General features: G+C 37.4%; 1 protein-coding gene, 2 long non-coding RNA genes, 1 other non-coding gene and 2 pseudogenes across 7 annotated transcripts; 3 read left to right on the top strand and 3 right to left on the bottom strand.

Moving 5' to 3' along the window:
- Positions 1–131888: 131888 nt before the first annotated feature.
- On the bottom strand, positions 131889–200011 carry LOC132344230 (uncharacterized). Its single transcript, XR_009493406.1, has 3 exons — positions 199415–200011; positions 136218–136343; positions 131889–132170 (listed from the first exon to the last, which is right to left on the bottom strand). It is a non-coding gene; the product is annotated as an uncharacterized lncRNA (long non-coding RNA).
- On the bottom strand, positions 174448–175497 carry LOC514503 (glyceraldehyde-3-phosphate dehydrogenase-like; annotated as a pseudogene).
- An 83555-nt stretch (positions 200012–283566) lies between the features above and the next one.
- Positions 283567–800263, top strand: LUZP2 (leucine zipper protein 2). Of its 3 annotated transcripts, none has more exons than XM_005226734.4 (12): positions 283567–284147; positions 515234–515351; positions 522339–522409; positions 528935–529016; positions 536507–536569; positions 678603–678665; positions 689423–689485; positions 740330–740404; positions 752992–753159; positions 777812–777907; positions 795486–795572; positions 796518–800263. In XM_005226734.4, the coding sequence occupies exons 1-12, from the start codon at positions 284086–284088 to the stop codon at positions 796599–796601; spliced, it is 1032 nt and encodes a 343-aa protein (XP_005226791.1). In that variant the 5' UTR covers positions 283567–284085; the 3' UTR covers positions 796602–800263.
- LOC101906936 (ATP synthase mitochondrial F1 complex assembly factor 1-like) lies at positions 758792–759880 on the top strand (annotated as a pseudogene).
- Positions 762420–868392, bottom strand: LOC132344252 (uncharacterized). 2 transcript variants are annotated; one of them, XR_009493444.1, is made up of 5 exons: positions 868174–868392; positions 835145–835234; positions 781942–782060; positions 773583–773797; positions 762420–764091 (listed from the first exon to the last, which is right to left on the bottom strand). It is a non-coding gene; the product is annotated as an uncharacterized lncRNA (long non-coding RNA). The 2 variants fall into 2 exon arrangements; XR_009493445.1 differs by lacking the exons at positions 835145–835234; positions 868174–868392 and adding an exon at positions 784258–785079.
- An 11258-nt stretch (positions 868393–879650) lies between these two features.
- Positions 879651–879723, top strand: TRNAC-ACA (transfer RNA cysteine (anticodon ACA)). The gene has a single exon. It is a non-coding gene; the product is annotated as a tRNA-Cys (tRNA).
- Positions 879724–1153433: the final 273710 nt, after the last annotated feature.

The following is a 1153433-nucleotide window of genomic DNA, read 5'->3' as shown; positions in this document are numbered from 1 at the left end:
ATCTGTCTATCTTTGTTTCTGTTGCTTGTGCTTTTGGTTTTGTGTTCAAGAAATCATTGACGAGACCGATGTCATGAAGCTTTTCCCTCTGTTTTCTTCCAGGAGTTTTACAGGTTGGGGTGTCACATTTAAGTCTTTAATCAATTTTAGGTTGATTTTGTGTATGATATGGGAGTTGACTTCATTACCTTACATGTTGAGAACAAGTTTTTCCAACACTCTTTGTTGAAAAGACTATTCTTCCCCCATGTGCATTCCTGGAACACTTGACAAAGATCAACAGACCACATGTGTGGGGGTATTTCTATGAGCTCTGTTCTGTTCCACTGATCTATATGTCAGGTTTTATACTGATTCTATATTATTTTTATTATCACAGCTTTGTAACATATTTTGAACCAGGAAGTATGTGCCACAAACCACAAAAAGTTATCACCTCACTACTGTTCTTGTTCAGTTGCTAAGCCATGTCCAAGTCTGCGACCACATGGACTGCAGCATGCCAGGCTTCCCTGTCCTTCACTATCTCCCCGAGTTTGCTCAAACTCATGTCCATTGAGTTGGTGATGTTATCCAACCATCTCATCCTCTGTAGCTCATTTCTCCTCCCACCCTCAATCTTTCCCAGCATCAGGGTCTTTTCCAAAGAGTTAGGTCTTCACATCAGGTGGTCAAAGTATTGGAGCTTCAGTTTCAATATCATTCGTTCCAATGAACATTCAGGATTGATTTCCTTAGGATTGAACTGGTTTGATATCCTTGCTGTCCAAGGGCCTCTCAAGAGTCTTTTCAACACTGCAGGTTGAAAGCATTAATTCTTTGCCATTAAGCCTTACTCATAGTCCAATTCTCACATACGTACATGACTACTGGAAGAACCATAGCTTTGCCCATACGGACCTTTGTTGGCAAAGTAATGACTCTGCTTTTTAATACACTGTCTAGGTTTGTCATAGCTTGTCTTCCAAGGAGCAAATGTCTTTTATTTTTTTTTAATTTTATTTTATTTTTAAACTTTACATAATTGTATTAGTTTTGCCAAATATCAAAATGAATCCGCCACAGGTATACATGTGTTCCCCATCCTGAACCCTCCTCCCCGCTCCCTCCCCACACCATCCCTCTGGGTCGTCCCAGTGCACTAGCCCCAAGCATCCAGTATCGTGCATTGAACCTGGACTGGTAACTCGTTTCTTACATGATATTTTACATGTTTCAATGTCATTCTCCCAAATCTTCCCACCCTCTCCCTCTCCCACAGAGTCCATAAGACTGTTCTGTACATCAGTGTCTCTTTTGCTGTCTCGTACACCGGGTTAAGAAAACTACAGGCCAATATCACTGAAGAATATAGATGCAAAAATCCTTAACAAAATTCTAGCAATCAGAATCCAACAACACATTAAAAAGATCATACACCATGATCAAGTGGGCTTTATCCCAGGGATGCAAGGATTCTTCAATATCCACAAATCAATCAATGTAATACACCACATTAAACAATTGAAAAATAAAAACCATATGATTATCTCAATAGATGCAGAGAAAGCCTTTGACAAAATTCAACACCCATTTATGATAAAAACTCTCCAGAAAGCAGGAATAGAAGGAACATACCTCAACATAATAAAAGCTATATATGACAAACCCACAGCAAACATTATCCTCAATGGTGAAAAATTGAAAGCATTTCCTCTAAAGTCAGGAACAAGACAAGGGTGCCCACTTTCACCATTACTATTCAACATAGTTTTGGAAGTTTTGGCCACAGCAATCAGAGCAGAAAAAGAAATAAAAGGAATCCAAATTGGAAAAGAAGAAGTAAAACTCTCACTATTTGCAGATGACATGATCCTCTACATAGAAAACCCTAAAGATTCCACCAGAAAATTACTAGAACTAATCAATGATTATAGTAAAGTTGCAGGATATAAAATCAACACACAGAAATCCCTTGCATTCTTATACACTAATAATGAGAAAACAGAAAGAGAAATTAAGGAAACAATTCCATTCACCATTGCAACGGAAAGAATAAAATACTTAGGAATATATCTACCTAAAGAAACTAAAGACCTATATATAGCAAATGTCTTTTAATTTCATGGCTGCAGTCAACATCCACAATTACTTTGGAGTACAAGAAAATAAAATCTGTCACGTTGCCAATTTTTCCCCATCTGTTTCTCATGAAGTGATGGGACCAGTTGCCATGATCTTAGTTTTTTGAATGTTGAGTTTTAAGCCAGCTTTTTCACTCTCCTCATTCACCCTCATCAAGAGGCTCTTTAGTTCCTCTTTGCTTTCTGCCATTAGAGTGGTATCATCTGCATATCTGGAGTTGCTGACATTTCTCCTGGCAATCTTTATTCAAGCTTGTGAATTTTCAAGCCCAGCATTTTTCATGATGTACTCTGCATATAAGTTAAATAAGCAGGGTGACGATATGCTTGACATACTCCTTTCTGAAATTGGAACCAGTGCATTGTTCTTCTTTTTTTTTTTTTCAGTGCATTGTTCTGTTGCTTCTTGTCCTGCATACAGGTTCCTCAGGAGACAGATTAGGTGGTCTGGTATTTCCATCTCTTTGAAACAGTTTGTTGTGATCTACATAGTCAAAGACGTTAGTGTAGTTAATGAAGCAGAAGTAGATGTATTTTCTAGAACTCCCTTGCTTTTTCTATGATCCAACGGATGTTGGTAATTTGATCTCTGGTTCCTCTGCCTTTTCAAAATCCAGCTTATATATATGGAAGTTCTCAGTTCATGTACTGTTGAAGCCTAGCTTGAAGGATTTTGAGCATTACCTTGCTAGCATGTGAAATGAGCACAATTGTACAGTAGTTTGAACATTCTTTGGCATTACCTTTCTTTGGGATTGGAATTCAAACTGTTAGAATAATTATTATTAAAATAAAGACAAATGTTGGTGAAGAAATTGAGATTCTTTGCATACTGTTCATGGAAATGTAAAATTGTTCATGCTAAATGAGACATACTAAGAATTCAGTCAGCGATTATTAATAAATCAATGAAGTAGTTTAAAAAAAGAAATGCAAAATTGTGCAGCAATTATGGAAAATAGTGTGAAGTTTCAGAAAAAATTGAAAATAGAAGTACCATCAATCTCACTTCAGTCCAAAATAACTGAAATCCAGAGATAGCTGCACTGATCACAGAATTATTCAAAGTAGCTAAGATTTGGAAACAAACAATAGATGTCCATTGATGGATGAGTAGATAAAGAAAATGTGGTATATACGTACATGGAATATTCATTCAGCCTTAACATGAAGAAAATCTTGTTTATGTGACAACACAGATGAACCTGGAAAACATTATGCTAAGTGAAAAAAACCAGGCACAGAAGGAAAAATACCATATGAATCAATGTGTATAAAGTAAGTGAAGAAGTAATAGAAGCAGAGAATGGAAAGACGGTTTCTAGGTTCTAGAATTAGGGGAAAACAGGCATTGATGTTCCACTGGTATAAAGTTTCAGTTATGCAAAATGAATAAATTTGAGAATTCTATAGTAAACAATATTGTGTTGTTATTGTTTAGTTGCTAAGTTGTGTCCGACTCATTTGCTACCTCGTGGACTGCAGCCCACCAGGCTCCTCTGTCCATGGGATTTCCCAGGCAAGAATACTGGAGTGGGTTGTCATTTCCTCCTCCAGAGGATCGTCCCCACTGAGGGACTGAGACTGCATCTCCTGCATGGGCAGGAGTTCTTCACCTCTGAGCCACCAGGGAAGTCCAAACAATATTGAACTGTACACTTAAAATTTTGTAAATAAATTATAGCTTATGTGAAATGTTTTGCTATAAAATCAACCAATCAATCTCTTGAATGACAGTTTAAAATATTATGTTGCATGTTGATAGTAAAAAGAATAATATCCAAGTCTAATTATTTACTGTATCACAAAAAAAGACAAAGGAAACAAATAAAACATCTCTCCAGCACCTGCCTAAATAACAGCCTGACAATAGAAAACAGGGGCATTACACAGCGTTGCACCAAAACAACACAATTACATTTGCTGCACTGTTAATTGATACCTATGTCATTACAATTATTCATACCAGGGTTACCGAAGTTAATAAATACTTGTTAATTGCCAAAGGCAATTTTTCACATTCTGCCTGGCAGTAACTTGCAGCTGTGGCAGAAATTTTGCAGCTTTAAAAGATCTGCTGTAAAGAGCTGCTAAGCATGTTATTTCACTCATAATTGATTTTCTCCCCTTCATTTTCACAACATTTCAGGTAGAAGAAACACTGGCTAACAAATTCACAGCATCATAGGTAGACATCTTTTCATACTATCAGTTGTGGTGCTGACATCCTATTGGGCTCCACCTAAATAATTGTGTGTACAAAGTCTTATGTGTAATTGGCTCCAGTTTCATCCACCTCATTAGAACTGATTCAAATGTATTCTTTTTAATGGCTGAGTAATACTCCATTGTGTATATGTACCATGGCTTTCTTATCCATTCATCTGCTGATGGACGTCTAGGTTGATTCCATGTCCTGGCTATTATAAACAGTGCTGCAATGAACATTGGAGCCTATTATGCAGAGTGAAGTAAGCCAGAAAGAAAAACACCAATACAGTATACTAACGCATATGTATGGAATTTAGAAAGATGGTAACGACAGCCCTGTATGTGAGACAGCAAAAGAGACACAGGTGTATAGAACAGTCTTTTGGACTCTGTGGGAGAGGTGGGGGGGAGGCAATGATTTGGGAGAATGGCATTGAAACATGTATAATATCATATAAGAAACGAATTGCCAGTCCAGGTTCGATGCCAGATACAGGAAGCTTGGGGCTGGTGCACTGGGATGACCCAGAAGGATGGTATGGGGAGGGAGGTGGGAGGAGGATTCAGGATTGGGAACACGTGTACCCCCGGGGTGGATTCATGTTTATGTATGGCAAAACCAATAATATTGTAAAGTAATTAGCCTCTAATTAAAATAATAAATTTAAATTAAAAAAAAAAAGTCTTATGTGTCTATGTAAATGAATACAACTTTTCCCAAAGCACGACAATTACTGAATTTTAGGTTCTACTTAAATAGTACTGATTACTTGCTAAACTATTCAGCATATTTAAAGCAATAATTTCTGAATATTCTCTTAGCTTTTTCGAAGAGTGTAAATTAGAGAATTATGGATTTTAACACACTACTTCATCCTTTAACTTTGTGTTTGCTGCTCTGTTAGGTCACATCACAGCTATAGACAGTAGTAAAGAACAGAAGTAATTATGAAAGATTACAGGTTTTTATCTACATATATATGTAAAATTTACATGCAACTATTAAATATTTACTTTGTACATGGTATGGAGTTCATTTAAAAGAGAGTTAAGACATGGTTTCTTCTCCAAGATGTTCTTATATTCTATTATGGCTTGTTAGTTCATTCAGATTCTTTGATGAACAGAAATCAAGGCACAATTATATGTGCAAGAGATTTATTGGGGGCTTTGGGGAAATGAAGAGAATACATGAAAAGGCATCTAGAATGTTCAAACCAGCATATAATTCTGACACTTTGAAGAAGTAGGGGAATGAAAAAGATTCAGTTAGGAAGTGTCTCAGACTTCAGCTCAGTTGTGAGAAAGTTTGATTAGGTAAGCAGAGAGTCTACGTGTCAGAGCTGCTTGTCAGATGAATCATGTATCTTACAGGAATGCTCCAGAATAGTATTTCTACCACATGCATGCGTGCTAAGTCACTTCAGTCGTGTCCAACTCTTTGCAGCCCTATAAACTGTAGCCCACCAGACTCCTCTGTCCATGGGATTCTCCAGGAAAGAATACTGGAGTGGGTTGCCATGCCCTCCTCCAGGAGATCTTCTCAACCCAGGGATGGAACTCGCTTCTATTACCTCTTCTGCAATGGCAGGTGGGTTCTTTACTACTAGAGCTACCTATGAAGCCCATCTCTACCACAGTAAGTCCTGGCACAAATGCCATCCTAAATTTTCATGAAATCTGTTGGAACTATCAGCCAACAACACACCTCACAGTAGACTTAAGCAGTGCATTTTCATGACTACATGTCACTACTTGTAGAGCATAAATCATCTTCATCATGCAGTCAGCAAACAGCCTCTATATATAATCCCTACTGGGTTATTTGTCTAAGGGGAAAACTTAGACAAGGGAGGGTAAAGAGAAATTGCACAAATGTAGTTTCCATCACTACAGCTGGTTTTGGGAACAGCTAGTACTCATCCTTTCCAGTTGATGGATTCTAAATCAGAAAATTATCAAAGGATCATAACTTTGTACTGGGGCTACTAACCTTTAAGTCTTCTGCCTTATCATTCTTCTCCTTTTCTGTTTGTAGACCATATTAGTCATCAGTCTCCATAAAAACAGACCAATAGGAGATGATAGGTAGATAAAAATGTTTATTATAGAAATTGATTCCTGTGGTTCTGGAGGTGATACATCTCTTGATCTACTGATTGCTAAAATGGGAAATTTAATTCAGATGACCATTATATGTACTACTGTGGGCAAGAATCCCTTAGAAGAAATGGAGTGACCTTCAGAGTCAACAAAGGAATCCAAAATGCAGTACTTGGATGCAACTTTAAAAATCACAGAATGACTTGTTTGTTTCCAAGAGAAACAATTCAATATCACAGTAATCCAAGTCTATGCCCCAACCAGTAATGCTGAAAAAGCTGAAGTTGAACAATTCTCTGAAGACCTATAAGGCTTTTTAGAACTAACATCCAAAAAAGATGTCCTTTTCATCATAGGGGACTGGAATGCAAAAGTAGGAAGTCAAGACAAAAACAGGCAGATTTGGCCTTGGAGTACAGAATGAAGCAGGGCAAAGGCTAATAGAGTTTTGCCAAGAGAACGCACTGGTCATAGCAAACACCCTCTTCCAACAACACAAGAGAAGACTGCACACATGCACATCCCCAGATGGTCAATACTGAAATCAGACTGATTATATTCTTTGTAGCCAAAGATTCAGAAGCTCTATACAGTCAGCAAAAGCAATACTGAGAGCTGACTGTGGCTCAAATCATGAACTCCTTATTGCCAAATTCAGATTTAAATTGAAGAAAATAGGGGAAACCACTAGACCATTCAGGTATGATCTAAATCAAATCCCTTATGATTATACAGTGGAAGTGACAAATAGATTCAAGGGATTAGGTCTGATAGACAGATTGCCTGAAGAACTATGGATGGAGGTTACTGACATGATACAGGAGGCAGTAATTAAGACCATCCCCAAGAAAAAGAAATGCAAAAAGGCAAAATAGTTGCCTGAGGAGGCCTTACAAATAGCTATGAAAAGAAGAGAAGCTAAATCCAAAGGAAAAAAGGAAAGATATACCCATCTGAATGCAGAGTTCCAAAGAATAGCAAGGGGAGATAAGCCTTCCTCAGTGATCAATGCAAAGCAATAGAGGAAAACAATAGAATGGCAAAGATTAGAGATCTCTTCAGGAAAATCAGAGATACCATGGGAACATTTCATGCAAAGATGGGCACAATAAGGACAGAAATGCTATGGACCATTATGTTATGGACCATAACAGAAGCAGAAGATATTAAGAAGAGGTGGCAACAATACACAGAGGAACAATACAAAAAAGATCTTCATGATGCATATAACCACGATGGTGTCATCATTCACCTAGAGCCAGACATCCTGGAATGTGAAGTCAAGTGGGCCTTAGGAAGCATCACTACAAACAAAGCTAGTGGAGGTGGTAGAATCCCAGATGAGTTATTTCAAATCCTAAGAGATAATGTTGTTGAAGTGATATACTGAATATGCCAGCAAATTTGGAAAACTCAGCAGTGGCCACAGGACTGGAAAAGGTCAGTTTTCATTCCTATCCCAAAGAAAGGCCAAATAAAGTTCAAACTACCACACAGTTGCACTCATCTCATATGCTAGCAAAGAAATGCTCAAAATTTTCCAGGCTAGGCTTCAGAAGTATGTGAACTGTGAACTTCAAGATGTTCAAGCTAGATTTAGAAAAGGCAGAGGAACCAGATATCAAATTGCTGACATCCTTTGGATTATCAAAAAGCAACACAATACTTGAAAAAAACATCTATTGCTGCATTACTGATTACACCAAAGCCTTTGACTGTGTAGATCACAACAAAATGTGGATAATTCTTGAAGATATGGGAATACCAGACCACCTTACCTGTCTGCTGGGAAATCTGTATGTAGGTCAAGAAGCAACAGATAGACCTGGACATGGAACAATAGACTGGTTCCATATTGGGAAAGGAGTACATCAAGGCAGTATATTGTCACCCTGCTTATTTAACTTATATGCAGACTACATCATGTGAAATGCCAAGCTGGATGAAGCAAGAGCTGGAATCAAGATTTCTGGAAGAAATACCAATAACCTCAGATAAGCAGATGATACCACCCTTATAGCAGAAACTGACAAGAAAATAAAGAGCTTCTTGATGAAAGTGAAAGAGGAGAGTGAAAAAGTTGGCTTAAAACTCAACATTCAGAAAACTAAGATCATGGCATCCAGTCACCTCACTTCATGGCAAATAGATGGGTAAACAATAGAAACAGTGACAGACTTTATTTTCTTGGGCTCAAAAATCACTGCAGATGGTGACTGCAGCCATGAAATTAAAAGACACTTGCTCCTTGGAAGAAAAGCTATGACCAACCTAGACAGCACATTAAAAAGCAGAGACATTACTTTCCTGATAAAAGCCTATCTAGTCAAAGCTTTGGTTTTCCAGTAGTCATGTACAGATGTGAGATTTGGACTATAAAGAAAGCTGAGCTCTGAAGACTTGTTGCTTTTGAACTGTGGTGTTGGAGAAAACTCTTGAGAGTTCCTTGGACTGCAAGGAGGTCAAACCAGTCAATCCTAAAGAGAATCAGTCCTGAATATTCATTGGAAGGACTGATGCTGAAGCTGAAACTCCAATACTTTGGCCACCTGAAGCAAAGAACTGACTCATTGGAAAAGACCTTGATGCTGGGAAAGATTAGAGGTGGGAGGAGAAGGGGACGACTGTGAATGAGATGGTTAGATGACATCACCGACTCGATGGACATGAGTTTGAGGGAACTCCGGGGTTCGGTATTGAAAAAGGTAGCCTGGTGTACTGCAGTCCATGGTGTTGCAAAGAATGGGACATGACTGAATAACTTAACTGAACTGACCTGAGGAGATGGATGTCTCCGCTCAAGCAGTAAGAGAGCAAATGTATCCTTCCTTTATATTTTTGTTCTATTCAAGCCCTCAGCAGATTGGATAATGCCCACTTACAATGAGGTGGGTCATTCTCTTTCCTCTTCAACTCAAATATAATCTATTCTTAAAACAATCAGAAATGTAGTTTTACCAACTATCTGGGTATCTCTGAGCCAAGCAATTTGATGCATAAATTAAACAATCACACAGATGTTAAGTAGGACCTTTGTTGGCTGCTCATCTATTTTGCCTCCAGGGAGAACATGCTCTATTAATCATTTCCACAATTCCCTATAGATCAAGCTCCCTTAGCTTCCTTTTTAATATTGCTAATGATTGAGGTCTTCAGACTTCTGGAGGTTAGGTGACCTCAATTACATGGGGTCCCATAATTTTATTAGATATTCATGAGTCCAACTGTGTACCATTTCTCCTGTTGTCAGCAGTTGTCTACACCAGAGAGTTATTACTGAACTTTTTGTGAAGCTGAGTCCCCTCTCAGCAGAGTATTTCCAGTAGCTTTGGTGAAGGCTGTGTCCTCTGGGTGCTTCCAAGGAACATAATACTCTGGTGGGCTTTTTATTTCACAGAGTATACTCATTCCAGCATTTCCACTTTATTCTCTTTATTTTTAGAGTGTTTGCCAAGGCAATTTATTTTATTTTTTTATATATGTTTTTTTATTTTTTAATTTTATTTTATTTTTAAACTTTACAATATTGTATTGGTTTTGCCAAATATCGAAATGAATCCACCACAGGTATACATGTGTTCCCCATCCTGAACCCTCCTCCCTCCTCCCTCCCCATACCATCCCTCTGGGTCATCCCAGTGCACCAGCCCCAAGCATCCAGTATTGTGCATCGAACCTGGGCTGGAGACTCTTTCCATATATGATATTATACGTATTTCAATGCCATTCTCCCAAATCATCCCACCCTCTCCCTCTCCCACAGAGTCCAAAAGACTGTTCTATACATCCGTGTCTCTTTTGCTGTCTTGTATACAGGGTTATTGTTACCATCTTTCTAAATTCCATATATATGCATTAGTATACTGCATTGGTGTTTTTCTTTCTGGCTTACTTCACTCTGTATAATAGGCTCCAGTTTCATCCACCTCATTAGAACTGATTCAAATGTATTCTTTTTAATGGCTGAGCAATACTCCATTGTGTATATGTACCACTGTTTTCTTATCCATTCATCTGTTGATGGACATCTAGGTTGCTTCTGTGTCCTGGCTATTAGAAACAGTGCTGTGATTAACATTGGGGTGCACGTGTCTCTTTCAATTCTGGTTTCCTCAGTGTGTATGCCCAGCAGTGGGGTTGCTGGATCATAAGGCAGTTCTATTTCCAGTTTTTTAAGGAATCTCCACACTGTTCTCCATAGTGGCTGTACTAGTTTGCATTCCCACCAACAGTGTAAGAGGGTTCCCTTTTCTCCACACCCTCTCCAGCATTTATTGCTTGTAGACTTTTGGATCGCAGCCATTATGACTGGCATGAAATGGTACCTCATAGTGGTTTTGATTTGCATTTCTCTGATAATGAGTGATGTTGAGCATCTTTTCATGTGTTTGTTAGCCTTCTGTGTGTCTTCTTTGGAGAACCTGAACAGCTTGGACCTGGGAGGTACAAGCAGCCCAGGGCCGGCCACAGATGGTTCCCAGTGGAGCAACCTAGAGCCTGAGCAGTGTGGGCAGGCAGGCTACACGCGCTGTGAGCAGGGGCAGGCTCACTGTGGCTGAGGCACTGCGAGCACACGCCAGTGTTATTTGTTTGCAGTGTCCCTCCCTCCGCACAGCCCGACTGAACAAGTGAGCCTAAAAAAAAAAAGTGTCCACCACCATCCCCTTTGTGTCAGGGCGGAAACTAGACACTGAAGAGACCAGCAAACAGAAGAAGCTATAACAGAGGGAACCTCCTTGGAAGCTACAGGCAATAGATTAAACCCTGTGGTTAATACCGACTACATAGGAAGGGGCCTATAGATCTTGAGAAATATAAGTCGGACCAAGGAACTAGCCGAAAATGAACTGACCCCACAATACTCACAACAAAACCAGAGAAAGTCCTAGATATATTTTTACGATCATTCTTTCTTTTTTTTTAATTAAAAAAAAAGTTTAAGTCCTCTATTATTCCTTTAATTTTCACTTTTATAACCAATTATTACTTTGCAAAAAAAAAAAAAGACCCTATTTTTTTAAAGCAAACTTCATATATATATATTTTTTATAATTTTTGTGACCTTGTTGTTTTGGGTTTTTTTCCCTTCTTTTCTTTAACATTGTATTTTTGAAGTTCCAATCTCTACTCTAGATTTTTAATTTTAGCTTTTTGGTATTTGTTATCAATTTTGTACCTATACATTTTTTTATAATTTTTGTGACTTTTTTTTTCTTTTTTCTCTCTTTCTCTTCTTCTTTTATATAACATTGTATATCTGAAATTCCAAACTCTACTCTAGATTTTTAATTTATGCTTTTTCTATTTGTTATCAATTTTGTACCTATATTTTCTTTATAATTTTTGTGACTTTGTTTTTGTTTGTTTGGTTTTTTCCTCTCTTTCTTTTCCTTCTTTTCTTTAACATTGTATTTTTGAAATTCCAAACTCTACTCTAGATTTTTAATTTTTGCTTTTATGTATTTGTTACCAATTTTGTACCTTTAAGAACCCAATCTTCAGGACCCATTTTTTCACTAGGGAGCGAGATTACTGGCTTGAGTGCTCTCTCTCCCTTTGGACTCTCCTTTTTCTCCACCAGGTCGTCTGTGTCTCCTCCCTAAACCCTCTCTACTCTACCCAACTCTGTGAATTTCTGTGTGTTCCAGACGGTGGAGAACACTTAGGGAACTGATTACTGGCTGGATCTGTCTCCCTCCTTTTCATTCCCCCCTTTTATCCTCCTGGCCACCTCTGTCTCCTTCCTCCTTCTTCTCTTCTCTGTATAACACCGTGAACATCTCTGAATGGTCCAGTTGTGGAGTGCACATAAGGAAGTGATTACTGGCTAGCCCACTCTCTCCTCTATTGATTCCACCTCATCTCATTTGGGTCACCTCTAACTCCCTCCTCCCTCTTCTCTTCTCCATGTAATGCCAAGGCAATTTAGAAATTACTTCTTTCATTATTTTCCAGATTTCCAGGCTTCTAAGAGTCACACAAGGAGTGATTTGCTCCTTGCTTTCATTTTCAGGACCACCTTGTTAGTTAGCGATGTTGATGTCCACATCGTATTTACAGTTGTGGAAACCTAGGCTTTGAGAGACAAGCAACTAGCTTCCCAGCATGCAGTTGACTTGAAGTTGTTAGTAAAATGCAGACCTATCTAGCTCCAAAATCCATATAAAAATAATAAAAAAAATTAATAAAAGAACAATTTGACTCCATTTTGTGTCTTTTTTTGCTAAATCCTATATCTTGCACAAAATATATATCTTATATATATGGACAATAAATCCTCTATATATGCACAAAAGTTAATGGATTTCTGTTCATTCTGATCAGCTTGGTCATATACCCTTAACATCACATCATTAGAGTATTCTTACATCCTTAGAGTATTGTTTTGGCTCTGTCCAAACATGCACATTAATTGCTTCAGTTTCTTTACTGTATAATGTTTTTCTTCCCTCATTAGGCTCAGTATGTTCCTGTTGAGATTTAACTCAAGTTATTAGTCTAGTCACAGGATAGGAGATCTGAGTAGCTTCCAAGGAGACACCTGCTGCTCTGCAGTAGCAAGACTTCTGCAGCCCCTTCCAGCAGAGGAGTACGAGCTTGCACTAGGGAAGTGTGGCTATCCTCTCTGAGATCTGAAGAAGATCAGCAGAGCTAAGTTCTTCAAGGATCCCACCTAGATACCCCCATTCACATTTCAGGGTCCCAGTTTTGCTAATTAGGATCCTAGACTTAAAAGCTCTACTTTTCTTGGGCATTTTTATGTCTCTAAAGCTCTGGAAATCTGTCAGTTTAGCTTCTGTTCAGCTGTTCTGGCTTTTCCAGTTCAGGAGATAAAGATGTCTTTAAGCTATCAAAGAATATCTCTGATCTACATATAAGCCCTAACTACTTGTTAATGACCTCAGTCTCTGATTAAAACCACTTAGCAGTAATCAGCCAACTCTGCTGGCTTTGTATGCATCGTTTCCCCTTATATATTTTCAATTCTTGTATTATCAAATGTGCCAGGGGGGATTCCCCAGGTCACCAGCAGTGATAATAGGGCTGTCACCCTGTGCTTTACTGAATGACTCAGGATGGTGCCTTCTGGGAGGTGGTGAGGGAGCCAGACTCCAAACCTATTCTTGTTGCCTGCTTCCTGCTGCTATTTCTGGCTCCATTTGTTTTACTGTAGGTCCTCTGAAAAGTAGATAACAAGATTATACGTGAGAACATATACTGGGAGAAAAGCCTAGGGAGAGTAAAGGGGTTGGGGGGGGGTAGTATAAGAAATCGGGAAAGCTTTCATACCACACTGCAGTGCTGACAACTATGAAAAAAGAGCAGGTAGGGGAGGACTGGTTAGGAAGAATCCCAGTCTATAATCCAGTCCCAAGTAGATTTTGAAGAGGGAAAAGTGTATTCTCAAGCCAAGCTTTCCCTTCAGAAGCATCCTTCATCCTAAAAGAATGGATCTCTATTATTGCTTATGCTATGCTCAACCTCAGTTCAGTTCAGTTCAGTGGCTCAGTCGTGTCCAACTCTTTGCGACCCCATGAATCACAGCACGCCAGGCCTCCCTGTCCATCACCATCTCCCGGAGTTCACTCAGACTCATGTCCATCGAGTCAGTGATGCCATCCAGCCATCTCATCCTCTGTCGACCTCTTCTCCTCCTGCCCCCAGTCCCTCCCAGCATCAGAGTTTTTTCCAATGAGTCAACTCTTCGCATGAGGTGGCTAAAGTACTGGACTTTCAGCTTTAGCATCATTCCTCCCAAAGAAATCCCAGGGCTGAACTCTTTCAGAATGGACTGGTTGGATCTCCTTACAGTCCAAGGGACTCTTAAGAGTCTTCTCCAGCACCAGAGTTCAAAAACATCAATTCTTTGGCATTCAGCCTTCTTCACAGCCCAACTCTCACAGCATATTAAAGCAGATATTACATTGCCAACAAAGACCTATCTAGTCAAACCTATAGATTTTCCAGTAGTCATGTATGGATGTGAGAGTTGGTCTATAAAGAAAGCTGAGCCCAGAAAAATTGATGCTTTTGAACTGCAATGTTGGAGAAGATTCTTGAGGGTCCCTTGAACAGCAAGGAGATCAAACAAGTCCATCCAAAAGGAAATCAGTCCTGAATATTCATTGGAAGGACTGATGCTGAAGCTGAAACTCCAATACTTTTGGCCACCTGATGTGAAGAAGTGACTCACTGGAAAAGACCCTGATGCTGGGAAAGATTGAAGGTGGGAGGAGAAGGGGACAACAGAGGATGAGATGGTTGGATGGCATCACCAACTCAATGGACATGAGTCTGAGTAAACTCCGGGAGTGGTGATGGACAGGGAAGCCTGGCATACTGCAGTCCATGGGGACACAAAGAGTTGACACGATTGAGCAACTAAAGTGAACTGGTGCTACGCTCAGTCAATGTTTGGAAGCCACTTGTGGGAGGTATAGTCCTGGTTTGAATGTGGTGTAAATCTAGAAGGACAGGTGCTGAAGCTGTCAGTCAAATATGTTCTTTACAAGAGAAGAGTGGTTTGTTTTCCTGATGTCCACATAGAGGAAATGATTTATGTAAATATAAACTCAAATACAGTGTAAAGTGATAAGAACTCCAAACTAAATAGGGATGAAATGACCTGGCAGTTTAGAAAAGTATGAATTATTTGAGGAAAGGAGAGTAGACAGGTCTGGAAGGAGATGATGTCTACAGAATTTATCATGAGGTAGTGGGAACTAGTAATCGGGACTTGGTGGTGGTGGTTTAGTTGCTAAGTCATGTCCAACTCTTGTGAACCATGGACTGTAGCCTGCTAGGTTCCTTTGTCCACGGGATTCTCCAGGCAAGAATGCTAGAATGGGTTGCCATTTCCTTCTCTAGGGAATCTTCCCAACTCAGGAATCAAACCTGGGCCTCCTGCACTGCAGGCAGATTCTTTATGGACTGAGCCTTAGAGAATATGAAAAGGATTGAGGTTGGATTTTGTGGCACAAAGTAAAAGGGCATTCTGCTCAGATGGAACAGTTGAAGCAAAACAATAGCTTCTTTGGGAAATGTCCAGCAATAGGATTTGAGCTATGTGAAATGGAGTTACTTTGCCAACAAAGGTTCGTCTAGTCAAGACTATGGTTTTTCCTGTGGTCATGTATGCATGTGAGAGTTGGAATGTGAAGAAGGCTGAGCGCCGAAGAATTGATGCTTTTGAACTGTGGTGTTGGAGAAGACTCTTGAGAGTCCCTTGGACTGCAAGGAGATCCAACCAGTCCATTCTAAAGGACATCAGCCCTGGGATTTCTTTGGAAGGAATGATGCTAAAGCTGAAACTCCAGTACTTTGGCCACCTCATGCAAAGAGTTGACTCACTGGAAAAGACTCTGATGCTGGGAGGGATTGGGGGCAGGAGGAGAAGGGGACGACAGAGGATGAGATGGCTGGATGGCATCACTGACTCGATGGACGTGAGTCTGAGTGAACTCTGGGAGTTGGTGATGGACAAGGAGGCCTGGCGTGCTGCTATTCATGGGGTCGCAAAGAGTCGGACAAGACTGAGCGACTGATCTGATCTGATCTGATATACATGGAAAGACTGTCATGAGTAACGATGTAATGATGCAGACATTCAGTCGTGTCTAACTCTTTGCAACCCCGTGGACTGTACCCTGCCAGGCTCCTCTGTCCATGGGATTTCCCAGGCAAGAATACTGGAGTGAGTGGCCATTTCCTTCTCCAGGGGATCTTCCCAACACAGGAATCAAACCCACATCTCTGCAGTAGCATTTGTTGTCTATTCTCCATTCTGGGCTCTGAAATCACTTCTTATAGAACGCAATCATGTTAATTTATGATGTTTTTTATTTTCTTTTAACTACTGTGCACTCAAGATAAGAAATCTGATTATGACTTTTAAACTCTTGTATCCAAGACAATGCTAACAAAGAATAAAGTTCATTAAATATATGCTGAGTTAACAACTGATTACACATTAATAGAGATAAATAACTTTGGATACTAGGCCCATAAATTTGTCCTTTTTTGTTGTTGTTACAACTGTTTTTTTTTTTTTTTTTCCTCTTGTGAGTCAGGCCAACAATGAATCAAACTCATTGAAATAAAAAGTACTTTAAATAATTATTCATAATATTTGTATTTCTAGTAACAAACAAAAAAACCCTCATTTTAATTTTAGCTCACTCTTCCCATTACTGTGCTGTTTTTTTTTTTTTAATTACTACTTAGTTGCCTCTTATTATTTGAATTAAAATGTTTTATTTTTTCTGATTGTAAATATAATATATAGAATAAAATTAAATCATCATAATGCCACAACTGAGAGTTCACCACAGTTAATATTTTGATAGTTTATACCAATGTTCTATTTAAATATTACTTAATTTTTATTTAATAGGATTTAATTGACTCCAGAGCAACTTTCACTATATTTTAAAAATATGGTGTAAGAGGAGAGGTAAAAGAGGGTTCCAAACATTGTGGATATACTCCAGTATCTATTATTGCTTTGCCCCAAATAAACAATATGATTCCTCCCTTTTAATAAAGACATAAATTCTTATATTTTCTGTACTCATATTTATTACACAGGCTTGGAAACAAAAGTGATGCCCAAATTATAGCATCTTTTTCTAATTCTTACTCTTGATTTTTCCAATTTCATTAACTTTATTATAAATTCTTTATTCATTTTCAAAAGGTTTGATTACATACTTTAATGGATCTCACCATATGTTTGTCCAGGGCTCTTCCTAGAGCAGACCTGTGATAGTATGCAAGTGGGCAAGACAGACACTCAGGAAGTAGTCATATTATTAAAAAATATTTATTTTATTACACAGTCTACACATTATTAAAAGCTTCTGTTTTCAGGATTATTTTCAACTTAGAGGACTCAGTCACAAAAGTACAGTTTCAGCTGTTAAAGACTTATAATAAATAGAAGCACTGATTAATCTCTGCCTCTATATGGATTTGATCTGCATGTTAATATTTAGTGAGTCTTCAAATCTGCCATTAAAGCAACATCATTTAAATTGAGGACTTCAAGAGGCTCTTGGCTTTTTGTGGTTAGTCCATTGAGAGGAAACATAATTAACATAACTGTGGAACATAATTTCCTAAAGTACTATTACAAGGGTACAAGGCATTTGAGCTTATGAAGCTACATATGTTTGCGTCAGAAGGCTCATTATCTAATCCAATAAATGCAAAAAAGAAAATGATGTTTCAGAAGTTTTTTCAAAACTAAAAATTTGAACATTAGAGAATCTTGAGCTTTAGAATTAAAAGGGATCTTGGAAATATTCTAGTATTTGATATCAAATGAGTTTCTCAAGTAACAAATCTACTTTGCTATCAGATGTCACATGAATTTTATTTTAACAGTTTTAGCTGATACTGGGTTCAGTGACACAAATACTGGACAGTCATACCTTGCTATCTAGAGGGATGTCAAAACTGACAGGTACTGAAGTCCTCTCTGTACAATTGTGTTGGGAAGTCAACCTTCCATATCCATGAGTTATGGCCCTTATTTATCCATTATCTACAACTGTACAATGAAAGTCATTTTTATGCATTTTTGAATCATGCTACTCCAAATCTAAGTTATTACCTTGACTTAGCGACTGAACTGAACTGAACCACTTGTTAAAAAAAAATAGATTAGCTATGCTGGTTCATTAATTTATTTATTCAGAGATCTCACATAAAATTCCTACAAATGGTTTTCAGAATCCAAAGGGGGTTGTATTGTCAAATTTGTGGTTCCATAGATTACAGCATTTGCTTAATTTCTTTTAGGCGGCTAAGTAGCAGGTGGGCATCTCTTGGCTCTGACATGTTTCATATTCTCCATGGTTTATTAAATGCCAACATATTTTATAAAAAACTGCATTTCCCCTTTCATTCAATACCATGGAGACAATGTTTTTGGCCTAAAAACCAAACCCTTAAATCTAGCTTAGTGTTCCCTAATCATATATCTTCAGACTTTTTCACCCTTGGCCATGTACTTTCTACTTACACAGAATGAAAATCATTTTCCATTGAAAAGATAAAAATAACATTGGAGTTTAATAATACTTATTTTTCTGTTATCTGTAAAAATTCTTAGCTCAAACAATAAATTTTTTTCATGGTCTAAGCAGTTATTTAATGTTACTGGACATTGTGAGCTTTAATTCTAAAGTTATATAATACTTTCTAATTATTATAGGATTTTTAAGTGTATTAATAAGAGATAATTCTTCCCTATGTACCTGAATAATCAGTGATATCTTAATTCATCTTTTCATGGAATTAAGTTCAAGTCACATATTGAGTTATAAGACATGTTACTTTTTCCCAGTAAGAATTGCCATAACTTTTATTTGGGTATATTCCCTCATAGCTCAGTGGGTAAAGAATCAGCCTCCAGTACAGGAGACCAGAGTTCAGTCCCTGGGTGGAAGATGGCAACCCACTCCAGTATCCTGGCCTGGAGAATTCCATGGACAGAGGAGCCTGGTGGGCTGCAGTCCATGGGGTTGCAAAGAGTCAGGCAGGACTGAGCAACTAACACTTAAGACTTAAAAGTAACACAAAGAACCCTCCTATACCCTTTATTCAGATGCATTAATTGATCCATTGTTCTATTATTTCAGTTCTCTTTGCTCTAGATCAGTTGATATTAAATTGCAGATATTGTGAATCTTATACATAAAGATTTTACTATTTACTTCTACAGCTATAATAATCAAAGCAAGATATTAACATTGATATTTCTATTATCTAGTCTACACTCTGTATTTGCAATGATTAATTTTAAGTATCAAGCTGACTGGTCATGGAGTGCCTAGATTAAACATCACTGCTGGGTGTGTTTATGAGGGTATTTCTGGATGAGATTAACATTGTAATCAGTGACCTCAGTAAAGTAGATTGTCCTCATCTGTGTGGATAGGCATCATTTGATCTCTTGAGGGCCTGAACGGAACAAACAAGGAGCAAATCACTCCTTTTATACTTGTATGACTGCTTGATACAGAATGTCTCATCTCATTTTCTCTGGACCTCAGACTGGGATTAACATAATTGGCTGCTCTGATTCTCAGGAATATATCTATACAGTTGACACTTGAATAGCAGTTTGAACTGTGTGGGACTTCAGTTCGGTTCAGTTCAGTCGCTGAGTTGTGTTACTTTTCGATAAATGCTACAGAGGTACTACATTATTTGTGGTTGGTTGAATGTGTGCATGCACAATTGTGGACATGGAGCAGGGAGTATAAAATTATACTCAAGATTTTCAACATTTTTCAAGGATGTATTAAAATATATTTTTTTTCAAGTTATATTTGAATTTTTATCAGTTGTTCCAATAATATTCTCCATGGCTCTTTTTCTTTCCCAATCTACAATCCAGTTTAGGATCATATGCTAAATTTAGTTACGCTTCTTTAGCATCCTTTAATATGTAATGTGTTTGCATTCTTTATCTTGATATTTTGCAGCACCTTGTTATATTGGCAAACCCATATCAGTTATTTGAGAGATCATCAGTTATTTGGTAGATTGTTCTCAATTTAAGGTTGTCTTTTGTTTGTTATAAACAGATGAATCTGATGCATTTTTAGCAAAAACACCAGAAGTGATACTAACTCTTTCTTAGTATATCACATTAGAAAACACAGGATATTGGTTCAACCCATTGTTGGTGACATCAACTTGAATCACTTGGTTAAGCTGTGTCCACAAGATTTCTCCACTCTAAAGTTATTATTTTTTCTCTTTGTAATTAGTGAGTTAATTATAGAGACAATTAGAGCCAGGGTAAATAAATATCTAGTTCCTCATCAATTTTTTGCTCATAATTTTAACAGACATTTATGATTCCTGTCTGAAGCAATTATTTCTATGATAGTTGCCAAACTGATATTTTCTAGTGTTATTCAGATCAGATCAGTCGCTCAGTCGTGTCCGACTCTTTGCGACCCCATGAATCGCAGCACGCCAGGCCTCCCTGTCCATCACCAACCCCCAGAGTTCACTCAGACTCACATCCATCGAGTCGGTGATGCCATCCGGCCATCTCATCCTCTGTTGTCCCTTTCTCCTCCTGCCCCCAATCCCTCCCAGCATCAGAGTCTTTTCCAGTGAGTCAACTCTTTGCATGAGGTGGCCAAAGTACTGGAGTTTCAGCTTTAGCATCATTCCTTCCAAAGAAATCCCAGGGCTGATGTCCTTTAGAATGGACTGGTTGGATCTCCTTGCAGTCCAAGGGACTCTCAAGAGTCTTCTCCAACACCACAGTTCAAAAGCATCAATTCTTCAGCGCTCAGCCTTCTTCACAGTCCAACTCTCACATCCATACATGACCACAGGAAAAACCATAGCCTTGACTAGCCGAACCTTTGTTGGCAAAGTAATGTCTCTGCTTTTGAATATGCTATCTAGTGTTATTAATTTGTATTATATTGCAACTAACAGCTCTTTCTTTCTTTCTAGCATTGTAAATACATGTGTTCATATTTTATTCACTGGGGTTATCTTAAATTAATTTTAATGGTCAAATTACCCCAGATTTGGCCAGTGAGAATCCTGTATCTTTATGTCTATGCATGTAATTTTTTGAGCACTGTTTTAATTTCTAACTCAACAAGATATTCCAAGCTCATTTTTACTTCCCCTGTTCCAGCCTTGGAACCAACCATTTTTTTCAAAGGATCTCTGATCTCTTTAGGATGATATTTAGAAATCAGTATCTGGCCTCCTAAGTATTTTTTACCTGCATTAAATTAATTCAGAATTATTTTACAGCTAAGAATAATTTTACAGCTAAGTTAATTGAAAAATATACAGGTATTTTTCCAAAGTCATGAAAATAGTAAATGGCATATAAAGTATGTGAATATTCAATGCCTGTTCAGGTGGTTACCCTTTTAAATAATAGCTGTTTCTAATGTATTTCACAGTAAAGTTTAACCATTTATTCAAATGGGCTTTATTACACACAAAGCACTCTTAAAACGACTAGAGATATAGCAATGGATAAACTGGATAAAAATATCTGTGTTCATGGAACTTATTTTCCAATGAGAAAAGTAATCAATAAGAAAGAAAAAGTTTAGTATGTAGTATATCAGATGGTGAAAATTTCTTTTTTTTTAATTTATTACATAATTTCATTTATTTTTAAAAGTAAATGCTTCATTTCTCTTTTATTATATAATAGACTCCCTTTTTAATCAAGACTACCCACCCAACATGTCTCCCTAAAAGCACATTTGTTAATCTTTTTTTTTCTCTCTTTTTTTTTCTTTCATTTTTTTTAAAATTTTATTTTATGTTTAACTTTACAATATTGTATTAGTTTTGCCAAATATCGAAATGAATCCACCACAGGTATACCAGCGTTCCCCATCCTGAACCCTCCTCCCTCCTCCCTCCCCTACCCTCCCTCTGGGTCGTCCCAGTGCACCAGCCCCAAGCATCCAGTATCGTGCATCGAACCTGGACTGGCAACTCTTTTCATACATGATATTATACATGTTTCAATGCTATTCTCCCAAATCTCCCCACCCTCTCCCTCTCCCACAGAGTCCATAAGACTGATCTATACATCGGTGTCTCTTTTGCTGTCTTGTACACAGGGTTATTGTTACCATCTTTCTAAATTCCATATATATGTGTTAGTATACTGTATTGGTGTTTTTCTTTCTGGCTTACTTCACTCTGTATAATAGGTTCCAGTTTTATCCATCTCATTAGAACTGATTCAAATGTATTCTTTTTAATGGCTGAGTAATACTCCATTGTGTATATGTACCACAGCTTTCTTATCCATTCATCTGCTGATGGGCATCCAGGTTGCTTCCATGTCCTGGCTATTATAAACAGTGCTGTGATTAACATTGGGGTACACGTGTCTCTTTCCATTCTGGTTTCCTCAGTGTGTATGCCCAGCAGTGGGATTGCTGGATCATAAGGCAGTTCTATTTCCAGTTTTCTAAGGAATCTCCACACTGTTCTCCATAGTGGCTGTACTAGTTTGCATTCCCACCAACAGTGTAAGAGGGTTCCCTTTTCTCCACACCCTCTCCAGCATTTATTGCTTGTAGACTTTTGGATCGCAGCCATTCTGACTGGTGTGAAATGGTACCTCATAGTGGTTTTGATTTTCATTTCTCTGATAATGAGTGATGTTGAGCATCTTTTCATGTGTTTGTTAGCCATCTGTATGTCTTCTTTGGAGAAATGTCTATTTAGTTCTTTGGCCCATTTTTTGATTGGGTCATTTATTTTTCTGGAATTGAGCTGCAGGAGTTGCTTGTATATTTTTGAGATTAGTTGTTTGTCCGTTGCTTCATTTGCTATTATTTTCTCCCATTCTGAAGGCTGCCTTTTCACCTTGCTAATAGTTTCCTTTGTTGTGCAGAAGCTTTTAAGGTTAATTAGGTCCCATTTGTTTATTTTTGCTTTTATTTCCAATATTCTGGGAGGTGGGTCATAGAGGATCTTGCTGTGATGTATGTCAGAGAGTGTTTTGCCTATGTTCTCCTCTAGGAGTTTTATAGTTTCTGGTCTTACATTTAGATCTTTAATCCATTTTGAGTTTATTTTTGTGTAAGGTGTTAGAAAGTGTTCTAGTTTCATTCTTTTACAAGTGGTTGACCAGTTTTCCCAGCACCACTTGTTAAAGAGATTGTCTTTAATCCATTGTATATTCTTGCCTCCTTTGTCAAAGATAAGGTGTCCATATGTGCGTGGATTTATCTCTGGGCTTTCTATTTTGTTCCATTGATCAATATTTCTGTCTTTGTGCCAGTACCATACTGTCTTGATAACTGTGGCTTTGTAATAGAGTCTGAAGTCAGGTAGGTTGATTCCTCCAGTTCCATTTTTCTTTCTCAAGATCGCTTTGGCTATTCGAGGTTTTTTGTATTTCCATACAAATTGTGAAATTATTTGTTCTAGCTCTGTGAAGAATACCGTTGGTAGCTTGATAGGGATTGCATTGAATCTATAAATTGCTTTGGGTAGTATACTCATTTTCACTATATTGATTTTTCCAATCCATGAACATGGTATATTTCTCCATCTATTAGTGTCCTCTTTGATTTCTTTCACCAGTGTTTTATAGTTTTCTATATATAGGTCTTTAGTTTCTTTAGGTAGATATATTCCTAAGTATTTTATTCTTTCCGTTGCAATGGTGAATGGAATTGTTTCCTTAATTTCTCTTTCAGTTTTCTCGTTATTAGTGTATAGGAATGCAAGGGATTTCTGTGTGTTGATTTTATATCCTGCAACTTTACTATAATCATTGATTAGTTCTAGTAATTTTCTGGTGGAGTCTTTAGGGTTTTCTATGTAAAGGATCATGTCATCTGCAAACAGTGAGAGTTTTACTTCTTCTTTTCCAATTTGGATTCCTTTTATTTCTTTTTCTGCTCTGATTGCTGTGGCCAGAACTTCCAAAACTATGTTGAATAGTAATGGTGAAAGTGGGCACCCTTGTCTTGTTCCTGACTTTAGAGGAAATGCTTTCAGTTTTTCACCATTGAGGATAATGTTTGCTGTGGGTTTGTCATATATAGCTTTTATTATGTTGAGGTATGTTCCTTCTATTCCTGCTTTCTGGAGAGTTCTTATCATAAATGGATATTGAATTTTGTCAAAGGCTTTCTCTGCATCTATTGAGATAATCATATGGTTTTTATTTTTCAATTTGTTAATTGGTGTATTACATTGATTGATTTGCGGATATTGAAGAATCCTTGCATCCCTGGGATAAATAAGAAAGATTATAAAGGATGCTAGATTGAAAGTCAAACAGATGGTTCTATAATTTTAAATAAATTCATCTAGGAAGGTGTCACCAAGAAGGTTCTAATTACATAGACCTTTAGCTGGTAAGGGAGATATCATGTGGATATTTGGGTCTAGAGCATTTCTGCCAGAGAGAGTATGTGCTAGGCACTGACATAGGAACATGCTTCATATGTGTGAGAAACATTGTGACCGGAGTGATACGGGAAAGAAAGAGCATGCTAAAACATCAGGTTGGAAATGTCCTTGTGCTTCTCTCAAGAAAAAGAATAAACTTTTACACATATAACAAAGCAAAACTATAAATAAAAATTTAATGAACTCTGCTCAGTATTCTGTAATAATCTAAATGACAAAATAAATTTGAAAAAGAATAGATACATGTATACTGTGAAGGTCGCCCAGTCATGTCTGACCGTTTGGGGAACCATGGACTGTACAGTCCATGGAATTCTCCAGGTCAGAATACTGGAGTGGGTAGGCTTTCCCTTCTCCAGGAGATCTTCCCCACACAGGGATCAAACCCAGGTCTCCCACACTGCAGGCAGATTCTTTACCAGCTGAGCCACAAGGGAAGCCCAGATACATGTATATGTATAACTGAATCACTTTGCTGTACACCTGAAATTAATGCAATACTCGTAATCAACTATACTCCAATATTAATAAAAGTAAATAAACAAAAAAGCAAATGAGTACAGTTTGCACAGTTTACAAAATTCTAAAAATAAAATTTTAGAAACCAAAATAAAACTTAAGATGCACCCATATTAAGGATATGAAAGCATCAAAGAACATGCACAGGCCCTTGTGCGTGGTGGTTATTCAGTTTGAATTTTGGCCATGAAATTTTTGAGAGAATAAAATGGCTACACATAGTTAATATTAGCATCTGAGTAGATCAGAAGTTAGCACTAAAACATAAGGGAAAATATAACAGAAGATTAAAAGTATTTCTTTGATAAAATTAGCATAGATATTTTTAGCAAATGTTATATAAATAATTTACCTTCATTAAAAAATCTTACAGTATGCAATAGAATTAAGGGGAAATAAGATTAAAATTTTACCACATGCTAATCTTATCTTATATACTCTTTTTCCTTCTATGTGTGTGTGTATGTGTCTGTGGGTGTCTCCTAATGTGATCAACAAAATGTCCTGGGTAAATTTTCATAATAAAAATATTTATTATTGTTTATTTTACTAGGATTCATATATGTCTTTAATAGCTAGTTATGGCAGTAAGTGAAGAGGAACTAAAAAGCCTCTTGATGAAAGTGAAAGAGGAGAGTGAAAAAGTTGGCTTAAAGCTCAACATTCAGAAAACTGAGATCATGGCATCTGGTCCCATCACTTCATGGCAAAAAGATGGGGAAAGAGTGGAAACAGTGTCAGACTTTTTTTTTCTGGGCTCCAAAATCACTGCAGATGGTGATTGCAGCCATGAAATTAAAAGACGCTTACTCCTTGGAAGGAAGGTTATGACCAACCTAGATAGCATATTCAAAAGCAGAGACATTCCTTTGTCAACAAAGGTCCATCTAGTCAAGGCTATGGTTTTTCCAGTAGTCATGTATGGATGTGAGAGTTGGACTGTGAAGAAAGCTGAGGACCAAAGAATTGATGCTTTTGAACTGCGGTGTTGGAGAAGACTCTTGAGAGTCCCTTGGACTGCAAGGAGATCCAACCAGTCCATTCTGAAGGAGATCAGCCCTGGGATTTCTTTGGAAGGAATGATGCTAAAGCTGAAACTCCAGTACTTTGGCCACCTCATGTGAAGAGTTGACTCATTGGAAAAGACTCTGATGCTGGGAGGGATTGGGGGCAGGAGAAGAAGGGGACAACAGAGGATGAGATTGTTGGATGTCATCACCGACTCGATGGATGTGAGTTTAAGTGAACTCCGGGAGTTGGTGTTGGACAGGGAGGCCTGGCGTGCTGCAATTCATGGGGTTGCAGAGTCGGATACGACTGAGTGACTGAACTGAACTGAACTGAACTGAACTGAAAAGATCTTATGAGATATGAAAAATTAAGTTCTGTACCTTTAGATCATTTGGAGGAGGTAGTGTGTCTTTACAGCACCTTGTAAGAAAATATGAATACAAATCTATGGTAAACTTTTATGAACAAGACATATTAGAGGCTGGAAGTGAGATGGAGGCCAGACAGAGGAAAATACACTGACAGTATTGTAGGAGGCTAGATCCTTGGTTTGAAAGATGGCTTCTTCAAAACCCCTGTTTCCTGGTACTCTGTCACACAAATCAAAAGATTTTGTTAATATGCAGCTCTAAACAATTTGAGACATAACGTGACATAAAACACATAAATTGTCCTAAAACCCATGAAAATCTAAAATAATATATAAATTTGGAGGATACTTATTTGCTTAAGGAACAATAAATAAAAGGTACCAAGTTCAAGGTCTAGGCTGCAAGTTTAAATTTCTCAAGAATATGAACATAGATGACTAAGAATATAAGCCCAAACTATACAGTAGTTTTAATGGTAGATGCTTTCTCATAATATTTTTATCCTGGTGAGGTTTATTTTTTTAATCTTTGGGATAAGAGGCTAAGAGTGGGCTATTGTTGTTCAGTTATGTCCATCTGTTTGAGACCCGATGGACAGTATCCTGCCAGTCTCCTTTGTCCATTGGATTTCCCAGGCAAGAATACTGGCGTGGGTTGACATTTCCTCCTCAAGAGGATTTTCCTGACCCAGGGATTGAACCCATGTCTCCTGCATTGGTAGGAGACTACCTATGCACTCCCCTACCGGGAAGCCCTATTTTAATCTTTACTAAATTCATTTATTCAACATACATTAATTACCACAGTTCTAGACCCTGGGGATATATCAAAACAAAGCATGCTTTTTTGTTCTCACAGGGTTTACAACATGGTGTGATTTTGCAAGTGTAATTCAGGAATAGAGGGTACAAGAAGGTGGAGTAATACAATAAACAATATATGAAAAATAAAACACAAATAAAATATAAATAATTGGCAGGTGCAAAATGATATCTCATGATACTGGGTTTTTATTTCTGTGGGTATTTCCAGTGCGCATCTCCTGCTTTTAACTATAATTGAATAAAGACTATTCTTTCTTATCTCTTTGTCAGTTCTAAAGATGCACTCAGGAAGACTATTACATGATCTATCATTTTATCAAGTCAGCAATTCAAATCTAACTCAGATTTGATTTCTTTTCAAAAGAAATAAAGCACAGCTCTGTTTCACTAGAAATTACCTCCTCTTGGAATTGTCTCATACACTGAGACTTTTGTAATATGTTAAGATTTTATCCAAGAATCAAGAGTACATTTATATTTCTGATGACCTATGGACTGTAGCCTGCCAGGCTCCTCTGTCCATGGGCATTTCCAGGCAAGAATACCAGAGTGGGTTGCTGTGCCCTCCTCCCGGGGATCTTCCTAACCCAGGAATCAAACCCATATCTCCAGCATCTACTGCATTACAGGCAGATCCTTCACCCACTGAGCCACCTGGGAAAGCCCCTTTCTGATATTACCTGAAAGCATTTTTTCCCTTAGTGCAATTTTTTTTTCCTGATTTCTTCAATGATATGTCCAATTTTTTGCCTATTAAACATGAAATTTTTTATATAAGCTTACTTTTCATTAAATTATCTGGTTTTTATGGTTGAGATGCTTTGTCAAGTATAGTTAAGTCATGAATATTATCCAAAATTAAATTATATCCCAGAAGCCTACTCTTCTTATATTAGGGAACTCATGAACCTAATAAAATAATTACAAGCTTATTTATTATGGCTTCATCTATGCTTATTTACCCCTTTCTCCTCATCATTGCCTATATTGCATCTGAACTTAAATTGCTGTGCTAAAGAAATTTTAATGGGGTCTGTCCGTAAAAGTTCAATGCCTAGTTTTTTCATATCTCATTTGCTAAATAAAGCTGCTTTGTATGCCAAATTAAAAATTCAGATTAAAAAGCAAACAAAAACAAAACAATTCCTAGATGCCATATTAGCAGTAGATAAGAAAGTTTATTAACTAATAATTATTAAATGTCAGTACGGCCCAGATATTGTTAAACATTACAGGACCCATCCCATGTAGTCCTTGTGTGATTTTACTATTTATTGTCTGTAGTAAGCTTGTTTAGTAAACTTCACTCAGTTGTCTCCGACTCTTAGCGACCCCATGGACTGCAGCACTCCAGGCTTCCCTGTCCACCACCAACTCCCGGTGTTTATTCAAACTCAGGCCCGTTGAGTTGGTGATGCCATCCATCCATCTCATCCTCTGTCATCCCCTTCTCCTCCTGCCTTCAATCTTTCCCAGCATCAGGGTCTTTTCCAATGAGTCAGCTCTTCGCATGAGGCGGCCAAAGTACTGGACTTTCAACTTCAGCATCAGTCCTTCCAATGAATATTCAGGACTGATTTCCTTTAGGATGGACTGGTTGGATCTCCTTGCAGTCCAAGGGACTCTCAAGAGTCTTCTCCAACACCACAGTTCAAAAGCATCAATTCTTCGGCGCTCAGCTTTCTTTATAGTCCAACTCTCTCACATCCATACATGACCACTGGAGAAACCATAGCCTTAACTAGACGAACCTTTGTTGGCAAAGTTATGTCTCTGCTTTTTAATATGCTGTCTAGTTTGGTTATAACTTTCCTTCCAAGGAGTAAGTGTCTTTTAATTACATGGCTGCAGTCACAATCTGCAGTGATTTTGGAGCCCAAAAAAGTAAAGTCTGCCACTGTTTCCACTGTTTCTCCACCTATTTGCCATGAAGTGATGGGACTGATGCCATGATCTTTGTCTTCTGAATACTGAGCTTTAATAAGCTTGGGGTGACAGCAATTACTATAATATATTTTATAAGATTGAAACTTCTAATTCATGATTTGCCAGGCTCTTGCTATGCTCTCTTTAATTGGAGCTATACATTTCTTTTTTTTTTGAAATAAATGCATTTTCAAACTTAGTGGTTTTGTATGGAAATTCTTATTTACACAGAACTGAATTACCAGATTCTTAATAAGGGAAATATATGTGTCATGCCCATGCTACTGGTATGTCAAGGGTTGGTAGTATATCATCATAGTCACTTAAAGACTCAGATATATGGAAGCCCATGTGTGCTTCCAAAACCACCTCAATATAGGAAAAGTATAAAACAAATCACCATCTGACTCACAAAGTTTTCTTCCTGGAAAGGACATTTGTCAATTGCATCAACATTTTATTGGCAACTGCAGCTAACATGGTCATGCCTGATTTTAAAAGGGGATGATGAGAGACATTGCTATCATGTCTCCAAGAGATAGCTGTAAATATTTGGTGAACATCTCTACTATCACATGCATAAGGCTTATTTTATAAATATCTGTTGTCTCATTGTGTTGTACAATTTCAATAAAACACATTTAAAATGACACTATCTTTCAAAATGGTTCAAGATCTTACATTCAAATGGATTTTTGTAAAACATCTTATGGTAAGTGAAAGAAAAACATCACATTAAAAATTCAGCTGACAAACTGAAATCTAATACTTTTCATTTTTATGTTAAACAGTGTAATTTATCTGCATGGATTAGTTTCTAATTCATATTTGATTTTACAACCTCTTCTGTGTATCAATGAGTTATCTCCCCTTAAATTATTATATACTACAAAAAATATAATTCTAACATATCAAACACACAAAATTTTAAAATAACTGATCCTCTAAAATTTATAATCAACATAACAGTACTTTTTTCCCAATATACTTTCTTCCAGATTTTCATCAAGGAACAAAATGTATATTTTTAAAAGATAGAATATTATCAAAGATTCAACTTGTATTTGCTTTATTTTCTTGTATATACTATATTTTTGTTAGCATTATGCTTAACTGATTCTTCATATGGAGACACAATAATTTATTTAATCAATGTTTAAATGTTGCTTACAAAAATTTATTAGGTAAGTAGCACTAAAATAATTACAAAGTAGGTTATGCTTTTGGATTTTTCTTTTATTCTGAGGGATGGAATCACAGCATAATTCAAAGATGACCACAAATCATAGATTATGATTTACCTAATTCTATGCATCTATAATCCATAAAGCCTTGACAGATGAATAAATAATTTAAATCTTCCCATATAAATGAGTAGGATATAATACCTCTTGTAATCTATTTTTCTCTTGTAATCTACCCCCAGAAATTGCATCTCTTATTTCAATATCTGTTTGTTTTTATTAGATTCAGGACATTTTAATAAAATGTTTAGAAACACTTTAATCTCTATAAAAATAGATACATGACAAAATTATGTCTTTTTTTTTTTTTTGGACAGGTAATAGGATTCTGATAGGCTTAACATGACCATTCAACATTCTTAAAGACACTTGAATTAGTAAAAATATTTTAAATAATTGAAACAGTTGCAATTTTTTAGTTTATCTATTCATCAGTTATTCATTTAATAAACATTTTTGAGCATTTAATGTGTCAGACTCTATATGAATCATTGTAGACAAAAAGTAAATTATACGAAGTTCATATCACTCCAGTGTTCTTGCCTGGAGAATCCCAGGCGATGGGGGAGCCTGCTGGGCTGCCGTCTATGGGGTTGCACAGAGTTGGACACGACTGAAGCGACTCAGCAGCAGCAGCAGCATATTGTGGAGAGGAAGTCATAAGAGGGAAAAAGTTCACAATTTCCAGTCAGTAGTGTGGGTGTGGAAAAGCACTGAATTCTGAAAACCAGTTTCCAGCTATGTAGCTATAGTAGCCACTAACCACACATGCTATATAAATGTAAATCCAAGTAAATTAAACTTGAGTAAAATTTAAAATGCAATGATCCAGTAACACTAAACACAATTCAAGCACTCAATAAACACATGTGGCTAGGGTCTATTGTATTGGCAGTGAAGACTGCAGAACATTTCCAGTAATCATGTATGGATGTGCTGCTGCTAAGTTGCTTCAGTCGTGTCCGACTCTGTGCGACCCCATAGATGGCAGCGCACCAGGCTCCCCCATCCCTGGGATTCTCCAGGCAAGAACACTGGAGTGGGTTGCCATTTCCTTCTCCAATGCGTGAAAGTGAAGTCGCTCAGTCGTGTCCGACTCTTAGCGACCCTATGGACTGCAGCCCACCAGGCTCCTCCATCCATGGGATTTTCCAGGCAAGAGTACTGGAATGGGGTGCTATGGATGTGAGAACTGGACTATAAAGAAAACTCAGCGACAAAAACTCATGCTTTTGAACTGTGGTGTTGTAGAAGACTCTTGAGAGTCCCTTGGACTGCAAGGAGATCAAGCCAGTCCATCCTAAAGAAAATCAGTGCTGAATATCCATTGGAAGGACTGATGCTGAAGCTGAAGCTCCAATACTTTGGTCACCTGATGCGAAGAACTGACTCATTGGAAAAGACCGTGATGCTGGGAAAGGTTGAAGGCAGGAGGAGAAGGGGGCAACAGAGGATGAGATGGTTGGATGGCATCACAGACTCAATGGACATGCGTTTCAGCATGCTCCAGGAGTTAGTGACGGACAGGGAAGCCTGGCGTGCTGCAGTCCATGGGGTCGCAAAGAGTCGGACACAACTGAGTGACTGAACTAAACAGATCTGAAACATTTCTATTCTGTGTACGGTCTAAAATATAAGTCATGTTGGAATGAGGCTAGGTTGATACTTACTCCCATATCTGCTTTCCTTAACTGTTGATGGGAAGAGAGGGACTTCGTAAAATTGAGTAAACACTAATTCTTTTTCTTTCCTTTATTTTTTTCTTTTGATTTTCTTAATTTATCTAAATTTAACAATGTGTTGGATAAAGCTGAATAAATTGGTAATTTTAAATTGCATTATTCCGTCTCACTAGATGTGAAGATTTCTACTCCTTTTGGAAACAAATTTGATTTACGTAATCTCTGGAATGTAAATGTGTACTAAGTCACTTCAGTGGTGTTCAACTCTTTGTGACCCCATGGACCCTGCAAGGCTCCTCTATCCACGGGATTCTCCAGGCAAGTATTCTGGAGTGGGTTGCCATGCCTCCACCCTCATCCAGGCGATCTTCCTGACCCAGGAATCAAGCTCTTATGCCACTTGCACTGGCAGGTGGGTTCTTCACCGTTAGTGCCACCCGGGAAGCTCAGTCTCTAGAGTGGACTTTAGATATTTCAGATGTGGAATGCAAAATAACCTTCCAGGCAAGGCTTTGCGGGAAATCAGGAAAATCCGTATTATTTTCAGTAAAGTAAATCTATCTGCCCTCTTGCACTGGAGCACCTTTTCCTCAGAGACTGCTCAGTTCCATTCAGTTGCTCAGTCATGTTCAACTCTTTGTGACCCCATGGACTGCAGCATGCCAGGCTTCCCTGTCTATCACCCAACTCCCACAGCTTGCTCAAACTCATGTCCACTGAGTCGATGATGGCATCCAACCATCTCATTCTCTGTTGCCCCCTTCTCCTGCCCTCATTCTTTCCCAGCATCAGGGTCTTTTCCAATGAGTCACTTCTTCACATCAGTTCAGTTCAGTCACTCAGTCGTGTCCCACTCTTTGCGACCCCATGAATCGCAGCACACCAGGTCTCCCTGTCCATCACCAACTCCTGGAGTTCACCCAGACCCACGACCACTGAGTCAGTGATGCCATCCAGCCATCTCATCCTCTGTCGTCCTCTTCTCCTCCTGCCCCCAATCCCTCCCAGCATCGGAGTCTTTTCCAATGAGTCAACTCCACATGAGGTGGCCAAAGTAATGGAGTTTCAGCTTTAGCATCATTCCTTCCAAAGATGCCAGGGCTGATCTCCTTTAGAATGGACTGATTGGATCTCCTTGCAGTCCAAGGGACTCGAAACAGTCTTCTCCAACACCACAGTTCAAAAGCATCAATTCTTCGGCACTCAGCCTTCTTCACAGTCCAACTCTCACATCCATACAAGACCACAGAAAAAACCATATCCTTGACTAGATGGACCTTTGTTGGCAAAGTAATGTCTCTGCTTTTGAATGTGCTATCTAAGTTGGTCAAAACTTGCCTTTCAAGGAGTAAGCGTCTTTTAATTTCATGACTGCAGTCACCATCTACAGTGATTTTGGAGCCCAGAAAAATAAAGTCTGACACTGTTTCCACTGTTTCCCCATCTATTTCCCATGAAGTGATGGGACTGGATGCCATGATCTTCGTTTTCTGAATGTTGAGCTTTAAGCCAACTTTTTCACTTTCCACTTTCACTTTCATCAAGAGGCTTTTGAGTTCCTCTTCACTTTCTGCCATAAGGGTGGTGTCATCTGCATATCTGAGGTGATTGAGATTTCTCCCGGCAATCTTGATTCCAGCTTGTGTTTCTTTCAGTCCAGCGTTTCTCATGATGTACTCTGCATATAAGTTAAATAAGCAGGTTGACAATATACAGCCTTGATGTACTCCTTTTCCTATTTGGAACCAGTCTGTTGTTCCATGTCCAGTTCTAACTGTTGCTTCCTGACCTGCATACAGATTTCTCAAGAGGCAGATCAGGTGGTCTGGTCTTCCCATCTCTTTCAGAATTTTCCACAGTTTATTGTGATCCACACAGTCAAAGGCTTTGGCATAGTCAATAAAGCAGAAATAGATGTTTTTCTGGAACTCTCTTGCTTTTTCCATGATCCAGCAGATGTTGGCAATTTGATCTCTTGTTCCTCTGCCTTTTCTAAAACCAGCTTGAACATCAGGAAGTTCACGGTTCACATATTGCTGAAGCCTGGCTTGGAGAATTTTGAGCATCACTTTACTAGCATGTGAGATGAGTGCAATTGTGCGGTAGTTTGAGCATTCTTTGGCATTGCCTTTCTTTGGGATTGGAAGGAAAACTGACCTTTTCCAGTCCTCTGGCCACTGCTGAGTTTTCCAAATTTGCTGGCATATTGAATGCAGCACTTTCACAGCATCATCTTTCAGGATTTGAAATAGCTCAACTGGAATTCCATCCCCTCCACTAGCTTTGTTCATAGTGATGCTTTCTAAGGCCCACTTGACTTCTTATTCCAGGATGTCTGGCTCTAGGTGAGTGATCACACCATCGTGATTGTCTGGGTCATGAAGAACTTTTTTGTACAGTTCTTCTGTGTATTCTTACCACCTATTCTTAATAGCTTCTGCTTCTGTTAGGTCCATACCATTTCTGTCCTTTATCGAGCCCATCTTTGCATGGAATATCCCCTTGGTATCTCTAATTTTCTTGAAGAGATCTCTAGTCTTTCCCACTCTGTTGTTTTCCTCTATTTCTTTGCACTAGTCGCTGAGGAAGGCTTTCTTATCTCTTCTTGCTATTCTTTGGGACTCTGCATTCAGATGCTTATATCTCTCCTTTTCTCCTTTGCTTTTTGCTTCTCTTCTTTTCACACCTATCAGGTGGCCATAGTATTGGAGCTTCAGCTTCAGCATCAGTCCTTCCAATGAATATTCAGGACTGATTTCATTTAGGATTGACTGGTTGGATATCCTTGCAGTCCAAGGGACTCTCAAGAGTCTTCTTCAACACTGCATTTCAAAAGTATCAATTCTTCAGTGCTCAGCTTTCTTTATAGTCCAACTCCCACATTCATACATGACTACTGGAAAAAAACATAGCTTTGACTAGATGGATCTTTGTTGGCAAAGTCATGTCTCTGCTTTTTAATATGCTGTCTAGGTTGGTCATAGCTTTTCTTCCAAGGAGCAAGCAAGCAAGCAGAGACTTCTCAGCTCTGTGTTATTCAAGCACACATCAAACCTAAACAAGCATTTATTCATCCAGAACACAGTGAGGAAGCTTAGGAGTGTTATTTCAATGGAAACAAGACCCTGGTATGAGTAGTTATTTGGTCCTTCAAAGGCAAGCTGCTTTGAAGGCTTCCAATAACCAAGGCAAAGAAGGTAAACTTAAGGCTTTTATTCTCAATCTGTCTTGCATTTCCTCTGTAAAATCATCATTTCAGTCTTAATATTATGCCACAACATAGTAGTTGATATGTTCCAATGTGTATCAATGGGAGATGAATTTTGAAATGACAAAAAGAAAAAAAATATGTAAAAAGAAAGGAGTTGGAAAGAGTTGAAGAGGAAAGAGGTCAAATTTGTTGGTTTGAACACAATATGGACTACTGAAGCTCTATTATTCTGTAGTTCAACCACATGTACAACATATCATCTCAATGATGATAGAAATTTGGGATGTACAATGTCTAGGGCTTAATTGTCAAAACTGTCAATGAGTGGAAATGGGTGACAGTAGCTTTCTTGATGACTTCAACAAAGAAGGATTGATTCTACCACAGTAAAATTCATGGTAAGAACTTCAGAAGAGCTTTGGTTGTTATGGGTTGTTTGTCTTAAGCAGGTGGAAAAGTACTACAGTAGCTGTGTACAGATGTGAGAGTTGGACCATAAAGAAGGCTGAGTGGTGCCGGAGAGAACTCTTGAGAGTCCCTTGGACTGCAAGCAGATCAAACCAGTCAATCTTAAAGGAAATCAACTCTAAATATTCATTGGAAGGACTTATGCTGAAGTTCCAATATTTTGGCCACCTGATGCAAAGAGCCAACTCATTGGAAAAGACCCTGATGCCAGGAAAGATTGAAGGTGACAGGAGAAGGGAGAAATAGAGGATAAGATGGTTAGATAGCCTCACTGACTCACTGGACATAAATCTGAGCAAACTCCAGGAGACAGTGCAGGACAGAGGAGCCTGGTATGCTGCAGGCCACGCAGTAGCAAAGAGTTGGACAATACTTAGCAACTGAGCAACAACACAAAAATTACTGTCTTAAAATTAGTGATAAGGAGCCTGAAATTTGCAGATAATGTCTCTAGACTTCTACAACTTTGAGATATGAGAGAGAAAAGTGCTCTCATTTTAAAGGAACATAAAAAGTCTGTCTTAAGGGAAAAGTGCCCCTCTCCCTAGAGGATGCAGTTGTAGTTGAGGATTGAGGCAAGCAGGTAGAGATTACATATGATAAGAGGAGGGAATGTAGACAGGATTACTGCAAATGATAAATTCGCTGAGAACTATGGAGGGAGAGTTGAGAGCTGTTCAGTTCAGTTCAGTTCAGTCACTCAGTCGTGTCTGACTCTTTGCGACCCCATGAATTGCAGTACACCAGGCCTCCCTGTCCATCACCAACTCCTGGAGTTCACTCAAACTCACATCCATTGAGTCGGTGATGACATCCAGCCATCTCATCCTCTGCCGTCCCCTTCTCCTCCTGCCCCCAATCCCTCTCAGCAACAGAGTCTTTTCCAATGAGTCAACTCTTCACATGAGGTGGACAAAGTACTGGAGTTTCAGCTTTAGCATCATTCCTTCCAAAGAACACCCAGGGCTGATGTCCTTTAGAATGGACTGGTTGGATCTCCTTGCTGTCCAAGGGACTCTCAAGAGGCTTCTCCAACACCACAGCTCAAAAGCATCAATTCTTAGGTGCTCAGCTTTTATAGTCCAACTCTCATATCCATAAATGACTATATACTGGAAAAACCAAAGCTTTGATTAGATGGACCTTTGTTGGCAAAGTAATGTCTCTGTTCTTTAATATGCTGTCTAGGTTGGACAGAACTTTTCTTTTCTTTTATTCTAAATCTGTCTTGCATACAAGGATCAGGCGTCTTTAATTTCATGGTTGCAGTTACCATCTGCAGTGTTTGTGGAGCCAAAAAATAATAAAGTCTGTCATTGTTTCCACTGTTTCCCCATCCATTTGCCATGAAGTAATGGGATAGAATGCCATGATCTCAGTTTTCTGAATGTTGAGCTTTAAGCCAACTTTTTCACTCTCTTCTTTCACTTACATCAAGACTCTCTTTAGTTCTTCTTCATTTTCTGCCATGAAGGCGGTGTCATCTGCATATCTGAGGTTATTGATATTTGTCCTGGCAATTTTGATTCCAGCCTGTGCTTCATTCTGTCCTGAGATCTGTTAGAAGACTCTAAAAATCAAAGACAGAGTTGGGTAGAGTAGAGAAGGGCTGGGAGGAGACACAGGCGACCTGGTGGAAAAAAAGGAGAGTCTGAAGGGGGAGAGAGCAGTCAAGCCAGTAATCTTGCTCCCTAGTAAAAAATGGGTACTGATGATTGGGTTCTTAAAGGTGGGCCAAAGAACTAAATAGGCATTTCTCCAAAGAAGACATACAGATGGCTAACAAACACATGAAAAGATGCTCAACATCACTCATTATCAGAGAAATGCAAATCAAAACCACTATGAGGTACCATTTCACACCAGTCAGAATGGCTGCGATCCAAAAGTCTACAAGCAATAAATGCTGGAGAGAGTGTGGAGAAAAGGGAACCCTCTTACACTGTTGGTGGGAATGCAAACTAGTACAGCCACTATGGAGAACAGTGTGGAGATTCCTTAAAAAACTGGAAATAGAACTGCCTTATGATCCAGCAATCCCACTGCTGGGCATACACACTGAGGAAACCAGAATTGAAAGGGACACGTGTACCCCAATGTTCATCGCAGCACTGTTTATAATAGCCAGGACATGGAAGCAACCTAGATGTCCATCAGCAGATGAATGGATAAGAAAGCTGTGCTACATATACACAATGGAGTATTACTCAGCCATTAAAAAGAATACATTTGAATCAGTTCTAATGAGGTTGATGAAACTGGAGCCTATTATACAGAGTGAAGTAAGCCAGAAAGGAAAACACCAATACAGTATACTAACGCATATATATGGAATTTAGAAAGATGGTAACAATAACCCTGTATACAAGACAGCAAAAGAGATACTGATATATAGAACAGTCTTTTGGACTCTGTGGGAGAGGGAGAGGGTGGGATGATTTGGGAGAATGGCATTGAAATACGTATAATATCATATATGAAACAAGTCACCAGTCCAGGTTCGATGCACGATACTGGATGCTTGGGGCTGGTGCACTGGGACGACCCAGAGGGATGGTATGGGGAGGGAGGAGGGAGGAGGGTTCAGGATGGAGAACACATGTATACCTGTGGCAGATTCATTTTTATATATGGCAAAACCAATACAATATTGTAAAGTTAAATAAAATAAAATTAAAAAAAAATAAAAATCAAAGACAGGACCAGAGAGCAATAGACATAAGGAACATGACTTGGCCAAAAGGAACTGCATTTGCTCAGTGACAAGGATGGTAGAATGAGACATTGGTGGGAAGGACTGAATCTTCTAAAGCTTGATTACATCCAGGGAGTAGGTGGAACATGGAGAAATTCGTAGAAAGAAATCTTTGCTCAGCATTCAAAATGACTGTTACTGAGTTGTTTGAGCATATGCTAAAACAACAACATCAACAACAATCACTTTTCATAAATTGCTAGTGGACCAAAATCTTTGGGTTCTTAAATTTTCAGCTTTTTAAAATAGCAACCATCCATTTATTTTGGTGGCTCAAAATTTTCCATAGTGGACTATCAAATTTTACCCTTGAGGTTATGGGACTCAACTCAGTCAACAGTTTTGGGGACCCTGTCATCTTTGGACAAACACTTTAGAAAGCTGATGTGCCATGAGTAAGTTGAGAAAAATTTAATGAATGCCCTCTGTCAAAATTCTTCTTCTAGTTATTGATGTAGAAGATAAAACCTCTTTAAGCATGGAGCTAACAGTCCAGTGATAAAACAGTTAAGACAAGAAACAACAAATTAAAATTAATTTTAAGTGTCCCACTAAGATTTATGAAATCCAATGAAAATATACTGTAGGACAAGCTGGCCTAATCAGAGTGAGGGCAGTGAGTGTCTGGGGTGAGTAGAGAGAGAAGAGAGGGAAGTTTTTTATACAGAAATACAATTTCAGCTGAGAACTAAAAGGAAACTGGTGTGAATCAAACAGAAAGGAAGGAAACAAAGTATATTTAAGGAAAAGAAAATTGCATGTCAAGGCTCTTAGGCAAGGAAAAAAAGAAGAAGAAAAAACAACAAAAAAAAAAACACGGGTTATTTGAATAACCTGAAAAAAGGCAAGTGTACCTGGAACATTGTAAACTAGAGAAAGTGTGACACTAATGTAACCAGTTTCTAAGGCAATGCTTTCTGTCTTCCCTTGCCTGCACATGGACACTCTCTGGAGCAGTGGTCATATTATTTCCTTGCAGACTAGGTACCTCTGTCTTCTCTAGCTCAGCGTACTCAGCCCATCTCACATTTGTTTTCTGCGTCCCTCATTTTGCAGTGTTCACATAGAGAGGCTCATATTTTCACTCATCTCATTGTCCTGACTACATCTGGTTTCCCACTCACAACTGTCTCAGAGGGTTTCCATCATGTCTTACATTTTAATGTATTACATTCAGCATCTGGTGCACACACCTGGCTCAAAACAGTAGGTTTTTAAATAATGCTGGCTGAATTTGTGAGTTGCCACTAGCAACAGGTCTTAGGCATACACAATATGCCTTTGATTATTTTCTCAACATATACGTATGAGCACCATCTCCATGTTGGACACCAATTTTTTTTTCGTTTTGTTTTGTTTTTACATTATCACTGTTTTTAATTTCAAATATCCAGAAGAGATTCTTTTTTAATGTTTATTTTATATTGGCATATAGTTGATTTACAATGTTGTATTAGTTTCAGGTATACTGCAAAGGGATTTAATTATGCATATGCATATATCAACTATTTTCCCATATAAGGGCTTCCCTTGTGGCTCAGAGAGTAAAGAATCCACCTGCAATACAGGAGAACAGGGTTCAATCTCTCGGTTGGGAAGATCCTCTGGAGAAGAGAATGGCAACCCTCTCCAGTATTCTTGCCTGGAGAACTGCATGGACAGAGGATCCTGGTGGGCTAGTATAGTCCATGGGGTTGCAAAGGGTTGGACATGACTGGGTGACTGACACACACTCACCTTCCCATATAGGTTTTTACAGAGTATTGAGTAGAGTTTCTTAATGGCACCCCACTTCAGTACTCTTGCTTGGAAAATCCCATGGACGGAGGAGCCTGGTAGACTGCAGTCCATGGGGTCGCTAGGAGTGGGACACAACTGAGCGACTTCACTTTCACTTTTCACTTTCATGCATTGGAGAAGGAAATGGCAACTCACTCCAGTGTTCTCGCCTGGAGAGTCCCAGGGATGGGGGAGCCTGGTGGGCTGCAGTCTCTGGGGTCGCACAGAGTCGGACATGACTGAAGTGACTTAGCAGCAGCAGCAGCAGCAGCAGCTCCTTGTTGAACCACCAATACACAATGGAATAATTCTCAGTCATAAAAATTAATGAATTATTGCCATTTTTGATAATTTGGTTAGACTTACAGTACCACTTAACTTATAAGTGGAATATATATAAAACAAAAGACAAATGAACACATATAACAAAGCAGAACAGACTCATAGATACAGAGAATAAATAGGTGGTGGCCAGAGGGGAAGAGAGTGGGCAATGACTGAAATAGATGAGCAAGATTAGGAGGTACAAACTTCCAGTTACAAAAAAAATGAGTAACGGGAATGAAATATATCCAATTAAATTGCTGTATCTTTGCACAGTGACATATGTTAACTAGACACAGCATGGTGATTGTTTTGAAGTGTATAGAAACCACTATGTTGTATACCTGGAAAGAACATAGTGTTGTCGATCAATTATATTTCAATTAAACAATATATGTTGACACTTGGAGAAAGTGCATCAAAATGCTAATGATGGTTATCTCTAGGGGTAGAAATTACAGATTGTTAATTTTTACTTTATGCTCTTATGTTTTTCTAGTTGTCTGCAATGCATACATATTGCTTATAAAATTAGAAAAAAGCAACAAATGTTATTAAAAATGAAAATAAATAAGTAAATAAAGATTTAAAGAAAAAGAAGGAAATAATGATTTGCAGTAGTTACTGAGTACCATGACTTTGCACATTGCTTCCTTCTTAACAGCTCCTGATGTCATGAGATAGCATAACACTAATAGGAATGCAGAGTGCAGAAACGAGAGAGCAAGAGGTCATTGAGTTGCTTCCTCTTTAGTGAAAGATCTCAAGTGTCACCCCCCAGATGTCACAGTGGGTGAAGTTTGGGATTCAAGATTGGCCTTTGGGGATGTCCTTTATGATCGGAGAGTTAACTACAATAACTAAAATAACAGGTTTTCTGCCCACTCAAGAACTCAAGAGGACTATGAGAAGCAGGCTTTTGTCATATTTCTGTAACAGGAAATAATTTTATCTCAGAAAAGTTGAGGTGAAAAGCAGTTGTTGCTCCTATGTTCACATAATCAACTTACCTTCAGAATTTCTAAAGCAAATGTTTGAACCCTTCTATATGTTGGAAATCTTACAGTTTGTCACTGCATGTGGAATGCCTCAGACCTAATGCTTAATATGCTAAAAACAGTGAATGGTTCTGCTTTCCCTGGGTCCATATGTGGACACAATTGATCAGGGTCATTACATTTAGGTCACTAAGGCAAATATTTCCATAGGATGTTTACTCCTCCCTCCATTAAGCCTAGTTCCTCAGAACTCTTGGAGTTAACAGATACATTTTTAACTTGACATTGATCTTGAACCAGGTACTACTGAACTTGTAGTTTTAGAGGAACTAAAAAGCTTCTTGATGAAAGTGAAAGTGGAGAGTGAAAAAGCTGGCTTAAACTCAACATTCAGAAAATGAAGATCATGGCATCTGGTCCCATTACTTCATGGGAAATAGATGGGGAAACAGTGGAAATAGTGTCAGACTTTATTTTTTGGGGTTCCAAAATCACTGCAGATGGTGACTGCAGCCATGAAATTAAAAGACGCTTACTCCTTGGGAGGAAAGTTATGACCAACCTCGATAGCATATTCAAAAGCAGAGACATTACTTTGCCAACAAAAGTCCGTTTAGTCAAGGCTATGGTTTTTCCTGTGGTCATGTATGGATGTGAGAGTTGGACTGTGAAGAAGGCTGAGGACCAAAGAATTGATGCTTTTGAACTGTGGTGTTGGAGAAGACTCTTGAGAGTCCCTTGGACTGCAAGGAGATCCAACCAGTCCATTCTGAAGGAGGTCAGCCCTGGGTGTTCTTTGGAAGGAATGATGTTAAAGCTGAAACTCCAGTACTCTGGCCACCTCATGCGAAGAGTTGACTCATTGGAAAAGACTCTGATGCTGGGAGGGATTGGGGGAGGAGGAGAAGGGGACGACAAAGGATGAGATGGCTGCATGGCATCTCTGACTCGATGGATGTGAGTCTAGGTGAACTCCGGGAGTTGGTGATGTACAGGGAGGCCTGGCGTGCTGCAATTCATGGGTCGCAGAGTCGGACACGACTGAGCAACTGAACTGAACTGAACTTGAATGTAAATGTGGCATGAAAAAAAAGTATATATATATGTAGCTAAGAATTAAAAATCATATAATGATATTCAAATGTCAGTGAAGCTTCACCTCTTTCATGGCTGATTTTACTCAGGTTACTTTAGGGTGTTTACCTAGGTTGATATTTGGCTATCAATTTTGTAATTTCCTTTGTTCTTTTGAGATTTATCTCCTGGCTTTCATCGTGCCAGGACCTGGCAACTACTTCTTATCTACTTATTCATTCATTCATGAAATAAATATTGTGTTTCCTGTGTTACTGGTACTTGATACACCAGTGGACACCAGTGGAGAAACAGGAATCCTTATCCTCAAGAGGCTCACTATGTTGATTTTTATTTTGTTTAAAATTTTTATGATATATTATTTCATTCCATGTCCTATTCAAAATGAGGCTTTTCTCCTATATTTTTTCTGTTTTTTCCTCTGATTCCTTCTATCTGTCAGTAGTATCTAGAATTTACTGACCTGGATACTTAGATACCCATTTTCCATCTCTATTTGCACATCACACAATCTATTGCTTTACAAGGTCCTCTGAATAATTGGCCACCTGTGCACAAAACAATTTCTAGAAAAAAAGCATATACAAAAACCAAAACCTTGTTTACTCATTTTCAAATTTGTTTTTGAAATGCTTTTAGAAAAATCTCCATTAAATCTTACACTTCTTTTGGCATGCTGTAGCATTTCTATTTGTTACAATGATGTCAAGATCCCATAATTATCCCTCTTCAGTAAAAATGCAAAAGTGTTGCATGTTCTCAGAAACATTATTCTGTTTGATTCCAAATTAAAGAGATAAAGAATCTTTATGAAAATTATATGTTCTAGTTGTCAATCCTAGAGTACTGTATTCCAAGTACAGTTATCAGGCAGTGGGATAATAAAGAAGCAATACACAAAGAAATGGAGATATAAAAGGACACATAACTACTGAAAGTTAAAAAAAGGAATAATAAAAATTATACTTCTAATTTTAATTGAGCAAGTAACTGTTGTTTTGAATGAAGAACTAAAATTAAAAGTATTTTTAATATTAGAATTATGGCTTGTTTTTATTAAAAACTATTCATGAGTTCTTACATTTAAACATCACATACTAAATATTTTCTTTTGTGAACCTAATATTTTTGTGTGCAGTGAAGCTGCCAGACTTCCAAAGTCTGCAACACGCACATAAATGAACAAGCAGAGAGCACATTTTGTGACTGTTATTACCAATGAAGAATGATTTAGGAAGTTGCTAGAAAGTTGTGTGTGTGTATGCCAAGTCACTTCAGTTGTGTCCAACTCTTTGTGACCCCATGGACTGAAGCCCACCACGTTCCTCTGTCCGTGAGAATTATCCAGGCAATAATACTGGAGTGGGTTGCCATGCCCTCCTCCAGGGGATCTTCCAGAACCAGGGATCCATTCAGCGTGTCTTAGATCTCCTACATTGGCACGAAGGTTCTTTACCACTAGTGCCACCTGGGTTAAGTTTCTGTAAATTGATGGGGAATGATATTTCACTGTTTTCAGTCAAGGATGAAGTTTTTCCCCTCTTGGATGAAGAAGGCTGTATGTGAAAGCCAAAGTATCAAATTTATTAAATAATGGAACAGAGAATGAAGTAGTGGTCAGAAAGAAACAGAATGAATTTCCTGGTGGAGGATGCACTGATTTAAAGAGGAAGACAACGTTTGTTAAGTAACGTAAAGAAATCAAAATGAGGTTAAGCCTAGCAATCAAGGGTAGAACAGAAAGAATTATAACAGAAGACTCACCCTTAAGCTTCACATGCTTCTGTACAATGCCTGAGAGTGTTTAGTAGATTGTCTCAACCTGATGAGAAGGAAAGTTTTATTACCATTTTAACAATATTTTATAATATATAGATTTAAAATATATCATACATATGTACACATACCCAAACACATACATGCATGATGCTAAATTATTATTCCATTAGCATTGTCAATTAGAGTATAAGTAAAATGATCTAGGTATTATAGACACATAGACCTATTTTGGAGGTAGTGAAATACACCAATGCAATATTCTCAGATTGTAAAAAACCTGGTGGATGAAGGTGACAATCTATTTATTATTGTTTATTATTATGTATTAGAAAATATATTATCCAGACTAAAACCTAAATGCCAGTTTGTCAATGCAAATTGAATATTACCAAGCACCGTATTTAGCACACTATATGATTATCAATTGGTGCTACTTAAGCTAACTCATGAGGAATTCATCTCAACTATCAAGCTACATTTAACAAATTTGAGATTATGTGAAACTCAGGCAAACTTTAAAACTTCAGGGTATTTTCTAATTGTATAAGCCATGTGATTTTAGTGAAATTATTTGAATTATTCTGAGACAATATTCTCTTCTTTATAATAACTGCCTGCCTCACAAGATTTTCCTAGGTGTAACTATGTTCAGTTCAGTTCAGTCACTCAGTCGTGTCAGACTCTTTGCGACCCCATGAACCACAACACGCCAGGCCTCCCTGTGCATCACCAATGCCTAGGGTCCACCCAAACCCATGTCCATCGAGTCAGTGATGCCATCCAACCATCTCATCCTCTGTCGTCCCCTTCTTCTCCTGCCCTCAATCCCTCCCAGCATCAGGGTCTTTTCAAATGAGTCAGTTCTTCGCACCAGGTGGCCAAAGTATTGGCGTTTCAGCTTCAGCATCAGTCCTTCCAATGTTAGTTTTTATGAAAATATCTTGTCAACATTAAAACAGAATAAACATTAAAATTTTGGTAACAACATATTTCAAAGATATTTTATATTTTTGTTTCACCTTCATGTATAACGTGATATATATTTTACTATTCAAAACAAGTATTTTTTTTCTTAAACTCTCGTCAAATGTGGTAGGAAGCAGTCCAATGAGAATATTTGTATACTAGACTTAAAATCTCCAAACAATATTTAAAATATCTTATTTGTAAAGATTCACTTTTTTTCCTTTTAAATTATTTCTCATCTATGTAAAGTTATACATAATAAAAAGTTTCCAAACTGAGTATGATATAGATTTCAGGTGAGCCACAAATGGGTTGGTGGGCCATGAAATATCAATGTTTATAAATTTTTACAGTAAGACCAGAAACTATAAAACTCCTAGAGGAGAACATAGGCAAAACACTCTCTGACATACATCACAGCAGGATCCTCTATGACCCACCTCCCAGAATATTGGAAATAAAAGCAAAAATAAACAAATGGGACCTAATTAACCTTAAAAGCTTCTGCACAACAAAGGAAACTATAAGCAAGGTGAAAAGACAGCCTTCAGAATGGGAGAAGATAATAGCAAATGAAGCAACTGACAAACAACTAATCTCAAAAATATACAAGCAAATCCTACAGCTCAATTCCAGAAAAATAAATGACCCAATCAAAAAATGGGCCAAGGAGCTAAATAGACATTTCTCCAAAGAAGACATACAGATGGCGAACAAACACATGAAAAGATGCTCAACATCACTCATTATCAGAGAAATGCAAATCAAAACCACTATGAGGTACCTTTTCACGCCAGTCAGAATGGCTGCGATCCAAAAGTCTACAAGCAATAAATGCTGGAGAGGGTGTGGAGAAAAGGGAACCCTCTTACACTGTTGGTGGGAATGCAAACTAGTACAGCCACTATGGAGAACAGTGTGGAGATTCCTTAAAAAACTGGAAATAGAAATTCAAAAATATTTTAACAACCATTCAAAGTTTTACAACAATTGTAATAACACTTGTTTGGCTTGTTCTGTAAAATGACTACATTTAATCTTTTCCTTCTCTGGGCATAAAAGATTTAATACACAGCCTGAGCAGTTAGATTTTTCTTTTCTAGGATCACACAGCACCCAAACTTGACACTATTCTTAAAACACTAAGAAAGTGTGATTGTCATTTTAGATATGTTAGAAAGCAAAGTTCTATATTTTTCTTGCAGGTGTAAAAGATTTAGTGCTTATTTTTGTCTAAGTAATTCTAAATTTGTCACAATACATTTGTAAACAGTTTACATATATGACATATCTCTCTCAAGAGCACTGGCAGTAGTATTTATTATCACACACTTCTATACAAACTATAACTGATTATAGTGACTGATTTTTTTGTATTTGATGTTAACAATTAATGAATTTATTTTTCATGATGGATTTATGCTATGCATTACTACCTGTTTCCCAAAATACCAAACAGTGCTTATTTGTAAAAATACTAATCGAAAAATTTTCAACTTAATCATTTATAAAAGGGGAACTTTGTATCTCCAGAAAATTACTTCTTCAAAGTGTTTATGTTTACATGAGTATACAACTTATACTTTTGTTACTTAGTCGCTAAGTTGTGTCTGACTATTTTGCGACCCCATGGACTGTAGCCCACCAAGTTCCTCTGTCCATGGGATTCTCCAGGCAAGAATATTGGAGTGGATTGCCATTTCCTTCTCCAGGGGATCTTCCTGATCCAGGGATCGAACCTATGTCTCCTGCATTAGCAGTAGATTCTTTACCACTGGGTCACCAAGGAAGCCCATAATTTATATTATTTAAAAATAATTATAGAATTAAATGAAAATTAATATAAAATGTTTCCTATACTGCACACCAGAATAAACAGTATTATATGTGAGGGCTATCTCAAATTTAATATATATTCTTCAGTATATTTCACTTTCATAGTCTAAGGGTTTTATCTGTCTGAAAAAGTTAAATAATGCAATGGCGCCAACTAGATCACCAATATTTGATGGGGGAAAAAAAAAAAGTTGAACTCATTTCAGCTCATTTGTTTTTTTAATTCAGATTAAGAAAAACTATGCTTCTATGAGATCATTTACTGCATTTTCAGATCAAGATCAAGAAGCTGTTTGGAAAATACTGCAATCAACAGTTAAATTCAAAATGTCTCACATAGATGCAAAATTGCTTATTTTCCCAGCTGACTTGCAACTTTCAATGCTATGTTTCACACCAATTCATCAAAGAAATAAAACATTTACTACTGAAAGAAATTCTTATAACATGAAATGACAACATGCCAGATGACATAAAGACAACGCAAACCCAGAAGATTATTAGATTTAAAAAAATATTTATTGCATATAGGACAAATTTGCAGATGCTAGTCCCTATGCACAGTTGATAGTACTAGATGGAATATTTGATGAAAAAATATCTGAAAGAAATGTATTTGTACAGTAGAAATATGTAAAAAAAAAACTTCAATTATTGAATACTTAAAAAAATGATATTCTGGAAACTAGCATTAGTATTTGTAATGATGGTGTTCCTACAATGAGAGAAGGGAGACATGTTTATCTCTGCAATAAGAAAACACTGAGATGCAAATAAAACATGGCTTTAGTCACAGAGATGCTGGAATGCTAGGTCCATGAATCAAAGTAAATTGGATGTGGTCAAGCAGGAGATGGCAAGTGTGAACCATGACACTTTAGAAGTTAGAAAACTAAAATGGACAGGCATGGGAAAATTTAATTCATGTGAATATTATATCTACTACTGTGGTCAAGAATCCCTTAGAACAAATGGAGTAGCCCTCACAGTCAATAAGAGTCTGAAGTGCAGTGCCTGGGTGCAATCTCAAAAATGACAGAATGATCTCTGTTTGTTTCCAAGGCAAACCATTCAATATCACAGTAATCCAAGTCTCCGCCCCAACCAGTAAAGCTGAAGAAGCTGAAGTCGAATGGTTCTAAGAAGACCTACAAGACCTTGTATAACTAACACCCCCAAAAGATGTTTTCATCATAGGGGACTGGAATTCAAAAGCAGGAAGTCAAGAGAGACCTGAGTAAGCGGCAAGTCTGACCTTGGACTACAGAATGAAGCAGGGCAAAGGCTAACAGAGTTTTGCTAAGAGAACACACTGGTCATAGCAAAAACCCTCTTCCAACAATACAACAGGCAACTCTACACATGGACCAGATGGTGAATACCAAAATCAGATTGATTATATTCTTTGCAGCCGAAGATGGAGAAGCTCTATACAGTTAGTAAAAACAAGACCAGGTGCTGACTGTGGCTTGGATCATGAGTTCCTTATTGCAAAATTCAGAATTAAATTGAAGAAAATAGGGAAATCCACTAGGCCATTCAGGTATGACCTAAATCTAATCTTTTGTGGATTATACAGTGGAAGTGACAAATAGATTCAATGGATTAGATCTGGTAGCCAGAGTGCCTGAAGAACTATGGATGGAGTTTCCTAACACAGTACAGGATGCAGTGACAAAAACTATCCCCCAAAAAAAGAAATCAAAGAAGGCAAAATGGTTGTCTGTGGAGGCCTTACAAATAGCTGAGAAAAGAAGAAAAGTTAAAGGCAAAGGAGAAAGGGAAAGATATATCCAACTGAATGCAGAGATCCAGAGAAGAGCAAGGAACGATAAGAAAGTCTTCTTAAGTGAACAATGCCAAGAAATAGAGGAAAAAAACAGAAAGGGAAAGACTAAAGATCTTTTCAAGAAAATTGGAAAAACCAAGGGAATATTTCATGCAAAGATGGGTACAATAAAGGACAGAAATCGTATGGACCTAACAGAAGTGGAAGAGATTAAGAAGAGGTGGCAAGAATAAACAGAAAAACTATTTTAAAAATGGTCTTTATTTCCCGAATAATCACAACGGTGTGGTGGCTCACCTACAGCCAGACATCATAGAGTGTGAAATAAAGTGGGCCTTAGGAAATTTTACTACAAACAAAGCTAGTGGAGGTGATGGAACTCCAACTGAGCTATTTCAAATCCTAGATGATGATGCTGTTAAAGTGCTGTATTCAATATGCCAGCAGATTTGGGAAACTCAGCAGGGGCCACAGGGCTGGAAATGTTAAGTTTTCATTCCAATCCCAAAGAAGGGCAATGCCAAAGAATGTCCAAAGTACCATACACTTGTGATCACTTCATATGCTAGCAAAATAATGCTCAAAATCCTCCAAGCTAGGCTTCAACAGTACGTGAACTGAGAACTTGAAGATGGGCAAGCTGGATTTAGAAATGGAAGAGGAACCAGTGGTCAAGTTGCCAGCATGTGTTGAATCGTGGATAAAACAAGGGAATTTCAGAAAAACATGAAATTCTGCTTTATTGACTACACTAAAGTCTTTGACTGTGTGGCTCACAACAGACTGGAAAATTCTTCGAGTGGGAGATACCAGACCACCTTACCTGCCTCCTGAGAAAACTATATAAAGGTCAAGAAGCAACAGTTAGAACCAGACATGCAACAACTGATTGATTGGTTCAAAATTGGGAAAAGTATGATAAGGGTGTATTGTCACCCTGCTTATTTAGCTTATATGCAGAGTGTTGCTGCTGCTGCTGCTGCTACGTTGCTTCAGTCGTGTCCGACTCTGTGCGACCCCATAGACGGCAGCCCACCAGGCTCCCCCGTCCCTGGGATTCTCCTGGCAAGAACACAGGAGTGGGCTGCCATTTCCTTCTCCAATGCATGAAAGTGAAAAGTGAAAGTAAAGTCGCTCAGTCACGCCCCACTCTTCACAACTCCATGGACTGCAGCCTACCAGGCTCCTCCATCCATGGGATTTTCCAGGCAAGAGTACTGGAATGGGTTGCCGTTGCAGAGTATATCATGTGAAATGTTGGGCTGGATGACTCACAAGCTGGAATCGAGATTACCAAGAGAACTATCACTAACTTCCGATAGGCCAGTACTAACCTAATGGCAGAAAGTGAAGAGGGACTAAAGAACCCCTTGATGAAGGTAAAAGAAAAGAGTGAAAAAGCTGGCTTAAAACTCAGCATTCAGAAAACTAAGATCATGGCATCCAGTCCCATCACTTCATGGCAAATAGATGGTGGGAAGTGGAAGCAGAGACAGACTTTATTTTCTTGGGCTCCAAAATCACTCACAGGTGGCACTACACTCCTGCCAGTGTAGGAGACATAAGAGACACAGATTCAACTTCTGGGTAAGGAAGATCCCCTGGAAAAGAAAATGGCAACCCACCCCAGTATTCCTGCCTGGAGAATCCCATGGACAGAAAAGCCTGGCAGCCTACAGTCCATAGAGTCACAAACAGTCACACGTGGCTGAAGTGACTTAGCACACACAGCACAGGATCACTCCAGACAATGACTGCAGCCATCACGTTAAAAGATGTTTGCTACTTGGAAGAAAAGTTATGACAAATCTAAAAGTGTTTTAAAAGCAGAGACGTCACTTTGCTGACAATGGTCCCTATGCTGAAAGCTATGGTTTTTCCAGCAGTCATGTAAGGATGTGAGAGCTGGACCAAAAAGAAGCCTGAGTGCCAAAGAATTGATGCTTTCAAATTGTGGGTCAGGAGAAGACTCTTGAGGGTCCTTTGGATAGCAAGGAGATCAAACCAGTCAATCCTAAAGGAAATCAACCCTGAATAGTCGTTGGAAGGACAGACACTGAAGTTGAAGCTCCAGTACTTTGGCCACTTGATGTAAAGAGCCACCTCATTGGAAAAGACTCTCATGCTGGGAAAGACTGAAGGAAGGAGGAGGAGGGATCAACAGAGAATGAGATGCTTAGATGGCATCACCAAATTAATGAACATGTATTTGAGCAAACTAAAGGAGATAGTGAAGGACAGGGAAGCCTGGCTTGCTTCAGCTCATGGGGTCGTAAAGAGCCAGAAAGGACTTAAGGACTAAACAGCAAAAGGTAACAACGCAGTATTGGGCTCTTATCAAAACTGTTAAGAGGGTAGATCTCATGTTAAGTGTTGTTACAGTAAGAAATCAAAAACAAAGGTGCATGAGGACAATTTAGGAGGTGATTGATTTTGGTTTGGTTTTACTTTGATTGTGTTTTATGGTTGTAAAATCAGATCCCCCTTCAACCAAGTCCCTCTGCTGAATTTATGATTAACATCTGTGTCTAAAACAATCTGTCCCTTTCTTGTCTAATACCTATTCTCCTCAACATTGAGTCATATCAAAGAAAAGGGGGTATTGAAACCAAGCAGGACCCATTGGATCTCCTATGCACAAATGTCTCTGTGCCCCCTATTCCTTATTTATAGGAAATAGGCTTCATTCAGCCTCCATGAACTTCCTTGGGCTCCAAAGGGTAAGTTCATACAGCTGCTAATCAGGGAAAGGAGGTGATCTAGAGACAAGGGAGGGGAGCAGTTAAGAAACAACAGTGCCATCTTGGGGCAGAGTTCTAGATACTCCCCAAGAGCTATACATAAAAATATAGAGCGCGTATGCAGAACTAAAAAGCTCAGCAAGTGGAAGATGTTAACTACTTGATTGATGCCTTTGGACTATGGTGCTGGAGAAAACTCTTGAGAGTTCCTTGGACTGCAAGATCAAACCAGTCAATCCTAAAGGAAATCAATACTGAATATTTATTGGAAGAACTGATGCTGAAGCTCCAATAATTTAGCCACCTAATGCGAAGAGCCAACTCATTGTAAAAGACCCTGATGCTGTGAAAGATTGAAGGCAGGAGGAGAAGGAGATGACAGAAGAGGAGATGGTTGGACATGACTCAATGGACATGAGTTTGAACAAATTCCAGGAAATAGTGAAGGACAGGGAAGCATGGCCTGCTGCAGTCCAAGGGGTCACAAAGAGTTGAAGACGGCTGAGTGACTAAAATAATAATAACTATTTGATGGTGAGTTTTCTGGAGTAGGAAATGGTGACCAACTCCAGTATTCTTGTCAGGAAAATCCCAAGGACAGAGGAGCCTGGTGAGCCATAGTCCATGGAATCAAAAAAGTCTGACAGGATTGAGCAGCTGAGCATACAGGCACACATATAAGCAAATTGAATAGTGTACAAGTGCTCCTGTTTGTCCATTAAATCATCTTATGAAAAGGATGAGGTGCATTTTCACTAATATGAATATATTTAAGGTGAGATGACTTAGTATATAGATGGGTGGAATTTACAGAAAATCACTTTGTGTCCCTGGGGGAAGCTTCCAAAGGTTGTAAGAGGGATTAGCAGTTCCACTAATAAGGGTGTGGAGAAATGCAGGAGCCCTGGGAGCAGGTCAAAGGAATAGACCATTGTCAATCTAAGCAGTCCTGAAGGAGATATAAATGAGAAAGTTTTATGAGATTGCATAGGGGTGATCTGGGAAATAACTTCAGAAAAAATGAAGGGATGGAGCCAAAGCAAAAACAATTCCCAGTTGTGGATGTGACTGGTGATAGAAGCAAGGTCCAATGCTGTAAAGAGCAATATTGCATAGGAACCTGGAATGTCAGGTCCATGAATCAAGGCAAATTAGGAGTGGTCAAACAGGAGATGGCAAGAGTGAACATCAACATTCTAGGAATCAGAGAACTAAAATGGGCTGAATGGGTGAATTTAATTCAGATAACCATTATATCTACTACTGTGGGCAGGAATCCCTTAGAGGAAATGGAGTAGCCATCATGGTCACTGCATCGCTGCATCAGAGTCCGAAATTCAGTACTTGGATGCAATCTCAAAAACGACAGAATGATCTCTGTTCATTTCTAAGGCAAACCATTCAATATCACGGTGATCCGAGCCTATGCCCCAACCAATAACGCTGAAGAAGCTGAAGCTGAATTTGAAGGGTTCAATGAAGACCTACAAAACCTTTTAGAAGTAACACCCAAAAAATATGTCCTTTTCATTATATGGGACTGGAATTCAAAAGTAGGAAGTCAAGAAACATCTGGAATAACAGGCAAATTTGGCCTTGGAATATGGAATGAAGCAGGGCAAAGGCTAATAGAGTTTTGCCAAGAGAATGCACTGGTCATAGCAAACACCCTCTTCCAACAAGACAAGAGAAGACTCTACACATGGAAATCACCAGATGGTCAACACCAAAATCAGATTGATTATATTCTTTGCAGCCAAAGATGGAGAAGCTTTATACAGTCAGCAAAAACAAAACCAGGAGCTGACTGTGCCTCAGATCATGAACTCCTTATTGCCAAATTCAGACTGAAATTGAAGAAAGTAGGGAAAACCACTAGACCATTCAGGTATGACCTAAATCAAATCCCTTATGATTATACAGTGGAAGTGAGAAATAGATTTAAGGGACTAGATCTGATAGACAGAGTGCCTGATGAACTATGGATGGAGGTTTGTGACATTGTACAGGAGACAGGGATCAAGACCATCCCCATGGAAAAAGAAATGTAAAAGAGCAAAATGGCTTTCTGAGGAAGCCTTACAAATAGCCGTGAAAAGAAGAGAAGAGAAAAGCAAAGGTAAAAAGGAAACATATTCCAATCTGAATGCAGAGTTCCAAAGAATAGCAAGGAGAGATAAAGCCTTCCTCAGTGATCAATGCAAAGAAATAGAGGAAAACAACAGAATGGGAAAGACTAGAGACCTCTTCAAGAATATTAGAGATACCAAGGGACATTTCATGCAAAACAGGCTCAATAAAGGACAGAAATGGTATGAACCTAACAGAAGCAGAAGATATTAAGAGGAGGCAAGAATACACAGAAGAACTGTACAAAAAAGATCTTCACGACCTACATAATCACGATGGTGTGATCACTCACCTAGAGCCAGATATCCTGGAATGTGAAGTCAAGTGGGCCTTAGAAAGTGGAGGTGATGGAATTCCAGTTGAGCTATTTCAAATCCTGAAAGATGATGCTGTGAAAGTGCTGCACTCAATATGCCAGCAAATTTGCAAAACTCAGCGGTGGCCATAGGACTGGAAAAGGTCAGTTTTCCTTCCAATCCCAAAGAAAGGCAATGCCAAAGAATGCTCAAACTACCGCACAATTGCACTCATCTCACATGCTAGTAAAGTAATGCTCAAAATTAAAAGATGCTTACTCCTTGGAAGGAAGTTATGACCAACCTAGACAGCATATTAAAAAGCAGAGACATTACTTTGCCAACAAAGGTCCATCTAGTCAAGGCTATGGTTTTTCCAGTAGTCATGTATGCATGTGAGAGTTGGACTGTGAAGAAAGCTGAGTGCCGAATAATTGATGCTTTTGAACTGTGATGCTGGATAAGAATCTTGAGAGTCCCTTGGCCTGCAAGGAGATCCAACCAGTCCACCCTAAAGGAGACCGGTCCTGTATGTTCATTGGAAGGACTGATGCTGAGGCTGAAACTCCAATACTTAGGCCATCTCATGCGAAGAGTTGACTCATTGGAAAAGACCCTGATGCTGGGAGGGATTGGAGGTAGGAGGAGAAGGGGACGACAAAGGATGAGATGGCTGGATATCATCACCGAATCTATGCACATGAGTTTGGGTGAACTCCGGATTTGGTTATGGAAAGGGAGGCCTGGCATGCTGCGATTCATGGGGTCACAGAGTCAGACACGACTGAGCGACTGAACTGAACTGAACTGATCTGGCATAGCATTGGTATGTTGTGAATTAAAACAAAAGTGGTTCCAAACATGAATGTCAAAATAACCATCACATGGATTAATGCTTGCACTAGCAGGCATCAGTTTTGAAATCAATTTCCTTTTCATTTGGCAGCACTGTGTAGTGGCTGCCAAGCTGAATGGCAAAAGGATGGTTACTATCTCCCCAACAAAGCCAAAGGTCTATGGACTATAACCTGCCAGGCTTCTCTGTCCACGCAATTCTCCACGTAAGAATACTGGAGTGATTTGCCATTTCCTCCTCCAAGGGATATTCTTGATCCAGAGATCGAACCCGCATCTCTTGTGTCTCCTGCACTGGTAGGAAGATTCTTTACCAACTATACCACCTGGGAAGCTGTTTACCTTACAGCACAAATACACAAACTTCTTGAAACCCTTGAGGAAGCACATGCTGGATAAGAAATGTAGCAGACTCTGCTCTTAAGGGTAATTTTATTTCTTTCTTTAACTGCACTACCATTTTTGAATAGTGCAATCCCCAATACCAAAATGTGGAAAATTCAGGGTATTCCCTGGCAGTCTGCTGGTTGGGACTCCACACTTTCACTGTTGTGGACCCAGGGTTCAATCTCTGGCATGGGATCTAAGATACTGAAAGCCATGTGGTGTGGCCAAAAAAAAAAAAAAAAAAAGTGGAAAATTCAGATACAAAATAGAAATAAGAAGGAATGCTGCAAGCACATTCTCCTTATAAACTCCTTCTCTCCAAGAAAAATGGAGTAATAGGACCTAGTTACATGTTATCAATGTTTGCATTTATTTTTTGCAAAGATTTTTGTATATTAAAAAATATATAACCATAAAAAGTAAATCTGAGTAATGAACTTTATAATTGGGTAATTTTTTCACCATTATGCATACTAAAGCTGTTAAGTAACCTCTACTGATATTACTACTTTAAAAAACAAACATGTATAGGTAGATATTTAAATCTGACAGATCCCCCCTTGCCACAAACTGGCATAAAGTTAAAGGAAAACTCTATTTTAAAAAGCAAAAATAGCTAAATCAGATATGGAAACAAAATACTAAAAAAAAAAAAAAAGCAAAGAAAAACTAAAAATTATACTCCTGATCCCACAAGGATATATACAGGTATGGAATCTTATAGCCTTTTCCAGATCATTAAGATTAAAAAATAAAAACTATTATTAGTAATACTATTTTTACTAGGGTTTTATGAACATAAATTATATTGAAATTAATCGTAATTAATAGTTTTGAAGAAAAGGTTGAATAACATGAGGTAAACATTTTAACTTTTCCCAAGTTACATTTTTAAGTTTAGGGACCTTCACATATATTTCTAAGATTTTTACTGTAGTTACTGAACATTTACTACAGAAACACCAACTTTCATAAATATCCCTGTACTCCCAACTGCTTCTTTTAGATAAACTTCTGCATTCAATTTTTGAACACTCTGTTGTATAATCTCTGGATAGTAATATATCCATCCTTAAGAATTTTCAGCTTTGAAGATTAACATCCCATGAGAAAAGTTAACAGATAAGCCCCACATTCAGATCAGTCATTTTATTCAAACTCTCCATGGCTTGTATTGTGACGGAGAATCAAAATCGCAACTGAAGCCTGCTATATAACACGTTTAAGAGGAGGGAAAGAAGAAATAATTTTTTTATCAGTGTTTTCTGACAGAGAGGTGAGTCAGAAGCACTCCAGGTGGCAATAACAGTATAGGCTGGTTAAAGTAAAGCCTGGGCCCACAAAAAGGTTAATTACATACTTTATTTACCTAAAATAGAGGAAGGGGACAAAAACAGGTACAGTATGGATTTGGGGGAGGTGATTACAACAATAATGCTACCTGCAGAAAACATGAATTAATGAGGGTGCTGGTGTCAACCTAAATCCTAACTAGTGGAAATGTCTGATTTCTTATACTTTGGGAATAAATAAGTAGAAATAGAATATTTTCATTTTGCTTCCTTAGATATCAGCACATGCACATCCAGTTTGGAAACCATGAGATTACAGAAAACAAACAGTTGTTCTTCAGGCATTAGCACATTCTTACATCTGACTATTGACTGCTACTGCTAAGTCACTTCAGTCGTGTCCGACTCTGTGCAACCCCATAGACGGCAGCCTACCAGGCTCCCCCGTCCCTGGGATTCTCCAGGCAAGAACACTGGAGTGGGTTGCCATTTCCTTCTCCAATGCATGAAAGTGAAAAGTGAAAGTGAAGTCGCTCAGTCGCGTCCAACTCCTAGCGACCCCATGGACTTCAGCCTACCAGGCTCCTCCATCCATGGGATTTTCCAGGCAAGAGTACTGGAGAGGGGTGCCATTGTCTTCTCCGGACTATTGACTAGATATATTTTATTTCAGTTTGTCATTACAAACAAGACTGACAATAACTGAATAGTAATAGAAACCTTTTTTGTAATTCACTTAATGATTATAATGGTTAGGATAATTCCAAGGTTTCAGACGACTTTGATCTGTTTTTAGCAGCTATAGTTATATTTTTTAATATTTAAATGTGCATGGCAGTTAAGAGGCAGGGAAAAGTTTAATATACTGGAGCTGTGCCTAGGTTCTAATGATTCACATCACAGCATTTGGTCTTATTTTATTCATGGTTTTCTTAGTAAACTTTGCAGAGTTTCAGTAGCTTATTTTTTATATTTATAATGCCTGTCATTTAGTGAATAATTCAAATATATCTTTTCAATGACTGAATTAATACAATAAAGTAGAGGAGTTAGATGATCATTAGAATCACTTTCAACACAAATATATCCTAATACTAAGTATTCCTTCACATAGCAAAGTAATTCAGTTTATTGTCTTATACTAGGGAAACAATATTTATATTTATATATATATATACACACACACACACACACACACACACACACACACACACATATCACACTATAACAGAAAAGAGTTTTAAAGATACACATCTCCTCACTAGAAACATTTAAAATAAATTAAACGCACTGAAAATGAAAATTCTATAAAGCCTTGTATTTTAGAAAAGACTTCTCTAAAAAATATGCTTCATCTTAAAATATTATCAACAAATACAAAAAGCCAAAAAACACCAAATTTCAGATATCATCTTAAAAATCCACATCATATTCTACAAAATCTCTGATTCACTTTCCCTGGGAGGATTTTTTTTTTTTTTTTTAACGAAAATTCAGTAAAACTCTTGGAGAAAATATGGATAGCTTTACAAAATTAAAATGTTCAAATTTAGTTCTAGGTGAGTACAAATGATAGCTCTATTTTCAAACTAAATACTTTGTTTTAAATAATTTTTAAAAATATTTCACATGTAGTTTTAAGTTTTAAAATAAATATAAGAAAATTCTGTAAATTAGCTAATTTCATAACTAAATTTATGAAAAATCTATAGGTCACTTACACTATTAGTTGACCCTTGCACAACAGAGATTTGAGCTGCATTTTTTGTGTTGTGCTGTGTGCTCAGTCGTGTCTGACTCTGTGCGACCCGATGAACTGTAGCCCACCAGGCTCCTCCATCCATGGGTTTTCCAGGCAAGAATACTGGAGTGTGTTGCCATTTTCTCCTTCAGGGGAATCTTCCCAACCTAGAAATCAAATCCTTGTCTCCTCTGTCTCCTGCAAGCGGATTTGTTTACCACTGAGACTCCTGGGAAGCCCCTAGAGGTGCATGTTCAGTTCAGTTCAGTCGCTCAATCATGTCCGACTCTTTGCGACCCCATGAACCGCAGCACGCCAGGCCTCCCTGTCCAACACCAACTCCTGGGGTCCACCCAAACCCATGTCTATCGAGTCGGTGATGCCATCCAACCATCTCATCCTCTGTCGTCCCCTTCTCCTCCTGCTCTCAATCTTTCCCAACGTCAGGGTCTTTTCAAATGAGCCAGCTCTTCTCATCAGGTGGCCAAAGTATTAGAGTTTCAGCTTCAACATCAGTCCCTCCAATGACCCAGGACTGATATCCTTTAGGATAGACTGGTTGGATCTCCTTGCAGTCCAAGGGACTCTCAAGAGTCTTCTCCAACACCACAGTTCAAAAGCATCAATTCTTCAGTGCTCAGCTTTCTTCACAGTCCAACTCTCACATCCATACATGACCACTGGAGAAACCATAGTCATAGACAGTCATAGACAGACCTCTGTTGTCAAAGTAACATCTCTGCTTTTTAATATGCTGTCTAGGTTGGTCATAACTTTCCTTCCAAGGAGTAAGCATCTTTTAATTTCATGGCTGGAATCACCATTGCAGTGATTTTGGAGCCCAGAAAAATTAAGTCAGCCACTGTTTCCACTGTTTCCCCATCTATTTCCCATGAAGTGATGGGACCAGATGCCATGATCTTTGTTTTCTGAATGTTGAGCTTTAAGCCAACTTTTTCACCTCCTCTTTCGCTTTCATCAAAAGGCTCTTTAGTTCTTCTTCACTTTCTGCCATAAGGGTGGTGTCATCTGCATATCTGAGGTTATTGATATTTTTCCCCGAGATGTGGGTTTTTGGTTTTTGTTTTCTTTTTTTAATTGAATCCTATACGCTAAGCCAAGAAGAGGGTGCTGTCTGTACAGTCTCATGCAGTCTCTTTTCAACTGCAGTGATTATCTGTGCACCTAACCCAGGCTTCTGTGCACATCAAACTGTACTTTCCCAATTTTTTCTTGTGGGGAGTGGGCTCTTCACTCTGATTTATTTGACACTTTCTTCCTTGAGTACTGTCTTTCTTTTTTTTCTATCTAGAAATAGCAAGAGTTTTTTAGGGCAGAATGTTTGATGTGTTCATGATAGAATTAAATGTGACTTCTTTAAGAAAGAAAAAAATGAATATAATTTAAAAAAAAAAAAAAACCTCTAAGTAATTACAACAGATTTTGGAATGTCAGTAGGGAGATCACTAGATAGTAAATTCAGCTAAAAAGGTTTGCTTTGTTCAGAAACAGAAGTGAGAGAAGAAACAATTTTTAAAAGATATTTGTTAAAATAAAAGGTTAATCACCCATAAAAGGAAAACAGAGTAGAATTGTAAATTTGAAAACAAACAACTGTAACTGAACTCAAAATTAAACAAAAAGAGGAAGACAAGACAAGCAGGGAATTATAATTAAGATAGGACTAGTATCAAGTACATGTTTGTTCATAAGAATTACCTTGTTTACAAAGTCAAGGACACATAACACAGAGACCTGAGGCATCCTTAATAGGTCCCTTTACGTTTTCCTTCCATCTAATGTATCATCATGCTTAGAATATTCAATACACCTAAACATGTGTAATTCTTTCTATATCTATTTCTATAACTCTTCTCTAAGATCTTCAGCACTGTTGAAATAGCCTTATCTAACTAGCTTCCATCAAAGGTGACCAGGCGTTTATGGGTGCAGCTTCCCATACAGAATCTTTTTCAAATTGTATCACTGAAACTTTATAACATGTTTAAATATGAAACTAAATTTGAACACTGAACTATAAAATGCTGACTCATCTTGCTTATACTTTAAAACCTAGCTGCTGCTGCTGCTGTGTCGCTTCAGTCGTGTCCGACTCTGTGCGACCCCATAGACGGCAGCCCACCAGGCTCCCCCATCCCTGGGATTCTCCAGGCAAGAACACTGGAGTGGGTTACCATTTCCTTCTCCAATGCAGGAAAGTGAAAAGTGAAAGTGAAGTCGTTCAGTCGTGTCCGACTCTTAGCGACCCACTGGACTGTAGCCCACCAGGCTCCTCTGTCCATGGGATTTTCCAGGCAAGAGTACTGGAGTAGGGTGCAACTGTCTTCTCCTAGAGAACTTAACAAATGCAAAGAACAATCTTATGATCAAAGCAAGTCCTGTCAATGGTTGACATCTGTTTGCATCATTCAGCTTGCACAGAAGTGGGGTCTTTTTCTGGGGACTGCAATTAAGACACATAGAAATAACTGAACAGTAAGAACAACAGTATAGAACCATTGATTTCTAAAAAAAATTCTTTAATGTCTTATTATATAATACATCCTTTTCCCATTAGGTGTTCTATACCCCTCTTAATATTTAATAGAAGCATTAACCTTTAGTGCTTAGGAGAGGCACTTTTAATTCTTAGCATAAACTCTTCCCTGGTAACAGGTTGGCAACAACGGCAGTCCTAAACCTCCAAGTGTAACTAAATCTTTCCTATAACCTAGCCCTATTTCTCTGCGATATGAAATCTAAAACTTACATTAAGGAGGCTGTTGCTTATTCTTGTTGTTGTTGTTGTTCCATTGCTCAGTCGTGTCCAACTCTTTGTGATGGATATTTCCATCACTTTGCTCCTGAAGGAAATCTCTCAAACTCTCCAATAAACATTTCAGTTCAGTTCAGTGCAGTTCCATTACTCAGTCATGTCCAACTCTTTGCAACCCCATGGACTGAAGCACACCAGACTTCCCTGTCCATCACCAACGCCCAGAGCTTACTTAAATTTATGCCCATCGAGTCAGTGATGCCATCCAACCACCTCATCCTCTGCCACCCCCTTCTCCTTTTGCCTTCAATCTTTCCCAGCATCAGGGTGTTTTTCCAGTGAGTTGGCTCTTCACATCAGGTGGCAAAAGTATTGGAACTTCAGTTTTTTATTTTTTTACCAATATGGTTTTATTGTGTGTATGTAAAAACTCTTGCAAGCATGCTTTATGGTAACTTCTCTGCTGGTTTGAATTCATGTCAAACTTATCAAAGAGCTCTTTGAAATGACAAATTGAACCATGGGAGCTGCCTGCATACAGTGAATGAAAATAAAATAGTTCTCATGTGGCAAAACATGCTCCATAATAGTCTCAGGTATACTCTAATACTGCATTTAAAGAAATCGAGATTCCTACATTTATCATTCATCCTTTGCCGAGGGTTTACTTAGGAAGGCAATGGACAATAAGGTTGCGAAGAAAGGCTGGTGTCACATGAGGAGATCATTTCAAACTCATTCCATCTGCTGGGGTTATACAGACAGAATCACTAACTATATTTCCTCTGCCAACAGATTTAGTTTCTTGGTTTTTTTTTTTGTTTGTTTGTTTTTTTTTTTTAAGGCAATTTAGACCTTTTTCCTAATTATCTAATTAATTTTGTATTTTCCCCATGGAAAATTTTCCTCTTAAGTCACCATATTACCTTTCCATTATAAGCAAATGGAAATGGATTCAGGGGCTACTCAGTGAATACCTACCTATAAGAATGATAAAGAAGTATGTTTAAGGATAAAAATGAGTGTGAGGAAATTTGTTTTAATGTACGCAGTACAGAAATGGAAGAAAAAACTGCATTTGTTCTATTTCCAGTTTTTTAAGGAATTTCTAAACTGTTCTCCATAGTGGCTGTACTAGTTTGCATTCCCACCAACAATGTAAGAGGGTTCTCTCTTCTCCACACCCTCTCCAGCATTTATTATTTGTAGACTTTTGGATCGCAGCCATTCTGACTGGCATGAAATGGTACCTTATAGTGGTTTTGATTTGCATTTCTCTAATAATGAGTGATGTTGAGCATCTTTTCATGTGTTTGTTAGCTATCTGTATGTCTTCTTTGGAGAAATGTCTATTTAGCTCCTTGGCCCATTTTTTGATTGGGTCATTTATTTTTCTGGAATTGAGCTGTAGGAGTTGCTTGTATATTTTTGAGATTAGTTGTTTGTCAGTTGCTTCATTTGCTATTATTTTCTCCCATTCTGAAGGCTGTCTTTTCACCTTGCTTATAATTTCCTTTGTTGTGCAGAAGCTTTTAAGTTTAATTAGGTCCCATTTGTTTATTTTTGCTTTTATTTCCAATATTCTGGGAGGTGGGTCATAGAGGATCCTGCTGTGATGTATGTCGGAGAGTGTTTTGCCTATGTTCTCCTATAGGAGTTTTATAGTTTCTGGTCTTACATTTAGATCTTTAATCCATTTTTAGTTTATTTGTGTATAGTGTTAGAAAGTGTTCTAGTTTCATTCTTTTCCCACTGCTGGGCATACACACCGAGGAAACCAGAATTGAAAGAGACACGTGTACCCCAATGTTCATCGCAGCACTGTTTATAATAGCCAGGACATGGAAGCAACCTAGATGTCCATCAGCAGATGAATGGATAAGAAAGCTGTGCTACATATACACAATGGAGTATTACTCAGCCATTAAAAAGAATACATTTGAATCAGTTCTAATGAGGTTGATGAAACTGGAGCCTATTATACAGAGTGAAGTAAGCCAGAAAGGAAAACACCAATACAGTATACTAACGCATATATATGGAATTTAGAAAGATGGTAACAATAACCCTGTATACGAGACAGCAAAAGAGACACTGATGTATAGAACAGTCTTTTGGACTCTGTGGGAGAGGGAGAGGGTGGGATGATTTGGAAGAATGGCATTGAAACATGTATAATATCATTTATGAAATGAGTCACCAGTCCAGGTTCGATGCACGATACTGGATGCTTGGGGCTAGCGCACTGGGATGACCCAGAGGGATGGTATGGGGAGGGAGGAGGGAGGAGGGTTCAAGATGGGGAACACATGTATACCTTTGGCAGATTCATTTTGATATATGGCAAAACCAATACAATATTGTAAAGTTAAAAAATAAAATTAAATTAAAAAAAAACTGCATTTGCTACCTGCTCAAATTCTTCTGGTAAAGTCTTGAAAGAATAATATTTATATCATTTCTGGTCTTTTACTACAATTATCATGAATGCTTATTCATCAGTTCCTTGGGTTCAAGGTTTAACAAATATAATGAACAGAATTGTACCAACAGAGCAGACCACAGTTAACAATCTACTATGTATTTCTGAGCCAATTAAACCTCCCTCTTGTGTTAAGAAAATAACAGAATATAGGGAATGCACAGTAGAAAAAAACTGAACTCTTGTCTTCCCCAGAGAAATTCTCTTATTTAAAGGTCTTCAAGTAGAGATTTGACTTCTAATCAGGTACAAAAAATTATGACTTCTGTGAACCAATTCAAGTGGCAATATTTCAGTCTTTCTCTTGTAACTATTTAATAATCAATACTTATCTACTAGACATAGCCATAAAATTGAATCCTCTAATACTATAACAGACATAAAATTCTAATTATTCATTTTGTGCCATTTCTTTAGGATTGAAGATCTTACAAGAATGACTTGAGTCAAAGAAAATAGTCATAACCACAGGGTTGTTTAAAAATAATAAAAATTAAGTAAATATTAAAAAAAAAACAAACAGAAAATACGGCCAGAAGAATTTACAAATACATGTTATTCTTTCAAGTCATATTTTTAAAGATCGTAATAGAACTGATTTAAAAATTTGTCAATTTTTTTAAAGAATAAAATCTGAAAATAAAACATTGATATGCTGGGTTTTTCTATTTCATTAATTCTTTTTAAGTACCTTATGTACTCATTTGAAATCTCTCTTTTTAAAGACCTAAAGAAAGAAGAGTTGGAAGCAGTCTTTGCCTTAGATTCTCCCAAGACAAGGCTCTCAGGTAAGAAGCCCAGCAACCTTGCTGTTACAGATGAGGTTGCCTAGCAACTCTCATCCACCACCTGAATCTGCCTAAATGCATCAGTTCCAAGAGCCACTAGCCTGTGGATCAGTTACTAAGACAGAAAATGAAGACAAAGATGAAGACATTAGAGAAATACCCCATAGAGTAGAAGTGTGTTCAGATATTGAAAGGCAAAACGGCTGTAAAATATCTCTCCTTAAATCTTTTTCTTTCATAAACATCTGTGCACAAAGACCTTGAAAGAGAAAACATTATCATTACAAAACTCATAAGAATTTCTGGACTAAAAGCAAGAACCTGTGATCTTTTTATACTGCATCTTGGCAACCTCTGAAGAGACAAAGGAAATTTTGTTTTTGTTTGTTTCTTTTAAAATCCAGCTTTTGTTTATTATAGATGCTTTGAGAAAAATGATTTCTGGAATCATTAATGTACAGATTTAACTAATATTTATATCTCTAAGGAGAAACTATTTAGTTTGTGGGTTACACAGTCACTTGATCTCTTTCCTTCGTGAAGATTTTAAATTATCCATTGACACCACTAACCAGTAAAGATGGCAGATTAGGGGAAATTCAGTTCAGTTCAGTTGCTCAGTTGTGTCCAACTCTTTACGATCCCATGGACTGCAGCATGCCGGGCTTTGCTATCCATCACCAACACCTGGAGCTTGCTCAAACTCATGTCCATCACGTCAGTGATGCCATCCAACCATCTCATCCCTGTCATCCCCTTCTCCTCCTGCCCTCAATCTTCCCCAGCATCAGGATCTTGTCCAATGAGTCAATTCTTCACATCAGGTGGCCAAAGTATTGGAGCTTCAGCTTCAGCATCAGTCCTTCCAATGAATATTCACAACTGATTTCCTTTAGGATTGGCTGGTTTGATCTCACTGCAGTCCAAGAGACTCTCATGAGTCTTCTCCAACACCACAGTTCAAAAGCATCAATTCTTTGGTGCTCAGTTTTCTTTATGGTCCAACTCTCACATCCGTGACTACTGGAGAAACCGTAGATTTGACTAGAAGAACCTTTGTCGACAAAGTAATGTCTCTGCTTTTTAATATGCTAACTAGGTTGGTAGTAGCTTTTCTTTCAAGGAGCAAGTGTCTTTATTTCATGGCTGCAATCACCATTTGAAGTGATTCTGGAACCCAAGAAAATAAAGTCGGTCACTGTTTCCATAAGGGAAATTTCTAAAAAGAAAATTAAGTGAAGTGAAAACCAGTCACAGACCAAATCCAAACATAGACTTCATCCATAAAATGTAGTTTAGAAGAGATATTCTCCAGGTTCTTTCCAGCCATCTTTCACTGTTTCAGCTACTATAATGTCTCATTTCACATTTTTTAGTAGTATTTGTTGCTTATGCTACTAACTCTCAAACTAAAAGATAGTCTCCACTTAGAGATAATAAATAAATAAATGCTGTAAAACACCTGTATCCTAACTGCTGGCAGTTTCTGCTATCCTCAAACTTCCTTGGCTTACAGATGCATCATTTCTGTCTTCACTTTTATCTTTACATGAATTTTAATTTTGTGTCTGTGGGTTTCAAATATCAGTCTCTCTCTTACTAGGATTCCATTCAATAGATTTAGAGCCATAAATCAAGGATGATCTCATCTCAAGATTCTTAACTTAATTGCATCTGCAGAGACCCTATTTTCAACTAAGGTCACATTCACAGATACAAGGGGTTAAGACATGGACATACATGTTTGGGATTAGACAATTAAACTTACTACAATACAATTTTCTTAATTTTTTAGAAATACAAAGAAAACTATCAGATTATAAACTTCATATTGATAACTTAGTGTCTTAAATACTCTTGTCTTGCTTTAACATATGTGTGTGTGTGTGTGTGTGTGTGTGTGTGTGTATGTGTGTGTATAAAAGCATCAGGTCCTGTTAAACAGATAATACATTTTTCTACTATGACTCCAATATAATAATACAGAGAATGCTGTCTATAATCATCATGTCTTATGAAATGATATCTTATACTTAAAAATCTTTAAGAGAGCAGTCCTGAATACTTAATTCTGATAAGGGGAATTTTTATAATAATCTAAAGCTGCATTTTTCCTATGATGATACAGTTTGTTTTGAGGCATATGAAATTCTCCATTGTGAATTAATAAAAACATATCTGTATTGTTATCACTACTTCTATGGTTGATGGAATGAGGCAAGCGAGGCAAAATAAATCTAAATCTTTTTATATACATAGTTCATTTCATTTGCTTTATAAGTTCATTATCATTACCCCCATTTTGGAGGAAACTCTAGTATATAGAAATTGGCTCAAAATTTCAAAAACTGTGATGTGAATGCTAAGGAACAAGATATTTTATTTTTATCTTTTAAATTGGGTGTTGCTATATTATTGGCTATTTATTTAAACTGCTGTAAAGCCATTACCAGTAGTGATACATCTTGGTATGAATGTGGTCATAAATGTGAACATAATTCTGAAGTTTCCTATTCCTGAGTACATTAAAAAATATCTAGATTATATTATGAAAATTAAATTTCAGAATGAAATACATTTTTATAGTTAAATTTAAAAATTAACAAACTTTATCTATGGACCTTGTTAGGGATCTGCTGGTCTATTTTTGTGGCCCCTAAGGGTCATTTCATGGTTTAACTGGGGATCAAAAATTATTTCAGCTACCTTTAGCAAAATACAAAATAAGGATACTGCATATTGTTATACACATTTTATTGTTCTTTGAAAGGAAAAAAATATGCATTGTGTCTAGTTATATTAATTAGTAGCTCATTGAAAGTTGCCAAATAAAAATATAGAACTGAAGGATGAAATCTTAAGATATAGCACTTACTGGCATTTATTTAAATGTGGCATGTATGCATTTTACATATTGTAACTTATGAAATCTTTAGAACTACTTACAAGGTAAGTGCTGAAAGCAAATTCATCTCAAGTTTACATATGAGGAAGCGAGGACACTGGAAATATTTATACTTTTCCCAAGATCAAACAGCAAGTGACAAATCCAGGCTATACACTCAGGTAACACAAGTCCAGAGTTAGTGCTCTTGCCATTAACAAACATACTATGCTGCTTCATTGCATGACCACTAAAAAGCTGAGCACAGAGTCATCCAGAATGAGGATTATATTCCCAGCCACCCCTTGTATCTTTATTGTGGCCACAAGAATGAGTTCTGGTCAATATGATGTAAGTGGAAGTCTTAATTTTGCCCTTCTTCTGCTATGCTTTCTAGAATGTGAAAGATACATCCTGGATTATGAGAATGGAAGCCAACCCCAGGAATGATAGAGAAGAGCCTGTGGCCTCAGGTTACATACCCTAGATATTTACAAAAGAAATAAACACATTTGTGTGTTAGCAGACCTTGTTGTTGCCGTTTATTTGCTAAGTCGTGTCTGACTGCCCTGTTAATTTCGCTCATCGTTTCTGCAGTCAAAATTAATTTTATCTGACACAGGTAGCTACATTATCACTTATTTGGCAAATGAGAAAGACTGTATTCAGAGAGTTGAACTGACTGAGGTCATTCTGCTGATAGATATGCCCCTGTCTCTAAATCCTGAGATAATAACACATATGGGCCTCTATATGTTTCCATTCTATACCATAAAGAACAAAGAGGTAAAGAATAAAGAAAAGCATGTTTCTGGTGGATGTGGTGATTTTATATACTAACATTTTCTTTTTCCTGAATTATCCAGTAAATATGTTACTTATTTGGTTTATTGTACTATAACATTATTTAGAAAAGCAAATATTTTATATGCATTATTTTTTATATCTACTTCACAATTGGAATGAATTATAGTCCAACTTAAAGTAAAGCCATACTTTATATTAGTGAATATATTTAATACTATTTCATGTAAACACAATGTTTCAGACTTATAACAATGAATTCACTCTTAAATATGTTTTACTCATTATTCAAACTTTCAAATAATTTAGTGCTTTATAAATTGGATTTCCAATGTAATGCTTTAAACATTAATAATCATTTACATGATAATATAATTCAAAACCTTTTTAGCAATCTCTATGAAGTTCCTTCTATTCATTACTGCTCTCAAAATTTCTATAGAATATTATATTCTGCTCATCTGTTCACATTCTTATAGGCATCTTATAATAGTTCTGCAGAAGAACTGCACCTGCATTCTTTGGTGTATTTAAAAACCAGGCCAAGTCTTCTTTGTACCTGAAGTGTCTTTTGCCATCCATCACTAAGTCACCATTACTGTATGACTCAAAAGAAAAAGAAATTAAAACAAAAATGCTCCTCTAGAGAGCTTCTTTGCTGTTGATACCACTGATTAAAAGCAAATACTGATTAAGAGCATAAAGTGAAAGTCGCTTAGTCATGTCCGACTCTTTGCAACCCCATGGACTATACAGTCCATGGAATTCTCCAGGCTAGAATACTGGAGTGGGTAGCCTTTCCCTTCTCCAGGGGATCTTCCCAACCCAGGGGTCAAACCCAGGTTTCCCGCATTGCAGGCAGATTCTTTACCAGCTGAGTCATAAGGGAAGCCCAGGAATACTGGAGTGGGTAGCCTATCCCTTCTCCAGTGGATCTTCCCAATCTAGGAATCAAAACGGGGTCTCCTGCATTGCAGGTGGATTCTTTACCAACTGAGCTATGAGGGAAGCCCAAGAGCATAAAGTACACTTAAATTGTTCTATGTTTAAGATCAACATTTTTAGCTCTGTGGCCTTGGGCAAAGTCATAAGATACTCTAAGCCTTATTTTCTTCACTTGAAAAATATTGATTACAGAATAATTCATTGTATAGGATTGCAATATGTGGATTAAATGAGAAAAGGCATTCAAAGTTCTTAGTCCACTGTCTAAGTATCACCAAAGAATATCATTTAGTGGTGATCATTTAGTATCACCAAAGAATCTAAAAACAGAGGCCCAGGAAACAGACAAATGAGAATATGAAGAAGTAAAAGGAAAGTCTGAGAAACATGCAAAATGGAAAATCCAAGCTCACAATCTCTGTGATTGAACCACTCATCCAGGTGTGGGTTATATCAGACCACTTTGGGAGAGCAGTCTTCAGAATGAGACTAGGATTTGACTGATTGTGTCAAAGTATTTCTGCTTACATTGCTAAGGGAGAGCTTGGAAGGCTGAATGACACACATATAGAAAGCTAAGAGAATCAGAGGTGAGCATGACAATCATATCTTGTTTTTGGATAGAAATGAAGAAGTGAAGGGAGCAGGATGACTTCTCAGATGCAAAGGTCAACAGAAGTAGTTGGGGAGGCCTTCACAGTGAGCTTGCCTAAGGGAAACAATATAAAATGCACCCAGAACTTTCTCTTTTAGCAGCACAACTAAGAAGTTAAACTTTGATATGAATTTTTTAAAAAGAGAATGTCTGAGTTATACCACAAAGCCCGCTAGGTTGCCTTAACCTCAGGTACCAGGGAGGATGATAAAGAAACCTGCTTTGCTACATAAATAATTAAAATACAATATGATAACTGCTGAAATAACATGTTTAAATCACATACATAAAAATTCCACCAAAGTTATTAAAACTAGAGATAGAGAAACTTTCAAGATATAGATGCTTTGAGTTTGGATCTTGGTATAGAAAAGGGGGCAGGCATCTAGGCAGATAAATAGCATGTGTAAAGATTAAGAGGAGAGAATCACAAGCAAGTGTAAATAGAAGGAAGGTGTTTTGTGGGAAGAGAAGGAAGCAACCCACTGGGAATGGGAATAATACGGTATAGTCATTTCTGATTTTAAAAGACTTGGTACCAGAATACTGTAATGAACTTGGCCTAAAAAAATGTGAGAAATGAAAATGTTTTAAAGCTAAGAAAAGTTATCCTGTAAACAAGTGTTTTAGAAAGGCATTAACCTGAGTGACTGAACTAGAACTAACCTTGTAGAAAGTATTTAAATTGCACTGGGACATAAAGCACCATGAGTAGTAAAACCAGCAAAAATTAAAAACAAAAATATGTGGTTTTGTCCCTAGGCTTATCAGAGCAAATTACTACAACTTGCTGGCTAAAGACAAAGGGAATTTATTTTCTCATAGTGTTGTAAATTAGATGTCTGAAATCAAGGTGCCCATGGGGCCATGTTCCCTATGAAGGAAGAATCCTTTCCTGCATCTTCCAATTTCTGCTAGCACACAGCAATCCTTGGTATTCTTTGGCATTACTCCATTCTCTGCCTGGGCTTCCTTGGTTGCTCAGAAAAGAATCTACCTGCAATGCAGAAGACCCAGGTTCAATCCCTGGATCTGGAAGATCCCCTCGAGAAGGGAATGGCAACCCACTCTAGTATTTTTGCCTGGGAAATCTCATGGACAGAGAAACCTGGTGGGCTACAGTCCATGGGTTTATAAAGAGTCAAACACAACTGCGCGACCAACACATTCTCTGCCTAGATCTTCATGTGTCCTTTTCCCCATGTCTAGATTGGTGTATTGTCTCCTCCTATAAGAACATTAGTCATATGGAAATTAAGACTCACCCTAATCCATTATGACTTCCTCTTAATTTGATTACATCTGCAAAGTTCCTATTTCCAAGTAGGGTCACATTCTGAGGTTCTGGGTGGACAAAAATTTGGGGAATCCATCTTCTGTTCTTCTCAAAAATCAAATCTATCCCACATGCAAAATGCATTCTCCCCATCTCAGCATCTCCAAAGGTCTAAACTCATACCAGCACTAACTCTAATTCCAAAATCTCATCTAAATATCAACTCAAAATATTCCAAATCTCATTATCCAAATTATCGAAGTCTGGTATGCTTATCAAATTTCATTTGCATTTCACAAAAGAACTATTATTGCTAATTGTCATTGTAATTATACAACTTAAATGGTAAGATTAGCACTGGTTACCCTGGTATTTCAGGGCTTCCCTCCTAGCTCAGCCAGTAAAGAATCCCCGTGCAATGCAGGAGACCTGGGTTCAATCCTGGGTTGGGAAGATCCCCTGGAGAAGGAAATGGCAACTCACTCCAGGATACTTGCCTGGAGAATTGCCTGGCAGGCTACAGTCCATGGGGTCACAACAATTGGACATAACTTAGCAACTAAACCACTACCACCCTGGTAGTTCAATGAAAAAGAATCCGCCTGCAATGCAGGAGACACAGGTTCAATCTGGGTTGAGAAGAGCCCATGGAAGATGGCATGGCACCAACTCCAATATTCTTGCCTGGAGAATCCCAGGGACAGAGGAGCCTGGCAGACTGTAGCCCAGTGGGGTCAAAAAGAGACATGACTGAAGCTACTGAGCATGCACACATGAAAGAAGATTAATGAAACATGTTGCAAGAAAATAAGAGTTTTAGTGAGTGATCTATAGAGTTTTAGTAAGTGCAAGGAGATCCAACCAGTCCATCCTAAAGGAAATTAGTCCTGAATATTCATTGGAAGGACTGATGCCAAAGCTGAAACTCCAATACATTGGCCTTCTGATGCAAAGAACTAACTCATTTGAAAAGACCCTGATGCTGGGAAAGATTGAAGGCAGGAGGAGAAGGGGAGGACAGAGGATGAGCTAGTTGGATGGCATCACCAACTCAACAGATGTGAGTTTGTGTAAACTCCAGGAGTTGGCAATGGACAGGGAGGCCTGGCATGCTGCAGTCTATGGGGTCACAAAGAGTCGGACACGACTGAGCAACTAAACTGAACTGAGTGATCTATATGTTCAGTGGAAATGAAAAGGTTAGACATCAAAGGGCATTTACCGTATGATTCCATTTAAATGAAGCTCAGAATTAGCAGCACTTATTTCTGATGACAGAGTCAGAATAATAACATGGAAGGGGCAAGAGACATAAGGGAAACTTCAGGAGTGAAGGAATTGTTCTATATCTTGAGTTAGTTAAGGGTTATAGAGGCACACACATATATAAAAATATATCAAGCTATACACTTAAGATTTATGCATTTTAATTAATTACAAAATAGTAGAAAAGATGTTTTATTTTTCCCATGTGAACACTCTCTGGAATGCTTTAAACAGACCTAATAAATCAGAGGCACTTAAAAATTTGTTAAGTAAGCATAGGAAATGCAAGTAAAAAAGACTCAGAGAAATTCATAACAATCTAGAACAAAATTCTCCTTCGAATTTCTTCACACAGAATTTATTTCCCTCAGAGAATACAAGATGTGTATGATTTAAGAAACACCAGAGCATGATTCATTACAATCAAATTTAAAGCAAGGACCATTTATTGGTAGTTAAATATACATTTATATTTTAAATGTATTTTAATTTAGTCATACATATGACTTTGGAAAAAGATTTTCATCTTATCTGAATTTTTATAAATATACAAACTTTCTGCAGTGCGTGCATGTGTGCTAAGTCACTTGTCGTGTCTGACTCTTTGTGACCCCATGGACTGTAGCCCACCAGGCTCCTCTGTCCATGGAATTCTCCAGGCAAGAGTACTGGAGTGGGTTGCCATGCCTTCCTCCAGGGGATCTTCCTGACCCAGGGATCAAACCTGCATCCCTTTCATCTCCTGCATTGGCAAGCAGGTTCTTTACTACTAGTGCCACCTGTGAAGCCATGTGACTTAAAATTTTTTTTTTTCTAGTTATCTGGATTTTTATAAACCCACAAACTTTCTGCAATAATATCATTAAAATGAAAGGAGCTTCAGTCTGCATACTAGCACTATATTTCTCATCCATTATACAAATGAGAACAAAAAAATCTCAAAACATCTAATAGAATTTACAGTTAAATAATAGGGTGTAAATCTGACATCAGAGTCTAAACTTTTCTGGGGTTTTGTTTTGTTTTAGCAGCTTCATTGAAGTATAACTGATAGACAAATGTGTGTGTTAGTTGTTTAGCCATGTCCGACTCCTTGCCATCCCATGGATTGTAGCTGGACAGGCTCCTATGTCCATGGAATTCTCTAGGCCAGAATACTGGAGTGGGCTGCCATTCCCTTCTGCAGGGAATCTTCTGGACCCAGGGGTTAAACCCAGGTCTCCCACATTGCAGGCAGATTTTTTTTACACGGTGAGCCACCAAGAGGCCATCGACACAAAAGTTTCAACTCTGATATTAAACAAGACTGAATAAAAAGCTGGGCCTTGATATAATGGTAAAGTTCTCTCAATTAGGTTATGCAAAGGCAAAAACATTTAAACATCAATACATTTATACATCAATTTATAAAAACTAATATTTTTAATAGAGTGCAATGTGCTGGATATGAGCAAACAAGGAAGTCTTTCATGTTTCCTATTCTAGAATATTTGGGAAGCTGCCTACTGTATCTAGTTCAGAAAAATATTGATGTTTCACTTGATAAGCAAGCTATTGTACCAAATCAAAAATGGAAAATACATTCTGTATCCTAACAATATATTTTTCAAAAATTGTATTAACATAAACATTATTTTTAAAGGTTTTATATATATATCATAATTCCCCTGTTATACTCTGGGTTATTCCCCTGTTTCCAGATGCATAATTTTCTAGTCAACAGAAAACACAAAACTGATTTATTTAAAGTATTTGTTCTTTAATATACAAATAATGACACATATTTAATGTGTACCATGATATGTTTGGGCATATGCAAACACTCAGGATATTTTCACCATCATCAATAGAACCTAAAGCTATTAACTTTATGTTTTATCATTTTTTGAAACTGAATTGCTAACTAATTCGTTCAGATGAAGGATGTTGAAAGTTTGACCTAGGAAACTGAGATTAATTCATAGATCAAATCTGTAGGTCACATTCAACTTATATACCAAAACAAAAGAGCAAAACAAAACATTTCATAAACTGCAATAGACTCCCTTATCCAGGTAGTTTTGCTTTCCTCAGTTTTAGTTACTATAGTCAACTACAGTCTTTAAATAAAAACTTCCAGAAATAAATAACTCACACATTTTAATCTGAGCATCATTTGAGTAGTGTGATAGAATCTCAAGTCATTCCACTCTGTCCTGCCCAGGACACGATTCATCTCTAAGACACCCTTACACAGTGACTTAGTAGCCTTTTTGTTTATCAAATCCACTGGATCAGCTGTCAAAGTATTGCAATGCTTGTGTTCAAGTAACCTTTATTTTACCTCATAATTGTCCCAAAGACCAAAAGCAGTGCTGCTGGCATTCAGATGAGCCAAAGACCTTAAAATGCTTCCTTTACGTCAAAAGGTGAAAGTTCCTGAATTAATAAGGAAAATGAACAATTGTATGCTGAAAGTTGCTAAAATCTATTGTAAGAACAAGTCTTCTATCTGTTACATTGCAAAGAAGGAAAAAGAAATCCATATAATCCAAAAATTACAGCCACAGTGAATGGTGAATGCTTAATCAAGATGGAAAAGGTGTGCCATTTGTATAAGAAGATATTTTCAGAGAAAAGGAAAGAGACCATATTCACCTAACTTTTATTAGAATACGTTGTTATAACTGTTCTATTTTTATTACTAGCTATTATTGGTAACCTGTTACTGTACCTAAATTATAAATAGCACTTTATCATAGGTGTGTAGAGTTTAGGGAAAACAGAGAATTCAGTACTATGTGAGGCTTCAGGCATTCACTGGGGGTCTTGGAAGGTATCCCCTGTGGATAAGAGGGAAGAGCCTCCCTGGTGGCTCAGACAGGAAAGAATCTGCCCACAATATGGTAGACTGGGGTTCGATTCTTGGGTAAGGAAGATCCCCTGGACAGGGGCATGGCAATCACTCCAGTGTTCTTGCCTGGAGAATTCCATGGACAGAGGAGCCTGGTGGGTTACAGTCCATGGGTTCTTCAAAGAGTTGGCCACAACCAAGCAACTTACACTTTGACTTTACCTATGTGTTTAATGTAGTTAAATCTAGCTTTAAAAAAAAAAGCACTGTTTGTTAAATGAGTTATTCAGTAATCAGTTCAGTTCAGTCACTCAGTCATGTCTGACTCTTTGAGACCCCCATGGACTGCAGCACCACAGGCTTCCCTGTCCATCACCAAATCCCGGAAGTTACTCAAACTCATGTCCATCGAGTCATGATGCCATCCAACTATCTCATCCTCTGTTGTCCTGTTCTCCTCCCACTTTCAATTCTTTCCCAGCATCAGTGTCTTTTCAAATGAATCAGTTTTTCTCATTAGGTGGCCAAAGTATTAGAATTTCATTACAGCATCAGTCCTTCCAATGAATATTCAGGACTGATTTCCTTTAGAATTGGCTGGTTGGATCTCCTTGCAGTCCAAGGGACTCTCAAGAGTCTTCTCCAATGCCACAGATCAAAAGCATCAATTCTTCAGTGCTCAGCTTTCCTTGTAGTCCAACTCTTATATTCATACATGACTACTGGAAAAACCATAGCTTTGCCTAGATGGACCTTTGTTGGCAAAGCAATATCTTTGCTTTTTAATATGCTGTCTAGGTTGGTCATAGCTTTTCTTCCAAGGAATAAGCATCTTTTAATTTCGTGGCTGCAGTCACCATCTGCAGTGATTTTGGAGCCACCAAAAATAAAGTCTGTCACTGTTTCCATTGTTTCCCCATTTATATGCCATGAAGTGATGGGACCAGATGCCATGATCTTAGTTTTCTGAATGTTGAACTTTAAGCCAACCTTTTTCACTCTCCACTTTCACTTTAATCAAGAGGCTCTTTAATTCTTTGCTTTCTGCCATAAGGGTGGTGTCATCTGCATATCTGAGGTTATTGATATTTTTCCTGGCAGTCTTGATTCCAGCTTGTGCTTCATCCAGCCTGGCATTTCTCATGATGTACTCTGCATATAATTTAAATAAGCAGGGTAACAATATACAGCCTTGAGGTACTCCTTTCCCTATTTCCCAATTTTCAGTAATATTTTTGCATAAAAATATTCATTTTAACTAAAAAATATGCAAACACAAATCTGCAAAACAAACAAACAGAAAAAGGAAAGGGTTTTACCAATTGATGAAATCAATAGTCATTTAGAAAATGCCTGTGTACCAGTGTAGACATTTTTTTAGTTTTATTTTTTAGAGTATAAAACAATTTCCAGAAGACAGTGAATCAATCATGCCCTCCATGACCACAAAGGATGAAAGCAAAATGTTAAACAATTGAAAAAAATTCAGTATGAAATTGTGTTAAAAATATTTCTCTCTTTAAGAATATCATCAGGCAGCATTTGTGAAAATGAGAAAACATTATATGATTTTTCCTACCCCCTCTCACTGCATACTTATTTTAAAATATTAGGGATATTTTCCCTCTGAATAGATTCTGTGAGACTTCTAAATATCACTTCTTATAATATTTACAAAGTGAAAAGTTAAAAGATAAAACAATCCAAGTCCTCACATGATGTCAGTAAGTACTTTAGGGCTTTCAAAAAGATGTATTCCCTTGTAGAATATCACATAATCATGGCTGGCAGCTTGTTTATTGTGAATGCAATAACTTGAGTAATCTAACAATCAAGGATTCAGGATAATAAGCTTTGAGAGGGTCATATAGAAAAAAGGCTTAATGTCATTTAGTTAAAAGTCTGAAACAAGGATACGCTTCTGTTTTCATCATTTCAGAGCTTATTTATTCCCAGGGAGTTCTTTTCTAACTTGATTTATTCACTTTACCTTGTATAAGATTCTATAGCAACATGAGTTATGTTAGATGATAGTTTCAGTTCTCTTTGTTCTTCAGTTGGATTCAAAATTTAATAGATGTAGTTCAATATTGCCTTTGTCAATTCCTGTTTGAATTCACTCATCATCTAAGAATCAATCCCCCAAGTACAAAACACGTGGTAATGCCCTCAATGTGAAGGTTACGATACACTCAGTATTGATAACTATAACAAAAATAGAAAAGGTCTATAAACTAGTTCTCAAGCTTCAACACGCAACAGAGTACCTAAAGAGCTTGATTGTTAATTCTGGTTTTTCCAAAATTCCATCTATATCTCCTGTTTTGTTTTTAATCATTTCTGGTATCACTTGGAGCAGTTAGGGTCCTCTGAGAAGGACCCATGCTAAAATGAAATTCAAGGTACAGAAGAGGAATTGGAGGAGACGTCTGATAAAGATGAAAGGAAAGGAGTCAGAAAAGTGGGTAAATCTTTCAGGCCAAGAGATGTAAGTTTTACTTCGAGAAAGAGTTAGAAAGAAAGAACATATGATATAAAGAGTGCCGGACTGCAGCACAGTTCTAAGAATGCTTTGGCATGACTGATGCTACGGCCAAAGTTACCTGTTAAAGGAGCTCATAAAGGAGGAAATACAGCTCCTGCAGTACACCTACTCTACTCTGTCACTGGCTAGAAGCTGCTTTGTGCAAAAATGGGGGACTGATTAATCGTGTTCAATGCAGAAGGAGAGCTGAGTGTGACATTTTCATAGCACACATAGCTTGTCAAAACACAAATTTCTGGGCTCTACCCTTAACAGTTTCTGACTTAGGAAGTTTGGGGGTGGGTCAGAGAATTTACATTTCTAACAAGTTGCATATGCTACTGATCTAGCAACTAAATGCTAGTCTATATATAAAACAGCATTTGTTGGTTCATTTTCCTCTTTCATATTCAAGTGGGAGATAACATATGTGCTAAAATTAACTCTTTTGATACACAGAGTTTTTGCAGAACTTTATTTAGTGATATACTGAATAGTTCAGTGAGTGTTAATTTGAAAAACTGAATAAATGCTGCTATATGAAACTGTTTTAAAAGCACTTTGCTAGTACAAAAGAAAACCCCTGGGATTCCTTTACTGCTTTGTCTTATTACCTCAGCTGAGAAAATCTAACTTTTCTTTCTTTTATTTTAATAGTGAACAGCCTGTATATTAAAACAATACATTGAAAATAATATATATAGGGACCAAGGTTATGGAGTGAGAGTATGGTTGGGAAAAGGGGATTTATTTATAATGCAAATTTACTAAAGATGCAGACACAAATTTCAATGTATCAAGAGCAGGTGATTAAAAAAATTTTTTTTTCTCAACAATTCACTTGCAATAGGAATACACAAATTCCTCCTGAGTTTTTTCTTATGTAAAATCATTGTTTGGACAAGAATTATGGGAAATAATTTACATAATAAGAACTAGATAATAATACTTTGCAGAACTAGATAATAATTTGCATAATCAGAACTAGTTCTAGATAATTATATCTAGAATTTTGGTAATAGGCAAAATTACTTTTCTTGGTAAATGAGAGGCAAGAAAAAATGAGATCTAGGAACCTGGGCAAGAATGAGAAGTGGAAATGAAACTTACTAAAACCTATGACTTCTGAGGCAACAATGGTAGTCACTGATAGTCAACAGATGGTCAGATTTGTCTTATTGTTGAAAACAAAGAGAATATTAGAGGAAGAGTGAAATCCATTCCCTGTAGCAGTGAGACAATCACATACTAGGCCAATTAGAGAGATGAATACAGCAATGAAATCACTGAACTGAAAACTTAATGGGGGAAAAGGGTCCAATGTCCTAAGTATGTGCATTCGATGCTATTAATAAACAAATGAGACAGTAAACAGTGTCACTAATAGCAGAGACAGAAACTTAGCTCATAGACATAGACAGTGCTCTTAAAATTTGACTTTACTAGAAGCAAGTATCTAAGAAAACACTGAGTAAATCCTACAGATAATAATGGTCATAAAACTAGAAGAGAACATAGAAAGACAAGAACAAGGCAGATACAAATTATGCTCAGAGAAGAGATGAAGTGTCCACCAAAAATGACTGCTTTAGTTACACAGTTTAAGAAAACTCAGCAGTTAGTGTGTGTGTGTGTGTGTGTGTGTGTGTGTGTGTGTGAATAAGGTTTCAAAAGTATCTTCAAAATAAATTGCATATATCCTACAAGTCATAACATATAAGTTTGGATATTAAATGGTACATATGGTACATAATGGATATTAAACTTTTCCTGTGGAACATAAGCACAACCAGCCTATGTTTTGGTTTTTTCACAAAGTTAAAGTGAACAAAGAAGGGATGTTTACTTATGGCTTTTCCTGTCCAAGTCTGCATCTAAGCTCATTCATTAACAATAACAAAAAAAGGAAAAATGATACTTTATATATAGATAAATGTAATAAATTCAACTAGACTCCTATAACAAAGTTTCTGCAGACTAAAATGTAAGAAAGTAAATGAAAAATAATTGAGCATTGCTTGTAGAAGTTAATTTTACTGTGATTCAATATAGATGTATATACTTCACATAGTTTCCTTAAGCCTAACTAACAATACAGTTCTATACCATGTCTAAATTATTTTTTAGTTATTTCTCTACAGGAGTTGGTAAAAATATTAATTATAGTACCAGAGGGATGGGTTTTTATCACTTTCTTATAATCCAGGCTCCACTGTTAATATGAATGTTAACCCTTCGTATATTGATGTTTATTGCTAATTGTTGAAAAAATTAAGTGTTATATTATTGGGCTGTATATTTAGGCTTCAAATATAGAACATATGTGAACTCAATTTCTAAAAAGATTTTGCCTTAAATCAACAATATAGGAAAAATGCCTGGGGACAACTATTTGAGAATGGTGCTTACACTCTGACATTAAGAGGAGACATTACATTTTTCTTAATATGTTTTTATCCTTCCTAAAAAGTAACTTCATCTTCTGTGCCCTTGTTCCTGTCCATATTCCTCATCTTTTGTTCCATGGTGGTAACTAGAGGAATAGGGTAGGGAAAGATGGTGAAGTTTATACTTGACTAATCTTTGTAGCAGGAATAAACCAAATTGCATGTGAACTCTAAATTATTTCCAAAGAGGCAGTCATAGACACTATGGAACAGAAGTATATATTTTTTGGGTTGTTACTATTTCAAACTGATTTGCCTTTAAGTACTGCTACAGATAGAATGTTTGTATATATCCCATGCACCTTAAATTCTTGAATTTAAGATTAATATTTGATTAAATCTTAAGATTAAGATTAAAAAGGAAGAATTATTATAATACTGAAAGTGCTTCCTACCCTCTGTACTTTATTGTAGTCTCAATGTACATGTCATCAGTTCACTTCAGTTCAGTCACTCAGTCATGTCCGACTATTTGTGACCCCATGAATCGGAGCACGTCAGGCCTCCCTGTCCACCACCAACTCCTGGAGTGCACCCAGATTCATGTCCATCGAGTCACTGATGCCATCCAGCCATCTCATCCTCTGTTGTCCCCTTCTACTCCTGCCCCCAAACCCTCCCAGCATCAGAGTCTTTTCCAATGAGTCAACTCTTCGCATGAGGTGGCCAAAGTACTGGAGTTTTGGCTTTAGCATTATTCCTTCCAAAGAAATCCCAGGGCTGATCTCCTTCAGAATGGACTGGTTGGATCTCCTTGCAGTCCAAGGGACTCTCAAGAGTCTTCTCCAACACCACAGCTCAAAAGCATAAATTCTTCAGTGCTCAGCCTTCTTCGCAGTCCAACTCTCGCATCCATACATGACCACAGGAAAAAACCATAGCCTTGACTAGACGGACCTTTGTCGGCAAAGTAATGTCTCTGCTTTTGAATATGCTATCTAGCTTGGTCATAATTTTCCTTCCAAGGAGTAAGCGTCTTTTAATTTCATGGCTACAGTCACCATCTGTAGTGATTTTGGAGCCCCCCAAAATAAAGTCTGACACTGTTTCCACTGTTTCCCCATCTATTTCCCATGAAGTGATGGGACCAGATGCCATGATCTTCATTTTCTGAATGTTGAGCTTTAAGCCAACATTTTCACTCTCCACTTTCATTTTCATCAAGAGGCTTTTGAGTTCCTCTTCACTTTCTTCCAAAAGGGTGGTGTCATCTGCATATCTGAGGTTATTGATATTTCTCCCAGCCATCTTGATTCCAGCTTGTGCTTCCTCCAGCCCAGCGTTTTTCATGACGTACTCTGCATATAAGTTAAATTAGCAGGGTGACAATATACAGCCTTGACATACTCCTTTTCCTATTTGGAACCAGTCTGTTGTTCCATGTCCAGTTCTAACTGTTGCTTCCTGACCTGCATACAAATTTCTCAAGAGGCAGATCAGGTGGTCTCGTATTCCCATCTTTTTCAGAATTTTCCACAGTTTATTGTGATCCACACAGTCAAAGGCTTTGGCATAGTCAATAAAGCAGAAATAGATGTTTTTCTGGAACTCTCTTGCTTTTTCCATGATCCAGCAGATGTTGGCAATTTGATTTGGGGTTCTTCTGCCATTTCTAAAATCAGCTTGAACATCAGGAAGTTCATGGTTCACATATTGCTGAAGCCTGGCTTGGAGAATTTTGAGCATTACTTTACTAGCGTGTGAGATGAGTGCAATTGTGTGGTAGTTTGAGCATTCTTTGGCATTGCCTTTCTTTGGGATTGGAAGGAAAACTGACCTTTTCCAGTCCTCTGGCCACTGCTGAGTTTTCCAAATTTGCTGGCATATTGAGTGCAGCACTTTCACAGCATCATCTTTCAGGATTTGGAATAGCTCAACTGGAATTCCATCACCTCCACTAGCTTTGTTCGTAGTGATGCTTTCTAAGGCCCACTTGACTTCACATTCCAGGATGTCTGGCTCTAGGTGAGTGATCACACCATCGTGATTATCTGGGTCGTGAAGATCTTTTTTGTACAGTTCTTCTGTGTATTCTTGCCATCTCTTCTTAATATCTTCTGCTTCTGTTAGGTCCATAACATTTCTGTTCTTTATCGAGCCCATCTTTGCATGAAATATTCCCTTGGTATCTCTAATTTTCTTGAAGAGATCTCTAGTCTTTCCCATTCTGTTGTTTTCCTCTATTTCTTTGCATTGATCACTGAAGAAGGCTTTCTTATCTCTTCTTGTTATTCTTTGGAACTCTGCATTCAGATGTTTATATCTTTCCTTCTTTCCTTTGGTTTTCGCTTCTCTTCTTTTCACAGCTATTTGTAAGGCCTCCTCAGACAGCCATTTTGCTTTTTTGCATTTCTTTTCTATGGGAATATTCTTGATCCCTGTCTCCTGTACAATGTCACGAACCTCATTCCATAGTTCATCAGGCACTCTATCTATCAGATCTAGGCCCTTATATCTATTTCTCACTTCCACTGTATAATCATAAGGGATTTGATTAAGGTCAAACCTGAATGGTCTAGTGGTTTCCCTACTTTCTTCAATTTAAGTCTGAATTTGGCAATAAGGAGTTCATGATCTGAGCCACAGTCAGCTCCTTGTCTTGTTTTTGCTGACTGTATAGAGCTTCTCCATCTTTGGCTGCAAAGAATATGATCAATCTGATTTTGGTGTTGACCATCTGGTGATGTCCATGTATAGAGTCTTCTCTTTTGTTGTTGGGAGAGGGTGTTTGTTATGACCAGTGCATTTTCTTGGCAAAACTCTATTAGTCTTTGCCCTGCTTCATTCCGTAGTCCAAGGCCAAATTTGCCTGTTACTCCAGGTGTTTCTTGACTTCCTACTTTTGCATTCTAGTCCCCTTTAATGAAAAAGACATCTTTTTTGGGTGTTAGTTCTAATAAGTCTTGTAGGTCTTCATAGAGCCGTTCAACTTCAGCTTCTTCAGCATTACTGGTTGGGGCATAGACTTGGATTACTGTGATATTGAATGGTTTGCCTTGGAAACGAACAGAGATCATTCTGTCATTTTTGAGATTGCATCCAAGTACTGCATTTCGGATTTTTGTTGACCATGATGGCTACTCCATTTCTTCTGAGGGATTCCTGCCTGCAGTAGTAGATATAATGGTCATCTGAGTTAAATTCACCCATTCCAGTCCATTTTAGTTCGCTGATTCCTAGAATGCCGACATTCACTCTTGCCATCTCTTGTTTGACCACTTCCAATTTGCCTTGATTCATGGACCTGACCTTCCAGGTTCTTATGCAATATTGCTCTTTACAGCATCGGACCTTGCTTCTATCACCAGTCACATCCACAGCTGGGTATTCTTTTTGCTTTGGCTCCATCCCTTCATTCTTTCTGGAGTTATTTCCCCACTGATCTCCAGTAGCATATTGGGCCCCTACTGACCTGGGGAGTTCCTCTTTCAGTATCCTATCATTTTGCCTTTTAATACTGTTCATGGGGTTCTCAAGGCAAGAATACTCAAGTGGTTTGCCATTCCCTTCTCCAGTGGACCACATTCTGTCAGATCTCTCCACCATGACCCGCCCATCTTGGGTTGCCCCATGGGCATGGCTTAGTTCCATTGAGTTAGACAAGGCTGTGGTCCTAGTGTGATTAAATTGACTAGTTTTCTGTGATTATGGCTTCAGTGTGTTTGCCCTCTGATGCCCTCTTGAAACACTTACCATCCTACTTTGGTTTCTTTTACCTTAGGTGTGGGGTATCTCTTCATGGCTGCTCCGGCAAAGCGCAGCTGCTGCTCCTTACCTTGGATGAGGGGTATCTCCTCACTGCCGCCCTTTCTGACCTTCAACATGGGATAGCTCCTCTAGGCCCTCCTGTGCCTGGGCAACCACGGCTCGTTGGGCATGGGGTAGCTCCTCCCGGCCGCCGCCCCTGACCTCGGATGTGGGGTAGCTCCTCTCTGGCGCCCCTCACCCTGACCTCGGACGTGGGGTAGCTCCTCTCCACCCTTCCTTCGCCGTTGCAGCCTGGCACTCTCGGCTGCTGCCCCTGACCTCAGACATGGGGTAACTCCTCTTGGCCGCTGCCCTTCGGGCATGGGGTCCTCTGGGCTTCTGCCCCTTATCTCAGACGTAGGGTAGCTCCTCTCCGCCGCGCTTCATGCGCCAGTCGCAGCCGCCTGTGCTTCGTGCGCCAGTTGGGGACATAATTTACAAGAGTGTTTTTATCAAAAAGTAGTGTACAACATCTACAAAAACTTACAAAATCAAGTAAATTAAAAGCCTTCATTTGAATATGATATGCAAACACACTTAAATCTTACCTCATATTAGAATACGATTTGAAAAAGAAATTGGACAAATTCATAATTTGCTAGTTTAATTATTTTTTCAGTTTTATTGAGGTTTAGTTGACAAAATTGTACTATATTTAAAGTGTACAGTGTGATGATTCATTATATGTGAACACTGTGAAAGAAGTCTCACAATTGAGTTAACATATCCATCACAACCATCATCACCTCACATAATTACTATTTTTGGTAAGAATATTTAGGATGTACTCTGTTTAATTATACAATATAGTATTATCAATTATAGTCACCATACTATACCTTAGAACCTTAGAATTTATATATTTATTGAAAAGACTACCCTTTTTCCATTGGATATTCTTTTTTTTTTTTGTTCCATTGGATATTCTTGAAAGTTAATTAGCCACATATGCGTTGGCATAATCAGTCTATTTTAAAACAACCTTTTAATTATTTGAACTTTTCCCTGGAATGCACCCTTTTATTGCCCGTACACATAAAATTTGAGATTTACAACACTGTATTATGAGTGTCTCATTCAGTGGGTTACATAAATGAACTGCATTTGAACCTTATAACGTGTAATCATTTTTACACTACCACACAACAAAATTAGTGTACATACATACACACATATATTAAACATTTACTTTTAATTATTTGTTGCATTTGTACCTCCCTTCACAATTTATAGATAGTCCTAGAAATCTATTCATATGTTTCTAACTCATTATTTTCACTAGCTACATAATATTGTATAAGTTGGACAGATGGTAATTTAGTCAATTATTTTCTATTGGTGCATCTACACATTTTTTTTTTACCCATCTTCCTGCACTGTGGTCTTTCAAACATAAAATCTGCACTCTATCCCTGAGCCAAAAAAACTTACAGGACACAGAACCCTATCTGTTTCACCTTCACCTACCTCTTTGCCTCACAGATTCCCATATATTTTTGTACATCTGGAATTACACGTATATACCACACAGACAGACATATGCACCCTTTATTTCATATCAGAAATTAGCTCATTTGTCATTTCTTTAGGAATCCTTCCTTTGATTTTTTTCTAAGCAGATTTCTTTTTACCACAGTGAAATGCTCCAGGGCACAATGCATTAGTTTGCTGCATTTCTTATTTTTATATTACATTAATTTGTGATTTTTGTAATTGTCAACTTTTTTAAAAAATAAAATAAAAAAATTAAAAAATTAAAAAAATCATTTCTTGGGAGGATTACAGAATTAGAACATGGAGACAATGGTTGAACTTTGTAAACATAGTAAATATCACGGTTTGTGGGGAAATTTTATGCTATGTCAATTATTTCTTAAGACGACTGTTCCTAAAACTCATTCAATAATATGCTAAAAGTAAAAAAAAAAAAAAAATAATATCCTTGTATACAGAGCTATTTTTTCTGATTTTTAGTTTTATATTCCTCATCTCTTCAAATCTCTAACAATGCATTTATCATAAAAGCATTTCAGCTCGGTAGCTCAGTCGTGTACAGGGGTCTCTTTGAGACACCCCCCCCCCCACACACACACACACATACTGCAGCACCCAGGCCTCCCTGTCCATCACCAACTCCTGGAGCTTACTCAAATCCATGTCCATTGGGTCAGTGATGCCATCCAACCATCTCATCCTCTGTCGTCCCCTTCTCCTCCTGCCTTCAATCTTTCCCAGCATCAGGGTCTTTTCAAATGAGTCAGTTCTTCACATCAGGTGGCCAAAGTATTGGAGTTTCAGCTTCAGCATCAGTCCTTCCAATGAATATTCAGGACTGATTGCCTTTAGGATTGACTGGTTGGATCTCTTTGCAATCCAAGAGACTTTCAATCGTCTTTTCCAACACCAAAGTTCAAAAGCATGAATTCTTCGGCACTCAGCTTTCTTTATAATCCAATTCTTGTGTCCATTCATGACTACTGGAAAAACCATAGCTTTGAATAGATCAACCTTTGTCAGTAAAGTAATGTGACGTCTCTGCTTTTTAATATGCTGTCTAGTTTGGTCATAGCTATTCTTCAAAGGAGCAAGCATCTTTTAATTTCATGGCTGCAGTCACCATCTGCAGTGATTTTGGAGCCCCCCAAAAAATAAATTATGTCACTGTTTCCATTGTTTCCCCATCTATTTGTCATGAAGTGATGGGGCTACATGCCATGATCTTTGTTTTCTGAATTTTGAGTTTTAAACCAACTTTCAAGCCAATGACATTTAATGTATTTAATTAATAAATAAAATAGGCATAGTGAGTATATTAAATGAAAAATTTAAATGATACTCTCATAATTTAATGCATAATTAATATTTGAAGAAAAATTGGAAGAGACAGAACAAATATGAGTAGTTTTCAATATCTTAAACATTTGAAATTTCTAAATATAAACTGAATTTTGAAGTATCTTAATAATAAGCAAAAGGAGACCCGTGGGATAAAGTATATTAGTTCTTTACATTAATTAGTATGAAATTTCTTACATAGAACTTTAATATAAAAAGAATGTTCCTATCTAAGGCTTAACATAAGCAATAATTTTCCAAAAATTGAATTTTTCTCATCCCTCTTTTGAATTTAATATCTCTTAGGAAAAATGAGAATAATCATAATTGCAAACAATCATGTAGGCTTACTGTGTGTTAGTTGCTCAGTCATGTCCAACTCTTTGCAACCCATGGACAGTAGCCCACCAGGCTTATCTGTCCACGGAATTTTCCAGGCAAGAATACTGCAGTGGATTGCCATTCTGTTCTCCAAGGCTTACTACACACTTGGTAATTTTCTAAGTGTTTTATATACATTATATTACAAGCTCCTTATGTAGCTCAACTCACAACAAGTCTGTGATTTTGATGTTAGTGAACATGATCTTAAGGCACATAGAAATTAAGTAGCCTAGAGCTAGCAAAGTGAAGAAGGCAAAATGTTTAACCTTTCATTTAATGAAATAAAAACAATCAATAACAAGAAATAGCTAACAAAGAAAAAATCAAAGAGGATCTTCACTTGGTTTGGGTTTTATTTCTAATCTCCTCTCTACATATTTATTTTCCTTTTAAGCAATTCAATACATTTTCAATTGTCTATTGCTGAGTAACAGACCTACAAAAAACTTAATGGTATAAGTACCAATATAATTCTGTGGAATGAATGTGTTTAGCTGAGTGGTTCTGTTCCACATGACATCAGATGGGGTTACTGATTCAGATGCATCCAGCTGATGCATGGGCTAGTTTGAAAGATCTAAGAAGGTTTGAGTACAGTGCTCTTCCACTGGGCATCTCCTCACAGTGAAATTGGCTTCCTTGCAGCATAAGATCTCAGGGTAGGTGAACATTCTATATAGCAGCTGGTTTCAGAAGACAGAAAGAGAAGCTGCCAGTACTAGTACAGGTTGAGCTTGGACTAGAAGGTCACTTTTACAAATTCTGTTAGATAAAACATATCACAAGACCAGCTGAGTTTCAAGGGAAGGGAGAACAGACGCTGCCACTTGAAGAGAAGGTCAGTAACTAGTTGTTGGGAGGGAAAGAATTATTGGTGACTAACATCAGGGACTCTAACACAGACTCATATCCGTGTTTTATTATTCTTTTTTCAAATATTTATTTTTCCAGTCTGCTGTGGCTGCACTGGAAATAGAATGTGAAAAAAAGTAAAAGGAAATAATAGAAGTATAGGGAAGGCAATATAAGCCAAATATTAGTATCTTAGTTTGGAATTTGAACTAGCTCTGAAGTTTCCTGATTTTTCTTTAGGTTTACACAAGGACAAGAGAGACCAAACAGCTGGAGCAAAGGACCAGGGGGAAGAGAGAGGAATGTGGTTTTGGAGGACCCCTTGTAAGTCAAAAAGGCTCAAAAAAAAAACAAAAAACAAAAAAAAAACAGCACTTGATGAGTGCATTTACTGTAAGATTAGAAAGAAAAGAAGAGACAAAAAGTGAAGGACTTTAAACGACAATCTGAGGCTCAAACTTCTTGCCCAGGGTCAGCCTTGGGATCACTCACTCTTTTAAACTCAGCAGAGACAATATAAACAGGGGAGAATTAAGAAGTTATTTTGACTCTCTCAGAGATGTTCAACTCCTGTCAAATGCTTGATCTGTTTTTGAACACATAGTTTCCTGGTCTTGAAATTCGATGACAAATTATTTGAACTAGCATGATCTTGATAGCGCCAAATGAATTATTTCAATGTAAAATGTCTTAGAAAAGCGTTATTCTTAGGGGAAAAAAAAAAAAAAGACATTTAAATGATCCTCCTTAGAATTACAAAGTAAAAGAGAACCATGAAAAAATACATCTGACTGAAGCCTAATTTCTACTACATGAGCTTAGCCAGGCACAGGCACACACAGTCCGTCTATGCCTGAATAATGGCAGCAATACAATATCACTAAAAGCCATGTGTCTGTTGTTAGGCTCTTGGTGACTGTAACACCAAAACTGCATTTTCCAACCTCACAAATAAAAAATTCCTTTCAGTTGTTTAACAAAGGGAGAGGAAAGGTAGAGACACAGTTCTGCATGTGCAGTTTTTCCCCACAAATTCACCAATCAAGGCAGATACTTCTGGGAGAAGGAAAGTAATAAGGAGATGAAGACATAAGCCAGGAATATTATGTTAATTGATGACAAGATCCATGGCAGAAAACATGAGAATAAATAAAAACTCCTTAGCAAATTCAAGTAAAAGAAAAATGTTAAAAATTATTTTAAAAACATAAGCTATGTCTATAAGATTTCTCAGCTTTGGGACTACTGATACTTCAGACCAGATAACCATATTTGCCACCCTCATTTCCTTTTGGTTAGCAGAGGATGAGATAGTTGGATAGCATCACCAACTCAATGGATATGAATTTGAACAAAGTCCAGGAGATGGTGAAGGACAAGGAAGCCTAGCATGCTGCAGTCCATGGGGTCACAAAGAGTCAGACATGACTTAGCGAATGAACAGCAACTACAACAACCATATTTGCTGGGGAAATCCTGGTATGACAAGATGTTTAGCAGCATCACTGACTTCTACCCACTAGATAAAATAGCTACTCCTAGTCACAGCAAATCACAAATGTTTCTAGATATTGCCAGATATCCCTTGGAGGTGAAATAGACCTTGGTGGGAAAACATAGGTCTAAATGATGAAATATTGTAAAGGCATCACAGTGATATTTAGGAAAACTTTCTAATAATATGAGGAAATAGTCAACATATGAAATAGAAAAAGTAGGATATATTCAGTCAATCTCTAACATAATTTTGGCTTTATTTTCTTCACAGTATTCATTACTGGTTACTGATATTTCATCAGCAGGAAGTTATGTACATGAGACCAAATTACCATCTGTCTTGATCACAGCTATATCCCTAGAACATAGGAAATATGTTATATACATTATATCTTTGATTTCCTAAATCAGTATATATGTATGATTTCTTAATTTTGGTTAAAATTTCAACTGACTTGAATAAATTAAGTAGATATTAGAACAGGTCTATAAATTATATATATAATATGTATAATTTATATCACTTTATTGAGATATGATTGACACAAAGGTTGTGCATATTTAATATGTACAACTTGATGAGTTTCGAGATAAGTATGCATTCATTAAACCATAACCACAATCTATGCCATAAACATGTTTATCACCTCTAAAACTTTTTTCTAACTCTCTTATTTATTATTAAGAATGATTTATTGCTCTACATCAAACAGAAACAAAGAGAGAAAATAAGAGGGAGGAAAAATTCCAGGAATAAAGTCTCAGAATAATGGAAGAACATTTTCTAAAGAAGAGCCACAAATCTATCACTGGTCCATCAAGGGCTGAGCATGATAAGGGCAAAATCTTCACATCCAAGGCAATCACACGTACACACAAACCCTAAAAGTTTTAAGATGAGAGAACAAACAAAAAAATTACATTAAAAGAAAAAGAACCTGACTTATCTGATTTTTTATCAATAGTATCACATAATAGACAACAAAAAAAAACCCCAACAAAACACTAGCTTTTATGTTTTGAGAGACAATGACTTGAACCTAGATCTTGATAACCATATATACTAACAGCTAGTATCAATACTTATACTATCGCATAATGTGCCAGGCAATTTTCTAAGAGCTCTACATGTACTATCTGATTTAAATACCATCATATTTCCTGTCTTAGATGAAGACTTGAGTACAGAGGGGATAAGTAACTTTCCCAAGGTCACCAAGTGGCAGGGCTAGGATTTGAATACCAGCCTCTGGTGTCATAGCTTTTACTGCTAATCACTTATCAGTTCTACTCCATGATATCCATTTGGAGTGGGACAGCAACAAAGAAAAACAAAAAACTGGATGCTGATTCAAGGACTCAAAACATTTTCTTATATATCTTTTTTTGGAGGAAAGAAATAGTAGTTCAGTAAGTAATATTATCAAATCAAAAAGGATCCAACAATGAGAAAAATGTTAGAAAATAATATTCTAACACAGGGATGAGTTCATAAACATCACAGTAACAGCTGTGGAACTTGCCTAGATATCAAATGGGGCCATATTTGTGCTGGAGGTTAGAATGTTCAAAGAAGAGTGGTTTGCAAACAAAAGTATGTGACTATTAGCTTGATTAAGAGAATAAGTTATCTCAGATATATAACACAAATATTCATTATTTTAAAAAGTAGGATAAAGCCCACTTGGTCATGGTGTATGATCTTTTTAATGTGCTGTTGGATTCTGATTGCTAGAATTTTATTAAGGATTTTTGCATCTATGTTCATCAGTGATATTGGCCTGTTCTTTTCTTTTTTTTTTTTCACAGAGCTAGAACAAATAATTTCACAATTTGTACAGAAATACAAAAAAAACTCAAATAGACAAAGCAATCTTCAGAAAGAAGAATGGAACTGGAGGAATCAACCTGCCTGATTCAGGCTCTACTACAAAGCCACAGTCATCAAGACAGTATGGTACTGGCACAAAGAGAGAAATATAGGTCAATGGAACAAAATAGAAAGCCCAGAGATAAACCCACGCACCTATGGACACCTTATCTTTGACCAAGCAGGCAAGAATATACAATGGAGAAAAGACAATCTCTTTAACAAGTGGTGCTGGGAAATCTGGTCAACCACTTGTAAAAGAATGAAACTAGAACACTTTCTAACACCTTACACAAAAATAAACTCAAAATGGATTAAAGATCTAAACGTAAGACCAGAAACTATAAAACTCTTAGAGAAGAACATAGGCAAAACACTCTCAGACATACATCACAGCAGGATCCTCCATGACCCACCTCCCAGAATATTGGAAATAAAAGCAAAAATAACAAATGGGATCTAATAAAAATTAAAAGCTTATGCACAACAAAAGAAACTATAAGCAAGGTGAAAAGACAGTCTTCAGAATGGGAGAAAATAACAGCAAATGAAGCAACTGACAAACAACTAATCTCAAAAATATACAAGCAACTCCTACAGCTCAACTCCAGAAAAATAAACAACCCAATCAAAAAATGGGCCAAAGAACTAAATAGACATTTCTCCAAAGAAGACATACAGATGGCTAACAAACACATGAAAAGATGCTCAACATCACTCATTATCAGAGAAATACAAATCAAAACCACTATAAGGTACCATTTCATGCCGTCAGAATGGCTGCGATCCAAAAGTCTACAAATAATAAATGCTGGAGAAGATGTGGAGAAAAGGGAACCCTCTTACACTGTTGGTGGGAATGCAAACTAGTACAGCCACTATGGAGAACAGTGTGGAGATGCTTAAAAAACTGGAAATAGAACTGCCTTATGATCCAGCAATCCCACTGCTGGGCATACACACTGAGGAAACCAGAATGGAAAGAGACACGTGTACCCCAATGTTCATCGCAGCACTGTTTATAATAGCCAGGACATGGAAGCAACCTAGATGTCCATCAGCAGATGAATGGATAAGAAAGCAGTGGTACATATACACAATGGAGTATTACTCAGCCATTAAAAAGAATACATTTGAATCAGTTCTAATGAGGTGGATGAAACTGGAGCCTATTATACAGAGTGAAGTAAGCCAGAAAGGAAAAACACCAATACAGTATACTAATGCATATATATCGAATTTAGAAAGATGGCAACGACAACCCTGTATGCGAGACAGCACAAGAGACACAGATGTATAGAATAGTCTTTTGGACTCTGTGGGGGGGTGGGGTAGGATGATTTGGGAGAATGGCATTGAAATATGTATAATATCATATAAGAAACGAATCACCAGTCCAGGTTTGATGCAGGATACAGGAAGCTTGGGGCTGGTGCACTGGGATGACCCAGAGGGATGGTATGGGGAGGGAGGTGGGAGGGGGGTTCAGGATGGGGAGCACGTGTACACCCGTGGCAGATGCATGTTGATGTATGGCAAAACCAATACAATATTGCAAAGTAAAAAAAAATAATAATAAAATTAAATTAAAAAGTAGGAGAAGAAAATAAAAAGAAGCTTTCAGAAAAATAAATTCAAACAAAATGATGATCTATGTAAGAATATCTGGATTCAATTACTAAGTAAACTAAAGTTTACTATGAGTCTTAACAATTGATGAAGTTTAAGAAACGATGATTAATTATTTTGAGTGGTTCAGGTTAGCAATGTAGATTTATATTTCTTTCAAAAGATTGCAATAGCAGTACATAGTTCTGCAGTGAATTAGAATTATATGCTATCCATTGCCTTATTTCAATCTGTAGATTTAACTTGTAGACAAATCATAGCTGATTCAATTATAGTTGTAAGTTAATGTGTATGCTAAAAAGACTGCAAAAGCAATGCTATAACTGATAGCAGTTAAGAAATAGAAGGGGGAGATGAGGTAGAGCAAATTGTAGGGAAACTAATATTGTCAAATTACATGAAATGAAATGTATATGTACATTTGTTAAATACACACACACACACACATATTTGTTTCTACTATGGTACATAATATATATACAAGTTCATTTCTACTATGGTACATATACTACATATGTATATATATATGTATATATATATAAATACAATAGTGTGTGTGAAGAGACATTTAATTTTGATTGAAGATTTTCTCTTAAAGTTATAAATATAACCAATAAGAAAATTAATATTGCAATTAAAAATGGATAAATGAGTGGGAGGGTTCATGGCTATAAGTGGGCTCATTTTTCATCTTTTATCAGAGTACATTTATAGACACTGATTGATTTTGAGATATCAAAAATAAAGGAAATGATTTAAAATGTCTGGCTTAAGGAGCTGGTAATGAAGTCTTTGTGAGAAGGTAGAAAAGGAGAGTTTAGTAGTTATGTTTTTCTATTTTGCATAAAATATATTATGCATGTATACAATCATTGCTCAAATATTTTTAACTGAAATATTAATTTACTTACACTTTCAGGTAAAAATTTTTCCACCAAAAATGGAAAGAATGAAGTATTGAATAGGTCTTTGGGATAATCTACAGCACTCATTCTTATGACAAGAGCTGCTGCTACTGGCTAGCCACAAAGCATAGACAATTACGTAATACCTAAGAAGCCTACACTAATCAATACACGTAATATGATTAAAACCTTATACAGCAACATTTCTTCTTTTCAAAGCCATTCTGTTTAATCCAATCCATTGATTAAACAACATACATATGTACAATACTTTAATCTTTTCCAGAAGATAGAAAATTATCATTAATATTTGGAATTCATGTTTAGGTACTCATTGTAAATAGCTGATAGTATTTGCCTCAAATACTTTAAAATATTCTTATTTCTGAAGTACTACATATTTATCACAAATCAGTTTCACTAAATGTATTAACCTTCTTTTAATTCTCAAGTGATTTTTTTTTTTTAACAAATAATGATTTTGTATAACTATATATTGAAAAGACTGCTTATGTTTTTCCAGGTTGCCACAGCCCAAAGATCATATATACACAACTCTGGATTTCCAAGTTGAAGAGCTGATTATATTTGGCTCATTTGATTTTGAAGAAATTATATTTTACATGTAGCCCATTTGGTTTTGATGCGTTAAATTTTGAGTGATTTTAAATATACACATTGCATTTGTACTTATTATTTCTTAAAATATAATGGCAGCCAGTTTAATAAGCATTACTATTCATAGAGAATAGGCCTTGAATTTTAATCTTCTATAAGGACACTATATTTAAAGGCTTAATGTTATTTTGGGAGTTCGAAAGGCATACACTGAATAAGGAACACTTTAGACTTCACAGGTGTTCAGTGCAAACGCTGATAAATAGACGCCATTTTGGAATGCCTGGCGATTTGCTGCCTACTTTGCTGAGCTAAAATTGACCAAAAAAGAAAAATAGTTCCTATTGGTCATTGGTTAGCAAAATAACATAAATTGATTATTTCAGTGGCGCATGGCTTCATCTAAACTTAGGAAGTGTCAAAAACCTTTTTAAAATATCTGAAAAGATTTTCAACTGCTGAGAAATTACATCTGGGACTTAAAGAAGCCAGTATAATCAAAATACTATATATCCATATCTTGGTGACAATCTGAAAATTAAATTTTCCTTCCAAAGAATTCCTTTCAAGAATGTTAAGCCATCAAATCAGCAAATTTTTTTCTAGCATGGATTTTCACTGAATAATTCCATGCTTGATTCTATCACTGCTTTTTTCTCCCCATTATCTATTAATAATAGTATAACAGATTTATGGGAAACCCATAGCAAGCAGGTAAGAACACAGGAGAAGTGGCACAAAGCAAATTCAATTTATTTTTATTGTTCTATTGTGCATTTTATTTTGGGTATAATGTTCATGTGTCTAATCATGGTTTCATAGCCACGTTTCATTAAAAATTTTAGAAGTTCTGTGTTGACATCTGAGAGCAACTTATAGCTGAGGGCCTGATAGTATTAATAGTTATTACAGCCATCTGCTCCTTGAGCATGTCTGATGATTTGTTATACTGACAAAAGATATGTTAATCTTTTATGATGATTTGTTATACTGACAAAGATCTGTTAATGCTGGACTGATTTTGAAGCTGAAATTCCAATACTTTGGCCACCTGATGTGAAGAGCTGACTTATTTGAAAAGACTCTGATTCTGGGAAAGCCTGAGGGCAGGAGGAGAAGGGGACGACAGAGGATGAGATGGTTGGATGGCATCACCAACTCAACGGACATGGGTTTGGGGAGACTCCAGCAGTTGGTGATGGACAGGGAGGCCTGGCGTGCTGCGGTTCATGAGGTTGCAAAGAGTCGGACATGACTGAGCGACTTAACTGATACTGAAGGCAACATGAAAGTGATTATGAAGTTAAAATAAAATCTCACATACTTTATATAGCAAAACAGAAGAAAGAACAATAATATCTTTTCCCTTCCTATTAGACAAAGGATTGTATCTTGTGATGGTCTATCTGTACATCTATCAAGAGATCTCTGAGCTAATTCTGAAGATATATTCTTACATATCTTGAAGTGATTTGTCCTAAAACTTGGCAACATCTCTACAATGGGGAAACTGTTGATAGGCTTAATCCTTAGAGAGATTTATCTGTATTCCAAAGATTGACATGTGGGCTCCGATTCACTGTGACTCCTAGGAAACTCTTAAGAAAGGAAGAAGGGGAAAGGGCCTTCCTTCCCTCTAAAAATGAAGGATGTCACTTTTATTTATTCTTATATCTAGCTTTTACTATATGGACCTTTGTCAGCAAAGTGTTGTCTCTGCTTTTTAATACACTGTCTAGGTTTGTCATAGTTTTTCTTCCAAGAAGAAGTTTTTTTTTGAATTTCATGACTGCAGTCATCATCTGCACTGATTTCCAGGCCCAAGAAAATAAAGCCCATCACTGTTTCCATTGTCTTCCTATCTATGTGCCATGAAGTGACGGGACCAGATGCGATGGTCTTAGTTTTTTAAATAAGTTTAAGTCAGCTTTTTCACTCTCCTCTTTCATCTTCATCAAAAGGCTTTTTAGTTCCTCTTTGCTTTCTGCCATAAGGGTGGTGTCATCTGCATATCTGAGATTATTGATATATTTCTCCCAGCAATCTTGGTTGATTCCAGTAGTGCTTCATCCAGCCTGGCATTTCACATGATGGACTCTGAATATAAGTTAAATAGGAGTCTTGACAATATAGTCTTGACATACTCCTTTCCCAATTTTGAACTAGCCCACTGTTCCATGTCCAGTTCTAACTGTTGCTTCTTGACCTGGATACAGGTTTCTTAGGAGGCAGGTAAGGTGGTCTGGTATTCCCATCTCTTGAAGAATTTTCCACAGTTCATTCTAGTGGCAGCTTAACTGATACCCCTCATCCAAGGGAAATCTAGTTCTGGGTCATGTGCAAATTCATTTCAGTATTCCTGATTGATAAGTATGTCTGTTATTTAGATTTTATATAGAATTATTTCTTACATTTTGCCAGCTGTCTTACTGAATTAATGAGTTAAATAAAATCCTTAACACAGGTTTATTTTATATCTGCCTGAGTCAGATTTTTTAAATTATGTTTAACAATATTATCTTTTTAAGTTGTCATTGTTATTCAGTTGCTCTTTAAGACCCCAGGGACTGCAGCATGCCAGGCTTCCCTGTCCTTCATCATCTCCCAGAGTTTGCTTAAACCCATGTCCATTGAGTTGGTGATGCCATCCAATCATCTCATCCTGTGTCACCCCCTTCTCCTCCTGCCCTCAATCTTTCCCAGCATCAGGGTCTTTTCCAATGAGTTGGTTCTTTCCAAACCAAGTGGCCAAAGTATTGGAGCTTCTGTTTCAGCATCAGTCCTTCCAATGATTCACTTAATTTTTTGAGGGTTTTTTATTTTTTTGGCTAAACACTCAAGAAAAATAAATTCCACTTTTAAATTGGACATGATTATTTTAAAAGTATATTTCAAAAGTAATATTTTTCAAAAATGTTCAGATTTGTATTCCAGGGGCAGAAAATCATTCAGAAGAAATTTTATTCTTAAATTATCAGAATACAAAAGTGTTGGTTATTGACAGCAATAAGAATTTAATATAAATTATTAAGTCACCCAATATTTCTGTTGGAGAAAAAAACTAGGTCCAAGACAAAATCAACAATGAATGTTTAGTCCTAAAGTGTTGCAAGGGAATTCATGTCTCATTGCTTTTACTTTAAGAGGGTTTCACTGGCATTATAGAGGAGAGCAACTTACAAAGTGTAAAAAAGAGAAAGGCTGAGACAATCTCTGCTTGACAAGCAGTTCTATTAAGTAGGTCTGTTAAAATTTAGGAGATATTTTACTTGGTCTTAGAGTACATTGTAAGTCCTGGGGTCCTTTCAGAGGTGCAAGAGAGGAGTTGGGAACACTTTAATAGAAAAGGGCATGTTTATAATTAAGGACTGAGGGTTTTCTCGAATGGCCGTATACTAAAACAAGTAGGGGTCTATGTGAAGTTTTCAGTGGTCAAACTGTCCAGACTGGCTGCAAGGGGTACTACCATGGAAAGCGATTTCTCTATCTCTGTAGGGTTTTCTCCTTTTTTAAAAAGCCACATTTCCTTCTGCTAATGCAATTTAGTTAATTGATAAATATGCTACCTTTGTTGTTGCTTTGCTTTATACATTACTGTTTACATTTTAATAAATTTATATCCTGTGTCTTCCCAAACAGATATGCTCCTAAAGTGCAAATATAGAGTCTTCAACATTTTATATTATCAAGAGTAGATACTGAAAACTCGGCTGCTAATGAAGTTGTAAAGTCCCTTCAGAGTGTGCATGTGCTTGGAGCTCAACCCATTAAATATTTAAAAAATCAATACATGTTGTTTTTTTCTTTATTATGTTACTTTTGTATTATTTATTTCAAATGTAACCTTTAGTTCACCCATATTGATGCTATTTAAAGCAAACAATTTCATTTGTTTAGTTCTAAGCAGGGATTAACTAATGTATAAAGTAAGATTTTATATTAATTCCTAGGTCTGATATAACCAGTCTTCCAATAACGCCTGGTGCTCTCTGAACAAATACCTTTAGCTCTATAACAGACTTTTCAAAACCCCTGAAGATTCTGATATAAAAGGTAAAATCAGAAGACAAAACCATATGCATAACAACTAGTGATTAAATGCCCAAGTTTAGGGTACCACTGTGCATGTGTGTTTATCATAGGAGGATACAACAGAGAAAAATGATCCATTAAATTAAAGTGGCTACAAATTTGGAAAAATTCTGTACACGCAAAAATGAAAATAAACCTGTCAGAAATAACGCATGGACCAAAGATCTGCATGAAAACATAATCACACATTTTTAAAGTATACACCTCAAAGAGCACAGGTTCAAGGGGAGAGAGAGCAACAGAGGTTGTATGATGTGAATGCTTATTGCCTCTTCATAACCACAAACTGTGGTTCTTAACCTGGAAACATGCATCTGATTATTGTTTGCCTCAGAAAAGCCATAAACATCAGGAGAAGGAAATGATCCAAAAAATGTGGCGTGTTCACTCTAAGGGGTAAACTGGAAATAACAATGAACTGTGAGTATTGATTTAATGTCTACTCATCATTAAACAAGATGCCTGTGGACTTGTAATTATTGGTTTAGAAGGGCAGCAGTGATACATATGAATCTCTCATACTGGAAACTTAAGTTTTTGCATTAACATTTGTCTCAGGGACCACAGTATCTGTACATCATCAATATAAAGAGTTATACTCAGAGATTGTCCACATGTGCACTCTAAAAAAAGACTACACTGTGTTCAGAGCAGTCAAGAAATACTTAAAAAAAGATAGCACAAAAGAAGAGGAAGATATAGGCTTTATTATGGCAACATGGAAAAGACTGATATTCTGAAAAGTTACATGAGTTAGTTACTTTCTAGAAAACATATCTTTGACAAAACATTATGACTAGCAATGGATTTTTCTAATTTGTTTTTCCAGTGGTCATGTAAGGATGTGAGAGTTGGACTGTGAAGAAAGCTGAGCACCGAAGAATTGATGCTTTTGAAGTGTGGTGTTGGAGAAGACTCTTGAGAGTCCCTTGGACTGCAAGGAGATCCAACCAGTCCATTCTGAAGGAGATCAGCCCTGGGATTTCTTTGGAAGGAATGATGTTAAAGCTGAAACTCCAGTACTTTGGCCACCTCATGCGAAGAGTTGACTCATTGGAAAAGACTCTGATGCTGGGAGGGATTGGGGGCAGGAGGAGAAGGGGACAACAGAGGATGAGATGGCTGGATGGCATCACTGACTCGATGGACGTGAGTCTGAGTGAACTCCGAGAGTTGGTGATGGACAGGGAGGCCTGGCGTGCTGCAATTCATGGGGTCTTGAAGAGTCGGACATGACTGAGCGACTGAACTGAACTGAATGCATTTCAGTCTAGTTAATAGAGCAGGTAAACAGAATAATGGTCTGTATGTGTTGAATAGTATGGATTATGCTTAATAAAGAATCATCATTATCCTCAAAACTTAAAATAAAAATGCTGAACTTCTAGATTTTTTAAATCTTATCTTATACAATATGGCCCAGACAGTAGAAGAATCTGCCTGCAATTTGGGAGACCTAGGTTCAATACTTGGGTTGGGAACATCCCCTGGAGGAGGGCATGTTAACCCACTCCAGTATTCTTGCCTGGAGAATCCCCATGGACAGAGGAGCCTGGCCAGCTACAGTCCATGGGTTCAAAAAGAGTTGGACACGACTGAGCAACTAAGCACAGCACAGCACACAATAATATTGACTCTCCATGAAAAAAGAAAGAGAAAAAATATCGTAAATGAGTTGATACCTACAGTGTGGCAAGTGCTCTGGAAATACATCCTGGTTTGTATTTTTACTTGATACTAATTGCAATCTTTATAGTGCATAGTCAACTGACATTTTTACATGTAGTTGAAAACTAAATGTAGTTTATGCAAATTAGTAAGTAAAGTAGCTATAATTCATATTTATACTTCTAAAGTTCATGGATACTGCCATGGTATCATGTCACAGTTGAAAACAATCATTTGTAACTATTTGCTATTCAAATACTACCCTATTAAACATTTCTTCATACCACAACACAGCTAACTCAACAGAGGACAGTGGCTACAAATTAATCATATTTAATTCTACCAGCTATTGCACAGTGTGCTTGTCCATAACAAATCCCTATTTTTAAATTAATTCTAGAGAAGAGATAATTGTTGCAAAAGTACAAATGAAACTCTGTGCTTAATGCCAAAAAGAGAAAGGAATTGTGTCAGTTCTATCTCTTTTGATTTTCTCCCTTATACTGTTGAGTTTGGAAATCTCTACATTCGAGAAGATTCTACATTTTCTAGAACCTTTTTTAGGCAGCATTCCAAGACACAGTGCACCAATTATAAGCCAACTTGACAAGCAGAAGCCTAATGTTTTCTGTAGCAATGGCAGGCACCTTTGACTTTCTCAGACACGAGATGTAACACTAGGTTCTGGGTTTTAATTATAAATCTCATTTTTTTCATTGTTTCAGCTGTGAACTTTGTGAACAGTTTCCTGATCCATGGCAGAAACAACTTTCAGCTTCTATTGCCAGGTCTGTGAGGTAGGAGTGAGATTCCTTGACCACTTTTCCAGCCCTTTCAGTTCTTTTTTAAGTAGCTCATTCCCTGGGTATGATCTCTTAATGCCTAAACATTCTGAAGATGTTTCTATTTACATGACTGAACTCTGGCTAGTAGAAGAAACAAGAAAAATGACAAATGCAATGGTTTTTCCTGGTGAGATTCACTTAGAGACACCACTATGCATTCACATATAGGAAGAAACTTCTAGAGATAGAAACACATAATGATATTTTTATTTATTTAGTGGGACTCATCAACTGAGAAATGTTCCCTTCCTGCATCCTGAGGTAGGTCTCAATCTTTCTCCCCAGTAGGCAGAATTATATAAATTTAACACCACCCACACTGATTTCCTATCAGGGGCACAAAGCCTAACAGTGCTTTCTAGAGTCTCCATCAATTCCTCAGCAGATCTTTCTTTTAAGAGGTGGGAAATGGATTATGCTGTCAACTACAAGATTTCTGATTGTCCTGATCAGATAATTCCCATATTTTAAGAGTTATTTAAATAATTCATTATCTCCTCTTATTGTTACTAGTATTACTATTTTTGATGACTATTAATCATTAATTCAAGGGATTGGGTATTATTTATTACTAGCAGGGGTTGCTGTAGCTCATTTTTAAGTTTTAAAGATCTTTTACTAAACAAAATATTTTACTTATAAAAGTAAATTTAAAGTGCCATTTTCTCCCTTTAGGGTAATGTTTGATATTCTGATTTAATATTGTAGAACTCTGTACTCTATTCTCATTTTATTGGGGAGGAAGGTGATTGGGAACAGGTCCGGAATTAGAAAAAAAAATGCAGACATCTAACAATGTATATACTTCAGAGGAAAAAGGCACTTTGCTACTAAAATAGCTGATGAAAGTTGTTCTCTGGAACTGAATAAGCTCTGACAGTTAATGGAAATAATTTGCTAGTGAAATGATGAGGGAAATGAATTATTTCATGGATATAGGAAGTTGGAAATATTGGTGTCATAGAGGTGAACATTTAAAATTACTCTATCTTTATACTAGAAAATAGCAATTTAAAATTTAAAAAAATATCATTTCCATACAGCTTAAAAAAGTCATGCTCAATTCCCAATACAGGTCATATGGTGGTGGGGCAAGAGCATAATCAACTAGAATCCCCTTTATATATTCAAGTATCCAACAACTAGAGCTCACTTAGTCGTTGTTCTTGTTTAGTTGCTAAGTTGTGTCCGACTCTTTGCAGCCCCATGAACTCTCCAGCATGACAGGATATCCTGTCCTTCACTATGTCCTGAAATTTGCTCAAACTCATGTCCATTGAGACAGTGATGCCATCCAACCATCTCATTTTCCATTGCCCCTTTTTCTCCTGCCCTCAATCCTTTCCAGCATCAGGATCTTTTCCAATGAGTCAGTTCTTTTCATCAGGTGACCAAATTATTGGAGCTTCAGCATTAGTCCTTCCAATGAATATTCAGGATTGATTTCCTTTAGAATTGACTAGCTTGATCTCCTTGTGGTCCAAGCAACTCTCGTGAGTCTTCTCCAGCACAATTTAAAAGCATCAAGTCTTCAGAGCTCAGCCTTCTTTATGGTTCAGCTCTCAAATCTATACATGACTACTGGAAAAACACAGCTTTGACTATATGGACCTTTGTTGGCAAAGTGCTGCACTGCTTTTTAATATGCTGTGAAGGTTTGCCATAGCTTTTTCCCCAAAGAGCAGGTGTCTTTAATTTTGTGGCTGCAGTCACCATCCACAGTGGTTTTGGAGCCCAAGAAAATAGTCTGGAACTGTTTCCATTTTTTCCTCATCTATTTTCCATGAAGTGATGGGACCAGATACCATGACCTCAGTTTCCTTAATGTTGAGTTTTAAGCCAGTTTTCTCACTCTGCTCCTTTCACCCTCATCGAGAGGTCTTTAGCTTCTCTTTGCTTTCTGCCATTGGGGTGGTGTCATTAGCACATCTGAAGTTGCTTGTATTTCTCTTGGCAATCTTGATTTCACCATGTGAGTCATCCAGCCCAGCATTTCACATGATGTACTCTGCACCATTGTTCCACGTCCAGTTCTAACTGATGCTTCTTGGCCTTCATACAAGCATCCCAGCGGACAAGTAAGGTAGTCGGTATTACCATCTCTCTAAGAATTTTCTACAGTTTATTGTGATCCATATAGTGAAAGGCTTTAGCATAGTCAATAGAACAGTAGTAGATGTCTTTTTTTTTTTTTTAAGTCCCTTGTGTTTTCTAGGATCCAATGGCATTGGCAATTTGGTCTCTGTACCCTCTGTCTTTTTGAAATCCAGCTTGTACATCTACAAGTTTTTGATTCATGTATTGTTGAAGCCTAGCTTGAAGGATTTTGAGCATGATCTTGCTAGAATGTGGGCTTCCTTTATGGCTCAGCTGGCAAAGAATACTTCCACAATGCAGGAGAGCTGGGTTCAATCCCTGGATTGGGAAGATCCCCTAAAGAAGGAAAAGGTTATCCACTCTAGTATTCTGGCCCAGAGAATTCCATGGAATGTATAGTCTATAGGGTCTCAAAGAGTCGGACATGACTGAAGAACTTTCACTTCACTTGCTAGCATGTGTAATGAGTGCAGTTGTGCAGTAGCCTGACCGTTCTTTGACATTGCCTTTCTTCGGGATTGGAACTAAAACTGACCTTTTCTAGTCTTCTGCAATATTGAATGCAGCACTTTATTTTTTTTTTTTATTTTTAAACTTTACAATATTGTATTAGTTTTGCCAAATATCGAAATGAATCTTCCAAAGGTATACCTGTGTTCCTCACCTTGAACCCTCCTCCCTCCTCCCTCCCCATACCCTCCCTCTGGGTCGTCCCAGTGCGCCAGCCCCAAGCATCCAGTATCATGCATCGAACCTGGACTGGCGACTTGTTTCATACATGATATTATACATGTTTCAGTGCCATTCTCCCAAATCTCCCCACCCTCTCCCTCTCCCACAGAGTCCATAAGACTGATCTATACATCAGTGTCTCTTTTGCTGTCTCGTACACAGGATTATTGTTACCATCTTTCTAAATTCCATATATATGCATTAGTATACTGTATTGGTGTTTTTCTTTCTGGCTTACTTCACTCTGTATAATAGGTTCCAGTTTCATCCAACTCATTAGAGCCAATTCAAATGTATTCTTTTTAATGGCTGAGTAATACTCCATTGTGTATATGTACCACTGCTTTCTTATCCATTCATCTGCTGATGGACATCTAGGTTGCTTCCATGTCCTGGCTATTATAAACAGTGCTGCAATGAACATTGGGGTACACGTGTCTCTTTCCCTTCTGGTTTCCTCAGTGTGTATGCCCAGCAGTGGGATTGCTGGATCATAAGGCAGTTCTATTTCCAGTTTTTTAAGGAATCTCCACACTGTTCTCCATAGTGGCTGTACTAGTTTGCATTCCCACCAACAGTGTAAGAGGGTTCCCTTTTCTCCACACCCTCTCCAGCATTTATTGCTTGTAGACTTTTGGATTGCAGCCATTCTGACTAGCGTAAAATGGTACCTCATAGTGGTTTTGATTTGCATTTCGTCTTTTAGAATTTGAAATAGCTCAGCTGGAATTCCATCAACTGCACAAGCTTTGTTCATAGTAAGGCTTCCTAAGGACCCACTTGACTTTACACTCCAGGATGTTTGTTTGACTCTAGATGAGTGATCACACCATTGTGGTTATCTGGGTCATTAAGACCTTTTGCCTGTGAGTGTCTGAGGATGTCCTGTGGAGGCCTGGATTGGCAGTGGCCTGTTGTGGAAACAGGGATACTGGCAGCACCAGTACTGGAAGGCAAGTGTTGGCACCAGTCTTTTTTGGATGTCACCAGTAGCACTTACCCATAGAGCCTGCAGACTCCAGGATTAAGTCACCTTAGGCCAAACAACTAGCAAGGAGGGAGCATAGCCCCACCCACCAGCAGACAGTTGGACTAAAGATTTACTGAGCATTGCTCTGCTCACCAGAGCAAGACAGTCAGTCCCTCCCATCAAGAAGCAAGAACTATAATCCCACAGCCTCCAGAATGAAAAACACAACCACAGAAAGCTAACCAAAATGATCACAGCCTTGTATAACTCAAGGTAGTTATGAGCCATCCCATGCCATGTATGGCCACCCAAAACCAATGGGTCATGGAGGACAGTTCTGACAAAATAATGTCTACTGGAGAAGGCAATGGCAAACCACTTCAGTATTCTTGCCTCAAGAACCCCATGAAAACAATGAAAAGGCAAAAAAAAGAAATGACACTGGAAAATGAGCCCCCTAGGTCAGTAAGTGTTCAATATGCTGCTGAGGAAAAGTGAGGGGAGAAACAGCTTTAGAAGAGGCTGAGCCAAAGTGGAAATGATGTCCAGTTGCGGATGTGTGTGGTGGTGAAAGTAAAGCCCGATGCTGTAAAGAACAATATAGCATAGGAACATGGAATGTTACATCCATGAATCAAGATAAATTGGATGTGGTCAAGTGGAGATGACAAGAGTGAACACCAACATTTTAGGAACTAGGGTACTAACAGGATGGGAATGGCTGAATTTAATTCAGATGATCATTGTATCTACTACTGAGGTACTACAGCTATGAATAGAATGGCAATTTGAGTTACTGAAATAGATTCCAATCCTGGAAGCACATCTGAGTTATTAGGTGAACATTTAAAATTAAATGCAAATATCTGAACTCAGGTCTAATGAATCTTAACACGTAAGGAACAGGTTGCAAGCATAGGTATTGCTAATAAACTCCCTGAGTTTATTAGATTCTGATCTATCTGGTTTATAAACAATATTTAAGAACCATGGGATTCATTTTTTTAAAAGACACATACACAACCAAAGCCTTTAGTTAGGTAAATAAGTTATAAAGAACAAATCATATTAAAAGTGCCTCCATTCATTACAGAATCCAAAACTGTTAAGATGAACATAAAATTCAGTTTCTTCATTCTGACCTGGTTCTCTATTATTATTTGGCAAAGGGATTTGAATTACATATCTCAGGGAAAACAAGAACTATACTTTTATTCTTGCAATTAGATTGTCATTCCAACATCCAGTAAAAAAAAAAAGAAAAAAGAAAAAAAAATTACTGTGGAACTCTTAGAGACCAGGCATTATCCTCTTGAACTCCTTGACATCGTAGAGTTATCACTTTTAAAATTATGGTCCTTACTTTTAGTAAAGTAAAAAGTAAAAAGTCACTCAGTCATGTCCGACTCTTTGCGACCCTGTGGACTATAGCCTATCAGGCTCCTCCATCCATGGGATTCTCCAGGTAAGGATACTGGAGTGGGATGCCATTTCCTTCTCCAGGGCAGAAGTTACTGCTGCTGCTAAGTCACTTCAATCGTGTCCGACTCTGTGCGACCCCATAGACGGCAGCCCACCAGGCTCCCCCGTCCCTGGGATTCTCCAGGCAAGAGTACTGGAGTGGGGTGCCATTGCCTTCTCCAATGCATGAAAGTGAAAAGTGAAAGTGAAGTCGGTCAGTCGTGTCCGACCCTCAGTGACCCCATGGACTGTAGCCAACCAGGCTCCTCCATCCATGGGATTTTCCAGGCAAGAGTACTGGAGTGGGGTGCCATTGCCTTCTCCCCTTACTTTTAAACTCCCCCTGTACGTATCCCTTTTCTTGGCACTAAGGCTATGAAGGATCAATTGCCCCAAATAATCTATCTGACCCCTAAATTCTTCTTTCAATGATATAACATATTTGTGGAGAACAACATACACACAGGCAAGTGTCCTGACTTTTTGAGAACATGTGACCTGAGACATAATCATTTCACAAAGACAATAGCTGCTCTCAGCCTTGATTTATTATTGAATCTCCTTCACTTTAATGAATCTGGGAAAATCAATTCCAGATTCTTTGCAGTCAAGGGTATTTATGAGAAAAAATTCAGAAGCATGCCAAACCCAGAGATGCTAAATAGAGTGAAGAGCATTGGAAATGGCTTGGTTTAGCTCCTAGAGGGGGAAAAAAAAAAATGAGGATGTATGTAACGTAACATAAAAGACTGTTGTTGTTTAGTCACTAAGTCTTGTCTGATTGTTTTGCCAGCCCATGGACTGCAGCCTGCCAGGCTCCTCTGTCCATGGCATTTTTCAGGCAAGAATACCAGAGAGGATAGCCATTTCCTCCTCCAGGGGATCTTCCTGAGCCAGGGATTGAACCTGAGTCTCCTGGGTAGGCAGGTTCTTTACCACTGAGCAACCAGGGAAGCCCAACATATAAGATGCTCCTCTGTAAATGTGGTGAGTACTTCTCATTTAACCATCTCTGCCTCAACGGGCATCCTACAAAATCTGCATATAGAAAAAGGATATCTAGCTAATATCTGTCACCCTACATAGTTAGGTGAAAGAAAAAACAAAACTCTTCAGGCGAGAATTTTTGAAATCTTCTTCCTTACCACCTCTGGCAACCACATCTGCTCCCTGTGCCCATGAGCTTGGTTGTACAGCTGAAACTAATTAAAGTTATATAAATTATATTTCAATAAAAATGAATTTAAAGACAAAGTAAGAAAAAAAAATAAAGACAAAGTAAGAATAGTTGCCAACGGTGACTGCAGCCATGAAATCAGAAGATGACTGCTTCTTGGCAGGAAAGCAAAGATAAATCTAGACAGTGTTGAAAAGCAGAGGCATTACTCTGCTGACAAAGGTCCTTACAGTCAAGGTTATGGTCTTCTTAATGGTCATGTACAATTGTGAGAGCTCAACCATAAAGAAGGCAGAGCACCAAAGAATTGATGCCTTCGAACTGTGGTGCTAGAGAAGACTCCCAGTATTTCCGTGGACAGCAAGATCAAACCAGTCAATCTTAAGGGAAATCAACCCTGATTACTAGTTTGAAGGACTGATGCTGAAGCTGAAGTTCCAGTATTTTGGTTATCTAACACAAACTGCCGAACCATTAGAAAAATCCCTGATGCTGGGAAAGATTAAGGGCAGGAGAAAGAAACGACAGAGGATGAGATGGGTGGGTGGCATCACCAATGCAATGGGACATGAACTTGGGCAAATTTTAGGAAGATGGTGAGAGACAGGGAGGGCTAGCATGCTGCAGTTCATGGGGTCGCAAAGAGTCAGAGACAGGACTTAGCAGCTGAGCAACAACAAGGACTGGGCTTACAAGATTTGTATTTGTGCTAACATAGCTGTATCTATGGGCTTCCCTAGTAGCTCAGCTAGTAAAGAATTTGCCTGCAATGCAGGAGACCCCAGTTCGATTCTTGGGTCAGAAAGATCCCCTGGAGAAGGGAATGGCTACCCACTCCAGTATTCTGGCCTGGAGAATTCTATGGAGATAGGAGCCTGGCAGGCTATAGTCCATGAGGTTGCAAAGAGCTGGACATGAATGAGTGACTTTTACTTCACTTCACTTCAGTTGTGTCTATATTTCAGTTCTATCCACTTAAGTAACAAGATGAAAATAGGAGAATCAAACATCAACATTATTCAGTCTGAAACTGCCTGAGTTAATAATATTGGAGAGAGGTTCTTTGTTTCATCAACACTTTTTTTCCACATCAGGTATAAGAAATCCACACTGATGTCAAATAAGCTTCAAGTCACATGTCAATGTAAAATGATTGGTAGCAGCTACATGAAAGAATCTGCTGAGAAAGAAACTGAGTTCAGAATTAGCAAAAAACAGAGCCCTGCAAGACTGTGTATGTCTGCCTGTGACAGTGAACGGGGATGGTGGTACCTGGAATGCATTCATGCCAGCAAGCCTGCATTATCACATTGTATTCTAATTATCTTTTTACATCTTATGGCTCTGCCCATAGAAAATTTTGTTGATTAATAATTATATTGTCTTCATCTTTATATCAGCACTTACATAGTTCCTGGCCCACAAAAGACATCAGTAATACATGGAAGTGAAAATGATCACTTTTCTCTTCTTTTGCCAGGAAAGGTCAAATCTCTGTGTGTGTGTTGACTGAACTATCCCTCCTGATCATGCCAGTGTCCATATGAATCTAACATTCTTCGTAAAGAAGTTAAAACAAAAATAGAGATGTGTAAACATTTGGTTGTAGGCATATTAAATAACTATTCATCATAGGTGTGAATTATTATTCAGTGAGAATAATTTGGTATTATTCAGTGAGATTGATGATTATCTATCTCAGAGATCACCTGATATCCAGAAGATTTTACTTGAATCCAGACAACTTTTTCTTTTTTCAAGCATTTACTTATCAATCAAACATTTACTGGCAACTCTGTTATAAAAAGAGGCTTTGGGAAAACATAAATAAATTTATGTCAGGTTTTATGTGACTAAGAACTATGCAGTCCATCATTGGGGAATAGAGCATCCATAAAGAGATAAAGAGATGCTATAGAAAAGTAAAATGAGTCATCCATTAGTGGTTTGGCTGCTAAACCTGATACCCATCTCTACAGCTGTGGCCCTGCTCAACCACACCTCCATCCAATCATAACCAAGTCAACAACTACTTGCCAGATTTCTCTTCACTCTTCCATTTTTGTTTGTACCACTGCCCACTTCTGCACTATCTCCAGTAGCTTCTTTAAGAGAATACCCCTCTTCTCAGCCTTCAGTCCTTTCAATTCACATTCTCCGAGAGAGTCATATTGCTTAAATCACCCAATTCATTCTGTTTTTATTTCAATCAAAGATTCTTAATAGTCATTCATTTTGCTTAAGAACGATTTCTCTCAGCAATAACTTTTGCCATCTGGTCTCAGCCTCCTGACCTGTCTCATGCTTAGCAACTCTCTCCTTTGTTCTATGAACCTCAAACACCTTGTCTTTGTCATAACTAGAGATACTGTTCTGTAAGTTCAGAAATATACTATTCTTCATCTTTATGTATTTATCAAATAAGTTGAACACTGTATGCTATGAATCTGGGAAAGGCATAGTAAAATTTAACAAACTGAAAAAATATTGGAAATACTTTTTATTATTTTTTTTAATTTTATTTTATTTTTAAAATATTTTAAAAATAAATAAATAAATATTTATTTTTATTTAAATAAAATAAAAATAAATAAATAAATAAAAATATTTTTAAAATAAAATTTTTATTTTAGTTTAAAAATAAAATAAAATTGGAAATACTTTTTAATAAAAATGATATCATTGGAATGCAGTAGAAAGACATTTACTTGGCCTTATTATGGTATCCCAGGAATCATCTCATTTATCTTTTCTGATACTTTCACAGGGAGAGGCAATTATACCTACAATGGAATTATCTACAAAAGTTATTTATCTGAAATCAAATATCATTAAGTGGTAAAGCCAGAATTTAAATTCAGATCTCTAGGATTTGTTCTACTATCCTATGCAATGTCCAATATTTTAACTGTATCCAAAAGGAAAACAAGAGCTTTATAAGAATTTTTAGGCAAGAAATAAAATAATAGACCTAAGTTTTAGTTTGGCAACAGTGTGCATGAGTTAATTAAAGAGAGAACAGACTGAATGTCATGAAAGTAATATAATAAAAACTTATGCCATAATCAAGAAGGAAATATGCTAGGATACAATGAGAAAAAGGGATACATGCATCTATATATTATATATATATAGGGTCGGGGAAGAATTCACAGGCAAATTTCAAGGTATTAAAAAGACAAATGTAAGGTTTCCTAGGTTAGGAAAAGTGCTACAAAAACAATCCAATTTCTGGCCATGCTGTGCTAACCCATTTAGGTAACTAATAAAAGGAAATAAAATGTGTTGTTTCTAGGATCATCAGTTGAGAACAGCCTCCCAGCAAATTAAAAGGAAATGCAAGACTAAAAAGTAAAAAGTATGATTAAGTTTGCCAAGATGCTCCAAAAAGTAACCTTGAAGTACATTGCTAGGAGACTGTTATTAAGGGGATCAAAACTAGATGCTCTTTTAGGAAAAAGATTCACAAATCTGCTCTGATTGTTGAAAACATCTAAAGATCAACTTATTAAGACAGCCATCCTCTTTTGAGTTCAAGCATTGTTTTAATGGGAAAGTGGTTATTAAAATAGGCTGATCGTTAGCATAGACTTTCAAAAATTGGAATATAATTACTTTAGCATAGATGGTTTTATAAAAATAAGACATGCAAAACTAAGAAAGAGATTACTCAGTCTGACAGTTATAATTATGTATTTTACAAAAATGATAGCAAAGAGGAGGCACAATGATCAATAGATTCAAGCAAGGTTAAAAGGACAGAAAACAATACTAACAAAAAGACTGTGTGCTATCTTTAGCAGGGTCAACTGTAAAGTGAAAGTGTTAGTTGCCCAGGCATGTCTGACTCTTCGTGACTCTTTGTGACCCCGTGGCAGGTAACTGTCAGACTCCTCTGTCCATGGAATTCTCCAGGCAAGAATACTGGAGTAGGTGGCTGTTCCCTTCCCCAAGGGATCTTCGTGACCCAAGGATTGAGCCCAGGTCTCCTGTATTTCAGGCAGACTCTTCACTGTCTGAGCCAGCAGGGAAGCCCAACATTATGGTATTATGGCATCTGATAGAAATTGTAACTCAATTTTACCTCCCAGGCTCTTTTAGCCATGGGATTCTCCAGGCAAGAATACAAGAGTGGGTCGCCATTTCCTTCTCCAGGGGATATTCCTGACCCAGGGATCAAACCCGGGTGTCCTGCATTGCAGGCAGATTCTTCACTGACTGAGCTATGAGGGAAGCCTTCAATTTTACACTCACAGAAGTAATTCATAAAAATTTTTCAACGTTTTAGAAAGAGTGGTGTTAATATCAGGTAATTGTATACATGAATGGTAGTTTCATAGGACAGGCAAGATACACATATTTGTATACAAAAGCAGAAAAAGATATACATAGAAAATTCATTTTAGAATTTGCTCTGAGAACAGAAATTTAGGAATAACCTGAATGTCCAGAACTGAGAGTCTAGCTAAGAATATCACATTGCCTGGGTGAAATTTTAAGTAGGCAATTAAACAATCAGAAGAAAAAATATATATGAATTTGAGGTGCTATCCAATGTAACCACCAATGAGTGACATGTGATTATTTAAATTTATTGAAAAAAAGTTATATTGGACAATCCTGGTCCCGAAGAAAATGAATGGGAATTTGCAAACAATATCTGTATATAATGGGAATGTTCATCTATTTTTTTCTTCTGATTTTAATTTGCATAATGCATGCTACTCATAATTCATGATTTAAGTATTTCATTACATAAAAACATGAAAAACTGTATAGAAAATTATAAATTTATTTTGGATAGAAGTCCACTTCTATCTTTAGTTATTCAAACACCATTTTGTCTTATTCTACTGTCCTATGGATTTATGTATTCTTAGTAGCCAAAATCGGAGAAGGCAATGGCATCCCACTCCAGTACTCTTGCTTGGAAAATCCCATGGATGGAGGAGCCTGGTAGGCTGTAGTCCATGGGGTCGCTAAGACTCGGACACGACTGAGCGACTTCCCTTTCACTTTTCACTTTCATGCATTGGAGAAGGAAATGGCAACCCACTCCAGTGTTCTTGCCTGGAGAATCCCAGGGACCGCAGAGCCTGGTCGGCTTCCGTCTATGGGGTCGCACAGAGTTGGACACGACTGAAGCGACTTAGCAGCAGCAGCAGTAGCCAAAATACTGCCACACATAGTGCACACAGAAGTTGCTCACAAATGGTTTCATCAATAGTTTTATGATTGAAACATGTGGGTATTGGAGCCAAATCACCAGGTTTAAGCTCAGAATTGCCACTGACTGGCTAGGTAATTTTGAACAGGTTTCTTTCATATTGAGTGACTTGGCTTTCTCATCAGTAAAATGTGTTAATAACAGAAAAAATATTTACTTGCATTATGAGGATGCTGCTGCTGCTAAGTCGCTTCAGTCGTGTTCGACTCTGTGCGACCCCATAGATGGCAGCCCACCAGGCTCCCCCGTCCCTGGGATTCTCCAGGGAAGAATACTGGAGTGGGTTGCCATTTCCTTTAACGTATGTGAAATATTTATCTGAGCGTCCAAAGCAGAATGAGTGCTTAGGAAAAGTTAATTACTATTAGGAAGAGAGAAGTTGATCTGTTATTGTTTCTCCTGTAATTTAAGCAGACTTTGCATCTTATTCATTGCTGTGCCTTCCATTTCTAGCACATGGATTAGAGACTGACACCTAACTGATGATCCAATATTTACGTATTGACTCATTTAATCAATCTATGATATAAAGATTAACTTTTGTGTTTTTGTTAAAAAAGCTTTATAAGTGAATTTAGTGGCTTAGAGGTTAAAGCATCCGCCTGGAATGCGGGAGACTGGGGTTCAATCCCTGGGTCAGGAAGATCCCCTGGAGAAGGAAAATGGCAACCCACTCCAGTACTCTTGCTTGGAGAATCCCATTGAGGGAGGAGCCTGGTAGGCTACAGTCCATGGGGTGGCAAAGAGTTGGACACGACTGAGCGACTTCACTTTCACTTTCATAGTGCCAAATATAAGTCAGGCTTTATGCTAAAAGATGAACTTATAATGAGTCCCCATTCTAGAGGACTTAAAAGCTTGAAGAGAAAGAGGACAAATAAATAGAAAATGAAAGTACATGGTAAGGAGTTTTTGTTAGAGGACAGTATAAGCAGTTGTGAGAACTCAGAAGAGAGGAACTAACTCAGCCTAGGAGAGGGAAGGTTTCACAGAGAAAGAGATTCTGCTTTGGTGTTTAGGGCCAATGAATAGATGTTCTTATCATTCAAATTTTGCAAGCACAGGAAGAAAAACAATGATCTGAGGCTGTGGGGAGCCTCTATGCTCATGTTGAATGTGGGTGCCTCTGAAGCATACAAATGGAGTCTCCAAGCAATTAATGAACACAAATGGCTCTACATTTTGAGAAGTGCCTGTAAAGGAGAAAAAAGACAGTGATATGATTAAAAAATTGGACATAAGAGTGAATACTTACTAAGAAATATGAAAGAAATAACAGCATATTATTAAGTATAAAGATCTGGCAACTAGCAAATAATTACAAAATCCACCCCCCCACCAAATAATGTAACCAAAGCATTTACTTAATTGTCTCACCTCTATAACTCTGTTTGATTTACATTTTTAGTTGTATACTAGTAGTCCCCCTCTTCTATAACCCACCTAGTAACCCACCTTTCTATAGAGAGAACCAAAAGATAATTCAGACTTCCAGCTGGTAGTTGATTGAAATGTAAGTTTTTAATATAATGGTTTAGAAAAATTTATTTCAGCTTCACAACCCCTTATTGAAAACTTGTCTATAATTTTCTCTGTAATTTTTACTCTGGTTATGTTTCTTACTAAAGGAAAAATGTTATGAAAAATCTGATCTTCTCATCTCACTTGGCATGGTCCCTGTTCAGCTGAGCCAGGACTCTCCTGCTTTCCTTCTCCTTCCTGAGCTTCTAGAGCATCAGGAGATAGTGGTAGAGGCATAAAAGATGGAAATATGGAAAAGTGGCTATGAAGACTGGGCCTTAATGCCTTCTAAACAGAGGGTAGAGCAATGTCTAGGATAAGCCTTTTTCTTGAGTGCAATTATAGGGTTCAGAGAATTGAGAAGATCCAGTAAGGCAGGTCTTTTACTCAAGAAGGGGAGAGATTGAGTGGGAAGGGTTATAGTGGACATAATGATGGAAGTCTATTAGCCTCACCGATGATACAGGATTAGCATGGAGAAAAAGGGCCACTCCAAGTTGGGGTATGTTCTATGAATTGGTTATTTGTTTTTCATTCTGCTGCTAAGTCACTTCAGTCGTGTCCGACTCTGTGCGACCCCATAGATGGCAGCCCACCAGGCTCCCCCGTCCCTGGGATTCTCCAGGCAAGAACACTGGAGTGGGTTGCCATTTCCTTCTCCAATGCATGAAAGTGAAAAGTGAAAGTGAAGTCGCTCAGTCATGTCCGACCCTCAGCGACCCCATGGACTGCAGCCTACCAGGCTCCTCCGTCCATGGGATTTTCCAGGCAAGAAAACCCCACTGGAGTGGGGTGCCATTGCCTTCTCCAGTTTTTCTTTCTATAAAGGGTTAAACAGTAAATATGTTTGGCTCTGTGCTCCACATGGTCTTTGTTGCAACTACTCAACTCAGCCAGCAAGAAAACAGCATAGCCAGTAAATAAATGAGTAGATATGGTTGTGTTTCAATAAGACTTCATTTATAAAAATAAGCAGCCAATGGGTTTGGCCCAAGGTCATAATTTGCTAATCTCTGCTTTAGCCTATCATTGGAATTTGAAGACTTAATAGGAGTTTCACCAAGAAAAAGTCCTCCAGCTGTCTTTGGAGTTAGAACAGGGAGGGCTACTCATGTGTAAAACACAATTCTGTGATAAAAACAGTTTACAAGTTCCTTTTGGAGAAAGCAACAGATTAAACTGCTCATACAGTAGCCAAATGGAAATTTACAGAAGCAAAAGTTGTACATTTTAAGTGAATGTCACAGACAACAAATGTTACAGAGAAGGATAAAAGATTATTTCATATTGAGTGGTCAGAGAAAACTTCATGGAGGAGATGAAGTTTTAACAATCTTTTAAATCACAAACAGCATTTTTGTAAATGTATAAAGTGGGAAAGTATTTTAAATGTGAAAAAAAAATTAGAGAAAAGATGTGAAGGTTAGAATCTAGGGGATCAAATACCATTACTTCAAGGACATAAAAAAAATGGCCATTGAATGTAGCCAGTGTTTATGAGGAAATAGTCTTCTAAACTACAGTTATACATGAAATAGAATCTGTTAAACTTTTATCTTCAGGCCAAGTAGAAATAAAAGGAGAATGATTCCACCTCCTTGATGATCTATTCCACAGACACTGTAATTTACAGAAGCAGAAGAAATAAATACAAAGTCACACTTCCATGTAATAAATCCACCTGGACTATGTTGGCTATGAAAGTTATCACTTTTCTGTAGAGCATGAGATTTGTGGCCTCAATCCCCTAGGACATCCTGCAAAACAGAGACAATTCAGCACATCCCTTGAGGAACTGCAATGATAAAGAAGCAGAAAAATGTAATATGCTTTGCCTCCTGGATGCCTAGCTAGATTACAAAATAAAAATCTGGGAGTTGAATTAGCTCCATTATCTGCATTTTCAAGCTGTTCACAAAGAGTGGGTTGAATGATATAGATTTGCACATTTAGTGCAATAGTATTAAAAAAGGAATGAAAGTTAGCTATTTGAATAAGTAGTGAATATGTTCTTTCAAAACATAATTTCCCACTAGAAAACAAAAATATTAAGAATAGCTTCTTTGGACAAGAAATAACAAAGTAAGTGCCAAAATGATCTCTGTTCTACAGACACTCATATTCTATTACATTATCTGCAAGTCTTCACTAGTAAGTCTTATTTGCTTTCCCCATTCATTTTAGCTCTATGAATGCTTAAGTAGAAAATGGATCTCAAAGGTAAAGAACCTGTGTGGTCTTATCAGGAGTTTGATGGATATTGGACTTCTCTCTAAGGGCTAAATTTTTAAATATGTAATTGCTCCTTAGCCCAAATTAATCTATGTAAATCAAACTGCAGTTGGATCTCTCTTCCACTCTTCTTACTCTGACTCTTAGAAAGAAGAGAACTAAAAAAAGGAGGACTTCATATTTCTACAAAATAACCCCTTTACCACAGTTTACTTTTCAGCTACAAAAGTAAATTTCAGTACCTAGTATTAAATGTAACCTTTCTTGATGGTTACTTTTTATTCAGCATATATCTGCAAAGAGTAATTTTTGTATATTATGTTTTCTTCTTATAAAAATTGCAACTAAATATTATTTACACTTATTATGTCAGATATTTGGTTATTGTTTTATGCATTAGCTTTTTTGATTGACATAACAACCTTATGAACTAGATATTATATTCTGAACTTTATTAAACTGAAGCACAGTTTCACCAATTCAAATCTAATCCCTTCTGACACAACACTGTATGTTCTTAAACACCAAGTTATTACCTGTTTCAGTTCAGTTCAGTTCAGTTGCTCATTAATTGTTTGCTGCTGCTGCTGCTGCTGCTAAGTCGCTTCGTTCGTGTCCGACTCTGTGCAACACCATAGACGGCAGCCCACCAGGCTCCCCAGTCCCTGGGATTCTCTAGGCAAGAATACTGGAGTTGTATATAAATAAGATGTTTACTAGAAACACAGCAAATGTTAATTAAATTCAATATTTAACTAGATTTAAAATTATAATGGAGACTCAGTTCCTTGTAAGAAGTAATTTAATTTTTTTAAAAAAGTTTAGCAAAATACTTCATCTGCTTCTCCAAAGAAAACTAGTATTTACCCAATAAATATTTACTAATTAGCAGCTATATTTACATCATCCTGTATTAGGGAGCTTTGAATAACATGATTGATGAAGGAATGAGACCTGAAGAACTTAAGAGATCCTATGAATAATCTCCAAGAGGGGCAGGATCTCCCTGAATCTGCAGACATAATTTTGAGTATATATATATATATATATATACACTCAAAATATATATATAATATATATTATATATATATATATGTATATATATTTCTAAGTTGGGAGTTCATGGCTTTCATCCCATTTACAAAGTATCACTGATAGTCCTAATTTAATTACCACTGTCTTTGGAAAAATGAAACAAGGGAGTCCACTTTTGAGCAGGCCAGTTAGGACTTCCAACCTAAGTGAGAAGATCCCACACACACCCCAAAGAACTTATTTTAATCATCATTCACATAAGGTGGAAGATTCAAATTCTACTGCAGTCCCAGAACTCTCACTGTATACATGAGGATACTAGAACTTGAGTACAGTCACCTATCTAACTTATTCTACCTTGGTTGTTGTTTAGTCACTAAGTCATGTCTGACTCTTTGTGACCCCATGGACTGTATCCCTCCTGGCTTCCCTGTCTGTGGAATTTTCTAAGCAATAATACTAGAGTGGGTTGGCATTTCCTTCCCCGGAAGATCTTCCTGAGCCAGGGATCAAACCCACTTCTCCTGCATTGGCAGGCAGCTTCTTTGCCACTGAGCCACCTTGGAGACACAACTAATTCAGCAACTACATTACCAGGAATGATGGAGTGACAGAAAAAACAGTAGAATAAACAAAGTGGCACTGATGACAGTGACCCACCTAGCCTTGTGACAAAGATTGTTTCATGGTTAAAAAAAAAAAATTCCTAATGGATGCTTAATGTTGATAAAAAATTGGAATTTTAATGTCTTTATATTTTAACTCATTAAATGAATCCCCCATTCATCCCTAAGTATAGCTCAGTTCAGTTCAGTTGCTCAGTCATGTCTGACTCTTTGTGAACCCATGGACTGCAGCACGTCAGGCTTCCTTATCCATCACCAGCTCCCAGAGCTTGATCAAACTCATGTCCATTGAGTCGGTGATGCCATCCAACCATCTCACCCTCTCTCATCTCCTTCTTCTCCTGTCTTCAATCTTTCCCAGCATATACACTAGATACGGCAGTTTTAAGGCATGACAAAGTTGCTGTCTTTGACATTTTCTTTTTTAAGATATAAATTATTCCATCATTTGTCATCTTTGTCATGTTTATTTAGTGTAGGAGTAACAGCATGGGTGAACAAGTTTTCAGAAAAAAACATTGCTGGAGTTTCAGTCTACATACTTAAGGAATGAAAGAGGAGCATCTTGACAATGCTATTTGAAAGCCAGGCTACCTAGATTTCACTTTCAGGTCTATATCTGTCCATCCAATCAAGCTTTCCTCTTTATATATATATATTTTTTTAACCTAAAAGTAAGGTGGAGCTAGTGGTAAAGAATCCACCTGCCAGTGCAGGAAACGAAAGACACACAGGTTCTGTCCTTGGGCTGGGAAAATTCCCTGGAGAAGGAAATGGCAACCTACTCTAGTATTCTTGTCTGGACAGAGAAGCCTTGGAGGATACAGTCCAAGGGGCTGCAAAGAGTTGAACACGACTGGGTGACTGAACACACAAAGTATTCTAGAAGCAGCAGTGGTGTGAAGCTTAGTCTAAAAGTAGGCAAATATCTTTGAGGCAATTTTTTTCCTTCCATAGCTTGGGATGTCTCATTAGCAGAATTAAATCCCCAGCTTAATAGAGTTATTTGGCATTATTGAAATATATAGAACATTTCACATGACAGATGTTTGTGAGCACTTAATTTAGTAGGCTGTTAATTCTAATTCTACTTAGCATGTGATACCTTAATAAATGAAGCCTTTTGAAGAAAAATAACAATATCAAGTATTGCTTTTCCTTGTAAGGAAAATTATTCCCATTTATGTTAAACACTAATTTACAGCTATATGAAAATTAAAAATGTATACAAATCACTCATTAAAAGGCTTCAGTATCTCTTTAGTCAGTAGGAAAATGACCAAGTTATTATAACGAGATATAAGGCCCTAGAACCCATGCTTTGGAGGGTAGTGTTCCAGCTGTCCTCTGGGCACATCAGTACCCAACAGGTAATCTATATGGTTGGGGAATATGTTGTATATGACTGTGAAGTGCTGGAAGTCACTGAGTCACGGGATCTGAAAGCATGGACACAGGCCTTTATGGTATAGGGTGGACCTGTGTTTGACAAAAGAAAGGTAAACTACAAGGAAAACCTCTCGTCTTTCTGGATCATTTTAGTGAAGAAATTCAAGAAGTCTGAGATTGCTAAATGAGACCCTGGGTTGTCAGACCACTGTGAAAATATATATGCTATGTACTTAACAGCTTAATTCATAACTTATGAGATTTAGACATGTGGTATATGAGCAATCATGGGTCTCTTTGACTGTGTATGATTTAAAGACACCCCATCTTTTCAACACTGCCACCCTCACTGAAATATGAATTGGAAATACCATTTATTATACATAGCATTTTGCTTCATATCTTTCTACTTGGGCATTTACTTGTGTGTATGGTTTCCTTCCTCTGTTCTGTGCCCAAACTCCACTCTAATTTGTCTAATAAATGAATTCATCTCTTAAGAGACAGATAAAATGTCATCTCTCTGGTAAGTCCTTTACTAATGTCTCTGTTCTGCTCTCGCTATTCCAGTTGATCCTTGAGAAATTCTTTCTCATTGATCCTACTTATATCTTCACCTATAAAGCTCTATTGGAGAAGGCAATGGCACCCCACTCCAGTACTCTTGCCTGGAAAATCCCATGGATGGAGGAGCCTGGTAGGCTGCAGTCCATGGGGTCGCACAGAGTCGGGCACAACTGAGAGACTTCACTTTCAGTTTTCACTTTCATGAATTGGAGAAGGAAATGGCAACCCACTCCAGTGTTCTTGCCTGGAGAATCCCAGAGACAGAGGAGCCTAGTGGGTTGCCATCTATGGGGTCGCACAGAGTCGGACACGACTGAAGCAACTTAGCAGTATAAAGCTCTATGGACTTCCTTGGCTCAGACAGTAAAAGAATTGGCCTGCAATGCAGGAGACCCAGGTTCAATCCCTGGGTTGGAAAGATCCCCTGGTGAAGGAAATGGCTACTCACTCCAGTATTCTTGCCTGAAGAATTCCATGGACAGAGGAGCCGGGCAGGCTACAATCTATTGGGTCACAAAGTGTTGGACATGACTGAATGACTAACACACACACACACACACACACACACACACACACACACACACACTCTTAAGGCTCTATTCCTGTTGCTAATTGTTAAAGATACCTATTCCTCTGAGATCTCTTTTAGAACAGCCAAATCTAGCTCTTGTTCTACATTCTCAGCTCTATAAGTATTTCAACTTTATGTACCAAACACAATTCACAGGCATCAGGAATTGTTAGGACACAGAGAATTAAAAACCAGCACCCAGTGCAGAGATAGTGAAGAGTCAAGGGAAGGATTATTATTAACGTCTGTGAATTGAGCCCAATGCCTGATATTCACTTGCTATATATACTTAGTTCATTTATATCTATGCAATTAAAGCACTGTATATTCTTTGTAATCATATACTTCTATAATCTTTATAATAATCCTGGTGATAAATCACAAGGAAAAACCATAAAATGAGGGTTGAGGTGGAAATATATAATACAAATGCAATAGAGTAATATTTATTTCCTGGCTACTAAATAATGTCTTTGGGATTGGAATGAAAACTGACCTTTTCCAGTCCTGTGGCCACTGCTGAGTTTTCCAAATATGCTGACATATTGAGTGCAGCACTTTCACAGCATCATCTTTCAGGATTTGAAATAGCTCAACTGGAATTCCATCACCTCCACTAGCTTTGTTCATAGTGATGCTTCATAAGTCCAACTTGACATCACACTCCAGGATGTCTGGCTCTAGGTGAGTGATCACACCATCATGATTGTCTGGGTTGTGAAGATTTTTTTGTACAGTTCTTCTGTATATTCTTGCCACCTCTTCTTAATATCTTCTGCTTCTGTTAGATCAATACCATTTCTGCCCTTTATTGAGCCCATTTTTGCATTAAATGTTCCCTTGGTATCTCTAATTTTCTTGAAGAGATCTCTAGTCTTTCCCATTCTGTTGTTTTCCTCTATTTCTTTGAATTGATCACCGAGGAAGGCTTTCTTATCTCTCCTTGCTATTCTTTGGAACTCTGCATTCAAATAAATATGTCTTGTCTTTTCTCCTTTGCTTTTCACTTCTCTTCTTTTCTCAGCTATTTGTAAGGCCTCCTCAGACAGCCATTTTGCTTTTTTGCATTACTATTTCTTGGGGACGGTCTTGATCCTTGTCTCTTGTACAATGTCATGAAACCTCTGTCCACAGTTCATTAGGCACTCTGTCTATCAGATCTAGTCCCTTAAATCTATTTCTCACTTCCACTGTATAATCATAAGGGATTTGATTTAGGTCATATCTGAATGGTCAAGTAGTTTTCCCCCACTTTCTTCAATTTCAGTCTGAATTTGGCAATAAGGAGTTCATTAGCCGAGCCACAGTCAGCTCCCAGTCTTGTTTTTGCTGACTGTATAGAGCTTCTCCATCTTTGGCTGCAAATAATATAATCAATCTGATTTTGGTGTTGACCATCTGGTGATGCCCATGTATAGAGTCTTCTCTTATGTTGTTGGAAGAGGATATTTGCTAGGCAATGCCAAAGAATGCTCAAACTACCACACAATTGCACTCATCTCACACGCTAGTAAAGTAATGCTCAAAATTCTCCAAGCCAGGCTTCAGCAATATGTGAAGCGTGAACTTCCAGATGTTCAAGCTGGTTGTAGAAAAGGCAGAGGAACCACAGATCAAATTGCCAACATCCGCTGGATCATCGAAAAAGCAAGAGAGTCCAAAAAAAAACACACATCTATTTCTGCTTTATTGACTATGCCAAAGCCTTTGACTATGTGGATCACAGTAAACTGTGGAAAATTATTCAAGAGATGGGAATACAAGACCACCTGACCTGCCTCCTGAGAAACCTGTATGCAGGTCAGGAAGAAACAGTCAGAAATGGACACGGACCAACAGACTGGTTCCAAATAGGAAAAGGAGTACGTCAAGGCTGTATGTTGTCACCCTGCTTATTTAACTTATATGCAGAGTACATCATGAGAAATGCTGGGCTGGAAGAAGCACAAGCTGGAATCAAGACAGCTGGGAGAAATATCAATAACCTCATATATGCAGAGGACACCACCCTTATGGAAGAAAGTAAAGAAGAACTAAAGAGCCTCTTGATGAAAGTGAAAGAGGAGAGTGAAAAAGCTGAATTAAAGCTCAACATTCATAAAACTAAGAAAATGGCATCTGGTCCCATCACTTCATGGGAAATAGATGAGGAAACAGTGGAAACAGTGAGAGACTTTATTTTGGGAGGCTCCAACATCACTGCAGATGGTGATTGCAGCCAAGAAATTAAAAGATGCTTACTCCTTGGAAGGAAAGTTATGACCAACCTAATTCAGTTCAGTTCAGTCTCTCAGTCATGTCCAACTCTTTGCGACCCCATGAACCACAGCACGCCAGGCCTCCCTGTCCATCACCAATGGCCAGAGTCTACCCAAACCCATGTCCATTGAGTTGGTGATGCCATCCAACCATCTCATCCTCTGTCATCCCCTTCTCCTCCTGATGTCAGTCTTTTCCAGCATCAGGGTCTTTTCAAATGAGCTTTAAGACTAACCTAGACAGCATATTAAAAAGCAGAGATATCAGCGTCCAGCCCCGGTTGGATCCAGGGATTTCCTCGGGAGGACGGCGTTGGCGATTAAAGGATAGATAAAAGGAAAAAGACGGAGGTGAACTAACTGGCTTATGCGGAAAGCCAATAAAACCTGTGACATCAAGTTTGCTCTGACCACAGAGGCTGCAGGCGCCCTCTCGAATAGCAGAAGGTGCCCCACCTTAGGCACCTTCTTGAGTGGGTCTTAGAAGACCAGGCAAGTAAGTGGTTTCAGAGAGCCCCCACACTCCAGTCAGTCACCCTGAAGGAAGAACAGAAGAAAAGGAGAGAAAAGGAAGCAAGAAAGAATGACACGGGGAGACTAAGCTTTGAGCAAGGCCTGTAGTTTTATTTTCAAAGGGAGCTTATATACTTTAAGTTGTGCATAAAGGATAATAGGGAGTGTAAATTCATGCAAAGTCAGCAGTCTTTGATCCTTATCAAGACCAGGCTTTCTTTTCTGCAAACTTATCATATACAAATGGTTTAGGTGATTTACACCATCTTCTGACCAGAAGACCTGTTAATATTTTATGACTCTGATAAAGGTTTGTCAACCATAAGACTTATTTTCTCTAAGAGTAATTATTTTAAAGTTTGGCGCCATCATCCGAAGGTGTTAGATAAAGTTGCATTCCTATAGGGCAGAGGTGCAGTGGGTTTACAACAAGGAAAGAATTTATTACCTTAAGAGTCTAAAGTTGGTAGCACCAAGATCACTACTTTTTTTTTTTTTTTTTCTATATACCAACTATATTAATACACTTCCAAGGATACAATACAGGGGATGTGGAAACTTGGCAGCAAGCATTGGCTCAACAATGAAATCTTCTACTAGTTCTATTCTAACAATTTCTAACTCTCTGAGAGGCTCCATACTATTTGAATATCTTAAGCTTCCCGTGCCTCTCACGGTTGGGAGACTGTAAACAATCATATGCGTAGCTGTAGGAGTCCGGGTAAACCTGTCAGGCAAGGCAGAGAGCCATCTGAGGGGTTTGGATTGAAACACTCCTATCATGCCCAGGAGGCTATTTAACTAGAGCTCTAAGTTGATTTCCTTCAGAGAAAAGGTTGTCGGGGATAGCTCCCTGTTAATGTCAGAGGAGTTGGTAAAAGTCGTAAAATAGTAAAACAGACAGATTCTGCTTTTGGGGTAGACGCTTAGGCAGATCCAGGGGGTGCCCCTCGAGCCCTGACTCGCCTTGCCCATCAGGGCTCTCCTGCATGACCTTGTCATGGGTGGGAACTCCTGTGCTGGCTCCCGGCACAGAGACATTACTTTGTCAACAAAGGTCAGTCTATTCAAGGCTATGGTTTTTCCAGTAGTCATGTATGGATGTGAGAGTTGGATTATAAAGACAGCTTACTGCTGAAGAACTGATGCTTTTGAACTGTGGTGTTGGAGAAGACTCTTGAGAGTCTCTTGGACTGCAGGAGTTCCAACTAATCCATCCTAAAGGAGATCAGTCCTGGGTGTTCATTGGAAGGACTGATGTTGAAGCTGAAATTCCAATACTTTGGCCATCTGATGTGAAGAGCTGACTCACTTGAAAAGACCCTGATGCTGGGAAAGATTGAGGGCAGGAGAAGAAGGGGATGACAGAGGATGAGATGGTTGAATGGCATCACCAACTCAATGGACATGAGTTTGAGTAATCTGGGAGTTGGTGATGGACAGGGAGGCCTGGCATGCTGTGGTTCATGGGGTCGCAAAGAGTCGGATACGACTGAGTGACTGAACTGAACTGAACTAAAATAATGTCTAAAACTTTATTAATGGAAGAGTGTTGTTTACCTTGCACTGAAAAGTTGTATATTTTCTTTTGAAAACCTTCAAATTTATTACTTCATAGTCATCCATTATATCATAAGCAGGCTTAGATAGATCAAGTAGAAATAAGTTGTTCACTCAATTATATATAGTATTCCTGGAAGAAATAATGTTGCAAATTACAAAAAGTATTTTCCATATAATCTAAGATAACACCTAATACATGAGGTTTTAACTGATTTGACAATGTATGGATTTTTAATCCTCTCTAAATGGTAAATCTACAGTGCACAAATTTCTCAAGTGCACAGAAATAAGACAACACAGTTCCAGTCAAAAAAATACACTTAGTATACTGCATTATTCTTTTATTTTTTTTCCTTTTTCATTTGATCCCAATATAAAAAGTGAATAAATAGACAATGATACTTATATAATTATGTTGTAAAATTAGGGAGAGGTGGCTGACCTGAACAAAAGTAAGGTGGCTACACTTCACTAAAAGTGCTGATATAGTCATATATGTAAGGCTGTAATAATATGAATATCGAGAGCAATCATGAAATCTATGAAAAGCAATATATTCATCAATTACAATAGAATGCTAAAAAAAATTCAAGTAAATCACAAGAAGGAAAGTAAAAGAATCAGTTCAATGAGAAATAGAGGGCAAAGTACATAATAAAATGTAACATATTGATAATTATTTGTAAATTATCTAAAAACACCAAGAACAAGTTAGAGATTCATAGAATGGATAAAAAAGATTACCCAGCTCTATGCTGTCTGTAGGAACCTACTTCAGTAAAGACATAAACATTTGAAAGAACACAAATTAAAAAAAAAGATATATAGTTCAAATAATAATTTAGAAGTCTACACTAATATTATGTACATGGATTTCAAACATATAAAATTACTAGGAACAAAAGGGACACTAGATAATGATAGAATAATTAATATATCAAGAAGATACAGCACTCCTATATATGTATACATCAGTTTCAAAATAATAAAACAAAAATGTAAAGATGAGAAAGAGGTACTAGATAAATCCAGATTTATTGGTAGATACTTCAAAACCTGCTTCTAATAATTGGTAGGGCAATTAGAAAATAAGAGTGGTTTATATATATATATATATAAGTGGTTTATATACATATAAACGGTTTATATATATATAAGTGGTTTATATATATAAGTATATATATAAACATATATATAAGTGGTTTATATATATATAAGTGGTTGATATATATATACATATGTATATATATGAGTGGTTTATATATTTATACATATATATATATATATATATATATATAAATAAAACACCATCAGACAGGATGGCATTTATTGAATAGTCCAACAAACATCAATGTTCTCTCATTCTTCTTTGCTATGCACCCTCCATGAAATTAGATAATCACCAACTGTTTTATGTCACTACTGTCTTCTGTTCTAGAAATTCATATAAAAATTTCACACAATATGCTATCTTTTGATCCAGTCTTTCCCTCAGCACACTATTTTCATTCAATAAAATGTTTTAGAGATGCAATTATGTCATTGCAAATTGTGATATCTTATTTTTATTAAGGCATGATATTCCACTGTGTAAACATGCCTCAATTTGTGTATACACTCATCTAATGATGGAAATGCAGTTTGTTTCCAATGTTAGGTTGTTACAAATAAAGTGGTTGTATGTATTTTATAAAAAATATTTTTGTGAATATATGTCTTTGTTTCTTCTAGGTAAGAATTGCTGGGTATTATGATCAATGTATATTTAATTCTCAAAGAAATTAACTTTTTCCCCAAGGGCAGCATGATTTTGCACTCTTATGAATTGATGCTTTTTGAATTGTGGTGCTAGAGAAGATTCTTTGAGAGTCCCTTGGACAGCAAGCAGATCAAATCAATCCTAAAGGAAATCAACCCTGAAAATTAATGAGAAGGCCTGATACTGAAGCTGAAGCGCCAATACTTTGGCCACCTGAGGCGAAGAACTGACTCACTGGAAAGACCCTGACGCTGGGAAAGATTGAGGGAGGAAGGGAAGGGGGCAACACAGGATGAGATGAATGATAATATCACCGACTTAATGGATACAAGTTTGAGCAAACTCTGAGAGATAGTGAAGGACAGGGAAGATTTGCATGCTGCAGTTCATGGGATCACAAACACTTAGACATGACTTAGTGAATAAACAACAAAAATAGCATATTAGAAAATTCAGCCCCTCTATATTCTTGCTAATATTTGATATTGTTGATCTTTTCAATGTGGTTTGAATTTGCATTTTCCCAATGACTAATTGTTTTATTATTCATTTATGCAATAATCTTTTTTGGTTTTGATTGGTGTATTTATCTTTTCAGGATCACTGAGCTGTAAATTTTCTGTATTCTGGATACAAGGAATTTGTAAGTTACACATAATGCAAGTATTTTCTATCAGTGATTTTCTTTTTATTTTTTTACAATTGCATTTGAAGATATTTTTTAATGAAATAAGTTCTCAATAATGTTTCTTATATAATTATTATTTTTGTTTGCTAAAAAACATTTGCCTAACTCAAAGTCATAAATTTTTGCCATATATACTCTTAGGAATTTTATAATTTTAATTTTATATTATGCTTCTGATAGATTTGGGATTATATTCTGTGTACAGTATGAGATAGAGCTCAAGCTTCATTTCTTCCACATGGACATATATCCAAGATCTATTATTATAAAGGACTTTATTTTCTCAATTTAATTACCATGGAATTGTGCAGTAAAAAATTAGTCATGTTCAAAAAACAAAACAAAGTTTGGCCTTATCCAACTCCTCGAAGGTGATCTCTAAACTCATGGAATGTCCTACCTGATAACAGCAGCTTTGTTTACCTGGGATCCTTGGGTTATGCCTGACAGTCTACACTAAAAACGCATTTTATAATGATAACTTTGGACCATGTAGCATCATCTGGACCTCTGGGGGTACTGAAGACTAAGGGCAGTCACAGAGGTAGTCTGTCATGCATATTTCTCTGGTGCCCAATACAATTCTAGGACATCATGGATTAAGTAAACTTCTGTATTTGACAGTACTCCATTCTGGGAGAAACAAACACTGTGTAAATGACTCCATTGAAAGAAAACAATGGGAAGCTTGCACCTAGAACTCTTCTGGAACCTGCAATATGTATCTTTACCCACTGAGATTTTAATGTGTATATTTCCATTGTAATAAAGTATAACTGTGAGTTTAACAACTTCACTGAGCTCTATGAGTTCTTCTAACAAATTATTAATTCTGAATATAATCTTGGGGACCTGTCAGACTGCAGGTACTTTGCTGAAAATTAATTGACTATGTATGTGATCAATTGAACTCAATTTTTTCATTCTGTATTTGTCTACTTTTAGCTCACAATCTTCATCACTATTGGTTTATGTTGGATTTCAATATCATTAACTATAAATCTTAAATTTTTGCCTTTAGATTTTTTGTTTTGCCTATTTGAATTATTTTTTTAATTTCTGTATACATTATAGAATCAATCTTTCATTTTCTATTAAAAATCCTGCTGATAATTTGAATAAGATGGTGTAAAATCTAAGACTAACTTGGAGACAACTGACACCTTAAAAATGATGAACTTTCTAATTCATGAACATGGGTATCTGTCATTTACTTAGTCTTCTTTATGTTTTTTTTATCACTATATTTTCACCTCTTGACATTTTCTAAATATCTATCTTTCCATAGCATCTGTTCCCCAGCACAAAAGCTGCCACACCTGCTTTAGAAGTATAGGGATATCATGCCTCTCTTCTGGGGATGAAAGGGGGGCTCAGTCCTCAGGCTAAGGAAGGATCAGAACCACTGACCAGACAAGCTAGACCTCTGTCCAAACCTGAAATAATTTCTCAGTATCACAGCTATGCCAACTCTCTGGGAATCATTAAATATTAAATTTTAGTAAGGGGAAAAATAAATGAAGGGAGACAGGGAAAAGAAAAAAGAAAGAAGTTCAATAATAAAATGTTTTCTATGTTGAAAAGTGAAAGTGTTAGATGCTCAGTCATGTCAGACTCTTTGCAATATCACAGATTGCAGCCCACCAAGCTCCTCTGTCCATGGAATTCCCCAGGCGGGAATACTGGAGTAGGTAGCCATTCCTTTCCCCAGGGGATCTTCCCGATTTAGGGATCAACCCCAGTTCTCCTGCATTGCAGGCAGATTCTTTACCGCCTGACTAACCAGGAAAACCCTTTCTATGTTAGATTACTATAATCTTTTGGAGAACAAAGACTGTGTATTTTATTAGTCTGTGCTCCATACAGTCCCTCTCCCCTCCCCAACACACATTATAAACACTTCATGGTTATTAAATAAAATCTGAAGTAAAATCCCTATTTTAGTTGTGACTTTTGTTTGTGTCCTCTATTTGTCATATACCAGGTTATTTTTTTAATATTCAATATTTAAAAGATAAAATGCTATATTCATAACTTTGATTCATGTAACATTTTAATATGAGTTGGAGCAACTCATAATTTCAAAGCCATATAGATTAAAAATAGAGGAAGCAGCTTTAATTTTATACTTTTTTAAACAGTATATGGCTTTCCAGATTTTACTTAAATGCTAAAAAAGAGCAAGAATTAACTGTTAAAAACACATCTACTTGAAAAAAAACAGTTTATATTGATAGCACTTACAAAAAAATTTAAGGGCTCATCACATATTTTCAACTGATTTTTAAATCAAAACTGAGGTATATGTCAAAAATGTTTTATATTGTCAACTTTTTAAATCTTCATAACACATTTTTTCCCTTTACTCTGCTGCAGCAAAAGTTATTTTTTCATCTTTATAATGTCAGGTTATTTTTAACAGATACAGGCAATTCTGCTAACTATAAGGAGAAGGCAATGGCAACCCACTCCAGTACTCTTGCCTGGAAAATCCCATGGGCGGAGGAGCCTAGTAAGGCTGCAGTCCACGGGGTCGCTAAGAGTTGGACACGACTGAATGACTTCACTTTCACTTTTCACTTTCATGCACTGGAGAAGGAAATGACAACCCATTCCAGTGTCCTTGCCTGGAGAATCCCAGGGATGGGGGAGCCTGGTGGGCTGCCGTCTATGGGGTTGCACAGAGTCGGACACAACCGAAGCAACTTAGCAGCAGCAGCAGCTAACTATAAAATTATAGCAGCTAACTATAAAATTAGTCTCCTGACATCTTCAGATTCTGTTCATAATGTATGACATCTCATTAAGGCTGGTTAAAAAACAAAAAAACACCCTCAAAGTCTACATAGTAAATGTCAAATAAATATCAAATTTATGGCCTTTGTGTGCTCTTAGCTTGAACATTTGAATGTATAAAAAATTATCAAATACACTGGGAAGAAAATAATCTAGTAGAAATTATTCTCATTACTCGTTTAACTGCCTATTCTTTTGAATAACAGAACATGGAGGGAAAGATCATAGGATATGGCTTTATGTGTTTGTTGTCTTTATACACTTCTGGTAACATAAGTAAAATATTCAATAAGAGGATCTTTGTGTTACAGGGTGATGTTAAGTGGGAAGCATCTTCACAGAAGGGACACTAAAAACAGGTAGACAATATTATTTGGCCTGTTGAAATCCACCACCCAAAACTGATATAATTGGCACATTTATGTGCATATATTGGCACATTTATGCAGCTGTGGAGGTTATGCGTAGGTCCAGTGGCATGGGTTTCTACTTACGAAGGTAGTTTTAGCTCTTGTTACTAGTGCCAGCAACAGAACTTAACCTAAGCTCTTAATACAGTGTGATCCTTTGAAAAAAATCAGCTGCACACTTGATGCTAAACTCACTTCATCTGACCCCTTCTACCCTTAAAGAGGCTAACATTCATTCTGACAGAGATAGGCACATGATCTAAATATATATTTGAGTTTGATATCAACCAGAACGATCACCTAAGGGCTTAGGGGATGTCTGATCCATCGATATGAGATCACATATCACATTATATGAAACCACAGGAACCACAAAAAATAGCAAAGAATACACAAAAATAGGTAGATGATCATGGTATTTACTGCTCATATCATATGTTCCAGAACCTAGAGTATGCCAAGGTTAAAAACTTCTCTGAATGCCTTTTGGAGGCAAAGCTAAAGAATTAGGTTAGCGTCAATACTTGGCTAGGGTGCTTCGCTATCCTTAAGGATTCAGTGAACAACTTAAATCAACTTGAATTTTATGCAGTGCTGTATTGCCAATAAATAGAATATGCAGTATAGGAACCCAGGGTGGACAGGAGTGGCCCCACATACCCTTAACCTCACTGACTTATTTGGGGATTTTTGTTCTTTCTGTTTCTGCAACTCTGGGTTCTATAGATTTCAAGGTCCTATTTCCCAAAAAGGAAATATATTATTTCCAGGAGAAAAACAAAAGAGACCCACTGAGTCAAAAGCTATGTCTGTGGCTTCAACACCCTAGGGTTCCTAAGTCAGTGATCCAGCAGGTAAGAAGAGGAATTGTTCTCTTGGCAAGGAGGTAGGGACACCGTTACGCACTGTAGGCTGGGAAGAATATGTATTGGCACCCAGTTGATTCATTGGGATGCATTTTGGTATGCCCTAGCTCAATTTTTTGGAGAAGGCAATGGCAGCCCACTCCAGCACTCTTGCCTGGAAAATCCCATGGACGGAGAAGCCTGGTGGGCTGCAGTCCATGGGGTCGATAAGAGTCGGACAAGGCTCAGCAACTTCACTTTCACTTTTCACTTTCATGCATTGGAGAAGGAAATGGCAACCTACTCCAGTGTTCTTGCCTGGAGAATCCCAGGGACAGGGGAGCCTGGTGGGCTGCTGTCTATGGGGTCGCACAGAGTCGGACACGACTGAAGAGACTTAGTAGTAGTAGTAGTAGTAGTAGCTGACTTTTTATGGTAAATGACAAGAGAAGCAAGTATGGCTTAACAAAAAAGAGTCATGGTGATAAGGAGTTTGGGTCTCTAATACATGACTCTGTGACACCTAAGCCACAAAACCACCAGAGGTGATAGACTAGCTGAGTATACAGTAGAGGGACATGACTTCACTGTCCTTTGTATGTCCAGTCCAGCTGCAGTGAAAGGGCCGGCAGTCTCTCTAACCTTGTATCTTCCAAGTTTCTCCCAGGAAAGCAGGCTCACTGGATTCTTGGAGGAGTTGTTTTCACTGTGTAAAAAAGTAGATTTTAACGACTCAAAAGTTTACAGGGTTAGATACTAATATCTCCTTCTCATATTTCTTTTCAGAAATGCACAGCTCTAATCTTGGCTGCTGGAAATGCAGCTGAACAAGCTTCAGTTCTGACTCCACTTGAAGAATCACCTCAAAGGGAGAGAGCTGTTCTGTTCAAGAACATATCCCTTGCTGGGAAGAATGCATTCAGCGGCTACTGGATGTGGGAATATCAAGTTCTGGGCCCTTTGCCTCAACTCAGGATATCTCTAAAGGCTTGTCTCAGCTTTAGACTTCTTTATAAAATAAATTGAGTTCTCCAAAGAAAGGGCATTGTGGCCCAACTTCTCTGTCCAATTCTGTCCCCACTTTCCTTCTACCAGCAATGATCCCAAGGGTGTTCCCTAATAAACTTACTGTTTGCTAATCTGCATATCAAAATCTACTTCTGAAGAAGCCCCAAATAAAACATGACTCATAGATGCAAAGATGCTAGTTTAAGCTAAACTAATCAAACTGATAAAATGTTGTTCATTTGATTTGTTTATGTGAGTATATAACAAAATATATCATAAATAAAACTTTTAAAATATGCTTTCTGATTCATATGTGTGCTATTTGAATTATAATCTAAAGGCTTGATTAAACCAAGATTCTAAATCAAATAGACTCTGAAAGACACTCTGTTGTAACTCTATAGGCTATACATAGGCTCAAACAAAGTATATTTTAAGACTACCTGATTTATTCACTCATTTAATGATATAAGCATTTAAATGAAAATCTATTTTTAATAATAAAATGCATCAACTAGTTTATAACACTGAGGTTTATGATAATCTTTTTTATTGAAAACCTGATGGATTTTAATAATAAAAGATAAATAATGAAGACATAACTTCAGAAAATGTGATACTGTAAATTAACAGCATTGGAAAAACCCTATTGACCTACTTTGCTACAACCACCCCATTTTACACTAAGACTAATTAAAATAAAACTTAAATTGCTTTATTCTAGTTAAAGCAAGATCCCTGTAAACATTTACAAAGTAGCAGCCTTTCAAGAGTTTATAAAAGCTGCATAATATATTCTATTGGTAAAAATAGACATAAACATCTGCAGTCAAATAAGTTTTGAAATAAGGAAATACTAAACCACATCTTGAAAATCAAATTAATATATTAGGCCATTTAAAGAAGAAACCAATAAAATATTCTTAACTGTTACCAGAGATTTGGCCAATTTAATTGGCATTAATTCAGTCATTTGGCTCATCCATTTATACTTCTATAAACCGTAAGTATGTATTGTGAAATACCGGTTCAAAGATACACTCCTTTTATTCCTATTAAATTACCGTTTGTGAGCTTCTGCTATGCATAAGGAAGACTGGCTACAAAAGGAAAGACAGACGTAGGTTTTCACCCATCTAGAACTTGATTCAAGGGGAGAAATCAAAAGATAAATAATCAAGTAAAATACACGCAATAGATGTTCAGTTCAGTTGTTCAGTTGCGTTCGACTCTTTAGCCGTGTCTGACTCTTTGCAATAGATATTAAATAGTTTTTTTAAAAAGTAACAACAAATGTATTAACATATAAGCAATAATATAGGGTAAACTAATAGATATTTATTAAATCATGATTCCAACCTTCATATATTTACTTAGTGTAATTGCATTTCTTTTTTTTTCCTAGTGCAATGTGTTGGGGACCTGCAGCCTCTATTGGACTGAGGTGCAGAGTCCACTCTGAGCCCAGCTTTTATTCCTTTTTTTTCCCATTTATCTCTTATTTTATTTTTTATTTTTTTATCTTAGTTTTATGTATTTATTTACTTTACAATATTGTATTGATTTTGCCATACATTGACATGAATCCGCCATGGGTATACCTGTGCTCCCCATCCTGAACCCTCCTCCCACCTCCCACCCCATCCCAACCTTCTGGGTCATCCCAGTGCACCAGCTCTGAGCACCCTGTAGCATGCATCAAACTTAGACTAGTGATTCGTTTCACATGTGATAATTACATGCTTCAATGCCATTCTCCTATATCATCCCATCCTCGCTCTCTCCAACCTTTCAGAATTTTTAGTCATTTAATTTTATTTAGACTGACAGTAGCTTAGAGATTTTTGAGGTGTTTTACTTCTTGTGAACATGAAATAATAGTAGAATATCAGTTTAGCTACATGAAAAGATGACAGGAAAAAGTCTCAGAAGGATGTACAACATCCATGATCAGTTTCATGAGTACAGAAAAGTTTTTTTTTTTTTTTGCTCTCGGAAGTTCAATCTATGGTGATGCTCTTTGGCTTCGGTTTTGGCCTGGGTAAAATATGAATTTTAATTCTCAGTCATTTGTCCTCCTGTTGCAACATATATTTGGCATACCTTCAGAATTGAGTGTTGGCTAAATTCCATCTTTTAGAAACTGCTATGCTTCTGCCTTCTCAATAATGAGAACACTGTAATTCATGCATTCTTTTATACAGGTTATAAAAAGCTCAATCAGATTAAAAGCCTGATTCCAAAAATAACATTAACTCCTCTGAATAAAAATTTGTATTATCAATTTTTCACTGATATTATTGCCTAATTTCTTTTATTTTTTTAAATTATGAGATGTTTCAATTATCACTAAGCACATGGGTATAATATTATTTTCATTATGCTTTCTGTCAGCCAAATGTAAATGTTTTTATCTTAGAAAGTAGGAAGCAGACTTTTGTAGATCAGTGATTACCAACAGCAATCTCCACAATGTGTAAGACTTTCCACAAGCGTATCTGCAAGCAGCTTTTGGCAGGAAAGAGCTCTCTGCACAAGCCCTCCCTTTGTCTTGTCATAAACTTAAGGCAACACTGTGCCCTACGCATCTCTAGCCCTAGCTCATATTTCAAATCTTTCAATCACACAATACCTTGCCTAAGATGTTGGTCCTTTCCATAGATTAAAAAAGTAGAAACGAAGACTAAGTAATTAACAGATGACTAGATCTCTTCTCTAGACTCCCCTTCAGTAGTCTCACAAACTGAGTGAACAAGGTACATTTAAAGAGAAATCTCATGAAGTTGACAAGCCTGGATGTAGTAGGGGACGGCAACAACCAAATTTTTCCTAAAGGAGATTTTAGACTAAGCAAAATTAAAGACAGTGCTTTGGCCAAGGCAACTTAAATGATTCAACTATTAATACTTTTGTTCACTGGATTTTAATTATTCCTTTAGTAGGCTTTATCAACCAAGGGGACTGGACAGTTGTTTCATTTGAAGATTCCTAAGTTTAGCCATTGGGATCTGAGAATGCATGGTTCTGATAGTTTACTGCTTAGATTTATGGGCAAGAGCACAAAAAATCTGTTCAGCTACAGCAGTCAATTCATTGGATCTCAGAGTAATCCATGTTAAAGAATATTGTACTTAAGTCATCCTGTAATCCTGCCATAGAGATAGAATTAAATACACTAGCAGTTTTATTTTTCAGGTCCTTAATTTTTTTTTTCAAAATGGCCTTAATAGTTATGTATATGTTCATCAGGCCATCATCCAGATGCATTGTTGAATATCATATCAGTCAATACATTTAGGAAGAGAATGGGAATTTGTGGAGATCTTTAGACAACTTTTGTGCATCTGCTTGCCCGCTTATGCCTACTCTAAAAAATCATCAGGAGGACCTTTTCAATCAACAGCTTCCATTCATTCGCTAGCCATAACCCTTCTATAAGCAGATGTATTAATTGACATAGGAATGTCAAATGTGCCCTAAGTGGGTCAGCAATTTTGGATAATTGTGGGTGACTTCAGTCCAATGCAATAGACATTTAAAAGGAAAGATGTATGTTTGAAACAAAATGAGCCGGAGAACTCGACAGCATCTGCCCAGTGGCAGAGCCTTGAAAAACAGACATGACATAACTGAGTCTTCACCAAGGTGAAGGAATCTCTTCCCAGAAAAAGCTGGCAACAGAGGATATCAAATGAAGGCTTGGAACCTCAACCGACATAGGAGGTTCTGAACTGAGAGCACTTACCTCGTAATCCAAGACTGATGAGGAGGCAACAGAGTACAAAGGACTCCTGTAGGTGCTTTGCTTGCATTAGAGACAGAGATGAGTCCCACTTCTGATGTCTAATGTTGAACAAAAATCAACAGGAGGCTGGAGAGGACAAAGAGACTTATTTGAGGTCTTAGGAATTGCAATCCAGGGAACATAGATCTAGGTAAAACTGAAAGAGTGTTTCAGGAAAAAGCTTTCAGGGGCTTATAAAGGCCAAAGCTTCGAGGCTGTTAAATCTGTCTTGCAAGAATTATGACCGGCTCTGAAGCAGAAAAGAAACATTTATTCTTAAGAGATAGCCTGCTGGAGTTATGTAGAATAAGAGCCCAACAACAGAAGCAGAAGATATTAAGAAGAGCTGACAAGAATACACAGAAGAACGGTACAAAAAAGATCTTCATGACCCAGATAAGCACGATGGCATGATCACTCACCTAGAGACAGACACCTTTGAATGTGAAGTCAAGTGGGCCTTAGGAAGCATCACTATGAACAAAGCTAGTGGAGGTGACGGAATTCCAATCAAGCTATTTCAAATCCTGAAAGATGATGCTGTGAAAGTGCTGTATTCAATATGCCAGCAAATTTGGAAAACTCAGCCGTGGCCCCAGGACTGGAAAAGGTCAGTTTTCTTTTTTTTTTTTTAATTTTATTTTATTTTTAAACTTTACATAATTGTATTAGTTTTGCCAAATATCAAAATGAATCCATCACAGGTATACATGTATTCCCCATCCTGAACCCTCCTCCCTCCTCCCTCCCCATACCATCCCTCTGGGTCGTCCCAGTGCACTAGCCCCAAGCATCCAGTATCGTGCATCGAACCTGGACTGGCAACTCGTTTCTTACATGATATTTTACATGTTTCAATGTCATTCTCCCAAATCTTCCCACCCTCTCCCTCTCCCACAGAGTCCATAAGACTGTTCTATACATCAGTGTCTCTTTTGCTGTCTCGTACACCAGGTTATTGTTACCATCTTTCTAAATTCCATATATATGCGTTAGTATACTGTATTTATGTTTTTCCTTCTGGCTTACTTCACTCTGTATAATAGGCTCCAGTTTCATCCACCTCATTAGAACTGATTCAAATGTATTCTTTTTAATGGCTGAGTAATACTCCATTGTGTATATGTACCACTGCTTTCTTATCCATTCATCTGCTGATGGACATCTAGGTTGCTTCCATGTCCTGGCTATTATAAACAGTGCTGCAATGAACATTGGGGTACACGTGTCTCTTTCCCTTCTGGTTTCCTCAGTGTGTATGCCCAGCAGTGGGATTGCTGGATCATAAGGCAGTTCTATTTCCAGTTTTTTAAGGAATCTCCACACTGTTCTCCATAGTGGCTGTACTAGTTTGCATTCCCACCAACAGTGTAAGAGAGTTCCCTTTTCTCCACACCCTCTCCAGCATTTATTATTTGTAGACTTTTGGATCACAGCCATTCTGACTGGTGTGAAATGATACCTCATAGTGGTTTTGATTTGCATTTCTCTGATAATGAGTGATGTTGAGCATCTTTTCATGTGTTTGTTAGCCATCTTTGACAAAGGAGGCAAGAATATATAATGGATTAAAGACAATCTCTTTAACAAGTGGTGCTGGGAAATCTGGTCAACCACTTGTAAAAGAATGAAACTAGACCACTTTCTAACACCATTCACCAAAATAAACTCAAAATGGATTAAAGATCTAAACGTAAGACCAGAAACTATAAAACTCCTAGAGGAGAACATAGGCAAAACACTCTCTGACATACATCACAGCAGGATCCTCTGTGACCCACCCCCCAGAATATTGGAAATAAAAGCAAAAATAAACAAATGGGACCTAATTAACCTTAAAAGCTTCTGCACATCAAAGGAAACTATTAGCAAGGTGAAAAGACAGCCTTCAGAATGGGAGAAAATAATAGCAAATGAAGCAACTGACAAACAACTAATCTCAAAAATATACAAGCAACTCCTACAGCTCAACTCCAGAAAAATAAACGACCCAATCAAAAAATGGGCCAAGGTCAGTTTTCATTCCAATCCCAAAGAAAGGCATTTAATTAGAATGCCAAAGAATGCTCAAACTACTGCACAATTGCACTCATCTCACACGCTAGTAAAGTAATGCTCAAAATTCTCCAAGACAGGCTTCAGCAATATGTGAACCGTGAACTTCCAGATGTTCAAGCTGGTGCTAGAAAAGGCAGAGGAACCACAGGTCAAATTGCCAACATCCACTGGATCATTGAAGAAGCAAGTGAGTTCCAGAAAAAAAAACATCTGTTTCTGCTTTATTGACTATGCCAAAGCTTTTGACTGTGTGGATCACAATAAACTGCAGAAAATTCTGAAAGAGATGGGAATACCAGACCACCTGACCTGCCTCCTGAGAAACCTGTATGCAGGTCAGGAAGCAACAGTCAGAACTGGACATGGAACAACAGATTGGTTCCAAAGGAAAAGAAGTACGTCAAGGATGTATGTTGTCACCCTGCTAATTTAACTTATATGCAGAGTACATCATGAGAAACGCCGGGCTGGAGGAAGCACGAGCTGGGATCAAGACAGCCAGGAGAAACATCAATAACCTCAGATATGCAGATAACACCACCCTTACGGCAGAAAGTGAAGAAGAACTAAAGAGACTCTTGATGAAAGTGAAAGAAGAGAATGAAAAATTTGGCTTAAAGCTCAACATTCAGGAAACTAAGATCATGGCATCCGGTCCCATCGCTTCATGGCAAATGAGATGGGGAAACAGTGGAAACAGTGGCTGACTTTATTTTTCTGGGCTCCAAAATCACTGCAGATGGTGATTGCAGCCATGAAATTAAAAGTCGCTTACTCCTTGGGAGGAAAGTTATGGCCAACCTAGACAGCATATTAAAAAGCAGAGACATTACTTTCCACAAAGTTCCATCCAGTCAAGGCTATGGTTTTTCCAGTGGTCATGTATGGATGTGAGAGTTGGACTATAAAGAAAGCTGAGCACCAAAGAATTGATGCTTTTGAACTGTGGCATTGGAGAAGACTCTTGAGAGTCCCTTGGGCTGCAAGGAGATCCAACCAGTTCATCCTAAAGGAGATCAGTCCTGGGTGTTCATTGGTAGGACTGATGCTGAAGCTGAAACTCCAATACTTTGGCCACCTGATGCGAAGAGCTGACTCATTGGAAAAGACCCTGAGGCTTGGAAGGATTGAAGGCAGTAGGAGAAGGGGATGACAGAGAATGAGATGGCTAGATGGCATCACCAACTCAATGGACATGAGTTTGGGTGGACTCTGGGAGTTGGTGATGGACAGGGTGGCCTGGCGTGCTGTGGTTCATGGGGTTGCAAAGAGTCAGACACGACTGAGCGACTGAAATGAACTGAACTGAAGGATTTTAAGTTTCTTGGACACTGTGCTGGTGTTCTGGATGCCTGTACTAACACAGTAAGTGGTCAAAGTTTAGATTCCATCGGGGCTGAAATGAGTACAAGTCATGCTCCTTCAATGGCTTCCCTGCTCCATTTCTGAGAGTTCTCTTAGCAGTTCCAAATCCATGTTGATTTCCCTTTCATGTAACTTGTCCTGGGTTTTTTAAAATGTTTCCTATCTTTGCCATTTCTTAAAAGTAATCAGCCTGAAATAATCTATTTGCTAAAGAGACATATTTTAGGGTAACAGATTCTGTTTCTTTTCAAGATTAAATATGGAAATCATTTCAAAAATATTTTATGTTTATCTTAATTTTATGTATATAAATATATGTATATATACAAACACACATATACATTTAGATTTCAACTAAAGACATAGCTATAAAAAAGAAACAGACACTTTATATTTTTGATCTGGTTGACCTTCTTTATCCGTATTTCCTGTAGAATGTATTTTTCTCTTAAAAAGCAATAATAGTACAATGATCATTCATCAATTTATATGTCCCCCGTGTTGGAGGAAACTAAAAAATAAAAATACTTCTCTGTCATAGATTGAAAGTCTCATAGATCGAACACCCTTAGAGGCAAGAGTTCCATGGACAGTGCCAATTTATAGCTGAGAGGTTCTATGCACTTACAACTTCAGATTTTGACTATCCTCTGGCAGACAACTGCTTATAATGACCAATTTTGAAGAAATAAACTTTTATGTAAAATATTTTATACGCTTGCTAATTAAAAGTTGGACTTATGGGTATTTTCTAAAGCTGAAAGTCTTACACTTTCAGGCGGACAAAATTTGCCATCCCAAAATGTGTCTCTTTGGCTTGAGGATTATTTTAGGCTGATTGATTTGAAGAAACAAAAGGCTTAGGGAGATCTTTCACCTTCTTAACAGCCTAAAATAATTTAGATAAAAGGTCTGTTCCAAGAACTATCACCACAGATAACTAGAGTATAATATGAACTATGTGCTGTAGACTGGGGGAAACTGAGTAAAGCCTGTTGGATCCTCCATGTTTTATATGGCCCGGTAAACAATGATTTACCAACCATTTGCTCTTTTTCACCTTCCTACAAATTTCCTTTCTTCCCTTTTAATTCCCAAATCCTTATCCATTTCTCCTTCTCTCAGATGGCATATAAGCTTCAATTGCCCAACTTGTCTTTGAGCCCTATATTCTTAGGTCACCCTCACAAGTACATAATTAAATTTTACTTTCTCCTGTTAATCTGTCTCATGTCAATTTAAGTTTTACACCTGCCAGAAGAACTCTGAAGGATAGAGGAAAGTTTTCTTTCCTCTCCCACAAACTCAATTCTTCCCCAGAACATCCTTCCATTTGTTATCATATAACTATCTTTTCTATGATTATTAGAAAAAAAAAATGAAAGTGTATTGTAAGTAAGATTAGGATTAGTATTAAACAGTTTTAAAAAAAAAAACAGTTTTGTTTCTTTGGAGTCTTTAGATAGGGTAGAAGACTCTGAAAAATTAGAGGAATGGTTCCCTTTTTTTTTCATGTATTCTTTTTTACAGACACTTTCTCTTTCCTGATTGAAGTAATATATTAGATGAGGCAGGCAAAAAATTATTTTTGATTGTAGTTTTGTTCTTTCCTACTATATAGAGGAAAAGTGGTATCTGTAAGATAGAGTGTGCACATGCCCAAGATTCTCTACAAGATCCATTCCTCACTTAAATAGATCACATGTGCAGGACAATTAAGAGAATATTCAAAGCAATTATATCCAAGTTCATAGGAGCCAGATCAAAACTTAAAGAAAATACAGCTGAGCAAAACCAAACACATTTAGCAACGATCATAAGTTAAAAGTCAGTGCACCTATTGGTACATTCAGCATTGGTAATTATATACACAAGTATCTACTCTGTACCAATGAGTATCTGCTTATGGATGAAGATACCCTGGTTAAAGGAAGGGAAATTGCAGAGAAATAACACCTGCCACTGAAGTTTTAGCTTGTAAATTAACACAAAATAAGCCTTTTAAAAATTTCTGCCTAAATATAGCTACTATGACCTAGAAAGTCCCCTACATTAAAATCTAAGTAGAAATAGCTAACCACATGTATTAGTGAATACCTATTGTGTATATCTGAGTGGGTGTATACATACATACATAGACATCCATATACATAAGGCTCTCTTAGGGACAACATCATGATATACATCTTAAGAAAGTAACATTAGAAAGCTGGTCTTAAGAAAGTAACATTGATAGAAATATAGAGATCAGTTTGTAATTAAAAGTAAATAGTTAAACAGAGGTTTTGGTAAAAGATCTAAATGGAAAGGAGGGGATTTAAAGTTAGACAATTTATGTTTCAGTGCCAATAAATTTGGCAATAATGAAGGACACATTCCTTAACCTCCCTGATTAACAGTTTCCTCATCTATATGAAATAGCTAGTGCTACCACGTCCATGAAAGTCTACTGGGCAGGACAATATGTGAGTGAAGATCTTTGGAATGCATGAGAGACACAAGTACTGCCTGATATGCCAATATCGATTTTTACTCCATCTCTGGCTAGGCAAACAAGCCATTGTATAGATGAGAACTCAGATCTTTGCCAAGGTGAGTGGTGAGCTCAGTCATATTGTTGTCTGTCTTCTTCACCTTGCCCAACTACTCACTACTGTGAAAACTACATGAAATCAGTAACCTTCATTTTATTTATTGATAAGAACCAATAATTTGACACATAGTACGTGACCAATGTTATTTCTTATACGAATGGATGGGAACATTAGCATGCTCAAGAGGGTTCCTAGTTACCAGAGTAGGCAGATATAAGAAGTAAATACAAAATTATAGAGATCTATTTTGAAACTATGATTGTAGGTTTTATTTGTTTTATAGAATGATTAGATGCTACATATAAACCCAGGACCAATATGACTGTCTACTCAGGAGTCTGCCAAGAAAAAAAATTGAAGCTATTGCTGAGATAAGATAAATCTTAAGAGACTGAGTAATAAGAGTGAATTCTCAGAGCAAGTTCTTGAGAAAGTATTTTAACTGTTCTGAGCATGTTTACTAGTCAAGGCCTGAGAAAGCATCCCAGTTGTTCTCTATGCAGCCAGACTCAACAGAGATTATTGGATAAACTAAATATAATAAAAGATGAAAAGTAATTAGATGACTGAAATGGTTATATGCCATTGTTATAGTATAATTTCTATAGTATAAACTGCAAACAGTCATAATTCAGAAAAGGCCTAGCATTTTGGTTAGTTGGTTCTGATTGAAGTAAAAGACAAAAAGTAGAGTACTAATTAACAAAGGTTTCAGTTCAGTTCAGTTCAGTCACTCAGTTGTGTCAGACTCTTTGCGAATACATGAACCACAGCACGCCAGGCCTCCCTGTTCATCACTAACTCCCCGAGTCCACCCAAACCCATGTCTATTGAGTTAGTGATGCCATCCAACCATCTCATCTTCTGTCATCCCCTTCTCCTCCTGCCCTCAATCTTTCCCAGCATCAGGGTCTTTTCCAATGAGTCAGTTCTTTGCATCAGGTGGCCAAAGTATTGGAGTTTCAGCTTCAACATCAGTCCCTCCAATGAACACCCAGGACTGATCTTCTTTAGGATGGACTGATTGGATCTCCTTGCAGCCCAAGGGACTCTCAAGAGTCTTCTCCAACACCACAGTTAAAAAGCATCAATTTTTCAGCACTCAGCTTTCTTTACAGTCCAACTCTCACATCCATACATGACCACGGGAAAAAACAACCTTGACTAGACAGACCTTTGTTGACAAAGTAATGTCGCTCCCTTTTAATACACTGTCTAGGTTGGTCATAACTTTCCTTCCAAGGAGTAAGTGTCTTTTAATTTCATGGCTGCAATCACCATTGCAGTGATTTTGGAGCCCAGAAAAATAAAGTCAGCCACTGTTTCCACTGTTTCCCCATCTATTTGCCATGAAGTGATGGGATCGGATGCCATGATCTTAGTTTTCTGAATGTTGAGCTTTAAGCCAACTTTTTCACTCTCCTCTTTCACTTTCATCAAGAGCCTCTTTAGTTCTTCACTTTCTGCCATAACAGTGGTATCATCTGCATATATGAGGTTACTGCTTGGATGAAGACAAAAGCCAGGGTATGTCTGATCATTTGTAGGAGACAGAGTTGAAGAAGATAATGGCACCCCACTCCAGTATTCCTGGATGCATTTTGGTATGCCCTAGCTCAATTTTTTTGGAGAAGGCAATGGCAGCCCACTCCAGCACTTTTGCCTGGAAAATCCCATGGACGGAGGACCCTGGTGGGCCGCAGTCCATGGGGTCGCTAAGAGTCGGACAAGGTTCAGCAACTTCACTTTGACTTTTCACTTTCATGCATTGGAGAAGGAAATGGCAACCTACTCCAGTGTTCTTGTCTGGAGAATCCCAGGGATGGGGGAGCCTGGTGGGCTGCCATCTACGGGGTCACACAGAGTCGGACACGACTGAAGTGACTTAGCAGTAGCAGCAGCAGAACAAGATAGCAGAGGAGTAGGTGGACGTGGAATACATCTCTCTCCATAATACATCAGGAATACACCTTCAGACACAGAAGTGCATGCAGAATACCAGCTGAGAGTAGACAGGAGTACCTGACAAGTGGAACATAATATACAGAACCAAACAAAACGTGGTAGGATGAAGGAACCAGGGGGATAAACAGGAGTGTTAGTAGGACTGGACCTGCCCTCAGTGGTGGGGGAACTGAAGCAGGGGTCCAATCCCCACATAGGAGCAACTGTCTGAGTCAGAGGAGAAACATTTAAGGCTGAGAGTGAAACAGCTGACTTGTGACAGCCTAAATGGAATGAAAATCAGACAGTCCTTGAGGCAGCCATACATATCCCAGGCAGGGACTCAGGTTCCCTAGAAGGCAGAGTGGCTTGGGAGCTGGAGTTTACGGATTGTGAAGCAATCCCAGGGTGAGGGCTGCTGTTGACTGTGGAGAGATGGATAGAGGGGATGTGATGGAGAAGATTGTGGGGGGAAATGCCTGTGGAGGAAAGCCAGACAGCCATGGAAGCAAGGTGATACTGCTGAGTCACATGTAGGGGGTGGAGTCATCACCATACTATCCTCTCTCACCTGACATGCCAGCATCTGCAGCTGAATGACAGAGGGGCTGGCCCATCAAACACCCGACACACTGAGCTACAGAGCAGGACCCACCCAGGGTGCCCTTCGAAGTGACTGATGCACTGAACTACAGAGTAGGACCATAGCCAAAGAATGAAAAGAACTGAGGATAGTCTCAGAGACCTCTGGGACAATAGCAAACGCACCAACATTCGAATCATAGGGGTCCCAGAAGATGAAGAGAAAAAGAAAGGGTTTGAGAAAATTTTTGAAGAGATTATAGTTGAAATTTTCTTTCAGCAGAAATTCTACAGGCCTATATTGACAGGATATATTTAAAGTACTGAAAGAAAAAAATGTACAAGCAAGATAATTGTACTCATCAAGAATCTCATTCAAAATTGATGGAGAAATAAAAAGCTTTTCAGACAGGCAAAAGTTAAGACAATTCAGCTTTACAACACCAAACCAGCTTTACAACAAATGTTAAAGAGATTTATATAGTCAAGAAATACAAGAGAAGAAAACAGATCTACAAAATCAACCCCAAACAATTAAACATGGCAATAGGAACATATATATCAGTAAATACTTTAAATATAAGTGGATTGAATGATCCAACCAAAGACATAGACTGGCTGAATGGATACAAAAACAAGACCAATATATATGCTGTCTCCAAGAAACCCACTTCAGACCTAAAGACACATATAGACTGAAAGTGAGAGGATAGAAAAATATATTCCAAGCAAATGGGAAGCAAATGAAAGCTGGGGTAGCAATCCTCATATCAGACAAAATAGACCTTAAAGAATATTACAAGAGATAAGGAAGGACAGTACATAATAATCAAGGGATCAATCCAAGAGGAAGACATAACAATTGTAAATGTCTATGCACCCAGCATAGGAGCACCTCAATATATAAGACAAACACTAACAGACATAAAAGGAGAAATTGACAGTAACATAATAGTAGTAGGAGACTTTAACAACCCACTCACACCAATGGACAGATCATCAAAACAAAAAATAAGGAAACATAAGTCTTAAATTATACATTAAATGAGATGGATCTCATTGATATCTTCAGGACATTGAATCAAAATGCAGAAGAATACACCTTCTCAAGCGCACATGGAACATTCTACAGGATAGACTACATCTTGGATCACAAATTGAACCTCAGTAAATTTAAGAAAATTGAAATCATATCAAGCATCTTCTCTGACCACAGTGCTATGAGACTAGATATCAATTACAAGAAAAAGAAAACTGTAAGAAACACAAACACATGGAGATTAAACAACATGTTTCTAAATAACCAGCAGGTCACTGAAGAAACTAAAAGGGAAATAAAAAATTACTAGAAAAAAAATGACAATGAAAACACAACAACTCAAAACCTATGCGATGCAGCAATAGCAATTCTAAGAGGGAAGTCTTTAGCAATATAATCCTACCTCAAGAAACAAGAAAAACACTGAATAGACAACCTAACTTTACACCTAAAACAACCGCAAAAAGAAGAACAAAAAAACCCAAAAATTAGTAGAAGGAAAGAAATAATAAATATCTTAGCAGAAATAAATGAAAGAAACGATAGTAAAGATTAATAAACCTAAAAGCTGGTTCTTTGAGAAGATAAACAAAATTGACAAGCCTTTAGCCAGACTCATTGAGAAACAAAGACAAGAATCAAATCAACAAAATTAGAAATGAAAAGGAGAGGTTACAACAGACAATGCAGAAATACAAAGGATTATAAGACACTATTATGAACAACTATATGGCAATAAAATGGATAACCTAGAAGAAATGGATAGATTCTTTAAAAAGTTCAATCTTTCAAGACTGAACCAGGAAGAAACAGAAATTATGAACAATCCAATTACAAGCACTGAAATTGAAGCTGTGATCAAAAATCTCCCAAAAAAGGGCGCAGCCGGGCGGGCCGGCGGGCTGGGAAGATGGCGGCGCGAAGCCTGGTGGCCGCCGCGAACCTACCCCGGGGCGTCCGGGGCTTAAAAAAAAAAAAAAAAAAAAAAAAATCTCCCCAAAAACAAAAGCCTAGGACCAGATGGCTTCACAGGAGAATTATATCAAACATTTAAAGAAGAGCTAATGACTATCCTTCTAAAACTCTTTCAAAAAATTGCAGAGGAGGGACCACTTCCAAGCTCATTCTCTGAGGCCACCATCACCCTGATACCAAAACCAGGCAAACACAACACAAAAAAAGAAGACTACAGGCCAATATCACTGATGAACATAGATGCAAAAATCCTCAACAAATTTTTGCAAACAGAATTCAGCAACACATCAAAAAGCTCATACACCATGATCAAGTTGGGTTTATTCTAGGAATGCAAGGATTCTTCAATATATGCAAATTAATGTGATATAACATATTAACAAATTGAAAGATAAAAATCATATGATCGTCTCATTAGATGCAGAAAAAGCCTCTGACAAAATTCAGCACTCATTTATGATTAAAACTCTTCAAAAAATGGCATAGACGGAACCTACCTCAACATAGTAAAGGCCATATATGATAAGCTTACAGAAAACATTATTTTCAATGGTGAAAAACTGAAAGCATTCCCCCTAAGCTCAGGAATAAAACAAGGGTGTCCACTTTCACCACTATTATTCAACATAGTTCTGGAAGTCCTAGGTATGGCAATCAGAGAAGAAAAAGAAATAAAAGAAATTCATATTGGAAAAGAAGAGGTACAGCTCTCACTGTTAGTAGATTTCATGATATTGTACAAAGAAAACCCTAAAGACAGTGTCAGAAAATTACTAGAGCTAATCAGTGAATTTAGCAAAGTTGCAGGATACAAAATCAGTACAAAGAAATCACTTGCATTTCTATACACTAACAATGAAAAATCAGAAAGAGAAATTAAGGAATCAATAAAAGAAAAGAATTATATATCTAGGAATAAACTCACCTAAGGAGACAAAAGAACACAGAAAATTATAAGACACTAATGAAAGAAATCAAAGACACATAGATGCAGAAATATTCAATGTTTCTGGGTAGGAAGAATCGATATTGTGAAAATGACTATACTACCTACAGATTCAATGTGATGCCTATCAAATTACCAATGGGGTTTTTTCACAGAACTAGAACAAAAAATTTCACAGTACATATGGAAACACAAAAGACCCCTAATAGTCAAAGCAGTCTTGAAAAAGAAGAATGGAGCTGGAGGAATCAACCTTCCTGACTTCAGATTATATTACAAAGCTACAGTCATCAAGACATGGTACTGGCACAAAAACAGAAATATAGACCAGTGGAACAAGATAGAAAGTCCAGCAATAACCCATGTACCTATGGGTACCTTATTTTTGACAAAGAATGCAAGAATATACAATGGGCAATGACAGCCTCTTCAATAAGTGTTCCTGGGAAAACTGGGCAGCTACATGTAAAAGAATGAAATTAGAACACTTCCTAACACCATACACAAAGATAAACTCAAAATAGATTAAACACCTAAATGTAAGACCAAAAACTATAAAACTCTTAGAGTAAAACAGGGAGAACACTCAACGACATAAATCAAAGCAAGATCCTCTACAAACCACCTGCTAGAGTAATGGAAATAAAAACAAAAGTAAACAAGTGGGACCTGATTAGACTGAAAAGCTTTTGCACAGCAAAGGAATCTATAAGCAAGGTGAAAAGACAACTCTTAGAATGGGAGAAAAAAAAAATAGCAACTGAAGCAACCGACAAAGGATTAATTTTCAAAGCATATAAGCAGCTCATACAACTCAAGGCCAGAAAAACAAACCAAATCAAAAAGTGGGGAAAAGACCTAAACAGACATTTCTCCAAGGAAGAAATTCAGATGGCTAACAAACACATGAAAAGATGCTCAACATCACTCATTATTAGAGAAATGCAAATCAAAACTACAATGAGATATCACCCCACACTGGTCAGAATGGCCCTCATCAAAAAGTCTATAAACAATAAATGCTGGAGATGGTGTGGAGAAAAGGGAATGCTCTTGCACTGTTGATGGGAATGTAAATTGATACAGCCACAATGGAAGATAGTATGGAGATTCCTTTAAAAACTAGGAATAAAATCACCATATGACCCAGCAATCCCACTCCTAGGCATATACTCTGAGGAAACCAAAATTGAAAAAGACACATGTATCTCATTATTCATTGCAGCACTATTTACAGTAGCTAGAACATGGAAGCAACCTAGATGTCCATTAACAGATGAATGGATAAAGAAGTTGTGGTATATATACACAATGGAATATTACTCAGCCATAAAAAGGGAATGCATTTGAGTCAGTTCTGATGAGGTGGATGAACCTAGAACCTATTATACACAGTGAAGGGAGTCAGAAAGTGAAAGATAAATATCATATTCTAATACATATATACGGAATCTAGAAAAATGGTACTAAAGAACTTATTTGCAGGGCAACAATGGAGAAACAGACATACAGAATAGACTTATGCACACGGTGAGAGGGGAGGAGAAGGTGAAATGTACGGAAAGAGTAACATGGAAATTTACATTACCATATGTAAACTAGATAGCCAATGGGAATTTGCTGTATGCCTCAGGAAACTCAAACAGGGGCTCTGTATCAATCTAGAGGGGTGGGATGAGAGGGAGGTTAAAAAAGGAGGGGATATATGTATACCTATGGCTGATTCATGTTGAGGTTTGATAAAAAACAACAAAATTCTGTAAAGCAAGTATCCTTCAATAAAAAAATAAATTAAAAAGAAAAAATATAGAGAGCTCAGATTGAGATTAGCACAGAAAGAGGAGAATAAAAAGAAAGTAAAATTAGTTATATAGCAAAATCTGCAAAATTTTCAGTATCTTCCACTTGAATTTGTCATGAAGCCTTTATGGTCTGACATTAAAGTTTGTTTTTTCTTTAATTTAAATTTATTTATTTTAATTAAAGGCTAATTACTTTACAATATTGTATTGGTTTTGCCATACATCAACATGAATCCACTAGACTATGATGTGAAATTTATATTATTAATATCTGGTAAAATTATTAAAATATTCTTGAATAAATAATCTGAGAATTAAAAAAACAAACAAAAAAAACATTTGACAAAGCAAGATAATGCTATATGTTGTGGATCTACTGGAAATAACATTGACCAGGTACCACAAAGTCAAAAGTGTCAGCAGTAGTATAATTAGGCATGGCAGCATTAGCACCCAGGGAGCCATTGAGGATCATTGATCAAAGAATAAAATGATAAAAAACAATGTTAAACAAAGTTTAATGGATGATGGTATCTAGATGATGTAGGGAACAGAGCTTTAGACGAGTAAGGTGTAAAGGTAGAGAGTTTTGCTGTTCTACACGTCACTAATTCAATCACAATGAAAGCAATGGTTAAAAAAAAAAAGTAAAGGCATAGTGAAAAGAGACAGATTGAAGAAAATATCAATAGTTGTGATATGTGACTGAATACTCTTTTTGTCTAAATCAAAATACAATAAATTTTCACTAAAGAGGAGGAAAATTAGGAGAGCTAATAACTTATGTGCTTATCATCATCCAGGTAATACACTTTATTTTTCTGAATTTATCATATCATTTAATAACCACATCAGGTCTATGAGTTTCACCATTTTCCTGTTACAGATAAAAAGTCAGGCTCAGAGAGTTTGGACCATTAAGTCATTGTCTAATACAAAAAAAAAAAAAAAAAAAGAGAGAGAGCCAGGATTCAAGTCTTTGTCTGTCTAATTTTAAAGCCCATATTTTTCTCTAATACCTTGCTACAAAGTACCTTTCACTATCAAAGACTAATGTAAAGACCTTAGGGGAAATAATAGTCGAGTTTTGAAAAAAAGTACTGTCAAGAAAGAACAGGAAAATTTGCATATTTAAAATTATTAACACATAAACTCATGTTTAAAAAAGTGGTAATTAGAATGTGCATACATATAAAATATACATATTAATAAATGGTTGGCTAGAATTAATAATTCACCGTACAGTGGTTGAGTCCTTTTGGCTAGACTAATAATAAAATTGACACAAGACAAATTAACAGGTGTAAATAAAATTTAATTTGTGCATGCTGTGTCTCACAGAAATGGGACCTAAAAAGCAGCCAAAGCAAGCAGCTTTCACAATTATTAGCCAAAGAAACAATACATAAGAGAGGAGTGGACAGGAAAAAGAAATTTAGGTTTTGCATACATAATCATAAAGAATTTAAACCGAGTTTGGGCTGGAGATAATAACAAGGTTTTATATAGGCTTCTGGTTCAAATTCCCTATCTGTCAATAAGGATGTCCTCTTACCTCAGTCACACTCAGATATAATGTTTTACAAGCTATGTGAGTATCATTTAGTCCAGTCAAGTTGACACATAAAATTAACCATCACACGGGAGTTACATGAAAAGGTCAGAGAATGCATTAACCCACCCACATGAATACAATTTAAGACTCTTCTCCTAGGAGAGAGTTTAATGGAATTAGAGAACTTCAAACTAGGTTGATAAATTGATACACTATTTAAATTTTTGTTTCGGGAATAAGAGTCAGCAGAACATGTCATTTAAACTAAAGCTGGTGGGGGAAACAGTATTTTTAACTTTTCAGAACTACATTCTATGTCTTCCGATTCTTGCAAATATGACTAATGTTCAGTTTTTATATTGCATATGTTGTATTGTCTCACACCATTTGTCTTTAAATAATCTTACAAAGAATGCTCATCTTGAATATAGGTTTTACTTTTTTTTTTTTAAACTGTCTCCCAAAGGGGAAAAAAAAATGCAAGAAGGCAAAACTGTTATCTGAGGAGGCCTTACAAATAGCTGAAAAAGAAGAGAAGTGAAAGGCAAAGGAGAAAAGGAAAGATATACCCAACTGAATGCAGAGTTCCAAAAAATAGCAAGGAGAGATAAGAAACCTTCTTAAGTGAACAGTGCAAAAAAATAGAGGAAAACAATAGAGTGGGAAAGAATAGAGATCTCTTCAAGAAAATTAGAGATACCAAGGGAAAATTTCACACAAAGATGGGTACAATAAAGGACAGAAACAGCAAGTGCCTAACAAAAGCAGAATAGATTAAGAAGACGTAGCAAGAATACACAGAACTATAAAAAAAGGTCCTAATTAATGATCTGGATAACCATGAGGGTGCGGTCACTAACCTAGAGCCAGAAGTCCTGGAGTGTGAAGTCAAGCAGGCCTGAGGAAGCACAACAAAACTAGTGGAGGTGATCGAATTCCAGCTGTGATATTTCAAACCGTAGAAGATGACGCTGTTAAAGGGCTGCAATCAATACGCCAACAAATATGGAAAACTCAACAATGGCCACAGGCCAAGAACAGGTCAGTTTTCATTCCAATCTCAAAGAAGGGCAATGCCAAAGAATATTCAAATTACCAGATAATTGCACTCATTTCACATGCTAGCAAGGTAATGTTCAAAATCCTTCAAGCTAGGCTTCAACAGTACATGAACTGAGAACTTCCAAATGTACAAACTAGATTTAGAAAAGGCAGAGGAACTGGAGGTCAAATTGCCAACATCCACTGGATCCTAGGAAAAACAAGGGGATTATCCCTCCCCGCAAAAAATCTACTTCTGCTTCATTGATTACACTAAAGCCTGTGATTGTGTGGATCACAACAAACTGTGGAAAATTCTTAAAGAGTTGGGAATACTAGACTACCTTACCTGCCTCCTGTGAAACCTGTTTGAGGGTCAAGAAGCAACAGTCAGAACCAGGCATAGAATAATGGACTGGTTCAAAATTAGGAAAGGAGTATGGCAAGGCTGTATATTGTCACTCCATTTATTTAACTTGTGTGCAGAGTACATCATGCGAGATGCTGGGATGAAGCATAGCTAGAATAAAGACTGCTGGGAAAAATATAAAAAACCTGAAATATGCAGATGATATCGTCCTTATGGCAGGAAGCAAAGAAATATTAAAGAGCCTTCTAATGTAAGTGAAAGATGACTGTGAAAAAGCTGGCTTAAAACCCAACATTCAAAAAACAAAGATCATGGCATCCAGTCCCATCACTCAGTGGAGACAGTGAAAAATTTTATTTTCTTGGGTTCCAAAATCACTGCAGACAGTGACTGCAGCCACAAAATTAAAAGACACTTTCTCCTAGGAAGAAAAGCTATGACCAACCTAGACAGCATATTAAAAAGCAGAGACATTACTTTGCCAACAAATGTCCATCTAGTCAAAGCTATGGTTTTTCCAGTAGTCATGTATGGATGTGAAAGTTGGACTATACAGAAAGCTGAGCACTGAAGAATCGATGCTTTTGAACTGTGGTGTTGGAGAAGACTCTTGAGAGTCCCTTGGACTGCAAGGAGATCCAACCAGTCAACCCAAAAGGAAATCAGTTCTGAATATTCTTTGGAAGGACTGATGATGAAGCTGAAGCTCCAATACTTTGGCCATCTGGTATGAAGAGATGATTCACTGGAAAAGACAGTGATGCTGAGAAAGACTGACTGCAGGAGGAGAAGTGGGTGACAGAAAATAAGATAGTTGAATGGCATCATCAAGCCAGTGGACATGAGTTTGAGCAAGCTTCAGGAGATGGTAAAGGTTAGGGAAGCTTGGCATGCTGCAGTTCATGGGGTTGCAAAGAGTTGGACGTGACTTAGCAACTGAACATCAACTATTGGGAAAGAGAAAAAAAAAAAGTAAAATACTGAATCATTTATTTAATTTCTTTACATGATTTTAAAATCTATGAGTTTATCATAAATGACCATGTATCCTTTCTTTCAGGACTGATGTTTCATCTGAATAATTCTGCAGCTAAAGTGGCATTAAAATAAGCTATATGATAAACAACAGTATTAAATAATCTTTGAAGGGTTCTGAAATCAACTCTTAAACCTCCTGGGACATTGGGCCTAGCATTATTGGTTTCCTCTTCCCTGAGTCAATGGATAAAAATAAATTAGTTTTTTAACAAGTCTGAGACTTTACTAATGGCTGCTTGATCAAAACTTAAAAATGTATCTGGTTGCCACAGGGTTAGTTCATGCATTAACACATTCTTTTCATTAATCAAATGAGAAAATAAAGTTTTGACCTCTCCAATTAAATTTTGAACCAAGTGATCTTAAATAAGTAAAATCTATCCTGTGACCTTGAGAAAAAATTGAAAAATAAAAATATATCTCTATGTCAGAACAATTAAATTTTTCTCAGATTTGGATCCTAATGATAATAAACTGTAAGATTCAAAAGTTTGAAAATAAAGATTCTACAATTAAATAAATGTCTTACTTTTGACAATTAACATACAGCAAAATATTTGACTCTAAGCTGTATAAAGACATAATGGGGTACATATATATATATGTGTGTGTGTGTGTGTGTGTGTGTGTATATATATATATATTCATATATATATATATATATATATATATATATATATGTATCTGTTGTCATTCAGTTGCTAAGTCCTGTCTGACTCTTTGAGACTCCATACACCAGCCTCCTCTGTCCTCCACTATCTCCTGGAATTTGCTCAAATTCATGTCCATTGAGTCAGTGATGCTATCTAACCATCTCATCCTATGCTGCCCCCTCTCCTTTTGCATTCAATCTTACCCTGCATATATATATACACACATTATGTGCACACACATACATATATATATATATTATATATATACATACACACACTCACACATATATACAGCATATACTTATACATACATATATACAGCATATATATACACACATATATGTATATTTAAACACACACATATTATATGGAGCTTCCCTGGTGACTCAGAAGGTAGAGAATCCACCTGCAATGTGGGAGACCCAGGTTCAATCCCTGCAATGGGAAGATCCCCTGGATAAGGGAATGGCAACCCACTCCTGTATTCTTGCCTGGAAAATCCATGGACAGAGGAGCCTGGCAGGCTACAGTCCATGGAGTCACACAGAGTCAGACACGATTGAGTGACTAAACATGCACACATACATGTTATATATAGATAGATAGATACAGACATAGATTTATATATAGATATATTTTTAAATCATAGTTTCTTAGTGCTAAAAAAGTAAAATAAAGTTCTAGTCCACTCTCATTTTACATAAGCAGTAATCTAAGCCCAGATGACAAAAATACCCAAATCTTGATCTTCCCCTGGGATACCACATCCGCTTGCAAATTTTACACACCCTTCTTTTATTTTTCTTCCCCACCATTCTTAAGGTATCCACTAGACTGTATAGGCCTTTTAGAAAATTTAAGAGTTAGTCACTGTTATATCCCACTCTTTGCAATCCCATGGACAGGCTCCTCTGTTCATGGAACTCTCCAGGCAAGAATCCTGGAGTGGGTTGCTATTCCCTTCTCCAGGGGATCTTCCTGACCCAGGGATCAAACTCAGGTCTTCTGCATTGCAAGCAGATTCTTTACCTTCTGAGCCATCAGGGAAGCACCAGGAAATTTAAGAGTGCCTGCTAACTGCCGAGGCATTAGAGAAATTTTCACCAAACCTACTCTTCTAGTGGTTGCAGAGAGAAAGGACATTTTTGTGAAGAAAATGCTCCCTCTGTTTCCTCCCAGCTGATAAGCTTTTCCCTGAACACAAGGTTAGTCAGCATAGACTAATTAGGATTCCAGATCCCATCTGCACCTCAACCAAAGGTCTCTGCAGGGTGTGCAAGAAGCTCAACCATCTAGGGTTACTCTGCCTTTTGTTGCTGTTGTCCTGATTACACTGCATGTAAACTATAAGTTTCTTTTCAAACCCTTTCATATACACAACCCAACTTTCTGCTTGTTTTTCTAACAATGGTAATTTTTCCCTTAGAGTAATTCTTCTCCCTCACACTATTATTTTCTAATTAACCCTTTTTATTTACTATGGTACTTTTCTCATGCTATTCTCTTTTCCATTTATCAACATTCAATTAATTTTCAAATGGTTGTATCTAAATCATTGCTATAACTTTGTTATTTATTCTTTAGCTTTATAAAGATATGTACTTATACTTAATAAAACTATTATGCCAAATATATACATTACACTAAGAAGCATTTTTTAACAGTACTATTACTTTAAGGTATCTTGAAATCTCTTGTATCCATTTCACTGTACCTAAGACTCAAATTATCTTTTTTCTTATTCCTGAGCACACAGCCATATTCCATCTACAATCCCCTTAGTAGCAGAGTGTGGCCATGTGACTGAGCTCTAGCCAACAGTTTCAAGGAAACTGATCAACTCATTTTCAGCTCTGGCTGGCCAAAACCCCAACTTATACTATTCTTTCCTCATTTACTTATGTAATACTGATTAATATTTCAAAACTACAGTCCACTTAAAGTGGTAACATTAGAAATGGAAATCACCCACTAACTGAAGAAGAACCACTCCATTGTGAGAAAAAATAAATCTACAATATTTAAGCCAGAATATATTTCAAGATAATTTTTTATAGGTATTAACTAACACATGACCATTACTTTAAATTATAAAAGAGAACAAATATCTTGCCTTGAAAAACAAGCAGAAACTTCTTAAATAACAATAGATTTGAAATTACATATTCATGAAGTTTTTATTTGGATGAATATTTCTGTTTTCTATATAAATATATGTGTTTATGTATTTGTGAACATATACATATCCAATATTTTATATATATATATCAATATATATTTTGCATCATATACATGTTTTCTTCATCTATATGTAATTTAATAAAATGTCTCAGTAAAAGGAACAAATAGAGAGAAAAAGCAACATACAAGCATTCAAACACTGAGAAAAGGTGGTTATATTAGATATGGAAGAAAAGGAATGTTTTATCAGATTTTATATTAGATTTGGATTTTTAAGCTATTAAATTCTAACAAATGTTTATAGAAATAATGTAAATAAATTTAGCAAGTAAGAAATGAGGTGATTAATGTACTATCAAACTAAAAAGTATTTCATGTTATTATGAAACTCTAAAAGATGAACTTTTCTTAAAGTACTGGATTGAGTGTCAAAGTTAGTCCTTTGTGGTCAGTCCTCTGCTTTATTGACTATGCCAAAGCGTTTCACTGTGTGGATCACAACAAACTGTGGGATTTCTTAGAGAGATGGGAATACCAGACTACCTGACCTGCCTCCTGAGAAATCTGTATGCAGGTCAAGAAGCAACAGGTAGAACTGGACATGGAACAACAGATTAGTTCCAAATTGGGAAAAGAGTATGTCAAGGCTATATATTGTCATCCTGCTTATTTAACTTATATGCAATGTATATCATGTGAAATGCTGGATGGATGAAGCACTAGCTGGAATCAAGATTGCCAGGAGAAATATCAATCACCTCAGATATGCAGATGACACCACCCTTATGGCAGAAAATGAAGAAGAACTAAAGAGCCTCTTGATGAAAGTGAAAGAAGAGAGTGAAAAAGCTGGCTTAAAACTCAACATTCAGAAAAGTAAGATCATGGCATCTGGTCCCATCACTTCATGGCAAACAGATGGGGAAACAATGGAAACAGTGACAGACTTTATTTTTGGGGGCTCCAAAATCACTGCAGATGGTGATTGCAGCTATGAAATTAAAAGACACTTACTCCTTGGAAGGAAAGCTATGACCAACCTAGACAGCATATTAAAAAGCAGAGACATTACTTTGTCAACAAAGGTCCATCTAGCCAAGGCTGTGGTTTTTCCAGTAGTCATGTATGGATGTAAGAGTTGGACTATAAAGAAAGCTGAGTGCCGAAGAATTGATGCTTTCAAGACTCTCAAGAGTCTTTTTCTTGAGACTGCAAAGAGATCCAACCAGTCAATCCTAAAGGAAATCAGTCCTGAATATTCATTGGAAGGACTGATGCTGAAGCTGAAACTCTAATACTTTAGCCACCTGATGTGAAGAGCTGACTCATTGGAAAAGACCCTGATGCTGGGAAAGATTGAAGGTGGGAAGAGAAGGTGACAACAGAGGATGAGATGGTTGGGCGGCATCACCAACTTGATGGACATGAATTTGAGTAAGTTCTGGGAATTGGTGATGGACAGGAAAGCCTGGCATGTAGCAGTCAATGGGGTCACAAAGAGTCGGACACAACTGAATGACTGAACTGAGCTGAACTAGTTGTCAGTATCAGATCTTTTGTCTCAATCCATCTTTTCTACATTAGAGACTATTTTATTTACAAGTAAAAAGCATATAAACATTGTATAAGCCTACAAGTATGCTGCCCATTTGCCCTTTAACTTATGACTTTCAAAGAAAATTGGAATTCACTAGGATATCTTTATACCTTTTCTAAATTAGAGATAGAGAAGTCATGACTTTAAGAAAGCAGTTGGCAGTGAGACTATTAAATTGTGACTATTTAGAAAACATTTTAAGTTAAAAGCATGTTTATATCTATATAAATGTCTAATAAACAATTTAAGACAATATTACTAATAATTCACAGTGTTGAATCATTTGAACTCAACTAGCAACCACTGCACATATAAGTCATTTATTTTCTCAAAAAATAACTTTTAAATGAGGGTATAACATCTCTATCTCTATCACATGAATTATGAGTGACATTTTAATCCAGTATTTTCAGTAATATGTTTCAAAAATCACATGCATCTTAGTAAATTATCTTATGGACATTCATTCAAAGCAAATGGAAAGTACTGAAACTTCAAGGTGACAAATTGCCATCTTCTGTTGTATTAAACCAGGAACCATTTCTCATTTTGAATATAAAAAATGACTCAAAGATAAGAAAGTTATAAGTTCTGAAGTTCAAATCTCAGGTAACTTTCAGAAGAGTACAGTGGACATGTACTTTAATATATCATTTAACAAGACATACACCTATTTTATGAAAATAAAATTGGTTCATTATTTGTCATTCGGGGTAGGATATTGCTTCAGATGAAAAATAGGGACTGATGCTTTCTTACACTCTTTGTAGTTTTCATCAATTTGGACAATAGTGTTTATGCTCTAAGTCAACAAGTTGGTTCCCAATGACAAGGATACCTAACACAGATTTTCCTTTAACTCATGTTAATGTTCATAAAGATAATGTCAATGAAATACAAGGGAATTAAACATCCCTTGGCTATCAAAGTGGAAACTCATACTAATGCTGCTGCTGCTGCTAAGTCACTTCAGTCGTGTCTGACTCTGTGTGACCCCATAGATGGCAACCCACCAGGCTCCCCCATTCCTGGGATTCTCCAGGCAAGAACACTGGAGTGGGTTGCTACAGAACAGTAAGTAAATGAACAGTTTATGATGTTTAATTTTACAGTATGTATTTTGACACAATGTTTTCTTTATTTTTACATTACCTATGATATTAGTTATAATTTGGTGTACTTATTAAGAATCAAGCATTTGGCTAAGAATTGCATGCAAATATTTGCAACCATTAGATGAGGGATGTAAGAAAATACTCAGTTGTAAAGCTTTTTATTTTTTAAAATAAATACTTACAATGTTTATCATATGCTGGGCACTGTTTAAGCATTTTATAAATACAAACTCAATCTTCATTACACCCTCCATGCACATACCATTATTACTCACATCTCACAGATGGAAACTGAAGCAAAGAGAGATTAAGTAATTTGCCCAAACTTGTGCAACAATTACATAGCGGGGCAGAGGAACAAACCTAGTCTCTCTGCTTTAAACTAGAGATTAGAAGGGTTAAGACACTCATCCAGCAGTTGTCAACTACAAGTTGGCACTTGCCAAGAGTACTGCCAGGGACTGAACAACAGCAACAAGGGCATCTGCCTTGTGCTGCTGCACCTGCTGACCCTCAACACGCTCTGAGGGGAATTCAGGGTGGAGAGTGAGGCACTCTGGGCTCCATGGAAGTTGGTGGAACAGGTCTTTAGATAGTTACATTTTTCAGGAACTGATCTCATGATCCCAATCCTTACATCTCTTCATATCTAGAAAGTCACTAAATCGCTTCATGGTGACTTCATCTTGTGACTAGCAGAAAACCTTTTGTAAAGTAAGCACTTGATTGTACTGAACTCCCCCTTCATCAAAATCTTATATATTGACCTTCCCCCACTGCCTCTTTGGAGGAGTCTCTCCAAGCTCTCTGAGGTGGTGTCTGACGGACCACAGTCCTCATTGTGCCTCAAATAAAACTTAGTTTGCAACTCTCAAGTTGTGCATCTTTTTTTAGTCGACAGAGTAAATACTAATAATTAATAGTAAGGAGTTTTAATCTGAGATCTACCTGTAAAACTGCCCTTAGAACCAGGTAAGAGAGTCCTTTTCTCTGATTCCTAAACTTCAGGGGGTCCTCTTCTGCCCCTCCTCTGTCCCCCTCTTTTCATGGAGAAGGAGGACACGGAAGGGAAAGGGACCCTTTCCAGCTCTTTCCATGCCCCCATTCCAGCACTTGAGCCGGCAATGCCTTGCAGATAATATTTGCAGCTGCTTCCCTCACCTGCTCAAGGCTCTCTCCCAACTCCGTCCTCCTGAAGTTGATCACACTTCCAGCGGTGCAACCTCAGGCCAAAAGAATTGCCAAGATGGCTTTTAAGAGCAGGCTGGGGAGTCTGCAATATGCTGCTGGGGTCATTCCTTTTCCAGGATAGAGCAGAGAATAAAGAAGAAATGGAGGGACTACTGTCTAGGGACTTGAAACCAGGTCTTTCAGTGCCACAATATCCCTGGTTTCCAAGAATTTTAAACAAAAGCCTGGATGTCAGGTAATTAAGAAGGTATAATTGCCAAGGTTGAAGGGAAAGAATTTTATTTATTTTCAACTCTCGTCTTATGCCATAAAATTTTGGAGGGTTGGTCTTTCCAGAAAAACACATTCCTATTCTTTCCGACAGTCTACTTATTTAAATCTAGTATGAAATGTATGGATGAAAATGGTAGAATACATAACCTTATTGCTAACATGAGAAAGGAAAGAAGTGTTTCCCCTTCTCCCTTCCACCATATTTCATTAATATTTTACTTGACAGATTTCTTTTAAAGTAATAATATACTGGGAAGTCCCAAAGCTGATAATACAGATATAAAATCATAATATAAAGAATGACGAAGTACTCCATCAGTCACTGAGCTGGTGGCATATCTAAAAGATGGTACCTAAAATGTAGTCAACTTCAGAGTTTCCATCCTTCCATCAGTGACCATCATTTTCTCAAACCCTCTGTTGAATGCAAGGAAACGATTAAGTTTCTTTGTCATTTTTTAAGTACTGACTATAAATATTTTGCTGTTGAAATACTCCATGGATATATATTTTTGTTTAATTGTATTTTTAAAAGGAAGCTAAAGCTTTATTTTTCTTATTCTATCAGGCTACCTATTGCTTTCATACACTGTCTCACAGTGAATAAACAGTGTTTTCCTTGTCCAAAAAATGCTTAAGGGGGAAGAGACAAGATGAGGTATGGGATCAGGAAGTACAAACTACCATGTAAAAATAAATAAGTAACAAGGATATATTGTACAGCACAGGGAACATAGCTACTACTTTGTAGTAACTTTAAATTGGGTATAAGCTATATAAAACATTGAATCACCATGTGCTATACATCTGAAACTAATATTGAAGTAAACTGCACTTCAAAAAATGCTTCCAATTTTACACTAAACACAACTGCAAAAAACAATATTTGGACATTAGTTGGAAGATAATAAGCAATGAAAACAACTGTACAGAGACTAGCCAAAAAGAATAAGGGGAAAAAGAACAATCATTAAAGGTCAAAATTCCTTATAAAAGTAGAATTCCAAGAATCATTATTTTGAATTAAAATTTAAAATATTCTATTTTGAAAATTATGCTCTGAAAGTCCTAGTCATGCATGAGTATAAACGATGTACTATACTAAGAGCCAACCAGTAGATAAGACACTATGTGCTTCAGGAAGAGGAAAAGAACACAGATAAAGTACAGAAACATATTGTGTTCCATTAGAAAAGTTTTCTGTGTGATTATTTTGAATAACTTTTTTTGCTCAAAGATTATTTTATGAAGGTAAAGTGGAAATATTTATCATATCTATTTAGCTCTCTTAAAAACATCTCCAATTCTATAGAGACCAAACTGGCCTCTGTTTCAGATTTCAACCTTTTTCTGAGCCAAATTCTACTTATTCACCATGCCATTGTTATATAATTCAGTTCAACTGTTTAGGCAGAGACCACTGTGCCGCTACGGAATGGCACCTGTCTTCCTAAATCTCAGTCTTTACAACTCATCCTTTGTGGTTGGACAGGAGATGTTTAATTCAAGATATAGTTTCTCCAAGCAACTCTAATTTTTAAACAATAAGAGATAATGAATATGCACTGCCACTTGGCACTGAATACAAAAATTAAAAAAAAAAAAAGATAATTAGCAAACTAACACGAACAATCTGTAGGGGAAAGGAGAAAAACAGTCTATCATTTCATGGCTTGCCCATGTAATTCCCAGAATTGGGATGATCAGACAAATTCTATGGATTTTTCAGTTGCATGTCTTGTAAATATTGGCAAAAGACAAAACAGAACCACATATGTGGTCCGCTAGAAAACTGCATTGTTACTCAATGAAACGTTTAGGAAAACAGATGGCTGTAGAATTTTAGTCTGGATTTCAGAAAGCATTCTTATTTATATTGTATTGTGGTGTAAGCTGTGATTACACAATGCTAGAAATGTTTGAAATATTTCAACAAATGTGCTATTTGTTGGATAAAATGTTTTGACTAACTTCCTCCCTCAACCCATCACACGCACTGAGTCAAGGAATTTGGAACTTGAATCTCATCACAGCAATCTCTATCAGATGTGGTTAAACAGCTAATCAAAGGACCATTTTAGAAAAGTTTATTACGTTATGTGGTTAAAATAGCTTTTCTTCTTTCAGTATGAGCTCTTATACTTTACAGTAGCATAAACATGCATTGATGGTAACATTTAAAAGCCCTATGAATATCCTTGGGGAAAAAGAATAGTTAATGGTGTCATAATATTTTTTCCATCACTTTTATCAGAAATCATTTCAGATTTTTAGCTTCTAAAAAGCTTTTAGTTCATGTTGGGATTTGCTAAATCTAATTGGAATGAGGGAAATGAAATAAGTGAAATCCAGACATGTTTGAAAGAGCTATTTATTAAAAAGAAAGAAAGAGCTATTTATTAGGAAGAGAAATTTTTTTTAAAAAAAGGAAAGATATACAAAGCAGCACATTTCAAGAGTTTACAAAAAAAATCTTTTGTCTTTGTTGTGGTTGCTTAACGTATCCTTGGCATTTGGTTAATTCACAATGAAGATGGCATATTGATGAATATAAGATCTTCATATTGACAACATTCAACAAAAGATATGAAGATAAATATTCTACTGTTATTCTAATATTCTAAATATTTCAGTAGAGATTCTGTATGAAGTGCAAATGTGCATGAGAAACTATGTTGCTGGATACTGGAAACACAAAAATAAGTAGAACATGATTCCTTCCCTTTGACGAGCTGACAATTTACACTTTTGCAATGGTCTTATTTTGATAAATAAATAAGGAACACATACTATTTTTATTAAATCATAAGGGTTGTGTTATATTAAAAATGTCTACATCATATGTCAGAGTCTATCCATGGACTGGCCCACTGATTTTAAGAATTTTAAGACTGATTTTAAGAACTTGTATAATCAATGTTATCATAAGTTAGCAATTATATCATAAAGTTAACAATTTTACCATAAGTTCTTATACTAGTGCACTAGCTACTCTGGGGTTCGTTTGATACCAACATCAAGACTGCAGAAGTAAACTATGATCAAAAAGTCTACAAATAACAAATGTTAGGATGTGGGGAAAAGGGAAAACTAGCAAACTGTTGATGGGAATGTAAATTGGTGCAGTCACTGTGGAAAACAGTATGTAGTCTCCTTAAAAAATCTAAAACTCAAACTACCATACATTCAGCAATTCCACTTCTGGGTACAGATCCAGAAAAAATAAAAACACTAATTCAAAAAGATACACCCCAAAGTCCACAGCAGCACTATTTACAATAGCCAAGTGCTCATTGTGGAAGCTAAGTGGAAGCAATGCAAGTGCTCATCAACAGAAAATTAAATTAAGAACTAGTATACATAAACAATGGAATACATCTCAGACACAACACAGGGAGAAATACTGCCATTTGCAGCAATGTGGATGGACGTGGAGAATAACATCCTTCATGATTAAGTTAGAGAAAGACAAAAACTATATGATATTAATTATATGGGGGATCTACAAAATAATACAAATCAATATATATACAAAACAGACACAGACTCGCAGACAAGAAAACAAAGTTATGGTTACCAAAGAAGTGAAGGAAGAGAGGAGAGACAAATTAGGGTTGTGGGATAAATAGATATAAACTAATATGTATGAAATAAATGAGCAACAGGAATATACTGTATAGCACAGGGGATTATATCCATTATCTTATAATAATCTATACTGGAAAATAATCTGCACAAATACAGAATCACTATGATGTATTCCTGAAACTAACACAATATTGTAAAACACTTGAATGACGTGAAAGTCACTCAGTTGTATCCAACTCTTGGTGAGCCCGTGGACAGTAGCCGTCCAGGCTCCTCTGTCCATAGAATTCTCCAGGCAAGAATACTGGAGTGGGTAGCCATTCCCTTCTCCAGGGGATGTTCCCAACCCAGAGATTAATCCTGTAATATGGGAGACCCAGGTTCGATCCCTGTGTTGGGAAGATCCCCTGGAGAAGGGAATAGCTATCCACTCCAGTTTTCTTGCCTGGAGAATTCCATGGACAGAGGAGCCTGGCAGGTCCCAGTTTATGGGGTCGCAAAGAGTCAGACCCCATTGACTGAACACACTCTTTGTATGCAGCCATTTGAACTTCTGTTAATCGTATGCTCTGTGAGAATGATTGGAGAAGTGGGTCCTTAAGCCATGAGAGATCCTAGCTAAATGCCCAACAGGCAAATCCAAAGGATTTTGTGCCTTACTTAATTCACTTCAAATCTCATGATGTGATGAAATCTATGTCTCTTTATTGAAAAACATGTAAAAGCTAAGATTATGATTAAACTTTATATAGATGGAATATCTGATGGAGAGGTGGGTGAGAGCCTGAAGAAAATTGGAAATTGACAAAAAACATTTCGCAGTCATAAAGGTCTTGCAAAACACCCATCTTGGATGTTCTTCAAACTGTTAACTTTGTAGCTCAATCTAGCTCTGTGTAACTATACGTGATTTTCCCCCAGCTGCTTCGTGCTACTAAAATCACTACAAATATGCTGCTGCAGTTTAAAAGACAGAACATGTTAGTTTGAATTGCAATTTACATTTATTTATTTCTATATTTTAATCACTCTGTGAACCAAAATTGTCCCACACTAAGTATTTCAAGTAGGCAAGGCATTTAGAGCATTACTCTAAATACTCAAGTGTTTAGATATTAACTTTTTTTTTAATGGTTATTAATTTATTCATTGAAATTTTTGCATTTCTCTGATGACTCAATTGAAAGTTCAAGCTTACAGAGGGGTCCCTGGGCACTGATGGGTTAATGCATTTTAATCCTCATGTGAGGATCTAACAGAATCACATACATAATGTGTCACTTAGCCTGGTGCCTACAGGATGTACTAAGGACTCAGCATGGGTGCGTGCTAAGTTGCTTCAGTAATGTCTGACTTTTTGCAACCCTATGGACTGTAGCCCACCAGTCTCCTCCGTCCATGAGAGTAACTGTACCTAACATTAGTGTGTCTGTAGTAAATAGCAACCCACTCCAATTAGGCAGACTTAGCCTTCCCTAATGCTGGCAGTGCGGGTAATTCTAACAAGACTTACTTTCTGGGAACTATCACCAATGTCTTGCCATTTAGGTTCCTCAGAACAGAGGCTGACTGAGTTAATGACCTTTTTAAATTTTTTTTAGATTTGTGTCAGTCATCAGTTCTTCGTGATTATCACTATAGGGACTATATTTTAAGCTTAATCATGTGGAACCTTTGAAGCTAAATGAGGGGACAGAAGGCGGCTGCCTTATTTCCCTCTGTGCATAGGGACTCAGAGCACAGAACAGTTCTCCAAATACATCTCTCTAACAGTGTGATTTCTACTCTCTTGATTCACTCACAGTTGAGAAATGGATAAGAGTTCAAGTGTTACGAAACAGGTTTTCCTTAGTTCTCTTTATAAAATATATACAGAGTCAGGCAACACATTCTGTTTTACTTTCATTCTTGCCACTAAAACATTCAAAATGGTGGCAAGAAGAATGCCATTCTAGCATATATGTTTGAAATCAAATCCAACTCTGATCTGAATTTCAAAATTTGCTTCAGTAGTAATCTTATTATACAGGTATTATATATAATTTAAAAACTAGAGAAAGCAAAGCTTTGAACTCATGGTAGAGTCAGATTTAGCAAATCCTAAAGAGAGAAATGAACTGAAGGGTGACATTCAAATAAATGGATTCTTGGCTAATTCAAGCACTGAAAGTGAGCTGACTCCCAGATTACTTAGTAAACAAGATACTCTTTGTAAGCTCTTGATGCTTGTGACATCATGTACATTTTTTTAAGGCAGTGTTTAAATTGATAAAATATCTTAAGAAAAAAAGATAATAAAACACAAAGCAAAAGCCATAAAATACATATTATTATTGTTCCTATAGTGTGTTCAAAATTTATTATAAGCTTATCTCCAATAAAATAAAGTATAAGGAAATGAGTAGATAAGCAGACATATAATTATCCATATAATTAGGACAACAGAAAGATATAATACAAAGTAACAGCATAGCGAATTGTAGATTATCAACAGAGTAATTCAACATAATCACTTATAAAGACCACAGACACAGGGCAAAGTTTTATTTATTTTAAAAGCAAAAGTTTCATGCACATGTTGATTGCAACTATGGAAACTGCATGTACATGTGTGGGCCTGTTCACCTTGCCCCATGAACACATCAAAATACATGAATATGTAGAACAGCTCTTGCTGAAAACAACCTGGAGATGGACAGAAAGGCTCCTCTACAACCAAGGTTGTAAAGAAAGATCCACAGGGAGCAAGGTAGAAAGGCAGAAAAGTGATTGGGTCAGGACTCATGCCCTTACCAGGAGACACAGAAAAGGAGGGAGATATCATGGGCAGGGGGATTCTCCCTGGGGAGTGAGGGGTTCCAGCCATATGTTAGGAACCTCAGCCCTACGGTCTGATACCAGAACAATGAGTCCCCTTAGCTGGTTTGAAAACCAGTGACATTAACAGAAGGCTGGAAGAAACTGAGACTGCCTTTGAAGGATGCAAGCATGCAAGCACAGGCTTGCTGATACCACGCCACCCCTGAACAGTGAGAAGGAAGTTGATTGAAAAGTACCTGGGGGGCTCTGAACAGTTTACACGCTGACCACTGTGTGAAGAATAAACTGTAAAGGACTGTGGTAGACAGAATAATGCCTTGCCACATGCCACCTTATATTGCAAAAAAAAAAAAAAAAAAAGGACTTTGAAGGTGTGATTGTATTAAGGATCTTGAGAGGAGATTAGACTGGATTATCCAGATGGGTTCAATGTCATCACCAGGGTCCTTAAAAGATGAAGGAAGGGAGGCCAGAGTCAGAGACATATCTGAAGATGCTATGCTGATGGCTTTGAAGATGGAAGAGGGAGTCACAGCCAAATTTCCTAGAAGATGAAAAAGGCAAGAGGACAGATTCTCATCTAGAGTTTCAGGAGGGATTGTGTTCCTGCTGACTGCATGATTTTACCCAGTGAGACCCATTTTGACATCGCACCTCCAGAAATATAATAAAATCTGTACTGGTTTAAGCCACCACATTTGTGGTGATTTGCTGAAGCAGTTAAAGGAAAATAGCAAAGGGAGTAAAGATATAACTGGAGAGATAATTTGGGACTGACCCAAGAAAGAATGGGGACTTGAACTAAGATGCTAATAGAAGAGCTGGCGCCAAATGACTCCATTATAGATGCTACATAGTGCTTTGAAGGAGAATTGTAATAATTTACAAATAGATTGAATGTCAGGTGCAAGGGAAAGATTAAGGTCAAGAATGAAGCCCAGGCTTTGGTCTGAGATACTCCAAGGGAGTTGCTGACATTTACTAAGATGGAGAAAACATGGGAAGAGGAAGAGGAAGGCCTCCAAGTGAGTCTGTCAAATATCCCACTGGCTATTCAAGTTGAATTTCTGGAGTAAAGACTGAGTTTGAAAGATAACTTTGTGAGTAACCACTTTTAAATAACATTTAAAGCCAGGCCATCGAGTCAGATCTTCAAATAGAGTGAAGAAGATAGAAAAGAGGTCTAAAACCTGAGCTCTAGGTCATTTCAACTTTCCAGATGGTAAAGCTAACAAGGAAATATCACAGGAAACTACAAAGACTATGAAGTAACAACAAATCTAGTGGGAGAAATGAAATAGATGAATATAATGAAAAACCTGGTGAAGGACAGAATTCAGGGAGAAGAAGTGGGAAATTCATGTAGCGAATGTTGATGAGAACTCAAAAAGGGAACAGAGAAAGGACTTCATTTTAGCAAAAATGCTTAGGCTATTTGGGGCCTTGACAACAGCACTTTCAGTAAAGTGTTAGGGGAATAAATCTGACTTGAGGAATTTGAGTAATTTTACTTGCTAATTTGAAAACCATGGACACATTTCCTAACCTCTGGAAATGCCAGTTTTCTCCTCTAAAACACGAGATAATAAGTCATATGCTATAAAGTTCTTGTAAAGATTAAATGATGTGCTTTTAAAGTGTCCCTTATAATTTCTGCCACATAGAAAAATGTTAGCTATTTTCTTTCCTTTTATGTTCCTCTCCTATATTCCAGTGAAATAAATATATTCATATTTATATTTTATACAATGAATATGAAACAGACAAAATATGTGTGCAATATGAGTAAGATGTAAACATTCTCCATATCTTAATGCACTGATATGATTACATTACCTTCCATGTCTTGATTCATGGGAAGTCCAGTGACTGCTGAAGATTTTCTGTAAATTTCTACAAATTCACATTCTCTGAATGACCACTGGCCTGATATATAACTGCTTCTCAATTAACTTAAGGATAGTCTTATTCCCTAGATTAATTTGCTCATCTGCCAATGATATAAAACCCCCCAAAATCATGTCTCAACATAAGAAAAAAAAGTTTAATTTAATAATCTTATAAAACAAAGACTAGTGAGTCCCAGCTAGTAAAGAAGAATAGCAATGCCACAGGGAAACCAAGGAAAGCAAATCCTGCTTCTACTTTTTCATTCAGGTAATTTGTTCTCAAGATTTTTACTTTATGGTTACTAAAAGGATGGTGTACTTCCAGAGCCATAGATTACCCACAGAAGAGAAAGAAGAGAGCAAAAGATATGAGAGATATGTCAGCTAATTTAATCCTTTTAAAACAGGGATCTTGAAAGCCCCAATAGGCAACTTTCAATTACATCTAATTGTTTAAACCTAAGCAAACTATCTTTGGTAGGTGGGCTTGAAGGATGAGTACTGTTTTTTTCAGCCTCTGTATTAATAAAGGACAGAAAAGAAGTTGTGAAGGATGAGGCATATCAAATCCAGAGTTTGTGTCTCACTGATGGAGATGTCAACCCAGATATAAATAACAACAAACAAATACCCCTCAGATACAAGCAAAAACCCAACACTCAAATGAGCAAACACATCACAGATGAGCTAAGAGAGATGAAGATTTATGATGCAGAAATGCATACTATTTTCAAATTGATTATTAGAACTATCTTTATTTTTACAAACAGGAAGTCTTCTGTTTGTCCTACACTTCAAAGCAAATGATCATAATGGAAACCAAGAGAGCAGTTTACTTTCATACTACTTCCAGTGAAAAAAATTGATTTACGATGCCAGTACAAAATATTAATTCAGTTCAGTTCAATTCAGTTCAGTCGCTCAGTCATGTCCAACTCTTTGCGACCCCATGAATCGCAGCACACCAGGCATCCCTGTCCATCACCAACTCCCGGAGTTCACTCAGACTCACGTCCATTGAGTCGGTGATGCCATCCAGCCATCTAATCCTCTGCTGTCCCCTTCTCCTCCTGCCCCCAATCCCTCCCAGATCAGGGTCTCTTCCAATCAACTCTTCGCATCAGGTGGCCAAAGTATTGGACTTTCAGCTTTAGCATAGTCCTTCCAAAGAACACCCAGGACTGATCTCGTTTAGAATGGACTGGCTGGATCTCCTTGCAGTCCAAGGAACTCTCAAGAGTGTTCTCCAACACCACAGTTCAAAACCATCAATTATTCGGTGCTCTCACATCCATACATGACTGGAAAAACCATACACTTGACTAGATGAATCTTTGTAGGCAAAGTAATATCTCTGCTTTTTAATATACTATCTAGATTGGTCATAACTTTCCTTCCAAGGAGTAAGTGTCTTTTAATTTCATGGCTGCAGTCACCATCTGCAGTGATTTTGGAGCCCAGAAAAATAAAGTATGACACTGTTTCCACTCTTTCCCCATCTATTTCCCATGAAGTGATGGGACCAGATGCCATGATCCTCGTTTTCTGAATGTTGAGCTTTAAGCCAACTTTTTCACTCTCCTCTTTCACTTTCATCAAGAGGCTTTTTAGTTCTTCTTCACTTTCTGCCATAAGGGTGGTATTATCTGCATATCTGAGGTTATTGATATTTCTCCCAGCAATCTTTATTCCAGCTTGTGCTTCTTCCAGCCCAGTGTTTCTCATGATGTACTCTGCATATAAGTTAAATAAGCAGGGTGACAATATACAGCCTTGATGTACTCCTTTTCCTATTTGGAACCAGTCTGTTGTTCCATGTCCAGTTCTAACTGTTGCTTCCTGACCTGCATACAGGTTTCTCAGGAGGCAGGTCAGGTGGTCTGGTATTCCCATCTCTTTCAGAATTTTCCACAGTTTATTGTGATCCACACAGTCAAAGGCTTTGGGATAGTCAATAAAGCAGAAATAGATGTTTTTCTGGAACTCTCTTGCTTTTTTGATGATCCAACAGATGTTGGCAATTTGATTTCTGGTTCCTCTGCCTTTTCTAAAACCAGCTTGAACATCTGGAAGTTCACATGGACCACAGCCTTGTCTAATTCAATGAAAGTAAGCCATGCCGTGTGGGGCCACCCAAGATGGGCAGTCATGGTGGAGAGGTCTGACAGAATGTGGTCCACTGGAGAAGGGAATGGCAAACCACTTCAGTATTCTTTCCTTGAGAACCCCATGAACAGTATGAAAAGGCAAAATGATAGGATACTGAAAGATGTACTCCCCAGGTCAGTAGGTGCCCAATATGCTACTGGAGAGATAACTCCAGAAAGAATGAAGTGATAGAGCCAAAGCAGAAACAACATCCAGTTGTTGGATGGGTGGGTGATAGAAGCAAGGTCTGATGCTGTAAAGAGTAATATTGCATAGGAACCTGGAATGTTAGGTCCATGAATCAAGGCAAATTGGAAGTGGTCAAACAGGAGATGGCAAGAGTGAACATAGACATTCTAGGAATCAGCGAACTAAGATGGACTGGAATGGGTGAATTTAACTCAGATGACCATTATATCTACTACTGTGGGCAAGAATCCCTTAGAAGAAATGGAGTAGCCATCATGGTCAACAAAAGAGTTCAAAATGCAGTACTTGGATGCAATCTCATAAACGACAGAATGATCTCTGTTCGTTTCCAAGGCAAACCATTCAATATCACGGTGATCCTAGTCTATGCCCTGACCAGTAATACTGAAGAAGCTGAAGTTGAACGGTTCTATGAAGATCTATAAGACATTCTAGAACACCCCGAAATGATGCCCTTTTCATTATAGGGGACTGGAATGCAAAAGTAGGAAGTCTAGAAACACCTGGAGTTAACACGCAAATTTGGCTTTGGAGTACAGAATGAAGCAGGTCAAAAGCTAATAGAGTTCTGCCAAGAGAATGCACTGGTCATAGCAAACACCCTCTTCCAACAACACAAGAGAAGACTCTACACAAGGACATCACCAGATGGTCAACACCGAAATCAGATTGATTATACTCTGCAGCCAAAGATGGAGAAGCTCTATACAGTCAGCAAAAACAATACTAGGCGTTGACTGTGGCTCAGAGCATGGACTCCTTATTGCCAAATTCAGAGTTAAATTGAAGAAAGTGGGAAAAACCCCTAGACCTTTCAAGTATAACCTAAATCAAATTGCTTATGACTATACAGTGGAAGTGAGAAATAGATTTAAGGAACTAGATCTGATAGACAGAGTGCCTGATGAATTATGGACGGAGGTTCATGACATTGTACAGGAGACAGGAGTCAAGACCATCCCAAAGAAAAAGAAATGCAAAAAAGCAAAATGGCTGTCTGAGGAGGCCTTACAAATAGCTGTGAAAAGAAGAGAAGCAAAAAGCAATGGAGATTAAGTAGTATTTGTTCCTAAAACCCTGTTTCTCCCTGATTACTTTTCTTGATAATTCTGGCCCCCACTGATCAGGTCAAATGATTCCTTTCCTGTTTTTAATCAGAAGCTATCGGTTTTAACAAGCAGAGACGTCCCTCTTACCTAAGAGCTGGGAGTCTGGGTTGAGAGACAGATATGAAAATCTTTTTTCTCTTCAGTACAGTCTCCTTCCAAGAACTGCCCAAGACATGGCTTCTGGGATGTCCTTATCCTATGTTACAGCCACCTCAAACAAGCTGCCAGCTGTCACTGACATTTCAAATGTAGGTCCAGTACCAGACAGTTCACTTTTTCACAGTCCACTTGACAATGTCAAAAACTTCTGTGATAATGAAATGGAAGTGATTATGAATGATATGACTTCTGACATGGCAGCTCCTTTAACTAAAGCCTTGAATCTCTCATTCTTCCATACATACATTTTATAAATGTATATATATTTATATATACCTTTGTGATTTTCAAAATTAAATATATTTTCTTTTTCTAGACCTGGGGATTGTGTATTTAAATATACCTGGAAGCATATTTAAATTAATCAAGCTAATCTTCTTGAGTGAGATTTAGTATAATCTACACAGGTTCATCTTAGATTACTCAAGTTACTATGTTGAAATGGACTGCATGGTCTAGTGTTCTCTGGAGGCCTAGACTGAAGGTTTAATGCTTCTCAGTGAAGGAAGAATGACTGAAGGGTGTCTTTCCCCCCAAACCCCACAGGAGATTTTTGACAGTATTGGAGACATTTTTGGTTGTCACCACTGGGCAGGTCAGGTGCCAGGGGCATTTAGTGAGTGGAGGCCAGGGTGGCTGCTAGACATCTTACAAATTACAGGATAGCCTCCACAACCAAGAACCATCCTGCCATAATATGGATAGTGTGGAGGTTGAGAAACCCTGCTCTAGAGGGATATTGTGTTTCTGGTAATTTGATTAAGAATCTTAGTTCTTGTGACTGCTGACTTTAAACCAATTATTATAGAAAGTGAAATACACATATATATGTGTGTATTATATACACACTGTATCTGACTCTTTGCAACCCCATGAACTGTAGCCCACCAGGATCCTCTGTCCATGGGGTTTCTCCAGGCAATATATATGTATATTTAATTTAGATATGTAAATTATCATATTACAGGTTTTGTTCTGCCATCTCATCTGATGCTGGCTTTTGTGAAGTCAAACATTCTCAAAGTAAACTAGCTTGGCCTTCTGCTTATACAATTAGATGTGTCTACCCTTTCTACCTTGCTGTCTGCCCTGGGTGCTGATATATCAGTGAAATTCAGATTCTCCGTGAGTTTGGCCATTCAGAGCCCCAAGTGAAGACTGAAAAGAGAGACAGGAGTAAGGTCATATATTTTTTTTACTTAACTCCTTCTATAGCACATAATCTGTGTCCTTCTTTCAAAAGCCACTAATCTTCTCCACACCATTTTTCCCTTTGTGGAACTTTTTCTCCCATTTTAGAATTAGGTCTCTTAACTTCTCTACTGTCATAAGAAATCAGGATTATCAACCTATTCTGTATATTTTTCCTGCCCTGACACCAAGTTAGTTAGTTCAATTGCTCAGTCGTGTCCAACTCTTTGCAACCCCATGGACTGCAGCACACCAGGCTTCCCTGTCCATCACCAGCTCCTGGAGTTTACTCAAATTCATGTCCATCAAGTTGGTGATGCCATCCAATCATCTCATCCTCTGATGTCCTCTTCTCCTCCTGCCTTCAATTTTTCCCAGCATAGGGTCTTTTCCAATGAGTCAGCTCTTCCCATTAGGTGGCCAAAGTATTGGAGTTTCAGCATCAGTCCTTCTAATGAACATTCAGGACTTATTTCCTTTTGGATGGACTAGTTGAATTTCCTTGCTGTCCAAGGGACTCCCAAGAGTCTTCTCCAACACCACAATTCAAAAGCATCGATTCTTTGTCTCTCAGCTCTTTTTTTTGGGGGGGGGGTATAGGATCCTTTATTGATGGTACACAACAAAGCAAGTTTCCCTAAGCCCCTCCCTTTCCTCAGGGCTTCAGGGATGGAAACTGTTTGGAGGTCAGGAGATTCTCAGTGTGGTGAGGATGGAGATGGGGCAAGGACTCCCCAGCAGCTGAGTATTCTCTCTTCCTCTCGTGCTCTTGCTGGGGCTGGGGGTCCAGGGACCTTACTCCATGGAGGCCATGTGGACCATGAGGTCCACCACCCTGTTGCTGTAGCCTAATTCATTGTCGTACCATGAAATGAGCTTAACGAAGTGGTCACTGAGGGCAGTACAAGCTACAGCATCAAAGGTAAAGAGTAAGTGTCGCTGCTAAAGTCTCAGGAGACAACCTGGTCCTCAGTGTAGCCTAGAATGCCCTTGAGGGGGCCCTGCAATGCCTGCTTCACCACCTTGATCTTCACCATCTTGATCTCATTATACTTGGCAGGTTTCTTTAGGTGGCAGGTCAGATCCACAATGGACACCTTGGGGGTGGGGATGGAAGGCCACGCAGGGGAGATTCCCATTGAACTCAGGGAGGACCTTGCCCATGGCCTTGGCAGCACTGGTAGAAGTAGGGATGATTTTCTGGGCAGCCCCTCGGCCATCACGCCATAGCATCCCGGAGGGCCCATCCACGGTCTTCTGGGTGGCAGTGATGACGTGGATGGTGGTCATGAGTCCCTCCACGATGCCAAAGTAGTTATGGATGACTTTTGCCAGGGCGGCCAAGCAGTTGGTGGTGCAGGAGGCATTGCTGACAATCTTGAGGGAGTTGTCATACCTCTCGTGGTTCACGCCCATCACAAACTTGGGGGGATCGGTAGAAGGTGCAGAGATGATGACCCTCTTGGTTTCCACCCTTCAAGTAAGCCCTAGCCTTCTCCATGGTAGTGAAGACACCAGTGGACTCCACCACATACGCAGCACCAGCATCACCGCACTTGATGATGGCAGGATCTTGCTCCTGGAAAATGGTGATGGCCTTTCCATCAATGACGAGCTTCCCATTCTCTGCCTTGACTGTGTCGTGAAACTCACCATGGATGGAATCATACTGGAACATGTAGACCATGTAGTGAAGGTCAATGAAGGGGGTCATTGATGGCGATGATGTCCACTTTGCCAGAGTTAAAAGCAGCCCTGGTGGCCAGGCGCCCAAACAGGCCAAATCCGTTCACTCCAACCTTCACCATCTTGTCTCAGAGATGTGGCTGGCACAGCACCAAAGATGCGGTTGTCTGTTGAATGGGTTGGTATAGACAGCCTCAGCTTTCTTTACAGTCTGACTCTCACATCCATACATGACTACTGGGAAAACCATAGCTTTGACTAGATGGACCTTTATTGGCAAAGTAATGTCTCTGCTTTTTAATATGCTGTCAAGCTTGGTCATAGCTTTTCTTCCAAGGAGTGTGAGTCTTTTAATTTCATGGCTGCAGTCACCATCTGCAATGATTTTGGAGCCCCCCAAAATAAAGTCTGTCACTGTTTCCATTGTTTCCCCATCTATTTGCCATGAAGTGATGGGACCCAATGCCATGATCTTCGTCCTTTGAGTGTTGAGTTTTCAGCCCATTTTTTCACTTTCCTCTTGCACTTCATCAAGAGGCTCTTTAGCTCTTCTTTGCTTTCTGCCATAAGGGTGGTGTCATCTGCGTATCTGAGGTTTGACATTTCTCATGCCGATCTTGATTCCAGCTTGTGCTTCATCCAGTCCTGCCACCAAATTTTAGTATAATTATTGTGTAAGTAAAAAGTCTTGAATTATTAACTCAAATGTATCATCTGTTTTCTGCTTCAGACCTAAATCTGTTTGGGGAGCATCTTTTGTGTTTGTCTAGTCTCTTGTGTTTATCTAGTACACAGTTGCCCCTTTATGTCATGGCTACCTGAATGTTTTAACATCACAAAAGAAGTAGGACCAAAGAGAAAAAATAAAAATACAAACAGTTCAAGCACAACAGAACACAAACAACGATGGTGGATGAATTATAAGTTGTTAAACATAAATCTCAATTATCTTTGTTTATCAATATGTAAGAATTGACAATTATTCTCAAGTGAGACACTAAAATGGAACACAAACTAGCAACATGCCCTTGTGGCTAACCTAGTACTATCAGATTGTGCCTTCACTCTACCACATTCTTGCCACGTGTCTCCTTCACACCTTCACCTTCCTGCACCTGGTTTGCAGCAGTAGCTTCCTAGTTCATGACCCAATCTCTCAACACCAAACCATTGACCAAACCATTGCTACTCTAGAATGTCAGTTTGATATTCCCTGCTCCTAAGTTTTAGTGTGTGTGTGTGTGTGTGTGTGTTTTCACATTTTCCTACTGAACACTGCTTGAACTCCTTAATATTTTGCAACCTGACCTCAAACTTCCTTTACAACATCATCTTACATTCCCTTAGTAGTCTGCTCTACCAAATTTAGAAGTGATACGTTTCCTTCACACCAATTTGAAAAAAACAATGTCTAAACATCAAAGTCTAAACATGGTTATCTGTTTTTAGTTCTTTTCAACTAAAAATTGTATTTTATTTTTTTTTATAAAAAGGTGGTTGACTTAGCTTGTAACTCAAACAAGCAAGTATGTGTTTTTTCTTGAGGCAACTATCATACTCTTATTTGCAATAGATGTGTTTTATGTATACTTCTGGTTTAATTGCCCCAAATATAAAAAGGAGTTAAGATTTAATGTAATAATTTTACTTCTTCTTCAGAGCAATTTAAGTGAAGAATATCCTGGCTATTAATAGACTTTGGTGCCACTATGCTGACTCAGGCTGTAGCACCAACAGTTCATCCGTTACTGTTTTTGCATCATCAGGGAAAATATGAGCACAGAAAAAAAGGACAAAAATATCTTACATTTCTAAAAAAATAGTCTTTGCTGACAAACCTATTAAAAGAATTTTAAAGACCCCCTAGGGCTCCATGGGCCACATTTTTGTAACTGCTGCTGTAAACACTGAATTAAGGTCTTCACGCTGCTTCTGTCTTTCTCAGGAGCCCCAGGTTGTTGCTAATAGAAGATAAGAAATCATGAGTTGAAGAGAAGAAAGGTGCAATCTTGGAACTTATGTTCTGGTGTTCCATGTTTGCTCAGGGCTTCAGTCATGTGTCTCCAATCCTGTGTGTGCCCCTGGACCCTGACCAAGATGCGGCTTCTCTCTGGAACTTTTACTTCAAGCTTTCTAACTGTGTTTCCTTTAACATTTTTATGTGGCATATCAGAGTTTCCATCATATTGCTTATAGTTATTAGCTTGCAGGTCCTTTGGTAGAAAATGAGCTTCTGAAAAGTAGAAAGCATATTTTATTCATTTCAGCACCCATTGCCTAGGGTTGGTACATGGTAGATGTTCTTTAAAAAAGGAATGAAATAGTTTAGGGAAAGTGGGTTTTCTGGCTGTGGTTAAATTTTCATTGTAACGACTACTGATTGAAAAAAATAATGGTAGGCATCTTTTATAAAGGCTTACTATATTTCAAGCATGGTTCCAAGTGTTTTCTATATATTTCATTTAATCCTTATACATTTTTACACTCTTCAGTTATTATTCTCAGTTCCTCCCTATCTGTATTTTGTTGAAAAAGAAATTGGAGGTTAAAAGGACAAGCGATGTTTCCCCCTGAACTCACTCTACTAGCAATTATTCAAGTCAGTATTCAATCATATGATATTTATCTGAATGTTAGAGACTTCACATATAAGATACAAAGTGTGTTTTGGGGGGCTTTGCTGTGGACCTTATTGGTTTCTTTGATGGCAACATCATTGTGCATATTGATCTGAGAATATCAAGATCAGATACTTTTTTTGCCACCCAGGTAGGGCACTGCTAAATATAGTGTGTGCACAGATGGTGGAAATTTGGTTTCCATGATGTTTTTATGACTCTGATTTGTTTTTCTGTGACTTTTATTAAAATATATGTGTTTTCTTCTGATCCTATTAGCCCCTTAATGAAAAACAAATCTAAATTTGTTTTATGTAAGCCTGCCTTACTGCATTTAGCTCAGGGACCTTATACCCAAATGATCAATGGCCAAGCTGAGGAAAAGAAAAAACAGTTTAAAAAACAGAATCACTCTGGATTACTTTGAAATAGGGTCTCAGTGGGTTTCTCCTCTCCAGAGACTATGATGCTTTTATTCTCTAGATGCATTTACCTCCTGGTAGCAGAGTTCCCCAAACTAAACTTTGAGAGACAAATAAGCCAGGATTCCATATGTTGCTGCATGTAAAGGAAAATATGCCTTCTTAATGATGGGGTTACCTGAATTCCTAATGCAGTAAACATTTTCCAGCAGGAAGATATTTATGCAGTCAGATTTTTTATTAGTGGGGTATATTTAGTAATCCTAGATTAAAATAGTTTGGGAATAAATATTTCCCTTAAGGTCAAAGTAAATTAGTTATCTCCTACTAGACTGCACAGGAAATTTCATTCTGGGCTACAGAATTCTTAGGGATGTTTGTATGTTTATCTGTTTTTGCTTTGTTTGTAAGCAGTATACACCCTCACTACAGTACTGAACTCCATGACGAAGTTCCTTCTCTGTATTCTAACCTGCTAAGATGAACATTCCTCCTATGTTCACTTCATCCTTCTCAGCTCAGGCACTGTCATGGCGATATATTATCAAGACTGTATCTCATTTTTACCATCCCACACCTGTCAGGATGATCATCTTTAAAAAGTCTACAAATAACAAATTCTGGAGGGGGTATGGAGAAAAGGAAATCTTCCTACACTGTTGATAGGAATGTAAACTGGTGCAACTACTATAGAGAACATGAAAGTTCTTCAAAAAACTAAACATAGAGTTGCCTGTGATCCAGAAATTCTAGTCCTGGACATACATTCAGAGGAAACTCTAATTTGAAAAGATATATGCACCTCAATGTTCACAGAAGCAATATTTACAATAGCCAAGACGTGGAAGCAACCTAAATGTTCATCACCAGATAAATGGAAAAATAAGATGTCATATACGTGTTTGTGCATGTGTGCACATGCTTATTTGCTCAGTTATACTCAACTCTTTGCAATCCTTTAGACTGTAGCCCACCAGACTCCTCTGTCCATGGAACTTTTCATGAAAGAATCTGGAGTGGGTTGCCATTTCCTTCTCCAAGGAATGTTCCTGACCCAGGTATTGAACTTGCATCTCCTATATCTCCTGTGTTGCAGGCAGAGTCATTGGGGAAGCTTATACACATACATGAAAGGTTTTGTTTGTGCCCTCCAAGAGTCTGTTTCCCAGTCCTGTATAAGTTCTGGAGGCTGTATGGTGGGGTTGCAAAATTGCACTCATCTCACATGCTAGCAAAGTAATGCTCAAAATTTTCCAAGCCAGGCTGCAAAAGTATGTGAACCATGAACTTCCAAATAGGCAAGCTGGATTTAGGAAAGGCAGAGGAACCAAATATCAAATTGCCAACATCTGCTGGATCATCAAAAAAGCAAGAGAGTTACAGAAAGACATCTACTTTTGCTATATTGACAATGCCACAGCCTTCGACTGTGTGCATCACAACAAACTGTGGAAAATTCTTCAATAAATGGGAATACCAGACCACCTGACCTGCCTCCTGAGAAATTTGTAAACAGGTCAAGAAGCAACAGAACTGTTCATGGAACAATAGACTGGTTCCAAATTGGGAAAGGAGTATGTCAAGACTGTATATTGTCACCCTGCTTATTTAACTTATATGCAGAGTACATCATGAGAAATGCCAGACTGGATGAAGCACAAGCTGGAATCAAGATTGCCAGGAGAAATATCAATAACCTCAGATAGGCAGATGACACCACCCTTATGGCAGAAAGTGAAGAACTAAAGAGCCTCTTGATGAAAGTGAAAGAGGAGAATGAAAAAGTTGGCTTAAAACTCAACATTCAGAAAATGAAGATCATGACATCCAGTCCTCACTTCATGGCAAATAGATGGGGAAACAGTGGAAACAGTGACAGACTTTATTTTCTGGGGCTCCAAAATCACTGTAATTTATGACTGCAGCCATGAAATTAAAAGATGCTTGCTCTTTGGAAGAAAAGTTATGACCAACCTAGACCGCATATTAAAAAGCAGAGACATTACTTTGCCAACAAAGGTCCATCTACTCAAAGTTATGGTTTTTCCAGCAGTCATGTTTGGATGTGAGAGTTGGACTATAAAGAAAGTTGAGCACCGTAGAATTGATGCTTTTGAACTGTGGTGTTAGAGAAGACTTTTGAGAGTCCCTTGGACAGCAAGGAGATCCAATCAATTCATCCTAAAGGAAATCAGCCCTGAATATTCATTGGAAGGACTGATGACGAAACAGAAACTCCATACTTTGGCCCCCTGATGTGAAGAGTTGACTCAAATGAAAAGACCCTGATGCTGGGAAAGATTGAGGGCAGGAGGAGAAGGGGCAATGGAGGATGAGCTTGTTGGATGGCATCACTGACTCAATGGACATGAGTTTGAGTAAACTCCAGGAGTTGGTGATGGACAGGGAAGCCTGGCCTGCTGCAGTCCATGGGGTTGCAAGGAAGTGGACACGACTGAGTAACTGAACTGAACTGAACTGAAATGAACTGATATCCATACACAAAGGCACACACACACACACACATATGAGGGTACTACTCAGTCATGAAAATAAACGCAATAATGCCATTTGCAGCAACATAGATGGAACTAGAGATTATCATACTAAGTGAAGTTAAGTCAGGAAGGGAAGGACAGGGACTTCCCTGGTGGCTCAATGGTAAAGAATTTGTCTGCCAATGCTGGAGACATGGGTTTGATCCCTGATCTGGGAAGATCACACATGCCATGGAGCCACTAAGCTCTGGGACCCAGAAGCCACACCTACTGATGCCCACGTGCCCTAGAGCCGATGCTTTGTAACAGGAGAAGTCACCACTATAAGAAGACTGCACGTTGCAACTAGAGAGCAGCCCCCACTTCCTGCAACTAGAGAAAAGCCCACGCAGCAACGCAGCCCCAACACAGCCAAAAATAAATAAATAATAAAATACAAAAAATACAGTTTTAAAGAAAGACAATAACTTAAAAATGTTAAAGAAAAGACAAAACAAATATAACTTTACTTATACCTGTGTAATCTAAATATGACACAAATGAATGTATCAATGAAATAGAAGCAGACTCATGCAGCAGACTTGCTGTTCTCAAGGGGAGGGGAGGAAGGGAGGGATGGATTAGGAGTTTGGGATTAGCAAATTTAAAATATTACACGTTGAATGGATAAATAATAAGGTCCTACTTATTACCACAGGGAATTATATTCAATATTCTGTGACAGACCATAATGGAAAAAATATATGAAAATAATATATATATTAATATATGTATAACTGAATCACTTTCCTTTACAGCATAAATTAACACAACATTGTAAATCAACTGTACTTCAGTAAAATACATTTTTAAAAAAAGACAGTGTATCTCATTTTGTTTTCAAACCATTCAGTAGCTTTTTGACCATGGACAGGAAGACGCACATATTACATCATGATCTATGTAAAGACAGAATTTCACAAAGGGACTTTTCTTTTACAAAGTGTAACATACTTTGATATTCTCTTATATATTCTCCCTACAGGTCCATAAATTGATAATGTGTACATTTACAGGTCATAATCCTCAGTTTGAAAAAGATATTCAATTTTAAAGCAGTGGCTCTCAGAGAGTAGGAAAATTAAAGAAAAACTATGTAATACTAATGAATAAAAGCACACATTTGCTATAAGAAAACCAAGAGATCACTGGTTCTAAATTTTTGCCATGAATGAGGATCACCTGAAAGGTGTGTTAATACATTCACAAATTACTGGGCTCCATACCTGGAGATTTGATACAGTAGAGTGGTGAGCAATCTAATAATATGCATTTTAAATAAGTTCTCAGTAATGCTAATGCTGGTGGTTTGGGGTGGACCCTTTGAGAATCTAGGGGTTTTCACACTTTGAGTCTAGGGGGAAATCAAGGATTTCTTCCCACTGTTCATTTTTTTCCACCTGCCTCAGAATTCTAAGGATGCCCCCTTGTGGCAAGTCAAGGAAAAAGTTAACAAGACAAGGCATCCAAAATAGCACTGATGAAAACAGTAGAAATAATTTTCAAATATAAGGGAATGACAGAGGAGGAGATGGTTGGATGGCATCACCAACTCCATCAACATGAGTTTCAGCAAACTCTGGGAGATAGTGAAGGATAGGGAAGCCTGATGTGCTGTAGTCCATGGGGTTGCAGAGTTGGACACGACTGAGACTGAACAACAAAAACATCCCCTCCATGTCCTTCAGAAAGGAGAACAATGATTGTTGTAAATAGTAAAGCATGGGACTCAAAAGTCTAGAATTTAGAATCAGATGAACCTGGGTTCGTGTTGGGAAAGCTACTTAACTTTTCTAATTTAAAGACTTCTCATTTACAAAGTAGCATAATGACAGCATTTCTTTTTCATTTCTTAATATTATTGTGAAAATTAAGTACATTAACATATAAAGACTGGAATATCCTGATTTACAGTTTAAGCTGTGAATAACTGTCATCTGGAGAAGGCTCTTGAGAGTCCCTTGGACAGCAAAGAGATCAAACCAGTCAATCCTAAAGGAAATCAACCTTGAATATTCACTGGAACTACTGATGCTGAAGCTGAAGCTCCAATGCTTTGGCCACCTGATGCAAAGAGCCAACTCACTGGAAAAGACCCTGATGCTGGGGAAAATTGAGGGCTAGAGGAGAAGAAGGTGACAGGAGATGAGACGGTTGGATGGCATCACTGACTCAATGGACATGAGTTTGAGTAAACTCCAGGAGGCAGTGAAGGACAGGGAGGCCTGGTGTGCTGCAGTTCATGGGGTCTCAAAGAGTTCCATACAACTTAGCGACTGAACAATAAAGAATAACAACTGTGCTCTAACATTCTCAAGTGTGACACTTGCACCCAACTCATACTCATATCCCCATTGTCAAGCCTTCCACCTAACACATTTTCCCCTCGATACATCCAGAAAGAAGCACCAAAGACCCAGTGTGAATTCAGAATTCCAATATGTCCATTACTCCTGCAGGATTCTAAAAACCCTCCTACCACTTGAAGTCTGTTACTTCAGAACAAGCTGTTGTGGTATACAAATCTCAGCTGCTGTCAAAGCAAAGACTGACTGGCATAGCTAATGACAATACTTCCCACACGATCATCTGCTTATTGCTGCAGACATGCCTCATGTAGGTGGTTAGCCCTGAGTCCCATGTCTTGGAACCTGCTCGTGCTATCAATGCAGGTGTCCACCCCATCTGAGGTCCACAATTGGAACAACCTTCCTCTCAGTGCTGTGCTCAGCTTCAGATGCACAACAGTGAGATGCGCCCAAGTTGCCGGCACAGAGCTCTTTTTCCTTTATTGATGTAGAATTGACATACAATATTATGTAAGTTACAGGTATACAATAAATAATGCATACTTTTTTAAAGATTACATTCCATTTATAGTTATTTAACATACTGGCTAAAATATTAACTATATTCTTTCATCTATGATATATCCTTGTAACTTATTTTATATATACTAGTTAGCCCTTTAGATGCAATCAATAATTTTCACACACCACAATTACATAAACTACAAATATACAGACTTTAAAAATAAAGCTAAGGATTTCCCCGGTGGTCCCGTGGCTAAGACCCCATGCTGCCAGTGAAGGTGACATAGGTTTGATCCCCGGTCAGGAAAATAAATTCCCATATGCCACAAGGAGAGACCCAAACATAAAATTGAAAAATTGAAAAAAATTAAAAGCCATAAAAAAACAAAGCAAAACTACCTGCTTTAGAAACATAAGTCACATTTCTTTGATTAGTAATGATTTGCCTATTTTTTTCACCATCTGAAAATAATGAAAGGAAATTAAAATGATCAATTTCTGCCCTAAGGAGCTCATTATATACTTGAGGATATAAATACATATGGAATTTCTTTGATCTAAAGATTTTTCTCACATTTGAATGTCTCTAAAACCTAGTGACATTTAAATGTAGTAATGTTCATTTCTGAAAGTAAAACTCTTTAATAAATCAGTGCCATTTTAATAACCTGTGCCATTTAGGAATCAAAACCAGGAAAATTAGAAACTAGCTATAATATAATACAAGAGGTTGTGTAAATGTCTCTCCAGATATTTTTAGGCTATACAGCTAACAGGAGTCAATTTTTAATAATAGAAACCTTGAGAATAAAAAATGTAGATACTGACTTCTGTACACACACACACAATGTGCACAAATATCACTACCAATATTATCACCATCACTATTCATAGTTATTAATATAAATCTTACAGTATTTTAATGTGAAAGGTATCTATTCCTCCTCTCTAGGAACCAACAAAACTCCAAGCAATGTTAATAACCACAGAATACCACTCAAGTATCTCTAGTTTTGTCAAGAGAACACACTGGTCATAATAAACACTCTCTTCCAACATAAAAGAAGACTCTACACATGGACATCACCAGATGGTCAACACCAAAATCAGACTGATTATATTATTTGCAGCCAAAGATGGAGAAGTTCTATACAGTCAGCAAAAACAAGACCAGGAGCTGACTGTGGCTCAGATCATGAACTCCTTATTGCCAAATTCACACTTTAATTGAAGAAAGTGGGGAAAACCACTAGATCATTCAGGTATGACCTAAATCAAATCCCTTACGATTATACAGTGGAAGTGCGAAATAGATTTAAGGGACTAGATCTGATAGACAGAGTGCCTGATGAACTATGGATGGAGGTTTGTGACATTGTACTGGAGACAGAGATCAAGATCATCCCCATGGAAAAGAAACACAAAAAAGCAAAGTGGAAAGAAGAGAAGCAAAAAACAAAGGAGAAAAGGAAAGATATAAGCATCTGAATGTAGAGTTCCAAAGAATAGCAAGGAGAGATAAGAAAGCCTTCCTCAGTAATCAATGCAAAGAAATAGAGGAAAACAACAGAATGGGAAAGACTGGAGATCTCTTCAAGAAAATTAGAGATACCAAGGGAACATTTCATGCAAAGATGGGCTTGATTAAGGACAGAAATGGTATGGACCTAACAGAAGCAGAAGATATTAAGAAGAGATGGCAAGAATACACAGAAGAACTGTACAAAAAAAGAGCTTCACAACCCAGATAATCATGATGGTGTGATCACTGACCTAGAGCCAGACATCCTGGAATGTGAAATCAAGTGGGCCTTAGAAAGCATCACTAAAAACAAAGCTAGTGGAGGTGATGGAATTCCAGTTGAGCTATTTCAAATCCTGAAAGATGATGCTGTGAAAAGTGCTTCACTCAATATGACAGCAAATTTGCAAAACTCAGCAGTGGCCACAGGACTGGAAAAGGTCAGTTTTCATTCCAATCCCAAAGAAAGGCAATGCCAAAGATTGCTCAAACTACTGCACAATTGCACTCATTTCACACGCCAGTAAAGTAATGCTTAAAATTCTCCAAGCCAGGCTTCAGCAATATGTGAACCGTGAAATTCCTGATGTTCAAGCTGGTTTTAGAAAAGGCAGAGGAACCAGAAATCAAATTACCAACATTCGCTGGATCATCGAAAAAGCAAGAGAGTTCCAGAAAAACATCTATTTCTGCTTTATTGACTATGCCAAAGCCTTTGACTGTGTGCATCACAATAAACTGTGGAAAATTCTGAAAGAGATGGGAATACCAGACCACCTGACCTGCCTCTTGAGAAACCTGTATGCAAGTCAGGAAGCAACAGTTAGAACTGGACATGGAACAGACTGGTTCCAAATAGGAAAAGGAGTACGTCAAGGCTGTATATTGTCAACCTGCTTATTTAACTTATATGCAGAGTACATCATGAGAAACGCTGGGCTGGAAGAAGCACAAGCTGGAATCAAGATTGCCAGGAGAAATATCAATCACCTCAGATATGCAGATGACACCACCCTTATGGCAGAAAGTGAAGAAGAACTAAAAAGCCTCTTGATGAAAGTGAAAGAGGAGAGTGAAAAAGTTGGGTTAAAGCTCAACATTCAGAAAATTAAGATCATGGCATCTGGTCCTATTACTTCATGGGAAATAGATGGGGAAACAGTGGAAACAGTGTCAGACTTTATTTTTGGGGGCTCCAAAATCACTGCAGATGGTGATTGCAGCCATGAAATTAAAAGACGCTTACTCCTTGGAAGGAAAGTTATGACCAACCTAGATAGCATATTGAAAAGCAGAGGTATTACTTTGCCAACAAAGGTCCATCTAGTCAAGGCTATGGTTTTGCCAGTGGTCATGTATGCATGTGAGAGTTGGACTGTAAAGAAATCTGAGCACTGAAGAATTGATGCTTTTGAACTGTGGTGTTGGAGAAGACTCTTGAGAGTCCCTTGGACTGCAAGGAGATCAGATCAGTCCATCCTAAAGGAGATCAGTCCTGGGTGTTCATTGGAAGGACTGATGCTAAAGCTGAAACTTCAATACTTTGGGCACCTCATGCGAAGAGTTGACTCATTGGAAAAGACTCTGATGCTGGGAGGGATTGGGGGCAGGAGGAGAAGGGGATGACAGAGGATGAGATGTTTGGATGGCATCACCAACTTGATGGACATGAGTTTGAGTGAACTCTGGGAGTTGGTGATGGACAGGGAGGCCTGGCGTGCTGTGATTCATGGGGTCGCAAAGAGTCGGACATGACTGAGACCGAACTGACTGAACTGATCTATAAATTGTAATATAAAATAATTCTCAGCAAAGCATCCATAAATTCCAACCTAAAATATTAAAGCATGTTAATAAAATACAAAACTTGCTTCTGCATTATTTTTAAAATGAATGTCTCTTTCTTGATACAAATAAATAGATGTGATGTGCAAAGTTTCAGACCTCAATTTTGACATTTTAATTGCAGGAGTGAGAATGAAAAAAATATCTGTACATTTGGTTAGACTGGAAATGAAAAAACAAAACAAAACACAGCTTTCCTTAGCAGTTTACATTTTCCTAGGAAATGGTAGCAAAAAAATGAATGGTGTAGTCTGGAAAACATTGTCATTCTTGAGCAAAGGTCAGCCATCGACCTACTTATAATTACGCAGTCAAACTAAGTTCTGCAGTCAGACTGAAGCCTTCTGCATAATTTTAAATATCCACTTCCAAATGTATACACAGTTTTAGAAATGCACAACGATGCTCTGAAATAGGTGCCCAGAATTTATCTGCACATTTTTGAAATCTGTGATATCAACCAGGAGAAAATAAAAGTTTGTAAGTAAAAAGATTTTTCTTTACAAAGTACCTTTTATTTCTGTCTCATTTAATAATATCACAATCACACTGTGTGATGTTGTAAAAGTTTATGAATGGTGTTCTGTTTTCTATTGGGATATCTCATTTCAACATACATTGCTGTTATTTAGTTGCTAAGCCCTGTCAGAGTTCTTTAAGCCCCCATGGTCTATAGCCTACCAGGCTCCTCTGTTCATGGGATTTTTCACTGGAGTGAGTTGCCATTTCCTTCTCCAGGGGATCTTTCCAACTCAGGGATTAACCCATTCCTCTGGCTTCCCTCCTGGCTCAGACAATAAAGAATCTGCCTGAAATGCAGGAGACCCCAGTTCTATCCCTGGGTTGGGACGATCCCCTGGAGAAGGGAATGGCTACCCTTCAATATTCTTTGCTGAAGAATTCCATGGAGAGAGGATCTGGGAGGCTCCCACCTGGGAGGCCCTCATAGCTTTGTTACAGATACTCAGAGCAGAGCAAAAGATATAAACGGTATAAATAAAATGATTTGCTTATCTAAACATATGTACAGGAAAATTTCCATAAATAAAAATTATAAATGCCCAAAGAACACATATTGGAGAACAATTATCCTTTTACAAATATACTCACTATATTTATTTAAATATCACATTCCTTGAATTCCCTTAAAATCTGATTTGTAACATTTTGATTTGCATAGAACTTCGCAGGAACACACTTCATATGAAGCATGGTATTTCCATGTCCTTTCAAAACATCAAAGTTCATAGATGCTTTACAGATCTGTAAAGTAAGTTATCTTCTAGTCTGAATATGTTTATGTTACAGAAAAATGTGTCATTTATAGGGATGGAAATTTTACAGTAAGTATCTGTGAGATGAGTGAAATTTGGACCAAGAGATTTACAGACAATGTCCAGCCATGTAAACTGTACACCCGCAGCACTTGTACAATACTGCAGCTGGGGGCCCAATGGAGAGGAACAGAGGAGGCAGCCAGAAGGAACAGGAATCCTTGTCTTTTACACATTTGCAGCACGTCAGAGCATATATGGAATCCCAGGGGTGACACTCTCTGAGGGTTTCTTAATAAGGGATACTGCTGCTGCTGCTAAGTCAAATCAGTCGTGTCCGACTCTGTGTGGCCCCATAGACAGCAGCCCACCAGGTTCCCCCGTCCCTGGGATTCTCCCGGCAAGAACACTGGAGTGGGTTGCCATTTCCTTCTCCAATGCATGAAAGTAAAAAGTGAAAGTGAAGTCGCTCAGTCGTGTCTGACTCCTAGCGACAGAGATATTTAGCACTTCCATGTTGGCTCAGATGGTAAAAAACCTGCCTGCAATGCGGGAGACCTGGGTTCGATTCCTGGGTTGGAAAGATCTGAAGGAGGGCATGGCAACCCACTCCAGTATTCTTGCCTGGAGAATCCCCAGTAACAGAGGAGCCTGGCGGGCTACAGCTCATGAGGTCACAAAGAGCCAGATGTGACTGAGTGACTAAGCACAGAGATATTCACAAATAAGAACTGATTTTAATTGTATATGCCATACAAGCTTTGGCCAAAATTGAAGTTGATGTGAGGGAAGAGTGTGATTTCAGAGCACCCAAGACTTCTAATTACTTTCTGCTTCAATTTTCAAACTTAGGCCAGGATGGTGAAGTACCAGGAAAATGGACAAAGGGTAAGGAAGAGAGAACAAGGGTGGGGTGAGGGAGAGAGAGAGGGACAACAATGACTGATATTTCAGTACAACAACACAGACACAAAAAACGCTGCCTTGGGAGCCTCCTACAGAGAAATCAGCGTAGCTTCATGGAGACACCTTTAAATTCTTAATACAGCTATCTTTGAGCTTGTCTTTCTCTGCCTAAAGTCTGGTGAACAATGGAACGTGCAGGAGGACAGAGAAGTTGTGCACAATATGTCTGACCCTGGCCTTGCTCCCTTGCTGCCACCTTTATCGTCATGATGCTGTGTGAGCACAGAATTATGGGAGACCCATGAGCTTCGTGACACTCAAAAGTCACTACAAGGTCAGCATGTTATATCTACTACTTGCTTCAAATCCAGAAAGAAAGCAGTGGTGTTCTAAGAAGCATGAATAACCAAGTAACCGGGTCATACTCTTTCCTACTCATCTCTTTTTCCTGTACTAGCCAATCAGTGATCTGGAAACCACGACAGAAAGAAAAAAGGGGGGAAACAGGGAAACTTGTACGTTGTTTCCCTTTCAGTCCTTTACTTAAGCTGAGAGTATTCGTAGGCTTTGCATCCATCAAGAGGATAAATAAGACCTTGGTAAAGTGTGTGCATTTCTGCTGCTATGATAAGAACAAAAGACAGGCCACCAGGAGCTCTGAAACACAAATTGTGGAGTTTCAGTGATTCTGCAAGAGTTCAGTGTTATTTAAAACTTTTAAAAATAATTTTTAAAACATTTTTTTTAAGTGAAAGTTGCTCAGTAGTGTCTGACTCGCAAGCCCATGGATTATACAGTCCGTGGAATTCTCCAGGCCAGGATACTGGAGTGGGTAGCTGTTCCCTTCTTCAGGGCATCTTCCCAACCCAGGGATCGAATCAAGGTCTCCCATATTGCAGGCAGCTTCTTTACCAGCTGAGCCAACAGGGGAACTTAAAAAATAAGGTTCTTATTTAAAGCCCTTAATATTTTAACATTAAAACATTTACAATTATAACTAAAGCATTTAAAAATCTAAATAAATATAAAACATTTTAACACTAACATTGTACAGTGCAAAGGTTAATAGTAAAATTTATGTTAATAAAGTTTCTTTTTTTCTTCAGTTAGAATACTATTAACTAATATTGGGTTTCCCAGGTGGTGTTAGTGGTAAAGAACCCTCCGGACAATGCAGGAGACATAAGAGACATGGGTTTGATCTCTGGATAGAGAAGATCACCGGTAGGAGGGCATGGCAACTCTTTCCAGTATTCTTACCTGGAGAATCCCATGCACAGAGGAGCCTGGTGGGCTACAGTCCACAGTGTCGCAAAGAGACAGACACAATTGAGCAACTTAGCAAGTAACCATCTAATAATTAAAACCCGCCATGACAGGTAGAGAAAGAGAGTGGATACTGAAGAAAGGAAAACATCATATTTGAGTACCATTAACAGCATAGTTTTGCTGCCGTGTGAACAAGGAGGCTTACATTTCCATTTTGCACTGACCTCTGCAATGGATGTAGCCAAGCCAGTGTCACAGTTAATAAAAAAAAACCTTAAGGGAAGAGGAGAGGGTATTTTTCTTGTATCAGCAGAGACAATAGAGTGCTATGTTGTAACCAGAATCCCTTACAAGAGAGTCTCTCTTATGACTTGGTTATTGTAGGAAATCTCTGCACACTCTCACACGTGGGCTCCCCAGATACGGTCCTCCTGTTTGCCACATAACCTTCTTCATCTCTCACTGACATTAATTAGCCTAATAGATTTTCCTATCTTACTGCAGGAGTACCCTTTGTGAATGTCATCGCTGCTTTAGTCCCAGGTCTGAACAGAGAGTTTATCCTAAAACACGCTATTCATTTGACTCAAATCATTATTGTCAGTTTCATGTGAAGTTCTGGCTTGAGTTCTGCTGGAAAGGAGGTATGAAATCATCCAGAGGACAGGGATACGAGTTCCATACCCATTTGTCTCATCCAGGTTCAGATTGAGGTCAACAAATCAGGAAACAGATGCATCACCCATTTGCTGTATACTCTACTTAAACTTTTAAGTAGAGCATATTTTGTTGTCATAATCACAATCAAAAATCTTAAATATGTATCCTTGACCACAGAAGGCAATCAGAGAAATGAGATGAGTTTCGAAGTCTTCCATGGGTTGGAAGCAAGACTGCACCATTTACTTGACAAGTTAATCACCCTCTGAATATATTTTCTCACTGATAGTGAATCAATTATATTAATATATTATTTTTCTCACAGAAAACAGAAAATTATAACCAAAGCAGACAATCAGTAGTAAAGGGGGAAAAATGATTAGCTGCTATGTTTGCCATTCATTTGGCAATTGAGACTATGAATTTCTTTCCAGCATTTAGGAATACTCTTCCTCATGAAACAAAGTCCTCTATCAAAAATATAAAATGCTAGATATTTAATCTCCTGACCTCTCCAGCAGTAAGACTAATCGGCATAACCCTGGGTACTCTAATCACAGGGTTATTCAGCTCCAACTTGAGTAATATGCTGGTGATGCAAAGTATTGAGGACCGTCCAGAAGCTCTTCTGCTGAAGCTGGCATGAGTTAAAGCAGATTGCAGAAGCATCAGGGGTGACCTTTCCAAAGGCAGATGGAATAAGCTCCTGTGTCCTTTCCCAGGGGAAACAATGCTAGTGTTTGTGCCAGGGCAGCACGGCACCATAATTTATAATACTGGTCCTCTGCTTTGGTGCTACTTCTCTCCTAAAGATTCTAAGAGCTGTCTGGTAACTTCTGAATATATTTTCTGCTTCTATTAGCTAGACTTGTTTTCTGTTGCTTGAACTAATGACCCAGATTGATGCAGCAGATGATGAATCTATTCATAAATTCCAACATTGCTTGACAAATGATGCAGGGATAAGTAATATTTCACTCTAAGTGAGGATTTCTATAATCTAGAATCTTATTGATGACTACACTCTGCAGAAATACAATGGATGTTTATTTCATACTATGTTAGAGAAATAACTACAGAATTTGAAACGTGCAAGATTACTTTCAAAGGAATAAGGTAGCTCAAGGGAAAGAGTGTCCTTTAAGTGTGTGTGAATTATATAAAAATCTTTATACAATATGGCATTATTATTGCTGAAAGAGGTAAAAGTTCCAGGGCCAAGTTCATAGAAGATTCTCAGTAAGTCAAGGCTTTTTAACTTGATTTTATTAAGTGCAGTATAAGGAACTGTCATACGTAGTTTCTTGGCACCTCACTTGCTGGACAAGAAGGCTGATATTTCTGATGATCTTTACAAAGATACCAGGGAATTACATATCTGAAACTCTCTGATGCCTGTGACCCCCCACTCTCCTTTACTCAAGATAATATATGTAATAAGAGTCAAAGAGGAATTAAAAGGGTATTTGGATTTTAGAAACAAGAATTCACACATCTCTCTTAATCACGGTAAACTCACTAACTCCTTTGGTGGTAGAAAGAAATCCAATTACTACCAGCCTTGGGCATCCTAGCTTTTTCACTGGATTTATTTAACTTCCTTACTTGACCTTGCTCTGGTATCTATTCCTCTTTCTGGAGGTTCTCTGAAACTGTTTGGTTTGTCTCTTTTTTTTTTTTTTAATTAAATTTATTTATTTTAATTAGAGGCCAATTACTTTACAATATTACACAAATGTACCTCTTGGACTATATGTAAAACACTGTTTTCCCTTTTTTTATAACTATTGAGATTAAAATGATTTAAAATGACATATATATATTTTTTTTCTATTTGGACCTCAGAGTTTTTCCTCCTCCTAACCCATCTCTGTCTCCCCTAAGCTGCTTCCAGATATCAATCTACCAGTCAAGGTCTCAACTCTCTACAAGGAACAAGAAGGGAACTAGATCCCATACTTATCAATGAAAATTTTTCATCTGCAAGAAACATGATCTTCAACTAAAACAGATCTAACAAAATAAATGCTATGTCACTCAATGAGAAATATGCATTAGAAAGCGTTAGCTTTGGTACAGTCACTTAGCATATCATGAATAACTCAGAGGCATCACACTTTTTCATGATGTCCAAAGAAGACTGTCAATATCTTTCTTCACGGTGCCAATATTTCAACTATATCTCCCACCATTACATTCTCACAGGAGAGCATCCCAAATAGGAAAGAAGGGAGCAGGGATTAAATAGCTTTCCATTTTTACCAAGAAAGGACTTTTTTTTTCTTTAAGAATATCCTTAGAGATCTCCCTTCATCTCACTGTGTGACTCATCCTGTCTATAAAAATGAATGGTAAACAAAACCTTTATTCTGTGAGTAACAAAGAAAGTGTTAAATATGATTTGGATACGGAGTCAACAGTGGGTATGGTACCATGGATTTTATCAAGGTATAGAGAAGCAACATCTTGCAAAAGTCTCAGCTTTAAAATCCAAAGTTCAGGACTATAATTCAGATTTCAGTAAGCAGGTTATATTTATTGTGACTAAGGCATAAACTGTACTATTCAGTCATAAAGGTGGAACCCTTTAGTGTCTGTGATGAATGTCTTTAGTTCTATCTCCTTTCATTGTATTGAGCATGCTGTCGTGAGCATGATGTAAGGTAGGTATGACTGCAACAGCAGTGGAGCTGAGACATCCACATGCAGGAGATGAATCATACCAGTGCCTTTTTCTGTAGGATTTTGGATCACGGCAAGTGAAGGAGTGAAAACAGCATGTAAAGACAGAGGAGCCCAAGGCAGATGTGAACCTTGCTTTGTTTGAGCCACTCTGCCCCAAGAGACTATGGAGATGCAATCCACAGTGATACATGTTAAAGAAAAGAAGAGGGATTCGCTGAAAACTATTCTGACTGCACCATAAAAAGTGCTTCCTACTTGCTGGTATACCTTCTAAAATAAAGGGCTCTATATCAGACATTTAAAACAGAATTTGTCACAGCATAAAAAGGCCTCAGTCAATATCCATGGTGCATAGTTTGTAATTATCTGTGCTAATAGACTAGGTTGGACCAAAACAATTCCTATACACTAGAATCTTGTTTGTAACCTTTTACTCTTTTGTCATATTATCTGTTCCAGAAAACTATCATGAACTTGACTCATCAACCTTCTATCTTTAAGAAGGGAATTTAAAAAACATCAATGTAAAATGGCCCTGCAATGTAAGTAGCAACATATTGTAGGGAATATAAGTGTAGCAGTACTAATAAAACATAAGGAAATCTTTCACTGACTTTATTTTCATGACTGGATGAAATAGCCAATAATAATATTGATTATTTCTTTTTCACTTCATGCTAAGGACCTTACTTATTATGTATTATTTTTGATGATTATAAAAACCCTGTCTCAAAAATAATGGAACTAGCTTAATTCACTCAAGCTATGCAACTAGTGAGATATGGAACTGGTCTTAAAATCCTAGGATTGTCTTATTTCTAATAGGTTGTTATAGAAACCATCATGTCTCATAATACCTGCTTTACTTTGAAACAATTACAGATAGATGTTTTCTTCTCAGGATGACAGACATAAGAAAGTAAAAAGGGAGAGGACTGCAAAGAGTTACCGCTACTCTAAGTAAAGGTCAAAGAAAAGACTAAGAATAAGGCTGATAAAATATTGCCTATATAGCAGTTATAGAAGTCATGATTCTCCAGAAAAAAAAAAATAGAATAAATAGGATGTGTGTGTATGGGTGTCTAATAGGTATAGATATAGATACAGATATGGACATAGATAAAGATATAGAGGGATATGAATGTATTTTTTAAGGCAGTGTCTCACAGAATTGTAGAGACTGGCAAATTTGAAATCTGCAAGGCAGCCAGGTAGGCTAGAAACCCAAGGAAGAGGCGATGTTGTAACTTGAGTCTAAAGGCAGTATGTAGGCTGAATTTCTTTTTTCTCAATGACTTTAATCTCTTCTAATAACTTTCAACTGATTGAATGAGGTTCACATAATGGAAAGTAATCTACTTTACTCAAATGTCCATTGATTTAAGTATCAATTGTATCTAAATGAATATCTTCACCATGATATCTAGACTGGTGTCTTACCCAAAATTGGATACATCACTGACTCAGTGGACATGAGTCTGAGCAAACTCCAGGAGATACTGAAGCACAGGGAAGCCTGGCATGGTGCAGTCCACGGGGTCACAGTCAGACATGCCTTAGGGACTGAACGACAGCAACAAGGGTACTAGAGCCTATCCAAATTGCTCGTCAAATCAGGGAAGCGACAGTTGAAAATGCTACCCAGAACAGTGAGAAAACTTATACTGGGACAAATGATCACTTAATGCTTTCATTGGCTACTAATTTTTTATATGTTAATTCTATATACATTATATAGAATTGACATTATTAATAATCTTTCATAACACTAATTTTTATCATTATATTCAATAATATCACTTTCCTTCAATAAAGTTAACGCACAGAAACATTCAAGCAATACTAATTAAACAAGCATCAAACATCTAATACAAGCCATGTGATGTGCCAAGTCCTGGGGATAAAAGGAGAAAAAAGGACTTTAATTCTGTTCTCCAAAAGCTAAGAGTCTAATGAAGGGAGCAGAGAAACAATAAAAAGCATAATTAGATAATTAGATAAAATAATTAAATCTTTTCACTACTAGTTTCAGTGTCAAAGCCAGGGTTATTACAATTATTAAAGCTGGATTAAGTCACCCTGGTCTTATAGGCTGATAAAGGTGAGCTATATAACTTCAAGAATATGTCTTTTTGTCATGAATAATTTTTCAGCATAAATAGGAATGTTAACAAATTTTCAAATCAGTAATAACTTGTTAGAAATGCAATATATGCACATTAAGGCTAAAAAAGTATATATTGCAGCTTACAGATTTTATAGTTTCAATAAAACTTATTCTACTAATTTTGGATTTACATTAAAGTTCTAAACATCCAAACGCCAAATAGGGACTAAACAAAAATGTGGAAAGGACTCTGCTCAGAGGATTAACTTAAAGTTATTGGTTGTTCCCAGAATCAGTGAGAAAGTGGGTAGTTTTGACTTAGACCTGAATTCAAGAGTCTGCTTTGTCACTATCAGCTGTGACCTTAAGGAAAGTTACTTATGCTGCCAAGTCCTAACCTATTTTTCCTGGTAATAAAATCAACTGATTGTTGGGAGTTGTTGTAAAGATTAAATATGATTACACATGTGTGGATCACAATAAACTGTGGAAAATTCTGAAAGAGATGGGAATACCAGATGACCTGACCTGCCTCTTGAGAAACCTGTATGCAGGTCAGGAAGCAACAGTTAGAACTGGACATGGAACAGACTGGTTCCAAATAGGAAAAGGAGTACGTCAAGTCTGTATATTGTCACCCTGCTTATTTAACTTATATGCAGAGTACATCATGAGAAACGCTGGGCTGGAAGAAGCACAGGCTGGAATCAAGATTGCCAGGAGAAATATCAATCACCTCAGATATGCAGGTGACACCACCCTTATGGCAGAAAGTGAAGAGGAACTCAAAAGCCTCTTGATGAAAGTGAAAGAGGAGAGTGAAAAAGTTGGGTTAAAGCTCAACATTCAGAAAATTAAGATCATGGCATCTGGTCCTATTACTTCATGGGAAATAGATGGGGAAACAGTGGAAACAGTGTCAGATATTATTTTTGGGGGCTCCAAAATCACTGCAGATGGTGATTGCAGCCATGAAATTAAAAGACGTTTACTCCTTGGAAGGAAAGTTATGATCAACCTAGATAGCATATTCAAAAACAGAGACATTACTTTGCCAACAAAGGTTTGTCTAGTCAAGGCTATGGTTTTTCCTGTGGTCATGTATGGATGTGAGAGTTGGGACTGTGAAGAAGGCTGAGCGCCGAAGAATTGATGCTTTTGAACTGTGGTGTTGGAGAAGACTCTTGAGAGTCCCTTGGACTGCATGGAGATCCAACCAGTCCATTCTAAAGGAGATCAGTCCTGGGTATTCTTTGGAAGGAATAATGGTAAAGCTGAAACTCCAGTACTTTGGCCACCTCGTGCGAAGAGTTGACTCATTGGAAAAGACTCTGATGCTGGGAAGGATTGGGGTTAGGAGGAGAAGGGGACGACAGAGGACGAGATGGCTGGATGGCATCACCATGCCATTGATGGACATGAGTTTGAGTGAACTCTGGGAGTTGGTGATGGACAGGGAGGCCTGGTGTGCTGCAATTCATGGGGTCGCAAAGAGTCGGACACAACTGAGCGACTGAACTGAACTGAACTGAACACATATGAAACTGCCAAGCAGCACTTGATAGTATAATGTTCTTAGAAAGGGCTATTTCCTTATTTGTATTAGATTTGAAACTTAGGATAACACAGGAAAACAGCTCACAGGAGAATAGCTCATGAGACTGCCCATTATATTTTGCATCATTTATATTTTTACGTTGGTATAAAATTGCTAACATGATGTGAAATAAAAAGGTTTTTCTGCACCTGCATCGTTGCTGCTGATAGACACACAGACACACACATATACATGCTCTTTGTGTGAAACACAGCATACACTTCTATTTTAAGAACTTATTATCATTTAGAAACTCCTACAATGAAATCTTTCTCACACTAAAGGCTGTCTCACATTACTCAAAAGCAAAGAACACTTGAAATGCACTGGTTTGTACAGGGAATACCAATAGGCTTAGCAGTTGTCAAAAATACCAGACTAACAAGGTGAAGAGGGCAAAGAGACATGAATTGTGAGGCTGACCTCTGTTCTTGTAATTCTCTGACTATTTCATTTCTCCAGCTAATGGACTTAAGAAGACATTTGCCTCAGTATATTTCGTGTCCTCTGAAACTATTCAGTGACAAATATGCTTTCCATACCTTTGGCTTTATTCTGGAGAGCAAAATAAATTTTGATGAATGTTTCTTAGAACACCATATAAGAAAGGAGAGTCAGAGACTAAATATCAAACTTGAGGCTTTTTAGCTTAGATCACAAAACTTTAGAGATGAATGATATCTATTAGACCAAGCTTCTCTGTCTTTTCTTTTCCCCCTTTATAATAAACAGTTGTTTATTTCATGGCATTCGGAGTATGTTTATACAAGAAAAATATTAAGAAAATTTTTGAAATTTATATCATTCTAGCTTTTAGACTAACAGAGTATTTGAATGTAAGCTGGTCACTAATCTTCTTTTTTTATTTTAATTTATTTTAATTGGAGGATAATTTCTTTACAATATTGTGGTGGTTTTTGACATTGACATGATTCAAGTTTCTCTTTGTAAAAATGCAGTGACTGAATTTTTCAGAAAACTTTATTGTCAGAGAGGCAGCTTTCTTTTCCTTAATTTATAATTATAACATTACATATTTACATTAAGGAACATTATAAAAATAATTGTTTTGTGGAGTAGAAAGTATTAGAAGAAGGTAAAAAAGTTTTTTTTTTTTTAATAAGGTACATTATTGTGCTTTCCTATATAGTATTTTATCATTACACAGACAAATGTCTCCTACATTTAGGAGTTAAAGTGAAAGAAAGTGAAGTCGCTCAGTCATGTCCGACTCTTTGAGACACCATGGACTGTAACCTACCAGGCTCCCCAGTCCATGGAATTTTCCAGGCAAGAGTACTGGAGTGGGTAGCCATTTCCTTCTCCAGGGGATCTTCCCAACCCAGGCATTGAACCCGGGTCTCCCACATTGCAGGCAGATGCTTTACTGTCTGAGCCACCAGGGAAGCCCCAAGGAATTAAACTTCTTTTTAATCTTATGACACAAAAATGTTAGTAAAGTAATAAACAAGTGTTAAATCAGATTTATATTTTTAAGTCCCAAGGTTGTAAATGTCCTAAGCAAAAGTGTGCATCATTAAATTATCTTCTAATAGATGCAAAGATGCTTTTAAGATACTGCTTTAATTTTATATATTGGCTTGTTAAATTTAATTATGAAATATTTGAATTATATAAATTAATACAGTTTGTATATATATATAAAGCAAATTACACATGTAACACTTAGCTATGTAAAGTAACAAATATATAAAATAAGTTACACATAACTAATAGTAATATAAACACTTGCGAGTACACTAAGTTTTTCCTGAGGTTTTTACCTTTTTGCTGCTGTTGTTTAGAACACACTCGTTTGTTTCCTCATTTTGCTTGACTCTGTGTCGTTCTGTACATTTGGTAAGACAGCCACCTCTTCCAGTCTTAAAGGAGAGGCTTCATGGAGACGATAAATCGTCTCCTTCAGCCTTGTTCACAGGCTATCTCTCATATCTTTGCAATTGTCCAAGCAGCCTATTTAATTTTGAGTGTGGCTCAGTAGTTGAGAGCTGTGTGAACATCTGCTGGTGTTCCAGAAGGGAAGATTTCAGTCTTGATTCAGGCCAATTGGAAGCCCGACCCAGGAGGCAGCAGCTTTGAGAGCACATGGATATAGATATTCCTGCCGGACTACCACCTGTGCCAGAGATGGAGCACTGTCCCCTAGTGGCAACTGCAAAAACAGGGCACAAGACGTAAAACTGGGAACCAGACAAGACCCGCCACCAAGCTGAAAACCAGGCACCAAGCGGAAAACCGGGTGCCGGACATGCGTACAAGCCGCCTTGGGGAGATATTGACACCCTGGAAGCACTCAAAGATGGCCGCCAGCCCGTCTGGCTGTCCTGCTGAGATCATCGCAGCGGGCCCTCAGGTGGCTGTTAAATCAGTCTCCTGCCTTCAGGCCGACACTCCACGGCAGGCGAAGGAGACTCAGGCACACAAAGCCTGGGCTCACTCTGATCTGATGCTTCCACGCTGGGCCCGGGAGGGTGAGTCCTCGCGCAGGAGCCTGTCAGAATCTTCTCAGATTGCGACAGGTGTGTGGGTCTTGTGGGCACAAGTTCCAGTGGCTTTCAAAAGCCAATATTTTGGAGGGCCTGTTTCTCAGATGTAGATCTTAAAAGCTGGGTTGCCTGATGTGCTGTTTAAACCCTTCCGTCCTCAGGGAGAAGCTCCGATGGTGTGTCCTGTTCCTACTGTGGGACCGTGGGTGTCCAGCCAGGGGTGGGATTTCTGGTGAGATCCGGCCTCTTCCATGTTCTTCCCAGTGGGCCTGCTGTCCGTTGCTCAGTGCAAGGTGTTGCTGAGCCAGTTTGTACGTGTTTTTTTGTTTGTTTTCAGAGAAAGTTGTGGGATATGTAACTGTAGGTTTGGAGTATGTGGGGAAATATACAAGATGGCGCCAGTCAGGTACTCTGGTCCAGCCCTCTCACCCCATGTTCTGTAAACAATGACTTTTGCCAATTATGTAACAGCTGAGATCACTTATACCTGGTGAGGAGGTACTTGCTTGGTCTCGGACTGCTTTGTGTCGTATGCCATAAAAGCTTCACCTGGTAAAGCCCTGAAGGGTTGTGTGTGCTTATTGTAATCTCTGGTGCTTCTGCTGCTGCGCCAGCCAGGAGAGAATAAACCCATTTGCAGATCCTAGGGTTCCTGGCATTTTCTCCCAGCCTCTTAGCTTGTTCCTTGCCTGCTGTGGGTTCAGGGAACAGTGGGCACAGTGAGATACAGCGAGACATTTGGCGCTGTGAACAGGATCAGCAATACAGAGTGTTTTGGGGAGGTGGTGAATTCAAGACTCCCTTACCATCTCTGTTGAACTTAAACTTGGCTAACGTAAGAAATAATATTCTTCTAGGAGGCTCCTCAGTCAATCTCCGCTTCTTCTGTCTCCCATTCAAGAAGTAGCTGGTTTCTTGAATTTGCTTTTTATTATTACTTTTTATCATTCCTTTGACTATTTGAAACAGGTTTATCACGTGTAGATGTCCATAAAAACCGAATATCTTTGAATTTTTCATGTCTTAAAATCTTAATAGAAATGCATATACAGTGTATATATTTCTCTGTATCTTACTTTCTTTAGTTAACATTATCCAATAATCTGCACTGGTAAGGAATATGCCTGCAATTCAAGAGACCCCAGTTCGATTCGTAGGTCAGGAAGATCCCCTGGAGAAGGGATAAGCTACCCACTCCAGGGGTAGCAAAGAGTCGGACCCAACTGAGTGACTTTCATTTTCACCAGTATTCTTGGGCTTCCCTGGTGGCTCAAATGGTAAAGAATCTCCCTGTAATGAGGGAGACCTGGGTTCCATACCTGGGTTAGGAAGATCCCCTGGAGGAGGGCATGGCCATCTACCTCAGTATTCTTGCCTGGAGAATCCTCACGGACAGAGCAGACTGGTGGTCTACAGTCAATGGAATTGCTAAGTCGGACACAACTGAGTGACTAAGCACAGAACAATAATCTATAAGATGCCTCTTATGTGTGTTCTATGACATAAAAATATAAGTTGGTCACAGCCACTCTCAAACTATATTTGCCATCCAGAAAAAGTAATTTATGAACAATATTTTTTCTACCTGAGCCAAATAAGGTGTATCAAAATACTTAGTTTTTGATTTCCACTTTCTCTGTTCATGATCAGTTTCGTAGCCTGAGATTCACAACAGTAAATGTTAATTTTGAATCTAAAGATGGCATCCCTTCCTTCTCAGGCCCAACTGTAAAATAGTATCTTTATTTACCGCCCAGGTATTTTGAATAATAATTCTGACTATGATTTATCAGCAAGAATAACAATACTAGAGAATTTGAAATTAAAACAAAAGGGCATGAATACCTGTGGGAGGTGCTGGGTTGATGGGAGAATCCAAGTAGAGGATGTTAAGATGCTATCCAATTTGAAAATGTTATACTTAGTTTTGTGTAACTTAGATCAGTGATTTTATTTCTTCCAAATTTTAGAATAACTTTATCCATACATATTGCATGTATCAATATATAGAAGATGACAATATTTAGGACCATTTCTAAACAAATTGAAAGGAGTTTTTTGTTGTTGTTGTTTTTTAAAGGGATAGATAATAGAAAAAAATGAGCTGTAGTAGTCACTAAAATCCTCTAGGTTTGCATGGCACCACATTGACTGAATTCCATTACTATTTATGTTATGTTCTAACAGTCACTACTCCACAAGAATGCATTCATATTCTGATTGCCTTTTATTATTTTTTATTGGAGTATAATTGCTTTACAGTGTTGTATTAGTTTCTGCTGTACAATGAAGTGAATCAGCTATATGTATACATATATCCCCTCTCTTTTGAAACTCCTTTCCCGCCCCGATCCCACCGATCTAGGTCGTCACAGCACTGAGCTGAGCTTCCTATGAGCTTCCTGTGCTATATAGCAGGTTCTCAGAAGCCATCTACTTACATATGGTAGTGTGTGTGTGTGTGTATATATATATATATATATATATAAATCCCAATCTATTTCATCCCACCATTCTCTTTCCCCTCTGTGTCCACATATTTGTTCTCTATGTCTGTGTCTCTATCCCTACTCTGGAAATAGGTGCATCTGTACCATTTTTCTTGGGCTTCCCAGGTGGCACTAGTGGTAAAGAACTCTTCTCCCAATGTAGGAGACATGAGAGACATGGGATCGATCCCCTGGTGAGAAAGATCCCCTGGAGAAAGATATGGCAATGCACTCCAGTATTCTTGCCAGGATAGCCCCATGGACAGAGGAGCCTGGCAGGCTGCAGCCCTTGGGGTTGCAAAGAGTTGAACATGACTGACCACATACTATTTTTCTAGATTCCACACATATGCATTAATATATGATATTTGTTTTTCTCTTTCTGACTTACTCCATACTGTATGACAGACTCTAGGTCCATCCACATCTCTAAAAATGACCTAATTTTGTTCCTTTTTATGGATGAGTAATATTCCATGGTATGTGTGTAATACATCTTTATCTATTCATCTGTCATTGGATATTTAGGTTATTTCCATTAGATGCTAGGCACTGTTCTTAGAGCAGCACATAAGAAATAATGAAGAAGATAGAGGGAGTCATTGTTTGCCTTTGTCAAAAACTAAGCAGACACTGCCTTATGTGGATTTCATTGAGAAAGACATTTTTAGACTTCATAAGAAGTGAAGTTGCTCAGTTGTGTACAACTCTTTGTGATCCCATTGACTGATCTTCTGTCCATGGCATTTTCCAGTCAAGAGTACTGGAGTGGGTTGCCATTTCCTTTGCCAGGGGATCTTCCTGACCTGGGGATTGAACCCAGGTCTCCCACATTGCAGGAAGATGCTTTATCCTCTGAGCCACCAGGGAAGCCTTTTTCAGGCTTAGTCTACCTAAAAATAAAAGAGCCTAGTCTAGAGTTAGATCTTAAAGCCCTGAAACTTCACCATGGAAGGTAAACTACTAATGTGGCATTCCTTAGAATTATATTCTTAAAAACTTATGCCTGATTTATAAGCAAAGAGTGCACTCTCAGGGACGGAGGGACACTTTCTACAGTGGAAGGCTGCTCCTAGAAGAACTTATTCACTCTTGTCCTGAATAATTCAGCACAGACTCAAAAACTGAATACCAACAACTTATTAAAAAAGAGGAATGTTACAATTAACCAGGATGACCTTCCTTTGATGTTCCTAATTATATTAAAACTCTTCACACATCTGGTTTAAATGTAATTTCATTATGATTGCATACTGTGTAGGGCAAGCATATGCAGTTTTGAATCACTGGACTGTACTTTACCTTTCATTTTCCTATCCAGAGTTCCCATAATTGTCTTAGCTTTTCCAATTTATTGGACATTTATGTAATCTCAGACATGTGCTCTCTCAACACTGGAGGCTCCCCTCTGCGCTTGAAAACATGATAGACAGCAAAATGAACTGAAGATAAAAAGGAGACACTCTGTATTTAAAGTTTGCCATAAGAGGCCAGTGAGCCATTGGAGGCACTAAAGATATAGGGTTCAATAATAAGGATAATTCTATAACATAAATCCCATTCAACAGAGCCAGGCGAATCCAGAGTTTGGCAAGACGAAATTATTACATCTGTAGTCCATCAGGTCAGTTCAGGGTATGAGAACATGATTAAGAAGGTAAGTTCCATTTTGAAACCAGCAAGTCTGGGAAGATTCCAGACAGGTAGACAAACTCTGAAAAAGAGGACCACAGTTCTAGACACAGACTCCAAATAAAGTGCTCTGAACTACTTCTTCCAGTAATAACACCTTTTTTAAGATCTACTATTTTTAAATACTGACTAATTGTGCTACTGTCATCAACCATTATTGTAAGCATCAACTTAAGATGATGGTACTTTTTTAAGATCCTAAAATATGTCAGTCACCACAAGACTCACATACCATATTCTGTTCTTCTTAATCTGTAGAGGTAGTTCACCGAGTATATATTATAATTGCAACTTTACAGAGAAATAAACTTGTTTACTTTGTTTAATTGACTTCATATCATTCTGATTTTATCTCAAAATGGTAACAGCTTAGGCTTGAAGAAAATACATTCTTATATACACAAAATGTTATTGCCTCATGTGCTGAATGTCTAATTTTCTATACAGTTTCCTCCACCTCATGCATCAATGTCTGTCATATTATGTTTTTATTCATGGCAATAGGTATTTTGTGAAATTATTTTTAAATTGTGGTCTATTTCTCTTACAAGAATGTTGTGTCCTTGAGGACAGAGGATATGTTTGATTTGTTGCTACATGTCAGAGCCTAGACAGTGCTTGGCACTTAGTTAACATTTAAGAAGTATTTGTTGAATGAATGGACAAAAGAATATATTGAATAATAATCTGGTAAGTGGTCAAGCCAAGATGCAAGCAAATTTAGATTTCCTTGAATGGCCAATGCTTATTTGTCCTTTTATTTTCTTTCTACTACATTTCACATTTTCCAGCCTCTTATGGTTATCAAGCTATACACATTGTGACATTAAAGACCCCAATAATTAAAGAGTTTTGTCTGTTTGAAACAAACCCAGACCTCCATGTGTGTGTGAGAGGATTGCCATGAGTTTTCATGTCTATCACACAGTCATAACATCTGGACAGATTTGATTCTTGAAAGAAAATGTATACTCTCTTTGAGATTTATTAGGGGCTTTCCCAGTGGCTCAGACGGTAAAGAATTTGCCTGCAGTGCATGAGACCTGGTTCGATCCCTGGGTTGGGAAGATCCCCTGGAGAAGGGAATGTCTACCCACTTCAGTATTCTTGCCTGGAGAATTCCATGGATAGAGGAGCCTGGCAGGCTACAGATCATGGGGTTGCAAAGAATTGAACATGACTGAGCAACTAACAGATTGTAACCCAGATTAAATAATGGTAGACTCACAGAGGGTATGTCAGTCTCCCCATCAGCATATCAATCACAATAATTCTTGAGAACTCCAAGGTGGGAGCTGAACTCAACTACCACAAAGTATAACATGTGGTTTTAGTCAACTATGCCATTAATATCAACTGAAATGGTTGAGTCATTTTAAACATAAATAACATAAGTGTAGGTGGCATTAAATAATAATCTTTATGTACCGGTGTTTTGAATGTATTACAGCTTGCAGAAACTGTTTGAAATCAATGTATCCACTTATATGTTCATTCCTTTCATAAATATTTATTGAGCACCTATTATGTACTTTTTACAACACTGAGAACAGTGTTCACTTGCAAGTGCCAAAAGTCAGAGAGAATGCTAATTAATTCATATAATAGATTAATCAAACTGTCCAAACAAATATTATTTAACTTTCTGCCTAATCTGGAAATAAAATCAACATCTATAGTCTGTGCTCCATATCCACAGATTCTACATTTTATATGCAGTCTGTTGGATGCATGGATATAGAACCTGGTATATGGAGGGCAGACTGTACTATGGTATTTTATAAAAGCCATTTAAACATCCCAGGATTTTGGTATCCATGGAAGTCTGGAACCATTCCCATGTGGATACTGTGAGCCAACTGTATATTAATGTTATTCTTGCTCTGTGGATTTTGGCAATTCTTAAGAGAAGGTATCATTTGTGTCTGACACACTAATTTTGTCCCATAACAATATCTACAAGACTTACCGAAGTTTCTCCACCTCAGATTTGCTTGCTTATACATTCTTCATTTCTTCACAAAGTAGGACTTAAAACAGATTTCCTATTTTCTGGGCTCAGGCTATGCATTTAAGTCATCACTGCTTGCTCAACTTCAGTAAGATCTTTTGTGTATAGAACAGACCTAGGAATGTGAATAAGAATTGGTAAGCCTTGTTGATCTCTACATTATTTCTTATTATCCCATTTAATCTACTCTTGAAAATGTATTCTCTGAGATCTTTAATTGTCGCATCCCACCAATCTAGTTATTTGAGCTTGATCACAAAATCATTTTTACTTCTACCCCCTCCAATAACCTTCATATTAAAAAATCTGTCATTAAAATGTATCTCAAGTCCTGTCCTTTATCAGCCTCCTGAATGCTCAATCATTCTTTCTAGGAATGTCCTGAAGCAAGGGATCCAAGAGTCTTCATGACCTGGCTCTAACCAAAGTTTTCACTCTCCTCTTTTGGTACTTTCCTATGATTCCTCTGTCCAGACCCCACCCCAGCGTTCACACACACACATGCATACACATACGTGCACACACACACATACTTTGTGCTTCTCTTTGCATTCATTTTCCCATCTCCTTAACTCCATGGCTATTTTTCTTTACTTAGGCTCTGTCTGATGAATTCCTGTTCATGCCCTTAGCCTGATACCCTGATATAGGTGCCTATTCTCATGAGACATTTTCTAAAATAAGAGGCTTTGTGCCAATCTGTGTATTTGCCTATTACAATAGTTGCCACATTTATTGTGATCATCTTTTCCCTTTGGCCTCTTTTATGACACAGACAATGTGATTTTCTTCATTGTGACACTATAATACTTAGAAGAACTTGTGTATATCTGATAAATATCTCATGATTGAATTAGACTGTAACAGCAAGATGCTGTAATTTCCTCAAATAGATATTCTCTTCAGGTAATTAAATGTGAGATTCATTTTAATTTTAGTGCTATCACGAAAAACAATGAAGATATGCTATAATTTTATGCATATGGCTTATTTTTTATTTCTTATTAGTGTGCCAGGGTGAAAATTAAAGTATTTTAGGGAGTATTTTATTACAGAAATACCAATTTTGTTAACAAAGATGAAAGTTAACCTTCTGATTACCTTGTTACTTACTTAGAAGTTAAGTGCCTAAAGAGTGCTTACTTCCAGGTGCAATATACTATTTTAAAATCTCTGTGATAATCATGTAAAGAGAAATTTTAGTTCCGGGAAGGTCAGATGAATCAGATCAATGGATGGAGTCACACTGCATGCCATAAGAATTTTATGGGCTTGAATTTGCAATTCCAATATGCAAAGTATTGTAAAATTGTAAATTAACAAAGCACCCTAGACGAAATACCAAAGAAACTAGGAATGATTTTGAGCTCCAGGAATATTATGAATTTATGTTCTTTAGTTTATGTGCATATAACTCACTAGAGAGATATAGCAGGTTTGACTCCACAGTCTGCATATTTTGTGTGCCAAATGATGTTTGGACATTGAGGATAACGACAGCCGTTACTGTTGCCTACTGTTAAATCCACTGCAGGTCTGCTTTCCTTCACATAAAAATGAATCCTGTTACTCTCCTGTTTGCAATTCTTCAATGCATCCTAAGACATAAATGAAAACTCCTCAGGTGGTATAGGAGGTTTTTCAAAAACCAGCTCCTGTTAACTAAAATGATATCCTGGCACTCTCCATCTCAGCCGTATTCTCCTGCTTGCAGTGCCACAATTAGTTGTGACTGCAGACCTCCATTTGTTTACATGCTATTATACCTGCCTGACCTTGCTTGTCTGCTCAGCAAATCAAATCTCATTCTGAAGTCTACTCCCTGACATCACCTATGCTACTGTATTTATGGAGAAGGGCATGGCAACCCACTCCAGTACTGTTGCTTGGAGAATCCCATGGACAGAGGAGTCTGGTGGGCTACAGTCCATAGGGTCCCACAGAATCAGACATGACTGAAGCAACTTAGCATGCACTCATGCATTGTACTTATTTTAACATTCCATTGTAATGGTAATCATTATCTTTCATTTGAATATTACATTTTTAACAAGCACATACTACATGCTTCCTGCTACCCTATAAACAAGGGATAGAGTGATGAACAAAAACACTTGTCATCTCTATCTCTGGATGGATATAGATGAGTGTGAAAGTCAATCAGTATGAAAGCAATGATACTACAGATGGTCCTGGACTTACTATGTTTCAGCTTACAATTTTTTTCACTTAACAGTGGTACAAAAGTGATACACATTCAGTAGAAACTGAACTTCAAATTTTGAGCTTTTCTCAGGTTAGTAATATATGGTACAATGTTCTCTGGTGATGCTTAATAGCAATAGGAGCCTCACCTCAGTCAGCCACGAAAACAACTGATACACATATTCTGTACCCGTTCAGCCATTCTGTTTTTCACTTTTAGTACAGTATTCAATAAGTGATATGAGATATTCGATACTTTATTATAAAATAGGCTTGGTGTTAGATGTTCTTTCCCAACTGTAGTTAATGTGATTATTCTGAGAATGTTTAAGATAAGCTATGCTAAGCTTTGCTGTTCAGTAGGTTGCTGCTGCTGCTGCTGCTAAGTCGCTTCAGTCGTGTCCGACTCTGTGTGACCCCATAGACGGCAGCCCACCAGGCTCCCCCGTCCCTGGGATTCTCCAGGCAAGAACACTGGAGTGGGTTGCCATTTCCCACTCCAATGCATGAAAGTCAAAAGTGAAAGTGAAGTCGCTCAGTCATATCCAACTCTTTGCGACCCCGTGGACTGGGGTCAGTAGGTTAGATGTGTTAAATATATTTTTGACTCACAACATTCTTAACCTTCAATAGATTTATCAGGATATAACATCATTACAATTGAAGAAAATCTGTAACACAACAGAGGAGGTTGATATGAGATTATAAAGCAAGGAAACTAAACCAAATGAGAGATTAAAGTCTTCTCTATGGAAATGATGTTTAAGTTGAAACCTGAAGTTAAAGTAACTCATATAGAGACTTAATGGATAAAATACAATTTTTCTCAATATACTATGTATTTCCTGATATTTGTGAAAAAACTAGTATAACGTATTTATTAAAATTTACCTCTTAATGAAAAATTGAAAAGTATGCTTTTAATTTGAGGATTTATGGTCTTATAAAGATAATTCAACTTTACTGTGGGTTGGATGTGGGTCCTCTCTAAATTCATATGTTGATTGAGAAGAATGAGAAATGAGAAAAATGATCTGTGAACAGACATACTAATATAATGATTTTCTATACTTGAAATTTATGGTAAACTTAGTTCCAGACTCTAACAAAAGGCCTATTTGAGCATTATAGAATGTTCAGAGGGAAGTAGTTTAAAAATATGTATAAAGATAAACTTTAAGACTGAGATGGAGAAAAAAGACATCTTGAGGAAACTTTGTCTTTGACCTTTCTCTTTGGAGGGAAAGTTGTTAAGTCAAGAAGGACAGCATTTTGAATATATAAATATACACCCAAGGGAAATGGCAAAAAGGAAACTAGAAACTGTAAAATTTTTATTTGATGGCCTTTTTTTTTTTCCTATTCCTACTTTTCCAGAATAAAAAGCATTGCCTTAATTAAGGCAACTATTCCATCCAAATATGAATTATTCTAGACTGGTCATAACCATGAAAGAAATATTTCCTGATTTGGCATAACTTGAACACATTTAATAAACTTTCAATTTTTTAACATATTTAGTTTTATAAAAATATATATTTTGCCACCCTGCCAGAGATACAGATCAATCAGTGATTAAATTAATTAAACTACCGTTATGCTTAAATGCAGTGACTCAAAGGCAATTTGAAACTGTAGCAAATAATTGCTTTGAGCAAGGCTGCTTGTGTTTAACACAGAAAGAATCTCTACTTACAACAAGGGTGCATATTAATAATTATAAGTCCTTGACTTAATACCTGGACCTTAGCACATATAGGAATTCAAGTTTTGTTTTGTTTTGTTTTTAATAAAAATGTAGGTGAGAGCATCCTATCCTAGGGGTGGCTAGTGGTCCATTGCTAAACTCTAATTCTGCTTTCTGTAATGAATGCCTGTGCTCATTTCACTCCATGACATTTAACTGCAATCTATGTGAGTTTTTTCCATCTCCTTTCTCTTGTTTGCCATATCTGTAGTAGATATTGGGGAATATATCCTCCTTGGGAAGCAGTGTAGTGTTCTCAGACTACTTATTGATTAAAGAAAAATAGTGACTCAAGAGTATGTTAAGCCTACATGAATCTCTCCCGAGTTTTTAGTGTAATAGTTTCTTTGGCACTTGAAACTTAGTTTGACACTTAAAACATTTTTTAAAAAATTGTTTTCTTTGCCTTTTTATCTTATAATTCTCTCTTTTTCTCTGTTTTTGGGGGATACTTTAATAAGACTAGCATCTGTTGTATAGCTACCACCTTTACTTTGACCTTTTCCCTGAGATACTTCAACTCTGAGGTCTTTGTTTCTCTCTGCTTGGTCCTCTACAAGGGGCTCTTAAAAGTCCTCATGGCAGGGTGACTAGCTTCTCCCAGAACAGGCTGTCCAACAGAAAAAGGCAGAGGTTGCTTTTATGTATATGAGCTAGCCTTGGGAGTCACACACAATGTTTCTGCCATTTGCCATTACTGACACAGAGCTACCCTCAATTTAATAGGGGAAGGACCACAAATAATGTGAATTCCAGGGGCATGAATAATTGGGGGCCAGCTCAGAGGGGGGTTTTCATAAGGACTGATTTTTATTCTCAAAGGTTCCTTGACAAGGACACTCCAGACATAGCCACTCTCTGACTTGGTGGGTCAGCTTCAGGAACACTGGCTGAGAATGTCTGCAGTAGAGTGAATTTCATTACCAAGTGTGGGTAGGACTGTGGCCTGTGCAGGGTCAAATGCTAGTGTCCCTACGTCAGCAGTGAGGAGAATGTTAGCACTGGGGAATTAGTCATGAGAATGTGCCTCAAGGTGGCAGAAAAAAGTAGTGACTGGAGGTTGCTATGAGGAATCTGGAATTTGGAGGATGGAGGAAATGGGGAGAGGATGGGTGACTCCTTACTTTCCACCTAAACGGAAGCTGATTTTTTGATACCTTATTCATTTTATAGCCAACACAAAGGAATTCTAAGACTGCACATATTGAAAACCTTTTAATTTATTTTAGACCTGCCATATCAGGCTTTTCATCAAGGAATCTCGGTTTAATAAAGCAAAAAATATCATGGTAAAGTTCTATATCCTCTTGATTTTTTGCTTATTATAGTGTAGTGTTACATAGTAAAGCCTTTACTATGCAATACTCATAGAATACATGCAGTGAATGTTACTTATGTATAAAATAACAGGAGGTTACTTCATCCTTTTCTGCAATGAAACCTACTGAAGTCTTATGCATGACCTAAGTAGCAACTCTGATAATAGGACAAATAAATATATAGAATTTATTAATTTTATTATTTGCATTTAACCCCAGAAGTATTATCAATGTGCATTTTATGATGATGATAGAAAAGAGTATGTTTGGCTTCATGTTTACTTAACTACACATACCTTTGGGATTACGGTGGATTCTCCTGCATAATCCCCCACACCAGATTCACATCCGCCACATCCATTTTGCCACTATGTTGCCGCAGAACATAGCCACAGGTTTGGGAGATTAAAATATGTACACCTTGGAAGGGAGGGCATTAGCTTATCTAACTTACTGTTTTTTGTCTAAAATCATTCATTGAGGTAATCAGATAAAAAAATATTGCAAAGATATTTTAACACAACAAACACTGACACTAAAAGTAGAAAATAAAGCAAATATTACAACTTATTTAGCTTTTAATTTTTTTTGAAATGTCAACTTTTAATTTGTGTTGCTAAGAAGAGCTTATAAATAGAAGTCTTAAAAAAGTCCTCCGAGTAACCTTACCAACTAGAAGCAAAGCATGAAAAAATACTAAAGAAAATTGGCTCATTTATTACTTTTTTCAGAAAATATTTTTTTGAGTAAGCAAGTGGAAGACATTTGTCCCTTTTTTATTCAAAAGTTTGTTGGAACTTCACAGGTTTCAGTTGCTCAGGAAAACTCTCACTAGTAAACTACTCTTTGTGTAATTTATTTCCTCAGTCAACAGTGTTCATACATCTATAGACTCCACAACTCTTCACATTTGATTTTTAATTTTGATTGCTAAATTATCTGTTTCTCAAAGGTTTGGTACAAATTATAATTTGATAATTATGTTTTTGTTTAAGCTCACTAGAAGCAAACTCTCTTAAAATATATATGAGTATTATTTTACTTTTAGATTTTACATTCAAACATATGGTGAATGTGGTATTATCTAGCACAATAAAGGTCTTAACAATTATTAATATACTCCATGCTATGAAAGTGTTGGAACTCTACTTGAATTTACAGTGTATCTAAGTATTCTATGTATATATAGATTGAAAACGTGCTTCACTTGAAGTCAATTATAATATAGGCAGTTTATTATCTTATCCTCGTCTCTGCTGTCTCTAATAAATTTACCTTAGAGTCCTCTGTATGATAAAGTATAAATGAACTCAGCTGCTTAAATGTACATTTGTCACATATATTTGCATTTTAAAACAAGTAAAAAACTGTAGTTAGTGTGTCTTAGTGAGCCAAACAAGTACCTACTCAGTGATGTGTTAGAATGTAAGATTTTGATATTTTATCAAATGATTTTGATATTTTATCAAAAAACATTTACCTAGCCCAAGTTCACAAAGATTTTTCCCATTTTTGGTCATTTTTATAGTTATAGATTTTTGTACAGAATAAGGATTCAGGTTCATTTTTTTCTAACCTAGGCGTATTCAAATTTTCCAGCATCCCTGGCAGTCCAATTGTTAGGACTCCCCACTTCCACTGCTGGGGGATCCAATTTCAATCCCTGGTTGGGGAACTAAGATATTGCAAGCTGTATGATGTGGTCAAAAATAAAAGCATAAATAAAACAACAAACAACTACTTGATCAAATCAGATCAGTTGTTCAGTCGTGTCCGACTCTTTGTGACCCCATGAATCACAGCATGCCAGGCCTCCCTGTCCATCACCAACTCCCGGAGTTCACTCAGACTCACGTCCATCGAGTCAGTGATGCCATCCAGCCATCTCATCCTCTGTCGTCCCCTTCTCCTCTTGCCCCCAATCCCTCCCAGCATTAGAGTCTTTTCCAATGAGTCAACTCTTCGCATGAGGTGGCCAAAGTACTGGAGTTTCAGCTTTAGCATCATTCCTTCCAAAGAAATCCCAGGGCTGATCTCCTTCAGAATGGACTGGTTGGATCTCCATGCAGTCCAAGGGACTCTCAAGAGTCTTCTCCAACACCACAGTTCAAAAGCATACTTCAGCACTCAGCCTTCTTCACAGTCCACCTCTCACATCCATACATGACCACAGGAAAAACCATAGCCTTGACTAGACAAACCTTTGTTGGCAAAGTAATGTCTCTGCTTTTGAATATGCTATCTAGATTGGTCATAACTTTCCTTCCAAGGAGTAAGCATCTTTTAATTTCATGATAGTATCTTTTAAAAATCATAATAAGTTGATAAATTTATCAAAATTAAAATTTCTAATTTTTGAAGGACAGTGTTAAGAAAAATAAAGGAAATGCAACAGATTGGGAGAAATATTTGCAAATCAAGTAACTGACAAAGTATTTGTATGAAAACAACTCTCAAAACTCAGTAACAGGAAAACAAACTGCTCAATAACATAAAAGCAAAGAAAAAAATTTTTATTACCTATTTCAAAGAAGCTATACAGATAGCAAATAAGCACATGAAAATATACTACATATTTATTAGAAAATGGAGAAGCACAAATGAAGACAAAAGACAAAACTGACAAGACAAATATTGACAAGGATGCATAGATCTGAACTCTCATATGAAAGAAAAATGGTACAGTTCTTCTCGAAAACTACTTCTTTATACAGTTAAGCACAAGCTTACTATGCTTCCAAGAAATTCCATTCTGAGATATTTACCTAATAGAATTAAAAATGTATATTAATACCAAAACATATATATGATGAAATCTAATTTAATACGTATAGCAGTTCTATTTATAATCACCATAAACTTGAAATAAGCCAAATGCTACTACTTAAAAGGTAGTACCTCAATACAATGGACTATGTTTGAACTATTTGAACTATACTTAGCATTCAAAAGAAATAGACTTCTCATGCATGCAGTGACACAGATGGATCTCAAATAAGTTAAATCCAGAATCAAAAGGTTACTGTGTGTGTCCATTTATATGAATTTTTGGAGGAGCAAAATTGTAAGGACAGAAAATAGATCAGTGACTTCCTGCTTAGATGTGGGGATGAGGAATTGACTAAAAAGGGGATGCTTTAGGGAATTTGGGGGGAAGGGTGGTGGAATATTCTGTATCTTGTTTGTTGTGGTTATACTGCTGCTGCTACTGCTGTTGCTGCTAAGTCGCTTCAGTTGTGTCCGACTCTGTGCGACCCCATAGATGGCAGCCCACCAGGCTCTGCCGTCCCTGGGATTCTCCAGACAAGAACATTGGAGTGGGTTGCCATTTCCCACTCCAATGCATGAAAGTGAAAAGTGAAAGTGAAGTCGCTGAGTCCTGTCCGACTCTTAGCAACCCCATGGCAATTGCATACAATTATCTTAATTCAAAGATCTAGACATTTAAAGAGTGAATTGCACTGTATGAAGAAAAATTGATGGAAAAATACTACATAGGCACCTCTGGAGATATTGATAGCGTAGTATCCTCTGCACGTTCACTGCATAACTTCTATCCTATCTGATCCAAAGCAACCCTAGCCTAAAACTTCATGGGTCAAGGAGAATGGCACACTTCAGATAATGCTTATTACAGAATGATGGAAGAATCGAATGAAAAGACTTGGATGTCAGGTGTATGAAATGTAGTTCTACATATTTAAATAGTCATGAGAAGCTAAGCGGGGTGGCGGGGGATGGAACTGAAGTTGTTAAATTACATTGTTGTCTGAACTTACGTACATACCTTACATGTATATATCTTCTAAAGTATCTCAAACCTTACCTTCTCAGCTTGTCATGTTTTCTTTTTATTCATTACATGCTGAGTTACATATGCATCATTGCTTAGATTTGGCATTCATTCATTTGATTCTTAAAAACCTATTACATTTTTATTTTCATTAAAAAAAATAATTGAAAGATATTTGCTTTCCAAAATGTTGTGATTTTCTGTCATACATACAGGAATCAGCCATAGGTACACCCTTGTCCCCTCCCTCCCGAACCTCCCTCCCATCTTCCTCCCCATCCCACCCTTCAGCCTGTCACACAGGCCGTGTTTGAGTTCCCTGAGTCACACAGCAAATTCCCATTGGCTATCACTTTTATATATGGTATTGTAAGTTTCCATGTTACATTTTAGTTTAAAGATTCAAATTCTACCCTGTCATCTGACATTCTGAGATTTGTAGGTTCCAAGCTTATGTTTATAGGAATCAGGGGCTCCATTCCAAGCACAAGTCACTTCTGCTTTTATTTGGCTGCTTTTAGCAAACTTGTGAGGTGGGTTATGGGCTGAGCTGAATACTTCACTTATTCATTTTATTCAACTCAGCAAAGCTCCTTTATGGATGTTCTTCTAAATGTGAACATGTATATATTTGATCAGTCTTCATTAGTCATTTTATTATTAATCCAAATAAGTGTCCTCAGCTTTGGATGGTAATTTTCAGTTTCACAACCGTCTTAAGACAAAGATACTTTCAATTATAATCAGTGAGAGCAATTGGCAAAAACTGAGGTCTTGCATATTTCTGCTTCTTAATCACAGCAGAATGGACATTTGAGAATTTTATTAGCACCTACAACAATCTTATTTCAGCAAAGACTGCTGCTTAGCATGTGTTGAACTGCAAAGAGTCAGTAGGAAAAACTGATAACAAGGTATACTGTTAAAGTCAATAAAGCTACATCATTTTATCCTTATAAATTAAAAATCTTTTCACTATCTATTACACAATGTTTTTACTTGCTTTTGTGTATAAGAAAAAGCAACTTTCTTTAAAACTGAGTAAATAGCATAATATTAGAATGTGTCTTTGTTCTTAAGTTATATGTAAAAGGAAAGCCAATGGAAAATGGCTTAACCAATGGAGGAAATTAACCCAAGTCATTTGCAGTTTAAGAAGCATGGTAGCCAGGAGCATCAGTTTGATTCAGCACCTTCAGCTAGTCTGCTGTACCTTTTTCAAGTGTCACCTTGCTCTTGTGTTTCTGTTAATGGCTGACATCAGCTCCAGAAACATGATTTTCTGTTTAGGTTGAACAAGATTGCAAGAATCTCATCCTCAAATATCAAATGAAAATACATGGTTTCAACCATGACTGAAAAGCTTATTCCTGAGACAGTCATTGTGGCTATCGATTGACATAAACTAGAGGTATGAGTCCTTAACTGAAGCTAGCACTAGAATTAGTTAGGGAGGTGGGGCTTCATTGATTGGAAAGGCCCATAGATTTCCAATCCCTGTAACTACGGCTAGGTTTGGTCCCACCAATCCTTACGCTAGTTATACTAAAATGAAGAAGGGTAGCTGAGTAGAAAAATTGTTTACCACATCACAAAGGACCTACATAGGTGGTGGGCAAAATGTTTTATTGATTTAATGAATTAATTTATTACAATAATGATCATTGTCATTTTGCCAGTTAGTAACAATATTGACAAAACTTTTCACTATTCAACTTCTATGTCCTCATTTTATAGAGTTGTTATGAAAACTGAAAAAGATAATACATGTAAAAGCCCTTCATCAATCAAAATATGCTATTTTTGAAATAATTTTTAAGAAGTACCCAGGCACTATTTTGTAAAAATAATTTGCAACATAGCAAGGCTTCAAATTGTGTTAAAATTGAAATATTCCCAAATACAAAGAGCTTACATTTTTAATGACAGAACCTTCAAACTGGAGCATCTGAAAGCCAGTGCAGGAAAATACCAAAAAAATATCTAAATTAGTTTGGAGAAGAAATTTTCTCTTTAAATACAAAGTGCAACAAAAATTCAAGAAATTGTATCTTTGTGGCAAGAACTACACTCTTCTTTTTGTTAGAAATAAATAATTGTGAAAGATGATCAAATAGAGAATTGCTTTAGAAAAACATATTAATAGAAAATTGTGTGAAATGAGTATACTTATTGTTTTAAGTATCTCTTAGCATATTTCTTTGCTTTTTGGAAGTAATTTTTCTTTAGCATCTAAATTCCCGATCTAGACTAAAAATTGGAAAATGTAAAGAAATCAAAAACAAACAAAATGCCCAACTCCTAAACTGACAAATTTGTCTCAGAGAATAGGCAAATCATCCTAAGTATCCTTTTTTTTTTTTTTAAATTTATTTATTTTAGTTGAAGGGTAATTAAAATATTGTAGTGGTTTTGCCATACATTGACATGAATCAGCCATGGGTATACATGTGTTCCCCATCCTGAACCCCCCGCCTACCTCCTTCCCCATCCCATCCCTCTGGATCATCCCAGTGCACCAGCCCTGAGAAGCCCATCTCATGCATCGAACCTGGACTGGCAATCTGTTTCACTTTTAAGAATTATGCATTTTTACTCATCTTCCCTTTTAGAATTAATTTCAAAAATAGGAATAAAAGCACAGTGGATATGAACCATGATGTGAATAACAAATCATGATATTTTAGAATAAACAGACAATTTATTAGCTTGCTTATTCAGGGAGTTTTTCATAGGCAAATACAATCAAATATATTAAATATAAATAATTAAAAGTATGCTCACTTTGGTTTCTCATAATTTGATTTCTGTCTCTAATTTCATAGCTACACTGATTACCAGTAAAGAATAAACTTGATAAGAACAGGTAGTTCTTAGAACAATTAGAGAGCTTGATTAACTAGAGGATGGTAGAAGTTTTGTTTTGTTTTGTTTTTTCTTTGGACAATGAGATAATTGAGGCCACTGAGAATAACAAGAAAAACATGCTTTAACAGGCCAGGAAACACTGAGGCAGGGCAAACGTACAGCTCATAGTATGGGAAGTCAATATTTTTGCCTTTTAAAAATTCAAAGTGCTTTAAATATCAAGTAAAGGAAGCCAAATTACTTAGAACCATCTATTAGGCATGATGATTAAATCATAAAGAAAAGGACTGAATTCTACCCTAAATCACACTAACCATGTGAATTTGGGCAACTTATTGCTTAAGCTATATGCATTTCTGTTTTCTCACCTGAAAATGAAAAGTAATAAGACCTACCTCATAAACTGTCATGAAAATTTCATTATATAACATGTATATAATCTCCTAATGTAGGCCTTGGAGTATCACAGATGCTTACATAGATAGAAAAGTTTTATTATGTTAGATTTTTTAAAACTTAAGTAATGATATCATTTTGCTTAAAGTCAGAATTTCATTTTAAATAAAAAGACAAAAGAGAAAGGCCTTGGGATAGCTATATTATAGATTACTTTAGTGTGTGGAAAACCAATTTTATATTTTTGAACTTTTATTATGCATCAGGGCTCTGTGTGGTTATGGGATATTTGAGATGTGGTAAGAAAACAAACCTCATCCCTCAGGGAACTCACGGTCTAAACTATACACTAGAATTTTTGACTGTACTATTTAGTATAAATTGCTTTCACAGCAATTAACCAACCGGTTGATGGATATCTATGATTGAACCACTTCTGTACTGAAGATTGTTTTATTGACAGAATAATCAATATAGGAGATTCAGCGTGTTCTTCGAAACAGCTATAAAAGCTTTATTCATTATATGCTTAACGAGGGTTATTTGTTGGTATCTTTGACTGTATTTTCTATTCAAAGCAGGAAAAGATGCTAAACACAGAAGATGGTTTGTAACTGGTGAATCTTGGCACAATCCAAGTCTTATTTATATTATAATAAATTTTCCATAAGATGTTATGGGAAAACCTAAATTAACGTTTTGGCCAACTCTCTATTAGAGCTAATTTTGCTCTGAAGATTTCTCATGTACAGATGTAGCTTTCACTGATGTTATTGTAACACCATCTTACGCTAGTGCCACATTTGAAATTGTTGCACGTGGTTCAGTGGAGCTACAATTGTTCCTATTTTATTTCAAATCTATATGATGTTAATTTTCCAGAAGCAAAATATTACGATTTTTAAAATGAGGGCATATTTTACAATGAAATAAATCTGGGAAAACTAGATAATAATTGTAGTGTTATATAATACCAGATTGTTTACTGGCTGGCATTTTTTCTACTTTTTAGTGTGTGTATAAAATATATAATAATTCCCCTACATATCAATATTCTTTCTGTGCCTCAGTTACTCATTGTAAAATGGGAAAAATATTTACCTATTTCCCTCTTGAAAATTTTATAAAAATAAGATAAGCCTTTGCATTGACTCAATCTCAAATTAAGATTTTCCAGTCCAGTGCTCGTTTAAACCCTAATAGCTCTAGAAAAAAATATCCTGAAGTTTAGGTGGAGAGTGGCCCAGTAAACCAGAATTTATTTTTTTTCTCTTTTGTTTATCATTGGTTCCATCTCAGTATAGTAAATAAAAGTCACCAATAATTTCTTCCAAAATTTTAAAAGTATTTACAATTGTAATTAGCTATATAAATCTTGGAGTGTATGAATGAATGCTTTCAGTTAATGACCTAAGTTTACTTTTGTTCCATATTGATAAGTAATTTTGATAGTGCTATTTATTAGAATTCATCCTTTTCTGCTTATTTGAAACACAGCTTTTGTATATAAGTTTCCGTTCAGAGATAGCTTTTTTTCTGGGCTCCCATTTTAGTTTCATCACTTAATTTGTCTATTCTTGTGCTTGACTATATCATTTCAACTCTTCTAGCTTTATTATTATCCCTAATATCAATAGTTGGGCTTCCCAGGTAGTACAGTGGTAAAGAAGCTCCCTGCCAGTATAGGAGATGCAAGAGACACATGTTTGATCCCTGGGTCGGGAAAATCCCATGGATTAGGAAATGGCAACCCACTCCAGTATTCTTTCCTGGGAAATCCCAGGAACAGAGGAGCCTGGCAGGCTACAGTCCATGGGGTCACAAAGAGTTGTACAGGACTGAAAAACTCTAAACACACTACAATAAGCAACAACTAAACACACAAACAGTATCCACAGATAAGTCCTTTTGGTATCTTCTTTAAAATCAACTGATTTATTGGTGGACTTCTATACTCCTGTGAGTGCTCTGACCAAGTAAGAATTTTAATTGGAATTCCACTGAACTCTGGATTAAATTGGGGGAAATTGGCTTTTTGTCACACTGAATCAACATGTGTATAAACATAATCTAGTTTTTAGCATCTTGTTTTGTGTCCTCTATTTCCATTTTTTACTTTTTCCCAAGTCTTTTGAATATATTTTTATTGACAAGGATACATTGGTTTCTTGAACATTAAGTAACAGCATATCATTCAAAACTTTTGTCTAGGTTTTGCTAGAAATTGTATTTTTCACGTTATATTTCCACATTTCAGCAAAAAGAGCATATTTGTTTTGAGACTTTGACTAATATTAATATATGCCAGAAATTGTTGACATTTAGATTTTTATAATGTATTTTAAATAAGTAATATCTATATTTGAAAAATAATAAAAATTATTAAAGACATAAAATGTTTTCCTCCTACATTGTCTTATAATACCAGTATTATTATTCTTCAAGTCTTGTGAGGCCAGCAGATTAGAAGAATATTGACATTAAAATGATTGCTACTCACAGGTCTCAGAGGGGATGCCATGCCACTCCACACATGGCCACATGGGGTAGCACCAAGGGATGCCAGAAAGCAAAGGAAGTGAAGGTTAAAGATTGACAAGAGCCTTTAAAGTGGTTTCAAAAGGAATAGGAGGGGAAGGGCAAATAGATTTAGGAGGGAAGCAAACATTCTTTTCCAACAACCCAAGAGACAACTCTACACATGGGAAAACCACTAGGCCCTTCAAATATGACCTAAATCAAATCATTTATAATTTTACAGTGGAGGTGATGAATAGATTCAAGGGATTAGCCCTGATAGAGTGCCTGAAGAACTATAGACAGAGGTTCATAAGATTGTTTAGGAGGCAGTGACCAAAATTATCCCAAAGAAAAAGAAATGCAAGAAGGCAAAGTGGTTGTCTGAGGAGACTTTGCAAATACCTGAGAGAATAAGAGACATGAAAGACAAGGGGGAAAAGGAAAGATACACCCAACTGAATGCAGAGTTTCAGAGAATAGCTAGGAGAGATAAGAAGCCTTTCTTAAATGATTGATACAAAGAAATAGAGGGAAAAATATAATAGAAAAGACTAGAGATCTCTTCAAGAAAACTGGAGATATGAAGGGGAAGTTTCATGCAAGGATGGGCACAATAAAATACAGAAATGGTAAGGGCGCAATAGAAGTAGATTAAGAAGTGGTGGCAAGAATACACAGGAGAGCTATGTAAAGAAAGCCTTAATGACCCAGATAACCACAGTGATGTGATCACTCACGTAGAGCCAGCCATCCTGGAGTGCGAAGTCAAATGGGTCTGAAGAGGCATTACTACAAACAAAGCTAGTGGAGCTTAGAGAATTCTGGCTGAGCTATTTCAAATCCCAAGAGATGATGCTGTTAAGGTGCTGCACTTGATAATGTCAACAAATTTGGACTCAGCATTGGCCACAGGACTAGAAAAGGCCAGTTTTCATTTCAACCCCAAAGAAAGGCAATGCCAAAGAGTGTCAGACTGCCATACAGTTGCGCTTATTTCACATGCTAGCAAGGTAATGCTCAAAGTCCTTCAAGCTAAGCTTCAACATTACATGAATTGAGAAATTCTGGTTGTACAGACTCAATTTAGAAAAGATGGAGGAGCTAGAGATCAAATTGCCAACATTTGTTGGATCATGGAGTTCTATAAAAAAATCTACATCTGCTTCATTGACTACATAAAACTCTTTAATTGTGTGGATCACAACAAACTTTGGAAAATTCTTAAAGAGATGGGAACACCAGACCACCTTAATTATCTCTTGAGAAAACTGTATGCTGGTCAAGAAGCAACAGTTAGAACCAGACATGGAACAATGGACTGGTTCAAAATTGGGAAAGAAGTACAACAAGGCTGTGTATTGTCACCCTGCTTATTTAACTTCTATGCAGAGTACATCATGCAGAATGCCAGACTGGATGAAGCACAAGCTGCAATCAAGATTGCTGGGAGAAATATCAATAACCTCAGATATGCAGATAATACCACTCTAATGGCAGAAAGTGAAGAGGAGCTAAAGAGCCTCTTAATGAGGGTGAAAGAAGAGAGTGAAAAAGCTGGCTTAAAATTCAGCTTTAAAAAAAATCTAAGATCACAGCATCTTGTTCCATCACCTCATAACAGAAAGGGAAAAAGTGGAAGTAATTACAGATTTTATTATTTTGGGCTCTAAAATCACTGTGGAAGGTGAATGCAGCCACGAAATTAGAAGACCCTTGCTCCTTGGAAGGAAAGATAAAAGTAGATAGCTTATCAAAAGCAGGCATCACTTTGCTGACAAAGGTCCATATAGTCAAAGCTATGGTTTTTCCAGTAGTCATGTATGGATGTGAGAGTTAGACCATAAAGAAGGCTGAGTGCAAAATGATTGATGCTTTGAAATTATGGTGCTGGAGAAGACTCTTGAGAGTTTCTTGGAGTGCAAGGAGATGAAAGCAATCCTAAAGGAAATCAACCCTGAATATTCATTGGAAGAACTATTGCTGAAGCTGAAGCTTCAATACTTTGGCCATCTGATGCAAAGACCTGACTCAAAAAATTCCTGATGCTGGGAAAGATTGAAGGCAAAAGGAGAAAAGGGTGGCAGAGGATGAGGTGGGTAGACAGCACCACGAGTCAATGGTCATGAATTTGAGCAAATTCCAGGAAATTGTGAAGGATGGGGGAGCCTGGTGTGCTGCAGTACATGGGGTTGCAAAGAGTCAAACATGATTTAGCAATGAACAACAGCAAGTTTGAATAATTTTAGGGGTCTCTGGGATGAACTATTGTCCCTGGCTGCCTGGTACTTTGTCCTAAGGTAATTAGAGCTGGAAAACTTCTGCCTGGAGTCTAAGAGTCTGTTAAAGTAGATGGTGAGGGTAAGACTTTGGATCGGTTGGTTTGCAGATGAAAGGAGTACTCTCAGATGAGTCATTTACTGTCTCTAGAAATTGGCTAGTCCTAGGAAAGGCAGCCTCTCCAGAATCTCCAGGGCTCCAGTTGTCAAAGGGACAGAAATACAGAAGATAAAAAGACATGGTTAATACTACATCTCCTTTCTCTAACAGACAGGTTCTTCCCAAGAAGCAGTGTTAATAAATTTATTTTCAGATATAATCTATGCATTTTCTAATATACATAATTGTGTGTTTGCAAAAAATAATTGCATCTTCTACTATAATGCATTTTAACTTTCATTAACTGTACATATAGGAAGTTTATTCTTATCTGTGCTTCCAATTTTTAACTTGTTTAACAGATTAGTTTTGCAGAATATCATTAGGTTGATACATTATGATTTATTTGATCATTCTTTTGAATAAGGACACAGTCTATCTTTTATTTTCACAAATAACACTACAGGAAATATTTTTGTTCATATGTAATTAACATATGTATGATTATTTATTGGAAACAATTTAAAAGTGCTAAATTAAAGGGGTATGCATTTAGAATTACAATATATATTGACAGATTTTCTCCATAGAGATCGTATCAATTTGTACTCTCACCAACATTTGAGAAAGCCTGTTTCCCTCACTCTTAAGGTCACACTAGCAAACTGCTTACCAGAGTTTGTCATCTTGAGATAAACCGTATTTTTCTTGAGATAAACCATATTTCCTGTGTCTGTGTACCTATATAAGCAAATATATGTAAGCACATATGGTGATGGTGGTTTAGTCGCTAAGTCATGTCCAACTCTTGCGACCCTGTGCACTGTAGCCTGCCAAGGTCCTCTGTCCATGGGATTCTCCAAGCAAGAACACTGGAATGGGTTGTCATTTCCGTCTCTCTCTCTCTCTCTCTCTCTCTCTCTCTCTCTCTCTCTCTATATATATATATATATATATATATACACACACACACACACACACAATTTTAATATTTCATTTAAAGTATTTGTAGTTATAGCAAATATATTTGCCTATTATACTCCCTTTTTCATATTCTCCCATCATGGTTTTGATATCATTGCCCTACTGGTTTTATCAAATACTTTTAGGAATCTTCCCTCTTTTTACATTTTTTAAATTATATAATGGTTATTAGCTGTTTCTTGAATGTATGTTAGAAATTGCTTTAAAGGTTTCTGTGGCTTGCTTCTTGTCACAACATGTGGCTTTCACGAATCCCTGTGAGTTAGGATTTATGACTGTCACCCATGACTTTTTATTTTTTTCTATTTAGAAATTTTTCATGTGCTTTAGGGCTTCCCTAGGTGGCTCAGAGGGTAAAGAACTCACCTGCAATTCAGAAGACCCAGGTTCAATCCCTGGGTCAGGAAGATCCCCTAGAGAAGGGAATTGGCTACCCACTCCGGCATTCTTGCATGGAGAATTCCGTGGACAGAGAAGCCTGGCAGACTGCAGTCATGAGGTCGCAAAGAATCAGACAGGACCAAGCAACTAACACTTTGACTTTCATGTGATTTAAGTTTAAGACATTTTAATAATGCTGTAAGTCAAAGTTTAGAATTCCGTGAGTGTCCTTTTATTTTATTCACAAATGAAAAGAAATGGTTCCCAAATTAGAGAAATACCTTGCCCAAGAATAGATTATAATTTTCTGAATAAGTAAACTCGCAATCCCTCATTTGTTCACACACATATACACACTAGCAGTGTTACTAAAGATTTCTTAGTAGCATTAAGTTTAAGCATGTTTTCTATGGAATCTTCTTTCATTTCTTTTCTTTTGTTAATGTATTGGTTTCTAAGAGATAGATTATGCAACTGAAGTAATCTGATTCTATCAGAAATATTTTGTTGTTGTTTAGTTGCTAAGTCATGTATGACTCTTTGAGAGACCCCATGGACTGTGTAGCCCACCAAGCTCCTTCTGTTCACGGAATTTCTAAGGCAACACAGGAGTGGTTTGCCATTTCCTTCTCCAAGGGATCTTCTTGACCCAGGAATCTAACCCGTAACTCTTACATTGGCAGGCAGGTTCTTTACCACTGAGTCACCTGGGAAGCTCATCAGAAATACTTTACAAGATAGCAAAGAACACACCACATCATAAGCAAGCATATTCTCACTAATGCATTAAAATTGTTTGTGATCCTGCCCTACCATCTTTGCTGTCTGACCTTATCCCACTCCACAGAAATTCAAGAGGAGAAACCACCCTCCCCATAGGATGTTTAATCACCATCACCTCATATTTTCTTCAAGACTGAGTTTTCATTTTTTTAAGTGAAGAGATAAAGCATGCCCTACAGATGACTAACCACAGGAATGAGGGCTGTTACCCTTTATTTTAACACTCCCTTACCTAAGTAAATTGGCCTTCGCTTCATAACATGTCCATTGATACAATAACAGCTTAACCCAACAAAACTGTCACAGAGCTGAAAAAATATTTTAACTTGCAAAATATAAACATAGTTTTCCCAGTCACAGAACTTCATTATTAAAAAAAAACAACTTTGTGTTTAAAAATAATTAAATTACCAGCATTTGTACTCTCGATATCAATTAGAAATAGTATGAGTCTATAAGGATGTAAATTATTCTTCTTTGATTTTTTATTCTTTTTACAGATAAAGAAATGAGACTTCTAGAGATTTATAGAGATACCATTTAGTGAAAGATTGCATTTTTTTGACTCTCTTGCTGGGCATTCCTCTGAGTTCATCAGACTTACATTATTAATATTGAGTAACAGGGTGTAAAGCAGGGTGCTTAGCTGCATTTATAACCAAACATCAGCTGAGAAAAATGTTCCCCTTTCTGACAGTTCTATCATGAGTATTACCTCTATACAACAAGAGAAACTGGAAGAATAGTGAGGATACATCAAATGTGATTAAACTCTATATTTGTATACCTTCACTTTTCACAGCTCATCCTAGAGTATGACACTGTATTTGTGGAAAGTCAATAGAAACAAATTCATATTTAATGTGACATGTCACAGTTTATTTTTGATGCTGAGATTATTTTCTTTAGACAGTGAGAATTCAGGAGGATGTAACAAGCAAACACTATCCTTACTTTGGAATTTCAGTGGATTAAAGTGTGGTTAAACAGTGAGTTAATTAGGTAAGGAAACCAGAGATCATTAATGAATGCATTTGTAATACAGGAATTAAAAAAAAAAAATTACACCAGTGACAGTCAAGTGCACTGACTTGGTTTAATTTTTAAGAGTTGAGAATCAAAAGTTCAGCAGCCAAATCCTGCCTTTATAAGGACATTTTTCTGCCTACCATTGTTTTAAGGTGCCAAATTTCAAGGGCTGCTTGCAGGCTCCATTTAGGGGAAAGCACTTAATGCCCAAATTGGTTAATTGCATCCATTAATAATCAACAAATATAATACACAAACAAGAAAACTGGAAATGTGTCCTCATCACTTTCTCCTTGGACCTCCTACAGTAGAAATGACATTATTATTTTAATAAGTGGAAATTAAATAATCTTTGCTGCTTCTCCATTTCTAGCAGCATAAATTTTCTTCTTTTGCAAAATTCATGACAAAGAGGAACTGCTTGGCTCCAGTACCAAAGGATACCACTTCAGTGACTTTTAACAAAGAAGGATTGGCTAGACTAGAATGAGTGGAAACATCTTAGGCTATTCAGACCCAATGAGCCATGAACCGTAATGTGGTGCCACTTTGCTATTAGATGACAAAAATCTCTTTTCCCTTTTTTTTTTTTTTAGTTTCTTTCAAAAGTTGTTTTTCCTTTCTGATGAATACATGTTTGCAAATTATTTAATAGTTTAAGTTAAAGCAAGTAAAACAATGAAGTATAATTTCTTACCTAATTGAACTCTTTATATATCATAAAATTGTGAGTTTTTTCAAACTGAAAGGTATCTTCAGAATTATCCAGCCCAAATACCTTGCTTAATGGAAACTGAGGCTTAGCAATAAAAAATGACTTTGCAGATTCAAACAGCTGGAACCTACAACCCTGCTGGTCATATACTGCATTCTCCTATTCCCTGTCCATGCCTGTGTGTGTGCTAAGTCACTTCAGTCCCATCCAGCTCTATATGAACCTATAGACTGTATGTAGCCCACCAGGCTCCTCTGTCCTTGGGATTCTCCAGACAAGAATACTGGAGTGGGTTGCCATTTCCTTCTCCAGATGATCTTCCCGACCTAGGGATTGAACTTGCGTCTCTTATATCTCTTGTGTTGGCAGGCGATTTCTTTACCACTAGTGCCACCTGGGAAGGCCCTTCCCTGACCATATATGTGCTTTAATCTTTCCCTTTATAGCTGCATTATGCAGTTGCATACACATAGAGTCCATCCTATCTCTTCCCCCATCACTTTATAATGTGTGCCATTTCAAATGTCCTTTTTAATCAAAGCTTTTCTTACCTCTAGTCTAATCCTAGTAGGATATAATTCTCCTTCCTTTACATCCCCATGACTCTCTTTTATTTAACTTTCAGGATCTCAGATGCACTTACTTTTAGTATTGTTATTTGTTTCCTTACCTCAGTTCTTTTTCCCACACTCCTTAGGCTATACGTTGTTTGAAGGAAATTGTATTTAGTTTTGATGTTCTCTGTTATATTTAATGTAACATTTGACATTTTTAAAAATTAATTTATTTTTTATTGAAGGATAATTGCTTTAAAGAATTTTGCTGTTTTCTGTCAAACTTCAGCGTGAATAAGCCATAAAACAATAAATAAATACACCTGGGAATTTTGAGGGGGTTTTGTTGCTTGTTTGTTTGCTGCAGCTCTATTTTAAGTCAGGACCGTGACTTCTGACTCAAAGCAATGTAGCTTTTTTCCCCTATTATACTGTATAGTAGGAAACAGGGAGAAGGCAATGGCACCCCACTCCAGTACTGTTGCCTGAAAAATCCCATGGATGGAGGAGCCTGGTAGGCTGCAGTCCATGGGGTCCCTAGGAGTCGGATACGACTGAGCGACTTGACTTTCACTTTCCACTTTCATGCATTGGAGAAGGAAATGGCAACCCACTCCAGTGTTCTTGCCTGGAGAATCCCACGGACAGAAAAGCCTGGTAGGCTGCAGTCCATGGGGTCGCACAGAGTCGGACACAACTGAAGCGACTTAGTAGCAGCAGCAGCAGCAGTAGGAAACACAACCAGACAAGACAAACAGGATTCATGACTGTTGAAATAGAAGAGAGAAACTGAACTCAATTCCTCCTTTGAAACAAGGGGTAGGAGAAGCACTGGGGAGACCTAGTGGAAAAGTGGGGATGTTAGTGAGGATTTTGGTAAAAAATGTGTTTAGGTTATCTATTTTCCTAAGTAGCTCCTATCTGACTTGGGTTTCCACAGTCCTACAGACTGAGAGATAGTTCTTTTTTTTTTTTTGAAAGTGAAAGTGAAGTCGCTCAGTCCTGTCAGACTCTTTGTGACCCCATGGGCAGTAGCCTGTACCAGGCTCCTCCATCCATGGGATTTTCTAGGCAAGAGTACTAGAGTGGGTTGCCATTTCCTTCTCCAGGGAATCTTCCTGACCCAGGAATCGAACCCAAGTCTGCCGCATTGTAGACAGACGCTTTACTATCTGAGCCACCAGGGAAGTCCTATAAAATGATATTTCAAAGAATGGCTCCCAGAACCTTGAGAAACACTTTCTTGTATTTTAAAACTGGCAAGAGGCTGCGGAAAGTTTTACATTGCCAAGGAGAAGAGAAAGAATTTAAAGCTGCAAGTTTTCTAAAGTAAATGCTCCAAAAAAAGGGAAGTCTGTGGTTTCCAGTCTGAAAGTAACCTGGCTGAAGTTTAGTTAAGCTGAAGAAATGGTTGAGCCCAGTGATCACCATCAAGTGTATTATATTAAGTGTGATAATGTAATCAGTTTTGATGCAAGTAATGGAAAAATCATGGCAAAATGTCTTAGTTAGTAAAGCCATTTTATACCTTCATAAACAGAAGTTCCCAAACAGTCAGTGTGCATCCCAGATTGGTTAATAGAGCAGCCTAAGGATGTCAGTCAGACTGTTGATCTCTACCATGCTGCTCTGGTACAACCCCCATGCTGGCTAAGTCCTTCTCATGCTCACAAAATTAGAACAAAATTTTCAGAGCTTATTACAGTGGTAACAGTATATTCAAGATAAACAGTCTCTTAATCAATTTCTAGGAAAGATCCCTTAGGGATTGACTAGAATTTGATCACAATATCCTTTCTAATAGGAACCTAGAAGGATGAATCATATAATCTCTTGATTATCTTACATTATTAAGATTTACTCCTGAATTCCTTGAAAAAGAGTGATTTCAAATAAAAAAAGAAAGAAAAAATTTTCCTTTTTACAAGAAAGAACACAGAAATGATTTTTGGGTAAATAACCAACAATGTGAAGAGACGATACTAAAAAAAGTTATTAAAAGCTAAGACTCATTTATTGTGAGACTTGGGGAATACATATTGATCAAAGATTCATAGGTTCACTTATGCAAGATGAATAGGTCCTAGAGATCTAACCCACTATACAATATAGTACATGCAATTAGTAATCCTGCATTAATATACTTAAAAGTGTGCAAAAGGATAAATCTTATGCTAAATATTCTTTTTAAAAAAAGAAAGGAAGATGATAAGTTTAGGGCATTTAACTTATCAAAATGTATACATATGTGCAGCTTTTTTGTATGTCAATCATAGCTCATAATTTTTTTTTTTCTATTGAGTTGTCTGGATCTGTTTAATTGATGTAGAATATCATTATGTATCTTCTGTCAAGCTCTTTGATGATTGTATATACTCCAAAATATCTTCATCCAATCTGTGGCTTGTTCTTTTTATGACTTTTTAAAAAATTAACTTAATGTTTACATAGACCAGTATTTTATGTTTCTATATATTAGTGCTTTTCTTATATGTTTAAGAAACTTTTGTCTACATCCAAATTTTGAAGCTATTCTATATTGTATTTTAAAAATGTTGGTTTGCTTTGTATTACCTACTTTTGATAAATTGATTTAGATTTACAGTTCCTCTATTATTGATTTTTGCCTATGGCATTATATTAGTTTTATATGACTTATTAGACTGCCACAAGGACTGCATAATTGTATTGTCTTATGGTTCCATAGGTTAGAAGTCTAAGTCTGATCTCACTGCACTGCAGAGTACAGCAGAGCTGCATTCCTTTCTGGAGGCTGCAGGGGAGAGACTCTCTTTTCTTTTCCATCTTCTAAAGTCTAACCTCCTGTATTTGTTCATGACCCCCTTCCATATTCAAAACCAACAAAGGCAAGTTGAGTTCTCCCCATATTACATCACTTTGACCTCTTCTCTCCCTTCCTCCACTTTTTTTCTTTTTTTAGTTTAATTTTTTTTTCATTAAAGGTTAATTGCTTTACAGAATTGTGTTGGTTTCTTCCAGACTCTTCCTCCACTTTTAAAGACCTTTGTGATGACATTAGGTCCATTCAGATACTACAGGGTAATCTATTTTAATGTCAGCTGATTAGCCACCTTAATTTCACCTGCAGCCTTAATTCCGTTTTGCTAAATCAGGCAATATATTCACATTTTCTAGAGAAGAAACATGGACATCTTTGGGGGACCATTTCCTGCCTCTCATAGGTTAAAAAAAATAGAGTTTAAGTTCCATGTTTTTCCCATGTTGGTATTGGATTGACCTGTTATCACTTATTAAAGATTCACTGCATGGCTGTATGGAAAATTAAATGTTTGATTCTTTTTCTTAAACTTCTTTTCTGTTCCACTTCTCTATACTTGTGTTGAATCTGTCATCTTAATTATTTCTCTGTTTTTGTAAATATTAACTATTTGGATCTGGTGGTTCTATAGCTATTTTACTTAAAGATGGCCTTGGCTTATCTTGGTCTTTTGAATGATTAGAAATATTTTAGACTGACATTGTCAGTTTCCAAAAATTTCTAGGATTTTTATTTGTGCTAAATTAAATTTGGGGGAAAACTGACACCCTTGTAATATTTATATATTTAGATCTTCCTTTCATTTCCTCCATAACATTTTGTATTTTTTCAGTGCAGGGTCTTCTAAGTTTTTGTGAGATTTATTCATAGCTGTTTGATCCTTTAGCGTGTGATTTTTAAACGTATCATTGTTTTTCAAATTTCCTTTTCTGTTTGATATTGATACATGAAATGCAATAAATTTATCTATATTGACCTTTTATTCAGTTACCTGATTATATTTATCAGTTTGAATAACTGCTCTATGTACAGCCAAAACCTTGCTCTGCTTTTAAGTTTAGCTTAACTTTGTAGGTATTTTAGTCCAGGAAGCATGAGTATCAAGCAAGTGTTATAACTGGACACCTTGACAATTGATTCTCTAATAATTTCAAGAAAAGCTCTGCTGCAGAGTCTGACTCTCACCAGCCCAGGTAGAGCCTGTATTCTCAGCCTCCTGTCAAAGCCCAGAATCAACGAATACTCCCCAGGAAAATCAGCCAGCAGAAGGTCAGCTGACCTCTCTGGTACGTGTCCGTCTCCAGAACCTTAGCTCTTAGCATTTTAACTTAGTGTTTCAGCAACTCTCTGATTCTTTTAAACAGAAGAGTCTTCTCTTTTATCTGACCTCCCTGGTATTTTTCCTGGGCTGATCTCCATCTGAACTTACAGGCATATTGTGTGTTGGATTTTATCCAACATATGTATTTCATATATTACATATATTTCAATATATGTAAATATATTGAAAAGATTACAGAATTTTTCTTCCTAAAACTAGAGTTTCTAGTATTGTGGTGGTTTAGTCACTAAAGTCTTGTCCAACTCTTGCAACACCATGGACTGTAGCCTGCTAGATTCCTTTGTCCATGTGATTCTCCAGGCAAGAATACTGGAATGGGTTGCCATTTCCTTCTCCAGGGTATCTTCCCAACCCAGGAATTGAACCCAGGTCTATTGCATTGCAGGCAGATTCTTTACCAACTCATCTGCAAGGGAATGACACTTCTCGGCCTTTTTCAAGTGTAGTATTATAATAAAATATATTTTATTACCTTTATAAACTTCTGGGAAAGACTGAAGGCAAGAGGAGAAGAGGGCGGTAGAGGATGAGATAGTAGTTAGCATCATTGACTCAAGGGACATGAATTTAAGCAAACTCTGGGAGATAGTGAAAGACATGGGGCTCACAGAGAGTTAGACACCACTTAGTAACTTACCAACAAACCCACTTTGATTATTTTTAATAATATTTATCTTTATTATAGTTTTTTACATTTATTGGTTATTTTTTTTAATTACTTTTTAACTCAGAAGTTTAGTTTGCCAAGTTTTAGCCTTTGTTTAAAAACATAAATGTTCATACTTATAAATTTAACTATAAGCACCATTTTAGGCATACTTCAAAATATTAAAATACGTATTTTGTCTGCAGTGTTAAATATTTTTAGTATATATTTCAGTATCTATTTTAAATAATTCTTTTTGATCATAAGTTATTTGGAAGAGTGTTTATAATTTTAAAAACATATGAGTATTTAGGTATAATATTAATAATGAATTCAAATGTAATTAAATCATGGTTGAAAAAACAAGACATAAAGAATATAAACTCACTAAGTTTATTGAAAATGGTTATGATCTAATATTGTCCATTTTTAGAAATATCCCTTTTATACTTGAAACAATATTCTAAATTTGGAATACAAATTTCTGTATACATCCAAATAAACTTTGCAAATAATTTCTATTTAAAGCTTCTATATCCTACTCTTTGTTATTCTTAGCTATTGATTGATTCTTCCTCTCTCAGACACTTTCATTTTAAAATTTGGTTTGTGAGTTTATGTTCTTTAAATAAGGAAATTATGTAAATGTAAGGTCTGTCTTTACACAGGAGGAGGAGACGATAGAGGATGAGATGGTTGGATGGCATCACCAACTCGATGGACGAGTTTGAGCAAGTTCTGGGAGTTGGTGATGGACAGGAAAGCCTGGCGTGCTGCAGTCTATAGGGCCACAAAGAGTTGGACACAGCTGAGCGACTGAACTGAACTGAACTGAAGGTTTGTCCGGATGATTTGTTTTTTCGCCCAGGCTTTAGACTGGTTTTGCCAGAAATTTTTAAACAGGTAACCTAGCCTGAGATTTTCAGTTAAATTCTTTGTGTGAGATTTCACATTCTTTTTCTCTATAGCAAATTACCTTTAAACAACAAATATTTATTATGATTTATCATCATGTGTGTTAGTCACTCAGTCGTGTCTGACTCTTTGTGACCCCGTGGACTATGTAGCCCACTAGACTCCTCTGTCCATAGAATTCTCTAGACAAGGATACTGGAATGGGTAGTCATTCCTTTCTCCAGAGGATCTTCCTGACCAGGGATTGAAACCAGGTTCCCTGCATTGCAGGCAGATTCTTTCTTTACCCTCTGAACCACTAGGGAAACCCAACAAATTACCTTTAAACAACAAATATTTATTATAATGTATCACCAAAACATTTGTACATTTTGAGATACCTGGTCTCTACTGTGGGTCAGGAATTCAAGAGTAACTTAGCTAGATCGTTTTGGCTCAAAGCCTTGGTCAAACGTTAGTCATCTGAAAACTTTAGTGGGACTGAAGGATCCTCTTTCAATATTGTTCACTCATACGGTTATTGGGAGAAGGCAACGGCACCCCACTCCAGTACTCTTGCCTGGAAAATCCCATGGACAGAGGAGCCTGGTAGGCTGTAGTCCATGGGGTCACTGCAAGTTGGACACAACTGAGTGGCTTTACTTTCAATTTTCACTTTCATGCATTGGAGAAGGAAATGGCAACCCACTCCAGTGTTCTTGCCTGGAGAATCCCAGGGACAGGGGAGCCTAGTGGGCTGCTGTCTATGGGGTTGCACAGAGTCGGACACGACTGGAGCAACTTAGCAGCAGCAGCAGCATACAGTTATTGGCAGAAGGCCTTAAAGACCTTCTTGTTACTGCTGCTGCTGCTGCTGCTAAGTTGCTTCGTTACTAGCAGATTTTTTAATTGTTTCCACATGAAGCTTTCCTTAAGACTTGTACGTATCCACAGAACAGGGCAGGGGATTCTCCCACAGTGAATGACTCAAAAGAGAGAACAAAGAGGAAGCTACAATTCCTTTTTAAGACACAGTCTCAAATGTCACAGATTGTATGTCTGCCATATTCTGACTCTTATGAATGAGTCAATAAGTACAATCCACATGCAAGGAAGGAAAATTATTTCCACTTTCTAAAGGAAAAAGTACCATAATTTGTGTATTTTAAAACCACCACAGTAATTTTTATAGAATTTACATGAAATGTAAATTCAATACTGGTGACTATTAGGGAAAGTATTGTTTAATATATCTTAGGGAAATAACTTTTTTTCTTACTCATCTTCAGGGCTCAGACAATTTATCTGTTTCTCCCTCTTTAGAGTTGTATTTTGTTAGTTTGCTCTTTTCATTGAGACTTTCAAGGGTGAAGCTGTATAAGGGGATGTTGGTTTCAAATCTCCTTTATGTAAGCCCAAGGCAATGATCCCTTATCTCCACATAACCATTAAATGAAGTCATTTAGTCACTAAGATTGCCAATAGCTTAAAGCTCTCCAATGCACTCTCACTTTATAGGGTAGCCTCTGATTTCCCTTGCTTTCTTGTAAACACAACCATAAATTTAGAAATACGTTTACTATATATTATCCTGAATGCTGAGCGTTTTTGTTGTCAGCGGTTTTACAGGATAACCACTCTACTTCTAGAAATGGAAGTCTCTGAGAAGAGATTTATAGTGCAGATATTCACTAAATTTCAGTTGAAGTACTAGGTACCACAGATACACAGTAAATGTTTGACTACCTTTTGGCCATACTTTTCACTGATCAGTTCCATCTTTTCAAAATTATCTTTCTCTTCTTCTATTAATTCTCCTACCTTTGATGATTGATCTAATTCTTTGGTAGTTTCATACTTTCTGAGGGTGGCTGGGAATCAGGCTCTTGTTATCCCACTGCGTATCCACAAAGAATTTCAAGTTACCGTTTTTACCAAATCTTGTTCCCTTTTAAAAGAAATTCTTGCTAAAGCTATTAATGTAATATTTATGTAAGCTTGAATTTTAGCTAGCTATCAATCTGTCTTTCTAGTTTCTATCTTTCTGGTGATAAAATTTTGATCACCATTCAACAAAATAATTGTATTTTGCCCATATTTATTGGTTGTGGTGGTTTAGTCACTCCGTCATGTCTGATTCTTTGTGACCCCATAAACTGTAGCCCTTCAGGCTCCTCTGTCCATAGGATTTCCTTGGCAAGAATACTGGAGTGCATGGCCATTTCCTTCTCCAGGGGATCTTTCCGACCCAGGGGTCAAACCCCTGTCTTCTGCATTGGTAAGCAGAGTCCTTACTGCTGGCCCAACAGGGAGGTCCTGTTACACTTATTAGATTCTTTTAATATTCACAAAGCACTAAGTGATGCACTCAAGAAGAAAAAATATATGAAAGTAGTCTAGTTCTATTTTCACAGAGCTAAAATCATAAACATTAAAAGAAAACCACTATTGGTGACAAAATGCACTGTAATATATACTCAAAATGAGCGCTTTAGGGAATAAGAATGAAAATCAGGATCATTTATGTGTGTGTGTGAGTGAGTGTGTGTGTGTGTGTGTGTATATATATATATATATTAGAGAAGGAAAGGGAAAATTAATAGAGAATGCTTTTAAAAACAGACTTTGAATTAGGTCTTGAATGATAAAAAGAAATTCTTTAGTTGAAACTGAAGCTGGTGGTGGAGAGCAGGATGTTGTGAGAAGTGATGCAAAGGAAAAGACAATGAGGAAGACAGAGGGAGAGTCTCAGGAAGAAGATTAATAACAGTGAGAGCATGGAGACATGAGAGCTCAAGGAACATTCCGGTGACAGTACATGTTGAAGTGTCTGAAATATAGGATGCACAGTGGCAGGATTGAGCAATGACACAGAATGGTGGAAAAGGTTGAAATTTCATAGGGCTCTGAACAGCATGGTGTGGATTTAGCACTTTATCCCTTGGGGAGTGGAATATAAATAAGGTGGTAAGAGATATGAGAATTTACGTGGTGAAGCCTTAAAATGCTAAAATATTCAGAACCTTTGTTAAATGTATGCATATTAGGGATTGGCTTTCCCAGACTCAAGTCACATTTTGACCAGTTAGAATAAATTTTCCTTGTTTTATTTATTTTTGTCACTTGTTTTTGACTGTTCTTAATACACCTGAACTGCTTTATGGATGCACAAAGTGTTAATATTTAACTTCTTAGAGTCTTTTTCTTCATGTGTCGAACAAAGAAAAAAACAGTAGAGAAGGAATAACAGTTATATCTACTTCATGTGGCTATTGCAAATCTAAGGTGACATAATGTGAAAGAACAAAGTTGGCACTGCATAATTTAAAACCGACCCTTATTACAAAGTAAACATTTGATGAATGGTTTACTTAAACTCTCATGAATTTGACCCAAAAATAAATCTTTTTCTTAAATAGCCTGGGTCTCTGTGATTGCTACCACCCCTACCAGGCTTAAGATAGCTTATAACAACATGACTCATTATGGAAGTTATTTTAGGCTGGATCCACATATTTCAGAGAAGAAATGATTCTATCAAATAAAATTGACACTGAGTCATATAAATCAAGATAATTTAAGTAAACACCTGCAGAATCCTCGGACCAATATAATTTATGAGTCTGTATTGCAGTCGTGTTTATGTTTTATGACCTTGTTTCCCCGGCCTTTGTCCATTAGATCAAGCAAGGACTCTGAGTTTCACTTTGTCAGTAAGTTTTTCTCTTTAGAAGATATAAACTAAAAGACCCAGAAAAAGACAGTTATGAGTTGAGACACTCACAAAAAAAAATCTCTCTAGAAAGATGTACCAAAAAATAAATAAATAAATAAAACAAAGCCCAAATCTGTTTTATTTCCCATCACCATGAGTTCTAGTTGCTAAGTATTTATTTACTTGAACTTCTTAAAATTCAATTCGTAGAAATGTTATTTTCTATTAAATAAACTTTTGAAAAATCTGGAATTTTGACTGCTAAACTGAGCATATTTGATGTCTCTCTGAGCAGGATTATGAATCCCTATTAGGTTTCAGGAGTTTTCCAACCTCATGATGAAGTATCTGAAATATGATGCCTTAAACATATATCTCTCTGAGAGATAATGAATTCCTGTGAGATATACAACTGAATATGGTAAATGTCCCCTGAGTGGCTTCTCTGAGCATCAGTTTCCCTTGTAATTCTATCCTTCTTAGACCCAGCAGACTAAATTGACTAAGCAAAGAAGACAACATTCGGTTGATAAGAGGTAGTCTTATGACTCCATAGTTTTCCCCATGCCATGTAATACTCATCTTTTAGGGAAGCATGGGTTAAAACTCATACTTAAACTTTTAGTTGCTCTAGAGACCACATCAGAGTAGGCGATGGCACCCTACTCCAGTACTCTTGCCTGGAAAATCCCATGGCCGGAGGAACCTGGTAGGCTGCAGTCCATGGGGTCGCGAAGAGTCAGACACGACTGAAGCGACTTAGCAGCAGCAGCAGCAGCAGAGACCACATTGAAGGGAGAAACCAGCTTCTCATTAGGATCATTCTCATCCAAAGAGAACTTGAACTCTGAACCTTAGATCCACCTGATCTCAGTTTCTTTCTTTGCCGCTTACCAATACTGAAACATTCAGTAAGATACATGAATTCTCTGTGACTCAGATTTTTCACCTTATAATGAAAACAAGGGCAGAACACTTGGCCTTTTTTTTCACAGTTGTATCTTCAGCACCTAGAATAGTATCCGATGCATAAAACTTCAATAATACTGAATGAATAAATGGACTATGTTAGGTTTAGTTTTAGGTTCAAATGAAGCAATGTGTGTAAGTTATCTTCTATCTGTAAAGTTTTGTCAAGTAAAAGGAAAAACCTACAAATTGCAAGTGCAAAACATGACCAAAAAAAAAAAAATGATACCCGTTATAACTGGATAACATATCAAAACTGTAGCCTAGATAGCAGTAAATCTGCCTTTAGAATTGCAGAGGTCTTTAAACACAGGGTTTTAAAATCTGATATGCTTCTTCTAAATGTATTTTCCCTCAATATTGTTTTTGTTCTATCAGACAAAATTCTTCATGATGTAAGGTAGTTGGCTGCCTAATTCCAGACTCATATCCTTAAAGATGCATGATCCAAAAGGAGAAAAGCTGTTTTGTTTTTTTTTTCCCTCCCAGTTTCAATTTTTAAAAAATGTTAGGGAACTGTTCTAATTGGGATGGGGAGGCACATTCCTATTATTTTAGGGAGGACAAACGTTCTTTGCAGAAAACAAAACAATAGCCATTAAAAATCACTTAATGCTTTACACATGCTAAATGTGTAATACATTCTGGATAATACTACTATTGTTTACAATTTGGAAATGGGAGTCATAAAATGTCAGTTTTAATCCCATCATTTTAGAAAAGTGACTTCTGGAAATTGATATATCCCTCTGATTATCACATTCTTTAGTACAGATGGCAACAGTAGTTCACTGGGCTTTGGCCTTGATAAAAAAAATAAAATTTGGTTCTAGCATTTACCATGGTGCCCGGCCCATGGTTAATTGTCCATAATGCTGGTTCACTCATCTGTTCTCTCTATACAATTCTAGTGTTTTCACCCCAAGTCTGACATTACCTGTGAGGCCTCAGAAACTCACTAAACCTCTCTCTATCTTAATGTCCCCATCTTGTACTTACCTGTTAAACTTGATGACTAATTCCTTCCAGATAAAATTGTTTGAAGATGAAATGAAAGAGTATAAATGATAATGCTTTGAAAAGTTACATTTAATAGTCATACTAAAGGATTATAATCCATGAAACAAATTTTTTTTCACCATCTCAGTTTTAGAAACCTAATAATAACTCAGATACTGAATGGAAAAAAATAAACTAAAAAACACATTGTAATATCATGTAACTGGATACTATCTAGTTATAACTGAGGTAAACAACAGATTTCAATATTATTATATAAATTTTCAATGCTTCATAAATGAATGGTTATCATGATTAAAGCTATTTGGTGAAAAATTTGACTAAAAACAAGTTTGAAAAGAAAGAAATTGAAAATATTAGTCTCTCAATTGTATCTGACTCTGTGACTCCATGGACTGTACCCCTCTATGAAGATTCCTTCATGGAATCCTCCAGGCAAGAATACAGGAGCTGGTAGCCATTCCCTGGGATCTTTCTGACCCAGGGATCAAACCCGGGTTTTCTGCATTGCAGGCAGATTCTTTACTGTCTGAGCCACCAGGGAAGCCCAGAAATAAGTATAGATTAAGTATAAAAGTATACATTAGAGAAAACATACAGATGATACTTCTGTTCTCCTCAAGGAAACCTCTCCTGAAAATGAGGAGTGTTAGCAAGCTTTCAAGTCTAGCCAAGCTCTTCATTTCTTTAGAAATCTATTTACATGATAGGTTCTTAACATCTTTCTTTTATAAAATATTACACATGCATCTTTGAAGAACTTCAGTCTATACTCATCATGCTGAGAAATAATCTCCTGTGGCATGAAAAGAACCTAGCTGTCACAATGGGGAGTCTCTAGAGATGAATTAATTAAATAGTAGTGGGGGGTAGGTGAGAAAACATGATTTTTTTTTTTTTTTGGGTCGAAAGGAAGCTTCCAATTATACCCACAGGAACTAATACTTGTAAAGCCTGTAAAATTCTTAAAGTAAAATGATCAAGACCATATGTCGTGATGAAGTGTTATTAAGTGAGACTGTCAGAGAAGCTCTGGGATTTTGAGAATTTTCTGGAAGGCGAATGATCTGTTGAAGGACTCATTTGATGAGCAGTGAGACTTTGGAAAGGAAGTGGTATGTGATACTAGAATTTTATTGCCTAACTTGGTGAATCTGAGGTGAAAAATGAACTATCTACTTTGAATATTCTGAATGACTGATTTGGGGATATATTCTGCCAGTCAGTCATGCATGCCCACTCATCCACTGCCCCAACCCACATGCCATATGCACCCCTCTTTCCACTTTTTGTTAGTTGTGTTATTCTACCTGAAATCCATTTCATGTCTACTTCTCCCCCCTTTTATAAGTGACTTATCCTTCAAGACTTTATGCAGTTTTCCCACTTCCTCTGAGTCCTCAAAGGACAGAAAGTATCTACAAAAGTCACAGATTCATTCTTTGCATTTCTTTTGCATTTATTTGACAACTTTCTTAGTCCTGTGTGGTTCACAATATTTTTAATGCTGTTTATCTTTTAAATTAAGGTTTTTATTTTGAAACGCTTGTGCATTCACATTCAGTTAAAATAATACAGAGAGATCCTGTGACCATTTATCTAATATTTTCCAAAGGTAATATTCTGTAAAAACTGTAGCATAATATCAAAACTCAAATACTGACATTGATGCAGTCATGACTCAGAATTCTATCACCACAAAAATCTCTCATGTTTTCCTTTGTTAGTCATGCCCACTTTCCTCCTACAACCAATCCCCTTCTTAACCTCCAGGAACCACTTAACTGTTTTCCATTTCTATAATTTTGTCATTTCAGGAATGTTTTATTAATATAATCATATAATATGTAATCTTCTGGGATTTGCTTTTTTAATTCAATAATTTCTTTGAGATTCACCCAAGTTGTTGTTTGCATGGATGATTTGTTTCTTTATATCATTTCATGATATAGGTCTACCATAGTTTGTTTAATCATTCATCCATTGAAGAATATCTGGATTCTTACCAGTTTGGGGCTATTTGAATAAAGTTTCTTTAAACATTTGCATGCATGTTTTCATAAGGACACAAGTGTTTATTTTATTTATCTGTGATAAATGCCCAGGTGTACAGTTTCTGAGTTGTATGTTAGTTGCATGTTTCGCTTTTTTTTTCTTTTAACAATTGCCAAACTGTTTTTCAAAGTGACAGGACCATTTGACATTCTTGCCAGCAACGTACAAGTGATCAGTTTCTCTACATCCTGCTAGCATTTGATCTTCATCAATTTCTAAGAAGTTTCATCCTTCTGATAGAATGTAGTAATATATTACATATATTACATATACTACATATATTACTAAATATAATTATGTTTTCATTTGAATTTCTCTAATGACTACTCATGCTGGACATTTTTTCATATGTTCATTTACTGTTTAACTTTGAGGGTGAAATGTCTCTTCCTGTTTTGTTTTTTTCCCATTTCTGATTGTTTTATGTATGTATTTATTTTTTATTGTAGAGATTTGAGAGTTCTTTCAATTTTTAGTACTTGTCCTTTGTGGTGTACATAGTTTGCAAATATTTTCCTGCAGTCTGTAGCTCATCTTTTCATTATTTTTGCAGGGAATTTTACAGAGAAATACTTACATTAAAAATATTAAATAAAGTCCTTCTCATCAATTTGTTTCTTTATGAATAACATACTATTGATGTAAAGGCTGAGAACTTAGCCTATCACTAAATCCTGAAGATTTCATCCTATATTTTTCCCCAGAGTTTTACAGATTATATTTTTAAGTGGAGAGCATTCTATACCTCCTAGTGGGAATAAATCTCCCGGCTTCCTGTTTGATCCTCTCTGACACTGCAGTGGTGAGATGTTTTGGAAACCTCCTAGTGAGCGGGTAAGACTACAAAGAAAGTCTAGGCTGCCTACTCAATCCTAGGAAGGGCGGTGGTGAGCCACCACTTTTTTTGTGTGTGTGTGGCATTAAACTAGATTAGAGAAGTTATTGTCCAGTCATTTTCTCTCTTGCTAGACTGACTCTTTCCTGATCTTGGCTAGAAAGAGCATACTTCTATTGGGCTATTTTTTGTGTGTGACTGTTGGTATTTTTACATTGCCAGCTTCCTCAGCTCCAAGTGTAGGGTATTTGAGGCAAAAAAAGTACTCAGTGCACTCTCCAATCTTTTGTTACTTGTGTCATAATATCCCACCCTGTCTTCTCTCTACTTTTTGTAGTCTTCTTATATTGTTTTACATATAACTTCCAGGGTTTGGGGGGTTTCTCTGGTGGCTCAGATGGTAAAGCATCTCCCACTAATGCAGGAGACCCAGGTTTGATCTCTGGGTCAGGAAGATGCCCTGGAGAAGGAAATGGCAACCCACTCCAGTATTCTTACCTGGAGAATTCCATGGAGAGAGGAGCCTGGTGGGGCTTACAGTCATGGGATCACAAAGAGTTGAACACAACTGAACGACAAACATTTTCCAGGGTTTTTGGTTGTACTTGGTAGGAGTAATAGAATAAACATATATCTTTTCTATTTTTCCAGGATCTTTCAGTGGTGGTTTAAACTTTATGTGTGTGTGTGTGTTCCATCTCCTAGGTATTACTTAGGTCTTTGAAATCTGATGTGTTGTTTCATAGCTCCTGAATTCATTGTTGTGAGGGGTGCTCTTGGTTTGATCATTGGTGATCCTCTGTAATAGCATCTTTGCTTGCAGACCATGAGTAGACATTTGACTCCATTTGGGCCATTGGAAGTCCTGAAAGATTTAAATAAAACACAAAGGTATATGGTAGGAAGATGAGTGCAGAGGTCGACATAGAGGGATTAAGAAAGATAATATTGTTTCCATATCTTCACTTAAAGAGAACTTTAGAACTGAGCTGTATTCTCCCATGGGAGTGAAGAGAGTGGTCTCTGGAAAGAAAGAGAAGGAAACCAATGCACAGGGAAATCAGGACAAGAGGCCCAGAGAGAGCTCACTGCCTAGGGTGCATGATGTCTTTAGATACTTGTTTCAAATTCTTCTCACAGTAGGCACATTTTCTACCTCATTTTTCATGTTCCTTGTTCCATCCTTCTCCTACTATAACTACACTGGGTTTCTTCTATTTGTGATCAAATAATAATAAATAATTTGAGATCTTATATAAATTGGATGCACATTTTTAAACTCTGTGGACGTATATTCCATAGCTTCTCCTACTTTGACTTTGACGTCTTTTCTTTTTATCCTGGTTCTTTCTTAGTTTATGGACAATAGAAAGGTAGCAGCATTACAGGTAGAGGGCTAGTAGGAGAATATTTTACTTTCCTTTCTTTTCCTTTGTTGGACTTTCACCCTGAAGACTCACAAAGTTCATAATACTTACAAAATCCTGCCCACATCTGGAGTGACTAGAGTAAGAGTACATTAAAACCCATCCATTACTTGGAAGCAGTGGAAGATTGATGTTCATTCACTTTGACAATACATATCGAATTGCCCGTTTATTATGAGTGCAGGGACATTATAGTCACTCTAGAGCTATGAAATATTTATATAGAAAAGCCTGACTCATAATTTTAAATAGATGCACCAAGAATGTTTGGAGGGCCTTATGACATTTGGAGTTTATCATTATTTACTTCATTTGGAGGAGGGAGGTTAAAGATATTTATTGGAAGTTACAAGAAAGGGTTCCTATTCCTGTACGCATGGTGGTTCATGAATTGCTGGGGGAATTGCTCTTCTTCGCACACAAGATTTGGTTAAATTATCAATAATAAGCTCATAAAGGTCTTGGTAAGATCCAGGATCTTCATTAATGTAAACCTAAGATATTTTCTTAAATAGGAAAATTCATTGCACAGAGATACTTTTAAAGCCAATTTAGAAAATTCTCTTTCTCTTACTCTTGTTTAAGTGAATCATATATCAGCAACAAAACCTCATAGGATCTTCAGTATATTAGTTAACTGTGATTTTGTTCCCTGCTGAAAATCACTTATATTTTAGGGCATATTAAGACTTGCTGAATGTTTGGAAAGGAGCTAGGAGGATGTCCTTAAATGAAGATGAGTGTCATTTATAATTTTCCTAATCATGATGACATGACATGGATCCCTTTTACTTTAATCTGATTTAGTTCACAAGATAAAGGACACAGAGGTTCAACTAACCAAACAACAATAATTTAGGAAGCAACAACTCTGTGCCCAGCATGATAAATGAATCCTTTCTATTCACTTTTCCCCCTAATTCTCATAAACGCCAGTGAAAAAAAAAAAAAGAGTGCTGGCCGTTTCACATTTAATGAGGTTAAGCCATTTATCCAAAGTTGTGGACAGGAAACATCAGAGCCAGGTTCTCAACTCAGGTCCTGCTACAAAACTTGTATTAATCAATTCCTGTATTGTCTCTTTATGAGTGCCACAATTTTTTTTTTTCTTTCCTCAACCCTTAGATGATTTCCATTCTCCACAAGAAGAGTTTTCCTAGGAGTCAATTAATAGTTCAAATTTCCAGTATTTCTCTTTAGTTCACAGTATCCTTCTAGAATTTCCTAATTTCCTTTTAGAAAAAGAAATTAAAAGATTTATGAATGATAAGAATGTGACTTATTTATCTCATGAATTCAGCAAGGATAAGGAATTGTATTTCCTCAAACATTTCAGCCACTATGCAATTTAAAAAATTGACTCCATATATCCCTCCCTTATCTAGTCTATAATTTTCATTCATACATTCTGAACTTTAAAAAGGTGTATTCTTTATAATCCTTGTATTTTGCATGGTTAAAGTTAGTTGTTTTGCTTGGAATCTCACCACTTTGTTTTAGAGGAAATTTTAAATAAAGACAGTAAGGACTCATTCAATTCAATTTAACACATACCAAATTTGCAAACAGTTATCAATGTTGCCCAGCAAACATCAAGATATAGGCCCTGTCCTTTAAAAGTAAAAAAAAAAACTCAATAGTTTATTGGAATGACAAACTATTATTTCAAGTGTTATCAATAAAAATCTATTGTGTTTCAAATGTGAAAAAGATCACATATGATATAGAAAGGTTGAGAGAGACCAAGCAGAAAGTCTCCATAGAGAAGTTATTTGAGATGGGACTTGGAAGATGAGTATGATGTCAGCCACAGTGAGAAGGTCCATAAGAGAAAATGAGATGCTCTTAAAAGAGGGATGACCATGAGGAGAAAGTACAGAAATAGGAAAGGCCACAGAATGAGGTATCAGGGACAGTAAATCTAGAACAGATTACCAAGATGACTAATGTTAAGTCATGTTGAATGTCAGACTGAAGCTTGTGTATGTGTGTGTGTGTGTACACACACATACATACACATATATTTATGGGGACCCTTGAGGAAAGTTTGAGTCATTACTTCTTTTTGTTTTGCTTGGAGAAATGGGATAGTCCAACCTGTGAACCTGTATGGCATAGTTAACCCAAACTGAGGTGATGAAGCATTCTCTAACCCAACCATAAAACATATCACTTGATACTGATTTAAGGGGAATAGAAAATCAGAGGAAAGAGCCAATGCCAGTTGTCTAGGAAATAGAAAGTACATGTCTACCTAAAGGTTTGACAAGAAAGGAAAGGGAAAGATCTGCTCTGGAGAGACTATAAAGTTAGAGCCTTTGGTCTTGACAAAGGATTATATGGAAGGGACAGAGAACATACATGCATTTATGGGTACCATGACAGCACAGTGAAAAGAAAACACATGTTGAAGCTCTCTTTATTCTTAGGATTGCTCCTAAAATTAAGTATTTATTACAATGAAATACATGATAGTAAAGAGTTTGGAATCTAATAGGACTCCAGGAATCGTTATACTGCTAAGTTTCAGGAAGACAGGGTGATTCATGATCCAAGGCTCTGCTAGAGGTCAAGATGTCTTGCAGTCCCTGCTGCATCAGGAGTTTCTTGATACTTAATTTAGGACTTTGCATTATCATTGCAGAGGCCCTCTGATACTACATGTCTTGATTTACCTTTTTTTTTGTTTTTTTCCGTTCCCACTAGTGATTCTCTCTCCAAAACTACATTTTGAATTCTAAAGTAAAGAAATATAATAGTCCTGATTTTTCACTCCTTCATGCCTGCTGTCACTTCTGTCTCACAAACCACCAGCCAGAAAGAACTGTCCAAATCATTTTTGACTGAGAATAGTAAAACCTCAAAAAATGATGATTTAAAGAAAGGAGAAGTTTATTTCCTCTAGGTGAAAGGAATTTGGAAGCAAAAGCTGCCTAAAAGATGTGTCAAGGAATATCTTTCTCAATGTGGCTCCTATTTCTGTTGTTGTTTGTTCACTCAGTCATGTCTGACTATTTGGGACTCCATGGACTGCAGCACACCAGGCTTCCCTGTCCTTCACAATCTCCTGGAGTTTGCTCAAACTTGTGTCCATTGATTCAGTGATACCATCCAACATATCATCCTCTGTTTCCCCCTTCTCCTCCTGCCCTCAATCTTTCCCAGCACCAGGGTATTTCACAGTGAGTCAGCTATTTACATCAGGTGGCCAAAGTATTGGAGCTGCAGCCTCAACATCAGTCCTTGCAGTGAATAATCAGGGTTGATTTCCTTTAGGATTGACTGGTTTGATCTCCTTGCTGTCAAGGGAACTCTCAAGAGTCTTCTCCAACACCACAGTTCAAAAGCATCAGTTCTTCATTGTTCATCACTCTTTATGGTTCAACTCTCACATCCATGCATGACTACTGGAAAAATCATACCTTTTACTATAGGGACCTTTGTTGGCAAAGTGACGTCTCTGCTTTTTAACATGCTGTCTAGGTTTATCATAGCTTTTCTTCCTAGGAGCAAGCATCTTTTAATTTCATGGCTGCAGTCACTATCTGCAGTGATTTCAAGCCCAAGAAAATAAAGCCTGTTTCCATTGCTTCCCCATCTATTTGCCATTAGGTGATGGGACCAGATGCCATGATCTTAGTTTTTTGAATCTTGAGTTTTAAGCCAGGTTTTTCAATCTCCTCTTTCACCTTCATGCAGAGGCTTTTTAATTCCTTTTCCCTTTCTGCCATTAGAGTGGTATCATCTGCACATCTGAGGTTATTGATATTTCTCCTGGCAATCTTGATTCCAGTTTGAGCTTCATCTAGCCCAGCATTTCACATGATGTACCCTGAATATAAATTGAATAAGTACCATGACAATGTACAGCCTTAAGATACTCCTTTCCCAATTTTAAACCAGTTTGTTGTTCCATGTCTGGTTCTAACTGTTGCTGAGGTTACATTAAAACTGACAGTTTGGCTGTTAAGTTTACATTCTATCCATCATAAGGAAGAAGGAAAGGGAAACCTTCATAACTAGAAGGAATTTCTTGCATTATTCATTCATCTTGTTCATTCTTCTAGGCAGAGAGAAAGGTAATTGATATTGGGAGGCAAATTGTCTCTGGCTTAATATTTTAATAGATTTTTTTTTTACTGGGATGAATGGACTGCATGTTGGATCCGTTTCTTTACTTTAACCTTTGCTCCCCGTTGCTTTTGTTCACTAAAAGGATACTGTCTGCACATAATAACCTACCTCAGGGAACCCTACCCCTCTGCCTAAATGTTAAACCAAAGTGCCTTTGTTCAGGACCCTATCCACCTGTAGATGGCTGCAGGAAGGAAGAAATTAACACACTCCCTCCCCAGGATGGCCCTTCCAAGAGACACTTGCAAGAGTAATGGGCTTTTTACTTTATTCCATCACCTCCCCCCATCTCTGTTCTATGAAAGAACCTGGCACTGAGACACCAATAAGATGGTTATTTTGAGACATCAGTCTGCCATCTTTTCATTCTGCCAGCTTTCTAATTAAAGTCATATTCCTTGCCTCAACACCTCATCTCCAATTCATTGGCCTGCAGCGTGGCCAGCAGAGCAAGCTTGGACTCAGTACTAGATTGGCTGATGGGTTAAATTCCCATCACTGGTTCAAGCTGCTGTGGTTGAGTCAAACTAGACTTCAGCCCCCTAGAGACCTGCTGATGCTTCTGTCTCACCAAGGGCCTTTCAATTTTCCTTAGACAAAACCATGAGTAAAAGCAGCATTTTGATTGGTCTACCCAGGACAAGGAATATGGGTAAAGAACAGGCGTGGAGTATGCTAAGTTTTTAGTGACAGGGAAATTGATGAGATCAATTCCATCCTCATTGTTTTTTTTTTTTTTTCCTAATGGTGACGCACAACTGTCCATAACTCTGTTTCTGCAGGCCAAATAAAATCATTACAAACTAGGCTATTATAAATATTATAATAGTAACTTGGAGTCTTTGCAATCATAGCCTAGTTCCCAAAGGGGACAGATGCCCTCTTATAGTATGTATAGGCACAGAATTGCTTTCACTTTCATTCCAGCCATAGGCTTTTCCTGCACTTTTACCTTTGAAATCATGCTTAAGAACAACTCTACACTTACTTGCAAATGGTAAATGACATTTGTATGGAGTTTTCAATCTTGTTACTTTCCCTGCACACTTCTGCTTCACAAATAATATGACAGGGGTCAGGACCATGGCTCATCCATGCCCTCAAATGAGCTAAAAAGGATAGTGAGTTTCATGAGTCCAGAGGCAATTTCTTTTATTTTTTTCCCTTATCAAAGGCTCCTGCCAGAGAGGCCAGATAGTCTACACAGCCTGAAGTGAGGAGGTACCAGTCTGTCTCACATTAAAATGTGGAAACATTATCCCCAGCCAGTGTTACATAAGAGGCTGCACCCAGAAAGACACAGAAGCTCTTGTAACAAACTTCAAGATATCTTGGAAGATTTAACTTTTGATGATTTTTTGTTTGGAGTCTATCTGCTAAGTCGCTTCAGTCGTGTCCGACTCTGTGCGACCCCATAGACGGCAGCCCACCAGGCTTCCCCGTCCCTGGGATTCTCCAGGCAAGAACACTGGAGTGGGATGCCATTTCCTTCTCCTATTAGGATCCAAATTTTATACTGTTTGCATGTTTTACACACATATATGCACACATCGCACATATACTCTCTCTCTCTCTTTCTCTTTCTCTCTCTCTCTCTCTCACATAAACACACACAAAAACACACATACTTATCCTAACTTGTGAGTTAGGGTAAGTATCTATTAAAATATTAAGCCAGAGACAATTTGCCTCCCAATATCAACTTTGTGAGTTAAGACAAATTCCACCCAGAATCCTATATGCAAAGCTCCACTTTCCCCTTACTGAATTTGCTCTGGCACTGCATTTCTTGGTATTGTTATTGCCGTGTAATCTTAGTATAACATATTATTCTACTCATTCTGTAGCATGCATTTTCAACTATACATTAAAAATAGTGTCTCATACAAATTAATTGTTTGTCATGGTGGATTTTGTTTTTTACATGTTTGTTTATATTTAATTTCTAGACTCTTCATCGTTGTAGCTTTTGTATATAAAAAGAAAATAACTTTGGGTTAATTTAAACATGGTGATGAACAAGGAAGCCTGTTGCAGTGCAGTTCATGGGGTCCAAGAATCAGACACGACTGAGTTACTGAACCGAACTGAAACAGGTTGTAATTCAGATTTGTTCTATAAGATGTATTGTAAGTAGTAACTGCTGGGTCAGCTAGACAGAGGAGTATGTTACTATTTGCAGCTATATCAAAATATCAGTTTTATTTGTTTTTTTTTTTTTTTTTTCAAAATATCAGTTTTATGGTGTACCTATTTACTGTGTTTGGAAGTGAATATTTTATTATATTTAAAGAGTCACCTGAAAAGTGGTATAAATTTTCAAAAAAGCTCATGGAGAAATGCTATAGAGTAAGTCTGTAATTTATGTGGCTACTCTTAATATATATATATAGCCCATGAACTGAAGAAGCAGTGGTTCCTGTCTCTACTACATCTCCCTCACCTCTTCTGGATTCCCCAGCAACAGCAGTAAATAATATGTAAGCTTCTGTCTTAGATTTCATTTTCTGGGAACCTGGACAATTATCTCCCTAGGACAACACGGGTAAAGAAAAAGACACAAATAGAAAGGTGTCCTCTAACGTTTCCCTTATCTGAGATAACTGGCTATCTTCCAGTCACCATTCATAAAAGCTCAACTGTCCTCTCTGTCTCCAGTGATTTATTAGAATCATTAGCTGTGCTTTTCTCTATGGCATGAGATTTGAATTTAGGGGAACTATCCAGGAGCCAGTGCTAATTTAGCCAGAAATTGTTGTTCAGTTGCGTCCAACTCTTTGTGACCCCATAGACTGTAGCTTGCCAGGCTTCCCTGTCCTTAAGTATTTCCTGGAGTTTGCTCAAACCCATGTCCATTGAGTAGGTGATGCCATCCAACCATCTCATCCTCTCTCGACCCCTTCTCCTCCTGCCTTCAATCTTTCCCACCATCAGGGTCTTCTCCAATGAGTCAGTTTTTGGCCCCATCAGGTGGCCAAAGTATTGGAGCTTCAGATTCTGCATCAATCCTTCCATTAAATATTCAGGGTTAATTTCCTTTAGGATTGACTGGTTTGATCTCTTTGCATTCCATGGGACTCAAGAGTCTTCTCCAATACCACAGCTCAAAAGCATCAATTCTTCAGCACTCAGCCTTTTTGATTGTCCAGCTCTCACATCCATACATGACTACTGGAAAAACCATAGCTTTGACTATACAGACCTTTGTCTGCAAGAAGAAAGAAGCAGTGATCCCACAAGAAACTAACCCAGACTTGCCCGTGAGTGTCCAGGAGTCTCCGGCAGAGGCATGGGTCCACAGTGGCCTGCTGCAGGATTGGGGTGTGCATTGGACCTTTTGAAAGAGGTCACCATTATCTTCATTACCTCCACCATAGTTTGGCCTCAGGTCAAACAACATGGAGGGAACACTGCCCCGCCCATCAACAGAAAGTTGGATTAAAGATTTACTGAGCATGGTATTTTGTCACCCTGCTTATTTAACTTATATGCAGAGTACATCATGCAAAATGCAAGGGTGTATGAAGCATAATTTGAAATCTAAACTGCGGGAAGAAATATCAATAATCTCAGATATGCAGATGACACCACGCTTATGGGTGAAAGCGAAGAACTAAAGAGCTTCTTGATGAAAGTGAAAGAGGAAAGTGAAAAAGTTTGCTTAGAATTCAACATTTAGAAAATGAAAACCATGGCATACGGTCCCATCTCTTTATGGAAAAATAGATGGGCAAACAGTGGAAACAGTGAGAGACTTTAATTTCTTGAGCTCCAAAATCACTGCAGATGGTGACTGCAGCCATGAAATTCAGACACTTGCTCCGTGGAAGAAAAGTTATGACCAACCTAAACAGCGTATTAAAAAGCAGAGATATTAGTTTGCCAACAAAGGTCTGTCTAGTCTAAGCTATGGTTTTTCCAGTAGTCATGTATGGATGTGAGAGTTGGAATATAAAGAAAGATAAGTGCAGAAGAATTGATGCTTTTGAACTCTGGTGTTGGAGAAGACGCTTTAGAATCCCTTGGACTGAAAGGATATCCAACCAGTCAATCCTAAAGGAAATCAGTCCTGAATATTCAATGGAAGGACTGATGCCAAAGCTGAAACTCCAGTACTTTGTCCACCTGATGTGAAGAACTGACTCATTTGAAAATACCCTGATGCTGGGAAAGATTGAAGGAAGGAGGAGAAGGGGTCAACAGGGGATGAGATGGTTGGATGGCATCACTGACTCGATGGACATTGAGTTAGAGTAAGCTCCTGGAGTTGTTGATGGACAGGGAGGCCTGTGGTGCTGTAGTACATGGGGTCGCAGAGTTGGACACAACTGAGCAACTGAACTGAATTGAACTTGTCGGCAAAGTAGTGCCTCTGCTTTTTAATACACTGTCTAGGTTGGTCATAGCTTTTCTTCCAAAGAGTGAGCATCTTTTAATTTCATGGCTGCAGCCACCATATGCAGTGATTTTGGAGCCCAAGAAATAGAAGCTCCTAATTAAATATTATCTCTATTTCATTTTTAACCTTCTTTAAAGTTGCCTCCTTTATTCCACCTTCTAAGAGCCAAATGGATCTGACATGGGCTGAATTTTCATTCATTCTCACTTAGTCATGACTAACCAAAAAAAATCTTCTCTGGGTATTAAAACTCTGAACAACCAAGTAAGACTCTATTTGGGTGGTATTCAAAGGATTTAACGATGGAGAGCATAAACCTGCCCCTTCTGAAGCCATAGGCATACTTAGGAAGGATGTTTAGAGACATGAAAAAAAAGATTAAAATTTATTCATTCAACATTTTTTTTAGCTGCTTCTTATTTGCCAGGCTTTTAAGTGTCTGTAATTCAATAGACACATAACATCAGCACTGCATGTGTATAAAAGTAGTGGTAGCTACAAAAGCTCAGGATTAGAAATAAAAAGGCACTGCTTTTTGATTAAAATCTGCCACTGACCTCGAGCAAATCAGCTGTCCACTCTGGGACCCTCATGTCTGATCCATAAAATAAGAATGTTGAGCTGCATAAAACCCATAAGTCTTCTCATCTAAAATAGAATAATACTAGTTCCTTTTTGTGATATTTTATTATTCCTTTGCAAAATGAGAAGATTTGTAGGGAAGACTTACTTCAGTGATGGTAAAAATATGTTTTTCAAATATATTAGTGCTATATAAATGCAAAGCAGTTGTGGGCGTGTTTAAATATGTTTAATGCTTTGCTGTTAGCTTTCATAAAGCCACTACAACATTTGAGCATCTGTTATATCTCTTGCTCTATATTTATGTAGTAGGAAAAATTTTTTTTTAGAAAAGAACCCAGTTAATAAATATGTACTTCCTACAACTGGTCCAGAGCATTTGTTCATTTTTCCAGGAAAAATGATTGAAAAGTGAAAGTTAAAACCTACTGCTAAGTTTTAGGTTTTTTTAAGTTCATTTTTGAAAATATTTTTCTCTTCTTTTTCCTGCTGCCATAGTTGTGGTGAAATAAGACATTCTTTTCACTTTGCTGCAAGTGACTTTTTTTTTTTTTTTTTTTACTGTCCAGAAGCTTCTTTTTCTCTTGCTTCTGAAAAAGTTTGTATCTTTCTCGCTCTATATCTGTACTCTTGGTGTCAAGTGATTAGTGCTCTTGGAGGTTCTGTGCTGACTCTGCAGGGCATAATGAAATGAGCTGAAAATCCCTTGAACATTGAATTGTAGCTATTGAAAGTTCTTTTGAAGTGTCTTTAGGTTTTGTGCTAAGAATATTTCCTTTTTGCTGTAGCCTCCACTGCTAGAGTATCAGTGGTCAGACAGTTTCTTAACGTTTCTGAGTCTCAAAGATCTTACTAGAAATATTAAAAATCTAACTCTTGTTTTGGGGGATGTTAAGAAAAAGCAGTAAGTACCTAGTAGATCACCTAGAATGTTGCAGAGGATCAATAAATATAAACTTGTCTCCATCCCTCAGCATTTTCAATCCTCTTGTCATGTTTTTCACTTTTTATTATCACCTATGAAGGAGAGAGCCATGTGCCAAACCCACATTTATCAATTTGTGTATTATCTGTTTATTCCACTAAGTCTCCAGTAACATAGATGTGTCTTGTTCATTGATACAGTTCCAGCCTCTCTGACAGTGTATACAGCAAAGTAGATTTTAGATGTTTATTTGTTAAAGATGAGATTGTCTGTATTTGTATTGTGGTTATGACTATTATCAAGATTTATTGTAAAAAGTATTAAACAGTTAGAATTGACATGGACTTACACATAAACATGTATGGATGTGAGAGTTGGACTGTGAAGAAGGCTGAGCGTGGAAGAATTGATGCTTTTGAACTGTGGTGTTGGAGAAGACTCTTGAGAGTCCCTTGGACTGCAAGGAGATCCAACCAGTCCATTCTGAAGGAGATCAGCCCTGGGATTTCTTTGGAAGGTATGATGCTAAAGCTGAAACTCCAGTACTTTGGCCACCTCATGCGAAGAGTTGACTCATTGGAAAAGACTCTGATGCTGGGAGGGATTTGGGGCAGGAGGAGAAGGGGACGACAGAGGATGAGATGGCTGGATGGCATCACTGAGTGGATGGACATGAGTCTGAGTGAACTCCGGGAGTTGGTGATGGACAGGGAGGCCTGGGGTGCTGCGATTCATGGGGTCACAAAGAATCGGACACGACTGAGCGACTGAACTGAACTGAACACATAAAACAAAAAAATAATGAGGCACCAAAAGGCCCTGTCAGTTCTTGTGTTCTCAGTGTTTCATACTAACTGGTATTATAATTTTAAGCCAGTTTCAGAGATGCTGTGTAGAGAAGAATCAAACTAAATAAAAAAGAAGAGGCAATAGTTTCTAGTTTTTCATTGCTCTTTCTCTGTAATTGTGTTGTTGTTCTACTGATGTATAAAGTATTGAATTACTGAATTTTAGAGCTGGCAGGGAGCATGCAACTCTCAAGCCATTAACATTTTCATCAATACTGAACCATTCACATATTGATTGAACACTTATGTCTAGTGGGAAAAAAACCTAGTCAGAGAATCCTGTCCTTTATCCAACTTTCCACTCAATTTCTATATCTTGTATTTGGTATTTTAAATAGCTCCTTCAGCTGTTTGCATCTCTAAATCCCTCTCATCATTGCCGTATATCACACCACCATGATATTTTGCCTGGCCTACTTAGACAGACTCCATATTTGACTCCCATAAATAGGTTAAGTGTGCACCAATCTATACTGCACACTGCAATCCTAGTAATTTTCCAGATTTGGTCTAATATTTTCCATTTAACATCTTTCAGTGGCTTCCATTAGGATAAGGTAGTAGAGGACCTACGCAGTTGTCTGCAATCTGGATTTTTACTGTTAAGTCACACATCTCATCATTCTCCATGATCGTTTCTGATTCTCTGTGGTTTAGCCAACCTCATCTTTTTTGATTTCTTCAGCTGAGTGCGTTCTCTGTCATTTCTGCTGCATGTGGATGTCCTTTCTGGAACAATCCCCACATCCATCTCCATCCAACCAGTTTCCAGATGAACTTGTCACCTACATGATATCTGTCTTTTCTGAGAGGTTTTAAGTTCCATCGTGTCTCTTATTTTCTCACCTCCTCTGTCTGTTTTTCTCTCTCCTTTTTATTCCTATTTCCCAGATGTTTCCTCAGTACCTGGTATATAGCTTTTAGTATTTTGGTTCATAAATATTTGTAGAATAAGTCATGTTTTCCTAAAGAAAGTTTTATATAATTTTTATAATTGTATTGAAATTTGTACTTCAATTCCAAGAAACTGAAAAAACACAAAAATAAAGATGATATTTAATGAGCAAAAATGACCTCCTAACATTCATTTATAGTAAATGTTAAATAGAAGCATGAAGTGCTGAACTAATTTAAGATACTGAGATCTGAACTATGCTGACAACTGAAGCAAGCTATATATGTTTAGAAAAAACAAGTATGCTTGAGAATAATATTAATATGAATATCAGGTTGGCCAAAAAGTTCATTTGGGTTTTTTATAGTATCTTGTAGAAAAACCAAGACAACAAAACCCAACCCAAGACTGCACATTTAAGGCATCTTCATAGAACTTCTATCATCCTATACAATCTGTATACAATAGAGGATATTTTGCCTCTCCTCCCACAAATTCATTATTTCAATAAATTTTAATTGAGTAACAAATATTTTTCTACCAGATATTATTCTAGGCAATGGAGGTAAAAAATCATGATCAAAAGAAAAAAAAAAAGATCTTGCTATTATGAATTTAATATATTAATTTAGGAATATAATCAAGAAACTAAAAAACTAAATACATAATAGCTGACATGTGGATAAATAACAAAGGAAAATAGATCAGAGTAAATGTATCAGAAAAGACCTAGTCAAGTGAAACAAATCACATCAGTTTTGTAAAAAAGTAAATTTAATGTAAAGTATTAATAAATAGGTAGATATTCTTAATTACTGATAGTGATAAGGAGAAAATCTAAAGGGTAGCAAGAGGAGCTACAAAAAGCACCTGCTGCCTCTGGGGCTAAGGAAAAATCAAAATTTTGAGGAAGGACCCTACAAGATTGACATTAAGCCAACTGAAGAGGTGTCTACCTTCTGCTCAAGTGCATTGTCTGTTACCACAGTAAAGAGGAAAATTTCTGGAGGTCACCCAGGAACTGGAAGAACAACCCACCACCATGGAAAATGCAGTAAAGACTCTCCTGAACTTAACCACTGCAGAGAAAACAAAAATGTGAATAAAGAAAAAGTAGTCTTTTCTTCCTTTCTTCTGGCCTTCTCATTCCAGTGCTTCATATTGTCAGGACTCGACAAAAATCCATATGGAAAAAAGAAAAGCAGTACAGTTTTTAGCAATCATGTGCAGTAACAAGAAGTAGGTCAGAAAAGGATGGGTGTGAGATTAAGGCATTAAATTAGTAACTAGCCTGAGTCCCTGATAACATGGAATTTCAGCGAGGTTCTGCATGAAGTAAGGAATCCAGCTGAGGCTTAACTGGAGAAAAAGGATTGCAGGCAGAGAAAAATACAGTTTCAAAGAACCAGAAACTGGATCATATTTGACAGGTTTAAGGAAGAACTAGGAAGTCAGCATTGCTGGAAGATGAGTTCATAAAGAGAGGAAAGGAACAGACCATGGACAAGACAGACTCTTGCTTTGATTGAAGTTTAAATTGATCAGAGGTTTCTGATCAGCAGTATGATGTAATCGTAATTAACTTTTAAAGAATCATTTTAGCTTTTGTGTTGAAAAAGACTGTAGGTGTTATAAAGAGAATTCAGTTCAGATCACTCAGTTTTGTCCAACTCTTTGGGACCCCATGGACTGCAGGATGCCAGGCTTCCCTGTCCATCACCAAATCCCGGAACTTGCTCAAACTTACGTCCATAGAGTCGGTGATGTCATCCAATCATCTCATCCTCTGTCGTCTCCTTCTCCTACCATCTTCAATCTTTCCCAGCATCAGGGTCTTTTCCAATAGGTTGGCTCTTTGCATCAGGTGGTCAAAATATAGGAGCTTTAGTTTCAGCATCAGTCCTTCCAATGAATATTCCAGACTGATTTCTTTTAGGATTGACTTATTTGATCTCCTTGCAGTCCAAGGGACTCTCAAGAGTCTTCTCCAACACCACAGTTCAGAAGCATCAGTTCTTCAGGGCTCAGTTTTCCTTATGGTCCATCTCTCACATCCATACATGAAAAAACATAGCTTTGACTATATGCACCTTTCTTGACAAAGAAATGTCTCTGCTTCTTAATATGCTATCTAGATATGTCATAGCTTTTCTTCCAAGGAGCAAGCATCTTTGAATTTCATGGCTGCAATCACCATCTGCAGTGGTTTTGGAGCCCCCCAAAATAAAGTCTCTCACTGTTTCCACTGTTTCCCCATGCCATGAGGTGATGGGACCTGTTGCCATGATCTTAGATTTTTCAGTTTTGAGTTTTAAGCCAACTTTTTCATTCTCCTCTTTCAGTTTCATCAAGAGTTTCTTTGGTTTCTCTTCACTTTCTGCCAAATGGGTAGTGTCATCTGCATATCTGAGGTTATTGATATTTCTCCCAGCAGTCTTGATTCCAGCTTGTGCTTCATCCAGCCCAGCGTTTCTCATGATGTACTCTGCATATATGTTAAATAAGCAGGGTGACAGTAAACAGCACTGGCATATTCATTTCCCAATTTGGAACCAGTTGGTTGTTTCATGTCCAGTTCTAACTGCTGTTTCTTGACCTGCATACAGATTTCTCAGGAGGCAGGTAAGGTGATCTGGTATTTCTATATCTTTAAGACTGTCTGTTGTAATCCACACATAAAAGGCTTTGGCATAGTCAGTGAAGCAGAAGTAGATGTTTTTCTAGAGTTCTCTTGCTTTTTCTATGATCCAGCGAATGTTGGCAATTTGATCTCTGTTTCCTCTGCCTTTTCTGAATCCAGATTGAATATTTGGAAGTTCTTGGTACACGTCCTATTGAAGCCTATTGAAGAATGTTGAACATTACTTTGCTAGCATGTGAGATGAGTACAATTGTGCGGTAATTTGAACATTCTTTAGCATTGACTTTCTTTGGGATTCAAAGGAAAACTGACCTTTTCCAGTCCTGTGGCTGACTGTGAGTTTTCCAAATTTGATGGCATATTGAGTGCAACACTTTCACAGCATCATCTTTAAGGATTTGAAATAGCTCAACTGGAATTCCATCACCTCCACTAGCTTTGTTCATAGTGATGCTCCCTAAGGCCCACTTGACATCACACTCCAGGATGTCTGACTCTAGGTGAGTGATTACACCATCATGGTTATCTGGGTCATGAAGATCTATTTTGTATAGCTCCTCTGTGTATCCTTGCCACCTCTTCTTAATATCTTCTGCTTCTGTAAGGTCCTTTCCACTTCTGTCCTTTATCGAGCCCATCTTTGCGTGAAATGTTCACTTGGTATCTCTAATTTTTGGCAGAGATCTCTAGTCTTTCCCATTCTATTGTTTTCCTCTATTTCTTTGCTTTGATCGCTGAGGAAGGGTTTCTAATCTCTCCTTGCTCTTCTTTGGAACTCTTCATTCAGATGGATGTATCTTTTCTTGTCTCCTTTGTCTTTCACTTATTTTCTTATCTCAGCTATTTGTAAGGCCTCCTCAGATGACCATTTGTTTTTTTTGCATTTCTTTTTCTTGGAACTCTTTTTGATCACTGCCTCCTGTACAGTGTTAGGAACCTCCATCCATAGTTCTTCAGGCACTCTGTCAGATTTAATCCCTGGAATCTATTGCTCACTTCCACTTATAATCATAAGGGATTTGATTTAGGTCATACCTGAATGGTCTAGTGTTTTTCCCTACTTTCCTCACTTTAAGTCTAAATTTGGGAATAAGGAGTGCATGAAGCGAACTAGGGAGTAAAATAAACAAGTGTGAGAAATGAAGACAGCTTGGATTGAAGTGGTTTTAATGAGGTCATCAGAACCTGTTGAACTGAGGATGGAAGGGAAAGGTGGCAGAGTTCAGTGGTGAATATGTAAGGACATATGTGAGAGGAAGAGAGAATTATGACAACATTTTTCTTTTCTTTTCCTGCTGAAGGATAGAGATGTGGTGGCACTGTGATGTGGAAGCCAGTAAGAGTTGCAGTTTTGGAGTATGGAAACATCAGAAGTTCAGTTTTAGACATTTTAATTGTGTTATGCCTCTTTGACATCCAAATGCGGATGTTAAATAAATACTGGGATATACTGTGTGCAGAGGAGTGGTCCAAGTTAGAGTCTATTTAATGTTATCGGCTCATAGACCTGGAGACATTGTTATCTATAAGGTTAATATCACCTAAGGACCTACTGTAAACTTATTTATATTTTTTAAAGATTAATTTATTTTTGTTCATTTTTTCATGACTGTGCTGGTCTTTTTTCTTACTGCACACAGGCTTTCTCTAGTGACGAGTAGGGGCTATTTTCTAGTTGTGGTGTGTGGACTACTCATTGCAGTGGCTTCTTTTCTTGCAGCATGGACTCTAGTTGCACGGGCTTCAGTAGTTGTCTCATTTGGGCTCAATACTTGTGCTTCATGGGCTCTAAAACCACAGACTCAGTAGCTGTGGCACACAGGCTTAGTTGCTCCAAGGCATGGGGGATCTTTCTGGACCAGGGATTGAACCCATATCCCCTGTGTTGGCAGGCGGATTCCCTATCACTGAGCCACCAGAGAAGCCTAAGTGTAAATTTTTAAATGGAAAAAGTTGGATAGGAGGGACACGTTAATATGTACAGGTTGGGGAAATGAGGAGAAACCAACAAAGAGTCTGAGACAGGTTGGTCAGTGAGGTCAGATGAGAACCAAGAAGCACCGATATTAGAGAAGCCAAGTATAACAGGTGTTAATGAAAAAATAATCATTTTGGTCAAAAGATTATTAGAAGAAAGGAAAAAATAGGGAGGGACAGAAAGAGAAGTATAAAATATTGGATTAACATCACTTTTATGCCCACGTTTTATTTTCTTTAGCTATAGTTTGAACTTCCATATATCCAAGTAACAACCAATTAGATGCATTTTTTTTCCTTGTACTAATGCAAACGGGTCACAGTCAAATTTTAAATGGTTGCGTGATTACTCAGCTAGAGACTGCATATTCCAACATCTTTTGCTTTGTGACTATGTACACCCCAAAGGATTTAATGTACGTGATGACTTTCTGTTTCAAGGTCAGGTTCATTCCTTCGTCTTTCCTGCTGTTTTGGAAGTCATAATAATTGAAGCAACCTTGAAATCCATGTGCTGAGGATAGGTGCTTACCAGCCCTGAGTTATTCACTTCTGTAAATTATGTGAGAGAAAAATAAACCTTTCTTATATTAATCCACTGTATTTTGTGGTCATTTTATTATAGTAGCTTACATGTATCTCATCTAAAGAACAATCTGTTCACTTCAAAAGTTTAATCTAAGAGAATAATGAAACATTATTCAAATGACTGCTAAAGGGAGATCAGAAATAAAGAGTTTATTGAAAACTGTCACCAAGGATCTAAATGAGATCAGCCCCTAGCCCCTAGCCCTGGTGAAGACTCATTGATTATTTTAAATATTCCCATCATCAGAGGCATCTAATAAATGTCTATATATTGTAATCTTGTGTTCTTTCATATACTAAGGAGAATTGAATTAATTCAATGTCATTATACTTCATGGGGCTTCCTAGGTGGCTCAGGGGTAAAGAATCTGCCTGCAGTACAAGAGATGCAGGAGATGTAGGATCGATCCCCAGCTCAGGAAGCTCCCTTGGAGAAAGAAATAGCAACCCACTCCAGTATTCTTGCTCGGAGACTCTCATGGACAGAGGAGCCTGGCAAGCTACAATCCATGGGAGCGCAAAAAGTCAGACAAGACTGAAGCAACTGAGCACACAGTACACACACGTCCTTTGCTCTTAGAAAAAGTCTTTAGAAATAAACTCCTACTTCCTTCTTAATTTCTTTGCTATTGTTAGTGTATTTCAGTGTTAATGTCATTAACATATATATGTATATGTTAATATCATTAATATACGTATATACGTGACTGAATGATTTACAATAAATCAGGGTAATGCTAAGTTTTAAGATAACAGCTTACTAGTGTTACTTTCTCTAGAAACAAAATTTAATTTGCTGAAGGAGTTAGGGAATAGATCTATTTGCATCATCACAGTTTTCAAATACAATTTCCTGTGTGAAATCTAGGTATTTCCTTTGAATGAGATAGCTAACATATATCAGAAAGAGTCCTCATTTTGCCTCTAATGGGAAGATTTAGTTTTATAAGAAACTAAGTGGTATTTTTAAGTTACCTCCAGGCTGAATCCCCCTAAATACATGAAGGTCTTAAATACGGCTCCAGATGTCAGGAAACATGATAGCTCCAGGTGATAGGATAGTGTGTGTTCTAAGCCATGACCCTGTTTCAACCACCTGATTGAATTAGTGTATTTGGATTCAGATCATGGGTCCTGCTTTTCACTATAGCTTTCAAACTCACTTAGGCAGGTTCTTTCTGAGAGACACCAATACTGAGTTTCACAATACTGTATTGTGGCACGGTTGCAATATTATTCACATCTCATCTCTCTTGAAAATATCGTGCTATTTATCCCAAGATGCTGCTTGACCTTTGTTCAATTTGAGATCCCATTAGACTACAAATCCCTGGAGAAGGGAATGGCAACCCACTTCAGTATTCTTGCCTGGAAAATTCCATGGACAGCGGAGCCTAGCAGGCTATAGTCCTTGTGGTCACGAAGAGTCAGACACAAATGAGTGACTAACACTAACACGAGGCCACTTAAACAAGCTAACCTATCATGAGTGATTCTCATATGGGAGATACTGCTTTAATTTCTTTACTAATTTAATCTTCACAACTCGATAAAGTATATACTATTATTAATGCCATGTTACTTACAAAATAAGACAAAGAGAAAAGGGCAAGGAATCTAACTCAAGGTTAAAGCTAATACCTTTTAGATCTAGGGTTTCATAGTTGACATGAGATTCTGGGATTTTAACTCCAACTTTGTATTAAGATTATAAAATAATCTAGAAACCCTTTGTTATCATTACAGTGTGTCCTTGGGTACTTGTAACTTACATAGGGACTTAGTTAAGATTGCCCTTGAAACTTCTAGAAAAGATTAAGAATTGTGTTCCCTGAATATAAACAGAGGTCTGGTGGATTAACAACACCTTGATTTTATTTGTCACCATTATGTGTTTTGCCTGAGAAGCCACTTTATGCTTTATTTCCCCAACTTTATAACAGAAGATCATGTATTTTCTTCGTGGGGCATCTTTCATCTAAGAATCTCAAAGGGCTCAACAAATGTTATCTCATTAACGATCTCATCATCTCTTTATCATGCAATCTGTCTCTGAAGTAGGTGGCAAATAATTGAAACTCAGATGTATTACTTGACTTATCCAAGGTCATAGACCTAACCCATCATAAACAACAATGAAAAAAAATGTGTGGGTTAATTTGTATTCAGTGCTTTTGCTGCGTAACCATCCAAGGTCTTTAATTACTGTCTTGAAGCAGAGTTGCACATTTGATATGTCCTAAGATAAAAAGTTAGACCTTATGTCAACATCTCTCTCTTTAGTACAGTAATAATAGGGAAATGATGTTTTATGTTTCTGTGGTAGCTGGTAACAGTTTGGTCACTTTTATTGCATTATATGATATTCCAGACATCCTGGGGGGTAAATGAGGTAAATATACTGATTTCCATTTTTCAAGGGAAAGCATTGAGAAAGAACATGTTGTGAAATACCAGTAAAGCTTCAGTGGATCCTTTGAGGAGCTTTATTGTTTAGAGATCATCCTGCAGATTTTTTTTTTTTTCCCAAGTTGATCAACTTATCCTTGGTTTCCAAACATCAACCTGTAATTGGCGAAAAACAACCCATGGAATGGGATACTTTGGGCAGTTCTTGGCAGTAAAGAACAGTTTCCTCTGAAAGAAACAGTTGTGAGCCACTGCAACAGACATTGTCAGAAGAGAGGTGGATATGTGGGTTTACCCTTCATCACAGTGTTCATTGCAGTCAATAACATTCATTGGGCATGCACCTATGTTACGAACCTATGTCAGATACCTATGTCAGGTACTGAACTAAGGTCTTAAATGCATGATCTCACCCAATTTTTACAACTTTAAGAGGTGATTGGTATTATTATTATTGTTCTCATTTTACAGTTGATCAAGTTAAAAATCTTTGCCTAAGACTATACAAGTATTACTTTTTACGCTCAACCACCATTGTGTTCTACTTACCTATGTCCAGGTTCCTGTCCCCAAGTGTTACAAATGTCTTAACTTCCCTTATATCTTCAATTCAAAGTTCATTTGGGGGCAGGTTAAATGAAACTAAGTGTGGCAGCAGATATAAAGAATGTTATATTCTGTCTGATGCATAGAATGTATTCAACAAATAGTAGTTCATTTATATCTTCATCTGTCTCAGATAAGGAGAAGGAAATGACAGCCCACTGCAGTATTCTTGCCTGGGAAATCCCATGAACAGAGAAGCCTGGCAGGCTACAGTCCATGGGGTCACAAAGAGTTGGACACAATTTAGCAACTGAATGCATGTCTCAGATAAATTGGTTTTAATTATGCCTACTTAGCACACAGCACTTCTCCTCTGAATAATATAATAAGATCTTCAAGATAACTTAAATAAAAACAATTATACTCTAGCAAATAAATTATTTAATCTGCATTTCTTACTACCTAAAACTACCAGATGACCTTTCATACCTGAAATATAATTCAGGGAGACAGTCTGAGAGCAGAAAGTCATCTCTCTACCACAACTCTGTCCCTACAGGGCAGCACCGAAATTATTGCAGCTTGTCTGTGCAGTGAACCTTGATTCGTTAGTCACTCTCTATTGTGCACCAAATGCTTTCATGTCACCTTGAGAAAAGAAATCTCTCCGTTATGATCAGAAGAATCTGAAATCCTTGACTAAAAGAAAGACAGAATTTCCTAAATAGAAATAGAAGATGAGGAGAGACCCATAGACTAATACATTCAAGTCAGAAAAGGAAAAAAACTAACAACAACAACAACAACAAAATTTAAGTTCCATCTCTGATAGGAAATATCACTCCTTCCCATTCCTTAACAATATACCTAGCATATCTGATACTTGATTAAAAGTGAATATGAAGCAATAGTGGTAATAAGACAGTAAACGGATATTCTTTGTTCTATATTGAAATCCCAGATACCTTATCAGCATCCAGTGTGAGCTCAGATGTCATTTATTTCATTGTGTTTCATTTTTCTATCATGTCTTGCTTGTTTTTCTTTGCTGCATAATTTGAGAGTATTGTAAAGACCAAATTTTATTATCCAACTACATTTTTATGCAATTGCAGCCAAAAAATTATGCAATCAGTTTCTTTAAAACAGGTACATTTTCTAGTGAATCCAGTTGATTTTGCAGTGAATGGCTGAGGTCTCATCATATTCATGTAGTTGTTTACTGGACAACCGTATTTCCATAGACATCATTAAAATGGAATACAATGAATGTAAATTTAAGAGGAATTGTCAAATGAAAAAGAGATACCTGAACTTAATGCAGACTTAAATATTACATGGGTTTTGCAGTTACTCTCACATTCAGAGGCTGAAGTGCTAAAAGTTGAAGACAAATGTGCCTGAGATAATTCCAGTGAAGCAATGCCTAAAAGTAATAGAAATCTCAATATTTCTAGGCAGAAAAAAAGAAAGAAAACACAACTGGAAGTTTAGGGAAACAATATGGGGAAGAAGTCTGGGGACCTGTTAACAGTGAATGTAGTGGATGTCTGCCATAAAAAGGTTGTCATAGCCAGCTACTGACAGTGGAGGGAAAACAGAAGGGGATTGGCAACGGATACCCTTTTGAATACCATAGAAGCCACAAAAGCCAAGTAAAATGAAAGCTCAAAGTGGTCTGAAAATACTTAATAGCTTGATGTGGTGTTTCAGGTGAACTGATGTGTTACGGATTTATATTCATGGTGGCTTTATACTTGCAGTAGCCTACCCTAAGCCAATATTGTGACCAGAGTATAGAATATGCTGAATAGGTGCATAGTGAGTGAGATGAATACCTACTTCCAGGAGAAATATCAATAACCTCAGATGCAGATGACACCACCCTTATGGCAGAAAGTGAAGAACTAAAGAGCCTCTTGATGAAAGTGAAAGACAAGAATGAAAAACTTGGCTTAAAACTCAGCATTCAGACAACTAAGATCATGGCATCCGTTCCCATCATTTAATGGCAGATAGATGGGGAAATAATGGAAAGAATGAGAGACTTTATTTTTTGGGGCTCCAAAATCACTGTAGATGGTGACTGGAGCCATGAAATTAAAAGATGCTTGCTTCTTGGAAGAAAAGCTATGACCAACCTAGACAGCATATTAAAAAGCAGAGACATTTCTTTGCCAACAAAGGTCCGTCTAGTCAAAGCTGTGGTTTTTCCTGTAGCCGTGTATGGATTTGAGAGTTGGACCATAAAGAAGGCTGAGCCCTGAAGAATTGATGCTTTTAAACTGTGGTGTTGGAGAAGACTCTAGGGAGTTCCTTGAACTTCAAGGAACATGATGTCACTCTTACTTATAACATAATTGAATCAATCGTCGGCATGATTCTAAAGAACACAGAATATATGAAGTTTGCTGTGCCAATGTTTTTGACAATAGTATGGAAGACATGTGGAAGACAGAGAAGATGGAGAAACTTCTCAGTGTGTGGATGCAGGATTAGCATCAGTGTTGAGTCCCACTCAGCTTAATGCTGACTCAAGAGAAAGCTAAAAGCCTTTATGAAAACTTGAAGAAGATACATGGCAAAGAATCAGAGGGAGCATCTTTTAATTCCAGCCATAGCTGGCTTCATCGGATCAAGGCTAGAGCCAATCTTCACAACATAAAATTTAAGTGGTGAGGAAGTGAGCACAGATATATGTGCTGCCTGGGAATTTCCTGAAATGCTTCAAGAAATGATTGATGAAGGCATGTATTTACCTAAGCAGGTTTTTAATGTGGATGAGGCAGGACTGTACTGAAGAGCATGCCAGACCAAACTTAAATCAATAAAGAGGAAATGTTGATGCCGCACTATATGACATCAAAGGATAGGCTAACTCTGTTGTTTGGTGGCAATGTTTCTGGCAATACGAAGCTGAAGCCTCTCTTAGTTTATCGTTCAGAGAACCCAAGAGACCCTGAAAGTGTAACAAGGGCTCTGGGTTACACAGGCTACTTTCAGGAATAGCATTTCCACCACTTTATCTTGGAGGTAGAGAAATATTGCTTTGGGGAAGGACAACACATTCAACATATTTTGCTGCTCAACAATGCTCTGAGACACACCCTATTCATGGACAACCTTCATCCCAACATCAAAGTAATGCATCTGCCGCCAAATACTACATTGCTCATAAAAACCTATGGACCAAGGGGTTATGTTAAGTGACTTTCAAGAAATGTTATTTATGTCACACTTTTTGTCAGGGAGTAAAGGTGAGTGATGAATCAGAAACAACCTTGCAACAGTTTTGGAAAACCTATAACATCTACAATTCCTTGAAAACATTAACTTTGCTTGGTGTGAAGTTACAGCCATAGCCATGAATGGGTTTGGGAGAATCTTTGGTCATTGTTTGTTCACGATTTTCATGGGTTTGACAAGATGGATGAGGAGTCCAAAAAGGTCTTCGGTAACATAATGATCCTCAGCAAGAAACCAGGGCTAGATCTGCAAGAGGACAACTTCATTGAACTTGCTGTACAACATGAAGAGCTTACAAATGAAGACCTAATGGAAACTGGAGGCCCAGAGAATGGATGAAGAGATACAAGAAATTTATATTACATCAGAAAATTTCTATTAGTTTTCTATTACATCAAAATTACTGAAAACCTGAAGGGATTCACAATGCAGGGAATGGCAAGGGGGCTTTCTTTATTTGAGGAGGCACTGTTAGATTTTGAGGCACAGGACCCAAATGTAGAATGGTACGCAAAGACTGCAACCCAGTGCTACTGTATCAAGTATTATGAGAAAATAGGAGCTACTACCCAGATATCATTGGATCATTTTTTCAAAAGGGTGGATAGAATTGAATTCATTAAGGAACCAGAACATGTGCCAGGCATGGTTGAAACTGCAGTTTGCCTTCCGTCTCCTATTGCCAATAGTCCTTCAGATCTACCACCTCCCGTCTCCTCTCCCTCCTCCAGTCAATAACTTTTCTGACTGTTCACCCAGTGCCAGCCTGTGTATGCCAGCTGTTGTAGTGTATTACTGTGCTTTTCAAGGTACTGTACTGTAAGATTAAAACTGTTTTCTTTATTCTGTGTGTTTGCTGTTTTTTAATGTATTATTTGTGTGAGAAGTATTACATAGTGTAATACAATATAGCCAGCTGTGTTACTTGGGTATCTAGACTAACTCTGTTGGACTTAAGAACAAATTAGACTTAACAAATGTGCTCTCTGAATGACACTTGTTCATATGTAGGTGACTTACTGTAGACTTATATACTAATAAGTATCATATACACATTTACTTACTTCCTACTCAAAGAAGGTAGTAGAGCAACAAATATTTGGTGGTCATTATCTTTATATAAGATCACTTTCAGTTCGGTTTTAACATGAAATTTTCAGCTTTGATTTCAGTATCATGTACAGAGGCACATTGGGTATCTGATTTAGTAAAATGCAAGATTTTGCCAATGTGACTGAGAATGATTATTATTTTTGGTGCGACTCTTTGGAATACACACCACAATCACTAGCAAAATGTATGGTTTAATTTTGGGGTTTGAAGAAAAGAAGCAAGAACAACTAAGAAAAATGTCTAACTTTTTAGAAACAGACAAATAAAGTATCATGTGTCAATAATTTCTTCAGTACTATTCTAATGCCATAGATTTTTAAAGAGACTGCATTTAAATAAAACCAAAGTAGTGCATTTTTATAAAAGTGAGAAGCAGACAGTTTTAACCACAGAGAATGGGGGAAACACTGTATGAACATCTTTACATGCATGTGTGCTCAGTCGTGTCTGACTCTTTGTGACCCCATGAACTATAGGCTGCCAGGCTGCTCTGTCCATGGGGCTTCATGGGCAGGAATACTGGAGTGGGTTGCCATTTCCTTCTTCAAGATATCTTCCCAACCCAGGGATCGAACCCACTTCTCCTGCATCTCCTGCATCACAGTCAGATTCCTTACCACTGAGACACCAGGGAAGACCACTAACATCTTTAAGGGCAGAGATAGTTTAAATATGAGAGAGCTCAATAAGTTAAAAGAAAACTTGTATATAGGTTGTTTATAACCAGTACTGTACTGTAGCAGACTATTATGTGGCACTTAGCGTGTTTGAATAGCATTAATTTAACTAATAAGCATCAAAATATGAGTAAGGATCTTAAGATGTATACTTAGTTTACACAGTGCTATATTTTAATCAATAGTGAAGATCAAGAAAAAATTAATCTGTTCATGGAGGAAGTATAAGGAAAGTTATTTTTAATTAAAAATTTAAAAAAATTGAAAATGAGAAAGCCTGAGTTCACATTCTCCATGACCATTAGTGACTTTGGGCTATTTACAAGTTTCCCATTTTCCTGTCTCTAAAATAGATAAATTGAGTTGGAATCCAAGTGCTGATTCTTGTTAACTGTATGATTGTGGATAAGCTATATACATTTCTGAGCTCAGCTTTTATATCTATATACTGGAGATAAGAATGTCTACTCCACAGAATTGCAGTGAGATTAGATGGATTCGTATTCTTAAAAAGCACTTAGTAAATATTCATACATTCTGTGGAAGTTAATACTTCTTGTTAAAGAATATATTGTATCCTTGATAAAAATTACTGAATGAATTTTAAAAGTGTTTTTGCAGTTTTAAAATGCTAAAAATTCAATAGAATTTAGCAAGTAGTAGGTTAAATTCTGTACCCAAAATAAATTATAATATTAAAAAATGCAAACACACATCAGGTCATATCTCAGATTGATATTATATATTGGATAATCTCTTGGATCATAAGAAATTATTTTAAAGTGTAGCAACATAAAACAGAGTCAGTTTTTGTTGGTAAGGAATGTGAAAGTAGTTCAAGTGACTAGTTCTGCTAAATTCTGTTCATGGTTTTTCATTAGTTTGCATTTGAGTTTTTAGCCAGAGTGCATCATTTCAAGAGTTAACTGAGATACAGGAAAAACAGAAATGACTTACCATTACTTTCTAACATTTCATTGGCTCCAGATGTTTACCAGCACTATGTGGGATAGAATGAATTATGTTCTTAAAGAGAAGGAAAGAATCACAGAACCTTCTCTAAGCTATGATTTCAAAAACTCGATTATAACCATTCAAAAGTAAATTTTGCTTTCTCTTTCAAAAAATGTATATAATTGCTTAGTAATTTCATATTTAAATTCATTGAACTTCCTCTGAAATATTCAGATAATCAATAATTGACTAGCAAAATTGACTAGAATACTATTAATAAATATTGTTGAATGTATGGATAGATGTGTGGATGGATTAATCGATGGTTGAGTGGATGATGTCTTTGTGAGTGTTTTATTACATATAAAAATGACTATCAAAATTAAACCTATTTTATAAGTAAATTTTATTTAAAGTGAAATACACAGGTTTTAAGTGTAAAATTTTATGATTATGCCACAGAAACCTGATAAATGTGTTAAATGTTAAAAGTTTGATGAGCTTTGGAATATTGAACACCCTTGTAACCAACATCTTAACATCCTTCATTGGTAACAGTTGTCCTGATTTTTATCACCATAGATTGTTTGTCCCTATTGTTGAACTTAATATGAAATAAATTATTATGAACTTTTTAATATGTGGTTTCTTTGGTTATAACCGTGATTTTTTATATAGTTCCATGTATTCTTCCCACCTCTTCTTAATATCTTCTACTTCTGTTAGGTCCAAACCATTTCTGTCCTTTATTGTGCCCATCATGGCATGAAATGTTCCCTTGGTAACTCTAATTTTCTTGAAGAGATCTCTAGTCTTTCCCATTCTCTTATTTTCCCTCTATTTCTTTGCATTGATTGCTGAGGAAGGCTTTCTTATCTCTTGTTGCTATTTTTTGGAGCTCTGCATTCAAATGGGTATATCTTTCCTTTTCTCCTTTGCTTGTAGCATCTCTTCTTTTCTCAGCTATTTGTAAGGCCTCCTCAGATGACATTTTGCCTTTTTGCACTTTCTTTGACTGTGTGGATCACAACAAACTGTGGAAAATTCTTCAAGAGATGGGAATACCAGACCACCTGACCTGCCTCCTGAGAAATCTATATGCAGGTCAAGAAGCAACAGTTGGAACTGGACATGGAACAACAGACTGGTTCCTAATTGGGAAAGGAGTACCTCAAGGCTGTGTATTGTCACCCTGCTTATTTAACTTATATGCAGAGAACATCATAGGAAATGCTGGGCTGGAAGAAGCACAAGCTGGAATCAAGATTTCCAGGAGAAATATCAATAACCTCAGATGCAGATGACACCACCCTTATGGCAGAAAGTGAAGAACTAAAGAGCCTCTTGATGAAAGTGAAAGACAAGAATGAAAAACTTGGCTTAAAACTCAGCATTCAGACAACTAAGATCATGGCATCCGTTCCCATCATTTAATGGCAGATAGATGGGGAAATAATGGAAAGAATGAGAGACTTTATTTTTTGGGGCTCCAAAATCACTGTAGATGGTGACTGGAGCCATGAAATTAAAAGATGCTTGCTTCTTGGAAGAAAAGCTATGACCAACCTAGACAGCATATTAAAAAGCAGAGACATTTCTTTGCCAACAAAGGTCCGTCTAGTCAAAGCTGTGGTTTTTCCTGTAGCCGTGTATGGATTTGAGAGTTGGACCATAAAGAAGGCTGAGCCCTGAAGAATTGATGCTTTTAAACTGTGGTGTTGGAGAAGACTCTAGGGAGTTCCTTGAACTTCAAGGAGATCAAACCTGTCCGTCCTAAATGAAATCAATCCTGAATATTCAGTGGAAGGACTGATGCTGAAGCTGAAACTCCAGTACTTTGGCCACCTGATGCAAAGAACTGATTCATTTGAAAAGACCCTGATGCTGGGAAAGATTGAAGGTGGGAGGAGAGGGGGACGACAGAGGATGAGATGGTTAGATGGCATCACTGACTCGGTAGACATGAGATTGAGTAAGCTCCAAGAGTTGGTGACAGATAGGGAATCTTGGTGTACTGTAGTCCATGGGGTCTCAAAGAGTCAGACACAACTGAATGACTGAACTGAACTGAACTGTGATTTATTTATTTTTAAAATTATATGAATAAAGTTCAAATTTGCACCCATTATTGCTATGATATACATCTGAATTGTTTACAAATCTTGTATAACTATTAATATAACTGTTATACATGTTTTTATACAAGTCATTTTGTGGAAGCATGGTATCGTATATATTGAGTTACACTGCTTTCACTGTATTACATGACTATTGATATATTGTAGTTTTCATTTTCATCAGATTTAAAATCTTTTCCAATTTTTCTGTTATTTATTCCTTTCTTTTATTCATTGGTTATTTAAAATATTTGGAAATTTTGACATTGAATTTTTACTTTATTTATATTTTATCACAGTATATGTTCTGAAAGTTTCAGTTTTTTGTTTTTATTTTTTAATGAATAGAGAATTATGCTGCAGCCTGGCACGTTATCTGCCATGGTTAATATTCCATGTGCACTTAGGAAAATATGTTGTCTGTACTTTGGGTGAGGTGTTCTATAAATGTCAATTAGGTAAGATTAGTTGATTATATTGGAGAAGGCAATGGCACCCCACTCCAGTACTCTTGCCTGGAAAATCCCAAGGACAGAGGAGCCTGGTAGGCTACAGACCATGGGATCGCGAAGAGTCAGACACGACTGAGTGACTTCACTTTCACTTTTCCCTTTCATGCATTGGAGAAGGAAATGGCAACCCACTCCAGTATTCTTGCCTGGAGAATCCCAGGGACGGGGGAGCCTGGTGGGCCGCCGTCTATGGGGTCGCACAGAGTCAGACACGACTGAAGCGACTTAGCAGCAGCAGCAGCAGTTGATTATATTCAGCAGATATTGTATATTCTAACTGATGTTTTGTGTATTTGTTTATAGATTATTGGAATAGTTTCTTGAAATATCTATCTGTATCTTTAGTTATTTTTTTCTCCATTGGGTCCCTTCTCTTTTCTTCTTTTATTTAAAATTTTTGTTTGTAAGTATATACACAATTAAAATTATAACATTTTTCTAATGTTTCAACTTTTTATCAGTATGAATTGTACCTCTTTATCTCTAGTAATAGTCTATTGTCATGAAACATATCTATTATGATTTTAATCACTCAAGCTTACTTATGCAATTATTTTTCTTTCTTTCTTTCTTTAGTCTTTATATTTTAAAAAATTGTGGGCAACCTTTAGCTGGATATTTATCTGATCTGATACTTTCTTATTTTTAACTGATGCTCTTTTCATTTAATTTTAATTGTTAATATAGTTGATGTCTACTGTTTTACTATTTGCTTTCCATTTCTCACAGCTAAATTATTGTTCCTCTGTTCTTTCATGCTTGCCTCCTTTTGACTTAATCTTTCTTTTATATCATTGTTCTGTTTCTGTACTTTGGAATACTTAATGTATGTATTTGCACTTTGTTTTCTGGTTACTTTAGTAAACATTATGCATTCATATTTTTTATATTCTACTTAAAATCAATGTTTCACAACTTCCTATAACAGGACAAAGATTATTCCATTAGTATAATTATTCTACCATCTCTGCCCTTTGTGTCATTGTTGCCATATGTTAATTTTACATATTCAAGCCACAGAATATAATGTTACTGGTTTTTATTTTTTCCTTAAAAAATAAGAGAAACTGTAGCCTTTAGTATTCACCTAAATATGTGCTAGTAACTGAACTCCTCATTCTTTCTTATTAATTTGCATTTTCATATTATTTTTCTTCAAACTTACCAGAGTGTTTTATTATGTGTGATAGAGCAGATTTTCTTTTAAGAATTCTTCAAGGTTTATTCAGTTGAAGATGTCTTTTTTTTCCCCTCAATTTTTAAGGCTATTTTTGCTGAATATGAAATTCTAGGTTGACAGAATTTTTACAACATTTTTATAGATGTCTTCTCCACCCTATTGTTTCTGTTGAGAATATGTCATGAATATTGAGATTACTTTGAATATGATGCTCCTGTTTAAGATTTTCTCTTTTTCTTTTCATTTCAGCAACTGAGTATGACATATCTAAGTGTCATTCTCTTTGGATTTATCCTGCAAAAGTTTGGCAGAACTTCTTGAAAATGTAAAGGTATGTTTTTTAAAATACATTTAGCATTTCGGTAATTTAAAAAATATAATCCATGGGCCCTAATCTTTTAGCTCTCTGAATCTCCAAATATATGTTTATTAGACAACTTGATATGATGTCACAATTCACTAAATACTTTTCAGACATTTCTTCAATTATTCTGTTTCTCCTTCAGTTAGGATTATTTCTATTTATGTGTCTTCAATTTTACTAATCCTTTATTTTTCAGTATTAAACACTTTTAAAAAAGCTTGTATTTTTATATCATATATTTTTAGTTCTAGGATTTTAATTTGTTTGTTTTTTATACTCCAAATTTTTCTCTCATCCTTGTCTATTAATTTCAAAATTTGTGTTGTTTTGGGGTTTTGTTTCCACTAGTTACTGTTATTTTTGAATGTGAGTGCTTGTATATGTTTCTTGATGTATCCAGTAATTCAGTTGTATGCTTGGCATTGTACTGAACACACAGTAGACATTCCAGATCGTGTCATCTTCCTTTAATGGATGTTAACGGATGTTGAATTTTCCCCTCTAAACAGTTAAGTTACTGGTGTAAAGATACAGTACTGTCAGATTTTTATGATTAAACATTATCAGTTTTGTCATTAGTTCTCAGATACATCTTTTATACCAAGGTATGACACCACCCTTATGGCAGAAAGTGAAGAGGAACTCAAAAGCCTCTTGATGAAAGTGAAAGTGGAGAGTGAAAAAGTTGGCTTAAAGCTCAACATTCAGAAAACGAAGATCATGGCATCCGGTCCCATCACTTCATGGGAAATAGATGGGGAAACAGTGGAAACAGTGTCAGACTTTATTTTTCTGGGCTCCAAAATCACTACAGATGGTGACTGCAGCCATGAAATTAAAAGACTCTTACTCCTTGGAAGGAAAGTTATGACCAACCTAGATAGCATATTCAAAAGCAGAGACATTACTTTGCCAACGAAGGTCCGTCTAGTCAAGGCTATGGTTTTTCCTGTGGTCATGTATGCATGTGAGAGTTGGACTGTGAAGAAGGCTGAGCACTGAAGAATTGATGCTTTTGAACTGTGGTGTTGGAGAAGACTCTTGAGAGTCCCTTGGACTGCAAGGAGATCCAACCAGTCCATTCTGAAGGAGATCAGCCCTGGGATTTCTTTGGAAGGAATGATGATAAAGCTGAAACTCCAGTACTTTGGCCACCTCATACAAAGAGTTGACTCATTGGAAAAGACTCTGATGCTGGGAGGGATTGGGGGCAAAAGGAGAAGGGGACGACAGAGGATGAGATGGCTGGATGGCATCACTGACTCGATGGACCTGAGTCTGAGTGAACTCCGGGAGTTGGTGATGGACAGGGAGGCCTGGCGTGCTGTGATTCACGGGGTCGCAAAGAGTCAGACACAACTGAGCGACTGATCTAATCTGATGACTCTTACTCCAAAATTCTGGAATTTCAACTGAATGTTTGGTGTGTTTGTAAAATGCTGTTAGGGCTTGCCAGTCTGACTGGATGAGAATTCCAGTATCTCACAATAGTTAGGAACTTTGGTGTCTGTATTCCATACACACTGCAAATGCAAGATAGCAGAACTTGACCTTTCAGAGTCTGGTCTGCATTTATAAAGCCCAGTCCTTGGCCAAGAATCTATAGTAAATCCCCATCTAGTATTCTAGAGACTTTAGCAAAGCTGCTGCTTCTCTGATACTATTTCCCATAAAGCCTAAGTACTTTAGCAGATCAAAACTCTGCCTCCTTGTCTCAGTAAGACTATTGTTTCTCTTGTTCCCCACCCTCCTGTGCTGTAGTAGTTAAAATGTTCCTCTTGAGAAATCTGGTGTGAGCATGGACTTACTTTCTATGATCTTGCTTTTCCTATTTCTTGGTGCTTGAAATAGTCATTTCATTTTTTTTCAAATATTATATTTGTTTGTAGTAGGAGGACAAGTCTTATACCAATTATCCCTTCCTGCCTGGAAGCATAATTCTCATTAATTATATTTTGAGTTAAATATAATGTTGGATGAGAGGATGCTTTGAAAACCATATGTCCAATATTACATAGAGTGAGCATGGAAAAATTATGTCTTAGAAATCTTGGTTTAATAGTGGTTCTATAATGAGAGATTGTCATAGAAGAAAGACTAAATTGAGTCTTAAATTTATCTGTTAAGAAATTTAGTGAGATAGCCAAATGTGGGTAGCAAAAGGAAATAAGATATGCCATTGATTTTTAAAAGTTATCATTGATTTAACTGATACAGTAAATGGATCTGTTCAGCAGGGGAGAGTCATTTGTAAAATGCAAAATATGCATTTGTATAGTGCAAAATATGAAAATACTGTTTGTAAAAACAATGTAAAGTTTATACATTAAAGCATTGCTGTTCTCATTACAAAAGAGTTTATGAAAAGATTCATTGAGGGCTCAGTACTCTGGTGAATTCCCATTATAACTGACAAATGCAGAATTATAATTTATTTCCTTCATTTGGATAAAAGAAAGCAGAGCAACCATTTTATTGTTGTATTTATCTATTTCTCCAAGAAAGAGGTACTTAACAATAAACATAGTCCCAGAGTAACTCACATGCATGGTGATATTAAAGAAGAGGATACAGGGTTGTTTCCAGGGCAACAAGTATAAGGTAGATAAGATCCCTGAGTCTTTTCCTTCCTGGGAAAGTCCTACTCCAGGGCTCTTGCACAGACTTACCATTGTTGAGAACCAGCAGAAATAATAAGAAAGTGGTGAATTCAGTGGATCAAAGGCATTCTGTGTGCATGACTGGCTCAGAACTCTAGTTCTTCTAGAGTATATAATTTGATCTTTTTCCTGTCTTATGTTTATTGTTATTGTTTTATTTTTGTATAAAAAAAAAAGACAGTTGTATTAGCCTTCTACTTCTGTCTTTGAAAAAAAAAAAAAAAAGGATAGTCAGCCTTAGTAAATTTCCTTTGGATAGTTTTCATTAGCAACAATAAAACAGTAAGTATGAAAATTGTAAGCATATTTCCAATGAGCCAATAAGACTTTTTTTTAGGAGTTTTAATTGCTGGGCTGATAGCAGTTAAAATTTTTAGGTCTTTAACCTGCTAGGGTGACAGATAAAATTAGTGATTGACTTAGTAAATGAAAATACAATTTTTGCAATATCTTCACCTTTTTTAGCACTGAGAAAAGTGAGAGTGCCCCTTTCTTATTTTTATTAGACTTATAGTGTAGTGAGGAACAGAAATATGTAATTACTAAGTAACATTGTAAGTACAATATCATGGCAATCTGTCAAACACCATAACACAGTAAAAAGAAAGGCCTTACCAAGTTTGTGGTGACAGATGGATTAAGGACAACATACCAGAAAGAGGTAGTAGCCTTGGTGATTCTCAAATAATTCAAAGAAGTTGTAGTCACCCCTCAGTAACTATGGGGAAGTATTGGTTCCAGGATACCCATGGATACCAAAATCTTGGCATGCTCAAATCCCATATAATTAATGGCATAGTATTTGCATATAACCTATGCACATCCCCCAGCATACTTTAAATCATCTATAGGTTAGTTATAATACCTAATACAAGGTAAAGTGAAAGTGGAATCGCTCAGTCGTGTCCAACTCTTTGCAACCCCGTGGACTGTAGCCCACCAGGCTCCTCCATCCATGGGATTCTCCAGGCAAGAATACCGGAGTGGGTTGCCATTTCCTTCTCCAGGGGATCTTCCCAACCCAGGGATTGAACCCAGGTCTCCTGCATTGCAGTCAGACACTTTAACCTCTCAGCCACCAGGGAAGCAATACAAGGTAAATGGCATCTAAATAGTTGTAAATATAATATAAATGCGATGTAAATAGTTGCCAATGCACAGCAAATTCAAGTTTTGCTTTTGAAAATTTCTTTTTCAAATATTTACCATTCACATTTGGTTGAATCTGCAGATTTAGAACTCATAGATATGGAGGGCTGACCATAGAGGTAAGGTGGGTGAGAGAACATTTCTGGAAGAAGGAATAATGTGAAAAATTGTAAAGTCAAATCAAAGAAAACTCCTGTTGTTCTGTTAGTAATAAAACACGGAAGTTAAAGAAAGCACAAAGAAGACATATATTGAAAATATTATTAAGAGTAAATCCCTAGGATCTTTAAGGCAATAAAAAATATTTACAGCTTTGATATATTATACTGGGGAAATGCATATGAGGGAAATACACCTGTGAGTAAAGAACATACTTCAGAATCAAAAGATGATGAACCCTAAATAAAGCCCTAGTAACAACTTCCCAGGCGGCACAGTGTAAAGAATCTGCCTCACAGTGCAGGAAACACAAGAGACAGAGGAGGTTCCCACTGGGTCAGGAAGATCCCCTGGAGGAGGAGGAAATGGCAACCCATTCCAGTATTCTTGCCTGAAAAATTCTGTGGATAGAGGAGTCTGGTGGGCTGCAGTCCATGGGGTCGCAAAAAGTTGAATATGACTGAATACACAGCACAGAGTAACAGGTTTAACATGCAGTTTGGTGATTGTTGTAAAGGAATACTTAGGAAGTAAAATTTATAGGATTTGTTGATTGACCAAATGTGGAAGAAGTGATTTGGGTGACTGAATTTATGGATATATGAAAGAATAAACTGAAAGATGATCAGACAGAGAGAAGAAGAACAGAAGTTCATTGCAATTGAGTTTGACTTTGAGGTACCCAAGAGAAATCTATGTAGAGCTCAGTGAAGAAGTCTAACCTAGAGATTAACTATATTGGAGATAGTAAAACAAAAACAAACAAAGAAAAAAGAGTTAAGTTCATTATGGAAAGAAAAATGTTGAATTTTAAAAGAGAAGGATTAAGGATGAAACTCTAGGGGGTGTTGGAATTTAGAATCTAAAAGTAGAAAAGAAAATGCAGAAATGATGAAAACATTACTCTGAGAGAGGAAAAAACAGCAGGATAATTAAATGGGAGGAAATAATAACCTTTATAATGAATGACGCTAAGACAGCTAGATATCCATATGCAAAGAATAAGTTGGATCCCTATATCTTATTGTATATAAAAACTGGCTCCAAATGCATCAAGGCTAGAACAATAAAACTCTTTGAAGAAAATATAGACATAAATCTTTATGATCTTGAGTGAAGTAAAACCTTCTTAGATACCAAGAGCACAAGTAACAGAAGAAAAAAATACACTGATTGGACTTCATGAGAATTGAAAGCTTTTTTGCTGAAAATGATAACCACAAATAAAATAGAAAGATAACCCATGGATTGGGAGGAAACATTTTCAAATCATACATATAGTAAAGAAATTGTTATCTAGAATGTATAAAGAACTCTTATAATTCAGAAGTAAATCAAAAATGACAAAATTGGCAAAGAATTTAAATAAACATATCTCCAAAAATTGCATATGAGTGACCAATAAGCCAATGAAGAGATGCTCCGTATGATTAACAGTCGGGTAAACACAAATCAAAACCACAAGGAAATACCACTTTATACCTGTAAGAATGGCTGTAATAATATTAAAAATAAATTAATTAAAAATACCAAGTGCTGGCAAGGATTGACATCTTCCTGTATTACTGGTGGGACTGTACAATGATACAGCTATTTTGGAAAGCAGTTTGGCAGTTTCTTAAAAAAATTGAACGTAGTATTATTATATGACCCAGGAACTCCTCGTCTAGGTGTATACCCAAGGGAATGGAACACAGATGTTCACTGTGGACCCTTTATATGCTGGTGATAGTATATAAGCAAAACATGAAATCAACGTTAATGTGCATCAGTTGATGAATGGATAAATACAAAGTGGTGTATCTGTAAAGTGGAGCATTACTCAGCAGTAAAATATAATGAAGTACTGATACATGCTACAGCACAGGTAAACTTTGAAGTGATATTAAGGAAATCAGTTACATAAGACCACATACAGTATGATTCAGTTTATATGAAATGTCAAGAATTAGGCACATCCATAATGATGGTATTCTTGCTTGAAGAATTCCATGGACAAAGAGCTGAACATGACCAAGTGACACACACACACACACACACACACACACACACACACACACACACACAGTGATGGTAATTAGAGGTTGCCAAGGATGGGAGAAAAAGAGGAGGGAGGGGTGGAGTGACCGCTGGGGGTACAGGGTTTATTTTGGGAGTGGTGAAACGTTCTGGAAATAGATAATAGCAATGCTTTCATAAACTTGCCATTATATTTAAAACTCTGATTTATATGCTTCATTTTTATTTATTTGGCTACACTGAGTCTTAGTTTCAGCATGCAGGATCTTTGATCTTTGTTGCAGCATGCAGACTCTTAGCTGTGGCATGTGGTATCTAGCTTGCTGACCAGGGATCGAACCCAGGGCCCCCAGCCTTGGGAGTGTGGAGTCTTAGCCACCAGACCATTGTGAAAGTTCCTATAAACTTTAAAATGGTGTTTTGGGTGCCAGAATTAATTCACAATAAAACTGTTTAGAAAAATAGCCTTTGTGTCTCCCAATTCCAGCATTTCCCAGATACCAGCCTTTCAATGTAAACACATGGGCTTTCTTCATGTCTTTTATCCAGACTTGGAATAGTTACTACAAATTGTTGAGTTCACAGTTAATTGGGACTGAGCATAGGGGCAAGTGGTTTCAGCTAAATCAATTTCCTATCTGCACTACTACATTTTTAACATTCGTATAGCAACTCTCTGAAGCCATAAAATCAATTCTGGATTTGAGTTTCCTATGACAGTCTGGACAGAATGTCATGGGTGATGGAGACTTATGGTCTTGGAATTCCCTAAGAATAAATGTCTTCTGCTAGGAGGCAGGCCTATCCTGGAATTTAGAATATAACATTTCAGTCCTCTAAGTCTGCAGGAATTTCCGCAATCTCACTTATGTTCACTGTCCAAGATGTGCTTGACTGATGCTTCTATGCCCTTATAAGTTGGATGTCTTTTTTATGCTTACAGAAAATGCATAAAGGTCAACAAACCTTGAGGCATGTTATTGATTTTCAAAACAGTGGCACACCCTAACTATGAGACATTGTCTAAACAAAGTTCATTCTGGTACTTTATTTTCTTGGTTGACAGTCTACAATAGTCTGATTGCTTTTTTATGTTGAACATTTAGTGATTTAATTTAGTAATATAAATTAAGGTGGGGAAATCTTATGTAAGTGTATTGAAAAAAGGAAACCTTTTTCTCAAGAAAACAAATGTTTTAAGGTGATGCAGACTGAATTTGAATGCCATCTCCACTGTATTTTACTGAGTAAAGTGAAGTCGCTCAGTCATGTCCGACTCTGCGACCCCATGGACTGTAGCCTACCAGGTTCCACCATCCATGGGATTTTCCAGGCAAGAATACTGGAGTGGGTTGTGATATCCTTCTCCAGGAGATCTTCCCGACCCAGGGATTGAACTTGGGTCTCCCACATGGTAGGCATGGTAGGCATTGTAGTCAGATGCTTTACCGTCTGAGCCGTGAGCAAATTAACCACTCAGTTACCTCAACTGCAAAAGAGAATAGAAATGACTACTACACTTGATTCCAATAATTAATATACAGTAATTTCAAACTTGATAGGTAAACAAAAATATGCTGTACAAATATAGGTATTATTCCCCAGTACACCTATATAATAAGCAGTCATATGTCTTTATTGAGTATACAACTCAAATGATCACTTTCCAAACTGAGTAGCAAATCTATTGTTAGATAATTCTGGCAGGAGTAAACTGAAATGCTTATTTTCCTTTGGAGTCAGAATTCAGTTTTAGGAAAGTGTAATGCAATCTTTCTTTGTAAATTACATGCAATTCACAAGCGAGTTGATTTGTATATGCCTAGTTATATCTGTTGTAGATCTTACTATGGCCCAAGAGGGTGGTATCCAGTTTGCAAAAGTTATTATTCATCTGTTTTATTGGCCTGGGGTTTTAAAGCAATATCTATTCTATATGACTGTTTTAACTTCAAACCCATTAGAAACAAAAACAAAAATAGTTCAGTAAATTGGAAAGTTAATTCTTTAAATTCGTATCCTCTTTAAAATAAAGCTTTATAACAAATGCATTTTTCCTACAAATAGTATCTTCAAAAAATAGACTAAAGGGGATGCTTCATACGAATTTTATCGTAAATGGCTAGTCCCTGAAAAAAATGGAATATAGGCTGAACCATCTGTATGGGAATTTCTGGAGAACATCTGACCTTTGCCCTCTAGGGTCTTTGGTGCATGTCAGCAGTTACTGAACATCAACTTTGTGTTAATCACTGAATTTGTTATGCTAGGTATGATAGTCCGAGCAACAGTAGAATTTGCTTAAGATTTAGAAGAACACAGTTTTTAAAATTCTGATCTTGATGAGATATTTCCTCAGCTCTATAATAGGAATTATTTGTATTTCTCTAGATTGGCTCTTGTAGCAATCAAATGAAATAATATATGCAGTAGTTCTTTTTAAACATTTATTTAACAAGGATATCCTGCTGGAATATATATATATATATATATGTATATGTGTATATATGTATATGTGTGTATGTATATAAATATATATATATATGTATATGTATGTATGTGTGTATATATGTATATATAGCTAGTGGTAACGGAGAAGGCGATGGCACCCCACTCCAGTACTCTTGCCTGGAAAATCCCACAGACGGAGGAGCCGGTAGGCTGCAGTCCCTGGGGTCGCAAAGAGTCAGACACGACTGAGCGAGTTCCTTTTCACTTTTCACTTGGATGCATTGGAGAAGGAAATGGCAACCCACTCCAGTGTTCTTGCCTGGAGAATCCCAGGGAGGGGGAGCCTGATGGGCTGCCGTCTACCGGGTCGCACAGAGTCGGACACAACTGAAGCGACTTAGCAGCAGCAGCAGCAGTGGTAAAGAACCCGCCTGCCATGCCAATGCAGAAGATGTAAGAGATGTGGGTTTGATCCCGGGTTGGGAAGATCCCCTGGAAGAGGGCATGGAAACCCACTCCAGTGTTCTGGACTGGAGAATATCTGGACAGAAGAGCCTGGCGGGCTACAGTCCATAGGGTCCCAAAGAGTTGGACAGGACTTGAAGAGACTTAGCAGGCATACATATTCTCTGCTGGAGTACACATAAGCACACACACACACCATGTTACAAATATCCTAGAACTGAACATCTCTTAGATAAAGTTGGCTCTATTTTCTAGGTTACTTGCAAAATGTTATTTTGTATTAGAGTTCTGTTATTTCATTTCCCTTATTAATTTTTCAAAATAAAGCTTAGTAAATATCAGGTGTTCATTATAGAAAATTTGGAAAATATGCGGGGGGTGGGGGTGGGGAAGACAGATAAAACCTTCTGCCTTCCAGTACTACCACTCCGAGTTAATTACCGTTAATATTTTGATGACTTCTTTAGTTATGGTTCCTCACCTGAAGACAAGCCACCCTTTAGGTGTGTGCAACTGGGGCACCACGAGCTGCAACCCCACTGCCAGCTGGTGGTACAAATAGATAAACTGAAATTATAGGAAAATCAGAAATCTTCAAAACACAGAAGCCACAGACGTCGTAAGTGTCCGGAAACCTCTTCCCAGTCCACGTTTTGCGGACTAAGAAGCTCGCAATAGCGATAGGGGCTCAGGGTGCATTTCTGAACGCTCTTCACTCCTCCAGTCCTTCCATTCGCATCCGACGAGTCATTACGCGTTTGTAATTCGAGTTAACGTTTTAAACACTCTCTCCCTCCGGAGCACCGTTTTTCCAAACACGCTTTAACCAGGTGGGGGGACTTGCCTGTGACTCTGAGCCTCTGAGAATCTTCCCCAGTGCATTCTGGCTCACCTCCTGCCGCGGATGCAGGTTCAGTTACTGGCAGACTAGGTTTCTCCCCTGGCCCCCGCCCCGCACCTCCCCATCCTCTGGGCAAGCGGGAATAAAAGACCAGCTCCCGGGGCCCGGGACGTGCAGCCGAGTGAGCGCAGCCCGTTGCCCGAGCGCGCGGGGCCATCGCCGGGCACCCCTCCCGCCCCGCGCGCCGCCTGCGGCGCGGGTGACAGCGCGCCCTCCGGGCTCGGGAGCGGCGGCGCCGAACAATCCGGGGCAGGGCTCGCCTCGCTGGTGACATCACTCCCGAAGATATTCCCCGCTCTCAGCGCCTGCCTTCGCGAGGCGGCCGTCCGTTTGTCGGTTTACTTCCGTCCGCTGCTGGAGAGGGCTCAGAGCCGGGGACAGAGCCGGGCACCGAGGAGGAGCGACGGGACCTGGAGGAGGAAGCGGGGGAGCGGAGGCAGCGAGGAAAGGAGGACCCCGGCAGGTGACAAGCATGAAATTCAGCCCAGCGCACTACTTGCTGCCTCTCCTGCCGGCGCTGGTCCTCGGCACCAGGTGAGTCCGGGAGCGTGAGTGACCCGAGGCGAGGGGCGCTGCCGGCAGGTCACCGGTGAGGGCCAAGGACAGACACCTCGGCCGTTTGCATCTCCCGCCTAAGTTGGGCGGAGGGCTTGGTGGGAGGTCTCTATAATTCCGACTCTGAAATTCTTCTGGGGAAGTGGAACCCTTTTCTAGTTATCCGAGTCCTTAAAGAAATTCTCGTATTCCTCCCAGTGAGGAGACCGAGTATTCCTTTCAAAGACGCGTTTCCCTCCAGCCCTAGTGATAGCCGACAGATAACACGCGGATAGGAGACCACATAAAGAAGGGAATTCGATAGACAAGGAGAGGGTTGTCACCAAGCAGTGTCTCAGTACATTGGAGCTGTCTCAATAGCCACAGAGATGACCTCCTCCCCTCAGTATGTCTGATTTTAAGGCACAGGGAAAAAATGACAAATCTTAGGAAATGGTTAGCCATGTACAAAAGTTCCTGGACTTGTGAAATAGACTGTTTTAACATCTTGAGTGGGCTGACTGCTCTTGGCTGTCCTGTGAGCAGGTCTAATTAAAGAGCACACAGGCGATTAAAAGTTAGAAGACACTCTCAGAGTGCTGATGCAAGGACCCTAGTCAGAAACAATTAAGTAGTGTATTCCATTACTGGCCATAGATGGGACATTAAGTCCAAGCACAGAGGAGCTATTTTTAGTGAAGGTTTAAAATGCAGTGATTGAAAAGAGTTTTGTGACTCCCCACTGTTGATCAAGTCCCAAAGTTGGTGATAGGTTTGCATTCTTCTTCCACAAGGGCAAAACAAAGGTGGACTGTTTCATTGCCCAGGACTGAGCCTTTATTCTGCATGGCCTGAACATCATATTGGCAGCAGTCTCTCTGCCTTGGCCACTATAAAATAAAATGACCCACACAGGATGAGAATCTTTTCAAATCTATGTGAATGGAAACATTATCTGATTATGTGTCTGGTGGATAATAAAGAGAGGAAATAGGATTATATCTAATTCTGAAATTGAGAAGTATAAAGGAAAGTCATTATCTGTGAAAAATCAGGGCAGTGAAATTCTTGATTCCACTTCCAGTGGACACACCCTCTATCAGGCTCTTGTACCCCAACTTTCTTCTGAGTGTGAGGACTGTTTGATGTAGCCCCAAGAGTTGAAGAACTTAGTCTTTGCTTGCAAACAAAGCCCAGGTAACTTTCCTAGGCTAAAATGCAATATAAATCAGATGCTTTATTTTCTTTTAGGGTTGCTCATTACTGGAGTTCACAAAATGCAGATGATTTTAAAATCACTGCCTCCCGATACTATAATAACTTGTTCCAGTTACAGAGCCCATTTTAATGTTTGTGTCTAGCTCTAAACAATTCAGTGCAAATCATGCATAACAGTTATTTTTTAAAGTGTCCTGCCACTTTGAACTCTTGTGTTACGGTTTAGTAATTACTTGTGGATTCTTCTAGAGAAAGCAAATTCTCCAAGTTTGGGGCACTTGAGTAGGTGCTTGTCAATATATTCAGAAAATTATAAATATTTAAACAATGGAAATTCTGCCCACATGATTTTTAAGTACAGTGAATCCTTAGTGTTCCAAAAGTACATTTGCTTTTTAAGGACACTATAAGTTAAGTGACTCAGAAAACTCTATAGTCTCTAGCTTCCAAAGTTTTAATGTTGGTTACATAATGCAAAAACAAAGAGCCATCGGCTTATAAAACTTAATTCTTATAAAGAAAATTTTTTAAAATAGTCAGTGCACATTTTACAGCAAAAACTGAATGAGCTGTCCCTAGCTTACTTTATTTTTTTTTTCCTAGCTTGCTTTAGATAGGAAATATCTGCAGTGTTTATGGTATGTGAAAACTGACCAGTCTTCTTTAAATTTTCCCTCTTGCCCACTCAACAAAAAGAACACACTGGACCTAAAAGAGTAAAACTTTTCCTAATGGGCGGTATGTCTTATTATTGTGATTAGTCTGTAACAATTAATCTTACGGGATACCCACATTACTTTGTGAAAATCAGAGAACTTGACAATGAATTTGGAACTATCAATATGTCATTTTGCCAAGAAGAGCTTATGATTTCAGTGGACTCTAGCAGAAGCCTATTCTCTTTGTAATAATTAAGAGTTCTTGTAGGCATTCAGTTAATGTGTGGGTTAGAACCTGAGCTGAACAGGTTTGCAAGAATAATTGCATTAGTTGAGATGAGCTTATTGTCCTGCTGAGAAAAAAACTGTTGTGGTTAAGCTATGGCCACCTGTGAGAGTGGGTTTTCTAGCCAAAGACTTCTGGCTAACTTAATTTCTTGTCAGTGGTCCTGTACGTGAAGCCAAAGGCATTTCACCTGCTTCAGTCGTGTTGAATGTATTAGCAGAGGGTGGCAGTTTCAAGATTTTCCTATATCTTTTGGGTATTATCACTTGTCTTTTATTATTAAGTTCTTTTCAAAGTATTAAAAATGTAGATCTGAGACTTTTGATGTGTATTTGTTTCAACATCTCTTTTCTGGGTATAGCTCTTGCTGTTATCCTTCCAATAGGGCTAAATTCATTTCTGTTTTAAGGTAAAGGGATGTGTTCACTAAAGCAAATGCTGCAATTAGAGAAGGATGGTCATAATAGTATAATAGTATTCTACCCACAGGGATGAAAACTCTAAAGCAGTTCTGCCTTTTAAATATGAATTTTTGAATAGCTTTCTGTTTTTGTTTGTTTCTTATGCCTGTATTTTCTGTAGCAACTTAGATGCTGAAGCACAAAAAAATTCATCGTTTTCACCATAGGGAACATTTATGCCCCTCGGTCAGAGCTACTTAATTTGTCCTGTGTGTGTACATGCTAAGTCACTTCAGTTGTGTCCAGCTGTCTGTGACCCTATGGAGTGTAGCCCGCCAGGCTCCTCTGTCCATGGGATTCTTCAGGCGAGAATACTAGAGTGGGTTGTCATGCCTCTTCCAGGGATCAAACTCATGCCTCTTATGTGTCCTGCATGGGCAGGTGGGTTCTTTACCACTAGCACCTACCCTGGAAGCCCAGTTTGTCCTGAAAGAAAGCTAAATGTTCACCTTCAACAGTAGCCAAGAACTGTTCTCTGTTTTACAGCTAAACTTCATAGATTTAAAAAGAGCTGTTTAATTTTCTAGCATATTGTCTCTCCTGTTTATAAAGTACATATAAATTTTTTTAATGAGTTAAAGTTATGAATAATGTACCTAATGCATAAAGCCATTTAACCTATGCACAAATAAATGTGATCAAAGAAAGCAAATATATCTTCGGAGTAGATTGACTATACTTTTTCAACAGCCTTGTTCTGTAGAAGCATTAAATGCTATTCGAAGGCAGCCAGCAATTCACTTCACAAAGAAGCAGTATAGGTATAGAAAGGAATAGTAGGGTGAAAAAAGTCTTTAGAAGTTCTTGGTGAAAGGGACCCATGGAGTGCTGGAGAAGGCTCATACTTTATTCTGCTGAACCTCTTGTTCCTTTCTGCTGTGATTCTGCTCTTAATACCTTTGGCTTTAAATGACTTAATGGGGAGAGAACATGGCAGGGAGGAGGGAAGGTTTACTGACTTCTGGTGGTTTTCCATCAAGCAAGAACTTTAAGCAGATGGTCGGTTATAGTTCTCCCAACAGGAGTCACCTTAGAGGTGTGTCCTGGGCCCTCTGACCAGCAGTCATACCACGTGTTTATTTTGGAATCTATTATTAGATGGTACTACATATCGAAGATGCCTCAGGCTCCTATTTGCTCCACCCTTAATCTAACCAAGTTGATGGATAGGATAAAAGAAAGATGAGTTATAGTAATAACCCAATAAGCACAAAAATATTTTATTTTTAAACAAAATAAATTTGATATTGGTAGGAGTCTTACTATAACTTCCCCACATTGATCTGTGGAAGTATATATATTCTTTGTCCCAAGCCCTGAACACAACAAGTCTTACACTCTACCCACCTTTGTATGACCCAGCATAAATGTCTTGGCAGAAATTGCTCCATTCTGTGTAACTGCATTAGAGAAATGTATTTTCTAGGCTAAGAGGATATTAACAAAAATGTGTTGACTTTTTAAATTCCTTTTGTGCATCTTAATTGCCCGTTTCCTATAGCAGTTTTTTTTTTTTTAATGACTTATTTGGGGACTATCTTTGTGCATTAAATTTTCTTTATAACTAGTGAAAGAGACTTCTCAAATTGAATTGATGGTACAATTGTCCCAGACAAAACTCTATATAATTGAAAGAGAGAACTTGATCTACCCACCAGGAAGCAAAAATCATGGCAACCACTGGCAGGGCTATATGGATGTAATGAAATTATGCTTTTCATGTATGTTATGTGAGTGTTGGTGTGTGGTTGGGTGAATGGGTGCCTATTTTTGACTGACTTCTAGAAGAAAATCTTTCTTTAATAAATAGTGCTAAATAAGTTAAGTACCCTGCTTAAGGAGATAATGTTTAATATTAAACTTTCTTCTCTAGAAAACCCCAAAAAAATCCATTTAAACTTATCTTCATATATTAACATTCAGAGATCTTTTCATTATCACACATAAAAAGTGCAAGTTAGTTGTTACATAAGGCATCAAGGCAATTAAATAATAAATTAGTTACAAATACATATATCTAGAATCTAGTTATGTTCATAAATATTTATCAATAAAGTTGTATAAATATTAACAATATTTTAAACAAAGGTTCAAGTGTGAACAGAGGAAAGAACAAATAATGCCAATTTAGCAGTATTAGACATAACTTTTGCTGATGATAACGAAAGAAAAAGTATTTTGTAATCGACTTTAATAGCTGTAAAAAGAGAAGTGAAAAACAAAGGAGAAAAGGAAAAATATACCCATTTGAATGCAGAGTTCCAAAGAATAGCAAGGAGAGATAAAAAAAGCCTTCTTCAGCAATCAAAACAAAGAAATAGAAAAACAATAGAATGGGAAAGACTAGAGATCTCTTCAAGAAAATTAGAGGTACCAAGGGAACATTTCATGCAAAGATGGGCTCAATAAAGGACAGAAATGGTATGGATCTAACAGAAGCAGAGATATTAAGAAAAGGTGGCAAGAATGCACAGAAGAACTGTACAAAAAAGAGCTTCACGACCAAGATAATCACAATGGTGTGGTCACTCTCCTAGAGCCAGACATCCTGGACTGCAATGTCAAGTGGGCCTTAGGAAATATCACTATGAACAAAGCTAGTAGAGGTGTGGAATTCCAGTTGAGCTATTTCAAATCCTAAAAGATGATGCTGTGAAAGTGCTGCACTCAATATGCCAGCAAATTTGGAAAACTCAGTAGTGGCCACAGGACTGGAAAAGGTCAGTTTTCATTCGAATCCCAAAAAAAGGCAATGCCAAAGGATGCTCAAACTACCACACAATTGCACTCATCTCACAGGCTAATAAAGTAATGCTCAAAATTCTCCAAGCCAGGCTTCAGCAGTATGTGAACCGTGAACCTCCAGATGTTCAAGCTGGTTTTAGAAAAGGCAGAGGAATCAAGAGATCAAATTGCCATCATCCACTGGATCATCAAAAAAGCAAGAGAGTTCCAGAAAAACATCTATTTCCACTTTATTGGCTATCCCAAAGTCTTTTGACTGTTTGGATCATAATAAACTGTGGAAAATTCTGAAAGAGGTGGGAATACCAGACCAGCTGACGTTTCTTTTGAGAAACCTGAATGCAGGTCAGTAAGCAACAGTTCAAACTGGACATGGAACAGACTGGTTCCAAATAGGAAAAGGAGTACGTCAAGGCTATATATTGTCACCTTGCTTATTTAACGTACATGCAGAGTACATCATGAGAAATGCTGAGCTGGATGAAACACAAGCTGGAATCAAGATTGGGGGAGAAATATCAATCACCTCAGATAACACTACTCTTATGGCAGAAAGTGAAGAACTACTAAAGAGCCTCTTGATGAAAGTGAAAGAGGAGAGTGAAAAAGTTGGCTTAAAGCTCAACATTCAGAAAACAAAGATCTTGGCATCTGGTCCCATCACTTTATGGGAAATAGATGGGGAAACAGTGGAAACAGTGGTTGACTTTATTTTTCTGGGCTCTAAAATCACTGTAGATAGTGACTGCAGCCATGAAATTAAAAGACACTTACTCCTTGGAAAGAAAGTTATGACCAACCTAGACAGCATATTCAAAAGCAGAGACATTACTTTGCCAACAAAGGTCCGTCTAGTCAAGGCTATGGTTTTTCCAGTAGTCACATATGGATGTGAGAGTGGGACTACAAAGAAAGCTGAGCACTGAAGAATTGATGCTTTTGAACTGTGGTGTTGGAGAAGACTCTTGAGAGTCCCTTGGACTGCAAGGAGAACCAACCAGTCCATCCTAAAGGAGATCAGCCTTGGGTGTTCACTGGAAGGACTGATGTTACAGCTGAAACTCCAATACTTTGGCCGCCTGATGCCGGGCCAGCTGACTCATTTAAAAAGACCCTGATGATGGGAAAGATTGAAGGTAGGAGGAGAAGGGATTGGCAGAGGAAGAGATGGTTGGATGGCATCGCCGACTCAATGGACATGAGTTTGGGTAAACTCCAGGGGTTGATGATGTATATGGAGGCCTGGTGTGCTGCGGTTCATGGGGTCGCAAAGAGTCAGACACGACTGAGTGACTGTACTGAACTGAGGTGAATTGACTTTAATATTGCTCAACATTTGCTAGTTGTGTGATGTTAGATGAATTGCTTATCCTCTTTTTGCAGTTTCCTCATGTAGAAAATAAGAGGGGGCTGTGGTAAAGACTGAGTACACCTAAAAAAATAGTTTATCATATTTCCTGGAACGTAAAAGTGCTTAACAGATTTAGCCCATGCAGGTAGTACTATATGGTTGATATTTTCATGAAATTTTTGTTTCTGTGATTGATCTGGACAAAGCAGAATAAATGAAAACTTGGGTGCAAATCAGTTGGAAGACACAAAATTCACTAGAGTGACAGTTATCATGCAAAAGAAAGAAAAGTTTGCCAAAAAAGAGGGGAAGCAGGAGAAATAATGAGGATTACCTGGTAACTCTCCTTGCTCTTTAAAATATGTTTTGACGGCCAAGTGCTGTGGACTTTCATGAACATCATGAAAAATTGTGACATTTACTTTTACCATGTAGAATATAATTGAGCACAAAAGTACATACTTAGATATTTAACTTATATAGCTACAAGTAAATTAAATTGCATTTTAAGTGCATACATTTTTAAGTCAATACTGTGAGCATAAGCATCAATGAATAAAAAAGGATGTGTTCAAGCTGCATAGGCAAGATTGGTATAAAGGTTTCTACAGCTTTATTTTCTACTTGTTAATCAATTTCATCATGCATCAGCAAGCTCTATAAAGTATAGACATTTAGGAAAATTATGGAAAGAAAATGTATATTTTTTTCTACTATTGACAACAGTTTGAGAACTGTTAATATAGAAAAAGCTTAACTACTATATGTCTTAAGAAACAACACATAAAAGGGACTTTATATTAAACCAGCTTTGGAAACAGCTCTAGAGATCGTGTGCTCTCAGCTAGCGTGCATATATTTATCATAAACTCTTCATAGTTGTACCATGGAATTCTGATCATTAAATGAAAACAATGTATATATTTCTGCCATAGATTACTCTGTGTGCATGCATATGTGTCTGTATGTCAGTTGAGTGGATCATAGAACAGGGTATAATTTGCTGCTAAGGGTAAAGAAAAGGCATAGATCATGTTAAATCTGCATCAGAAAAGGGCATGTGTTTACTGGGACATTTAGAAATGTCGCTTCATGTTTATAAGATACAAAAAACAAAATATCAAAAGTAAACCATTTTATTCAGACACAAGCTAAAGTTCAACCAAATAAACACTGTGCTCTGAAAATGCTTTCATAAACACTAGGAGACATCATTATACTATAGGTAGTGATTGCATTGCAATTATGTCTGACTTGTTTGGTGTTGCTTTCGAGTGTTTTAATCTCTTTGAGTGTACTTTAAAGAGTCTGTTATCGGGAAGCGTGCTGTGAATGTAAGGTTGTATTCTCATCAAAAGCCCGTCATATTAGAAGTGAGAAAACCAAGGTCCAGGATGACTGAGACCAGAGGAAACCAAAACAAGAACCCAGAACTTTCTGCACTGCTTCTCTCTTCTATCATATGACCACTCTCCACATCATCTCTTCTGTAAGTAAGCCGCATTGGGATAATTGCTGCCTACCTTATATCCAGAGCTATTCTAGTTATTGTAGAGTATAAAGTAATTTAAGTTCGCTGACCAGATAGAATCATGACAGAACAACAGGCTATATTCAAAGGGAATTACAATAATGAATTGGACACCATTTGTTCACCTGTATTCAGCTGTTTTTTTGAAGAATGAGTTGGCTTTAAAAAGATCCCAGGGCATTTTCAAAACCCGAAGCAGCATTACAAATGAGTTCTCACATTTGTACAGAGTTTACCTTATAAGAGACACACCAATAATGGTTCCTCTTGGCTTTTGACTTCTATTGTAAGGGAATATTTTTTGTACCTTTGGAATCTTCTCTTTGAAACTCTTTTCTTTAAGTGTATTTCCTAGATTTGCTTACATATTCCTTTCCTATTAAACCTATACTGCAACTGTGTGGTATTGTTCAATGAGTAGCATACTGAACTATCTTAGTTCCTAAATATGTTCATGTCTAGCTTTAATTTATGGTGACATTACATTTTGTTTGGTTTATATATCTCTATACTTTCATCATAGCCTGTCAACAATTTATTGTTAGTAACATTTTTTAGGGTGAAGTGGTAATAGATTTTATTCTACACATGCGTATCATTAACTTGCTTCCTTTGGATATATTTCTTAACTATTCTGAGACTTAACTTTCTCATCTATAAAATGGGAAATAATAATGCCCAACATTTAATGCCATTAGGATTGAAGAAAGGATATTTAAGTTCTATTTCAGTGCATACACATCGTTATATTTTTGGTCCTTCAAGAAATCCTAAAGCATGTTAGCTATTACTATGTGTAGAAATTAAAATTTAGTGTAGTGTGTTGATTTTTATATTAGATACCTCAAGAAGTCAAAATTTAATATTTTATTAAAAATCAAAGTAAATCATTCCCCTAAGTGAATTTCAAAGTTCTTGACTGACACAGCCAAAATAATAAACTCATAGTTTATTCCTGATATGATTCGTCTAGGGGTAGGGTCTGGAGAAAATTGAACTCAGTGAAAATGCTCCTTAGGAGAACATGGAACAAAAAGCATGCAATGGCCTGCGCCTTCTAAAGTAGTCCTTTCGGCTGAGCTAAGGTATCGACAAAGACTAATGCAGATTCCGGGCCAGCCTTTATCTCATGTCCCTATAGATGATGTGATTTTCTGTGACTTGCTCCTGTTTATCATCAAAAGAGTTTCTAGTTCCACATCCTTCAGACTGTTCAACACACAACTTTGAGCTTCTAAAAACACTTACCCAGTGAGAGTTTGAGGTTAATGAGGTAGAGATTACAGAAAGTATTTGTGGGATCCTATGTGTTAAAGCCAAAGAACATAGAACAACAAACAGACTCTGAGTCAGCCATACTAGCCACATGAGTTTAGAAATGTCAATTAACATCGCTTTGGGCTTCCCTTGTGGCTCAGATGGTAAAGAATCTGCCTGCAGTGCGGGAGACCCTGGGTCGGGAAGATCCCCTGGAGAAGAGCAGGGCTACCCACTCCAGTATTCTTGTCTAGAGTATTCCATGGCCAGAGGAACCTGGCAGGCTGCAGTCCATGGAATCGCAGGGAGTCAGACACGACTGAATGACTAACACAGCCACATTTTTCTCATCAATGAAGAGGCGATAACATTGCCTTTCTCATAGATTTGTCAAGAAGATCAAATAAACTAATGTACATAAAATGTAATGTCTAGCACAGAGAAATACAGCTCAATATATTACTAGTTTTACATCATTTGATTGAAAGGATCAGAGAGATTTTATTTTACCCTAACAGAATGTACTTGCATGTCAGAAAGAGCAGTCTTTAATAAAAACTTACACTTGGTGTAGGTAAGACAAAAGTTTTGTTATTCAGTCACTAAGGCGTGTCTGACTTTTTGTGAACCCATGGACTGTAGCACTCCAGGTTTCTCTGTCCTTCATTATTTCATAGAGTTTGCTCAAACTCATGTCCATTGTGTCAATGATGTCATCCTACCATCTCAAAAGTGTTGGTGAACAGATTTTGGAACTCAGCCGCATCCTCCCTTAGTATAGATAAAAACAAGCAAACAAACAAATATACCTGAATGGAGAATGCATTTCCCCAGCTCATGTGGATGATTTGAGGCCAATGTGAAAGTCAATTCTAAATCACCCTAATCAGTTCCAGTTAGGAACACTGATTTAAACATGTACAACACCCTCAAGAAAAAATAGTATGGAAAATGAGTATGATGATCTAGCTTCTGTTCTGAATTTGACAGCTCCAAATTGTGTTGTTAATAATGTTGCTAGTCTAGTTAAATGTTACATATAGTTATTGAAATTATATTACCGTATCACACAAATACCTTTAAAGAAAGTTCATTTTTCAAGTTTGAGATGGCAGGATCAAAAGATATATCTTAAAGTAGGACAGCATAAATACAAACAAGCCTTTGGACAAGTTGAGGATTCTCAATTTTAAAATTAAGCAGTCTCATAGTGGGGTATGGTTAGTCTTGATCTGGTGGAGAAGGGCTGGGACGGCAGAAGAAAATGAGAACCCTAATACCTAGGGCACTTTGAATGCTGTGTGCATGAGCTGAGATGGTAGAAGTAGAAGAGAAAGTCTGGAGTCATGAGCTTTCCTCTTTTTTTTGCTTTCTGTCATTTTCTTTTTAACTTTGTCTTCCCTTATGCTAGCAGTCATTCAGTGCAGGCCTTTGCAGTAAATTAAGTCTTTAGTATCAGACAGGAAAGGTGGGGCTGGGAGGTGGAGGGGGGATCCTTTGAATTATAAAGGAAATAAGGAAATGCATGAAAAATTGAAGTGGCATGTTGGCAAGAAGCAGATATGGTTGAGTAAGCTTTATAATGTTGAGAACATCTTCAGATGCCACAAAGTGAGATGTGAGCTCATTCTCCAAAGAAAAGTTCATAGAAAAATGTTCGTATAAAAATGGAGGCAGACATTTTTTTCTGCCACTACAATTTAGAAAACTATTGAATCCCTTATCTAGGTCTTTATTTAATTTGGTATTGTATACAACCTTTGAATCACAGATTCAGCCAGTAATGTTGAGGACTAATCATTGCCTTGCAGTATGCCAGATGCTTACTCTCTGTCACTCAGCCCTTACATTCTTGTAACACATTGTACCTGAACCTGTTTTATCACTACAGAGGAGGAGTTTTGGGCAAATTAAACACTTAGTCCATATTTTCCTGGATCTTAGCTCATCATTTCTGAGAATCATTTTATGAATGACACTATAGCAATACCCATAATGTCTAATCTCTGTATAAATTCACACTGAAGAAAAAAATAACTTAAAAATAAGAATTGCTGAAACTAAACTGCGCTGGCAAGTAGCTGCAAGTTTGCATGATGTGGGACAGGCTACATTGAAAACATTCTTAAGGAGCCAAATAAATTTGTTACTTTTAAACTCGATAAATTGGAACCGTATTATATAAGCACACAATTTGCAAGTTAATTTCAGTATTTCTATGTAGAAAACATATATGTGTCAGACCAATATTTCTCGAAGTATACTCCTCAGTGTACCTAAGTCAGAATCCCCAGGGACACATTAAAAAGTCTACTTCCTCGTTCCTACTGCAGACAGATTAGATTTTCTGAGGAAAGGGCCAAGGAATTTTCATTTGAATGTGGAATTTGGGTGCTTTCTATGCACAGGAATATTTGAAAACCAATATTTGAAACTGTAGCATCTACAACACTGGTATCTTGCACGTTTGCTTAACGTGGACATTGTAGCTGAAGTCACAAAGATGGAAAGACAGTGCTGCTTTGACAAAAACCACACCTATTTTCACATGTAGGTAAATAAATTTAATAGATGAGTATCTTGTCACATACCAGGCTGCATTTATCAGTCAAGTTACATGAAAATAATTCTCTGCCTCCTGTGCTTTTCTACAGAGGACTGAGAAAATGCTCAAATAAACTGAATGATATAAAACTATATGACATGGATTTATCAAGGGGTAACTCTATTTAGAAAGTACTTGACAGTAAGGTGAAATCTTATAGATAACAATGAAAAGAATGAAAACTTACCTCAACATCCTTCTTCATGTTCATCAGTTCAAGGTATATGATAAAGAGGCGATGAAAACTAAGATCTGCACATGAAGCTATATAAACGCCTGTTGTTCTTCTACTTGGGGCAGGAAATTTGAGTTTTTAGACCAAGTAGGAATAATATTTAGCCTGATAAAAATGTTGATCTCCCTCACCTTCATTAGCATCAGTTGCTTTTGACTGATGTGGAAAATCAAATTGATTCAATTAATTTTATGTATTAAATAGAATATACAACTGTGTCATCCATACTGTCTTAGTTCTCATCTTCTCTGCAGTATTAGTTCTTCTGGAGTAATAAAGAAATTGAAAGATGATTTGATAATAGTGAAGAGCTAACAGATCATATCTTAAACTAGGTTAATCCTCACAGAAGACTTACTTGTGAAGTGGTTGCTATTATTGCTTCCCTTTTATATCTGTGGAAACTAAGGCACTGCAGGGATTAGACTACTAGTCCTCGGCTATAAAGTTGTAAGTGAAAGTGAAAAGTGAAAGTGTTAGTCGCTCCCTCCTGTTCCTCTGTGGCTCAGATGGTAAAAAATCTGCCTGCAGCTCAGGAGGCCTGAGTTCCATCCCTGGGTCAGGAAGATCCCCTGAATAAATAAATGGAAACCCACTCCAGTATTCTTGCCTGGAGAATTCCACGGACAGAGGAGCCTGGAGGCCTATAGTCCATGGGGTTCACAAAGAGTCGAACACAGCTGAGTGACTAACACTTCCCACTTCCTGTCTGACTCTGCAACCTCATGGACTATAGCCCGCTAGGCTCCCAGGTGCTGTTGCGCTTAGTCGCTCAGCCCTGTCTGACTCTGTGACCCCCGTGGACTGTAGCCTGCCAAGCTTCTCTGTCTATGGGGATTCTTCTGCTTTGCAAGTGTATTCTTTAGCAACTGAGCTACCAGGTAAGCCCCAGGCTCCCAGGTGAAATGAAAGTCACTTAGTCATGACCGACTCTTTGCAACCCCATCGATTATACAGTCAGTTCATGGAATTCCCCAGGCCAGAATACTGGAGTGGGTAGCCTTTCCCTTCCCCAGGGGATCTTCCCAAACCAGGGTTCAAACTTAGGTCTCCCACATTGCGGGCAGATTCTTTACCAGCTGAGCCACAAGGGAAGCCCTAGGGTCCTAGGTAGTGGAGCCTGAAGTCAAACACCCAATAGCCCTTTAGCCCATCACTGTGCTGTGGCGCCTCCTAGCGTGTAACGTACAACACTGGAATGACCCTAAATCTGCAATAGCCTCCTGTGTTCTGATTTACACATTGAGAAGTTATAAATATGTGACTTCCTCTCATGCTCTAAGCTCACAAGTAAATATGACAAAAGAGCCTTTCTTTATAGTTCTTGCAAAAACATTTCATTTTATTGTGTTTTTATTGTGAAAGAAAAATAATTGTGTATTTGTATAATACTGTCTTTATTTGTGGATGTCGTTTTTCAGAGTCACACCAGCGACTTGTAGTGTCCTACTGTTTGGCTCCAGATGGCTTCCAGGCTTCAACTGTGGAGCTTAGAAACCTATGGTGGGAATCACACTGACCTGCCCTAACCGCAGCTTAGCCCTTTCTACCTGTGCGATCCTGGGGAAGTTGTCTTACTGCCTGGAGTCATAATTTAATTTTTTAAATGATAATAGTAGTTAAAGGTTATTGTTAGATTTCTATGTGTAAGAACTGTACTACACATTTCTGTAGGATTACTTTAATTAATGCTCTTTTGTACTTCATAAAAGTACTTTATAGATGAGGACATTGAGGATTAGAGAAGTTAATATATCTAAAATCACAAAATTACTAAGGTAGAGGTGAAATTTGAGCCAGTGATTTAATAGGCATAGCTTCAAAGTCTGGGTCTTATACAGTGAACATTAACACTAAAATCTATGATGTCAGGCATTTGGAAGGTAGTTCAGAAACAAAGGATCTGCTGAGAATCACATGGGACTAGAGTGTGTATCCACATACGTGCAATGTGTATTCATGACCCAAGGTATCTGGTGCACAGGAACCTTCACAATACCCCGTGTCATGAATAGCGAATAGTGTCATGAATAGTGTCATTTTTTTTCTTTTACAAAAAAAGAGAAAGTCTGTTAAAAATAACAGACTTATTGTTTGAACTCAATCTATGTTAAATAATAATAGTGATAATAATGGCAGTCAGATTTTCCCTAGGAAGTTAAACAGTGCTGCCGTTTTACTGGAACTGCACTTCCACTGATAGTCAGAAGATGGCACTGCGAAGTGTGAAGTATAGTACGGTTATCTCTGTTCTAGATTTAAGCCACTTGGACTGACACATCTGAAAATTGATGTCTAAAATAATTTGGCTTCATTTCATACCAAAATAATTACCAAAGAGATATATGTATGTATACTCATGCACATATACTTTATAGTCTATATCATATATGTATGCATGTTATTTAACAGTTTGCGGGGGGAACTTATTCTTGAAAATATACTTTGTTTGTAAATCAAACAAAGCTTGATCCCATTCATCATTACAGTGACTCCTAAATGTCTTGTGCCTCCTAAGCGGAATTGGCCCTGAAATTTTATAATGTGCCCATTTCCCCTATGTGCCCTTACTTAAAAGAATCTTCAAGGACAGACTTGGAAAGACATTACGTAAGGGAGACAAGCGTGTCTGACATTTTTATAGTACTTAAATTTGAATTTTTATACATGCTCATATCTTTTCACATTATCCTGTGTAGCAATTAGTAATGACTCCTTTTTATAGATGAAGAGACTGTTAGTAATGTAAGGTAGGTGGCCCAGAGCCAGGGCTGAGTTTCACTTTCACAACACCAACCTTAGCTCGGAACCTAGAAAGCTGGAGTGTACAGGAAGGAGAGTTGCTTTGTCTTGGTCTGCTTTGGCTCCTGTAACAGAACAGCATAGATCGGGTGACTCAGGCCACAGATGTTTCCTCCTTACAGTTCTAGAGGCTGAGAAGCCAAAAATTAACATATTGAAATATTCGGTGTCTAATGAGAGCACTTTTCCTGGTCTGCGGACTGTGGTCTTCTCTTTGTAGCCCTCCATGGTGGATCAGGCAGGAGCACTGTCTGTGTATCTGCTTATAAGAGCACGATGGACTCTACCCTCATCATATAATTACTTCCCAAAGGCCCTACCTCTTAATTCCATCCCTGTGAGGATTAGGGTTTCAACATATGAATTTTGGAGGAACACAGACATACATCCGTAACATAGCTATTGAAAGATGAAGCAAATGCTATCAGCCTGGTAATATTAAAGGAAGTGGCCCATATGCAATATTTGACATGTTTGGTCATACATGATTTTCACCCTGTATTAATTGAGTACCTTTTTTAAGTCAATGTGAGTACCTACCTCTTTAATCAGTTGAGATTCAATTTCTTGGTATGTATCAGAAAATTCCAAGTAGTAGTGGCTTAAGCAAAATAGAAGTTCCATCTTCCTGTCATCTAGGATATACTTTGAGGAGGAAATGCAGGGCTAGTTGATTCTCATGGACAGGAAGCAGGAGGAAATGCAGGGCTAGTTGATTCTCATGGACAGGAAGCAGGCCTGCCTTGTAAATTTTCTGGACCTGGAGTATGCTTACCTTCATCAGCTCATACCCCCATCAAAGATATATATATAATGTTTTGTTACTGTTGATATAAAGATGACATATTAATACTATATATACTTAAGCCTAAAAGTTCACTTATTTTTTTTATTTTAAAACAATTGTAAAATGTTTATGGTCTCCCATAAGTGTCATGAAGTGTCATGTGCCTACTGAGCCTAATGGACCTGTTGGCCCTGTCAGCGGGACCCAGGCTCCTTCAGCTCTCTGCTCTCTGAGCCTGGCCTTTATGATCCAAGAGCACTTAGGTCATCCTTTTTAATAGCAGCATGGTATAGGGGCACACCATCCTCCTTTTCCAAATATTTCTCATTTGCTAGCCATAGTAGAATAGTTATGCTTCCTTGGTGTCTCAAAGTCTAAAGAATCTGCCTGCAATGCAGGAGACCCGGGTTTGATCCCTGGGTCAAGAAGATCCCCTGGAGAAGGGAATAGCAACCCACTCCAGCAGTCTTGCTTGGAGAATTCCATGGACAGAGGGGCCTGGTGGACTACAGTTCATGGGTTTGCAAAGAGTCAGAAATGACTAAGCAACCAACACTAACTACCCAGTTAAAAGGTAGGCTGAGACTTGCAGTCCCTTTGCCTCAGTGATATAGTCAGGTGTAAATTAGTTTTTTTCTTACTAGGAGACAAATGGAAAATGAATATTGGAAGCTCTGTCATATTCACTTTGTCTTCTTTCCTGTTTGCTTCTCAAATTCTCTGCTAGGTAAATGGTTCCCATTACTCTAAAATGTTTTCCTATTTTGAGTACAACAGAGTAGAAGATGGGCATCTCTCACTAGAAATTAAAATCAAAGCAAAACAGATAATGGTAAATTTTCTCTTTGGGTTTATAGGTAAGGTAAAAGCTTACATCACTGGAATTTTGGCTAAGAGATGGGAACCAGGCTAGGGAATAATTTGAGCTTAAAATAGAGGTATTTATAATTAATTATTTTTATGTGACTACTAAATATTTACTAACAAAATAATGTCAGTAAATGGTCCAGACTTAAACTTAGTGCATCTGTTCTGAAGGTGACCACTTTAACGGCAAGGTTCACATGTATTTTATGGCTTCGTATTATGCTTTACACGTAACAAATACTCAAATATGTGCTTGACTCTTTGCCTCGTTGTTTTTCCTTGTACTTGGTTTTTTGTGGATGGAAAGAATATGATATAGATTATTTTAAAATTTTAAAGTCAATCATGCTATTTTTTTTTTTTTAGGAAATTTTGTCTACCACTTAGCTTAACCTCCAAACCACATTGTGAACGTATTCAGCTAGCATCCACATTTATTTATATTTGTATCTTAAATTATCAGAGGCTACCATTTTTTCAAAGTCTCCACCTTGTAAGGAACTTTTCCTCAGGGAAAAGAAAAAGAGGGTTGAAATTAATTTTTCGTACAGTTTTGTGTAATGGGAAGATGGATACCATGGTTACGGCAACAGAGTGATTGAAATAGCGGATCTTGGATACTAAGCTGTGTAAGGAAAGAGGTTAAGCCAAGATGGTGTTGGAAGCAAAGGAAGAGGTTACGGGGCTAGATGTTTCCACAGGCTTACTGAACCATGTTGTGGTAGGTACAGGCTGAAAAACCAAATTGTGATGGCAGCCAAATATAAGTAGTATTAACATTAAGAACCTTCCTCGCATCATAACATTTAAGATCTCAGTGGGTCTTCTCTGTTGCAGCTCTTACTTTTATGAATGTATAAACTGAGGTTCCTAGATACCAAATGACTTATCAAAAGTGCTACAACTATTTAATGGTCCAGTCAAGACAAAGGAGGCTAAAGCTAATGTTTTATTGCCAATATAGCATCAATCTTTCATAAAACGTCAGGAGAATTTGATCATAATAAAGCTGTCTAATAATATATAAATTAATAATGATTTTTTTCCATTTCAAATGTCTCAATTGTTTCTAACACAAACACAAATGTTAAAGAAGCCACAGTGACTTTGAGTTCCTATTTGGTTTCTTTCTAACATTTACCACAAAGTTCAACATTAATTTATATATAGTAAATAGAGCTTGTCTTGTCAAAATGAGTCTTTTAATGAACGTTGTATTTACTGACATGCCAGTTAACCAAAAATGAAGTCACTTTTGCCTGCTTTTGAATTCACAAAAGACTTGATTTGATCATGTCTGAACTGGAAGCATCTATACAAGAAAGAGGTGTTGCATGGAGGAGCCAATTATGACTCCATGTTGGATCTCTTACTTTAAACTTTGCTTCCTGTTGTTTTTGTTCACGAAAAGGATACTGTTTACATGTAATGGCCTGCCTCAGGAACCCTGCCCCTCTGCCTGAATATTAAACCAAAGGTGCCTTTGTTCAGGATCCTGTCCACTTGTGGATGCCTAAAGGAAGAGAGAGATTAACACACCCTCTGGCCAAGGCTTCCCTGGTGGCTCAGCTGGTAAAGAATCTGCCTGCAATGCAGGAGACCCTGGTTCAGTTCCTGGGTTGGGAAGATTCCCTGGAGAAGGGAAAGGCTACCGACTCCAGTATTCTGGCCTGGAGAATTCCATGGACGGTATAGTCCGTGGGATCACAAAGAGTTGGACGTGACTGAGCGACTTGCACCTTCACTTTCACTGCACTCTCCACGGCTGTCTATTCCAGGTTATATTTGTGAGATTAATGGGCTTTTTACGTTGTTTTCTCACCTCCGGTGCACCCCCCCTCCACCATCTTTGCTGTATAAAAGAAACTGGCATCCAGACACTGACAAAATGGCTGTTTTGAGACATTAGCCTGGCATGTTTCCGTCAGTTGGCTTTCTGAATAAAGTCACATTCCTTGCCTCAGTACCTCATCTCTTGAATTTATTGGCCTGTCATACATGAACAAAGTGAGCTTGGACTCGGTAACAGAAAGTCTATACAGAGTCATGAGATAATTAGTCATGATCCTGTAGTAATCATTGGTAACATTTTATTTTTATAATCAATGTAGCAAGTAAGAGAAAGAAATGAATGAGATTTGTCCCAGGCCAACAGCTGTGTTTTAAAGTACTTTAAGATATTTGGAAAACATAAATTTATAAGTAGCTGCTCTAAATTATGTTCAGCTTTGACTGCTTAAAGAATTGGAAGTGTAAAGATTATTTTTTTTAAATATACTCAAGACCTGTATACCACAAAACAGTGTTTCATCTGTGACTTGTCTCTATCCATCAACCCTTACAGCTATAGTAAGTTGCATGGCCAAGATTTGGACCCTAGACTCTGACTCCAAAGCTTAGATTGTACCATGAAAAATCAGTCCATGAATCCCATTTGTCCTAAGCAAAGGCTAAATTGTGGTAGAAATGGGTCAGTTGTTCTTTCAGGAAATCAACAGCTTTTGTCTACCCATAACCTTTCAAACAAGGAATGTAGTGAGTGTTTATCCCAAAGAAGTGATGCAAGGGTGATAGGCTGGGAAAATAAGAGTTGCTAGACAGAATGCTAAGTGGAGGGCAAAGTGAGAATGGAACCGATTTAGTGTGCTGATGTTTTCAAGTGTAGTACATTCTGCATGCATAGTCAGGATTCTCTGTTGTAATAAGAAGTGCATCAGGAAAAAGCAAAACAAACAAACAAAAATGACCTTTGGAAAACAATGTTTTAAAGATGAGTGATGAGCACAGAGACTGTAAACAGATGCCCACTGTGCATCACTGGCGTTGAAGTAGAGTTTGTGGAAGAGGAGACTGGATTATCAGGGGTGGGGGAAATGCAGTCTGTGACTGTTTTTTGTTTTGTTTTGTTTTCTTCTTGCTATAAAAAGAACATACAAGACAAACTGGCAGAAAGAGGGATATAAATAGTTGATGGTGATGAGTCCATTATTCCGCATTCATAGTGAAACTGAGAGTACTGTAACACAAGAAGAATGGATTCAGAATAAGTGAGTTTGCCTCATAGCTGAGTGACCCTAAACAAATAAAACAGTCTCTACATCTCAGGAGAACTGAGAATGGGGTAGCAGAATGTGGAATTGAAGGAGACCAAATGTCCAAACAGAAGAGTCCCACTGCTGGGAATAGAGAGGAGAGAGTTGTAGAAGGTGTCACAGAACTAAATGACTCTTCTGTGGTTTTCAACACTTAAATGTATCCAGGAAAAATGCTGTTTTAGAAAATAAATCTCAGGAAGAAAACTGCTATGTATAAAGGCACTATAATTAATAATAATAATAATTTCAAAGTGATAGCTTCTAAGAAGAGTTGTAAAAAGTGAGTGAAAATAGATGGGCCATTGGCCCATCTTCCATACTTAAATATCTTAAGGTTATATAAATTTCAATGAAAATTGTCACATAAGTGAATTTTATGTGACTTGTGTACTCAAGCAAATTTTACATTAAGAATTTATATATAAATAATGTATTATAACTAAGGTATTATCACTATCCACAAATGCATTTTATAATTTTCAAATAGATTCAGATACTTTATTGGAGTCACAAATGAATGAGATAGATCTGCCTTTGAGCAGGCACTACACACACACACACACACACACACACACACACAAACACATGCATACACAGACACATACTCATACACACATGTGCCCATGTGTGACTTTATTTTGGGGGGCTCCAAAATCACTGCAGATGGTGATTGCAGCCATGAAATTAAAAGACGCTTACTCCTTGGAAGGAAAGTTATGACCAACCTAGATAGCATATTCAAAAGCAGAAACATTACTTTGCCAACAAAGGTCCATCTAGTCAAGGCTATGGTTTTTCCAGTGGTCATGTATGGATGTGAAAGTTGGACTGTGAAGAAAGCTGAGTGCCGAAGAATTGATGCTTTTGAACTGTGGTGTTGGAGAAGACTCTTGAGAGTCCCTTGGACTGCATGGAGATCCAACCAGTCCATTCTAAAGGAGATCAGTTCTGGATGTTCTTTGGAAGGACTGATGCTAAAGCTGAAACTCCAATACTTTGGCCACCTGATGCAAAGAGTTGGCTCATTGGAAAAGACTCTGATGCTGGGAGGGATTGGGGGCAGGAGGAGAAGGGGACCACAGAGGATGAGATGGCTGAATGGCCTCACCGACTCGATGGACATGAGTTTGGGTGAACTCCGGGAGTTGGTGATGGACAGGGAAGCCTGGCATGCTGTGATTCATGGGGTCGCAAAGAGTCAGACATGACTGAGTGACTGAACTGAACTGAACTGTGCTCCATCCTCCACCCTGTATAAAATTGTAAAGTAACTATATGGTCTTTCCTGTGTTGAGGTGAGAAATCAATTGGCAGAAATTTTTCATGATTAATTTCCAAACTCCATAAGAGAAGGAGAATATTAGAATGTAGGAAGCAAGAAAAATGACATAGAGAGTCTTACATTCTAGGGAGTTGACAGGATATCAGTTTGGTCTGATAGCCAGCCTCCCAGCATGGGAAATATTCATATGAAAATATAACTATTGTAATGAATTTAGAGGCTGCAGTAGACCTTGGTGCCTAGTCTAGCTTCACTAGGGGTGCCATTTGCCTATTGCTTTTCATGGTACCAATTGCTTTTGGTGGTACTGACAGCTTACGAATAACCTAAAAAATAACAGAAAAATGGCCTTGATGAGATTTTCACCTAATTATATGCTTTATTCATCCTCTCTTTCAACATCTTTTCTCATCCCTAACCTGCACTAATGGACTCTGTCTGTCTATCCCTATCAATTTTCTCCCCTATTTCACTCCCACCCCATGCCTATTTAGACTTCCTCTCCCTCCATTGTTCCCAGCCTCGGGTGCCCTATCCTCAATCACCACAGTTAGCAACCATGTGGGTCTACCTCTGTGGTGCAATGCATGCTCCAAGCTTCCATGGGAACCGTGAGAAGCTGTGTTCTTCTGGTACCACTTATTTGCTGAACATTTTTGTTCTCACCTTCTTTTGAAAGTACTCACTCATTGAGATACATCAGTTGTCCAAAGGAGGCCTTGTAGGCTTTACTTTTTGGGGTAACTGACCTAAGATAGAGACTGATCCACCTGGGTTTAAATCCTAGTCTTCCACATTGCTAGTTATGTGACCTTGAATGAGCTGTTGAAAATTCTTTATGATAATGTGTTTCATTTGAATTGGAAAAATAACCAATCTGGAAGTCCTGTTGTGAAGATTAACAGATTTAAAACACCTGGCACTTATATATACTTAATGTATGCTACTTTTCTTACCATTCAATTATGGAAATTAATGCAAAACCTAAAGCTATTTTTGTGAAGTGTGAGTAGTTTTTCTGTGAATATGAAATTCTGCGACCCCCAAATTCTCTATATGACTTCTTTTCAGGGCTTGATAATTTCTTGTTACCATGTATATTATTTTTTCTTGTAATCCTCCCTACAAAATACATGATTGTTTAAATTTACCTTTCAGTGTTCTATGTTGAACCGTATAAATGAAATATTTGAAAAAATCAGTTGCCTGTCCAAAGAATTATTGCTAGTGTTTAAAGATTCTATATAGTTTTCATGTAGAAATTTTATCCTGTGTATTCAATCTCACTTATTTTTTCTTACATATGTATTCACTCTGAAAATTTCAATGTGAGCACATCAATCACTTGTGTAAGTTTGTGTGTGTGTATTAGTCACTCAATCACATCTGACTCTTTGTGACCCCATGGACCCCACATGACCCCATGGTAGCCTACCAGGCTCCTCTATCCATGGAATTCTCCAGGCAAGAATAATGGATTGCATTGTCCTTCCCTTCTCTAGGGGATCTTCCCAACCTAGGGATTGAGCCCAGATCTGCTTTGGAGGCAGATTCTTTACCATCTGAGCTACCAGGAAAACCCTAAGTTTAGTTATTTGAGCCAATTTCTATTTTTTTTTAAATCCATTAATAAGGTTGAATTCATCAGTTGCTATAACGTAGTTAAAAGAATGTTTTATCTTGACTTATTGAAAAATGACTTTATGTTGCTGCTCAAAGTTATTTTCATGTTGCATCTGAAGAAAGAAAAAATCCTTTGGTATTTAATATTTATGATATACTAGAAGCTCTGTTTAATTACATCAAAATCCTGCCTTTTATCACTGAGAAAGTAATTTCCCTCCCATAAAGAAACCCTTTATTTTGGGGCTTTTTAAATGACATATTCCAGGAATTGTTTTTGAAATGTGGGCTACTTAGCACTTTGTATCCATGAAGGGTCTACTAACTTGGAAAATAAAATGGAAATGAAGGGGAAATGATTCTTTGAGATGAAGTGACTAAAAAGTCTTTAATTCATCATACTTTGTTAATGAATAAAATAACAAATATTAACAGAATAATTAAACAGCACTTACATGTTAGATATTATCATGTTTAATCTTTTTTGCCTAATTAAATTAATATATACAATGTATAAATGAGATATTATGGCTTAGGTAAGGCAAGAGACTCTGTCAGCTGGTCAGCTAGTCATTGATGGAATCAGAATGGTGGGGTGTCTAAAGCTAAAGTCTAGGTTCTTGTTACTTTAGTCATAACTGTTAAAGCCCTTTGAATATTTTGAAGAAAAATATAAAAGAGCTATTTTTTCCATTATAACATTCTATACTTACAAGTTGGCCTCACGCAGATAAATAGCTACTTGAAGGTGTATTATCCTTTCCATAAATCATCATGGAGAAATCTGAATTCACTTGATTCTAGCATGGGCTTTAAACACCTATCTCTGTCTATGTCTCTTTGTCTCTGTCTCTATTTCTCTTTCTGATCTTCTCCCTCCCTTTCTCTTTCCTGGCTTCCAGCTCTGGCAAGGGAACCACCCATCCTCCACTACTTTAACTGTTTTAATTGAGTGAGAATTTGACTAGGTACATAGACTCTGTTTGTTTAACCTGTACGCCGAACACATCATGAGAAATGCCAGGCTGTATGAGTTACAAGCTGGAATCAAGACAGGCGGAAGAAACAACAACCTCACATATGGGGATGATACCACTCTAATGGCAGAAAGCAAAGAGGAACTAAAGAGCCTCTTGATGCGGGTGAAGGAGGAGAGTGAAAGAGCCAGCTTAAGACTAAATATTTAAAAATATAAGATTATGACATCCGGCCCCATTACTGCATGGAAAATAGGTGGGGAAAAGGTGGAAGTAGTGACAGATTTCCTCTTCTTGTGCTCCAAAATTACTGCGGATTATGACTGCAGCCATGAAATCAGAAGACAGTTGCTTCTTGGCAGGAAATTGATGACAAACCTAGACAGTGTGTTGAAAAGCAGAGACACTATGTTCTGCTGACACAGGTCTGTATAATCAAGGCTATGGTCTTCCAGTGGTCACATACAGTTGTGAGAGCTGGGCTGTAAAGAAGACAGAGCACCAAATAATTGATGCCTTCGAACTGTGGTACTGGAGAAGACTCCTGAAAGTCCTTTGGACAACGAGGAGATTGGCCCTGAATATTCACTGAAAGGACTGATGCTGAAGCTGAAGCTTCAATATTTTGGTCATCTGATGTGAACAGATGACTCATTGGAAAAGTCCCTGATGCTGGGATAGACTGTGGGCAGAAGGAGAAGAGGGCATCAGAGGATGAGATAATGCAGTGAACATGAACTTGGGCAAACGCCAGAAGATGGTGAAGCACAGGAAAGCTTGGGGTGTTGCAGTCCATGGGATCACAAAGAGTTGGACATGACTGAGCAATTGAACAGCAACAACATAGACTCTCTGATTTAGAAGTTTGAGATAAGTCAGGATATATTCCAGGGAGATTCTAGAAGATTACAGTTTCAGAAGCAAGAAATATTTTACCTCAAGAAAGCATGAGACAGTACCTTAGCCTGGATAAAAGAATTGTGCAGCCTCTTCCTCCTACCTAAAACAGGTCTAAAAGAAATTGCTAAAAATTATTAAAGAACATGTTTACTGACTGTCTCTAATATAGCTGTGAGAGTATTAAGTTGATGATTGAAACACCAGAAGATGATAGGAGATCATCGTGCAAACTGTTGAAATGTTCTTCTTTTGGTCTTTCCACTTTTTATTTGTTCCTAGTTCAAAGCTAGTCAGCAAATGGAGAATGGCTTCAGAAACTTGCTCTCACAGTCATTATTGTCATCTTGCTTCATATTTTGATTATGGTTGTTCTTCAGACACTTGTGTTTAAGGATTGTTAACATCACCACTCAAATACTCTAATACTTTATTCTGAATGAGTCTTGAATTTTGGAGAGCCCTGCATGTTATCATATAATACTGTCTGTCATCTGGGAGAATCTAGTGAACTGGATGTAGGTTTAGGTGGAAAGACAAAGGTTTTAATTAAAGATCCTTCTTTTAAAGTTTTATAGTTTTCATGTTTTTAAAACATGTTGAGCTTAAATCTACTAAGAACAGCATTGAAGAAAGGAAGCATGATTTCCAGAATCAGGACTGGATTGTGAACACGGTGGGAGTATTGACCTATTACTGCTCCCTCTAAACTGTCTCTGCAAAATGTTGTTAACAAAGAGGTTTTGTATTTTCCTAGGATATAGTTTCAGTGAAGCAGGTCTGCACATGTCTGTGCATGTACTGGAATGTGTCATTTTCTCATGTCTTGGTTCTCTTTGGACTTCATTTATTTATGGTTTGTTATATGAGAAGTTATACTTCAGGCTTTAATAAATTATTACTACTTCAACGTAGTTAATTTATAGTAATGATTAAAACTGAATAAAACCAAAAAACTTCATTTTTCAGAATATTTTGGTCTTTTTAAATCTGTGAATGAACATAATTTTCAGGGAGTTTTTCATTAGCCAAGCTTTAGACCTAAAGACACTGCCAGCACAGGCCTGGATTATAGTTTTGCTTCTCTCTGCTAACTCAGTATAACAACAGCAATGAAAACAGCAGCAATAGCAGCAACACCTGTTGGTGTCAGGCAGCTATAAATGCTTTACTTTTAATATCCAATTTTTTTTCTAGTTTCACTAGTTTTCTTAGTTTATTATCTAATCTCAAAAGTTTCACAGTTGTGTGACTGTAAAGTAGCACTAAAATGCATAAAATACCTAATATCTAAGATCTTTAATTTTGAAGAATTTGAATAGTAGGATTTTAAGGATTTTACTCTCAGCAGGGGAGATCTAGTGGAAAGACAGCTAGATGTCAAGATGCAGTAAAATTACTACCAACAGAATTAAATGAATCACACTTTACAAAAAGTTGCTATCTACTCCAGAACTCATTAGTGCATGATGGAAAGGAATGTTTGAAAATGGAACAGTTATCAACAGGAAGGGAAGACAGAATTGAAAAATGATTGAAATGAATATTTGTTTCTATGATCACATTTGAACATCACTTTGAAGCACTGCCTGTCATAGAAATCAGGTGTGGTTTTTTTATGTTTTCCCATTCAAGGGAATCATATATATATATATATATATATATATATATATATATATATGTGTGTGTGTGTGTGTGTGTATAATAAAATACATATATATATATAATAAAAGAAAGACTGCAATATAGCATTGAGATTGCACAGAAGAATCTTTGTATAAATCTAAATTTAAAATTCAGTAAGTTGCTGAATAATATTTAATGGAACTTTTAACAATGGAAAGGACATTAGAAAATATGGTCTTATCTCTCACACACATTTTCCTATGTTCAGTTATTGTTTTGAAGCCTGTGGGGATGGGGTACAATGAAGCATAGACCAACATAAATTCCACTTATAAGGAACTGAAACCTAGGCCTGACTCGATTTAGAAAATCTGAATATTTCAGTCAGGTAGTCAATAGTCATACCATTGAAAGATCAGATACTTATTTTTTTTGTGAGCATATCCCCAAATAAATAAAGTCAGCAGAGAAAAGGTAACTCATATTAGTTAAACCTAGAAGAGGTTGAAATATCAAGTTCCAGTACTGTCATTGAGGAGCAATAAAAATGCAAGAGTGATAGATACGCATGTTTTCCAGTCATTGCCTTACCCCTCAGCAGGGAAATATTCTTAGGCAGCCAAGTTATGATCCAGGCATAATGATAATGATGGAAGTGGCAGCTGTCATCATTTTTGAAAAAAAATAATTGTTTGGATCTTAGCATTGTGCTAAGTGCTGTAACTCTTCACAATTTCATTCTCTTACGACTTCAAAGCATAAGTTCTTTTATCATTTTACAGTTGAGGAAACGAAAACTTGGGCAAGTTAAGGATTTGCACAAACCTCACAGATGGTCAACGCCACAGGTAGATTTTAGAGACATGTCTGTCTTTCAGCAAACAGAGTAAGAATGGGGCTTTTTACAGCAATCCATGTGAGTTTTAATTGGAGGTAGAAAATGAGCAGTGCTGAGAAATGAGTCATCCAAGACACACTATGACTTAATAGCTTATCCTCCATTTACCTGAAGGACATCTATGTAGTGGCTCGTTAGTCACATTACATGTTTCCTTTAGCCAGTGAAAAATATTCCTTTTTAAATCTTTTTCCTAGCTGTTGGACTGAACAATTCCATTTTTTTATCTGACAGTCCTAGGTATATTTAGCTCTGTGATATTATATTTGGATCACTTTGAAGCAGGCTTACATATATCTCACCCTCTTATTCAGACATTCACATAATGATCTAAAATACTTATCTCATCACATATGGATCTCATTTGTGAGTCATCAGGGCCTAGCTCTGTCATCTACTCTATAGTTGGTTCAGGGCACTCATCATCAGAAACATAATATCATCTATTAGATTCAAAATTTGAATAAGAGGGATTTGCCTGGGTCACTTTTAGAGGTCTTGTTTAAAATAATAATTTAAATTGAATATATTTAAGCAGTTGTACTTAGAGAAAGAGTTTGACCTGGTCTAATCTGAGAAATTGAAATTTTGTTTTTAAATCTTAGAATATTTTTTGTCAACATGGACCTCACCAAAATAATACCTGTAAACATAGTCTTGTTGTGAATAGTTTGGGCTGTAGTTTTCTCTTCTTTCAAAAGTGGACAGCTAAAACTTGTTACTATGTCAACAACACATTTACTTGTGCTTGAGTATCAGTAGGGATAATGGGTTAATATGCTAAAGTTTACCAAGTAAGAGTTACATTTTACTAACAGTCCTCTGAAGAGATAATCATCTGTCATAGTGACAGTACTCTAAATCTTAAGACATGGTAGCAGATTACATGTGCAAACCCATCTTCAGAACACAACTCTCTCCTAAGACTTCAACAAAATTCTTTTGAGTCTTAATGACAAATGTGACAGAGAAACATATTAAGATAAGGCTTTACAATTGTTGTTTAGTCGCTAAGTCCTGTCTGACTCTTTTGCGACCCCATGGACTGTTGCCCGAAAGGCTCCTCTTTCTCTGGGATTTTTCCAGCAAAAATACTGGAGTTGGTTTCAGTTTCCCTCTCCAGGGGACCTTCCCAACCCAGGGATCTATCCTGCATCTCCTGCATCTTCTGCGTTGACAGGCGGATTCTTTACCACTGAGCTACCAGGGAAGCTCAAAGGTTTATAGAAAGTTTATTTTGAAGTAATCCATATGTGCCTACAGAGTATGAAAACATGGCATCTGTTGTGAAACAAATTTGGAAACCCTTGAGTTAACAACAGGAAAGAAGCTTCTTTATTCCTAGTGTGGATTTTAAAGCTTTATGACAACAGCAGTGATTTACTAATTCAAATTTTATAAATTGCCTTTTTCTAAACACCTGTTTTCTTTTAAGAGCTTAGGGTACACACTAGTGTTCAATTACTAGAAATGTAATGATACACAAAAGTAACTGAAAAAATGTTTTTTGTTTCAAGGAAAGTGAATCAGTACTAACTAATTTGATAGTACTGTAGGTTCACTGGTAAATTAACTAGATATCCTGCATTTTAAGAATATATAGCCCAAATGAGATTTTTTTTCTTGTAAAGATCCCTAATAAATAGTAAAAGATATAAAATCCTCTACAAATATGTACTTAAGTGCTATTGAAGCAGCAAGAGGATAGGGCTTGTTCTGCTGTGGTAGGGAGAAGAGGTTAATCAAAGAAAGTTCTGTTTTAGACTTAGAAGTTTATTTATGTAAAACCTAATCTCCAAATTCATTCCACCATCCCCTTCCCCCTCTGAATCCTCACATCCATTCTCTACGTCTGTGTCTCTATTCCTGCCCTGGAACTGGGTTCATCTGTGCCGTATTTCTAGATTCTAAGGAGCTCAGCTCAGTGCTCAGTGGTGACCTAGAGGGCTGGCATGCTGCGGGAGGGACGTCCAAGCAGGAAGGGATATATCTATACAAATAGCTGATTGACTTCATTGTACAGCAGAAACTTAACACGATAGCTTAAAGCAATTCAGTTCAGTTCAGTTGCTCAGTCATGTCCGACTCTTTGCGACCCCATAAATTGCAGCATACCAGGCCTCCCTGTCCATCACCAACTCCTGGAGTTCACCCAAACTCCATCGAGTCAGTACAAAACTTCTAATCAAGGATCATCTTTTCGATCATCACATTGAAACTTCTATTTCTGAAGTTGTGTTAAATCATTAAGTATGTCTCCCTAAAGATTAGTAGAGTTCTTGGTTCCTAGACTGATGGTGAACTTTATGACAAACACTGTACCAAGGGTTTTTCAGGATTTCAGTCCACTCAAGAGGTTGAAGATTCTGGCTCTGTGTACACCTAGAGTCAGCCACAATGTTCAATTCTAGAATGAAGGGCAGCATTGAAAGTAGACAATATGTTTTTAATTCTCTGGATTTGTGTTTCACACTTACATATGTTTGTGAGTGGGCACTGCTATTTGCTGTAACCTTTTAAGAAACTGTTAAGAAACTACTGTAGCCTGTTAAGAGACTGCTGTACAGCAATAAACTTATACTTGAAAGACAATAGAAGAATAAAAAGAATCTAAACTAACATTGTCTCCATGGCAATGTTTGTCAAGGGGTAAAGAAATGTATCATTTTGAAGTTAAAGAAGGAAAATCTGTGATATACTTTGAATACTTATAGTAACCTGCTTTATGAATGAATTTGTCATTGCCTACCTTACTTTTCAAAAAGTAACGAGAAAACGTTCACAGGAGGCCCAACTTTAATTAAAAGGAAATGTATTTGGAATTACAACTTTAATAACTCTAGTTCCAGTGAAACAGATCAGACAATGAGGGAACAGCTGCTTTTCAATTCAAAACAGATGGTACCTTTCTTTTCCTAGTCAGATTTCCGTTTGGGAAATGATACATCCATTGAATATCAGTAAAGCTATGATTTCAAGACATGTATGTCATAAAACACTTTTTTGGATGAATGATGTGAACTGTGTCTTATAGTTTATATGTGTGTTTTCTTTGAACACTGATTTGTAAACATCACCAAATTAAATACTGGAAATGATTTTTCTTTTCAATGGAAGAGAATGTTGAAGAAGGCTATGGTTTTTCCAGTGGTCATGTGAGATGTGAGACGTGGGATGTGAGAGTTGGACTATAAAGAAAACTGAGCGTCAAAGAATTGATGCTTTTGAACTGTGGTGTTGGAGAAGACACTTGAGAGTCCCTTGGACTGCAAGGAGATCCAACCAGTCCATCCTAAAGGAGATCAGTCCTGGGTGTTCATTGGAGGGACTGATGTTGAAACTGAAACTCCAATACTTTGGCCACCTGACGTGAAGAGCTGACTCATTTGCAAAGACCCTGATGCTGGGAAAGATTGAGGGCAGGAGGAGAAGGGGACGACAGAGGATGAGATGGTTGGGTGGCATCACCGACTCGATGGACATGGGTTTGGGTGGACTCCTGGAGCTGGTTTTGGACAGGGAGGCCTGCCGTGCTGCAGTTCATGGGGTCGCAAAGAGTCAGACACGACTGAGTGACTGAACTGAACTGAACTGAATGTTTGGCAAAAACTGGCCCATAGTTTTTCTAATAAGTACAAATAGCTAATTTTATTAGGATAGTATATTATCAATGAGCAGAACGTTGAGGAGAGTGCTTTGAAAGAAAGCTATAGAACCAACTTGCTCAAGAGGCTTTCACAATAGAGCCTAAACCCCTTAACAAATATACCTTTAAACTCAGAGCTGTCCAAAAGGCATGACTGTATCATTTCTTTTTTCCTACATCCACATAATAATTTCAAACTGAAGATTCCCCTCAAATTCCTCTCTACCAACCTATATTTAATGTTTCAGCAATTATCTCATCTCACTGTATCTGAAAAATAGTCCTAAAAATTATTCTGTAATAAACTTTTCCTGACTTTCTTTCAATCAGCATCTGGCTATACAGTGAAACTTCTTCTGGTGTGGATTTTTATTATGTTTTTCCTTACAGTGCTTTTTAACTTAAGAACTCTAAAGCATTTCCTCTAAGATTTAGGTCCCTATGGTTTATGCTTAATATGACATTCTGATCAAATTTGGGGCTTAAAGAAGTAACTCCCTTTTATTCAAAGAAACATATAATTTTCAAAATAAAGATATTTTCATTTTTATAACTCTGTAGACAATGTAGAAAACATGGAAAAGCACAAGTGAAAAAACCTGTATTCAATAATATCTTTAACATTTTGTATAAATTATTCATATACCAGGGATCATATATGGTAAATTTAATGGTGATTAATGAATAAGTTCATACATATTAGTTTGCTTAAAATATCAAGCTCCATTGTATTTAAAAAGCAAACAATTTGAAATGTTAATTTATAAATAAGACTGTTACATGGCAGATGTTAGTAATGGATTTCATTTTGTCAGGTTATTATATTATATTTAGATTGCCTGCTTAGCTCTAAATCAAGATCCTGGTAACCAGTATTCACAGACAAATGAACCATAAGAGATAACAGTATTACTTTAATTGAGGTCCTACCTAATCTCCCTGTGTAGGTAAAGATTCAATGGACTTGGCTTTTATCAGAAACCTGCATCATTACTTTGTAAGACATTAACTCTGACCCCAGTGAAATATCTCTAATCACAGGTCTTAGACACAGTGGGGTATAAAGCATTTGTAAAAGTGAAAATGTTATTCATATTTTTATACAATACAAAATAAAACTTTTAATGCATTTTTTTTTTAAACAGAGTTCAGGTGAAACATGAGGGCAGTGAAAAGTTGAATTGATGTCTGCACTCATTTATCTCATGAATGAGTCAGAATTTAATTTACCCTAAACAAAGATGTTGGACAGATGCTGACATAGGATAGAAGTCTAGTTTTCAAATTAATTTTCTTGGTTGCTGGAAGTGTTTCAGAAATTGAGCTGGCGAATTCCATTATCCTCTGCCAAGTGATAAAGATGCTAAATGCTACATTTTATTACAAAAACTAATAGTAAATATTTTAAAACTAAAATATAGTATTATAGCCTGTATGTTGCAATTCAAGTCACAACCCCTGGTCTCCTGTGCTGGTCACCCAAGGTGATATAACATGCTGCTGCTGCTAAGTCACTTCAGTCGTGTCCGACTCTGTGTCACCCCATAGACGGCAGCCCACCAGGCTCCCCCGTCCCTGGGATTCTCAAGGCAAGAACACTGGAGTGGGTTGCCATTTCCTTCTCCAATTCATGAAAGTGAAAAGTGAAAGTAAAGTCACTCAGTCATGTCTGACCCTCAGCGACCCCATGGACTTCAGCCTACCAGGATCCTCCATCCATGGGATTTTCCAGGCATGGCCTGGTTATAAGGATGATGTATCTTCATGTAACTTTAAGCTTTGAGGAAACATCCTGACAAAATGGCTTTATAGACAAGAACTCTGCTTTAGAAGGATTCCATTCGATGAATTCTGAGGCATCTAGTTCAAAAAGTTTATTTTTTTCTCTCTGATTTAGAGTTCAAATTCTTTACATACAATTTCAGTTCAGTTCAGTTCGGTCACTCAGTCATGTCGGACTCTCTGTGACCCCATGGACTACAGCACACCAGGCCTCCCTGTCCATCACCAACTCCCAGAGCTTACTCATACTCATGTCCATTGAGTCAGTGATGCCATCCAACCATCTCATCCTTTGTCATCCCCTTTTCCTCCCACCTTCAATCTTTCTCAGCATCAGGGTCTTTTCAAATGAGTCAGTTCTTGGCATCAGGTGGCCAAAGTATTAGAGTTTTCAGCTTCAACATCAGTCCTTCCAATGAACATTCAGGACTGATTTCCTGTAGGATGGACTGGTTGGATTTCCTTGCAGTCCAAGGGACTTTTCAAGAGTCTTCTCCAACACCATAGTTCAAAAGCATCAATTTAGTTACTAACAATTGAATTGTGGTGCTGGAGAAGACTCTTGAGAGTCTGTTGGACAGCAAAGAGATCCAACCAGTCAATCCTAAAGGAAATCAACCCTGAATATTCTTTGGAAAGACTGAAGCTCTAATACTTTGGCCACCTAATGCAAAGAGCCAACTCATTGGAAAAGACCATGATTCTGGAAAAGATTGAGGTTAGGAGAAGTGGGCAACAGAGGATGAGATAGTTGGATAGCATCACCAACTCAGTGGATATGAATTTGAGCAAATTCTGGGAGATAGTGAAGGACAGGAAAACCTGGCTTGCTAAAGTCCATGGGGTCACAAAGAGTTGGACACAACTTAGTGACCGAACAACAAAACAATCCACCCTTTTCCTGAAATCCACTGTATACCATAGAAATGCTGTTTCTACTGGGCAAGAGCAATGTTTTATACTTTAGCCTATAAACTCATATTCCTTGGCACACTTGTGTAGGAAGAAACTAATAGTACAGTTGCCACATTTAAATAGGAAATATTGTGCATCAGTTTAAAATATATAAAAATGAATGGGGAATGTTGTTAGGTCAATGAGGAGAATATAAAAGTTCTGGCCTTCAGTATCATGTCATTTAAATCAGTTTTATATCTGTCTAGGGGATCAAATGGGCTTCCCTTGTGACTCAGACCTGGGTTTGATCCCTGGGCTGAGAAGATCCCCTGGAGAAGGGAAAGGCTACCCACTCCAGTATTCTGGCCTGGAGAATTCCATGGACTGTACAGACCAAGGGGTCACAAAGAATTGGACACAACTGAACGACTTTCACTTTCTTCTTTCAGAGGATCAAATAAAGTTATAATTCACCTTTTCTGGTGTTCTTATACCATGATCTTCAAGTCATTGAATTACAAACATTTGCCTCTGAATAGTCTAAAGTTTTCAAGGCTTATGAATAAACCCAGAGTCATGAAACACATATAATGAAAGTGTACTCGAAAAAGACTTTAGGCTTTTCTCTTGTAGTCTATGTTAAAACACAATCTGTAAAAGGGAAATTTGATAAATATGATCAAAGTTTAACACTTTTATTCTGCAAAAGACCCTGTTAAAACCAACAAAACATAACCTACAGATGAAGAGAAAATATTTGCAGGTCACATATCCAATAAGAACTAGTATCTAGACTATATAAATAACTCTTAAAACACAACAATAATAGGACAACCTCATGAGAAAATAGCCAACGATGTAGACAGACAGTTCACCAGTGAGAATATACAGGAGGCAAATAAACATGCAAAAGATGCTCAACATCATTATTCCTCACGTACATTCTAGCTAAAGCAACCATGTGGTATCACATACCCTTAACAGAATGAATAACATAAAAGAGTGTCAACATCCAGTGCTGATAAGTCTGAGGAGAAACCGTCTCACTCGCACACTACACGTATAAATGTAAAATGCTAAAACCACTCTGGAAAACAGCTGTGCAGTTCCTTAAGAAACTGAATATGCAATCATTCAATTATCATGTAACCCAGGAACTGCACCCTGGGACATGTTGAACAGCAATGAAAATTCATTCCCACACAACTGCTTGTGCGTATTTGTTCATAGCAGCCTTACTTGCAATACTCAAAAGCTGAATCCTCAGTAAGTAAATGGTTAAACAAATTGTGGTATTCCCATACCACAGAATGCAGCAGTATAAAGGAATGTACTGCAAATATACATGATGCTTTAGATGAGTCTCCCAGAAAATTATGTTGATTGAAAAAGTCAATTCCAAAAGTTTGCATACTGTATGATACCATTCATGCAGCATTCTTGAAATGATAATATTTAGAAATAAATTAATCATTTCCAGATGTTAGGTATGATATGGAAGTGACTAGGTAGGTGGGTTAATGGTAACAAAGGATTTTTGTGGTAATTCTCTATATGAATTGTATCAGTGTTTTATATCTGATTTTGATGTTGTATTGTAGTGTTACATAATATTACCATTGGAGGAAACTGGAGAAAAAGAACATGAGATCTCTGTTTTTCTATACACCTGCATGTAAATCTATATATATATATTTTTTTTCCTCAATATAAAAATTTTAACTTAAAAAAATAAAAAAAAACGAACAACCTTGGTGGGAGAATGTTACATGGTAGATGTTATATAATTAGGTTTTGTTCCTCTAACCAAATGATATATTTTGGTATTGTTTTCCCCTCAGATTTTGTCAACATTATCCCCTCCTCCTGGTTATTTGTCAACTTGTAACAGCAAATGGAGAAATATTCTTCCCTTAATAGGAACTTTAACCTAACTTTTTTTTTTTTAACTTAAGCACATTTATTTTGAAAGAAACCTTAATATCACTGCCTATAAATTAAAACAAATTTAACTTACCATTACAAAAGAGGAAGCTATAAAATGAATATATAACTATTCCATGTTTTTAAAATTTATCCTCATATTAAAACCTTCACATGTGAAGTGTGGATACTATATTTTAAGAAACACTGTGTAGGAGTATTAAATTATTTTAAAAATCCTTAATTTCTAGTTATTACAGATATTTGGCATGCTCATTTGGGGGGTGTAGAAAATATTCCATGACTTAGAAATGATTATAAACACTGATATATATGAAGGTATGTAAAGTACAGCATTTTTATATTAATTTCCCTATCTCTACTAATTTTGAGAATATTAATAACAATGGTTACAGTTATACTGACAGGTACCAGAAGTGTTCAGTCTTATATTGATGAAATTAGGCCTTTCTGGAAGTTTACTGCATTTGTTTTTTCCGAAATAATTATCCTCCTCAAACAATCCTAGAGACTATTAATACAGTGGGATTATCTGATATTTCTAATTTCATATTAGTTTTGATATTATTATGTCTTTATATAGATGTGACTCTAACCAAGGGCTGACTTTTAGGCAGAGGAAACAACTTGTACAAAATATTGTCTCTTATTTCTGGCAGCAAAATTAGTTCATGTAACTGTAAGCACATAGATAGGATCAGCTTGGGGCTCCTTTAATGAGAGGCTGAAAAAATGGAAATTAACTTGATGTTAATGAAACTAGAGAAAGAAGGTAATAATAGACATGCTAAAATACACCGCTATGTTTTATCCCTAATTTTCACTCTATGAAAAGATTACTTCTGCTTTGAAAACTCACTGATATGAGTGAGTTACATGCACACATGTATAGGTAATCTTCCTAGGCAACAGATGTGTATTTAACAAAGGCCCTCTAGGATATCCTATATATATATTTTTCATCATATATTACTTGAGTATAAAGTAAAAACATTGACTTTAAATATGAAGTGGGTGGGATCAAAGCATGTATGGGGAGATAACTTAGAAACAGTGCTGACCTTATTTTTTATTCAGATTTTATATTATGATATACATCTACAGGGGCTCTTTTTTCTTTTTCCCATGATTTTAATGAAACCTCTAAATGAAAATAGCATACATATTTCCAAATGCCAAAGGGTCAATTTAACGTCTCCCATACGGGAGTGGGTAGCTAGCTGTTCCCTTCTCCAAGGGATCTTCCCAACTCAGAGATAGAACCCAGGTATCCCACATCGAAGGCAGATTCTTTACCAGCTGAGCCACCAGAGAAGCCCTAGAATACTGAAGTGGGTTAGCCTATCCCTTCTCCAGTAAATCTTCCCAACCCAGGAATGGAACCAAAAGTATCCTGTAGTGCAGGCGGATTCTTTACCAGCTGAGCTACCAGGGAATCCCTCCAAATGCCAAAGGGTCAATTTAATGTTTCTTTTAAAAGTGTTTCCTTCAAAAGTGTTTCCTTCCTCCCTCCTCTCTCCCTCCCTTTTTTCCTCCATTCTTCCTTTTTTGTCTGTATATCTATCACCTTTTTTTCTGTAGAGGATGAACATTGATTTAAAGGAAATACCATCATGTTCATGGGTTGATCTGTATTTCTTTGTGGCTCCTAAAGCAATCATTCTACGATGAAGTGCTTAACTTCCTGCAGGACTCCAACCTAATAAATCAATTAGTAGGAATTAATCAGGTGTATAACTCATGACACCCAGGGGAAAAGTGTATATTGCTGCTTCTGTTACAGACAGAGCATTTCTAACTGAACATTGATTCATCCAGGGTTCATTCGGGTGTAATTTATTGCCCCCAAAGCTATGGTTTTGGTATAGTTAATGATTAAAGTAGGAGGTCTAACTTTGATTTGAGGATGCAATTTTAATCTCATTATTCACCTTTTTGATAAAATATGAGAAAAGGCAATTTAAGAGTTATCAGTTATAACTTTCCACTGCTTATTTTAGTCATCATGATCTTTGATTACAAAACACTATATATATATACATTTGAACTATGTTTCACATGATTTTGTTAAATTAGTGTCTCATGCTTAAAGAATATTCTGCTGAATTATTTTAATACTTGCTAGTGCTTGACAGTTCTTATGATGTATTAGAAGCTGATGAATAACCAGAATTTTATTTCTGCTGAAGGACTTGTCTTTCTGTTCCAGACCTTACCTCAATGCTTTTGGCACACTGGGGCAGACGTTTCAGTTCTTCAATGAAATGGACTAATCCATCAAAGTGCTCCCTCTGTCCCTTTGCATCCTGTCACAGTGCAGCAATATTTAGACAGTACTTCAGGAGACCCCACTGTGTGTCTTGGAGGTGGGGTTCTACACTTCTCTAGATGACCTTCGACATGGACTGGACTAGTTCACTTAAACATGAGGATAGAAATCCCAAAGTTTTTGCCCTAGCTAAACTCTGTGGGGAACATGATACTGATGCTTTTTTTTTTTTTTATCTTTATTGAAATAAAAGCGATTTGAGTCCTTGGTAACCTCCAGTCATATCTCTCTTATCACATGTGGGATTCTGGGAGCCAAGTTTCATTTGTTTAAAGGAAACATTAAACAAATAGTATTATTGCCAGTCAAAGAGGATCCGAGCAATATATTCTGAAGATACTTTTTTGTTTTTCCTCAGTATTTTTTTATCTTCTGGACGAGAGATAAATTCTGAAGGAGATCAGCCCTGGGATTTCTTTGGAAGGAATGATGCTAAAGCTGAAACTCTGGTACTTTGGCCACCTCATGCGAAGAGTTGACTCATTGGAAAAGATTCTGATGCTGGGAGGGATTGGGGGCAGGAGGAGAAGGGGTCGACAGAGGATGAGATGGCTGATGGCATCACTGACTCGATGGACGTGAGTCTGAGTGAACTCCGGGAGTTGCTGATGGACAGGGAGGCCTGGTGGGCTGCAATTCATGGGATCGCAAAGAGTCGGACACAACTGAGCGACTGATCTGATCTGATCTGATCTGATAATGTGCTGAAAAGAACAGACAATAGTTAGGGACTCTCTGAATGTCTCCATAAGAATATAGATAGTGACAACTACTAAATAAAATGTTTTTAAGAAGTAATTTTAATTAAGTATATATTAGTTCAAAAGCAGTTTTATTTATTAAAATTAATAGTTTTTTTGAGGGACTTCCCAGGTGGTGCTATGGTAGAGAACCCTCCTGGCAATGTAAGAGACGTAAGAGACACGGGTTCGATCTCTGGGTCAGGAAGATCACCTGGAAGAGGGCATGGGAACCCACTTCAGTATTCTTACCTGGAGAATCCCGTGGACAGAGGATGATGGGCTACAGTCCATGGGGTTGCAAAAAGTCAGACATGACTTAAGCAACTAACACGCACGTGTAGTTTTTCCAAACTTCAAGGGTAAAGAGGTGTAATCACATTCTCTGTCTAACAGGTAGCTGTATATCTGGATGGATATATATATATATATATATATAAATATTTCAGGCTATACTAGTTTAATTCTTTACTAGAATGTGAGAAGTCTCCCTTTACTTTGGTAAAAATCACAATCTCTCTATCTCTGTCTCCTTTTCATCTCTGTCTCTGTCTGTCTCTCTCTATGGATCCATAGATAGATAGATAGATTTGTGTGTGTGGGTTCTTGCTCTCTCACATACACACACAATTTGTTATTTGTTAGCATCTTCTGGAAATTTCTTCCTGTTCTTTCAGTGCCTCTATTCTTTATTTCCCACCCTTGCTTCCCACACACAAACACACACAGACCCCACTTAATCCAGCCTTGAGAAAATCAGTCTTTACACTGAGCATAATCTTTTTTTCTTAGAAATTGGGTCACTCAACAGTCTGCTTCTGGGTCACTGACTCATTTTCTTTGCAAATGCTTCAGTCTTCTGTAGAGCTTTAAAAATTTCTCAGAGAACAGTCTTAAAAATCTTTCAAAGGCAAAGGTCGGAATACAAACAGCACTGAATGGAGTGTGGTTTATAATTGGTAGTGCTGAAGGGTTTGGATTTGTGACCACGGAATTCTAAGAAGCAGGAAAGTGCAAATTCCCAGGTCCGGACTTCCGTTGCCTGTTAGATGTCTTTGCAGAGGTCTCTCAAAGTGACTGTTATTGAAAATATGGCTCAATCCTCTATTCATAGTAAGTAGGGGCATTTTGCTTCTGTGGAAGAAGTATAAAAGTTTCCTTTCATGAAAATCTGATGGCTAATTGAAAATGCAAAAGGAAGTAAATGATTCTTTAGAGTCAAAATCATCTTTCTCAGCATGTTTCAAGGGACACTAGTTTCTGTAGATATTAATAGGCCTTAAATGAGCAAAATAATCCTCTTGAGGGAAACGCTGTGTTTAGGAAAGTTAAACAAGTTTCTTTATTGCAGGAATTTTTATAATCTTTGATATACTAATGCAGATGAACCTCTAAGGAGTGGATAAATATGCAGAAATTACTAAATTTATTTAGCCACCAAAGAACATCTCATGGAAGCATAGGTTCTTTGAAACATATTTTTGAAAATGCTGTTATATATGTTAATAGTATAGTGGTTTTTTTTAAATGATGATTAAAACCTGGAGAAGCTTTTTTTCTTTTTGGAGAATGGTAGTGACCTGTTTGAGATCAAGCCAAATTCCTTATTAATGCCCAAGAAAATAGTTATTTCATTGGCTTCTACCATCTGTTTCTTTTCTATGGAGTGACCATAACAAAGCAGCTTGGAGAGTCTGCTTTCTGTAAAGATGAGCTAAAAGGTATTGAAGACAATATCCACCCCTTCAAACTCTGGAATCCTGCCAAATAAATTACCTAACATGACTTTTGTAGTCTTACTTCTCTGGCTTCTAAGAACATTAATTCTTAATTGCTATCAATATAAAGTCCTGAAAGACACAGGTATTATCTGACATCACATTGTATTCCCTCTTGATTTCAGAGTTTTATACATAGTAGGTCATTAGTTGGTAGTATGTTGGGTTACATCCAAATTAGACTTCAAAACATTCTGAACATTCTTAGATTTTGTACATAATTTGGCTTCTGTCTTCTTCAGTGATATCTGTTTCCACCCTCCAGTTCTAATCAGTCAAAACTATCGTTTTCTTCCATCACACTATATTCATCCTCCATATCACAGAACTCATTTTAGTTTCTAATCATCTAGTTGTTGATATAATTTTGTGAGTTTTTTCCCCCTCTCAGTTCAGTTACTCAGTTGTGTCCAACTCTTTGGGACCACATAGACTGCAGCACGCCTGGCTTCCCTGTCCATCACCAACTCCTGGAACTTGCTCAAACTCGTGTCCATCGACTCGGTGATGCCATACAACCATCTCATCCTCTGTCATCCCCTTCTCCTCCTGCCTTCAGTCTTTCCCAGCATCAGGGTTTTTTCCAGTGAGTCAGTTCTTTGCATCAGGTGGCCAAAGTATTGGAGTTTCAGTTTCAACATCAGTCCCTCCAATGAACACCCAGGACTGATCTCCTTTAGGATGGACTGGTTGGATCTCCTTGCAGTCCAAGGGACTCTCAAGAGTCTTCTCTAACACCACAGTTCAAAAGCATCAGTTCTTTGGCGCTCAGCTTTCTTTATGGTCCAACTCTCATATCCATACATGACTACTGAAAAAAAAATCATGGGACATTAAGTTCTATAAAATAGACTATCTCTATTTTTATCATTATGTCTTTATACGCGAGATTTAGCTGAGAAACATGTTTATTGTATTCAATAATTAGAATGAGTGAATAACTGTTCAATAATTAGAGTGAATGAATGAAAATATGAATGAATGTATAAATGTAGGCATGCTTCATTTTCAAGTGCCCAATTCACGAGATCAAATTACTGATTCAACCATGTAGCAAAAACTTTTTAAACATTAGTTTTCCAAGGGGAAAAAATATGAACACTAATACATTAGTGCTAATCATGATCTTCCTGAAAGTATATGCTGTACATTCTGACACCTGAAAAAAATTCTCAAGTAGTGGTTTCTAAAAAGCACATTCAGTAGTTAATATTCATGATCAGGAAGAGACACTATTTCTATCAATATAGTGCCCTCTTAAACAAAGGTTAATACATGCTTATCCAACGTCAGGAATCAATGGTTGAATGCTTTTAACCGGCAAATTCTAAATTCTAGATAAATAAAAATATTGTTTTGCTCGAGATCACTGGTAGTAGTCTAGCAGTTCTTTACAAATGGTGACCTTTATCTCTTATCATAGGGCAAATTCATATGGTTATTTGAGAGAGTTTACATGTAATACAAAATTAGGTGTCAAAAGTTAAATAATGATAATCTGTCAAGTTATATAAGTCCATATATAAAATACTTTAAATTTTTCAGTTTTATTTTCTTTTTGAAAAGTGATAATATTATTTTGTGTACTTCTAATAGGTTATTATAGACTAGTAATAAATATCTCCATTTATCTTCAAAATATTCATGGGTCTCCAAACCATTTTGGGAAGAGAAGTCATTTGAGTTTTTTTTTTTTAACCTTCTTAAAAATAAAAATATATCAAAATTATGTTTTTATTTTAGACTTTTTTTTCTTGTGGGAGTTTTCATTGAAATCCCTACAAACCTTGGCCATTAACTTACTTTAATTCTTGTTCTTTTTTTTTTCCTTTCATATTCTGGCTGCAGATTTTAATACTGGTACCTTTCTTTGTTTAGTTCATCAAAAGTATTCTGATTCTAATACTAAGACATCTAAAAATGCAAATGTGATGCACACAGTTATGATGAATTCACTGAGAAGATTTACATTATCATTATCACTTTGGAGATTCAGAGCCAGTTAAATGAATAACATCAGTACTATCATATTTACCTGCCAGTTTTTCTGCTTGACATCTGTAACAGTTGTTAGGTCTGAAATTTGATTTTTGATTAAACTATCACTCATGTGCTAGGTATCAGACTACTCATTGAATGCATATATACACAACTTATATACATATATGACATACAGATATAAATGTACAGTATCTTCTCTAGTAAAAATAAATACTTGCTTTTGGTCACATTCTTATCTACTTATTACACCTGTTGTATAACTCTCTAGAAAATACTTCTAGAAATAAAGATCTGTATTTGGTTTTTTAAATACTATATAAAGTACCATAGGGGCTCCAATGGATGGACATTTGAGTTGTTTATTCTGTTCACATCACTGAATATCCTTGTTTATATATCAATCCATATTTTTACTAATACAACTGTGGGACACATTTTGGGATGTAATTCGCATTTTTCATTAATTAAATTCTCAGATAAAATTATATAATAAATTTCTGTTTAGAAATAATATCAAAATAAAATTAAATAAATATAAATAATGATAGTCTTAGTCATGTTAAAATTCAACTGGTTTAAAAAATTGGATTCCCTGAAGCAAGACCTTCTACAGATCTGTCTTCTCCAGGTTGCTAACTGTGTTTTAAGGAGTTTCATTCAGTTCCACGTGTGGAAGATTTCATCTGTTTTTGACTTACCTTCTCCAGAATTCCAAAGTGTTTGATCGTTTATATTTTTATAAGGAATAGTTATCTCCTAATCATTCAGATCTTATATTGCTTTGCAATTGACACTTTCATATCTGTTTAATTTTGCCAAAATAATGCTTAGTTGTTTTATTCTTAGTTTTGCTTAAAACCTCCAAGGTCTTAAATCATTTTACTCGCCTTTCAAACTGTCTTCTCTGTTTCTCTGATGTACTCTTATATGGATATTCATGGAATTTAAAATATTCTGGTATCCCAGTATAAAAAAAATATGAACATAAAATTTATTCTTGCAGACTTCTGTTACATTTTCCATTTAACTCTTCCCTTCTTTATTCTCTGTGTCTTGTCAAGAGCCTCTTTTAATATTTTAAAAAAATTTTGTAAAGGTTTTTGAAGCTTCCACTTATAAGTTCTTTGTAGCAATTTCTTTAAGTTGTCTGTTTCATTCTTAGTGTGCATATATATAACATAGAGCATGATATTACCCCTCTTGCCAAGTATTAGGATTATATGAAATAATTGATGCATACTATTTAGAGATTAAATCCATTTGCCTGTCTCCTCCCTACACCCCAGTTTTTACTCTCTATCTTTCTGCTACTTTATTTTAAATAATATTTATAAATATTAAAATACCTTAAAACATTTTTTAAAAAGCGTAAAAATATATAAGGACATACATCACTCCTTTTTAAAATGTGTACCTATTTAGTTAAATGAAAGGTACTAAAGTGTCTTTGAATCCAAATCAACTCTGTGGTGATGAAAAGAAAATTGCTTCACTTAATCATTTTCTGTTTGTTGAACACATGTCTCTAAATCTTTGCAGTATGTTAATGACAGGTTCATGTTGGATTTTTAAAGTATTTTCATCAAGTTGATTTCTAGAATAGTTTTTTATATCCCACCTTTTTCTTACGCATTTTTGAGATGAAGTACAAATTTAAAATATATGTTTCCTAAATACTGTAGTAACATTATATGTATATTACATTTAAAATATATACACACACACACACACACATATTTTGATCTAGCAATAGAACATGATGATTTAAAAAAGGACAATATACGTAGTCTTCACATAGAAGGTAATTGAATATTAAATGTTCTTGAACTTTCTACATCTAGGAGAGGTAAAGAAACCATCGATAAATTAATTATTAGGGAAAAATCAGTCTTTCAAGAAGATAATTTTTTTATGGCAGTAAAAACAATTATCACTTAGGACCTTTCCTAATTATTGTAACAATGTCATCTAAACAATATTTATAATAAAGATGCTACTGTTTCTTTTGATGGCCCTTACCCATGCAAATTATTGAAAGTCTTACAACTGAATTTATAAATCTCACTTCATTAAGTTCATTTCGTGAAGTGTCTTTCTAAAACAACCCTGAAATTATATATTACTGTAGTTTTGCCAAGAGAATGCACTGGTAATAGCAAACACCCTCTTCCAACAACACAAGACTCTACACATGGATATCACCAGATGGTCAACGCCAATATCAGATTGATTATATTCTTTGCAGACTAAGATGGAGAAGCTCTATACAGTCAGCAAAAAAAAAGACCCAGAGCTGACTGAGGCTCTGATCATGAACTCCTTATTGCCAAATTCAGACTTAAATTGAAGAAAGTAGGGAAAACCACTAGACCATACAGATATGACCTAAATCAAATCCCTTATGATTATACAGTGGAAGTGAGAAATAGATTTAAGGGACTAGATCTGATAGATAGAGTGCCTGATGAACTATGGATGGAGGTTTGCAACATTGTACAGGATACAGGGATCCTGTACATGACCATCCCCATGGAAAAGAAATGCAAAAAAGCAAAATGACTGTCTGGGGAGGCCTTACAAATAGCTGTGAAAAGAAGAGAAGCAAAAAGCAAAGGCGAAAAGGAAAGATATTCCCATCTGAATGCAGAGTTACAAAGAATAGCAAGGAGAGATAAGAAAGCCTTCCTCAAAGATCAATGCAAAGAAATCAAGGAAAACAACAGAATGGGAAATACTAGAGACCTCTTCAAGAAAATTAGAGATACCATGGGAACATTTCAGGCAAAGATGGGCTTGATAAAGGACAGAAATGGTATGGATCTAGCAGAAACAGAAGATATTAAGAAGAGGTGGCAGGAATACACAGAAGAACTGTACAAAAAATATCTTCACCACCCAGATAATCACGATGGTGTGATCACTGACCTAGAGCCAGACATCCTGGAATGTGAAGTCAAGTGGGCCTTAGAAAGCATTACTACGAACAAAGCTAGTGGAGGTGATGGAATTCAGTTGAGCTATTTCAAATCCTGGAAGATAATGCTGTGAAAGTGCTGCACTCAGTATGCCAGCAAACTTGGAAAACTCAGCAGTGGCCACAGGACTAGAAAAGGTCAGTTTTCATTCCAATCCCAAAGAAAGACAATGCGAAAGAATGCTCAAACTACCACACAATTGAAAATCATCTCACACACTAGTAAAGTAATGCTCAAAATTCTCCAAGCCAGGCCTCAGCAATATGTGAACCGTGAACTTCCAGATGTTCAAGCTGGTTTTAGAAAAGGCAGAGGAACCAGAGATCAAATTGCCAACATCCACTGGATCATGGAAAAAGCAAGAGAGTTCCAGAAAAACATCTATTTCTATTTTATTGACTATGCCAAAACCTTTGACTGTGTAGATCACACTAAACTATGGAAAATTCTGAAAGAGATGGGAATACCAGACCACCTGATCTGCCTCTTGAGAAACCTGTATGCAGGTCAGGAAGCAATAATTAGAACTGGACATGGAACAACAGACTGGTTCCAAATAGGAAAAGGAGTACATCAAGGCTGTATATTGTCACCCTACTTATTTAACTTCTATGCAGAGTACATCATGAGAAATGCTGGGCTGGAAGAAGCACAAACTGGAATCAAGATTGCTGGGAGAAATATTGCTAACCTCAGATATGCAGATGACACCACCCTTATGGCAGAAAGTGAAGAGGAACTAAAAAGCCGCTTGATGAAAGTGAAAGAGGAGAGTGAAAAAGTTGGCTTAAAACTCAACATTCAGAAAACAAAGATCATGGCATCCGGTCCCATCACTTCATGGGAAATAGATGGGGAAACAGTGGAAACAGTGTCAGACTTTATTTTGGGGGGCTCCAAAGTCACTGCAGATGGTGATTGCAGCCATGATATTAAAAGACACTTACTCCTTGGAAGGAAAGTTATGACCAACCTAGATAGCATATTAAAAAGCAGAGACATTACTTTGCCAATAAAGGTCCATCTAATCAAGGCTATGGTTTTTCCAGTGGTCATGTATGGATATGAGAGCTGGACTGCGAAGAAAGCTGAGTGCCAAGAATTGATGGTTTTGAACTGTGGTGTTGGAGAAGACTCTTGAGAGTCCCTTGGATTGCAAGGAGATCTAACTAGTCCATTCTAAAGGAGATCAGTCCTGGGTGCTCATTGGAAGGACTCATGCTAAAGCTGAAACTCCAATACTTTGGCCACCTCATGCTAAGAGTTGACTCATTGGAAAAGACTCTGATGCTGGGAGGGATTGGAGGCAGGAGGAGAAGGGGATGACAGAGGATGAGATGGCTTGATGGCATCACTGACTCGATGGACATGAGTTTGAGTGAACTCCGAGAGTTGGTGATGAACAGAGAGGCCTGGCATGCTGTGATTCATGGGGTCTCTCAGAGTCAAACACGACTGAGCAACTGAACTGAACTATAGTATCTATAATACAGTATAGTATAGTATTTATACTATAGTACTGTAGTATCTTAGATTTGTGCTTCATCTCAAAAGTGTTTAAAAAGAAGGTGGTATATAGATTGTATAATGAACTAAGCCCAGGACTTTTGTATTAAAATGCACCTACTCTTATTTATATAATATATATTCAAGTCACAGATTCTTTATTTTTAGTAGTACAAGTAGGTACTACTAATAAAGAAACTTTTAAAAAATATCTCACTTTTGAAACAAAATTTGTTAGATTTCATTAAGGTATATTCTAAAAGTTAGTTTCACTCTAGTCTATGACGTTAAAATGAAAAAAGAACTTTTATTACAAATGATTACAAATACTTTTTCAAATACCACTTACCATGACAGTTTAATGCAAAAGAGTCAACATTTCATATGAAAAGAACTACCAAAAAATCGAGCTTTATCTTTAAATAAAATCTACCTTTTAATTATGAATACTATATTTACTACCTTGCTTTATCTTAAAAATTGTAAATAAGCCAACCTGGGTTAGCCAAAATAAATAGAATATTTAGTTACTTGTGTGTGTGTTCTCCATTAGCTTATTTTGTAGACACTTCTCCAAAAGAAAATGGACTTCTACATTTCTTTCATGCACTCAAAATCTAACCCCCACCCCACACACACACATACACACACACACACAGCAAAAACATAAACAAGCAATACATAGATGGAGATATAAAACTGAGATTAAACACATTAACATATGCATAATCACACTTACAAAACCATAAAATTAAGAGCAAAATAAATCTGTATTCAAATCCTGCCTTTGAATGATCTTTCATGTTGTATGATCTTTCATGTCTTGTGATCTCTGATCATCAAGTGGCAAGCATAATAATGAAAAACCTGTATTTCAAGCAAGGATGGGCATAAAGATACATACAGCCTGAGATTCGAATAGTATCATGAAATAGCTTCACTATCTATGGCATAACTATTTTTAGATTTCTATTTACATTAAAGAAACACTTAAATTTAAGTCACCATAGTAAAAGTCTGATAATTGTAATCATAATGCATTTTTAAGAAATAGAGTAGATCTGTATTTCAGAGAATAGATAGTATATCAAAGATGAATTAATTGAGTTTAATCACATAAACATGCCAAATTATTAAGTCAATGGTGTTCCCTTCCCAATAGTAAGTACATTTTGGAAAGAGAGAAAGGTCCCCGGGAAGGCATGTAACATAATCAGGTTTGAAAGTAATAGAAAAACAGTGATGAAAGAAAAAATTAAAGATGATATATAACAAAATATCTATACAGTATTACCATTTCTACCTCCACACTTCCTTACCATACCACTCATTGTATGTTCCCCTCTCTAGAAGAGAAAACATCAGAGTTGAATGCCAGAATTGTGGGGGATTCTAACATGTAAAGCTGACAGAACATATAAGGTAATCTCTGTTGCATTTTAAAAGCCAGGAATTGATGACCACAACCGATGCTTTAGATAAGATCACCCCTTTAGACACAAAAAATGGGGGAGAAATATGCCCAGGGGAATTAACATTTGGTTTCCATGTGCCATTTACCAAATTGGTAGTTATGTTTTTACTAATGGTAAATATCAATTTGGAGAATATTTCTTTTTGTAAAAATAATGCTAGTTATAGCTATTATGAAAAGTGTGTATACAGAGAGGCAGTGGATATAGTCCCTCACTTTCCATAGTCAATGAAACAAAATAATATGGATAAATGCTGGGACAGAGCCCTCATTTGGGCGTTATATATGATTATTCAAAATAGGTTTTGACAATATGCTAGTTTGCTAGTTTGAATTATAATCACTTTCAGCTATACAAATAGGTGATCTGTCATTATTTTGAATGGCTTTGTCACTTAACAATTTAGCTGTCCCTCACAGGTCTGTGGTGAAGATCAATGGAAAAGGCTTTTATTTAGCAATGAAATTTGAGGAGATTAGTTCAGGTTGATTAACTGAGTTAGGGTTGCTTAGTTTCATGGGGTTTCTTTGTTTTGATTAAAAGAGGACATCTTTATTACCTGTTTGTCTAGGAACATAGGACATTATAACAGATATTATAAAAGTGGGCACTCATGACTTTTGGAAAAATTGTGTCAAAAAGTATTAAGGGATAATTGGGCTTATTTATTTTTGAAATATATGTACTTTTAATGATAAGATGATCCTGTAGATCATTTAAATTTGCATATAAGGAAACTGATACTTAGAATCAGAAAATGTGTTTGATTTATTTAAAATATGAGGGATGAATTTGTGAAAAGAATATATTGACTTAGTCTAGCTACTTTAACAAGCCAATTGGTATTTTTACGGGAGAACCACAGTAGATCATATGTCCTAAAAATCTAAATGCACCTTTGTTTTATTCGCAAATTAGTATGACTATGTCTCTGTGACCATATGTCTCTGTGGTTGGAGATGTCCTAGATTTTGTGCAGTATCCCAGAGCTATTTGGAAGCTTCCAAAAAAAAAAGAAAAAAGAGACTTTTTAGCATTTCATTTGAAAATGGCCAAGAGCACAGATACAGCCAATGTGAACTGCAGTGTTTATGGGTAGCAAAATACAAATGTCACTGAAGTAGAAAACTTTGAATGACTGTTTGTCCTGCAGTGCAAATGAAATACCATATTTTATTGCCAAGACTTTGCTATGGTGTTTTGTGTTTTGGTTGTGTATTAAAATAGAACCATTTTGTGTTTTAAAAGAAAAAGAAAACTTTGAATGAGATGAATCATATGACCCCACCACGTGTTCTCAGTTGCTCAGTCACGTCTGACTCTGCAGACCGACGGACTGTAGCCCACCACGCTCCACTGGGCGTGGGATTTTTCAGACAAGAATACTGGAGTCAGCTGCCGTTTCCTTCTCCAGGGGATCTTCCTGACCCAGGGACTGAACCTGTGTCTGTTGCGTTTCCCGCACTGGCAGGTGGGCTGATTTACCACTGCAGCACCTGGGAAGCCCTGTGTGATTCTAAATGCTCACACTTTTAGCTGAAGAAATCTAAATGTTCATGGCACTGTTTATGGTAGCTTTTGATAAATAGGTTGGAAGATTGTTTAAAACACATAAACAAAATTATTGCTATTTAGAATGGAGAAATAAGAGGTCCCCATGCCCTGGGCTAGAAAAATAATATGAGTAAACATAGGAGAAAAACCACTCTCTCATTAAACATCTGACTTCTATAAGTATATCCTGTGAGAGAGATTTTTTTAAATAGTCATAAAATTATATGAAAATTTTAAGTTGCTGGGGCTTTGAGAACATTCATAAATCTAATTCCTTGTAGTATAGTGTAACATGTCAATCTCATTATAATGACTCAGATTTGCTAACTCTTCTGATACTAATTACGGGGGATGACAGTGAACTAGAAATATTTTAAAAAAGGACCTGCCTACATTTATGTATTTAAAACATAAAGCTAAAGTATGAGTTAAATAATAATTTTGAAGTTTCATTTTGTCTTATTTTAAAATCTGTATACTGGCATGTACAACATGAATAATATAATTAGCACTGCTATATGTTATTTAGGAAAGTTATTAGGAGAGTTCTCATGACAAGAAAAAATTTTGAGTTGTCCAAAAAGTTAATTTGTGGGTTGTTTTTTTTGCTTGTTAGGGAAAACCAGAACGAACTTTTTGGCCAGCATTTTTTTTCTTTTGTACTTATATGAGATGATGGATATTCACTAAACCTATTATGGAAATTATTTCTTGAGGTATGCAAGTCAAATTGGTATGGTGTACACCTTAAGCTTATACAGTGCTTTGTGTCAAGTATATCTGAATACAATATACTTGGGAAGAGGAACAAAAAGATATCAAACTAGTAAAACACAAACAAGAATATCTACAAATGATACTATAGTTTAGGTAAGAAATCAATGCTCACACTGTTTCAGGTTTAACTAACACAGTTATAAGAGAGGGACTGATTTTTCTAGCTGAATGGGTTGTTAGAGATGCTTAATGGGATGTTACATTCTAACACTGAAAGAGTGTTTGGTTATCTTGCAGTGCAGACCTGAGGCATCAGCCTAGACTTGAGGTGTCTCAGTGGGTCTCAGATGCCAGTGCAACTTGACCAATTCTAGAGGCAAGGAATATATTCCACTATTGAAAAATCTCTAAATGTTAGCAAATGATATCTTTTTCGTGTACTAAAACAGAAAGAGAAGTGAAAGTGTTAGTCACTTAGTCATGTCCGACTATTTGCAACCACATGGACTGTATCCCACCAGGCTCCTCTGTCCATGGAATTTTCCAGACAAGAATACCAGAGTGGAGTGCCGTGCCCTTCTCCAGGGAATCTTTCTGACCCAGGGACTGAACTTGGGTCTCCTCCATTGCAGGCAGATTTTTATTGTCTGAGCCACTAGGAGATTTCCTACTAAACAGATTCCCCCAAATGTCTTTCCTCACTGGGCCTACTTCTTCACTGAAGCACAATATAAATATACTGATTTTTACTACTTTAAGCCTAAATAGAAACTATTTTATGTGCATTTAAATGAAACAGTAAGCAAATTGAGAATGGTTATCACTCTGCCCATGGGATTATATTGGCAAGAATATTGACAAGAGGATCTAAAAAATATCTATTTTTAACCATCTATTTGGATACTACAAAATATCATGTTAAATAAATATCTGATTAAAAGAGAAATCATAAACAAACATAAACACAAACATAAGTCCAACTCAGATGTCTCTACACACAAATAACTCAATCTTTACAACTATACATGAATTCTACCATACTTTCCAAGAGTAGTTAATTTTTATATTATTTAAACTCCTTTAGAAAATAGAAAAAGGACAAAGGCTAATCAATTTACATTATGAGGGTAAAGTGGTGGGCAAAACATGACAAAGAGAACTAAAAGAAAAACTGAAGGCCCATTTTTCTTCTACATGTAGATGTAGCATCTTAAATCTGCTAAATTTACACAAAATATATAATAAATGTAATCAAACAGCATTTAACATAGTAGATCTGAGCTGTTTCAACTTCTAGGTATGAATGTCACATGAAGAAAAATAATTGACAAATTTCAATACCTTCTAACAATACAAATTCTTAGCAAATTGGCAAAATAGAGGAACGTTTCCCTAACCTGGTGGAAGTTGGTCAGAACACCATAGAAAACAGTACATAAACCACATATGCCTGCCTTTATGACTACTGTTTAACATAATTTTAGAAGATATGGTCTTAGCTATAAGTTAATAGTAATATTCATTTTTTTCAGAATTGTAAGTAAAGAATTTTTTTTAATGTATCTTAACCACACTATAGGACATTTGCCTGAAAAATAATGGTGTAGCATAGTGACAGTTATCATATTTCAGTATGAATTAGGTCACACGCTTCTCTATCCTAAACATGGTTTACAAGGCCAAAGATTTTATTCCAACCATATCCTTTGTCACTCCTTTGCATCCTTGCACTTATATACTGTCTGGCCATTTAGTACTAATTTTACTTCCCCAAGACTTTCCCCAAATCTTCCAAGATTCTTTCTAGCTTTTTCATTTGCTCATACCTCTCTCTGGCACGTTCTCTGTTTTCATCCAGCCTCTCCACTCTATCTTTCCCTGGTTAATTTTCTCTTATCTAGTCACGTCTTACCTTAGCTGCCATTTCAATCAAAAACCTTTCCCTGGTGGCACATCTAGAGAACATTATCTGTGCGCCTTTGAAAGTGAGAGTGTTAGTCACTCAGTCATGTCTGACTCTTTGTGACCCCATGGACTCTAGCACACCAGGCTGCTCTGTCCATGGGATTCTCCAGGCAAGAATACTGGAGTGGTTAGTCATTCCTTTCTCCATGGGATCTTCCCACCCCAGGGACTGAACCCCTGTCTCTTGCACGGGCAGGTTCTTTACTGTCTGAACCAACAGGGACACCTGCTGTGCTCCTTTACTATGCTGAATTTCCCCACTGGTTTATAATTGTTTACTCATCTTTATTGTCCATCATAATGCAGGTGTATGATAGCAAGAATCATATTTCTTTTGCCTCCAGAATGCAGTCCTATGGTTGGCTAGTAAAATATAAACAATTCTTTTAAAATTAGTGAGTGGATGATAAATATATGGTGGAAATGTCAGCATCTTAACAACTTGTGAGTTAACAGTGTCAGTATATCCTGTTCAACCTAACACTTTAAGGGCTGTACGATTATGGTTCTGAGCAAAGCCTGTGTGCTCAGTTGTGTCTGACTCTGCGACCTCATGGACTGTAGCCAGCCAAGCTCCTCTGTCCATGGAATTTTCCAGGCAAGAATACTGGAGTGGGTTGCCATTTCCTTCTCCAGGGAATCTTCCTTACCCAGGTATCAAACCCATGTCTCTTGCATCGCCTGCATTGGCAAGGAGAATCTTTACCAGCTGAGCCTCTGGAGAAGCCCTCTGAGCAAAGTACCATGTATCTAAATCACTTTCTAGCCTGTGACTAACATTAGAATATACTGACTGGGTAGAAATCTCTCTTGCATTGCAGTCAAGTTGAAGCAAATAGAAAGCATAAGTGTATGAAAATTTATTAAGAAGTAGTGTAAATGGAAGGAAAAGAGTTATTTTGCATTAAGTATCAAGAAAAAGCATAAAGAATTCAAATCTTGGGCAAAAAAGAAATATCAAAATTTAAACTTGGAAAAAAGTCAATTGCAACTAGTTTAGTTCATTAAAAAGGTATATATCAAATTGAGTAATGAATAATGTTCATATTGATAAGTGAAATTCTAAATAAATGTTTTGTTATTACTAAAATAATTTCAATTGACTACTTAAATAGTTTTTAAACATTTGTGAAAGCAGTTTTTCTCATCATGTTTGTAGATGTTATTAAATTAGACATGGTTCCTAACATCCTGAAACACAAGCAAAAACACTAGTCTAGCAAGTGAAGAAATCAGTCACATATCTGGATAATGCTTTTGGAAGCAACATGGACATAATGAACAGTAGTCTTCAGAAACAGCAATGCAACCATGGCACCATAATCAATTGCCGGAGAATAAATGTATCAAGCAAATTTTTGTAGGTTATAATTGACCACAATTAAAATCAAAATATATGGAACTGTATTATGCTAAACTAAGAACATATGATAATCAGGGCTTCTTTGAAAAAATATAATTTAATTATAAATATATTTGATATAAGCATATAATAAATATATACATAGGGCTATAATACAAATACTTTTATAAAGCAAGTAAAAAATGCACTTGATATGGAGAGTTACTGCTGCTGCTGCTGCTAAGTCACTTGAGTTATGTCTGACCCTGCGACCCTACGGACTGTTTCCCACCAGGTTCCTCTGTCCATGAGATTCTCCAGGCATGAATACTGGAATGGGTTGCCACGCCCTCCTCCAGGGGAGTCTTCCCCATCCAGGGATTGAATCCACGCCTCTTACGTCTCCTGCATTGACAGGCAGGTTCTTCACCGCTGTCACCACCTGAAGCCCAATGGAGAAATAAGTGGAGGTCAAACAATTAAATACGCTACATAACACGACTCATTCTGAGAACAAAAAGACCTGATTGAAAGGAGGAGAAAGTGACAAAGTCAGATTTCCATTGTAGAAACCACACTATGAATGTGTAAAGAAAAGATCAGAGACAAAAACTGTCAAGGCACAGCAATACATCAGACTGTATTCTAGGTGAACTTAAGAATGATCCATGTAATTTTTAAAAGCGTAAATGGCTTAACCCTATCTCATTTCACATGTAAAGTAGCTGAGGCCCATTATCTCAGTAGCAGAGCTAGGATTCAAATCCTGATCCTCTTGACTGTTTCTAAGCTTATATATGGAATCTAAAAAAAAAAAAAAAGACTACAAATGAACTTGTTTACAAAACAGAAATAGACTCCCAGTCCTAGAGAATGAATTTATGGTCACCAAGGGGAAAAGGGTGGGAGAGGGATAGTTAGGGGGTTTGGGATTGACATGTACTCACTACTATGTTTAAAATAGATAACCAACAAGGACCTACTGTGTAAAACAGGGAACTCTGCTCAATATTCTGTAATAACCTAATGGGATCAGGATTTGAAAAATAATAGATACATGTATATTTATAATTGAATCACCTCGATATACACCTAAAACTAATACAACATCGTTAATCAACTGTGCTTCAATAGGAAATAAAATTTTGAAATAGTACTATGCTAAGGGAGTCATTTGACACAGATGAGAGTCCTAACAATTATGAAAGCTGTGCGAAGTTTGCCTAATAAAGAAACATAGGGAAAGCTCTCCAGGAAGAGAGAAGGACATGGCTGGAAAGTAATATGAGTGGGAGAAAGCTTAAAAATGAAGAGTGAAAATGTTGCTAAGGATTAGAGAAGGAGCACTTTATGCTGTCAACTAAAAAATGTAGCCACAACCTGAAAGAGAGTTATTTTATTTGGTGAGAATGTTTAGGATTCTGAGCCCGGGAGACTGAGACCACATCTCAGTTGTTGTTTTTCAGTTGCTCAGTCATGTCCAACTCTTTGTGACTCCATGGACAGCAGCAGGCCAGGTTTCTCTGTCCTTCACCATCTCACGGAGATTGCTCAAACTCATGTCCATTGAGCCAGTGATGCCATCCAACCATACCGTCCTCTGTCCTCCCCTTCGCTTCCTGCCTTGAATCTTTCCCAGCATCAGGATTTTTTCCAATGAGTTGGCTCTTCCCATCAGGTGGCCAAAGTATTGGAGCTTCAGCTTCAGCATCAGTCCTTCCAATGAATATTCAGGGTTGATCTCTGTAGCTCTGAGAAAACTATTCCAAGGAGGTGGGGGTGAGGGGAGTCAGGCTATTTACAAGTTTCCTAAGCAGGAAACTAGCAGTCTGAGCATCAAAGATCAGATATCAAGTTAAGGAATTTAGCTTCTCTATACGGTGAGATGCAAGCTTCAGGGTTCACCGAGTTCATTCCTTTCATATACACTTCAGCTATCTGTGCCCAAATCCAGTTTCCTTGTTCACCATAAGGAGTTGCAGATGGCTGCTTCTTACATTACTTAGTCTCCTCAGCAGTCACCTTGGTGGGTGGTGGCATCTGCTGGATCACAGTTTTGGGAGCCCTCATTCACATTTGGAGGCCAGAAATTGCTGATGACTGTGACATTTATTGTTTATTGATTATGGAAACTATTGTGTGCCTAGATGCTCAGTCATATCCGACTTGTTGTGACCCCATGGATTATAGCCTGCCAGGCTCCTCTGTCCATGAGGATTCTCCAGGCAAGAATACTGGAGTGGTTTGCCATGCCCTCCTCCAGGGGATCTTCCCAACCCAGGGACTGAACTCAGGTCTCCCACATTGCAGGGAGATTTTTTTATCATCTGAGCCACCAGGGAAGCACAGATATGGCAGAAGATATTTTCATTTCACACTGTGGAGTGGTAGATTTGTTTTTCTCTTTGCTTTGAAAAATGGGATACAGAAAAGTATAAAACACAAAGATTGACAGGGTGAGTTAGATAAATAATTAAAAATATGGAAAATAAGTATTTTGTAGGAATGCTTTGAAACACTGATAAACATTGTCACTGTATATTTAAATTGGTAGGGTATGCTTTATAGCATAACATGGAAGGTGGTAAAGAACTCAGAATTGAAACTACAACTATTGTTCGGGGGCTAGAGTCTTGGCTGTAACTCAGTGACATTTCCTATCTGTATAATATGACTTGGAGCCAGAGGGATATATTATACTCTTTTTATTTCAAAAGTAGGACTTTGATCTCAAAAATGAGTCCTGGCAAGAGATAATAAGAAATACAACTATAGCAGGACTTGAGACAGCAGTGAGCCTACAAGTGCAAGAATCTGTCAACAGTAACCAATATGGAAAGGCTACAATCAGTGCCTGGGTCATGATATAAGGAATGATAAAAAAAGATGTGATTATAGCACCTAGGAAGAAGATAAGAATCAAGTAATTAAAACTAAGGCACAGCATTCATGCAGACAAGTTGAAAAGATGGCTTGAACATGAGCCCTGGATATGGATTGGAACTGATTAATCATCTTTTGATAGTTGTCTTTGGAAAAAGGAAATGGAATGAAACCACTTCAAAAAACTTTAAACATTCTCCCATACAGAGGACAAGGTACATGGATGCGTCTGACAGTTTTCTCTTCTTTGAATTGGAGCAAATCATTGGGAAATCAAGTAATAAGTGAAGAATGCAAATGGATTATCAAAGCATGATTCATAAAATACACTTTAAGGTACATTCAGTTTACTTTTATGGCATAGGAAAAAATGGAAAGTTCTATGAGATTGAAAAAAATTACAGACAATCAGTTTATTAAGGACATATTTATGGGGTACCTACAGTACAAATGTGTTCTTTTAATTTTAGAGGCACTAAACTGAACTTCAGGAGACCCCGAGCACATGAATTTCACATGTTAGTATGAAATTCGCAAATTCTTCTGTTTTAAGTGAGGGATAATTTTCTATGTTGTTGAAAAGACTAAGCAGAACTCTGTCACATTTCACATGATTTTAGTCAGTCATTGCCTCCCTTGGAGAAGGCACGAGAGAACATGGACATTTTAGGAATCAGTGAACTAAAATGGGTAGAAATGGGTGAATTTTATGCAGATGAACATTATATCTACTACTGAGGTCAAGAATCCCTTAGAAGAGATGGAATAGCCCTCATAGTCAAAAAAAGAGTCCGAAATACAGTACTTGGGTGCAATCTCAAAACTGACAGAATGATCTCAGATTGTTTCCAAGGCAAAACATTCAGTGTCACATTAATAAAAGTCTTTGCCCCAACCAGTAATGTTAAAGAAGCTGAAGTTGTATGGTTCTATGAAGACCTACAAGACCTTCTAGAACTAACATGCACAAAAGATGCCCTTTTTGTCATAGGACTGGAATGCAAAAGTAAGAAGTCAGGAGATACCTGGAGGAACAGGCAAGTTTGGCCTTGGAGTACAAAATGAAGCAGGGCAAAGGCTAATAGGGTTTTTCCGAGAGAACACACTGGTCATAGCAAACACCGTCTTTCAACAACATGAGATGACTGTACACATGGACATCACCAGATGGTCAATACTGAAATCAGATTGATTATAGTCTTTGCACCTGAAGATGGACAAGTTCTATACAGTCAGCAAAAACAAGACCTGGAGGTGACTATGACTCAGATCATGAACTTCTTATTGCACATTTCATACTTAAATTGAAGAAAGTAGGGAAAACTACTAGGCCATTGAAGTATGACCTAAATCAAATCCCTTTTGATTATACAGTGGAAGTAACACATAGATTCAAGGGATTAGATCTCATACACAGAGTGCCTAAAGAACTATGGACAGAGGTTGATAACATGTTACAGGAGGTAGTGATCAAAACCATCCCAAGAAAAATAAATGCAAAAAGGCAAAATGGTTGCCTGAGGAGGCCTTACAAATAGCTGAGAAAAGAAGAGAAGTAAAACGTAAAGAAGAAAAGGAAAGATATATCCATCTGAATGAAGAGTTCCAAAGGATAGCAAGGAGAGATAAGAAAGCCTTCCTAAGTGACCAATGCAAAGAAATAGAGGAAAACAACAGAATAGGAAAGACTAGATATTTCTTCAAAACAATTAGAGATACCAAGGGCACATTTCATGCAAAGATGGGCACAATAAAGGACAGAAATGGTATGGACAAAACAGAAGCAGAAGATGTTAAGAGGAGGTGGCAAGAATACACAGAAGAACTATACAAAAAAGATTTTAATGACCCAGACAACCAAGATGGTGTGATCACTCACCTAGAGCCAGACATCCTGGAGTGCAAAGTCAAGAGGGCCTTAGGAAGCATCACTGTGACAAAGCTAGTAGAGGTAATGGATTTACTGAGCTATTTCAGCTGAGCTGTTTCAGATCCTCAAGATGATGCTGTGAAAGTTCTGCACTCAATATGCCAGCAAATTTGGAAAACTCAGCAGTGGCCACAGGACTGGAAAAGGTCAATTTTCATTCCATTTCCAAGGAAGGACAATGCCAAAAAATGTTCAAACTACTGCACAATTGCACTTAATAGCAAGGTGATGCTCAAAATCCTCCAAGCTAGGCTTTAACAGTATGTGAACCAAGAACTTCCAGATTTACAAGCTGGATTTCAAAAAGCAGAGGAACAAGAGATCAAATTGCCAACTTCTGTTAGATCATTGAAAAAGCAAGAGAATTCCAGAAAAAGCATCTAGTTCTGTTTCATTGACTATGCTAACGCCTTTGACAGTGTGGATCACAACAAACTGTGGAAAATTCTCAAAGAGATATGAATACCAGACCACCTTACCTGCCTCCTGAGAAACCTGTATACAGATCAAGAAGCATCGGTTAGAACCAAACATGTAACAACAGACTGGTTCAAGTTGGGAAAGGAATGTGTCAAGACTGCATATTGTCAACCTTTTTATTTAACTTATATACAGAGTACATCATGCCAAATGCATAGTTGGATGAATCACAAACTGGACTCAAGATTGCAGGGAGAAATATCAATAACCTCAGATACACAGATGACACTACCCTTATGACAAAAAGTGAAGAGGAACTAAAGAGTCTCTAGATGAAGGTAAAAGAGGAGAGTGAAAAAGCTGACTTAAAATTCAACATTCAAAAAGCCAAGATCATGGCGTCTGGTCCCATCACTTCATGGCAAATAGATGGGGAAACAATGAAAACATTGAGAGACTATTTTCTTGGGCTCCAAAAATCACTGCCAGATGGTGACTGTAGCTGTGGAATTAAAAGATGCTTGCTCCTTGCAAGAAAAGCTATGCCCAACTTAGCATATTAAAAAGCAGGGACATTATTTTGCCAACGAAGGTCTGTATAGTCAAAACTGGTATTTCCAGTAGTCATGTATGGATGTGAGATTTGGACCATAAAGAATTCTGGGCACAAAGAATTGGTGCTTTTGAACTGTAGTGTTGGAGAAGACCCTTAGGTGTCCCTTGGAAGGCAAAGAAATCAAACCAGTCAATTGTAAAGGAAATCAGTCCTGAATATTGATCGGAAAGGCTGATGCTGAAACTCCAATGCTTTGGCCACCTGATGCGATGAGCTGACTCACTGGAAAACACCCTGATGCTGGGAAGAATAGAAGCAGGAGGAGAAGGGGATGACAGAGGATGAGATGGTTGGATTGCATCACCGACATGAGTTTGAGCAAGCTCTGAGAGATGGTGAAGGATAGGGAAGCCTTGGTGTGCTGCAGTGCATGGCGTCGCAAAGAGCTGGACAAGACTGAGCAACTGAACAACATTGCCAACCTTACATTGTACTTCTCCTGTCCCTCAAATTGTCATCACAGTCACAGGTGATAGGCATTTTTGTGTTCGTTAGTCATTTGACCTTAACCTCAATTTCCAGAAATCCAAGTCTTCTTGATTAGCATGGAAAATGGAAGAAGATATGTTAATATGTTGTGTGAACAAGAAAAATTTTAAAAAAGTATAATTGTAAAGGCAAGCAGTTCCTGCTCCATGATTTAACTCTTTTATATTATTTCACTTTATTTATGAATTATACATTTATAACTATAATTAGAGTCATTAGCGAAGCAGAATGATGGTTCAATAGAATATATCTTAGTCTTCAAATTGAACTCCTCCATTTTTTCCTTAAAAGAAATAAGGAAACCTAGAGAAAGTGTTAGCTCTTTAAGTTCAAAGTTCAAATTAAACCCAAACACAGTTGTTAAATTGACTTTAATCCACTGAACTATGCTGTTTACTTGATTCCCTCTCTCAAAGTATTTCTTCCAGATTGAAGGGTGCAAGGCTTGAGGTATGAATATATAATTTTTCCTTTCAAAGGCTTATAATCAAATACGAAACAAGCTTTGAGTTCTAGGTGTGAACTCTTTCAGTGTGCTTTGCAGGCTTTAATATGCAAGTGTAAAAGTTCTGAAATTCTGAAAGATTTTCTCCTTCCTCATACAAAGAGTAAACCCAGTATTATGTGACATCTAGCCACCTGATTTTAGGTTGTTAGCACAAAGTGCATCACTAAAAAGGAAGGTTTGATTTTAATAGCACTGAAATTAGGATTTAGGCTTATAATAAGAAGACATTAAAGACATCATTTTACAAAATTATGTTATAAAAATATAATATTCTGTTTGGGCTATTAAAAGAATACTGAATAATTTGGACAGGTCACACAAATAATTCCTTTTTGAGGTGACATTCTCAGATGTATTTTTATGTTGAATATTTCATTCTGATCTTGTTTAAGCCTTTGGAAAGAACAGCGTATATGAATGCCCCAAGCCAGAAATCAGAGCAAAATGGGACAGTTATTCATACTGGTCAGTCTCATTTATCTAGAAGCTGCAGCTGGTTTAGTACCTAAGGGGCAACCAGAACTTTGCTTTTTAGATAGCATGTAGATCAATAATTATATTTGCAACCAAAAGAAAGTTTCTAACAATTTTTAAGTGATTATTTGATCTTTTCAGCTAATAATATCTTCTGAGAATGTGTAATCAAGGGATATTTTCTCATTTTGGTTACCAAAGAAAAACTTTGTTAGTTGATTCTTATGATTTTGTAAATGTATTTATTTAAGATAAATTAGGTCTACTGTTCATAAGGGCTTCCCAGATGGTGCAGAGGTAAAGAATCCACCTGCCAATGCAAGAAACACAGGTTTAATCCCTGGGTCGAAAGATATCCTGGAGTAGGAGATGGCAAGCCACTCCAGTGTTCTTGCCTGGAAAATTCCATAGACAGAGCATGGTGGGCTGCACTCCATAGGGTAACAAAGAATTGGACACAACTGAGCACATATGCATTGTTGCATAAATAAATGAATTTCTCAATAAGCTCTGGAAAAAACTCAGCTAAGACTACCTGATTTAGTGGTCTAAGATCTGAATAGAAGGAAAGCATGGAGAAAATGGTGAAACCATTGGAATCACAGAATATTGTTTTTCTTGTTGTGTGTACTACACTTAAAAGTAGGATAAGAAGAGTTTTTCTGTTCAGTTCAGTTGAGTCGCTCAGTCGTGTCCAACTCTTTGCGACCCCATGAATTGCAGCACACCAGGTCTCCCTGTCCATCACCAACTCCCGGAGTTCACTCAGACTCATGTCCATCGAGTCGGTGATGCCATCCAGCCATCTCATCATCTGTTGTCCCCTTCTCCTCCTGCCCCCAATCCCTTCCAGCATCAGAGTCTTTTCCAATAAGTCAACTCTTTGCATGAGGTCTTAGGTAACAATTAAAGGCATCCTCTGTCATACAATTGGATTGTCATTAAGATGCAAAACAGATAACTTTAATCATCCTCTAACTTTGTGTACTGACCTGGGTAACAAGAAAGCTTGCTGTATATGCTTGCCTCAGAGTAGTAGATTCAACAAAAGAAGGTAAGATCTGAAGATGTGAAATGTTTCAGAAATGTCCTTGATGCTTAAGTTGCAAGAGAGATTCAACATAAATCATTCTGATAGTAAAAGTAACTGAGGAAATTCTACTCACCATCCTTGTGCCTGCATATGAGACACAAAGGTAAATATTTGCAGGGTAGATAGCAAAACAAATTCTAGTCAAAGAAAATTTATAATGATCAAGAGTAATGAAATATTTGTGAGGATCACATATTCTTGAATAACCTATTAAAACAAATAAAAGGAAAAATATTATCACATATATAGTACCAGATGACTTAACTAAGGGTGTGCTTCTAAAGTTTTCACTGGTTACTAAATCACAATTTTTAAAAGACAAAACTAATAATCTAGGTGGAAAAAAGTTTTAATTATAGGAATAAATAATATTACAAATTTGTAAGTGGAGAAAGCAAAATAAAACAAAGTATTCATTAGTAAACAGAAACAAAGTGAAACATTTTAACTATAAATGAAGAAATATAGAATTTTAAACTTCTCCAGAATATTAAAACCTAGAAGAGTCATAAATGATGGTTTTTAAGGTTAAACATATACTAAGAATATCCAACCAGTCCATTCTGAAGGAGATCAGCCCTGGGATTTCTTTGGAAGGAATGATGCTTAAGCTGAAACTCCAGTACTTTGGCCACCTCATGTGAAGTGTTGATTCATTGGAAAAGACTGATGATGGGAGGGATTGGGGGCAGGAGGAGAAGGGGACGCCAGAGGATGAGATGGCTGGATGGCATCACTGACTCGATGGACGTGAGTCTGAGTGAACTCCGGGAGTTGGTGATGGACAAGGAGGCCTGGCGTGCTGCGATTCATGGGGTCGCAAAGAGTTGGACATGACTGAGTGACTGATCTGATCTGATCTGAAGAATATCATTCCAATCCCAAAGAAAGGCAATGTGAAAGAACGTCAAACTACTGCACAATTGCACTCATCTCACATGCTAGTAAAGTAATGCTCAAAATTCTCCAAACCAGGCTTCAGCAATACGTGAACCATGAACTTCCAGATGTTCAAGCTGGTTTTAGAAAAGGCAGAGGAACCAGAGATCAAATTGCCAACATCCACTGGATCATGGAGAAGGCAAGAGAGTTCCAGAAAAACATCTATTTCTGCTTTACTGACTGTGCCAAAGCCTTTGACTGTGTGGATCACAATAAACTGTGGAAAATTCTGAAAGAGATGGGAATATCAGACCACTTGACCTGCCTCTTGAGAAATCTGTATGCAGGTCAGGAAGCAACAGTTAGAACTGGACATGGAACAACAGATTGGTTCTAAATAGGAAAAGGAGTACGTCAAGGCTGTATATTGTCACCTTGCTTATTTAACTTCTATGCAGAGTACATCATGAGAAATGCTGGGCTGGAGGAAGCACAAGCTGGAAGAAATATCAATCACCTCAGATATGCAGATGATACCACCCTTATGGCAGAAAGTGAAGAGGAACTAAAAAGCCGCTTGATGAAAGTGAAAGAGGAGAGTGAAAAAGTTGGGTTAAATCTCACCATTCAGAAAACTAAGATCATGTATCTGGTCCCATCACTTCATGGGAAATAGATGGGGAAACAGTGGAAACAGTGGCTGACTTTATTTTTCTGGGCTCCAAAATCACTCCAGTGGTGATTGCAGCCATGAAATTAAAAGAGGCTTGCTCCTTGGAAGGAAAATTATGACCAACCTAGATAGCATATTAAAAAGCAGAGACATTGCTTTGCCAACAAAGGTCCATATAGTCAAGGGTATGGTTTTTCCAGTGGTCATGTATGCATGTGAGAGTTGGACTGTGAAGAAAGCTGAGCACTGAAGAATTGATGCTTTTGAACTGTGGTGTTGGAGAAGACTCTCGAGTGTCCCTTGTCTGCAAGGAGATCCAACCAGTCCATCCTAAAGGAGGTCAGTCCTGGATGTTCTTTGGAGGGACTGGGTGTTCCTCCAATGGACTGGAGCTGAAACTCCAGTACTTTGGACCCCTGATGTGGAGAGCTGACTCATTTGAAAAGACCCTGATGCTGGCAGAGATTGAGGACAGGAGGAGTAGGGGACGACAGAGGATGAGGTGGTTGGATGGCATCTCCGACACAATGGACATGGGTTTGGGTGGACTCTGGGAGTTGGTGATGGATAGGGAGGCTGGTGTGCTGCGTTTCATGGGGTCGCAAAGAGTCGGACACAACTGAGCGACTGAACTGAACTGAACTGAGCCCTGGTTTTGAAATTAGACAAATCTGGCTTCAAATCCTAACTCTGCTTCTTGAAAATTAGGAATGAGATATTTGGTTACCCCAAAACATTGTCTTGGTTTTTTCTTCATTATATCCTGATATTGTTGATGATAGCAAAGTGCGAATGTACATACATGCTCGTGCATCTGACTCTGCCACCCCATGGACTGTAGCCTGTCAGGCTCCTCTGGTCCGTGGAATTTTCCATGCAAGAATAGTGAAACACATTGCCATTTCCTACTCCAGTGCATCTTCCCAATCCGGGGATCAAAACCACATCTCCAGCATGGACAGGAGAATTCTTTACCACTTGAGCCGCCTAGAAAGCCGGCAAAAGCGTGAATACAAAAGCGTATATTTTGTTCCACATCACGTGCTTCTGAACAATGAGATGCAAGTTGAAGATGTCAATGCCTAACATTTCTGAGCAAGCTTCTTAAAATGGAGTAAAATAACAGCATTTTTCTTTGAAGTTTTCTCCTTTTCTTTCTTCTAATATAAAAGTTGATTGATTTTACATGACAAATTCCACCGTGAGGAAAAAAAACCCATGCTGAGGACTGCCAAGCTTTTGGAAAAAAGAAGTCTTAGACTCCTGATGCCATCATGGAGCCACCGTCCCATATCTGGAATTCCTTCCCTCAGACTTCTCATGATGTGAACAAACCAAACTGTACTTGAAGCCACCGTTTATAAGTTTCATCCTCGGAACTGGATGTCATTTTTAATTTATATACTAACTGCATCACTATAGGCATAAACACGAATCACAGTACCTCTGAATTTCATTTTTTTTCACTTATAAAGAAGGTATAATATCAATAATCATTTTCAAATTTGGGGAATGGATAAATTAAACAGATAAAAAAACACATTTAAGTAAACTGCTTATTATAATTTCTGCCACAAAATTTGCATTTATTATTTATTTTTGTCATATTTAAAAACAAGTGTGTATGTGTGTGTGTGTGTATATATATATATATAATAATTTCTTACTTTTAAATCTTTTTATTTTACATCTGAAGGATCAAGGTAGATTTCAAGATATTTGATTACTTAATTATAAGATTGGGTTAATCTTATACTATTATATCTGCATTTTTATTTTTAATTTTTTCAATATATCTAATCAAGAAACAGAATTTACAAGACATGCTATGCCTCTGGTATATTGAAAGAAAGTATAATGCGTTTTCTTTAAGAGCTGCTGCTTTTCCCCAAATTTGCTCTAATTTTACAATCTTGAAAATTCCTCTGAGTGAAAATTTCTGTTCATCTCAAAATACCGAAAAGAATGTCTCTGTCAAAACCAGAGGCACAAGTTTTCAAAAAGACATAACTTAAAATATTAAGCTCAATATAATAATTTATACATTGTAAGCAAACAGTGTCATAATATTTTTATTTGAAAAAGTTTTTAAAAAACAGAGTGATGTCATTTTGGGCAGGAGCTGATTTTTTTTCAAATACAGAAGTAAATTAATATATTCACCATAGCAAAGTTGCTAATTATACTGAGGCAAATTTACATAAAATCTATCTAGATTGAACAAATAAATGTTAGAGGTATGAACTCTTAAATATTCTGTGAAGAGATGTATCATTATTGTTTATAGGCTGTTTTCTTTGAATAGTCATTGATTTCTTCTTAAGATGTAATAAATGATATTTTAAAGATTAATCATATTCATTATATTTCTATTAATCAGAGAAGTTAACAAAAGTTTATTATAATATTTATATCTAATACATCAAGTAATTTATCTTTATAACTAACTTAACTTACTGTTAAGTACATTTACCAGTTCCCTTTTTTTTCAACTTTATCTATCTTCTTACCTGTATACTCTAAAAGTCAATTCTCTACGATTCATTGGAAAATAATCTTATCATTCTCAGTTTATTTGGATGAATCTTTCCCATGTGCAACTTAGGTACTCTCTGATTATCATTTTGTCAATTACTTCTAAAGCAGCAATCTTTGACATTAACAATTAGGCATAGTCTATCCATATAAGTTTTCTTTTTAATAAATCTTTATGAGAGCCTCAAATCTTGATGATTATTCATTCCCTATCTCCCTTAATAGTTAACAAAAACATTTATAATAAAGTAAATATATCAGATTGCAAAAAAATTGTAGTCAAAATTGACTTGAGAGGTTACACACTATTTTTAGTAAATGTTTAACAAGAAACATGTGCTACAGAAATTGAACTCTCTTTAGGTTAAGTAAAGTTTCATTTATTTCATTCATTGGTTTATTTAGAATTATTGAGTGGATATCAAAATCCTTTTATGGCATGTCATATGTGATAAGAAAGGAGATTGTGAATGCCTTGAGTGTAGGATCCCTGATCAACTGAATTTTTAATCTTCTGTCCTTAGCATATTACAGGGAAAATAAAAGGATGACAGAGAAAAACTAATGAAAGCAAATTGAAAGGGGATAAAAAGAGAGAGGTACCCTGACAAGGAAGAGAGGAAGGTAAAAGGACAGAAGACGATGTAGTAGTGTTCTGTGCTGATTAGAAGTGTTGTATATGATGGGAGATAAATCTGATCATGATGGTAGGTTTTCATACTAACAAACCATGTAATCTTTTTCTCTCATTTTCTCCTCTGCATAGCAGACAATGGAAGGTACTTCATTGAGTACTTGGGGTTTAAATAGATTATGCAGCTAAAGTGCTTAAGACAGTGTGTGGTAAAGAAAAAAAGAAACACTCATACATGGCAATTACCAGTATATGGCAAAATATATCACAGGAAACATGAGTCTTGACATTTATTGTATCCAAAATCTGTGTTATAATATAAATGAGGAAATCAAGACCAAGTCAATGAAATACGACAATAATGTAAAATTAAATGAGTTTATTATTTTAAATACTAAGCAACTTCATTGAGAATACATCACTCAAAATAATGAACTCCAAACTACAGCAATCTGCCATGCAAATATAGAAAAAGAAAATTGACCAGAGAAATGTAGATGTAAATATGATGGATAATGATAAAAGTACAGTTAAGGGAGGCCATGATAAGCACCCTGAAATTACTGTAAAATTGCACAGGAAAAGTTAAGCAGGCCAGGGATATGTTATTAAAGACTACTGCAATAAGACAGTGATTGAAAGGAGCTAGGAGCTCGATTGAAGTGTAAGTTAGAGTTTGTAAGCACGGGGAGAACTAGTAGTAAAGTACTGGAGTGTATTAGGAAGGAGTCTGGTCAGTATGATTAGGTCATCTACATTGACCAATGGACAGTTATCACAGTTAGGTTCCTATGCTCACACAGATAATGGGAAAATGGGATGCTGTCTTCCTTGATGATTATATTTGACAGAGATGGCTCCTGGGTGAAGTTTTACAGCTTAACGGGGCAGAGGAAGAATTGACAGCTGCAAGTTTGTAAATGCCATAAAAAAAGGAGGGTTAGGAGCACATATGCAGTAAGAAACCTGTCTAAAGTTTAGTCAAGGAGAATGTTGAGCTTGTTTTGGCCATTACTTTATGATTATTCTTTACTAAGTTAGAGGATTTCTGTCCTTTCCTCATGACTATCTCTTTCTATCAGAAATAGAATAGCCCTCATAGTCAACAAAAAGTCCAAAAGGCAGTACTTGCGTGCAATCTCAAAAATGATAGAATGATCTCGGTTTGTTTCCAAGGCAAACCATTCAATATTACAGTATCACAGTAATCCAAGTCTATGCTCCAACCACTAATGCCAAAGAAGCTGAACAGTTTTGTGAAGACCTACAAGACCTTCTAGAACTAACACCCCTCAAAAGATATCCTTTTCATCACAGGGGACTAGAATGCAAAAGTTGAAAGTCAAGAGACACCTGGAGGCAGGTTTGGCCTTTGGAGTACAAAATGAAGCAGGTTAACAGAAATGAAATGGTTAACAGAGTTTTGCCAAGAGAGTGCACTGGTCACAGCAAACACCCTCTTCCAACAACACAAGAGACGACTCTACAGGTCGACATCACCAGATGGTCAATATCAAAATCAATATTGAAATCAGACTGATTATTTTCTTTGCAGCCAAAGATGGAGAAGCTCTATACAGTCAGCATAAACAAGACCAGGAGCTGACCGTGGCTCAGATCGTGAACTCGTTATTGCAAAATTCAGACTTAAACTGAAGAAAGTAGGGAAAACCACTAGGCCATTCAGTATGACATAAATCAAATCTCTTTGATTATACAGTGAAAGTGATAGATTCAAGGGATTAGATCTGATAGAGTGCTTGAAGAACTATGAATGGAGCTTTGTAACACTGTATATATATATATATATATATATATATATATATGTATATATGTATAAAACAGATATCTGTATTAAACAGATAACTAATGGGAACCTTCTGTATAGCACAGGGAACTCTACTTAATGTTCTGTGGTGACCAAAATGGAAAGGAAATCCGAAAAAGAGGGGGTATTTGTGTATATATAATGATTGCCCAAATAAGTACAAAGCCCAAAGAATGTTCAAACTACCCTACAATTGCACTCATTTCACATGCTAGCAAAAGTTACGCTCAAAATCCATCAAGCTAGACTTTAGCAGTAGGTGAAGTGAGAACTTCCAGATGTACAAGCTAAGGTCAGAAAAGCAGAAGAACCTGAGATCAAATTGACAACATTTGTTGGATCATGGAGAAAGTAAAGGAATTCCAGAAGAAAAAAATCTACTTCTGCATCATTGATTATGCTAAAGCTTTTAACTGTGTGGACCACGAAAAATTGTGGAAAATTCTTAAAAGAGATGGGAGTACCACCTTAACTATCTCACATGAAACCTGTATGTAAATCAAGAAGCAACAAAATCAGATATGGGACAAGAGACTGCTTCAAAATTGTGAACGGAATATGTCAAGGCTGTATATTATCACTTTGCTTATTTAACTTATATACAGACTAAATCATGTGAAATCCTGGATGGATGAATCACAAGCTGGTCAAGATTGCCAAGAGAAATAACAACCTCACATATGCAAATGATAACATTCTAACTGCAAAAAGTGAAGAGGAACTGGAGAGCCTCTTAATGAGGGTGAGAGAGGAGAGTGAAAAGGCTGGCTTCAAACTCAATATTCAAAAAACTAAGATCATGGTACCTGATTCCATCACTTCATGGTAAAAGTGGAAACAGTGACAAATTTTATTTTTTGGGGCTCCAAAATCACTGTGGATGGTGACTGAAGCCATGAAATTATAAGACACTTGCTCCTCGGAAGAAAAGCTATGACCATCCTAGATGGCATATTAAAAAGCAGAGCCATTACTTTGCTGATAAAGGTCTATATAATGAAAGTTATGGTTTTTCCAGTAGTCATGTAAGGATGTGAGAGTTAGATCATAAGGAAATCTGAGCACCAAAGAACTGATGCTTTCAAACTGTGGTGCTAGAGAAGACTTCTGAGAGTCCCATGGATAGCAAGGAGATCAAATCACTCAATCCTAAAGGAAATCAACCCTGAATATTTATGGAAGGCATGTTGCTGAAGATGAAGCTCCAGTACTTTGGCCACCTGATGTGAAGAGCTGATTCTGGAAAAGACCTTGATGCTGAGAAAGATTGAAAGCAAACGAGAAGAGGGTGGCAGAGGATGAGACAGTAAGATAGCATCACTAACTCAATGGACATGAATTTGAACAAGCTGTGGGAGATAGGGGAGGACAGAGAAGCCTGGTGTGCAGCAGTCCGTGGGGTTGCAAAGAGTCAGACATGACTTAGCGACTAAACAGCAACAGCAGCATAGCTGATTCATTTGCTGCACAGCAGAAACTGACAAAGTAGTGTAAAGCAACTACACTCCATTAAGGAAAAAGAGATAATGGAAATTTTATATAACTGTTTCTATACTCATATCATAGTCTTGAAAATGCTTTCCTAGAGATGGTTGAAAGGAATTAGAAGCATATCATTCTTAGGGAAACGTTTGGGGCTAAGCAACAGTCTAAAAATTACACCCTATATTTTTCCTATCTCAGTAGATGGATAAAGCTTTCAAAAGCCTAGTAAAATCAGTAGAAGAGTATAGGAGACTTAATGGGTCTCTTCTCAAGAAATTAAAAAGATAATTTTTGAATTTCAAAAATTGTGAGTAAAGAATAAAAACAAATACATGCATAAGGCAATTATATATATATATTTATATATATATATATATATATTTCCAACCTATTAAACCATATGTCTGTGTTGCTTTCATTACACAGCAAATTAACTAGTAATTTGCTCGCTGATTTACACTGCAGATGCCTAATACCTGGCTTAAGGAATGTGACACCCAATGTTGAACCCAAACTAAACAGATAATTACTTATAACACAAATCTGGAGATAAATACTAACTCTAATTTGGCATTAGCACTTGAGTTAAATGTATTTGCTAAGACAAACACTAAATTTGAGCAAGGAAACATTTTTATGGTATGTAGATGCCTTTTAGGGTACGGTGAGATGGATAATAGGTACACACGGCAGGAAAACTCTGAAAGGCTATCTGGACAAGAAGCACAGGCCAATTTCAAATTTGTTTTTTAAGCAAATATTCCTTTGCCTGAGAAGCACTATGTAAAGGAGATCACCTTTTTTGTACATAAGAAATCACAAACCCTTAGAGCTGAAATGTGTCTTAGGAGACACTTGATGCAACTTTTGATCAGAAGCATCTGTTCTCCATACCACCACCAAGATTGGAATGCCACATTCTTTCTCAATATCTTTGTAGTTGGGAAGATCACTGCTCCTCATGGCAGCCCCTCTGATCTTTAAGAAGCCTAAGCTGTTGAATTTTTTTTTTTTCCTTTGAATAGTAGTTTTTTTTGTTTAAGACTTTCATCTTGAACTGACTGATACTATCATGATCCCATGGGAATCCATAGAATGACTTTTATTTTTTCATATGTTAGTTTTTTAATATTTGAAGATAGGTTTTTACCTTCCATATTATTCTTCCTGTTTCCTATAAATGTATAATTAGATAAATCCTTTCTTATCTGACCTTAAGTTTCCTAACACATAAAAGAAAAAGTAAAAACAAATACTTTAGTGGCAAAACACTTTATATATGAAAAGTTAGTGGTAAGTTTGAAGCCCCAACTTTTAGCGTTCCTACTGGCTGTCTTAGAAACCTGTTAAGGGAATATATTTGTAGAAGTCAAAAGGTATATAGGAGAGAGACTGAGAAACATCAAGACATATTTATATGGCTATAAATTTCAATACTCTTTCCTGTGTGAATTATATATTTTAGCCTTTGCTGAAGTAAATTCATTTCACTCTTTGTGGACATGCCCCAATTTGTTGAAATGCAAGATGAGTGTTCAATAAATTTTCCATTTTAAAAATCAGTCAACCTCAATGTTAGATTCAAGATATACAAACTATTTTAATGTGAAGGCTTTTTTCTTGCCTTTGTAACAGGAAAAAAAAGAATCTATAGTAAAAGAAATAGTACTTTCTTTTTAACATTTTTGTGTTTTTTTGCATCTGGCATTTTATTTATTTTTTATTTTTTAACTTTACAATATTGTATTGGTTTTGCCATATATCAAAATGAATCCGCCACAGGTATACATGTGTTCCCCATCCTGAACCCTTCTGCCTCCTCCCTCCCCATACCATCCCCTCTGGGTCGTCCTGGTGCACCAGCCCCAAGCATCCAGTATCGTGCATCAAACCTGGACTGGTGACTCGCTTCATATATGGTATTATACATGTTTCAATGCCATTCTCCCAAATCATCCCACCCTCTCCCTCCCCCACAGAGTCCAAAAGACTGTTCTATACATCAGTATCTCTTTTGCTATCTCGTATACAGGGTTATTGTTACCATCTTTCTAAATTCCATATATATGCGTTAGTATTCTGTATTGGTGTTTTTCTTTCTGGCTTACTTCACTCTGTATAATAGGCTCCAGTTTCATTCACCTCATTAGAACTGATTCAAATGTATTCTTTTAATGGCTGAGTAATATTTTAAAATTATTTATAACATCATATGTTTCCTGTGTACGATTTTATAATTCAACTTCGGTATATACTACAGGATGTGTGTGTGTGGTAGTCACTCAGTCATGTCTGACTCTTTGTGACTCCATGGACTGTAGACCACCAGGCTCCTCTGTCCATGGGATTTTCTAGGAAAGAATACTGGAGTACATTGCCATTCCCTTCTCCAGGGGATGTTCCCAACCCAGGAACTGAACCTGGGTCTCCTTCATTGAAGGCAGATTCTTTACCATCTAAAATACCAGGGAAGCCCGTACTACAAGCATACTTACCAACAAAAATTTAGTATTCATCCATCACCATACTGTTGATTCTCTTTACTCGTTTTGCCCTCTTTCCAACCCCCTTCGGTAGCCACTGTTTGTTCTCTATGTGTGTGTTTTGCCCTTTTTTTTTTCATTTTTTATGCTAAATATGAGTATAATTATATGGTATTTGTCCATCTGACTTACTTCATTTAGGTTAATACCCTCAAGGTCCATCCATGCTTGCCAAATTTCATCTTTTTTATGGCTGAATAGTAGCCTGTATATATTTCTATATATATATATATATATATATATGTACAATTTCTTCTTATCCATTCATGCGTCAATGGAGACTTAAGCCATTTCCACATCTGGACTAAATATAAATAATGTTATGATGAACATTGGGGTGCATATATCTTTTCAAATTAATGTATGTGTATTTTTCAGATAAATACCCAGAAGCAGAATAGCTGGATCATATGGTAGTACTATTTTTAATTTTTTTTGAGGAATCTCCATACTGTTTTCAATAGTTACTGAACCAATCTTCATTTCCACCAATAGGGTATAGGGTTTCTATTTTCTTCAAACCCTCTCCAATACTAGATATTTCTAGACTTTTTGCATACTAATAGGCATGAGGTGGTACTTCATTGCAGTTTTTATTTGTATTCCCCTAATAATTAGTTATGTTACATTAGTTACGTTAGATGGTCTGGTATTCCCATCTCTCTAAGAATTTCCTACATTTTATTGTGATCCACACAGTCAAAGGCTTTGGCATAGTCAATAAAGCAGAAATAGATGTTTTTCTGGAACTCTCTTGCTGTTTTGATGATCCAGATGTTGGCAATTTGATCTCTGATTCCTCTGCCTTTTCTAAAACCAGCTTGAACATCTGGAAGTTCACAGTTCACGTATTGCTGAAGCCTGGCTTGAAGAACTTTGAGCATTACTTTACTAGCGTGTGAGATGAGTGCAATCACAAACAACTAGCCAGTCTGATCACACAGACCACAGCCTTGTCTAACTCAATGAAACAAGGACTACTGATCTTTATTTTATAGAATATTATTTCATTTCCCTGGCATACATCAATATTTTATTTTTTGTTGCTTTTTTTATTTAGTTATTTATTTTAATTGGACTTCCCTGGTGGCTTAGATGGTAAAGAATTGCAATACAGGAGACCTATGTTTGATCTCTGGGTTGGGAAGATCCCCTGGAGAAGGGAATGGCAACCCACTCCAGTATTCTACCCTGGAGAATCCCATGGACAGAGTAGCCTGGCAGACTACAATCCATGGGGTCGCAAAGAGTTGAACAAGACTGAGCGACTAATACATACGTACATACTATTTTTGACTAGATGATAATTACTTTACAGTATTGTGTTGGCTTCTGCCTTAAATCAACTGATAATATAAAGAATAGTAGAGGATTATATTAATACTATGTCAAAAGATTCATTATGTGAATTTGAAAAGTATGGCAATTCATTAAATCAGTGGGAATCAGAAGGATCTTGGAAAGCTAAATAAATGCATTGGCACATACTACCTATGTGAATATTTTAACTTATTTTACTTTTATATTGTTTTATAACTGGAACCTCTAAGTTTTTTGCAATTCAACAGATTAAACTTTCTTGAATAAACTGCAGTTGAAATATCAAATGATCATTTTGAAACTTCAAGAATAGAAGAAATACACTCTATAGATAGGACACAATTGCCTTCTGTTATTAAATAGTGTTAAAGATGACCATAGCAATTTTGATTGGTTATAGTCTCCATTATCCGGTGAAGGCAATGGCACCCCACTCCAGTACTCTTGCCTGGAAAATCCCATGGATGGAGGAGCCTAGTGGGCTGCAGTCCATGGGGTCGCTAAGAGTCGGACGCGACTGAGCAACTTCACTTTCACTTTTCACTTTCATGCATTGGAGAAGGAAATGGCAACCCACTCCAGTGTTCTTGCCTGGAGAATCCCAGGGACTGGGGAGCCTGGTGGGCTGCCGTCTGTGGGGTCGCACAGAGTCAGACATGACTGAAGCGATGTAGTAATAGCGGTCTCCATTATTGTATATTTATACAGCGTGGAATAATACAATTCTCTCTGCTTAATTATACAGGGTAAATTTATTGCCACTGCTCAATACACTTGTAGTTTTAACTTTTAATTCTTTGCTTTCCAAACTCATACCCAAAAACCCATTTACTCAGCTACCAAATAATGATATAAATGAAACAATAGTGTGAATGTACAGATTTTTGTTTTCCAACCTTGTTTAGAAGTCAAAGTTCAGATGGCATATTGGTAGCAAACTGAATCGCAGTTAGTGGTATCTTGCAAGTGAGTTAATAAATTCCACAAAATACAAAGGTAACAACATTAAAAAGAAAATCATGTGTCTGGAACATTATAGTGTAGAAAAGATCAATACAAGCAGTTTTATCCCTTTAGAAAAAATATAAAATGTTGTCTTAATAATAATAAATCCCTAAACTTCATGTTGAAAAATAGGAAGTCCCAGAAATTGCCGTATATTTTGTTAGTTCATCCCTTACTATTTAAGTACATATTTTATACTAGGCAGTAGTCTTGTAACTTGATAGACTGTCTTTATCACAGAAATACCTGCAAAATAAGCTGCAAGGATTTTTCAGGCAAAAATGTTAATCTGCTCATTATATCAATGCTTATTGAATCAATTTAGTGACCAGTATGAAATAATACACAATGCTGCTGCTGCTGCTAAGTCGCTTCAGTCGCGTCCGACTCTGTGCGACCCCATAGACGGCAGCCCGCCAGGCTCCCCCGTCCCTGGGATTCTCCAGGCAATAACTCTGGAGTGGGTTGCCATTTCCTTCTCCAATAATACACAATATATATGGGTAAATTACCAAATGAAATTTATTAAAAATGATTGGTTAAAGACTAAAGTACCCAGGTTTTTTATGATTGCTTAAAACAGTTGTACTGGATAGCTTGGTTTTATTTTCTGTGTAAAAAGTTTTAAGATTCCCCTAATAGTTTTATGTTCAAATACAACCCACATCTGGAATATATCCAAGGTCTTTATAGACACATCTGGAAATTCTTCTTTATTTTGTTCTGGAAGACCAGTTAACTTACTGTGAAGACACTTTTTATTACATTCTGATTCAGCTTAAGGACAGCATTGTTTAAGTCCTTTCTAATTGTTTCAAAAGTTGTAGACCAGGCAATTAGGAGTAAAACAGCTGTGTATCTGTTGCCTATAATACTAGAAAGATTCATCTTCTTTTTCTATTGCCTGTCATTTCAAATAAAGAGGCTGAGAGTTTATCTGTGATAAATGCACTCTCTTTAATGCAATGGGACAGTCCCTTAATTTGAGTACCTAGTATAGTGTCAGCCTAAATCTTTTTTTGCTGATTTAATTAGCAAAAGCTCCTGTTAATCACTTTACAATTAGACGTTTTGAATTTCACATTGAAAATGTATAATCCTTTCACAAAATAGAAAAAAAGTAGAATAAGCTTAGTAATAAAACTAATTTGCATTTTTTAGCAAATGTGTTAAACAGCTGATGAATTATTCAACACTTGGTATTGGTTCTGCAGGCAATGAGTCTCTCTCATTTGACTTCCACACCAAATTATAAATTTTATCCCAAGTTTATGAATTGAAAAGTGTTCATTAGCAAAATGCATTCAGCAATGTGCTATATATTGTTGACAGGGAAAAATATATATTTTTTAAAAATTTCGCTGGGAATTTTATTCTAGTATTACAAGCAGAATTTCTCCCATTGATGAAAATAGTTACTCATTTTACTACTCTCTCTCTATATATATATATATAGATAAATAGATAATGAGCACAATAAAGTGGAAATTACTCATTTTTTATAATTTTGACTTTTTCCTAGATGTTACATGTTGAACAATCACATAGAACCCAATTATAAACCTATTTCCCTAAGCCCTGAGGCCTTTTGAGCTTACCTCAATGTTGAACAGCATGGTTAAACGTTTTAGAAATCTAGGGCTTTATATACTAAGCCTAGCATCATAATATTTCTTCAAAAGGTTAAAAACCATTTCTCAGTTTTTGGGTGCACCCTCTTTCACTGGCAAAATAATGAAGTTATTATGATGAAGAAATTATGATGAACGGTTTAATGATGAAGAAAGTGCCGTTTAAAAAAAAAAAAAAACATGATCTTGGATTGTGCATTTTTAAAGCATTACATAAAGTGCAAGAGATGCACCAATAATCTAAAAATAATAGGAGTCTCCAAATCTTTGCTGACCTGTGTTGAGCTGTGTACCTGTCTCTGTCTTAAATTCTTTCACACATTTCTCTTTTGATTCTCACAACAAGCAAGGTTGGGAGATAGATGTTATTGTACTGTTCTTATGATGAGGGAGTTGAAGCTCAGACACTTGAGTCACTTTCCCTGAAAATCAGCAGGTCAGTGGTGGAGCAGGCATTCAAAACCTGTCCGCCGATAATTCCTGAGGACTACTGACTGCCCTCTCTAAACTACACTGGACATGCTTCCTACTGAGTCACAGTCATTATTCTATTTCATATGATTTTTTGGTGGGGAGTATAAGCTTTGAGCACTTCCACCATATAATGCTAATAAAATGGTTCATAAAAAAATTAAGCAAATTCTGATGTCTTCTAATGGGAACACTGCCAGTAATTTAACAGATCATCTAATTGAAGCACATTTGTGTGTCATAAACTTGTTTTTTTTTTTTCATGAATGTTTTCCAAGTGTGTCTTAAGCAGATAATTTTCAAAGAAATATTTTGGTTTGAGACAATTCCTTAGATATTTTTCTACTAAAAGGAAGATTTTTAAAGTGGTTGGAAATAGAAAGTTACTAAAACCAGAGGACTTAGAGTCATGTGTATCTGGCATCTAACTGTAAAATTTTGATTCAGGATTTTGTAAAATAAGTTATGGTCTTCCCTGGTGGTTCAGTGAGAAAGAACCCCTCTGCCAATGAAGGAGACCTGGGTTTGATCCCTGGTTAGGAAGACTCCCTGGAGAAGGAAATGGCAACCCAGTCCAGTATTCTTGCCTAGAAAATCCTGCAGACGGAGGAGTCTAATGGGCTAGAGTTTATGAAGTCTCAGAGTCAGACATGACCTAGTAAATAAATAACAAAAATAAGTTATACTAAGCCAAATCTCTTCTTTCAGTTTTATTTGACTTTTTATATGAAATAAAAATTAATTATTAAGAGTATAGCTCAAGTCCTTGAACATAATAAGAGCTCAATACACATTGGTTTTTTTCCCTGCCCTCCCTTGAAACTTCATAAATTATGTCCAGTGGCACTGAAAGTAATTGATAATAGTACTGTGGTTTTCTAGTAAATTTACAACTATTATTCATCTCATAGGTCTGGAAAAATGTGTACTTGACTCCAGTAATTTTTGTTTGTTTGTTTTTGTCTAGGATTGTGGTTTTTTTAAAGTGTGTATGTGTGTATATATACACATTTGTTTTACCTTGTATGAAGTGTTGTAAATGAAACTAATTTTGTCTTCAACCATAAGAGAATAAAAAGGTATATAAAAATAGGCCAGATACTCCAAATGTAAATACATTTGGAATGGGGGTCTAGAAGAATAGACATCTGATAAGAGCAACCACATACAGGCATTTCTCAGATTTGGCTAAGATTGGTGAAGAACAAAAAAGAGCATGAAGGAGAATATCAATAAGCTGTCTCATGGATGTTTCTACAGCCAACCCTTAGTTATCCTCTGGCCTTACATCCTGTCTTCCTTGGAGTTTATCTAGTAATTTATATATAATAATTCTAAAATTATATATGCACCTAATATATAAACATTATTATACTATATATAGTAATAATATAATATATATTATAGATACTCATTCTAGAATATGTGTATTGTTTCACAGTAAAATTTTTGGCTCACTGCAATTTCTAGATACGTACAATAGCTTAGGGCTATTTTAAAGTCAACAGGGTTAAAAACGAGCAAGCAAACGTGATCTATTAGCCATTTACAGCATGATCTATTAGCCATTTACCAGGAGCTGGAATACATTATTTCTCATTCTCTACTCTGCGTCATGCCCTGCTATTTTTGTACAGGGATTGCACTCCAAAGAGCCTGAGTAGCACTTTGGTTAAGAGCCAGAACACTGAGATGGGGCAGATTTGTGTGAGGAAACGGGATATACTACCACTTGTTGCTATGAAATATCTTATTTAATAGATATTTTAATATTCTTAATCACCAAGAAAAAGTTTATTTGGTACGCTGCGCTCAACATATCCAAACTCTAAATTCTAGATTATATCTCCCTAATAGAGGAAAACCAAACATTCTTCATGTTTTTCTGGCTGAGACTTGTTTAGAAAGAAAACAAAGCAGGTAATAATTTTATGTTGAGTGACAGGAAAGGTCAAGATGTGATCTGCTTTTAAATTACTACTAATTGTATTGTTTTGTTCTTTCATTAATTCAGAAACGTGAATACATATTGAGTATCTTTAATGAACTAGACTCTCTAAAGACTGTGGTAAAATAAAGCCCACCATCTGGATACCAAACTCTGGACATGTCTGAAGGAATCAAATGAAACTTGCCAACTTTTTGAAAATCTGTCCCACCCCACACGTAAACCTCATAACCTCTATCTTGAAGGATTATTTGCCTAATTCTGGTATGATATCCAATAAACTTTTAGTATTTGAGACATTAGAAAGTTGTTCTTCATATTTAAATACCGAGTCTTATGCTGAAAATTGACAACCATGACAACAAACCACATCTGTTCACCAAAGGAGAAAACAGCTGGACATTTTCGGTTCTGTAATTATACATCTGATTTATTGCTTCCTAAGTGGTTAGATATAGATAAATGACTTAATATCTCATGATCAAACAGAGTCCTCAATAATGTTTTGTTGCAGTAATGACTTTTCCACAGTTGTTTTGATCTCCTAAGAGAAGTTGCTTAATTCAAATTATCTTGTATGTGTTAGTAATTTACACGTGCTCTGGTATGTGTGTGTGTGTGTGTGTGTGTGCACGCGCACACATGTGTGTGAACTCCTTTGTGACAGGGTCTGTACTGATAGCAGTATCTGCAGCACCTACCCTACTGCCTGCAAATGTTGTTGGGTAATGTGTTTCTGCCAGTGTGTGTGATATGTCACACACACACACACACACACACACACTAGTTGCTTAATCATGTCCAACTCTTTGCGACAGCATGGACCCACCAGGCTGCCCTGTCCATGGGATTCTCCAAGCAAGAATACTGGAGTGGGTTGCCATTCCCTTCTCCAGGGGATCTTCCCAACCCAGGGATCAGACCTGGGTCTTCTGCATTGAAGGGAGGTTCTTTACCATCTGGTTTCCCTGGTTGCTCAGACGGTAAAGCGTCTGCCTGCAGTGTGGGAGACCTGGGTTCGATCCCTGGGTTGGGAACATACCCTGGAGAAGGAAATGGCACCCCGATCCAGTACTCTTGCCTGGAAAATCCCATGGATGGAGGAGCCTGGTGGGCTGCAGTCCCTGGGGTCACTAAGAGTTGGACACGACTGAGCGACTTCACTTTCACTTTCTTTACCATCTGAGCCTCCAGGGAGCCCTGATATGTCTTAGGCAAACTGCAAAAGTGGAAATTAGGCACTGACTTGAAAAAGGGCCAGAAGAATCCATTTAGTAATCATTTATTTAAGCCTCTGCTTTTGTTAACAGCACAGTTGTAAGTCTGAAAATGCATAGGTGATGACAGATAGTCCTTTCCCTGTGAAATTCATAGTTTATTTTAGTCAGAAGATATGAAAACACACACACTCATTCTACCCAAAATACAAAATCAAACACAACAGCCATGGGACATAAAATTACATGAAATGGGTATGGAGCATGCTACCTATGATTTTGTATGGTGTTTATTAAGGAGCATATGAATTAAATGCCGCTACTGAGTAACTTACCTCCAATGCTTAGGTGAGATTCAAGGCCAGGTCCTTATCAGTACTAAATAACACTTCTCTCCTTAATTATTGAGTCTTTCTAATTAAATCTAATTTAGTTAGATTCTAACTAAATCTTTTTGGAATAAGAATGCAACAAAGCGCTTTTTTCTTTTGGAAAGGTGTTGCTTTCCTCCTGGAAGAGAGGAACCCCGGGGTTCTGCTGTAGCTTCCTGTTGCCTCTGTGGTCATCAGCGGAACTGAAATTGCACGATTATTTAAATTAGGCCAGACTTACTTCTGAAGCATGGTATTCAGAATCCTGTTTCTAGTAGGTATCCTTTGAAAATGAATTCTGTGGTCAAGTTACTTTTGGAAATACTATACTTTATGTTCCCATCTTGAAAAATCAGTGAATGGGAGCATATTGAACAGTGACAGAATCAAGTATAACTTCATTAACCAAATATTCCCCAAACCTTCTTGATTATGTGCTTTCTTCATTTCTTCTCTCCTATTTATAGCTAGTTGAACAACACAGGTTCTGAAGATCATCTTAAGATATCTTACGCTTCCCTGGTGGCTAGATGGTAAAAAATCTGCCTGTGATGTGGGGGACCTGGGTTCGATCCCTGGGTTGGGACGATCCCCTGGAGGAGAGCATGGCAACCCACACCAATATTCTTGCCTGGAGAATCCCCATGGACACAGGAACATGATGGGCTACAGTCCGTGGGGTCGCATGAGTCAGACACCACTTACGGACTAAGCCACCACCAAGTTCTCAATCATGTTTCTTATATAATAATTATTTCTGTTTGCTAATAAATGTTTGAACAACTAAGCACAACACAGGGTGAATCTATGTTGATATAGCATAGTTTTGGCAATTTATGTCATTAGATTGTTATTTTAACTAAATATTTTATTGTTGATCAATCGCTCAGTTTTGTCCGACTCTGCAACCTCATGGACTGCAGCAAGCCAGGCTTCCCTAAGTACATGGCACACTTAGAAGTTCTCTTTGAGTGACTTAAATGTTGTAAAATTACAGGAACAGTTATAAACATGAATAATTTTAATGAAAAGTAGAGAAAATATGTAAACAGACTCAGATTGTATTCAGCGTTTAATGGACTTGCAGACTGAAAACAGTAAGAAGGCCTCAATATTGACATTTCTAAAGAAAAAGTTCTGCTCCATATATTTATTTGACTGGACTTGTCCAGCTGCCATAAGTGAGAATTCAGAACTGAGTCTTGCTTGTGAATCAATAGTCAGTGTCAGGTCCAAATTGAATTTCATTGCTGTTAGTTTCTTGAGTCATCATTTTATGCCTCACTACATTGCTTAAATAATTGTTTGAACTACAACATTGCTTAAACCATCAGAAAGGGTTTTTCCATCTTAGGTTTTTTTCCCTCTTATATCTGCACTTCATAAGCTAGTTTTATTTATATAAATTAAAAAAAAATTTGTAATTGGAGGATAATTGCTTTACAGTGTTGTGCTGATTTCTGCCGTACAGCAATGTGAATCAGCCACAAGTATACATGTCCTCTTCTTCTTGAACCTCCCTCCCACCCCCCACCCCAGCCCACCCCTCTTCATTGTCACAGAGCACCAGGTCGAGCTCCTGGTGTTATATGGCAACTTCCCACTAGCTAGCTATTTTACACATGGTCATGTATATGTTTCAATGCCAGTCTCTGATTTGTCCCACCTTCTCCTTCCCCCACTGTGTCCACAAATCTGTTATTTACGTCTGTGTCTCTGTCACACTCCTTTTAAAATAAATGGCATATAATATTTTTACATTAGAACTATCCACATACTACTTTTTAGTATATTCCTTATCTTCTCCTGAAAAAAAAAAAGTCTTTGTGAATCTTTGGGAATCTTTTCTAGGCTCTTAAACATAGAAATGACATGCAGGTAAGGGGTGAACAAAATGATAAATGCAACTCCCTTACTCTCTTTTAAATTGGATTTTTCTTAAGGAGTTGCTCTCAGACTGACCTAGTTTGTTCAAGGTTTCAATTTACTCTCACAGGAGATCAAATCATTGGAATGTGATTTCAGAATGCTGCTTCTAACATTAAATATTAGATGGTTAATGGAGGTAAAAATTGCCCAATTTATAATTAATCGAGTTCAGTGGGAAAGAAATGAACCAACCACAGGAAACTTTAAAGTACATTTTCATTTATCCATAATGCTTACCATTCATTCTAAAATTCTTTTTCCAAATTTTTGATTATGCCTACTAATGCAACAAAATTAGTTTTACCATCCCTTTCTTTCTCAAATACCTTTTTGTGGAGAATCAAGTGACTAAAGTCCACATAATTACTGTCAGAAAGGAGGCAGTGTTTTCAAGATAGAAATAAAAAGAAAAGTCATCAGAAGCTATGTGTTCAACCATAGTCTGTAGAAGCATTGGACCTAACTAAGCTTTGTCGTTCCAATCGCAAACTCAATAATCTCATTTCGTATTTCTCTCTCACTTCAGCTCTCTACTCTGGAAGCTATTATGCTTCTATTGGTTTTACTTTGTGTTTTTAGAGTGCTCCCATTTATGAAATTCACACAGATATTTACTCCTAAGATATCTGAGGAGTTTCATTTTATAGACAAATTCTATGAAAAATGTATCTTCTTAGGCATATCAACAAAATCTTCTTAAGATGAACTCAGACCCCACCCCCTTCCCCGCAATGAGCTTATTATTTTAGTTTTAGTGACCTGAATTTTTAAAAGGCAATAATCATTAAAAAGTCACACGTTTTCATGAATAAATCTTGATTTGTTTTCATGCTTAATAAAAGATAAGTGACCTTGTTTGTAAATGTTATGACTCAGTACTCCATTTTAAATCAGGAAATTTGAATGGACTAAGGGTGATGACTTTAGTGTTAAAATTCAAATTGTGAAAGTCATGGGGAATAACCAGTCCTCACTAGGGAACCCAACCCCGTATTGCTTATGTAGGAAGGTTAAATTACAAATACTCTCTGAGGACTTATGATTTTTGTATTTCTCTTCTAGAATGTTATTAACACTGTAGCAGATTTTTTCTAAATAGTTTTAACTCACTGTATAAATTTAAAGCCCAATTATATTTGTTGAGTTTGAGCTATTAAAATTTCTACACTTAGGTAGAGCAGTGCAAATTAAAAAAAAATAATAATAAGCACATGACTTTATTGACTATCCCAAATTAGCCTTTAAAAATAAGTCAGGGTAATTCCCCTATGTTATGCATTTGGTCCCATCACTTCCTGGGAAATAGATGGGGAAATAGTGGAAACAGTGTCAGACTTTATTTTTGGGGGCTCCAAAATTACTGCAGATGGTGATTGCAGCCATGAAATTAAAAGATGCTTACTCTTTGGAAGGGAAGTTATGACCAACCTAGATAGCATATTAAAAAGCAGATATATTACTTTGCCAACAAAGGTTCGTCTAGTCAAGGCTATGGTTTTTCCAGTGGTCATGTATGGATGTGAGAGTTGGACTGTGAAGAAAGCTGAGCGCCGAATAATTGATGCTTTTGAACTGTTGTGTTGGAGAAGACTCTTGAGAGTCCCTTGGACTGCAAGGAAATCCAACCAGTCCATTTTAAAGGCGATCAGTCCTGGGTGTTCATTGGAAGGACTGATTCTGAAGCTGAAACTCCAATACTTTGGCCACCTGATGCCAAGAATTGACTCATTGGAAAAGACCCTGATGCTGGGAGGGATTGGGGGCAGGAGGAGAAGGGGACAACACAGGATGAGATGGCTGGATGGTATCACCGACTCGATGGACGTGAGTTTGAGCAAGCTCTGGGAGTTGGTGATGGATAGGGAGGCCTGGTGTGCTGTGATTCATGGGGTCGCAGAGTCAGACACAACTGAGCCACTAAACTGAACTGAACTGATGCATCAAAACAACTTGTATTATGACTGTTTTTAAAGTTAAATGGGTACAGTTACATACTTTCTTAATTTTAAAACTTTCATGTTATAATTCAATTATTGTAAATTGAACCTATCTATGTTCTTTGCTTATGTTGAAATGTATTTCTTTATGAGCCTATCCTTGAGAATGTACTTAAAATGTTTCTCCTGGGAAAGAGCCAGAGGACTTTGCAACAGTGTGTGGGTAGAGAAAGAGCATTGGTTTGGAATTTACAAGGCAGAATCAGTTGATAGTTTTAGCCAAATACGTCATTTCAGACTTTCCTGCTTGGTATTATTTTCAATACCCTTTTAGGATAAGAGAAAAAGAAAGAGAGAAAGAAAGAGAGACATCTAGTTGGAGGCTTTCTTCCTAGACTTTTGAGTCTTAAAAATCCTTGTGGACCTAGAGAGCGTCATACAAGTGAAATAAGTCAGAAACAGAAGACAAGTATCATATATTAATGCATATATGTGGAATCTAGAAAAATGGTACAGATGATCTTATTTGCAAAGCAGAAATAGACACACACATAGAGGACAAACATATGCACACCAAAGGGCGAAGGGAGGAGGGATGAGATGAACCGGGAGTTTGAGATTGACATATATGCACTATTGATGCTATGTATAAAGTAGTTAACTAATGAGAACCTACTTTATAGCTCAGTGCCCTACGGTGACCTAAATAGGAAGGAAATCCAAAAGGAAGGCTCTATATTTGTATGCATGGCTGTTTCATTTTGCTGTATAGTAGAAGCTAATGCAACATTGTAAAGCAACTATACTTCAATAAAAAAAAATTATAAAAAATATTCTGTGGTCGTACAATTCCTAGGGTGTGTGCTCAGTCATGTCTGACTCTTTGCAACTGTATGAACTGCAGCCGACCAGACTCCTGGATCCATTGGATTCTTCAGGCAAGAATACTGGAATAGATTGCCATTTCTTCCTCCAAGGGATCTTCCTAACCCAGGGATTGACATTGCAGGCAGATTTTTTTTTTTTTTTTACCACTGAGCCACTAGGGAAATCACCATTCTTAGACTATTCCTGTCTATGATTTCTGGCACTGGTAGTTAGAGTCACTTTCAATTTTGTGAAACTGTGAAATACAAATATGAAGCTTATAAGAAAATATTTAGAATGATATTTGTAACTAAAAGCATCTTGTGATAACTAAATACATGTAACTATTTCCTTGAGTACATAGTAGGTTCTGAAGATAATAGTAGAGATGGAAATTAATTAATAAAATATTAAGATAGGATCTCTGTCTTCAAAACAAACTAAATAGCTTTTCTGTTATTGTTGTTGTTGTTTAAGTAAATGTAATATATGTGACCGAAGTAAAAAATGCTATGGGATCAGAGGAGAGTAAGCAGTGCATATTGTATCGAAGTATCAGAGAAGGGCATTTCCCTGGTGGCTCAGTGGTAAAGAATCTGCCTGCCAATGCATAGACATGGGTTCAATCCCTGGGTTGGGAAGATCCCCTGGAAAAGGAAATGGTAATCCAATAAGTATTTTGCCTGGGAAATCCCATGAACAGAGAAGCCTGGCAGACTAGAGTCCATGGTGTTGCAGAAGAATCAGACACACAATTTAGCGACTTAACAATAGGTCAGAGAAAGTATCCCATGGATGCTGGACATTGTAGTTCACGTGAATTTTCCTTTTAAGGAGGGAGGAGAGGTCATCTAGTACAGGGGTCCAGCCAGGTGAGTCCAAGGTGTAATATGTGAAGAAATACAGAAAACTTTAGTGTGGTAGGATAATTTTTAACTTGCTTTCTTTGCTCAGTTTTCATGAATCTATTTATAAATTTGATCTTTATTCCCTACCTTCGATTATAATGTGTGAAAGTAAAAGTCGCTCTGTTTTGTCTGGCTCTTTGCTACCCCATGGACTGTACATGGAATTCTCCAGGCCAGAATACTGGAGTGGGTAGCCTTTCCCTTCTCCAGGGGATCTTCCCAACCCAGGAGTCGAACTGGAGTCTCCTGCATCACAGGCAGATTCTTTACCAACTGAGCTATGAGGGAAGCCCTAATTATAACGTGTGTTTTGTGTCAAATATTTACTTTATACCCCAAAGGAAAAAATCCCCTTATTAGGTGAATTGGCATCTATCCCTTCATTTTGCTGAGCCACTGTTGACTCTTGGATCATGCAGTTTACAAATACCAGAAGGTGAGGCATTAAAGGAATAAATGCCAGTGAATGAGAGATCTTACTGTGAGCAATGGCAGAGTTTCCCTGAAACTGAGATTGACAAATAATGCAGAATCTGTGGTAACTTGTGATTTCATTTAATCACTACTTTGAGGATGTCAAAAGAATGGGAATTTTGTTTTTAATTTTTTAAAACTGGTTGAAGGAAATGTGGATAGCAAAAGGAAACATTACAAATTTGAAGGAAGGAACCTGGCATTCTAATCTATCCGTCATGACCTTGAAAAAGACACTTAAGCCTATTATCCACCTCCAAATCCTTGGTTCAGGCTCACTTAAAAACAAACAACAAATAAATGGTATTTTAAAAAATATATATTATATTTAAAATAGCAACTGTGTTTCCTAACCACCTGGGGCCTCAGCTGCAGCTGAAGTAGTAAACATCCCTACTTACCCTATTGCTGGTGTGTTGTATTTGGATTTCAGTTATTAATTTGCCATTTGCCCATCTCATTCTTCTTTCGCACTTCAGATAGATAAACTCTGCCCACCACAAATCCCAGAGCTAATACTGTTGCAGCAATTGGACATGCCATGGGATGGTCTTATACAAATGTACTGTAGTTCTAGTTATTTCTAGATATTTCTCTGCCTCTCTTTAAGATTCTGGTGTTTCTCAGGTCTTCAGCTGTCTCCTGTGTCCTAACAAAAACTCTTGTGTTCTGGGTTATTTCCCTAGTTACCTGTCCCCTGCTTCACAGAGCTACTGTGAGCAAACTGAGATGATGTATGTGAAACTGCTTTAAAATTCCTTAATCTCTCCTCGCTAAAATGAAGAGGATTGAATTAGACATTCTCTAAAGTTCCTGCGGCTCACTGATTCCATTATCTCTGATTTATTAACTTGCTTTTCAAGTGCAAGGTATTCTGACACTAGCCTCCAAATATCTTAGTTTATTGCTGAGGCAGGCTCTAGTACGCATTGTATAAACTGAAAGGAGAATTAAAAACACTGAAAAGAATTCAAATGTCTCTTTACATTAACCTATTCTCAAACTGGTGCTTGGATTAAATTTTTTTGTGAAAAGGGCTTCCCATTTTCTTTAAATCATATTAAGTGCATACATCGTTATAGGTCCACATTAAAAAAGTCAGACCATCACTTGAAATTATATATTTGGCAAAGACATTATTTTCTCTCAGTCTAACCTTGACCTGTTGCCTCATTTATTTTCAATTTGGCTTATAATTTGATGTTGAACAAGTGCCTTTTCATCTCATCATCTCACACGCTACTAAAGTAATGCTCAAAATTCTCCAAGCCAGGCTTCAGCAATATGTGAACCGTGAACTTCCAGATGTTCAAGCTGCTTTTAGAAAAGGCAGAGAAACCAGAGATCAAATTGCCAACATCCCCTGGATCATCGAAAAAGCAAGAGAGTTCCAGAAAAACATCTATTTCTGCTTTATTGACTATGCCAAAGCCTTTGACTGTGTGGATCACAATACTGTGGAAAATTCTTCAAGACATGGGAATACCAGACCACCTGACCTGCCTCTTGAGAAACCTATATGCAGGTCAGGAAGCAATAGTTAGAACTGGACATGGAACAATAGACTGGTTCCAAATAGGAAAAGGAGTCCGTCAAGGCTGTATATTGTCACCCTGATTATTTAACTTATATGCAGAGTACATCATGAGAAACGCTGGGCTGGAAGAAGCACAAGCTGGAATCAAGATTGGGGGAGAAATATCAGTAACTTCAGATATGCAGATGACACCACCCTTATGGCAGAAAGTGAAGAGGAACTAAAAAGCTTCTTGATGAAAGTGAAAGTGGAGAGTGAAAAAGTTGGCTTAAAGCTCAACATTCATAAAACGAAGATCATGGCATCTGGTCCCATCACTTCATGGGAAATAGATGGGGAAACAGTAGAAATAGTGTCAGACTTTATTTTTGGGGGCTCCAAAGTCACTGCAGATGGTGATTGCAGCCATGATAGTAAAAGACACTTACTCCTTGGAAGGAAAGTTATGACCAACCTAGATAGCATATTCAAAAGCAGAGACATTACTTTGCCAACAAAAGTCCGTCTAGTCAAGGCTATGGTTTATCCAGTGGTCATGGATGGATGTGAGTGTCGGACTGTGAAGAAAGCTGAGTGCTGAAGAATTGATGCTTTTGAACTGTGGTGTTGGAGAAGACTCTTGAGAGTCCCTTGGACTGCAAGGAGATCCAACCAGTCCATTCTGAAGGAGATCAGCCCTGGGATTTCTTTGGAAGGAATGATGCTAAAGCTGAAACTCCAGTACTTTGGCCACCTCATGCCAAGAGTTGACTCATTGGAAAAGACTCTGATACTGGGAGGGATTGGGGGCAAGAGGAGAAGAGGACGACAGAGGATGAGATGGCTTGATGGCATCACTGACTCGATGGATGTGAGTCTGAGTGAACTCCGGGAGTTGGTGATGGACAGGGAGGCCTGGTGTGCTGTGATTCATGGGGTGGCAAAGAGTCAGACATGACTGAGCGACTGAACTGAACTGAACTGAATCCCAAACCAAGCATTCTCAATTCTAACCCTGGATCAGAGACATGATATGACAGCAACTATGTTCACCACTAAAGTAACTGGGGTTTGAGGGGTAAAAAAAAAAATAGAATGCTTTCTCCTGAAGTTTGATATTCTAGCTAGGGTTTCAGTACTTGGAATATTTTAGTGTGGTTTATGTGCATTTAAAATAATTTTGTTTTCTCCTATGATTCACCAGAATCAAACCTTATTTTCCTGTATGTGTACTTGGCATTCAACTTTCCACTTTTTATAGTGTGAACTTTGTATAGAATATTATGCAGTTGAATCAACTACTCACTTCTCAAAATAAATAATCAAAGGTGTGTGACTGTGTGAATAATATGAGACTGACATAACAGAATATGAGACTCTATGTAAAATGTGCCTTCTCATCATTAACATGGTGACAAGGCTACTGTGTACACAGCCATTTATATTTCCTCACCAGGTGGTAATGTTTTATTGTATACCCTTCTCCAGGGGATCTTCCAGATCCAGGGATCAAACCCGCAGCAGGTTTTTTACCACTAGTGCCACCTGGAAAACTCTTCAATTTTTAAAGGTGCCAATAACTTTTAGTCATCATTTTAATTAACTTTATATTAATTACCCTATCATCTTTCCTTGTAATAGAGATACAATATAAAGATTAATAATTTATAAAGATTGATCCTCTTCTTTCTTATAAAGTACCAGTTAAAAAATAGCAACCATGTTATTAAAAATTGTTACCTTAGTTCTAAACCATAGATATCATTTACATAGCTTTTCAAAAAGTAGATAATTTAAGAATAAGAAATATATTATCTGTATCCACACTTTCTAAAATCATTCTCAAAATATATATATATATATATTTTAACTTTCTTTTTTTTTGTTCTTCCCTCCATGAATGTCTTGGGTAATACCTTGACTTATTTTCAGCATGTGTTACACATGGAGAGATTTCTAGTCACATTTCTTTTCTGGATTCTATACAGATTTGAAATACAAGAAAAATATTATTAGTCACTGTTTTTAAACATATATAATATGTGTACTAGCTGTAAATCCATCTACAATGTGGGAGACCTGGGTTCAGTCCCTGGGTTTGGAAGATCCCCTAGAGAAGGGAAAGGCTACCCACTCCAGTATTCTGGCCTGGAGAATTCCATGGACAGTATAGTCCATGGGGTCACGAAGAGTTGGACACAACTAAGCAACTTTCACTTTCACTTACTTCTTTAAAATAGGAATCACTGCCCCATTTTGTGTGAGGAAACCAAAATGGAGAAAAGATGACTACTTGAAAAAGATATCATGCTAAGTGAAGGGCAGAATCTTGCTTCATATCCAAGTCACTCCAAGTATTAATACAAAGCCCAACTCTTTGCATGACCTCTACTGCTGCCCTTCTGGTTTTAGAATAGTGATCGTTTTGATTATCAGTTAACTCAGCTGCATCCTACCCATCTCATTTCTGGAGTCCAGATATTTTAGTTATAACTGCTGTTCTTCTGCATTCCTTTGGAGAGATGAATAGGATTAAACAGTGGTAGTGGGGAATCGAGGTAAGAGTGGACCTCAGATCTGACTTTGTTCAAATTCTGACCTTGCCTTTTGATTGGCTCCATGAAGTCAGATAAGATGTGGAATCTCTTAAATCTCATACAGAGCATGACTGGAGCTTCACATCAGTTGTGTGATCTTGAGCAAGTTATGTAACTTCCCAGAAGTTCTTTTGCCATCTGAAAAAATTGTGATTGTAATAGACAACATCTGAATACCATTCTGTGAAGTTGAGTGAAGTCATATTCACAAAGCAGATTATACTTTAGAAAGGCAGTTGTGTCCCTGGCCTTCAGTAAAATATGAAACAGCAGTGACTTCCTAAAATATTTATTTCTAAGATATTCACTAAGAATATTTGAGCAATTATTTACCTAGGACTTACTATCTTTTAATTAAAAACAAATACCTACCAGTTTTTATTACATATACCAACTTCATCTCCTGTAGATTAACAAAGAGCTATTGGAGAAAACAAACTGTGTTTGACCAAAAATGGAAAAATCTACCAGGGCACATTCTGTGTATGCTTACCATTTGGCTATCAGCACTTTTTTTTTTTTTTTTTTACCGTTAACCTTTAATTGGAATATTGTGAAGATCTTTAGATTCACGCTGCCCAACGTAGGCACTCCAAATAAGTCATGCCGTGCATTTCTTTGTGTTTTATTTGATCAGATTTGCTCTTTTCACCCATCTTAGTAATTACAATTTGTGAATTGTTTCACACTTGATGCAAGATTTTGACTTTCCAACAACTTTCTATTAAGAAGTACTGTTACAGTGTTTTTAAATGCAATTGTTTATTTAAGAGAAAGAACCAAAGCAACATGAGCAGAAGCATGTGGCATATTAAGAGAAACTGTGTTTCATGATGTTTTTCTAATTTTATATTTTTCTTAGTTTTCATTGTCTTAGTATGATTGTCAACATTATAAACGATCTGATATATATCTGGAAGACTTTTCCCAGTCTTACTTAGTACCCCTGACACTATTTTCTGAATGTTAAACTCTATCAGGAAATACATTTGCAGCATGGACTATGTAATTCAACCAAAGCAATTGGAGTATTCTTGGGGAGAACCTTTGTCTGGGTAGCACTCTCTGGCTTGGAAAAGAGCACAGTAGAAATGACCTTCTGAATATGCTGCCAGGGAAGGTTTTACCTAGTATGAAGACAGGTAGTAAAATATTCCTTTTAAAAGTCATAGCTATATAATAACAGGGATCGGCAAAGAGAACTAAAATTACACAGAATGTGGCCAGTCTTTCAATAGAATGCTTTGTAGCTTTAAGAATAGGAGCCATTACGGACATCTATCAGTGATGCACACAAGTCAAACAATACCCCATTCTCTGGTTTCCTGCTGTTTCGAATGGACTTTCACTTTTTTTCCTGTTAAGACTTGAGCAATTATGAATATGAAACTTTGCCTTTAGAAACTTTTTCTTAGCTTCAAAATGTCATGGAAACAGTAATGGAATAAATGGGGAATCCTATTTAGAATGTTTGGCCTGTGCAGAGTTTTAAATGGTAGTTCATGTTTGGCAAGCCTCAGGGGCTGGTGATGATGCTCTCCCAGTAGGACTCAGCCTCCCTCATGAATCCCATCCCCCTTGTCATAGTTTTTCAGTCGCAAGTCATTCCGACTCTGTGACCCGATAGACACAGTATGCCAGGCTTCCCTGTCCTTCACTGTCTCCCAGATTTAGCTCAGATTCTTGTCCAATGAGTCTGTGATGCTATCTAACCATCTTATCCTTTGCCCCCCACCTTTCTCCATTTGCCTTCAGTCTTTTCCGGATCAAAGTCTTTTCCAATGATTTGGCTCTTCACATGAGGTGGCCAAAGTATTGGAGCTTTAGCTTCAGCATCAGTGTTTCCAATGAATATTCAGGGTTGATTTCCTTTAGGATGAACTCATTTGATCTCCTTGTAGTCCAAGGGACTCTCGAGAGTCTTCTCCAGCACCATGTCAAATCCACATCTCCTGTGTCTCCTGCATCGCAGGCTGATTCTTTGCCCACTAAGCCATTAGGGAAGCCCTGTTCCCATACACTAATCTCTCTATATAATCTGCCTGGCTCTCATTTGTGTTCTGAATAAATGCAATCAAGATCTCTCATATGATTCTCAAATTAACTTACAACTTTGTTTAATTATTTCTTTGTTCTTACCACGTTGTTACTTTATCACTTCCATCCTTTTTTCTCTCACTGTGCACTGTATCAGCAATGCTTTAACCTTCAGTGTCCCTTCTCCATTTCTGCATGTCCAAGTCTTTATGTGAGTGCTACATTCCTTAAAATGCTTATACTGATAACTCTGGCCCTTAAACTAAAATCATTTTTTCTCAGTTAACATCAGATCTCCATCTTTCATATAATATTTTATCATTCTCTACATTGTAAATTACTTGAATTATGAATGTAATTTACAATCACATATTTTGGCATGTGTACCATTATTCCTGTTATCTTTCACGGTCCTAATAATAATCTGTTGCCATTTCTCATGATTTAAGTCTTAGATTCAGCTGGAGTTTCCCTGGTGGCTCAGACAGTAAGAATCCACCTGCAATGCAGGAGACAAGGGTTCAATCCCTGGGTTGGGAAGATTCCCTGGAGAAGGGAAGGAATACCCACTCCAGTATTCTTGCCTGGAGAATTCCATGGACCAGAGGAACCTGGTGGGCTACAGTCCATGGATCGCAAAGAGTCAGACACGACTGATTGACCAGCACGTTCACATTTCACTTTCACTTTGGGTTCAAGTGAGTAGTTCTTCCTTCGAGTCTCCCATGAGGTTGTAGTCAGATGTCAACTGAAGGCTGTCAGGATAGCTCAGTGCAATAGCTACCGGTAGATGCTGATGCTTGCTTGTTGACTGGGAACTTAGTTGAGCCTACTGTCTGTACTGCTACTATTAGCTTTTCTTGTAGAGTGACAAGTCTGTTCTACTCTTCCCAGGGCATTCTTTAAAGTCCTGCATCCAGGTACCCCTTACAGTTTTTGGCAAAGTGAGATGCTTAGTCACCCACTCAGCCTAGACATTTTACAACTTTAAGGCTGGATTTCTAAGCTCAGTTGTCTAAAGTGTGGGTGTTCCAAGAGTATTCTACAAAAGTTGCAAGGCTTTTTAGTGACTAATTTCAGACTCCTTCTGATCTGTAGAAGTGATTACAGACCATCACTTCTACTGAATTTTAGTGAATTTTATTAAGGTCAGCCCCAATTCAAGAGGAAGGGAATTAAACTCCACATTGAAGGAATAGAAAAGTGACAGTGCAGGAGAGAGATTGGAATGGAAAATGTTGCTGTGGCCCTCTTTGGAAGCTATAATTTGTCAAAGTATATATTACCTCATCTTTCAGAGGGCAGGGTTCAATCCACATTTACGTTGCTTCCATATATCTCTCCCAAAGCCCTTTGCACTTAGCACTTTGAAAATGCCTAAAAATAAAAACAAGGAAAATCTTTATCTCTAAATTTATTATTATTACTTGGATAAAAATACATTCAGTTTTGTTTAGATCTTTACTAATTTATGTGGTTGAAAGTGACAAATTTGGATCAAGAAGAAAGGGATTCAAAAGAGAAAATGTCAAAGATAATGTCCATGCCAAGCACTGTCAAGAGTCTGTTAACAATTCCAAACCTTGGACAATGTTTTGATAGAGCCATGGTTAGTGTTTGGAAAGGCAGTAACTAATAGCACTGTTGAAAGCGTATGCATTTTTTTATTCATCTACAAGTACTGGAGCAAAAAAAAATAGACAAACTCCCATATCAGCAAAGTGATTCAGTTATACATATACATATATCCACCCTTTTCCAGATTCTTTTCCCATATGGGTTATTACAGAATATTGAGTAGAGTTCCCTGTGCTATAGAGTAGGTTCTTGTTGGTTATGTATCTTCTGCTTTAGCATTTAGATTCAGTTTTCATCAATATAATAGAAAAAACATATTCTTCAAACTATACAGGACCCCAAACTTGAGTATCACAGTAAGACATGTCATTTCTACTTTTCCTGTCCTATGAAATGTGATACATCAAATGCAGTGTGATAAATCTCAGGCTCAATTATGTAAACAACATTATATACTCATTGACAATTACCAATTATATGTTAAACTCTCCTAAGAAATGGATATTTTGTACTATCCATTAGCCTTGATAAGTTAACACAGAAATTTGGCATTGAGTGTTGAGATTTTGAACACTTTGAAAGTCCATTAAAATACTAGTTGTGGGGATAGGGAATATTGTGCCTCTCAAATTCTTGCAAAGAGATGGTTTAATCTTTGTCAATATATAGGGCCAAATCTATTAGATTCTTTCTTTTTTTTTTTTCTTTTCCCATTTATGTTATGGGAGTGTATTATGCAGTATGCCCTGTGCTATATAGTAGGTCCTTATTGGTTATCTATTTAAAATATTTCAGTGTTTCATTTTTTGCTCAAATATTTGTTAAAAGGCTAAATGAATGGATTATGCATTCAATAGAAGTAAATGTGCATTAATAATTTTCATAGAAAATGAAGGTAAAGCTTTGTAAATTTAGTTGAAGCCAGGTGAGAACTTTGGTCTTGTCTGGGGTCACAACAGAGCAGTAGATCCACAATTTGACTCCAGGCAGCTTGATTCTGCATCGAGTCCAGAGTCCTCCACTTCTTTAATTTTTTTACTTTGAATATTTTTAGGGAAAAATTCTGAACACTTGAAGGAAATGTTTGCTATAATTTGTACCACAACATTGAGTTCCAGAATTGATATGTGTTTTTCCAAAATTAAAGGAAACGTGGGCATGTCACATACAGAAACACAACACACACACACTATACTGCATAAGTGTGTATTTCGTGAGTATATGTTACTGTATGTGTGACAAAACAAACATTAACCCAAAGCATTTGTTGGTAACTTACTGATATTACAAAAACTGCATTCTTACCATATGCTTTTTTATTTTTTATTTTTTTTTTTTACTATTTATATTCCTTAATCCCACAAAGTACTTCTCCCCTCTACTGTCTCACCTCTCCCCCTGTCAGAGAGAGAGAGAAAAATTCTCACCACGGTCTTCTTTTTTTTTTTTGAAAATATGTACCATGAGGTACTTTAGTTATTTTCAGTATTCATCCCACTAGCATAATATCTAAGACAGAACTATGTCATACCATATTCTTTTTTTTTTTTTTCTGAAAAATTTCACAATATAATGTTGATAGTTTACCATGAAGAAATTAAGAAAAGAGAATAGTTTCTAATGTTTATCCAAGTATTGACTGTTCGTAGTGCTCTTTACTCCTTCCTGTATTTCCCAGTTTTGTTTTGATATTATCATCATTCATAAAGGACTTTATCATTTTTTATAGCTCGTGCATGCTTCCTTAGCTTTCATTTCTCTGAAGGTGTTTTCACCCCCATTTCAAAAGATACTTTCAATGAATATCTATTACAGAATTGACAGCTTTAATTTTTCAGCACTTTATTATTATTTTTTTTTTTGATAAATTTAACGCCTTTTATTGCCATACCTCATTTTACTGTGCTTTGCTTTAGTGAGCTTTATAGATACATGTTTTGTTTTTTTTTTTTTCCTTGTTAATTTTCTGTTTAGTTGATCTATCCATAAGTGTGAGTGGGGTATTAATGTCTCCCACTATTATTGTGTTATTGTTAATTTCTCCTTACATACTTGTTAAGATTTGTCTTACATACTGCGGTGCTCCCATGTTGGGTGGATATATATTTATAATTGTTATATCTTCTTCTTGGATTGATCCTTTGATCATTATGTAGTGACCTTCTTTGTCTCTTTTCACAGCCTTTGTTTTAAAGTCTAATTTATCTGATACGAGTATTGTGACTCCTGCTTTCTTTTGGTCCCAATTTGCATGGAAAATCTTTTCCCAGCCCTTCACTTTCAGTCTGTATGTGTCCCCTGTTTTGAGGTGGGTCTCTTGTAGACAACATATGTAGGGGTCTTGTTTTTGTATCCATTCAGCCAGTCTTTGTCTTTTGGTTGGGGCATTCAACCCATTTACGTTTAAGGTAATTACTAATAAGTATGATCCCGTTGCCATTTACTTTATTGTTTTGGGTTCGAGTATTAGATTCTTTCAACAGAGGCAGAGTTTGTGGGCAGTTCTGATGGCTTTTTCCTTTGGACTGAAGCACAGAAGTTCAGCTCTGATAAATACCAACATAAAGTGCATTTTGCACATCCAGATGCCCTCTAATTGCTTCAAAATGTCAGGTGCTCCAAACAGGAGCAAAAAGCACAGGCAGTGGAGAACTAATTGGTTTGGGGACATAAAGCTTTTCTAGGTCATTGATTTACATTAGGCTCAGGTCAGTAGTAACTCAGATTCATTCTCCTCAGTGGCAAATTACTTTATGGCAAATCAGGCTTGGATGCAGTCCAGTTTCTGCTAGATGGTGAATGGACCTCAAATCCAAAGTGCAAGTGTTAACATTGTTGGTATTAGTCAAATGTCTTTGAGATATTTGACTTTAATAGTAAAATTTTACATTTTAGGAAACAAGCCCATGCTTCACAAAAGCCAACTAGGAAGGCAGGACTGTGGCCACTTATAGATAATTGAGGACAGAGTCAAAACACCCTAGACACCTCTGCAGAGAGAATGTGGGACTATAAAGAAGATAATCTCTTTGTTTACTTTAGTGAAGACATGGCCCATGATTCTGGTAATGGAATATAGAGGAAATTATATTTATTTGCCTTTCTTTTCAAGCAGCTTGGAGTTAGCATGGGCTTCCTTGGTGGCTCAGTGTTTAAGAATCTGCCTGCAAATAGAAGAGGCAGTCTCAACCCCTGGATCAGAAAAATCCCCTGGAGAAAGAATGACAACCCACTCCAGTATTCTTGCCTGGAAAATCTCATGGACACAGAAACCTGGTGGGTTACTGTTTGTGGGGTCACAAAGAGTCGGACACAGATAAGTGACTAAACAGCAGCAGTAGCATAGTCAATACAGGACAAAGCTTCCTGTCAGTGCCCTGCTCCTGGGATCATTTTGGCTCCAGAGACATGGAATAAATTTAATAACTTTGTTCTAACATTGAAAAATTTTTAGCAAGGCTGAATATTGTTACCTGCTTACTTAACTTCTATGCAGAGTACATCATGTGAAATGCTGGGCTGGATGAAGCAAAAGCTGGAATCAAGATTGCCGGGAGAAATATAAATAACCTTAGACGTGCAGATGAAACCACCGTTATGGCAGAAAGCAAAGAAGAACTAAAGAGCCTCTTGATGAAAGTGAAAGAGGGGAGTGAAAAAGTTGACTTGAAACTCAGCATTCAGAAAACTAAGATCATGGCATCCGGTCCCATCACTTCATGCCAAGATGGGGAAACAGTGGAAACAGTGGCAGACTTTATTTTTTTGGGGCTCCAAAATCGCTGCAGATGGTGACTGCAGCCATGAAATTAAAAGATGCTTGCTCCTTGGAAGAAAAGCTATGACCAACCTAGACAACATATTAAAAAGCAGAGACATTACTTTGCCAGCAAAGGTCTGTCTGGTCAGGGCTATGGTTTTTCCAATAGTCATGTATGGATGTGAGAGTTGGACTATAAAGAAAGCTGAGCACAGAAGAATTGATACTTTTGAACTGTGGTGTTGGAGAAGACTCTTGAGAGTCCCTTGGACTTCAAGGAGATCAAGCCAGTTGATCCTAAAGGAAATCAGTCCTGAATATTCATTGGAAGGCTTGATGCTGAAGCTGAAACTTCGATATTTGGCCACCTAATGCGAAGAACTGACTCATTTGAAAAGACCCTGATGGTGGGAAAGATTGGAGGCCAGAGGAGAAGGGGTTGACAAAGGATGAGATGGTTGGATGGCATCACCGTCGATGGACGTGAGTTTGAGCAAGCTCTGGGAGTTGTTGATGGACAGGGAAGCCTGGCGTGCTGCAGTTGGTGCGGTGGCAAAGAGTCGGACATGACTGAGCGACTGAACTGAACTGAACTGATAGCTTGCATTTTACTTTTCCTCCTATATCAATCAATATTATGGTATATTCTAATACTATGTTCCCACAAATCACCATATATAAATCAGATGAAGTTCTAAATTCAGATTTCAAATTTTGTGGGTATCTTAACAGAAGGAAAGATTATGTCCACTGCTGCTGCTGCTGCTGTTAAGTCGCTTCAGTCGTCCGACTCTGTGCGACCCCATATTCGGCAACCCACCAGGCTCCCCTGTCCCTGGGATTCTCCAGGCAAGAACACTGGAGTGGGTTGCCATTTCCTTCTCCACTAGGATATTAGGTAAGATTCATGGAGCATGTTGTATTGAGCTGACGCATGAGAAATCAGTAAGATTTTTAAAGCAGTAATAATATCTCAGGAAAGTATTTCTAGTTTGGGAACAGTAGCACCATCATCAATGATGATAAATATAGTGAATATTTTTAGGAAGATATGATATTTATTATTGGGAGCATGGAGTTTATTAACAAGTTTGTTGGGTATTGACTAATGGAGATTGTTGCCTAATTATAGAGCACCTAAAATGATATAAAAATAGTAGTCAGTAATCCATAGGCAGTGGCAATTAGCAATAAACTGTAGTTCTGTCTGTGTTAATAAAAAATGTAAACAAAAATGATCTCTGTTCCTCAGAGATTCTATAAGAAACTAAAATTCTTGACTCAGAAATCATTAATAATCAAGTGATCTCCAGAGATGAGAATGGAGACTCAAACCACATGAAGAGCATTAACAGAAGTGATCTCTTATTGTTTTGACCTGCTATTAACATTCAAGATATCCCTATTCAAAAAGAATGAAAATCCAAAGAAATTTAGTCTCTGCTTTCAGCTAGAATGTCAAAATATGAAAATAAACCCATTTGTCTTATGTCATCATACTACTTTATAATTGGTGGGAAATGGGACCAATACTTTTAATCTGTTTCAACATTGAAGTGATAATTGCAATAAAAGATTGCCATTGGGAATACTAGTAGAAGTAGGAGATATGTCAGTTCAAAACAATATATGTGCAGACATTAGATGAGGTTTAAACACATATATATTCTGAAGTATCAGACTTTCAGACCCTATGTTTGGTGTTTCCCATAATATGGTAGGTGCCATTAGTTTTAAAGATCTTTGAGAGTTAATTTTAAGTGTCCAGATGTAATCAGATTGAGACAGAATGGGACATAATAAGCTACTGAAAGAGAGTAATTACTTTTTGTGATGAAAATTAGCAAAGCACTAGGCTCTAGATGAATGTTAAGACTGCCCTTTTGTCTCATAGCTGAAAGTTTAATGATAAGTAAAGCAATAAAATTGCACTTTTCTTGTAATGTCCTTCTAGTTAAACTCCTGGCATCTTCCACCCTGCCCACTCTATATAGGATTACATTATAGATGTTTGGAGTAAAAAAGAGTGATATTAATTCATTCTTTAGTCAGGTAACAAACATTTATCAAGCACTTGCTTTATGCCTTGTAGACAGAGAATTGTTAGACCAGATCCTGGGAATGCAGAAAAGAAAACCATCCAGAAGGAAGCATATGAGAAAATAAGCAAATGAATGCCATAGTAAAATATAAGCCATAGAAACACTTTTGCACATGGTACTATACACTAAGCAAATAAATAAAAACAAGAGCCAAATTTTGCCTAAAACTTTCATCTTTTGAAACTTAAATAGGAGGGTGTCTTAAAAAACTGGGATGGAACAGGGAGATGGTATAATAAATGACTTCTTATGGAAGTGCCATTGTGATTTATATCTAAGCACAATTTGGTATCAGGTGGATGGAAAATGTACTCTCTGAGCCTGTTGGTTGGAAGTCAGGATGAGGAAAAACTAACATGCAAATATGTGTATCTCACTGTATTCAAAGAAAACAAAAATTATGCTTTCATACTGCCCTTGAAAATAAACTAATAATTTCCAGAGAAAATGATATTATTGAGAAATATGATGCCAAGGCAGATAATCAACCATCTTCAGAGACAGATTCTTGCAGTAGTCTGAAATCTGTCTGGTTTTGTGTCTTAAAGCATATTCTTATGGTTCATGAAAACGCTGCAGCTGCTGACAGCACACTGGAATGTCTTTGCCTCCAGAGAAGTAATTTCAAAGATGGGCTTGCTGCCAGCACTGCGAGCCTGCTGACTCCAGAATGTCAGGGCCAGTGAAGGGTAGGTGTAGCAATTACGGTGAATTCTGTGGGTCTGTTCAGAGGGCCAAATGGTGGCTTTTCATTCTCCAAACCATTCATACATGCTACTGTCAAGTATATAAGTAGATAGTGATTGCAAAATTTGTTTGGTGTTATACTAACTGGGCTTCCTAGGTGGCACAACGGTAAAAGTATTTGCCTGCCAATGCAGGAGACACAAGAGACATGGGTTTGATCCTTGGAACAGGAAGATCCCTTAAAGTAGGGAACGGCAACCCACTCAAGTAGTCTCACCTGGAAAATTCCATGGACAGAGGAGCCTGGTGAGCTATAGTCCACGGGATCACAGGCAGTCAGACACAACTGAGTGCAACAGCACCATACCGATTGGATTATCTGCTTTGTGCTTAGCTGTCAAATGCTGAGCTTCTTTTATATTTAGAAACATTTTCTCCATCAACAAAGCAACGAGGATATGAAAATAGTCTTCCTTTGACTCTTGAGATGTTTAAACTTAGGAACATATTATGAACACATAGATTCCAAAGTAAAACTGCTTTTCTAGATTAGAACCAGGGGGATGACCTGCCATGCTATAGATTCTCAGGTACGATGTGTATCATCACCACACTTCTCAATTTAGGAGTGAATGCCCACCAGACTACTACTTCCAAGAGTTCATTCCCTAATGTGTAGTATCCTGTCAGCTTTGAGCCACTTTAATTGTCCTTCATTTGCCTGCAGTTGTCATCTCCTGAGCTTACTCTCTGCACTTCCAGACCCTGTCTAATAACAGTTCTGCTTTGGACTCTTCTGATACTCAAATTGACACATAGAAAGCATGAGCCATTTGCCTTCATCTCTACAGGCTAAACAGCTATACCTTTGACCTCATTCTCATCTGTTGTCTCTTTGTTTTCTTTTCTTCTTCCTCAGTTAGCATGTTCTACAGTTTTGCTGTGTTTCTCTTTAAAGGATCATCTGAGAGTCAATATAGCTGTGATATACTGAGATATTTGCTAAGAATATTCTTAGTATTTTGGTGACATAACTAAACTTAAGTACTGCATTAAGAAACAAAAATTTATGTCATTTGTATTGCATGGATAAAGCTACAGTTCTCCATCAGTCAGAATCATTTGCCTTTCGTTTTTACTCTTAGGGCTTCCCTGATAGCTCAATCGGTAAAGAATCTGCCTGCACCGCCAGAGACCTTGGTTTGATTCTTGGCTTGGGAAGATCTGCTGGAGAAGGGATAGGCTACCCACTCCAGTATTCTTGGGCTCCCCTTGTGGCTCACATGATAAAGAATCTTCCTGAAAAGTGAGAGACCTGGGTTCAATCCCTGGGTTGGGAAGATCCCCTGTAGAAGGGAAAGGCTGCCCACTCCAGTATTCTGGCCTGGAGAATTCCATGGACTGCATACCCATGGGGTCTCAAAGAGTCTGACAGGACTGAACGGCTTTCACTTTCACTGTTTACCCTTAAGTATGGATTACATTTTGTTGGTGAGAGAAACTATAATTTTAATACTGTTCTTCATTTTCAAGTAAACTTGTAAAGATATCAATTGTTCAGTTCTCTCCCTTGCAGAAGATTTATTGAAATTCTAACCCCAGGTATTTGTGAATTTCACTTTATTTGAAAATAGGATCTTAATGTAAATGAAGATCAGAGAGGAGTAAGTTCAGTTCAGTTCAGCTCAATCGCTCAGTCGTGTCCAAATCTTTGTGACCCCATGAACTGCAGCACACCAGGCCTCCCTGTCCATCACCAACTCCCAGAGCCTATGCAAGCTCATGTCCTTTGGGTCAGTTATGCCATCTAACCATCTCATCCTCTGTCGTCCCCTTCTTCTTCTGCCCTCAATCTTTCCCAGCATCAGGGTCTTTGCAAATGAGTCAGTTCTTCGCATCAAGTGGTCAAAGTATTGAAGTTTCAGCTTCAACATCAGTCCTTCCAATGAACACCCAGGACTGATCTCCTTTAGGATGGACTGATTGGATCTTCTTGCAGTCCAAGGGATTCTCAAGAGTCTTTTCCAACACCCCAGTTCAAAGGCATCAATTCTTTGGTGCTCAGCTTTCTTTATATTCCAACTGTCACATCTATACATGACTACTGGAAAAACCACATCCTTGACTAGACAGACCTTTGTTGGCAAAGTAATATCTCTGCTTTTTAATGTCTCTGTCTAGGTTGGTCATAACTTTCTTTCAAAGGAGTCAGTGTCTTTTAATTTCATGGCTGCAGTCACCATCTACAGTGATTTTGGAGCCCCCCAAAATAAAATAAGCCACTGTTTCCACTGTTTCCCATCTATTTATAGAGGAGTAAGGTGGACCCTTAATCCAGTGAATGGTATGTTTAGAAAGGGGATAGGAGACACAGGTAATGACACCCACAGATGGGAATATGTCATATGAAGGCATAGCCACACAAAGGAAAGACTGTTATATGACAACAGAGCAGAGATTGGAGTTAGGTTGCCACAAACCAATAATTTCTGGCAAACACCAAAAGCAAGAAGAGAGAAGATAGCCCTGCCAACACCTTGATTTTTGAATTTCTAGTTTCTAATACTGTGGTACATTGTTATGAAAGTATTAGGAAACTCGTGTGTGTGTGTGTGTGTGTGTGTGTGTGTGTGTGTGTATGTGTATGTGTGTAGGATTAGAGCTTTAGAGGCTAAGAAAGCCCCCAGAATCTCAGGACTCAGAGAAATCTGTATTCAAATTCCCAGTTGTTTCACTGGGAAGAAGTGTTCTTTTCAGCAAGTTTTCTTAACAGCAGTGCTCAAATTTTGCTACAAGAAGATAATGGCCATTTAACGACACTTTTAAAATTAAATGAAGCCATGTGTGTAAAGACCTAATACCTTGACTAGTTCTGTGGAAATGCTCTATAAAAGTAAGCATGAAGACAAAGGATGGGTGGCATGATGTGTGCTAACTGCGTTCATTCACATGACCTACTTAAAAAAAGTGGTCAACTTTCTGGGCTCAATGAGAAAATTAAGATCCAGAGAGGTGAAATATCTTATATATAGTTATTAGATGTTGTTGACGGGATTTCACTCTGCCAACAGGGTGACCCTCACCTACTGTTACACCTATGAATATGTTATCTCATATGGCAGAAGTGAAAGTAAAAGTCGCTCAGTCGTGTCAACTCTTTGGGACCCCACTGACTAGAGTCCATGGAATTCTCCAGGCCAGAATACTGGAGTGGATAGCCATTTCCTTCTCCAGAAGACCTTCCAACCCAGTGACAGAACCCAGGTCTCCTGTATTGCTGGTGGGTTCTTTACTAGCTGAGCCACCAGGGAAGCCCAAGAATACTGGAGTGGGTAGCCTTCTCCAGTGGATCTTCCCGACCCAGAAATCGAACTGGGGTCTTCTGCATTGCAGGTGTGTTCTTTACCAGCTGAGCTGCCAGAGATGTCCTGATAGCCCATATGGCAAAAGGAACTTCACAAATACAATTAAGTTTACTAATAAGCTGACCTGAAAATCCAAATTATTTTGGTTTATTTTGGTTGGGCTCAGTGTAATCATCTGAGCTTTTTAAAGCAGAGATTCCCCCTGCTGAAGGCCGAAATGAAAATTAGATTTGATATATGATAATACAACACATCCATCAGTCCTAAAGGAAATCAACCCTGAACATTCATTGGAAGGACTGAAGCTGAAGTTCCAATATTGGCCACCTGATGCAAAGAGCTGACTCATTGGAAAAATACCCCGATGCTGGGAATAATGAAAGGCAAAAGGAGAAAGGGGTGACAGAGGATGAGATGGTTGCATGGCATCACCAACCCAATGGACATGAATGGACAGGGAAGTCTGGCATGCCGCAGTCCGTAGAGTCGCAAAGAATCGTACATAACTTAGTGACTGAACAACAACAAATACAATAAATCATTCCTAAGTTGAAGATGGCAAAGGTATATATAAGAGAAATTGAGACTTTAATCATACAAATTCAAGAAACTCAATTCTGGGAACAACCAGAATTAGCTTGGAAACAGATTCTTCCCCAGCTACTCCAGAAAGGAACAAAACCCTACTAATACCTTCATTTTTTTTCCTGTGAGACCCTTAGCAGAAATTTCAGCTTTATATGGTATTGAATTTCTGACCAATAGAAGAATGAAATAATAAGTGAATATCATTTAAACAATTAAACTGGTGATAATTTGCTAAGTAGCAATGAGCCAGTGAATGCATATAACTCTGAGAAGTTAGAATGAAAATAATAACCCTGTCTCCCTGAATTAAAAAATAAACTGAGGCATCTTACAAGCTTTAAGTATTTTTTGAGCAAAAATTGATTGCAGTTGAGTGGCAACAAACCAGAAGTGGTTAATAGCACTGGAACAATAGGAACCAAGAGAAAGATTTATGTAGAAAAAGTACAGAAGCAAAGAAAGGAAAATACCTGTTAGCTGTTTGTAGTTATAATTGCTTGTTCTTAGTGTTTTCATTTCATAACTTTAAGACATTTGCAGGCTTAGATTTAACTTTGCTTTCTTAGGCCAGCAGGGCATAGAACACCTCAGTCTGACTGCCTCATGTTTAATAATTTAACAACTACGTTAGTTTCTCTATATCAACTTCCTTAATAGCTTAATTTTTTAAAACCTTTTACCGATATATAGTTCATTTACAATTTCTTATTAGCTTCTGATGTACAGCAAAGTGATTCAGTTGGATATTTTTCCATATTCTTTTTCATTATAGTTTATCATGGGATATTGAATATAATTCCCTGTACTATACACACAGTATATAGGACCTTGTCCATTCTATATATTATACTTAGCATCAGCCAATCCCAAACTCCCAATCTTTCCTTCTCCCACTCCTCCCCAGCCCCCTGCCCTTGGCAACCACAAGTCTGTGAGTCTGTTTCTATTTCATAGATAAGTTTATTTGTGTCATATTTTAGATTGTATAAATGTGATGTCATGTGATATTTTCCTTCTCTTTCTGACTTACTTCACTTAGTATGATAGAGTAAATCTAATTTTGTTTTGATTTATTTTTTTTTGTTTTGATTTAAACAAACATTTCTAATAAAGCTTAATACAAGAAGTCATGTATTACTTTATCAGGTAGTCTGTCCAAATTGTTCTGAATTTTCTCCACCCAGTAAATTTTATGTTATCATATAAAAAGCATATGTTGCTTTTCACTGCATACTAAGAGCAAAAATTAAATGAGCTCCATTATTGCTAGCAATTACCAGTGATAAAAACCCAATAGCCTGAAATCATTTGAAATCCCTCTGACTTAGCAAGACATGTCCATTCTTGATCATGGTTCAGACATAGAGGTTCACAAATAAATAGAGATACATATATGTCCCTTCATGAACAGAAGAAGAAATACAGATACTATTTAACACATGAGATTTTTTTTTCTAAAAAGTGAAAATTAGACCTACCTTTGAATATATTGAAATGTATTGTGAGCATTTTCCTATGAACTCCAAATTCATATTTGGAGTTCAGAAAGATTTTACCTCTCAAATGTTTCACTTCATATTATGCATATTGAATTTTGAGAGTAATAATCACAGTCCTGAGTTCTTCCTAACTAGAATCAGTTTGAAAATACCAGCACAAAGTGGAAATATTAGCTTTCTTATTGACAATACTGAGCTAGAAACGTGTCTTCGATGTACAGCCACAACCAGTCTCTCTCACATTTCCTCAAATGCCAAACTTACCTGCCAATATGAATAACCCCCCTTCAAAGAAATTGTTATTCATTTCTTGGGTGGAGAAGTAGAGTGAGAAGAGGAGAAGGTGGCATCTTCTTGCTTCACAAAGAATAGAAATTTCTACTCTGTAGTAGAGCAGTTATCAAGGGTGGAACAATCTATAGGAATTCTTTCATAGCAAGGCCAGAATAGGTGTCATAATGATTAGAAATTACTCTAATGTCCAAATTTCTAAAGAAAAATTCACTTATCTCTTTTTGCTTCACTTCTATATGGTTATGGTACATTTCCTTCCAAATATTCAATAAAAAGATGTATATTTGGTTCCAATGATGTGAGAGATAGATTCATTTAAGAAAGTGTAGGGTTTGAGCTTTCAAACGTGAAATCCCAAGACAGAGTGGAAAGCAGGCAAGCTCTCAGGAGGTGCAGTCTTTGCATCCACTCTTTGCCTCGGCCCCCAGTGTCTGATTCCAAAAGTTATTTGTGAGTGACCCAAAAAGTCTCAGCTTGGTTCTTGAATTTGAAGGGAAAGACAGTTTCTAAGAGAAGATTTAGCTCATTAGCTTACATGTCAGAGGAATCTTTATCTAAGCCTTCCAGATGTTAATGTTCTTTTGGAACATTTGAATATCATCCAAGTGAGAGCCAGAAATATGTCACAGAAACTAAAACATTTTGAATTCAGGAGACACTGTGTATATCTGGAAATATAGGACACGATTCTTCTTATGACCATGCTATTCTTCCAAAGAAATACTTTGTAAAATTCGAGAGAAAAGGGAAGCATTTAAATATCTAGAGTATAGATACATATTATGTTAACATATAACCATGCATCTAGTTATGATTTTTTCTGGGTCTATATTAGTCTAATTAATGACGATGTGATCTTATTTAAAAAGTCCTATAAGTAGATGTGGATATTTACTGCTTCAGTTATCCAAGGGGTGAACTTATGTTTAGGTCCAGCTAACATGTTTTCTGTAAAACCTTTCTATGAAGCAATAGGGAAGAAAAAACATAGGATTATAGAGTTTATAGTCAATCAAAGAACCTAGTTTCATGTTCTGTTCTGATCATTTCTTTTATGTTTGGATATTAGGCATATTGCTATATCAGGCCTCTAGGCCTGAGTTTTATCTGTTGTAAGGTGAGACTTAAAGGATATTAATTACAATATGTTTAATTATGGGGATGGGTTTTGAGATTTTTCTGTGTAAATTACAATGCAATAAAGAAACATTAGTTTAGCTTTCCTTCTAGCTTAGTATTATATGAAATAAGGAGTTTTACTATTTTTGGCAACATGCTATATCCCATGATACTTAACATTTTCTGCCATGTCTTAACGGTGTAGTCCTTAATTTTTCTACTGAAATTGAGATCCTTGGAGCCATAATTTATTTTATTCATCTTTTTGTTCTTCATTTCTCACTTTACATGTATCTTACATGTAGTATTTGGATTACTATCTGATAAATTAATTCATTCAAAAGCTAGTTATTGCATATATAACATGATCCAGGTTGTGATATGTGCTAAAAATACAATATTAAGCAATGTAGAAGTGGCACATAGTATTCCTAATCAGGAGTTTTAAACTATAACTAAACAAGAATCAACTGAACTAAACAGTTCAGGCTAACAATGGCATTAAAATACCATTTGGCTTTTTCTTCTAGTATGCATTTTTTGTCTCCTATAGAAATACAGAAACAGCAATTAAATGATATTCTGCGAAGAAAGTGAAGACAGTGGAAATAAAGTGGTGGCATAGGGAGTCATCACAGAGGATAGCATGGTCTATGACAGTGACCAACTGTGTTCCGGTTTTAGCTCAGCCATGTGCTATTTGTTTGACCTTGGCCACATATTAAATTTGCAGCCTCTTAAGTTTCCCAAAGTAATGACATTACAATTAATAATTTTAAATACTTCTAAGATTATCATCGGAGAAGGCAATGGCAACCCACTTCAGTACTCTTGCCTGGAAAATCCCATGGACAGAGGAGCCTGGTAGGCTGCTGTCTATGGGGTCGCATAGAGTCGGACACGACTGAGAGACTTCACTTTCACTTTTCATTTTTCATGCATTGGAAAAGGAAATGGCAACCCACTCCAGTGTTCTTGCCTGGAGAATCCCAGGATGGGCGGAGCCTGGTGGGCTGCCGTCTATGGGGTCGCACAGAGTCCGACATGACTGAAGCTACTTAGCAGCAGCAGCAGCCAGATTATCATTCTTGAGAATGTTCACTTATTTGACTTTTTCCTTTAAGAAGCCCAGGCTCTAAACTTTATCTTCTCCAAATGGCCACTATGATTTGGTGGAGACAGTTCTCAGTTTGATTTTAATATGTCTAGTGTTTTAAGGGCACTATTTTATAAAATAGTTTTTTAAAATCCAAAGTTATCTTTGGGTTTTACCTTTTTGGGGAGAGTATTAAGTGAAATTTCATCATGATGAAGCTGGAGAGATCTGCCAAAAGAGGACGGGAAATATATATTGTAAATCATGCCAAAGACCAGCCTGTACGTTTAACATTGGAACAGAGCAGAAATGAGGCTTCTCCTCTCTAGGGGCTCCCTACCAAGATCTGACTAATAATGGACTTTGAAATTATGTCTCATATAGAGTGCCATCAACATGATAGGACCATGCTGAGTTAGAGGTTTATGAGGTAGATATTAATCTGAACCACTTTATAGTAAGAAATCTCTTTCCATAAGCAAATATCATTTCTAATTTATCTCAAGAGATTAAATAAAACAACTAATCATAATTATTTCTAAGAACATTAACTTCATTAGACCAAGTTCTTGGAGAGTTATTATTCTGATTATTATAATGCCTTGAATCTGAGCTTTAAAAAATGTTTATTTTTTTTCAATGAATTTATATAAAACAATGAAGATAGTTTCCTAGTACCCTCTCTCCTTCTGTTTTGAAATATATTTTAAGAATTAGAGAATAAAAATTGTATAGTTATTCTATTGAAATGATGTTAGATTTCTCATAGAATTTTAATGAACATATATTTGCCTAATTCCTTGGGGGTAGATCTATATATACATCTATCTATCAATTTATATCTATTTGTCTACCTATCTATTTTTTGTCTCTATTTTAATTTCTAGAGTCATCACCTTAGTAGGTACAAAATAACAGATCAAAAGATTGACAGTATCTGTCTGCTCAAACTGCTCCCTGTCCCCACTGAATTCACAGCATTAATGAACAACTTGTCATAATGTGAATTGTTGTGGTTTAGTCACTGATTCATGTCTGACTCTTTGCTACTGCATGGACTGCAGCATGCTAGGCTTCCCTGTCCTCCACTATCTACCAGTTTGTTCAAACTCATGTCCATTGAGTCGGTGATGCCATCCAACCATCTCATCCTCTGCCACCACTTTTCTCCTTTTGCCTTCGGTTTTTCCCAGCATTAGGGTCTTTTCCAGTGAATCAGCTCTTTGCATCAGGTGGCCAAAGTATTGGAACTTCAGTATCAGTCCTTCCAATGAATATTCAGGGTTGATTTTCTTTAGAATTGACTGGTTTGATCTCCTTGCAGTCCAAGGGACTCTTAAGAGTCTTCTCCAGCACCACAGCTCAAAAGCATCAGTTCTTCAGCGGTCAGCCTTCTTTATTTTCCAACTCTCACATCTGTTCATGACTACTGGAAAAACCATAGCTTTGACTATACAGATGTTTATGGCAAAGTGATATCTCTGCTTTATAGTATGCTGTCTAGGTTTGTCATAGCTTTCCTTCCAAGGAACAAATGTCTTTTAATTTCATGGCTGTAGTCACTGTCCACAGTGATATTGGAGGCCAAGAAAATAAAACCTCACTCTTCCCACTTTTTCCCTATCTATTTGCCATGAAGTGATTGGACTGGGTGCCATGATCTTGTTTTTTTGAATGCTGAGTTTTAAGCCAGCTTTTTTACTCTCCTCTTCACCCTCATCAAGAGGCTCTTTAGTTCCTCTTCAATTCCACAATGTGAAAATAGAGTATCATTAAGCACCGTAGAATTACATGGTGTAAAAACTGAATGGTTTTTAGTAAAACTCAAAATTTCTGTGATAAAGAAATAGTTTAGCAAAATATCTTGTGTCTATCATGTCTCTATCATGTCTCCTTATAAAATCAAAGACAACAAAAACAACAAAAAAACCCACAATATCATTTCATTTTAATGAGTGAACTTTTGTGAATATATTCAGAAAGACATAAGAAGAGTAAGAAGAAGCGATTCAAATTTTTACAAGTTATGATATGAATAGATATTCTAAAGAGTAGTTTCAGGAATTAGGATTGTATATTTAATCAAGGAAAAAGTACCTAAAGTGAGAATGCTCATATATGTACACACATACACACAAACACACCCTCATCTGGGGACTGTTCTATATACTTTCATGAAATTTAAAGTTAATCAATTAAGTACAATACAATTAATACAATTAAATACAATGATAAAACTAAACACTGTAGACTTAAGCCCAAAGAAGTCTTTCAGTAAGATACAGGATTTTTTTACAAGTAAAAACTTATGAAATACTAACTTTTTAAAAAGAAAGTGCTAAAACCTTGTTCAGAATTACATTTTTCCTACATATATGTACAGTAGTACAAATACCACTTTGATTCAAGACAGTATTTGCTGGAGTACCCAACAAGTACTCCATAGTCCACTGTGTCAGCAAGATAGTATCTGCTGCCAGAGTGAGCAACCTTCCATAGGTGATGGAGGAGATTATTTTAGAAACACAGGGTAGAGATGACTTTGGGAATGGTTATTTGAGGATCTGTGTAGACCCACTCCCCAAAGAAGCAACCATAACTGTTGAAAATGATAAAAAAAAATCATGGAAATTCTTATGATACTGTACAGAAGATAACCATTTATTTGTGGATATATACTAAAACTTTGAGAAGAATCAAGAGTTGTGGCACTTGAGCTATAATCTGCTTTGTCTTATCCCTCCTAGTGGTAGAAGCACTGCTTTGGATGGGGTTCAGCCAAGAACATAGACCTCATCTCATCCCTGATCATAGTCAAGGAAAGTGAAGTCACTCAGTCATGTTCGACTCTTTGTGACCCCATGGACTGGAGCCTACCAGGCTCCTCCATCCATGGGATTTTCCAGGCAAGAGTACTGGAGTGGGTTGCCATTTCCTTCTCCATCATAGTCCAGGGCTACAAATTTAATCTGGAAGGAAGGCTGCTAGCTTCAAAGCAGAGGCTCTAAGCCATGCAGCAGAATTTGAAAAACAGAAAAGAAAAGTCCAAGGCTCTTTTTTCTCACTCAGAGACAGTGGAAGAGACATTCCTATTCCCAATTTTATGGGAAAGGAAAGAGGTTTAAGAGAAGTTAATGAACTGTCCCACATTTATCCAGTAAGTAAGAGAAATAAGATGGTTTCACTTTTCCATGTTTCATTTCTAAAATCCATAGTCTCATCTGTCTTCTGGTTCATTAATGCACTTTTACTCTTAGGTGACTATAAGCTAGGGCCAGAGTTCAGCAGCATAATTGTCTATAAATGGTTAAAAGTGTAGAATCTTAAATGGTCATTTTTATTCACCAAATATAGTATCTTGCTTCCTAGATCAGCAGAGTGCAAATCTTTATAAGATATAAAGATGGTATGCTGCTACTGCTAAGTCACTTCAGTCGTGTCTGACTCTGTGTGACCCCATAGACGGCAGCCCACCAGGCTCTCCTGTCCCTGGGGTTCTCCAGGCAAGAACACTGGAGTGGGTTGCCATTTCCTTCTCCAATGCATGAAACTGAAAAGTGAAAGTGAAGTCGCTCAGTCGTGTCCGACTCTTAGCGACCCCATGGACTGCAGCCCACCAGGCTCCTCCATCCATGGGATTTTCCAGGCAGGAGTACTGGAGTGGGGTGCCATTGCCTTCTCCAATAGGTTTTATTTATTGGAGTATAATTGCTCTATAATATTGTGTTAGCTTCTGCTGTATAATGAGGTGAATCAGTTATATATTTACATATATCTGCCTCTCTTGGACCTCCCTCATCCGCCCCTATCCCACCCCTCTAGATCATCATAGAGCACCGAGCTGAGCTCCCTATTTTATACAGCAAGTTCCCCACTAGCTATCTTTTTTACACATAGTAGTGTATGTATGTCAATCCTAATCTCCCAATCTGTCCCACCCATCCCTTCCCCCAACGTGGAATCTATAAACATGGTACAGATGAATCTATTTGCAGGGCAGGAATAGAGATGCTGACACAGAGAACAGGCATAATATAGGTTTTATTAAAACTCATCCCTTCTCCTTTGGGTTCGTGTGGGTACCATGGTAAAGTATTAGAAAAAGTTTTCATTTGACCTGTTCTGTGTTTCTGGCAGATTGTTCTTTTAATCTCTTGGGTGTTGGTCTTCTTGGAATATGGCAGCAAATGTAAAGCTATTTAAGCAAAAAAGTTTATTGCTTGAATGAGTATCCCATGATCTGTTTATAGAGGTATTGGTAAACACACATAACTAGCAATGTCCTAATCTACTAGAAGAACTGAGCTTTACGTAAAAATTCAGACAATGGTTTGCGGCCTTTGCTTTGTGGCCGTCTGTATGTGTCTCCATGTGAATGGCTTTAGGAAGTGAGAATGGTTGTCTGGTCTCCCCTGTGACTCCATGTATCTTACCAGCCTTAGAAATATAGCTTGAGTTCTATGTCTGTCACTTTCTTCATATGGTGCCAAAGGCTCTAATGTGTTCCCTTCTCTGAGGCATCATTTCCTAAGTTCTGACCCTGACCTAGTGAAGAACCAAAAGGAAAGAAAACACTAAAGATTAGGTCAGAGAGAATATAATACACTATGGCATTTTTAAAAACCTGAAACGTACACTTTCAGAAGCTTCAGGGATCCATACAATTGACTTTTAGAAGATGTAATTTATGGGATGTGGCGTCAAGTAGAATTTGAACTCCAGCTCCAGCTCAAACTGGCTATAGACACTTGGGTAATTAACTTAACCTTTATTAGCCACCTCTGCAAAGTGTACATAATGACACTTTCCTCCCACTAATGCAGGGAGTTTTAAATAAAATCAGGCATTTGACGCTCAGCAGAAAGCCTGAAATCTGGTAGAGCTTATCGATCCTACTTTCCTTCCCTTTCCACTCCATTGACAACCTTGATTAGAGTCATTTTTTATGCTCACATTGATAAATTCCTAAAACTGAGCACTAAAAGATGACATTTTCCCTTCTCATGAAACAATCTTGCTACTCAGAGCAAATTTCCTACATGGATGCTTCATCACAAGGTCAGAGTCTTGCCTCCTGTGTGTAACGGTGAGTGTACCATGACATCAGTGAAGACTGATCTGTCTCAGTTCTCTTCACTGGTGGTCAGGGCCTTGAGAGTAGATGCTGTGCTTTAGAGAGATCACTAGTTCAGTCCTAACTGATAATTCCCACTCTTTTCAAATGACACCTTGTTTCATATGTCAGTGGACACAAAGTATATAACACAAATGTGTGTGTGTCTGCTCAGTCGTGTTCAGCTCTTTGTGACCCCATGGATTGTAGCTCATCAGCCTCCTCTGTCCATGGGCTTTCCCAGAGGGGAATACTGGAATGGGTTTCCATTTCCTTCTCTAGGGATCTTCCTGACCCAGGGATTGAACCCACATCTCTTGCATCTTCCACATTGGCAGTCAGATTCCTTACCACTAACACCACCTGGGAAGTCCAACATAAATATTGTGTGTAACAAAAATGCTTGGGAAGTCATATAATCAACAAGTGTGTAGACCCAGAGTTCCCTTATTTAAGTAATGTGGCTGTTACATGGTGAATCAGAAATTCACTTTCTTACTTTCCAGAAATTTGAATTACAAAATAATCATGAAAACAAAACCTAAACAATTAATGTCATAAGACTAATGCTATCTTTTAAATCAGATTGCCCAATATCAGGGCTTTTTAAAAAAAATCTTAATCTGATGAGTTCAATTTAGTTCTTATAGGGTACAACACGGAGAAGGCAATGGCACCCCACTCCAGTACTCCTGCCTGGAAAATCCCATGGACAGAGGAGCCTGGTAGGCTGCACTCCATGGAATCGCTGAGGGTCGAACATGACTGACTGACTTCACTTTCACTTTTCACTTTCGTGCATTGGAGAAGCAAATGGCAACCCACTCCAGTGTTCTTGCCTGGAGAATCCCAGGGATGGGGGAGCCTGGTGGGGTGCCATCTATGGGGTCACACAGAATCAGACACGACTGAAGTGACTTAGCAGCACCAGCAGTAGCAGCAGGGTACAACATTCTATGTTTTAAATTATTCACTTTTTTTTCTGCTCTAAATATTTAAACCGATATTTTTCCTCATATAAGGACTATGTTATGCATCAGGGTGGTGCAGTGGAGAAAAATGCTGACAAGAGATCTAGGTTTCCATCCTATCCTTGACCCTACCTAGCCCTGTGATCCTATAGTCAGTGGCAAAGATTAGATTATATATTTCCATCTTTGGTCTATTTTCTTGTGTGTAAAATATTGCTATTATCTTTTGGCATCATTTAGAAAAGTTATTTGAAGACCCAAATAAAGTATGATGTTCCTGTCAGAATAAAAAGAGAGATTGACTTACAAATTCCTGGCTTAAAGTCACAGTTATTCCTAATCAGTTGAACAAACTTAGAAAACTACTGAACTTCACTGAGTTTCATTTCCCTCTTTCCAGAAGAGATTGAACTTCATCGCTAACGATTGCTCTGGTTCTGACTCAAAGTTATAATCATAAACACATACACACACTTACACATACACGCTTAAATAGAAAATAGAAAATGTTACCCAAGCATTTAATTCTTTAATTATCAAATATCTGGGGGCTTCCCAGGTGGCACTAGTGGTAAAGAATGCATCTGCCAATGTGGGAGACAGAAGAGATTCAGGTTCAGATGCTGGGTTGGAAAGATTCCCTGAGTAGAAATGGCAACCTGCTCCAGTATTCTTGGCTGGAAAATTCCATGGACAGAGGTGCCTGGTGGGCTACAGTCCATGGGGCCACAAAGAGTCAAACACAACTGAGCAACTGAATGCACATCAAATATGTACTTTGGAATCTGGAAAAGTATGTGTGTATTTTGATGAAGATTAATTTATGATGCATTATACTTCAGTAATCAGGATTAACATTAACATATGAAATGAGATGTGAGTTTGAAAATAATCTTATTATTTTGTAAAATATGACAAGTCACTGAAGCTCTTTTAAGGTTGTTTTTTCCTCTGTAAAATGACCCTATAAATGTATCTTGGGGTTACTGGGAGGATTCTATAGAACCACACATGTGACAAATTTAAGAGGTACAAATATTTGATTTTTATCCTAATTTGTTTACTTGTTAGCATGAGTGGATATTCCAGAACTTTCCATCTTTTCATCTCTCAGTCCCCATGGTTCATCACCGGCTCCTTGAGGAAAGTCCAGAGAGCGATTCTAGCACAGAGCACTGGGAAGTTAAAGCTGGGTCTAGAGTGAGATGAGCCTGAATAAATATGTCCTTGAGGGTTAAATACACAGTGATAAACTTTTGTTCTCAAATCAAGAAGGTTGTGAAGGTTGGAAACAAGAACCAAAGGCAAAAAGGTTGGAAGACATTGACACTGAAAATATGCAGGATTTTGGAGTAGGTGTAAAAGCAACATGTAGAATTTAATGGGAGGGATTTGGGGCAGGAGGAGAAGGGGATGACAGAGGATGAGATGGCTGGATGGCATCACCGACTCGATGGACATGAATTTGAGTAAACTCCAGGAGTTGGTGATGGACAAGGAGGCCTGGCATGGTGCGATTCATGGGGTCTCGAAGAGTTGGACGTGACTGAGCGACTGAACTGAACTGAACTGAACCCTATGACAACCACGCACTGGTAGCTTTGTTTATTACTTGTCAGCCTTAGTACTATTTTAGAACTTCAAAGAAATCTGTTCTCATAAGTCTCCTAGATAATGCTGTGTTGTAGCATCTACTTTCTGTAGATCCAAATGAGAGGAAATTTTAATAGTGTGATGAAGATGGAAAACATGCATTTAGGAATTAGACATTGTGGGGAGAATGCAAGATCATGGGGAGTGGTAGCCATTTCATTTTTTGGTACTTAGAGCTGGGTTTTGTCCTATGGTCAGTTCTGGTGAGCATCACTTGTGTGTTAAGTGGAGTCTTACCTCCCTCCCATGAAGACAGTAACCACAAAGTCCTCTGTGTATTACATTAAAGAAAAGCAGAACTACAGAGATTAGTTAAGATGCTGAAACTTTGTCTGTCACGTATCCAGCCTTGTGTCTACATTCTTACGAGGGACATACTCTTTTTCTTAACACTGAGCACTCAGCTTGGCCAGCATGAGTGATGGGACTTTTCTCTGGATAAGGGCCAACAGTGCAAAACTCCTTTCCTTGCTCACTTCTGTTACTGGACAGCTGACCCGTGGGAATTTTAGATTGAGTCATTACGAGACAACAAAGTGTGACTTGAGCTGATTGAATGTTGTGTCTCTACACAAAGAGACATGTTACCGAAGAGGTATTGATTAGCTTCTAGTGCTGGGAAAGATCAGACTCGATTTCTGGTCCTGGTCTATTGCTCTAAGGCCAGTGAAAGGTCATCAGGAATTCGCTATACCAACAGTAACTTAAGGTGTTTTACAGTCCATCTGCAGGCACTTTAGATAACTTTAGAAGGCTGACTCTATGGCTTTCTGGTGAAGATTTTGAATGCTGATTAACAGAGTTGAAATGATGTATAAAATAGGGAACTAATGAAAATGTAGTAAAGGGCAGAAAGAAACATGTAAGTGTGGGTTGGGGAAGGAGTCCATATGATATAGATACATTCTAATTTGTGTGTGTGTGTTTTTAATACCTTTTGTTTGTAACTATCTTAAAAAAAAACTTGCTTAATATAAGTGCTACCCTGGGTTACAGTATCCCACCTTCATCAAATATTTTGTAACTGTATATTATCATGTATAAAATACAGTCCAACTCTGGAGAAAGCAATGGCAACCCACTCCAGTACTTTTGCCTAGAAAATCTCATGGACGGAGGAGCCTGGTAGGCTGCAGTCCATGGGGTCGCAAAGAGTCGGACACGACTGAGTGACTTCACTTTCACTTTTCACTTTCATGCATTGGAGGAGGAAATGGCAACCCACTCCAGTGTTCTTGCCTGTAGAATCCCAGGGACCGGGAGCCTTGTGGGCTGCCATCTATGGGGTCACACAGAGTCGGACACGACTGAAGCGACTTAGCAGCAGCAGCAGCAGCAGCCATGGGCCAATCACCGTGCTAGGTGATTGAGATATAGTGATATTAACAATAATAATGAATATTTAATATATATAAGGATTCTAAGAAGCTTGCTTCAAATTGCATAGCTCATAAATGATGGAGCCTGGATTTGGCATCAGTTCTGCCTGAACTTTAATTAAATCACGTATTTCCATTGAATGAAGAAGACAGATCTCTTCGTCTCAAGGGCCCACTGCACAGTGGGAAAGGAAGACGTATCAACAAGTCACTTTCCTGTTTAATCTTCCGCTTGCCTTCCAAGTGCACATTAGAGGCAGTGCCAGAGTCCCCACTGTAGCCTCTGTGTTCTTTGTGGTCTGGTCACTGACTCCTTCTGCATCTTTATCTCCTTCCATCTTTTCTGTACTAGCTCAGTTTCAGTCATATTGATCTTTCTCAATTGTTGGTTCTCTCCCCCATCAAGGGTTCATCTCTCTGGTTCAGTCTTTATTATTTAACTAAAGTACTTGACCTGAGGATGGCAGTTTAAGTATGATTTTCTGGACAGGACTTTCTAAAAGCACAGATATAAATTAATTTATACTTCTGTTTTTTCTAATGTCACTACCACAATTTGTAATTATATGTTTATTATGAACTTTTTGTTTATTATGTGTTTCCCCAGTAACCTTAAAATTCATTTGGGGAAGGATTATGTATATTTTTTTTTATTCCCTCCTGGCTCAGATGGTTAAGAGCCTGCCCTCAATGCCAGAGGCGTGAGTTTGATCCCTGGGTCCTGAAGATGTCCTGGAGAAGGAAATGGCAACCCGCTCCAGTATTCTTGCTTGGAAAATCCAATGGACTGAGGAGCCTGGCGGCTATATACAGTTGACAAGATCACAAAGAGTTGGACATGACTGAGTGACTACACTTTCACTTTATGTATATTTTTAGTTCATAGTTCAGTTCAGTTGCTCAGTCCTGTCCAACTCTTTGCAACCCCATGGACTGCAGCATGTCAGGCCTCCCTGTCCATTACCAACTCCTGGAGTTTACTCAAACTCAAGTCCATTGAGTCGGTGATGCTATCCAACCATCTCATCCTCTGTGGTCCCCCTCTCCTTTCACCTTCAATTTTTCCCAGCATCAGGGTCTTTTTCAGTGAGACAGTTCTTCACATCAGGTGGCCAAAGTATTGGAGTTTCAGCTTCACCATCAGTCCTTCCAATGAATATTCAGGATTGATTCCCTTTAGGATCGACTAGTTTGACCTTCTTGCAGTCCATGGAACTCTCAAGAGCCTCCTCCAACACCACAGTTCAAAAGTATCAATTCTTCAGTGCTCAGCTTTCTTTATGGTCCTACTCTAACATCCATACATGACCACTGGAAAAACCATAGCTTTGACTAGACAGACCTTTGTTGGCAAAGTAATGTCTCTGCTTTTTAATATGCCGTCTAGGTTGGTCATAACTTTCCTTCCAAGGAGTAAGCATCTTTTAATTTCATTGCTGCAGTCGCCACCTGCAGTGATTTTGGAGCCCAGAAAAATGAAGTCTGACACTGTTTCCACTGTTTCCCCATCTATTTCCCAGTGATGGGACTGGATGCCATGATCTTTGTTTTCTGAATGTTGAGCTTTAAGCCAACTTTTTCACTCTCCACTTTCACTTTCATCAGGAGGCTTTTGAGTTCCTCTTCACTTTCTGCCATAAGGGTGGTGTCATCTGCATATCTGAGGTTATTGATATTTCTCCCAGCTGTCTTGATTCCAGCTTGTGCTTCATCCAGCCCAGTGTTTCTCATGATATACTCTACATATAAGTTAAATAAGCAGGGTAACAGTTCTTTATAAGTATCTAATAAAAACATTATCTTAATGAGTGTGTTGCCAAATAAATAATGTTTTAATCTCTTACATTTAAGAATATCAAGCTTAGCAAACACTATCTTTGATGATAATCCAAAATAAAGTGAAATGTCAAATCTCCCTAAAGCATTAAAATCCTAGTCATACTTTGCTATATGTGATGGAACACATGTTCACATATATCAAAGATGAATAAGTAAACATTTGTTGAATGAGTTAATGAATAAATTAATGGATCAATCTATTCAGGCATCCTTGCCCTCCAAGGAAACATTTCTTTATGGTGGCTCAAAAAGGACATACAAGGACATAAGTCCCTTCAGAATGCACTGAGTCTAATCATATTGTATGAGTTGGTTCACTTAGGGGCAAAACTTCTCTGTATATCTATAGCTATGAGGAGCAAAAAATATTAAGTAGCTGAAAAAGAACATAATAGAAAAACTTTTGATAACATTATTGGAATTAGGACTAATAACTTTTCTTTTCTACTATGGATACATTGGTATTATACTTTTGTGATAGGTTTTGTGTCTTTTTTTAAGTATCCCTTGTTTGACATAATTTTTTTGGCTATATAAACTAAAAAATATATATGATTTTCTTGTCTGACATTTCTAAATCTTACAAAATTAAAAAAATTGGGTCATTTTTTCAAAAATGTTCAATCTTTACTATGTACCAAAGGTGTATTAACTGCTGAGTATATATTAATGTTAATCTTGACCCTTAAGGAGCTCAACATTTAAAGGAGAAAAGTAATAACCAAAACTAGCATGTAACAGTCTGCTATTCAAAGGAATTTACATAGTTAACCTATTTAATCTTCATAAAATTGTTGTTGTTGCTAAGTCACTTCAGTCGTGTCCAACTCTGTGCGACCCCATAGATGGCAGCCCACCAGGCTCCCCCGTCCCTGGGATTCTCCAGGCAAGAACACTGGAGTGGGTTGCCATTTCCTTCTCCAATTCATGAAAGTGAAAAGTGAAAGTGAAGTCGATCAGTTGTGTCTGACTCTTCGCGACCCCACGGACTGCAGCCCACCAGGCTCCTCTGTCCGTGGGATTTTCCAGGCAAGAATACTGGAGTGGGGTGCCATTGCCTTCTCCAAATCTTCATAAAATACAGTGAGATAAATACTGTTTTACCTCCATTACTTAAAGGAATGCACAGACATAGAATGTCTGTAAATATTTCATGCTGCTGCTACTGCTGCTAAGTCACATCAGTAGTGTCTGATTCTGTGTGACCCCATAGATGGCAGCCCACCAGGCTCTGCCGTCCCTGGGATTCTCCTGGCAAGAATACTGGAGTGGGTTGCCATTTCCGTCTCCAGTGCATGAAATGAAAAGTGAAAGTGAAGTCGCTCAGTTGTGTCTGACTCTTAGACCCCATGGACTGTAGCCTACCAGGCTCCTCCATCCATGGGATTTCCCAGGCAAGAGTACTGGAGTGGGTTGTCATTGCCTTCTCCAAAACATTTCATACACTAAGGGAAATATAAACACTAATGTTGTAGTGTGATGTGCTATCATCTTGTTCAAGCAAGATTTGTTATATTGTATTAAATACTAAGTCAGAGTTTGCCAAGTAGTGACCTATGGTAAAAATGGAGGATGTTACTAGAAAATAAAAATAACATTTACAAAATTATGGATGTTGTTTTTCTACATTATGGTTAGTCATTGTCATCATATATCTAGATTCTAGTACTCATATGTCATGCTTATGAGTAAATAACCCTTTTAATCCTCACAACTAGCCAAGATGTAGTTGCCATATTTGTCATTTTATAAATGATAAAGTGAATGCATAGAGCCATGATCGATACTTATATGTTCTGTTTTTCATAGAAGCACAGCATTTCTAGGAAATAGAATATAATTTTGTGTAATTGGAATATTAAAATAATCATAGGAGATAAGGTATATAAAATTAGCCCTGAGTCAGACCATGTATATGATGCCAAGAAATTTGTCACTGATAAGTTCATGAAGGAGCATGCTATGATTTTATGTGTTTCCAAAGACCATGTAGTATAAAATGTGACAAGAGAGGACAGTTTGGAAAAAAGTATGAAATTCCAAGTCAACAAGGATGAAAGTTGAAACAAGGAATCATTTTGAGGATAGGAAAAAATGAATTCAAACCTAGTTAAATTTTGCATGAAATTGACAGATGTGATCATTTGGATGGCAGTCAGTTAGAAGAAAGAGAAATGAATGTCGATTACATAGTTTCACAGTTGGACAAATTGATAAAAGGATAGGGTCATTATCAGAGAAAGAAAATGCAGGAGAGAAACAAATTTGATTGAAATTAATTATTTTAAGTTTGAGCAGATTGTATTTAAAATTTCTGTGGTATAAGAACAATAAAATTGTAGAACTGCCAAAAGTTTCTTTAAAAAATGAAATCTTTGACTATGTTAATCAGTTCTCTCTGTTAAGTAAAGGATTATTTTGCTACCATTTATTTCAATTAAATGTGATCTACTTTCAGTTTCTATACATTGAAGGTAATCTATTAGTACTAGTGGCAACTTTCAGAAATATGGTTTGATTTATTTATTTTTTTTAAATTTTATTTTATTTTTAAACTTTACAGTATTTTATTAGTTTTGCCAAATATCAAAATGAATCCGCCACAGGTATACCCGCGTTCCCCATCCTGAACCCACCTCCCTCCTTCCTCCCCTACCCTCCCTCTGGGTCTGGTGCACTGGGACGACCCAGAGGGAGAAATATGGTTTGTTTTAGAGCTCAGCTTTGCTTGCACACTGCAGCAATTTTATAAATGGTTTCCTTTCAAAGATAATTGATGGTTAGCAACATATCTATAAATAAGTGAATACTTAATTCATATCTTTTCTTCTGCATAGAAAGTTTCCAGTTGGATAAGAATATTCTTCATTATCTAATCCATGTTTCTTTACATAATTGGTTATATATTTAATGTCTTCTGTGCAAACCAATTTTCATGCCCATTCCACGGCGTATTCTTTTAAGGCTTATAAATCTGTATCTTGGGCCTATTACTTTAACTATCTTCAGTGAGGTACATCTCTCCCTTTCTCCTGTAGAAATCTACCAGTTTTTTAAATTCTTTCACTTCATTTTTGCTTCTTATTGAGTTAGGGACACCTAATGACATTTGGGAGAAGGCAATGGCACCCCACTCTAGTACTCTTGCCTGGAAAATCCCATGGACAGAGGAGCCTGGTAGGCTGCAGTCCATGAGGTCGCTAAGAGTCGGACACTACTGAGTGACTTCACTTTCACTTTTCACTTTCATGCATTGGAGAAGGAAATGGCAACCCACTCCAGTGTTCTTGCCTGGAGAATCCCAGGGACGGAGGAGCCTGGTGGGCTGCCGTCTATGGGGTCCCACAGAGTAGGACACGACTGAAGCGACTTAGCAGCAGCAGCAGCAATGATATTTGTTGGATTTAGTTTTTAGCAAACAAGCATTTGACATATTTTCTGAAGAATCCGCAGGCCAAGTGTTCCCGCCAGTTCTACTGTAGGACCACACTCTGAATGTTATCAGCAGAAGAGGTCTCCTGCAGCACCCGTCTCTGTCTCTCGTTACCTGGAGACCTCTGTTTGTCTCTCTGCACTGTAACTACTGTGCTGCGCTTAGCTTCTTAGTGGTGTCCAGCTCTTTATGACCCCATGACTGTAGCCCGCCAGGCTCCTTTGTCCAAGGGGATTCTCCAGGCAGGAATACAGGAGTGGGTTGCCATCTTCTACTCCAGGGGATCTTCTCGACCCAGGGATCGAACCGAGATCTCTTTATCAGCTGAGCTACCAATTCAGTTGGCCTGGTAAATAGTGTATTTCTGATCTTTGGATTCCAAGAACAAATAAGATTTTCAAATACGCGTACAATAAAGGGGTGACTTCATTATGACGTATAGGAGATCATTTCATATTTGATCAAGAAAGGACATTAACACACACATATATTTGAACACACACACACTTCTCTAATCTGTTGAATACTACTAAAAGGGTAATTTTAAAATCATAAACATACCCAAAAAATATGATGGTATAAAAAACTGAATATTTTCTATCTAACTTAATGTAGGTAGTTAACTATCTAACTTAATATAGATAGTTAAGAAAACTTATCACATTTGCTATTTTCATTATTCAAGCTTGGAATGAAGAGAATTTTGACATTAATAGTCCCATTTCACATTTCTGGAAGAATAAAGACCTGTGCATATGGAATATGAAATGCACATGAGAGGAAGCAATAGAAGTGGAGAATTAGCTGAATCTATGTTACTTAGAAATACAAATCCAAGTAGATGTGAACAATGAGTATTTCTGACTTAAGGACTTGAGAAAGGGAGAGAACAATACAGTGGTTAAAACTAAAAAGCATTGAAGGAAATACATTACAAAGAGAATGATGGTAAGAGATCACAAAACAATCATTCAAAAGAAGTATCTAATTCTGACTCATTCACTATTTAGCAAATCTTTGCTTTTACATTGTTTTGAGAAACTCACTGTTTTAAGAAACTTCCAACTCCCCTCCCTATGTTAAAACTTCCAACACCCCTCCCTATGTTAAAACTCTATGTATCTTAAAGATCCAATACAATTATTTTCTTAGTAAATGTCAAGGTCATTTCTAATCTCCCAGGTTCAGATAATTGCCTCTTCTGTGTATGTTCTGTTTGCCTCTATGGTACATGTTGCTATCCTTAAACTCTTTAAACTGTTTAAACTTGTCATAATGATGAGCCTAATAGATCATAATAAATATTTGTTGAATAAATATGTAAATTATATCTTTCAAATCTAATTTTAAAATAACTATCTGTCTAAGCAAAAACCAAGAAATTTTGCTTGATTCCTCTTTCTCTTCCTACCCCATCCAGTCCATTCAATCTTCTATAAGTATTCTCTATTCTAGAAAACATAACTTTAAACAACGTCATCTCTACTATCTCTCCCACCATAATTCAAACCATCATTGTATTTTTTCCTTAGACTTCTGCAACATATTTTAACTGATGACTTATTTCCATTATGGAAATTAGAGCCCTCCCTAAGTTAGCCCTGGCCAATCTCTCAGATGTCATTTTATGCTTCTTTCTCCTTTATTTACTGTGTTCTAACCACAGTGATCTTTGTGTTCCTCAAATGCATGAAAATTGTTCCTGATTAAGGCTTTCCTGCTGTGTTTTCAATTTCCTGGAAAAACTACCCACCGAACTTCATATAACTCAGTCCTTTGTGTTTTCAGAGGAAAACATTATCTGATGACTCACCTAAAATTAGTCTTTTCTTCACTGTCTCCACCCATTACTGTAACACCATCATTCTATTTCACCTTCTTCATTTTTGTAGTCATTATCATTTAAAACCACCTTGTTGATTTGATTACTTCTTTGTAGTTTATGTCCCCAATTTCAGTGTAATTTCCTGGCATCACAGACTTTAACTGCTTTGTGCATAGTTCTATCACAAGAATACAGAACAGTACTAGCATAAAATAATAACCCTCAATACGTGTGTTGATTATGTAACAGAATAGATGAATATTATCTTCAAGTTCTCTTCAGGTTCTATAAAGTTTAAAGAGATCAGGAAATTTTAATTTTGGAATGACAGTTCATTTTATCACTGTTTTCAAAATATATTTTATGTATATATTTTTAATTAAACTTTGTGTGTGCGTGTGTGTGTGCATGCTTCAGCTGTATCCAACTCTGTGTGACTCTATGGTCGCTTCTCTGTCCATGGGATTCTCCAGACAAGAATACTGGAGTGGGTTGCCATGCCCTCCTCCAGGGGATCTTTTAACTTTGAGATAATTGTATATCTGTATGCAAAGGTAATAAAAGGAATCCCAATTATCTTTATCAAGTTTCTCCAGTGATACCTTCTCACAAAACTGTTATGAAATACCATGATCAGGATGTTGACATAGAGAACATTAAGATACACAACAGTTCCATCATCAAAATGACTCCTTTGCATTACCCTTTTATAGTCATACTTACCTCAGTCCGACACCTCTGCCCTTAGTTCCTGGCAACCTTGTAATCTCTTCTCCATTTATAAACTATCTCTGTTTGAAGAAAGATGTATTAGTGAAATGATACAGCATGTAAAGTTTTGAGTTTGTTTTTTCCACTCAGCATAAATCTCCAGAAATCCGTCCAAATTGTTGCTTAAATTCATAGCTTATTCGTTTTGTTGCTGGGAATTTGAATATACCACAGTTTGTTTTTGTGTGGTTTTTTTTTTTTTCTTCCCATTTGGGGGTATTACCAATACAGATGCTATGAACATATGTAAACAAGTTTTTAATGTGAACGTAAGTTCCTGTTTCTTTGGAATAAATGCCGAGGAGTGAAGTTGCCGGGTCACATGGTGGTAGTATGTTTAGTTTCCCATGGAGATGCCAAACAGTTTTGCAGAGCAGTCTTACCATTTTACCTTCCCACCAGCAATTCTTTGCAACAACTTTTCAAAATTTTATTTTGGCCATTCTGTTAGGTATGTGCGTATATCTCATTATGCTTTTAATTTGTATATCTTTAATGACGTTGAACATTTTTCATGTTTTTTATTTTCTGCCTGTGTATTCTCAGTGGCAAAATGTCTCATTAGTTCGTTTGCACGTTTCCTATTTTGATTTATGTTTTAAGTTGTAGTTTGTTTTATGAGTTCTTTATATAGTCTAAATTCTACTTCTTGTTGTACACATGGTTTGCAAATATTTTCTTCCAGCCTATATAGCTTATATTTTTCTCTCTTAATGATCTTTTACACAGTGGTAAACCTTGAAGATTTATGAAACAAAACGTAATTATTTTCTTGTGTGAATAACAATTTTGGCATCAAGTGTTTGTTCAGTCTTAAATCCAAAAGAGTTTCTACTGTGTTTTTCCTTGTGCTTCTTGTTCTTCTCAATTTTTTTTTTCTTTTTTACATTTTACACTTAAGTCCATGATTCATTGTGACTTAAATTTTGAATGAAATACAGAATTTAAGATCAAGTTTTATTTTTGTTTTTGCTTTGTTCATGGATATCCAATTGCTCCAGCACCATTTGTTGGAAAGGCTGTCTTTCCACGAGTGAAATCACTTTGCACCTATATCAAAATCCAACTGGACTTATTTGTTTGGTCGTATTTCTTAGTTCTTTATACTGTTCCATTGATCTACATGTCTGTCCGTCCTCCACCAACACCACATATTCCCAGTTTAAGTAGTTATGTAATGTCTTCAAACTGGGTAGACTAATCCCTCTCGCTTTATTCTTCTCACAAGTATTTTTATCTATTTTACATATTTTAACTTTCCATATGTACATCTTTGGGGCTTCCCCGGTGACTCAGTAGTAAAGAATTCACCTGCCAATGCAGGAGACTCAAGAGACGTGGGTTCGATCCTTGGGTTGAGAAGATTCCCTGGAGTAGGAAATGGCAGCCCCCTCTTGTCTGGAAAACTCCATTGACAGAGAAGCATGGTGGGCTACAGTCCATGAGGTCACAAAGAGTTGGACGTGACTGAGCACATGCACAGCATGCATGTCTATACCTATGACAATTTCATAGAGTTTTAATTTGGAGAGAATAGCTATCTTTATTATATTGTATTCCAATCCATGAAATATTTAAGTCTTTCCATTTATTTACAATAATGTTATTTTTCGTTAGCATTTTAAGTTTGAGCATAAAAGTTCTTACACCATTTGCTAGATTTGATGTATTAAGAAATATCTATGTATTTCTTTTCTTCCTATTTGTAAATGGTATTATATTTTCAATTTTAGTGTCAACATTTCACTGCTAACACGTATAAATAAAATTAATTTTTGTATTCTTGTACACTGCAACCTTTTGAATTCACGTATTATTTCTAGGATTTTTTTAATTGAGATTTTCTATGTATATAATCATTTTATCACCAAATGAGCACAGTTTTCTTTCTTTCTTTATCTATTTATATTTTGTTTCTTACCTATTGCACTGGTTTGAACATCCAGCAATATGTTAAAGAGGAATGGTAAGAGTGGATGGATATCTGTGCATCATTTCCAGTCTTAGGAGGTAAAGGATTAAGTTTTTCACCAATACTTGTAAAGACAGTTGTGGGTTGTTTTTTTTTATAGATATTCAGTATTAGATAAGGAGATTCTCCTTTATTTCAAGTTCTCTAAGAGTTTTCTTATGAAAGGGAATTGAATTTTGTCAAAGAAAAATTTTGCCTACATTGATATGATTGTGTGATATTTATTCTTTAGTCTGCTAATCTGTTGGATTGCATCAAGTAATTTCTCAGTGTTTAACCAGTCTTGCATCTGAGGAGTAAATACCACTTGATCCTGGTTTATAATTTCTCTTATATGTTGCCAAATTCTTTTTTTTCACATTTTCTGAAAGAACTTTGGTCTATATTCATGCAAGATAGTGATCAGTAATTTTTTTTGGGGGGGAGGTTTTTTTTTTTTTGGTGTTTAGATATTATATTTGTCTCATTTTTATAATCAGGGTAATACTAGCTTCATAAAATAAATTGGGCAGTGTTCCCTTCCCTTCTGTAAGATATAATACAGATTTGGTGTTAATTACTCCTTTAAACACTTAGAATTCTTCAGTGAGGACATCTTCTGGGGGTGGCAATTTATTTTTGGAAATTTTAAGTTACAAATTAAAAATATCTATTGCCTTTAATACTTATAAGACTATTCAGATATGTTACATACAAAGTGAGTTGTGAGTTGTGAACTTTTTAAGTAGTAGATACAGTTTATCCAAATTGTCAAATTGTTTGCAGAGTTATTTTTAGTATTCTATTTTCATATCTGTATGGTTTCTACTGATATTTCTATTTTATTTCTGATAATGGTAATTTGTGTTATTTTCTTTTAAGCAGTCTTACTAGAAGTTTGTCATTTTTTAGATCATTTTAGAGAGCCACATTTTGATTTCATCAATGTTCTGTATTATCTATTGCTCTTAATTTGATATATGGTCTTACATTTATTATTTCCTTCATTCTGATTGAATTGTGTTTATTTTGAACCTATTTGTTAGATTCTGTTGGTATAAGCTTAGATTATTAATTTGACATTTTTCTTCTTTTCTTGTGTAAGCATTTAGTGTGAAATTTCCTCTCGGCCTTATGAAATTTCACAGACTTAGCTCTGATATGAAGTAACTTTGATATGCATTAATTCCATTTTCATTAAGATTATTGCATTTTGTAATATTGCTTGTGCTTTTCCCTCTTGTTATTCACAAGTATGTTGTTTAGTTCCTAAGTGTTTAGAGATTTGCCTGTTATCTTTCTGTTATTTATCTCTAGTCTGATTACCTTGTGATAAGAGAACAAACACATCGTGTATGATTTCTATTATTTTTAAATGATCGAGGCTTATTTCATGGGAAATAATATGGTTATATATTGGTATAGGGCGCATGGGTACTTGAATGTTCATTCTGCTGTTGTTGGATAGAGAATTCCATAATTGTTGATTAGAGCCTATTGATAGATGATGCTGAGTTTTTCTGTATTCCTGCAGATTTTGTGTGTAGTAATTCCACCAGTTGTTGAGACTGAAATGCTAGGTGTCTTGTCATGGTTTTAAAGGTTCCTGAAGCTTTGATAACATTTTTTAGTCTATTTTTCTATATTATTTAAGTTAGTTACTGTTATTCTATCTTCATGTTTGCTGATATATTTATTTCCTTTTCCCTCTTTACTCTACATTTGAATTAATGCATTTATTCATTACATTTTTTATTTTGGTTACTGTATTTTTAAATTATAAAACTCTATTTGGTTCTTTGGTATAACATCTTTTTTATCTTTTTTATTTATTAAAGGAGAATTTTTTTTATTTGCTTTAAGTGTGTTTGTAACTACCTGCCAAAGCATTTTAATCTTGGCTTCTTGAAAAATCACTGTCAGATAATTTTAACATCTCTATCATCTCAATGTTGGTTTGTATTGTCTTTCTTATTCAAGTTAAGATTTTCATGATATTTTTTAAACCTGAAGGTTTTAGGTATTATGTTATGAAACTCTGAATCATTTATTTATCATCTGTTTTAGCAGACTTCCTCTGACACCACCCAGGTAACAAGAATCCCTTGTTATTGCCATGTAGTAGAAGCGATATCAATTCCCCACTAAGCCTCCTTTGAAACCTAGAGGAGAAGGGGACTTCTTATTACTGCTGGAGAGGTGTGAGTTTTCACTGTCTATGTAGCCTGCAATGACATCACTTCAAGGGTGGGCTATGTGTGACGTTTTTACCTCTGGGCAGCACTGAAAGTCTAGACTCTCTGCTAGGCCACATGTGACAGTATCTTAGGTGGGGATGGGAGAAGCTGTCTTGTTCGGTGTTAAGTACAGGATCCCCACAAGTTTCCATTGATACGTTGGGGAAAGGTTGCCATGACCCACTGAGGATGAAAGTCCTTCTCCGACACTACCATGTTGCAGGGTTTGGTCTGCTTCAGTATAACCTAGCAAGTGTGGAAGTCAAGCTATTCACAAGTCTTTCCCTGGCTTGAATTAAGATGGGACCACAAATTTTTTTTCTACTGTACTTGACTGTATTTGGGAGGTCACTGCCTGTGTGTGTATGTTATTAAGCTGTCCCTTTTCACATTTTTTGGCTACAGACTGTAAGCTTTTGTTGAAACTTTTATTTCTTTGTTCCTTTGGAGTTTCTGAGTTGTGGCTTTTACAGTTCCAAGTCTGATACATATATATACAGAAAAGCAAGAAACTCACCAGCACTTACTTCCCTGAGTGGCAGACCCAGGTTTGCTAACTAACCTGCTTCCCTCTCTCCGTCTTTCAGAGTCTTCCTCTGTTTTTTGTTTATTTTATGTATATATATATATACATATATGTGTGTGTGTGTGTGTTTTGTTTTATATTTATAAATATTGATATTATGTTTGTTTTATATTTTGTGTGTATATATATATATATACACATATATTACTTGGATAAATAGGGAAAAATACATCTACTCTACATCTTTTTGGAAGCAGAAATGCTTATAATTTTATACTACTGAATAAACTTGTATAATTTAAGCAAAATTTCATTTTATAAAATGAAAATTTCTCCATGAAATCTGGCATCTTGTTTCAGCTAGAACATACCATTACATTGTCCACATTGTCCAAATTATCTTTTCTTCGCCTTTCATAGGATTTCTTGCAATTGTCACCACACAGAATTTTGCATAAAGCTTATTATATATACATATACAGCATGCTCTGTACTGACTGACAGCTCCTTGAAGAACAAAACCAGGTTTTGCTTATCCTCAGGGCACCTGGTCCACTGTCTTACACATGAAAGGCACATTAATGTTTTTCTGAAAAATGAGTTATTTGTACTTGCTGACATCTTATTAGAATGTATAAAATAGTAGAATTTCTATATTATGTGTTTGGAAAAAAGTAGTTATAAAAAGTGTAAGTATTTCCAAAATCATTAGTAATTCTTATAAATAGTGTAAGTATTATAGAGCTATATTTATGAAAATAAGCATTGTTTTTATTTTTTATTTAAAAGACTTGACTTGGTTTTTCTCTAATGCCAAAAGTGTTTTGTGGAGTCTAGTTTCAGGCTTAATTAAATAGACACATTTTAGTTAGACTCTAAAGCAAAAATCTAATTATTTGTAATTCCATAGGAAATAGCCAATTGGAATAAAAGCTTTTAGGATGAGAATTTGATTCTGTCACCTGTGTGTTTTACAAACATCAGGAAAAAGTATTTTCCAGATCTTTACCTTAAAAACTGAAATAAGAATTCTTACCCTTTTCTTATTCAATGTATGAAAGGTCTGTAATTTTAAAATTCTATCTTCAAATAGGTCGAGACGCATTTTTTTGGTACAGTAATATTGATTATCGTTTAAGTTTCAACAAGATACTCTATCTCACTGCTCCTCAATTTTCTCCTGTTTAAAATGGAGGTAATAGTAATATTGGTAAAGAATCCACCTGCAATTCAGGAGACCCCGGTTCGATTCCTGAGTTGGGAAGATCTCTTGGAGAAGGGATAGGCTACCCACTCTAGTATTCTTGGGCTTCTCTTGTGGCTCAGCTGGTAAAGAATCTGCCTGCAACACGGAAGGATTTTGATCCCTGGGTTGGGAAGATTCTGTGGTGAAGGGAAAGGATACCCACTCCAGTATTCTGGCCTGGAGAATTCTATCAGACATACTTTCACTTTCACTTTTTGCACAATATCATGCAGTATTACAACTGAAGGAACTTACTTGAAAATAATTTATAAATAATTGAATTCTACAATGCCTATCTCTCCATGCAGTTGTATGAATTGAATAAGATGAAAGTGCTTGCAAAATGTCAAAATAACAGTATGTAATATTCTCTGAAATGCGATCCATTTTAGATTAAGGATGTGGTGACAGACAATGCCAGAATATGGTACGAGGATCTCCAAACTCTTAAACAGTTAATTTCAATAATCAAATAGCATACATTGTTTGAACATTTGACCCAGGTCGATAATTACAAATAAGTTCAGTGGGAGACACACATACACACATACAAACACACACACATTGTCACACATATACAAACTCACAATAGGACTGGAGATATTAATAAATTACTACAAAGTAAGTTAAGACAAAAACAAGTGAAGTCTTGATGTTATTTATCAGAAATTTAACTGAACCACAGCTCTCATTTTCAGTAAATACATACAAGGTGACCATACTTGCTGTTAAATACTGAAAACTGTCTATACCAGTAGCAACATTGCCTGAATTTGAACTGGGATCTGACTTTAAAGCCCTCTCCTCATAGTATTAGCATGTTGATTCTAATTTCATTTTCTTCTTTTCTGTGTCCATTTCATATTTTCTTTGAACTTTTTTGATGCTTCAAATATTTTACGATTCCCTTATTCTCACAAAAGAGTTACAAATCAAGTTCTGTGGTGTCTGACTTCTCTTCAGCTTGTGAAGAGAATTGTGTAGCACAACCTTGTCTACACAATTCTACCCCTTAGCTTGAGTTAATTGTCCTTAAATCTGAAAGAAGTAAAACAAATTCTAATGGTATATCTTGAAATATTTCTTATCTTGTTCTTTGTTTGTGTATCTCTTTGTTAACACTACCTGAGACTCCCCCCATACTTTAGGAAGGTAGACTCGCCAGTTGGCAAACAGCAAGTGTTCCTTAAGACCCCTCAGTTCTCAGTTTAAATCCTGACTAACTGCTCATCCACACAGTAACCTTGGAAAGTTTATTTTCTCTTTGTTGAGAAGAGCTAAGCCTGTTTGCTAAACTGGTAATAAAAAACTAGGAATAATAATAACACCCACTTCCTTGGATTGGTATGAGGACTAAGTGAAGAAATAGGTGTAATTTACTTGACAAGTTTTGTGAGAAATCAACAGTTATTGTCCCCTCCACATTGCCCTTTACTTGGCAGAATTGCCTATCTCTACCCTGAAAGATTCTTTCTTTTTTCCACTTTATTTATCTTTTTAATTGAAGGATAATTGCTTTACAGAATTTTGTTGTTTTCTGTCAAACATCAAGAAGAATCAGCCATTGTCCTGAAGGATTCTTATGTAAACTTTGTTTCTCATTTCTTATACTATATGTGAGAAATTATTCAGGAATCAGAATTGCAAATGAGAAGAAAAACCATTTTTGCAAAGAGGGTCAGTGATGCAAATAAGCTACCTTCCATCAATTTCAATTCTTTCCAATAGTGGGGGTGGAGGGATTCTGCACAGACACCACCTTAGATTTGTGAAGAGTGAGACATAACCAGACATTTGCTGAATCAAAAAACAAACAAACAAACAAAAAACTATTGCTCTCTTAGTTCATAATCCTACCCGGCTCTCAGTCTAAGCTATAAACACAAAAACTCAAGGGAAAAATATATAAAAGACTTCAAAAGTGTTCCATAAATAAGTAAGCCTATAGTGGCTTAAGTGATGAAATCAGAGTAACTCGAGGAAGAATCTGTTATTATTTTGACTACAAAACAGAAAATTTATTTATTTTCTGGATTTTCTTTTTGCCATTTGTTTTGCTATGACAGTTTAATATAGAAACACAGAAGGGGACTTGGTTTAATGGAAGAAGCACAAAAGACCTACTTTGCATCTTCCAATTAGACAGTATATCCCATGTGAGCTAGAAAATGTATCTGGTCTTCGGTATATGCCTGTCACATGAAACACTGCTGCTGCTGCTGCTGCTGCTAAGTCACTTCAGTCGTGTCCGACTCTGTGTGACCCCATAGATGGCAGCCCACCAGGCTCCCCCGTCCCTGGGATTCTCCAGACAAGTACACTGGAGTGGATTGTCATTTCCTTCTCCAATGCATGAAAGTGAAAAGTGAAAGTGAAGTCACTCAGTCACGCCCGACTCTTAGTGACTCCATGGACTGCAGCCTACCAGGCTCCTCTGTCCATGAGATTTTCTAGGCAAGAGTGCTGGAGTGGGGTGCCATCGTCTTCTCCACCCGATGCTTAAAAATGCTCAATAATTAGTTGTTGAATATTGTCTTACATGCATCAGTTTGCTTTGTCTCTTTTAGGAAGATTTGCTTTTGTCACTTAGGAAGAAACAAATGAGCCTAATATTAGCACTTGGCATTTTATGAGTGGTTATAGCTTATATAAGATGTTCATATCCATGGTTTTATTTCATCTTATAAATACCTTTTAGATATATTTAACTTTAAGTATACTGACAGCCTGAATATTATTTATAATTTAAATAAAGGAAAACTGAGAGCCAGAGAACTAAAATGAAATTTCCAGCATTACTTAAGTGGTGTAAAGACAATACTGATCTCAGTGCCAGAATCACATATTTTGTTGTCTGTGTGGTATTCATTCATTGATGTTATTCATGTATTTATTAAATAATAGTAATATTCAATTGAGTAACTAGTATGTTCTTGGGATAAAGGTGATAATAATTTTTCCCTGCCTGAAAAACTCATACTTAGGAGGCAGAAAAGATTGTGTTGTGTATATATATATATATGTGTGTGTGTGTGTGTGTGTATACATAATGCTAAGAAAAAATTACATATAGTTTTCTATGTAGAAATTAAAATTTTCTAACTCAGCACCAGAACCAGGAGGGGAATGATCAAACCCAAAAGCGTCCTTGTCATAAACCAATGATGACAATATAATGGGGTAAAACTCCTAATCAAGGATAGCAAGTTGAAGATATTTTTCATATCCTTTCTTTCAAGATCCTATTGAATTAGAAGATAAGGGAATGAAATGTGTAAATTCATAATTTCATCAACTGAGCTTTCCAGGATGGTTTCCCTGAAGGATAAGAGAGAAGAGAGCTCATGGTAATGATGATATTTTATTAAAAGTATGGATCCTATGGGCCTACATAATAGAGATGATAATGCATAGTTGCAATAAAATCATGGACCCTGGAGTAGAAAAGGCAGACCTGCTCTCTGATCCTAATTATTTTATGATTACCTGTATAGTCATGCATGGTTTGCCTCTCTTCTGTGAGCCCCAGATATAATAATGTAAGGTGCTTTATACCATGTACAGTACACAGTTCCTCAAAAACAGTGATGTTTTTGTTATTATTATAGCAGTCTGTATTTAGGAAGTGAAATAGATAAATAGGTGAATAGATTGTGGTAAAATGATGAAATCAAGGAACAGTAAAGAAGAGTAAGATTTATGAGAGAAGAGAGAAAAGGAGCAGTGAATACTTGTGGTGAACATGGGATGTTGGAGGTTAAGATTTCATAAGTGGAACATTTGAGAGAAATAACACAGTCCAGAGTCATCCCCCATTTGCTGAAATTAAGGGAAAAGCCTTGGAGAAAAGACTCGTGTGTGTGTGTGTGTGTGTGTGTGTGTGTGTGTGTGTGTGTGTAGGTATGTGTATAAGTAGTTATCCACCTAGAAATTAAAATTTTCTAACTAGGGACCAGAGCCCTCAGTTGAAGATGGAGAAAAACCAAATCCACAAATACTATTGAAGAAGAGGTATGAGCGAAGAAGAGCTGGGTGGCGAGAAGTGAAGAATGTGTTTGTACAGGACAATGGAGATGCAGTGAGCAGCAAGAATGCCAGTGTTTCCAGTCGCCTTGCCTTTGGATATTTAGGGAGTGGGAAGGTGGTAGTTAAGAGCCAGAGTTTGGAGATTCGAAGGTTGCTACATTATAGCTTTTCAACCATGAGTAATTTATTTAAGATCTTTAGAATCTCAATGTCTGTTTTAATGTGTCAACCTCATATGGTTATTATCTTTATAATTCAAGCTGGGTCTGTGTAATGCTTTATAAAGGAGTGGCTGCTGGTGACCCCTCAACAAATGGTAGCTACTTCTGTTATCTTCCCCCACTGAGAATAGCTGAGCATGAGAGTTGTTTCAGCCAGAATAAGGAATATAAGCCATGCCTTGCTGTGCTCAGTCATGTGCAATTCTTTGCAACCCCATGGACTGCAGCCTGCCAGGTCCCTCTGTCCATGGAATTTTCTGGGCAAGAACACTGGAGTGGGATGCCAAGACCTTGTATTCTCTAAATTGTGCCATCCTACCATCTATGAAGAAATCTGGGAACCATCACTGTAGCATGTTCCAATTATCAGAAGATTTTAATAAACTGACAAACAAGCAGGAGAAAACAAGCTACTTCTCAAATGCAACGGCTTAAGATACATTCCCAAGGGAAATTGCATAATGACTTAGAATGACATTTTCCCCTTTATTCATTCTGTTGCCTTCTCTCCCTGATAGATTTTCATCATTGAGAAGGTGACCTTTCAGCCAGTTTGTGCGGGTGAGGTGGGAGACCACAATCAATGAATCACATGATTTTGTAAATAACACAAGCAGTTTGATGATATCCGTCTGACCTTTACTGAACTTTAGCCCGGTATTTTTAAAGAACAGGATATTGTGCATCAGCTCTTGATGAAGGCTGGTCAACATCATCAAAATGCCTGTTAAAATCAATAGAGAAAAAATGGCATCAAGTTCCTAAATGCAGATCAACATTAAATTGATTAATTGACATCTTGAAGTTGAATATCTGCTTTACCTTATCCTGACCAAAAAAAAAAAAAAATCAAGCTTTGATTCAAAGTCTAGGATAGTGTGTGATAACAGACCACAGGAAGTACCATGGTATTTCATGTGTGGTGTAGAATGATATGTTCTGAGTTTCTTTATATTATGGAGCTGCAAACTCCAGCCTGCATGCCAAATTTAGCCTGCTGCTTATTTCTGGATATAAAGTTGTACTGAAATACAGCCACATTCATCTGTTTTCATATTATCTCTGGCTAATGCCGTGCTGAGTTAAGTACTTATGTCAGAGATACTCCACCTTGCCAAACCAAAAAATATTTGCTATCTGGGCCTTACAGAAAAAGATTTCAATCCCTGCTCTATATAAAGAAGCTTTGAGGGTTTCTAGAGTCTCTTAATATTTACTACTTTATCAAGACAAAACTTTAATGTTATCTATCCATATAAGTGATACTTTATTCTCTATTATATGGATATTAAAATAACAAATTCTTTGCTCTACATTTTAAGCATATCAGAGAGGCTTTTATTTTGTCTCAACACTAAAATTTTTCTTTTGTAAGAAAAGCAAACTTCCACTTTTTAGGTTAGATATAATCTGTCATCATTATTGTTTCTTTTAGGGGAAAATAATTTCCCAAAACATGGTTGAATGAGACAACCCTGAATTAAATAGACTTTGAAATGGTTTTGGTCTTTCTGTTATTTAACTGACATAAAGCGGACAAGTTAGCAAATTAACACTTTGATTCACTGGAAAAACAGAAGTAAGTCAATCCATTGAAAACTCTTTTAATAAAGACATGAGCACACAAGCAGTACAGAGAGATACCTTCATAGTACAGGAAAATCTGCAAGATATAATTGCCTGAGAATTAAAAATTTAAACCAATGTTTAATATTTCAGAGCAGACATAAGAAAAGACATATTACATAGCTAGTGGTTGTTGCTAAGATGTGCCCAACTCTTTTGTAACCCCATGGACTGTGGTCCCCCAGGTTCCTCTCTCCATTGGATTTACCAGTCAAGAATACTGGAGTGGGTTGCCATTTCCTTCTCCAAGGGATCTTCCTGACCCGGGGATAGAACATTCGTCTCCTGCAGGTGAATTCTTTACCGCTGAGCCACTGGGGAAGCCCTTAGCTGGTAGGCCAGGAAAATTTGACCATTTTCAAATAACTGACTATCAGAAAAACATGTTCATAGAAAAGAGGCTTTCCAGCCTTGAAAAGATAACTTCTTGACTTGCTTAGTGGACAGTATTCATTCTGGCAGTGTTATGGAGGACAAGGCTCTTCCTTTAACGCTAGTCTGACTCCTCAGGGTGCCAAAAATATCTCATAGTAGATAGACAATGAGTGTTCTGGCTCAAATAGTCATCTCTGAGAGTTAGTATAACTTGACTCTTTGCTGAAGAATAGAACCTCTTTGAAGTAATAGAGATTCAGGTGTTTGAGTCTATAGAGGTGAGATAGGAGGCTGGGCTGAGATAGCCTTCCATGTCGTGCTTCTGGGATGACAGGCAGTAGGTCTTCCTTTGTGAATCTGTGGAACATCCTGTAAGGCTCATTCTTCTCCACATCTAATGCAGGAGACTGCCGCCCTTTCCCTCAATATGTGTGTCCGTGTATTTTTAACTGAATTGCCTTATTGTTTTATATTCTGAGTAAGCTAATCACAGTCAAAGCTGGTTAGACAAATTAGACTATGAAATACCACCTGGGCATTTTCAGGCATTGGCAGTACTTGAGCTGGTGACAGTTCATGCATGTTGAAGAAATTATAAAGTAAATTATACTCTGAAATAAGAAGCAGGAATGGTTAGTACACACTTTATATTTTCATGCTTTTAAATTTGGAGCAAAGATGATTTCTTGTAAAATTACCACACACACACACACACACACACACTGCATACCACACACAGGAAACATGTCTATGTTTGTAGCTTATGTTTAACCTTAAGAAACATGATGGCATTTGGTTCTTTATACTTTTTAGTCTTGGTCAAAGCGTTGCAGGAACTTTTTCACTAACATACCATGGATTTCCATGGAAATAAGAATGAGAATTGGTTTCTTCTCTGTTATTTTGTGGAAACCCACTAACACATTTAAGACTTTTCCTGGAATCATGGTCCTTGAAGTGCTTATTTTCTTTTCTCAAGTTAGGTGCAATGAGTCCTAATTTATTTATTATAAATAATAATATTTATTATAAGGTTATACTACTGTATAAGAAATATAATTTATTAATTAAAAATACACTTGTATGAATTATATTAAAATATAAGTAAGTATAATTTTATGTAATATTTACTGTAAAAGTGTTTTTTAAGTAATTAACTCATTCTGGTTTGGCCTTGCATGTAGCAGATAAAAATAGAGTATATGTGTGATTGTATATATACACACACACATATATACTTACATACATATACATAGCAACATGCTAAATTAAGTTGTTAACAGATTATACTACGATTACTTTCTAATGCCATTGTATATAACATTCAACAGAGAAATCTGGTAAATTCTATAAGGAAGGCAAAGTTTTCTGTGACAAATTAGTTTAAAAAAGAGAGCGTATGAATATAATGTACCAACCACTGGACCTGACCCTACTAGCACACAGTCAACTGCTGTTATTTCTGACATTGGACGTGGCCCGAAGTGGGAATGATACAGCTAGGCTTGTGTTGGTCGTTATGGAAGTGAGGCGTTTATAGGTATTGGTATTTTATATTAGTTTCCAGAGTGAGGATATGTCAATACTAACAAATTTAGAATAGCTCATGTAGATATCAAGAGTCTATCATGTAAAACCAAAACAGAATAATTATCTATATATTCAGAGTTTGTAATGCACGTAGGAAATATTAGGCATTTGGTAGTGCTGTAAAAGTATTTGTGATTTTCTGATCCAATGAGTATTTTTATACCAATAATTTAAAATAAGTCTGGACTATGTGTCTTCTGTAAAGAAATTAATGTCATGGAATTTGAATATAAGAGAGAAGATGGTTAACTAGCCTCCCCCATACCATTCAAACTACAGTATAGGGAGAATACGTATGCTCTTTTGGTGTATGTCTGTAGAAATCTCATGTAAGAATCACAGGATTATCCTTGTATAAATCCCTGTTCTCTACCAATCAGAGCTTGAAAATCCCTGTCTGCTCATCAGGGTGACCCTGATGTCATCTCCAACAAGCAAGTCCATACAACAAAAAAAGTTGTATTCTTGAATCACTTTATAGTACACCTGAAACTAACAAAATATTGGTAATCAAATGTACTCCAATATAAAATAATTTTTTTTAAAGATATGCTCCAGTATCTCACAAATCCTAAAGTATGTGGAGAAGGCACACAATTACAGTGCACTGATGTTAGTCAAAAAAGGAGACAGACTTTTCAGCATGTAAGGAAATGCATAGTGTCACACAGAATATAAAAACTGACGAAATGCTCAGATACATTTACCTCTCGGACACTGTGTGTGCATTAGGACTCATCTAATCTGATTTGGGAAGAGATGATTTTCAATTCCTTCCACAAGGTGGTATATTTTAAAATAATACAGATGACAACCAGTGGATTTTAAAGGAGTAAAAGATTGCTTGAGCTGTTGTTTGAAAAGGAAGACTGGAACCTTAAAGAATGATAGGTTGCGTATGGGAAATCTAAGCAAACAGCAGTAACACATATTTTAATATGAATTGCCTTTCTCAGCCCTAATAACTATCTTGTCTCCTTGACACTAACCACATGTAAAAATACCATTATTTGTATGTGGCATTTTTGCAAATTTATTTATACCTACCCTGTGCTCACTTTCAAAGTCATTCAGAAGTAGAGAACATGTAAAAATGTTCCATCCAAAAACAATAAAATAGAGCTTCCACAATGCTTCCAAACATTTAAAAATAAAACTAGATATATAGGTCACCTCAAACCAAACCCAAATATATTAAGATTGACTTTAGGTGTCGATTTATTCTTAGCAAAGTATATACAAATTATACCATTCAAAAATTTTAAAATAGTTCTCTAAAAAGTCAAGTTTCTATTTCAGTTACATAATCACCCCATTAAAAACAAATGGCAGGCCACTCCAGTGTTCTTGCCTAGAAAATCCCAGGGACGGCGGAGCCTGGTGGGCTGCCCTCTATGCGGTCGCATAGAGTCGGACACGACTGAAACGACTTAGCAGCAGCAGCATTAAAAACATCAATCAATCAGAATCTAAAAAGTATATCTGAGAGGAAAAATAGTGGGAAAAACTATGTAATTATACATTTTCTAAGTTGTAATAGTATATCTTATCATTACAAAGAAGTCCTTATGGATATAAATAAAAGTATTCATGCAAGAGAAACAATTCCCATCAAAATATACTTTAAAAAAATCTTAGCATACCATTGCCAAAGACTTTTTGTAGAAAAATTTATATTGTAAATTTTGATCTATTTCACATATTTAAGCATCACATGTTTTCTATCTCAAAATGAATTAATAAATCTCTCCAAATGTGCCCACTGGTGTTTATGCAGTTATGTTACAACAATATGAATTTTATTTTCTTTTATGAAATGAGCCATTAACTTCTGCTGTAAGTTATGTAATGGAATAATTATTGTCATTCACTTTAGAACTGTCACACTTGATGTCTTTCCAATTTTGAGAAAAAACATAAATATGTATTTTAAATTTTAAATGGTGAAATATTTGTGTCTATCTAGTAAAAGACAAAATTCTAAACTAGCTTATTAAATGGCAGGAGTTAAGAACATAGCCTCTGAAGATAGGATACTTAGGTTTTACACAGAAAAGCTCAAAACTTACTAGAAGTGTGGTCTTGAGCAAATTACTTAATTCTCTGTGCAAGTTATCTTATATGTAACTAAGTTTTTTGAGAATTATACATTAATACTAAGAACAAAATCTAACAAAGTAAAGCCAAAAATCGGATTAGGTAACATTATAGTAATAAGGCAATTTTCAAAATATAGTTCACAGAGTCTGCTCATTTTATTTGTATTATCTGCCTGCTTGCTCCCTGAAGGTAATTGACTTTGCAAGTGAGAAGTAGTAGGGAGCTGTTTTCATAAAATTAGAGATATCATTGATTCCCCCATTTCTTTTGTTTCTTTTTGAACAGCCTATTTTGAGTCTATTTTGAGTCTAGCACAGATGAAGGATAGGCACTAGAGATTAGATGAACACAGTGGTAAATCAGTCTCTCAATAAATCAGTCTCTGCTTTGGCTTGTTAGTCACCATAGTATCTTTAAAGATAACATAAAGTTATCCTTGTTACTTCAAAAACTATTATCAAAATGAAAGTGAAATAATAATTCCATCAATCTGACTTTATATTTCTGTAAATACAAAAAAAATGATATTACGTTTACTTTGTTAAAAATTACTACCAAAAACCAAATGCAAATGCTTTTTTCCATCTTGCCATTGCATAGCATGACACTCGCAAAAGAATTATTTTGTGTATACATTTCATATATAATATAAAAGATGTCAAACATCTGATCAGAAAATCATGGGTATGTATTTATAAGCCATAATATATAAATAAATTTAAATCTACAGTAAAACATATTTTTCCACCAAACTAGACAGTCAAGTAATGTTATATTTAATATATTTGTTTACAAATTATGCTGTTTTCCCCTAAGTTATCAGTTTAAATTAAACTCATGCTAGTTTGTTTAAAGATGTCAGAATATTGGCATTTCTAGCTCAATGTCTTCTGTAACACAGTTGAAAGAAACTAAAGGGAAAAAAGTAGAAGAAAATTTATCATTTAAGAAACTTTGAACCTTGGAGCAAATCAATACAGGATGTTAGGAAGGACATTTGAGGAACACAACAGCATTGATTCAAAGTGGATTTCAATGCTGTGAGGGACCCCAGCGATACTTCATTTGAAATATGAGGCCTGGGATGCAGGCAGGCTTTTGAAAGCCTGTCCAAACACTTGGTGATGTTGCAGAATGATAAGAAAAGTAGGGCTGGGAATAAAATGAACTACAGAGAGACATGCCATCCTTGCCAGGAGTATATTGCTATAAGACAGGATGCAGGGAACACGCTGGGTGACAGTCTACTCTGGAGCTGCTGATTACTGTCAGCTGAAAAGAAGTAAATTGCCTATAAATTACTCCCAAAATAAATAAATAACCTGGGATAAGTGAGATTTTTCTGGGAGCCAGAAAGCTTTTCTTATGTGTCTAATGGGACTGAAGGCTGTAAGAAAACAGTGTACCATCTCCCTAACTGAAGACATGATATTTTTCCAAAGAAGCATCAGCATCTCAAATTGTAGACGCATTCAGCCACAGCTTACTTCTCCGTTGTGTCATTAATACTTTTCTGGTCTGGTAAGAACATCCTCTATTCAAAGTTACTAATAACTGGAAAGAATCATCATGGTATTCCACCATAGACAGGGCATAGATTTTACTACAACAATATAGTATAGGGGTTGAGAGTGTGCATTCTTAAGAAACACTTGCAAAATTTGAGTCAATAAGGTAGAAACTTAAAATAGTTGACTAATGACAAGGAAATGTCAGTTTTCATTCCAAACCCAAAGAAGGGCAATGCCAAAGAAAGTTCGGTCTACCGTATAGTTGCGCTCATCTCACACACTAGCAAAGTAAAGTTCAAAACCCTTCAAGTGAGACTTCAATAGTATGTGAACCAAGAACTTGCAGATGTACAGGCTGGATTTAGAAAAGGGAGAGCAACCAGGGATCAAATTGCCAACATCTATTGGATCATAGAGAAAGAGGGGGAATTCCAGGAAAACATCTACTTCTGCTTCATTGACTGCACTAAAGACTGACTATGTGGATCACAACAAACTGTGGAAAATTCTTAAAGAGATGGGACTACCAGACCATCTTACCTCCCAAGAAACCTGTTTGCAGATCAAAAAGCAACAGTTAGAACTGGATATGGAACAATGGACTGGTTCCAAATTGGGAAAGGAGTATGTCAAGGCTGTATATTGTCACCCTGCTTGTTTAACTTCTATACAGAGTACATCATGCAAAATGCTGGTCTGGATGAAGCACAAGCTGGAATCAAGATTACTGGGGGAAACATCAACAAGCTCAGAGAAGCAGATGATACCTCTCTAATGGCAGAAAGAACTAAAAAGCCTCTTGATGATGGTGAAAGAGGAGAGTGAAAAAGCTGGCTTAAAACTCAGCATTCAAAAAACTTAAGATCATATCACCTGGGCCCATCACTTCATGGCAAATAGAAGGGGAAAAAGTGAAAACAGTGACAGATTTTATTTTGGGAGGCTCCACAATCACTGCAAATGGTGACTGCAGCCTTGAAATTAAATACTCCTTGGAAGAAAAGCTATGACAAACCTAAACAGCCTATTAAAAGGCAGCTGCATCATTGCTTATAAAGGTCTGTATAGTCAAAATTATGGTTTTTTCCAGTAGTCACGTATGGATGTGAGAGATGGACCATAAAGAATGCTGAGCACCAAAGGATTCATGGTTTCGAACTGTTGTACTGGTGAAGACTCTTGAGAGTCCCACAGACAACAAAGAGATCAAACCAGTCAATCCTAAAGGAAATCAGTCCTGAATATTAATTGGAAGGACTGATTTGAAGCTGAGGCTCCAATACTATGCCCACCTGATGCAAAGAGCTAACTCATTGGAAAAGACCCTGATGCTGGATAAAATAGAAGGCAAAAGGAGAAGGGGATGACAAAGGATAAGGTGGTTGGATGCCATCACTGACTCAATGGACATGAGTTTGAGCACTCTCTGGAGATAGTGAAGGACAGGGAGGCCTGGCATGCTGTAGTCCATGGAGTCCCAAAGAGTCAGACACGACCTAACAATTGAACAACAAAGTGTCAAGGGGTGGCAAGTTTTGTTCCTCTGCAGGGGAAAGTTGGGAACCATTAAATGGTTTTATGTGAGAGGATGATATGCTCATAGTTGAATTTAAACATCATACTTGCACAGTGGGGCGATCAAGAGAATTCTGAATGGCTAAAGTCTAGACAAATTATGATGACAGCCTAAGTTATTAGAATTGGATATACAGAATGAAAGATTATTAATGTGCAAGATTTCAGAAATACTTCAAAATTAAAAGCAGGAAATGTGATGATTGATTTGCACTAGAGAAATGAAAAGAGCTCTTATTTATTTATATATTATATATATATATATATATATATATATATATATATATATATATATAAGAATTTTGGTAAGGCCAGAACTGGGAACTGGTTATTTCCATTAGACTACAAAACAAAGATACAAGCCCCACATGAATACCAGTAGGGATGTGTTCATTTTTTCGCTAATGCACAATGCAGATTTTGGTAACACTTAACACTTCTTCCTACCTCATGCCAATTACACAGGCCCTACTCATTGACCTTGAGAGCCAGTGAATAGTCAATAAGAAGGTTGGTCAAGTGATCCTGAACAACTCCTAAGCACTCGTTTTGTAGGACATGTGGGAGAAGGTAGATTAATCGCGTTATCCTTATTTCATACTTAGTACACAAATTAGTCACTAACTGTTGGAAAAGACATCTAAGATGGGACATCTGTACAGAGTTTTTGTTGGAGAGTCTTGCTGAATACCTCCAGTGATAGGAAGGAATATGTTTCTCATGGTTGCACATTTCACTTTGGGATAATTGTAATTAAAAGAGTATTTTTATTACATTCAGAAGTGTTCATTGTTCTCTGCTTATACAGTTGCTACCAAATCAGTCTGAACTCCGAGGGCCACATAAGATGAATTGTTTTTCTTCTTCCGCATGGCACTATTCCCAAATATGCAGGCAGTTTTTACATTTGTCCTCCATAGCTAGTCATCTCTTGTATAGATTTCCGTAACTCCCATCCTAGGACTGAGTATTCAGGCAAAATAATTCCACTTCCTTCTGCTTTCCTCTGAAAATAAAATGTGCAAAACCCCAGATTTACATACTTTTCAGCCAGCCCTCCCATTGTCTTCTGTGGATGAAAAAAATTTTTGGCTCTTTCCTGTGTTGCTACAATGTCAGTTGCTGGCTGTTAAGCCTGCTTATACACGAGCAAGTGCAACTTTCAGATAAGGGCTGTAAGAAGAGCGTGAGTGTGAGCGTGAGTTTGCTTTTCCTGGGGTCTTCAGTATAGCCCACTCAGTTGCTCTTGGCAATTGTGCAGTGAAGGGTAAATCCTCATCTGTTATTCTCCTCCTGTTCATGTTGCATCAAGGAGAATGCTGCACATACATACTCTCCCCTTTCCCAAGTCAGATACCCAAACCACATGATGCTGCTGCTAAGTCACTTCAGTTGTGTCCGACTCTGTGCGACCCCATAGACGGCAGCCCACCAGGCTCCCCCGTCCCTGGGATTCTCCAGGCAAGAACACTGGAATGGGTTGCCATTTCCTTCTACAATGCCTGAAAGTGAAAAGTGAAAGTGAAGTCGCTCAGTCGTGTCCGACCCTTAGCGACCCCATGGACTGCAGCCTACCAGGCTCCTCTGTCCATGGGGTTTTCCAGGCAAGAGTACTGGAGTGGGGTGCCATTGCCTTCTCCACCCAAACCACATAGATGCAGCTAAAATGGATGGCTAAAATAATAACAAGTTGACTTGCAGTAAATCATTTGTTTTATGCACATTTTTTTTTACCCTACATGCAGATCACAAGGCAAATGAAAAAACAATGAAACAGGGGACTCAAACAGGGGATAGATAGGCATAAACATTGACACTAGTATTTGAGTAGCCAGATCAACAAGTATTAGATTACAGAAGACTAAATCAGAATGGAAGATACGTCTTGACTGTGTCAGTATATAAATTTCTTGATTCTTTTTTTTAGTTTGGTTTGGGCCCCTCTTTTATTTTTTTGTCACTTCAGTAAAATCTTGCTAGAACCAAGTACAAATAAAACATCAAAAGTGAAATACATAATTGCTACTGAAGCTTTAAGATTAAACAATACAAAACAATCGAAAAAAATACAGCATACATATATTTGTCTTGGACTGAAGATTCAGGGGTAGTGACTATTGGAAATCACTTCATAGACTTGTGATTCTAATCAGTGTTTTGTTATCTTTCCTTGCTTCTGTCTTTTTATTTTTCTAGCTCTAATTAATTTTTTTTCTTCTAAATACCAAGCTTATTTATATACAGTGTTAATCCTGTGTAGCCTGCTGACATTGTGTCCAATAATAGTCTGCATTCTCAGCTTACTACCAGACTATTTATGCCTGTCACAAATTTGAGAGGAAAAAGAAAATGTATTTTCAAAGAGAATGGCCATAGACAATGATACAGTTCAGTTCAGTTCAGTCGCTCAGTCGTGTCCAACTCTTTGCTATCCCATGGACTGCAGCACACCAGGCCTCATCACCTAAACTCATGTCCATTGAGTTGGTAATGCCATTCAACTGTCTTATCCTCTGTCATCCCCTTCTTCTCCTGCCCTCAATCTTTCCCAGCATTAGGTCTTTTCAAATGAGTTAGCTCTTTGCATCAGATGGCCAAAGTATTGGAGTTTCAGCTTCAACATCAGTCCTTCCAATGAATATTCAGGACTAATCTCCTTTAGGATGGACTGGTTGGATCTCCTTGCAGTCCAAGGGACTCTCAAGAGTCTTCTCCAACACCACAGTTCAAAAGCATCAATTCTTTGGCACTCACCTTTCTTTACAGACAATGATAGAGTCAGATGTTAATTTCCACCTTTTGATTCTTTCCACTGGTTAAAATATACTTCAGTTCACTTCAGTCTCTCAGTCGTGTCCAACTCTTTGTGACCCCATGAATCACAACACAGCAGGCCTCTCTGTCCATCACCAACTCCCGGAGTTCACCCAAACTCACATCCATTGAGTCAGTGATGCCATCCAGCCATCTCATCTTCTGTTGTGCCCTTCTCCTCTCACCCCCAATCCCTCCCAGCATCAGGGTCTTTTCCAATGAGTCAACTCTTCACATGAGGTGGCCAAAGTATTGGAGTTTCAGCTTTAGCATCATTCCTTCCAAAGAAATCCCAGGGCTGATCTCCTTCAGAATGGACTGGATGGATCTCCTTGCAGTCCAAGGGACTCTCAAGAGTCTTCTCCAACACCACAGTTCAAAAGCATCCATTCTTCGGCACTCAGCCTTCTTCACAGTCCAACTCTTACACCCATACATGACCACTGGAAAAACCATAGCCTTGATTCGATGGACCTTTGTTGGCAAAGTAATGTCTCTGCTTTTCAATATGCTATCTAGGTTGGTCATAACTTTCCTTCCAAGGAGTAAGCATCTTTTAATTTCATGGCTGCAGTCACCATCTGCAGTGATTTTGGAGCCCAGAAAAATAAAATCTGACACTGTTTCCACTGTTTCCCCATCTATTTCCCATGAAGTGATGGGACCAGATGCCATGATCTTCGTTTTCTGACTGTTGAGCTTTAAGCCAACTTTTTCAGTCTCCTCTTTCACTTTCATCAAGAGGCTCTTTAGTTCCTCTTCACTTTCTGCCATAAGGGTGGTATCATCTGCATATCTGAGGTTATTGATATTTCTCCCAGCAATCTTGATTCCAGCTTTTGCTTCTTCCAGCCCAGCGTTTCTCATGATGTACTCTGCATAGAAGTTAAATAAGCAAGGTGACAATATACAGCCTTGACGGACTCCTTTTCCTATTTGGAACCAGTCTGTTGTTCCATGTCCAGTTCTAACTGTTGCTTCCTGACCTGCATAAAGGTTTCTCAAGAGGCAAGTCAGGTGTTCTGGTATTCCCATCTCTTTCAGAATTGTCCACAGTTTATTGTGATCCACACAGTCAAAGGCTTTGGCATAGTCAATAAAGCAGAAATAGATGTTTTTCTGGAGCTCTCATGCTTTTTCCATGATCCAGCAGATGTCCGCAAATTGATCTCTGGTTCCTCTGCCTTTTCTAACACCAGCTTGAACATCTGGAAGTTCGTGATTCACGTATTGCTGAAGCCTGGCTTGGAGAATTTTGAGCATTACTTTACTAGCATGTGAGATGAGTGCAATCGTGCAGTAGTTTGAGCATTATTTGGCATTACCTTTCTTCTCATATATTTGGTGCTTTTTAAAATTATTATAGTATACTACAAGTATCTCATTTGTTTAATGGTCCTTTTCTTTTCAAATTAGTTCTTTGCCTAATTATAAGATGCAGAACTGTGGTCACTCACCTTTCTTTAAAATGCAGATTATCAGGGGTTTCTTGGGTACCCAGGGCATTGGAATTAGGCTGTAGTGTTGGGGAACCTTTAGCTCAAGAGGAACGTTTGTCACCATCCTTGTGTTCAAATATTTCCGGAAATTTCAGTTTCCAAAGCAAACAGAAGCATACTGTGTCCAGTTTATGTAATTAGCAGAATACCTGCAAGTTTGGTCTAATAACAGTCTGTCAGCACTTTCCTTAAAATAGCTTTCACAGAAATTAAAACATATATATTACTTGGCTGTTTCCAGTTTCAGTGGTGCTAATATTTGGCATCTTGTTATGCTATTACAGTTATTTCTTGAGAGTATTAAGGAATAGTTAGGTAGACAGCTTCAAAAAGTAAACAAGAGCATATAACTTCAATATTTTAATTCTGTGTGTGTGTATCTTTAGTCTTTTTCTTTTTTCCATAAAAAATAGTGTACATAAACTTTCAATAATTTGGTCCATTAAACCTTTAAAATCAAATGACTCATTCATTTTAGGAGGCGGAGGCTATACCAAACAATTATTAAAAGCAGGCTCCCTGGTGGGAAACAAACCTGGATTCAAATCCAATTCATTACACCCCTGTGGCCTTGGACTGGTTACATTCGGAACCTCTGGTTCTTTTTCTGTAAAATGTGAATTGTTAATAGCACCAGCCTCATAGTGTTGCTGAGGTAATTGTATCGATCTAGATCTAAGGACCCAGTTTGGCTCCTAAGAGCTGAGTCAATACTGTTTTCTGTGTTCAAGTCTGTTGACCTCTGAGTGCCAGCACTGTGTACATTTAAAAGTGTGTGGCTGTGTAAGTTCATTGCTCAGTCATATCCGACTCTTTGTGAGCCCATGGATTGTAGCCCACCAGGCTGCTCTGTCCATGGAATTTTCTAGGCAATAATACTGGAGTAGGTTGCTATTCTTTTCTCCAGAGGATTCTCCTGACCCTCGGATCAAACCTGGGTCTCCTGCATCGTATGCAAGTTCTTTACTGTCTGAGCCAGTTAATAAAGCATAACTGGAATTTTAATATTTGATTTTCAAAACAAGAAAAAGTCAGACCTTTATAACAATTCATTTTATTGGTGTTTAAAATCTGTATTAGTGTACTTTTTTTTTCAATTATACATGACAGAAGGTCCAACCAACAAGGCCTTAGTTTTAAAATTCTCATCTAAACAAATCAGGAGATTTATTGTTAATGGCATTGGTACAGCAGGTCAGTGATACCATCAGAATTTTCTGTCTTTATGTTTTACCATATAGAATTTGAACCTCTGCTCTTCTATTTTGTAATCTCATGCTGGATGACTTCTTCTACTGATGTCATCACATTCATGCTCAAAGAAGAAAAAGTGGTTTACTGTGCAGGGTACCAATCACTTCTCTTACTCTTCTCCTATGAAAGGTTTTCATAAGACTTTTGCTGGTGTTTCATTGGCCATATTTGTGTCTGATGTTTCTTCCAAGGTGCAAGGTAGTTGGAAAAGCAGGTATTCATAGGCCATTGTGCACCCAACAGTTTTATTATGGTTATTTTAGCAGGAAACAAATGAAGAAATGAGAATCAGATGAACACCTGAGTAGATGCTGTAGTAGTCATGAGAAGCAATAGTGTTTTTTTAGACTTCCATACACTCATTTTATAGTTTAGCATGTGTTGTATTAAATTACATATGAATAAATAGCACTATTAACTGTTTTCTTACCTAGAGACTTTGCAGTTTTAATTCAGTTCTGGTAGAAGGGGTTATGTATTCTACATTTCGGGTTTTTATGAGGTGTGTGTGTGTGGTTTGTGCTTCTCTTTTGCCTCAGCAAAGGAAAAAAAAAAAAAATAGGTGGGCCAAAAGCCTTATGAGGAATTGTTTCCCATCTTAGTTCTTTCTACACCTTTCCATGCTCATTATGACTTTCTCTTTTTGTTTCATGAATATGCTAAGTTCATCCTCACTCAAGGGCCTTTGCAGTTGTTCCTTCAGTCTGAGATGTTTTCCTGCATCTTCCGACATTATTTCATGCATTTAGCCCCTAGTAAATTCAAACATGGGGCTTCCCAGTTGGCTCTAGTAGTAAGGAACCTGCCTGCCAATGCAAGAGACGTAAGAAACGGGGCTGTTCGATCCCTGGGTCGGGAAGCCCCCCTGGTTGAAGGCGCAGCAACCCACTCCAATATTCTTGCCTGGAGAATCCCACAGACAGAGAAGCCTGGCGAGATTTGGTCCATAGGGTCCCAAAGACTCGGACAGGCCTGAAGTGGCTTAGCACGCACACACACAAATTCAAGCACATTGCGTTAATCACTACCTTTAATCACTAAGGTTTGTTTTATTTTAAATTGGTAAAATAAATTAATAAATTTATAGTGAGATAAAATTATGAGGACTTGAAGTGTAGCCAGTAATTATATGAGTAAAAAAGAAAATTCCTACTGAATAAAAGATCATGGAAAACTAATAGCATTGTTTTTCCAAAGGATAAGTGCCTAACTAATACATGACAATCTCAGGGAAGTTCTCGAAATTATTTTCTCTGATGAAAACATAGATTGGTTTCAACTTGATGAAATAAAGAGAAATGTAATCATATACTCTAAACATTTCACTAATTGCAAATCACTCACACGGAGACAAACAAAAATCAGTACCACTTTGGGTATGTGGCTTATGCTATTATCTAAGTTTCTCTAAATTATTGAGCTCCTTTTTTGTTTTATTTATTTTATCTCAAGATATACTGTTGTTTTGAGTTTAATTGCTTCAATTATTTTGCCTTTTTTATTTTAGCCAAAATATCAAACCACACACACACACACACACACATATATATAAATTTTAATCTCACGCTTTCCCTCTTAAGAACCCTGCTATTCAAGGTGAGTACACATGGCCCGAACCACCAAGCATTTTAAGGAGACAAGCTGGTTGGAGGAAACAATTCTAACAAACCATCTGTCTTCATTCCATCATTGTTCAATGGACTGCCTTTGAACTGCCTTTCTCCACTTGCTATGCCAACCCTTTTCACCTTTGAGAATCCATTGTGGGCTATGCCAGCTTCCCTCTGCACAAATTCCATGCTTCACTTATCTTCTCTAGTATGACTTTTATTTCTGTAATCTAATTCTCATCTTAATGCCAACTTCATGTTTACCACTGAAACAGAAATGGTTTGCTGTTTAATTTCCTGTATAGCATCTTCAATTCAACATTCTCAAAGCTACTCTTCTCTTGTCTTTATGAACCTAGACATTTACCCACTTTTTACATTTCTGTCAACTGCACATATATTTACATGTTTATCCTTGTATGCAACCTGCTAGTTGTAACTATTCATCCCTTTATTTCACGTGGTTTAAAATTGTTTCTTGCTAACATCATCCTTCAATATCATCTAATTAGCACTACTAAAAAGTTTTTTTCCCTAGATTAAAAATCTAATTTTTCAGCCTCCCCAGTTTCTCTGTCTCCCTGATCCTTTTTTTCTTCCCCTTCCCTTCGCCCTCCTTTCCTTCCCTCTGTCTCCACCTCTCCCTTCTCCTCCTCCTTCTGCCCTTTGTTCTTCTTCTATCTCTCATATATGTATTTGTGTGTGTGTATTAGTCACTCAGTCGTGTCCAACTCTTTGCAATCTCATGGACTATAGCCCACCAGGCTCCTCTGTACTTGGAATTCTCCAAGCAAGAATACTTGAGTTGGTAGCCATTCCCTTCTCCAGGGGATCTTCCTGATCCAGGGATTGAAGCTGAGTCTCGTGCATTGCAGGCAGATTCCTTACTGTCTGAGTCACCAGGGAAGCCCATATACATATTTTATGTGTGTGTGTGTGTGTGTGTGTGTGTATAAAATAAATTCAGAGGATTAGTTATAAAATAATTCAGCCTAATCTGGTGTGTGTAGCCACTAGTCTTTCTTCCCTCGTTCTCATCCAATAATTTACATGAACAGTCTTTAAACATACTGTGAAACTAAGATATGAGGTAGATTACATATGTGCTGTGCTTAGTTGATCAGTCATGTCCAACTCTTTGTGACCTCATGGACTACAGCCCGCCAGTCTCCTCCATCCATGGGGATTCTCCAGGCAAGAATACTGGAGTGGGTTGCCATGCTCTTCTCCAAGGGATCTTCCCAACCCAGGGATCAAACCCAGATCTCCCACATTGCAGGCGGGTTCATTACTGTCAGAGCCACAGTAATAATTTATATGGGCATATATGCTCAACCTGAGATGGGAGTTTACTTCCAGAAGCTAAGGCATAAATGGAATTGCAATCCTCTGTGAGTGAATGCACCACGGTGAAGGAGCCAGACACAAAAGTGTGAGAGTCCACAGTGGGGGCTCTGGGTTAGAATCTAGTAATAATCCTGCAAACAATGTAGATACTAGAAATTGAAACTATAAGGACACTATGAATAAAGTAAAATGACTGTTTTCAAATTGTCCTACCCTATGAAGTCAACTGAGCAAAAACTATCCCACAAGATATGTTTATTTGTTAATGGATCCCTCCAAATATTTTCCAACCAATCAATGAGGGATTAATTTTCATTCATCATTAGGGTTTCAAATGTGTTTCCCTTCCTGTCACTAATCTCTTATAATATTGATATAACCCAGCATAAAGCCTGAAAAGCTACTTAAAATTTGAGGAAAGGTAAACTACTGGACGGAGAAGGCAATGGCACCCCACTCCAGTACTCTTGCCTAGAAAATCCATGAATGGAGGAGCTGGTAGGCTGCAGTCCATGGGGTTGCTAAGGGTCGGACACGACTGAGCGACTTCACTTTCACTTTTCTCTTTTATGCATTGGAGAAGGAAATGGCAACCCACTCCAGTATTCTCGCCTGAAGAATCGCAGGGACGGCAGAGCCTGGTGGGCTGCCGTCTATGGGGTTGCACAGAGTCAGACACAACTGAAGCGACTTAGCTTAAACTACTGGAAGAACATGCATAATTAAATATAGGTTTCCCCCACTGTCTGAAGGTACAGCATTTCTATGAAAACTTTTGTAAGCTGGAATGGTCTAGAGGGCAGAAGCAATTATAAAGTAATTGCTTGATAAAAGAAGCACAAAATAAATTGTGATAAAAACAGATGCTCAGAGACATAGATTAAAGCTCTGGTGACATGATACTGATATGCTGAGTATAGTTCCTGAGAAGGAGCTTATCGATTAGTTATGGGGTATGCCCTGCTTCTATAAGGGCTCCCGGCAAAACAAATACTGAATGTGATTTACTTGCTTTATACCTTTACTAAGCCAAAACCCTCTTCAAATTTCTTTTGGTTAATGAAAACAAGTACTAATCTAGTCTTGTATAAAAGCAAAGTGGCATGAAGCAAAGTTTCAAAAAGCAGAGGATACCTGTGCTTGACATATTCTTCTTTCTTATAAAACTTTCCTTAATAAAGAAAATGGATTTCCATTCTTTCAACCTTAACCAGGGAATAGTTACGGGTGGATGGCCAGACTGAGTCTTTCCAGTGTAATCTGTCCTAACAGGCTTTAAAGTGCCTGGCAAAATAGGTCACATTGCCCCCAGGATGGCAAAGAGTCCATTAGGGATAGTACAGATCTTAGCTAACTTTTTAAATTCTCTTCAAAAATAGCTTCTCTTGAAGAGGGTGATCTCTATAAGTGTTGGCTCCATCTGACCTCACTTAGAGCATCTCTTGAATCTGGTTAAGACTTCTGAATAGATGGGTGTGAGTAAGATTTTGGCTTAATGAAGTCCATGTGATTATTAAATTTCCAATTTCAAATGGTCTTAATGTAAAGGACCCTCAATCTGAATCTTCGGTCATGTTCTCTTTTTCATAAATTTCTCTTCACTGAAGTACTATTTGTAAGTGTTAATGACCTTTTCTCTTCAAGAGAAATTTGAACGAGAACCCAAATCTGGGTTCAGAGAGTCACTGTAATATTTTGGCTCCTTTTGGGAGACTATAAAGGTTTTCCTTTTTGATCTGAGTAACTAAAAGTTGTTGGTGTTATACCTAGAGGAGGAATAGTGAGAGAAAAGCCACTAGGTTTGGAGGAAGCAGGGCATTCAGTCATTTGTTTTAGAACTTTCCATGTTTTACAAACTATTTACACATCCAAGTAAAGATGCCAGTAGTCACTTCCCTACAAAAGTTGAATTCTGGAAACAATTCCTATGTGTATGAAGAGCCTTTAGCATAGCCATGGCATTTACAGCCACAAAGTAAGCTGAGATTTTTATAAAGAGTGAGGAGAGAAGTCTTTTAACTGATATGGGACATTCCTAGTGCCTTCTAACCCCTGAGGTTGGGCACATGAGAAGGAAATAGAGCAGAGGGTGAAAAATAATGCACAATGAGGCAGGAGGAAATACAAAAGTGGTTAGATCCTGGAAGAAAGTTTTGAGATGAAGATAATATGGTATTGTACACAAGAAATTTGCTAAAAGTAGATCCAAAGTATTTTCAGCACACACGCACACTCAGAGCTAACTATGTGAGGTGATGGATGTGTTAATCATCTTGGTTGTGGTATCATTTCACAATGTATATGTTTCTCAAATCATCATACTATATACTTTAAATATATGTAATTTAATTATATATATATATATATATATATATATATAATATATATTATATATATAGAGAATTCTGTTTGTCAAGTATTCCTTAATAAATCCTGGGAAAATGCATAGTATGCCACCCATGGCGGAGGCTTTCCCTGGTAGCTCAATCAAGTAAAGAATCCACATTCAATGCAGGAGACCACCTGCAATACAATACTCAGGTTTGATCCCTGGGTGGAGAAGATCCCCCAGAGAAGGCAATGGCAGCCCACTCCAGTATTCTTGCCTGGAAAATCCCAGGGATAGAGGAGCCTGGCAGGCTACAATCCACGGGGTCGAAAGAGTCGGACACGACTTAGCGACTAAACCACCATCACCATCTCTAACTGTCATGAAATGAGCCATAAACAAATAAAAACAAACTCCCATGTAATTTCACTGTATTGAAAGATGAAGACTTGTGTGCAGCAGAGAAAAATAAAAGAAACGCTTATGATTCATTTAAACACAAAGTTGTTTTATTGTGAAGTGGCAATTAAACATGGAAAAGAAGTTTCATTTTGGCCTCCTCCTTTCAATTTCACACTGATATAATTAAGACCTTGAGCTGAGTTGTGCCAACAGGGACTTTTGTTAGGGGTTAAGACAAAATCAGTCTTTTGTTAAGTATAAGCATGTGGGTAGACTTATAATTATGCATGATTTCATTACTTCAAGCACCTTAAAAAACTAACAAGGGACTTGGGAGACAGCTGTCTGTGTGTTCTGACACAGTGAAATCTATATTGCAGTGCTTCTGTTTTAAAGTGTTTTGCATAACTAGAGGGTCGAGGATTTTGTGGGTTATGTGGGAAATGTACTTCAAGTGATTGCCAGGTGACATTAAACATTCAGGGTCTAGAGAGCATAATCTCTTTAGATTGCAGGTACTTAAGAAGCTGTTATAAAAAGCAAGAGCATTAAAATTGTTAAAAATATTAGGTTTCTACCCATTATACTTTGAGATTCTGGAGAAATGTGTGCAGAGTTAAGAGATAGCATTGCCAAGTCTATGTGCTGCATAGGAAACCTCAAGAGGAAGCAAATGTGTGGCCTGAAATGCCAGAGAAAGTGACAGTGTTTGAAATGTAGTGACAAACTGATCTGTCCACTGGGGTTTGCTGTTTCTAAGTGATGTTTTCCCCAGTGACTTGTTCAAAATGCTGTGCTATGTTTCTTATCAATCCCTGGGATACACTTAGAAAACTCACCCTTTTTGAGTTCTTTCCAGATCTTGCTCACTACTCTGTGAGGATTTTCCCTAACTGTTCTCCTAAAGATTATCCTAGTTTTACAATTGAGGGTTTGCCCCCGGTGCAAAATTAATCAGATTTGAGCAAACTTCTGTTGGGCCTCAAAGTCCTTGTTTATTTCTTTAGGAAAAAAAAGACACATTTAATAACTGACTTGCCATAATTGTTTAAAAGTTTTATTATTCTTTAAATGTAAACAGGTAAAATTTGAAATGAGTAAGGTACATCTATTGATACCTTGGTCCTAATATTGTCCTAACTTTCTAGGAAAGATATGTTGTAACTGTAACTATTAAATAGTATCCAATCAAATACCCCCATTGTATTACTTTTCGATTGCTTTGCAGTATGTTACCAGAAACATAGAGGCTCAACTAGATATAAAGCTCTCGTGGCCAATTAGAGTAAATGAAGAATGAACAAATCGGTAATCCATTTAGAGGTAAGGCAGAGGCTGCTTAGTTAGGCCTACATGGACATTGTATTGGTTTGCTATTACTCCTGTGACAAATCACTACAAGTTTAGTGGCTTGAAACAATACACATTTATTGTCTGACATTTCTGTAGGTCAGAAGTCTGACACATGTGTTACTGGCTAAAATCAAGGTGTTGGCAGGGCTTTGTCCCTTCGTGGAGGCTCTGAGAAAGAATCTGTGTCCAAGTTTGTTCCAGCTCCTGGGATAACGGAGTTGCATGCTGCTGTAGGACTGGGTTCTTTCCTTGTTGAGTGTTGGTTAATTGTTATGCCAGATGCTGCCTTTAGTCCTTTGCTTGTGGCTCCTGTGATCGTATTGAGTCCACCTGTCAATCCAGGATAACCCTCCCAGTCTTTAATATGTCTAACCATACTTAGAACTGTGAAGTCCATATTACTGTGTAATTATCCTCAGGTTCTGGGGTTAGAGTGTGCAGTCTTTCCCAGAGTTGGAGGCAAGGCATGGGAAAAGATCCTGCCATGTGTTCCACAGACATGATGAATGATAATTGGATTTTTTTTTTTCTTAGCATAATGGTAAACTAATGGAGTTGTCTGATTTGATCTATATTCTTGAAAGGATGGGTTTCCCTGGTGGCTCAGCTGCTAAAGAATCTGCCTGCAATGCGGGAGACCTGGGTTTGATTCCTGGGTTGGGAAGATCCCCTGGAGAAGAGAAAGGCTACCCACCCCAGTATTCTGGCCTCAAGAATTCCATGGACTGTACAGTCCATGGGGTCTCAAAGAGTCAGACACAACTGAGCTATTTTCAATTCACTTGAAAAGGATAATGATATATGGAGAAAAAAAATGGGAATAAAAGAAAAATAAGACTATTTAGAAAGCTCTTGCAATCATCAGAGATAATGGAGGTGTAATTTTCGGGGATGGTGGAGATGATTAAAATGATTCAATTTTGGACAAATTTTGAAGGGAAACCTGACAGGACAAATGAGATTATTAGCAAAGGTGGAAGCAAGGTGGGTTCTAAATTTTGGGCCTAGCAATTGAGGAAATTGAGGTGTGATTTTAGAACAAGGATTTTTAATCTTTTTTGTTCCATAAATCATTTTGGCAGTGATGAAGCCAATGGAAATTGCCTCAGAGTCATTCTTTTGAATACATAAAATAAGATGCATGGGATAGAAAAGAACCAATGTATTGAAATATAGTTAGCAAAATATGATTAAAATATTTGTGATATTGTAATATATGTGCATCTTCATTTTTATATTATGCAATATGGTAGGTAGGAAGAGTCCAGGATGATCCCAAGATTCCTGGCCCCTGATGCCTTCTCCCTGATTCTGCACAGAACATCTAAATACAATGAAGGTCACCCCTGTGAGCAGGTTACATTGAATAGCAAAGGTGGAAAGAAAATTTTTGTAGATATAATTAGGTCAATAACCAGTTCATTTTGAGAAGCCAAAAGGAGGATTAACCAGGGTGGGCTTGACCTAATCAGTGGACTCTTTGAAAGAAGATCTAAGATTAGAGACTGAAAGCAGCAGAGTCATTCTCTCCTGCTGACCTTGGAGAAGCAAATCACTGTGCATTCTACAACTGCATGAAAATGAATTCTGAAAACAGCCATGCAAGCTTGGAACAAAATCCTGCACCCCAGATGAGATTACGAGCCCGGTTCAGTTGCAGCCCTGTGAGATGAATTTAGACCTGAGACCCAGTTAAACTATGCCTGAATACCTGACCCAGGTGGTTTTAAACCACTAAGGTTGTGGCTTAAAGTATGCAGCAGTAGAAAACAAGTACTCATGGAAGGATCTAGTGATGGGCCTGATAATTTCTGTGATTTCAAAGTACTAATGAGCATAAATCACATACTACTTAATATTATCTGCCACCACCGAGATGTGATGTGAAGGTGTTTTTTTCTGCCATGACAGCGTCACAGGAAATGCTACTGTGATTACTTGATAATATTCATAATGGAGGGAAATACTAAATTTTAGCTATAGGTCAGCAAAAATAAAGGTAAAACTTTTACTCAACCTCGTTCACTGTACTCTCAATTCCTTCTGGATTGCTTGGGGAGGGGGTGTGGACACAGATAATCCAGGCTTACAGAGTTTCTTTGTCAATAAAAATGTGCACTGGGTCTTTTTAGAAAGACTTTATACAGACTATCAATACCAAAACAGAAAATGTAGTCACTGTAATCTTCAGTTTCTCAGAAACATTCATTTAATCAAAGTGTCCTTTCAGTTAATGTACTTGATTATGTTATTGGATGCAGTGAGGGGAACAGTTTGGTAATATTTCTAAACTCTACTCTTTTTAATTAGACTACTTTCAAAAATCACTTGGGCATCTTATGATAAAAGACATAAAATAATTCTGCTTAAATAAAGACCTGGACTGCAAACTGATTCCTATGTTTGAAAGATGAGATCTATTTCTCCCGACACTGAAAGTTTCTATATTCTTATATGTTAAAGTAATGAAGTGCATTGTCTGCATGGATGACTGTCACATACTGCTCAGTAGTCTTACTCTAGCAAAGACATTGAAGCCATATCTTTAGAAAGAAGAGATGGTTAACCTTAAGAGACAATACTGATTTTAGCCAGCAAGTTACATGTATAGCTATGTTTTAAAACACAGAAATACAGATATATTTGGCATCATTCTTTTCACATTTTCTGAAATTGAATGCACTAGTAATCTAAAAATGTGTTTCTGCCTTGTTTCTGTGCTCTGCCCAATCTGCAAGCAATAATAAAATATTAACTCACAGGAAAGTTGCAGCTGGAACTCCTTTGCTTCAGTGCTGTGTGATTACTAATTGGGAGATAAATCCAGCATTGGCATAGGAAGTTGAATAAAACTTCATGAGGATTGTGCCAACTTAGAAACCCATCTGCCTCTGGCACCTTTTTGAAACAATTATCGTTCTTGTTAGATTCTGTGGGTCTGCTCCATGGGCTGCAGGCAGATGCCTGGATCGCATGTCACCTTGCACAGATGGGGCTGCTGAGTCGCAGGTACCTGTGTGTCCCACTCCTTTCTCCTTGTCAGCACAGCTGTAGTTTCCAGGACACTGGAGTCGAGTGTTGTTACAACTACTGAGCTCAATTTTCCTTTGTATTGAAAGTCCATCTTATTATAAATATCCATCAAACTCTATTTCTTGGGCTGATAAGACATAGGTTTACATTTCCCTTATGATTCATTATTTAGCTATTGCATTTTAAATTAATACTTTCACAGATATGAAATTTAACCATTTGTGAACCTAAGTAAAAGACATTTATCAATTCATTATATAGTTTTTTTTTTTTAATTTTCTTTGAGATTGGTTAAGAAAGCAAATAGTAATACTTAAAAGAGAAACATACCTAAACTTAAGCATGTACCAGAAAAGGAATATGAGACAGCCTATGCCTAAGAGAAGACCTCAACCCATGGTACCCCCTCCTTTCTTTTAACTCTCCACAGTAATTTTGGCACTTTTCTCACAATCAGCAGATGCAGTTTATAGTAAACCAAACCACAGACAAGTGCCCACAGACAAGTAATTTAAAAGACTCTAGTAACATCTAATCAAAGATAACCAGAAATGTCTAGGAAAAAAGAATAAAAATGATCAGTAAGTAAGCACCAAACTCAAAACCAAATTAATGAAAAACTAACACACACACACAGAATTAATAAAGTGAATATGAGGATTTTAAGATTAGCACAGTTCTTAGATTCAGAGACGTGGGAAAATATCATATCCATAAAACAAAAAAGTTTCCCATTAAAAATCAACATTTGTAGATCATAGGATTTACCTATACAATTCTTTTTCAAAAAGTACCTAAAGAGATATTTTCTAAACCTATGCTTGAATATCTAGATTTTAAAATAAATAGGTACTCTTTAAAGGAGCTCACCTTGGTGCTCTGTGATGACCTAGATGGGATGGGGGCGGGGTTTGGGGGGGAGAGGCTCATGAGAGAGGAGAGATGTGTGTGTGTGTGTGTGTGTGTGTGTATATGTGTGTGTATATATATATATATATATATACTTACAGCTGATTCACATTGTTGTACAGCAGAAACCATCACAACATTGTAAAGCAATTATTCTCCAATAAAATAAATAATAAAATAGTGCCATTTAAAAGTTTCTAAATTGTGGAAAGAATTAAGCTAGAATATATATTTATAAAATAGAATATCCAGACTAAAATTTCTACCAGCAATCAGCAAAAAAGAAAAATGAAATCTCAACATAGCTCTATAAATTTCTAGAGAAATACTGAGATGCCTAAGAAAATAAAATAGTCAAAGAAATAATTTTAAACATTTCCAATTTTCTGATTATGATAAAAGATCAAAATTTTCTAAGTAGTGCTATTAACAGTACACAGAAACACTGCTTGGGTACCTGTAAGCAACCCCCTCAATCTCAGTCCTCTAGTTTTTATTTTATAAGAAAGAATATAATGAAAAATATCTGAAAATGTAGGAAACCGTCCTCAAAAGTTTGGAAATCAACACTCTTAATGTTATTACTATTATATAGACGATGAAGGACTGCTTCAGCTGTAACACACAAAGCAAAATACAACCATCATTTTATTGAAAACGTTGGAGAAGGAAAGCATGATGGAAAGATGCACTGACCTTTATTTGTGGTTTTATTTTTCTAGTTTTTACTCCATTTTCACTTACTCTATGGCTTCCCTGGTGACTCAGATGGTAAAAAATCCACCTGCAGTGCAGGAGACCTGGGTATGATCTCTCGGTTGGGAAGATCCCCTGGAGGAGGGCAGGGCAACCCACTCCAGTATTCTTGCCTGGAGAATCCCCATGGACAGAGGAGCCTTGGCAGGCTACTGTCCATGTGTTTGCAAAGAGTCAGACATGACTGAGTGACTAAGCACAGAACACAGCACATGGCTTTCTACAAGTCACTTAACCTTTTCAGCCTGTTTTCCTGCCAGATTTTTTTGTGAGTACACAATGAGAAAACATAGAGAACCATACTTTAATAAAATATATATATATATATAATAACATTAATATTGTCCATGAGATCTCCTAACTTTTTAGCTGCATATGCAAAATACACATTATCTTACTTAAATCCCCAAATAATATACTCTTGAACACAGCCATACCTCTCTTTATTGTGCTTCACCTTGCTGCACTTCACAGATATTGCATTTTTTACAAATTGAAGGTTTGTGATAACCTTGTGTCAAGAAAGTGTATTGGCATCATTTTTTCCAACACCTTTTAGTGACTTCTTGTCTCTGTGTTGTTTTTCAATAATCCTCTCAATATTTCAAACATTATCATTATCATTATATTTATTATGGTCATCTGTAATCAGTGATCTTTGATGTTACTATTATTATTGTTTTGAAGCACCAGGAAATGTGCCCATAAAGGTTGACAAACTTACTAGAGGCTAAAACTCATTTACCATTTGAAAAATCCTTAAGAATTATGCTAAATCGACTCTGCTCTATAAATAGAACAACAAAGGCTGATGACAACAGACAGATGGACACTTGGAATTCAGTGATGGGTTTGAGAAAGCTGCTATTGTAAACATTTGTTTACAGCACGGTTTACTGAATATTTTAAGCCTTCTTTTGAGAACTACTGCTCAGAAAAGAAGTTCTTTCAAAACATCACTGTTCATTGACATTGCAGGTGGATATTCAAGATCTCTGATGGAGATATACAAGGAGATTAATGTTTTCATACTTAGTAACTGATTCATTCTGAAGCTCATGAATCAAGGAGTCATTTCAAATTTCAAGTCTGATTTTTAAGAGATATATTTCCTAAGGCTATAGATACCATAAATAGTGATTCCTCAAAAGGATCTTGGAAAAGTCAATCAAAAACCTTCTGGAAAGTATTCATCATTCTAGATGACATTCAGAACATTTCTGATTCAGGGAAAGAGATCAGAATACCAGCATTAACAGGAGTTTGGAAAACATTGGTTCCAACTGTCATGGATACTGCAGATGTTTTAGATCTAGCAGGAGAACTGGAATTAGAAGTGGAGCCTGAAGATGTGAATGAATTGCTGCAATATCTTGAAAAAACTTCAAAGGATAAGAAGTTGGTTGTGGATTATGAAGGACCAAAGCAAGTGGCTTCTTGAGGTGAAATGAAATTTACTTCTTGTGAAGAAGCTGCTAAGATGCTGAAATGATGACAAAGGATTTAGAGTATTACATAGATTTAGTTGATAAAGCAGTGGCAGAGTTTGAGAGGACTGACTCCCATTTTGTACATAGATTTAGTTGATAAAGCAGTGGCAGAGTTTGAGAGGACTGACTCCCATTTTGAAAAGGCCCTACTGTGGATAAAATAGGTTTTATTTTATCCTATTTAAAATAGGTTGCTGTTGTTTACTCACTCAGTCGTGTCCAACTCTTTTGCAACAGCATGGATGGTAATTGCCGGGCTTCTCTGTTCATGGGATTTCAAGAATAATGGGCTGTGTTGCCATTTCCTTCTCCAGGGGATCTTCCTGACTCAGGGATCAAAACCACATCTCCTTCATTGCAGACAGATTCTTTACTACTGAGCCACTTAGAAGCCCAAACATTATGCTAAGTTGCTGCTAAGTTGCTTCAGTCGTGTCCAACTCTGTGCAACCCCATAGAGGGCAGCCCACCAGGCTCCCCCGTCCCTGGGATTCTCCAGGCAAGAACACTGGAGCGGGTTGCCATTTCCTTCTCCAGTGCATGAAAGTGAAAAGTGAAAGTGAAGTCGCTCAGTCATGTCCGACTCCTAGTGACCCCAAGGACTGCAGCCTACCAGGCTCCTCCGTCCATGGCATTTGCCAGGCAAGGGTACTGGAGTGGGTTGCCATTGCCTTCTCCGACCCAAATATTATACTCCAATTGAAAAAAAAACAAAAATGCCACCAAACAGCATTCATGCCACAGAGAAATCGTTCCGGAAAGGAAGAGTCAATCAATGTGCCAGACCCATGATTGTCTTACTTTAAGAAATCGCCACAGCCATAGGAACCTTCAGCACCACCACCTTACTATTCAGAAGTCACCAGTATTGAGGCAAAACCATCTACCAGCAAAAATATTAGAACTCACTGAAGGCTTCCATTATGTTTAGTTATATTTTTAAGAATAAAGTATTTTTAAATTGAGGTATGTACTTTTTTTTAGATATAATGCTATTGCACACTTGATAAATTCCAGTATAGTGTAAATATAACCTTTTTATGCACTGGGAAATCAAAAAATCTATGTGACTCAATTAATTTTGTTATTTGATTTATTGCTGTGGTCTAGAACTGGATGCTCAATATCTCTGAGGTATGCCCATATATAAACTTAAACATTCAATATGAATTATGCTATTTTAAAGGAATTAGATTATTTACTCTGTAGAATAGAGGTTAGGATGGGGAGTTTGTATGTTCAAAGAGCTGGTTTTCATTCCTAAGATTTCTGACTTGAGGTGCAGATTTCTAAGAACATTTAACTCCCCACAACCCAGGGACCTGGGCAAACAGCAAATGGTAAATAGGCTTAGTCAAAAATATAAAACATACCCTCTAAGCAGACAGATGGGCCCTTGGAATTCAGCGGTGGTCTTGAGAAGGCTGCTATTTGTGTTGGCTGAACAGAATTTGCTTCTTAGCAATCCACGTACCTTAAAACTCAAGTCTTCTGACTCTTTTCAGGACAATAAATCCTCCAATGCAAAAACTCAAAGACTGAAGAGCATTCATAGGATGGATACTTTTTTCCCTAAGAGTTTATAAATAGACTTTACAGGATGAAAACTATAAAGCAGCAAAACTGACGACAACTAATATCAGTGTCAGGAGAGCAAGCATAGTATTGAGTACTATAGTAGACAAATACATGTGGCCTTTAAAGAGTTCATAGTGAAAATCTGACTTACTCATTACAGAAAGCCGCTGTGGTTTTCTCAGCTTTTTAATCAATAGTTTCAATGCTGGTACTCACATGGAATTTGTTGCTTGAAAGTAAGAGCAACTCAACTCTAATACTTAAGCATAACAAGAGAATTGATTGGTATTTCACTGGTGGTTCAGTAGTTAAGAACCCACCTGCCAGCACAAGGGACACAAGTTTGATCCCTAGTCTGGGAAGATTCCATGTGCCAAGGAGCAATGAAACCTGTGCACCGCCACTACTGAGCCCATGCACCCCAGAGCCTGTGTCCACAGCAAGAGAAGCCCCTGCAATGAGAAGCCCACATGTTGAAACCAGCCCCTAGTCGCTGCAACTAGAGAAAGCCCACACGCAGCAAGGAAACCCAACACAGTCAAAAATTAATAAATAAATAGATAAATAATAATGAAGAAAGAGAAAAGGGAATTAGTCTTATTGCTGCGTCCAGAGTAAGTCTGCTGGGCTTCAGTCATGGCTGGTTGCAGGAACTCCAAAAATGGCTTCAGGATTTGATGGGTGTTATCTTTTCCCTTATAGTTTTATTCTCAAGTTGTCTCTCTCCATGTGGAGAAAAGTGACATGAAAGGAAACAGATACATACACACAAACTGGCAACACATGCAGAAAGAGAATATCCCTTTTTGAAAAACATTGAGTCGTACTAAAGAAAGATTGTGCTCCTGTACCTATCCCTGAATTAATTACTGTAGTCAGACATGTGTAATCCTCTGATTGATCTGCTTTCTGTGTGACAGAAAGTCATACAAGAGTGACTTCCCTAAAATAAATAAAGTAACATAGTTTTCCTCAAAAGGAAAATAGATGTGGGGCAGCAAAACCATAGATGTCAATTATACAGCAGATCCCCTGCTCTCTGATTAGCTCAACTTCTCTCATGGGATACGAAATGTACAAAAAGTGGAGGCAAGGGTTAAGTATGACTTTGTACAACTAGAACTTGAGCATACACAGCATTTTCCTGGAAAGTTAAACATTAATAATGTCCAGTTTTCCAGCCAAAGGTTTCAAAATGCTATTCACAATATGTAGGCCAACGAGTTTTTCATGAAATTATTTTCCCTTTAAGCAAAAAGTCTGGGTTAAGTACCTAGTGAAATAGAATCTCATTACCATGCTGCTGGCAGGCAGCAAGGTGCAACACTAGAATTTGAAATCAGAACTGAGTTCAAGGTTCGGCTAGGATAGTAGTTGCCTTGTGACCTTGGAAAAAATGTTCTTTTTGACTTCAGCTTTCTCATTAGTAGATTGAGGGCATTAGGACAAGCAACACTTGTGCCCAGGCTTATCCAGAAACAAAGCAAGCAGTTCGTTTCCTCCACATATCCAACATTCCTCTCTTCCAGATTATCTATTATTCTTGTGCCCAGATGTTTTCAGTTGCACTCAAGTATACCTTATTACCTGGTACTTTCCATCCTATTCCTGGAATAAAATAATAGTAATAATTCTGTCTAGACTCTCTAAATGCTTACCTGATTGGTATTAGTGATTTTTTTTAGTTATCTGTGCACTTTCATAGAACTAAACTTTGGGGATTACAGTTAATGCTATGATTCTTAGAAACATTTAGAGGAAACCACCAGTGAATCTTTTCAATTTTCTTCCCCCATCCCAAAGTTCTGTGTTATGAAAATGGCCATCCTCGGATATATACATGTGTTTAGGTTTGTGGGTGGAAGATGGGATGTTTTGGTTTATTTTTAAGTGGGCATATTTTGTAGTAACTGCCAATAGCTACGCCTCATTGGTTTTATTAGTACAGTATTCATGTTCAGTGTTTGACAAATCGTGTTTTGTTAGTGCTATATCAAATAGTCACCCAGACTCTTCCTAGACTTTAAACAGGCAGAGTCTTTTACTTAGGTCATGAATCTTGAAAAACTGTCCCAAAGAAAGGGGAGTAGAAGAAAAATTTCAACTGAAGACCTTACTTATTGATCAGGTCTCCTTTAACTATCCTTGGCTATGCATTTTTTTACTTTAAATATATAATGATAGAATACTAAGTATATAGAGACAACAGTCAATTGTATGCCCATCTGGCTATATTCTGATATATTGATAATTTAAAAGGCAAATATATTTCATTATGAGCTGCTCTGTGCATGTCCAGTCGTATCTGATAGTTTGCAACCCCATGGACTGTAGCACGCCAGGCTCTTCTGTCCGTGGATTTTCCAGACAAGAATAATGGAGCAGGTTGGCATTTTCTTTTACAGAGCATCTTCCTGACCCAGGGATCCAGTCTGTGTCTCCATGTCTCCTGCATTGGCAGGTAGATTCTTTACCACTGAGCCATATGGAAAGCCCTGTTTCATTATAGCAATTTTTAAGTTTTTATTTAAAAATTTTAATTTTTATTTTGTATTAGGGTATAATATTTACAATGTTGTGTTAGTTTCGGATGCACGGCAAAATGATTAGGTTATAGATGTACATGTATCCATTCTTTTTCAGATTCTTTTCCCTATAGGTTATTGTAGAATACTGCTTAGAATTCCCTGCATTATCTAGTAGGTCCTTGTTCCAATAAATAATTGTAGTTAAAAACAATGCTATGAGTTTAAATTAAAAGGACAAAATGTAGTGTAGCTAATGTTTCTTACAGAAGCTTCTTAAGAGACTCTTGCATTTTCATTTTGGTAGTGTTTACATAAGCAACATTAGGCTTGGAGTCAAAAACACTGGACTGAGGTTGCAACTCTGGAACTAAGAGCTCTGTGACCTCTTCACTGCTATTAACCTTAAATAAATTTAAAAAATAGTATTTTTTCCTTGCATAAAAATTATTATGCTCTCAATAACCTTTACAGACACTATAAATTAACTCTGTGATACTATCATCCTCATTTTAAGGATGAGCTGAAGCTTCAAATAAGTTAAAATTTTAGAATCGGTGGTATAAGTAAATGACACCAGGCCTGACGTCAGTGTGTGAGACCTAAATCTTATCACATCAAATTCCCACCCCGTCAGTCCACTATACACCACCTAACAAATTGCTGCCTTGGAATACTTTCTAGTTTGTTATCATTTGAACACCCGGGCACACACACACACATTTATTTTAGGAAAGATATTATGTTTTTAAATTAAAATAATTATACACTTGTTTTGATTTCTAGAGTTTTAAGTTAATTTCTAAAAACCTCCTTCATTAAAAATTTTTCAAAAACATGCTCCCAACAGGTTTAGATTTTCACTTCGTTTATAGAAAGTATTCATTGGGTTTATGTAGTTCAGTTCAGTTCAGTCCCTCAGTCGTGTCCAACTCTTTGTGACCCCATGGACTGCAGCATGCCAGGCTTCCCTGTCTATCACCAACTCCAGGAGCTTACTCAAACTCATGTCTATCAAGTCGGTGATGCCATCCAACCATCTCATCCTCTGTTCTCCTTTTCTCCCACCTTCAATCTTCCCCAGCATCAGGGTCTTTTCCAATGAGTGAGTTCTTTACATCAGGTGGCCCAACTGTTGGAGTTCAGCTTCAGCATTAGTCCTTCCAATAAATATTCAGGACTGATTTCCTTTAGGATGGACTGATTTGATCTCCTTGCAGTCCAAGGAGTCTTCTCCAACACTACAGTTCAAAAGCATCAATTTTTCAGCACTCAGCTTTTTTTATATTCCGGCTCTCACATCCATACATGACTACTGGAAAAACCATAGCTTTGACTATAACAACCTTTGTTGGCAACGTAATGTCTCTGCTTTTTAATATGCTGTCTAGGTTGGTCATAACTTTTCTTCCAAGGAGTAAGCATCTTTTAATTTCACGACCGCAGTCACCATCTGCAGTGATTTTGGAGACCAAAAAAATAAAGTCTATCACTGTTTCCATTGTTTCCCCAATGTTTGCCATGAAGTGATGGGAACAGATGCCATATTCTTAATTTTCTGAATGTTGAGCTTTAAGCCAGTTTTTTCACTCTCCTTTTTCACTTTCATCAAGAGGCTTTTTTATTTCTCTTTGCTTTCTGCCATAGGATGATGTCATCTGCATGTTGAGGTTATTGATATTTCTCTCGGTAATCTTGATTCCAGCTTGTGCTTCATCCAGCCCAGTATTTTGCATAATATACTCTGCATATAAGTTAAATAGCAGTATACAGCCTTTATGTACTCCTTTTCCTATTTGGAACTAGTCTATTGTCCCATGTCCAGTTCTAACTGTTGCTTCTTGACCTGCATACAGATTTCTCAGTAAGCAGGTCACTTGGTCTGGTAGTCCCATCTCTTGAAGAATTTTCCAGTTTGTTGTGATCTGCATAGTCAAAGGCTTTGGTGTGGTCAATAAAGCATAATTAGATGTTTTTCTGGAACTCTCTTGCTTTTTCGATGATCCAACAGATGTTAGCAATTTGATCTCTGGTTCCTCTGCCTGTTCTAAATCCAGCTTGAACATCTGGAAGTTCATGGTTCACATACTGTTGAAGCCTAGCTTGGAAGATTTTGAGCATTACTTTGCTAGCATGTGAGATGAGTGCAGTTGTGTGGTAGTTTGAACATTCTTTGGCATTGCCTTTCTTTAGGATTTGAATGAAAACAGACCTTTTCCAGTCCTGTGGCCACTGCTGAGTTTTCCAAATTTGCTGGCATATTGAGTGCAGCACTTTCACAGCATCATCGTTCAGGATTTGAAATAGCTCAACTGGAATCCCACCACCTTCACTGGCTTTGTTTGTAGTAATGCTTCCTAAGGCCCACTTGACTTTGCACTCCAGGATCTCTGGCTCTAGGTGAGTGATTACACCATTGTGGTTATCTGGGTCATAAAAATATTTTTTCGTATAGATCTTCTGAGTGTTTTTGCCACCTCTTCTTAATATCTTCTGCTTCTGTTAGGTTATTTCTGTCCTTTATTGTGCCCATCTTTGCATGAAATGCTCCCTTGGTGTCTCTAATTTTCTTGAAGAGATCTCTAGTCTTATTCTATCGTTTTCCTCTGTTTCTTTGCATTGATTGCTGAGGAAGGCTTTCTTATCTCTCCTTGCTATTCTTTGGAACTCCGCATTCAAATGGGTATATCTTACCTTTTCTCCTTTGCCTTTTGTTTCTCTTCTTTTCTCAGCTATTTATAAGGCCTCCTAACACAACCATTTTCCTTTTTGCATTTCGTTTTCTTGGGGATGGTCTTGATCATTGCCTCCTGTACAGTGTCACGGATCTCTCTTCATAGTTCTTCAGGCACTCTGTTAGATTGAATCCCTTGAATCTGTTTGTCACTTCCACTGTATAATTGTACGGGATTCGATTTAGGTCATACCTGAATGGTCTAGTGGTTTTCCCTACTTTGTTCAATATAAGTCTGAATTTTGCAATAAGGATTCCATGATCTGAGCCACAGTCAGCTCCCGGTCTTGTTTTTGCTTTTTGTAGAATAAATGTTTATTATTATATTTTTCTCAAAATGGCTAAGCATTTGTCACCTAGAACTTCTAAGTGAATAACCCAACTTCCCCTACAGATTTTGAGTGTGATTGTTTCTGTCTAGCAATCAAGTCATTGCCAATCTGAATTGATTCCTTTTCATAATTAATTTCCATTTCCTACAAAGACAGTTTCCCTCTTAATTATTTCTTCTCATAGATGTCCTGGCCATTTTGTACATATTTGTCATAAAAATTTTTAGAATAATTAAAAAATGATTTTTCCAAAATCCAACCCAAGTTAATATTGATTCAGTTCATATTATCAACTTAAGGTAAATGAAATAATATACATTTACCACCATGAATCTTTCATTCCAAGGAAACAGGAATATGTCTTTGAAACTATTCAAGTCCATTTTTGTATCTGTGTAGTTTTTTAATGTTTTTTTTTTTTTTCTGTAGATCTTATTTCTTTTTTGTTTAATATATTTCTAGGGTTTTATTTATAAATTTTATCTCAGATTTCTCTTCTTGGATTACTGAAATTCCCCTTATACAACTCTGTTTATCCCCATAATTCTCATTTATAAATAACAGTTCTATGAACATGTCTGCATATGAATATTTAATTTTGAAATCATCAATATTCAGACAGATATAACAAAATACTAAAGCCCTATAGATTTTTTTTTCTTTCTTGACCAAAGTAATCTTTTGTCACACACACACACACACAAACTTTCAAAGAAAATTTAAGATACTTAGTACTGCCTACACAAAGACTCTAACATTCCTTCCTGAATGTCATTTTCAATGTGGGGTAACTTTAATGGACATACTGGCCAGATGGTATTTTTTATGCAAGAAAATTTAAGAAGACTCCTATTGCCAGAGTATCATGCTAAACTAGTTAAAATATGTGTGCTACACCTTCCAGAGCATGAGGCCTTCCTAACAATTGTTAGATACAAAAGCAATTGATGTAATCAATAGGCTACATAAGTGAAAGAGAAGTATTTAAATTTAACAATCAATGCAGTAGTTAGGGGCATTTATTTATTTGTCTTTTTTTCCTTTTTACTTGTGGTTAGTAGATTAAAAAACAAAACAAAACCAAACAGAACAGCACACTCTATTTGGCCTTTTTTTTTTTTTTTTCAAGTTGCTCAGTAGTGTCCAACTCTCTGCATCTCCATGGGCCATAGTCCAGCAGGCTCCTCTGTACTCATGGGATTCTCCAGGCAGTAATACTGGAGTGGGTGCCATTCTCTTCTCCAGGGGATCTTCCTGACCCAGGAATCGAACTGGGGGTCTCCTTTTTGCAGGCGGATTCTTTACCAGCTGAGCTACCAGGGAAGCCCTGTTCGGCATGCCTAGAGCTTATTAACAGACTGACAGCAAATGTTGTGAATGGGTTTAAGTAAAATGTATTCTGGAACATAGATATCGTTGGCATCTCTATCGACAACTCGATCACGGACATGAGTTTGGGTAAGCTCTAGGAGTTGGTGATGGACAGGGAAGCCTAGCATGCTGCGTTCCATGGGGTCACAAAGAGTCGGACACAATGGAATGATTGAACTGAACTGATTCTGGAACAGTTGCATTTTTGATTGAGAGACGTCTCTCACAGTGAGATTTATTAAATATTGTACTTCTAAAGGGAATAGCAACACACTCCAGTATTCTTGCCTGGAGAATTCCATGGACAGAGGAGCTTGGTGGGCTACAGTCCATGGGGTCACAAAGAGTTGGACATGACTGAGTGACTAACACATATAAATGTTAAACCCACTTACACATATATTCTGAATTGTACAGTGAGTCAAAATTTGAAATTTGGGGGCAAATGATTCTTTATTGTTAGTTCTCGTCCAGTTTTAGATCAATTAAAATGTCTCTGGTCACTGACAAATGTCCCCGGAAAGGCAAAATTAATGCTATTTGGTAGCAGCACTGCATTAACTTAAAAGTAAAAATTTTGAGAATCCATTTTCCTTTTTATTTTTTGAGGTGTTATCGACATGTAAAAATCTGTACCTATTTAATGTATATGTGTTGATGAGTTAGAATGCCTGTGCAAGTGCCATAAACAATGCCTTAAACATAAACATCATCTGTAAATGTTTTTTCCGTATTTTTTTTTTTGGTAATAATAGCATTTACCATTAGGTCTACCATCTTAAATTTTTTAAGTGTATTAGACACTGCTGCTGTTGCTGCTAAGTCGCTTCAGTCGTGTCCGACTCTGTGCAACCCCATAGACCGCAGCCCACCAGGCTCCCCCGTCCCTGGGATTCTCCAGGCAAGAACACTGGAGTGGGTTGCCATTTCCTTCTCCAATGCATGAAAGTGAAAAGTGAAAGTGAAGTCACTCAGTTGTGTCCGACCCTTAGTGCCCCATGGACTGCAGCCCACCAGGCTCCTCCATCCATGGGATTTTCCACGCAAGACTACTGGAGTGGGTTGCCATTGCCTTCTCCGTTATAAGACACTATGGTTAGCTATATGAACAATGCTGGATCGTACATCTCTATGACTTACTCATCTTACATAAGTGAAACTTGGTATCCTTTGACCAACATCTGCCCAGTTTATCCTTCCCTCAACCCCTTGTTAAACACATTGTAGTCTATGAATTTGACTGTTTTTGATTCCTTATGTAATATGAGATCCTATAGTATTTGTTTTTCTGAATCTGGCTTTTTTTCACTTTGCATGATATCTTCCAAGTTCTTTCATGTGATATAGTAGACAGAACAATTCACTTTAGAAACAATTCCATGTTATGCATGTACAACCTTTCCTTTATCCATTCATCTGTCTGTGGACATTTAGGTTATTTCATGTCTTTGCATTCATGCTGCTGCTACTGCTAAGTCGCTTCAGTCACGTCCGACTCTGTGCAACCCCATAGACCGCAGCCCACCAGGCTCCCCCGTCCCTGGGATTCTCCAGGCAAGAACACTGGAGTGGGTTGCCATTTCCTCCTCCAATGCATGAAAGTGAAAAGTGAAAGTGAAGTCGCTCAGTCATGTCCGACTCTGTGTGACCCCATGGACTTCAGCCTACCAGGCTCCTCCATCCATGGGATTTTCCAGGCAAAAGTACTGGAGTGGGGTGCCATTGCCTTCTCTGCTTTGCATTCATAAGTATTATAAAATATTATAAATATCCTATAAATATCAATGAACATGAGAGGGCAGATACATCTTCAGGATCTTAATTTCAGTTCATTTTGGGTATATGCTCAGAAGAGTAATTGCCGGATCATATAGTATTTCCATTTTTTGAGGAAACCGCATGCTGTTTTTGGCCTTCCCTGATAGCTCAGTTGTTAAAGAATCCACCTGCAATGCAAGAGACCCCAGTTCGATTCCTGTGTCAGAAAGATCCACTGGAGAAGGGATTGGCTACCCACTCCAGTGTTCTTGGGCTTCCCCTGTGGCTCAGCTGATAAAGTATCCCCCTGCAGTGCGGGAGACCTGGGTTCAATCCCTGGGTTGGGAAGATCCCCTCAAGAAGGGCAAGGCTACCCACTCCAGTATTCTGGCCTGGAGAATTCCATGAACTGTATAGTCCATGGGGTCACAAAGAGTTGGACACAACTGAGCAATTTCACTTTCATGCTGTTTTCACTAATAGCTGTACCAATTTACAGTCCCCCCAAAATGTACAACAGTTCCATTTTTTCCACATGCTTGCCAACATTTGTTATCTCATATCTTGTTGATACTAACTATCCCAACATTTAGTATAAGGTGGCATCTCATCGTGGTTTCTACTTGCATTTCCACGATGTTGAACACATTTTAATATACCTGATGGACATTTGTACATATGTCTTCTTTGAAAAATATCTATTCAGATATTTTTCCCACTTTAAAATGAGGTGTTTTTTCTGATATTGACATGTAGGAGTTTCTTATGTGATTTGGATACTAGTCTTTTATGAAATATATGATTTGAAAATATTTCCTTCCTTTACATAGGCTTTTTCTTCACTTGGCTAATTGTTTTCTTTGTTGTGCAGTAGTTTTTTAGTTTGATATAGTCCCATTTGTCTTTTTTTTTTTTTTTTGCCTGTACTTCTGGTGTCATTTCCAATAAATATTTTTTCCAGTGTCAATTTCAAGATACTTTTCCCTATATTTTCTTTTATTTTTAACAATTTCAGGGTTCCTTTACTGCTCTAGTTTCTTTTCTACACATTTACTCCTCAGTCTACCACAGTTTGGTTTCTGTCAATATATGGGTGCTAAAATTCCTCATTACCATGACCATTAAACTTTCAGTTGCTTAATCCTTGGTATATTCTGTCTCTGTTTTAAATTCTGAAATATTTGACATCCCCAATCCCTTTCCTTTAAGGAAACAACTTTGTATACAGCCACAATTTAAAAATGAATATTAAGGGATGAAAATTGCCATTCATCATTAACTCAGTATGTATTAAGTACGTATTAAGTCACTATGCTGAATATTTGTTTTGCCTGATTTATTATCACACTAACCATTGATTGTGGCTTATTAGACAGATCTGACACTGTTGAGCATGGTCATCTTGAAATTTAATTTGCTTTCTCACAATCCCAAGAACCTGTCATGGGACCAGGTTCTGGTTCTTCTTTTATCTCCTTTTGCCATGTGCCTGAGAGAATTACCCATGACCTTTTTCTTTTGCTAGTTGCAAATTTCTCTGTTCCCTGTTTTTCCATAATTTTTTTGGAGTAGAATTATTTTAAAATGTTGTATTAGTTTCTGTTGCACAGCAAATTGAATCAATTATACATATATCTTATTTGTTGTATTTTCTTCCCATTTAGGTCACCACAGAGCACTGAGTAGGGTTCCCCAAGCTATAAAGCGTGTTCACATTAGTTATCTGTTTTATATGTCTATCAATAGTGTATGTAGGTCAAACCTAATCTCCCAGTTCATCCCATTCCTCCTCTTTCCCCCCTTGGTGGCTGTATGTTTGTTCTCTATGTTTGTGTCTCTATTTCCATTTTGCAAATAAAATCTGTACCATTTTTCTAGATTCAACATACATGTGGAAATATACAATATTTGTTTTTCTGTTTTTGACTTACCTCACTCTGTATGAAAAAAATAAATAAATAAATTGAAGAGGATAGAAATCCTAGAGATAAACCCACATAATTATGGCCACCTAATCTGACAAAGAAGGCAAGGATATACAATGGAATGAAGAAGGCCTCTTCAAAAAGTGATGCTGGAAAAACTGGACAGCTACATATAAAAGAATAAAATTAGAACACTCCCTAATGCCATACAGAAAAATAAACTCCAAATGGATTAAAGATCTGAAGGTAAGACCAGACATTATAAAACTCATAGAGGAAACCATAGGCAGAACACTCTGTAACATAAATCACAGCAGGATGTTTTTTCACCCACCTCCCAGACGAAAATAAAAGCAAAATTTAACACATGGACTCTCTCTTGGATACTTCCATCCCTGTGCTTTGGTTGTAGGATGAAACAGTTACTTTGTCTGCTCTTTCTGTGATGCTCTTGCTTAGAGGTGCCCCCAGACCATTTCATTTTGTCGGTTTCACTGGGAAACATTGGGAAGATAATAACAACAGTGCAAAAACAAAATACACAAAAATACAGTGAAAGAACCCAGTTTTGAGACTTCTAAACACTGTTGGGTGTGCCCGGCAATTTATAAATCCCTCAGATACAATGCATAAAAGTCTATTTTACTTCTCCCTGATTGTGATTGAAGAATGGATTTCAGATGGCAGCTGCCATGTGATCTCACAAACTTTTTCTCTAAAGATTCTGTTTCCTTGAGTCTTTCCTATCCACAAGGAGAAACAATGTGAGCAGAGTTCTTTCTTGCAGATGATGTTCATAATAATATTCACTTTTTGTGTGTTTCTGTTCCTCATTTCAGTTGTAAAATTCAAAGTAAATGAGAAGAAATTATCAAGACTTTTCTTCTTTAACATGTACAAAGTGTCATTTACATCATTTTTATTGTTTTATTTATAAATATTTAAATGAGCAAACACATTTGTACCTGACCCCTGCTACAAATATTTCCCCATCTTCTTAAACAACAAATGGCATTGTCTTGGACATGTCAAAAATAAAAGATAATGATGATCAGAGTTGGATTAACTGTGTCCATCTCGGCTTCTCCCTCCTTTCCTTTCTTTCCTCTCCTGCTTCCTCCCATATAATTCAACACTTCCTTATGCAAGACCAAGAGGCTTCCCTTGTGCCATTGCCCCGCAGACATTGGTTGAGAGGCATTTCAGATATTTTAGTTAGATCAGATCAGATAAGTCACTCAGTCGTGTCCGACTCTTTGCGACCCCATGAATTGCAGCACGCCAGGCCTCCCTGTCCATCACCAACTCCCGGAGTTCACTCAGACTCATGTCCATCAAGTCAGTGATGCCATCCAGCCATCTCATCCTCTGTCGTCCCCTTCTCCTCCTGCCTCCAACCCCTCACAGCATCAGAGTCTTTTCCAATGAGTCAGCTCTTCACATGAGGTGGCCAAAGTACTGAGTTTCAGCTTTAGCATCATTCCTTCCAAAGAAATCCCAGGGCTGATCTCCTTCAGAATGGACTGGTTGGATCTCCTTGCAGTCCAAGGGACTCTCAAGAGTCTTCTCCAACACCACAGTTCAAAAGCATCAATTCTTCGGCGCTCAGCCTTCTTCACAGTCCAACTCTCACATCCATACATGACCACAGGAAAAACCATAGCCTTGACTAGACGGACCTTTGTTGGCAAAGTAATGTCTCTGCTTTTGGATGTGCTATCTAGGTTGGTCATAACTTTCCTTCCAAGGAGTAAGTGTCTTTTAATTTCATGACTGCAGTCACCATCTGCAGTGATTTTGGAGCCCAGAAAAATAAAGTCTGACACTGTTTCCACTGTTTCCCCATCTATTTCCCATGAAATGATGGGACGGGATGCCATAATCTTTGTTTTCTGAATGTTGAGCTTTATGCCAACTTTTTCACTCTCCACTTTCACTTTCATCAAGAGGCTTTTGAGTTCCTCTTCACTTTCTGCCATAAGGGCGGTGTCATCTTCATATCTGAGGTAATTGATATATCTCCCGGCAATCTTGATTCCAGTTTGTGTTTCTTCCAGCCCAGCGTTTCTCATGATGTACTCTGCATATAAGTTAAATAAACAGGGTGACAATATACAGCCTTGACGTACTCCTTTTCCTATTTGGAACCAGTCTGTTGTTCCATGTCCAGTTCTAACTGTTGTTTCCTGACCTGCATATAGGTTTCTCAAGAGGCAGATCAGGTGGTCTGGTATTCCCATCTCTTTCAGAATTTTCCACAGTTTATTGTGATCCACATAGTCAAAGGCTTTGGCATAGTCAATAAAGCAGAAATAGATGTTTTTCTGGAACTGTCTTGCTTTTTCGATGATCCAGCGAATGTTGGCAATTTGATCTCTGGTTCGTTTGCCTTTTCTAAAACCAGCTTGAACATGAGGAAGTTCACGGTTCACATATTGCTGAAGCCTGGCTTGGAGAATTTTGAGCATTACTTTACTAGCGTGTGAGATGAGTGCAATTATGCGGTAGTTTGAGCATTGTTTGGCATTGCCTTTCTTTGGGATTGGAAGGAAAACTGACCTTTTTCAGTCCTGTGGCCACTACTGAGTTTTCCAAATTTGCTGGCATATTGAGTGCAGCACTTTCACAGCATCATCTTTCAGGATTTGGAATAGCTCAACTGGAATTCCATCACCTCCACTCGCTTTGTTCGTAGTGATGCTTTCTAAGGCCCACTTGACTTCACATTCCAGGATGTCTGGCTCTAGGTCAGTGATCACACCATCGTGATTATCTGGGTGGTGAAGATCTTTTTTGTACAGTTCTTCTGTGTATTCCTGCCACCTCTTCTTAATATCTTCTGCTTCTGTTAGGTCCATACCATTTCTGTCCTTTATCAAGCCCATCTTTGCATGAAATGTTCTTTCAGTATCTCTGATTTTCTTGAAGAGATCTCTAGTCTTTCCCATTCTGTTGTTTTCCTCTATTTCTTTGCATTGATTGCTGAGGAAGGCTTTCTTATCTCTTCTTGCTATTTTTTGGAACTCTGCATTCAGATGTTTATGTCTTTCCTTTTCTCCTTTGCTTTTCACTTCTCTTCTTTTCACAGCTATTTGTAAGGCCTCCCCAGACAGCCATTTTGCTTTTTTGCATTTCTTTTCCATGGGGATGGTCTTGATCCCTGTCTCCTGTACAGTGTCACAAACCTCATTCCATAGCTCATCAGGCACTCTTTCTATCAGATCTAGGCCCTTAAATGTATTTCTCACTTCCACTGTATAATCATAAGGGATTTGATTTAGGTCATACCTGAATGGTCTGGTGGTTTTCCCTACTTTCTTCAATTTAAGTCTGAGAGTCTTCTGTTTTCCCCATATATCTAGGGAAATGCAGTGTTGCAATTTTAACTTAAAAATGTAAACTCAATTTTCACCCACAAATATTGTTCATGTATCATGTGTTATGGCCTGACCCGAATTTTTAGCCAGTTTCTAGGAAGTGAGCCAAGCTTTTGAAACCTGCCTGCCATGCATGATACAGTCCGGTCTTCACATCAGACATGACCTTGATGTTTGTTTTTTATCCTATAATCACTTTTAAGAAAACTAGGCTGTAGTTGAGGGACAAAGTAAATCAATAAATGCTCTAAAATGGGATTGGGTTATCTGAACCGTAATTTCGTACCATAGACCAGTGCCTAGGTTAAAAATAGACCCTGTTTTCTCCTACAGGCTTGTGAAAAGAAACATGCTTAGCATTTCAGAACTTTGTACTGTGAAGTTTTCAAAATATGTTTTCTGTTGAAGGAATAGAAAATAACTCAATGTTTTCTGACATTTTTATGGTAGTTTTAGAGACTGTATATGATTTTGGATTATTATTATAAATCATTAAGTGATCTCCACAAGGTCAACTTTTTGCTCATTTATATAGAATTTTAGTATTATGTTTAGAGTGTTATAAATGTTGAATCATTCAGCAGAAAATTAGTTCACTGTAAAGGATTTTCAAAATAGAAACATCATGGTTGAAAATGGAATGTTATTCCTTTACCTAATATCTACTATATCAGCTTTTGATCTGATTAATTATTTTTTAATATGTGATGACTCTTAAATGCTGAAATAGGAAAACTTTTCATTCTTTAAAAGATACCTGTTGACCATTAAAAATTATTATTTTTAATGTATCTATTCCATAAAATTCCTATTATTTTTTCATCTTTCTTAAAGCATACAAAACCAAACAAAATGCCAATGACAGATTTTATTCTTTATCTTAACTGGCAGAATTAGAAAACAAGATTATAAATTAGTGAAGTAATATTAGATTATGAAAGAGCTTTCAGATAGTAGTTTTTATAGGCTAAAACTTTTCTTGTGAAGCCCAAATGACTCCAAGATGTAATTTCTGAAAAACCACATAAATTATTTATGGATAATCTGTTGAAAATATCCTTCTTAAGTGGATGTTTTAGAAAATTTCCCCCAAATCCCAAAGCGTTAGTTAGAACATACCTCAAAAACCTTAAATAAAAGCTGTTTACACTATCATTAAAACAGCAATTCAAGGAATTGGAATATAATAAATAGGACATTTATTAATTCTAGTTAACAGGTAAAGACAATGAATAAAGTAAACTAGGTAAAGACAATGAATGACCTAGTTACGATTAGGCAAATTTGATTTAATGCAGAAGTAGCACTAAAATTCCTTAGGAATATCTGATTTTGTAATATTCCTTAATGAAAATCTCTTGTAGCTTCTATAAAGCCAAAACTCGAAGAGAATTTTATAAATAACACAATTGAAAAATTTTATCGAGAATACAAGATACAGACAGAGCAAGCTTCTCCTTCTATTTTCCTACCTCCAAATATGTATTGACTCTGTTCATTTTTGTCTGTTTTCCCTGTCACCATTTCAGTTTACGCCCCCATCCTCAGCTACCTGTCACTGAGTAGGACTTCCTCTTGCTTTCACTCCAAACTCCCTCCAATCTTTTCTGCACTTACAAGCCATCAAAATCTTTGAAATCACAAATTACTGTCTAAAATCACTTTTTTTTTTTTCCTCTTAGAATAATGTACCATACTATTCCAAGTCTCATAAATCCATGTCTGATCTTGTCCTGGTATGACCTTGCATTTAACTCACTTGTGCTACCTTCTCCATTCCTCCAGCCGCAGTAAACCCTTTAAATGTCCTACGATTGCTCTAGTCTCAGAGCCTTCTCACCTGCCCTTCCTTCTATCTGGAATGTCTTTGCTCTTTGCACAGCAGACATTCTCACATTTTTCAAGACTTCTCATGTCACTTCTCAGCGACATCTTTCCTAACCATTCTGTCTAGGTAGCTCTAATTATTGTCCTTATTGTCCCTTGTTTATTTCCCTGTCAGTTATTTGCCACAATTTGTAGATGTGTTTTTAGGGAAGAAAGAAATGTTCTTGTACCTTCTTGGTTCTTCTGGCTGATCTAAGAATTACAACACAGATTAACAGGGGAACCTCAAAGTTTAATGATGTTGTTCAGTCGCTAAGTTGTGTCCAACTCTGTGATCCCATGGACTGCCACACACCAGCATTCTCTGTTCTACATCATCTCCCAGATTTTGCTCAGATTCATGTCCATTGGGTCAGTGATGCTATCTAATCATCTCATTATCTGCCATCCCCTTTTCCTTTTGTCTTCAATCTTTGCCAGTTCAAAGTTTAATAACATGCATATATGGAAGAGGTCCAGGAAAACTGAGTTACTAAAATAGCTGAAACCCTTTCCTTAGATACCATCTTCAACTAAAGACTAAAGGGGACGTTGGGGTTGTGGTTTGGAACTTTGAAAAGGGGAAAGGCACATAGATGGAAAAGCAACTTTTAGATGAACAAATGTTTGCTGGGCCATGAGACAAGATGACACAGACTAGACTCTGAACTCAGAGAGTATCTCCGCCATACCCAACACATATTCACTGCAGACGTCTCTGGTGATAGCTTGATCCCTGTAATTGACCCTCTGTCTAAAAATTTCAGGCCATTCAGTTCAGTTCAGTCGCTCAGTTGTGTCCGTCTCTTTGCAACCCCATAAATCGCAGCATGCCAGGCCTCCCTGTCCATCACCAACTCCCGGAGTTCAGGCCATTAGGGAAGGCCAAAGTTTTTTTTCCTGAGTCTTTTGGGCCTTGATTCTTTTTCAATAGAAATAATCTGCAGGTGAGAGAGACATTTTGGGTGGTGAATTTTGTTCCACTACCCATGTATATTTTATACACACATACACCTTCATACACATATGCATGTATCTGTATTTGTTTATCTATCTAGAGAAAGAGGGAAAGAGACAGGAAGAAACCAGAGGGGTCAATAGGTAGATTGTTGCTTTTGACTTGTTTACTTGACTATTGCTAAATCCATAAAGGCAAGAACCATACATATTTATTCACTAAAATATATCCAGTGCCTGGGATAATGCATGGCCCATAATAAGTATTCAATAAATTTTATGAATGAATAAAAAAATGAGATGTTTGAGATGGTTGAATGAGGATGAGATGGTTGTATGGCATCACTGACTCAATGGACATGAGTTTGAGCAAGCTCGGGGCGTTGGTAGTGGACAGGGAAGCCTGGCGTGCTGCAGTCCCTGGGGTCACAAAGAGTCAGACACTGCAGAGCGACTGGACTGAACCAAAAAAGAATGAATGAAAGAGTTAATACCTAAATTCAAGCACCTGCTTCCCTTATGGCTCAGCTGATAAAGAATCCGCCTGCAATTCGGGAGACCTGGATTCCATCCCTGGGTTGGGAAAATCCCCTGGAGAAGGGAAAAGCTACCCACTATTCTGTGGGTATTCTGGCCTGGAGAATTCCATGGACTGTATAATCCGTGGAGTCCCAAAGAGTCGGACACAACTGAGTGACTTTCATTTTCATGCACCTAGATGATTGTTCACTAAGTTTTAAGAATTTCAGTCCAAAACTTTCTACTATGCAATTTTGAACCCCGAGCCACAGCAGAATGTCCACCTCTGACACACAGCTTTTCCTCATTTTCTCCCTTTAACTCTACTTCAAATGTGTTTGTTTTCACTATTCTAAAATCAAGTATTTATTAAAGACTCTAATTGTATGTTATGTTTTATGTCCCCTGTTACTTCTAAGTTACTCAGTATAAGCTCCAAGTGCGTAGACATTATTTCCTTTTAAGAAGAAAACATCCAAAGTATTAAACTTCCATAGTACAGACTGTTAGGTAGATTCTTATCTTAATATATGCTGATTAACTTTGAAGACATCAAGGTTGACTCAAAGGCAGGACTTTCAGTCCCTCTGAGAAGCACAGTACATCTCCCAATGTTAATTTAAGCTTGACAGATGAGGGGTGAATTTATTTGTGAGAGAGTTCATATCATCATTGAGAAGCATTTATTCCTTCCTGAAAGGTTATTTTCTGCAAAATAAGATATAGTGCTTCATCCAGGCTTCCAGCTTGCTCTGTAACCGAACAATCCTTGGCATTTAGACGAAGTGTTATGTCCTCTAGCTAGGAAATGAGTTGTGAGAGGTATTTTTCATTTCTAACTTTTGATCATAGTAACATTTTCCGTAAGCTTATATGGAGACAGCCACTGCTAAGCAGGTTTATTTTCTCTGGGTCATAAAATAACATATGGGTGGAAAGAATCCGGTTATTGCTTTGGTTGAAAGAACTTCATAATGTCATGGAAAAAGAGTGGGTCACATCAGATGAGATGGATGAGACGGATAAGAGAATGTATCTCAGCTTTGACCTTTATGGTCTAGGCGACCTTTGGCAAGTTATTTAACTTCTATAAATCTTTTTTATTTTTATGTTATATCATAACTTCCTCATAAGGTACTAAGTTTTTAATGACACATTAGGAGTTTGACACATGATAACTTAAAGCAACAATACTAATAATGCAGACAATACCACTGGACTGAGACATGGAAATAGATATTTTGGTATATGCCTGCTTGCATGTGTGCTAAGTCATGTCTGACTCTTTTGTGATCCCATGGACTGTAACCTGCCAGGCTCCTCTGTCCATGGGATTTCCTAGGCAAGAATACTGGAGCAGGTTGCCATTTCCTCCTCCAGGGGATCTTCCTGACCCAGGGATCGGACCCATGTCTTCTGTGTCTCTTGCATTGGCAGGTGATTCTTTTCCACTGAGCCACCTGGGAAGCCTATTTCAGTATTTATCAACAGTTATTTTATCCATTAATTGTTCAAATTTAACCAGTGCTTTCTAGGTGACAGGCATTGAGCTAGGTATAAATCACTGAGAAAAACCACAGTAGTATCTTTTCTCATAAGATACACTGCTTTTTTATTGTTTCAATTTTATGGATATTTGAAAAAGATCGAAGGTTTTATTTTTTAAAGTTTTGATGAGTTAATATTGCGTTTTCCCAGTTGTGTTATTTTCATTCTTTTTAATTTTTTTTTAAACTGGAATATAGTTGATTTACAATGTTGATTACTTTCCCTTTCTTTTAAAGTTGGTACAACTTGTGGACTTTGCCCTCAACCTTTGGGAGAGTCTCAGGATATGATGATAACCCATAGGTGTTTCTTCAGTGTGCTTATGTGGTGATTTGTAATTGCTTTAGCCCTTACTTGCTAAGATTATAATCACTAGTATAATTATCTCCTTTACCAGAATATAAAACTTGCTATAGAAATTGTGGCAACCTTACTTACTATTATGTGCATATAATATGCATTACTGTATAATATTGAGGGAATAAAAAGATGAATAGATGAGTATTTCCCATGATTACACATGCTATGGGAGCTGCTGCTGCTAAGTCACTTCAGTCGTGTCCGACTGTGTGCGACCCCACAGACGGCAGCCCACCAGGCTCCGCCGTCCCTGGGATTCTCCAGGCAAGAACACTGGAGTGGGTTGCCATTTCCTTCTCCAATGCATAAAAATGAAAAGTGAAAGTGAAGTCGCTCAGTCGTGCCCAACTCTTAGCGACCCCATGGACTGCAGCCCACCAGGCTCCTTCGTCCATGGGATTTTCCAGGCAAGAGTACTGGAGTGGGGTGCCACTGCCTTCTCCAATGTGATTACAAATGCTGAAAGTTACCACCTCATTTTGAAACACTGATGTAAATAAGAAAAAGTAATTATGCAAATTCAAGGTTCTACATTCACGACATTTTAAAATTACATCCACTGAAAATGAAAAGTGATATGTGTTGGAAAGTAAAGTGCAATTAGTCTAACATATTTTCACTAAATTGTCAGATTATCTAGGAACGTTTAGGAAGCCAAGATTCTCAAATAAATAATCCCCCTAAATCAGTGAAGCTGATCCTTTGCACTATCTACGGACGTGAGACAGGGGTAAAGCGATTAATTCAGCTCCAAAATAATCCTCTAAAGTGCTCATCATCTTTAGTCTTTGCTCAAGAACTTTAAGAACCTGTCAAAAAACTGTAGAGAAATGAATGAAGCAGCACTGATTACAACGTGTTTCTTTGTCTAGCCCACTTGCTTGCTTTCTAATAAGTAAAAATTGTCGTGTAAATATTTCTTACAGAACCAAAAGAAGAAAACTGAACGTAGATAAATCACCTTTAATATATCATCCTTTGATGACTTAAGAACTTGTATGATCTTAAATGAGAGCATATGCTTGACTTTCCATAATTGTTGCTATCCATAGTCATAACATAACATGCTTTCCTTAATTTGGATACAAAGATGTAAATATAGACTGAACCATATTGAATTTGTATTTTTGTCCCTGTATAATATATAATGTATTATTCATACTGTCTTCACTATATTCACAGTAACATAAAATGAATATGGAACATCTTAGAAGATTTCCTATTGTCATTAACCCTTCTTCTCTTTGCTTATTTGAGGTAGATTTCTTAAAATGTCCTATAGATCAGGAAAACCAATGGAAATAGTTTGTGGTAAGACAGAAATTTTTCTTTGTTGCTAAAGAAAAAATATGAATGTCTCTACATGTACTTATATTTTTTGCATTTATTCAGAGTAACTATTAGCTTAGGGTGATGTTTTCTTATTTCAAAAATGCAATTTATTCTTGGAAAAGTGCCATCAAATCACATCCAATTAGTTCCGTAATATTTGGTGAACTAATGCAAAGAGTGTGCAGTACAAATAAATTGAAATATACTATGAATTCTGGGCAGAGTAAAGTTAAGGTTAAACTATTTCATATTAATGTAAATGTTGCACATATTCAGTCTGTTAATTCTAGATGTGTTGAAAGTGAAGATAATTCTTAAATGTAGCTCACCTCTATCTAATGAAAAAAAGATATAAATGAATCCAAAACATATTTGAGACTACAAGCAAACCAGATAGGCTAGATAATTCATCAGGAAGGTATGTTGAGAGTCTAACATCTATCGCATCCCTGCTACCACCTGCTACACATGAAGTCATAAGTTAGGGACATGATAAGTAAAAGTTGGATGGGCCACAGGAGTGAGGTATTGCTTTGGATTTGGGAGGCTTGGAAGAAATGCTGCTTCTCTCAATTCTTTTTTTTTTTAATTTTTATTTTTTTTTTCCAACTACAATTTTATTTTTAAACTTTACAAAATTGTATTAGTTTGCCAAATATCGAAATGAATCCGCCACAGGTATACATGTGTTCCCCATCCTGAACCCTCCTCCCTCCTCCCTCCCCATACCATCCCTCTGGGTCATCCCAGTGCACCAGCCCCAAGCATCCAGTATCGTGCATTGAACCTGGACTGGCAACTCATTTCATAAATGATATTTTACATGTTTCAATGCCATTCTCCCAAATCTTCCCACCCTCTCCCTCTCCCACAGAGTACAAAACACTGTTCTATACATCAGTGTCTCTTTTGCTGTCTCATACACAGGGTTATTGTTACTATCTTTCTAAATTCCATATATATGTGTTAGTATACTGTATTGGTGTTTTTCTTTCTGGCTTAGTTCACTCTGTATAATAGGCTCCAGTTTGATCCACCTCATTAGAACTGATTCAAATGTATTCTTTTTAATGGCTGAGTAATACTCCATTGTGTATATGTACAATAGCTTTCTTATCCATTCATCTGCTGATGGACATCTAGGTTGCTTCCATGTCCTGGCTATTATAAACAGTGCTGCGATGAACATTGGGGTACATGTGTCTCTTTCCCTTCTGGTTTCCTCAGTGTGTATGCCCAGCAGTGGGATTGCTGGATCGGAACTCCCATAATTATTAACCCCCTAAGTAAGTAAAATGCCTTAGACCTTCTCTGTGAAGAAATGTTTGAGAAGGTTCTCAAGATCACAGATTTTAAGAAACACAGTCTTTAAGCACAGTTAATGAAGTTGCAGTATCTGTATTCATCAAATTCAACTCCCTTAGTTTTACAGCACAGTTGGTGGGTTACAGTCATCCATAGTTTGAGAGACGGTTCTGAGTGTGGGAAAGAGTATGGACTTTGGAGTCAGAAAACCTGGGTCCAAAACTACCTTAAACTTTTATTAGTCTTGTATCCTTGGGCAAGTCAACTGCATTTAGAATCTAAGCCTTAAATTCCCTTCCCTGAAAAATATGGACACCAACATGTCTTTTGTATGGATTTTGTGAGTATTATTTAAGACCAGGCATGTGAAGTTCCTGGCCAGTCAGTATGACTGTGTTAAAAGTGTGTGGTCCCTCATCTCACAACAAAACATTTCCAGTTAAGGATCTCAAAGCACAATGAGGAAATGTAGTCCAGCAATCCTGCAGATAGAAAATAGAGGAAATGAAGATCCTTCTCTCTACCATCTCACTTCCCTGTTTGACTCTGGGACATTTACTTTCAGTTCACTGACCATTTCTTTCCACTTGTAGGAAACGAAGTGATTAAAGAAGGACCCAGACATTGAAAAGTCTAGGTTATGCCAGAGCTGCACTTCCACTAAGGAAGCACCTTCAGGGCACTGTTAATCCTGCTCTGTGAAGGAGAGGCCCTGGGGTGATCTTTTAAAAAGATTTAAAAACCTTCTGACATGTTTGCCATCTAAGCAAGTCTAGTGCTGCTACAGAGCAGCACAGGGAAGCTAGGAGCAACTTTAAAAGTGGAAAAATAATGAGCCTTACTCCTCTTTTGCTAGAAGGGCCTTAGCAACTCTATGCCCTCTATTTTGCATGCCTGGAGGGGAGAATATACTGTGGATACCATGCTTCTCCTTTTCTTTAACCTCTCTGGTTTTCTTCTTCCCCAGCCACCACCCCCTTTTTTTCCCATCATTTTCTTATTTTTTTAAAGTTTTGTTTCCTTTTCTTCTTGTGTCCCCACTAACAGTCAAGTGGCATGAATGGATCATCGTCTACTATTTTTAAGTCCCAGTGATGTCAAGACTTAAATGTTCATTGCCCTTGTCAAATTCCTATCAGCGGATCTTTATAGATGGGAGTGTATTTCCAAGGATTATTGGCTCATCTCTCAGTGCTGCCTAGCATGGTCTCCTGCTTTTAACTAGGGACATTCGGTTTATCTGCTTCCTTAAACATCTTATAAATTTCTCCTCAATGGCACCCACACCTTGCCTACTTGCCAGCAGTACCTCTTGTCCTTGTCACTGCCTGCAAGTTAGCTCAGCTCACTTCCTTTAGTAGGCCTAATATGATTAACCTCAGATCATGTCTTTTCACTGTCTGGAGGTCTAACCATCTTTGCAAACACAGAAGATTCAAAATAGCACTCACTCTCTCCCTTTATTGTTATCTCCGCTCAGCAAACAGGATCCTATCCTAAGTTCTTGATCCCAGGGGAGAGCCTCACCTGGAAACCCTCTTTTTTTTCTTACTGTGTATGTCAAATCACTAGATAATCCTTAAAAAGAATGCCTCTATACTATCTCTCGTGTCTTTTCTTGTGTTAGTTTTTCTCCATCCTTCCCAAATTCAATCCTCAAAACTTCTCTCCAGGATGTTTTCAGTAACCTTCTAGTTGGCTTCCTAATCAATATTCTTTTCCCTTTTATTACATTTTCCATCTGATTATCCACCTGACCTTTTTGAAGGTTAGTTTTGTTTACATTGTTTTACTGCTCAAAACTGTTATTTGCTACTAATTGTCTACAAGGGAAAATAATAAACTTAAACTAGACCTCTAGATTATCCTTTTCCAGTCCTATTTTATCAAGATCTTACTCCCTTTAGACTTCAGAACTATTTTACCCATTGTCCCTGATTTCCCTTGAACTTTCAGGCCTATGTCATGTCTATGTATTGTTCCTTCTGTCCTATAGATTCCCTCCCCATCCAATTTCCTTAGGCCTAGTCCAGTCTTCCTGGTTGTTACAAATGATGTGTCTGTGCCCTAGACACTGTGATTCTGATTCACACTGATGGCACATCTGAGTCCTGAGGGAGTTGAGACCACGAAACACAGGAGCAGCAGCCCTCAGCCAGTGACAGGAACTGGAAGAAAAAGTACCCTGATATATGAATCTGGGTTCTGCAGAGAAACAGAACCAATAAACGCATATATATTATAATAAGTTCAGTTCAGTCGCTCAGTCGCGCCGACTCTTTTTGACCCCATGGACTGCAGCACGCCAGGCCTCCGGTTCATCACCAACTCCTGGTGCCTACTCGAACTAATGTCCATCGCGTCAGGATCTCATCCTCTGTCGTCCCCTTCTCCTCCTGCCTTCAGTCTTTCCCTGCATCAGGGGCTTTTCCACTGAGTTGGTTCTTCAAATCAGGTGGTCAAAGTATTGGGGTTTCAGCTTCATCATCAGTCCTTCCAATGAATATTCAGGATTGATTTCGTTTAGGATGGACTGGTTGAATCTCCTTGCCATCCATGCATAGGGATTTATTATAAGGAATTGACTCACATGATTATGGAGGCTGACAAATACCAAGATCTATAATTAGTAAACAGCAGACCCAGAAAAGCCAATGGTATAGTTCCAATCCAAGTTCAAAAGCCTGAGAACTAGGATTTCTGACGGTGTAAATTTCAGTCTGAATTTAAATTCGAAAGAAGACTGATTTCTTACTTAGCTCAAAGACAAACAGAGAGATAAAATTGTCTCTTACTCTACCTTTTTGTTCTATGCAAGCCTTCTAGGTGTTGATTAAAGCCCACCCACATTGGGGATGGTAATTTGCTTTTACACAGTCTAGGGACTCAAATGTTCATCTCATCCAAGAAAGAAATTCACATACCCATCCTGAAAAATATATTTTGTTCTGTTTTAATTATTTTAAGTTTTTCCAGTTTCATTGAAATATGGTTGACATAATTGAATTTATTTAGGTTCTACAGAATGATAATATATGTATATACCATGAAATGGTTGCCAAAATCAAGTCACTAATACATACATCATGTCCCACAGTTACCATTGTTTTTGTATGTGATGAGAACACCGAAGATTTACTTTCTTAGCAAACTTTCTGTACATTAGAGAATTATTAACATAATCACCGTGCTATACATTAGATCTCTTTCATTGTATAACAGAAAGTTTGTGCACTTTAGCCAGCATCTCCCTATTTCCTGGTAATCACTATTCTAGTCTCTGATTCCATGAGTTTTACTTTATTAGATTCCATATGCAGGTGAGATCATACATATTTGTCTTTCTGTCCCTGGTTTATTTCACTTAACATAATACCTTCTAAGTTCATCTAAATTTTGTTCCAAATTGCAGTGTTTTCTTGCACAATTTCTTGCACATTTTATGTATGCATTTATCTGTCAATGGATACTTAGGTCTTTTCCGTATCTTGGGTACTTGTGGATATTGTGAATAATGCTGCAGTGAACATGCAGATATCTGTTCAGGGTTCTGATTTGATTTCCTTTGAATAAATACTCAGAAATGGAATTGCTGGATCGTATAGTAATTCCATTTCTAATTTTTTGAGGACATTTCAGACTGTTTTTATAGTGGCTATGTCAGTTTACATTCCCATCAAGGATATTCAAAGATCCCTTTCCTCCAGATCCTCACAAACACTTGTTATCTCTTATTTTTTGATGATAGCCATTTTAATAGGTGTGAGGTGATATTATTGTTTTGGTTTGCATTTCCCTGGTGATTTGTGTATATATCTTCTTCGGAGAAATATCTTTTCAGGTCCTTGGTACATTTTTTAATTGTGTTATTTGTGTTTCGTCTTGCTATTGAGTTGTAGGAGGCCCTTAATACATTTTGGATATTAAACCTCATCAGATATATGGTTTGCAAATATTTTATCCCATTCTTTAGATTCCCTTTTCATTTTGCTGACCGTTCCTTTTGATGAACAGAAATATTTAAATTTGAGGTAACCACCCACATTTGTCTATTTTTGCCTTTGTTTCCTGTGCTTTTGTGTCAAATCCATTAAATCGTTGACAAGACCAATATCAAGGAGCTTTTACAGAATAATGTTTAATCAAATATCTGGACACCCTGTGCCCCAGTCAAGTTGACATATTAAATTAACCATCACAACTGATTCCCTTCCCTTATGGGAAGACAACTATGAGGTATATTCTTTATTTCTAAGATCGTTAGCTATTTTGGTCTCTAGTTCCTCAGTGTCCCTTCAGTCAACTCTATTAGTTTCTTTTCCCTATCCATCTCAACTTCCAGCTCCCCAACTCAACTTCATAAGATCACCCAAACTGCACACAGAGTCTAGTTTCAGTGTTAATGAAAGGCAATAGTTTCTCTTAAAAGTCATCTCCATGCAGACTTCCTTGGTTTCTGCAGGATGGGAATGCTTTCTACTATTTTGAACTGTTATATCACTCCTAGAAAGCCACCACTTACACATGGGTTTTTATTTTGTCTTTCCTGTTATCATTAGATTTCCTGATAAGTAAGAGGTATACAACTTTCACTTTCATATTTCTCACCTTTCTTTGTGACGTATGTGATATATTTAAAATTCAATTTATCTGTGTGTGTGTGTATGTATGTTTGCCCTACTTAACCAAGTTTTTTTTTTTTTTTTTCTTTTGTGTGAGAGGGCTATTTGAGGGGAAATATTTCAGGAGATTCAAAATCAAAATGTTCATTTACAAAACATTTTTTGAGGAGCGACTCTAAGGGTACAGTGGGGAGAAGAGATACACTTGTCAAATATCACTAGAGTCCCTGTGCAAGTACAGTTAGGCAATGCCTCCATATTCTCTCATCCTTCAGTTGCAGAGAAGTGTCCCAGTGCTTATTTTCTTGAAAGAGGTCACTTGTTAAGTTTTAGACAAGCTAAAATTCATTTGAGATGTAAAGCAATATCATCTTTTTAGTTTCTTTAGAATCTTGATCATTGACTTGCTAAGGCTCCTGATTCAACTACCCTTTTCAACTTTATGTAGCTCTCTCGTTTAATATCCTCCTGCTATATTTTTTACTTCCCCACACACAAAATTCTGCATGTGCCCCTGGAATATTAAATATTTTTCTAGTTGACTGGATTAATAGGCATAGTTAACTTCCCTCTAGTAATGCAGTTATTGTGCTGTAGATCAAATATCAGATACCTGCTGCCTCTAGCCTTAATTATTTGGATACTTGGATATTTTTAAAGAAATCTTGGATAGCCTTAAATTGACTCAAGCATCCATCTCACAGATGTAGAGAACTCAGCACCCTTACCCTCATTAATGTTTCTAGGAGTGTTAAAGGCTTATGTTTATTTTGCTCTAAATTTCTTCTTTTGCTGAATTTGCATTCTCACACTATAGCTCCTCATTTTGCATTATTCAGTTTACTCCCTAAAAACACCACATCAACAAAGGATTTTATGTCCCTGCGGTTTTACTGAGGATTTTAAGTTATTTGAACATGATAGCATCATAATACTGTATACAATGTATATTAAATAATTTCTTTCTACATAATTCCCTAAACTCATTAGATACAAGGAATGCATTATTGGCTGTCTTTTCTCCTAGAGTCCTGCCCTTTTTACATTTCTGAAACCTATCCTTGCTTTAACCTATCTTTATCCTAAGCACAACTTTCTTACCTAAGTGTCCATTGAGAAATTTCTTTGGAAATGGAAAGTGTTTTGCACATACTTTCCAATGCTCAGATGAATCCTGGTGGGGATGGGGTGGTGGGGGATCATGTCACTCTAGGAACAAAAGTCAGAGTCCAGAGCTCTTCCTGATCTAGCACCTGCCTACTTACCACCTCTCATCTCTTACCTCTTCCCCAATATGCCTCCTCACTGTAATGACAGTAGGTCCCTGCAGGTCCATACATTCTTCCGTCTTCCATGCATCTTTGTGTGTGCTCTTATCTTCCACCTGTGACAAAGTATCCATTCCCTCCTCTCTCATGCTGTTACTGATATTGACCATGATTCTCCTTCTAGAACACTCTAATGCCCACCCAGCATAGTCTATCTTGGATACTTCCCCACTCTATTCCTACAGCATCCCAATCATGCCTCTTTTTCCTCCTGAGATATCACAGACTAAGGGATTTTTTCTTTTCTGGGCAGAAATTATGGTTTGTTCACTGATATATTATCATCTTTACTACAATGATGGTTTCTGGAATATATGGTGGATAATAATAAATTCTTGTTGAATGAATGAATAAATTATTGAATAAACTAACTGTGAGTCTAGGCTACCCAATGTCCTTCTTATATCTACTCCCAAATATTTTTGAAGGGGAATTAAAGTGAATATTAGAGTAAGCCATATTTAGTAGAACTGGAAATGAGGAGTATCATATTTGATTGACACTCTCATATATTGTTGAATTCACTCCTCCCAAAGTTAAGAAATTACTTTTCTCATCATTGTTGAAGGTCTAGGTAAATCAAACATGTTAGTAATTATTGAGATTGGAGAAATTCATCCTAAGCTTTTATTTTCAGTATGCAGGAAAGGAGTGAAAGGACATCTTATAAAACATTTCAAACATGTAAAATATCATGTATGAAACGAGTTGCCAGTCCAGGTTCCATGCACGATACTGGATGCTTGGGGCTAGTGCACTGGGACGACCCAGAGGGATGGTATGGGGAGGGAGGAGGGAGGAGGGTTCAGGATGGGGAACACATGTATACCTGTGGCGGATTCATTTTGATATTTGGCAAAACTAATACAATTATGTAAAGTTTAAAAATAAAATAAAATTAAAAAATAAATAAATAAATAAATAAAATAATCCCCTTAAAAAAAAAAAAAATTTGTAGTCATGCTTTCAGTGGAATTTGAAAAAGAAAAAATGTGAACTCTGGAAGACACAATTTTGACTGAATTTCTTATTTTATCATTTGAAGCTTTTTGCTGCAACTTCTAATTTTCTCATTACTGCATCATATTCTGTTTAACTGCTGTGACATTTAGTGTTTCGAGCAGTTGCTCACGAGACAGTGCCTGAACATAAGCAATTCAAAGATGTCTTTGGCCTACTTTCATTCCAGTTACCAGAGATAATTGGAGGCACCTTCCATATGTCCTATGAAGAGCCTGCCCCCCAGTGAAACAGTTAGTCATCCCAGCAATTGTGTTTTTCAAAATCACTCTCCCACAATGTTCTTATTTTAATTGTAAGTATTAATACATCTGCCTAAATACATCTGCAGCTGCCTGATGATTGAAACTCTTCTATGCTATCCACCTAATTAGTCTCCCATCTGTTATTTGAAACAGGATATCTACTTCTTCCAGGAGACTGGCTTTCCACGTGAGTCTAGCTCTGTTGGCAATAGGGACTGTCCAATACTTGTGAACACAGTGACTTGCAGAACTCAGCCACTTTTAGGTGAATGCCTTGTACTTCTTGTTACCTTAACTGATTCTCAGCCTCCTCACTCTGTAACTGGAGCTCTTCAACATTTTATGCTGAAAAAATGACTCCATTCCTGACTTTCCTTTGCCCTCCCCAAAGTTGCTTATTATTAAACATGAAAATTCAGGTTTGACACTTCCTAGCAATGGCAACCCACTCCAGTACTCTTGCCTGGAGAATCCCATGGATGGAGGAGCCTGGTAGGCTGCAGTCCATGGGGTTGTGAAGAGTCAGACACAACTGAGCAACTTCAGTTTCACTTTTCACTTCCATTCATTGGAGAAGGAAATGGCAACCCACTCCAGTGTTCTTGCCTGGAGAGTCCCAGGGACGGCAGAGCCTGGTGGGCTGCCGTCTTTGGGGTCGCACAGAGTCGGACACAACTGAAGTGACATAGCAGCAGCAGCATAACATCAGTTATCACCTGAAATGTCAAGGGGATCAACTGGGTTGTGCTTAATAAATGACTATGATTAAGATTTCTTGTGTCTGAGATAAAATTAGGAAAAGAAAATAAAAACTACTGAGTTACAGAATTATCCATGAGGTTAGATTGGTTCTGTTTAAAGGATAGTGTTTATACAGAGATATATATTCTTACTGTGGCTTTGGGTTCCTAATGTTTGGGAAAAGTGTCCTTGTATAAAATAACATTGGTATAATTTTAGAGTTCCTTTTAAAATGTCCTTGTTTGGCAAATTAAACATTTATCAAACCTATATTGGTCACCAAAACATGTTTTGAGGGCATTTTATCAGTCTCTGAATTTCAAAAGTAGAAAAATTAATGTTATAGCCAACAGTCATTCTTGAGAAACAATGTACAAGTTAACATTACATAGAATTTACTATTTGCCAAGTCCTGTCTCAAATACTTCACCTATAGTAACCCATTTAATTCCCACAATAAACCTGTGAGATAGGTAACTTTATTAGTTCGATTTAACAATGAACACACTGAGGCTTAGAGAAATTGTATAGTCTCTCCTAGGGCACAGAGCTGTTAAGAAGCAGAAACGGGCTTTAGTCTGGTAGAGTTTGATTGTGGGATGGTATCTTTAACTGTTTGTTAAATTGCTTCAAAAGGCAGGACTCATTTGCATACCTCCCATCCTTACCTGGGGTGATTATGATGTTGACTTAATCTTCTCCTTTATCCCACTCTACTTCTTGTATTCATAGACCCTTCCCTACTCAATTTAGGCCTAAATTATTCAGTTACATGTAAGTCAAAAATCTTCCCTGAAACTCTGTGAAATCTGAATGTCTTTGCTCCAGACCTGGTCTGAAGTATTAAATATATTTGAATTAATTCATTCAGCATTTAACACAGAGAAATCACTAAATAACTGATAGGCATTTCTATCCTTTTTCAAAGGGAGAACTTACCCAAACCTCTCTTTTATGTAGATTTTTATTTTTAAATGAGATTTAGCTTCTATACCATAAAGGATACATTTATTAAATATAGATTAGCTTTTATACTCAAATAACCACAACCAAAATCAAAATATAGAACATTTCTAACATCCTAGAAAGTTCCCCAGTATCCTTTCCCAGTGAACATCCACTCACCCTTTCAAAAGATAACACTACTCTGATTCTGCCTCCAGAGGTTAGTTTTGCCAGTCAGGAGCATCATGTAATAGAATCATTCCGTATGCACTCATTTGCATCTGGCTTCTTTAGCTCTATGTAACGTCTGTGAGATTCCAAGTTGCTGGGTGTGGCAATAGTTTGTTCTCTCTCTCTCTCTTTTTTAAATTGCTGTATAGCTTTCTATATACTATAATTATTTATCCATTTTCCTATTAATAGACACTTTGGTTGTTTCTCGTTTTTTTTTTCCTATTATAAATGAAGTTACTTAATCTAATCACATGTGTGCAGTATTGTGGGCATATATATATATTCTTTCCTTCTGGGTATTCTCTTGAGAGAAAAATTGTGGTTATATTGGACAGCTACATCTTTGGTTTCAATCAGTTCAGTTCAGTTCAGTTGCTCAGTCATGTCCGACTCTTTGTGACCCCATGAACCGCAGCACGCCAGGCCTCCCTGTCCATCACCAACTCCCAGAGTTCACTCAAACTCATGTCCATCTAGTCGCTGATGCCATCCAGCCATCTCATCCTCTGTCGTCCCCTTCGCCTCCTGCCTTAAATCTTTCCCAACATCAGGGTCTTTTCAAATGAGTCAGTTCTTCGCATCAGGTGGCCAAAATATTGGAGTTTCAGCTTCAACATCAGTCCTTCACATAAACACCCAGGACTGATTTCCTTTAGGATGGACTGGTTGGATCTCCTTGCAGTCCAAGGGACTCTGAGTCTTCTCCAACACCACAGTTCAAAAGCATCAATTCTTCTATACTCAGCTTTCCTTATAGTCCAACTGTCACATCCATACATAACTACTGGAAAAACCATAGCCTTGACTAGACAGACCTTAGTTGACAAAGTGATGTCTCTGCTTAATATGCTGTCTAGGTTGGTCATAACTTTCCTTCCAAGGAGTGTCTTTTAATTTCATGGCTGCAGTCACCATCTGCAGTGATTTTGGAGTCCCCCAAAATAAAGTCAGCCACTGTTTCCACTGTTTCCCCATCTATTTCCCATGAAGTGATGGGAACAGATGCCATGATCATACTTTTCTGAATGTTGAGTTTTAAGCCAACTTTTTCACTCTCCTTTTTCACTTTCATCAAGAGGCTTTTTAGTTCCTCTTCACTTTCTGCCATAAAGGTGGTGTCATCTGCATATCTGAGGTGATTGATATTTCTCCTGGCAATCTTGATGCCAGCTTGTGCTTCATCCAGCCCAGTGTTTCTCATGATGTACTCTGCATAGAAGTTAAATAAGCAGGGTGACAATATACAGTCTTGACATATTCCTTTTCCTATTTGGAACCAGTCTGTTGTTCCATGTCCAGTTCTAACTGTTGCTTCCTGACCTGCATACAGGTTTCTCAAGAGGCAGGTCAGGTGTGGTCTGGTATTCCCATCTGTTTCAGAATTTTCCACAGTTTATTGTGATCCACACAGTCAAAGGCTTTGGCATAGTCAATAAAGCAGAAATAGATGTTTTTCTGGAACTCTCTTGCTTTTTCCATGATCCAATGGATATTGGCAATTTGATCTCTGGTTCCTCTGCCTTTTCTAACACAAGCTTGAACATCTGGAAGTTCACGGTTCACGTGAACTTGAACCGTGTTGCTGAAGCCTGTCTTGGAGAATTTTGAGCATTACTTTGCTAGAGTGTGAGATGAGTACAATTGTGCGGTAGTTTGAGCATTCTTTGGCATTGCTTTTCTTTGGGATTGGAATGAAAACAGACCTTTTCCAGTCCTGTGGCCATTGGTGAGTTTTCCAAATTTGCTGGCACATTAAGTGCAGCACTTTCACAGCATCATCTTTTAGGATTTGAAACAGCTCAACTGGAATTCCATCACTTCCACTAGCTTTGGCTTCAATAGATATTGATAAACTATATCCTAAGTGGTTGAACAAATTTATAGTCCCAGTAGCATACATGAACATTTTAGTTCCTGCTCTCCCCGCCCAGCCTCTTTAACAGTTGGTCTTTTGGGTCATTCATAGGAATGTGTCCACTTTCTTATCTAAGCTCTCACTCTGCATAGAGCACCCACTTATATTGCTATCTGGAGCCTGGCTTCCACTTAGATCTTGGTTATACCGAAATCTAAAACATTTTTTCTTTGCCAATGTCATTTTTCTCTGGGGTTATCCACCTGTCATGTACAGACCCTGCCTTTTTTCCAAAATTAAACGTACAATGATAATAACAATGACAAAATAAAAGCAAACATTTACTGATTGTTTACAAAGGACCACATTCTGTCCTAATGCTTTGTGTACTTAATGGCATGCAGTGTCTATTATCCCTGGCCTGGAGCGTTGCTGGGAGCCAACTGTATGAGTGGCACTCTGTGAGCAGCCAAATGGAACTTCTTAAATCTAAATCTCTTGTGGCTTGGGATCAAGCAGAAGCATAAAGCGCTAAAGATGGGCCCCAAGGATTCTGCTGTCCCAGCTACACCAAAATACTAAAAGTTCACAAAAGAAAAAATTGCAAGCAGACAGTAAAACTACACACATGAAAAGTAGTAAAGGCCATGCCAGGAATATGAGGCTCTTTCTAACATTAAATCATCACTTTCAAATCCAAGTTTTCAATATCAATATAAAGAACCAAAACAGCCTAAATATTGCTTTTATGTTCACTGTAAATATATATATACACACACATATGTATGTATAACCCAAATTTCAAAAAATCTTGATATTTGGTGTCTGAAAAAGTGAAAGTGTTAGTTGCTTAGTAGTGTCTGTTTGTGACCCATGGACTGTAGCCTGCCAGGCTTCTCTGTCCATGGAGTTCTCCAAGTAAGAATACTGGAGTGGGTTGCCATTTCCTCCTCCAGGGGATCTTCCCGACCCAGGGATCAAAGCCAGTCTCCTGCATTGCAGGCAGATTCTTTACCATCTGAACCACCAGGAAGCCTCATCTAGTATCTACAACACATTTAATGCCACTTAGAACAATTTCCTCATTGTAAAAGTACCTAGCTAAAAAAATTTTACCAAACACACATCATGACTTTTAGCTGCATGTTGCCAAAAAATGTTAAAGCTGTATGATTTTTTTTCTTACTCTAATATACAGATGAAGCCAACACAAATTATGCTAATTATCTCTCTTAACTTCTCATTTAGGAGACTATTAAACCACTATTTTCTAATCTATAGAATAAGGAAAATGCATTTGGGTTAAAACCATTTGGCATTTCTCCTGCATATAGCTACAAATGGGAATTTATTTGATTTTCACAACTGCTTTTCTACTTGTTTCATTGGCATTAACTCACTTTCAAGTGACAGTTACATTTTATGTTTCTCCTGGATTTTACTAAAAGAGGCTTAGTTGTATGTTTTTTACTAAAAGTGAGTAAAAGTGTTTTGCTTTTTTTTTTTTTTTTTGTTTGTTTGTATTTTTAGTACACTAGGTCCCATTGAAATAACTGACTAATTACTGACTTTCTTCTGTTTAGTATACTGTTTGATTTTTAGAGTTTTATTTTATATTCTAATTTCATTCATTCTTCTGTTTCCCTGCACTCTTTATGCTTGATCAATGTCTTTATTTTAAAAAGAAAAAGAAAAAGCATCACAGCGTCTCATGGACTTCTGCATCATTCGATGATTTATTGCACTGTTATATTACTAGAATGACAATATTTTTTGTGAATTTTAGCATAATGGATCATAAAGACAGTTCCCCCACCCCAGGAGTGTCTTAGCAATAAATCTTCAATGTTGATAGGATCAAGTGTTTTAAAGATGGAAACTTGAGGAGAACTAATATATGATACATGACCTTGAGTTTCTCCTCCACATATATTTTATCTTAAAATAGATGATTATTGATGAACATGAAAGAAATTAAATTATATGTTGGTTAAAATGAAACACCATCTTATATTCATGCTTAATAAGGCATTTTTCAATGGAAACTGTCTTTGCTTTTCATTAAAAAAACAGCATATTTCACTTATTATTCCTTTGGAAAAAGGCTTCATTTTGATATTGTGTATAAGGTAGTTGGTCTTCAGTGGAGTCTAAAATTTATCAGAGAAAAGCAAAGACAAAGGGCCAATTCACTGTAGTTCTTGTCCTTGAAGTGTGTTTAGGGATTATATATGAATGCATTTTAAAACTGACTATTATCAATACAAAGTAAGTTATTCAGATACAGAAAATATAACAGTGGCCAAAAATATACAAAGTTATGTCTACTCTCCCTAGTTACAGGAAAAAGCTGGTATAAAGCAATCAGATTAGAAAAATAAATAAGGTTGATAATAGCCAGAGTATATTTAGAATGAGGTAAAAAGATACATTTTCATACATATTATTGGTAGATATGTATAATGATGAAAAATGTAAAGTGGTCATACAATATGATGGAGAAATTTGACATATTTTTGTTTCTGCTCAAAACCTTGCAATGGTCAGATTTCAGTTAAAAGGCAAAGGCTTTGTAGTGTTCTAAAAGCCCCATGCTCTTTGGACTCTTGGTCCTTTTCTTCTCCTCATTGTCAGTTACTCACTTATTGAGCCACCTGGGTCTCCTTGATGCTCCTGCAATGTGTTAGGTGTGATTTCTGCTTAAGGATTTGTTCCTATTTTTCTGTCTAGAATGTTCTTCCCCCATAGATCTGTTCAGCTAATTTGTTTGCTTGCTTTGGCCTTTGCTCAAATCTTCTGGTATTAAAGAGACCTACCTTAGCTGTCCCACTCAGCATTACATGTTCTGTCCATCCTTTACCTCTCCACAATGATGGTCTTTGTTTTTTTCTTCCCAGGGATTTATTCCAAGTGTCTAGGACCTACCTTATTGATTCAACAGAAGCAAAAACAAATACAAAAAGGTATACACACAAAGTATTTCTTTATTTTAGCACACGACTGAGCGACTTCATTTTCACTTTTCACTTTCCTGCATTGGAGAAGGAAATGGCAACTCACTCCAGTGTTCTTGCCTGGAGAATCCCAGGGACGGGGGAGCCTGGTGGGCTGCCATCTATGGGGTCACACAGAGTCGGATATGACTGAAGTGACTTAGCAGCAGTAGCAGTAGTAAGAAAAATCTAGAGATCCCCTAAGTATCCTTTGGTGTAAGCCATGGTTATATTCTTTCTGAGGAGTATTGTACAATATTTAAATTAATGTGGGCAATTCATGCATTCACCCATGAAATGCTATCAGAAATGTATAGTTAAGTGACTGAAGTGAGTTTTAGAATAAGTAAGACATGACCTAATTGTGTGGAAGGGACCCTCTGCCTTTAAATTCTATGTGATACATAAGAAAAGCTTTCTAAATATATACTTCAAATTGACAACAGTTATATTTGGGAAGGAAGTGAGGCAGGGAAGGGAAAGTACATGTGAAGAAGAATTTATGCATCGCTCAGTTATTTTTAACAAGAATATTATTATGTGTATGTGTTTTAATGCTAAAATGAAAATAAAATGAGTGGTTTCATGCTGTCAGAGAAAGGTCAAACTCTTTTATGATGAGGTCACATTTGAGTGGAAACTTAAAATATGCATGCACTTCTGGGCTCAACCCCTGGGTGGGGAAGATCCCCTGGAGAAGGGAAAGGCTACCCACTTCAGTATTCTGGCCTGGAGACTGTATAGTCTGTGGGGTCATAAAGAGTTGGATATGACTGAAAGACTTTCACTTTCACTTAAAAAGCAAAGCCTGTGAGGTAGAGGAAGAATGGAAGAATAGGGCAACTGAGAAAAGTTTACACTGGGGTATACTTTCAGTGTAGAGGTTGCTGGGGGAAATGGCAGATACACATCTTCAACATGAGGGGAAGCTCCTTGTATGACTATGAATTGCTCAGTTCTGGGAAGAAATGCTGGAGGCCCAGTTATGAAAGACTTTGCACACCACGCTAAGGATTGGGTGCTTTAGTGAATAAGAACGAGAAGCCACAGCTGGGGTGGCTGAACTGCTGCTGCTGCTAAGTCGCTTCAGTCATGTCCAACTCTGTGCGACCCCATAGACGGCAGCCCACCAGACTCCCCCGTCCCTGGGATTCTCCAGGCAAGAACACTGGAGTGGGTTGCCATTTCCTTCTCCAATGCATGAAAGTGAAAAGTGGAAGTGAAGTTGAGCAGTCGTGTATGACTCTTCGAGACCCCATGGACTGCAGCCTACCAGGCTCCTCCGTCCATAGGATTTTCCAAGCAAGAGTACTGGAGTGGGGTGCCATTGCCTTCTCCGGGGGTGGCTGAACTATATGTTGTTAAAACTGGCATTTAAAGAAAATTAGATTGACCCTGTTGGGCAGAACAAGGAAGTAAGAAAAACTAATTTTTCCTAGTCCAACTGGATGTGGTCAGACTGTACCCACAGATCTCCTGACAAGGACGAGGGCTTCTGAGGACAATGAGACACAACCTTTCACTTTAAAGCATTAGACAGATATTTCTGCTCATTTCTGACTTTTTTCCCCTTCGTCACTTGTCACACAGAGTTAACATTAAGCATAATGTTAGGAGTCACTGCAATTACTTATGTAAGCAGACTCTGATGCTTTAAAATATTGTATATTTCATTCCTAACAATTTGATTGATTTCTCTTTACTTCATACTAACATATTTCTTCAGTTGTGGAAAAATTAAGCAAAAATTACTGTATACCTTCCATGAACCATTAACTCTGGTAGGGGCTTGAAATAAATTGATAAAAAATAAAGATAACCTAAAACACTTAAAAAAAAGAAAAGCTGTAATGGAATCAAGTAGTAGAGATACAAATATGATAAAAATTTTAAAAATATATTATTTAAGGATGTGAAGACCAAAAATTAAGGAAAATATAAATGCAGATGCTAGGAATTTCTATTAAAGAGTTGGGAATACCAGACCACCTGACCTGCCTCTTGAGAAATCTGTATGCAAGTCAGAAAGCAACAGTTACAACTGGACATGAAACAACAGACTGGTTCCACATAGGGAAAGGAGTATGTCAAGGCTGTGTATTACCCTGCTTATTTAACTTATATGCAGAGTACCTCATGAGAGACACTGGGCTGGATGAAACACAAGCTGGAATCAAGATTGCTGGGAGAAATATCAATAACCTCAGATATGCAGCTGATACCACCCTTATGGCAGAAAGTGAAGAGGAACTAAAAAGCTTCTTGATGAAAGTGAGAGAGGAAAGTGAAAAAGTTGGCTTAAAGCTCAACATTCAGAAAACTAAGATCATGTCATCTGGTCCCATCACTTCATGGCAAATAGATGGGGCAACAGTGGAAATATTTTTGGGGGCTCCAAAATCACTGTAGATGGTGATTGCAGCCATGAAATTAAAAGTCGCTTACTCCTTGGGAGAAAAGTTATGACCAATCTGGACAGCATATTAAAAAGCAGAGACATTACTTGACCAACAAAGGTCCGTCTAGTCAAAGCTATGGTTTTTCCAGTAGTCATGTATGGATGTGAGAGTTGGACTATAAAGAAAGCTGAGTGCTGAAGAATTGATGCTTTTGAACTGTGGTGTTGGAGAAGACTCTTTAGAATCTCGTACTGAAAGGAGATCCAACCAGTCCATCCTAAAGGAAATCATTCCTGAATATTCATTGGAAGGACTGATGTTGAATCTGAAACTCCAATACTTTGGCCATCTGATGTGAAGAACTGAGTCATTGGAAAAGGCCCTGTTGCTGGGAAAGATTGAAGGCGGGAGGAGAAGGGGACAACAGAGAATGAGATGGTGGGATGGCATCACCGACTCAATGGACATGAGTTTGAGTGAACTCCAGGAGTTGGCAATGGACAGGGAGGCCTGGCGTGCTGCAGTCCGTGGGGTCACAAAGATTTAGACACAACAGCAACTGAACTGAACTGAAGAATTTCTATAAATAACATTAATGGAATTTTATGATTGGAAAAAAATATGACAGTGGGTAGTTTATAAATATGACCCCTTTGATAAGATAGCATATAGATTAAGATATAGATGAAAAGCAGAGAGTGAGAATTTTGAGCACTCTCTCCAAATTCTCTTGAGGAACCACAACATAGAGTGTTGTTGGGGTAGAAGCCAACAACAAAATGATGGTAGGAACTGTCAGTGAGGGAGGGATGTATCAGGCAAAATCCTACTCCTCCAGTCTGTACCCTTTTCCAGGTTGTTCTATGACCACTTGCTTCATTCATTGGAATCTTTTCTTAAGAATCACCATCTTAGTAATATTTTCCCAGACCACCTAATTTCAAATCAACCATACCCGGTACCCTTAGTCCCTATAATTTTCTTTCCTACTCTAATTTTCTTCCTAACACTCACCAAAATCTCAAAATCTCACATAATATTATATGATTTACTCACTTGTGTATAAAATGTCTCTCCTCACTAGAGCATATGATTCAAGAAATTAGGAATTTTTTGTTGTTGTTGTTTATTTTAAAAACTGCCATAACCCTAAAACTTTAAACAGTGGTGGACATACTGGACTATTCAATATTTTGAGGAATTAAAAGAAATTAACTCCAGAATTTAATAGAATTAGTAATTAATGCTCAAGAATTTGTGGAATTGAAAATTGTAAAAAAAATTACTGAATTAGTGGACATTGATGCAAGATTGAAATGCATTTAAGAATGAATGGGAAGTGAGGAAATCGGGCTGCATATAACCAGCTGTTTAAGGTAATTTTGTCTTTAAAACCAGTGAAGACATAAGCCTTAGAGGTGATAAGGAACTGTCTCCACTGGAAAAGGAAAGAAGATGTATATAAATGAATGCAAGTGTAGAGATTAGACTTGAAGAAAATGAGGCTGTTTCTCCATGTCTTCAGTGTCTTCAATGAACTCTTCAACCTGCTGCCAGGGAAGGGAGAGTAAGATTTGTGGGGAAAAGGAAGAAATTGAATTTACTGGTAATTCCAGAAGATGAGATTTAAAAGAATAAAGTGTCAAGATGGTCAAGTGATATGAATTTTCTAAGTAGATTTTGCCATTTCTGATTTCAAGTAAGAAGATCAATTTGGTTATATCATCATCACCGAATACTTTATTCGGAGGTGAGAAAAGGAGATAATATCTATGTTCAAACAGATAGGTTTTACTGGTTAATTGGACCACACAAGAAAGGATCATATAATATGTGCATACATATATATAATTTACTACATAATTAATAAGTATGTTATTAATAATATATGTTTTAATGACAAAACATGAAATCTATGCTGGGCAAGCAAGTGAAAACAGAAGGAGCCTGGAATATACTGAAAAAGTATTGCAGTTCAAGAGTAATACATCATGATTATACTATTACAAGGTCAGATAATTGAAACAGTGGAAGTGGTAGAACACATAATTTTTCAGTAAACCTGCTGAAGGTATTTTTTTAAACAAATCCCTTTGCTCCTGATATAACTGTCTATCATCTCTATCGGATTTGCGGGAAGATTTGTCCCACTGATTTCTATATCAGTTCACAAACTTCCAGTACCTGAGATCAACCAGGCAAGGCCACCAACAGTTACTAAGTACATCTTAAAAATCCATGTATCTATTATAAGTAATCTGGTGGACTCAGTAGTAGTTTAATACAGAAGTCAGAAAGAAAGTGACGTGGGAATTTGGGGAGGGTTGTTTTGTTTTGTTTTGGCAGGGAGATTTCACATCTGAGTAGCCTGATTTTGGAAAGCTTTATTCAGAACAGTGATTAAAAATAAACAACACTGAAATAGACAGCGTAGAGGAGTTTTCAGGCATCATAACGCTCTAGTGAAGACTCATTCATCATATTCTTTATGTCTGTAACTGAGAAACTAGTTTTCCTGGGCTCAGTCATGTAGATGTAAGGTATGCTTTAGTAACTTGAGTTGTAGAAAAGAAGAGAATATGATTTTTCAAACTGATTGACCTTTTAGATATAAATATAACATTTAGTCAGAATAAAAATAAACACTGATCTTAGATAAGTATTTTTCTCACCCAGCCACAAAACATACACATGGCATCCATGCTCATGCATTTCAATACTGAAGCACGTGGGCACTAGATTGTCAGGATATCCCATGCTTTGGAGTCTTCAGAGGGGAAGGGGAGAATATATGAACCAAACATGATATGGTCATTATAGGAAGAGCTACAAACAGTTGAACTTATATTTAACTATGCTTTGCTGCCGCCGCTGCCAAGTCACTTCAGTCATGTCTGACTCTGTGCGACCCCACGGACTGCAGCCTACCAGGTTTCTCCGTCCCTGGGACTCTCCAGGCAAGAACGCCGGAGTGCGTTGCCATTTCCTTCTCCAATGCATGAAAGTGGAAAGTGAAAGTGAAGTCACTCAGTTGTGTCTGACTCTTAGGGACCCCATGGACTGCAGCCTACCAGGCTCCTCCGTCCATGGGATTTGCCAGGCAAGAGTACTGGAGTGGGGTGCCATTGCCTTCTCCCCAGAAGACTCTAGCTGCTTTTAAAAAACAGAACTAGAGACCTCTGACCCACCAGCACTAAACTCAGCTCCTTGCCAGACTACCTGGGCTGTTAAACATCTGTTTTGTCATAACAATGGTGTAAAGGACCTGCCCTCCTCACATTTTTTTTTTTTTTAATATAAGATTTGTTCTATTGAAAATGATTAACATTTTAAGCAGGGGAAAGAAAAGCCATCTACCAGATTAAATTTTAAAAGGATTTTGTTATTTGCTATACAAATATACATTCCAACTTCTACAACCTCTCCAGGCTGACCTCCTTTTCTATAAGAACAAGAGATCAACACTGCAAGCCTCCTACTTCAAAGACATAATTACTGATACACAAATGTCCTCTGAAAGCTTCTGCAACTGACAGAAAGGACCAAGAGGCCCATGTGTTATCATACATTTTGTTTCCCAACAACAAACTCCCATAAGGAAAAAAGCAGTCTTATCTGGACAAGTCATCAGAGGTCTGCAACAATGGTCCTGGCTGACAGCCTCTGCTGTTCAGCTGTTCTATAAAACCCGTCTCTTCTTTGAGCAGCTGTCCTCCTCCAGGACCCTCTCATCCCAGTCTGAGTTCCTCTTTGTGTGGGAGCTCGCCCACCACTCCTGATCCCCTACACTCAAGGCTGACCACCCCCTCTTCCTGGTCACACTTCTTTTTGCTTGTGGAAGTGTCAGTACTAGCAGCTGGAGAGTCACACTGCATGTGAGGTGTGTGGTTATTCAGGGTGACTCCCTGCTGCCTGATGGGGCATGGCTCCTGGGGACTCCCAGGGCAGCCTGGTGCGCCCGAAGGAGGCACTGCCCCGGAATGCTGGGGTCTCAAGGGCTGCGGCTCCCTGAAGCTTATTCCTTGGGCATCCAAGGCCAAGCCCATCCTCCACAGCAGTCTTGGGTCCTGAAGCCCAAACAAATGCATAATAATAATCGAGGATACTTTTTTTTTTCGTTAACATTGTGTTATCATCCTCAGGAAGATCATTGCTGACCTAACTTACTTTTTTTGTTTGATTTTAACCAATCCTCTCATGACTGTGAGCAGTATTTGCCTGTCTAGAATCAAAATGGTCCTGTGACAGTTTGCCTCTTAGAATCTCAAATTGCTCCTATGAGCACTAGTTGCTGCTAAATCATGGCATGTTCCATAATCCAGACATTCAGGGTCCATACTAAGGTGTTCATAAAGTAAACTAACTAAAGGGGAATAGCTTTTATTGTCCTCAAGATAGTTGGAGAGTCGCAGGACCCTAGCTACTAATTTGGGCATCCCAGAGGAGCCTGGCAGGCTACAGTCCATAGGGTTGCAAAGAGTCAGATGTGACTGAAGCAACTTAACACACACACACAGTTACTAATTCAGTTCACCAAGCAATTTCCAGTGTGATTTCAATTGAAGAGTCATTCTCTTGTTATTCTCCTGAAAGACTGTGCTCAGTGCTGTTTACTCGGGATGGGTCTCTGCTGCCTTCTTCAAGTGGTTTGTTTGTTGTGAATGGAGGGAGGATCTTTACATCTAGGAGCACTTTGGGGCTTGTCACAAATGTCCTTTAAAGTATTATTGCTATCCCCTGCTTGCCGTGAAATCTGAGCAAAATCAGTGCATTATTGGTCTGTTTTCCCTTTTCTACAAATTAACAATATTTCTATCCTAGATTCTGTAGTTTTTCTCTGTGTTAAAAAGATATCCCAAGTCATTATTCCCACATATATTTTTTTTTTTTAATTTTATTTTATTTTTAAACTTTACATAATTGTATTAGTTTTGCCAAACATCAAAATGAATCCACCACAGGTATACACCCACATATATTTTTAAAAATTTCTTACACACAGTATGTAAAAGAAAAAACAAAAACAGATTATGAATGAGTACCTTGTTTTAACTTTATTTTTCTTTGTGGGATTAAGTACTTTGAACTTTATTACCTTACTAGAGTCGGCAATATGTGTCAGTGAGTTGAATGAGCATATATGAGGCAGTTTAAAATAAGTGCTTTGCAATATAATTATTGATTCAAAATCATATATTCAGATCCGTACATGCCCTAATTTCAGACAACTACATTTCTAAAGGGGACACAATTATGCAGACTTTCAGTTTTTTATTTGTATGTACATACAACTAAACTTTTCTTGCTGTACATACATGGCATCTCTGTTTTCTCCATTATTTTCCTCCTTAAAATTAAAATATAAAATGAAACCATTCAGCTGATCTCTAATATTAAGAAAATTAAAGAGTAAAAAGCTTAACTTTATAGAGCAAATTTTGTTCTGTTTTAGAGTTTTGTATTTTAGATTGTTCTTGCCTCTTTAAAAACCCATAAAGGAGATGTAGACGGAAACAAAAGAGGAGGAATCATGAAAGAGGACGTGTGACAAGACATTTCAACGTCCCATTGTCTTTTTCTGTAATTTTTTCCAACCCTGTTAATCATTTTATAAAAAATAAAACAGATCTGGATGTCAAGACTAACTGATAATACAAATTTTATGAAATCACAGAGCTAGTATTGTATTTAAGATCTTGGACTGGAAGATTTAAAAATTTGGTTTCAATATCTACTGAAATTAGATTTTCCTCTGTATATTTATTGAAACATATTGATAATAAAAAAACAGCTGTGCCAGCTGAAAACTATTTATAGTAGCAACTTGGTAGCAACAAGATAACATGTAAATTACCCAGATGTTAGAACAGAAATTTGTAGAAAGCAGCTGAACAACTGCAGTTACAACATTGCAAAAGACCTTCATCAGTTGGGATGTTGTGCACGGACACTGCTGCTCACCTTGATTAATAACCATCTCCTACAGCTCCTGGACCATCAAAAAATGACATCTTACATTTTCAAACTTGGCTGTCAACTTAATCTGTGCAAAAATAGATTCTTAATCTCTGATGGATATGTGCATAATTTCAAATAAAAGTGGCATATGCAAACTGTGGAAATATGACAAATTGGCCACTGAAGATGCCAGCAGTGTAAAATATTAAATATAGGCTCATAGTGCTGAAAAAGAAAAAGTGTCCTGAACTGCTGATTGCCTTTTTAGAAAGTACTGTGTCAAAGCTTAAACTAAGGTTTGTGACCTCCAGGGTGAGACTAGCTCCTAGGGCAATGGAAAATGTTCTACTGTGAGCTGGGCAATGACTTACACTTGACACTTCTTACCCAGATGAGAGAAGGAATAGTCATATTCTAAGGCACAGAAATTGCCTGGAAGTGTATGCCCTGTTTTATAATCTGCTCACATGAAAAAGATGATGACGAAGGTGATCATTAACCACTTTTTCTAGTATTTTGACCAGGCAAGACAGGGAATAAAATTGTCATTATAATATTTATTGAATATTGGGAGCATATTATTTATTTTATTATAACAAATGTCAGCTATATGAGAGTTGCCAAGACTTCTGATCTTCTCTTTCATATGTATTTTAATATTTTTCAGTCTTTATTCCATCTCATCAGAAGATCACCATTCTTAAAGCTATCATGTGGCTTGGATATTAACTAGATTTGGATATGAACTAGACTTATTTGGTGATACTGTCCCAGTAGGTACAAATATCAAGTCATTATGTTGAACACCTGAAATTAATATAATATTACTTTCAATTATAATATATAATTATAATTATTTACCAATGTTACTTGTCAATTACATCCCAATGAAAAAAACACCAAATGGAAAATACAGAAGAGCTTATTGGTTGTCAGATGTTGTTAGATGAACAATTAAAATTTTTCAGAGTGTTATCATGATTTATGGACTTCCTACATGATTTATGGACTTCCCTATAGCTCAGATGGTAAAGTATATGCCTGTAACGCAGGAGACCTGGGTTCGATCCCTGAGTCAGGAAGATCCCCTGGAGAAGGAAATGGCAATCCACTCCAGTATTCTTGCTGGAGAATCCCATGGAAAGAGGAGCCTGGTGGGCTATAGTCCATGGGGTTACAGAGAGTCGGACATGACTAAGTGATTAACAGACACAGATCATGATTTATATGTATTTTCTAAATGGATTAAATTCTGTTACATATTACATCTCCAATCTCCACTACATATCCTATTTCCTTTTTATCTCTATTTGTGATATGAAATAAAAAAATCTGAAGATCTTGGAGACTTCTTCCTATCTCTTATTGTCTGGATCCATCATGTGACATAACTATCTCTGTTGCAATGGAAGCTGAGAAAGTATATATGTGGTATTTGCAACCTCTAATGTAGTCTGACTCTGCCACTAAGAAAAGGGAGAAGGCCTAATGTATGGACAGCTATGTCTAGCACATTCTAGAAGGATAAAAGGAGGAGTTTATCTAGCTAGAATTAAGAATTAATCTGAATGTCATTCTAGGAGAAGAGAATAACATATACAGAGACATGGTATTATAAAAGAGTATAGAGTATTCAAGAAATGGAACAAAACATGTTTTGACTAAAATATAGAGTGTAAGGAAGGAAACTGTCAGGGAGATGAAGCTGAAGAGAGAGGAAAACAGATTTTGCCAGATGTATCTACATTTTTATCATATGCCTGTTCATATATAGTACCAAATTATGCCTAAAGTTATGAATAAAGAATTCTATTCAATATTTCAAACTTCCTAATAATCATTAGGAAAACTCTTTCTAGGTAGGATCCTCCTTTGCTGATTTTTTTGTTTTGTTTTGTTTTAGTCGCTCAGTCATGTCCAATTCTTTGTGACCCCGTGGACCCCATAGCTCATCAGGCTCCTCTGTCCATGAGATTTCCAAGGCAAAAACACTGGAGTGGGTTGCCATTTCCTTCTCCAGGGAATCTTCCTGACCCAGGGATTGAACCTGTGTCTTCTGTATTGGCAGGTAGTTTTGTTTCTTTGTTTGCTTGTTTTACCACTGAGCCACCTGATGAGTCCTACTTGTTTTACCTGCTTGTTTTACCACTGAGCCACTCAGTAATATAGCTGATTACTGAGTGAGAGCTGTAAGCTCTCACACAGCCTTCATTGCATCTTCATTCAAATTTCTGCACATTTAGCTTATATTTGTGGTCCTCAAAAGCAGTCAGAAGGGAGGAATTAGGAATTATGGGGAGAGTTTAGTTGGGTGGCCTTTCCTGTCCACCAACAGTGATTATATGGAGAGAAGCTCATGGATTAAATACCTGCACTAGTGTTTGCCTCTCTCAGCTGCTGGTTTATCGGATCCTTAGAACAGGGCAAGTTTAAGTAAACATGAGCCAGGATTCAGTCCTACCCAGGAAGTAATAATAGAAATTCACTCCTCTGAGGAGAAGGTTTTCTTTTGCCCCCAAGTTAATTATGGTTATTACTTACTGGGATTGACCCATTTAACATTTGAACAGGCCTTTGCCACTGTCTTCTAGAGTGAAAGTGAGCAGCAGCAGGGTGGAATTTCTGCATCACTGTGCAGTCTTGAAAGGAATAAAGCTAATATAAATGAAAGGTAGTGATTTTATTATTCTTGAGATGCCTTTGGAGTTTTCCCTCTGCACAATCAGAGATACCCTGCAGGCCTCAGAGCTTTTTTTTCTCCTCGTTTTCGAGTCTCTCCCTGACTAGATACAACTTACAGAATGGCAGGATCTGAAACCACTTAGTATACGAGGCTTGCAAAATCAATATAATTCCTATCAGTCAGAGACACGAAGCAGAAGATTCATTTCTTGCATCAAACAGAATACAAAGCCATGGATTCCTCTAAGCCTAGTGAAGTTTCTGTATAGATACATGAAGTTAATAAAAACCTAACACATTGATCAAGTATTGGCAGGGCTATTTTTCTCTGTGATTAATAGTCTCACCTTCAATGCCAATGTTACAGAAAACCCTTTTGAAAATTTCTACTACTTTTAAAGTAGCCATCCTTTCTGGTATGGATTTTCTTAATCACAAAGGATTTCTACTGCTTGAATTATCTGTTAAGAATACAACCCAACCTCTCACTACTACTGAACATAATGAATGTATTTAGCATAAATGTATCACATATTATTGCAACTATGCATTTCAGACTAAGAATTCCATTAAAGTAAAAGCAATAACTTTGTTTTAGACGCTTCTGATTTTCAGACATAGCTCAAAACTGGTAAAAAAAAAGACAACACAGTAATTGTATTCAGTTAGCTTGAATGAAGTAGTCGTCCTAATATTTATTGAGAGGAGGTAGGGTCAAATAAAAGAGCTACATTGTTCTCAAGAACAGGCTAGAGTTCCAACCATGCCTAAACATCTAGTGATGTGTGCAAATGTATATATATGGCTATTTAGATCGGAGAAGGCAATGGCACCCCACTCCAGTACTCTTGCCTGGAAAATCCCATGGATAGAGGAGCCTGGTAGGCTGCAGTCCCATGGGGTCGCTAAGAGTCCGACATGACTGAGCGACTTTACTTTCACTTTTCACTTTCATGCATTGGAGAAGGAAATGGCAACCCACTCCAGTGTTCTTGCCTGGAGAATCCCAGGGACAGGGGAGCCTGGTGGGCTGCCGTCTATGGGGTCGCATAGAGTCGGACATGACTGAAGCGACTTAGCAGCAGCAGTTAGATACTGTACTTGCTAACTTCTGTCACTATGGTCATTACCTACTTTCATTACAGTGGGAGCATCAGTAAGGGAAAACTTTCCTCTGTGTGACCGTTTAAACGGTCTAGGGTGAAATGGGACCAATATCTTTTCTCCTTGAATAAACTCTCTTGCCCATCACAGAATTCTAAACTCTGCAGAGATGAGTACTTCTTGTTTTTTCTCAACTTCCCATTAGGAAAATATTTTGTAAACTCTTTGCCGGTCTTCCACTTAAGTTACCACTGATTCCAATAATCACCTTATATCTGGTTTTGATGTTCAAAAACAAAGTAACTAAAGATCCTAAATGACTCTGTACTTTGAGAGTAGGAGTCCTGTGTAAGGAAACTACGGCTTATGAACAAAAGGCTGCATTGGTGTCAGTGTGTTCATTTCCTGGTGCCTTGTGAAATCTTTATGTACAATGTTGTCAATTTGCAAGTGTGTAGAAATTTTTCTAGGAGCGTCTTCATATTTCTGTACCAGTATCAAAGAGGCTGACAAACTAACCCACAAAAGTTTAAGAAACATTCCTTGTAACCTATCACAGTGAAGATAATTCAAATTGTAAATTAGGGTGTAAGGCCAAGTTATCCTTAAATTTTCATGAATGTTCCATATGCTTGTCTCAATTAGCCCAATAGAAATGTAGAAATACATTGCGATTTCTTTGGTGGAACATCTGATGCACTCAATGTCTTGTATTTAGGATTGTGCTGTCACTGGGGAGGGAGGAGGTGGATTCTTCTAAGAAATCACATCCAGTGTGGCATAATGCTTACATCCTGAGAGACAAGGCCTTCCATCTCACACTTCCTTCGAGGCATGTGCTGAACAAATGACAGTTGTGATTATTAGCACTATCGGATTCTCTGTCTCCTTATCTCTCTCCTGTTTTAGAGAGATTAAGTGACTACTTTGGGGAAAATATAATTAGATGTCTTCCCAAGCCAGAAAACATCTCCACAAAGATAGAAGAGAAAGAAAACTTATTTTTATTATTGAATAAACACTAAACCAGAACGTGATGTGCATCACAGACAAAATGCTAAAAGTTTGCAAAGAGAGAAAGGACCCTCATCCTTTTATCGATGCACAGCTGAGCAGATACAACCTATTTCATTTTCTCAATATGAAAAATAATTAGTTCTCAACTAAGAGGGCTCAGTAGTACTCTTGGTCACACATTGTGCATCCTAAAGTCTTTGGTAGTTGGGATATTCATCTGCTTTAGCTAATTGGCTTCATCCAAAAGAAAAATAAACAGTGCGTCTCTGTGACAGGAAGTAGTTTTATATCTTGAAAGGAAGTACCTGCTGAAGTCTGACTCCTACTCTCTCCCAGAAGCTGGGAGATATGGATGCAATCTTTCTCAATGGTTCTATTTCAAAGAAATAGTTCTCAGGACAATTGAGAAGGATATTGTTGGGTTTTAAAGCTGGCTGGTGGATTGTTTACCTTTAGTGACAATTTACATGTATTTCAAAGAGACAGAAATAACTTGAATTTTCTAAAGTAAATATTCAGAGGGAAGAAGGTCTTTATCCTTATTTTCAACAGAGAAGAATAAGTCTCTCATTTTAAATTTCTCCTTGTCCTTATATGACAAAACTGATAGTATTTTCATAAGTTTTCCTCAACCTGTGATATTAATTTAATCTATTTATGTCAGATCTGGAAACTGAGACCCAAAGTTACAATGATTCTCTTGATGTCTGACTAGCTGGTTAAATGACAAAATTTGGAACTCAAATTTTATATTTTCAAATTTCATATTTAATGAATATGCTAAAACATGCATCATGACAGTGACTCTTTTCTACTTTTTATACCTTTTTTGTGTCTCCTGTATTTTAAATCTGCAAAGTATTGCTCTAGTAAGTATTTCTTTTCTGAGAAGGTTCAGGAGGGAGGGGATATATATATATATAATTATGGCTAACTATCATAGCTTATGGCAGAAACCAAAAAAACATTGTAAAGCAGTTTACCTCTAATAAGGAAAATCTATTTTAAGAAAACATAAAAAATAATACATATCAAAAGATCCATACAGGGCCTGCCTAGCTGTGAGGAACAGTTGTGTGGGAATGGAGATATCAAAGTCATATGTCTTCTTTGGTTTGTTTATTTAGAAAAACTCAATTTTTGATTTTTGAAATTTCTTAATTAAAACCTTTAATTCGAGTTTGTTATACACATATGTGTGTACACATAATTTTATATAAAGGTAACACAGTCTATTTTTTCTTTTTCCTGTTTTCTTGTCTTTGATCTCCTAAATTCCCTCTGTCTGAAACCCTCCTCTGCCTCTGTTAACTCATTCCTTTTCAAATGTCTAACCTTAAACCAATATGTTTTCATGCTCACACACATAGACACAAACACATATTTGTACATACACCAGGCATTATTCATCATGGTTAGTGTTATATATGAGCATACAAATGCATTATACTAATCATTCTTATGCCTAGAAAATCCCATGGATGGAGGAGCCTGGTAGGCTGCAGTCCATGGGGTCACTAGAGTCGGACACGACTAAGTGACTTCTCTTTCACTTTTCACTTTCATGCATTGGAGAAGGAAATGGCAACCCACTCCAGTGTTCTTGCCTGGAGAATCCCAGGGATGGGGGAGCCTGGTGGGCTGCCGTCTATGGGGTCGCACAGAGTCGGACACAACTGAAGCAACTTAGCAGCAGCAGCAATCATTATTTTATTACTCAAAAATATTTCATGGAAGCCCTTCCAAGTCATCCAGCATAGCTTTAACTGGTATATCGTTTCATCTTAAAATAACATCATGTTGTCAAAGAAAACCCATGCTGGACAGCAATTAGGAGAGAAAAACAAATTTCATTCAGCAACTGTTGCATTTGGGGAAAGAGATCTCAGTATAGAACAGGGCTCAGTTCTCAATACAGCCTAGATAATAGGGATTTATGGCTAAGGAGCAGGAAAGGAATAAGTAGAGGGAAAATTACAGAGAAGAAGCATCAGGGGTAAGGGAGAGTTCTGGCTGACCTAACTTGACAGGATTCTTGCTAAAAGCAGGCCAACATTGTCAGCTATCACCTGAGCACTGGTGGAGGATAAGGAACTTGATTTGATATCAGATGATGACATACTGAGAGCAGTGGGTTCTGACGAAGCTGATTTAGCAAGATTCTCGCTACAGAATCCATTCTTGTAAGATCTTGGTGATGCAGATCTGATGAGGATGGATGCTAAACTTGAAGCTTAGCAGAAAAGAGGGCTTGAGAAATCTAACTCAAGTTTGGTCAAGAGTCTTTGCCTGTGTGTGTGTGTGTGTGTGTGTGTGTACGTATATAGTTTATTCAGTTTTCTTATTTCCAGATATTTATCTGTGAATAATGCTGCTTTTTTATTTTTTAATTTTCTTTTAAATTCAATTTTGTTTATTTATTTTTTGTGGCTGCAACAGGTCTTCATTGAAACATGCAGGTTCCCTATTGTGGCGCACAGGCTTTCTCTAGTTGTGGAGTGTGGGCTTCGTTGCCCCATGGCATGTGGGATCTTAGTTCCCAGACCAGGAACCAAACCTGAACACCCGAGTTCCCTGCAAAGGAAAGTGGATTCTTAACCACTAGAACACCAGGGGAGGTCCCCAATTAATGCTGCTTTAAATTTATACTCTCAGTTCAGTTCAGGCACTCAGTCATGTCCGACTCTTTTGCGACCCCGTGGACTACAGCACTCCAGGCTTCCCTGTCCATCACCAACTCCCGGAGCCTACTCAAACTCATGTCCATCGCTTTGGTGATGTCATCCAACAATCTCATCCTCTGTTGTCCTCTTATCCTCTCGTCTTCAATCTTTCCCAGCATCAGGGTCTTTTCCAATGAGTTGATTCTTCACATCAGGTGGCCAAAGTATTGGAGTTTCAGCTTCAGCATCAGTCCTTCCAATGAATATTCAGGACTGATTTCCTTTAGGATGGATTGGTTGGATCTCCTTGCAGTCCAAGGGACTCTCAAGAGTCTTTTCCAATACCACAGTTCAAAAGCATCAATTCTTTGGTGCTCAGCTTTCCTTATAGTCCAATTCTCACATCCATACATGACTACTGTAAACACCATAGCTTTGACTAAATGGACCTTTGTTGGTAAAGTAATGTCTCTGCTTTTTAATATGCTGTCTAGGTTGGTCATAGCTTTTCTTCCAAGGAGCAAGCATCTTTTAATTTCATGGCTGCAATCACCATCTGTAGTGATTTTGGAGCCCCCCCAAAAAAGTCTGTCACTGTTTCCAATGTTTCCCCATCTATTTGCCATGAGTGATGGGACTAGATGCCAGGATCTTAGTTTTCTGAATGTTGAGTTTTAAGCCAACTTTTTCACTCTCCTCTTTCACTTTCATCAAGAGGCTCTTTAGTTCTCTATGCTTTCTGCCATAAGGATGGTGTCATCTGTGTATCTGATGTTATTGATGTTTATCCCGGCAATCTTGATTCCAGCTTGTGCTTCATCCAACCTGGCATTTTGCTTGATGTTCTTTGCATATAAGTTAAATAAGCAGGGTGACAATATGAAGCCTTGACATACTCCTTTCCTGATTTGGAACTAGTCTGTTGTTCCATGTCCAGTTCTAACTGTTGCTTCTTGACCTGCATACAGATTTCTCAGGAAGCAGGTCGGGTGGTCTGCTATTCCCATCTCTTGAAGAATTTCCCACAGTTTGTTGTAATCCAAACAGTCAAAGGTCTTGTCATAGTCAATAAAGCCAAAGTAGATGTTTTTCTGGAACTCTCTTGCTTTTTCCATGATCCAGCAGGTGTTGGCAATCTGATCTCTGGTTCCTCTGCCTTTTCTAAATCTACCTTGAACATTTGGAAGTTCACACTTCATGTACTATTGAAACCTGGCTTAGAGAATTTTGAGCATAACTTTGCTAGCATGTGAGATGAGTGCAGTTGTGCAGTCGTTTGTACATTCTTTGGCATTGCCTTCTTTTGGGATTGAAATGAAAGCTGACTTTTTCCAGTCCTGCATCCACTGTTGAGTTTTCCAGATTTGCTGGCATTTTGAGTGCAGCACTTTTACAGCATCATCTTTTAGGATTTGAAATAGCTAAAATGGAATTCCATCACCTCCACCTTATGCTCTTAAGGGCTAGATAAATAGATCCCCCTATAAGATTAGTAGGAGAAGAGTTGAGTATTTTAGTTTCAAGAAATCTTGATAAAAGGCTTACAATACTTCCATTTTTGACCATATTTATATGAGAGTCCCTCCTTTCCTAAAAGATACTTTTCTAGACTTCTCTACATAGGGACCCAGAATGAATTCTGCCACAGATCTCTAGTGGACTTTGGGTTATTTTCTTAGTTTGCATTGGCAGACCTTGAAAGAAAATCACTATGCAAATATCCTTGTGGTCACATTGAATGTTAAGACTGATACAAAGAATAGGAAAAGAATGGCCTCAGATAACACAGATGCCTCTTAGCAAAATAATCCATGGCCTTTGAGCCTAGATTCACAGGAGTTCTATAGCTGTCTAGCTGTCTTTAATTTTCTGAGGGAAAGCATTGCAAACGTTTCCCAGAATACAATTCCCTGTGGTCGCCAGCTTAATATTCTGGCCAAGCCTAGTTAACGTCACTCTTATTCAGTCTTCTTGCCTGTGAATAAATAAAGTCTACATTTTGGAATAGCTCTGACAACTGGGGGGAGGATAATTTAAATACTTCTTTTTTTGATATATTTTTGAGTTGGAAATCTGACTATCTGTATTCCTAAATAGACCTTCCTTGGTGATTCACAGAGCAGTAAATTTCCTATAGAAAGCGTACAAAACTCATGAGCATGGCATTTAAGAATTTTGATAAGTTGAATCTTACCAACTTTTTCTGGTTTTACCCCATAGCCCAATAAATACCCTGTATGCAATTTAGACTATATTACTTGCTGAGTTACAATTTACATGCACTCAGCACTTACCCATTTGCATTGTCATCATTTATTTTGCTCCCTCTGCTTAGGATATCTTTTCCCTCTACTGCATTTAATAATCCTATGCGTCATTCAACCCCTAACAAAATTATATTTTCTTCCTTAAAATTTTCCATGATTGATTAACCTGAAGTTGATCTCTCCTAATGCCTTAGTCCCAAGGACTCCTTTGGTGGCTCAGTGGTAAAGAATTCACCTACCAATGTTGGAGACACAGAATTGATCCCTGGCTAGGGAAGATCCCCTGGAGAAGGAAATGACAACCCGTTTCCTTTTCCAACAATGACTTAAGACTATCACATTTTTCCATATGTTATACTCATTTCCATATTGTGTTCTATTTTACCTAATATTGCAAGCCATTGGATTGGGGATAATGTATCGCTAATGTTTATAATTTTTTCCAACGTTTTCTGCATGTAGAAGGAACCAAGAAAATATTTACTGGGTTCATTTATTATAATGAGACTACATAATGCAATATTTTGTTATCAAATATATCTAGAGTTGAAGACCACCTATATAATATACTGTCTATGTGACCTTGGAGATATCATTCTGAATCTCTTCTTTCTTGCTTGTATAATGGATATAATATCACCTACATTTCAGAACGATTATGAGAATTAATGATATGTGTGAAATACCTACCATATGTCTGACGTGTACATAATAAATATTAGATATTAGTTTAAGAATAAATAAAATAAAGAGTTTTGGCTGCCAAAACATTAATAAATGCTTCTTTATATATAAGCAGAAATGCTGCAGACAGGTTGAATGGAGGTTTGTATTTTGGCAGTTATTGTTGCTCTTGTTCTTTTTTGGAGGAAAAGCAAATTTTCTTGAGATCTCATAATGCTAATTCAGAACTTTGAATTTTATGAGGTTTAAATCTGGAGGTATTCAAAACATTGACATAGCTTTCTTTTTTTTCATTTAAAATAAAAACTAAAAAAAAATTCAAATGATGTTGAAACATTAAAAGACTACTCCATTTATGTCATTGATTTAATTGTATTTGCATTTGAAATAAACATTCAGGAATGTTTGTTATGGTAGGTCATCAAAGGAACAGAAGGAGTAAGGAAAACTTTCAAATGATGAGAACAAGTCATAAGATACGAGAGCCAGTTTGTAAAGGTCTCCACTGGCCCAATTCAGAACAATTTAAACATTAAGTTAAATAATTGTTTTCATTTAGTTGCTAAGTCATGTCTGACTCTTTGCAACCCCATGGACTACAGCACGCCAAACTTCCCTGTCCTTCACTATCTCCTGAGCTATGCTCAAACTCATGTCCATTGAGTTGGTGATTGCTTCTTCTCCTGCCCTCAATCTTTCTTTCCCAAAATCAGGGTCTTTTCCAATGAGACAGCTTTTCAATCAGGTGGCCAAAATAGTGGAGCTTCACCTTCAGCATCAGTCCTTCCAATGAATATTCAGGGTTGATTTCTTTTAGGATTGACTGGTTGGATCTCCTTGCTGTCTAAGGAACTCTCAAGAGTCTTCTCCAACACTACAGTTCAAAAGCATCAATTCTTTGGTGCTCAGCCCACTTTATGGTTCACATAACTCACATCCATACATGACTACTGGAAAAACCATAGCTTTGACTATACGGATGTTTGTCAGCCAGGTGATACCTCTGCTTTTTAATAATGTATCTAGGTTTGTCATAGCTTTTCTTCCAAGGAGCAATCATCTTTTAATTTCGTGGCTGCAGTCACCATTCGCAGTGATTTTGGAGCCCAGGAAAATTAAAAAAGTAAAGTCTTTCACCGTTTCCATTTTTTCCGCCTCTGTTTGCCGTGAAGTGATTAAATAAAAAGGGAAGTGGGCTTGGGGGAACAGGGTGAGCAGGTTGTATGATCAGACAGTGTTTCCTCACCATCACCTGATTCTCAGAAGGATTTGATAAGCTAGGGAAAGGTGGTTTGATGTTTCATACCCTGATGCTTGCTTAAGTTTCCAGTACTTTCTTAAATTCAAAATGAGACAACCTTCAAGAGGCCTTTGGGCTGGAGAAAAGCCTGGCAATAATTTGGTCAGGTGAAGTAGCAGGCATTTTGTACAGATTGGTCAGTGTGGGCCAATATTTCAGTTTATTAATCATCTATGAGACAAAGATAGGGCTTTGGCAGATCTATGTTTGACTTTGTCAAAGGTTAACAAGGGAGTCATCTGTGAGTCTTATCTAAGTCATATGGTAAGGCTTGGTTTTGGCAGTAAGATATTTCCTAGAACACAGAAGTTTGGGGTCAATATATGAACTACTGATAGTTTTCAGGAGCACAGGGCTCAAGTACAATTTAACATTGTCAGTAGAAAATATTATGCTAGGCAATAGTAGTACAAGACAGTATTCGTGCAATCAAAAATTTTAATTTTGTGGTGAGACATATACATAAATCATACATATATAAATCATACATCTAAAATTATACTGTTAATATAAGACTCTGAAGAGAAATAGAGAAAGAGAAGAGACTGGCTTGATGTATATAGAGGATTTTGGTTGTATTTGTGTTATGTTCATTTGTAAAATCAAAAGTGGTAAGTCTAGAGTATGAGGTTTTTTGAGAGTCTTGGCTCTTATGAGGAATTTAATATATGATTACTAGGGGAATTTGTTTTAATTTCAGTTTATTCATATAAATGCAAATGAAGAAAAACACATTTAAATGTTTTAAAGAAATTCTCTTTAGTTGTTAATTAGCAAAATACAGGACACATAAGATGATAAAGATCAGCAAAGAAAATCTGAGCAAAGGAAACTGAAGGACTGTGAAGATAATTTCAAGCCAGAAGACAAGCAACCTTGACATTGACCTTGATATAACCTAGGGAAGCATCCATATTTTGAACTATAAGTTGATCCAAATAAAACTTTAAGTTTAGAAAGTCTGATTTGAAAGCAGTGCATTAATTGGTTTGGAGAAGCAAATAAGAAATCAACTAATATAATGCTGTGAATAATTTAGATAATGTAGAATTAAACTAGGACTGTGAGATTCAGTCAGTCAGTCAGTTCAGTCACTCAGTCGTGTCTGACTCTTTGCGACCCCATGAATTGCAGCACGCCAGGCCTCCCCTCCGTCACCATTTCCTGGAGTTCACTCAAACTCATGTCCATCGAGTCCGTGATACCATCTAGTCATCCCATCCTCTGTCATCCCATCGGGTAGTTGCAAATAAAAATGTTCATATATTCAGAGTTGGTGAAGAAGTGGGATTCAGTTGAGCAATTAATTACCCTTGAGAGGTTAAAAAAACAATAGTTTGTTAAATAATGGCCCCCAGACTTTCATCTTTAGTGAAAATAGACAAGTTCATTGTCAAACAATTTTGGAGCTAATGGAAAAACTAAAAAAAATAAGACAAAAAATCCCTTTGACTACATTGGAAAACCATCAATGCACAAGGTGGCAAGTACTCATAGGACAAATCCCTGAGAAATAAAGTACAGGAACTTAACTCAGCAATGGGGTTACGTACCAGGTCATTTGCAAATATGACCATAATCATTTTTCTCCTTATATACATGCTAATTTGCAGTATGACTTTTAAACTTTTCCTATTGAAAGTATATTTCTTTACCTCTTGAATCTGGACTGAAAGTGTGACTTGCTTTGTGACCAGTACATTATGGCAGATGTAGCATTTTGCAATTTCAAGATTAAACCTGAAAAAAATATCCTTTACTTGTGTTAATTCTCTTAAAACTCTAACCAACTGAAATATGGGCTGGGCTAGAGGAAGAGTAACATATGGATGGGCCTGTTGTCTTCACTGACAAACAATATCATATCAGTCACAGGGCAGAGCTGTTTAGTTGCCCAGGAACTCATCAAAGAAACAAGAGTAACTCAGTCAAGAAGAGAACTGCCCAGTGGCACTCAGACAAAATTGCTAACCCCCAGAATCATGAACTAAATTAATGACAATAAAATGAACAGATTCCTAAAAATAATGTGTTTTATTACTGTTTACACAGGGACAGTTAGGATATCTGAATAGTTAAAAGTATATTAAAGCATTGAATCTGTAGACACCTCCCCAAAATGGATACTGCAAACCATACAATTTTTTACATGTCATTGTACTAATTTAGGGAAGAAATATTACTAATCGTACACACAAAAAAGTGACTAAAAAGGCCTGTAGTAAATACCGTATTTGTGATAATGAAAGGTCTTTCCCTTACAATATAGAATAAGAAGAGGATGTCTATAGCATTTCTACAATCTGGAAAAAGAAAATAATATTTATGTCACCAATTCTATTGAGCATTGTAGAATAGGTTCTTGGTTCTGATAGCAAAGTAAGATAAAAAACTTAGTAAAAGACTTAAGAATTGAAAACAAAAAGAGAAACTATCATTTTTTTTGCAGACATGATTATTTGTGGGGAAAATACAAATATATTCTAAATAATATGTATTTTAAATAGTTATTTTAAAAATTGTAGGGATAATGAAATATCAGTAACAGATTTTGAAAATATTTTTCATATGATAACAACTGAAAACTGAACAGTACACAGATAGTCTGCAAATCAATAGATAACTGTTATGGGTTGAATTGTGTTCACCCGTTATTCATATGTGGAAGTACCTAACCCCTCATATGTAACATCATCTAGAGATGGATATTTACAGAAGATATCAAGTTAAAATGAGGTCATTTGAGTGGGCTCTGAATCAGACTGGCTGATGTCCATCTAAAACAGGAAAATTTGGACATGAAGTCACACACAGAAGAAAATGTGAAGAATCATAAGAGAAAGACAGCCATCCTCAAGCCATGGAGAGAGCCCTAGAACAGATCCTCCCCCCACAGCCCTCATAAGAAGTTGACCAGCAACCTGGTTTTGAATTTCTAGGGTCTAGAATTGTGAGACCAAGATGTCTGTTGCCTGAGCCACCCATCCTGTGGTACCTTGTTACGGCAGCTCCAGAAAATGTATATAGTCACTAACCCAAAATATTCCCTGGTGGCTTAGTTAGTAAAGAATCCACCTGCAATGCAGGAGACCTGGGTTCTAACCCAGGGTTGGGAAGATCGCTTGGAGTAAGGAATGGCTATCCACTTCAGTATTCTGGCCTGGAAGAGTCCCATGGACTGTATAGTTGCAAAGAGTTGCAAAGAGTCAGACACAACTGAGCGACGTTCACTTTCACACTTTCAAAAGGCCTAAACAGATAGCTTATAAAGGAAGAAATATAAGTATTCATTAAAGTACTGATTAATGAAAATGTTGGGCTGGCCAAAAAGTTCGTTCTGGTTTCCCGTATAATGTTAGGGAAAAACCTGAATGTACTTTTTCGCCAACCCAATATAATCATATAAGGCTGGAAGTGAAAAAGTGAAAGTTTAGTCTCTTAGTCGTGTCTGACTCTTTGAGACCCCATGGACTGTAGACTACCAGGGTTCTCTGTCCACGGGATTTTCCAGGCAAGAGTACTGGAGTGGGTTGCTATTTCCTTCTCCAGAGGATCTTCCCGACACAGGGATTGAACTCAGGTCTCCCACATTGTAGGCAGACACTTTACCATCTGAGCCAACAGGGAGGAAGTGATTGGAAATCATTTCAGAAAGATGATATCAATGTTCACTCATAATATCAACAAATACATAAAGGAAAGGAGGGCAATTTCCATTTCAGTGAACATGTTGAGAAGACTATCAGAATACACTGATAAGAGAAGTGCAGACTAGCCTAGTTTTGTCCTTGTTGTTTAGTCACTAAGTCATGTCCAACTCTTTGTCACCCCCATGCACTGGATCCCGGCCAGGCTCCTCAGTCCATGGGATTTCCCAGGCAAGAATATTGGAGTGGGTTGCCATTTCCTATTCCAGGGGTCTTCCTGACCCAGAGATCATTGGCAGGTGGATTCTTAACACCTGAGCTGCCTGGAAGCCAAAGCCTAGTTTGCTACTGCTAAGTTGCTGCTAAGTCACTTTAGTCGTGTCTGACTCTGCGCGACCCCATAGACGGCAGCCCACCAGGCTCCCCCGTCCCTGGGATTCTCCAGGCAAGAACACTGGAGTGGGTTGCCATTTCCTTATCCTCAGAGCATGCTAAAATAGGCTGAGTCTGCTGATGCCACTTCCTGAAGAACTGTCAGAACTGCAAAAATTTAAATTGTGACAACACAAAATAATAATGAGGAAACAAAGCCTAGTTTACAGGAAGGCAATTTACTAGCATCTATCAAAGTTAACATGTCAACTTTGAAGTGAAATATTTCAACTTATGGAAACATATATTTTAGGAAAAATATGTTTATCCATGTATATGGACTTCATTACTTTTCAAGAAAGAAAGAAAAATTGAAAACACTTTAAACGTCCAGTGGTAATATATATTACCGGAGAAGGCAATGGCACCCCACTCCAGTACTTTTGCCTGGAAAATACCATGGACGGAGGACCCTGGTAGGCTGCAGTCCATGGGGTCTCGAAGAGTCAGACACGACTGAGCGACTTCACTTTCACTTTTCACTTTCATGCATTGGAGAAGGAAATGGCAACCCACCCCAGTGTTCTTGCCTGGAGAATCCCAGGGATGGGGGAGCCTGGTGGGCTGCAGTCTATGGGGTCGCACAGAGTCGGACACGACTGAAGCGACTTAGCAGCAGCAGCAAAATATATTACTGTATGGGAATAACAGATTTTAATATGTGTAGACATGGAAAAAGCTCCAAGACAAGTCAGTTGCAAAACATGACTGCATGAACATTGTATTTTTTGCATTTTTCTTGGGGAAAAACATGTATTGGAAGATAAACATACACTCATTTGTAGATGTTAGAAAATCTGATAAGATTGTAACAAATGCTTCTGTCAAGGTAATTTACTTCTACAGAGTAACTGGTTTTGTCTTTTATAATGTCTTTGAAAGATTGAATCTAGAGTTGTATTATTAACACTTCTGGCTTTATTTTTCTGATAAGTGGTATCCTCATGGTTCTTATTATATTTGCCAGAAAATAAAGGAATTAAAATTGGTTCTCTTTTTTTCATGAAGTTACTTGAAGGCCAAATATGAGAATGGAATTAAACCATAGTTCAAAAAGACACATGTACCCCAGTATTCATTGCAGCACTATTTACAATAGCCAGGACATGGAAGCAATCTAAATGCCCATTGGCAGATGAATGGATAAAGAAAATGTGGTACATATGTACAGTGGAATATTACTCAGCCATAAAAATAAATGAAATTGGGTCATTTGAGTGATATGGATTGACCGAGATTCCATCAAACAGAGTGAAGTAATTCAGAAAAAGAAAAACAAATATCATATATTAACGTATATATGTGGAATCTAAGAAAATGGCACAAATAGAACTATTTGGAGAGCAGGAATGGAATCCCCTTGGACAGAGGAGCCTGGCGGTGGGCTGCAGTCCACAGGGTCACAGAGAGTCAGACATGACTGAAATGACTGAGAACACAAGCATGCATGCAGTAGAGACTCAGACACAGGGAGGGAAGAGGAAGGTGGTATGAATTGGGAGATTAAGATTGACATATATATATATATAAAATCTGTGTCAAATAGATGGGCTTCCCCAGTGGCTCAGCTGTAAAGAATCTGCCTGCAGTGCAGGAGATGCAGGAGACTCGGGTTCGATTCCTGGGTTTCGAAGATCCCCAGGAGAAGGGCATGGTAACCCAATCCAGTATTCTTGCCTGGAGAATCACCGTATACCAAGGAACCTAGTGGCCTACAGTCCATAGGGTCACGTAGAGTCGAACATGACTGAAGCGACTTAGCACATATGTGTAAAATAGACAGCTAGTGGAAAGCTGCTGTATAGCACAGGGAATTGAGCTTCATGCTCTGTGATGACCTAGAGGTCTGGGATGGGGGAGCGGGTGGGAGGGAGGTCCAAGAGGGAGAAGATATATGTGTACACATAGCTGATTACAGACCATTGTAAAGCAATTATATGCCAACAAAAAGATGATTAAAAGCAATAATAAAGGAATGCTATTTATAATTTTATTTAATGGCAAATAAATCCAAATACTTAAAACTTATATATGCAACAGTGATGGCAGAAATAGCACAGAATGAGATCTGTGTTGGGCACATTGAACTTTTAATTATAACAAAATTCTAGGCAATCAGTGTGTTCCTCCAGTGTGGTGGCAAAGACATTGGATACTGGAGACTGATAGACTTCCTTAATATGTTACTGGAAGTTATTATTCCTGTGACTCAGTTTCTTCAACTGTAAAATAGAATTAGTACTAGAACTTATTAATATTAATGCTTTTCTCATAGAGTTCTGAAGATTAGTAAAGTGAACACACAGAAGACCATCTTGCATATAATACATTGTCAATATTTGGAATGTAACACTGTGATTGATTATGGTCACTTAAAATAATTTTGGAGATGTGTCTATTGTCACAGATATTCAGGAAGATAAATCAGGTCATGAAGTAAAGTTGTATAATTAGACGTAGATGACTGTATGCCTCGCTATTCATTATTTGACTTTGCTAATGAGATTGAATGGAAACCTGGGACATTAATAGCTGTCTTATTACTGGCTGATTCATCAGTGAAAATCTCAAAGCCAGGGAGAAATATTGAGGTTCTTACAGTGGAGCATTCCAATTTCCTTTGAATAAGAAGAAAGTGAAGAGTGCTAGAAACGTGTGTTTAAAAAAAATGAGAAAAGGCAAAGAATTGTAATAGAAAACTATTGTAGATGGCATTCATTTGTTAGTCATGACTAAGCTCACTGGTAGACCCATTTCCTTTATAATTCTGCAGAAAGATGGTAAATTCATCAAATTCCTCAGTCATAAAAATTTTATATTTTTAAAAAATGAATTACCTCCTACGTGTTCAAAGTTTTATATAAGTTGCTCCATGTAACATATAACAATCTCATGCAGTCATGTAGCACTGCCTTTTACAGACAAAGAAACTAAAGAGAGAATTTGATCCATTTTCCTATAAGTTGAATACAGAATGCGTCAACCCCATTTTCACTAAAAACCTGTTTATACAGTGGACTCTCTTTCAGTGAAGGGCTGCATTTAACTGTTGCCTAAACCAGGGGCTTGGCAACATCAATGACTAGCTCCTTCCCACTCTTTCCTTGTAACATACACACAGAATACAAAAATTTTAATTATATATCATAGATTCAATTTTGTATGTTTTGCTGAAATCAATCCAAGCTTCTCTGTCTCTAGTGCTTTGAATCTAAATTAGGCGAACACAGTCTTTTCCCTGGATTATTGCAATGGTAACTTCCTCCACTGCCTACTTTTCTCCACATCTTTCCTTCCTCCAGTGCATTTCCCAGTTTGTAGCCAGAGAAGTCTTTCCAAAACATAAAGCTGACAGGTCAGTCCCTGCTTAAAACTCTCCAGTTGCTTCTCCTTGTTTTCAAAACAATGCTCATCCTCCTAACGATGTTAAGAGACTTGCATTCTTTTGCTCATATTCTTCACATCCTCATTTCAGAAGCAGATTTATTACCCACTATTTCCTCCTCCAAACCTTCTGACATTTATACACGTATTTTCATTTTTATTAGTATTTATACATGCATTTCCTTTCCCTATAGCTAAATTCTACTTATCTTTCAAAGCTCATTTTAAGTTATTTTTTAATTGAAGAATAATTGCTTTACAGATTGTTGTTGTTTTCTATCAAACAGCAGCTAGAATCAGCCATAGGTGCACCCACGTCCCCTCCCTCCCATCTCCCTCCCTATCCCACCCCTCTAGATTGTTACAGAGCCCCTGTTTGAGTTCCCTGAGTCTTATAGCAAATTCCCATTGGTATCTATTTTACATATAGATAACTTACATATTGTAAGTTTGTTACTCTCTCCAGGTAGCTCAGACGGTAAAGCATCTGCCTACAATGCAGGAGACCCGGGTTCGATCCCTGGGTCGGGAAGATCCCCTGGAGAAGGAAATGGCAACCCACTTCAGTACTCTTGCCTGGAAAATCCCATGGACTGAGGAGCCTGGTAGGCTACAGTCCATGGGGTCGCAAAGAGTCGGACACGACTGAGTGACTTCACTTCACTTCTTCCTTACACCTCAGCCTCTCCCTTCTCTCCTCCCTCTGTGTCCATAGGTCTGTGCTCTATGTCTTTTTCTACATTGCTACCATGCAAATAAATTCATCAGTATCATCTTTCTAGATTTCATATATGTATGTTGCTGCTGCTGCTAAGTCGCTTCAGTTGTGTCCGACTCTGTGTGACCCCATAGACGGCAGCCCACCAGGCTCCCCTGTCCCTGGGATTCTCCAGGCAAGAACACTGGAGTGGGTTGCCATTTCCTTCTCTACTGCATGAAAGTGAAAAGTGTGTTATATATGTGTGTTATATATAGATATGTGTGTTAGTATACAATATTTATATTTATCTTTCTGACTTATGTTACTCTGTATAATAGGCTCTAGGTTCATCCACTTTATTAGAACAGACTCAAATGCATTCCTTTTTGTGGCTGAGTATTATTCCATTGTATAGATGTATCACAACTTCTTTATCCATTCATCTGTTGATAGACATCTAGATCAAACTGCGTATATCTTGTATCACTTTTACCAGGAAAATTCCTGGGATTCATGACTCTAATCTCTAACCGCCTGTGTGTGCCAGTTAATCATTTTTAACTTTTCCCTATCAGGTATAGTTCCTAGGCTTCACTGACAACTATTTCCTTGTGTACATTTTTTCCATGCACATACACACTTGCTATGACATATACAGATACACACACAAATACTTGTTCATTCATTCCTTGCGTAAGATCTTAGCATAGTGAATTTTTCTGAGCTCCGTCTTTTATATTGGCAAAATTAGAACCAAGTACCTACCTTGTTATCTTGCAAAGTCCATATGAGAAAAATAGGGGAAAAATTACATATGTATGTATGTATGATAGATAAGTCTTTCCTTCATGATAATAGTTAACAAGTCTGTTCAAACTTCACTGTAATTACTATAGTGACTGACTGATTTTTAGAGGCATTTTGCTTTGTCCAATACTTCTTTAGTAGTAGTAGAAATTTGAAAAGGGGTCCCTTTTCAGTGGACTTCATTTCCTACAAACCAAGGGTGAAGAAAACCCCCTCCGTTCTGTCCTGGTTCTACCCAAGTTTGTCCCCCAGTGTCAGAATCTATCTAAATCTCTGAGCTACATTGGTTCCAATCAAATGCCTTGCTGTAAAGCTTGAAGGACCTGAGAAAAAAGTGTGGTGATGTCATGGAAAATATCTGTATTTACAAGTGGTATCTGATATACTATGTTATAGATGCAAAAGATGTGCAGTGTTATTCTGGAAACTAGCCTGGCTAGTTATCAATGCAAAATAAAATCTTGTTTTTAAGCTGCTTTTTTTAAAATTCCTTTTTAGATGAACTAATAAAAATAAAACATCCTAATAATTAGGTTTCAATTCATCTAGACTTTGCTTAAAATGCAAGGGTTTGTGATCATGGCCAAAGTGGGTAGAGCCAAGTGAAGAATTTGGGAGGCCCTCATGCCTTTTCTTTCTGTGTTAGACAGGACTATGAAGAGCTAGAAAAGCAGCTGAAACGAGTCTTTAAGGAGCGAAGCACCATCCTCCGTCAGCTGACAAAGACATCAAGAGAACTTGATGGAATTAAAACCAACCTTCAGGTGAGATGAAAACTAATTTTCTCAGCAGCCAAGTATAGGGAATCACCTAGTTTGTCTCAGTGGACTGATATATGAAGACTTCCACAATTTTTTTTTTTTACCAGTTTGAATATATTCCTGGGCTTGACCATGGGAGTTATTATTTATTATTATATGAGCTTTGAAAAGAAATGTCATTTAAAATGCAGTCTAAGCATCCAGGAATGAGAAATTTGGGTGCTTGGCAAAGCCCTCAGTTTCTCACAGCTTCTAAGATCAACTTGACCCCTGTGTGTTTTATATTACAAAATGATGAAAAGCAATTATGGCCAAGACTTAAATGAATATATAAATGATCTCTAGGAGAGAACTTTAAATTCCACAAAAGATAGTTCTGAAAATTCTTTGATAAACCTCATTACTACAGTGGGTAAATCCTCACATCCTGTCATCTGTGAAAATGGATTAACATTCAGTGAAATCTCAAGTAAAAACCAAACACAATACCTATACTTGAAAAGTTTCTGAAATATCTGAGAATATATTTTAATATTTTCCTTTAACATTGTAGTTACTGAATATACAGTGTACCCCAAAAGCTTTGCATGTGTTATAGAATTTAATTCTCATAAAATACCAATGAGAATAGGCATCATAAATGTGATTTTTCTTGTTATACATGAGGAATCTTACTTGAAAGTCACAAGGGAAGCCAGAATTTAAATACAACCAGTCCGACTCAAAGCTGGTCTGTTAGTTATTTCCCAGAAGCACGTTTCTGAACCTTGCGTAATCACCATTGTTCTTAGCTTTCTAGTCCTGTGACAGCGACGATGGTGTCAGTAATCACTGCGGTTGCAGTGTATTGAATGTGGTCTCTTGTGTTAGGTACTCTTTCTTCATTTTTTAAAATTAATTTTCACATGATAATTATGCATGATTATTATTAGTCTCATTTTATAGGTAAGAAAACAGAGTTAGAAAAGGGCTCGGAAACTAAGAGCACGAGGACAGCTGGGAGATAGGTCTGCTATTTTGAAGCCAACACCCAAGCTCACATTCCAGAAGCTGTATTACATCTTGAGAACATGAAAATAGAAAAATCACTTAGACTCCAAGGACACAGTGACAGGTAGCGTGCTGGTGACAGTGCAGGAACGACAGTTCCACGGTGGAAGTAGACACGGAGCATCAGGGATGCACGTAGAGGATAAAAATGACTGTGTATTGATTGCCATAGGAAGCCGATGCCAGAACTGTACCTTTTAATTAAGTGGAAATTCAAATATTTTACGAGACAACAAAGGATATTTGACACTTGCACCTTCTTAGAGGAATAGAACATCTGGCACTGAGAATTTTCTGAGCATGTAGTGAAAGAAATGCCATAAGCGGTCATCTTTACAATATCTGCAGGGTTCTCAGTCTCTCTGGACCTGTAGCCTGTTCAGTTCAGTTCGGTTCAGTTGCTCAGTTGTGTCCAACTCTTCGCAACCCCATGAATCGCAGCACGCCAGGCTTCCCTGTCCATCACCAACTCCCGGAGTTCACTCAGACTCACGTCCATCGAGTCAGTGATGCCATCCAGCCATCTCATCCTCTATCGTCCCCTTCTCCTCCTGCCCCCAGTCTCTCCCAGCATCACAGTCTTTTCCAGTGAGGCAACTCTTCGCATGAGGTGGACAAAGTACTGGAGTTTCAGCTTCAGCATCATTCCCTCCAAAGAAATCCCAGGGCTGATCTCCTTCAGAATGGACTGGTTGGATCTCCTTGCAGTCCAAGGGACTCTCAAGAGTCTTCTCCAACACCACAGTTCAAAAGCATCAATTCTTCGGCGCTCAGGCTTCTTCACAGTCCAACTCTCACATTCATACATAACCACAGGAAAAACCTTAGCCTTGACTAGACGGAACTTGGTTAGCAAAGTAATGTCTCTGCTTTTGAATATGCTATCTAGGTTGGTCATAACTTTCCTTCCAAGGAGTAAGCATCTTTTAATTTCATGGCTGCAGTCACCATCTGAAGTAATTTTGGAGCCCAGAATAATAAAGTCTGACACTGTTTCCACTGTTTCCCCATCTATTTCCCATGAAGAGATGGGACCAGATGCCATGATCTTCATTTTCTGAATGTTGAGTTTTAAGCCAACTTTTTCAGTCTCCTCTTTCACTTTCATCAAGAGGCTTTTTAGTTCCTCTTCACTTTCTGCCATAAGGGTGATGTCATCTGCATATCTGAGGCTATTGATATTTCTCCTGGCAATCTTGATTCCAGCTTGTGCTTCTTCCAGCCCAGCATTTCTCATGATGTACTCTGCATATAAGTTAAATAAGCAGGGTGATAATATACAGCCTTGACAAACTCCTTTTCCTATTTGGAACCAGTCTGTTGTTCCATGTCCAGTTCTAACTGTTGCTTCCTGACCTGCATACAGATTTCTCAAGAGGCAGGTGAGGTGGTCTGGTATTCCCATCTCTTTCAGAATTTTCCACAGTTTATTGTGACCCACACAGTCAAAGGCTTTGGCATAGTCAATAAAGCAGAAATAGATGCTTTTCTGGAACTCTCTTGCCTTTTCCATGATCCAGCGGATGTTGGCAATTTATCTCTGGTTCCTCTGCCTTTTGTAAAACCAGCTTGAACATCAGGAAGTTCATGATTCACGTATTGCTGAAGCTGGCTTGGAGAATTTTGAGCGTTACTTTACTAGCATGTGAGATGAGTGCAATTGTGCAGTAGTTTGAGCATTCTTCGGCATTGCTTTCTTTGCGATTGGAATGAAAACTGACATTTTCCAGTCCTGTGGCCACTGCTGCGTTTTCCAAATTTGCTGGCGTATTGAGTGCAGCACTTTCACAGCATCATCTAGTTACAGCCTAGGAAATTATTTGAAAGAAATGTATCATTTTGTACAGAGTTACCTTTTTAAAAGAGTAACAATAACAAGTCAATCCCTAAATGTACTTGAAAATTTTATTTTTTTTAAATTTTGTTCCATTCATTGTACAAGGTGAATTTTTAATTTTTTTCTTGCTAAATCTCCTTAACAATATCTTCACAAAATTATGATAACTTTTTTATAATTTTGAAATGAGGAAACAAGATTCAAATAGGTCAAAGAAATTTCCCAAAGGCATACATCTAATAAGTGAGTAAATATTGCTAATTGTACATATTTTATTTTCCAATATAGCTTCATAAAGATATGATCTTTGTAAGTCTTGTTCATCTCTGTAACCATAACACCTGAATGGCTTAGTAATACTCATCAATCAATAAACATTGTATTGATTAATTATTAGATATATCAATCTTTCGGAGAAGGCAATGGCACCCCACTCCAATACTCTTGCCTGGAAAATCCATTGGATGGAGGAGCCTGGAAGGCTGCAGTCCATGGGGTCGCTAAGAGTCGGACACGACCGAGCGACTTCCCTTTCACTTCACTTTCATGCATTGGAGAAGGAAATGGCAACCCACTCCAGTGTTCTTGCCTGGAGAATCCCGGTGACAGGGGAGCCTGGTGGGCACAGAGTCGGACACGACTGAAGCGACTTAGCAGCAGCAGCATATCAATCTTTAGTATCCTCAAAGTCATCAAAATTATTTTCCAAGATGTGCATCTCACTTCTCTGCTATTGCTGGGGAAATAATAATTTATTAAGTGCTGTCCTGCTCTTTAATTGCATACACTTTGCAGAGCACCATCTGTCTACCTATTCTTTGCCTTTATATTTCTTTATCTCATATGTTGTACTTTTTCAATTTCTTGAAGAAAAGGTGGTGACTTTTTAATTCTGGTTCCCTTTACAATGCCAGAGTATAGCAGATAGCCAAATGAATAAACATATTTATGCAAAGTTAATTCACACATCTATTATCCCCTTTGAGTTTTCCAATAACTGTCTACTGTTGTTGTTCAGTCATTAAGTTGTGTCTGACTCTTTAAACCGCATGGACTACAGCTTGCCAGGACCCCTATCCTCCACTGTCCTCTGTGGCTTTTCTAAATTTTGTGTGTAATAGTTGTTCAGCCGTGTCCAACTCTCTGCAACTCCATGGACTGTAGCCCACCAGGCTCCTCTGTCTATGGAATTCTCCAGCAAGAATGCTTGAGTGTGTTGCCATTTCCTTCTCCAGGAGACCTTCCCGACTCAGGGATCAAACCTGGGTCTCCCTTAATTGCAGGCAGATTTTTTACCATTTGAGTTATCCGGGAAGCCCTAAATTTGAAATCCCACAGTTTATCTAAATGTTAGTTCAGTTCAATCTGTAAGTGGTGTCCAACTTTTTGTGACCCCGTGAACTGAACCACACCAGGCATTCCTGTCCATCACCCACTCCTGGAGTTTACTCAAACTCTTGTCCATTGGGTCTGTGATGCCATCCAACCATCTCATCCTCTGTTGTCTCCTTCTCATCCTGCACTCAATCTGTCCCAGCATCAGAGTCTTTTCCAATGAGTTGGCTCTTTGCATCAGGTGGCCAAAGTATTGGAGTTTCAGCTTCAACATCAGTCTTTCCAATGAATATTCAGGACTGTTTTCCTTGAAGATTGACTGGTTTGCTCTCCTTGCAGTCCAAGGGACTCTCAAGAGTCTTCTCCAACACCATAGTTCAAAAGCATCAATTCTTTGGCACTCAGCTTTCTTTATAGTCCAACTCTCACATCCATACATGACCACGGGAAAAAACGTAGCCTTGACTACACGGACCTTTGTTGGCAAAGTAACATCTCTGCTTTTTAATATGCTGTCTAAGTTGGTCATAACCTTCCTTCCAAGGAGCAAGTATCTTTTAATTTCATGCCTGCAGTCACCATCTGCAGTGATTTTGGAGCACAGAAAAATGAAGTCTGTTACTGTTTCCACTGTTTCCCCATCTATTTGCTATGAAGTGATTGGACCAGGTGCCATAATCTTAAGTTTTCTGAATGCTGAGCTTTAAGCCAACTTTTTCACTCTCTTCTTCTACTTTCATCAAGAAGCTCTTTAGTTCTTCTTCATTTTCTACTATAAGGGTGGTGCCATCTGCATATCTGAGGTTATTGATATTTCTCCTGGCAATCTTGATTCCAGCTTGTGCTTCATCCAGCCCAGCATTTCTCATGATGTACTCTGCATGTAAGTTACATAAACAGGGTGACGATATACAGCCTTGATGTACTCCTTTCCTGATTTTGAACCAGTCTGTTGTTCCATGTCCAGTTCTAACTGTTGCTTCTTGAGTTGAATATAGATTTCTCAGGAGGCAGGTCAGGTGGTCTGGTATTCCCATCTCTTGAAGAATTTTCCACAGTTTGTTGTGATTCACAGTCAAAGGCTTTGGCATAGTCAGTAAAGCAGAAGCAGTTTTTCTGGAAATAATCCCACAATTTATCACACAAGGAAGTTAAAAGGCAGATTTTGTGACCTGCCACGGGCCATATGGCCGTGATGCACTTTGAAATGTAAATTAGATGGTTAGTGATTTCCCCTCAACCCTCCTCTATCCTGTTTTCTTCATCAAGCTATTCTTCCCAAGGGCTTCCCAGGTAAAGAAACCACCTGCCAGTGCAGGAGATGTAAGAGACATGGGATCGATTTCCAATTCGATCCCTGAATTGGAAAGATCTCCTGCAGAAGGAAATGGCAACTCACTCTAGCATTCTTGCATGGAGAATTCCATGGACAGAGGGGCCTGGCAGACTGCAGTCTATTGGGGTCACAAAGAGTTGAACGTTGCTGAAGCGACTTAGCTGGAATACATGCACTTTTTGCAAATAAACACAGCATCTTTTATTGGCTATTTCCTAATAATGACCTCAATCATTTTAGGAAAGATTCTTCTTTTGTGAAGTTCACTCTACCACATGCCTATCAGAACACTTAACTTACTGTATGAAAATTGTTTGTAGCTTTAGGATGAAAAATCGGTGAAGGCAGACACCATGCCTTTGATGTTAAATAAATATTAAGTAAACAAAGCGTTTGCCATTCTTGTTAATGTTTTACTTGTCATAGCTGCTCTTCCTACAAACAATATTATTATCTCTATTTCAACTTTTAACATCAAGAAGGATCTGTTACCATGTTAAATAATTTATTGGGTATAAATAAGAAAGTTCTTAGGGAAGGCTTAACAAGACAGCTTACCTAATTAGAAAAGCTCAGTGCAGTTCTCTGTTTTGATTCACAGTCTATCAATGCTAAATTTGCCAGAGTAAATAAAGACTAATGAGTGAGGTGGTATTTTTTTCCCTTAATCCACTATCTATACAGTACTATTACAATTTGAACTGGTCCTAGTTTTTTTTACATGTATTCTAATGCATTACTTATAAATAATAGATAGACACAACCAAATAGGTACATGCCATTTGACTGCTTTGATTTTGAATGTATTATTATTTAGCTTATTTAGAGAAGTCTTTTATGTCTCCCTTTGTTTGTAGAAACTATGCCAAAACAAGTTTCACATGCCTGCAGAGAACATGGTAAAACTTCGAATGAAGATCAGATAATATATTTTATATTCCATTATGGAGCTACCCTGGTGGCTCAGATGGCAAAGAATACACCTGCAATGCAGGAGATTGGAATTCAATCCCTGGGTCAGGAAGATCCCCTGCAGAAGGGAATGGCAACCCACTCCAGTATTCTTGCCTAGAGAATCCCATGAACAAAGAGTCTGATGGGCTACAGACCATGGTGTTGCAAAGAGTCAGACACAACTGAGTGACTAAGCAAAAATACAGGCATATTCATTTAAAAAGACACCTAGAAATTTGGAGAGTTCTTTCTCTTTCACTGAACCTCTAAAGACTGAAACTCAGTTCATTCCCTTTCACTCACTGTAGCACCTTCCCTAGTTGGTGTCATAAACTGCGCGTCCTGAGAGCCAAGGGGCCATCATAGCCTCATTTGCACGTTCTTATTTCAGGGCACACCTTGTGCCATAAACACAACAGTAGAGTCAGCTTCAATCTATCACCTGAATAAGACTTCCTTTTCCCAATTTTCTTATCAGAATTTGAAAAACGATGAGATATCTGCTAAAACTGATGTTCAGAAGCTTCTGGAAATAGGTCAGAAACAAAGGTAAGGCTGTGTTCTTTCATTTTCTCAGTTCTTTTTTTCCATCACCAAAATTCATTCAGCAACTTCACATGAATAAGTTTATTTTAAATGTATTCATCTCTTTATAACCTTATTTACATTTTAATATATGAGAATCTTGCTCAAATCACTATATATATATAGGGTGGCACTTGAGATTCTGTATTTCTAGTATGTTCCCTCATGATGGGTGATGCTAATAGTGACCATGCCTATATGCAGATCTCAATTTAGCTATTAAGGATCTGGAGTATGTTCCTCTATTATCTTATAAGACGGAGCCCATCTTATAAGATAAATCTGCCCATCAGTATACAGATCCGACAGCTTTGACATAGTGGGCCATTTTTAATAGTATCACAACTTGATCCTGGTGATAATTGGGTTGGTAAGGAATGGGGTAATTTTATTAATAGCATAATAGAATTAGAACATTTTTATTACTCTTACTTTATTTTTTAAAGAAAGTGAAGTATGAGCTAGATTTATACCTAGAATTAAAAAAAAAAAAAACCTTATGACTTAAAATTGCTTGTCTAACAAACACATAAAAAAAACCAAGGTATTATAAGGTAAAAAAGAGCTAGCCTTTGTTATTTGTTATACATTTATTAGAGGCTCTGCTGGTTTTATATATATACATACATTTTTTGTTTCAATACAATTACAGAGTAGTTATTATTGTCCCCATTCAATAAATGGGAAATTGTTGCTCAAAATGCTTAAGCAAGCTGCTGAGAGTTGTATTAAATTGGAATTTGCTCTGCTGTATCTTACCTATAGTCACACCCTTTCAAGTTAGTTTACCTAAATTTATTAGTTTGCTTCCAAAGCAGAAAGCTGTTTAAGAAGCTGGCAGGCACCACACTATGTACCCTCTGCTTACCATCTTGTATCTTCTCCACTGTCTTTGCCTCTTGATCCAGAAACCTCATATCATTGAGGCAATGACATGTTAAAAATACCAAATCGAGCATCTCATCTTGACTCTTTTCATATTTCAATGAAATCTTTATTTCTTGAACATGAAATTCTCTCCAGAGTCCAATATTAAAAAGATCTCATGTAAAATATAGGTCTGATCATATTTTCAAAAGTACATAATTTTAACCTATTTTTACTGGTTTGAAATCATCCACCTTTTAAAACACATAAGCATTTGTGGTTCACTGAGTTAGTGGAGAATTATAAGCCATATTTTCAATAGGAATAGCTAATTAAAGCAGACCAAGTGTCACTGAAAGTTATTAGCTTTGCAGACTCTCCCACGTTTGGAAAAGATAATTAGCAAAAACATAAAAGTAGAAATGACTTCTGCATAATCCATGTGCAACACCAGTGAGGGGATTGCGTTGACTGAAGAGGACAGAGTGAGTCAGGAAAGATTAGAAAATGAGGCTGTCATACGTAGACGGGGGCCATTCTTGAAAGTTGGCTGAAAGTGGACTTCAACAGAAGGCTCATTTAGGTAGCTCTGAAAAAGGATGATATAATGTAAAATGAATTTTAGGGGAATTATTCTGACAACATCGTTCAAGGCAGAAAGAAAGAGACATAGACCAGGTTGAAAAAAGGTGGCCTAGAGGAGAGGACAGAGAGATCTCATCAGCGAGCACCAGGGCGTGAAGACAACAGCGTCAGTGTTTCTTATTGCACAAGAAACACAGATGAAGAGACAGGCTTATGCATGATGTGGAAAAGGAAAAACGTATTCCTTTAGTTTGCTGCTATTTTCTTAAGTTATCTAAGGCTTTTTCTACATGACACTCAAAATATCCATGCAAACAAGGAAAAATATGACTAGAGGTATTAAGAATTTCAGGTCATCATCATATTTGGCATGGTATATGAATGGCAGATGATGGACCAAGTCTTTCAATGAATGGATTAAATGGAGCAAATATTTTGGAATTATGCTTTCCAAGTTTCATCCAAAACTATAAAATTTGCTTAAAATGCGTAACTTATGTAATGCACAAAGTCAGAATGGAAAATTCAAATAAATCACATACCAATAGATGATTTCTCAAAAGTATAATGCATTTGATATGTGGTTTTTTTTCTGTTTCGTTAGAGATATATAAAAATTATAATTATCTGAATGTGAAAGAGGCTATGTATCTCATTTCCAAAGTAAGAGAGATTGATAAATAGTAAAAGAGAAAAACCTTCTCAGACTATAAATAGTATTAACTGGTTGCAAATTTAGAAGTATTATCAGAGCTGGAAAGATTATAATGTATTGCAGATGCCATCTAGGTATATACCCCATTCCCAGTAATTCTTTGTCCTCTGGGATTATCACCTGGTCCTTCCCTTGAGAAGTGGTCTCTAGACTACTTTTTATCTGACTCTGATATCACTGGATACAGTTAATTAGCTCAAGGTGGCCAGCAAAACAAAACTGAATCAATTAGAATTTCCCTCTTGGAATTGTGTGCCAAGAAGCAACTAATGAAATCTCTCTGTTTAGCTGTACCAGATTATAAGTAAGTAAACTCAGAGGATATGAGGTGGCCATAAATAACCAGGTACAGCAGCATGTCTTTCCACCAAGAGGTACAGAAAAAGGAGTGTGTGTGGGTGTGCACACACGCACACAGAATTTTACATGAGAGAGAGAGAAAGTTGCATTGACTCTTGATTTTTACATTTACAAAAATATTTAGACAGCCTAGGCAATATTCATAAAAGGATCTTCAAGTTGATGGAGAGACTTTTAAGCCATAACGTGTGAGGAGTGAGATTATCCAACCACAAAATAGAGATCCTGGGGGATAGAAGAGTACTCAGTATTTTGGAGAAGGAAATGGCAACCCACTCCAGTATTCTTGCCTAGAGAATCCCATGGACAGAGGAGCCTGGTGGGCTACCATCCATAGGGCCGCACAGAACTGAAGCCACAACTGAAGCCAGAACTGAAGCTTCAACAACTGAAGCCACTTAGCATGCATGCATGTCTTGAAAATAAAAAGGAATGATATATTTTACGCTGTACAATGGTTGCTGGATAGAGATTCTGAGAAAGCAGTTTTGGACTCTGTGTACTAATGGATTTTACTATATTGAGTTCTCTGAAAAGGAAAAGAATGCCTGGGATAGCAGCAAGATTTCTTTCTGTAATGTTACTGCAATACAGGCTGGTAACCATTCGAAAAAAATACCTTCCTGTAGGGTGAGTCATTTTTATGTTTATAATTGGAAATGGAAGATGTGTGAAAGAGCTGCCTTTTAAAATTCCTTGTAACCATGCAATTCTATGCTGAAATATACTCAGCATTGGAGAAGCCTGTCACAGTTCTTTAGAATTCAAGTTTCAGTTCAGTGCCAGATAGGGACCTAGAAGAGCTCTATCCTGTGCAAATCTCACTTGGTGGACAGGGATGGTTCTTGAGCAAGTCAGCAAGAATTTCTCATTGGAGTAAAACTCACCAAGTTTGGGGGGTCTGGGGACACCTAAAGCATGAGAGCAGTGAGAATGTGCAGAAATAAGCTTGAAAAATCTAAGAGGAGATGGAGATATTCAACAGTTTCAAAAGGATTGCTTTGCCATCCTGGTGGATAGCTTTCCTTGCCGTGAAAATGTGCAGAATTCTGTTTCTCCAGTTTTTGTTAACAGCTTTTGCAGTTTACTTTTTTTTTTCTTATTCCCCATTGCCTATAGATGTCAGTATGTGGGTATTTTTGAATATATATGTATATATATTGGATTTTATAAAATTTATATTTTATAATTTAAAACATATGTATCACTTTAAAAATAAAAATGAGAATTTTAAAATCCAGAAGTAATGAATAATTATTATAAGATTCTAATATAAAAGTTTTTAGTTGGAAATATAATATTCCTAGGGCTTCCCTGATAGCTCAGCTGGTAAAGAATATGCCTGCAATGCAGGAGATCGTGGTTCGATTTCTGGGTCAGGAAGATCCCCTGGAGAAGGGATTGGCTACCTACTCCAGTATTCTTGGGCTTCCTTGGTGGCTCAGATGGTAAAGAATCCTCCTACGAAGGCAGAGACCTGGATTTGATTCCTGGGTTGAGAAGATTCCCTGGAGGGGGATATGGCAACCCACTCCAGGATTCTTACCTGGAGAATCCCCATGGACAGAGGAGTCCATGGGGTCACAAAGAGTCAGACATGACTGAGCGACTAAGCACACAGATCATGATAGTCCTGTTCTATTTTTATTCAATACTTGTTGAATATTTGAGTGTTAGGAATAGAACGTGGATCCTTCTGTCCTTCTTTTTCTCTCTGTCTCTCTCCCTCAATAGAGGTATTATAATGACTCTAGAATTTGAGCACTTATGGTCCAGAACAGTTCCGCTACCTCTTTATGCATCGGTTTTCCATTTGCAATAAGATACTACAATTTGATGTGAAGTTTATTGAGTGCCTGGTGTACTATAAGCCTACAATATAGGTAGACATTCATATTATATTATGTCACAAGTGTTCTTTGTGAAAAATATCAGAAGCAGTCATGGAAATCCAGATTTTAAGTATCCGTATATGGCACTTTGGGGGCTTGCCAGGTTGCACCTATGGTAAAGAACCTGCCTGCTAATGCAGGAAACTTAAGAGATGAGGGTTCAATCCTTGGGTCAGGAAGACCCCCTGGAGAAGAAAATGGCAACCCACTCCAGTATTCTTGCCTGAGAATCCCATGGGCAGAGGAGCCTGGTGGGCTACAGTCCATAGAGTCGCAAAGAGTCGGACATGACTGAATCAACTTAGCAGTCAGCACATGTGACACTTCATTCTAATAAACAGTTTTAGTAAATGAAACCTATTTGAGGCTGTAATGGAAACTGAGATTTAAAATCCACTTTAAACGAAAGCATATTAAAGTTTTAACCAATCACGCATAAATCAACTAAGAACCAAAGTGACTGTAATTATTTTATAACTTGTCCCTATTATGTTTTGCTTTGGTAAACAACATCCAGATTGATTCCAACAATCGTATAGACTTTCACGGATAGTCCTAAAACTGAGAGTGTGACCTAGGAGTTTCTAGATACGAAAACTGGAGGCGTCATTAAGTTCTGCGGGAAAGAGCAGCTTGCGTTTGTGCAGGATGTGCTAGTCAAAGAATGAACACAGGGACCTCTAGTGGTACCAGTGGTTATGACAGTGATCTCACGTGTGCTGCTGCTGCTGCTGCTAAGTCGCTTCAGTCGTGACCGACTCTGTGCGACCCTACAGACGGCAGCCCACCACGCTCCCCCATCCCTGGGATTCTCCAGGCAAGAGCACTGCAGTGGGTTGCCATTTCCTTTTCCAATGCATGAAAGTGAAAGGTGAAAGTGAAGTCTCTCAGTCGTGTCCGACTCTTCGCGACCCCATGGACTGCAGCCTACCAGGCTCTTCCGTCCATGTGATTTTCCAGGCAAGAGTGCTGGAGTGGGTGCCATTGCTTTCTCCGGATCTCATGTGTAGTGAGTGATTATTTTCCAAGTATTTTGCGTGCCTTATTGTCTTCTAAACCTCACTACAAATCTCCGAGGCAGTTCTGTCATTGTGTCCATTTTATGGATGGATAAAAATGAGTCTCAGAGTATACTCTCCTATTCCATAGTCTCCCTATTGTGGTTACACACCAAGAAAATATTTCTGTTCCAGAAGTTATCTTTTGGCTCTAGACTGGGAATTTTAGTCTGTACGCTAGGTTTTCATTTGGTCTTTGCTGTTGCTTTGAAGGAGTTTAGTCCTCTAGCCATACTTAACACACGGCAACACTTAACACACATACTTCACTCATATGCTGTTATCTGCTGTCTGAAGTGATAGCTTAGATGATAAAATGAAGGCACAGAAAGGTAATAAAATCTGTCATAATTGAGAAAATCCTAAACCTTTGAAGGAACTGCGTATTTATGAAAGTATGTAATTTTTAATGTGAGACAGGGTCCGTATGTCCTAGTGAGCTTGAGACACAATGTGCATATGTGTGAAGACATGTGTTTTTTATTATCCCCAATAAATGAGCTTTCACATTAGAAATAAGTCTTTTTTTCTCTTTGTCTTTACAAAAACTCTCAGACCTTACACAAGATGTCTAAAACATAATGCTTTAGATTTAGTCAACTGGGGCATCCAAGGAAATGATCGTTTTATCCTATCAGCAAGTCTATGGTAACTGTTTTTTTTTTTTTTTTTTCTGAACAGCATATTCACACCCTAGCATGCTGTCACTAAAATTAGCTTTCCAACTCTTAATTATTTTATTGATATGATTTGACACATACTGCAGCTCTCACAGTGGGATTCTTATGAGACACAAGAGCAAGGCAATTGCTCTTAAATGCAGCTTGCTTTTCGAGCTTCCATGGGAGACAGTAATCTTTACCATAATCCTGAGATGCATCCTGTATATTTAACTCTGTCTCTCTATTTTCTAGTTATGTTTCCTAAGTGTATATGTGCAGTGAAATCTTATTTCATAGTGTACAGATTTATATTATGTCTCTCTTTTCCTCTCTGTTTTCTCCTAAACAAGAGAACAAATGAAGGCTCTCCAGGAGGCCCTGGAAAGTCAGCTTAAGGAGACAGCTGACAAAGCAGAAAAACAAGAGGCTACTGTAAGTGTTTCTTTTTTGTGTCCTTTGCTTGGGAGCTGGAGAATTGTTCATTTATTTTTTTTCCCCAAAATCACTATTGAACAAACACACCTCTAACAAATGAAAATACAATAAATAAAACATCATCACCAAGATTATAAAACGTGCTTCATCAGCATTCATTCCAAAAATAATATGTATTTGCTTCTTAGGGGTCTACCAATTCCCAACCCTTATTTATGAATGAGAAACTGAGGACAGGAGTGCTGGTGTCAGGCCCCATATCAGCAGCCCTTGGATTTGGGATGTGACCTTGAACTAAGTTAAGCTATACAGAACCCTGAGCCATGCCCTACAACCACTGAATAGATGTCTCTCAAGGGTGGGGCTACACCATCTACCTATTTAATCATCTCCACAGGTGATCCTGATACACCCCAAGGTTTAAGAATGAATATTCTCTCCAGATTTTCTCTCTCAAAATGATGTTCACTTGACCTTCATATTTCAATTTTTATGACTAATATTCCCCATAAGCAGGAGGGAGAGTGGTCTGGATAGTAGTGCTGAAAACTAGATTTCTACCTGTTCCCCCTTTATGTACAACTTATGGGGATTGAAGCTTTTATTTTATTTGAGGGCCTGAGTCTTTTTTAAAGTATAGTCTATTAATTAAAATTAAAATTATATTTATATTTATATATATTATATATGTATAATTATGTAATTATAATTATATTTATTATAATAAATATAATAAAATTAAAATTATAAGGTATAGTAAGACCAACAGAAGGGCTTCCCCGGTGGCTCAGTGGTAAAGAATCTACCTACAATATAGAAGCCACAGGAGGCACAGGTTCGATCCCTGGGTCAAGAAGATCCCCTGGAAGAGGGCATGGCAGTCCACTCCAGTATTCTTGCCTGGAGAATCCCATGGACAAAGGAGCCTGGTGGGCTACAGTCCGTGGGGTTATGAAGAGTTAGACACGACTAAAGCAACTCAGCATGAGCACACAAGAGCAACAGATCAGGAAATGACTCCATTTGGAAAGATAGTTATTTCCCACAGTTTCCGAGAAGGGTGACATGCCACATGACCTGGGACCATGCAGGGAAGCCCCAGGTCAGTCCTGGGGCAAATGAAGGTGGAGAAACTGTGGTCAAGAGCCTCTATTGTGGTTTCCATGGGAAGGAAGGGGTTAAGCGAGGTAAGCTGGTCTAGGATTGGCCAGTTTGAATGATTTCAGCAGGCTCTGCGACATAGGGGCTGTTTGTCAGGTTGATTATATGGGACCCCAGCTCCTTTGAGAATTGGCAGAAATGCCTGCCTTTCTTTTGCAAGGCCTCCTTGAATAATCTGAATTAGAGTATAGAATTTTGCCTCTGAAACTTAGCCCTGTCTGTCATCTGGAGTAACTGCTTCCTGGAGACAGTCTTTGTAATAATGACTGGATTTTCCTAGGCGCAGATTTATATCCTGTTAATAAATTCATTGTTATCTGTCCAGCCCACCAGTAAAGATGAGTGCCTTTATTCTTCTCTGTTATGCCATGGCAGCACTCACTGCTAACCTAAACCTACATAGAGTGCACCCTCGTGTCTAGCTCTTTGGACATATGCGTGTGCTAAGTCACTTCAGTCATATCTGACTCTGTGCAACTCTATGGACTGACTGTAGCCCACCGGGCTCCTCTGTCCATGGGATTTCCCAGACAAGAATACTGGAGTGCGTTGCCATGCCCTCCTCCAGGGGATCTTCCAAGTCAGGGATTGAACCCGCATCTCTTAACGTCTCCTGCATTGGCAGGCAGGTTCTTCAGCCCTGGTGCCACCTAGGAAGCCCTTCTTTGGACACACATGTCACATGAAAGAGCAGACACATTTTTAGCACTACTGTGTCGATTCCTCCCCTCAAAATCTGACCCCGTGTACTGAGTGACCCTAACTACAATCCCATTTCTGCCTTGACTTATCATATTTAATCTCAATTTGTGCATAGCCCAGTCATAAATAATGGCATTTAGACCAGAATAGAAGTTTCCACACATACTATTTTCTCAGATTCTCACAACAAAATGGCACACTATTTTTTTTAATTTTTTTTTTACTGAAAGTGAATAACTGTTGCTTGTATTTACACAGTTAATATTTAGAGAAGCCAAGGCATGGACCTGTGTTTACTCTAATATGTTACACAAACTGTGTCTAACATCCCAAAAGAAGAAAGCTATAATTTTTAAAGGAGCTCAGCAAAAGCTAGAATAGCCAAGTATCAGAATAATGGGGACAAGGGATGCATAGTTGGGGAGAAGAAGTTCTCTCTCAGAACCCTTCTAGTGCTTTTCTTAAAATTCAGCATTGAATCTTGAGGGAGGATTTTCCTCTCCCACCCCATAATATTGTACTGAGCCAGAAACTCCCTAAATGTATTCATAACCTAACATGTGCTACAGAATAAGAATAGAAAGAAAGAAAGAAAAGAAAGGCTCCTCTATCCATGGGATTTTCCAGGCAAGATGGAAATGGCAAATGGAGTGGGTTGTCATTTCCTTCTCCAGAGGAACTTCCCGATCCAGGGATCGAACCCAGGTCTCCTGCATTGCAGGCAGACGCTTTACCATCTGAGCCACCAGGGAAGCACAGAATAAGAATATTCAGGTTTAAATTCCTAGTGGTTCATCTGTACACGCGTGCTCAGTCGCTCCAGTCATGTCCAACTCTTTGTGACCCCGTGGACTGTACCCACCAGGCTCCTCTGTCCATGGGATTCTCCAGTCAAGAATACTGGAGCAGGTTGCCTTGCCCTCCTCCAGGGGATCTGCCCAACCCAGGGACTGGACTCGTGTCTCCTGCATTGCAGGCAATTTCTTTACCCACTGAGCTACCTGGGAAGCCCAGTGGTCCATCTATTGTCTATAAAATTAAGTTCTTTAACCTGCAAGTTTCCTTATTTGAAGAATTTGGGGAATAATTCAAATTAAAATAACATGCATGATTACCCTAAAATTGTTATCTGGCATATAGTTTAAATAGAAACTAAATTTAATCTACTCAATAGAAAGAAAACAATTGTAATAAATAAAATTTCCAATTGAAAGAATAATGTAGGCAAAAAATTACTGATAGCAAAAGTTTCAATGTATTTTAATAAATGTTTAAATAAATAGTTAAACAATTCCTTATGTTTGGAAAATATATAAAACATTTCCTAATAACTCTTTAGTTACTAAGAAATAATAAAATATGTAAAGAAATAATAATAATGAAGACACTATGTGCCAGTGTAATAGTTGAGGTAGATTCAGAGCTTTACATGCATTTTTTCCAGAAAGACAGTACTAGCAACAAAAATTCAAGAAGTTGAAAAAGCAAAACATCAGTGTAAGAAAGAGAGTATTATAAAAGTTGGTGAAGACAACAATAAAATAGAAAAAAAAGGATTTTTAAGTTATTTGAAAAGACTGATAAATAGGCTTTGAGAAAGATTAAGAATAAAAAGACTCCAATTTTAAAATGTTTAATTAAAAGAGAGCTAATAGTCATAACAGGAATTAAACAAAATAAGTTATTATGAGCAACAGGTCACTGGCACATTTAAAATGTATATGTAAATTTCTAGATGAATAAATATAAAATGCTAACATTTTTGCAAGAAGAAATGTAATACTTGAATAACTGAATACATTCAAAATTTTATTATGCTGAAAGACTTCTTTTCCCATATATTCCAGGGCTAGAAGGTGACTTCTACCAATTTTTAAAGATCAGCTAATTTCAAATATTGACTAATTTGCTTCAGTTGTGTCCAATTCTTTGTGACCCCATGGACTGTAGCCCACCAGGCTTCTCTGTCCATGTGATTCTCCAGGCAAGAATACTGGAGTGGCTTGCCATTTCCTACTGCAGGGGGTCTTCTCGACCCAGGGATCGAAGTCAAGTCTCTTATGTCTCCTGCACTGGCAGGCAGGTTCTTTACCACTAGCGCCATCTGAGACCCAATTTCAAATATAGGCAAATACTTTCTGAAAAAAAGAAAAAAGGTTGAAAACTTTCATCTAATTTTATGAACATCATCATTTATGATTCCAAAATCAATTAATGGCTATATATATAAATTAATAGCTATTTTTATATTAATGAATGTACATGTAAAAATTCTATAAGAGCAAATTAAAGATTATATTAACAAAATATATCATCAAGATCAATGAATGCAAACACCTGTGGAAATAAATGATACTTGTCTTTTGAAGGAAATGTGTTTGTGCTTTGAGTTGAATGATGAATAAGTCCTAAGTCAAAGTACAAAAATAGATGACAGAAAGCTTAACAAATATGGGAATAAAATATATTTAATTAGCAGAAGTATGTGTTTTTTTTTAATGTTTATCTGGTAGAATCTAGAAAAAAATAGATTTCATACTACTGGGACTCCTCACTTCCAATCTCTGGTAAAGACTCAAAAGGTTTGTGCTTTTTCTACTTATTGAGGATTAAATAAGTATATAAGTTTAATTGTTACAAATAATTCAGTGATTATTCTTTCTGCTAGAAAGACTCTAGTTGATATAGTTTAATGTTGGATAAGAAGGGGACAGTGAGAAATTTAAACTGCTCATTCCCAACTAGAGGGAAAACATTTGGATTTGATATTGTAAATATTGTCATGACTTAGGAGCAAATACTCTTATGTGCTGCCCTTCATTACATATCTGATTACTCTGCCTTTTTCCATAAAAGAAGACTGTATATTTTATGCAAAAGATGTTGCAAATACCCATATTAGTAAGTCCGACTCTGTGCAACCCTATGGACTACAGCCTGCCAGGCTCCTCTGTCCATATTTTTCCCACTCCAGGCAAAAATACTGGAGTGGGTTGCTATGCCCTCCTCCAGGGGATTTTCCTGACCCAGCAATCAGAACCCTAGGGATAAAACTCGCATCTTTTGTCTCCTACATTGGCAGGTGGTTCTTTGCACTAGCACCACCTGAGAATCCCCAGTAAGTCCATAGTAAAACATTATAAAACTTGAAGGTGATAGTACATTTAAATCACAAAATATAAAAGAAGACAAAATTTTGAAAATTAAAATGAAAAAGCATTTTAATGAAAATTAAAGCTGTCTTGATCTAATTCCATTTGCAAATAATTTTTATGAACATGTGAGCATCTGTTTTGATCTCTAAGCAGATAATGGAGTAGCAAATCCTACAAACCGTGTCCCGTATGAAAAACCTAACAAACAGCAAGAAAGGATGATCTATCAGGTGTAGCGGAGTAATTAAATCCATCAATGCTCTCTGGATGCATTTCACCACTCTTGTTAATGTTTATGGCTTAACTTGCCCTAAGTGAGACATAATTAGTATGAAGGCAAGAATTAGCTTCAAGCTCTGACTCTCATTAAGAATAAGGAATTATGGCCATCTATCCTTTACTCAAGGTAAATAAGTGTTATGTTCTGTCTCTAGGAACTATTTCACTTCTGATTTTCCAGGAATCTTAAAACCTGCTGGGATTCTAGACCAGTGGTTTCAAAATGCTATGACGTTTGAATATTCTGAATGTATTGTAGGTCCTGAATAATTGAACATTGCATTCCCAAGTCTCTGTCCTTTTTTTAGTCTTGACATTGCAGTATATCTTCATTACACTGTTAATTAAAGTTAAGTGTTAATTATGGAGAACATATAATAAATAGTATCAAAATGTGAGGATTTGGGGAAAATTATGGCATCACTGATGAGATAATATGAGATCACTGTCCCCATGGTCCCTGATGGCTCAGACGGTAAAGAATCTGCCTGCAATGTGAGAGACCTGGGTTTGATCTGTGGGTTGGGAAGATCCCCTGGAGAAGGAAATGGCAACCCACACCAATATTCCTGCCTGGAAAATCCCATGGACAGAGGAGCCTGGCGGGCTACAGTCCATGAGGTTGCAGAGAGTTGGACACGGCTAAGCGACTAACACTTTCACTTTCATGGCATCACTGAAACACCAGGTTGTTCATACAAGCAAGACAGCTTTAAGTAGTTCATAACCAAAACTAAAGACAAATCTGTACATACCAAAATTTTCTGGTGCCCATTAAGTACTGAGGTAGAGTATTGTAAGTCCTGATGGTTTGCATTTCTTTTTGTAGTTTGTGTCTGACTCATACTCCAATAAAATTTTTTTAATTAAAAAAAAAAAAAAAGATTTGATTGTAGTGGTGGCCACTTAAAGAGGCAACCACTCCAATAAACACTTTGCCAACCACTGACTTGAAGAATCAGCTGTACCTCCCACCTCTGCTCCCCAGTGAGCCTTTTTTTTTTTTTTCCCCAGAGGTTTTGGTTAATTTAAGTTTGTTAACTAACCTTTGGGGCTTCTTGATTTTTGTTTTGTTTAGTGATTTTCTGTTCTGCACTTTAAATCACCACTCATATTTTAAAGTCACCAATAAAGAGTGAACATTCTGAAACCCTAGGCCCCCACCCTCCACCCCAATAAAAGCAGAACCCCAGGTTCATGGACTCCTTTTCTCTCTCTCTCCTCACAAACTCCCTCCAACTATACCATGTAATTTCCTGGACTCATAAGTCATAAACCCTTATTTTTTTTTTCAAACTTTCCTGATGGTTATTGCTGAAGGCATCTTGCAGTGATAAACAGAACCACAAGAGTTGGTCTAGTCCATAACAGTGGTAACCAGTAAGTTGATACCAGCCTGGAGCAGTAGAAATGGGTATAAAAGCTATTTTGGGGGAGACATATACTACTACTTTGCACACATATCTAAGTTTGATTGTCATCAAGTCCTTCTAGTGATAACTTTGTTTTATCCATCAAATTGAAATGAGTATAACTCACATTTTCAGGTTGCTGTCAGTACCTTCATGATTCAAACTTAACTTTGAAAATTGTTATGGCCGAATGATGGACATAGTTCTCAGGCTTCTGCTTCTATTTTATATGTAGTTTGACCATCAAAAATTGTTTGATTTAGATTTTGTTACCATTTGGTTACAGATTTCAACAATATTGTATATAGGCAGAAACCTCTTGGTTTCTTTAGCACAGTATTTATAAGGGTCCATGCTTCAGGTGAGGAGCATCACTGTGCAATTCCGCTCATACTTGGCCATGTGTCAGAAATACCTGGAGAGTGTTTTAATAAAAGAAATTCCTAGGCCCAACCCTAGACTCTAGCTGTGTTTAGGAACCATATTTTTAAAAATTAAGCTTTATACCGGTGAAAGAATCATAGTCATAATGTGCATTTCTCAATTAAAATACAATATCTCATTACATAAGAAAAAGAGTATTTTTATGTAATTAGCAGATATATTTATGAATTGGGCAATAAAAGTTTGGTTAATGAAAATTTTAATCCTTTGTTCTTTTTCCATATTTGTTGACAGAGATAATCATTAGGTTATACTTCAAAAATTGTAAAAATAAACATAAAAGCTATAGAAATGAACGTGAAATGCGTCTACATAGTATCCTCTTTATTTTCAGATTAATTTTCTAAAGACTGAAATGGAAAGAAAGAGCAAAATGATTCGAGATCTCCAGAATGAGGTAAGACTTATATTTTAGGGAGTTTTATGGAAGTCAAAGAATATGCACAAATACAAATATTGATTTGCCATAAACTTTAGAGTATTGGTCACATTTGATTTTGGCCTTTAGCTGTGTACTAATGGGGAGAAATTATAAGGTTAAGAATTCCAGAGAGGATAATTCCTAATTTAATTGTGATATGTGTGATATGTGATATCACAAATGTGACAATGTTATTAGTTCATAATCTCCAATTTATTTATCCTTCTAATAATATTTTGTTTTGACAATATTAAAAATTATGTTTATTTCATAAATGTATTTATCTACATAATTCTGGCACAGGAGCTGATGAAGAAAGTTAATTAGAAATGGCCTTCATGTTAGGAAAAGCCAATCTAGAATCAAAAAATTATGTGAGATAATTTTAAACTAAAGAGACTTGAATACAAGCAAATAGTTGTAACTACTCTCCTTACAGTCTTTAAAATATAAGGACCCTATAAAATGCTGTGTGCATTTTTTTCTCTTTTGATTTTTTTGTCTATCTTGTTATACAACTACTTTATTTTCTAAATTTTTTCACATTTATATTCCACCTCTTTATTTCTTTTTTTCTTGACTGCAGTTAGTTATGTAGGACTATTAAACCATTAATTAAACTATAATTAATCATGCATCTTCTTTGATCAACCCCACTAGGTTAATTTTAAATCTCAGTCAATTGCTTTACCCATTACTATTCTCCTTTACTTTCCTTCCTTCCTTACTCCCTCCCTCCCTTCTTTCCTTCTTCAGTTTTTTTGTTGAAGCATTGCAGCAACAGATGAGCTACATTATTCCTAAATTGATACTACTTTTATGTCCAGGTTGAAAAACACTCTTTATAAATGTCTTGGTATCAAGATTTAGCATTTGTCCTCTGATTATTACATTAAAATGATTTATCATACATGCAAAAAAATGATAAAGGAAAACAAGGAAAGTTTTAAGTGGCTTTCTTATGATTCTATTATATTTCCATTTCTTGCTAATGATTTTTTCCTCTAACTCTTCTGAAGAAAGTCTAATGAGATGAACTTGATAATGTTTTTCCTGAGGCCTAAATCTTCCTGGATTTAATGTTTATAGTGGAAAATGTCAGCAAAGTAGAGTTACTGAAACACTGAGCTTACTAGATAATTTCTTGTTCACTGGGGCTCAGAGAGGGCTAGACTACTCAAGTCTAAAACTTACCATGGGCTAGTGCACTGGGACGACCCAGAGGGATGGTACGGGGAGGGAGGAGGGAAGAGGGTTCAGGATGGGGAACACATGTATACCTGTGGCAGATTCATTTTGATATATGGCAAAACAAATACAATGTTGTAAAGTTAAATAAAATAAAATAAAAAAATAAAAATAAAAAATAAAACTTATCATGGGTCATTTAAGGTAAAAGGAATATTTAAAACAAAATTAAAACCATTATTAAAATTGGAAAGAAAATACATCTGGGTTTGTACACAGACACCCATACACATACACACAAAAATATAAACTTGATTGTATAATAATGAGAGGATTATGGGCTAATTTATATCTCTGTATATGTATTATCAGTTAACTTTTAATCATAGATAATTTTTTTTAATTTAGAATTCAACCAGTGAGGAAGCTTTTTCATAATCAAACTATAAATTATTCATAACAGGTATAGATGAGGATTAATAAAATATTTTATTTTATTAATAAAATAAATAATAAATAAAAACAGGGGATATGTTTTAAGTTTAATATTAATTTTCTAGTGTGTAGATTAGAATAATTCTAAAAGCAGTACAACTCTTCAGAAGTAATGACTGCCAAATGTAAGTCTGATAAGTAAATTTGCTCTTTACTTTCATCCTATTGAAAATCTGCAAGATGATAATTGATAACCGGAAAAAGTTATTGACTTCTCTAACAAAACCTAGTGATGAACTTCTAAACTGAATGCTTTTAGTTTAACTCGTTTGTATGAATTCCTTAAAATTTTAGATTTATTGTTTTGACAAATAATCATTATGTAGAAATTGAACAAAATAATGGATCCATACTCTACACAGTAAAAGTATATGGACGTCCACTGCCCAAAAGATTTTTGTTCAGAAGTAAGAAAATAAAAAGGTAAGTTGATTAAACAAAATGTGAAGTGGTGAGGGAGATCATATGCGTATAAAGGGATTTGGGGGAGAAGATTGAAGTCTCGTGAATGATGTCTGGCTCTAGGTGAGTGATCACACCATTGTGATTATATGGGTCATTAAGATATTTTTTTATAGTTCTTTCGTGTTTTCTTGTCACTTCTTCTTAACATCTACTTCTGTTAGGTCCATACCATTTCTGTCCTTTATGGTTGCCATCTTTACATGAAATGTTCCCTTGGTATCTCTAATTCTCTTGAAGAGATGTGTAGTCTTTCCCATTATGTGTTTCCTTCTATTTCTTTGCATTGATCACTGAGACAGGCTTTCTTATCTCCCCTTGCTGTTCTTTGAAACTCTTCATTCAAATGGGTATATCTTTCCTTTTCTCCTTTGCTTTTCACTTCTCTTCTTTTCACAGCTATTTGTAAGACCCCCTCAGACAACCATTTTGCCTTTTTGCATTTCTTTTTCTTGGGGATGGTCTTGATCCCTGCCTCCTGTACAATGTCACAAATCTCCATCCATAGTTCTTCAGGTACTCTATCAGATCTAATCCCTTGAATCTATTTGTCACTTCCACTGTATGGGTGTGAGAGTTGGACTGTGAAGAAGGCTGAGTGCCGAAGAATTGATGCCTTTGAACTGTGGTGTTGGAGAAGACTCTTGAGAGTCCCTTGGACTGCAAGGAGATCCAACCAGTCCATTCTGAAGGAGATCAACCCTGGGATTTCTTTGGAAGGAATGATGCTAAGGCTGAAACTCCAGTACTTTGGCCACCTCATAAGAGTTGACTCATTGGAAAAGACTCTGATGCTGGGAGGGATTGGGGGCAGGAGGAGAAGGGGACGACAGAGGATGAGATGGCTGGATGGCATCACTGACTCATTGGACATGAGTCTGAGTGAACTCTGGGAGTTGGTGATGGACAGGGAGGCCTGGAGTGCTGCGATTCATGGGGTCACAGAGAGTCAGAAACGACTGAGCAACTGAACTGAACTGAACTGTATAATTGTAAGGGATTGGTTTTAGGTCATACCTGAATGGCCTAGTGTTGTTTTTTTTTTTTTCCCTATATTCTTCAATTTCAGTCTGAATTTTGCAATAAGAGTTTATGATCTGAGCCAAGGTCATCCATTTTTACACTTAATTATTTATTTTGCAGTTTGTATTTGGGTATTATATAGTTACAACAAATATGAAAAGTTGCACCAAAGCTTAGAATTCTCTTTGATTTGCACATTTAAAACAACTTCTCTCCATTGTCACTTCTAATTTTCGTAATTTTATCTGTTGTTTCTTATAGGATAAAATAAGTCTCTCTAGTTAGTAAAGAATCTGCCTGCAATGCAGGAGACCCCAGTTCAATTCCTGGGTCGGGAAGATCTGTTGGAGAAGGGATAGGCCACCCAGTCCAGTTATTCGGGGCTTCCTTTGTGGCTCAGCTGGTAAAGAATCTGCCTGTAATGTGGGTGACCTTGGTTTGATCCCGGGGTTGGGGAGATCCACTGGAGAAAGGAAAGACTACCCACTCCAGGATTCTGGTCTGGAGACTTCCACGGACTGTATAGTCCATGGTGTTGCAAAGAGTCGGGCACGACTGAGCGACTTTCACATAGTGGTCCTAGACACAGGAAAGGCTCAGGGGAGAAATAGGATAATACATAGTTGTTGAAATATGAGGAAGAATTAAGCATTGGGACAAGCATTCTGATTTGTTTGAAACTCCTTAATGAAATGTGAAAGTTCGATAATATTCAGAATTTTTTAAAGGAACACATAGCTGGAAATATTCGAACTGTGCTCAGTCCTGTTTAATTCTTTGTGGCCCCATGGACTGCAGCCTGCTGGGTTCCTTTCTCCATGGAATTTTCCTGGCAAGAATACTGGAGTACATTGCCATTTCCTACTCCAGGGGATCTTCCCAACCCAGGAATTGAACCTGTGTCTCCTACATCTCTTGTATTTGCAGGTGAATTTTTTTTTACAACTAGTGCCACCTGGGAAGCCCAGTAGTACTAGAATTAGATTAATATTAAAATATATATTAATACTATATTAAATTATATTCTGTATTAAATTAGTGAGTTCAGTTCAGTTCAGTCGCTCAGTCGTGTCCAACTCTTTGCGAGCACGCCAGGCCTCCCTGTCCATCACCAAATCCCAGAGTTTACCCAAACTCATGTCCATTGAGTCGGTGATGCCATCTAACCATCTCATTCTCTGTCGTTCCCTTCTCCTCCTGCCCTCAGTCTTTCCCAGCATCAAGGTCTTTTCAAATGAGTCAGCTCTTTGCATCAGGTAGCCAAAGTACTGGAGTTTCAGCTTTACCATCAGCCCTTCCAAAGAACACCCAGGACTGATCTCCTTTAGGATGGACTGGTTGGATCTCCTTGCAGTCCAAAGGACTCTCAAGAGTCTTCTCCAACACCACAGTTCAAAAGCATCAATTCTTTGGCACTTAGCTTTCTTTATAGTCCAACTCTCACATCCATACATGACCACTGGAAAAACCATAATCAGACCTTTGTTGGCAAAGTAATGTCTCTGCTTTTCAATATGCTGTCTAGGTTGGTCATAACTTTCCTTCCAAGGAGTAAGTGTCTTTTAATTTAATGGCTGCAGTCACCATCTGCAGTGATTTTGGAGCCCAGAAGAATAAAGTCAGCCATGGTTTCCAATGTTTCCCCATCTATTTGCCATAAATGGAGAAGGAAATGGCAATCCACTCCACTATTCTTGCCTGAAAAATCCCATGGATGGAGGAGCCTGGTCAGCTGCAGTCCATGGGGTCGCAAAGAGTTGGACATGACTGAGGGACCTCACTTCACTTTCACTTTGCCATGAAGTGACAGGACCAGATACCATGATCTTAGTTTTCTGAGTGTTGAGCTGTAAGCCAACTTTTTCACTCTCCTCTTTCACTTTCATCAAGAGGCTTTTTAGTTCCTCTTCACTTTCTGCCATAAGGGTGGTGTCATCTGCATGCTGCTGCTGCTGCTGCTGCTAAGTCGCTTCAGTCATGTCCGACTCTGTGCAACCCCATAGATGGAAGCCCACCAGGCTCCACTGTGCCTGGGATTCTCCAGGCAAGAACACTAGAGTGGGTTGCCATTTCCTTCTCCAATGCATGGAAGTGAAAAGTGAAAGTGAAGTCACTCAGTCGTGTCCAACTCTTCCTGAGCCCATGGACTACAGCCTACCAGGCTCCTCCATCCATGGGATTTTCCAGACAAGAGTACTGGAGTGGGTTGCCATTGCCTTCTCCAGTCATCTGCATATCTGACATTATTGATATTTTGCTTACCCCCCAACCCCTACTCTTTTCTCTGATGGTTAGTTTTAGTATAGATGCTTATGATTGATTGTTTCCATGAAAATTATTCAAGATAGTTCAAGGTAAGAATAAAAATAAGAAATCATGTTTTTTAAAAGTAGTAATCATGAAGTCAGACACCTAAAACTGAAACTTACTCTGTCCAGTGATAGAAATTAGATGTGGCAAAAAAAAAAACTACTCTCTATAGCAGGTTTTCCCTCGCACTATTTCATGGCTCTGATTTTCTTTCTTTCTGGTCTCTCAATTATTTTGCTCATTTGTTTTTCACATGACTCATATAGTTTAACCCAACTTTGAAATATTAACCTGCCCTCTTTATCTCCTACTAATAACTGATTTAACCTTCTTTAATGTTTTGATCTATTTCTATTGTTATAAAGCCTGGCTAAAAAACTTTGCTAGAGGTCAAGTCACTGGCCGATCTGTGGATTTTCAAAGCATTCCAAACAACCATTGACACATATGCAGTTATAGGAAAAGTAAAACATGGGTTTTTAGGGGCCATGTATCAGTCACTGTTCTCAGATGTGAAAAAAAGCAACCTCTGATAAGAAAATGACTTATTAAGCCATTTAGAGACCTCAGCAATGTGTTAGGAGAGGTGTACATACAGTTTGTAGACTAAGCTTTAGGAACAACTCCACAAACAAACCTCAGAGCTGGCTCTCTCAGGGCAGGGCTACCTCTGCCAAGATTAAGAAGCTGCCAGCCAACGTTACCTTTCCATCACAGGGGACTCCAGGATCGCATAACCATAACCCTGTGTATCAGACAATGGATAACATCTAACCCATGTAACTAATTGCTGTATTTACATTTTTCAGGGATCATGTCTAATTAGCAAAACATAAACTAAGTTTTGTTTTCCCAAGAGCTGCAATGAACTTTAGAAACAGAGAGGATTTGTTTGTTTTATTTCTAACTTGTTTGCTTTAATTTTTCCTTGGGAAAAGGGGATTAACACTATGAAAAAACTGCTCACATTGTGGAAACAATGTTACAAAATGTGGTTGTGTGTGTATTAATTTTTCTTAAAAAAGAATTAGAGTCTGTGCCAACTAGCTGGAATATAAGTTAAGCCATCATTGAAGGGTTGTGAGTAGTTGAGAGATATGCTTCAAGTAACATTTATAGAGTATCCATTTGTGTACATGTGTGTATATGTAGCCTCTTACCTGTCTTTTATCATCTGACTTTAGCTTTGATTTTGTATGAATTATTTCCTCAACTAGATGCTGACTCCTCAAAGTTATAATCTTATTTTCCCTAAAATGTTATAATTCAGATTTTTTCAGACACACACAACGCAGGGCCAGAACTCGGTTTACATGAGAGTAAACTTAAGCCATACTTAAGCCTATACTTAGCACCAGTGAATTAAATAAACTGAATAAACGTTGGCCACTGTGTCCACAGTTGGAGATGGAAGCTAGTTTCTCTAATTTGCTATTCTCTTCAGTAGGGATGGTTAGAGACCCTGCAAGATATCATGGAGTATCTGACCATCCAGAGATTATTAGATAACAGGAAAAAAAAAAAAAACGTGAAAGTACATACTGTATTTTTCAAAGACGGGATATAGATTCTCAGGGAGAGTCCATGACTGAAACAAAAAATAATAAAGGTCAATAACCTCTGATCTAGAGAAAGCTCTAGTAAAGTTAAAGAAGAAAACCCATTTTGGTTCAATTCTTGTGGCTGCAAGTGTCTGTAAAATAAATTATTCTGTCTTCTTGCCTCAATAAGCACCCTCAAGTGAAACTGATGGGATGTTTCATAATGTGATAGAGTGCTCCAGGGTCACCATTCTGAGACGGATTCTCATGCTTGCCTACAGATTAATCATTTTGAGTCAAATATGTACTGAGTCCAGGACATGCCTGAGATGTTTTCAAATAATTTCATTACAACTTTCTCACTTTATTAAAGTGATTATTTCCGAGAGATGTTGGCCAACTGGTTATCTTGGTTAATTGTGTATCTAGTGTCTAAAGTTTATTGTAACCCATGTGTACTAAGTCCTAGGGCTACTGAAATAAAGTAACGTAAGCTGGGTGGCTTAGAACAATAAGAGTGTACTCTCTCACAGTTCAAAGGATTGAAGTCTAAAATCAAAAAAGTGCGACAAGGCCGTGCTCCATCTGAAGGTTCTGGAGAGTAATTGTGCTTCACTGCTTCCTACTTCCTGGTGCCTCCTGGCAATCCTTGACATTCTTCAGCTTGTCAAGAATCTCTTCTTCATCTTCCTGTGGCCTTGTCTGTGAATCTTTTTTTTTTTCTCCTCTTCTTTATGGACACCTGTTATTGGATTTGGGACCCACCATCATCCAGTATAACCTGATTTTATCTTAATTACATGTACAGAAACACTTCTTATAAATAAGAGCACAACTTGAGCTTCCAGATAGACATGAATTTTAGGGTGATACAATTCAAACAACTCTACCTACCTACCATCTATGCCATTTTATATATTTTAGGTAAACAGCTTAGGCCTTTTTTTTTTTTTTTTTTTTGAACAGGAAAGGAGGGAACATTTTACTAGGTATAAGTCTTACTCAATATTTTAATAGTGAAAGAGAAACAGTTTTATTAGATGCGAATCTGTCTATGGAAGTACTTTTCATACTGCTTATTTAGATCCATATGTAAGGTTTGTCGGGCTTACCAGGTGGCACTAGTGGTAAAGAACCCACCTGCCAATGCAAGAGACATAAGAGACACCGACTTGATCCCTGGATCAGGAAGATCCCCTGGAGGAGGGCATGGCAACCCACTCCAGTATTCTTGCCTGGCGAATCCCATGGACAGAGGAGCCATGGATTTTGTTTATCTACCATAAAAACAGATTGAAATTAGCATTAGCATTTGACAATAAAATACTGTAAAGGGGCAGATGAAGGCAATATCTTCAGTGTGGTGGCCACTGAAAATATCATTGAAGGGTGAGTTTCAAAAGAAAAGTGCTTAGAACTTATGGCTATTTATTCATAATCAAGAAAGCAAGCTTAAAAAAGGTGAATACCTCAGAAGTTTTCTTGTAGATGAAAAGATTTTTAGTTGCTGTGAAGGAAGTAATTAATTTTTAATGATTGTAGATGAATCCAATTTCAGGCCAGTTAACTTGCAAAGAATACTTTTTTTGGTCCTAAAATCAATGCTGTAAGTATGTGTTATAAAAAATGGGTTGGAAGCAGCCAAACTGATTGATACAGCCAGGGTAAAAAAAAAAAACAGAAAAATAAATCTGAAAAGTTCCACTATCAGATATAATTACAACAAACTTCCCGGTTTACAAGGACACAGAATTTTTACTCAGCATTTCTGAAATAAACCAGGACTGCTTATGAGAGATTACAGTCTACCTAAAATCTCATTTTATTTACTGTTGCAGTCAGTTAATTCCACCAAGTTCAAACTTCCTTCTTGAGAATGTTGTCTAGATGCTAACATTGTCCCCAGTTTTAGGAATAATTTTCCTTTGAAATTATGTCTTGTGCCCCTGACTGCATCTGGGTCACTGTTTCTGTTCTGTGATAAGGAATATCTATTATTCTCTCATGCTTCAGGTAAGGGGAATGTTTTGTTTATTAATTTTGCATCTTCTGTAAAACATCATCTTATAAGTTTTAAACACCTAAGAATATTATTGATTTAGTAAATGAAAAAACAAAATATGAAAGACATTTAGCATATGCTTAGACATTTAGCTTGTAACAAAAGGAAATTATTATCATCATCATAGTTATTATTCTCATTGGGTGCTGTGGCAAAATGGGTTCATCAGTAAGCAATACTATGGACAAATATTTGCTTAGGGAACAGTCTTAAACACACAAATACACTAAAATTCCATACTTCATTTAAATAAAAATACCAAGGTAAGACAGGACTCTGTCTCTATAACTTATAGACAGTCTCATTCCATCTCTCATCGTGTCTCTCTCCACATGGCAAACAGGAATTCCAAGAACTGTTTGACTAATATTCTACCAGCTTAGCAAAAATAGCCAAGCGAGACTGCCTTTTTAGATTGCATGAGCAGAAAAATCCCAGGAAAGAGTCTAAATTGTTTGTATGCCCAGATCAGTCACCATGGCCAGGGAATGAGCACTTTGGCCAAGTCTGAGTCACATTTCTATCCTTTCTTGATGGGATCAACTTGACTCAAAATTTAGATGATTTCCCACAGGAAAGAAAGATTCGTTGCAAAAGAGTAACGAGCTATTGGACTGATAGAGTAAAATGTATAAAGAAAGCCATCAAACACTTCTATTAGTCCCTGTTAGCCTCGCTCATTTTCTAACTAACCCTCAGATCAGAGCATGTAAGTAATACTTTAATCATTTCAAGTCCCAAGTCGTGAATGATGTATTTGCATTACCATATCTTTGTTAAGAATGCTCCCTTCTATATAATTACACCTTCATAACAAACATATTAAGGATCTTTGCTTCTCTCGTTTTATGTTTACTTGCCACATTCAACTTCTCAATAAAAATGACACTAGGGAAGCTTTAGTCACATGATACTAAGTAAATGATCTTCTTCTCTATATCTGCAAGAAAATGGAAGAACTGCTTTGTTTTCAGTCTTTGAGGGTCATCATTCTTTTGTATTTGCTTCTCAGTCCTTCCTTCACTCCACTGGGCTTCCCTGGTAGCTCAGCTGGCAAAGAATCTGCCTGCAATGCAGAAGACCCAGGTCTGTCCCTGGGTTGGAAAGATCCCCTGGAGAAGGAAATGGCTACCCACTTCAGTGTTCTTGTCTGGAGAATTCCATGGAGAGAGGAGCCGGACAGGCTATATAGTCTGTGGGGTTGCAAAGAGTCAGACATGACTGAGCAACTTTTTTTTTTCAGCCTGTTATCCCTCTTTTTTGCATCAAGGGTCCAAACCAACATCAGCACTGGCACCTACTGCCTAACCATCATAATGTCCTATCTTGAAAAGAGTTCCATCCCTTAACCTTAAGTAGTCTTTACTCAAGGACACAGACTGCATATGGATGGGGCAGAGTGTTGTAAAGATGCTACAACTAGTTATTGTTCACTCAGTCGTGTCCAACTCTTTGCGATCTCATGCACTCTAGCATACCAGGCTTCCCTGTCCTTCACCATCTCCCGGAGTTTGCTGAAACTCATGTCAATTTGAGTCAGTGATACCATCCAACCATCTCATCCTCTGTTGCCCCTTTCTCCTCCCACCCTCTGTCTTTCCCAGCATCAAGGTCTTTTCCAGTGAGTCAGCTCTTCACAGGTGGCCAAAGGATTGAAGCCTCAGCTTCAGCATCAGTCCTTCCAATGAATATTCAGGACTGATTTCCTTTAGGATGGACTGATTGGGTCTCCCTGCAGTCCAAGGGACTCTCAAGAGTCTTCTCCAAAACCATAGTTTGAAAGCATTAATTCTTCAGCACTCAGCCTTCTTTATGGTCCAACTCTCACATACATGCATGACTACTGGAAAAACCATAGCTTTGACTAGATGGACCTTTGTCAGCAAAGTGATGTCCCTGCTTTTTAATATGCTATCTAGGTTGGTCATAGCTTTTCTTCCAAGGAGCAAGTGCCTTTTAATTTCATGGCTGCAGTCAACATCTGCATTGATTTTGGAGCTCAAGAAAATAAAGTCTGTCACTGTTTCTATTTTTGCCCCATTTATTTGCCATGAAGTGATGGGACTGGATGCCATAATCTTAGTTTTTTGAATTCTGAGTTTTAAGCCAGCTTTTTCACTCTCCTCTTTTGCTCTCATCAAGAGGCTCTTTAGTTCCTTTTCACTTTTTGCCTTCAGAGTGGTATCATCTGCATATCAGAGGTTGTTGATATTTCTCCTGGCACTCTGAATCCTGTATGAGAAAAATTTTTGGAGAGAATCCATTTAAGCATGTATAAGAGGATGGAATAAGTACTGCTTTCATGATAGGTAAGGAGAAGAAACACGTCCAAACAAGTACTTGTTGACTGTTTTATTGCTAGATTTACGTATTTTAACAGTAAAGAATCTCTCACCAAAGAAGGAATAAAGACTGCCACTGTCATTGAACTGCTATGGCTGATAAGTTACACGTGTATTTGCACTTCTTGATGGCAAGTTCTTTTGCCCAATCCAGCCATGAAGCAGAACATATTCTGAAATGGAAGAAAGAGAAAAGGAAAATGAACTCTTAGAGACTTTTCAAGCTGCTTAGTTTCACAGAGCTAGAAAAGTGGAGGAGGAACTAAGCACTCAATTTTTCTTCTCCATTTAAGGTGCTTTTCTCACTCTCCTTGGAGTTCTCCTAGTCCCATGACTATCGACTTTGAAATAAATGTGAAAATAACCACCTAAATAACTGTCTCTTTTCATCTTTCTAAATATCACATGCAGGTAAGCTCCCTAGTCTTGCTACAGCCGTGAGAAAATAAACCTCTCTTTGTATTCTTCATAGAGCTGTTTCTGTTACATTGGATGTTACACCTCTTATGTTTCCATGGATTTTTTTCTTTCTAGATAAAATCATACCTCTGTTGACATGATGAAAAACTACTCCTCTGGGCTTTTAATAAAATTATATTTACCTTTTTTTTCCTAAATGAGATGACAGAATTATAACTCACAATTCAAAGTTATCTGATGTTACTAGATATAATTTTTAAATAAACTAACTTAAAACCATCAAAAATCTCAAGTATCAATTGATATCATATTTACAAATAAAATTATAATATTTTCCAAGTTTGAGGAGTAAGTTTTCATATCAAAATGACTGTGCTGATAAGCATTTTGAATTATTTGGACATTAAAATATAGCCTTCTCCTGTGGCTGCAATTGGGCTATTAAATGATAGTTTGCTTAGGATAAATTTTAGTTTTTTAACCTGTATATCTCAAACTACTTTTTATAGACAATTTCAAAAGTTCATGCATTTCACACTTTTCTAGATTTAAGCAGAAAAATTGTATTTTATTCTTTATGTATGTATCCTATTGACATACTGTCTTCTAGTCACTACCTCTCCTGGTCACCAGCAGAATTTAAAAGAAGGCAAGTGTTGTAGAAGCAACCATATGTCCACCAATGTCCATTCTCCCAGTCTTTTATTTGGTAATAGAACAAATGGTTTTTAGCTAGAAACATACTCACTTTTCAAGGTATCACATTTCTAGCCCCTAGCATGATTTTCAGTTAGTCAGGGCTACACGAGTATATTATAGACAGTGGATATGATCAAAACTCTGAGTTCATGGCTATATAAAAAGCAGAAGACTGTAGTTGTTCTTTTAAATAGTTAATTCTTTCTCACCAAGTAACTGGAGTTGTCTTTATTCATTCAACTAAGTGATGAGTTCTTGATCAATCCAGAAACTCTTTTCAGGTCAAACATTCTTTACTTTTAGGATCTGTTCTATATCTTATTCGAGAGACCTTGCCAGCTTGTCTCTGTCTTGTCTTCTACTGGTGCTGGGATAAGGCACAGCCTCGTCTCCATACCTGGATCTTTATCCTGCGACATCTGTGGACCTCTCTGCTTCATCCCTGCACTCCTTGTCAGAACTAGATCAGTGTCTGCTCTATATGCTCTGGTTCTGCTCTACACTTCTCACGTCTTAAAAGTTATCACACTGCATTGAACTTGTCTGTGGTAGAGAGGGGCAAGTTTCTATTTGTTCTTTATGTATCCCCAGTTTCTAATTTAGTTCGTGATACATGGCAACTTTTTACAAAAATAACTAAAGACTACCTTGCCTGTGTCCTCTAGGGATACCTCTCTTTTAGGGGAATTTATTTTTTTCTTTTCAGGATCAACATTCTGTAAGATGGAGAGTAAAACCGAATTTGGTAGGAAGGAGGCTTCCTAAATTACGATCTTTAGAAATCTAAATTTATAAGGATAAATATACAAAATATAAATTTTATAAGCGGTGTCATTCGTGCAGTTCCTAGGCCTGTCTGGTATTGTAACAGTAAAAACGTCCCCAGACACGGAGCTTGCGACTAAAGGCGAGTCACTTCACACTTAATATCTTAAGAATCAATAGAACAGAACATAGCACTTCCTTTGTGTTAGCTGATACAGAACTTTTATTTTCCAGTAATGTCAGAGGCAGACTTTCCTGGTGGGTTTCCTTAACTGGGTATTCATCTATCTTCTATTAATTCCGCTTTTTTTTCTTTGTATTTCACTCATCAGTTTAAAATATTTATCACTTTACATCATTAAAATTAAAATTATCTCCCAAACCTTCTTACTTTTTAATTAGGAATCTCTGAAGATTCCTTTGAAAAAATGGTGACCATAACAAATTCTAAGGGTACACTGTTATCAGTGTATTTACTTAGTGTTGGCTCAGTTAGATTTTTTTGTAAACACCTTCTTCTTCCAGCCTTTGGAAGTTGCTCATTGATTATGTCACAGAAAGGTAAACATATCATCCATTTCCTTTCAAAGCAAGCTGAATTCATTGTTGAGCAATAATGAATCAGGATCTCTAATTTGTTTTTATCACAAATTGCAGTCTCTTTCTGTAAAGCCGTGCAAACACTGTGGCTTAATGAAATTCATATTCCTTTCAAGAGTGTCTGAGTCCTCCACCTAAACAGGACCATAGTGATTTGATAATTAAGTGAAGTAGTAGTCCTTTTTGCACTGTTTGCTCCTGACCATGGAAAGGTAGAATCTTCACAAAAATTTACTTTTGTGTCACATTTATTTTTTAACATAAGTTTGATGCATAAAACTGTGTGTCCAGATATTAGATAGAACTCATTTGGGATCAGCTGTTTATGAAACAGTAAACTTGATCCTTTTTAGAATTGCACAGCTTTGCCAAAGTGTAGTGAAAGTAAAAGAGTAGGGCCTTTTCCAAATGTCTATAGGTTTCATGCCCCAAACCCATGTCTTTCCTGCAGTCAGACACAATTCAGGTAAATAGAATTCCTTTTTGAATGACACCTCTGTGAAGACACCATTTTGAAGACACTTCGGATGTAAATTGACTGACTTATCTGTGCCATCACAGGCTGTAACTACCTCTCTGTTTGAATTCCATCACATTGCTGGTTAGTTTCTGTTAACCTGACTGTCTTTAACAGTCTTTACCTGTCTTTAACCTGACTGTTAACCTATCTGCTGCATTCTGAGGAACTGCTACACTCTAAATTCTTCAGGGCAGAAAAGAAAGGAGCAGGGTGCAAAGAAGGAGTTAACAATCTAAGGTTTGAATAAATGAATGAGTTGGTGGATTTATGATTAATGATGTTTGTAAAAGGTGCATCAGTTTTTATTGTAAGTGTCATTATGTGAATTGCTAAAGTGTGGACCTTATTTGGAAATGTTGAAATGAGTAATTAAAAGTGGCTTGTGACCTGTGAAGACATCCTTGTTTACTTGGGAGTATTAATGATATATCGGCAGAAGAGTCTAACATTTTATTAGGACGTTTAATGAACTTGACTAGATGATCCTTGTGGTCAGTTCAATCCTAACATGTTATTATAATATGATTAGGATGAAGATGAAAAATTATATAAAATAAAGAAATCCTTATATCTAATAAAATTATGGCTAGGATTCTACCTGAGTAATATTATATGCACCAAAAGTGAGGTTTCAGACAGCATTTAGCCTGCCCTTCTCCTTCCTTTTTTTTTTTTTTCAATTTTATTTTATTTTCTTGTATTGTGCTGGGTCTTTGTTGCTACGCAGGCTTTCTCTCTAGTTGTGGCAAGTTCTTGCCTGGAGAATTCCATGGACAGAGGAGTCTGGCAGGCTACAGTCTTTGGGGTGGCAGGAGTCAGACGCGACTAAGTGCACACGCACACGCGCACCCACACACGCACACACACACGGGCTGCTCTTTAGTTGCGTTGTGTGGGTTTCTCATTGTGCTCTTTTCTTGTGGCACAGCACAGGCTCTAGGTACACACACACACACACACACACACACACACACACACACACACACGGGCTGCTCTTTAGTTGCATTGTGTGGGTTTCTCATTGTGCTCTTTTCTTGTGGCACAGCACAGGCTCTAGGTACACACACACACACACACACACACACACACACACACGGGCTACTCTCTAGTTGCATTGTGTGGGTTTCTCATTGTGCTCTTTTCTGGTGCTCTTCTCTTCTCTTGTGGCAGAGCACAGGCTCTAGGAGCACAGTCTTCAGTAGTCGCCCCTCACAGCCTCAGTAATGGTGGTGCATGGACTTAGTTGCCCCAGAGCATGTGGGATCTTCCTAGGGAAGATCCTGAGTCTCCTGAGTCAGAGAAGAACCTGAGTCTCCTGCATTGACAGGGAGACTCTTCACCACTGAGCCACCAGGGAAGCCTGCATTCTCCTTTCACAGATGAAAAGTTGGAGCCTTAAAAATCTATGCTGATGCTTTGTGGGGTCGCGTTGTTTCAAATTGACAGTAGTTCTGTATAACTCACAGAAACCATAGTATAACATCCTGTTAACATTCTCCAAGTGCAGTTATTTGAGTTTGTGTTTGGAAGCTCTAAGTTCTAGCTCTTCAGGTAGACTCAAGAGTCATGCCACTGAGCACAACATTGTATTAACTTGCGTTCGCCTGGTGGGAACACGTGTCCCCCACTGGGTACTAATTCATGATGGGGGACATTAATATATAGTGTCCCCATTATGTACTAAGTCACTTACTACATAAATACATTCTTATGTAAGCTCTCAGAGTTGCGAAGATATTATAATGTGTGTCTCAGAGAAACCTAAAAACGAGAAGCATATTTTTCATGATTTATATTTTATGATTTCATTAATAAAGATATACATTTAACATATTACATACATGTAATAAGACCTTTTAAAGGGTAAATGTTATTTCCCAATTACAGTAAGTATGTATGTTCTTGGAGAAGGCAATGGCACCCCACTCTAGTACTCTTGCCTGGAAAATCCCATGGACGGAGGAGCCTGGTAGGCTGCATGCAGTCCATGGGGTCGCTAAGAGTCAGACATGACTAAGCGACTTCACTTTCACTTTTCACTTTCATGCATTGGAGAAGGAAATGGCAACCCACTCCAGTGTTCTTGCCTAGAGAATCCCAGGGATGGGGGAGCCTGGTGGGCTGCCATCTATGGGGTCGCACAGAGTTGGACACGACTGATGCGACTTAGCAGCAGAATGTGTGTTCTATATAGGAACAGAAAACTGAGAAGAAAATAATAGAAATGCATTCTATTATCTTACCATGGGAAAAGCTAGAGTATATAAGCATAGCTAACAAATACAGTCCCAACCTCTCTGTAGATGGACTGTATTATGTTTTACTTGCTAATTAGTGTAGACACAAAGTTTCTCATGATACCAAAATGTTTTGGTGAACGTTATATTAATGGTCTCTTATTTATAACACCTGCCTCAACTCAGCAGTGGCTACAGGACTGGAAAAGGTCAGTTTTCCTTCCAATCCCAAAGAAAGGCAATGCCAAAGAATGCTCAAACTACTGCACAATTGCACTCATCTCACATGCTAGTAAAGTAATGCTCAAAATTCTCCAAGCCAGGCTTCAGCAATATGTGAACCGTGAACTTCCTGATGTTCAGTCTGGTTTTAGAAAAGGCAGAGGAACCAGAGATCAAATTGCCAACATCTGCTGGATCATGGAAAAAGCAAGAGAGTTCCAGAAAAGCATCTATTTCTGCTTTATTGACTATGCCAAAGCCTTTGACTATGTGGATCACAATAAACTGTGGACAATTCTGAAAGAGATGGGAATACCAGACCACCTGATCTGCCTCTTGAGAAATTTGTATGCAGGTCAGGAAGCAACAGTTAGAACTGGACATGGAACAACAGACTGGTTCCAAATAGGAAAAGGAGTTCGTCAAGGCTGTATATTGTCACCCTGTTTATTTAACTTATATGCAGAGTACATCATGAGAAACGCTGGACTGGAAGAAGCACAAGCTGGAATCAAGATTGCTGGGAGAAATATCAATCACCTCAGATATGTAGATGACATCACCCTTATGGCAGAAAGTGAAGAGGAACTAAAAAGCCTCTTGATGAAAGTGAAAGTGGAGAGTGAAAAAGTTTGCTTAAAGCTCAACATTCAGAAAACGAAGATCATGGCATCCAGTCCCATCACTTCATGGGAAATAGATGGGGAAACAGTGGAAACAGTGTCAGACTTTATTTTTGGGGGCTCCAAAATCACTGCAGATGGTGACTGCAGCCATGAAATTAAAAGACGCTTACTCCTAAGGAAAGTTATGACCAACCTAGATAGCATATTCAAAAACAGAGACATTACTTTGCCAACAAAGGTTCATCTAGTCAAGGATATGGTTTTTCCTGTGGTCATGTATGGATGTGAGAGTTGGACTGTGAAGAAGGCTGAGCGCCAAAGAATTGATGCTTTTGAACTGTGGTGTTGGAGAAGACTCTTGAGAATCCCTTGGACTGCAAGGAGATCCAACCAGTCCATTCTGAAGGAGATCAGCCCTGGAATTTCTTTGGAAGGAATGATGCTAAAGCTGAAACTCCAGTACTTTGGTCACCTCATGGGAAGAGCTGACTCATTGGAAAAGACTCTGATGCTGGGAGGGATTGGGGGCAGGAGGAGAAGGGGACGCCAGAGGATGAGATGGCTGGATGGCATCACTGACTCGATGGACGTGAGTCTGAGTGAACTCCGGGAGTTGGTGATGGACAGGGAGGCCTGGCGTGCTGTGATTCATGGGGTCGCAAAGAGTTGGACACGACTGAGCGATTGATCTGGTCTGATCTGATCTTGCCCAAAGAAATGTATCTATCAATCAGCTAGCTAGCTAGCTATACCTATGTAACTAATGATTTAATAGAAAGACCATCTCTTCCCTGGAATGAGTTTAATATTCACCTACATTTTCTTTTATATATTTTTCTGATAAATATTCAGCAAAAAACTGCTGTATGAACAAATATAATGATGCCGCTTGTACATTTTTTAGTAGGATTTGTACACTTGGGAAATAATGACTGCCACTAAAACATAATAGGATTGACAGTTTTTCTTACCTAATTTGGGTCTAGTCAATCAACACAATTGAGGAATAAGTGGGTTAACTGGATATTCCTGTTAACTCAAGTTACACAAGCTCTGACCTGTGCTCCTTGATCCCCTAAATGATTAACAAAAGAACTTACTATTTCAACAGCTATAATTGGACATCCTTCTGAAACTCTGGCCAATTAAGTTCCTATAAAATTATTTTTTACTATTTCATATCTCCCAAAAGCTCAGGCTCAATATTTAAGTATTGGTTGCATTTTTTTCCCATGATTTAAGATTTGAAGCTAAAAGAAATTGAGATGAATGTGTGTTGGTTGCAAATTCAGCAGTTTGGGGAGGCTCATTCTTATTTCCTCCAAGTGTAAAATAGAAACAGTTATTATACTTACCTCACAGATACAGAGTGAAAACTTAGATGTATGGAAAGTGCTGTGAACCATCACTGTCTCATAGTCAGCATCTCATTATTGTTTGCTCTAATCACCATAATTATTATGATCATTGTGGATTAATGCTAAAATAGAGACAATTGCATACTGTTGCCAAGGGACTTTTCATTTATATTTATTAAAGTATCAGCATGAGTAGTTGATGGGACTGTGGGGTAAAATGCTCACTATTTCTAACTTCTTTGTTTTTAATCACAGTTTTCATGATTATGCTTTTAATACCCTCCTCTATTTATTTCCTCTGCAAGGTCCTTCCCTCATATTTATTTTCTTTGCAGTATGTTAAATACAGATGAGAAAGTCAGGTTCATATTTAATAATTGTCCTTATAGCTAATGAATCTAGCTTTTCGATGCAGCATACTTAATTATGGTATACCTGGGGTATCAGCATAATCACTGATATCAAAAGCCTGTTACTGCTGGTTCCGGCCTCTGTGCAAGGCCTGATCTCTGCATGAGCTGGTGGCTGAGATACCACCTGAGTGGAATAACCTGGATTTATTCACTAATTACCCTAACTAGACATTATTTCCACCAATTACAAAGAAACCTCAAAAACAAGATAGGATAATTAGAACCAGGCAGTGAGCTCTGAAGGAAAGTTTGGTTATGTATTCACAAGCCCTTGAAGCACCATGACTTACAAAAAGTATGAGTGAAAATAAGAGATGAGAAACAGAAATTGAATTTATATATGGAATATCCCTAGCTACATCTCCAATTATATCTTATCTCCATCTCTCTTCTTTATCTTCAGTAATTTGTCTATCCCTTTAATTATAATGTGTCATACATATGTATTTAATCAATAAATATTGACTATGTACCCATATATATATATATATATATATATAATATATATATATGCATAGTATGGTGTGAAACTGAAATCCTAAGCTTTATCTCTTTGACTGTTCTAAATATTGTTTTTTAATAAATTATATTATCAAATATAAAAGTGTATGATAGAGATGGTAATTTTTAATGAGAATTACCATTTATATGTTCTATTCATGACTTACTGAGGAAATTGTTTGCAGAACACATTGTCTGTTCCAGTATTTGATACTCCTTCTATAAACTTCCCATGTTCATATTTTCTGCTCAGCCTACTCCTTTGAACTGCAGATATGTATGTACAAATGCTTATTTAACATATGTATTTGTATGTTTAAATGACATGTCACACACAGGAGTTCCAAAACAATGTCTCTTACTATTTTCCTCAACTGTGGAATTTATTAAAATAAAATGATGTGTAATCATCTTTGATGCCACTCTTTTTCTCACATATGAAATTCTTAATGTTTTAAAAGAATAATGGAATCTTAAAGGTGCAAACTGCCTTAGTGATCCTATGCTAAATCTATGATTTTGCATTATTGTCAATTTTGGTTAAATAAGCAAATCTTATTCAAAATTCAGATAATGTATCCTGTGCTTTTGACTACCACATTTTCAAGAATCTTTTTCATTATAAATTTACATTTAACATCAAAGCTACACCTTTCAGTTGGACACAATGACCTTTTCTATATCTCTAGGGCAGTTTCTATATGATATATACAAAATTTGTGGGAATAACTGGTAAATATATGTTAGTAATATTGCATCATGATATGAAAAAAATGCTTAAAATTCAGAGACCAATGCCAAAATGTTTATTATAATCACTTATTGTATTTACTGTTCTAAGTACAAACAGATGCTTTCATTCTTTAAATACTTTTTATTTGTCTTTCAATCTGTACAAATTTTATTTAGGTGTACAATAGTTTTAAAAGTTTTCTTTTCTGAAAATCACTACTACCTTGCTAAGCAGTTCTTACATTTTATTATCTGTCATGATAAGCTCAATAGCATATTTAATAAATATGTGTGTGTTAAGTGTCCAGAACTTCGGGTCTGTGTTATAAGGGGGTCAAAGAACAACTGATTAAATAACCATATTTTCCAGGATCTCACGATGTGGTAGAATTAATGTAGCTACTAGTAGACTTTTTTATTGACCATCAAAAAAACTAAATTATTCCCTTTTAAATAAATACTTTTCTAGTTATTTTCTTTTGTAGGAAAGGGGGGAGATGATATATGAATCAACATTTTAGTCTTTCCAAACTATAGTACTGTTATTTGGAGTCTTGAAATTAGAAACATTTTCCTGTGATCCGCACTTCAAACAGTAAAAGCAGTAAAGTGAGCAGAATCTTTGATATGGTAAATGTCAGAGACTTCTCCTAATGCTCAAGTTCTTTCTGAGTGAGTTTCTCTTTGTTCAATCCAAATAAAAAGCAATGTCTTCTTTCTTTTTCCTTTCTTTTTTTTTTTAATCTTTGAGGTTTCAAAATGGAATCCTTCATTTTAAAATTATCCAATTATTTCTTCTGTGTATGGAAAAGTTCATTTAACTTTTGAAACTTATCTTTCTGACTCTTCTGTTTTCAAGGATATGATACTTTATACAAGTCTATAATAATCATTTCCCAAGTTACAGTTTGTTTGATTTATGAATTTTTTGACTTTATAGTGGTGCAAAAGCTATAAGCATTCAGTAGAAACATCACCTTTATCTTTGACTTTTGGTCTTTTTCTGAGTTAGTGATATGCAGTACACTTAAAACCAATTCTGTATCCCAAAGAACCATTTTGTTTTTCCCTTTCAGTACCCTTGTTGTTGTTCAGTCTCTAAGTTGTGTGTGACCCCATAGGCTATAGCCCACCAGGCTTCTCTGTCCATGGAATTCTCCAGGCAAGAATACTGGAGTAGGTTGCCATTTCTTTCTCCAGGGGATTGTCTCAACCCAGGACTTGAACCCACGTCTCCTGCACTGGCAGGCAGATTCTTTACCACTGAGCCACCAGGGAAGCCCCACTTCCAGCACATTAGTCAATAAATTACATGAAATATTCATCAATATATTACAAAATAGGTTTTGTCTGAGATGAATTTGCCCAACCATAAGCTAATGTAAGTGTTCTGAGCATGTTTGAGGTAGGCTAGGCTAAGCTATGATATTCAATAGGTTAGTCACGTTAAATGCATTTTTGTCTGATGATATTTTCAAGTTAAGGCAGATTTTAAGGACTTCCTTTGTATGTCGAGGAAGTACCACCTTCTAGTACCATCTGTTGAGAACCTACTCTATGGGGGTGGATACTGTGTTAGATTTTTTGTATATATTACCTCTCATCTTTATAGCAACCCAGTAGAGCAAATGTTATAAATTCTAACTTACAGGAAAAAATAATGAAACTGAGTTAAGTTAGCATGCTTGACTGGATTTCAATCAAAGTTTATCTGGCTCTAAAATCCAGATATACCATTAAGCAATAATTTCCTTCAGTCAAGTTCTGGCATTTTCTTATGCCCCACATTTTCCCCTCCTTTCCACAGTATTACTGCTGTTCCTACTCACTTCACACCCTGGTTCTACCTGCATGAATTCAGTGGCATCCTTGGGATTGGTACCTGCTCCAGTGAAAGATATAGGTCACCTGGATAGAGAGCTTCTCTTGAAGCAGTTTCCAAGACTGGCACTTTAAAATTTATTTCCTCCATTTTTTTTTTTTTTTTAACCAAAAGATCTTGGCTTCCTGCATCCTAGAAGGCTGGGTCCACTTTCTGAAGTAATAGTCTTCATTGCATTGATGGTTGAATTCCTGTTAGATCTGAGTTTAAATTTTAGCTGAGCATCTTAACTGTGGGTAAGTCTCTTCTCAGTCCTTTACTTTGATGCTCACTAATGGATTCAGTCTGGTGTTGATATAAATAACACACTGGACAAAGTCAGATTGTTTTTTTTTTCTTTTTTCTCTGCTATCATTGCTGATTTTGTGATTATTGATATTTCAACTTTTCAAGTTTCAAAGGTTAGCTTTAAAATATGGGACCACTCAGCTTTGTAGATATACCGCCTTTGACAGAATTTTCTGATTTATTTCTAAACAACTATGGGTATTCCTGAGAGGCTACATTTACTTTATGGACAGTTCCTTCACATGTAAATATTATCTTTTTAAAATATATTTTTCAAATACTATTCTTTTTTTTTTTGGCCATACCACACGGTTTGTGAGATATTAGTTTCCAGACCAGGAATCGAACCCAGACCTTTGGCAGTGAGTCTGCAGATCCCTAATCACTGGAGCACCAGGGAATTCCAAAATAGGATCCATTAATGTCATTACCTGCAACTACCTGTGGATATGCTCTGCTGACTGATGACTGGAATGAAAAGATTTGTATGGCTCCTCCCTATTTTAAGCTGTAAACAAATTAAAAAAACAAAAAAAAACAACTCCTGATCAAATCTTGGCAAAAAAAAAAAAAATTGCATTAGGCAAAGTAAAACAGGCATGGGAAACTTTATTCAAACCTATTGCAATAGGGGAGAGAGGCCAGAACAAAGTCTGAAATCAGCTCTGCTGAGACAAATGGCAGGAGGCCCTTTAATCTCTGGGGGGAGAACTAGTGGAGAAGTACAGTGGCAGGAAGTTAGGAAAGAAGTCGATCAATGGGTGAGTTATTTCTAAGTTTGCAAATGTTTTTCTTTGTGGTTAGGCCACCTATGTTTGCTAATCACGGCCCATAGAAACTACGCTACTGCCTTCCCACAGTGAGTGGAAGATAGGGTTGGCTTCTTTGATGAGTCCGTTTCAAAGACATAGCCCTCAGGCCCCTGAGGAAGATATTCCTGAGTTGTAAGACTGGAAAGAGGCTCTTAAAATTTTTAGATCTCAAAAAGGCAGAAAATAATTTATAATTCAAGCTTACTAAATTAAATGCCCTAAGTAAAAGGAGGTCAGAGCAGAGAGTTAGGAAGCATATCTAAAATTTAGGCAAGCTAAGGGAAATGCAAAGGCTATAGTCTAGCCAGGCTTATTTCCTGTAATACATGACTCATTAATCATAAGTCCGTTCCTTTATTTTACCCCCAGAATACACATCAAACACCCTCTGGGCAATAGCAGCTGTTCTAACATGTTTTTACTAGCTGCACAAAGAGATTTTATCTTTTTCAAACCTAATCACAGGGGAGTTGCACTTACATATATCTCCTCTCTGTTTTGTGTTTTGATTACCATTAATCATGTATTAATAGAAAACCCAAAAAGTACTCATTCTGATGATGAGTTTGACAAGAAACTAGGTTCTGACATCATATTTGTCCTTTCAAGTAACAGGTAGTAAAGATCATCCTTTTAAAATGTCAAATCTCTGTCTGATTCAAAGTAGGTTAAGAATATAACCAAAGAACATGGCCAAGTTAGTCTTGTCATGTTCCTTTAGCAAGGTATGGAGTTTGAGAAGAAAGTATCATTAAACCAAGACCCAGCAGAAGAGAAACATCAAAGGGCAAGGTAGGCAAAGGCTTTCTTCAACCCTCTGTGGATCCCTGTCTAAAAATTAAACTGACAAGGACAGATTAACAGGAGAAAAGCATAGAAATTTATTAAATAGAAGTTTTACCTCACACAGGAGCCTTTTAAAGGAAATGAAAACCCAAAGAAACAGACCTGCAGGTTTTTAATGAAAGATTTGATGAAGAGTGGCAGCCATTACAAATATGACAGATGGAAAATGTCCCCTGAAGAAAAACACACAGCCTAAATGTTGTGAGTTAAATTTTACTTAGGAATATTACTGAAGACTACAGCCCATGAGACAGCTTCTCAGATACTTCTGAGGTAATACTCCAAAAAGGTAAAGGAGGAGCCAGGAAATATAGATTTTTTTTTTGCTATAGAAAAAAGAAAAAAAGCTACCCCAAAAACATATAGTTAAGCACAAAAGACTATTGAGAATCACAAAGACATCTCAGGTTCATTATCCTAGTACTTTCTGTGTATGGGAATATGTGAGGATCAGGTTCATTGTAATTATTCCTGGGATATGCGTCTTAACTATCTAGGGCCAGTATCCAAAGCATGGAGCTTCCCAAGTAGCTTGACGTTTCCCAAGTAGCTCGGTGGTAAAGAATCTGCCTGCAATGCAGGAGACCTGGGTTCAATCCCTGGGTCAGAAAGATCCTCTGGAGAAGGGAATGGCAACCCATTCCAGTATCCTTGCCTGGAAAATCCCATGGGCAGAGGAGCCTGGTGGGCTACAGTCCATGGGGTCGCGAAGGTTTGGACACAGCTGAGTGACTAACACACACACACACACACACACACATACACACACATCCAAAGCACATAATGTTTCCTGTTTTTCTCCAAGCCAAATTCCCCTCAAGGGGATTACAGTGACTAAGAGCTTAATCGTGGATGGCAGAAAGCATTCTTAGCTTATTAAAAAGGCAGGCAAATTTTCCTGTCCACAGAAGTTTGAGGCAATTATAACCTGTGCATTTTTATGTTAGGTTGGATGAAGTGTGGGCAGACATGTAGAAATATGATAGTATGAGGAGTATGAGGTTTATAGTAAACTGGGGAAAATTTATCAAGACCCATTTGTTGGGATTCATTTTGGTTTTCCTTTGTCCTTGAAGTAAGGATGCTCCTCTTTTCTGCGTGTAAGGAAGGCACCTCTTCCATTAAGAATTTATGACCTATATCAAGAGGTTAATTCTAAGATTCTAGGATTTGGGTATATTTTGGTTATGGATAATATCTTTGATTGTCTCTTCAATTATTTGTGCTGAATTTAGTGGTAGATGTAAGTTCAATAGTATTAAAACTCATCCACAAAGTAGAATTAAAAATCAGTTTATTAACCTCATAGCCCATTTCACTCTCCAAAGTGTTTCTATTTTATTAAGAAAGCTCATCATTTTTTCTTTTTTTTTCTTTATCATTAATATAGTGATCACTTAAATATGGAAATGGAAACATAGCATTATGCCTGAGTTCAAGTATTTAGTGCTCTCTGTCATCACTTTTGTTATATAAAAATGTGATTTCAGTTCTTCAGAAATACTTTTCTCTTTTCATGTGTTTGTTTTCTGCTCCGATTGTCTTCTCTTGGGAATAATTGGTAGAAGTCCAATGATAAAAAAATGTTTATGTACAGAAAGTTCACTAACTTTTACTGCTGTATTTGATACCTATAGTGTTAAAAGAGTATAAGAAGTATGAATAAAAGGATAAGGGCAATAGCAATAACCATAAAAAGAATACATCTTACAGAGCATTTTTATGAGTTTTATTACATATAGTTTTCTTAATATCTATATGAAAATGACTTCACTGATAATTTATAGGGAGGGATTAGTGCATATCTCACAACTAAACCAGGTCTTCAGACTGAAACCTGAGCTCTTTACTGAGCTGTACATATGTCCCTCAGTGTGCTGTAGTTCCTCTACGCTATTTTTAAAATGTTCTCGTGTAATTTGGACCTAGCAAACTCAGACTATTGAGAAAGCCATGAGAAACATAGACACTGAATTATGTTGAAACTGTGTGATGCACTGTGGATCTCTCCTCCCTAACAAGCCCAGCGTTACACATTACCTCATTGTGTCATGTACGTGCCCCTGTGATCCTGGTTGGCTACAGGGAGCCAACTCTGCAGAAATTGTGACCTTGTTCCACTGCCTGTAAGTGGTTATGAACCGAACTCCTTACTGTGCTATCCAGAAAGTTCTCAAGGGATTCCTTTCTTTTCACAAACCATGTCCTTGGCTTTAGACACTGCATAAAATCATATTGAATTTTCTTAATGTGGCAAAGCTTTGTCCTTTGGAGCACAACTTTGAATTTGGAGCCAGGTAGAATTCATTTAAAGCACAGTGTAGTGAAAAATTTGTTAAACCAGGAGAAGCATAATTTTTAGGCCTAAAAGTTGCTCTGGTGTTTTCAAGACCTTGAAATGATACATTCAAAGCAATCCATGTTCCTTCAAGATCACATGAGTTTATATTTTTAATAATTTGGTTAGAATTTTCTGTGGTTATCATATTCTACTTTTCTGTGTTCTCTGGCTCTCCTCCAATGCATGTATACATGCTTAAGTCACTTCGGTCATGTCCAACTCTTTGTGACCCTGTGGTACTGTAGCCCAGCAGGCTCCTCTGTCCATGGAATTCTCCAAGAATACTGGAGTAGGTTGCAATGCCCTTCTCCCAGAGATCTTCCCAACCCAGGGATCGAACCCTCGGCTCCTGCAACTCCTGCATTGCAGGTGGGTTCTTTACCACTGAGCACACAGGGGAAGCCATATATCTATGTGTATGTGTGTGTGTGTGTGTGTGTGTGTGTGTAAAAAAGAAAATATATATATATAGGCAATAAGCATAATATTATTTTACCAGTAACCACAACAAATTGTAATTCACTTTTCCAATTGATATAATTTTCTTATAAAAGTTAATAACAACTACAACGTTATTTAGTTTGAAGTGATAACCATTATGAGTATGCATGTGTATATGCGAAAGAGCATTGGGATAGAAAATAAAGAGCAAAAGTGGTAGGAAAAGAGGAGATCCAGAAGGTATAGACAACCCTCACTGGCCCTGATGGCAGCGCCTAAAAAGCATAGGATTGGCTTGTGATCAGGCTACTGGTAAACTGTGGTTAGGTTCAGTTTTGTTATGTCCAAATTTTACTGAAATTTCCTTAGATGGTAAAAATGCAAATTCCTATAATAGTTGTTTAAGTGAAGTATTGCTTCACACTTGACATGATTTAGATAGTACACAGATTATGGTTGCGTCCAGGAGTATATCTAGCAAAACTTAGTTGAATGGACTATGAAATGCATAGATAAATAAAATAAATCCTTTTCAAGAAGAGTGCAAGCTATCTACATATCCTTGTTTTATCCTATGCAGTAAGCCATCCAAACACAGTGAGCCTCAATACTTCCTGAATAACTTGGAAAAAGCAATAGTACCATTCACAGAGTAGTTACAAGAGTTAAATTCATATGTATAAAGTGCTTGAGAAGTAGAAACTTAATAAGTATTAGTCCTTATCAATTAGCATGTTGTAATATAAAATAACCAAAGATTCTGAAATTTTATCTTTGTTTAAAATAACTTTTTTGTGGCCTGTGTCCTGATACTCATTTTTGTGTGCTTCCTACTTGCCACAAAAACAAACTGATAAGAGACAGGGTCATTATTCCACAGCTACACATTGCCCGTAACTTTACAACCAACTAATGTATCTTTCCTTACTTGAGTCTGCCCATTAACATTCTTACATCACTTTGACTAGTATTTTAATAGCTCTGAGCAAGTTTATTATCATTTGAAAGTATTAATTTAGTTTTTATAAAATAGTTTCTCAGTGGGATGCAATGAGTGTTAAATATTGTGAGCACAGTATCTAGTATCTGATAAATGTGACACTAAAATTTCTAAATATCCGAGGCCTATGGATCATCATCACATTCGAAGATGAAACTGTGCATATTTTCTGAACTCTGTGTTTGTAAAGCAAGCATGCAGTTTCACACTTAGATTGTGTGTTTATTATGCAGGGAATGGTGTAGACATGGAGATATTTAGATGGCACTATGTTACTCACTCAGTCGTGTCTGGCTCTTTGCGACCCTATGGACTGTAACCCACCAGGCTCCTCTGTCCGTGGAATTTTCCAGGCAAGAATATTGGAGAAGGATATTCCTTCTGCAGGGGATCTTCCTGACCCAAGGATTGAACCCGTGTCTCCTGCATTGCAGGCAAATTTGTCTAAGCCACCTGGAGCTGCTGCTGCTAACTGCAACATCAGTTCAGTTCAGTTCAGTCACTCATTCGCGTCTGACTCTTTGTGACCCCATGAACCTCAGCACGCCAGGTCTCCCTGTCCATCACCCAAACCCATGTCCATTGAGTCAGTGATGCCATACAGCCATCTCATCCTCTGTTGTCCCCTTCTCCTCCTGCCCTCAATCTTTCCCAGCATCAGGGTCTTTTCCGGTGAGTCAGCTCTTCACATAAGGTGGCCAAAGTATTGGAGTTTCAGCTTCAACATCAGTCCTTCCAAGGAACACCCAGGACTGATCTCCTTATGATAGACTGGTTGGATCTCCTTGCAGTCCAAGGGAATCTCAAGAGTCTTTCCCAACAGCAAAGTTTCAAAAGCATCAATTCTTCGGCGCTCAGCTTTTATCTGCAACATAGAAGGGGCTTAATGAATTCAACTCTTTTCCTATGTAGAAATGTTTTGTACATTAGTTTAAATCTTCCTTTTAAAAATTACCCTTTTGTTTATCAAAAAATTTATTGCATCCCGCAACTAGAGTCTGATTACTCAATTTACAGTTACATTTGTTAGGCAGTCACAGTAGAAAATTTGAAAACCACAGTTTATGATAATGTCAGTGAAAATGATAAAAATGTCAATCTTTTTTTGAGTACCTGAAGTTTGGTACACACTGCATGAAGGTTTGCTTTTAAGGAAATAATCTCATTGAATCCTAAAAACAATTTTGCAAGGTAAGTATTTCTTTCTTCCCATTTTACCATGAAGAAACTAAAGCTCGGGGAGTTTAAAATTATCCAGGGTCATAAAGCAAATGATAGAATCCAAAGCTGAAGTCTCTTACTCCTATTGGTAAGTTTGCCAGTCTACAATTAACATGCTTCCCATTTGTTAAAAGGTGGTAATTTAAGGGAAAAACATTTTGTCATAAGCATCTTAATTTCATATTGCTAAGATAAAACAACATTTAGGACTCATCCCAGGATATCTCTAAAACAGTGATTTAGCTTAGGAGTTGTGTTTATTAGAGAATCATTAATGATCTCTTAGAAATCTGCTGATGAGACACTAATAAGAGTTATGGGCAAAAGCTAAATACTGTTTACCAAGTTACACTTTATCTATGTTTATTGCTTGAGGACATTTTAAAGGCTTCATTATTAGTGAGAGAAAACAGTGAGGGGCCATATCTGATAAGACATGAAGGAAAATACAGAGTAAAGAGGACATCTGAAAGCAAGACCAGTTTTCCAAACATGATAACCCGTAATAATGAACGGACTTTGGCTTTGATTATATTGTTTTGTGTTGTTAAAACATCCTTTGTTTGGCTTTGATGCTGTGTGAAATATGCAGCTGCTTTGTTTTTTGTATGTTTATTTTCTTATTTGAAAAATTGAAGTATATATTACCTTCTTTCTTTGAAGTCTCAGGCATCTTATATTTATGTTACTTTGATCTGAGGAACTTGCAAGTTTTTTCCACAACAGGGGAGGAATCTTTTAAGTTCTCATGTGCCTTGTGGGCAACACCAGATCACAGTGCACAAGGGACATTCAGCCTAGAAGCTTCAGATGGAAAGTGCACACTTGCTTCTGCAGACTGGCCTTATAAACCGTAGGAGCCTGGGGCTGTCTACCCTGCATGATGAGGGTCCATATCCCCTGCTTCCCATTAGAAGAGGGGAAAGGATTTCCTAGAGCAGGGGTCCTCAACCCCAGGCCATGGACCTGTATCTGAACCAGGAGGATCAGATAACAACAGGGAGTGAGTGGCAGGTGAGCAAGTGAAGTTTCGTCTTTATTAACAGTCAGTCACCATTACTCACATCTCCCCAGTTTGTGGGAAAATTGTCTTCCACTAAGTTGGTCCTTGGTTCCAGAAGTGTTTGGGATTGCTATCCTAGAGCTCCAGAAGAATGCACTGCGGGCTAGAGTTAGCTGTCTGGCTTCTGGAATGGACCTAAGATGCATTTCCCATTTAAATAACAGTGTTGTAAATCATTGGCTGCTGTTGCTGCTGCTGCTAAGTTGCTTCAGTCGTGTCCTACTTTGTGAGACCCCATGGACTACAGCCTACCAGGCTCCCCCGTCCCTGGGATTCTCCAGGCAAGAACACTGGAGTGGGTTGCCATTTCCTTCTCCAATACATGAAAATGTGCCAGGGTCCAGCCCCGGCTGATCCAGGGTATTCGAAGGGGAGACGGCGTTGGCGACTATTTAAATATTCATCAAAGATATAAAGAGTAATAGAATGAGGATAGCTCAGTAGGAAAATTCAGTGGAGAAAAGAGGCTGAGTAGCTTGGTTTACGCGGGAGACCAATAAAACTTCAAGACAAGAAGTTTGCACCACTTACGTAGGACGCAGGCATCCTTCTGTTCTCCCAAAGGAGAGGAGACACTGAGGCCTCCCCGGTCAGATCTTAGAAGCCCAGGCATAATTAGTAAGCATAGCAGGTTCCGCGCTCCAGATGGAGACTCAGCCAGAGTTTGAGAGAGAGAGCGACATGGGGAGACCAGTATTTCGAGGAACTGATCTCAATTCTTTATTTTCCAGAGTCTGTTTTTATACACTGAGATGTTATACAAAAGTCACATGGGGACAGCAGTCCTGACTTTTATTAAAGTCAGGTGCTTCATACAAATGTATACAGAGGTCTTAGGGGTGTTACATCATCTTCTGGCCAGGGGGGCCTGCTGACAATTTATGACCCTCTCCTTGTGACAGCGGTCAGTCAACCAGAACATTATTTTCTCCAAGGGTGATTATTCTTAAAACAGATGCCACCCAAATAAAGTTACATTCCTATACAGTGAGGGTGTAGTGGGTTTTAGTTAAAGAAAGAATTTACTTAGCCTAAGGTCTAACGTGATTTATATCAAAGGTTAATCCTTATTTCTTCTATATATTCATTAATGTGTGTAAGGGCAGGGGATGTGGAGTTTTAGCAACAAACATTGGCTCAACAAATGAAAAACCCTTCACCAATACAATTTCTAATCAGCCCACTATACTTATACTAATGGTTTTCTAACTTCTCTAAAGAACCTGTTTTTAGAAGGTTTAAAGCATCTCGTGCCTCTCACGGTTGAGAGGCTGTGAGCAATCACATGTGGCCAGACAAGCCTGTCAGGCAGGCTAGAGAACCTTCAGAGGAGTTTGTAAGTCTGAAACACTCCTATCACACCCAGGAATTATTATTAACTGGAGCTCTAAGTTAACTCCTTCTCTGAAAGAGGTGGTGGGGGACAGCCCCCCATAAAGTCAGAGGTATAGGTGAGAGCACAAAGTAGTAAAGTAGGCAGACTCTGATTTTGGGGGTAGATGCTCGAGAATTTCCAGGGGGACTCCTGAGGCTCGATTCTGCCTTTGCATATGTTGAGCCTCCTTCCTCATGACCTTTGCCATGGGCGGAGTTCCTCACGCTGGCCCCCAACAAAAGTGGAAAGTGAAAGTGAAGTCCCTCAGTCGTGTCTGACTCTTAGCGACCCCATGGACTGCAGCCTACCAGGCTCCTCCATCCCTGGGATTTTCCGGGCAACAGTACTGGAGTGGGGTGCCATTGGCAGGAGTGGCAAAAGCAGTTCCACTAGTGTAAAAAGTGCCCAGAATTGCTAGGCTTGCTTTGGCTATGTGAGCCTCTTCACTGTATGTTTAACACTGCTTCTAACGGCAAAAAAATTTCTGAGGGACAAGCAATTTATAAGCTTAGTTTGACTACAGCAGTGCAAGTTTCACCCACTGGAGAGAAAGCTGTTTCATCACTGCAAGGGCTGTGTTTCATCGTCATCTTCTCTTTCTGCTCCTTGTCCTCCACCATTGTCATCATCTTCATGTGGTTATCATCAGCCTAAAAATAAGTCATCCTGATTGAGCCCTTTCAATATTCCAGGCACTATTTTACAAGCTTTATCTACATGAACTCACTCAATTGTTACAACATTCCTATGAGTTTCTCTCTTTTTACTGCAGAGAGAAAACTGAGGGACAGAGAGAAGGAAGAAACTTGTACAAGCTATTCATTCATTCAGACCATGTGACTTCACATTGTTTCCCTGCAGAGGATTTAGGTCTGAGCTCCCAAGTCTGGCGGAAGTGGGTTCAAGTATAAGCCCTATCAATTACCCACTTAGTGATTATAGCAAATTTACCTAGCATTTTGCACCACAATTGCCTCATCCATAAAATGGAACAAGTAATAATAGCTATCTCCTAATGGAGAAAGCAAGGGAATTCCAGATAAATATCTACTTCTGCTTCTTTGACTATGCTGAAGCCTTTCACTGTGTGGATCACAACAAACTGTGGAAAACTCTTATTAAAGAGATAGGAATACCAGACCACCTTATCTGTCTCATGAGAAAACTGTATGTTGGCCAAGAAACATCAGTTAGAACTGGACATGGAACAAAGGACTGGTTCAAAATCGGGAAAGGAGTATGACAAGGCTGTATATTGTCACCCTGCTTATTTAACTTCTATACAGAGTACATCATGCAAAATGCTAGTCTGGGTGAATCACAAGCTGGAATCAAAATTACCAGGAGAAATATTAACAGCCTCAGATATGCAGATAATACCACTCTAATGGCAGAAAGTGAAGAGGAACTAAAGAGCCTCTGGAAGAGGGTGAAGGAAGAGAGTGAAAAAGCTGGCTTGAAACTTTAATTCAGTTTAGTCACTCAGTCATGTCCAACTCTTTGTGACCCTGTAGACTGCAGCACACCAGGCTTCCCTGTCCATCACCAACTGCCGGAGCTTACTCAAACTCACACCCATAGAATCAGTGATACCATTCAACCATCTCATCTCTGTCGGCCCCTTGTCCTCTTACATTCAATCTTTCCCCGCATTAGGGTCTTTTCCAATGAGTCAGTTATTCACATCAGGTGGCCAAAGTATTGGAGTTTCAGCTTCAGCATCAGTCCTTCCAATGACTATCAGCACTGATTTCCTTTAGGATAGAATAGTTGGATTTCCTTTCAGTCCAAGGGACTCTCAAGAGTCTTCTCCAACACCAAAGTTCAAAAGCATAAATTTTTCAGCACTCAGCTTTCTTTGTAGTCCAATTCTTACATCCGTACATGCCTACTGGAAAAACCATAGCTTTGACTAGATGGACCTTTGTCAGGAAAGTAACGTCTCTGCTTTTTAATATGCTGTTTAGGTTGGTCATAGCTTTCCTTCCAAGGAACAAGTGTCTTTTTAAATTTCTTTGCTGCAGTCAGCATCTGTAGTGATTTTGGAGCCCAAAAAAATAAAGTCTCTCTCTGTTTCTATTGTTTCCCCATCCATTTGCCATGAAGTGATGGGACCGGATGCCATGATCTTAGTTTTCTGAATGTTGAGCTTTAAGCCAGCTTTTTCACTTTCCTCTTTCACTTTCATCAAGAGGCTATTTAGTTCTTCACTTTCTGCCATAAGGGTGGTGTCATCTGCATATCTGAGGTTATTGATATTTCCCCTGGCAATCTTGATTCCAGCTTGTGCTTCTTCCAGCCCAGCATTTCACATGATGTACTCTGCATATAAGTTAAATAAGCAGGGTGACAATATACAGCCTTGACGTACTCCTTTTCCTATTTGGAATCAGTCTGTTGTTCTATGTCCAGTTCTAACTGTTGCTTCCTGACCTGCATACAGAATTCTCAAGAGGTAGGTCAGGTGGTCTGGTATTCCCATCTCTAATAACTTTCCACAGTTTGTGGTGATCCACATAGTCAAAGGCTTTGGCATATTCAATAAAGCATAAATAGATGTTTTTCTGAAACTCTTGCTTTTTTGATGATCTAGCTGATGTTGGCAATATGATCTCTGGTTCCTCTGCCTTTTCTAAAACCAGCTTGAACATCTGGAAGTTCACAGTTTATGTATTGTTGAAGCCTGGCTTGGAGAATTTTGAGCATTACTTTACTAGTGTGTGAGATGAGTCCAATTGTGTGGTAGTTTGAGCATTCTTTGGCATTGCCCTTCTTCAGTATTGGAATTAAAACTAACCTTTTCCAGTCCTGTGGCCATTGCTGAGTTTTCCAAATTTACTGGCAAATTGAGTGTGGCACTTTCACAGCATCATCTTTTAGGATTTGAAATAGCTCAACTGGAGTTCCATCACCTCCACTAGCTTTGTTCATAGTGATGCTTCCTAAGGCCCACTTGACTTCACATTCCAGGATGTCTGGCTCTAGGTGAGTGATCACACCATTGTGATTATCTTGGTCGTGAAGATTTCTTTTTTTTTTTTTTTTGTACAGTTCTTCTGTGTATTCTTAATATCTTCTGCTTCTGTCAAGTCCATACCATTTCTGTCCTTTATTGAGCCCATCTTTGCATGAAATGTTCCCTTGGTATCTCTGATTTTCTTGAAGAGATCTCTAGTCTCTAGTCTTTCCCATTCTATTGCTTTCCTCTATTTCTTTGCACTGATTACTGAGGAAGTCTCTCATCTCTCCTTGCTATTTTTTGGAACTCTGCATTCAGATGGGCATGTCTTTCCTTTTCTCCTTTGCTTTTGGCTTCTCTTTGTAGCTATTTGTAAGGCCTCCTTAGACAGCCACTTTGCTTTTTTGAGTTTCTTTTTCTTGGGGATGGTCTTGATCACTACTTCCTGTACAATGTCAGGAATCTCTCTCCATAGATCATCAGGCACTCTATCAGATCTCATCCCTTAAATCTATTTCTCATTTCCACTGTATAATCATTCAGTTCAGTTCAGTCGCTCAGTCGTGTCCGACTCTTTGCGATCCCATGAATTGCAGCACGCCAGGCCTCCCTGTCCGTCACCAACTCCCGGAGTTCACTCAGACTCATGTCCATTGAGTCAGTGATGCCATCCAGCCATCTCATCCTCTGTCCTTCCCTTCTCCTCTGTCCCCCAATCCCTCCCAGCATCAGAGTCTTTTCCAATGAGTCAGCTCTTCGCATGAGGTGACCAAAGTACTGGAGTTTCAGCTTTAGCATCAACATTCAGAAAATGAAGATCATGGCATCCAGTCCCATCATTTCATGGGAAATAGATGGGAAATAGTGGAAACAGTGGCAGACTTTATTTTGAGGGGCTCCAAAATCACTGCAGATGGTGACTGCAGCCATGAAATTAAAAGATGCTTACTCCTTGGAAGGAAAGTTATGAGCAACCTAGATTGCATATTCAAAAACAGAGACATTACTTTGCCAACAAAGGTTCATCTAGTCAAGGCTATGGTTTTTCCTGTGGTCATGTATGGATGTGAGAGTTGGACTGTGAAGAAAGCTGAGCACCGAAGAATTGATGCTTCTGTGGTGTTGGAGAAGACTCTTGAGAGTCCCTTGGACTGCAAGGAGATCCAACCAGTCCATTCTTAAGGAGATCAGCCCTGGGATTTCTTTGGAAGGAATGATGCGAAAGCTGAAAAATTTATACCTGAATGGTCTAGTGGTTTTCCCTACTTTCTACAATTTAAGTCTGTATTTGGCAAAATGAGTTCATGATCTGAGCCACAGTTGGCTCCTGATCTTGTTTTTGCTGACTGTATAGAGCTTCTCCATCTTTGGCTGCAAAGAATATAATCAACCTGATTTTGGTGTTGACCATCTGGTGATTTCCATGTGTAGAGTCTTCCGTTGTGTTGTTGGAAGAGGGTGTTTGCTATGACCACTGCGTTCTCTCGGCAGAACTCTATTATATGCCCATTCATCTCTAAATTGTTTTCCCTGCTGAGAGACTGAACAGCACCCGACAGGATGAACTTTATTTTAGACAGTTTGAGGAAATCATGCAAGTTTTAATACAAGTTCGGCAACCCACTCCAGTATTCTTGCCTGGAGAATTCCGTGGACTGAGGAGCCAGGCTGGCTAGAGTCCACAGGGTCACAAAGAGTCAGACAGGACTGAGGGACTCACACACACATACACACACACACACACACACACACACACACACACACAGCCTCAGGTTGAAAGTTCCTTGATAAGGAGCTTCAAAATTGTTCCTCCTGGAATTCTTCCTTAAACCCTGCTAATAGCATCTTTTGCTTTGTTTAGTTGAACCTCTTTTATGGTTGTATATTTTTAGTATAAAATTTATAACTAAAATGCACTGTGGATTCTATTTGCATTTACTACCAGATCAACATGACCTGTAGGAAAAATACAGAATAGATTTAACCTTCCAAAATCTCTTTTGTTTCAGGTTACATCATGACATTTCTTTTCCCTTTTTAATTTTACTTGACTCCAATATGTAAATTTGCTAAAAAGGCTTTAATTTATAAAACAATTTTCTCTGAGGTTTTATGTATCACAAGAGACTATTGCTCATGTTGAATCAACAAACAAACCTTTACATCAAGGTGCCACTGATAAAAGAATTTCTAGAAAAATTCTCAGAAGGGGTAATTTTTAAAAATTATGGCTGATAATGAAATATTATTTCCCTGCCCTAGAAATAGAGCTGAGTACCACCACAGCCCAAGTCTTCAGTGCATTTTCAAAGTCTCTTATATAGAACATTAAAAATATCTGTTATATGTGTTCTGACTATCATATGTTCACTGATAATAGTAGTTTTCAGGTTTTGGTGATGTATTATATTCTTGGAAAATTTTGTTAAACATTCTTGATGTGTTAATTTAACTGTTATGATAATATTGTGGATATCATGTCATTATTATTATAATGATGATAATGATTATATTATTCTTTAATAAATGAGGCTTAGTGTATGGTCCCAGGGTAACACAGCTAAAGAAAGAGATGCTCTGGGACAACTCCATATTTCTTCCCGAAGAAGACTGAAATAATGCTACATTGGATATTTATATATATATAATACTAGACTATTTTTACCTGACTCCTGGGATATACACACAATTTTCTTAATTGTTATTTTTTGAAATGTAAGAAAGGGTGTGATCTAATGAAAAGAGCTTAGGAAAAATACCCAATTCTGCCATTTAATAATTGTCCCAAGTTTGGAAAATGATTTAATGTCTGTGAGCCTGTTTGCTCATCTGCAAAATGGGTTTAGTAATATTTACCCCAAATTGTTTCTGTAAGTGCTAAATTAAATAATGTATGCAAGTGTCTAGCAGTGTCTCAATAAGTGTCCTTATAGTTGTATGTGTAAAAAAGTTTTTCCTACAAGTATTCAAGGTGAATTGGAAGGATTTATGAGGAATGAATGTTTCTTAATCATTTGACACTTGAAACCATCAAGATTGGGATTAAAAAAAAAGGTTGGAAAAAATTAGTGAGATACAGAAGCACACACAAGGCAGGTGCCAGAGAAGAGACAAAGAAGTAGGGCCAGTACTGGCAAAGTGAGGAGGCAGCAGATACACAAGCTGTTCAGATAAAGCCTAAATTTCTGGTCAGCCCCCCAAAGATAGGGAAGTTATAGGAAGCACTTCCTGACTTCATACTCTTTCCTTTGTCAACATCTCTTGGTTTTATTCTTAGAAAAAAATTAGCTTAGCAAACAGTTATTAAGTGGCCCACAAAGGCCATGCATGGTGATAAAAGGGACTGGAAGTTTATAGTCTGAAGATGTCAGAAATAATCGCTGGATGTTATTTTAAACCTTTGAAAATTAGAACCAGAGTAGTCATTGAAATTTTCTAACCCACCATTTTCCAAACTGTGTGTTTTATTTTGTAATTTTCCCTGAAACAGACCCTGAGACAAAAATACAAAACTAAGCATTTAATGTGGGAAGTGGAAGAAATGGTGGAGGGGATCAAGAAGTAAAACAAAGAAGGGAGGGTAGACAGTTAAGATGCATGGAGTTTAATCATCCTAGAAGAACTTTTGGTTGACGTTGTAAAAATTCTCTTGGATATTGGCTGACGCCAGTTCCAGAGATTTCAGTTCCATGATATTCATGTCTTGCAACATAAGCAAGAAAACGGTATTCTGGCAGAAAGCCCCAGAGCAAAGAAATAGAGTTAATAGGATTCAGGTGGTTAATAGACTTGCATGGAAACACCTGGATGAGAAGACTTGGATAGGCTAACATTATGATCTGTAAACATGAGTTACATAGATGTTAATTTATAAAGAATATTTAAAACTTTTGGTCAAAAACTTTTGGGGGAGAATCTGAGTTGTGCTCCAAGACTTTTCCTATCATCTGTGATCGTGTAGCTTCAGCATAGGAACATTCAGTGATATGATGAAACTGGCTTTTATTGGTTGGTAGGAGCTGATTGATATATATTCTTTGAGTCAGTTACTAAACTGTTGATGGCTTGAAACTGGATATTGTGGGAATATTGACACCACAAAAAATTGGCAAATATCATAAATTAACCTTCAGCACACCTAGAACTTGTTTGGCAACACATCACCAAAATTATGCCAGTTTTCTCAAGCTATTTAGACCATCAGTTCTTAAATTAATGGAACATTGTGTGGGATCATTGTATTGTGTGGAATTCACTGCCCAAATCCAATTGTTCCTTTTTACAAATGAAGAATATGTTGATAGTGATTTGTTCGTTAAAATAAAAATTTTCATTGTACATAAAAAAGATGAATCATTGTGGACACAAAGTATGTGGTCAGCAGATATTTGACAATGTCCTATTGACAATGTCCTTACACTTAAAAATTCAATTTAAATTAGCAAGTAGTTTTTATTTCTTTAGATATGTTTTCTGAAATAAGACTGTGGAATATAGAAGAAGTCTCCCCAGACAAACTTTATTAAGAAGGCTTAGTCCTTTAAGGGTCTCTCTTTAGTAAGTTTAGCTTCTTATACAGTCATCTGTGGAATCACAAATTAGTTTTTTCAAGGCTGGGTGTTGACTTAACAGAAAAAAAAAAAAAAACTATAAAAGTTGAACAGAGATATTTCATTAATAATTTTATTAAACATATTAGAATGTAAAAAGAGTGACTTACATAGACCAAAAGGAAAAGAGAGGTGATCTGGATACCACACACCGAGTCACTCCTTGGTTATAGCCCATTGGGGGATGATGGAGCCTGGTAGTTATACTGTTTACTCTGAAAAATGGAGCTGAGGTCAGGAGAGAAATAAAAGCATTTTCATTAAATAGAATCCAAATCACTCCTTGTTTTGAAGTGTGATTTTATAGGAAGTTTACATTTTACAGTGTCAGCTTGGCAGATCAGTTGTGAAACAAGATACTAGCAATAGAAATGAAAGCTAAAATGTCTATTTTGAAATTCTTAGCTTATTAAGCACTTTCACATATATAATCATCACCAATTGTGAATTCAGAAGTTAACTGTGGAAAGAGATGATATAGGCACCATGCCAAGTCCTTAAACCCAACTAGTTCAAGTAATTGTAGGGGGCGGTTGCACAGTGTAAATTCTAATACTGTTTAGTGCATGCCTCTGCGAAGGTCACTAACATGTTATCTTGTATTTATTAAGCTTCTGAGTAGATTTGCAGTGTACTCGGTTCTAAAGGTTGGCAAATTCCAATACTCACATAACCTTTCCTGTAGATATTATCTGATAAAATAAGGCTTAGAAAATTTAATTCTTCCTCTGCCAATCTGTGGAATGGAAAAACAAAGTTTCAAACCCAAATTCAAACTCCAAAAGTCTTTGGTTGCCAGACTAAAAAAAAATCTAATACCTTGATTTAATTAAACTTCTTATATAGAATTACTCTATTGTACACATTGTAGGAATAAACGTATCTGTAATGTAAAATTTAACTGTGTTTTCTATATAGATGTCCTCTGCCACTCAACAAGAAGTTGAATATCTACAATATTTAATCTATAATATATTGTCACATCTTTTTTGTACAGTTCTTCTGTGTATTCTTGCCATCTCTTCTTAATATCTTCTGCTTCTGTTAGGTCCATACCATTTCTGTCCTTTATCCATCCCATCTTTGCATGAAATTTTCCTTTGGTATCTCTGATTTTCTTGAAGAGATCTCTAGTCTTTCCCATTCTGTTGTTTTCCTCTATGTCTTTGCACTGATCGCTGAAGAAGGCTTTCTTATCTCTTCTTGCTATTCTTTGGAACTCTGCATTCAGATGTTTATATCTTTCCTTTTCTCCTTTGCTTTTCGCTTCTCTTCTTTTCACAGCTATTTGTAAGACCTCCCCAGACAGCCATTTTGCTTTTTTGCATTTCTTTTCCATGGGGATGGTCTTGATCCCTGTCTCCTGTACAATGTCACGAACCTCATTCCATAGTTCATCAGGCACTCTATCTATCAGATCTAGGCCCTGAAATCTATTTCTCACTTCCACTGTATAATCATAAGGGATTTGATTTAGGTCATACCTGAATGGTCTAGTGGTTTTCCCTACTTTCTTCAATTTAAGTCTGATTTGGCAATAAGGAATTCATGATCTGAGCCACAGTCAGCTCCCGGTCTTGTTTTTGTTGACTGTATAGAGCTTCTCCATCTTTGGTTGCAAAGAATATAATCAATCTGATTTCGGTGTTGACCATCTGGTGATGTCCATATATAGCGTCTTCTCTTGTGTTGTTGGAAGAGGGTGTTTGCTATGACCAGTGCATTTTCTTGGCAAAACTCTATTAGTCTTTGCACTGCTTCATTCCATATTCCAAGGCCAAATTTGCCTGATACTCCACGTGTTTCTTGACTTCCTACTTTTGCATTCCAGTCCCCTATAATGAAAAGGACATCTTTTTTGGGGTGTTAGTTCTAAAAGGTCTTGTAGGGCTTCATAGAACCATTCAACTTCAGCTTCTTCAGTGTTACTGGTTGGGGCATAGACTTGGATTACTGTGATATTGAATGGTTTGCCTTGGAAACAGAGATCATTCTGTCGTTTTTGAGATATTAAGAAGACATGGCAAGAATACACAGAAGAACTGTACAAAAAAGATCTTCATGACCCAGATAATCACAATGATGTAATCACTCACCTAGAGCCAGACATCCTGGAATGTGAAGTCAAGTGGGCCTTAGAAAGCATCACTACGAACAAAGCTAGTGGAGGTGATGGAATTCCAGTTGAGCTATTCCAAATCCTGAAAGATGATGCTGTGAAAGTGCTGCACTCAATATGCTAGCAAATTTGGAAAACTCAGCAGTGGCCACAGGACTGGAAAAGGTCAGTTTTCATTCCAATCCCAAAGAAAGGCAATGCCAACGAATGCTCAAACTACCGCACAATTGCACTCATCTCACACGCTAGTAAAGTAATGCTCAAAATTCTCCAAGCCAGGCTTCAGCAATATGTGAACCATGAACTTCCTCATGTTCAAGCTGGTTTTAGAAAAGGCAGAGGAACCAGAGATCAAATTGCCAGCATCCGCTGGATCATGGAAAAAGCAAGAGAGTTCCAGAAAAGCATCTATTTCTGCTTTATTGACTATGCCAAAGCCTTTGAGTGTGTGGATCACAATAAACTGTGGAAAATTCTGAAAGAGATGGGAATACCAGACCACCTGACCTGCCTCTTGAGAAATTTGTATGCAGGTCAGGAAGCAACAGTTAGAACTGGACATGGAACAACAGACTGGTTCCAAATAGGAAAAGGAGTTCGTTAAGGCTGTACATTGTCACCCTGTTTATTTAACTTATATGCAGAGTACATCATGAGAAATTCTGGGCTGGAAGAAACACAAGCTGGAATCAAAGTTGCTGGGAGAAATATCAATAACCTCAGATATGCAGATGACACCACTCTTATGGCAGAAAGTGAAGAGGAACTAAAAAGCCTCTTGATGAAGGTGAAAGTGGAGAGTGAAAAAAATTGGCTTAAAGCTCAACATTCAGAAAACAAAGATTATGGCATCCCGTCCCATCACTTCATGGGAAATAGATGTAGAAACAGTGGAAACAGTGTCAGACTTTATTTTGGGGGGCTCCAAAATCACTGCAGATGGTGACTGCAGCCATGAAATTGAAAGACGCTTACTCCTTGTAAGGAAAGTTATGACCAACCTTCATAGCATATTCAAAAGCAGAGACATTACTTTGCCAACAAAGGTCCGTCTAGTCAAGGCTATGGTTTTTCCTGTGGTCATGTATGGATGTGAGAGTTGGACTGTGAGGAAGTCTGAGTGCCGAAAATTGATGCTTTTGAACTGTGGTGTTGGAGAAGACTCTTGAGAGTCCCTTGGACTGCAAGGGGATCCAACCAGTCCATTCTGAAGGAGATCAGCCCTGAGATTTCTTTGGAAGGAATGATGCTAAAGCTGAAACTCCAGTACTTTGGCCACTTCTTGCGAGGAGTTGACTCATTGGAAAAGACTCTGATGCTGGGAGGGATTGGGGGCAAGAGCAGAAGGGGACGCCAGAGGATGAGATGGCTGGATGGCATCACTGACTTGATGGACGTGAGTCTGGGTGAACTCCGGGAGTTGGTGATGGACAGGGAGGCCTGGTGTGCTGTGATTCATGGGGTCACAAAGAGTCGGACATGACTGAGCAACTGATCTGATCTGATCTGATATTGTCACATGTAACAAACCTTGAGTATCAGTTCTAAAATTAAGAAAGTCCATGTTTGTGTGTGTGTGTGTGTGTGTGTGTGTGAGTAATAACAGCTATAATATAGCCTATGTCATGCTCTATATTTGAGTCACTATATTTGAAAAATATGCTGAGAAATATCTACACAAAAAGAGATAGTTTTACATGGGATCCTTCTTCCTATTAAAAAAAAAAGCATCTTCACAATCAAAATTTGGAAAAAAATTCATATAAGTTGAAAAATATGAGAGTACAGAACCAGGTCTGTATAGAAATTTCCATCAATAAAATTAAAGAAACAAAATGAACACTGACATACTGAGTTATAGAAATGACCATTGAAGAAACTGCCCAGGGCTCAAGAACTAAAGGATGACTGTACAAAGTAATTTAGAATTACTCTGGCTTAAATTAAAGATGAGAAATTGTTCTAATGATGTCCAGTCCTTTTATTTTGGCAACTCAGTAAAATTGGTCCTTTGGAAAGATGAAATACAAATCCTTACCTGGTCATTAGCAAGTTTTCAAATTGAGAAAGGATGGCATGATTTAGCTGGCAAAACAAGTTTGATATGAAAGACAGCTAGTGTTTCCATGTGAGCTCTATTATTTATTAAATGTGTTATGTTAAAGTGGTTTCAAATCATTTTTTAACAAAATGCGGAGTAAAACCAAACAAATGTATGAATAAATTTAAAAATGTGAATTTTCTTGGAATATTTTGCAAATCTCTGCTGCTGCTGCTGCTGCTGCTGCTGCTGCTAAGTCGCTTCAGTCCTATCTGACTGTGTGACCCCATAGACGGTAGCCCACCAGGCTCCCCCGTCCCTGGGATTCTCCAGGCAAGAACAATGGAGTGGGTTGCCATTTCCTTCTCCAATACAAATCTCAGACTCATTCAAACATGGAGTCAGAAGGGGATAATCTTAACTTACAGAATTACCAAGGACGCAAACTAACAATTGGTTGACATGTCACACAGGTGATCATTGAGTTGATTTTCTTTTCTAACTGTGCACTCTTTTAGCATCTCTCCTGAACCCACCACCTCAAATTCCAAGGACACGTTTTCTTCCTTCACCATTTTCCATTAATTTGTGAATATTTTAAGTGTTTAGAAGAAATAGACTACATAAGACTAAGACAGTCCGTTCTTAAGGTAGCTAGGAAATGAACTCAGGGAGGAACATGTGAGAATTAACATTCTTAAAATGAGTGTTTTAAATAATGTTTTTCTTTACTTTCCTCTGTGAGAAGGGAAAAAAGAGAAACTTTTTAAATTTTCCTCATGTGTGGTTTTGTCTATGTGTATGTGTACATGTGAGTTTGTCCCTGTGAAGCAATGGGATTTGCTTAGGTGGTCTCTATATAAAAATGAATTATAATAATACAAAAGTGTAAATAAGAACTTGACTCACTATTTTTAAATATTAAATTTTTCTTTTAATATTTTTGCCATGAGTAAAAGTAGCTATTAAATGCTGCAAAAGCACAGAGGAGTTCACACAACTGGTTTTCCTTACTAAAGTACTGAGTGCCAGGATTTTTTTGGTTTTTGTTTAGTCGCTAAGTCGAGTCACTTTTATGACCCCATGAACTATAGCCCACCAGGCCCCTCTGTCCATGGGATTTCCCAAGCAAGAATAAAGGAATGGGTTGCCATTTCCTTCTGCAGGGGGATCTTCCCGGCCCAGGGATTGAACCTGTGTCTCCTGTATTGGCAGGCAGTTTCGTTACTGCTGAGCCACCAAGGAAGGAACTATTTATAAGTGCAGAGGTACACTTAAATTTACAAGTAGTTGTGCCCTGGGTCATTGACAGTTCTAATTTTTTGTTAATTTGTTTTGCTTATTATGAAGTTACTGGTATCCATTTGGTTTGTAGATTTCGGAATTCATACCTATGTTTGTAAACCTCAGGAAGTCAAAGGAGAAAAAATCAATCATCACACATATATGCACATAACACAGATCAATTTTATTTATAGGTTTATCTAAATTTCTCACCCGAGTTGTAGTTGGCATATTTGTAGAGCCATATAAAATTGCCAGTCTTGTAAAATATTTTAAAAAGCACTTTAAAATACATAAGGTTCATCAAAGAGCTAACATAGACATAGTTGTTCTAAGGATGTACATGAAGGTATGAACCATTCTTTCTGGATAGCATTCCATAACACCTGGTCAACATGCTTTGAAAAATTTTAAGCTATTTCATTTAATCATAAAACAGGTGCTCCTTCATTTTGTTCAATAAATATTATTCAATGTCTATCATGTGCCAGAATTAGGAAATACTATTTAACAAAATAGCCAATATACCGGCTCTCATTCTAGTGGACTAAAGAGGAGAGTGAAAAAGTTGGCTTAAATCTCAACATTCAGAAAACTAAGATCATGGCATCCAGTCCCATCACTTCATGGCAAATAGAAGGGGAAACAGTGGGAACAGTGGCTGACTTTATTTTTCTGGGCTCCAAAATCACTGCAGATGGTGATTGCAGCCATGAAATTAAAAGACACTCCTTGGAAGGAAAGTTATGACCAACCTAGATAGCATATTCAAAAGCAGAGACATCACTTTGTCAACAAAGGTCCATCTAGTCAAGGCTATGATTTTTCCAGTAGTCATGTATGGACGTGAGAGTTGGACTATAAAGAAAGCTGAACACTGAAGAATTGATGATTTTGAACTGTGGTGTTGGAGAAGACTCTTTTGGACTCTGTGGGAGAATGGGGGGAGGATGATTTGAGAGAATGGCATTAAAACATGTATAATATCATAAAAAAAAAAGAGTCCCTTGGACTGCAAGGAGATCCAACCAGTCCATTCTAAAGGAGATCAGTCCTGGGTGTTCATTGGAAAGACTGATGCTGAAGCTGAAGTGCCAATACTTTGGCCACCTGATGTGAAGAACTGACTCATTGGAAAAGACCCTGATGCTGGGAAAGATGGAGGGCAGGAGGAGAAGGGGACAACAGAGGATGAGATGGTTGGATGGCATCACTGACTCAATGGACATGGGTTTGGGTGGACTCTGGGAGTTGGTGATGGACAGGGAGGCCTGGCATGCTACAGTTCATGGGGTTGCAAAGAGTCAGACTTGACTGAGCAACTTAACTGAACTGAACTGATGTAAAAAATTGTAAAATAAAAAGTGTTAAGGGCAAGAATAAAGCAGGGATGAAGACTGTGAGAGAGAGGGATTGCAATTAAAAATGATGACCTTGGAAGGTCTCAAGGAAAAAATCTAAGGGAAGTGAAGGGCATACCACGTGAACGTCTGTAGAAAAACAGTAGCCATTACACTCTGTAGGTCAGCTTAGGAAGCCACGTGCTGCCACAGCACATGCTTAGTGGCCCTGATTTGCCACTCAACTAGGTTCTATGGGTCTCACAGCTCTTACTGAGTCCCGAACCAGGATCTTCATGGCAGAGAACTCTAGCTTCTGATGATACCATTCATTGTTGAAGTCAGAGACAGTGAGAAATAAACAAGGGTCTCAGTTTGTCCACATGTGTTCTATTTGTTTTTTGTAGGTCTTGGTTTGTTCTTGAGAGTTCCACTTTTCCTTGCACACCTTCTTTCTCTTCTTGCATTTTTACTGACTGCCAGCCCTTGGTATTCTTTGGGGATTTTAGGCTCACTGTCAGATTCAGAGGTGATAGCCTTCCATAGACTACCTTCCACTCCATGTTTCTAAAGGTTTAATGCCTAAAATAACATCTGTGTTCCATATCAATAGTACTGGTTTTGCTTCTTTGAATGCTAGTTAAGACTCTAATTAACTTTTAGTACATAATAGGCCTCTCAGCTGTAGCATATCCAGCACTCACTTCCTGATTCCTGCTGGAACAGACTTGTTTCCTTCACAGTCTTACCCAACACAGTTAATGTCAGCTTAATCCCTCTGTTGTTGATCCAAAAATCATGGAGCCATCTTTGATGTTTCTCTTTTATATATACCCCATAGTATGTTATTCTGGAAATCTATTTGGTCTACCTTTACAATATATTCAGTATGCAGCCTTTTGTTTTCCCCTGTATGGCACTCCACTGTGGCCCAAGCCACCATCATTGTAAAATCATTGACAGGGAGTGAGTGTAGATAAAAAAAGATCAGCGATCCAAGAGATACTTCAAGCTTTTAAGGTCTGGCAATGCAGCAATTTGCCAAGGAAACTGAGAAAGAAGAGGCAGAACCATTGGAAGAAATTCAAATGAGTGTGAGAAGCTGAGAAACCACACAAAACCAATTAACAAAGAAAAGGTGATTCAAGGAAAAGAAAGCTATCTATCATTTGCTATCATATCTATCATTTGTTTCTCCCCAGGACTTATGAATTACTTCATTAGGAAAGCAGGCTACAGTGTTTCATCAGAGTTGCTTATCAACCTATCCTAATGTATGGCAGACTTGCCCTTATACCTTAATTTAGTGCTAGAAACTTATAAAATATATTTCACTTTATTTTATTGGAATGGATTACAAGATGTTTGATGTAAAAATCAAGTATTATATAGTGAACACTTCTCTCCACATTTCTTGGCTATTTCGCTGATGTTGACTATCACCTTGAACTTATTTACTGAGTCCACAGGTCAGTGGCAAAGCTTGCTAAGAATTAAGGGAAAAAAAAATGCCTGTCTTGAAAAAGCCATATTCAGTTTCTCTTCTGCTCCTGAGCTCATTGTGTTCTGATAAAGACAGACTCCAACAGCTCAAGCCATATGAAATATCAGTTGCCATTTGCCAGTTGCTCTTACACATAATGAGCTGATTCCAGAGAGTGAGCTATTATTTCCAGCTCCCCAGATGAGTCACTTAACCTCTCTTTACCCTTTAAAGATAGGAATACATTTTTCCTTGGCAGATCTCATGGGGCTAATGTAAATATTGGTGATATAACAGTTGCAAGGTCACTTGAATGTCACACAAGAAAAGGTAAAATTAAATTTTTCCTGTGAGTTTTCATGGATTAGGGATGAAGGTAATCTTTTTCAGACTGCTAATAGAACCAAATGAATTAATTTTTGCCCAAGCAAAGGAATAAGGAATGGGGTATGCATTCTCAGAGAAATATCTTCTGAATAGGTGATGCTTTCATTAAGCATATGCATATCTTAAAGAGGTACATGAAGTTGCTATATACCACAGGGATGGTGCTCTGTGGTAACCTAGAGGGATAGGATGTGGGGAGGGAAGAGAGGCTCAAGAGAGGTGATAAATGTATAATTATGGCTGATTTGAGTTGTTGCATGGCAGAAACCAACACAACATTGTAAAGCTGTTTTCTTCCAATTTAAAAATAAAGGAAAGATTACATGAAATTCTGAATTGCAGTAAACCCAAAGATCTAGATTTTGGAAAACAGCTGTCGTCCTTTTGTTGGGATTTGTCGTACAAATTGGGCTTCCCTGATAGCTCAGTTGGTAAAGAATCCGCCTGCAATGCAGAAGACCCTGGTTCGCGATTCCTGGGTCAGAAAGATCTGTTGGAGAAGGGATAGGCTACCCACTCCAGGATTCTTGGGCTTCCCTTGTGGCTCAGCTGGTAAATAATCTGCCTGCAATGCGGGAGACCTGGGTTCAATCCCTGGGTTGGGAAGATCCCCTGGAGAAGGGAAAGGTTTATACCATGCTACCCAGGTAATATGCCTAGGAGTCATTCTAGTCCTTCCCTTCTCCCCTCAACACTTTCAGGCCCTCTCCAAACCTTATCTACCCTTTCTCCTCTGCATCTTGCTAATCACCTGTTGTCGCATCAATACTGTCTTATTGAGAGTCCCTTGGACTGCAAAGAGATCCAACCAGTCCATTCTGAAGGAGATCAGCCCTTGGATTTCTTTGGAAGGAATGATGCTAAAGCTGAAACTCCAGTACTTTGGCTACCTCACGCGAAGAGTTGACTCATTGGAAAAGACTGATGCTTGGAGGGATTGGGGGCAGGAGGAGAAGGGGATGACAGAGGATGAATGGCTGGATGGCATCCCTGACTTGATGGCTGTGAGTCTGAGTGAACTCCAGGAGTTGGTGATGGACAGGGAGGCCTGGCGTGCTGTGATTCATGGGGTCGCAAAGAGTCGGACACGACTGAGCGACTGAACTGAACTGAACTGGAGTTTTTCACATTGGCTAATGTGTTCATCTCCCATACGATCTCTTGGCCTATAGTCTTGCATTTCTTTATTCCATCCTCAATATACATGGCACAGGCAGCCTTCCTTGCCTGTCACTCCAGAAACAGAGCTTTTGCTCCAAGCATGCTGAATTACTCAGTGCTATTTCACTTATCTGACTGTTGAATCGTTGTTAACTGAGACACATCTTCCTTCAATACCAACCTATAGTAGACAGAAACAAAGGTTTTGGCTTGTATTCAAATCCATTTTCCTACTATGTGACCTGTGGCAGAGTTCTGAACTTTTCTGTGGCTTTACAGGGTGTCATCTATAAAGCTGAGATAATATCACCTACCCCAGTGGTTGGTCGTGAGGATTACGTGAGTTAATCTTTGTAAAGCACTTCAGTGTTCAGCACATAGCAAGCAATTGGTAACACTATTGTTATTATTTTTTCCCAAATTCCAATTTATACATCATGTGAATCAAAATTTGCTTATTTCTTTTCTGTGAAACATTTCAAACATCTGTATTCCCCTAACTTCAGGAGGAATGAATGACATGTAAAATCAAGTGATTTCTGTCATAAAAAGCCCAGAAGTTAAGGGAATACAGATGTTTGAAATGTTTCATAGAAAAGAAATAAGCAAATTTTGATTCATATGATGTATAAACTGGAATTTGGCAAAATATAATGACATAAAAAGCCTAGAGAGAGAATAGGAGCCTCTTTTTTACACCTGGAGAATATGTATGTAGTCCTCATACATACATACATACATACATATGTGAAAAAAATTGGCTTCTTTCTGGTGCATGTGGATGTTCCCTTTTCTTGTATTAATTTTTCTGATATTATTTTTCAGATAATTTTTCAAAAATAATTAATGCTTCTGATATTAATTTTCCCTTGAGAACAACTGTTTTCCTTTTAGTTTATCTTTGGAGAAACTCCTCCCCTTCTTTCAACTTAATTCTTCATTAACCCACAGAGCTAAAATGGTTTGTTCAGCACATAACCCCATGTAGCTTATGGTAATTGCAGCTTAGCATGCTCAAGAAGAAAGATTTAGATTCTAGTATATTGGGAATTTCTCAGTATTATTCAGGAATCAATGTGAGAGCAAAATCAATGGTTATTTTTAAGCTGCATTTCTTGAACTATATTGATTTCTTAGCTTGAGAGTAGGGGACAGGATCTGTTATTTAAACATGTAGTTTTAAAATGGAAAATGTATTCAAGTCCCTATAATTAAACCCCTCACATAGTTTTTTGCAAATGACATATCAATGGGTCTATAACATTATTTCTGTAATTTAATTACAAAATGCTGTTATCGCAAACTTAAGTATAAGAATTTAAAATCAATCACTCATCTACTTTTAATTCTTACACTCAGGATTGTTTTTACTATTTCTAAAAATATTTTCTATATTGACTTTGATGCATGTGAAAGCAATTACAAAAATATATCTGAGATGATAACCAAAAGTTTTAATCAAGAGTTTAGCTTTAGGCATTTTGAAGAATAGTAAATTAGATTTCCTAACACATTAAGCCTTGCCTTTTGTGAGGAGTTTTAAAAAGCCATCAGTAATCAGTTTGTTTGATTCAGTAATATAACTCTGTATAAATAAGAGTTGAGGATAGAGTGTATCTAGAAGATTCTTGCTTCTTTATGATCATCTTTTAGCAGCTTAAAACAGTAACATTTCTGTTAGTAAAGACAGAGAGTTTGTTTTCATCCACCAGACCTCTCAGCCTCTACTTAGTTCAGTGAACTATCCTCCTAGAGGTTTTACATGCATTTTCAAGTGCATTATGCTCTGTGTCCAGTACTCTTGCCTGGAAAATCCCATGGATGGAGGAGCCTGGTGGGCTGCAGTCCATGGGGTTGCTAGGAGTTGGACACGACTGAGCGACTTCCCTTTCACTTTTCACTTTCATGCATTGGAGAAGGAAATGGCAACCCACTCCAGTGTTCTTGCCTGGAGAATCCCGGGGACAGGGGAGCCTGGTGGGCTGCCATCTGTGGGGTCGCTCAGAGTCGGACAAGACTGAAGCGACTTAGCAGCAGCAGCAGCAGCATGCTCTGTGTGTTATTAAAATATCTTGTCAAAATGTCCTTTATAAAAACATGTCAGTGTTCTCAGTTTCTATCCCAGATGGAACAATTAGAGCCACAGGATAAAGTCCAGATTTACTTAAATTTTTAATAGCTAAGTGCAATATAATGGATTAAGTGCCAAGTGGGAATGCTGAGGGCTCTACTGAGGGGTGAGATTAGTTTGTACATCTCTCTCCTCTTCTCTTTTTATTTCTAATAAATACTTCATGACTTCTATGAGCCCAAATCTTCCATTTACAAATAGGGTGACTGGAACATGTAAGCATATTTTATTTTTTCAACTTTAAAATTTTTTATCCCTCTGTTATTGACATCAATGAGGTAAAAAATAAGTTTCTAGCAGTGAATGGTGGGGTTAATGGAAGGGAGGGTTTTTAAGCTGCTTAGAGTTTGATAAAGAAGATTTAAAACATATAGTCATGGTAAATAAGAACAAGAGTTTGTAAAATTTAATGGTACTTATTTTTATTTTTTTATACCAGAAAAGTACTTTGATCTCATTAACAATATGAGCAGGTTTATTAGTGTTAATCTGGGCTGTTAATATGGACTTCTCTGGTGGCTCAGACAGTAAAGAATCCACTCAAGTAGGAGATCTGGGTTTGATCCCTGGGTCAGGAACTTCCCCTGCAGAAGGGAATGACCATCCACTGCAATATTCTTGCCTAGAGAATCCCATGGACAGAGAATCCTGGGCTACAGACCATGGGGCCACAGAGATACAACTGAGTGACTAAGTATGCACACTGCTGCTGCTGCTAAGTCGCTTCAGTCGTGTCCGACTCTGTGCGACCCCATAGACAGAAGCCCACCAGGCTCTCCCGTCCCTGGGATTCTCTAGGCAAGAACACTGGAGTGGGCCGCCATTTCCTTCTCCAATGCGTGAAAGGGAAAAGTGAAAGTGAAGTCACTCAGTCGTGTCTGACTCTTAGCGACCCCATGGACTGCAGCCTACCAGGCTCTGCTATCCATGGGATTTTCCAGGCAAGAGTACTGGAGTGGGGTGCCATTGCCTTCTCCAAAGTATGCACACAGGGTGTCATTAATATATTCCCACAAAATATGACAATACAACAAAAATCTCGCCCTAACCAAAGATGGATTTAAAAAAAAAAATGATACTGTGCAATCAAACATTTTGATTCAGAGTTTACTTCATCATGCAGTAATCTGGTAAGCACTGTGTTAAGTTCTCTACAAACATTATCTCCCTTAGTTCTCATGACAACCACAGTAATAAGTACCCTCACTATTTTAAATTTTCAGGGCAATGGGTAACAAAAGGACATGTAACTGATATAGTTTCTGAGTAAAGTTTGCTTTTCTTCCATAGCACTATATTTTTTAGCACTTTATAACAATTATATTAATGTTTCAGCTAAAACTAAGAAAGAAAGAACTGATTTTTTAATATCCTAGCATATGCTTTAAGACATAATCTCTGCCCTCAGGATTACATTTAAAAAGAGAAGTTCTTACCAAATTACTTAAGTACTCTACAGCACAGTAGTTATGTGCTCTAAGGTCAGATCTTTGGATTCAGATTTGATGTTTGGTATATTGGTAAGTAATGATACTCCCCTGATGACCATTTTCATTATCTGATTTATATTTTGATTATACATATTTTGTTGTAAGCAATAAACATTACCAGTAATGATAATAAACTTAAAAGATTTATCAAAGTGTACTATGAAGAGAGAAATATCTTTAAAATTGTATTTCAAATTCTAACTATGCCACGTATACCTTTATAACTAGGTATATATATGAAGGCATATAATGTGGGGAAACAGTGGAAACAGTGTCAGACTTTACTTTTTTGGGCTCCAAAATCACTGCAGATGGTGACTGCAGCCATGATATTAAAAGACACTTACTCCTTGGAAGGAAAGTTATGTCCAACCTAGATAGCATATTCAAAAGCAGAGACATTACTTTCCCAACAAAGGTCCATCTAGTCAAGGCTATGGTTTTTCTTGTGGTCATGTATGGATGTGAGAGTTGGACTGTGAAGAAGGCTGAGCGCCGAAGAATTGATGCTTTTGAACTGTGGTGTTGGAGAAGACTCTTGAGAGTCCCTTGGACTGCTGGGAGATCCAACCAATCCATTCTGAAGGAGATCAGCCCTGGGATTTCTTTGGAAGGAATGATATAGAAGCTGAAACTCCAGTACTTTGGCCACCTCATGCGATGAGTTGACTCATTGGAAAAGACTCTGATGCTGGGAGGGATTGGGGACAGGAGGAGAAGGGGACTACAGAGGATGAGATGGCTGGATGGCATCACTGACTCGATGAACGTGAGTCTGAGTGAACTCTGGGAGTTGGTGATGGACAGGGAGGCCTGGTGTGCTGTGATTCATGGGGTTGCGAAGAGTCAGACACGACAGAGTGACTGAACTGAACTGAATGTGCAAATGAGGAACAGTCTGAGAGAGGTTAAATAGGGCAATAAAAATTATAGATGAATACATACAGAGTTGAAATCTGAAATCCAAACTTCAAAAGACCTTTTGGTCTTCAGAGCCCCCATACTTTTTAATTAAAATACAGAGATGGAGCGTGCAAGATTTTGAAGAACAAAGTTGATTCTCCAAAATCGCTGAGTATGCTGTGAGATTCTGTCTCACTGGAGAAATCCATGAAGTGAGGGATGGATACCTTTTCAAGTCTACAGCACAGCATCCAGGCCTCTGTCCTCAGCACAAAGAATATGTGACGGTTTTATCCAACCACAGAGTGGAAAAAAAAATCCTTGTTCAAAAAACGGAATTAGCAAATGCATCACAATTTCTTGTACTACTTATTTTCCTCTTCCAAGTAGAGGCCTGTCATACACTGTGCGATATTTTTATGTTACGGACACATGTCCCAAGTCATTTTTCCAAATGTTTAGATAATATGATTTATTAGTGGGTTTTTCTGGTCCCTCCTGGCAGATTACACATGCTTACTGCTTTAGTGCTTTAGAGAAATGCCAGGCATGGGCCGCATTATATTTAAATAAAGATATGAAGGCCGTAGGCTAGAAAATTCCCCGAGGACCTTGAGTGGCAGCAACTTAGCTCCTTAAAACAACTTTAGCTCCATTCCTTTAAATAGATTGTCAAAACAGAGTTAGCTGTCAGTGGCAAAAATTTCAAAAATCTTTGCAGACAGATGACAAGATGCATGTGTCTTGCAGGCAGATGATGATCAGGTTCTTTGTGTCAAGAAGGCAGACAACAAAAGTGACTGCATCTTCAGGAAAATTCAGATAAAACAGCTTTTTTTTTTTTTTTTTGCGTTTGTGAGAGTGATTAAGCTTAACTAAGTTGAAAAATACTAAATGCATTTTATTTATATGATGATATGAAGGAAGACCTTTATTTCTATCCCAAAGCCAAAAAAATGGAATTTTTGTAATTGGCATAGCACTGGGAGTTCATATATCACATATATTTCTGGCTTTCATAACCACTATCCAATGCACAGTCATTATAGAATTCTTCTCTCAACTAGTTTGCATTAAAATATTTTTATATGTAAGAGATATAACCTGAGACTTTAAACATTCCATTTGTTAAAAAAATGTGACAGGCTTGCAGAAATTCTATGGAAAATTTAGGAAAAGTTTTACTTTATCATTTATTTTTTCATTCAACAAATATTTACTGTGAGCTGACCATATATCATGATATATGTTAGGCAAGAAACATTCCTTCTGTTTATCCTTATAGCTTCAACTTAAACATCACTTTCACAGGAAGCCTTCTTTGGCCCCGTACTTGGTCTGACAACTGAAATATATTTTCATAAGCCCTTAATACTCATACATTTTGTTGTTCACTTCAGTTCAGTTCAGTCGCTCAGTCATGTCTGACTCTTCACGACCCCATGAATCTCAGCACACCAGGCCTCCCTGTCCACCACCAACTCCCGGAGTTCACTCAGACTCACGTCCATCGAGTCAGTGATGCCATCCAGCCATCTCATCCTCTGGCGTCCCCTTCTCCTCCTGCCCCAATCCCCCCCAGCATCAGAGTCTTTTCCAATCAGTCAACTCTTCGCATGAGGTGGCCAAAGTACTGGAGTTTCAGCTTCGGCATCATTCCCTCCAAAGAAATCCCAGTGCTGATCTCCTTCAGAATGGACAGGTTGGATCTCCTTGCAGTCCAAGGGACTCTCAAGAGTCTTCTCCAACACCACAGTTCAAAAGCATCAATTCTTCAGCACTCAGCCTTCTTCACAGTCCAACTCTCATATCCATACATGACCCAGGAAAAACCATAGCCTTGACTAGACGGACCTTTGTTGGCAAAGTAATGTCTCTGCTTTTGAATATGCTATCTAGGTTGGACATAACTTTCCTTCCAAGGAGTAAGTGTCTTTTAATTTCATGGCTGCAGTCACCATCTACAGTGATTTTGGAGCCCAAAAAAGTAAAGTCTGACACTGTTTCCACAGTTTCCCCATCTATTTCCCATGAAGTGGTGGGATCAGATGCCATGATCTTCATTTTCTGAATGTTGAGCTTTAAGCCAAATTTTCACTCTCCACTTTCACTTTCATCAAGAGGCTTTTGAGTTCCTCTTCACTTTCTGGCATAAGGGTGGTGTCATCTACATATCTGAGGTGATTGATATTTCTCCCGGCAATCTTGATTCCAGCTTGTGTTTCTTCCAGTCCAGCGTTTCTCATGATGTACTCTGCATATAAGTTAAACAAGCATGGTGATAATATACAGCCTTGATGTACTCCTTTTCCTGTTTGGAACCAGTCTGTTGTTCCTTGACCAGTTCTAACTGTTGCTTCCTGACCTGCATACAGATTTCTCAAGAGGCAGATCAGGTGGTCTGGTATTCCCATCTCTTTCAGAATTTTCCACAGTTTATTGTGATCCACACAGTCAAAGGCTTTGGCATAGTCAATAAAGCAGAACTAGATCATTTTCTGGAACTCTCTTGCTTTTTCAATGATCCAGTGGATGTTGGCAATTTGATTTCTGGTTCCTCTGCCTTTTCTAAATCCAGCTTGAACATCAGGAAGTTCACAGTTCACATATTGCTGAAGCCTGGCTTGAAGAATTTTGAGCATTACTTTACTAGCGTATGAGATGAGTGCAATTGTGTGGTAGTTTGAGCATTCTTTGGCATTGCCTTTCTTTGGGATTGGAATGAAAACTGACCTTTTCCAGTCCTGTGGCCACTGCTGAGTTTTCCAAATTTGCTGGCATATTGAGTGCAGCACTTTCACAGCATCATCTTTCAGGATTTGGAATAGCTCAACTGGAATTCCATCACCTCCACTAGCTTTGTTCGTAGTGATGCTTTCTAAGGCCCACTTGACTTCACATTCCAGGATGTCTGGCTCTAAGTCAGTGATCACATCATCGTGATTTTCTGGGTCGTGAAGATCTTTTTTGTACAGTTCTTCTGTGTATTCTTGCCATCTCTTCTTAATATCTTCTGCTTCTGTTAGGTCCATACAATTTCTGTCCTTTATCGAGCTCATCTTTGCATCAAATATTCCTTTGGTATCTCTGATTTTCTTGAAGAGATCCCTAGTCTTTCCCATTCTGTTGTTTTCCTCTATTTCTTTGCATTGATTGCTGAAGAAGGCGTTCTTATCTCTCCTTGCTATTCTTTGGAACTCTGCATTCAGATGCTTATATCTTTCCTTTTCTCCTTTGCTTTTCACTTCTCTTCTTTTCACAGCTATTTGTAAGGCCTCCCTAGACAGCTGTTTTGCTTTTTTGCATTTCTTTTCCATGGGGATGGTCTTGATCCCTGTCTCCTGTACAATGTCATGAACCTCATTCCATAGTTCATCAGGCACTCTATCTATCAGATCTAGGCCCTGAAATCTATTTCTCACTTCCACTGTATAATCATAAGGGATTTGATTTAGGTCATACCTGAATGGTCTAGTGGTTTTCCCTACTTTCTTCAATTTAAGTCTGAATTTGGTAATAAGGAGTTCATGATCTGAACCACAGTCAGCTCCTGGTCTTGTTTTTGCTGACTGTATAGAGCTTCTCCATCTTTGGCTGCAAAGAATATAATCAATCTGATTTCAGTGTTGACCATCTGGTGATGTTCATGTGTAGAGTCTTCTCTTGTGTTGTTGGAAGAGGGTGTTTGCTATGACCAGTGCATTTTCTTGGCAAAACTCTATTAGTCTTTTCTCTGCTTCATTCTGTATTCCAAGGCCAAATTTGCCTGTTACTCCAGGTGTTTCTTGACTTCCTACTTTTGCATTCCAGTCTCCTATAATGAAAAGGACATCTTTTTTGGGTGTTAGTTCTAAAAGGTCTTGTAGGTCTTCATAGAACCATTCAACTTCAGCTTCTTCAGCGTTACTGGTTGGGGCATAGACTTGGATTACTGTGATATTGAATGGGTTGCCTATTGCTACATAATGTCCATCTTTCCCAATTATCTGTAATCTTGCAGCAATCAGGAGCCATAGTGGCTTTATTAATTACCTTAACTCTAGTGCTCATAGAGGAGTTCAGTATTTTTTAAATATGTTAAGAAGGCATACATGCAAATAATGAAAATGTGGAATAATATTAAATGTAATGCCATTTTGTTAAGAACTACAATCGACATACAGGTCAGGCGAAACCTGGGTGTCTGAGAATATCAAAACTCGTGGGAGAGGTAACTCAGATAAGATTTGTTAATTTCTGGGAAGGAAAGGTGAGGTAGATGTAACAGGAGTGAAAGAAAAAAGTCTGCTAGCACAGCAGTTTTGGAAAACTACGACTGGAGCAGAGAGAGTGAGGTGTAGAATACCGGGAAATGATTCCAGATTCCGGGCAAGTTACAGGAAGCAGCTTCTGAAGGGCTCTTGATTCCACCTAAGGGATTTCCAGTGTTTTATATATTTAAAGTCTATATATGTGTGTATATATGTGTATATATATAGTCTTTATATATATATGTAAAACACTGGAAATCCCTTATAACCTCAAAAAAGTAAGTGAGAAAATGGTAGGATTCAATTTTTGTGTGAATAAAAAACACTCCTAAGAAATAACTACTTCTGGTCTCAAATATCCAAACACTTTTCACCTGGAATACAGATGAAAAGTATTAGTTTAGTTACTTGTAAATCTTTATTGACATCTATGCCCAGAAACTCTTATGCATTTATAATAATGTCTGATGTTTCAAACTTTTCTGATTGTTTTGTATTTTATCTAGAGTGCTTTGTTAATTCATCATCATGAGTTGCTTTTCACATTTTACAGACCATAAAACAATTACAGTATATAGTGTGATTCTCTCTGTTAATCAAATTCATATCACCTGCCTAGAAACTACTTTCCTTTCACACAGTCATGAGAGATATTTTCGTTTTTTTCTCACAATGACTTGTGAGGCAATGGTTACTTTTTAGTAAGCAACAGTATACATCAGAAAATTAAGTACAGTTGCTTAACACTGAGATGCTTCTACAGTAATAATTTTGTCACCAAGTGGCTCTTTTTGTTCCTCTGAAACAGAATAAATTATCAGCAGAAGACATTAAGTATAAAAATGAGAGTGATAATTCCACCTTAATTTAGGTGTTAAATTAAAATTATTCATACATTTATTGAGTGGACAGGAAAGCTTCATGAAGAAGTCATGGAAATTGAGAGTAGGAATGGAACTAATTCACTCATTTGACATTTACTGAGTATTTGATATACACAAGAGAAATACCAGTTTGTACCCTCAAGGAGCCTTCAGCCTAGTAAGACAGAGAGGAGAAACCTTTGAAATAAAGTGTGGAAATTATAATAAATGAACACACACACAGTAGGAAGAGAACACTTGGCCTGTGGACTTTACAGAAAGTTTCATCAGGGAGGTGGCATCAGCTTTGTCCTGGGCATGCATGTTACAGTACCCTACAGGTAATATCCCAATATGACAAGCGTATTGAGTCGAGTTCCTTGTGCTATACAGTAGGATCTTGTTGATTATTTTATATATAATAGTGAGTATATATTCATCTGAAACTCTTATTTATCCCTCTCCCTGCTTTTCCACCATTTGCTATGTCTGTGTGTATGTTTCTGCTTTGTATTAAGTTCATTTGTATCATTGTTTTAAATTCTTCATGTTAAGTGATATCATATGATATTTGTCTTTGACCTACTTCACTTAGTATGATAATCATTAAATCCATCGATGTTGCTGCAGATGGCATTATTTCCCTCTTTCATGGCTGAGTAGCATATCAGTGTGTGTATGTGCCACATCTTCTTTATGCAGTCCTCTGTCTGTGTACATGTACGTTGCTTCCATATCCTGGCTATTGTAAATAGTGCTGCAGTGGACACTGGGGTGCATGTATCTTTATGAATTATGATTTTCTTGGGATACATACCAAGGAGTAAGATTGTTGCATCATATGTTTGCTCTGCTTTTTGAGTAATCCCCATACTGTTTTCCATAGTGGCTGTACCAATTCACATTCCCACCAATGGATTCCCTTTTCTCCACACCCTCTCCAGAATTTGTTGTTTGTAGACTTTTTAATGATGGCCATTCTGACAGGTGTAAGGTGCTACCCCCATTGTCATTTTGATTTGCATTTCGCTAATAATTAGCAGTGTTGAGCAGCTTTTCATGGACTTTTTTGGCCTTTCCTTGCAGAGTCTGAAATGAAAGCACAGAAAAGGGCATGTCTGAGGCTATGGATAAGTGGAAATGTGTGTTAGGCTTAGGAAAGCATAGTAGGTCTTTGTGTGTTAGCAGAAGGGGACAGGATTAAGGAATATTACATGCTTAGTCACTTAGTCATGTCCAACTCTTTGTGGCTCTTTGGACTGTAGCCCTCCAGGCTCCTCTGTCCATGGGATTTCTTAGGCAAGGATATTGGCGTGGGTTGTCATTTTCTGACTTAGGGATCAAATCCATGTCTCAAGTATGGCACACGGATTCTTTACCCACTAAACTATTGGGGAAGCCCTAGGAGTCTTAGGAAAGGAATAAGAGATGGAAATAAGAAGGTAGTTTAGAGCCAGAAGTGATGTAAAGCCATCAGAGTTTAACATAAGGATGTACAGCATTTGGATTTTTTCTAAGGAGGGTAATTTCATACTTGCGTGGGAAGTGAACTAGGCAGAAAGGGAACTAGGGGTAAACTTGACTAAAATGAAAGTTAGGGAATTGGCAGTGATGAGATTAGTGAAATATACAAGCAACTCCTATAGCTCAACTCCAGAAAAATAAACGACCCAATCAAAAAATGGGCCAAAGAACAAAATAGACATTTCTCCAAAGAAGACATACAGATGGCTAACAAACACGTGAAAAGATGCTCAACATCACTCATTATCAGAGAAATGCAAATCAAAACCACTATGAGGTACCATTTCACGCCAGTCAGAATGGCTGCGATCCAAAAGTCTACAAGTAATAAGTGCTGGAGAGGGTGTGGAGAAAAGGGAACTCTCTTACACTGTTGGTGGGAATGCAAACTAGTCCAGCCACTATGGAGAACAGTGTGGAGATTCCTTAAAAAACTGGAAATAGAACTGCCTTATGATCCAGCAATCCCACTGCTGGGCATACACACTGAGGAAACCAGAAGGGAAAGAGACACGTGTACCCCAATGTTCATCGCAGCACTGTTTATAATAGCCAGGACATGGAAGCAACCTAGATGTCCATCAGCAGATGAATGGATAAGAAAGCGGTGGTACATATACACAATGGAGTATTACTCAGCCATTAAAAAGAATACATTTGAATCAGTTCTAATGAGATGGATGAAACTGGAACCTATTATACAGAGTGAAGTAAGCCAGAAAGAAAAACACCAATACAGTATACTAAGGCATATATATGGAATTTAGAAAGATGGTAACAATAACCCTGTGTACGAGACAGAAAAAGAGACACCGATGTATAGATCAGTATTATGGACTCTGTGTGAGAGGGAGAAGGTGGGGAGATTGGGGAGAATAGCATTGAAACATGTATAACATCATGTATGAAACAAGTCGCCAGTCCAGGTTCGATGCACGGTACTGGATGCTTGGGGCTAGTGCACTGGGATGACCCAAAGGGAGGGTAGGGGAGGGAAGAGGGAGGAGGGTTCAGGATGGGGAAAGCCAGTATACCTGTGGCAGATTCATTTCGATATTTGGCAAAACTAATACAATATTGTAAAGTTTAAAAATAAAATAAAAAAAAAAATCTGAAAATCATTTCCCAGATGACTTTGGTGACTTGTTGAATGAGATAATATTTGGGGAAAAGAGGCAAGAAAGATTCAGAGACAGCTCAAATAATTAGATTGGAGGTGTGTTGTAATCCAAGACCAGAGGACAAATACTAAGATGAGCAAGTTGGAAACATTTACACAAAACAACCTATCTTTTGTGTGAAAGGCATAGGATAATAAGATCTTAGAAGTTACCTAAAACAACCTCTTTTTCCGATATTATAATTGAATTTATGACAGAGGAATCTTTTGAAGTTCAAAAATCAGTGTTAATTTCAGTGGAAGTTTTGAGCTTGGGAAAAAAATACAGATAATCAGATTCACATTCTACTTTGTGGCTAATAAATTGATTTGCAAAACAAATAGAAGTGTAGATGACCTTGAAATGCATTTCAGGCAGTGTTATAGGAATAATGGTTGATAAAATTTACTGTTTCATATTTCAGGGAGATACTGTCTTAAGACAAAATTTTAGAAAGCAAATATAACATAGTACATAGATTATTTTGTGTAAATGTTTTCTTCTCTTGTGGGGCAGGGGATTATTTACCAATTGTTTGGCAAGGCTATTGCTTTCTTGCATTAATTAGCATTTTGAGATATGAGGCATACGTAAATGTACACATTTCCCATCACTAACAAGTGCCAGAAACACAGTGAATTTTCAATAGCTACTAGTAGAATTAATGTGTGCACACAGAAACGAATGGATTAGTTAGTCCAGTTCTCCAGATGCTATCTGCAGACCATTATATCAACAGCATCTTGAATTCTAAATGTTCTCACTTGCTCAGTCATGGCGGACTCTTTGGGATCCTATGGACTGTAGTCCACCAAGCTTTTTTGTCCTTGGAATTTTCCAGGTGAGAGAGTGCTAAATACTGGTGCCTTATTAATCCATACTATGCCTTGGCTTCCCTGGTGGCTCAGAGGTAAAGAATCCACCTGCCAATGCAATAGACACAAGAGACACAGGTTTGATCCCTGGGTTGGGAAAATCCCCTGGGGTAGGAAATGGCCACCTGCTCCAGTATTCTTGCCTGAAAAATTCCAGAGGAGCCTGTTGGGCTACAGTCCATGGGGCCCCAAAGAGTAGGGCCTGACTGAGCACACATGAGCACGTGCTTTCGTTAACTATTTTATTAAGTTCATCACTACTTCAGCTGATATTATGCTTGGAACTTACCTTCTTACCCCACTGTTCTCACACTCTGTTTGATTTTAGATCTTGCTACTATGCAGGAATTATTTTAGTAAACATGACAATATGATTTTTTTTTCAGTTGAACCTTCCTGGTTGCAGTTTTCTGTTTGCTACTGGCATCTGGGGGAGGGAAAAAAAAAAAAAAAAAACTTTCAATGCTACCTTAAAACTTTCCAGACTATTCTCTTATACATAGTTAGTTAAAAAAGAAAGAAAGAAAGAAAAAACCTCTAAGGTTAAAATAGCCTATTTTCTGGTTCCTTGAAATGACAGTAATATGAGATTAGTTTTTACAATGATGGAAACTACAGGTGAGTCACAGAGAAATGTAGCAGACTGCAGACTTTCCAAATGAGTTTCACTGCATGGCACATATTAAAAATAATGACATTATATGACAGCAGTGTCAATAAAGATATTTGAAATCTTGTGATTTAATTTAATACCATAATATAAATTGTGGAGTCATTACCTTCTGTTTACATCTTGGTTTAACTGTGAATTTGTTATGCATTTATTGACAGATTATTTAATATCTCCCAATATTTTTTGGTTTGGTTTTGTTGTGTTTCCTTTAAATAATTAGGATAAGGTGTAACCTTTGTAGAGTTGTTATGAGGATTAAATACAAAAGCATTGTGTGGATTGCCTCACACAATATGGAATAGAGCAGATCCTCAGTGGTTATTATTTTTCTCTTGAAAGATTATTTCCTTTGCTGTAAAAGTCTGAAGTCAGATTATGATTTTCTTTCTTTCTTTTTTATTTCTATGATCTAGTCATGTTTAAAACTGGCCTACATTGTCCTTCTGCCCAAATTTGAATAGAGCCTAAGAGGCTTTTGTTGCTATTTTTAGCCTCCTGAACAACACACATGACATACATTTGTATACCATTCTTAGGCATCCTTTCTTATCTATTTCTGCATGTATCCTTTTATGGTATTATGGTATTCTTATCACAAGAGTATGTGTGTGTGTATTAGGTGAAAGACCTTCTTTTTTCTATTTTGCTTTATTGAAGTATAACTGATATACAAAGAACTGCACATATATATTAAATACAGTTTCAGGAGTTTTAATGTATTGAGTTGGCCAAAAAGTTTGTTCATGTTTTTCCATAGCATCTTATGAAAAAAACTCAAATGAACATTTTGGCCAACCAATACACACACACTCATGAAACCATCTACACAATCAAGGTCACAGACAAATTTAACACCTTCCAAAATTTTCGTGTGCTCCCTCCTCTTTTTTATGGTAGGAACATTTAACATGAGCTCTAGTCTCTTAGTTCATTTCCCTCATAGCTCAGTTGGTAAAGAATCCACCTGCAATGCAGGAGACCCCAGTTTGATTCCGGGGTTGGGAAGATCCACTGGAGAGGCATAGGCTACCCACTGCAGTATTCTTGGGCTTCTCCTGTGGCTCAGTTGGTAAAGAATCCACCTGCAATGCAGGAGACCTGGGTTCGATCCCTGGGTTGGGAAGATCTCCTGGAGAAGGGAAAGGCTACCTACTCCAGTATTATGGCCTGAAGAATTCCATGGACTGTATAGTCCATGGGGTAGCAAAGAGTCAGACATGACTGAGTGATTTTCACTTTCACTACTCTCTTAAGTTTTTTACTGCATTGTAAAACATTGTTGTCTATAGAGATTGCACTGTACAGGAGATCCACAGAACTAGTTATTCTTGCATAACTGAAACTTATTGTTCACCCATTGAACAACTTATTTCTCCCTCCCTTCCCCCAATGCCTGATGGTTGCTGTTCTAGTATCTGATTCTATGAATTTGATTATTCAGATTCCTTATGTAAGTGTAATCATTCATTGTTTATCCTTCTGTTACTGGCTTATTTCACTTAGCATGATGCTGTCAAGATACATCCATGTTATTGCAAATTGCAGAATTACCTTCTTTTTAAATCTGAATAATATTTTATTGTATTATATAACAATTTTTCTTTCTCCACTCATTTATCTATGAAATTTGTAGTTTTTATAACTTGTGAATAATGCTGGGATGTACTTGAGAAGGTTATCTGTTTGAGATCACTATTTTAATTATTTTGGCTATATACCTAGAAGTGAGGTTGCTGGATCATGCAGTAGTTCTACTTTTAATTTTTTTGTGGAACATCCATACCGTTTTTCATAGCGGCTATGTCATTTTATGTCCCTGGCGACAATGTAGAAGAGTTCCAAATTCTTCATATTTTCACCAACAGTTATTATCTTTTTTAATCCTTTTATCTTTTTATCTTCACTGATACACATTATCTCATTGTGGCTTTGTTTTACATTTCTCAATAATTTCCTTTTCTGATATTGAGTTGTATGAATCTTTGTGTATCTTAGTTATTAATCTCTTGTCAGATATGGTTTGCAATTTCTTTTTCTGTTCCTTACAGTGTTTTTGCATTCTGTTATTTTCTTTGCTGTGTAGCAGCTACAGTAATTAAAACAGTATGTCTGTCTTTACAGGCATAAAGACAGACATATAAACCAAAAGAATGGAGTAGAGAGCCCAGAATTAAAGCTGCATGCATACAATCAATTGATATTTGACAAGAGAGATAAGAATACACAGTGGGGAAAAGATAGTATCTTCAACAAATGATGTTGGAGAAACTAGATATCCATAGGCAAAGGTGGGTCTGTATCTGACACCATACACCAATAAATTCAAAATGGATTAAAGACTTAAATATAAGATGTGAAACTATAAAACTCCTTGAATAAATCATAGAGGAAAAGCTTCGTGACACTGGTCTTGAAAATTATTTCTTGGAAATCACATCAAAATCATAGTAAACCAAAGCAAAACGGACAACTGGGACTATGTCAAAGAGAAAGTTGTTTTGTTTTGTTTTGTTTATTTCCTAAGTGGCAGAGATGCCAGAGAATCTCTTTACCCATTCCCCATTCTTTGTATTGGTTATCATTTTCTTAAGATCTTAAGTCTCAGGAAGTGTCTAATATTCCAGCGCTGCCTTCTCTTTACTAATGACTCTTATTCAATGGATAGTACTTTTTGTTATTATCTGAGCATGTCCACCTCTCTGATTCATTATGGCCCAGTGATTGTTTTAAATCTAGGAAAGTACTTCTCCATATTGCTGCTTACCCATTGTTTGAGAAAAAAATCTGTAAGCATGATTTTAAAAAATAAATCCTATATTTAGGTGAATGGGTTTTACAGTAGTTTTTTTTTTTTTTCTTTTTTCCATACACCTCACTCTCTCTTCCCCTCGCCCCATGTCCATAAATCTATACTCTATGTCTGTTTCTCCATTCCTGCCCTTAGAGAAATTCTTCAGTAACATGTTTCTAGATTCCGTATATATGCATTAGAAAACGATATTTATTTTTCTCTTTCTGACTTCCTTCACTGTGTATAATAGGTTCTAGGTTCATCCACCTCATTAGAACTGACTCAAATGTGTTCCTTTTTATGGCCAAGTAATATTCCATTGTGTATAAATACCAATATTTCTTTTTTTTTTCTTTTTTTAAAATTTATTTATTTTAACTGGAGGCTAATTACTTTACAATATTGTATTGGTTTTGCCATACATCAACATGAACCCGCCAGAAAAAAAAAAAAAAAAACCATCTATACAGTATACTAACCAATATATATGGATTTTAGAAAGATAGTAATGATAACCCTGTATGCGAGACAGCAAAAAAGACACAGGTGTATAGAACAGAATTTCTTTATCCATTCATCTGTCAATGGACATCTAGGTTGCTTCCATGTTCTAGCTACTGTAAATAGTGCTGCAATGAACAGTGGATATGTGTTTCTTTTTCAATTTTGGTTTCCTCAGGGTATATCCCTAGGAGTGGGATGGCTGGGTCATATGGTGGTTTTATTCCTAGTTTTTTAAGGAATCTCCATATTGTCTTGATTAGTGGCTATATCACTTCACATTCCCACCAACAGTGCAAGAGCATTCCCTTTTCTCCACACCCTCTCCAGCATTTATTGTTTGTAGACTTTTTGGTGATGGTCATTCTGACTGGTGTGAGGTGATTTCTCATTGTAGTTTTGAATTGCATTTCTCTAATAATGAGTGATGTTGAGCATCTTTTCATGTGTTTGTTAGCCATCTGTATGTCTTCTCTGGAGAAATGTCTGTTTAGGTCTTTTTCCCACTTTTTGATTGGGTTGTTTGTTTTTCTGGTATTGAGTTGTATGAGCTGCTTGTATATTTTGGAAATCAATCCTTTGTCAGTTGTTTCATTTGCTATTATTTTCTCCAATTCTGAGGGTTGTCTTTTCACCTTGCTTATAGTTTGTTTGCTGTTCAAAAGCTTTTAAGTTTAATCAGGTCCCACTTGTTTAATTTTGTTTTTATTTCTGTTACTCTAGGAAGTGGGTCATAGAGGATCCTGCTTTAATTTATGTCATCAAGTATTCTGCCTATGTTTTCCTCTAGAGTTGTGTAATTTCTGCTCTTACATTTAGGTCTTTAAACCATTTTGAGTTTATCTTTGTGTATGGTGTAAGGGAGTGTTCTAACTTCATTCTTTTACATGTAGCTATCCAGTTTTCCAAGCACCATTTATTGAAGAGGCTGTCTTTGCCCCATTGTATATTCTTGCCTCCTTTGTCAAAAATAAGGTACCCATAGGTACATGGGTTTATTTGTGGGCTTTCTATCTTGTTCCATTGGTCTGTATTTCTCTTCTTGTGCAGTACCATACTGTCTTGATGACTGGAGCTTTGTAGTATAATCTAATCTTAAATCAGGAAGGTTGATTCCTCCAGCTCCACTCTTCTTTCTTAAGACTGCTTTGGCTATTTGGGGTCTTTTGTGTTTCCATATGAATTGTGAAAATCTTTGTTCTAGTTCCGTGAAAATGCCATTGGTAACTTGGGATCGCATTGAATCTGTGGATTGCATTTGGTACTATAGACATTTTCACAATATTGATTCTTCCTACCCAGGAACATGGAATATCTCTCGGTCTGTTTATGCCACCTTTGATTTCTTTCATTAGTGTCTTACAATTTTCTCTATACAGTTCCTGTGTCTCCTTAGGTAAGTTTATTCCTAGATATTTAATTATTTCTGTTACAATGGTGAATGGTATTGATTCCTTAATTTCTCTTTCTGATTTTTTAATGTTGGTTTATAGGAATGCAAGTGATTTTTGTGTATTGATTTTGTATCCTGAAACTTTGTTAAATTCACTGATCAGTAATTTTCTGATACTATCTTTAAGGTATTCTATGTACAGTATCATGTCATCTGCAAACAGAAAGACCTTTACTTCTTCTTTTCCAATCTGGATTTCTTTTATTTCTTTTTATTCTCTGACTGGTGTAGCTAGGACTTCCAGAACTATGTTGAATAAGAGTGGTAAGTGGACACCCTTGTCTTATTCCTGATCTTAGGGGGAATACTTTCAGTTTTTCACCACTGAGAATAATGTTTGCTGTAATCTCATCATATATGGCCTTTACTATGTTGTTGTAGGTTCCTTCTATGCCCATTTTTTGAACAGTTTTAATCATAAATGCCAAATTCAGACTTAAATTGAAGAAAGTGGGGAAAACCACTAGACCATTCAGTTATCAGTTCAGTTCAGTTCAGTCACTCAGTTGTGTCCGACTCTTTGCAACCCCATGAATTGCAGCACGCCAGGCCTCCCTGTCCATCACCAACTCCCGGAGTTCACCCAGACTCACATCCATCGAGTCAGTGATGCCATCCAGCCATCTCATCCTCTGGCGTCCCCTTCTCCTCCTGCCCCCAATCCCTCCCAGTATCAGAGTCTTTTCCAATGAGTCGATTCTTTGCATGAGGTGGCCAAAGTACTGGAGTTTCAGCTTTAGCATCATTCCTTCCAAAGAAATCCCAGGGCTGATCTCCTTCAGAATGGACTGGTGTATGACCTAAATCAAATCCGTTAATTACTATACAGTGAGAAATAGATTTAAGGGACTAGATCTGATAGACAGAGTGCCAGAAGAACTATGGATGGAGATTCATGACATTGTACAGGAGACAGGGATCGAGACCATCCCCAAGAAAAAGAAATGCAAAATAGCAAAATGGCTGTCTGAGGAGGACTTACAAATAGCTGTGAAATGAAGAGAAATGAAAAGCAAAGGATAAAAGGAAAGATATACCCATTTGAATGCAGAGTTCCAAAGAATAGCAAGGAGACATAAGAAGCCTTCCTCAGCAATCAATACAAAAAAAAAAAAAAAAAGAGGATAACAATAGAATGGAAAAGACTAGAGATCTCCTCAAGAAAATTAGAGATACCAAGAGAATGTTTCATGCAAACATGGGCTCAATAAAGGACAGAAATGGTATGGACCTAGCAGAAGCAGAAGATGTTAAGAAGAGGTGGCAAGAATACACAGAAGAACTGTACAAAAAAGAGCTTTGTGACCCAGATAATCATGATGTTGTGATCACTCACACTCACCTAGAGCCAGACATCATGGAATGCGAAGTCAAGCAGGTCTTAGGAAGCATCACAACAAACAAAGCTAGTGGAGGTGATAGAATTCCAATTGACGGTTCAGGATGGGGAACACATGTATACCTGTGGCAGATTCATTTCAATATTTGGCAAAACCAATACAATATTGTAAAGTTTAAAAAAAAAAAAAAAAGAATTCCAGTTGAGCTATTTTAAGTCCTGAAAGATGATGCTTTGAAAGTGCTGCACTCAATACATCAGCAAATTTGGAAAACTCAGCAGTGGCCACAGGACTGGAAAAGGTCACTTTTCATTCCAATCCCAAAGACAGGCAATACCAAAGAATGCTCAAACTACTGCACAATTGCACTCATCTCACATGCTAGTAAAGTAATGCTCAAAATTCTCCAAGCTAGGCTTCAGCAATATGTGAACCGTGAACTTCCAGATGTTCAAGCTGGATTTAGAAAAGGCAGAGGAACCAGAGATCAAATTGCCCACATCCATTGGATAATCAAAAAAGTAAGAGAATTTCAGAAAAACATCTATTTCTGCTTTATTGATTATGCCAATGCCTTTAACTGTGTGGATCACAATAAATTGTGGAAAATTCTGAAAGAGATGGAGATAGCAGACCACCTGATCTGCCTCTTGAGAAACCTGTATGCAGGTCAGGAAGCAACAGTTAGAACTGGACATGGAACAACAGACTGGTTCCAAATAGTAAAAGGAGTACATCAAGGCTATATATTGTCATCCTGCTTATTTAACTTATGTGCAGAGTACATCATGAGAAACGCTGGGCTGAATGAAGCACAAGCTGGAATGAAGTTTGCCAGGAGAAATATCAATAACCTCATCTATGCAGATGACACCACCCTTATGGCAGAAAGTGAAGAACTAAAGAGCCTCTTGATGAAAGTGAAAGAGGAGAGTGAAAACGTTGGCTTAAAGCTCAGCATTCAGAAAAACTAAGATCATGGCATCTGGTCCCATAACTTTATGGCAAATAGATGGGGAAACAGTGGCTGACTTTATTTTTTGGGGCTACAAAATCACTGTGGATGGTGATTGCAGCCATGAAATTAGAAGATACTTCATCCTTGGAAGGAAAGTTATGACCAACCTGGACAGCATATTACAAAGCAGAGACATTACTTTGTCAACAAAGGTCTGTCTATTCAAGGCTATGGTTTTTCCAGTAGTCATGTATGGGTGTGAGAGTTGGACTATAAGGAAAGCTGAGAACTGAAGAATTGATGCTTTTGAACTGTGGTGTTGGAGAAGACTCTTGAGAGTCCCTTTAACTGCAAGGAGATCCAACCAGTCCGTCCTAGAGGAGATCATCCTGGGTGTTCATTGGAAGGACTGATATTGAAGCTGAAACTCCAAAAGTTTGGCCACCTGATGCAAAGAACCAATTCATTTGAAAAGACCCTGATGCTGGGAAAGATTGAGGGCAGGAGAAGGGGACGACAGAGAACGAGATAGTTGAATGGCATCACCGACTCAATGGACAGGGGCTTGGTGAACTGTGGGTGTTGGGGATGAACAGGGAGGCCTGGCATGCTGTGGTTCATGGGGTCGCAGAGTCGGATATGACTGAGTGACTGAACTGAACTGAACTTAATCATAAATGGGTGCTGAATTTTGTCAACAGCTTTTTATGCCTCTATTGAGATTATCATATGATTTTTATGTTTCAGTTTGTTAATATGGTATATCACATTGATTGATTTGCATATATTGAAGAAGCCTTGTATCCCTGGAATAAACCCAACTCTATCGTGGTGTATGAGCTTTTCAGTGTGTTGCTAAATTCTGTTTGCTAAAATTTTGTTGAGGATTTTGCATCTGTGTTCATCAGTGATATTGGCCTATAGTTTTTGTCTTTTGTGTTGTCTTAGTCTGATTTTGGCATCAGGATGATGGTGGCCTCGTAGAATGAGATTGAAAGTGTTCTTTTTCTGCAATTTTTCGAAAGAGTTTTAGAAGGACAGGCATTAGCTCTTCTATAAATGTTTGATAGAATTCTCCTGTGAAGCCATCTGGTCCAGGGCTTTTGTTTTGGGGGAGATTTTTGATTACAGCTTCAATTTCAGTATTTGTAATTGGGTTGTTCATAATTTCTATTTCTTCCTGGTTCAGTCTTGGAAGGTTGAAATTTTGTAAGAATCTGTACATTTCTTCCACGTTATCCATTTTATTGCCGTATGCTGCTGCTACTGCTTCTAAGTCACTTCAGTCATGTCTGACTCTGTGCGACCCAATAGACGGCAGCCCACCAGGCTCCACCGTCCCTGGGATTCTCCAGGCAAGAACACTGCCATATAGTTGTCCATAATAGTCTCTTATAATCCTTTGTATTTCTGTACTGTCTGTTAAAACTTCTCTTTTTCATTTCTAATTTTGGTGATTTGATTCTTCCTTTTTTTTTTTTTTTTTTTGAGGAGTCTGGCTAAAGGCTTGTCAATTTTATCCTCTCAAAGAACCAGCTTTCAGTTTTATTTATCTTTAGTATTGTTTCATTTCTTTTAAATTTATTTCTGCTCAGATCTTTGTGATTTCTTTCCTTCTACTGATTTTTGGGTTTTTTTGTTCACTTTCTAGTTGTTTTAGGTGCATAGTTAGGTTGTCTATTTGATGTTTTTCTTGTTTATTGAGGTAGGATTGCTATAAACTTCCCTACTAGAATTGTTTTTGCTGCATCACATAGTTTTTGAGTTGTCGTGTTTTCATTGTCATTTGTTTCTAGAAATTTTTGATTTCCCTTTTGGTTTCTTCAGTAATCTGTTGGTTATGTAGAAACATGTGTTTGTATTTTTTACAGTTTTTTTCTTGTAACTGATATCTAGTATCATAGTGTTGTGGTCGGAGAAGATGCTTGATATGATTTCAATTTTCTTAAATTTACTGAGGTTTGATTTGTGACCCAATATGTGGTCTGTCCTGGAGAATCTTCCATGTGCATTTGAGAAGAAGGTGTATTCTTCTCAAATGTATTCTTCTCATTCATTTGGATGGAATGTCCTGAAGATATCAGTGAAATCCATCTCATCTAATATATCATTTAAGACTTGTGTTTCCTTATTAATTTTCTGTTTTGATGATATGTCCATTGGTGTGAGTGGGGTGTTAAAGTCTCTTCCTATTATTGTGTTACTGTCAATTTCTCCTTTTATGTCTGTTAGTGTTTGTCTTATGTATTGAGGTGTTCCAGGTAAGGAGGACAGTAACTTGGGCTGGGATAGCAACAGTGAAAATGAAGAGAGCTGGCCATTTTCTAGGAAAAAAATCTATGGTAACTGCTGAAGGCACAAAGGAAATGTTTACATATAGATATAAATGAATGATTTTTTCCTAAGTTTGGGGACTGAGCAAATGAGTAATACTGTTTACTGTGATAGGGAAAACTTGGAGGTACTTTTCTTAGAAAAGACATGGTAATATCTGAGAAAGAGCCCTGGAAGGCAACTTGGATGACGTGAGTTATGGCTGTTATTTTTTTCTTGATGAATAGTGTACTAAGAAATGAGACAAAATCATACCAATCTTAGTTTAATCAGGTAAATTCATTTAGATGGTTGTAAAGTTTACTTCTAATTTTAAAGCCTTCTAATATGATGAAATTAAATAAATTATAAGCCCCAGCAGGTTTCTGCTTCAAATATTCTTAGTATATTTATTCTATATAATTTGATTCTTAGGAATTTTAGAAAATGCTTTCTATGATTTTATAATATATGAGTTATGTGCTTTCAAAAATCTCATTTTGTGTTTATGCACAGTACCATGATATTGAGCAATAAGTCATTTTCAATTATTAGTTGTAATTTAACAAAATAAATTACATTGTTTTGTATTTGCACACAAAAATTAAAATTTTGCTTACTATATATTATCCTTTGGTTAGGCACATAAGCACATACATGTTGATTCATGTGCTAAGGTACACATACACACACACAGAATTCAAGGCAGAATGTTGTATCTATTAATAGAATATTTAGCCTCAGATATTATATAAATTTTCTAACTAATTCTAATATGGATTCTCCTTTTTTTTTAAAAAGTGTAATTTGATATTTCTTTGAAATGTTTTTATTAAATAAATCAAAGTATGAGAGAAGTTTATATTCCCACTACCTCCTCACTTCATTAAAGACAACAACTTAATGGGGTCATTTGTACTGTTATAATATAGTTTCTTCTAGATCCCCTACGTCAGTTTCCCTGAACTGAAAGCCCAATTACTTTGTGCTTCATTTTGTTTCTTTCTCTGTCCTTCCTCCTCATGATCCTTCTTCCTCCTGTTTTCTCACTTTGTCAGTAAGAAAAATCTGTTCGACCTGGCCTTCAGTATCTTTGTGCACCCTTCTCCCTTTAAGTGTGTGCTTAGTTGCTCAGTCATGTCCAGCTCTTTGTGACCCCATGGACTGTAGTCTGCCAGGCACCTCTGTCCATGGGAGTTCTCCAGAAAAGAATACTGGAGTGAGTTGCCATTCCTACTCAGGTATCTTCCCAACTCAGTGTTCAAACCCAGTTCTCCCACATTACAGGAGGATTCTTTACCATCTGAGCCAGGAGGGAAGCCCTCCCCCTTTAACAGGCTCTAGAATTGACACTGTCCTTGGTACTGAAATCCTAGACATCAAAATGATTTCAATAGAGCATATCTACCATCTGAGGACAAAGGAAATAGAGTCGTTTATGTTCTCAAAGAATGAAGAAGAGATTTACCAAACAACAACAACAACTATTACTATCATTTTTCTTTGGGTGAAAGTAGTTTCCCTAATCATGAATATAAAAAGTAATAATATTTCCTTACCTATATATTCCACAGCAGCCCCACATATAGGCCCCCAATTTCTCTCCCTTTTGAGTGGGTTCAATATTATAAAGATTCTTACACACTTGGGAGTATATCCCACTTTTATTATTTGTTAGCTACACTTTAAGTGAAGTGCATTTTTGATATTATGATACCAATTGGCTTAGGAAATAATTTGGGAATATTTGAACTGTATTATCTCATTCTAGGTTGTGTTACCAGGCTCTGAAGACTGGTGCACTATAACTATAGTCTTCTAAATGATGAATGTGGTTGTAGTAGTCATGTCCCTTTGAGACTATGGTGTGTCTTACAGGAACAGGAAAACCAAATTCACTGTCAGTAAGTTGAGATGTTATGCCTTTCCTATGCTCTCAAAAATCATACAGAAGACACATACTATGATATATATAGATCCTTCTTCAGAGTAAATTTGCAGTACACTAGAAAACTCTTAATAGAGAATTAAACTTTATTTTTCCCCATTTTTCAGTCTTCTTACAGCTTTAATAACACCTTCACATATGACTAGTATCTTGACAGAAACTTCAATAATAGGACAGTCAAATCAATTTGCCATTGTAATATTCACAATCTTATTCTAAACACCTACCTGGTCATAAACTGAAGGGTCTGGATTTTCCCTGAAGATATTTCTGCAATGGATACACACAATTATTAAATAATTTAATAGTAAATGATATCTAATGCATTAAATGAAAATATTTTCTGAACAGGTAACCTTGTTTAGTTTAGGATGGTAAAGGAATATAGTATTTCTTAAGGTAGTATAGCAGAAAATGGTAATATACCAACTCTTAGGCCAACCGGACACCTAATATTGATGCTTACATGAAGAATCCTTAATATGAAACTCACTAAGTTAAAAATATATTGGCATAAGGGGATATCAAAATCACATGGAATTATTCTAATAAAAATGACAATGGCATTGATTTTTCAATTAGAAGACTGATAAAAATAGTTGATATAGTAAAATTAAGCAAAAGAGTAAATTTGACTACTATCTAAAACAAATAATCCAGAATATTGGATGATTAATCTATAAACCTATATAATATAGCATAGTTTCGAGTCAGGTACCTTAGTTTGTATTATTTAAATACCAGTGAATATAAATTAGCCAGAAACTAGAGTAACGATGCAGGAATGAATCAGAACTCAGAGGTTATACCTAGAGACACCAGGTAGATTTCTGCTTTCTTGAAGTCCAAGATAATGTAAATATTTTTAACAATTTTAATTGTTGACAAAGTAAAAAGTCATGGGGAAAACATAATAAACATTACTTTATGTAGCAATTATCATCAACAGTGATGAGGGAAAAATTCTTGCCTTCATGGACTTTGTATTCTGGCCATGGAATCAGATCTTAATTAATAACATAGCATGTTACTCTTAAGAAACAGCATATTCAAAAGTCTTAAGACAAAAGGAATTATAGCAGCACAGTATGACTCAAACAGGAAAAGAATGAGGGGCATGGTGCAAGTTGAGACTGAAGAAGTAGGTGGTCACCAGACCATACAAGGACTTACAGAAGTATAGGCTCTGTCTTTGAGGATAGAATCTGGAGCTCTGCACTTACAACCAATAGTCCAATCATTCTTATCTGTACTAATTTATGTTTGAGGGTGCTGGCCTATAAACAATCCTTCGTAATTATCTTTGGACACCCAGGCTTTGTGAATATCCCATCAGTGTTAGGCACAATCAGAGGAGGATGGAAATGGATACCCACATTTTAGACTACAGGGAATTTCCATAGAGAACTGTACCTTAGATTATACCAAGTTGAACATTTAATGTGTTCTATAGATCTGAAACTTAACAGGTTTTGGTACCCAGTTTCACAAATTTTAGAATCAAAAAAATAAAAATAAAAACAGGAAGAAAGGAATGAAAACTGAAGAGAATTAAAGAAGGAAAAAATAGGATGATAGATAAGTAAGTGAGGTCCTAATGATTATTTTGAAGACTGTAAAGAGATAACAATCACAAGTGTGAGCCTTAATAATGAAGGCAAGAATTTCTGCCTCATCACTGTTGATGATAATTGCTACATAAAGTAATGTTTATTATGTTTTCCCCGTGACTTTTTTCTCCTGCTTTCCTATCAGGTCACATTTGCTTTCAATCTCTCACAATGATAAGGCTTTTGAGTGAAAATATATAAATAATAAGGAATGACTGATTTGTTTTCAATGTTCAAGGCTGTACGCAGCTTAGAATCTGCTTCATATAACTGAAAGTACTTGCCTAACTGCCTTTGTAAAAGCTCACTTTGTCTACTATCCCAAATTCATCATTCAGAGACACTTAGAAATAAGAAAAGATACAATTCCGAATTAGTAATTGGGAAGAAATTATTGATATTCCGTATTGATCTCCTCCTCTACAGGTACTTTTCACAACTACCAGCCCTATGGCAGAAAATGCATCTCCTAATATTATCTGTCTTGCTTAGTGGGTCGGTGTATTTTTATCAGCTTCTGACATGTCATAACCTGATGAATGAAAAAGCAAAATTAAGAAATGTGATATCTCACTGTCAGCCTAACGTTGATTTTCCGTAAGCCAGAGGAGAGGCAGCTGCCCAGAAACCTTCAAGCTGGGATGGAAAAAATTGTGGGTGGGCTAGAAGGTCAAGAGGGCCATAAAGAAGGGTCAATTTACTTTTAGGTCCTTTTCAGTTTACCATTTACAGTGTTTTTACTTTGGATTTATAAAAATCAGCAAGTAGGAGGGAAGTGAAACTCTGAGATAGCTCTCGGTAGGAGGACAGACAGTGAGTGGCCCTGGCTTTCAACTTCAAATCAAAGGGAAAGAACAAGGATGTTGATATATCCTCCTGTATCTTTTTGAAAGAGAGGTCCTGCCATGATGAAACCCTGCTGATTTCCTTCAGGATGAACTAGCTGACTGCTGAGAGAGAAAAGCTCCACTGCCAACTGTTCTATTCCCCATGAATAGGGAAGCAGAGGGAGGCAGATTATCCTGAATAACCTGCTTCAGAGGGCAAACAAAATGAAATGTAGGAGGAACAGAGAAGAGGTGGGATTGAAATAAGAAAGATCAGGGTTGGAGGTGGAGGGAGGAGAGAATGCTTAGCAAGACCTTAGCAAAATAAAGAGATTTGGGAGTGGGTAGGATCAACAAAAAGGAAAAGAAATGTCACAAAAGATGAAATAAAGTAAATGGAAAACTCCAGAGCACACACACAAAAGTAAATCGTGAAAATAGGGGGTAGAAGAGCACAACTTTCTTTTTATAAACAAAGGGTTCTAATTTGAAAGTCTGTGTTTTGAAAGTATTTAATTTGATAGTTATAAAAGGAGAAGTGACGCTGGAATCTTATAATTAATGGGTGTTCATCATTGCTGTGACAGGGTCCATCCTGAGTGGGTAGACACTGCAGTGAATGTAGATCTGTCAAGAGAAATGCTGATAAATTGTACAAACAAAATGAAAGTATTAGACTACTGTATTGTTAAACTTTTCAGAGAGGAACACGATTATCTGGGATTTTGGACAGTATGCTTTTTTATTTGATGAAAGGGCTGACTTTGAAAAGACAATTTCCTGCTGTTCTCAGTGAGTATGATTTGATCAACCCAGGGTTAACAGATGACACATAATTCCTGTAAGACACATTTGTGGATGGATGAAACTTGTACTTACTGTGTTTTTCATTGTAGCCTTTTTTCTCATAGGAAATTAGTCCTCTCTTAGGAGAGAGAGTAGCAACAACGTATTAAGAAATAAACCTAAAGGCTCAGTAACAATCTGTAGAAAAAAGATGTGATTTGGTCAAGGATTATTGAAACTACTCAAATCATTCAAATATATTAATAAATTTTGTGAAGAAAAAAATGAAAAAATATCAAGCCCACATATTTGCTTCTATTGCAAAACTACTTCTATGATATAAACTTTCATGTTACATTATTCATTTAAAACACTTTAATCATCCATCCAGTTTTAGCTCAAGGGTCACTTCTCATCAATTTCCTGAGGCCCCCTCTTTCCTCCCTTATGTTTAAGTCTCTATCTTATACCTTCACTGTCCCTGTATTTCTCCTAACTGAAAACTTGTCACACTAGATAGTAATTGACCATTTATTTGTCTGCCAGGCTCCTCTGTTCATGGACTTCTCTAGGCAAGAATACCGGAGTGGGTAGCCATTCCCTTCTCCAGGGGATCTTCCCAAACCCAGGGATTGAACCCAAGTCTCCAGTATTCTTGCCTGGAGAAATCTATGGACAGAGGGGTCTGGTGGGCTACAGTCCATAGGGCGGCAAAGAGTCAGGCATGACTGAAGCGACTTAGCACAGCTCTTGCATTGCAGGTAGATTCTTTACCATGTGAACTACCGGGGGAGCCCGAATAACAGTCTGACTGAGGGTCAAAGCCAAGTTTACCTCACTGCTCTGGCTATAGGATTTGGTACAGTGAATGACTCACAACACACAGAAAATACTTAAGGAATGGCAATAGCTAATATTGTTGGAAAGTACCAGATATTGTTATGAGATTTCAATACATTAAATTATTTAATGTTTAGAACATTAAAAATTGAGTACAGTGTTTATCCTCATTTTAAAAATGAATAAACTGGATTTTGTGACCTCTTCAAAGCCTTGCTGTAAGAAGCAAAGTTCCAAGTCAGACTCAAGCAAGTTATTTCCAGACCTGGCCTCTTAGCCATTGTTTGTACTGTTTCTCAAACAGCAGAAACAGAAAGCTGATTATCTAGCACTTCAGTCAGTTCAGTCGCTCAGTCGTGTCCGACTCTTTGCAACCCCATGAATCGCAGCACACCAGGCCTCCCTATCCATCACCAACTCCCGGAGTTCACTCAGATTCGTCCATCGAGTCAGTGATGCCATCCAGCCATCTCATCCTCTGTCGTCCCCTTCTCCTCCTGCCCCCAATCCCTCCCAGCATCAGAGTCTTTTCCAATCAGTCAACTCTTCGCGTGAGGTGGCCAAAGTACTGGAGTTTCAGCTTTAGCATCATTCCTTCCAAAGAAATTCCAGGGCTTATCTCCTTCAGAATGGACTGGTTGGATCTCCTTGCAGTCCAAGGGACTCTCAAGAGTCTTCTCCAACACCACAGTTCAAAAGCATCAATTCTTCGGCGCCCAGCTTTCTTCACAGTCCAACTCTCTAGCACTTACCGTGTCATATTGATGATACTTCTTCATGTATCATCTGTAGTGGGAGAAACTACTTAGGAGCGAAATGAGATCTTATTCAAGTGCCACAATGTTTCTCTTGAGCTCAAAAGGCAGAGCAGTTCTGTAAACTTCGTCTGTAGAGGTTTGCTGTAGAAACCTGTAGTGAGTTCATGTGATCACTTTGGAGTCACTTCTGTAAGCATTGTTCTTGGTACTAATTAGCATCTTGAATGTGACTAACATCTCTGAAAAGGAATGTCTGAATAAAGTTGGAAGCTTGCTTTAGTAAAATCAGAACAAGTTGCTCTTCAGAGACCTTTGAAAGAAAGGACAGGAAATGTAGTACACATCCTTGAGAAAAAAGAAAATTTGCAAAAATTGTGAATTATTTTAAATACTCCAGAAACTTGTACACTGCAATTGACTATCTCTTAATATTGGGTATAAAGACTTTAGGAAGAGGAGTCAAGTATGAATTTGATTTCTATGAACACTGCAGCATGTCATTTAATAATAAATATATAAATGTACCTCTATTGTTTTCATCTATTATCTTTTAAACAAAAAACAAAACAAACAAATAAAAAAATAACCCATTATAGTGAGAAGAGGAAGGCTTCAAAAATGCTGAAAAGTGCAAAGTGAAACAATTTCTTTCCCTTTTTTTTCTGTTTGCTAAAGGAGTGTGTGTAATGTATAAATCTGCTGTGTAATAGTGTGTATACTGTGTGTGTGCTGGCATTTAGGATTCTGGGAAGAAAACAAGATAGAGGTCCAGGAGAAGGTAGTCCCAGTGAGGACCATGTTGCTATATTTACTGATTCATCCCTAGTGCCTAGAGTATTAGCAGTTATATATTAGATGCAAAATAAATATGTGTAGAATTAATAAATTAATGTATGAGTGAAATATGAATGTGTTCATCTCCTAAGAGCTCTGCTTTAATAGAATTGGGTGCAATATAGCAGAGTACTTGCTATTTATAATAGAAGAAAAGAGAAATCAAATCTGCCTATAGCATAATGGAAACCATCATTGAGAAAATGAGCTTTGAGAAATGAATAGAACAAAATACGAGAGGAGATTTCACACTGGAAAATGTTGATAATATCATTGGACTTGGTGTAGATTTATTAAATGATCATCTTATCCTCTGAAATAGCCCTGACCCTCAACTAAGAGCAAAATGAAATAATAAATAACATCATCTTGCTATGTGTCTTTAAGGTAATGGAACAGACTTCATAAACATTTAAATACAACAGCTTTTATTTTTCCAAGTGGGTATTTTCCATTTCAAAGAAGTTACTTTGGAAATAAAAAATATAATACTATATACCACAACTTAGTTTTCTGTAATATATTGCTAATGATCAATTCTCTTTTCATTCAGAGACAGTGAAACATGGAAAATATGCAAAAATGGCAAAGCGTGCAAAGTCATTAGTATCCATAGCAACTGAGGATTGAGAAATGCTTGTTTAAATAAAATTCTATATGTAATTAGAGCGTAATGAAGTTAGAATATGTTTGCATTTTATAAAGTGCCTTACTATAAATCCTAAAAGAGAAGTTTCAAAGATATTTTCAGAGTAGAAAGAAGACACTTATTTAATTGAATGTATGCAATACCATTTGTTTCTATTTAATATAAATAAAACAGAGCAAGTCCATTTTACTTTAGCACTTTGTGTAATGCTCGTGACTTAAAGGACAGAGCACTTAACTTGGAGGACAGAGATCTGGATTCTGATTTCATATTTGTGACAAACTCCTTGAGTGATTTTTAGACTAATAACTTTACATCCTTGGGCTTCAGTGACTTTAACTGTAAAATGAAGCAGTTGAGCCAGGGAACCCTGCATGATACCCTGTAACTATAGTCTGTGGTCTTCTGGGTACAGTCATTACTAGCAAAAAATGAATGAATGCAATGGCATAAGTAAACATAGAAGGATAAAAAAAAAATTTGTAAAGGTGCCTTGGAATGATAGTAACGGAACACTTTGTTGTAAACTGCTCTCTCTGTGTCTCGTATCGAATTTGCAGATTAGAGAACTGGGGAAAAAGCACACTAATTGTAGAACAAGAGAGTATTCTAAAAGATAATATTCACCAAGCCAATGAAAACTGCTCAAATCAAAACACCACTATTATTAATTTTGCTGAACAAAATTGGTTTCCAAAAAGTGATATTTAGTTTGTTGTGAAAAATATTTTGCATTTCATGTTTAAGAGGCCTTCAGTCTTAAGAGTTCTACAAAGGCCGATACTCATAATCTGGTTTCCTAGTTAGATATCCCCAAGCAGAGATCCTTTTCTTCTATCTCAGAGGTCCTCAAAGTTGGTTATCAATCAAAATCACTTGGGGTTCTTTTGTGTAAACAAACATACAGATCAACTTATTTTTCGGCTCTCCTCTGGACTAACTGAACCAGATTTTGTGGGTCATGGGACTCAGACACCAATATTTTTAAAAACTCCACCTGACTTGATTTGATGGTGCTAGTGGCCAATGCAGGGGACATAAGAGATGTGGGTTTGATCCTGGGTCGGAAAGATCCCCTGGAGGTGGGCGTGGCAACCTACTCCAGTATTCTTGCCTGGGGACCCCCGTGAACAGAAGAGCCTTGCAGGCTATACAGTCTATGGGGTCACAAAGAGTCAGACATGAGTGAAGCAACTGAGCCCACATGCCTACTTGATGATATTGTGCAAAGAGAAGAACCACTGAAAGCTCACTGCCCCCCTCATACAGGCATTTAATTTATTCAGAGAAGATTAAATGTAGGCTTAGACTGACCCTGCTGATATCTATTAATTTCACTAATCCTAACAGTGTGGAGACAGCTATTATGGCCTACCTTCACATTTTCCTTCTGAAGAAACATAGGAAGTTACTATTCCATAAGAAAGGAAAGCAAATTATTTGCATTAATCACATACATTTATTGTTCTCAAAAGTGCCACCACTTTGATTCTTACTAAAGTTTTACATTTTATTAAATGTTGAATTTTTATAGCTACCATACACTTTCATAATCTAATTCAAACCTTTTAGTTTGCAGATAAGAAAATTAAGGCTTAGAGGGTGAAAATGTTGCTCACTGTGACAGAACCAAAAATCAGCAGAGCTACTTCAATATCCAAGTTTCCAGATGCTCATTTTATTACATATTAAACCCTACTGACCCCTGACATTTCGTATTCCTACCACAGAAAGGACAGAAATGTTGTAACTGTTAGGAACCTTGCATAAACAACCTCAGTGCTTTAAATCCCTTAATATAGAATACACATCCATATATTTGATACCAATGTAGTGTGTATTTTATTTACATTTATTAATCTACTAAGTGAATGTTAAACTAATTATAAATCTTACTAATCAGTTCAGTCACTCAGTCGTGTCCGACTCTTTGCAACCCCATGAATCGCAGCACACCAGGCCGCCCTGTCCATCGCGAACTCCCGGAGTTGACCCAAATTCATGTGCATCAAGTTGGTGATGCCATCCAGCCATCTCATCCTCTGTCGTCCCCTTCTCCTGTCCCCAATCGCTCCCAGTTATCAGGGTATTTTCCAATGAGTCAACTCTTCACATGAGGTGGGCATAGTATTGGAATTTCAGCCTCAGCATCAGTCCTTCCAAAGAACACCCAGGACTGGTCTCCTTTAGGATGGACTGGTTGGACTCGCAAGAGTCTTCTCCAGCACCAGAGTTCAAAAGCATCAATTCTTTGGCGGTCAGCTTTCTTCACAGTCCAACTCTCACATCCATACATGACCACTGGAAAAACCATACTGAACTGAACTTATGTCAAACACTTTCATGAATTATCAAGAAACTATTCATAAATTTTCACTTTGAAATTCTCAAGAATGATAAAAAGAAATCTTAAGCAGGTCATAGTGCCCTCTGGATAAATATGCAGATATCATGAGGCACTCATCATAACACATGGCTTTGCAATCAGAGTTGGTTCAAATTCTGGCTGTTCAGCTTTCAAAGTTAGGACTATGGTAATCATGTATGAGTTGGGTAGCCTGAATATTCTCATTAGCATATGAACAGTGATGGTGTCAACAAGAATGGCAGAATCTGGTTTGAGCACCAGTGAGGATTAGATGAGAAAATGTATTCCAAGAGTTTAGACTGTTGGTAAGCACAGAAGCAGAGACATTACTTTGCCAACAAAGGTCCGTCTAGTCAAGGCTATGGTTTTTCCTGTGGTCATGTATGGATATGAGAGTTAGACTGTGAAGAAAGTTGAGCACCAAAGAATTGATGCTTTTGAACTGTGGTGTTGGAGAAGACTCTTGAGAGTCACTTGGACTGCAAGGAGATCCAACCAGTCCATTCTGAAGGAGATCAGCCCTGGGATTTCTTTGGAGGGAATGATGCTAAAGCTGAAACTCCAGTACTTTGGCCACCTCATGCGAAAAGTTGATTCATTGGAAAAGACTCTGATGCTGGGAGGGATTGGGGGCAGGAGGAGAAGGGGAACGACAAAGGATGAGATGGCTGGATGGTATCACTGACTCGATGGACATGAGTCTGAGTGAACTCCGGGAGTTGGTGATGGACAGGGAGGCCTGGCGTGCTGCGATTCATGGGGTTGCCAAGAGTCGGACACGATTGAACTGAACTGAACTGAAGCCCTCATTATGTGGTCACTGTTGTTTGTATCATCAAGATCTTATAAAGTTTTTATACCAAATAGAATTTAAAGGAACATTAAAAAGATTGAAATGTAGTATTTAAAAACACTGATTTCCCAACTAGTAATGCTGAAATTATATCATGCTTGGTAGAGACCAACGAAGTTTACATGGGTTATCACAAAGTAGAGAGCAAAGGGGATGGGAGCCAGAGCGAAGAAAAGAGAGTCATCACAGAGGAGGGGAGAAAGTGCAGCAAGACTGAGCTTTCGTGGAATGGAGAGGGTTTCCCTGTAGATGGGCAATAGCAATATCAAATCTTAGGTACAGAGCATCACTCAAACACTTAAATATATAAGTTAAAGAGAGGCAGGTTTCTTACTATCTGAGAATGAGGTTATAAAGATTGGGAAGGAGAAAACCTGTGACATAAGATTGGAGTGTGGCCATGTGGAAGTGCATTTGTATAAAATGTTCATTTGCAAAGATATCATATATAATGTGGGGCTTCTCAGGTGGTGCTAGTGGTAAAAAACCTGTCTGCCAGTGCAGGAGATATAAGAGACTCAGGTTTGATCCCTAGGTTGGGAAGATCCCCTGATGGAGGGCGTGGCAACTCACTCCAGTATTCTTGCTGGACAGAGAATCCCATGGACAGGGGAGCCTGGCAGGCTCTGGTCCAGAGGGTAGCAAAGAGTCGGACACGACTGAAGTGACTTAGCACACACACATGTACATATAATGTATATCAGTAAGTATATAAATCCATGTATCCCTAGTTCTGCCATCAGAAGGGTCTGGGATCACCTCAATAGCTATGAGCCCACCTTAGAATCCAGTTCCCAGTTTCAAAATAGTATTTTTCATTATAAAGAAATAAGGTTGCTTGAAGGAATATAACTAATTTCAATGCTGGTATTAAGGAAAGTACAAGATGAACCTAGAAAACCTCACTGTAGCAGAAAATAAGAAATTTCTCAAATAATGACTGGGGTGTAGAAGAGGACACAGAAGCCAGTGTGAAAAGATCAACTGTCCAGATTTGGGGAAAATCCAGCAGCAAAATCAATAATGATAGTAATGGATTATAAACCATTAAAAGGAAACCATGCAACATCTAGCATAGAAGGAAAGAAGGAGGTGGGGAAGAAAGGAGGGGAGGAAGGAGGGAAGGGAAAAATCAATAGGCAGTTTGAGAATTAGGATGCCCACACAGTCTAAAATACTTTTCCTCAAAATATCTATTGATCCCTACTTAGGATAGCAGTGAATTCTAGCAGATATGACTGAAATCAAAATTCATATCACCATAAAAAGGGCATGTCAGATTTATGTGCCATCTGATAGGATGCAATGAGAAAAATACCATTATCTCTGTGATATTTCTCCCCAAATTGCACAGCTTTAATCTTATCATGAGGACATATCAAACAATCCCAAAATAAGGGACATTTTATGAAAAAACTAGTTTACAATCTTTGAAAATATAGAGGTCATGAAATCTACAAAAAAGGCTGAGGATGATTGAAGGACACTGAAGAAACCTGACAACCAAATGCAAAATGTACTTCTGGATTGGAAGGCTGTATAATAAAGGGTATTACTTAAACAAATGGGAAAAAGGTTGAATGGAGCCTAAGGTTAGGTGGTAGCAATGTATCAGGTTTTTTTTTTTTTTTTTTTTTAATGCTTATGGCATTTGAGGATATCCTTGCTAGTAGATCATGCACACTAAGATATCTATGAGCATTATATTGGCAACCAACTCTCAAATGGTTCAAGCAAGATCAATGTTCCTTTAACTCTACCTGGAATCTGTGTTACTTTCAGGGTCTAAAACTATAAAATTAATAATAATGAAAATACAGCATCAACACTCACAGAAATACCAACCATTGGTAGCCTTTGGGCTGATCAAGAATGGTAGGTAGAAATAAAATCCTGCTGTGTTCATTCCATCTAGTTTGCTTCTGTGTTCTACCCTTCTCTCCCTGTTCCCTGTCATTTCTGACATAGAGTAGGTCTCTTTTAATGCACCATATTTATGTTTTTGTGCTTTTATTTATAGGCATTATATACAAAATTTTTAATCAATTTATTAGACTATATTAAAGAAGAGATTTATGTCTGAACGTACAAGAGAGGAGGTTTTTATGTTTTGGATGAGAAGTGGTTACTCAGGATGAATAGAGTGTTGGCTGAGGCTTCTGAAGAGACAGGATAGAATATGTACCTTCAAGTTACTATTTATGGGTTGTCTGAGAAGCTGTTGAGAGGAAGCCATTATTAGCCAAGGCACGTGGAATAAGGACAAAAGTAAGGATGTTATGAGATAATGATGTGCACTCTGGATAAAATGTATCAGCATGGCAACTGCTCTCCATTTTTTAAATGACTTGTGGGACAACAGTGGTTCAAAGGGGAATCTGGTGCCTGGAAACACAGAGGGCCACACACTGATTTATTTTGCGGTGAGTAGATTCAGGCCTTGAGGACAGAAAGATACCATTTTGAACTCCAGATTTGCCAAATTGTTTCAATTTACCACCACCGTGGTGTCTTTATCTGTAAAATGGGTATAACTCGTGGATTGTTTTGAAGCTAAATGACTTGGAGACTGGAGTGATCTGCTTGGAGTTTGACTCCTGTGTGCTCAATGTGTGGCAATTGGTCTTACTGATCCTCATCTTAGTATTGTACTTTCTCCTTATCAGGGTGTTTGATCTTCATAACACCCCATGAGGAGTAGTCTAATCTCTTCCAGACAAAGAAAGTAGACTGTAGATATAGTTGCATGATAATTCTGTAAAACAGCAATAACAATAATAACAGGTAATGTATATTGAGCATGTATGTATCAAGTGCTACCTTAATCACCCTATATACCACAACCCTACTTATTACATGTGAATATTTTTGTCATTTAACATGCAATCTAAGACTTGGGAGAAAGTTTAAATGATGTTCCCAAGATCACATTGTTCTTATGCAGTAGACCAAGGTAAAACTACATCTACCTGATACCCACAATTCTAGGAGTTAGTGTACTCCATTACCTTGTTGTAAGAAATGGATATATGTTGCCATTACTGTTTAGAGCAAATGTGGCTGATTTGCAGTATTTAATATTTTGTAAAATGTTAATATATATTCCAAGTTATTGTATTCTTACAACCTTGTAAGGGAGATATGGCTCAATTTATCCTATCTTCTTTTTAGAGATGAATTGAGACAGTTAAGTCCACTTGTCCAAGATTGTGGATTAGCTGAGACACAGTTCAGGTCTTCTGAATCTAATCATCTGACTCTTTCCATGCACTGTCCCCACTGCCTGTTAATGTCTTTATCACTAAGACCTTTATTACTTTGGGCTTCCCCAGTGGCTCAGCAGTAAAGAATCCGCCTGCAACTGAGGAGACCTTGGGTGCATCCTTGGGTTGGGAACATCCCCTGGAGAAGGAAGCAGTAACCCACTCCAGTATTCTTGCCTGGGAAATCCCATAGACAGAGGAGCCTGGCGTGGTCGCAAAAGAGTCAGACATGGATTAGCGACTAAACAACAACAAAGACAACAACAAAGACCTTATTTTGTAGGTTGTGGGAGGAAGAGAATAGCATTTGGCTGTTGTCTTCAGGAAACAAGCTAACAGCATTTCAGTTCACTTTTGTGGCTGATAATTTTCAATTTATGTGACCTTTCAGCATTTTCTCCAAAGCATTGGATTGACCAAAATTTCTTTTGGGCTTTTCTATAACATCTTATTAGAGAAGGAAATGGCAACCCACTCCAGTGTTCTTGCCTGGAGAATTCTAAGGACCGCAGAGCCTGGTGGGCTGCTGTCTATGGGGTCGCACAGAGTCAGATATGATTGAAGCGACTTAGCAGAAGCAGCATAACATCTTATGGGAAACCTGAACAAACTTTTTTGCCAACCCAATAGTTTTCTCCCCGAGTTATTAAAGAGAGCAGTTGAAATATGTCTATTTTCCCCTTTAAATTGCATTCATATAGCATCATGAGATAGTCAGTACATCAAGGATTTTGTTTTTTTAGGTATCTGTGAAAGAAAATATACTCCAGTAAAAATTAATTTTAAAATAATAAATAAATAAATAAAAAGAGTGCTTCAGTTCACTTCAGTTCAGTCACTCAGTCGTGTCCGACTGTTTGCAACCCTATGAATCTCAGCACGCCAGGCCTCCCTGTCCATCACCAACTCCCGGAGTTCACTCAGACTCACATCCACCGAATCAGTGATGCCATCCAGCCATCTCATCCTCTGTCGTCCCCTTCTCCTCCTGCCCCCAATCCCTCCCAGCATCACAGTCTTTTCCAATGAGTCAGCTCTTCGCATGAGGTGGCCAAAGTACTGGAGTTTCAGTTTTCGCATCATTCCTTCCAATGAACACCCAGGACTGATCTCCTTTAGGATGGACTGGTTGGATCTCCTTGTAGTCCAAGGGACTCTCAAGAGTCTTCTCCAACACCACAGTTCAAAAGCATCAATTCTTCGGCGCTCAGCTTTCTTCACAGTCCAACTCCCACAGCCATACATGACCACTGGAAAAACCATAGCCTTGACTAGCCGGACCTTTGTTGGCAAAGTAATGTCTCTGCTTTTGAATATGCTGTCTAGGTTGGTCATAACTTTTCTTCCGAGGAGCAAGCGTCTTTTAATTTCATGGCTGCAGTCACCATCTGCAGTGATTTTGGAGCCCCCCAAAATAAAGTCTGACACTGTTTCCACTGTTTCTTCATCTATTTCCCATAAGTGATGGGACCAGATGCCATGATCTTCGTTTTCTGAATGTTGCTACCAAAAATTGGGACCACTAACACTTAATGCATGAAAAAAGATTTGGACTCTCTCCTTGAAAAAAATGTATATGTTCAAAAAGGTTTAGTACAAATATTGGAATTTTTAGCTTGCATCAGGCCCATACTCGGATTCCCCATCAGGAACCTTTTCCCTTACACATTCCTACCACCATTGCTGCTACTTAACTGTTAGCTTTTAGGTTCCAGGCATTGTTCTAAACCTTTAAAGTTTTTATCTGTTGCTGTTGTTGTTCAGTCGCTAAGTCATTTCCGGCTCTTTGCAACCCCATGGACTGTAGCACACCAGACTTCCCTGTTTTTCACTATCTTTATTTTATATCTGATTTTGTCCTAATAATAGTCATATGGATTAGTTACAGTTATCATTACAGTTTCATATATGGGGAAATCAAATTTCATTCTCATGAGTATTTATTTTCTAAAGTTATCGTATTTGAATTCCACCTGTAACTGTGTTTCATTTTTTTAATATACATTTTCTTGCAAGTAGTTTATTAAAGGGCTGACTCCAACTCTGATAGATGTGATCCTTTAGGATTTCTACTTTATGTATTTCTATATTCTTGGAGAAAAAAAAATCTTCTTAATCACAAACTTGGTTTTTGATCACTAAGTTGGTTTCATTGACGGTGTACTATTTTCAGAAATAAGGCCATACAAGCAGATTAAATATTTTTGTTCTACTTTTTTATCATTTTTTTGTTAAGAAATGATCTATTTTTGGGAAGCTAAACCTTCTAGGCTGCAGACACTGAGATACTATGAAAAATTATGCTAAAGATAATCAAGTTATGAATTATTAATATCCCAAATTGCATGTGCTGCTGAATTTAGTACTATAATACAATACAATATTGATGAGGAAAAAATCCTCAGGCTTTTATCTTTGTGCAATCCTTTGTCACAGCTAAATGATCATTGTAAATATTCTGAATACAGCCTGATGACTTATCAGCTCATAGGAATCTTACTGTTAAAATGCAGTTCCTTTCAAAGAATATGAATTCTTATGAAACTAAGAAGTGAAAAGCAAAGGAGAAAAGGAAAGATATAAGCATCTGAATGCAGAGTTCCAAAGAATAGCAAGAAGAGAAAAGAAAGCCTTCCTCAGCAATCAATGCAAAGAAATAGAGGAAGACAACAGAATGGGAAAGACTAGAGATCTCTTCAAGAAAATTAGAGATACCAAGGGAACATTTCATGCAAAGATGGGTTCGATAAAGGACAGAAATGGTATGGACCTAACAGAAGCAGAAGATATTAAGAAGAGGTGGCAAGAATACACAAGAGAACTGTACAACAACGATCTTCATGACCAAGATAATCACAACGGTGTGATCACTCATCTAGAGCCAGACATCCTGGAATGTGAAGTCAAGTGGGCCTTAGAAAGCATCACTACGAACAAAGCTAGTGGAGGTGATAGAATTCCAGTTGAGCTATGTCAAATGCTGAAAGATGATGCTGTGAAAGTGCTGCACTGAATATGCCAGCAAATTTGGAAAACTCAGCAGTGGCCACAGGACTGGAAAAGGTCAGTTTTCATTCCAATCCCAAAGAAAGGTAATGCCAAAGAATGCTCAAACTACCACACAATTGAAACCCATCTCACATGCTAGTGAAGTAATGCTCAAAATTCTGCAAGCCACGCTTCAGCAGTACATGAACCGTGAACTTCCAGATGTTCAAGGTGGTTTTAGAAAAGGCAGAGGAACCAGAGATCAAATTGCCAATATCTGCTGGATCATCAAAAAAGCAAGAGAGTTCCAGAAGAACATCTATTTCTGCTTTATTGACTATGCCAAAGCCTTTGACTGTGTGGATCACAATAAACTGTGGAAAATTCTGAAACAGATGGGAATACCAGAACACCTGACCTGCCTCTTGAGAAACCTATATGTAGGTCATGAAGCAACAGTTAGAACTGGACATGGAACAGCAGACTGGTTCCAAATAGGAAAAGGAGTACGTCAGGGCTGTATATTGTCACCCTGCTTATTTAACTTATATGCAGAGCACATCATGAGAAACGCTGGGCTGGAAGAAACACAAGCTGGAATCAAGATTGCCAGGAGAAATATCAATAGCCTCAGATATGCAGATAACACCACCCTTTTGGCAGAAAGTGAAGAGGAACTAAAAAGCCTCATGATGAAAGTGAAAGTGGAGAGTGAAAAATTTGGCTTAAAGCTCAACATTCAGAAAATGAAGATCATGGCATCTGGTCCCATCACTTCATGGCAAATAGATGGGGAAACAGTGGAAACAGTGTCAGACTTTATTTTGGGGGGCTCCAAATTCACTGCAGATGGTGACTGCAGCCATGGAATTAAAAGACACTTGCTCCTCAGAAGAAAAGTTATGACCAACCTAGACAGTATATTAAAAAGCAGAGACATTACTTTGCCAACAAAGGTCCGGCTAGTCAAGGCTATGGTTTTTCCTGTGGTCATGTATGCATGTGAGAGTTGGAATGTGAAGAAAGCTGAGTGCCAAGGAATTGATGCTTTTGAACTGTGGTGTTGCAGAAGACTCTTGATAGTCCCTTGGACTGCAAGGAGATCCAACCAGTCCATTCTGAAGGAGATCAGCCCTGGGATTTCTTTGGAGGGAATGATGCTAAAGCTGAAACTCCAGTACTTTGGCCACCTCATGCAAAGAGATGACTCACTGGAAAAGACTGTGATGCTGGGAGGGATTGGGGGCAGGAGGAGAAGGGGATGACAGAAGATGAAATGGCTGGATGGCATCACTGACTCGATGGACATGAGTCTGAGTGAACTCCGGGAGTTGGTGACAGTAGGGAGGCCTGGCGTGCTGCGATTCATGGGGTCACAAAGAGTCGAACACAACTGAGCAACTGAACTGAATTGAAGAAAGCATTGAAGACATTGTACACTCTAGGGTTTCTTTTGTATGACAGTCAAATTATGATCATCTCTGTTTTATGATTTTTCACAATCCAGAGGAGGAAATCAAAATAGTAGTGAGTTAGGTAGAACATAATGGGAATGAGGCTTAATTCTTTTTCTTGATGCTGATGACACAGTAATCTAATTAGAACATTTATGGACATGACCCTTATCATAAAACCTGCATTGATTTTTGGCTCCAAGATCATGGTGTCTGGCTCCCATCATATTTTGCCATAGAGAGAAAAGAAAAGTGGTTCCCTGTCCCTTTTTAATAATGCTGATTTGTTGTTGTTGTTCACTTGCTAAGTCGTATCTGTCTCTTTGTAGCCCCATGGACTGCAGCATGCAAGTCTCCTCTGTCCTTCACTGTCTCCCAGAGTTTGCTCAGATTCATGTCCTATGTTGGGTCAGTGATGCTATCTTACCATCTCATCCTTTGCTGCCTCCTTCTCCTTTTGCCTTCAGTCTTTTCCAGCATCATGGTCTTTCCAATGAGGCTACTCTGCGCACCAGGTATCCAAAGTATTGGTGCTTCAGTTTCAGTGTCAGTCCTTCCAGTGAATATTCAGGGTTGATTTCCCTTAGGATTGACTGGTTGGATCTCCTTGCAGTTCAATACACTGGTAGTGTCATGAAAATGACAAATATTTATTAATTTCATGTAACGGAAACTTGTATATGTGTGGAAGGATAAGGAGTGATTTTTATTTTTTCTCAGATTGTATTTAAACAGCAGTCTTTTCAAGAAGCAAAGTCTTAAAGGCCCCATATCTGTACACTGTTGGTTTAATACATTTTTAAAAATCCGATTGGTACCTTTCATTCTTATCCTTTTCAACCCTTTCTTCTTACAAACTCTGTGCTTCTTACACTTGGGCTTAAATCAGAATAAGGTTTCTTCCAGTTCAGGACAAATATCAGCATGCTCTGTAAGAGCAGCCAACTGGAAAGGGGCACAGCTTCCTATAGGAAAGGTCTGAAAGAAACCTAGTGGCTCTCGGATACTATGGTATCTTATTCTGCTCTTTGTTCAAAGTATAAAGCTCTCTAGTAAGGATTGGAGAAAATCATAATGTATAAGATTAGGAAGCAATTTTAACAATTATCTAAATCTATAATCCTTTTTTGCAGATAGTAAAGTCCTAGGCATGTTGCTTAAATTAGTAATTTTTAGTCCTGTCTGAAAATAGAATTACTCATGAAGCCTTTTAAAATTATGTACATTAGGCCTCTCCCTTAAAATCTCTAGGGAATTTCTGGGCTCTACTCCCGAATTTACTCAGAATATTTGGAGATGGGGTTTAACGACTGTTTAAAAAAAATAATAAAGATCCACAAGTGATTCATATGTATAAGTCAAGGTTAAGACCAGAGCATTCATAATTTTGCCAAGCCTACAAATGTACTAAATAAATGACAACAGAGAAAGCATATTTCTAAAGACCTGATATTTGGGTCAAGTCTCATTCTATGTCCTTTAAATAAACCTGGTTAATTACATCAAGAGCCATACATTCACTAACGAAAATGTCAGTGCAACAGTAACCAAAAGGCTCAACTCTTCTTCAGGTTGGTAACAAATAGAGTTACACCAGTTATTTATTGCAAAATGAGGCATTGGATTTAAAATGCCATCATGTGTCCTTAATTTCTATGAGAATGACGCAGTGTGTGGTACTGTTAGGAAGGGTCTTTTTCCAGGGCAGACGTTATAGGTATGAAGTCAAAGAGAAGTGAAGCAGTAGCAGGTGGAATTCCACTTCTGACCACGTAATGAATTATATATTCAGTAGAATTGTTCTGCTCAGTGCATGTAGGTTTTTCATAAATTAAAATGCATATTATTTTAGATGCTTTTCAAACTCGAGAGAGAGAAAATCAATTCCCAAGTGCAGATGAACAATTGAAACAAATTTACTAGATGAACTTGAAGTCAAGAGTATCCTAAAGGCAAATGCCACATACAGGATTAACTGACACATAGATATTCTAGACCTTGGGCCCAGCAGCTAAACATAAGCCCTTGAATGAAGCGAGGATACTCAAAGGAATTATACCCACAGTCAAAGTTAAGGCTGAGAATAAAAGGAACATCAAAGGAAAACTTTCTGCTTCTGCAGTTTCTGAGTTGCAAAAACATAGTGATGGTGATAATAATAATGTCTCACCTGAGACTTTGAAGCCTTTAAAGTAAGTATTAGTATAGTATGTGCTATGATTTAAGTCACTTCAGTCATGTCTAACTCTTTGTGACCCTATGGACTGTAGCCCACCAGGTGCCTCTGTCCATGGGATTCTCTAGGCAAGACTTCTGGAGTGGTTTGCCATTTACTCCTCCAGGGGAGCTTCCTGACCCAGGGATCAAACCTGTTTCTCTTAAATCTCTTGCACTGGCATGTAGGTTCTTCTTTACCACTAGCACTATTAAACACATTATTACAATGAGTGCAAATAGACTAAAACGTTCATTTAACATATCTAGAATAATGCCAACTATATTTTAAAATATTAATATGTGGTATAAGTACTCAACATATTTCAGTTCAGTTCAGTTCAGTCACTCAGTCATGTCCGACTCTTTGTGACCCCATGGACTGCATCACTCCAGGCTTCCCTGTTCATCATCAAGTCCTGGAGTTGACTCAAACTCCTGTCCATTGAGTCGGTTATGCCATCCAAGCATCTCATCCTCTGTCATCCCCCTCTCATTCTGCCTTCAATCTTTCCCAGCATCAGGGTATTTTCCAATGAGTCAGTACTATGCTTCAGGTGGCTGAAGTATTGAAGTTTCAGCTTCAGCATCAGTCCTTCCAATGAATATTCAAGTCTGATTTCCTTTAGGATTGACTGGTTGGATCTCCTTGCAGTCCAAGGGACTCTCAAGAGTCTTCTCCAACACCACAGTTCAAAAACATCAATTCTTCAGCTCTCAGCTTTCTTTATAGTCCAACTCTCACAATGTTTAAAATAAAAAAATAGAAAAATTATAAATATATCAGGAAATACTATCTAAAATGAGGTTGTTGTAAGTAAATTAATACCAGACAAAATTATATTTGACAGAAATCATTTTTAACAGGATCTTTATTTAATATGAAAATATACATTTCAAGAGTGATGTAATAGTTCCAAACATCTGTGAAGCTACTAATACCTTTATAAGTTATAAAAGCAGAATGGCTGTTAAGAGTTTAAGATATTACTCATGGGTCAAGTGGGGCTTCCCAGGTGGCTCAGTGGTAAAGAATCTGTCTGCCAATGCAGGGAGACACAGGGGATGCAGGTTTGATCCTTAGGTCAGGAAGATCCCTGGAGAAAGAAATGGCAACCCACTCAAATATCCTTGCTTGGGAAAAGCCCATGGACAGTGGAGCCTGGCAGGCTACAGTCCATGGGGTTTCAGAGTCGGACCTGATTGAGTGACAAACATGTGTGAATCAAGTATGTAATAGGTTAATCAGAGAAAAAAGTCAATAAACATGTACACTTTAAAAAATACAATATTCTGTTAATTTTTACTTATTTAAATTTTACTTAATTCAATTAATTCACTTAACTAAGTAAAAATACAAAATTAATTCAATAAGCAAACATTGACCACTTCACCCAACAATTAGAAAATACACATTGTTTTCAACTTTAAGTTAAATTTAGTAACCTGCCAAGCATTGTATTTACCATTATGCTACAATCAGTAACAAAAATATATATCTTTTGTTTATAAGTAAATACTTTTAAATCACTCATTAGTCAGAGAAGAAACAATGGTAAATTTTTAAAAAATATTTAAACTGAAGTATGACTCACAATGGCAACCCACTCCAGTGTTCTTGCCTGGAGAATCCCAGGGACAGGGGAGCCTGGTGGGCTGCCGTCTATGGGGTCACACAGAGTCGGACACAACTGAAGCGACTTAGCAGCAGCAGCATGACTCACAAACTGGAATCAAGACTGCTAGGAGAAATATCAGCAACCTCAGATATGCAGATGATACCACTTTAATGGCAGAAAGTGAAGAGGAACTAAAGAGCCCCTTGGTGAAGGTGAAAGAGGAAAGTGAAAAAGCTGACTTAAAACTCAGCATTCAAAAAACTAAGATCATAGAATCCAGTCCCATCACTTCATAGCAAATAGATGGGGAAAAAGTATAAACAGTGGCAGATTTTATTTTCTTGGGTTCCAAAAGCACTGTACACATGACTGCAGCCACAAAATTAAGACACTTGTTCCTTGGAAGAAAAGCTATGACAAACCTAGACAGTGTATTAAAAAGCAGAGATATCACTTTGCTGACAAACGTCTATATAGTCAAAGCTATGGTCTTTGTAGTTGTCATGTGTAGATATAGAGTTGGATCATAAAGAAGGCTGAGTGCTGATGAACTGATGCTTTTGAACTGTGGTGTTGGACAAGACTTTAGAGTCCCTTGGACTGCAAGGAGATCAAACCAGTCAATTCTAAAGGAAATCAATGCTGAATATTCATTAGAAGGACTGATGCTGAAGCTAAAGCTCCAATACTTTGGCCACCTGATGCAAAGAGCCAACTCATTGAAAAAGACCCTGATGCTGGGAAACATTGAAGGCAAGAGGAGAAGGGAGCAACAGAGGATGAGATGGTTGAATGGTATCATTGACTCAATGGACATGAATTTGAGCAAATTCTGGGAGATAGTGAAAGACAAGGAAGCCTGTCATGCTGTGATACATGAGTTCACAAAGAGTCTGACACAACTTAGCAACTGAACAACAACAGTAATGAAAATACAATGTTAATGTTGGTATAATGTAGCTATATTAATAGTCTAGGAGAAAGATACATTTAAATTTTTAATTTACACTCCCATCAACAGTGCATGAGGGTTCCCTTTTTAACACATCCTCACCAACATGTTATTTTTTGTCTTTTTCATGATAGCCATTCTGACAGATGTGAGGTGATGCACTGTTGTGGTTTTGATTTTCACTACCCTAATAATTAGTGATGTGGAGCATCTTTTCCTGTGCCTGTTGGCTGTCCATTCATATGTCTTCCTTGAAAAATGCCTATTCAGGTGCTTTGTCCATTTTTAATTGGATTTTGTTTTTATTATATGAGTTACTTATATATTTTGAATACTATCTGAATACTAACCCTTTACTGGACATAGCAGCATATTCACAATAGTCAAAATGTGGAAACAACCTGTTTCCATCAGCAGAGAAATGGATAAAGAATATGTGGTATGTATAGACAATGGGGTTTTACTCAGCCAAAAAAATAAAGAAATTTTGCAACAACATGGATGGTCCTGGAGGAGGTTATGCCTAGTGAAAGAAGTCAGACACAGAATAGCAAATACTATATGTTTTCACTGATAGGTGGAATCTAAACATGAGACAACAAAAATGTAGCGAAATAGAAAACAAACTCAAAGATACAGAGTATAAAACAGGAGTAGGAGAGGGCAAAATAGGTGAAAGGCAGGAGTTAAGAATTACAAACTATTAGATATGAAATCAGAGAAGGCAATGGCACCCCACTCCAGTACTCTTGCCTGGAAAATCCAGGCTGCAGTCCATGGGGTCGATAGGAGTCCGACACGACTGAGCGACTTTACTTTCACTTTTCACGTTCTTGCATTGGAGGAGGAAATGGCAACCCACTCCAGTGTTCTTGCTTGGAGAATCCCAGGGACAGGGAAGCCTGGTGGGCTGCCGTCTATGGGGTCGCACAGAGTCGGACACGACTGAAGCGACTTAGCAGCAGCAGTAGCAGATATGAAATAAGTAGATCACAAGGATGTAATGTGCAACACAGGAAATATAGTCAATATTTTATAATAACTTTGTATGGAGTATATTCAATAAAAATTTCAAATTACTCTGTTGTACACCTTAAACTAATATTGTAAGCCAATTATACTTCAATAAATTTTTTTCAATTTTTATATTAAAAAGATTAGTTAAAATAATAATGATCCAACCGTCCAACTTGACATGTTAGAAAAGGAAAAAATAATAAATTAAACCTAAGAAAATAAATAATATCCAAAAAAGAAGACACTAGTGAAATATAAGGAAAATAAACAATGATAAATTCTAAAATCTAGTAAAATAGATTCTAAAGATTTGGTCAAGAAGATGATTGAAATAAATGACCTTATATTAATAAGTGAAAAGGAGTATGTAACTATAAATCTCAAAAGATGTTAAAAATATAAAACAAGAAAAAATTGTATGACAATATATTTTAATAGTTAAACAAATATGTACAGACATGTATAATTAGTTACCAAAACTGACTAAAAAAGAAATAAAGGGAATTGACATAATCACTGAAGAAGCTGAGTTGTTAGAATTCTTCCCAAGCGAAAAAAAAAGGCCCCCCATTTGATTTTAGAAATAAATTTTAACAAAACCTATTAGAACACATTTCCTTAATCTTGAACAATTATTCAGAAAATAGATAATGAGTGAATTCTTCCCCACAATTTTAGCATAATATTAATATGAAAACCATGAATGTTTGAAAATAAAATTATGTGAGACAGCTTAATTATAATCAAACATTTCTCTATATTGAATCAAAATCTTGTTTCTCATGCATTTTTCTATTGAGGCTGTACAACAGAAGATAATATCTCTGTCTTTCTAAACCAAATTTTCAATGTAGAAGAATCCTGTCCCATTACAAATTCTTGAAAATGAATTATTTTTCTTTCTGTGTTTTATGGTACAGAACCTTTTAGAATTGTAAATGTAAGACAATGTTAATATATGTGGAGCACTTAGGATAGTACCTGTCACAGTAACATAAGCACTTGGTAACTGTGAACTATTATTATTTTATTATCTTGAGCTGCATTCAAGAGTGAACTCGAGTAAAATCCATGAAACAGTTGCAGCTTAAAGTCATTTAGCATGCTTCTGAAGGCTTCCCTGGTGGTTCAGATGGTAAAGAAGCTGCCTGCAGTGCAAGAGATCCAGGTTCAATTCCCTGGGTTGGGAAGATTCCCTGGAGAAGGAAATGACAACCCACTCCGGTGTTCTTTCCTGGAAAATCCCATGGACAGAGGAGCCTGGTGGGCTACAGTCCATGAGGTTGCAAAGAGTTGGAAATGACTTAGTGAATAAACCACCACATCTTTAGAGAAGCATCTTTTTCCTGTCTTTCTGAAAACGAATTTTGTCATTCTAGCTTCATTCCATCCCCCAAATAGAAAATATAATTGTTTTTCTGCCTTCTTTTCCTGGAAAGATTATATTCACTATTTTGAAAGATGCTCTCTTTAAAGATAAAATTATTCTTTTCAGACAGCACAATGGTTTCCAGGGCAACTCAAGTAACTTACTAGGACAAAGTTGTTCTCATTTCTCACTGGGGGAGAAAGTTTCTAAGAAATTGTTATCACACCTAGAAAAATTGGAATAATAAATAATGTCACATTGCTCTGTGTATCTCCCTGTCTTGACTGTCTCACCAGAAGCATTTGGAAAAACTAAAGAGCTGTTGCAAAATGCAAAGAACTTTAATGACCCGTATAAAGTTAGAAAATATAGCTACATCCTTTCCTTTTGAATGATAAAAAGCCTGTCAACAGTATAATCCTTAGGGATGCTCCTGTGCAAAGCAGGATGAGGTATAGTTTGAGTGAATCTGAGCCTGTACTCTTTGAGGGGAGGAGACAAACAAGAACAGCAAGAAATACACAAAAGAAGCAAAACCTTCTAAGATCCTTGTCTGCATGTCCCTCTCAGGGCTTCACTCTTTGGCTTATCTCACCTCCATTTTGAGAAGCAATGTTCTTGGGAGATAAAACACACTTATCACTCATCAATCATAATAGCTGGATTCAGTCACATTTCTGTGGCTTGTTATATATACTGTATTGGGTGTCTCATACCTACCTCCACTGTAAGCCCACCAATAGCCAGGAACACAGTACAGTTGAGCCCCAGTTGTTATGGCCCTGCTCCACGCAGACATCTGTATCTGCTCGCCATTGTTCCGTTCCTACCGCTTCACTCTCAATGGTTATCTCACTGCTTCCTTTTTCTAGCTAATAGGTTTCATAAGTACATGGTACAGAGTTGATTAAAAAAAAAAAAAACTACACATGCTGTTATCGTTTAAATAGAACAAAGTTCATAAAGGCCTAAATTAATATGAAAGAGGGGGAAACTGAGTTAAACAGGATGAATTACTCTTTGCTCCAGATCACTTTCTATGCATGTGCGCATTTACTATAGAGGTTACCACATCTGACCACGTATACTACATTTCCCTACCCTCTTATTTCCTTATTCCTCTTGCTCAGTGCCCTGCTCTCACATGATTTAGCTAACATAGGAGGTGAAAGACATTTTTGAAAGTGAATAAAATGTAGGTTTTAATTAGAACATTGGGAGAAAGGGGTACTTGAGGTTAAATATGGAGAAGGAAATGGCAACCCACTCCAGTGTTCTTGCCTGGAATCCCAAGGATGGTGGAGCCTGATGGGCTGCCGTCTATGGGGTTGCACAGAGTCAGACACGACTGAAGCGACTTAGCAGTAGCAGAGGTTAAATAATGTGACTTTTTTTCACAGTATTAATTATAGTCTATAAATGATTTTGAAGAAAATAAGTTTAGTATGGATTACAATAGTTTTCCATGTTTTAAGATTTGTGTTATTAAGTGTACCACATTTGCATTGGATTAAATGACACTTGGAGGACTTCCCACTGTGGGGCATATTGAAGCTTGTCTTCTGAATTAGTATGATAGCTCGTCCTTATTCCTTAAATTCAAATTTGGCATTAATCCTACACTGAAAAGAACTACTCCCTTCCCTGTGGCTAGATATCACATACAGGCATTATGTCAAAGCGAAACATAGATGTATATATGAGCTAAAACTAAAAAATAAAAATTAGTAGAAAACACATGAGTAAATATTTGTAACCTTGGTTTAGCTTCTTAGATATAGAATAAAGAAAAAGTAAAAAAAAAAAAAAAAAAAGGATAAATTGGACTTCATCAAAACTGAAATGTTTTTCTTCAGAAAACAAAATAGTAAGAAGACAACCTGTATGCTATACTATACTAAGTCACTTCAGTCGTGTCTGACTTTGTGCGACCCCATAGATGGCAGCCCACCAGGCTCCGCCGTCCCTGGGATTCTCCAGGCAAGAACACTGGAGTGGGCTGCTGTTTCCTTCTCCAGTGAATGAAAGTGAAGTCGCTCAGTCGTGTCTGACTCCTAGCGACCCCATGGACTGCAGCCCACCAGGCTCCTCTGTCCATGGGATTGTCCAGGCAAGAGTACTGGAGTGGGGTGCCATCGCCTTCTCCTAAGAAAACCTGTACAATGAGATAAACTGTTTCCAATCATACTGAATAAAGGACTTGTATCCAGAATAAATAAATAGATTTTCCAACTCGATAATGGAAACTCAATTTGAAGTGAGCAAAGAATAGGCATTCCTTCAAAGAAAATAATCAAATTACTAATAAGGACATTAAAATTTGCATTAAGAAAATATAAATTAAAACCACATTGAAGAGGAGAATAATGTCAGCATTATGGTGCAGTGCTTTCTATCATTATCTCCCAGAAGAATGTGAATTTAAACAATCACGCATGGGGGAGAGATTCTTAGGTGCTCTAACATATTCTCACCTGAAAACTGGTGTCAGATGTTGAGAAGAATTTTAAGAACCTGGAAAGTTCTTACTAAATTGTTAACTATTATTTCTGTTAGTTAATACTTACATTGTTCTCATTTTCAAAGTACCATCATTTAATCTACCTTAAAATATTTATTGAGAAGTTTTAATAATGGTGAATAATAGTATATTGTGATTCAGGTGGTAAAGAATCCGCCTGCAATGCAGGAGACCTGGGTTCAATCCCTGCATTGGAAGATCCCTGGAGAAGGGAACAGCAACCCACTCCAGTATTCTGGTCTGTATAGTCCATGGGGTCACAAAAGAGTCAGACGTGACTGAGTGACTTTCACTGTAATAGTATATAAACATTTAGCCTGCTCAGTCTGCCCACGGCAAATATTAAGTACATAATGATTTTCAAAGATTGATCCTAAAGGTCCAGACATTTTGCTGCTTCTTTGCCTGTCCCTTTTGCTGTCCGTGGTTAGCCCATTCACGCAGGCTGGTGGGCATGGCAGGTGTAGCGTGGCTCAACACTCCGCCTCTGTGACTATCCAAAGCCACTTCCACCCTTGCTGCCACCTACTCTCTCGTATTTCCCCCTCATTCATGCCAAATATCTTTACCATGCACTTCTAGGAGTTTTTTTGGCCCTGTGGAATGATATATTTTAAATTTTGCCTTGTATTATTCTTTGCAAATTGTCATGAACCTTTCTTAGTTCTCCCCTAGCATCCTTATAAGACATAACTAAAGAGTTCTTCACAATTCCTGGTTCACAGGAAGAACTGAAATTATCTCATGAGGGTAATTCTCTGTATCACCTCCCTATCAGGGAAGGGAATTAGACATATATCTTGTCGAAACCTACAGTGACTCTTCTGTTGGCCATGACAACCAGCCTGGAACCAGAGGTTCCAAGGGGAAGACTGTTCAAGAGCTTTTTTATAAGCAAAGTGACATCTACCAGATTTAATGATCCATTTAGTAACGTGCAAACAGCCCCATTTTTCTTTAACAAATCTATCGGAAAGAGGTGATGGAACAGATAATGTTGATCAAACAAACACTGCTGTGTGTGAAGTGCTGTGCTACCTGCTGTGAGGATTAGAGCAAAAGGAATACAGTAACCCACTGAGGCTGTGCAGTAGGGAAGCTGAATGCATCTCTCAAGATGATGTGTAATGTGAAAAAAATGGAGAAGCTGTTTGGGGGTCTTGAAGAAAGTAGGGAAAACCACTAGACCATTCAGGTATGACCTAAATCGAATCCCTTATGATTATACAGTGGAAGTGAGAAATAGATTTAAGGGCCTCGATCTGATAGATAGAGTGCCTGATAAACTATGGAATGAGGTTCGTGACATTGTACAGGATACAGGGATCAAGATCTGCCCCATGGAAAAGAAATGCAAAAAAGCAAAATGGCTGTCTGGGGAGGCCTTACAAATAGCTGTGAAAAGAAGAGAAGTGAAAAGCAAAGGAGAAAAGGAAAGATATAAACATCTGAATGCAGAGTTCCAAAGAATAGCAAGGAGAGATAAGAGAGCCTTCTTCAGAGATCAATGCAAAGAAATAGAGGAAAACAACAGAATGGGAAAGACTAGGGATCTCTTCAAGATATCAGAGATACCAAAGGAACATTTCATGCAAAGATGGGGTTGATAAAGGACAGAAATGGACCTAACAGAAGCAGAAGATATTAAGAAGAGATGGCAAGAATACACAGAAGAACTGTACAAAAAAGATCTTCACGACCCAGATAATCACGATGGTGTGATCACTGACCTAGAGCCAGACATCCTGGAATGTGAAGTCAAGTGGGCCTTAGAAAGCATCACTACGAACAAAGCTAGTGGAGTGATGGAATTCCAGTTGAGCTATTCCAAATCCTGAAAGATGATGCTGTGAAAGTGCTGCACTCAATATGCCAGCAAATTTGGAAAACTCAGCAGTGGCCACAGGACTGGAAAAGGTCAGTTTTCCTTCCAATCCCAAAGAAAGACAATGCCAGAGAATGCTCAAACTACCACACAATTGCACTCATCTCACATGCTAGTAAAGTAATGCTCAAAATTCTCCAAGCCAGGCTTCAGCAATATGTGAACCGTGAACTTCCTTATGTTCAAGCTGGTTTTAGAAAAGGCAGAGGAACCAGAGATCAAATTGCCAACATCCGCTGGATCATGGGAAAAGCAAGAGAGCTCCAGAAAAGCATCTATTTCTGCTTTATTGACTATGCCAAAGCCTTTGGCTGTGTGGATCACAATAAACTGTGGAAAATTCTGAAAGAGATGGGAATACCAGACCACCTGACCTGCCTCTTGAGAAATTTGTATGCAGGTCAGGAAGCAACAGTTAGAACTGGACGTGGAACAACAGACTGGTTCCAAATAGGAAAAGGAGTTCGTCAAGGCTGTATATTCTCACCCTGTTTATTTAACTTATGTGCAGAGTACATCATGAGAAATGCTGGACTGGAAGAAACACAAGCTGGAATCAAGATTGCCGGGAGATATATCAATAACCTCAGATATGCAGATGACATCACCCTTATGGCAGAAAGTGAAGAGGAACTCAAAAGCCTCTTGATGAAAGTGAAAGTGAAGAGTGAAAAATTTGGCTTAAAGCTCAACAGTCAGAAAACGAAGATCATGGCATCCAGTCCCATCACTTCATGGGAAATAGATGGGGTAACAGTGGAAACAGTGTCAGACTTTATTTTTCTGGGCTCCAAAATTACTGCAGATAGTGACTGCAGCCATGAAATTAAAAGACGCTTACTCCTTGGAAGGAAAGTTATGACCAGCCTAGATAGCATATTCAAAAGCAGAGACATTACTTTGCCAGCAAAGGTTCATCTAGTTAAGGCTATGGTTTTTCCAGTGGTCATGTATGGATGTGAGAGTTGGACTGTGAAGAAGGCTGAGCACCGAAGAATTGATGCTTTTGAACTGTGGTGTTGGAGAAGACTCTTGAGAGTCCCTTGGACTGCAAGGAGATCCAACCAGTCCATTCTGAAGGAGATCAGCCCTGGGATTTCTTTGGAAGGAATGATGCTAAAGCTGAAACTCCAGTACTTTGGCCATCTCATGTGAAGAGTTGACTCATTGGAAAGGACTCTGATGCTGGGAGGGATTGGGGGCAGGAGGAGAAGGGGCAACAGAGAATGAGATGGCTGGATGGCATCACTGACTTGATGGACGTGAGTCTGAGTGAACTCCGGGAGTTGGTGATGGACAGGGAGGCCTGGCGTGCTGCGATTCATGGGGTCGCAAAGAGTCGGACACGACTGAGCAATTGATCTGATCTGATCTGGTCTCTAAACCAGGAAAGCTTCATAGAAATGATATTTTTGTTAAGCTTGGTGGACTTCTGAGGATTTCAGTCAGTGCAGAAGTGTAGGAAATGGCAGAAATATAACCACAATGCTTGAGAAATACTTTGATTAGGATACTTAATTAGAAAATGAGATTCTCACAACTCCCAGCAGTTTATTGGGAGATGAGCCTGGAAATAGATTGAGGTCACGTTGAGGTGGACAGTTGCTGCTAATGGTATTAATTCCAGTCTTTAAACCTGTTTCCCAGGAAAGCAGTATAGCCAACAGAAAGAAGCTGAGTAAGGTCTCTTGATGTAAAAAAAAAATGTTAAAGTGTTACTAGGCGACCCAATTAAGAGATAGTACAAATTATGGACCATAGTCTTTCTTTTTTCCTTTAAGAGGATAAATTAATAGTACGTTTTCATCAAAGGAAGGAGGAAGGATTCCTTTTACCAGTCAATATAAATCACTTGTGTTCTCTCTTATGATAAAAGAAGACTCCAAACAGTGGGAAAACTTAGATTTGAAGTTCCCAGGAATGTATGAGATGTACTTTTCATTTGTATTTTGATGGTCTGGATTACTTCTCATCTTTGGTTTTTCCATATTCTTCCTTTTGGCTACATTTTAATGAAGCACTGCGTGTGTGTGCGCGTGTGTGTGTGTGTGTGTGTATGTACGTGTGTGTGTGTGTGTGTACGTTAGTCGCTCAGTCTGGTCTGACTCTTTGTGATCCTATGGACTGTAGCCCACCAGGCTCCTCTGTCCATGGGATTCTCCAGGCAGGAATACTGGAGTGGGTTGCCATTTCCTTCTCCACCAATTGTGTCAGTCAGTTCAGTTCAGTTCAGTCACTCAGTCCTGTCTGACTCCTTGTGACCCCATGAACCGCAGCACACGAGGCCTCCCTGTCCATCACCAATTCCCAGAGTCCACCGAAACCCATGTCCATCAAGTCAGTGATGCCATCCAACCATCTCATCCTCTGTCATCCCCTTCTCCTCCTGCCCTCAATCTTTCCCAGCATCAGGGTCTTTTCAAATGAGTCAGCTCTTCACATCAGGTGGCCAAAGGTCTGGAGTTTCTGCTTCAGCATCCGTCCCTCCAATGAACACCCAGGACTGATCTCCTTTATGATGGACTGGTTGGATCTCCTTGCAGTCCAAGGGACTCTCAAGAGTCTTCTCCAAGACCACGGTTCAAAGGCATCAATTCTTCGACGCTCAGCCTTCTTTATAGTCCAACTCTCACATCCATACATGACCATAGCCTTGACTAGAAAAACCATAGCCTTGACTAGATGGACCTTTTGTTGGCAAAGTAATGTCTCTGCTTTTTAATATGCTGTCTAGGTTGGTCATAACTTTCCTTCCAAGGAGCAAGCGTCTTTTAATTTCATGGCTGCAATCAGCATCTGCAGTGATTTTGGAGCCCAGGAAAATAAAGTCAGCCACTGTGTCCACTGTTTCCCCATCTACTTGCCATGAAGTGATTGAACTGGATGCCATGATCTTAGTTTTCTGAATGTTGGGCTGTAAGCCAACTTTTTCGCTCTCCTCTTTCGCTTTCATCAAGAGGCTCTTTAGTTCAATGGTGTCAAGCAGATGTTAAAGATCCTGGCTACCTAATGATGCTTTCTCCTACATGTAATCAGGAGAATGGCAGAACAACAAAATAGAGGGAATTATAAGAGCCAACAGCCTTCCAAGAACTTGTTCACATAACAAATATTATTGATTTTATCTTTTTTTTTATTTTTTTGCCCAGCACCTTTTGGGCCTTTCCCAAATCATCTTCAGGAATCTATTCCAGAAGATTTTCCACCCTATGACAAAGTCTTCCTTTGGGAGTTTTGAGAGCTGTTCAGATAAGTTGAGCAGATGTAGAATTAAAAGCATTCATCCTCACACATACTGGCAAAGCAATTGAGAGGAAAGCATGAATTGCAGAGCATAAAATTGTATCAGTGCTGGAGAGTAGCAAATTTGTTAGAGTCTTTTAAACAGAAGGGTACTAATTTCATTGATCATTGTGTGAAACTAAACTTTCTTTTTTCTTCTTTTAAGGAAACATTCCCACCCTCTCTGTTTTAATCTTATATAATCTAAGTATAGTGCCATCCCTACTTTCCCCCCAAACTAACATGCTGCTAAGTTGCTTCAGTCATGTCTGACTGTGTGTGACCCCATAGACGGCAGCCCATCAGGCTCCACCGTCCCTGGGATTCTCCAGGCAAGAGTACTGGAGTGGGCTGCCATTGCCTTCTCCAAACTAACATGAAACATTTTAAATCTCCTCTCTTGCCCATGGAAAAAGATGTATATTACTACAAAAAGCTGTTCTTTTTTCTTACTGTTTCCTCATCAGACTGCACATTTCAGATACTTTCTTAATTCCTGAGTCACTTCTGTCCAGGTTGCAAATTTTTCTAAATTTCCCTCTCATTCTCTCTAAGCCATGCCTAGTTTCAACTTCAGTGCTAGCCTGCCCTTGCTAAAGGAGAGGTTAGATAAAAAGAAGTTAGGTTATATTTAGATTATGGCTCTGTGTGTGTGTGAGAGAGAGAGAGAGAGAGAGAGAGAAGGAGAGGTCTACTGTGACATTTCAAGTAAAATGTAAGTATTAACCTTTCTGAGAAGCCTTCCCAGTCTCCCAGAAATGGAAATTTCCCTCCCCTGAATTCCACAAATCCTAGCCGATATTGTTGTAGCCACACATTCCGAGAAACAAACTCACTCAGAAGGACAATGCAGATAATGAAGTACAGTTTATTACACTGGCAGGCCTAAGGCAGAGTCTCCTCTTAGCCAAGGACCCCAACCAGTTTTTGTGAAAACCTTATATACCCTAAGTGTACATGCCCAAACCCACCTCCCCAAATTCCCTGAAACTAGTCTGAACAATGGAGAAGGAAATGGGAGCCCATTCCAGTGTTCTTGCCTGGAGAATCCCAGGGACGGTGGAGCCTGGTGGGTTGCCGTCTATGGGGTCGCACAGAGTCAGACACGACTGAAGCGACTTAGCAGCAGCAGTCTGAACAAAGGAAAAGAAAGTTAACTGTGATCCATATGCCTTAAGCCTAGGTAGTTAACAGTGGACAATTATCAATAAGCCGGTGGTCGTACCCCAATAAGCATAACAGAATTTATGATTCTATTCGGTTACACAGATAATTAGGGTATTCATTTAGGCGATGAAGAGTCTAGGTACGAGCTGTGGGGCTCTTCCTTCCTGGGGCCTGGTTTTCCAGTTGGTTTGTCTTTTCCATAGATACTGGGCATATAGCTCAAAGTCCTTAGTCCAGCCCAAGATAGAGTCCTGCTTTCTTGACAGAATCTGTTCTGTTTCCTCCTTCAATATCAATAACTACCATTTACTGAGTCAGTAATATAGCATGTTCAATCTATGTCTGTATTTCTCAGTATATTGTAGGTTGAAGTCAGATGGCAGGACTCATTCATCTTCATAACCAAGCTCCAAACAAGTATATAGCAGAATTACAGAAAATGCTGTAGGAATTAAGATTAGAGTCAGTTTGAGGCACAATCTATATAGTATTTGAAATATGTTATCTTTTTAGGGAAATTCTCTTTACAGATATTTTCAGAATTATTAATAGACATCAGTGATAAGAGGAGGCATCATATATCTTAAATAAGTAGAAGATAATATTGAGAATTTGCTACTTGGTTAGAAAAAGAGAGTGAAAAAATTATGTCTCCTCTTAAAGGATATTACCACCATAGACTCTGACTTTCATTCTTAGTGAGACAGCTTAGCAAAAACTGGAGATAATAACCCAGATGATGAATGAAATGATAAACCAAGTATAAGCAGGTAAAACCTAATAGAAAAAAGCAACCTAAATAGAATTATTTAGCAAGTCATATAAGTATGATCCAATAGATAATGAATCTTGGATGAAAGAGTCCAGGGACCTCCTATAAAGGGAAGGAGAGCTTGTATTTGCTATTATAAAGAGCATCATCTTGTGAGTAGAATATTTTATGGTTTTGGTAACTGCCCTTGGTTAGTACAAAGCAACCCTGGAGATTATTGTAGTAAACTTTGTCAACTTTTGGCTTCAGCACATTTAATCTATCTCATTATCTTATTTGCATTTTATTCTCCCATCTGGAGGAATTTTCCTTTGTTTGTAGTCTTACTACCGCCTCTGTTGCCTTCTGTTTACAGGCGCTGAGGGAAGGCAGACTCTTCTGCTATTTGTCTCTTGAACAATCGTATTACTTAAACCTCCTGATCATACGTGTTCTACCAGAATTTTGAATACTTAGAGAATATTTTGGAGGATCCCTTACAAGTGCATGCTCAGTCACTCAGTCATGTCTGACTCTTTGCAACCCCTCAGACTGTAGCCCAGCAGGCTGCTCTGTCCATTGGATTATCCTAATACAAATAATGGAGTGGGTTGCCATTTCTTCCTCCAAGGGATCTTCCCAAAGCGGGGATTGAACCCACATCTCCTGCGGCTCCTGCATTAGCAGAGGGATTCTTTGTCACTGAGCCACCTGGGAAACCCCTCCCTTAAGAGTGGCTGAAGTGTTGCTGCTGCTGCTAAGTCGCTTCAGTCGTGTCCGACTCTGCAATCCCATAGACGGCAGCCCACTAGGCTCCTCTGTCCCTGGGATTCTCCAGGCAGCGGTGCTATTGCCTTCTCCGAGCTGTAGTGTTACCTTGGTGCATATTTTCTGAGCCTCATCCTGCAACCATACTATACCATCAAAATCTTTGAGTCTAGCAGTTCCTATATATACGTCTATGTATATGTACATAAACACACATACAAACATTTTTTGTAGGGTAGCAGGCATCTATTTCTGTTACTTGTAACCTAGAAAACTCTCTCAGAGGTAGAATTTCCCAATTTTTGAGTAAGGATTTGAGTGAAGAAACTTAAAATAAATCTCCCACAAGCTTGTTTGTTTGTTTTTTAATTTTCTATGTTTTGATGCTGCTGGCTCAAAAAATTCTCGAGAAGTTTGGTCTATTTTAATCTCTGTCACAGACTACTGAAAGGTTGGTGCTGCAAGCTATGTGTTACTATGGGATTTGTGACCTCCGGAGGAGAGAATTTCAATCCAGGGTCAGAGACTTGAGTACTTGGAGCTACTTGGAGTTTTTTGTGTAGCAAAGTTTTATTAAAATGTAATGTAGAGATTAGGAACGCTTCTGACATAGACATCAGAAGGGAACAGAAAGAGTGCCCCCTTGCTAGCTTTTAGCAAGGAGTTTTATGTTTGTTAGAAAGCTATTAATCAGATAAGAGAGACACCTCGAGGCTGACGGAGTTTCACCGGCCCCTCGCCCACAATATGCATTTTTGAGATAGGATGGCACGAGGTGTGTCATCCACCAGCCATAAAACAATTCACAGGAATACTGGTTTGTTGAGTCATTGTCAGCCCAAGGTTTGAGAAAAGAAAAAAGTTAGTCTTAGGTGGAACCATTTTGAAGAAAGGCAAATTCCAAAGCAAATAGATAGTTTCATTAACATAGCTTAAGAAAAACATGTCCATGAGAAAAACCGCATTGGTTAGCTCAAGGCAGAACCAGGTGTGGTCATGTGGTCAACACAGAATTAAAAGACACCACTTTTAATTATGTGTAGCTAAGGGAAAAAAACGTCCGCCACTTGCAGTTTATTTCCTCCTGCTGCTTGGGGACCTCTGGCCTTCCTGCTTGTTCAGTCTTAGGGGCTTTCTAGTGTATATAATATATTTTATTGAATACAAATCTTTGTGTGATTAGAATCCTTATCCTGATCATTTTCTTGGTAGGAAATCCAATGGTGGTTGTTCTCTGTTTGTGTCACAGATTACAATGTAAATGTAATAGAAACAATAAAGAAATAACTTGGTCAAGGGATGAATTAATTCAGTTAACCATCTCTTCTGAAAAGTATTTGTTTCTAGGTTTTACATTATTATAAAATATTAGATATGAACAACTTTTTAATCCATGCTTCCTGCTCCTATATTATTGTTTGGGCTAATTCTTTAAAAAAAATGGCAATACTGAGTTACAGTGTAATAAGACCCTTAAGACAGTTAAATACATTGTCAAATTATTTTCCAAAAGTGCTAGACAAATTATATGTTTAGTCGTTTTTAAAATACTTGTTCACTATACTTTCACTTTTTCTCTCTTCCTGAGTGCTTACTATTCCCTTGATTTTTTAAACAAATATGGTGCATAAAAATGTTGTCTCTCGTGAATTTGAATTAGGTTGATTATTAGTGAGGTTTTCAACCACCACAGTCTCCTCTGTGGAAATGGTTGATTAATGACCTTAAACCACTAATACAGTGTTCCTTTTTTATCTGGTTATTAGTAGTCTCAAAATTTAGTCATCTCTGTCACCAGTCTGCTACCATCAACCCCAGCTGTCCTGTACACTTAGTTCCAAAGACCACCCATTCTGCAAGTTGTGCTGGCAACCTGAATGTATATCCACTGGATACTTCAGTCTTGAATTTAATTGCCTGAAAAGTGTACTTCCCTTGGAAGTACCTCTAGTCTGCCTCTGAAGACTCCCCAGACTCCCTTTAAATCAAATTCCAGGCTGTCCTTCAGTAAAGAGAAATGGTTTTCAAATTTATTTCTCATAGAATTGTTTGCGATGTTATCACAATTACTATTCCATAGGGCTGGTATTCTATAGAACCCACATTAAGAATTGTTTAATAGCATCCAGAAAAATTAATTCAGAACTTCATGAAGTCAGTGTAAACATTTCTTTGAAAATGACTGACCCACATTTTGGGTGAGTTGTATGTGTAATGTGTAATTACTTTAAGAAGTAATCTTCCCAAACTGTAATGAATCACAGGTATTTATACAAATATCTCTTCATTCCTTATCTGCTTTACTAAGGAAATGATGGAAACCTAGACTTCCTCATGTTAGTTGTATCTGATTCTGGTCTTCTCTGCTTCCCCTCCTCTTCCTGCTTCTGTTCCCCTTCCACCTCCTCCCTTTCTTCTTGTCTCAGCTCCCCTCTTCCCACTCTTATACCATCTTCCTCCTTGTTATAATAAATGTTGAAGTTGTTCTGATTCCCTTTCACGTGTCCAGACAGTTTTTCCCCACATCACTCCACTGGGTTACTTATTTATATCTGAGTCATTATTATTGATTGCAGACTTTTCTCAGTATTTACTTAAAATTACTGAAAATCTACCTTACATACCAGTGCTAATCTAATTCAGTAGCATTCTGAAGGAGGCTTGTTCCCTCTCATATCCTTTGCACAAAGTTCGGTACTAATTATGGGTACTTATGTCCATCTGGAATGATTTCACACTATTTGCTTGCTCTGTTTGTTTCGGTCTCAGCTGTACTCCTTAATCTAAGCACTTTGTTCCCTGCCCTGGCTGCAGCAGCTCAGTAGTGCATCTATTAAACTATTTAAGGAGATTAACACATTTTGGCAGATTAGAAGGCATATTTAAAATGTTAATTACCTATCAATTCTTCAGTACGCCTCTCTTCCTGCTCTGATCCCCCATTTTATACTTATCCAAATGGAGAGTAATTTCAGTATACAAAAGCAGTAGAAACACATATGGATTTTTTAAGTTAACCAGGAAGCTGTATTTGAGGAGAATCTTGCACCCTGTTATAATTTCTGATTCAGTCTCAATGATATATGACTATAGGGCATATGCAAAATGGCATTTTTTATATTTACTAAGCACTTGTACTTTCCTTTTTTTTCTCATACTGACATAGAAACAAGGCAGACATAATTGTAAATGGAGAAACAGAGGTTTAGAAATGTCATAGTACAAATAAGTCCATGGTGACAGCTTGTAAAAGGGAGACCCAGGACTAAAACATAAGCCTTGTGAATTCCATTCCATGTTTTTTTTTTTTTTCTCTCCAACACTCTATCAAATATATCAAATAAACAGCGGAAAATCTTGGTTTTGACTGTAAGAGCAATATTAGAAGGCTTTTTCCTTTGTTCTAATCAGCCCGTACAGGTGCACACCGTATGAGCAGATGGAAGTGCAATTAAGACAGATGTGATGACAGCCCATCCACAGACTGTAATGCTTTAAAACCCCAGTCCTAGTCGACAAGCACAGGGCACAGCAGGCACACCACAAGAAGACTCAAAAGTGGGAAAAAGATTTGTTCAAGCTGTAGGTCTCTCCAAACTTTGAAAGCGAAGTGGCGTTTAGGGATTTTGAAATCCTACATCTATTCATAATTTCCTTAGGTAATGAACATTTTTTACATTGTTGAATATAATTAGAAAAAATAAAGGTCAATGAGGTTGATTATTTATGCACTGTAAGCCCAGTGAGAGATAAGTCAGAATGAGAGAGGGAAAAAAGCTTTGGTGTGCAAGTTGTGTGAGATGTTGTATCTATATTATGTGAAGAGCCTAGATGGGTGCTGGGGGGCAGGCTTTCAGTAATCCTTCCTTCTTTCCTCAAGAAAACCTTTAAACCTTAGTTATTATTTTCAACATTAAAAATTTCTGTAAGTAGGCTTTCTGGTTAGGATAAATTACAGGCTTCGAGGGAAGAGGCATCAAGATGAACATCCTCATGGGTCCACATGGCAAAGTTGAAGCCCAATGGGCATTATGCTTGGGGTTATGCCCTCAACCTTCTTATTCCTTGTGAGATTGTTGTACAAAGAGGCAGAAGAGCAAGTACCTGTGGTCAGATAAAGATTTACATCCACTTCTGTGTTCAGTTCTGTCGCTCAATCGTGTCTGACTCTTTGTGATCCCATGGACTGCAGCACACCAGGCTTCCCAATCCTTCATCAACTCCCAGAGCTTGCTCAAACTCATGTCCATTGAGTCAGTGATGCCATCCAACCATATCGCCTCGATTGTCCCCTTCTCCTCCTGCTTTCATCTTTCCCAGAATAGGGTCTTTTCCAATGAGTCAGTTCTTTGCATCAAGTGGCCAGATTATTGGGGCTTCAGCTTCAGCATCAGTCCTTCCAATGAATAGTCAGGACTGATTTCCCTTAGGATGAACTGGTTGGATCTCCTTGCAGTCCAAGGGACTCTCAAGAGTCTTCTCCAACACCACGGTTCAAAAGCATCAATTCTTTGGCTTTCAGCTTTATAGCTCAATTCTCACATCCATACATGACCACTGGAAAAACCATAGCTTTGACTAGACGGACCTTTGTTGGCAAAGTAATATATATGTTTTTTAATATGCTGTCTAGGTTGGTCATAGCTTTTCTTCCAAGGAGCAAGCATCTTTTAATTTCATGGCTGCAGTCACCATCTGCAGTGATTTGGGAGCCCAAGAAAATAAAGTCTGTCACTGTTTCCATTGTTTCCCCATCTATTTGCCATGAAGTGATGGGACCAGATGCCATGATCTTCGTTTTCTGAATGTTGAGCTTTAAGCCAACTTTTTCACTCTCCACTTTCACTTTCATCAAGAGGCTCTTTAGTTCCTCTTCACTTTCTGCCATAAGGGTGGTGTCACCTGCATATCTGAGGTTATTGCTATTTCTCCCGGCAGTCTTGATTCCAGCCTGTGCTTCATTCAGTCTGGCATTTCACACTCTGTGCTCTGCACGTAAGTAAACAAGCAGGGGGACAATACCAGCCGCTTCTGTGTAGCACTGTGGAAATTTCTCGACCCCTCTGAGTGTCACTTTGATTTACTTGTCTTTTGAATAGTAATACTGAATTTTGCTAGCTACCTCTCAGTGTTGTTAAGAAGCTTGCATGAGATAATAACTGTGAAAGTTTGACTGTTTTAAGTGATTTCTATATAATTCCCTTCTATAATAGTTGAGCTCTAACACCTGTCAGGAATCAGTAAGCATAGAAAGACCAACCTGGAGATTCTGCAGAAAGACCGTAATAGGAGGTCATAAGAGAGAACCAGAAAGAATTGGAATCCATTTCTTCCTCTCACTCTGCAGTGGTTTTAAAGTTTAGTGTGTGTGAGACTCTTCTGAGAATAATGCTAAAATGTAGGTTCCTGGACCACATTACCAGAGATTCTGATTCACCCAGTCTAGGCAGGAACCAGGATTCTGATTTATTATTAAATGCTCTATGTGGTTCTAAAGGTGACTTGAGGATCCTAATGTGCGAAATATCGACTAAACACTTTATCTATGATGCTTACTCCCAAGATGGGTAGTAAGTGGCTTGGGAACAAAATTCATACTTAATTGATTTTTGCAGACTCATAGAATGTGAGGCATTAGACGCACTAGCGTTTTCAGCTGAAAAGGGTGCTTTTCATGTGTTCTGTTAATTAACTTTAGTGATAAAGATTTGTTATTTACCACGTTTCACTTCATATTTTAAGAATGAAGATCCAGGTTCTGAATTAAGGTGAGAGATGAGTGATCGAATGTGGCGAATATTGATGGCTTTTTCCCCAAAGCTGTTGTCTCTGTTCTAAAAAGATACTCCACTTTAATCTGAGCAAATTGATGCCCAGAATAAACATTTCCCAACCTCCTTTGCAACTGGCTGAGCCATGTTACCAGGCCCTCATTCTGGCCACTGTTCTATAAGGAAAAGAGATATTGATAGCTTCTAGGTTGTAGCCATAAAGGAAACGAATTTACTCTTTTCTTTCCCCTTCCTTGGTGGTAGAATGTAAATGCAGTGGTGAAGACATCATGGACCAAACAGTCCAGTCTGTTTAGTTAACACAGCCAAAGAAGTTAACAGAGAAGTTAAGATCTCCAAGGAATATAATCACATGGCTTTGACTTATGTGTTAGAAAGGCAGAGAAAAGAAACTTGTGTCTTGTGTAAGATTCTGCTCTTCTGAGTCCATACTATGCAAAACTAAACCCAGTTTGTTCTAATACATGCATCAAATAAGCACCCAGGATTAGAACAGTGAAATATTATGATGTGAAATGGATACTAGAGTGTAAAATGAACACTCTAGTGCCTCCCTTCTAAGGCTATTAGAAGAACCACAAGATGTATATTGCATGATGAAATGCCTGCAACTTTGTAAATACAGGCAGGAGGAGAAGGGGACGACAGAGGATGAGATGGCTGGATGGCATCACTGACTTGATGGATGTGAGTCTGAGTGAACTCCAGGAGTTGGTGATGGACAGGGAGGCCTGGCGTGCTGCGATTCATGGGGTTGCAAAGAGTCGGACACGACTGAGTGAATGAACTGAACTGAATGATTTTAATTACTGAATAATTTATGTCATTATTTATAAGTCACTGACTCTATGATAAAGATACTGTGCTAAGATTAGTAGAATAACTGAGATATACAGAAAAACTGACTTCAGCTCTAAACTTTAAGTGGAATTTGAGTGATCTCCAGGCCATAAGACCTTGAGTAGGAAACACTAGCCCAGTGTACGTTTGGCATCAGGCCCCTGATGATTTGCTGGAAAACATAACCACCAGTCAAGCAGGGGCAATGTTGAGTTCCAAGGCCCTTACAAAATACAAAGGTAATGTCTGTGAAAATGGATACTAGAAAGGTTATTTGGATGACTGATTTACTATTCATGGAGAGTATACATTGCAGGGTTTTTGTTGAAGGCTTTTTGAATCATATTCTCATCGTCATGAAAAACAACCCCGTCACAGTACTACAGCCAGAAAGATTTATGTGTGTGTCTTTTACCATATTTGAGAGGGCTGCTTAGCAACAATGCTAGGGAACATTTGAAGGTAGCCATGTGTTAGATAATATGTATTATTTAAAACCATTCAAGGTGGGGTGGTGAAGGCGAAGGAATGGGAGCAGTCAACTTAAATTATGTCTGCATGATATGAACTAGAGAGATTTTGCTGTGAGCACAAAGCCAGACAATGGAATGCCCACTGGATTGTGTCTCTATAAATTGGGGGCGAGTTATTACATTGCTTTCAGCAGTGCTTTTCAAACTTGAGTGAGTAGCAGAATCACCTGAAGTGCTTGTTAAAACAGCCTAACCACACTCTCAGCGTTTCTCATTCGGTTAGTTCTGGGTAAATTGGGGGCCCAATAAGTATCAGGTGATTCGATTGCTGCTTGCATTGATTGCATCGGTGCTCAGTCCGACTCTTTACGACCCCCTGACTGTGGCCCACCAGGCTCCTCTGTCTGTGGGACTCTCCAGGCAAGAATACTGGAGTGGGTTGCCGTTTCCTATTCCAGGGGACCTTCCTGACCCAGGGGTTGAACCTGCGTCTCTTGCATCTCCTGCATTGGCAGGCAGATTCTTTACCACTGAGCCACCGGGAAGTTGCTGCTCATCCAGAAAACAGATTTTGAGGCCCACTGGCTTACAGGAAGTTCTAGTAAAGTTTGGTAGGTAAGCAAACAAACTGTTTCTGTGTTGATATCTTTCAAGGTCGTAGGGTTCCTCTCATTCGCTATCCACATAGAGGTTAGATTATAAAATTCTAGATAGTAAAGACCACATCTTGTTTGTTATTGTAACTGAGGCTTTGTCTAGTGCTGGGAATTTCTTAGCTGCTTGGGTTTTTTGGGTTCTTTTTCTAAGAGGAAGCCTTTCTGCCTTCTTTCTTCTCCTTCATTGTGGCAACACTCCAGACAGCAATACATTATTTCAGACATGTCTGTGTTGTGGAAAGTGCTTTGTATAACATGCCAATAATTGCTTCACAGGCGAGAATTCCTCCTCTGTTACGGACATAGCTGCATTTGGGGGTGGGAGGCAGGGATAAGGTTTTTATGAGCCTGGACCATGGAGACAGGAGATCTGATGGAAGTCAAAACCTGGGTTTGAATCTTGGCTTTGTTTTTTATTTGCCCTGTGAGTTAAGAGAATCACCTAATCTGTGTCCTTACTTCACTGTTCAGTTCAGTCACTCAGTCGTGTCCAACTCTTTGTGACCCATGGACAGCAGCATGCCAGGCTTCCCTGTCCATCACCAGCTCCCGGAGCTTGTTCAAACTTGTGTGCATCAAGTTGGTGATGCCATCCAACCATCTCATCCTCTGTCGTCCCCTTCTTCTCCCACCTTCAATCTTTCCCAGCATCAGGGTCTTTTCCAATGAGTCAGTTCTTCGCATCAGATGGCCAAAGTATTAGAGTTCAGCTTCAGCATCAGTCCTTCCAATGAATATTCAGGGCTGATTTCCTTTAGGATTGACTGGCTTGATCTTCTTGCAGTCCAAGGGACTCTCAAAGAGTCTTCTCCAACACCACAGTTCAAAAGCATCAATTCTTCAGCGCCCAGCTTCACTGTTCAACTTCACTGTTACATGGGTTTTATTATTTGGAATATTAATAATGTACTTTATGATACATCAAGACTTAAATGGGTTAACACATTTAAAGTTCAGTTATATTCAATTCTTTCAGCTGAAGGTTTTTTGATTTTAACTTAAGGGAAATAAAAATTATTCCTGGTAAAAATATTTAGCAATAGTAAAAGAAATGACTGAGCACTTGTGGAAAAAAACAGAGGTGAAATGATGTCTTAGCAAGAGAGGTTTCTACAATGGAACAGAGAGAAAGCTAGATCTGACTATCTCTGTGTCTATAAGGTGGGCAGGATGAGTAAGTGAAGGGGGACTGTTGGTATGAGTATAAAGACCAAGGAATATAGATACTGTAGGGAGAGAGCAAATTAGCCAACATTACGGTGGTCAGGCACTCTCTCCCCACAAGTTGTAAACACATGGTTGTGTAACAGCTGAGAGCGTTTGTAAAATCGTGCACGTGCAACGTCCTATATAAGCACCACCTGAAAAGTTCTTGTAGGTGAGGCAGGTCAAGTTCCATTGAGTTTCACAGTCGTCGTTGCTGCTGCGTCAGCCCTTAAAGAGTAAAGTCTGTCTGCCTTGCTGATGCTAATAATGCATGTCCATAGTACTATGGCACCCCACTCCAGTACTCTTGCCTGGAGAATCCCATGGATGGAGGAGCCTGGTAGGCTACAGTCCATGGGGTCTTAAAGAGTCGGACACAACTGAGCGACTTCACTTTCACTTTCATAGTACTATAGCTCCTCGCATTTTCTTCCAGCTTCCCTACTCATGTCTTGCCTACCCTGGTTTCACTGAATGATGAGATACAGCAAGACAGATACAATTGATTGTAAACTGTTGCTTGCTTAAAATTGTACGTTTGTAAAAATACTCAATTTGCAACACTATTTTTTTTTCTTTGGTATGCTTGGCTGTTGTTCAGTCACTCAGTTGCGTCTCTTTGCAACCCATGGACTACAGCATGCCAGGTTTCCCTGCCCTTCACTATCTCCTGGAGTTTGATCAAAGGGAAAAGATTCTGATGTTGGGAAGATTGAGGGCAGAAAGAGAAGGGGGGCAACAGAGGATGAGATGGTTGGATGGCATCATTGACTCAAGGGGCATGTCTGGGTTTGTCATAGCTTTCTTTCCAAGGAGCAAGCGTCTTTTAATTTCATGGCTGCAGTCACCATCTGCAGTAATTTCGGAGCCAAAGAAAATAATTTTGTCACCATTCCCATTGCTTCCCCATTTATTTGCTTTGAAATGATGGGACTGGATGGCATGATCCTAGTTGTTGGATGTTGAATTTAAGCCAGCTTTTATACTCTCCTTTTTCACCTTCATCAAGAGGCTCTTTAGTTTCTTTTCACTTTCTGCCATAAGGGTGGTGTCATCTGCATATCTGAGGTTATTGATATTTGTCCCATCAGTCTTGATTCCAGCCTGTGCTTCATCAAGCCCAGCATTTCACCTGATGTACTCAGCATATAAGTTAGCTCAGCTGATAAAGAATCCACCTGCAATGCGTGAGACCTGGTTTTGATCCCTGGGTTGGGAACATCCCCTGGAGGAGGGTATGGTGACCCTCTCCAGTATTCTTGCCTGGAGAATCCCCATGGACAGGGGAGCCTGGCTGGCTACAGTCCATGGAGTTGCAAAGAGTTGGACATGACTGAGTGACTAAGCACACACACACATTTCACTCTCCTCTTTGACCTTCTTCGAGAAGCTCTGTAGTTCCTCTTTGCGTTCTGCCATTAGGGTGGTGTTATCTGGATATCTGAGGGTATTGATATTCCTCTCAGCAATCTTTGATTCCAGCTTGTGATTCATCTAGCCCCGCATTTCACATAATGTATTCTGCATATAAGTTAAATAAGCAGAGTGACAATATATAACCTGAGATACTCCTTTCCCAATTTTGAACCAGCCCATTATTCCATGTGCTTATTCATTTTTAATAAGTGACAAAAAGGATATTTGTAGTTTAATACATGATCTTAAGTTCTTATTGATTAAACTGCTACTTGGAACTTTCAAAGAGATATCTGTGGTATAAGGCCACTTTATAATAAAGCAAACTTAATATTTATAAAGTTTTAATAAAGTTTTAGTAATATCCAACTACTTAAACAATCATGCTGATTCTCCTCAAAGAATATATATTTCATATGGAAGATCTAATATACTTCATTTTAAGTGGTGAATATACTGATTATTTCAGCCTAGATCTTCACAACCCAGATAATCACAATGGTGTGATCACTGACCTAGAGCCAGACATCCTGGAATGTGAAGTCAAGTGGGCCTTAGAAAGCATCACTATGCACAAAGCTAGTGGAGGTGATGGAATTCCAGTTGAACTATTCTAAATCCTGAAAGATGATGCTGTGAAAGTGCTGCACTCAATATGCCAGCAAATTTGGAAAACTCAGCAGTGGCCACAGGACTGGAAAAGGTCAGTTTTCATTCCAATCCCAAAGAAAGGCAATGCTAAAGAATGCTCAAACTACTGCACAATTGCACTCATCTCACACGCTAGTAAAGTAATGCTCAAAATTCTCCAAGCCAGGCTTCAGCAATATGTGAACCGTGAACTTCCTGATGTTCAAGCTGGTTTTAGAAAAGGCAGAGGAACCAGAGATCAAATTGCCAACATCCGCTGGATCATGGAAAAAGCAAGAGAGTTCCAGAAAAACATCTATTTCTGCTTTATTGACTATGCCAAAGCCTTTGACTGTGTGGATCACAATAAACTGTGGAAAATTCTGAAAGAGATGGGAATACCAGACCACCTGATCTGCCTCTTGAGAAATCTGTATGCAGGTCAGGAAGCAACAGTTAGAACTGGACATGGAACAACAGACTGGTTCCAAATAGGAAAAGGAGTTCGTCAAGGCTGTATATTGTCACCCTGCTTATTTAACTTATATGCAGAGTACATCATGAGAAACGCTGGGCTGGAAGAAACACAAGCTGGAATCAAGATTGCCGGGAGAAATATCAAAAACCTCAGATATGCAGATGACACCACCCTTATGGCAAAAAGTGAAGAGGAACTCAAAAGCCTCTTGATGAAAGTGAAAGTGGAGAGTGAAAAAGTTGGCTTAAAGCTCAACATTCAGAAAACGAAGATCATGGCATCCAGTCCCATCACTTCATGGGAAATAGATGGGGAAACAGTGGAAACAGTGTCAGACTTTATTTTTGGGGGCTCCAAAATCACTGCAGATGGTGACTGCAGCCATGAAATTAAAAGACGCTTACTCCTTGGAAGGAAAGTTATGACCAACCTAGATAGCATATTCAAAAGCAGAGACATTACTTTGCCAATAAAGGTTCATCTAGTCAAGGCTATGGTTTTTCCTGTGGTCATGTATGGATGTGAGAGTTGGACTGTGAAGAAGGCTGAGCACCAAAGAATTGATGCTTTTGAACTGTGGTGTTGGAGAAGACTCTTGAGAGTCCCTTGGACTGCAAGGAGATCCAACCAGTCCATTCTGAAGGAGATCAGCCCTGGTATGTCTTTGGAAGGAATGATGCTAAAGCTGAAACTCCAGTACTTTGGCCACCTCATGTGAAGAGTTGACTCATTGGAAAAGACTCTGATGCTGGGAGGGATTGGGGACAAGAGGAGAAGGGGACGCCAGAGGATGAGATGGTTGGATGGCATCACTGACTTGATGGACATGAGTCTGGGTGAACTCGGGAGTTGGTGATGGACAGGGAGGCCTGGTGTGCTGCGATTCATGGGGTTGCAAAGAGTCGGACACGACTGAGCGACTGATCTGATCTGATCTGATTGCTTTGTAGATTGTGAAACCAGATATTGTTTTGTTTTTAATAAAGTTGAACAGATTTATTTTAATAAATTTTATATTTTAGATTTGTTTCAGTCTCACAGAATTGAGCAAAAAGTAGATACTCATATACACCCTATATCTCCATATACCTGACACTTCCTCTACTATCAGCATCCCGCACAAGAGTGGTTCATTTGTTGTAATCTGTGAACCCACTTTGACACATTGTTGTCACCCAAAGTTCAAAGCTTACGTTAGGGTTTACTTGTGGTGGTTTATATTCTATGAGTCTTGACAAATGTGTAATTATATAATCCATTCCTACAGTCTCATACAGAATAATTTCATCCCATAATAATAATAATTTCACTGCCTCTTCATCTCTCCTTCTCTCAGACCCTTAGCAAATGGTGATCTTTCACTGTCTCCATAATTTTACCTCTTCATAATGTCATATTGTTGGACTGCTATAGAATGTGTACTTTTCAGGTTGACTCCTTATATTTAGTAATGTTCATTTAAGTTTGCTTTTCATGGTTTGATAGCTCATTTCTTTTCAGTGCTGAATAATATTTTGTCTGGATATACCACATTTCTTTCATTCACCTACTGAAAGATATCTTGGTGGCTTTCAAGTTTGGGAAATGATGAATAAAGCTCATTGTAAAGCATGAGCATCCTTGTGAAGGTTATGTGAACCTACGTTTTAACTCCTTTGGGTAAACATCAAGGAATGCAATTGCTGGATCATATGTAGAGAATATATATATAGTTTTACAAGAAATTGTAAACTGTCTTCCAAAGTTATTGTGTCATTTTATATTCTCAGCAACAGGGAGTGAGAGTTTCTATTGTTACAACTCTTGACAACATTTGGTGTTGTCAGTGTTTTGAATTGTTGCCATTATTATAGTCAGTGGTATCTCACTGATGTTTTAATTTGAAATTCCCTAATGACATATGATATAGAGCATCGGTACATATATTAATGCCTTTGTACCCACCATACATGGGTTAGAGGAGCAGTTATTTAATATTTAAAGAAGAAATAAATGAATGATTAAATGACAAATCAAAACCGAGGTTCTGACTTTAATAGTGAAATTTGAAGTGGAGAGAGGTAAACTTGCCATGAAATGCTTCTGTGTTGTCATGAGAGCAGCTTCCTTGTCCACAGCATTCAGAGTGCACTCTGAACACAGATGCAACCTCCAAGTGCCTTACAGGCACTCTAGGTACTGTTGCTAATCATAAGTAGGGGAGCTTTTGCATGACTGTCCCTCTGGAACTGCTCTGTGAACACCCTTCGCATGTTTGATCTAAGCCACAAGATCATGCATTCAGCGCATACTCTTTTAGTACTGCAAATATGAAAGAAACTGAAGAGCAGATAGACCCAACCAGACAACTACTAGGCAAGTACTTATGAGCAGAAATAAAGGAAATTAAAGTATGAATAAATAAGACACCCAATACAAAATGAATCTGCACACCAAATTCCAAAATACATAAAATCCCTAGTGCTATGAAAGATAGTAAATAAAATTAACAAAAAGAATTTAGTGTAATTTTTTTTTCTTAATCGGACAAAGGAAAAAGAAAATTTGCTTTGTTTTACATGAACAGGATGTATTGGTGGCTGTGAATAAGGGGAGGTGGGTGGCAGGCAGTGTCAAAGCTTGCTTGGCAGTGCGTTCTAGCAGGGGAGCGCAGCATTGATATACCATTGACCAAAGACCGGCCCTCCTCTGTCTTCGTCTTCCATGGAGTGCACAGCTTTGGGAGTGGGGCACGTGGAGCCTTGAGGATGGAAGCGGGGGCCGTCACCTGTGTCCACACTGCCTCCCGCTACTCCATATTCGGTGGTTTAGTGAGGCCCTCCGGTCGGCCCCGCCCAGGTAGGCCCAAGGCCCTGGCGGAGCACTGACGAGGCCGCACTTGACTATCCAGAGGAAGTAAAAGCTGTAACACAGTTTCCGTAGGTGAACTTGGGGAGGACCCACCAACTGGGCTCTGAGCGTGCGAGTTTGCTCCTGTTGTGGCCCTGGACGTGTAGGAGGGATGGGGTGCCCACGTTTCGGTGTGGCCTTTGCAGGGGCGAAGAGAGCCAGAAGGTGAGGGCTGGCCTGACGGGATGAGGTAGCAGCTATGGCACAGTGGTGCTGTGTTTTATGCAGTTGTACTGCTTGTATTTGACTGTGGAAAATATATTCTAACACTTTTTTTGTGTGCGTCCTGTGCCTGAGATTTCCTCCATTTCGGTCAAATTCATTTTGGTAAAACTCCAGAAAGAGAATTCAGTGTTCTCACAAAGTCAAAGAAAGAGGGAGATTTCTTCTCAGTTGCTCTAAGTCGCTCAGATGGGTTCCCAAGATGAGCTCGCTTTATTGGGCTGGGAATTCCCAATAGAATTGCAGAGAGAAGGTGGCAGGTGTTCAAGTCTTCAGTGGGCAAATCAGGAAGAGCATATACTCAGGAGTAATTCCAAGTGAATTAGCTGATGTTTTCTAGTGATTTCACAACAAATTTACTTTGCCTTCTGACTGCTCTAGGGGCAAAGTTATTTTATAAACCATAATTTATTTTATTGCCTAGAGGGTTTTTATTGGCTGGTAAAAGTATAAGGAAATCAGTCCTGGGTGTTCATTGGAAGGACTGATGCTAAAGCTGAAACTCCAATACTTTGGCCACTTCAAGCAAAGAGTTGACTCACTGGAAAAGACCCTGATGCTGGGAGGGGTTGGGGGCAGGAGGAGAAGGGGACGACAGAGGATGAGATGGCTGGATGGCATCACTGACTCGATGGACATGAGTTTGAGTGAACTCTGGGAGTTGGTGATGGACAGGGAGGCCTGGCGTGCTGCAATTCATGGGGTCACAAAGAGTCAGACACGACTGAGCGACTGAACTGAACTGAAAAGTGTATGTGTCTAGAATTGAAAGCTCAAAGACCGATTCCATGTTTATATACATTCTGGTTATTGCCCACACATTATTCAGTAGAAATCCAGGTCTTGTCTTCATTATTTGCTGTTTATCCCCAAGCTGAGAATGAGTAAAAACTATACAACATGATGAAGACCATGGGTTCTGGCAGAGATTAGACCTGGACAAATCCCAGCTAGACCACTTAGTAGCTGCTGAACATGAGTGGGCTAAATAACATCATTCAGCCTCAGGTTTGTCATTTTTTAAATGGAGATGATTTAGAATTTTTTGCCTGTAGGGTTGCTGCAAAGAATCAATGAAATAACATATGTAAAGTAACTTTGTACAATACCTGTTGCAAAATAAGCATTCGGCAAATGCTAGTTTAAACATACACTCTCAATACTCAGTGGACGCCCCCCACCTCCCGCCCCATTTTTATTGAGTATAATTATAATATGATACTGTCTTAAGTTTAAGGTGTATAGCATGTTGACTTGATACATTTATATACTGCAATATAATTACTACCATAGATTAGCTAACACCTCCTTCAGCTCACCTAATTACCATTTCTTTTTTGGGTGTGTGATGAGAATATTTTGGACCTACTCTTCTAGCAACTGTATATGATACAGTATCATTATATATAAAATCACAGTGTTGTACATTAGATCCCCAGAACTTATTCATCTTCTGACTAGAAGTTTGTACTTTTTGACCAGTCTCTCCATTTTCCAACTCTTTAGTTCCCAATAGTCACTATTCTACTCTCTTTTCTTACAAATGCAGTTTTTTCTTAGATCCCACATAGGAGATATTATGCAGTATTTATCTTACTCCATCTGACTTTTCTTATCATAATACTTTCAAGGTCCATCTGTATTATTGCAAAAGACAAGATTTCCTTCATTCTCATCAATGGATAACACTCCCAAGTGTATGTATGTGTATATGAGTAAATCACTATATAACCATTATGATATATTATTTATCCATTCATTCATTGGTGGACACTTAGGTTGTTTGTATATCTTGGTTATTACAAATAATGCTGCAGTAAACATGGGAGTGTAGGTATCTTTTCTATATCCTGCTTTAATGTCCTTTGGATATATCTCAGAAGTGTTGTTGCTGGATCATAAGGTAACTCCATTTTTAATGGTCTTGAGGAAACTTCATACTGTTTTCCATAATGGCTGCACTAATTTACATTCTCACCCATAGTGCAATAGTATTCCCTTTTCTCTACATCCTCAAAAACACTTGCTATCTCTTGTCTTTTTGATAACAGCCTTTTTAACAGGTGTGAAATACCTCATTGTGGTTTGCTTTACATTTCCGTAATAACTGGTGATGTTGAGCACTTCATGTACCTGTTGGCCATTTATATGTCTTCTTGGGAAAATGGCTGTTCAGTTCCTCACTCATTTTTAATGAGGTTTTTTTTTGTTTGTTTGTTTCTGAGTTGTATGAGTTTAATTCCCCCAATAAAATATTGCCTAAAACTTAACTGCTAAGTAGACCTATATGGGGATGGGGAGATGGGGACAACTGTTAGATATCTTAATGAATTTGAAATCCAGAATTCTTCCTGCTTTATTTTCCTAAAGAGTAAATCTGATCATGTGACTTTCATGCTAAACATCCAATGTCATGGCTTCAGTGGCTTACAGGGCCCTGTTTGACTAACCCTAAAGCCCCTCTCCCATCTTATCTTTCAACTCTTGAGAATCCTAGGGTCTAGTACACACACTCTTCTCTCTCTCCTGCCATTGCTTATTATTTGACTGAATCCTTTGCCCATTTAGGGCTTCCCTGTGGCTCAGATGGTAAAGCATCTGCCTGCAATGCAGTGGAGCCAGGTTCAATCCCTGGGTCAGGAAGATCCCCTGGAGAAGGAAATGGCAACCCACTCCAGTACTCTTGCCTGAAAAACTCCATGGACTGTCGCCTGAGAAGCCTGGTAGGCGACAGTCCATGGAGTCGCAGAGTCGGACACGACTAAGCGACTTTACTTTTGCACATCTAGAAGCAGCTCAGTGTCATTGCCTGAGTAGGTGTCTCCCCGGAGGCTTGCTACTGTTGTCAGATTCCTCCGTGGATGTGACCTTCTTGAAGAGAGGGGTTGTTTTGCCTCCATTCCTGGTACATAAAAAGTTTCTATAAAGGTTGATAAGAGTATTAATGCTTTATTTAATGAAGTTATTTCTGGAATGAATGGCATCTCATTTATTTAGCAACACTTTTTAACCCATTAGAATGAGAGCTGTCTGGTAAAGGAAGGGGGTGTTTAATGACAGCAGAAGCAGGTTCTATTTCCAAGAGAGTTGTCTATTTTAAAAGAAGACCAAATAAGACATATAGAGAAATACTATTGAGAGCAGTGTTTCTCCACAATAAACTTTTATCTCTAAGAACAATTAGAGGACTCAAGAGCTAGAAATGTATGTCACCTGCTAAAATAATAGTATTTATATATAAAAATTGTGATTTCAAAACTCTGAACCTTCTTAGAGTGCTGTCATAATCTTCAAGAAGAGTAGTTCTTATTTTTTGCAAGACAAACTGAACTTCATTGAAATAATAAGAGCTAATATTTATTGAGTGCTTATTGTGTGACAGTCACTGTTATAAATGTTTTGTTTATGCCATCTCACTTAATACAACCACTCCATTGGTCATAACAGTTATCTAGTTTTATGAGAGGAAAAACAGAGGCATCAAAGACCACAGAGCATATAAAAAACTGAGATTTAAATACAGTTGTTTTTAGACAGAACTGAGCTGTTCTGTCCTAACTCAGTCACTGTGCCATATTATAGTCATACTGTTTGCAAAGTGATCTTGTAGGTATGAGGCCAACCAGTTCAGAGGATATCTAATTAATATACTCAGTAAATTGAAATATATTAAAACTATCTTTTTACCTGTCATCAGAAAAAGTCACCAACTCATAACCCCTCTTAATAGTCCTGAAGCTGAAAGAAATCTGAGATGACCTAGATATTCTTCATTATTTCACATATGTCGACATTGTCTCGTGACACTGAATATTAGAGCTAGTATGGTGCTAAGCTAAGAATAAAATTCTCATGAAGCACTCATACATTTTCTAATGAATTAGAGCCAAGGTCAGTATGCCGTCCTGTTCCGGAGATAACCTTGTCGAGGAAGCCTTTGAGCACTTGTACAACTTTTGTTATGCCTTTAACCAATTTGGAGTTCAAGCTGGCGAGGCTGAAGCTTCTCTGGGGTCCCTACCGTCACTTGGCTGAGGGTGGTTTTACGTGTTTACAGAATGATCCTGCCACTCATGTCTACTATTCTAAATCATTCTGTAAAAATGTAAATCTTGATTAAAGTAGCTATTAGTTTACATACAGATTACGTCATAGCATTACATTTAAACAAGGGAATTACTTGAGAAAATAGTGTTGTTTGGTTTTCACCTATCTTTCTTGCTGCTTGCATTATGTTTTAGTGTAATTTTAAAGAGAATATCTAAGTCTTTTTTTGACCAAATGTGCTTCAGCTGTCCAAGCTCTGCATTTATATTATATAGAAATGGCTGACTCCCTTTGGCGTTTTTCTCCATTATAGATTTGAAACTATTTTATAGACAATTTTATTTTCATCTATTTTGAAATTCTACTTTTTTCCTTTTGTGTGGCTTAGAATAAATAACCTTATATGTTTCATATTTTATGCAGTTCCTATGCAGCTGAGCTTTATTAAATGGGAGGATATTTTCTCTTCTTTATTGATCTCTTCACTCCTTATTTTAAAACAAAAATCATCTTTAAATTTTAAAGAGTCATCAGTTGTAGAGTGGATTGTGATTTGACAGCATTCTTGGGGTGGAGGGACCCAAAAATATAATAAATGAAAAGTGCCAAATATTGTAGACCACATCCTGATTTCAGAAACATTAAAAAGTGAAAAAATTGTGCATCCCACAAATTGGTGAAATACATGTTCATGGTTTATACCAGTCCAGTAACCCATCCTTCTCCTGAGATGTGCTCAATAAGAGACTCTTAGGGAATTTGTAAAATATTATAACATCTGCAGATACTTTAGAAGCAAAGTATTTGTCACATACTTCTCAGAAACTGTTACTTTTCTTTATATGGGATATAATGTTTTGAGTTCCAGCTCTATTTGAAAGAACATGTCCATTTTTTTCAGGCATTTAAAAAACATTTCAATTGAAACATGTGGCTCACAAGCATTCTTATATAGTGGTTTGTGCAGTTTTAGAAACTTCTAAAAAGGAGATGCTACCTGCCGTGAGACGCAGCACCCTCTGGTTTTAGTTTGAATACCACTGCAGCTGTTTTTACTTTTGGTTTATACTTAATTGCACATTGAAGACATTAACACATGTTTTCATCTGCCTGGCAGCAGTGGTATATTTTATTTAAATCCAGAAAATAATGTGATAAGCATATTTACATAATTTATTATGTTTGACAAACCTAAGTGTTCCCAGATTTTGACTTTCACCATGAAAATTCATTGAGACCTCATCAACCTACCTTGTAATTAAGTACACTGATGTACAGCCTCTTTTTCAATTGTCAAAATAATTCTATTCCTGTCTCATAATTATAGAACCCTCCTCCTACTTGGTTCCTGCCTATTTTCTGAGCCTCATTCCCCAAGTGTTCTCTATCCTACATGAAATAAATTCATGCTTTGCCTGATTGAACCATTATTGGTTTCTGTTCTTTGCAAACAAAAATTCAAATTTCATTTGAAAGTACTATGTAAAATGGAAATGCATAGTAATTTTAGAATTTTTACATTTCCATATAGCAAAATGAATAGAGATAGGCTAGATTTATGTATGTTGCATGTATGTTGATTGCATGTCAGATTTGAGCTAGCACGTGTGTGTATGCTTAGTTGCTTCAGTCATATCTGACTGTTTGCAACTGTATAGATTATAGCCCCCCAGGCTCCTCTGTCCATGGGATTCTCCAAGCAAGGATACTGAAGTAGGTTGCCATGCTCTCCTCCAGGAGATCTTCTTGACTCAGGGATCGAACCCAGGTCTCTTATGTCTCCTGCTTTGGCAGGTGGGTCCTTTACCACTACAACCACCAGGGAAGCCCAAGCTACCATGCAAGCTGCAGTGAAAATGTGATGCTTTATGTTTGAGGCAAAACTCAAAACTAGATTAACAGATCTACCTATTACATTTTGTTATTATCATATTTGAGTTTGAGTTTTATCATATAGACAAGAGGAGATATTGAGTGACATTTTAGGTAGTTTTTCAAGAAACTAGGTTCCCAAGAAGGTTGTTGGGACATTTATTTTAAGCAACCCCAAATTTGTGCAGATTTGTCCATCTGGGAGACTTTCCTTTAGTAGGTAGTAAGCAGGGTCTGTATTTCATTTAGTGAAGCCAAAATAGATGGATATGTTCTGTGCCCACATCCTGATCCAAGCATGGGCATTAGATATAAGCTTGGACTTTTGGATTTGGTGTAGGGGAAGCTATCACTCTGAATCCTAAGATATTGACAAAATTATAGTTATGTAGATAGGGTGGACAAAAAGATTTAAGTACAACATTAAGTGAACAGAGAAGCTGGAGCTAGAAGCATATAGCTGAAGAACCCAGGATTATATATACTAGCTTTAGATAAGTGTGAAGGGAAATAGAGGGGTCATCAGCATCACCGGAATTCAGTATATCTCTGTCCAAACTCATGTGTTCTTTTTTCTATGTTATATTCAGTCTCAGCTGAGTTGTGATGTAGTGATGACCCTCAGTACATTTTCCTAAGCAATTCTTGAAAATAAAATTTTATATTTGAGTCTCATCAGCAGCTTTTATGTTACTTTACCAAATGTGGATGAAGCCTCTGATTGGCTGAGTTTGAATCTCATCCTTTCCCTTGATCAGATCAGATCAATTGCTCAGTCGTGTCCGACTCTTTGCGACCCCATGAATCGCAGCACGCCAGGCCTCCCTGTCCATCACCAACTCCCGGAGTTCACCCAGGCTCACATCCATCGAGTCAGTGAAGCCATGCAGCCATCTCATCCTCTGTCGTCCCCTTCTCCTCCTGCCCCCAATCCCTCCCAGCATCAGAGTCTTTTCCAATGAGTCAACTCTTCACATGACGTGACCAAAGTACTGGAGTTTCAGCTTTAGCATCATTCCTTCCAAAGACATCCCGGGGCTGATCTCCTTCAGAATGGACTGGTTGGATCTCCTTGCAGTCCAAGGGACTCTCAAGAGTCTTCTCCAACACCACAGTTCAAAAGCATCAATTCTTTGGCGCTCAGCCTTCTTCACAGTCCAACTCTCACATCCATACATGACCACAGGAAAAACCATAGCCTTGACTAGATGAACCTTTGTTGGCAAAGTAATGTCCCTGCCTTTGAATGTGCTATCTAGGTTGGTCATAACTTTCCTTCCAAGGAGTAAGCATCTTTTAATTTCATGGCTGCAGTCACCATCTGTAGTGATTTTGGAGCCCAGAAAAATAAAGTCTGACACTGTTTCCACTGTTTCCCCATCTATTTCCCATGAAGTGATGGGACCGGATGCCATGATCTTTGTTTTCTGAATGTTGAGTTTTAAGCCAATTTTTTCACTCTCCACTTTCCCTTGATAGAGTGGGTAAAGTTAGTATCACACAGCCACTTAGAATTAGCATGGGAAAATGATTCTCACAAGAAAAATCAGGATCTAGTTATTAGAAAAAGGATAGTATAAGCTTGATAGGCAGGGAAAACAGACACCTAAACATTTTATGATTCTTTTAATCTACTTTTTCTTATGTCCTAGCAAATCATACTTATAGTTGGATCCTAGCATTTGGGTCATAATTACATGTGTAAGTTGTTATTTTAGGCCTTCTGAAAGCATCATCCAATTTGATAGGGATGAGATCCATCATTTATTAAATGCTATATGTCTGATTACATAATTTTAAAGAGTATGTTCTTAATGCCTGAATGATTTGTTGTTGCTCAGTTGCTCATTCATGTCCACCTCTTTGAGATCCCATGGACTGCAGCATGCCAGGCTCCTCTGTCCTCCACTAGATACCAGAGATTGCTCAAACTCATGTCCAATGAGTCAGTGATGCTTTCTAACCATCTCATCCTCTGCTGCCCCCTTCTCTTTTTGCCTTCCATCTTTCCCAGCATGAGGGTTTCTTCCAGTGAGTCGGCTCTTCACATCAGGTGGCCAAAGTATTACAGCATCAGTCCTTCCAGTGAATATTTAGGATTGATTTCCTTTAGGTTTGACTAGTTTGATCTCCTTGCTGTCCAAGGGACTCTCAGGATTCTTCTCCAGCACCAAAATTCAAAAGCACCAATTCTTTGGTGCTCAGCATTCTTTATGGTTCAATCTCACATCTGTACATGACTACTGGAAATAGCAAGTCTTAATTCTTTCCGAGATTAAAGAGGTGTGATCACCAGCACTGAATGAAAAGGTTAAATCAGCGAATTTTCTGGGAGTCAGTGTTCCCTCTCCAGTGCTCTGTGCCATCTGTGTTTCTGAAAAATATGTCATTTAAGAAAAATCTCAGTACGGGTCTTGCAAGTCTTACTTTTATCCCACAATTGGCCCCATTATGGGTGATTATAATTGATTATCCTCAGTTCTGGATTTATTTCAAAATAGTTAAATAGTCTAGTTCTTAAGCTCTGGAAATGATATTTATCTTAATGGAAACATATTGTTTGCATGGATGCCCAGAATTATCAACTGCCAGAGCAGACTGTGGATACACAGCATAATCATTGCTCATTTTGGGGATGGCCACAGGGTATCCATGTGGGACAGTCTTCCTTGTGCTAATATAGTTGCATTGTCCAAGTCTATCACACACGTTGAAAAGAAATATTCACTGCTGTATCACTTTAGAATTAAACATAATGAACAAATGAAAGAAAAAAAAATCAAAAGAAAGGAAGGAAGGAAGAAAGGAAAAAGAAAAAAGGGGGTAAAATCTTTAAGTGAAGATGTAAATTTTAAATAGTATGGTAAAATTTAAAGTATTAAATTTTAAGTAGAAATATATTATTAGCTTTATTATCTTTCTAAATTTACTCATGTATGGATATTAACACACAAGGCCTTTAGATGTCCTTCACTCAGCTTGTCTCAAATTTATTTATTTAATATTCCTATTTTTTAGATATTTTAACTTTTTATTTTGAAATAATTGTTCCCAGTTTTATTGGAAATTAATTGATACATATCACTGTATAAATTCAAGGAGTACATCATGATGGTTTACTTTATGTATATTGTGAAATGATTATCACAATAGGTTCAGCAAGCATCCATCTTCTCATACAGATATAGTAAAAAGAAAAGAACGATCAAAGGGACAACATTTTCCTTGTGATCAACCCTCTTTGGATTTTCTCTCTTAACTTTTTTTTCTGTATGTCATCCGTCAGAGTTAGCTGCAGGTATCATGCTGCACTTTACACATACAATATTTATCTGATAATTCCAGATTTCTGCCTCTTGACTACCTTTCTCTAATTCCTCCTTCTTCTCCCCTCCACTTCTGGTAACCATAAGTTTGATCTCTTTTTCTGTGAGTTTGGTTGGTCGGTCTTTAGTTTCTCTATCTGACTTACCTCATTTCACATTTTGCCCAGGTTTTCACAAATGACAAGCATTTTTTCTTTTTAACCACACACACACACGTATACACACATACACTCACACATATACCACAACTTCTCTGTCCGTTCATCCATCAGTGGGCACTTAGGTTGTTTGCAGGCCCAGAATTATAAATAATCCTGCTGTGAAGGTGGGGGTACCGATACTTTTCCAAGTTAGTTTTTCCTTTGGTGGAAGTAGACTCATTGGATTATATGGTAGTTCTGTGTTTAATTTTTCGAGGATCCTCTGTATTGTTTTTCATAGTGGCTGTAGCAGTTTACAGTCTCACCAGCAGCGCCAAGGTTCCCTTTTCTTTGCATTTCTGCCAGCATTTGTTATCTCTTGTCTTTTGATGATGGCCATTCCAACAAGCATGAAACAATACTCTATTGTTTCAATCTGCTTTTCCCTAACGACTAGTGATGTTAAGGATAATCTCATATACCTGTTGGCTTTTTGTATATCTTCTTGGAGAAGTGTCAATTTATGTCCTTTGTCCAGTTTTTCCAAATTAGACTATTTGGTTGTTTGCTGTTGCATTGTACGAGTTCTTTACATATTTTGAATATTAACTCATCAGATACATTATTTGTACCCTTTTTTTTTTTTTTTTTTTGCCATTTCATAGGTTTTATTTTTACTTTGTTGATGGTTTCTTTTGCTGTACAGAAGTTATTTAGTTTGAGGCCGTCCCATTCGTTATTGCTGCTTGTGCTAAAGCAGGTTAGAAATATCAGATCCAAAAAGACATTACAAACATCAAGTAGCCAATTAATATAGAATGTTCTCATGTACCTTTCCCCAAAACCTCTAATATAACAACCTACAGTGATACTATAATTATTGAACCAGAAAATTAACATTGAATTTTACCAGTGTTTCCACTAAAGACCTCTAGCCTTAGAATGATGAAAATCTAAGTGAACAACAAATCTCTAGAGATACTGAAGATATATACCTAATATTTAAAAACTGAGAGAAATCAAAAAAGAGACAATTTAATAAAAAAATTTAACATCCCCTGTGTCAAAAATATCATAAATAGACATGTACCGTAGGAAAACAAGGGTAATTTTTAACCTACAAACTGAGCAATACTGTGGAGTTAAAAAATAAGTATGTGTCTCTTTACTGTAGTTTCTGAGCTTTTAGATACAGGAATACCATACATTAAAGACTTTAAAAACCTTAATCTGGGGGGAGGAGCTAAGATGGCGGAGGAGTAGGACGGGGAGAACACTTTCTCCCCCACAAATTCATCAAAAGAACATTTAAATGCTGAGTAAATTCCACAAAACAACTTCTGAAAGCCGGCAGAGGACATCAGGCACCCAGAAAAGCAACCCAAGTCTTCGAAAGGAGGTAGGGAAAGATATAAAAGACAAAAAAAGGGGCAAAAGAGGGAGGGACGGAGTTCCGTCCTGGGAAGGGAGTCTTAAAAAGAGAGAAGTTTCCAAACACCAGGAAACCTTCTCACTGCCGAATCTGTGCCGAGCCTTGGAAGCACAGAGGGCAGCATAACAGGGAGGAAAAATAAATAATTAAAACCCGCACATTGTGAGCCCTACGGTAACTCCCCCAGCGGAGAAGCAGCGCAGATGCCTGCATACGCCATTAGCAAGCGGGGGCTGGGCAGGGAGGCGCTGCGCGGGCTGCATCGCAAGAATCTGGCCTGAATACCCCGAGCACTATCTGAGCGAAGTAATTTGGGCTAGCAAACCAGACTGTGGGATATCTACCACGCGAAAAGCCAGCCCTAACCTATGACACCGGCCAGGCCAGCGCATGGAATAAAGGACTGAACAGAGATAGCCGGCAGCAGACCATCCCCCTCCGGTGATAGGCAGCCAGAGCTGGAAGGGGACAATCGCAGCCCCAGAGAGACATTATCTATAAAACTGTAAGCAGGCTTCTTTGCTAACTGAAACTTCTTGGGGGTCTGGACGGTCAACATCTGCCTGAGAAGGTGTGCCGGTGCACAACTAGATAACCGAGCGGCGGGGAGGCGATAAGTTGCAGCAATCGCGCGCGCGCAAAACACCTCATCACCTGAGCTGCTCGGATCTGGGAAGGGCACAAAAAGCAGGCCCAACTGAGAGTCTGCACCTCTGAGGACTACTGGAGTGCCTGAACCTGAGAGGCTTGGACCTGGGAAGTACAGGCAGCCCAGGGCGGGCCGCGGATGGTTCGCGGCAGAGCAACCTAGAGCCTGAGCAGCGTGGGCAGAGAGGCTACACGTGCCGTGAACTGGGGGCAGACCCAGTGTGGCTGAGGCACTGCGAGCACACGCCAGTGTTATTTGTTTGCAGCATCCCTCCCTACCTCCCCTCAGTGCGACTGAACAAAGAGAAGAAATACAGCTCCACTCACCAGAACACCGATACAAGCTTCCCTAACCAAGAAACCTTGACGAGCCACCTGTACAAACCCACACAGAGCAAGGAAACGCCACAATAAAGATAACTCCACAAACTGCCAGAATATAGAAAGGACACCCCAAACTCAGTGATTTAAACAAGATGAAGAGACAGAGGAATACCCAGCAGATAAAGGAACAGGTTAAAAGCCCACCAAACCAAACAAAAGAGGAAGAGATAGGGAATCTACCTGATAAAGAATTCCAAATAATGATAGTGAAATTGATCCAAAATCTTGAAATAAAAATGGAATCACAGATAAATAGCTTGGAGACAAAGATTGAGAAGATGCAAGAAAGGTTTAACAAGGACCTAGAAGAAATAAAAGAGAGTCAATATAAAATGAATAATGCAATAAATGAAATTAAAAACACTCTAGAGGCAACAAATAGTAGAATAACAGAGGCAGAAGATAGGATTAGTGAATTAGAAGATAAAATGGTAGAAATAAATGAATCAGAGAGGATAAAAGAAAAACGAATTAAAGGAAATGAGGACAATCTCAGAGACCTCCAGGACAATATTAAATGCTACAACATTCAAATCATAGGGATCCCAGAAGAAGAAGACAAAAAGAAAGACCATGAGAAAATATTTGAGGAGATAATAGTTGAAAACTTCCCTAAAATGGGGAAGGAAATAATCACCCAAGTCCAAGAAACCCAGAGAGTCCCAAACAGGATAAACCCAAGGCGAAACACCCCAAGACACATATTAATCAAATTAACAAAGATCAAATACAAAGAACAAATATTAAAAGCAGCAAGGGAAAAACAACAAATAACACACAAGGGAATTCCCATAAGGATAACAGCTGATCTTTCAATAGAAACTCTTGAAGCCAGGAGGGAATGGCAAGACATACTTAAAGTGATGAAAGAAAATAACCTACAGCCCAGATTATTGTACCCAGCAAGGATCTCATTCAAATATGAAGGAGAAATCAAAAGCTTCTCAGACAAGCAAAAGCTGAGAGAATTCAGCACCACCAAACCAGCTCTCCAACAAATACTAAAGGATATTCTCTAGACAGGAAACACAAAAACAGTGTATAAACTCGAACCCCAAACAATAAAGTAAATGGCAACGGGATCATACTTATCAGTAATGACCTTAAATGTAAATGGGTTGAATGCCCCAACCAAAAGACAAAGACTGACTGAATGGATACAAAAACAAGACCCCTACATATGTTGTCTACAAGAGACCCACCTCAAAACAGGGGACACATACAGACTGATAGTGAAGGGCTGGAAAAAGATTTTCCATGCAAATAGGGACCAAAAGAAAGCAGGAGTAGCAATACTCATATCAGATAAAATAGACTTTAAAACAAAGGCTGTGAAAAGAGACAAAGATGGTCACTACCTAATGATCAAAGGATCAATCCAAGAAGAAGATATAACAATTATAAATATATATGCACCCAACACGGGAGCGCCGCAATATGTAAGACAAATGCTAACAAGTATGAAAGGAGAAATTAACAATAACACAATAATAGTGGGAGACTTTAATACCCCACTCACACCTATGGATAGATCAACTAAACAGAAAATTAACAAGGAAACACAAACACTAAACGATATAATAAACCAGTTAGACCTAATTGATATCTATAGGACATTTCATCCCAAAACAGTGAATTTCACCTTTTTCTCAAGCGCACATGGAACCTTCTCCAGGATAGATCACATCCTGGGCCATAAATCTAGCGTTGGTAAATTCAAAAAAATAGAAATCATTCCAAGCATCTTTTCTGACCACAATGCAGTAAGATTAGATCTCAATTACAGGAGAAAAACTATTAAAAATTCCAACATATGGAGGATGAACAACACCCTGCTGAATAACCAACAAATCACAGAAGAAATCAAAAAAGAAATCAAAATTTGCATAGAAACGAATGAAAATGAAAACACAACAACCCAAAACCTGTGGGACACTTTAAAAGCAGTCCTAAGGGGAAAGTTCATAGCAATACAGGCATACCTCAAGAAACAAGAAAAAAGTCAAATAAACCTAACCCTACACCTAAAGCAACTAGAAAAGGAAGAAATGAAGAACCCCAGGGTTAGTAGAAAGAAAGAAATCTTAAAAAATTAGGGCAGAAATAAATGCAAAAGAAACAAAAGAGACCATAGCAAAAATCAAGAAAGCCAAAAGCTGGTTCTTTGAAAGGATAAATAAAATTGATAAACCATTAGCCAGACTCATCAAGAAACAAAGGGAGAAAAATCAAATCAACAAAATTAGAAATGAAAATGGAGAGATCACAACAGACAACACAGAAATACAAAGGATCATAAGAGACTACTATCAACAATTATATGCCAATAAAATGGCCAAGGTGGAAGAAATGGACAAATTCTTAGAAAAGTACAACTTTCCAAAACTGAACCAGGAAGAAATAGAAAGTCTTAACAGACCCATCACAAGCACGGAAATTGAAACTGTAATCAAAAATCTTCCAGCAAACAAAAGCCCAGGTCCAGACGGCTTCACAGCTGAATTCTACCAAAAATTTAGAGAAGAGCTAACACCTATCCTGCTCAAACTCTTCCAGAAAATTGCAGAGGAAGGTAAGCTTCCAAACTCATTCTATGAGGCCACCATCACCCTAATACCAAAACCTGACAAAGATCCCACAGAAAAAGAAAACTACAGGCCAATATCACTGATGAACATAGATGCAAAAATCCTTAACAAAATTCTAGCAATCAGAATCCAACAACACATTAAAAAGATCGTACGCCATGACCAAGTGGGCTTTATCCCAGGGATGCAAGGATTCTTCAATATCCACAAATCAATCAATGTTATACATCACATTAACAAATTGAAAAACAAAAACCATATGATTATCTCAATAGATGCAGAGAAAACCTTTGACAAAATTCAACATCCATGTATGATAATAACTCTCCAGAAAGCAGGAATAGAAGGAACATACCTCAACATAATAAAAGCTATATATGACAAACCCACAGCAAACATTATCCTCAATGGTGAAAAATTGAAAGCATTTCCTCTAAAGTCAGGAACAAGACAAGGGTGCCCACTTTCACCATTACTATTCAACATAGTTTTGGAAGTTCTGGCCATAGCAATCAGAGCAGAAAAAGAAATAAAAGGAATCCAAATTGGAAAAGAAGAAGTAAAACTCTCACTGTTTGCAGATGACATGATCCTTTACATAGAAAACCCTAAAGACTCCACCAGAAAATTACTAGAACTAATCAATGATTATAGTAAAGTTGCAGGATATAAAATCAATACACAGAAATCCCTTGCATTCCTATACACTAATAATGAGAAAACAGAGAAATTAAGGAAACAATTCCATTCACCACTGCAACGGAAAGAATAAAATACTTAGGAATATATCTACCTAAAGAAACTAAAGACTTATATATAGAAAACTATAAAACACTGGTGAAAGAAATCAAAGAGGACACTAATAGATGGAGAAATATACCATGTTCATGGATTGGAAGAATCAATATAGTGAAAATGAGTATACAACCCAAAGCAAATTATAGATTCAATGCAATCCCTATCAAGCTACCAACGGTATTCTTCACAGAGCTAGAACAAATAATTTCACAATTTGTATGGAAATACAAAAAACCTCGAATAGCCAAAGCGATCTTGAGAAAGAAGAATGGAACTGGAGGAATCAACCTACCTGACTTCAGGCTCTATTACAAAGCCACAGTTATTAAGACAGTATGGTACTGGCACAAAGACAGAAATATTGATCAATGGAACAAAATAGAAAGCCCAGAGATAAATCCACGCACATATGGACACCTTATCTTTGACAAAGGAGGCAAGAATATACGATGGATTAAAGACAATCTCTTTAACAAGTGGTGCTGGGAAAACTGGTCAACCACTTGTAAAAGAATGAAACTAGAACACTTTCTAACACCATACACAAAAATAAACTCAAAATGGATTAAAGATTTAAACCTAAGACCAGAAACTATAAAACTCCTAGAGGAGAACATAGGCAAAACACTCTCCGACATACATCACAGCAGGATCCTCTATGACCCACCTCCCAGAATATTGGAAATAAAAGCAAAAATAAACAAATGGGACCTAATTAAACTTAAAAGCTTCTGCACAACAAAGGAAAGTATTAGCAAGGTGAAAAGGCAGCCTTCAGAATGGGAGAAAATAATAGCAAATGAAGCAACGGACAAACAACTAATCTCAAAAATATACAAGCAACTCCTACAGCTCAACTCCAGAAAAATAAATGACCCAATCAAAAAATGGGCCAAGGAACTAAATAGACATTTCTCCAAAGAAGACATACAGATGGCTAACAAACACATGAAAAGATGCTCAACATCACTCATTATCAGAGAAATGCAAATCAAAACCACTATGAGGTACCATTTCACGCCAGTCAGAATGGCTGTGATCCAAAAGTCTACAAGCAATAAATGCTGGAGAGGGTGTGGAAAAAAGGGAACTCTCTTACACTGTTGGTGGGAATGCAAACTAGTACAGCCACTATGGAGAACAGTGTGGAGATTCCTTAAAAAACTGGAAATAGAACTGCCTTATGATCCAGCAATCCCACTGCTGGGCATACACACTGAGGAAACCAGAAGGGAAAGAGACACGTGTACTCCAATGTTCATTGCAGCACTGTAATAGCCAGGACATGGAAGCAACCTAGATGCCCATCAGCAGATGAATGGATAAGAAAGCGGTGGTACATATACACAATGGAGTATGACTCAGCCATTAAAAAGAATACATTTGAATCAGTTCTAATGAGGTGGATGAAACTGGAGCCTATTATACAGAGTGAAGTAAGCCAGAAGGAAAAACACCAATACAGTATACTAACGCATATATATGGAATTTAGAAAGATGGTAACAATAACCCTGTGTACAAGACAGCAAAAGAGACACCGATGTATAGATCAGTCTTATGGACTCTGTGGGAGAGGGAGAGGGTGGGGATATTTGGGAGAATAGCATTGAAACATGTATAATATCATGTATGAAACGAGTTGCCAGTCCAGGTTCGATGCACGGTACTGGATGCTTGGGGCTGGTGCACTGGGACGACCCAGAGGGAGGGTAGGGGAGGGAGGAGGGAGGAGGGTTCAGGATGGGGAATGCGGGTATACTTGTGGCGGATTCATTTCGATATTTGGCAAAACTAATACAATACTGTAAAGTTTAAAAATAAAATAAAATTAAAAAAAAATAAAAAAACAAAAACCTTAATCTGTGTTTTGCTGTATGATGAGTACAGATATTTGCAAAAAAAAAAAAAAAAAAAACCCATTACTAAATGAATCAAGATAATTCCTCACTTGTATAAAAAAATTCATGGTATTTAAATTTGAAATAAGTTTTTTAGAGTTTCAACTCATACTTGAAGAGGAAAAGTTAGACAAAGGATTCTTTCCAACTGAGGGAGCTATAACCACTCTGCATGACAGGAAAATAAAATAGGAAATTATGTTCGTAATCAGGTGGGAATTGTGTGTGAAGAAGTCTTAAATTTGATGTATTCGTTCATTGAGTTATTCATTCACACTGCATAAATTTAGTTCAATTTCCTTATGATGCTCATCAAACTGACTCTCTTTAGAGTAGTTATGTATGAGATATACTTTCCATTACATTGTTTGCTACTGTAGAAACAGTATAAAGTCTAAATCCTGTGAGTTTTTACAGAGTTTTCTGCTCTCTTTTATCCTTCCTGTCTAAAAGAAGAGAAGGTACTCAGTTATGGGACAAAGAAAAGCCCGAGTGTCACGAGGGAGATGTAGCTGACACATTCTAAGGGTTTAGATTCAGATGGCTAACACTGTGCCTCCATTTCTGAAGTAACAAACATTTGTCTATGACTCTAGGTCAAGTCCAGCAGACAGAGTACTCTTATGAGGCCTGGAAGAAGAAATGGTTTCTGAGCATCAAAATGCCCTTTGCATGCAATGTACAGGTGTCAGAAACAGGAGAACTCTAAAACCATATTGTTTAAAGGAAATTTAGACCCTAGTGCATCCGTGACTCTATTAAACTAGACTCCAAGTTGATGCGCATCCAGCTGATGGTAGAAGTAAATGCTTGCTGTTTAGAGGGAGCTTTCAGAAACTAGTATCAACTACAAATTTGAAACCAAAATTATTTTAGAAAACAGCATAGATAAATAACAATAAACAGATTTAAATGTAAGACCAAAGAAAGTTCCATATTTTCTAATAACTGTGTTAATGCCAATACATCAAATCCATCAATTTTTGTTGAATAAAAAAACAATCTTTTATAGTACAGATTCTACTCAATTTATGAAAATCAGCTACATCTCATATCATGAAGGACTTATCTGTGAACAAACCAGAAGCACTGCTGACATAATTTAAATAAATTGTTAATATTTTATAACTTCTTAAAAGTATGTTTCTTTCCTCAGAATAAAAGCTTGAAACACAAACTGTTGTTTGGAAACAAGCTATGTGGCCTACATGCAGAAGAGGTGAGTATGTTTTCCTTCTTAAAGCTTCAAGTGAATAGAAACAGTATTAGTGCCAGATGTTGTTTTTAACCCAAGACATCTGGTGACTCTGTTCCCTTAAAAATAACTGCAAACATTGGAATAAGAAAATAAAAACACATTTCAAACTTTTAGGTATTTTGGATGTTTTAACATTTCATCACCAAATAGAAAAAATGTTAAGCCACTGAAGTGTTACTTTCCTAAATGATATTCTGGATTCCTTCTTTAACTGGATTATTAAGAGTTCCTTACTAGCAAACACCTGCAAGTCCATTTTTCAGTTTTCACTTCTGGTACCCTCTATGTGGTGATAGAGAATCCTCCTGCCAGTGCATGAGAGGCAGGTTCAATCCCTGGATCTAAAAGATCCCCTGGAGAAGGGAATGACAACCCACTCCATTGTTCTTGCCTGGGGAATGCCACGGACAGTGGAACCTGGCAGTCTACTGTCCATGGGGTCACAAAGAGTGGACATGACTTAGGACTAAACAACAACATCAACAATGTGATGTCTGTACCTGTTGGAGACTAGAGTGGCAAAATGAGGATTCTAGGACTGAACATAAAATGAAAGAAACAAATAAATTCACTGGTTCTATTAGATGGACAAAAATACTGTCTCATACAATATTGCCCCCTAAGTGTGGGAAAACGTCATTCTGTTTAATTCAGTTTTAATTACAATCCATTTTTTCATTTCCTGTTCTTCCAAATGAAATATGTAATGTAGAAATATAGCTCACAGTCAGTAATCCTTAGTGACAGTAAAGAGAGAGTAGAAATAGTGTCATAGTAGAGTGATACTTCAAGGAGAGGAGACTGCGCTTAATGTGTTAAGTTGGAGCCTCAAAGGAGCATACAAAAAGACTAGTTGTGCAAAAATATAAAATAATAATAATGGAAAAGCCTGTGAATGATAAGGCCCAGGCATGTTAGTCTTCAGTGAAAACCAAATACTTGTGAAAGGAAGAGGGAAAGAGACAGGTTTAGGCAGAAGAAAAACAGTCTAACACAAGTTTATCCCTTTCCCCATAGCAGATTAGAAGCAAGGCACAGAGCTGGTGAACAACTTCTACCGTCTCCTAAATATGGAGCCACCTCTTAATTCCAAAAGCTGTTTCCTGATATTATCACCTTCTAGCAGAAGGAACAGGAAATATTACCTTGTGACTCATAAACATTGATCTTTAGGAGTCTATCTAGAAAGTAATGGCACATATGTCCTTGTATCCTATTTGCCAGAACTAGGTCACAAGCCTAGCTAACTTGTAGGAACCTGGAAAAGGCCATTAGGTTGGTGTTCATGTGCTAACTTGTAGGAACCTGGAAAAGGCCATTAGGTTGGTGTTCGTGTGCTCATGCAGAATTTGGGATTTTTTAATTAAATAAGGTGAGAATACTCCTTGGTGGACATGTATAAGTCACTATTGAGAGTCTAGCATGCAATATGATTATCCACTTATAATGTCTTTACAATAATATTATATATGAAATGAATAGAGCTGTTAAATACATTGAAATTGAAAGGTTGATGCCCCATAAATGAGAAATAAAACTGAATGGCATATAGATATGAGCCTGTGTATTTTATTTTCTCCACTGTATTTTTCTATTTGGATATCAATAGACTCTCATATTGTTTATATTTGCTAAGTTTCTAGACATATGGCATACCTAGTGTACAGTTTTTGAATATTACCTTTAAGAGGGTAACCAAGTGGAGCTGTTTTGAATAAGGACCATCTGAATTGAAGCTATATTCTGTGACAATTTACATGTTCCCAGAGTTCACACAGCACCCACGTACATGTAAAAGAGGTGGCCCTAGGAGAAGGGGTGTGTGGTGTTTAGAAACAAACAGAAGAATGAAAACCAACAATGACGACCTGGGTCTACCTATAGTTTTTAGCCCCTTAGTTCAAGAAAGACTCACATATTGTCTTCATCTTAGCTTCTTAGAGGACGTATTATTTCTGTATTCTTATTTATGAATTCCTAGAGGTTTCATTTTCTTAATTCAGCAGATCAATTCAGTTGGCTCCTGAAAGGAATGTCTGTGAAAAATTGTTTCTAATATTTGAACCTTTCAAGGGTGTGCCATTTACAACATTTTCAAGATTCTACTCTAATGATGCTCCCCCATTAAATGATGAGTTAGTAATTATAACACCATCATAACACAGTCCCCCATTTTGCCAGCTAAAATACTTTGCATGGTTGGAAACACTCTGAATATAAAAGTAAACTGAATAACAGTTGCAGTTTGATAACTGAGAGACTCATAAGCATTCAGCGAATGCTTAGAAAAGCACAATATTTCAAAAATATAAGTGGGATTTACTTATTAAAGATGATTTTCATATCAGCACTGTTTACTAGGATATAGTAATTCCATGAGGATCATGTAATTTATTGGGCACTATGACCAGCTACTTTTATTTTTTGTTTTTTAAATAGGCTTTATTTTTTAGAGACATTTTAGGTTCATAGCATAATTGAGCAGAAAGTTCAGAGTTCCCATATACTCCTGCCCCCACACATAACCTCCACCATTATCAACATCCTCCACCAGAATGGTAAATCTTTTATAATCAATGAAACTACACTGATGCGTGATTATCATCCAGAGTCCCTAGTTTAGTTTAGGGTTCATTCTTGGTGGTGTACATTCTATAGATTTTGACAAATATATGACATATATCCACCCTTACAGTATCATATAGAAAAGTTTCACTGACTTCATCTGTGGTTTAAGAAGCCCTTCCGGTAATTCTTATGTACATTAAAATTTAACAACCATTTCATTACTAAATTTTAAACCTAAGTTGAAAAACATAGTCAAGAAATGAAGACTGTATTAAATCCTGCATCTAAACTGAAAGTGTACTGGATTTATCCTATTCTCTTATTTTATTGAAGTATAATTGATTTTTATTAGTTTCAGGTGTATAACAGGCATTCAGCATTTTATATTTTATTTAATAATGGCTATGTTTGCTTGTGCTATACAATATATCCTTGATACTTAATTTATTTTATACATGATAGCATGTATATCTTAATCCTATATACCTGCCTTGCCCCTCCGCATCACCCCTTCCCTGTTGGGAACCGCTGGTTTGTCCTCTATACCTGTGAGTCTGTTTGGTTTTTTTTTTAGATTTATTTTGTTTTATGTTTTTTTGGTTCCACATATAACAGGTAACATAGAGTATTTGTCTTTCTCTGTCTGACTTTCATTATATATATTTATACCAATATCCTTTTTATCCATTCATCTTTGATGGACACTTAGGTTGCTTCCATATCTTGGCTATTGAAGCAATGCTGCTATGAACATTTAGGAAGATGTATCTTTTTGAATTAGTGTTCTTACTCATTTGAGTAACTCCCATACTGTTTTCTGTAGTGAGGCAGTGGTAACCCACTCCAGTACTCTTGCCTGGATAATCCCATGGACGGAGGAGCCTGGTGGGCTACAGTCCATGGGGTTGCTAGGAGTCGGACACGACTGAGCGACTTCACTTTCACTTTTCATTTTCATGCATTGGAGAAGGAAATGGAAACCCACTCCAGTGTTCTTGCCTGGTGAATCCCAGGGACAGGGGAGCCTGGTGGGCTGCCGTCTATGGGGTCACACAGAGTCGGACACGACTGAAGCGACTTAGCAGTAGCAGCAGCAGCACCAACTTAAAGCACCAGCAACAGTATACTTGGGTACTTTTTTCTCCACATCCTTAACAACATTTGTTACTTGTAGACTTTTTGATGATAGCCATTCTGACAGATGTGAGGTGGTATCTGTTTATGGTTTTGATTTGCATGTTCTTGATAATTAGCAACGTTAAGCATCGTTTCACGTCTTATAGTTTCATGGATGGTTTCTTTTGCTGTGCAAAACTTCTTCAGTTTAATTAGGTCCCATTTGTTTATTTTTACTTTTGTTTCTTTTCTTTTGGAGACAGATCCAAAAAACATTGCAATGAATTATGTCCTGCATATTTTCCTCCAAAAGTTTTACAGTATTTGATCTTACATTTAGGTCTTTAATTCTTCTTGGTTTAGTTTTGTATATGGTGTTACAGAATGTTCAACTTAATATTTCACATGTAGCTGTTTTGGTGAGCTAAAACAAAAATTGAATTTTATTGAGGTATAGTTTTCATAGAATTAATCCCATTTATCTATATACTTTGAGGGTTTGACCAATATTCAAGTTAAGGGCTTCCTTCATAGCTCAGTGGTAGAGAACCTGCCTGCAATACAATGAGTTCAGTCCCTGAGTCGGGAAGATCCCCTGGAGAAGGAAATAGCAACCCACTCCAGTGCTCTTGCCTGGAGATCCCATGGACAGAGGAGTCTGGTGGACTGCCATCTGTGGGGTTGCACAGAGTCAGATATGACTGAAGTGACTTAGCAGCAGCAGCCAGTATTCTTGCCTGGGAAATCCCTTGGGCAGAGAAGCCTGGCGGGCTACAGTCCATGGGGTCATAAAAGAGTCAGACAAGACTTAGTGACTAAACAGCAAAAACAACTAAACCTCCCACTTGATATTTTATAATCTCTACCATCAACCCCCCCAGCCCATGTCAACTAGTAACCTGATTTACAACCTAGTCTTTTGTCTTTTCTAGGATATCATATATATGGTAATTTACAAAATAAAGCTTTTTTTGTGAATACATAGTATAAGACCTTAGAAATCCACCCATATTGTTACATATTTCAGATTTTATTTAAAACATCAGATCAGATCAGTCGCTCAGTCGTGTCCGACTCTTTGTGACCCCATGAATCACAGCACGCCAGGCCTCCCTGTCCATCACCAACTCCCGGAGTTCACTCAGACTCACGTCCATCGAGTCAGTGATGCCATCCAGCCATCTTATCCTCTGTTGTCCCCTTCTCCTCTTGCCCCCAATCCCTCCCAGCATCAGAGTCTTTTCCAATGAGTCAACTCTTCGCATGAGGTGGTCAAAGTACTGGAGTTTCAGCTTTATCATCATTTCTTCCAAAGAAATCCCAGGGCTGATCTCCTTCAGAATGGACTGGTTGGATCTCCTTGCAGTCCAAGGGACTCTCAAGAGTCTTCTCCAACACCACAGTTCAAAAGCATCAATTCTTTGGCGCTCAGCCTTCTTCACAGTCCAACTCTCACATCCATACATGACCACAGGAAAAACCATAGCCTTGACTAGATGAACCTTTGTTGGCAAAGTAATGTCTCTGCTTTTGAATATGCTATCTAGGTTGGTCATAACTTTCCTTCCAAGGAGTAAGCGTCTTTTAATTTCATGGCTGCAGTCACCATCTGCAGTGATTTTGGAGCCCCCCAAAATAAAGTCTGACACTGTTTCCACTGTTTCCCCATCTATTTGCCATGAAGTGATGGGACCGGATGCCATGATCTTTGTTTTCTGAATGTTGAGCTTTAAGCCAACTTTTTCACTCTCCTCTTTCACTTTCATTAAGAGGCTTTTTAGTTCCTCTTCACTTTCTGCCATAAGGGTGGTGTCATCTGCATATCTGAAGTTATTGATATTTCTCCCGGCAATCTTGATTCCACCTTGTGTTTCTTCCAGTCCAGCGTTTCTCATAATGTACTCTGCATATAAGTTAAATAAGCAGGGTGACAATATACAGCCTTGATATACTCCTTTTCCTACTTGGAACCAGTCTGTTGTTCCATGTCCAGTTCTAACTGTTGCTTCCTGAACCTGCATACAAATTTCTCAAGAGGCAGATCAGGTGGTCTGGTATTCCCATCTCTTTCAGAATTTTCCACAGTTTATTGTGATCCACACAGTCAAAGGCTTTGGCATAGTCAATAAAGCAGAAATAGATGTTTTTCTGGAACTCTCTTGCTTTTTCCATGATCCAGCGGATGTTGGCAATTTGATCTCTGGTTCCTCTGCCTTTTCTAAAACCAGCTTGAACATCAGGAAGTTCACGGTTCACATATTGCTGAAGCCTGGCTTGGAGAATTTTAAGCATTATTTTACTAGCGTGTGAGATGAGTACAATCGTGCAGTAGTTGGAGCATTTTTTGGCATTGCCCTTCTTTGGGATTGGAATGAAAACTGACCTTTTTTTAAAAATTTTATTTTATTTAACTTTACAATATTGTATTGGTTTTGCCATGTATCAAAGTGAATCTGCCACAGGTATACATGTGTTCCTTTTCCAGTCCTGTGGCCACTTCTGAGTTTTCCAAATTTGCTGGCATATTGAGTGCAGCACTTTCACAGCATCATCTTTCAGGATTTGGAATAGCTCAACTGGAATTCCATCACCTCCACTAGCTTTGTTCATAGTGATGCTTTCTAAGGCCCACTTGACTTCACATTCCATGATGTCTGGCTCTAGGTCAGTGATCACACCATCGTGATTATCTGGGTCGTGAAGATCTTTTTTGTACAGTTCTTCTGAGTATTCTTGCCATCTCTTCTTAATATCTTCTGCTTCTGTTAGGTCCATACCATTTCTGTCCTTTATCGAGCCCATCTTTGCATGAAATGTTCCTTTGGTATCTCTGATTTTCTCAAAGAGATCTCTAGTCTTTCCCATTCTGTTGTTTTCCTCTATTTCTTTGCATTGATCGCTGAAGAAGGCTTTCTTATCTCTTCTTGCTATTCTTTAAATATTTAAAATATTTAATTTTAAAACATGGCTCACTCTTTTTTAGCATTCCATTTCATGTACGTATGATAATTTGTTTACTATTCACCACTTAAGGGACATGTGGGTTATTTCCAGCTTTTGACTCTTATGGATAAAAGTACTAAGCATTTATGTATGTATTATCATTTCTCTTGCTTGAATACCTACAAAGAATTTCTGTCTAATTTATTTTATAAGAAACTATCAACCAGTTTCCCCAAATGACTATAGCATTTTGCATTCCCACTAACCTATTTTTCAAATATCATTTCATGTAACTGTGATAATCTATTTCCATGTATTCTTTTTAATCCTGCTGAAGAATCAGAACCTATAATCTTAGATGGATAAAGACAAATAATTGAGGTCCTAATGTTAGAATGTTTGAAATTGGGACGGCTCTGGAAAAATAGGAATGCTTAATCGGCCATCTGTGGCTCACCAGAATGTCTTCCAAACAGTAGACAAACATGTCTGCTGGGAGATATGTCTTTCTTACAAACACTTTTTTGTTTGTAATAGTCCTCATAAAAAGCATTATCCTAATAAACACTGTTTATTATCTTAACAAACACTGTTCACCTTAACTTCTTAGCATTCTAGCTACTTCCCTCACCTCTTGGAACACTTGCTTGCTACCTCCCCTTTATATTCAATATACAACCAAATATAAACTTGACTGTCAACTGAAACTCATGTTTATTTAATCTTTAACAATTTATAAAATTAAAAATAAGCAGTGAAACTGAGCAATACATATCTGCAGGTATATGTATAGATATACCTCATTTCAATTCAGTCGCTCAGTCATGTATGACTCTTTGTGACCCCATGGATTGCAGCATGCCAGGCTTCCCTGTCCATCACCAACTCCCAGAGCTTGCTTAAACTCATGTCCCTTGAGTCAGTGATAACATCCAACCATCTCATCCTCTGTCATCCCTTTTTCCTCCTACCTTAAATCTTTCCCAGCATCAGGGTCTTTTCCAGTGAGTCAGTGCTTCCCATCAGGTGGACAGAGTATTGGAGCTTCAGCTTCAGCATCAGTCCTTCCAATGAATATTCAAGACTGATTTCCTTTAGGACTGACTGGCTTGATCTCCTTGCAGTCCAGGGGAATCTCAAAAGTCTTCTCCAACACCACAGTTGAAAAGCATCAATTCTTCAGCGCTCAGCTTTCCTTATAGTCCAACTCTCACATCCATACATGACTACTGGAAAAACATTAGTTTTGACTAGAGGGACCTTTATTGGCAAAGTAATGTCTCTGCTTTTTAATATGCTGTCTAGTTTGGTTATAACTTTTCCTCCAAGGAGCAAGTGTCTTTTAACTTCATGGCTGCAATCATAATCTGCAGTGATTTTGGAGCCTCAAAAATAAAGTCAGCCACTGTTTCCCTATCTATTTGCCATGAAGTGATGGAGCCAGATGCCATGATCTTAGTTTTCTGAGTGTTGAGTTTTAAGCCAACTTTTTCACTCTCCTCTTTCACTTTCATCAAGAGTCTCTTTAGTTCCTCTTCGCTTTCTGCCATAAGGTTGGTGTCATCTGTGTATCTGAGGTTATTGATATTTCTCCATGCAATCTTGCTTCCAGCTTGTGCTTCATCCAGCCTGGCATTTTGCATGATGTACTCTGCATATAAGTTAAATAAGCAGAGTGACAATAGATAGCCTTGACGTACTCCTTCCCAATTTGGAATCAGTCCATTGTTTCATGTTCAGTTGTAACTGTTACTTCTTGACCTGCACACAGATTTCTCAGGGGACAGGTCAGGTGGTCTGGTATTCCCATCTCTTGAAGACTTTTCCAGTTTGTTGTGATCCACACAGTCAAAGGCTTTGGTGTAGTCAGTAGAGCAGAAGTAGATATTTTTCTGGAATTTTCTTGCTTTCTTGATGATCTAACGGATGTTGGCAATTTGAACTCTGATTCCTCTGCCTTTTCTAAATCCAGCTTAACCATCTGGAAATTTATGTATCATGTTATGTTGAAGCCTGGCTTGGAGAATTTTGAGCATTGCTTTGATACTGTGTGAGATGAGTGCAATTGTATGGTAGTTTGAACAATCTTTTGCATTGCCTTTCTTTGGGATTGGAATGAAAACTGATGTTTTCCAGTCCTGTGGCCACTGCTGAATTTTCCAAATTTGCAGGCATTACTGAGTGCAGCACTTTTACAGCATCATCTTTCAGGATTTGAAATAGCTCAACTGGAATTCCATCACCTTCACTAGCTTTTTTCATAGTGATGCTTCCCTAAGGCTCACTTGACTTCACATTCCAGGATGTCTGGCTCTATGTGGGTGATCACACCATCATAGTTACCTGGGTTATGAAGACCTTTTTTGTATAGTTCTTCTGTGTATTCTTTCCACCTCTTCTTAATATCTTCTACTTCTGTTAGGTCCATACCATTTCTGTCCCTTATTGTGCCCATCTTTGCATGAAGTGTTCCCTTGGTATCTCTAATTTTCCTGAAGAGATCGCTAGTTTTTCCCCTTCTATTATTTTCCTCTATTTCTTTGCATTGATCCCTGAGGAAGGCTTTCTTATCTGTCCTTGCTTTTCTTTGGAATTCTGCATTCAAATGAGTTTATCTTTCCTTTTCTCCTTTGCTTTTTGCTTCTCTCCTTTTCACAGCTATTGTAAGGCCTCCTCAGACAACCATTTTGCCTTTTGCATTTCTTTTTCTTGGGGATGGTCTTTATCTCTGCCTCCTGTACAATGTCACATACCTCCGTCCATAGTTCTTCAGGCACTCTGTCTATCAGATCTAAACCCTTGAATCTGTTTTCCCAGTTTTACTATATAATCATAAGGGGTTTGATTTAGACCATACCTGAATGGTCTAGTGGTTTTCCCTACTTTCTTCAATTTAAGTCTGAATTTGCCAATAAGGACTTTATGATCTGAGCCACAGTCAGCTCCTCGTCTTGTTTTTGCTGACTGTGTAGTGCTTCCATCTTTGACTGCAAAGAATATAATCAGTCTGATATCAGTATTGACCATCTGTGATGTCCATGTGTAGAGTCTTCTCTTGTGTTTTTGGAAGAGGATGTTTGTTATGACCAGTGTGTTTTCTTGGCAAAACTGTTTGCCTTTGCCCTGCTTCATTTTGTAATCCAAGGCCAAATTTGCCTGTTACTCCAGGTGTTTCTTGACTTCCAGTCCCCTATAATGAAAAGGATATCTTTTGCGTGTTAGTTCTAGAAGGTCTTGTAGGTCTTCATAGTACTGTTCAACTTCAGCTTCTTCAGCGTTACTGATTGGGGCATAGACTTGTATTACTGTATTATTGAATGGTTTGCCTTAGAAACCAACAGAGATTTCTGTCATTTTTGAGATTGCATCCAAGAACTGCATTTTGGACTCTCTTGTTGACTATGAAAGCTACTCCATTTCTTCTAAGGGATTCTTGCCCACAGTATTAGATATAATGGTCATCTGAGTTAAATTCACCTATTCCTATCCATTTTAGTTCACTGTTTCCGAAAACATTGATGTTCATTCTTGCCATCTCCTGTTTGACCACTTCCAATTTACCTTGATTCATGGACCTAACATTCCAGGTTTCTATGTATTATTGTTCTTAAAGCATCAGATTTTTTACTTCCACCACCAGTCACATCAACAACTAGGTGGTTGTTTTTGCTTTGGGTCTGTCTCTTCATTCTTTCTGGAGTTATTTCCCCACTGATCTCCAGTAGCATATTGGGAAAATACCAACCTGGGAGTTCATCTTTCAGTGGGTATGCCTAGATGACTCATTCTGTGTGTGTGTGAATTTTGCGGGGGAGGGTTGAGGAGAGGAACAATAAGCCACTTTCTTTAAATATTACCTTTTAAACAGTACACTTCTTTGAACAGGTTTCGGTTTTTTCTTCCTGCCTAGAATAGCTGGATGTCTGACTCCCAAAGCAGAGATTAAGCTTTTCTCTTTCACTTCTAGACTAGTTGAACTCTTTTTTTGTTTGGCTGCAAAGTTCATTCTTGCGCAGTTAAAGGAATTTTAATCTTGACATTTGAAAATGTAAATGAAATTAAGTCTCTAATTCATGTTTTTGTTCTTACAGTCAAAAAAAATTCAGTCCCAGCTGAAGGAGCTTCGTTATGGGAAGAAGGATTTATTATTTAAGGTAAGCATCTTTCTCCCTACTTCCTCCAGCTGGCTGGTTCAATACCTAAACTATAATACTATTTAGCTTAAATTTAATTTCCAGGTTTTCACAGGAATTAGAGTTATATTTGACTGAATTGAAGGTGCTTTCATTTTATTGCCTACTTAATTAATGGAGATAAATACAGATATGGTTTCCTGGGTACATTCTTAATCAAAGGCAGACTTCATTTCAAGGTGTTTAAAGCCTCTTTGTAAACTTCAATTACTGTAATTCAACATTGAGGAATACTGCCTTTCAGAATGCTTTTACATTACAGTGAGCATATATTGAACACTTTTCAAGAGATCAGGTTCACTGGCGACCTACATTCTTGACTTTCAGAGATCCCTGCATTAGTCTCTTTATTATAATCTTTATATTTAATCATGGTTGATTGATTTTCATTATTTATACTTTCCTTTACAAGACTGTAGGTAGACATCTATCACAAACTATGGTTATGGTTAACTGACTAATGGCCTCCAAAATATATCCATTGCTAATCCCTAGAACCTGTGAATGTGATATTTTATGGCAAAAGAGACTTTACAGATGTCATTAAGTTAAGGATCTTGAGGTGGGAAGATTATCCTAAGTTATCTAGGTGTATACTGAGTATATTGCACACGTTTTTAATAAGAGTAATACAGGATGGCTTAAGTAAAAAAAAAAAAAAAAAAACGGATTATGTAACCTTTGGAGAAGTTGGAGGAGGAAAGACAATGCAAAGGATTTTCCCACATAGCCTCTGGGATAAACAGCCCTTTCAACACTGATGTTGCTCGTAAAATTCATTTCAAACTTCTGACTTTCCAAACTCTTAAGAGAATAAGTTGTGTTGTTTAAGTCACTGAGATCAAAGTAGTTTGTTATAGCAGCAAAAAGAAACTAATACAGATACTTCCTTTTATCTCCCTTGAGCAGAGAAGCTGAGCCTTTACTTGTGCTTGTGGTACACCTGCATTCCCAAATGCAGTAGATAATAGAATATTAGGCTTTTCGTACTAGGAATAATACTTTGTTTAATAAGTAAATGTAAATTAATTTGTGTGTAATATCTGTTTTTCAAAAATGTTTCCACTACAGTGATCATTCCAATCTATCTTCAGGTTTAATTTGAGATAATTCTTCATGTTATTTAATGTTTGGAAAATTCTTTAGTTTTTCTGTTGAAAACAGTAAAAAATAACTTCTCACTTTTCTCTGACACATTTACTTTTGGATTAGAGTCATACAAAGGTGTTCCTATGATGAGAACCAATATTTATTAAATTCTTATTCCATGCAAGTCATGAATCTGGGAATATTTTACCATTCAGTCATTCATAAACATGCTTCCTGTCATTCCTTTAACCTCTTTTATAACAAAATGTTCTTTAGCACACCAAGGAAAATGTGAATTAATTCTCATTAATGCTCTCTGACTCTCAGCCCTCTGCTCATTGTATATGATAGATAAAAGAGGAAAATCCAAGGTATTAATGTTTTCCTGTGTACCATCAATCTTTCATACTGAGACTCGCGCTCAGGGTATCTTGACTGTTACATTCAGCTCAGCTTTAGCTTTGTGCAGTCATCAACAACAAATAATTGAAATTGGGGGAAAAAACACAACTGTGTGTGCATGTTTATATTTGCAAAGAAATGTCTAGTTGTTTGATTTGCTCAACACAATAAGATTAGGAATATAATAAAAAAAATTCCAAGCTCCCTAGAGCTGGTAAGTTTGCGGTATTAGGCTGGGAGATTTATGTAAAGATAGAAGATCATATGAGGCTTTTTAAATTTTTTGAATATCAATTCTCAAATTGAAGAGTTAGAAAAGTTTGGAGAAAAGAATAGGAAGATCCAATAATTTTCCATGATTTACTTCTTTGTTGTATGACAGCTCTTTGGGCTTCCCTGGTGACTCAGATGGTAAAGAATTGACTACAATGCAGGAGACCCAGGCTCAGTCCCTGGGTCAGAGAGACTCCCTGGAGAAGGGAATGGCTACCCACTCCAGTATTCTTGCCTGGAGAATGCCATGGACAGAGGAGCCTGGCAGGTTATAGTCCATAGGGTTGCAAAGAGTTAGGCATGACTGAGTGACTAACAAATTCACTTTTTTCAAATATAGATTAGTAATTTATCAACTTTCAGAAATTACCCAAATCAGGATTTGTTGAAAATGTGAGACATTATTTGTAAGCCGTGTTATTTTATGTCAGTTTGAGAAGAACACTTATACATGAAATCAGGTGGATTGCATATGAATAGACCATGAAGTTGCATAAATTAGAATGTCATCCCATATTCCCTTCCCAAACAATTTAATCTCTAGATTTTTATTACATCCAATAGCAGGAGGTCTAGAAGCATGGCAATTTTTTAGCTAAATTAGCTTATTTAGTAGCTAAACTATGTTAGCAAGGACCCGGAGTTGTTTGTCTATATTTCAGACTTTTTCATATCATGATAACTGACTTGTTCTAAACTTTAATTCCTCATTGTACAATGATAGTGTCTAAAGATCTATGTCACTGTGTACAGAGTCAAAGAAAAGGGTGTGGGGGAAACATTTGTTCTTAAGTGTCATAATTTTTATAAAGGAAGTACATTTTTAAGAAGTCTCCCCAAACTTGGGTGTGCATCTATGTATAAAAGTGAGACTTAAGTGTTTTCAACTTCTATTGTGAAAAACTGCTTTTTTTTAAGAAACCTAAATTGTTAATGGAGAACCACCCAGACAATTTCTGCTGTAAGGTACTCATTCACTCATCTTGGGACAGCTTACATTTATATCATCTCATTTGCTAACTTTTGTATTAACAGTGCACATTTTAGGTATTGTATAAACATGTTAATTGAATGAATGAAAACATACCTACATATGTACATGTACATGAATATGTAGGCCAGGGCAGTAGATAGTAGAAACATTATAATTTTGTGACCAGAATCTATCCATGCACTTATTCAAATGAGTCCACAAAATATTTTTGGTAATAACTTGCTGAATCTTGAGATAAGTAGTAGAATATTTTATTTCCCTGAAGTAGTTTCCTGAGCATCTATTCAATTTTGAATAGATTTGATGGTTTTTAGTGAAGATAATATGTGAAGGAGCAGTGCTTACCACTAAAGCACATGAATTTTATCTTAAAAATAATGGAATGTGCTGACAGTTGCAAGGCAGGTTGATAAATTCAGTGTCCTTATTAATGTTTGAGGGCTGACTTTTGACTGAGGAAGGCAGCCAGCAGCAGTAAACATTCTATATTAAGGAAAGAAGTGAGGATCTGCAGATTATTTGCCCAGGACTTGAGTACTTTTTATCCTCCTTAATTCAATTTGGAGTTGACATTCTCTGGAATACCTATGCTCCATTGTGCTATTCTGTTTTACTTTTACATATATCTATTTTTTTAATTTCTATAGCATTATTTTCTCATTATAGAAAAATGTCAAAACATGTCTAAATGTATAAGGCCAAACAAACAAATAAAAGCCCCAAACACTTAAAACCCATCACTTGGAACATACTCAATATTTTGAAATTTTTATTTAAATAAATAAATATTAAGAAAGAATTTTTTTTAAGTAGCCCAAACCAAAGGTGCTGTGTAATTTATATTCAATTTCTATATGTACTATAGGGTTTATAAAATATTTAACAATTATTTTATTTTTCACTTTTTCTAACTTAGTATTCATATTCTATATTATTTTTATATCACTATTTAGTTTCTTTTGTATTAGGCATATCTGCTTTGTGATTAATATATGTATCTGTTAATAATAATAATATGTACATTATATACATTCTGCTTTTTTACATAATTTATAAAAGTATCTTTTATTTACAAAACAGAAACACACTCACAGACTTACAGAACACACTTAAGGTTACAGGGTGGAAGAGGAGGGAGGGAAGAGATGGGGAGTTTGGAACTGACATGCACACGCTGCTATATTTCAAATGGATAACCAACAAGGACCTTCTGTTGGTTATAGCACAGGGAACTCTGTTCAATATTATTTAACAACCTAAATGGGAAAAGAATTTGAAAAACAATAGATACATGTATATATATATAACTGAATCACTTTGATGTATACCTGAAACTAACACAACATTGTTAATCGACTATACTCCAACACAAAATGAAAAGTTTTAAAACTGTGTATTATGACAAAAATTGTGTATTACAATTTTAATTCATGCTTTGATGAAAAATGTTTTCTTATTTTTAACTTGAGGTATAGTTTTTATTGAACATGTATCCAACTATAAAGTAATTCACTAAAGTTATTGAAAAATTGTAATGTTATTGATACCTGATATACATTATTTTTGGATTTGGATTTTTAACTTGAATGGAGGGTAGCTGACAAAAATAATCACATATATTTAAAGGATACAACATGATTTCATACACATATACAGTGCAGGATGATTATCAAGATTAAAATAACTAACAACCCTCACCTCACATAGTTAACTGTTTTTCTGTATGTATAAGAGAGTGATTTAGATCTACTCTCAGCAGTTCTGAATGATACAATACCCCATTGTTAACCATAGTTCCCTATCCCATCAGTGTATTAAGAAAAAAAAAATGTATTTAATTAAGGCTTTTTTGGACATATCCAGAGAACTGGGCATTCTCATTAAGGAAACAAGAATAAATGAAAGAGGCTTCTGGTGGCACAGACAGTAAAGAATCCACCTGCAATGCAAGAGACTCAGGTCGGATCCGTGGATCGGGAAGATCTCCTGGAGAAGGGAATAACTGCTCCCTCCAGTATTCTTGCCTGGAGAATCCCATGGACAGAGGAGCCTGGTGGGCTACAGTCCGTGGGTTCGCAAAGAGTTGCACACAACTGAATGACTTAACACTTAAGTAAATATATTGGTCTACTGAGGCTGACATAAATAGTAACTTGGACCCAGTGGCTTAAGAACAAAAATTTATTTTCTCACTTTCTAAAGGCTGGAAAGTCTGGGATAAGTCTGACAGGTTTCTGTTAGAAACCTGTGTCCTCACATGGAGGAGAGCTAACGAGCTCTCTGATGTCTCTCCTTACAAGGACACTAATTCTACAATATCAGGGTCCCACCCATATGACCTCATTTAACCTTAATGACCTCCTTATAGGTCCAGTCTTCAAGTACAGTCACATTGAGGGTTAGGCTGTCAACATGAGTTTAGGGGAGACAGTTCAGTTCATGGCAGTGATTAAGTAATACATAAAATAAAGCAGTAACAAACCTTGAGAAATTATAAAATGAAAATTACTGTTTTAATTTGCCATAAAAATGATTGCTGGGCAATTTAAACATTTACTTTGAAACGTAATCCATTTAATTTCATTTATCAATACTTACTTTTTGTTGTTGTTATTTGGGTCATTTCAAAACAATTTACATTAATGTTTCCTCAGTTCAGTCTCTCAGTCATGTCCAACTCTTTGTGACCCCATGAACTGCAGCACGCTAGGCCTCCCTGTCCATCACCAGCTCCTGGAGTCCACCCAAACCCATGTCCATTGAGTCGGTGATGCCATCCGTTCATGCCTCAAAATAAGTCTATGATCACTCAGGGTATGTGACACTGTCTGTCACCTTATCATGTATCAGAAAAACAAGACCAAGAGAAGGTAAAAGACTTGTCTGAAATAATAGAACTAGTAAGTGGCAGAGTGTTATTCTAATCTAAGTCCTGTGACTCCACTATGTCACATTTTTCACAGTTATATTTCTACTTTGATTCTTGGGGGGATTTATAGATTATACTTTTCAGAACTATTTTCTACTGTACTCAAAAATTAAAAGGGCACATAGAAAACAGACTTGTGGACACAGTGGGGGAAAGAGAGGATGGTACAAATTTAAGAAAGTAGCATTGACATATATAAACTAAATATATATATCAGATCAGATCAGATCAGTCGCTCAGTCGTGTCCGACTCTTTGTGACCCCATGAATCACAGCACGCCAGGCCTCCCTGTCCATCACCAACTCCCGGAGTTCACTCAGACTCACGTCCATCGAGTCAGTGATGCCATCCAGCCATCTCATCCTCTGTCGTCCCCTTCTCCTCCTGCCCCCAATCCCTCCCAGCATCAGAGCCTTTTCCAATGAGTCAACTCTTCGCATGAGGTGGCCAAAGTACTGGAGTTTCAGCTTTAGCATCATTCCTTCCAAAGAAATCCCAGGGCCGATCTCCTTCAGAATGGACTGGTTGGATCTCTTTGCAGTCCAAGGGACTCTCAAGAGTCTTCTCCAACACCACAGTTCAAAAGCATCAATTCTTTGGCGCTCAGCCTTCTTCACAGTCCAACTCTCACATCCATACATGACCACAGGAAAAACCATAGCCTTGACTAGATGAACCTTTGTTGGCAAAGTAATGTCTCTGCTTTTGAATATGCGATCTAGGTTGGTCATAACTTTCCTTCCAAAGAGTAAGCATCTTAAATATATATAGAGACATATATAAAATAAATAAATAGTGGGAAGTTGCTGTATAACGCAAGGAGCCTAGCCTGGCACTCTGTGAACTGGAGGGGTGGTATGTGGGGTAGAGAGGCTCAAAAGGACGGAGATACATATATATATATATATATATATATATATATAATTATGACCAGTTTGCTTTATTGCAAGACAGAAACCAACACAACATTGTAAAGCAATTACCCTCCAATTAAAAAATATTTTAAATTTAAAAAGTATTAAAAAGGCAAATATGCATAGATGGAAATATAACTTGTCCACATAAAAATAATCTGTCAGAAACTAATATTCAATGCATTTGCTTGAAAATATAATGATTTTTATTACAAAAATAAGATGTTTTCAGTTTAGAATTGGTAGTTGCTTAAAACAGCAGATTCTTTTCTAACTCCCTATATTCGTATTATCTACTCTACTAGTTTTTAAAACTACAGTATTGTTTTAAAAGTATGTTCTGTGGTTAAAAAAGGAGAAATTTAATTGACCTTGCCCAAATCAACCCAACTTTTCAGACTTGCTCCTCCCCCATGCTTTAAAACATAAAGCCAACTAGCCTGACTTATTTTCTTATTGTTCACCAGATAATGGAATATATATGCATGTTTAAATGTTTTAAATATATGCATGTTTCTTAGCAGAAGTCATATCAAATTTAAGTCTACTAAACTTTAATTTTTCTCCAAAAATTATATTCCAAATATTGAAAGTCACTAAAAGTGCAGGACTTTAAAAGAAGCCAAATGCAGAACTTTATAAAGTGACTTACTGTGATTACAGAACTTCAGTCTAAGTTCCAGACTTCATGTTCATTCAGTCCTCTAAAATTATTGGTTGAGAACGCATTATCTGTCAGGCACTGAGCAAAGTGGGTTTTTTCCATTTGACCAAGATTCCTTCACACTTCAAAGGGATTTAAAGTCAGTGGATGAATTTCAGGACGATATTGATTCCTCAGAATTTTTTCATAATTCTTATAGATTTGCATATGGCACTTTTCTTGGAGAGGAGCTTATATAATTTATTAGATTATCAAATGATTTATACATATCCAAAAGTTAACAGTTTAGGAATCATTGCTCTACATCCTGGCCCTCACCTTCTACCACGTTAAGCATGTTTAGGCAGTGATAAGCAGAGCCATCTCTGGCTGTTATTGAGAATATTGTGCTTATTCCAAGTTTCTGTGTTTTCTTTCTTTGTTCACTTATTAGAAAACTCAGGTGTGTTCTATAACTGCCAGGTTGATTCTGTTAGAAATTATTTTTATAAAATTTCTATAACTTTAAATAATATTTTTAAATTTTACCACTTTAATCACATTTTATCATTAATTCATAATTTGAATAAAAAGTTATGGCCTATCACATAAGAAAATAAAACACGTTAAGTGGCTTAAGCCAGGTATTGTAAATACATTTTAAAAAAGTGAATCTCTGTGTGTGTCCCCACCGCATACCCTGTGCCTGCCTATCTTTTACCTTGCTAATGATTCATGGGGTTCTTTTCCATTGAGCTTAGATCTAGTCTGGGCATCATTCTCATTCCAAGCAACTCCTAAATGTTAGTCACAGTTGGTATCTATCTGCCATCCCTGAATGAGCTCTAACTATTTTGCATGTAGCCAGTCTCCAGTTTCTAGAAAGAGACTCTGCGGTATTTGCTCACTATTTCCCTACCATTGTAGCAAATGACAACCATTACACGTTGCAAAGTCTTTGTACAGAAAAGGTCTAAAGGCTAAGGAATTTAGGGAATAAGTGAAAGTGAAGTCCCTCAGTCGTGTCTGACTCTTTGCGAACTCATGGACCTACCAGCCTCCGCGGTCCATGGAATTTTCCAGGCAAGAATACTGGAGTAGGCTGCCATTTCCTTTTCCAGGGGATCTTTGCAACCCAGGGATCAAACCCAGGTCTCCTGCATTGCAGACGGATGCTTTACCATCTGAGCCACTAGGGAAGCCCACTTAGGGAATAAGGCATAAGTGTGAATCTTTCTGCAAAAAATCTAAGTGAGTACAATGAACTTTAGACCTGCCCTATAACATTTCTTCTTGGGTCTAAGATACTAGAATGAGCCTTGAACTGCTGACCTTTGCTACCCCTTCTTCTTCTATCCATAATTTTCCATATATGTCTGGGTTTATCAAACTATCCTCCCACTGTGAGTGGCCCTCAGTCTTTGCTAGGTTCAGCTGACTTGGCACAGGTACCTGCTTGGATCATATATAGAACAATGGCATCATGAGACCTTTGGGAAAAATCACCTTTTTCTGTGGCACTTGACAGGGAGACTGCTATTTCAGTTCTAGGCACAACAGCCAGCAATTGCTGCACTCCTTTCTTTAGGTCCTAAATAAATGCTTCTATTTTAAGTACATTTAAACATTTTTTTTTTTTTTTCAGTGAGAGACATCAGTTTCTTCTGAGTAGTCTAAAAGTTCAACCTGTACTTCTGATCAGAAGTTGTCTTAAGTTCTGAAATTATAGATTAGCAATTATAACCTTTCATAGAGTCAATTTGAGCATTAGGCGTACTGCTCAAGGACATGTGCCATCCCCAGATAGCTTTTCATCTCTAATTAAAATAGAAAGCAATTACAATACTATCTCTGTGCTAAACATAATTCTTTATTTTGAATATAAAATGAAAAGAACAATGAAGAAAACACACAGCAATTTCATGCATCATACAGTTTTTAAATGCCTTGTTTTCTATATCCTTTATCTTAACAGTGAAGCCAACCATAATTTTAGAAAACAAGGGCAGATTTTTGTTCTCCTTTGAGTACTTCTTTTGGTAAGACATTTAGATGTTCTCCTTTGTCTCGGCAGGAGACATTTAAGAAGCATATTTGTGAACCTAACTTTTCATTCCATTTCATTTCATTTCACTGCTGTTGCTCAGTTACTAGGATGTTTCTTAAACTACGCATAATAAAAAAGAAGAAAACAGTTACCTCTGAAGGTAATTGAATGGAAAGCTGCTGCAACAGAAACAATTTAGAATAATTTTAAATAGGAAAATTCTCCATAAACTTCATAGTTTATGAAAAGGAATATGCTGCTTATGAAGGCAAGAGCAGAATCTGTTAGTAGTGCATCCTGGGAGTCTTCTTCTGTATCTTCTTCCCTACTATTGTCATTCTAACTTAACAAACCCCATTTGAAAAACATATCAGATTAACTTGTTACATAAATTTTCAACAATATAGAGCCTTCACATTAGAAGGATCCTATAACACACCAAACTCCAGTTCTTGCACAGTATTGGCTATTATCCCTAATATAATGATTCCCTGGTGGCTCAGTGGTAAAGAATCCACCTGCAATGGAGGAGACAAGGGTTCGATCCCTGGGTTGGGACGATCTCCTGGAGGAGGAAATGGCCACCCACTCTTAATATTCTTGCCTGGAAGAATTCCATGGACAGAGGAGTCTGGTTGGCTGTAGTCCATGAGGTCACAAAGAGTCAGACACGACTGAGCACACACACATGTCCCTAAAGGCATTGACTCTGCTTGTAAATGTCCAGTGATTAGGGTTCACAACATTCCAAAGCAGGTGTTTTCCTTCTTACAGAATTCTGATTATCAAAGAATCCCCTTCTCACACTCAAGTGTATTTTCTTTATATACCTGATTCCCACAGAGATGCCAAGCTCATTCTAAAAAGTTATGTATTTTTCCCCCACAGTCTCCTCTTGTGGTTTCTTCCTTATTCTTTGTCTCTAATTGCCCTTTCTATTCTTCATGCCCTCACCACTAAGACGCCTTCAGAAGGAGAATTTCATTATATGATGTAATTGTTTCTCAGTCTGAAAAATATTTGTGGTTTCTTAACCAAGAGTAGAACTCAGTTTACTGCTAGTGATGAAATAACCTGGGGAGGTGAAGTGGGGTGCATTATTTGAGTAGGCAATGAAACTCATTTCAATGCTCAGAATTCATGCTCCTTAAGCCAAAGCCACCATTTACAGTCACTAGCACACATTTTTCAGTTTTCTTCCCAATCACGTAATCTCTTCCTTTTTTCTTATTGAGGCATACTTGACAAATGACAGTGTGTTGGTTTCAGGAGTACAACATAGTGATCTGATATTTGTATATGCCACAAAGGGATCAGCAGAATAAGTCTAGTATATATCCATCACCATAAATAATTGCAGTTGTGTGTGTGTGATAAGATCTTTTAAGGAAGATTTATTCTCTTAAAAACTTTTAAATATCCAATTCAGTCTTACTAACTATAGTCACCATGCTATGCATGGCAACCCCATGACTTTTTTTTTTCAAGTTCTATTTTTTTAATAAGATAGAATAACATTTACTTTTTAAATAAAAGCGATACACAATAAACCTAAAAATACAAAATAAAGTCACAATTTTTCTGGGAGTTTGTACCATATGGCTCCCTTTACCTATTTCATCCACCTCCCATCCACTGCCTCCAGCAACCACCAATAATCTTCTCTTTTGTGAAATCATGACTAGCATATCCTCCCATCCTGCCCCAACCATTGCTACTCCACTCCTCTAGAAGTAGAGTATGAAGAATCCCTGAGGCTGGAAAAATCCATATGGGATATATTATATATGTGTAGAAACTCTATGATTATGTAATATTTGGGGTGAAATCTTTTAGCTTATTCAGTGCTTCTTGCAGCAAGTTAGATAAAACTTGGCACAATTAAGAAACACTTACTGTGGGGCCTAAGAGTACTTTGCAGGCTACAAGAGAAAGAGAAAACAGCACAGCTAAGACTAGTTTACAACTTTGACCAATCTATGTGTAAAAAGTCTTATGTCAACCCTAAGCATCATCTACTGAATATTTATTTTGTGTATTTCTTCTTCCTTAGTGAATGTAGCTTGATGTGACAAAAATAGTATGTGCTTGCAGTCAGGGGATCTGTGTTCTTTATTATTTCTTTCCCTTGAAAGTGAAAGTCGCTCAGTTGTGTCCGACTCTTTGCGACCCATGGAATATACAGTCCATGGAATTCTGCAGGCCAGAATACTGGAGTGGGTAGCCTTTCCTTTCTCCAGGGAACCTTCCCAACCCAGGGATCGAAGCCAGATCTCCCATGTTGCAGGCAGATTCTTTACCAGCTGAGCCACAAGGGAAGCCCAAGAATACTGGAGTGGGTAGCTTATCCTCACACCGGGGTCTCCTGCATTGCAGGCGAATTCTTTACCAACTGAACTATCAGGGAAGCATCTTTCTCTTACCTGGAAATTAAGGTTAATTAGTCACATAGCCTTGTTGGGTATCAATTCTGTCAGTAAACTGTGGATAAGATCAATACACACACTTCAGAGGTATTTAATAGGATCAAATGAGATTGTATATCAAATTAATTCTGTAAAATATCTTATAACCATTCCATTATCAATGAGTTGTTTTTGTCTTTTATTTCCAGAGGGAAATATATTTTTTTAGATAATACTAGATCACTTTTTCAGAGTGAAACTATTGTTCTTAGTTGCATTCAAGAATTATGTCATAACTTTTCGACTCAAACCTTCATGGTTTGTAGTCCCCAGCATATATAAAACTTTATGATATAGAGTTGTTTGGGAAGCCTGGAGAAGAACAGTTAGTTCATTTTCTTCATTTTAGGCAAATGTGTGTGTATACAAACACAGACACATACACATATATACAAAGGCAAAAGGATCTTCAGAACATTCTAGAGAGATCTCATATTTTTAAAGTATTTATATAGTAATGAAATACTAAATGATAAAGCCTTTTAGAAATGAAATTGTTGGGATACATTTTTTTCCTAATAAAGCTTTACATAAGTTTTTTTATTTTAAAAAAATGGGATGTAGAGACCAAGAACTAGATGCAATTTCTTAATATAATTGCACTTGACCATTGTTTGGAACAAAGATGGGAAAGATGATAGTCTTCTTCTTTCAAACTGCCTTTAACGTATTGTTTATGGGAATAATAAATGGAGATTGTCTCTACTCTAATCTCATTAGTTAGTTATGTAAGAAGCCTTTGCTTTAAATAATTTGGTTTCTTGCTTGGTTTTTATCTTGGACAAATTTGATATGCTGATATACTGATAATTTATTCATTAAAATCTATAAAATCTTCTAAAATAATAATACTGAATTTAGTCCTCTTTTTCTTTTTGTTTCAAGTTGAGCAGAAACTGTGTTAACTCATTATTATAACACTCCCCCTTTCTTCATGTGTTGAATTTGCTCATATTTTAGGTGCATTGTGGATAACTGTGATCTTATATGTGATGTTTTCACTTATCTGAGCCCTTTTATTTGCATACTGCTTGGATTTTAATGTTAATCTGTAAGAGTCTGGTAGTAATCAAACACAGTCTTATAGACTGCCTATTCAATTATGGTTATTTTAATAATGATACTCAGCTTTACTGAATGAGAATGGTCTGTTGGTATTTCATAAATTTTAACATAATGCAGGGACCACCCATATGTCTTGTTAAAAGGATATTCTGAGTCCGTAGGCCTGGGATGGGGCTTGAAATTCTGCATTTCAAGCAGGACCTTAGGCAGTGCTGACTCTATTGGTCTATGAGGCCCTAGGGCATTTAATTAATCTGATGTTAAAGGGTTTTACTTTTCTTTTTCTTAATTTAAAAATTCTTTAGACATTGCGTTAGAGAATGAAGGAGCGTTTGAAATGAGATGATCTGAGTTCCCTTTCAGACTTTTCAGTTAACTTACGAATGTTTCTTTTGTATATGGACCTTGGAAAGCAGGTATTTGCATTTGTTATTTAACATCTGCCCTGCTCCCCCTGCCCTCCTTTTCACTGATCATAGCTGACATTTTGTAGCAGACATAGGAGAAACAAAACTGACTGGACTCCCTCAGTAAAGGAGATAGGCTAGTTTATAATTAGTCTTAATACATTATGCTAAGTGCTTTTTTTTTTTTTTTCTGAAGTATGGTAAGTGCTTACTCCGCCCCCGAAGCAAAATTAGTTTATTTGGGAGGTGAAAGGGATACCAGAAGGAGACTAGGGAAGTGAGTTAGGGAAGGAAAGAAGGTCAGTAAAGGGTCCATTATCAAGGCATCCACAACTGAGAGTGAGACAGCTCCATGGGAAAAATATGAAAATGAGACCATACACTTTAGAATAATAGCTTGTGGCATGCTGATTCCCAAGAGTCACAGGCTGGGGCCTGTTCCAAGGTGGTGATAATTCTTCATCACTTCCCACTGGCCCTGAGCATGGCCAGAATGTCTTTTAGTGGTTGGGGATGGGGTGGAGGAAATCCCTCAGTCATAGATGCAGATATAGGCACTTATCCATAGTCAGGAGCACACTGAAAGATTGGCAAGTATAACAGTGTAGTGGCATAATATATTGTCATTAAATATGAAAAATAAGTAAGCCATGTGCATATTTATAAACAGAAAAAGTTGTCAAACAGCACAGTACTATCATGCAGTGTCTATAACCATGCAAAAGCAAAAACTAGTTATGTCATTAGAATACATAGAATCTTATCTACCACTCTTGGAAGATAGGGCATGAGAGAGATCAGTAGGTCAATTACTACATCAGGACCAGCATCATGGAAAAGTGACATTGGGTTAGATCTTGAGGGCATTGCAACACAGTCTATGCTTGACATTTACTCAGTAAATATTTTGAAATGAAGGAAATAGGAAAGGAGGGAAGATTCAGTAAATGAAGAATGCTATCTTTCTTGAGAAAACAGCATAACATACATTACTATTTAATAAGTTTTCGTAGGAACTTTTTGAAATATATGGTAAATGTGGAAAGAAGCTAGAAGAGATTGAGAAGACAAAATGATGCCAAATCATGAGGGGCATTAACGGGCATATTAATAATTTTGACCACATTAAAAGATGCTCAATATCACTAATTATTAGAGAAATGCGAGTCAAAACTACAATGAGGTATCTCCTCACAATGGTCAGAATGGCCATCATCAAAATCTCTTGTTGTTCAGTTGCTAAAGTCATGTCTGACCCTTTGCAACCCCATTGAGTTCAAAAACAATGGAATATTACTCAGCCATAAAAAGAACAAAATAACTCCACTTTGATTGTTGTACTGAGTGAAGTAAGTCAGATACAGGAAGACCAATATCACAGGACATCAGTTATATGTGGAATCTTAAAAAAAAGGATGCAAACAAATTCAGTTACAAAGCAGAAGTAGAATCACCGATATAGAAAACAAATCTACGGTTACCAGGGGATAAGGGAGGGGAGGGATAAATTGTGAGACTGGAATTGACATATATATACTACTGTATATAAAATAGACAACTAATAAGAGCCTACTGTAGGGCTTGCCTTGTGGTCCAATGATTAGGAATCTGCCTGCCAGTGCAGAGGACACAGATTTGATCCCTAGTTCGAGAAGATCCCACATGCTTCAGAGCAACTAAGCCCATACACCACAACCCTTGAGGCCTGCATGCCCTAGAAAAGCCACTTCAAAAAGGAGCCGTGAGCTGCAAAGAAGAGCGGCTCCTGTGTGCTGCAGCTAGAGAAAGCCTGCGCACAGCAAAGAAGACCCAGCACAGCCACAAATAAATGAGTAAATAAATCTTTCAAAACAGAAAAAGAGCTTACAGTACAGCACAGGGAACTCTACTCAATACTATGTAATGGGCTCTATGGGAGAAGACTCTAAAGGTATATGTATAACTGCACACTTGAAACTGCTGCTGCTAAGTCGCTTCAGTCGTGTCCGACTCTGTGCAACCCCATAGACGGCAGCCCACCAGGCTCCCCCGTCCCTGGGATTCTCCAGGCAAGAACACTGGAGTGGGTTGCCATTTCCTTCTCCAATGCATGAAAGTGAAAAGTGAAAGTGAAGTCACTCGGTCATGTCTGATTCTTAGCGACCCCATGGACTGCAGCCTACCAGGCTCCTCCATCCATGGGATTTTCCAGGCAAGAGTACTGGAGTGGGTGCCGTTGCCTTCTCACTTGAAACTTAAGACATTGTAAATCAAATACACCCAATAATTTTTTTAAAGAAAATAATAATTTTGAGAGGAAAGTGTCAACAATTTTATGAATAGTTGCTTCTCTTTGTTAGTGGGAAAAATGGTCCATTTCCTGATGGTTTGTATTTGGATATCAGCTTCCCTCTCGGATCTCTCGGATTCCTTCTCCTCCTCCCATGGGGCCTGGGCCATGGCTTATCTTTCCAGTCAGTGAGGTGTATGCCAGCAGCAGCTTGACACTGAGTAGGTGCTTCTGACTGATCAGCAGGCCTATAGGTTCTGGTTCTGTTTTTGTTTTTTGTTTTTTTTTAAACTGGTTAATGACTTAAAAATGTCTTCTGACTTCAAAGTAGATATAAGACAAAAGGAGAGAAGAAAGAAGACTGATGATATAGAAGCATTATTCTCAGAGAGCAGACCAAAAATAATATAAAAACCCACATTACAATCTAATATTTTCATATTTCTTTTTAATAAGCAATTTAATGAAAATGGAAACTGTATTGCTACTTAATGGGGTATAAAATTTTTCTCATTTAAAATTGTCTACTAGGCTATGAAAAGAGAAGTAGAATAAAATATTCTGGGTATTAAGGAAAAATGGGAGCACTTGGATCTGTCTTACCTATTTTAGGCATTTAGTAAGCCTGTATTTTATTCACAACTGTTCTTACTATCTTCATCTCCAACCCATATAAGAGATAGGACTATGCATCAGTTAGTAGCAGAGACTCTGGAATCAGGCTTCTGTGTCAATTTCAGTATGGATTTGAACAAGATAAGTAAACATATGTCCTTTTTTTTTTCTCACCTGTAAAATGAGATTAATGATAGCTTCTATATAATACACTTATTTTGAGAATCTAATGATACAATAGTATCTGATACATGTTAAATGTGCAGTTAGTATTATCTATTATTGTTTAAAAAACAGGATCATTCTTTTGATCATAATATTGATAAGCATGATTTTGTGATTCTAACACTAACTTAGGTAGAATCCAGACTTTCTACTCTTGTGTTGAATAACCTCATTGAGCTGTTTTTGCAGCTGTAAAATGGCAAAATCATTACTACTCTGTAGAAGTGTTGGTCGTATAGATAATGTATGTGAATCAGCAACTGCCTTCATCTTCCTTTCTAGTTTATTTTTTCTTAATATATACAGACAGAAATATAAAATTTTTGCCCCCCCCCCTTTTAATGTTGCTCATAGGCAAGGCTGAGAGAAGATTGAGAGGTACTGTTTTTCCCTCCATTTGCCAGTTAATCATTACTTTGGTTGTTTCCCGTTTGGCACTATTGTGAATAATGCTGCTATGAACTCTCAAACAGGAGTCTTTGGTGCACACATATTTCCAATGTTCATGAGTAAATTCTGAAGTAAGATAGTTAGGTCATATTGCTATGTTTAATTTTGTGAGAAACTGCCAAATGTTTTCTAAATTGAATGTATAGTTGCGTTCCTAGCAGTAGAGTGTATCAATGTACTCTACTTTCCTGCCAATACTAGTTTGGTCAGTCTTTTAAATTTGACCTTTTCTAATCATGTATCGTCATCAAGCATAATAATTTATTATTTGCACTTCTCTAAGGTTAATGATATTGAATAATTTTCATATGCTTATTTTACATTTATATATCTTCTTTGAAATGTCTATTTAAATATTTTGTTCTTTTTATAAAAGTGTTTTATTTGTGTATTGGATTGTTTTCTAATAACTGAATATTAATAGTTATTATATATTTATCCTAGGTAGAAGTTCTGTATCAGATGTATATTTTGCAGGTGATGCCTCCTACTTTATGGCTTGAATTTTCATTTTCCTAGCTGTGACTTTCATAGAAAGAAAAAAATGTCTTATTTTTTATTAAATCAGTTATAAATGTTCCTTTGATATTAAAACTTTTTTTGTCTATCTAAGAAATATTTGCTTAATCCAGGGTCATAAAGTGTTGCCTCTTTGGGCAAGGTTTGTGTTTTCTTTTAGACATTTTATATTTTTCGGCCCTATACTTAGGTCTGTGGTCCACTTCATTGAGTTTTGCATAAAGTATGAGTTGGTGAATTGGGAGGACCTTTTCTTCTATATTGATATTCAGTTGTTTCAGTTTCACCATAATTTGTTTTTAACATCGTGGTGATTGAGCTGAGAACTGACCAATGATGGTAAGAAGCATACCCAGAGCAGTGCAGAAACACACCACTTCATTCATGGGTTTCTACGTGGGAAGTCCACATACAACTCTCTTGATTAGGGGTATGCTATGACTCCTTGCTCTTACACTGCAGTGCAACACTTAGGTACTTTGAAACTAGACTATGCAAAAAATTTGCCACTGACTACAGTGATTTTAGGCAACTTCAACTTCTGGGTCTTAATTTCTTCATCTGTAAAATTGGGAGAGCTCATATCTTTCTTCAGTGCCTTATAAATGTTACCTCTTCTTACCCGCCTCTTCTTCCTTCATCTTTTCTTCTATTAACATATTATTTCAATCAAGGAAAATGTTTTTTGCCCAATTCTCTTCTATGCTATTGTAGTGTAGTGCTCTGAGCTCAGTGGTCCCATACTGGGTTTTACTGTAATTATCTGTGTGTCTGCAACCTTTCTTTATAGAGGTAAAAGCTCCTTTTTTTTGTGAAAAGAATTCATCTAATACTGATTTATCTAATTTCTAATTTATCTAATAAAAAAATTGCATGCTGCTGTTCCTGCACTACTTGCTTCACCTATATGCTATGGGCTAAAAAATAATAAGGTATAGTTTTCATTCAAAAATTCCACAAATAGTAATAGCAATTACTATTTTAAATGTCAAATACTGACCAATATGCTACTAACATACTTACATGACTATATATGATCTTTCCTTTAAGGCAGTGGTTTCCAAACTTATATGCCCCTTAGAATCATGTGAAAAAAATTTTTAAGAAATTCCAAAGCCCCAGGCTTGACTCCATACCAATTAAATAAAATGTCTGGAAATGGGGCAAAGTATATTTTTACACTTCCAATTACCTTCAATAAACCAACAAGTTTGGGAACCACTGCTTTAAGGCCATTCCTTCATTATCAACCACAGATTTCAGATGAACTAATTGTGTGTCTCTAAGAGATTAAAGCATTCTGACTCCAGGACCCCATGCAGTCAAACATTATGTTTTATGAATTGCAATTAAATTATGCATATATAAGATTATATATTCACATACACATACTTATAAAGTAAGCATATGTCATGTATAAAGACAGATTGGAAATATATGACAATTGATATAGAGAGAAGAAAAATTGGAAAATGTCATATCACTTTTGAGGATGGTTGTTGATATTGTGGTTGGAGCATTTAAGAAACATTTTGAAGGTAAGTTGACATTTCACCTGAGTTTAGGAAGAGAAGTAGTTATGCAGGTAAAAATTGGAGAAGTTTCTTGGAGGGAAGATGTGGAAGCTTGGCTGCATGGTCTGAGAAATCAGAGAGCATGAGAAATCTGAAATTGACAAATAGTAAAAGTTAAATAAGCAGGTGACAATATACAACCTTAACGTACTCCTTTTCCTATTTGGAACCAGTCTGTTGTTCCATGTCCAGTTCTAACTGTTGCTTCCTGACCTGCTATTTCTTCATTGACATCAAACCCTGAATCATGGAAGTCTTGCATTTCTTGTAATTTTCCATACCTTATCTATGCTTTTCTTCAGATGTTTTTCTTTGTGTTTTCATCCTTTTTTGTTCCCTTTGTTAATTCTTAATTTTTAAAAGTTTTGAGACATATATAGTATAAAACTAATCTATTTGATTTGAAATATTCAGGGGTTTCATTTTATTCACATACTTCTACAGCTATCACCAGAATCAAATTTTAAAACATTTTTGTTTAATTTTATTTTATTTTTAAACTTTACATAATTGTATTAGTTTTGCCAAATATCAAAGATATGTATGCCCATTAATAGTTACTGTATATTCTCCTTAACCCCTTGCCCATGGAAACTGCTAGTTAGATTTCTGTCTGTAGATTTTCACATTTTGAACAAGTCATACAAATAGAATCATACAATACTTGGTATTTCATACCTGGCTTCTTCGACTTTGTATGTTTTCAGGTTTCATTCATTTTGGAGTATAGCTAGTTATCAAATTATAGCCTTCCCCCTTTTTGATATTATGAATAATACTGAGTCAAATAGATTTGGTTCTTTTTCTTTTATCCAGTATGAAAATCTCTGTATTCTGGTTGAATGGTTTTATGCATTCACACTTGGTGTTATGTATATGTTTGAATTTAAGTGTATGTCACCTTTCTTTTTATTTTCTGTGCCTCATGACTACTTTGTTATTGCTGTGCTTATTTTATTGTCTTCTTTTGTATAATGCAATATCTTCTAATGTAATAATTTAATTCCTTTTTATTAACTATATTTTTTGAGCTGTGTTTCTAATGCTTCTTCTAGGGCTTACAATACACCTCAAATTATCAGTATCTACTTTGGATTCATATTAACTATTTCCAGTGAAGGATAGAAAACTTACACCTATATAGCTTCATTTTCTCCACACACACTCTTCTCTATTATTTTTATTCATATTTTAACCATGTTTCTCTTTTGTCTTTAAAGAAGTTGAGAGAAGAAAGTAAAACAATTAAAGAATTTAAGAATGCATTTTATTAGCCTTTTTATTTGAGATGTCAGCTTCTCTTTATTTTCACTATTCCTGTGAATTCAAGTTACAAAGTTATCAATTTATTACTACAGTTCAGCTTTGTTTCCACTTCTCTTATATGCTATTATTGTCAAATATACTACATTTCTATTTGTTACATGACCAACAATGCAATTTATGTATCTATATATCTATACCTATATGTATATGTATATTCCTCTCTTTTGGGCTTCCCTGGTAGCTCAGATGGTAAAAATCTGCCTGCCTGAAATGCAGGAGACTCAGGTTCAATCTCTGGGTCAGCAAATGTCCTAGAGAAGGAAATGGAAACCCACTCCAGTATTCTTGCCTGGAGAATTTCATGGATAGAGGAGCCTGGCTGGCTACTGTTTGTGGGATCACAAAGAGTTGGACATGACTGAGCTACTAACACACACACATTAAATATACACATATGTGTGTGTGTGTGTGTGTATAATGTATATATGTTTGTTTGTGTGTATGTATATTAGTTTCCTCTGCTATTGGACAGTAGAGCATTTATATGAAACTTTTCCTAAGCTGATATGGAATAATGTGAAAAAGCAGTTGCCTTAGGACACATCTTGCCAGTGGATGCACAAAACGAGTTGAGATAGAACATTCACATTTCTTTCAGTTTGGAAAAGCAGATACTAATGTAGTATCTTTCATAAAAGTAAAGTGGCATAGAGTGAGATTCTGAAAAGCAAGGGATACCTGTATAGTTTATGCGATTGTTTATAATTAGTTAAAAGAAGAAAAAAGATGGAAATATACTCTTTTATAATCACTAATTTCCTTTTCAGTGCTCCTTTTTTCCCCGTGTGTATTTGAATCTTTCATCACTTGCTTTAGGTCTAAAAAAACAAAGTTGAGGGTTTCAGACCTACTAGCTCAAATAAAGAATTCTTCAAATTCTTTTTTCTTTCCCTTTATCTAGGAATAGTCATATTTTATCTTCCTTTTTGAAAGATAGGTTTACTGTGTATAAGATTCTTGGGTGGCTTTTTCTCCTTCACTCTTGGATACGTCATCACACTGTCTTCTGGTCTTCATTGTTTCTTAATATGGTGTTGAGCTCACTCGTGATTTTTTTCCATTGAGTTATTGTACTTTTGACTCCATAATTTTCATTTTATTCTTTTGAATAATTCCAGTCTCATAATTGCTGTTTTCATTTGAGAAGGCATTTTTATCATATCTTCATTTAATTATTTAAGCATTGTTTCCTTTATTTCTTCTAACATGTTTTATAATAACTCTTGAATTCTTCATCTTGTGCCTACTGTCTGGGCTGCCTCAAAGACAATTCCTATTGCCTTTTTAAAACCTGTGTATGAGATATACACAGGTTTTTATTTGCATGTTGTACAATTTTATTGTTTAAAATTGGATATTTTAGATAATATATTGTACTGAATCTCATTATTGATTCTCTGCCTCTCCTGAGACTTGCTGTTATTGTTTGCTTGTTCATTATTTCTTTATTTAGTGATTTCATTAAACTAAATCTATGAAGCCTATTTCTTCCTTCACTGTACAGCCTTGGATGGTCCTGCTCAGATTTTCCTTTCAGATTGATTACCCAGGAGCCCCTCCTGGTTTAGCATAATGAACTTGTTGGTTAAAGATGTTCACCCTTTATTGTTGAACCTTCAAAAGGTGTAAATAAGCTGAGTTCATAGCTTAAGGAATTTAAAAGTTTGACTCACTCATCCAGGAACTAGTACCTTGAAAGTTTCCTTTTTACTTCATCTGAATAGATCACAGCCTTTAGCATGGACATAGTCTTCCATTCTCCATATGATCAGTCTTGATTATGATTTATTCATTAACCTTGCTTCCTGGGAGTTGTCCTGGGTCAGAGGGGCTTGTAGTTTTGTTTTGTTTTGGTTTTTTTTGGTGTTTGGTCAGAAGTTGTACCTAAGCCCTTTGTGCTGTTGAGACTTCTGCCCTTGGCTGATGAATCTGCTTGTGACTGAGGAAACCCTTCCAATCTGTCTATGCTTTTCTCTAACTGATCCTGAGTGAGTGAGCCCAGTACATGTGTATATAGTCTTGACACCTAGAATTGTGAGTAATCCCAGGAGGACTCTTTCAGACTGTCTCTTTCCCCAGTTTTCTTTGTGAAACTTCTGGCTGCTCTGTGGTTTCCTTTTTTCTTAGGAGTATCAGGAGGTCACCACTTTCTTTTTAAACCCCTTCCTTGTTTTCTACAATGACCTCAGGCATGAAATTATTTTAGCTCCCTTCTAAAATCAGCACTTCCAGGCATATTGCAGGGCTCATGATCATTAAGGCCTGCTTCTCCCCTTGGGCAGAAACTGTGTACCATTGCAGCTGGGCTGAAGGGAAAGACAACCGCCCATTTCTCCCTGAGTGGCGTGCTCTGCTAGTGGGCGTGGCTGAGAACGGGTAGCGTCTGGTCCTCTTGGCTTGCTCCTCCCTGGGAAGAGCTTCGGCATTCTGAGCTGAGATGGGGGTTTGGAGAGGATCAAGCCCTAGCATTCTTTCTTTGTTATACTCAAAATAGAGCTTTCATCACACAGTCCTACAGGCTGATGAGAAACACTCTTTGCCTGTTCCTGACAGGGTGAAACCATAGTCACAGACTTAGCTTAGGGGAGAGGGAACTCTGTCTTCTTGGCTTTACTCTCCTAGAGTAGCACACTTGAGTTTCCATCATGCAGAGCTAGAGGCTAAACAAGAGGGTAATTCAATTGCCATAGACCTAGTTATTGTGAACAAGATTTAGTCAGTTTTTAAAATATTCATTTGTTAATTTTCTATACACCATTATTGACTTTAAATGGCTTTTTAAAGAATATTTTTCATCTGTCAAATGATTATTTCATTGAAGATGTCACAGGGCTTGTCACACCACCATTCTGGAAAACTTGGTCAATTCTTACTCATTTTTAAAACTAGTGCTCAGGTGTTATTTTCTTCTTAAAACCTTTCCTGAATCCCTAGGTTGAGGTATGGGGCCATTCTGTCTTCCTATATTATATTAAAAGTCTTTTTTTTTTCTGTTTGCATTCTCAAGTTCTAAGCTCCTCAGTTTTTTTCCTATTCATCTATCTCACCAACCCCTACTTAGCCTCCAAAATGCAATCACGTTCCATACTCATTAGCACTGTCTCCTCTTTCTTGCCTCTCAGATCTGGAGACACTCCTCTAGGCTTAATGAGCCATATAAATATATACACATATGTATATTTCAGTGTTTACTAAATTACATTTAAATTATATATTTCTTTCACCTAAGTTAATATCTGTTAACTTTTCAATTACATTTTATTTTGTGTCTCTAGTAACTAGGTAAGCATCAAACATACCATAAATATTGATGAGCTAATCCAACACATGCATTTTGAGAGAAAACTCTGTGCCAAATACTGTACAAAGTATTGGAGGGACAAAGTGTACTAACAGATGCTATACCTTATCGACATGTAGCATATGACCTATTAGATGAAACAATACTGAGCAAAAAGTTAAACAAAGGGATTTAACAAATAAGAAGTACTGAGACAAACCTGTACCCAGTGTTCAGGGAGTTAATGGTGTTATCTGTTTCCTTGGAGTTACAATTAGGAAGGGATGGCTGGGATGAAATAAAAAAGCAAATGCCATTTGACTAGAGGAAGCGTTCAAAGCAGAGAGTTATGGATGCCAACCACCCAGAAGTAGAGTGAGCATGGAACTCCAGGATCTGTGAGCTTACTGTGAGTGTAACAGCCAAAGTGAAGGAGGGCAGAGTGAGAGAGCAGTAGGTAGAACAGATGACCCTTGAACAGCGTGGGGATGGGGTGCCAACCCTGTGCAGTCAAAAACCCACTTATAACTTTACAGTCAACCCTCCATTATCTGGAGTTCAATATCCACTGATTCAGACACCTGCAGACCCTATAGTGCTATAGTACGTATTATTGGAAAAAATTCAAGTATGAGTGGACCAATACAGATTCATATCTGTTGTTCAAAAGTCAGCTGTACTGAGATAATGTGGGGCTTTTAGGGTATGTTCAGGATTTTGTCTTTAATTCTAGGAGAGTGGTGAACAAACTATAGCCAATTCTATGCAATCAAGTTCTAAACTCATTAGCACTCTGTCCTCTTTCTTGGCTCTCGGGTCTGGAGACACTCCTCTATACTTAATGCTAGAGGCACTTAATGCTGTAGTGCTATAGGCAATTCTATAGCCATTACATATTCTTGTATAGCCTGAATATTAGAAATGGGTTTTGTGTTTTTACACGATTTTAAAAAATAAAAAGCAGAATAATATTTCAGTAGGGGTAAACATTATATGAAATTTAACTTCAATGTCCAAAAATCACCTTGTATTAGAATACAGCTATACTCATTTGTTTATTTACTGTCTATGGCTGCTTTTGCTTCCAGGACAGAGTTAAGTAGATGTGAAGAGACTATATGACCCTCCAAAGTATCTGGCCCTTTATAGAAATAAGTTTATCAACCCTAGTTCTATAGTAGTAGAACAAATTGAAATGTTTTAATCAAAATGTTCAAAGGGCACAGGGAGCTGCTCAATGTTATGTGGCAGCTTGGATGGGAGGGGAGTTTGGGAGAGAATGTACAGATGTATATGCGTGGCTGAGTCTTTTTGCTGTCCACCTGAAACTGTCACAACACTGTTAACTGGCTATACTCCAATATAAAATTAAAAGTTTACTTTAAAAAAAAAAAAAAAAACATTTACAGGGCAAATAATCACAGAGACGTGTTTTGTTTTCAGAGGGAGGGCAACTTAGAGGAAGGAAAACCAGTTCAAAGATGAGTTGGAAGTCCCTAGAACCTTCCCAGGGTTGCATGACTTTACAGGAAGACTCATGAGACTCAGCATCTAGTCATACTCATGACTATGGTCTTATTAAAGCCAGAAGATACAAAGCAAGATAAGTAAGCAAAGGGGAAAAGGACATAAAGGCAAAACCTGAGAACACAAAGCAATAGATTTCAAGAGTTCTCTTTCAGTGAAGTCACATAGACGTGCTTCCTTCCTGCCAGTAGGTGTGATAATACAGGTGAAATGTTTTCTGTTGGAAATGCTTGCCTGAATCTTGGAGTCCTAGGTTTTTATTGGGGGCTAGACACATAGACATGTGCACCTCTGCCTAGTACATACAGTGATTCCAAACTCCCAGAAGGAAAGCAGGTTTTCAGCATAATCCATACTGTTTGCACAAAGAGTATGGCTCACTGAGACACTCTTAATAGTGAGTAGTGGAAACCTCACCAAAATCCAATCTCCAAACTATTACACAGATGTTTGTAAGTTTAGCAATTTCAATCTTGCCCATGTAAGTATTTTTCTACACATGAGGTTATTGAAGCAATCCAGGTGGAAATGGTAGTAATGTGGACCAAGAAGCTAAAGTGTAAATGAGAGGATGGACAAAGTTGAAAGATACTGAGAACGTGATTTGTAGATGACTTGGCCATAACCTGAATGTGGTAGGTGAAGGGTAAGGAGATACGAGGGATTATGCAGGGATCAGGCTTATGAGCAAATGTTGATAAACTGATCTCTTCTACAGTTCCATAGTAATTCCAGTTGCAGAATAAATTGAGAAGATGGAGAAAGCGTCTCATACGATCTATTTGGTCATGTCACATTTCAAAAAGTGCTGAAATTTTATATATGTATATAAATATATCTTTAGTTTCAATATGCATATATGTATACGTATATATGTAAGTATACAAATATCACTTAAAGGTTTCCCTGGAGATACTATTAAAATGATCCTTTTTATCTTTATGGTTGGAACCAATTAAAAATATTACAGCTATCAGAAGAATGGAAATCTAAAACATGCTTATTCCAGGATTTAGAAGGTGGGATTGTGGCTACCAAAAGCCATATCTGAAACCTGTATTACTGCCCTCACTCACCCCAGGCCACTTAAGTCACACCTGCATAAGATAAATTGATATGTGAGGCAGATATTAGGCCAGCTACAATGCAAAACACATCTTCATGTATAAGATCCCAAGAGCGGGGCAGGGAATGACTCTGCAACAGCTTGCAAAAATTGTGCCCTGGGCCCTCATTTTTTAAAGCGGAACAGTCACAAGATAGAAAGATTTTTAAAAGGCTATAAAAGGACAAGCCTCTGAGTATTTAAAAAAAAAAAAACAACTCATGAGTTTTTAGAAATTTGAAAGTTCATCACTCATAAAATCCACACCTCCTCAATTCCCTGAGTGAAAAACAGTGGAGAGAAGACTGAGGAAACTACTTGTGTGTTCTTGACTCTTGGAGAGTAAAGAGGAAACTTCCTTCTGAAACTACACACACAGATTGGGTTTATTTTCTATTTACAGACATAGCGCAAAGCATTCCTAAAATACATCTTTCTCTTCACTAACACCAGTGGCCATACTGGTTTAATTTAAGCAGCTACATTTATGAAATATTTTGAGTAACATTTTGATGTTGAGGTTACCTCAGTCTTGGGAATGTAAGGGATTTATACTATTGTTAAGCATAGGTTAGAATGTGCATATTCTAGTGGGGCAAGCCAAGGGAATCATGGTCCTTAGTGAAAGCCACACTGTGTACTCCTCAGAGACAGTGGTTCTTAATAATAGATTGGAATTGAAATTTGCACACAGATATTTCAAAACACTAAAGCCCATGCTAAGACCCTTGAGACGCTGCCCCAGGTGGTTTGGGTGGGAGAGCAGTTATTTTCATACGCAGTCATTACTCCAAGGATTCATGATTTAAATGTGTATAAAAGATTAGAATCTTTGGAAATAATCCGAATATCCTTTTCAATTCTCTAAGAGAGATTAAGTTTCTCTTCTTTTATCTTTAAGATGAGCTTAATGTAGCTCTTCTTTGTATTTCAAATGTCCACCCTGAGCTATTTGGCTGCATTACTGGGTTGAGTAGGTGAATGAATGGATGCATAATGGATGGTAGATGAGCAGAAAGGTGGATGAAGGCAGAGATGGATAAGTGGATGGATATATGAGTATCCATGGAGGCATGGATAGATAATAGGACAAGGGTGTGTGAGTGAAGGGATAAATGATGAGTGGATGAGTTGACTAGTGACTGAACTGAATGAGCTGAGTGAATGAATGACCCATAGGGGATACCTAAAGAAGAGGAACAGTAAACTTTATAACATCTCTATGCAACATTTAATTTACCAGATTGCCCAGAAAAAAATTTTCCACGTTCTGTAAAAATATGTTATTTAGAAGAGCTTTATTCATTCATTCTCCAGGTGTGAGTTTCTCAGAATTAGATGGTAATCACTGGCACAGGACTACACTGAACCCCCTGGAGGCTAAGTACATAAAGCTAAGTGATAGCTGCAAGACAGTGAAATACACATTTTGACCCTCATTTTGACAGCTACAATTACAAGTCATGTAACTTCTCTACATGTGAGGAGAGACCAGTGACATCTGAGTACGGCAAACAGAAAATGTGAGCAGTTCTTTTATTGTCTATAGAGAAGCAATATAGCTAATGAACTGGGCTACAAAGACCCGTTTTGCTGAAACCAAAGTGACAGCTCTACCAGAAAATTCTTCCAAAGGCCACTCAAAAAAATTGTACGTCAGTTTTTTTGCATTCGTTTCCTGATGTAAGCTTTAGAAGAAACTATTTCGGCACTATTTTACTAAGAAGGAAATCCCACAGAAGGATTAGAGTCATTATTTTTGTCAGGTTGTTTGTATTGAACAGCCCTAAATTTTTAAGACTGTGACATCCTTCACATGAAAATTTGATTAACCAAGACATTGATTTGAAAGCTTCTTGTTTTCTTTTTGTGTTATGTATTCTGGTTTCATGAAATGCTTCTCACATGAAAAATCTAGTTTGTATTTCAGCATTTTTGTTCTTGGTCAAGTAGAGTGAAGGAGAAGTTTAATGTGCCATTACATTTTACTATCATTTGGGATTCAATGAAGCCCTGAACAGCATAATAATTTGGGAGAAAGCTGTCCATTATCTTACGTAACCTCAGATCAGTAGTCTTAATTGCATGAAGGTTTTGGAATCAAGCATCTGAGTTCAGTTCAGTTCAGTCGCTCAGCTGTGTCTGCTCACTTTGCAACCCCATGGACTGCAGCACACCAGGTCTCCCTGTCCATCACCAACTCCCAGAGTTTACTCAAACTCATGTCCATTGAGTCGGTGATGCCATCCAAACCTCTGTTGTCCCCTTCTCCGCTTGCCTTCGATCTTTCCCAGCATCAGGGTCTTTTCAAATGAGTCAGTTCTTCACATAAGGTGGCCAAAGTTTTGGAGTTTCAGCTTCAACATCAGTCCTTCCAGTGAATATTCAGGACTGCTTTCCTTTAGGATGGACTGGTTGGATCTCCTTGTATTCCAAGGAACTCAAGAGTCTTCTCCAAAACCACAGTTCAAAAGCATCAATTCTTTGGTGCTCAGCTTTCTTTATAGTCCAACTCTCACATCCATACATGACTACTGGAAAAACCATTAGGTTTGACTGACAGACCTCTGTTGGCAGGTAATGTCTCTGCTTTTTAATATGCTGTCTAGTTTGGTCATAACTTTTCTTCCAAGGAGCAAGTGTCTTTTAATTTCATAGTTGCAGTCACCATCTGCAGTGATTTTGGAGCCCCCCCAAAATAGTCTGTCACTGTTTCCATTGCTTCCCCATCTATTTGCCATGAAGTGATGGGGCCAGATGCCATGATCTTAGTTTTCTGAATGTTGTTTTAAGCCAACTTTTTCACTCTCCTCTCTCACTTTCATCAAGAAGCTCTTTAGTTCCTCTTCACTTTCTGCCATAAGGATGGTGTCATCTGCATATCTGAGGTTATTGATATGTCTCCAGGCAATCTTAATTCCAGCTTGTGCTTCATCTAGCCCAGCATTTCGCATGATATGCTCTGCATGTAATTTAATTAAGCACGGTGACAATATACAGCCTTGACATACTCCTTTCCCGATTTGGAACCAGTCTGTTGTTCCATAGCCAGTTCTAACTGTTGTTTCATGTCCTGCATACAGATTTCTCAAGAAGTCAGGGGCTCTGGTATTCCCATCTCTTTAAGAATTTCCCACAGTTTGTTGTGATCCACACAGTCAAAGGCTTTGGCATAGTCAATAAAGCAGATAAATCTGAGTACCTACCACCAAATTCTCGTAAGGCACATTTGGGCCACAGAGGTAAAGCCTTCTTAAGGTTTTCTTGCCTCCTTTGCTGAATTGTTGTAAAAATAATACTTAAAGAGTTTTGCAAAGTTTAGCCAAATAATATTTAAGTATCAGCACAATTCTTAGCATATAGTAAATATTCCATAACTTTTCAGTGGTATTACTTTTCCCATTTTGCATATGAAAAAATTGAAGATTTGAAAAAATAAGTGTATTTCTGGTAATCTTAAATAGAAAAGGAAAGACAAGACAGAAGTATTTTATGTTTCAGGACTCTTATTAATAGTAAGTCAGAATTGAAATACCCTACCCAAACCTATTCCATTCTCTATTGTAACACATACCCTGTTTCATATGGGAAGTAATTGCTGGTTTATGCATGACATATCCCATACAGTACCCCTTCTTGGAGGGCATAGTCTGTATGTTACACATCTTCATATTCTTCATAATTTGCATATTGACCAGCACAGGATAGATAACTGATAAATATTTGTGTCACCACATTGAATTTATTTGAATACAAGTCATCATTTTGTTAACAATTTGGCAGTTGTACTGATAACTGAGATTGAGGAGAATTATGGATCTGATAATAAGATGACTAAATATTAAATAATGTGGTAGTAGCTTAATTTAAAAATGAAGAAATCTCTTTTTAATCATACCATAAATTCTTGTTATTTTCATTATCTTTTTCTTTTGTTGAACACCAACTATATGCCCTGCTCACATTTAAAAGTGTTTCCAATATCCTTACAAAGACTAAGTCGTGTTACAGTGTAAAGATAATGCTTCAATTAGCACATTTTTTTGGACAGACTAATATTGCCAGGTACTTTTCCAGGTGCTTATATGGTTCATCAGTGAACAAAAGCTTCTTACTTGGTAGACCTTATGTTCAAGTAGGTGTGACAGGCAATACCCAATAAATGGAAATAGTAATTTATATAGTATATTATGAGGTTAAGTGGTAAAGGAAAAAGAAAAAATAGAGAGAAATAGAGGATGAGGAATTTCAAATGGGAAGTAAAGTAGTCTGCAATGTTAAAAGTCTAAAATCAACTCTTTAAGCAGGTAACACTTGAGCCAAGAATTAAAAGAGGGGAAGAACTTGAGACAGATAAGAGTGGGCTTTGGAATCATAAAAATCTGAGTTTGAATTTTTTTTCTTCTATGTATTATCTGTATACTTTGCTGGATCCCCACAAACTTTTTTGAACATCTAATAAAACCAGAAAAGAAGACTTATTTGTTCATCTTTTTACCTATTACATATATGTGTAAATTGTTTAGAACTTGCTTGAATTGCATATACTGAGCACTATTTAATATGTGTTTAAAAAGTAAAAGGTGCTAAAAAAAACATGAATCGTGTTATATATAGTTGGATGATATACAGAATAGATATATAGATATTGCCATAGGTTGCAAAGCTCTTTGTTTCATTCCAGGGTGCATAACACACTTCTAAGACTTTAGGTATTCCCTAGAGTGTAGCTTACCCTGGGTAACTGCCAAATCCTATGTCTTCTGGTTCCACTTTTAAATTCAAGTGAAAAGAACAAAAGACATCTGTTGGGAAAGAGGCCTTGGAAATACATTGAAAATCCCTAGTAAAATGCATTAAAATGAGTTTAAAGGGAGAAAGGTACACATCTTGAAGAGTAGGAAATTTGACAAGCTGGTTTGTAGACATGTCAGTACCTGCTGCTTTCAACAGAATTCACTTAGTGGAATAAACATTTTGAAAGGATGTTTGGAACAAGTTTGCAGAGCAGCTGCCGTACTTTGGCAGTGACAAAATTAAACAATTGGCTTCATCCAGCCTTCAAATGGCAAGAAGATTCGCACAAATAGAGGGGACTATGACATTCAGGCAGATTCTCAAAGGGAAAAAAAAAACCCTATTCAAAATATTTACACTGACTTAATCCTGATACCTACAAAATTCTGTGCTGGATTTAATTCACTGTCCCTTCAGCACTCTTGTCAGTAATGTTAATAAACCATCAATTCCTGTGCCTGTTAGAAGGTAGTGCAGCCATTGTCTGACATGGCCATTAACTGCCAAAATAAGAGATTTACATGATAGACTGAAAAGGCCCCTAGAGGAGCATTGTTTGGACTGTTAAAATCAGAATCAGAAATCCTCAAAATGTTCAAATAAATAGAGAGTTCTTGTAAACACTGAGGCTCTTCAGACACGAATCATTTAAAAAAAAAATAAGTGCTTGGAGAAAGGTAAGAAACCTATTATGTTAGTACAGTGTGTGGTACCAATGTCAAATTTACTCATTTGCACTTTTGTTCATTCAGTATTTATTACGTATCCACCAGGTACCCAGCACAATTTTAACAGATATCTGTTTAGCAAAATGGAAGCAGTTCCTATTGTGAATATGACAATAACTGGAAAATAACTTTTGTCTCCTACATCTTGGCCCTTCTCCTGGAATTGTATACCCACCCCCCACCCCCCTTCCCACACACACACAGCTGTCATTCAGCAATAAATGACTAAAACTTATTGGAGCAAAATGGCTCTGCATGACCATCTGATGACCTTGCATATTTCCCCAAAAGGCTAATCGGAGTGTAACCCAGGTCTTGGTGGAATGCCCTGTGATCCTCCCTGGAACACAGAAGTATAGGTTGTCTTGTTAGCAGCTGTTGACAGACTACTCTTCATTTCCCTCCATACCTCACAGGAGACTCCAAAAGGCATAACATCCTGTCCGCCTTCCTGAGGCCAGTGAGGCATAAGACTTCCCATATCAAACCTATCCCCCTCCTTTGGGTAAAGCTGAAAGCTATAAAACTGCGTTCTTGTAGTTTAGAGTTGTATCACAGTGGCAGAGAGAACCTCCGCCTGTGTTGTCTGTCACATGGCAACTGTGGTTTGATGTCCTCCACTGATACTGACGATGTGGATTGCCAATGCCATGCTGATCTTCCTAATGCTTTGCATATGAATAATAAACTGTCCAAAGTGATTTGGGCTCATGTCTCTTTCCTGGCTGAGTCTGTGGGAGAGTGGCAAACCACTTAGGAGCTGCCACAATGCTGCTGCTTACAGACTGTTTGATTGCTTGATACCTGTCAAGCAGAAAGCTCGCAGAACCCTGCTCCAGCACTGAGGGGAGAGTCATATTTACTGCTTCATGTCTGTACCAGAGCAATCATTTTGTGTTTTGAATATCACAACTAGTGAAAGTAATAGAAAGGAAAATATAATATTTCACAAGAGAATATTTTAAAAGATACTACAATTATGCTTAAATGTTCAGAAATGTCTCTCTGATGAGTAATTGGCACCTCAACCAGAATCTAAGGGATGAGAAGGACTTGATCAGGGGAAATAAGGTAGTGGGGAATGTTCCATGATTCCAGGCACAAAGAACAGGTACATGTGATGACCCTGAGGTGTATAAGAATACACTTCATTCAGTGAACTATAAAGAAGGCTAATGAGACATCATGTCATCCATTGGGTCAAGCTATCTATTGGTTTCTGACAGCCTAGTAAAATAGGTACAATTCTACTAGTAAAGTTGGAGTTCCTGGAATAACACATAGAAAACCAATATAATGTTGTCTCACTATGTGAAAGACACATTGATAGCTTTAGTGGTGAATGCAGAAATGCTTAAGTACCCTTTTAGACTGTCAGCTTCATAGAGTTAGAGGCGTTGATTGTGTTGTATTCGTAACTGATCTTAGAGCACAGAAAGTAATATCCGGTAAATGAAAATGTGAGAAAGGGAAGGAGAGAAGGAATAAAGGTAGGGAGCAAAGGAGGAAGGGTGGGAGGTCCTCTACTTAAAGGCATATAAAGCTTATAAAATGTTTGTTGTTGTTCAGTCACTAAGTCATGTCCAACTCTTTGCTACCCCATGGACTGACACAGGCCAGGTATCCCTGTCTTTCACTATCTCCTGGAGATTGCCCAAATTCATGTCCATTGAATCAGTGATACAATCCATCATCTCATCCTCGGTCGTCCCCTCCTCCTGCCTTCAATCTTTCCCAGCATCAGGGTTTTTTTCCAGTGAGTCAGTTCTTCAAATCAAGTGGCCAAAGTATTGGAGCTTTAGCTTCAGCATCAGTAATTCCAATGAATATTCAGGATTAATTTCCTTTAAGATTGACCAGTTTGATCCCCTTGCTGTCCAAGGGACTCTCAAGAGTCTTATCCAGCATCACAGTTTGAAAGCGTCAATTCTTTGGCACTCAGCCTTCTTTATGGTCCAACTCTCACATCTTTACATGACTACTGGAAAAGTAGTCTTTTTTCAACTGCCATGACTACTGTGGCTTTCACTATATGGACCTTTGTTGGTAAAGTGATATCTCTACTTTTTAATATGCCGTCTAGGTTTGTCATAGCTTTTCTTCCCAAGAGCAAGCTTCTTTTAATTTCATGGCTACAGTCACCATCCACAGTGATTTTGAAGCCCCCCCCCAACTAAAATAAAATCTGCCACTGTTTCCAATTTTTCTCCATCTGTTTGCCATAAGGTGATGGGACCAGACGCTGTGATTTTCATTTTTTGAATGTTGAGTTTAAGCCCACTTTTTCACTCTCCTTTTTCACCTTCATCAAGATGCTCTTTAATTCTTCACTTTCTGCCATAAGGGTGGTGTCATATGCATATCTGAGGTTATTAATATTTCTCCAGAAAACCTTGATTCCAGCTTGAGCTTCTTCCAGCCCAGCATTTCTCATAATGAACTCTGCATATAAGTTAAATAAGCAGGGTGACAATATACAGCCTTGATGTACTCCTTTCCCAATTTAGAACCAGTCTATTTTCCTTGTCTGGTTCTAGCTGTTGCTTCTTGACCTGCATACATGTTTCTCAGGAGGCAAGTCAGATGGTCTGGTATTTCCATCTCCTTAAGAATTTTCCACAGTTTGTTGTGATCCACACAGTAAAAGCTTTAGGGTAGTCAATGAAACATAAGTAGATGTTTTTCTGGAATTCTCTTGCTTTTAATATGATCTAGCTGATGTTGACAATTTGATCTTCGGTTCCTCTGCCTTTTCTAAATTCTGTTTGTACATCTGGAATTTCTTGGTTGATGTACAGTTGAAGCCCACCTTGAAGGATTCTGATCATTATCTTGCTAGCATGTGAAATGAGGACAACTGTACTCATTTTTTGAACATTCTTTGGTATTGCCCTAATTGATTGGGCTTACAGTAAATATCTCTTGAAAGACTGAATGGAAGAGGAGAAAGATATAGTGAAGAAATTATATGTATGAAAACACATAATACAAAATAAAATGACCTCACTTTAAATGGGTATGATAGTATGCTGTTTTTTCACAGCATCCCATTATTAAAAGTGGAGACAGATTTTTTTAAATAAAATGAATAAATTATAATCTTAAATAATTTATCTGAATATAATATACATTCCAAATTAATAGCTTACATTGTGATGTACTTTACACACAGGAAGAATTCCTGTTTGTTGGCTTGTTATTCAATTTAGCTTTTGAATCATTAGTACAAAAGCAGCATACTACAGTATATTTGGCATCAGACACTTGGGTACCAAAACTTCCTTCTAGTCCCTTGTTTATTTTGTTTCCTCTTTTGTGAAATGTGGTTAATACTATTTAACCTCTTAAGGTTGATAAAATTTTTGAGGTAATGTTTGGGAATCTATATGCATCTTCCACAATGTAGACATTATAAAGATATATTTTTCATTAGATGATAACAAAGAATAAGAAGAAAACAGACTAATATTAGATAAGAGAATATATGTGAGTACAAGAAATGCCTATAAATACAGTAAACAAAAGTAAGTATTTTCTCCTTTCCTCATGCTCATTCCTCAACTGTTTGAGGTATCTATTAATTTCTATGATTAATCAGCAAAAGCCAACTGTGTAGTTTTGAGGACTGTTTCTCATCCAGGATTTTAACAGATACATGTATATATTGACTTGATGATCTATGCCTAAGAAAGGCACGATTCAGATAACCATCATTTCTTCTCAATCTTTCAAATTGATAATTACATAAGATAGTATCATCTGGACCCATCACTCCTAGGAGTTATCATTTCTTAAAAAAACTTAGTATATACAAAGACAAAATAGATTCATAGTAACTTACAAAAGGTTTTACCCTCATGAAGTCAGTAATGAAAAATGACACCCTCCTAGACCATATCTCAAAGCAGTGTATTCAATGCCAGTTTGTATAGATCACAGAAACTCCTCAATGAGTGTAAGAAAGGAAGCACCTGACATCCATCTTTCATGATGGCAAACATTTTTATTTTTAATAATAAATAATAAACTAGTTGTTCATACTCTTATTATATATCTCATTTATATAACTTGCATTATAGTGCTTTATCTGATATATATTTTGCAAATACTTATCAGTCATGACTTGAATTTTTATTCTCTTAATTGTTTGTATTGAAAAGCAAGATGTTTAAATTGTCTAATTCATCAATTTTTATTTGGTCATGGTGAAAAAAATTTCCAGATACTTTTCCCCATGTTTTAGAGTTTTTAGGTAGGTAGTTTAGAGTTAGGACATGTTAGTTAGGGTCTAAAAAGCTAAATGGAGTTTCAGGAAAGTAGCTTGAGGCTCCTATCGTGATTCCCAAGATTAAAGAACAAAAATATATAAAAAGATATTTGGGCATTAAAGATGATTTGCCTGTGGCAACTGTCCAATCTATAATGGTAAATACTGAATAGGTGGAAAAATCACTCCTCTTCTCTGCCCCCAGTTATTTTTTTCAATTTTTCTTTGATATCAAATCTATATGCACAATACTAGTTCCATTTTATATTTAAGAAGTTATTTTCTTAGTAATATGAATGGCATAGTGAGTTATATATGAGATTGATCTGGCATAAAATTGCTTAATTTCATCAGCATTATCCTCAGACCTGCACTCAAATTTATGAGGAGGCAAAATATAATACATGTGAAGTTTGTTGATTCATATCAAAGATTCTTTGGAATATTGTTGCCAAGAAATAAAAGATAAAATTTGATGACTATCAAAAGCAATATGTTCATGGTTCAGTGAATCACAGAAAGGCTGAATGAATTCCAAAGGTTTTTGAAATAATTTCTGAGTGAAATCTAAAACATGAGATTATAGAATTTGAAAGCAATTTGAGGAAAAAAATCATAGATTACTGATATTTAGCAAATATCTTTCTACTTACTGAAACCATTAATAAAATAGTACCATAATTTTACGTAAAAAATGTTGAATTACACCTACCAATTTGAAAAGATATTGGGAATAGAATTTAAGAAAGGAGCAATGCAAAATGTATATCAGTTCAGTTCAGTCTCTCAGTTGTGTCCGACTCTTTGCGACCCCCTGGACTTCTGTACACCAGGCTTCCTTCTCCATCACTAACTCCTTGAGCCTGTTCAAACTCATGTCCATCAAGTTGATGACTCCATCCAACCATCTCATCCTCTCTAATTCCCTTCTCCTCCTGCCTTTAATCTTTCCCAGCATCAGGGTCTTTTCTAATGAGTCAGTTCTTCGCATCAGGCGGCCAAAGTATTGGAGCTTCAGCATCAGTCCTTCCTATTAATATTCAGGGCTGCTTTCCTTTAGGATGGACTGCTTGGATTTCCTTCCTGTCCAAGGGACTCTCAAGAGTCTTCTCCAACACCACAGTTCAAAAGCATCAGTTCTTTGGTGCTCAGCGTTCTTTATGGTCCGTCTCTCACATCCGTACATGACTACTGGAAAAACCATAGCTTTGACTAGACAAGATGTATATAGAATACTAAAAATATGGCTTATATTATGTTGGAGGAGACTCTTGAGCGTCCCTTGGACTGCAAGGAAAACAAACCAGTCAATCCTAAAGGAAATCAGTCCTGAATATTCATTGGAAGGACCGATGCTAAAGCTCGAATACTTTGGCCACTTGATGCAAAGAGCCAGTTCATTGGAAAAGACCCTGGTGCTGGGAAAGATTGAGGACAAGAAGAGAAGGGGATAACAGAGGATGAGATGGTTGGATGGCATCACAGACACAATGGACATGAGTTTGAGCAAGCTCCAGGAGTTGATGATGGATACGGGTCGCTAGGAGTTGGACATGACTAAGTGATTTCACTTTCAATTTTCACTTTCATGCATTGGAAAAGGAAATGGCAACCCACTCCAGTGTTCTTGCCTGGAGAATCCCAGGGACGGGGGAGCCTGGTGGGCTGCTGTCTATGTGGTCGCACAGAGTTGAACACAACTGAAGAGATTTAGCAGCAGCAGCAGGGAAGCCTGACATGCTGCAGCCCTGAGGGGGTCACAAAGAGTCAGACACAACTGAATGACTGACAACAATATATTGTAAGTTAGGAAATATAATCAGATGTTATTTTGCTTACTCTAGTACATTAACTGGAAAGCACCCAAGAAATCATAAATTCCATTATCTTGAAAAGATATAAAAATAATCTACTCTAAAATCCTTATTTTACCGAAGGAATTTGAGCTCAAACAATAATTAGTGGACAAGGTCATGCAGCAACTCTGACCCAGAGGTTGATAATCTCTCTTGGAGTAATTTTTCAGAGAGTTTTAGTGATTAACCAAAATATTATGGTTAAGTTTTCTAGAGAAGGAAATGAGATTTCATTGTGGTTTTAATTGCTTTACTTGATAATTATTGGTGTTGATCGTGTTCCCATAAGCTGATTTGTCATTTGTGCATCAGCTTATTCAGTTCTTTCTGCCCTTTTAAAAAACTGGTTGCTCATACTCTTATTGTTGAGTTTATTTCATTTATATACATTACATTCAAGTTCTGTATCTGATATATATCTTGCAAATACTTCTTATCAGTTACTGAAAAGGAAAATGTTTACCTTGATAGTCTAATTCATCAATTGTTTTTATGTTTGGACGTTTTAGTCTTACCTGAGAAATTTTTGCCTTTCTCAAGGTCATAAAAATTATCTTCCAGAAGTTCTGTACTTTTATATTTTACATTTAGGTCTATAATCATTTCAAATTAGCTCTTGTGAATGGTGTAAAGAAAAGGTCAAACATAATTTTACATACACATTTACATAATCTTCAATTCCTTTATCACCATTTGTTGAAATTATTTTTTACACATTGAATTGCAGTTTTATCTTTTTCAAAAACAAAATGTGTATGTTTTCAGTTGACTTTGTATGCTTGAGTAGATTTCTGGATTCTCTTCCCTTTTATTTCAGTATGTGTCTATTCTTTTGCTAATACGACACGGTCTTTATTATTGTAGCTTTAGAGTTAGTCTGGAAATCACACAGCATAAGTCCTGCCACTCCAGTGTTTTTTTAAAAGATTGTTTCAGTATAGTTTTTAGGGGTGGTTTAATAAATTTACAAAAAAAAAAAACCTTATAAGAATGCTAACCTGATTTGCATTTTATCTATAAATTATTATGGGGAGCACAGATATCATAAGACTATTGAATATTTCCATTCAACAGAATTTAATGTTTCAATTAATAGGCATGATATGTTTTTCCACTAATTTAGAATTTCTGCCATTTCTGTCAGTAATGTTGTATAGTTTACCAAAAGATTTTTCACATTTTTCATTTTTTTCAAAGTTTTAAGTGATTTTTTTCTTTTTTTACACTCTTCTTCCATTACTCACAAACATGTTATTATTTTTAATGCTGTTCTATAGATATCTGGGACCATTCATGTCTTTTCAGAGATTTTTTTCCTCACAGCTTTTCAGAATGGATAATTTCTGTTGATATCACTTCATTCATATTTAGTAGATCTTTCTCATGTCATTTTTATTTGATAAATCCAGTGAATTATTTTTCTAGAATTTCCATTTGATTCTTTTTTATAATACAGTTTTTCTGCTAAGATTATCTATGCCTTCATTAATCAACAACATTACCTTTAATTTTTTGATAGTATTTCCAATGACTGGCCTTACAGTATTTTCCTATTATATCCAACATATGAGCCATCTAGATTTTGGCTACCATCATCAACTTTGGTTCATACATTTCATTTCTTTGAATACTGGTAAGATCTTATTTTGTGCTGGACATTGTCATTTATGTGTTACAGAGATTCTGTATTTTATCTTCTTCTGAACATAATTAAGTTTTGTCCAATAATACAGCTAAACACTGATATTTAACTTGATGTAGAGTTGGCTTTATGTTTTGTTATTGCAGATATATGAAGAGTCCATGATAAAACTTAAGTCCTCTCACTTGACTGAGCTAAATCTCCAAAAATTTCCCCCAGTCTCACCTCCCAGAATTGTATCTAGGTTTTGATTTAGACTTTAAGACAAGCCTAAAGTAGACTTTATAATACAAAAGGACTCAGAAGACTTTTCCTATAAATTCTCATACAGTGAATATTTTAGTCATTGCAAACTTATATGGTCTCTATCACAACTACTCAGTTCCACCATGGTAGCACAAAAACAACTACACCATACATAAAGAAATGAAGGTGGTTGTGTTCCAATAAAACTTTATTTACTGACACAGGCAGTAGGCCAGATTTGGAATTTGGGCTGTAGTTTGCCAGCCATTTCCCTAGTGAAAGGCTATTAATCTAAAGGCTGTCACTTTGATGCCTGTGGTATTAATAAGGTTTATGAATGTCTAGAGAATGCTCACATCCTTCTGCAATGCTCAGTCTCTACTGTCTCTGTTCTGCTGTCAGCCATATAACAGTTACTTTGTGGTTAGCCTTGTGTAATATGTTGCTCTGTGTAAGTGCAGCCCAACTCTCAGCCAGGGAATTGCAGGAACATTCCTCAACAAACTGACTTTAGGAGGCCCTGTCCGGTTATCCTTGCTTTTCTCTGATGCCCTGCCCCAGATACTCCAGGCATTTAATTTGCTCCAAACTCTGGTATCTGCCTCCAGAGTTGAGTGCAGCTACAGTGATCTGGGTGGACTCAGTCCTTGGCCCTTCAGTCAGGAAACTGTCCTCGGGTAGAAATCCATAGTCATGAGTGTTACCTACTGAGTTTCCCATATGTCAGGTTTTACAGGCTGGCATAATTAGCTTGTCATTTTTTATGGACGGAGGACTAGTTCAAAACCAGCTACTGGTCAAGAAGCAGACATTTTGAATCATTTTATTTTTAAATAACAAAAATATAAATACATAATCATTTAATTAATAAAAATGAGTGTTATTTACTCACAGTAATTGAAACTACAAGGTTCATTTACCTTCAGATGTGGTTTGATTGTGAAGTTTTATAAGTCAACAGAATTTGTGTGTGTATCCTCTTTTGTATTTTTGTACATATACAAAAATATATATATTACTATTTTATATGCTTTGCTTTCTTCTATAGGATGGTTTTAACCTTATGTTGTTCTCTCATTTTATAAATAATGCCTATTAAGCTTAGACTTAAATATCCTCATATTATGCTATCCAGGGAAAGAGAATATACTTTTTATTCATTCAAAGGCAGAAAGGCAGCTTTCATTACAGAATACACCAGTAAATATCTTCTTGTCTCTGGCCTGATATTAATTAGATATCTAAACCCACTACAGCTTCCCTGATAGCTCAGTTGGTAAAGAATCTGCATGCAATGCAGAAGACCCTGGTTTGATTCTTGGGTCGGGAAGATCCCCTGGAGAAGGGATAGGCTACCCACTCCAGTATTCTTGGGCTTCCCTTGTGGCTCAACTGGTAAAGAATCCGCATGCAGTGTGGGAGACCTGGGTTCAATCTCTGGGTTGGGAAGATCCCCTGGAGGAGGGAAAGGCTACCCATTCCAGTATTCTGGCCTAGAGAATTCCACGAACTGTATAGTCCAAAGAGTTGCAAAGAGTTGGACATGACTGAGTGACTTTCACTTAAACCCACTACAGTCATTTGGCTAGGGAGTTGAGATAGAGTATTTGTTTTCTTTAAGAAATCGCCTCCTCATCTCTGGAACTGAGTGTTGAGATATGTAAGTCTAAAATGTATGGCTGATGTCTATACACGTACACATAATGGCACTAAGATACTTACAAAATTTAATTTTGAGAAAAAAATATGTCTGCTCTTATTTCTCAGTAAAGACTTTACTGAACCTTTTAATTTTTTTATATATTAACATTTACTTTTAATAGTGCTTTAACCAGATGTTATGCTAAGCTATACCTGTGTAACTTGAGATCTAAATCTGGTCCTTTTACATATATTAGTCATTCAATTCCAAGTCTCTTATAATTACTCCCAAGTATTAATGTTGAAGTGAGCAGGAGTAGCATCAAAGAATGATGGCCAAACATAATCTTGGTGCTACAACTTTATACTTTTATGACAGTTAGTAGAAGCAAGTAGAGCTTGTTGACTTCCTACCTCTTTAACTCAGTGGTAAACTGGAAGGTAGAGATGATGGTGATGATGTTTTGTTCTGTGTTATATCTCTTTAGTACTATCCACAGCTTCTATGTTAGTGCTGCTGAGCAGGGTGCATACACTTCATATATATACTAATAGATGCATTGACAGAGAAGGTAATGGCACCCCACTCCAGTGTTCTTGCCTGGAAAATCCCATGGATGGAGGACCTGGTGGGCTGCCGTCTATGGGGTCGCACAGAGTCGGACATGACTGAAGCGACGTAGCAGCAGCAGCAGCAGATGCATTGAATGATACATAAAAAAGCAATCTTATTATTATCCATTCACCAAAATACCAAGTACACCCTACTGAGCATTTGAAAACATCTCTTTTATGAATTTATTGTACACATTGGACAGGACTGGAAAAGGTCAGTTTTGATTCCAATCATGGTGGCCCACCAGGCTTCCCCATCCCTGGGATTCTCCAGGCAAGAACACTGGAGTGGGCCACCATTTCCTTCTCCAATGCATGAAAGTGAAAAGTGAAAGGGAAGTCGCTCAAGTCGTGTCCAACTCTTAGCGGCCCCATGGACTGCAGCCTACCAGGCTCCTCCATCCATGGGATTATCCAGACAAGAGTACTGGAGTGGGTCACCATTGCCTTCTCTGAATCCCAAAGAAAGGCAATGCCAAAGAATGCTCAAACTACTGCACAGTTGCACTCATCTCACACACTAGTTCAGTTCAGTTCAGTTCAGGTGCTCAGTCATGTCTTGCAGCAGGCCAGGCCTCCCTGTCCATCACCAACTCCCAGAGTTCACCCAAACCCATGTCCATCGAGTCAGTGATGCCATCGAACCATCTCATCCTCTGTCATCCCCTTCTCCTCCTGCCCTCAATCTTTCCCAGCATCAGGGTCTTTTCAAATGAGTCAGCTCTTCGCATCAGGTGGCCAAAATATTGGAGTTTCAGCTTGAACATCAGTCCTTCCAATAAACACCCAGTACTGATCTCCTTTAGGATGGACTGGTTGGATCTCCTTGCAGTCCAAGGGACTCTCAAGAGTCTTTCCAACACTGCAGTTCAAAAGCATCAATTCTTCGGTGCTCAGCTTTCTTTATACTCCAACTCTCACATCCATATATGACCACTGGAAAAACCATAGCCTTGACTAGAAGGACCTTTGTTAGCAAAGTAATGTCTCTGCTTTTTAATATGCTGTCTAGGTTGGTCATAACTTTCCTTCCAAAGAGTAAGCATCTTTTAATTTCATGGCTGCAGTCATCATCCGCAGTGATTTTGGAGCCCAGAAAAATAAAGTCAGCCACTGTTTCCACTGTTTCCCCATCTATTTCCCATGAAGTGATAGGACCGGATGCCATGATCTTCGTTTTCTGAATATTGAGGTTTAAGCCAACTTTTTCACTCTCCTCTTTCACTTTCATCAAGAGGCTTTTTAGTTCCTCTTCACTTTCTACCATAAGGGTAGTGTCATCTGGATATCTGAGGTTATTGATATTTCTCCCGGCAATCTTGATTCCAGCTTGTGTTTCTTCCAGTCCAGCATTTCTCATGATGTATTCTGCATATAAGTTAAATAAGCAGGGTGACAGTATACAGCCTTGACATACTCCTTTTCCTATTTGGAACCAGTCTGTTGTTCCATGTCCAGTTTTAACTGTTGCTTCCTGACCTGCATACAGGTTTCTCAAGAGGAAGGTCAGGTGGTCTGGTATTCCCATAATTTTCAGAATTTTCCACAGTTTATTGTGATCCACACAGTCAAAGGCTTTGGCATAATTAATAAAGCAGAAATAGATGTTTTTTCTGGAACTCTCTTGCTTTTTCCATGATCCAGCTGATGTTGGCAATTTGATCTCTGGTTCCTCTGCCTTTTCTAAAACCATCTTGAATATCTGGAAGTTCATGGTTCATGTAGTAAAGTAATGCGTGTGAGATGAGTGCAGTAGTGAGGTATTATATACATATACACAGTATAATACACAGTAGTAAAGTAATGCTTAAAATTCTCCAAGCCCGTCTTCAGCAATACTTGAACTGTGAACTTCCACATGTTCAAGCTGGTTTTAGAAAAGCAGAGGAACAAGACATCAAATTGCCAACATCCGCTGGATCATCCGTTTGTTATAACTTTGTATTAGAACCTGTTGCTTGGAAAAACCTGCCCCATTGTCTCTGGTATGTTTACTCACTCTGATATGGGAAATTTTGGAGGCAACAATTTGTTGCTGTCTTTTAAAATGAATTTATTTTAATTGGAGTCTAATTATTTTACAGTATTGTAGTGGTTTTTGCCATACATTGACATGAATCAGCCATGGGTGAACATGTGTCCCCCATCCTGTACCCCGACTCCCACCTCCCTCCCCATCCAATCCGTCAGTGTTGTCCGAGAGCACCAGTTTTGAGTGCCCTGTTTTCATGCATCAAACTTGGATTGTTTATCTATTTCACATATGGTAATATACATTTCAATACTATTTTCTCAAATCATCCCACCCTCGCCTTTCCCACAGAGTCCAAAAGTCTGCTTTTATATCTGTGTCTTTCTGTTTTGCATATAGTGTCATTGTTACCATTTTTAGAAATTCCATATATATGCGTTAATATGCTGTATTGGTGGTTTTCTTTCTGACTTACTTCACTGCGTATAATAGGCTTCGGTTTCATGCACCTCATTAGAACTAATTCAAATGTGTTCTTTTTAACAGCTGACTAATATTCCCTTGTGTATATATACCACAGCTTTCTTATCCATTTCTCTGCTGATGGACATCTAGGTCCTAGCAATTATAAACAGTGCTGCAATGAACATTGGGGTACACGTGTCTCTTTCAATTCTGGTTTCCTTGGTGTGTATGCCCTGCAGTGGAATTGCTGGGTCATATGGCAGTTCTATTTCCAGTTTTTTTAAGGAATCCCCACACTGTTCTCCATAGTGGCTGTACTAGTTTGCATTCCCACCAACAGTATAAAAGGGTTCCCTTTTCTCCATACCCTCTCCCGCATTTACTGTTTGTAGACTTTTTGATAGCAACCATTCTGACTGGTGTGAGATGGTACCTTATTGTGGTTTTGATTTGCATTTCTCTAATAATGAGTGATGTTGAGCATCTTTTCATGTGTTTGTTAGCCATCTGTATGTCTTCTTTGAAGAAATGTCTGTTTAGTTCTTTGGGCTATTTTTTAATTGGGTTGTTTATTTTTCTGGTATTGATCTGCATGAGCTGCTTGCATAGTTTTGAGATTAATTCTTTGTCAGTTGCTTTGTTTGCTATGATTTTTCTCCCATTCTGAAGGCTGTCTTTTCACCTTGCTTATAGTTGCCTTCGTTGTGCAAAAGCTTTTATGTTTAATTAGGTCCCATTTGTTTATTTTTGCTTTTATTTCCAATATTCTGGGAGGTGGGTCATAGAGGATCCTGCTGTGATTTATGTCAGACAGTGTTTTGCTTATGGTTTCCTCTAGGAATTTTATAGTTTCTGGTCTTATATTTAGATCTTTACTCCGTTTTGACTTTATTTTTGTGTATGGTGCTAGAAAGTGTTCTAGTTTCATTCTTTTACAGATGGTTGACCAGTTTTCCCAGCACCACTTGTTAAAGAGATTATCTTTCCTCCATTGTATATTCTTGCTTTCTTTGTCAAAGATAAGGCATCCATAGGTGCATGGATTTATCTCTGGGCTTTCTATTTTGTTCCATTGATCTATATTTCTGTCTTTGTGCCAGTACCATACTGTCTTGATGACTGTGGCTTTGTAGTAGAGCCTGAAGTCAGGCAGGTTGATTCCTCCAGTTCCATTCTTCTTTCTCAAGATTGCTTTGGCTATTTGAGGTTTTTTGTATTTCCATACAAATTGTGAAATTATTTGTTCTCATTCTGTGAAAAATCGTGTTAGCTTGATAGGGATTTCATTGAATCTATAGATTGCTTTGGGCAGTATACTCATTTTCACTGTATTGATTCTTCTGATCCACGAACATGGTATATTTCTCCATCTATTGGTGTCCTCTTTGATTTCTTTCACCAGTGTTTTATAGTTTTCTGTATATAGATCTTTTGTTTCTTTAGGTAAATGTATTCCTAAGTATTTTATTCTTTTCTTTGCAATGGTGAATGGAATTGTTTCCTTAATTTCTCTTTGTTTTCTCATAGTAGTGTATAGGAATGCAAGAGATTTCTGTCTGTTAATTTTATATCATGCAACTTTACTATATTTGTTGATTAGCTCTAAATATATTCTGCTGTTGTCTTTAGGGTTTTTATGTAGAGGATCGTGTCATCTGCAAACAGTGAGAGTTTTACTTCTTCTATTCCAATCTGGATTTCTTTTATTTCTTTTTCTTCTCTGATTGCTGTGGCTTAAACTTCCAACACTATGTGGAATAGTAGTGATGAGAGAGGGCACCCTTGTCTTGACTTAAGGGGAAATGCTTTCAATTTTTCACCATTTAAGATAATGTTTGCTGGGGGTTTATCATATATGGCTTTTATTATGTTGAGGTATGTTCCCTCTATGCCTGATTTCTGGAGAGTTTATCATAAATGGATGTTGAATTTTGTCAAAGGCTTTCTCTGCAACTACTGAGATAATCATATGGTTTTTATCTTTCAATTTGTTAATGTGGTATATCACATTGATTGATTTGTGAATACTGAAGAATCCTTGCATCCCTGGGATAAAGCCCACTTGGTCATGATGTATGATCTTTTTAATATGTTGTTGGATTTTGTTTGCTAGAATTTTGTTGAGGATTTTTGCATCTGTGTTCATCAGTGATATTGGCCTGTAGTTTTCTTTTTATCAATTTGTTTTTAATACCTGGCTGCCAGAAGTCTTGGAGCAAATTTGCAGCACAATCTGGACAAATGGATAGAGCTCCATAGGCCCCATGACCAATGCCTCCTTTTGCTCTCACTACTCATAATCTACCTTCACATCCCATTCACAAGACACACACATGTGTTTTCCATAGACCTCGTGTTTTTGATTTATGTTTAAGATTCTAATACATTTAGTGTTAAAGTTGTTTCAGGTTCTTTTGAGTTGTAAATACTTTCATACTCCACAAACCTCAGGGAAATTCAACCAAAAATTAAAAAGAAGGTAACTGGACCTTCTAACCTAGAGGGAAGGAAGTGGGGAAGGATTAATATAATCCTTGTCCCAGTGAGTTTCCAGAAATATTGAATTACACACATGATGTATGAATAATGAATTAGAACCTTGCAGATGTGTGTATTTGCCAAAATTTTGTAAAATGGTTCATTGAAATCTCAGATAAAATGCATCTCCCTAACATCATGTCCTTTCTGTTTCCTTCATTCAGTATGACTATGCATGTCTGTTTCTTTGAAGAAAAAAATATATATATATATGATTTTTGCTGTAAATACAGCACTCATTTCATCCTTATAATCTTACCCAATTTAAGGTAGATCCTTGAGAAAAACAGCTAGGAACAGTTCCAGACTTAAGAGGCTGGATGGCAGAGCCAAACCAGGTTCCAGTATTTTGTGGTCTATACAAACTCAAGTTGTGGAGCATAACTTTTAAGTAAATTAAGAATTATTATATGGACTCTAGCCTCTTGTGTACAAAATCTCAAATGAGAAAATATATAAAAATTAACTGTTACAGTTTCGTTTGGTGTTAGTCTTATGAGGAGAACACTGTGACTTCTCAGGCCACTATGAAAAACCCCTCCGCTGTTCTTTGCTGCAGCTTATACACACTCTCAGCTTAGCAGTTAGAATCTCATGATTTCACTTTATCTGCTTGCTACCTCATATGTATTTTCAACCTCTGTATGTAGATGATTTTTCCTTCTTAGTCTGAAAAAAGATTAATCACTTCATAGATACTTATTCAATGGACTGGATGTAAGTGAAAGCTACTCTAGATTCATGACTACCTCCCCTTAAGTAATCCTACCTGTTTTTTTCCATGGGAGTTAAATTGAGAAAATAAATCACTTACAACAGATAAAATTCACTGTCTGATAATTCTGCTGCCTTTCATAAGTCTTCTGATGATTTAAAACTCACAGAACTGTATTTATTTCCTATAGTTTTGTAAATACTACCTATGATCTAATCCAGTAGCTGATCTTTTCAAAACTAAGACCAAAGTATGATAATATGAGTCAGTACCTGCAATCCTATGAATACTTTTCTTAATATTTTTCTAAGCTTTTGTCTCCCAAGATTTCTTGGGTAGATTTTACCAAGTTCAATGAGTTCTTAGTAGAAGTAAATACTTGAAATCCTGAGAACTCATGGCAATAAGCTTTTGAAGGCATATATGGTTTTTCTGTTGGAATTCATCCCACCTGCTCTGAAACAGGGTCCCTGAATCACCATATCATTGTCCACCCTGAATTCATCCTTCAGTGAGAGTGTGGATGACAGGATTTGGGCTGAAACCCACATGTGGAGGGGGAGGGATGAAGGCAGGAGGACTTATATCTATGCAGACCCCCTCTATACTGCAGATAATGAATGACAGCATCATGAGGAGGATAGCTGCCCACCAAAGGGGTCCCTAAGAAAGAAAACATCATGAGGTACATTGTCGGAGTAATGAGTTCAAACCATAGGGGATTTCTGGGTGGCTGGTGACCAAGATGGTTGATTGGCACTGAGGCTGGTGCTGACACTCTTGCCCTCATCACACACAAGTTCCAGGGACCTCTCCTAGAGCCTACAGCCACAGTGGGGTGTGGGATGAGCACTGTCCCACTAAGGCCCAGTCACTGTCCCTCTTGTGTCTTCCCTAACTTCTGTCATAGGCTTAGAAACTGGGAATGGATGGAAGGGCAACTCTTCTTCCTTACTTTGGGACTCAGTCCCAGGGACAGAAGCTAGCTCTGGCAGGGCCCATGGTAGCAGGCACGGTCAGAGAGCAAATCTGGAGTGCTCTGTGGTTGAGGAATGTGGCTGGAACCAGGGCAGCAGCGATTCAGGGCCAGCAGAGTGGCCCAAGACCAGGCCAGGATTGCAAGACTGAGTCTTATAGTCCCAAAGCCCTCCTGATGTGGGGTCAGGTGATCAGAAACAGGAGAACATGGTCAAAGGAGAGTCTAGTATTCAGAGTGTCTGAGTGTCCACTCACTTGTAGGTGCCTCAAATTGAAAACAACTCTCTTCATCCCCTCTCTCTCACTCGCTCTCTTACTCAGAATGATTTATTTTTAAACAGTATTAGATGTTTAGAAGTGCTCATGTATATTTTATGTACATGATTAGGTTCCTGTTTAAGGACTACAGTTGCCTATAGGAAAATACTTTTCCAAGAGAGTCAAGTGTGGAAAATAGCACAAATCAGTTTAGGGGATGAAAACTATGCATGCACCCAAAGAATGTATATAGGTTTTCATAAACAAGAAAAATATCCTCACCCTCTTCTCCTGCCTAGGGCTCACTCTAGGGAAAAAGAAAAAAGGTTAATTAAGGACAGAGGTGCAGGGTGCTATTTCCCAGACTGTGAGGGAGAGAAATGAAGAGCAACAGACAAATAGGCACTTTGCTGGTTGGCTATACACAGCCTTGCTCCAGGCCCAGCATCATAGTGCCCAGGATGGAGATCCAGAGTGGGGATGTCCTGGTCACTGCAGAAGTGATAAGCCCCCTCTTCTGATTTTTCCCAAGTGAACTCAACCCCCTTGCCTCACAAGAACATCAGAGCAAGCCTTGCTCCTTCCAGTTTTAAAGGATTTTCATTGGCTAAAATGTAAGAGATGGGCAAAAGTGAGAGGCAGAGAGAGGCTCTGAGGATGAGGGATTTGGGCCCTTCTGCAGGCCCTTTGTGGAGAAGGCAATGACAGCCCACTCCAGTACTCTTGCCTGGAAAATCCCATGGATGGAGGAGCCTGGTAGGCTGCGGTCCATGCAATCGCTAAGAGTTGGACACGACTGAGAAATTTCACTTTCATTTTCATGCATTGGAGAAGGAAATGGCAACCCATTCCAGTGTTCTTGCCTGGAGAATACCAGGGACGGGGGAGCTTGGTGGGCTGCCATCTATGGGGTCACACAGAGTTGGACATGACTGAGTGACTTAGCAGCAGCAGCAGGCCCTTTGTGAGCCTGCAGAGCATCTTCTCATCAGTATGTAACTAGTATATACAGTAATTAGCAGTTGGTGGAGGCAGGACTTGAGAACAGGTCTTCCAAATCTGAGTCTCTTTTAACAATATAGGTGTGATATTTGCAAAGATACAGATATATGGTAGGATAGAATTGTATTGGTGTAATAGCGATGGCACCCCACTCCAGTACTCTCGCCTGGAAAATCCCATGGACGGAGGAGCCTGGTGGGCTGCAGCCCATGGGGTTGCGAAGAGTCGAACACGACTGAAGCGACTTAGCAGCAATACTAAAAAAAAAAAAAGAAAAAAAATTAAGTGAATACTATTGTATTAGTCTTCTCAGGGCACCTTAACAAACTACCACAGAATGGGTGATGTAACAGAATCTGTTTTCTCATGGTTCTGCAGTTAAGGTGCTGGCAGATTCAGTTTCTAGTAAGAGCTCTTTTTGGCTTGCAGATGGTGACTTCCCACTGATTCTTGCCTCTTTGTGATGATGGACAGAGATCTCTGGTATCTCTTCCTCTTCATATAAGGACACCAATTCTATGGGATTAGGGCCTCACCTTTATGACCTCATTTAACCTCAGTTACCTCCCTAAAGGCTTTATTCCCAAATACACTAAGAAGGTGTGTGGGAAGGGATGTAGAGCTTCAACATGAGTTTTAGGGATGGGCAAAATTTAGTCCATAACGTCTAGAAACACAACTGATGGTTTTGTATCACAAATATTTTCAAAGACTTCAGCTGGAACTTTGCAACTATATGTTTTGATCCAGTGAAGCATTTAGTGCATATTCATCTGGAATAACATTTTCTGCAGCTTAAACAAATGACCACATAATAGGATATATTTAACTTGAATTCTAAATGAATTTCAATAGTTTTTTTTTTTTTTTTTTTTTAAATTCTTTGGCAGTGAATGACAGATATTTAAAGTGGAGAGGGAAGATTATAGAACTTACTGAAAAATATTTACCTCTCTCATTTTACAGGCCCAACAGCTTACTGATCTGGAACAAAAATTAGCTGTAGCAAAAAATGAACTGGAGAAAGCAGCTCTTGACCGGGTAAGTTGATTACACCCATGAGCCATCACGACTTCGGTTGTAGCAGATGAAGCTAGGGTGTACTCATTGTTTCCCTTGTTTCATCAGTGCAGTTCCAGATGCTGTGCTTGCAAGATGGTTATAGATGGTTCTTATTTTTGATGCTCCAGTAAATATACTTAAGGTGGAGGCTCTGTGATGATTGCATGGTTTTATTTTTCACCTTACTGGTACACTTGTTCCATAACATAATGAATAGACATACTTTAAAGCATCAACAAAGATGCCATGTCTTAAATTTGCATGGCTGAGTTGTAAAGCAAACGGAAGTAGTCACTGATGGTTTTTATTTTGGAAATTTTAAGTTTCTGGAGGAAGAGACATCAAAGAATGTAGCTCTCTTAGCACCTCTGTTTATGCAAAAATAATGCAAGAGTAGCTAGCATTCTGTCTTTATAACAGCTTTATTGAAATAAAACTCACATACCATAAAGGTCACATTTTTAAAGTTCACAAAGTTGTACTTTCATCAGCATTAATTCCAAAAGGTTTTCTTTGCCTTCTTTTATCTTATTTCATCTACTTCATTTTATTTTTGTCAATGTATCATTGTGTTACAATTATATATGCTCAGAAAGAAACCACAATTCCTAACTGATACCTACCTTTGCCTGTCAATGCTCTTCATATGAGACATACATGGAGAATAGGGTACGGGTATATAGAAAAAGACATAAAAATATAGAGGGAGGAATTAGTCATAAAATTTAGAATTATGGTTCTGTTGGTTTACATTTATGGTATTTGGCAAAATTTCTTAAGGCTTCCTTTCATTTTTAAATTAGCTGTATAAAACTATAAGAAGTAAATATTCCTTTTTTTCTTTAGTTCACTTGAAGAAAAGGGTAAAATGATTTTTGAAATTATTTCTCTGTTCACTCAGCATCCATTTATTGAACATCCAATGTAGTTTTATCTAATTTTTAGAACATATAACTAGCAAATATTAATACAGGGAACTCTAAAAATTAAATCATAGTGTTTCAGACTTGGAAATACAAACACCCACATTGCTCTCAATCAGATGCATATAAAGTCTATGCTGAGGCAACAGGGCCAATTTTGGAATAATCTGCACTTAAACAACTTTTCAATGCATCCTTTGCCTGAAATCTATTCTTGATTAGATTGGAGTTAGCAATCACTCTAACAGTGGAAAAATAGACCCTCTCTTTATATCATATGGGGAATTGTTGGTTCATTTATACACAATAAAAATATTTCTAGACATATAAAGAGAGAATGCAATCTGATCAATATAAAGAAAATCTGATCAATCTGACCAATATAAAGATCAATATAAAGAAAACAAGAGACATGTCTCATTTTATATGTATCCAAGTACTTAATGTAATAGTTAATAATTTTAGGGAAGCCTGCCTACATTTTTGTAGACTAGTTCAAATATAATTCACCTTACCAAGATTCCAGCTTTAGGAATTTTTGTTTGTTTGTTTGTTTTTTAACTTTAGGAAAGAAGTTTATACCAATTATGCTAATTTCTGACCATATCCAACTCATGCCGCATAATATTATTTTTAAAATGGGAACTGATTCTTTATGGCATTGATAGAATCAGAAAATCAGCAATATATATAATCAGAAAGTCCAACTAGATCATCTTTTTATATTTCCTTTCTTTGATATCCCCTGGCAAAATCTCTGCCGTATGTTTTATATTCTAAAGACACTAGATTTCCAAGACTCTGAGGCAGATTGGCCCCCTTCTTAGATTTAACAACTGTGACTGTTGGAATGTTCTTCATAACATTAAACTTTTCCCATGACGTGACTTCAAATAACCCATTTAGTCAGTGAGTGACCCACTTAGTCAATGGGTTGACCATTTAGTCAGTGGTGTGACCACCATGCACCAGGTGCTATGAGAAACAGAAAACACTGCATCCCTCACAACTTTGTTGGGCACCAAAAATTAGGAAATAATTATATGTGGAGCCATAAAGTCAGATAAACATGAAGAGTGAGTACGTATATTTTAAGTACATGTGTTATAAAAAACTAGTGGTGTCACATGATAACATGCGCAGATTGATCATTTGTCCTGAGTCACAGAACTTGAAGATAAAATAATTTTCCCTCCTTTGTCTTATCCACTCTATGTCTTCCTCCTCCCCATTTCTACCACCACAACTATTTGCTTAGCTCTCACTAAGCCAGACTAGATTTGGGATGAGAGACTATATCCTGGAATATTTAATAAAGTTCTCCAGAGTCAGTCTGTGTTCAGATTATAACCCTTTCACCAAATGATCGTGTTCAAATCCCTCAAACTCTTTATACTTCACCATAAAATAGAATTATAATAAAATTCACTTTATAATGATGATGGGAAAATTATATATATCTGTAAAAGTAAAGTCCTGAGAATTCTTGGCACATGAAAAATACTCAGTAAGCATAGTAATTACTATTATTAGTGAACGAGAACCTAGAGAGACTGCTTCTTTGTGATAATTTTTCTCTTTAACCTTCAGTATCTTGTCACTCCATTTGCTACAGTGAACTATAAAAGCACTGCGTATTACCAGAGGTTGATTTCAACAAATCTCATGTAAGATACATATGAGACTCATAAACTGTAGTCATAAAGACAGGTAGAAATGCTCACTTACTTCAAAAATGGATACAAAAATACAGTTTAATGAAATTGCTCTTCACCTCTCTCCATCATTTTTATATGAGACAAGACTTTTTAAAATTGTCTTCATGTGTCTAGTTCCAAAGAATATTATATCTGGGCCTCAAATAGCCTTAAATACCTAATAAATATTTTGCAAACAGTATCTTCACACTCTAACTTGTTTCTCATTTCATACTTCTCATGAAAGAAGTGTCAGATTACTATCCCAATAAAAGCAATAATAATCTTAAGATCCAAGAATCAATCTTTGTTTTCTAAACAATCAGTTATTTTATGGCAATATGTTATGGAACTTCCCCAATGGCTCAGAATGTAAAGAATTCACCTGCAATGCAGGAGACCCATTGATTCGATGAATGATAGTTAGCCTCAGCTACTGAAATGTAAAAATATCTTTATGGTGTGAAAAATCTATCTCTCAAATTCTTATATTAGAAGTTTCTTTTGCATCTGATCCTCACAAAATTTGACCCAGGAAAGTATGCATTATTATATCATAGATGACACAGGTAGGTGATCTGCACAGACTCCCAGGACAAAATAGTAAAAGAACAAGAACTCTTCTTGCTACAGTGTATCTGGCACATGGCAAGAACATAATAAATTGTTACTGATTAAACAGGTAGATGAAGATCTAACCTCGTAAATTAACATACATGCTATTCATCCTACATAGAAGGGCCAAAGTATATAGAACAGAGAAATAAAACTGTCAAATGACCTTTTAGGATTCAGAGATAATTTCTTGGTGAAATAAAGGTAGGGGAAGGGGAAAGCCTTTGCATTCCCAGTCCTTCGTGATTTTTCCAAAGACAACTGCCACTGGTGCATAAAGATCTCTCTGAGGATTTCACATCATGTAAATAAATGAAGACAGACATGAATATTACCTTGTGAATTTTTTAAAGGAGATACGAAATGAGGACACTGTTGTCTTTGCCATATGTATCTAGGCATCCCCACAAAAATGCATTTTTCTTGAGAAAACTACTCATATACAGATGGGAAAAAAAATGGCTTCTAAATCTCCCACCATCCTACAAACATATATAAATAATAATTTCTTACAAGTTTTACATATGCTATAGCATAAGCACTAGTATTTTAATGTCCAAAATAATACATTTATATTACATAATATACAGGGTGAAATGAAAAATAGTTCGTTATTTTCTCTATAAAACTTATCCTCTGGAGATTTCCTTTATTTATATTTTAACAAATATTTCTTTATTTAGAAACCAGTGATACTACAAAAAAAAAAATATTGGCCCAGCTGTATACCACAAAGAATACTGATTAATATTCTGTAATAACATAAGTGGAAAAAATTGATAATAGATATATATGTATAACTGAATCACTTTGCTGTACACCCAAAACTAACACAACATTGTTAATCAACTATGCTCCAATATATAATAAAAATTAAAATATATCAGCCCTCAAAGAAATTACATTTCAGTGTTGTGCAGTCACTCAGTCATGTCCAACTCTTTGTGACCCCATAGACTATAGCACTCCAGGCTTCCCTTTCCTTCCCTATCTCCCGTAGTTTCCTTGAATTCATGTTCATTGAGTCAGTGTTGGTGTCTATCCATCTCATCCTCTGACTCCCTCTTCTCCTTTGGACTTTGATCTTTCCTAGCATCACATCTCTTCCAATGAGTTGGCCCTTCGAATCAGATGGCCAAAGTATTGGAGCTTCAGCATCAGTCCTTCCAATGAATATGCAAGGTTGATTTCCTTTAGGATTGACTGGTTTGATTTCCTTGCAGTCTAAGAGACTCTCAAGAGTCTTTCCCTGCACCACAGTTCAAAAGCATCAGTTCTTCAGCATTCAGCCTTCTTTATGGTCTAACTCTCTCATCTGTATGTGACTACTGGAAAAACCAGAGCTTTGACTATACAGACATTTGTCAGCAAAGTGATGTCCCTGCTTTTTACTATCATCTGTAGGTTTATCATAGCTTTCCTTCCAAGAGCAAGGGTCTTGAAATTTCATAGCTGCTATCACCATCCACAGTGATTTTTAAACCCAAGAAAATAAAATGTCATTGCTTCCACTGTTTCCCTTTCTATTTGTCATGAAGTGATGGGACCGGGATGCCATGATCTTAGTTTTTTGAATGTTGAGTTGTAAGCCAGCTTTTTCACTCTCCTCTTTCACCCTCATCAAGAGGCTCTTTAGTTCCTTTTCATTTTCTGCCATTAGAGGGGTATTATCTGCATATCTGAAGATGTTGCTATTTCTATCGGCAATCTTGATTCCAGATTATGAGTCATCCAGCCCAGCATTTCGCATAATGTACTCTGCATATATGTTAAATAAGGAGGGTGACAATATACAGTCTTGTCCTACTCCTGGCTCAGTTTTGAACCAGTCCATTGTTCCATGTCCAGTTCTAACTGTTGCTTCTTGACCTGCATACAGGTTTCTCAGGAGGCAGGTAAGATGGTCTAGTATTCCCATCTCTTTAAGAATTTTCCACAGTTTGCTGAGATCCACAGAATCAAAGGCTTTAGTGTAATCAATGAAGCAGAAGTAGATGTTTTTGTAGAATTCCCTTGCTTTCTCCATGATCCAACCAGTGTTAGCAATTTGATCTCTGGTTCCTCTGCCTCTTTGAAACCCAGCTTGTATATATGGAAATTTTTAGTTCACGTACTTCTGAAGCCTAGCTTGACAGATTTTGAGCATTACCTTGCTAGAATGTGAAATGAGAGCAGTTGTATGGTATTTTAAACAATATTTGGCATTGCCCTTCTTTGGGATTAGAATGAAAACTCCCATGGTCACTGTGGAGTTTTCCAAATTTGCTGATATATTGAGTACAGCACTTTACAGCAACATCATTTAGGCTTTTAAATAGCTCAGCTGGTATTCCATCACCTCAACTAACTTTGTTTGCAGTAATGCTTCCTAAGGTCCACTTGACTTTGCATTCTAGGATGTCTGGCTCTAGGTGAGTGATCACACCACCATGGGTACCTGGATCATGAATACCTTTTTTGTTTAGTTCTTCTTTGTATTCTTGCCACCTCTTCTTAATCTCTTCTGCTTCTGTTAGGTCCTTGCTGTTTCTGTCCTTCTTCATGCCCATCCTTGCATGAAATGTTCCCTTGATATATCCAGTTTTCTTGAAGGGACCTCTAGCCTTTCCTATTCTATTGTTTTCCTCTTTTTTTTTTTTTTTTTTTGCATTGTTCACTTAAGAAGTCCTTCTTATCTCTCCTTGCTATTCTCTGGAACTCTGCAGTCAGTTGAATACATCTTTCCCTTTCTCCCTTGCCTTTCATTTTTCTTCTTTCCTCAGCTATTTGTATAGCATCCTCAGACAACAACTTTGCCTTCTTGTATTACAGCCTCTTTTACAATGTTATGGACCTCCATGAACAATATGAAAAGGCAAAAAGATATGATACTGGAAGATGAGCCCCCCAGGTCAAAGGTGTCCAATATGCTACTGGGAAAGTTGTTGTTGTTCAGTCTCAAAGTCTAGTCCAACTCTTTGCAACTCCGTGAATTGTAGCATGCCAGGCTTCCCTGTCCTTCATCATCTTCCAGAGTTTGCTCAAACTCATGTCCACTCACTCAGTCAGTGATGCCATCCAACCATCTCATCCTCTGTTGCCCCATTCTCCTTCTGCCCTCAATCTTTCCCAGCATCAGGGTCTTGGCCAGTGAGTCAGCTCTTGTATCTGGTAGCCAAAGGATTGGAGGTTCAGCTCCAGCATCAGCCCTTCCAATGAATTTTCAGGGTTGATTTCCTTTATGATGGGCTGGTTTGATTTCCTTGCTGTCCAAGGGACTCTCAAGAGTCTTCTCCAGCACCACAGTTCCAAAGAATCAATTCCTCTGCACTCAGCCTTGTTTACAGTCCAACTCTCAGATCTGTACATGATTACTGGAAAAACCATAGTTTTGACTATATGGACCTTTGCTGGCAAAGTGATATCTCTGCTTTGTAATATGCTATCTAGTTTGGTCATAGCTTTTCTTCCAAGGAGCAAATATCTTTTAATTTTGTAGCTGCAGTTACCATCCACAGTGATTTTTGAGCCCAAGAAAATAAAATCTGTTACTGTTTCCACTTTTTCCCAATCTGTTTGCCAGGAAGTGATAGGACTGGATGCCATGATCTTAGATTTTTGAATGCTGAGTTTTAAACCAGCTTTTTCACTCTCCTCATTCACCCTCATCAAGAGGCTCTTTAGTTCCTCTTTGTTTTTTGCCATGAGAGTGAGGTTGTTGATATTTCTCCTGACAATCTTGATTCCAGCTTGTGAGTCATCTAGCCCAACATTTTGCATGCTATACTCTTCATATTGAGGAAAAACAGAGGGCAATTACTGATAGCTCTAGAAAGAATGAAGAGGCTGGGCCAAAGCAGAAACAATGTTCAGTTGTGGATGTGTCTGGTGGTGAAAGTAAAGTCTGATGCTGTAAAGAACAATATTGCATAGGAACATGGAATGTTAGGTCCATGAATCAAGATAAATTGCATGAGATAAAGCAGGAAATGGCAAGATTGAACATTGACATTTTAGGAATCAGTGAACTAAAATGGATGGGAATGAGTGAATTTAATTCAGATGACCATTTTGTCTACTACTGTGGGAAAGAGTTCCGTAGAAAAAGTGGAGTAGCCTTCATAGTAAACAGAAGAGTCTGAAATGCAGTACGTGGGTGCAATCTCAAAAACGACCAAATCAGTTCATCTCCAAGGTAAACCATTCAACACCACAGTAATCCAAGTCTAAACCCCAACCACTGATAATGAAGAAGCTGAAGTTACCAGTTCTGTGAAAACCTATGAGACCTTCTAGAGCTAACTCCCCCAAAAAATGTCCTTTTCATCATAGGGGATTGGAATGCAAATGTAGGAAGTCAAGAGATACCTGGAGTAACAGGCTAAGTTTGGCCTTGGGGTACAAAATCAAGCAAGGCTAAGACCAACAGTTCTGTCAAGAGAACACACTGGTCATAGCAAACACCTTTTCCCAACACTGAAATAGAAATAGATAAAACAATAAACATATTAACAATAACATAATTTGCACTGATGACAAGGGCTGCAAAAGACGTAATTTAAGAACCTATGTGATAAAGACTTTGAGATAGAAGTGTGCTTTGACAGAGTAATCAGTGATTATGTTTCATAGAAGATAATATGTGAGCTGAAGCATACATTTTAAGTAGAAGTTTCCTATGTAGCTATTTGGAAAGAGAGTTATTCAGGCAAAGAAAACAGCAAGTATAAAGGTGAGAATGAACTTGAAAAATGAACATGAGAATGAACTTGAAACGTTTGATGGACTATAAACAAAGGACATTGTGACAAGCAGGATATCCTTAAAGACTTTGCATTTTATTATCAGGTGGCAAAGGAAATGGGAAATGTGGTTTGGTGTGGGAAGAAGATCAAGGGCAAAAATAAGGCTGAATCTCAGAGGGGATATGTTGTAAGATCTAGGGCAAAGTATACTTTGTATAAGTCACATCATATTTCATTAGGTGACATCCTGTTCCAGTGAACTTCAAAGTGAACAGTGGCCTTACCTGCAATTTTAAAACAGACTAAAGCTAGCAGTATAAATGAAAATGTAATGACACTGTGGTGTAAAATCATTGTCTTGGCCTTGCTCATGGATGGGCCAAGCCAAACCTGAGTAGTGTCAATTACAGGCTTTACTTAGTTAGAGGGACTAACTGGAAAGATGTGAGCTTTTTTTTTTTTTTTTTTGATAGAAAGATGAACAAATTAGGGAAGCATTGTTCACAGAAATCTGTGGTCTCTGGCAGGAAAAATCTACAGTGTAATGAAGGAATGAATCCAGAATCTAATATAGGAGGCCAATTCACAAGCTTGTGATCCAAAAAAAGAGAGAAAGTAAAAAACTATGAGATTAAGAATAGGTTGAAACATAAGAGGAAAGATAGCTTACTACAATGGCTACGAAAGGTGAGGAGCTGGAGGTTACATCTGTGTATTGTTGATTCTGCTCTCTGAGGCAACCCTGAAAATGTAAGGAGGCCTGGATGAGCAGATGAGATGATTTCACCCACGTTCAAATGTATCGATTGCTCCACTGGGAATTTTGTCTTGCCTAAAGAATGTTTACTTAAAATGAAGTATTAGCTTGATGCCATTCATTGTTTACTTTTGGCATCTGAGTTTACCTGTTGCTCAGGAATTTGTCTATTATGTCAACATATACATATATATTTTGTGCCTGTCGTAGATCTAACTTTTATATATATATACTGTGTTGAGAGGAGCCATGATATGAATGCAGTGAATCAAATAACTATCAAATAACTTCCTGCATTATCTGAACATTGAAAAATCTACATTTGAAAGCTATGTTAACTTTGAGTCCTGGCCAAGACCTGCCTGACATCATCACATTAGTTCTATTTCCCTTATCTAACTATATTATGAGAAACAGAAAACATACTCAAATTGTTCAGTGGAACCTGGAACATCTCACTCCAGAGAACAGCATCCACACTTATTCTGCAGTAATAGAAGGTTAGGGCCATCCAAGATTATAACAAAGACTCAATAGGAAGGGTAATCTGAATCATTACTTCATTTCTTTTATTGAGATAGCTTCTTTCCCTGACAAAAGAGAAATTACATTTTCAACTAGGTATTTATTTTTAAAAAAATTTTGTGTGTCCTTTCTCCTGTGTCAGGGATTGTGTTAGGTGTTAGCTATACAGTTCTGAACAAAACAGACAAGTTATACATATATATATAAACAAATTAAAATTAGTGATAAAATATATAAAGAAAACAAACATAATCAGCCATAGTGGGCATCTAGCTACTCAGCAAATAAAAGGGACCATTTTGAATATAAGTTTATTATTCAACTTTACTCCCCTGTCCAATTAACAAAGCCCCTCCATCCTGTTTCTTATCAGACTTTTATTTTCCTCTTATCAGAAGTTTATGAAATGCGACAGGGCAAGGTTAATGTGAGGGAAATACATGTATGTCCTGTTTCTTACATATTTCCAGTTGCTGTTCTTACTGTTGCCTTTTTTTAAAATCTCGTGATATGACCAAAAAGAAAGATTTCTTAAATTGCTATTGTAGCAACATACACTCTCATCTTAAAGATAAATCTTATACCACATATTAGTAGGAAACAGAGAACACTGGGAAAAATCAAAGCCATAGTCACTCTCAAGAAATTGACCCCAGGAGCTGTATAGGAGACAGTAAGTAGGAGGGGATGCTATCTGTAGATATGTTCCTGACATCAGATACAAAAGGCAGTAGTTTTGTTGGGAGTATACTACTGTGACAGGAGAAGACAACAGACTTTTCTGCTTCATTGATCCATTGGATCCAGTGATCCAAACATGGAAGTACACGAAAAGGGTAAATGCCAATTGTGCCAGTTTGTCCAGGGATAAGACTCCAGCAACTATTCTCTTTTCTCCTTCTCTCTTGCCCCAGAGGCCACATTTCATATCTTGAAGTGGATATTCATATGTTATTGTCTTACTAGGGTCTATATGCTTGCCCCCAGTTACCCCTGTGTTACCATGAGATTTCCTCAAGGTTGTTTCTGTTTATTTTGGTACCTGGGGATGTCTTTGTCATTGGGACTCAACTTTACATCGTTTTAAAACCTTATAAGCATAATGAAGTACTGATACTGAAGATGAAGCTCCAATACTTTGGCGACCTGATGGGAAGAACTGACTCACAGGAAAAAACCTTGATGCTAGGAAAGATTTAAGGAAGGAGGAAAAGGGGACAACAGAGGATGAGACAGTTGGATGGCATTACCATCTCGATGGACATGAGTTTAAGCAAGCTCTGAGAGTTGGTGATGGACAGGGAAGCCTGGCGTGCTGCAGTCCATGAAGTCGTGAAGAGTTGGACAAAACTGAACGACTGAACTAAACTGACATACTAATTTTTTAGATTTGGTGAATATTTTTTTGCTTACATCATATTTTAATCTATGCTAAGTGCATATCAAATGCTACATACCCACAAGCAGATAGTCATTATAGTTCCCTGGAGGATGAGTCTAAAGAATATTCTTCAAAGCCTCTACGGCAAATTCTGCAAATTTTCAATGTTTTATTTTCCCCAAAAATGTCCAATGGAAAGTTTTTCAGATATAAGCTGGACTTCTTTTTGTTATCCAATTTGTTCTTAAATGCTTCATGACTGAATTCTTGAGAAATGAAGTGTCTGGTCACACCACCAGGAATTAAAATTTTGATGCCTCTGCCATGTAGCTAACAGTTATTTTAAGATGTCATGTGTAGATCTAAAATGTGAAAAATTTTACTTCATAAAGTGATAAAAGACTGTAGTTTTTACCTCCCAAAATACATGACTGTTATTAAGTAAAAATAAATAAATAAATAAATAAAACCTTATAAGCAATTTAAAATATTTTTAGCAGTGGGATCTGGAGGTTGGATGGCAGTTGGAGATGGTTGTCTCTATATAGTTCACTCTACCTTGGAATGTAAACCTAAAGAAAAAGTAGTTCTGCAATAAATGCTGGAAAGGGTGTGGAGAGAAAGGAAGCCTCCTACACTGTTAGTGGAAATGTAAATTGGTACAAACACTATGGAGAACAGTATGGAGTTTCCTTAAAAACTAAACCTAGAACTATCATATGATCCAGCAATCCCACTCCTAGGCATATATCCTAAGAAAACCATAATTCAAAAAGATGCATGCACCCTAGTGTTCATTGCAGCACTGCTTAACAATAGCCAAGACATGGAAGCATCCTAAATGTCCATCAATAAAGGAATGGATCAAGAAGATGTGGTACATATATACAGCAAAATACTACTAAGCCATAAAAAAAGTGAAATAATGCCATTTTCAGTAACATGGATGGACCTTGAGATTATCATGCGAAGTGAAGGAAATCAGACAGAGGAATACAAATATCATACGATACAACTTGTGAAATATAAAAATGATACAAATCAACTTATTTTATAGATAGAAATAGACCTCACAGGCTTAGAAAATTATGATTACCTAACCTAAGGGGAAAGGTGGAGTAAATTAGGACTTTGAAATGAGCATATACACACTGCTGTTATATGAATGAGATAACTAATAAGACCCTACTATATAGCACTGAGAATTCTACTCAATATACTGTAATAACCTATATGGGAAAATAATTTGAAAATGAAAGGGTATATGTATAACTGAATCACTTTGTTGTACACCTAAAGGTAACACAACATTGTAAACCAAAATATATTCCAATATAAAATAAAAATTTTAAAAGAAGAAAACAGTCTAGAACCTGGAATTTTGTTACATTCATAGTAAAACAGAAATAATAATGCCAGTTTCACAGATGTTTTATTAGCACTTACAATCACATCTGAATAACTCCTACTACTTAACAGGACCCATGGAAATAAGAGTTTTAGCATTAATTGAGTGAAGATACAGGCTGATTTGAGAAACACAGAAAAAGCCTACATCACAAGAGGAGTGATTTGTAATAAAGGAGGTTTATGATAAAAATGGCAGATGCTTAAAAGAATCCAATTTAGAGTGACTCTAAAGTATATTTCCTTGCCAGCAAGGTATCATGATTGAAATCATGTCAATTCAAGGGGGGATAATGTAAGCTATGTCTCTGAATTCCAGTGATCAAAGGATATCATGAAACACATTAGTTCCTAAAAAACAGACTGAGTGTGTATTCCATGGCATGTTATCGTGGAATTTATGTTGGGCAATTATGTATTAAAACTAATATGCGTTTGGGGACTGAGTATAGGCTAGGAGGAAAGGGAGAATCTAGTCAGGTGAACGATGACCTTCAGAAGCACATGTAAAAATTGTGATCTCTCTTGTTTTTATAGGAGTCACAGCTGAAAGCAATGAAAGAGACTGTGCAACTCTGCCTCTCAACTGTTTTCCGCGATCAGCATCCTCTCCATTTGAATCCCTTCAGGCCGTATCGAACTCAGTTATCAGTCCCAACCATGATAACTGACACCAGGACTGCATATGTAAGCACAACGGCCAAGGTACTTTCTTGACTTCAATTCGTATTATCATCAAAGTGAATCCAAGTAAGATAGCAAATTCATTGAAAAATCAGGATGTAAACGGGAGATAGTAACCCAGTTTGTAAAGTCTTCATAGTCACTTGGAGAATGTTGGAAAACAAATTTTCTGTATAAGAGAACAAGGTGTTTCTTAGGCAGAATTATTATTATCATAATTATTTTACAATATTATAAGAAAATATCTTGTATTATATTCCAGTTTTCACCAGGGGTTTATTATGGAAAATACTTTCTTCTAGGGTATAACCACCATCCTTACAAAAGTGGATACATTTTTCAGAAATGAAGCCTGTAGTTCTCAACACTGTGACTATACATTAGAATCACTTGGGATAGTTTTTTTTTTTATTTTTTTTTTTTAAAGTCTTAATACTTGGGACTCACCTCAGACAAATTCTTCCTGGTTTGGCTCCAGTCATCATTAGGTTTTAAGAGCTCCCTAGGGGACTAGGAGGGCTTCCCTGTGGCTCAGCAGCAAAGAATCCACCTGTCAATGCAGGAGACGTGGGTTCCATCCCTGGGTTAGGACGATCCCCTGGAGAAGGAAATAGAAGATAGAAACCCACTCCAGTATGCTTGCCTGGAAAATCCCATGGACAGAGGAGCCTGGTGGCCTGCAGTCCATGGGGTTGCAAAAAAGTTGGATGCAACTTAGCAACTTAAACAATAACACCTTAAGCAAATCCCTGCCATCACTCTACTTTATACAGGACAAAAGAGGGCATTTCAGTTCCGCTTTTGTTTCAATCATCAGAACCTTCAGTTTGCAAGCTCTAATTTTAAATAAATATTGACAATCTGAAATTGTTATTAAAGAAAGGAGTTTAGTTTCAGGCAGTATACTTGAAGGTGCAATTCTTTTATCACTTGCCTCAGGATCACTTGCTGTTGAAATAAATGTTATAGAGAGGAGTCCAACTTCTAAAGCAAATCCATGGTGAGCTAGAGGACGGTGGGCAAAAAACCCTGAGGACCACTGTTACAAATACCTACCAATACAGGACTGGGGGTGTGGCCAATCTGTAGATGAGGGAAATGCTATTTTCAGGATTAAGAGTCAAAATTAGGTAAAATAAAATAAATCTACCATTCTGTTTTTCTCCTGTAATGGGTTGACTTCTCAAAAACAGGTTAATCTGTGTAACCTTCTTTTTCTGTTAAAATCATTTGAAATAAGTATTTCCATTTTATATTATCTTCTTTGTTTTTATTATGTAATGAAGGATCTCAAAAAATTTAGGCCAATATTTTTCATCTTTACATCTCTCTGATCCTCCTTTGAAAACAGTGTTTTGTTTTGTTTTGTTTTAATTCAACTAAACTCAGGGAAGAAAGTTGCATACTAATATATTTTTATGTTTAAAAAAAATCCTGGTAAATTTATTGAAACAGACTATTGGTTAAGTGTACAGCTACCTTACACAATCTCTGCCACCTATCATAAAGCCACATACTCCTTCCACTTCAGGTTAGTTTAAAGGAGAAGCAAAGATTCAACCGTATTAAGTCCAGTGACTTTGGGCAAAGTGGCTTTGTGATTTTATGGACACGTGACACTTGTCTCCAACTTAAAGTATATTTATTAGGCTCATTATTAAAACTGGGCTCTTTATGACCCTGAATATATGGAAGAAATTACTGATTGTTACTTTAACTGGCTTATTAATTGTTACTTTAACTGACTTATTAATAAATATGTATCCTGTCATGGAAATAAATAATACATATATATTATTATTTCTCTAGGTTTATCACAGGAAAACACAGGAAGCATTTAGATGCATGTAGTTTAAAAAATGCTTTTTTAAAAAAATGATAACATATCTAATTATTTAAGATAAAGTTCAATAAATCTAAGTTGATATACCATAGAGCATTCTGTTTTACAAATTAGCATTAAAAGCCTCTCTGGCATGTCTCTTTTGCTTATATTATTTATCTTTTCAAATATATTGTATTTGAAAAGATTGTATTTGGCAATTGTATTTTATGTACATGTGTGTGTGCTTTGTTCACTTAAGAAGCTCCTAGTCTGTGCCTCAGTTTCCTCAGTGCCTATCTCAGGTCATTGTTGTGACATGAGCATTACAAATCATAATTTTTCTTAATTTCCTTGATACACGTGGTATCAATTCAGTTCAGTCGCTCAGTCGTGTCTGACCCTTTGCAACCCCATGGACTGCAACACGCTAGGCTTCCCTGTCCATCACCAACTCCCGGAGCTTACTCAAACTCATGTCCAACAAGTCAGTGATGCCATCCAACCATCTCATCCTCTGTCGCCCCCTTCTGCTTCAGTCTTTCCCAGCATTAGGGCATTTTCCAATGAGTCAGTTCTTCGCATCAGGTGGCCAAAATATTGGAGTTTCAGCTTCAGCATCAGTCCTTCCAATGAATATTCAGGACTGATTTCAGTTAGGATTGACTGGTTGGATCTCCTTGCAGTCCAAGGGGCTCTCAAGAGTCTCATCCAACACCACAGTTTAAAAGCATCAATTCTTCAGTGCTCAGCTTCTTTATAGTCCAACTATCACATCCATACATGACTACTGGAAAAACCATAGCTTTGACTAGTGCAACAACAGACCAACCCAGACTTGCCTGTGAGTGGCCAGGAGTCTCCAGCGGAGGTGTGGGTTGGCAGTGGCCTGCTGCATGGTCGGGAGCACTGAGTGCAGCAGTGTGCATGGGACCTTTTGAAGGAGATTACCGTTATCTGCGTTACCTCCACTATAGTTTGGCCTCAGGTCAAACAACAGGGAGGGAACACAGTCCTGCCCATCAATAGAAAATTGGATTAAAATTTACTAAGCATGGATCTGCCCATCAGAACAAGACCCAGTTTCCCCTTGGTCAGTCTCCCCCATCAGCCTTGTCTAACTCAATGCACCTATGATCCATGCCATGTAGGGCCACCCGAGACAGATGGGTCATGGTGGAGAGTTCTGACATGGTCCATTGGAGAAGGGAATGGCAAACCACTTCAGTATTCTTGCATTGAGAACCCCGTGAACAGTACGAAAAGGCAAAAAGATAGGACATTGAAACTTGAACTCCCCAGGTTGGTAGGTGCCCAATATGCTACTGGAAATCAGTGGAGAAATAACTCCAAAAAGAATGAAGAGATGGAACAAAAGCAAAAACAGCACCCAGTTGTGAATGTGACTGGTGGTGGAAGTAAAGTCCGATGCTGTAAAGAGCAATATTCCATAGGAACCTGGATTGTTAGATCCGTGATTTAAGGCAAACTGGAAGTGGTCAAACAGCAAATGGCAGAGTGAACATTGACATTTTAGGAATCAGTGAACTAAAGTGGACTGGAATGGTTGCATTTAACTCAGATGACCATTATTTCTACTACTGTGGACAAGAATCCCTTAGAAGAAATGTAGTAGCCCTCATAGTCAACAAAAGAGTCTGAAATGCAGTACTTGGGTGCAATCTCAAAAACGACAGAATGATCTCTGTTCATTTCCGAGGCAAACCATTCAATATCACGGTAATCCAAGTCTATGCCCCAACCAATAATGCTGAAGAAGCTTAAGTTGAATGGTTCTGTGAAGCCCTACAAGACCTTCTAGAACCCACACCCAAAAAAGATGTCCTTTTCATTATAGGGGACTGGAATGCAAAAGTAGGAAGCCAAGAAATACCTGGAATAACAGGCAAATTTGGCCTTGAAGTACAAAATGAAGCAGGGCAAAAGCTAATAGAGTTTTGCCAAGAGAACGTACTGCTCTTAGCAAACACCATCTTCCAACAACACAAGAGAAGACTCTACACATGGGACATCACCAGATGGTCAACACCGAAATCAGATTGATTATATTCTCTGCAGCCAAAGATGGAGAAGCTCTATACAGTCAGCAAAATCAAGACTGGGAGCTGACTGTGGCTCAGATCATGAACTCCTTATTGTCAAATTCAGACTTTAAGAAAGTAAGCAAAACCACAAGATCATTCAGGTATGACCTAAATCAAATCCCTTATGATTATACATGTGATATATGGCTGTTCTAATCTACATTTTTAAAAAATCTGCCTCTTCTTTGAAAAGTGTATTTGAATGATTTTCCCTGAAATCTGTAAAACAAATCCAAGTAAGCAATTTTTAACCTATATCTGGAAAAAATGCAAAATTTTCCCCAAAATGTCATTTTATTTTTATTTTTCCCAGAAGGCTAGATAATGTAGGCAGGTTTTTATTGCATCATGTATGTGGGTATATATGTGTATACATGATCCCAATAGACATATGCACTTCACATACAAATTATATACTCAGTGTGGATTTTCAAAGCTACAGATTTCATTAATTGAGTACAATATTATGAGAATTTACTGATGAAAGATTAAAAAATAATTTACATGTTGGTACTTTTTTAAAATTCTGGAGCATGACTGCTGCATAGTCATTTAGACCCACAGCTTAAGTTTCTGCTGAGGAAACAATCTGGTTTTAAAACGGTGAATACTCCAGCGGTCTGCTGGAGATGGCTCATGCTGCTGCTGCTGCTGCTGCTGCCAAGTCGCTTCAGTCATGTCCGACTCTGTGCGATCCCATAGACGGCAGCCCACCAGGCTCCCCTGTCCCTGGGATTCTCCAGGCAAGAACACTGGAGTGGGTTGCCATTTCCTTCTCCAATGCATGAAAGTGAAAAGTGAAAGTGAAGTCGCTCAGTCATGTCTGACTCTTTGTGACCCCATGGACTGCAGCCTACCAGGCCCCTCCATCCATGGGATTTTCCAGGCAAGAGTACTGGAGTGGGTCGCCATTGCCTTCTCTGGGAGATGGCTCATACATACCTATAAAAGCTGTACCTATACCTATACCTATAAAAACACAAATTTTCAGAGTTTGTACTAGTTAGTTATTAAACACTTACTATTAAATATTAATTATATACATTTACAATAAGCAAATTATACTAAAAGCAAATAACAGTATCAAAACTACTATATCATGCTGATATCTCTAAAGTTACGATGTAAATATATTTTTTCTAAGACTTTCTTATTTTGAAATTTTGATCAACCCCTTAGATTGTGCTCCCATAGATATAAAATGAAGACAATAACAGCACAACCTTATAGAATTGTTGTGAAGATTAAGAAAATTAACATAGGGCATTTAGTATGTGTAATAGTGTCTCATACTAGAAAACAGTCAATAAATGTTCAAAGTAAGTACTATTAATATATGTGGAAATGAAGATAATAGGTGGAGAAGATTTTTGGCAGGATATTAATTTGAACAAAAACTACTTAGTTTCACTGTGCAGACGTAAGAACACATTCAAATAAGCACAGCTACAATTTTTTAGCTTATGAATGAGGGAGGAAGTGGGAACGGCCGTGGCTCCTGCGGTGATAGGGGGCCCGGCCTCTAGGGCGGCCTGTGCGCAGTTCGCAGCCCCGCCCTGGGCCTGGGGCTCCTGTCGCCTCGCAGTGATCCCGGTGCGCGCCGCAGCTCCAGCTGGCCCGCCAGGGGCGCCATTGGTAGCGGGGGTCAGAAAGGCGCTCGAAGCCAACCCCTTCTAGGACCGCTACTGCAAAAAGATCCAGCAGTTGTGCAGGTCTGACTCAGCTGCTTTTGAGTCCTGACTAGAGAAGTGCAGTGAGTTTAGCAAGCAGCCAGTGGGGCACTCCAAGCAAGGGGACTTTATCCCATGTGTGGCACGGAAGACACTGGGGAAACGGCCTGTGAGCCGAGGATTCACTAAGGACTAGACTCTCAGTTCAATCTTCAACATTGAGATGGTGAAAGACAAAACTGCCGAAGAAATAAAACAGATTTGGCAGCAGTATTTTGCAGCAAAAGAGAACAGTCTACGCAGTTATTCCTAAAAAGTTTGATTTGATTTGGAACCGGGCTTAGTCCTGTCCAACATTTCTGTGTGGCCTACCAAGAAGGGAAGGTTATGAGTTTTTTGTCCGGCAATGGACAGGTACTGAACTCCACTTCACTGCACTTATAAATATTCAGATCCCAGGGGAAGCTGCGGCCAGTCAGCTGATTCTATATCATTACCCTGAACTTAAGGAAGAAAATAGTATAGTGCTAATGACAGCAGAAATGGATTCCACATTTCTGAATGATGCTGAGGCACAGTGCCTGGCCAACAAAGTTCAGCTCTTCTATGCAGGGGGCTCTTCTATGCCACTGATCCAGAAGAGAACTACAGGTTAGTGGATATCTTTAACTTCAGACCCAATGAGTTCAAATGTCTGTCACCGCACAGTTGGAGCAAAGCGGACTTGGAGCCGAAGTGAAATGTTCTCAGAACGAGGATAAGACTTAGGGCTGTCTAGTTGGCTTGTAGAATTTTCTGCTCAGCCCTGGATGGTCCTGAGCCTACCCACCCCTTGAACTCTCCGAGGCTCAGTATCTATAATAAGTCGTCTCTAAGGAGTTGCCCTCTGTGCTTATTGCAAGAAGTAACATGGAGGTGAGCCCTGTTACGTGGTATTCAGGAACAAAGATACCTAAACATTCTGATAACTGTCTCCCAGCATACTTAAAACATCCTTTTCAAGTGTTTGAAATCACATCCAGAGACAATCAAGGATCCACAAGATGGTTGACTTGATCTTACGCACTGTAGGAGTATATTTGTTCTCTGGCCATTGTGACTGTGCAGCTCCCAATAATTAGTTCCTCACCTTTATAAACTGTGACAGGATAGTAAGCTTGAGGACCTGCTGTAGTTAGATGTGGTCTTTGCATACTCTTCCCACTTGGCTGTCCAAAGGCATAACCCAGGTATCCTGTTAGACTCTATAACAATCACATATTGCCATCAGGATTAAAATTCTATCTAGATGCTCCAAGGACTGCTGTTAGTGTAGCTGGTTTGGAGTAGCAGTAGAATGCAGGTATATTAAACGCACAGGTACAGTGCCTGCTGCCTGCATATTTTTAAACCATAGTTTGTGACACCTGATTTTTTGCCTGTTGGAAGCTTTGTATTTGGAGGGGCTGAATTGTTGCAGTATAAAGAAATCAACTATTTTGTAAAGAGAGGATCAATCCAGATTTGCTTTTTGTTTTTCAAACAACTCTAAACCTTGCCAGTATTATATTAATAGAAAAGGTAGGCAGAAGCAAATGCACCGTATTGTGTGTGGGGGAAATGTAGCAATAAAATAAAGTCTGGCTTATTAAAAAAAAAGTATGGATGGATCCTCACAATACATTTAATGTCAGCGATCACAATAGTAAATGTCATAAAGAAAGGAGACTATTGAAAGACAGCAGAAGAAGCAATTCAGAAAACAGTGTAGATAAGAAAATGATGAAATTATGTTATGAAAGTTCATTATTTCGTTCCCATCCCAGGGAGTCACCATCTTCTATCTTTGTTTTTCTTTCCATGCAATTCAAAGTCAACTTTAGCTGCAGTTGACATTGGTAAAGGTCACAGCTGTGGCATCAACTTAATTGGACAAGGATGATTTGTTATTTTTTTTTCCAGTTTGGTAGAAATGCCAAAATCATTTTAGGGCAACAGGCAAACAGTAGTCCTATTCAGGAGCTTAAAGGCATCCAAGTGAAAATTGCATTCTGCTTGGTGCCTGGAGGTTTAAAGCAAGGTGGATTTGTTTTCCCTGTTTTATTCCTGCCAAAAATCTGTTGCAAAGTAATTTCTAAGAACTCTCAAAGAAGTGCACCTGGAATTACCAGACAAAGGGTCTCGACCTAGACTGCATTTTTTAATCATTGGGAGCTTTGCTCACACCTGATGCCAATATTTTCAATTCTATTGTACTCCAGTAGAAGCACAGGGTAGTTTTGGAGATTATTCAAAGCTCCTAGATTATTCATGTTTACAGCCAAGGTTGAGAGGTATTAAAATCTGTACTGTAGGAATAGGAAACGACTCTCCCAGGTAGCTCACTTGTAAAGAATCCACTTGCCAATGCAGGAGACACGAGTTCAATCCCTGGAGGAGGAAATGGCAACCTACTCCAGTGTTTTTGCCTGGAAAATCTCATGGACAGAAGAGCCTGGCAGGCTACAGTCCTTGGGGTCGCAAAGAGTCAGGCATGATTTAAAAACTAAACAACACAGTGGAGAAGTAAGCTTGTCCTTTCCCCCCACTTTGCTGCTTCTGGAAGAGATTTCCCAACTAGCCCAAAGGTTTTCAGTTTTATAAAGATCTGTTTTTCTACCAGCTCTCTGTCCCTAGCTAACCATTTAGTTACCTGTAATACCAAGCAGCTGCTCATGTTCTTTCCATGATACAGAAATATGTTTTATATCTTTGTATGCCCAGGGTTATTGTGAGAATAAAAATGAAAACATGAATCTAAAATATCTGCATAAAATACTACAACTAAGGAATTTTGTTTGGGTTTCATTTTTGGTCTTAGGAAATCATAATTGCTTTTTTAATTACTTCCCAGTAGATGTGGCATATTTGTGGCAAGGAAATTAAGTTTATATTATATAATGTTTTACATGTTACTGTATGAACATATATATTACATATGCACATAAATATTTTAAACTAACACTATAAATTATAAGACATATGTTTAATATCAGTTCAGTTCAGTCGCTCAGTTGTGTCCAACTCTTTGCGACCCCATGAACCGCAGCACCCCAGGCCTCCCTGTCCATCACCAACTCCCGGAGTCCACCCAAACCCGTGTCCAATGAGTCGGTGATGCCATCCAACCATCTCATCCTCTGTCGTGCCCTTCTCCTCCTGCCCTCAATCTTTCCCAGCATCAGGGTCTTTTCCAGTGAGTCAGCTCTTCGCATCAAGTGGCCAAAGTATTGTTTAATATGGTAAAGATAAAAATGGAAACAACAAAGGCCCTTTAATGCTTTCTTCTTATTACTGGTATGCATATATGTACCCTGAAATGGTCTGAAATCAAATTCTCATTTATTCTTCATCCTTGGTACATGTATGCTGTAATAAAATATTACATAGAGAAATTGATTATTTGGATATCTCTATGAACTTATTTTAAAGACATGTTAGCTCCATAAGGATATAATTCATTTAATCCTTCTGAAATTAAAATAGGAACAAGACATTTTTGTTAGAAATGTTAATATACATAAGTCTAGGAAAGCATACTGATATTCAGAGAAAATGCTACTAAATATCTTTTATGTAAAGAATGACCACCAGTTTGCATTTTCCTTTCTTTTCTTTTATAATTGAGACTTTATTGTTTGTACACATTTCTTAATGTATGAACTGAAATTTTAAAAGGCATGTAGTTATAATTTCTTTTAAACAGTTATTGCAGTGACTTTCCAGCCTGACATTTGAAAGCAAATTTTTCTTAAGAGTATATCAAGTACCTACATCTTCAAGTTTTGATAAACTATTACATCATAAGTCTCACCAATTAACAGTTTAATATTATATATACTACAGATTCAAATTTTCAATCTTTCACAGCACAATAACAAAGTTACTAGGGAAATTAGACTACTGCCACCAAGGATGTTATAGAGAACATGTCATTCTGACAAGAGCCACAATCAAAGAGTGATTTTCTGTAGGAAACAACTATACTAAAAAAAAAATGAGAATAGAAGTAATGTAAATATTCAAGGCATAGTCAATGCACAACTGTAACTACAAATTGTCATTTAGTATGCTAAGTATTATAGGATATAAAAGCTACTGCCCTACCTATGGATATTTAACACTCAAGACTACCAAAACCTCCCATACTTAACATGTTGCTCTTTTCTGGTTGTACCAAAACCAAAAACCACCACCAATGGCAACCAGCAAATGAGTTAACCTCTTAAAAGTGAAGCACTTACACTAAAAAAAAAAAAAAAGAAAAGTGATGAGGTGAGATTTTCTCCTTCTTAAAAAATGTTTCTAGAACTACTAAAAAAAAAGGTTGTATTTACAAAATTATTGATGAAAATATTCACTTGGATTGTACTTAGAAGGGAGATGGGAACCAGTGATTATATGTGGTAAGTACATGTGGGCTTGGTTGCTTTAGTTGTGTCCAAATCTTGGTGACCATATGGACTGTAGCCTGCCAGACTCCTCTTATCCATGGGATTCTCCAGGCAAGAATACTGTAGTGGTTTGCCATGCCCTCCTCCATGGGGTCTTCCAGACCCACAAATCAAACCCAGGTCTCCTGTGTCTCTGGAATTACAGGTGTATTCTTTACCCAGTGAGATCCTTGGGAAGCCCCACACGATATTAATCAGACTTGGCCTTTTCTACCTACTTCATCAGATACTGGACTCTCCTTTTTAGTTCCTCTGTTTTCCACAGCTAAATCTTCGTTGTTATCATGGTTAGTCACTTGAGGCTCTTTATCCTTCTCTTTGCACATTTTTTTTTTAGTGAAGATTCATCCTTTCTGCCCACCTTTTTGACTTTATTTACACTTTTGTGGTAGAAGGTTAAATGACACCATCATCACTCTCCTCTTGTAAGGCTCGATCACAACTACCCTTGACAGATCAGACCTTCCTTCCTCTCGGGCATCCTGGTGATGACGGCTCCTGCCGTGTGCCCCAGGCCTGGATACCCCTGAACCTTCGTGAGCTGGGCGGCAGGGCCACTGCCACTCCCCAAACTGCCTGAGTGGCTGGGTTATTACACACCAGAGATGGTGGGAGAACCACCAGATGACTTGTTCCATTTTCTTGTCCTGTATTTTCATTAGAATTTCTTGGATGCTCATCAGATAGTATTGACTTTCATGGTATCTTCAAAGATAAAGTTATGTTAAAGATGTGTTGCTTCTCATCACCAGTTGGCTATTCATAAGTAAGACAGCCCTCAACCTCCTGTCCATTGATGATCAATACAAGAGATTTTTTCTTTAAGACTAGAAATTCTCATCTAACCTTTCTTTTGTCTCTTTAGATGCAGTAAAATCTTAATCCTAAAAAAAAAAAAAAACAACTATGAGATATTTCCTTATAACACTTGCAAAAGAAAAGGACATCCATATGGAATTTAATCAATTTGGTTGTTGCTTGCTCTTTAGCGGCTCAGTTGTACCCAACTCTTTGCAACCCCTTGGACTGTAACCCACCAGGCTCCTCTGTCCATGGAATTCTCCAGGCAAGATTACTGGAGTTGGTTGACATTTGTTTCTCCTGAGGATCTTTCTGACTCAGGGATTGAATCCAGTGCATTGGCAAGCAGATTCTTTACCACTGAGCCACTAGAGAAGCCCTTACTCAGCTTCCTGTGATCATTTTATTGGCAGTATTTTCTTTCTTCTCTCTGGTGGAATTCATTCACTTGAATATCTTGCATTAACTTGGAATCTACTAGAAGCTTTTTAACAAGGGGAACCTGATGAGATTCTAGTTTTAAGAAGCTAATTCCAGTAGTAACATAGAAAGAATAGGATAAGATAATAGAAACAAAATTATTGGGAGAATAATATTATTGATAAGAGCAATGAGACAGTAGCAGCAGGAAAGGAACATGGAATGAATTTGAGAAATGCAAAGGACACAAAAATTTAAGGAAAATGTGAGGAAGTGAAGGTGGGAAGACTAGATGATTATGCTAAGGAAATTAGCTGAGAAGAGAGGGGACAAATCTTTGGGGGACTTAGTAGGATGGCAGGAAGATTATGTACATTTTTAGTATGATATAGAGTGAAGAATGCGAAAAAGATAATGAAGACAAAGTTTGAGATATGAAATAAGGATTTAAAATTCAGAAGCAGCATTAAGGAATATGAATATGATCACAAGGTGGAGAGTTGGATGTGGAGTGGAGTAGGGACACATAGCTTCTGAGAGGGGAGATAAGTTGGAAAAGATGAAGGTGTCGATGAATTTTTATGTAGATGGACAGGAGTTCAAAAAGAATAATATACTCCATGGCCTACAGTTTTCCAATGAAAATTTGATCCTTAGCAGGCCTATACTTCTTCCCAGTGGTCCTTTTCAGGCATTAGCAAGTTCCATTAGGTGGGTATCCTGAATTGGCAGGCTTCTCTCTTTAACATTGCTGTCCTGGAAACCTGTGCTGGCATCTGTGACTAAACATCAGATACCCAGTGCCAAGAATCATGTGTGTGAGAGCACAGAATTTGGAATTCAACAGACCAATTATAAATCCTGGATTTAGCCAGTTATTTGTAAAATGTTGGAAACTGAAGCAAAGACTGTGGTTATTCTTTTTGTGAAATAGAGCTAGCAATATAAAACAATGAGCCTAATTAACTAAAAGGCTAAATTTATAGCATAAAACCTGGCATGTAGTGTATCTAGTGTTTAAGAGAGTAGATATTAAAGCCAAATTGTCTGGATGTGAATTTTTGCTCTGCCACTCCTCAGCTGTGTAACAGACGCAACTTTTAAACCAATTTGCTCCTACTGATATGGGAATAATAGTACCATTTTCTTCAAAAGGTTGTTGTAAGGATAAGCTATGTATTATAATTTTCAAGATTATTTGGGCTAATAAGATATTATTTTGTGTCCTTCTCTACCGAAGTGTCCATCACACAGTTCTACGTGGAGTTTGACAATGAGAAAATAATTTCAACGTTCATCAAAAGAATCCCCACAAAAGAATTTACAAAAGCAACAGGAAACATAACATCTTGATATTCGCTGAAAGTTATTACACATTTTTGTGCCAGCACTGGCAAAAGACAAGAAAATTATTTATCATTTTGATCCACCCTCAGTGCATTGTGAATTAAATGTTTCAAAGAAAATTAGAAGTAGTATCCTTGCTTTTCATCTCTATATAAAATGCATCAATATTCAGGATTTCAAGAAATCATAGACAGTGTTTTTGAGTTCCCTAGAGTGCTGGTGTTAGACTTTCCTTTGGCATATTGTGGCCGTTTTTGATCTCTTTGTGAAAGTAAGAATATTTCTGGAGTGTCTGCAGGTATGTAACCAGGAAGTTATTCACATCAATTATACTCCAAGAGCTAACTTTTCCCTTTCGAAGGCTATTGCATGGATTCCAACTATGGTTCCAGTTGTTCAATAGTAATAATGATAGTGAGAATTTTAATTTCCATAGTTCTTTATGGCTATTGCCTAGGTGTTTTATTAGATCATCACAATAAATAGCGTGCATCTTACTATAACCATTTTACTTAAAAAGGGAACTTCAACTAAAATCCAGGTTTCTTATGCCAAGTCTAGTGCAACAAACTGCCTGCTCAAAAATGTGCATTACTTAGAATCTTAAAGATATGCTAACAAAAACAATAGATGTTTAAATATGCAGTGCTTCTTATGTTATCACAACACAAAATGTATAGAGCACTCTGGGTGACTGACTTCCTGCTGACGGCTTTACACAAGTTTTCTCAGTTAAAATCAAGAAAAACATTGTGAAGCGGTGCTGACAGTATTCTGATGTTATAAGAGAGGAAGACTGAGGGTCATGGAGGCTAGTAACCCATCTTAGGTCTCAAAACTGGGTCATTGACAACTGAGATTTTTGGGGGGTTTATTTTTAGTTCATTGAGGCAAAATTAGTGCATAACATTATATTAGTTTCAGGTTTGCTCCTGCTCATGCTCAGTCATGTCCAGCTCTTTTCAACCCCTTGGACTGTAGCCCACCAGTCTCCTCTGCCCATGGAATTTTCCAGGCAAGAATACTGGAGTGGGTTGCCATTTCTTACTCCAGGGTATCGTCCTGACCCAGGGATGGAATTCACGTTGCCTTCATTGGCAGGCAGATCCTTTACCACTGGAGCTACCTAGGAAGCCCTGTATGTAGTGTATACACTACAAAATGATTAACACAATAAGTCTAGTTACCATCTGTTACCATGCAATTAACTTCCAATCTTCACACCCCATGCCCTTCCACTGGCAATCACCAATCTGTTTTCTGTATATGTAAGTGTGTTTGTTTTCATTTTTTAAAAAGATTTGCGGACTTCAAATATGAGAGATCATATGGTAATTGGTATTTGTCTTCGTCTGGCTTAATTTCACTTAGTGTATTGTCCTCAAGGTCCGTCCATGTTGTTTTCAATGGCAAGATTTTATTATTTTGTGTTCAAATAAAATTGCACTGTATTATTGTTGTTCAGTTGCTAAGTCATCTCCGACTCTTTGCAACTCTATGGACTGCAGCTAGCCAGGCTTCCCTGTCCTTCACTATTTCCCAGAGTTTGCTCAAATTCATGTCCATTGAGTCGATAATGCTATCTAACCATCTCATCCTCTTCTGCCCCTTTTCCTTTTGCCTTCTATCTTTCCCAGCATCAGGGTCTTTTCCAAGGAGTCAGCTCTTCGCATCAGGTGGCCAAAATATTGGGGCTTTAGCATCAGTCCTTCCAATGAATATTCAGGGTTGATATTGTTTAGGATTGACTGGTTTGGTCTGGCAATCCAAGGCACTCTCAGGAGTCTTCTCCAGCATCACAATTTGAAAGCATTAATTCTTCAGCACTCAAAGTTAAGTAGTTACCACATCTTGGTTATTGTAAATAAATAATGCTGTGATGACTTTAGGGGTGTGTATATCTATATATCTCTACAAGTTAGCGTTTTTAAACTTTTTTTTGGAATAAGAGCCTCTCTAATACTTGTGAGCTGATATCTTATTGTGGTTTTGATTTTTATTTCCCTTATAGTTATGATGAACAGCTTCTCATTTGCCTGTTGACCATCTGTATGTCTTCTTTAGAGAAATGTCTGTTTAGACTCTTTGAACATTTTTTATTGAATTGTTGGGTTTTCTTGCTGTTGAGTTGTTTGAATTCTTTATATCAAAGTTCATTCAAGTTTTTCTGTAACAGCTTTCAGGAAAAACCCAAACAAACTTTCTGGCCAACCCAGTGATTTTGGATACTGACCCATTATAGGATATATGATAATGGATGTACAGCACACTCACAAGTACTCAGTTAGTGTTAGCTTCTCATGGTAGGCAAGAGATTATCAACTGAGCTGATATTTCCATTAAAAAATTAAAATCATTGATGCTTTTGGAAATTTGCCATAATGCCACTAAATGTCACATCATGGCTGATGGTTTAATTCAGAGCGGCAGACTGCTGGAGGGTGGGGGCTGAGGCATATCTTCATTATTGCTGCTAAGTCATGTCAGTCGTGTCCGACTCTGTGCGACCCCATAGACAGCAGCCCACCAGGCTCCCCCGTCCCTGGGATTCTCCAGGCAAGAACACAGGACTGGGTGGCCATTTCCTCCTCCAATGCATGAAAGTAAAAAGTGAAAGTGAAGTCGCTCAGTCGTGCCCGACTCTTAGCGACTCCATGGACTGCAGCCTACCAGGCTTCTCCGTCTGTGGGATTTTCCAGGCAAGAGTACTGGAGTGGGGTGCCATTGCCTTCTCCATCTTCATTATTAGAGTTCCTCTAATGCTCATCACAATACATTGTGCACGTGCGTGCTCAGTTGTGTCCGACTCTTCCTGACCCCACGGAATGTAGCCCGCCAGGCTCCTCTATCCATGGGATTTTCCAGGCAAGAACCCTGGAGGAGGTTGCCATTTCCCCTGCAGAGGATCTTCCCAAACCAGGGAACAAATCTGCGTCTACTGTGTCTCCTACCTTGTAGGCAGACTCTTTACCACTTGAGCCATCAGGGAAGCCTTGCTCATTACAATATACTGTGACTAACAGCAAATGTTGGATGGATGAACAAACAAATGAATAAATTAATAAATGAGGAATTTTGCAAAGAGAATGATCCCACATTAGCCAAATTACAATGTGTCCATGAGCAATCATATCTGTCTCTAAGGCTGTTCATATCCATAAAATTATTCTATCATGGAGAGTAAACATATTTTCATGACAGCAGTGGCTATGAATTTTCATATTAGACATATGTGCTTTTCATATTTCATCATTAGTCATGAGTACATTGTGAATTTCAGTATCCATGATAGGAACAGCTTTACCTTTAGTACTTTCTTCTACTTGTGTTAATTATCCCATTTGAGGCTACAGTAGTGTCAACGGAAAAGTAAGCCGGAGGTTCTGGCCATTTAGTTTCCAATAGTTTATAAAATATTCTAATTTTATTTTAAAATAAAACATAAAAGCCATGAATGCCTGACTGTCCTTTTCATGGATGATGATACAACAGCTGTATTTAAGTTATCTGAGACATACCAAAAAAGTTTGTTTTTTTTTTTTAAACAAAAGTTTTATTTTTTTAAATAAAAAATCTTATTGTCCAGACCTTGATCAAAATACAGAATAGGGCTAGTGAATTCATTGAATCCCTGTGAGCCTTTAATTTTGCCACTGCTCATTCTCTAAGGCTAAATTTACTACCAGGCTGTAATCTATTCCAGAATCACTCCCGATGCAGTTAAGACGTGTATTGGGGAACCCTCCGTATCACCTGTGGCACCTTGGTATCGAAGGATGTAGATAACAGGGATGTTCGCTGGTTGCTTTTAAAAAGACACAGGAGCAGAATTTCCTACTCTATTTCTACAAAATTGACCATTTCTAAAACTGGAATTCATCTTACTTTCATAGATTAGGGACTCAGTTTCCCATTAATACTGGAATTGGGGTCCTTCCATGAATGCCAACCTGCTTTGCTGAGCACTTAAGAAATCCCAAGTGATGTTTCCCAGGTCTCTCAATGGACAAAAAGCAATATCCTCCTACTCCCTACATCTCCTTGAATCTGTGACTGAATAAGATAGTGTAATGATAATGGTGCTTTCACTACCTGCTGCCAGTAATGCTGTTTCACATGACTGACAGAAATCCATCCCTGCCAACCTCCACAGAAGGCAGTGGCACCCCACTCCAGTACTCTTGCCTGGAAAACCCCATGGACGGAGGAGCCTGGTAGGCTGCAGTCCATGGGTGGCCAAGAGTCCGACAAGACTTAGCAACTTCACTTTCACTTTTCACTTTCATGCACTGGAGAAGGAAATGGCAACCCACTCCAGTGTTCTTGGCTGGAGAATCCCAGGGACGTGGGAGCCTGGTGGGCTGCTGTCTGTGGGGTCGCACAGAGTTGGACATGACTGAAGTGACTTGGCAGCAGCAGTTGCCAACCTCCCCACACAGTTGCCCAGCTATGCCTGAAATTGTCACACCCTTTTGACATTATAAATGCTGGACGCTTGTCTAGAGCCACTCTTCACAATTAGGAAGGTGTTGCTCTCTCCCTGAATTGTTGGTCCTCACTTCCTCCTCACTGATGCTGCTGAACCCCAGCAATGGCCCAGTAGAATCTCAAACTGCATTGCATGGCACTGAGACAATCAGAAACATGGCCTTAGTCTCATTAAGCTTTTACTTCGTGGCTCAGTTGGTAAAGAATCTGCCTTCAATACAGGAGACCCAGGTTCGATTCCTGGATTGGGAAGATCCTCTTTAGAAGGAAATGGCAACCCACTCCAGTATTCTTGCCTGGAGAATCCCTTAGACAGAGAAGCTTGATGGGCTACAATCCATGGGGTTGCAAAGAGTCAGACATGACTGAGCAATGAACACTCTCACTTTCCATGATGTTAAAAACAGACCTCCTCTAGCTTCTCCGTATGCTTAATATTTCATTGGCACAAAATAGCTAAAATATTTTAATTTTCAACATTAAAATATGTGAAAAAATTCACTTAAGACTGCCTGATTTCCTACTTTTATTTTTTTGTCACTTTTTGCCATTTGCTTGTGCTTCGAGATAAACTCATATTTTGATCATAGGTACGGTAGCCAAAATGTTGCCATACTTAATGTGTTGAAAGACATAAGGTCACCTAACAATAACCATGTGTAATAATACGTTAGTTATTTTATTAAATTAATGTATATTTGTCATGACAATTTTAGCAATTAATGTTAGTAGTAATTATACTAATAGTAGCTGGCATTTTTATTGAGTTCTGCTATACCCATATGAACTTATTTGATACTCACAAGTCTCTAAAAGAAAGACTTATTATCCTCATTAAATATTTTTTCTTTTGAATTGACTTTAGACTTAGAAAAACATTAAGATAGTACAGAGTTCCTATATTTCCTGTACATCCTTTAATGTTAACATCTTATATAGCCATGACATAGTTGTCAAAACTAAGAAATTGGCAATCGTATAATACCATTACCAAACCACAGACCTAACTGGGGTTTCACCAGGTTTTCTACTTGTTGTTTTTGGTGGGTTTTTTTTTTTTTTTCCTGTTTCAGGATCCATTTCAGGGAACCTCATTGCATTCTCTCATCATGTCTCAGTCTCCTCTTGTCTGACAGTGTTTCATTCCTTATATTTCCATGATCTTGACACTTTTGGGACCAGTGATCAGATATTTTATAGACTGTCTCTCTGAGGATCTGTCTGGTGTGTTTTTATGCTTAGATTGGATTGTGGATTTTTGTGAATAATACCACAAAAGCACAGACAGGACAGATTTCAGGAATATTCTGTAGTGCAGATTATATTAAAATTATATTTTCAAAAATAAGTGGGAATGTATAAGGAAAACAATTTAGGGGAAAGTAGAAGAAATAACCATGGCAGAGAGACAGAGCCAGGAGAGGAACTATTATGAATAATGGAAGACATGAAAACACTTTCTGTGAACGCACATGTGTGTGTTTCTCACATTCACTTGTGAGAAGGAATAGAAAGACAAGAAATGTAGCGAAACATACTCAGAGAGGAGAGGGAGAGAGAAACTGGGCAACCAAAGAAAGAGGTTAAAGAGTGGGTTTTATAGGCACTTCTGTTTCCAGACCCAGGAATTTTCACTTAACCTGAACATATCTGTTTCAGCTTCGCTTTTATTACAGTTGCCCTGTCAGCATTTTGGAGGATGCAACATAGGGGAATGTAGGGAATCTGCGAGGAAAAGAGGTGGGGAACAAAGAGGTAACTGTATGTAATGTGGATGACTTTGAAAGCAGAGCTGAGCATCTAGGTTGGAAGGTAGAATTAGGCAGACCCTGAGACATCTGCGCCTTGCACTCTAATGGATGCCTCACTGCTTTCACCTTTCCCCAGGTACAACTGCTTTCTTTGGGATCCTCAGTGTCCTCCTTCCTCAGTCCCATGCCTCTTCCGATCCTTTCCCTGGCCTCTTCACCTGGGGAGGCAGGCACTGCTCATCCTTCAGTTCTCGTTTATAATACCACTTCTTCAGGAAAACTTATCTGACCCTCCAGATGGGTCAGCTCACCCTACTGTGTGCTGTTCCCTCAAAGTAATCTAAAATCTTAACTCATAATCATTATCCAAATTGTATTTAATTAAAGTTTCCTGGAAGTACTTATTTTACATGCAGTTCTTCCATCGGACTGGATGTTCGTCTGCCATATTCTGGCCACATCATGGTCAAAAGTAGTTTTTGAGTAAATGAATGACATACATTTTACAACTTAAAAAGGAAGAGAGTATGTTTAATGGTTGTGGCAAAGATGCTTATTTGTGAAGGGATGTAAATACTTTAAATCAGTTGTCCTTAATCATTTGGGATTTTGCAGAATTCTTAATTTTATATAAGCAGTGGACTGTCTACAGAAAATAATACTTATAATTTAATACCAGTGGACATTAGTTTAAAAAACTTTGTTTTAAAGGTTCTTTTTAGAAAGTTATGAAAATGAGGTTAGATTGAGAAGTTGAAGGTTATTTGGGCATTCTGTGTTTCTAAAGAAATACTGCTAGACAGTAAACTTTAGCTTCTTTGTATTTCCAATAAAATGAGATGAAAGGAAATGCATTTAAAATTTTAACAGGAAAGTCTCAGATGAATTAAAGTTTAGTAATTACAAACCATTTAATCTCTGGAGATTAACTGTTGTATTGTAAACATGGTTTTTCTAATGTTTTTCATTAGTATAGAGATGCTATATTTGGAAAGCATTTTATAAGAAATGTTGGCTTAAAAAACTTAAGCTTATTGAGTTAAAATATCAACTTTTCCTAATTAATTTTTAAAGTGGCCATTTATTAGGATTCAGTATGATTAAAAATTGAATATTTGAATGAAGTCTATCATTTACTGGCTTGTTGAATTTGGGCAAGTCTCTTAACCTTCGAATTGTAGTTTCTTTATTCTTAAAAGGTAACACAGTTCGTTACAGAGATGTAATACACATAGCTTTTTCTAAAATATGGCAAGGACTCTATAAAGACAGACTGTTATCCCTCTCCCACAGAGTCCAAAAACATAGTTTAGAACACTAGACCCTAACTAAGGTCAAGAATACTCTGTAGATATCCTCTTTCTTTTTACCAGTGTCTCATAATACAGAAACTAGACCCCTGCAGAAAATTATATGATTTGAGGGTGAAATGGGGGCTTATATAGTATTTAAGTAAGTGGCTGACACATCCTGTCAACCACTATCACACCTAGTAGAGAAGTATTAAAACGGAGTTGAATGAACATAAAATTGGCATCTGATAGGTTGGGTTAAATCTCTAGCTCTACCTGTTTTACTTTGGTGACTCGGAGGACGTTAGTTTCTTTACTCAAAAGATGGAGCATCACAGAGTTCAGATATGACCTCATCTGAAGAGTTCCATGATGTTTCTGTTCATCAAACAACTTCCTTTAGACTGTCTTGATGTGAGATGTTACAGAGCTGAAAAAGGCATTGTCCTTGCCTTTAATATGTTCCTGATCTTGTTTATTGGTCAGGACTCCTGGGAATTAAATTGTCAACAAAAAAGATTATTTCAATCACTTCATTCATATTATGATCCTCTTTATAAGGGAGATATGTCCTCCTCCATCCAATTCACTCTCTATTCCCCAAACCCTACTTCTGGCAAACACCAATCTATTTTCTGTAACTGTGAGCTTATATTCTTTTTTTTTTTAATTATATATGTGTGTATATATATATATTTATTTATTGAAGTGTAGTTGAGTTACAGTGTTTAAAATACATGGCAAGTACAAGTTATACATATAAACATATATTACTTTTGAAATTATTTTCCATTATAGATTATAATATATTGACTATAGTTCCCTGTGCTATACAGTAAACCTTCATGCTTGTTTATGAGCTTATTTTTTTTTTCATTTTTTTAAGTGAGATCATGCAGAATTTGTCTTTCTCTGTCTCCTTATTCCACTCAATATAATACCCTCAAGTTCCATTAACATTATCCCAAATGGCAAATTCTCATTATTTTAATGGCTGAATAATATTCCATAGTCTATATACATATATATCATATATTCTTTATAAGTGTGTCCAAATGATGTACTCTTCTTAGGTAGATGGGGATGCATTTAAGTGGAATTGCTGTATTATATTTCAGTCCTATTTTAAAATTTGTTAGAAATAACCATTGTTTTCCATAGTGACTATACCATTTTACATTCCCACCAAGAGTGCACAAGGTTCCCTTTTCCTATGTCTTCACCAACACTTGTTATTTCCTATCTTTTTGATAATATCCATCTAACAGATGTGAGGTGCTATTTCATTGTGGTTTTGATTTGCATTTTCCTGATAATTAGTGATTTTGAGCATCTTTTCATGAACCTGTTGGCCACCTGTTTGACTTCTTTGGGGAAAAGCCTATTCAAATCTTTAGCCCATCTTTTAATTAGACGGTTTTGTTTTGCTTAAGTGTATTGTTGAATATGATTTGCTAAAATTTGTTGAGAATTTTTGAAACCATATTCATCAAGAGTTATTTTTCTTGTTTAGTCACTAAGTCATGTCTGACTCTTTTGTAACCCCATGGACTGTAGCCTGCCAGGCTCCTCCATTCATGGAATTTGTCAGACAAGAATGCTGGAACTGGTTGCCATTTCCTACCCAGAAGATAAAGCCATGACTCTGATATTGGCAGGCAAATTCTTTACCAATGAGCCAACAGGGAATCCCTCATCAAGAATATTGGCCTATAATTTTATTTTCTCATGGTATCCTTATCTGGTTTTAGTATTAGTGTAATGCTAGACTCATAAAGTGAATTTAGAAGTGTTCTCACCTCTTCTATTTCTTGGAAGAAATTGAGAGGAATTTCTTGAAAAGAATTGCTATAAATTAACTATTTTAATTGTTGGATAGAATTCACCAGTGAATCCATCTATTACTGGATGATAGTACATGGAGAAAATGAAATATTTATCACCACTAAAGAGATATGAGCCACCAAGCCATAGAAAGACATTGAGAGACCTTAAATATATATTACAAAATGAAAAAATCCTATCTGAAGTGGCTTTATTCTGTAGGATTCCAACTATGAATATTCTAGAAAAGGAAAAACTATGGAAAAAATTAAAAGACTAAAGGTTGCCAAGGGTGAGGAGGGTAGGGATGAATAGGCAGAACACAGAGGATTTTTAGAGCAGTGAAAATACTATGTATGATAGCATAATGATGGATATATGTTACTACACATTTGTCCAAACCTATAGAATTTCATCTACTAGTGAATCCAGATATTAATATACACCATGGACATTCACTGATTATGATGTGTTAATGTACATTCACCCTTGGTAACATTTGTACCACTCTGGTGAATGATGTTGATAATGGGAGAGTCTATGCATGTGTGAGAACTGGGGCTTTATGGACAGTCCCTATACTTATCAATTTTTTGTGAAGCTAAAACTATCCTAAACAACAAATAACAGCAACAAAAATATTGCAATTTAGGTGTTATTGACCTAATTTAGTATGGCAGTAGAAAACAGGCCCTCCAAAGTCATATGTAGTGTCTAAGACCCTGCTTTATTTATGTGCTAATCCAGAACAGAATTCACATGTTTTTCAACGCCAAAATACACTGTAATTCCCCAAAGCCAGTTCCCATTCTTTGTTAATTCATCAGATTCAATAAGGCTTCTTTCTTTTAGAAAGAGCTATTTCACTGATAGCAAATGCCTACATTAAGGATTGCATGTATTATGTTTAATGCAACTAGTTCTAAAAACAAATATTATGTTTTTGTATTTAAAGTAATTTAATTTTTCATGCTTTATTGCTCACATTGATGAAGTGATGTATAATTTCCTCCAGTCGTTAAAAGAAATTAATTTATGTAATTTTCTTTCCTGAAGCAAGTTAAAATAACTCTTGTAAACAGATGCAGAAGTTGACAAACCAGCCAACCCAGTTGTGAAGTATAGGAGCACAAGGGTAGACTCTGGCAAACTTGCGGAGGAGGAAAACGGCACTGTCGTTCTTCCCTCCTGCTCTTTGTGAACTTAATAGTAAATGAAGCCCCTTTTAGATCTTGTCCAAGTTAGCCAAGGCCTACAAAAGTAGATAGGTAGATAGACAAAAGCTTTTATTCTGCTCATATTTCTTACCTAAACCTCACCACCAATGTCTGGAAGCACTTTCATAAATGTACAATATTTGCATAAGAAAATATAATTAACGAACATTAGCATTTTTCAATATGGGCATATTTATATTTTAAGGAAGATATTCAATACTTACTCTTAAATGTAATCTCCATCATTGGTGAACCTGTTATTTTTTACAGCTTACCTAGCTGGGTTAGTTTTCCTTCCTGTTGGTTTCTGTAGCAAATGGTTTCTATCTCAGCTCTTATGTTGTTCTGACAGTTTTATTTTGTTGATTTGACTCCCAGTATCATTAACATCTGTGTTTACAAGCAATAAATATTGACCCTTACCAAGTTAAATGAAGGAGATTTTAATGGTAGACCATCAGGAGCTCATACTATCTGGGAGAAGGCAGAAGTAACAAAGTTGAGGCTGAACAGAAACAGAGGCTGCTTCAGAAGACTGGGAATGTGAACCATAAGAAGTGTCTCACTGTAGAAACAACTTGGACAAGTGAATTTACTGAAATTAATATATTTATATTAATTTTTAAATATATTTAAATTAATAAATTAAATTTTTTAATTAATATATTTTATATTAATTTATATCTATAGATATAAATAAATCAATTAAATTTAAATAGATTTTAATAAATAGGTTTATTAAATCTATTTAATAGATTTATTTAATAAATTGATTTATTAAATCTTTAATATATAGATTTATTAAATCTATTAAAAATAAATAGATTAAAATAAATATTTAAAATAAATTTTAAATTAATATATTTTATATTAATTTTTATCTATTTATAACCTCTTTTTAATCTAGTCAGTATTTACTTCCAAAAATGAAGGTTTCGATGACCCAATTTGGATCATGTGCATTTCTGTGTAGAAAGTAGCACAAAGACATTTAGAGTAATATGTAGGGTTTCTTGAGGTATAAAACAGTATTTGATTGGTAGGTGAAGCATTGGAGTCAACATAATTCTTTTTGTAACTTACAGTGAGATATTAGAAAATATCATATTTACTATTAAGAAAATAGGATGTGTACTAATTATTTCCCAGATAGATATGAGGTTAAAATAAAGAGGAAAGATAGGATTCCTGGTTTTTTTTTTTTTGAAGAACCAGAATCCTTAAAAGTTTATTATGCAAGAAATAAATATTTGCAGTAGGAAAGTAGTCTTACTGGACAGCACTCCTACAAAATTGAATAGAAATTATTTCATTCAATTTCATAGTTAATATTTAAGGTACAGTTAAGGTCTCTGATATATACACATTTTCATTCAGTGTGGTTGCCATTATAGCATGTTTTACAAATGTATTAGGAATTCTTTGATGAAACTACTTCCCTCTTAATGTTCTCTTTCTCTCCAGCCTCAAGAAATCACTACTGAAGTCAATGAAACCCCACAAATTGAGACTACAAAGGAAGAGGTTCTACTCAGTACCCCTGAGTGCGACACTCAAATTGTAAGATTAATTTTATATGTTTTTAACAACATTCAACATGAAAACATGGACATAAGCATTTTTAAAATCCTAGTTTATGCCACCATGAAGCTGTCTATTTATATGCAATATCTACTATCTAAGGGCTTCCCTGGTAGCTAAGATGGTAAAGAATCTGTGGTGAATTCATTTTGATATTTGGCAAAACTAATACAATTATGTAAAGTTTAAAAATAAAATAAAAATTAAAAAAAAAAAAAAAAAGAATCTGCCTGCAATGCAGGAGGCCCAGGTTCGATTCCTGGGCTGGGAAGATCTCCAGAGAAGGGAGTGGTTACCCATCCCAGTATTTCTGCCTGTAGAATTCCATGGACAGAGGAGCTGGGTGGGCTACAGTCATGGGGTCACAAAGAGTCGGACATGACTAAGCAGCTAACACTTTTCTTTCACTTCTGCTCTCTAAACATTGTACTTTTCATTTGATAATGCAGATGTTCTTTAGATATCAATCATGTGGTTATTCTAATAGGTGTAATTGCAAGACAATTGTAAGACAATTAGGAATATGAAGATGCCCTGGAAAAGAGATTGGCTACCCACTCCAGTATTCTGGCCTAGAGAATTCCATGGACAGTCCATGGGGTCGTAAAGAGTGGGACACGACTGAGTGACTTTCACTTTCATAAACTTGAATTGCCAGAGAGATAAGGTGGTCATTCCCAGAGTCACTTGACAGGAAGCTGTTAAAATATTAAAAGCAAACACAACTCCAAACAAAGAATGTGATTCAATAGTATTCTCCCCATAAAGCAAATAAACCTTGAATTACAGAGATATTACAATAGAGGAAGGGAAATTTTTACCCTTCAAATGATAACAGGAAATGAGGAATTTGTACTCTGTGCTTTTACTCTAAAAAGTGTAATGAAATTTTAACTCTGGAACTTTGGCACAATTACCGATCTGTCATATCTGGGCTTGAAAAATGGCAAATGTCAGTTGTATTTAATATATTCAAAGATAGCCTTTAATCTAGTTGACAAAATGGAAAGTGTCTGCTAAAACTATTCATCATGGAAAAAGGAATCAGGTGATAGCAAAGGAAATAAGGCAGAATAGAAACAAGTTAACCAAGTCAATCTCTTTTTCCTCTATCGACTGCCAAAGTAAATTTAGAAATACTAATTTCTCAGCAATTTCGCTTTCACATCTTATGTTGAAACATGTTCAAAACCAAAAATTTAGAATATAAGATTAATGAGAAGTAGAAATTCTGCAGTTTACTTCCAAGGGAAGAAGAAGTCAAGAAGGTTTGGGGAAGGAAGGACTATTTTTGCTATAGTTTGCAGAACAGATAGGGTTTTGATAGTGTGAGTCAATATCAGAGACAAGAAAACATCAGAATATGAGTAGAGAGTATCGAACAGAAAATGGTGGGATGTGTGGCTAAGATAATTTGGGACTTAAGTAGGAGGGGCACTGGGTTCCCAAGCTAAGGAGTTTGGTTTGAATTAGGGATATGGACTTCTCAGGTGGCATTAGTGGTAAAGAATCTGCCTGCCAATGCAGGAGAAATAAGTGACACGGATTTGATCCCTGGGTCGGGAAGATCCCCTGGAGGAGGGCGTGGCAACCCACTCCAGTATTTTTGCCTAAAGAATCCCATGGACAGAGGAGCCTGAAAGGCTACTGTCCATAAGGTCACAAAGAGTCAGACACAACTGAAGCGACTTAGCACACAGGGATATAGTTAAGATTTTCACATGTTTATGTCCAGTTAAGAGATAAGACCATTGGGTTAATTTTAAGGCTATTCTTGATACAGTTTCCTAAAACTACCTAAAAATCATTTTGCAGTATATACATGTATCAAATCATTATGTTGCATACCTAAAACTAATACAATGTTACATGCCAATGATAATATCAATTGAAAAAAAAAAAAAACACTTTGAAACAAATTAGAATTTTGGAAGCTTCTGGCCTGCACCCTTCAGGGTAATGCTCAGGCTTGATCCCTAAATGTCCTGCTCTGAGCCCTTGGATTAGGAGGGATTCCATTGCTTTTTTTTTTTCCTGCACTTGTACTGGTATACCTGTGCCTTGAGCAAATTGTTCATGTATTAAAGTGGCCAAAACATCTGAAATAACAGAAGAACCAGGACTTGATCAAACTTAACAAACAAAATATTCCCATTTAAGGCAAACCTTGAAAAGTTCTATGTGTTTTGCAAAGATTCCTCAAAGCAATATTTTGGTGTACATTTCTTGTCAAGAGAGAGGTATAAATTCTTTGTTGTTGTTGTCTGTTTCACTCTATTTTTGTTGCCCTTCCTTGTCACCAGTAGCTCCTCTCCCTTCAGTAAGTGGCGTAAGCAGCTACTACCTTGGTGGAGGTCCCAACTGGGTTGCTTCAAAAAGCTTCCTCCCCCTGTACCAGCATGATGGCTCTCTCTCTAACCTGATCCCAGTTCCTTAGTTTAGTCTTTGAAGTCTCTGCTTCCAAGAACCCACACTTGCCAGTGCAGAGAGTGCTCAATATTTATAGTCTGCAGGCTCAGTTACATTTAAAGGCCAAGTGAATAACATAAGGGAGTGAAATAAGCCAGGTGTAAGCAGTAGGAGTGAGTGAGACTATTGTGAATATCTTTTTTCCAATTCTAGATCAGTAGTTCTTAGCCATATCCTCCCTGTAGTATCATATGGAGGATTTTTATAAAATACTGATGACCAGGTAATTCTAATATGCAGGCTAGTTTTACTAACAATGTATCTCATATGTACATGATTCTTAAAATCATCTGAGGAGCTTTTAAAAATAAAGACTGTGAAAAATTCTTCAGTAAATTCTAAGTAAACGGGACTAAAGGTAACTTGTCTTTTTTTTTTTTTTTTTAACATGGACCTGACACCACTTTCCAATCCAAGGGATTCTGAAAGAGATGGTCTGTGAGCCTTAATTTGAAAAAGATTGGTTTAAACAAGACATAATGCCTTTAGTATGTTGTTTAGTAACAAGGGTTTCACAGCAATGCCTAAATGAGGCTCTGTAATGGTAGCCATGAAAAGTCTATGATGTCACTTTTGATAGTAGGTAGAGGGGATACATCCCAGAACCCTCTGTTTATTTTGCAACCAAATCTAAGAGCAGCAGGGCTGTGAAACTGATCAGGAAATTGATGTGCGATTTTGTCCATAGCTAAGCTTTCCATGAGGGAGCTAGTATGCCATCATCTCTCCAAGCTATAGTACTCAGAGTATAATTAATCTTAATCATAGAAAGCTGTATAGTTCCTTTCCAGCTTTCCCCAATAGTAAGAGAATAATTCTGATGGCTTTCTCCACTTTACAGGAAAAAGTGAAGGGCCCTTTGGATCTATGAGAACTACCCTTACTCAGCTTGTCCAAATTCACCCAAAATATTCTGATTTGTGTTAAATATCATGAAATGCATTCCTTCCATTTCAATACAGCAACATGAAAATAGCTTCACCTTGATTCCAACAAGCTGGAGATTCAAGCTTCAATTTGAATTGCTTTAATTGAATACCCAAATAAGGTATCAAAACATAATTTCATAAAGGAAAAATAAGAAATTTACCTCCTTTTCTGGTAAAAGGATTGCTGCATTTTCTGTTGTAGGAAAGATAGTTTTAACGTGTTTGGCAAAAATATAACCTTCTTATTGTCTTTGTTTGGAGACTGAATATGAGTAAAGAAGTGCATCTATGTGCCAGGTTGATAAGAGGTGGCCTCGTGATAGCTAGTATTATGCATCAAAATGACTGAGCTCAGGGATGACCAGAGAGTTGGTAAAATATTAATTCTGGGTATGTCTGATAGGGCATTTCCAGAAGAGATTAACATTTGAATTAGTAGACTAAGAGATCTTCCCTCAAAAACATGGTAGGCATCTAATCTCTAGAAGGCCCAAATTGAACAAAAAGATAGAGGAAACATAATTTCTTTTCCCTTTGAGCTGGGCCATATTTCTTCTTCAGCTCCTGTTCATGGAGCCTTCCAACTCAGGGACTTAATACCAGCAGGCCACTCACCCCAGTTCTCAGCCCTTCAGACTTAGACTGAATTTTATGCCACCAGCTTTCCTGATTCACCAGCTTAGAGAGTGCATATCATGGCATGTCTCATCTTCCATAACAGCATGAGTCAATTCCTATTAAAAAAAAAAAAAAAACTCATATATCTATGTATATATTCTGTTAGTTCTGTTTCCCTGGAGAACCTAATACAATTATTTTTTCACATTTATGTTTTGTATATTTCATGTGTATTTTGAAGTATTTTCACTGCTTTTTTATAAAAGACTTTAATTACAAACTAATCAGTGCTACTTAGTTTTCTACAGAAAGAAAATACATGGTAGTTGTTGAGTTAAATTTTAATTTTGGTGGCCTTACTTGACAAAATTAAGAGTTAGAAAACAAATGGAAATAAATTTTCCATTTAATGTGTTTTTCTGCTCTATGAAATTAAAAAAATCTAGAAACTACCCAATGAGGAATTTTTAAAAAATAATAAAAGGGGAGATAAAATAGGGATCTGAATGAAGCCAATAACAAATAATTGAAAGCAGGAAATAAACAGAATATCAGAATGAGAAATCCCCAGAATTGTGTGTTCAAGCAAAGATACAAGAATAAGGATGAAGTCTAATATGAGTCTCTATTTTCATCTTGGTTGACTGGAACAATTATAGTTTTATTCTCAAATAAAATGAACTACTATAGGAGAAATTTTAAGTTAATTTTTGTCCATTTGCTCCTTTACAGGAGAGATTTGTGCTGTCTTAATAACTAGAATGAACAAAAATTAGCACAGTGGGGCTAACTGCTTGTGAAAAATATGACAGTTTTTAAAAACAATTTGCATTCTGTAAAAACCACAGATTTTAAGTGTATATTTCAGTTATGCATTTATTTAATTTACCAAGTTTTGCAACCATTACCACAGGCCAGTTTTAGAACGTTTCTATCTTCCTAGTAACATCCCACATGCCCGTTTTTAAAGTTAATCTCTATAAAGACAACCACTAACCTAGTTTCTACTGGTTATAGGTTTGCCTTTTCCATAGATTTCATAGATTGATCATACAGCATGTGGCCTTTTGCATTCCCTTTTTCATGTAGCATAATGACTTTGAGGTTCATCTATATTATAGTATATTTCAGTAGTTTGCTCTTTTTTATTCTGAAAAGAATCCATTGTATGGTTTTATCACATTTTCCTTATCCATTCACCAGCTGATAACTTTTGGATTTTTTCCACTTTTTTGGCTATTATGAATTAATCATACCATGAACATTTACATAAACATCTTCAAGTGGACATATGTTTTATTTTTCTTGAGTAGAGACCCAAAAGTAGAATAGGATACTGTAAATACTTTCTTAACTTTTTAAAGAAACAGACAGACATTTCCAAAGTGGCTGCACCATTTTACATCTTAATTAGCAATTATGAGAGTTCCGTTTTCTCGACATCTTTGTTACCACTTGTTAAAAATAAAACTCTAGGGAGCCTGAAATCAAATTTCATTCCAGGATTAACTGTTAATTTCCAAATGGTTAAAAATTTTAGCATATTTTTTATATACTTATTAGCAACTGACATATTTTCTTTGGTGAAATGTCTATTCAGATATTTTCCCCATGTTTATTGAGGTTGTCTGTCCTCTTGGTATTAAGTAGCAGGATTCCTTACATATTCTGGATATATATCCTTTACCAGATATAAGATTTGAAAATATTTCTCTTACTCAGGATGTTTCTTGTCTTTACATTTTCTTAATGGTGTCTTTCTAAAAGATAGCGGATATATATGGAATTTAGAAAGATGGTAACAATAACCCTGTGTACGAGACAGCAAAAGAGACACTGATGTATAGAACAGTCTTATGGACTCTGTGGGAGAGGGAGAGGGTGGGAAGATTTGGGAGAATGGCATTGAAACATGTATAATATCATGTATGAAACAAGTTGCCAGTCCAGGTTTGATGCACGATACTGGATGCTTGGGGCTGGTGCACTGGGACGACCCAGAGGGATGGTATGGGGAGGGAGGAGGGTTCAGGATAGGGAACACATGTATACCTGTGGCAGATTCATTTTGATATTTGGCAAAACTAATACAATATTGTAAAGTTTAAAAATAAAATAAAATTTAAAAAAAAATAAATAAAAGATAGCAGGTATTTTTAAATACAGCTTTTCGGTTTGCAGAGTAATTGAGCAATAGTTCAGAGTTCCATAAGCAACCAGCTATCTTTCTGTAATTTGCCGTTTAGTTCCATTACAGTCTGATGGCATACTCTACATTTGCTCAAATGCACTCTATCTAATGTTCCATGTTACCTTGAGAAGAATTTGTATTTTATTCTTGTTTGATGAAGTATTCCATAAATATCAGTTAGATCCATTTGATTTGTAGTGCTCTTCAGGTCAACTCTATTTTTGGAGATTTCTGCTCACTTGATATGTCCACTATTGACAGAGAGTGTTGAAACTTTCCTCGGTGGTAGTGGTTCAGTTCTGTTTCTCCTTGCAGTTCTATTAGCTTTGTCTCAAATATCTTGACAATCTGTTGTTAGATGTATTTTTGTTAAGAATTGTTATGTACTTTTTTTTTTTTTTTTTGTAGAATTGACCCCTCTATTATTATACAGCTGTCCCTCTTTATCCCTGATATTTTTCTTGCTCTGAAGCTGGCTTTGTCTGAAATTAATATGGCTACTTCAGCTTTCTTTTGATTAATAACAGCATCACTTTAAATATATCCTGCCACTCCCTTCTGGCCTGCAGAGTTTCTGCTCAAAATTCAGCTGATAAACTTATGAGGATTCCCGTGTATACTATTTGTCGATTTTGCCTTCTTGATTTTAATATTTTTTCTTTGTATTTCAGTGTTTATCCATGTTGTCACAAATGGCAAATTCCCATTTTATATCTGAATAATATCATATACATATATGTTCCTCTCTATGGAACACTTTGTTTATTCATCTAGAAACTTAGATTGTCTTCATGTCGTGGATATTATAAATAATGCTGCATAGCCCTCCCAGATTTCAGACAGTGCTACAAAGCTTGTTGTTGTTCCATCACTAACTTATGTCTCAGTCTTTTCGACCCCATGGACTATAGCCCACCTGGCTCTTTACCTGCATCTCTTCACCAGATTCTTTACCACTGAGCCACCAGGGAAGCCCACCACAAAGGGACAGTAATCAAAACATCAAGGTATTGACCTAAAATTTGGATCAACAGAACAGAATACAGAACCCAAAAGTGTCTGATTCTTTTGAGACCTCATGGCTCCTCCAGGCTCCTCTGTCCATGGGATTTCTCAGGCAATACTGGAGTGGGTCACCATTTCCTTCTCTAGAGGAACTTCCTGACCCAGAGATTCAACTCATATCTCCTGCATTACAGGCAGATTCTTTACCACTGAGCCACTTGGGAAGCCATCTATAGTCAATCAATCTTCTACAACCATTTTACGCCAGTCAGAATGGCTGCGATCCAAAAGTCTACAAGCAATAAATGCTAGAGAGGGTGTGGAGAAAAGGGAACCCTCTTACACTGTTGGTGGGACTGCAAACTAGTACAGCCACTATGGAGAACAGTGTGGAGATTCCTTAAAAAACTGGAAATAGAACTGCCTTATGATCCAGCAATCCCACTGCTGGGCATACACACTGAGGAAACCAGAAGGGAAAAAGACACGTGTACCCCAATGTTCATCGCAGCACTGTTTATAATAGCCAGGACATGGAACCAACCTAGATGTCCATTGGCAGATGAATGGATAAGAAAGCAGTGGTATATATACACAATGGAGTATTACTCAGCCATTAAAAAGAAAACATTTGAATCAGTTCTAATGAGGTGGATGAAACTGGAGCCTATTATACAGAGTGAAGTAAGCCAGAAGGAAAAACACCAATACAGTATAATAACGCATATATATGGAATTTAGAAAGATGGTAACAATAACCCTGTGTACGAGACAGCAAAAGAGACACTGATGTATAGAACAGTCTTATGGACTCTATGGGAGAGGGAGAGGGTGGGAAGATTTGGGAGAATGGCATTGAAACATGTAAAATATCATGTATGAAACGAGATGCCAGTCCAGGTTCGATGCATGATACTGGATGCTTGGGGCTAGTACACTGGGACGACCCAGAGGGATGATATGGGGAGGGAGGAGGGTTCAGGATGGGGAACACATGTATACCTGTGGCGGATTCATTTTGATATTTGGCAAAACTAATACAATTATGTAAAGTTTAAAAATAAAATTTAAAAAAATTTAAAAAAAAGAAACACAGTGGAGTTAGACAGTCTCTTCAGCAAGTGGTATTGATAAAGCTGGACAGCCAAATGTAAATCAATGAAGTAAGAATACACCCTCACACCATACACTAAAATAAACACAAAATGGCTCATAGAGTTAATTATAAGACATGACACCATAAAACTCTTAGAAAAGAACATAGGCAAAACATTCTCTGACATAAATTGTACCAGTGTTTTCTAAGATCAGTCTCCCAAGGAAATAGAAATAAAAACAAAAATTAACCAACAGGACCTAATCAAACTTGCAAACTTTTGTGCAGGAAAGGAAACCATAAACAAGTACAACCTACTGACCAGGAGAAATTACTTGCAAATAATGCCACCAACCAGGCTTAGTTTCCAAAATGTATCAACAGTTCATATAATGCAATAACCTAAAAAAAAAAAAAAAAGCCTAATTGAAAAATGGGCAGAAGACCTAAATATTTCTCCAAAGAAGATATACAGATGGCCAATAGGCACATGCAAAGATACTCAGCATCACTAATTATACAGAAATGAAAATAAAAATCACAATGAATTACCACCTGACATCAGTCAGAATAGCCATCATTTAAAAACCTTGTCTGATTCACTCTTAGGGCAGATCCAGATGCACCTAATAGAAACAGCTATAAAAAGGTGAATATTTCAGTCAAATATTAAAGTGAACTCAATGAAAATTTTCTGAAAATAGAATTAGCATAGAATAGAAGACATGGTATATTATATAATTAAATAATGAAAAACCACCATTCTGTGATGCAGTCAGGAAATGGAGCCTTAGAGTAGAGGAAAAGAGCTATCATGAGTGCATGTCTTTCTATTCAAGGATTCTATGATCAGCAACCTCACTGAGTGCTGATGGGAACACATGCAATTTCTTAGTCAATAAATAGCAAAGGTGATTCATTTTGATTTCTGTTGGTCATACCCAAGACTAAATAACATACTAGAAAGAACCTGGAAATTACCACTGTGCTGTTTTCCTAACACATCACTTATTGGCAAGTGATTTTTTTATTCAGATCCCTTTTCTATAAAATTCAGATCAACTATCTTCAAATCAGACTGCTTGTGCTAAGGCTTCACTCCACAGATTATTAAATCAGTAGATCTAGGGCACAGGCCAGGAATGTGTGTTATTTGAATAAACCCTCCTAGATTTTCTTCCATCAGTATTTCCTGTTAAACATTCTTGAGAATCTTTAATGTTTATTTCTTATAGGTTTATCATGATGATTGTAGTCATAGAGATTAACCATACTAGAACTATACCAACTAATTAGAAGTGTTTGGTTTTATTATGGATGTCCTTAGTTCAGTCTGAATTTACTCTGCAGTTTTCATATTCATGGTCTTAATATCTTGTATGGACAAGGTATATCTTGGAATTAGGGCCCATGCATTCTTAGATATGTTCTACTTCCTGCCCTATCCAACCAGGCAGGGTCACCTAGGAAAATGGCCCTTTTGTTCGTGGATATAGAAAACTTGAAATGGATCCACAAAAGCATAACAACATATTGGACTACAAGTTTTGGGGAATGTTTAAGTTCCCTTGAAAGTAGTTTTGCTCCAATGATAATTTTGTAGTCACAGGGAGAAAGCAAAGGATGTACCTGCTTTATCCCATTTTCCTGCAGTTTGCAAATGTGCCTCATATTGTTTAATAGCATATCAAGAATTAAAGATACTGAGCAGTTTATGTTAATTTTCACAAAAGGAGTGTGTGTTTTATAATGTTTCTGACTCCTCTAGATAGCACACACTTAACTTTTCTTAATGTGCTGAGGAAATGAAAGGCAACAATGGCTTATATTTAGCATTGTAAGTACTCCTTGCTCAGAATCTTGCCGTTGCACCTGCCTGCAAGTCCCTTACCAAAGGGAGTTTATTCAACAGCACAGCATTGTCTAGGAAAATGAGAGCATAAAGTGTGTAGGAAATAAATCTAGAGCTGCTAGTAGAAACTTACGTTAGCATTTTCATATTAAAACAATTTTGGCAGAGATTTTAAAAGTTCTAGTTTACAATTATATCCAATATTCATTGTGTGACAGTTGATGCCCTGATGAATTGTTGGCAGACACTACATTAACAAAAATTTTCTAGGAGAGTCATGCCCTGCTGTAACTGGACTGAGTGACCATGCACCACTGTCATTCTGGGCTACATTCCATCAGACCATCTGAAGAGGTTGGCTTCGTAATAGGCATTCTTCATTGTACTCCTGTGGTTTTTTTTAAGGAACAGGCATGCCTCCAGATCATATGAGAAGGACAGTTACCTAAGGTCTTTAGAATAAATTTCTGCTTTTTACATTAGATAATAGATTTCCATGTTTACCCTCCTATAACATATTAATTTAAATCATGAAAATGTAAACTTAAGTATGCTTTCTTACCAGATGCCATATAGAAACCATAAGAATAATGGGTAACTTATAATTTGGTAAATTGGTAAATATAATTGGTAAATATAAATAGCCTAATAAGCATGTTAACAATTATTATAAGGAAATAGATCAAACAGTGACATGTGAATACAAAGCTTACTCTTGTTGATAACTCTTTGACCTCTCTTACCTTCCCTGAGACAAAATGGTTTTCTCCTTTGGGTCTCCATAGTGCTTGGAGTGTTTACCCCATATCATCATCCCTCTTGCAAGGTGATTATATGTATAAGGTTCTCATTTTGCATTAGATAATAGGCAATTTGAGGACAGATATAAAAGTATTGATATTTCCTTCAGAACCAAACAAAATGCAAATCATAACAGATGCTTTTAAATAGTTTTCCAAAATATCTAAAATGATGAAGTTAGGGCTTCCTGTTTCCAAATTTGAACTATTTCATGTAATGAATGAATTATGGTTCAGAGAGGGAACGCAACTTGCCTGGAGGAGCCTGGTGAGCCTGGTAACAGATGAAGTTAGGGCTTCCTGTTTCCAAATTTGAACTATTTCATGTAATGAATGAATTATGGTTCAGAGAGGGAACGCAACTTGCCTGGAGGAGCCTGATGAGCCTGGTAACAGAGAACATCAGTGTCAGATCCTGCCTCCCTCCCAGGCCACTGTTCCTCCACTACCTACCATCAACTTGATTTAACATTCCATTTTTTAATCTTTGAACTTCTTCCAGTTTCTGCCTTTTTAAATATTAAAACAGTACTAAAGTATCATTCTATAATAAATTTTAAAAAAGCATTTCATACTCAAAAGTCGCATGAGAGAAAAATTTAGCCAATGTTTCTTAAAAACTTGATACTTAATTTCATTTTTTCTTTTATATATTCTGAAAATCATGTTTGTTTTTAGCCCCCAGCTTGTCCCAGATAATAATTAAATATGAAGAATGAATTGGACCTTTTAACTGTCAGATGTATTTTTTCTAGGTAGAATTTCAGGTTGCCCAGAATGCATTTGTATTAAGTATTTTGAGTTCTTTTAGTGTATACAGAAAAGTCATCAGAGACAAAACTAATGCCTCTTGTGAAGTAGAACCAAGTGCTCAATACCATTAACAAAGTTAATTTAATCAACAGAATCAGAGATTAAAACCCAGAGAAGACTTTAAATGAATCTCTGATAAATCATCTCATCTGCTTTAATTCTTAAAGTATTACTGTTTATTTCAGAGGCAGAATGGAGTGTAACTTAAACAAAATGCAAAAGAGGCTTTTCTTTTATAGGCTTTCCAGTAATTTTTTTACTCTATCATAGTGCCTGTTTTGGTTTTTGTTAACATTTGTTAAGTAAAGCCCTAGGTATCAGATGGTGCCCCAAGGTGTGAGAAAGACCTCCAGCTCAGGGAAACTGAAATACAGAGGTTTGCCAATCACAGGTCCTGGAGGAACACAAGGCATTCCTCCTTGAGCTACACGGGAGTGTCCAGGCCAAAAGGAAGCAGCAGGACCTGGGGCATATGCCTCTGTTAGGGTTGGTGTGGAGGGCTTGAGGTTCCAGGGTAGGCTGGATCGGTCAATTCAAACTGAAAGGAGCAGTAGCAGAGTTTCAGTAAGCTTCCCAGGGTTCTTACCTAAGGGTCTCACAAGCAAAGGAGCCGAGAAACAGGAGGACCTGTATTACCAGCAGCACTGGAGAAGTTCCATTAGGACCTTACACTTCCTTGTGTCTCTGCTGGCTGTTACCTAGGAAACGCAATGGAGGATGGCGCTGGGGGCTAGTGTCAGCTTCAGGCCCTTGAAAGCCGCTTAACAACACACAATGGATGCCGATGCAACAGTATTACGGAGTAATTTTACTCATGGTGCCCTGTAACAAAGGTCATTCTAAATATACAATTTTATTTCCATATTTTCTAAATGGGATATTTGCACTGAAGCCAAAGATGTGAACGTTCCTTAATGAAAACCTTCTGAAGCACCTGAATGCTTAAGTTGGTTAGACTGATCTGCTGATTCTGCCTTGAAGAGGAAAACAAATGAAAATTCAGGAAGGATAAAGGCATTCTCCAAGGTTAAGATGTCTCAAGGAAGATGGGTGGTTGGTTAAGCTGACATTTTTCCTGCCCTGTTAAATCATGAACAGGAAAGGATCAAGGACAGCCATACATTCTTTGGCAATGTCAGCATCATCCAATGACCAGGGTCATTATGTTGACAGCACGACTGAAAATTAAAATGACTGAACAGCTGTGTTTCTATTCTGATACAAGTATTTTTCAACAAAATGGAGAAATTTTGACGTAAAGAAGCTTAGGAAGGGAAAGAAAGCGTAGGAACTAAGCCTAACTGAGCATCTAATACATGCAAAATACTCCTTTAGAAACCACTGCATAAATTGTTTCATCAAAACTCCTGTCAGGTAAGGATCATTCTGCCTACCTTACAGATAAGGAATCAGAACCTCCTTAAGATAAAGTAACTTTCCCCAGTGTACCCACCAAATAAGAGCTAAAGGAATTCTAACCCCAATGGACTCTTTACTCCATTCACCTAGCTGAGTTACCTTCATTAAATCATTTCACTTGATGTCAGAAATTTTGAATGTATGCATCATTATCCCCATTTCACAAATGAAGGAAAAGTGAAGTCAAATTGGTATTTCCCATCCATCATTTCACTAACAACTACTGGCCTGTCATGAAGTTTTCAACAGTATTGGAATGTAGAAAACTGACATTTAATATCAAACAACAGAATATTAGTAGATTTTCCATGAGACAATCTCTCTCTCTCTGGTTCTCAAAAATAATTTCTTTAGATATTTGATCCTTTATACATATTAGTATTAAAATGTTATTCCTTCTTTGAAATATCACTGAAACTAGCAGTGGATTTTGCTTGTTGGTTTATTTGTTCTGATGTCAAAATCTGTTGTTGGTGTTTAATCTTATTTTTCTGTAAAATATCAAAGAAACCTCAAAATATCAGAAACCTCAAAGTTCATTATCAAAGATATTGGAATTACTCAGCCTTTATAAATAATAACGCTATTTGCAGCAACATGGATGGGCCTAGAGATTTTCATACTGAGTGAAGTAAGTTAGAGAAGGAGAAGGCTTATATGACATCCCTTATATGTGTAATCTAAAAAGAAATGATACAAAGAGCTTAGTTATAAAACAGAAAGAGACTCACAGACTTAGAGAATAAACTTATGGTTGCAGGGGGTGAGGGTGGGGTAAAGGAATAGTTAGGGAGTTTAGAACAGGCTTGTACACACTGCCATATTTAAAATGGACAGCCAACAAAGACCTACTGTATAGCTCAGGGAACTCTGCTCAATGTTATGTGACAGCCTGGATAGAAGCGGAGTTTGGAGGAGAATGGATACAGGTATAAGTATGGCTGAGATTTTAACACTGTTAATTGGGTATACCCCAAAACAAAACATAAAGGTTTTTTTTTTTCCTTATAAAGATAGGAGATGGAGTTGGGACTCAAATTTGTTTGTACATGACTCCCAAGCCATTAAAATGAGAATCCTGACCATTGTTAAAGATACTCCAGTATTAGAGTCTGCACCAACATGGTAGGATTATGTATTTTTTCCACATAGAGGTAAATAATTAAAGGGGCTTGTCTCAACTAAATTTGTTATTACTTTGCGTACTTTTGTGGCCATAATATAACATTTTGTCAGATAGTAATCTGTGCCCAAAGCACAGAAACAAACTGGTGATTCTGGAGGTGTTGGTGAAGAAGTGTATGTGAGAAAGAGTATGTAATTACTTTAATAAAGATATGTTCATGGCTCATCCCATTTCATAATTTACAGACCCAGCTAGGTCGCCTGTATAATGAATAGTTGAGCTGCACATTGAAGTAGTTGAATCTGTGCAGACTTTCCTGATCAATCTCCATTTGAGTTTCTAGAAACAGGTACAATACTCATCAGGTTGATGAATTTTATCTAATTGAGAGTATTTTGAAGGTTTGTGCCTTCAGAAGTGCTTAAATCGGTTGCCTTTCTGAATAACACTAGGAATTTTATGAACCCCATCTCACGAAGTTTCCACGATGCCTGTGAGGCACACACACAAAAATAAACTTAAAGGCTGTGTTCATTTTAAGATCAAAGTATCAAAAAGATTAGAATTGTCTTCCAGCCACATAATATTTTCTTTAAAGTTGAAACTTAATAAGTTTTCATTGTTCAGATGATCAAAGGCTTGTCTCAACTAGTCAGCTGTGCTTACCATACTCCACCATAAATCCTATGGTATCTGTCTCAAGACAATGACCTCAAGTAATACCTCACACACAAAAACTGATTTTGAGGTCAAATGGATTTAGGAAATGGTTATATCATATCTCCTAAGAGATTTATAGTGCTTTTATACATTACAGAGAAGTGGATTTCAAATTTCACTGTTCATTTGAATTGCTCGATTGCTGATTAAAAATGCAAGCCCTATATTCATAAGACTGAATTTTCACCCAGGAGTATTATATTTAACAAGCACCCCATGAGAAGATCATTCAAGACCAAAGATTTAAGAAATTTTGTATTAAAGACTCTGAGAAGAACTACCTTAAATACCATTGTTTAATGTTCAAGTAAAGTTTTCCTCAAACTTATATAACTTATATACTCCACTATTCAAAAATATATTTTGGGAAGCCTTATACTCTGCATGTTATTTTCTGCATTTTGAGCTTGATTTTGTACATTTGTTTAGGTTTTTTTCCCCCTCCAAGGCTGAAGGCAAGTAAATAAAAACAAAGGTCAGTTGTACTATTACAATAAAAACAAAATACTTGTAATATTCCAGAGAAATTCTAGTTTCTGGGTCTAACTCAAACCATACAACCTAAAAAGAAAAGAAAAATTAGTACAGAAGATTCCTCATGTAGCTGCCTAAAATTCTTTGGACTAAGGCACTCAAAGTTTTGACTACTCTTTTATATACTGTAGACTTATTTTGAAGAAGGGGCTATGTACAACCATCTTATCAAATATAACTAAATCTCATCATTTGACAAACTCAGGCACTTAAGAAAATTTGAAAGGACTAAAATATTTTCATAGCCAATGTTCCTTTTTTTCATTTATTATTAACTCAGTGATTACATATGACCATTTGCTATCTAATAGGATCTAGGGCTGAAAAATGTAGGCTCTGTCTTCAAGGAACTTACAATATATTGAGGCATCAGACATACATATACATATAAAATCATTTAGTGTCAATGTTTCTAATGCACTGTACATTTAGTGAAAGTGTGATGAGCCTGTCTAGTGGTGAAAATAATGTGCTAGGAAGGGAGAAACTAGCTGTTCTTCAGGATCTCACAGTGAGGAGGGACTGTTAAGAAGGTGTAGAGGGGAGAGCATGCTACACAGACACAGAAGGGTAAAGTCACATGCTGCACGTTCAGTCAGGAGCCATGCAGAGTAATAATAGGGAGCAGGTGAGAATAACTTTGCCTTCAAATCTGAATTGGAGTAGGTTAAATATCCTACACAATTTCTTTAGTTATCATCCACTCCTAGAATTTATGGAAAGTTAGAGTTCAAATCAGGTATCCTCCTTGTCTGACTTCAAAGAGACTAACTTGTTCAAGGTTAGAGTTACACAGTGGCCATGAACTATTAGACTCCCTGTCTCTGTTTTATACATTTTCTACAGGGAAAGGATTATAGAGATATCACTAAAAAGTACATATTCTTACATTAAACAGTTTTGACATTTACTTTAAAAATGTGTTTAAGTAAAAAAAAAAATGATGAAGAGATAAAGGGAGAATTGAGAGGCAGTGAGGAAAAGATGAGGGGAAAGAGGCTGACTGAGGAGGAAGGAAGAAAGAGAGGGATGGAGGGAAGATAAATTCAATACTTTTAACCCTTGGTTAATATGAAAGTGAAAGCCAACTGGAATATGCTGCCAGTAAGTCATTTTTTTTAAGACTATGGAAGATAGTAAGTAAGAAGGGATATCCTGGTTAGTGAAATATATGATCTTATTTGCAGAAATATAATCTTTTTTAAGGTGTTGAAGATTTTTTGCTAGACAGATTGATGTTGAGCAAAACAGACAGACCGACAGACATGTCTGCAGCAATTATGTGTTTACTTGGAATCGGTAGAGAATTACAGTGTGGGTGTCTGCAATCATGGTGAGCAAGGTCCAAGTCCCCACAAAGCAAAGGAAAAAGGACTTTTTATGGAGGGGAAAAGAGAGTTGGAAGGGCTACAGGAAACAGAGTTCTTGGCTTTTCATGGGCTGAATTGTTGCCAGGAAAGAAGAGGAGTCTGTGTTCATCTTGTTGGGCTCTACTATTGTTGTGGCATATGAGAGCTCCCCTTTTGGTCTCCTGATTCCATTTAACTGTGATTTCAGTTTATTTATTTATTTTTTTTACAATGATCATAATGTTTACATTGTTTTCTGCCTTGCAATCTTGATGTTACTGCAGGCATATAGACCATGAATATATTTAAATCTTAAAAGTCTAGATACATCAGGGATAATAGAATATAGTAGTTGTGTAACTCTTTATTTTTAAAAACTTTTTGCAAAGAAAGAATTTTTCATTGGAATAGAGCTCTTTTTTAGTAGCTGTCTGTCATAAGCATGACTGAGATCCCCAAATGGACTGTGAATAATTGCCCTCTCCCTGAGATCTCAGTCATGTTGTGATCATTTTGTCCCTCGCTTAACCTTTCAGCTTGTCTCAAAGTGAAGGAAATTTACCAATGGGAAGATTTCAAGCGAGATTTTCTGTTCCTTTCCTTCATTTAACTTCACTGACCTTCTTTCAATCGCAGCTTTTTCAGGAGAACACGGCCTGTTCTATGAAGCATGATGAAAATCTTCCAAACAATGACACTGCAGAATCATCACCTGTCCCACAGGTATTTTGTTTGTTTGGTTGTTTGTTTTGATTGTCAGAAAACACTTTTTTGAAGCTCGTGGGTTCTATGATTTTCTCTCTTGCTCTAGCTGAAGCCAGGATGCTGTATTACCTAATACAAGATATATTTTTCACCTATTGCCTCTGGATCTTTCCATGGCCACTGTGCCTGCCACTAAGCTTTGATTTGATTAGCTGAAGTCCTAGAAGAACAAGGGCAAGGGAAGCGTCCTACCCTTCCCCAGCAACCAAGGAACAAAACAAAAGTAAACAGAAAACAAAAAGTATACATTCTTAGAGGACAAAGAAGATAAATGAAGACTTGAGAAACAGAAGGTAGAAAGACATACGTATCCCCCACAAAACAAACATAACTCAGGAGCTTAATTCTGAACTCTATCTAGAAGTTCTATTCTATATTTGACCAAATATATTGCATCATAGCAATTATTAAGAGTCATTTTACTTCAGTTCAGTTGCTCGATTGTGTCCGACTCTTTGCAATCCCATGAACCACAGCATGCCAGGCCTCCCTGTCCATCACCAACTCTCAGAGATTACCCAAACTCATGTCCATTGAGTCGGTGATGCCATCCAACCATCTCATTCTCTGTCGTCCCCTTCTCCTCCTGCCCTCAATCTTTCCCAGCATCAGGGTCTTTTCATTTTACTTAACACAACATTTTTCAGTTTGGGGGTTAGATTAATCAAAGTTTGAATGGTTTGGCCAAAGTTTTCTCAAAAAAGTTTTTGAAATTTTTTCTATTTGTAAAACATATTTTATGTGCTTTCACAAAGTAATAGTGTTAACATAAATAAGTGTTAACATTTATTTTCTGCCTGGCATTGGTTTTCTATAAGATGTTTGTTGAGATAGTTGAGTTATTGTTTAATTTTTACATTAAACATTTTTTAGTCTGATTATCTTTTCCATATTGTTTGACAGGATGAAGCAGTGCCTCCTTGTACTGAATGTGATGAGGAAAAAAAACCAGAAGGGACAGCAAATAGAGAAAAAAAATTACTGTAAATACCAAGAAACTGTGTTAAAAAACATCCATTTGCTCTTGTATTCATACTCTTTTTAGACCACAAGCTTGATGGAAATACTAAGTTTTTAAAGCATGCAACTTTTTCACAATTTTATGTAACTTTATAAAGTAGTCTACAAGTTTTCCAAAAGATTCCAGGCCAATTATGATCCTTAAGCAATAACCTAATTAAAATGGATATCCGCAGTCACAAGTCGTCATTGTCATTAGTAAGTTGCCCAGTATAAATTGGTCTTTTTTACAACTCAAATGCAAAATAACATTTAATATTTCTGGTTAATTGGGTAGCCAGTATTTCCCTGATCTAGTTGTTGTTTGTTTTTTTTTTAATCAACTGGAGAATAACTAAATGTTGCAAATCCTTAACATCCTTAGAATACAATTTGAAACCATATTTTAGTCCATGCTGGTTAACTGGAATCACTTTTCTTAAGGTTGGAATCTGTACTGTTCTGAATGTATCATTTGTTTGATGGCATTAGTTGCTATTCTCATTATTATTTAGAGCCATGTCTAATAATGCCAGGGGTTTAGTCAGTTAAGAAAACTCATTAAATACATTTAGTATGATGCAGACAAAATATCAAGAATGAATGTCTAAGTTACTGACACAATTGATTAGATTTTTGGCATTCTATGGACACACCGTTATGGTTGTCTGCTGGATTACTCCAAGTTACAAATCAAGCTCTGTGAATTTAGATATGAAATTGGGTAACAGAATGTGGGATGGGAAGAGGGGTCCGGGATACAAACATGCAAGCAGATAGTATACATCTTAAAATGGAAACTTGAAAGTAAATAACCTTATAGAACTAATGAACCCAAATTTGTATATTTTGAAAAAAAAAATTATCATTAAATCAATGGCTGTGGGAATCTCTGACGTTGGGACTCTACATAGGAATTGTTATTCAGTTGCTAAGTTGTGTTTGACCCTGCAAACCTACAGACTGCAGCACACTAGGCTTCCCTGTCCTTCACTATCTCCCGGAATTTGTTCAAAATCATAGAGTACCACTAATCAAATAAACTCACTCTTGAATAGTCTGCTTCCTCTCAAGCAAGAGGAATTGATACTGATCAAACTTACAGACTAAAATTAATGGGTTAAATGATGTGGTTAGGTTGTCTGCACCAAATATATTCACTTCTGTTGGTTAGACGAAAGCACGTAAAACCATTGTTTTTTTAGAACAGATCTGCCAAGCCACAATTAATTTGGAGCACAATATGCTGGCAAGCTACATATATATAAAATAAAATCTGTAATCAATAGATGAACTTAAATTGTGGGATGTAACGGCCCAACTTTGATCACAATGACATATTGAAAGAAATGTAGTGATCTGGAGAAATGCCAAACTATCATTAACAGTAAAAGTAATACTGTGACATATTAAGATATGTCTAAGTAATAATGTGACATTAAGATATGTCTAAGGTACCTAAGAAAGATAACTAGTTTTACAGATGATTTGTAGAGTCTTGGGGTGAAATGATCAGGACAGAAGTGATCAAGCCTGAAGTTCTTGCCGACTCCTCAGCTCTAAAAATCATTTGATTCGATGAGATGGAATATTGCTAGTTTCCCAAGTCTTATTTCTTGTAATTTTCATACTGTACCAATAAACTCTTAACCATCTCTAAAGGTTTATGAAAGGGAAGTAGATAATTTAGTTTAATTTAGGTATACTTTCCTACTTCTCCCCCCATGGCTCCAACTTCAGTCCTAGTTCATATGGATCCTATGGAAAGTTAATCACCATTTCACTGTGTATGTCTTGAGGAGTCTTTGAAATAATAAAGAGTCACTCTGGTATTTTTCTGAAAATTTTAGAGGGTAACATAATGAAAGAGAATCTGGCTTAATATTAATCAACAGCTTCATCTGTAAATTATTTTTTCTATGCTCTGAATTCCTATTCTAGTCCATAATAATATAATCAATTTGTTTCTCTTAATTACTGACATGATCAAGTGGGCTTTGACTGATTATAATGTACACATTCTTCTTTAACAAGAGGTAGCATTATTCATCCTACGGAGTTTACTGTGGTGTATTCACTGCATTATTTGTTAAAAAAACAAAACTTTTGTGATAGAAAAATTTCATAAACATTTTTAAGAAATATTCTAGAAAATCCTTTTAACAGTTAATCACAGAATTCTTTTTAGTGTGTACTATTACTTGACTTTATGAATGCATTTTATTTATCTCAATCCATTAATTGGTTTAAAATAGCAAACGTGTGGCTTTTGTACATAAGAGAGTTAACATTTCTTATTTTTTAAAGTAACTTCTATATAAATAGATGTTATTTTTGAGGGGCTAACATTTGTAGCCTAGTTATCTGCATATGGAAAAAAAAAGTAAATGAATTTAGACTGTAGATAGTACAGTTCTACTATGTACTGTAATGGTAAGCAGTGAAAAATTACAAATGCTTTGCAGAATGTAAATTGGTTCCTATTGAGAAACAAACACATTTTCCAATGGAATAACTTAATATAGGTACTACCACAACTATTATCTCTAGTTATTTTCAAAAACTAAGCAATGCTGTATACTCATTCTAAGTTGTAAATTGGTTTTGGATTTTGTGTTTCCTTTTATATGCATTAACTGTGTAAACTAGTGCCTAAAATGTGTAAGACCTAAATGAAAGCTGCCTATATCTATCCTGTGCCAACATTCTCAAGATGAAAAGCGAAAAATTAACTCACCTGGATGTGGTTTTCTGTGTGATCTCAAATCTTTGAGTACTGAATGTCCATGACTAATTTTTTTCATTCTTTAATCCTATATTTAGCATTGAAGTGCTATTTGAGCAGCATCTGTTTCATAAAGTATACTGGTTTAAAAAGCTAAGACTGGGACATTCACTGTTTTAGATGGACAGTGTGGATAGCTGGATTAAAACAGTATTTGTGAACTTCGCTAAAATGGAATCTTTTGTTTTTGTAGCTCAGATACTACAAATATATAATCAGCACTACCTGAAGTAGAGGTTGAACTTACTAGTGACACCAGTGAGCAAGGTTAACTGGTCAGACTGAGAGACTAATGAAAACGGCTACTTAGGGGACATTTTCTTAGTCATGTATACATTCTTAAATTTCCCCAAACTGTTCATTCATCTGGGTTACATTACATAATATTGATGGTCAAGTGGTGAATAAAAGGTACCGGAAAATGGCCTATTTTTTGCTCAATAAATGTTTGTTTCCAAGACTATTATGTATATATCTACATAAACGAATTGAAAAACATGTATTAACTTTTTAAAATAGTACTTGCTTCTGTGTTTCATGATCTAAGAAATTTTTTGAAATCTCATCCTGGAAATTTCTTTGATCTCTCTTTGCCTCTGTCCAAGAAAACCCGTATTTAGTGTTGTTTTTTGTTTTTTTATAATAGAGTTCCATGTTGGCAGAGATTTGTCTGTTTGCAAATGAGTTTCAAGGGCTTAGAACTATTTGTTCCATAAAAGCTGCTCAAATATCTGTTGAATGAATGAATTCAGAACCTGAAGCATCCAGGGAAGAAGGAAATAAGATAGCATGCTCTAGTATATAACAGGAAATCATGACACCATCTTTTAGAAAAAGACAATAAATATATTTTTGTTTATTTTGATTTTGGGCTACTTTTCTTTTGCGTTTTTATCTGAAAGGTTTTTCTTTGGGCCTATAGATGTGACTTTAAGCAAAGTAGATAGGTGCATGCTTCCGTGCTCAGTCACATCCAACTCTTTGTGACCCTGTGGGCTGTAGTCACCAGGCTCCTGTGTACACGGAATTCTCCCAGCAAGAATACTGGGGCAGATTGCCATTTCTTTCTCCAGGGGATCTTCCTGACACAGGGGTCAAACCTGTCTCTCCTGTGTCTTCTGCATTGCAGGTAAATTCTTTACTGCTGAACCATATCTATGGGAAAGCTTGTAGATATGGCGCTCCTGGATGAATTTTGGAATACAGCTTAGTGTAATACACATCACTCATATGCCATGTATGTTTCTTTAATTGGAACCCAGCTGGGACATTTACCTGAACTAGCACAAGTCACTTGATTTCTTTCAGTATAAGTTACTAAGCTCTTAGGCCTAGGGCTTAAATAGTACTAAAGTACTAAAGAATGTTCAACCACAAGCCAACTGCATTCATTTCCCATGCTAGTAAGGTTATGGTCAAAATCCTCCACACTAGGCTTTAGCATTAGGTGAACCGAGAACTTCCAGATATTCAAACTGGGTTTAGAAAAGGCAGAGGAACCAGAGATCAAATTGCCAACATGTGCTGAATCACAGAGAAAGCAACGGAATTCCAGAAAAACATCTACCTCTGTTTCATTGACTACACTGAAGCCTGCCACTGTATGGATCGTAACAAACTGTGGAAAACTCTTAAATAGATGGGAATACTAGACAATCTTACCTGTCTCCTAAGAAACCTGTATGCAGGTCAAAAAGCAACAATTAGAACCCTGTATAGAAAAACTGACTGGTTCAGGATTGAAAAAGAAGGTATGACAAGGCTGCTTATTGTCACCCTGTTTATTTAACTTATACACAGAGTACATCATACAAAATGCTGGGCTGGATGAGTTACAAGCTGGAATCAAGATTGCTGGGAAAAATATCAATAATCTCAGATATACAGATGATACCACTCTAATGGCAGAAAGCCAAGAGGAACTAAAGAGCCTCTTGATCAGGGTGAAGGAGGAGAGTGAAAATGTTGGCTTAAAACTCAATATTAAAAAAAAAAAAAAATCCAGATATTGGCATTCAGTCCCATCACTTCACGGCAAATAGACGGGGAAAAGGTGGGAGCTGTGACAGATTTCCTCTTCTTGGGTTCTAAAATCACTGGGACTGTGACTGAAGCCATGAAATTAGAAGACAATGGCTTCTTGGCAGGAAAGCTATTAAAAACCTAGACAGTGTGTTAAGAAGCAGACACCACTTTGATGACAAAGGTCCATGTACTCAAGGCTATGATCTTTCCAGTAGTCACGTACAGATGTGAGACCTGGACAATAAAGAAGGTAGAGCACCAAAATATTAATGTATTTGAAGTGTGATACTGGAAAAGACTGGAAAAGCAAGAAGATCAAACCAGTCAATTTTAAAGAAGGAAATCTTGCATACTCTTTGGAAGGTCTGATGCTGAAGTTCCAATACTTTGGCCACATGATGCAAACAGCTGATACATTGGAAAAGACCCTGATGCCGGGAAAGACTGAAGGCAGAAGGAGAAGATGGCAACAGAGGATGAGATGGTTGGACGGCATCATTAATTCATTAGACATGAACTTGGGCAAACTCTGGAAGATGGTGAGGGACAGAGAAACCAGGTATGCTGTGGTGCATGGGGGTTCACGAATAGTTAGACATGACCTGGCAACTAAACAACAGTATTTCTAAAGAAGAATAGATATTTTTTCATACAATTTATTTACTGGGCTAACATTCTGCACATACTTTTAGTGGAGAAAAGGAGTCAAAGTCTAAGGTGTTGTGAAAATCACTGAATAACATGATCTCAATGATTCCCTCTCCATTCATTCAGCTAGTCAGTCAGTCATTCATTCACTACATATTCTTTGAGATTCTAAAATGTGCCTACCATCCACTTATTTTGAGGGCCCAATAGTAAACAAAAGTAGAAATTATGAATATTAATATTGCACATAATATATACTAGCCATGGTTTTCATTTTTTATCATTAGTATTCTCAAGATTCTGCACTCAATACGCCAGCAAATTTCAAAGACTCAGCAGTGGCCACAGGACTGGAAAAGGTCAGTTTTCATTCCAATCCCAAAGAAAGGCAATGCCAATGATTGTTCAAACTACCACACAATTGCACTCATCTCACATGCTAGCAAAGTAATACTCAAAATTCTCCAAGTGAGGATTCAACAGTACATGAACCAAGAATTTCCAGATATTCAAGCTGGATTTAGAAAAGGCAGAGGAACCAGAGATCAAATTGTCAACCTCCGTTGGATCATCAAAAAAGCAAGAGAATTTCAGAAAACATCTACTTCATTGACTATGCCAAAGCCTTTGTATGGATCAAAACAAACTGTAGAAAATTCTTCAAGAGATGGGAATACCAGACCACCTGACCTGCCTCCTGAGAAATATGTATGCAGGTCAGGAAGCAACAGTTAGAACAGGACATGGAACAATAGACTGGTTCCAAATTGGGAAAGGAGTATGTCAAGGCTGTATATTTTCAACCTGTTGACTTAACTTATATGCAGAGTACATCATGGAAAATGCTGGGCTGGATGAAACACAAGCTGGAATTAAGGTTGCTGGGAGAAATATCAATAACATCAGATATGCAGATAACATCACACTTATGGCAGAAAGTGAAGAGGAACTGAAGAGCCTCTTGATGAAAGTGGAAAAAAAAAAAATCTGGCTTGAAAGTCAGCATTCAAAAAACTGAGTTCATGGCATCCAGTCCCATCACTTCATGGCAAATAGATGGGGAAACAATGGAAACAGTGAGAAACTTTATTTTCTTGGGCTCCAGAATCACTGCAGATGGTGACTGCAGCCATGAAATTAAAAGACACTTGCCCCTTGGAAGAAAAGCTCTGACCAACCTAGACAGCATATTAAAAAGCAGAGACATTACTTTGCTGACAAAGGTCTGTCTGACTCAAAGCTATGGTTTTTCTGGTACTCATGTATGGTTGAGAGAGTTGGACCATAAAGAAAGCTGGGTGCTGAAGAATTGATGCTTTTGAACTGTGGTGTTGGAGAAGACTCTTGAGAGTCCCTTGGACTGCAAGGAGATCCAACCAGTCCATCCTAAAGGAAAGCAGTCCTGAAAATTCACTGGAAGGACTGATGCTGAAGCTCCAATATTCTGGTCACCTCATGAGAAGAAGTGACTCATGGTAAAAGACCCTGGTGCTGGGAAATATTGAAGGCAGGAGGAGAAGGGGACGACAGAGGATGAGATGGTTGGATGACATCACTGACTTGTTGGACATGAGTTTGAGCAAGCTCGGGGAATTGGTGATGGGAAGCCTGGCGTACTAGTCCACGGGGTTACAAAGAGTCGCACATGACTGAGTGACTGAACTGATTCTCAGGATTATGTAGAACAGATATTACAGTAGTCATTATTTCACAGATGAGGAAACTGATACAGAAAAATGTTAACTGAATTGCCCAAGACTATACAGCTGGTAGGAGAAGGCAATGGCACCCCACTCCAGTACTCTTGCCTGGAAAATCCCATGGGCGGAGGAGCCTGGTAGGCTGCAGTCCATGGGGTCGCCAAGAGTCAGACACGACTGAGCGACTTCACTTTCACTTTTCACTTTCATGCATTGGAGGAGGAAATGGCAACCCACTCCAGTGTTCTTGCCTGAAGAATCCCAGGGACTGCGGGGCGTGGTGGGCTGCCGTCTATGGGGTTGCACAGAGTCGGACACGACTGAAGCGACTTAGCAGCAGCAGCAGCAACACAGCTAGCTAGTAAGAGGTAGGAAGTGCCTGTGGATCTGACTTGAGTTTCTGAAATCCCTGTGCTTAACTATTTCACTACACTGTCTCTCTTGCAAATGCTTTCATGGAGCTTACACTTTAGAGAAAGAGACAATGTTAATGAAGGAAGGACACAGACAACTGTATGACTGCTACCCAAGGTTCTCCTTACAGCACAAGATGGGGTGGGATGTGGGTATGAGTGTATCATAGCTGTGTGCAGTTTAAGAAAATGATATTGAACTAATTTTAATGAATATATAATATTTTTCATGAATGTCTGAAACTTCAAAATTAAATTTCATAGGATTCTCAGATATTAGCTAGCAATATTTGAGAGTGAATGTTTGTATTCGAAACAGCTGTGAATTAGCGCTGTTCAAAAAAAGAAAGCATCATATGGAAAAATTAGCATTGTTTTCTGTTCCCTGAAAGCTAACATACATGAGTCTATTAGGTATAGATGACAATGAAATGTAGCTTTCTTGCAGAAAAATAGAAATTTTATTTCACTTATATTCTCTGTCTGTCAGAAACGCCATACATTCAAAATCATGATGGTTGACCAGGGTTATCTTGTACTGTTACAGCATTTGCATCAGAAATAAAGTAAATGTGCTGCGTGTATGTGTACCCCCTTCCCTCCTTCCTTCCTCACTCCTAAATTCCTTATTTCCTTTGAGAACAGTTTCACTTAATAGCATGTAGACATAACGGCATCTTGGGAAGGTCATATAATATAATATATTTCCCCCCCAAAATCAGGCACTTTACGTGAGGCTCCTGGAAGAATCCGGTGACTGCTGCACCTGATTAACTGCCAAATGGGCATACTTCCTTGGGCAGTGTGTCTACCAAGGGTGAGAAAAAGAGACAGCATCCTGTAGTGGGTCACGTCCTCTTTCTAACTCTGCCTCATCTTTGCCACTTTTTTCATGATGAAGTACCCAGTAAATCAAGAGATAGATACTAAGCAGAGGTTCTGGCTCAAGGTTAATGGATGCAACGGAATGGAGCAGAGGATGAGTCTTTGCTAGGCTCCTGTTAAAGTGACAGCATATTCAAGGTGACATGGTTGTTTTTCTCCTGCAAATTTCAGTTTGACCGCTTCCGGTATCTTTAATCTTGGTCCCAAAACTTAAAGATCATTTGGGCTGGAAATCCGCAAACCTCCTCACCTTTCATTGGAATAATACAGTCTGTAAAACTTAGTGTACACTTGGCAGAGAATGTACATCTTGAAATGGTCACATTTCCAATAGGAGTAAAACAGGCTGCTGACATTTTGCTTATGAAACCCCCTGAGAATGCCTTCACCAGGTGATTCTAACACAGTGAAAGAGGAGCAGTGCAACGTGGATAAGAGATAGGGACATTATGGATAGAAGGAACAGGTAATTAAGAGCACATTTTAAATCCATTCATTTACTCTGTGACAAATCCCTCTGAAGTAGATGCATAGATGAGGCATAAATAAAACTGAATGTATTTACTAGACGCATTTCCAGTCATTTGTTACAGGATGAATAGGTAGCTATCAGTATTTAATTGCATATTAGCCTAAGTAATGTTTGCAACTTTGGAAGGGTTTGAGATAGAGAACAAGCTTTCTCTGAATCAGGAGGACAGAAATCAGGTAGGTATGTTCAAAAAAGTAAATTAGATAGTATCAAATTGGTGAAATGAACACTATGATCATTGCAAAAGAAAACAGCTTCTCACATTTTATACTCCTGGTCATAATTAAAGAGATTAAAATGGTGGAAAAATATGAACCCTTGAAGACACATCCTTATTCATCTCATAATGGAGACAGAGACTAGTTTTTGGAATCAAGATTTAGGGCAGATTTTTCTCCTCTGCTATGTTAAGCTCACTTTCTGTTTCTCCTTTCATGATCTTATTTGAGGGTTATGCATTTCAAGTTTAGGATACTGGAGTTCACTAATAACTTTTAGATATTTCGATCATCATTAAATGAACCCTAATAGTGGTTCATGTATTTTTTCATACACACGTATGTGCACTGTATGCATTTGTGCACACTCCTGTCTGCACATGCTTATTGTAGGCATTAATATAGTAATTTCTCTATACGTTCATGATTTCTGGTACTTGTGAACACTCTAATTCATGGATGCATAAATTCAATTTATGAATACTCTCATATGTTTACATTTCTATACATGTAAATACATACCTTGATGAAAGTGTATATAGTTTAATGACCAGCCAGTGCAGTTGCAGTGAATACACTGTGCTGATCCAGGTTGTGCAAATGGACACACCAAATTAGCATATCAGTCATTTGATATGGAAAATTATCCCCATCCCTCAAATACAGATGCTTGCTTCATGTACCGTTTTATGTCTTCTCATCTGTCTACAGTTAGACCTAGAGTAGGGAATTGGAGTTATTCACTGGATGTTCGAAAGAGAATTCTTTCTGCATGGTTTCCTATGTATGGAGCCTCTAAAAAATCTTCCAACTATCCTTATAGTGACCAAAGTATTTTTTATTTGGGGAAAACGAGGTGAGTAATTACACTCTTAGTTATACTGCCTGCTCTGACTGTCCTAAAGCGAGGTGCACTACACTGTTAGAGAAATAAGACGAGAACGTAAGATCGAAGAGAGGGAGGTATTTCAGCTACCTCAAATGTTAATCAGAGAATGCTCTTATGACAGGAATTTGGTACAGAAGCTTCCAGGTATAGATTACTTTGAAATCACTACACTTTTAAAAAATCAGTGTCTGTATATGAGGAAATATTTTCTTAGGTTTGTCTTGTTCTCACTTTTTTTAAATAAAGTAATGAATTGTTCCTTTGTTATCTATGTGTTTAATTTGAAATTTGAGTAAAATTTAATTAATTGTGTGTGCAATTTGCAGAATGAAATACTAATTACTCCATGGTACAACTGCCACGGTTAACTGCCTTATACTTAAGATCTGGGGTGCTTTGCACATTTTTTTCCTCAGATAATCTAAAGATAGATTTTTCTGATTAATTCATACTGTGCAGTTTCTAGAAACTCCTACTTCACCAGGTGACCTGACAGGTAACTGTTGTTCTTTTAACATACCATAGATATAAATGCCTGTTCTTCTCTTCAAGATTAATAAACAAGGAAAACCCACTGCTCTCTGAAGGTTGCCCTGTATGCTTTGCTTAGGCCAAGGGTTAGGGCAGGCATGGTGGTGATGGTAGAATCTTTTTTAGGAAATCCTCAGAAGCCTTTCTGAGCTTGGGTATCAATTTTGTGACTCAAAATATACTACACTTCCAGGTCAGATTCCCAAAAATTACTTCACCAGGTGCATATCTATAACCCTTAAAGAGTGTACTCATAACTACACTAGAAGTGTGACAATATGATTATGAGCAAAGACTTGCAGTCAGGCTTTTCACATTAAATTCTTTGTTCACCTTCTTAACTGTGTTACCTCAGACAATTAGCTAACCTCTGTGTGTTTTAGCACATTCGCCAGTAAATTGGAAATAATAAGTTGGCATACCTCATGATAACACAGCTATTTCCTTTATTAAATGTGATCATACAAATAGGACAAACAGTAACCCCTTAATAAGCACTGCCTATATCTATCTTAAAGGTATCCATACACACATGCATATATTCACAAATGCCCAACAGGAAGATTATTATGCATTTGAAATTGGACACATATACAGTGTATCTCTGTGTGTGTGTGTGTGAGAGAGAGAGAGAGACTTAGCAGGAGGAATGATTTGTCTTTTTTAAAAGAAACTCTTATTTTGGTTATTGGAAAAAAAAGACTGGATTTTTCAACGTAATACTATCTTGAACTCATATTAATATGGATGAGTCAAAATATTATCATCCTTTTAAAAATCCCTGGGTAGTGGCACAAAGTGTCTCTCCATTTATTTACACAATAACCTCAAACAAATTTTCTCCTATAAACATCTAATTTCTGTCTTGTTGAGAATCAAAAAATACTAATTAAAGGATTCTGTTTGTTTCCTAAGAATTTTATAAGAATGTAATTATATCCTTTATTCTTCTTGCATAAGTTATTTTCCAGATTGTTTTTATCTTAATAGGTAATGAATAATTTTTTTGGGGGGATAAGAAGTTTATTTACCTAATTTGCAACCATAATGATTTCAGTAAGATGTATGGGAGGCTATAATCCAGTAGATGTTGGACACTGGTTGTCAAAAATCAGGTGAGTAGTTATATGGATAAAAATATTTACATGCTTCAATGGTATTTTTATAGAAAAAGAAAAATACATGTGCTCCAAATGGTTCTTTGGCTTTGCCAGTTTTAAACTTACATAGGCCCAGCTGTAGTCTTTCTTGGGCCTTTAAAACACCAATAAAACATTAATCAAAACCAAGCCTCATTTCAGATTTTATGGTAGAAAAGATTTTACACACATTCATTACTTTTTTGAAATTAGATTTTTATTCTCTTTTGGGAAATAGAAGCATCAAATTTCCTTTCCAATCCTCCCTCATCCCCACTTCAAAGCTTCAAAGCCTAGTGGACTTCTTTATACCCTCCCTTTTTCCCATTTTCCCTTTATTAAAGGAAAGTATGTGAACAGACTACTTCCTGATGTGCCCTCAAATTTCTTTTGAAAGAGTAAATGAGATAAGGTCTCTGTGGACCTAAATGCCCCTTGAAAAGTTTGGAATTCTTATAATGAACACACTCATTAAATACAAAGTTTTTATACTTTACAATCTATTCACTACATTGTGTCTATGCTGATTCTCCTATTTGCAAAGCAGAAATGGAGACACAGATAACAACAGAGACACAGAGACACAGAGAACAAACATATGGAGACCAAGGAGGGCAAAGAGGGGTGGGATAAATTAGGAGACTGAGATGAACATACACACACACACACACAATGTATAAAATAGATGCTACTATGCATAAAATGGGAGAAGGCAATGGCACCCCACTCCAGTACTCTTGCCTAGAGAGTCCCATGGATGGAGGAGCCTGGTGGGCTGCAGTCCATGGGGTCGCTAAGAGACACGACAGAGCGACTTCATTTCACTTTTCACTTTCCTGCATTGGAGAAGGCAATGGCAACTCACTCCAGTGTTCTTGCCTGGAGAATCCCAGGGGTAGGGGAGCCTGGTGGGCTGACGTCTATGGGGTCACACAGAGTCGGACACAACTGAAGTAACTTAGCAGCAGCAGCAGCATGCATAAAGTAGATAACTAGTGAGAACCTAGTGCATAGCACTGGGAAAAACAGAAGGTACAGTCTATTCATAGGACATTTATTAATCTTAAAAAGGCATTCCAGTATACACTGGGTGCAGATACATACTGTGATTCCATTTATAATTAGAACAGTCAAATTCATAGAGTCAAAGTACATTTATAGATACCAGGGGCCAGGGGTTGGGGAATGCAGGGAGGGAATGAGGAGTTGGTATCTAATGAGGACAGAGGTTCAGTTTAGGAAGGTGAAAATTTGGGGAGATAGATGATGGTAAGAGTTGCACAGTAAAATGATCGTACTTAGTGCCACTGAACTGTACAATTAAATATGGTTAAAATAGTACATTTTATATGATGTGACTTTTACTTTATTAATAGAAAACAATTTGATGTTACAACATGACATTCCTCTTTTTAAAGCAATCTAAGAGTTTCTAAGTTCACTGAGAATTCTATTTTTAAAAACCATTAACTTCATCATGGTCTACTAGACCCTTAAGTGCTGGGTCTCCCCTTCTTGGCCTTATTTCTGACCACTGCCTCACAGCTCATTCAGTTCCCTTTACACTGGCCTCTTTGCTGTGCCTTGAACCTGCTGAGATGCTCCTGTCCCATCTTAGTACCTGCTGGTGCCTCCGACTATGTTTTTCCTCTGAATATTTATTCTGCTCACTTGGTTCTATTCTTAAATTTCACCACATAAGAAGGATTATCCTTGATTCTCCTGTCTAAAATGGTACCCCTATTCCTACCACTCTGCTACCATCACCATCTATTCTCACCTCTTCTCTGCACAAAATGTCTCAATAAATGACATTATCTTACACATGTGTTTGTATATTTGTTTTCTTCCTCTCTGCTTCTAAAATGTAATCTCCTGGAAAGCAGGGCTTTCTTTGTTTGCTTCACTGTCATATCTCCAAAGTCTGACACAATTAGGTGTTATGAAGACAAGTTGAGTAAATAAATGTAAAATGCACTGTCCCAGATGTCTTTAATCCTTTCCTGTCATCAAAGTGAAATGAGACTCATCTGAATGTTGAAAAAAACAAAAAAAATCTCAGTGCAGAGCATGGCTCTGTCTCTTGGAGGAAAATTGGCCTACTAGCTTTGGGTAAGTTACTTAAAACAAGAAAAGGGTGTTAAGGCATTTAGGTTTTATGGAGCTGCGAGCACTGGCACTTACTCTCTTGCATCCAAATTTCCCTAAAATCTCTGATAGATCTACTTACTAAAATATGAGCACAGATAAAAAAAATAATAATAAACTCTAGACACAATAGCCATAGGGGCTTCCCTGGTGGTCCAGTGCTTACAGGTCCACCTTGTAATGCAGGGGACACCAGTTTGACCCCTGGTCTGGGGAGATTCACATGCCAGAGGGTAACCAAGCCCATGTGCCACAACTGCTGAGCCTGTGAGCCACCAACTACTGAGCCCATGCACCACAACTACTGCAGCCTGCACGCCCTAAAGCTCATGCTCCAAAACAAAGCAAACCATCTCAGGGAGAAGCCCATGCACCTCAACTAGAGAGTAGGCCCTGCTCACAGCACCTACAGAAATGTCTGAATGCAGCAATGAAGACTCAGTACAGCCAAAAATAACTAAATAAATAATTTTTAAAATAGTATTGTTTTTCCTAAATGATGAAATAATCTGAAACAAGGATAGGTGAGTCTTAGCAAAAAAAAAAAAATTAAAAAAAAAAAAAAAAATATATATATATATATATGCTGCTACTGCTAAGTCGCGTCTAACTCTGTGCGACCCCATAGACGGCAGCCCACCAGGCTTCCCCATCCCTGGGATTCTCCAGGCAAAACACTGGAGTGGGTTGCCATTTCCTTCTCCAATGTGTGAAAGTGAAAAGTGAAAGTGAAGTCGCTCAGTCATGTCCGACTCTTAGCGACCCCATGGACTGCAAGCTACCAGGCTCCTCCGCCCATGGGATTTTACAGGCAAGAGTACTGGAGTGGGGTGCCATTGCCTTCTCCGATATATATATATATATATATATATATATATATATATATATATAAATTAGTAAATTAGTTTATCAGATTATGATGAATGTGATTGAAAACTTTAGTTGACTTGCCCAAGGTTCATGAAACCAGAATCAGAAAGAAAGTCACTGTTGTCATGCCTACCCCACTTTTAATGTGCATCCTTCTTGCAATCTTACATTAGTATTACAAAGGATTCCTCAGCCATATTCTAGAAACATTAAAGCAGATTGTTTTCCTCGAGCTGAGGACTCTGTATTTTTATTTTTATTCAAGATGAACCTATGAAGCTAAAGTTTTTGTAGTATATATATGACATGCTACCTGTATAATTACTATTCCTTACGTCCTAGAACTGTCCCAGTTTCATGTTATATGAGATCTACCAAGTGAAATTTCCCTGTTCTAAGGTTTTTCCTTGCAGTACACTTACAGGGTCTTCATAGAAGAAAATGTGTCCAAACTATCTTCCAAATACTGCAGCTTTCAGCCAGTAATGAAACAATATTGCTAATCTCCCCAGTTCTACTTGTTACACAGAAATAAACAAGCCAGACAAAGTCAATAAATTGGCAAGGCAGTGGTTTTGCTAGACCTTCTGACTTGGATGTATTAAAACTGAATGTGGTTACTGACAGCACTAATGATTGTTCTAGCCACTTACCCAACTGACTGCCATGGAGGATGACTATAATGAGATCTCCAGAGCAGCAGTCCCTTTCGGAAGCTACTGGTTTCAATATTTTTACTAGTAAGCTATTGTAAATTATTTTGAACTGTGGTTTTATTTTCCCCTACAGGAGGATAAGTGGGTTTTGTATTTAGCCACAGAATTTAGGTGCTAGTTCCAAAGAATAGCAAGGAGAGATAAGAAAGCCTTCCTCAGTGATCAAGGCAAAGAAATAGAGGAAAACAACAGAATGGGAAAGACTGGAGATCTCTTCAAGAAAATTAGAGATACCAAGGGAATATTTCATGTAAAGATGGGCACAATAAAGGACAGAAATGGTATGGACCTGACAGAAGCAGAAGATATTAAGAGGCGGCAAGAATACACAGAAGAACTGTACAAAAAAGATCTTCATGACCCAGATAATCACGATGGTGTGATCACTCATCTAGAGCCAGACATCCTGGAATGTGAAGTCAAGTGGGCCTTAGAAAGCATCACTACGAACAAAGCTAGTGGAGGTGATGGAATTCCAGTTGAGCTATTCCAAATCCTGAAAGATGATGCTGTGAAAGTGCTGCACTCAATATGCCAGCAAATTTGGAAAACTCAGCAGTGGCCACAGGACTGGAAAAGGTCAGTTTTCATTCTAATCCCAAAGAAAGGCAATGCCAAAGAATGTTCAAACTACTGCACAATTGCACTCATCTCACATGCTAGTAAAGTAATGCTCAAAATTCTCCAAATCAGGCTTCAACAGTACATGAACCATGAACTTCCTGATGTTCAAGCTGGTTTTAGAAAAGGCAGAGGAACCAGAGGTCAAATTGTCAACATCTGTTGGATCATCAAAAAAGCAAGCAAGTTCCAGAAAACATCTGCTTTATAGACTAAGCCAAAGCTTTTGACTGTGTGGATCACAACAAACTGTGGAAAATTCTTCAGGAGATGGGAATACCAGACCACCTGACCTGCCTCCTGAGAAATCAGTATGAAGGTCAAGAAGCAACAGTTATAACTGGACATGGAACAACAGACTAGTTCCAAATTGGGAAAGGAGTATGTCAAGGCTGTATATTGTCACCCTGTTTATTTAATGTATATGCAGAGTACATCTTGCAAAATGCCAGGCTGGATGAGGCACAAGCTGGAATCAAGACTGCCAGAAGAAATATCAATAATCTCAAACATGCATATGACATAACCTTTATGGAAGAAAGTGAAGAAGAACTAAAGAGACTTGATGAAAGGGAAAGAGGAGAGTGAAAAGTTGCTTAAAACTCAATATTCCAAAAACTACGATCATGACATACAGTCCAACCACTTCATGGCAAATAGAAGGGGAAACAATGGAAACAGTGAGAGACTTTTTTTGTTGTTGGGGGGGGGCCTCCAAAATCACTGTAGATAGTGACTGCAGCCATGAAATTAAAAGACGCTTGCTCCTTGGAAGAAAAACTATGATCAAACTAGACAGCATATTCAAAAGCAGACATTACTTTGCCAACAATGGTCTGTCTGGTCAAAGCTATGGTTTTTCCAGTAGTCATGTATGGATGTGAGAGTTGGACTATAAAGAAAGCTGGGCACCAAAGAATTGATGCTTTTGAACTGTGGTGTTGGAGAAGACTCTTTAGAGTCCCTTGCACTGTAAGGAGATCCAACCAGTCTATCCCAAAGGAAATCAGTCCTGGTTATTCATTGGAAGGACTGATGCTGAAGCTGAAGCTGAAACCCCAATACTTTGGCCACCTGATGCAAAGAACTGACTCACTAGAAAAGACCCTGATGCTGGGAAGGATTGAAGGTGGGAGGAGAAGGGGACCACAGAGGATAGGATTGTTGGATCACATCACTGACTCGATGGACATGAGTTTGAGTAAGTTCTGGAAGTTGGTGATGGAAAGGGAAGCCTGGCGTGCTGTAGTCCATGGGGTCGCAAAGAGTCGAACATGACTGAGCAACTGAACTGACTAGCACCCCCAAATATGTTTTAGTGGACAAATTAAAACTGTAGTGAGCCCTTGGAAAGGCCTCAGTAATTAATAATCTTTTTTTTTTAATTTTATTTTATTTTTAAACTTTACATAATTGTATTAGTTTTGCCAAATATCAAAATGAATCCGCCACAGGTATACATGTGTTCCCCACCCTGAACCCTCCTCCCTCCTCCCTCCCCATACCATCCCTCTGGGTCGTCCCAGTGCACTAGCCCCAAGCATCCAGTATCATGCATCGAACCTGGACTGGCATCTAGTAATTAATAATCTTAAGGGAACAAAAGAAGGCAGGAACAAACAACTGTTAGGAGGCAAGAAAAGTAATAATAGCAAAGATAACATATCAGTTGTAAAGACCTCCAGTTCTCTTTCAGTGGTAAAGATTGACTCAACCACCAGGTAAGCTAGAACCTAAGGGATGATGATGTTGGCCTTTTCTGACCCTCGTGACTTCAGTCAACTAAGGCTGGGTCTCTGTCTACCACCCAAGCCCTGTCATGAACATATTGTACCCTTAGCTTAAAACTTCCCCAATTTTGCTTTTGGGAGAGACACTGCTTTGGGAAATGTCTGTGGTGTTCTCTTTACTTGCTACAAGTAATAAATCCTTCCTTTTCCTGAAAAAAAAAAAAAAAAAAACTTTAGGGAGGTTAAAGGAGGTTAAGGAGGGAAATGAATTGTAGGAGCCAGAAGTTTGCCTCCGCCCTTGTTAGAGAAGTAGTGTGGAGTAACAAATAGGTCATTAGTGATGATTGTGAAACGGCTTACGATATGAATATTTTCAACAAGTTTACAGGTTGAGTAGGTCATTATGGAACCTGAATTTGGACCACTTCTTGCATATATTAAAGTGATGGCCTCAGGCCCATCCCTGTCTTCAAAGAAGATTAGAGAATGCAGCTGGCTTTGAATTCAGCTCTTCTGTCTCCCTCAAGAAGCAGCAAGAATTTTTAAATTTACCTTTTTTTTTTTTTAGTGGCCTTTGCATGGAGATCCTCCCCTAAATCTTTAATGAAGAGATGAAAATATGAGAATAAAATGCAAATTAGAGCATTATTTGCAACTTTTTCATTACTTGAAATCTAAACGTCTCCCTATAAACCACAGAGACCTACAAAATCTGGCCTCTGGAGATTTCAGATTTGCCCACATTCCCTATAGTTTTCATTGCCTTCCAGTAACATGACTGGCAACACCCTACAACACACACTGCAATAACCCTACTAGTGCTACTAATCATAACAGCAAATATGTACGAACATTTATATAAGTTCTTATAAGGTATCTATAATTCTTTGAACCACTTTGTGTTTTAACCCCATCTTCAACACATCCAGTGAAATAAGTTATATCCTTTTTTTCCCATTTTATATCTGAGGACACTGAAGCACAAAGTATTTAAGTAAATCATCCAAAATCACATACCTACTAAGTAGCAGAGTTGGATTTGAACCCAGGCAGTTTGACTTCAGAGTTGATATTCTTAACCACTTTGCCACTCTACAAACAGACCACAACTTTCCCTTGCTTTATACACTTGAATGTCTGGCTATCTCACTTTAAGATTCAGTGTAGGGGTTCTTTGAGTTCTAGTTCCTGTCTCTCCCATTAAACCCGTCCTCTACCATAAGACTAGTTACATAATATGCAGGGCCAGACGCCAAATGAAAACGTTGAGTCATTATTCAAAAATCACTGATGATTTTATGTCAGTAACATAGAGCATCAAGAGCCCTTCTGAGATGGACCAATCACAGCAAAGTGGTACATCTTTGATACTGGCCCTATTCTCCCATCATCTTCTACTATATTCATTGTGCTCCTGCTGCTTCTGCCTGTGGGCTCTACATTTGCAGATCTCTTTACTAAAATGTCTCCTTACCTACCGTCTTGAAGACATGTGGGACATCATCAAGTGTGCCAATATAGACATTTGCAGGAAGAAAAGAGAGTGATAAAGGGAAAGAAAAAATACGTGAAGAAATAATGGCATAAAATTTGATGAAAAATATTAAACACCTAAGAAGTTCAATCGGAGAAGGCAATGGCACCCCACTCCAATACTCTTGCCTGGAAAATCCCATGGACGGAGGAGCCTGGTGGGCTGCTGTCTCTGGGGTTGCACAGAGTCAGACACGACTGAAGCAACTTAGCAGCAGCAGCAGCAGCAAGAAGTTCAATGGACTCTGTTTTGTTTAAATCCAAAGAAATTCAGACATAGTATTCCATAACCAAACTATGTAAAGCCAAAGAAAAAAGGAAACTCTTGAAAAGAACTAGAGAGAAGTGACTCAACATTTTCAAGGGATTTCAGTAGCATTAACAACCTATTTTTCATCAAAACTATGGAAGTCGGAAGGCCATGGATGAAATATTCAATGCACTGAAAGAAAAAGCCTGTTAACCAAGAATTTTATATGCAATAAAGTGGGTATAGTAATGGAAAAATCAAAACATTAACATATAAGTAAAATTGAGAGATTTGTTGCTAGCAGAACTGCCCTACAAGAAATACCACAGGAAATCTTTAGACAGAACTGAAAGGGTAGTAGGCAATAAATCAAAACTACATGAAGAAATAAAAATCATCAGTAACAGAAATCACATAGTATAAATATATTTTTTGTTTATTACTCTATTTTATCCTACCTTATTTAAAAGACAGGTGCACAGAGAATTAGAAATCTGTGTTGATGCAAAAGTAATGAATGAAGATGCAATTTTTATGAGAGTATAGCACAAAGGAAGTAGGAGGCAATGGAAATATTACAGAAGCAGTTTTTTGTATACCAATTGAAATTAAAATGGTATCGATCTAATCTAGATTATAATAGTCAACTGCAAATCCCCAGGTACTCCACTAAGAAAAGTAACTGAAAAAAATAGTAAAAGGAATGAAAACTGGATTAAAAATGGTGCACTAGAAAATATTTAACATAAAAGAAGGTACTAATGGAGGGATGTATGCTTATGTGTGTTAGTAGCTCAGTTTTATGTATGACTCTTTGCTGGATTATAGCACACCAGGCTCCTCTATCCAGGCAAGCATACTTGAGTGGGTTGCCATTCCCTTCCTCAGGGGATCTTCCAGGCCAAGGCATCAAACCTGGATCTCCTGCATTGCAGGTGGATTCTTTACCATCTGAGCTACCAGCAAAGTCCAATGGAGGGTAGAGAAACCAAAAAAAAAAAAAAAAGGCATGTGGAAAACAACTAGCAAATTTACAAATAAATCCTACTTTGTAACTAATTACCCTAAACATATATGGATTAAACAGTTCAAAGGCAGAGATTAGAAGACTGAATAAAATAAACAATGATCCAACACTCTGCTGTTTGTATTACAGATGCACTTTAAAATTGGTTGAAAGCAAATGAATATTTTTTTAAGTTATAAAATGCAGAAGGCAGACATGAGAGATCTGGAATTACTATACTAATATCAGACAAAATCAGCTTACAAGCAAAATTTAAAAGTAACTACATATAAAGTAGGATATTTTAGAATGGGATAGAAGGATCAGTCATTTAGGAAAAATACAATAATTATAAACATACACCCACCTAACATCAGAACTACATGGGAAAAAATACATGGAACATAAGCTGAAAAAAAAAAAATGATAGCTAAAAAAAACTGGGACTAATAAGTTTTGACAAGGAGGGAAATATTTGAATCTTTTTCAATGTTGGTAGAAGTGTAAAATGGTAAAGCTGCTATTGGAGACAGTTTGATGGCTCCTCACAAAGTTAAAAATAGAGTTAATATGATTCAGCAGTTTTACTTTTGGCTATGTCATGAGATATAAAAGTAGGATCTCAAAGGAATATTTGTATACCTATATATGCAGAGACAATATTCACAATAGTTAATAAAGTGGAAGCAACCCAAGTGTTTAGCCACAGGGATAAGCATGGTGATATATTGTTGTTGTTTAGTTGTTGAATCGTGTCCTACTCTGCGAAGCCATGGACTGCAGCACTCCAGGCCTCCCTGTCCCTCACAATCTCCCAAAGTTTGCCCAAGTTCATGTCCACTGCATTGGATATGGGGCACATCAATCATGTGTGATGCCATCCAGCCATCTCATCCTCTGACATCCTCTTCTCCTTCTGCCCTCAGTCTTTGCCAGCATCAGGGACTTTTCCAGTGACAGTGGTATATACATGGAGTGAAATATTCAATCTCAAAAGGGAAGAAATTCTGATGTGTTCCAACATGGATGAACTTTGCAAATACTATGTTAAGTGTTAAAAGTCAGACAGAAGAGGACAGATGTTTACCTACCAGAATTGTTGTGTCTTAGGACAGTGTTTATTTGAAGAACTGCCAGACTGTTCTCCAAAGTTGCTGCATCATTTTATGTTTCCTCCAGAAGTGAACACATCTATTTTTCTGAGTTTTGCCTTATTTTGAATTAATTGTATAAAGATGTTTAGCTTCCATTTTGTTTCCACTCTTAGCTCGTTTATTATGCTGTATTTTTAGGAGTTGTACATTTTTTACAATATCACAGTTTACTTTCAAATAATATCATACCACTTTGTGCATGCTATGAAATTAATTCCATTTGTTCCTCCCACCCTTTGAGCTGTATTTATTAGACATTTGAATTCTGCATGATATAAACCCACAAAATACATTTATACTGTCTTTAGCTGAACTGTATTTCAAGGTATTTTTAAAAAGATGAAGAAATTGTATATTTTTAATGTATTTTACCATCCCTAGTACTCTTCATTTCTTTCCCTATAACAAAGTTTACAACTGTCTCATTTTCTTCAGTCTAAGGTACTTTCTTTAATATGTCTCAAAGTGCAAGTCTTCTGGAAACACATTTTCCAGGTAGTTTTTGCTCTGCAAGAGATCTTTCTTTCAGCTTCATTTCTAAATGCTGTTTTCATGGACAAAAAATTCAACATTGACATATTTTGTTTTCCTTTTAACAAGTTATAGGCATTTCATTTTCTTTGCCTTTGTATTATTTCTGAAAATTAAGTAATAATTCTTACATTTTTTTCCTCTGCAAATGATTTGTCTCTTCTCTGGTTGATTTTATGATTTTCCTTTTATGACTGGATTTTCTCATTTTGAACTTGAACTGCCCTGATAATTTTTTCTTTGCGCTTACCCTGGTTCACTTTTATTAAACAGTTTTGGATTTGTGGATTTACAGTTTCCATGAAAGTTAAAAAAACTGTAATAACATTATTTATTCAAGTATATTTGCTGCATCTTCCCTCATTTTCTACTGTGACTCTGTACACATCTATTAGCTGTATTACCTCACAGGTTTTTTGTGTTTTGGTTTTTTTTTTTCAACTCTCAAACTTCAAAATTATTTTTTGGTCTGCAGCGTCCTATCTATTGGTCCCATCCTATGATAAAAAAGTTTTTTGTTTTTTTTCCAACACTTCTATTTAATTTTTTATACCTTTTATTTCTCCTCTTTGTATGTTCCTTAATTTATATTCTTGAGCATCTTTATACTACGTGGGTTAAAGTAGACAGAATAGTTGAACACTATAATTAAGACATGACTATTCTGGAGTTTGAATCACCACTTCAACCGGTGAGAGTTTAACATCTCCCGGTTTTGTATGAATTCAAAGAACCGATCATCCCAACAGTTGTTATTTTACCGGCCTTGTCTTTGTCTACAAATATATAACATTATTTAGTTGCAAGGGAGGAAAAATACTTTCCCTCTACCTTAATGAATTCTTTTTTTTTTTTAATTTAATTTTATTTTTAAACTTTACAATATTGTATTGGTTTTGCCAAATATCGAAATGAATCCACCACAGGTATACATGTGTTCCTCATCCTGAACCCTCCTCCCTCCTCCCTCCCCATACCATCCCTCTGGGTCGTCCCAGTGCACCAGCCCCAAGCATCCAGTATCATGCATTGAACCTGGACTGGTGACTCGTTCCATATACGATATTATACATATTTCAATGCCATTCTCCCAAATCATCCCACCCTCTCCCTCTCCCACAGAGTCCAAAAGACTGTTCTATACATCAGTGTCTCTTTTGCTATCTCGTATACAGGGTTATTGTTACCATCTTTCTAAATTCCATATATATGCGTTAGTATACTATATTGGTGTTTTTCTTTCTGGCTTACTTCACTCTGTATAATGGGCTGCAGTTTCATCCACCTCATTAGAACTGATTCAAATGTATTCTTTTTAATGGCTGAGTAATACTCCATTGTGTATATGTACCACCGCTTTCTTATCCATTCATCTGTTGATGGACATCTAGGTTGCTTCCATGTCCTGGCTATTATAAACAGTGCTGCGATGAACATTGGGGTACACGTGTCTCTTTCAATTCTGGTTTCCTCAGTATGTATGCCCAGCAGTGGGATTGCTGGATCATAAGGCAGTTCTATTTCCAGTTTTTTAAGGAATCTCCACACTGTTCTCCATAGTGGCTGCACTAGTTTGCATTCCCACCAACAGTGTAAGAGGGTTCCCTTTTCTCCACACCCTCTCCAGCATTTATTGCTTGTAGACTTTTGGATCGCAGCCATTCTGACTGGCATGAAATGGTACCTCATAGTGGTTTTGATTTGCATTTCTCTGATAATGAGTGATGTTGAGCATCTTTTCATGTGTTTGTTAGCCATCTGTATGTCTTCTTTGGAGAAATGTCTATTTAGTTCTTTGGCCCATTTTTTTGATTGAGTCATTTATTTTTCTGGAGTTGAGCTGTAGGAGTTGCTTGTATATTTTTGAGATTAGTTGTTTGTCAGTTGCTTCATTTGCTATTATTTTCTCCCATTCTGAAGGCTGTCTTTTCATTTTGCTTATAGTTTCCTTTGTTGTGCAGAAGCTTTTAAGTTTAATTAGGTCCCATTTGTTTATTTTTGCTTTTATTTCCAATATTCTGGGAGGTGGGTCATAGAGGATCCTGCTGTGATGTATGTCAGAGAGTGTTTTGCCTATGTTCTTCTCTAGGAGTTTTATAGTTTCTGGTCCTACATTTAGATCTTTAATCCATTTTGAGTTTATTTTTGTGTATGGTGTTAGAAAGTGCTCTAGTTTCATTCTTTTACAAGTGGTTGACCAGTTTTCCCAGCACCACTTGTTAAAGAGATTGTCTTTAATCCATTGTATATTCTTGCTTCCTTTGTCAAAGATAAGGTATCCATATGTGCGTGGATTTATCTCTGGGCTTTCTATTTTGTTCCATTGATCTATATTTCTGTCTTTGTGCCAGTACCATACTGTCTTGATAACTGTGGCTTTGTAGTAGAGCCTGAAGTCGGGTAGGTTGATTCCTCCAGTTCCATTCTTCTTTCTCAAGATTGCTTTGGCTATTCGAGGTTTTTTGTATTTCCATACAAATTGTGAAATTATTTGTTCTAGCTCTGTGAAGAATACCGTTGGTAGCTTGATAGGGATTGCATTGAATCTATAAATTGCTTTGGGTAGTATACTCATTTTCACTATATTGATTCTTCCAATCCATGAACATGGTATATTTCTCCATCTATTAGTGTCCTCTTTGGTTTCTTTCACCAGTGTTTTATAGTTTTCTATATATAGGTCTTTAGTTTCTTTAGGTAGATATATTCCTAAGTATTTTATTCTTTCCGTTGCAATGGTGAATGGAATTGTTTCCTTAATTTCTCTTTCTGTTTTCTCATTATTGGTGTATAGGAATGCAAGGGATTTCTGTGTGTTGATTTTATATCCTGCAACTTTACTACAATCATTGATTAGTTCTAGTAATTTTCCGGTGGAGTCTTTAGGGTTTTCTATGTAGAGGATCATGTCATCTGCAAACAGTGAGAGTTTTACTTCTTCTTTTCCAATTTGGATTCCTTTCATTTCTTTTTCTGCTCTGATTGCTGTGGCCAAAACTTCCAAAACTATGTTGAATAGTAATGGTGAAAGTGGGCACCCTTGTCTTGTTCCTGACTTTAGTACCCTTATGAATTCTTGACTGGAGCCCTTTTAACAATGGATGGATTAGCAAAAGAAAAACTAACGAAAGTTTGTTAACAGTATACCTCATGTATGCATGAGAGATTCCTTGGGGAAAACAATGAGTGACTCTCAGAGGTGGCTTGGACCTCAGACGTACATACTATCCCTCAGATAAAGACAGAAAAAAGAAAGATTTGGGGCAGGTCAGTTATAGGAAGAAAGGTAGTCAGAAAAAGCATGGTAAAAAAGAGCAAAGTTTCGTAGACTGTAAGTCTGTACCTTCTCCACTGATAAGGCACTTGTCTCCATGGATTAGCCTTTATCATTCTTGGTAGAAAATAGAGCAGGGAAACTTTCCTTTCGTGAATTTCTATTCTGCTTTTATATAAATAGTAGAGGGGAAGAAGAAATTCTTATATCTGCTTGTTTTCAAAGACCTTCAGAAAAAACAATCCCCGAGCCCAAAGGGAAAGTATTAGTCACTCTGTCTTCTGAGCCACCATCACTTGTTACAGCCTAAACTTAGGGAGACATCCAAGAATTCTGGAACTGTTTCTCCCTGTAGCTTTCTCCTCACAGGTATTTTTCCTGAATAATTCCTGGTTCCCTTGAACTCTGATATATACTTTCCTTATTTCATTAAGATTGCCATGTTCAACTTAGTTTTCAACAACCTCCCCTTGAAGCATAAAGTGCCTCCATACAGAAAGAGCTAACACAGAGGTAATATTTGCTCAGTTCAGAGATTTCATCAACTGCCTGTTGGCCGATATAAAAATGGACATTTCATGTATTTTGTCTAATTATTTTAACTGCTTATGGTGGGAGTCAATGCCCTGTATTTGTTAGTTTTTATAATTGGTTTTTTAAGTGTTGTACATTGGGCATTATTCATTTATATTGTAAAGACTTTGAAATCTATGTCTTTCCTCAGAAAAGGGTTGATTTTGTCATAATGTACAGTTTCTTTACTGGGTGATCACTTCTAACTATGTATTCTTGGTTTTATCATGTTAGGAAACATTTCTGAAAGCCTAGAATGTTACATAAGTCCCTCTATGTTTAAAGGATTTAATTTTCAAATTATGATTCCCCTTGGATCTTACCAGGGTTTTATTTTATTGTCCAATTCCTTAAAAATACATTGCTTTATCTTTTACGTACAGATTTGTGGGTACCTATGATGAGAGGACTACTCCAAAATCAATTGTTCCATCATAAATAGAAGGCATAGAATTTCACAGTAGCTTGTTATGCATCATTATTTTAGCAAGAGTCAACTAAATCCAGCACCCTTCCTATACACAATGATACAATGTACTTTACATAGCAGATCACAAATAAAGCTTTGTGGCAATGACTTTTTGTTATCTTACCATCCCCTATTACATTGTACACTTAAGGAGAGCAGAGATACTGTGTAATTTTCTTCCTTTTATAACTTGGGCAATTAGCACAATTCTGGGCACAATAGATGCTGCAAAGTATGTTTTGATACCCATTGACAGAATAGAAGGTTTCAAGCAGTTTAGGCAGACACCAACACTTGGAATTTCACAAATGCATCTCCTCTAACAGCACACAATGCTTTCAATACAAGAGTATTAAAAAGGTCAAAGCTGAGAGTTCACCTCACTGTTCTTTATAAATAAAAAGACTTTACTTCTCTCAGCCTTAGGGCTTTTCTCATTTTCATAAATCAAAAGTAGCATACTTAACATTTGCTACCTCTAGCTTTAAACTTCACTTCTATGCCAGTTATTTAAAATATATAAAATGAGATCTGACCGAAGCCATACAGACTAAATACCCACTGAGGAAGTGTGGATGAGGGCATGCTGAAAATGTTTGAAAAGGATGATTATAAACCATCATTATAACTAGAAGTGTTATTATTTTGTGTGATATGGCAGTCCAAAGTTTCTGATGCCTAACTGAGCAAAGTAGTTAACCTCTCTATGGCTATATCTTATCTATAAAACCAAGCAATTAGATAAGTTGACTTACACATTTGCTTGCTTGCTTTCAGTTCTGTAATGCTGTCACAGTTAAGACAACCTAATTTATTACTGGAGAGAAGTAGTTTGCCCTCTGGCAAAAATCCTTCTTGCTTATTAGCAAAGATTTTAAGACTCTACTTCTTGCATTTGGCCCTAACACTTTTTCCTTATAATGCTTAGCCTCCCTTTAGAGCACAAAGCATTTTCTACTTCAATGTTTTTACTAGTATTTTTATATTAGTTGTATTACTCCTTAGGAAACAAACTAATTCATCTTAAATAAAAATTTCACTGTCTCAATTTTTCTGAAAGGATATGAAGATCTTGTAAAAAAAACTCTTTGTCCAGTGACTCTGTCATCTACATCCCAGACCATTAATAATTACATATCATCAACAAAATATGTGCATTTAGCAAATTTAACACTTAACAAGTATTGCTAAGAAAATAGAATATTTTCCCTATCAAATATTTATAGAAATGACTCCTCTGAGATAACTTATGCATATCTGATGAACATATTAGTGGTGGGGTCATTGCAATAATGACTCAATGGACATGAGTTTGAGCAAACTCCAGGAGATAGTTAAGGACAGGGAAGCAGTGAACTGTGCTGCAGTTCACTGGGGTTGCAAAGAGTTGGACATGGCTGAGGGACTGAATAACAACAACACATTGTAATAAGCAGTATTTTGATGGTTTATTAGTCCTTCTTGATGTTCGGTAGATTTCTTCTAATTCTTTCCTGAGAATAAATAACATTAAACCTGAAAACTCTCTTGAAATCAGAAAGAAGTATTCAGTGTAGGTTAGCTGACTTACTTGAGATAAGATTTTTGAGATTTCTTTGGCCAGAAAGAAATGGAGAAGGCAAAATAGACGATTCCACTCTAGCAAAATGTGTGCTAATGATTCTTTTAGAAACACACAGGAGAATAACTTAATATCAAAATACTGCATTATATGACAAATTCTAACACTAAATTCTAAATTTATATTAGCAAATATAAATTTGCTAATTTTTAAAATTTGGTTAAAAATTAGACATTGTGGTATCTTGGTTTTATCTATCTTTCTACAGATATATGCATATGTGCATGTTTCTTAATGTTTGAATTCATAGATTAAATTAATAGTATGCACTAAATCTGCTCGTATATTATTCATCTCATCTCTAAAAACTAGAAAGATTCTCAAATGGCAAATGGCTTTTATTTTAAAAGTAATTCAAACATACCAAGTTGCAAAAAACAATACAAAGCACTTGTCTGCCATTCACTTAACTTCCCAAATGTTGCATCTTATGTAACCACTGAAAAAGTAGCAAAACCAGAAAATTGACATTAATAGATTGCTAATTCATCTACAATCAAATTTGACCCATTTTTGGACTCCTGCCATTTTTTTTCTGGTCCAGGGTCCAATCCTGGGTCCCACACGTTGAGTACAGTTTTCTGTCTATTTAGTCTCTTCTTATCAAGGAGTTTTTCCATCTTCACTGTCTATCATGACTATGACATTTTTTTAAAGTTCTGGCTTATTTTTTTAGTTATTTCTGTTACATATAGCACTTTGACATAATAATGGGACAATGAGGATATCAGCAAATTTTTATAAACTTTGCAGAGGTTCTGGGATACCTATATTAGTAACATTTATACACACACATACTCAAAGAAGGACTGTCATCTTGTTTATTTGATAATGCTTTCCACATAATTTACTATACCAAATAAATCCAATCAGTCTAAGATCTCTCCTTTACAAGATAAGAGACAAATCCTTTGAGACATCCCTGAGGCACTCTGGGAAATTTCAGTTTGTTCAAGAACAAAAAGGTTCCATTTAGATTTTAATTTGGGAAAGTCATCAAAAATGTCAAAGAAGTTTAAACATTTGATTAAATAGGATCACTGATCACTATAAAACAATATTTAGTTAACCAAAGTGATAATAAAAAATTTTTAAGGCAAATACTGAAGGTTAAACAGTTGTGAACAAAAGTTAGGTCTCTTAATGTTGAGAATGCCCACTTGTCCTAAGTAATCAGATTACTCAGAAACAGATTATTTTGATATAATGCAGAGTATTTGTTTTCTAGTCAAATAAACTCAAAAGATAAAGAAAAATATTTTACTATCTCTTATTTAGAATATACCAATAAGTCAATAAATCCCTGCAATTTTAACAGAGAAATAAAAGGAAATTGTAATCTTGCATCAGTATGATTAACAGTAATGCTAATTTTTAAAAATCAAATCTTTATAAATAAACCCATCCAATCTTAGCAGCTTGATCATGTAAAATAAGATTCTCTCTTTTCAACTTTTTATATCCATTTACATTTTGCTTTTTACTTCTCCCTTTTTTTTCTGAAACAACCTGTAAGTAACCATTAAACGAGGACAAAATTACTTTCATTAGCTTTAACAAAAAGGTAGTTTCTTTTCCTTCATCCTGTGGTTTCTACTGGTTTCATTTACATCTGTCAATTAACATTTTTAATTCTTAGTAGTCTTAAATTTCAGTGAAAACTAGGAAGCATGCAATTGTGAACTATAGAAGGTATTTTTAATAGACCAAAATATCTTCAGTTCCTCTGTACTAAAATGTGAAAAGTAGATAAACTTACATTTATATTCAGAAATTAATGTTGCAGTATTTCATCTTATTTAGAAATGATCTAGATATCCAATGAATATTCATTATTTAACTTAATTTGGTAGAGCTTTAAGGTTTCAAGTCATCAAAAGATTTTTCAGATGACTTTCAATAGATGTAAAACATAATTATGGTTGAAAAGCTCATTTATAAACTGTTATCCCACTTATATCTATTTAATTAACTTGTTCTTAACAATTATGCTTGAAAAACCCATGAAAATTTCATGAGACATTAAACAAAGCAAGTTATCATCCTCAGTTACTTTTCCTGTTAACAAATAAGGCAAGTTATCAAAAATATCATAGAAGCCAGGAACCTAAAAGTTAAACATATAGTTCTTCCTTTTTTTTTTATTTTTTTAACGGCTGCTTTTGGCATGCATTGAGCAATTTATTTTTACTGTGCACTTTGCTTTTAGGTTGGATTTATAGCTTTACAATTTTCCACATCTCACAGAGGCATCATAAGCTTAGCTTACCTGGGTAGAAAAAATATATATGTCTTCATTACACTTAATGCTAACAAGTTTGGAGACATACCTGTTTTCTTATTTTCCTGACGATTTTAAAACTAGCTTTATTTATCACAGATTATCTCAGACCATGTGAACTTAAAAAAATGGAGGTTGTTTCTATATTTCCAACTGTCCTAGAAGTATTTAATTTATATAATTGCTCATTTATCTTTTAGCCAATTAAATGAAACTCCCCTAATGGGTTTTATGATTAATTTGGTGATACCACCTGCAGATAGGATAACACTACACATCTACAACATACACATAAAGAGACATACAGAAACATACAGATACAGGCATCCTAAGGTTTTCATTTTTAAAATGCAACTATGAGTCAATAAAATAGGACTCCGTGATAAAAAGTCTGCCTGCCAGCACCAGAGACACTGGTTCAATCACTTGTCCAGGAAGATCTCACATGTCTGAACCAAAGCCCATGTGCCACAATTGCTAAGCCTGTGCTCAGGAGCCTGGGAGCCGTGACTACTGAGCCCATGTGCCTCTGAAGCCTGAAAGCTCAAGAGCCTGTGCTCCACAACAAGAGAAGGCTCCTCTAAGAAGCCTGTACACCATAACTAGAGAGTAGCACCTGCTCGCCGGAACTAGAGAAAAGCCTGCAGAGCAGTGAACACCCAGCAGAGCCAAATAATAAATAAATAAGATCATTTATTTTTAACAACATAGTAATACAAACTCACTGATTTAAAAACACTTTACACTGTTACCTGAATTCTTTTCCTGGTTAATGGGACAAGTTAAAATTAACTGCTTAATATCAGGGCTAATGCTTTTTTATTGACATTTGTTGAGAAGGCTTTTTAAGACTCTTTGCCTCGTGGCTCAGTGGTAAAGAATCAGCCTGTAATGCATGAGACTTGCAAGAGATGCAGTTTCAATCCTCAGATCAGGAAGATTCCCTGGAGGAGGAAATGACTACTCATTCCAGAATTCTTGCCTGGAGAATCCTATGGACAGAGGATCCTGGCACACTACAGGTCATGGGGTTGCAAAGAGTCAGACATGACTGGAGCACAACATGAGATGGAATCTATAGAGGCTGTGGGCAACCTTCCAGGCAAGTGACCGAGGTGACACCAAGCAGTTGTCTGAATGTCTCCAAAGCTATCTAAGAAGATAAAATACCCAATCTATTTCCAACTAGCCTTTTTCTTTTTCATCTTCAGGTAGTTGTGTTCAGAGGTTTCTTAAAAGTCCCCAGTGAAGGGTATGGGACCTACAGTTAAAAGGACTGTTGGAAGCTAAGGGACTGAAGCAGAAAAGAGATGATGTGGCAGGGATAGACCCAGTGAGGAAGGAGGTAGGAATATGAAGGGGGACATATCAAGGGGTTCAAAGGAACTGAATGGAAGATCTAAGGTGGCAATGGAGAGAAAGAGGAGAAGCAGCAGTAAGAAGGAAGAGATCTCAGGGTATTCAGTTTGGAGAGATCTTCAGTTTCCCAAAGAAGGTGATGAAAGTCAAACTTATCCTGAGTGAAATCATGCCAACAAAAAAGAGGTGGATAGAATTGCCAGAACATATAGTGAGCAAGGGTTTGAGAAGGGGGTTTAAGTCAACTCAGAATTTCCCACGGGAAGAACAGAATCAAATAAAGAGAACAGAGATTCTTTTAAAAAATAGCTCCTATTAGTTTCTGGATATCAGCTTGCAATTAGTCCATTTCTGACCACAGGACTTATATATATATACACACACACACACACACACACACACATTTATACACATACATACATACACCCATATACACACATACATCCTTTCAAAAATCTTGTAATCAGTATTTAGGACAAGCAGTAAACATTCCTGGCACTACTGAATTCTTTTTCTAAGGTATATTTATTGAGTCACTCAAAACCAAAGCTAATAACAATTTTATTTATTTATTTGACAATCGATGCAAGAGATTTCTCCAAAGAGGGTACAAAAGAAGCAATCCTCCTAAGATTCATAATCACATCCAAAGGTAGCATAAAGAAAGACCTAGAAAATGCCCCTTGTGACTACATCAAAGATGGTGGAGGAGTAGGACGGGGAGAACACTTTCTCCCCTACAAATTCATCAAAAGAACATTTAAATGCTGAGTAAATTCCACAAAACAACTTCTGAATGCCGGCAGAGGACATCAGGCACCCAGAAAAGCAACACAAGTCTTCAAAAGGAGAGAGAAGAAATACAGCTCCACCCACCAGAACACCGACACAAGCTTCCCTAACCAAGAAACCTTGACAAGCCACCTGTACAAACCCACACAGAGCGAGGAAATGCCACAATAAAGAGAACTCCACAAACTGCCAGAATACAGAAAGGACACCCCAAACTCAGTGATTTAAACAAGACGAAGAGACAGAGGAATACCCAGCAGATAAAGGAACAGGATAAATGCCCACCAAACCAAACAAAAGAGAAAGAGATAGGGAATCTACCTGATAAAGAATTCTGAATAATGATAGTGAAATTGATCCAAAATCTTGAAATCAAAATGGAATCACAGATAAATAGCTTGGAGACAAAGATTGAGAAGATGCAAGAAAGGTTTAACAAGGACCTAGAAGAAATAAAAGAGAGTCAATATATAATGAATAATGCAATAAATGAAATTAAAAACACTCTGGAGGCAACAAATAGTAGAATAACAGAGGCAGAAGATAGGATTAGTGAATTAGAAGATAGAATGGTAGAAATAAATGAATCAGAGAGGATAAAAGAAAAACGAATTAAAAGAAATGAGGACAATCTCAGAGACCTCCAGGACAATATTAAATGCTACAACATTCAAATCATAGGGGTCCCAGAAGAAGAAGACAAAAAGAAAGACCATGAGAAAATACTTGAAGAGATAATAGTTGAAAACTTGCCTAAAATAGGGAAGGAAATAATCACCCAAGTCCAAGAAACCCAGAGAGTCCCAAACAGGATAAACCCAAGGAGAAACACCCCAAGACACATATTAATCAAATTAACAAAGATCAAACACAAAGAACAAATATTAAAAGCAGCAAGGGAAAAACAACAAATAACACACAAGGGAATTCCCATAAGGATAACAGCTGATCTTTCAATAGAAACTTTTCAAGCCAGGAGGGAATGGCAAGACATACTTAAAGTGATGAAAGAAAATAACCTACAGCCCAGATTATTGTACCCAGCAAGGATCTCATTCAAATATGAAGGAGAAATCAAAAGCTTCTCAGACAAGCAAAAGCTGAGAGAATTCAGCACCACCAAACCAGCTCTCCAACAAATACTAAAGGATATTCTCTAGACAGGAAACACAAAAACAGTGTATAAACTCGAACCCAAAACAATAAAGTAAATGGCAACGGGATCATTCTTATCAGTAATTACCTTAAACGTAAATGGGTTGAATGCCCCAACCAAAAGACAAAGACTGGCTGAATGGATACAAAAATAAGACCCCTACATATGTTGCCTACAAGAGACCCACCTCAAAACAGGGGACACATACAGACTGAAAGTGAAGGGCTGGAAAAAGATTTTCCATGCAAATAGGGACCAAAAGAAAGCAGGAGTAGCAATACTTATATCAGATTAAATAGACTTTAAAACAAAGGCTGTGAAAAGAGACAAAGATGGTCACTACCTAATGATCAAAGGATCAATCCAAGAAGAAGATATAACAATTATAAATATATATGCACCCAACACGGGAGCGCCGCAATATGTAAGACAAATGCTAACAAGTATGAAAGGGGAAATTAACAATAACACAATAATAGTGGGAGACTTTAATACCCCACTCACACCTATGGATAGATCAACTAAACAGAAAATTAACAAGGAAACACAAACGTTAAACAATACAATAGACCAGTTAGACCTAATTGATATCTATAGGACATTTCATCCCAAAACAATGAATTTCGCCTTTTTCTCAAGCGCACATGGAACCTTCTCCAGGATAGATCACATCCTGGGCCATAAATCTAGCGTTGGTAAATTCAAAAAAATAGAAATCATTCCAAGCATCTTTTCTGACCACAATGCAGTAAGATTAGATCTCAATTACAGGAGAAAAACTATTAAAAATTCCAACATATGGAGGATGAACAACACCCTGCTGAATAACCAACAAATCACAGAAGAAATCAAAAAAGAAATCAAAATTTGCATAGAAACTAATGAAAATGAAAACACAACAACCCAAAACCTGTGGGACACTTTAAAAGCAGTCCTAAGGGGAAAGTTCATAGCAATACAGGCATACCTCAAGAAACAAGAAAAAAGTCAAATAAATAACTTAACCCTACACCTAAAGCAACTAGAAAAGGAAGAAATGAAGAACCCCAGAGTTAGTAGAAGGAAAGAAATCTTAAAAATTAGGGCAGAAATAAATGCAAAAGAAACAAAAGAGACCATAGCAAAAATCAACAAAGCCAAAAGCTGGTTCTTTGAAAGGATAAATAAAATTGACAAACCATTAGCCAGACTCATCAAGAAACAAAGGGAGAAAAATCAAATCAATAAAATTAGAAATGAAAATGGAGAGATCACAACAGACAACACAGAAATACAAAGGATCATAAGAGACTACTATCAACAATTATATGCCAATAAAATGGACAACGTGGAAGAAATGGACAAATTCTTAGAAAAGTACAAGTTTCCAAAACTGGACCAGGAAGAAATAGAAAATCTTAACAGACCCATCACAAGCACAGAAATTGAAACTGTAATCAAAAATCTTCCAGCAAACAAAAGCCCAGGTGCAGACGGCTTCACAGCTGAATTCTACCAAAAATTTAGAGAAGAGCTAACACCTATCCTACTCAAACTCTTCCAGAAAATTGCAGAGGAAGGTAAACTTCCTAACTCATTCTATGAGGCCACCATTACCCTAATACCAAAACCTGACAAAGATCCCACAAAAAAAGAAAACTACAGGCCAATATCCCTGATGAACATAGATGCAAAAATCCTTAACAAAATTCTAGCAATCAGAATCCAACAACACATTAAAAAGATCATACACGATGACCAAGTGGGCTTTATCCCAGGGATGCAAGGATTCTTCAATATCCGCAAATCAATCAATGTAATACACCACATTAACAAATTGAAAAATAAAAACCATATGATTATCTCAATAGATGCAGAGAAAGCCTTTGACAAAATTCAACAACCATTTATGATAAGAACTCTCCAGAAAGCAGGAATAGAAGGAACATACCTCAACATAATAAAAGCTATATATGACAAACCCACAGCAAACATTATCCTCAATGGTGAAAAATTGAAAGCATTTCCTCTAAAGTCAGGAACAAGACAAGGGTGCTCACTTTCACCACTACTATTCAACATAGTTTTGGAAGTTTTGGCCACAGCAATCAGAGCAGAAAAAGAAATAAAAGGAATCCAAATTGGAAAAGAAGAAGTAAAACTCTCACTATTGGCAGATGACATGATCCTCTACATAGAAAACCCTAAAGACTCCACCGGAAAATTACTAGAACTAATCAGTGATTTTAGTAAAGTTGTAGGATATAAAATCAACACCCAGAAATCCCTTGAATTCCTATACACCAATAATGAGAAAACTGAAAGAGAAATTAAGGAAACAATTCCATTCACCATTGCAACGGAAAGAATAAAATACTTAGGAATATATCTACCTAAAGAAACTAAAGACATATATATGGAAAACTATAAAACACTGGTGAAAGAAACCAAAGAGGACACTAATAGATGGAGAAATATACCATGTTCATGGATTGGAAGAATCAATATAGTGAAAATGAGTATACTACCCAAAGCAATTTATAGATTCAATGCAATCCCTATCAAGCTACCAACGGTATTCTTCACAGAGCTAGAACAAATAATTTCACAATTTGTATGGAAATACAAAAAACCTCGAATAGCCAAAGCTATCTTGAGAAAGAAGAATGGAACTGGAGGAATCAACCTACCTGACTTCAGGCTCTATTACAAAGCCACAGTTATCAAGACAGTATGGTATTGGCACACAGACAGAAATATAGATCAATGGAACAAAACAGAAAGCCCAGAGATAAATCCACGCACATATGGACACCTTATCTTTGACAAAGGAGGCAAGAATATACAATGGATTAAAGACAATCTCTTTAACAAGTGGTGCTGGGAAATCTGGTCAACCACTTGTAAAAGAATGAAACTAGAATACTTTCTAACACCATACACAAAAATAAACTCAAAATGGATTAAAGATCTCAACATAAGACCAGAAACTATAAAACTCCTAGAGGAGAACATAGGCAAAACACTCTCTGACATACATCACAGCAGGATCCTCTATGACCCACCTCCCAGAATATTGGAAATAAAAGCAAAAATAAACAAATGGGACCTAATTAACCTTAAAAGCTTCTGCACATCAAAGGAAACTATTAGCAAGGTGAAAAGGCAGCCTTCAGAATGGGAGAAAATAATAGCAAATGAAGCAACTGACAAACAACTAATCTCAAAAATATACAAGCAACTCCTACAGCTCAACTCCAGAAAAACAAATGACCCAATCAAAAAATGGGCCAAAGAACTAAATAGACATTTCTCCAAAGAAGACATACAGATGGCGAACAAACACATGAAAAGATGCTCAACATCACTCATTATCAGAGAAATGCAAATCAAAACCACTATGAGGTACTATTTCACTCCAGTCAGAATGGCTGCGATCCAAAAGTCTACAAGCAATAAATGCTGGAGAGGGTGTGAAGAAAAGGGAACTCTCTTACACTGTTGGTGGGAATGCAAACTAGTACAGCCACTATGGAGAACAGTGTGGAGATTCCTTAAAAAACTGGAAATAGAACTGCCTTATGATCCAGCAATCCCACTGCTGGGCATACACACTGAGGAAACCAGAAGGGAAAGAGACATGTGTACCCCAATGTTCATCACAGCACTGTTTATAATAGCCAGGACATGGAAGCAACCTAGATGTCCATCAGCAGATGAATGGATAAGAAAGCAGTGGTACATATACACAATGGAGTATTACCCAGCCATGAAAAAGAATACATTTGAATCAGTTCTAATGAGATGGATGAAACTGGAACCTATTATACAGAGTGAAGTAAGCCAGAAAGTAAAACACCAATACAGTATACTAACGCATACATATGGAATTTAGAAAGATGGTAACAATAACCCTGTGTACGAGACAGCAAAAGAGACACTGATGTATAGATCAGTCTTATGGACTCTGTGGGAGAAGGACAGGGTGGGGAGATTTGGGAGAATGGCATTGAAACACGTATAATATCATGTATGAAACGAGTCACCAGTCCAGGTTCGATGCACGATGCTGGATGCTTGGGGCTGGTGCACTGGGACGACCCAGAGGGAGGGTATGGGGAGGCAGGAGGGAGGAGGGTTCAGGATGGGGAACACATGTATACCTGTGGCGGATTCATTTTGATATTTGGCAAAACTAATATAATATTGTAAAGTTTAAAAATAAAATAGAATTTAAAAATAAATAAATAAATAAATAAAAAAGAAAATCCCCCTTGAGAGCTGGCAATGATGTGTAGTACATTAGACTGTTATTGGGATGCACCCCAAATCTCTGTTTGACCATATTCTTGGGGTTCCCAACCTGATGGTTGACCTCATAAACATAAGAACTGACAAACTGCCTGCCCTGAGAGGCAGAAAAACATGCCAAACTTTCAGGCATGCGCATACACACATACACACATACACACACACACACACACACACACACAGCTATGCATGAGTGCACACAGTCAAGAAAGCAGTAGCTGTCCCTGGAAGGGAAAACAACCAGTGGGTATCCCAAAGCCACAATCCAAAGAACTATTTTTTTATAATTATCTTCCTCCTAGTCTAAATTTGAAAGGAAATGACAATATAAAATTGTTACCTTTGACCTTCACTGGACTCGACAGGCAGAGACCCAAGCGAGTTGATCTTACCATTCAGTGTCTGCTAGTTTTCCCAGGATCCCAACTGCAGGCTCCAGAGCAAGTGGGCTGTCTCGGCCATTCTTTCATGGTCACCGGACGCTGTAAGGGAGGAAAAAATATCTTTACCCTTTACTCTTAAATACTGAGACCCCTGGAACAAAAGAACAATTAACAAGAGAAAAGCATATAAATCTATTTGATGTAATTTTTATGTAACACCGAAGCCTTCGTGAGCAAATAAAGATCCAAAGACACAGTTAGGCCTGAATGCTTTTGTAAGAGTTTTGATGAGGAATGGAACATCCTGGAAAGATGTGATAGAACAAAGATTATGTGCTAAGCATAGTCATCTGGAGCCAACTTCCTTCTTGAGGCTTGGTCATCAGACTCCTTTGTCTATCCCTTCATCTTCAGCGATAAGAATGCTCCTTTCCTTCAGGTACAAGAAGATCACCTTTCCCATGAATCTTTTATGACTGCATCAGGAGAGTATCAGAAAGTTCTTCCTAGTTTTTATGACCTGCCTCTTGGGAAAATTGGAAAGTCCTTCCTTCACATACCATTTCCTAAATCCCTTTAGCTTCAAGTTTTAATATGCCAAAGAGTCATATTATAACGTGGTATGTCCTAAACCACATTATAATCAATACTGCTCAACAGGAAATACAACAATAATCTGTACATAAAACATTCACTGGCAGTTTTTGGTTAGAGTGGTGTTCAGTTAGCTTGTTCTTGCTTTTCATTCAATGCTTTTTTGGTTTCTTACTTAAATAAAGTAGTTGTGTGTGCTCAGTCACTCAGTCATGTCTGACTTTTTGTGGCCCCACAGTCTGCAGCCCACCGGGCTCCTCTGCCCATGGAATTTTCCAGGCAAGAATACTGGAGTGTATAGAGTTTCACTTCTCCAATAGTCACTAGCACCAATTTTAGTTTGCTATCTTAATTATACTTCTGAGGGGTAAAATATAATTAACTAGAAAAGTGCTAATGTCTTCTCACAGTCAATGCCAAAGCTGAAATAAATGTCAAACTGTTCCATGAACCAAGTACAAGCCAAAGAAGACAAAACAAAGACGTGTCTCTGAGAATTAACCCTACAAATGGATCCTTGTTAACTGAGTGATCCTGTATTGGAGTGAAGGTAGACATACTCACCCCACAAACACTATTGAAAAGGGAGAGAGAGAGAATGTGGGTGTGTGTTTTATTGGGAACATTGTCTGTGCATATATGGGGTAGAAGGAAGTCTGCTTTATTCTATAAAGAAAAAGTGTATCTATACTGAAAAGACTTCATCAGTTTGAAATCTGTTTGGGACACACTGACTAAGAATAACAGAGCTCTTAACCGCTCCTGTGAGAACTTGAGACAACTAGTTTAAGCATAATTTGAACCCTCCAGACTCTTGTTACAAGTCAAACATTACACAAAATCTGTCTTTTGGAGAAATACAGAAATGTTGTATTCCAATTCAGCATTTCAAATACAGAAAGGTAGACTGTTCAATGGTTGAACAATGATTGATTGCTCTTTCTTCCATAAAGTCACTAATGGTTATATTGGTCTAAAGAGCTGCTTAGATAAAAGAATTATATTAAAAAAAACTGCACATAATATTGAAATTTATAAGATATATATATATGCATATATATATATATATAGTCATCATTTTTGCTTCTTTCACAGAGCTCCTAAAGCTCTTGGAATTTCCCAGGTGCTATTCTTAGTCACTTAGTGTGTCTGACTCTTTGCAACCCCACAGACTGTAGCCCACCAGGCTCCTCTGTCCATGGGGAGTCTCCAGGCAAGAATACTAGAGTGGGTTGCCATGCCCTCCTCCAGGGCATCTTCCCAACCCAGGTATCAAACCCATGTATTTCCTAGGTACTGAGAACATTAAAGGCATCTTTTATGGTGGTATCACAGTTGTGGCTGGTGGCCCAGACAGTAAAGAATCCACCTATAATGAGGGAGGCCTGGGTTCAATCCCTGGGTTGGGAAGATCCCCTGGAGAAGGGAACGGCTACCCACTCTAGTATTCTGGCCTGGAGAATCCCATGGGCAGAGGAGCCTGGCAGGCTACACAGCGCATGGGGTCACAATGAGTTGGACACGACTGAGCGACTTTCACTGTCACTGTCATTTGTTGTGTTAAGGAGGTGACTTTTGGACCACACTCAAGGATGGCAGCTGGTTGCCAGGAGAACCAACTACCAAAATGAAGGGTTTGGAAAACTTCCAGCTTGGTGGACACATGGAGATTTGGGGAAAGTGACATGCACGGAGACGGTGTGGAAGCTCTGAGCCCTTTCCCTGTGAAGGAAAGTCAAATTTGTCATCCCCAATATTTCCCTTTGGCGTGAGAATTATTTTGAGGTAAAGGCAAGAAAACCCTGCAAACTCAAGAAAAATTTTACCTGTTTCTTGCATGTGTGCTATTCTCAGTCATGTCTGACTCTTTTCGACCCCAGAGGCCCACCAGGCTCCTCTGTCCACAGGATTTTCCTAGCAAGAATATTGGAGTGGGTTGCCATTTCCTACTCTAGGGGATCTTCCCGACCCACGGACCGAACCTGCCTCTCTTGCATCTTCTGCACTGGCAAGTAACTTCTTTACCAACTGTGCTATGTTATGCTATGCTATGCTAAGTCACTTTAGTCATGTCCGACTCTGTGTGACCCCATAGACGGCAGCCCACCAGGCTCCCCCGTCCCTGGGATTCTCCAGGCAAGAACACTGGAGTGGGTTGTCATTTCCTTCTCCAATGCATGAAAGTGAATAGTGAAAGTGAAGTCGCTCTCCCGTGTCCGACTCCTAGTGACCCCATGGACTGCAGCCTACCAGGCTCCTCCGTCCATGGGATTTTCCAGGCAAGAGTACTAGAGTGGGGTGCCATTGCCTTCTCCGACCAACTGTGCTACTCTTTCTTAATTGCCTAAAATAATTTAGGTAGGTGTCTTGGCCCCAGAAGAGAGCAATTACCAGAGGTTTTTTTTTTTTTTTTTTTTTTTTTAATATGAATGACTTATTTGTATGTCAGAGCAGACATCTAATTACCAACCATCTGGTCTTCTTATTATCCCATGAATTACCCTCTTCCCCTGTGAAGCCTCAGGCCCCTATCTCATTCATGCTCAGGATGGCATATAAGGCTCAATTGTTTGACTTGTCCTTGAATCTCATTGTTTTCGCAGCACTCCCTTGTGTGCATAATTAAATTCGTTTTTCTCTTGTTAATCCATCTTATGTTGATTTGGTTATTAGGTCAGCCAAAAAACCTAGAGGTAAAGGATTTTCTCCCCAACACGCCATGCCTTGCCCTATGCATCTCTTCCATCTAGTTTTTCCTAAGTTGTATCCTTTCATAATAAATGGATAAATCTAGTAAGGCAAAATGTCCTCTGAGTTCTACGAGCTGCTCGAGCAAACTAATCAAAACTAAGGAGGGGACTACTGATTATCCTATCCGTAGTTGGTCAGTCAGAAGCCCAGGTAACAACTTGAACTTGTAACTAGATTCTGAGGTGTGGAAAGCAGGAAGTTTTGTAGAACTGAGCCCTTAACCTGAAGGACCTGATTTTATCACCAAGTAGATAATGTCAGAATTGAACTGAATTGTAGGACACTCCACTTACATCAGAAAATTGCTTGTAGACTGGTGAACACAAGTTGGAAATTGAATTCTCTGTATTTGGATTTTCCAGATTGGTACATAGAAATGATCTGTTCTTAAAAACAACATACAAACAAACAAACAAAAATCTCTTTGTAGTAACAAAGATGATATATGGAAATCTTAGAGATGTTTCACAAGTGAATTTGCAATTGCACAATTAGCATAAAGCATCATAAGATAGTCCTTAGCATATGAGATTCCATTCATATATTTTCTTATCTTTTTTGCTAATTCCTATAATGTGTTCTAAATTCATCACCATTTTCATGCAAGTGGAAAATAATTATGAATAATTACAGTGTACAAATCAGTCACAGATTCTTGATTCTTGAAATGACAACTGAAATGAGATAAGACTAAGCGCTTAATGGTATTTTCTTTCAAATGTATCTAATTCAATCCCCCAATTAATATAATGCTGCATTTATATTTCCTTAGAGTTTAAATGTACAATCTATGACTAGCATGGAGGCAGTATAATACAGAGAAAAGAATATTGAATTTGGAGTCAGAAATGGATTTAAGCACTATCTCTGACCCTTAATTCCTTTGGGTAAGTTACTTAACCTCCCTGGGTGTTAAGAGTCTTCTTTCGTAAAATGACAATACTGCATTTGCACAGGGTTACTGCAGCAACTAATGACCATACACCTGAAAGCAAGTTATAAAAAAATTTAATGCTGTGGCAAAGTTTAAATAGGTCTTCATTATTTCCAGTATATGCTCTTTACAAAAGCAATAACAGAGATAATTTCTAAGGATCTTATGCTCGATGGGTGAGAAAGAATTAGCAGGCCTGCCACTGAGTGCCTTCGTCTGGGGGAATATCAAAAAAGAAAACATAACCTGGTCAATAGCTCTTAAATATGCAAATGGCAGATTTCTTTGTAAAGACACAATACTATGTAGTACCAGAAGGGTCCATATCTACAGAATATTTTTAGTGAACTATATCTGGTTCATCTTGGACTGCTTATAGCTAAAAAACAAAAACAAAAAAATGAAAAAAGACGTACTGAAATCTGGGAAATGCATGCTATTTAAATATCAGAGTAAGATGGCATATTTCATTCTTTCATAACCCCAAGGTTTTTAACCTTTTTGAGTGGGATACACACACACATACATACGTGGCGTCTTCTTTTGTTAAAGAAGCATAAGAGAACTTAATTTGTCAAGAAATAAAGTATAAACAGTGTTGATATCCCATTCTTCTCTGCTTCACCTGTGCCTCTCCATTAGTGGTATCTATGAAATTAGAGTAAACATTGCTCTAAGATCTTTAAATCTTGTAAGTCTGCATTAGCAATTTAATTATTTGTCTATCTCTCACAGGTTTAAAAATTTGTTTTGACATGATCATTATCCACTCATTTGCTCAAGCTAGAAACCTGGAAATTGTCCTCAATATTACCGATATTATTATTTTTTGTACATTCTCACCACAATGTCTAGTCAATGATCATGTCCTAGCAATTTTAACTGTCTTAAATGAAATTATACATCTCTGCTATTGCCCAAGGGCTAAGATATCCTCATCTCATTTATAGGTGAAGGGATAGCTGCAAGATGGTAGTTCAGTTGGTAAAGAATCTGCCTGCAATGCAGGAGACCTTGGTTCGATTCCTGGATCAGGAAGATCTGCTGCATAAGGCATAGGCTACCCACTCAGCAGGTGAAGAATCTGCCTGCAATGTAAGAGACCTGGGTTCAATCCCTAGGTAGGGAAGATCCCCTGGAGAAGGGAATGTCTGGCCTGTAGAATTCCATAGACAGTGTAGTCCATGGGGTCACAAAGAATCCAACACTACTGAGCAACTTTCATTTTTCTCACTACCCCTGGTGCCTTCTCCTTCTATCCAGTTTCACCACACTGCTCAAATCCTCTCTATTTCCAACTGCTTTCCTTCTAAAGACCAACAGCTTTATCATTTCTTCTGCTACAGCCCTCCCTAACTTCATTCTCTGTGATCCAGTTTTCCCAATTTTAATATTGCTCCTCAATCTTCTCAAAATGTTCTCATCCCAAGACTTGAACATGGGCTTTTTTTCTCTGTCCAGAACATTTTTCCTGACAAAAATATATTATGTCTTACTTTAAATTTGGCTTTCTCCTGTAAGATTCTTCTGAACTAGAAACTCTGTTGCATAATCTTATGACTCTCTTTTCCTCATTAGAGACTTGATGGAAACTACAAGTAACTAGATGGTACCTTGTGCAACATCTAATTTTTTTTCTCACTTTCTTTTGTACTGCAAGCTCTTAGAGGGTAAGAATAGTATTCTTCTGTTCATTGTTATACCATAAGGGCTCAACACAGAAATTAACAAAGTGACAGGCTCAGAAAGGTTCACTGAAGAATGTAACAGCTCAATTCCAGGTGATGAAAGAACAATTAATAGCTACTGTATCTTTCTAGATATTAAAAATATTATTATCCCCTGTTCTTTTCTTGTAGATTACAGTTTTGATTTTTAAAGTGCTACAGTACAATTCTATTTTCGTGATGAATTAATGAATGTAGTGTTCTTACAAGGTGAATGTCAAGGCTCAAATAAAGAGGCAAGTCCTCTGGGTGTTCAGTAAAGGAATTTGTTGAGCATGAAAACTATGAAGTATTTTCCTTTTCCTGAGAAAGAAATATGAAACCCTGAGAGATCACTGACCCTCTTAGGAGTTAAACAGGAAATACAAAGTTGCAGATGGATGTAGGGTGTCCTACACCATAATTTCACAAGTTGCAAAGGGTGAACTTGTCGAGTAAATCAAGTATATTCTAAATGATAATCTGATTAGAGTCCATTGATCTTCAATTCAGAATTGAATTTTAAAATTCTTACTTCCTACTCTGCACAGTTTTTGAATCTGTGCACGAGTTCTCAGTCATGTCTGATACTTTGCAACCCCATGGAGTGTAGCCCTCCAGGGCTTCTCTATCTATGGAATTTTCCTGGAAAGAATACTGGAGTGGGTTGCCATCTCCTACTCCAGGGCATCTTTCCAACCTAGGGATCTAAATCGCGTCTCTTGAATCTCCTGTATTGGCAAGAGGATTATTTACCATTGTGCCACCTGAGAAGCCCTCTTTGAATCTGTAGGTTGATGCTAATATTTCAGGCCATTATTTATTCAAAGATAAAAGGAAGGTATCTGAAGAAAATGACTATATGAATGCAATCAGTTTTTAGCAGAAGAAATAAAAATCTGCTTATTCTCAAAGATGCTCCTGGATTTTAGCAAAGTTCAAGGTATGTCTTCATGATGATGATGATTTAGTAGCTTAAGTCGTATCCGACTTTTGCGACTCCATGGACTGTAGCCCACAGGGCTTCTCTGTCCATGGAATTCTCCAGGGAAGAACACTGGAGTGGGTTTCCATTTCCTTCTCCAGTGGATCTTCCCAACCCAGGAATCAAACCTGGGTCTCCTATACTGCAGGCAGATTCTTTACAGAATGAGCTATGAGGGAAGCCCAAGATATGGCATAAACATGTGTAAACAAGACAAAGGAGCTATTTCAATTGGATTTAACACCCATTTCACTACCTGGGAAGATTGATGGATTTTGAGTTTGACCTGTGACTTATGTCACTTATGGAAAGATTTCAATAGGTTGATCAATTGTTGAGTTTGCTTAAGTTATCCAGAAAACTTCTGGTTTTATAAATTGATATATTAACTAAAGGCTTCCCTAGTAACTCAGTGGTAAAGAACCTGCCTGCCAATGCAGGAGACACAGGTCGAATCCCTGGGTTGGGAAGATACCTGGAGAAGGAAATGGCAACCCACATATTCTTGCCTGGGACATACCACAGACAGAGGAGCCTTTCAGGCTATCATCCACGGGGTCACAAAGGATACCACTTAGTGACTAAACAACATCAACAACTCATATTAATTACACATAACCTTTTTCCTTTTGTTGTAGGTAAGTGCATATATCATTAAATATATGATATTTGAAAGCTTTAATGTGTTATAGAAAATATTATAATAGGATTGCACTTATGCTAAATACCTTCAGACACAAATAAGCAGTAAGTAACAGATTAGGTGAAAATACATATGTGCATTTGCTAATCACTACATCAATATCCAAATATTATTAGATGGTAATGTCATCTTAAATGTTAAATCACCAAAACATTTTATCACATTGGTTTTGAAAATTCCTTTTTAATTATAACCAATACTTCATCTTTCTAAGCAAAACATATTGGTAAGTTTTTTTTTTTTATTACTTGACATGGGCCCTCATGAACTTCAATACATTCTACAACAAATGATAATGTTTATAGGAATCACTGGGCTGCCAAATGAATGGGTCCAGAATTTGCCACAATGGCATAAAAAATATTCTGAGCTGAAGACATCTGATTATCAACAAATGCAGGAAGAAGCTTTCTCTAAAGTTCCCTTATTACCTAAAAACAGATCCTCTCCAAAAAAGAACTCAATTGTCCTAAATTCCCTCCCCTAGAGTTTTATTTCCCAGGGAAGATTGCCTCTTACCACAGGAGAGGAAAGAAGGCATCATGCCCAGGCAGATATGGACATAAATATATCATAGCTCTCATCTGTTTTCCTAAGGACTCATTTATGTTTCCTAAATGTCACTTACTCTCCTTTAAGTAGCCTTTCTTCCCCCTTTCTTTCTATTAAGATGTTATATTTGCTCTCAAATCTCACTGATCTTTTGGGTAGTCATTTCTTTCTGTGACGCTCCTGGATATTTAAAATTAAAAATTAATAGATGTGCATGTCTCTCCTCCTGTTAATTTGTCTGTTATCAGTTTAATTCACATGCCCCCAGACTAAGCCTAGGAGGATCAAGGAAAAGTTCTTCCTCCCCTACACCAGTACTATTGGCCATTCTCTACATGGCCCAAACTGCTTGGCTTTTAAGGCCTTATTCTGCTGATTCCCTAAATATTTCCTTTCTCTTCCTTTTCTCCTTCCTTCCTTCACTTTCGCCCTCCCTCCTTTCCTTTCTTCCTTCCTTTTTCTTATTTCTCAGCTCTTTGTCATTGTCGCTGCTCTATCTATGTCTCTTTATATTTCTCCCACATTAGGTTTGTTCAGTTGTTTTGGGGTGTTTTTTTTGTTGTTACTTGTAGGATCTCAGTTCCCAGACCAAGGATTGAACCCCAGCCATGGATGGCAATGAAGGATCAAATTCTAACCACTAGACCACCAGGGAACTCCCAAGGTTCTGTTTGTCTGCCACAGTCAATTTTCACTTCTTGCCATCAACAGTATAACTGCCTACACTTTAATCTTCCCTGGACTGAGAGAACAATTGGCCCTATATTTTAGACTTATTTCTACCAAAAGGCTAAAAAGGTTTTACCTGAAGTGTCTTCATAAATTCTTCTGTAAGTAAAGTGCATGGATTTTAGCGTAGAGCCCTCATAACTCTTCAGAAGACATTTTTTTTTTCCTTCTAGATTTGACATCTGTTTCAGGTAATTTATGTAGCTACGAATGTTTTCTAGAAGAGGGGGGCAATGTAAATTAAAGATATATGTGCATTTTTAGATAATTTTGTCATTTTATGTAATTATATACACATACATATACATATAATTATAAATATTGTGTGTATGTGTGTGCATCTATATCAATGAGTTTGTAGTGAATTGCACACTTAAATTAATTCATCTGTTTCTTTTGGTACTGCTATTTTGAATCTAATCACATGTTTGAATCTAATTCTTCAGTAATAGTTCATAGCTCATGATAATTCTGTTTTAGAGTTACAAGAACTTTTGTATCAATTTAGTCATAATAATAAAATTGACTATCAATGAAATGAACACTGACATACTTAATTTCATGCTAAAACTAAATTATTTCATTGACAATATGTAGCTCAACTTTTATAAAGTACTTTTCAGTTAGAACGTATTTTTTTAATCTAGTAGTTTCCAAGCATGGCACTAGCTAGTAGGGAACCAAGATTAATTGATAAAGTCTCTGAAGTTCAGGTGTTAATTGCGGATTATGAGTGAAGAAATATACAAAGAGGAATTAACTTTCAAGCATTTATGATCGATTAAATAGGAAAACTGCATTGTTAACCACTTATTCAAACAAGTACAAGTAGCAATGGAGTGTACGTATAAAGGATTCATAAGAAATGCATGGGACATTTTTGGAACTGAGAATAATCCTATAAAATTCACAATTCTCTCTCCCCATGTCTCTGTCTTTGTCCCCGCCCCCCGTTTCTCTTTTTTTTGTGAGTAAATATATGGAGGCAGATTGTCTTCGCTTATTTGCATATTTGGTTTTATTTTGAGGAATAGCTGTTATTATTGTTATTATGTCCATATAAAGATTACAGTTCATATAAAGTACATTACGGATAAAAATGACCCTAAGTATGTAACAACATGAAGCAAGGGAGTATTCATGGGGATTAGATAGTTTATTCACCACTCAAAGTATTCCAACATGTGAAAAAGTTTGTTTTTTGTTTTTTTTTGTTTTATATATTTATTTGTATATTTAAATATTTGTTAGCCCTCTATATTTTTTACTATAGCTTTTATTTCCTAGAAAGTTATTATCTGGTGTATACTTTGAGTATTTAGTTAAAAAAAAAAATCACGCCACATGCATCCCAGATATTCCTATTCAAATCCTGCCTACATCACTAACAAGCTATGAGACACCAGGCAATTCTTTCAGCCTTACAGATTTCAGTGTCCTCATTTGTGTAAACAGAGGCTTTGAGTCCACTATCTTCCTATCGCTGCCTGAGCCAAAGTGGCTGTTACATGTTTCTTTGCAGTCCACATTGATGCTGAAGTAAACAGTTCATCATCTACCAGTCCCTGTACTTTAAAACAGGGAATTTAGAAAGACATGTGACATCTTTGTGTATTTTCCTTTATGTCTGTATTAGCATCTTGTTTGACTGTAGATAAAAACAAGAGCTTATGTTGAGACAGCTTGTTACACTTGTTTATATAGTGCTATCCATTCAAACCATTTTGAAAAATAGAAAAAAAAATATGATCATTTATTGAAATCATTTAATTTACATCTGATCTAGCTTTTAATTAAACATGGTAGATACCTATTTCATCTTGCAAATGAGAAAGCAGTTTTACAAGAGTCATTAGGTTTATGTCATGTGTATTTTAACAAAATAAAAAATGTTTTTAAAAGAATTGTTAAATATCTATGATACCAAACTATTTAACATACATATATATGACTTTAACCGAGATCAGTGTGGAGGGCAAGTCTATATTGGTACCTTAATTGTTCAGTCACTAAGTCATGTTTGGACTATAAGGAGGTCCAACCAGTCAATCCTAAAGGAAATCAGTCCTAAATTCTTTGGAAGGACTGGTGCTAAAGCTGAAACTCCAATACTTTAGCCACCTGATGAGAAGAACTGACTCATTTGAAAAGACCCTGATGCTGGCAAAGACTGAAGGCAGGAGGAGAAGGGGATGACAGAGAATGAGATGGTTGGATGGCATCACGGACTCAATGGACATGAGTTTGAGTAAGCTCTGGGAGTTGGTGATGGACAGGGAAACCTGGTGTGCTGCAGGCCATGGGATCGCAAAGAGTCGGACATGACTGAACTGAACTGAAGTCGTTCGTGTCTTACTCTGCGAACCCATGGACTGTAGCACACCAGGCTTCACAGTCCTTCACTATTTCCTAGAGTTTGCTCAGACTTGTTGATTGAGTTGGTGATGCCATCCAACAGTCTCATTCTCTGTCATCCCCTTCTCCTCTTGCCTTCAATCATTCCCAGCATCAGGGTCTCTTCTAATTAGTTAGCTCTTCGCACCCAGTGGCCAAAGTATTGGAGCTTCAGCTTTAGCATCAGTCCTTCCAATGAACATTCAGGGTTGATTTCCTTGAGGATTGACTGGTTTGATCTTCTTGCTGTCCAAGGGACTCTCAAGATTGTTTTCTCCAGCACCATAATTCAAAAGCATCAATTCTTCAGCTCAGCCTTGTTTCTGGTCTAACTCTCACATCCGTACATGATTACTAGAAAAACCATAGCTTTGACCACACAGGCCTTTGCTGGCAAAGTAATGTCTCTGCTTTTTAATATGCTGTCTAGGTTTGTCAAAGCTTTTCTTCCAAGGACCAAGAATTTTTTAATTTCATGGCTGCAGTCACCATCCGCAGTGATTATGGAGCCCAAGAAAATTAAAATCTGTTACTACTTTCACTTTTTCCCTTTCTGTTTGCCATGAGGTGATAGGGCTGAATGCCATGATCTTAGTTTTTTGAATGTTGAGTTTTAAGCCAGCTTTTTCATTCTCCTCTTTCACCCTTATTAAGAGGCTCTCTAGTTCTTCTTCAATTTACTCCATTAGAGTAGTGCCATCTGCATATTTGAGGTATCATAATATTTCTCTATCAAGAAACAGGGTCAATCACATAGCCTTAAATTCTTCTCTGTATCTGATTTGGGGAAGAACTTCCATTCCATCTCTCTCTCCCTTCTGTCTCTAAGTTCTCTATTTTTCATCATTTATTACTCATTCATCTTAAGGAACCTTTTGTCAGCCTTGTACTATCTAATAGAAAAGGCAAAAGTATTACTGATCTTAACCACTGAAATCATAGTTACACGTGAAATAGCAGAGTGATTAAGCACATACACTATGAAGGTGCAATTTTTGCATTTGCTTCCAGACTCCATACCTTTATTAGATTTGCAATCTTTGCAAGTTAGATGGATTCTCTGTGCCTTCATTTCCTTACTGGTGGAGTGAGAATAATGAAAATGGCATCTAAATTAAAGGATTGATGGTTGGATGAAATGAGCTAATTTTATGAGGAGAAAGTATTGAATGCAGAACATTAGATAGTAGTCCTAAACATTTTCTTTACTCCAAAGGAAGCCAATACTTTTGAAGTCTTTAAACTACAGAATTTAATTTGAGATTCTTGTACTCATCTTAGAAACAATTTATGTATTTGGGAGATTTATGTGACTACAAAATTCTGATCCCCAATTTTCTTGTCCTCATACCTCCATGATACCATAACAATATTCCAAACTGTGATCTCAACATTTTTGATGCCAAATTATCATCAAACCTATACCTTCACTGAATCACTTTACAGCATATGTCTGATGTTTTTGATGCCTGGGCTGTACTCCAGAATCTTAGTAACCCAGCCTTGATTACTCTGAAAATGCCTGAGCCATCTCTATCTAAGACAACATTATCATATTGGCTACACTGATAATAATTAGAGGGGAACTCTGAAAAACCGGGGCCTTGCATGCAAGCTTATATTTGGGTAAGAAGTGGATGGTAAGGTCCAGGATATAAGTTACTTCTCAGTACAGACAGCCTGATCTTTCATTCAAAATGTGGGGGATGGAGGTACAACCTTCTGGGTTAATGGAAAATGCATCCTCAAGATGGTGCACACTGCTTATCTTTATTTATCGATTTTCCATCTTGATCAAAATGTTACATTTTGATCAAAATGAATTATCATATTTCCACATAATGAATAGAATAACAGCTTGGGCTTTTACAGATAAGATTGTATATCTTGAGCTATAATCTGTAATATTCTGTATTTCAAGCTCTGTTATACTTGGACATGTACCTTACATGTGTGTAGGCACGTGTGTGCTTATGTCTACAGAATAAGATTTGATTTGTATTGCACTCATCTTTACTAAATAATATAGACCTTGAAAATTTGAGAAGTTGGTGGGACAGACAGATGGTTCAAAAAGGGACAACTGCTCTTTTATATATTTTGCTGAAAATACAACAATAAAAATACACTGACTACTTTGAAACACTAGTTCTGTGTAAAGGAAAATGCATGCATCTATATATTCATGTTTTTAATTATGTATTTCCTTTTGAATGCAAAGTGGGTGCCTTTTGCTTCCTTTGTGATTCTCTCACAAGCTTTGTGGAAGTGATCTACATAGTTAGCACTCATCTGTGATTAATAATTTAGGTTAGGCAAGCAATAGCTACAGCTGAAAATAGGGAAGAAATATAGGCACTGTTGATACCAATTACAAAAGAAGATATAGCAGCCACAGAAATGAATCAAGCTGCTAATGCATTTAGGATCTGCTTGAGCCTGATAAGAACTATAGCACTCCCACTAGATGGAGGGTTGCTGGGCATGCCCCACATTGCACCCTATGCAATGTGGTTACCTGGGTAAGGAAGTCACATTATAACTTAATAGACCAAGGAAAGCTTTCCACCTTTCCTAAGACCATATAAATCAGAAACTGCTTTTCCATAGAATAGTTATATATAGAGAATGGGATAGCATTGCTGCAAAATCCTAAAGATCTGTGCTAGGATCACCACATAGGGACATACAAGAGGCTCTGGTCAGCATTCCTATTCCATATACAGACTTCAAAAATCACCATCTCCAGAGTCCATGATGGCTATGTAAGCAGAATAGCTTGTTCATTAGCCAAGACCCATTACCAAGACTTTTCCTTCTCTGAGTTCCACTTAGAAGTGTCAGCTTTTTGGGTTTCTTGGGAAATGGGCTAGAATAGCATGTCCAACATGGATGTATAGTCCTCCAAAATTCAAAGAGGCTTACTCAGTATTGTGCTGCCTTTTACCTTAGAAGAGATATATCTATGATAGATTAATAATAAACATACAATTGTATAACTAACTACATATATATGCACATATTTAGAAACATTATGAATGTGAAAGGCAATTGACTCTCTCTATATTTATTTCTTACTCTTAAGTACAAGTCTTATAAAGGTATTTAGGTTTGTTGTCACTTCTGACTCATCAACTATAGTCTGCATAACATCTTCAATATAATGAATACACATGCCATATGGAATAGAGAAGGGATCAATGTCCCCATGGTTTATTTTGTGATACAATTGACACAGCTCTGGGTAGGAGAATGAAGCTTTGATATTGGCTCTGCTAGCACTACGCAGGCTGTCTCTGGTGTCCCTACTAACAGGCAGAGGAAAAAAAAAAGCATTTACCAGATCAATACTTGACTATCAGGTGCTAGGATGTGTTGATTTGCTCCAGCAAAGAAATTACATTGGAGTATCAGCTGAAATTGAAGTCACCACTCAATTAAGTTTACAATAACCCACTGTCTTTCTCCTAGATCCAGTTGTCTTTGGTGCAGGAGAATAAGCAAGTGGAATTGGAATGTGATTGGAATCACCAAACTGCATAATTCAAATTACTGATGGTGAAATTAATCTCCCATTCTTTCTAGGACAGTAGTATTTCTTTTGCTTTGCTCTTTTGGTAGTTAGAGACAAATCTAGGAGCTTCCATATGTCTTCTACCATAGGTCAGGTAACCAAAGTGGGATTTCTGCTAATTGCTACATACATCTGTTCCAAGTATGCACATTAGAATTGAATAACCATAGTGTGAGTTCGGAGTCCCTCTACATCCACCATGTGATGGTCCTAAGGTAACTCCAGTAATCATGTGACTTTCATAACACCCTATACTGGCTGGTGGCACTTTTTTATTTGAGTGTTTAGTGTTAGTTCAAAGTCAACATTCAATAATCTCATAAAACTCATTATTCATCCTTCCCCAATACATAACCACCCTGATATATGATGAAGATGCACTGGGGAAAGACCAGAAGGAAGATTTAAGAATACCCTTTTGGCAGAACAGCATTTCTTCTTCAAGGATACCCATCTTCCCTTTCTTTCTAAAGGGATGACTTTGTAAACTGATTCAAGCTTGGAAACTGGTACAGGATCCAGAAATCTCTGATCATTTGAAACAACACTTGTGTTCACCAGACTTTGGACTTTCAAGTAAAACTGTAATAGGTTGGCCAATCATGTCAGTTCCAGGGATACTGTGACAAATCTGTCATAATCAAAGAGATTTTTAAGTTTCTGTTGCTCATTACAGTAATCATCCACAATTTACCAACATTCCTCTTCCTTATATATCCTGTATATGTAGCTACCTCCTTTTGGTTCAAGAGGATGATGCAAGTTTTAGTCATAGCTTTCACATTTTGACAAACAGGAATTAAAAAGTCACAAAAAAGGACATACACTTGCTGTATTTGTGTTCTTAGGATTTTGAAATGTAAGTTTTGGGGGGATGCAATTTAGCCCATAATACCTTCCCTTTAAGGATATTCCTCTATAGCACATATTAGTGATATCTGAATTCTATTGACTAAAACTGTCATGTGACTATACATATGTGGGCATATGACTAAATGTTCAGATTTCTATCATTAAGAAAAAGCATGTAAACAGTTTTTGGGCATAAATAGGAATCCTTATCACACTTGATGTGAAAAAAAAAAAATCACTGCTGAAACAAAACTAACAGCATGCACACCAATCCACAAAGAGTTTATACCTTTTTTCAAAATTTATTTTTCCTTGGAGGATAATTGCTCTAAGATGTTGTGTTGGTTTCTGCCATTCCAGCAACATAAATCAGCCTAAGAGCTTATACCTTACATGCCTATGAGAATTATTTGGTTTCCAGCCAAGAAAAAAGAAAAAGAGAGACTCTAATTACTTGGAAAAAGTAAAGGGCTTCTTGGAAGGAAATGAGGTAAGGATAGCCTAACAATTAAGGGCTGAAGATCCTGGCGTCATAGAGATATGATACTTGAACTGGGTCGGAAATCTAGAAGGACATAACTAGTGAGAGCATCTTCAAGATGTGACAAGTGCAATGGAGCTGATCCCTCAGTTTCCAAACTAATTTAATCTATAAAAGTTTAAATTCCTAGATTAAAGACTGTGTGGACTATGACATATCTAATGCTAAGTGAATGGAGGGCTAGAGTCTTTGAGAGAAGCAACACAATTGAATGCAATAGGGTTAGGGCAGGGAAGGCGTTTAGAACATAAGAAAGTCAGTGTGCTGAAGATGATTTTACCAGAGAGAGACGAAACAAGTGCTGGAAAGAAAAAAACAGGCAAATGAAACAAACAGAAAAACACCATCCGAAGCTAGAGTTTCCAAAATATAAATTTCTTAAAAACACAGATAATCTAAATACTAAATCCAAATGCATAAAAAGATCATAAGAATTAAAAATGAGAGTTGACAGAAAAAGAGAGTTTAAACTCTGTGTCTGAGAATAATGAATGAGAATTAACTGTAATAAATGATAACTATATTCAATGCAATTCCAATTAACTTATTTTACTTACATCAAAAAAATGCAAACTGTGTATTAATCAAATATCTAAAATTAAAACTGTCTTATAAAATCATGTATATAACAGTGTAGTCTTGAGGCAAAGAGAGTATTCCAAAGAGACACTAACCCTCATAAAAGAAAAATAAATGGATTTGACAGCATAAAAATTGCAAAAGCCTAGTCAACAAACCATGTACTCTGATGTCACTGAAATCTTTTGTGATAACTCTGTATATTTTAAGAACAGAATAAAAAAGTGGCAGAAATGAGTCATATGGAATTGGAATCAGTCTAATTTTTATCCTATAGAAATTTCTAAAACTCATATTTTTGAAGATTTTCAGTATATCATTGACTTGTATTTGGTACCAATGCCAAATCTAGTAATGTATAACTGTCCTCAAGGGCTGAGTCAAAAGAGGCTTTGCTATTAGTCCTGAGCATTATGGATAGTTCCACGTGAGTCATCCTGCCTCCTGGGTGCTGTGCTGTGCTTAGTCACGAAGTCGTGTCCAGCTCTTTGTGACCCCATGGACTATAACCTGCCAGGCTCCTCTTTTCACGGGGAGTCTCTAGGCAAGAATACTAGAGTGGGTTGCCATGCCTTCCTCCAGGGGATCTTCCCCACCCAGGGATCAAACCCAGATCTTCCACACTGCAGGCAGATTCTTTACTGTATCACCCTTTTAATAATCGTCTCCTCTTTAGTTGGTTTTAAGCAGTAGGAATAGAGATTAAGCAGACTATACTATGGATGTTATCTTCAGTAAAGTCAATTAATTACAAGTTAATGCTGAATCTGAAACATTTTCTAGATAACAATTTTTTTCTTTTAAAGTACAGACTCTTTGGAATAAAATTGATTTTTCAGTGTGCTGTTGTTATCTCTGATTCCAGCACTGCTGCTGCTAAGTCGCTTCAGTCATGTCCGACTCTGTGTGACCCCATAAATGGTAGCCCACCAGGCTCCCCAGTCCCTGGGATTCTCCAGGCAAGAACACTGGAGTGGGTTGCCATTTCCTTCTCCAATGCATGAAAGTGAAAAGTCAAAGTGAAGTCACTGTCGTATCCAACTCCTAGCGACCCCATGGACTGCAGCCTACCAGGTTCCTCCATCCATGGGATATTCCAGGCAAGAGCAGAAAGAACTTTAAAACATGGATTGTGCCTCCCTGGTTAATTCTGGTGATATATGGTACTTGGTGTTTGCCTGACCGTTACATTCTGATTTTTAAATTTTTTCATTAAACCTTAAAATGTCTGCTACAGCCACATACACACACACACATATATATAAATGTGTATGAACAGATACGATGATATATATAATATATACATGTACATGTATATACATGCATATGAACAGATCAGAAATTTGGATGCTTATATGTAGGTATATATGTACACTGTAGTACATACACACATACACGTGTGTACACATAGGTGTATGTGTATAAATTTATACATTATATAATATATAAATACATAATTACATACTTTAATTTATAAGTAAATTTATACTTTATGGTAGAAAGACAGTCTTGTTTATTTTCCAAAATATCTTTTTTCACACATATTTCTGTGAGAAATATTTTCCGAGCCATAAATGTTTAAATTTCTTTCAATTTAGAGTCTGTTTCAGAAAAATCATTGTGTTCTGATTCACAAGCCTGCTGCACAATTGATCTTCCACAATGCTTTTGTGACAGACTCCTTCTGAAGCAGGCAAAGAATAAATGACACAATGCAACCCTATTTATTTATAAGGATTGTATTTTCATCGATTGACATCTAAACCCAGAGGAAATATGGTTTTATTTTCCATCTACAAAGTGAATCAAGTTTAACTGTCACCTGAATTCTCCCAAGTCAAATATCCTTTTCATCATTCCAAAAGCAGTAGAATGGTTTCCGCTTGCCTAAACACAAAGGCTGAAACTTAGTTCCTTACTTCAGATTATCATGATTTGTTTGTAATTCAAGGGGAAGCCAACTAATGCACTTTATAGTTTTGCTATTAGTAGACAGTCTGGACAGAGAAGGCAATGGCACCCCACTCCAGTACTCTTGCCTGGAAAATCCCATGGATGGAGGAGCCTGGTGGGCTGCCATCTATGGGGTCACTAAGAGTCAGACACAACTGAGCGTCTTCACTTTCACTTTTCACTTTCATGCACTGGAGAAGGAAATGGCAACCCATTCCAGTATTCTTGCCCGGAGAATCCCAGGGACAGGGGAGCCTGGTGGGCTGCCGTCTATGGGGTCGTACAGAGTCGGACACGACTAAAGCAACTTAGCAGCAGCAGCAGACAGTCTGGAAACCTCTGTCATAATGAGAGCCTTTCTTAGATTTAGTTTAGAATATCTCCTTTTAGTTTTCTGGAAAGGACGGTACAGATTTTTTCTTTGAATATAACTGGAATTCTTTGCTTGGATAGTATTGTTCACATTCGAAAATAATACTGTTGAAACAATAATATTTTCCCAACTATTGTTTGAAGCCTTAGAATGGAGAAAGGAAGAATAGTCGGTTGCTATGTCTATACTATGACAGGTTTTGCATACTATTTTAAAGTGTTTACTCTTTTATTTCTTGATGTTCCTTATGTGAAGTTAAATAACCAAAATTAATCATGTAGAAGAAAAACAGCCACTCACTTCCTTGAGGGAACTGAAAGATTTAATTATGGTCAAACTAAATTGACAGAATCTTCTTTTTTTAAATGAAGGGATTATGCTCTGATGGTCTTGTTTATAAGATTTATATAAGTCATTGCCCATCCACAGCCAAGTGGCCAAAGCTTTAATTGGTCTTTATTATATCTGGGCCATGAAAGAGGGAAAAAAAATCCCAACTAAAGATTTGGATGTTAGAAATATTTCAATGTTTTAGTTGTCACATGCAATTTGTCAAAATCCATATAGCCTTTCAGCATTAGATAATGCAAATATCTCAGTAAAAGGTTTTATTTCCAACAATATTAAAGAAGACAATGGAGGACTAACAAAAATTAAAAGAATATCTCTAAAAGGTTATAGGAAAAAGACCTATCTTAACTTTCTTTTTGTCATAAAGTCAATAGAGAAAGCAGAAATGCACATATGTTAATAAACACTGTATTTGGGATTTCTTCCTCTTTAGACAAGGTAATTCACTTTCCTTGAGTGACTTAAAAGATTTTCTGCTTTGGTGAGGGTGAAGGAGAGAATTCCTAAGAAGAAAGCAGCTTTGTTTACAGCATGCTCAGCAATGTCTGTAAAGTTTCAAGACTGGAAAAAAAAAAAAAAAAAAAAAACTAGATCACCTATGCCAAGCTACAAAGAAGTGCATTTAATAGCTCTACAAATTTGCTACCAGAAGTATGAGCAGTGGACTAGAAGTATGGGTGTCATAGACGCTTGTCTGGAATGGAAAACCAACCTCTGCTTTCACATACATTTTCATAATCTTCATTTAAACAAAATTCCCAGGGGATGCATATGCATATTAGTTTGAGAAACTCTGCCCAACAATATTTCTTCCAAATGTTTATCAAGATCAAATATCTTCAGTTACTAGGTCACTAGTACCTTTGCTACTCTACTTCATTACTGGATAACTCTAGTGATTATAAAGCTCTTCTTTATATTAAGGCAAAAATCGACATCTTTATTACCTATATTCAATTAGCCCAAACTCTTCTAGGGCTAATCAAAATAAGTGTTTTGTTTTTTTTTTTTAAACTCTTTCAGGATAGCCTTTTAGATTTAATATATCACTTGTTCCATTTTCTAGTTTTCTACAATTCCTTTAGTCAGACCTCAAATCACAGAGTGGTTATTTCTTCTTTCATGCCAGACTGCTTGATATGATGATTTGGAACTCAGGCGTGATCCCTCAGTTTGAAACACAGTCCTCCAGTGATCTATGCAGAGTTCAGCAAAAGCGTTGCATCCTACATTTTACACATTCTTTCTCTATGAAAGGTACTAAAGATTATGCGCCACTCCTTGGAAAAGTGGTGGGGACATTACATTAACCATCGACTCATCACATTAACTTGACAGTCTGTAACAGTGCTAGGCATGTCTCCATTTTCTACTGCTTTTTATCTGATATATGTCAAATTAATTCTTTGGATCCCAACAGGGAACTCTAAAAGAGATGAACAGGCATTGCTACACACAATTTACTGCATTCTTATCTGAAGCAATTTTCCTGTAAATTTACCATGTTAGGCTGAGTACATCAGCTCAATTTTGAATTATGATTTTTCCAGGATATGAGTTTGGTATTTCTTTGATTGAAAGCATTTTTAAAATGTGTGAAATTTTCTGCTATTATCACGCACATCTAAGATGGTAAGGTTGTGATTTACTTTCTTACGCTACTGTCTGTATCTCTATCTATCTTTCATTTATGTTTTTCCCTGGTCAGAATAAATATCTTTTACTGAAAAAAATATACTTTTCCTCAACAACCAATTAGCTAATTTTTTGTGGAATGAAATCACCATAATGGCATAATGGCCTAAAGGACACCACATGAATTTATTCCATTACCTTTTAATCTTCTCTCCTCTTTTTCTCTCATTTCCTCCTTCATTCTCTTACTCAAAAGGCATCCTAAAATAATGTCTTCCCTAACCACCCTGACACTTCCCAATTATTTTCTTATGCATTTCTTTTGCATAGTTCTTAACATGACCTAAACACTACATTTGGCATACTTATTTATTGTATGCCTCTCCCCCTCACCACATACATACCCTCACATGCTTGATTGTGTGTTTTGTTCATAATTTTATCCCCAGAATCTACACCGATGCATGTCACTCGGTAAGTGCTCAAAATTATACGCTGAATGAATAAACACATAACGGTTTTTCGTATTCAACCCCATCTGAGCTGCTTGTTCATTTACAGATTGAGTAAAGACAGCATTTACTTTACAAGATGTAAGAATCTAAAGCAACAATAGAATTCCTAGCCCACAGTGGACTTTGCAGCTGATCTCATAATTTAGAAGTCAATTTTTAAACTTCTGATAAATTCTGGAGATTAATAAATTACAATCTCTTTCTTTTTACTTGCACCATTGCCAATAGTTATAAAAGTTCTTAGAATTATTCTATCTCATGTAAATAATCTCTGTTTAATTGCTCCCTTCTGCTTGTTTTTGCTGGAACTCATCTTTTTACTGTTCCTTCTGGTTCATAAATCATGATGAAGAGGTGATGAGAAACATTGCCCAGGTCTTCGAAGTAATGGACCTCAGAAGAGGATGCAAACAGGAGTGCAACAACTCTGATAGCACTTCTGCTCATTTGCTTTCTCTGTATACTTAGTGATTTCCTCAGGACACTTTGCCTGTCTTGTACTAAGCAAAAAAACTGTTAACTCTGTATGTGAAACTAGACCTAGAAAATGCGGTTAGAACAAAAAAAAAAAAACTTTTCTGAGATTTTTTTTTTTTTAATCCAAATTGGATATTCTGGGTATCATTCAGAGTTATTTGTCTCTCCCTAACCTTACCTGACGGAGAAGGCAATGGCACCCCACTCCAGTACTCTTGCCTGGAAAACCCCATGGATGGAGGAGCCTGGTAGGCTGCAGTCCGTGGGGTCGCTAAGGGTCAAACATGACTGAGCAACTTCACTTTCACTTTTCACTTTCATGCACTGGAGGAGGAAATGGCAACCCACTCCAGTATTCTTGCCTGGAGAATCCCAGGGACAGAGGAGCCTAGTGGGCTGCCATCTATGGGGTCGCACAGAGTCGGACACGACTGAAGCAACTTAGCAGCAGCAGCAACCTTACATGAGCTTCAATCTGTTCACTTATGGATTGAGGACAAATAGCATTTACTTTACAGACTGGTTGTGAGAATTAAAAGCAACGATAGAGCCCTAGCCCCTGATTGACACCACAGAGTAATGATGAGAATAGTACATATACTTGTTCATGATTCATCTGCATGGAATGGCCTTCTGTCCTAATCTTCCTGTTAAAAATCTGTTGTCATTTCAAATATTACCTCTTCTTTGAAAATTTTCCTGAATATTTCTTTTCTAGTAGAAATAATTATCTGCTATCCTTATTCTTGGTTCACTTTATATATACTTCAGATTTATGTTTATAGTTAAACATTTCATATTCTTTTGTAAGTAAATGTGTATTCATATCTTTTTCAAAATACTAAGCAAACTCATTTAGATTTTATCAATGGGCATTCTACGAGAAAGGACATGAGTTTTTTTCTTTCTTACTACCTGTTATACTCTAGATGAAAGTGAAAGAGGAGAGTGAAAAAGTTGGCTTAAACCTCAATATTCAGAAAACTAAGATCATGGCATCCGGTCCCATCACTTCATGGCAAATAGATGGGGAAACAGTGGAAACAGTGGCAGACTTTATTTTTCTGGGCTCCAAAATCACTGCAGATGGTGACTGCAGCCATGAAATTAAAAGACGCTTACTCCTTGGAAGGAAAGTTATGACCAACCTAGACAGCACAGTAAAAAGCAGAGACATTACTTTGTCAACAAAAGTCCATCTAGTCAAGGCTATGGTTTTTCCAGTGGTCATGTATGGATGTGAGAGTTGGACTATAAAGAAAGTTGAGTGCTGAAGAATTGATGCTTTGAAATGTGGTGTTAGAGAAGGCTCTTGAGAGTCCCTTGGCCTGAAAGGAGATCCAACCAGTCTATCCTAAAGGACATCAGTCCTGGGTGTTCACTGGAAGGACTGATGTTGAAGCTGCAACTCCAATACTTTGGCCACCTGATGCAAAGAACTGACTCATTTGAAAAGACCCTGATGCTCGGAAAGATTGAGGGCTGGAGGAGAAGGGGACGACAGAGGATGAGATGGTTGGATGGCATCACCGACACAATGGACATGGGTTTGGGTGGACTCTGAGAGTTGGTGATGGACAGGGAGGCCTGGCGTGCTGTGATTCATGGGGTTGCAAAGAGTCAGACACGACTGAATGACTGAACTGAACCTGTTATAATGTCTTATCTTAATGATTTTCCAATTGTTTAGTCCTACTCTGTTTCATAGAGGTGAAATCAATTACATACAGAGAGAATGCTGGCAAGAGTGGAGTTTCTGAGTTGAGAATCAACTAACTAGTTACACGATCTTGAACAAATCCAAAACCTATCTGGATTTTATACACCTTATCTGTAAAACAAAGTTCTAGAACCAACTAATTTCAATCATTTCATAAAATACAGATTTTTTTTCCTTCATCAAAGGAAATCTCATTTGGACTTTCCTTGGAACTCTATCACATAAAATGATAAAAGCTAATCTACTCCAGTTAGGAAGGGAGATGAGGAGGAAAGTAAGAACTGTCTGGAAGATGAGAAAAAATGTATTCTAAGTCAATATATATTTGAGTATTTGTCTTGAGAAACCTATATGCAGGTCAGGAAGCAAGAGTTAGAACTGGACATGGAACAACATACTGGTTCCAAATAGGAAAAGGAGTTCATCAAGACTATATATTGTCACCCTGCTTATTTAACTTATATGCAGAGTACATCATGAGAAACGCTGGACTGGAAGAAGCACAAGCTGGAATCAAGATTGCTGGGAGAAATATCAATAACCTCAGATATGCAGATGATACCAGCCTTATGGCAGAAAATGAAGAGGAACTAAAACGCCTCTTGATGAGAGTGAAAGTGGAGAATGAGAAAGTTGGCTTGAAGCTCAATATTCCAAAAACGAAGATCATGGCATCTGGTCCCATCACTTCATGGCAAATAGATGGGGAAACAGTAGAAACAGTGTCAGACTTAATTTTGGGGGGCTCCAAAATCACTGCAGATGGTGACTGCAGCCATGAAATTAAAAGACGCTTACTCCTTGGAAGGAAAGTTATGACCAACCTAGATAGCATATTCAAAAGCAGAGATTACTCTGCCAACAAAGGTCCATCTAGTCAAGGCTATGGTTTTTCCTGTGGTCATGTATGGATGTGAGAGTTGGACTGTGAAGAAGGCTGAGCGCCGAAGAACTGATGCTTTTGAACTGTGGTGTTGGAGGAGAATCTTGAGAGTCCTTTGGACTGCAAGGAGATCCAACCAGTCCATTCTAAAGGAGATCAGGCCTGGGTGTTCATTGAAAGGACTGATGCTAAAGCTCAAACTCCAGTACTTTGGCCACCTCATGCAAAGAGTTGACTCATTGGAAAAGACTCTGATGCTAGGAGGGATTGGGGGCAGGAGGAGAAGGGGACAACAGAGGATGAGATGGCTGGATGGCATCACCGACTCGATGGACATGAGTTTGAGTGAACTCCAGGAGATGGTGATGGACAGGGAGGCCTGGCGTGCTGCAATTCATGGGGCTGCAAAGAGTCAGACACGACTGAGCGACTGAACTGAACTGAACTGAATTTGTATTCAAATATATACATGTATTCTAGACTCAAGATTAAGCTTTACATTTATATCAAGAATATTTTTTACTGGTATATCATTTAAATTTTGGATATCTTCATTACCTTTTGATAACTCACTTATTTCCTAATGTTTAGAAAGTTGAAATGTGCCTTAGAAATTTTTGTAAGCTTTTTAAAATTTTAGTAACAAACCCATGAACTTTGCCTCCTTAAAATCTAACAAGTTTTAAATGCACAATATGGTACTATTAAATATATGCATGTGGTTGTACAGCAGATATAAACTTTTTTATGCTGAATGGCTGAAACTCTATAATCACTGAACCAAAAATCCACCTTCCTGCCCTTTATTCTCCAGCCCCTGCCAACCATGATTCTATTTTATGCTTTTGTATTACCACTTTAAGTACCTCATCCAAGTGAAATCATGTAATATTTAGTCTTCTGGTACTGGCTTATTTTACTTATCATTATGTCCACAAATATTCCTTTATGTTGTAGCATATGACAGAGAGAGTTTCTTTCTTTTTTAAAGCTGAATAATAGTCCGTTGTATGTGTATACCTCACTCAGCCTCCAATGGACATAGTTGTTTCCATCTCTTGACTACTGTGAATAATGCTGCAATGAATATAAGAATAAAATATCATTTCTAGATTCTGTTTTTCATTATTTTGGACACTCAAAAAGTGAAATTGTATCGGCCATATAGTAGTTCCATTTTTAATTTTTTATAATCTCTATTGCTGCAAATGACATTGTTTCATTTGTTTTAACGGCTGAGTAATATTCCATTATGTATGTGTGTATGGAAGAAGACAATGGCACCCCACTCCAGTAGTCTTGCCTGGAAAATCCCATGGACAGAGGAGTCTGGTAGGCTACAGTCCATGGGGTCACTAAGAGTCAGACATGACTGAGTGACTTCACTTTCATTTTCACTTTCATGCATTGGAGAAGGCAATGGCAACCCACTCCAGTGTTCTTGCCTGGAGAATCCCAGGGACGGGGGAGCCTGGTGGGCTGCAGTCTATGGGGTCACAAAGAGTCAGACATGACTGAAGTGACTTAGCAGCAGCAGCATGAGTGTATGAATATACACTATGTATTATTATCATACTAAGTGAAGTAAATCAGAGTAAGACAAATGTTGTATGATACCACTTCTATATGGAATCTCACAAAGGATACAAATGAACTTATCTACAAAACAGAAATAAGCTCATAGACATAAAAAACAATCTTACAGTTATAAAAGTAGAAGGAAGAAGTGATAAATTAGGAGATTGGGGTTAATAGATATATATTACTATATGTAAAAAAGAGAAACAACAAGGACCTACTGTATAGCACAAGCAACTATATTCAACATCTTGTAGTAATCTCTAACAGAAAAGAATCTGAAAACAAATATATACATATATGTATGTATATATTCTGTGTACCTGAAACTAACACAGCACTGTAAATTAACTATATTTCAATTAAAAAATGTTTTTTGAGGAAGCTGCAAACTGTTTTTCATACCAGCTACATCATTTTACAATCCCACCAACAGTAACATAAGGGTTCCGATTTCTTCACATTCTTGCCAACATGGGTTAATTGTTATGTGTTTTTGATAATGGTCATCCTAATAAATGTGAGGCAAAAATTCACTGTATCTTTTATTTGTATTTCCTTAATTATTAGTGATGTTGAATACTTTTTCACGTATCTCTTGGCCATCTGTGTATCTTCTTTGAAGATATGTCTATTCCAGTTCTTTGTCCATTGAAAAAATCAAGTTGCATTTTTTTACATAGTCGTATGAGTTGCTCATATATTTTGAATATTAACTCCTTATCATATGTATGGCTTGCAAATATTTTCCCCGTCTGCATACACATTGTCTTTTTACTGTGTTTTATTGTTCCTTTGATATATAGAAATGTTTCAGCTCATGTACTCCCACTTGCCTATTTTTGCTTTTGTTGTCTGTGCTCTTGGTTTCATAACCAATACATACCAAGATCACTGTCATGAAGATGCACTCATGTTTTCTGCTCTGAACTTACAGCTCCAGGTCATACATTCAAATCGTTAATCCATTTTGAATTGATTTTGTTGTATAGTGTTTTATAAGGATTTATTCTTTTACATGTGGATATCCACTTTTCCCAGCTCCACGTTTTGAAGAGACTCTCCTTTCCCTATTTTGTGTTCTCAGCACCCTTGTGAAGATTCTATGACTGCATGTGTGTGGGTTTTTTCCTGGGCTTTCTTTCTGTTCCATTGGTCTCAATCTCTGTTTATGCTAGCACAGAGCTCATTTGTTTACTGCATCTTTGTAACATATTTTGATTTGAAGTCAGGAGTTGCAGCTGCGAGGCCTCCAGCCTCATTCTTTCAAAAGGCTGTTTTGGTTTTGCTGCTCCATATTAAATTTAGCATTGTTTTTCTATTTTCCCCAAATGCCACTGGGATTTGAGTAGGGGTGGCATTAAATCTGTAGATTGCTTTGGGTAGAATGGCTACTTTAACAATATTACGTTTTCTAACGCATGAACATAAAATGTCTTTCTACTTGTGTCTTCCTAACTCTTGAAGCAGTGCTTTATAATTTTTAGTGTACAAGTCTTTTGACTCTTTGAAATTTATTCCTAAGGTATTTTATTATTTTTGTTTATATCATAAATGAGATTGTTTTCTTAATTTCCTCCCAGATTGTTCTGATCTGACCTGGATCTGATTCAACTGACTTTTTCTATTAACTGCCACAATACTCATCCTGATGTTATTAAATAAAATCCCCTGTGGATTATTAAATGAAAAACATCTTTAAAAATTCTAAAAGTTCCTAATTGTGCACAACAAATATAGTTCCCTGTCATTATTATATAACAAAGTCAGAGGAGAAAAGAAACTTTTTTTTTTTTAATTTCTGGTCACTGATGGAAATCCAGTTTCTCTTGGAAATTATTAGTTAAAACCTAAAGAGTTGAAAAACATTTCAGAATGCTTTTTCACAGCTGAGATTTTAATTTATGGATTCATCTCTACCACAAATTCAATAATGTCCTGTTTAATTACATCTCATGTTTTAGCTGTAACCAGTCTGAACTTGGTGTATCTCCAAAGAAATTACCATATTCCTTATGAAAATTGAGGTAATACTCTCGTAGAGCATAGGAGTTTGGATTCAGTACATTTCAGTCATGTATGAACCACCTTCTTTTCACCTTCCATGTATCCAAAGTGAAAATATTCAGACTGGAACAGTTTTTAATTCTGTGGCTATGATAAAAACTAATCTGGACTGTGTATGTTTGCATTTCATTTTAATAATGATAGATGAAGCATTAATAGATGAATGTATGTCTATGTCTCCTACTTTCTACTGCCCTGACAGAAACAGTCAGTCTCCTGGCTCTTATTTTTCACTTTTAGCTATGCCAAAATTTCTACACTGGTTCTTTCCTTTAGCAAAAAGGATCATTAACATTTTGTGAAAAATTAATGACTTTTATTTTATTTACTTATTTACTTTTTTGCTTGAGCTCTTCTCTGTACTTAATTCTTAACCAAATACTATTACAAGAATGAGATTTCTGGCATTGTCTTTCAATGAGAGCCTTGTGAAGAGAGGAAAGTCTTAACCATTGGCCCACCAGGGAAGTCCCTAGTTATCCAATTATTTAGAAAAGCTTTAAAGTAACTTCTTGCTTCTAAAGAACGGGAATTATTTGAGAATAACATAAAATTCATAACACTAGCATTTTCTCTCCCTTATTTTTGTTCAGTTGCTAAGCAGCAGTTTAGTTTAATGCTTTAAAGAAGTCTTCCTTGAGGACTGAAATGCTTTATATATGTTCCCAGGTCCTGATCACTTTGGATTTGCCCTTGAAAACCAGAATTCCTCTTGAGGTACTACACAAGCTTTATTTCCACACTTTGACGGATTCTGGAACAGATGATGGATTCCAATAATTTTATTCCAGTGATATCATTGAAAGTGAACATCTCTCTTCCATACTTGAGTTTTGCTTTGAAATTTAATCCTTGGGGACCCTGTATCATCTTCACCCAGAGTCTAATACAGCTGTGCACATAGTAGTTGCTTAGAAAATATGATTTTATTTGACTCATTTGTAACAGCATTTTAGAGAAATTCTTGGTAGATTTTCCCGGATGAAGGATTTATTAGCATATGTCTCATGGATATTGTAACCACCTGTGTCTGTTTGCCTTGGATAAAGGCTATCCTTCTTAGACTGCAATGCAGAATGAGAACACCCAAGTTTTGTAATAAGAAGACACAGACTTGAATTATTGCTCTATTATATATCGGTGGTAGATATTTCAGAAGTCACTTTCCTGAGCTTTTTTCTCTCTTTATTATATGGAGATGCTATTCATCTCAGAGTTACTATAAAGATGACATAATGTAGAAATAACAACATGTAATGAATTACCTACAAAGCACACTTAAATCTCACAATGACAGGCAGTGAATATTGCTTTTATTCCTAATTTAAATCAAGAAAACTGAGAGGATACTTAAATTACCCAAGATCTCACTGTGGTTACTGATAGAGCTGGACTTTGAATCCAGACAGACTGGTTCTGGATTCTGTGCTCTTACACTCTATGCTATGAAAATTGCCTGACACAGAATTCATGACCATTAAATATTTGATGTTGTCTTTTCCATTGATCTCATCCACATACTAGACAATGGATTAATTTTTAATACATATAAAATTTCTTTTCACTGCATCTTAATAATCCATGGTCCCTTTTTGCTGGTTGGATGCTGAAGCTGTTCAGTTTTCTGGCGACAGTATAAATTCCCTTCTTTAGTACGTTCCATCTGTACTCCTCCTCCCTGGGTGATGTTAGACTTTTTAGACTCCTCTCTCTGTTGTTTGAGTGCTTTAAAGATGTATACTTTTCATTTAAATCTCTGTTAAGGAAATTTTTTTCTCTTGACTTTTATTACACGTTCTCCCTGTTTTATTCTTATCTCTATGACTGTTTACTTTCAGTCTTTCTTGCTGATCCCTCCTCTTCTGCACTGACTCTTTAAATGCTGGAATTTTCCCTTCTGGATTGGACATGTACATCTCTAAACATTTATTCACACTAGAGCAAGAAAGCCTAGATTTATCTTCATAAAAGCATATACAAACTAGAATTGGAACTACAATATTTAAGGAGACAGGGTAGATTTAGGGAATGACTATTAACTCTATCTCCTTCATGTGTCACAAGCTTTCTCTTTTCATAGTATCTTTCATTCTCAGTCTTGTCTAGCCATTCACCTTTCTGTGGTGACTAGATTTAGCAATGGTTCTATCTTATTGCTTCTGAATATCACTTTTATACTTCTCCCACTGCAAAGGGATCCATTCTTTTAGCTGTCAAGTCAAATTTCCAAGACAAGAAATACTCTTCATGGGTTATGACACTATGATCTGGTGGCTACTTTCACCTCTAACCTCATTTTGAGCCATGTACTGCCATGTATCTGGAACTTTCCATCATGAACTACATCCTTCTTAGACCCACCAAATCATAAGGTTTTGTAGCTCAGTAACAAAACACTGTATAATGGAAATGATATATCCGAAATTAAAAAGCATGAATAGGACCAGAAGGTTCCAGAGAACTAAGCAGGTAGCCCAGGCTACTGTGGGACGCATTACTCTTTTATCAGTGCCCTTCATCAACGTATGCCTATACCTTGTAGGGGATCCCCTGTATTCAGCTGGAGAAAGAAAAAGCCTGAACTTATTTTACAGATAAAGATCTCTCTTTGTATGTGTGCAAGCTGAAAAATACATATCCACAAGTAAAATGGCCTTGAAAGACAGAGGTAAGGAAAAATCTTCCCAATGAGCAGTGTATCTGTCTTCCTTTTTTTTTTTTTTTTTCGCCTGCCTTATTTGGGAAGAAACTAGACCCAAATTTAGAGTACATGTCCACTCACGGAAGGAAAATAGTTTGCCCGGCTGCTCAGAGAGCTAAGCAGAAGGACTTGAAGATCATGAACATGGAAGTATGGAAAATTGTCTTATGAATAGACATATGGACATGAACATAAAGTGTAAAGATTTTTTGTCTCATATGTCAATGCCCATCAGAAAGTATCTACCATGAAAGAGGCACTTAATATCTCTGGGAACACAATCTAGCTGAGTGACTTCAGCCACACTATTAGTGGACAGTCAGGTGACAGCACAATGGAAAACGAGCTAAGTGAACAATGGTAAAGATTGAGGCTCTGCACTGGCCTAACAGCATGGACTGCTACTACCGTAGCTAATATAGTTACGGATGCGGTCAAATGTCTAAACTAGTAGCCACAGAGCCAGTGTGGAACCTCTGATACGGAGCTTGTCCTTGGGATGTGACTAAGCAGTCACTTGGTGCCAAGCTGATTACATAGATCCCTATCACCTCTCTTCCTGGAATAGATACAATTACCCGTGGGCCTTTTGGGCTTTTAGATGGCACTAATATCTGAGAGTCTGTTGTATAATTGTTCCATTAGCAGGAGAATCCAAATAATATTGTGTAGGGAGCGAGCTCCGCCCGTGGCAAAGGTCATGAGGAAGGAGGCTTGACATACGCAAAGGCGGGATCAAGCCTCAGGAGTCTCCCTGGAAATTCTTGAGCAATCTACCCCCAAAACCAGAGTCTGCCTACTTTCTGCTTTGTGCTGTCACCTACACCTCTGACTTTATGGGGGGCTGTCCCCCACTACCTCTCTCTGAAAAAAGAGTTAGCTTACAGCTCCAGTTAATAATTCTTGGGTGTGACAGTGTTTCAACCTACAAACTCCTTTGGAAGTCCTCTAGCCTGCCTGAATAGGTTTTTCCGGCAACATGTGATTGTTCAGAGCCTCCCAACTGTGAGAGGCAGGAGATGTTCTAAACTGTCTAAACACAGATTCCTTTGAGTAGTTAAAAGATTGATTAGAAATTGTATTGGTGAAGGGTTTTTCACTTGTTGGGCCAATGTTTGCTGCTAAGTCTCCATATCCCTTACCTACTGTGTCCTTGGCGGTGTATTGATTGATATAATGGGTGTATAGAAATGTAAGCAGTTGCCTCAATGTTTGTAATCTTGGACCCTTGAGTTAATTCTTTTCTTGATTGAGCCCACCTCACCTTTGCCCTATAGGAATGCAACTTTCTCCAATGCTTTTTGGAGGCTGGCGCCTGACTTTAGAATAATCACCTTTAGAGAAAAATAAGTTTCTTAAAATGTTAACAGGCTTCCTGGCCAGAAGATGATGTAAATCACCTAAACTTTTGCATATGATAAGTTTGAAAGCCTGACTTCGATAAGGATCAGGAACTGCTGTCTTTGCATGCCTCTACCCCTTCCCCCCATTATCCTCTATGCACAACTTAAGGTATAAAACTGCTTTGGAAAATAAAGTATGTCCTTTTGTTCACCGGAATTTGGTGTCCCCATGTCGTTATTTCTTTCACCTTCTAGCTGAACTTTTCCTCTGAGGCAGGGAAGCTCGTCAAGCCTACTAATTTTGCCTGGGCTTCTAAGATCTGACCGGGGAGGCCTTAGTGTCTCCTCTCCTTCGGGAGAACGGGAGGACGCCTGCGGCCTTCGTAGGTGACGTAAATTCCCTGCTTTGGAATTTTATTCAGCCTCTTTTCTTCACTGAATTTCTTCGCTGAGCTATCCTTATTTCACCACTCTTTATATCCTTAATAAACGTTTAATTAAGCAGTTGTTTCCTGATCCTCGCCAACGCCGTCCCCGCTTCGAATTACCTGGATCAGCCGGGGCTGGTCCTCGGCAATATTGCTTCAGATCAGGCAGGTATTTTGAAGAAAAGGAGATACGTGAGAGTACCCATGCTCATGTGAGCCTCTGGTTCTATGACATCATACATTGCATTATCCCAAGTCAGCTGACCTGGTAGAAGACTGCAATAGCCTACTGAAGTCACAGCTGAACCACCATCTCAGAGGCAGTCTTTTTCAAGAGTGGACTGATACTGCATGGACTGATTGAAGAACTCTGTGTCACTGTTTCCCTAATAGAATATATGGATCCCAGAAGCGACAGGTGTAGGAAGTTGTGCCCTATATTCCATAATTCTCAGTGAGACATTTGTGAACATTATGTTTCCCATCTCTGGAACCCTGCTTTCCATAATGCTAGAAATTCCCATTCTCTAATGGGAGAACAAGTTCTCCAGAGGTAATCATAAGTGTTACTTATAACTAAAATTGTAAGTTATGGCTATCACCTGGGCATTTTGTATCAAAGGACCAGCAGGCAAAAATAAGAAACATCTCATAGCAAAGGTAATTGATCATGATACTCGGGAGGTGGCAGGGCTGTAATTTTACAACAGAGGAAAACAGGAATACCCCTGAAACCCAGCTGATGTACTTGGCTGCCTCTTGGTACCTCCACGTTTAATTTTAGTTGTAAATTAAGAGATGCAGCCATCCCAGGCTGGGAAGGATGTGATAGACAGGGACTTAGATCTCTTGGGGATAAGGAACTGAAAAGATCATGGCTGACTGTGAGAATGACGGTACCATATTCCTCCAAGAAAGTAGCTACTGTCCAACAGGGGGAGTTGTAGTTAGCCGACCAGGTGTCGGCTCCTCAGGGCCATTCACTTCACTGGACATCATGTATTTCTCGGGGCAACCTGCATGCAGTGATTGAACGAGACAGAGGCATAGAGCCCCAGCTGTTTTAGTCTGTCTTAAGACAACTCTGATGGAAACATTCACTCCAGAGGTCCTTTCGTGACTGGCCAACGCTTGATTGATATGCATCACAGTTCAACTTCTATTTGATTCTGCTTCCATAACTCTTTATGGAATAAACATCTAATAAGCATCTTATGCCCAACTGTCACCTCACTGTTAACTTCTGAGGAACACAAATTACAATAGATCGCTGCTGCTGCTGCTAAGTCGCTTCAGTCATGTCCGACTGTGCGACCCCATAGACAGCAGCCCACCAGGCTTCCCGTCCCTGGGATTCTCCAGGCAAGAACACTGGAATGGGTTGCCATTTCCTTCTCCAATGCATCAAAGTGAAAAGTGAAAGTGAAGTCGCTCAGTCGTGTCTGACCCTCAGCGACCCCATGGACTGCAGCCTACCAGGCTCCTCCGTCCATGGGATTTTCTAGGCAAAAGTACTGGAGTGGGGAGCCATTGCCTTCTCCACAATAGATCGCTATTTCTTTTAAATTAACTGGATGTCTAGCCTTCTGCTAAAATAAACAGAACATAAATGCCTCCCTATATGAGAGGTTGTAAAACTTGGGACTATGGGATCTTAGGAGGTCAGGAATTACCAAGATATTTCTTACAGATGGTATATACATGGGTTTATATGGTAGAATGTGTGTGTGTTGCTTCTCAGGTGGCTCAGTGGTAAAGAATAAACTGGCTAATGTAGGATTCTCAATAGACGTGGGTTCAATTCCTGGTTCAGGAAGATCCCCAGAGTAGGAAATCCCAACCACTCCATGTATTCTTGCCTGGAAAATTTCATGGACAGAGGAACCTGGCTGGTTATGGTTCATGGGGTCGCAAAGAGTTGGACATGACTGAACACACAAACACACTGCTACTTCTTTTTCCTCCAGGGAGAGACTGCACATACCTTCACAAGAGAGGATCCATAATTTTTGTCCAATTGCCAAAGCTGTAGGCAGCTAAGAAGTCTGACTCAGTGCCATGTGTGCAGAAAGTATAGTTACTTTTTTCATGATCCTGAATATAGAACTACTTCAAATCGACAAGACAATGCTTTAAACAGTGAATATTTGTTCTATATATGTTCAAATCAATAATATGCTTATTCATACTAATACAAATATGGAGATGAGGAAGAAACGGTCATTGGTTAAGGTAAATGTCAGGTTGAAAAATCAATAACCTTCCTTCAGGAATGTCTAGTATAGATGTTTACTATATGGATATTACACATGTTATTTTTATCCATGGGAATACTTAGTATTTTTTGATAGATCAAGAAAATGCTCTGTTTTGTGAAGTGGCTATGAAACATTTTGGAAACATTTCTGGGTTATCAAATTACAACTGAATTTGCTTTCATATGTTTGAGAATACTTGAGGCCAATTCTTTGTAATTTTATTTACAAGTTATAGAAAAAAATATGCAAATTTTATTCATTATGTTATTGAGGCTCTCCCCAAAATATCCCAGGGTGTGACAGTCACTAATGCCCTGTGTCCTCCTGGACTCACTAATTAATCAGCTCTGACTGCTCCAGCTGTGGCTGCATTTGAAGCAAGATCCCAGCAAAAGATCACATACACATAATGCATTAATTGTTCTCTATTATTGCTTTTACGATTTAAATAAGCCTTAAATAAATAATGATTTATTTAAAATCATTAAAACTAGGAGATAAATATATGTGTGTGTGTATGTATATACATTGATTGGCATTTTTTTTCATTTTTAAAAACAATAATTTATTTCTCTTAATTGGAGGCTAATTACTTCACAATATTGTAGTGGTTTTTGCCATACAGTTCAGTAGTGTTAAGTATATTCACTTTGTTGTGCAACCAAGGCACTAAGTTTTAAAAATACCTCCCTGGATGATTTTATTTTTTAAATTTATTTTTTAATATAAATTTATTTATTTTAATTGGAGGTTAATTACAATATTGTATTGGTTTTGCCATACATTAACATGAATCCACCACAGGTATACATGTGGTCCCCATCCTGAAACCCCCCCCCGCCCTCCCTCCCCATACCATCCCTCTGGGTCGTCTCAGTGCACCAGCCCCAAGCATCCAGTATCATGTATCAAACCTGGACTGGCGATTCATTTCATATATGATATTATACAAGTTTCAATGCCATTCTCCCAAATCATCCCACCTTCTCCCTCTCCCACAGAGTACAAAAGACTGTTCCATACATCTGTGTCTCTTTGCTGTCTCGTATACAGGGTTATTGTTACCATCTTTCTAAATTCCATATATATGCGTTAGTATACTGTATTGGTGCTTTTCTTTCTGGCTTACTTCACTCTGTATAATAGGCTCCAGTTTCATCCACCTCATTAGAACTGATTCAAATGTATTCTTTTTAATGGCTGAGTAATACTCCATTGTGTATGTGTACCACAGCTTTCTTATCCATTCATCTGCTGATGGACATCTAGGTTTTTATCATGTCCTGGCTATTATAAACAGTGTATCGATGAACACTGGGGTACACGTGTCTCTTTCAATTCTGGTTGGCATTTATATAAGGATAAGAGCATCTTTGTTTAGTCCACTATTTTCCTGAAGGAAATAATAGTCACTTTATACCAGCATGCTGCTGCTGTTGCTGCTACTGCTAAGTCGTTTCAGTCATGTCCGACTCTGTGCGATCCCACAGATGGCAGCCCACCAGGCTCCCCCATCCCTGGGATTCTCCAGGCAAGAACACTGGAGTGGGTTGCCATTTCCTTCTCCAATGCATGAAAGTGAAAAGTGAAGTCGCTCAGTCATGTCCCGTGTCCGACTCTTCCAGACCCCATGGACTGCAGCCTACCAGGCTCCTCTGTCCATGGGAGTTTCCAGGCAAGAGTACTGGAGTGGCAGCCATTGCCTTCTCCAATACCAACATGAATTAAGCATGAATTAAGCTTTAATCAACATGTAGTTGTTTCAGTGATGTGGCACCATCAAGATATGCTTTAGAAGAAACAAAGAAAGCAAAACTTTACAGGTTGGAGAGAAATATCTTTTAGTTACCCTGACCTTTTTTATGACCTTTTTTGTTATTCTTTCACACCTCTGAAATATTAATCCTGTAAATGAAAAAAAAAAGTGTCCTTCACTGAGTTTTTAATATGAAATATGATTTTTGAATATGATTATGAAAAGCCATGTTTCATGTTCAAGGAATTTCTAGATAACTTGTCAAGGACACTGACATAATAAAATACTTAAATATAACCTAGATATAACGGATTTTGATGAAGGGAAATCCAGACCTCCAAAAATAGGGAAAAATCTTGAGTGAGAGAGGTCCTGGCAGGTGGTTATCTTCTGCCTTTAGCAATCAGAGTCAAGAGAAAACATTCAGAATGGCCAATCCTAGTACTGATAAAATTATGAATTAGTAGGAAGTTATTCTAGCTGGAGAAAGAGTGAGTTGGAAGGGCCCATCTGAGAACCTCCCAATGTGGGTGTGGATTGCCTCACAGGGTGTGTCATATTTAGGCTTTCCATGGGGGATTTGGAATCTTTTCAGTAGCAAACTCCTAACTTCTCTGATAGATATTGCTAGTTTACTAATTAGTATTTATGAGTTACCTCTGTGTGTACTGGGCTCTTAGCCAACTTTTTGGTGATACTAATTAATTAAAATTAAATTGAACGATGTAGAAAATGCTTTAGAGCCAAATATAGCTACATAAATTGTGTGTGAAGCTTTGTTCTAGAAAATTCAGTTCAGTGCAGTTCAGTTCACTCAGTCGTGTCTGACTCTTTGTGACCCCATGGACTGCAGCATGCCAGGCCTCCCTGCCTATCACCAACTCCCAGAGTTTATTCAAACTCATGTCCATTGAGTCGGTGATGCCATCCAACCATCTCGTCCTTTGTTGTATCTTTCTCCTCCTGCTTTCAATCTTTCCCAGGATCAGGGTCTTTTCAGATGAGTCAGTTCTTTGCATCAGGTTGCCAAAATATTAGAGTTTCAGCTTCAGTATCAGTCCTTCCAATGAATATTCAGGACTGATTTCCTTTAGGATGCACTGTTTGGATCTCCTTGCAGTCCACGGGATTCTCAAGAGTCTTCTCCAACACCACAGTTTAAAAACTTCAATTCTTTGGCGCTCAGCTTTCTTTATAGTCCAGTTCTCACATCTATACATGACTACTGGAAAACCCATAGCTTTGACTAGACAGACCTTTAATATGCTAGGTTGGTCATAACTTTTCTTTCAAGGAGCAAACGTCTTTTAATTTCATGGTTGCTGTCACCATCTGCAGTGATTTTGGAGCTCTATTTGCCATGAAGGCATGGGACCAGATGCCATGATCTTAGTTTTAAGTCAACTTTTTCACTGTCCTCTTTTACTTTCATCAAGAGATTCTTTAGTTCTTCGCTTTCTGCCATAAGGGTTTTTTCATCTGCATATCTGAGGTTATCTAAATTATCTCATGGAGAAGGAAATGGCAACCCACTCCAGTACTCTTGCCTGGAAAATCCCATGGACAGAAGAGCCTGGTAGGCTACAGTCCATGGGGTCGCCAAGAGTCAGACACAACTGAGCGACTTCACTTTCACTTTTCACTTTCATGCATTGGAGAAGGAAATGGAAACCCACTCCAGTGTTCTTGCCTGGAGAGTCCCAGGGACGGGGGAGCCTGGTGGGCTGCCATTTATTGGGTCACACAGAGTTGGTCACGGCTGAAGTGACTTAGCAGCAGCAGCAGCAGCAGATTATCTCAGGTTATCTAAAAAGTTAGAGGTCTACAAATGTCAATGTTAAATCTGTTGTTAATAAATGTCATTAAAATTATGAACTCTGTAAGTCAATATGACTCATAGTCTCTTAAGTTAAAAGTTTCTTTCTCAGTTTTCAGTGTTCCTCATTTCTTGTGTATCACACATCATGGGACTAAGGGACTTTTAAGAGCAAGTTGGTTAAACTCTTTAACTCTCCAATGAGAAAGAAATATGGAAGGAGGTGGAATGAAATGTGTCATTTTCAGAGAGCATTAGGTCATGGGGTTGTTGGATTTTGCCTTCTCTGACATTGAGACCCTAGACTCTAGTAACTAAATCCTACAGGAAATGTACATAGATTTTTTAATAATACCAGGTTTGACCATCATTAAATTTCAACATAGTGTTTGGCCAGAGGCTATGTGTCCATCTTTCAGGGATATGACAAAAGTTTTTAGCATTCCATGAAGTCATAGGGGTTTGAAGTTAAGTCTAAATGAGTTCTATGGTCAGAACCAAGAGTGACAACCTCTAATGCTACATTATCTGAATTATCTGAAATGTCAAGTGATTTTTTGTTGTTATTGTTGTTATGTACTTATTCTGAATTGATATATGTAAAGACCACATTTTATTTTTTTAAGACAAGGAGATTTTGAACCTCTGGGCACTGAATTTGTATCTTATATTGTTTACCATCAACTCACTAGTTTTCATTTACTGTCTTTTGTGTGTTCCAACTTTCTAATGATTACTGGTAATTACCAAAACTTGGGGAAGAGCAAACATGGAAAGTACGTTCTCTGGATGTTGATATAGTTGCATCACTAAATATGTTTGGCAGAATTCCCAGAGATGGGCGTGCATAATTGATCTAAAAAATAAGTAGCATCATCCTCTGGAAGTGGGCATTTTTCTCTCAGTTTTAGTTGGATTTTTCCACATTTGAATTTTATTAATACTTCAATAATTTTTATTAAGTTCTTACTCTCTGCCACGCAATAAATATTTATGCCCTCATAGTTTACATAATAATAAATTTCAGAGATTAAAAATGGTAGGGAATTTAGAATTTTTCTAAAAATTTTTATTAATTTTCTCAAAAGAATCTATTAGATGTGTGGTCTATTATGACTTGACCTGTTTTGCCAGTTCCTTCCCTTCACAAATCACTATCATTTTCCTCCTCTGATTGCAGGAAGGTTATGTCTTTAATATTATCTTCTACTTTGATTTATTCTGAGTTAGAAATGTTTTAAAAAAAATGTAGCTCGTAGTCACTTGGCCAATATTCAATAAAAATGTCAATTCTTCCTTGTAATTAATTCCTCACCCTCTGTCACAAAAAATGTATTTTTCTTTAATGATCAGAGAAAGTACATAGGATACAACTCTTTGAAAAAGGAATAAGTCAGTGAACTCTCTATGAGGCCAGGAGGAAACCAGAGGCTTTGTCTTCCTAAAGATAAAGGTGATATAATGTTGGGGAATTGAGTAAAGCAACTTGATCTTTTGTTTACAAATGTCAAGTATAAATTCTGCAAGATCTTGAGATATTCTTGGCCAATATGTTTGTCTTTTTTTTAAACAAAGAACATTGATAATTTGAAGAGTTAACAAAGACAGGAATACCCATAGTGCTAAACCTCACAAAGCTTGCAGTATAATTATAAATTTTACAAAAATATTGATTGACATAAAGTGGTAGGTAATACAAATTAAAAGACAGAAAAAAATAAATGCTTACATGTAAAAGCTATAATTGCCAATACTTGGCCTTCATCTTCATTATTCTAAATAGTGTGAGGTATCCAAACATACATAAACGAATTAAATATAGCTCCTATCCTTAAGTAGAACATAGTATGATTGGTTAAAGCAGGTATAAATCTATAGCTAAAATCATGGCCCTACAAATCATTATAAACACAGCTTGTGACAAATAATTATACGTTCTCATAAAATTATCATAATAGCCCTATAGAATAAATACTATTTATTATAAATCGTGGACTACACTGCTAGGAATCTATACACTTTCCCCTTTCATGCCACCTTCTATGTGATGGAAAACTAGTGTTCTAAGCCAATTTCAGGAACCATATTCCCTTATTTTACAGCCTCTCTTGACATATGATTGACTATAACTAAATTCTGGACAATGGTATGTAACTGAAAACCTGCCAACAAGAGTGAGAGAAGTCTTGAAAAGCTTTGCTTCTTGCTAAGGGGACAGAGCCATACTATGTTAATGTGTAATCTGTATATGAAAGCAGCCATCCTATGACCATGAAAGAACAAAAATGAGGACAAAATCCAATCACTAAGCGTGGTAGAGAAGAAACAGTGAAAGAGGTTGCATTCCTACTGGCAATACAGAGCAGCAAACAGAGCAAACAACTGCAGCAAACAATTTCAAAGATTCCTGGTGAGAAAAATTCACCTATATCTTTAAGCAGCTGTTAGTTAAACACTCTGTACCTTAGAGCTAAACATATTTCTAATCAACAAAAATTTATCTTACCGGTAGTATGTGTTTACTGAGACCATGAGACCTTAAGTGAAGGACATAAGACCTGAATTGACTCGAAAATTCATGCTTATGTGTTGAACTAAAAAAAAAAAAGAAAGAAAGTAGAGGAACAAATTGTTATGTTTAGTACAGCATATCAAGAAAGGATCCCTAGAGATAATATGGTGTGTGGACGATCTTATAGCAAAAGGACAGTGCTCATTTTTAGAATGTTTTCAGTGTAAGATGTATAGTAAGTATTTAAGATGTATAGTAAGGCTCAGTATTTGCCAATCCAACAGATTTTAGAAAAGTCTTTACTAAGATTTGAGAGGATATACTAGAAATGGTAGAGATGCATAATTTGTCTAAGTTCAATTTGCCAAAAGCAAACTTATTATTCTTAATGAATATCCAAGCATTTTTAAAAATTTAGATGAAAGTTTGGCTTGCTTTACAACCATACCTGGAGAGTCAGGCGAATGGCATCTTTCACCCTTTTTTTTTTTTGGTCAGAAACATACATTATCATGCAGAAAATTTATATGGATTCTTCACAGGGCAAGCCCTGGTGAAGCTGAGCTTTGGTTTACTGATGACTGTGTTCTGTGATGACCATTTAGCTTGCCTGTTCCTATTATTTCATGTTTAAAAACAGATGGGCAAGTATAATATGAAACAAGTAAAATATAATGTTCAAACCATAAAAAATTGGACTGCATGGCCTCAGAGGCCATGTTCATCTTGAATCTGGGTGGATCTCTGAATTTTCTTTGTGCTTAAATGAGCTCTGCTGATGTAGTTACTGAGAGACATTTATTATTTGAGACATTGTGTCTGAAGTTTGAAGGAGAATACGTTTGGTTTTTTACTCCTTTCCTCTTCCATTAAGACTTTTTGGTTTATTTTTTTGTTGTTGTTTTCTCACTTTTCTTTTTGGGCTTTTATATGGTAGAGTGTGATTTCCAGAATGCTTTTTCTTTTTCTATATTCAAATAATTTAATCTTTATCACCAGTATAACAACACTTTTTAATGTATATGCATGTATTTTCTATACTTTTATTTCCTAAACTAAAATTTTGAGTTCCAAAGAAATGTATTCAATAAAACAGATGAGTATAAATTTAAAGCATAAAATTAGGAGTTGGGGAATTATGAGTGACGAGAAGGGAATAAAATGTAGATGTGAAAACCTGTATTTCTAAAAAGTTCTTAAAATGAGCTATGAAAATTGTCCATAGATACCATTTACTGAGTGCTTACTCTGTACCAGGCATTACATTATACCATCCACTTTACACCTTTCTCCCCCAAAACACACACAAGTAGTCTGGATACAAAGAACTGGTTCACTAGTAGTTTCAAGAAGTGCTTGAACACTGAACCTATCACAGTTAATTTGCTTCATATAACCAGTTTATTTCAATTTAATCATGACTTAGAATCACATATGATCCTCTTCTTAGAGATATTAAGCTGATGAAAATGTACTGTTAAGTGGCATACATTTTATTTTCTTTCTTCTTTCTTTTGTTCTTTCTATCTACGTAGCTACCTATCTACCTTATATAAAAATTTGTACAGTAGGACTCTGAATCTGATTTCACTAAGGCTAAAAAAGATTGCTTAGGTTCACTTCAGTTCAGTTCAGTCACTTAGTCATGTCCGACTCTTTGTGACCCCATGGACTGCAACATGCCAGGCCTCCCTGTCCATCACCAACTCCCAGAATTTACCCAAACTCATGGCCATCGAGTCAGTGATACCATCCAACCATCTCATCATCTGTTGTCCCCTTCTCCTCCTGCCTTCAACCTTTCCCAGCATCAGGGTCTTTTCAAATGAGTCAGCTCTTTGCATCAGGTGGCCAAAGCATTGGAGTTTCATCTTCAACATCAGTCCTTCCAATGAACACTCAAGACTGATTTCCTTCAGGATGGACTGGTTGGATCTCCTTGCAGTCCAAGGGACTCTCAAGAGTCTTCTCCAACAACACAGTTCAAAAGCATCAATTCTTCAGCACTCAACTTTCTTTATACTCCAACTCTCACATCCATACATGACCACTGGAAAAATCATAGCCTGACTAGATGGAACTTTGTTGGCAAAGTAATGTCTCTGCTTTTGAATATGCTGTCTAGGTTGATCATAACTTTCCTTCCAAGGAGTAAGCGTCTTTTAATTTCATGGCTGCAGTCACCATCTGTAGTGATTTTGGAGCCCAAAAAACATAAAGTCAGCCACTATTTCCACTGTTTCCCCATCTATTTGCCATGAAGTGATGGGACTGGATGCCATGATCTTCGTTTTCTGAATGTTGAGCTTTCAGCCAACTATTTCACTCTCCTCTTTCACTTTCATCAAGAAGCTCTTTAGTTCCTCTTCACTTTCTGCCATAAGGCTGGTGTCATCTGCATATCTGAGGTTATTGATATTTCTCCCAGCAATCTTGATTTCATTTTGTGCTACTTCCAGCCCAGTGTTTCTCATGATGTAGTCTGCATATATGTTAAATAAGCAGGGTGACAATATACAGTCTTGACGTACTCCTTTTCCTATTTGGAACCAGTCTGTTGTTCCATGTCAAGTTCTAACTCTTGCTTCCTGACCTGCATACAGATTTCTCAAGAGGCAGGTCAGGTGGTCTGGTAGTCCCATCTCTTGAAGAATTTTCCACAGTTTATGGTGATCCAAATAGTCAAAGTCTTTGGCATGGTCAATAAAACAGAAATAAATGTTTTTCTGGGATTCTCTTGCTTTTATGATGATCCAGCAGATGTTGGCACTTGATCTCTGGTTCTCTGCCTGTTGCTTAGGTTATTCAGTGTCTTTTGTGTCTCTTTACACATTTTAAGACTTTTTATGGTTATTCTAGTTCTGTAAAAAATGCTATTGGTAGTTTGATAGGGATTGCTGCACTGAAATCTGTACATTGCCTTGGATAGTACAGTGATTTTCACAATATTGCTTCTCTCAAACCAAGAATGTGGTATATCTTTCCATATGTTTGTATTGTCTTCAGTTTCTTTTATCAGCATCTTACAGTTTTTGGGAGTACGGGTCTTTTGTCTTCTTAGGTATCTACAGCAAATTTCAAGTACACAAGACTGTACAGTGAACTACAGTCAACATGCTATGTAGCAGATCCTCAGAATTTATTCATCTTATAATTGAAAGTTTATACCCTTTTACCAAACTCTCCCCTTTCCCTATCCTCATCCCTGGGAACCACCATTCTACTCTCTATTAGTTGGAGCTTTTGTTTTTAGCTTCCCTGGTGGCTCAGATGGTAAAAGCGTCTGCCTACAATGCAGGAGACCCGGGTTCGATCCCTGGGTTGGGAAGATCCCTAGAAAAAGAAATGGCAACCCACTCCAGTATTCTTGCCTTGAAAATCCCATAGATGGAGGAACCTGGTAGGCTACAGTCCATGGGGTTGCAAAGAGTCAGACATGACTGAGCGACTTCACTTCACTTCATATATATTTTTAATTGGAGGCTAATTACTTTATAATACTGTATTAGTTTTGCCATACATTAATATAAATCCGCCACGGGTGTACACGTGTTTCCCATCCTGAACCCCCTTCCCACCTCCTTCCCCATACCATCCCTCTGGGTCATCCCAATGCACCAGCCCCAAGCATGCTGTATCCTGCATCAAACCTGGACTGGCGATTCATTTCTTATATGATATCACACATGTTTCAATGCCATTCTCCCAAATCATCCCATCCCTTCCCTCTCCCACAGAGTCCAAAAGACTGTTCTATACATTTGTGTCTCTTTTGCTGTCTTGCATACAGGGTTACCATTACCATCTTTCTAAATTCCATATATGTGTGTTAGTATACTGTATTGGTGTTTTTCTTTCTGGATTACTTCACTCTGTATAATAGGCTCCAGTTTCATCCACCTCATTAGAACTGATTCAAATGCATTCTTTTTAATGGCTGAGTAATACTCCACTGTGTATACGTACCACAGCTTTCTTATCCATTCATCTCCTCATGGACATCTAGGTTGCTTCCATGTCCTGGCTATTATAAACAGTGCTGCGATGAACATTGGGGTACACGTGTCTTTTGTTTTTAGATTCCTCATTTATAAATCGTATCATACAGTATTTATCTGTCTCTCTCTGGCTTATTTTTTTACATTCTTATTTCAGTAATGGTAATACTATTTTCTTTATCAAAGTTTTGAAAACAGTAGCATTATTCTTCTAATATTTTACTTTAAAACTTTTTCATTATACATCCTTTGCATTTCACCATAGTTTTATAATAAGCTGATAAATTTTTGAATCAAAACTCTACTGAGATTTTAATTAAGACTGCCCTGAACTATGATCTAAGAATTTACAGTTTTAATCAGGTTTGGAAATTCTTTCAACCAAATAGTAACAACCTGTGTCCTGAGAAACCTGTGTGGGAGTCAAGAAGCAACAGTTAGAACCCTGTATGGAACAACTGACTGGTTCAAAACTGAGGAGTACGATAAGGCTGTTTATTTTGTACCCTGTTTATTTAACTTACATGCAGAACACATCATGCGAAATGCCAGGATGGATGAGTTACAAGCTGGAATCAAGACTGTCAGGAAAAATATCAATAACCTCAGATATGTGGATGATACCACTGTAATGGCAGAAAGCCAAGAGGAACTAAAGAGCCTCTTGATGAGGGTAAAGGAGGAGAGTGAAAGAGCCAGCTTAAAACTCAATATTAAAAAAAAAAAAAAAAAACTAAAATCATGGCATCTAGTCCCATCACTTCCTGAGAAATAGAATGGAAAAAAGTTTAAGCAGGGACAGATTTCCTCCTCTTGGGCTCTAAAATCACAGTAGTTGGTGACTGCAGCCATGAAATGAGATCAAAGAGGATATGATCAAAAAAATTATGATCAAAGAGGATAGTGTTTAGTGTGTAGCCATACAAAGAACTGGAAGCAGAAGCAAAAGCCTTATTTTCATCCATGAATTGCAGGGAAAACAAGCAAACCAAATCAAAGGAAAATTAAAAGACTAATACTGCTCAAAGTACCATTTGGTATTCTCTGAACTCTGCTAAGCCGAGACGAACTTATGCTTCCAGTTCTTTTTACTTATCACATAGCAGCATTTTTATTCCTTTAGAACAGCATGAAATGAAGCGACAACACTCTTAAGAGAATTGCCTGCATGCTTTTCTAAAATCTTAAATGAAACACTACTTAGATTTTCAGATGTCCTGGGAATATTTCCAACTGTTTCTCCATATTTCTACCTGCTCCAATCAATACTCTATTATGCACAATGATTTTGTACAACTCTCAGCCATGAAATTCTATGACTAGGTTTCCCATCCTCTTGCATCATTAGACAAGAATCTCTTTACACAATTTACCAGAAAACTTCACGCAAAAAGTTCTTTGGATTACAGTAAATTAAGCCAATATTGCTAGCTTTGTCTGATATTAACTTTAATATAATGCAATTCCCACCATCACTATACATCATCAGGGACTTCTTTTAAATTAGTCAAGCTTGTTTAAGGAGAGGCCCTTGGTAGGTTTGAATATGTTTTGATATGGTCAGTTTGCCTGGACGGCATCTAGGAAATCAGGTGAAATAATATTAAAAACCAACTAAGGTGGATCACAATAAACTGTGGAAAATTCTGAAAGAGATGGGAATACCAGACCACCTGGCCTGCATCCTGAGAAAGCAGTGTGCAGGTCAGGAAGCAACAGTTAGAACTGGACATGGAACAACAGACTGGTTCCAAATAGGAAAAGGAGTACATCAAGACTGTATATTGTCACCCTGCTTATTTAACTTATATGCAGAGTATATCATGAGAAACGCTGGACTGGAAGAAACACAAGCTGGAATCAAGACTGCCGGGAGAAATATCAATAACCTCAGATATACAGATGACACCACCCTTATGGCAGAAACTGAAGAGGAACTAAATAACCTCTTGATAAAGTGAAAGAAGAGAGTGAAAAAGTTGGCTTAAAGCTCAACGTTCAGAAAATGAAGATCATGGCATCTGGTCCCATCACTTCATGGGAAATAGATGGGGAAACAGTAGAAACAGTGTCAGACTTTATTTTGGGGGGCTCCAAAATAACTGCAGATGGTGACAGCAGCCATGAAATTAAAAGACGCTTACTCCTTGGAAGGAGGGTTATGACCAACCTAGATAGCATATTCAAAAGCAGAGACATTACTTTGCCAACAAAGGTCCGTCTAGTCAAGGCTATGGTTTTTCCTGTGGCCACGTATGGATGTGAGAGTTGGACTGTGAAGAAAGCTGAGCGCTGAAGAATTGATACTTTTGAACTGTGGTGCTGGAGAAGACTCTTGAGAGTTCCTTGGACTGCAAGGAGATTCAACCAGTCCATTCCGAAGGAGATCAGCCCTGGGATTTCTTTGGAAGGAATAATGCTAAAGCTGAAACTCCAGTACTTTGGCCACCTCATACGAAGAGTTGACTCACTGGAAAAGACTCTGATGCTGGGAGCGATTGGGGGCAGGAGAAGGGGATGACAAAGGATGAGATGCCTGGATGGCATCACCGACTTGATGGACGTGAGTCTGAGTGAACTCAGGGAGTGGATGATGGACAGGGAGGCCTGGCTTGCTGCAGTTCATGGGGTAGCAAAGAGTTGGACACAACTGAGTGACTGAACTGAAGGTTTTAATATTATTAATTTATTTAATTTTAAAATTAATTATTTTATTATATTATATTCATTTATAATATATATTATATTATATTTATTATATTATAATATTATAATAATAATTATAGTAAATTATAATAATAATTTAATATTATTAAAAACTAATAATAACTGTTTATTATTAAGTGAGAAAGTGATGAAGAACTGTTCTTTGTTTTATGAAAAATTATTCATTGGATTTAATGTATTTCATAGAATTGTGGAGACAGAAAATATTTTTATTTCAAAATAATTATCTCCAATATACTAAAAGTTACAATTACCTCACAAATAGTATTATCATATGCAATGTTTCTTTACTGAAAATTTAAATTGAATCTTAATAAAGGGTTTGTGGAAATTTACAAAAAGACATATACAGTAGAACTTATAAAACAGAAAATAAATTGTACAGGCAATATAAGGGAGTGATTATCTGGAAAACTAGGCTCATATAGTTATTACCTTTGAGCATTAACTTTATCTTTTTTTCAAATCTAGGTTAAATAAGGAATAAACATATATATATAAATATAGGTGCACATATATAAAATATTTTTATTATATATTAAATATTTCATGTTACACATGGATATGTTATTTATATATATTAAACTTTCTCATTATAATTATTATAACTGGAATTTATATGTTAATACGGTTTTTAAAAAATTTTTAATTGGGGTATAGTTGCTTTACAATGCTGTGTTAGTTTCTGCTGTACAACAATGTGAATCAGCTAGCCCCTCTTTTTAGGATTTCCTTCCTATTTAGGTCACCACATTGAGTAGATTTCTCTATTCTATACAGTAGGTTCTCATTATGTTGCTTAATATGTTAATATTTGATCTGAGCACAGTCAGATCATTACCCTCTCATTTTACTTCTCACAACAAATCTGTGAGTTATAAATATTCATGTCCCCTATTTTGTAGGCAAGAAAATGTAGCTTTAAAATAGTTCATCAAAAGTCACACAGCTTGTGTATGTCAGAAACAAGTTACAAATTCAAATGTGTCTGATACCATAATCTGAGTATTACTTTGCCAGAAGGTAAGAGCCTATGGACCCTGATGTTTAATTATATGATGGTTTTTACTAGATCACTGAATTATATTATGGGCTGTAGTTAAAACATTTAAATTGCTATCATTGTCTTTTGGGCAAGAAGGTTTCAGATGGTTATTGGTGTAGATTTCAAATATTTCAAATATTTAACTTTGCCTTTAATCTTGCAGTGACACATTTAATACCTATTTCTGCACACGAACATGAAGCAAACTGCACAGGTCTCTGTGAACCTCAGTTGCCATATATCTAAAAAGGGGAACTGTGATGACCAATTGCATGTGTTTGGGGAATGTTTCAGGAGACAGTGTATAAATTTCTTAATACAATTACTCATATTATGTTGCATTCAATAAACACTAATTCCCTTTACATTGACCCACAGTGTTATGTGAAAAAAGGAATTCCTGTGGGAACACATCAAGATGTTTAACCACAACTGACTCATTTTTCCTGACCTTATTGATAAAGTGTCCGATTTTGTCCATTATTGATTCATACTAAATGAATGTTGTGCTGCATAGTCTTGTATCAATTTTTTCTGCTGGACAGCTCCATTTTCTAGGATCACTTTCCATGCACATTTCCACATTACGGCTGGCCATCAGGAACTAGTGTTGTGGTGGGAAGGTGTAAAAGGAATAATAATTATCACAGTAGGATACAGTCATTAAACATTGTGTTCTAGCTTCTCTACTCCATAGACAATTCTTATTCTCAAATTCTGGAAAAACAGTCAAAAAAATTTTTTTCTTTCAAATTTTTTTTTCTGAAAAAGAAGCTAATCATTTGTGGTACCAGATGGCAGTTTTACTGACATTTATAGAGTATCCACTATTTCTAGGCTTTTGTCCTATTTCATGGTGCTTGGATTGCAGGTTACAGGAAACTACTTAAAGTAGTTAAAGAAAAAGAGAAATCTATTGGAAGGAATCTGAGATACTTTCAAAGCCCAGACAGAGTTGGGATTACTTATTACTAATATCTCAAATTGAAAAGTATTCAGATAATTGCCACTGCTATCTCTTTTCCCTTTCTCTGCATTTCTTATTGAGATACTCCTTTCATATAGTTTTTTTTCAAAAAGAGAGGCTTTTTCTGTTTCTCTATATTTAAAACACTCAGTTTACATTTCCCCTGTTTGAGCCAAAGGATATTTCTGAATCTCTGTTTCAAATTTCTTAAAAACTTGGCCATCTGTTCAACTGCATCCAGTGAAGTCGACAATAGAATAATGGCTGCCAACATACTTCCCTTCAGGGGAAAGCTCTGAGAGAATGAATGTCATTATGTCCTTGGAAATATACCCAGGATGCCTTCCACAGCACTGTGCTGGATGGGTTAAGTATGCTTAAGTTAGTCTAAGTAATACTGTTAGTAACCTTGCAGATTAAGCCAACTAGAAAGCTAAAAGAATAGAAACGCTCAGTTGTAATACATTCCTGTATTACATTCCTGAATCCAGTCTGCTATAATTTTTAAACCAAATCAAACTCTTATAAAATTATAGATGCATAAAGAATATGTGGAGGCGGATTATTTTTTTCCTAAATATTTGATGCTAATTCGAACACTGCACTTGGATGTTGAATTTTGTCTTTGAGACAGGGACAGAGAAGGGGAGAGAAAGGCAGAGGGAGAGAAAGACAGAGTACAGAGAGACAGAGAAGAAGAAGAGAGAAAAGGAAGTAGAAAGGAAAGGAGAAAGAGGGGAGAAAGAGACCATTTGCAGGTATGAACATTCTAGAAGACGAGCCATTCATCAAATACCTAGAAATGATTCAACACTTATTCATAAAAACCTATATTCGTGCTTTCAAGTTTGGTGATGAGCATTTTATGAAAATCAACACAAATTATCAGAGAAGAAAATGTTAAAGCTTATCAACAAGGAGGAAGGAAAAAGAAAGGTGCTGTGTTCTAGAACAGATTTTGTTTACTTTTTTTCTTATTTGTACGTTAGGTTTGATTTAATTGTGTGTGGATAAATGGCATCATGATAGAACTGTTCTATGAGCCAAGAGTTGTGACATACACGTTCTCTCAAAGTGCTACATTCCCGTGCACTGGGGATCCAGATTAACCATAGAGTATTTGCAAAATGTAACCTAAGTTAGGTTGAAAGGTTGACTTCAGGGGGAAAGCAATTCACTATTCCATATTTCACCCCTTAGCCCTCAACTCTGATTTTCATGTAGCAAGAGATATCATGTGAAGTTTCAGATGTGAGTGGGGAAGAAAGAAAGCTGGGGTCAGGTGGGTAGAGGGAAAACAATTAATCGTTAAGTTAGTTTAAGAATTTCATACATGCAATAAACGAGGAATTCGTAATGATTATATTTGAAATGCATTTATGTATCCTAATCCCAGGAACGGGGGAGCCTAGTGGGCTGCCGTCTATGGGAGCGCACAGAGTCAGAGACAACTGAAGCGACTTAGCAGTAGCAGTATGTATCCTAAAACATGTAGTGAATTTGACTAGTAATGATTATCTACAAAGGTAAAACAGTATTGTTTAATGATTTAAAACTTTAAGAGTCACTCAGCTGGCCTTGACCTTGGACTATCAAGTTTGGCTTATCTCTAGTTGTAAATGAAGGTAAGATTTGTGGGGGAAAAAAATAATAATAATCAGCTGCAACAGGGTAAATGCCCTCTTAGTAAAATAAGGTAAGTACATGAATTTACTGAAATAGAGTAAAACTCTATCCAACAGGAAGATATGATTTTCTTCCATATACTTGATATGCCAGGGAGGGGCTGAGGAAATAATAAATCATTGAGATATGAGCTACTTTGTTTTAGACAAAAACAAACACAGACAGAGTGAAAGACTCTATTATTTTTTCTCCAACTCAACTCTTATCTCCCAAACTCCACCAGCTCCACTAGCATTCTACTCCCACTGGCAGGAAGGGGGTCCAGCACATTTAAGGAAACAAGCATTACCTCTAATAGTGACATATGGGCAAAGATGCTGGCTATAATATTTGCACATGGATACTGAGCATGTATGTGTGCTCAGTCACTTCAGTCATGTCCAACTCTTCGCAACCCCATGGACTGTAGCCCGCCAGCCTCCTCTGTCCATGGGATTCTCCAAGCAAGAATACTGGAATGGTTGCCATTTCCTCCTTCAGTAGATCTTCCTGACTCAGGGATCGAACCCCCCTCTCTTATGTCTCCTGAATTGGCAGGCAGGTTCTTGACCACTAACACCATCTGGGAAGTCCTGGTTATTATTCAGGAAGGGTTGGAGACTCCTGCCATACAAAAGGAATGGGTGGGATTCTAGCATAAGGAAAAAAATTAGAGTGACCAATTCATCCTCTATTGCCTAGGACTGAAGTTTTTCTGGAACTTGGGACCTCTATTGCTAAAACAGGAAAATTCTCTCGGACAAATCAGAATAATTGGTTACCCTAGAAGAGAGAGACGGAGAAGGCAATGGCAACCCACTCCAGTACTCTTGCCTGGAAAATCCCAAGGACGGAGGAGCCTGGTAGGCTGCGGTCCATGGGGTCGCTAAGAGTCAGACACGACTGAGCGTCTTCTTTCACTTTTCACTTTGATGCACTGGAGAAGCAAATGGCAACCCACTCCAGTGTTCTTGCCTGGAGAATCCCAGGGACAGGAGAGCCTGGTGGGCTGCCATCTATGGGGTTGCACAGAGTCGGCCATGACTGAAGCGACTTAGCAGCAGCAGCAGCAGAAAAGAAAGATGGATAAAGAGTTAAGCGTGTAAATGGTTCACTTAGGACTGTTAAAAGGCTTCCTAATAGCTCAGTTGGTAAAGAATCAGCCTGCAATGTGGGAGACCTGGGTTCAATTCCTGGGTTTGGGAAGATTCCCTGGAGAAGGAAAAGGCTACCTATTCCAGTATTCTGGCCTGGAGAATTCTATGGACTATATAGTCCATGCTGTCACAGAATCAGACACAACTGAGCAACTTTCACTCACTTCACCCACTCACTCAGAGTCCTTAATGGTTTTGACTTGAGACTTTGCCAAGCTCACTTCATAGCCTTATGAAATAAGGTGTTGTATTTTGGCTTCCCAAGTGATTCAGTGATAAAGAATCTACCTGTAGTGCAGGAGATGCCAGTTCGATCCCTGGCTTAAGAAGATCCCCTGGAGAAGGAAATGGCAACCCACTCCAGTATTCTTGCCTGGGAAATCCCATGCACAGAGGAACCTGGCGGGCTATGGTCCATGGGTTCACAAACTGTCTGACATGACTTAGCAACCAAACAGCAACAGCATCTTATACTTAGGAGCTAAAAATAGAGATGAGGAACAATTACCTTTCCTTCTCCCTCCCAAATTCCAAAACATACATGCATTGTGTACCATTTTGCTATATTAAAACCAAACCTTTCAAAAGTATCTCATTATTTTTTTTATATTCCCACTATGTATTGCTTTGGGAAGTGTGATAATCATACAGCTAAATGTTATAATTTTACGTAACATTACAAAAGTTTCTTCTTAGTCTTTTAACAATTATATATTTAACAGCCATGTAAACAGTAATGGTACTAATATACCATTTCAGAGTGATTGAAGTTTAGTTACATTCAGTTTGTTTTTTAAAAATGATCGATGATTCATTTATAAGCATCTTTTTGTAGCATATTTAATTGTCAAGCTATTACCTCAGAATAAATTTCTGTGGTCAGATCACTATGTATTTATACATGTATGTCTTTAGAAGTATTGTGACTTTCTAGCTTATTTCTTTGAAAAAATGTATACTAATTTGAATACTAGTGATAGTATATGCTTCAATTTTACTGAAACTTTGTTAGCAATGTGTATTTTAATTGATTTTCTAATAATTCTGCTCATGTAAAAATAGTAACAGGGCTATTTTAATAAACATTCATTTTATGATTCTCAAGCGTGAACATTATCCCATGTATATGTTTACGCTTGCTTTTCCTTTTATGAAAATTGACTCTTTGTATTATTTTAACTTTAAAAAATTTACACTCTGAAATGTGGAAGTTTACATTTAGGCATTTTATGCTTCTGGTAGTCTGAATTGCTTGCAAGGCTAAAATAAAAAAAAAAAAGTTCAATCTGGCATTTCCATTTACAATGCTGTAACATACATTAGTATGAATGACACATCACGTCACCATGAGTGATATTTGATAGATGACTGGGACAGCTGCAGAACAAAACTCTTTAGATCATGTTTACAGCTTCAATGATACCAGATGCTCTTTTCCTAAAGCTGCCTTATTGACTGAGTCTGAAATGACTAACGGGTAAAATAAAATTAAAGAGAAAAATGTGTGATAAATGAGCATTTGGAAGGCAAAGTCAAGGATATAAACAGGTAACATTCCCCTTGAGACCATGTTTTTAAAAGACAGACTATAATTCTTCTGAACTACACAATGTAAATAACACGGAAGTTGGTTTTAAAGTATAATTGATTGCACTGTTTACAGGAAGACATAAATCAGAAGACAAGCAAAACAAGAGTGGGACATATAAAAAGAAACAGAATGTAGAATTGAGGCATGAGAATGATGAAGAGAGATCCTAAGTTGTTAGCAAAATTATAAACCTTTCCTTTTTATTTTTCAATTATTTTTCTAGATTGTGATGGTTAAAGTGATTAACACTAGTACGGGAACTGAAAAATAGCATGCCTGGGTCAGAAGTTCCCACAAAGCCTAGTATGCAGTATAATTTTTATTTGGCCATAATTAATCACCCTTTTTCTCTAGCTTACATTTGAAAGCAAAGGATAAATGTTAAAGATGGGTTCTGAAGGAGTCAGAAATTTCTTCACAGTTATATCTTCTATTTTGGCTGATAAAACACATCCCAGTAAAGTCTGACATCTGCATTTGAGACTGACTCACGCTACTTGGGACTTCAGGACCATCTCCATCTGTGCTATTTTTACCGTCTATCTAACCTGGATAAGGGTGTTTCTGCTGTCACCAGGCCTGTTACAAAAGCAACTTTAATGCAATTTGTATAATTAGGTAAAACAGTTCTGAATATGATTAAGTGTGCCTGTCCTGGAATTTTTTGCTTGTGATTTTTGGAGAGACTAATATTTTAAGAATTCAGTTGTCCTTCCAGACAATCTAGACTTCAGCGCACCATCATTAGGTAAGAACAAGTTCAAATTCCAAAAATTCCACCATCCTAGCTGGTATGCGTCCTTAAAAAATGATTTAATATTTTTGGGTTTCATATCATATAAAATGTATATAAATACTATGTGACATCTTTGGGGGGATTGAAAATAGCTCTCTTTCAAAAATTTATAAAAACAAAGAAAGAAAGAAAAAAAAAACTTGGCCCCTGGGAGGAAAGTAGCCTTTCAAATGCTGTGCTTTCTTTTCTTCTATTTATATTTTAGCTGGTGGTACTTTAGCAGATCCACATTTAGTCCCCAAGACATCACATTTGCTCTGACCATTTGTCTGTGTTTTCTGGATAGCTACATACATGTTCAATTGATTTTGACTATGCAAATATATCTACATTTGGATGAATGGTTAATGACCCTAAAGAAGTTTGGAAACATTGGCCATAGCAATAAGACAGTCTGTTGGAAGTCATACATGGCTAAACAAATGCAGAGACTGATAGAGATACATACATATATATATATATATATATATGTGTGTGTGTGTGTGTGTGTGTGTGTGTGTGTTTGTACCCTCACATAAATGTACTCAGAAAATGAATTTGCCACATACATATATAGTACTGTGATCTGATTTCCAATCTGTAACATTTATTTATGAAAAATATCCCATTCTGCTTTTTAACTGTTCTTCAAAAATACATTTTACTGGCTATAGAATATAGCATTTTGAATGTATTGCATTCTTGATAATATTTTATTAAAAGATGTTTTGATTTCCCCTAAATTCATGATTAACATTTGGAGAAGATATCTGCCATAATCTATGAGTTGCATTTCTGTTGTCTCTTTCAAATAGATTTACATAATGAAAAATATCTATATGGATATCTCAGTGGCTAGAAATTTGTTAAATTATCAGGATCAGATCAGATCAGATCACTCGCTCCGTCGTGTCCGACTCTTTGCGACCCCATGAATCGCAGCACGCAAGGCCTCCCTGTCTATCACCAACTCCCAGACTTCACTGAGACTCACGTCCATCGAGTCAGTGATGCCATCCAGCCATCTCATCCTCTGTCATCCCCTTCTCCTCCTGCCCCCAATCCCTCCCAGCATCAGGGTCTTTTCCAATGAATCAACTCTTCGCATGAGGTGGCCAAAGTACTGGAGTTTCAGCTTTAGCATCATTCCTTCCAAAGAAATCCCAGGGCTGATCTCCTTCAGAATGGACTGGTTGGATCTCCTTGCAGTCCAAGGGACTCTCAAGAGTCTTCTCCAAAACCACAGTTCAAAAGCATCAATTCTTCGGCGCTCAGCCTTCTTCACAGTCCAACTCTCACATCCATACATGACCATGGGAAAAACCATAGCCTTGACTAGATGGACCTTTGTTGGCAAAGTAATGTCTCTGCTTTTGAATATGCCATCTAGGTTGGTCATAACTTTCCTTCCAAGGAGTAAGCATCTTTTAATTTCATGGCTGCAGTCACCATCTGCAGTGATTTTGGAGCCCAGAAAAATAAAGTCTGACACTGTTTCCCCATCTATTTCCCATGAAGTGGTGGGACTGGATGCCATGATCTTCGTTTTCTGAATGTTGAGCTTTAAGCCAACTTTTTCACTCTCCACTTTCACTTTCATCAAGAGGCTTTTGAGTTCCTCTTCAGTTTCTGCCATAAGGGTGGTGTCATCTGCATATGTGAGGTTATTGATATTTCTCCCAGCAATCTTGATTCCAACTTGTGTTTCTTCCAGCCCAGCGTTTCTCCAGATGTACTCTGCATATAAGTTAAATAAACAGGGTAACAATATACAGCCTTGACGAACTCCTTTTCCTATTTGGAACCAGTCTGTTGTTCCATGTCCAGTTCTAACTGTTGCTTCCTGACCTGCATACAAATTTCTCAAGAGGCAGATCAGATGGTCTGGTCTTCCCATCTCTTGAAGAATTTTCCACAGTTTATTGTGATCCACACAATCAAAGGCTTTGGCATAGTCAATTAAGCAGAAATAGATGTTTTTCTGGAACTCTCTTGCTTTTTCTATGATCCAGCGGATGTTGGCAATTTGATCTCTGGTTCCTCTGCCTTTTCTAAAACCAGCTTGAACATCAGGAAGTTCACGGTTCACATATTGCTGAAGCCTGGCTTGGAGAATTTTGAGCATTACTTTACTAGCATGTGAGATGAGTGAAATTGTGCGGTAGTTTGAGCATTCTTTGGCATTGCCTTTCTTTGGGATTGGAAGGAAAACTGACCTTTTCCAGTCCTGTGGCCACTGCTGAGTTTTCCAAATTTGCTGGCATATTGAGTTCAGCACTTTCACAGCATCATCTTTCAGGATTTGGAATAGCTCAACTGGAATTTCATCACCTCCACTAGCTTTGTTCGTAGTGATGCTTTCTAAGGCCCACTTGACTTCACATTCCAGGATGTCTGGCTCTAGGTCAGTGATCACACCATCGTGATTATCTGGGTCATGAAGATCTTTTTTGTACAGTTCTTCTGTGTATTCTTGTCATCTCTTCTTAATATCTTCTGCTTCTGTTAGGTCCATATCATTTCTGTCCTTTATAGAGCTCATCTTTGCATGAAATTACCTATGATAAACTATATTTTAAATGCAGCAGTCACAGAAATACTTATAATAGGTAACTAGTATTTTGAAACTTTATAGTTTAATCCCTCAGTGGATTTCCATTACTCTTAGACTAAAACGTACATCTTTTTTAAAAAGTGAGATATAAAACACATGTTGCATCAGTTTTAGGTGTAAAACACAATAATTTAAGTATATGGTGCAAAATGATTACCACTCTAAATTCAGCTAACATCCATCACCATATACAGTTACTCATTTGCTATCTTGTGATGAGAACTTTTAAATTATACACCACAGCATTTTAAACATTGTTATCACACTGTTCATAAAATTCACAACCTTAAATATAATCCAGGGCCCTGTATGATCTGGCCTCTGCTCACCTCTCTACTCTTATCTCAAATAAGCCTCCTACTTTCTTCCCTCTTCTCAGCCATCCTGGTCTGCTTTAGATTTCTCAACAAAACAAGGCATTTCTTGTCTCAAGTCCACTGTGCCTGCTTTTGTCGAGGTATCAAATTCTTGTCTTGATCTCTTCCTTTAGATCAGAATTTAAATATCACTTCTCTAGATTTCCCTAGACCATCACCTCTAACTACTCTCAACTGCAAAAGTGAGTTTCTTTCATAGTTCTTATCCTAGAAGCAAGCTCCATCAGGACTAGAACACTCTAAGTGTTCACTATTTTATAAGATATGACTGCAAAAGATTAATAAATTAGTTGTAATACTATTTGTAATGTAACTATTTCCTTTTTATCATTTCCTCTTATCTATATAGTTGGCATTTTATTTACATAATATTTTATATATTTATACATTTAGTAGCATAGTTATTCACTTACAATTAAATTTAATCTTTATGCTTTCAAAGTCCTGGGCTACCTGAGATGAGTTACTGATGATATTTTTTTCCAAATGTTTATGAATAATTTTTACATAAAACTATCTTTCTAAAATTTATTTTGGTATATGGTGTGAGGTAATATTTATTTTCTATAAGTAGCAATACTTGGTCTATTCTTATTACCACTGTTAAAATAATTCACATCTTCTTGGCTGGTTTAATATGTGTTGGTAGACAGAATCGTATCTCCCCTTAAGATGTCTATATCCTTATCCTCAAAATCTATAAATAATACTTTGTCTTGCAAAAGGGACTTTTCACATGAATAAGTTAAAAATATTGACATGAGATTATCTTGAATTATCTGAGTGAATTCAATTTGACCATAATTGTCCTTATAAATGGAGAAGGAAATGGCAACTCACTCCAGTTTTCTTGCCCGGAGAATCCCAGGGACGAGGAGCCTGGTGGGCTTCTGTCTATGGGGTCGCACAGAGTCGGACACAACTGAAGCGACTTGGCAGCAGTGGCAGTGGCAGCATGGTATACTCTTGCCTGGAAAACCCCATGGACGGAGGAGCCTGGTGGGCTGCAGTCCATGGGGTTGCGAAGAGTCGGACACGACTGAGCGACTTCACTTTCACTTTTCACTGTCATGCATTGGAGAAGGAAATGGCAACCCACTCCAGTGTTCTTGCCCAGAGAATCCCAGGGACGGGGGAGCCTGATGGGCTGCCGTCTATGGGGTCGCACAGAGTCGGACACGACTGAAGCGACTTAGCAAGCAAGCAAGCAAGTCCTTATAAAACAGAGGCAGCACAGTCAGAGTCAGAGATGTGATAATAGAGATAAGAGGGGGTTTTCAAGATGGTACTCTCGTGCTGGCTTTGTAGATGGAGGATAGGGCCATGAGCAGAGGAATGCAGGTGACCTCTAAAAGTGGAGAAGGCAAAGAAGTATTGATTTATTCTCTCCTGGGGTAAGCAGTGTACCTTTAGAGGTCACCTGCATTTCTCCAAGCATGGACTTTATCAGTGTGTAAAGATTTGATAACAAAGATTCAGTGAAGCTCAGAGTATATTCTTTAGACCATGTTTCATTGACTTTTTTTTATTGTCTTAGAGTAAGAGTTGTAAGCACTGAAACAATGTCACCCATTTTAAAATTCATGTAAAAATATTTTGTGATACTTATTATTCAAAGCAATCCCTTACAGTTTTAGAGGAACTTAGACTTTTCTAAGCACTTACACATACATTATCTTATTTTGGTTCTAAAAAAATCAGTTATACAAAAGGAATGATTGATCTTATTTCATTTTAAATATAAGGAAACTGAGAATCAGGGTGTTTAATTTATCCATGGTCATGTACTAAGAATCAAATCTGGATCGGGCCAGGCCCTGACATGTTATCCTAGAAAGGAATTTGGTCATTAAGAGAATCTCCTGTAAGTCAATAAGAAAGAGTGAGATAATCTTACAGAAAAAAAAAGGTTAAGATCTTTATCAGCCATCACAAAAAAGAAAATTCAGATTGTCAATAAGCCTGGAAAAAAGGTAGATAGCATTATCATGGCTTTAGTCTCTACGTTGTGTACAACTCTATGTGACCCTATGCACTGTAGCCCACCAGGCTCCTCTATCCATGGGATTTTCCAGGCAAGAATACTGAAAAGGGTTGCCATTTCCTCCTCCATGGGAATTTCCAAACCCAGGGATCCAACCTGGATCTCCTGCAGGTGGATTCTTTACCAGCTTAACCACCAGGGAAGCTCTGATAACATTATTAGGAAAATGCAACGTAAAAACACAAAGATATACCAATATTTACGCACTGAAGTAGATAAAGATAAAAATAACTGAATGAAGCTCTCCAGTGAGTTCTAAACTCATATATTGCTGGCCTGATCTGCAAATATAAACATATGCCTATACTATGACCCCAAAGTTGCACTCCAAAATGAATGTCCGGTTAAGTTCACAGCAGATATACGTGTGTGTGTGTGTGTGTGTGTGTTTAGTAATAACTGCAACAGTCCAATTTGTCACAAACAGTTAAAAAGACAAGAAGCTTGTGATATATTCATATACAACCATGTACTTCACAAATGTAATTTTTAAAAAAATTTATAGATTAATTTAATTTCACAGACCTAATAATGAGCAAGATAAACTGAAGATAAAAATACAATGCTGCATGATTTCATTTATATAAAATTTAAAAAATAAGAAAGAATAGAGGGATTATATTTTTAGGGTATATTTGAGAGAAAGCATGTAGAATCCTATAGATGTTTCACATATTGTTGTGGGTACTAGTTTTATGAGTTTCTACAGGTATAAATATAATGAGAAGTACATTTAATATATGTGCACTTTATTTTACATCTTCTTATCTTATAGGGGAGCAAAATTTTCCACCCCAAACTGCGTCTCTTTGACATGAGGGTCAATTTAGGCTGATGACTATTACGGCCACCAAAACTCAGGATGCTCCTTTTACCTTCCCCCAATTGTCTAAAAGAACGTAGAGGATCTTTTCCAATAAGGGAGCTATCACCACAGAAACTATAGTACGAACTAGATGTGTAGACAGAAAGCAACCTAGCAAAGCTCATTTATTAAAACTCTTTTTAATTTATGTTTAGTGATAGGATAATTGCTTTATAATACTGTGTTAACTTCTGCTATACAACATGAATCAGCCGTAAGTATATATATATATCCCCTCCCTGTTGAGCCTCCCAGCTTCACCTCCTACCCCATCCTGCCCCGCTACACTGTCAGAGCACTGCACTGAGCTCCTGGTTTTGTACAGCAACTTCCCAGTAGCGATCTATTTTACATATGGTAATGTACACATTTCAATGCTATTCTCTCAATTCATCCCATCCTCTCCTTTCCCTGCTGTGTCCAAATTCCATTCTCTATGTCTGCATCTCTATTTCTGCCCTGCAAATAGGTTCACAGTGCCATTTTTCCAGATTCCATATATGTGTGTGTGTTAATATACGATATTTGTTTTTCTCTTTCTGACTTACTTCACTCTGCCAAACAGGATCTACGTTCATCTACCTCACTAGAACTGATTCAGATGTGTTCTAATTTACAGCTAATATTCCATTGTACATATGTATCACAACTTCTTTATCTATTCATCTCTATATCTCACCATCCCTGTTTGTCCCAGTAAACATTTGTTTATCAGTTGTTTGCTTTTCCAACTCTATGTAAATTGTCTTCCTCTCTTTGTCTCAAGTCACTACCTTCACACTGGTGAGATCCTCAGTTCTCCTGGGTCTCTCCTATGTGTGCATATTATAAACTTGTTTGATTTTTTTCTTGTTAATCTATCTCATGTCAATTTAATTATTAGACCAGCTGGAAGAACGTAGTAGTAGAAAATTTCTACCTCCCTGACAACATTGACATGTTTAAAAATTTGTATAAATTTGTTTTTAAAATGTGTAAAAATTAATGTGATATTTTAGGACAGCTTCTAACAGTAACACACTATATAAAGCAAAAATAATAAAGAAAAAAAGACAAATATTGTGCAAGATATTATCTTAAAACAAAGCACTGTAATTTATACTAAAGAGAAATAATAGATTATATACATGCAAACTCTTGAGAAAAAATGAACACAATTAAAAGGAATATCCAAAGTGAAACATTATTTAGACATTAAAAAAAATATGAAAGGAAAATCAATAGCAATGAAAGAAGTTAAAGAAACCTCCCAGAAATTTAATAATAAAATAGTCCAATTTCTTAATTTAAGAATTGAATACAAAAAGCATTAACTTCTGATTACTATGTGTGTCTGGATAGGTTAAAAAATGGAGAGGAGAAAGTTTCAAGGGGGAAAAAAAACCCAAATAATATAAAAAATTGTCTTTATAACAACTTTTTTTTTTTTTTTTTTTTGCTGTTTTATTCCCCGTACCTAAAGGATGAGCCCAGCCTTTAGGTTTTGGGCTTCCCTGGTGGCTCAGATGGTAATGAATCTGCATGCAGTGTGGGAGACCTGGGTTTGATCCCTAGATTGGGAAGATTCCCCTGGAGAAGGGAACAGCTACCCACTTCTGCATTTTGGCCTGGAGAATTCCATGGACAGAGGAGCCTGGCAGGCTACAGTCCACGTGGTCACAAAGAGTTGGACAAGACTGAGCTACTTTCATTCACTCACCTGAACGGAAGTCTGACATAATAACTATCAAAAGTACTTGTTGAATAAAAAAGGGCTTTTCCAGGACTGAATTTGTAAAGTAGAAAGCTCCCACCAGTTTCTCACTTCAGAGGATGGTAAACCAAATTATTATAAATATTCATAACACTAAGAAGAAACAGTAGTAGGGTTTAGAAACCTCAGAGGTAAAATCAGTTTACAATCAAAGAATGTGTGCCTTTGATTTGCTCATCTACCTCTAAAACATCTACAGCCTCCACTGACATAGCTTAGTGCTTTAATGTATGGCATCCAAGCAGCTCCTGCCATGTATAAATAGTGAACCATTCATTCTAGATTTCCATAGTCAAGGTCCCAGAGTTGTCCAGGCATGATAAATTACAGAGCTAATAAAGGAATAAATGAGAAATTAGGTGCGTTATAAGAAGTAACATCTTACATACCCTAAATTTTGAAAATTTATTGTGTAGATTTGGGATGAGTGCCTTCAACATAAGAAAGTAGTTATGATTACAGGAAGCAAATAACATTGACAACACTTTCAAACAGAAGAGTATTCCTAAAGAACAATCTCATTCCTTTAAATAACCCTAATGGATTAGCTCCAGGAGCAAGTAGAAGAGAAATTTTACCCCTTTAAAATCTGCATCAACATGAAAACTTCCATATATCCTTTGTGTCATCTTTATAGCAGGATGGATGGAGAGAAATCACTGAGCTCCACATTTTAAAAAAATTTGGGGGGGGGGGTGGATGTGTTCAACAAAGACTTTAAATGCTCAAAGCAGGAGATAGATACACTGTCAAAGTCATTACAGTGGCTGAGAAGACTTGACTTTGCTGACCACCATTGACAAACTTTCTCGTCTTTTGTTTTCCTCCAGTTTCACTACCTTCTTGGTCTTGTTTGAACATAGAAAGCATAAATCCCTTCCAGAATTTTACTGTATCTGCGAAGCCTTCCCTTGAATGTTGTTGTTTACTTGCTAAGTCCTGTTCACCTTTTTGTGACCCCATGGACTGTAGCACATCAGGCTCCTCCGTCCTCTACTACCTCCTGGAATTTGCTCAAATTAAATTCCATTGAAGCAGTGATGCTATCTAACCATCTCATCCTCTGTCAGCCCCTTCTCTTTTTGCCTTCTATCTTTGACTCTTCAATCCCTTGAATACCCATATGGAAAACTCCCTCACCTCCCAATAAGGCTTTGCTTTCAACCTTTATTTGGCCATTACATGTAGGAATTAGCCAAAGATTGGTTTGAAGGTTTCACTCTCAAGAGCTTTGCCTTGCTGATATTAATCATGGAGAATGGAAAGAGAACAGAATGAATATTAAAGTGTATTTGTCTCTCAAGATGATCTTTATCAAATTATCAGAAACAGCCAAACCTAGGAGAACTCAAAGAATTGGAAAAAAAAATTCCTTTCTCTTTGTCTTTTTGTATAAAATAAAGAGAAAAAAAAAGTAGACTGGCCAGGCAAAGACATAAAGGATTTCGGAGCCTAAAGGATTCATTATTCTGTCAGACCAGCTGCATCTTCACACCCAGGGTAAAGTCCGATAATAATAGAAATATTGCTGTACAAATTCAAAGAAAAACTCTTGCTAACAAAAGATACAATGATTTGTCCATAAATAGTAGTGCAATTAAAGTTAAGAAATGAGCTAAGAGGGACCTAGAGACTGTCAGACCGAGTGAAGTAAGTCAGAAAGAGAAAAACAAATAAATTTACAAATATCATATATGTAGAGTCTAAAAAAATGATGCAAATAAATCTATTTACAAAGCAGAAATAGAGACACAGACATAAAGAAGAAACACAGACTTTTGAACACGAATGAGGGGAAATGGGTGTGGGATGCATTGGGAGATTGGAACTGATATATATAAACTTTATGTATAAAATACATAAATAATGAGAATACTGTATAGCACAGGGAACTCTACTCAATGTTCTTCATTGACCTAAAAGGGAAGGAAATCCAAAAAAGAGGGGCTATATGAATACATATAGCTGATTCACATTGTTGTATAGCTGAAATTAACAAGCATTGTGAAACAACTATACTCCAATAAATTTTTTTAAGTTTGTAAAAGATTAAGGGTGATAACAGGAAAGAGAAGAGATTATTTGTTTCCATTAATTTATACCCATTAATAGCAAATGGAAAAGGTTGTCCAGATAAACCTCTCAGAGGGATGAGCAAAATCTACCAACTTCTAATTCATCTATTTACTAGTTTGGGATGGATTACTTTCATCTGTATCTCAGGAAGAAAAATTCAGGCTGAATGTTGGGAATTAATTATATGAACCTTATTTGGGGAAAAGCAATTTAATATTGTTACAAACTCAGCATAAATTTCTTTTCAAAGAAAAATAAGGGATAAATTGTACTCTAACAGAAGTCACAGAACAGTTAAACCTGGTTTTAATCTGGGAGTGGGAACAAATGACAACTTTATGTCTTATATTTTGATTAGCTGTAAGTATATCATTCTTGCTCTCAAGTACAGAAACTGTCTATGTAGAATATATTTTAGGTACTCAATATATGTAAAGTGAATTACATTATTTTCCCACTGAAGAATGAAGATTTATTCACAAAAGGATTGGTATTTTTCTTTGACAGGTCTAGATGTCTCAGCTTCTAGCTCAAAATAGAAAATCTAGAAACAGTGATCCTTACATGCTCCAGCCAACAAATCTTATTTTGCAGAATTCTTCTTAAACTTTGATATAACCTGCTACATTGTGGTTTTGAAAGATGACTCTGTCCTCTTGGCTTTTACAGTCCCAGATCAAATTCTGTCTGTGCAGTTAAAACATCTGTGCCCTTTGTTTCCAATCAACAATGAAGAATTCATTTATTTTCACCATAATGCCCAGTGACTCATTTGGCTTGCCATTCAAAGACGGGAGGTAGATACACTTTGTGCTCACAACTGTACTTAACCGAATAAATGTTTAATGGTGGATAGTGTTAGTTGTTTAGTTGTGTCCGACTCTTTGCAACCCCATGGACCGTAAGCCACCAGGCTCCTCTGTCCATGGGATTCTCCACACAAGAATACTGGAGTGGGTTGCCATTTCCTTCTCCATTAGTGGTGGATAAGGGTTATTATAATTATAAGTCCATCCCCTGAACTACAGTCATCAATTACAACTATCACAGGACATTTTCTAAATAACATACCTCCCTTGTGAAAGCCCTTCTGAAGTACTTCACCTGCATAATATATACCCAATTTGATTGCATTCCAGTTTTTTTTTTTAATCTATTTAGCTATATTTAGAAAGAATGGTAAAAAAGAAAGAAAAACATGCATAGGGAAAATCAAAAAAGAAAACTGAGGTAAGTGGATATGAATGGCAGAATTGTTTTATAAGCAGCCTTGAAAGAAAAAAAGGAAATTGAACAAAGCAAACTCAGGTAATGGTTGCAAAACCATGCTAATAAAAAACAGGGGACTGAGACATATTTAAGGGAGGCTGAGTAAATTAATTCATTTACTTATTCAGCCATTCATCCAGCAAATGCTTATTTTTCACTTATGAGACATGCATATAAAAATACTGAGGATAGATATATAAATCCAACTACTATAATCCTTAAACTCACAGAATGCTGTCCAGTTGGAAAACAGACATTAAGTTAATAATGCCAGAAGTAATAATACAAGTATGATTATCCAGGCCAAGCATTTCTGACATGCTATGTGAACCTGGAAATAAAGTCACTGTGGATGATGCTAACAGTGTTTGTGGAACACTAGCTGGGATCACTCTCCTGTATCCTTCCTGTGCAACTGTCCTGATGTTAAGAATGTCTGCCTTGAACATTCACATTTTTTCATTATCTCTTTGAACAACAGAAGGAAAAAGGCAAGAGCTATTTCAAAAAAACCGAACAACTACAAAAAAAAGTCATACTCAAAAATAGAGTTAAATTGTGTAGTTTATAGTCTTTACTACGCATAGACCAGTTCTGGTCATTTCAAAAGTTCTCAAAAATTTACCTTTAATCCTTTTTTCCACCAACTTACATTGATGAAATAAGCTGGAGAGTTTAATATTTAAATGTATTCAATTTCAAATATTCTGAGAATCAGGGATTTATCACAAAATTAAATTATGTTATGCATGGAAACAAAGCTGGATTAAATGAATTGGCAAAGCATAAAATAACACCTATTCTGATTTAAAGGTGCTATTCTGTCAGGGGCAGAGTTGTAACAAAGGGGGAACTTTCTAGGTCATGTAGGAATCCCACACGGAAAGCAGCATCCATTTTTAAATGACAACATGTTATTTGTGAAGCTGAGTCTTATGAAGGTCCTTATTTGGAAATCCTCGTATGTAAGTCGTTGGGTGTCTGGGAGGTATAACTTCTGTAACCTTTGTATCATGCTCAGATGGATCTAAAGTAGCCTGAAAGTGCTAAGAGAAGAGGATCTGACCAAATTACTCTTTTTCTCACTGCCAAACAGCACTAAAGAGTTGAGACTATTTGCAACTCAGAGATACTTAGGTAGCAGTTTCCTCCTAAATTACATTACAAAGAAGTTTATTGTGTTATGTTTTAGTCAAAGGATGGAAAGAGATAATAGGTATCAAAAACAGAAAGGACTGTTTAAATATTAGACATCATATTTTTCTGCAATTTTATGTGTTAAATGTAAAAAATAAAAAAAATCCGCCCTGTTGGGAGCTTCATGTTTCTTCACTACTGATACCCCTCCTCTTACTCCCATGGGAGGATACCTTCACTGAACACTTACTGTGTCACGTCACTACTGTTTGCCATATATTGATTCATAAAATACTTATAAAAATTCTAGAAAGTATATCCTGCTATTGTCCCCATTTTATAGATGAGGTACAAGGTTGTGCAAGTTGTACAAAGCCAACCTAAGTTTACACACCTGTACATTCTGGCTCCAGAATCTGCACTCTTAACTATCTCTTCACAACCATGCCTTTGCCACTTTTATGACCCTGCCTTACATATTTCCACTGCAACTTATTTTAAGTAAAACTTGTCAGATTTTGGTTTCAAATGCATATATCATATTCTCAAAGAATCCTTTGTTTTTTCTACTTCTACAAAAAACACTCCTATGTAGATACGAAGTCCCTCCTAGGTGCTATTAAAGAATTCAGAGTTAACAACACTCATCACACTGTTTCAATTACCTTTCCCCCTCTATCTTCCCCACTAACTTGAGATTCTTAAATGCAGACAGATTATATTCCCAAGAGTTAGTGGGATCTATTCATGAGTGTACAGAAGTACATGAACGTTATGTGAAGATGTTATTGCTCAGTCATTCAATCATGTCTGACTCTGCAACCCCATGGACTGCAGCACGTCAGGCTTCCCTGTCCTTCACTATCTCCCAGAGCTTGCTCAAACTCATGTCTATTGAGTCAGTGATGTCATCCAACCGTCTCATCCCGTCGTCACCTTCTCCTCCTGCCTTCAATCTTTCCCAGCATCAGGGTCTTTTCCAATAAGTCGGCTCCTTGCATCAGGTGGCCAAAGTACTGGAGCTTCAGCATCAGTCCTTCCAATGAATATTCAGGGTTTATCTGCTTAAGGATTGACTGGTTGGATTTCCCTGCAGTCCAAGGGACTCTTAAGAGCCTTCTCCAACACCACAGTTCAAAAGCATCAATTCTTTGGTGCTCAGCCTTCTTTATGGTCCAACTCTCACATCTGTACACGACTACTGGAAAAACCATAGCTTTGACTATATGGACCTTTGTTGGCAAAGTGATGTCTCTGTTTTTTAATACACTGTTTAGGTTTGTCGTAGCTTTTCTTCGAAGGAGCAATTATCTTTTAATTTCATGGCTGCAGTCACCATCTGCAGAGATTTTGGAGCCCAAGAAAATAAAGTCTCTCAGTGATGATTTGGTAAGAATTATTTTGGAAATTGTAAGTAGCATATAAGTATCATAGCTTATTATTTCTCTTCATCATAATAAATGTATCCTATAGCAATAAAGCATCTCAGAAATGATATAAAATGTTTTAAAAATGTTTCAGAAAAGGAAAAACACTGATTTATGTCCACTTCAAAGTGCTTTCACATTGGAAAAGGTGATACACTACTGGCATTTTACAAATTAAGAAGACAGAATGAAAAGAAAATCACTTGCATGATCAAAGTAAATTATAATATTCACTTTTTACATCAGGAAGACTTAACAATGGTTTCTCATCCAGACTTGCTAAGGAACAACTGAAGGAACCATGGAACTTCATGACTTAATTCTCTTTTATTCTATTGAAATCAAGAATGCTATAAATTGAAACTAAATTTCAGTGTATTCAGTAGAAGAACACATGACATAAAACACTCACAACATAGAACACAAGCTTCAAATGAGGATATTTCATGCAAAGAATGTCATAAAATATACGGCAGGAGTTTCAGACTAAGAACTTTGTGATAGTACAGCTCCGATTGCTTACTATTGTATTTCTAAAGGTGACCAATGGCCTAGTCAATGTTTGGATCCATGCAGTCCAGAGAGAAATGCCTGTGTTCTCAGAAGATTATGGAGGTATCCAAATGGAACTGATAAGATCGTTATTCCAATGACAAATGGATTAATAAGTAAAGTCTACATCTAAATTAATATTAAGAATCTAGAGGCCCTGAAGAGAAAATTAGTGTAAGAAAAAGTAGGTTTGTTTTTATTTTTTCATTAGGCAGTCTTAATATTAATCAACCTTTTTGCTTTAGGACACAGAGTATCCTAAAATGAATTACTGTTCAGCTTCTTCATCTTTACCAGGCAGGTTTTTATAGCCTCCTGATCTGATGCTTATGGAGATTGAAAGAGATAATGCATATCAAGTTGTACATCAGACATTATTAAAATGCATTCTAAGTAGTTTTGGTTCAGCTATTATTATAAACTGCATATCAATGATGGTGGTCCTACTTCTCAGAAAATTAAACTATCAATTATTTCATTTTCTAATAAGTAAATATATTGGTCAAGTTTCTCCAAACACATAGAACCAATGGAATGTGTATGTATATCATTGGGCTATATTAATATATAAACAATACAATATATACAACAAAATATATATGTTCCCAGGTGGCACTAGTGGTAAAGAACCCACCTGCCAGTGCAGGAGAGATAAGAGATGTGGGTTCCATCCCTGAGTTGGGAATATCACCTGGAGGAGGGCGTGGCAACCCACTCTAGTATTCTTGCCTGGAGAATCCTATAGACAGAAGGAGTCTGGCAGACTATAGTCCACAGGGTGGCAAAAACTTGGACATGACTGAAGTGACTTAGCACACACACAGGCATACAGTGAGAGAGAGAGAGACAAAGAAAGAAAAGAGAGAGAGTTTAATTTTATGGAACTGGTTAATACTGTTAGGATGCTGGCAAGTCACAAGATCTTCAAGGTGAGTTTGCAAGTTGGAGATGACCCAGGACAGCCAATGGTTTAGTTTCAATCTGAGTCCAAAGCCCTGAGGATCAGTCAAACCAATGTTTCAGGTTGACTCTAAAGGCAGGAAAACAGCCAATGTCTTATTGATTATCAGGGAAAAAGAACTCTCTCTTACTCTGGTGAAGGTCAACCTTTATGTCCTATACAGGCCTTCAATTGATTGGATGAGGACTACTCATATTAGGGAGGGTAGTCTGCTTAATTCAGTCTACAGATTTAAATGTTAGTCTCATCTAAAAGCTCTGTCACAAAAAAAAAAAAAAAGACCCATAATGTTTGACCAAATATCTGAACACCCTATAGCACAGTAAAGGATGCCTATACCTAAAATTAGCCAACATAATAGATTTCCTGATCTTCTATAGGACTGTATCCAATATAATAAGTTTTCATTCATAGGAAGAATAAATCTATTTTAAAGTTACTCTAAAGACAAATATTTATATCATGAAAAATTTATCTATATTTATTTTTATGTATGTTTAGCTTTTCCTGATAATAAAACCACGATAAGCATAAACTAGAAAGGAGAAGAAACCTCCAATGCTGTTATTTCAAGAAACATATTTATTTTCAGGTTCTAGGAGTACTGATCCTCACAAATGGCAAATCATCTAACAAATAGACTTTCAGTTTTTAAAAGTCTATGGTTTACTATATTCAACTTCAGTAACAGAAGAGAATGTCTACCATTTACTGTGCCAAAACTTGTGCTAGGCTTTCCTGCAATATTATCTCAGATGATCTTCATTATTCCTCTAACCATTATCATGATCAGAAATGAGTCTGCCAGAATTCGAGCTCAGCATTAAGAAATCAAAAATATCTTGGCTCTCTATGCTACATCTAGCTCCCTTAACTGTAATAAATTATCATTTCATTTTCACTGATTATGAATTGCATAAATTATAAAACATGGTTAACTTTACAGAATTGCTTAATCAATTCTATTTATTTGGATACACGATGCAAAAACTATGATAGTTACCTAAGACAAAGTTGTAATTAGTCTCAGCAGGTGATTAAATCTGGAGTTATTTTATAACTGATTCTCATTGATAATCTTTGTATCATCTAATAATCCAATAACAATAGAATTTTAGCTATTCATTGTAAAATAAAATTTTGTTTCTTAACAAACTGCTTTAATATGGATTAGGCTAAAATCAAAGTACCAAGTTGAGACAGGCCATGCAGGAAAGCATGACTATTTGCAAAATGTACATTCTCAATTTTAACAGGGGTTTAAACTTTTAATAACATTAGTACTTTCCCTAAAATTGACTTGGTGCCTAGGGTGAAGCTACCCCGGTAACTGAGAGAAGTGAATTGGATAAAAGGTCTAGGGCTATGTATTTTATAGTTTAATGAAAGAATTGCATATTTCTGGATAGCACTGATAAAAGTAAAAATTACAAAGTAAAACTTTTGTTATTCATTCACTGTCTCATACACCAACACAGATATCAAAAAAAGAGAATTGTTCTCATTTTTCAAGTAAAAAATAGGTCAGGGATTTAATGCCTTGACCAAAATAACAGAGAATGAAGAAGAGCCTTAAAGTTTCTAATGGAAGAGACAGTAAATTATCTGTGAGAATAACACTGAACATCTAAAATTGCCGAGCACCATCCTACCTATTGGAAAAAAAGAAATTAATGAGACAAATTGCTTAACTTCACAAAGTTTATATTTTGGTGAGGAAGGTGGGAAATAAAGAAGAAAATATGTAAAAATCTATTACACTTTGGAAAGTGATGTATACTATGAAACGAAGTAGCAAAACAGATTGGAGTGTAATGAGAAAAGTGCTTGCACTTTAATTAGGTCACAAATGAAAGCTGAATGTTATTCAAATGAAGTGAAGGGACAAGGTTATGCAAAGACCTAGAGCCAGTCTTTTAGGCCAAGGCTCTGTTGGAAATGAGCCTGCAATGTTCTAGGAAGCAAGAAAACCCGTGCGGCCAAACCAGAATGAGTAAAAAGATTGATACATATGAAGTGAAAGGAAGAGGCAGTAGTCTGATCACACCTGGTCTTGCTGGACTTTGGATGATATGGGAAGAGAGTTGACATATTATGATTTCAGTAGTTGAAGCATTGCTCTGTATAATGTGAAGAAGAGATGAGTGACAGTTACCAGTAAAGTTGGTAAATTTAATGGTAATGAGAAGTGATCAGATTTAGAATGTATTTTCAAGACAGAAGCAATAAGGCCCATGGATAAAATGGATGTAAGGAGAGAGGGAAAGAAAGGAATCAAGGTTCCTAGCATGACCAACTCAGTGGATGATATTACCATAATACAGAACAATATTTTCAGTCTTTTTTTTTTTGGTTCAGCTACCAGTTCTATTTTAGAAATTTTATCATATAGTTCATAAGTTTTTACATACTTTTATACATGTATATTTAATTAATGGTAATTTGTTAACATGCAGACATTAAGACGGAGAAGGCAATGGCACCCCACTCCAGTACTCTTGCCTGGAAAATCCCTTGGACGGAAGGACCTGGTAGGCTGCAGTCCATGGGGTCGCGAAGAGTCGGACACGACTGAGCGATTTCACTTTCACTTTTCAGTTTCATGCATTGGAGAAGGAAATGGCAACCCACTCCAGTGTTCTTGCCTGGAGAATCCCAGGGACAGGGGAGCCTGGTAGGCTGCCGTCTATGGAGTTGCACAGAGTGGGACACGACTGAAGTGACTTAGCAGCAGCAGCAGCAGCAGAGATTAAGAACCAAAGTCCTCATTTGCTTAAACTTGTTCAGGAATATGGGAAATACTGTATTCACTGCAGTTGTAGATGATAGGAAGTCACAGACACAAGGCAATAATGAACCAAAAAATGTACTTGCTGAGCCTGCTAATTTATAGACAGAGTCCTGTAGTGACTCTATCTATAGAGAATGTAGTGAATGTAGTGACACGACATTCTATTTTTGTTTTGAAGACAGGACCAATCACTCAGACCAACAGAATGACTCCTTTTCCACAACTCTGGTTAGCAGCATGTATGTGGAATATCATGCCATGACTATCTTCTGCTAGGTCATCCAAAGTCACCTAGCTAAAGCTTAAAATAACAAGAAACAACATTCCTTAAGTGAAATATTAGGTGGCAGTGGCCACTCATCTCTACTCCTCAGCTTCCAGACATGGGTAATGTAGCTGCAGAAGAGACTAAACTCTGTATTATCTGCACATATAAGGTGCATACCATGCCCTCTTGGACTATGCTCCTATCTTGTGTAGCATTTTCTTCCAGTTGGTATTTAACAGAAATTTTAGAAGGCCATTCCACCAGTTCATCATTACACGTTTTTCTGAATTCAGTTCATTCAGTCACTCAGTCATGTCTAACTCTTTATGACCACATGGACTGCAGCACGCCAGGCCTCCCTGTCCATCACCAACTCCCGGAGTTTACTCAAACTCATGTCCATTGAGTCGGTGATGCCATCCAGCCATCTCCTCCTCTGTTGTCCCCTTCTCCTCCTGCCTTCAATCTTTCCCAGCATCAGGGTCTTTTCAAATGAGTCAGCTCTTCACATCAGGTGGCCAAAGTATTGGAGTTTCAGCTTTAGCATCAGTCCTTCCAATGAATATTCAGGACTGATTTCCTTTAGGATTGACTGGTTTGATCTCCCTGCAGTCCAAGAGACTCTCACATGTCTTCTCTAACACCACAGTTCAAAATCATCAGTTCTTCAGTGCTCAGCTTTCTTTATAGTCCAACTCTCACATCCATACATGACTACTAGAAAAACCATAGCTTTGAATAGATGGACCTTTGTTGATAAAGTAATATCTCTGCTTTTTAATATGATGTCTAGGTTGGTCATAGCTTTTCTTCCAAGGAGCAAGAGTCTTTTAATTTCATGGCTTGCAATCACCATTTGCAGTGATTTTGGAGCCCAAAAAAATAAAGTCTGACACTATTTCCACTGTTTCCCCATCTACTTCCCATGAAGTGATGGGACCAGATCCATGATCTTTGTTTTCTGAATGTTGAGCTTTAAGCCAACTTTTTCACTCTCCTCTTTCACTTTATCAAGAGGCTCTTTAGTTCTTCATTTACTGACATAAGGGTGGTGTCATCTGCCTATCTGAGATTATTGATATTCCTCCTGGAAATCTTGATTCCAGTTTGTGTTCATCCAGCCCATCATTTCTCATGATGTACTCTGCATACAAGTTAAATAAGCAGGGTGACAATATACAGCCTTGACATACTCCTTTCCTAATTTGGAACCAGTCTGTTGTTACATGTCTAGTCCTAACTGTTGCTTCTTGACCTGTACACAGATTTCTCAGGAGGCAGGTCAGGTGGTCTGGTATTCCCATCTCTTGAAAAATTTTCCAATTTGTTGTGATCTACACGGTCAAAGGCTTTGGCATAGTCAATTAAGCAGAAATAGATGTTTTCCTGGAACTCTTGCTTTTTGATGATTCAATGGATGTTGGCAATTTGATCTCTGGTTCCTCTGCCTTTTCTCAATCCACCTTGAACATCTCCAAGTTCACGTACTGTCGAAGCCTGGCTTGGAAGATTTTGAGCATTACTTTGCTAGCATGTGAGATGAGTCCAATTGTGTGGTAGTTTGAACATTCTTTTGCATTGCCTTTCTTTGGGATTGGATTGAAAACTGACCTTTTCCAGTCCTGTGGCCACTGCTGAGTTTTCCAAATTTGCTGGCATTTTGAGTGCAGCACTCTCACAGAATCATCTTTTAGGATTTGCAATAGCTCAACTGGAATTCCATCACCTCCACTAGCTTTGTTCCTAGTGATGCTTCCTAAGGCCCACTTCACTTCGCATTCCAAGATGTCTGACTCTAGGTGAGTGATCACACCATCATGGTTATCTTGGTCATGAAGATCTTTTTTGTATAGTTCTTCTCTGTATTCTTGCCACCTCTTCTCAATATCTTCTGCTTCTGTTAGGTCCATACCATTTCTGTCCTTTATTGTGCTTTTTTTTGCATGAAATTTTCCCTTTGTTATCTCTAATTTTCTTGAAGAGATCTCTAGTCTTTCCCATTTTTTTGTTTTCCTCTAATTTTTTGCATTGACCACTGAAGAAGGCTTTCTTATCTCTCCTTGTTATTCTTTGGAACTCTGCATTCAAATAGGTATATCTTTCCTTTTTCCTTTGCTTTTTCTGAATGAGGAGGAATAAATGACAACTGAAGCCATTTCCAAGCGCTTGAACCAACTTACTAAATTTCATGTTGATTCAGTCTTATCACATTATTTTGATTCGGTTCTCCTTATGCTTTCTTGATTTCCTTTATTGTTATGTTTCAATATCTTTAGAATTCATTCTTCTATATGTTCCCCAATCTCCTTCATATTCAAACTGTTAAAGTCTGATAACTCTTTCATTATTAGTCTAGGTCCTATTAAAAAAGGCCTTCCATTTCTGATCTATGTTGGATTCAGCTCTCTAAGGGCTTGGTAATGATAGGAATAAGTAGAAATATGTCTCTTTTGCAAAGAAAGTTCACCTTGTCTGTATTTTCCTAAATGCCCCCTTTCATTTCTCATAGCTAGCTCCTTTTCCACAATTGCTGTACTTTTAATGAGAGATCTGGCAATTCTGAGAACTTGTTTCTATAACCTTGAAACACATTCAAGCCTTGGGACTGACAGGTCACATCTACTTTGTACCTATATGCAATAAAGAATTTTTTAAAACCTGCTGTAGAGACTTTCTGATTTTCCTCTTGTGCCTTGAGTTGGGCAGTAATTTTCTTTAAACTTCATCATTTCCTTTATATATGTTTTCTATTTTTGATAGAAACAGAGTCAATGCCACATTTCTCTTAAATGGCCATTGTCATACTGTCCTGGTGCCATAGACACTTTATTTTCTAGCAGCTTGCCCTCTATTCACTTCACTTTTTATCCAACTGCAGGGAAAACATAAGTAATCACAATGCCACTGAAAGCCATCCATTACCAACAACTCAGTTAATCTATTATGAAAGATATACATCAAATATATGATCAGACCAATCCCAGATTTTTATTTTCAGGGTCTGTTTTCCCAGATCAATTCCTGGTACCAGTGACTATGTTCCTGCTGAAAAACAGATGCCCAGTCAAAAGAGATGGAGTAGAACTTCATGAAGAGATTAAATAAAGTTATGTGGATGCTTTACCAACTGAGCTATGAGGGAAGCCCTTCACTTCAGAACTTCATGAAGAGACTAAATACAGTTACTTAACGGGGTTAGATACCGAGTTAGAGTGATACTGAAGCATCCTGAAGCTAGCAGTGGTGGGGAGTAGCTGCCATCACTAAGTCTGAAGAGAGAATCTCAAGAAGGAGGTATTAGCCAAACCTTGTAATAAAGCTTTAACTGGAGATAAGAACAAGCCATCAGAGTGGCACTTGGCAAAGGGACTCTTCTGAGGTCAGAACCAGGGACGTCAATTTCTCTTGCTTCTCTTTTACCTTCCAGTCTCTTGCTAGTGTCTCCTACCAGCTAACGCCTACACAGAAGGCAAATTCAGGGAACCCCAGGTGATATATTCCATAGAATCAGAAAAAGGTAGAGAAACATGGGGAAAGGGTCTAAAATGTCATACAGTTTAACTGTAGCATCATCACCTTTCCCTACAGGGCTTACAGTTGTCCACCTGGCAATATTTACCAACCAAAAGAATGTGGCACCTACAAATTTTATGTTCAGATATATTGAACCAAACCTACCACTCGTCATTTGTTCTCAAACTCTTAAAGTTTAGGTACCGCTGCCTAGATACTGCTTAGCTGATCTGCAGTTTCACATGCAATCTTTATAAGCTGTTTTGCAGAACAATAAGCAAAGTTTAAAACCATTTGAAAGGGACACTGTTTTGTTCTTTTTTTCTTGAAAAGCAAATAGGCCAGTTGAACACTCAAACTGCATCAATTCACTGAAATGCCAGGGCTGTGACATAAAGTACAGCATAGGTAGCAAATTGGAAATGAACTGTCAGTGGTAACACTCTGCACAGTCTCTTACTACATCAGACTCTTCATTTGCTACTGGGGATATAACGGTATCATAATGAAAAAAAGAAGACTTTAGAGGATAAAACACCTTTCCAAATAGATCTGGATAACTTGGTAGGAAATTTTTAACATTACTCTCAGAAGACAACCTTTATAAAGAGCCAGTAATCCAGTAATGTAAATATCAATCCATAATTATTCATCATCTACTGTATGCCTAGCACTGTTCTAATCTATTATTTAATATACAGAGCTATTGCATACCTCACTTAAGAAGAGCTTTTAATGACCTTGAAAATAGTGAGGAAAGACACTGACTTCTGAATCAGTCAAAATTCTATTTGCAAATAATAGGTCCTGCACTGACTAGTTTAATCATAAACAGACTTTATTAAGAAGATGTTGGGTAGCTTAGTTATTTTTGTAAGGTCAAGGTTCAGTTTATGAGTTATACAGTCAAGGAAATTTCTTAACTACACCAAGGAAATGTTGTACCAAAGATCATCCCCAGTCAGTCAGGGTGGAGGCACAGCAGCTGATATGGGGCACTGAGTATGCAAATGGCTTTGACTTTATGTCCAGACCTGAATGTCCTTGTCACAGTTCTCAATGGAGTAATATATTGATTGAAACTCCTGCTTCTTTATATTGTTTTCCAAGAAGACAAGATAAATAGGAAATGCAGAAATAACTGTAAAGTCAAACCACTCAAAAATCAAAATTGCAGAATTCACCTTAAGGGAGAGGAGTATTTAGATGTGTATAGTGATTTTGGAGGTGTAAGAAGCTTAGAAACTTCACTTCCTTTCTCCTCTATGAATAACAGTTTACGGTCAAAGTGTAAATTGCTATCTTGCAGCCTTTGGGAACAGATTAAAAGTTTCACAAGTCATCTAGCTCAATGGTTGGACTTAGCAGTGAAAAACAAAATTAGCATAAGCAGTGGTTGCTAATAAACTGGTATTTAGGAAGCGATATAGAAGATCAGGAGTGCTGCTCAACTGGAGTTATTATTAAAATGAAGATTCTGATATAAGAGATCTGGGGTGGGACCTGAGATGTGCATTTCTAACCAGTTCCCAGGTAATGGCTATGCTGCCAGTTCCAACCCAAACATCGAGTAGCATATTTTTAAAGACTATATTACTAAGAGAGAATAATAGATATTCTAGCAGAAAAACACTCAGTGGTTAAGTAAGTTTGGAAAATTCTGCCTTAAATGCCATCAAACAATTTTCTTCCTTATAAATTTCTCAGAGCCTTTTAATAGCTAAAACACAGAAAGACAGCCCGAGGCATGGTAAGAAGGGAGGGTGAAGGGAGGTATGGAATGTGCATCCATAATTTTGTCTTTTCAAATTTATTGTACTCAACCACTTTCTAGATATGCTTGGAAAATTGATATTTGGCTTCATAATATTATAGATTAATAATCTGAATTTTCACCATTGTGCCATTTATTGGATTGGGTTTATGTTATTGGTAATTAGTAAAAGGGATTTTAAAAAATATCACTCTTCAGTAAACAAATGTAATGTGTAACTCTTTTATTTTTTAGATGAGTATCATATCTCAGGAGGGGAAAATATACAACCATAATTCATGACTACAGCATCTAGTGACAGAAATCCAAAGAAAGATATAAAATGTCTAAAAGTAGTTACATATCATTAATATGGATAATCTGCAAGATCCATCTATATAGAGGAGTTTGAAAGCCTCTCATGATAACAAAGTTTACCACCTTCTTTCAGGTTGTTTTAAATTCATTTTTTTCCTCTCACTATTTATTTGTTCATGAATGCTTTTGAATACTTTTATGCTCTGGTATTCTGCTAGGTATAGGGAAAAGAGAATGTATTAAGCAATGATGACAAAGAAAAGGATCTTTGAAGAAAGTTCAAAGAAAAATTTTCAGATCTAAACAGAAAGAGAAAAAATGTGTATAAAAACTATTGAGAGCATCTAAAATTGGTTTACAATGTCAAATAGTTCCACCAGTATATAATTGGAGTCCCAGAAGATAGGAGCAGTATAGGTTAGAAAAATATTTGGAACATCAATGACGCAACATAAATTCCAGCATAAGATTGTTACATTAAATTGGGAGTATTTGAAGCAGGGGAAATGTTCTAATTGGCAGCCTTTGGGTGGCCACACAAAAGCAAGGAAGTGATTTGGGGATTTCAAAAAAGGAAAGATTGTTTACCATTGGGGACCAAGGGTTTTGTGAAGGTAAAAAGAGTCCATCAGGTGCTTTTTAAGGTTAATCTATCATAATGGTCCTTTCTGTAAAGTGGTAAGCTGTCTGCCTGGCAGTTTCTCAGTATGAATTAATGGAAAGTAGATAGAGGAGGGGATGATTAAAAAAAAAAAAAAAAAACCTCTAAAAATCAAAAGCCTTGGGCTCTGTCTTGGTTTTTGTATTATCCAGGTTTTCCAAAGCAATAGAACCAGTAAGATGGATACATTAGATTTATCATAAGAATTGTCTCATATGATTAAGGAGGCTAATAAGTTCGAAGACTTGCAGGATAAGCTGGCAAGCTGGACCCAGGAAAGCCAAGGGCATAGTTCTAGTCTAAAGGTCAGCAAGCTCGAGACCAGTGAAGAGACAGTGTTTCAGTGTTAGTGTGAAGGCAGGAAAGTGTCACTGTCCAATTTGAAAGTAGTGGGCAGGAGGAATTCTCCCTTACTAGGAGGAGAGCCAGCTCTTGTGTTCTATTTAGCCTTCAGTAGATTGGACGTGACCCACCCACTTAAGGAAGGACAATCTTCTTTATAGGATCTACAGATTTAAATGATAATCGCATCTAAAAAACTCTCACAGATATATGTAGGGTAATGTTTGACCAACTATCTGGGTTCCTCAGGACAAAGATACGGTTAACATAAAATTAACCATCATAGTTTTCATATTCACTAGTGCAACTCTGGGCAAACATTGTATATACTTTGGCCTAAATTTTCTAGTCTGTGTAACAAAAAAGATGGAATAAACTGTCATGATGTTTTTTTCTTTCCTTCAAATTACATTTTTATGATGTCAAAAGACTGAGATCTCAGGTAATTTAAAGGGAGCTGAGCAAAAATCACCGACAAAATTATTTTGCCATGTTTCCCCCAGCCCTAATGTTGAAACATTATACAAATCTAGCCTATCCAGTTATGTACAATACTTTCATATATTCCTTCTCTTCTCTCCTATTATATCAAAAGAGTGAGAGTTTCATGACATAGATTATAAACTCTAGATCAGAAGAAACAGCGGAGGCCGTAGTTGATTAGAAACTTCTCCAAAGTAAAAAATATTTAGTGCAGAATACATTCCACTTTGTAACATCCTAAGCAAGTCTAGGCAGGTTAACAATTTTATTAACTGTTTAAGGCATTGAGTTCTCTCTCAGTTGATCCTCTCTGATCTGTTAAATAATAATGTCCTAAGTCGCTTCAATAGTGCCTGATTCTTTGAGACCCTATGGACAGTAGCCTGCCAGGCTCCTCTGTCCATGGGATTCTCCAGGGAAGAATACTGGAGTGTGTTGCCATGCCCTCCTCCAGGGGATTTTCCTGACCCAGAGACTGAACCCATGTCTCTTATATCTTGTGCATTGGCAGGAGCATTCTTTACCACCAGTGCCACCTAGGAAGCCCTAAATAATAATAATAATAATTTGCCTTCCTTTGTTAGTTTTACTTTGATCTTTTTATTTTGTTGATCTTCTCATCTTCTCTGTGTTAACCTACAGGAGTTTTATTGTTCTTTATTCTGTTTCATTCATTTGTAAACAATATTGCTGTTCTATATGATATATAAGCACCAAACAAAATATAATTATAAATGTTTCAATTCATATATTGAAAACTTTGAATATAGAAATGTAGCTTCACATATTTTTCTCTAGTAGTACTTATTTTTGAATAAATGTGAATGTCTATAATTTTAAAAGATATTATTTCTTATCAATGGTAGCAAAGTCTTAAAAAAATTTTAATGTAACAGGGTGATAGCGTTGATTATGGCTGCTTTCCAGTCCAAATGGTGACCCAAAGTGGAAAACAGGGATATTTACTCACTAAAAGTACTAGGAGGAAATAAGTCATTAAAGTATTTATTCTAATCCACATTAGACTTTACAAGTCTCCAGAAAAAAAAAAAAATGTATGCAATCAACAGGCCCAAGTTAGCAGAACTGGTGGATATAATAAATTTTATTAAAAAAATGAAAATACCACTAATTGAAATAAAAAAGAAGAGTTTACACCTTTGAAAAACAAGCCCATGGGTACATTTCCTCATTTCAGCTTAATCAGTTTTGACTACTTTAATTTTGGCCTAAGAGGATCATTGCTTGTGTGTTCATGCTTGGTTATTTATGAGATAATTAGGTTCAGCTTGGAGCATGTAAAGCAATAAATGCCTCCCAAAGCTCAAATCAAAATTTGCCTTCTGCAGGTTAGCTGCTTTTGGGCTCAGAGGTTTCAATATGAAATTCTTAATTTCTCTTATATATTTTAATAACTTTCTCAGCTCAACTGCTTATATGTTTTGCAATTTAAAATACTTCACAGAGAAATAAATGAGAGTGACTATATAAGGATATGACACTGATCTGAAAAGCTACATTTTGGATTTTTGCTTTCAATCTACCACCTAAGAACATGTCCTACATCAAAATCAATGGCATTCAGATCAGTTAATTCTCCTAATACACTGAAAGCACTTAGTATCATCATTTCCTATCCTCACTGTCCATCCTTTCTGGCAGAGGGGAATCTGAGATTGAATAATTGTGAGATGTTATTGAAACTGGAATTCATTTACTCATTTACTTAATATTTATTGAGTACCTTCTATAAGCCAGGCTGTCAAAGAAACAGATTAATATACATTATTTCATGATAGTTCTAGGGTAGTACTTTCAAAATGTGTACATGGGTCACCTATGGATCTTGTTAAATGCAGATATTGAATCTATAGATCTGGGTGTGGATTGCTATTCTGTTTTACTTACTGAGTCTCAAATGATGACAATGCAAGATTCTACAGAAGTGAGACAAAACAATAAAAATAAATTATGTATAAACTGTAGTGTTTTAATAGAAACATTTTATGGAGAATAATAAATTGGGAAATTGCAACAGAGGTTTGGAGAAAGGAGACAGAATTTTAAACAGAGTACTTGGGAATGGCTTAGAAAGCAAGGTGACATTTGAGTAAAACCTGAAGGAAATATGGGAGCAATGCAAGTAGCTATTCAGGGAAAGCAAGATATAGGTGGAGAAAATTTTAAGGCATTTGACTTGGGGAATGGCAAGGAAGTCTGTGTCACTCATAATGATTGAGCACGAAGAAAAATAGTTGAAGAGGTCCAAGTGTTAAACGGAGACAGATTCTGTAGGTCTTTAAGACTGGATTTTATTTTGAATGAAATGGAAGCATTTAATTATGATTTATAATTTAAGGGAATCACCTGGGCTGCTCAGTCAAGAGTAAACCAAAGGAGTCAATGGAAAAGCAATGAGGACAATTAGGTAGCCACTCTATATTAACACAAGGAAATAATACAAGCTTCAGCAGGATGGTTCAGTGCAGGGAAGAGAAATGCTCACTAGTCACATTCTTGATATATTTTGATAACACAGAAGACAATTTTTATGGACTGGATATGGCAATTAAGAAAGAGAAGTGAAAAATAATTCCAAGTATTAACTGGAAGAATGGAATTGTTACAGAAATGATAAGGCTGATTGTGAAGTAGGTTTGAAGGGGATATGTGTTAAGTTTGAGAGGATTGTTAATAAATTAAGGTCATGAGTAATCACTTGGATATATTTATCTAGAGTTGAGTCTAGATAGATGATATATACATCTACAGGTATTAAATACAGGTGACTTTAAAAAATATGGGGATTTCCCTGGAAGTCCAATAGTTAAAACTTCACCTTCCACTGAAGGGGATGTGGGTTCAATCCCTGGTCAGGGGCTAAGATCCCACACGCCTCTTGGTCAAACAACCAAAACACAAAACAGAAACAATATTGTAACAAATTCAACAAAGATTTTTTTAAATGGTTCACATAAAAAAAAGTTTTAATGAGATTATGTAACATAATAGTAGAGTTAGCATAGGTTGAAAAGAAAAGGATTCATAAAAAAAACTGGAAATAGAACTGCCTTATGATCCAGCAATCCCACTGCTGGGCATACACACCGAGGAAACCAGAATTGAAAGGGACACGTGTACCCCAATGTTCATCGCAGTACTGTTTATAATAGCCAGGACATGGAAGCAACCTAGATGTTCATCAGCAGATGAATGGATAAGAAAGCGGTGGTACATATACACAATGGAGTATTACTCAGCCATTAAAAAGAATACATTTGAATCAGTTCTAATGAGGTGGATGAAACTGGAGCCTATTATACAGAGTGAAGTAAGCCAGAAAGAAAAATACTAATACAATATACTAACACATATATATGGAATTTAGAAAGATGGTAACAATAACCCTGTATACAAGACAGCAAAAGAGACACTGATGTATAGAACAGTCTTTTGGACTCTGTGGGAGAGGTAGAGGGTGGGATGATTTGGGAGAATGGCATTGAAACATGTATAATATCATACATGAAACGAGTTGCCAGTCCAGGTTCGATGCACGATACTGGATGCTTGGGGCTGGTGCACTGGGACGACCCAGAAGGATGGTATGGGGAGGGGGGAGGGTTCAGGATGGGGAACACATGTATACCTGTGGTGGATTCATTTTGATATATGGCAAAACCAATACAATATTATAAAGTTAGAAAATAAAATAAAATTAAGAAAAAAAATAAGTGCCAGGAAACTTTCATTTGTAAAAACCCAAGATATGAAGACAGGGCTTCCCTGGTGTCTCAGACGGTAAAGAATCTGCTTACAGTGTGGGAGACCTGGGTTTGATCCCTAGATTGGGAAGATCCTCTGGAGAAGGGAATGGCCACCCACTCCAGTATTATTGGAGCTTCCCTGGTGGCTCAGATGGTAAAGAACCTGCTTGCAATGCAGGAGACCCCGTTTTGATCCCTGGGTCATAAAGATGACCTGGAGAAGGGAAAGGCAACCCCTCCAGTTGCCTGGAGAATTCAATGGCCAGAGGACCCTGCTGAGTACAGACCATGGGGTCGCAAAGAATCAGACACAACTGAACGACTAACACACACACACAAGATATGAAGATAAATCAAACGAGAATCAGAAGGGTTTGTTAGACTCAGGAGAAAAACCAAAACCAAACAAAACATGAAAGGATCTTGCTGGGTCAAAGAAAGACATCTGAAGGAGGAAGGATGGCTTACCTGAGTCATTTTTCTGGTGATGGTCTAAGTATAGCCTAGGTTGAGAAATCACAATTGTAATTAACAATAGGGAGGACACTGGGTTCCTGGACAACTGTCAGCATAAGTGAATCACAGCCTGATTAATTAAGAGGGACATAATATGAAGTGGAAGGAAGGAATTTTCAATATATATCACCTATCAATCTATAATACAGATTACAGACAAATTTTAGGACAAATGTTAAAAAGAAAAGCAAAAGCAAAAGGTAGGGTTTGCATGGAGGGTGATTTGTTTTGCCTCAGATGGAAATTATAATAGTTTCTTTATGCTGCTGAGAAAGATCAAAGAGAAAAGATAAACTTGATGATGCAGGAAAGCGAGAGGAAACACAGGATCCAAGTTCTTTAGTAGGAATGAGGGGATAGGACTAGGGCATGAGTGAAGGGATTGACTGCCAATGGCACTGATCATTCACTATTAAAGCAGGACAGTAGGCACGTAGAAGAAGGAAGAAGTCAATCACTAGAAAAATATAGTATAAGTAGTATGGACTGTTCCATTTTAATATTACTTTGACATGATCTGAAACTCTAAATGCAGAATTCCCTGGAAATATAACCTTGAGTTTCCTAAAGTTCAAAGGGCCTACTTCACAGCTCTAGGAATAAACTCAGATGTTAAAATACTGCTAGCCACATTTGATAGGAGCCTTGAAAAGTTAAGAGTTTTCAACTAAGTGATAATAACAGTGGAGAGAGAAGGAAGATGTCTTAACCTGACCTACTTGAGAGCATTGAGGTCAGTTTATCATTTCAATCATTCCAAAGGCAGTGAAACAAGAGTGCTAGAAAGATAAAAAACTAGCAGCATGTCCTCTCCTCCTGGAAACTTCTAAGGGCAAATTTACTGATGCTAATTCAAAATGTAAGGCAAAGAGAAGATGAAGCCAGACAAGACGACCACCCTTCGTGTCCTTTAGAAGGACTTGCCTGTGTAAAAAAGTCAATCAATCCATCAATAAATCCAAACACATGGATGGAGGAAACTAAAGATGTTTCTGTTTCTTTGTGATATTTTTAACCTACACAAATCTACCTACTGGTAAACATGACTCAACATCTTACAATCTATCAACTAAATTATCACCTCTTTCATCTAAAGTCTTATGTTTTCTTTTTCTTTTTTTCAAATTTTATTTTATTTTTAAACTTTACATAATTGTATTAGTTTTGCGAAATATCAAAATGAATCCGCCACAGGTATACATGTGTTCCCCATCCTGAACCCTCCTCCCTCCTCCCTCCCCATACCATCCCTCTGGGTCGTCCCAGTGCACTAGCCCCAAGCATCCAGTATCGTGCATCGAACCTGGACTGGCAACTCGTTTCTTACATGATATTTTACATGTTTCAATGCCATTCTCCCAAATCTTCCCACCCCCTCCCTCTGCAACAGAGTCCATAAGACTGTTCTATACATCAGTGTCTCTTTTGCTGTCTCATATACAGGGTTATTGTTACCATCTTTCTAAATTCCATATATATGCGTTAGTATACTGTATTGGTGTTTTTCCTTCTGGCTTACTTCACTCTGTATAATAGGCTCCAGTTTCATCCACCTCATTAGAACTGATTCAAATGTATTCTTTTTCATGGCTGAGTAATACTCCATTGTGTATATGTACCACTGCTTTCTTATCCATTCATCTGCTGATGGACATCTAGGTTGCTTCCATGTCCTGGCTATTATAAACAGTGCTGCGATGAACATTGGGGTACACGTGTCTCTTTCCCTTCTGGTTTCCTCAGTGTGTATGCCCAGCAGTGGGATTGCTGGATCATAAGGCAGTTCTATTTCCAGTTTTTTAAGGAATCTCCACACTGTTCTCCATAGTGGCTGTACTAGTTTGCATTCCCACCAACAGTGTAAGAGTGTTCCCTTTTCTCCACACCCTCTCCAGCATTTATTATTTGTAGACTTTTGGATCTCAGCCATTCTGACTGGTGTGAAATGGTACCTCATAGTGGTTTTGATTTGCATTTCTCTGATAATGAGTGATGTTGAGCATCATTTCATGTGTTTGTTAGCCATCTGTATGTCTTCTTTGGAGAAATGTCTAAAAGTCAAATAAATAACCTAACTCTACACCTAAAGCAACTAGAAAAGGAAGAAATGAAGAACCCCAGGGTTAGTAGAAGGAAAGAAATCTTAAAAATTAGAGCAGAAATAAATGCAAAAGAAACAAAAGAGACCATAGCAAAAATCAACAAAACCAAAAGCTGGTTCTTTGAAAGGATAAATAAAATTGACAAACCATTAGCCAGACTCATCAAGAAACAAAGGGAGAAAAATCAAATCAATAAAATTAGAAACGAAAATGGAGAGATCACAACAGACAACACAGAAATACAAAGGATCATAAGAGACTACTATCAACAATTATATGCCAATAAAATGGACAACGCGGAAGAAATGGACGAACTCTTAGAAAAGTACAACTTTCCAAAACTCGACCAGGAAGAAATAGAAAATCTTAACAGACCCGTCACAAGCATGGAAATTGAAACTGTAATCAAAAATCTTCCAGCAAAAAAAAGCCCAGGTCCAGACGGCTTCACAGCTGAATTCTACCAAAAATTTAGAGAAGAGCTAACACCTATCCTGCTCAAACTCTTCCAGAAAATTGCAGAGGAAGGTAAACCTCCAAACTCATTCTATGAGGTCACCATCACCCTAATACCAAAACCTGACAAAGATCCCCCCAAAAAAGCAAACTACAGGCCAATATCACTGATGAACATAGATGCAAAAATCCTTAACAAAATTCTAGCAATCAGAATCCAATAACACATTAAAAAGATCATACACCATGACCAAGTGGGCTTTATCCCAGGGATGCAAGGATTCTTCAATATCCGCAAATCAATCAATGTAATACACCACATTAACAAATTGAAAAATAAAAACCATATGATTATCTCAATAGATGCAGAGAAAGCCTTTGACAAAATTCAACAACCATTTATGATAAGAACTCTCAAGAAAGCAGGAATAGAAGGAACATACCTCAACATAATAAAAGCTATATATGACAAACACACAGCAAACATTATCCTCAATGGTGAAAAATTGAAAGCATTTCCTCTAGGAACAAGACAAGGGTGCCCACTTTCACCATTACTATTCAACATAGTTTCGGAAGTTTTGGCCACAGCAATCAGAGCAGAAAAAGAAATAAAAGGAATCCAAATTGGAAAAGAAGAAGTAAAACTCTATTTGCAGATGACATGATCCTCTACATAGAAAACCCTAAAGACTCCACCAGAAAATAACTAGAACTAATCAATGACTATAGTAAAGTTGCAGGATATAAAATCAACACACAGAAATCCCTTGCATTCCTATACACTAATAATGAGAAAACAGAAAGAGAAATTAAGCAAACAATTCCATTCACCATTGCAACGGAAAGAATAAAATACTTAGGAATATATCTACCTAAAGAAACAAAAGACCTATATATAGAAAACTATAAAACATTGGTGAAAGAAATCAAAGAGGACACTAATAGATGGAGAAATACACCATGTTCATGGATTGAAAGAATCAATATAGTGAAAATGAGTATACTACCCAAAGCAATTTATAGATTCAGTGCAATCCCTATCAAGCTACCAACAGTATTCTTCACAGAGCTAGAACAAATTCTTCACAATTTGTATGGAAATACAAAAAACCTTGAATAGCCAAAGCGATCTTGAGAAAGAAGAATGGAACTGGAGGAATCAACCTACCTGACTTCAGGCTCTACTACAAAGCCACAGTTATCAAGACAGTATGGTACTGGCACAAAGACAGAAATATAGATCAATGGAACAAAATAGAAAGCCCAGAGGTAAATCCACGCACATATGGACACCTTATCTTTGACAAAGGAGGCAAGAATATACAATGGATTAAAGACAATCTCTTTAACAAGTGGTGCTGGGAAATCTGGTCAACCACTTGTAAAAGAATGAAACTAGAACACTTTCTAACACCATACACAAAAATAAACTCAAAATGGATTACAGATCTAAATGTAAGACCAGAAACTATAAAACTCCTAGAGGAGAACATAGGCAAAACACTCTCTGACATACATCACAGCAGGATCCTCTATGACCCACCTCCCAGAATATTGGAAATAAAATCAAAAATAAACAAATGGGACCTGATTAACCTTAAAAGCTTCTGCACATCAAAGGAAACTATTAGCAAGGTGAAAAGACAGCCTTCAGAATGGGAGAAAATAATAGCAAATGAAGCAACTGACAAACAACTAATCTCAAAAATATACAAGCAACTCCTACAGCTCAACTCCAGAAAAATAAATGACCCAATCAAAAAATGGGCCAAAGAACTAAATATGCTTTCTTTTCTATGAGTGTGTTGTTACCTCATGTCAGCCAAATCATGTAACAAAAAGGATTTGTATACAATATCCCAGATTTCTAAAGGAAGAAAAATTAAATTTAAATTAAAATATATAAATTACATTTTTATAATGCTGACTTGAGCTATTTCTGAATGGTCTATCTTAAGGTTATGCAGATTCAAACTTCCCCAAAGCAATATCTTTTAGAAGTAATATTATAGTATAGTAGAGACTAGTTTTTCCTGATTAAAAATATTATTATCACTACCATATGACCCAGCAATCCTACTACTGGGCATACACCCTGAGAAAGCCATTCTAAAAGATACATGTACCCCTAATGTTCATTGCAGCACTATTTACAATAGCCAGGACATGGAAGCAACCTAGATGTCCATCCACAGATGAATGGATACAGAAGAGTGGTACATATATACATTGGAATATACTCAGTCATAAAAGGAGCTCATTTGAGTCTGTTCTAGTGAGGTGGATGAACCTAGAGCCTGTTATACAGAGTGAGGTAAGTTAGAAAGAGAAAAATATCATATACATATATATGAAATCTAGAAAAATAGTACAGATGAACTTATTTGTAGGGCAGTAATAGAGACACAGATATAGCGAACAGACTTATGGACACAGCAGGGGAACAAGGTGGGATGAATTGAGATAGTAGCATTGAAACATACACATTGCCATATGTAAAACAGACAGCCAGTGGGAATTTGCTGTATGATTCAGGGAACTCAATCCAGTGCTCTGTGACAACCTAGAGGGGTGGGATGGGGTGGGAGGTGGGAGACAGGTCCAAGAGCCACATGAATCCCTGTGACTGATTCATGTTGATATATGGCAGAAACCAATGCAACACAGAAAACAATTATCATCCAATTAAAAATAAATTATAAAAAAATAAAAAATTATTATTATCAACTTTTCAGGAAACTATAGAGCTGCCACAGTGAAAGCAAGAGGCAAAAAGAAGTACTAGCCCTGAATTTTGCATTTTCCCAATAGAACTGTACCTGTCAGGCAAGGATCAGATTACACAATGCAATTGGGGGAATTTTGCCACTGCTGAGGACACTTGAACAAAAGCCTACTGTTTTTAATAAACCCAGAGACATAGCGGGGAGAAAGGGAAAAGAAATAGAAGTGAATAAGTATAGAGTAGAGAAAACTGACTCAGCAGAAGTCCCAAATTAGAAGCCATTCCAATGGAGGCAACTGGACTAGGAACATAGCTATGTGCATGACCAAATCAAGGTTTGCAGGACCTGAGTTTTTGATTACAATTCCCTCCAAAAATATTGCAGTGCATCAGCTGTGTACCAGTTCTGGTGTAGGAAGGGTTGCTTCCATGAGGCCCTCCAGGCAAAGTTTTGCCTATAATGAGGTCTGAAAAATCACAGATAGGATTTACGCATGGAGTCTACCTCTTCAAATCTATGTCCTGATTTTCAGGATCCAACTGAGAACCATAAGGCATCTCATCACAGACTCAAATGAGCCAGAAATTGTGGGGGTATAAGCCTAATCAGTGAATATGTCAGAGGCACTAGCAGATGATGGTTAAAATCACCCTAAGAAGGAAGATAGGTCCTCAGGGGTAGAGAACAGCCTAATAATGGATTAATCGACTTTGTTGGCTTCAATGATTCAGGTGCCCCTTGAGGAATGGCAATCACACCTTAAGACGGGAGGCAGTATAGGAGACGAGAAAGCTGCTACCACAGCAACACAGATCCCACACCCCCTCTTCGGTAGTTCCACTTGCTCCCAACCTTATCAGGAACAGGTTGCCATTTTAAATCTTAACAGTACCTTGAAAAGTACAATAATACAGTATAACAACTGGCTTACAGCAGCTGACACGTGCATTCACATTTTTGGAAGTTCACAATGTGAAGGTCGTCAGCGACTTCCTGTAGCTACCCTAAATTCCCAGTCTTTGAGAAGGGGTCAAAAGTGATGGAAGGCTCTTGTAGTGTCCTCCATAGAGACTGAGGGTGTGCTGTTGAAGGAAGGGGAAAGATAACCTGATTAAGCAAGTTACAAATGAGGGATTTTCAGGGATTTCAGGATTGCTTGCCTGAGATATGTAGTTCAGGCTTCGGTTATCTTGTCTCTTTCTTTCAGCCACCTAAGCTTGTCTCTTTTCTGTTCATTTAAACACTACTCAATCACCTTTGTGGTTCTGCATTGATCTGAAGCACAGAGGATCCATTGTCTACCTCAGGATAGGACCCATTGTTGAATAATCTGAGATGTAAATAAATCTGGGGTCATTATAGAAGGTAGTGCTCTGAGAAACCAAAAAGAAAACAAATGTGGTCTTGTAAGGTCTGGACAGTGTGGCCAGAGTAAATGGAATTATGCATGTGACTAGGCCAAAGTCAGAGAAAGTGTTGATTGCAGTTACAATCCAGTGCCCTCTGGACAGAATGAGAAACTCAATACAATCTACAAGCTGAGAATGTGCTAGACTTGTCTCCATGGATCTAGCCATGGACAGTATTTTTAGCATTACCCAGGGCCTAGGTGGTTGAACAGCTTTTCCAACCATTTTGACACTTTCTAACTCCAGTGGCAATCCATGCATGTAGGCCCTGTCTAGGACTGTATCTGCATTTTCTCTGGTGGATCTAGCAACTAACTGGAATTGGTGAGTTGAGCACATACTTGATCTGGAGCTTAAATTCACTGTATGCATTTAGCTAAAAAAGTGTTCTATTCCTTGGTTATGTCTTCTTTTTTCAGTGTAGACACTTTTCTGGTAAGTATCCACATGGGCAATTATTATTATCCACATGGGTAATCTAATAAATTTATTGGGAACAAAGTTGGTTTTTATCCAAATGTCTCAGCCCCACTGGTGGCTCAGCTGGTAAAGAATCCGCCTGCAATGGGGGAGAACTGGGTTCAACCCCTGGGGTGGGAAAATCCCCTGGAGAAGGAAACAGCTACCCACTCCAGTATTTTGGCCTGGAGAATTCCACGGACTCTACAGTCCATGGGGTTGCAAAGAGTAGGACACGACTGAGTGACTTTCACTTTTCACTCAGCCCCACAGGGTGACTCACTTTATAGGTCATTTTGAGGCCTGTCAGTAGACTAACCAAACACCCAGACTATTAACTGCAGCTCACAGATCAATAGAGTACAGCTCACTTGCTGGGGTGGTCTGGACAGTCATCCATACCAAAAATCTCTACCTAGCGTGCCAAGCATTCTTACTGGGAATCTACCTTCACATCTTTTACTGTAAGGGACAGGTCTTTCTCAAATTGAATCATTTTGGGAAGACAATGATATCAGATTCTGGTAGTCAGGTAGTTTTATGGTCTTCCACATGACATTGTACAGGAGACAGGGATCGAGACCATTCCCAAGAAAAAGAAATGCAAAAAAGCAAAATGGCTGTCTGAGTAGGCCTTACAAATAGCTGTGAAGAGAAGTGAAAAGCAAAGAAGAAAAGGAAAGATATACCCATTTGAATACAGAGTTCCAAGAATAGCAAAAAGAGATAAGAAAGCCTTCCTCAGTGATCAATGCAAAAAATAGAGGAAAACAACAGAATGGGAAAGACTAGAGATCTATTCAAGAAAATCCGAGATACCAAAGGAACATTTCATGCAATGATGGGCTCAATAAAGGACAGAAATGGTATGGACCTGACAGAAGCAGAAGATATTAAGAAGAGGTGGCAAGAATACACAGAAGAACTATACAAAAAAGATCTTCCTGACCCAGATAATCACAATGGTATGATCACTCACGTAGAGCCAGACATCCTGGAATGTGTAGTCAAGTGGGCCTTAGGAAGCATCACTAGGAACAAAGCTAGTGGAAGTGATGGTATTCCAGTTGAACTATTCCAAATCCTGAAAGATGATGCTGTGAAAGTGCTGCACTCAATATGTCAGCAAATTTGGAAAACTCAGCAGTGGCCACAGGATTGGAAAAGGTCAGTTTTCATTCCAATGCCAAAGAAAGGCAATGTCAAAGAATGTTCAAACTATCACACACTTGCACTCATTTCACACGCTAGTAAAGTAATGCTCAAAATTCTCCAAGCCAGGCTTCAGCAATACGTGAACCATGAACTTCCAGATGTTCAAGCTGGTTTTAGAAAAGGCAGAGGACAAGAGATCAAATTGGCAACATCCACTGGATCATCAAAAAAGCAAGAAAGTTCCAAAAAATATCTATTTCTGCTTTATTGACTATGCCAAAGCTTTTGACTGTATGGATCACAATAAACTGTGGAAAATTCTTCAGGAGATGGGAATATCAGACCACCTGACCTGCCTCTTGAGAAACCTGTATGCAGGTCAGGAAGCAACAGTTATAACTGGACGTGGAACAACAGACTGGTTCCAAATAGGAAAAGGAGTACCTCAAGGCTATACTGTCATCCTGCTTATTTACTTATATGCAGAGTACATCATGAGAAACATTGGGCTGGAGGAAGCACAAGCTGGAATCAAGATTGCCGGGAGAAATATCAATAACCTCAGATATGCAGATGGCACCACCCTTATGGCAGAAAGTGAAGAAGAACTAATGAGTTCTAAACTCTTGATGAAAGTGAAAGAGGAAAGTGAAAAAGTTGGCTCAAAGCTCAACATTCAGAAAACTAAGATCATGGCATCTGGTCTCATCACTTCATAGCAAATACATGGGGAAACAGTGGAAACAGTGGCAGACTTTATTTTTTTGGGCTCCAAAATCTCTGCAGATGGTGACTGCAGCCATGAAATTAAAAGACACTCCTTGGAAGAAAAGTTATGACCAACCTAGACAGCATATTAAAAAGCAGAGACATTACTTTGCCAACAAAGATCCATCTAGTCGAGGCTATGGTTTTTCCAGTAGTCGTGTACGGATGTGAGAGTTGAACTATAAAGAAAGCTGAGCACCGAAGAACTGATGCTTTTGAACTGTGGTGTTGGAGAAGACTCTTCAGAGTCCCTTGGACCGCAAGGAGATCCAACTAGTCTATCCTAAAGGAGATCAGTCCTGGGTGTTCATTGGAAGGACTGATGTTGAAGCTGCAACTCCAATATTTGGCCACCTGATTTGAAGAGCTAACTCATTTGAAAAGACCCTGATGCTGGGAAACATTGAAGGCGGGAGGAGAAGCAGACAACAGAGGATGAGATGGTTGAATGGCATCACCAACTCAATGGACATGAGTTTGGGAAGGCTCCGGGAGTTGGTGATGGACAAGGAGGCCTGGCATGCTGCAGTTCGTGGGGTTGCAAAGAGTCGGACATGACTGAGCAACTGAACTGAACTGAACATGCCTTATTAAGATGTCCCTAAGAACACCAATTCCATCAGGGACAGAGGGAAAGCAGGAGCAGAACTGCACACAGACAATATATTTCTATCAGTAGTCAGTCAGTCAGTTCAATCACTCAGTCATGTCCGACTCTTTGTGACCCCATGGACTGCAGTATGCCAGGCCTCCCTGTCCACCGCCAACTCCCAGAGTTTACTCAAACTCATGTGCACTGAGTCGGTGATGCCATCCAACAGTAGTAGGAGCCCTAACAGTGGATGTTTGTAGGGTCCGAAGGCGACTCATCATGCTGGTCACAGCAAGGCCCCTGGTGGTGATGTCCTTGACCCAAAAACCAGAGAGTGTAACTGTTTCCTCCTCATTCTGGTGCTAAGGATTGAGAGAATCACAGTCACCTGTGCACTGGTATCTAAGATGCCCAAGAAATACAATTCTCCTTCATTTCATTTCTCTACTGAACTCTGACCTTGGCATAGGGCTTCTGATCCCCCCTAGCAACCGAGGGACCTTGGTCTAGTCTTTCTTATTTTCACTCATTCATTCATTCACTCATTCATTTTTCAGTTTTATTGAGACAGAATTTGCAAATAAAAAGTGTATATAGATAATGTGATAAACCTGATGTCTTCTTATATGCATGAACTGTGAAATGATTACTATAATCAAGTTAATTAACATAGCTATTACCTCACATAGATAGCTTACTCATTCTTTCTATTTTTAAAAATTTGTTTGGGTTGTGAAAACACTTAAGATCTACTCACTTAGCTAATTTCAAGTATACAATAGAGTACTGTAAATTATAGTCACCATATTGCACATTCAACTTAGATTTATTCACCTTGCATAGCTGAAAGTTTGTAGTCTTTGACCAATATCTCCCTATTTCCTGTTGCACCATGTCCCTGGCAACCACTATTCTACTTTTTTTAGTATGAATTTTTCTATTTTGGATTAAACATTTAAGTGATAACATGCAGTACTTGTTTTTCGGTGTCTGGCTTATTTTACTAGCATAATGATAACAAATGGTGAGGATGTAGAGAAAGTAGAATCTTTATACACTACTGGTGGGAATTTAAATGGTGCCAGCCCAGTATAAGAAACAGTATGGGAATTCCTCAAAAAGCTAAAAGTAGAACTATGATATGATCCAACAATACCACTTTAGATATATCTCTTAAAAAATGAAATCAGGATATTGAATAGATATCTGTATTCCCACATTCATGCATGAGATCTCAGACAGAGAAACAACTTGAAATGTCCACTGACACATGAAAAGTTGAAAAAAATGTGGAATATACATATACAATGAAATATTGTGCAGTATTAAAAAAGGAAGTCCTGCCATTTGTGGCAATATGGACGAACTTGCAGTATATTATGCTAAGTGAGATAGATCTTATTTTTTAAAGCTGAAAGATCTAGGTAAATTTTGGCAGGATTCTTGGATTCATCTTCATATTCACATGGAGGAGTGGACAGAATGGCACTTGTTTTTATGTATGTGTGTATATGTTTGTGTGCTTATGAATGGTATGAGAGGAATAAGGAGAAAAATGAAGGAAGGTGTGGGAAACACAGGAGTACAAATTTAAACAGCCTATAAGACCATAAATGAAGGAATGAAGTCTGGCTTTCTTATACTGAATGAGTCATATACAAAATAACAGGCTTAGTAATTAGTAATTGGCAAAAATATCCCTCCTTTGAACAGAGACTATCATAAGAATGTTGTTGAACTGTGATGCCAGTACCAGTGCTGTGAGTTATATATACAGTCATATTTTAAGTTTAATAGAAAGGAAAAGAAAGTAGAAGTTCTTCAGTCATGTCCGACTCTTTTCGACCCCATGGGCTATACAGTCCATGGAATTCTCCAGGCCAGAATACTGGAGTGGGTAGCCTTTCCCTTCTCCACGGGATCTTTCCAACACAGGGATTGAACCCAGATCTCCCACATTGTAGGCGGATTCTTTACCAGCTGAGTCACAAAGGAAGTCCTTGTTTATTAAGTTTAATAAACACTTGATAAATAAAGGGATGAGTAAATGAAAAATGGTACTGCATTTTTGGAGGCATCATGGAAGTACCAGTGACCATTTGAGAAACACATAGACATGAGGGTGTCTAAAAGGTGCTAGATCGCTTCCCTGTTTATTATGAGACTTTTCCTCTGGCACTGTTGTCACAACTTGCAAATTGATGATAGCCTTTCTCACACATTGAAACATTTATAAATTATCCTGCTTCATACAGCTGGGCCTTTTTATGAATCAGAATCACTATCCTTGCTGAGAGTCATCATCTGGGATTTTTTTTTTCCTTTTTTTATATTTTATTGAAGTATAGTTGATTTATAATGTGCTAATTACTGCTGTACAAAGTGATATGTATATTATACATGCATACATATATATTTATTTTATTTCCATTATGCTTTACTGCAGGATATTGAACATAGTTCCCTGTACTATGCAGTAGGGCCTTATTGTTCACTGTTTTGTTTTTTTTCCAATTGGAGTATAAATGCTTTACAATGCTGTGTTAGTTTCTAAGTAAAACTACATGAACCAGCTAAAAGCATATATATACACATATATATATATCTCTCCTTTCCCTCGTGAACCTCCCTCCCACACCCCACCCCACCCATCTAGGTCATCACAGAGCACCAAGCTGAGCGCCCTGTGCTATACTGCAGCTTCCCACTAACTATCTATTTCACACATGTGTGTCACGTATGTATATGTGTGCATATAGTGCATATATGTGTATAAAATAATCTCTATATGACAATCCTAATCTGCCAATTTGCTCCCTGCTTCCTTTGCCGTGTCCCCAAGTCCTTTCTCTATGTCTGCATCTCTATTCCTGTCCCACAAATCTGGGACCCTCTTGATATAGTGAGTCAGTCATGAGTAGCTACAAGAGCTCAAAGTTCTCTCCTCCAGTGATTTCTTCTGCTTACAGCCCCCTCTACTGATTTACTTCATCTTGGAGTCACAACCATAATGTTCAGTCATTTCCTGTGATGTCTAGCATCTCAATAATGATGACTCACTAATATGCAAATGAAAGTAATTTGTTTTTCATAAGAATGTAAGACTTTTTTTTTTTTCCTGAGAATGTAAAACTTTTCATTTTTTTTTTAATCCTTAGGTGAGATGTGATCAACTCTTTGTCATCCATGCTTCTCAATTTGAGGTTACCAGAGCATGCTTAAGTATCAAAAGGGAACTGCTGCTGCTGCTGCTAAGTCGCTTCAGTCTTGTCTGACTCTGTGAGGCCCCATAGATGGCAGCCCGCCAGGCTCCCCTATCCCTGGGATTATCCAGACAAGAATACTGGAGTGGGTTGCCATTTCCTTCTCCAGTGCAAGAAAGTGAAAAATCAAAGTGAAGTCGCTCAGTCGTGTCCAACTCTTAGTGACCTCATGGACTGCAGCCTACCAGGCTCATCCGTCCATGGGATTTTCCAGGCAAGAGTACTAGAGTGGGGTGCCATTGCCTTCTCTGAAAGGGAACTGACTTCTTGCTAAGTCTGCCCTTTTCTTCACTCTAGCTTTTTGAAGAAAGTGCATTCCCAAATCCATTAATATTTTTTCCCTAAATTAGTTTGAGTGTTGAGCTATGAAGAATGATATATTAGGGGTACATGATACTACAGATGTATTTAATGTTAATTAAAACTGAGGCATGGATGCTTTTCCTGACGCTAGAGAAAGTAGCAAATTTCATTATTTGGAAATCTTCACTTTGCTGATTAATCACTTGTTTTCTTTTGTAATTATTTAAGACATTGACCCTTTACCCCAAATTTGAGACGGTTCTAAACTCTGCATGCAGGGGCATGGCTTTGAAAAGAAAATAAAAACAGTAAGGGTGATAATGCTGGCCCTTCGTTGCCTTTTTGATGCTGGAATGACAGTATCTGTCAATAAATATTTGCAGCAGTGGAATTAAAATCCCGTTTAAAACTTTGTCTTAAATTCTTGAAGGCAGTGTTTCTCAAACTTTAGACCTGGAACAACCTGGAGCAGAATTCCTTACGATGCAGAACTTCCAAACTAGAATTTCTGGTGAGTCAGGGAATGAGAGTCTATATTTTTTGTTATTGTCCTCTAGAAGATTCTTTGTACTGCAAACTGAGAAACACTGTGCAGGTTATGCTCTGTTGGGAGAGTCACCCAAGCCAGACACCTGAAAGCTGAGGATAACGCTGCCAGATTTGAAGCTGTTCTGCTGGGAATGGGTGTGGAGGCCAGAATAACTTCTGCTCCCTCCCTCAGCCCATAGCACCCTCATAGATTCCTAGATCTTAGTGTACAAAGCATTACCCATCTCCCTTATTCATTCTACAACTATTTTGCTATTAATATTACCGTAAGTGTGGAACTGCTTTAGACAATTGAGGTATAGAAGTTAATTTTTTTTTCTTAAAGTGATGTGCAAATGGTGATTTGTGCTATGAAAAAAAAATTTTAACATCAGAAAAAAGAAACTGAGGATTTTGGAATTGGAGAAGTGAACCCTAAGTTAGAGCAGGTAGAGTTTTGTTCAGGATGCTTTGATTTTTATTCATTAAGTAGAGAAGAAGATCATCACCTGAGAATGACAGAGAGGACTTGTTGCTGGAAACCTGGGAGGAGACAAGGAAATGGAACAGTCATCTAGAAGAATAGGGGGAAAAACAGGTATGAGGCTTATCATATGGCCAGTGGGCAATATTAAAGCCCACATGAGGTCAGTGTTTAGTGATAATGAATTCAGAATGAAATCCGTTCACTGCTCCCAGGAAACATGCAGCTGCAGCTCAGAATAGACCGAGTTGAATGTTATGAGGGCTGTCATCTTGCCAGGGGAGTAAAAATAAATGAAAAAGAGTTTAGCATGAAATGCAAGGGAGTGATCGTAATGAGTATCTGTGGGAATTTAAGCTGGGGATAGGGTGTAACACAGGTGAACACTATCACAAGGAGAACAGCCTCTTCAATCTAAAAAGTACAAAAAGCCAGTGAATATAACAAAACAGAAGCAGACTCACCCACACAGAGAATAAACTAGTGGTTACCAGTGTGGAGAAGGAAGTGGGGAAGGGCAACACAGGAGTGGGGAATTAACAGGTACAAACTATTAGGTATAAAATAAGCTACAAGGATATATTATATAACATAGGAAATATAGCCAGTATTTCATAATAATCATAAATGGAGTGTAACTGCTATAAATTGTGAATCACTACGTTATACACTTGTAACATACATATTATTAATATATACAACATATATATTATCCATCAACTATACTTCAATAAATAAATAAAAGCAATAATTTCAAAAGAGAGAAAGATACCAGCTTTTTCCTTTGTCTAAAGTTTGGGAGCATCAATATTCCTGAAATACTTCTATTGTTCATTTTGCTGGAGAAAAGTCATGGCATCTTTTTCTTTAAAAGGTGGAATGGCAAATCTTAGTTTCTTCATAATTCTATCCATGAGACTCTATCACTAAAGTCACGGCATTATCATGGCTAACTATCTGTGTACCTTCCCCTCTGCCCTTGTATCATGATGAGGTCATGAAAAGTAGAACCACTGTCCTGATCCTTAGGTACAGAGCCTGCTATATAGTAAGGGATCAATAATTTTTTAAAAATGATTTTATTTATTTGGAACAACAGGACTATCTTGTAAACTTTATAATATTGTCACTACACACTTTCAAACTGCAAGTGATACTTAATAATGTGATTATTTCTATAAACTTATAAACTAGATGAATAGAATAGATTCAATAAATGTTTCTTACTGGGAAATGCTAATTTTCTAATTTCAGTTTTCTAGGATCTGTCAACATAGTTATATTTTGGTTCATTTTATAGGCTATTTTTAAAAAAATGTTATCAAAGGAAAGGAATCACTAAAATTTCCATAAGTCAAGAAGAGCGTATCTACTATAGCCAATCTCTGTAACATACAAGAATTCAGGGTTTTTTAAGAGACTGTGATACAGAGTGAAATAAGTCAGAAAGAGAAACAACAAATATCGAATATTTATACATATATGTGGAATCTAGAAAAATGGTTTAGATGGTCTCATCTGCAAAATGGAAATAGACACATAGATGTAGAGAACAAATATAGGGACATCAAGGACAGGGGGTGGAAAAAATTGGAACTTTAGGATTAACATACATACACTTTTTTTTTTAATTTTATTTTTAAACTTTACATAATTATATTAGTTTTGCCAAATATCAAAATGAATCCGCCACAGGCATACATGTGTTCCCCATCCTGAACCCTCCTCCCTCCTCCCTCCCCACACCATCCCTCTGGGTCGTCCCGGTGCACCAGCCCCAAGCATCCAGTATCGCGCATCGAACCTGGACTGGCAACTCGTTTCTTACAAGATATTCTACATGTTTCAATGTCACTCTCCCAAATCTTCCCACCCTCTCCCTCTCCCACAGAGTCCATAAGACTGTTCTATACATCAGCGTCTCTTTTGCTGTCTCGTACACCAGGTTATTGTTACCATCTTTCTAAATTCCATATACATACACTCTTGATACTATGTACAAAATAGATAACCAGTGAGAGCCTACTGCATAGTTCAGGAACCCTACTCAGTGCTCTGTAGTGACCTAAGTTAGAAGGAAATACAAAAGCGAAGGAATGTGTGAATACATGTAGCTGATTCACTTTGCTATAAAATAGAAAGAACACAACATTGTAAAGCAACTGTACTCCAATAAAAGTTAATTCAAAAATAAAAGAATCCAGGGTTTTGGAGTTTGGAGAGTATGCTGGAATATGAGATCTCAGTATCTCTTACCCACTTGATTTCCTGATTGCTGCCCTTTCTCCACCACCAGCCCCGGGTAAACAGTATCAGTCAAGATGTTCACCCAGAGAAATCAGCTGTATCCTAACAACCCCAGAAGTGGCAAGAAGACAATAAACTCTATATTAACTTATAGTAATCTTATTTAGAAAACACTTATTGAGCACTTACTTCATATCAAGTTTTAGGCTGATCTTCTGGGGTAGAAAAATGAGTAAGACCTATTTCTACCTTCAAGGAACCATCTTATTGGTTTGAGTAAACTAATATATAAGTAAACAAAATACAGTATGATGTGATCAGAGTAAAATAAAAAGCAAAAATATAGATCTAAAGAAAGAAGGAATGATTATTTGAACTTGGAATGGGAGAAGACTTTCAAGACAGCTCAATGGAAGAACTTCTATCTGATCTTCAATTTGAAGGAAAAATAGTTTTCCAAGAAAACAGATAAGGAAAAGGCATTTCAAGATAAGGAACCACATTTGAGGGCATATTCAATAAACCACCAGCAGTAAGATGCTGATTGTAAGAGTCCAAGAGAGGAAGGAATCTACAATGATTCTCAGAATTCATATTTTCATCTCTTTAATGTTGTATATCAAGATACGATATATGGAAAGTAGAAGAGAGTCCAGAAGAAGATGAACATTTTGTGTTTAAAGAAATGACAGTAAAAAACAAAACAAAACAAAACATGGGTTGTATCAGTCCTAGACATGGCAAAAGGAAAAAAGCTATCAATTTAGGTAATTTACAGAGTTTATATTAAGGAGACTATTTTCAAAGGTGTGTGAGGATGAGGGTAAACCACACAGGCAAGTTCAGCAGGGCACCATGACCATCCTACGGGTTAGTGAAAGGCCCTCAGTCATGTCCAACTCTTTGGGACTCCATGGACTGTAGCCTGCCAGGTTCCTCTGCTCATGGAATTCTCCAGGCAAAAATACTGGAGTGGGGTGTCATTTCCTTCTCCAAGGGATCTTCCTGACTCAAGGACTGAACCCTGGTCTCCTGCATTGCAGGCAGATGCTTAATCATCTGAACCACCACTGGAAAGAATTAATCTGAATGGGGATTCAGATACAAGTGGAGCAGGATTATGGTCTTTGACCTTAGAAATGCTGTTTCCTGGGGAAATTCTCCAGGGGAAGAAGCTAAGGAAATGAATTTCCAGACCTCATTAGTTTCTCTCTATCCTACATATTATTGTTCCTCCCTGTCAGAAACCAGAAACCTAGGAGTAATGAATGTAGTCCACCCTGAGCACCACTCAGCAGAAAATGGTAGAAGGTTTATCTGAAGAAGTAAGTGAAGGACATTCAATCTAGGGTTCAACTATGACTTTTAGGATTTACTGTTTATATTGAAGACTGGTGAAAATTATCCAATAAGCTAATATATTAACAACAAATGGTGTTAGTAGAAAAGAAACCACCTGCCAATACAAGAGATGTAAGAATTGTGGATTTAATGCTGGAGTTGGGCAGATCTGTTGGAGAAAGGAGTGGGTACCCACTCCAGTATTCTTGCCTGGAGAATCCCATGGACAGAGGAGCCTGGTGGGCTACAGTCTACAAGGTTGCAAAGAGTTGAACACAACTGAGCAACTTAGCATAGAGATAGTTTATGCACATATTTTTATCAGGCATGTGAATGTGTTTTATTCAACTGACATAACAGCAAAACCAACTAAATGAAAGTCTTGCAGTGTTTCATGGGCCCAACTTAGGGGTCAATTCATTCCATCCTAGTGAACAATTGCTAGGCTCACTCCATTTGTTCCCAGTTACAAGGAACCTGATTTTATACAAACACACTATTTCCTATGACTTAGATAAAAAGCAATCATTATTGATAGAATTCTAAATTTTAAAGTAATATAAAACATAAAACAACAAGGAAATAGTGTGAAATTATATTGTCAGTAATAGACTCAGAGAAATCACAAATATTGTATTTTGCATGCTATAAACAGCAAAAATACTGTGTAAAAATTGTATTCAAATCTTGTCAGTTACCCAGTTGCCCTGAGCACCTCTGGGACTCATAATGCTGTGAGAAAGCAATCATTTGTTAAAACTTATGATTTATAGAGTCTTTGCCATGAAAAAACAATTTCACAAGATAATAGGCACAAATATTAGAAACCTTTCCCATGAACATAAATGTGATGGGCTGCTAAAGAATTTCATCTTTTTCTTGAATCTAGGTTACAGTAATTGCCATAAATTACTCTGTATGATCTCCTGAAGTTAATTGGAGCAGGAGAGTAGCAAAAACAAATGAAAGCATGAATTTCATAATGTGAGCAATTTTTAAGCAATTTATTTGCATATTATTGGTGAAAATGATATTCATTACAAATAATCAGAGGCGCACAATAATTTAGTATAATTTTTTTTAATTTACTTCAGATTTCTGGAATTTTAGAAACCAAAAGTGAATTCCAGAATTTTTCTGAAGCTAGAAGCCAAGCATAGATTTCCCTCATGTATCTTTCCACTATATCTTCCCTCATCAATTTAACACACCCAAACTGCACCTTCTGTCTTACATCACCTTACTTCCAAACTTTACCATAAGGTGCTTTTTCAATGAAAGCTACTACCATTTCACTTTTATTCTCCTGTCTTGATTGGTGACTTTCCAGTACTGACAGATGCTTATTCCAATTAACATGTTATGTGAGAACTCTGGAAACACATGAAAACATAATGGACAGTTTGCATCAGTGGTTACTATGCAATCCCTGATGTAAACCTCAGAGCACTTTAATGAGGTAGGGTAGCAGTTCAGGTATTATTATAATCATTTTTTACATATATATATATATATATATATATATATATATATATAAAGCAAGTCACACAGCTGATAAAAGAAGACCCACTTCTCAGACTCACTTGTGTTATGATTGTTATACCATGTCAACATTTTTTCCATTTAACCATATTGCCTTTTTTAGACATTAATTGAAACTTTTTGTTGCAGTGACAAAAGTCATTTCACTTAAAATATAAAATATTAAAATAACTAGAACATTCATTAAATACTTATCATGGACCATACCTTTATATTTACTTTCATATCTGACCCTTATAACAACTTCATTAAAACAATTATTGATACTATCCTTATATTCATTTACATTGGAAACAATTTAAAGGCTCTAACTTAAAATGATAACACATCTTGTAAATAGTGAATCAAAACAATAAGGAGTAAGAACTAGGTTGCTTAAATTCCTTCTATGTCTAAGATCTTTACATACCTTAAATCATAGAAACAAGTACTGTTAACATCATTTTAATTCTCTTAGGGAATCACAGGCTTTATCAATGTGAAGTACTAAATTATATGGTAGAGTAACAATGCAAAGATTTTTTAATAAAAAAAGTATTTTTTGCTAGCAATATCTTAGTTTAGAGAATTTGTAAAATAAAAATGAATGAACTTTTTTACCCTTTATTATTATGTAACATTATATTTAGATATTCTGACTTTCTCATTTTTTCCTGAAAGATATTAAGTCAAACAAGTTACAGTAAAATCGAATATTAATAAATGATGATGACGAATTCATTTTTAATTCTTTTCAAATTTAGGACTACCAAGAAATTAGTCCATAAGAAAGTGAAAGTGAATATTTTTTATGAGCAGATTGCACAATGTTTGAAAAGAATATCCAATAAATATGCTAAAACATGCTTAACATCATACAGGCTCAAGTCCTTGAAAATTATCTACACCCATTGCTTTTAAATACTAGCTACAAGAAAACCACTCATTTCTTAAAATAAAAGCATGTATATGGAATCTAGAAAAATGGTTATTGATAAACCTATTTGTAGGCAAGGAATGGAGACCCAAATGTAGACAATGGACTTGTACACAGTGGGGGAAGTGAGGAGTGCGATGAATGGAAAAAGGAGCATCAACACATATACACTATCCTGTATAAAATAAGTAATTGGTGAGAAGTTGCTGTATAGCACAGGGACCCCAGTCTAGTGCTCTGTGATGACCTAGAGGAGTGGGATGGAGAACGGGAGGGAGGCTCAAGGAGGGGATACATGTAGAATTATGGCTGATTCACTCTGTTGTACAACATAATATTCTAAAAATTAAAAACAAAATATTTTGAAAAAAACATATGAGATACTAATTTTCAACTTAAACATTGTGAATCAAAATTGTTGATGCAGTCATTAATGTGTTTAACAGATACCTTTGATGATTCTGTTTTGCAGACAAGTTTGAGAATCATTAGTTTATAGTACCCTCATCACCATCATTAGGACTATCACAGTCATTACTCTAAGATAGTAGAACAACTGCTGTAACAATGGTTTTTGCTGCAAGAAGCTACAGACAGACCATTAAAGGGCTGAAAAAAATTATTAGAATTTTTATTGATAAAATGCATGTGCATGCATGATAAGTTGCTTCAGTGGTGTCTGACTCTTTGTGGCCCCATGGACTGTAGCCCACCAGACTCCTCTGTCCATGAGATTCTCCAGGCAAGAATACTGGATTGGGTTGCCATGCCCTCCTCCAGGGGATCTTCCTGACCCAGGGATTCAACCCATGTCCCTTATGTCTCCTGCATTCGCAGGAGGGTTCTAAATCAACTATACATCAATTAAAACAGAGAAAAGGGTCATTTATGATTTCATTTAAACACAAATTTAATGTGTTTAAATTGCTGACCTCTAATAGTGCTCTTTATGTCTATAATAATCCAAATGCAAAGATCTACATTTTCTCTTTTAGCTTGTTGAAAAAAGTAATAATCAACTGATTAGAATCACTAAGATTTTTTTCCTCTCAAGATTCTTTTCAATTATAATCATGATTGAGACTTTCTTTCAAATTTCATGAGTTCTAGACTCACAATTTTTATTTATCCCCAAACTGGTGAGGGGAAAATAAAAGAATATGGCAAATTTTTATCATATTCTATTCAATTTATTAAATAATCCTTAATGCAATTTCTAAAAGCAAGACCAAGAGACATAGTGATGAGTCCACCATGGTCACTGACTTCTCCAACTAACACCATATGTTTCTGCTCTGAAGAAAGGTAGTATTCCTTGCTACCTCTAACCATATCATTATCACTTTACCAGCGTCTAGCCTGAGGCTCTAATATGTCCTGAATTTTATCACATATCCTTCCAGTAATGCCTCAAGTGCATCTGAGTCAAATTTCATAAAATCTTCTTGAAAGATTCAAAATAGGGAACAGTACTTTTTAGAGTAGGGAGCTTGTTAAAATTATTTATTATGGTTTCCTGGTTTTTGTATAATCTAGATCTTATACACTGTAGAGTACTTCTTTAAGAAAAATAATGCAGAATTTAAGACACGGCATTTTTCTTTTCTTTTATATTCACGGCGTGGTGTCTTCTTATTCCAGTCATTCTGTCAGTTGCTTGGAAAATAAATGACCACTGGGCACATCAAGATAACTTTCTTTCATAAAATGTTTTACATTAAAGCCTTGAAAGTAATTCATGCCAATATTCAATGACAATTCTCTTAGTATCAAATGATTGAATATAATCAGTCATTTATTTGTTAAATTTCTACCAAGTGCCAGGGACCATGTCCAGCGTTTCACATACATAGTCCCAATTAATGCTGAGGACAATGACTAAGGTAAAAATATTTCCCACATGATAAGATTAGGAAAGGAGGGCTATTTAATTTGCCAAAACTTACAGAGCTAGTAACATAAGAAGGGATTTAAATTTTTGTCAGTCTGATCAGGTAGTCTGGATGCTTGTACAATACAAACAGCATTCAGAAATGAACATTTATTGAATACCTCCCAAGATGACACTTCAGAGTTAATCAGTGTCAAAGAGGAAGCTGATTTTAGATTTGAATGCAATTTAAGTAAGTGAAGTATCACAGCACTGTTAGGGTAATCTCTCCGAAGTTACTTACTGCAGCATAGTTTGAAACCATGTTTGTATACTAGAGGTTCAAAGTGCATTCTGAATTCAACAAGTTATTACTGCATCTAAGAATCTCCTTAGCCTGTAGCCTAGGCTACTAGAACAGAATTCTAAAACTTTTTCTGTTGCAGCATTTAGCCTTGTATATTGAACAGTTTAAACTTCAGCCAGATGTGTGAAATTATGTTTAGTCTTGCTCAAAATCATCTAATGGTTTATCTTTACACTGAAAGATTTGGTGTTGATCTCGTCTTCTTTGTGCCACTGTTTTCCTCTTTCATGATTAACAGCCTTTCTGACCTTTCTGAAACTCAAAATAAGTCCAGTCTTCTCTCAATTCAATTTTATTTGACTGGAATGCTGTTCTTTTGGAAAACCACATGGTTTGTTCCATAATTGTGCTTATATCTCTTCAAATATCACCTCTTGGCATGCATTCTTCTGCCATAAGGCAGAGATACGGGCAAGCAGAATTTGAAAGATCCCTCTCCAGTTCTTTTTATCCTTCTGAGATTGCCCCATGCCCCTTTCCAGCAACCATGATTGCTGTGACTTGGTATCCTAGTAACAGGACAGAGAAACTATTATTTTCCCTCCAGTATCACCATCCTGATGTTATAAGCTGGAAAAAGGAAACATTCCAGATCACTCACCATCAGAATCTGCCTGCCTCTTATTACTCTCCAGAGCTTGCTGCTATTTGCTCTGTGTATTCTCTCCAAATTGTATAATCATTCTCTGTTGATCTAGCTATACTGGCAGTGAAAGAGGATCCCTTTAATTTAAAGATAATTTCTTCACTTTTGATTAATGGCTTCCAAATTTAACAAATAAAGATAACCTGTCCCTTTATCATATTCATCTTTCTGTATCATATAAAATTGATTTTATAGGTTTTATTTATTTTAAATTCTGCCAGAGATGATATATCTAAATTGAAATTTCCAGGTTTTCACTGATGGTCCAGTGGTTAAGAATCCACCTTGCAACACAGGGGACACAGGTTCCATGCCTGGTCAGGAACAAAAATCCCCTGTGGTGGAGGAGCTAAGGCCCTGCGCTGCAAATACCAAGCTGGTGTGTCACAACTAGAGTCTGTGTGCCACAACAAAAGACCCCTCATGATGCAACAAAGACTCCACATCCACACAGCCAAATAAATTAATTAAATATATATTTTTAAAGAAAATATTTAAATTGAAATTTCCAGCATGAAGTTGAGGATGAAGGGCTAAAACTGGGAAGATGAGGAGAACCAGGCATGAAAAAACAGGATGGCTGAAGTTATGGAATAGATTTGATAGAGAATGTGAAAGGAGAAAAAAATAATATAAGGCTAAAATCCAAAAGCATATAAGATACAGAAAAACAGACGCAGAAGTTAGTGGAGGTCATAGTCGGTGATGAAGAAAAGCTATGCTTTCTGATACAAAATAGAGGTTATGTCTGTGGCTCCATCATACAATAATTTGGGTAGATTACTTTAAATCCCCAATATCCTATGTGTGAAATAGAGATTAAACAATTTCTGCATAGTTTCTTTTGGGAACTTAGTAGTATTGTGTATATAAAGTTTTATCCTTTTTTTTTTCAGTTAGCTTTCACTGATATAGTGCTTTATTTATGTATTCTATAAAGTAAAATTATTAAACATCATTATCCCAGTGATAATACTTTAAATGGATAAGAAACAGGTTCTACTCTTGTGAAACGGAGAAGGTAGAAGAGACTGTTACAGTAGAATAGAATATTTTCCTTACCAAGAACAATACAATGGACCATAAGAGCAAATAGTAAAACTATCCAACCTAGATTTTAGAAATGTAGAGGAAATGATGTTAAAACTAAGATTGAAAGGTGAGCCAGAGTTAACCAGGTGAAAAAGAAGTCAGCAAAGGGTGCTATAATATCTGCTGGAAATTGTGGTATGTGAGTTTATGAAGCCACAGCATATACATCATTTTGTCACTTCCATTAAATATTGACCATAAGGAATGTAGTAACTATTTGTCAGAACACTATCTAAAGCGTCCCATGACTATACCTCATGAAAATAGAATACTGGAAAGAGAGCTTTTTTCCCCTTGTTTTTTAATTTGAATAAATACATGGAATGGCTGACACAATCCTCTCACATATATCATTAAAATATATCTTATACAATTGTTTTCAAAAAAGATAAACAGCTTTGGAAAGTGAATATTTCCTGAACATGGAATTTTAGGTGAGTTTATTGTTTCTAATTACTTTCTAGTTACTAGCTTGAAATTAGTAATCTAGTGAAGTCACTGTTAATAGAAGACCAGCAAGGAGCATCAATATTTACAAGTTAAATTTTATGCAAGTAAGGTTATAGTCACAGTCCTTACATGCTAACAGCAATAAGTGGGCAAGAAAATCTTAAAGGTTTCACAAGTTCATAATAAGAAAAGTAGAGAGAAGAGAAAGAATAAAAACGCAAGAGTCAAGACACCCAAGTTCGTGCTGCTACTATGATTTCTCCTCAGGTAAAATTACGATGTTATATTGCTCAGGGCTTTCTTTTACAAAGTCCTCAGGGGCCCTTGCTTTTTCATATGATTGTTCTGCTTTGAACATGTCTGCTGAACTTTGAAATTTCTAGAAACTTCCACACATCTATTGTGCTTACATCTCACTGACAAAAAGTTGGCACTTGTCTATCTGCAAGGAAGGTTGAGAAATGCAATCTTTATTCTGGTACGTTGTGACCGCATATTCAGGATTCCATTATTCTAAAAGTAAATATTGGATATTTGGCTACATATAGTGATTTTATCCAAAGAAAAATCAAGTAATAATAATAAACACAATTTCTGCTTATAAACTATTCAGAGTGGCCAGATGCATTATTCTGACATTAGAAGCAGTTTCACTTCAGTGATTCCATAGCAATCTCTCTTAACCTTACTTACTCTACTCTTAAAATTTTTCCCAGTAAATGGTCTCAGGTAGGTGGAGCAGGTGAACTAATACTTTTAAGATTTTGTTTTGTTTTTCCCTATAAATTGGCATTGAAAATGCCAGTTTATTATTTTGAGTTCACTTACTAAGTACATGTGATAAAGTTTTTATTTTTCAACTTTTTATTTTATATTGGAGTACAGTTGATTAACAATGTTGTGATAGTTTCAGGTGTACAGGAAAGTGATTCAGTTATACATATACTTCTATTCTTTTTCAAATTATTTTCCCATTTAGGTTGTTACATAATATTGAGGAGAGTTTCCTGTGTGTTTCAGGGGGTCCTTGTTAGTTATCCATTTTAAATATAGCAATTGATCAACAAAGATTTATTTACTTTCTCCTCCCATTATGGGCAGAATTTACTTCCTCCCTTCACTGATCTTGGCCTTGATCATGTGACTTGCTTTCACCATGGAACTCTTAATGGAACTGACAGAAATAGGGACCCAAAATGTGCTGAGCATTTATATTCCAATCTGCAAGGAAAAAAAAAATCTTGGTTGCTTTTGACCAGATCCCCAGCATAAAACATATTGAAAAGACCTAAGTTTGACTTGTAGCCTGAAACATAACTACATGCTCAATCACACTTCTGCTAACCTAAAGATTCATGAGGGAAAATGTGCATATCTTAAGCCATGAGAATTTTGTATTTGTTTGCTGCCTAGAAAAGCTGACAGATACACAGTGACCTTTATTTCATCCAATTTAATAGATTTTCTTTTTGATTAATACTGCCATTTAAGAGACACCAAGTAATTCCATCTCTGGAACTCATTTCATCAGAACTCTTTTATCTGGATTAGACATTTAAGCATGTGACTTATCTTTTAAATTAGTCCATATGCAGTGAGATGGTAACTGGCAAGGCTGTAAAACACATTGAAATGCTGAAGAAGAACTTTGAATCAAAATGAGACCACAGGCAAGTTCAATAAAAGTACTTTTGTCATTTAATGTACTGAAGATCTAAGGGGTAAGACTGCCATATAGCTCTTCAAGGAAACTTTTGGCTTGACTGAGGTTAAAAGTCCCTGACTGCTGGTCAGCTGGTATCCCATAGGCTGGCTCTGTTATTGGTGAAAGTTTCTGTCTCTCCAAAAAGTCATCAGTCAGTATTTCCACACAGCCACATACATACATTGCTAAACAAATTCCTCAATTCAGCCTTTTTTTTCTAATCAATCAATTCCTCTCCTTCAATCTTTAGCTAACTAATCTATGAGTATAGTTAAATTAATTCTAAAGACCTAGAAGCACAAAATAACCGAATCTCCTTTTACTGGATTAATATCAATCTTACTGCAATTGATTACTATAGTATTGTTAATTATTGAAATTAGTCCCCAATACCAAATCAATATAACTCCAGAAACATGATTACTTATAGTTTCTCCAAGTTAATTCTACATACATATTAAACTCACATTGATTGTCTATCAATAAGTTGTCATTTTTCTGCACTTTAAGGAATTAAAACACTCCAGTTGGGGTTACATAAAACTGAAAACAACAAGCAAAAATACTCTTGTATAATTTGATCAAGATTTTAAGAAATTATTTTAGAACTGTCAACTGCTAAATAGTTTACAGAAACAGACAATTCATTTATTATTTTTCTTCCTATGAGGACAATGAGTATCAACACTTGAAAAGGCACTTGAAAAAAATTCTAAAATCTAACTTTTCTCAACAGAACATTTTCTTAGTATCTCCTCTCTAGAACAAATATTTTACTTCTGGAAATCTACTGAATTAGATGAGCACTGAAGGAAACCTGTGAAACATTGCCACTTTTTAATCCCTACTCCCTATTACCTTACCTAAAACTGTATTATATAAGTTAATAAATACCAAGCTGAAACTTTTACTGACCTCATCCATTATCCTTTGCACTCATCATCCTCATTTTATCTACTTTTTATACTATTAAGCATGTTGAGATCCATCATCCAATATCATTTTGGATTGAGGAGTAACATGAACATGAAAAAAACCCTCTGCTCTCAGGGTCTTCAAAATCTAGCAGGTGAGACTACACAGAATTCACAACTTCAGAACACTAGGAAAACTTCCATAACAGAGAAAGGATCATAAAGAGGTCTTGAAAGAAGCAGAATCACCTCTGCCTAAAAGATTCCTACAGTATTTCTCAGGAACCTACAGAGTAGGATTTTGTGAACAAAGACATAAAGTTGTCTGGACAACTATGACAACTTGTCAGTTGTCTGGACAGAAGTATGTTTAGTTATGGATATTCAGCAAGCTTTTAGAATATGAGAGGGATTTACATCTATGGGATCACAGTATAATACATAAAACAGAATCTACCTGTATACATCAGTTACAAGCTGATGAAAGCTTTATTTTAGCTGGAGGTTTTGGTTAACCTACTTTGCCTCTAAGAAGTGCTCAGTTAAATGATATTAGGCCAGTGAAAGTCCAAATCAGCTTTATTTGCAATGATCTACTTTTTAAAAGAAAGCAATTGCATTCAAAATCACTGAAGATGGTAACTTCAGCCATGAAATTAAAAGACACTTGCTCCCTGGAAGAAAAGCTATGACCAACCTAGACAGCATATTATTTGCCAACAAAGGTCTGTCTAGTCAAAGCTATGGTTTTTCCAGAAGTCATGTATGGATGTGAGAGTTGGACTATAAAGCAAGCTGAGCATCAAAGAATTGATACTTCTGAACTGTGGTGTTCAAGAAGACTCGAGAATCCCTTGGACTGCAAGGAAATCCAACCACTCCATCCTAAAGGAAATCAGTCCTGAATATTCATTGGAAGGACTGATGCTGAAGCTGAAACTCCAATACTTTGGCCACCTGATGCAAAGAACTGACTCATTGGAAAAAACCCTGATGCTGGGAAAGATTGAAGGCAGGAGGAGAAGGGGATGACAGAGGATGAGATGGTTGGATGACATCACTGACTAGATGGACATGAGTTTGAATAAGCTCCAAGAGTTGGTGATAGACAGGGAAGTCTGGCATGCTGCAGTCCATGGGGTCACAAAGAGTCAGACATGACTGAGCAACTGAACTGAACTGACTGCATTCATATAGCACCCTAATGACATTTTTAATAATGATATAAATAAACAAAGTTAGAAGCAAATATATCAAAATATTTAAGACAACCTATTTTGAAATTAGGAATATTAGTCATTTTTATGGTCCTTGAACCATTTCAACATGTTTTTTAAATTTCTGAATCTTAAAAACAAAAACCAAAACAGAAGATGTAAAATTGGACATGTAGATAGTGGATTAATGAAGGTAGAAACAGAAATATAAAAATAATAATTCAAGCAAGAAACAATGAGAAGTCAGGAACAAGATAAGGGTGCCCACTTTCACCATTACTATTCAACATAGTTTTGGAAGTTTTGGCCACAGCAATCAGAGCAGAAAAAGAAATAAAAGGAATCCAAATTGGAAAAGAAGAAGTAAAACTCTCACTATTTGCAGATGACATGATCCTCTACATAGAAAACCCTAAAGATTCCACCAGAAAATTACTAGAAATAATCAATGACTATAGTAAAGTTGCAGGATATAAAATCAACACACAGAAATCCCTTGCATTCCTATACACTAATAATGAGAAAACAGAAAGAGAAATTAAGGAAACAATTCCATTCACCATTGCAATGGAAAGAATAAAATACTTAGGAATATATCTACCTAAAGAAACTAAAGACCTATATATAGAAAACTATAAAACACTGGTGAAAGAAATCAAAGAGGACACTAATAGATGGAGAAATATACCATGTTCATGAATTGGAAGAATCAATATAGTGAAAACAAGTATACTACCCAAAGCAATTTATAGATTCAACGCAATCCCTATCAAGCTACCAACAGTATTCTTCACAGAGCTAGAACAAATAATTTCACAATTTGTATGGAAATACAAAAAACCTCGAATAGCCAAAGCGATCTTGAGAAAGAAGAATGGAACTGGAGGAATCAACCTACCTGACTTCAGGCTCTACTACAAAGCCACAGTTATCAAGACAGTATGGTACTGGCACAAAGACAGAAATATAGATCAATGGAATAAAATAGAAAGCCCAGAGATAAATCCACGCACATATGGACACCTTATCTTTGACAAAGGAGGCAAGAATATACAATGGATTAAAGACAATCTCTTTAACAAGTGGTGCTGGGAAATCTGGTCAACCACTTGTAAAAGAATGAAACTAGACCACTTTCTAACACCATACACAAAAATAAACTCAAAATGGATTAAAGATCTCAACGTAAGACCAGAAACTATAAAACTCCTAGAGGAGAACATAGGCAAAACACTCTCTGACATACATCACAGCAGGATTCTCTATGACCCACCTCCCAGAATATTGGAAATAAAAGCAAAAATAAACAAATGGGACCTAATTAACCTTAAAAGCTTCTGCACATCAAAGGAAACTATTAGCAAGGTGAAAAGACAGCCTTCAGAATGGGAGAAAATAATAGCAAATGAAGCAACTGACAAACAACTAATCTCAAAAATATACAAGCAACTCCTACAGCTCAATTCCAGAAAAATAAATGACCCAATCAAAAAATGGGCCAAAGAACTAAATAGACATTTCTCCAAAGAAGACATACAGATGGCTAACAAACATGAAAAGATGCTCAACATCACTCATTATCAGAGAAATGTAAATCAAAACCACTATGAGGTACCATTTCACACCAGTCAGAATGGCTGCGATCCAAAAGTCTACAAATAATAAATGCTGGAGAGGGTGTGGAGAAAAGGGAACTCTCTTACACTGTTGGTGGGAATGCAAACTAGTACAGCCACTATGGAGAACAGTGTGGAGATTCCTTAAAAAACTGGAAATAGAACTGCCTTATGATCCAGCAATCCCACTGCTGGGCATACACACTGAGGAAACTAGAAGGGAAAGAGACACGTGTACCCCAATGTTCATCACAGCACTGTTTATAATAGCCAGGACATGGAAGCAACCTAGATGTCCATCAGCAGATGAATGGATAAGAAAGCAGTGGTACATATACACAATGGAGTATTACTCAGCCATTAAAAAGAATACATTTGAATCAGTTTTAATGAGGTGGATGAAACTGGAGCCTATTATACAGAGTGAAGTAAGCCAGAAGGAAAAACACCAATACAGTATACTAACGCATATATATGGAATTTAGAAAGATGGAAACAATAACCCTGTGTACGAGACAGCAAAAGAGACACTGATGTATAGAACAGTCTTTTGGACTCTGTAGGAGAGGGAGAGGGTGGTAAGATTTGGGAGAATGACATTCAAACATGTAAAATATCATGTAAGAAACGAGTTGCCAGTCCAGGTTCGATACATGATACTGGATGCTTGGGGCTAGTGCACTGGGACGACCCAGAGGGATGGTATGGGGAGGGAGGAGGGAGGAAGGTTCAGGATGGGGAACACATGTATACCTGTGGCGGATTCATTTTGATATTTGGCAAAACTAATACAATATTGTAAAGTTTAAAAATAAAATAAAATTTAAAAAAAATAAATAAAAAGCTAAAGCTAAAAAAAAAAAAAAAGAAACAATGAGATTTGGAATAAGGCAGTACACGTTAAGAAGACTTAGTTTAACAGCTAAGTTTATCCTGTAAAGAGGATGATGAGGAGGAAGAAGATGGAGGAGAAGCAGTAGTTGATCATAAATTATTTGTTTCCATCACAATGAGTTGCAGGTTTCCCTTTATAAAAATAAATATATGCTTGCTGTGCGATTTATATGGATTTTTTTGTTACAGTCAGAATAAGAAAAACAGTATAAAACTCTAATGAGTCAAATATGATAACTATAAATTATTTTCTAAATTTTTACAAGAAAACTACTAAGCTAGCAAAGGAAAGTTGATGCTTAGAAGGCTTAAAAGCTAAGTACTATAAGGAATCAATCTATGCTTTTAAGTCATATGACAAGGATAAGGATATTGTTGGTTTTCATTTCACAGGAAAGGAAAGAGGAAACTATTATAAAGTTATGTTTGTGGCTCATGTTTATATCAGACATGACTGAGCAATTGAACATGTTTATTTAGGTTTGGCATTAACATTTACATTAACATTAACATCGTCACTGTCTAAGATAAGCCCTGTGAAATTTTATAGGATGTGAGTCCTTTTGTACTCATTTGAAAACAGCTATGACTCAACTTCTCAATTTTCAATCTCTTCTGAATTTGTCCATTTTGTGGGAGCTGGGGAAATCTGGTAGGCCACGACTGGGCAACAATAGTCTGCCAGTGTTTTATCCAGATCAAAAGGAAGCAGGTGAAGTAAGTTCAAATCATGGTTTCCAGAAATAACTACAACAATATCTGAGGAGCATTTTAAACCATCAAGTCTAAGATGCAAAGGATAAAGACAGAACATGTGGTATCAGGAGCTAAGAAAGTTGAAAAATAAAGAGCTCAGATAAGGTGACTGGATTCATTATAAAAGTTATTTCATAAATAAAGCACAAAAGGAGGTCTGTTTTCACTGTTGTTTTGTTTTTAACTGAAGGATGGGTATATTAGAAATGAATGTTATCCTGATTTTATAAACAATGAAATCGGGACAAACAATGAAACTAAGACATAGCACTTAAAAAGTGCTATGGGATCTTACTTCATTTCACATGCTTATCTCTGTTGGAATCAGGACTTTTATTCAAAATAAGCTTCTCTGACTTCATAATTTATGACTACACACACAAACCCTGAGAAATGTTTTGAAAGCATAGAGTTTAGTGTGATTAGATTTGATTTTTAAAAGGAGCCTGCTGGCATAATTTATAGTTAGAAAAATAGCTATATACTGCTTATATTGCAGGTGGATTATATACTGCATCTCCCACCCAGTTTCAGCTCTCTCTTTTAATACGTCTTCCAACTATGTCAATAACCCACGGCTCTTTGCTGTCCACCATCCATTTTCCTAATGACTTGGATTCAAAAGCTTTATATAATCACTCGGAAAGCTGTTAGGGGCTATCCATCTTATATATTCATGGTCTATGATTATTAAAAGGCAATATGTATACAGACTCATTCATACTTTTCTTACATATTTTATATATTCAGATGAATTTCATGGCAAAATCTTTTTAAGATTATTTAAATGAAAAGTGCAGAGTTAAAACTCTGATTGAAAATAAGAGCCAAAGAACAAAATTCACTTATAAGGATGAAAGTCATATTTATTTTTTTTAATTGAATAACCTGAATCCAAAACCAAGAGCATTAGTGGTTCTGTAGAACACTGGTTTGAAAATAAAATTATTTATTGAAATAAATTTATCTTAAAATATAAAAAGATGATGGAATTGGAAAGACTAACAATGTTTGCACACCTTTTATAAGTCAGGAATGCTGGCATTTGGCGTAAATTTGTTATTTTAATTTCTGTAATGGCTATGGTAGAAAAGGATTATTAGTCACATTTTATAGATGAAGAAATGGACTTCCCTGGTGGTTCAGATGGTAAGGAATCCACCTACAATTCAGGATACCTGGGTTTGATCCCTGGGTTGGAAAGATCCCCTGGAGAAGGGAATGACTACCCACTCTGGTATTCTCACCTGAAGAATTCCATGAACAGAGGAGCCTGGAGGGCTACAGTCCATGGTGTTGCAAAGAGTCGAACACAACTGAGCAACTAACACTTCACTTCAACACTGCCTAAAGTCACACAGCTAAAATATGAGAAGTCACTCAGATAAGCAGTGGCAAAAATCAGATTTAAACTCAAGTTAGCATGGCTCTGAAACCTATGTCTTTCCAATCCTAGATATTTTCATTCAGTCTTGAAAGACATGCCATATAATTATCATATCACTGGTATCAATCTATACACAAAGAGAGGTACAAACACCAAGACAGTCTCAATCCTTTGTCAGCAGTTTATGACCTAATCAGAAAACACCAGCCAGGAACAATACCTGATAATGAAATTCAAACTTAACTGAGCCCCACATGATTAGTAGATTTAATCAACAGACAATGGCATCATTGTTTAAGGCTTTATGGTAGATTTGCAAAGTTTAGGAGCTTTCAAAATTAATAATAATATGAATACAGGGTCAATTTTAGCATAGGGAAAAAAGGTGCTATACCAACCTAGAAAAACATAAGATTGATTTTTCTTGTAATCACTTAAAACACAGTCACATTATTTACTGTATACCTTAATTTTTACACCTACAACATGCAGATGGTACTTTTCAGTGTTATTGGGAGGATCACTCAGGAAAACGCATGAGAAAGCAAGCAGTGAAAGCAGCTGCTATTCTAAAATTCAGAAAGTCACCAGAAGGTGTGTTTTATTATAAGATGACATTTCAGCCACACTTAAGAGTAATTAGATAGTTAATACAAGACTGTCAAAAGTTTTATAAAAAGGAAATAAAGATATATACTCTTGAACCTTAAAATCCTTCTTTGAATTTTTGTAATCAATCATTATGATCAATCATTCTGTGATCAATCACAAAAACTGTGATCAATTTATTTCATCAATTATTGAGATGCTTGTTTATATAGCTCATCAATGATCAAGAAAAGGTTAGTTCATAAATGAGATCTTGAAAGAAACCAACATCCATTTGCTTCCCTGCTGCTGCTGCTGCTGCTGCTAAGTCACTTCAGTCGATCAGGCTCCCCCGTCCCTGGGATTCTCCAGACAAGAACACTGGAATGGGTTGCCATTTCCTTCTCCAATGCATGAAAGTGAAAAGTGAAAGTGAAGTCGCTCAGTCATGTCTGACCCTTAGCGACCCCACAGACTGCAGCCTACCAGCTAAACTTATTCAAAAACAGAACAAAACAGGGTAGGTTCATTCCAAAATAGAAAGTGATCTTCAGGTTCAAGCTAGTATACCCCATGTCAAAAACTTGAAAAATTTTACCAGATTATATTAGGATTTAGGAGGATTCCACATGTGAATTATGGTTGAATTTTATATTCATATATGGAAAACTCATGGTATGGATTTCATATTTATGTAACATATTCCATACAAAATCCATACCATGATTCACATGTGGGACACTCATACACATACATGTTCACATGTGGGACACTCATACACATACATGTTCATTGTTGTTGCTGTTTAGTCACTAGTTCAGTTCAGTCACTCAGTTGTGTCTGACTCTTTGCAACCCCATGAATCGCAGCACACCAGGTCTCTCTGTCCATCACCAACTCCCAGAGTTCACCCCACTAAGTTGTATCCAACTCTTGAGACCCCATGGACTATAACCCACCAGGCTCCTCTGTCCATGGGATTTCCCAGGTTAAGAACACTGGAATGGGTTGCCGTTTCCTTTTGCAAGGATCTTCCGAACCCAGGGATGGACCAAGTGTCTCCAATATCTCCTGTACTGGCAGATGAATTCTTTACTGCTGAGCCAGCAGGGAAGCCCTTTATATATGTATATACATATGTATACATATATCAATTTGCATGCACATATATAATATTCATATATACGTACCCTACTTTTCATTTAATTTCCAAAAGAAGTCTTTTGGATATTTGTCCCTATTTTCTGAAGGAGAAAATTTTCATGCATAGAAGTTAAAATAGTATTACCAGCCCGCTGTAGAACCGGGATGTAACCTTCACAACTTTAGCCAGGGTCCTAGCATTCAGCAAGTATAGCATGATATAAAGAAGAATTATAGTACTGATAGAATATCTCTTAACCCCTGTAGCAGTAAAGTTTTCCTGTAATACAAAATAATGGTCATGACTAAAAATAAAGTACATGATTTGTGTAAAAGCAGCTGTGGTATAGAGCCAATAAAAACTCTACAGAGTAAAATGGCCTAAGTTCAAGATCTAGTTTAACCATGTACTGACTTTGTGACATCAGCATAAATTGCTGGGAACAACAAAAGCTAACATTTATTGATAATTTGATTTTGCACAATATGATAAGAGGTCTTATATCTATCATACTATATAATTTTCATAATTTTTTAAGTTGTTCGTATTGTTGTCCTCATTTGCCATTGGAAAAACTCAGAGGCAGAGAGCATATGAACTTCCCTAGATCACCCTAGGGAATGGTGAGGTGAAAATTTTAAACTTGTTCCAGAAATGCAGCTTTGAGCTACTCAGACCACTGCTTCTACGTGTGGCATGTGAACCCATTTCTCTCATCTCTTAAATGAGGGTAAAATCCTCTACACGTATGACTACAATGATGATAAGTGCACACAGACTTTGGGGGCTGTGTCCTATCCATACAGTGTGGCATGAGACAACTTGGAGGGTGAATGTCCTACAAAGAGACTCACATTCTAGCCTATCACCAGTTCTTAACTGCTCATTTTCTTGAATTAGAAGCAGAATTTATTTCGGCAAAGCTATTTTGTATAGGACATTGCTATGGGAAACCAAAGGCCTTGTCCAGATTTACTAGAAACCAAGGTGAGGACTCGGAGAAGGCAATGGTACCCCACTCCAGTACTCTTGCCTAAAAATCCCATGGATGGAGGAGCCTGGTAGGCTGTAGTCCATGGGGTCGCTAAGAGTCGGACACGACTGAGCGACTTCCCTTTCACTTTTCACTTTCATGCATTGGAGAAGGAAATGGCAACCCACTCCAGTGTTCTTGCCTGGAGAATCCCAGGGACGGGGGAGCCTGGTGGGCTGCCGTCTATGGGGTCGCACAGAGTCGGACACGACTGAAGTGACTTAGCAGCAGCAACAGCAGCAAGGTGAGGACTAGTCACACTGTTGAGAAAGTAAACAACTGAAAAATGTACATTATTCTTTATTTCAAGTTACCTTTCTACTTAGAAAGCTGCATTTTAGTTTTGAAGAAATATTTGATTATGAGGCATCTATGGTCCAGGGAATTACAGCAGTTTATCAAGTTAATACAGAATATGAAGACTGCTGGAACATCCTAACCGAGGTATCAACAGTTTGAGCTTCAGAGATAACAACTTTTTAGTATATTATAATTTAATAATGAAAATGAAAGGGAAAGTTATCAGTTGTGCACAACACTTTGCAACCCCATTGGACTGCAGCCTCCCAGGCTCCTCCGTCCATGGAATTTTCCAGGCAAGAATGCTGGAGTGGGTAGGCATTTCCTTTTCCAAGCAGATCTTCCTGACCCAGGGATTGAATCCAGGTCTCCTGCATTGCAGGCAGATTCTTTACCATCTGAGCCACCAGGGAAGCCCAATACTGGAGTGGGTTGAGAATGCACAATAGTATATTTTATTAATAGAAGTAATTAGGTATATTTATTAAATTCATAAATGCTTGAAAAAGTAAAGCAATTGTAGAGTTACATTAACTGATTTGAACTAATTTGAATTGATAAAAGGAAATCTGAGGAATACTTGGAATAAAAGCATTTTTTGTAAATGCACTAAGTATCTTTTTTTGTCCAAAGTATTTGCTGCTGCTGCTACTGCTGCTAAGTCGCTTCAGTCGTGTCCGACTCTGTGCGACCCCACAGACAGCAGCCCATCAGGCTCCCCCGTCCCTGGGATTCTCTAGGCAAGAACACTGGAGTGGGTCGCCACTTCCTCCTCCAATGCATGAAAGTGAAAAGTGAAAGTGAAGTCGCTCAGTCATGTCCCGTGTCCGACTCTTCCAGACCCCATGGACTGCAGCCTACCAGGCTCCTCCGTCCATGGGATTTTCCAGGCAAGAGTACTGGAGTGGGGTGCCATTGCCTTCTCCGAAAGTATTTGCTAGGATGTGTCTAATATCAGGGCTGAGATAGGAGCTAATGAATTGGTAAATGTAACTTAGTCAGTTGAAGAAACGTTAATCAATTACAACAAAGGAAACATAGATGTAAAGAACAGACATTTGGACACAACAAGAGAAGGCAAGAGTGGGATGATTTTTGAGAATACCACTGAAACATGTACATTGCCATATGTAAAATAGATTTCTAGTGCAAGTTCAATGCAAGAAGCAGGGCACCCAAAGCAGGTGCTATGGGACAACCCAGATAGATAGGGTGGGGAGGCAAGTAGGAGGGGAGTTCACAGGTATAACTGTGGCCAATTCATGTTGATGTATTGCCAAAAAAAAAAAATCACAATAATGCAAAGTAATTGTTCTCCAATTAAAATAATTAAAAATAAAAAAGAGAAGAAAAAAATAATAAATTGCAGACCATATACTTTTTAAAATAATTAGAAATAGCTACTAGTCTTTATTCTTGGCTCAAAATGCTCATTAGGAAAATACACATAAATAAAATCATTCTCAGTAATTCCTTTCAGCCCAGGTAAAAATTGTGATAGTTTCTTCTTTTGTAGGAGAGAACAGATTAAACTGTTAAGAATATTCATAGGGCCTTCCATGAACCTTAAATTTTATAAAGCTGCCACACACACAAATACCAGATTGTATTATTGCTATTTTTATCATATTTTAAGGAGTGCTATTTATTAGCTAGTAATATTAGCTTTGCTAAAAGGTATTCTATTATGGAGGGTAAGTGTACAGGCTCTGGAAACTTAACTCTGTAATGGGGATACTAATCATAATTATACCCACCTCTTTGAATTACTATTCTGACATACAGTAAACACTCCAAAATGATAACTGCTTTAAACCTGAAATCATCCTTGACGATTTTTGTTTTTTTCCACACTCCACAGTGATTCCATTAGCATATATCTTGTCAACTACAATCTCAAAATCTATCACATCACTGAATCCATCTCACCACAGCCATTGCAAAAACATTATGTCTAATCCACCATTATTTTTCACCTCTTCTGCTACATTAACCTGCTAACTAGTCTCCCTGTTGCTGCTCTTAGTGGTAAAGCCTATTTACACAAAGTAATCACAATGGTAGTTTAATACATAAAACAGATTATGCCGCTGCTGCTGTTGCTAAGTCGCTTCAGTAGTGTCCAACTCTGTGCAACCCCATAAATGGAAGCCCACCAGGCTCCCCTGTCCCTGGGATTCTCCAGGCAAGAACGCTGGAGTGGGTTGCCATTTCCTTCTCCAATGCATGAAAGTGAAAAGTGAAAGTGAAGTCGCTCAGTCATGTCTGACTCTTAGTGACCCCATGGACTGCAGCCCGCCAGGCTCCTCCGTCCATGGGATTTTCCAGGCAAGAGTACTGGAGTGGGGTGCCATTGCCTTCAAACCAGATTATATGACTTTCTTATTCAAACTAAGTCCTCTCTCAAATTTATACCAAAAAAAAAAATCAAAAATTCATGAGACTTCCTTGGCAGTCCAGTGGTTAAGACTCCTAGCTTTCAATGCAATAGGTGCAGGTTTAATCCCTGGTCATTTCTCTGATAATGAGTGATGTTGAGCATCTTTTCATGTGTTTGTTAGCCATCTGTCTGTCTTCTTTGGAGAAATCTCTATTTAGTTCTTTGACCCATTTTTTGATTGGGTCATTTATTTTTCTGGAATTGAGCTGTAGGAGTTGCTTGTATATTTTTGAGATTAGTTGTTTGTCAGTTGCTTCATTTGCTATTATTTTCTCCCATTCTGAAGGCTGTCTTTTCACCTTGCTTAGTTTCCTTTGTTGTGCAGAAGCTTTTAAGTTTAATTAGGTCCCATTTGTTTATTTCTGCTTTTATTTCCAATATTATGGGAGGTGTTCAGAATGGCTGCGATCAAAAGTCTACAAGCAATAAATGCTGGAAAGGGTGTGGAGAAAAGGGAACCCTCTTACACTGTTGGTGGGAATGCAAACTAGTACAGCCACTATGGAGAACAGTGTGGAGATTCCTTAAAAAACTGGAAATAGAACTGCTTTATGATCCAGCAATCCCACTGCTGGGCATACACACTGAGGAAACCAGAAGGGAAAGAGACACGTGTACCCCAATGTTCATCGCAGCACTGTTTATAATAGCCAGGACATGGAAGCAACCTAGATGTCCATCAGCAGATGAATGGATAAGAAAGCTGTGGTACCCATACACAATGGAGTATTACTCAGCCATTAAAAAGAATACATTTGAATCAGTTCTAATGAGGTGGATGAAACTGGAGCCTATTATACAGAGTGAAGTAAGCCAGAAAGAAAAACACCAATACAGTATACTAATGCATATATATGGAATTTAGAAAGATGGTAACAATAACCCTGTATATGAGACAGCAAAAGAGACACTGATGTATAGAACAGTCTTTTGGACTCTATGGGAGAGGGAGAGGGTGGGATGATTTGGGAGAATGGCATTGAAATATGTATAATATCATATATGAAACGAGTCGCCAGTCCAGGTTCAATGCACGATACTGGATGCTTGGGGCTGGTGCACTGGGACAACCCAGAGGGATGGTATGGGGAGGGAGGAGGGTTCAGAATGGGGAACACATGTATACCTGTGGCGGATTCATTTTGATATTTGGCAAAACCAATACAATATTGTAAAGTTTAAAAATTAAATAAAATTTAAAAATAAAATAAAATTATCTAGTTTAAAAAAAAAAAAAAATCCCTGGTCAGGGAACTAACTTCCCATATGGTTCATGGTGCAGCCAAAACATTTAAATAAATAAATAAAATGCATTTACCTTAAAAAAAAAAAAAAAAAAAACTGTGTGATCTTCCCCGTTTCATCCTTTCCAGGCTCCCTGACCCTCACACATTTCTAATACATTGTCTCATTATCTCCTGTCCTGCTGCTCCTCCCTGGCTTTGCCTGAAGGCCTTATCCCCTAGGGGTTCACCCCCTTAACTTCTTTCTAGTCCCTCCTCAGTAAATACCTCCGGAGAGTCCTTTTGGCTCTCTTTTACATGCTCTCTTCTTTCCCAGATTTGTTTTTCTTGGTGTTTCACTATACCCACATGACACTTGAATGACAGGTTTGAACTGCATGGGTCCACTTATAGGCAGATTTTTCCAGTAAGCTCTTCCATAGTGCTACCTGATTCACAGTTGGTCAAATACATAGATGCAGAACCAGAGATACTGAGATCTGACTATAAAGTTATAGGCATGTTTCCGACTTGTAAAGCAATGTCACCCGTTGTTCATTGGTCAACTGTATTTATCTCTTGTCCATCCTCTTTGCCAGAATACACACACAAAGAAGCCAGGGTATTTGCTTTAATACCCAATGCCTTAATGTCTGCCTAGAGATGCGTGTTTTGTGTGTTAGTTCCTCAGTTGTGTCCAACTCTTTGTGACCTCATGGACTGTAGCCTCCCAGGCTCCTCTGTCCATGGAATTCTCCAGGCAAGAATACTGGAATGGGTTGCCATGCCCTCCTCCAGGGATCTTGAGGCCAAGGGATCGAACCCAGGTCTCCCACAATGCAGGCAGATACTTTACTGTCTGAGCCACCAGGGAAGCCCAATATTAGAGTGGGTTGCCAAGCCCTCCTCCAAGGGATCTTCCCAACCCAGGGATCGAACCCAGGTCTCCTGCATTGCAGGTGGATTCTTTACCATCTGAGCCACCAGGCAAGTCCATGAATACCAGAGTGGGTACCCTGTCTCTTCTCCAGGGGATCTTACCAACCCAGGAACCAAAGCAGGGCCTCCTGCATTGCAGGTGGATACTTTACCAGCTGAGCTACCAGGGAAGCCTCTAATTCCCTGGAAGAGGGATTGCCATGCCCTCCTCCAGGGGATCTTTCTGACCCAGGGATCAAATCTGTGTCTCTTATGTCTCCTGCATTGGGAGGCAGGTTCTTGACCACCATCACCACCTGGGAAGCCCTGGATACCATCCTAGGTGTGTTGACTACATCATTTCATTTATTCTTCAGGGCATTCCTGAAAGGAGGTAACAGTCTTCCTATTTTTACACCTTAAAAAACTGAATTGAGAAGATAAAATTCATTCTGGAGGCACACAACAGCTCACAGTGAGTCAGGATGTAAATCCAATGAAATCTTAATGATTTCAGAGTGCTCACTATTTCCATCTTGCTGTGCTCTTTATTTCACCTTTTGAGTCAGAAGTCAGGCAAATTATGCTTTTATCTCTGCAGCAAGCCATTATTATGACACCATAGTTCAGTGTAAGATCTCCATTAAGCATAGTCTATAAATTTGCAAAGATCTCATTTTTCCATTAAAATCAAATCAAGGTACTGTTTTTTGATAACATGCTTTCATCTCATTAACTCCACCAAAATATGCAATATGAATACTTCATTTAAAAAATCGTGTTTAAATTCTGAGTCTGAGAACTTCATATTTCTCTATAACCTTATGAATCTCAAATCTGATTCAGTACCCCAGTACTGATCCTACGATGGAATTAAGAGTTTGCTCTAATACTTCCTATTGGAACCTGGGAACCTTCCCCACTTAGTATAAAGCTACTGTTTTCTTCTACTTTAGTCCTTAAAACTGTATTTCATGGAACTTTTCAGTTGTTCTCAAATAAAATCATGATACAGCCTGATGACATTCTTATCAACAGCTGATTACTTGGCATGAACCTCAATTTTAGAAACACCCAAATCCTTTCTCCTTCACTGAATAAACACTTTCAAGACAACATTTATGAAATTTAAGAAGTGCAGATATAGATTAATAAAGTATATTTTTCCTATGAGATGAGCTGGAAAGCTAATACAAATGCTGCACAGGATTGATGCATTCAAATAAATAACTTTTCCATTATGTTCCTTTGAAACGTCTGATAAGCTGGCTAACTTAACTGTTTTCATTGGAAATACCATTTTAAACACCCACTGTGTGTAGGATTGCTTTTCATAAACTAATTTCTGAAAACTGTTTTGAGAAACTCAGGAAACAGAAACCCAATGTTTTGGGAAGATGCATCATCTCTGTAGATTACAGAAAACTGATACTATAGGAACAGAAAACACCTGGGTGTTTTAATAAAGTCAGATGACTGTTTTCTAAATAAATTAAATTGGGAGAAATTGCTCTTTTGTTCCAATATAAATTCCCAAGTGCAATGAGATAAGAAAAGAAGAGTGTTCCCCAAATCCACAGTGAAAAAGACAAATAAGAAATAGAGAAAGTGTGACGCTTAACTATCCATCAGATAGGGCTCAGGCTACAGGTCCCAGAATACTGCTCATATGTCTCATTAAATATATTTGCATTCAGAAGCAAAAACAGAAGAAAATGTACCAGAAAGATTAGTAATATTGAATAAATATAGTTTCTGACAAATAGGAATTCTCAAAGTCTCATGAAAACAGAATACAAATTTCTCCATCGGTTAAGATCACGTAGAATATAGCAAATCCTTTTGCTTATGTCCATATTACATTTTTTCCTACTGTACTCATGCTCAGTTGTGTGTGACTCTTTGTGGCCCCACTAACTGTAGCCTACAAGTCTTCTCCATCCATGGGATTTCCTAGGCAAGAATACCGGAACGGGTTGTCATTTTCTACTCAATTACTTCAACACAGTACCCTGTACAATAATTTTTTTAAATAAAATAAAGATAAATAAGAGATTTCACAATGCTCAAATTACAGAGGAATCAATTTTCTTTGTTGATAAATTTAAAGAGGAAAACAATTTTTAAATTTCAAACTTCTCAAAAACAATGGTGTTCAGTTCAGTTCAGTCACTCAGTCGTGTCCGACTCCTTGCAGCCCCATGAACTGCATCACGCCAGGCCTCCCTGTCCATCACCAACTCCCGGAATCCACCCAAACCCATGTCCATTGAGTAGGTGATGCCATCCAACCATCTCATCCTCTGTCGTCCCTTTCTCCTCCTGCCCTCAATCTTGTCTTTACCCTTATTTTCATAAAGGAGGGAAATGAAGTTCAGAGCAGACAAATGATAAACTCTGAGTCACAAAGCCAGCTGCTTACAAATTTGAGACTGAAATTCAACACAGTACCTACTGATCTGAAGATGAATTTTTATGGTTAACTGTGAGTCTGTCCTGAAGGTGTTGCTTAAAAACAGTGTGAGTTATAACAGGAAAACAACCATTGCATTATGTGAAAAGATTCCCTTTGTAACAAAAGCTTAGGCTCACATTTCACATTGCCATATATTCTAAATTACTAGGACTGGTTCTATTTGGGTCTAGTGTTACAACTTCCTACATTGTCTTGCATTTTCTTCTGACATTTTTCATTTGTTTAAAAAACTCTTATTATTAATGGGTACATTAGAATTGAAGGAGCTTGACAGACCAACATTGTGTATTTGCAACTTCTACCAAGTTCTCATCTAACAGTGAGGTCATATACAACAAAGACAATTCTCCCTTTAACACAAAGTTAAAGCTGAAAGAAAAGCAACACATCTTTTCTTTCTAAACATTTTTAAACTAAAATAACAAAACATCCATCTTAAGGAGGTTGTCCTTGGATAAAACAAAGAAGCCTCAGATAAAAAATTCCAACCTAGCTATTTAAAATCCTAAAAGATGACAGGGTTAAAATGCTGCACTCAATATGCCAGCAAATTTGGAAAATTCAGCAATGGCCACAGGACTAGAAAAGGTCAGTTTTCACTCCACTCTCAAAGAAAGGCAATGCCGAAGAATGTTCAAACTACCAGACAATTGCACTCATTTCACATGCTAGCAAGGAAATTCTCAAAATCCTTTGAGTTAACCTTCAGCAGTATGTGAACTTCCAGAGGTACAAGCTGGATTTAGAAAAGGCAGAGGAACCAGAGATATAATTGCCAACATTCACTGCATCATAGAAAAAGCAAGGGAATTCCAGAAAACATCTACTTCTGCTTCATTCACTATGCTATAGCCTTTGACTGTGTAAATCACAACAAATGGTGGAAAATCCTTAAAAAGATGGGAATATCAGACTACCTTACTTGTCTCCTGAGAAATCTGTATGCTTCTTAACGAAGCAAGTTAGAACTGGACATGGAACAATGGACTCATTCAAAATTGGGAAAGGAGTATGTCAAAGCTGTATATTGTCACCCTTATTTAACTTCTATGCAGAGTACATCATGTGAAATGCTGGGCTGGATGAATCACAAGCTGGAATCAAGACTGCTGGGAGAAATATCAATAATCGCATATATACAGATGATACCACCCTAAAGGCAGAAAGCAAAAAGGAAGTAAAGAGCCTCTTGATCAGGTTGAAAGAGGAGAGTGAAAAAGCTGATGGAAAACTCAACATTCAAGAAACAAAGATCATGGCATCCAATCCCATCATTTCAGGGCAAATAGATGGGGGAAAAGTGAAAACAGTGACAGATTTTATTTTCTTGGGCTCCAAAATCACTCTGGATGGTGACTGCAGCCACAAAATTCAAAGATGCTTGTTCCTTGGAAGAAAAACTAAGACAAACCTAGACAGCATATATAAAACAGAAATATCACCTTGCTGACAAATGTCCATATAGTGATAGCTATGGTTTTTCCAGTAGTCATGTACGGATGTGAAAGTTGGACCATAAAGAAGCCTGAGCACTGAAGAACTGATCCTTTCAAACTATGGTATTGGAGAAGACTCTTGAGAGTCCCTTGGACAGTAAGAGGATCAAATCAGTCAATCCTAAAGGAAATCAACCCTGAATATTTGCTGGAAGAACTGATGCTGAAGCTCCAATACTTTGGTCACCTGATGCAAAGAGCTGACTCTTTGGGAAAAAACCAGATGCTGGGAAAGACTGAGGGCAGAAGGAGAAGGGGACAACAGAGGATTAGATGGTTGGATGGCATTACTGACCCAGTGGACATGAGTTTGAGCAAACTCAGAGATAGTGAAGGACAGGGAAGCCTGGCACACTGCAGTTCATGGGGTAACAAAGAGTTGGACAAGACTTAGCAACAAAAGAACAATAACAACCAACTCTTTCCAAAGATGTGGGAGGGGCAGGTTTGCATGTCACAGAATTTTATGTGGCTGTACTTGCAGGTTACTTGGTGCAGAACATCAGCCAGTGAACCAGGGTGAAGGGAAAGCATAGGATTTTGTGATTTATTTGTAACATATGTGTGCAAAAAAACTTAGCAGACCTTCCACACAGTAGTTAAAGTATTCTAAACCCTGGCAGGACATTTAGTCCTGTCAAAAACCTCATAGACACTTTACCCATAAGGCATATGCTCCATATCAAAAGGTCCTTGAAATCTGGTTATATTTGGTACTGTTCAAAATGTCCATGGAGAAATTTGGTCCATGTCAAAAGATTCCATTCAAAACCAAATATGCTCCTGGATGTTTTAGATAAGACCAAATTTCAAGAACATTTTGGCATGGACCAAATGTCTTCTGACCTATAGCTGGATGAATCTGATCAAATGTATATGTGCAACAAACACTAAAATAATATGTATATAAAACAGTTTACCACCTTAAAAGTTATCTCATGTATAATTCAAACTATTTAAAGCCTACCTCCATCCAAAGGTGATCTACTTTCAGATTCACCTGTTCTAAAGTTTCATGTAAACAAATTCGCTCAATTGTATTTGGCCTTTTTTTCAATAAAGAGAATACATGTTAAAAAGACAACATCAATGGCCAAAATATTTGAAAAATACTACAGTCAATATCTTCTCCATTTAATTCATAATATACTACTTCCTATTGCAGATTGTGAGAGTTGTTATTTCAAAGAAGAAACTTGATGAATTTTATTTTCTCTGAGTGACAAACTTTATTCAGTTGGCCCTTGAACAACATGGGTTTGAACTGCCTGGGTCAACTTTTACACAAATTTTTTTTTTCAATACATACATACTAAAGACTACATAATCTGTGGTTGGTTGAATCTACTGAGAATGCCAGACCAAGGACATGGAAAACCAACTATAATACAATACCAGGATCTTTTACTATAAGGGTCTGTGTTCCTAATCCCCACATTGCTCGAGGTTGTTCAAGGGTCAACTGTAGTCCCTTATCACCCCAAATTAATGTTGGACATTCAAAAAGTTAGCATTGCATTCTTCAGTAGAATTCAGGGCAGGAAATATAAACCCTTCAAAAAAGCTGAGGGAAATTGAATACACAAATGCAGGCTAAATTATGAATGAGTATTTTATGTTACTCTTTAAAATGAAGACACTTGCTTAGCACTGTAATATATACCTCTTACACTACACTTAATGGAATCACACAAATAGTGTATAGGAAACACCTTCATTAACAATGAGAAGAAAATGTCTTTTTCATTAAGCAGGCATTTATTGAACACTGGGCACAGGACTACGCATGAAAAAATTTTTAAACATAATAGCAGGACTAATCTTCTCACTGAAAAATGTAGAATCCAGTAAGCTTCATCAGAGCAGGAGCTATTTGTTTCTTTCACAAATGTGTCTTGTGTACCTAAGACCCTGTTCACCATCTGTAACCTGATTGATGGAAATTTCGTAATTGCTGAACATCCACTATTTCCCAAGAACCATATAGTCTTTTTTGATTCTCACAAAAACACCATAAAGCATCATTTATTATTTTTATTTTACTGTTGGAAACTAAACTCAAAGAGATTAAATAACTTGCTCCAAATCAATTATAATGTAAAGATAGCAGGACGAGGAATTTATCTCCCCAACCTTCTACATTAGTCAGCTCAGGCTGCCATAACAAACTATCACAGGTTGGGTGGTTTAAAGAACAGAGACTTATTGTCTGACAGTTATGGACGCTGAGAAGCGCCAGATCAAAATCTAGTATAGCTGGTTTCTGGTGAAGGTTCTCTTCCTGGCTTGCAAATAGCTACCTTCTTGCTGTGTGCTTAAATGGCCTTTCCTCGAGGAGGGGTAGGGGTGGCAGGGGAGTATGGCTGTGGGTATGTGTGTATTTGGGAGAGAGAGAGAGGAGAGATTTTTCTCTTCATATAAAGACTCCAGTCACATTGGATTAGGACCCTACCCCTATGAGTTCATTTAACCTTAATTACCACCCAAATGGAGAAGGCAATGGCACCCCACTCCAGTACTTTTGCCTAGAAAACCCCATGGACGGAGGAGCCTGGTAGGCTGCAGTTCATGGGGTCGCTAGAGTCGGAAACGACTGAGCGACTTCACTTTCACTTTTCACTTTCATGCACTGGAGAAGGAAATGGAAACCCACTCCAGTGTTCTTGCCTGGAGAATCCCAGGGACAGGGGAGCCTGGTTGGCTGCCGTCTATGGGGTCACACAGAGTTGGACATGACTGAAGCGACGCAGCAGCAGCAGCACCACCCAAAAGTTCTATCTCCTAAGACAGTCACATGTTAGAACTTCCAACATATTATTTTGGGGGAACACAATTTAGTCCACAGCACAAACCTTACTGCTTTAGATCTCCAGGTGAGCTCCCTGACCCAGGAATCAAACCCATGTCTCCTGCATCTCCTGCAGTGGCAGGCAGATTCTTTACCACTAGCACCACCTGGGAAGCCCATATTACATTAATAGACACCATTAATTAGAGTCTCAACTTTGCATTAAAAAAATACCATATATTTCCCTCTTTTATCTAAAATGAAATCTACTGTTCCTTTACCTATGAAAATTTTAATCTCAAATTAGTCTTCTCTCTTCTTGGCTAAGATTATTGAGATACTTATTCACATTATTAACCTCACTTCCTGAAAGCATGTCATCTAGTGCGATGCCACTCTCTCTTGGACCCACCTATAAGTCACCTAGCACTCTCCCCAATCTTATAATAAATAGTTCCTAACACCCCCTTACTGAGAGGTCCCATGATTCCCTATAGAATTAGCTCTGCCTCACTGTAACAAGTATTTAAGCCAACTTGTGCAATTACAGGTTTGTTCCTGCTGTTCTATGTCTAGAACCTCTTTCTTATATCATGATCTTTACCCAACCTTAATAGCTTCACTCCACCCCCCAGCCCTCAAATTCTACCCCTCCAACTCATACCACAAACCCCTGTATTGAAAAACCTGCCTTAAGCCAAACTTCTTAAGCCAAATTTCAATAAATTCAGATCTTTCCTTTATACCTCAGAAAAACTATACCTGCTGAGTTACTGTTCCTCCTGTAACCAATAAACCTATCTTTGTCTCATATTCAGGTGTGCAACTGATATTGGACACCATTATTAAATAGGCAGTATGCTAGGCCCATAATAGAACCAATAAATGTAATTTAAGTAGACTAGAATGAAGTCTTTTGAACATTTATCCTAAACATTTCTGGTGCATAATTACATTTATTTAGGGGTCCATCTAGTCAAAGCTATGGTTTTTCTGGTAGTCATGTACAGATATGAGAGTTGGACCATAAAGAAAGCTGAACACTGAAAAATTATACTCTTGAATTGTGGTGCTACAGAAGAGAGTCGCTTGGACAGCAAGGAGATCAAACTAGTCAATCCTAAAGGAAATCAACCCTGAATATTCACTGGAAGAACCGATGCTCAGTTGAAGCTCCAATACTTCGGCCACCTGATGTGAGGAGCCAACTCACTGAAAAAGACCCTGATGCTGAGAAAGACTGAGGGCAGGAGGAGAAGGGAGTGACAGAGAATGAGATGTTTGGGTGGCATCACCAATTCAATGGATGTGAGTTTGAGCAAACTCTGGGAGATACTGAAGGACAGAGAAGTCTGGCTTGCTGAAGTCCATGGGTCGCAAAGAGTTCGACACCACTTAGTGATCAAACAACAAATATAGTAATTTAATTTACTTAAAATGTATGTTGTTTATGAGGGCACAACTCAGGTTTTTAGAATTGGATTTCTTCCTCTGAGTGATCTTAATTGTTCACGTCGTGTATTTTTTAAACCTTACAATGGCTTCCAACTGCACAGAAAATGTAATCTAATTCTTTACTTTGGCCTACAAGATGCTAAATTATACGGTACCTGCCTATGTGTCCAATCCTATTTCTTGACACCTCTTTCACTTGCTTCTAAGTTCAGCCCCATTGACCTTCTTTTTCCTTCTAATGCATATCAAAATAAGCACTGCCTGAGACTCTGGCACTCACTACTTCAGCAGGAAAGTCCCCTCCCCAAAAACTTTACATGGATTTTTGTCTTTGAGGAATTATTTGCTGAACTTTTCTGTCTTCCACACACCACCACTAAACAAGCATTACCTTAGGCATTTTGTTCTATTAGGATAAAACATCTTCCTACTTCAGTTTTTTAAAAAAGTCTTGAGCACATTAACAAAAACAATAAAATTACATCCTCGGTTTTTTTGTATAGTCACAAATTAAGATAATATGGCTTCAGATCAAAATTGTTCAATAAGCATGATCAAAGACCAAAAGTGAACTGTTGATTTCCATTTGTGTTAGCTGCTAGTAATTTTGATCCATTTGTATGTTTAAAAAAAAATCTAAAAACATTTTAAGAGAAACTGTAGTTTTTCAATACATTTACATTTTCCTTTCTTTTTTCTGTGATCAGCTTGAATATCACCATGAAAATTCATTTTTCACCATTTCTGAATGAGGTTCTGATGCTAAAAAAAAATCAAATATTATTATACACCTGAAAAGTAGGTTTGGCCAGTTGTCATTTTTGCTTTTTCTTCATTTGGTGTTAAGATACGTTCTTATGACACTAATATTTTAAAACTTTGATGTAACAATTGGATCATCTGGATTATATTCACTGATTTGTGTTTGTTTGGGATATCCATGGGGTATAACATAACAGTAGAATTAAAATGATGATTAACAAATGATGCCTATTCTTCCTTCTTACATAATGATTCTTAATAAAACAGCTTGGGTGCTGGGTTTCATGAAAGGCATTGATTAGTACATTAGACCAAGAATATAAATTATCTCATCAAGGGGATAATCAAAACAATTTTCACTGAGCTGCTTATCATTTATTTTACTTTGTCTATTTTAAAACTTGGAAGTTCCTGAGTGTCACTGTACTGTGTACAATATAAAAATCTATTAATGAAGACAACGTTAATGATAACATTTTTAAGTTTGGTTCAGAGCTAGGGTGTGCTCAGTATAGGGCACTATTCGACTATTTGGCTGAATCAACTATAACAAAACTATTTCATAAAGAGAACAATGTGATGAAAATTACTTTTCAGAGAGCTTGGATTTTCAAGGTTCTTTAAACTTTTGTAGAGAAAACCAATTTTCAAGATAATTCCATGTGACTTAATGCTCTTGAGTAAAGATAAAAATATGATAAACCCAAATTAAAAGTGAACATAAACTTGTTTCAATATCATAGCATAAATGACTAAATTGATGCACTTTTAATTGGATACCAGAATCATTATTTTTCTTAGTATTCTCTTCACCATTTAAATAATTTGTATTACAATTGTTCAGATTTGTGGATTTCCGGGTAAAATACATTAAGTCACTAGTGAACAAAAAAACAAGAGATGAAGAATTCTTTGATTTTTCCTGACTTTTCAAAAAGGAAATAAGAGAGAAAGGATTTAGATATTTTAGGGATTATTGTCATTAACTTGTAGAGTGAACACTGAAACATTAATCCACTTATTTTGTTCTTCGTGTCCTAATATGCAACACAAAGATATTAGGCTTATACTAGTTCTAATACTCTGTAAACCATTGTTTTAGAGGTAGATGACAACAATAATCTGGGTATTGGTTGCTCAGATATATTTACATTTTTGTAAGACTCCACTGTGAAGCATGCGGGATCTTAGTTTCCCAACCAGGGATCATACCTGTGCCCCCTGCATAACCACTGGACTGCCAGAGAAGTCCCTATGTTTACATTTTAATATGTATTTATTTGTACACTAATGATTTGTGTTTCTACCAAATATAAAAATAGTGACAACGGCTAATACATATAAACCTGTAATGACCTAGACACTTTAAAATACAATATCACTATAAGAACTCTGATGGGTAGGTACAGTATTATCTCCATTTTATAGATAACTGCTGAAGCAAGGAAAATTTAATTTGGTAACAGACACTCAGCTGATAAGTTATAGGCTTGGTGACTGGAACCAAGAGTTTGTTCTATTAATTGATACATCATTTATTTGTGCAATATATGTTTTGTTAGACTTTTTTGCAACCCCATGGACTGTAGTCATCAAGTTTCCTCCAACCGTGGAATTTCTCCCAGGCAAGAATACTAGACTGGGTTGCTATTTCCTTCTCCAGGGTATTTTCCCCACCCAGGGATCAATCCCACATCTCCTGCATCGGCAGGTGGATTCTTTACCACTAAGCCACTGGGGAAGCCCACTGTACCATGTAGAGCAGTGAGAAAAATAAGCCAGGTCACTGCTCTTAAGCAGCTTATATTCCAATGCAGAAGGAAAGAGAGGTAGATATTAATAATGTGCAACTGTATCCAGGTCTTCTTCCTTCCTGGCACCCAGAGGACTACATTACCCAGTTGATTTGAAGTTAGGTCAAATACTTGACTGGTTCTGGCCAAAAAATAGGAGCAAAAGTGATGGGTCTCCCATGTATTCTTAGGCAGGGATAATCTTTAAAGCCTTCTACAGACCCTCACTTTTCCTGCCAACGTTGCCTAGGGGAATTTTTGTTACAAATTTTGCAGTCAGAAGATGGTACAGTCTGTACCACCTGGGGTCTCTAACTTGTCTTCTGGAACAGATCTCTAAAGTCAAGACACAGTGAACACACAGTGAGAGTGAGAAAATAAACCTTGTCTGTACAGACCCTGGGACTTGATGATATCAATTAACATCATGTTACACAGCCAATCCTAATGAAACAGGGCTTTCCTCATGGCTCATTGGTAAAGAACCTGCCTGTCAATGCAAGAGATGCAGGTTCAATTCCTGGGTCAGGAAGAACCGTTGGAGAAGGAAATGGCAACTCACTCCAGTATTCTTGCCTGGGAAATCCCGTGGACAGAGGTACCTGGCAGGCTATATAGTCCACGGTGTCATAGAATCGGACGTGACTTAAAGACTGAAACAACAAAAACAACAAAACAACAGACACTGACAAGGAGTGGGTATTGATAATAGGGTTAAGATATGAGAATTAGTTCTGCTGAAGAAGTCACATACAAAATGAGTCCTGAATTATAAATGAGTTTGCGCGGCAAATGAGATGAATAAGCGTAAGTTAGTGCTCCAAAGGAAGAATAAATGGGTAAGTCATGGACACAGGAATGGGACAAAATCAAAATAAGGTTAGCATTTTAAAATATTTGGCTGGCCGTGGGGCAAAATGACTGGAGAAAGTAAAAATGTATGCAATGCATCAAGAGATTATATTAGCAGTCAGGTAAGAAATGGTGGATGGAACTAGTGTAAATGTGCTAGTAGTGAACATGGAGAAAAGTGGACAGATTTGGCAAACATTTGGTAAAAGGAGAGGATTACTGGTGGAATGAAGTAGAAATTGTTGAGGGAGAAAAAGTGTCCAAAGAAAATGCTCAACTTCCTGGCTTGACCAAATGGTTTTTTCAGGAAAACTGACCAGAAAAAATGAACACTGCAAGAAAGACTTTTGACAAGATAGGGCAGAAAAAGTACAATCAAATGTTGAGTCTGCTGAAATTGACATGCCTCATGATACCCAAGTGGAGATGTCAAGCATTTGTGCTTTGATTTCTTTATCTTTTAATATAGAAGAGACTTGAATATTCTTGGACTCTAGATAGAGACGAGTCTATGGTGAACATTTCCTTAAGAAGCAGAAGGAATGTATATGGACAGAAGTTATAATCCTTGATGTGGGAGAGATGAAAATATGTCAATAAAGCTGTTAAAACTCAAAACTTCTTTGGCAAGTGTTATGATATCTCCCCAGTTGGGTTTTTCTATAATTTCAAGGAAATTCTGACATTAAATATCTTCTTTGAATGTTACTCATCATGGGAAATCATCTTTTCTGTCCAAAACACATATCAGTTGTCACTTTATCTGATTTAAAAAAAAAATTCTAGGTTGCTTCCATGTCCTGGCTATTATAAACAGTGCTGCGATGTGCACTGGGATGACCCAGAGGGATGTTATGGGGAGGGAGGTGGCAGGTTGAGGGGGTGGTTTCAGGATGGGGAACACGTGTACACCCGTGGCGGATGCATGTTGATGTATGGCAAAACCAATACAATGTTGTAAAGTAAAAAATAATAATAAAAAAAAACAAAATAAAAAAAAATTCTACCCAATCTTTTCTAATCATCTTTGCATCCAGCTCAATCTCTACAGTTTCAAATATTTTAGCACATCCATCTCTTTCTTCTAAGCTCCTATCACAATATTTTTATGCAGTTTACCATAAATGCCTGCAGTTGTTAACTGTTTTTGTAAGTTTTTTTCCCCAGTTTGATTGTAAAGCAGTCTGTGTTTTATACATATTTGATCTTCTAATTTCAAAAGGTTTACCACATAAGTCACATGCTAAATGATGCTGAGCATGAAAATGTTCTCTTTAAAAGAAGTCAACAACTTTAATTTTAATTCAATCAACTGTGATAGAAACAACATATGTTTATCCTCATGCTGTTTGTAAGTAAAAGATATACGTGTACATTTAACATAAGCATAATCAACAATACAACAGAACAGAGCATCCTAACTGCTATGCCATATGTCAAAGTTACTATGGAAATACAGGCTAGAGTAACTGGCATTTATAAACAAAAATAAAATTAGATGCCAGAAGACCAGATTGCTTTTGATCTAAAGCTACCTCTTTATGAAGTATGGTTTAAAAAAAAAAATCTCTGAAAGCCTTTTCCTTTTCCATTCTATATGATTTCTTTATTGGAGGATAGTTGCTTTACAATGTCGTGGTGGTCTGTGCTGTACATCAATGTGAATCAGTCGTAATTATGTACATATCCTCTCCCTCCTCCTCATCCTACTCTTTTGGATCATCACAGAGCACCAGGCTGGGCTCCCTATGTTATACAGAAGCTTCCTGCTAGTTATCTACTTTACACATGATAGTGTATGGATGATATAAGATCTGATACATTTAATCAGTCTGATTAAAAATCAAGTAAAACAATAATATATACATATATATACACTGAAAGCACTACACAAATGTAAGTCATTAGTAATTTTTAACTTATGTGCCAGAACACATTTCATGTCGATAAAGGATGCTGAGTGATACATATGCTGCTGTTGCTAAGTCACTTCAGTCGTGTCCGACTCCTAGCGACCCCATGGACTGCAGCCTACCAGGCTCCTCTGTCCATGGGATTTTCCAGGCAAGGGTACTGGAGTGGGGAGCCATTACCTTCTCCAAGATACATATGAGGAGTGTCCAAAAAGAAGGCAGTTCCTGGCTTCAAAATTATGAGATCCTGGTAACAGGTAAGGAGGCAGAGAAAATAACTGACATTGAGAGGTAGGGTGTGTGGTGTGGAGGCACGCCCTAGGAGGTGAAGACGATTTCACATTTCTAGGTCAAGTCCTTGTTATACTTTTGTTCCCAGTTATTCCAAAATTGCTTTTAATCTTTGACAAAAGGTATGCAGATTACTCGAACTCTGACTTGACATTTAATATATTCCAGATCCAAAGTTATGCACTGGTCTGATTCAATGATACTTAACTTGAGAATTATTGTGTTAATGACAATTTTCTTTTGAATTGAATGAAACTCACCAGGAGAAGAAAACAAATCTAAACTTACTGAGTATTCAATGCAGCAGGGAACAAGTGTTAGAGACCAAACACTGCTGCTGCTGCTGCTGCTGCTGCTGCTACTAAGTTGCTTCAGGCGTGTCCGACTCTGTGTGACCCCAAAGACGGCAGCCCACCAGCCTCCTTTGTCCCTGGGATTCTGCAGGCAAGAATACTGAAGTGTGTTGCCATTTCCTTCTCTAATGCATGCATGCATGCTAAGTCGCTTCAGTCGTGTCTGACTCTGTGTGAACCCACGGACAGCAGCCCACCAAACTCCTCTGTCCACGGGATTCTCCAGGCAAGAATACTGGAGTGAGTTGCCATTTCCTTCTCCGACCAAACACTATATAATACAAATTTCCAGTCCTCCTATAATCCAATCTATTGGAGAAAACCAAGATGCATAAAAATAGTCATAAGACAACACAATGTTTTTAAAAGTCAATAAACAACAAGATACATAGGGAACACAGAGAGATTAGTTCTCACAGAGTGAAGATTGCCTCTGTACAGTGAACTTCATGAGGATTTCACAAGGGATGGGTATTAAAATTAACTTCTGAGATAAAATAAGAATTCACTATGCAATGTAGAGTGGGTAAAATTGTAATTCTCCTCCTGCTTGTCCTCCTCTTCTCTAATTCTTGTTGTGGATACTATGTTTGATGTTATGCTTATTTACTATTTACTGAGCCATTCCTGTGTAATTGCCAGTGCACTGAATGTTTCACAGAGATTTTCTTGTTGAATCCTCACCATAATCCTATGACTGTTCATAAGATTGCTACTAAGCAAGATAAAGTTAATAAAAATTAAATACCTTGCAAGTGGATAATGAGAAAGAATAAGAAAAAACTTGAGAATGAATGGAATAGTAAACAATTGGACTCATTTGTGCCATGTACCTCAAGGTTCCAAGATTATTGTTGTTCATTTCTGTTCTTTTGTAATTCTTCTAAGTTCTTTTCTTTAAGAGTATTTGGTAACCATTTGTTGGGCCATTTATTCTTAAGAAAAATATTACGTTATTTGATAAAGCTCAACATTTTGAATGCAAAAATGATATGCTGGTTTGTTTTTTAATAATAAATTATATTATATAAATTTATATTAATTTAATAAATAATAAATTTAATATAAAATAAATGATTATTTAATAATAAATTTATTTCTACTATTTCATTTATCTTTAAAAGTGAACATTTTGAAAAATTTAATACACCATTAACCGATAAGATCCAGAAACAAGCAAATATTATTTTTGCTATTACAGTAAAGGACACACTTTCTTAAAGTAAATGACAACAATTTGAATAACAGTTATTACGCTAATATAAACACAGATAGCAGGTGAATATCATGAATTTTGGAGATGGTTTTACAATTTTTTAAGATCTGTTTCTACCTAAGGGTTGGATCCAGGTCATAATGTCATATACTGGTTCTGCTGAAATGTATGTTGTTTTTTGGTTGCTAACTCATGTCTATGCTTTTAGCAACCCCAGGGACCATGGCCTGCCAGACCCCTCTGCCCATGGGATTTCCCAAGCAAGAGTACTGGAGTGGGTTGCCATAATGCAGGCAAAAAAATCAACTTTAGAAAATAGTTTTATAATTAGACATACTGGTCACAAACAGGTTTCCAGCAAATACTAACAGCTGAAAGTATATTTATTTCAACAACTATATGTCTTGGAAAATTCCAGCACACTCACACTCATATACTGTAAGCAATCTCTTAAAATATGTACATTTGTTTGATCCACAGTGAGAAGCTTAGAGAGAAGAAAATGTACTCAATTTTTGTGCAGTCAAGTGTAATAAGATGGAACCTCATTAAGTTGATATGTAAGTGATTTCAGCCATGAACGTCTTTATAATATCAATTGAAAACACAAAAAAGTGGAAACAATATCTTAGATGAAGTTGGAAAACAGGCACAATACAAAACCACATTCTGGAAAGACAAGTTGTAATGATCACATATCCACAGAGCAAAATGTTGCTTAAAACAGGCCGAGAGATAATAATGAAAATCCAAGATTAATGATGAGACAGGTTATTTCCTTGATGACTAAGAACATCCTTTAATAAATAATAGACCAAGAAAAACAAAGCTCCTTAAGTACAAGTAATAACCACAAATAAGCAATAATGTGTCCTGTATCAACATTAATGAGGAAATAAAGAAGAAATAGAATCTGATAGAGAACCAACAGGTGAATAAAGAATGCACACTAATCACACTAGAGTAATTGTGCAGCAACTATGGTTGAAAATTATGACCTTCTGGTTCCCAGTGAGTTGGAGAAATATGGCTTCTATAAAAGAGGAAAACAAGCATAAGTATGTTTGTTCATGACATAAAAGAAAACTGAGGTAGAAAACATAAGAAAATAAGTAGGAAAAAAAAAAAAGTAAAGGCATAATGGACATGAAAGTCACATTGTAGGCAGAAGAAATGGAGAATAAATTGTTATGAACATCTAGTCAGATCCCTAAGGAATAGTCTTGCAAAATGTAATGAAAAAATTGAAAATATAGTTCAAATTAAATATTGATCAAATTATAGCTATGAAAGGGCTTCCCTGCTGGCTCTAGTGGTAAAGAACCTGCCTGCCAATGCAGGAGACATAAGAGACAAGGGTTCAATGCCTGGGGTCAGAAAGATCCCCTGAAGGAGGGCATGGCAACCCACTCCAGTATTCTTGCCTGGAGAATCCCATGGACAGAGGAGCCTGGCGGGCTACAGTCCACAGGGATTCACAGAGTCAGACAGGACTGAACATGCACCCATGCATAGATGTGAAATATAGATGACAGAAAGTAATATACAGTACCATAATTAATAAAATTTAATAGAGAACAGAGTGAAGAATAATAAATAATTGTAAAATAGAAGAAATTCAAGATAAAATAGAGAAATTCCCTGGAATAAATGAATCGCTGAATTCAGAAATGATTTCCCTATATTTCACAGAAAAAAAATAGCATAGACCAAAAAACAGCATTAAGCATTTTCAGTATCATCTCATTTTTATTTGATTTCCACTGTGATTTATTTGAATAAGTTATTAGAGCAATTTTAAAATTTAGCCATGTATTTACTTATCTAATTTTTTCATTATTTTTTAAATTGTTTCTGCTATTTTTATTGGGTTAAGAAAATGAGATTTGCATAATTCTTTAAAGTGGATGCAGGATTTCTTCAGCTTAATTGATGTTCAATTCATATAACTGTTCTAGGAATGCTTTAATTAAATATATGAATTCTGTTATATTGATTTTGTTGCCTCTATATCAATAGCTCTATGTCAATGGACAACGTATTAAAAAGCAGAGACCTTACTTTGGTGACCAAGGTCCGTCTAGTCAAAGCTATGGTTTTGCCAGTAGTCATCTATGGATGTGAGAGTTGGACCATAAAGACTGAGCACTGAAGAACTGATGCTCTCAAACCGTGGTGTTGGAAAAGACTCTTCAGAGTCCCTTGGACTGCAAGCAGATCAAACCAATCAATCCTAAAGGAAATCAACCCTGAATATGCATTGGAAGGACTGATGCTGATAGCGAAGCTCCAATACTTTGGCCACATGATGCAAAGAAGTGACTCATTGGAAAAGACCCTGATGCTGGAAAGATAGAAGACAGGAGGAGAAGGAGACGACAGAGGATGAGATGGTTGGATGGCCTCACTGACTCAATGGTTATTAGTTACAGCAAGCTCTGGGAGATGGTGAAGGACAGGAAAGCCTGGTGTGCTGCAGTCCATGGGGTTGCCAAGAATTGGACATGACTAAGGGACTGAACAACAAGTATCAACAGCTCAGTGTATTAATGTTTTTTCTCAAATATCCTATAACTTTACTTAGTCATTTGTCTATTAAGTCAGAAACATTATGGTTACTTTTATGATAAGACTGTTTACTTGTTTTGTTGTTGTTCAATCGTTTAGTCGTGTCTGACTCTTTGAGACCCCATGAACTGCAGGACACCAGGCTTCTCTGTCCTTCACCATTTAATTCTGTCCATATGTGTGCTCTGTATTTTGAGAATATGAGATCCATATGTGTTTAGAATTCTACATCTTCTAATAAACTGAAATATTCATTTTATATATGTGGGTGTGTGTTCTTTTATATCTAATGATGCTATAAAGTCTCTTTTATTTGATGATGACAATAGTACTAACCACAATAACAACAATAACTCCAAATTTTCAAGTATCTACTTTGGGACAAATACTTTTTAGTAGCTTTATATGTATCATTGTATTTAATTCTCATAATAAACTGATGAATAGCTATTCTTACTATCAAAATAATCCAATAGTTATTGGATTATTATTACAGATGATAAAGGTAAGCAATTTTACCATTTCAACAAAATTTATAAGTGCAAAAATTGCAATCCAGGCAGTCTAGCTCCAAAGTGCACACTGTCAACCACTACTCAAGCTTCCTTTTAATTTGTGTTACAAGAAATGTTACTTTCAGTTTTAAATTCACAAATAGTTGTGAACTTACATCCTAAGAATCTTTTACAAATAATTATTTACTTAGATTTTTTATTGCCCAAACTAAACTTTATATCTTTAAAATTGGGGCTTTATTAATTTAAAATTTATTGTCATATTTGGAATTATTTTTTATCACCTGACTTTATTTTACCTTTATTCTGCTTTCTCAGCACCTTTTCTGTTTTCTTTTATTGCTTTATTTTCTTTATTAAGGCATACAAACAATATATTGCCTGGTAGCTCAGACAGTAAAGAATCTGCCTGCAATGTGGGAGACAAGGCTTGATCCCTGAGTCAGCAAAATCCCCTGGAGAAGGGAATGGTAACCCACTCCAGTTTTCTTGCCTGGAGAATTCCATGGACAGAGGAGCCTGGCAGGCTACAGTCCATGGGGTCACACAGCTGAACACAACTGAGTGACTAACATTTTAATTTTCACATAAAATATATAAAAGACATCAATATTAAATGTATAGCCTACTGATTTCTGATGCACCTATACACATGATTAATTACCTCCTGAATCAAGCAATGGTATTTTCACTTTTTGTGATGGTTAATTTTTTGCGTTAAGTTGCCTGGATCATAAGTTGGCTAGATACTGGTGAAACATTATTCTGGGTGTGTCTGTGAAGCTGTTTATATATGAGATTAAAATTTAAATTTGTAGACTGAATAAATCAATTGTCCTCCTTGATACAGGTGATCTGTCAATGTATGAATGGAACAATAAGTCTGAGAGATGAAGAGTTTGCTGCTTCTTTCTCTGCCTCTCTCTGAGCTGGGACACTGATTATCTTCTGCCTTTGGATTCAGATTGGAACTCTACTCTTAGGAGAGGCAAGAGTCAGCTTACTGACTGAAGGTCTTGGGAGTTCTTAGCTTCCCTAAACATATGAGCCAATTTTTTATGGTAAATCTATTTTTTTTCTTTCTCTGTGTATGTTTGTATGTGCATTCCATTTCTTTTGTTTCTCTAGAGAACCCCAACTGATACACTATCCCGTTTTGAGTTTTATTTTGTATTTTCTTTTTAATTCCTTGATATTTATAGATTCTATTTTATTAATGATATTTAAATATGTAATGTAATACTTAATTTGAAATATAAATTTGTTCTGTATTTTCCTGGCTTCAAAACATTATAAAGTATCTTAAAACATTTTTAAATCAGTCACCCTCTGCCATCCCACTTATGGTTATCAACCAACATTTAAATTCTACTTCAGTGAATTGTTTAGTACTTATACTTGTCATCATCATCACAATTTTTGTTTCTTTTAATGTAATTTCTTTTTGAAATTCAAACCCCCATCTTTCTACCAGAAAAGGAACTATAAACCAATATGCTTCATTTTCTTTTCAAGTACATAAAGGCAGGATGGAGAATATAAAGAGAATCCCACATTAGAGTGAGTTTTGTATCTGAAAGTCTTTCAGGCTCAAGAAAAAAAAAAATAAAATTGTGGATAACTGTGGAGGAAAAGATGTGCTATAAGAAAAGGAATTTATAATGAAGACCCTGGAGATGGGTTGTGTACTTAACAATGGACTAAAGCTGCTAGGATAGTTTTTTTTTTTTTTTTTCCTTGTAATTTATAACATCAACTCAGAATAATTTCTTAATATCTAACTTGGTATATGTTCTAAGTAAACACTTTCATGTGCTTTTCTATTTTCAGTTTTGCTACATGAATCATTCAAATGAATCCTTCTGTCTGGTCATAAGAGGAATCTTAATTCATATTCAGTTCAGTTCAGTCGCTCAGTCATGTCCGACTCTTTGCAATCCCATACGCTTCAGCACGCCAGGCCTCCCTGTCCATCATCAACTCCCGGAGACTAGCCAAACTCATGTCCATTGAGTCAGTGATGCCATCCAACCATTTCATCCTCTGTTGTCCCCTTCTCCTCCTGCCCTCAATCTTTCCCAGCATCAGGGTCTTTTCAAATGAGTCAACTCTTCTCATGAAGTGGGCAAAGTACTGGAGTTTCAGCTTTAGCATCATTCCTTCCAAAGAAATCCCAGGGCTGATCTCCTTCAGAATGGACTGGTTGGATCTCCTTGTAGTCCAAGAGAGTCTCAAGAGTCTTCTCCAACACCACAGTTCAAAAGCATCAATTCTTTGGTGTTCAGCTTTCTTCACAGTCCAACTCTCACATCCATACATGGCTACTGGAAAAACCATAGCCTTGACTAGATGGATCTTTGTTGGCAAAGTAATGTCTCTGCTTTTTAATATGCTGTCAAGGTTGGTCATAACTTTTCTTCCAAGGAGTAACCGTCTTTTAATTTCATGGCTGCAATCACCATCCGCAGTAATTTTGGAGCCCCCCAAAATTAAGTCTCTCACTGTTTCCACTGTTTCCCCATCTATTTACCATGAAGTGATGGGACTGGATGCCATGATCTTAGTTTTCTGAATGTTGAGCTTGGACAACTGTCCCCAAGGGGAAGACATGGAAATGCATAGAAAGGTCATCAGCATAAATAGTTTTTGACAAACTAACATCATTTTATATTTTTGCTATAAAACTCCTTCATAGATTGTGAAGAGAAATGTGGAGAAAGACAAATTAATCAGAATATTCTCAATCAAAACTATGTAACTCAAGATTAGTAAGTAATTAACTTTCCTATAAGAAACAGTTGCACTATGATTTTGGCATTAATGGGAATGGTATGTATGAATAGTTGTATGAGTTGTATGAGTAGTTGAGAAGACACACAAAGAAGAAGCAATTTACATAAACATATAAAGTAAATCACTATAAACTAAATCACTCATTAGCTAATGATTTGAAGGTTATCACAATACTCTTTAATAGTTTAATTATTTTTAAAAATTATTTATTTATCTGGCTACACCAAGTCTTAGTTGTGGCATGCAGAATCTTTTTCAGTTGCAGCATGTGAGATCTAGTTCCCCGACCAGGGCTGAAACACAGGCCCCTTGCATTGGAAGCAAGAAGTCTTAGCCACTGGACCACCAAGGAAGTTCAGTAGTTTAATTATCGTTAAGAACACCTTTTAATTACCCCTTTTGAAAAAGTAGAGAAAGTTTCTAGAAAAAAATGGGCAGTTTCTGTATCTATGATTTAAATTATGTGATTTAGAAATACCTGTCTTAATTTTAAATTCTAAATTGTGTGAAAATGTCATTTGGACTTGTATGTCTCTCTTTAGCATATTTAAAAAACTCTTCCAATTATTTTCATTTTTTCTTATCTTTATAAATAATAATAAATGAAAATAAATATTTGTCATGCAATTACTTTGTTCCAGCCTGCTGCTAAGTCACTTCAGTCATGTCCGACTCTGTGTGACCCCACAGACGGCGGCCCACCAGTCTCCCCTGTCCCTGGGATTCTCCAGGCAACTACACTGGAGTGGGTTGCCATTTCCTTCTCCAATGCATGAAAGTGAAAAGTGGAAGTGTCTAACCAAACTCTCACAGTGATTCAGTTTTGATGTCCTCTATAGAGAAAAGAACTGAGGCATAATTAATAAAATTAATAAACTAAGCTATGAGTAAGTTTAAAGTTTTAAATGTACATGGGAATAAATTGCCTTGAGAAGGTTCTTATGAACACCATTAGTTAATTGATAAAAATTTGCTTGATACAATGTAAAGCACTAGAAACACAGACGTGGCTTACTGCTAGTAGTGGTAATTGTATGTTCTTGCTTAGTCACTCAGTCCTGTCTGACTTTTTGCGACCCTGTGGACTGTAGCCTGCCAGGCTCCCCTGTCCATGGGATAGTTCAGGCAAGAACACTGGAGTGGATTGTCATTTCCCCCTCCAGGGGATCTTCCTGACCCAGGGATCAAACAGTCTCCTCTGTCTCTCGCCTTGTGGGTGGATTCTTTACCCTAGCCAAAGTATTTTAAAAATGAGCTATATCACACAAAAATATTTAATTTTGTACACAGACTTTTGTACTGCCTTAACTAAAGAATAACTTCAATTTTACTGTCCATTGTCAATTCTTTTCCTGTCTTATAGTATAGTTGTTAAAGTCTTGACAAGATCACAAGGTGACTCTGAAGTTCAGGTGTGAAATGTCTATGACAAGAAAATAGCTTTGCAATGCTCCTCAAGATAGATAAATTAAGCAAGTCTTCTTTGGGATCCCAAAAAAGATATCATCAATTTGAACTCTCCAGTGAAGGAGTTTATTATCCTCAAATAGCTGCTGTTTGTACAGGTGTCTATAACCTACTTGACCTTGCCCATTAATAACATTCAGACTTCTACTTACTTGAAAAGAAAAGCACCAAGTCTCCAGGGAATACGTGTTCTTTAAGTGCAGTCGTTGTGCTCATACTTCTCAATCACAGAAATCCCAGGTGTATGTACATTCTGTTTTAATAAGGTCTCATCCAGGGTGCCACTTTACTGTAAATGGCTTGCTAGTTAAAGCAGTGATGCGGTTCTGTTCACAAAAACTACTGCAACCACAATCAGATATTATCAGAAAGGATGCTTTGAGATAGGCAGGTGGGCTAGCAGTCAATTTTAAGTGGTATATAAAGGTCAAATGTATCCATTTTTCAAAATCTGCCATTTTCCAAGAAAGTCTCAGTAGTTCTTGGAAAAAACCTTTGTTTAGCTTGCACTACTAATTCTTGAGTCTCCTTGACCTAAAGGTGAACGGGATAATACAAATTCGTCAGATCTGATTGTTTGTAAGGATATGTAACATAACTAATATATGACCAATAGTAATGAGGGTGATTTGTTTTAGAAAAAGTAGATTTATTTTTTCTACCATTGTGTCACTGAGACAAGATGATTCTATGTGTTACTCAGTGTGATCTACCCATTACAACTTAATCCTTAATTTGATCAAGGCTGATCGAGTTTTACAAATACTATACTGTGAATGACATTAACTCATTGTATTCCTAATGCAACAGTAAAATTTTGAATGTGTATAAATCAGCACATTTAAGTCAGTGAATTTATAAAGCACAGTTGACTCTTGAACAACATAGAGTGTAAGGGGTGCCAGTCCTCCACACAGATAAAATTCACTTAAAATGTGTAGCTGGCCCTTTGTATATGCAATTCCTTCATATCTACAATACAGAATCTGCAGATTTAACCAGCTTCAGTACATGTAGTTATCTAGTCTTTACTATTGAAAAAAATCCAGATATAAGTGGACCCACACAGTTCAACCCATGCTATTCAAGGGTCAGCTCTCATATCTAAGCCAAGAAATAATACCCTTCTTCAGACTGGAAATAATAAATTCTTTCAGGGTCATTTGATATCCTTTCAAGATTCACTGTGTCAATTTGGGTCTTCCATGAAGCAGATACCGAGACAGATTTAGAGGTACAGGAGATTTGTTACAGGTAACACCTATGAGAGATAAAGAAGGAAGCAGGAGTGGGCAGAGAAAGACCTCAGAAAACAATGCAGACGTGACAACAATGAAAGAAATCAGGGCAGAAGAAAGACCAAGTGGGACAGTCCCCACAGTGCTGTGCAGCTCTCCAACGCAGGAGACATAAGAGAGATGGGTTTGATCCTTGGGTCAGGAAGATACCCTGGAGAAGGGCATGGCAACTCACTCCAGTATTCTTGCCTGGAGAATCCCATGGATAGAGGAGCCTGGCAGACTATAGTCCATGGGGTCTCAAAGAGTTGGACACAACTAAAGCGACTTAGCATGCACACATGCACAAACACACAGCAAAATACAAACAGTGTAGTTTAATAGTTGAACAAGAGTAAACCCTAAAGTAAACAATGGATTTTGAGGGATAATGATGAGTCAGTGTAGGTTCACTGATGGTAACATAGATACCACTCTGGTGCAGAGGGTTGATAATGGATGATGTGTGTGGTGGGAGTAGGCTGTACATGGAAAATGAGAAACCTCTGTATAGTCTGCTCAGTTTTGCTGTGAATGTAAAGCTGCTCTAAAAAATAAAGTCTATTTAAAATGGAAAGAAAGCCAAATAAACAACAAAGAAATAACAAAAACTTTCCTAAAGTAAAAGTTGCTGCTAGAATCAGTGCCATTTGCAAAAAAAAAAAAAATGTCAAGTGTATATTTCTACAACTTTCAGTTCTTCCTTGGGAATTAAGCTTAATATTGACAAATACTGTGAAATAAAACTCATTTGTAGAGACTATCTCTGTGGATGATATCAAAAAGCTATTTCTTCCGGATGTTATGAGAAGCTCTAAGCCTCCATTTATCCATTCTATGCTATACAAATCAGAGGTGACAAATCTGTGATTACATAGTTCCACTTGTGATACCCACATTCCCATGGCACATAGCTCTCTTCCATCATGATACTCAGTTTTTCCAAGAACTCAGATTTCTTTTCAGCACCACAATCCAGGCAGACAGTCTCAATTGGGTTTGAGTAATGAGTTGAAACCCATTTGACATCTGTGCAAAAAGTGATGAATCCTTTTAACATGATTTTAATTCCCTTAACTTACTGGAGTTTAGTTTAACTTGCTGGTAAATCAGTCCAGGAAGAAGGAAAACTGACTTAATGGTTTTAAAACAAAATCCCATAAAAGTCTAACTGTCTGGGTGAAACACAGATGAAGTCTTCCTTGATGAATACATATATACATAGATCATCTCTTTAGTAAATCAACCACAATGCATTCTAAATGACTGTGTAGGCTCAGTCGCTCAGTCATGTTCGAATCTTTGCGATCTTATGAACTGTAGCCTGCCAGCCTCCTCTGTCCATGGGATTCTCCAGGCAAGAATACTGGAGTGGGCTGCCATCCTTTTCTCCATCTAAATGATGAAGCCCCCAGATATTATCTATTAATCTGAAACTTACAGCTTTGCATTTTGCTTAGCAGAAAAGGGATACTTTTGTGTATCTTGATGAAATTAATTATGATTAAAAGATGAAAATTGGCAGATTTTGAAATATTTTTCATATTCAAAGCATTTTTTTGCATGGCTAATATATTATAACTATTAGAAATAGTGTCCTATAAGTAACAAAGTAATGCTTGGTGACTGCAGAACTTAGAAAACATTTCTCAGTATCCTCATCATCATCTAACATTCATTTACTCTCTACTATGTCCCAGGTGTTTTGCTAAGTGATCCATACATATATTTCATTTGCTGCACATGATAAAACTATGTGCTGGGTTGTTTCTAACCGGCTTTACAGAAGAAAGTGGTTTGCCCATCATAGAATATAAATGCAGTTACTTCTGAATTCAGGCAATCTCCAAAGCCTAGGGACCTTTTCATTATAACACCAACGTCTGCACACAAAAGCTAAGAATACGAAGTCCTCTTTTGAAATGCATCTAGCGTTTAAAGTATTCTCAGCACGTTCATGTGCTCTACATTTTACTATCGTCAAAATCTTGAGCGGTAGTTATAATGACAATCAATACTAACTGTGAAGAAGAAGCAACTGAGACTTGGGGAGGCTACCTGACTTACACAGGATCCCAAACTAGGAAGTGGTAAACTCTTTATTTGAAATCAGAACCTCTAACAATAAAGCCCAAATCTAACACCTGTTTGAGTTTAAATATCAGATATATCTATCTTATATATCTAAGACTCCAAATCATTGCTTAGGGTAGTAGCATAGGTTTATTAACCTATAACTATGATTAAAGACATTTAAAGTCATGAAAAGAACTCTAGTCATTGACCAGCATTTATGGGTAGAAAGCATTCATGTGAATTTTAGTCACTAGTTTTGAGCTGACATCTTGAAAGTAAAAGTGAAGTCCCTCAGATGTGTCTGACTCTTTGCGACCCCATGGACTGTAGCCTACCAGGCTCCTCTGTCCATGGGATTTTCCAGGCAATAGTACTAGAGTGGATTGTCATTTCCTTTTCCAGGGGATCTTCCCGACCCAGGGATCGAACCTGGGTCTCCTGCATTGTAGACAGATACTTTACCGCCTGAGCCACCATGGAAGTCCTAAGCAGATCTAAGTAAAAGTGAAGCATTTTTGCTAAAGAAATCTTTCCTCGTGGAAAAGTCATCAACCATACTACCAAGTACCAGTGAACAGAGCCAACTTAAAATAGAAGCGGCATGGTATGTTCCACCCAAATAATCTTTCCTAGTAACTTTTTACCATGTCCCAATTCTACTACTGGTAATTCTTCTTGTGGATTATGGCATCCTCTATTTTTAAACACAGACATATCAGAGAACATGACACCATGCAGCCTAGCCCTCCTCATTGTATATGAGGAAGAGAGTGTGCCTGGCATCATAACTGCTCTAGGCCTTTGGAGTGGAAAGGAAAATGAGACTTCTAGAATGAGAGGGAAAAAAAAAAAAATTATGTTAGGTCTCAAGTACAAATTTCTCCCAACTTTAAATAAACTCTAAAGGTGGAAAGTATATAACCTGCCATACATGCCCTTCAGCAGAGGATTAGACTGATAATATTTACACCAAGGAGGGCTTCTGCAAGTAAGAAAATATGCCCGATTCAAGGGCACAGAGAAGGACAAGGATAAGGGAGATCCTTTTCATAGTCCTGGAAGCAATGTATTTATCTTTGTCATCATCTTTATTTGACCTGATTTGCATTCTTCAACTTCTCTAAGACAAGTTTTTCAGTTGTTATTTGGAACTGATTACTATTGTTATCTCAGAGTTATGAACAATTATGTGAATAAACATAGGGACTGGTGCATAGTAAATATTTAATAAGTATTATGAGCTTAACCCAGAGTTCAATAATATTATCTTTTTAGGGACAAAACTTCCTGTGCATAGAAAAGGAACCCTTCACTGACTGATTAAATCCTTCGTAGTAACTGGGCTTCAACTCCCTGTTCAACAAGTTTTCAACTTCCAAATAAACTCAGATACCTCCAGTGGGAAAATCTAGATAAACAGATCAAGTGTTCCTGCTTCCTGAATAGCTAGTATAGACTTATTCTGACACCCCCATTTGTGATGAGAGACTGTGGTCTATAGACATGGTTGTCATGCATCCTTGATCTTCTAGATATTCTCAAATCTAGGAGCTTATTTTCTTTTTTCAGGTTGGAGATATAATAAGTCTATAAACAAAATATATATCTTTCCAAGGTTTTTTACCCAAATATACTCATAAATATTTGTTTAACAATTTTTCTAAATTAAGTTACTAGTGTGATGCACTGGTACAGCCATCATCGAGAATAGTTTGGCTTTATGGAGCAAGATGAAGATACACAAACCCATCACTATTCTGGTTAAACAACGGCAGACTTAAGGAACTTTACCACTTATGGTGGTCCAAGCTTGATCCAACAGAATCAAAGTTGTTCGTTCAGGTATAGGCATGTGATTTAATTTAGGTCAACTAGAGTTAGGTCTAATAGTTCTGTTCAAAGTACTGAGATGGAAAAGTTCTCATTTAACTGAGTAAAAAGATAATAGGATGAAAATCTAGAACGAAAAGGGACAAACATTACTATTCTGTGAATATTTTTTGAGAATAAAAACATTAAAGAGAACAAACTCAAGAGAAAGAGATTGTAGGTATGCAATTTGAGTCTTTGAAACCAGCTATACTTGCAAACAAATTAGTTCAAGACTTCATAGTTACATGGATGGATAATATTTTTATATCCTTCAGTTCAATTCAGTTCAGTCACTCAGTCGTGTCTGACTCTTTGTGACCCCATGAATCACAGCACGCCAGGCCTCCCTGTCTATCACCAACACCCGGAGTTCACTCAAACTCACATCCATTGAGTCAGTGATGCCATCCAGCCATCTCATCCTCTGTCATCCCCTTGTTCTCCTGCCCCCAATCCCTCCCAGCATCAGAGTCTTTTCCAATGAGTCAACTCTTCGCATGAGGTGGCCAAAGTATTGGAGTTTCAGCTTTAGCATCATTCCTTCCAAAGAACACCCAGGACTGATCTCCTTTAGAATGGACTGGTTGGATCTCCTTGCAGTCCAAGGGACTCTCAAGAGTCTTCTCCAACACCACAGTTCAAAAGCATCAATTCTTTGGCGCTCAGCCTTCTTCACAGTCCAACTCTCACATCCATACATGATTACTGGAAAAACCATAGCCTTGACTAGATGGACCTTAAGCCAATGTAAATTTGGATTCTGTCATTTGCAACCAAGAGTTCTGGTCAATACAAAGGCCAAAGAAACCCAATGTACTGTTGCATTTAAACTCATCTGTTAACTTAACCTAATCATATTAAATATTTACTCATCAATTCTTTATTAAATCTTCAGTATGTCAGACATTTTAATAGGTGTTAGTCATAAAAAGGTGAGTAAAGCATTCTTTTTTAGGATGAGGAAAGGTCATTGACTATGACCTGAATTACATTTAAAAGATCACTCACACTGCACTTAGAAGAACAGACGATCTAAAGTTTGGCAGGGAGAAGAGCCGGCCTCATGGGTATGGGACCCATGCAACTGCACAGCTTTGCTCGAAAGGGCCCACACTTAGCCCCAAAAGGCCCAAAGCATTTAGTTAGTGCTCTGCTTTTGTTTCTTGACATTCTTGAAAATTTTGGTTTTGACTTTGTTTTGTAACTGAAGTCTGATGGGACAATGTAGCAGGCACATGAGCAGAGGAATGATGCACAATGTGCATATCTGCCAATCTTTGCCACCCTGTTCACACACAGCACTTGTGAGGCCCCAAGAGTGGAGAGAAAGACCACAAGGAAAAGGAAGAAAGATTTACACATTAGTCCATTTCTATAAAGACATTTGTTTTAAATAAGTAAATGAGCTTACATTTTCATTTCACACTGGGATTTGCAAATGGTGTAGCTCGACCTGGATAAAAATAGGGTATCTAATTAGAAGGCTGAAACCACTCCAAATTGGCACTATTGATGTTACATTCATTCTGAGAAGCAAAACCAAAAAATGAAATTTTTTCATGGAGAACCACCACCCCAGGAACTCTAGAGTAGCTGGAGTTTAGAGATCTTTTAAGAGAGACATATAACATGGGTTCAAGAGGCAGGCAATGTCCAGGTTACAAATATTTCTGTAAGCAGAGAGTGCATTTGAGCTTTCCCTAATTGTAATGATGAGCCATAGAAAAGTTTTAAACAGTGAGGCTGAAGCAACAGGATTAGATTAAAAACCTTCAAATGATTCTTTATGTTAGTTCAGGGAAAAAGAAACAAGTGGGGGTAGTGCAACCAGATGGTCAGACCATGTTAAATTCCTCTGTTGAATATTCTGCAGCATCTTTATTAATATATCACTAACAGAATTAATAACATTATTCTATACTAATAAATAATAATTACTAATAATTTAACTGCTTTTGTGTACTTATTATTGATGTTTATTTATATAAATTTATTAGTCTTTATGTCCTCAGCACTCTGTTATACTTTTTCAGTTCAGTTCAGTTGCTCAGTCATGTCCGACTCTTTGCGACCCCATGAATTGCAGCACACCAGGCCTCCCTGTCCATCATCAACTACCGGAGTCCACTCAAACTCATGTCCATCAAGTCGGTGATGCCATCCAGCCATCTCATCCCCTGTCGTCCCCTTCTCCTCCTGCCCCCAATCCCTCCCAGCATCAGAGTCTTTTCCAATGAGTCAACTCTTCGCATGAGGTGACCAAAGTACCGGAGTTTCAGCTTTAGCATCAATCCTTCCAATGAACACCCAGGACTGATCTCCTTTAGAATGAACTGGTTGGATCTCCTTGTAGTCCAAGGGACTCTCAAGAGTCTTCTCCAACACCACAGTTCAAAAGCATCAATTCTTCGGTGTTCAGCTTTCTTCACAGTCCAACTCTCACATCCATACATGACCACAGGAAAAACCATAGCCTTGACTAGACGAACCTTTGTTGGCAAAGTAATGTCTCTGCTTTTGAATATGCTATCTAGGTTGGTCATAACTTTCCTTCCAAGGAGTAAGCATCTTTTAATTTCATGGCTGCAGTCACCATCTGCAGTGATTTTGGAGCCCGGAAAAATAAAGTCTGACACTGTTTCCACTGTTTCCCCATCTATTTCCCATGAAGTGATGGGACCAGATGCCATGATCTTAGTTTTCTGAATGTTGAGCTTTAAGCCAACTATTTCACTCTCCTCTTCCACTTTCATCAAGAGACTCATTAGTTCCTCTTCACTTTCTGCCATAAGGGTAGTGTTATCTGCATATCTGAGGTTATTGATATTTCTCCCAGCAATCTTGATTCCAGCTTGTGCTTCTTCCAGCCCAGCTATGCTTTTTACATGGACATATATTTTGTTTCATATCTTATTAGCCAACTGAAATTATCTTATCTATGATAGGTTTTAAAAACTTCTTAATGGTTGACCATGATTCTCAGTAGTGAAAGTGAAAGTCGCTCTTGCTTGCTTGCTTGCTAAGTCGTTTCAGTTGTGTCCGACTCTGTGCGACCCCAAAGATGGCAGCCCACCAGGCTGCCCCGTCCCTGGGATTCTCCAGGCAGGAACACTGGAGTGGGTTGCCATTTCCTTCTCCAATGCATGAAAGTGAAAAGTGAAAGTGAAGTTGCTCAGTTGTGTCCAACTCTTTGCAACCCCACAGACTGCAGCCCACCAAGCTCCTCCATCCATGTGATTTTCCAGGCAAGAGGCTTGGAGTGGGTTGCCATTGCCTTCTCCAGAAAGTCGCTCAGTCATGTCCAATTCTTTATAACCCCATGGGCTATACACTCCATGGAATTCTCCAGGGCAGAATACTAGAGTGAGTAGACTTTCCCTTCTCCAGGGGATCCTCCCAACCCAGGGATCAAACCCAAGTCTCCCACATTGCAGGTGGATTCTTGACCAGCTGAGCCACAAGGGAAGCCCAAGAAAACTTAGTGGGTAGCCTATGCCTTCTCCACAGATGTTCCCAACCCAGGAATCAAACCAGGATCTGCATTGCAAGTGGATTCTTTACCTCAGTAAATATGTTTTAAATGAATAAATAAATCTCAGGTCAGTTACGATGAATTCAAGGTAACTATAATATACAGAAGGTGATAAAAGGCACAACAAATGAAAGATTTGAAATTATTTAGAGATTTAACTAAACAACCAGAAAGAGATGTTGAACCGGGTTCTAGAAATATGAAGCAGGACCAGGATAAAGTTCTAGATATAGATTTTTGAGTAATCAGCAGAGAAGTAAATATGAAGCTGTCAAAATGGAGAGAACTGATTTCTGACAGAAGCTGTGAGAAAAGTCAAGAAACACAGAAGAGAACTTAGGTTAAATTTTTAAAAGTTCTTTTGAGGTTATATATTCAGATACAGTGCTGATACAGTAAAGTTCATAAAATATCTTCTGTTAAGTCTGTTCTGAATGTTAACAATGTATTTACAAGTCACTTTCATATGAGATATAAAAGACAATGATGATCCAGGACTGCAAGATATATACCCATATCTCTTATTTATAGACAAGAAGATGGAGGTTCAGTGTTAAGTAATCTGCCCAAGGTTATAAGAGACAGAAGCAGAACTTCAATCCACACTGGGCAGATGCCAAAAAGCCAAGTGGCTTTTTACTATAATCATTTTCCCTTATGTGATCACATCTACGGGATGTATTCCATAAATACAGAACACACTGTGCATTATGGTTGTCAAGCATGTATCAGAGATCCTGATAAACCACAAATAAACCTGCTTAATCTTGCCTTATTCAGTCTCCCCAAGTTCGCCTGGCCATGGACATTATTATGTCTTTCTAGAGAGTATATGTTGTACTTCCATCAATAACAGCCTATAGGTCCACTGACATTTTTAGGAAAAGGAATTTTCTATTCTGGCACAGATATTTCACAAAAGGGTCACTGTGGCCAGCCTTCTTGAGTAATAGGCATTCAGTTATATAGAGGAGAAAAGCGAGGTCTCAAATAATGTTGAGTTATTCTTATCTGAGAACTGACTTTTCTGCATAGGCTAAAATGTGCTTAGTTATGTCTTACATTCTGGCTGGCATAAAATAAAATACTTTGAAGAACATGTCTCACCATTCCCTACATCTTGCAAAATACATTTTCTACTTATTAGAGAAGTTAATTTAGTAATTATGGCAATTTTCACAGCCTCAGTGAGTTTCTTTCAGATATGAATACCTGTCTTTGATACTGGGACACAGTTTTTCTTCTATGCTCTCTTTCCAAGGTTTCTAAAATGCCACAGTAGTGTCCATATTTTTATTAAATATTTTATGTATTATGTTGCTTTGGTTACCTGATGCGGAAAGTCAGCCCATTGGAAAAGACACGAATGATGGAAAAGATTGAAGGTAAAAGGCTAAGAGGGTGGTAGAGGATGAGATGGTTAGACAGCATCACCAACTCAATGGACATGAATTTGAGCAAACTCTGGGGAGTGGTAGAAGACAGAGGGCCCTGGTGCGCTGCAGTCCATGAGGTCACAAAGAGTCAGATATGACTGAGCAACTGAACAACAACAACTATATATGTATATATATATATATTTTTTTTTTTCCATCCAGCTCCAATATTGGCCCAGAACTCTTTGAAAGCACAGGAACTGGAGTCCTGAAACCTTATTTGCTTAAGACAGAGCCTTCTCATTTCTCTGAGAAAGGATTCCAGCCCACTCTTCTCTCTTTTGTAGTTGAAGAACCTCAGAGGCAGAGAAGTCAGGGGCTTGCCTGGAGTTACAGAAATTAATTAACCACCTTCCTCTAAGTCTTATATGCTAATAAAAACCTGGATATGTTTCTAAATAAAGCCTAATTTAACTTATTCACTCTTCAACAAAACACCAAGTAACAGGTACTATTGTTAACCCATTTTAGAGATGGGAAAACTGAGAGGAATAATAAGTTCCCTAAAATTATGCAGCTACTAACTGTTTCTGTATTAAAATTCAAAGAATTTGGCTCCAGAATCTCTGCTTTTAACTATTTTTATCATTGTGATTTTACTAATCATCTTTTAGTTTTATTGATATTGGAACAAAAAAAGTAGCATAAAATTTGGTTTGCCTTAAAATTATTATGATTTCTCATGGTCATTTCTGGCAGAATATGTTTATTTCTTTGTCTCTAAGGAGTCTAAACATATAAACAGAATAAAAACATGTCGCCAAGTATCACTTAAGACTCTCCCCAGCCATCAAACCAACATGATACGTATCAGATTGATTTACTTTATGAGCATTAGTGAGTCAGAAACAGGATACAGATGTTTCCAAAAGATTTACAGGTTTGCAGAAAAAAGACATTTTTAGTCCAAAATGTTCGTAGTCAAATATTTCATTCTGTAAAAGTTTCTATGTGTAAATAAGAGTGATTATAATCATAATAAATAAATCTTAACCAAATTCTTATTTTTAGAAACTTTTGTAAAATATGTCCTCAATTATGAGTATTGTTTTGCTTTCAAAAGAGCATGAGTCACAGTACATATATGATAATGTGTGTTTCTGGAGGTAACACTTATTCTGAGGGTAAAGCACAGTACAAACATTCTTTGAGATACATTTTTTATCTTTGTAAATGGAAAAAATTAAGAAAGGGAAAAATAACATGCTAAAGACTTCGGTTAGAGTTTAGATTTTGATTCCTATTTCAACGCTGCACTAAGTTGTTAATACTTTAGCATATTGACTGTAGATGATTTCTCTCTTAAAAGATCTGCTAAGTTTGTATGAAAGTATAAATTTCAGATATAAGCAGGGACAGTTTTAATCATAAAGAAATAAAATTTATTATGTATATTGTTATAAGAGGACAAGGACTGTTTATTTTTATATGGACAGTTACATAGACTGAGCATAAGCTTTATAAACTAATGTTTCCAAGTTTAAACGTAGTATAGGCCGACTTTGCCTTTCATAAAATGATGTTTTCGGTGCAATATGTGAATGTGCAATGTGTATTTGCACATTCACAAAGCAAATACAATCAACTCAATTAAACTATTTTTCTTTAAGTCTAAATTCCCAGAGAATTTATAAAATCTCAAAGAACAAACTGCTACCAAAAATGTAAAGCTCATTCATTTTGCCTGGATACATTTTAGAGTTTCATGAAAAGAATAAAAATATTTTAAAGTAAAACTAAAAAATATTTAACAAAATATTAACCTAGAGTATTTTATATATACATATATATATACTGATATATATATATACATATTTGGATGTATTATATATTTAGTGTGTTTAAAGGTAGGTATTAAACTAAACTGTTGTGACATGTAATTATAGATTGTTAAACCATAAGACAGCTTAAGAGATGACCTAATTCAAGTATAGGAATCTCTCTAGAATACTCATCCCTTTCATTTTCCTTCCATGTGTGTATGTGTATATATATATATATATGTGTGTGTGTGTGTACGTACACAAACACAGTTTTGAATCTGCATCCAGTTTCTAAACATTTTAATTCATTTATTAATTTGTTAATTTATTCAACATCTATAAACTACCTGCCATGTATCAAGCATTTTTTCTGGACCCTACATTGCTGAACAAAGCAAGATAATTTCTGTACTTGTGGAGTTCATACTCTGTAGAGCATGGAACCCCATAAGTAAAAATGGTTAAATATGTGAATTATATTGAATGTTAGACAGTGATAAATGTTATAAGAAAAAGAATAAGTAGAACAGAGTCTAGAAGATTAAAAGTGCAGGTGTCAGTTTATTCAATGTAAAATTAAATACGTAATATAATTATATATGCATAAAGAGACTGAGTAACTATATGACACATTGCTCTATAAGTAGGCAAAATATCTAGACACTTGTACATAAGAAAGATGACCCTCTATTGATTACTTAGAAATCACCTTAATTGGTTTTCAAGGAGAGCTTGATCTCTTGAGTTAGAGTCCTACGAGCCCCAAATTTAATTAAAATGGAACCACAAGCTGGTGACCTCCCATTTTACTGTTAAGACTTATGTCGTGGCATTCAAGGAACAAGCAGCAATAATCTGTCCTCAATCTTAAGTCTCCTGAAATTGATCCTGATAATTGGGAGCAATGCAGAGTTCTCTAATATGTGTTGCAAACACCAAGCAAATCACCTCTTTATTTGCTTTACTCACTGATTGAAGCACTCTTCCCTTAGGTGTCTCCTATAACCAAAATTATATAATTAAAGTTTCACCCCAAATATCACTTTCTCAAAGGGAACTTTCAACACCCTATTTAAAGCAATCTCTCTGCCAGGAAACTTTGGGTCATATCATCTCTTTTACTTCCTTTTTTAATATTGAAGCAAATTTTTTTTGCTTCCTTTTTACTGTTCCTTCCCTTTGACCTCAAATTCAGGTACCTAAGAGCTCACCTGCTGTTTGCCTTATTCATACCAAAAAACCCAGAAGTAGCATAGGGCCTGGCACAAGGTAAAAGCTCAAAGAACATTTCTGAATAATTGTTGAACTCCTCTAATTGTTTCTGGTTAAAATTTCAGGATGAGCTTACTTTTCCTTTTAAGTTAGCTTTTATACATTATTTGATTTATCAATTTAAGATTATATGGAATTAGAATTTCCCTTATGGTATGTGATGGAATTCCAGTTGAGCTATTTCAAATCCTAAAAGATGATGCTTTTAAAGCACTGCACTCAATATGCCTGCAAATTTGGAAAACTCAGCAGCAGCCACAGGACTTGAAAAGGTCAGTTTTCATTACAATCCCAAAGAAAGGCAATGCCAAAGAACATTCAAAAGTGAAGTGAAGTCGCTCAGTCATGCACGACTCTTCGTGACCCCATAGACTGTAGCCTACTAGGCTCCTTTGTCCATGGGATTTTTCAGTCAAGAGTACTGGCGTGAGTTGCTTTTTCCTTCTCCCACACAGTTAACACTCATTTCACATGCTAGTAACATAATGCACAAAATCCTTCAAGCGAGGCTTCAACAGTATGTGACTGAGAACTTCCAGATGTACAAGCTAGATTTAGAAAAGGCAGAGGATCTAGAGATCAAATTGCCAACATCTGCTGGATCATAGAAAAAGCAAGAGAATTCCAGAAAAACATATACTTCTGCTTCATTAACTACATTAAAACATTTGACTGTGTGGATCACAATGAACAGTGAAAAATTCTGAAACAGGTGGGAATACCAGACCACCTTACCTGCCTCCTACAAAACCTCTATGCAAGTCAAGAAGCAACAGTTAGAACCACGGGCTGGTTCCAAATTAGAACAATGGGCTGGTTCCAAACTGGGAAAGGAGTACATCAAGGGTGTATACTGTCACCCTGCTTATTTAATTTATCTGCAGAGTACCTCATGCAAAATGCTAGGGTGGATGAAGCTTAAGCTGGAATCAAGATTGCTGGGAGAAATAACCTCAGATATGCAGATGATACTGCCCTTATGGCAGAAAGTGAAGAAGAACTAAAGAGCCTCTTGATGAAGGTGAAAAAGGAGTGTGAAAAAGCTGGCTTAAAACTCAACATTCAAAAAGCTAAAATCATTGCATATGGTCCCATCACCTTAATGGCAAATAGATGGGCAAACAATGGAAACAGTGACAGACTTTATTTTCTTGGGCTCCAAAACCACTGCAGACAGTGACTGCAGCTGTGAAATTAAAAGACACTTGCTCCTTAGAAGAAAAGCTATGACAAACCTAGAGAATGTATTGAAAAGCAGAGACATCAGTTTGCCAACAAAGATCTGTATTGTCAAAGCTAAGGTTTATCTAGTAGTCATGTACAGATGTGAGAGTTGGATCACAAGGAAGGCTGAGCACTGAAGAATTGATACTTTTGAACTGTGGTGTTAGAGAAGACTCTTGAGAGCCCCTAGGACAGCAAGGAAATCAAACCAGTCAATCCTAAAGGAAATTAATCCTGAATATTCACTGGAAGGACTGATGCTGAAGCTCTAATACTTTGGCCATCTGATACAAAGAGCCAACTCATTGGAAAATACCCTGATGCTGGGAAAGATTGAATGCAGGAGGAGAAGGTGGTATCAAATAAAATGGTTGGATGGCATCACCGACTCAAAGGACATGAGTTTGAGCAAACTCCAGGAGATAGTGAATGACAGGGAAGCCTCCCATGGTGTAGTCCATGGGGTCACAAAGAGTCAGAGATAACTGAGCAACTGAACAACTGGTGCTGCAATGGATGGAAGTCCACCTGACAATGCAGGGAACATGGGTGTGATCTCTACTGGCAAGATTCCACAAGCTGTAGAGCAACTAAAGCCGTGCACCACAACTATTGAAGCTCACACATTCTATGGCCCACGAGCCACAACCACTGAGCCCCTCTGGGGCAACTGCTGAAGCCCACACCCTGGAACCCACACACCATAAGTACTGAGCCCATGTGCTGCAACTACTGAAGCCTGGGAACCTGGGGTCTGTGCATCACAATGAGAAGCCTGAACACTGCAACCAGAGATTAGCCCCTGCCCACCACAACTAAAGAATACCTACCCACAGCAACAAAGACCCAGCACAACCAAAAAGTAAATAAATTTAAAAAAAGATTAATTATCTCATACAGTAAAAATTATAATAGTTTAGTGGTCATGTAAATGGATTCAGAAGTACACGTTCTGGCTTTGTCACTTGTTAAACATAGGTGTCTGAGGAACTTACAAAAATTCTTTCTGCATCCATTGCTTTATTTGTAAAATGGAGATGACTTTAACACTCACATTCAATTTTATAGAATGACTGCAATCCTCATATTTGTGATTCAGTTCAGTTCAGTTGCTCAGTCGAGTCCAACTCTACAATCCCATGGACTGCAGCACACCAGGCTTCCCTGTCCACCACCAACTCCTGGAGTTTACTCAGACTTGTGTCCATTGAGTAGGTGATGCCATCCAACCATCTCAGCCTTTGTTATCCCCTTCTCCTCCTGCATTCAATCTTTCCTAGCATCAGGGTCTTTTCAAATGAGTCAGTTCTTTGCATCAGGTGGCCAAAGTATTGGAGTTTCAGCTTCAGCATCAGTCCTTCTAATGAATATTCAGGACTGATTTCCTTTAGGATGGACTGCTTGGATCTCCTTGCAGTCCAAGGGACTTTCAAGAGTATTCTCCAACACCACAGTTCAAAAGCATCAATTCTTTGGTGCTCAGCTTTCTTTATAGTCCAACTCTCACATCCATATAGGACTACTGCAAAAACCATAGCTTTGACTACATGGACCTTTGTTGGTAAAGTAATGTCTCTGCTTTTTCATATGCTGTCTAGGTTGGTCATAACTTTTCTTTCAAGGAGCAAGCGTCTTTTAATTTTATGACTGCAGTCACCATCTGCAGTGATTTCAGTTCAGTTCAGTCGCTTAGTCATGTCCGACTCTTTGCGACCCCATGGATGGCAGCACGCCAGGCCTCCCTGTCCATCACCAACTCCCGGAATTCTTGGGCCCCCCAAAAAATAAAGTCTTTGTAATCTTTGTGATTACACCTGTGAATATTATAAAAGAACACAAAACAAACACATCACAATTGCCCAAATCTTCAACCAAATCACCCTAGTCTTCTATGGTAGAACTGTTTTCAGAAACTCATTAAGGTTGGTGCTTAACAGAAAAAAAAATAGAGAAAAAAAGAAAAAAGGATTGCATACAGATATGTCATACCAAAGCTGCAGAGTAAATGACTACTGAAACTGGTATTCACTGGATACCAGTGAATTATGCAGAGCTCTGCAACTCGATCTAATGTTCCTCAGCTCTGCATTGTGTCCCTAAGAGATGTCAACTAAAAAAATAGCCACAATCTAAAAATTTAGAGTTGTGTCTTATTCGGTGGGAATTTTTAGGATATGAAGCCTGGGAGACAGCATCTCAAGTAGCCTTGAGAGAACTGCTTTGAAAAGGCAGGGGGAGGCATCATTTTATACATAATAGAAGTTTGCAACAAAGGGCAGGTAGTCCAAGCATCAGAAGTATTTTTGGGAAATAAAGAAAACTAGTTATCTCAAGTTAAAGGAATTTAGGGCTTTTCTATGTATGGGAAGATTCAAGTGTCTGGGCTTGCCGAAATCATTCCTTTCATATGCATCTTAGCTATCTGGGGCAATTTTTCACATTCTGACTTCCTCAGGGCTCCACATAAGGAACGGCTATAGCTCAGTGGCTGCCAGATTGTACAGGTATTCTCCTTCTTGAGTTCCCTGGAGGCTTGGAATTGCTGATGACTGTGACATCCTTGTTTACTGATTTGGCAGGAAATATTCCATTTCTCAGAGACATCAAATGTCAAAAGCAAGGTTTACTACAATACATAATTTCAATGTCTTTTCTCTTAATTCAACTTTAAGAAAAATGTTTCTGCTGCCAGGGTAAATACTGTGAGTTAAATTTTATCCAAACAAATTCTGCAATAGCAACTTAATAATTCCCTTGGCCTAGTCATTCAGCAGAATTTACATTAAACTAGTGCCACTCTGTGAAACAAATATTCTCATTATACCTAAATATGTATTCTCGTTATACTTGTGCAGAATTCCTTGGGACTCTAATGTGTCCATTAAGTCTTCTTGTAAAAGCAGAGAGCAGACTCAAGCTTTTATGAAAATAAGATACAGAAGAAAATGCATCATGAAAATAGGGTATGTTCTTCTAGATCTGAGAAATCTCAATGACCCTTGAGTAGAATGGCCTTGGGAATTGATTTGTTTTTCCAACGTAGCATTATCTGAACAGAGAATAATTTACATAGGACATCCTGTGTAAAAATATCCATCCTGTGTTGTAGGTTGAAGTGTGAAAGTTTTATTGCAGATATGATTAGTTAAAATGAGGCCACTCAAGTGGACCCTAATCCAATATGACTGGTGCCTTTAGGTAAAGGGGAAATTTGGACCCTGACACACATATACTATAAGGAGAACATCATGTGAAGATGAAGAAATACTCAGGTTTTGCTTCTACAAGCCCGGAAATACCAAAGGTTGCCAACAGCTAGAGAAGCGCAATGAAACAGACTGTTCCTCACAGCCCTCAGAGGTAACCTACTCTGCTGACACCTTGATTTTTGACTTCTAGCCTCCAGAACCGTGAGACCAGAAATTTCTGTTTGATACACTTAGGTGGTGGTGTCACAGGGAAGAGCAAAACCTGATTCCATTGTTAGATCTGTCTCCTTTATTTAACCTTTGCTTTTTGTTGCTTTTGTTACTATAATCACTGAAAGGATGCTGTCTGTAGCTATAAGCATACAAAACGGCCTGCCTAGGGAAAACTGCCAGTCTCCTGAAAGTTAAAATAAAGTACCTTTGTTCTAAAGTGCCTTAGTTCAGCTCACAGGAAGACTTTTGAACCCTGCTCACCGGTGAATGGCTGCAGAAAAGAAGAAATTTACACACCCCCTCCCCATGCTGGCCAAGCCTAGAGTTATTTGGCAAGACTAATGGCCTTTTTACTTTACTTCCTCACCTCCTTGCCCACTCTGTTCTATAAAAGAAACTGGCATCCAGACCCTAATAAGCTGGTACACTAGGGCGCTACCCCACCATCTTCTCAGATGCTGGCTTTCCAAATAAAGGCCGCTATTCTTTACCTCAACATCTTTTCTCCAAATTATTGGCCTCTCAGGTGGTGAGCAGACTGAGCTTGGATTCAGTAGCTGTGGTGCTTTGTTACAGCAATCCTAGCAAACCAATACATTATGTACAAAATATGAGATTTGCAAACTCTTCCACTCTTGACAAAAAAGCAGTCTAGATGGTATAGGTCCTAGAAAGGCACCCTCACAAAACACTTGGTCCTTATCATCCTGATTTCTCATATCACTAATTCCAGGCTAGAAAGCATTGCCCTAGAATTTTCACTTTTATATTTTCATCAAATCTACTTGGCATTTACTAACAACTATACACAACTCCCTGTTCTTGGTACATTCTCCATTTATACTTAAGCACATTTCCTTCTTTAAAAAGTCACTGTTTAGTTAGTAAAACAGATACAGACCAATGACTTTAGTTCAAGATAGTAAGAGCCATATAGTAGCAGTTAATGGCTAGTGTCTGCAGAACACATGACAGACACCGCTTTAACACTTTATATAGGTTATTTCAATTAATTCTCCCAAGACTTGTATGACATGGGTACTGTTAAAATGTCTCATTTTATAAATGACGAATTTCATACCAATTTCCTTAGTTAATACTGCTGCAGAAACCAGTAATCAAGAAACCAAGCACCACACTCAGAGAGCTGGAGAACTCAGGTTTATTATGCCAGTGGGCCCAGAGGAGTTAACACTCTAAGCTCTGAGCCCCGAACAAAGGGGTTACAGAGTTTTTATACATGGACAGGCATGATTAAGCAGGTTTGCAGGGGCTGGGCGATTACAAAGAACAGGACAAGGATGAGTGAGATAAGCTCCAGTTCTTAGTATCGTGAATTTCCACTTTCTGAGACTATGTGACCTACGTGATCCAGACTTTGCAAGGAGCAAGCTGAGTTACAGAGGCAGAAGGAGCAGGAGGTTAGGTAGAATTTTAACTTTTCCTTTTCAATATGACAAAATCAAGGGTTAATACTGCTGGGGTCATGGGCAGGCCATCCCAAAATACACCTTTATGGCATATTATTTCAAATTAAAGGAAATTAAGAAACGAGTTTGACCTCATCATTTGACCCTCATCTCTCTCTTCCTGAAAGCTAAAAAAAATCTCCCATGTGAAACGTGCCCTCCCTGTGCTGGAAAGTAAGACACTTTTATCACCAGACATGGAATTCAGGGCTGAGAAGCCTGTATAAACAAACCTTGCTAATCTCGTTCAGTTCAGTTGCTCAGTCGTGTCCGACTCTTTGCGACCCCATGAATCGCAGCACGCCAGGCCTCCCTGTCCATCACCAACTCCCAGAGTTCACTCAAACTCACGTCCATCGAGTCGGTGATGCCATCCAGCCACCTCATCCTCTGTCATCCCCTTTTCCTCCTGCCCCCAATCCGTCCCAGCATCAGACTCTTTTCCAATGAGTCAACTCTTCACATGAGGTGGCCAAAGTACTGGAGTTTCAGCTTTAGCATCGTTCCTTCCAAAGAACACCCAGAGCTAATCTTGTTAATCTTTACCAATTTACTATCCAAGCCTAAACTTTCCTTAAATCCTGTTCTAATTAAGCACCTAAAGCCTAAAATTTTTGTCCTGTCAATACTTCACAAATTTATTATTTCTTTACCTAAAAAGCACAAAAGCTGCCTGGTTTGACCACTTCTTAGGTTCCATTTCTACAGGAACTCTGTATGCATGAATAAACATTTGTTTCTTTTTGTCTTATTAATCTGTCTTCTGTCAGTATTATTAGTCCAGACACAAGAACTTCAGAGAGGTAGAGGGGAAACTTCCCCTCCTCAACAGTATAATTATACAATAGAAATGTATAGGATTGAATTATGCATTTAAAGAAATGCAAAGTAGAGAGGTTTCAAGGAAAAGAACAACAAAAGATATGTGGCATTTGAACTGGATCTTAAGATACACAGGGATTTCCAGGCAGATAGTCAGAGAAAGATTTCAGAGAAGAGACTGAACAAAAGCGTAGAAAGAGGCATCAGAGTTGTGCTTGCCTTTGAGGGCAGAGGGTACAACAGTACCTGGTGACTTCTGGATGCTTAGCTTTTACCCAGAGTATGGTGGGGAATGGGCTTCCTCGGTGGTTGAGTGGCAAAGAATCCACCTGCAATGCAGGAGCCATAGGAGATGTGGGTTCGATCCCTGGGTCAGGAAGATCTCCTGGAGGACGGCATGGCAACCCCTCCAGTATTCTTCTCTGGAGAATTTCATGGAGAGTCAGACACAACTGAAGCGACTTAGCACACAGGCTCATGGTAGGGAATGACTAGATTCAAAACTCTTCAACGCACACCTCACTCCAGGTTCTGTGAATAAAGTAACAAGTGGCTATGCTGAAGAAGGAATTCATAGGGCCTGGACTCCCTCTTAGGCCTGTTCATGCTGATCATGCTTGGCCACCTTTCCAATGGACTCTGAACTCTGCATTTAGTGCCTATGAAAACAACAACAAAAGGATAAGACCCCCTCCAGACAGGGGAACCTTGAAGATCGTATCTAGGTTACTCATCGCCTAAGAGAAAACATACACTAGTCACCCCTTCCTCCAGACCGGCCATAAATTTTTCTGTATCTTTTGGAGTGTAATCTCGGGTTTATTGATTATTGGCTAATTGTTTGACTGTTTGAGCACATGAGCACATAGCACGTGGATGATGGGGTTATTGGGATTGTATTTTCCTTGGTTTATGTAAGTCTCAAGGAATTTGGAGTGGTGGGTTAGGACATGGACACATGGGGTATAAAAGATTTTCACAAATGCTGGTTGGGGTCCTTGGCTAAGAGGAGACTCTGCCTTGGGCCCGCCAGTGTAATAAACTGCATTCCACTATCTGCATCGTTCTTCTGAGTGAGTCTGTTTCCCGGAACACGTGGCTACAACAACGCTGGCGCTTCAAACCAAATAGGTTGACCTCCAGTCTAGATGCCTAATCCTATCTTATGCTACTTTGACCACCTATATCCTGAATCACCTGTTGCTCTCTCACCAGCCCTGTGCCATCCTACTTCTGTCATATCCCTACACTGTCCCTCAGCATACCGAGTTGCCAAGCAACAGTTTTAATGTCTGAAATGTGCTAAGGTGATTCTAGTGCATATGGAGCACTGACCATATTTTGAAGAACAAACTATGAGCCATTCTGGTTGATATTAACGAATGAAACTTTCAACTGGAAAAGTGGCATATTTAGTCAGGTGCTGCTGCCCTGAAAAGCTTTTTTTTTCTTTTGTAATTTTACAAAGTGTTTTGTTAACCTCTCCTCTAACTTTGGGGGGAAAAAAGGCTGTTTTACTTACACTTGCTGCCTAGTTTATACGTATCTTGCCACTGTAAAGTTACTCATACTTATTTGTTATTATCTGCAAAGAATTACAAGAATGTTACAAAAATAGCATGATAAAAAATCTACAGAATAATTCTGAAAGTAAACTTAGTTACTGCTCCAAACAAATGTTAACTTTATTTTTAAAGACAAAAATTGGCTTTGCCCTAAAATGTAATTTAAAGTGATACCTTGCAATGTCTAATTTTTTAAAAACATAGCATGATGCTTTACTTGGTAGAAAGTTACCAGCAAAGTCCATAGGTACACGATATTGTCAACTAACATCAATTCCCCAATCAGAACTCCTCAAAGATTAGTTTTTGCTTGTTTGTTTTAGTTTGCTTGCTTGTTTGCTTCTTTAAAATTTTAAAAATGCAAATCTCAGATTTAAAGAGTCTAAGTGAATCGTTTTAGCTAAGTAATCCATAATTTTAAAAACCTCTCTAGAGGAGTCTATAATCAACCAGATTTGGGAAACAGCAACCATTAAAAATGTATTTCTTAAATTAATAGCCTCAAAATGTAACTGAGGATCCCATACACTAAAGTGCATACAAAACACACACACACACAGATTCCAAAGCTCTTTCTGACATTACTCCATCAGAATATCAAGATATGGAAGCCCAGGACTACAGATTTAATGATTTCTTTTCCTGGTGATTCTAATGCATGCCAACTTTGAGAATTATAGGAATGCTTATAAAAGAAATTGTGCTAATGAACAATTCATTCAGTGTTTTTGTTTTCATGGACTTAATCAAGAAGTTTAATTCAGTGATTAGAGAATATGATGCTATCTAGTAAAACAGACAACCCAAAAAAAGTGCAATGAAGTATCACTCTCAGAGGCAGAGCACTGAATTAAAGAATAGGAGAATGACATCCCATTTTTAATTCTGATACTAGCTAGCTGTTTGCCTCTTGCCATTTAACCTATCTTCAATAACTGTTGTCTAATCTGGTGTATGAACTTATGTGAATAGTTTTCTAGGCAGCATGTATTTTTCCGGTAGCAGTACCTGTTTTACAAACAGAATCTTTTAAAATAGAACAGATAAAAGAGAAGTTTCTCTCATTGAAATGGGGCCAGAATTCTCTAGGCCAAACGTAGAACCCTTTTATACATGTTTAGGGGTCCAAGGAAAACAAGTGAAGAACACTGAACCAGATAATCTTAAACATTTTTGTCCAATTCTTATATTGTATATTTATATAATTCTAAAGAGAAAATGGAATTGATTTTGTCTTCTTTTTGTAGGTCAAAATTAATCCCCTGGAAACACAGACTAAATGTCTAAATTGAATTTCCCTTGAATGAGAAAACTGTCCTGGACATTTTCTAATGTTTAAACTAAAAGACAGCAATAAACATCTTATTTTAAATAACTGAGTTAGTGTAATGAAAAGAAAATTCCTAAAATAGTCTCGTGTTATATTGTGTAGCTTTTTTCTGCATAGGAAATACCACATGTCCTTAAATATTTTTTGCCATATCTATTTACAGATGCTAAATGAGGAAGGAGCCTTGTTAGCTTGTGCAGTGTATCAAGTGTCTTTGTTTCATAAAATCAGATTCATCCTTGTTTTCCACCAGTCTAAGTCTATTGTTGGCCTAAGAGAAATAGAATGCTGGATACTTCACCAGCAAAGACAGGTTTATCTAGGATCAGGAGAGAATTTCAATTTGGTGTCTCCAACAAGAAGGAGCCATATTCAAGTCCTTGCACAGCACGGGAAGGAGAACACTTTTATAGAGGGGGAAATGCAAAAAAACGAAGACCATGGCATCCCCTCTCATCATTTCATGGCAAACAGATATGTAAACAATGGAGTGACAGACTTTATTTTCTTGGGCTCCATAATCACTGTAGATGGTGACTGCAGTCATGACATTAAAAGATGCTTACTCCTTGGAAGAAAAGTTATGACCAACCTAGACAGCATATTAAAAAGCAGAGACATTACTTTGTCAACAAAGGTCTGTCTAGTCAAAGTAGTCATGTATGGATGTGAGAGTTGGACTATAAAGAAAGCTGAGCACTGAAGAATTGATGCTTTTGAACTGTGGTGTTAGAGAAGACTCTTAAGAGTCCTTTGGACTGCAAGGAGATCCAACCAGTCCATCCTAAAGAAAATCAGTCCTGAATATTCACTGGAAGGACTGATGTTGAAGCTGAAACTCCAATACTTTGGCCACCTGATGCGAAGAACTGACTCATTTGAAAAGATTCTGATGCTGGGAAAGATGGAAGGTTGGAGAAGAAGGGGACAGAGGATGAGATGGTTGGATGGCATCACCAACTCCATGAACATGAGTTTGAGCAAGCTCTGGGAGTTGGTGGTGGACAGGGAAGCCTGGTATGCTGCAGTCCATGGGGCTGCAAAAGATCGTACGCAACTGAGCAACTAAACTAAAAATGCAGTTGGGATGTAAAAGTGAGTCACTCAGTCATCTTCAACTCTTTGTAACCCCATGGACTTTAGCCCACCAGGCTTCTCTGTTCATGGAATTCTTCAGGCAAGAATAATGGAGTGGGTTGCCATTTCCTTCTCCAGGGCATCTTCTTGACCCAGAGCTTGAACCCAGGTCTCCCACATTGCAGGCAGACTCTTTACCAACTGAGCCACAAGGGAAATCAGTTGGGAGGGGGTTAGAGTAAACAAAGGGAGCATGACTTTTCACAGGCTGAATTCTTGACAGGAAAGAAGAGATTTGCTTCATGCGGGGCTCTGCTATTATTGGAGAGTGTGAGAGCTCCCCCTTCTGGTCTCCCAACTGTATTGGTACTTCTATTTATTAAATATTTGCACTATCAAACCAAGGCTGTGATTGGACCAGCTCTTGTGATTCATATTATGATTTCAAGACACCCTGTAGCAATTACTGTCAGTACATTAAGAAAAAAAAAGTTTATTTTTTATAAAACCTAGAAATTACAGGGCATACTTGGGGTCACACAGTGAGATCACAGATACACACACACACAAGCTGAGAGAGAACCAGGGGTTTTCCTTAGGGTTCTGCTTTTACTGTGGTCAAGGGTGGGGCCTAGGTTTTCAAAGGCTCACTCTTTATTGGTGAATTTAAAATGCAGGAGTGGTATTTAAAGCCTGGTAAGAGAAAAGAAACTGAGCCTAAATGGTTAGTTATCAAAACCAACCAAGATCTCTAAAACCAAGGACCCCCGGTGTGGGGAGGAAGCCTGGCCCTTTATCTAGTCCTGTCACTGACTCTCTAGAACTGAACACCACTTTGAAATGGATACCTCAGCAATCAAAGTTTAAGTCAAACATTTGCCTTACAAAAAAGGGGAATAAAAACAAAACTGTCGGGGCTTACCCTACAATCCTGAAGCTTTTAACAAGGAGGGCTCTGATGACTTCTTATTAACCTCCAGTACAAACACTACAGTTTGACCCTCCAACAGCACAGTTTGCAGTCATCAGCTGTGTGAAGTTGGGTACAGCATTTCATCTCTCTGAGCTTTGATTTTTTTCATATATGAAAGAGGGATAATACCTAGGTTGCTGTCTTGTAGGAATGCATGTTTTAGGATTAAAGATGTGTATATATACATATATATACATGCTGCTAAGTCACTTCAGTTGTGTCCAACTCTGTGTGATCCCGTAGATGGCAGCCCACCAGGCTCCCCCATCCCTGGGATTCTCCAGGCAAGAACACTGGAGTGGGTTGCCATTTCCTTCTCCAATATATATACATACATACATATATACATATATAAACAACTATATATGTATATATAGAGTTGTTTTTCTAGGAACAATTATACTGTTATAAAAGTACACTGACTATATACCGTTATATATTTCAGGAACCATTATACTGTTGTATTCCAGGAACCATCATACTAATAATATTAGTCAATAAATCTTAACTGTTGCTATTAAAAATAACAAAAACACCAAACCAAAAGCAAAAGTACCATGCATGAGATACTGTGTTTGTGGCTTAATGTTTTCAGATGTAAGTTAAACAAGGATAAGTAAAGCTTCCTAAAGAGAACTTTCTAGTGGAGTCTTCCTCAATTTAAACTTTAAGAGATCATTGTCACTACACCTTTCAGTGAAGTCGAAAAGGAAATCAAATAGGTTCCTTTTGGAGTCAGAAACATCTTGTTTCAAATTTCAGCTCAGTATATAACCCTTTGCTGTGTGACCTTGGGTGAATAATTATATTTGATCTTGATCTCAATTTCTGCACTTTGAAAAACAAAAGTCAAATAACCTTTATAGAAGTTAGGTGGGCAAGAGTGTAATTCAATTAAAAATTCTCACTGCATAAGGCAGTGAAGGATACAGAAAAGGTACTTTGTAAATGCTGGATTGGTCTTATTCCTTTTCTGAAATTCAAAATGTTTTGCCTAGATTCTGGGTATTTTCTCCACTCATCAGTGAATCCTCTTTGTCCTATTAGAACTGCATTGGTTTTCTGGCTCACAGTCACTCACAGATGCTTTTTTTGTGTGTCCCAAAATAGTTTCTATTCTAGTTTTCCATTTCAGTATATTATTCAAGGATTAAGTGTCAAGTAATCAGAGATAAATAAGAGAAAGAAAGACAACACACACACATAATCCAGTAGAGACGACTGAGCTAAGTGGAAGCTTTTGCCCTCAAGACATTCCCCCACTCCCTAGTAGAATGTTGGCACAAAATTGTGTACAGATACGCTAAAGGATTGTTTGGGGTAGTAGAGAGAAAGGTGAGAAAATTGCCAAATTTAACTGGTGTCTACATGAACAATAAATCTGACATAATGACTGCTTTTTGTTAAAAATAGGTATCTGCTCTTTAAATGGGTAACATAATATAAAGAGAGTTATAATGGTTGTACCCAATAAATGGGTCCATATCCTCTTACCTGACAGCAATACTCTTAGAGCAGTTAGCAAAAACATGAACAAAGGATTGTTTGTAAAATTACCATCTATTCTAAGGTTATAATAAAAGACATTGAAAAAGCAGATAAACAGTCTTTTAAGATGACAGTTTTTACAACAATCACGTTGAAATATAAGGATTTCTCAACATAAGCTTTCTATAAATATAACCTCTAAGTGTAAAGGTAAACACATGATCTACATGATTAATGGTAACATTTAGAAATGAGGTTTGTGGTACCATCAAGCATTTTGCTTTCAAATGTACTTATGCTCTGTACTTATGCATCAGTACTATAAAAGACAAAGGTTTCTGAAGCTGTTGATAATATAAGAATATCACAGATACGCTAGCTTGTCCCATTGCACACTGTTTCTTGTTTACTTCTTTGCTTGCATCTATTCAGTTTATGAATGTGAAAGTCAACTTATTAAAACTTACTCTAAAACTAATACAATATTGTAAAGTTTAAAAATAAAATAAAATTTAAAAAATAATAAATAGGCTTTCTAAAAAAAAAAAAAAACTTACTCTAAATAATAAGTAGTAATTTAGCCCTCAGAAAAATTCACATTTGATGTCAAGATAAACTTTTCATTGTCATAATGTAATAAGCTCCATTTGAGCAGGAATATCATCTGTTTTGCTCAAATATGTAGTCTCAGTATCTTGAAGAGTGTCTGGTGTATAGTAGGTGCTCAATAAATAATATGTAACTACATCAATAAATTCTTTAAAAGTAATAAATCTCCAAATACCTGAAACAGTGTTCTAAGGGGAAGAAATATTTGAAATAGACCTCTGGGGAAGGAGAGAGCGAAAGGGAGAAAGTTGAAAAGCATTGACATCTTAGTCTGAGCAACTTTGAAAGTACTTTGTTTCTGAAATTGAGGAACTTAACAAAGTTAGACTCATAAAAACCCTCCTGGAAAAGTCATCGAGGGATTTCATGAGACTCAGAATAAACATGGGGTTCTAAGGCTACTCTGGGTCATGAATATCATCTAGGAGATGAGAGGCAGAAAATATCTTTGAAAACATGTCTCTCATGCTCCAGGCAGATTCTGGTAAAGAAGAGCTCACAGTAACAGGCAGACTTCTCCCTTCCCTGTGAAGTTTCCAAAGTATACTCTTCAGTTATAATTGCTTTAAAGCTTTGGTTGGCATTTATTTCAATTTTCATTGACCACTTTTGAAATGTAAATACTTTGTCCTTGGCTGCTTCTTTTTTATAAGTTAGCATGCATGAATACAGGAGAAAATTCACCCTGAGTGTACTTATTCTCTTCACCTGTGCCCTAAGAAAGACCTTTATGGTTCAGGATAGTTGATTCACTACGATGCTCCAGTTTGGGGTCACTGTCATTGGTCACAATGCGTGTGTGTGTGCTCAGTCACTCGGTGGTGTCTGACTCTTTGAGACTCCACGGAGTGTAGTCCGCCAGGCTCTTCTGTCCATGGGATTCTCCAGGCAAGAAAACTGGAGTGGGTTGCCATGCCCTCCTCCAGGGCATCTTCCTGAACCAGGGATTGAACCCATGTCTCCAGCATCTCCTTAAGAGCTTGCTTAATGAAAGCAAACTTTTACCCAAACAGAATATCAAGCTTATGAGTGATATCCTTCCTGCATGGCTATGTTGTTGTTTAGTCCCTAAGTCATGTTGGACTGTTTATGACCCCATAGACTATAGCCTGCCAGGCTCCTTCTGTCCATGGGACTTCCCAAGCAAGAATACTGTAGTGGTTGCCATTTCCTCCTCCAGGCATCTTCCCCACCCCAGTTTTGAACCTGCATCTCCTGCATTGCAGGTGGAGTCTTTACCACTGAGTCATCAGGGAAGCCCCAGACAGCTAAAAATGGATTTTCATGATTGTGATTGATGGTGTTGCTGGTGTAGGTGATATATTTGTCTGCCACTGCTTACAGGAGTCTTTCCTCAATCTGTACAGGTCATGACGACTGGTACTCACATGTCTGGCATTGGTCAACATTGTGGAATCACTGCCTATCACAGTGCCTGATATATAAATTTGACCCTTAAACAACACAAGATTAAACTTCTCAGGTGTCCTGACTTTCAGATTTTTTCTTTTTCCCCCACTAAATGCACTACTACAGTACTTCACAATCTGTGTGTGGCTGGTTCCTCAGATGCAGAACCACCCAGAGAAGGACTGACTATACATTTGAAAATATATAAGCAGATTTCAACTCTGTGAGGATGGACCCACTAACCAGCATCCCTCCTCTTTATTCAAGGCCCAATTATAATCGATGGTCAGTTTTGCTGTTGCTGTTGAATTAATGTGTAAAAGTAATGTACTAAGATGAGGCAGTGTAGGTGTCCATGATAAGAAATAGATTAGACCACCTTTGTAGTCAGGAGCTCCTCTGTCTATGGGACTCTCCAGGCAAGAATACTGGAGAAGGTTACCATTTTCTTCTCCAGGGGATCTTCCTGACCCAGGGATCAAACCCAGGTCTCCTGCATGTGCAGCAGATTCTTTACCATCTGAGCCACCAGGGAAGCCCACAGTAGGCAACTGAAAGTTGCTCAGTCTGACTCTTTGCGACTCCATGGACTATACAGTCCAAGGAATTCTCCAGGCCAGAATACTAGAGTGTGAAGCCTTTCCCTTCTCCAGGGGATCTTCCCAACCCATGATCGACCCCACTGCAGGCAGATTCCTTACCAGCTGAGCCATAAGGGAACCCCAAGAATACTGGAGAGGGTAGATCCCTCCTCCAGAGGATCTTCCCAACCCAGGAATCGAACCGGGTTCTCCTGCAGTGCAAGTGGATTCTTTACCAGGTGTTCTTTAAAAGGGAGCCCTAGGTGTTCTCAGCTTCATGGAGGAAATAGATGTATGTGACTGTGTGTGATTATTATACAGGTTGGTAGGCATGTGTGCTCAGTCGTGTCCAGCTCTTTGTGACTGCGTGGACTATAGCCAGCCAGGATCCTCTGTCCATGGAATTTTCCAGGCAAGAATACTAGAATGGGGTGCCATTGCCTCCTCCACAATTAAAACCGATGGTTATTAAATTGCATTTCCTTTTCCAGGGAATATTCCCGACCCAGGGATCAAACCCACGTCTCTTGCATCTCCTGCATTGACAGGCAGATTCTTTACCAGCTGAGCCACTGGGGAAGCCCAGTGGTATAAACTACACAGGTTGGTATAAACTACCAATGCTGCCAAATGGCCCAGTCCCAGGGAAGTACAAAAAGAAACCACAATTCAGACTCATAGAGGTTGGCAAAAATCAAGAAAAATTTTCTAGAGATAGCCTAGAAAGTCTAATTCTAAAGATGGTCTTTTCTAGGGATTAACTTAATAAGATTTAGCTAATTACAAAGGAAGAAATAGGTTTTCTAGAAGAGACAAGGCAAACAAGCATAAAAACAGAATGTCCCAACTGGCATATACCTGAGTGTAATATACTGAGAAGACTTCTCTCTCCTTTTTGTCTTTTTTTTTTTTTTTTCTATTTCTCACTTTTTCTTTCTTCGTGTTTACTCTTATAGCAGTGCCAACATCACCATATACTTTCTCCAAAGAAAACACCAAGTTACCATATGAACAATAATCAAAAGCACTCTTCAGTTGGTATAAAAGTCAGATTCTCACTGTAGAAGGTATGAAGATTGAGGTTCGGCATGAAGTACCTGACACATTAACGTCTTCTGTCAGTTGGTCCAAAAGCTGCAGGTCATTACTAATGTGGTTAACATCTTCCGTCAGGTTGATACTGCTTTTCCTCTAATCAATTGAGGCTTTATCTGGAAAACCTCTTTTTATCAAGGTTGTGTGGTGCTAAACTTTCAACTGCTGGCATGGGTTTGAAAATTTCAGCAGGATTTTTCATATAATAATACACTACATACAAGGGTACACAACAAACTGCATGATCATTTCATTCATTCAATTAAAACTGCTGCTGCTAAGTCGCTTCAGTTGTGTCCAACTCTGTGCGACCCCATAACGGGACAAACAGCAGCCCACCAGGCTCCCCTATCCCTGGAATTCTCCAAGCAAGAACACTGGAGTGGGTTGCCATTTCCTTCTCCAATGCATGAACGTGAAAACTGAAAGTGAAGTCGCTCACTTGTGTTCAACTCTTAGCAACTCCATGGACTGCAGCCTACCAGCTCCTCCATCCATGGGATTTTCCAGGCAAGAGTGCTGGAGTGGGGTGCCATTGCCTCCTCCACAATTAAAACTGATGGTTATTAAATTGCATTCCTATTGAGTCATAGCAAATACCCTCTTCCAACAACACAACAGAAGACTCTACACATGGATGTCACCAGATGGTCAATACCGAAATCAGACTGATCATATTCTTTGCAGCCAAAGATGAAGAAGCTCTATACAGTCAGCAAAAATAAGACTGGGAGCTAACTGTGGCTCAGATCATAAACTCCTTTATTGCCAAATTCAGACTGAAATTGAAGAAAGGAGGGAAAACTACTAAACCATTCGGGTATGACCTAAATAAAATCCCTTACGATTATACAGTGGAGTCGACAAATAGATTCAAAGGATTAGATATGATAGAGTGCCAGAAGAACTATGGAAGGAGGTTCATAACATTGTATAGGAGGCAGTGATCAAGACCATTCCCAAGCAAAAGAAGTGCAAAAAGCAAAATGATTGTCTGAAGAGGCCTTACAAATAGCTGTGAAAAGAAGAGAAGTCAAAAGGCAAAGGAGAAAAGGAAAGATATACCCATTTGAATGCAGAGTTCCAAAGAATAGCAAGGACAGATAAGAAAGCCTTCCTCCATGATCAATGCAAAGAAATAAAGGAAAAAAATAGAATGGGAAAGACTAGAGATCTCTTCAAGAAAATTAGAGATACCAAGGGAACATTTCCTGCAAGAGAGGCACAATAAAGGACAGAAATGGTTTGGACCTAACAGAAGCAGAAGATATTTAGAAGAGGTGGCAAGAATACACAGAAGAACCATAAAAAAAAGCTCTTCATGACCGAGATAACCACGATGATGTGATCACTCACCTAGAGCCAGACATCTTGGAATGAGAAGTCAAGTGGGTCTTAGGAAGCATCACTATGAACAAAGCTAGTGGAGGTGATGGAATTCCGGTTGAGCTATTTCAACTCCTAAAAGATGATGCTGCCTCTTTAAGGACTGTGTCTCTGTTTCTTTTCATCTATAAGCTCAGTTTCTGGTACACAGTAGTGACTCAATAAGTGATTATTTAATTAAAGAATAATGTATACCATATATTCATATGTATGTAAATTCACATTGATGATTAATATACATACATATTAATTATATCCCTCAAACTGGTCAATTTTAACTTTTGTTGAACATATATTTGCAATTAAAATGTTTGTCACAAGGGTATATGCCTTTGGTTAAAGAAACTGTTAGGTAGTTAGAATAGGAAAATGGAGTCCAGAATGGCGGTGGCTAAAAGACAAGGAAGGAAAAGCCTGTGAAAATAGAACAAAAGAAGGTCCGAGGATCAGACTGACCTGTCTGGACTGGTCTGACACTGGTCTGTCCAAGAGCTGTAATGCTGGCCCGTCCGAGAGCTGTAATGCTGGTTCATTGCTTCAAATTTTTGTTGTGATGAGACAGAACCGAGGAAATTACACACTCCCCCAACAAAACCAAAGGCAAAAAAATACATATAGACATATATAAAGAAATATATATGTATATATGTGTATACACATATGTTTTTAGAAATGCTGCATAAAGTCAAAAAATACATTGCTAGTTAATTACTGGGAAATGAGGAGCATTGAACATGTCATATTCACTGTAGACTACAGGTTTAATTGGAAAGTATATATTTTATACAGACATTCTCCTCCACTATATTTCACAGGACCAAGATTCAAAGAAAAATAAATTTAATTATTGATGTCACTGAACTTAAATGTTTCCTTGGCTATTATCAGTACTCTAAGTAGCTGAAATTCTGGTAAAGCGGTCTTTTCTGGCATCTAGCTCTCAATACTTGAGAATAATTCAAAATTACAGATTTTATGACAGCATAAATCTTTAGTAATATTTTTAATGACTTTTTTCAATTTCCAAAGAAAGTTATGGATTTTTAAAAATGAATTATTTAAATGTCAAAGCACAAACAGGAAAGTAAAAACATCCTCATTTATTTAAAGTGGGAGGTAATTTAATGTAGAAAATTAGTTATGAAAGAGTTGAGAAGCCAAACAAAGGATGGAAAGAAATCCCAGGGATCATTAATAGTAGGATGCCTCTACTCATCCTTAGACTGGAGAAACTGAAGGAGGAGGCTAAGGCTGTGGTCTTTTGTCAGAATCTGGATTCATGATGGGGTTCTTTATGTATTTTGAGTTATGGTATGGTGAGAGTAGGAGCAAAAGATAAAGAGGGAACAGTGATAAAGCAACAGGTAAGTAAGGACTGACTGAAGGAAAGCTGCTTGCTATCAGGAGGAGAAGATAAATGACTGGGTAGCAATAGATATTCTGTAGTTGAGTACAGGGTTTCCCTGATGGCTCAGCAGGTAAACAATCACCTGTAAGGCAGGACACATAGAAGACAGTTTTGATCCCTGGGTTGGGAAGATCCCCTGGAGGAGGAAATGGCAACCCACTCCTGTATTCTTGCCTGAAAAATCCCGTGGACAGATTATAAGAGCAAGCAGTTTAATTATTCATTCAACCAACAAGCATTCTTCGAGTACTTTCAACACTATGAGTGATGTTCTAAGAAAGAGAAAACAATGGAATACTCATCTCTGTGGTCCACTATTGTTTAGAGGTTTTATAAACCTAAGACTGGAATTGCAACATCAACATCAATACACATGACAGATTAAGAGAGGTAGGCTTGGTGAGCTACTGGAGTTCAGAAAAACAGTAATTAAACCAGGAACCAGTTTAGTCTCTGGCCTGGGAAGATCCTACATGCCTCGGGGCAACTAAGCCCCTTTGCCACACCTACTGAAGCCCAAGAACACAGGGCCTGTTCTCCACAACAAGAGAAGCCACGGACTGCAATGAGAAGTCGTCGCTGTACCACAACCAGGTAAGTCCGTGCGCAGCAATGAAGATGCAGTGCAGCCAATAAATAATAAAATTTTAAAAAAAGACAGGATGAGAATTAAAAAAAAGAGTTACTCTTGATTGTAAAGTATTAATAGGATTTAATGGGTTGACGATGAATGCTGGGAGGTGTGCATAGAGGTTTATGAAAGTACATTTTGATAGTGGGTTCACAAGATTTTAAAAAAGCTGAAATGACTAAAATGAACAAATGGATAACCAACATGGACCTACTGTACAGCACATGGAACTCTGCTCAGTGTTATGTGGTAGCCTGGATGGGTGAGGAGTTTGGGGAGAATGGATATATGCATGTGCTTCTCTATTCACCTGAAAACATCACAGTATTGCTAATCAGCTAAACTCCAATATAAAATTAGAAGTTAATGGGGAAAAAAGAATTCTTGTAGTACTGTGTAATACTAGAGAGGTCAGCAGATCCCCATGGGGTAAACTGCATTAATGATTTACCTCAGTCAAGCCCTGCCATGAGCAACTATCTTCCTCATTTAGATTCACACCTTGGATTTATATATCATGCCATTATGGGAATTAAAGTGACCCTGAACATTTGAAATGTATTCAGTGTTACATATCCCCAAAGAACTCCTGCCAATGGCCATCTTTTTATAGCCTTTACTGGTTCTGCTTTATAACTATGTACTGCCTCCAGTACTCTGGGATCTACATAAAGTCTTACAGAGTTAAATTAAAGATTCTGTATACTCTTTGACACTCCTAATATCCACAGTTGTGATCTCCTTTCCTCCCTTTTGTTGCAATAACTCTCTAATTGCTTCGACCAATAAGATGCTCAGAAAGTAAGGCGGTGTGAGTTTTGGGACCAAGTCTGAATAAAGTGTCAAATTCCATTTCCCACCTCTATGAGACTATGAGACTAACTGGAAGGAAAGACTTATGATGTTAGAAGTCCATGTGCCTTGAGAACAGTAAGCATAGGATCTCTGACTGAGAGATCCATATTAGCCCATCCCTCCCAGCCACCCCAACAATGGCACCAAATAAAGCCAACTTGGATGCTCCAGACAATCTCATTGTCCAGCTGACTTCATCCAAAGCCACATAAGGGAGGAGAATCACCTGGCAGAACTCTGACTCAATTTTTATTTTCTTAAAGAATTTATCTTGGGGGAACAATTTAAGTTTTACAATAAAATTGAGACAAAGGTACAGAAATTTTACATATACCTCTTGTCCCCACCCATGTTTTACCTCCCTATTATTCAGTCATCAACATCTCAACATCACTCCCCAGAGTGGTATTTTTTTTTTTTTTTTAACCAAGGATGAACATATCATTATCACCCAAAACCCAAAATTTACCCTAGGGTTCAGTTTTTCCTGTCCTGATGTTAGCGCAAGTTCATGTGCCCCATGCAGCCAAACAAACTGAAATGTCTGAGTTTGGAGCAGAGAAAGGTTTATTGCAGGACCATGCAAGGAGGCAGGCGGCTCAGGCCACAGAAAAACCCAGAACTCCCAGAAGGGTTTTGGCAAAGCATTTTCAAAGGCAAGGCGAGCGAGGGAGGTGGTAGGGTATGTGATGAACTCATGCACAATTCTCTACTTGGTTGATGGTGAGGTAACAAGGCACTGTCACAGGGTTAACATTATCAGTCCTTTGACTCTGGGAGGAATTTAATGCTCATGAGAAAAATAAGACAGAAAGCACTGTGAACAGACTATACGTTTTAATGATATAGTTTTTAAGGTAGCTACCATTTCAGTTTAATTATTTCCTATTCTATTAATGTGTGTCTTTGTGGGAAGCACTGCATTTTTAAATGAATTTTCTTCCCTGCATACTTATAGATATGTCAACAATGTCATCGAACAAAAGAGAAGTTAAGTTTCAGTGGAACAGACTTTTTTATTTTCTATCAACACTCTTCTAATAGCTGACTACCAATAGAATGATACTTTAGCTTTATAGGCTTCCCTCATAGCCCAGTTGGTAAAGAATCCGCCTGCAATGCAGGTGACCCCTGCTCGATTTCTGGGTCAGGAAGATCCACTGGAGAAGTGAAAGGCTACCCATTCCAGTATTCTTGGGCTTCCCTTGTGGCTAAGCTGGTAAAGACTCCACCCACAATGCGGGTAGACCTGGGTTCGATCCCTGGGTTGGGAAGATCCCCTGGAGAAGGGAAAGGCTACCTACTCCAGTATTCCGGCCTGGAAAATTCCATGGACTATACAGTCCATGGGGTCGCAAAGTCAGACACGACTGAGCGACTAGCTTTATAAGGCAAAAATGATGCAGCATGTTGTTTAACAAAGCTTGTAGACAATGACACTGATAAGGATAAAGATATTTCATTTAGTTTTAGTGTTCATTTCAAAACAATATGCATCTATTCAAAAATCATCAATAACCATGTAAAAGTAGCTTACCAATATTATATGCCTGTTGTAAACTGCAGTATACTGCAAAAGCGGAACAGGGTTGGGAAATTAGTTTTGTGTCTCTATTGCTCACAATAGAGAAACTATATGGAAATTATGATGGGATTACATACCTTACCTCCTGTAAATCATTCAAACATGCAAGACAGTTATTACTATCTTCATTTTGACAAAAAGAAAAAGAAAAAACAGACTTACAGGATAAGGTACAGTGTTTGAAGTTTTACAAGGTATAAATGGTGAAAAAGTAAAACAATGAATGAGGAGAAAAATCATGACTTTTTAAAGGCAGGAAAAACTAAGTCAAAATTAAACACATACACCCTCACATAACCTGATCTGCTTTGTGGTGGAACTTTCCCAAAGTGCATCTGCATTAAGTACATATAATCAACCTGAGAAAAATGGTTCCTTTCATCAGATGCCAGTATTGTAATTTTAAGATTTATGTTTCTTTTTCATCCCTTACAGGAGATTGGATTGACCAAAGAGTTGCTCTGCACGTGCATAACTGACCAAAGCTTCTCCAATGAACTTTATATACAAGGCCAACCTGTCAATATGATATATGAATTCTTGGTCACAAGAATGTATAAAGCTACATCTCTAACTACAGACCAATGAAAGTTTTCAGAGCTTCTGAGAGTGTATTTCCTGGGTTATAATCCTGTGTGGCTCAAATAAAATTCTTTTTCTTTTTAGCTTGAGAGTTATTATTTGGTTTTCCATTGACAGAACCTGTGTCTCTCCAACCTAAAAGTCCATGTTTTGTCACACATCTGGAAAGAAATGAGATCACAGGAAGAGACAGAAACAATAACAGAGAGAATCCCAGGCAGAAAGTTCAGTGAGATAGGGACTAGAACGAGGGAGGTTCATAATCAGTGGTGTATCAATTAGTTCAACACCTCTCTGACCTTAAAGCTTTAAGACATTTGCTAAAAACCCCTGTGACTTTAAAGCAAAAAGTACATCTCTAAATTAGACATTTGCAATGCTCTCTCTTTGACTGTGTGGATCACAACAAACTGTGGGAAATTCTTCAAGAAATGGAATACCAGACCACCTGACCTGCCTCCTGAAAAACCTGTATGAAGGTCAAGAAGCAACAGCTAAAACTGGACATGGAACAACAGACTGGTTCCAAATTGGGAAAGCAGTACGGGAAGGCTGTACATTGTCACCCTGCTTATTTAACTTATATGCAGAGTATATCATGCAAAATGCCACACTGGATGAAGCACAAGCTGGAATCAAGATTGCCAGGAGAAATATCAATAACCTCAGATATGCAGATGACACCACCCTTATGGCAAAAAGTGAAGAAGAACTAAAGAGCCTCTGCATGAAAGCAAAAGAGGAGAGTGAAAAAGTTGGCTTAAAACTCAGCAATCAGAAAAATAAGATCATGGCATCTGGTCTCAACACTTCATGGCAAACAGATGAGGAAACAAAGGAAAGAGTGACAGATTTTACTTTTTTGGACTCCAAAATCACTGCAGATGATGACTGCCACCATGAAATTAAAAGACACCTGCTCCTTGGAAGAAAAGTTATGACTAACCTAGATAGCATACTAAAAAGCAGAGACATTACTTTGCCAATAAAGGTCCATCTAGTCAAAGCTATGGTTTTTCCAGTAGTCATGTATGGATGTGAGAATTGGACTATAAAGAAAGCTGAACGCTGATGAACTGATGCTTTTTAACTGTGGTGTTGGAGAAGACTATTGAGAGTCCCTTGGACAGTGAGGACTCTGTCCATCCTAAAGGAAATCAGCCCTGAATATTCACTGGAAGGACTGTTGCTGAAGCTGAAACAAAATACTTTGGCACCTGATGCTAAGAACTGACTCATTTGAAAAGACCCTGATGCTGGGAAAGATGGAAGATGGGAGGAGAAGGGGACAACAGAGGGTGAGATGATTGAATGGCATCACTGACTCAATGGACATGAGTTTGAGTAAACTCCAGGAGTTGGTGATGGACAGGGAGGCCTGGCACGCTGCAGTCCATGGGGTGGCAAAGAGTTGGACACGACTGAGTGACTGAACTGAACTTGCTAGCGTGTGAGATGAGTGCAACTGTGTGGTAGTTTGACATTCTTTGGCATTCCGTTTCTTTGGGATTAGAATGAAAATTGACCTTTTCCAGTCCTGTGGCCACTGCTGAGATTTCCAAATTTGCTGGCATATTGAGTGCAGCACTTTCACAGCACTGTCTTTTAGGATTTGAAACAGCTCAACTGGAATTCCATCACCTCCACTAGCTTTGCTGGAAGTGATGCTTCCTAAGGTCCACCTGACTTCGCATTCCAGAATATCTGGGTCTAGGTGAGTGATCACACCATCGTCATTATCTCAGTCATGAAGATCTTTTTTGTATAGTTCTTCTGTGTATTCTTGCCACCTCTTAATATCTTCTGCTTCTGTTAGGTCCATACCATTTCTGTCCTTTATCAAGCCCATCTTTGCATGAAATGTTCCCTTGGTATCTCTAATCTTCTTGAAGAGATCTCTAGTCTTTCCCATTCTATTATTTTCCTCTATTTCTTTGCATTGATCACTGAGGAAGGTTTTTTATCTATCCTTGCTATTCTTTGGAACTCCACATTCAAATGGGTATAACTTTCCTTTTCTCCTTTGCCTTTCACATCTTTTCTTTACTCAGATATTTCTAAGGCCTCCTCAGGCAACTATTTTGCCTTTTTGCATTTCCTTTTCTTGAGGATGGTCTTGATCACTGCCTCCTGTACAATGTCATGAACCTCCATCTACAGTTCTTCAGGGACTCTATCTAATTAAGATCTAATCCCTTGAACCTATTTATCACTTCCACTTTATGATCATAAGGGATTTGATTTAGATATAAATGAATGGTTAGTGGTTTTCCCTCCTTTCTTCAATTTAAGTCTGAATTTGGCAATAAGGAGTTCACGATCTGAGTCACAATCAGCTCCTGGTCTTGTTTTTGCTGACTGTACAGAGCTTCTCCACCTTTGGCTGCAAAGAATATAATCAATCTGATTTTGGTAATGACCATCTGGTGACGTCCCATGTGTAGAGTCTTCTCTTGTGTTGTTGGAAGAGGGTGTTTGCTATGACCAGTGCATTCTCTTGACAAAACTCTTAGCCTTTGCCATGCTTCATTTTGTACTCCAAGCCCAAATCTGCCTGTTATTCCAGGTAACTCTTGGCTTCCTACTTTTGCATTCCAGTCCCCTATAATGAAAAGGACATCTTTTTGGGGGTGTTAGTTACAGAAGGTCTTGTAGATCTTCATAGAACTGTTCAACTTCAACTTCTTAAGCATTACTGGTTGGGGCATAGACTTGGATTACTGTGATATTGAATGGCTTGCCTTGGAAATGAACAGAGATCATTCTGTCATTTTTGAGATTGCATCCAAGTACTGCATTTTGGACTCTTTTGTTGACTATTATGGCTACTCCATTTCTTCTAAGGGATTCTTGCCCACAGTAGTAGATATAATGGCCATTTGAGTTAAATTCATCCATTCCAGTCCATTTTAGTACACTGATTCCTAAAATGTTGACATTAACTCTTGCCATCTCCTATTTGACCACTTCCTATTTGCCTTGATTCATGGACCTAACATTCCAGGTTCCTATGCAATATTGCTCTTTACAGCATTGAACTTTACTTCCTTCAACAGTCTCATCCACAACTGGGTGCTGTTTTTGCTTTGGCTCATCTCTTCATTCTTTCTGGAGTTATTTCTCCACTGATCTCCAGTAGCATATTGGACACCTACCAACCTGGTGAGTTCATCTTTCAGTGTCATATCTTTTTGCCTTTTCAGACTGTTCATGGGGTTCTCAAGGCAAGAATATTGAAGTGGTTTGCCATTCCCTTCTCCAGTGGATCATGTTTTGTCAGAACTCTCCACCATGTCTTGTCCATCTTGGGTGGCCCTACACGGCATGGCTCCTATTTCACTGAGTTAGACAAGGCTGTGGTCCATGTGATCAGATTGGTTAGTTTTCTGTGATTGTGGTTTTCATTCTGTCTGCCCTCTGATGGAGAAGGATAAGAGGCTTATGGATGTTTCCTGATGGGAGAGACTGACTGAAGGGGAAACTGGGTCTTGTTCTGATGGGTGGGGCCATGCTCATTAAATCTTTAATGTAAAATAAAGTAGTTTAAGATAAAGCAATGAAGCAATCATATTTATTGACTGTCAATAATATTTCATTTGCAGCATTTAGTTCTCCTGAAAACCTAACTAATTAAGTGAGATTATTATGTCCATTTTAAAATGAGTAACCTAAGGAATAGAGTGTATGTGTCATGTCCACAAAGTGATGTTGAAAGTATACTGTGGTTCTGGGATTCAAGCATATATAAATAAAAGCAAATATATTCTATTGTTATCCCTATCTTACAGTTTAATTCATAACCATTAGGATCTGTTACTTTCAGCCTATCAGTTCTGAAAACTTCTATTTGATCTATATCAAAGCTTAAAATCAGCCAGTATCCACACACACACTTTCTTCTCCTTCTCTCATAGCAGAGGTTTTCCAACTTTTATATGGGTCCAATTCTTCCACTCATGCTTAAGAAAACATACCCATCACATTCTCCCTCATTTTCAGAAACCCTCAACCAATTACTGTCTTTAAGGCCTTAAATAATTTCAACACCCGTCTCATTAACAATGAAGGATCAGCAACTGAATATTTATGTTTCTAATTGAAAATTGTCAAAAAAATATATTCTTTATGGAGCAACATAACACATTTAAAAACTGTATTCTTTATGTAGCAACATGACACATTTAATTTTGAACCTGTAAACTGTGATTTCACCCTGTATATTAGATGTGATTAATTCACATTGCATAGACTGTTACAACCACAAATTAGCACTAAGCATGTTGGTCTGAAAACTGAAAAAGAATGGCATTATCCCATTTAAGCAGGAAACATCAGCTCTGTGTCAGGACTCAGGATGAACAAGAGGGAAAAGAAGTTATCTCAGAATTAATCAGAAGTCAGTATTAGACCCAGTGCAGTCACAAAGCTTATAAAAAATTGACTTTCTATATAATTTATGTCTGCAAGGACAGAAGACATAAAACAATGGTGAGCAATGCAGTAACAGAGCAGTGCAGCCTGTCCTTCATCCTCTCCTCTCCATCCTTGGTAGTAAAGAAAATGGTCATTTTTAATGACCAAGGTAAAGATGGTTCTGTACTCTCCCTTACCACCATAATGATACACATTTTAGAAGAATTTTTGTCAGATACTTTTGAAAGACTGAATCTATTTACAAAAATGAGAAAAAGTTTTTAAAAAATGTGAGAAAAAGGCAGATAGATAAAGGCCGATCTGAAGATTTTCAGATATGAAGGAGAATTCAATCTTCTTCATATTATTTAAACCAAACCTAAAAAATATGTAGATGAAGTATGTATGTATTGATACATCTTCTGTTTAGCATAATTTGTGATGATGAAATATGTAAGACAACCAAAATATTCTTATGAGAAATCATTAAGCAGTGTACATTCTTATCATGGAATACTATTTGGTCATTAAAAATAGCTAGCTAGATGTGGCAGACTGTAAAGTGTATTTTTTCCTGGCTCTTCTGAACTATCTGCCCTGCTGATGGCAGAGTGGGCTATGAGTCCTGTTTTACCAATGAAACATGAGCAGAGGTGATGTGAGTAGTTTTCAAGATGCAGATTTAAGAGTCAGTGTATTCTTCCTTCACGTTCTCTATAAAGAGAACCATTGTTCCAATTGGGGCTGCTCTAACACACTGAGTCCCATAGGCTCAATTCATGGAGCTTAGTCTCAGATTTCTCTTGGTAGATGCATAGCAAATAAACCAGCACGACTGCAGTCAATCAACTGGATTCTGAGATGATAGGGTCACTTGTTATTACCACAGTGTGATTTATCCTGGATCAACCATAATGTAGATTTGTGCGTATAAACGAGGTGGTCCCTATGGTTGGGGAGTGGTGGAAAATCCTAAGTTATACATGCTGGTTAGGTCTTGCAGCTCCTTTGGAGTATTAGACTTTTCCCTCCACTATCAGGTTCCACACTTGTCATGCTGGTTTATGCTGTGACATAACTCTAGTTATAGACCTCGTGAAACAGGAGGGGAAGACAGGCAAGTTCTAAAGAGAGCAGTGGTTATGAAGGAAAGGTCACTGCATTTTCTTCCTTCATGGAAGAGATGAATGCTAGCGCTTATAGGGAAGGGTGAGCCATGTGCTCAGGTTGAAAAGATTCAGAGTATTCAGGGAAGAAAAAATCTTCACAGGCACCCACTCCAATGTCTCCATCATGCAAGTCAGGGTTTTTAAATAGTGGCATATGCCTTTTATTACAGGTTAGTGTATTATACCATTTATGTCCATTTTCCAGTAAACAGTCAAGTATTTTATATTATGTCTTTATATCTGGTTCATACACTCAATGAATGCTTAATAGATGAATGACTGTATGGTAATGCACCTATAAATAAAGAACATAACTTTAATGGTGACGTTTTAGATGCTATTAGAGGCCAGTGTAGGTATATAGAAAGGTACCCTTGAGCTTGAAATATTTCAAGTTTCTTTATTAAAAGATTCAATTTTATAATGCTGTGGAAACATTGTGCAGACAAGTAATGCTGCCTGGAAAACTGAAATACTAATTCACGTGTGTGAAGTTCATATTGATATAACTGATTTTCAAAAGATAAAATTCATATAGCATAACATGTTTCCTACAAGTAGGCACTGTTCCCCTTACAACATACTTGATTACTCGGCATGGAATTACTATAATTTTACTATGCACTTTTTAAAGATCTAAGAAAGAAAAGACAAACTGGCAGTATGTTTATGATTTAAAGTTACGAACAAAAGCATGCAGATAAGACAAGCAAGCATACTTAGATGATGCTTGTACCTGTAAGTGTGATGCTAATTAAGGTATCTTGATTTTGGTGTCAAACTGCCTTCAACCTTTCCTAGCCAAAGACAACTAAGCAGCTTGTCTTAAAACTGCCTATAAGACCTACTCAAGATTAAGAATGATTAGAACAGACATCAGGTTGAAATCTAACTAGTAATAAAGACAGCACAACTCTATATAACACAGAAAACTAGGACCTACTGTATAGCAAAGGGAATTATATTCAGTATCTTGTAATAATCTATAATAAAAATAACCAGAGAAAGAAAAATACATATCTATAACTGAATACTTAGCTGTACACCTGAAACATTATAAATCAACTATATTTCAATTTAAAAATAAGAAACCAACATTGTTATATTGATCTCAAACTCCTAGCTTTCAGAATAGTAAGAAAATAAACTTTTCCCCACAAAACAAGATTAATGTTTATTTAGGTCAGAAGCAGGAGAGAGTCAAAGCAGAAGTTTGTTCTCTAAACTTTGCAAAATGAAGGCTGCTGCTGCTGCTAAGTCACTTGAGTCGTGTCCGACTCTGTGTGACCACATAGATGGCAGCCCACCAGGCTCCCCCGTCCCTGGGATTCTCCAGGCAAGAACACTGGAGTGGGTTGCCATTTCCTTCTCCAATGCATGAAAGTGAAAAGTGAAAGTGAAGTCACTCAGTTGTGTCCGACCCTCAGTGACCCCATGGACTGCAGCCTACCAATCTCTTCCGTCCATGGGATTTTCCATGCAGGAGTACTGGAGTGGGGTGCCATTGCCTTCTCCAGCAAAATGAAGGAGCAGCCTGCAATTTCAATTTTGATAAACTAGGGAAATTATTGATTTTTATTGATTAGGGATAAAAATATGCCAAAAACAAGATAACACTAGAGCTGAATTCATAGGTTGAAGTAGAACCAGAGTAGGATTTCTTTACTTGTAAAAAGTACCTCCCTTTTCCCCTTCTCCCAACACACACACAAAATAAGTGTACTTAGGAACATCTCACACTTATGATAAATACACAGCATGTAACTTGTGGGTAAGATGAGATACTAACTTGTTGGTGAATGAACCTCTGATGTTCACAGTATTTCCCTGTATAAAGAGCCCTAAAACTCATACAAGACCTAATTCCTGACTGGGGAAATGGGAATCAGGTGCAGGCAATCACAATCCCACTCAACAGGTACAGGTGAGCAGAATAGAAGAGAGAAGCAAATTTAAGGGTCAAACAGAAAACAAATTTCCTCACAGAACAAATCTTGGAACCCATATTCTAAGACATATAAGAAACCTATTTATAAGAAAGTAAACTCTAAATCAAACCACAGAGACCTTTCAAAAAAATCAATTTTAGAGAACAGTGTAACAAGATTTCAAAATATTTAGATACAAACAAAATAACATTTAAATAAAAGGTGGATGAACATGAAATATTATCAGGGTGAATAAACCTTAGGACTAGGTCCCGTAAAAACAGCTGTAAAACTTGAAAAAGAGTATGGTTATTGAAATAACATAAAATATAACTGTAAATGAGGTAAACTTTTATATAGCTATGAGTAAAAAGATAAATCATGGAGAAAAATAAATTCACTAAGCACTACACACAGAGAAACAAACATGTATATAGTCTCTTGCCATCTTCAGAGAGCTATATTAATATCATATTTATGGAATCAGGTAAACAATACTTTTATCCTAAAAATTCCCCAATCAATGCCATAGGCAAAACCATTGCCAAGTCTAGTATTCTGGATTAAAACAATAAGGAAAATATTGAGAGCTTTTATATTTCCCCAGAACCTGCTTTCAAATAATCCTGGGGAAACAAAAAATAAACCATAATGTGACAGAAAACACTTTAATTCTGAAACTTATGTAGTTAGGTTTTATCAGCTTATTTGAACTCCATTATACAATGGCAACCCACTCCAGTACTCTTGCCTGGAAAATCCCATGGACGGAGGAGCCTGGTAGGCTACAGTCCATGGGGTCGCTGAGGGTCGGACACGACTGAGCGACTTCACTTTCGCTTTTCACTTTCATGCACTGGAGAAGGAAATGGCAACCCACTCCAGAATTCTTGGCTGGAGAATCCCAGGGACGGGGGAGCCTGGTGGGCTGCCGTCTATGGGGTCGCACAGAGTCGGACACGACTGAAGCGACTTAGCAGCAGCAGCAGCAGCATACTTGAATTAGAAATACAATGTAGGTTAATCTGAAAGTGAAACTTCAAGCGTGAAGTTAGGAAAACAAGTATCATGTATTAATGCATACATGTGGAATTAAGAAAAATGGTATAGATGATCTTATTTGGAAAAGTAGAAATACAGACACAGATATAGAGAATATATTTTTTGAAAAAGAAAGCTTTTAGCATGATGAAAACGTGTGACTGTGGTTATTCATTTGCTCATATCTAAATCTGTCAATAAACGGGATACATACCTTCGGTTGTAAATGTGTCAATTAATAAAAGGTAGATACAATCACAGCTGTGCCTGCATTTTTCTATTACCCAAACACATTCATATAATATATATACATATCTTACCGAATCTAATTCAGGGATATAATTTTTTTAATGAAACTTTGTTTTATGTCAACCTTATTTACATTATCTGCTTAAGAATCTGTGGAAGAACAACCTAAGACCACTCTGTGGTCGTTCCTACCTGTTTAGTGGCCTAAGCAGTGGGAGCTGCAGTCCAGTCCCTAGAGCGCTGCAGTCTTCAGAAGAGAACTGCTGGATGAGCACAGAGGGCACCTGCAGACCTGTCTGCAGCCTCAGGCCGAGTAGCAGTAAATGCTAGAGCAGTTCATTCACCCGAAAATTGCTCCTGGATCACAGCCTTTCAGATCAGGCCGACCTGCTCCCCGGCGCTCACGCGAGATGATGTGGCGCTCACGCGAGATGATACCAGGCATGCGCAGAACTTCCCTCCTCCCTCTTCCACCACAGTAGAACTATCCTCTGAGCTCCCTTTTTGTTGTTCAGGGATAGAAAAGGAGAGGTATGCGTGACACAATGATGGTAGGTGGGTTAACCCAAGACAGCTCTTAAAATCAACCCAGATAAGTAACCACAAACCACAGGAAATCATGGCTCCCAGAAGGCTACCTGGATCGCCTTAGGGAAGGTTCCAGCAGTGAAGCAGTCAGCAATGTCGGCTGCAGAAACTTCAGTACAGTTCCAGCCGGTATTCCCGGGGGACAAAACACTTGTCATCTGCCCCATTTTCCATAGCAACAATGCAGAAGCTGCAAGCTTCTCCTATGTCCTCTTTACTTGTATGAGGTAATTCCATCAGTTTTTCTTTCGTAGATGTACTGTTCTGATTGGTACTCAGTGTACTAATGGGCTTCTGCAGCAAGCGGTTTGAGGCCATCTCCTTCATTTGTAGGACATCAAGGGATCTGGTTCCCTTAAACTTAGAGATAAATCCAGAACAGTTCTGTATTGACCCCTCTCTGGATAGCACAGAAAAAGACCAATGCCATTTTTAATAAATAAAGCAAAGCATTATATTAGCAAAAAAAAAAAACAAAAACAAAAAAAGTTCAAAGCAGTAAATATTTTGGCAAGTATCAATTAATGCAAAAAAAAAAAAATAAGCCTGGTGTTCCGCTAACAAGTTAACTCTAATGACCTTGGTTTATCATGTTTACAGATTAGCAGTAATTGAACCTAACATTGTTATTTAAATGGGGGACATCAATGTGGCTTAAACAGCTAACACATTTTTCTTGTGAACATGGAACTATATCACTTCAGTCACTCAGTGGATCCAACTGTTTGTGAACATGGAAATAGTTCAGTTCAGTCACTCAGAGTATCGGACTCTTTGTGACCCCATGGACTGCAGGGGTCACATGGACAGGCTTCCCTGTCCATCACCAACTTCCAGTGCTTACTAAACTCATGTCCATTAAGTTAGTGATGCCATCCAACCATCTCATCATCTGTTGTCCCCTTCTCTCGCCTTCCATCTTTCCCAGCATCAGGGTCTTTCCCAGTGAGTCAGTTCTTCACATCAGGTGGCCAAAGTATTGGAGCCTCAGCATCAGTCCCTCCAATGAATATTCAGTACTGATTCCTTTAGGATTGACTGGTTGGATCTCCTTGCAGTCCAAGGGACTCCCAAAAGTCTTCTCCAACCCCACAGTTCAAAGGCATCAATTCTTTAGCACTCAGCTTTCTTTATAGTCCAACTCTCACATCCATACATCAGTACTAATGTTAGTACTCTTTAGTTAGTGCTTGACTAGATGGACCTTTGTTGGCAAAATAGTGTCTCTGCTTTTTAATATGCTGTCTAGGTTGGTCATAACTTTCCTTCCGAGGAGTAAGCGTCTTTTAATTTCATGGCTGCAATCACCATCTGCAGTGATTTTGGAGCCCAGAAAAATAAAGTCAGCCACTGTTTCCCCATCTATTTGCCATGAAGCGATGGGACCGGATGTCGTGATCTTAGTTTTCTGAATGTTGAGCTTTAAGCCAACTTTTTCACTCTCCTCTTTCACTTTCATCAGTAGTCTTTTTAGTTCTTCTTCACTTTCTGCCATAAGGGTGGTGTCATCTACTTTTGTTCTGGAACTAAAAAATGAAAATGATAATGTTGATAACATTTTCAAAATAATTTGATTTTCTCATAAATTGAGAAGAGAAATATGTGTTTTTCATCACAGTGGTCACTCACTGTGCTCCCTAATTGGGTGGGCTGAGGAGAGAGTACTAACTAGAAAGTACTAACATTAGTACTGATGAAATTACTAATCCTTTTTAATGATCATATATTTATTTTTCATAGTTTCTAGTCTAGGGACAAGGATGCTTTGTAAAACATAGTTAATAATATTGTCTGCCCAAGGGACTGAATTACCTGGTGAAAACTGTAATCTTCTTGGAATAAAAACTCATTAATGTTGAAATCAGTGGATACATGTTTTGTTCATTACAATTCAGCTCATTTTTCCATGAGTTACACTGTAGACTTAAAATACTTGGCTTCATTTTTTTTTCCTCAAAAGAGAAAATTTGAAAAGACCATGTAGTTGCCAGAGAAGATCCTGGGCTCCAGCAGTAGTTGGCTAGAGTGGCAATGAGGAAAGGGAGTTAACTATCTGAGCCTCAGATTTACAGTCTAAAAAATAGACTATAATAACGTTTGCCTTGCAAGGTAGATAGCATTAAATAAAGTCACATACTAAAATACTGTGGAATGCCGATATATTGTTATCCATTGCTTTAATGATATGCTTTCTATGCCTACCAAATTTCAATGGCTTATAACAAGAAATATTTTTACATGCTTATAAATCTATTTATCTACTGAAAGTTCTTTTCATCTGTGCTGTACTCAACTGACCTCAGCTGGGTCTCTTCAAGAGCATGTGGTCAGTTGGTAAGCCAAGGAGGAGCTGCTGCTGCTGCTGCCTAAGTCACTTCAGTCATGTCTGACCCTCAGCGACCCCATGGACTGCAGCCTTCCAGGATCCTCCATCCATGGGATTTTCCAGGCAAGAGTACTGGAGTGGGGTGCCATTGCAAGGAGGAGCTACCTGGTTTCAAATGCTTTAAGCTGGGATAAACTAGCTCTCTTTCATACAGTCTCATTGTCCAGCATTCCAGCATGCTAGCTGGTACTTACTAGCATATGCTTTGATGATGGTGACAGAGGGAAGGGTATGAAACCCTTAAAAGTAGAAATGTATGCGAGTCTTGAGCCCTATTCTTGGAACCAACACATAGCTATTCCTGCTGCTTCCTACTGGCCAAAAAAAGTGACAGGGCCAGCTCAGATCTGAGGTGTGGAGAAACTGTTTCTTCTTCTTAGGAGAGTTTGTGAAGACTATTAAAAGGGGCATAAATACAGAGGGGAAGAATTGGAAGCATATTTGCAATTAATCTACTACAACCGGGCCCAAAAGAAACAAAAAATATTCTCTATGCGTGTATGTGTGTGCTAAGTCACTTCAGTCGTGTCTGACTCTTTGTGACTCTTTGCACTATAGCTCATCAGGCTCCTCTGTCTGTGGGATTCTCCAGGCAAAATTACTGAAGTGGGTTCTGTGCCCCTCTCCAGGGATCTTCCCTACCCAGGAATCTAACCCCGTCTCTTATGTCTCCTGCATTGGCAGGTGCATTCTCTACCACTAGTGCCACGTAGGAAGCCCATTCTCTATCTATAAACACTATGTATAAATTAACTGCTAAGTCCTCCATAAAAGGCAAAATTGAATACATAATTCAGAATCCAGAGTACTGATCTTTCTAAAGTGTAAATATGATGATGAGATTTCCCTTAAACACTTTCAAAGATTTGGCTTTATCTGATAGAGAGGGTGTTAGGTAGCTCACCCACCTCCCTTCTTATCCAGACTTATCATTTCTCCCTCTTACCAGCCACTTGTATATGTCAACCAAAAGAACTGCAAACTATTGAGAGGCAAAAGGCAGTTTATTTGGTGACTTAGAACTGCAATTTGGGGGTCACAGATTCTGGAAGAACCCAGAATAGTGTCCCATCAGAGAGAATGGGTAAGGGCTTCTATGGGGAAAAAAAAAAAAAAAAGTTCTTGCAGGCTTACACAAGTTGTTTACCAAGACTTGGAACTGGAGGATAAATTTTTACTACACATACAATGGGTTGTGGAGCACATCTCTTCCCTAATGAGGGAAATGTGTGTTTTCTTTAGTCCAGAAAAACTCCAGTTATCAGCATTATTCTTTGGTTTTGGCAATTCAGCAACTATTCAGTGGTTGATTTGAGTGTTCAGCCAAAGTGTAATTCTGTTAGTAAATTGTTTGAGTCAGCCTCTCTCTTTATTTACCTGTGCCATCTATTCCTCTGAAGTGCTGGCATTAACAAAGTCACAGTAGGAGACTTGAGGACAAGATCTTTCCCCACCTCTTTATTATATGTGTCAATAACTTTCAATTACATTGTGATCAGCTGTGGTTGCTGGTAATTATGCTCAGTTCTGAATATCTTTCAAAGGAGTAAACATCTCTAACTCAGTTTTCCTCAAAGTGTGGTCCTAGGACCAGTAGCTTTATCATTCTCTGAGAACTTGTTAGAGATGCAAAATTTCTGGCCTCATCAGGAATTTACTGAATCAGAAATGCTGGAGCTTTGCAAAGAAATTTTGTGTTTACATAATCTTGCAGGTGACTCTCATGTTGTTATCTGTTTGAGAATCTTTGCTTTAACTCTTAATCCCTGAGTATGAAATTTAGTATGATGGAAATATATTGCTTTACATAGTTACCTAAAATTACTGACTGCCAGAGGGCTTCATAATAATTGCCCACTTCTAAGTTGGTATTTCAGAGAAGGCATTGGCACCCCACTCCAGTACTCCTTCCTGGAAAATCTCATGGACAAAGGAGCCTGGTAGGCTGCAGTCCTATGGGGTCGCTAAGAGTTGGACACAACTGAGCGACTTCACTTTCACTTTTCACTTACACGCATTGGAGAAGGAAATGGCAACCCACTCCAGTGTTCTTGCCTGGAGAATCCCAGGGACAGGGGAAGCCTGGTTGGCTGCCGTCTCTGGGGTTGCACAGAGTCGGACATGACTGAAGCAACTTAGCAGCAGCAGCAGCAGCAAGTTGGTATTTAAATAATCATGTCTAGGCTTTGAAGTCTTCCTTAGGCCAATTCAAGCACATGGAACAAAATACTATTGGCTTGGTTAAAAAGTTCATTTGGGTTTTTCTGTAACATGATGTGTATATATATATATATATATATATATATATATACACATACATACATTGCATATATACATTGTATATATAATATATATACTCTGTTAAAGTATCCTTCATTTACTGTTATTAAAAGATTTACAAAAATACATATATATATATATATATTACTGAAACCCTCATTATGCTGCCTCATCACCTTGGAATCTGACAGAATGAACAGGAGAAAATTAATTTATCTTTGCTACAACTGAAAGACATTTTTTTTCTTTTTGAATCATTACATGTTAGTTAAATAAAAATGATTGGACTGCACAGTATTCAGGTCCACTGCAAACATTAAAAATTATTCTAAAAAAAACCCTGCTAATTATAAATTTTAAAATGGGATAACTACATAAAAATATGATACTAAGGATAGAGAATCAGAACATCCTAAAATTACATTGTGATATGGCTGTGAGAATAATATGTACTCATCAAAGCATACATCTACAATATAATAATAACAAACAGGATAAACAGATGAAACATACAAACTTAATAAAGAGGTAATCAATGTGGCTTCTACAAGAGCTGACTAGTTAAATGATTTATATTTTGGAAAGCATGATTTCATGTGAATTTTACACAAATAATTGGATAGAACTCATCTATATGGGGCTTGCTTGTGATGTATCTGCCTGCAACGTGGGATACCAAGGTTCAGTCCCTGGGTCAGGAAGATCCCCTGGAGGAGGGCATGGCAATCCACTCCAGTATCCTTGCCATGGACAGAGGAGCCTGGCGGGCTACAGTCCATGGGGTTTCAAAGAGTTGGACAGGACTGAGCAACTAACACACACACATATGGTGGGGCTTCCCAAGTAGTGCTCGTGGTAAAGAACCTGCCTGTCAACACAGGAGATGCAAGAGATGCCAGTTCAATCCCTAAGTCAGGAAGATCCCCTGGACGAGGGCATGGCAACCCACTCCAGTATTCTTACCTGGAGAATCCCATGGACAGAGGAGTCTGGCCATGGGGTCACACAGAGTCAGACATGACTGAAGCAACTTAGGCATAAACACATCTATATGGCAGATTAGTCTTATTACTTTGCTTGTTAAGTTGACCAAATACAATCATTGTAAACTAATCAGATGCTTATTGGTGGGTAGTAAACAGTTAATCAATCTTGTAACCTTGATTTATGAATGAGAATTTTTTAATAAGTAGATGTTGAGCCCTGAGAGCACAACAGAACTGGGTCATGAGAGACTTTATACACAAATTAAGCATAATGAGAGGCTGAGAACTACTTAGCCTCTGGCATCAACTGAGAAGATAATTCATTTAGGCAGTAGTATGCCTTTAATTCTTTTATCTAAATAAATAAAAATAAAATTATTACTATTGAACATGAAGTTTTAAGATATTCTATATGACAAAATTGTACATGAAGATAAATACTTTTGTACAAATGTTTATATACCTTATATTCTTTTGGATATGCTTAAAAGAAGAGCAAAATTAATGTCATTACATCTAGTATGCTAATTCACCTTCATAATTGAGATCCGAATGCCAAGGAGATAGTTAAAAATATATTCAGCATACAGACAAATGTAGAATTTTTGTTAATATTTCTATCTCTAGAATGTTATATTTAGAGAAAAACTCTCCAATATATCTGTTTAATGGTATTATTTTCAATACATCTGAATTAAGAGGATAGTCTATTATATACAGCACTTCATGACAAAGAGATGGGGAAAGAATAGGAACAATGACAAATTTTATCTTTTTGGACTCCAAAATCACTGCGGATGGTGACAGCAGCCATGAAATTAAAAGACGCTGCTCTTTGGAAGAAAATCCATGATAAACCTATACAGCATATTAAAAAAGCAGAGAGATAACTTTGTCAACAAAAGTCTGTATAGTCAAAGCTATAGTTTTTCTAGTAGTCATGTATAGATGTGAGAGTTGGACCATAAAGAAGGCTGAGTGCGGAAGAACTGATACTTTCAGACTGTGGTGCTGGAGAAGACTCTTGAGAGTCCCTTGGACTGCAAAGAGATCAAACCAGTCAGTTCTAAAGGAAATGAACCCTGAAGATTCATTGGAAGGACTGATGCTGAAGCCCCAATACTTTGACCACCTGGTGCAAAAACTGACTTATTGGAAAAGACCCTGATGCTGGGAAAGATTGAAGGCAGGAGGAGAAATGGACAACAGAGGATGAGATGGTTGGATGGCATCACTGACTCAATGGACATGAGTTTGAGCAAACTCTGGGAGATAGTGAAGGACAAGGAAGCCTGGCATGCTGCAGTCCATGGGGTCACAAAGAGTTGGACACAACTTAGCGACTGAACAACAACTACTATAGTTCATCCTGAGTAACCAGGGTGTGAATATTTGTGACTTTATTTGACGTTTTAGATGGAAGTTTCTCAGACTGAGTTTAAAACCCCTCCATTGTATTTTTAGTTAATTTATTCAACAAGCACAATTCAATTTATCGTGTTCACTGAGTGTAACTCTAAGAATTAAGATAATAATAAAATGAAGGAAATAAATTAAGGGGCTGCTAGTCTAATAACCTGTTATGTAGGTCAAGAAGCAACAGTTAGAATCCTTTGTGGAACAACTGATTGGTTCAAGATGGAGAACGGAGTATGACAGTCCTGTCTGCTGCCACCCTGTTTGTTTGATCTTTATGTTGAGCACAGCATGAGAAATTCTGGGCTGGATCAGCTACAAGCCAGAATCAAGATAGGCAGGAGAAACATCAACAACCTCACATATGCAGATGACACCACTCTCATGGCAAAAAGCAAAGAGAAACTAAAGAGCCTCTGGATGAGGGTGAAGGAGGAGAGTGAAAGAGCTGACTTAAGATTAAATATTAAAAAAGTTAAGATCATGGCATCCAGTCCCACTACTGCATGGCAAATAGAAGGGGAAAAGGTAGAAGTAGTGACAGATTTCCTCTTCTTGGGCTCCAAAATCACTGCAGACAGTGACTACAGCCATGAAATCAGAAGACAATTCCTTCTTGGAAGGAAAGCAATGACAGACCTAGACAGTGTATTGAAAAGCAGAGACATTACCCTGCCAACAAAGGCCCATATAGTCAAGTCTATGGTCTTCCCAGTGGTCACGTACAGTTGTGAGAGCTGAACTGTTAAGAAAGCAGACTGCCAAAGAATTGATGCCTTTGAATTGTAATGCTGGAGAAGACTCCTGGAAGTCCCTTGGACAGCAAGGAGATCAAACCAATCTTAAAGAAGATCAACTCTGAATATTCACTAGAAGGACTAATGCTGAAGCTGAAGTTCTAGTATTTTGGTCATCTGATGCAAACAGACGACTCATTGGAAAAGTCCCTGATGCTGGGAAAGATCAAGAGCAAAAGGAGAAGAGGGCATCAGAGGATGAGATTGCTGGATGGCATCACCAATGCAGTGAACGTGAACTTGGGCAAACTCCGGGAGATGGTGAGGGACAGGGAGGCCTGGTGTGCTGCACTCCATGGGGTTGCAAATAACTGGGTGACTGAACAACAACAATAAAGTCTAATGAAGGACTTCTCAGGTGACTCAGTGGTAAAGAATCTGCCTGCCAATACAAGAGATACAGGTTCAACCCTTGTGTTGGGAAGACCCCGCTAGAGAAGGAAATGGCAACCCATTCCAGTATTGCTGCCTGGGAAATTCCATGGACAGAGGAGCCTGGTGGGCTATACTCCATGGGGTCACAAAAGAGTTGGAGACAACTTAGCAACTAAAGCAACAAATCTAGTGAAAGAAAGAGAAATCTGAACCGCCATAGAAGGGGCATTTAATTTGCCCCTAAATGATACAATATCCTGGGACAGCACATTGAAATAGATTTTTAAAATTCACTGTGGGTTTTCTAGAGTGTTCAAGATATCAGAGGAATGACCATCCTAATACAAGTGCATAGTAATTATAGGAGTTTTCTCTTGTATATTTTCAAGAAATTCTAGGAAGACCAAGCTAGTAGAGATTTGAGGAGATTTTCAAAATATTTATGATGTTTAGTTATTTTTTAGGCAAGGTAATAAAAGAAGCACTTTTGCTCCAAGACCCTGAATTTTGGGACACTTCTTAGGGCTGGAATCATCTTCAGTGACAAGTACTGGTTGAACACAGTCTATGAGTAGGACACCATTTCTGTCACTGGAAACGCAGGGGAAAATCCTCCACAGATTCAAATTTCAGTTTAGATGAGGGATGTGCATGCTCAGTCACTTCAGTCATGTCACTCTTTGTGACCCCATGGACTGTAGCCCAGGCTCCTCTGTCCATGGGATTTCCCAGGCAAGAATACTGGAGTGGGTTGCCATTTCCTTCTCCAGGATATCTTCCTGACCAGGGATTGAACCTGCATCTCCAGCAAGTCTCCTGCATTGCAGGTGGATTCTATACCACTGAGCCAATAGGGAAACCCTAGATGAGGGCTTAGATGAGGGAGCAGGTCCCAAATGTAGATAGCAAAAATCACAACAGTATCCATTCCAGTCTCAACTTTTCCATATTTTGTTCTTTTTTTTTTTTTATGTGTTACCAGCAGCATTGTTTTACACTGATTAAATGAATTGTGTCTTTTTAAAATTATTTTTATTGGAATATAGTTGATTTGCAATGTTTTGTTAGTTTCTCCTATATAGCAAAGTGAATTGATTACATATATATGTGTGTGGGTGTACATGTGTGTATCTCCACTCCGTTTTAGGTTCTTTTCCCATACAGGTAGGTCATTACAGAATATTGAGTAGAATTCTCTGTTATATTGTCATTCCTTATTAGTTATCTATTTTATGTATAGTGGTGTGTATCTGTCAATCCCAATCTCCAAATTTATCCCTTCCCCCCTTTCCCCCCTTAATAACCATAAATTTTTCCTCTAAATCTATGACTCTATTTCTGTTTTGTAACTAAGTTCATTTGCACCATTTTTGTTAAGATTCCACATAAAAGCAATTTCGTATGGTATTTGTTTCTGTCTTTGTCTTACTTCTTTCATATGACATCTTTAGGTCCATCCATATCATTGCAAATAGTATTATTTTGTTGTTATTTTATGGCTGAGTAATATTCTGTTGTATATATGTACCCCTACTTTGTCCATTCCTCTCTTCAGGAACCTTTAGGTTGCTTCCATGTCCTGACTATTGTAACTTTTGCTGCAATGAATGTTGGGTGCGTGTTTCTTTTCAAATTACGCTTTTCTTTGAATATATCCCCAGAAATGGGATTGATGAATAGTGCAGCTCTATTTTTAGTTTTTCAAGGAAATTCTACACAGTTTTTTTTATAGTGGCTCTACCAGTTTACATTCCCACCAACAGTGTGTGTGTGTGGGGTGGAGGGGGGGGGGGGCAGGGTTCCATTTTCTCCACACTGACTCCAGCATTTACTGTTAGATTTTTTATGTTGGCCATTCTGACTAGTATGAGGTGATACCTCACTGTAGTTTGATTTGCATTTCATGAAATTAAAAGACATTTACTCCTTGGAAGGAAAGTTATGACCAACCTATATAGCATATTCAAAAGCAGAGACATTACTTTGCCAACAAAGGTCCGTCTAGTCAAGGCTATGGTTTTTCCTGTGGTCATGTATGGATGTGAGAATTGGACTGTGAAGAAGGCTGAGCGCCGAAGAATTGATGTTTTTGAACTGTGGTGTTGGAGAAGACTCTTGAGAGTCCCTTGGACTGCAAGGAGATCCAACCAGTCCATTCTAAAGGAGATCAGCCCTGGGTGTTCTTTGGAAGGAATGGTGCTAAAGCTGAAACTCCAATACTTTGGCTATCTCATGTGAAGAGTTGACTCATTGGAAAACACCCTGATGCTGGGAGGGATTGGGGGCAGGAGGAGAACGGGACGACAGAGGATGAGGTGGCTGGATGGCATCACCGACTCGATGGACGTGAGTTTGAGTGAACTCCGGGAGTTGGTGATGGACAGGGAGGCCTGGCGTGCTGCGATTCATGGGGTTGCAGAGTCGGACACAACTGAGGGACTGAACCGATCTGAACTGAACTGAATAATTAGTTATGTTGAGCATCTTTTCATGTGCCTCTTTTAAACTTAAGTTTGAAATCTATACTGAAATACATAGATTACTTGATATTGATGTTAAAATCTATTAAAATGACATAAATCTGTAAATAATATAAACTAGTGTCTGTGTGTGTTTGTGTGTGTTTTTTGTGTGTGTGTTGTGTATGTGCATGTACACACTCAATCATGTCCAACTCTTTGCAACCCCATGGACTGTAGCCCACCAAGTTCCTCTGTCCATGGGCATCTCCAGGCAAGAATACTGGAGTGGGTTGCCATTTCATTCTCCAGGATATCTTCCTAACTGATTGAACAGATTGAACCATGTCTCCTGCCTTGCATTGCATGCAGATTCTTTAGCATTGAGCCATCACGGAAGCCCATAAAGTAACATAAATAACAATAAATCTGTGAAAATATCCAGAATCACATAAGCTAATCAAGCAAAGCTTTTGTAAAATTGCATTTTGCCTTCTAGGTCACAAATATATACTTGCTCAATCTTTAAATACCTAAACATGAATTATAATTAAAGATAGAATTATATTATTTTCCATATATTCACACAATGATATACTCTGACATTTAACAAATTAGTATATACTTTTCCTCATTTTATGAAATTTCATATAGCGGAACATATGCATATATACTTTGCAAAGTATTTTTCAAAAATAGAATTATACTCCATATGTTTATCTATTATTTGACTTTCTCACATAAAAATTTAGTACAGGGTAATAACTATATATATATATATATATATATAAGATTAATATATATTATTAGTTTAATTATGTTCAAAGATATATAACATTCGTGCCAAAGCGCAGGCGGCTGCGACGGGCGCGCCAAACCATGGCCGAGAGGAGCCACCCCATGTCCGAGGTCAGGGACAGAAGCCAGGAGGACCCCATGCCCGAAGGGCGGCGGCTAAGAAGAGTTATCCCACTTCCAAGGTCAGGGGCAGTGGCTGAGAGTAGCAGACTGAGACGGCGCAGGAACGGCCGAGAAAAGCTACCCCGTGTCCGAGGTCAGGGGGTGCAGCCGAGAGGAGATACCCAGCGTCCGAGGACAGGGGCCGAGACGAGAGGCATTACCCCGCGTCCGACGTCAGTGGCGACGGCCGGGAGGAGATATCCCATGCCGCATGCCCGAGGCCAGTGGCAGCGGGCGGGAGGAGCTACCCCACGCCCCTAAGCCCAAGGCCAAGGGCAGCGGCAGGAAGGAGCAACCCCACGACCCAGGCCAGGGGCGGTGGCTGGGAGGACCAACCCCACATCCAAGGAGCTGTGGCTGCGTGGGCGCAGGAGGGCCTAGAGGAGCTATCCCACGTTGAAGGTCAAGAAGGGTGGCCATGAGGACATACCCCTCGTCCAAGGTAAGGAGTAATGGCTGCGCTTTGCTGGAGCAGCCGTGAAGAGATACCCCATGCCCAAGGTAAGAGAAACCCAAGTAAGAGGATTGGTGTTGCAAGAGGGCATCAGAGGGCAAACACACTGAAACCATACTCACAGAAAACTAATCTAATCACACTAGGACCACAGCCTTGTCTAACTCGTGAAACTAAGCCATGCCCGTGGGGCAACCCAAGACAGGTGGGTCATGGTGGAGAGATTTGACAGAATGTGGTCCACTGGAGAAGGGAATGGCAAACCACGTTAGTATTCTTGCCTTGAGAACCCCATGAACAGTATGAAAAGGCAAAATGATAGGATACTGAAAGAGGAACTCCCCAGGACAGTAGGTGCCCAATATGCTACTGGAGATCAGTGGAGAAATAACTCCAGAAAGAATGAAGGGATGGAGCCAAAGCAAAAAGAATACCCAGCTGTGGATGTGACTGGTGATAGAAGCAAGGTCTGATGCTGTAAAGAGCAATATTGCATAGGAACCTGGAATGTCAGGTCCATGTATCAAGGCAAATTGGAAGTGGTCAAACAAGAGATGGCAAGAGTGAATGTCGACATTCTAGGAATCATCGAACTGAAATCGACTGGAATGGGTGATTTAACTCAGATGACATTATATCTACTACTGCGGGCAGGAATCCCTCAGAAGAAATGGAGTGGCCATCATGGTCAACAAAAGAGTCCGAAATGCAGTACTTGGATGCAATCTCAAAAACGACAGAATGATCTCTGTTCGTTTACAAGGCAAACCATTCAATATCACAGTAATCCAAGTCTATGCCCCAACCAGTAACGCTGAAGAAGCTGAAGTTGAATGGTTCTATGAAGACCTACAAGACCTTTTAGAACTAACACCCAAAAAAGATGTCCTTTTCTTTATAGGGGACTGGAATGCAAAAGTAGGAAGTCAAGAAACACCTGGAGTAACAGGCAAATTTGGCCTTGTAATACGGAATGAAGCAGGGCAAAGACTAATAGAGTTTTGCCAAGAAAATGCATTGGTCATAACAAACACCCTCTTCCAACAACACAAGAGAAGACTCCATACATGGACATCACCAGATGGTCAACACCAAAATCAGATTGATTATATTCTTTGCAGCCAAAGATGGAGAAGCTCTATACAGTCAGCAAAAACAAGACCAGGAGCTGACTGTGGCTCAGACCTTATTGCCAAATTCAGACTTAAATTGAAGAAAGTGGGGAAAACCACTAGACCATTCAGGTATGACCTAAATCAAATCCCTTATGATTATACAGTGGAAGTGAGCAATAGATTTAAGGGCCTAGATCTGATAGATAGAGTGCCTGATGAACTATGGAATGAGGTTCATGACATTTTACAGGATACAGGGATCAAGACCATCCCCATGGAAAAGAAATGCAAAAAAGCAAAATGGCTGTCTGGGGAGGCATTACAAATAGCTGTGAAAAGAAGAGAAGTGAAAAGCAAAGGAGAAAAGGAAAGACATAAAGGTCTGAATGCAGAGTTCCAAAGAATAGCAAGAAGAGATAAGAAAGCCTTCTTCAGCAATCAATGCAAAGAAATAGAGGAAAACAACAGAATGGGAAAGACTAGGGATCTCTTCAAGAAAATCAGAGCTACCAAAGGAACATTTCATGCAAAGATGAGCTCGATAAAGGACAGAAATGGTATGGACCTAATAGAAGCAGAAGATATTAAGAAGAGATGGCAAGAAAACACAGAAGAACTGTACAAAAAAGACCTTCACGACCCAGATAATCATGATGGTGTGATCACTGACCTAGAGCCAGACATCCTGGAATGTGAAGTCAAGTGGGCCTTGGAGAGCATCACTACGAACAAAGCTAGTGGAGGTGATGGAATTCCAGTGGAGCTATTTCAAATCCTGAAAGATGATGCTGTGGAAGTGCTGCACTCAATATGCCAGCAAATTAGGAAAACTCAGCAGTGGCCACAGGACTGGAAGAGGTCAGTTTTCATTCCAATCCCAAGGAAAGGCAGTGCCAAAGAATGCTCAAACTACCGCACAATTGCACTCGTCTCACACGCTAGTAAAGTAATGCTCAAAAGTCTCCAAGCCAGGCTTCAGCAATATGTGAACCGTGAACTTCCTGATGTTCAAGCTGGTTTTAGAAAAGGCAGAGGAACCAGAGATCAAATTGCCAACATCCGCTGGATCATGGAAAAAGCAAGAGAGTTCCAGAAAAACATCTATTTCTGCTTTATTGACTTCGCCAAAGCCTTTGACTGTGTGGATCACAATAAACTGTGGACAATTCTGAAAGAGATGGGAATACCAGACCACCTGATCTGCCTCTTGAGAAATCTGTATGCAGGTCAGGAAGCAACAGTTAGAACTGGACATGGAACAACCGACTGGTTCCAAATAGGAAAAGGAGTTCGTCAAGGCTGTATATTGTCACCCTGCTTATTTAACTTATATGCAGAGTACATCATGAGAAACGCTGGACTGGAAGAAACACAAGCTGGAATCAAGATTGCCGGGAGAAATGTCAATAACCTCAGATATGCAGATGACACCACCCTTATGGCAGAAAGTGAAGAGGAACTCAAAAGCCTCTTGATGCAAGTGAAAGTGGAGAGTGAAAAAGTTGGCCTAAAGCTCAACATTCAGAAAACGAAGATCATGGCATCCAGTCCCACCACTTCATGGGAAACAGATGGGGAAACAGTGGAAACAGTGTCAGACTTTATTTTTCTGGGCTCCAAAATCACTGCAGATGGTGACTGCAGCCATGAAATTAAAAGACGCTTACTCCTTGGAAGGAAAGTTATGACCAACCTAGATAGCATATTCAAAAGCAGAGACATGACTTTGCCAACAAAGGTCCGCCTAGTCAAGGCTGTGGTTTTTCCTGTGGTCATGTATGGATGTGAGAGTTGGACTGTGAAGAAGGCTGAGCGCCAAAGAATTGATGCTTTTGAACTGTGGTGTTGAAGAAGACTCTTGAGAGTCCCTTGGACTGCAAGGAGATCCAACTGGTCCATTCTTTTTTTTTTTTTTAATTTTATTTTTTTAAACTTTACAATATTGTATTAGTTTTGCCAAACATCAAAATGAATCCATCACAGGTATACATGTGCTCCCCCTCCTGAACCTTCCTCCCTCCTCCCTCCCCATACCATCCCTCCAGATCGTCCCAGTGCACCAGCCCCAAGCATCCAGTATCGTGCATTGAACCTGGACTGGCATCTCGTTTCATACATGATATTTTACATGTTTCAATGCCATTCTCCCAAATCTTCCCACCCTCTCCCTCTCCCACAGAGTCCATAAGACTGTTCCATACATCAGCGTCACTTTTGCTGTCTCGTACACAGGGTTATTGTTATCATCTTTCTAAATTTCAAATATATGCATTAGTATACTGTATTGGTGTTTTTCCTTCTGGCTTACTTCGCTCTGTATAATAGGCTCCAGTTTCATCCACCTCATTAGAACTGATTCAAATGTATTCTTTTTAATGGCTGAGTAATACTCCATTGTGTATATGTACCACTGCTTTCTTATCCATTCATCTGCTGATGGACATCTAGGTTGCTTCCATGTCCTGGCTATTATAAACAGTGCTGCAATGAACATTGGGGTACACGTGTCTCTTTCCCTTCTGGTTTCCTCAGTGTGTATGCCCAGAAGTGGGATTGCTGGATCATAAGGCAGTTCTATTTCCAGTTTTTTAAGGAATCTCCACACTGTTCTCCATAGTGGCTGTACTAGTTTGCATTCCCACCAACAGTGTAAGAGGGTTCCCTTTCCTCCACACCCTCTCCAACATTTATTATTTGTAGACTTTTGGATCGCAGCCATTCTGACTGGTGTGAAATGGTACCTCATAGTGGTCTTGATTTGCATTTCTCTGATAATGAGTGATGTTGAGCATCTTTTCATGTGTTTCTTAGCCATCTCTATGTCTTCTTTGGAGAAATGTCTATTTAGTTCTTTGGCCCATTTTTTGATTGGGTCATTTATTTTTCTGGAGTTGAGCTGTAGGAGTTGCTTGTATATTTTTGAGATTAGTTGTTTGTCAGTTGCTCAAAGCAATCTTGAGAAAAAAGAATGGAACTGGAGGAATCAACCTACCTGACTTCAGGCTCTACTACAAAGCCACAGTTATCAAGACAGTATGGTACTGGCACAAAGACAGAAATATAGATCAATGGAACAAAATAGAAAGCCCAGAGATAAATCCACGCACATATGGACACCTTATCTTTGACAAAGGAGGCAAGAATATACAATGGATTAAAGACAATCTCTTTAACAAGTGGTGCTGGGAAAACTGGTCAACCACTTGTAAAAGAATGAAACTAGACCACTTTCTAACACCATACACAAAAATAAACTCAAAATGGATTAAAGATCTCAACGTAAGACCAGAAACTATAAAACTCCTAGAGGAGAACACAGGCAAAACACTCTCTGACATACATCACAGCAGGATCCTCTATGACCCACCTCCCAGAATATCGGAAATAAAAGCAAAAATAAACAAATGGGACCTAATTAACCTTAAAAGCTTCTGCACATCAAAGGAAACTATCAGCAAGGTGAAAAGACAGCCTTCAGAATGGGAGAAAATAATAGCAACTGGTCCATTCTGAAAGAGATCAGCCCTGGGATTTCTTTGGAAGGAATGATGCTAAAGCTGAAACTCCAGTACTTTGGCCACCTCATGGGAAGAGTTGACTCACTGGAAAAGACTCTGATGCTGGGAGGGATTGGGGGCAAGAGGAGAAGGGGACGACAGAGGATGAGATGGCTGGATGGCATCACTGACTCGATGGACGAGAGTCTCAGTGAACTCTGGGAGTTGGTAATGGACAGGGAGGCCTGGCGTGCTGTGATTCATGGGGTCGCAAAGAGTCAGACATGACTGAGCGACTGATCTGATCTGATCTGATATATTATAATTATGTTTATATGCATTTTTACTATATATTTGTAGATTATATTGTATTATCTAATATATTATGTACTATATATATAAAATATATACATATATATTGTATACATATATATACATTTTGTGCATAGTATATAATTGTAGTATATATCCTTGTAATATATGACATTATATAATAATTTATAATATACAATAATATATATAACTATACATATTACATAAAATATATATTTTAAAAATCTATAATATCTTACATTATATACAGTTGTATATAATATTATTATAACTAAGAATTATAACAAATAAGTATAATAATATAATCATTGTAGTAATTATATATATAATCATTTAATGTTTATATAATCATCTCAATAATTCTATACTATTAATATAATTATAATGATTACATTGATATAATTATATAATTCTTATAACTTATAATTGTATCTTTCTTATAATTATATCTTTCTTGTAATTTCCTTCGTATAATTGTTATCATATAATTATTATAAGGATATTATTATTAAATGATTATAATAACTAATAATTGTGTTATAAGTAATAATATATAGTTAAACATATTATAATAAGTGATAACATATAGTTAAATACAATGATAGGTATATATAATATTACATAAATTATAGTATATGCATATACATAAATATGCGTATTATTTATATAATATGTATTTCTCTATATGATTGTTTACATTATATAATTATATATAAGATATATAATTGTTATATATAATGATAATATGATTATATGATAATATTAATGAGATTATATTATTATAATCTGTATTTCAAATATATACTTACAATATATTAAATTTATTACTTAATATATGTTAATATATTAAATCTTATGTATGATATTACAAATACAATATGAAACATTATATAATATATATCAATATATTAATATATCAATCAATACATTAATATTAATATCCATATATTGTTATTAATAGTAATATTTATATGTTAATATATTAATGTTAATAATATAATGTAATATATAATATATATTACACATAACATATAGATTTATAATATATGATGTGTTTAAATATTATATATATTATAGTATATAATGTAATATATAAAAATAAATGTTTAATATAATATTGTATATATACTACTGCATAATATATAATATAGTATATAGTATATATACTATATAATATATTATTATGGTATAACGAATAATATTAATATTTGTAAATTATATTTATAATTATAATAATAATTCACAACAACATATAATCAATATATTGAATATTATTTTATTTTTAATATATTTTAGTTTATTTAATATAATTATATAATAAATATATAATAATTTCTTATTAATTGTATTGATATTCTTAATTATTTTAAATAAATAATAACAATACAATCTTAACATAGTATAAGAAATTAATATAACAAAAAAAAGAAATTAATATAACAATATGTGAATTAATATAATATATGTAGTATAATATTATATATAATAAGTAATTATTTCTATCTAATATAATAAAATATATTTCTGTAAATATAAATACATAATATAAAATATATAATTTATTATAACTATATTCAAATAAAATATATAAATAAATAAATATATATTAAATGAATATATAAATTTAAATAAGTATAGATATTTATATTTATATAATATAAATATATACGTATATATTTTATGTGTATATATTTATATTCATATTTAAATATATATGTATATATTCAATGTGGATTTATAAATTTGTTTGCACTTATATTTATTAATATAATTATCAGATCAGGCCAGTACTCAGTTGTGTCCGACTCTTTGCGACCCCATGAATCGCAGCACGCCAGGCCTCCCTGTCCATCACCAACTCCTGGAGTTCACTGAGACTCACATCCATCGAGTCAGTGATGCCATCCAACCATCTCATCCTCTGTTGTCCCCTTCTCCTCCTGCCTTCAATCTTTCCCAGCATCAGGGTCTTTTCAAATGAATCAGTTCTTCACATCAGGTGGCCAAAGTATTGGAGTTCCAGCTTCAACATCAGTCCTTCCAATGAATATTCAGGACTGATTTTCTTTAGGATGAACTGGTTGGATCTCCTTGCAGTCCAAGGGACTCTCAAGAGTCTTCTCCAAAACCACAGTTCAAAAGCATCAATTCTTCGTCACTCAGCTTTCTTTACAGTCCAGGTCTCACATCCATAATGACCACTGGAAAAACCATGGCCTTGACTAGAAGGACCTTTGTTGGCAAAGTAATGGCTCTGCTTTTTAAAATGCTGTCTAAGTTGGTCATAACTTTCCTTCCAAGAAGTAAGCGTCTTTTAATTTCATGGCTGCAGTCACCATCTGCAGTGATTTTAGAGCCCAGATAAATAAAGTCAGCCACTGTTTCCACTGTTTCCCCATCTATTTGCCATGAAGTGATGGGACCAGATGCCATGATCTTCTTTTTCTGAATGTTGAGCTTAAAGCCAACTTTTTCACTCTCCTCTTTCACTTTCATCAGGAGACTTTTTAGTTCCTCTTCACTTTCTGCCATAAGAGTGGTGTCATCTGCATATTTGAGGTTTTTGATATTTCTCCCAGCAATCTTGATTCCAGCCTGTGCTTCCTCTAGCATATATATGTATGTTCTCTGTCCATATTTTATATATATATACACTATATAATATGTATACTATATAATATACATATACTATATAGTATATTAAATATATACATTATTATGTTGTTTATATACTATATTTTATTGTTACATTTGCATTATATTATATAGTATATTTTATATAATTATATAATTATTAATCATATATTATAAATATTATATAATAATATAATTTTAATTAAATTACATTATAATAAATATAATATTGAACTATAATACATTATATTGTAATGGATATATTAAATTATAATAAATTATTTTAATATAAATATTTGTTATGTATGATATATTTATTATAAATATAATAAATTCAAAAATACATAATAAATATAATTTGAAATTATATTAAAATATATAATAAATATAATTTAAAATAAATTATAATAAAATATATACTATATATGGTTATGAATATTAATTATATAATTATAATATTATACTGTAAGTATATAATATATAGTATAATTGTATTATTATAATCATATAATATAGGAGAAGGCAATGGCACCCCACTCCAGTACTCTTGCCTGGAAAATCCCGTGGACGCAGGAGCCTGGTAGGCTGCAGTCCATGGGGTCGCTAGGAGTCGGACACGACTGAACGACTTCACTTTCACTCTTCACCTTCATGCATTGGAGAAGGAAATGGCAACCCACTCCAGTGTTCTTGCCTTGAGAATCCCAGGGACGGGGGAGCCTGATTGGCTGCCTTCTATGGGGTCCCACAGAGTCAGACACGACTGAAGTGACTTAGTAGTAGTAGTAGTAGTAGTAGTAATCATATATTAGTGTTGTATTAATATATATTATATTATATTTATTATATATATAATATAACTGCTGCTGCTGCTGCTAAGGTTTTTACCACACACCTTCAGGTGTGAGGTATAAAACAATATAATATGGAGTTAAGTTTATAATATGAAGTTATATTCTATTAATTTGTTATTATTATCATATTCAGAAAAATGAAACTCTTGATACTTCTTCCCGTCTTTCCAGTGTGAGTATCTCACCTAACATGTGCTTAGAAAAAAAAAAATCTAGACTTCCCTGAACATTTTGCTGTTGTTGTGTAATCGCTAAGTAATGTCTGACTCTTTATGACCCCATGGACTGTGGCATGCCAGGCCTCCTTGTTCTTCACTATCTCCCAGCGCTCACACTCACATCCATTGAGTTGGTGATGCCATCTAACTATCTCATGCTCTCTTATCCTCTTCTCCTCCTGCCCTCAATCTTTCTCAGCGTCAGGGTCTTTTCTAATGAGTTGGCTCTTTGCATCAGGTGGCCGAAGTATTGGAGCTTCAGCTTCAGCATCGGTCCTTCCAACAAATATTCAGGATTGATTTCCTTTAGGATTGACTGATTTGATCTTCTTGCAGTCCAAGGAACTCTCAAGAGTCTTCTCCAGCATCACAGTTTGAAAGCATCAATTCTTCAGCACTTAGTCTTTTTTATCATCCAACTCTCACATCCATACATGAATACTGGTAAAACCATAGCTTTGACTATAAGGACCTTTGTTGACAAAGTGATGTCTTTGCTTTTTAAAACACTGTCTAATGAAGTGGATAAAACTGGAGCCTATTATAAAGAGTGAAGTAAGCCAGAAAGAAAAGCACCAATACAGTATACTAACGCATATATATGGAATTTAGAAAGAAGGTAATGATAACCCTGTATGCGAGACAGCAAAAGAGACACAGATGTACTGAACAGTCTTTTGGACTCTGTGGGAGAGGGCAAGGGTGGGATGATATGGTAGAATAGCACTGCAATATGTAAACTATCATATGTGAAATGAAACACCAGTGCAGGTTTGATGCATGATACAGGGTACTTGGGGCTGGTGCACTGGGATGACCCAGAGGGGTGGGATGGGGACGGAGGTGGGAGGGGGGTTCAGGATAGGGAATACATGTACACTCATGGTAGATTCAAGTCAGTATATGGCAAAACCAATACAATTTTGTAAAGTAAAATAAATTAATTAATATTAAAAAAAATAAAACACTGTCTAGTTTTGTCATACATTTTCTTCCAGGGAGAAAACGTTAAGAATGATTACATGTTTACTTCTTCATAAAATCTAGGTGTGTATTATATCTGCATTTTTTTTTACTAATGCCTAGGTGTATTATATATTCAGTTCAGTTCAGTCACTCAGTCATGTCCGACTCTTTGTGACCCCATGAATTGCAGCACTCCAGGCCTCCCTATCCATCACCAACTCCTGGAGTTCACTCAAACTCACGTCCATCGAGTCAGTGATGCCATCCAGCCACCTCATCCTCTGTCGTCCCCTTCTCCTCCTGCCCCCAATCCCTCCCAGCATCAGAGTCTTTTCCAAAAGTCAGCTCTTCCCATGAGGTGGCCAAAGTATTGGAGCTTCAGCTTCAGCATCAGTCCTTCCAAAGAACACCCAGGCCTGATCTCCTTTAGAATGGACTGGTTGGATCTCCTTGCAGTCCAAGGGGCTCCCAAGAGTCTTCTCCAACACCACAGTTCAAAAGCATCAATTCTTTGGCGCTCAGCTTTCTTCACAGTCCAACTCTCACATCCATACATGACCACAGGAAAAACCATAGCCTTGACTAGATGGACCTTTGTTGGCAAAGTAATGTCTCTGCTTTTTAATATGCTATCTAGGTTGGTCATAACTTTGCTTCCAAGGAGTAAGCGTCTTTTAATTTCATGGCCGTAGTCACCATCTGCAGTGATTTTGGAGCCCCAAAATGTAAAGTCTGACACTGTTTCCACTGTTTCCTCATCTATTTGCCATGAAGTGATGGGACCAGATGCCATGATCTTCGTTTTCTGAATGTTGAGATTTAAGCCAACTTTTTCACTCTCCACTTTCACTTTCATCAAGAGGCTTTTGAGTTCCTCTTCACTTTCTGCCATAAATCTGGATTCCAGCTTGTGCTTCTTCCAACCCAGCATTTCTTATGATGTACTCTGCATATAAGTTAAATAAACAGGGTGACAATATACAGCCTTGACATGCTCCTTTTCCTATTTGGAACCAACATTATATATTAGTGCTGCCTAATAAAGAATTGTACAGCAATGTGTTTGTTATTGATTACTTAGTCTTCATAGTTATTTATTTAAAGTGTGGATTTAAAGTTTAGTATTCCCTGAGAATGGGGTTCTTCTCTCATGTTAAAGCAATTTAGTGCTGAATTTAATTCATCAATTCAGCTAAGTATGGTTTACAATATCTTCTAAATATCAAACAATAGTGTAGGAGGTAATATTACAAAGATATAATCTAATTCAATGAACCCAAGTTAATAATTCAGAGAAAATAAAATTTATTTTTTTAGTTTGCCAACACAGAATATTAAAAGGATTTACCTTCACTATTATTTCAAATGTCAGTGGTCAGAGGACGGTGTACCATAATCAGACTATTCTCTCCTTACCTAGCCCTTTCTGTTAAAAAATCTTTGTCTCTTTCCTGGCAAAAATTGATGTTCTAGATGCCCACTGAGAACACAGACTCACATCTATAAATGAAGTAACCACATCTTTTCTCTGTAGTCATCACCTTCTTTTTCTGCTCAGTCTTCTGCTCCCCCTAGTGCTCTTTCTTTCTATTGCTTCATTGTGTGTTGTTTTGTTTTCTAGCCTCTCTATCGCTATTCTCCTAGTTTAGTTTTTCAAATCCCTTAGGAAAGAGTTTTTGTTGTTTCTCAGTCACTAAGTCATGTCCAACTCTTTGCAACCCATGAACTGCAACACACCAGGCTTCCCTGTCCTTCACTATCTCCTGAAGTTTGCTCAAACTCTTGTCCATGAGTCAGAGATGCATGAAAGTGTTAGTTATTCAGTCATGTCTGACTCTTTGCAACCCCATGGACTGTAGCCCATCAGGCTCCCCTGTCCATGAAATTCTCCAGGCAAGAATACTGGAGTGGGTTGCCATTTCTTTCTCCAGGGGATCTTCCTGACCCAGGGATCAAACCAGGGTCTCCTGCATTGCAGGCATTCTTTGCCTTCTGAGCCACCATGCACTTATTTTCCATTTCCAGGAGTATTTGTGTTTTCAGCAGAAATGAGAAATCACTTCATTGCTAATGGTGAGGTAAAGGCAAATGGGAAGAAGGGAGAGAACAGTTTACTAAAGGAAATCAACACTGAATATTCGTTGGAAGGACTGAGGCTAAGTTTCAATACTTTGGCCACCTGATGCGAAGAACCAACTCATTGGAAAAAATCTTGAGCAAACTCCAGGAGGAGTTTGTGAAGAACAGGGAAGCCTGGCATGCTGCAGTCCACGGGATCACAAAGAGTCAGACATGTTTGACTGAACAAGAACAATTTAGTATTAAAGGAAGTTGTTATGGTCATGTTAGTATCCTGGGCTCCTGCACTTAGGCCACAGTTAAAAGGCAAGGCCAGACTGAAACTACAGTCACTGATGCCTTTTCCTTTTTCTCCCGTATTGAACTGTCTCCTAACCCACTTCACAATTCGTACACATCCTACATTTTCCACTACATATTAACAATTAAAAGTATGAATATTTTCTGAAGTTGAAAATAGGTGTAGTCATAGATATATTTTGGATATGTAAAAAAAATTCTTTTTATAAACTGTTAGACATCTTTGTATCAGAGCTTCATGCATGCAGCCAGGCAACCAATATACCACAGTTTTAAAAAAATGCCATTAAAGATCAGAACTGTGCTATATTCTAAAAGAGACAGATAAAAAACTTAGAGAAAAACTGCTGTATAATTTTAAATAGTCTTCTCAACTAACCTAATTAGAATTCATTATATATATGTAGCATTTTCTTCTGAATAGTTTGTCAATTCTTGCAATTTGGAGGAAATACAACCTATGTTGTTTGAATCCAGATGATGTGGATTTTATTTACTTCTTTTGATTATTTGCCAAATGAGATAGCAAGGTCTCTAAAACTGCTTGTGTATCACTTTATCTGTAAAGGATTTGATTAATATATGTTGTTCAGTGTTATTTGACAGATTCAATGAGAGTTTATGGGTATATGCATTTAAACATTATTTTACTACTCATAGGGCTTTCCTGGTGGCTCAGATGGTTAAGAATCTGTAATTCAGGAGTTGTTGTTCAGTCACCCAGTCATGGCTGACTCTTTGAGACCTACAATGCAGAAGACCTTAGTTCAATCCCTGGGTTGGAAAGATCCCCTGGAGAAGAGAATGGCTACCCACTATAGTGTTCTTGCCTGCAGAATTCTGTGTACAAAGCAGTCTTGTGGGTTACAATCCATGGTGTCACAAAGAGTCATACATGACTGAATGACTAACACTTTTACTTACTACTCATAAGTAAGACCATCTATTCAGCAATATGTTTGAAATTCATATTCTTTCTCCATTACAAATGGACTGCTATCTACTTTTCAAAATGTCAAAGTTTTTGAAATTTTCAAAATGTTTGAGTTTAAAGCTATTTTTCCTCTTTCAAGAAATGTGTTGAAGCTTTTTTTTTTTTTTTTTGGTAAACCAGGAATGAAATGCATCTTTATTAAGTTATTCAACAATTTCAAAGTTTGCATTTGGAACCATTCAGAGAGCTCTTTTTAAGCTATTAAAAATTAATTTCACACGAGGCAAGGAAGACATGTCTAGACAAATGTTCTTTAAAGGAAATATCTTAAAATAAAGCCTTTTCTGAAATGGCTATATAATCTCGTGCCTGAACATTTTACTTTGAACTCACTGAGATAACCCTGTATACGAGACAGCAAAAGAGACACTGATGTATAGAACAGTCTTATGGACTCTGTGGGAGAGGGAGAGGGTGGGAAGATTTGGGAGAATGGCATTGAAACATGTGAAACGTCATGTATGAAACGAGGTGCCAGTCAAGGTTCAATGCACGATGCTGGATGCTTGGGGCTGGTGCACTGGGACGACCCAGAGGGATGGTGTGGGGAGGGAGGCGGGAGGAGGGTTCAGGATGGGGAACACAATAAAACAAAGAAAAAAAAAAAAAGAAAGTGTTGAAGCTTCTTAACTCAGAAACTTGTACTGTTAAATCTTTGTTATGTGGAATTATATTCCAGGACATTTTCTTTTTCCTGTGGTTAAATAACTGCCTTTGTAGGCCAGTGGGAGCAAGTTATTCATTTCACCTGGGGTAAAACATTTGTTTTGTTTATTTAAACATTATAGAAGCAAAATCTCTGTAAACCCATACAAGAGAAGATTCAGCTCATATTCTCTAGTATATATCAAAAAGCAATTATAGTTTTTCTGAAATGAGATTATCACTGGAATATTTTATCCAAGTAAAGATTTTACATGCCTATTTATTAGAGAAAAAAATGGATATTGAGAACAAGAACTAAATACAGTTCATTAACTCAGTCATTGCCAATAGCTGTTTGGAAAAAAAAATCTTAAAGATTATATTTTTTATCAACTGCTTATAATTTTTATGGGAATAACAGATGGAAGTGCTCTAATTTTGATTGTATACATGAAGAGTTTTTGCTGTAATAATCCGGTTTCCTGTTGAGTCTCTCTTAAGCAAACTTGATATGCTGATTTGTTGACCTTGTATACATTAAAATTTGTAAGATTCTCAAAATAAACAGAAAGACTGTAGAGTTGGAAACGTGCACAGCTTATGAGGATAGTATGAAGGAGTTGAAATAGTTGGGGTGTATAAGAAATATTTCAAAGAGAAATTAAACTTTGAAGTGAATTTACAAAAAGAAGAAGTCAGCCAAATGTAGGAACTGGGAGGGGAAGTTGGAGCAGAGGCAATGGCATGAAGAAACACATACAGACATGAGAGAATGTGGAGAATTTGGGTATAACAAATAGCAGAAGATACCAGTCGTGACCTGGTAGAAGCTTAAAGATACTGGGGAACGTTGCATATCAGGCTTTAAAAAACTTAGCTTTTACTCCTCATTAGTAGTGATAGCTTTTGGAGTTTAATTGAAATTAAGCATAGATAGCAAAAACTTAAAAGAGACATATGTGTCCATAAATTGCCTCTATGCAAAGTTCTGACTCTGGGCCAATGATATTGAAAGTAGCAAGGGTAGAGTCTTTCCCTTGAAATCTCTGCAGTGAAATCCGAAGTCTTCTGCTACCTGGAAAACATATTCCGGAATGAACTGCCAGATGCTACTGGCAAGAAGCATGTTTCTCAGAAGAGATTAGTATTTGCTAGTTTTAGAGATTAAGCAATATATTCAGATGTCAAAATGCATCCCTTGCACATTTTTTCTCCCTGACGTTCTAATGATAGGAAAACAAAAAACAGTGAAATAGATGATCTTACTTGTCTAATTCTGAAAATCAAAAGTAGGAGAGGTAAGATATATCTCAATAATAATTACACATATATTTATGATGATAGAAAGTAAAGTGAGTATTTTATTCTAAATACTCTTCTACCTTTCCACAGCCACTATTCTTTCCCAGACTTTACCACAGTAACAAAAATAATGATAGAAAGTAGAATAAACATCCCATTCTAAATAGTCTTCTACATTTCCACAACCACTATTATTTTCTAGACTTTATCACCTCCTCCAAATCATTGTAGGAGCCTACCACATAAGTACCTCTGATTCAGTCTTCTCCGTGTGGTCTGTACTGCAGCTTAAATGGTTGTCTGTCCAAAATGCAAATGAGCCCATTTGCCCCTGTCTCAAATCACTCTTATCTCTCCAAACCTTATAGGGCTATGTTCAGTCTCTTTACCAGGTATACAAAGATCTCCACAAACCAACCCCTTACCTATCATTGCAGACTTATCAGCAGAATGCTTTAGTCCATGAAAGTGTTATATAATACTTTATTTCTCTATTTTTTATATTTGTATTCTAAATCTGTATTTGCATATAGAAAATGGGTTTGCAAGACAGATTCCAGACAATCTACAAAGTAAATTACAGACTAATTTTCATAAAATCCTGAAAGCAGGACAGAGAGAGGGGTTCCAGAAATGTTTTTGGAAGAAAGCTTTTGGCTATAAATCAGCTCTGCTTATCACAGAGATTATGTGGAGGAAAATGTTTATTACACAGGAGAGAATTCCAAAGGAAGGAATAAAAGAAGTCACCAAGCAGCAGATGACGTTCAATTAATTCTGCTGAAGAGATAAAAAAGGGTCAATGGATTTTAAATTCACAATTTCTCATTCACAAAAAGATCTCATTCTCTTAGACTTTATTTTTCTGGGCTCCAAAATCACTACAGATGGTGACTGCAGCCATGAAATTAAAAGACACTTACTCCTTGGAAGGAAAGTTATGACCAACCTAGATAGCATATTCAAAAGCAGAGACATTACTTTGTCAACAAAGGTTCGTCTAGTCAAGGCTATGGTTTTTCCTGTGGTCATGTATGGATGTGAGAGTTGGACTGTGAAGAAGGCTGAGCACCGAAGAATTGATGCTTTTGAACTGTGGTGTTGGAGAAGACTCTTGAGAGTCCCTTGGACTGCAAGGAGATCCAACCAGTCCATTCTGAAGGAGATCAGCCCTGGGATTTCTTTGGAAGGAATGATGCTAAAGCTGAAACTCCAGTACTTTGGCCACCTCATGCAAAGAGTTGACTCATTGGAGAGGACTCTGATGCTGGGAGGGATTGGGGGCAGGAGGAGAAGGGGATGACAGAGGATGAGATGGCTGGATGGCATCACTGACTCGATGGACGTGAGTCTCAGTGAACTCCGGGAGTTGGTGATGGACAGGGAGGCCTGGCGTGCTGTGATTCATGGGTTCGCAAAGAGTTGGGCATAACTGAGCGACTGATCTGATCTGATCTGAAGTGAGAATCCTGAAATAATTAAATCTTCAGTATTATTTCTTCCTGGAAAATGACAGAGTTTCTTATAAAAATAGAAACAGAATTAAGGATAAAGAAACTTAATCTTTTCCTTTTTTAAAGAAATGTAAGTTTGTTACAAAACATACTGTTTCTCCTTTAATTAACATGTGGTGTTTTTAAGAACTATAATTATACACACTTTGAATATGTTGATTTATATTAGTTTGTTGCTTATCTTTGCTCAATGTGAGATTTATATTATATCATAAGTCTGGTTAAAATATATATGTCTGTGTTCTCTTGAGGGATACCATGAAAACAGAGTATTGAATGAAAACTACATTGTAGGATTTCTCTGAAGCCTGTGGGCCTCAGTGCTGGGCTATGTGCCAAAATCCTTATAGAGTTATCAAAATATTTGATATGCAGGTTAAATTGCTGGATATGCTGCAACAGAAGGGTTGAAGTGGAGCCTGGGTATCAATGTATTTTCCTCAAATTTCACAGGTAGTTTTTTCCTGTGTGGCTACATTGCTCTGAAAATTCATGATTTAAGTAAACATAGATGAAGAGATGAACACTGAAAAAATTATTTGAAAGTCATTTTCAACTTTAAAAATTTTATTAACTGAAGGAAATTTTCATTCTGCTCTTGCCTAAAATAAGTGTATATAATTTTTTCTTATTCCTTCAATTTCTAATTGCACTCAATGCCTAAGTTACAATCAGTTTTAATAATGTTGGATGACTGTGTAGATGCTGAGTTAAGTGGATGAGTGGATGGATAGAAAATGGATGATAGGTAGAGGGTAAGTGCATAGATATGCAGTAGTATGGATGTGCAGATAATGAGTTGCAGGTATGTAAAGAATGGAAAAGGAAGGATTGATCCATGAATTGGCAAGTAGCTGAGTTGCTGAATGAAAAAAATGAGTGAAGAAGTGGATGGCTGAATTCATGGATAAAAGATGATTAAAGGAAGAAGCTACATCATGCGAAGAGCCAACTCATTGGAAAAGACCCTTATGCTGGGAAATACTAAAGGCAGGAGGCGAAGGGGACAACAGAGGATGACATGATTGGATGGTGTCACAAACTCAATGGACATGAGTTTGAGCAAACTCAGGGAGATAGTGAAGGACAGGGAAGCCTGGTGTGCTGCAGCCCGTGGGGTCACAAAGAGTCGGACATGACTGAGTGACTGAACAACAACAGAGGAAGAGGAATAGTAAAATTTCTAGAGTCTCCTTGCGTTGTCTAATCTATTAAATTTCCCAGATTAAACAGAAAAAGGAATTTAAATTTTCTCATGCCCAGTAAAACAACTTCAAATTGAAGAAGTTTATTTGTTACTTTTCAGGTGTGAATTCCAGATCATGACACAGGAGCAGCCTACGAGCTATGGAAACTGCAGGAGATAAAATTGACATGAGCAGCTGTAAGACTGCCTAGGTAAACATTTTGAACCTATTTGACAGCTCTAGTTTCAAGAATGTAACCTCTCTAACTGTAAGAAAAGAACAATGACAGATGAAGCAGTCCAGTGGAAATCAAGCAGTCTTTTCAGAAGTCCATGGGGAAGCAATACAGCTAAGAAATGGAGTTATAATTATATAGGGCAATTTTTACTGAAGCCAAAATCACAGCTCTGAACTCAAGAAGAGTATTTCAAGGGTCAGTAGAACATTTCCTTGGGTGTCAGCTTTTATTCTTGTAGGAATACATGGGTTGTGATCAGGCTTTGCAGAGAATGGGATAAACCAGATAATTTTCTTGTGAATTATATGTGGTTTAAGTTCTATCTGCAGAAACATATCTTTAGGCTATTCAGCTGAAAGGCCTTGTCCAAGTTCAGAGAAATATTATATTCAGATGGTATAATGCAAAGATGTTTACTATTAAGTTCATTATGAAGCATGCAATTTAAAGTAATCATGACCGTAAACCTGTTTTTTCTACTATATCTCATCTTTTTGAAGAAACAATTTACAGATAAAAATGCACGAATTTTTAAGAGCACAGCTTTTTGATATCTGATAAATGTATACGTCTGTATAAACACTGACACAAACAGTATAGATATTTCTCTGATTTTATCACCATAGTTAGTTTTGCCTGTTCTAGAGTATTCACATGAATGAATTCATTCAGTACAAATTCTTTGGGTTTAACTTGTTTCATCTTGCATTATGTTTTTGTGATTCATCCATTTTTTGGTGTGTTTTAGTAGGTAATTCGGAGAAGGCAATGGCAACCCACTCCAGTGCTCTTGACTGGAAAATCCCAGGGGCAGAGGAGCCTGGTGGGCTGCAGTCCATGGGGTCGCAAAGAGTCGGACACGACTGAGTGACTTCACTTTCACTTTTTACTTTCATGCATTGGAGAAGGCAATGGCAACCCACTCCAGTGTTCTTGCCTGGAGAATCCCAGGGACAGGGGAGCCTGACCGGCTGCCGTCTATGGGGTCGCACAGAGTCGGACACAACTGAAGTGACTTAGCAGCAGCATAAGCAGCAGTAGGTCATTGTTGTGGTTACTGAATTCTATAGCATAGCGTGTCACAATTTATATTTTTATTTATGTACTAACATGTTTTAGGGCTTCCCAAGTGCCTCAGATGGTAAAGCATCTGTCTGCAATGCAGGAGACCGGGTTCAGTCCCTGGGTTGGGAAGATCCCCTGGAGAAGGAAATGGCAGCCCACTCCAGTATTCTTGCCTGGAAAATCCCATGGACCGAGGAGCCTGGTAGGTTCCCATCCATGGGGTCGCAAACAGTCGGACACGACTGAGCGACTTCACTTTCACTTTCAACGTGTTTTAGCTGTTTAATTTTGTTGTTGTTAATCCGCTAGGTCGTGTCTGACTCTTGCAACAGCATGGACTACAGCAGACCAGGCTTCCCTGTCCTCCACCATCTCTGAGTTTCCCCAAACTCATGTCCATTGAGTCAGTGATGCCATCCAACCATCTTATCCTCTGGCGTCCCCTTCTCTTCTTGTCCTCCATCTTTCCCAGCATCAGTCTTTTCCAATGAGGCAGCTCTTCACATCAGGTGGCCAAAGAATTGGATCTTCGGCTTTAGCATCAGTCCTTCCAATGAATATTCAGGGTCGATTTCCTTTAGGATTGACTGGTTTGATCTCTCCAAGGGACTCTTTAGAGTCTTCCCCAGCACCACTGTTTGAAATCATCAATTTACAAAGTCCTTATATTGGTAAAATGTTTTATGTTTATTGAGTATATTATACTTACAGGATCTAACTTAATTCTGAAATACCAGTATTACCTATCCAGTATGTAGAATTTCATCATTATTCCCATTTATAAGTGATGGATGATTGAAAGCACCAAGAGCTAATATCACTTTCAAGTCTACATGCTTGAAAAAGAGCCAGAATCAGAACTCAGGTCCTTGTCCTCTTCCTAGAAATCTGTTTCTAGAATAATAATGTCTTCATTTTGGTATTTCCTTGTGCACTCAGGAAATGTGACATATTAAATAAATATGTAGCATCACTTATTCATTAAAATATTTAATTAAATTAATGGCTTTTAAAATATATAAATCAGAATGCAGCAGTCTTAAGCCAGATTCCCTACCTCCCTCTCCCCAAGTTACATGCTGAAGAAACTCATACTAGGTCATACCCTCATCTAAATAATTCTTGGTTGCTATTGACACCACAAAACTTTTTTAACCTCAATCAGTATTTAAGTTGATTATATTTGAAAATGCAAGCAAAACATACACATCAATGTTTAAGTTGATTATGTTTGAAAATGCAAGCAAAACATACACATCATTTTGACATTCCTGCAATTCCTGCAGTATAGTAAACTATATATATATGTATATATATATATGTATGTATGTATATATATATATATATATAAATATAGTTTCTTATTCAACAATAAATAGTGACTCCAAGAATTGAAAAGACTTTTAGTTCTGAGAAACAAGATAACTGTTTCAAATAAATTGGTAGTGCTCAAATTACAAAAAATGTTATGTATTTTAATAATAATATTATACTTATTGAGTACTAACTCAGTAGCACCTGTTTTGATATCAATTTTAGCACAATATTTTAAAACCTAAAAGTTACCTTCTATGGCATGATATGTTGTATGGTGTAATGATCATATATTCATTCGATTAAATATGTATAGAGATCCTTTAATGGTCCAGGCACTGTTCTAGATGTTTAAGGTACATCTGTGAATGAAAGAGACATGATCTCTTCTTGATAAAGGTTATATTCAAGTGAGATATATAACCTTGATATATCTACTTGATATATATCAAGGAGATAGGTAGTGATTAGTAACCAAAGAAATAAAATTTCAAAAGATGCATTTATATGGTTTATTAGAAAGATAGATGTTATTTTAAAAAAATCAAGTAGAAGAAGGATATTTAGATTGTATGGGGAAAAGGAGATTTTGTTTTTTTCAAGTCACTGGCTATATACCTTTCTTAGTCTTCTTGAACTTCATGAAGAAAGAAAAAATTGGAATCTTATATTTAGTGTTGGTTTAAAGGTGACAATACTTTAAATTGCCTGAAATGTGGATTTCTATAATTAGCACTATGTATATGTTTCTTGAAAAACATACTGAGTTCACAGTAGATGATTTATTATTTAAGAAAGCAAATACCAGCACTGTTGAGGCCCTTTAATGGACCAGAACCTGGTGGTCTGGAGTCTACCAATAAGAAAGTAAAGGAGAGAGAAAATGGCTGATATTCCTTGGTTTACACAGAAAGCCAATAAAGTGCCTGACATGGGGCTTGCTCTGTTCACAGAGGCCTCAGACGCCCTCTCGATGGGGTGAAGGTACAGAGCACCTTCTCGAGAGGGTCTTAGAAGCCCGGGCAGGAAAGTGAACTCAGAGAGCCTCTGCGCTCCAGGAGGATCAGCCTGAAAAAGAGAGAGAGGGAGAGACAGAGAGAGAGAGAGAGAGAGAGAAAGAGAAAGCAAGACACAGGGACCAAAGCTCTGATGGAGCAAAGGTGTTTTATTCAACATTGGGTAGGTATTTATACTGTCTGACAAGATAGCTATTTTCAGCAGAGATAAAATCAAAACTTACAAGTTATCAAGGAAACATGAGGTCATCCATATGAAAGAGAAAGGGTTGTAAATAATCACTTTTACCATATGGTTCATAAAAAGGAATAGGGTACTTATCACTGTATAGAAAAACTAATGGAGGAAATGCCTGGATTCCTCAGCCCCCCGGGAGAGGCTTGCTTCTCCTCTTAATTCCTGAATATTCATGAATTAATAAGGAACAGAGAATTCCTGACAGATCCAAAACAGCACACAGGAAGCCTCCTATTAAATGCTTCCTGACATAGCACAGGTTGATAAGTTTTCTGATCCTTCTCTGCCAGGTACCCCAAATTTCTGAGGCTCCAGATAATTTATAGAATTTTGCATTTTATCTTGATTCCTTGATCGTATATATTTTGGCTTCATTTGTAAACCCAGTGGAAAATAAATAATTCACATTAAGCAACAAGGCAGAAGAATGTATTAAAATTCCTCAAATTATTAAAAATCAATTACACAACAATACTTTCAGAATAATGGGGAATTTGAAAACCTAATATTTGATGGTTTAATTATCTGATGACTTTGAGACAATTTTTTTGTTAAACATTTTACAAGAATTGGGGGGATAAACATCCAGTTCATCTGTTACTCTTTGTCTTGATACACTCAAAAAGTGTGTCAAATGGCAGGAGGATTTGTTTCAGTAAAGAAGACCATCACATTCAACCATATTCAACTAGATAAAAGTACCTATAGGAAATATTCACCATTGACTTAGTAATTCTGACACCTATAAAATTTTGTTATGCATTTTACTCCTAGCTCCTTAGTGGGATTGTTCATAATAAACCATTATTCTTGTTTCTGGCAGAAGAAAGTGTAGCCATTTCCCATGAAGTCAATTATGTGATGAACTATAATGGCTTCAAGAGAAGCATTTTCTGGTCTGTTCAAGGAGTGAATTCAAGCTCTCCAAGTGCTTGACTAGGTTGAGTCTTCCTACTTATAAATACACAAATTGGAAAACAATTCATGGTGCTTTGAAAGAGAATACAGAACCTTTTTTTCTTAATATAGTATGTAGTAGAGTATGAAGCATGAGCATCAGAGACAGTTGATTATTCATTAGTCATCTCTAGCTATTATAGTTTAAATGGTTATTAAACAGAGGCTGCTTTTATTATGATGGAGTGTATTATCTAGGGAGAGAGATGGGCAATAAACAATAACACAGAGAGTGAGACAAATGGAAACTGTGATGAGGAAACTTGAATTATAACAGTATGTGCCAGAATACCATTGAGAATGCATAAAATATTGAAATGCTTCTGTAACACTTGGTAAATAGTCATTACCTAGGTCACCCTGAAACATTCCTTTGAATCTTCGAACTTTGCATTATCCAGAAACTCTCTCACAGGGGCATCCCAGGACCCTATTCAAGCAGAAGTGAACATCAATTCTATTGCTTGGTGCCTGCTGTTGGCTAATTTGCTATGATTGCATATTATAATAATACACCTAGTTAGCACACTTTGAAGAAAAATATAATATGTTAAAAGAAATGTAATTATATACCAAAATTATATTGGGGTGATCAGAGGTGAGTATCTTTGAGAAAATGGAATTACAGCCTGAAAACTAAAGAATGAATTGATTAGCCAGTAAATATACCTAATTGTCCCTGGAGCAGGAAATGGCAACCCACTCCAGTATTCTTGCCTGGAAAATTCCATGGACAGAGGAGCCTGGTGGGGTACAGTCCAAAGGGCTGTAAAGAGTCAGACACAACTGAGGTACTGAGCACATACACTTTCCTAGTCATAGAGTCTTTTAGGCAGAAAAAACATGGCCATGTACTGTTAGTCACTCAGTTATGTCCAACTCTTAGTGACCCCATGGACTGTAGCCAGCCAGGCTCCTCGTCCATACTGGAGCGGGTTGCTGTTTCCTTCTCCAGAGGATCTTCCTGGCCCAGGGATAGAATTTGGGTCTCCTGCATTGCAGGAAGATGCTTCATCATCTGAGCCACCAGGGAAGCCCTGGCCATGCAGAGGTCCTGAGATAGGAAAGAGCTTGGCACAGTCAATTGACAAAAGAAGATCTAAGTGGCTTTATTATAAATGGCTATTACGCAGAGCAAGGCATATAGCAAAATGTCAATATGGCTGTGATCTTCACATATACCAAAGTTGGTATATGTGAACCAACCTTAGTTGGTCTAAAAATGCAATATAAAATTCAGCTCTTTATAATTGATTGATGCACAACATGCTTGGTATTGAAGTTTTAGTATAATATATTCTGACTTGCCTACCTGCCTAGTCCTAAAAGTTAGTGGCGAAGACAATAACTACTTTAAAGCAGATGGAATAGCTAAGAAATGGCCACTGCCTGGGTCAAAATATCTCTTCCAACAATAAATTCCAAGAGTAAAGGTGAAGTTCCTGGGACTTAAAATATAACATCAAAATACATTTTGGTGTGCTGCTGTGTGTAAGACATACTTTTTTTTTAACCTATGAATGCAAAAATGTGAGACATCTGTTTATTAACTGGTATGATTCTCATGAAGTATGAGATTTCATCTTATTTTGTATTATATTTGTTACTTTTTCTCCAGCTAAATAAAGAATGACACTGAATAAAGACATGGAGAAAGAAAAGAAAGATGGATAGGAGAAAATAACAGAGAAACCAAGGTAGAAGTTTTTCTTCTAAAGTCATATGTAAATTAACAGTGAGTTCAATTTAATAGGTTGTTAGTAAAAATCTTGAAATATTGAATGAAGGAGGAGAATGCACATAATGAAGAAACTATATTTGCCTATACTTATTAGTACACAAATTAGAAATTAATGGTATATATTTGCAATGGGATTTCACATGGGCTGTCTGGGTGAAGAACCCATAACTTACCTTACCAACTTGTTTAGAAAAGCTTTTTTCCAGGAAATAAAATGTGTCTAGAAGGAAACATAATGTTAAAGGTTTCAGTTCAGTTCAGTTGCTCAGTCGTGTCTGACTCTTTGCAACCCCGTGAACTGCAGCACTCCAGGCCTCCCTGTTCATCACCGACTCCCAGAGTCCACTGTCCAATCGAGTCGATGCTGCCATCCAACCATCTCATCCTCTGTCATCCCCTTCTCCTCCTGCCCTCAATCTTTCCCATCATCAGGGTCTTTTCAAATGAGTCAGCTCCTCGCATCAGGTGGCCAAAGTATTGGGGTTTCAGCTTCAACATCAGTCCTTCCAATGAACACCCAGGACTGATCTTCTTTAGAATGGACTGGTTGGATCTCCTTGCAGTCCAAAGGACTCTCAAGAGTCTTCTCCAATAACCATAGTTCAAAAGCATCAATTCTTTGACACTCAGCTTTCTTTTTATAGTCCAACTCTCACATCCATACATGACCACTGGGAAAACTGTAGCCTTGACTAGATGGACCTTTGTAGGCAAAGTAATGTCTCTGCTTTTTAATATGCTGTCTAGGTTGGTCATAACTTTCCTTCCAAGGAGTAAGCGTCTTTTAATTTCATGGCTGCAATCACCATATGCAGTAATTTGAGGGCCCAGAAAAATAAAGTCAGCCACTGTTTCCACTATTTCCCCATCTATTTGCCATGAAGTGATGGGACAGGATGCCATTATCTTAGTTTTCTGAATGTTGAGCTTTAAGCCAACTTTTTCACTCTCCTCTTTCACTTTCATCAAGAGACTCTTTAGTTCTTCTTCACTTTCTGCCATAAGGGTGATTAGGTTGTATCAAAAAGAATAGCTAAGCACTGTTGCATTGCATGAGTATAACACAATTTGCTTGTCTATTAAACTGTTGATGGGCACTTGTGTTATTTTCTGTTTTTAACCAAAACAAATTTTCTATGAACATTTATGTATAGATCTTTTGCAGACATAAATCTCATTTTCTCTTAAGTAAATACCTAAAAATGAAATGACTATTTCCCAAAGTAGTTGCACCATTTTACATTCTCACCAGCAGTGTGTGTGCAAGCCTTCTGTTTCCTTCATATCCTCTCAAGCAATTAGTATAGTCAGTCTTTCTAATTTTTTCATTCTAATAGATGTGTGATGATATTTAATTATGATTTTTAACTCACATTTCCGTGTTGACAAATGATGTTGAACATTTTTATGTGCTCTTTGCCATTCACATATCTTTTTGATGAATCATTTGCTCAAATCTTTTGTACAGTTTTTAAAAAATCAGGTTTTATATTTGATTACTGTTGACTCAACCGTTCTTAACATATTTTAGATAAAAGTAAGAAAATGTTCAGACAGGCATAAAATTTCCCCCAGGGTTCTTAGAAAACAACGTTGGCAGAGAAGAACTTCTCAAAGTAGTGTCAATACTATGTAAAAATGAAGCAAAAAAAAAAAAAAAATGTCAGGCCTAGAACAATCCATAGATTTCCCAGTCCTTGTAAAAAACCTTCATCAAAGGTACTTCTTCAAGAGAGAAAAAAGTTTTTAATGAATAACCATAGATATTCTATTACAACTCTAAAACTGCAGCAATCAGAAAGAGATTGAACCCACAGGGTAAAATAGTCTTACAGCCAGAGGAGTATAAGGTAGATGTTAACATCACAGTGACAAACTCTATTTCACCAGTCTGCTAGGGGCCATTAGTCCTTCTAAGCCATAAAGATGAAATGTTCCTTAACAGAAACATCCAGAATAATGTTTAACCAAATATCTGGGCATTGTGGCTTACCCAAGTTGATAAATCAAATTAACCATCACAATATCTCATTAAACAAAAATTTTTATATTAACTTTTGCCATTATAGAGCTGTAAAACAGACTAGTCAATAAATAATTAAGCTCTGCACTGCATTGAAGATTCATTAAATAGATATTCTACTTCCTAATTTTAGATTATTTTATTTTTATTTATTTGTTTGTTTGCTTATTTATTTATTAGTTTTTGGCCACATCAGGTCTTAGTTGCAGCACACAGGTTCTTCATTGTAGAATGCGGGCTTCTCTCTGGTTGTGGTGCATGGGTTCCAGAGCATGTGGGTTCAGTAGTATCAGTGCACGGGCTTAGTTACCCCACTGCATATGGGATCCTGTTTCCCCAACCACGGATCCAACCTGTGTTGCCTGCACTGGAATACAGATTTTTAACCACTGGACCACCAGGAAAGTCCCTAGATAGTTTTTCTGACATCCCACTGGAAATGTTATCAGTGTCATGAATTCAACAAATTTCACGGTAGATGAAACAGAACTTTATTCCTAACACATTGTGCAGAAAGTTTTTGATAGCCGTCTTTTATGATGTCAGTACTCGTTTGTTGTGTTTTATAAATAATGTTCATGATGAAGGGATCCAACTGACTCAAATCTGTGGTGAAGGATTGAGGTTTTCATTTTACTATAAATTAAAATATAGACAAGGACATCAGAAGTATTGTTGAAAAGTCCCACATGAGACATGAAAAGAAACGTGCAAATGTCTGGACTTTAAGGATGATTTGCCTTCTAGTAATTTTGGAACTGTGGTGCTGGAGAAGACTCTTGAGGTCCATTAGACAGCAAGGAGATCAAACAATTCAATCCTAAAGGTAATCAGTTCAGTTCAGTCACTCAGTCATGTCTGACTCTTTGTAACCCCATGGACTGAAGCATGCCAGGCTTCTCTGTCCATCACCAACTCCTGGAGCTTGCTCAAACTCATGTCCATCAAGTTGGTGATGCCATCCAACCATCTCATCCTCTGTAATCCCCTTCTCCTCCTGCCTTCAATCTTTTCCAGAGTCAGGGTCTTTACCAGTGAGTCAGCTCTTCGCATCAAGTGGCCAAAGTATTGGAGTTTCAGCTTCAGCTTCATCATCAGTCCTTCCAATGAATATTCAGGACTTATTTCCTTTAGGATTGACTGGTTTGATCTCCTTGCAGTCCAAGGGACTCTCAAGAGTCTTCTCCAATACCACTGTTCAAAAGCATCAGTTCTTCAGCACTCAGTTGCCTTTGTGGTCCAACTCTTGCATCCATACACGACTGCTGGAAAAACCATAGCTTTGACTAGATGGATCTTTGTCGGCTAAGGAAATCAACCCTGAATATTCATTTGAAGGACTGATGCCGAAGCTGAAGCTCCAATACTTTGGTAACTTGATATGAGGAGCCCACTCATTGGAAAAGACCCTGATGCTGGGAAAGGTTGAGGGTAGGAGGAGAAGGGTGTGACAGATGATAAGATGATTGGATGACATCACCAACTCAATAGACTTGAGTTTGAGGAAGCTCCGGGAGATAGTGAAGGACAGGAAAGCCTGGTGTGCTCTAGTCCATGGAGTCTCAATCCATGGAGTTGCAGCCCACTCAGTCATGACTGAGTGACTGAACAACAATTTTCTGATGCAAATGAAATGTAGTATGAATATGATCTATGAATTATTTCTTCCTGTCTATATACTTTACTCTATTTTCCTTTAATATTAAGCTATTTACCAGTGAGTCAGTTCTTTGCATCAAGTGGCCAAATTATTGGAGTTTCAGCTTCAGCTTCAGCTTCACAATTGGATTAAATTACTTAATCCAATTTAAACCAATTTAATTAAATTACTTAATCCAATTGTGATATCTTATGTGCCACCCTGGCTAGGCTATATCACCCACTTATTCAACCAAACACTAATCTAGGTGTTATGAAGATATTTTGTAAATGTGAACATACATGATAATTTGACTTCAAGTGGATTATCCTTAACTGTATGAGTGTAACTCATCCTATCAGTTAAAAGTCTCTATGAGCAAAACAGATTATTTTCCTAGAAAAGAAATTCTGCCTTAAGACTGCAGCTTCAGATCCTGCCTGAGAGTTTTCAGCTTGCAGGCCTGCCCTACAGAGTTCAAACCTTTTAGCCCTCAAGATACATTTTATTTATTAAGAGATCATTTTCAATAAATGAAAGGCATGAAAGTGTTCTAAAATTCTACTTCATGCAAAAAAATAAGGTTAATGAACTGCCTTTCTTCTGAGAGTTTAATTTCTTCAGCTTTCTCCCATGTACTTCATGCCAAATCATGAGGAAGTTGCATTCAATACCTGCCATGTTTCTTTTTTTTAACTTTTTATTTTATTCTGGACTATGGCTGATTAACAATGTTGTGAGAGTTTCAGGTGCACAACAGAGTGACTCAGCCATACATATATCCATTCTCTCCCAAATTACCTTCCACATTTCTTGATTCACATTCATAGCTTCTTTGAATTATGTGATAATCATAGGAAACAATATTTTCATACTTTAGGAATTCACAAAAAGGCTAAATGAATTCCTTAAGCTTTCCCAAAATATACTTCTGGATGAGAAAAAGACATGAAAATTGTTTTGGAGGCAAAGGTATAAATTACTAAGTTTTATAAAGTACCTATTCTACACTTTATGACCATCATTTTATACTCTCCACACAGACACACAGAAGTCACTCAGTCATGTCTGACTCTTTGCAACCCCATGGATTGTAGCCCACCAGGCTCCTCGGTCCATGGTATTTTCCAGGCATGAATACTGGAGTGGGTTGCCGTTTCCTTCTCCAACTCTCCACAACACACTGTAAATATGCAATCGGGAGTTGGTGATGGACAGGGAGGCCTGGCGTGCTGCGATTCATGGGGTCGCAAAGAGTCAGACACGACTGAGCGACTGATCTGATCTGATCTGATACACATGTTACATATATACATTTAAAGAGGGAACAGATTTCTAGAAGGAATTATATGGGACAGCGTTTACCAGATCTTTCTGCTGAATAATTTCTTTAAAAGTAGCTAAAAGTCAAATGCAGATTATTCAAAACATCAATAATAAATAGAAATCCATACTATCATCCCATGGACAATCTCTAAATATATATCAGTGCTTAAAATGTTAATAGATAGCCAATAATGACTGTGGAAAGCTGAAATAGCCCACTGTATTGGTGAATTCCAATCTGAGATTATTTTTTCTCCTCACATGAGCTGGAAATATTTGTTCCTTTGAAATGAATGCAAACACACAGGCTCTTGTCATCAGAAAGGACACTAAAAACAAACCTAATCTGAAGGAACTACTTTACACATGAGTTAACTGAAATCATTCAATAAGTGGTTTAGACCTTGTAACAATTTTGACTCTGAGAAAATTAATTACTACTCAAACGACTTTTTGAGAAATTCAAAACTGACCTAAAACAATTACATTTATTCTTTTCTTTCCCTTAATACTCAATACATTTGAAAATTTCTTGGAAGCTGCAAATTATCTACAGAAAAAAATGCACTCATCTTTGTATACATATAATATTCATCTTAAGTCAATGCATATACTCCCACCACTGATTTAAAAGAAAAAGAGGGGCATAAGAGGTGTCTCAAAGTCTGAAAGTAGTCATCTATAAGGTATTACAAATTAATCAATTCTAAGGTACATAACACAGAAAATTTTGTGGAAGATGAGACTGACCTATTTAAGAAATCATAGGCTACCACTGTATGTGTGAGCCTGTCTTATCCAAAATCCATCCCTGAAAAAGAGAGGAACGAATTCCTCCATTACCCCACAATATACACCAATCAATCGATTATTCAATCAGCAAATCAACAGGAAAAAACTATATTCTCTTAAAAGAAAAAAGGTAATTGATACAAAAGATATCATAAGAAAAATTTTATTTTTCATATTTTATGTATCAAAAAGTCACATAAATACACACCTATTTTAATAGAAATAACTCCACTTACAAAAATGTGTATTATACATACTTCTTATATTTGAATAAATTCAATTTGAACTTTCTCCCAAATGAGAAAACTTATATAAGTTTTATCTATTAAAATGGAATTCATTTTTAGTAGCACATTAACCAGATGTTATGCTAAGCTATTTCTGCATAATTTAGAAACCAAATTGGCTCCTTACACATATGTTAGTGATTCAAGGCCAATTTTCTCAATGTTAATCAGAAGATATTATCGTTGATAGCACCAGATGCTGCAACAAAAAATCCTGAGGGTCAGAGTTAATCTTGATTTTAATACTAGTGTGTGTCTGTGAGTGTTTAGGGATAGTTGACTTTCTATCTCGTCAAAAAGATGGTAAAGTAGCAAGCAGAGATCATCTGTATATGTGTGCTGTATATATCAAGAATTAGCCACAGCATACACAGTGCTGCCAAAAAGAATGCATTGCTTAATAAATACTTATAAAGGAGCTGAATCATGTATAATAGCACTTCAATCCTAGAATGTTTTTTCCAGCCATTGTTAAGTACCCCCATTTGTTAGCTCATTAGCTTCATTACATAACTAATTTTAAGTATATTAAGATAGTCTGAATGGTGTTCTATATTTTTAAAAAGTCATTCCCTCTAAACTTGAGCACACACCCCTAAATATGTTCACATTTTATTAATTACACATTATATACACATACTCCTATAGTGGTCAGAACCACAAACTCAGGAGACAGACTGCTTACATTTGAACTACAGCACTGCCACTTCTTAACTTTGTGACTTTGGTTAAGCGATTATATCAATAGGTGCCACTCTTACCCTCACCCTAAGAGATGGGTTATATTGGTACCTACTTCATAGCATCATTGTGAGGATTGAATTGTTTAATACATGTTAAGCTTACAACAATGTTGTGTGTATACTAATAATACCACTCAATAAGTGAGGACTTTATTGTTATTATTTCTATATAAAATATATATTATTGCCTTATAAACAATTCCACATATAGAAAAAATAAACAGATTATTCACATACATGTACTCTCATGCACACATATTATGTATGAGTGGGTGTATATATATATATACAAACATAAATACAGAAAGAAACAGGGAGGAAAGAAGAAAGAGAAGGAGGAAGAGGAGAAGGAACAGATAGAAAGAAAGAGAAGGTATAATATTTTCTTTCCACAATCTTATGTACCTCTAGGGTGACTGCAACCAAATCTGAAGACAATGCTTACAGTTCTAATCATTGTGTCAAAGCACATTTGTACACTGTTTTTGGCCCCAAGGTAACTGACAAGTTACATGCTTTTAATAATAATCAGAATAACAACCTTTTGTGTATGAAGGTTTCTTCTGGAATTTTCTGACTTTGGTTCACTTTTGCCAATTACAAACTTTTTGCAGATCCTGTCCTCACTCCTCTGCCTCTTTAATTCTTTTAATCTTGCTGCCAATACCAAAGTTCCTGATAGATGTTTTATTAGAAGTCTCCAAATCTTGAGAAAATCCCATTATTACTTGATTACAACTTGGAGAGGCCACTAGTTATAATGAACCAAGATTCCCCTGATCTGTTTTCACCTATGTTTGAAGAGTCAGATCCACTTGATCTTCTACAATGATACAGTTCCTAATTGTCTCCAAGCAGGAGAAAGTGCCATAAACTGTTCAAGTGGCTGTGGATATGCTGATACTTAGCTTTGATTGCTTTGTTCTTCCCCACCAAGTCTTGTCAATGGATAGACTGTCTGAGAATTTAGGCAGTACTAAGAAATATGTGCCTACCTCCACATACCCTCAGTCTAGCCCCAAATTACTCAATTGAAGTTTAAAAAATCATTTCAGATGTTGAATTTATACAAAAAGATCTATTATGTGTCATATGCCATCATCTGTTAAGAATACAGTGATGACAGAAATAGTCTAGGCTTTCATCTGAGAAAGTATAGGACAGACTTGTGCTTGTATTTCAGCCTGTTCTCTGTGAGAGTGAGAGCGAATGAAATGCAGTGCATACACTGGAGAAAAAGATCTTTTAACTGTTCATCCTACTTTGTGTGCCTTGGGACAAAAGCCATTAAAATTGCAGCTTTATCCTTGTAAGAAGATCCATGAATCTGGATTATATTATTAATATCTTGCTTCCTGGAATAATTGATTTTCTTGAATTTAATTATGACCTTGGTTTCTAAGACCTTTTGTAGGGCTTATTGCTTGGCTTTGTTCCTTCTATGTTTCTGGTATGTTTTCTATCCTTGATAATGAGAATTGTAAAACAGGCTGTATTTTTACTAAACACTAGGTCTCAAGGAAGGTTGGAACTAAATTTAAAACTCAGCTACAGCAAATACCTTGAACATTATGATCTTTTTATCAGTGCAATTTTCAAGTGCCTGCCCCCCACCCCCTTGCATCTTTATCACAAAGCCCATATCGTATCTTATTATTTGTGTTTTCTCTGTACCTATTATGCTTTTATTTGTGTTAAGACTTTGTGTTTGAAGTTTTATATATAAAAGAATGGGGGTTGTATGATATTGTAATCTATAAACAGCATAAAAGTTCATAATAGGATTTTTCATTTTTTAGTTAGCTTACTTCATTTAAAACAAGTAGAAAAATAATAAAGCCCCTTGAATCTCATGAGTCTTCTGTTGGTTTAACATTCTGAAATCATGTTTTCTTAGCATCTATTTTTATGACGAATGCAAGAATTAATGCAAACAGATGACTCTTTGAGGAATAGGATTGAAACTTTCGCAACGTGGGATGTTATCAACAATTCCAGTAATCACTTTGACTTATTCCTCCTGTACTGTTCTAACCCCCATAGTCCCTTAGCTAGTTTAAACCAGGTTCACTGAGGCCCCGAACAATTTAAATAATGGAAATCCTGGGAGCTGGTGTCTCCATAGCTTTAAAGACATGTTTGCTATTCCTATTGGAATCTATTATCCCTGGCAGGACACAGGCTTTCTAGATGGCTATTTTGACTCTTTTTATGATACATCATTTAAAAGAAAAACTAGAAAGTATATACATTTTTATTTACTATTTTACTTACATTCATTTTATATACTAAGTATCAACTAATATTCTAAACATTTTACACACGCTTTCCAATCTAATTCTCATGACAATCATGTGAGGAGGTTTCTGCCATGATTCTCAGATTACAGAAGTGTAATCTGAGACATAGAGAGGCTAGTAAATTGCCCCTGTTACATAACCAGTAAATGGTAAGAGTCTATTTAGATGCCAGTTCTTGTGGTCCAAGGTGCATCTTCAGCTCAGCTTTCTTTCCAGAAGGAATGAGCATCCCAGGAATCACCACATTCACAGACAGAGAAAAGGGGAAATTTGATTCTGTACAAGTAGTTTTGTACAGTCATTATGGGCAAAGATAGGAAGACTGGGTCTCAACTGTGCAGTGGGACATGTGGTGTTCAGAGTTCCTATGAACTCCACAACCAGTTTCCTCATTATTAACATCTTATATTACTATGCTTTTTTATAATTAATGAACCAATATTGATATATTATTATTAGCTAAATTTCATACTTTATTCATTTTTTCTAGCTTTTTACCTTATATCCTTTTTCTATCCCAAGATCCCATCCAGGATATCTCATTACCTTTAGTCAATATGTCTTTTTAGGCTTCTTTTGTCTGTAACAGTTTCTCATATTTTCCCTTGTTTTGATGACCTAATCCAATTTGAGGAGTACTGGTGAGGTATTTTCCAAAATGCCCATAAAATGGAATTCATCTGATATCTTCTCATTAAACTGAGGTTATCTCTGTTCAAGAGAAAGACCACAGATGCAAAATATCATTTTCATTTCATAATGTCAAGGGTATATGCTATCAGCATGATTTAACCACTGTTAATACTGAATTTAATCACATTGCTAAGATAGTGTTTCTCAGATTTATACATCATAAAGTGACTCTTTTTGTCCCCATTTCTGTTACTTTGGGGAAAGAAGTCACCATGTATAGCTGACACTTAAGAAATCAAGAATTATATTCTAACTCCTTGAAGACAGAATATCTATGTAAATTATTTTAAATTCTCTTGCACAAGAGTTTATTTATTCTTTCCCCATTAATCATTTATCTATATCACTGGAAGTTATCGGTATTTATTTTATACTTTTGGTTATAAAGCAAAATTATTTATTTTTTTGTCCAAATTGTTTTAGCTTTGGCAGTTAGGAGCTCTTTTGGTTTCAGTTGGTTCCAGTATATTTTTGACATATAACATTATTGTGAGGAGTTTATTTTGTTTTTTTGAGTACTTTCTTAATTTTTGCACTATAAGATTCTCTTGTGTATTTCCTGTCCTATTCCCAGAATCTGCCTTCTCTCCAAGGAGCTCTGGTACTCTTCTAGGGCTTACATGCAAGCGTGCTAAGTCACTTCAGTCATGTCTGACTCTTTGCAATGCTATCGACTGTAGCCCTCCAGACTCTGTCCATGGGATTCTTCAGGCAAGAATACTGGAGTGAGTTGCCATTTCCTCCTCCAGGGGATCTTCCCAACCCAGGGATGGAACCCACATCTCTTATGTCTCCTGCATTGGCAGACAGGTTCTTCCCTACTAGCACCCCATAGGAAGCCCACTCTTATTGCATTAAAAAACAATATTTAACCAGTAGGGATATTTATTGCTCTTGAGATGTCATTATTTATAGTACAACTCAGCTAACAAAAGAAATGTATGTGTTTGTAGAGACCCAGGTGTATATACATATAAATATAAGCATCTCTATATTTAACTATCTGCAAGTACTTTAAAACGTGAATTCATTCTGATATCTACAACTCTAATGCATATCTACCTGGATCATTCTGGACTCATTTCCTGGAAATTCTCACACAACAAGAGGAAACCTAAATCTCACTATCATTTATCAATTAATTTCATTGTTTAATCCCAGTGTCATAATTCTTAAATTGCCCCTTTAAGAGAAAAAACTTGGCCAACTAGAGTATAATGTCTGTGAACAGTTTCTTTTGCCTTTAGTCTTACAGACTCCATTTATTTCCAAAACTTACTAAGGACAGCATCTTTTTAACCCAATCTCTTCAGTGGCATTTTTCATATATTTATAATGCACTAGATTGTTTTCTTATATTCTTCATACCCTGCTGGAATTCCCAATGTCTTAAATGATTTTTCAAACATATACATTGAGGTTCACTCTTTATACTTAAAAGTTCTCTGTGTTTTGACACTGGGCTAGTGTCATGTGTTCCCCCATTACAGTATTATGTAGAATATTTTCACCTCCTTAAAAGAAGTCCCCTCTGCTTCACCTATTCAACTCTGTCCCTCTCCCTCTGAACCCCTAGGAACCATTGATGCGTTTACCCTCTCTAGTTTTGTCTTTTGTGGAATTTAATATAATTGGAATCATGCAATATACAGCCTTTTCAGACTAGTTTTTTTTCACATAGCATATGCATTTATCATTCATTGGTATATAAATTTATTATTTTCTAATTATGAAATAAAGTAGAATTTATAATTTTTTAATGGACCATGTTTTTGGTGTTGTATATAAAAACTCAAAACCAGAGGGAGTTTATTCACTTTTTCCCTCCCAGTTTTATAGTTTTTATTTTTTTTAATTTTTATTTTATATTGGAGTATAGTTTTTATTTTTTATTCTAGTCTATTATCTATTTGGGGTTAATATTTGTGAAAGGCATAAAGCCTATTTCTAGGCTAAATGTTCTGCCTTTGAGTGTCCAATTGTTTCACCATCATTTGTTGCGAATATCATTCACATTCACTCTGTATTGGACTGTCTTTGCTTTTGTTTCAAAGATCAGCTGACTATTTACATGGACCTGTTCCTAGGTTCTTGATTCTGTTACATTGATTTATGTGTCCATACTTTCACCACTACACATGCTGCCTTTTTAATGGTAGATTTATAGTACAATTTGAAATTGAATAGTAGGTATCCTGCAACTTTATTTTTCAGGCAAGTCTTTTTATGCTGATGCAGAGGTGATATATTAATAGAAAAATCGAAATGCAAGTCATCTAAGAAATATCTGCTTATATTATGTCTGCAGACCTATCACTTGCTAATGTAAATTAAGTGGCCAAGTTCAGGAGCAATAGAAAGTGAAACATATTTCACCTCTTGATAGAAAAAATGTCCTTAATCACCCAAGAGCAATAAATATCCCTAGTGGTTAAATATTTTGTGATGAAATAGAGGGATAAAACTTACTTTCATCAATTTACTGTATTCCACTACAGTTTTCTTACTACATTGCTTTTGCAGCTTGATTTTCTTCATAACATTTACTGCTACCTTTTATTATCTTTTAATATTTATATGTGATTTTCTGTATTTTGACTGTAACATAAGCTCCATGAAGAGAGGGAGTTATCTTTCTTATCTATAACTCTAGAGCACAGAGAAGTAATTTTTCTATATTAAACATAAGTGAACATTTGCTAAATAAGGGAAATAGTAAATTCATTCTGATAATATATGGTAATGTTTACAATACATATTTTTAATCAGGTTTCAATTTTGATACTAGGTGTATAAGCCATAGGCTTCTCTAGTGGTTCAGATGGTAAAGAATCTGCCTGGAGTACCAGAGACCTGGGTTCAATCCCTGGAGAAGGGAATGGGTACCCATTCCAGGATTCTTGCCTGGAGAATTCCATGAACGGAGGAGCCTAGCAAGCTTCTGTCCATTGTGTTGCAAAGACTCGGCCACCACTGAATAATGAACACTTTTGCTTTCATAAAAACCTTGTTAGGCTGCTTCTATTCCTGATATCTGAAAGGAAAAGTGACAATTCAAAGACAACTTAGTTGTAGACAAGAGCAGAAAGATAAAAGAGAAGCATAAATTAAGAAGACAAATTAAATACTTCCCTTCTCACATGTTTCTCCTGGACTTCTCTGCAGCATCTTTTACTGGGCACAGCTGCCTCGTGGACATTCTTTCGTCGTTATTAGCTGGGACACTCTTTTGATCTTGTGTGTCTGCCCACCTATTCATTGCTTCTCACCCTACTCACTTTTCCACAGCTTGAAAATTTCACCGTGCGTTCTGCTCTGATTTTCTTTATACCTTCTTTTCAGTGGCCACATTCATACACACAGGTTTTGCTATGCTTCTCATAACACAATTATTAATTTCAACCTAATAACACATTTTTATTCCTGAATTCCAGAACTTCACTTCTGACAGAAAGTTGGTTACTTGCCCCTGAAAAAAAGAAAAACAAAAATGCCTGCACCCTAAGTTTCAAGTCAAAGCTTGTCTGAATTCCACAATTCTGCCTCCTTCACACACAAGTATGCTCAGTCATTCAGTTGTGTCCAACTCTTTGCAACCCTATGGACTGTAGCCCGCCAGGCTCCTCTGCCCATGGGGATTCTCCAGGCAAAAATACTGGAGTGGGTTGCCATGCCCTTCTCCAGGGGGTCTTTTTGACCCAGGGATCAAACCTGCATCTCTTATGTCTCCTGTACTGAGAGGCAAGTTCTTTACCACTAGTGCCACCTGGGAAGACCCAAATGCCTCCTCATTTACACCAACACTACGTCGATCATTGAGCCCTGCAAGTTCCAGCACTGGAATATCTATCATGGTTGTTTCCTTCTTACCATTTGTTTTGCTTCCTCAATTAAACTCTGTCACATACACAACAAAATGATTTACTAATTGTCAAATGGCTTTCCTCACTCTCAGATCGAGTATTTCTTAAGCAGTCTTAACCCCAGTTTTGAGACTTCAGGTTAGAAAGCGCTGAAAGCTTCCTAATCTTTACTGAGAATGTAACAGAGTTCTCAAACTGTAGTTTAAATCCTCTAGGATCTCCTTTCTAGTTTTTCTATGACTATCTCTAATTTAGTTGTCAGTTATGCATGTGTTAAGTTTGGCGTGTGTGTACTAGTCATCTCAGTAGTGTCCGACTCTGTGCGACCCCATAGACGGCTGCCCACCAGGCTCCCCCATCCCTGGGATTCTCCAGGCAAGAACACTGGAGTGGGTTGCCATTTCCTTCTCCAATGCATGAAAGTGAAAAGTGAAAGTGAAGTCGCTCAGTCGTGTCCGACCCTTAGCAGGGACTGCAGCCTACCAGGCTCCTCCATCCATGGGATTTTCCAGGCAAGAGTACTGGAGTGGGGTGCCATTGTCTTCTCCGTATATGTACATCACACTTCATTAAATGGTTAAAGAGTGACCACGGAAAAGATGAAAGGGGATATGTTAATTAAGGCATTTCTACCCACCTATATTACTCAGAAAGACACTAAAGCTATGGTTTATATTTAGCTCTAATTACAAATGCAGTACTTGAATGCAATCTCAAAAACGACAGAATGATCTCTGTTCGTTTCCAAGGCAAACCGTTCAATATCACAGTAATCCAAGTCTATGCCCCAACCAGTAACGCTGAAGAAGCTGAAGTTGAACAGTTCTATGAAGACCTACAAGACCTTTTAGAAGTAACACCCAAAAAAGATGTCCTTTTCATTATAGGGGACTGGAATGCAAAAGTAGGAAGTCAAGAAACACCTGGAGTAACAAGCAAATTTGGCCTTGGAATACGGAATGAAGCAGGGCAAAGACTAATAGAGTTTTGCCAAGAGAATGCACTGGTCATAGCAAACACCCACTTCCAACAACACTAGAGAAGACTCTACTCGTGGACATCACCAGATGGTCAACACCGAAATCATATTGATTATATTCTTTGCAGCCAAAGATGGAGAAGCTCTGTACAGTCAGCAAAAACAAGACCAGGAGCTGACTGTGGCTCAGACCATGAACTCCTTATTACCAAATTCAGACTTAAATTGAAGAAAGTAGGGCAAACCACTAGACCATTCAGGTATGACCTAAATCAAATCCCTTATGATTATACAGTGGAAGTGAGCAATAGATTTAAGGGACTAGATCTGATAGATAGAGTACCTGATGAACTATGGAATGAAGTTCGTGACATTGTACAGGAGAAAGGGATCAAGACCATCCCCATGGAAAAGAAATGCAAAAAAGCAAAACGGCTGTCTGGGGAGGCCTTACAAATAGTTGTGAAAAGAAGAGAAGTGAAAAGCAAAGGAGAAAAGGAAAGATATAAGCATCTGAATGCAGAGTTCCAAAGAATAGCAAGAAGAGATAAGAAAGCCTTCCTCAGCGATCAATGCAAAGAAATAGAGGAAAACAACAGAATGGGAAAACTAGAGATCTCTTCAAGAAAATTAGAGATACCAAGGAGACATTTCATGCAAAGATGGGCTCGATAAAGGACAGAAATGGTATGGACCTAACAGAAGCAGAAGGTATTAAGAAGAGGTGGCAAGAATACACAGAAGAACTGTACAAAACAGATCTTCATGACCCAGATAATCACAATGGTGTGATCACTGACCTAGAGCCAGACATCCTGGAATGTGAAGTCAAGTAGGCCTTAGAAAGCAAGACTACAAACAAAGCAAGTGGAGGTGATGGAATTCCAGTTGAGCTATTTCAAATCCTGAAAGATGATGCTGTGGAAGTGCTGCACTCAATATGCCAGCAAATTTGGAAAACTCAGCAGTGGCCACAGGACTGGAAAAGGTCAGTTTTCATTCCAATCCCAAAGAAAGGCAATGCCAAAGAATGCTCAAACTACTGCACAATTGCACTCATCTCACACGCTAGTAAAGTAATGCTCAAAATTCTCCAAGCCAGGTTTCAGCAATATGTGATCTGTGAGCTTCCTGATGTTCAAGCTGGTTTTAGAAAAGGCAGAGGAACCAGCGATCAAATTGGCAACATCTGCTGGATCATGGAAAAAGCAAGAGAGTTCCAGAGAAACATCTATTTCTGCTTTATTGACTACTCCAAAGTCTTTGACTGGGTAGATCACAATAAACTGTGGAAAATTCTGAAAGAGATGGGAATACCAGACCACCTGACCTGCCTCTTGATAAATCTGTATGCAGGTCAGGAAGCAACAGTTAGAACTGGACATGGAACAACAGACTGGTTCTAAATAGGAAAAGGAGTACATCAAGGCTGTATATTATCACCCTGCTTATTTAACGTATATGCAGAATACATCATGAGAAACGCTGGACTGGAAGAAATGCAAGCTGGCATCAAGACTGCCAGGAAAAATATCAATAACCTTAGATATGGAGATGTCACCACCCTTATGGCGGAGGTGAAGAGCAACTAAAACGCCTCTTGATGAAAGTGAAAGTGGAGAGTGAAAAAGTTGGCTTAAAGCTCAACATTCAGAAAATGAAGATCATGGCATCCAGTCCCATCACTTCATGGAAAATAGATGGGGAAACAGTGGAAACAGTGTTAGACTTTATTTTTCTGGGCTCCAAAATCACTGCAGATGGTGACTGCAGCCATGAAATTAAAAGACGTTTACTGCTTAGAAGGAAAGTTATAACCAACCTAGATAGCATATTCTAAAGCAGAGACATTACTTTGCCAACAAAGGTCCGTCTAGTCAAGGCTATGGTTTTTCCTGTCGTCATGTATGGATGTGAGAGTTGGACTGTGAAGAAGGCTGAGCGCGGAAGAATTGATGCTTTTGAACTGTGGTGTTGGAGAAGACTCTTGAGAGTCCCTTGGACTGCAAGGAGATCCAATCAGTCCATTCTGAAGGAGATCAGCCCTGGGATTTCTTTGGAAGGAATGATGCTAAAGCTGAAACTCCAGTACTTTGGCCACCTCATGCGAAGAATTGACTCATTGGAAAATACTCTGATGCTGAGAGGGATTGGGGGCAAGAGGAGAAGGGGACGACAGAGGAAGAGATGGCTGGATGGCATCACTGACTCAATGGATGTGAGTCTGAGTGAACTCCGGGAGTTGGTGATGGACAGGGAGGCCTGGCGTCCTGCGATTCATGGGATTGCGAAGAGTCGGACATGACTGAGCGACTGAACTGAACTGAAGACATTCATGCCTTTTACATATTGATATTTTATATTTGCTCCTTAAGGAAAAAGAAGAAAATTATAAGTTCCAAGTTAGTAAAAATAAAGGAATCAAACAAAATTCAAAGAAATAAAAGCCTAGTTTGGAAAACAAAATAGAAAATGTCAAATATAAATCAAAGCTACTAAAGACAACAGCAATAAAAAACTATTATAAGAAGTGTGAATTCTTTAAAAAGAAATATTGATCAATACTCAAAGGGTATAAACAATGCAGTAATTCTTAAAGTGTATGGAAGACCTGAGTAAACATGAAAAGATTTAAATTCATGGAGAGGAAGTTTAGATTTTATAAAAATATGAATGTTAACCCATTCATCAATAAATTCAGTTTATTGGAACTAGATAAACTACTTTGGGAAATTGTCAGTATCTATTTAAGCTGGACATATGTATAATGTATGGCTTAGTGATTCCATTCTGGAGTGTGTATGTGTTTGTGTGTGTGTGTGTGTAGACTCATGTACATACAGACATATTTATTAGAGGAAGTCATCAAGAGGATATGATGGCTAATGGACTGGCAAGCTGGATCTGGTCACCTGGAATCTCCACACCCTCGCCTCTCCTTGGGATATGCATTCTGCCCACTCTTTCCCACAGTGGAAGCCATTTCAAGAATGAAGCCTAAGAAAGGATATATTGTTGAGATCATCTGGATGGTATATAACTGAATCTCATTAAGGCCTCTATGTAAACTTTTGAATGATTCCTGCTGGCTGATGCAGAGATACATTCCTCTTGCAGTTGCCCAAGACAAGACTCTTCTATTACCCTGCTTATCAAACGTGCCACCTACCAGTATGGAGTGGTCTGACTCTTTCTTCAGTCCCTCCTTGCTCTCTGAGTTTGGGAGCCAGTTTGCAAACAGACACACGCATATTTATATATGTATGTACACATGTATTTTGGTGGGCTCCAAAATCACTGCAGATGGTGATTGCAGCCATGAAATTAAAAGACGCTTACTGCTTGGAAGAAACATTATGACCAACCTAGATAGCATATTGAAAAGCAGAGACATTACTTTGCCAACAAAGATCCGTCTAGTCAAGGCTATCGTTTTTCCTGTGGTCATGTATGGATGTGAGAGTTGGACTGTGAAGAAAGCTGAGCGCTGAAGAATTGATGCTTTTGAACTGTGGTGTTGGAGAAGACTCTTGAGAGTCCCTTGGACTGCAAGGAGATCCAACCAGTCCATTCTGAAGGAGATCAGCCCTGGGATTTCTTTGGAAGAAATGATGCTAAAGCTGAAACTCCAGTATTTTGGCCACCTCATACAAAGGGTTGACTCATTGGAAAACTCTGATGCTGGGAGGGATTTGGGGCAGAGGGAGAAGGGGATGCCAGAGGATGAGATGGCTGGATGGCATCACTGACTCAATGGATGTGAGTTTGAGTGAACTCCGGGAGTTGGTGATGGACAAGGAGGCCTGGCGTGCTGTGATTCATGGGGTTGCAAAGAGTTGGACACGACTGAGTGACTGAACTGAACTGAACTGAATACATATGTATACTTTTGCCTCTACATGTAAATCCGACTCCTAAATATATACTTATATACATGTGAAACAGAAATGTGTGCACATTCAAACTAACAAGTATACATTGAACAGTATTATACATAACTATAGTATTAATAATATAAATCATAAATGTCTATACAAATTTTAATGAATAAAGAATATATCAATATAAATAAAAATATAGCAGTTGAAATAAATTATGACTACATGGAAATATATGGAGAAATTTGCAAATTACAATATTGACCAAATGTGATAGCTACAAATAGTAAATTACAAATCATTTTATATATTAAATCATGAAATAGAAACAAAAGTAATCTCTTGTGTTGAATGTCAAGACGGTGGTTAATTTTGAGAGCAATGGGGAAACAGTGGAAACAGTGTCAGACTTTATTTTTCTGGGCTCCAAAATCACTACAGATGGTGACTGCAGCCATGAAATTAAAAGACGCTTACTCCTTGGAAGGAAAGTTATGACCAACCTAGATAGCATATTCAAAAGCAGAGACATTACTTTGCCAACAAAGGTTCATCTAGTCAAGGCTATGGTTTTTCCAGTGGTCATATATGGATGTGAGAATTGGACTATGAAGAAGGCTGAGTACCGAAGAATTGATGCTTTTGAACTGTGGTGTTGGAGAAGACTCTTGAGAGTCCCTTGGACTGCAAGGAGATCCAACCAGTCCATTGTGAAGGAGATCAGCCCTGGGATTTCTTTGGAAGGAATGATGCTAAAGCTGAAACTCCAGTACTTTGGCCACCTCATGTGAAGAGTTGACTCATTGGAAAAGACTCTGATGCTGGGAGGGATTGGGGGCAGGAGGAGAAGGGGACGACAGAGGATGAGATGACTGGATGGCATCACTGACTTGATGGATGTGAGTCTGAGTGAACTCCGGGAGTTGGTGATGGACAGGGAGGCCTGGCGTGCTGCGATTCATGGGGTCGCAAAGAGTCAGACACGACTGAGTGACTGATCTGATCTGATCTGAGGTAGTACAATTAGTCATGCAGGGAGACTTCCATGGTGTTTATGTTTTACTTTTTCATTTGAATGTTTGCCACATTTTGTGATTATTTTGTATAAGTAATTGAGGAGCACACTAATTCTCTCTTAAAAGTTTCAGTTAAATCATTATGAAAAGAATAGATGCTCAACCCCACCAGAAATGTGAAAAATATGAATCAAAATAATTGCAAAAATTAAAAACTTTGATGACATGTTTCTGGTCAGGATATTAGGGAATGTATGCACGCTTTGCCGTGTCCAACTCTTTGTGACCCTATGGGGTGTAGCCTGCCAGCCTCCTCTGTCCATGGGATTCTCCAGGCAAGAATACTGGAGTGGGTTGCCATGCCCTCCTCCAGGAGATCTCCTTACCCAGGGTTCAAACCCGTATCTCCTGCATTTCAGGCAGATTCTTCATCACTTGAGCCATCAGGGGAGTCCATTCTAGGGAATAAATAATCACAAAACACTCTTATGTGGTATAACCACCCTGAAGACCAAGAGGGAGGAAAAGGCATTTTCAGTTTTCATATATGTCCAGACAATTGTACAGGAATATTAATGGCAGCAATGTTTAGAATAAGAAAAAACAGAAAGTCATTCAAATATCTTTCAGTGGGAAGACAAATAAATTTGAAATATTTTCTTTTTCCATATAAAGAAATTGTATACAGAATTTGTATACAGAACCTAATGAAATTAATATATATACACCAACACTAAAAAAATCTCAAGTAGGTCATGTTGATTAAAAAATAGCTTGCAGAATATTTATAGTAAGTTAATATTTAACAACCTATTAAAGACCCAGATATCTTAGGATCCAAATCTCTTTCCAACTGTGGGCACAGAAAATGCTTACACGTTAGAAAATAAGTGAATGACTAAGTGCTGAGTCCCGAGGCTGATCTAACTCTGAAAGCAAATTATGTGTGAGATGACTTAGTTAAGAAATATTTCATTGAAGAAGAAGGAACTAGACTTCTTTGGAATTAGATTTAGCCATGAAAAGGGAGGAATAAGGAATAGGGATGAACAAGGGTAAAGGAAAAATATCTCTTAACTTGATCATCTTCCCATTTGTGACTTTCTCCTCCCCAGATTCACCTCCTTCCTGTCCTAGCTCTTCCACTGAATGACTGGTATGTACATTTTAAACTTCTTTATGCCTCAGTGCAAAATGGAGTCTCCTTCATAAAGCTCATGCAAAGGGTAGATGATGTGATAAATGTAAAGTACTTAGAACAAAGGAAAGAGCTCGATAAACTTGTAGTTACTTTATTAGTAGTAAATGAGATCATAAGAATTGCCCCTCTGTGACAACAGTTATTTCTTAAACTTTGGAGCTTACCTTCATTTTTGCTATAGTGAGTGAATTCAAGGAAATTCCTCAAAGTTGTTTATGGGGACCATAAACTTTGGCCATAAAGTTGGAAAGAATTGCTGTGCCTACTTCAGATGGGCAAAAACTATTGTTTGATGAAATGTCTGCTCATGTCTTTCTGTCATATTTACAAGATATTTTCACCTTTTTTAGTTGTGTATCTCCTAAGAATGTTGTATTTGCACTTTAAACACATTAAATAAATCAAAACATAATGAAAACATTTAAACTTTACAGCATATTTCTCAGCACCTCTCTATATGTGTAATTTTAACCTCTAGATAAAAAAATTAAAAATGATTTTAGTTTCCTCAAGTTATTTAATTGTTTGTTGGGTAGTACCTTATGAATTATAGTTTGCCTTAGCTACTAGGACAGTAGAAACATCATCAGTGTAGAAATCTTGATTACCCAGAGGTTACCTAAGCTATCTGAATTTATTGAAATTTTCTGGTCAGTTCACTTCAGTCGCTCAGTCTTGTCTGACTATTTGCGACCCCAGGAACTTCAGCACGCCAGGCTTCCCTGTCCATTATCAGCTCCCAGAACTTGCTCAAACTCATGTCCATCGAGTTGGTGATGCCATCCAACCATCTCATCCTCTGTCATCCCATTTTTCTCCTGCCTTCTACCTTTACCAGCATCAAGGTCTTTTCCAATGAGTCATTTCTTTGCACCAGGTAACCAAAGTATTGGAGCTTCAGCTTCAGCATCAGTCCTTCCAATGAATATTCCTTTAGGATTGATTGGTTTGATCTCCTTGCAGTCCAAGGGACTCAAGCATCTTCTCCAACACCACAGTTCAAAAGCATCAATTCTTCGGTGCTCAGCTTTCTTTATTATACTTTAAAAAATTTAAAAACATTTGACTCTCATACCAACTTGCCAGAAAAGTTCACATTTCACATTGACTTAATCATTTATAGATAATGAACTTAAAACACAGTGAAGTGAGACAACTTACACAGACTCATAAGACCTGAGAGGTGTGAAATTCTAGCTCTTTCTTCCTCAGTCACTACCTAACAGGATACTGAGGAACAGCACAGTTATAACTGCATGCACATGAATTGCAAATGAACAGCAATAACGATTTGATTAGTTCTAACTAAATCTGGAAGGATCTAACATATGTTCTAAAAACAGAGCCACCATGTTAAATGACTGTCCAGTGTTCATACAATTATTTTAATAAAAGAGATAAAGTAAGTTTAAAGTCTTCCAATCCCCATTGCCCACCATTGTTCCATAGCCAGTGGCTGGTTTGCACAGTCATTGTGGGGAATGAGTGCAGTCACTTAAAGAGTTAAAGGTAAAATTAGTTCTGCTATATATTGATTTCCATTTTGTAGAAACTTGGGAGTTAGGGTCATGGATGACTTATTCCCACACAAATGGTATATTTTCAGTTCAGTTCAGTTGCTCAGTCGTGTCCGACTCTTTGTGACCCCATGAATCGCAGTACACCAGGCCTCCCTGACCATCACCAACTGCCGGAGTTCACTCAGACTCACATCCATCAAGTCAGTGATGCCATCCAACCATCTCATCCTCTGTCGTCCCCTTCTCCTCCTGCCCCCAATCCCTCCCAGCATCAGAGTCTTTTCCAATGAGTCAACTCTTCGCATGAGGTGGCCAAAGTACTGGAGTTTCAGCTTTAGCATCATTCCTTCCAAAGAAATCCCAGGGCTGATCTCCTTCAGAATGGACTGGTTGGATCTCCTTTAGCCATAACTTAGAAAATAAACAAGCTGTTGTCTCTCCCAGATGAAAATCCTCTATTCTAATATTTCTCTTTTGGCTATCACATTGGTTCTTGAACTACTGTTCACATTAGACATGTCTACAGCACAAGAAAATTTAATATGTGAATTTAAAATTTGTTTATACTATTTATGATTGTTTATACTATTTATGATAGCTTATACTATTTATCGGAGAAGGCAATGGCACCCCACTCCAGTACCCTCCCCAGGAAAATCCCATGGATGGAGGAGCCTGGAAGGCTGCAGTCCATGGGGTTGCTAGGAATCAGACACGACTGAGGGATTTCACTTTCACTTTTCACTTTCATGCATTGGAGAAGGAAATGGCAACCCACTCCAGTGTTCTTGCCTGGAGAATCCCAGGGATGAGGGAGCCTAGTGGGCTGCCGTCTCTGGGGTCACACAGAGTCGGACACGACTGAAGTGACTTAGCGGTAGCAGCAGCATACAATTTACGATAGCTTATAAGATACACATGTTCTACAGTACACATTGCAGCTTTATTCTAGTTTGAATACAAATTTTGCTTATAAAATTTAAAATATAGAACCACATGAAAACTCTTCTTCAGCATCTGATTTAAAACAATCTTGTTTCAGACAATGTTTTTCTCTGGATATATGCCCAGGAGTGGAATTGAAGGATTGTATGGTAGCTCTATTTTTATTTTATTAATGAACGTCCATACTGTTTTCATAGTAGCTGTACCAATTTACATTCACATCCACAGTATGGGAGGGTTCCCTTCTCTCCACACCCTCTCCAGCATTTGTTGTTCATGAATTTTTTGATGATAGCCATTTTCACTGGTGTGAGGTGCTATCTCATTGTAGTTTTGATTTTCATTTCTCTATTAATTAGTAATGTTGGATACCTTTTCATGAAAGGATGCATGTACCCCAATGTTCATTGCAAAGCTGTTTTCCATAGCCAAGATATAAATTTCCATCAAGAGAGGAATGGATAAAGAAGATGTGTAGTTATATACAACAGAATATTACTTAGCCATTAAAAGACTTCTAGAACTAACACCAAAAAAAGATGTCCTTTTCATTCTAGGGGGCTGGAATGCAAAAGTAGGAAGTCAAGAGATACTTGGAGTAACAGGCAAATTTGGCCTTGGAGTACAAAATGAAGCAGGGCAAAGGCTAACACTTTTGCCAAGAGAACGCACTGGTCATAGCATACACCCTCTTCCAACAATACGAGAGAAGACTCTACACATGGACATCACCAGATGGTCAATACCTAAATCAGATTGATTACATTCTTTGCAGCCAAAGACGGAGAAGCTGTATACAGTCAGCAAAAACAAGACTGGGAGCTGACTGTAGCTCAGATCATGAACTCCTTATTGCCAAATTCAGACTTAAATTGAAGAAAGTAGGGAAAACTACTAGATCATTCAACTATGACCTAAATCAAATCCCTTATGATTTTACAGTGCAAGTGACAAATAGGTTCAAGGGATTAGATCTGATAGAGTCCCTGAAGTCTATGGACAGAGGTTCATGACATTGTACAGGAGGCAGTGATTAAGACCATCCCAAAGAAAAAAAAAATGCAAAAAGGCAAAATGGTTTATCTGATGAGGCCTTACAAATAGCTGAGAAAAGAAGAGAAGCTAAAGGCAAAGGAGAAAGGGAAAAGTTCCAGAGAATAGCAAGGAGATATAAGAAAGCCTTCCTCAGTGATCAATGCAAAGAAATAGAGGAAAACAATAGAATGGGAAGGACTAGAGATCTCTTCAAGAAAATTAGAGATACCAAGGGAACATTTCATGCAAAAATGGTCACAATAAAGGACAGAAATGGACCTAACAGAAGCAGAAGATATTAAGAAGAGGTGGCAAGAATACACAGAAAAATTATACAAAAAAGATCATCATGACCCAGATGACCACAATGGTGATCATCCACCTAGAGCCAGACATCCTGGAATGCAAAGTCAAGTGGGCCTTAGGAAGCATCACTGCAAACAAAGCTAGTGGAGGTGATAGAATTCCAGTTGAGCTATTTCAAATCCTAAAAGATGATGCTGTGAAAGTGCTGAACTCAATATGCCAGAAAATTTGGAAAATTCAGCAGTGGCCACAGGACTGGAAAAGGTCAGTTTTCATTCCAATCCCAAGGAAAGGCAATGCCAAATAATGTTCAAACTGCCCCACAATTGCACTCATCTCACATGCTAGCAAAGTAAAGCTCAAAATTCTCAAAGCGAGGTTTCAAAAGTACATGAAGAGAGAACTTCCAGATGTTCAAGCTGGATTTAGAAAAGACAGAGGAACCAGAAGTCAAATTGCCAACATCCAGTGGATCATTGAAAAAGCAAGAGAGTTCCAGAAAAAAATATACTTCTGCTTTATTGACTACAACAAAGCCTTTGACTGTGTGGATACAGTAAACTGTGGAAAATTCTTCAAGAGATGGGAACACCAGACCACCCGACCTGCTTCCTGAGAAATCTGTATACAAGTCAGGAAGAAACAGTTGGAACTGGACATGGAACAATGGACTGGTTCCAAACTGGGAAAGGAGTGAATCCAGGCTGTATATTGTCACCCTGATTATTTAACTTATAGGCAGAGTACATCATGCAACGGAGAAGGCAATGGCACCCCACTCCAGTACTCTTGCCTGGAAAATCCACGGACAGAGGAGCCTGGTAGGCTGCAGTCCATGGGGTCGCTAAGAGTTGGATGTGACTGAGCGACTTCACTTTCACTTTTCTCTTTCATGCATTGGAGAAGGAAATGGCAACCCACTCCAGTGTTCTTGCCTGGAGAATCCCAGGGACGGGGGAGCCTGGTGGGCTGCTGTCTATGGGGTCGCACAGAGTCGGACATGACTGACACGACCAGGCTGGATGAAGCACAAGCTGGAATCAAGATTGCTAGGAGAAATATCGATAACCTCACATATGCGGATGACACCACTCTTAAGGCAGTACACAAAGAAAAACTAAAGATCCTCTTGATGAAAGTGAAAGAAGAGAGTGAAAAAGTTGGTTTTAAATTCAACATTCAGAAAACTAAGTACATGGCATCCAGTCCCATCACTTCACGGCAAATAGATGGGGAAATAATAGAAACAGTGGCCGACTTTCTTTTCTTGGGCTCCAAAATCACTGCAGATGGTGACTGCAGCCATGAAATTCAAAGATGCCTGCTCCTTGGAAGAAAAGCTATAACCAACCTAGACAGCATATTAAAAACCAGAGACAATACTTTGCTAACAAAGGTCCACCTAGTCAAGGCTATGGTTTTTCCAGTACTCATGTATGGATGTGAGAGTTGTACTATCAGATCAGATCAGATCAGATCAGTCGCTCAGTCGTGTCTGACTCTTTGCGACCCCATGAATCACAGCACACCAGGCCTCCCTGTCCATCACCAACTGCCGGAGTTCACTGAGACTCACGTCCATCGAATCAGTGATGCCATCCAGCCATCTCATCCTCTGTCGTCCCCTTCTCCTCTTGCCCCCAATCCCTCCCAGCATCAGAGTCTTTTCCAATGAGTCAACTCTTCCCATGAGGTGGCCAAAGTACTGGAGTTTCAGCTTTAGCATCATTCCTTCCAAAGAAATCCCAGGGCTGATCTCCTTCAGAACGGACTGGTTGGATCTCCTTGCAGTCCAAGGGACTCTCAAGAGTCTTCTCCAACACCACAGTTCAAAAGCATCAATTCTTCGGCGCTCAGCCTTCCTCACAGTCCAACTCTCACATCATACATGACCACTGGAAAAACCATAGCCTTGACTAGACGAACCTTTGTTGGCAAGGTAATGTCTCTGCTTTTGAATATGCTATCTAGGTTGGTCATAACTTTCCTTCCAAGGAGTAAGCGTCTTTTAATTTCATGGCTGCAGTCACCATCTGCAGTGATTTTGGAGCCCCCAAAAATAAAGTCTGACACTGTTTCCACTGTTTCCCCATCTATTTCCCATGAAGTGATGGGACCGGATGCCATGATCTTCATTTTCTGAATGTTGAGCTTTAAGCCAACTTTTTCACTCTCCACTTTCACTTGCATCAAGAGGCTTTTGAGTTCCTCTTCACTTTCTGCCATAAGAGTGGTGTTATCTGCATATCTGAGGCTATTGCTATTTCTCGCAGCAATCTTGATTCCAGCTTGTGTTTCTTCCAGTCCAGCGTTTCTCATGATGTACTCTGCATATAAGTTAAATAAGCAGGGTGACAATATACAGCCTTGACGTACTCCTTTTCCTATTTGGAACCAGTCTATTGTTCCATGTCCAGTTCTAACTGTTGCTTCCTGACCTGCATACAAATTTCTCAAGAGGCAGATGAGGTGGTCTGGTCTTCCCATCTCTTTCAGAATTTTCCACAGTTTATTGTGATCCACACAGTCAAAGGCTTTGGCATAGTCAATAAAGCAGAAATAGATGTTTTTCCGAGTTGTACTATAAGGAACTATAAAGAAAGCTAAGTGCCGAAGAATTGATGCTTTTGAACTGTGGTGTTGGAGAAGACTCTTCAGAGTCCCTTGGACTGCAAGGAGATCATACCAGTCAATCCTAAAGGAAAATAGTCCTGAATATTCATTGGAAGAACTGATACTGAAGCTGAGAATCCAACACTTTGGCCACTGATGCGGAGAACTAACTCATATGAAAAGCCCCTGATCCTAAGAAGGGTTGATGGCAAGAATAGAAGGGGACAACAGAGGATGAGATGTTTGGATGGCATTACTGGATCAATGGACATGAGTAGTTTGAGCAAGTTCCTGGAGTTGGTGAAGGACAGGGAATCCTGGTGTGCTGCAGTCCATGGGGTCGCACAGAGTCGTATACAACTGAGCAACTGAACTGACTGAACTAGCCATTAAAAAATGAAAATGCCATTTCTATCAACATGAATGGACCTAGGGATTGTCATACTTAGTGAAGTCAGACCGAGAAAAAGAACTATCATATGGTATTGTTTATAAGAAGAGTCTATAAAGCAATGACACAGATGAACTTATTTACAAAACAGAAATAGACTCATAGATTTAGAGGAAGAATTTATGGTTATGGTGTGTCGGGGAGGGATAGTAAGGATGTTTATGATTGATATGTACACATTGCTATATTTAGTATAGATAATCAACAAGGATATATTTTATAGCACAGGGAACCGTGCTCAATATTATGCATGCATGAGTGCTCACTCTTGTCTGACTCTTTGCAACCCCATGACTGTAGCCAGCCAGGCTCCTCTGTCCTTGGGTTTTTCCCAGCAAGGATATTGGAATGGGTTGCCATTTCCTTCTCAAGGGGATGTTCCAGACACAAGGATTGAACCCATGGCTATGTCTTCTGCATTGGGTGAGTGGATTCTTTACCACTGAGCCACCTGGGAAGCCTGCTCAACATTATTTAACAGCCTGAATGGGAACAGAATTTGAAAAAGAATAGATACACACATTTGTATAACTGAATCACTTTATGTACACCTTAAATTATCACAACATTGTTACTCAATTACACTTCAATATAAAATGAAAAGTTAAAAAATAGATATTTAAATAAAACAATCTCAGTACATTTCTCTTTGATTTACTGGCTGCCTTCTATTTGCCAATCACTGCTGAAGGAAATAGAGGAAGTATGCCCAAATAAGTATCTGTATGCATGCTAAGTCACTTCAGTCATGTCCAACATTTTGTGACCCTATGGACTGCAGCCTGCCATGCTCCTCTGTCCATGAGATTCTCCAGACAGGAATACTGGGATGGGATGCCATGCCCTTCTCCAGGGGATCTTACTGACCCAGGGATAGAACCCACATATCCTTTGGCTCCTGCACTCCAGGCAGATTCTTTGCCAGTGGGCCACCAGGGAACCCCAACAAAGTACCTGCCCGCATATAAATTATATCCTATGGGACAAAATTGCACAGTAAATACACAAATATTTTTGATAAAGCAGAGTGATAATGAGTTCTATAAAAGACATCAACTAAGAAAAAGGGAAGTCTCATAGACTGTAAAGTAGCAAGAAAGGGTGAGACAGCTATGTGAATTACAGCAGCAAGACCATTGCAGGCAGGAGAATAAGAGGCTCTGAGTTGGGAGTGAGATTACTGTGTTTGAGGAATATGGAAAAAAAGGATAATATGGTCAAGAACAGAGTGAGTAAAAGATAACATTTGAAAAATGGTTGGGATCTGATTATACAGGATTTTTTAATAATTGCATCTGATTTTAATATTATTTAATTTATTTAATTCCTAATTTTTATTTAAATTATTTTATGCCATTCAGTATTAATTGCTAAGCAGATTGGAAGGATTTATTGTTTTGGTGTGGGATATGGAGGTCATTCAAAAGACGAGACTGCCCCAAGGAAGGGGAGCAGGTTGCAAATCCTGGGTAAATTAGATTGTATGAAGTTTACAGCACATATCATCAGATGGCGTTTGATACTGGTGAATTTCAAGGTAAACAGTGACCTAAAGAGTCAAACACTTTTACCTAACAGTATGAAATGGGCATTTTATTCTGTTATGTTGTATAATAGATGTTCAAATCCTGCTATAGGGACTAGGGTATGGCCCAGTGGTAAAGAATCCATCTGCAATGCAGGAGATGCAGGTTTGATCCCTGGGTCAGGAAGATCCCCTGGAAGAGGGCATGGAACCCACTCCAGTGTTCTTGCCTGGAGAATTCCATGGACAGAGGAGCCTGGAGGGCTACAGTCCATAAGGTCACACAGAGTCAGACAGGACTGAAACAGCTTAGCACACATGTACACATAGAGACGTGGTAAGCCAAGCCTGAGTAGTGCATGCTGTTTTCAATATGAGTACAATGATATCTTTTTTCTTTAATCTATGCTTAAGATAGATCAATTAAAGCACACTATTCCTTAGAATGGGCTTCCCAGGTGGTGCTAGTGGTAAAGAACCAGCTTGGCCAACGCTGGAGACATAAGAGATTCAGGTTCAATCCCTGGGTTTGGGGGTTCCTTGGAGGAGGGCATGGCAACCCACTCTAGTATTCTTGCCTGTAGAATCCCACGGACTGAAGAGCCTGATGGGCTATAACCCATAGGGTTGCAAAGAGTCAGACATGACTGAAGCAACTTAACATGCACACAGGCACATATCTTCGGAGACAAAACTGTTTGATATGGGATGTGATAAGAGCCAAGGATGGGGAACACATGTATACCTGTCGCGGATTCATTTTGATATATGGCAAAACCAATACAATATTGTAAAGTTAAAAACTAAAATAAAATAATCCAATTTAAAAATAAATAAATAAAAATGTGGTCCTTGGACAAAAATAATCATCATTGTTCTTTGACTGATCTGACCATTTCATGTCTGCTTTTCAAAACACATCTTTGGATCCTGTCCAGGACATGCTTGACTCTGTCACAGTGACTCTACCCCCTAATATCCCACAGCAATATACAAAAAAGAGAACATGAATAAATTACTCAGTACCAGCTGACTGAGATCACTCCTGACATAGCAATCTGTGACTTTCTGGCCAGCCGTGAAGGAGAAGGGAGGTTTCAAAGTGATACCCACAGAAACAGTAATCTGACCTATTTAATGTTTCTTTGCCTATGAAATAACATATAACTTTCTTTCACTGCCATAAAGACAAAAGAAAAAAAAAGATCAATTGTGTATGTTAAATCATTCATTGAGAAAATCCTTTGAGTCCTTCTTTGTTTCAGAAACTGAGGTAGATGCTGATTTTACAGTGTTGAAACAGAGGCAAGTTGTTTGTATTCATATCTATTAACAGAAAATACATGAATGATTATGATGTAAAAAGGTACAAGTGTTATTTGAAAATCAATCAGTTCCTATGCGTTCTTCATTCACTTTAGCATTCTCCCTAGCATGTTTCACCATGCTTCTATCCCATCTTTTTTAGATTCTTACACTGTTTTAGATAACTTGACAAGGCAACGTCAGTGAGAAGAAAAAGCACGTCTGTTCAATGTCGAATGAGTATCTAGTGACAACAACAGCTGCTTCTATCACTACAGCTGTTCTTAAGGATTTTTTAAATCACATGCCAAACCTGATTAGAAACCTAACACTAGGGACTGGGGTTGATCTCTGTCATGACTTTAACCCTGAAGAAGTTGGCTGTTTAAGTGGAGAATGTGTTGTCGTTCAGTCACTCAGTTGTACACTACTCTTTGTGACCCATGGACTGCAGTTCTCCAGGCTTCTCTGTCCTTCACTGTTTCCCACAGTTTGCTCAAACTCATGTCCATTGAGTCAGTGATGCCATCCAACCATCTTATGCTCTGTCACCCCCTTCTCCTCCTGCCCTCAATCTTTCCCAGCATCAGGGTCTTCTCCAATGAGTGGGCTTTTCACATGAGGTGGCCAAGGTATTGGAGTTTCAGCTTCAGCATCAGTCCTTCCAATGAATATTCAGGATTTATTTCCTTTAGGATTGACTGGTTTGATCTCCTTGCAGTCTAAGGGACTCTCAAAAATCTTCTCCAGCACCACAGCTAAAAAGCATAAATTCTTTGGTGCTCAGCTTTCTTTATGGTCCAACTCTCACATCCCTATGTGACTACTGGAAAAATCAGAGCTTTGATTAGATGGAGTTTTGTTGGCAAAGTGATGTCTCTGCTTTTTTTTTTTTAATTAATTAATTTATTTTAATTAGAGGCTAATTACTTTACAATATTGTAGTAGTTTTTGCCATACATTGACACGAATCAGCCATGGGTGTACATGTGTTCCCCATCCTGAACCCCCTCCCACCTCCCTCCCCATCCCATCCCTCAGGGTCATCCCAGTGCACCAGCCCTGAGTACCCTGTCTCATGCATTGAACCTGGACTGGTGATCTATTTCACATATGGTAAAATACTAGTTTCAATGCTAGTCTCTCAAATCATTCCACCCTCGCCTTCTCCCACAGAGTCCAAAAGTCTGTTCTTTATATCTGTATCTCTTTTGCTGTCTCACATATAGGGTCATTGTTACCATCTTTATAAATTCCATATATATTCATTAATGTACTATATTGGTGGTTTTCTTTCTGACTTACTTCACTCTGTATAATAGACTCCAGTTTCACCCACCTCATTAGAACTGATTCAAATGCATTCTTTTTAATAGCTGAGTAATATTCCATTGTGTATATGTACCACAGCTTTCTTCTCCATTCGTCTGCTGATGGACATCTAGGTTGCTTCCATGTCTTGGGTATTGTAAACAGTGCTGTGATGAACACTGGGGTACATGTGTCTCTTTCAATTCTGGTTTCCTTGGTATGTATGCCCAGCAATGGGATTGCTGGGTCATATGGCAGTTCTATTTCCAGTTTTTTAAGGAATCTCCACACTGTTCTCCATAGTGGCTGTACTAGTTTGCATTCCCACCAACAGTTTTAATATGCTGTCTAGATTAGTCATAGATTTTCTTCCAAGGAGCAAGCATCTTTGAATTTCACGGCTGTAGTCACCATCCACAGTAGTTTTGGAGCCCAAGGAAACAGAGTCCATCACTGTTTCCATTGTTTCTCCATCTATTTGCCATGAAGTGATGGGACTGGATGTCATGATCTTTGTTTTTTGAATGTTGAGTTTTAAGCCAACTTTTTCACTCTCCTCTTTCAGCTTCATCAAGAGGCTCTTTAGTTCCTCTTCACTTTCTGCCATTAGGGTGGTGTCCTCTGGATATCTAAGATTATTGATATTTTCCCTGGCAACATTGATTCCAGCGTGAGCTTCATCCAGGCTGGCATTCGCATTATGATACTCTGCATATAAATTAAATTAGTCTTACCACACTCCTTTCCCAATTTTGAACCAGTCCATTGTTCCATTGTCTGGTTTTAACTGTTGCTTCTTGACCTGCATACAGATTTATCAGGAGGAAGGTAAGGTGGTCTGGTACTCCAATGTCTTTAAAATTTTTCCACAGTTTGTTGTGATCCACACAGTGAAAAGATTTATTAAAAGATGCTAACAGAGGGTGTTTTAGAAATCTACCCCTGGTACATTTTAAGCAGGGCTACAATTTGATGCATTATTTTATCAAACAGAGAAACTAGTCCTATGGTTTCAGTGATGCAGTGTGTGCAATAATGGGGTCATTTCTTTGTCCCACTTTGTGCTGGGGATTCAGGCCCAGGTCCGAGGAGCCTCTTCCATCTTTTCCTTATCCCAAACCCCCAACTTCCATGCCTGAATGAGTGCTAATGAGTCATTCAAGTTGCTCCCAAACTCCTGAGTTTTCCCCTGTTCCTTTATGTCCCTCTTTATTTTGGCACTTAGGATTTCACTTACTTTCACTTGTGCTTAGATTTATATTTGGTTATATTCTATCAGCATTTTGAAATATTTTTAATAGTGGGAGCGGGCAGTAGAGAAGATCTTAAAGGATTGTCTGCCCTAGTTCATCCTGCCTTACTCAAAACTTATCCATGTGAAATTCTGAGTTATGGACTTTCACATGTAAAACTCTAACCATCGTGTCAGATTTACAGCTGTTTGAAAGGAGCAAATCATTGTTCAATGTGAAGATTCTGAGCATATTATTAATTTTTCATTTAAAAATGATTGAATGCTAATAATTGCTATAATTTACTACCATCACATCATATTAATTCCTGTCTTCCAGGAAGACTCCAAGGAAGTTGAAGTTAATAAGTATCAGAGTTTGATCAGAGATAACAAAATCCTACTACATAGGAAAACTGAGTGGGGTTTAGGATAATCCAAATAAAATGTATACATTGCTGAGGGAAGCATACTTAATAAGGTAGGTTGTTTTGGACAGAAAGTTGGCAGGTTTTTATTTGTTTATCTGAATCTTTCTTATCTCAAAATGTTATAATTATCACCTAATTAGTATGTTTCTCATTAGCAAATGATTAATTTCTCCACACTGATTATTCATTCAAAAAAGGCTTTCCTAATGACAACTATAGTTTAGAAACTAGGTATTCACACAATTAATCGTGAGACTGTTATGGTACAAAACTAGACAAGGCAACTATTCTCTTCACTGTGGTTGTTCAGTCACCCAGTCATGTCTGACTCTTCATTAGGGATTTAAAAACAAGTAGAGAAAACTTATAAATTCTTGTATAATTTTAAAGAAAGAATAATAACTTTAGAATAGAGAATATCAAATGAAACTTGCATAAATGATGGTCACATAGGCAACACTGAGGAGGTAATATTTTACCTGAGACCTGAAGCCTGAGAAGGAGGTGGGGAAGAGTTGATGGCAAATAGGCAATTGGATACAAGCCTCCTGGACTCAGAGGAAGTTGGGTAGGACATATACGTTTGTTTCTGTGTAAAGATGGGTAGTGGAGATTTTAGGTATGGATGAGATGGCTCAGAAAGCAGGAGTGTAGACCAAGAAGGTACAATGGTCCAGGGCAGAGTTTTCAAAATCTGATGCATTTAAAAGCCAAGAAGATGAGCCAGAGGACTAAGAAGACCAGAAGAGTGAGTCCTAGAAACCTTAGATTTAGGATTTGAAATTTTTCTTTCAAAAGTAACATATTGGAAGCTGAGTGTAGATTAACTTGAGATTAAATGCCTTGTGGGCACAATCTAAGGGGAGCCTCACACTTTCAAGGTTTTGCTTCCAGGAACTGTCCCTGCATCTTCCCAAGTCCTACAAGTTATAAGACTTCTTAGAAGAATTGGAACCTCTTAGATATCTTGGAAGAATTAGGACTTCTTTGAAGAGAGTGTATATTTGCTTATCCATGACCTTTGTTCATTTCTTTTAAATTCATGTTTTCATTTTCATTCCAATTGCTGCAGGATGAGATCTGATCTTGCTTATCAATCATTTAGTCTAGTTCCACAACGCCTGACTTCTCTTTCTCCTGATCTCTTCCCTCTCTCCAGTCCCCTTGGAAGCTCTTCTGGTTTCTGTGGTCTAAGTCACAAATCTGTGTTACATTATTTCTCAATCAGAAATTACCAGCCGTTCCTCAGCAACTACAAGATGGTCTAAATATGACTCATTACAACCTGCCTCTAATCCACCCTCCTAGTTCATAATTCCTTACCTTCAGTCCCCTTTACAGTTTTCCCCATTCACACCTAAGTATAAGTTACTAACATTCAAGCTTAAGGACCTTAATTATTTTATTCTCTCAACTTGACCATCCAAAACAGAGTGAATTAATTTCTAGAAGACATTGACTTGCAGAGCAAGTTTATTATAAATCTATTTTCATATAAAGTGTTCTTTCTCAATCACCAAATTTAATTGTCCAGGAACTGCTACTGTGCCATCTTAATAGCCTGAGGGAGATTCTCCATGAGTTTTAATTTATGCAGTCTACATTTATTTTAATGTTTATGAACTAACCTTTATAGATTTAAAATTGAATTTCTATTGCATGAACGTTCCTTAGTACTTATGTTCGTTTGTTCACTGACTCTCTCAAAAAATGTCCAACTGCCTTTGTATTTTACATATTACATCACAGAAAATAGGTTTTATCCCTTTAAAAGCCTAATAATTTTAATAGTTAAATATGAATTAAAATAATTATTTCCTGGAAATTACAGTGTGGAAAGTACTACTCTAATTACTTTTCATGAGTAAACTCATCTAATAGTTATTAAATTATATGTTTTATTATTATCCTCATTTTACAAATGAGAGCACTGAAGCACAGAGAAAAAGTACCTCGAGAAACATTATTAAGAGCAACTAAATATTGAATCTTGGATTCCAATTCAGGTTATCTGTTTCTAAATTCTGGGAATGATGTACTAGTCCTCAAACATGACTTACTCATCTATATTAGGAAAGATAGAAATAATTTTTTGAGAGAGAGAGAAATAGTTCTTCCTTTATTATCTTTTTTAAAAGGACTCAGATGAATTTTGGAGAAGGCAATGGCAACCCACTCCAGTACTCTTGCCTGGCAAATCCCATGGATGGAGGAGCCTGGTAGGCTGCAGTCCATGGGGTTGCTAGGAGTTGGACACGACTGAGCAACTTCACTTTCACTTTTCACTTTCATGTATTGGAGAAGGAAATGGCAACCCACTTCAGTGTTCTTGCCTGGAGAATCCCAGGGATGGGGGAGCCTGGTGGGCTGCCATGTCTGGGGTCGAACAGAGTCAGACACAACTGAAGCGAGTTAGCACCAGCAGCAGCAGATGAATTTTGCATTAAATTATATACAATGTAGGGTTGGACTGTGAAGAAAGCTGAGTGCTGAAGAATTGATGCTTTTGAACTGTGGTGTTGGAGAAGACTCTTGAGAGAACCTTGGACTGCAAGGAGATCCAAACAATCTATTCTAAAGGAGCTCAGTCCTGGGTATTCTTTGGAAGGATTGATGCTAAAGCTGAAACTCCAGTACTTTGGCTACCTCATGCGAAGAGTTGACTCATTGGAAAAGACCCTGATGCTGGGAGTGATTGGGGGCAGGAGGAGAAGTGGACGACAGAGGATGAGATGGCTGGATGGCATCACTGACTCGATGGATGTGAGTCTGAGTGAACTCCAGGAGTTGGTGATGGACAGGGAGGCCTGGTGTGCTGCAATTAATGGGGTCACAAACAGTCGGACACGACTGAGTGACTGAACTGAACTGAACTGACTGAGGGGGCTTTAAAATTATGATACAGAAATACTGTTGTTGTTCAGTCACTAAGTTGTGTCTGACTCTTTGCGACCCCATGCACTGCAGCACACCAGGCTTTCCTGTCTTTCACTATCTCCTGGAGTTTTCTCAAACTCATGTCCATTGAGTCAGTGGTGCCTATCCAACCATCTCATCCTCTGTCACCCTCTTCTCTTCTTGCCCTCAATCTTTCCCAGCATCAGGGTCTCTTCCAATGAGTTGCCAGTTCATATCAGGTGGCCAAACTATTGGAACTTCATCTTCAGCATCAGGCCTTCCAATGAATATTCAAGGTTGATTTCCTTTAGGATTGATTGGTTCAATCTCCTTGCTGTCCAAGAGACTCTCAAAAGTCTTCTCCGGCACCACAGTTCAAAAGCATCAATTCTTTGGTGCTCAGCCTTCTTTATGGTCCAACTCTCACATCCATACATGACTACTGGAAAAACCATAGCTTTGGTTATACAGACCTTTGTCAGCAGGGTGATAGTTCTGTGTTTTAATACACTGTCTAGGTTTGTCATTACTATTTTTCCAAGGAGCAAGCATCTTTTAAAAATTTGTGGCTGCACTCACTGTCTGCAGTGATTTTGGAGCCCCCCAAAATGAAATCTGACACTGTTTCCACATTTTCCCTATCTGTTTGTCATGAAGTGATGAGGCCGGATGCCATGATCTTAGTTTTCTGAATGTTGAGTTTTAAGCCAGCTTTTTTACTCTCCTCTTTCACCTTCATCAAGAGGCTCTTTAGTCCCTCTTCACTTTCTGGCAATAAAGCGGTATCATCTGTATATCTGATGTATATCTAAAGCGGTATATCTGAAGTTATTGATATTTCTCCCAGCAATCTTGATTCCAGCTTGTGGAATTCCAGCTTGTGGAATCTGTATCCAGCCCGGCATTTCACATGATGTACCCTGCATATAGGTTAAATAAACAGGGTGACAATATACAGCCTTGAAGTTCTCCTTTCCCAGTTTGGAACCAGTCTGTTGTTCCATGTCCGGTTCTAGCTGTTGCCTCTTGTCTTGTATACAGGTTTCTTAGAAAGGAGGTAGTGTGACCTAGTAACCTCAGTCATTAAGAATATTCCACAGTTGTGTTGTGATCTAAAGAAATGTTACATTAAGAAATATAATATGTCTTAAATTGGTATAGCAACTATTAACTAGCAATTACTATAGTTAATACATGATAAATTCTCCTTTCCTTCAAATTTAAAGTAATGAAGTTTTAACTGGAAATATATATCCCTTTTAGTACCTAGCAGAGTGCTCACTAACAGCTTTCAATAAATGCTTATTGAAATGTAACTTTTAAAAATGCATAAATCTATAAAGTTTTGCCTTCACATAATCTCCAGAATCAATAAAAAAAATTTTGCTACCTAATAATCCTTCATTATAAGTACCATTTTAATTTAAATTAGTTATTTATTTGTAGGGAGTGTATATAATTCCAAACAATCAGTATTCCTCTTCCTCACCTTCTTGTTCTTATTCCAGTGTAAGTCAAATAGAGTCCTGAGACAGTAACATCAAATGGCATATTTTTTGGAGTTCAGCACAAAAAGACATTTTGTGATTTTTATAATTTTTCATAAATTCCATTACTAATTAAACTCAGAATCAGTGTGACCAATTTTACTTGAACTATCTCTTTGTGCCTGATCATAGCCAGCCCTTCTGATGTGTGGTATTACACAGTCTCAAATCTTAAATCTTTAACTATAGAAAAGCATATTAAAACTTGTATTTTTAGGATTATAATTATAATACTTTATATTCTGCTAGTACCTTTCATCTAAGGACTTCAAAAAGGCATAGAAGTGTTAATTAAACTTTTGTATGATTTTATTTCCTTTTAGATATATATGAAATGAGATCACAGTATCATTGGATATTACTAGATGTTAGAGTCACTCACATGATTTTAAAGAAAATGCTACTTTTTGGCTATTTTTTCCTTTTCTTAAGTTTGAGTATATAGAAAAGACCTATGATTAACCACTGCAGTACCTTTGAAAAAAAAAAAACACCTCATCTTCTTAGATTAAAACTTGTCAAAAGGAAGAGCTATATCTTCAGAAAGTAGGAAAAAAAGTATTTCAATCATAAATGCTTTAGTCAGAGTTAATGCAATGTTTTTTTAGTCATTCCTGATATGAACCTCCTTTGTTATACCTCTGTCTTCACTCACACTATGGACCTTTTAAGGACAATTCAATATATCTTAAGTTTAATATATCACTCATATGTGCTTAATAATATTTATTACAAGAAACATTTTTTATTTTCTAGATCATTAGTAATTTAGTATTCAATATGGACAATAGACCGGAGAAGGCGATGGCACCCCACTCCAGTACTCTTGCCTGGAAAATCCCATGGATGGCGGAGCCTGGTAGGCGGCAGTCCCTGGGGTCGCTAAGAGGCGGATATGATTGAGCGACTTCACTTTCACTTTTCACTTTCATGCATTGGAGAAGGCAATGGCAACCCACTCCAGTGTTCTTGCCTGGAGAATCCCAGGGACGGGGGAGCCTGGTGGGCTGCCGTCTATGGGGTCACACAGAGTCGGAGACAACTGAAGCGACTTAGCAGCAGCAGCAGCAGCATGGACAATACACACGAGTTCCCATTCCAGACAATGCCTAACCTGAGCAGCTGGATCTCTTTCAATGGCCCTTCCCATAGAGGAGTGTTTACAAAGATAAAAGAGACACTATTTTTGCCCTGAAAAAGCTGACAGTTTTTTCAGTGAGAACTCCTGAGATGAATCAATTAACATACCACAGTTTCAGTAATTGCATTCGTCTTTGTGTTCCTCATCACAAGAGGAGTCAGCTTGGGCTGCCCATAGTTTGGTTGGCTTTCTGGAAATTCCATTTCATATATTGATCTTGGAAGATTTAAATAAAAGTGCCTTGTGGAGCTAATAATTTCATGGTACTCACCCTGTGATTTGCTTATCCTAGTTAGTGGTCTTTGTCAATATCTGGAGACAGTGTTCCTTGCCAGAAGACCTACAAACCTTGTAGGCTGATATAGTAAGCAAGTTCATGAAGAAATATTTCAATGTCCGTGCTGGACAATGGCCTTCACCAACACTTTTATTTGGTGAAAGCTCTACTTATACCATAATCGTTTTCTAATTCTTGAATTCCTGGTTGACAATATGCATTGCACCCCATTTGAGTAAGCGAGTAGGTGAGTTTTGACAAAGGTTGGCAGCTGTATAAATCTGTTGCATCCACAGATTCAACCAATCATGAGTCCCGTGATACCATAGTATTTATTATTGAGAAAATCCACATATAAGTGGATTCATGCCTTTCAAACTCCCAGTGTTCAAGGATCAACTGTATATCTTATCTCCTTAGGTCCAGCAGGTAGCAAGGAAACTGGAACTTACAAGATCACAAACAGATGATCTGAGTGACTAAACAAATGTAGCAAAGTGGAAAAGCAGCAGAATGAGTGATTAAAGAATGTAGACAAATAAACACTTTGAATCTTGATCTCTGTTACAGAGTTTTGAGTTAATTAAGTGAAAGTTTGCATTAAAGGGCTTATAAGCATATTTGGAACATGATAAATATTTAATGTATATTATTCATATGATGAAATTGGGAGCTCTGAGTTAGAACTAATTTTTCAGCTTTGCCTTTCCAACCAACACAGGTCATTATTTGAAATTCACAGCTCTCTCCGCTGTCTCACATATTTTCTCCTTAATGAGGTTGCTGCTGCTGCTGCTGCTGCTATGTACTTCCTTATAAGGTTAGGTACTTCCTTAGAAGAAGGTTAGGTACTTCCTTAGAAGAAAGTTAGGTACTTCCTTAGAAGGAGGAGACGGGAACAATAGAGGATGAGATGGTTAGGTGGCATCACTGACTAGATGGACAAGAGATTGAGCAAGCTCCAGGAGTTGGTGATGGACAGGGAAGCCTGGCATGCTGCAGTCCATAGGGTCACAAAGGGTTGGACACAACTGAGCAACTGGGATGACTGACTTACTTATAAAGAATTTCAGATATCATTTATAACGTTTCACTTAATTGGTAGAAAAATGTGTACTAAACAAAAAATAGGTAAAATTAGAGTAAAATAACTTGTGTAAGTTGCATACTTTGCAGTCTACTGAAGAACATGGAAAATAGCAAAGGTATCTTTTTTTTTTCAGAAATTTGGATTTGACAAGCACCTCACTATAGATTCTAGTTTGATCAGTTTATAAAACATTTAAGGTCAACTTTTAGAATATTTAACATGTTTTCCAAGACAGATTTAAATACCTGGCTTTGGGTTTTTCAGCAAAAATGCAAGTAAAACCCTGAGACACATTACTAATGGAACATTTAAATATATAGCTTAGATTTGAGTCCTAGGATATATTCAAAGTTCAGGGACTGAGTGTCTAAAATGTTTCTAAATTACTGGAATAGGTAGTTCAAATCCTCTGGCCTACACCTTCCCAGAGGAAGGTACAAATTTCTATTCAGACAAACTTATTTGCAGAAGTCAGTCTTCAAATAATAGTTGCTCCTATGTATTATTTAATAGCTGCTGGGCATTTAATGCTTATTTTCTCCATTTGTAACAAAAGCCCTACATTGAGGTTATTATTGCCCCCATTTGGCAGATGAGGAAAACAAGACTCTGAGAAGTCATATAGTTTGAGTCGGGTACCATTGCTTTTAACTGCTAAGTGAAGGTCAGAATTTATTTTTTTCTGACATCAAAACTTGTTCTACTTCCCCAGGGTCATTGACATCTCATTCTAGTAATAAACTATCAAAAGCAGTATAAGTTCTTTTCAGAATTAGCCATACCATTTTTAAAAAAGAACAGTTTTGAAGATCATGCTCATTTTTTGCACTCTTTAAAGTCATTCTTTAAACAAAATACTTTAAAATTTAAGAAAATTAACTTTTATCTTTTTTTTGTCATGCTGTGGAGAAGATGTGAGAATAGAGAAGTGGTATATAATTATTTTATCTCATTGTTTGAATTCATTTGTGGCCTTTATCCCAATTTATTGAGGCGTAACTAACAAAATCATAAGATAGTTTAAGTGTACAGTATGATGATTTGATATATGTAGATGTTGTGAAAGAATTCCCACCATCTAGTGAATTAACACATCCATCACTCACATATACTTATCTTTTTTTCCCCTCTGATGAAACAGTTAAGTTCTACTCTTTTGGAAAAATTCAATTGTATAATAAAGTATTGTGAACTGTTGTAGTCACTATATTTTACACATTTTTTAAAGTTAAATGGATGTGATAATTCTAGTGCTCTTAAAAAGTCAGGCATACCAGTTGCTTAATGGGCAGCTTTAATTGGAAAGTTACGGTGTCACTTCTTCACAGCTGCCCCATTCTGTGCAGCAGCATTAAGACAGCCCTCTTAATCCTCAATATGGTTAACAAGGGCCTGCATCTCAGCATGAAAAATAAAATTTTAGATAAACTGACAAAGTCACTTTTTGTTTTTTGCAGATTTCCTTTCTCAAAGTTCTCATTACAACCTTTCAGGTCTGTTTTTCTCAGAGATAGCATAGGCTGTGTACTTTGCTTCTCATATTCCCAGAAACACTGCACTTAACTGCAGGCATGGTGGGACTACATTTGAGAAATTTAGAGAAAGACCCTAAGGGTAATGATTCACTTGGTGGAAATGAATTGTGTATCTGGAATGATTCACGTTACTAGCTTGGAGTACAAACACAACTAACTCATTTTTATTTATTCAGTTTATTGCTGGAGCACCCACCTGCCCCCAGTGACAGGAAGTTCCCTTATTTCCCAGAGTCTCCCCCAACCATCCTACTTGGGCAGGAACACTACAGACTTAGTTCAAAGATCGATCCTGCTGTAAGGAGCCAAGAAGAGTGAGAAAACTGGAAAGCGTGACCACTCCACTAATGCTGTCGTTTGGTTCTCTGCCATGTGAGGTTACAGGTGGTTCTGCACATTCTGAGGGCAGGACATTTGTTCATGTTTGCTACAATACTCTTACTGATTCAGCTCATTTCTTCCCATCATCCCAGCAGCATCCCTCTGAGCTCTGAGGGCGCTTCTTTTTTAGATCACACTCACATCATGCTCAGCCTATTAATGAATAAAGAGTTAAAGGCTAGACCAGTGGCCAGCAAAATTCAGTTTATTGGGGAGTAACAGAGGAATTCTTTGCCATAAGAGACATCAGGGAAGCTTCCCTGGTAGCTCAGCTGGTAAAGAATCAACCTGCAATGCAGGAGACCTAGTTCAATTATTGGATTGGGAAGATCCCCTGGAGAGGAGATAAGCTACCCACTCCAGTATTCTTCAGCTTTCCCGGTGGTTCAGACAGTAAAGAATCATCCTGCAATATGGGAGACCTGAGTTCAATCCCTGTGTTGGGAAGATCCCCTGGAGGAGAGCATGGCAACCCACTCCAGTTTGACAGAGGAGCCTGGTGGGCCACAAGACATGACTGAGCCACTAAACACAGTACATGCTCAGCCTTTTCCCACTAATACTTAGCACAGTGCCAGGTGGGCTGTTCTGGAGAAGCACCCAGCGCCAAGCCTCCTGAGGTGCAGGAGCAAGTCTTCCCTACCCAGAGATCCTGGTTCATTTCTCCTACATGGGACCACCTCAGCACATCCCAACAAGGGATCTCCCCAACTCACATAAAGGAGAAAGGCCACTGTTGCTAGGCAACAAACACATTTGACATACCTACACCTACACACAACTTTCACTGGCAAGGACTACCTGTTTGCCTTAGATTATCATAATTTGGAGGGTATTTAGAATCCTCTACAATGAAGCAATATACATTACCAATTTTTCATAAAGAAAAGTCTCCTCCAAGGCTATGGCTATTGAGTGAACCCAAGTAATCACCATTTAGGGCTTGAATACTCATAGCAGGGAAGAGTTAAACAGCCATTTACATCTCCTCTAGAGTCTGATAATTTTACCCAGCATTAGAATTTTTTTTTTTTTTTTAGCACATGTAACTGCAAAGGATTAATATCCAAAATATATGAAGGATGACAATGGTCAAAAAAGAAATTGTGTAGAAGAAAAATGGGCATTTCACACAAAGGAAATCTAAATGGCTAATAAGTTTTATTAGTAATCTTGGAAACACACATGAAAACTCTGAGATTCATTTCACATCCACCAAAGGGGTTAAAAAATAGAAACTGGACAAGACCAAGTGCTGACAGGATGTGGGGGAATGGAGATGCTGGTGGGAGAGTAAGGTGTTTCAACTCCTTGTGAAGGAAGTGGCACTCACCCACCAGCCCACACACACCCCTCTTCAAATAGCCCCACTTGTCCGTGGGTCTGTGAGTTGTAGTGCATTCTTTCCACGGCCATCTGCAGGGGACAGGCTAGGCTTTTCCTGGACTTGCCAGTGCAAGCAGTCTGTTGCCCTGAAGAAGGCCCTGTGCCACCAACACCAGTGAATTTCAAAAACCTTCCCAGCCCCATGCACTGGTGGTGGGAGCACTGCGAAAAGTTAGTGCTTCCTCAACCATAATGAGTATGTAATGGTCGGCAGACTGATGTTTGTCCGATAAGCCTGCCCATTGGCAGTCATGGCCCTGGTCCTCCTGCCCAGCCTGAATGAGGCCAACCTGTGAAACAGCACTGGTGACTTTAGAGGTGCTGGGGCTTCCTGCTGGCTCTCACAGACCACTTGCTGTGGGGCCCCAGCTGCCACATTGTAAGGGCACCCGAGTTGTCCCATGGGGAGCAGAGGCCCTACCTTTGGCCATACCACATTAAATGTTCAGGCAAGCCTTGCCCAGATCTTACTACAGCCTTAGGAAGGACTAACGGAGAAGGCGATGGCACCCCACTCCAGTGCTCTTGCCTGGAAAATCCCATGGACGGAGGAGCCTGGTAGGTTGCAGTCCATAGGGTAGTGAAGAGTTGGACACGACTGAGCGACTTCACTTTCACTTTTCACTTTCATGCATTGGAGAAGGAAATGGCAACCCATTCCAGTGTTCTTGCCTGGAGAATCCCAGGGATGGTGGAGCCTGGCAGGCTGCCATCTATGGGGTCGCACAGAGTCGGACACGACTGAAGCGACTTAGCAAAAGCAGCAGCAGCAGGAAGGACTTAAGGTGGGCCCATCCAGCAAAGCTGTTCCCTGACCCTCAGAAACAGTGTGAGATCATAAATGTCTACTCTTTTTAGTTAGTATCTATGATTTCGAGTGATTTGTTATGTAGCTATTTGTTGTTCAGTCTCTCAGTCATGTCCATGGTACCATAGCACTATAATTCTACATTAAAAAAAATGTTGAATTACACCTACCAATTTGAAAAGATATTGGAAATAGAATTTAAGAAAGGAGCAACATAAAATGTATATCAGCTCCGTTCAGTCACTCAGTTGTATCCAACTCTTTGCGACCCCCTGGACGGAAGCACACCAGGCTTCCCTGTCCATCATCAACTCCCAGAGCTTGCTCAAACTCATGTCTGTCAAGTCGGTGATGCCATCCAACCCTGTCCCCTTCTCCTCCTGTCTTCAATCTTTCCCAGCATCAGGGTCTTTTCTAACAAGTCAGCTCTTTGCATCGGGTAGCTAAAGTATTGGAGCTTCAGCATCCCCAGTGAATATTCAGGATTGATTTCCTGAATATATATAGCTACAGATAATTGAAAAACTTTGTTAAATGCAGAGTCACTAACAATCCACCTCCAAAGGCCTAAAATGCTGCGCTTTAACAAGGCCCAGGTGATACCAGTGGGCAGACCTGTGGGTGGTCCAGGAGGAGGAGGAGGAGGAGTTGGCTCCACCCTCACTACCAGGACAGGCAGCAACACAAAACCCTTTGGCGTCTGCAGCCTCCGAGTTGCAGGAGGAGTCAGAGCAGCCAGGCTGTGAGGATGGGTGAGGGCAGCCCAGTAAAGGAGCGGTGACCACTCATGAGGACCAAACCTAACAGGGGAAAGGTGCACGGTGGACTTCCGGAGAAGCTGTCAGTCCCGAGCCGCCCGGTGAGTTCTGTTTCCATTTAATTCAGAGTTTGCTCAGGGGTCTCTGGAAGGGCCTGTGAATTTTGGTTCCATTTAATTCAGAGTTGCTCAATAGGCTCTGGAAGGTTCTGTGACTTCTGGTTCCACTTAATGCTCCATGTCAGCTTATATTCTGGACATATTTATTTTTCTCCCAGTCTGTTAAAAGCTAGGTTGATTACCTTAAATGCACAGTGTTTTCAGAAGAAAATACAATGAATAAACAAGCTAATGAAAACAATTATATGTATTTCATGTATATATTAAATTAGCAAATATTTTGAAACGGACCATCCAACCTGGGGAGGTTACGACTCCTCTCTGAGCTGGGTTAGGTATCCCTCTTGTGGTTCCTGTGTAAACTTGTACCACTGAGCAGCCTTTTTCTTTGAGGTCAATAGACCTCTTTGGTTCCCAGCAAACCAAATTATCCTGAACAAGTTAAACCAAGGGAGTTTACTGACCAAACATCAGGATTTTACAGTGCCAAGGAAAGGACAGGAGAGACAAGCTTGGGAATGGACTGGAACAAAGGCTGTTCCAGAAACCTGGAAGGCAAGGAAAGGAAAAGAAACAAAAAAGTCTTGTAGCTAGAGAATCAGGGCAATGCCTTACTGGAATGAATGTACTCAACCCTTTGTAGATGTTCTATAATTTGTTCAATACTCAAATTCCAGATAGGGAGTGTTCAATTAACTCGTCTTGATATACCTGCCCCCAAATTAAGTAGGGCATATATTATGCCATATATTCATAGGATGCCTGTGTATTTGCTTACCTCCTGCTGGGAGGGATTGGGGGCAGAAGGGGACGACAGAGGATGAGATGGCTGGATGGCATCACTGACTCGATGGACGTGAGTCTGAGTGAACTCCGGGAGTTGGTGATGGACAGGGAGGCCTGGCGTGCTGCGATTCATGGGGTCGCAAAGAGTGGGACACAACTGAGCGACTGAACTGAACACTGTTTATCTCATGAGAATGCAGTAAACCTCTTGAAAGGTATCAGTGACTTTTAGGAAGGAAGAAGGGAAATAAAAAGAAATATTAATTGGTTTGTATGTTCTTTGAGGACCAGTTTTTAAATTTCAAGTTCCTACCATAATGTTGTCACATAGTTGCTGGCAATTAGATGTTTTTGGACTCATACTTTTGTTATAAATTAAATTGCCACATTTTAGTAAATTGCCACATTTTGACCTTATTCTGCTACCCATTCCATGCTTCTGTCTCTTCTTCTCCCTGTGCTAATAAATGATGAAAAGGAAAAAACACATTATACAAATATGTACTTGGAGGGTTTAATAGATGCAAGTTTCAACAGATGCAGTGGGAAATAATGCAAGATGTCTTCTCAGCAGGAGTTAATAGCCTAGCCTGAAAGATAGGAAGGTGCCTGGGATCAATTGACATGATTTAGAATAGAGGCTCATGGCACACAGACTGACGCTATCAACTCTGATCATCAAAATCTAAGAAGAGCCTAACACTTCAACCACTGAATAATTTTACATTTTTTTGACAAATTTAATCAATAAAGTATTGCACAGAAATGTAAAATATAAATGTATAACCCACAATGCAACATGAAAACCATGTATAATTTATATACATGAAAAACAGAATATAAAAAGTACAGGCACTGTAATTTTAACTGTAAAATATGCCCACATAAAGATATGAGCAAGGAATTTGAGAACCTGGAGAAATAAAAAATAATGCTAAAATAAATTTTATTTTTTATTTCGTTTGATTCAGTAATTATACTAGTATAAAATAAATACAACTTTAAGTTGGGCTGCTTAATCAATTTGCAATTGTTTCAACAAAAATAAAGCATGCTAAAATTGCTCTGTTGCCTGTTGATATGACTGACTTCTGTTCCCTAACTTAGCCTATTTGTAGCTAAGGTTTTGTCGTGAAGGTCAGGAGAGATTTGTTTTTCTGTTATTGTTTGCTTCTGCCTCTTCAATGGCACCCCACTCCAGTACTCTTGCCTGGAAAATCCCATGGACCGAGGGCCTGGTAGGCTGCAGACCATGGGGTCGCTAAGAGTTGGACACGACTGAGCGACTTCACTTTCACTTTTCACTTTCCACTTTCATGCATTGGAGAAGGAAATGGCAACCCACTCCAGTGTTCTTGCCTGGAGAATCCCAGGGACGGGGGAGCCTGGTGCGCTGCGGTCTATGAGGTCGCACCAAGTCAGACATGACTGAAGCAACTTAGCAGCAGCAGCTTCAGTTCTCAATAGCTTTATATCCTACAGAGAGGTTTTCAGCCATGGGTTGGGGAGGGGTGTATTGAATGTGAAATAAATACTAGTTAGAATAAATGCTTCTTCGAGGCTTTTTCATGCTCTGGCTTTTTACTGCTTCCATCTTTTGTGAGAGTTGTAAATGCTTTAAAAGCTTTGTATTTAAACTGAATACTCTTTCCTTTCATCTCTATTTCCGCTGAATTTTCCAAACTATGAAGGTTCCAAAATTTTTTTTTTTAAGAGAAGTATCCTTTTGTCACATGACCACTTTTAATACCTTAGTTCAGACCTTTGATATCTCCTCAGAATCTTAAGTAGCCCTTTAACTGGATTTGCCCCGCGGACATCTTTTCCATTCGCCTACTTCTCAATAACGGCAGCTGCATCATCTTGGCAGGAACGTAATGACGGTGTGCACACATGTGTGTGCGTGCACAGGTGCGCATGGTCAAGTTGCTGCAGTGTTGAAATATTTAATAGTAAACACACTCTTGGCCAAATACTGGAATCTCCTTCCTCTCAAGTATTATCTTCCCTCTATTATCTACTCCTCTATTAGTAGTAGCCAAATTGTTTGACATACTGTTTCTTGATTGTGATTATAAACCCCGACCTCCCTGTCTTCACTTACATTGTTTTATTTATGCTGTCTCATTGCTGCTATAATCTGTCAAATTTCTTCCTATCGTTCAAAGTCTATCTCAAATAATATCCTTCCAAGATACTTTTTCTTACAATCCCAGAGAGATTTGCTCTCAACCTTTTTGTTCAGCACACAACTCTGCTTGTTCCTCTTTTACAGTATTTAATTTGCTTGGTGTTGGAATCATTTATGTAAGTGAAATCAGATATCATCTCTCTGAAGACAAGGACGACCCATTTCTCCTCAAGGATCCACCATCTGCATCTATGTCAGTCTGCTGACCTGTGTGTTAACTAAGATCAACTCCAAAGTTTGATGTGAAGCTTGATTGGCTTAATTGTTTTCCCGTTTAGAGGTAGAGCAGGTAAAGAACACAAACATGCAGAAGGAAGACAAAAAACAGAGGAGGGAAAAGGGAATAGCAGTGTATCTATTAGTATTCCATAACTAAGTGAATAAGTATAAAGTAAGTATACTTATCAGGTAAGTATAAAGAAAAAGGGATACCTAATTTATTTAGTGCTCAGAGCCAAAGAGGTAAGGTTAGCATATTAACGACTACTTTAGTGAAATGGGTGTCTTATTTGTGAGGGTGTCATAGGACACCCTACCTGCCACTACTTTTCCCCTCAATCCTGAGGTCTCTAATGATTTGTCTTCCTTTTCCCACATGTCAGAGCTCTCCTTTCATGGCATCTTACATTGTAGTCAAAGAGTACAGTTGAATTTATGAAAATAGGTCTTCATCCTATTTTCATAAATACAACTTTAATTGTAATTTAATTACCTCTAAATAGTCTCTTTTTGCTTTAGGTTGAAATAAACTGGAGAACAAGACAATATAGATCATTGCACTCCCTTCTAGTACCTATCAAAATACTTTTCACAGCAAATGTTTAGTATTTATCAAATGAAATTACATATACTTAAAGCTAGAGGGAATGTATATCTCAAGTATAATAAATTGCATACAAACTTGAGAAAATAGATAGTGTAGATTGCCCAGAGTCACTTGATTAGTCAGTAGAGGATTGGTATTAAGACCCCATGTACTCCTTCCCAGTTTGTTATTGTTGCCATCAACTGGCCTCATATTTATTGCTTTGATTCAGAATCTTATTTCCTTTCTGTAATTTCTTAATTTGTTTTTTCTCTTTTATTCCAGTGTCTGAGGATTTCTCAATAGCTAACCAGTACAAAAGTGTCCCTTGTAATGAATGTAACAAATGCTGGTAACATCACAGATAAATTCTTCCAACATACAAGTTTCCAAATATCTTAGAACATAATTGCAATTTTTCTCCTTTGTACTATCTTAGAAAAATAAATGCTTAATTTCAGTGTCTATCCTCATCTCTCTCTTAATAGGCAGGGGATTTGGATTTTGTTCTGTCATAGTTAGCTCCATTTGCTATAGTTTTTGTTTGCCAATTGTGCATTTGCTTTTGATTTGCTATATTCTCTAAGGGTTTTTACAGGAACAAAGTCTTCAGAGACTCAATTTAATGAGCCTGTCTTGCAATACAGAACAACAGGAAGCATAGGTTCAAATTCAACCAAGACTTGTCAGTTAATCATTGCAGAGGCTAGATCCCTCTATTGGCTTTATTTACATTCACTTCTTTTTAATTCCAGAAAATAAATCACTGTAAGAAAAATAAGAGATGCCATGCCCTGTTTAAGCCATTTCAAGCAAATAAGCTGCTAGCCTCAGTTATAGGGATCCTTGGCACATATCCTTTTTAATACATATTTGATTCAACAAAAATAAATTTCCAGATGGGATACTTGCATTGAAACCAAAGATGTACATATAAAATAGTTTTTAAATTTCCAAATGGTAGATCAGAGGTCTAGTCTGATCTGAGAGCTACTTTTACCCAATTTGATGACACCAAAAATAGCAAAATTAATATAAATATTGCTCCTTGCACCCTCATGGGACCCATGCACTTATTGTTAACATATAGACATTTTGGTTGAAAGAAAGGAAGGCTGAGAAAAGAACAGGAAGGGAGCAAGCTAATCTTAAGCTTACCTACTTTGGGCAATGTATGTTATGAGAAGACATCATATATTGTATTCACTCTAATCTTTCAGCAACCCTTTAAAATAAACATTATTTTATCTACTTTACAGAAAAAGACTCAGAACAGCTGTCAGATAAAGATAATTTCCCAAGTTCAGACAGCCAATAAGTCGTACAGAAATCTGAATCTGGGATATGCAGACTCTTTTTCAGCTATACCGTGACTTTCAGAAATAGGCCAGGAATTAACTCACATTTGTTTTGTACCTTCTATGCATTCCCCAAATATGTGCTGCACCTAATATCTTTGATCCCTTGTCAACATTTTAAGAATAAGTATCACTATACTCATTTTTACAAAAAGGAAAGAAACCAGTAGAGATTGTCTGTATTTCCCCAATACCCCAATCCATAAACAAGGAATAGTTTGTGATAATGTTTTCTACACTCCAAAACATAAAAAGAACCTGAAGGAATGAGAAAATAAGGAGAAAAAACATTGACTTTTCCATGAATCATTTTCTTGTTTCTTTCTTAATCTAAAGCTTGCTAAGTTATTTTGATATTGGATATTTCTTGTGTTTTCAGTATTCAAATGTAGAAGATGGTAGCTGGATTTTTTTTTTTTTAGTTTGTTTTAATGTCAAATTTTGTAGTTAGTAATCTCAATGTTTGTTATTGGTGCTTAATTTCACTATCCTAGGCAATACAATGCTAAAGGTGAAACCCCAATACTTGGTCACCTGATGCGAAGAACTGACTCATTTGAAAAGACCCTAATGCTGGGAAAGATTGAAGACAGGAGGAAAAGGGGATGGCAGAGGATGAGATGGTTGGATGGCCTCACTGACTCAATAGACATGAGTTTGAGTAAACTCTGGGAGTTGGTGATGGACAGGGAAGCCTTGCATGCTGCGGTCCATGGGGTCGCGAAGAGTTGGACACAACTGAGCGACTGAATTGAACTGAGACAATACAAACTTTTAGGAATCCATAAGTATTGCTAGATTAGTATGTTTAGTATGTTATTTAACTTACTCATTACAACTAGTACTAGACACAGTTGGGACACATCAGATCAAAACCTGTTTTCTCCCTGTGGGTTAGTCACTCTGTCCTGACCTACTCTTTGCGATGCCATGGACTGTAGCCTGCAAGGCTCCTCTATCCATGTAATTGTCCAGTCAAGAATACTGGAGTCGGTTTCCATGCCCTCCTCCAAGGGATCTTCCCAACCCAGGGATTGAACCCATGTCTCCTGCATTGCAGGCAGATTTTTCACTGCTGATTATTTGGAAACATACCAGTATAACACTCCTCCCATCATAAATTGTGTGCTATTTTTCATGCAAAGAGGTAAGAAATTAGAGGGATTGCCTTACCTACATAGATTTGGTGTTATCTTGCATGACTTTGCTGCTAGATTATCACATTTTGGCAGATGGTAGATTATTGTCGGAAAGCAGAGAAATAAACAGATTATTGGATAGTATTGATGGATTTGTATGTAAGTGAGATGATGCTTAATCATTTTAATAAAGATGAATTTGTGGTTCATCCCATTTCATAATCTACAGACCCAGCTGTGTTCCTCCCTCAGTCTTTTGTGTAATTAAATGGGCAAACCGCATATTGAAGCAGCTGAATTTGTGCATAATTTTCTGATGAAACAGCATATTTTATTACCTAATTTCTAAAGGCAGATACTTTTTCTAATCAGGCTGAATTTTTAACTAATCAAGATAAGTATTTTGAAGATCTGTGCCTGTTTTTTCACTGTATTCTCATTTAATTCTTAAGCTCACCATTTTCATTTCTTGTTTCCTTTAATTAGAAAGTAGTTTCTCCATAAATTTAATCAATTACCCACTGTATCTGGATACATATATATCTATTGCGTTCCTTGGTATTATACACACAAGAATGTTTAAGTGGGAGACAAATTTAGACTTAGTTACTTTGAAGTCATGTGATTATGTTCCATGGTGGAGAAGCAGAGGAAATAGCAGGATAGAAAGCATGCTTATAACCTTTTAACTCCAAAGAATTTATTAGCCTTGGGGATTTGTCCTTTAAACTGATCATTAAAAGACAGTCATTAGCCATGGGACCACATTAGAAAGAGCTGAGCAAAGTTTTGGAAAATGTGAACCTTCAGGGTATCATAGGAGAAGAACAAACTGAGTTTATTGCATTTAGTGCACCTTATGGGGACTGAGCAATGGTGTTCTTGGATAAAAAGTTCTAAATGTAGACAAACTGAATTATGAAGTCATGTTATCCTATAGTAAAATGGGAGGTCATAATTTTGGTCAAAAAGTTATTACTTTTTGTCTTGTTTTGATTTAATTTTGTGTATTACATAACCGGATAAAATCTCTGGTTTAGAAAAATGTCTTTACAGGCTGACTATGGCTAGATAGCATATTAAAAAGCAGAGATATTACTTTGTCAGCAAAGGTCTGTCTAGTCAAGGCTATGGTTTTTCCAGTGGTCACGTATGGATGTGAGAGTTGGACTGTGAAGAAAGCTGAGCACTGAAGAATTGATGCTTTTGAACTGTGGTGTTGGAGAAGAGTCTTGCAAGTCCCTTGGACTGTAAGGTGATCCAATCAGTCCATACTAAAGGAGACCAGTCCTAGGTGTTCATTGGAAGGACTGATGCTGAAGCTGAAACTCCAATACTTTGGCCACCTCATGTGAAGAGTTGACTCATTGGAAAAGACTCTGATGCTGGCAGGGGTTGGGGGCAGGAGGAGAATGGGATGACAGAAATTGACATGGCTGGATGGCATCACCAACTCAATGCATATGAGTTTGGGTGAACTCCAGGAGTTGGTAATGAACAGGGAGGCCTGGTGTGTTAAGATTCATGGGGTTGCAAAGAGTCAGGCATGACTGAGAGACTGAACTGACTGGACTGGATGGATAGATTAAAGAGAGGGTTTAATGTAACAGTTTGGGAGTGAAATGCTGGGAGCTAACCTAAGACTTTCAAAAGTGAGAGGAGAAGCAGAATCTAAAATAAACATTGGCTGACAGCACATTAATATCTAATCTTCCCCAATCTCAACCCACGGAGAAGGCAATGGCATCCCACTCCAGTACTCTTGCCTGGAAAATCCCATGGACGGAGGACCCTGGTGGGCTGCAGTCCATGAGGTCGCTAAGAGTCAGACATGACTGAGCGACCTCACTTTCACTTTTCACTTTCATGCATTGGAGAAGGAAATGGCAACCCACTCCAGTGTTCTTGCCTGGAGAATCCCAGGGATGGGGGAGCCTGGTGGTCTGTCGTCTATGGGGTTGCACAGAGTTGGACTGAAGTGACTTAGCAGCAGCAGCAGCAATCTCAACCCATCCTCAAATCATTAGAACTCTCTAGAAGATTCAAGCTGCATTTGTGAAGCTGCCCCCAAAACCTGTAGCATGACTGAAGGTCATCCAATTTGGAGGCAGCCAAAGAGAACTCCAGACTTCCCTGGTGGTGGCTCAGTGGTAAAGAACCACCCGCCAGTGCGGGAGACTAGGATTTGATCCCTGGATCAGGAAAACCCCCTGGAGGAGGGCCTGGCAACCCACTCCAGTATTCTTGCCTGGGAAATCCCATGGACAGAGGAGCCTGGTGGGCTACAGCCATGGAGTCACAAAGCCAGATACGACTCAGTGACTAAACAACGACAACAGCAAGAGAGAACTCCAGAGAACAGAGCACAATGCGTATAGGGAGGGCTTGCTAACACACCCGCAGGACCTGAGAGATGAGTGACATTATAATTAAAATGACTTTATACCAATGAACTTGGTCTCATCTATCCAGAGCCAGAGAATAGATGCAGTAGCTCAGGGTATTAAAATTAGTTTCATAAAATTGTTTACAGCTTTGCCCACTGAAGGACAGCCTTCTGTAATTGCCAAGAACGTTCATGTTCTACCTTTAAGAGAAAGCTTTCATTTTAGAGTAATGTGATAGCAAATCTGTAGGCACAAATTAAACTGAATAAATTATTTTTGGGGTTGTTTTTCTTTCTCCCTGTTTTTTGCTCAGAGGGTTTAATGGGAAAACTTATAAAATAGACTGTCTCCTGTCTTGTGATAAATGAACATTAAAATGATAAGAGTACATGATACATTCCTTTTCCTAATCTTTTGTAGTGTATAAAAGTTTGTGGGGGAGAAAATTGGAGGAAAACATAGGTTGGAGAATAAATGAAGCTTCATGTATACATATTTGGGCTTCCCTGGTAGCTCAGTGCTGAAGAATCCACTTGCCAATGTAGGAGACCCAGATCTGATCCCTGGGTTGGGAAGATCCCCTGGAGAGGGAATTGGCAACCCATTCCAGTTTTCTTGGCTGGGAAATCCCATGGACAGAGGAGTCTGGTGGGCTACAGACCATGGGTTTGCAAGAGAGTCAGACATGACTTAGTGACTAAACAACAACACATGAAAAGAAAGAGGTTTTACTTGGAAAAGGAATTTTGTATTTTTATTCATTTAGTTATAAAACAGAACTTAAAATGAGTTCAGTAACTGAACCCTGAAACTATAACTCCAATAATTTGAGTATTCAGTGAACTCAAACTCTGACAAATTTAGTCAAGTTTCGTTTTGTTAATGGGGAAAGGAGAGCTGCCTTGACAAGTCCATGCCATTTCCAGACTGAATCTGCTCATGATAGAGGAAGGGGGAAAAAAGTCTAAAAATGTGGAGTGTCAGAAATCCTTCAGTGAGCCTGAATAATTTCCAGTGACTGAGTTTTTGAGCAATAAATTATGTAATTACCTCTATAGATTCCTGTTTGGGGCTATACTTAATCCCAACATAGAAAAAGAACTGTGAAAATTCATGTGCATTTAGGCACATTTCTGAAGTGATATTTACAATGCAATGAAATGGAATAGCTATTAATAACAGTAAAAAAGCTGCTTCTTAGCCTGTAAATATATTTATGGATTTTCCTGCTTTAGCCATCTGTTTATTCCCCATTTCAACCAATCCCATCACTATTGCTTATGCTCTCTCCTCTCCCAACAAGTCTGCAGTTTTCGTTTTCTGTGTTGTCTTTGTCTTGTTTTGGTATTAGGGTTATGGTGGCCTCATAGAGTGAGTTTGGAAGTGTTCCTTCCTCTGTAATTTTTTGAAAGAATTTTAGAAGAATAGGCATTAGCTCTTCTCTAAATATTCGATAGAATTCTCCTGTGAAGCCATCTGTGAAGCCATAAAAAAAAAAAGATTTTTTTTTTTTTAATCACAGCTTCAATTTCAGTGCTTGTAATTGGGTTGTTCATAATTTCCATTTCTTCCTGGTTCAGTCTTGGAAGATTGAACTTTTCTAAGAATCTGTCCATTTCTTCCAGGTTATCGATTTTATTGCCATACAGGTGTTCATAATAGTCTTTTATAATCCTTTGTATTTCTGCATTGTCTATTGTAAACTTTACTTTTTCATTTCTAATTTTGTTGATTTGATTCTTCTCTCTTTTTTTCTTGATGAGTCTGGCTAGAAGTTTGTCAATTTTGCTTATCTTCTCAAAGAATCAGCTTTTACTTTTATTAATCTTTACTAATGCTTTTTTCATTTCTTTTGCATTTATTTCTGCTTGGATCATTATGATTTCTTTCCTTCTACTAATTTTGGGTTTTTTTGGTCTTATTCCAGTGGTTTTAGGTGTAAAGTTAGGTTTTATGTTCAATGTCTTTCTTGCTTCTTTAGGTAGGATTGTATTGCTATAAATTTCCCTCTTAAAACTGTTTTTGCTGCATCCCTTAGGTTTTGAGTTGTGTTTTCATTATTATTTGTTTCTAGAAATTTTTATTTCCCTTTTGATTTCTTCAGTAACCTGTTGGTTATTTAGAAACATGTTGTTTAATCTGCATGTGTTTCTGTTTCTTACAGTGTTTTTTTCTTGTAATTGATATCTATTCTCATAGTCTTGTGGTTGGAAAAGATGTTTGATATGATTTCAATTTTCTTAAATTTACTGAGGTTTGATTTGTGACCCAATATGTGGTCTATCCTGGAGAATGTCCCATGTGCACTTGAGAAAAAGGTGTATTCTGCTGCATTTGGGTGGAATGTCTTGAAGATATCAATGAGATCCATCTCATCTAATGTATCATTTAAGACTTGTGTTTCCTTATTAATTTTCCGTTTTGATCATCTGTCCATTGGTGTGAGTGGGGTATTAAAAGTCTCCTATTATTGTGTTGCTGTCAATTTCTCCTTTTATGTCTGTTAGTGTTTGTCTTATATATTGAGGTGCTCCTATGCTGGATGCAAAGATATTTACAATTGTTATGTCTTCCTCTTGGACTGATCCCTTGATCATTATGTACTGTCCTTCCTTATCTCTTGTAATCTTCTTTATTTTAAGGTCTATTTTTTTCTGATATGAGGATTGCTATTCCAGCTTTCTTTTGCTTCCCATTTGCATGGAATATATTTTTCCATCCTCTCACTTTCAGTCTATATGTGTCTTGAGGTCTGAAGTGGGTTTCTTGTAGACAGCATATATACGGGTCTTGTTTTTGTATTCATTCAGCCAGTCTGTGTCTTTTGGCTGGAGCATTTAATCCATTTACATTCAAAGTAATTATTGATATATAATTATTATTTTCTTAATTGTTTGGGGTTGATTTTATAGCTCTTTTTTCTTCTCTTATATTTCTTGACTGTATAAGTCCCTTTAACATTTGCTGTAAAGCTGGTTTGGAGGTCCTGAATTCTCTTAACTTTTGTTTGTCTGAAAAGCTTTTTATTTCTCCATCAAATTTGAATGAGATCCTTGCTGAGTACAGTAATCTTGATTGTAGATTTTTCCCTTTCAGTACTTTAGATATATCCTGCCATTCCCTTCTGGCAGACTTTCTCCTGAAATCAACTGTTAAGCATATGGGGTTTCCCTTGTATGTTACTTGTTGCTTCTCCCTTGCTACTTTTAATATTCTTTCTTTGTGTTTAGTCTTTGTTAGTTTGATTAGTATATGTCTTGGTGTGTTTCTCCTTGGGTTTCTCCTGTATGGGACTCTTCGCACCTCTTGGATTTGATTGACTATTTCCTTTTCCGTGTTGGGGACTTGCAGGGACTCTGGCAGCATCAAGTGTGCAGGGACACAGACTGGCTCTACCACAGGAGTTATGGCCCTATCAGTGTCTTTTTTGAGCCTCTTGTAGCTGGCAATCAGAAGGCTTCTTTGGTCAGTCTTTCTCCGTAGCTCTGCCCATTCAGGCACTTACAGGGCTCCCTTGCCTGGGGTTCTTCTCTCTCTCAGTGCTTCATACACATAGAGGGGCCCCCCTGGATGGGGTTCTACTCTGTAGTTCAGCACATCACTCACTTAAAGGAGCAGCACCCTGGATGGGGTCCTGCTCTGTAGTTCAGTGTGTCAGGCATTTGATGGGCCAGCCCCTCTGATATTCATCTGCCAATGCTGGTGTGTGGGGGAGGGAGGCTTCGGTGAAGGCTCCACCCCCTACCTGTGACTCAGCAGTATCTCCTTGCTTCCATGGCTGCCCAGCTTTCCTCCACAGGCATTTCCCACCACAGTCTCCTCCCTCACACCCCCTCAATCCATCTCTCCACAGTCAACAGCAGTCCTCGCCCTGGGACTGCTCCACAATCCCTAAACTCCAGCTCCCAGCTGCTTTGCCTTCCAGGAGACTGCATCCCTGTCCAGGGTATGTATGGCTGCAGCAAGGACTTTCTGATTCTCATTCCATTTAGGCTGCTGCAGATCAGCTGTTTCACTCTCATCCTTCAGTGTTTCTCCTCTGGCTCAGACAATTGCCCTGATGTGGGGATTAGACCCCTGCTTCAATTCCCCCGCCCACTGAGGGCAAGTCCAGTCCTCCTAACACTCCTATTTTTCCCCCTAGTTCCTTGTCCTACTGAGTTTTGCATGGTTCTATATATTCTTTTCCGCTGGTCAGGTACTCCTGTCTGTTCTCAGCTTGTGTTCTGCAAGCACTTCTGTGTCTGAAGGTTTATTCCCCATGTATCCATGGAGAAAGATGTACTCCATGTCTACCTGCTCCTCCATCATCTTGTTCTTGCCATATATGTAGTTTTCACCATACAAGTCCGATAAATCTGTTGTCCAACTGACAGCTAATTACTTCATTTGGGACTATATAAATGGTATTATATTTTTTAATGTTAGTGGCCACACATTTAGTGCTACTCTGAACTCTAAATACAATTTATATGAGATATATGTACATTTTATCCTCCAGACAAACTCACTTGATTCATTTTTAAATGTTTTAAGTTTGAGTTTTCTACATAGAAACTCATGCTGACTGCAATTAGGGACAGTACTGTTTCAAACTGTACCCATTTTATTTCATTGTCTTGACTTACTGTGCTGGCTAGAACTTGCAACATTCTGTTAACTACTACTACTACTACTACTAAGATGCTTCAGTTGTGTCCGACTCTGTGCGATCCCATAGACGGCAGCCCACCAGGCTCCGCCATACCTGGGATTCTTTAGGCAAAAACGCTGGAGTGGGTTGCCATTTCCTTCTCCAATGCATGAAAGTGAAAAGTGAGAGTGAAGTCGCTCAGTCTTGTCCGACTCTTCACGGCCCCATGGACTGCAGCCCACCAGGCTCCTCTGTCCATGGGAATTTGCTCTTGCATTTCCTAATCTTGGGCTTCCCTGGTGGCTCAGAGGGTAGAGTATCTGCCTGCAATGTAGGAGACCTGGGTTCAGTCTCTGGCTCAGGACCATCTCCTGGAAAAGGGAATGGCAACCCACCTTTATCAACATCCCCCACCGGATTGGTACGTTCACCCTTGGCATTGTACATTCTATGGGTCTGGCCAGTGTATTAGGCTTGAGGGCCACTGCCAGTTCAGTATTTTTGCCTGAAAAATCCCATGGACAGAGGAGCCTGGAGGGCTACAGTCCATGGAGTCACAAAGAGTCCAACACGACCAAATGACTAACACACATACACCCCTAATCTTAGGGAGAAAGCGTTCACTTTTAAGTATAATGTTACCTGTAAGAGTTCTGTGTGTGTATACGTGTGTTCTTTATAAAGTTGAGAAGGTTTCCTTCTATTACTAATTTTACGATGGCTATTTTTTATTTAAAAATTTTAGAGCTGTTTAATGTTCACAGCCAAATTGAAAGTAAGATGTGGAGATTCCCCATGCACCTCCTGACCTCACATGCATAGCCTGCACCCTTATCAACATCCCCCACCAGAGTGGTATGCTCACTCTTGGCATTGTACATTCTATGGGGCTGGCCTATGTATTGGGTTTTGGGGCCACTGACAGTTCAGTTTTCTGCTATTTTGACCTAGAGTGCAGCTGAGGTTTCCATTCAAATCCTGTTGACACTATTTGCAGATGAAATTGTTTCCATAGAGGAAATGCTGTTCCTTGGGTAACTTCTCAAGCCAAGTTCTATTCATACTATGACAAGACTGTTTTTTTGTTTTTTGTTTTTTTTAAACTGTAATATAGGAAAAGGGGCAATTCTCTTTGATTTCAGCATTTGCAGTCATCTGGTTTATTTTCTGTGGTTCTTCTTCTGCCAAGGTAGGGTGAATGCTGTTTTCATGTGAGCAAGGTGCAGAGAACTCCATCAAGGATTCACTTCCACTTTGTATTCCTGTAAAGTGAAAATCCATTTCTACAATAACTACAAGGCTGATAAGATAGTTAAAGCATGATACTTGCAAGTTATAATTATTTGAGGCTTATCTCTTCCTTTCTCCCTGAGAAACATTGAACATTTCAAGAACACTATTTCACTAAATTTTCATTAAGTCTGAGAAGCTCACACACTCAGAAACAGACAAAGATATTTTTATCAGTAAGATCAAGGTATTAGACAAGGTTTTTATTGATATCCAGTCATCAGTCATTTTCTTTAATTTTCAGATTTAATGAACAGTGTTTGATTGATCAAAGAATTTTATCATTGTAATTATCTATGCTTAAATTAATGAAAAACCACACTGCAGCATACTCTAACGTGTCTTTTTCATAACTGGGATTTCAAGAGATGTGTTACCTGTGAATTCCTTATAGCATCCTGGGAAGTCAATACTATATTATTCCTTATAGAGGAGGAAATAATTACAAAGATGTTGTAGAAGTTGTCCATCATTACACTTGCAGTAAGAGGATGAACTGGGACTCTGACCTGGTAATACGTTGCTGGACTTTGTGTGTTTAATCAGTATCTCCTACTGTCTGCAAAAAAAAGTTAGATCCCTGTCTTTACACAGCGTACATTCTGGTGGAAGAGATAGCCATTAAACAACATAGCATGCAATTAAACCTCTAATTAGAAACAGTGGTAACTACTACCAAGAAAAGCATTAAGATTTTAGCACTAAGAGCTCAGAACTTGTCTGAGTTGTCTCATTTCACTGAGGAAAAGGGCTTTGAGTTAAAGCTTAACTAACATTCTATGTAGATTTTCAAAACCTCCAAAGTGAAATTTTATAATTTTTCAGATACTACTTTAAAATATTTGAAAGTAATATTCTGGAATTCAACTAAAAATAATTTTGGAAATGTGATGGGTAGAGAATGAAAGCATCATTTGAGACAAATTTCTTTGCTTCTTAGTCTGTGCAAGCTAAGACTTCTAAGGTTGATTGGGTTAGTTGCTTTTTAAACTTGATTTATTCCATTAAGCATAAAACAGTCTGTCTTTCTCTCTCTCACTCTCTACACCATACCTCTAGAGTATGTGTGCACATCAGAAGACCAATTTTCTATGGCTGGAATGGTTTCTATGTACCATAACAGCATCAAAACAAATGAAAATTATGTGGGCATGTGTTTTCCCCTTGATCTATCATAGATCAAACCTAACTGCTTAATTCCTTTGGCTACATCATCCTTCTCTATGCCATTTAGACACAGTAGTGTCTTGAGAAGAACAGGTAATGCAGTGCACATATCCCAAACAAGGCCCATTCTCCGCCACACAGGAACAGTAAAGTGTGCTCCTGGTTACACAATGAGATCTCTAGATTCCATGTGTAGTATCTCTACCAAGACAGAGAAGAAAGAGCTAGAACATGTGCTCGTTTTTCTCCCTAATTCTAACTGGTCTTTAATACTATTATCATGTAAAATACAACTATTAGAAGAATGTTTCATCTGCATTATCCTAGTAACATGTTTAGCAGCTTGGTCCTGTTCAAGTTTAAAGAATAGAAGAAAACTGGAGTTCTACCTCTGTCCAGGCTCTACTCTTATCCCTCCTTAAGAGAGCACCACATCTAAAATGATAAACATCCATCCTATGAATTTCAGCTCATCTCCCCTTAGGCTATTTCAATAATAATCCCAAGCACTACAAGGATATTTGAGCAGAAACTCCCCAGAGCTCCTCAGTTCAGTTCAGTTCAGTCGCTCAGTTGTGTCTGACTCTTTGCAACCCCTTGACTCTGTAAACTAGTAACATCCATATTGCCCAGTTGTCAAGTGGTTCTATTCCTGGATAAGTCAAACAATGTAGACTCTTCATTCAGGAGCCATAGGGCATGTTATTTTGAGAGTGATAGAAGTGTAGGGGAGATGTTGGTAAATGAAGGGGTGATTAATACACCAGCACACTTGTAAGATATACTCTTAATTCCTGAAATTTATGTGGATAAGGATACTTGCTTTTATGAGTTTAAATAAAATTTACTTACTGGATTTGGGTCCATCCACTGAACTATGCACATGGTTATGTTAAAGCCTGGGAATGTTTGAAAAATTGAGTGAGTTTGAAAGAAATTTTTATTTTAAATTTTTGCTCTGGTAGTGCAGACTGTACTTTTATTCCTTCCCCTTACTTAAGTGAGAATAACTTTGCATGTCCAGGAAAGCAAATTAGGTAATCATGAATATGATGAACTCTAGACTCCTTGAAAAATGAATTTTCTAAAAATTTAACCTCCTGCTAGTAAATTGAGAGGCTCATTTGTGTTTTCAGATTAATTTGAATACACAGAGTAAGGGATTGAAGAATTGATTGCAGTTTAGGGAAATCAGAACTCTCGCTTCCTCTTGAGAGGCAGAACAGCTTTTCGATGGGCACTTAGCACATGCCTTCTGACCTCACAGTATTATTTTCTTCTTTCATTATCACTTCATCAGGAGGGTAAACATTCCAAGGGTTTTTGGTGTTTGAGTTCCTTAATAAATTTCATGCCTTTCAAGAATGCATCTGTTTAATTCTTTGAAATCTCATCTATTAGCTGAAAATCTTCAATCCCACTTGTATTTGTATTTACATAAATATATGATGCCTCCTTCCATGAGTGCATATTACTCTGTATAGTTCCATTGTGGGCATTTTCATAGCTTTGTGTTTCTATATTTGTTTGTGGTTTCTTGCATTTGAGTACATTCATGTTTGTTAGCATATACATTGAGCACATGCCTGTGCCTATATATGTTGATCCCTGTCATATGCAGTAACTCATATCCATGCATGTGTCAATGTCTAATGATATCCAGCAAAATGTAAGAGTATGTGTTGAATACGTTTTGGGTTGCTTGCTGTGATTTTATTTTATTTTTTAACTGTTCATAGGATTATATACACAAGAGCTCTAAAACCACAACATATTAAGATACTAAAAGCATTAGATACTATTCTTGTGTGAAGTCAGGGACCCAAGATAGTAATGCTGGCTCTTCACAGTTACCAAAGCTACTGTTTGATGTAGACATCAATACCTGCCTCATCCACAGGCTTGGTTTATGTCCATCTTCATGTCTGCTCATTTAGCCACAGTTGAACCCAGACTAAGGAGTTACATTGGAGCCATTCATGGGATGCCCAAAGAGTGGATTAATTCCAATAGGGCTGCATATACATAGAACCCTAAAGGAATTTTATATATTATCCTGTTCTATCCAAGGTGTTTTTAAATTGGATGTAAATGAAGGAAACAAATGTGTCACATGATACACAATATGCCTATTCTAGAAAAAGAATGTGCATTATTAGAGAAATCATAACTTAGCTAATATGGGGACAAATATCTCATTTGTCCCCAGTAACAATAGGTGGGATGTTCTTATGATTGGTACTAGCGTTGGCTATTTCTGAGCACGGACTATTTTTTTTAAAGTTTAAAAATTTCAATGTATTTTTGAAAAGTGTGTTTATGAGTAAAAACAGTGTTTATTTTTGTTTAAAACAAACAATACATTAAAACTTTGCCTGTTCTCTGTGTATTGTATTTGAAATTTCAGTCAGTGATGGTCAAATATATACCAATAACTTGAAGAATAAAATGCTAATTCTTCCCTGGTGTCACCCACCAAAAGTTTCTTTGCTTTTATCTAAGACCTAGTGTATATTGTTTAATTGTCACAGAGAATCTCCAGATTACAAGTAGGAAACCAAGTCATTTATTTCTCTCCCTCTTATTATCTGACACCTCCAGTTGTTCCCTAAGATGTGCATAAATAGTGGAAGTGTACAGTGGAACCTCAGAAGGTTGATCTATTTTGTCTTTGTCCTGGGTTTGAGGTATGTGGTGGAGGCTTTTATTAGAGGGCTGCAGAGACCTTCCTAAACATGGTTTTCTATTTGCTGTCTTGTAATAAACTGCTCAGAATTTATCCAATCTCCTTATCTATAGCTGAGAGTATTGGTTGATCAGTCGAGTCTGACTCTTGGCGATCCCATGAACTGTAGCCTCTGTTCATGGAATTCTCCAGGCAAGAATACAGGAGTGGGTTGCCATTCCCTTCTCCAGGGAGATATTCCCAACTCAGGGATCAAATCCAGGTCTCCTGCATTGCAGGCAGTTCTTTACCATCTAAACCACCAACAGTCTCAGTCATCTAATTGCTACTACCCTACATGGAAATATTCAAACATGTAGAGGGCATATGTATATATTAGAAGTGGTACTGCATAATTGTTAAAAACAAAGGCTTTGGATTTGAACTTCTTGGGGATTCCCAATTCAACTATTCAAAAACTGAGTAATCATAGGAATATTTTTTATCTATTATATGCCTTGTTTTTATCATTTTAAAATTGAAAGTAATAAGAATGCCTATATAATTATAGTAGGCATCCATTTTAATATCATATATTAAAAACAAAATACCTGGATTGTAATAAGCCTTCTTTAAATGTTAGTTATTAGCACATACACAATGTATTTAACAGTTTGCATGTGTTCATGCACATGTCCATGTATTAAAAATGATCATATGTACATATGTGTAAAATCCTCTGAATATACACAACCTTTCATACACTGAACATGTTCAGCAAATACTGGTGTGAATGTAGAGGGCAGCCATTGTAATTTTCTCACATCTAAAAGAATATTGCTGCTTTTAATTACTTAATTAAATTAAAATTAATCAAAATTAATCAAACTAATTAAAAATACACAGAATTACTCGATAGTTCTGTATTATGCTTATAGTTGGTAAGATTCCTAAGTCATAAATATTGTGATTATCCTTGTTAAAACCCTAGAAGTGTGGTATCAAGTGACTATTTATTTGCTTTGTCACATAATATTTATTTACATAATTTTCTCTGTCCTTGTTGTAAACCACTAAGTCCTATATAGTCTATATAGGACTATAAGTCTTTGATGGCTTTGTCACATAATATTTATTTACATAATTTTCTCTGTCCTTGTTGTAAACCACTAAGTCCTATATAGTCTATATAGGACTATAAGCCTTTGATGGCTTCCACCTGCTCATTCAGGTAATGAGTCTCAATGAAATCACACAGAAGGGGATCATTTTTTTCAGTGGCCAGTTTGTGCAGTTCCAGTAGTGACTGATTCACACTTCTCTCCAAGCACAGTGCACATTCCATTGCAGTCAGCCCATTCTCCCGGTCATCATCTTGATATCCTGAAGGAAGATTCGGCCGCCTCGCTATGTAATGTATTATAGTCTATGTAATTTTGTTTATTTATATTGCAAAATGGAATTTTGTTTTTTTAAAATTATTTTTTAGATTTTTTCCTTATGTTAATAAGGAATATTGATAACCCTTAAATAAATATGTCATATATTTATTTCCCATAACTAAGAGAGATATTATTTTAATGAAAAATCTTAGTCTGTAATTGCAATGAGAAAGTTTTCCTTTTTTTTAAATTAAGTGCCTACGTAGTATGTTGAAATTGTAATTTCAATTTGATGTTTCTTATATAAAGGGTACAAACGTATGCATTTCAGATCATCTCTTTGCTTCCCTAGTTTTAAAATTCTTCCAAAGATCTCAAAGCAGTAATACCTGAGCTATTTAAAACATTGATATAGCATTAATCAAAACAACCACAATTCATATTTTATGGTAGAAAGAATTCAGCTCACACTTATGCATTTTGAATTGTGATTTTCTTATGCAGGAAACTGAAACATTACCTTTTCTTTTCAATATTTTAATACTACTTCAAGCTCTAAAGCCTCTGCATGAACCTTTAATCCTCTCCCTCCTTTTTCTTTTTTTCAAAAGAGCACATGTAAATAGATTATGTGAATGGAATTTTTCTTTTACTGAATTCTCCTTGGAATGGTTGGACTTAATAAAACTTAAAAACCTCTTAAAATAAAACAACCAAATTCTGTAAAGCAATTATCCTTCAATAAAAAAATAAATTAATTTAAAAAACTTCCTACTTCTTGAACTACTCTAGTAGTTTCCTATATTATCTCTTCTGCTTCCACCCCACCCCTATAAATTATTCTCTGCACAGTTCCCATGACAATTCTTTAAAACCTAAACCAGGTCATGACATTCCTCTCCTTAAGTGTTCCAGTAGCTTCCATTCTCACTGGAATGGAAATTTGATTCAAAACATATTTTAACATAAAAGATTTTTACCCTGACCTAGGAGGCTCTCTGTTCTGTCAACATTTCTTGGCCTCATTTCATTCCATTCTACTCATGGCTTATCCTGCTCAAATCACACTGGCCTTCTTTCTGTTTCTTTGATTTGCTAGCAAACATCTGCCCCAGAACCCTTGCTTTTACTTTTCTACCTTCCTCAATTGTTTTTACTCTCAATGTTTTCTTTTAAATTTTTTTTTATTAAAGTATAATTGATTTCCAGTGTTGTGTTAGTTTCTTCTATACAGCAAAGTGAATCATTTATACATATTCATATATTCACTTTTAGATTCTTTTCCCATATAGGTTATAATAGAGTATTGAGTAGAGTTCCCTGTGCTATATAGGAGGTCTTTATTTGTTATGTATTTTATATATAGTAGTATGTATTTGTGGAGAAGGCAATGGCAACCCACTCCAGTACTCTTGCCTGGAAAATCCCATGGACAGAGGAGCCTGGTAGGCTGCAGTCCATGGGCTTGCTAAGAGTTGGACATGACTGAGTGACTTCACTTTCACTTTTCAGTTTCATGCATTGGAGAAGGAAATGGCAACCCACTCCAGTGTTCTTGCCTGGAGAATCCCAGGGACGGGGGAGCCTGGTGGGCTGCCGTCTGTGGGGTCACACAGAGTCGGACACGACTGAAGTGACTTAACAGCAGCAGCAGTATATATTTGTCAATCCCGATCTCCCAATTTATCCCTCACCCCCTCCCTGTGTCCTCTCCACCCCCTTGAAACCTTAAGTTTGTTTTCTACATCTATGACTCTCAATGTTTATTCTTACTCCTCATGTTCATTCCAGTTTCTACTCAAATAACTCTTTATAAGAGATTTTTTTTTACAGATCTTTTCTTATCCAAAAGAGTACCACTAACCCCAGCATTTGCTTTTAGCATATGTTACACTATTATCTTATTTTTTGTCTTTATTGTAATAACATACTGACTATATACATATATATAGGAGAAGGAAATGACAACACACTCCGGTATTCTTGTCTGGAAAATCCCATGGACAGAGGAGCCTGGTCAGCTACAGTCCATGGGATCGCAAACAGTCAGACATGACTGAGCAACTTCTCTTTTTTTCTTTCTACACACACACACACCCACACACACACCCACACCCACCCCTAAACAAATATATATATATATATATATATAAATACATATTATATATATTATGCATGTACATGAACACATGTGCAACTCTTACATAGTAATCACCTTGCCTGACTGATTAAATTTTCAGATTGACAAAAGCATATAAAAAAAAGTTGTGTCATTTGTGAGATAACTGTTCTTGGAAAGACCTGCTTGAAAGATTGGCCACTGGCCAGCATCTGGGCACTTGTTTTTCAAGAGGGTTCCCACAATTTCTTAATTAGGTTAGAGTGGCTCTATGCTGAAACAGTTTGTGCAAACAATAAGGTTTATGCTGAACACATGCTTTCCTTCTGGGAGTCTGGAATTTTGTTACATGGTAAGCAAAAGTTTTTCATGTGAGTACCCCTTAACGTACATCCTGGCACCGAGTCTCTAATGCATTTCCCTGGTAGATACCACTACATGTATTTTCTTAGTCCATCAATGAATGAATTAAGTACATTCTGTGTGATTCCATGCGAGAGAACTCTTAGGATTCTAGGATTCTTGTACACTTGTGCTTGGTTTCCTCAGGACTTCTCCCTGCATGTACTTTTCTTTTTTGGGTTTTATGTTCTTTCACAGTAATAAACCATAGTCATAAACACAACTATATGCTATGTCCCATGATCCCTCTAGTGAACCACCAAACCTGTGGGTAGTCTTGGGGATCTATGACACAGCAACTTAATGGCATTTCCTCTTCCATTCTGAATATAAAAGCTACCAGTGGCATTATCAATGGGATAATACTGATAAACATTATAATAATAATAATCTAATATCTGTCTTACAGATAGCTAAAATGATAGCTCCTAGGAAATAGCGTCTTTTAAAATATTCAATTATTTTTTTCACTGTTTTAAGTTTGGAACTTTGAATTTTTTATGTACAGTATAAAGAGTTTTGATGTGATACAGGGTTTTGAGCATTACAGGAGTTTCTGAATGTTTTCTTGAAAGAGAATAGTGGGTACTATATGTAGGTTTGACTGTGAAAAAAAGTATCAGAAATGGAAGCATACTGCAAAAGCTAAAAGTTTACTTCCAACAAGTTTGGAGAGGAAACCTCACTGATTATAATGGTATTAATAAAATGACGAAAGGCAGCTGATTGTTAAGCTGTTACACAACCTGCACTTGAGCCATTTCTTGAATATATTAGTGTAGGCCTCTGATCCTTCTGTATCTAAAAGGGAGATAAGAAAGTGCAACTAGGCAGGAACTTGCTAGAAAAGCTGCTACTTTGTACATCTTAAGCATTCTAAAGGTGACTATTATTCTAACATCAGAAAGTACTCTTCTGAAGAAACATGTCTGTGATCTCTAAGTTGAGATATGGGACTAAATCTTTAGTAAAGGGATAAATACTAAAGGAAAAAATGCAAATCATGGCATTTGACTTTCTTCTTCTTAAGTGTCCTATTCCTTAAGTCCAAGCTCATCATCTAGTTTCCTATCCCTCTCCTCTGCTCCAGGGGGGCTCCAGTCACACTAGCCTTGATGTTTCTTGATTACTTCACATCACTTCTGCTTGGGGCCCCAGGACTCGGAAATCCTCCTGCCAGATAGGGTCCTCCTCCATTCATTCATGTCTCTTCTCACCCCTCCAGTGAGACTTCACTCTCTCCTGTGCTTCTCAGTCTCCTTTCCCTGTATCATTTTGTTCACAAGGACCCCATTCTCTACCCCCTTGGACTCATGAATAGATGGCTGCAGTGTTGGAAAGGGAAAATAATGGATTTTACAGAAAACGTGGAGAATTGTATTTCCAATGTATGAGTCTTTGTAAACTTATTCTCTAATTCAGACTTGTACTGGGGCTTTTTACTGCAATGTGCACTGGATCACAGAATCCTATAAAAGCTCTAAGTAATGTTTCTGAGTCAAATTGTCTCTTTTTAATTGTAAGTTCACCAGGAATTCAAAGGATTACAATAAATATGTATGAGACTAGGGAGTCCTAACAAGAAAAACATCAAAACCACCATTAAAAACAAACAAACAAACAAACAAAAAAACGAAACACGGTGACCAGAATTCTATAATCATTGACATCTGCAATTGGTTGCCTCTTTATTTTATGTCTTAAAAACTGTGTTATGACTTTTAATATATTACCTTACAGAATTCTTATAATAATTTTATTTCCCTTTAGGGAGCCTATGACTCAGTACCTCATCTAACCCAGTGTCATGGTTAGTGACACAAGTAAGATACAATCCCAGATCTCTAAGTCCAGTCTTAATGTTCTGCCTCTCTACTCATTACTATATGCCAGTCTAAATACCCTTTATGTGATTTACAAGTAGCATAACTACAGATGTGACATGGCTGGATGTTTTCTCACTGATAAAGACCTGTTTATTGTAGCAGAATGCTATTTCTAGAAACTATACCAACTCAGAAGAGATGATGCTCTTCTGCATAAAATTTATGCAAGTCACAGTGTGTGGCTAAAGTTAATGCAAGCTATATTTTGTTCGTAGGATATAATAACCTTAATTTCATTGAACTTGGTTTGATGGGGCAAATGATGCTCAATCCACGATTACCATTCCCTGTTGATCTGAGATCTGACAACGTCTTAATAATCTCCCTGTCTCTCTCTAAAGAGATTATAAGTCATGCAAATGCAAAGATCATTTAAACTGACATTGTATCACGATGAGCTTCATAGCAGGGGAGAACCCAAGATTTATTTTGTTGTTTGAGACTAGTTGTTTCACTTTTCAACACTAATCTAGCAGAAGAAGCATTTTCTATCTTTTTAATTTTATTTCTGTCTTGAGATGACTTCATGAGCAATATTGGAAATATAATTTGTCTTCCAAGATAACAGTATATTTCTTGAAAGTGACTCCAGTTTAGGGAGGACAATTGAGACACTATCTAATTGACATCCTGTCTTTGCATATGTTCAACACTGCCCTGTGAGAGTAGAGAGACTGCTAGTTCTAGTAACAAGGGGGTTGGTATTATCTGATTTAGTTGTTAATGAAAAAACGTTAAACATAGCATATTTTTTACATATAACTTTCCTTGGGTGTTTTTAATATTATTATCCTTTGTTGTTACTCCTAAATGAATAGGAATGTTGCAAGCTTAATATGTCATCTTTCTCCATGAGTTTATATTTGGCACTTTGCCTAAGTATTCCTTGATCGTATACCTGTATTGGAAAGCAGATATTTAAAATAAATCATTGAGTAATAGTCTCGAGTGTTACAAAAGAGACAAATTTAATAATCATTCTCCACCTCTAGAGTGCCAAAGTTGCATTCAATTTTGAGTTGTTTTCTATTTCATAAACTGGTCAAGGATTTTTTTTATTCATCTTTGATAGTTTTTCTTTCCCCTGTATTTTTACACCATTAAGCTTCATCAAATTAATCTTAACAAAATTTCACAATTCTGTCCTCAAATGCATTCCTACATGTTACTACCATCTGTCATTGCTTTTTCTGAACTACTGCGCCAACTTAAAACTAGCCCCTCAGTATTGCAAAATCTTTGATCCCTGACCTACACACTCTGTATTCCACAATCCTGCTAGAGATGTATTTCTGAAATAAGCTCATCAAATCTCATGTTTGCATCGTAATATATAATACAACTAATTTTAGATGAGATTTTGTTTAGTTAAAGTATAAACAGAAGCAGTTCTGTGTTTAGAAAACTCCTTTTATCTCTCCTACTTAATTTTAACCTACTCTGCTATTTTTGCCTGGAAAATCCCATGGACAAAGGAGCCTGGCAGGTTACAATTCATGCAGTCACAAAGAGTCAAACACAACTGAGTAACTGAGCACACATGAGATATTTTTATTATCTTTCTAAATAGGATCAGTATTTGTTTTAATACAAAGGATATATTTTAAGTTATTCAGTATGGGATAATTCTGATACATCATAAAATGGAAGAATTCACAACAACTAAGCTGTATGCTTCCTGGAGCACATTTTAAGCATCCCTGTAACTTCAGTCATTGTATTTACTGCAACAGTTAGCTATTGCAAAACAACCAAGCAGAAAACTCTCAGTGGCATATGACAAGTGTACATTCCCTATGTGTTTGTGGATAAGTGGATGAGTTCTATGCTTCAAGTATCAGGTTCCATTGAGTTTACATCCCTACTTTGCTTAAGCACCAATCCACATCATATGGATTCATTTTGAGGCCCAGGCTCAAAGTTAGTTAGTTCAGTTGCTCAGTCGTGTCTGACTCTTTGCGACCCCATGAACTGCAGCAGGCCGGGCCTACCTGTCCAGCACCAACTCCTGGAGTTCACTCAAACCCATCACCATTGAGTTGGTGATGCCATCCAGCCATCTCATCCTCTTTTGTCCCCTTCCCCTCCTGCCCCCAATCCCTCCCAGCATCAGAGTCTTTTCCAATGAGTCAACACTTTGCATGAGGTGGCCCAAGTATTGGAGTTCCAGCTTTAGCATCAGTCCTTCCAATGAACACCCAGGACTGATCTGCTTTAGGACAGACTGTTTGGATCTCCTTGCAGTCCAAGGGACTCTCAAGAGTCTTCTCCAACACCACAGTTCAAAAGCACCTGTTCTTCGGCACTCAACTTTCTTTATAGTCCAACTCTCACATCCATACATGACTACTGGAAAAACCATAGCTTTGACTACACAAACCTTCATTGGCAAAGTAATGTCTCTGCTTTTGAATATGCTGTCTAGGTTGGTCATATATTTTCTTTCAAGGAGAAAGCCTCTTTTACCTTCATGGCTGCAGTCACCATCTGCAGTGACTTTGGAGCCCAAAAAAATAGTCTTTCACTATTTTCATTGCTTCCCCATCTATTTGCCATGAAGTGATGGGGCCAGATGCCATGACCTGTTTTATGAATGTTGAGTTTTATGCCAAGTTTTTCACTCTCCTCTTTCACTTTGATCAAGAGGCTCTTTAGTTTTGCCTTCACTTTTTGCCGTAAGGATGGTGTCATCTGTATATCTGAGGTTTTGCTATTCCTCCAGGCAATCTTGATTCCAGCTTGTGCTTCATCCAGCCCAGCATTTTGCATGATGTACTCTGCATGTAAGTTAAATAAGCAGAGTGACAATATACAGCCTTGACATACTCCTTTCCTGATTTGGAACCAGTCTGTTGTTCCATGTCCAGTTCTAACTGTTGCTTCTTGACCCGCATACAGATTTCTTAGGAGGTAGGTCAGGTGGTCTGGTATTCCCATCTCTTGAAGAATTTTCCACAGTTTGTTGTGATCCACACAGTCAAAGGCTTCAGTGTAGTCAATAAAGCAGAAGTAGATGTAAGCAACTGTGAGGCCACATTACTTAGAATACTTATTAAATCTGTGTAAAATTTGTTTGGCTATATCTTTATTATAACATATATCAGAAACACAGTAGTATATTATATATTAACACACACAGAACAGTAGACATACACTTACACAGACTTCAAATATAATTAGCATATTAATATGTAGTGCTTTAAAATGATTAATGCATAGAAAGTGTGTGTAAAGTACAAGGCGACAGTCATGACCCTGCAGTGATGTGGAAAAAGTTCAAAGATGAATTAAAGTACACTTTACAGTGTAAATGGGTATCTGTGCTGTTTCTCTTTGCTTTGTACTGTGATTCTTGGAGCTGATTGAACTAAAGCAAGAAGCCAAACTGGAAATGGAGTTGTCCTGTACCTCCTAGGTTAAAGTGCTGCATCGAGTGAAAAATGGAGAGCTGATATCAGTTTTGGACAGGTAAGGTAAATTAAACGTGCACTTTTTATATCTGTCTACTTCATAATTCAGTTTTAAAATGTTTATACAAAAACTATTTTTAAAATTATATTTTTGTTTACCTTTTTAATATACTACTTTGTAGTGTACAGATGTTATATCACTTGATATTATACAGTTAGAATATTTGATAAAAGTAACTTAGTAGAGATAAAAATTTTTAAAGTTCTATTTTGGAAAGTCATATTTATTTGAGGATATTTCCCTCCAATACATTTTCCTCTTCAGTAAATGGTTTTTAAAATCCTGTGAAGTGATAGTATCCATTGAAGAAAACACAATTGAAAGGGGCACACAAGCAGGAAAATCTGTTGCACCTAGTAATACACAAGATGACAAGCTCAGTTGTTCTCATGTCCTAAAAGATTTTCCAAAAAAAAATGTTTTCTCTAGGTGCAATACATCTAGAATGACTGCTTCTCTCTCTTGAGGTATATTTTTGGCTTCAAAAGTCTTAAGTCAGTTCACAGAAAGGTGAGAATTATTTCACATTAGAAAGTCATGAAGTGATTGAATTTTACAACCAAAAGTAACCTCCTTTATATCTATTAGCCAACTTCATTGTATAAGCAGTAATGGGACAACTGGTCTATTATTTCTTTTTTTTTTTTAATATAAATTTATTTATTTTAATTGGGGACTGATTATTTTACAATATTGTATTGATTTTGCCATACATCAACATAAATCCACCACGGGTGTACCCGTGTTCCCCGTCCTGACCCCTCCCCCCAAAAAAAACTTCCTCCCCGTACCATCCTTCTGGGTCATCCCAGTGCACCAGCCCCAAGCATCCTGTATCATGCATTGAACCTGGACTGGCGATTTGTTTCATATATGATATTATACATGTTTCAATGCCATTCTCCCAAATCATTCCATCTTCTCCCTCTCCCACAGAGTCCAAAAGACTGTTCTATACATCTGTGTCTCTTTTGCTGTCTCGCATACAGGGTTATCGTTACCCTCTTTCTAAATTCCATATATATGCATTAGTATACTGTATTGGTGTTTTTCTTTCTGGCTTACTTCACTCTGTATAATAGGCTCCAGTTTCATCCACCTCATTAGAACTGATTCAAATTTATTCTTTTTAATGGCTGAGTAATACTCCATTGTGTATATGTACCACAGTTTTCTTATCCATTCGTCTACTGATGGACATCTAGGTTGCTTCGATGTCCTGGCTATTATAAACAGTGCTGCAATAAACATTCGGGTACATATGTCTCTTTCAACTCTGGTTTCCTCGGTGTGCATGCCCAGTAGTGGGATTACTGGGTCATAAAGCAGTTCTATTTCCAGTTTTTTAAGGAATCTCCACACTGTTCTCCATAGTGGCTGTACTAGTTTGCATTCCCACCAACAGTGTAAGAGGGTTCCCTTTTCTCCACACCCTCTCAAGCATTTATTGCTTGTAGACTTTTGCATAGCAGACATTCTGACTGGCGTGAAATGGTACCTCATAGTGGTTTTGATTTGCATTTCTCTGATAATGAGTGATGTTGAGCATCTTTTCATGTGTTTGTTAGCCATCTCTATGTCTTCTTTGGAGAAATGTCTGTTTAGTTCTTTGGCCCGTTTTTTGATTGGGTCATTTATTTTTCTGGAATTGAGCTGCAGGAGTTGCTTGTATATTTTTGAGATTGTTTGTCAGTTGCTTCATTTGCTATTATTTTCTCCCATTCTGAAGGCTGTCTTTTCACCTTGCTTATAGTTTCCTTTGTTGTGCAGAAACTTTTAATTTTAATTAGGTCCCATTTGTTTATTTCAAATATGAGTGTGATAGCATGGGTGGAAGGTTGGAAAGAGAACTCTATGGAAGTTAAGATAAATTGTTTTTGTTTGCCCCCTCAATTAATTTATACACTGTTAAGTGATAACACTGTCAATGAAGCACTTCCAAAGTCCTAGGGAATTTTCTGGAGCTTTACAGATCCCACCATGATTGACAGTGTTTTGATATTAATAGGTGATAGATGTGATATTAGCCTCCATTCCTTGAATTTGTTTTTTGAATAACCTTCCTGGGCCCTTCCTGGGTTGTGATGCTAAGTTCTAAAAACCCTTCTAGCACCCACTGTACAAGCAAGAGTTCAAGTCTGCTGTCATACTTTAGAGCTAAAGTAACTCTTTTTTTCACTTTTATCTGTAGAAAAATTGATAGTATGAATCTGAAGATCTTTTTTAAAAGAAACATAATTGCTTGATAAAGCAAAGTTTAGGCTGTAAAGACATATTTTGCATGTTTTTGTTTTTGTTTTAAATAGACTCCCTCATCAAAACGAGTCTGTAGCTAATGCAAGCCTCTTGCATGTAACTTTCCCTTTGATCTCTTCCATTTCCAACAAGCTATCTATTTGTTTTCACTGAGTGCATCCCCCTGTGCTGTCTGCTGGAATCTACTCATGTGGTCTGGTCAAAGCTATGATTATTATCTGAAGACATCTCTCAGGTTAGCCAAGGCAGGATTTCTGGGAACTAAGACACTGGAATTCAGTTCTGGTCAGAGAGGTAATGAATGTAGTTGACTTCAGGCCATTCACAGCACAGTTGTTTGATTCTTTCATGTTGAACCCAATCCAAAGGCTATAAAAATGAGAGAACCTTGTGACCTTGCCAGAAGTAAGGTTACTAACAGTTTCTCTGATCTGGAAAAGCTTATAGTTAATACCATGATTGGGGGAAGCCATTACTCCTTCTTACATAGTTTATCTTTTCTGACTAGCTGACTACTTGATCTCTGGGTCTATCTATGTCTGCTTTTACACACACACACACACACACACACACACACACACACACATTTTATATATATATATAATTTTCTATCTCTATCATGCCCCTTGTAAGTGAATTTGCCTTTTCTTTTTAATTTAAAGCTACTTTAGTGCCAAAGTTTTCATCCAAGAGGTAATGTAACTTTTACAGATGTAATATGAATTGTCATTGGGTCACTGAGTCATTGTCAATTTAAAGAGTATGATTTCAATGTCTGATTAAAATGTCATGTAATTGAAAGTGATTATATAAATAAAAATTTCATCTACAGCAAAGATTAAAATCTACAGCAAAGATTAAAATCACTTCTTTCTGGTAAATTTCAATGTAGGTGTAGATTAAACAGAGGCTAAGGGGGAAAAAATTGTAAGAAAGGAAGAGAATGTTCTTACTATAAATGTTCTTACCTTGGTGAGAAAACCTCCACATCCACTGACTGCGGAGTAATAGGTATAGGAAACACATTTTTTCCTAAAAGTGAGCTATCAGGTAAAATACTGAAATAGGCCACATTCCCCTCTACCTTTTGGTTTCTTGACCCTTTTATAGGGAAAAGAACACCAAACAGAGGCTGCTAGTTTAATATTTAGATCACATCCTATGGGACACCACCTAAAATTCTAGGATTTTTCTGCCCCCTTACTAAAAGTAATGATATATGCTGTTTTGCCATTTGATAAAGTCAGCTTCTCTAAGTGATGTGGCATGTAGCAAGATCAGTTTTTTCTGTGTCTGAACCTAGTATCATATTTCACGGTACAATGAATTCCTAAATCAAACCAATATGTATGAATATGCATTTTATAAGTCCAAAAATTGTATTGCTGGTGAATGCTTTTGTGTAGGCAAGAACAAAATTTTATCTAGAATAAACGTCTATTTTTTTGAGGCAACTTTGCTGTCATTTTCCTTCTCATATGTAATGTAATCAACCTACATCTTGGTCATGGGTTGGTCTCCTGGAGTAATAGAACCATAGCAGTAGCTCAGCACTGCTCAGCACTGACATTAGTATTTGGGGCACTCAGAAGTGGTAACATCAGGGCAGTCTTGGTGAAATTACAAAGTTGTTGTTTTGTGCATTAATATACACCGTTCTTGCCACCACTTTGTACCTGGAATCATTGAGTAAACCCAGGATTCTGGGAAAGAGACAAAACAACTTCAAAAGAATGGGTTATCTTTTTCTTTGATTATGAAGAAATTGAAGGATGACAGTAAGTATTTGTGTTAGATACAGGTATCTTCATGTTTCTGATTGCGACAAGAGATTTAACCTTACATTCTATTCCAAGACTTTTAAACTCTTTCCAATGTCTCTAACCATCTAGGTAACCTATGACACACTGTGTCTTAATAAGTATTAATCTATACTTTTGGCCGTCTCTAACACTGGAGGAGACAACAGATGTACTGCCTGTAGTTTCACTAACTGGGAGAATTTTTCTTTACCAATGTCTTTCAGAAAATCCCTAAGAGAGGCTAAAATGTAGGGCCATCTTTTCCCAGTTGGGTGTCAACACATGACATATATCCATCTGCAAATTAGGCCAGAGTTTTTCTTCTTTATCAATTGATCATAGGGTATTTCCTATGAAGCCACTGGATTGTACTGAGGGAGAGATAACCAAGTAGCAGGAATTGTGCATGAGAGTCTCAGTCAGCTTTTCATTCAATTTCCTTACATCTTCAACACAATTTTTGTTGTTGCTCAGTCGCTAAGTGGTGTCCGAGTCTTGTGACCCCATGGACTGCAGCATGCCAGGCTTCCCTGTCCTTCACTATCTCCCAGAGTTTGCTCAAACTCATGTTCATTGAGTTGATGATGCCATCCAACCATCTCATTCTCTGTTTCCCCCTTCTCCTCCTTCCCTCAATCTTTCCCAGCATCAGGGTCTTTTCCAATGAGCGGGCTCTTCACATCAGGTCTCCAAAGTACTGGAGTTTCAGCTTCAGCATCAGTCCTTCCAATGAATATTCAGGGTTGATTTAGGATTGACTCGATTGATCTTCTGTCCAAGGAACTCTCAAGAATCTTCTCCAACACCACAGTTTGAAAGCATCAATTCTTTGGTGCTCAGCCTTCTTTATGGTCCAACTCTCACATCCGTACGTGACTACTGGAAAAATCCTAGCTTTGACTATACAGACCTTTGTTGGCAAAGTGATGTCTCTAGTTTTTAATACACTGTCTAGGTTGGTCATAGCTTATCTTCCAAGGAGCAAGGGTCTTTTAATTTCATGGCTGCAGTCACCATCTGCAGTGATTTTGGAGCCCAAGAAAATAAAGTCTCTCAACTGTTTCCATTTCTTCCCCATCTGTTTGCCATGAAGTTATGGGACCAGATGCCATGATCTTAGTTTTTTGAATGTTGAGTTTTAAGCTGGGTTTTTTCACTCTCTTTTTCACCTTCATGAAGAGTTCCTCTTTACTTTCTACCATTAGAGTGCCATTAATTCTTGTTTTATTTTTATATTTTTTCTGTCATAACAGACTGCAACTGTACACATCCCATTTTTCATCTGCTAAATCAGGCAACTCAGTTTGTGAAATCCATCTCAGTTTCCACAGTCACTTAGTGTCCCATGAGTCACTGATAGGTCTTTACAAGGACTGAGAAGCAATCTGACACAAAAAGACAGTGTTGCCTTACTTCAAAATCCTAGGCAAGTCCACTCTGATTCTCTTACTCAGATGTTCCAAAGGCTTCATATACCTTTCCTAACTGCCAGGGATGCCTCAGCTACCACTGTATCCTAACGTCTAGGTGGCTTGCCAGCTAGCATTATATAACTTTCTCTTTTTTTGAGCCCCATGCAAGACTGTCAGCCTTATGATTTCTCTGGTAAATGAATTGGGACATAGTTTCAGAACATGATATCTGGATCAGAGTGTAAGTGAGCAGAGCTAGCTGTGGAAAATAAAAATACAGATCCCCAGTATCTCTCTCCTCTCTTCCTATGATCAATGAACTGTTACGACAAATAACTTGGTTTAACTAAAATCAGTGTGAGCATACAAGCTAGAGGTGAAATTCTTTCAAAGTGGGGAGAATACTACATTAGCTTCCCTGGTAGCTCAGGTGGTAAAGAATCCACCTGCAATGCAGGAGGTCTGGGTTTAATTCCCTCGGCTGGGAAGATTCCCTGGAGAAGGGAATGGTAACCCACTCCAGTATTTTTGCCTGGAGAATTGCATGGACAGAGGAGCCTTGTGGGCTATAGTCTGTGTCGCAAAGAGCCAGACTCAACTGAGCGACTCACACACACACAATGTTCAAGTTGCTTTTTCATCTTCATATGTGCAACATACAGCAAGTGAATAGAACATACCTTTACAGTATTGCTGAAAAAATAATTGAAAAATACTAGTGGAATATTGACTCTGTGTTTATATTTCAGCATGATCTAGTTAGGGGCTGAGATGCAAACCTAGCTTTTCAGCACAGGTAAAAGTTGGAAAACAAGAGTTCTCAATATAAGAATTGGGGTCGGAGAAAAAGAATAATTATTGTAAATAAAGTTATTGAAGAATTAGAATATTCTTATGTCCTGTTTTGTGATAAAAATTACTTGCTGTTATTCTACTCTTTTTTTCTAATCAATACAGAGAAATCTTTTCACTCTGAAGTACAAACTAATTTTGGAGTTAAAGTACATTAACCTGGCTTATACCATTACAACTATACCAGTTGCTTACTAACAAAATCCATTTTCATTTGTTGTACCCATTTAATTTGGTACCAGTTCTTTTCTACTTGTTAAATATTTTAATACCATCCCTGTGCATAAGTATTGGAGAAGGCAATGGCACCCCACTCCAGTACTCTTGCCTAGAAAATCCCATGGACAGAGGAGCCTGGTAGGCTGCAGTCCATGGGGTCCTTAAGAGTTGGACACGACTGAGCGACTTCACTTTCACTTTTCACTTTCATCCATTGGAGAAGGAAATGGCAACCCACTCCAGTGTTCTTGCCTGGAGAATCCCCGGGACAGGGGAGCCTGGTGGGCTGCCGTCTCTGGGGTCGCACAGAGTCAGACATGACTGAAGTGACTTAGCAGCAGCAGCAGCAGTGCCTAAGTATAATAGTACCTGACATTCTCAATTCTCTTTCATGGATAACCTTGCAGAAGTTTCTCTATGCAGTTGTATAATAAATTCTTACACTATCTCCACCTCTTTACATAATTATTAAGAGAAGGATGAGTTAGTTAACAATCTCCTCTCTTTTTCTCACATGATACCAAAGCCTGTTGTCACATAGGTTAGGTTTTTGTTAAAGCAACATTTCCTTTTTGTTACTGATAGCTGTATCAGGTATGATTCTGTACAGCAGTCCACATAAACTCCTTGACTTTAAAGCAACAATTTATCCTAGTTATCACAGTTGTATGCCTGCTAAGATGTTCGCTAACACAGGTGGGGCTTGCCCGAATGACTCTGTCTCTGGCTGCATTTTTAGCTGTAAATTTCATTCAGATATGCTCAGGATGAATTTATTCTGGATCCAGATTGAAGGGGGCGTGGCTAACCAGAGGAAAATTTACTTTTTCATGGATACAGGAGAGTTGCAGAAAATAAGTTCCACCCCAAAAGCATACGTTAAGCCTCTGCTGGTCTCACATCTGCTAACATCTCATTGCCGACACAAGATACATGACCAACCCAATTGGTAAAATAATTTTTTCATGGAGTAGGGGAGGGAGAGTCAATATGTTGAAGAATAATCTACCAAAACCCCCAAGTCTAGATAGATGGATTTTTCTGTCTATAAAAGCAGTTAGAAATTTTGTATACCTGTAGTGGATTCATTTCTATATTTGGCAAAACCAATACAATATTGTAAAGTTTAAAAATAAAATTTAAAAAAAAATAAATTAAGAAAAAGAAATTTCATTACTTTCTATAACATACTGGGAAATATAGCTTTCACCCTGTCCACAGTAACTTCATACTAGAGTTCATCAGTCAATTTCATTGTTTTCTAAGCTGCCAACATTAGTTCTGTCTTACACAGATGTTAGCTTTGTTCCCCACTAGATCAGAATTCACTTCAGAGATTTAGGATTTCTTTGCTTCAATTTTATTTGCTAAGGCTTTCAGAAGAAAATATCTACTGCTGTACCTTTCATCTATATTTCCTGGATTTTGTTAAACTCCAGCTTTCTCTCTTATTGTTTTTCCAAACAGAAACTTAAGCATCTCTTTTATAATCTGAGTATATGGTGAAGTGCATTATATTTCCTGTTTATAAATATCATTTATTAGCTTTGAGGCTAATTTCCCAGTATCTAACCATAGAAATGGCTGCCCTGGTGGCTCAGACGGTAAAGAACCAGCCTGTAATATGGAAGACCTGGGCTCAGTCCCTGGGTTGAAAAGATCCCCTGGAGAAGGGCACGGCAACCCACTCCAGTATTCTTGCCTGGAGAATCCCATGGACAGAGGAGCCTGGCTGGCTACAGTCCATGGGGCAGAAAGAGTGGGACATGACTGAGCGACTAGGCACAGCACAGCCGCCTCTGTCTAAGTTAGCTCTGTGGTGACAGAGACTGTGACTCATCATTTGCCACTATATGCCGTGTCTGGCCGTGTCTGCCATGTAGTAGACCATCACTGGGCTTCCCAGGTGGTGCTAGTGGTGAAGGATTTGCCTGTGAATGCAGAAAACATTCCTACTAATACCAGAAACAGGTTCCATAATTCATAATGCAAGAGACTCAGCTTCCATCCCTGGGTTGGGAAGATCCCCTGGAATAGGAAATGGCAAACTGCTCCAGTATTCTTGCCTGGAGAATTCCATGGCCAGAGAAGACTAGCGGGCTAACAGTCCAAGTGGTTGTGAAGAGTCAGACACAGTTCAGCACGCACAGCAAATAATCATTAAATACATATTTAGTAAATGAGTTACCTCATACTTAAAATATTCCAACCAGCAATGGAAATTATATTTACTATGTACTTCTTGTGTGCCAGGTATTTTTCATTCTATTTACTTTGTGTTTTTATAATTTTACTTTGTATAATTTATAGTGCTGATGCATGTATATATTTATATTACATATTTTTAAATAAATTAAAAATTGGATAAACTAATTAAAAAACTGATAAAAATGACTTTGTCAAAGTCACAGCCCTTGCAAGTAGCGGAACTATGTAGGCATGATTATTTCAAGTTTTATAACACTTATAACCTAAGGGAGAAATATCAGTAACCTCAGATATGCAGATGACACCACCCTTATGGCAGAAAGTGAAGAGGAACTCAAAAGCCTCTTGATGAAAGTGCAAGAGGAGAGTGAAAAAGTTGGCTTAATACTCAACATTCAGAAAATGAAGATCATGGCATCTGGTCCATCACTTCATGGGAAATAGATGGGGAAACAGTGGAAACAGTGTCAGACTTTATTTTTTGGGCTCCAAAATCACTGCAGATGGTGATTGCAGCCATGAAATTAAGAGACACTTACTCCTTGGGAGGAAAGTTATGACCAACCTAGATAGCATATTCAAAAGCAGAGACATTACTTTGCGAACAAAGGTTCGTCTAGTCAAGGCTATGGTTTTTCCTGTGGTCATGTATGGATGTGAGAGTTGGACTGTGAAGAAGGCTGAGTGCCAAAGAATTGATGCTTTTGAACTGTGGTGTTGGAGGAGATGCTTAAGAGTCCCTTGAACTGCAAGGAGATCCAACCAGTCCATTCTCAAGGAGATCAGTCCTGGGCGCTCTTTGGAAGGAATGATGCTAAAGCTGAAACTCCAGGACTTTGGCCACCTCATGCGAAGAGTTGACTCATTGGAAAAGACTCTGATGCTGGGAGGGATTGAGGGCAGGAGGAGAAGGGGATGACAGAGGATGAGATGGCTGGATGGCATCACCAACTGGATGGACGTGAGTTTGAATGAACTCCGGGAGTTGGTGATGGACAGGGAGGCCTGGTGTGCTGCAATTTATGGGGTCGCAAAGAGTTGGACACGACTGAGCAACTGAACTGAAGGCTTCTTATCTGCTTAGGTTGACTTTTCTTCCAGCATACTCTGTATGTATTATAACTTCAGTTTGAGAAGGAAAATTTGTTTAAAATATTCTTTCATTGCACTAGAAAAATGAATTGAAGTTTCAAAAAGGGACCTTGGAGCTAATGGCCTATATTATTTAGTGAATTGAGATCATGTCAGAATGATGGCCTCTTATACTGTAATTCTACACAGAGTAGCCTGAAATTATCAGTGTGAAGTCTTAAAAAATGGGAAATGTTCTATTAGGGCATGTATGACTATAAACTTCAATATAGATTTGTACTGATGCAAAGGCATGTAATGATTTAATACTGCACTGTATGTTAAAAACTATAGGCAGGCTAATTTAGTATAGAACAGCAATCACTGTTTAGGATTAATATTTTGTAACCACTTGTATTTAAAATCCAGCTTGAACTGGAATTTGGAGAAAAAAAGATATTCTGTGAAAACTCCTGAATTGTAGCCAGTGATTGGTACAATTAATGAGCAGGCTTCCTGTCTGAATAACTCTTCACGCTGAATGGACCAACTCGAATCTTAGCAAACACAGCACTCCAAAGAAGAGTGATAATGATGATTTGCTCTTTAAAATGTTCGGATTATTTATATGCTTGTTTTGGTTTGCAGTAGTGCAGTAGTAGAGCTGTCTTATATAACATAAACTCCTCAATTCACTAACAGAAACTCCCAAGGAGATTACTTTGAGTTCATAAAGATGGAACAGATACAATGTGAAAGAAAGCATGTTCGAGGTATTGAGGATTACCTGTATTTGACTGTCCATAGAGCTGAAGATTAGAAGAATCTGGTTGGAGTTTTAGGACTGAATTAAGTTTCAGCCAGGCAACAGCATATCTCAGAAGCCCTGTGAGTGAGTCCATCAAAAGGGCATAACTTTGCCCAGACAACTTGAGTGGACCAAAATTTTATTTCATACCCTATATATGAGCAAAATGAGAAGAAGATATTACCCCCAGGAGTGAATGTCCTTAACTGTTTAAGACCTAAAGTAATGCTTTAATAATTAAAGCAATAGCAGTATATAGTATTACTCAATTTTTATGCCCATGAACTGTGCTAAGAGATTTACAGATCTCGTTTAATTCCTAAAATAACCCTAATTTTTTTTTTTACCAATTATATTTTATATGTAAGGCTATGTTAAGTGAGACTGAATACTTTCACGAGGTTATAGGTACCAAATAGGTTTTTCCTTTCCATTAGAATAGCAATTTTCTGTTTCATTCTATAGAAATTATCAAATGAGATAATCCTACAGAATTGAGCTTTAATTATCTCAAAACTATCCATTTGAATGTTCAGAAACTATGACTCAGACAGAGATCCTAATGTGGTAATGTTAAATTTTTAAGATGTTTGTGAAAAAGCAATTGTTAAAGTTGTTAAATACAGACATTATTAAAAATTAAATTATATTAACTTAGACTTAAATATTTTATATTAACAACAAAGGTAATACATAACTGAAATTCATAATTTCCCAATTATATTCTTCTAGGTTTAGTATAACCTATACTCTTGAGATGGGGTTCTCAAGGCAAGAATACTGAAGTGGTTTGCCATTCCCTTCTCCAATGGACCACATTCTGTCAGATCTCTCCACCATGACCTGCCCATCTTGGGTTGCCCCACGGGCATGGCTTAGTTTCATTGAGTTAGACAAGTCTGTGGTCCTAGTGTGATTAGATTAACTAGTTTTCTGTGAGTATGGTTTCAGTGTGTTTGCCCTCTGATGCCCTCTTGCAACACCTACCGTCTTACTTGGGTGACTTATTGGAAAAGACTCTGATGCTGGGGGGGATTGGGGGCAAGAGGAGAAGGGGACAACAGAGGATGAGATGGGTGGATGGCATCACTGACTCAATGGACATGAGTCTTAGTGAACTCCGGGAGTTGGTGATAGACAGGGAGGCCTGGCGTGCTACGATTCATGGGGTCACAAGGAGTTGGACATGACTGAGTGACTGATCTGATCTGATCTGATACTCTTGAGATGATTTAAATTTGTTGTATATTCTGGTGAAAATACAGGTCTTTTCACTTTGTCAAAGGCTTAGTGATATTGGTAGGCTGAAATAGGCCATAGTAGAAATTTACCAATTTATAAAACAAAAATTGGCAAATGCTACAAATCAAGGATTGCTTCATTGTCTTGCTGACTATTTAGAATGATGGGGGAAATTAAATGTGCATCATATTTTTAGCCATTACATTGAAAATAGAAAACAAAAACAGTTTGGGGACATAGTCTTCTGGCATTCAAAAATTACATGTAATTCAGTGAAGAAGTCATTTACAGCTGTGGTGAATGAATAAAATCTTGACATAAGTTTTTCCTGTTTTACTTTGGATTTATACATGATTATAACTGAAAACAGTAAATATTCAAGTCAGAACTGCATTTTATTTTGTATTTTAATCGCAACTATATGTTGACTATAGTACAGAAGTTAGGGAAAAAACAACAGATATAGGAAAATTAGCTAAATACACTTATAATAAAAATATTATAAAATTTATAATTATTTGTAAATTGTTTCTGTTAGGGCAGTTTGTAATTTCCTTGGTTCTGTCTCGTCACAGCAAAAATTTGAAGGAACGGACGGACCAGTGTTACAGCCCTGTGTAGTTTCCCCAGATGGACCAGTGTTACAACTCCGTGTTACAGCTCAGTTTTATTTAGAAAGTAAAGGAAAATACATCCTTGAGGTGTGAGGGCAGGCCAACCCAAAAGACACAAAGAAGAGAAGCCCCCAGTCCAATTTTGGCTCCCCTTTTTATATGTTTTTTTCTCCTTCCCCTGAACCTGCCCTATGTAAATTGAGCTAGCCAGGAGGGCTGTTTGTTTTACCTGAAGTCCTCACTCCTGTCCTCAGACCTTCCTTTGTTCTATTTTCTCAGGCTTTTCCCTTTTTTGTCTTTTACCCACCACCATTCCGGACTCCTTTTTCCCATTCTAACTACCTAACATTTCCACCTTGTTTTCCTCTATGTTGGCTTTATTCTCAGCTAGCCTCTGCTGGATTATGACAAATTTGTCCACCAGACCTAAGCTAAAATTTTTGTTGTTGTGTTAGTCACTCAGTCGTGTCTGACTCTTTGCGACCCCATGGACTGTAGCCCACCAGGCTCCTCCGTCCATGGGATTCTCTAGGCAAGAATACTGGAGTGGGTTGCCATTTCCTTCTCCAGGGGATCTTTCCAACCCAGGGATTGAACCCAGGTCTCCCACATTGCAGGCAGATGCTTTAACCTCTGAGCCACCAGGGAAGCCCCCTCCAAAACCTCAGTGGGAGGAGCATTTGTCTTCAATTTGTGAGCAAAAGTCTTAGGGTTGAATCTGTTGGCTCGTCTGGGTCATAATCAATCACTGAAAATGTGATTGTTACTATGGAGCTCAGATTAGGCAGATCTGGGCTATCTTCACCATGCTCTAGACTGTAGGATGGGTTTCAGTATCATTATAGCCATAGTAATTGAGTATTGGAATGTGTTAGTTTCCTCAGAAGAATGCTGTATAGGATACAAGTGTTTGTCCACAATACATGCATTCATTTGGAAACTCAAGGTGTAGAATATGAAAGTAATTTACCTTATATCACAAAGTAAGTTACTAGAAGAATAGGCATAACTCCTTATACCCAGGATCATCAATCTTTCTATTGCCCAAAACTGTCTTGAGTACTGAGTTTTAAATTTAAGCCTGATATCATAACAAGTATTTACTCTTTGAAAAGTATGTTGCTGCATGTTCAATGTTAAAAATTTCCACAATTTAATGAAAATACTCTCCATAAATCTTAGTAATTTTAAAGACAGTTTCAAAACTACTGACTAAGATGAATTTATATATGTGCTGTGTACTCAGTTGTGTCTGACTTGCAACCCCATGGGCTGTAGGCCTGCCAGGCTCCTCTATCCATGGAATTTTCCAGACAGGAATGCTGAAGTCAGTTGCTATTTCCTACTCCAGGGATCTTCCTGACCCAGAGATCATACCCACATTTCTTGCATTTCCTACGTTGGCAGGTGGATTCTTTACCAGTACACCACCTGAGAAGACCTTCAAATTTATGTATATGAGAGTCCCTTGGATAGCAAAGAAGTCAAACCAATCAATCCTAAAGTAAATCAACCCTGAATATTCATTGGGAAGACTGGTGCTGAAGCTCCAATACTTTGGCCACCTTATTTGAAGAGCTAGCTCATTGGTAAAGTCTCTGATGCTGACAAAAATTGAGGTCAGGAGGAGAAGGGGGTGCCAGAGAATTAGATGGTTGGATAACATCACCAACTCAATGGACATTAGTTTCAGCAAACTCTGAGAGATAGGGAAGGACAGGGAAGCCTGGTGTGCTGCAGTCCTTGGGGTCGCAAAGAGTCAGACATGACTTTGCAACTAACCAAGAACAAAAATATATATGTATTTGTAGTTTTGAGTAAAATATGAACTACATCTCTATAACCATAGTCATTCATCATATTAAAATCATCCTGTCCAAAGAAAACATCTCTACTGTATATGTATAACTTATTTGGTCATAAAAGATAAACTAAGACAGTTCAATTATATGTGATTTCTGTTTGCAAAATGTTTTCTAGATATGAATGATTAAGTCTGTTCCTTAATCGCTATAGTATTAAAACAAAAACAGACACATAAATGAACAAAAGCTTTGAAGTGACCTCG

Source organism: Bos taurus, chromosome 29, assembly GCF_002263795.3.
Source record: "Bos taurus isolate L1 Dominette 01449 registration number 42190680 breed Hereford chromosome 29, ARS-UCD2.0, whole genome shotgun sequence".
Taxonomy (NCBI): domain Eukaryota; kingdom Metazoa; phylum Chordata; class Mammalia; order Artiodactyla; family Bovidae; genus Bos; species Bos taurus.
The sequence above is the reverse complement of the archived record's forward strand: the minus strand, read 5'-3'. Positions and strand labels throughout refer to the sequence as shown.

What these genes read in the sequence shown, in the direction of transcription:
- LUZP2 (XM_005226734.4), top strand. Translation starts at nt 284,086, where the DNA reads ATGAAATTCAGCCCAGCGCACTACTTGCTGCCTCTCCTGCCGGCGCTG. An exon ending in GTGGCCTACATGCAGAAGAG is followed by an intron (nt 678,666 to 689,422) that starts GTGAGTATGTTT and finishes TTGTTCTTACAG; the next exon opens with TCAAAAAAAATTCAGTCCCA. An exon ending in ATGTAAGCACAACGGCCAAG is followed by an intron (nt 753,160 to 777,811) that starts GTACTTTCTTGA and finishes CTTTCTCTCCAG; the next exon opens with CCTCAAGAAATCACTACTGA.